Below are 1,153,433 nucleotides of genomic sequence, written 5' to 3' on the forward strand. Positions count from 1 at the left end.
TCAGTCTTCTCAATCTGCTAAGTCTTGTTTAGTGGCCAGCAAGGTTTGGAGCAAATCCTAGCTCTACCACTTGCAATCTGTATATTTAAGGTCAAGTAACTGAACCTTTTACTTCTAATGATATATCTGTGAAATGAGGTTGATAATAGTTCCTACTATAGAAATTAAGACTACACATATTTATAACGAACGTAATGCACTCACTGTATTAGTTGTGACAATGTGGGAGCTATGCAAATGAAAATTCTAATAAGAAAAAGAACTCATTCTAGTGCAGTGGGTTTCAGTTAGGTTAGATTGCCTGAAACACAGACTCTAAGATGGAGGTTTGCCTGCAGATAGTTTATTAGGGAATCATTTGGAGTCAGTACCCATGAGGGAGTGAAGGGAATAAGTTTGGATAAAGTGGAGCTCTGATTCATTCTCAGTAAAGACTTCAGGTGAACTCATAGGGAGCTCTGAAACCGGGATGACCCTTCAGTGAGGTCCCCATTGAGGCAAGAGGGCTGGTCCCTTATACTCCTAGAGAGATGAGATTTGAATGTGAGCTTCCCCCACACACACAAGGGACCAATTCTTGGGTAATTCTTGGCTTGCTGAGGGCAAGCTCCAAAGAAAGATTCAGCCGTCAGCTTTCAGCCATCAAAACTCCTGGCAGTCAGGAAAATGAGTGTTATGGTCCTGAAAGGGGATTGGGCCATGCGCCACAGTGTCCACTGTGGGGTTCCTAATGGTAAGTGTATAGTAATTATGTGCGGACACAGCTTTATTTTATTACATTTCCTAGACAATGTATTCCTGGTGGGTAAGAGCTGTGTCTGTCTTGACTTCCCGGCACAGAGGAGGAGCTCAATATATATGTCTTGAATAAATGGAGTTTATAAAAACTGTCCTTAAAAAAACATATTCAATCCTCCATTTAAGGAATTAGAAAATCTGCCTTCAGACATGGAAAAATTACTGATATTTTCATACCGTAGTGCCAATTTTTCTTTATGATTTAACTAGAACAGAAAATATAGCGGACAAAACATATTCCAATTTCCCTTATTTAGATATATAATGGCAAAAGATAAACTATTAATCATCTCAAACAATTTATTATAATGTTTAAATCTAATTCCATTCATAATATTATTTACTAAAATCTCTATCTTCTGAATTAATAGGTAGAGAGGTGGATAAATCCTAATGTGACATAGTAAACTGTTGCATGGAAAATCTAAGAGGGGCCCTTACAGGTGATCAATATATTACTCTTTCATCTTTGCACGTTTGAAAATTTTCATAATAGAATTTTGGGGATAAAGAACCCCATTTTCATTAAATAGGCGACATATTTATGAAAACACTGAAATGGGATAGTCCTTAAGTCAAATAAGATAGAGGACACTAACATAAGCCAAGCATTTTGATATGTAGAGAGCTGTAACAAGGTAAGGACACTGTCTTTAAACGGTGTCCACTATGGGTTCCTAACAATAAATGTATAATAACCATATATGACATAGGGCTTTATTACTTTTTCTGGATAATATATTTATGGTAGGTAAGAGCTATGTCTGTCTTGACTGCCTGACATATAGGAGGAACCCAATAAATATATCTTAAATAAATGCAATTGACTATAAAAAGCTATCTTTTAAATATTTTTATGAGTTTTTATTAGTTATTCCCTTTTGGGGGTAGTAGATGAAGGGACATCTTGTGACAGTGACAGGTATATTATGGAAGGAGACAGCAAAAGAAGATATTTCGTTTTGAAAATGACAATAGCAATACTAAATAAAGATTTATAAAGGTGTTTAAAGATAATTGTCTCTAGGCCACTCATTGTACAGGTGAGGAAACTGAGATCGTACAGTCGAAGCAACTTGTTCATAACTACCCAAGTAGTTAGTGTCAGGGTAAGACTTTATTTTGCCTAGAAACACCCTGTCCTCTCATCCCCTCACCAACACATGAACAAGGATCATAATGCCACAAACTCTCATAAATTCTCTATTTAAGTAAGTAGCAGAGATTCATGGGGTGCCATGTGGAGCTTCCCTGACTGAATATGTCACTCCACTGACCAAACATAATTGCTTAAATTTTTAAAAATTTTCTGGGAATGCAAAGCCTGATAAATAGTAGTTGAGTAAGTTAATCAGTGGTTATGCAAATAATTGAAGGAACAGTTGGTTATTTACCAAGCTATTATCACTCTGGGTCAAATTGGTTACCAGATGAACTATTAAGTCATGTAGAAATGAGTAAATGTGTCCCAGGGCCAGTTAGTTTGATAAGGAAGAAGGAAAGAAAGTAGGATTTGGTGGAGGCTTGGAGTGATGCCTGATTGGAAATAGCCAGTGAAAGGCTTTGAGAAGTGTGGATCATAATGGTGGAGACTCTAATGAGGATAGGAGAAAGTTACAAAGTCAATTGGGCCCCAAACAAGGAGTTAGAGAAGACTTCATCTATTTATTTTCCAGAAATCTCACTATGTTCCAGAATCCACTGTCACATTGGGAGTGCACAGGGAAAAATGGCAAGTGTCCTGTGAGAACGTGTGTTAAAGGAACCCCGAATTTCTCAGAAGCAGAGTTTGCCATAGAGGGCAACTCTAGAATAGACTGTTTTCCTTCACTTACACTACTCTTATAATCAGTGGTTTTGTATATTTGCTTTTGTTTTGGCCTCAACCTTACTTTTAGCTGTGAACTATTTCCATGGCATCTTACTTATAAATTCTGCATGTAAAAGATGCAAATGGGGTCATTCTTTTGGGGGTAGAATAAGGTGGGAATGGAGCGTGCAGACACAACTCTTTCACCCCGAGTTTGCCCCTTCTTGAAGAATCCTCAGGAACATAGGGACCCCACCAAGCATCATTAGAAAAACACTTTCTTGCAAAACCAGAAAATGTATCACCGTCTCCTGAGTCCCATAGAGAAGCAATTACAATGTTATCTCTTTAAGAACCTTGAGTTCTCTATGTATGAAACTTATTTGAAGAAAGGAGAGGGAAAGAGAGGGAGAGAGGACCAGCTGAAGTTGGTTCTGGGCCGTGTGTACAAGGAAAGTAATGAAACTCTCTCCTATTCTGAGAGGTTGACGGTGTCGGTTCAGGAAGAATTTTAAGAAGATTTTATTCATCTCTAAAGTAAGAACTGTTTTAGGGGTAGTAGAATTCAGTTCAAGAGTTGGTAACAGAAAAATGTTACCACTAATTGAAGTACAGTTGGAAGAGGAAGGAATTTAATGAGCAGTTACACCATATGCTCTGAGAAAGTATTGAAGAATGGAAATCCATAGTTGTGTAAGATGAAAAATCTAACTGTGCTTGAAATATTGGATTGAAAAGCAACACAGAAGGTCTTAAATCTTATGAGCACTGTTGTTAGTACTGTGCTAGCCAAAGAACATGGAATATGATATGGAGCTATCTTTGGTATGTCAGTATTTGATACATTTAATTTTCATTTTACATGAGTGATTTTCAATTTTCCCAATATTGAGGAATTTTACTGTTTGGGTGATACCTAATATCCAAATCACTGGAATGACACGAATCAAAATAATAAAACCTTAATTCCTTTTAGGAAATTATTAATTTTCATCATGTGTAATTTTAGTTGAAATGTAAACCAAGAAGTCTTGACACTCTCCCACCAAAGAGCAGATTCATGAACAAAGTATGACAATATGACTTTCCCTTCACTTTTAATTTTCACCAGAGTGATATAAAGCCAGAATAAAATATTTGGAGCTGATTCATCCCAGTGGCAGCCTGACAAGGCTGTTGTCATGGCTTCAAAATACGTCTTCAAATGCTTTGACACTTCTCCCTTTAAAAGGTGGAATTTCTTACCTTTCTCCATGCATTTGGGCCACATCTAGTGCCTTGCCTCTAATGTAGAGAATGTATAGTTTCTATCTAATTCCCAATGTTAAGTCATAAAAAGGATACAGCTTTTACCTGGTTCTCTCTCTCTCTCTTGCCGTCTTGCCTCCCTCCCTCCCTCCCATCCTCTCCTCTCCTCTCCTCCCCTCTCCTCTCCTCCCCTCTCCTCTCCTCCCCTCCCCTCCCCTCCCCTCCCCTCCCCTCCCTTCCCCTCCCCTCCCCTCCCCTCTCCTTCCCTTCCCTACCTTTCCCTTCCCTTCCCTCCTTCTAGGAGGAATAAGCCACCATAATGTGAGAATACCCAAAAAGACCTGGAAGAGTCCACATGAAGAACTGAGACTCTTGCTAAAAGCCATCACTAGCTTGATAGTCATGAAAGTAAATCAACCTTAGAAGCGAATGGTCTAGCTCTAACTTGCAGATGACTACAGCTGTGACCAACATCTTGACAACAACCTCATGAGAGACCCTGAGCCAGAAATACTCAGTCAAGCCACTCCCAAATTATTAACCATTCAAATTGTGAAATATAACAGTTTTTGTGTGGGTTTTTTTGTCATTTTGAGTGATGACATTTGGGGTTAATCCGATAAACAGCAATAGATAATTAATGAAGTTGTGGACCAACCCATGCTACTAATGCTTTTCGAAACTTCTTTGTTTCTTTTCATTTCTTTGATCTCCTTCAGTCTTCCCTGTGATTCGATTAGCTCCTCCCCAGCTCCACTCTGCTAAAGTCAGTTTTGATGGCTTATTATTAAAGAACAAAACTTTAAGGAGTATAATTTATTATTAATTTAAAAAATGTGGGGGGGCTCCTGGGTGGCTCAGTCGGTTAACGTCTGACTTCGGCTCAGGTCATGATCTCATGGTTTGTGAGTTCAAGCCCCGCATTGGGCTCCTTGCTGACAGCTCAGAGCCTGGAGCCTGCTTCGGATTCTGTGTCTCCTTCTGTCTCTGCCCCTCCCGCACTTGTGCTCTCTCTTTGTCTCTCAAAAATAAATAAATGTAAAAAAATTTTTTTTTAATTTTTAGTCTGAGAAATTTTAATTCAATATCTTGGTTTACTGTGGATGTACCTGCACGTTACACATTTTCAAACGAAGAGCAAAAGAGTGCACTTTATCTACTTTCGTTTTATGTCAAAAGTGATTTACCACTGATATGTATGTTTCTTGATGAACATTCTAAGACTATGCAGCAGTTTTTTTTTATCACGTATCATTTACAAAGAATTATGTGATCATCAGCTATAAAGAATGCAAGTATAAGCTTGTAAAATGAAATCAGATGCTTGGTTATTTAAAAATATATTCATTGTAGATTTAATTATTGAATAGTTATTTTGACTTATTCACACAAGTCATTATTTCAGATTTACAACTTTGGATATCCTGAACTTTAGCACATTACCCTCATGAGTCTGTATTAATATTATTTTATTCTTTACCACAAAGAGGTAAAAACCTCAAGGAAAAAAAAAAAAAGAAATCCACATACGATGAAAACGTATGCCCCTTCCATTAAATCAAATGATTTTGTTTAGTTTATTTAAAACAGCAGTGAAGAGGCGCCTGGGTGGCGCAGTCGGTTAAGCGTCCGACTTCAGCCAGGTCACGATCTCGCGGTCCGTGAGTTCGAGCCCCGCGTCGGGCTCTGGGCTGATGGCTCAGAGCCTGGAGCCTGTTTCCGATTCTGTGTCTCCCTCTCTCTCTGCCCCTCCCCCGTTCATGCTCTGTCTCTCTCTGTCCCAAAAATAAATAAACGTTGAAAAAAAAAAAAAAACCAGAAGTGTTTTTGCCAAACTCAGGAAAATTTTGGCCATTATTCTTCAAATATTTTTTACTGCCCTATTCTCTCTCATCGTCCTCCTCATGTGCCTTCTCTTCTCCTGTCCTGAAACTCCAATAATTTCTGTGTTACAATTTTTGATATTGTTTCACAGATCCTACCTTGTTCATTTTCTTTTATCTCATTTTCTCTCTGTAGTTCAAATTTATAATACAATACTGCTTTCATTGAGCTCAGTGATATTTCTTATGTTGCCAATCTATGATTAAAGCTATCTTTTTTTTTCAAATATTATACTTTTCAATTCTACAACTTTCATTTGGTTCATATTTATGGTTTCCATTCCTATTCTGAGATGACCTATCAGTGTTTATTCATCATGATCATATTTTCCTTGAAAATATTTATAAAAGCTGCTTTAAATTCCCTGTCTGCTAGGGGTACCTGGGTGGCTCAGTTGGTTAAATGTCTGACTTCAACTCAAGTCACTATCTCGCGGTCTGTGGGTTCGAGCCCCATGTGGGCTCTGTCCTGACAGTTCAGAGCCTAGAGCCTGCTTTGGAATATGTGTCTCCCTCTCTCTCTGCACCACCCCCCACTCTGTCTCTCAAAAATGAATAAAAGTTAAAATAAATAAATAAATTCCCTGTCCGCTAATTTCAACATCTAGGTATTTGGTATTGGTTTGTATACACTACCTATTCTCTAAAATAGTGTTTACATTTTTTTTCTATTTTCTTACTTGTAGTAACTTCTTATATGCTGGACATAGTGGATCATAAATTATAAGGGATTCAGGGGCGCCTGGGTGGCTCAGGCGTCTGACTTCGTCTGACTTCGTCTGACTTTGGCTCAGGTCATGATCTCATGGCTCATGGGTTCCAGCCCAGCGTTGGGCTTTATGCTGACAGCTTGCTCAGGGCCTGGAGGCTGCTTTGGATTCTGTGTCTCCTCTCTCTGCCCCTCCCCTGCTTGCACTCGGTCTCTGTCTCTCAAAAATAAATAAATGCTAAAAAAAATTTTTTTTTAATTACAAGTAATCTGGATTATCTCTTCTTTAAACAATAATAACTTTTTTTTAGGCTTATTTATTTTGAGGCAGGGGAGGGGCAGAGAAAGAGGGAGAAAGAACCCCAAGCAGGCTCCCAGCTGTTGGTGCAGAGCCCAGTGAAGGACTTGAACTCACCAAGTATGAGTTCATGACCTAAGCCGAAATCAAGAGTCTGAGGCTTAACTGACTGAGCCACCCAGGCAACCCAACAATGTTAACTTTTTTTTTTTATAGCTGATATATAAATCACCAGTAGATACTTCTGTTCTTCTCAGGCTTGAATTTATTCTTTATTAGAGCTTTATCTACATTTATGTTTTTTAAATGTTTACCTTTGAGAGAGAGAGAGAGAGCAAGCACGAGCAAGCAGGGGAGGGGTATAGAGAGATGGAGACACAGAATCCAAACAGGCTCCAGGCTCTGAGCTGTCAGCACAGAGTCCAATGCGAGGCTCGAACCAACCGTGAGATGATGACCTGAGCCGAAGGCAGACACCCAGGTGTCCCTACTTATGTTTAGTTTTTAACTTTATCCCGGGGACTATCCTTACTCTACAGCCTGGTCTTTACTCTTATCTAATTTCTCTGAATCTCAAGTGAGTGTGAGTGAAGATGCTTCGCTTCAGTGGGGCTGGGCCTCCAGTGAGTTCCAGCATGGTATGACCTCCAGTATTACTGTTGGGCTCTCAGTCCTGGAAAAGCAACCTTGGCTAGGCACGTGGAGTCTCTCTCTGCCCTTGGCTATAAGAACCCATAGTCAATTCCCACAGTCACTGCTGGGCCCCGCATCACAATAGTTTCTCTTTTCAGATAACAGCCTAGTGAATGGCGGATGTTTCTGTAGCCTGGATCACCCATCTCATCTTCAGATCAGTTAAGCCCATCAGTCCTGTTAGCTGTATTTTCCTGCTTTGGGGAAAGACGAGGTGGGGTGATCATGGGGCTCATGTCTTCTATTCCTCTTGTTTCAAGGATCACAGTCTTATGCAGCCTTTGTTCACTTTCTGAAACAATGATGTCATATTTTTTTTTCCCAACGTAATAGTTCTTTTGCCAAGAGGACATGTCTGGTACCGGTTACTTTGTCATGGTTAAAAGTTGAAGTTGCTTTCAAATGAATACCTTAAGCCAGTTTGCTACAACATTTCTGGACTTAATAGTAAAATCAAATAGCATATGAGGATGTTTTCAGTAATCTTCCAAAGAAACAAACAAAACCTAGTAACCTTTAGTACACAAACACATGCCAGGTATATTATCAAAATAGAGAACTCCCGTAGACTTTTTGGTATAACATGGATTAAACATATTTTAATAAAAATAAATTAGCTTACAAATTGCTTTGCAATTTGATTAATGTCATTATTTTATATTTATGCACATATGAGAATAGAAATGTCATAGGAACCCTATATATTTACATTTATGTATTATATTAATCATTATATTTTAAAAGATTGATATATTTCAGTAAGAAGAACTCAATTACTTTGATATCTCTGCACATCGCCCTGTACAGAGTCTACAAATTATGCCTAATTTAGGTGTAGACCTTTGTCTCTTAAAGACAGGATTCAACTTCCCAAACCAATTTCTACCAGGACCTTTACTCTCAGTAGAGAAAACTCAATAAATGATTTTGCCATTAAGCTTTCTGTATTTCTATATTATAGTAGCAACCTACTGAAAATTTAAACCTGTACCAAAAACTATATGGTATCTCAGATATTCAAGCTGAAATTTAAGTCAGAACACCACCTGAAAGAGTTTCAAAACTATTTACGAATATTTTACAGATTGTTGCTAAGAGCTTTGTACAATTCATCTTCCAGATATAGACACATTAATGAATTTAAGTGTATTAATTTTCCTCTAGCATTTGCAATTTATTATTGGCTTGGTTTGGCAGTGAGATGTTAAAAGGGGTTCAAGGTCCAAGTGAAATGATTTTTAAGTGCATCAGGAATGATGAGTTATATTCATTTTAACATCGCCACGTCCTTTTAAAGGCTCCATGTTGTCAATGTTAAGGTTTTTAAATAAGATTTTCCTTTGATAAATGCCTCACTGAAACACAAAAGATTAGGGTAGGCATTTAACAAACAAGAAAATACATTAGGCCAATAAACTTATGAAAAATGCAGTATTTTAAACATCCCCATCAATAAGCAGGAAAATGCAAACTAAAACTAGAAGGACGTATCTTTGCCTGCCAACAGATAGGCAAAAGATTTTTAAAGTCTGACAGTATGAAATGTTGCAAAGATGTGAAGCAACAAAGATGTTCATGCACTTCTTTGGGGAGTCTATGCTGGTAAATCATTTTGGAAAATGGGCTTTCTCTCTCTCTCTCTCTCTCTCTCTCTCTCTCTCTTCTAGTAAAATTGACTGTATTGAAGACCTGGAAAATCCACTGAATCCTTTGAAAATCCTCTGAAAGTGCATATATTAACATCAGGACACATATATGAGTAACATCAGCATTGTCTGCAACAGGCAAAACCTAGGAATGGTTCATTATCTGCCCATGGCACAGCAGGTAAAGAAATTGTGTGATATACAATTGGAATTACTATACTAAAAAGCAACCACAAAAAATTACCTGCAGCTACTCAAAATAACATGACAAAATCTCACAAACATAATATTGAGCGAAAGGAAGCAGTCGTAATATAATACATGAATATTTACAATCATTTAAATTCAAAAGAGTTAAATCAAACTACATTCTTTAAGTATGCATGCATAAGTGGAAAAACTATAGAGAAAAGCAAAGAAGTGAATATTGTAGAAGTTAGGAGAGTGGCTACTGCCAAGGGGAAAGACAGGGTTGTATTGGAGAGTGGTGTTTTGAGGCTTCTGAATAGCTGCTTGTGTTTTATTTCTTGCTTTATAGTAATTCATTATACTCTACATTCATGTTTTATTTCAATTATTTTACTTTATTTTATTTTCAACGTTTTTATTTTATTTTTTGAGAGACGGAGAGACACAGACCATGAACAGGGGAGGGGCAGAGAGAGAGGAAGACACAGAATCCAAAGCAGGCTGTAGTCTCTGAGCTGTGAGCACAGAGCCCAATGTGGGGCTCCAACTCACAAACGCCAAGATCATAACCTGAGCCGAAGTCGGATGCTCAACCCACTGAGCCACCCAAGTGCCCCTACGTTCATGTTTTGATCATTTTCTGAAAATATGCTATCTTTCATTAAAAAAAAACAACAACAAAAAACTCAGTACTTTCCAGGAATGAGGAGTGATTCCATAAATATTAGTTATTTTTATAATTGTTTTTAATATGTTTTTAAACATAAATTTTAGTTGAGGCGCCTGGGTGGCGCAGTCGGTTAAGCCTCCGGCTTCAGCCGGGTCACGATCTCGCGGTCCGTGAGTTCGAGCCCCGCGTCAGGCTCTGGGCTGATGGCTCAGAGCCTGGAGCCTGTTTCCGATTCTGTGTCTCCCTCTCTCTCTGCCCCTCCCCCGTTCATGCTCTGGCTCTCTCTGTCCCAAAAATAAATAAACGTTGAAAAAAAAATTTGAATAAACATGGTGAGAGTGGACAACCTTGTCTTGTTCTTCACATTAGGAGAAATGCTCTCAGTTTTCCCCCACCGAGTATGATGTCAGCTATGAGTTTTTTGTATAAGGTCTTTATTATGTTGAGGTATGTTCCCTCTAAACCTACCTTGTAAAGAGATTTTATAATGAATGGATGTTGTACTTTGTCAGATGCTTTTTCTCCATCTATTCAAATGATCACATGGTTTTTATGCTTTCTCTTGTTGATGTGATGTATCACGTTGATTGATATGTGAATGTTTACCCCACTTGCATCACAGAAATAAATCCCACTTGATTGTGGTGAATGATTTTTTGAATATATTGTTGGATTTGGTTTCCTAATATTTTGTTGAGGAATTTTGCATATGTGCTCATCAAAGATATTGCCCTGTAGTTGTCTTGTTTTGTGTGGTGTCTTTATCTGGTTTTGGTAGCAGGGTAATTCTGTCCTCACAGAGTGTATTTGAAAGTTTTCTTTCCTCTTCTATTTTTTAAAGTAGTTTGAGAAGACTAGGCGTTAACTCTTCTTTAAATGTTAGGTAGAATTCTCCTGTGAAGCTGTCTGGTTCTGGACTTTTGTTTCTTGGAGCCTTTTGATTACTAATTCAGTGTCATTGCTGGCAATTTGTTCAAATTTTCTATTTCTTTTTGTTTCAATTTTGGTAGTTTATATATTTCTAGTAATTTATCCATTTTTTCTATGTTGCATATTTGTTAGCATATAAATTTTCATAATATTCTTAAATTATTTGTATTTCCGTGGTGTTAGTTGTTGCCTCTCTTCTTTCATTAGTGATTTTGTTTATTTGTATTCTCCCCCACCTCTCTCTCTCTCTCTTGGTGAGTCTGGTTAGAGGTTTATCAATTTTGTTGATTTTTCCAAAGAACCAGCTCCTGGTTTCATTGATTTGTTCTATTGTTTTGTTTTTGTTTTTGTTTTGTTGTTGTTGTTGTTTTGTTTTTTATATCATTTATTTCTACTCTAATCTTTAGTATTTCCTTACTTCTGCTGGCTTTGGGTTTTGCTTGTCCATCTTTTTCTACTTCCTTTAGGTGTAAAGTTAGTTTATTTGAGGTTTTTTTTTTTTTGAGGTAAGGCTGTATAAATTTCCCTCTTAGAACCATTTTTGCTGCATCCCAAAGGGTTTGGACGAGTGTGTTTTCATTTTCATTTCTCTCCATATAATTTTTTATTTCTTTTTTGATTTCCTGGTCGACCCATTTATTGTTTAGGAGCTTGTGATTTAGCCTCCTTATATTTGTGCTCTTTCCAGATATTTCTTGTCGTTGATTTCTAGTTTCATAATGCTGTGGTCAGAAAGGATGCATGGTATAACTTCAATCTTTTTGAATTTTTTGAGACTTGTTTTGTGGCCTAATGTGTGATCTATGCTGGAATGTTCCATGTGGACCGGAAAAGAATGTATATTTTGCTGTTTTAGGATGGAATGTTCTGAACATGTCTGTTAAATCCATCTGGTCCAGTGTGTCATTCAAAGCCACTGTTTCCTTCTTGATTTTTTGTGTGCATGATCTTTCCATTGATGTAAATGGAGTATTAAAGATCCTTACTGTTTTTGTATCATTATTGATTTGTTTCTTTATGTTTGTTATTAACCGTTTTAAGTATTTTGGTACTTCCATGTTGGATGCATAAATATTTACCATTGTTCTATCTTCTTATTGGATTGTCCCCTTTATTATTATTAGTGCCCTTCTTTGTTTCTTGTTACATTCTTTGTTTTAAGTCTATTTTGTCCAAATAAATTTTGCTACACTGGCTTTCTTTTGACATCTATTTGCATGATAAATGTTTCTCCATCCCTCACTTACAATTTGCAGGTGACTTCAGGTCTGAAATGAGTCTCCTGTAGGCAGCATAGAGGTGGTCTTTTTTTTTTTTTTTATCTACTCTGTCACCCTATGTATTTTGATTGGAGCATTTAGTCCATTTTCATTCAAAGTAATTATTAATAGATATGTATTTATTGCCATATTGTTACTTGTTTTGTGGTTATTTTTGTAGTTTTTCCCTGAATCTTCTCTTGCTGTCTTTCATGCTTTTCTGGCTCCTTTTAGTGACATCCTTGGAATTTTTTCTCTTTACTCTTTGGGTATCTATTATTGGTTTTTTATTTGTGGTTACCATTCATCTTATATCTAAGCTACTTTTGCGTATAGCAGTTTATATTAAGTTGACAGTTGGTTGAGCTTGAACCCATTCTTTACTCTTCTCCCCCTTGTTTCAGGTCTATACTGTCATATATTACATATTTTCATTTTGCGAACCTGTTGCCTGATTTTTATAGACATACTTATTTTTTTAATGTTTATTTTTGAGAGAGAGAGACACAGAGTATGAGTGGGAAAGGGGCAGAGAGAGAGGGAGACACAGAATCTCAAGCGGGCTCCAGGCCCTGAGCTGTCAGCACAGACCCTGTCACGGGACTCTAACTCATGAACAGTGAGATCATGATCTGAGCTGAAGTCGGACATTTAACTGACTGAGCCACCCAGATGCTCCCAGATATACTTATTTTAACTGCTTTTGTGTTTCCTACCTTTCATAGTCTGACTTATGGTCTTTCCACTCAGAGTTCCCTCTTAACATTTTTTGGAGAGCTGGTTTAGTGGTCATGAACTCTTTTAGTTTTTGCTTGTCTGAGAAGTCTTTATTTCTCCTTCTATTCTGAATGATAGTCTTGCCGGATAGACTTCTTGGCTGCAGATTTTCCCTATTCGGCTCTTTGAATACATCATGCCACTTTTTTCTGGCCTGCGAAGTTTCTGCTGAAAAATCTGCTGGCAGCCTTATGGGGTTTCCCTTATATGTAGCTATCTTCTTTTCTGTTGCTGCTTTAAACATTTTTTTCTTTATCACTACTTTTTGCCATTTTAATCACTATCTGTCTTGGTAGGGATCTCCTTGGGTTGGCTTGTTGGGGGATCTCGTGCCTCCTGGATCTGAATATCTGCTTCCTTTACCAGATCAGGGAAGTTCTTGACTATTACTTCTTCAAATAAATTATCTTACCCCTTTTCTCTCTCTCTACTTCTGGGATCCTTATAATCTGAGTCTTATTACACTTGATGGAGTCACTGAGGTCTCTAAGTCTATTCTCATTTTGCATATTTTTTTCTCTCACCTGCTCAGCTTTATTACTTCCCATTACTCTGTCTCCAAGGTTATTAATTTATTCTTCTGCTTCCTTTAGCCTGCTCTGTGTTCTATCTAGTGTATTTTTAATTTTATTTGTTGTGTTCTTCATATCTGATTTGTTCTTTTTATCTTTTTGTTGAGGTTCTCACTGACGTTCTCCAGTCTTTTCTCAAGTCCACTGACCATCTTTATGATCATTATTTTAAATTCTCTATCAGGCATATTACTTATGTCCATTGACTTTAGTAAGTCTCTTGGTGTGGTTTTGTCCTATTCTTTCGGTTGGGACATATTTCTCTGTCTCCTTATTTTGACTACCTCTCTGTGTCTGTTTCTGTGTGTTAAAGAAAGTCAGCTACATCTGCTGATCTTGAAAGTAGTGGGTAGGCACAGACTTTTTTAAAAGTAAGCTCTATGCCCAACATGGGTCTGGAACTCATGCCCCCAGTATCAAGAGTTGCATGCTCTACTGACTGAGCCAGTCAGGATCTCCCAGCGTGCATACTTTTAACAAGGTGGTACCGGTCATCTTCCATGGGCAACAGGCAGCTGCTCTGGAGACCAAGGCTGGTCAGGGCTGATCTGCTAGCCGGCAGGGTGTTCAGTTTTAACAAAGTGTGCTCGTCTTCCTGGGAGGTGACCAGTCACCACTGCTAAGACCCAGGCCCCCAAAACATATGGGTCAGGAGATGCAGTGTTGGCAGAGTTTACTCTGATCTTCGGGAGAAGAGGACCTGGAGCCCTGGGACTGAGGCAAGCATGACTGGAAAAGGCTGATGTGCAGAAGTGCAGGGGGCAAGGCCTGGTGAAATCAAGTTGGGTAGTGAGTGTAAGTGCCATGCTGGCTTATATCTCACAGATGGCTGTGAGAAGCAGGGGAAGGAAATGGCTCCTTTGTTACTGGAGGGGTCTCCCTTCTATCCCTGCCTCTCTGGACAGGCTCAGACATGGGTAAATAACTGTCCCCTCCATATGCCCCAGGCGTTCTCCAAACTGCCCCTTCTGTGCTATATCTCAGTGGGATATTTGTCATTCTATCTCTTTAAGAGTTAGGACTCAGCTTCCTACCTCCCTAGGGCTCTCCAAGAGCTCTGCCCAGTGAGTTTTAAAATTCCTGGCTTTAAGTCCCACTGGTTGTAAGAACTCATGAAATTTGCCCCTCTCACTTTCAGCCCCACATGTTATGGGGACTCGTCTTCCTCCTGTGGGCTCCCTGGTGTGATAGCCTGTTTCTTGCCCTTCTCCGTGCCCACACTTACCTTTAGCCCTTGGAAGGCCACAGTTTGTTTCACTCCCCACCACTTCTCTATCCTCCCTACCTTCTTGGATGTGCCCTCTTCCGTACCTTTACTGGTGGAGTTTGTTCTACCACTATTCACTTAATTTCTGGGTTATTTACACTGATGTGAGCGTTATCAAGTTGTATCCGTGGGATGAGATGAGCTTAGGGTCCTCCTGCTCCACTGTCTTCCCAGCCTCCGACCCCTATAATATGATATGGAAAATCAAAATAGATGTTAAAAGTACTTCTTAGAAGAACACGTAAAGAATTCAAAATGTAATAATAAATATCTGGGTTTCACATTTTGCAATTTTTTGTTTTATTTGGAATACTTTGTGGGGAAGAGGACAGAATAAAGGTAGACAAAATTGCCATCTCTCAAAATCGTCTTTCTTTACTAGAGATGTTTCGTTCTTGGTAAAGATAATAAATTATAGGTTAAGGTATCAATGAATGATGTAGAATAATAATCGGTCATTATTACTTCTAAATCCCTAGAGAGAGTGAGAGGAGAAATACTTAATCCTTCTAAAAGAGGAATTTTAAAAATTAAAACAAGATTTTAATTTCAAAATTATATCTGTAACAAATTAATAACTTTTAGCAAAATTCCCAAAGAATTTTTTTTTGGCATTTTACAGCTATAATTTTAAAGTTCAGCTGAAAAAAAAAAACTCAAAAAACACCTCATTATAATTGCAAATGTAAAGAAAAATATGTTTCACTTTGGAATATACCGATTATGAAGAATTATCACCTTCATCTGTGTAAGAGTTCAGATGCTCTGGAATTATGGTCCTAAGTCCACAGTGAGCAGGGAGGGCTGCCCTTGTTCATCTTTGTATAACAGCCGTAGAACACAGTGAGCACTTAGTGAACATTAAACTAAAGATGACCTTCCTTTATTTCCATTTAAGCAAAGGTGCTTGATTGTTCATAGCTTTATGTAAAATCAAGTTAATTGTGCTTAAGGATATACATGTTGCAAAAAATACATATAGTTTAGAATCACTGGAGAGTTTTCATAGACTCTTAACAGCATTTTGAAATTCAAGCAGAAATGTGTTTATAACTTAGAAGTGATTATTAACATTAAAACAGAATTTACTCCAGGGACCCTTTAAATTGGTGGATACCACAAGTGCATTTATGTGTTGATTTTACAGAGCATTAAATACTTCGCGAGGAGATTTGATTTGATTGTAGGCAGATGTCTGAGAAGCAGAGAAGGAAAAAGGAAAAAAGACACTTGAAGCTGAATGATCAGGATTTGAATGTGGTCTTCTAGGGGCACCTGGCTCACTCAGTCAGTGGAGTGTGCGACTCTTCATCTTGGGGTCATGAGTTTGAGCCCCACTTTGGGTGTACAGATTAGATAGATAGATAGATAGATAGAGAAGCTAACTTTAAAGTAATGAATATGGTCTTCTAAAACTAGAGTTAAATTATCTGAATATTATAAGGGAAATCAGTTACATAACTGGTATATAATTTATAGAAATTTGACAAATCTTTTCAAATACATTTTTTTGTGCGTGTTAATTGAAATTGACTTAATTTCATCCTTTTCTTAAAAGCTAAAAAAAAATAGAGTAAGATCTTTTTAGGGCCAACTAAATCGTTGGATGTTTTACATATACAGACACATACGCTGTATATGCTACAGTGCCTCCAATGTGGGATATTATCTATATAATTTTAATTGAGCTTAATAATTTATGCATAAGTATAATGTGAGTTTACATTTGAAAATTTGTGTTGCATCTTTTATCTCCATAAATGTGTGTTATGACTTACATTTTAACTTTTTAGCATCTTATGGAATATTGGTTTTCAATCTGTCCAAATATTTCATGAATAGTATTATTATATACTTTGAAATCAGTCAGAATTTCTCAGGGCACCTGGGTAGCTCATTCATTTGAGCATCTGATTCTTTATCTCAGCTCAGGCCGTGATCTCATGGTTTGTGGGTTCAAGCCCCACATCAGGCTCTACGCTGACAGCAAGGAGCCTGCTTAGAATTCTCCCTCCCTCTCTCTCCGCCCCTGACCCAGTTGTGCTCTCTCTCTCTCTCTCTCTCAAAATGAATTAATATACTTCATAAATTTTTAAACATAGATCAGAATTTCTCACTGTAAATTTTTCTGTGAAAGTATATCTGATTGAAATCTAAAAATTCTTTTCTGAAAAAGTATTGCTTTACCCTCTCTAAACCCAAAAGTATTGCTTTACCCTCTGCTGCTCCCAACTAGGACAGTGCCAATCAAGCATGATTCATGGAATGGCAGCATCAGCATTATCTGGTACATGTTAAAAATACAAATTATTAGAATCTACCCTAAGTCTGTTGTATCAGAGACTCCTGGGTGGGGCCCAGGTGTGTGTATTTTCATAAGCTCTCCAGGCAGTTATGGTATGTGTTAAAGTTTGAGAAGCACTGGGTTTTAGCGTGTCTAGCTCTTTCCCAAACTTCATGTCCTAGCATAAATGTCACCTCTTCAGACAGGTCATTCCTGATGATCTTCTCTAAAGTAAAGCCACTTATTTCTTTTTTATTTCATAATTTTAAAATTTGGAAATAATATTAGAGTTGCAGAAAATCTGCAATAGTAAAAATATTCCTGTACACACTCTGATTATCTAATAGTTAATATCACTGTATTTGCTTTATCGTTTTTCACACACTCACACACACACCTGTATAAACATTTGAGAGTAAGGTGCACGCACATTCCTTCTCTATCCCTAAATACTCAGTGTGCATTTTCTAAAAACAAGGACAATCTCTTTTATAACTGTAGTATAATTATCAAAACCAAGAAATTAACACTGATATAACTATTTAATCAGTAGGCTTAATTACCTCATCACTTGTTTAATATCCTATAAAGCAAAAAGAAAAAGACTGATCCCAAATAAATATGATGCTCTCGGTTTTACTGATAATTAACACAAGGACAGCCGGGGGACAAATTGCTTCTTTATTCGCTATAAGGCTATTGGGAAAAAAACAGTCCATGAAATTTTTAATATTTCCCGAGAACTCAATGATAAGTTGCTTTTAGAGCTTAGAACCAGGAAAATATTTCTATCCCTTACAAGTTTGTGCTTTTTCCAGAGAACGGAAAATTTCCCTTCTTGTCCTGTCAGGAAGTTCAAAACTAATTTTGTGGCTTAATAATCTTAACAAGATTAGCTTTCTCTGCTAATAGTTTTCTCTTTCATAGTTTTGATATTACATTTCTATTTTAACGATAATCATCCATCCACTTATCTCTATGCATTCTGTTGTGATCTAGCTCTAACACAGAAACAAATACAGTGAATAATAATGTATAAACATAACAAATAACAATATACAAATAATTAAATCTGCTTCTACATATTCTCATTGTTCTTTAAGTGAGAAAAGTACTGAATTCCAAGGATTGTTTTGCATTTTAAAAATCTTAGTTATTGAAATTTGAAATGATCAATTTGCCTTTAAATTTTTTTTAACGTCTGTATATTTTTTTGAAAGACAGAAAGAGACAGAGTGTGAGTGGCGAAGGGGCAAAGAGAGAGGGAGACACAGAATCAAGCAAGGTCCAGGCTCTGAGCTGTCAGCACAGAGACCAACGTGGGGCTTGAACCCATGAACCATGAGATCATGACCTGAGCTGAAGTCAGTGCTTAACCGATTGAGACACCCAGCACCCCTCAATACGCTTTTTAAATTGACTTTAAAAATGAACACATAGGGGCACCTGGGTGACTCAGTTGGTTGAGCTCCCAACTCTTGATTTCGGCGCAGGTCATGATTTCATGGTTCATGGGTTCAAGCCCTGCATCCAGCTCTGGGCTGACAGTATGGAACCTGCTTAGGATTCTCTCTCCCCATTTCTCTCTGCCCCTCCTCTTATCTCTCTCAAAAACAAACAAACAAATAAATAAGTAAATATACATTTAAAAATGAACACATAAAAATGGTCAAACAATGTAATAAATGAACACTATTATTTATCACCTGCTGCAGAACACATTGCTGCAAAAGTTAGCTGCTGTTATTTATTATCTCACACCATTTCCAAGGGTCAAGTATCTGGGGGGAGGTGGATAGTTCTGGCTCAGCTTGCAGCCAAAGCTGCAGTCATCTCAAGAGGGCCAGAGCTGGAGGGTCCATTTCCAAGCTTATGAAGGTGGTTGTAGGCAGGCCTCAGTTCCTTACCACCTGGGTGTCCCTAGAAGGCTGCTCATGACATAACAGCTTACTTCTATCACAGAGAAAAGGAAAGAGAACCCAAGACAGAAACTGCAGTGTTTAATAACCAAATCGGGAAGGTTGCCATACTATATGCCAACCACCTTCATCTCTAATTGTAGAACATTTGCATCACCCAAAAAAGAAACCCTGAAAACCTTTTGCTGCGTCAAAGACACTATGCAGAGAAAACAAGCCACAGACTGAGAGAAAACGTTTGCAGAAGATTTATCTGATATTCAAGATACACAAAGAACTCTTAAAACTCAACAATAAGAACATGAACAACCTAATTTAAAAACGGACAAAAGGTCTGAACAGACATTGCCTCAAGGAAGATATACAGATGGCAGGTTAGCATATGAAAGAAAATATCCTCCACATCTGAAGTCGTCAGGGAAACACATATTAAAAGAATGTTGGGATACCCGTGCACACCTATTAGAATGACCCAAATCTGGAACCCTAACAACACCAAGTCCTGACAAGGATGCAAAGAAAAGGAAACTCTCATTCACTGCTGGTGCTTTAGATGACACTTTGGCAGTTTCTGATCCTCTTCGGTTATGATCCAACAATTCTGCTCCTTGGTATTTACCCAAAGGAGTTGAAAACCTGGGTCCGCACAAAAGCCTCCACATGGATATCTATAGCAGCTTTTTCCATAATAGTCAAAACTTGGAAGCAACCCAGATGTCCTTCTAGGATGAATGGATTTATAAACTCTAGTTCATCCAGACAGTGGACCATTATTCAACGCTAAAAGACTATCAAGCCATGAAAAAACACGGAGGAACTTTAAAGTGCATATTAATAAATGGAAGAAGCCAATCTGGAAGGGATATATATTATATGATTCTAACTGTATGACATCCTGGAGAAGGCAAAACCGTGGAAACAAAGGATTAGGCAAAACTGTGGAAACAAAGGATTAGTGGTTGCCAGGGGTTAGAGGGGTAGAAAGGAGCATGAAAGATATTTAGAGCAGTGGAACAACCCTGTATGATACTCTAATGATGGACACATGTCACCCTACATTTGCCAAACCCATAGAATGTGCAATAGCTGGAGAGAACCCCAATGTAAAAAATACGGACTTTGGGTGATAATAAGGTGTCAATGTGGGTTCATCAACCATAACAAGCATATCACTTTAGTGTCGGATTTTCATAATGGAAAAGGCCATACATCTGTGAAGGCAAGAGGTATATGGACAATCTGTACCTTTTGCCCAGTTTGGCTGTGAACCTAAAATGACTCTAAAAAATAGCCTATTTAAAAACCAAAGCAAAACAAAAGAAGGAAGAAAAAGAGACTTTGAATCTATTAACAAGTACTCACTATTCATTCCCTGCTGCCACCAGCCCCTGGAAAACGCTAATTTACTTTCCGTCTCGTTGGGTTTGCTATTTGGGGCCGTTCTCATATAAATTGAACCTTACAGTATGATCCCTGTGTGTCTCCTTTCTTAACTTAGTATAATGTTTTGAAAGTTCTTCCATGTTACAGGCTACATCAGTACTTTATTCCTTTCTCTATCTGAATTTTGGTCTATTGTATGGAAATACCACATTTGTTTACCATTCCTCACTTTATGGTATTTGTTTCCACTTCTTGGCTATTATGAATAATGCTTTCAAAACATTCATGTACACATTTTTGTGAGCATGTTTCCTGTTTTCTTGGGTATATATCTAAGATAGGAATTGCTGGGTCATTTGGATAACTCAGTACTTAGTATTTTGAGGAACTTCCAAGCTGTTTTCCACAATGGCCATACCGTCTTACATCTTCACCAGCAATGTGTGAAGGTTTTGGTTTCTCAACATCCTCACCAGTGCTTACTATTGTCCATCTTTTTAAAAAGTATTATTATTCTTATTATACCCTTCCGAGTAGATGCAAAGTGGTATCTCAGTGTGGTTTTGATTTGGATTTCCCCGATGACTAATGATGTTGAGCATCTTTACATGTGCTTATTGGACATTTGCATATATCCTTTGGAAAAATGTCTACTCAAACCTCTTGCCAACTTTAAAATTTGGTTATTTGTCTTTTTTTTCATGGAGTTGTGTCATTTCTATCTTCTGTATATAAAACTCTTTATCAGATATATGATCTGCAAATCATATACCTCTAAGGGTTAGTGGAGGATTTTAAAAGAAGTGGAAAACAGCCTATCTTTATGGCATTTTTGTAACACAACAAATCACTTTTACTTTCATAATTGATGCTACCCCTGGAAACCCTCCATGAAACGACTATACTTTCTTGAATCTCAAACTGTCGACCATTCATTACGCTGTCTATTTTCTACCCAAACCTGATAATGGTGTATACTTGTGTTTAATGAATCATATCTATCACACTTGGTTTTGGCATAGAATGTATCTTAGAGTCATGGTCCACGTGGGAAATAGAGCAAGTGAGGCCTGGGAACAGAATCAGCTAGAAGGCAGGTGAGGGAACTCAAACAGGAAGAAGGAAAAGAGAAAACTTGAGTGGGATTGTCCAGCTGGACTATGCAGAGCATTCCAAATACTTGTGAAAAGCAACAGTGGGATCATGCCATCTGCAAGGTGGCGAAATGACAATGTCTGCAAAACCGGAAGTCCTCCCAGCTTCAGATTAGCATCCGAATCAATTTCCAACTGATGGTTGTAACAATTTCCCCAAGAGTTGAGCCCATGTGCATATAACTAGAGCCAACCGTTCTAAGCAAAATAAAAAAGTATTTATGTAGATATTCTAAAGGAAATTACAGATGAAAAGTAAGAAGTGGAAACCATCCTATGCAAATTTCTAAACCAGTTTTTTTTTTTAAGAAACGTAAAATAATTAGACTTACCCAGGGTGTTTAACCACTTGTAATTATAGCTTTTCCTTTGTGCCTTGCCTTGCTAATATTTCCACCATTTCAGAGGATGTGATAATTGGGCAGGACATGTCCTCAGGCAGTGGATAAGCCTTGCCAGGCCGCAGCCATCCCAGTAAACACTGGTGTGGAGGCCCACCTAAGGTGGAGGGAGTTACTTGAGGACACATCACAGGTGGCAGCCAGGAGAAGCAAATAATTCCAAATATAACCAATTTATTGTACAAAGTGAAGTATAAACATGAAACTATTATATTTTTCTCAAACCACTGGTCCCAAATGCCTAAGTCAAATCTCTCTTCTTTACCAGGTGCGAGATCTCTTAACAAGACCTTTGGGTAGATTCCCTAACTTCTGGGGAACTTTCAGTTACTCACTTTCACCTATTTAAAATCCATCGAGTTTAAATTTTCATTGCATCTCCCATTCAGACCTCTCTCCCTGATCACAAGCCAGTCTTTGAGCTGAGAAGCTTTAATTGGGAGAGAGCATGGCCTGTGCTTACTTCTCTTCTCAGAGAAGCACCTAGGACTCAGTATTTGCTTTTGGGAGATCTCTTTTTCTTCCATTTTCAAGGCAAAACTCCCTTCTCCTCTGGTCTTGGGGGCTGGGAGGGGAAGGGAGGAGGAAGGGCAAATTTTCAAAATTTAACTGCTTTTGAGGCACCTAGGTGGCTCAGTCAGTTGAGTATCTGACTCTTGATTTTGGCCCAGGCCATCATCTAATGGTTTGTGAGATTGGGCCCTGAATCAGGCTCTGTGCTGAAAGTGTGGATTCTGCTTGGTATTCTCTCTCCCTCTCTCTCTCTCTCTCTCTCTCTCTCTCTGCCCCTCTCATGCATGTGCTCTCTTGCTCTCTCTCTCCCCACGCCCTTCTGAAAAATAAGTAAACGAACTTAAAAACAATATAACTGCTTTTGTGTGTGTTGTCACAGCTTCTCTGCTGGCATTTATACATTTCCAGGCCAGGTGGCCAAATGCTGGCTCTCACAGGTGACCATGTTATGGGGACACTGCCACATCAGCCTATAACTCAGCTCCCTGACATGACTCAAGCCTGTCCAAGATTCCTCAATGCCCCTCACCCCTGGGATGTCCCATAGCTACTTGCTGCTTTTCCAGTGTTGACCCCTCATAGGTAGGGTTTCAGCCACTCAGTTCACGTGTTGGTACATGAGCTGGGTACATATCGGAAGACACATATTGAAACAGACAAAGTCAGTGCTCAGTTCAGATCATCTAAAATCCTTTTTAGTATTTTTGTGTGACATCCCACCTCCCCCATATTTCTGAGTCCCATTGCTTTCAGTAGCAACACTGACTTTTCTTTAAAGGACTACCCTCGAGCTGCTGGAGCCTACTTAAGTGCCAAGGAGTTTATTTCCCCTGGGAGGTTGTTAACCAATAAACTGTCCTGCGAAGGAATATGAATGCCCAGCTCTCTTGGCTCAGTTTGAGACAAATTAGAAGCTAAAACTCCAGACCTTCCCTGCAGAATGAGTCCAAGGCCTACTCACTATGGGACTTCGAGACGCTTGTTTGGCTTTCCCCTCTTCCCAGTCCTTCTCACCCCCAATTCTCTTAGTGGTTTTCCCTGGGAGTACTTTCTTCATAAATCACTTGCGCATAAATCCTCACTCAGGGCCTGCTCCTTGGAAACTGACCTAACAACCCTACCCTTGACAAATGGCTGGGGAAGAATGGAGCTCTGGTCTCCTTGCCCCATGATAGTTAATTTTATGTGTCAATTTGACTGGATCACTTGGTGCCCAGATTTATGATTAAATATTGCTTCTGGATGTGTCTGTGAAGGCGTTTCTGAAAGAGACCAGCATTTGAATGGATGGACCGAGAAAAGCAGATGGCCCTCCCCAGGATGAGTGGGAATCCTCCAATCCCATAAGAGCCTGAATAGAACAAAAAGGTGGACAAATAGAGAATTTGGCCTCTCTCTGTTTAACTGCTGGAGCTGAAATATCAGTCTTCTCTTGCCCTCATTGCTTCTCAGGCCTTCAGACTCTGGCTGGAATGTACACTATCATCTCCCTAGTTCTCAGGCCTTCAAATTATACCACTGGGTGTCCAGCTTGGGGCAGGAGATGGTGGGGCTTCTCAGCCTCCATAATCACATGAGCCAATTAAAATAATTCTATCTCTTTCTCTATCTCAACTCTGTCTCTGTCTCTACCTCTGTCTCTTATTGGTTCTGTCACTCTGCAGAGCCCTGACTCAACACACCTCCTCTTTCACCCTGCCATCTCCTTTCAATTTTCTTTTTGATTAACTTCTAAGGCCTGAGTAGCAATTATTGTTCCTTCCTCCTGACCTTCCTTTTTTTTTCTCCCTTCCTTTCATTCTTCCTCCCTTCCTGTCCTTCCTTTGTTCATTCTTCTTCTTCTTCTTTGGTCTTTATTTTCCCTTCCTATTCTATATCCCATCTAGAATAAGCCCTGTGATGCCAGATTTCTAGATCTTTCTCTCACAACACTAATGGAATTGAAGGGGGGAGAAGTTCTGGATTTTTGATGGACTGGATCTCTTGATAATGATGCTCCCTTTTCATTACTTAAAATGGTAATGTCATTAGTGCTGAAGCAGGTTGCCATTATATATATATATATATATATATATATATATATATATACACACACACACACACATATATATACACATATATATACAACCTGCTGAAGCAGGTTGCCATTATATATATATATATATATATATATATATATATATATATATAAATGTTTATTTCTGAGAGAGACAGACAGACAGAGTGTGAGCAGGGGAGGGGCAGAGAGAGAGGGAGTCATAGAAGCCAAAACAGGCTCCAAGCTCTGAGCCGTCAGTACACAGCCAGATGTGGAGCTCAAACCCATGAATCGTGAGATCATGACCTGAACCGAAGTCGGATACCCAACCAACTGAGCCACCCAGGCGCCCCTGCCATTTTTGATGAGAAAGGAAAATAAAAGGGATGGAAAGGAGGTTTCCTGAAGGTCTGCCTGTTCTGGATACCACTGACCAGGCTTCCTTGAAGACGCAAACTTCCTGTTTCCAAATCTACCCAAAATAACAGTTCAAAGCCAGAATCAATTTCTAGAGCTAGCCGTGGAAACCAAGGCGGTCCCCTCATGTCCTCCTTCTGAGAAGCCATCATCCGTTTCTCCGATATTTACTAAGGTCTGAAGTTCTGGAAAGTAGAATAAAACGGGTGGGGGAGCTCACGACAAATAAAATGGTAAGGTGCCTAAATGGCTAACTTTTGGGGGCGCCTGGGTGGCTCGGTCAGTTGAGCATCCGACTTTGGCTCAGGTCATGATCTCGTGGCTCACGAGTTCGAGCCCCGCGTCAGGCTCTGTGCTGACGGCTCAGAACCTGGATCCTGCTTCGGATTCTGTGTCTCCCTTTCTCTCTCTGCCCCTCTCCCCTCATGCTCTGTCTCTCTGTCAAAAATAAATAAACATTAAAAAAATTAAAAAAAGTAGCTAACTTTTTATTTGGCTTTTAGAGTGTGAGCCAAGTGATGCCTCAGGAAGTTGAGAGAAAGCTGGGACAACAGTGCGGTGGTTAAAATGGCTACATTGTCAGGAGATGGTTCCCCCTGTCTCTGATGAGTAGCGTTTATGAATGAAAGTGCTCCGCATCCCGGTGGCTCTCCTTTTGAACTGGCTCATCCATTACTGGGGTAATGATTTTCCATCTGGGCAACAGCAAAGCCAAAGGCTTATTACACAGGCAACATAAAGTTAAAAAGACATTATGAATAAAACGTTGGCTCATGCCGGCTTTTGCCAACTCTCTTCAGAGAAGATTGTCTGATGCCGACACGTGTTTATTACACTTAATAATGTTTACATAATTCTTCCTTGAGCTCATTAGAGCTGTCAGATCAGAAGTAAATGTGTTCCCCCCTCTGTTTATCTCTAAAGACTTCGCAGTCAATAAAGCAAGATGAATGACATCCAGGGTGCAGACAGCGTTCTCTCGGGCTTTGCAAATGCTGCCAAGTTAAACCTTCGTTCGGTGGGCTCCTGGATCTTAGGACTGCATCTGATCAAGCCCTTAGCTCTCTGAGCAAAAGAGTAGTGCTTCTCCAACTTTAATGTGCTTGGAATCATCCCAGGAGCTTGTTAAAATACTCATCGTTAGGTCTTCTCCCTAGAGATTCTGATTCCGTTCATCTGGGATGGGGCCCATAAATTTGCATTTCTAGCAAGCTTTCTGGTGATGCTGACTCTGCTCCTGCATGGACCATGCTCGCGGTGTTCTAGAGGTCACTTCAATCATCTGGTTCGTTGGGGGGGTATACCCCTTGACATTTCGGGGCTTCCTAGTCTATGCGGTGCAGCAGCAACGGCGGCGACGACTGCAGCAAAGGCGGAAGCAGGGGCAGCCGCCGCTTGCCACGGCTCGCGGGCCAGCAGTACCCGGGGCCCGCGTGGCTCCGCGAGGGTGCCGGCCAGCGTGGAGGGGCGGGGCCTGGTGCTCGGGGGCGGTGCCTGGCGCTCGGGGGCGGGGCGCAGCGAGCCGGCTCCCGCTGCCTGTTCTCCGCGGCGGCGGCGGCGGCAGGGGCTGAGGGCACAGCCAGCGGGCGGCGCGCCGCGGACTCCAAGGCAGCCCGCGGAAAGGTAAAGCCAGGAGAGCGCGCTGGCGGGTCTTCCTGCCGGCAGCTGCTGTCCAAGTGCCGGAGCGTCCCCCGCGCCCCAAGCTGCGTCTGGGCTCCCAGGGTATTTGCATAGCATCCAAGGACCGCTGCTGAGCCAGGGTTTTGCGTGTTCTGCGGCGGGGCCCGGGGCTAGGGGTTTGGGGGTATGCAGCGGGAGCCTGCGGCCATCCCAGGACATCCGGACTGGAGACAACTTTGCGCAGCGGTTCTCTTCCAAGTTCCCTTTATTGCTATTGTCTTAGCGCCTCCCGGCTGACAGTCTCCCCGGACTCCAGCTTTGTTCTCATCAGGCCAAACCCGCGGTCCCCTAGGGCGTGAACCCGGGAGTCGCTGGCAAGTTGCACCTGCCAGCCGGATCCGCCCAGGCTCCCTTTACATCCCTGCCGGGTCCAGCGCCGTCCTGTACACAGTAGGGCTAGGCACCGTGAGACCTGGAGCCCACGGGGGCAGCGATACTCGCCCCACTCCCCTGTGTTCTGGGATACCGGCTAGGGCGTCCGGCCTCTGGGATGCGCGTGATTTGGGGCTGGAGAAAGGGCGAGAAAAAGTTTGGAGCCTGGGCTGGGGCTAAGGAGCCGGTAGCGCTGGGCTGCACATGGCAGGAGTTGGAGAGAGTGCCCGGGCCTGGTGCCGGGCAGAGGGACACGGACAGAACCCTGGAGGCTGAGGTTCCAAGCCTGGACTGTCAGCAGAGATGGGGTGCTTGTGTGCGCGCGTTAGCGGGGAAAGGCCGGGTGTGATTGCAGAGAAGGTGGGCGAAAAAAAGAGAGGAAGAGGGCTGTACCAGGGATATACGTAACTGCAGTGTTCCTACTGTGCACTTTTCCCCCTTTCAAATATTTTGGAAAAAAATGTGCCACAGGATGCCTTCGTATACCAGGACTCCCGGAGGTGAGGGTGGAGGTGGCGGGGGTGGGGGTGGGGGGATAAGTTTCACTTAGCTCCAGAGCTGGCTTTGAAAGCGAACAGGTGACACAAGACTTCTCAGTGTGTGTGTGTGTGTGTGTGTGTGCGCGCGCGCGCGAGCGCGCGCGTGTGCGCGCAGCGGTGGAGATGCTGGACCGCCCGCGGAGCCTCCAGCCCTCCCCCTTCCCCCTCCAGCTCGCTACAGCGGTGTGAGTTTTTCTGTCACTCTTCGCCCAAGGCTGGCAGGAGAGAGGCTAAGCGACGGTTGCGGAGTGGAGCAGACAAAAGGGTGCACTTGGGCGACCCTCGGAGGGCGAGGCGACTGGGTGTGTGTGTGTGTGTGTGTGTGTGTGTGTGTGTGTGTGTGTCTGGAGGGCATCCCCTTCCTGCCGGCTGGAGAGAAAACACTGGGAGCGGAAGGATGAGTTTTGATCAGGAGGAGGGTGAGAAAGAGCACCAGAGAAGAGACAGAACGGGAGGAAGAAGGAGAGCAGAGATTGAAAAGCTTCTTGCCCGATTGGCTGTAAAATTATAATTTAATTTTAAAAAGAGATGGTGGGGGGCACTGAAACTAAAATTTAAGGAATGGGGGCGCATTTGGTTCGATCAATAAAGGTATTGTAGTGAGCGGTGTTATTAAGTAAGTCTGAAATCTTCGCTGAAGTTGATTGCTGGTTTTAGCTAACCTCCTTGACACGTCTTTCCAGCGCCTACTTTGGAAGTACCTTTTGACTGTCAGAAAGAAGTAAAAGGCATATATACACAAATAAAATGCAACTAAAATGAAGTTTAAATGAAGCTTTGAGCAGGATTAAATGGCTTGTGTAACTGCTGAATGTTGCTAAAGTACTGTCAGGGCTATAAAATAGCCAGACAAAAATAAAGGAAAAAATAATTGTAACAAGAAAATGAAGGCTTTACAAGAACTTCCGTAATGAACACATAACAATTGATGGTATGATGCAGTAATTATTTTCGTATTTACGCCATTAACGATTGTAATTTAACGTTAATGTCCTGGTATTTTATTCCTTCTCATTTGCAGACAAAAGCACATCTGAGACACCATCAGGGAGTAATTTGGTAATATAAAGTCATGAATAGAAAACACTAAACCATGCTCAGAACTCTGACAACATAAAGCGTGAAACAAAATAACCTCATTTGCTGTTTATTATCTGTCTTTATAATTCTGTTTACCATCATTTGCATAAATGAATAGCTAAATTGTATAGTGTATCCTTTTTAGGAAAAAAATACTTGATGCTTGTAGATATGGGGGGTGGGGGGCTAAAACTAGTTGGTAATGCTTACATTAAGCAAGAAAAGGATAGGAAAAAAACTTTGTGGGTTTAGAAGTCATCTGGAAATAATCAGAATGCAAATTCAACCCACTTTAGGCATCCTTATTTTATTTAACTTGCTTCAAGTAGTTTTTAACAATATATATGTAATTAGTTGATGGGCAGATCTTTAACTTCTTTCCTAGCTAATCTTAAACAAACCAAAGTACTGTACCTTACATCATGAAATAATTTTGTTAACCTGAAACGCTTTTTTTTTTCCATTCAGACTTTCAAAGGGTAAATTTTCTAAAATTGAGAAGGAAAGAACGTATTGGAGGAAGCTCAAAACAAAATTATTTCAGAAGAAACTTAAGTTATTAACATATTAAGGCAAATAAACATCAGAGTTCACATGTTTCCAAGCTGTTGTGGGTTATTTTAACTTTAGGATCGTTGCTAAAAGTGCCTCACTCATATGATAAAGAGAACAATTAATAGCTGTGTTGAAAAGCTCTGAAGTAACATGCCAGCAAAACAGCTGAGTGAAACATGTAGTGATTGGGAGGAATCAGTCAATCACATGAATGTTTAAAAAAAAATCCATTTATTCTCGTGAGGGACACAGAATATCACAATGACTGAATGCACCTTTTCCTTTCCATGCTACACATACGTTGGTTTCAAGAGCACAATGAAATCAGTATTGTCTGAGAATGGATTCCATGTGGGAATAAGGATCTCGTATGTGTTTTCACCACTGAGGGGAAAAACAGTGTAAGTGGCAAGCAAGCTGTTCATTACGGTGGAGACTGGTGACTGTGTAAGATTAGGGCAAGTTCTTACAGTTTTGCTGGTTACAAACTTGGGAAATGCAACTGTGTGAACAAATACATTTTGAATACCGGTCTAATTATTATATTCACCCTTTCAGAAAGTCACTACTCCTCTGTTACCACTTTTGTATTACAAATATTTCAGGGGCTCCCCAATTCCTCTATATTTATCTCTTGTTCTTTAAGTCCTTGCTCTGTAGAGAAGTTCTGTGTCAATGGCTGAAATCTGACTTTTGGTTCGTTCGTTCATTTTTGCGACGCATTTACTAAATACCTGTTATTAACAGCCATTTTAGTTGCATTTTATTTGGGTATATATGCCTTTTCTTTCTGACAGTCAAAAGGCACTTCCAAAGTAGGTGCTGGAAAGATGTGTCAAAGAGGTAGATGCTGGGGATTCAAGGATGAGTTAGATTCAGTTCCTGCACTTAGAAAGTGAGGGAGGCGGTTATTGGATAAATACGTGTAATAAAATGTAATCAGTGGCCATCTATGCTAGTGCTTCAGAATCAGATAGACTGGGTTCAACTTTCAGCTCGGCTTCTTACTAGCTGTGAGGCCTTGATCAAGTTCTTAAACCTCTCTGAGCCTTACTGTTATCCGGTAAGTGAGGGAAATAATACCTCTCTAGATCACAGAGTTGTGTAGATTACATGCCAACGTATTTTAACCTCTTCCATACTTCTGACATCCCTCACTCCATTTCTTTACTCCATTCCTTGTCAAATTTCTGGTGAGGCTTGGCCGTGTAGGCTGTTTTCACTTTCTGTCTCCTTTTTACTACGCATCCAACTCCAAGGTGGCTTCTGCTTCCACTGGAAACTTCTTTTTTTTTTTTTTTTTAATTTTTTTTTTCAACGTTTATTTATTTTGGGGACAGAGAGAGACAGAGCATGAACGGGGGAGGGGCAGAGAGAGAGGGAGACACAGAATCGGAAACAGGCTCCAGGCTCCGAGCCATCAGCCCAGAGCCCGACGCGGGGCTCGAACTCCCGGACCGCGAGATCGTGACCTGGCTGAAGTCGGACGCTTAACCGACTGCACCACCCAGGCGCCCCTCACCTCTCAGCTTTTATTTTTGTCCAGATGTGATGGATTTGTGTGTAAAGTATTAGTATCACTCTTTGAAGCTAAACTGACTTGCTTCATTTTAGGTTCTGTGTGAAATACATTTTACACAATTGATTGCTATCGTGTCCATAAAGAAAGGCATCTGCTTTGCAAGGTATCCCGCCAATTTTATACTAAGTGGTGGGACACCTGATAAGAAGGATGTCCTTTATGGGGAAGGAGATATGCTTGCTTGACTTCTACACATAAACAACAAATTATGGAATTTTAGGTCGTCCACTTTTTGCCAAATTCGGAATGCTCTTCCTGCCTTTCATTTTAGGTAAACGATGCAGGTGAGGTTCTGCCACTAGAGAAAGTAGGCTTAAGCATTTGTCATCTTTAATGGTTGGTTGAGTTGTGTTTGTTTGTTTGGGCCAACAGAGTACAGTTAGTCAAAGAGTCCGTCTGGAAACAGAATGAAGAGATTGAGTATACGGCATGTGCACGTTGAGGTACAGATTTTTTGACCAACAGTAGAAAATGAAGGCAGAACTGGATGAGATGAGGTGGATTGTCAGTCGACTCCAGAAGTCTTTGTTGTTCCAGCCGGAAGGCCGGTGTTCTTAGCAAAATGGGCGTCCTGGAGGGCACTTCTCTTTGTGTTCACTCCCTCCGGCCTTACAATATTTTACTTGAAAGGGGTGGCGGTGACATCCACGTTACCATGTAAACAAGACTCAAGGGATCACTCAGTGATGTCATTGGAACTCAAAGATCCGGAGAAGTCTAAGTTTTAATTTTCCACGGACAGAGACATTTCCCTTTACAAAAGAGGGACAGAAATTCAACAATTAGTTCAGTTGTAAATGCACTTTGTATTCTTTCCTAGTTTTACACGCCGATCCTGGCTTTAACCTTTGGATTACCCCGGGCTGTAGTCTCAGCTTTTTAGTTTATCTTTTGTTTTCTTTTTTGTCTCTTCCTTTCTGATTCTCTTCCACTGTTATTTCCTTCTTTCCCCTCCCCTGTCCTCCTCCTCCTAGCTCCCCCTCCTCCTTACCCTCCTCCTCCTCCTCCTCCTCCTTCTTGTGTTTCTCTTTTACTTCACTTTCTTAGCCCTTTCCTTTCTTTCTCTTCTCCTTTCCCTCATCCTTTATCTTTTTTCATTTTTCTTTTTCTTTCTGTAACTATTTATTTATTTTGACAGAGAGAGCGAGCGTGCACAGGCAAGGGAAGGGGAGAGAGAGGGAGGGAGGGAGAGAGATTCCCAAGCAGACTCCACACTGTCAGTGCAGAGCACGATACGGGGCTCAATCCCATGAACCATGAGATCATGGCCTAAGCCGAAATCAAGAGTCAGATGCTTAACTGGCTGAGTTACCCAGTCACCCTTCATTTTTCTTATATAAGCAAGCCAAACACAATAAGAGAGATCTACATTAGCTTTTGTCTCTTCTGTTATCACCATTATAGGATTTAATTTACCACATAACCCCTGCCTGTTGTACTTGGTCTTTGCGTCTATCACTTCAAGCGTATCTCAACAATAAGTAAGGTATCTTAAGGTATTTGAAACTCTTGCCTGTTTTCCCTCTGTCAACAAATAAACATGTAAGAGATAAAAGAAAGGGATTGGTAAATTACTTTGTGGATCCATGCTCCTATGCTCTGGAGTGACCTTTTTCCAGGAACTAGTCTTTATTACCGGGTGATAGAAAGGTAGTATGCCTGCTTCCTGCACCAAGGTGCCATTTTGGAAAATGCATGGCCACCTTCACAATGATGATGGCAACTAGAAAAATGGCTTAAATACTTACTGAGTGCTTGCTATGTGCCGGCCTCTATGCCCGATACATGTTGTTTTATTTATTCCTCACGCTCAGCAGGCCCATGTTGTAGGTGAGGAAACATTAAAGAAGGTTAAATTACTGAAGCAAAAGTTGCAGGATTAAAAGTATGGGAGTGAAAACTCAGATCTTCTGAGCTGCATTGCATGCTCTATCCTGCAGAAGAGGAGCTTCCTCAGCAATACTCGGGTTCTATATCTATGAATATATTCCAGTGAGCTGCTGGAATGCCCCAAAGCTGTAGTATCTGCTTAAATATAGGCACACCACAAAGAAATGATGTGTGAGGGGCATGGCATTCATTGGTCCTGTGGGCTCAACTTGTACAAGTCAGTCGGATAAATCTTAAGGTTAGATACTTCATAGGAAAGCATGGTAAAGGCAACTCATCACAGTCTGCTTTCCAGTGTGGTTAGTGGGAAAGTTTAAAAGCTAGTGGGATTTTTAGGGTGGGATGACATAAGCACGATAGGCTTTGGAAGAGACTTAAGAGATCTAAGTGGCTCCCTGCTCTTTGTCTTTCTCGAGGCAATGTGATTTTTAATTTGGGGGTAAACATGTCATAGTCTTTAGTGAGAATGAAGCCCTGGGTTTGAGCAGAGGACAAATAAGATGTCATCATGTAGATGAAATGAACCTTGATCAAGGAATGAGCAAATGGAGCCTCCTCTCCTGTAAACTGAGGCAGTTGAAATCAGTGGCGCCGAATGTCTTCCGAGGGATTCCCAAATGAATCCTGTGCTCTAACAAAGTTCATCACAGAACTTAGTTTGAATTCCATGAGAACCTGGGCAGTCAAAAAAACATTAGTACCCCAACAATTGCATGATTGGTGACCTTGTTTCTACCATGCCTCATATAGTAACTACATTGCCTTTACTTCAAATGTTAATCAGAATATGACACTTACTGTGTGAGGGTCCTCCAGTGGCTTCCCACCTCTCACTCTTACTACAAGCCCAAGACTATACATTAGTCATGAAGGTTCTTCATGATCTAGACCCCTATTCTTCTGACTTCATCAACTGATTTCCTTTGTTGAATGAATGAATGGATGGATGGATGACTCTTGAGCCAGGGAATATCCAAGGAGCTCAGTATTATCGTTGAATAACTAAGGAAGGAGAGACATACTGTTTTAATGGAGACACTGGAAAAATTAAGGTTAGAAATGAAAGGCATAGGAACAATTTAGTGAGAAGATGAATGAGGATAAAATTAGCATATCAGAACTGATGAAAGATGACCTAGAGTTTTCATTGTTTATTTTCTCATTCACTTAACAACTATTTATTGAGAATCGACTATGTACCAGGCATGTTTGTAAAGGCTGGATGTCCATCAATGAACCAGAAGGCAGAGTCATTGGCCCCTTGTGGCTGACGTTCTATTAGGAGACATATATTGCAATAAAGTGGACACATAAAACTATAATTTCAGGTAACAATACCTCCTATGAAGAAAACGAGCAGAGGGTCAGGGGAGGATAGGTTTACCTGCAGATCCCATACCTTCCTTTCTGGTTTTAAACACTGAGTAATGTGGTCATCAATCCCCCCTCTCTCTGTGTTGAAAATGGTACTGCTCTCAGAGATGAATACAGTTTAAACAGTCTTGTATTGAGTGAATATATTATCTTGTCTTCCTTAAGAATTTTCCACTAGTAAAATAAACCTTACTTTTAAGATATTTAAAAAACAGAGTTTGACAAAAGAAGGTCCCAGACTGATGGTCTGTGAGTGTGCTCTGCATTTCATTTTAAACCTGTAGCAAATGCTTCACTGATACAATGGCAATCACAGTATTCTTTTGATAAATAATTTAAGAAAGAAGTCAAATTTAGAGTAGAACATTCATTCTTGCCTCACACATCAATACATTCAACGTTATAGTTAAAAGAGATAATCCCGAAAAATTTAATTTGAAGAGGTTGAGTTTCCATGTGATTCATACATTACTTAATGAATTTTCTCAGTATCAATTTTGGCCCGCTTATTTTTTGGTTTGTGTTAATTTGTTAGGGCAGTGATAGAGAATGGATACGGGCTCCAAATCAATATGATTGGCTCAGAAACATAAAAGATTAATGACAGTGTCACATCAACAAAGAAATAATGATTGCTATGGATGAAGCATTCACATAGCATCTACTGGGGTCAGTAGTGACCATGGGGCCTGTATTAGTTCTCTATCACTACCTTAACAAATTAACACAAACTTATTGGCTTATAGTATCACAGTATTATATCAGTTTCTGTAGGTGAGAAGTCCAGGCATGCATGGCTGGATGCTCTGCTTAGGGTCTCACAAGACCAAACAATTAAGATATTGGCCAGCCTGAGCTTTTAGCTGGAAGTTCTGGGAAAGAATTTGCTTCCAGGCTCATTCATGTTGTTGGCAGAATTCAGTTCCATGTCGTTACAGGACTGAGGCCCCCATTTCCTTGCTGGCTGTCAGCTGAGAATCATTCTCAACTTCTAGAGGCCCTTCTTGGCTCACGGATCCTTATGTCTTCAGAACCAGCAACAGTGAGTTCAGCCATCGCTCACTTCCCATCTCGGACTTCCTTCCCTACATCTCATCTACCTCCAAACAGAGGAAGTTCTCTGCTTCCTTAAGGGCTCACATGATTAGATTGGGCTCACCCAGATAATCCAAGGTAATCTCCCTGTTATAAAGTAAACTGATTAGTAATCTTGATTATATCTGCAAAGTCCCTTTTTCCAAATAGGGTGACATGTACCGGAATGGTATCAGGGAGTGCAAGATTTTGCCTACCACAGGGGCAGACCCCATGATCTGACTAAATTAATAGGAAACCTGCAACTTTTGGTGAACAGGAATGTAGAGTTCTTTTAGTACATCCTGTAACAGAGCCAGTGCAGATTGAAAACACTCATAGTATTGTTAGGGTCAGGCTTCGGGCAGGGTAAAGATAGGAGTCAGAGGCTAAAAAATTTTAGCAAAGGCTTTATTGGGAACTAAGGTCTCGGGCGAGGTTCCGTGACTCAGGGAGAGAGAGAGAGAGAGAGAGAGAGAGAAGTCAGGGAAGTCGCGCCCGGGTGTGGTGGGATAGGGTTTTTAAGCGGCAGCGGTTCTGGGTTTAGGTCCGGGTGGGCCTTTTTCACACCAGGTCATGCTGTGGCTCGGTGATTGGTTGACCTCCAATTCGTTTTGGTGCGCTGTTCGGGGCTTTCCGTTGGGTTGTGCTGGCAAGATGGCCGTCGCCTCCACTGTGGTTCCAGAGACATCCTAACATTCCAACCTCTTATTGGTGATATTGGGCGACGGATCTGATCTGGCTGCTTCCTGCGGGTGTAAGGGTGACATCATGGTATGTGGGGTCTGAGGTTGGAATGCAGGAATATGGCCAGACCACCATCTGGTGAAATGCACCTGGGAAACTTCATGAATTCGTTTCCATACAAAACGGAGAAAACAAGGTAAGAGCATAAGTATTATACAGATAGCAACTAGTGGGGTGACTATGGTGAGGAGCCAAGTTAGGAGGGGTGATTGCCACCAGGAGGTTAGGGGGTCTGAGGATCCTGGGCGGGCAGATAGGGTTTTTTAGATTTCTTTTAGGTGTTCTATATTGGTTTCAACTAAGCCTGATTCATTGAGGTAGTAGCAACATTCCTCTCTCAGGAATAGGCATGTTCCCCCTTTTTCTGCTGTCAAGAGACCCAGGGCCCGTCAGTTTTGTAGAGTGACCTGTGCTAGGGTGTTGATCTGTCTTTGTAAGGTGGATAGGGAAGTTGCTGAGGCTTCTATTGCAATTTGGAGCCTGTCTGACAGATCCCTGGAGGAGCTAATGGAGTGTATTAGGGAGCCGGTCCCAACCCCGGCGGCCAATAGGGAGGTGGCCAGGGATAGTCTGACCATTAGTGAGAGGAAAACGGCTCATTTTTGGAGACAGAATTCGAGGAGTTGATGGAGTTCTTCCTGTCCATATAGGGTGAGTTGGGGGATGATGGTGACCGGGAGACAGATAGAAGCATTTTTGGGCATTTGTTTATAAGCTGTGCCATTACACCGATAGAATCCCCCTGGGTGGGGGGGGGGGTCGTGGCTAGGCAGAGGCAGGGGGGAGGGGCAAGTTGGGGAGGCATGAGAGGAGTAGCATATCGGGTGAGATGTGTTGTATTAGGGGGGTTCTCAGTGAGGGCGGGAACCTGTAGGGAGGTTTGACTTCTGGGGTGGTTGATGGAGTTAGTGACATTGGGACAGGGGGTGGGTAATGGGATGGCTATTACTGGATCCCACTGGAGGGATGCGCAAAGAAAGCAGTGTGACAGATTAGTTAAGCCTGAGTGGTTAAGCAGGATCGCTTCTTGTCTGATTAGTGTAAGCCATGAGAAGGGATGTTGTGCAGGGGGTGTCTGTAGTTGGGTGTTGAGCTGGTTTTCTTGGTCTGTGATTACTTGGGTAAGATCTTTAAGGTTGGAGAGGGAAGGATCCATTGAGGGTTTGTAGGTTCAATAGATGGTTAAAGAGGAGATGGGGTTAGCATGATGGCCGTTCTGATACAGTTTGCCCCTTGTTCCGGTTTGCCAGCGGATATCCCATGGATCAGGGATAGTAAGGGTAAAGTTGCCATTTTTTAAGCAGAAGCGGCCAGTCCTCAGTCCTGTGAAACAGTATAGGTTGAGCCAGTGTATGTTATAATAGTGATAGGGGCATCCTCCATATTGGTCGGGAGAGGTTTGGGAGCATATATTGTCGGTTTGGTCATGTAAAAAGCAAATGGCGGGAGTAATCTGTGTAGAGGCTTGGAGGGTGTTGAAGGAGGGAAATTTAAAGGTGACTTGATTTTGGCACCCAACAAGGGGGCAAGAGGTAGAGGATATGATAGAGGTGTGTCCATTAAAAGTTTCGGATAGGTAAAAAATCCACCTATAGGAGGGTTGTGAGGGTATAAGGGGGAAGATGTTAACAAGGAGTAACAGGGGAAGTATCATCATGATATGTAAGTATGGTTAGCAAAAAGGTAAAGGAAGAGATTTTGACAGGGGAGAAATCAGAGAGAGTTCCCTGAAGCCAACAGTTGGAGACCCAGGAGAGGGATGAGGGGAGGGTGGTAGGGTCGGATGAGTGGGAGAGTTGTAGCTCGTGTAGTATTGGGAGTGTGAAGGTAGAAAACTGAGGGGAAGGGTCCGTCATGAAGGGGCATGTCGGGTTAGTTTGAGGGTGAGGGGGCCGGTTGGTTGGGAGGTCCACGCCTCTTCTGGTATGGGGAGCAAAGGGGGGGCCCGCTTGAGGTTGGAGGTGTGAACCCACGGGGTGTGGCCCAATAATTTAGCAGCCGTGGGGGTCGTATGACCCTGTAGGGACCTTCCCATCGGGGGGCAAAGGTTGGTTTTTGTCTTACTCGAAGGAGTACCGAGTCTCCTGGGTTTACAGACAATGGGGGAGAGGAGAGATTGGTGGGAGCTGGTAAAATAAAGTCAGCGTGCTGTTGGATCAGGTGGCAGAGCAGGCTAAGGTAAGGGAGATAGGCAGCCAAAGGAGGAGGATCTTTTGGTAGGGGTTGGGGTAACAGGAAGGGTCGCCCGTATAGGAGTTCAAATGGGCTGAGGCCTGTGGGTCCTCAGGGAGCGGCTCGGAGTCAGGTGAGTGCTATAGGTAGGAGTTGAGGCCAAGAAAGCCGAGTCTCTGTGGAGAGTTTAGTGAGATGGTCTTTTATGAGGCCACTGGCCCTTTCAACCTTACCCGAGGACTGGGGGTGGTATGGTATGTGGAGTTTCCAGGTAATACCCAAAGCCTTGGAGACCTGTTGGGTGACTGCTGAGATGAAAGCAGGCCCGTTGTCAGACCGTATCCTTCTCGGTAGACCAAAGCGGGGAATGATGTCCTTGAGTAGGATCTCAGCCACTGTGGAGGCCCCTTCAGATGAGGTGGGGAAGGCTTCTATCCACCCTGTAAAGGTGTCGATTATAGTAAGGAGATACCGTAATTTTTTGTGTTTTGGCATGTGAGTGAAATCTATTTGCCAGTCTTTGCCCGGGAGATGGCCCCGCATCTGAGGAGTGGGGCCTGGGCGCCTCATTCTCCCTTGGGGACTGACTGCTGTGCATGGGGTGCATCGTTGGTATGTTCTGGTGATCAGTTGTCGTAGGTGGGGGTGGTACATAATGGGCTCAAGGAAGTGGAAGGTGGCCTCCGGCCCCATGTGTAGGGTTTTGTGGATTTTTGTTAGTAGGGAAGGGCCTAGGCTATTTGGGAGGGGCAGTCGGGGGCCCAGCATGATCCAGCCTGCATTGGTGTGGGCATCGGGATGGGCCATGTATTGTTTTTGTTCATCTGGGGTATAATAGGGAGTTGTATCTTCGGTGGGGATGCCCATAGGAACTGGGTCGAGAGAGAGAGCTGTTTGTCTGGCAGGGTTGTCAGCCTTGTGATTTCCTATAGCTATCTCTGTGGTTAGGAGTTGGTGGCCCTTGCAGTGGACAATGGCCACTTCCTGTGGGAGTTTGAGGGCCTCAAGGAGTTTCGCCATGAGTGGCCCGTTGATGATGGGGGTACCCTTAGTTGTGAGGAATCGTCTTTCTTCCCATAAGTGGGAGTGTGTGTGTGCAATAAGGAAAGCGTATTTTGAGTCTGTGTATATTGTGACCCTTTTGTTTTTGGACAATTGGAGAGCCCTAGTGAGGGCTGTGAGTTCAGCCTTCGGGGATGTGGTTCCTGTGGGTAGTGTCTGGGCCTCTAGAGTTTGGTTTAATGTAACTACAGCGTACGTTGCTTGTCGGTGGCCCTTGCAGTCAACTAGTGAGCTACCGTCTACAAATAGGGTGAGATCAGGGGGAAGTGAGGGGAAGGTTCTTTAAGTTAGATGGAGGTTTGGAGAGAATATCTATTAAGTTCGGTGCAGGAGTGGAAGGGTGGCTGTGAAGTGTCTTTGGGGTTGATTTGTGGAAGTAGGGTGGCAGGATTGAGTCTGGGGGAGAGTTGGAGAGATATCTCAGGATTTTCAACAAAGAGCAGATGGAACAATTGTATGCGTGATGGGGAGAGGTGCCAGGGCCTTATGTGTAAGGATTTCAGATTGACGGTGCGATGAAAGTACCGTTAGGGGGCAGTGTAGGGTGAGTTTGAGTGCCTCTTTGGTTAGGGTGGCTGCTGCTGCAAGTGCTCTGAGGCAGGGTTGCCACCCCCTGATGGTAGGGTCCAGTTGTTTAGAGAGGTAGGCGACAGCTTGTAACTTAGGGCCACACGGTTGGGCCAGGAGCCCTGTCCAAATTCCAGCCCTCTCATCTGTGTATAAGAGGAAAGGGTTTGAAACACTGGGGAGGGAAAGGACCAGTTGAGTGACTAGAGATGTGACCAGCCGTTGGAAGGCCCTTGTTACCGATCCCGGGCTGGAGAGTGGGCCTTGGGGGGTTTCTTTGGCTGCTTTGTATAGGGGGGCTGCGTGTATAGCAAAGTTAGGGATCCAGTGCCGGAAGAAGCCCACTAAACCCAGGAAGGAGAGGATTTCGTCTGCATTGGTAGGTGGGGACAGGGTTTGGAGGGCTTGGAGACGGTCTTGGGTTAGGGCCTTGGTGGTAGGTGTGAGTGAGACTCCCAGGAATGTGACTGTATTAGTACAGATTTGGGCTTTGTGTGGGGAGACTCGATACCCCAGGTTAGCCAGGAAATTTAGGATATGGATTGTATCTTGTTTGGTGTGGTCGAAAGAGGTTCCACATAGTAGAAGGTCATCTACGTATTGTAGTAGAGTACAGTGACTGGAGAGTGGGCCTTTGAGGAGATCCCTGGCCAACGCCTGCCCAAAGAGATGGGGACTATCACGAAACCCCTGGCGAAGTACCGTCCATGTGAGTTGGCAGGCCAGAGAGGTGACTGGATCTTGCCACGTGAAGGCGAAGAGGAATTGGGATTCGGGATGTAGGGAAATGGTGAAAAAGGCCTCTTTGAGATCAAGCACTGTAAAATGGGTCGTGGATGGGGGATTTGGGAGAGGAGGGTGTATGGGTTGGGCACTACTGGGTGGATGGGAATTACAGCTTCATTGATTATTCGGAGGTCTTGTACTAGTCTATATGAGCCATTTGGCTTTTTTTACAGGCAAGATGGGGGTTGCAAGGGGAGTGACATGGGATTAGGAGGCCTTCCTTGAGTAGGCGATCGATGATGGGCTTTAGGCCTAGTCGGTGGTTGTGGGAGATTGGGTATTGGGGTCTAGACGGGAATGGCGATGGATTTTTAAGTTTAATGAGGACAGGTTGGTGATGGGTGGCGATTGTTGGGGTGGATGTATCCCATACGAATGGGTCTACTGGGAGGTCTGGGTGTGGGTTGAGGCTGTGGTCTGTGTTGTCTGTGATAACAGCCAGCAGGAGATGAGCAGGGGAGGGAGAGGGGCAGATAGCTGGTAGATGTATGGAGGCTCCTAATTTACTGAGGATGTCTTGGGCCGACAGGGGGACGGGGCAGGAGGGGATGACTAGGAAGGAGTGGGAGAAGTGGAAGCCATCCAGGCAGCAGGTGAGTACCGGTGTGCATGGGGGAATGGAGGGGGTGCCATTTATGCCCATGACCGAAACGGAGGATGGCGTGGTGGGGCCGGAATAGCTCGGCAGGACGGAATAGGTAGCCCCCGTGTCCAACCCCGCTACCTGGAGTTTTACCCTGGGCTCGGCATGGGTCACCGGAGTTACTGAGTCTGGGCCTCCTCAGTCGTCATCCTCCATCTCCGGCAGCTGGAAGGTAGAGTCCAATCGGGATGAAGCCTCGCCACGTGGGGGCGTCGCGAGTCTGTCGTCCCCTGGGTTAGGACAATCAGATTTCCAATGGCCCATTTGCTGGCTCAATGGGCATGGACTGGTAGGCTTTTTGGGATGGGGACACTGATGAGACCAATGGCCTTCTTGGCCACATTTAAAGCAAGGCCCCGGAGGGGGCCGTGGTCCAGAAGGCTTTACTGAGGCTGGCCTCAGGGCAGCTACCAAGGCTTGGGTTTGTAATTGTACCTTTTGTTGGAGAGGGGCCTGTCGCCGTTGCTCTTGAGCTTCCTCTCGGCCATTAAAAACTTGAAAAGCCATCTTTACCAGGTCAGCCATAGGGGTTTGAGGACCATCTTTGGCCTTTTTTAGTTTTTTTTTTAATATCAGGGGCTGATTGGGAAATAAAATAGGTGGCCGATACCGTGGCCCCGGCGGGGGTGGTAGGGTCTAGTCTGGTATACTGGGTAAGTGCCTCTGTGAGCCGGCTAAGGAAGGCTACGGGGTTTTCATTGGGGTCCTGTATTATTTCTTGAAGTTTGTTAAAATTTACCGATTTGTTTGAGGTTGCCCTCATGCCTGATAGTAGGCACTGGATCATCTGGTCCCAGCGCCGGTGCCCATTGCCTGCATGTTGGTAGTTCCAATGGGGGTCTGCCGCTGGGACAGCATCAGCCCCTACGGGCCTAGTGGGGTTGGTCACGTGGGTTTGGTCTGCATGTTCCCTGGCTGCGGCCTGGATGCGCTCCCTCTCCTCAGGGGTGAGGGTAGAGGTGAGGATCACATGGATGTCATGCCATGTGAGACTATGGGCTTGGGCGAGGTATTGGAATTCCTTAAGGTATTGGGTGGGGTCTGCCGAGAATGACCCTAGTCACTTTTCCATGGCGGATAAGTCTTGGAGGCAGAAGGGGAGGTGAATGCGAACCAGGCCTTCAGGTCCTGCCACCTCACGGAGAGGTAAGATGGCCGCTGGGGTCTGTTCGCTAGGAGGGGCCTGAGCATGAGTTCTGGACGATATGGGAGGTGAGGGCGGGACGGCTGGGGGCTGGGAGTACGGAGGGGGGGATGGCTGGTGGGCAGTGTGTCCAGATCCTCTAAGGGGTCGGAGATCGGGGAAGTTGGTGAGGTGGGGTCGTGGGGGGGGGGGGGTTGTGGTCAGGCAAGGAGCATGCATGCAGAGGGGCAGGAGGAACATAGGTGGGGGCGAGACCTGAGGTCCCAAAAGGCCATGACGTAGGGTATTTCTCCCCATTTTCCCAGCCGATGGCAGAAATTGTCCAGATCGGTTAAGATTGGGTATTGTAAAGATCCCTCGGGTGGCCATTGAGGATCATTATCTAATTTGTACTGAGGCCAGACTACCGTGCAAAGACGGATGAGTCGGTTACGACGAAGTTCGCCTTGCAAGCCTAGGAGCCGGAAGTTTTTTTAACAGACATTGGAGGGGGATAGGAGATCCAGGCGGTTTAGACTCGTTACTCCCCATTGGCGTGGCAGGGCGAGGCGTCCCTCGCACTGCAGTAAGGGGCCTGTTGGCGTGTGGGCCTTGCGTTGTGCATCATGCGGAGGAAAGACTGTCTTGCGAGACATCTCTCGTGGGTGTCAGCGTAGTTGGAGGAGGGAAGGAGGGGTCTGCCCTACTTAGCGGCTCCTGTAGGCGCTTGAGAGTGGGGTGGTTGGCATCTGGCTTGGGGAGGAGGGAGCTCAGCCAAGGGAGGCGAGCTACTACCTCCCCCCCCGGGTTTCGGCACCAAATGTTAGGGCCAGGCTTCGGGCAGGGTAAAGATAGGAGTCAGAGACTAAAAAATATTAGCAGTCAAAGGCTTTATTGGGAACTAAGGTCTCAGCCGAGGTTCCATGACTCAGGGACAGAGAGAGAGAGGAGTCAGGGAAGTCGTGCCCGGGTGGGTGTGGTGGGGTAGGGTTTTTAAGCTGCAGCGCTTCCGGGTTTAGGTCCGGGTGGGTGGGCCTTTTTCCGCGCCAGGTCGTGCTGTGGCTCCGTGATTGGTTGACCTTCGGTTCCTTCTGGCACGCTACTAGGGGCTTTTCCTTGGGTTGTGCTGGCAAGATGGCCGTCCCCTCCACTGTGGTTCCAGAGACATCCTAACAAGTATAAAATAAAACAAAACACAAAACGATTATTTAATTTTGCAAGACATGGCCTCCAAAAAGCAAGCTTAAAAAAGCAAGGAAATTTTCATGTCCTAGGGTGGAACATTCAAAATCCTTCAAGGGCCAAAAGTCAAAACGGGAGGCAGCCAGGATATATGGCAACAGTGTGGACTAAGAATGTGGAAGAAGGTAGCCCTAACCCAGCTCCAGGCACTTGATTTGCTCTGGAGCAATTTCTGCCTCATAATGGCAGATATCTGACTTGAAATGAGGGTTTAGAAATCTGGGTTTTTGTGAAAATCTGGAGATCTGTATGAAATAGCCAGGTTTTTTAATGCCAACTAAATCAAAATTAAGAATAATAAGATCATGAAAACCTAATATATTTGAGATTAAACTTGCATCGTGGGCTGCCAGTTGGCAATTTATGGTTTTACTCATACTAGGTAACATGCATTCAAAAGTATTGAATATGATAAACAAAAATACTCAATTTAGGAATTGCCATTGACAAAGGTATTAAAATACTCCAATATAGGAACTTTTTGGCTGTTGCTTCTGGCTGCGACAGTATGACTTAATGTTCTACTTTCGTTAACCTATACGGACAAAAAAGGAAGATTTCTGGAGTAATCTTGTTTCTGGAGTGTTTGACTTTACATGAATGTTTAGAATACCACTTATTCTCGGTTTATACTTCCCAAGTTTACACAAGCAGAAGGAATCAGCAAAGGGTGTGATGAATTATCGACTGAATTTTAAGGAGCGTGAAGGAACGATTTGGATAATTCAAGCACAGATCTCAGTCTAGACAAAATTGCATTTACAAAACTGCATTTGTCTTCAGTGTTCACCTTACGAAGAAAAGTCAGTTATTATACCAGCGAAAGTGGGTTTATTTTAGAGTATCAGACGTTTGCAGTTTGGGACATGCAAACTATGGCAAAACCATGAGCAACGAAGAGAGAGGAACTTTATTTTACAGGGAAGGAGGAGGAAGTTGGGAGGGGTTGTTTATTTTTGTTTTGTTTTTTTTAAGTGTCTGTTTATCTTTGAGAGAGAGATAAACAGCATGAGCAGGGGAGGGGAAGAGAAAGAGGGAGACCCAGAATCTGAAGCAGGCTCCAGGCTCTGAGCTGTCAGCACAGAGTCTGCCTGACACAAGCCTCGAACTAAGGAACCATGAGATCATGACCTGAGCAGAAGTCAGACCCTTAACCAACCTAGCGACCCAGGAGCCCTGGGATGGGTTGTTTTGAGTGAAAGTCCATTGGAGACAAGCAGGTGTTCAGGGTGATGAGGGTTTCTCACTGGCTGAGTTGCAGGGTAGTCAATTTCTTGTCCGAGATGCAATGTACATCTTTACCTTTTGGGGGCTATAATTGATGATTCTTTATTGTTGAGATTCATTTGTTAGGGCCTGCAATTGACAGTTTTTCCTGTAATTGACCTTCCGTGGTATGGCTCCCCCTTCTAGCCTTCTGACTTCACCTAAGGAGGTTTCCCTTTAGTAATTTTCAGGAAAGATTGGGAGAACATCCTTTTAAAAAACCTGATTTACAAGGAGACTTTATTTTACAATGTATCAAAGTCCACGAAGGGGCCTACAAAATTCATTGTACAGATTGAGTTTGAGATTCCTAAGGTTTTTATAAATGCCTCCAACAGGGTGGGAGCAAAAGGTGATAGGATTGTGGGATGGTTGAGAGCACAGCTCCATCAGTCCAACTAAGTGGACTTTGAATCAAGGCTCTATCGTTCACCAGACGTGTGACTCCCTTGACACTCAGTTTCCTCACCTGCAAAATGGGATCATTCCCACCACTTGGGCTCTCGTGACATGATTTTAGATGGGGGCACCCAGCATTTCATCACCTACAACCAATTCTTGTGCTGTGGATTTAAAACTGATAGAATAGTTAACTGCGTAGATTGGAACAGTTTTTTTTTACCTGTCCCTTATTAAATGAAGTGGTAAAGTTGTAAAGGAATGCAAGTTAGAGTTTGAATCCTGGGTCGATGGTTCATCTCGTCTTGGCCCCTTGCTGCCTTAGTGATGGACAGAGGGTTTTCTGTCTCCCAGAAGTTCCCTGCATGGAATGTTGCTTGTGGTTTCATAGCAATGCATTTGGATTTGGTGCTTAAGGACCTAGATGCAAATGCTGCTCTTACAACATTCCAGTCAAGTTTGTTTGAATATGGGCCATACACACACGTCCTCTGAGCTGTAGATTCCCTTCATATGAAAGAGAAATCCAAGTTTCCTAACTCACAGTGGGTTTCCGAGGATTGCTTGAAGAATGTGTATAAATACTTTGTATAGATTTGTAATCTAAGTGGCTAGTATTTGCTACTATCCCAACTTCCTTTGACCTGGCATGAATAAGAGGAAAGGAGAATGTGAAGATGACACCCAGCATAGCCACTACTGAATCATTAATGAATATTTATTGAGCACCTATCCTGTTTGAGCTATACAAGGTGCAGGGGATAAAAGCAAAAGAAACAAACAGATGCAAGCCAATCACACAATGATTTTTGGAAGTCCTGTTCTCGCTAGGAAGATAAACATCGTAATACACACTGATTCAGATTCTTGCCAACTATTTTGGAGAGCAGTAGGGCAGTAGTGTGGGGAGAGGATCCAGGAAGACACCCTAAATGAAATATCGTTACAGTATTTTTTGGCTGGAGATCAGTAACCGGGAGCTGTTCTAAAAGACAAAAACAACCAAACTAAAACAAATGTTTGCCTATTTGCTTTCTCGAACTTCAGATACTGTATATTCAGTTGAACTAATCCATGGACATAGTCCCAGTTTTTCCACCTAAGGTCCAATTTCAAAAAATCTTACCGGGGCGGCTGGGTGGCTCAGTCGGTTAAGTCTCTGACTTCGGCTCAGGTCATGATCTCATGGCTTGTGAGTTCGAGCCCCAAGTCAGACTCTGTGCTGACAGCTCAGAGCCTGGAGCCTGCTTCAGATTCTGTCTCCCTCTCTCTCTGTCCCTCCTCCTCCCATGCTCTGCCTCTCAAAAATAAATAAACATTAAAAAAATTTTTTTTAAATATTACATATGCTTTAAAAATACAATTAGAAAAAAAAATTTACCTGGCATAGCCCTAGTGATAACATCAAGGTAGATTGTACATAAAAATTCATACACAGGGCGCCTGGGTATCTCAACTGGTTAAACATTTAACTTTGGCTCATGTCATGATCTCATGGCTTGCGAGTTCGAGCCCCAAGTCAGACTCTGTGCTAACAGCTCAGAGCCTGGAGCCTGCCTGCTTTGGATTCTGTGTCTCCCTCTCTCTCTGCACCCCGCCCCCTCCCCACTCGGCTCTGTTTCTCTCTCAAATAAACATTAAAAAAATATTTTAAAAATGCATACCAAACCCTGTTCTTCAGTCATAGCACATGGACAAGTGCTTGTAATTGGTCAGAATTGCTGCTTACATGGGGATTACTGCAACCTTGGTAAACTACAATAAATAGTGAATCAGAAAGTCCTTACTTAATTTAGAATATTCCAGAAGGTGTGTTGTAGTTTTGGTGACTGTAAAATACCGTCTAGTATTTTAGTAAAGTCAAGCTCAGAAATAGATTTCAAAGAAAAAAAAAATCGAGCCATATTTATAGTAACCCCTTACATCAAAACTGGATGCCATTGCATCTGTCTCGTATTTTAGATGAGTAGAAAAATTAGACCAACAGAAGGCAAGTTAATTATGTAATTCTAATCCTAATAGTTTTTTTTAATATAGCAAATAACAAGTAATACAATGGTTTACTATTAACGAAATCATTAGCACACATTTTGTAATTAGAAATAGGAGTTTTTATATTGATTAATGATAATGGATGTGCAGTAGGGATAGAAAGTATGTAATATGGAAGTTTTAGAAGTTACTCTTTTGAACTTATTTATTAATGTGTATATTTTGTGATTTTTATAGCTAGTGTCTGTTATATTATTACGTGGAGCTAATGCATAAAATAACACATGAAAAAAAACTATTAAAAATGATGCTTTTTGAGTTTTAATAACCAGAAGACAGAAAATAAATGCCAGGACCCTTGTTTTTAATTGATGCAGTCCGTTTTTGTACTCCAAAGGCCTAATGATGCATTAACAATTCTCAATTTTTGTTGGTTCGATTTTCTATTGAGCAACATTCCTGAAAGTAATCGAATGAAGCAGGGGAGGGACAAGATTGAGGACTGCCTACGACTGGCTACAGTTATGGAAATAAGCCAATGATGGGAAATAATTCAGGTTATTTTCATTTTTAGTTCTTATCAGAGATTCATTGAATTTAGATATAAAGCATGGAAACTATCCCATTATAAATTCAAAGCTATAGTTAGATCAGCATATTAAAAAGTACTTCAGAATGAAATTATTTTATCATTTTGAGTTCTTTATTTTCCTTATAGAAAAATGAATGCCAATTGGGCTGCAAATTATAGAGGATTATCTTCTCTCCTTTTAAGAGTTAGTAATATGAATATTATTTTGTAGGGACATTTGATTTGGGGATTTGGGGAATGATCTTATTAGCACCAGACTCCCTTGGCCAATAATTTCATGACTATGGGATATATATTAAATCCTTTTCTATTTATATTCTTTGGCAGGCCATTATTCATTGTTATTGTGGAAATTTTGTTAAGTAATAGTTCTCTTGAGAAATCATGGGTGCTTTTTTGAGGTCATGATTTTCTATGAGCTTAAAGAGTGGGCTATCTATCCTCTCTTTGGTTAAGAACCCACTCTGTACCCATTGTCTTTAACATGTACTTTATTTGTAAGGTTTCTGACATTCCTTTCTTCCGAGAACTTAAGAGTGATATATCACTCTTTATTTCGTGAAGTAAAATTGATTAGAGGAAACAATAAACATAACTCTTTAAGCATGAAACTCAATATATTTTGAATACTGGGCTGGGCTGCCATAGCCGCCCCTGTGGCCATTCTCCGGAGAATGCTGGCCTGTGACATAGGCCTCCTGGTAAACACGCCTCACAGTATTTCTTCTTATGGTGAGAGGAATTTCACCCTTGGCCTTTACTATTATTGCTTTGCTCCGACATGACAAAAATTCATCACTTCTAGATATTGATACCTGTTCATTGCTGTCAAGTTATTGCCAGAGGGAAAAACCAGCTAATTTGGGGGATGTGTGTGTGTGTGTGTGTGTTTGGGTTTGTGTGTGTCTTTTTCAATGTCTAGCTAGAGGTATCCATATTTTATTACCATATAAATATGGTATCCATATTTTATTTATTTTAATGTTTATTTATTTTTGCAAGAGAGCAAGAGAGTGGGGGAGGGGTAGTGAGAGGGGGAGACACAGAATTGGAAGCAGACTCCAGGCTCTGAGCTGTCAGCACAGAGCCCGATGCCGGGCTCGAACTCACAAACTGTGAGGTCATGACCTGAGCCAAAGTCGGGCGCTCAACCGACTGAGCCACCCAGGGGCCCCTGGTAGCCATATTTTAAAAATTGGCTTAACTGAGAAGTGCTGCGGAGAAGAGAATCACATATTAGATTTTACTGAGTTTCAAGGGTCACATGACAGCAACTCCCGTTTCTACATCTGTGGTGCTTCGATCTGTTTGCAGACAGAAGTCAGCCTGAGTGGATGAGGGGACGACGCAAGGCAGTAGGTAAAACGTGAACTTTCGGGGTGCCTGGGTGGCTTAGTCACCTAAGCACCTGACTCTCGATTTCAGCTCAGGTCATGGTCTCATGGTTCACGAGACGGAACCCCATATTGGGCTCTGTGCTGATAGTGCAGAGCCTGCTTGGGATTCTCTCTCTGCTCCTCCCCTGCTCATGCTCTCTCTCTCTCTGTCTCTCAAAAAATGAATAAATAAATATTAAAAAAAAACCATGTATTTTAAAAGATAGGGAGACTTAATTTCACACCTTACCTTTACTCCTTACTAGCTATGGGACAGCAGACAAGTTGCTTCTGAATTTAAGCGTTTTCACCTTTAAAGAGATGTAATAGCACGTACCTGCGAGGCTTTGTTGAATTTACACAGGCAGCGTACCTGGCACCTTACAGGCTCTTTATACAGTGAGTTCCATGTGCCCTCAGTTCCTTCTTGGGCCCAGGTAGATTTGATTCAGACGCATTCCTCCTGCCTGCTCCTACAACCGCAGGCTCATCGATCACATCCGCACGAAGGATACGTGTTTCACCTCTCTAAGTAGGCTCCTCACACAGGCAGCCTCAGCGTCGCTTGGGAGCTTGTTAGGAATGCAGAACCCCGGGCCCCACCCCAGACCTGCTAAATCTGAACCCGCCGGGCCTGGAGTGATGGTGTGCACAGCCAAGTTTGAGAGGCGCTGATATCGTCCATGACATTTCTCGCCTGACAAGGTCGGTCCCTTGTGCCATTTGTTGTTCATGTCTTTCCACCATTCACCTGTTGTTTCGGTGATGTCTGGCGGGGGGGAACGGACGCATGCACAGGTATGCTCTCCACACCTGTACCTTGGGGCACATCAGTGCCCGCTCACCACCATACACGTCGGCGGAACATCCCTCCGCGTAGGGCCTGGCACAAGTAGAACCTCAATAAATGTTTATTGGGTGAAATAAAACAGCCAACAGTCAGACAAGCAGACTCTCCCATCTGTTCTGCAGACGCACAGCAGCCCTAGAAGGGCCTGGAGAGAGATGAATGTGCTTGAGGTCTTTGCCAGGAGGCATTACCCATACCCAGTAGGGGAGGGGGGGGTTGCTCACTGCTGTTCTTGCCAGGAGATCTGCTGAGGTTCTGAAAGCCTGTCAAATGTGTGCAGCCGGAACAAAGGACAGGGAGCTTCCTTTCTATTTTATTTCCCTTGCCTGGCAAAGCTCATGCCACGATGCTCTGGGAGCAGTTTCCTTCTGGTGGCGGCCTTTCTTGCTCATGAGGGACAAAGGAGTAGGTACAAGGGCAGTGCACCGCGGTCATATTTTCCCACCCCTGTGACTAACCGGCCGATGTCTCAACATTTCTCTATTGATTTCAGATCGTGAGGCCGCTGGTTCACAGGCTGGCATGGGGAATGGTGGCTTGTAAGGGAAGCTGGGAAGCTGATATTCCCCGGAGAAAGATGAAGTGGCTGGAGAGGGCTTGCTCTCTGGGGCACTGTGAGAAACAGGAAGCTGTGGCCTCCTCAAGGTTTGGGAAGTGAATTGTACTGCCGGGGTCTCGGCCAGATCAAACGTGGTGCTTTCCTTACGTATCGAGTTGTGACCAATATATTGAGATCAAGTTGTATCAACCCAAACCCACACTGTGTTTCCGTGAAGTTCACACAGCAGGGTCCCCGGGCCCTCGAGATCTGGAACCTGCCTCCTGATTGGCTAGCACTCTACCTCCCCTCTGTTCTCACTCCCAAAGCCAGTCTTGGCAAAATTGCCAGGTGGAAGACGTGGAGCCCTCCCATCTCCCTTTCTGACTCTGCTTAGTCTTAGAAATCTGGTGCATTCAGAATGACGAACGTCTTCCTCTTCGGCAGACTCCTCCTCCATCCTTGCTGCCAAATCTCCCTCCCTGTTCTTCTGTACGACAATCCAACTCCCGTCTACCCAGCGTGGGGAATGCCAATAGAAAGTCCGGAGGAAAACCATGAGATTAACGTACATTCAAGAGTAGAATCTCCCTTAATCCTTTTAAGGATAGTTTTCCTTTTTAACCTAGATGGAGTCTTCATTCTTGGCAATTTGCAATGATCTGAGTGACATTTAAAGTAGCCTATAGCAGATTTTTAGGGAAAAGGGACATTGATCAGTATCAAATTTGGCTAATACCAGCTACAGTAACAGACAGGTCCCCACATTTCTGTTGCTTAATCACGTTAACTGGACGTAATATGGAGGCGGCTGTGTAAAGGCAGCATACCTGGACTGGGGAGATAAGAAAGAGCGTTCCATGCATTCGCTCAGGAACCCAGGCTGACGCAGGCTCTGCCATCTTCCATGCCTGGTTTTCTAGGTTGCCCTGGGTATGGCTATTGGCGTCCATTTATCAGATGAGGGAAGACGGAGGAGCGTGCGTGGGGTGGGGGTGGGGGGTATTCATGGGGTACGACTGGTGGAGGTATGCATGACTTTTGCTCACTTTCTGTTGTCAAAACCTGAATCACGTGGCCATGCTCAACGCAAAGGAGGCCGGGGAATGCAGCGAGCTGGCTGCCACATTTGGTGATCATCCATTCATCGTTGCTGCTGTACATGTAGGACCTGCTCTGTTCCTTTTTTCTTTCTCCTGCAACTCCTCGGAAAGGTTTGACATTCCCTCCCTGTCTTGAGAGTCAGTTCTCTGCGGCAGAAAGCCCCCTTCCACCCACCTGAAGAACAAAAATAGCACCTTGGCCTGCCACGTTTTGATGGTTGCCGCAGTTGCTCCAGACTCAATTTCTTGTATTTCACAAGGATGTTGCGAGAATTAATGAATTATTTTAGGTGATTATCATCCCTTTGATCATTGTCTTTGTCCTGTGCTTTTATAGTAGATACAATGCAGGCATAGACTTACACAATACCTCAGTGAGAGGCAGAGTGATTTTTTATTATCCTACCTGCCACAGGAGGAAGCTGAGATACACACAGAGTAAAAGACATATTCTGTCCAATGCAACGAGGTTTCTCCTGCTTTCAACACCCTTTCCATTATCATAATTTTTAAAAAGCTAGAATTTTATGGGAAGAAACGACGAGACCAAAATGATTGCATAATGCCTTTTTTTATTTGTATGCTGGCTCTGGAATTTGACTGCGGGGTGGCTTTGGGTAAATTAATTAGCTACTCTGTCTCGAATTCCCTAATCTATAAAATGGGACTAACCACAATAGTTATCTCCTGGGTTTTGTGGAGTAAATAAGGTAGTGGATGTTAAGGGTTTAACATAATATCTTGAACATAATATGTGTTTCATTAATATTAGCTATTAATATATATTTTTTAATTCCAGGAGAATTGGGATCTAGTTCAGGGAATCCAAAGAAGACAGTATAGGGTGTGTGACTTTATGTTCCTGGCAAAAGTGAAGTGGAGATAGAAAATGTGACAGCAGCGGGGCACCTGGGTGGCTCAGTCAGCTAAGCCTCCAACTTCGGCTCAAGTCATGATCTCACAGATCGTGGGTTCAAGCCCCGCATCAGGCTCTGTGCCGACAGCTCAGAGTCTGGAGCCTGCTTCGGATTCTGTGCCTCCCTCTCTCTCTGCTCCTCCTCTGCTCACACTCTGTCTCTCAAAAATGAATAAACATTAAAAAATAAAATAAAAAAAAAGAAGAAAATGTGACAGCAGCATTACTTATTTGCAGATGGGAACATGCTGCTTTTTTTAGTAAGCTCCTCAGGAATCGAACCTTCCTGTGAGCCACAGCCAATAAACGCCGCCCGTCATTGGGGAGGTGGAGGAACTTTTGCAAAGGGCAGGAATTTCTAGGTCTGGCCGTGTCCACGTGTCCTTAATGGGCTATGGTGGCTTCCCCTGGCTGGTTGCAGCCCTGGAGAGACCAGAAGACTGTGCTCCTTAAGCTGGTGCGTGTGTTCCTTCGCTATCAGCGATAGAGTTTTCGGTTCTTGTTGTTGAAGGGAAGTTGTGCTATCCCTTCTGACCAACGAATCTATGTAGGTATGAGAAAACGAACTTTCTTCTCCTATGGTTGACATTGCAAAAAAAATTAAAAAATAAAAGGAAGAGAAGGGCATAGAATACAGGCTCAGAGGACATGAAGCCGTTGTATTTATGGATAAGATGCAGATTTAACAGCCTCTTCACGGCCCCTGTATCAGTGCTTCTCTAACATTACTGTGCACACAAATCACTAGGAGATCTTGGTAAAATACGGATCCTGACTCAGCAGCTCCACGGTGGGGCCTGAGATTCTGCATTTCTAACAAGCTCCCATCTGATTTGGAAGCTGCTCCTCTGGGACCATATTTTGAGCAGCAGAATGCCACATTGCTTTATTGCTGGGGTTTTGTTCTGCTTCCTGAACAGCGCATGGAATAAAAGTAGCCCTTTCTCTCAGAATGGAGAGAAGCTGGGACCCTTTACAACAGGGGTTCACGAAGTGTGAGGCTGTGTGCCTCACGGAGGAACCTGTTAGGAAGGCAGACTGTTGGGCCCCTCCCCAGATTTCCCCATCAGATAGTCAGAGGGTGGGACCCAGCAGTCTGTTTACAAGTCCTGGGGCTGATTCTGACCTAGCTACAATTTGACAACCATTGCAAGAGAGCAACTGACCCTGGCTTTGAAAGGTCTGGTGATTAGGTCACCAGCCCTACAGAATGGCTCTAGCCTCCTGGAGCAGGTCTCCTGGTCTCTTTCCGCTCAATTTCAAACCGGATTCCTTTGGGTTAGGGTGTCCTGGAGTGAAAGGATTTGGTGTGGAGGAAGATTGTTCTTCAGAGTCTTTGCTTTTTGTGAATCCTTACGTTCTTGTTCTGCATTATGTGGGGGCCAAAGAAAAGCAAATGCGCCTCCGAAATAAAGCCTGGGGAATTATTCCACGGCGTGTGACCTCTAAGTGGCTGCGAGTCTCAAGTCTCTGCCGAGAACTCCCTTCGGTGGTGGGATTAGGACCAGTTGTCCAGATTTGCTGGAGACTGAGAGCTTTCCCACAGCCTGGGACTGGTAGTGTTCACGCCAGGCCCCAGGGTCATCCTAATTGTGGGCTATTGTGTGACAATTAGGGTCACCCTAATTGTGCGCTCTTGCTGTTCAGCTGTAAAGTGCGAATCACCTGGAGATTTTGGTACATGCAAGCTGGTTCAGTACTTGCTGGTTGGAACCAAAGAGTGCATTTCCGACGAGCCCCCGGGTAACATCCCACTGCTGCTGTGTGGACCACACTTGAGCTGCAAGGCAGTTTGGCAGCCTTGGGATATAGGGTGGGCCTCTATACGGATAAATCGGGGTGTCCCATAACCGCTTACACCACCGATGGGCTCCTTGGCTCAAAGTCAAAAAGAATTTTGGGGCCGTCTACAAGGCTTTAGGATTGTGGGTTTTGCCTGCAAATGTCCGGTATCGACAAATATCCACCTTTCTGAGCTGTGGGTCTTAAACCATCAAATCCAATGATTTGTTAAAAAAATTGTTCTTTTTAAGGGGCAGGTAACTGCCATCGACCTGTGAATAGGACGTTCTCATGCCTCCTATTTTCTTAGTATGTCTTTGAGTGGTACTTAATAGTTTTCCTTGCTTGGGCTGAACATCTGCATATGACCTGGGGTGGTGTATCTGTCATCTTTGGTCTTGTCTCTGCCTCACAAGTAGTTCATTTGCCCTTCAGTTTACAGCTGTGGTCGACCACAGGATCTTTTGCTATTTGCGGTGTTTCTGCTTTTCAGCATAATGAGTTTTGCTTTATCCATATCCTCCTTTACTAATTGCAACACAGCAGCACATTCTATATCCCATCTGTTTCCATGATTGATTGCCTTTTACTTCAGTGTGTCCTAGAGAGTTATTTAAAAAAAAAAAAAAAAAAAACAGCAGGCTTCCGTGTGACCTTTAAGATCATCATAAATTGTCTTTGTCTCTAAGTATACTGGTCTACACATGATGGCCACCCAAAGCACAGGAAATAATTTCTCTGATGTTGACTATGTGATTTCTCCTTACTCCTTATTCTGGACAGGCATGCACTGAGCCTTTTGCCCTGTTAGGTCTTCTTCGTTTTGCTTTTATCCCCTGTAATTAGTATTCTTGTCTACACACTTCATCTTTTCGTTGATGAAGACAGAGAGGTCGTGCCTATGGCAGAGCTTAGTAATGGCTCTCAGGAAGCTGCCGGTCCTAAGAGTTTCTGGTAATGTATAAAGTTGTTTTGACGCATAGTTAATTCTCATTATTCATGGTAGTTATGGTCTATAAAAATCCCTCAAATCTCAATTTAGCGAATACTGTACAGTTGCCCCTAGGGGGAAAATAATAGGGTTGGGTTCCTGGTCTTATGGTCACAACATTTTCATCAACTAATTAAATGTGCAATCTTGTGTTACATGTGCTTCTGTTTAAAGACACCTTATTTAATATATATTGTTGATTAATTAACATTGAACTCATGGCCAACAGCACTATAACTCATGGCTGAACAAAGCCTATCTAATATGTGTATTTTCTCTGTGAGGCATTTCCCACCCTTCCTGTCCTTAGGATAGACAGCACATAGCACTAGGCTTGGGAGTCATTTTAAACAGAGAAACCGACCAAAAGCACACAAAATGTGAAAATCATGACACTAAAAAGACCACAAAAAAGAGTATTTGTTTTCTGTGTGAGAGCTGAAACAAAAAAGCAGAATATTACCTGTACGACTTCAGTCGCTAACGTGTATAGGGTGGCCCAGATTTTTCATGGCTTTATCCATATTCACACATGACCATGAACGTGCCACAAGTATCGATTTGGGGGTTACAATTACCAATAAAATTCTAGCAAGTAGGCAGGTTCACAAATATGTACTCTGTGACTAATGAAGATTGACTGCACGTTGTCATATAACCATACTCTTCATCGCTGGCTCTGTGTAGTCTATGAAAAGACAAGAATTCATTGACTCTCCTTTCATGAAGGGGGGTAAAGACCTTTGCCTTCAGCCACTGAATGACTGCTGGAAGCACGTTGGTGGAGGCCTGCCTCTTACATAAATAACGATGCATCATCCCCTTGGGAGTACCTATCATATACGAGTACCCAGAGCCCTCATTTATAAGTAAACATGGCATCAGACTTTTGTCAGGTACCATGTATAAGGCACTAAGGCCAGAGCATGGATCCCTGTGTTTCAAGGAGCTTGCGGTCTGTGTGAGACAGGACGCTCCGATACAATACGGTAAACACTAAGAGCCTAACGGATAGTGCAGACGAAAGGTGTTAGAGCATTACAAAACCACCAAGGGTTGACCAGTCTTTGTCTTCTGTTAGACCAAAGTTCCCCATCTGTCTTTTTACCGTAGGGTCCCGGTGCCTCGCCTATAGTAGGGGTTCAAAATTATTTACTGAATGAATATGGAAGTGTTTGAGCTGGTATTTTAGGGCCTTACAAATATCAGTTTTTCAGACTCCGCTTGATAAATTGCCACGGGAGATCAATAGGTTAGGGATGAGGCTTGAAATTCTGCATTTACTTCCCCCCCCTCATTTTATTATAAAAAATTTCAAATATACAGAAAGGCTAAAAGAACTTTACAGTGACTGTCTATATAAGCCATTGTCCATTTTTTACAGTGAACGTTTTACTGTCTTTGTTTTTTCCCACACCTATCTGTCCATACCTTCACTGATTCATTTCCTCATTCATTAATCTATCTTATTTTTTTGATGCATTTCAAAGCAAATTGAAGACATCAGCACATTTATTCCTCAATACCTCAGCTTGCATAACTTTAGCTAGAGTTCTGTTTATGTTCCTGGACATGACTTGTTAATTGAAATTGGGTAGCAATTTCTTCATCTGTACACTTAGAGGGCTGAGCTAAACTTTCAGGTGAAATTTCTGTGGTTTTGTGAGAACTTAATGTCTGGCTTAGAGGGGTTAGTATGTGGGATAAGTTAAGAATAGCCCCTACGTTTTGAACCTCGGACAAGGAAAGTTTTATCGGAACACAACCATATTCATTCATGTCTAGAAGTTTCTCACCATGCTTTTGTGCTGCCACGTAGAGGTGAGTAATTGTGAGAGAGACCATAGGGCTTATAAAGGCCAAAATGTGGACACTTACAGAATACATTCTCTGATCCCTGCTGTAAAGAAATGAAAATTGTTATGCAGACTGGGGAGGAACCTGGAAATTAGAAGAATGATAACTGAAAAAATTTGGCAGAGTTGACAGAGAGAATGGGATAACCTAAGTTCCAAAGAATCCAAATGTAAATGTATCTCTAAGTAAGGTTCCTCTCTTTAAGGTATTTTTTTTCCTATTTGTTCTTTAATTGTAACAGGGAAAACCGGTAGTGATTCAAGGTCCATCGGTCAACTTGTGCTAATGTGTGTTGTAATAAATGGACCCCAGATCTCCTTGGCTTGCTTGCTTTTTTTTTTTTTTTTAATTTTTTTAAATGTTTATTTATTTTTGAGAGAGACAGAAAGAGACAGAGCCCAAGCAGGGAAGGGGCAGAAGACAGGGAGACACAGAATTGAAGCAGGCTCCAGTCTCTGAGCTGTCAGCACAGAACCCGATGTGGGGCTCGAACTCACGAACCATGAGATCATGACCTGAGCGGAAGTCGGAGGCTTAACCGACTGAGGAACTCAGGCACCCCTGTGGCTTTCAATAGCAACTCTGCTTGCCCTCCATAGGTCACCTCTGGTTCTGCTCCATGTGGTCCTGTCTCTGCACTCAGGTGACAGAGCCTCCACCCTCTGGGCCATTGCCCACCTTGTGACAGTGGAGCAAGAGAAAGGGCAAGATATTAACTGACTCTGAAAGCTTCTGCTTAGAAATGACACTTCACCACTTTCGCTTGCATTTCATTGGGCAAAAAAGCAAGTCAGGCTGGTAGCCCTGGATGGTTCAACTGGGGGGGTGGGGGTGGGGGGGCTCTTTAATACTCTTCCAGAGAGAGGAGGCAGATGAACGTGAGCAGTAGTTCACTCTTCCTCACAGGGTCACAGGGTCAAGAGATTCTTGTCGTTGTTTAAAGGAAGTGGCTTCAGGGGCACCTGGATGGCTCAGTCGGTTAAGCGTCTGACTTCGGCTCGGGTCAGGATCTCGCGCTAGCTCTAGGAGTTGGAGCCTTGCATCCGGCTCTGCTGACCGCTCCGAGCCTGGAGCCTGCTTCAGATCCTGTGTCTCCCTCTCTCTGCCCCTCCTCTACTCGCACTCTGTCTCTCTCTCTCTCTCTCTCTCTCTCTCTCTCTCTCTCTCTCAAAAAGAAACATTAAAAACAATTTTTTTTTTTTTAAAGAGAGTGGCTTCACTTTTTGGAGGTGGACGGAAGAAACCTCCGCAGAGAGCAGGAGGTGTTTTGTGAATCATAACTATCTCCTGCTGTTACTCATTGTAGGGGCAGATTTTTAGCTGGGTTATGTGAGGTTCTGGATCTGCGGGTTGGACCCGGGAGTCCGTACCAGCTACAGTTAACATAGGAATCACCTGGGGAGACATTGCAGCATCTCATCAGGAAGTGAGGAATGAGGCTTGAAATCCTGCATTTCTAACGAGTTCCTAGGGGATGCTGATGCTATCAGTGTGTGGACCATAGTTTGTTACAACAGTGATTTTCATCACCGGATATTCTAAAACCAAAAAGGGAAGTAGGTGTTCATTAGCAAACCATAAGGCCGCCATTCTGAAATGTTGAATGTTTGTGGTCCGAGTTCAGAGCCTTTCCCAGGCAGAAAAGAGCCAGGTGTTGAGAGACCGGGACGACCTTTGGAACGATGATGAACCGGTCACATGCAGTCATGACTGGTGGTAGGGGAGTGAGCAGACCAAGAGGTGTGGCCAGAGAAGACTGAGTGACAAATTTTGAGCGAGAGCAGATCCATCCAGTGACTTTGGCCAACAGCCTCTTTGTAATGGAATGCGAGCCAGAGGAAACCTCGATATACGTTAGTCACAGATGGGACTTCAGAAACTAGCAATAAATATTTTTTTGAGCACTCAGACACAAACAGTAGTTTTGTCAGAATTCCTGCCTTTAGATGGTGGCAAAGCATTCAGTGCAGTTAATAAAAACCATTCAGCAATTGCATTGCATTGCAATGTTTCATTTGAATTTCGATTCTCATAAATATCTTGCTAGTTAAATCTGAAGGGCAGGACTGTAACTGACTATAAGATTTGATGTTCGAAGAGAAAATGTTGGGGTGAAATTGTTCTCTAGAACTTCGGTATTGTTCCTTCAAAGAAACATCTGTAGTTATTAGGAAGAATTGAAGTTTTTTCTTTGTTATTTCCTCTTTTTAATGACATTGAGAGAAGTATTTTGGCCGTGATTTGCAAGATAAATCTTTCAAATACCTCTTGACTTTTGCACGAATCACTCTTATATTTAGGTTTTGTGTCCCACAGTCTGGCACTGAATTCAGACTACCACCTACTTGCTAGGATTCTATGGGCAAATGTTTACACTCTCTGAGCCTTATTTCTTTATTTGTAAATTATGGATGATATCTTTTTGTGTTAATCATGGGCTAACCATAATCTATTTAAGGGGCATTACACAGAGTGGGTACTCAAGGAATGCTAGGTGTATTTTTAGAATTGTGCTACAAATTCAAAATCACTCTTATTTCAGCATTAGAGTGAACCGTGTATTTGGCTTTAGAAAAAAAAATAGGCAATGGCAAATATTGGACAGGATATGGAGAAACTGAACCCTTCATACATTGCCGCTGGGATTTTAATATAGTATAGACACTTTGGAAAACAGTCTGGCATTTAAAAAAAATGTTAAACACAGATTTACCATATGACCCAGAAATTCTACTTCTAGGAGTCTACCCAAGTGAAATGAAAATATGTTTACGAAAGGCTTGTGTGCCAATGTTCATAGCAGCGTTATTCTTAATAGACCAAGCAAAACAACTGTCCATCAACTGGTGAATGGATAGACAAATTGTAATCTATCCATACAATGAACACTGTTTGGCAATAAAAAGGAATGAAGAACCGCGATATGCTACAGCATGGATGAAGCTCAAATAATATGCTAAATGAAAGAAGCTAGACACAAAAGATCACAGACTGTATGATTCCATTTATATAGCCTCCCCATAAAAGGCAAATGTGGAGAGACAGCAAGTAGATTAGGAGTTGACTGTCACTGGCGGTGGATGCCAGTGGGTAACTGCAAATGGGCTCCAGGCTTCTCTTTGGAAATGGTCTGAAATGAGTGATGCTAAGTGCAGAGCTCTGTAAATTTACCAAAACTCATTGCATCGAACACTGAAACTGGTGAATTCCATAGCATGCAAACTATCATCCAGAAATGTTGTTTTTTAAATAAAGAATGTGTTCATTTTTTTTTTTTTTAAAGATTTTGATTGTTTCTGTGTAGATTCTCATTGTTGCAAGACGAAGACAGTTAGGGAAATGCTTTTTCGCTTTCCGAAACGAGTTGGATTCTGGAGCTCTTGTGACTGCTTCAGCCTCCTCAACTCAGTAAGGAAGCCTCTGCTTTTTCAGGACAGCAAGCTTAACCCTGAAACTAATAGCCTGCAGGCAGCAGCTGAGGATAGTAACATCTGAAAACAATAGAAAGTCCAGTCAGTAAATGCAAATCAATAACGCTGGCTGATGATTCCACGTAAGTAAAAAGAGATTTTCAAGATGGAGTATCTTGACTCTGGCCATTAAACTTCTCATTCACCAGTTCTTCATTAAATGCCTGTCTTAACCAGGGCAATTGAATCTAAGGTATCAGACATTTTTGAATTATGGAGATCACCTACTTCGTTTTTGGCCTTGGGCGCATGAGAAAAGGAACTGAATTGAATATTCCCCCCCGAAAATGATATAAGGGGAAGTAATGGACAGTATCTGGAAGATACCACCTTGGAACAACTGCCACGGATGTGGTTACGGAAGCACAAATACATCTAAGAAGACACACTAAGTCCCGTTGTGTTACAATGCTAGGGACGTCACTCAAGCATCAGATTTAAGAGCTAGGTGTGTGTTTATGCGTGTGTGTGTGTGTGTGTGTGTGTGTGTGTGTGAATTCTCTGACCTTATTTTTTGAAAATGGGCATTGCTTGACAGGTAGTTGTAGGACCGTGTGTAGTTGTTAGTTGTAGGACCACATCGTTCCATTATAAATACGTAGAAAGTGCAGAGACTTTCACGTTGACAATCTGTTGCTTTTGCAGGGATCTCACTGTGGGCATGCAGTCTTAGCATTCCCCGGGGCATATAGACTAACATATGAACTTTATCAGACTTGCTTGCTCGGTGGTAAATGAGCTGAGGAGTCCGTAGGAATAGAAGGGGTCCCCAAGTTGCCGCCCAAACGGCAACAAACAAAAACACTTCTTATTTCTCAGTGTGCGGTACAAAGGTCACTGGTATGAGAATCACCTCGTGGGGGCAAGAAGTGTGGGTATCTTGTTCAAACGTTAGAAACGTGAGCGACTGTACTCTGCCATGCTCTGTTCCTGGGGAAGGAGCAGTGAGTAAAAGAAGCCAAGGTCCAGGGAATGTCTGTTCTGCTAAATTGTTCTCCACTGTAGGCCCTGAACCGGTAACATCTCCTTTACTTGGGTACTTAGAAATGAAGTTTCTGGCCTCATGCTCAACCTGCCTAACCAATTAGAAACCATAAGGGTGCAGCTTGACAGTACAAATGCTAAGAAGCCCTCTGCGTGTTGGTGCCTGGTGTTTGAGAAGCACTCTTCAAGGGCAGGGTTTCTCAGCTTCAGTACTATTGACATTTTGTGCTGGATAATTCTTTGTTGTAGGGCTGTCCTGAGCAGTGTAGGATTTTTAGCACACAAGAGGCCAAGTAGCTCTCCACCCTAGTTTTGACAGTTAAAAATGTCTCCAGATAGTGTGAACTGGCCCTTGAGGGCCACAGTCATCCCAGGCAAGAAGCAATGCCTAGGGCCAGGCTGTTCAAAATGGCCTGCTGACTAGCATTGTTACCATCACCTCGATCAAGTCTCTGGGGGTGAAGTGAGGAATCCATGCTCTAAAAAGTCCTTCTGGTGGTTCTGACGCTGCTGAAGATTGAGAACCAGCATCCTCAGGGAAGAGATAAGTACACATGTAAATCAGAGTGATTCGTGTGCTATACGTAAGATCTGTAAGATGGAGTGTCTTGACTTCACCCAGTGAACATCTCCTTTCAGAAGGATAGGGAAGATCGGGAAGGAGGACAGGGTGTTCCCGGGGAGAGGAGGGTTGTAATTTTAAACAATATGGTCACAGAAGGTCTCATTGGGAAGGTGATAATCAAAGAGGGAAAGGAAGTGAGGAGGGAGTGAAGAGAGAATGGGGAAGAATGCTCCAGGTATAAAGAAGTGAAAGATCAAAGGTCCTGGGGCAGGTGTGTATGTAGTAGGTTCAGAGGCTAGTAGGGAGCCCAGCGTGACTAACTGGAGGAGTGTATGAGGAAAGTGTTTAGAAAATAAGTAAGAGAAATAATGAATGAATGAATGAACAAATTTACCTATTTGTGGCTTTGACTTCTGTATATATAAACCGTGGCTTTGAGTATATTCTGTGGTCTTTTTGGACCTCAGCTTTCTCTTCTATAAAGTAGAATTAATAGTTGTCCCCTAAGGTCTGCGGTGAACAATAAAATGCTCAAATGATGGCAGGCTTTGTGAGGGGATCATATACATTTATATTTCTGAATGTCCAGTGCATAGCAGATTACATTGCTTATAGCATGTGATCAATAACTTTTATAGGCATTATAAAAGAAAAACCTGGAAAAATTTAGACCTACCATATCAGAATCTCAGAGACTGGTAATCTACACTTCTAGTAAGTCCCGCCAAATGAGCCTTGACTATGCTATTTTGAGACTCTTTATTCTGCTCATATACAGTATTTGTATCCTGGTCCCCATTAATTATTTGAAATGCCATGGCAGTGGAATTTGCCAGGTGTGAATATTAACGCATAAGTTTCCAAGGCTTTGCTAAGAAAAGGCCAAAATTTTAGACCAACATGGCAGGCTCAGGGGATTACACTGAGAGTCTTTTAACTCTCAATGGTGAAGCTTCCTGGGGTGAACATGCAGAAGATTACTCCAGGGGAACTGATCCCTTTTTGGTTTGCTCTAGCCAATCAACAATATTAAGAAATACAAATACTTGCTGATTCACTGTGCAATGAAAAAAACTGTGAGGTGAATACGGTATTATGTCCACCATGATGTCCCTGCGGTTGGTAAAGTTATATAAGCAAAAGATTGGTTGTAACCAGCTATCTTAAATTCTTGTTTGTTTGCTTTGTGCTCACCTTTCCCTGATGGGTGGCCTGTGTCATTATGCTTTGGAACTTAATATGATAGCCTTGAACTTCTGTAACATCTTTCCTCTTAAACGCTCAGTGTTTGGGGCCATTTTCAGTTTTTAAAAATAAGCTATTCTTCAATATGTTACTCTCTGGTTATTTTGCTCAACCTTATTTGCCTTAGGGAACCTCAGAGATTAAATCTTACCAAATCTTGAAGCTGCGGTGATTTGAACTGCTAGGTTTTTCTGCCTTAATTTCCCCTCTGTGAGTTCAAGAGGTCAGACATAGTCTGAGGCAACACTTAAGGAGTCTGTGTCTTGAAAAAGCAATTGGATTAGTTGGGTTGAATCTCTTTCTTTTTTTTCCCACATTGAAATGATGGGGTGGGAGAGTGTCAAGATGAGGTTTAAATTGATTTATTTGGTAGATGAAATGCACCAAAGCTGAAGGGAAAATGCCTTCTCATTAGTTAGTTACTAAGCTGCACCTGTGAGTTCATGATGACGCCAGGAGTGGACCTGAAAGCTTTTCTTCATTTAATTCTCACATACATAAATATTACAAGTTGATTACAATAATGTGTAAGATGTATGCCCAGGCAATTTAAGGGAGTTAAAAAAAAATCAAGGATGTTGCAGTTTGTCTTCTACTAGACTACATCATTACTTTTAACAACTTCTCATTGCAGGCACATGCACTATTTAATTTATTACGCCTCACGTTTCACCGACTGGGGAGCTGAGGGTTCAGGATATTGTGGTCTGCTCCAAAGCTTTCATGGACGTTTACCTTCCAGGATTAGGTGTGACACAGTCCCCAAACTTTTGCTCTGCTATGTGTCCACCAAGAACCGTTTTCAATTAAAGTGGCTCCTAAGATTGTCGGAAAAACTAACGGGCAACCCGTTAAAACTAGAATTTCAGATAAACAACAAGTACATTTTTAGCACACATATTTTCCATGCACTAGCTGGGATATACTTCTCTTTGGGACATACTTACGCTAAAAATATATTTGTTGTTTATCTGAAACTCTAATTTAACTGGTAGGTCGTGCCGTTTTATTTGTTAAATCTGGAAACCCTACTTGCTTCTCTTTGGATTGAGCCTGTTGGACTTCAGGAATATCCAGTGGTGACTGTTAGGCCTCAATCCAAAGGAATCTTGGAGAAAAGTTACTTGGCCTCTCTACCAGAGAGCAATTAAGAGCAATTTATATTCTTTGAATAAAAGACAATTTAGAACCTAAGACTTCATTTTTTGAGGAAAAGCGATGGTCCAAAGCCATTGTCCTGTTTCCCTAAGATGGGTGAGGCAATCATTTAGAGGGATTTCTCTGTCGGCCCTGGGACTAATTTCATCATGTGAAAAATGAACAAACCAAGCAAATCACAACACGTCTCTTTTTTCTTTTAAATCTTCTTGGGTCTGGGTTACGGTTGAACTCTTTATAGAATCTGCCTTCCGTTCGCTCTGGGGGTCAGAGATCCATCCTACGGGCAGCTGCACTATTAGAACATTCACCTGTGTGAATGCTTTTGCATCCTGAAGTACCTTAGTTACACCTGAGCCCAGTTAATATAAAGCTTAGCACGCAAAGGCTTCTGCCTCGTCACTTGCTTTCCTTCCTCCTGGCTGTTGGGGCTTCTGGAGACCGTCTGGCTTATTTGGAGATTTAGCTAAGGGGCTCGGTGGTTTCTCCTCATTGGGACAAGGATACACTTGTCACATCATGGAAAAGGAGGTATCGTGAAGAAGCGGGGGAAGACTTAGAATAATGTCATCTACTTTCTTTTTTTGCTTTATGTTGTCGAAGACCACTAACTTGAGGTATTTGTTGTTGCAGAATCGTGAATATGACTGGGAAGTGACAGTCGCCCATCTTTCGCACCCAGAGAACTGTCCTCGGGATCTACAGAGAGGTTGGTTCAGATCGCCTTTTAAACTTCTTAATATTCTTGTTAGAATTTACCTTTGGTAACTCCCTTGGTAACCAGTCTTACCTGGCTTTTGGAGTATTTATTTCCATTAATCACTTTGATCCGTGGTAACAATTTCTTGCCAGGCAAAGCTCAGAGGAAAGTATGGGGGTGGTTGTGCCATTTTATGTTGAAGTATCTCCTGAAGCAACGTGGTTTTGGGGGCTACCCAGCTTTGAGTCTGTTGAAAAAGGTGGGGAATTGAGTTGTTGCTGGTACGGTGAGGAAGGGATACTGGGGGAGGCGTTTTGTGTTCAGAGCTATGTGAGAAAATCTGAACTAAATTTTTCTTACAAGTCCCACGTAGTGATAATAAACAGTTTAACATTAGAAGGACCGCGGGCGTCATATTATTGGACTCCCCTGGAAGTGAAACAGGAAATCGATTTCTCACTCTGGAGGATTTTGGTTTCCAACCATGATACTCGGGCGGTCCTAAATGGGATTTAGAATTGGAAATTTTCCTGGTTTTAGCATATCCTACAAAATCCTAAACTCCACTGATATCCGTGTGTTTTTCTCAATTATTACTTGTTTTCCAGGGTGAGCTATGCAAAGATAATAAAATCTGAAATATGGGCTTTCTATGTTTGGTGTTGGGAATGGGAGGGCTTGAAGGTTTAGATCAGATGTTGGCAAACTTCTTCTGCAAAAGGACCAGATAGTAAATATTCTAGGCTTTGTGGGCCTTATGGTTTCTTGCACTCAATTCTGCCATTGTAGAAGGAAAGCAGTTTTAGACAAGATGTAAATGAATTAAGGACGCTGAGATCTAATGTTGACGGTCACACGTGTCCTGAATTTTTTTTGTTTCATGGTTTATTATTATTATTATTATTATTATTATTATTTATTTATTTATTTTAGCATTCATTCATTTTTTGAGAGACGGAGCATGAGCAGAGGAGGGGCAGAAAGAATGGGTGGCAGGATTTGAAGCAGGCTCCAGGCTCTGAGCTTTCAGGACAGAGCCCCATGTGGGGCTCAAACTCAGGAACTAAGAGATGATGACCTGAGCTGAATTTGGACGCTTAACTGACTGAGCCACCCAGGTGCCCCTAATGTTTTTTGTTTTTGGCTAGATTTGGCCTTCGGTTGTAGTTGGCCTGCCCCTGCTTTAGATAGCTACAACAAGGCCAGTCTCCTGTGAATCTCTGCTTAGTTTGTACTCATTAACATTGCAGAAACCTTAGGCTATGCTTGTGTTCAAGTAATGGTTTCCCAAAGAGAACTGGGCCCATGGCAGGGCCATTTGTCCATCATAGAGTCGGACAACATATCTTCACCTATGCCTTATGCTAGAAGGAAGGAACATCCAATATTCCAGACCCCGGGAGCATCTTGGCTGCTTTTTGGTCCCAGCCTGTGGCCTGTCGTCTTTCACCCACATTTAGCTTTGTTTTAGCTCTTAGATGAGTTAGCGGAATGTTACGGAGTTGTCAGCTTGGTAGCTGCTTTTCAACATAGAAGGTCGTAAGTCAGAAGGTTTCTTTATATATTGTTTCTCTGTGATGAAAGGGTTTGATTCCAAACACTTGGCAAGGATTGTTTAAACCTAGATATGCTTCAACATAGGCAATCTCAAGTGTAAGAAACTAAAAAACCCATGGACCTCCCATCTTTTATGCTCTGCATCTAACTAAATGGACAAATCAACTGGGGCATGAGAAATGAACAATAAGAATTCTTGACTAAAGAAGTAATTGCAAGCAGTTCTTAAATGTTCTCTTAAGACCACTGCAAGCTTTCTCTACTCCTTGGATGTTGAAAATAAGGCTATATGTAAAAACTGAAAGCATCCCTTCCTTGTGTGAATTAGCAATGTGCTGTGTGACCTTAGATAAGTTACTTCACTTCTCTGTACCTGAGTTAAGTAAAATAAGGAATCTGAGCTGGGTGATTTAAAAGGACTCCCTGTGTACACTTAGATAAGACAGTAGAGTATAGGGTGTAAGCTTTTAATCACCAGGAAGCAGAGAATTATTTTCTTAGCATGGTGATGGGGACTTGAGTTTCTCCACAAATAGTATATTCAAGTCCTAACCCCCCAGTACCTCAAAATGTGACTGTATTTGGAGACTGGACTTCTAAAGAGGTGATAAAGGTTAAGTGGGGTTCCATGGGTGGGCTCTAATCCAGGTGACAGTATTTGGAGAAAGGTCTTCAAAGAGGTGATTAACTGAGACCAAGAGGTGGGGCCCTAATCCAGTAAAGTTGGTCTTGTATTAGAAGAGATCCTAGAGGGGCGCCTGGGTGGCGCAGTCGGTTAAGCGTCCGACTTTAGCCAGGTCACGATCTCGCGGTCCGGGAGTTCGAGCCCCGCGTCAGGCTCTGGGCTGATGGCTCAGAGCCTGGAGCCTGTTTCCGATTCTGTGTCTCCCTCTCTCTCTGCCCCTCCCCCGTTCATGCTCTGTCTCTGTCCCCCCCCCAAAAAAAAAAAAAAACCAAAAACCTAGAGGGCACCTGGGTGGATCAATGGGTGAACGGTGCATGTCTGACTCTTGATTTTGGCTCAGGTCATGATCTCCCCTTTCCTGAGACTGAGCAGCACGTTGGGCTCTGTGCTGACCGAGTGGACCCTACCTGGGATTCTCTGTTCCTTCCCTGCTCACACATGTGTGCTCTACTTCTCAATATAAATTAATAAGCTTAAAAAAAGTACTAGGGTTGTTCTAGGACAGAGTAAAGGCCCTGTGAGGACACAGTGAGAAGAAAGGAACTTACTTTAATGTTTATTTTTGAAACAGAGTGCCAGCTGGGGAGGGGCAGAGACGGGAAGACACAGAACCTGAAGCAGGGTCCAGGCTCTGAGCTGTCAGCACAGAGCCCGACATGGGGCTCAAACCCATGAACTGTGAGATCATGACCTGAGCCCAAGTCAGACGCTTAACCGACTGGGCCCCTCTGGCGTCCCTAGAAGAAAGGAATTTCTAAACCCAAGAGAGCGGCCTCAGGGCGAAACCAGAGCTCTTAATGCCTTGATGTTCCAGCCTCTAGAACTTTCAGAACTGTATCTCTTGAGGTGGCCCAGTCCGTGGTATTCGGTCAGGACGGCCTTAGAAAACTGCTACCCATGGTGTCACAAAGGATGTGTGTGTGGCAGCATCCGCATGGAGCAGACAACAGCGTGAACTGGTTCCCTCCCTGATCCTTGTTCCACCTAGGATTTGAGTAGGATTTGAAAGCAGAGTAGGATTTGAAAGCAGAAGTGATTGGACTGTGTTGACCTGATGGGTGGTATTTGGAGAGAATGCTCCGTGTTCTGGCCATCAGTGAAAGATGAAATGTTAGTCTGTTGTGAGTGTATTTTTTCATCTGTCTTAGAATTCAGGCTGAAACTTCTGTTTTTTTTTGTTTTGTTTTGTTTTGCTAAATACTCCTTTCGTACCATTACTGATCTGGAGAAGCCGTTCCCGAGTGTTTGTCTGTTCCATACTTTTCAGTCATAGAGGACCTCAAGGTTCTTTTACGTAAGGGTTTTGGCCACAGATGTTTACCATATTAGAAACTAAAAAGAAGACATGTGCTGCTTCATCTAAAATAAGCCTATGATGCTAACATAAATAACGTTTATTATGAAAAAGAATTTTCCCAAAGCAAAAACAGAAGCGTAACCTTTCCTCCAGTTTTCTAAGTTTCCTTAGCGTCTGGCTTAGTAGAAGGTAGCTGGATTTCGCATATCTGCTTCTGCTTTCAAGCTGTTGGGATGTCAGCTATTACAATGGGTTCTGGAGAACTGTAACATAGACGAGAGAGTGAAAAAGGCAGGTGACACCCTAGGATTAGGAGGAACGTCCTTGTGATTTCATGGATGTCCAGCACCGCCCCATCAGGACTTGATTAGATGAATCTGAGAACCTCTGATAAGGCAGTATACAGAGGGAAAGGTGACTTAGGATTTCTGTACTAAAACTTGATCACCTGCCCTGTTGACCAGGCATAGACTTCTCACTGTGGTTGCCTTTGTAAGATTGTGACCTAAGGGGCACATGGGCGGCTCAGTTGGTTAAGCGACTGACTTGTCTCAGGTCAGGATCTTGCCATCTGTGAGTTGGAGCCCCACAACAGGCTCTGTGCCAAGAGCCTGGAACTTGCTTCAGGTTCTGTGTCCCCCGTCTGCCCCCCTCTGGCTTGTGCTCTCTTTCAAACAATAAATAAACATAAAAAAATAAAGTGTGACCTAAAAATGGTTGTCAGCTGAACACCTTTAAAAATGTAAGTGGACGTCTCAAAATCAACGCTATTACCTGTGCAGGACACAGACTGCTCAACTTAAAAGGGTGGCTGCAAATAAGAGAAATGAAGGCAGAGAGGAACTGTTAGTTGTGACCCAGTTTGCCTATAAGGTGTGGTGGGGGCTATTTTTGTTTTTTGAAGTCTGGCCATAGATTTGTATTGATAGGATCTGTCTCCACCAGTCATGTGTTTGAGAGCTACTGAAGACTGTAGTGATTAAAAAAATAAAAGGCAAAGAATGAAAGCTGTTGGGCTTTTCATCTTCCAAATGAGGAAATGTCCAAACAGGTTAGATGCAGGGGTACCCAGCTAGGAAAGGTAATACAGCCAAGCCTCCATTTGTGAGACACCCCCTCCCTGCCCAACCACGGTTGCATAGGAGCGGCTCCCACACCAAGCTTGACAAGGATTCCCCCCAAGATTTTGGTCCTTTAACTCCATCGATGAACCAACTGAGCTAACCAGCCACAGATGTTTTGTTGATAACCAGAGGAATTCATGTGAGGTTGGTGATGACATTTCCCTGTCTATAAAATGCTGATAGTTAAACAGGGATACTGTGCACAGCACTTGGAATCTCTGTCTTGAGAGGCAGTTCTTAAGTGTAATGGTTTAATGGTCATTTAGCATGATGGGCCTTCGGAGTGTAATATCATTTGCCTGCCAGTTAAAATGAACGCTTCTCCGTGGGAAGTCAAAGATCATGTCAGCATAACTTGGGTTAGGTGAAGGAGCCCATCAAGAAGTGAAGGCTAAAATAGAGAAGAGGGAATAAAGTCGCTTGTATGCCTAGTCTGTTCATAAATCCACTGTAATTAAAAAAGACCACGAATTCCTTCTAAATGGAGGGGGGGGGGGGTGGGGAGAGACGTACTCTGAATTGGTGAAAAGTTTGACTTCCTCTTAAAGAAAGCATACTTGATTACTTTGTCTGTTCTCAGGTCCTCAACCTAATCCCTTTCTCATCTAATTTGGTGATGAGGTGGAGGTTAGTAAAAACACAAACGAAACAACAAAAAAGCTGGACTTGGTGCCCCCACTGAAGTTTGTGTCTCTCTTCTTGCTGTTGATGTGTAGGGAAGGAGGTGCACTTCCTGGTGCATAAGGCCAGTCCTATATCCTTAGGCTCTTCCTGTGACCCCTTCCCGATTCTTCAGGGACCTCTTCAAGTTCCCCTTCTTTGTCCTATTCTCTTGAATCTGTCTCTGCTCATGGATTTTGTTTTTTTCCTTCCCTTAGATGAAAATATTCCCTCGTTGTTTGGGGGGTGGGGGGCAGCTGGGTGGCTCAGTCAGTTAAGTGTCCAAGTCTTGTTTTTGGCTCAGGCCACAATCTCCTGGTTTGCAGGATTGAGCCCTGAATCAGGCTCCCTGCTGTCAGTCCAGAGCCTGCTTCAAATCCTTGGTCTCTCTTTTTCTCTGCTCCTTCCCTGACTCAGGCTTGCTTGTGCATGCTTTCTCTCTCTCAAAAATAATAAACCTTGAAAGAAAAGCTTCAAAAAAAATTTACCTTGCTGTTGTACTGATTTCGCCCTCTCCACATAACTTTGAGGTATGCACATGGTCACTGGTGATGCCCTGGCCGTTCCTGTGCTAGCTTCTACTCTACGCTTGTGGCCCCACAGGGGCTGGAACTGGTCACGTCCACGTTCTGGGCTGTGTGGTCAGGCTCACCATGTTTCTTGGTGTTTGTTCTTCCTTAACTGGTCAGTATTGGTTTTCCACCCCACTTGCTCGTGCTCCGTGTACACGATGGGCAATGTCACCTGTGCCCACCTTTTCATAAGCATTTTACCCTGCCTTTAAATCTATACCTACAGCCGTGCTAATTTTTTACAGCTCCAGTCAGATACTCAGCTGAAAATTGTCCAGGTCTATCTCAAACTCTCCATCTCACAGCCAGCCTTAGTTTACCTCTTAACCTTGTCCTTCTTTATTGCCGGTCACTACTGCTGTCATCGGCCTCCTAGGGCAGGGGTCCGTGAACCAATAGCCAGTTGGCCACATCCAGCCCGGATGTAGTTCTGGAAACGGGTATGGAGGTGTTCCAGGAAATCATTTTCTAACGTTTTCAAGGGAACCTAGTGACTTGGAAAACCAAAGATGATATCTGACCCTTTACAAAAGGAGTTTGCCAACTCCTATCCCAAAGTGGCCAAGTCATTTGAAGGGCTTGAGAAGACCCGTTGGTGGGTACTATCTCAAGGGTCAGAGACTGGAGAATTGGCATTTCCAACACGTTCCCAGGTGAAATGCTGGTCCAGGAGCCACCCTTTAAACAAACGGAGAACGTTGTTCTCAGTTACATTGTCATTCACTTCGATCTCCCAAATGAGCTTAAATTTCTCAAGCCTATTCACTGAAATAAGTTTTCAGAAATCTCTCTACAGCGTGACGAGACTTCCTTTTACAGGTAAATTTCATCCACTTGAACAAGTTATGGACCCCAAGGAAAGGAAAAAGATAGAAACCGCAATAATTAACAGCATGAGCTATCGTTTTTTTTGTATCAAGCACTTGGCAGTGTTAACTCCCTGTTCACACTGACCCGGTGTGGTAGGAACTTGTATTATTCCCATTTTCCAGATGAGCAGACTGAGTGAGATTCAATGACCAGGTCATGGAAGAGGAAGGGATAGTAACATCAGTCCGAATCCAAGCATTTGGCTGCAGAGCCAGATTCAGAGTTCCAGTGAATCTCTTTATAGCCCGTCCCTCAACCCCTGCCCTGATCTTATTTTTGTTACCGTATTATTTTAATAGGTACAGTCATAAACCTAGATCTACTTTACTGTGCTAATAGTTCCTATACGAGTATAAAACCAAACCGAAGTGAACACAAAGACACAATTCGAATAAAATCCAAGTTAACACTAAATTGATATTCCACATGATGCTGAATATTTTCCTGGCTATTAATTGTCTTTTGCCACATGAATTAGTATGTTTGCTACAGCGAGGCTCTTGTGAGTTCAACCTAACTGCAGCCTGAGGCATGTTCTGTTATTACATTTCTTTTTCAAACTCCTGTGAAACCATTTTGATGCAATAATAGAATGATAATTTGCCTGAATATGTCATACAAATAGTACGTTGACCTCATTTCCCCTCATTAAACTTTCTAGATACTAAGATTGGCCACCCACGCTGCCATCCGGAAAGCAATGGCTCTGAATCCCACGGGAATTCTGGGCTCTCAGGTAGTGAGCCCTTGGTGCTCGTTTGAGGGACCCTGAAGTGGAGCTCCCAGGCGGACAAAGTTCTTCACACTAGATCCTAGCACATCCCTCCTGATTGCCTCTTAACTTTTTATCCCTTCTATTTCATCACTACTAAACTGTGTGTAAGTGTAGGCATTCAGTGAGTTGCCTCATTCCTTCAGGCCTCGGTACGAACCGATCCTCTGAAGGACTCTTCCAGTCCTCAAGCCCACCTCTCAAATCCACCGTACTCCCAAACCCTGTTCACCTTTAAAATTCTGCTTGAGCGTAGACCTCTCCTAAACCATCGCAGTGACCCGTATGCGGGGACACAAGCTAATGACGTGATAATGTCCGGTGAGGCCCTTGTGAGCGGTCTCCTGCCATATACCGTGCGGTTCAAGGTCCGCCCCACAGTGTCACAGCAAGGTTTAAGAAATCGGCTTGGTGGGAAAAGGGAACCCTTAAGAAGCCGGAATCAGCAAGAGAGGAGGTTATGAGGGCCTCCCCCACTTTGCCTCAGCCATCAAGCTGGGCTGCTGGGTCACAGTATCTGCCGGCCTCACACTGGGTTTAGGTTTCAAATGTAAAGTATCCTTCCCTTTTTGCTCTTCCTTTTCTAGAGGAAGTTTCAGGGAGCATCTTGCTCACTGGAGGAATAATCGGACATGTTTGGCAGCAGGCTGACTGGACCTCTGAGTAGCAGCTATTCAGATTTGTCCAGGAAAGCCCACTGCCCGGCACCTGGATACCTTAAAACCCGTGGGAAGCTGCCTATCCCTCCCGCGGGAGGAAGGGAACATGATGAGGTTGGGCCATTGGTCCCAATGGAAGCCAACTTGGGGTGCAGTCCCTTTAATGGCCAAAGGGGGGAACTGGCTCAATGTGCAGGCAACTCAGAATTAGACCTCCGTGTCCTTTTCAGATAGGTTTGCTCGCTCCGCTGCCCTCTTAGCGTCCAGGTCCTGTCGAGTCTTCAGTGGCCCATTAAGCTGAAAAGGCAACTTTGGATTTTCCTCTAAGAAGAAATGTACAGAAGTAACAAAAGAATGTGTAGCAGTCTGGCATTTTTCAGGTGACTACCATTGAAATCAAAGTGAACACCAGGCAGATTTCCAAGTCATGTGTCAAATAATGATGCCCTATTGAGGGTGAGTAGTCATGGTGAGATTACAGGTGCCTGTGGAAGGGATCAGAGATTGACGACTCGTCTCTACCGAGGAGAGTGCAACTCCACGTCTCTGGATGGGTTAGGGAGAAAATAGGGCTTGATAGGTGTTTTGTAAGAACTATCAAATTAAAATAATTTTGCTGGGCCATGTTAGCACTGAAAATTCAATCTTTTCGATGCTGATTCAATAACAGTATAAAATGCATGTGTTATTCATGGGTGTTAGTCTCTTTTAAAATATCGTCTGATAATGTTGGGATGTTGAAAATTGAGCGTTTTGAAATGAAAATAATTCATTGAATAGACAAGAATAGGAGACGCTTCAGAAACTCATCTATAACAAACGATAGCATACTTAGTGTTTGATCCACTTAAAAAAATTTTTTTTAATGTTTATTTTTGAAAGAGAGCACGAGGTGAGGAGGGGCAGAGAAAGGGAGACACAGAATCAGAAGCAGGGCCCAGGCTCTGAGCTGTCAGCACAGAGCCTGATGCGGGGCATGAACTCACGAACTGTGAGATGATGACCTGAGCTGAAGTTGGACACTTAACTGAGCCATCCAGGCACCCCCCTTATTTCATCCACTTTTTTTTTTTTAACGTTTTATTTATTTTTGAGACAGGGAGAGACCGAGCATGAACAGGCAGGGGAGGGTCAGAGACAGGGCGACACAGAATCTGAAACAGGCTTCAGGCTCTGAGCTGTCAGCACAGAGCCCGACGCGGGGCTCGAACTCACGGACCGCGAGATTGTGACCTGAGCCGAAGTCGGCCGCTTAACCGACTGAGCCACCCAGGCGCCCCCTTTTTTTTTTTTTAATTTTTTTTTTAATATTTAATCCACTTTTAAGGCTGATAAGCCTTTAAAAAAGTAAGTCACTGTCAAAATGTTTCGTATGTTACCACCACTTGTGGCTACTTTCCATTTGTATTTCTGTGACGCAAGAAAGGAACATTCAATATCTCCCTTTTGTCCAAAAATCTGAGGAATTCTTTGTATTTTAAAGCTTGTTTGAGAGAGTGCTAGCACATGTGCATGAACATGCAAGCAGGGGAAGATCAGAGAGAGAGAGAGAGAGAGAGAGAGGCAGAGGCAGAGGCAGAGGCAGAGGCAGAGGCAGAGGCGGGGGAGAGAGAGAGAGAGAGGAGACAGAATCACAAGCAGCCTCTGTTCTCTTAGCATGGAGCCCGATGTGGGCCTCAAACTCATGAGCCGAGAGATCATGCCCTGAGCCAAAATCCAGAGTTAGATGCTTAACCAACTGAGCCACCCAGGCACCCCTCTGAATAATTCTTAATATGGTAGAGTCCTTTATTCCTTTATTCACTTGAGGTGTTGTTTTAAATGGTTTATTGTGAATGTATACTTAAAATTACAAATTGTAATTAATTGCATAGGAGTTTTTTCATGATACGAATCTGATGGACTGTATCATTTGTGTGCATTTTTATATACTGGAAAAATCTTAGAGGAGGCACAGAATGCATATATGTAGTTCAGAATATATGTGAAACCACTGTAAACCAACTACAGGGCTTTATGATCCTTATAACATCTAGTTTAATGCTTACTTTCTTTTAATTAGGTAACGATAACCCACTCAACATGAAAATTTTGACAAAGGGAAAAATATAATTATGAATCACTCAAAAAAGATTCCAGCTTTCTAGAATGTACACATACGTGTTAATGCCCTCCCTCTAAATTACCATTGTGTAAGCGTGTCAGTCAACAGTTCTCTAAACCTGTTGCCTATCCTTAAATATCAGAAATTATTTTTTTCATATCAAGATAATCTATTAAATGGATGTATATTAGCATATACTATTCTTTTTTGTAGACCTAAAAATACTTCTAATTTTTTTATCTTCTATGAAAAAAACATAGTATGTGTTGATCATGATTATTCCTCTAGAATGGCATTTTACAAATGGAACCAGGGGATCACTAAGTCAAAGAGGAGCTTCATTCATTTGGCCACGTAGTTTTCAGAGAAGGTGAATGAATTTACATTGCTTTTAGTGTATTAAATTATTCACTTTACTACTTTGCCAGTGTAAAATTTTATAGTTCTTAAAAATGCCATTTGGTAAGCCATCTTTGCCGTCGGTGAGATACTCTGTCATTGTGTCTATTCCTGGTTTTCTGTATTTGGCTCCATAGATGGATCTGTTGATTCATTAATTACTATAATTTATAACCTTGAATAATTGAGGATCCAATACCTCATTATTCTTGTCCGAATTTTCATGGCTAGGCAAACCTGCCTACTTTTTCTTACTGTAAAATGTGATTCAAATTTGAATAGTTCAGGGAGAATTGTTAAAATTGTGGTGTTCAGTTTTTCTGACCCAGAGTAGATTGGCCTTTCTACTTACCTTGATAGCTGTCTATATATTTTTTTCATATTTGAAACCTGGTGACTTTACCAAGATAGGCCTTCTTATTACTTAAAACATTCCCCTCTACCTGCTAGGACATGGTATAGATACTTTTCATTGGTTGGTTTAGACCTTCCTTTATTTCAGAAAAAAATCTTCTGAATATTACTGTTACTCCTTAAGAATATATTGATAATTTTAGGGAAGCCTGGGTGGCTTAGTCGGGTAAGTGATCAACTTTGGCTCAGGTCATGATCTCACAGTTTGTGAGTTCGAGCCCCGTTTTGGGCTCTGTGCTGACTGCTCAGAGCCTTGAGCCTACTTCTGATTCTGTGTCTCTCACTCTCACACTCTCTCTCTCTCTCTCTCTCTCTCTCTCTCTCTGCCCCTCCCCTGCTCATACTCTCTCTCAAAAATAAATAAATGTTAAAAAGAAATTAAGAATCAGTTTATAATTTTAATAATTAAAATATATTTGCATTTCTTGTATAAACCTGATTTAGACCTCAGTTAAGTTTTTCTCCCATTTTATTTTTAAGTTTATGTTGACAGAGGGTGGGGGAGGGAAGGGCAGACATAGGGAGAGGGAGAGTGGGGGGAGAGGGGGAGAGAGAGGAGAATCCTAAGCAGGCTCCATGCTGTCAGCGCAGAGCCCCGCTTGGGACTCCATCTCATGAACCAGGAGATGATCTGAGCGGAAACCGAGTCAGATGCTTTACAGACTGAGCCTCCCTGGTTCCCCTGTATCTCTCCATTTTAATGTATAAATTTGATTTTGCTGTTTTTCTTGGCCTGGTTTTTAAGTTGCTGATGGCTCTTTACTATGCTTGTCTGTTAAGTCTGATTTTTACCTTTTTAATAGTTTTTTTTTTTTCACTTCCATTCTCTTCTGAGCTAGGCTTGATAAATTTTCTCAAGATTTCTGTTGCCTGAGGTTTCTTCAAAATCTTGCATCCATATTTGTACTCCTGTTTCAGAGACGTTGTTTGCTCTTTAATTGCTTTGAGATAATGGAGAGTTTTACCTAAGACGGTCTTTTGGCTTTGTACAATAAATGTATATGTAAAAATTTTTCAGAAGATTCTTTATAGTCAGAAATTTTGTGAAAGAATATATAACAAGTAATAAAATGAAAAAATCTTTATATTCTATAAATATAAAAAAGAAAATACTAGTAAAACAATAAAATCCATAAATAATGGAATGTCAAAAATAATCAAATAGCAAAATACATAGTCCTAGACCAAACTACTCTCATGTCTACACTCAAAGAACCAGAATGTTAAAAACAAAAAATAAAAACACCAGAATGTTATTACCTATGAAGTGTGAAGATCCCTGTGTACTTTTTCACTATCTCTCTTCCTAACAGAACCTTAGCCATGTCCTGAGCTGTGTATTCTTCCCTTGTTTAAGATTCTGTCATTTGTATGTCAGAATAACCTATTGGACATATGAGTGTTCCTCTTCTTTTACATACTCACCAACACTTTGTATTAAACTTTATTTTTTCTATATATGATTGGTTTAGGAAAATATTTTATTGTGGTTATAGTTGGCATTTACCTAACCTGCTAAAGATGTCTATTAGTAGCTTATTGATTGTAATGCATTCTAATTTTCTTTGACTTCAAGGAAATAAAAGTTTTTTATTTTCTACAAACATCTTAATTTTGCCTTTCACATCATTCATTTGGAAGTTACTTCTGCAGATGGTGTGAGGTAGGGATTTTTTTTTTTTTTTTGGGGGGGAAGCCAGTTGTTCCATAATTATTTTTTCATTCATCTTTATCTCAATGATAAATACCATTTGTATCATAAATCAGATTTCTGTGTATGTTTATTTCTGGCTCTGAGTTCTGTCTCAGAACTTATAAATGTGTATTTATATAAACTATTCTTTGTAAGTTTATATTAATACTGATTTGTTTAATTTCTTTATACTGTTGATTTGATAGGTTAAGCCTCCTACACTATACTTCTTCAGGATTGTTTTGGTGTTTTTCTTTGCTTCTTGTAACTTTGAGAATCAGCTTGTCAAGTTTCATGACAAACTGTAGAGATTTTTATTGGAATAGTTTAGCTGAAATCAATTGAGACAGATCTATATGGATAATATATTCATAAATAGGGTACTATTCTCATTTATGACTCATTAAAGGGTATTTAAAAACTTAGATTCTACATGGAAGTAACATAAATTGTTTGACTTATTGTAGATACATTAATATTGCAAATGACAACTTTTAAAAAAATAGTGTATTCTGCTAATTCACAGCATATAATTTTTATATGCAGAAAATTTTAGAAACTCATCAATTTTAATGTTTGTAGCTTCTCTGGTATAACATTATCTGTGATTCTTGTTCACCTTTCTCTGTCCTCTTACACTATATGCACACATGTAGGAGGTGGTGAGGCGTGGCTGAATGTATCTGACAGTACTGATTAAAACCTCTAGGACAGGGGCACCTGGGTGGCTCAGCCCATTAAGCGTCTGACTTCAGGTCATGATCTCCCGGTTCCTGAGTTTGAGCCCTGTGTCGGGTTCTGTGCTGACAGCTTGGGGGGCCTGGAGCCCGCTTTGGAATCTGTGACTCCCTCTCTGTCTACCCCTCCCCTGCTAATGCTCTGTCTCTGTTTCTCAAAAAGTAAACGTTAAAAAAAAATTAAAGAAAAAAACCTAGGACAATTTTTAAGAGGACTCATCATGGGGGCCAGCCCTGCTTATTCCTATTAAAGTTTTTTAATGTTTTATTTTAATATATTTTTGAGACAGAGATAGCGTATGCACGCGAGCAAGGGAGGGGTTGAGAGAGAAGACCCAGAATCTGAAGCAGGTTCCAGGCTCTGAGCTGTCAGCACAGAGCCCGAGTGGGGTTCGAACTCATGAGCTATGAGCTAAGTCGGATGTCGAATGCTTAACTGACTGAGCCACCGAGGTGCCCCAACATTATTCCTATTTTTTTAAGCAAATATTTTTAATCAGTTCCATGTGTTTTGTATAGTAACCATTTATTAGGCTAAGGAAGTTCATTTATATATTCTTGATTTTTCCAAGGATTTTTATAAGTGTAGCTCGTTTTTATTTTAGGCCTTTTTAAAACATCTGAGACAGTAATGTTTCTATAAATTTTTTGAGCTGAATGATCCGTTTTCATCCTTCATGTGTAGGAGGGGAAGAAGGTAGAAGGGGAGAGAGAGGATCTTAAGCAGGGTCCACGTTCAGCATTGAGCCCAGTTGGGGGCTGGTTCCCACAACCCTGGGATCATGACCTGAGGCAAAATCGAGTCAGACACTCAACTGACGGAGCCATGCAGGTGCCCTGATCCGTCCCTCTTTTTTGATAAGGGTTCTTTCATTTGGCTGTCAAGACTCCCCTCCTCACCAACTCTCCCCTGAGTTTTTTCCCTTCTTGATTTTTCCTTTTCAGGTACTTTTCTAGTTATTTGGAGTGCCTTCGCAGTCAGTTCTTGGACTTCACCCCTTTACCAACATTGATTTTTCTAGACATTCTCTAGGTCTTTATGCTTACCTCTCTGTTTCTATCTCCTAATTCATCCCCCCTCCCAAACACCAGACTTGAATATCCAGATAGAACTTATCACCTCTACTTGGATGACTAGTATTTTAAGTGTAACAAGTCTCTAAAACTGAGCTCCTAATCGCTTTTACACACCACACCTGCTCCATGCATGGCTTCTTGATGACTGCTATTGGTGACTTGATTCCTCAAAACAATCAGACCAAGGAGCCCCTGGGTCGCTCAGTTGGTTAAGCATCTACCTCTTGATCTCAGGGTCGTGAGTTCAAGCCCCCATGTGGGGTGGGTGGTGAAGCCTGCTGAAGAAAGGAAACAAAGTCAGACCAAGACCTTGCAACTAATTTACATCTATTTCTTTCTCTCATACCTCACATCTAGTGAGTCGGGAAATCCTGTTCACAGTTCATAACATATATACAGAATGTCACTACCTCCATGGGTTTTATCCTGGTCTGATCCACTGTCCTCTCTTGCCTCCCAAGGGGCCTAGATTTCCAATGTAGCCATTGGTGTTCCAGTAATGTAGGTACTGACACTCTTCCAAGTCCTGGAATGGTTCCCCATTTAACTTGTGTAAAAGCTAGAATCCTTACGGTGGCCTACAAGGACTTACAGACTTTCTATTCTCCTTCACCTCCCCAGAGCATACCTGTTACCTTTTTGCCCTCCTCTCCTGGTAGCATTATTTGCCTTGCACTCGACCCCAGCCTCACTTGACCATGCCTTAAACACAGAAGGTACTTGGCTGCTTTGCAGCCTTTTCCCTCTCTCTTCCTTCTACTTGGAATGCTCTTCCAACCAGATAGCCACTTAGCTAATGCTCACATCCCTTCGAGTCCTGGCACAAGTCTCCCCTTCTCTGTAAAGACCACTCTAACCTATTGAACACCCCACGAACACCCCCTCCCACCCTCCTTCCCTCCCTGCTCTCTTCCTCTCCTATACCCTGCTTTATCTTTTGCTACGGTTCTTATTTGCTAGGCTTCTGTTTCAAACTTTCTCTAAGGGCCAGATGTGAAATTTTCTGCGTTGTGGACTATAACGGTCTCTGTAAAAACTGCTCAGCTTTGCCATTCTAGCATGAAAACCGTCACAGCATGCTTTATTAAAAAAAAAAAAAAAATTGGAGCTGTGCTCTAGTGGATCTTTATTTACAATAACGATGACAAGTCAAATTTGGCTCATGGGTTATTTAATATTTTGGATTTTATTACATTTGTCTTGTTCTAGGTTAATAGTATCTTACATGAATGATTAGCTTATAAAACCACACAGGCCTTACTTTTTTTTTTTTTAATGGAAAGATTTTTCTATTTTTTTAATGGTTCTAAGGCCTTCCTGGTATTCTAGTTCTTTTAGAATCTGTATTATTTATATTTAAATAGTTGATAGGTTTCTTTTTAAATTTTTTTTTTCCAAAGTTTATTTTTTGGGGGACAGAGAGAGACAGAGCATGAACGGGGGAGGGGCAGAGAGAGAGGGAGACACAGAATCGGAAACAGGCTCCAGGCTCCGAGCCGTCAGCCCAGAGCCTGACGCGGGGCTCGAACTCACGGACTGCGAGATCGTGACCTGGCTGAAGTCGGACGCTTAACCGACTGCGCCACCCAGGCGCCCCGATAGGTTTCTTTTTAATCTCTCTACCTCTGGTCATGTTTTTTTATTCTAAATATTAATATATTCCTTCTCTTGATTATTTGTGTCACAGATTTTACTATTTTTAGTTTTCTCAGAGGATCAAAGGGATTTTAATGCTTTCTATAGTATGGTTTCCTAACTTATAATTTTCTTCTTTTTCATACTTGATTCTTTGGGCTTACTTTTTTTTTTTTTTTAAATAATTAGCTCATTAATTATCAGCCTTGTTTCCCTCTAGAATTTATAGCTATAATCTTCTCTCAAGTCATTTTACTTCATCCTACATACTTGATATGTGGTATTAACAGTGTTGCCTTTATTTATTTAGACAGTTGAGTAAGGTGTGTTTCTAAGTGTAATTTTAAGATTTTCACTAATACTTAACTAAATTGTTTTTTTCATCAGAGACTAGGGTGGTAAGGAAATACTGAATAAATTAGCTGAGTCTTGCTTTATGGGCTAGCATGCAATTTACCTTTACTGTTTTCTGTGTTGATGTAGATATGTATGTTTCCTGCTGAAAGCATTCATTGCATTAACTGTACCAATTGTATTCCTCATTACGTATTCTTTTCACTTGCTAATATTAATTGCTAAGACAGAGTTTTTGCAACCTTCCAGGATGATGGTGACTTTCTAAGTTTTGTTGGCATAGTTGTATTAAAATGCCCTTGAAATACTTCCAAGTCGTGTTTATAGGTGCAGGTAAGTTTACCATTTGTTTTATCTGCCTGATACATTGGCCCTTAACATTTTGCTGTGATGCTCTTTATTGCTTGCAATACTTATTATGAAATCTATTAATAGGTCTATATAGACCCCTTTGATTAGATTTTGATGTGTTTTTCTGCCTTTATGCTTTTGATCCTGTTTTGCTCCTTAAGTATTTTTAGGGGTAAATGTCCTAAAACTGTATTTTTTTCATTGTCTTTATCTTAAACGTTAGTTCATTACTACTGATGGCAATCACTATGAAATTTCTAGCCTATTTTGTGTTTGATAGTTGTCTTCATCTTTTTTTTGCCTTTGTTAAAATTTTCTTTACATTGTTAATGCTGTACTCTGCTAGAAGAGATACTCATTGCCCTCCTCTTGCTGATTGCTTTAGAAATGAATAATTACACCTAATAAATCAAAATCTAATGGAAATGAAAATCTTTACCTCTTCGCAGACAATGTGCAAACCTTCAAATGCATCAACAGGAATAAATGTCTTTCCATTTGATATTCTTTTGTTAAAGAGAATTTTAATACTGTCTTACTTACCCTAATCCCACAAACTTAACATAATTCTACTTTTTTCAAAAACCTAAATGTGAGACCTTTCTTATATTTTTAAAATATTTGGGGGAATCTCCTGGTTCGTGGGTTCAAGCCCCTCATCGGGTTCTGTGCTGACAGCCTGGAGCCTGCTTCAGATTCTGTGTCTGCCTCTCTCTCTGCCCCTCCCCTGCTTACTTTCTTTCTCTCTCTCTAAAACATTAAAAATTTTTTTAATTTATTTTTGAGCGAGAGCGTGAGAGAGCATGTGAGTGGGGAGGGGCAGAAAGAGAAGTGGGGAAGAAAATCCCAACAGGTTCTACCCTGTCAGCACAGAGTCTGACAAGGAAGGGCTCTAGAAACCAGGAGATCAAGACCTGAGCCAAATCAGGAATCTTAAGCTCTGGGCACCTGGGTGACTGAGACGGTTAAGTGTCCGACTTTGGCTAAGGTCATGATCTCACAGCTTGTGAGTTCCAGCCCAGTGTTGGGCCTGCTGCTGTCAGCTTGGAGCCTGAAGCCTGCTTCAGATTCTGTTTCCCTCTCTCTCTGACTCTTGCATGCTTGTGTGCTCTCTGTCTTAAAATACACATTAAAAAAATCGAGAAGAAAGAGTTGCAAGCTCAACCGAGCTACTTAGATGCCCCTCTTCTAGTTTGGATTCCTTTCAGAATCTTTGTCCTTTTTAAAAAAAAATTTTTTTAATGTTGATTTTTGAGAGAGAGCACGTGCACGAGTAGGGGAGGGGAAGAGAGAGGGAGACACAGAATCTGAAACAAGCTCCAGGCTCTGAGCTGTCAGCACAGATCCCCATGCAGGGCTTGAACCGCCCCCCAGAGGTGAACTCAGCTGAAGTCGGATGCTCAACTGAATGGGCCACCCAGGCGCCCTGGAATCTTTTTGCTTCTTGATGTACATTCTTTTGCAGGTCTCTGGTGAAGGCTGTGTTGGCTGCCCAAGTTCAGTTTCGTAGCTAGGAAATTCGGGTTGTGGGCAGAGCCTGAGCGGACATTGGCCAGACACTTAGCATGCCGTCTTCGGCCTTCTGTGGTGATGGAGGGTGCACAGCGAGCTTGCTGGCTCTGCCCTCAGGTTTCCTAGGGTCACATGGCAACTGTGTGATCTTGAGCAAGTTTCATATATGCTTTAAGCTTCAGTTATTTTGCCCTAATAGTAGGGATAGCTAGAGTACTCCAATGTATTGTGAGGATGGAGTAAGTTACTGCCTTCAAAGTGCTCAGATCACTACCCTGGCTAATGTGAACACTGAAATGTAAGTTCCTACATTAGTAGTATTAACTTACATTGGTTACAACTTTTAAATGCTTTTAGGGGCGCCTGGGTGACTCAGTCGGTTAAGCATCCGACTTCTGCTCAGGTCATGATCTCGCGGTCCGTGAGTTCGAGCCCCGCGTCAGGCTCTGTGCTGACAGCTCAGAGCCCGGAGCCTGTTTCAGATTCTGTGTGTGTGTCTCTCTCTCTCTGACCCTCCCCCGTTCATGCTCTGTCTCTGTCTCAAAAATAAAGAAACGTTAAAAAAAAAAAAAAGGTTTTTTAAATAAATGTTTTCATTGTGCAATAATTACTTATAGAATGTCACCAAGATGATAAGAAGTTCCCGTGCGTCTTCGAGAGCGTGCCCGATGTTAATGTTTCATATAACCATACTACAATTCAAAAAACCAGGGAAATGACACAGATAACAATAGTATTCACTAAATAACAGACCTTATTTAGATTGTACCAGTTTGGCCAATAGCCTCCATTTCCTGTTGGAGAACATGATGCAAGATAGCCCATATTACAGTTCAGTTGGCTTGTTGTCTCTGTTTCTTCCCCTCTGTGACTCTTCAGCCTTCCATTACCCTTTAAAATCTTGACATTCTTTTAACCTTGAACTGGGATGTATTTCATGACGGAAGATTGGATTGATGTTACATATTTTGGCGAGAATACCACAGAAGTTATGTGCCCTTCTCAGTGCCCTTCTCCTCCTCTGATGCAGGATGCCAATATGTCCTCTATCTCTGATGATGTTAACTTTGGACACGTGTTGGGGACAATGGAAATACCTTGTTTCTCCTGCAAATTTTGAGCCGCAAACTTGAGCATCTGGTAATCCCTACTGCAACACTCATTACGAGGGTGTTTGTTTAGTGGTGATTTTCTATTTCCCACACGTATTCTATGTTCAGTAATTTTTCCCTACACGAAAGAATTGTTTCTTCTTCATCTCACTGAATTATTATGGGTTCTAATCCAATAAAAATAGGTTAAAGTATTGCTGTGGAAGAGAGAACTGCAGACAGGTAGTTCAGAATTGTGGAGTATAATCAATGTTAATCAAATGAGCAATGTTTGAGTATGTGAACATAGTAGCAAAGCATTTAACACTTAATTTTAAAATCCATGATACACTGGAATTCTAGGTATTATGAACTACATATCTTCTGAAATTAGCATAAACCAAAAATTTGAATTACATTGCAATTTTAGGCATTTCTCAAGATGTACAGTATATTCATCGCTGGACATGTTTAGCTTTGGTAAACCAAATTTGCCATGTCCTATTATTCTGAAACATGTATGAGAAAATAGGATTTTCTCCTGTATGGAAACATAGTGCCAATTAGAAATACGGACTTTTGGGACGCCTGGGTGGTTCAATGAGTTAGGCATCCGACTGAGGCTCAGGTCATGATCTCACGGTGCATGAGTTCGAGCCCTGCATTGGGCTCTGTGCTGACAGCTCAGAGCCTGGACCCTGCTTTGGATTCTGTGTCTCCCTCTCTCTCTGCTCCTCCCCTGCTCATGCGCTGTCTCTATCTGTCTCAAAAATAAATAAAACATTAAAAAAATTTTAAAAAAGAAAAAGATTGCTTTAAAAAAAAAAAAAAACCCAGACTTTAAATAGTGGCATTTTGTTTATTACTATCGATTGATGTAACAACTATAATACATAGTCTCATTCCCAGGCCTAAGTATATTCAGAAGCAACATTTACATAAATGTATAGTAAAATAGTAGCAAGCAAATAGAATTTTATTAACCCTGGGGCTCTTTTGGAATAGTAATAAGAATATTTAGGACTGAGAGCTAATTAGCACAAATTGGAATGATAGGTCTCTACTAAATGCAAACACATCTTGTTCTATCATGTATATTTCCTCTAATTTTTATTAGCAGTGCCCTGAGTTGTACGAATAATTTAATGGTTAGATGTAGTATGTAAAGGTAATACCTATGTAACTTTTGGAAAATGGTTTCGATTTAAATGGAAGCATTCCTTAGCTACAGGTTGATTCTTAGAACTTCTCTTTTCGCCATTGAAATGTCTCTCTCAAGAAAGATCAATAGATTGAAATTGGAAGTTTTGATCTATGTCCTTGTGTATCTGAAATTGGTCCTAGTGAGTTTTATATGACTGAGTCTTTTCAAAAACCGTACTTATTTTTTATAAACTGTTAAATGCACAATCTTTCTACAACTCTGGAAAGGCTTAGTAATAAAGTCCCAAGAACCTTTAAAAAGCAGAGTACAGCTGTGGCCTGCTCTAGGATTTGTTGAAAGTCTGTGAAAGAACCCATTGCAAGGCCTTCAGCTTCCCGTGTAGAATCCTGAAGGTACAGTTGTGAAGGTGTTGATTGAATATGGTCACATGGTCACGGCCAAGCTACCAAGTATAGCTAGGACTGAAATAGCATGCTAAAGGCTGGGAGTTTGAGTGAAAAATCTACATGCCCAGGAGGGAGATCGCCAGGTCCGCTTGTCCACTTACCTTCAGAGAACGGTGGCAGGTGGACTGAAACTTGGGAGGAGGGAGATGGAACATCTCCTAAGAAAAATAAAAAACCTGTAGGTAGTGACAATTGAGGGGCTGTTAATGAGATGGGAAAACTCCCTGTCTGGAGGACTCCAGCATGCACGTAGAGCTTTAATCAGCTGGTAAATATATTAACACGTTTTCCTTTGTATTTAGCTTTGAGAATAGATTCTTTGTTAGGTAGTTTGACAACACAGACATGCGTTCCGAATGAGAGGGGACCAGGCCCTTCTCACCACCCAGATAGCCCCATACTGACCTAAAGGGAAAATAAAAGTCATACTTGGCACAGGGTTCCAAAATGAGAATGGTAAAGAATAGCACAGAATGAGCGTTTCAAGAGCATGTTATCTGTATACATGTTTAGAATCGTTGTTTTGTCCTGGTGATAATTGTCCTCTACTCAAACTTCTGTCCTAAAGTTTCTGGTTTATATGAATATCAAATTGATTTATGTTATACTAATTTCTTTTTGTTGGTTGTTTCCTCGTATAGCTTTCCTTACCATTTAAAATTTTTTTTTTAAGTTTAAGAGTGGAGGGGGAGACAGAGAGAGAGAGAGACATAAACACACAGTATGAGTCGGGGAGGGGCAGAGAGGGAGACACAGAATCTAAAGCAGGCTCCAGGCTCTGATCTGTCAACAGCAATCCTGACATGGGGCTCGAACTTACAAGTGGCCACCTAAAAGTGGCCAAAGTCGGACATTGAACTGACTGAGCCACCCAGATGCCCCTTCCTTACCATTTTTTAACTTTTTTGTGCTTTATGTGTGCCCTTCATAAACTGCACACAGTTCAGTTTTATTTGTGAAAATTTGTTTCCTACTTGGCATATTCCCTTCATGTTGCTTTTTAAAAATTATCTTTGATTGATCTTCCACTTAATCTTTTATTACTTAAAAAAATTTTTTTTAATGTTTTCTTTTGAGAGAGAGAGAGAGAGAGAGAGACAGAGTGCGAGCAGGGGAGGGGCAGAGAGAGAGAGAGAGAGAGAGAGACACGGAATCCAAAGCGGGCTCCAGGCTCTGAGCTGTCAGCACAGAGCCTAATGTGGGGCTTGAACCCGTGAACTGTGGGATCATGACCTGAGTCAAAGTTGGCCACTTAACCGTGTGAGCCACCCCGGTGCCCCCTTCATCTTCGAGTATTTAAATTCTTTCCTCAGATAGTTCTTTAAAGTCTTGGTGGACTGTTGAGGATTTAGAGTGGGGGGAAAGCTGGCTGGAGGCTCTGAGAGGTACCTGGGGCATATGGGTGGAAGGAACTGCAAAGGAGGAATTCTCAGTACCAGCACTGCCGACATTTGGGGCCAGAAAATTCTTTGTTGTCAGGGGCTGTCCCGTGTATTGCAGGATGTTGAGAAACATCCTTGGCCTCTGCCCATTAAATGCCATTAGTATTCCCGGGCTGTGATAACCAACAATACCTCCAGACATGGACATACATTCTTTGGAGTGAGGGGTAGGGGGTAAAATTAATGGGGTTGAGGGCTGCTAATGTAAGATGATCTACGTGCACAATGTGTCGGGGAACCCTAGTGTCAGAATTTTTGTGGTTCCTTATGGGCTGCTAGGATTTTTTCCGTGGGTGGGGAAATGTACTATCTCCTGCCTGTAAAATAAAGACCTGGTTGAAAATATTTTCTCATTCTTCCATGTCTTCTCTTTGGGGGAAGGCTCATTTTGTTCACCAATATCCTCCCCCGCCCCTGCTCATGAACATGGCTTAGCCATAAATCGGCAGTCTCATTCTCTGACACATGATTGGTTGACAAATGCATATGTGACAGAAATCTGACTAATTAGACCTAAGGGAGTGTTTTCACTGGTGATGGCAGAGTGTCTGGAAAAGGCTTCCTTATTATAAGAACACCTAGGATGGGTAGTTTTCTCATTGGATGGATGGTGTGGAGATTGAAGGTGAGGCCGGTTACTCCGTGCAGCTAAAGTTGAGCACGCAGGACAGATGGAGAAACAACAAGCATCCTTAGGACAACGTGGAACCACTAAAAGAATCAATCCTGGAAACTAACTCTAGATGTGTTTGGCTTAAACTTCAATTTTATAAATTTCCTTACTTAATAGCCGTTCATTTGAGTCTGGATTTTTAAAAAAATGGCAAATGAGGTCACTTTTAACATTTTTCCAAAAGTAAGTTGCCGTTTATAGTTGTGTTGACCTCGAATAATTATTCTATATGCATCAGTCCTTTGATTCCCGGTGCTGAAAGGTAGGCATATACGTACACCTATTTGAAGCCACTAAATACGGCTTTTTTTAGTCCACTAACGGCACATTTTTTTTAACTGAAAAGAATAGTGGGTTAAGAAGAAAATGTGGTATTTTTTACTCCACTAAAGGAACATTTTTAAGCTCAAAAGAATGGTGGGCTAAGGAACAAATAAACTTTTAAATACCATAAAGAGCAAGAATCAAGAAACTGGCCAAAGCAGGAACACTATTGTTTTGACATTCTAATTATAAATACATTAGACTTGGTGCAAAACATCATCAAACCATCAGTCTTGGCGATGGTTAAGTTAATTCACTTTTTGAAGTTCAATAACTCATCTGTGAAGTGTCAGCAGCTGGGTCTTGTTAATGGTAAGCCTTTCATTCCTGTTAAATCAATTGTAAATAATAGAACCCCTCAGAGAACAAGGATGAAATAAGCATTGATTTCCAAATTGGGTGTCAGATACAGCATTAATAAAACACATTGCAACCAAACAAGTACCTAATATACTCTGATCACTGAAATAGTAATCAGGAGGAAAAAAAAATCAATGATTTTTGTGTAAGTTGCTAGTATTTTTACATTTCATTTGTGTCTATGTATCATGAGACCAGATTTCTCATTGTAGCCCCTCTCTGGTTATTTAATTGTCATTATCCTTACCAACAGAAGCAGGTAGTTTTGTGTAATGTTAGATTTGTTTCACCCTTCTTCTAAATAGGTGACAAGGGTCTAGCCACGTGTTTTTGTTTTTTTTTTTTTTTAGTTGACTGATATCCATGATTTTGTTGGGTTTAATGTAATACAGTAATCATTTATAGCAAGGCACATAAAACTGCAGAAAAATGTAACCGCTCTAATAAAACTTTTAGGGAAAATAAAACTCCATAGCAGGTGTATATAAAAGTGCTTTATGCCTACAAACTCTATTTAATGTTAATGCCAGTGTGCTGAATACCACATGCGGGGTCTGGCTTGAAAGGAAAATGTGTCTGAACTGTTGATTCTCGAGCAAATGAGGTTGGAAGGGCAATGCCATGTTATCTATTAGACTGAAATATGAAAGCTGTTAGGGGCTCTATTCATTAGGGATCTTATGAAGGACTAGTTTGAGGGAGAGTACATAATTTAAAAAAAATTTTTTTAACGTTTATTTATCTTTGAGAGAAAGAGACGGAGCATGAGGGGGAGAGGGACAGGAGAGGGAGACACAGGATTGGAAGCAGGCTCCAGGCCCTGAGCTGTCAGCACAGAGCCCGAAGCGGGGCTCGAACTCATGGTCCATGAGATCATGACCCGAGCTGAAGTCGGATACTCAACCGACTGAGCCACCCAGGCGCCCCAAGAGTACATAATTTTTTTTAAGCCATGCATGGGACAGGGGTAGAAAGAGAAAGGGTGAAACTTTCATTTCTGTTTAATGTTTTATTTATTTATTTTTTTAACGTTTATTTATTTTTGAGACAGAGAGAGAGCATGAACAGGGGAGGGTCAGAGAGAGGGAGACACAGAATCTGAAACAGGCTCCAGGTTCTGAGCTGTCAGCACAGAGCCCGACGTGGGGCTCGAACTCACGGACCGCGAGATCATGACCTGAGCCGAAGTCGGCCGCTTAACCGACTGAGCCACCCAGGCGCCCCTCTGTTTAATGTTTTAATGTCTCTTCATTTTTGAGAGAGAAACAGAGCCTGAGTGGTGGAGAGGTAGAGAAAGAGGGAGACCCAGAATCCAAAGCAGGCTCCAGGCTCTGAGCTGTCAGCACGGAGCTGGATGCGGGGCCCGAACTCACAAGCTGTGAGATTATGACCTGAGCCACCCAGGTGTGCCAGAAAGGGTGAAACTTTCAATAGAGCATCCTAAACTTCACCGAGTTAAAGAATATGGTTTTTTCCAAGGCTGTTCTCTGAAGATGCAGTACTGACACATAGTGGTGGTCCTTCTGGACTTGATTTTCTGTTTTAGTTCTGTCTCCTCACATCTCATTACTGATTGTGTTTTTGCCTCTTAGTCTATTGTGTTTTCCTTTTTATTTCTAGATTTCTTGAAAGAACTTCAAATAACTCTTTGAAGTTATTCAAATAATGTTTTAACTGTTAGCAAATGGTCAAATACCACTGAATTGTAATCTAACGTCCTCCTTGACCTCAGTCACAGACTAGTGACTCTTTGTAGGAACTTCAATTCAGTGTAGATGGGATCCAAGAGTAGATGACATCCAGATGGTCACTGCAAAAATAGGAATGGAAATAACTATCCACAAGAAAGGAAATACTAGAAACTGAAGACAAGAGGTAAGGTGGCAAATGTAAAGCAACATACTTACAGAGTACAGAGAATGTGGGATCTGACCTCATTTTCTGAGCCCCCACACAAATCAACTACTGTGTATTCCAAAGAGGAAAACAGGATGGTTACAGACCTTAAATTATGCCAGGTGAAGAGTATTTGAAGGCCCTGGAAAATTTTAGCTGGGAGTAAAGAAGACTCAGACTCAGGCAGTAGTAATCTACCAGCGGCCAAAATCTGTTCTGTTAGGATGATAATAAAATATTTCAAACAAGGGGAACCTTTAATAAAAGGGAAATAGTGCTAATGACGAGGTTAGGACAACCATCATATACAAGGGCTGCCCTGAGCAGACAGGTTGTGTGATCATCCTCATTTTCAGGAGTAGTTTAAGGGTTTCAGTAGGAACAGTGGGTGGGGGGAGAGGAAAAGAGGAAAATGGATTGTTATATAAGGAAAGGATTTGTAAGGAACAGCAGGTGGGTGGCTGAAATAGGATTCCTGTCTTGGGGAATTTCTAGCTAGTCAACGGCATTGCTCACATATCATTGTGGGCACATTTGTTTTATTTTTAGAGCTCGTGAGCAGTGGGGAGGGGCAGAGGGGGAGAGAGGTCGTCTCAAGCAGGCTCCACGCTCAGTGTGGAGCCCAACATGGGGCTGGATCCCACAACCCTGGGATCACGACCTGAGCTGAAATCGAGACAGATGTTCAACTGACTGGGCCATCCAGCCACCCCTGATGGTGAGGCCATTTAACAAGGACAGTTGAGTGGGGATTTGAGCATCAGAATTATGGTCTGACCAAATGAACTTAAATGATGATGCCAACCTTGAGACTCTACGGTTTTAAACTTTAAGTTTCATGGAGTGTTGTACTTTGTAGATCCGGCAGTTTTAAGATCCATTAATAGAATTGTATTCTAGAATGAGTGCACTCTAGCATGGCTGGAAGGTAGCTCTGAGTCGCTGACATCTGAATGAACTAATGTTTTGGTCAAAAATGAGCTGGACAGAAACCTCTGGATCCTAGTTTTAGGTATGGGACCTACTGTTAGGACCAGTAGACTGAACTGGAAGACACAGTTAATGTACAGGTTGGAGACCTTGGGACATGCAGTAAAATTGCCTCCAAAGCAAAGTCTGTGATCCCTGGAATGTTCTTCCACTGGCCTTGTAGGGGGGCAGGATGATGATTCAGATAACCCCTCTGAAATTCTTTACAGTGAAGTTGCATCATAGGTGCATTTCTGCAATTTGAGCTAGATAGATCTTTTTTTTTTTTTCAACGTTTATTTATTTTTGGGACCAAGAAAGGCAGAGCATGAACGGGGGAGGGGCAGAGAGAGAGGGAGACACAGAATCTGAAACAGGCTCCAGGCTCTGAGCTGTCAGCACAGAGCCCGACGTGGGGCTCGAACTCACGGACCGCGAGATCATGACCTGGCTGAAGTCGGATGCTTAACCGACCACGCCACCCAGGCGCCCCTGAGCTAAATAGATCTATATGAAGTGGTGATGTAAAGCTGTCCTCTGAATTCATATGCATTACATGCCACCTATTTTATGTTATGTGGTACTTCATAGAAGGATCTAGGGGCTTTTCAATAATGAGCTTGACTTCACAATTTCGGCCTCATTTGCTGACCTAGCTCTGAACGCCCCCGCCCCCCCCCGCCCCCCCCTGCCCTCTGTACTAGGGTAGTCCTGACCTCTATGCATCAACTCCATGAAACTGTAGGCTTCATGTTCTTTGGGAAACCTTCCCCGCTAGTCATGGCCCAGAGTGGGCAACCCTATCTCAGCCTTTGGTGGCCCTTCTTGTCTATAAAACAAATCGTAGCATTGAAATACACCAGCTCTGTGGTCTTCCATTTATGTTTTGGGTACTCCTGGCCTCTTGAACTAGACTGCCCACCTCTTGGTGGAGGGACTGAGTCGCTGATTTCGTTGGCATCCTCCAGAGTGTGGTACACCCCATGGGTGGTTATTCACTTGAGCTGGGATCCCCTCATCTTTAACTGAACAGACTGTCACGAGAGTCTCCAGATGCCCTATTTCCTAGATGAAAGTATTTAGAGATGAAACTTGGTACTTTTGGAGGCAGCCTGATTGATACAGAAAGAATAAAAATGTCTGTAAAGGACAATAACGGGAAGGAGACCTCATTTGTGAATTTAGTTTTAGGCTGCTTTTCTGTTACACTTGGGTGTCGGTGGTGTGTTGACCATTAGAAACAAAAGGTTTATTATTTTTAAACGTTCTCTCTCTCTCTCTCTAGGAGTTTTGCATACAAACTAGTTGATTTCATAATTAGGATTCCTATTTGATGTTCATATTTTTTGTAAAATAAAGTATTAATAGTTACGGTATTCTCACTTAAGAACCATAACATGAACTTCGCTAATTCCTGCTTTTTCAAATGACTGCCATGAAGGCATGAAAATTGGTGTTTTCTGAACACCTGCAGGTTCAGGCTCCATAAGAAAGGACCATCAATTACAAAATACTCTGTGCATAATGGGATTACAAAAAGGATTTAAAGTCAGATTGCTTCCCTTAACTGGTATGCATGAGAAAAAATGATGGATGGAGAGCTTTTGGGGTCGGAAGAGAGGATACTTCTAGTAAAATGCAAAAAAAAATCTGTAGAAGCTATCTTTTCAATGTAGGATTTATATCTGTAGTATATTGGAAGGTAAATCTTGGCTGAGGCCAATTTATTGTAGCGCATCTCTACAGTGTATTAACTCTGAGCAGTGCTCCATAAATGGGCATGTTGAAGCTCACTTCAGGTTCCCTTGATCCTTTGTGTTGGATAAGTAATTGCACCTTCTTTGAAGCTTGGCACTATTTTCTGAAAGAAGGCATGGTTTTGCTTATGTAGAATATGGAATGGTAAGTACTTCATTAAGAGACACAGCAACAACTGAACAACAGATGGTTTCCACTTTAACGAAAGACTGATGTGCAGGCCAGCTTCTGGAATATTCTAACTGGCCCAGCCGCTACTTGTAGAACTGATGCCCGCTATTATGGTTGACTGTGCATTGTGACCTCTTGAGGCTTGTTTTTTCCTTCGAGTCTTTGCGTTGTGACGTAACCTTGCACCTGGCCACTTGGGAAGACGGGATGTCCCTGACGACTCTGGCAGGTTTTGGCCTTGCCAGCAGTGGTTTGACTGTGGTGTTCGGACTCTGCCATGTAGGAGGCGGCTAACCCCCTCAGAGGAGAGGCTGGTGCAGTGAGGATTGAGACCGAGTACCTGCAATGGCTTGTATCTGGATCTTGGCTCATACATGCTAGGTCACTAGCGGGTCCATCAGGAGTATTTGAGTGCCCATGGCATACAGGTACGTGTCGGATACTGTTAAGATTATGTGACTCTGTTAGTGCTTTAACTACCGTGAGTCTTCATTTTTAGGGATAAGGACCTTTTTTCTCATGGTAATACCAAAATTGTCATATGTGGTCCTTTACCCACATGCTCCCACAGTTTCACATAGTATATGAAGTTATTTTTTTTTTTACAACCTAATAGTAATGAAGCATAATTATAATAGCAAATATTTGGGCAGCTCTTGGTACCTCCTAGGTATATATTTACTATATATTGACTTGTTAAGCTATTGGCATAACCCAATGAGAATTGAAGCCAGAAAAGTCACTTACACAGGTACTAGTAGTGAAGCTCACAGTCAAGTTGCTGTTGCTATTACTTTAAGTTTATTCATTTATTATTTGAGAGAGAGAAAGAGCGAGAGAGCGCGTGCGCACAAGTGGAGGGGTAGAGAGAGAGAGAGAGAGAGGGAGGCACAGAATTCGAAGCAGGCTCCAGGATCTGAGCTGTCAGCACAGACAGCGGCGCTTAAACTCACGAACCATGAGATCATGACCTGAGCTGAAGTCGGAGGCTTAGCCATTAGAGCCACCCACGTGCCCCTCTGTTATTCTTTTTAAATTTATTTATTTTGAGAAAGAGAGCACAAACAGGTGAGGCGCAGAGAGGAGGAGAGACAGAATCCCAAGAAGGCTCCACGCTGTTAGTCCTGAGCCCATGAACCGTGAGATCATGCCTTGAGCGGAGATCAAGAGTCCGATGCTTCACTGACTGAGCCACCCGAGGTGCCTCTCTGTTAATTCTTTTAATCTGTAAAATGACGATGGTAATAGAATTTAACTCCAATGTTTTGGGAATTGCTATATGTCTGGCATATGAAGTGCTTAATAAATGTTGCATTAGGATTTCTAATGATGGAAATAGAAGGGATACCAACTGGGTATAAAACAGTCTGATCTGTATCCCATATTCTATGGACTTCGGTAGGGAAGGGATGGCTAGGCAGGGGTGGGGGAAGGTGAGAGGTACCCATGTTCTTATTTGGACCGTGTACTTTAATGTGCTCCATTGGGTGACTACAACAGCAGAGTGCATAGAAACTTGACCACAGACCTCTGGTTTAACTTCATTTATAGCAAGTTCACTTTACAGCTGACAGTCCTGGATCTTATTTAACTGGAAAACAGCAACTGTCAGGCTGATTTCCTCTTGATAATTTTGTAAGTTTCCTTCTCTAATTGGATAATAGAATTATTGGGAATTTTGCAAATAAAAAATGGGACAATCTGCTGAGGGCAGGAAGTGACAGCAACGTGTTGGACCACATGAGACCCTACTGCACACAATCCAAGCCACATAATGTGGATTCAGCAAAATCCCTGGAGCTGCCATCTTGTTTCGTTTATTGTTTTTTACTTTTCTCACATCGCTGGTGTGAGTCCATTAACACAAACCATCATGATCTTTTAGTAGGTCTGCTTTTGAGTAACTCCTCCTGGGGCGGGTAAAGAAGATAGTCAACTTCATGCATTCAAATCTGGGTTTTTCCACTGGAACCATCTCACGAGAGAGAAATGTTGGCTTACAGAAAACCCTTGTGCTTGCAAACTCTAGTTCCTACACTGTTGACATTTTTTACTGTGTTGGTTGAAGGGGGAACACTCAGATGAGGAAATAAGAGGGACGTATCATAACTTGATTATTTCTAAAGAAACCTATGTTGATGAAGTTACATGGTAGAAGTTGTTGACAATTACTGGTGATGTTGAAACTCAACCAAACATTTGCTTAGAAGGCTGTTAAATTTTAACTTTCTACTAGTGTTTGGGTAGTGTCTCCCTCCCCTCTTAAGATGTGTTAAAGTACCTCTTAAATAAGACTGTGTATGTATACACAAACACATTTTTTTTTAATTCATGTATTTTCAAGAATGAGAAAGAGTGAGCTGGGGAGGGCCAGAGAGAGAGAGGGAAAGAGAATCCCAAGCAGACTCCGTGCTGTCAGCATGGAGCCTGATGTGGGACTTGATCTCAGCAACTGTGACCTCATGACCTGAGCTGAAACCAAGAGCCTGATGGAACCGACTGCACCATCTGGGCATTCCTACACAAACACATCTTAAAGGGATCTGCAGTTAAGGGCACAAATTCTAATTTTTAATTCCTACTATGTGGTCCAAGATATGAAAGGGTTATGGAAAATAAATGTTTCATATTAAAAGAGTTGAGAATTTTGGCAAACCATTCAAAGAAGTTCCCTTCAGGCTAAGAGTAAGAATGTAAAAAAAAAAAAAAAAAAAATCTGGAAAGTTTGGATTGCCATGAAAGAAATCTTTAATAATGAATCTTTGTGTAGCACATTGATATTTTCATGTGATCAGCACTACACATAATAAAGTCTGTTACCACTCTGTGTTACCCAGATGAAAATAGTGAAGAGTTAGGACAACCTAAGTATGACTAGGGTTTACTTCTGTTTGTGTTAACAAGGATATATTCTTTTCCCTTTTTTGAGGTTAACATTTTTCTGTCCTTGACAAGCAGTTGACTTAATGGTAGTGTCTGTTGTGGCTCAATGTCAACTCTGCTGACTCCTTAAGTCCCTGAGCGTGGCTGGTGTTGAATGAAGTTCCTTAGACCATTCTGTCGCAGTTACCGGTTGGGGGGTCCAGGAAAAGCAAGACCCACTATGTTGATCATACGTCATACTCTGAGGATTTAAACTTGCGTATTTTGGGTAGCACAAAGGAGACTTTGAGACTCTGCCACGTTTCTGATAGAATATAGGCTTGAAATAGGAGTTTCCCCCCCCCCCCCCCCGTAGGATGTAAGGAAGACCTAGCTGAAAACAGCAAAATGGACTACCTTAAAGCAGGTCTTGCATATAAGGAGGCTTGTGTTGTGTCCCCTCCTGACGGAAGAGTCGTTGTGTGGTCCTAGATGCTTCAGCGGTATCTCCTGATGCATGGTGGGGGCCCTGGAGTCTGACAGGGGCGATTTGAGTTTGGATTGACTTACCAGCTGTGTGACCTGGACAAATGACTTAACCCTGATAAGCCTCCATTTCTCCAGCTGTGAAATGGGGATTATTAGGGTATTAGACGTATGCCCATCAGCAGCCTCTGTGAACTGTGGCTCAACACTCGTGAGGAATGTAGCACATGGAAAAGCTGGGTGCATTTACATCTGTCTGCAATGTTGTGGCCAATGCAGCCCATAAAATTTGACTTTCAGCAAATGAAGTACTGGACATAAAAAAAACACAAACAACTTAGCAAGGACTGTAAATCTCCATTTTGGATGATATCCTGTGACATTGTGCCATAGAAGTCTCCATCTGTGCATGTTTCTGTTTTTCATCTAGAGGGCCTTCGGAGCTGGGCTCTGGAGGATTCCTGTGAGAGGCTGTGTATAGTGTATATCACTTAGTACCAAGGGTTCTGGAGCCCAGGGTGCCTGCGCTTGAATCTTAACCATAGGACTTACGAACGACTTGGGCAAGTTAGTTGGCCTTGGTTGTGCTGCTTTTTTCCCATCTCCAAAATGGCAAGAACGACAGCAGCTCCATTAGAGGCTAGTTGTGAGCATTGTAACATCATGATTTAAAGGCTTTATCTGCATTTCGCCGCATGTGGTAAACATCCAGTCGGGGTTGCCTGCTGTTTACCTACCCCACTCCCTGTAAGTATAGAGTGAATCCTAATGAACATTAGCCTGTATTAGAAGTTTCCGTTGTGGCTAATTAAACATAGGTATTAATGGTTGGGGGAAGAGAGGCAAGAGACACAGGGGTTGGTAAAGAAAAGTCTACCCATTTCCTGGTTTAGGAGAAATGAGGGACAAAGCAGTGAAACATTGTAGCCTTGGGTACGTTGAAGAGTTAGACGGAGCACGTACCTTCTTTACCTGTGAAGGACGCTGAGGAGCATCACCTCTGAGGCTGCCTGCAGCTGGGTGCATACCCCGAAATTTCAACTATCTTGAGTTACCTTTGATTCTGGAGATGTGTCCAAAGAAGTAGGTGAGGCAGTGGCTGAGAGCCTGCCTGAGGGGATTGCTGGTTATGAGGAGAGTGGAAGGCTGCCAAGAAGACCATTCCTGGGGGCAAGTGAGTAGGTCAGTGGGTTGAGATCTGACATCGGCTCAACTCATGATCTCCCAGTTCAGGAGTTCAAGCCCCACATCGGGCTCACTGCTGTCAGTATGGAGCCTGCTTCAGGTCCTCTGCCCGCCCCCCTCTCTGTCCCTTCCTGCTTGTGCACACAGGCTTTTCCCAGCTGGACTTCGGAGGGAGTAGGAACTCTTCTCTGTTTACTTAACAAATGTGGGCAACCATACGTGGATGATGTCCTTTCAAAAAAAACCCATATTTTTGCGGGGATAACGATCTGGTGGGGTATGCCATCTCTGCACATCGGGGGATGTTCCAGGGCAAAAGTAGTCTGGTGGACCAGGACCTAGCCTCCAGGGAGCCCAACTTCTCTGCCCTGAGATGGGCATCCCTTCTCCCTCACTTGAATGCCATCTTAGGAAAAAAGCAATGTGGGTGACCCTCTCTAACCCCGCTCCTGCTGCTCTTAGGGAGAAAATAGGTTGGAGGTAGAGGACTGAGAGCTTAGAGAGATGGTACCTTTTTATCCAAGGGAGCTGAACAGTGTCCCTGGAGACTTGTTAAAGCTTAGTCAAATTGACATCATAAACTGGTCAATTATTTCCCTCCGTCAACCAGATGGAGGGGACTTAGGGAGGAAGGCAGTTTAATTGAGACCAAATAAAAATACCTCCTTTTTCAACTTCCACTGTAAATTAAACTTTGCAATCAGGATAGGCAAAAATGTGGCTTTTGTGAGTTTGTCTGTGAGCGTTTTCCAGGGAGAATGACCAAGACAGTCATTTCCTCGTCAGAAGAGAATGTGACTCAAAATCCAGAGTCTATGGTTTTGCCAAAGATTTACCAAGGAAATTTGGATGCTTCCTTCCCAATAAAAAGCAAAGGCCTGTGGTTACCTCTATTTTTGCCAGCGTATATTCGTATCACATGTGCCATGAAAGAAACATACAAGATGCACACCAAAGAGCATATGTTAAATTCGTGATCTAATGTAATAAAGGGATGGATGTTGAGAGGTCTGAGGCTTTCTCTGGGACAGAACGTTGTAAGTGAACTTGGGGCGGTTGCTTTTCATACAGGACGGTATTCTGAGTCTTGATAGTGGCCATATTCAGAGTGGCTGATGGATAAAATTCTAGGTGTTTTTTCTGTGCCAGGCACGTGTGATACCAGGGTGGTATTCAGGTATCAAGGGCTAGAGTTTATGTATCAGCCTAAAAGGGGAGATTCTTTGAGCCCAAATAAGGACAGCCACTTAACGACAACTTCTCACCATTCACATGGGATTAACTCGCACCTGAACCGTGCTGAAAGAAAGATTGTGTGAACCCATTCGCAGGCTTGACCTTGACAAACAATGTGGTAGTCCCATTGGAAAGGATTGCCTTTTTTTTTTTCCTAAGGGATATTATTTATGTATGGTTGCCCAGATTTGTTAAGTAAACAGAGCCTCAAAGCAGAGGAATAAAATGAGCTCTCGGAATAGGTGGTCTAATATTCATTTAAATGCTCAAGACATTATTCACAGCTTTAATTTGTTGAACATCCACTCTGTACATGGTACTGAGAGAGATGAATAATATAGGGCTTTTGACCCTAAAGATCTTACCCTAGCAAAATAAAAATAATGCATGTCTAAAAGGGCTTTTACGTATGTAGTCATGTGCATTTTCTAGGAGGAATGTTGGAGCTTACTAGCTTTTCAAACAAGCCAGTGACTCGAAAAGGTCAAGAGCAGTTGAAGTTTCAGTCTACGTAATGTAAGCCCGTGCTTTTCGGTGATCATTATTCAGAAAGTTCTGGGATTTAGTCTGCTTTAGGCTAGCCATGATAAATTTATATCCATAAGAAAAAAATTCAATGATTTAGCCTATTTTTAGAGTAGCCACGATATCAAATAGGAGTTAGGTGCCAGAGACACATGTAAGGAAGGGGAGTAGTACTTGCTCTCAAGGAGTCCGATGAGAACAGAACATGGGGTACAAGCTCTAGCAGAGGTTTGTGCTGAGGGGATGGGGAAGAGGAGAGGCAGTGAAGCTTCTCAAAGAAGTATCCTTTAAGTTGCAGAACATAGATGGAGGGGCTAGTTTTCCTCTTTCCTTCAGCCGGGAAGATATACGTAAGTTATCCACTTTATTGAGTTAAGGAAGGTGAAAATGAATCATATAGGACTTACTCCTCTTTATAACACTTAGGAAAGGAAAGCTGACTATTGATTACCGGGTAATATGCTAAGTGCTTTCCTAAGAATTATTTGATTTAGTCAACCCTTTAAGATAAAGGAACTGAAGGTAAGAAATTTGTGGACTAGTATCACCCGGCTAATTCTTAAAACAGGTAGAGTAAAAGTAGATGTGATCAATTTATTTACATTACAGGCAGCTCCCAGTTAGATTGGGATTATGTTTTTTTCAAAAGCTGCTTCTTTGCAACCTGAGTTCCAGATGAGTGGTTCTTAAACTTAGGTGTGTATCAGAATCAGAGATCTCATTAAGCAGACTTAGGGGTCCTACTCAGTTTCTGACTCAGTGGGTGTGGGGTGGAACCCTAGAATTGGGGTCCAAAGAACATGGTTCAGTGCTATAAATGAAAGAGATTATTTTTCAGTGTTTAAAATGTACTCATGGGGTTCTTGGGTGACTCATTCAGTTGAACGTCTGACTCGTGGTTTCGGCTCAGGTCACGGTCTCATGGTTTGTGGGTTCGAGCCCTGCACCGTGCTCTGTGCTGACAGCATGGAGCCTGCTTCACATTCTCTCCCTGCCCCTCCCCTGCTCACTGTCTCATTCAAAAATAAAGTTTAAGGAACAATTTTTAAAAAAATGTACTCATGGGGGCGCCTGGGTGGCGCAGTCGGTTGGGCGTCCGACTTCAGCCAGGTCACGATCTCGCGGTCCGTGAGTTCGAGCCCCGCGTCGGGCTCTGGGCTGATGGCTCAGAGCCTGGAGCCTGTTTCCGATTCTGTGTCTCCCTCTCTCTCTGCCCTTCCCCCGTTCATGCTCTGTCTCTCTCTGTCCCAAAGATAAATAAACGTTGAAAAAAAAAATTAAAAAAAAAAAATGTACTCATGGATTAGTGATGAGCATACTATTTTTCTTTCTATATGCAAATGGTCCCTATCCCATTGGATCCTTGCAATTGGGTCTATTCAAGGAAACTGAACCCTTTAGGATGAATATTGAAAACTACCCAAGGTAATAAGTGCTGTTAAGGATATGGAAGAACTGGAATGCATCTGTAGTAGAAGACAGTATGGAGGCTTACCCCCCCCCCCCCCCCCAAAATCCAAAAAAACACAACAACATAGAATTAACATGTGTTGCAGCATTTCAATTCCCAGGTGTATTCCCAAAACAACTGGAAGCAGGGACTCAGATTTCTGTTTGCACATCTATGTTCATGAGGGCAGTAACAGTAGCCAAAAGGTGGTAACAGCACGCTGGTGTTTACCAGGGACTTGGGGGAGGGGAGAATGGGAAGTTAAAATTTGATGTGTACAGCTTCAGTGTAGGATGATGACATTCTGGGGATGGGTAGTGGCGATGGTTGTACCACATGGTGAGTGTGCTTAATGTCACAGAATTGTACACTTAAAAAATCATTAAAATGGAAACTTCTAGGTCTATTTATTTATCATAAAAAAGAGACTGTAAGGAGTATTGCACATCTCCTCTGTCTAATCTCCCAAGTCATAGTTGCATAGTCTAGACCGTCTTGTTTGAATGACTGAAACTTAGAATATATCTACCCCATCGTGGAAAGTAGACCTCTGTTTTAGACATGTCGAATACCACATTTTGAGCCGTTATGGAAACTAACCTTAGAAAAATGATGTGAATGTTGAACTTGCCCAGAAGTTAACCCTTCACATCCAGCCAGGGGGCCAGGCTTCCAGGAAAATAACAGGTCTCCATTTGTCTGAATAGGAAGCCATTGTCCATTAAGTTGAGCTCATAGAACATGGCTGCAAGTCAGAGGCTGTCTGATTTGGCATCCCTGATGTCTGTCTCTGACACTTACGGCTAAATTACACTGCTGCTAATTAAATAAACTTGTAAAGCCAGCATCATACCCTGCCTCTCCTCCTCCATAAAGCAGGGCATTGCCATTTTGGGTAGTTGTCCATATCTATCATCTCAGAATTTCTAACCTTAGGCATAGCTGTTTAACTCAATTAAATGTGACTGAAGTAAACTTTGTTGAAAAACCTAATCATAAAATAAATACATAGAGTGAAATGCTCAGGGTGATTTCTGTAGCTCAACTTGAGGCTATGCATTTTGGGCAGCATGTGTGGTTCTTGATCATGGCATTTTTCAAAAGAAATCTCTTTTGTCTGAATTACCCCTTTTCAAAGGGGAAGATTGCTCCTGAATTAAATACTCTGCTTTGGCCTTAATAAAAATTTCATCACAGTAAAGTGACCAAGTTTAATCCTTGCAAATGCCATAAACTATATGCTCTAGAAGTATATTAAAAACCAAAGACTATGTTTTAAAAGATAAATTAGGGTCTTAAGTATTAATCTCCTACCCAATATTTAACCTAATTTGATGTGGTTTTCATTCTTTCTGTGTCTTTCATTTGTTTTACCCAGTAAAATCTTAAAACCAGGAAGGACTTTTATCTAGGAAATACCTCAATGCGTTCCTTAGAATACGGTGTTCTGAGAGATGTCAATTAGTTTTTTTCTCTTCAAGCAAGTCTTTTGTCAGGTAACTATGACAAATTTTGGTTTAAATAAGACTTAAAAAACCCAGAAACTATAGGACTTCTAAGAACCTTTACTTTCTAACTTTTACATGGTGAATTGCTGAGAAGAAACTTAAAGAATTAAGTCCTCCACAACATACTCATGGAACCTTTCTTTCCCAGAGACCTCTTTTAGAGGTAGGGGAGAATAAAATGGGCTTTGAGAAGGCCCAACTTCCTTCCTAGGACAAATGGAAGAATTAAAGTCTTCAAGCTTTATGGTTTATTAGGTATTCTGTAACCTTGAGAATAGATGGGTTTTCACTTCAGGGTAGAAAGGCATGGGCTGAGAAGCCAAGCCCAGAGTTGCAGTCCCTACTCTGTTAGTTGGCTGGCTGGGTGTCCTCAAACATCTCTGTAACACTGACGCTTCCTCACTGGGTTGGAACATTGGTCCCTCCCATACCTTTACTCAAAGCATTAAGATGATGCTTTCAAAGTAGCCTTGAAACCATCAAGCACAGTTGCAGATCATTGTCCCAAGAATAAGTACAGTCAGAACAACAGCTCTGATACTTTTTCCTTGATTATATTAAGATAAAAAACTTTAAACTACGTTATACTCCATGTAATCAGAGCGATGTCTAAAAATAACCTTATGTAGAGAACAAATAACATTGGAAGACTCAAAGCCCAGATGTTGACCATATTTTGCTTTGGTAACAGTTTTGGTTGAGTAGTTGTACTTTGTAACTTTAGGTAATTGAAGTACTATTTCTTCTGATCAGCTGTATTGTCTAGGATTCCTCCATCCCCTGCAATAGAAGCTCATACTGTGGTGGCTGTTGGTAGCTTTGTGCTGCGCCATGTTCAACACGTTGTTTTTGTCTTGCTTGTTGCAAGGTGTCTAGGTCCCACAACTTGGGGGAACACCAGGTCCCACAACTGCATCCTAGGTTGGAGGGATGGAAAAGCTACTTTTTGGAAGGGTTGTGCAAACTGAGCAAGGGAGGCCCTTCTCAATAAAATTGTACTCACAATTCATTGGCCAAACTTTTGTTTTATGACCACCTCTTGATTAGGGTGGCTTGGAAAATCAAGTGTGTTTCTGACTAACTGCACATAACGCTTTAAGTGTGGTCCCCAGACCAGCATCAGCATCACCCATGATCTTGTTAGGTAAATTCTTCCGCCTTACCCCTGACGCTTTGTCAGGACTAGCTACTTAATATGTGAGGTCCAGTGGAAAATAAAAACGTGGGGCCCCTAGTTCAGAAATGATTCAGAATTTCACGACAATAACAACAGAGCACTAAATCAAGTATGAGGTCCCATGTAGTGCCGAAGGTCACGTACCCATGAAGCTGGCCCCGTCGTGTGTAAATACAAGGTGTAAGCAGCCATGCTCAGGTTTGAGAACCACGCAAAGAATAGGTGTTTAATTATTTCCCAGACCTTCCACCTTCTCAAGAAACCTGCTGGGCTATTGGTAGAAAGATTCAGTCGCTGATGAGTCATGTGAGAGGCAGAATGTTCTATGATTTTCTTTTCCATCGGTGAAAAGCATCTCTTGACATCTGGGACAAAAGCCCAGTGGGAACTGAGTAGGACCTGGAGGAGGTTCTGCCAGCCGACATCTGTGGCCGAGGATAAATTTTAGCCTAAAAATCTGGATAGTGTTGCTCTCCTGATGAATGGCTGTTTCAAGGGGTTAAAAAAAAATTGCAGATGAGCCTTCAATGAAAGTAAAATTAAAGTCATTTATCCCAGATCATTTGGAAATATCAACTTCCTTCTTAAAGAAAGAAAATATAATAAAGCCCTTTCATAAAGATATAAAATATTTAACATGTGACTTCTGCTTTGTACCAACATCCCCTCTTAATGGTCCCATTATTTTGTTGTGTTTAACTCCAATGAAAAATTTAGGAGGAAGGATGGGCAAACGGTGAACCCAAATCAGGATTTCCCCCCCCCCCCCTCAAATCTGTGATTACATCACTGGCCCATTTATATTGTAAGACATTTTTACGATATAAGCATTTTTTCATTTGGACAGCAACCATAATAAATTGAAATAAAATTCAGTCTTGATTGATGTTGTAAGTGTCATGTACAGGGCAAGTGCCATCTATTAAGTGTGGTTTGCCAGGGCAACAATAAATAGTAGCGTTAGAATGTTTTTCTTATTAAGGAGAAAACCGGTCAGTAACGTGGGTTTTGTGGACCCCAAGGCCTGCGGTAAATGGAAAATGCCTACCGCCACGTGTGACTCCTTCCCTGGCTTTAGGACAAAGGTGGTCTGAAGGCTGCAAGAACGTTTTTTTTTTTTAAATTAGGATCAACTATTACAGTTTGTGGAATGAAAGCAAGAGGCTGATTACAACATAATGGAGTGTACCGTATTCATCTCTTTGAAATATGACCTCACCCGGCCTTTTCCATTTTACAATCGATTCTCTCATTCCCTTAATGAACCTTTGCGTTCATGAGTCTTCCTTGGAAGTATGCACATGAAATATTGCTGGAGCAAAGAATAATTGTCTGCCAAGTAAGTAAGAACAAAGTGCCTCTCTTGTCGTTTGGTTCAATAACATTAGAAACTGTTAATGCATCATGTTGGGCACCGTATTGTTTTGCTTAATAATTATCTAATTTGCCAAAGCTTGCTTTAAAAAATGTTTTTTGAAAGCTGGCACAATAGAGTCGTTTGCCTGTTTCTCTAAAGATGGGATGAGAGGCTGATGTAAATGCATTTAAACACAATTTTCGTCCTTAAAAGTGTTGCCAGGCAGGTCTAAGTTGGGCAAAGTAGCACATCGAGTTTGAGCAGATACTGTGAAAGGGTGTAATAAAACTGAAGGGAATAGTTACTGCTTGTAACAGAAAGGCATGCAAAACAAGAAGTATAATTCTTGGGTTTTTGAGTAATAATCCATTTGCATGATTTGGAATGCATACATACGAGGCTCATTGATCCAGTATTGGAAGACAATAGGATAGATTTTACATAACCCGAGACTTAAAATATATTCGAATCTCCTCTTTTTTTCCCTCCACCAGGAGGAATTAAACTGTGCTCTCTGAAATGTTAGGTATGTGATTCTGTGTAAAGTTGGCAAACAAGTCGGCGTGAATGGCATGAAAAAGGAAACCACAGGACTGAACCGTGATCGCACTTGTCCACGACACAAAAATTTCAAAGGCTTGTCCTTTCTCGGGAAGCAGGGGAATAGGACTGTCAGTGTGTGCCTGGCCGTTTAAATGGAGCCCAGGAATATTACAGGTGGACGCAAACCAGTGGAATTAGGAAATTCTGCACAGAAAATAAAAAGGAGATACAAGCAGTGATCCCTACTTGTACGGGGCCCCTATCTGAGATAAGGGGAATAAGAGCCCAGAAATCTAAGCCTATGGGGAGAGTAAAAAGAACCACCTAAGTGCAAGGCTACCAAAGCCTATGGTCACCAGTTCTTAAAAACATAAAGTGTAAACCATGCTCATGTTTGATGATAGTGAATAACATTCCAAATACTGGTCTTGCATATCTGTTACCTCCTTTCTTGGTTTAAATCTCCGGATGCTTAGTTAGGTTTCCTTCAGGGAGCTTTTTCTGACTGGCAAGGGGAGGAAGCAATTAATTCCTCTTTGATGTCACTTTCTTAGAAGTACTTGAAAACTATACAAGCATGAGGCCTTTATGTATAGTTGACAGTTTATTGAGCATATTTGCTCATCAGGTGCTAAGTGTTTCTCCCTACGTTTTCGTCTAACCCCCTACATAGCAGTTACTATTATCTATTTCACTGAGCTGCGGGAGGGTTAAGTAGCTTGCCCACATTCCTACAGCTGGCAAGTAGCAGATCTAGAATTGGAGCACAGAATGATCTGTCTCCAGAGAGCATGAGCCCTGATTCCCCAAACACCTCTCCTTTAGTTAGGTTAGGTGTTTTTTTTTGTTTGTTTGTTTTGTTTTTTTCAGTGGATATGGCATGCCTCCCTACCTAAACTCTAAACCCTTCTAGAGAAGGTAAATGAATCATTTTGTCCACACTCACCTCAGCTGGAGCCAGTTCTTTCCCAGTTTTGGTCCACTTTACGAAAGATACACCTCTCACTCTCCCGAATCTTGTCAGGGCTCATTGGTAGGGCATTGAGATCTAGACCTGTTGAGGGCCATCTGAAGTGATTGAATTGGGTCGTGTGTTGAATTTCTGAACTTAAACACATGGTAGAATCGATTGAGAATGAGGAGGTGATTCAAGTACCTCCCCTTTTGTCTTCTGATAAAAAGGACGGTTGTCTCCTGGTTTGTCTCTAGCAGAAAATGACATGGTCCTCGAAGGAATGTGTGACCTGTGTGTTTGAAATAAAAATCTTGAAATCCTACCTTCGGTAAATGTAATTTTGCTTATTGGTTTGACAGTGAGGACTGACCATGCTAATTGGGTTATATTGTGGGTATTTACGTGAATTGTATGCTCCAAATTTGTAGTTGAGAGGTTTTAGTCAAAGTACAAAGTGCAGATGAGATCAAAGTATTTCATCATCCTTACATGGGGAAAGGTGTTTTTAAATAACTTACAAATCTTTGAAAGTGTATGGAGATAAAGGTCTCTAAGCAAGAGTAATAGGAATAATTAAGTCATTTAAGTCTTAGAAACATGATTTAGATGCTTCCAAAGTTGACTGAAAAACTTAAAGCTTCACATCACTAAAAGGTTCTAATAAAATTCTTACGTGCAACATCTCTAAGAATTTTTTCTTAAATTTTTTTAACGTTTATTCATTTTTGAGACAGAGAGACAGAGCATGAATGGGGGAAGGTCAGAGAGAGAGGGAGACACAGAATCCGAAACAGGCTCCAGGCTCCGAGCTGTCAGCCCAGAGCCCGACGTGGGGCTCGAACTCACGGACCGCGCGATCATGACCTGAGCCGAAGTCGGATGCCCAACCGACTGAGCCACCCGGGCACCCCAAGAACTTTTAATATTCAATGTTAAAAACAGGGTAATGATAATTAATGGAAAATAATAATTTTTCACAGTAGGACAACCTTTTGACCATAGGAGATACCAGTCAAATGAGGCATGGTGGTAAGAAGCAGGATGGGACTATAAACCTACAAATACATGAAGACAAAATTCTGAAGTAGGTCACTGGAGCACAGTAACTGCCGTCCGGTGATTCAGAGCTTCTCCAGAACATACCGTGTTCATGGCTGTGTGAATGACACCCATCTCTGGAAGCATTCAAACGATTTGGCATCTATGCTGAACCTTTGTTCAGAATCTCTCCGATGTTCTGGGCAGGTGGTCTTACCAGGTTTAAACAGAATGGGCTGTAAGAGCCCAGGGACACCCTGATTGATCAGGGTGATTTGCTTTGTGACTGAGCGAGGATTACCAGCCAAGGTTCAGGCTCCTCCAGCCCTTTTCCAAGCCGAAACAAGTCTTCTGTTAAAATGAGAGTATAATGCATCAAGTTACACACATTAAATATATGTGGTCTTTTGTATCACAATTATACCTTAATAAAGCTGTTATTTAAAAAAAAAATGAGAGTGTAACTGGGGGAAAGTGGCAAAGTGTTATCTTTTTTCTTTTTTTAAATATTTCTTCGTGTTTATTTTCGAGAGAGCGAGAGCCAGAGAAAGCGTGCAAGTGAGAGAGGGACAGAGGGAGAGAGAGACACAATCTGAAGCAGGCTCTAGGCTCTGAGCTGTCAGCACAGAGCCCGACGCGGGGCTTGAACTCATGGAACACGAGATCATGACCTGAGCTGAAGTTGGAGGCTTAACCAACTGAGCCACCCAGGTGCCCCATTTAAAAAAAAAATGTGTTTAATGTTAAATTTTGTGAGGTTTCTTTTTTTAGTGGCATAAAGTAACTGAAAATTACCAGTAATGATGGACTGTTGGAAGAAAGTCAGTAAATTAATGTTAATGGATCACCTCTTAAGAGGAGACAATTTTATACTAAATCTGTTCAGGCCCTTGATACTCCAGAATCAAGGGATATATCCTCTTTCTGATAACTTCTCAGGGCATGGCCAGTAAAGGGAGCTATATTTTAAGAAGCATCAATGTTTTGTGTTTGGGAAGATAAAAACTGACATTTATTTACCATGCATTTTTAAAAAAAATTTTTTTTTCAACGTTTATTTATTTTTGGGACAGAGAAAGACAGAGCATGAATGGGGGAGGGGCAGAGAGAGAGGGAGACACAGAATCGGAAACAGGCTCCAGGCTCTGAGCCATCAGCCCAGAGCCTGACGCGGGGCTCGAACTCACGGACCGCGAGATCGTGACCTGGCTGAAGTCGGACGCTCAACCGACTGCGCCACCCAGGCGCCCCAACCATGCATTTTAAAAGAGACTTTGGACTTGGGGAAAAAACAAACATTTTTGCTACTGTCATGTATAATATTTCTTGTAAGATCGACTACAAAACAGGAGTTAGGTAGGTACTCAAGTCACCAGTCCTAGATGGAAGAAACACACTTCGAAGGAATGCTGCTACTCTGTAATTGTTGTATCCGGTCATGTTTGAAGTCAGATTACCAAGTTAGCCTCAATTTCCAGGTGTTTAGTGGAATCAGTCTTTTTCCTTACGGTGGAGAAAGTCGGATGTTAATTCCAAAACACTCAAAATGCTGGAATGCTTTACTCTGGCATTTGTTAACCCAATGGGGACTATGGCTGAGCAAGTTCTTTAACTTTCCTCACCCCTAAAGGGGGAAAGATTGCAGTATTTGGGGGATCAAATGGTGGTGTGTTAGTCTGTGTGTTCATCTGAGTCCTTGGAGAAGCAGATGCCGAAATGGGATCAAGTATGCAAGGATGGGCCCAGGAGACCTGCCTGTGCTCGACCATGGGGAGGGAGCTAGGGAACACCAGGAGAGCCGGGGTCTGCGGCGAGGCACAGCAGACCCCACGGCAGTCAGAGGAAGGCGTGTAGACCTCCGTACAGTCCAAGGAAAGCTCAGCACAGCAGCTGGGGGCTTTGGGACTGGAATGTTCCAGTGGCTGGAGGTCTGTGAGGTGCAGTCAGTGACCCAGAATAGTTGAAAGGGTCTGGCATGGGGCAGGTACCTGGTTTCGGTTTGCATTGCTCTTTATGTTTTGAGGCCTGGCTCTTTCTTCCATGGCTTCAGTTTAGTTTGTTTTCTTCAGCTGTACTTTGCTCTCCTCCATTTAAAAAAATAAAAAAAACAAAAATTAACCAAAGCCTGTACCACCTTGCCAACTTAGAGAATGGTGAATCTCTGACTTTCTTCACAGATGGTAGAGTGAAAAGCCATCTCTTCCTTGTATTGGACCCTTGGGGGTTCCTGATTTGGTAGCTTCCAATGTGATTATAAGGGTAGTAAAAATGAGCTTGTAAAATACAAATGCAATTATATCTGGGTTTTTTTCCTCACCGTTGTCTTAAGGCCAAACGTAACCTTTTAGCACACCATGAAAACTTCTGCTTACTTCGTGTCTGACCACATCTGTTCTCACTTGGCTCATCTTTCTGCTCCAGTGATAATGGTGATGTTACTCAGCATTCATGGGCTGACTCACTCCTCTCTGCAGCCTCCTGCTCTTTGGGGATGGAAATGGACATTGCTCTGGGCAGAGCAATGCTGTGGAGGGGGGCGGGGGGATGACTGGGGCAGGGCTTGGGACAACCTCTCTCTCTCTCTCTCTCATTTTTTTTTTTTTTTACACTGGACAAAAGGATAGTTTAAGCTGTTGAGCATGTAAGCATTTTGTCCCTTGCCCTTCTCTCCTTCTTCTCCCTGGAAACCTGGAGAAGCAACAGTTACCTTGAGAGAGACCACAAGATTGAGGAAGAATCCCACCTTATAGGGATTGTAAACCATAGACATTGATAGAGCCTAGATCCTTAAAAGCATCATTGATCAGCTGTTCCAGCCAAATATACCTCTTGTCAGATTTCTTCCATGAATTTGGTTAATATCTATCTATACTGGCTAGTGAGGTTTTTTGTTAGAAATGTAAGCTTGAGGGCACCTGGGGGGCTCAGTTGGTTGAGTGGTCTACTCTTGATTTCAGCTCAGATCATGAGCTCACAGTTCATGAGTTCAAGCCTTATGTTTAGCTCTGTGCGGACCGTGTGGAGCCTGCTTGGGATTTTCTCTCTCTCTCTCTCTCTCTCTCTCTCTCTCTTTCTCTCTGTCCATCCCCTGCTGTCTCTTTCTAAGTAAGTAAACTTAAAATGGTAATCTTGACTATTTCACCATAGTTGTATTTCACATCTCAAAACATCTAAGATGTGATGTTTTTTTTTAATTGTTGGTTTCCTTGTCTAGACAAGATAGTGAACTGACATTTCTTCTTCGGTTTACTATGTTCAAGGCATAGAGTTAATCCCTGAGACACAGAGATGAAGTCTCCAGTGCCTTTTAGAAAATAGGTACAACTTAACAAAAAATAAGACTGAAGGAATGAATTGTTGACAAACCCTACAGAAAGGGAACCTAATCAAGGCAGAGAGGGTGTTGTGGATATCTGAGTATAAAAACAGCCAAGTGGAAAGATTGAATGATGGTAGTTAAGAGTATGTGCAATGTTCTGGAAGCCAGAGGGAGCACACCGTATTCAAGGAAGCAAAAGAAGTTGAGCATAGTTAGTGGCTAGAGCTGAAAGAAAACCGTGGTTAAGTGATAGAGAGGAATAGGAAAAAGGAGGCCTTGCAGCTGATCAGGAGTTTGGATTTTATTGGCAGTGTTGAGGATTAAGCTGGGATAGGTTAAAGAGGATTGTGCGGCCCCATTTGTGCTGTAACAAGCTTGCCGTGGCTAGTAGCTGGACAATAGGATGTATTTAGTGGAGAGGATTGTCAGATTCCAGGGAGAGATACTGGAGTTTTGAGATCTAGTTACAGCAGTGGGTTTGGAGAAGAGTGGGTGGGAACTAGTGTTTGGATTGACTGGGTGTCAATGACGGTGGCAGAAGGAAAAACCAGAATGTGTCCTAGATTTTTGGCTTAGACAAAAAAAGGTATTACTAACACTCGGTGAGAATGTAGATGAAGCTTGGAGCAGAAGAATCACATTTAGCGTTAACCATTTCTGTTGGATTGGGTTTAGTGAAGGAAGAGAAGGAGATGAATTTGGTATGGGGTGAATTTGAGAGGCCAAAAAATCATCAAGTGAAGAAAAGCAGTTGGCGTATTTGGTGCTGAGCTGGAGATACTCAGAATCACTCATTGAGTTGGCCAGTATTAATGGAACACCCACCATGGGATACGTATTGTACTAGGCACTGGTGTGTCAGTGGCAGTTGAGTCCACAAGAAAAGGGCCAGGGGCAAGCCCCTGAGGACCCAGAATATTTAAGGGTGACTGTGGTAGTTTTCAAACTTTAGCATCAGAATCCCCTGAAGGACTTATTACGACGAGTTGCAAGGTTCCACCCCAGAGATTGGACGCAGTAAATCTGAATTAAGGGCCAGGACTCTGCATTGGTAATGCTTCTGGTCTAGGGCTACACTCAAAGTAGACTGGAAAAGGAAGTTGGCTGTAGAGGACTGAGAAGAAAGAACTAAAAGGGATAGGGAAGAAAACAGAAGTTTTGAAAAGGAAGCAATAGACCTGTTAAACATGGGTGACAGCGCAAAACAGTCAAACTAAATAAAAAACATGTGCATTTGGTAAATTGGACAAGAGAAGCCAAGCAGGTGGATGAGGAAGATGAGAGTAATGTGAGTAGTAAAGACAGATGGGATAATGTGGTAAGTCAACCTAAGAAATTTGCCTTTCTTCAAGTGGCTCACTCAGTTAAACATCTGACTCTTGGTCTCAGCTCAGGTCATGATCTCAGGGTGGTAAGTTGAAGCCCACATGAGGCTCATTAGGGTGTGGAGCCTGCTTAAAAAAAAAATGCTTCTCTCCCAAATAGACTTTGAACACATCAATTCCCCAAATTGCTTGGGTGGAGTAGATGAACTGTACTTAAATGAAAAGGTTCTCATGGGAAGTGTTTGGTAGGCAAATAGTTTACTATTTAACTCTAGTAAAGTTAACCACATTTGTTTTTAGCAACATCTCTCCGTGTTGCTACGCAAACGAACTTCGCACATCGCTACTGAAATCCACTGAGCAATGATTCCCAAAATTATTTGACAACGACATAACTTTTTGTATGACAGCCTTGGGGGCGACCAGTCCAAGAACACCCCTTGGAAATAATTCCTCTGCAACTTTGAAACTTACCTTGGATTGTGGAAGTCACTGAGGAGGAAGGTCTCATACCTTGATCCACCTCGCAGAAAAGCTTGGGATTTCAGTGGGATCCTTTGGTTCAGTGTAGGATTATGCGTAAGTCAGAGACGTCAAGCAGCCTATCTGTGCAGTATTACAGTATATTCTAAGTCTTTGAATGGATGGTAGACACCTTGGAGAAACACTGACTCTTGTGCAGGTATTTGGTCTCCTGGAGGTATACTTCGATTTTTATCATCGGAATGACTTAAAGCATTTCTTAAATTCTTCTTCTAAAAGGTGTCTGATGTAAAAGATAACCTATGTAACATACAGTAGCTATATATTTTAGTGTTATTTATTGCAAACGCCTTTCTTCTTTAAAAGACCTAGCCGAATCTATACTAGAAGAGATTGCAGTTACCATATGCTCTGTACCTTGAAAGCCAATACGCGCACAGCTTCTGTCAAGGAAAATCAATGAAGCAAGAACCTTAACAATTGGGATCTTCTCATTGATAAGACTAATACTTCTTGTATGTGGCTTACTTCGACATAATGAACAAAATTCAGCTTCTTTGCTTTGGAAATGGTTTTCTGCAGAGCAGAAATAAGGTCAAATCAAGGACCTTCTTGAGAGGAGGATAAATCGACTGGATAAATACAGGCCTTGACTAACTCTAAAATTCTGTAATTCTGGACAAGTAACCAGACCTATATTTTTGGGCAAAGAGCACCGTTAATTCACATCATACAGAAGATCTAGGGAGAAAAAATGAAAAAGGAAAGACTTTGACCAATACTGGTCCTTAGTCTCTGTCTTTACTTTCTGGTGATGTAAACTATCAATATTAACAGAACCAGGTGACTCATTGTTGTTTGAGTAAGATGTCAAATTTTACCCAGTGTCTGTGCCTTGACCCACCCTACCTTCCCATATCCTTCACCTGTCCGTGTGCTGTCCCCCACCCTGATGTAACTGAATCCTCATTTCTCCGTGTGTTTCTTAAAAGGATGCAATGGACGTGCATGCTGTTAATATCGATCCCTATCAATAAGTTAGATATTCTATGTTATATATTTCTAACATATCTATCTAGAGATGTCCTACGTGTTAGAAACGTCAGAGCATTTTTACAAAGAGTATGTTTTTCATGATAACTTTGCAATCGTGATGGCCTGTTTATAGAGAAGGGGAGCAAGTTTACAAGAGGGTGAAGGCCAATAAGTGGTAAACTAGGGTCAACTCAGGATTTATGCTACAAATTTTCTATTCCAGACTCTTACTTGCCTGTGTCTCTCCTCACTGTGCTACGGGCACTTACTTATACATTTATTCACTAAAAAAAAAAAAAGATGACTGAGCATCTATTCTATAATGTATCTTTCTACAATCTGAATTAGCACATACACAGTAAAACAGAAGAGTGACATTAAGGAAATGTGGTGGTCATCTTTTTTTTTTTTCCCTCAGCACATTGACGTTTAATATTTTAAAGTTGACTAACAGCTAAATGTAACAAGCTATGAGGAAGTGGGTTTTGCACATGGTGCCAATTTCCTATATTCTTCCTGATTTGGTGTGAGTATGTCTTCTGGCTTAGAAACATTTATTCTCCATCTTTTCACATTTTTACTTTGTCTCTAAGGCTCAGTTTTGTTTTTAATTTTTTTTAACATTTATTTATTTTTGAGACAGAGAGAGCGCATGAACGGGGGAGGGTCAGAGAGAGAGGGAGACACAGAATCTGAAACAGGCTCCAGGCTCTGAGCTGTCAGCACAGAGCCCGACGCGGGGCTCTAACTCATGGACCGCGAGATCGTGACCTGAGCTGAAGTCGGACGCTTAACCGACTGAGCCACCCAGGCGCCCCTCTAAGGCTCAGTTTTAATGTGCTCTCAAATGTACTCCCATCCAGCTACTACTTTTTATGAGCTAAAGTCCTTCTATGTTTTTTTTTTAATTTATTTTGAGAGGGAGTATGAGCAGGGGAGGGGCAGAGAGAGCGAGGGAGAGCGAGAATCCCAAGCAGGCTCATGCTGTCAACATGGAGCCTGATGTGGGGCTCTAACATCCAAACCAAGGGATCATGACTTGAGCCGAAACCAAGAGTAGGTCGCTTAACTGACTGAGCCACAGGTGTCCCTTAAAGTCCTTTTATACATGACAGTTTCATTTACTAGGAATTCATCATGTCTTTCATCTGTGACGCTATTTTTTTTGAGATTGTTTTGTTTGTGCTCTGGTTACAAGGTTCATACATATTGAATGGTCTACGCTGACCTAGTTTGTTCTATCCCCTTCTGATTTTGTACTGTATAATTTTGTAGGTCATAACGATTTTAATAACGAGTATATGGCATTTGCATAAATGCCTATATTTGTGGAGTAAATAATGAATATGCATATGTGTAGTTGTTATCTGTAAGTGTATGTATTCACCACAGTAAAGTGTCTAACTTCCATACCTTTCCCCGAAATATGTCTCACAGAAGTAAATTGTTGGCTTTCAGTTCCATGTAGGAATTATGGAAAAGCTACCAGGTACTAGGTACTTGATTTAATTCTCAGAGCCAATGTAAATCTGGGTCTTTCCATCTCAATTTTTGGCCAAGAATTTGAACCTAGGGCGGTCTGACTATGTAAGTCTTGATTTTGTAACGTGTAACCTGTCATTTTCCATTTTTTTTAAAAAGCTAAACATTGAATTTCGTATTATAACAATTATTCACTGTCAGCCTAGAAACTGGGGAGGGATGCTGGCAAAAAAGTTACATTGTTTGCCTTTCTACCATCCCTTCAAAGACTTTCTAGTCAGTTTTACTGCTTCCCTCGGGTCCAGTCTCTTTAACACTAATGTTGAAAGCTTTTTATTCTAAACACTCTAATAATGAAACTGCCGAGCAGAAATTCATTTTAAGAGAAACACAAAAATAACCATATGACATACAATGATCAAGTATAAATGAGCTTTGCGGTTTCTCAGGACCCACAGCCTCTGCTTACATAAACGGGAGCCATGTTGGATCAAATAATGCTAGCTGCTGTGACAGATACCTCTCTGACTCCCTCACATCCAAATCTCCGAGAAATGGAAGAAAGGTTGGCCACTCACCTAACAGCCCAACTTCGGTGCTCTTGGTCTGACAGCTCTTTGCCAAGCTTGAATTCAGAAGCCTCCATTTCCTTCCATTTGCAACCCTTCAGTTGTCGATGTATGGGTCTCAGGTAGAGCTGGAGATGGCCTCCATTGTAGCCAACTAGAGGCAGAGAAGACCAGGGAGAGTGGGGAGGGTTTTATGTGGAGACCCCAAATGACAGACATCGCTGCTGCCCCGTGACAGTGGCTAAAGCTCGGTCATGTGGCTACTTAGAGCCACAAGGAAATCTCCTCGGTGCGCCCAAAGGAGGAAGAACTACTAGCTTGTGAGCACCTAGCCAGTTTCTGCCGCAGGGTTGACATAAGTTCTTTAACAGCTCAAGTTTTACGTCTAAAACTATTGCTTCCAGCAGAATAAATTTCTCCACGGCAAGCTGTGATAAATGTTATGACTTTATATTTTATTTTATAGCACCTCTGCTCCATTCCTGCTAAATTGCCTTACTGCGTTTCATTATGGGCACTAATGATGAATTAAGTTGGACTGCTTAATAATTAAAAGTATCTCTAGGATAAAACCATATTTTCTCTAGGAGGAAATCTACTTGGCTTTGTTCACAGCCATAGGATTCAGTGTAAGAATTAGATTTCTTTAGAAATGAATGAACAGACCTCTCAGTAAGTGACATTGACAGGGTTATTCAGCTTGTTTGATAGTAGGGTAACTTGTATAAAAGATAAAGGGGAGCTTTTTGCTAAGATAACACACAAAAATGAGTAGTACTGGGTGCCTGAGTGGCTCCATCAGTTAAGCATCCAACTTCAGCTCAGGTCATGATCTTATGGTTTGTGAGTTCGAGCCCCGCATCGGGCTCTGTGCTGACAGCTCAGAGCCGGGAGCCTGCTTTGGATTCTGTGTCTCCCTCTCTCTGTTCCTCCCCTGCTCATGATCTTTCTCTCAAAAATAAAGAATTTAAAAAAAAAAAAACACTTAAAAAAAAAAGTGGTATGAACTTTCAAGAATAACTTTGGGAATACTAACCCTTAGATGAACAATCATGTCCAAAGGATAACTTTAGGAACAACCGTTATCTTACGCGTATTTGGAGAAAGTTGGAGAAGGAATAGTCCAATGGTTTGGGATGAAGCATAGGTATTACCTAAGGTCAGAATAGTTCACCACTCTGTAATATTTTGTTTTTGCTGTAAAGTGTAGTGTCTTGACATAGTAAAAATTTGATGACACTTCAATCCATAGATTGACATGTTCCTCCATAGATGACATCCATCTATGTTCCTCCCTAGATGACATCAGAGGATCCTAGTACCAGATTGGGAGTTAAAATGTGTCATCAGGGTGCATTTTTCTGAAAAGAGGGGTCTATAGCTGTTTATTACATTGCCAAAGCATCTTGTGGTACTCCCCCCAAGGGCTTAGAACCTGCTGAAGTAAGGAGACTTGAATGTTAAGATTGGCAAAAACACAGAGCATATGGTTGCTTTAGTAAAGAAGTTCAAGTCTATAGGCTAGAAGATATTCCAGAATGCTAAACAGCATGAACATGGGACCTTAGAACCATTTTTAGTAACATTTATGCATGGACATATTCATCAAACATTGAGTGCCTTTTCCATGCCACATGCTGTGCTTGAATATTCTAATGGATGAAGGGAGAATTACTACACGTTTGAAAATGAAGGAGAGTGGTCAGGAAACAGGGCTCTATACGGGCATCTGAGAGCTCAAGTATGGGCCCTGGGTGTATCCAAGGGTTCAAAGCCCGCTTACATTTATCTGTATCGTCTTGGGTGGATGGGGGAACCTCTCCATACCTCCGTTTATTTATTTATTTTTTTTTATAAACAGAGGATTAATGTACCTATGTCTTCGTGTTGTTAGGAAGAATAAATTAACAATACACATCAATACCTAGTGTGATGGTCCATGCATAGGAAATCTCAACTAGTGGTAGTTGGATTTGATGTCCCTTTAAACATTATAGCTGTCAGGTATAAGATTGAATTAGGCTTACTATTGGGTGGCACCGGGGTAGGATGGAAACTGAGTTATGGGAAGGCACAGTTCAGCTTAATATAGAAAATCTTGTAATAATTCTAGAAACGGATAAAAAAAGAATGAGGGCACAGGGTAATGAGCTCCATCACTGGGAGTATTTAAATAGAAGAAGCCACCACTTCTCAGGGGAAGAGAAAATCCTTATAAGATTAAACTAAGTTGCCTCTGACATGTCTTCTAAAATTAGTATTCCATTAGTGTTTGCAATAACTGTCGTATCGGTGGTAGTTACAGAAGGAACTGAAATCTGGTTTGGGTGCTGTGTCTCAACTTCTCTAGGAAAAACAGGTCTTCAAAGAGTAGAACTCATTAAATGTCTCAACTCTAACAAACGACTGGAAGTCAGTCAGGAAAATTATCCCATACGGATATGTCTTCTTTTGAGAATGCTTCACTCGGGGAGGTCTGAATGACAGTATATTAGGTGGGGATTGGCTTCACAGAGGGTTTTCCCACTAGTCTTAACTTCAATTTATAGACAACTCTATAAGGACACAGCAAATGGACAAGGTTGTCTTATAATTTTTTTTTTAGTCAGAGATCATATATAGTAGTGAATACAGAAATTGAATGAACACATGTCTCAACTCAACTTATGTATTTCTTTGTAGAACACCAAGGTTGAAATTAAATGAATGCTATATTTGAAAATATTTACAAACGCAGTTTCCCTTGTCTATCACAGTTAGGAGAACACAATAAGTCAGGAAGTAGCTGGCCAAAACGAAATCACAGATTTTAAAGTAAAATGATGCCAGCCTATCGATTAAGCAGTCGAAAACAAAAACAAAACAAAAAAGACAAAAGAAACTAAGTCTGTCATGGACATAGGTCCTTCGTGGTCCCATATTTTTAACGTTGGAGAAGTTTCCAGATGAATGATCAGGTCAGTAATTAAAAATGCATAAGGAAGCCTGGAAGTAACGTAAGGGGATGGATGTCCAGCCCATAACAGTATTCTGGCGTCGCCTAGTAACGTGGCTTTGCTTACTATCTCCTAGCGATAGAACCATTTATTTTGGAAATGAAATCTGCTTTGTAGAGCTCTTTGTAAGTCCAGCTTGTCTGTATCTATGCCACGTGAAGCAGGCAGAGGTCTATTAGATGCGAAGGTAGTGACAGCCACAGGGAGATACATTGGCATGCTGGAGACCATGCCAGCCACGCAGGGGACAGTGTGGTCCATGACATTAGTTATACGATGTTAGAAAGGGGGGGGGGGAATCCGAGATGCCATCATCCCAAAGCCTATGTCATTCTGTCTTCTATAGGCCCCAGAATAATGTAGTTCAGGGATCTAAGGCATGGAATGCTGAAATGCTTTAACATTCCTTAGCAGCCCAGAAAGGACCCAAACGTGCCCAGGTCTCTTGACCAGTAACATTTTCCAAGGCTTTCCCGCAGTATCTCCATGACGAGAGGGGCCTTGGATTCCTGGAATATTCCCGCTCATGGAAGCGTCAGAGTTTGGGAAGGTGGGAGTTGATGACACAGTATTACTGGAGGCAGGACAGGCATTTGTGCCTTCTCAGATGGGCCTCACCCTGCTCCCAGGAGCCAATTCCCCTGGATTTGGCACATACATCACCTTATGCCAATGACATTTGAAGTACAGTGGCCAGAAACCTGCGGAAATCTCTGTACTAACAGACACAACTAACCTGTTTCAACCACATGTATGTTATAAATACATTTCCCCGCGATCTGTTTCTGACATTGCAGGTTGGTTGTCTGACTTACTAAGGTGGAGAAAATACCTTGGCTTTGCATGGGAGACACAGCTACTGTGTGAAGCTCTACGGAGATCCATATTGTGTGGCTGCAAAAGCTGATTTAAAGGTAGACGTGGCCTTTTAAAACTGTGCCCTTCGTGAAGGGGGGGGGAAGCGACTTTCTAGAAAAGGTATTTCAGAAGCATTTGTTCTTTGGGCTTTAGATGAGAGATGCTGAGGTTGAAGTAAACATGGATAAACTATTTTGAAAGAAAGGCTTTCTTTTAAGATGCGCTAGATCTGTGCTGCCCAATAGAAATGTGATACAACTCCAGTATCGTTCTTAATTTGACTTAGAATCACATGGAAAAAAGACACAGGCGAAGTTAACTTACTCACCTTGGAATGTTGAAATTTTTGGGGCATGCTATCGGTATTTTTAAAAAAAGGGCAAATTGTACCTTTCTTGCTCTGTCTTTGCAAGCCAGGGTACATTTCCCACTTGTGGCACATGTCAATTCTGAGAAGCCCCGTTTCTACTGGTCGATAGCCACATGTGGCTAATGGCTGTCACCATATGTAGGGCAGCTCTAGACAAAAGGCGGTGCTCCTCAATTGCTAAGAAATCATGCCTGATCCATTGAAGCGATTTCCGACTGGAGAGTAAATGCCCAAATTTTGTTTTATGAAAGAGCTTAAGCCCCTCGGAAAGGAAAAAACACCTTCAGGCTTTATGTATACGCTTGCCATGCAACATGGCCAGTGATGTGTGGCTTTGGATGTGCTCCAGCTGCCTTGTGAGATAACGTGACTTTCTCAGCCATGGCGAGCTCACCTAACAGTACTCTTCTGGAACTGTAATCAGTTCAACCTCGCTCTGCACAAACACAGGTGGGGAAGTAGATCATTAAACTTGAGTGATCAACTGGTAGAGACAGCATCCAGTAGAAGGAAAGGGGTTTCGAGGCCAAGAAATGAAGCGCAGTTTATAAAGCTGGAAAAGGGAAGGGAGAGGATGGACAGAAGCGAACTCAGAGGATTTAGGGAGAGAGGCAGCAGAATGTTACAGCACTTCAGAAGTGGAAGGCGATCGGAAGCTCCAAGGAGGTTTGTTGACTCTGGTAGACATGGAGAGTTAATAAAAAAACAAGCTTGTCAATATCAGTTTACTTCTGCGTGATGAGAGCACAAGCAGAGATGTCTGTGTTTACCTCTGAGTTAAGAGGGAAGAAAAAAAGTACTCACAGAAGGCAGTAGGAGGTCACAGTGAAGAGAGATCTGGCTTTAGCACCGGGAGGGTAGCATGGGATTCTTGGCCGCTCCAGTCACAGCAGATAAAGAGCTGGAAAGAATTCTAGGGACAAACAAGCTTGTTGTTCTTCCACCTGGATTTTCGTAAGGCCCCACAGAGAGGTAGGAGAGTGAGATTAACATAATCTCCTGTCACGGGATGTTTTATTCCAGGGCTTGTGGTGAATCTTAGTGTCCCTTAGAGCACCTGAGGAGAAAGCTCTGGTCTCCCGTTTATTTTTATTTTTTTAATTTATTTTTTAATGTTTATTTTTTGAGACAGAGAGCATGTGCAGCGGAGCGGCAGAGAGAGGGAGAGACAGAATCCAAAGTAGGCTCCAGGTTCTGGGCTATCGGCACAGACCCCGATGCCGGGCTTGAGCTCACAGACCGTGAGATCATGACCTGAGCGGAATTTGGATGCTTTAACCGACTGAGCCACCAGGCGCCCATCTGGTCTTCCATTTATAAAATGGAAGGCTCGTCTACTTAAATTACCCATTCCCTCAAGGCATGCTATAGAAGTCTTCCTCTGTGTGACACTGATGATACCTGATATTCTAGCAAGTGATGTACACTCTCTGAGAAGGGGGTTCGGGTTTCCCTCAGTCAGAAGGTACGTTGGTGGTGATGAGTAATAATTGGAAATGCCTGCTACAGCTAGGAGTAGAAGATGATGGTACTGGCACTTAGGAAGAAGTCTTGTACTTGCTCATAAAATACACATCTGTTTCGGGGGTGCCTGGGTGGCTTAGTTGGTTGAGCGTCCAACTTTGGCTCCAGTCATGATCTCGCAGTTGGTGAGTTCGAGCCCCGCGTCCGGCTCTCTGCTGACAGCTCAGAGCCTGGAGCCTGCTTCAGATTCTGTGTCTCCCTCTCTCTCTGCTCCTCCCCCACTCATGATCTGTCACTCTCTCTGTCAAAAATAAATTGGGGCACCTGGGTGGCTCAGTCGGTTAAGCGTCCGACTTCGGCTCAGGTCACGATCTCGCGGTATGTGAGTTCGAGCCCCGCGTCGGGCTCTGTGCTGACTGCTCAGAGCCTGGAGCTTGTTTCAGATTCTGTGTCTCCCTCTCTTTCTGACCCTCCCCCGTTCATGCTCTGTCTCTCTCTGTCGCAAAAATAAATAAATGTTAAAAAAAATTTTTTTTTAAATAAATAAAGATTACAAAAATTGTTTTAAATAAAAAAATACACCTCTATTTTATGACCTACCAATCTCCTTCCTAAGTGTTAGCTATCCAAAAAATTGTGTAAAGACGAACTTTGCAGGTTTTTCATACTCGTCCAAAATGGGAAATAGCCCAGGTGTCCAACAGGGGAATGCGTAAGCAAACTGCAGGACATCCGTACCGTGAGATGGTGTCCAGCAGCCATGTACAGGAATGTTAGAAATACTTTGCTGAGTGAAAGAATATCTACTAGAATGCACAAGAATATCTACTAGATCAGTACATTTCTGTAAAGTCTTTATGAAGATGAAGGAGACACAGTACCAATACATGGGAAAATCAGAACAATGTTGGTTTGAGTTGGGGGGCTAAAACTAAATTTTTCAAAATGGAAACGACATGGATTTGCTCAGTTGGTATATCTAAAATGTGTGCATGGCAACGTATGTGAATTTGACCTTAAAAAGAGAAGGGAAAACAGTTTCGAACTGAAGTGGATGATTAATGCGTTAAATTTTAATTAAATAGACTTTGAAATGTGTCAGAAAGACGAACTCACAGATGACTAGATAGATGAATAAAGGGACTCCATCTAACGTTAACAGTGTCTAAGTGATCTACGGGTATACACATTTTTTCAACTCTTCTGTATTTGGAAAACTTTGCTAATTCTTGGGAGGAGGAGAGGGAAACAAGATTATTTGTAAACTCTGCTACTTTAGGGGGAACAAATTACTTTTATATTCTTCCATAGACAAAAATCAATTCAAAATAGAGTATAGCCGTAAATAAAAGAGCACTATACAACTTGTAGAAGAACAGTTTTGCATGACCTTGTGTTAATTGGAGGTTTTAGGTAGGACACCAAAATTATTCACAGAAAAAAACTGGTAAATTGATAAATTGTTGAACTGATCAATTGAATGAAACTGAAGACTTTTATGCTTTTAACAGACCTTAGGAACGTAAGTACAAGTCATAGATGTGGAGAAAATATTTCCAAATCATGTGTATAGTAAACTACTTGTACCCAGATTATAGAAAGCACCATACAACTGAACGATAGGACAGCCCAATTAAATACGGGCAAAAGATTTGAATCTTCTTAAGAAGAACAAAAAGATTGTCAGTGTTCTTAGTCTTTAGGGAAAACCACACCGATTTCCCAGCCACTGGAATAGTTAGGATTAAGAACACAAAGCAAATATAGGTCAAAACATGGAGAATCCAGAACCCTCCTTACATTTCTGGTGGAAATGGAAAGAGGTACAGCTACTTTGGAAAAGAGGGAGTTTTGTAGAAGGCTAAACATTCTAATTTTATTATATGTGCTGCCAAGGTGAACACGCCAGAAGGCTAAATATAAACTGACCATCCAATCCAGCAAGTCTGCCCTTGAGATTTTACCCAAGAGAAATGAAACCACAAGTCCACGTAGAGGCTGAAGGGGAATGTTGAGAGTAGCATTATTCATAGTAGCAAAAATTGGAAAAATTGGAAAAAAAATCCACATGTCCGGCTGGTGAAAGGCTAACCAAAATGTGGTATATCTATATGATGGAATATTGTGTAATAAAAAGGAACAAACTCCTAATACGTGCTATGACCTGGTTCACCCTCAATAGCATTCTTCCAGGTGAAAAGACCTCATCTTGTAAACTTTGGAGATTTGTAAAGAAATACTGTAAAGATTCATTGCTCTGGAATGTCTAGAAAAAGCGAACTTAGAAAACATAAATTAACTGCCTAGGAGGGAACCGAGAGTAACTGAAAATGAGCAAGAGGGAGATTTTTGAAGTGATGGAAAGGTTTTACAGCTGGATTATGGCACTGGTTGGCCATTTGTGTAAATTCACTCAATCGCTGAATCGTACCTCTACAACAGATGAATTTAATTTCTCATGTGACCTTCCCAGCTAAGACTAGCATTCGAAACTTCAAGACTGATAGCACTCAAAAAATAGATCATCTCTCAGTGATGGTTGAGTTTTGTCTTCGTGAGGGTGGAATCAGGCACATGATTTCCTTCATCCTTTCTGGGCGACTTGTAGAAATTAACCTCTTTGATTTACTTTACTCCTCTGTAGAATAGGAATAACAATAGTATCTACTTGAGACTAACGTTAAGAAAATTAAATTAGATAAACAGTACTTGGGCACACACATGGAGAGCTTAATAAATGCCAACTCTAATGACTATGATAATGATGATCTGGGAGGAGTGGCCATAGTTTCCCGGTTTCTTTTTTGGCTCCAAGATCTTAAATACATTTACTCTTAAGGGTTTGGCATAGATAGATTTCCTGAAAGAGAGCCTAGGATAGTATACTTCTCTAGTTCTTAAACTGACTTTTAATTTTACTCTCCCTCTTGGCCACAGTGCCTTTAATTTCTTCTCAGATTTTTCAGAGCGCCAACTAGAGCAACTTCTTACTCCTCCTCATTTGTGGCTTCCCGTGGTGCTGCTTAACTGTGAGCAGCCTTGATAAAGCCACGTATAAAAGTAAAGTCCAGAGTAGCTACGTGAGGGTCCGAGGTCCTTGCCTACAAAGCGAAAAGCGTGAAATTTAATACTCCTTTGGCGATGACTTTGTTTCGACACTCATGCGGGTATTTTTTTGCATTGTGATTTTTGCTTGACCTCTTTAGAGACAGAGCCTCAGCTAGGAGAAATGGGCAGGGTATCGTGAAGCCTTTCTCGAAGTTCAGGAGTATGGGGAGAGGGTAAGAGTTAAATTTCTGTTTACAGAATTGGGAGAATGCCAGTCATACAAACTGAAGACAGAATTTAAGATTATTTGAAAATGAAAAGCAGTTTTACTACTTTTCCCTGAACACTAACAATGTGAACTAGCTGTTAACCGAGTGTTTTCATGAAGAGGTCCTGCTGGGACTTCTTGTAATTTGGCAATTAGCAGCACCATTTACATACAAACAAAGAATGTGAAGTCCTTAAACAGTCTATCCCCACCCCCAATTAAGGTTATAGCCAAGAGAAATCTTCCTCTATTTGTGGAACAAATATTTCCTAACTCTAAAATAGAGCGATAGCCTCAAAGACAGCTTTGGAACGATCAGAGATTTAAGACTGGGAAACTTGGAATCAATAGATACAAATATTTAAGTTTATTGGTTTATTTTTGAGAGACAGAGTGAGCAGGGGAGGGGCAGAGAGAGGGAGAGAGAGAATCCCAAGCAGGCTCCACGCTGTCTGCACGGAGCCCAATGCGGGGCTTGAGCTCACAAATGGCGAGATCATGACCTGAGCTGATACCAAGAGTCTGACACTTAACCGACTGAGGCACCCAGGTGCCCCATCAGATCTAAATATTGTATCAAAAATGATTATATTTTAACCATCCCCATTGTCCCCTCCCCTTTTCAAGTCTCCATCACACATTTCAGCCTCAGCATTTAGTTTTCCATGGCCTTAGGAGGTAAATTTAAAACCAGAGGTTAAGGGGTGCCTGGGTGGCTCAGTCAGTTAAGTGTCCGACTTTGGCTCAGGTCATGATCTCGCAGTCTGTGGGTTCGAGCCCCGCGTCAGGCTCTGTGCTGACAGCTCAGAACCTGGAGCCTGTTTCAGATTCTGTGTCTCCCTCTTTCTCTGACTCTCCCCTGTTCATGTGCGCACTCTCTCTCTGTCTCAAAAATAAATGTTAAAAAAAAAATTAAAAAATAAATAAATAAAACCAGAGGTTAAAAACCTGTATTCCATTCCCTCATTGTCAAGATAAAGCACTAAGGAGAAGGTGATTTGACCTTCAGCACCTTCACATTACTTGCTGGCAGCTGCACCGGACAAGAACTCTTCCTTCCTGACACCCACTTCTGTCTTCTGTCCCACACATGACGGTGAGTTCCATCTGTGACTGTGCCACAGCCTGTTGCTTTGTTGGCAGATCCACGGGTCATAAACTCCACGCCAGAGCCAACTTCTGCCTGTGGCTCAGCCTTTCATCAGTCACCATTAGTCGTGCTCAGCTTTGTCAGCGCTCTTTTAACTGGGTGCTAACTGGTCCTGCTTTTAACTGGTCCTGCTTTAGGTGATAGGGTTTCAGTGGCCAATCAAAGTCCCTTTCACTCCTAATTGGCTTTCTGAGGTCCTCGAGGAAATCACTCTGCCTTCTTCGGTCTCTAATTCACAGTAGTGGAGCCATGGATTTAGGTCAGGGCTTGCTGTTAGAGATGCCTCCAAAAGCCAAGGAGGTTAAAAACAGGTCAAGATGGCATCTGACCGTGTTGCTAGATATTTTTGAAAGATAACGTTAAGCCCAGGTTTCTATGTAAAGTCTCCCGATGAGTAAATGCTGGGAGGTAATTCCTAAGTTTTTATTTACAATTACCTAGTGATTTTTTAAAAAATTTTTTTAACATTTATTTATTTTTGAGACAGAGACAGAGCATGAACGGGGGAGGGGCAGAGAGAGAGGGAGACACAGAATCGGAAGCAGGCTCCAGGCTCTGGGCCATCAGCCCAGGGCCTGACCCGGGGCTCTAACTCACGGACCGCAAGATCGTGACCTGAGCTGAAGTCGGACGCTCAAGCGACTGAGCCACCCAGGTGCCCCTACCTAGTGATTTTTTTTAAAACATCAAGCGGTCCGAGCAGTTTCTGAGTATAGCCGGTGAACTATACGCTGTAGCGAGTCGGGGGAGGGTGGAGCTGCTTTCCCCAGTGTAATGAACTTCCTGCTGTCATCTCTCTCTACTAGTTGAAGGTAGCAGTTACTGGAAGTCTTTGGTATTCTTCCCCCTCCTTTCTTCCAACTTCTCATAAGGTCAGCCCTGCCTCGGACTCTGGAGCACGTTTTGGTTTTGGTTAGATGAAAATGAGGTCTTCCTGTGATCTTGACAGAACTCTCTGGTCTTGCTGACCATGTGCCCATGTTGACCAATGAGCATCCTACCTTGTTCAGCTGTACGTTGGGTGCTGGGTTAAGAGGGAGGAATCTATCAGTGGTGGGGGTCTGTGCGGTTGTCCTTCGAATCTCTGAAGCCCTCTTGCCCCCCTTCCCCCTTTGCATACAGTCTACTGCAGACGGTATCATCTTCCTCCCCCCCGGCCAAAAAAAAAACCTAGACCAAGAAACAAAAATGGCAGAAAAAGAACTAATTTGTGCAGAATAACTGCAATTAGCGACCCCATGCAGCAATTCTTAGATGATGGAGCGGTTCTTAAATGCAACAATTCTTAGAAATTGTACATTTCAGATGCCCCGAGTCTGGTATTGATTCATGCATTTGCTGACTAGGATAGTTGAAATTTGCCGCAGTCTTCTGTTACCTGCCCAACATGGCTGCTTTCCTTGTAGACCTCTGCACAGTCCTGGTCTGTGGCTTGTATCCTGAGGGTCAGGAGATCAAGCTGAATCCCTAGTTCTGCCTGCTATGATCCCGTGAGCTGAGGCAAATTAATTTTGCTAAGTGCCATTTCCTCATGTAAAACCAGGATCCCACCACCTTCCTCGTGACAGGAAAGTGTTTTGTAAAAGAACTTCTGTGTCGGAGTTTAATAGCTTAGGCACCAGAGTACAATAACCACGGTTCCTACCCCTGTTCGGCCGCTGCTGTCAGAGTAAGTTTGTAAAATGCAGATACATATGGTGGGGGGAGAAATAGTTTGCTAAGTTCTCAGTGCAAAACTGGATGCGTGGAACTCGGCATTAGAGATGATGATGTTCAGGATTTGGGCAGTATTGGGTTTGGGCTGCTACCTGTACTCTTTTATTTGTAGGGAGAAGATAATAATGAAAACTAGTTTATGTATATCTAGCACTTAGACTCTTCTAGGTGCTGTGCCAAGGATTTAAAAATTCTTAAATCTTCACAGCCATCCAGTGCTGTAGGCATGTATAGGAGGTACTTTTTCCCTTTTCACAGATGAGGAGACAGAGTTAATAGATGTATTAAGTATTTTGTCCAAACTCCTACATACCTTGGGAGAGCCCAGATAGACAAAAAGTCGACCTCCAATTCTATTCTCTTAACCACTGCATTAGGGTGTCTCAAGGATGGTAGGGGGGAAAAAATGTATAGAAGGTGGGTCAAATCTGAGTCCAAACTACAGAGCCTTGCATTTGGAATGGAAAGATGAAATGTTCATTGCTACAGTTGGCTGTTTCCAGGTCTGCTGAGAATCTCCTCCCAAAAGGGGGGAGGGACAGGGTTTCAGAGTATAAACCCTTAGGGTCTCCATCATCAACTTGGCTGGGGAACAAGAAAATCTTGGGACAATAGGAGGAGGCTAAATGTATCCGAGAAATCACTGGATAATTATAAACAAAAAATTGATGCGGATACTATATTCTTTGTTCGTGACTTCTTTATATCCTGCTGGCTTATAAAATGATGATTTGGGGCAGGTTACAACAAAAGACACACAAACAATAGAAACGTTCAGACAAGGGTAAAAGGTCAAGAGACTGGGTGTTGGAACTATTCATTTAGTACGATATTTTCCCAGCTGGGAAATGTACTGCAAAACTGAACTAAGATCAGAAGGGTGCTTCATAAATATATAGGTTAATTCTAGCCATATATTTGAAGTGCTTAGATAGCAAACCTCTCCCTATTTCACTATAATGGCCCAGCTTAATTTGTCATCTTTTTTTCCCCTCCTTTTAAAGCATTGCTGAGACTTTAAGATACTCATTGTGAATTAATTTGGGATTTGGCATAATAACATTAATCATGCTAAAAGAATTCATTTGACAGTAATGCAGTATAATTAGTGATGTACTAAATCCATTGAGATCTACCAATAATTATAGAATCGCTATTTAAAACCTTATATAGACATTCATTTTTTTCTCCTCCTCACCCCCCCCCCCCATTTTGAATGTGCAGCATGTAGAGACAAAGTCTTAGCTCTGACAATTTGCTTTTTGAAATACTGGGCATAGGTCTCCAGAAAAAACTTTAGTAGACTTAGCTCTAACCTTAAAGGTCCCTTGCTTAGGGCAAGGTCTAAGAATTGCCCAAAAGAAGACTATTGAATCCTGAAGACAGCTGGCCCTGTCATGTGGAATTGCTGGGGAGCCTTAAGAATATGGGTCTGGAAAGACCTATAGGTGAACTTACAAAGCTTAAAGACTAGTAGAGTAGGGGCACCTAGGTGGTTCAGTCCATTGAGTGTCCAACTTCTGCTTGAGTCATGATCTCATTGTTCATGAGTTCAAGCCCCAAATGTGCTTGCTACTGTCAGCTCACAGTCTACTTTGGATCCTCTATCTCCCTCTCTCTGCCCCTTCCCCCCGCCTCCCCCCAAACAAATTAAAATACTAGAGGAGGAAAGAATACTTGGAATTCCCATTCCTAGATGGGGGAAATGTTTCCTCTTAAAAGTACTAACAATCTAGGGTGAGAAGAGGTGAGGAAAATGTTTTCTGCTGTTGTAGTTACTTAAAATTTAAATATCCCTACAACATCACGCTCCCCCCACCCCGTATACTCAAGGCATTCAGATACTCACTAAATGTAAGAATATATCCTTCTCACTTATTTTTAATCATTAATTGTAAAATTCTGGTAATGCTAGAAAACCACAGAAAACACGAGATTCCACTCACTAATAACTAGCTTGGTAGACCGTTGATATTTTGCCATATTTGTTTATAATCTCTCCTTTTAAAAGAAATCTCTTCATGGTATATAGTTATGGAAGCCCCCTCCACTCTTCTAGCAATGCAGCAGGTTATCAGAAAAATATATGTCTTGGGGTGCTCAGTGGCTCAGTTAAGTATCTAATTTCGGCTCAGGTCATGATCTCACAGTTGGTGAGTTTGAGCGCTGTGTTGGGCTCTGTGCTGTAAGCAGAGCGCCCTCTTCAGATTCTCTGTCCCCCTTTCTCCTGCCCCTCCCCTACTTATGCGTGCTTGTTCTCTTTCTTGCAAAATAAACATTAAAAAAAAGATATGTCTTGGCATTTTCTCGTACCACAGGATCCCAGTGCTGTCTTTCAACAAGGAGAATGAGGCAAAAGCAGTAGGATGTTAGTATGTTAGAAAAGAACCAGAAAGGAGAATAGTAAGTGTTGGACCAGATTGCAGTGAACATAAAGTTGAAACCTGGTTTCAGAGTAGAGGTTACCTTAAGTGGTGGGAATCAAAGCATGGTTTCAGAGCAATGAATGAATTCTCTACAACTTTTTAAGTTCTGTGGTGCTTTGAATAAAGATAATAAAGGCCTTGCCCTCAAATACAAGTTCATCTGGAGAAATAATACCCACAAATAGACATGCGTTGAGAAATGGAACAATTATTCGTGCACCAGGCCTTGGCGACTTAGGGTACAACTTTAGATAAAGTTTGAGCCTGATTGAGAAAAGGGGGTTGTCAAGGAAAGGGGGAAATCGAGCTATTTTTATAATAAGAACAAGGAGAATGTGGTAACAAGACCTGCAGAAAACAAGAGGGCGAGCATAAGTACATCTGAGGTATGCTTTTGAAAACCGAAGCCCCAGTTTGACCTGGCTTGGCTTAGTTGGAAGAGATCTTGGGGTGGTGAGTTAGAGCCCTATGCCGGGTGTAGAGATTACTACAAATATAAGTAAAAACTAAACCAAAACAAAACAAAACAAAAAAACAACCTAAAGCCCCTGAGTGCTATATTCTAGGCAGCTGTAAGAACAAATTATACTATTGAGATAGTTATATTATTAGATGAAGGGTAAATTACCCAAATGAGGCTTAATATGATACTCCCATCACTAACCTATTCTCAAGCCAAAGGCACTTGGCTTAAGTAATTAAGTGAAAAGGCCAGGCTTCATGTTTTCTTGCTATAACTCGGCTGAACTTCCAAATAGGAGCCATCAAGGATTGGTGGCATTAATTTATAGAGCACACACAACTCACTTAAAGATGAGAAGAATGGAGTCCTGTCCTCCTCCCTTGACTACACCAGCACGGTAGATTGATCCAGTAATACTGTTATCCCAACTGCCCTCATCCCTACATTATACTTTTCTTGCAGGACCGTTTTTGTCCTTAAAGTACCAAATCAAATATTTCATCTAATGTCTATGAGATTTAGCTAGATTCTTGGATCTGTGTAGAAAAAAAAAACACCTGGAAATTTCCATGAAGGAGCTTAATTTTAATTAAATCTATTTATCATTCCATAGGACTACCTTGACTTGTTCTGAATTCCTCAATTCTGAATCTCAAAGTATGTGCTCCATTGTCCTAGAAGGATAATAAAAAAAATGCATATAGTGGGATGGTTTTTATGAGGCAATTATGCATGCCACATGGCTTCTCCACAGCAGTGGGATGCAGTGACCATGATCTTTGTTTTTTGTTGGGGGATGTATGAGGTTAAAATCTCCATGTAACATCTGCTTATTTGTTGGATCTAAAAGACTTGAGTGTCTGCAGCTGTACTTATTTTTTTTTAATGTTTTATTTTTGCGATACAGAGAGTAAGCTGGGGAGGGGTAAACGGGTGAGGGGTGGGGGGAGACATAGGATCCAAGCCTGACAGCAGAGAGCCCAATGTAGGGCTTGAACTCAAAAATCGTGAGATCATGACCTGAGCTGAAGTCGGACGCCTAACTGACTGAGCCACTCAGTGTCCCTGCAGCTGTCCTAATATAAGCTGAAGATGTACGGTCAGAGCCCAGAAACATGCAGAGGGACCTGTGACTTTGAAAGTTTCTGTAGTCAAGGACCATTTACTCTCTGAACACGTACTGAGAAATGCTATTAGCCACAACTGATCCTGTGTATCGTGATCTGGACTCCCCAACCTGTTTTTTTCCCCTCAACAACATGCTAATCTTGTTAAAGTATACACTTTATATACTCTGAAGAGTAGATCCCTAGGCTGATTTTGATATGCATTCACACGAGTTGGTGTGAGAAGGTGCTAGCAGTTTTGCATGTTTTCTATGCACACTAATGCAGGCCTGCAGAGAATAAAGTAAAATTTACTGTGTTCTGCAGCAAAAGTGGCAAACACATCTGAGGAATCGCTTTGTTTCCTATAATTGTAGATGCATTCGCACGCCCGATCCTCGCCAACTTTGTACAAAAGGATAGCTTTATTGCTGGGCTTAAGAGACTGCAGGGGTTATAAATATTTTTGGACGGAGTGTGTTACGTCCGAGTTCATCTTGATTGAGAGAGAAAACCACTTGGAAAGGCAGAAACCTCTCCTGATGGTGGAATTTTGAGGTGTAAGTGGGTTTATGCTGAGTAGAGGTGATAACAATTGTCAATATTTCCATTGCTTACACAGTGTTACCAACGAAGGGGCTAATTGACCCCTCAAATGTAACCCTGGTCTTAGTGGACAGGATTTGAAAGAGCCAATGCGTTTTGTACCCAGAGTACAATCCATCTGTTACATACTCAAAGTAGAATCCATACTCATACAAAGGATAACCCATCAATCAAGTAGACGTGAACAACTTTCTGTGCAATATGAGACATAAAGACGAAAAGACCCGAGGGCAACAGGTAGTTCTTAATTCTTGAAATGCTTTCCACTTAAAAGCATCTTTTTCAGTTTGCAAGAATTTTTCTTTCAGCTAAGCTGAGGGTTCTTTCTCTTCTTACAGGCTTAATCGTTTTTAATATAGACTCAACCCCTGAAACTTCTTTTTCTGTGGTTCTGATTTGTCAGTGCCTGGTGTTTTTCTCAGCAGAAGATGTTGCACTGTCTGCTTACGCTTTTCAGTTTCTCTTTGACATCCGAGTAAAGCCTGCTAGTCTCTCCACCAACTGTATGCTGCTGGTTAGTATACTTTCTCAGCCCCCAAATTCTCAGATTCCCTCCAATTGTAGAAGCATTTTTGTTCCATTTAGAGATGATCTCTTGTTTCTTGGTGCTCACGTTGTGATTTTAAATGCTTTGGTAAAATAGATTATCCTAGTTTTGCTTAGTATTACCTAGAAATTGGGTTTGTTTGTTTGTTTTTTTAATTTTTTTTTCAACGTTTATTTATTTTTTTTTGGGACAGAGAGAGAGCATGAACGGGGCAGGGGCAGAGAGAGAGGGAGACACAGAATCGGAAACAGGCTCCAGGCTCTGAGCCATCAGCCCAGAGCCCGACGCGGGGCTCGAACTCACGAACCGCGAGATCGTGACCTGGCTGAAGTCGGATGCTTAACGGACTGCGCCACCCAGGCACCCCAAATTGGGTCTGTTTTAAGAGCGTGGCTAGGTACTGGGACCTAGCAAACCTTGAAACAGAAAATTATCTTAACACTCAGGAATGATCACTATTAGTATGTGGTCATGTTTTCTCCTAGTCTTTATTGTTACATTGAACTGCCTATTTTGTGTAGCAAAAGGGCTTTCGGATGGAACTGGAGGGTATTATACTAAACGAAATTAGTCAGAGAAAGACAAATCTCCTATGACTTCACTCATATGAGGACTTTAAGATAGAAAGCATATGAACTTAAGGGAAGGGAAGCAAAAATAATATAAAGACAGGGAGGGGGACAAAACATAAGAGACTTAAATAGAACAAACAGAGGGTTGCTGGAGGGGTTGTGGGGGGAGGGGTGGGCTAAATCGATAAGGGGCCTTAAGGAATCTGCTCCTGAAATCATCATTGCACTATATGCTAACTTGGATGTAAATTAAAAAATACGTGAAATAAAAAACACACACAAAACAAAGGAAAAGGGCTTTGGAAAATACATCATCTAAAAGCAGTGGTAGGAATATTTTCTTATCTTGCCAAATTTAAAATCACATTTGAAGATGCTGCTTAGCGCACTCGCTTGTAAAAAGAAACTATTTCCAAACATTTCGAGAGAAAACTGAGTGAGGACAATAGGTCACTAATACAATCCCCTAAGAGATGAACGTGCATACTAGGCTTCCTTGATAGCGTAGTAAATGATTGGGAAGTTACAGTGCATAGTGAAATCTCTGTGTTGGCACATTGCACTAGCTTTTCTTATGGATAAATTATAGGAAGATCTCACCATACTCTGAGAGTAAGCAGAAAAGTGACCGATGATCTTCAATAAAAATGCATTTTAAGGGGGAAAAAATGTCCTGAGCTGTAGTTTATAATATGATGGTTTGGAACTATCACTTTTCAAAGAGCAAAGAAGAGCAGTTTGATTCTGTTGGAAAATACGGTTTTAGGCAAAAAAAAAAAAAACAAAAAAAAAAAAACCCCAAAAAGCCAATAAAACCCTGGTCATTATTCATTCATTACACAAATGATTATTGAATCCCCTTAAATAATTATAAATACTATGTTCGATGGTGAAGTTGTTGCCTTAAAAAACACCCAGTAATTTATGGCTCATTTTTTTTTTTTTTATCAGCTAGATTGTTAAACTCTTACTACTCTATTCTTTTTACCCCGTCTCCAAGAGCTGCTCCTTAGCTCTTTGAAACAGAAATTCCAAACATGACCTGATGCCAAAATTTGTGTTGTTTGTATGGCCCCTGTCATGCCTCGGCAATGCTGCCGCGGGGGCCGCTGCTGCTTTGGATTGATTCCTTAAATATGTTCTTCATTATGGAAAACCAGGGGTGCCTGGCTAGCTCAGTGGAGACAGTGTGCAACCCTTGATCTTGGGGTTGTGAGTTTGAGCCGTAGGTTGGGTGCAGAGAATACTTAAAAATGAAGTCTTTAAAACAGCCATTATGGAAAAACAATTACAAAGAAGCAAAGAAGAATGCTTCTTGATTATGAAGAATAATGCATATCATTCTGCTTATTGTAATATGCTACCTTCCTGTCCCTTCAGTCCTCGTCGTTCATAATCTGGCATGGTTGATGGTAGCTCAGTAAATTACAAATTGAGAAATTTTAAGCAAGCGACAGTGTTGTGGAGCCTATTCGGTAGATTCTGTAAAAAATAGAAGGGAATATGACAAACACCAGCTGTCTGAATTTAGGTAGAGTGGAAAGAGCTCTCCTTTGAGGGCCGTGTGCTAGGGGTCTTCCCCTTTATGATTCTGAATGAAAGGGGAGTGGATAGGAGGTGAAATGCATCAAGGGACTGAAGCTTTACCACCATTCACTTTCTATCTATGTGTCCTATTGGAATTGAAAAATACGGCTGTACTTATGGTCTTAAAACTATGAACACAATTCCCCAAACCAAAGTAATCTTGATTCAGTCATTACAGAAAACCAATGAAAGCTACTAGATAGGGTCTTAGTCCTGTTTTTGTGAATGCTGTCAAAGCGAGTGGTTTCTTGTCTGTGTTTATCTTAACATCTCCAGTGCCTGGGGCATGATAGGAATTTAGTTAATAGTTGTTTACTGTGTAACACTTAACACAGTGCCTACTGTGTGTCAGACACCATTCTAAACGCTTTTCAAATATTAGCTGTTAATGCTTAGAGCAACACTACGAGCTACATATCCCTATAAAGGTGAGAAAATTTAGATCCCAAAATGTTAAGTGATTTGCTCAAGATCACCCAACTTGTAATTAGGGGAGCTGGGATTCTAAACCATGGCATTCTGACTCTCTACAGTCCATTGCTTTTAACTACCTAGGTATGCATCATTGAATTAAACGTAATTTGGGAGGAACCATTGGCTTACGTGATCAATGCCTTCATTTTTCGTATATTTTAAGATATCCCCGATTATTTTTCTCTTCTGCCTGAAAAATTTCCCACCTTCCAACCACATAAGGAAAGCTGATTTTTCATGGCGTGTCATTATGACTTTTCTTAAGTTGACCTTTATTTTTCACCTTATTTCTTGCAACCTCTTGGGCTAGATCCCAAGAAGCATAAAGGATCCCAATGGCCTGAATAGGCTATTGGGCTTTATATCTCAGTGTTGATGACTTTATATCTCAGTGTTGATGACTTTATTTTGCCCAGCCTCTGTTCTACAGATTGGTCAAGAGCAGATGAGATGTCCTCTGTTCCGGGAAGTTGACAGGGAGCTGTCTAATTTGCATATATCGACTCAGAATCTGGCACCGTGTCTGGTCCAAAGGACTGACGGGTGCAGATTCAAAAGCGTGCACTGAACAGTTCTGTAGACTTCACACAGGTCTTTGTAGGCATCTTCGCACATCTTCACTCACATCCACGTTGTGAATGCTGACTCCCGGATTTGAGCACAAGGATCGAAGGCAGCCCGGCTGTTAAGTAGTTAGGGACTCTGTAAGGTTTTGCAGAATGAGTTAAGCACTTATTTTCCACCACAGGCAATGTCCATTTGAGTAGTCTGGGGAACACTGACCATTGAGTCCATATCTAGACTTGATTCTGATTTCATATCTTCTTGCACAAAATTTTATTTGGTAGAAGGACAGGATTCCAACTGAATGCCAAGCTGTGTCTTGAAATACCTTTGATTTCCACAACAAACAAAGATTCCCAAGTTTTGGAACCTGCTGGACTGATACATTTTATCTTTTACCTATTCTGTGCACCGTATGCTTCGATGGGCCTCAGAGTTTGGACCTCTCACCCAGGGTGCTAGACATGGCTTCTTTGATCTCTAAGACCAGTGGAGGGAAAGAGAAGGATGACCGTAACTCCCGGCAGTGTCTCAAAGGCACAAAATCACAGTTGTAAAATTCTCCCACTTGAAAAGCACAGCTCCAACTTGGTGGGATGAGCACCAGGTGATGTATGGAAGCATTGAGTCACTACGACATACACCTGAAACTGATACTATGCTGTGCGTTAACTAACTGGAATTTAAATTAAAAAGAAGGCAGCAGAATATGAGATGTGAAAAGATCAGGCATTGGTAACTGCAGTAGTTTTTGTTTGTGTAGTGGCCTCAGCCTGCTAGAATTGGTGAAGTGGCTGATATATATTTTCTTCTATCTTTTCAATCGACATTAAATTCATGTTGAATAACAACTTGGAAGAGCTCATTACACCCGTGTTTTTTTAATTAAAAAATATTTTTAAATGTGTATTTTTGAGAGAGAGACAGAGTGAGCAGGGGAGGGGCAGAGAGGGAAGGAGACAGAATCAGAAGCAGGCTCCAGGGTCTGAGCTGTCAGCATAGAGCCCGACGTGGGGCTCGGACTCATAAACCGTGAGATCTGAAGTTGGACACTGAACCAGCTGAGCCACCCAGGCGCCCCCAAACCTGTCTTTGTAATGTGTGTTCTAAGTACATGTATACATTTATACATGTACATAGACAGACATTGAATTTTTCTGTTGTAATTTCTCAGAAACCTCAAAGTCTTCTGTGTTGATCATGGGCTATGTTTATTAAACTTACCAATGTGACAGTTGTAATTAAAAATATAACATGGGGACAAATAGCGTTACATTCAACAAGTTATTCACAGAGAGACTGTTAGAGGCTTTGATATGTGGCCAGGAAAATATTATTTATTAATCAAGAAACATGCAGTCGGATTAAATCATAATTAATTGCTACTTTGGGTGAAAAACTACCAGTGACTGACAGAATTCAGGGAGGTGCCAATCTCTCTTCAATTTTTATTTCTCTCCCTGCTTAGAGAAAGTAATTAACCATTAGGGAAGAGAGGAAGCCTATATAATTGGTTTACCAATAAAATATCCTTAAATGGAGAACTAGAAGATTCATTTAAGTAGAAGAAATCCATCTTCTTTTGGAAAACTAAAATAAAATATGATTCAGATTTGTGACATTTCAGTGTGTGGCCATAATCTCATAAAAGGGAAAAATAATTTTCTAGGGGGAATGAAGACACATAATTGAGCACATAAACAACTTAAGGTTATTTCCATGTATATGAATCTGTTTAAAACAAGGGTAAAATATGTAAATCCTGTGCAATATTCTTTCAGACAATTCTCTGCATCTTTTTTCATCTCTTAAAGGAGTACTTTTTATTTGAGGAAAAACGCAAAAATATTGCACTATAAATTTTCTTCACAGATCTTCACGAAAATGTTTGAAATCTGAACGTATTAGGAAAGAATATTTTACGTCTCTGACAGGTTTTTTTCCACGCCTATTTTTAAAATGTCCCTAAATGTCGTCTTTGAACACTGAGAAGGGATTGTTGGAGAAGCCAACTCAAATAAAACTGAGTGTTGAAACTTGGTAGTTTTCTTAGGCTGGTTACCGACTCACCTTTTACAGTTGGTCGTTGAGCAGAGTTGTACATGTTGAGAGCATGACCCCTTGGAGCCAGGAGAGGTAGAATGGTCTGAAGGTGAGAGGTAGAATGGTCTGAAGGTTAGAGCTAGCTGGGGCTTGACGTCTGTGTGTGTGCAGCCACAACTGAGCTCGTCAGGAGCAGAAATGGTTAGAATGCTGAGCAACGGATGCTGGACAAGGTCAGAAACCTTATTCTCTATGCAACCACTAGTTGAAGATTTCTAAACATAATTTACTTGAGAAATACACTATCAATAACTGGCTCTTTCATGATTACACTTTCCACCCTCCCTTTATATTTGTATTGTAACGAGTGAGATGTAGGAAAACATCAGAAAAAATATTCAACTGTTGGCATTATAAACTCAAGTGTGCAAAGATATAAACGCATTTATATTTCTTGGTGTTTTCCAGTGAGCTAATAAACTACATACGTTCTATTAGGAGAATAGAAACCTTTCTTAATATCCTTGGAACCTTTAGAGAAGGACGTTTTTGTTTTCTTAAGCAGACTTTACAGCTTCTCAATGAAGTTCCCTTTGAAGGGCATAATGATAAATAATGGAGCGATTTCAATTGTTATTTTGCCAAAAGGTATTGTCTGAGTTTTTGTGTTCATCGTGACTTGTGAAATTCAGCTGTGTCCTTGGTCCTCCTAGCTAGCCAGAGGAGGGAAAAGGCAAAGCCCTTCCATTGTGGCTCTCTCTAGAGTGAAAAATCAAATGCCATGCTTTAATGGTTGTTAGTCTGATAACTGCTTGCCTACCATTCTGACTGAGGGGTGGAAAAGTTACCAGCACATCTCAGTCTGAATCATTGTAACCCAGAGATAATCTGGCAGATCTTTCTGGTAAGAATAGCTCTTTTTAATGCATTGTTTGGATGACTTTGAAGTTTTAAATTGCTTTGTCTTTCTTACTTACACATCTGCTGAGGGATCCTACCATACGCTATGAATTTCTTTTATTAAGCTGGATTTGGTCTGGGTCTATAAATTGTATATGAATAAAGCACGAAGTCTCCATTGATAGAAACTTCTGTCCTTTTGTAGTCTAATGCATGAAACTGATAATTTCAAACCTCCTATGCTACAGCTATACTTATATTTAGTGTTTTGGTTGCCTTCTTAATCAAAGTCTGAATTTTTCCTGTCACGAATATATCAATTTTAATATCAAAGAAGAAAATGCCTGGCTGTATTCCTTATATTGTTAGGACCAAATATCATTTTATTTCCAACTTTCTTATTGAGGAAATGGCACTGGAAAAAGTTTTTGAGTGAGCTATCGCAAAGCATAAAATGAATTTAGAGCCTATGAATGACGAATAAGATTTATCAAGCAGCAAAAAGAAAATTGGTACATTTAAAAGTTAATGGTATTTTGGAGTACCAAATTACAGTGGGGAGATGACAGAAATATTTTGCAATTCGAAAAAGCACCCTAAAGACTTGAAGTGTTTAACGAACCATATCATGTGGTATTATAATATTGGTTTACATTCCTTTTGGACCATGATTGCATTAACTTATGTTTTCCAGAGGTGGGTATTTTTGAAAGGCGGCTGTTTATTAATGTTTTGTCATTTTCTTCATAAAGCTCAGTAATGGGTTGTAGCTGGCTAATTTAATCCATAAGGCACTTTCATACTCTGTTGCAGGTTTTAAACAGAAGTCAAATTGCTTTGTTATATTTAGGAATAGAACAAAGGCATTATGTCATTCTATATGTATGTATCCCACTGAGCTCCAATAGTTAAAGGAAAGAGGACTTAATTCCTTTCTCTCTAGTAATGATAGGTATACCACCTCCAAAGCAAACCAACAAAAACTATCGTGCCTTTAAACAAAACAACAACAATAAACAAAAATGATGCCAGTCTAGGAGAGCCTGGTAGCCTACCCTTTTCGAGCTGTGTTTCTCTCTCTCTCTCTCTCTCTCTCTCTCTCTCTCTCTCTCTCTCTCTCTTTTTCCTCTTCAACCCTTGCTCATACTGTAGTCTATTCTGACTTCACAGAAGTGGGGTTAATTTTAAAAATCTGTTAATGTTCTGAAACGTTTACACTTGTAATTCTATAGACAGATACTGGAAAACTAGCTTTGTGCTGATTTTTCACAATCCTTAGGATTTGGAATATGCTGCCATATGTTCGGGTAAGACTTGAGGGTGGAAAATCGGTAGACTGTTTTCAAGCAGGCCTGGCAGGATGAGAGAATCTTGTTTAGATTCAAAAATTGGATTGTTTGTTTTCACTTTTCTTACATGATTACTCTAATATGGCATAATCATAACAGAATTGCAGCAACATGGCAGTCTGTTGGCGTATTTTTATTGCAGGTTCATTGGCAGAGAGCTCTGATTGTTCATTGTTTCCACTCGTTTTTAATCTTTCTTGATTTCACCACCGATGAATTGGCACAGAGTAGGTGAATTTTGTTTCATGATATTTTAGGAGACTATATAAATTGAAAAATTAGCTGGAGAGGATCTGGATGTCTTTTGGAACTTAACTGTGGGAAACAGCAGAGTTGGCTGAAGAGCCAAAGTGTGCCTTCACAAAAAAGAAAAAAAAAATCCTCTTAGGGTCTCAAGCTCAAAGTCTTAGAGGAGTCTCTCTAAACCTGTTTTAATTTCGCAAATCGTATCGCCCTGGCCATGTTCGTGTGGAATACATGGGTTCGTTCAGATTACACAGGAACGTAAAAATATCCCAAGCCAAAATCTATAATATAATAGTAAACCTTCTCAGGATACCCAACTTAAGGTAATCTTAGTTAAAAGTCCTAGAGTAGTATAGAGGATTGAAATCCAGAAAGGCACTTTTCACACCAGCTTAACCAAGAGTCTTATCTGAGGCAGCTAACAATCAGCCCAAATGACTAATTTGATTTTCTACTTTTCTTCCTTTCCTTAATCAGAATTCTGATAGAGGGATTAATTAGCAATAAAGCAACATGAGGAAGAAGGAAAGAGAATGAGGGCATAGATAATCCACAAACTATATATAATCATCCCTGCGTAATCAAAAGTTAACTGTCATTAACATGACATTTGCTTTTAAAGCCAGGCAGAAAATTATGATTTTTGGCACCAACCTAATCTTTAATTATAGCACAGTACCATTCTTTCCTTGTGTTAGTTCAGATAGCTATAAATTACATTAGTCTAGGGCTTTTGTGTCATTTCCTTTCCTTTTCCATGATTTATATAGTCAGAATACTGACCTATAATTAAGTGTCCTCGAGAATGGTCTCTGGTTAATGAAATGCCGTGGAGTGGGTAGGGTGTGTTTTGCTAAAATTCCAAGGGAAAAGGCCATCCTTGGGTTAAATATTTATGAGGAGTCTGGCTAAGTCTTCAGTGCTAGGGTTCTATGACATGAGCGCTACAAAAGAATTTTTCTTGACTATTGTCTGTAAAAGAATGCAAGGTTCATCTTTTTGTTGAATTAGAGGATATCATTTCAAAAACTAATTGTGTCATGTGAGGCATGCCCTGGTTTTTCATAACCGGTAAAACAGATAAATCATACGGAAACAAAAATTACACTCTTGTCTTCTTCCTCTTTAGTTTTGCCCTTTCATCTTTCTCTAGAGTAAATCTCCATTCTCAGCCGGAAGGAATTAGTTGCCACTCGGTTTGATTCAATATGTTTGAAAACCCAATTGCGTGTGAGATGGAGAGGGGCTTTCAAGGCAGGCTACTCTTACCCAGAGAACCTACCCACGTGCCAACAGTTGCCCTAACCCCAGGGCTGGGCTGAAACTGTGGCCCGCGTCATGCCATTTTCCCTCCCTACCGCCCTCTTTGAGCAGCACTTGTCCACCCAGATGCACGTGTGCACCAGATGATATGGAACTTGTTTCTATGCCAAGGTCCCCAGAGCAAATCCTAGGACCCAGAGAGGGAGCGCGGGGGAGAGGGAAAGGAGGAGGATGTGGAGGGATGGGAAAGATTCTTGTTCCTCTGTGGTTGGGTGTAGAAGGGAAACTCTAGAACTGTCCAGGGGCTGCATCAAAACATTGATGCAGGCAGTTGCTCTGTATACAGCAGAGGAGAACACACACTGGCAGCCGAGTAGAGGGAGTTGGGCCTACAGATGTTTTCTTTGGCATGCGTAGTGTTTTAAAGAATTGAGCCAACGTTTTAAAAATTAATATTTCAACCCCACTCCAGATTTTTGGCTTCTTTTGAAAAATTAGAAGGTTAGCGACATCGCATCTGTGTACCTCTAAGCCTGAGCTGAGTGGAGGTCACAAGGGTGACTATTCATTGATGATCAGCCTGATCCTTTAAATCACTACTTGGCCCCTGTGTCGATGGGAGTCCCCAACTTCTCCCCTCCCACACACCCAGTTAACAACGTGGAGGTTTCACACCCACACAGCCAGTTAAAAACGTGGAGGTTAGCGGGGATGTTTTGGATAGAGAGGTAGAGACCTTGGAAGGGGATCAGCTTGAGCTGGGCCAATATTTAAGTTGAAGGTGGGGGCAGTGGCAAGGTAGCCTTCAGGTTCAGTTCAACCAAATGAAATTGACCTCTTGATAGTTCAAAAAACAATCCAATATTGGCAGTTTCAGATGGTCACCTTCCCTTCCTTTCAAGAAATGTCTACCAAAACCCTAGAGCTTTCATTGTTCCATGCAGTTGTTACAGAACGGGTATGTTTTCCTTTTAGACCTCCAGGATTTCAGTTAGACGCTTCCATTTTAGGGAACAACTGATCCGTTCATTCCCCATAGGTTTTTTTTTTTTTTTTTTTTTTTTTTTTTTTTAATTTTTTTTTTTTTTCAACGTTTATTTATTTTTGGGACAGAGAGAGACAGAGCATGAACAGGGGAGGGGCAGAGAGAGAGGGAGACACAGAATCAGAAACAGGCTCCAGGCTCTGAGCCATCAGCCCAGAGCCCGACGCGGGGCTCGAACTCCCGGACCGCGAGATCGTGACCTGGCTGAAGTCGGACGCTTAACCGACTGCGCCACCCAGGCGCCCCTTTTTTTTTTTTTTTTTTTTTTGATACTCAGCCTAGTAGATGTTATTTCTCTTAGGTAAAAAAAAAAAAAAAAAAAAGGTAACAATTTATAGACAGACTCCTGGCATTGTTATACTTCGATAACTTCAAACCCAGAAATCTGATTACATTTGCTGTAGTAAAATACACATGACAAAATCTACCATTTTAACCATTTCAGATTTACAGTTAAATAGTATTAAGTACACTCACAATATTGTCTCACCATCCCCGTGATCCATTTCCACAACGTCTCAATCATCCGCAGGAGGAAATTCTGTACCAATTAAGTAATTCCCCAATCATCCCTTCCCTAGCCCCCGGTAACCTGCATTCTACCTTGTATCTCTGTGAATGTGCCTGTTACAGGTACCTTGTTCGAGTGGAATCCTGTAATATTTTGCCTTTTGTGTCTGGCTCGTTTAGTTTGCATAATGTGTCGAGGCTCATCCATGGTGTACCATATATCAGAATTTCATTCCTTGTGAAGGCTGAATAATTCATTATATGTACATAGCCCATTTGATCTACTTTTCTGTTGGTGGACACTGGACTCTTTTCCACCTTTTGGCTATTGTGAGTCATGCTGTATTGAACACTGATCGGCAAGTATCTGTTTGGATCCCTGCTTTCAGGTCTTCTAGATACATATTTAGAAAGGGAATTATGGATCATGTGTTTACTTATCGTACGTTTAACTTTTGGAGGAGTGTTCAAACTGTGAAATAGTTTCACAGAAGGGACAAATGGAAATTGCCTGAATGGTCCTTTTATTTTATTTCTTGAATATTTTTTGTCAAATTGGCTAACATAGAGTGTGTGCAGTCTGCTCTTGGTTTTTGAGGTAGATTCTCGTGATTCGTTGCTTACATGCGATGTAAGCGCTCATCCCAACAAACCCATTTTCTCCTCTCCCCCCACTCCCCCATCCACCCTCAGATTGTTCTCTGTATTTAAGAGTCTCTTATGGTTTGCCTCCCTCCCTCCCTGCTTGTAACTATTTTTTTCCCCTTCCCTTTCCTTCCCCCCATGGTCTTCTGTTAAGTTTCTCAAGATTCACATATGAGGGAAAATACGATATCTTTCTCTGACTGGCTTACTTCACTCAGCAGAATACCTTCCAGTTCTCTCCATGTTGCTGCAAAGGGCATGATTTCATTTTTTCTCATTGCCAAGTAGTATTCCATTGTATATATAAGCCACATGTTCTTTATCCATTCATCGGTTGATATTTAGGCCCTTTCCATAATTTGGTCCTTTTAAATCCCTGTACTTACACCGTTTTATATTAAAATAAAACCAGGTGGTTTTTTTTTTTTCTTGTGCCATAGAAAATACTGTTCAGAGAAAAGGCAGGTTTTTCCTAGATATTCTAATTAGAGTTTTATGGGGGTCACGTATTGATCACCACTGTTTCCATTTTTCAAACCCCTCAGCAGTACTTTTTGGTTTCCTGATGACACTGTTCTTTGCACTACTAACAAAGTTAACTCTGGGCTTCTGTGCTTCTAATACTGGAAGTTAATTTATCGCATTATAACACTTAACACATAGACACCTTCATGTGATCATACATGAACTTACATAATATTATGTCATTAATACACATACACACACACATTGAGGAAGAAGTTACATACAAGGCAATCTGTACACAAAAAATGAGTTTGTGCCATGTTTTTCCTTGGAACAAATGTCATCATTTTTAGATAAATGGCAGGATTCTCAGCAAAACCATGTTTTCGCTCATTGAAGTACACTTTAATCTTACTATGTAAATGGATTCTGGGAATGGTTACGTAGATTTAGAGTAAGCCCTGAAACCCTTCCCTGTTGACTTCAGTAGCACAGACATGACCTTGTCGGCAGTAACCTCAACACGTCTCCTTTAAATGGTGGCGGTGGTCTGTGTCTGCTTTCAAAGGTATAGCACATCATTTCATCTTTTCATAGTACAAAAGGAGTTTCATTTGACAATTTCATACCAAATAGTCCTTCTATTCAGCCATGGAAATAATGGGAGCAGCTCACTGGGTGGGAATTGCTTCATTGGTTCAAAAAGATCAGAAGACTAAGTGAGATACAGGTCTGTGATGTTGACAGTGTGGAGGGGAGAGTCAATGTGGAAAGGAAGAGCCATGTTTTTTGTTTGAAGATCTGCTTTCCATTTCCTCTCACTTCTTAGAATAGGTTAAGGGAAGAGGAAGGACTTGATGCCATTGTAGCTTTCAAAATACTCTTTCAAGTGAACTGTCTGCTTAGGCAACAACTCAGATTGTCTTGCCCTATAATTCCTTTGCTGGTTTGTGGTCTCATTGCCCATGGCAATATCGCATAGGGCACCCTCCTTGAGCTGGACCACACTGAGTTTCTATCCATGCATGTTCCCATGCACATGCTGGGAAAGGCGTAAACCATACGATTTCATACTGCTATTCCTACAGTAAAGAAAGATGGGGAAGGTATGGGCTCTGGAGTTACAGGCTCTGAGTTTAAGATCTCATTCTGTTCCTTACTGACTTTAACTCTAGCAAGTCAATTCTTGGAACATTAAAAATATTCACGTGATATATTCATGAGAAATGGAGGAGCTTGGGAAGAAAATGAAGTTCAGGAACCAGGGAGAGAAGGTCCTGAGGTGGAGCTGCTCAAGGGATTTGGAAGAGCAAATTCAGACAGCATTAAATTTTAAGTTAGCATCTCGTACTGTAATGGAACCCCTGCCATTCCTAACCTCTTATTAAAAAATGTTTATTGCTGATAATTGAGAATGGGAATGAATTAAAGGGGTTCTACTTCTGAACTAACAAAGTCTGCTGAGCGGGGAAAAAAAACAGCCATAGGTGAAGGATATAGGGTAGATGGGGGAATTCCTCATGAACAGAAAACTAAGTGATTATTAAGGGAAATGGACTGTTCTTGAGCATTCTTCGAGATACTGGACTAACTGAAGATTGCTAATTTCTTTTCTTTTCTTTTCTTTTCTTTTCTTTTCTTTTCTTTCTTTTTTTTTTCACCATTTCCAAGGACGTTTTGAGAAAACATTTCTCTTAAAAGGTATTTTAAACACAAAAAGTAAGAAATAAAAGATCACAAAAGAGAGTCCCTTAAACTAAATAAATACAGCATTATGATAATTCTTTATTGTCATCTTTGAGTAATTTTCCTGTGGACTGTTGAATCCTTAATTTGTAGATCAGCATTTGAGAACTTGAGTCTAGATTCCAACTCCTTTGAAAGATGAGGAGACTGATATTTACGTAAAGTAACTTGCCCAATTTATATGGTTGGGAGGCCCACAACTCAGAGGAGTAATTCCAGGTTCTGGATTTGTAATTTTTTGTCTTACCAAACTTTCCCGTGAGAGGAAAGTGTGGCTAATGAGCATCTCAGGCTGATGGATATAATTTTTTTTATTCTCCCGAAAGAGAAAGCAAAGTTTCCACACTACTGGAATGATTTGCTCATATTGGTGGGGAAGTTTTCTTAGATTTTGTTGGTCCTATTTCATTTTACTGACATTTTCATTTAAGTTTAGAAATGCCAAGTGATGTGTTCCGGGTCACACAGCTATTTTATGGTAAAAATGGTTTGAACCGGGTTTTGTGGTTCCCAGTTCATGTAGAAATTGATCCATTTTTAACACATCTTGGGTACTGCCATAGCACTGGGTTGTGCAGAAAGTGAATCAACCAAATGCTTTGTACCATGTTCATAATTGTTGGGAATAGAAAGACGGCATCGAGAAAGCAGTAATTGTAGATCTATCAAACGTTCAATTTAAAGTGGACATTGGGGTTTATTTATTCTAATTCATATTTGAGATAATGAGGCCCTAATGTAATGAGGTAGCTTGGGATGAACAGACAGACTTGAGTAATTGTGGTGTTAAGAGTCAACAAGATGATGGCTAATTAACCATAAAGGCTGAAAGATAAGTGAAAAATAGACATGGAATTAAGTTCTTGAGAGCAGAATAACATGGTGATGAAAAACAAGGCCTATGGAGTTCTCTGCCTTGAAGGGACCTTAGTTCAATTATGTGACCTCAGTTGATTCATTTGTGAAATGATGATTTCAGTTTGAGGAGATTTGTGAGCATTCGTGATACTGATTGAGAAGAAGTGAGGTGTATTGGTTTAGAAGAATTCTTTCTCCGTTAAAGATTCAGTTTTTGGTTTGTGAAACCTCTAGGAACTTGACTCCGTCAACTCATTATTTTTCTTGAATCCTCCATCTGAAAGTTTTTGAATTATTAAAATAATCGCAGGGGAATATGTATATTTGGGCTACCAAGTTTTGGTAAGGCCAGCATTTGGAACAGGTGCAGTCCAGGGAATTGAATCACTGTGGAGGCCACAGTGTTGACTATGAATTCTTAAGTGAATGCCATCAAGAGGGTTTCTTGACATAGATACCTGGATCAGACCGTGTAGGGGAAAATTCTGTTGGGATAATCTTAGTTGTTAGTGCTAGTTTGTAAAATCCTTCTGAGTTTAGGGGGAGAATGAGTAACCAAAAGCATCACATAAAACAAACTTCTATTTCCTTTTATTGCACTTGGTGAAAGTTATTAAGAATGTAATTCTTTCTGCTTGCTATGTGATTAGCAGCCAAACCTTTTGGGGGTAAATTTCCATTGCTCCGCTCTTGTTATCGCAAATGGAATTTGCATGCCTAATTCTCTTCCCTCCATATTGAATCCATACCCCTTTAGGTCTAACGGCATGCTAAAAATGATTCCAAATCTCCAATGTTGATTGTGGGCCATATGTTAGCACTAATTATATAAATGAGACTTGGTAGAAATGTGACATGCTAAGCATTCTGAGCTTAAGGAATTATCTAAATGAATTCTAGCTTGAGTTAGTGCTAGCAGAGGCAAGGAAATGCCAGCGCAGGTTTTGAGCAGATGTTAACAGGTCTGCATGGCTTTTCATTGTCATTATTTGTCTAACTACAAGGACTGCTGATAGAACATTGTGTCAGAGTATTTTAAGGTGCCATTTTCCTGAAGATTGCATTTTGCACCTACAGATGGATCCATTTTCTGAATAAGCAGAATGGAATGACAGAATATCAAAGATTAGAATCTGCAGCCTTGCTGTGAGTTTGAAAACTTAGCATTCATTGGGGTCACTTGCTATGGTCATGCTGTAGAAGCTGGAGATTTCTAGAAAGGCCTTTAATCTCAATATCAGACATTCTGGAATTTGAACTTTGAAAATGAAAGGGGGCGGGGGAGTAGTTCTGATTCCAAGCAAAAGTGAATCACAATATGAATACCTAAAACTCTGTGTAATGCTCCAGGAAGATACTGCTATGGTAGATGTTGATTGAAGTGGTCAGGGGAGCTTTGGGACCTTAAATCATGTCAAGGTGGAGCTCCCAACTCACCCCTTTACCTGGAAATCATGAAGTCGTGCATGTGCCAGTGATCGTCTATTTCAGAGCTCTTGGAAAACCTAACTTACGTCCTTGTTTAGTTCACTCAGACTTAAGATAAGATTGGATTGTTGTTTAAAAATGGCAAGAAACCAGCTGATAGGCAAAAAACCCCAGGTAACAAGTGTGCTTTGCACATCTTCTCTAGCATGCCACATGTATCCTACTGTCCTGTTTTCTCCTATGTTTTCCATACACTTTGATCCCCCTTGAGGATGTAAATTCTCTTTTCTTCCTAGGTCCCCAGCACAAAGTTCATTGCTTGACACACAGCAAATAATTGCTGAAGGAATGTTGGCAAAATCACAGAAATAACTAACGTTTACCAAAGACTTACGGTGTATTAATATTTGACTCGCATTATCTCGTTTAATCCATACTGCTGTGTTCTTGTATGAGTGCTACACTTGTGGTTTTGCAGATGAGGAAACTGAAGCTAAGAGAGATTACACAGCTTGCTCAAAAATCATAAGGGAGTGATAGATATGGAATTGGAACCCAGAAACATCTGACGGTGGGTCTGTTGCTCATACTTGTAGGGTATGGGTTCTTTTAGATACTTCGTTGCTAAGTTGATGGTCCTTAAATCTGGGTCTCTAGGTATATGCTGCTGGGTTGCTGAGTTTCCTTGGGTGAGTTCCTCTGTATTATTATTATTATTTTTTGCATTGGTAATCTAAGTAGAATGGATCTGAGCGTATTTGTGATCATCTGGATGACCATATTGTGATGCTGTTTACGATCACGTTAGTGCCAACTAGTATTTAATTTTAGAGCATTATTCAGGGAGGAACAGTGGCAAACTAAATACGGAGATGATGTGTTTGTGCCAGTGAAGGTTCAGTAATATTAAGGTTTTGGAGTGGTATAAATTGAGAACTGGAGTGCAAAAAATTAATTTCCACAGAGCACAAAACCTTGGTGTTGGGATAATACCATAAAACTGCCATTCCAGTTTGGTCACATTCCCATGGGGACCAGTGATATCGTTTCAGTAAACTAGTATTACCCATTATATGGAAGATGGGTGGTCATTTTCATTTATTTCATAATCTTACAGCTTTTTCTTTGTAAACCTTTTGGTTTTATGGTTGGAGAGGACTTTGTTGGTGCTCATTTATGTAATAATCTGTCAAGATTGCAAGGGGAGCCATAATATTTTCTAACTTTCAATGGGATCCGTATACTCATTGAGGTGAGAATGCTTACATCAGCCTTTGGGTAACATGTGATCCCCAGGGACTGAAACGAAACTAGATCAGGATAACTGGTGTGTGCCTGTGTGTATGGCACACTTCCATATCGGCTCATCTCCGTGAAACAAGTGTTGCCCCCAGGGGTTTGAAGGGGGTGGTTGGTTGACGATCATCTCCTGGAGCCCAACTATCTAGACCTTGAGACCAGCAATGATCGTGAAGCACCTTTTTCTTAAAGTTACTGCTCTGCATGTTTTGTTTTATCAATTGCAAATGTATTAAAGCAAGATGGCTTCCTTGAGCCAGTATATTGCCAGAATCTTATTCTTCGTGATCCTCCTTTGCCAAGAATTAAAAGGAAGTTCTCTTGGTTGGTCACTGCAATATCTTCATATCCTGGCCTCTAACCAGACCACAAGCCTGAACAAAGATGCATTTCTTTTTTTTTTTTTCTTTTTTTTAAATTTTTTTTTCAACGTTTGTTTGTTTGTTTGTTTGTTTGTTTGTTTGTTTTGGGACAGAGAGAGACAGAGCATGAACGGGGGAGGGGCAGAGAGAGAGGGAGACAGAATCGGAAACAGGCTCCAGGCTCTGAGCCATCAGCCCAGAGCCTGACGCGGGGCTCGAACTCACGGACCGCGAGATCGTGACCTGGCTGAAGTCGGACGCTTAACCGACTGCACCACCCAGGCGCCCCAGATGCATTTCTTATTCTTCCCGGCACCTTTGACATTTCCCTATGGTATTACTCTCTAAAGTCTGGCCTCCAAGGGGCTCAAGGGTAGTAAGCAAGGAAGCCAGTGTAGTGGTTAATATTCTGCTTTCAAACGGACACTATTTCATTCTTGAAGTTTATATGCTACTGTTCCTTTGGACCTCAGACTCTAACATCTCAAGCCATCTTGAGAACCCTATACAATCCCTTAAGCATGGCTGTAATTGAAGTAGTTGTATAGTTACAGGACAATTTTTTTTAATTGAATGTTTTTACTAGAAGTTGGCCAGTTCAGAGTAATAATTGCATAGCCAAGCTCTTGCCTTTAAAAATTAAGAAGCAGTGGGGACAGTCAGCACATAGTGAAGAGAGTACTACGTGTTTGCTTGGAAGAATGTTGTTGGAAATAGGGTTACCAAGCTACAGCTAACACAGATGTTTCTGCTATAATACAATATATGCAACCCTGGAAAAAACTGGAGTTCTGGAAAATGACACATTAATAATGGCAAGGCTCACGGGAAAATACAGTCAGAATAGACCACTCCAAAGATACGCAGCTTTGTAATCCTACCATAAATAAACCTAATTAAGAATTACTAGTGCTATTGAAAAGACATACTTCATCAGTCTTCTTTAAGGAGTAAATTATTTATGGAATGTTACCTTGAAAAAAGTGAAAGTAACTTGTTGGTAGGGCTGAGACTGCTGAATTAAGGAACTCAAATTTCATGGGGTATACCACATAATTAGCCTTTCCAAGATGAGGCATATGGCCAAATTGAGGAACATGGGTAAATTGGGTGTATAGTACAATATTTATCAATAATTTTTGTGCTGGAATATCTCATGTTCAACTATTACTTGCTAAAAATTATTAACGTATTGGGAGAAGTCATATGTGACCCTATATAACTTCCTTAAGATGACCTCATTCCTCTATTTACCAATCCCATAGTGCTAATTTGTTTTACAATTGCACATTTGTAACAAAACAGACTGTAAGCTTACCAGGATATTTGGGGGATAATCCACCTGATTGAATCTCAGACATTTTATGTTTGAAGAGGAATGTCTGAGCAATGTTCCATGTTGAGAAACAGAATGTGTAAATCATGGAGTCAGGCTAAGGGAGCCTCAGGCTCTATGCTGACACCATCTCTACTCCGTGAAAACATGTACATCCTTGTTGCATTTTATGACTGCAAGAAAGGCACATTTACACAGGATAACCATCAGTAATGGTGGTTTGTGGCAAAGATTCTCCACTTAGCCTAGAGGGCTTAAAGTGGTGTGGTTGGTTTCATTATCCTAATAAAGCATCATCCTTAAACATATCAAAAAGGTTATGTGCGATTTTTTCCAAAAGGTGATAACTAACGTGCGTGTACATCTCCTTAGCATGATTCTTTGTTCTATGTAGAATGGCATGTACCCACTCAATGTCCTTACCATAGTCCAAGTAATCCCATGTGCCTCCTTTGGATCCTGACTCAAGTCTCTTCTCTCAGGCTAGCTGACCTGGGGAATTGTGCTCAGATGATTAAAGATGGTTGAGGGGCACCTGGGTGGCTCAGTCGGTTAAGTATGTGACTCTTGATTTCTGCTCAGGTCATGATCTCGAGGTTCATAAGATCGAACCCTGTGTCAGGCTTTGCGCTGCCAGTGTGGAGCCTGCTTGGGATTCTCTCTCTCTCCCTCCCTCTCTGCCCCTCCCCCCACTCGGGCTCTCCTTGTAAATAAATAAATAAACATAAAAAAATATGTTGAAAGGTTATTGGAGAAGGAAGCAGTGCCCTCTTAGGACTTAAAGTCTCAATGCATCCTTGAAGGAACACCAGTTACAGAAGCAGACCTCTCCACCCACAGTGAGGTCAGAGAAATCCATACAAGGGAGAGAAGTTGGAGACACCTATGAGAAACACAGATAGGACCAAAATTCTGGGTTCAAGTCCTAGTTTCTCTGTTTCTAGGTGGGTGACGTTGCTTTCTTCCTCTGCTAGATGTGGAAAGTTGAGCGCATGGTGTGTGGATGAAAAGAAGCTAGAAAGATGTTTCCATTGGATCCCTTTATCTTGGGCTAGGAAACCTCCGGGGTTTCTTCTCTATTTGCTTCATCAAGGCTGAAAGAAAATTTAAGAGGGAAAAAATACTTTAATTCTGTGACTTCGTGTTCTTTAATGTCCCATCCATATCACCCCTATAATCATCTCCTGTCCATTCCTGTAGGGAAAACACCCTCTTAGTTGTCATCTGTTTGAAAAGCCAGTTCAGAGAGAGATGCCCTGATCCTGCTGGAGGATTGAGGCCTTCCCAGCCCTGCTTCACACTCTTTCTAAATAATCAGCTGCCCACCAACCTGGGAAACCTCACTGTACTTCGTCCCAATGTCAGATAAACAGAGTAACTAGAATAACTCACACTGTGGAAGAGGACTAGAGCTATGTCCTGCTGGCGACCTTAGGTGGCAGAAGGTTAGCTCCCGGAGAGGGCGGTAGCCATGTTGCACATGACCCCCACGGAAGGGAAGAACGTCGTAGAACATACCTAAAGAACTTTTTCTCGAGTATGGAAAAAATGTAATGCTCTTCTCCAGATTGCGTGAAGAGGTGGACCCCCGGTTCACCGAGTGGGAAGAGGGTGCACGTGAAATTGAGGGCCAAATTGGATGAAAGGCAAATTGTCGAAATACCTAACATTCTGGCAGTTAAAGGTGGTAAAGTGATGCCCTGTATCTTTATACTCTGGTAAGGACACATGTTAAAAAATTAAAAATGAAGTATTACTGTTAACTATGAACATGAGAATATATACGCCTTGAGTCTTGATCTTAATTCTATGTAGATCCTTTTAAGCATCGCTGGGATTTTCCTGGTGCGGGACATAACACGAGAGCCTCTGAGATAGAATAGAGCGCTCGTCCATTCCCAAAGCGAGTTTCGAAATTGGATGCCTCTGAATGGACACATGATGAATTTGATTTGTTCCTTTAATTTTTCCTCCAATATCCGGCAACTGGGTAGAAAATACTAGCCTGGGTTGGCACAGGTGTAGGAAATTGATGCACGAGTCACCAGCCAGCCATATTACCGTACCTTTGGAACGCACCCAAGATCAGAGGGAAGAGTGAAGGGGCAGATTGCAGCAGTTGCAACAGTGTGTAACAAAAATATTGTGCCATTGAGATGCTAATGTGGGCGAGCATCACACTGTCGAATTCACATTGTTAGAAGGCAAGCCTAACCACTTGAATCACATAGACTGATTTTTATGGGAGACCTCTTATTTTATTCTTGGGGTATTTCATTTTCATCCTGTGTTTTCTTTGGAATTAATAGAGCCTCTTAAAAACGGCTGTCTATAAATTTTCTCTCCTACATATGTCTCGAAACAGTTTCATTTCTTCATTTAAAACATTACAGCCATTTCAAAATGCCCTATTTTGTATTTAATTTCACCATCTCATATAAAATACATGTTCTTCACATAATTATGTAAAAATGGGTTTGCAAATGCCCTAGAGATCCATATGATGGGCACATTATAGGATTCTAAGTAATAATAATCTCCTGTTTACATGAGACCTGATTTTCATGCCAGTTTTTACACTTTAATATATCCAGAACACGGCTTTGCTCAAATATGCTAGTTTATTCTGGTCCATGAAATGCATTTGAAATATCACAGATTAGTTTGCCTGGCAGAATGTGCGGCTCTAGCTGGTATGTTAGAGGTGAGCATAATGGAGCCAGAGATGGAAGCCATTGTTGTCCTGTTGGCTTTTGAGTGCAGCTAAACAAAGCCCAGCAGGGTGACTGGAGGGTGTAGGCGTGGGCAGGAAAGGAAGAAGCAGAAAAAGAAAAAGAAAAATTGGAAGAGGAAGTGGGTAATTGGGCAAAAAAGAAAATGGAAAGGGGGTTCTATTGCATAGATGAGAGCTTGCGTATGCCACAGGCAATTAATATGGAGAAAGCACAGTGTAGAACAGTGGTTTTCACTGTGGTCCTTGGACAGGCAGCTTCACCATCACCTGGAAACTTGTTAGAAATGGACATGCTCATACTGAATCTGAAAACGATGGGCATGGGATCCAGGAATCTGTCCTAATGAGCCCTCCAGGTGATTCTGCTGTACCTGTGAGTTTGAGAACTACCAGTTCCACTGGACGTTTCCAGGAGCTTCGATTTGGTCTGCTGCTTGAAGTGCGGTGTCCGTATGTCGGAGGGACACCAAGCCCAGTGACAGGAGGAGGAAGTCGGAGACCTGAAGAACATGTAGTTGGAGAGCAGAGTACAGCTAATGGAGAGAGATCGAAGTAGTCACTCCTTCTGGAGCAAATGCCTTTTCAGTGACTTCTATAGTAACATGTCATGGCAGAGTTAAGACCATTGAAGGAGCTATGTGAATGGCAGAGAGACCATCTTGTCCTAGGGGGTGGGGTTATGTGCTCACACCTACCCGTCAGTGATGACCTTGCCCATCTCTTAATCATCATTGCCTAGGGCCGAGTTCATGGTGTAGCCAAATCTTTAGGAGGGGTGGCAGAAAGGAGGGTCCAGGTGTAAGACAGCCTATGGTCCCTTGGGAACTGGTTGGAATCAGGGCATCAGAACATAAAAGCATGAAGGGGCTGCTACCAGAGTCAAGGCTTAGGAGGCTTTAGACACCTAAGGAAGCAAATTAGCTTATCTGGGTCTTCTGAGAATTAAAGGAGTGAAACAAAATGCTCGTGGAGGTTTTGTGAGGTTAGTGTTCCCAAGGACAGAGCTTTGGGTCCCATGGGAAAAGGGGACCAGTAGTTGCTTACAGCCCTCTGGTAGGAATGTCTTGTAGAGCTAGGGGGCCCACCCCTGGTACACTTACTCTGGAACACCTGACTTTGATTTGATCCACAGGGACTTGTCTGAAGATAGTTGAGAGAGTGAAAATCATTAGTCAGTAGAAAGCCAGTGCCAACTTCCTAAAGGAGCAGAGGATACAAGAACAGAGATGCTGCTCCTTAGGACATTCAGTTCTCTTATTCACATTCATAAAAGTATTCAGGATAAACAATTGATCAACATTTTTGTTCATCATCTAGAGATGAAGAAAAAGGGAATTTGATTCATGCTTACTTGGTTAGGGAGCATAGTTTCTGAAAACTCAGAATATGGGAAACATATTCTGGTAAAATACTTATGCTGTATGTGGTGCATTGCAATTCTGTATTTAGGGGCAATTATCAAAATATTTTACCATCTGTTTAGCCAGACAGAAAAAACTAATTGAGCCTTGTCCATAACTTTCCATTTTAAAAAGTAACATTTGCTTCTCTCAGTGTTTAAATTTAAACAATGATTATGGAAATGTATTGTAAATAATACTTTCATTGTATATTAACTGGGTATATTTTCCCCAACTTTACAGAATTAAACGCACACAGATTTCCTGAGATTTTCAACTTGTCTTTGACCTCCTCTAGAAATATTTTCTAGGTTTTCCTTATCTAAAATGCATTCTATTCACCACCACCACCCAGTCCTTACCACTTAATAGCCCTTCACCCTTAGAATTTAAGTGGCCTCGCCTCGCAGTTCTGTAAGGGCATGATTGTATGGACTTGGCTGATCTCAGCCTCTAGCACAGTGCCTGGCGCAGTAGGTGCTCAGTAATGGTTTATTAGACCAATTGCCATCAAAGATTGTTCTGCATACCTGCTTTTTAAAGCTTGTCTCTCATTGTCTTCTCTTGCCCTCTTTCCTCCCTTTCTCCCTGATGGATTCGTCACAAAGACATGATTAAACTCAGTCCTCAATTTCTCTAAATGGTACATGCAACGTGCTGAATTAGATTAAAAGATAACAAAGCCCCACAGTAAAACTAATTTTTTTGCATCAGAAACAGTAATTTAGGTACCTAGCATCGTTCACCGTGCACATTAATTATGAAAGAATGTACAGTACCTACTATAGAAACAAAACATCATAGCGAAAAAAAATCTTTTTGGTTGTTTAGCGTCAAATGGACTCCCTTTAGTTGTGGCCTCTTCCAGAGAGAGACTAATAATAGAAACCACGAGCTGGGGATCGGGGGCATATAGATGCACGTAGATAAACGAGTTCACGGGCAGGGTTTCATGAAATTTGAAGGAGAAGTGGTATTATGCATCTCTTTTATTTAAATAACCTAAAATGAGTAATTCACTCCCTAGAACATTTGATAAAAATCCTTGGAAGTTTGCCAGCAGGCACAGTGGGAGGAAGAAATGCATATTCAAAAGGAGAGGAGGAAAAAGGGGAAAATCAGGAAGCAAAAACCTAAAAAAGCAATCTATACCTGATAAGTTTTCTAAAATAAATTGAAGCATCTTGGCTACAATGACTTTAAAGGGCCAGAGCCTTACTTTACACTGCTAAGCAATGTAGTCTTCTGGAAATACTACCTTTGAAATACCAGTGTGTTTCAGGGAAGGACACGAGAACACGTTCTTTGCATTGTGTTCACCTTAGGCGGCAGATCCCATGAACTGGAAGCTTGGTTCTGGGATGTCAAAACACCTACGTGCAATGGTGATCGTTGCCATAGAGATAACTGGATGATAGATAGCTAGATGATAGATAGACACTGAATAGATAGTAGATAAATGATCTCATATGTCAGAAGAGGCCTTTGTGCCTAGGAAATTACAGATTTTTTTTTTTCGAAAACAATTCTTCTGTCAAAATCAAAAATAGAACTCTTCTTTGCAATACTCCCACTCTGTATGCATTCTTACTCTTCCAGACTTTTTTCTTATCACATTTATGATGTGTTACGCCCATTCGATTTCCTACCTGACTTCTTGTCTGGGAGATTAACTTTCTTCACAGGGTTGAATGTGTACTACCTGTGCTAGGGGGCAAGAGGGTAGACAGTGGACTGCTGAGGTTTCTTTGTTGTACAATAAATAAGGGTTTCATTTGTCCTTTTTTTTGTACTTAGACCAGCTTTGCCCCTTTTGGTTCATTTTCATTTTACTTGTTTCTTCCTTTCTATTCATCTTTTTGCTACCCCAACCCCTATCTCTTGTTCCCATCTCTGTGTCCCCCTGTCTTTTCTGCCTCCCTGTTTTTCATCCCTGCTCTTGTGATGGATCTCACTATGTATTTTTCTAATTCCAGATATTCTTAACGCATGGTGAATCCACTTGATGCTTAAGATGACAATGGACAATTTCAGCAGATCTAAGCACTTTATAAAATGATAGTGAGATAGGACCTTGAAAAAGTCATCTTGAAATTGGTCATGTGCCCACTGGTCTGGATCCTGGACAGGACTTTGTAGAATAAACAGGTGAAGAAGATGAGTGCTGTCCTATTTCCTCTGCAGTGTTACTTCTGATAGCCTGAAAACTCAGACCCCATTTTATGGGCCATTAAAGAGCAACTGAGTCCTGGATTTTGCTAGAAGCCACAGGAAATCATGAAGAATTCAGGAGTCAAGATGTGTTCTTTGGGGCAGCTTTAGAAAATGGAGGAACAAATTCAACTCCTTCATTTTAGAGATTACGAACTCTTGGGGTACAGAGAGCTTGTGATGTGCTCAAAGTTTTATAACTGACGATTCCAAGAATTTACAAACTGGGGATTCTGACATGTGAAGAGACTTTTCAGCCCACCCCATTAGAGACAGGTGCAAGAGAGAAAAGAAAAAATAAGGGGTCATTATTGTTGATGTAGTAGAGTTTGGGTCCCTTCTCCAAGTTGGGGACAAGTAGAGAAAAATAATTAAGAGAGACATTTATGTTTATTCCGGGGCAGGTAAGGGAAGAGCAGGGACAAAGAAGATAATTAGAAATCTCTCCACATCTCTCTTTTCTCATTTGTCAAATACAGATATTTTCTTAAGTGGGTTGTCATGATTACGTAAGAAATTTAGAGGGTAAATATATAGAAGGCACTCAAGGCGGCTCAGTTGGTTAGCATCCCACTCTTGATTTTGGGTCAGCTCAGGTCATGATCTCATGGCCATGGGATTGGGCTTCATGCTGGGCATGAAGCCTGCTTAAGATTTCCCCTCTCCCCAGCTCATGTGTGTGCTTTTGCACGCATGCTTGCTCACTCGCTCTCACAAAAAAAAAGTGTGTATGTGTGTAGAAGACACTCAACAAGTGTCTTTTTAACAACCCTTCTATGAAGAGTGTAAGTCTTACTGTTCTAGAACTGCTGAGGCAGTTAAATCTCTTGAAAGTTCCGGAGGTGCGAACTAATTCTGCCTAGTTCTGAAACCAGAACCTGAAACCTGGCCCCAAGCTGTTTGCTCCTTGTCATTGTAACCCCAGCCACAGTCTGTTTGCTTAAAACTGTACCCAGGGAAGGGAACACACAGACAAAATGTGTGTCAAAAAGGTTGAACTGAAGCCGCAAGCATGGAAATATCCTTAACTTGGTCTTGAATTGATAGAGGCTGATACAGTGGATCTTCTTAACATTTCCGTGACGGAGCACGTTCACACAGAGGTTTCGGCAGTGGACTTAGTCTACTTCCCCAGGAAACAGATTGTCAGCTCTACACTCGCACAGGAAGGTTATTGGCATGTGCCCTAGGATTTCACCTAGGAGAGAATAGGCAAGACCGGATTAGGTGGAAGGAGGAATTCAGTACAGTTGTAAGATCCAGTGTGGTTCTCAGTCAATCCCTCAAGGAGTTACGGAGTTGGTATTGTTCTTTTGAATGGTCCAGAACTGAGGCAAAGGGCTCAGGTCTTTATACTTCACAGCAACCAGCCGTTTGATGCCAGCTGCCTCTGTATAGAAGGAGTGACATTGACCAAGGTGTCAGTCTTCTGAAACAAACCATCAGAGAGGGCCTGAGCCAAAAGCCAAGAGCAACCAACATTGCAGGCAGCAGGGGTTGTGAAGGCCTCCCTTCTGAAGTAGGATCTGGACAGAGCACTACAGAAGCCAAAACAGAAATACAAATCTATCTTCTAAATAGACAGGAGCAGCTCGAAGAGTGGTGGCTTGTTCCATGAGTTCCAGAAAGGGACTAAGGGCTCTTGAAACCCAGGAGAACATATTTGTCCTTACTTGAGAATTGTAAAACCACAGCCCCTTGAGGTTTCAACAACAACAAACCCAAAGCATTTTTAAAATCTCACCAATTGCACACTCATGGAAGCCTTTGGTTAAAATAGGCCCCCATCAGTGTTGTCAGTCTACGCAATTGCAGAGAATTCCTTGAATGTTCTTCCAGTTGGTTTCAACATTCTGGTGGGAGAGTGACCAAATGGCAGAGAGAAAAGTCCAGCGTATGCAATCAGAATTAGGAAAGGGAAGCCCTGGGACTGGTTCTGTGTAAAGCTATGACTCCTTGTGGGATTTCCAAGAACAAAATTATTCAAACAGTAAGAGATGTACAGCTCATCGCTTACCTTCTTTGGAGGTTCCTAGGAAAATTGTATGCTAATACTGAGAATTTTCTAGACAGCTTTTTCGAATTCGGCTTCATTTTACTTATATAGATCAAGACCCTGGTTCTAGGATCCTAGCTCTATAAACAAAGCCATAATCTTCTTGCATACTCCTCAACGGTCAACAACCACCTCCTCCTAAGAGTTCTTTGTGTTAAGTCTAGTCTCCGTTTCTTTGTGCAGCAATTGCCACATCAGTTGGATGCTGTTGGTTCAACTCACTCATCCATTGCAGGAGCAAAGTGAGATTAAGGCAAAGCGTTTGGTGTGGATGAGTTAAAGCATGTATGAACTCATGTGTCGATCTCCAAAGACAATTTGGATAATTCAGCCTTCACCCTGCTCTTGAGACCACAATAGTTTTGCTAGAAATACTATTAATAATCAACTTTTTTTTTCCCATGGGTGATGGACTTACCTAATAGTCACTCTTTTAGAAAACTCAACTGAACCTAACTGAACACAGTTGAGCTCCCTGCCCCCTTTTTACCGTCTGCTCAGCTGATGCTGATCCTGCTTGGGCTTAGCAGTAAATTCTTGCTGAAACCGTTAAATCCACTGATCAGAATATAGCACCTTCTTTGACTCTGATGGCAAAGACAGAATGTGGGAATATTACACTTACTTTTCTCTTGTACTTTGTATAATAATAGGTCACCAGATACTGCCCATTCTCTTTGCTAAATACCTCATGTATATTATCTTCATATTTTTTTTATTTGCACTTCCTTATTCTGGATCCAATTGACTGTTGCCTACTTATGGTAATAGGGAAATTCCTATAGCTGATTTGGCCCCCTCCCACCATCTTCCTTTCACCGGTATAAGAATGATCTTAAACAAATCCTTCACTGTTGCCCCTTTTATTTTTATTTTTATTTTTATTTTTATTTTTATTTTTATTTTTATTTTTATTTTTAATGTTTATTTTTGAGAGAGAGAGAGAGGGTAGGGAGGTGGGGGCAGAGAGAGAAGGAGGCACAGAATCCGAAGGAGGCTCCGGGCTCTGAGCTGTCAGCACAGAGCCCAACGCAGGACTCGAACTCACGGACCATGAGATGGTGACCTGAGCCAGAGTCGGACCCTCAACCAACTGAGCCACCCAGGCGCCCCCGTTATTACCCTTTAAATCCCTCGGGGTAAATGTTTGACCCCCGTGGATGTCAGACGGGTCTTCATGATGTGGCCCTTGTCTGCTTCATTCGATTTTTCTCACTCCTGGACTCCTCCACCCACCCCAAACTGTTTTCCCTCTCATCCCATGACATTTTTCACAGCCAGACGTGCTCTTCATCCCCAGGCCAACGCCTATTCACTGCCCAAGACTCCACTTAAATGTTACCTCCTTCATAAGATGTTCCTTTGGTGTTCCCCAACCCACATTGCTTCTCTGCCAGATGGCTTGCCCCCTCTGTGCTGTCATATATGTGATAAAACATTCCAATTGTTTAAGAAATGTGGTCTGTATACATGTCTTTATCTCCAATTAGAAGGGAAATAACTAAAAGGGCACAATTACCCTTTCCTCTCTACTTAGTGTCAGGAGCCGGGCTTGGCATTTAATACATGTCCAAGAAATGTTACAGTTCCTCATTTTAGCGGATAAGAATGTTGTACATAGTGCTTGTAGCTCTTTAAAGGCAGAGAAATTTGACTTTTAGTTAAAGCACAATATTAATCCCTTAGTCAAATGAAACCTAAGATAGAAATTATTTTCTGATAGGATTAATTAAGTGCTTAGAGTTCTCGGAGCTATGGATGTAAGTTAATATTTTTCCTTCCATTCCCTGCAGAAAGAATGATCGATCAAAATAATTCCTTATTAGGTTCATTCTAGAATTTAATATGATTTAAAAACTTATGCTCTGGATGATTGCGTTAGGTCTGTTTTCTCCCCAAATCTGTATAGTCACTGCTTCAATTTGTATCCGGTTATATGAAAAGGAAGGGCATTCAGGGTATCACAGATGAAAATACTTAATCATAGGAGTACATGTGGGGATGTGGGGGCAGGGATACAAAGGGCCCCAGAAGAAGAGCCACTGTGCATTGCAGACTCAGTGTGAAGCCAAGGATGTTCTGGACCAAAGTAGCTCTGCGAACTTCATAGTATGCCATTCGCATGACCCAGGTCAGTGGCCAGCCAGTGGATTGGCTGTTTTTGGGTCAGATGCCCGCCTCACCTGTCTGTGGGGAGAGTCCAGTCACAGGAAAAATGTGGACGCCAAAGTGACCTGTGATGTGAGCAGATTGAATGTCTTGAGCAGAGTGGGTAGGTGGGGCAAAAAATGACTCCGGTCTCCAGCATAATCACCAGAGTCCTTAGGCCATCATACGTGTTTTTACCTTGCAGACTAAAAAAAGATGTAAAGAAACCCCAAATAATAGTAAAATACAAAACAAACACAAAGTATAGTTAAATAGAAAAAAATAGTAAATGACGAATTTTGGTAATTACTTTTGTCTTCATATAATGTAATTGTAAGTTTACATAATAGAACTTGTAATAAACAATTGGCTCACCAAAATCCCTGAGAATTCAACATTCGACAGTCATTAACTTCATGCCACTGGCAGGACCCTGGGAGCTCTCACTCAATAGCTTCTGATGGTTTTTTTTTTTAACTTTGACATTCACAGCAAAAGGTGTCATGTGTTGGGCTTGCTTAAAAATGCCACGGAAAGTGAGGAGGACTTGTGGCGTCCTCAGCCAACTGCAAGGTTTCTTCAGTCATCAGAAAGCACCCAGTCAGCTTGAGAATTAATAGTTGACTCAAAACTCATTCTCCTTACATGCCCTCTAATAAAGGCAAAGAGAAAACTGCTTTCTGTTCTTAATTAGCCATTTGGTTCCCAGACGTCTGCCAATGCGACCATAAACGCAATTTAATTAAACAAACAAAAAAAAACCCCACAAAGAATCATTAAAATTCTCACACCCTGATTTTTAGACATGCATGCTGCTCTTTGGGGGTTTTCTTTTTTTTTCTTTTTTTAATCGGTGGTAAACTTCCCCGTTGTTCTAGGACGACTACAGGCAGAGGTATTTGCCTTACACGTGAGGGGTGAACTTCATTCAGACTGTCACTAGGGTCAGCAAAGACACCAACCATGCAGTTAATTTAAGAGAATTGATAGGGTCCTAGAGTTGATAAAATTGATACTTGCTAATGAGCCGTTTCTTGATGCCTGCTGGTATAAGATCTTTTGGCCATGAACACTGTATAGTCCCTCTTTTGGACATACACACCGGGATTTGCACTTGAGATTTTTCATTTTTCTTTTTAAAAATAAAAAAAAAATTTTAATGTTGTTATTTATTTTTGAGACAGAGACAGAGCATGAGCAGGGGAGGGGCAGAGAGAGAGAGGGAGACACAGAATCCGAAGCAGGCTCCAGGCTCTGAGCTGTCAGCACAGAGCCCAGCGTGGGGTTCGAACTCACAGACTGTGAGATCATGACCTGAGCTGAAGTCGGACGCTTAACCGTCAGAGCCACTTAGGTGCCCCTCATGTCTTTTCTAACAATATTTTAAGTCTAAAAGGTGCCTGGTTTTATAAAAACAAAAGAAAGTAATTTTACAGTGACCTTTTTTTTTTTAAAGTTCATCAAAAAAAAAAAAGGGGGGGAGTGAGGCAGAGGAGAATGTACCTACTATGTTCTTGCCCTTAATTTATATTCATCTTATTTCATCTCCACAAGAACCCTGTTGTAAGATCAAGAGTATTACCTTAAGGGCGCCTGGGTGGCGCAGTTGGTTAAGCGTCCGACTTCAGCCAGGTCACGATCTCGCAGTCCGTGAGTTCGAGCCCTGCATCGGGCTCTGGGCTGATGGCTCAGAGCCTGGAGCCTGTTTCCGATTCTGTGTCTCCCTCTCTCTCTGCCCCTCCCCCGTTCATGCTCTGTCTCTCTCTGTCCCAAAAATAAATAAACGTTGAAAAAAAAAATTATTCTCGGGGCACCTGGGTGGCTCAGTCGGTTGAGCATCCGACTTCAGCCAGGTCACGATCTCGCGGTCCGTGAGTTCGAGCCCCGCGTCGGGCTCTGGGCTGATGGCTCAGAGCCTGGAGCCTGTTTCCGATTCTGTGTCTCCCTCTCTCTCTGCCCCTCCCCCGTTCATGCTCTGTCTCTCTCTGTCCCAAAAATAAATAAAAACGATGAAAGAAAAAAAAAAGTATTACCTTATACTTTTAGAGTTGACAAAACGGCATTCAGAGAAGTTAGACTAATTCAAGATCTGGCAGTTGATAATTGGTTTTAAAATTTGGGTCCAAGTTTATCCGTAAACATTAAGACAGTGGCACAACCGTGAAAGGAATGGTATAGGAACTGAAAGATCAATAAATCACAGCAAAAGAAAGGATTATGCTGACTGTGTGGAGATCATTTTTAATTTCAATCATGTTTTTTTCCCCAGGTTCTGAACCTGAGTGTCTATTAATTATAATGGTGTATGGTCTATTTTCGGGGGGGTGGGGGACACTCATGTCATAGTAACATTGGAGTTTTTACTGCATGGGTCTTTGAACATCAGAAGATTGCTTTCAAAGTGTTATTTAGATATGTGTTTTGAAATTGACACATTGGAGGAATATGTCCGTATAGTACAATCTGCTAGAGTAAGTTATACGCATCAGAGTGGACAAATGTTGCAATGTGTCCTGGGAAAAACAGTTTGACTTCTAGGGAAAACAAATTTTACTAGAAAGGTTTTTGTCCAATCTATGATGAGCTCAATTCTTTTCAACTGACGAGGCATCCTATTGGCTTGTGTCTGTGCATGTGGACCCACATGCTTATTATATGTACATTTGGGCTTGGGGGAGAACACGTCTGAGGGGGTATTGGCAGGAGACACTATGGGAAATAGAAAATTGTGGGAGTCTTCTGGGTATGGTAAATTCGATTGTTATAACCTCTTGCTCCTGATCGGAACAAACCTAAAATAAAATGCTGTGGGTGAAATAATGTTTGACAATGTGGCTGTAACCATAGAGTATGTAAAAGCATCGAAAATTGCAGCTTCCAGTTGAGAATTAGCGCTCCAGATATTTTCCCCCACTCTGTGTCCCATAACATTCCAATTTCTATGTATTTGGGGGTTAATGATATAAATTTATCAATTTGACTATTCTCTCTCTCTCTCTCTCTGTCTCTCTCTCTCTCTCTCTCTCTCTCTCTCTCTTTTTAGTTATTTTGACAAAGAGCGAGCCTACACACACGTGGGAGGGGGCCCCGAGAGAGGGAGGAGGAAATCCCAAGCAGGCCCCGCAGTGTTCATGCAGAGCCCAGTGTGGGGCTCAAACCCATGAACTGTGAGATGCTGACCTGAGCTGAGATCAGGAGTTGGACGCTTAACCAACTGAGTCACCCAGACGCCCCTGTTTTTCTCTTTTTAATAAACCTTAGAATAAAACAGATGATGATAGGCAGACCATCTCTTGACATAAACCTAAGATAGGTTTGGGAATGGGAACTTTGACCGGGAAAGAGAGCAGATTAAGGAATCTCTGCCAGTAACAATCACTGGGGCCTGGGAGGGGGGTAGAAAGAGGGGAGGACTTCTCTTCAGTCTGTTTTCTTACTTGTCAAATGTAGTTCTTTGCAGTCTGTCTTGTTAAAATCGTTAAATGAGACAACTGAGAAAGCATTTTTCGAGAACTGCAAAGCATTGTTCTATCTTGGTAAGCTAGTTTGCTCTTACAAATATTAATGATAAACGGGAACCTAGGGCCTATTGTTCAAAAAATATTTATTGAGCAACTACTGTGCTAGGCACCCTGCTAGGGTAGTTACACAACAGCTCTAATTTCCCCCTCCTTTTCCAGACCAAAAATAAATATTGTACAAATATTGTGCAATGAATAACTGGAAATAACAGATTCACATTCTCACTGAAATCGTCCTAACAGCCTAATGGCTTCATTGCTCAGCTTTGTAGGTATTAACTGATGATGAAATTGATAAATCACATTAAAATTGGCCATTTTCTATATCTGAGAGAGTTTGTAAAAGCGGAATTAATGTTTTTTAGATCAAGCAGTCTTCTACTAATAAAGGTAATAACTCACGATTTCTGTGTGACGGGTCATCTGAGACCCTTCAGGTCATTTGGAAAGAGGAATTCAGTGAAGCTCATCACAGTGTGAAGAGGAGGGTGGGGCATGGAGTTCTCATGATGATCGAGGTGTCTGAGTGTTGGAAACGAAGGACCAACTCGAAAGGGTGAGGGCTGAGGGTGGTCAGGAAACAGGCTCCCAGAAGCCATTTGACCACCAACAAAGCACATGACTGGCACATAGGGTTAATTTGAGTTACCAAATAGAGGCTTGAGAGCACCATGTACTTAATATCCAGAACAACAAAGCATTTTGGTTATCTAAAAGGCGCGCGTGTGTCTGTGTGAGAGAGAGAGAGAGAAACCTATCACAGACGTTGTATTCCATTTAGAGTGTCTTTGAAAGTATGTTCGTATAAAAAAAATTGTTTAATGTTTGTTTTTGAGAGCGAGCATGAGAAGGGGAGGGATAGAGGGAGACCCAGAATCTGAAGCAGGCTCCAGGCTCTGAGCTGTCAGCACAGAGCCTGATGCAGGGTTTGAATCCACAAACTGAGATCATGACCTGAGCCGAAGTTGGACGCTTAACCGACTGAGCCACCCAGGTGCCCAAAAGTATGTTTTTAAATCAAGGTTTTCAGACCTTGGCATTGTTGACATTTTAGGTCAGATAATTATTTGCTGGGGGCTATCCTGTGCCTTGTAGGATATTTAACAACATGCCTGGTCTCTACCCACTAGATGCCAGTGGCAACCCCGGTCATGACAATCAAAAATATTTCTAGACATTGCCAAATATTGCCTAGGAACAGAATCACCTCTGGTTAAACACTGCTCCTTTAGCTGGTACACTAAATGCTAGAAATGACTATTACCAGGTGTCAGTCACCCTTCTAAGCCCTTTATATGTATTCACTAGTTAATTATCATGACTACTTGATAAAGTAGATTCTATTGTCCCCGTTTTCAAGGAAGGAAATGATATCCAGAAAGGTAAGCAACTTGTGGAGATCACCCAACTGTAATTTTTTCAAAACCCTAAAAAGCACTATTTAAAAAACTTCAATGTTCTTAAATGTTTCTACTTTTTTAAAGAGAAAAGTTGGGTCTTTGTGGGGCAAGGTAGATCTCTCCTTGACCCCTTAGCTCTTTGAAGAGGGCTAAGCTCTAGACAAGTTCCTTTGCTATAGCAAACAAAGGAGCGCATGAATATAAATGCCAGGGAATTAAAGAGGCTCTCACAGGGGGCAGGACGCTGGGAACTCATCTATTTTCGTCCTTGGTCAGCTGTGCTGTGTCCAAAGCATTAGGGCCTAATGGCTTCCCCTCCTTCTTGTCACGCTCTTGGCTTCTTGATGTGGTTTGCCTTCTCGAGCTTGCTTTGGCCTTACGGTAGCCTCCTCTGAGAATGAGATTATTTTCTATTACATTATGGCTGTTATTTGCTTAATGAGCCAAATTCAGGAAGCACAATAACTTTTTAGAATAAAACCCTCTGAATCCTCAAACACATGGTGGCCTCGAAGAATTCAAGAAAACTGGCGAAGTCTCACCGGTCAACACAGAGGAGAAATATTTCCTAAGCACCAAGTGAGGGGGAACCCACTGGGTTCCCCACCAGAGCATACACTTCATGTTCTCCGTCTTACAGATGCCCCCCATGAGAAAATGTCTAACAAAATTAGGAGCCTAGAAGAAATGACTCCTCTTTACAAGACAGCTTATTTAGGTTCAGTCAATATTTAATTAAGCTTCAAAAGAAAATTCAGGGACAAATAGAACTGCAAGTTGGGGGGACTTAAAAAAAAAAAAAAAAAGTCTTTTCCAGAATTCTAGTGAATTGCCTTGTATACTGTCTTGACCAGCAGAGGGCTTCCATACCTGACAAATGTTCCCTGAGTAGAACAAAAGGGACCTGGAAAATTTCTTAACGTTTTAACATGGCTTGTTGCTGCTGTTATTACCAGAGTCCTTTCAAGTTAAGTTTTTACTACAGTATAAAACACTGATATTTGACTGCATATACTGTATAGGGTACAATCAGCCCTCCTTTGTGAAAACTAAGGTTAAAATTTTGGGAGTGTTTTCTGCCTATTTGGTTGGATGAAGGCTATGCCTAGGGTGATTGAAATTTTATAGGAGTTTTCAAATCAAACACATTCAAGCGAATCGGTCCATTGCTAATCCTTATTAAGAGCAATAACCTTTTCTGCATATATCACATGAAGCAATAGCCGTGGAATATCGTTAGTGTTTGTCTCCTGCAACAGTTCTTGAATCTGCTTTGGTACCTGGCTGTCAAAGAGAACTTACTTGATCAGACCCCTCTTCTTCACGCCCCATTTTATACTCTAATTTTGTTTTTTTTTAAACATTCCGGAAACTTGAGATTCTGAACGCACACCCAAAGCTGGTAAGGGCGGGTGAGGGATTATTCCGAACAGGTAAAGGGTGGGTAGATCAAGAGGGAGTTCGAGGATGTTGCTGCACAGCCGTGCCCTGCGCATATAAGCTGGCGAAGTCGGAAGGGACCACTGGCCAATATGATGAACTCTTCAGTGCAGACGTAATCATGTAGAGGGGGCACCCCAGCCCTTGTCTGTCTGCCAGGCATCCTGCCCACCTTGGTTGAAGTCCTGTGAAGGGAACGCCCTCCCTTGGTGTCCTTCAGAAGAGCTCTGTAAGAGCAAGCGCCTTGGGCTCCCTTAGCCTGGCGGTGAAGTTGTGGGCAGCCTCTTCACTCAATGGCACGTCGTTGGATGCTCATTGGTACTGGTCTCACTTAGGGCTTGTGTTCACAGTGATAGGAAATACTGCCAACGGAAGATAATGTGAATATGAGGGGCCTTGTTTCAAGAAACAGAACTGGAGCTCAATTGTGGCTTTATAAAAACTACGTCTTACTAATGAATTATCCTTCTTTCCCATGTTGGCCGTTGTAAATGTCACAGCCACATTTGCTAGACTCAGCCCCAGTGAGGATATAGGATCTTAGGACAGCAAGTGTGTGCTCCTCATTTTTTCCGCGTACTTTCTTGTATTGAATGTATTTTTTTCAGGTATTTGGATCCTTTTGAGTGCCCAGGAGAGTCTAAAAATACAGAAATTCCAGATCCTGGAGTAGAATGGTCCTACTAAAGCATAACCAAATGTTGAAACACTAAAAAAGGGAGATACTTAAGCTGGAGTCATTTGGGGGAAGGCTAATGAATCATCCTCTCCTACTCTATGGAAAAAGTGGTAGAATTTCTTCAAGGTTTGTGCATAAAATAATCAGAGCAGAGTTAAAAGAACAGATTTGGAAGCGGGAAACCAAAGTTGGCATTGTGAAGAGGCAAGATTTTATAACCTTAGTTTTGTCACCTATAAAACACAGGAAAATTTAGTACCTGCCTTGCTGGGTTGTAAGGATTAATTAAAGTGTAATACAGGGGTGCCTGAGTGACTCAGTCTGCTGAGCGTCTGACTTCGGCTCAGGTCATGATTTCATGCTTTGTGGGTTCAAGCCTTGCGTCGGGCTCTTTGCTGACAGCCCAGAGCCTGGAGCCTGCTTTGGACTCTGTGTCTCTGTCTGTCTCTCTTCCCCTCTCCTGCTCACGGTCTCTCTGTCTCTCTCAAAAATAAATATAAAAAAAAAAAATGGAGGCGTAATACGTGTAAAATATATTAGAAGGTGTCTGCGACACAAGAAAACATCAGTAACAGTTACCTGGTCCTGTTACGTGATGGGAGCCATTACTGTAGCTGAGTCCCAGTTTTCTCCTCCTCTCGTCCAAATAATAATAGCATCTTACAATCTTGTGAAGGTTGAGGAAGATAATTGTGAAAGAATCGGGGGGGGGGGGGGCAGAGCCCTGAGGAGTATGTTGCAGCCTGGTTAGCTTCAGTACAGTAGATGAGTTGGAGGAATATGCAGAAAAGTTAAAAATACAGCTTCAGTGATTCCCTGTATCTTTGAAATTTTTCTTTGTTATTTTAGATTGTCAGTAAAAAATTTTTCCTAAGCACCGACCTTTGGCATTTTTAAAAACCTAATTGAAAGGCGTTCCAAGGCAGAGAGCTGACATATCTCGATGATTGAATTTGGGGAGCTCAGAAGGAGAGGGAGAGAGGGAGGAAGACTGTTAGCCCAGCCAGGAGTAAGATGGAAGATGACGGAGGCGGGAAGTTTTGGAGGAGCTGTATCTAATCGCTTAAGGGAAACAGTTTTGGAAGTGAAAAGGAGGGAATGGGGTGTCGGTTTAAGACTTGGGGATTTCTGTCCCTATTTGTCTCTTGCTATCACTTGGGCAATATCAGCAGGTGGCTTGCATTTCTAACCAACCCTGCTCTCTCATTTCCCTAGTGATATTTTATGGTTTCCACACCTCGGTGTGTGTTTTTCTTAGCACACTCCTTGGTCTGATTAAGTACAGGAATGTCAAGGGTCACTTTACCATCATCTGTGTCTGACCTTGGTTTACACTCGTCTCTGTCTGTCTCTCTGAAGTCCCTAACAAGAAGCAGAGCAGTGAAGATATTGGGCAGATGCTTAACAGACCAGGAACATCTAACGTAATGGCTAACTCGCTTTAAAGAAAAACAACTTCAAAATTCAGACTCTGCTTTTACCTTTTTGATTATAAAGGCTTTAAATACTCCAAAGATAACCTTAATAGGGTTCAGATGGCCATTACATACATTAACAATACCCTGGACCTTCCAACTACAGTGACCCCCCCCCCTTGCCTGAGTTCACAATACCTTTTTATTCCTCCATACTTTGCTCATCCCAGAACGCTTTCTATCACGGAAGTCACAAACCCACTGCCTATGTTCAAAAGGAAATTCTTCGATATTCATCTTTTCTGTAGTTTTTTTTTTTTTTAAGATTATATGTTTAGGTAATCAGTATACCCAACATGGGGCTTGAACCTACAGCCCCAAGCTCAAGAATGGCACTCTCTACTGACCGAGCCAGCCAGACGCCCCTGCTTTTGTGTAGCTTTTTTAAAAAATTAGACTTTGCACATACTTCAGAAGGAAATGATTTCACATATAGTTACAGATTTTCCATATTAGCTTTAAAAAAAATCAAATCTGGCGACTTTGGGCCCCGGATCCTCTCCAGCAGTGGCCAGACGGTGGCGTGGGGTGGGGTGTTAACTTTGACAGGGTATAAGCTCTCTAGTTGGTCCCAGTTGCCATCATTTGCTTTTCTTACCTGTGGCCGGATTGAGTCCCTGAAGTGTTGGCGTGTCTCCTGTAAGGTTTGGGTGTAGGACCATGAAGTAGAAGCTGGGCCATCCCCTCAGTGCTTCCTGGGTTTGTTCAGGCTTCTGTGTTTCCCTTAGCAGGTGGGTAGAGGAGCATTGATTTCTTTCAGATTGAGAAGTAGTTGCTTTATAAATTTGTCTCATCAATTCAAGTGGCCATCTCTTCAGGGCAGAATCCACTGCCTTCCCACTTAATTTCCGATAGCACCTCGTGTTTCTCCAACATACATGTGTCTTACAGCATATTTTCCTTGATGTAGAATGAACTGGTTGAATGATAGTAAGAGCCTAGGAATGAGTTATTGCCCTATCATGGGACTTTATGAGCTCTTCTGCAGTCATGTAATTAAGAAGGCATTCACAGTTTGCTTTATAGCACTATCAAAGTTTCCAAAATGAATAAAATAGCTTCATCATTAATAATTTGGATTCGTCATCTTTGACCCAAAGTCATCCCACACGAGAGACTGCAAATATTATTTTAAGCAGTTTAATAGATTACTGGGAGGGTAACTAATGGATTAACAGGTCAAATAAATTAATGGGTAAATTGATGTGAACATGTGGTTGAACGACTTTCCAATTGTAATTGTAACTGTAAAAGGCAGACACCCTGAGGGGGAATTAAGCAGTAGCAACAAACACTATTATCATTAGAGTTTCCGGAAGCGAGCATAACAGACAGGATGTTTTCTAATGAAACTGTAAAACAATTATAATAGCTCTTTGGAGCTTTGGTGGGTTTTTTTGTTTGTTTGGTTTGGTTTGTTGTTTTCTTTTTCTTTTTTCTTTTTTCTTTTTTCTTTTTTTCTTTTTTTTTTTTTCCTGGAAAAAGGAAAAAGGAATCCAAAGGAAAAGGCTCTATTTGGAGTGTCAGCCAGTTAAAGTATTACAATTATTATAAATAACCATCTACTAGAGGGGCAAAAGATGGACAGCAAAGTAGACAATTAAGCATGTGCTACATAAATAACACATAAATCCAATACCATCTGCCACATTGTCCAATTTGACGAGTTGTCTTCATATACCTACCACATAAATCAGTTGAAAAGGGTTCCCCGAAGCAGTGTTCCCTGTAATGACTGGGTAAAAGATCTTCATTCTTTTAAGACTATGGTTTTCATGTTTCCCATGACAAAAATAACCTACTTTCCTTCTGGGGGTAGAGAATCCGTTGACTTTGCCACGTGATAAACCAACTTTGAACTTAATGGCTTAAAGTACCAACCAACTATTTAACTCAGGACTCTGCTAGCTAGTTCTTCGGTGCTGGGTTGAGTTGGCCTGATTTTAACTGGGCTGCCTCCTACTTCTGTGGTCCACTGTCAGGTCACCTCTGGGGGCTGGCTAGTCCTCCATGGCTTCACTCACACATTTGATGGTTGGTTGGCTATTGGCTGGGTCAACATGATCTTTCATTTCCCTGCAGGCTAGCCCGAGCTTGTTCACATGGTGTTCTTGGGTTCTGAGAGCAGCAAGAGAGGCGACCCTTAGCGTGCAAGCATCTATTAAGTTCCCCCTCGCAATTGCTATTAACCCTTTGTGTAAAGGAAGTCACATGGTTAAGCCCAGAGTCCGTGTGGAAATGGTCTACCCTATGACACGGAGGTAGGGAGAGGTGAATGAATGAACACCATTACTCTGACTAGCTACCATAAGTAATATTTTAGATTCAACTCAAGTCACATTTATTGAATATGAATCATCTCTTCTGTGCCAAGCACATTTCTGAATAATCTTAAAATATATTTGGCCATTCTTTTCTTTTCTCTCTTTTTTTTTTAATTAAGACTTTATGTAATGAAGGAATTACCTCTTGAGGCACAAGGAGGTGAAAAACTGATTTGTGATTCTGATACAATATTCATTTTGAATGATTTAAAAAGAATGTATGAATGGTAAGTCTTTTGAATGTATGTGAATATCACACAACTATGAAAGTACTTGTCATTTTTATGCATGTTTATTTCCCTGTCATCCTCAATTTTCTGATCTACAAAAACAATATGGCCGAAGTACCCTCCCCATAGAGTCGTGGTGAAATTAAAAGCTTAACACAGCGCCCAACACATAGTAAGCACCCTCCAAATGTTATCTGTGAGGGGCAATATGGAACAGCAGTGATGCCTTGCTACTGCTATTATTGTTAAACAGTAGTAATAAAGTTAGTTACAGCGTCTTTCTAAGAAGGGAGATTGTGATCCTATAAAAGCCACATACCGCATCTTTCAGATGTGAGGCTCAATCTTTGCATAATTGTGTATCACTTTTCCCTGGTCTCTTTTATTTATGTGCCATTTCATGTCACCGTACCAGAGCTTGGATACTCATTATGTCTTTCTCAATACATCAAATTTCCAACTAATTTTGTGTTAAGAAGAAGAAGAGAGATAGAAAGTGGGTTGAATTTCAATTACTGTTTCCTCACTAAGCCCTCTGTGTAATTCCCAATGACTGTGATGAGACACGAAGTTCTGCTTCAGAGCTTTGGATAATAGGGGATGTGGAGAAGATGTTTCCTCAGAGTGTCCATTCAGAGCATTACAGTTTCATTGTTAAATATAGTTTTAGGTATGCATTTCTTTCCCAGCCAAACCTTATATATATAGCTCAAGAGCTCTGTCTACCACAGAATGCTCAAAGCTATCTGTAAATCTTCTATTGGACAGGATATAATATACATGACCTAATTTTAAAGGAGAAAATAAAAGCATCACCCCAGATAAGAGTCAGCAAACTTTTTTCTTTTTCTTTTCCTTTGCATTTTTTCCCTTTTTTTGTTTGTTTTGTTTTGTTTTGACTGATTGGGGGGAAAAAAAAAGCCAGACAGTATTTTAGGCTTCATAGTCTGTAAGGTGTCTGTTATAACTGTTCAAATCTGCTTTCGTAGCAAAAGCAAGCCACGGACAATAGGTAAATGAAGGGGTGTAACTATCTTATAATAGAACTTCATTTAGCAGAATAATGGGGAGCCAGATTTGGCCCGTGGCCATAGATAACGCTACCCTGACCTAGAAGGAAATCTCTCTCTCTCAAGCAATCAGCGAACAGAAGGTGTATTTTCAAGAAAGTGTCAGATACAGATATAATACTGGTGGTGGTAGGAGCTAAATCTGGCACCCGTGTCCCTGCTTCCTTCTGGAGTGTGGTGTCATCGCTAAGCATTTAAGGTAACCAAAGATTATTTTCTTTATAATAATTCCATTGGCGGGGGAGGGGTCATGGCTGTGCATCTTTTAAATTTGGAGATGGAAATGGATAATGGTGTATTTAACTGGACTTGTGGATGTCTCAGAGCAGTATGTTTAAAAAAGTGTTGGACCAAGAGTTGTTTTTGTATTTCTTTTTTGAGAGAGAGGAGGAGAGGGAAGGGAGAGTGAGAATCTTAAAGCAGGCTCCATGCCCAGCGCAGAGCCTGATGCGGGGCTCATTCCCACATCACTGGGATCATGACCCGAGCGGCTGACCACCAAGGCTCGAACGCTCGATGGACTGAGCCACCGAGGTGCCCCTGGACTAAGAGTTTTGATTAAAATAAGTTGTAAACTCATTGAAACTCTCTCCCTCCCTCCCTCTCTCACACACACTCTCACACACACGCTCTCACACTCTCACATACACACACACACGCACACACGCACGCATGCACGCACAACATCTTGGCCACCATCTACTCTCACGCCTGTAAGAAAGGCATTTCATTTTAGCAGAGCGGAGAAGACTGCAAAGGTGGTCCTTTGAGTTAGAAAAATGCGTGGTGTGTAAAACATGGCCTGTATTTTCTTTATTGCTTATAAATACTTTGTCATGAAATAATTTGAGTTCGTAAACTTGTCTTTGAGGCTGCTCAGTCAGAAGACTGCCGTTCCACCTACTCTGTTTGTCAGTCAGAATAGGAAGGCCTCTCCGGAGCTTGGTGGCTTTAATGTCAGTTGAATAACTTGGCACTGGGTGCCCAAACTGTTTGCTCTAGTGAGTCAGCTCTTTGCTTACAGACATGTACAAGAATTGTCCCCGTTTCAACTGCTAGTTGCTTTCCTGAGGATTCTGATTGGATCGTTCTAAAAATCCTCTGAAGTAGGGGCACCTGGGTGGCTCAGTCGGTTAAGCATCCGACTTCGGCTCAGGTCACGATCTCACGGTTCATGGGTTTGAGCCCCACGTCAGTCTCTGTGCTGATGGCTCAGAGCCTGGAGCCTACTTCGGATTCTGTGTCTCCCTCTCTCTCTGCCCCTCCCTCACTCAGCTCTGTCCCTTTGTCTCTCTCAAAAATAAATAAAATAACAACAAAAAAAGACAATGAAAATCCTGTGATGTAGGTATTCATTTGACTAATTGAAACATGAGGAAACTGAGGCTCAGAGCATTTGTGGACTTGGCCTAACTTCCAAGTTAATAAGCCGAGGTTTGAACCCACATGTGGGATAACAAATCTTTCTTTAGTTACTGGTGATCCTGTACCCTCAGAGGCCGACAGCTGTGATGTGACCCTCATACTGGGATTCAGCTCAGAGCTGGACACTTCCTGTTGCTCATGAATTCTGCACTTTGGTACTCTCAGTATCATTATTCTAGAATCCACTGCATCCGTTATCTGGTCATACTCAGAACTAGGTATCATTGACAAGATGACAACAATAATCAGAACCTAACAGATGAGGTCGTATCAATGACATCGCTCCTGATGTCTGCTGAAGGCTTGTTATGATGTGCTGGGTACCACGCTTGTTGCTTGCATGCATTATGTCATTTAGTTTTCATGACAAACCTGAGGTTAAGATTCTCAATCAAGAGATAAGGAAACTGAAGTTAGGAGGTTAGTCATTTCATCCTTTGCTATTTGTTTTTCCCATGAGCTTATTGTTTGGATTCTCACTTGATGTTACTTGGGGGAGAAAAAACTGCATTGTGCACATAGTGTTTTGATGATGATCATCTTCACAGAGTTTTGAACATAGATGGGACTCTAATAATAGAGTTAGAATAGCATTAGTGTTTTAAATCAGAAATAAACCAATTCCAATCATTCCTTACGCATCTGATATTGCGGAGTATTTCTGTAAGTGATATTTCTAGATAATTAAAATTTACTCTGTAAGTGCCGAAACTTAAGAAAATTTTGAAGTGTTGTGTAGAGCTGTGTTTCAAAAATAAGTTGTACATATCTAAGGAAGTATTAATGAAGGAGGTAAGCATCACATTGGTGCCTTCAACTTCTGAGGGAAGTAAGGATCTCAGTCTTCTGACTTCGTTTAATTTTTTTTTTTTATTTTGAGAGAGAGCGCACGAGCGAGCACGAGCACACACACGAGCTGGGGAAGGGCAGAGAAAGAGGGAGAGAGAGAATCCCAAGCAGGCTCTGCAATGTCAGCACAGAGCCTGACTTGGGACTTGATCCCACGAACCAAGAGATCATGATCTGAGCTGAAATCAAGAGTTGGATGCTCAACCAGGTGCCCCTCAATCTTCTGATTCTTAATGAGTGTTTTTTTATTAGCACAACTTGGGCTTGGCTTGGTTGGCTTTTTGGCATACAAAGTATACTACCCTATTAACCTAAATCCAGAATATTAAAAAATTGGTGAGTTCGTGTCATGTGTTGAAGTATTCTCAATATCATAAATAAAGATTAACTTTCATAACTGCCTTTAGACAGAGCCTCCATGGGAGGGTAAGAGTTTGACTCAGTAACCATTCCATTCGCTTTTCACATCTCCTCCTTGGTGCTAGTTTCACGGAGGTTACCATTGATGATGGAGTGATGGGAGCTAGCCCAGCATAAGCTTCTGAAGGAGAGCCAAAGAGAATCTCCCTATTTTATTCACTACCTCTTCAATCATTGCTGTTAAATAGTGCTATACCCTCCCAATATCATTCTCTGTGGAGTCATGTAGGCAAATTAATATACGTATAAACAAATGTACAATAAAATCCCTAAGCCTCAATACGGAAAGAAAATACATGAGAAATTGCAAATAGGTATCGGCACATGTAAAAATCAAAGTTTTCTCCACCACTGAAAGCCTTTAAAATTTCCAAAAGCATGATATCTTTGGAGAGGTCGTGAGAGACAACAAGAATCCATGCTGACGCTCTAGCCAGCACTGTCCAGTGTATTGTTTTGCCCTGATGGAGATGTTCTATGGTGTTTCTGGAGCTTCCACAGCTGCACTATTCAATATGAGACCCATAGGTCGAGTGTGGCAATTGAATGGCCACTTAAAATGTAGTTAGTGTGACTGATGAAGTGAATTTTACATTTTAATTTTAATTAATCAATTGGGCTGAATTTTCAAAATAAATCAAGGATGCACTTCTCCATCGGGAATAGCGTAGGGATTTTAGGTTAGAATCTGATGAGTATCAGTTGAACTGTTGAAGTTAAAACCCGGTTTTCGTGGTGAGAGGTAGAGTGGCTTGGTGATTCCTGTTCCACGTGCCCTTAATGTTAATTGCTCAGTAGATGATAGCTGTTAAAATTACTAGTAAGTATTATTACTAAAGGTAGTATTTATTCAGTAGTTATGTTGGAACACCTACCACATGTCAGGCACTGTTTTGGGTGTTGGGAAACGCAACAGAGAAGAGATCTGATAACATCCCTACTTTCATGGAGTTTCCGTTCTAGTGAACTATTATTGAATTAAATTCTACTTAGATGATTTAATGAGATGGAAGTTAGCATGTGCTACACTGAGATGGGCAGAGATGACATAGGTTTAGCTTTCTTCTCGTTAGATCTCCTATCCTTCCCTGCCCTACAGGATGGGGCAATATGGACGAGTTTCAATCCGTGTTTCCATCCAGCAGTTGTGACCGAGTCCAACGCACTAATTTAAAGACTTTGGAGAGGGGGGAAAGGCTGGAGATAACTTACACTGAACCGATTGAGGTAAAAATGAAGTGTTAGGTTTTGATCTTTTTGCTCCTAAACTCTAAGATGGTCTAGGAGCGTTTGGATGAGCAATTTAGTGAGTTGGTTGGGGGTGGTGGGGGGCAAGGGAGGGAACGTTGGCGGTCCCTGGAGTATCCCTTTGCTATTCTCCGGGCCCTAACTGACCTCTCCTACAGCACTGTCTCGTGCTGCCACGTGTGGTCGGATGACATCTACATGTGGTGGCACTGCTAACCCGGGCTCTTTCAGCTTGGCCAGGGCCCAGCTCATTCCTTGCTGACTTGGCTGCGCCTCTGCTTTCCTTGGTTCCACACCCTCCCTGAGATGGGCTGGGACTCTGGCCACGTGGACCACCTCGCAGCTCTCTGCATCAGGCCACTGTGTGTTCCTTACAGTCACTTCTTCCAGCCTAATCCTTAGGCAGAATCTTGGGTCATCTGTACCTCCCCTCTGAGTGTGTGGGAGTTTCAGGCTCCTTTCCAGTCCAGAGGAACCAGGGCTAATTGAGAGCTAAGCTCAGGCTCTCTTTCTGCCCGCCCAGCCTGAGCTGCTCAGGGAGCTTGGGTTCAGCCATTCTCCAAGTGAGAGGGGTTGGGGAGGGAGGCCCTCTCCTTTCATAGTCCTGGGTCTGCCGGCTCCACCCGTGGCTTTCCTATCTATCTGTGTAACAAAAACTTTCTTCCCTGGGCAGAAAAGAGTAGAAGAGAGATGAGAGCATAAATGTCTTCACTGCTGCCCTTTTCTCCTCTTCCCATAATCCCCTGGAGTCGTTGCCAGTTGTTAGTTTTAAATTCTCCCCCTTGGCTCGGTCCCAACTCCTCTGTCCCTGGCTCTTAGTAGTCACACCATGCAGGGGGGATTTTAGAAATGTGTCAAGGTCTTTTGTGGTTGGAGTATCATAATGATTGGGGGACTCTATGAGTATTTAGTCCAGGGTTGTCGAACATCCTTCAAAGCGTGAGAATCCTATCTGGCAACACATAATATCTTGTGTCCGCATGACCTTCAGGTGTCCTTCCAGAAATTCACGTAGATGAGAACACTGTTCAAAATGATCTCAGCCTATGTTACAGCCCCCCCCCTTTACGGGCACCCATATAATAATATAAGTGTTGAATTTTCCAAAAATGTAACAACCAAAGAAAGGGAGAGAATTTTACTTGATTTTGTTTGTAAATTTGCACGCATCACTGAGAGCAATGCTACTCCTGCCATTTCAGTTGCCAATAAAACACACATGTGCGAGTCAGAATTTGTAGCTGTCACATTCCTGATGATATTGCACATAGGTACACACATCTGCCAGCCTCATTATATCTTCTAGTGGAATTATACCTGAGCACTTTTCATATGAAAATACCTATTTCAGCTTTATCATTTGCTTTCCTTTTGTTTATCCTTTATGCTAGTGTTAGGGAATTAGTAATTTTTTAAAAAATTACATTTGCAGGTAGGTTGTATTTTCTATGAATTTAATTTCAGGCCATTTTATAAATGTTTAAGAGTATCTTGGGTTTGGGGCGCCTGGGTGGCGCAGTCGGTTAAGCGTCCGACTTCAGCCAGGTCACGATCTCGCGGTCCGTGAGTTCGAGCCCCGCGTCAGGCTCTGGGCTGATGGCTCAGAGCCTGGAGCCTGTTTCCGATTCTGTGTCTCCCTCTCTCTCTGCCCTTCCCCCGTTCATGCTCTGTCTCTCTCTGTCCCAAAAATAAATAAACGTTGGAAAAAAAAAAATTAAAAAAAAAAAAAAAAGAGTATCTTGGGTTTAACCCTCCCTTCCTTCCATGACCTGGGCCTCATGGCTAAATCATAATGTGTGGAAGAAAGTGATTAGCTTATAAAATATGGAAAAGGGGGGTGGTCTTCACCTGTCTTAAGATACTGAGGGACATAAAATTTAATCCTCAGTAGGATAGATGTGATTATAAAAGACATGTGGAAACAGACCGTGCAATAAACCCAAGTGAGAAGCCCAAACAATTTCTGATTAATTTCTATGTAGTTTTCATTTTTCGTGATTGCCACTAATTCCAGTTACGTTGTGATAGAATTGTTCCGCTACTACTTCTGGTATCATCGTAGATGAATAAAATTATGTGGGAAAGCAATTTGGCTCATAAAATCCCGAGTTATTACAGTGTGCATTCCTATTGATCTGGCAAGCCTTTCCCGAAAATTTAAGCTAAGCCAAGTGAAAAGGGAGAAATCAAAGGTGGCCTTTGCAGTGTAAAAGTAACATAAATAGCAAAGTGAGGCACAGGTGAAAATGTTAACGGATATAAAGCAATAATAGGGAAACAGGCATAGAACAATTAGGCTCTAGAAATATGTTTGGGACCTGACCATTTAGTCACTTGTTTTTCATTTGTTCAACTGGTATTTGCTCAGTACTTGCTAAGGAGAAGCCTTGTCTTAGGTCCTGGGAATATTAGAAAAGGATAGGAGGCAAAAGAATAATGCACAGGAGGGTGGGATTTTAAATAATTCACCTGGCATCTTTAGCTCAGTAAAATGTCAGTTCAAAAAGCAATAACCTATAACCTTCTCTTTTGAACTCCACTGCTCACCACCTGAGTGTTGCTGGGCAAGTCCCTTCCCCTCCTAGGGCTCAGTTTTCTCATCTGTAAAGTGGAGAGTTCGGCGTTCAAAATTCAGAGGGCCCACGTCATTTGTTGATTCTGTAGATGCCTTAAATAGACCCTTGCTTCTTCGGTCTTGATCATTTCATAGACTGTGGTACCCACGTCATCTTGTATGGCAAAGATGAGGGGCTCTTTGCAAAATATTAGTAGTCAGTATGTCTTTCAATTCGTAGCATTTTGCTTGTGGTTATTTTCGATGAGAGTGTTTCCCAACTGAACAATATCGTATTTGCGCTACGCCAAGGAGACCGATGGTGTGACTTTGCCAAACCTGAGCGGGACCCGCAAACAACAGACAAACCTTTGGCGCCACGGTGTACTTAATGTGTGATTTTACACGAAGCAGTTTTATCTTACAAGTTTCCCTCACCGGGAAAAATGTAAACAGAAATCATGATTCAAGAAACGCAAAATGCACGTCGAGTACCATTCGGTTTAGAACCTCTAGATGGGCCAAATAAGAAGAATCAACGTTTGCCATTTAGAGAACAGGGAAACGTGGGTCTTTTGTGTGCAGAAATTTTGTTCTTTTTTTTCCCCCCCTATTTTACGCGCCATGACTTTTCCAGAGCTCTTCCAGTCGTCTTGACTTCACACAGTAGCTACAACAGCTGTGTTAATTAAATAGATATGTCACCGCACCGAGGCCGGTGCCTGCCACCACGCTGGCAGCCAGGAGCCTCCATGCATGGCAGTGAGCTGCTGCAGTCACAGACTGACAGCAAGGACAGGGTGGACCGCGAAGAGAAAAATAATAAACTAGGAACAGAGACTTAGCGCTCATCTGTGTCCATATTAAATATACCATAAAATATTTATGGGATTAAATATGAGTGCTCTCTTCTCCCCAGCCTTGGAATATTTGAATATAATTCTCAGAACCATGGGTAAGATCACCTAGAGGGGTGACAAGCTGGTTTTAAGTGCTTGAACTATAAATTGTTTGGTTCTGAACACTGTGCGGTACAGCTCATTGACTCAGGAAATATTTATGGAATGCCCGTGTGTACCTGCCCTGTGTTGGGGCGGGAAATACAGAGGTGAATAAGGTAGAACTTTAAAATGACACAGAACATGTTCAATTCTCATAAATACTTCCAGTGTAGCAAAGATGCTAAATATATTGTGTGCACGTGTCGTTATTCAATATTACTAACCATATGCCCCGCTTCTTGTTCACAAGAAAATCTTTGTCTTGGGGTGAAGATCAAAGATCCAGAATATGAAAATGATGTCAGATACGTTTTTTAAAAAAATCGCACTTCTGCAGTTAATTCTTCCCAGAGTTGTGCTTCCCCCCCCCCCAAAATTGGTCTTGGCTGTTTGTTGATTACTTTGGGATTAATGCCCAAATGGGTTTCGTGGTTTTAGTTAAAGAAATATTAATAGTAGTTAATGTTGTGTCGCTGAAATTTAATTTGTCTTCTTTGGATTCTGCTTGCATAATGCTATTTTTTGTTCTAATTGATTCATAAAGATCATTAAACAAGAGAATAAAAAACAATTTGTAGTTAATTTCTGGGAGATTGCAGTGTGTGTGTTTTATGGTTCAAATAACAGATGTTATTTTGGAGAAGCTAAGCAGTCCTGTAACTTCACTGGAAATCAGCATGGTGATTCACACGGCAGTCCTCCCGTTATCTCCTGATAGCTGTGCAGTGAACTCCTGCCCCTTTGCCGAAAACAGTAGAAAAGCAAACCTCAACAATTTTACCTCTCCGTGGGGCTTTATGCTTCAGCCGGGCTGAAGAAACCAAAAGCAGACTGTCAAAACCTCATGACTTAAGAACATTCGGAACCCAGCCGTGATCATCTTTCCATTTTCAGCAATCTGAGACTCATTCACAAAATTAAAGGTTTGAAAACAAAATGTCTCTCATCCAAGAAGATTCTAATTTAACCACTCAGCTTTCAGCACTCGGACTGTTACTAGCTTTGAGGAAGTTACTTGACTCAGTTTGGGGGCAATATATATTCACTGGAGTATATATTCACTGCACAGAGTGCAGAAGAAGTTATTCAGATAATAAGCCCTTAACAACCTGCTGTTTCTGTTGTGCTGGAACCTGTATCTCATAAGCAACATTTGTGCTTTGAGTTTCCCTGCCCCATTTTTTATTAAAACATTTCGGGGTAAAGACTCTGACCAACTAAAGCGTACGGAAGAGTCAACAGGATGGAAGTCTAACAGGAAAGTCGTTTAGTGGCTATGAAAGGGGGACCGGCAAAGAAAAAAGGCTTTAAGAAGGAGAAACGATGTGGTGTGAAAAATGATGACCCCAGAGGGGCAGATGGAATCTTTATCTTAAATACACTCTGCAAGGGGGGTCAGCGAAAGGAGAGGGTTCCTCTGATGTGAGGCTGTTATACTATTCACTTGCCTTGGGGCAACGTGAGAAATATATTCCATTTTTAAGACAAGAGACTTATATCCCTCCTGAGGGAATGTATAGCACAACTAAAGGCCCAGCTTTGAGAGAAAAATATATGGAGAGATTATTTAGGTCTAAATCCTTGTGGAAAATGGAAAAGAATTTCCGAATTTGACTCCACATACTTTGAGACGGGTAAGTTGAAAGTAAGGTAACAGATTTGAATTTTCGCCACACACCTCTCTTTTGGCCCCCTATCCGAGCCCTCCTCCGAAATGAACACAAATTTTAAGAACTTTTGCTCATTTTCCCCGTAATTATCACCCTTAGTTGCAGTTGGAACTTTCTATAGCAAACATTAGAGAACTTGAGACATGTTCTTTATTTTGGAATGAACTTAACTGAGTTGCTAGATGCAGTTGTTATATGAGAAACCCTTAAGTAAGGCTTTTTTTTTTTTCCCCCAAATTCGTTTATTTTGAGAGCGAGAGCACAAGCAGGAGAGGGGCAGACAGGGAAAGAGGGAGAATGCCAAGCAGGCTTCACACTGTCAGCACAAAGCCTGACACGGGGCTCAAACTAAGGAACCCTGAGATCACAACCTGAGCTGAAATCAAGACTGGGGTGCTTAACCGACTGAGCGACCCCAGTGTCCCTTAACTAAGGGGTTTTAAACATCCTAATCACTGAATATCTCACGTCATGATATTCTATATTTTATATATCCTACTATATTTTAACTCTACGATTAATACAATTCTACCTTTTTACCATTTGGGATGGTTGAATGTCAGGTCAAAGCCCTTCTCTGAGCTAAGGAGGTATGAGTAGGTAGGTGTGGGCATTGGGGTCCTGAAATGGATCTCTTTTAATAAAAGTAAAAAAACAAACAAAAAACAACAACAATACAAAGTTTCTCAGCCATCTTTCTTCTTCCTGTGTATTGTTTATTTTTTTTTAAGTTACAAAGTATTTCAAATATACTAGGAACTAATAAGAAAAAAATCTCAGTCCTTTCTCTCAGACTTAAGATAGGTTAAATGAGAAAATGTAGATACTCCATGGGTAGTTCAAGCTTTTTCAATCTCTGTTCCTTCCTTTGCTCTGTAGATAGGTAATCCTAGCCCTGACTGTGTAAGTCTACTTCTAGCTCACATATTAATAAATTATTAATTTATTATGTTATAGTGATAGTTTTCAACCGTGCAGGATGAGCCATCCCGGCAGGATGGCATCCTGAACTTAGGAACGGACGCCAGCCATAAACAGGTGTCAAAGCAGTATCCGTTAAAGTGAGACTCCTATGTTCTAGTGTTCTTCTTCGGTAAATACTTGAGACAGGAATGGTTGTGTCCTAGGGAGACCCCCAGCTACTCAGAGCTCCGACATTGCAGCATTCAGCATGCACCTAGCACTACATTAGAGTTCCCACTTCCCTGAGTGCTCACCGATTCTGGATTTCACAAGCTACTTTAATGTTCACAAGCTGAGGTGTTTGAAGTATCCCCTTTCCTTGATGGTTTAATAGATACTGTTTTGATGATCAGTGATGCTGAACAATATTTCATAGGCTTCCCAAACATTCAGATTGTCCCATCTGTGAATTACTTATTTGCTCTTTTTGTAGGCAGCCATTATTTTTCTTGCGATGAATGCTAGTTCTTTATGAAGTCTATGCAGCGCAAACGTAACTGCCCTGTCCACAGTTGGATTTTCAACTTGATCTGCCGCTTGTTGTCATTTATGTTTTGCATATCGGTATCCTTGAATTTTTTGTATCTCATTTTAAAAAATCACGTTTAATCTAACATCCTAAATCTACTCTGTTACACTTGTAAAATTTCAAAGTTTTGTAGTAATTATTTTTAATTCATTTGGTATTTTAAAATACATCAAGGAGGGGCGCCTGGGTGGCGCAGTCAGTTAAGCGTCCGACTTCAGCCAGGTCACGATCTCGCAGTCCGTGAGTTCGAGCCCCGCGTCGGGCGCTGGGCTGATGGCTCAGAGCCTGGAGCCTGTTTCCGATTCTGTGTCTCCCTCTCTCTCTGCCCCTCCCCCGTTCATGCTCTGTCTCTCTCGGTCCCAAAAATAAACGTTGAAAAAAAAAATTTAAAATGCATCAAAGAGGGAATATAGTGGATTTGCTGTCTTCAAATTTAAGTCAAGTTTAAATATATATGTAGGTCTTTCCTGCTGCCTGTATTTTGTTCCATTATATCTATTTGTCTAGCTCTGTATTAACACTGCTGTGTACTATTGTTTCTCTATTACATTTTTTTCTTCATTAATTTTTGTTCCGTCTCACTCTTAACTCTTCTTCAAAATTTTCTTGTTCTTAGCACTTAACTCTTCCATAGGAATTTGAAATTAATTTGACAAGCATATAAGAAATCCCTGATAGGACTTTGGTTTGAAACTATATTTATAAACTGAGATATATTGACATCTTTTAATAATAAATCATTTAATCTATAACATAATATACCTTGCCACTTATTTAGGAATTTTTCAAATGTCTGTCACAATTATTGTATTTGCTTTATAGAGGTCTTCTAGTATTTTTATTAGACTGTTTCCTAACTACTTCAAGGCTCGTGTTGCTATTTTGAATGGAGTTACTTTATTTTATTTTTAATTTTTTTTAACTTTTATTCATTTTTGAGAGACAGAGTGGGGGAGGGGCAGAGAGGGAGACAGAATCCAAAGTAGGTTCCAGGCTCTGAGCTGTCAGCCAAGAACCCGACCTGGGGCTCAAACCCACGAACCATGAGATCATGACCTGAGCCACAGTCAGACACTTAACCGACTGAGCCACCCATGTGCCCCTGTGAGTGGAGTTATTTTAAAAGTCACATTTTCTAATTGGCAGTTTCTACTTCATAAGAATGTTATTGTTTGTATACTGGTCTGTAACCAGTATTCTTGATGATTTGTCTTATTATTTCTGATTGTCTGCAAATGTTCTTGAATTTCTAAATGGACAGTTCTTAGGGACTAAATATTTGCGTCCCCCAAAATTCCTGTGTTGAGATCCTAACCCCCCAAAGTGAGAGTTATAGGTTGTGGGGCTCTGGGGAGACAGGTCAGGAGGTTGGAGCATTCATGAATGGGATTAGTGCCCTTATAAAAAGGACTCAAAAGCTATCTTGCACATTTTCTAATCTTACTGTTGCTTATTCTTGCATTTTATTAATTTCTCCTTTCACTTACTTTCTTTGGGTTTATACTCTGCTTTTTTTTCCCTCAGTTTTTGAGTTGAAAAACCATCTCATTGAATTTTTAGTGTTTCTTATTTCTTTGATATACATTTAAAGCTGCCAATTTGACTCCGAATAGCCCATAAATTATTACATGTAGTAGTTCTTACTGAGGTGAAACTTCTAGTGTGATGCATTGTTGGGTTTATAAAACTTAACTGTATCTTAAAATGCTGGAACATAAGGATTTCTTTACTCTTTTTGTTATTTATTGCCATTGACAACATTTCTAATATAATTGAATTGAGTGCTAAATTTATTGCACTGTATACTCTTGACATAAGGGTATTTGTGGAAACTTTGCAGCCTGTTCAGCATAAATTTCTAAAATATTCTGTGTGTATATATTTTACATATATACTCAGAATATTTGGATTTTCTAAATGTTAGGTGTAATGTTTTATATATACATATATATATCATTTTAATTGAGTTATTAGATCCTCCTTATTCTTTGAATTTAAATAAATGCATAGATGTTCTAAATTACTTGAATCTGATCAGTGAATGATTTCTAATTATGTAGTGGTTTTTTGTTGGTAGTAGTTTTAACTTAACAGTATTTCTTTTTTACCCAACATCAGGATAGTTACTTAAATGTTCTTTCGGTCTTCATGGGCCCTTTAATTCTAGAGATAATTACTTGATTTTTTTCAAACTCATATAGTGTTGTTTTTCTTAGTCGCTTGTTCTTTGAGAATGTTTTTCAATCTTCACTTTTTAGCTTTTCAAGAACTATAAACATCCTTACAAGGGCTCATAGATTATTTTAGGTGGTTGGGTACTAATTCTCCCTATGGTTGCCCTCGGTTGACTTTTATCGGGGTTCATGTTCTTCTGATTTGTGACTTTGGGTATGTCTTTGGAGTATTGTGGACTCTGGGGCCCCAGGAGTTTTGAATCATACAAAAGATCTTGAATTTGTTAACGTGGGATCTTAGACCACTAAGTTGAAGCCCTGTGTGCATGTGACACAGTTACAGTGTTGGTGGGGTTTGTGGAAGATTTTTTTGGTCACCACTGAGGTCCCTGGCTGAAAGTAACTGTCCTTTCTGCATTTAAAAATAGTTGTTACAATACTCTTTTTTGTGTTCAGCACAGCCATTTGAAAGCTTAAGCTCTAATGGGCCTGAGGTCACATGTCTGTTTCTTGGCTTTTACTTCACAGAGTTCTATCTAGTTCAGTGACCTTGTTGTTTCTACAGTCTTTGGGGGATGATTAGGATTAGGTTTACATTTCTTCTTGACTTCTGTCTTCCCGAGGGTTTGTCTCTCTCTCTCTTTCTCTCTCTCTCTCTCTCTGTCTCTCTTTTTCTAAAGTTTACTTCTTTATTTTGAGAGAGCGAGCAAGCGAGCTGGGGAGGGGCAGAGGGAGAGAGAGAATCCCAAGCACTGACAAGTGCAGAGCCCAATGCAGGGCTCAGTCTCAAGAACTGTGTGATCATGACCCGAGCTGAAATCAAGAGTCAGAGGCTTAACCTACTGAGCCACCCAGGTGCCCCCAGAAGGTTTCTCTTTTTATCCTTCTTAGAAACTCATCTAGTTTTCACATGCCTTTGTAAATTAGTTGGAAGTCCTAACATTCCTTCAAAAAATTACTGCAAATTTGTGAAAACTCGATTGGCATTGATTCCATACCATACTCTTAGAGTAATATTTATATATACTGACTACATGCTGGGTATCTTGTTAGGAACTTCTGTGTGTCTGGTTCTATTGTGCTGTAAAGGTCACCTGTGATTATTACCCTTACCCTGCAAATGAGAGATCTTGGATTCAACTTGTGCATAACACCAGAGCCCTAACCATCCCAACAGGAGCGGAGCTTTGTCAGTCAAACTAAAATGTGCATAGCACTTTCCTGGATGGCATCAAGTTTCTTTGTATCTTCCATATCTGTTACATTGATAAATAACCTTGAATTTGATTCAGAATGATAGACGAGAGATCGAAGTCATTTGTATATTCTTTGAATATTCATTTCCTGGTGTGAAATTAGAGATGGCTTGGATTATACCTTATGTAGCATGCATAAATGTCTCCGAAAGCCTTTCCCACCCTATACTTCTGTATAAAAGTGATCTATTTCCATGAGGCAACAGATTCTGTTAGTTCAAGGGGTGCGTGGGTGACTCAGTCGGTTGAGCATCTGACACTTGATTTCGGCCCAGGTCATGATCACACGGTTGTGAGCTGGATCCCTTTATGCATCTCTGCCCTGACAGTGCTGAGCCTGCTCGAGATTCTCTCCCCCTGTCTTTGCCCCTCCCCAACTTGTGCATGTGCTTTCGCTCTCTTTGTCAACAAAAGAAAAAGAAAAGATGCTGCTACCGTTCAGGACGGTAGTAAAGGCACCTTCTCCTCACTTACAGCCCACAACCCGTGATGGTTGTACTATAAGGCATTTCTGGTTAAGGAATCAAAGCCTACAGATGTGTATCTGCTTTAATATGTTCTGGTCAGCAGCTGATGAAATCAAATGGTCAACCTAGACAGAGAAGAAAGAAAGATGGGCATTGGCTGGACGGTAGTATGTAAATCAAGGACCAGTAAAAATGGTGTAATGAGGGTGCTAGAACTCGGTTCTGGTCGTGTGCATTCGTGGTATAATTTAGACTTGCATAAGCACAGAAGGACTTGGCTGGCTCCTATAGTTAAGCTCTCTGAGGGGTAGATTGGGCTTTGATCAGGGCACGGTGTCTCTCTCCTTCTCTTGCATCTGTCGTGTGAACTTTAATTTCAGGTATATTCTCTCAAGTAGCAAAGACGGTCCTAGACAGCCCCAGTGTTAATACTACTGCATAGCCTCTGATGTGAGGAAAAAACAGGGAAGAGAAGAGACAGATCCCTTTTTCTCCCCACCAACAGCCACATCAATCCAAGAAAATTCTTTGACTAGCTCTGCTCTTCTTGAATCTTAAACTCACTCCTGATAGCTGCCTGTAGGCGAAAGAGTCTGCCTTGGCCAGAGTCACACACCCGGTTTGGTGGCTATGACTTCAAACACTAGAATGACAGACGGGTGATTAATGTAAGGAAAAAAGATGTCCTATTTCTAGAAGAGAGGATGCCGAGAAGTCGAAACAGATCTTAACCACAAAATTTCTACCTTGTAGATGGGTGCAATGACTGAGGAATTCTGGTACTTTCATGAATCTAAAGTACCTGGTACTTCACTTAATTTTAAAACATAAGTGTTAGATTGACCCCATCGAATCTCGATGCAAAGTAATACAGGTGTTTCATAGACCTTACAGATTCGGGGGGGGCGGGGGGGGCGGGGAAGAGGCAGGTCCAATAATGCCACGGGTACTCTCCTGATTCCTTTATATACTAAATTAATTATGGACCACAGTTATTTTAGCTCATTTCTCTTCATTTAAGGGGAAGATCTTCTTTATTTTGGCAGTTTTATCTGTTGTTGGAGTTTCTTAACCCCATGGAAATCTTAAGTTCTCCCTTGAATTGCAAGGCTGGTTTTTGAAAGTCAAATTACCCCTGACTTTAAAATAACTTTGTTTTTTTAAACCAGTGAATGCAATTTTGCAGTTTATATCCTTGGATTTTATTAAAATTAAAAACCTCTCCCTGAAAGGCAATGTCGAGAGAGTAAGAGAGGCCACAGACTGCGAGAGAATATTCGCAAGAGTCACATCTGATAAAGAACTGTTACTCGGAATATACGAAGAACACTTATAATGCAACAACAAGGAAATTAACAAATCAATTAAAAATGGACTGGGGGCGCCTGGATGCCTCACTCAGTTAAGCGTATGACTTGAGCTCAGGTCCTGATCTCACAGTACGTGGGTTCAAGCCCCATGTCGGCATCTGTGCGGACAGCTCAGAGCCTGGAGCCTGCTTCAGATTTCTGTGTCTCCCTCTCTGTCTGTCTGTCTGTCTCTCTCTCTCAAAAATAAACATTAAAAACAAGAACTAAAGACCTTAGCAGACATAGTACCAAAGAAGATATTTACAGATAGCAAATAAGCATATGGAAAAAATGGTTGCATATCCTACGTCATCAGGAAATGCAAATTTAACAATGACATGCCGCTGGACACTAGAATGGTGAAAATCCAAAACTCTGACAACACCTGTAAGAGGAACTCTGATTCGTTGCTGGTGAGAAGGTAAAATTCTATTCTCTTGAACTCTGGAGTCGAGTTTATAATACTGTAGCAGGACTATAGGGGTGTGTGTGCACACGCATGGACGTGCAGACATACATATATGCGTTTGTTCACTGCAAGTATTGAGACAGAAAATTTTGGGCATGGAGTAATCATTTCAGTTACATGTAATTTACGCACTGAAGTTGATAAACTCGAGGAAATGAGTAGAATTTAGTCACTCTCCACAAACATGGACTCGAGCCATGAAAGAAAAAAGGATGTTTACAGACATCTTCTAAAGCTTCGGTAACAACATTATTTAGTGTTTTGTCTAATGCTTAGAAATTCATGAGAACGAGGCAGGAGAGAGACAAATGAGGGGTAAGTTAATCATGTTAAGGGAATGCCAGTTTTTCTACTAACACTGCTAAAAACAAACAAAAACAGGCAAGTCTTAACGTGTTTCTAACCAAAATATGCACTACAAAACCCGCTGTGGTTTTTGATTTCTAAAGGAAACACTTGCCAAGCATTAGCACTTCTTAGCAGTGGCCGTGTTTCAAGAATGTGAAGACATTCCATCCAGAATTCCCATTTATTCAAAGGAACAAATGTCTTTCATAAGAGGTTTTGGTATGTCCTCAAACCACTGAGAAGAGCAATACGCATATTTTTGCCTTCACTTTCAAGTGTCCCTTCTCCCCCAGGAGGGACAAAACGGGAGTGGTAGGAGAGATTGCCTTTACACGTTGATGTTGGCAAGCACCTCAGCGATAGACTGTAGGTCTGACCACCTCGACTGAGCAGAAAGATCAGCTATTAGCCAAGCATCTCAGTTTATATCCCCAATTTTTTGTTCCTCCTCCCCATTGTACTGAGATGAAATCAACTCAGATGGGTTGGTTTGCCTGACTTGAGTAACACGGATAAACGTTGTTCCTTCTCATGTGTTGTGAATGCAAATGATGTGGACGATGTAATTGTGTATGTCACATTTTCTTGTATTTCTTTTGATTCCGGAAAGGTGTTCACTAGATCCTATTATTACTGTCCAAACATGAGCTTCATGGGGCGGTGAATTTAGGGAAGGAGTTTCACTTTAACCTGGGGCTTGTGAAGTTGAGTGTAAAATCCGCTTTATACAGGGTAGTGTTCTTTTTTTTTTTCCAATGTTTTTTTTTTTTTTTTAATTTATTTTTGGGACAGAGAGCATGAACGGGGGAGGGGCAGAGAGAGAGGGAGACACAGAATCAGAAACAGGCTCCAGGCTCTGAGCCATCAGCCCAGAGCCCGACGCGGGGCTCGAACTCACGGACCGCGAGATCGTGACCTGGCTGAAGTCGGACGCTTAACCGACTGCGCCACCCAGGCGCCCCGGTAGTGTTCTCTCTTTATTGGACTCCCGACTGTCGTTGTGGCAGGGTGCAGTGGCACTGAGCAGATGGCCTAGTTCCCACCTGCAGTAGGCTTCCTGTCTGCTTTGGGAAACAGACAAGATAAAACGTATGTCACTGTGAAACCTAGAACTTTCTCCTCGTGAGATGTTCACACGGTCCCTCCCCAGTGCTTAGAGTACCTGACACAAAGCACTCACGAAACCAGGCGAGGATCATCCTGCAACCATATGCTGGGCATTGTTCAGACTGAGATGCTTTTTAGAGTATAATTCACTAGGTCTAGGTTTATGTATCTTCTTTTTGGGATAACAATTTTTAGAGTATAAGGCTTACCACAAAAAAGGATAGTTTTGAAAATAAGCAGGAAGTCACTTAATATTTGGACCTAGGGGGCGCCTGGGTGGCGCAGTCGGTTAAGTGTCCGACTTCAGCCAGGTCACGATCTCGCGGTCCGTGAGTTCGAGCCCCGCGTCGGGCTCTGGGCTGATGGCTCAGAGCCTGGAGCCTGTTTCTGATTCTGTGTCTCCCTCTCTCTCTGCCCCTCCCCCGTTCATGCTCTGTCTCTCTCTGTCCCCAAGATAAATAAACGTTGAAAAAAAAAAATTAAAAAAAAAAATATTTGGACCTAGGAGCTCTGGGAGGCTCAGTCGGTGAAGTGTCCAACTCTTGGTTTTGGCTCAGGTCGTGATCTCATGGGCTCTGTGCAGGCAGTGTGGAGCCTGCTTGGAATTCTCTCTATCTCCCTCTCTCTCTTGCCCTTCCCCCTTTACGCTGTCTCTGTCAATATAAATATGTAAACTTAGAAAACCTGCCCCAATATTTATCAGCAGTTTGTGCCACATATATATTTGCATGTTTGTAAATAGAAATGTGTATATGAAGTACCTGCAAAATGAGACAAAATGGCATTGTATATGAAATACGTATGTAAATTGAGACTGTGCATTCTGCATTTTGTTTTACATACTGGCTCCACCATTTATCAGTTTAGGATCAGACAAGTAACTTTCAATGCCTTGGTTTCACCCATAATATGGGAGCAATGACAATATCTGTCTCCCAGTTGTTGGGAAAGTCAATTGTGTTTATATATAAAATGCTTGGAAAAAACCCAGTTCCTGGTTACTGTTGCATAAGTATCTGCTATGATTATGCTTACGATGACTTTACAGTAGTTAAAGATGCTTGTGTATGAACTTGCTGTGCTGTATCCTTTGAATTGATGTAATGCAGTTTAGCTATTCAGTTTTTGGGCATTCGGTCATTTCTGATTTTTCTCTATTCTATAAAATGTTGTGATGGCCATCCTTGAGGTCCCTCCTCACAGTCTTTGCTTAGCTTTGCTCCTCTTTGTTTTATAACTTAGCTTGAATTATTCTAAGGATAAAAGACTAATGTAAGAAAATTAAAAACATGCTATTGAAATGAAGCTTATTAGGATTAATTACAGGGTGTTTCATTTGGGAAGGAAAACAGAACAGATCTGAGATAAAACCAGACCAGTGTGGCAGGGAACGCTCGGCATATCAGTGGACCTGAGGCTGAGGTCAAGTGACGATAGCACTGAAATTACAAAATGAATTCTGTTAACCAAAGGAAGGGGTGGTCTTCGTTCTTGTCTCTCCTTTAGTCCAGAATATATTAGCACTGGTATGCGTTTTTGCCAGTTCCATAGATACTGCATATATTAATGTTTTGCGTATTTGCTGAAAGTTTTCATTGCTTAAAACTACTGGCCATATTAATATGTCCAACATTTATTAGGTACTGTCTGTATATTAGGCACTCCTGGAAGCAGAAAAGACAGAGATCTTTCCTTGAAGGGATTCATAATTAGTTAAAATTAGATCTGTCTAGAATAAGGGTATTAACTAAACAACGTCTTAGGAGACCAGGGAGTGAGGAACTATGCCTTGCCTGGTGGGGGGTAGAGATGAAAGGTGTAGAGATGAAGACCATGGAAAAGGCTCCAGATGTTTACCATGTTTTCACTGATGGGATAGGACAGGACCCATAGGACCTAGTAGGACCTATGTAGTAGGGAGAGGGTATGGTTTGGCATCAATTCCCCGCTACCTTCTGGCCATGAAATCTATGTGAGAAATGAGATGGGTCTCCTCTCAACCTGGAGACTACGCCTGGCGGCGGAGGGTAGGTTTGGCTGTGACGACAAACTCCAAATCTCAGCGGAGCCTATGAAAAGTTTCTTTTTGTCCCTTGCACGGTCTAATGCGAGTTCCTCCACCACGCTTTCGGTCTTACGATGCCACCGTTTCAAGACCTCGCAACAGTAGTGACGAAAGAGTGTGAAGGCCGCATAGGTTGTTAAAGCCAGAGCTCTGTGTGATGACATCTGTCACAACCATCTTATTGGCCAGAATGCAGTCACTTGCCCCAGCCTCACAGCAGGAGCCCATAGAACATACTTTTTTCTGTATGCCTCTCCCCCCCCCCCTCCCAAATTAGACTTTCGTGAAAATACAGTATCGTCGCTGGTGTTTTGTGGCATTTAGATTCTCATGAAACTGTTGTGCTTCCACTGGCTCTCAGCAGCTAGCCTTTCCCACATGGGGAGACATAAGAGAGGAGACAAGTGAAAAGCTTAAGTAGTTGACGTAGAAGTTTTATGTTATTATCTGTGAACATCAACTACTGAGTAGTAGTTTTTACGGTCTGCTAAAACACGATTTTATCACTGATTTTTCAAACAGGCAACAATGCAGTTTTGTATATTTGGTTATTTCCCACTGTAATTCTTCACTCCTGTTCTTCTTCTCAGCAGCTTTCTCTGTTCAGCCAGTGAAAACTCCATGGGTCACTGAGGTCAGAATCTTGGAGACTATCCTGATTCCTTTCTATTTTCTCATCCCCTTTCTCAAATCCCTAAGCAAACTCTGGTCCTACTTGCATAATAAGCTGATCATCAAGCTGCTTCTCCCTGCCTCTGTTGCTATCAATGAGTCAACGAGTCCCTACTACCAGACCTCCAGCATTTTTGAAAGAGTCTCCTCTCTCTATTATCGCCAAGCCCGGTGCTCTAACACATCCTTTCACTGTTTGTGCGGGTCAGGAATTCCGGGGCACCTTAGCCGGTGGCTCTGCCAGAGTCTCTTAGGTCACAGTCAAGTTGTCAACCAGGATTGTAAGTGTTATGTGGGGCAGGAGTATTGGCTTCCAGATGGACTCGAATTGCTGGCAAGTTAGCGCAAGCTAGCTGAGAAAGTTCCTGCTACATCGGTCTCTCTAACGGGCCTCATAGAGGTGCTCTGCCATGTGTTACGAGGAAATGATCCAAGAGAGGAATAAAATAGAAGCCACGGTGTCTTTCATAACCTGGCCTTGGAAGTCGCACATTGTTTTCTCCACAATGTCTTCTTGTTTACATGGGTCGGCCCACTTCATTGTCAGGGAGCCACCCAAGAACTTGAATATTGGGAGGCAGGAAACACTGGCGCCATCATGAAGCTTGACCACGATGCTCTCTGAGGTCTGTTCTCTTTCTAACAGTGAGGACTCTTTTTTTAATATGTAAATCAGATTGTGTCCTATGTCTATTAAAAACTGCTCAGTGGTCTCCAGTTTCACTTGGTAGAAAAGTCAAGGTTCTAGAAAGTCGCGTATTCTGTAGCCCATTACTAACTCTCTGACTCTCTCTCTCTCTTTTCCTTTGGCTCGTTTACTGTGAGTGCTCTAGCTTCCTTGCTGTTCCTGGAACAGGAAAATGACAATCCCACCTCAGGGCTTTTGCACTCCGTGTAGCCTTTACCTGAAATTGTCTTCATCTGGACATCCAGAGAGTTCATGCCCATATTTCCTTTTGGTCTCTACTCCAGTGTCAAGAGAAAAGGCTTTCGTGCCCACCTTACAAACTAGTCTTCCTTCACACTCTCTGCTTTCACTTCACCCTACTCCATTTGTATTCAGAGCATTGATATTTTAGTTGGTCTACCTCTTTAAAGTCAACCAAACTTTATGAAAACAAACCTTTTGTCTGTTTTGTACTCACCCTGTCCCAACGCTTGTAAGTATACCTGGGATATACTGTAGTTTGAGCCATAAGAAATTGCCACGTGATGCATTTTGTGTTCGTTTCAGTGGATAAAATCTTGACTCCAGGCTTTCATCTAAGGAAAACTACATATTTTACAACGTGAATGGCTGTGGGACTGCAATTTTGATGTTCTTGTGGTTGAAAAAACTTTTTAAAAAAACACCTTTTTGGCATTCTCTACTGGTTTCCAGTTAGGAAACACAAAGTGTGTGTTGCACAAGATTTTGGAAATAGGTTGGGGCCCCTGGGTGTCTCAGTTAAGTGTCTGACTTGGGCTCAGGTCATGATCTCCCAGTTCACAAGTTCAAGCCCCATGTCAGGGTCTGTGCAGGCAGCTCAGAGCCTGGAGCCTGCTTTGGATTCTGTGTATCCCCCGCTCTGTCCCCCCACAACTCGTGCTCTCACTCTGTCTCTCAAAAATGAATAAATGTTAAAAAAAAAAAATTGGAAAGAGCACATTTCTTAAAAAAAAAAAAAAAGGACTTTGGAAGTAGGGTATTTGAAGGTAAAATTTGATACTTCCATTTTTTAAATGACAAATACAAAATTAATATGCAAAAGTCATTTGTTTTCCTATATATCAATGAGCAATAAAGAAGTAGAAATAAAAATTAAAAACACAATACCATTTATTGAAGAGGCTGTATTGTCCCCATTCTGTCTTTTTTGCCTCTTTTGTCATAGATTAAGTGACCATATAAAGTCTGAGTTTATTTCTGGGCTCTCTCTTTTGCTTCATTGATCCATGTTTCTATTTTTGTGACAGTTCCATACTGTTTAGATTACTACACCTTTGTGGTATATCTTGGAATCTATAAAATAAATAGTGCTGGGAAAACTGGACAGCAACATGTAAAAAAATGAAACTGAAACAATTTCTTACACACAAAAATAAACTCAAAATAGATTAAAGACCTGAAGGTGAGACCTGAAACTATAAAAGTCCTAGAAGAGTACATAAGCAGTAATCTCTTTGACATCAGCCATAGCAATATTTTTCTCCATATGTCTCCTCAGGGAAAAGAAACAAAAGCAAAAATAAACTATTGGGAATACATCACAATAAAAAGCTTTTGCCCAGCAAAAGTAACCAACAAAGCCAAAAGGCAACCTACTAAATGGGAGAAGATATTTACAAATGATATATCTGATATGTATATTTACAAATTATATAAAGAACGTACACAGCTCACACACACAAAATAATCTGATTCAGGAAAAAAGACACAGAGGACTTAAATAGACACTGTTCCAAGGAAGACCTACAGATGACCAACAGACACCTGAAAAGATGTTCAAATAAGTGATGGGGATTAAGGAGGGTACTTGTGATGAGCACTGAGTGTTGCATGTAAGTGTTGAATCCCTAAATTGTACCCCTGAAATGTATTATACTCTGTTAACTAAAAAAGGTTTAAATGAAAACTTAGAAAAATGGTCCACTAGGGAAGTGCACACCAAAGCCATCATGAGATGTCACCTTACACCTGTCAGGATGACTAAACTCCAAAAGACAACTGGCGTTGGCAAGCATGTGGAGAAAAAGGAATCCTTGTGTGCTGTTGGTGGGAATGTAAATTGGTGCATCCACTATGGAAAACAGTATGGAGGTTCCTTAAAAAATTAAGAGAAATACCTTCCCGTCACCCTTAGTAATTCCACTACTGGGTATTTCTACTACTGTTTACCCTCAGAAATGAAAACATTAATTTGAAAAGATATCTGCTCCCTTCTCTTGACTGCAGCATTATTTACAGTAGCCATACTATGGAAAAGCCCAAGTGTCCATCAATAGATAAATGGATAAAGATGTGTGTGTGTGTGTGTGTGTGTGTGTGTGTGTGAGAGAGAGAGAGAGAGAGAGAGAGAGAGAGAGAGAGATGGAATATTTCATGGCCGTCAAAAGGATGGGATTTTGACACATGCAACAGCATGCATAGACTCACGGGGTATTAAACGCAGTAAAATAAGTCAGAAAGACAAATACATGTTTTCACTGATGTTTCTACAGAGACAAACGAACAAGGAAAGAGGCAAATCAATTGTATAAACGCAGAGAACAAACTGATGTTCACTAAAGGGAGAGGAGTGGGCGAATGGACAAAATGGGTCAGTGGGAATGGGGGATTCAAGCTTCCAGTTACGGAATGTATGAGTCTTAGGAATAAAAGGCACAGCAGAAGGGATTTAGCCAATCATACTGTGACAGCATCACGTGGTGACAGATGGTAGCTGCACCGGAGGTGCGTATAGTATAACATACAGAGCTTCGGGGTCACTACATTGTATACCTGAAGCCATCCCGTTTCAACTAGAATAAAACCTAACGAAAAAACCTTAAACCCACGACACCATTTATATTAGCACCCCCGAAAGAAATTTGTAGGTATAAAAATAGCAGTATATACAGGATCAATATGAGGAAAGTGGCAAAACTGAATAAAATCAGAGACGTAACTGAGTGGAGAGAGATTCTTTGTTCGTGGTCAGGAAGACTCAATATTGGCAAGGTGTCTGCTCTTGCCCAAAGATTGAACGCAATTCTAATCGCTATCCCAGTGAGTTATCGTGTAGATAGTGACTCACTGATTTTAAAGTATATATGAAGAGGTAAAAGACTGGCCAGAATAGCCCACACAGTGTTAAGAAGAACAAAGTTGGCTGACTGATGGTACCCAGCTTCAGGGTCTACTCTAAGGTAAAGCTACAGTAATCAAGACAGCGTGCTATTGATGCAAACATGGGCCAATCAGTGGAACAGAATAGGGGGCCCAGAAATATACCCTCCTGAATTAACTGATCTTTGGCAAAGGAACAAAGTGCAACGCAATGGAGCAAATATGGTCTTTTCAACAAATGGTTCTGAACAACTGGATCTTGACCTAAAAAAAAAAAAAAATCCAGACGCCAGGCACCTGGGTGGCTCAGTCAGTTAAGTTTTTGACTCTTGATCTCGGCTCAGGGCACGATCTCGAGGTTTGTGTGTTTGAGCCCCGTGCTGGGCTCTGTTGACAGCTTGCAACCTCTTTGGGATTGTGCCCCTCTCTCTCCCCGTCTGCATCTGTGCAACTCCAAAGGTACGACATAAATGTAGCAATACTTAAGACATCTGCGATAAAGCAAAAGAGCATGGGGTCTGACTCTTTTGATTGTTACATAAAGGAAGGCAAAGGAAATTAAAATATTTGCTCCTTTGATCTTATCCACATCAGTGGAAGTTACTGAGGGGTACCCGATGAATAAAGGATGCTATTCTAAATGTGGGGCTCAGTGCTAGTTGCTGAAACCACCCTGGTATTTCTCTGAAAACAGTGCATGCACTTGTTAGAAGATAAAATTATGGGAGGGAGGGCGTCTAGGTGGCTCTGTTGGGTGTTCAACTCTTGAGCTCAGGTCGTGATCTTGGGGTTTGTGGGTTCGGGCCCCAAGTCAGGCTCTGTCCTGGCAGCGCAGAGCCTGCTTGGGGTTCTCTGCCCCTCCCCTGTTTGCCCTCTCGCTTGTTCTCGTTCAAAATAAATGAACTTGAAAAACAAATCTTGTTTAAAAAATAAATAAATAAAAATATGGGGGGAAACTTTAAAAAGTTCTGGTAAGTGCTGGTTTATCAAGTCTCAAGTGTCCACTGCACAATAAATAGGGGATCCTAAAAAGTAATTTATCTCTTTGGTTTAGGACTTGAAAATGCTTAATCTTCATTTCTGCTGCTAACGCTTTAAGCCCTGAGAGGCTCTATACTCTGTGTTCCAGGACCGTGGTACAGAATGGTCTGGAATTAAGGGTAGATGGCCATGCTGACTGTGCTGTGCTGAACTCACAACGTTTCCCTGGATCTGTTAAGATAGGAAAATCGTGTAAGTCCTTAATACAGCTTTTGGTGTGTAAAATGCTCTGTTTTCTTTTTATTTCAATCTTGAAACTTTCACATAGGAACTTGTATCTGTAACTCTTGTAATAGGTAACCTAGACACTGATACCTTGACCCACCTGCTAAAATATGGCTTGTGAAAGTTTTCGGTTTGGCTAGTACACAGTTGTTAAAAAGTGTGAATTTGAGTGCCTTTGGACAGGCAGGGGACACCTTAGTATTTTTTTTAACACATCCTATCATCCTCTGTGACTGTGTTATTTTTAGGTAGGAACCAACGCTGTGTAGCCCTGACCCATCCATTTATGCCTACATACTAGACCACCGCTAAAGAGTCGTATCTCTGTTGGTTCATTTTGCCGTGGGGGCTTGGCCTCTCAAGTCCCAGTGTCTTGGCAGCTCCTAACTCTGGTTCCATTTGGAGGGTGGCAAAAGGAGTCTGAGTAGCTGTCGTCTTATCTTTCAGCTCCTCAAGGGCGCTGCTGCAGACCCTTGGAACGGCTGGAGCAGAAAATTAATGCAGAATATTGGGCTTGCCTCAGTGAGGTTCCTTCTGAGTTCTTCCAGTCCTGGGTGCCCTGGTACTTCTCTAATGCCTTGAAACGTAGGGTGGTGATGATCATCATTATCACTCTTTTATCCGAGTTTTCGAGAACTTATTCAACCAACAATTTGGTTCGTTCCAAATAAGTCCACCATTCCCAGAAGCAGCCAACTGTCTCTCTAACCCTGTCTGATTCACACATTTGTTACCAGCCTATCTTCAAGGCATTTGATGTGGACACTCCCGATTTAATGTAGCCAATCGTAAGTAGTTTGGTCATGTGAACAATGGTCTCCCTCCTTTCTATACTTTCCAAATTCTTGTCAATTTTAGACTTTCAGTATATGGAAGTTTTACTAGTAAAAGATACTACAGTTAAATCTTAATTGCAGTAAGTACTAACTTCTTTGGTTTTAATTTGTCAAGAGAGACTATTACTAGGAATCCTGAATTGGCTTCAGAATTCAAAGCAATGAAGTCAAATGTGTTCGCCTAAAGAAGCAATGTCACCTGTGAGAAAGCCCTGATACATGAAGACCAGATACAGGCTTTGCCACAATCTCTTGGTGTCCTTGAGCAAATCACTTAGCTCTGGGTGTACCAGACTAACTAAAAATATCTCCAAATTTCTTTGCCTCTAAGAAGAGAAAGAAAGACCATGGGTGTGAGAGTGAGGGATAGAAAGACAGAAGATCTTTATCTACATGGTTCAGTAGTCTTGTGACTGAGTTAATTGAGTAGTTCTTAGAAAATAATCATTCGTATATTTCATCACATTGAAAATATGCTAATTATTTACATCTACAATTCTACGTAAACCAGTTGTCACCTTCAGTTTTTCTTCTCTTACCCTACGATTTTCCTCACACATAAAAATGGGTAGTTGTTATCAGCATAAAAACTTAAATACCATGGCTCCAGCGAGCAGCTCCAACTTCCGAGTTGAGATCTCTGGTTCCAGGTCATCCCCTTAAAAGTATGGGTGACTAGGGTGCCTGGGTGGCTCAGTGGGTTGAGCACCGACTCCTGATTTCCGCTCAGGTCGCGATCTCATGATCTTGAGATTCAGTCCCACATCGAACTCCGTGCTGTGCGTGGAGCCTGTTATGATTCTCTCTCCCACTCTACCCTTCTCTCTCTTTAAAAATAAAAAGAAGAAGAACAGGGATCTCCTGATGGACAGGAGAAAAGTTCCTATCCACACTGTGCATTCATTGCTGGCCGTTCCCCGGAATGCTTACACATTCCAAGGGATCCAAGGTTCCGAGGGATCTCCACCCCAACCCTGGCATAGGTGACCTTTTTTCACCAGGCTTCTTTGGCCAGCTTCTGGGACTGTGAGCTGGGATAAGCCTTCTTCCAGAAAGCTTAGAAGGAAGAAGGGAAATAGGTTCATTTGCCTTGTTCTGTCTGGAAGAGGTCAGAGTGGACAGGCTCTGGTGTCAGGGTTAGGGGAAGCGGTTCACGGGAGACAGGCAGGAAGGAAGGGATAATTTAACTGAACCCAATCTGAACCTTTGAGCAGTTCAGTTCAGGGACACCACTGACGTCAAAGCTGTTTCTTATTTTATAAAAGCCAGGCTGTCTGATTTAAGGTGGCCCCTCTTACCTTCTGCCAGCCCCAAGTGCTGGGTCATGACCTTTGGTGGATTGTTGTTAATAACCTTAGATCAGGTAAAGGTTTTCCTAGGGTTACTTACCCCTTTCTTTCTAAGACGGGGTTCCAGTAGGAGGGCCAAATGACAGAGGAACTAAAAAAAAAAAAAATCACATCCGACTAGTTTTACATCCTTATCCCAGCAGATTGTGCATCTGAATAACCACACCTCCTACGGTGATTCCATGCCTTCCCCAAACTTAAACATTCCTTTCTCTTCCCTGTTTAACATCAGTACTTGAATTTTAAACATGAAATTCGGTTTTAAGTAATTGCTGTGCTAGTCCATTTTATAGCTGTGTGTACTCAACACAAGATGAGAATAAAATGGTAAAATACGAATCGCTTCTCGGCCTTTTGGCTAAGATCAAGTGTAATGGTAAAATACGCACCGAACCAGATACATGAAACGTCCTTCTTGGAAAGTATGACCTTTTACTTTGCAGGCAGACTTGTTATATAGCATAATATGTCCCCGTTCTAGATCTGTGTCTACTAGGTTTGACGCTTTGGAGAGCAACAAATTGTCATAGGGGTTCAGGTTCAACTAATATTGGGGAGTTTTCCATGTGGTGGTGCTGAGGTGCACATTTTAATTTAACCCTTAGAGTATCTCTGCGAGGGTAGTTTATTCTGTGTTTCTAGAAGAACAAACTGATGCTCCGGAGTTGTGACTTGCCCACGGTCCTGATTCCCCCAGGGCTTACGGCTATGACACCCCTTGCAAACCTTTCCTGATCCTTCTCTGGCCAGAGTTCAGTCCCTCATTCCTTCCAACTCAAAACACTGTGTGCAGCTCTGAGTGATAATAATGCAGTTCTGCCTTGTATTGTCTTCCTATAACCCTGTCTCTCCCAGACTTGTCATTTTCCCCAGTGTGGGACCATCAAGAACAAGGCTTTCTGTTTTTTCCGTGTCTTCCCCAATGCTTTCATGCATCATCACTATTGAAAACAGGCGCTTTGTTTCTTGAATCAAGTTAATCTGTAGCTATTCTATTACTTTTTGTTTATTCCTTTATTCAACAAGTCTCTACTGAATGCCTATAATATGCCTGGCCAGGTACCAGGGGTGTAGAAGTAAATAAACCTGACAGAAGTCCCTATATTTGTGGAGCTTATATTCTAGTGAAGGGAAATAAGCAATAAATAAATAAATAAATAAATAAATAAATAAATAAATAAATCGCCTTGTATCAGATGATAATAGTACTATGGAGAAAAAGGGATAAGGGGAAATTTCAGGAGAGGTTGCAGCTTTATACGGTGCGGTCGGGTAAGATCTCATTGAGAAGGCAATAGTTGAATAAAATCTAAAGGAGGTGAGGTAGTGGGCTGTGTATATGTACCACTGACTTTTTGTTTTTAAATGTGATTTTTCAACTCAACAGTGAAGCCAAATGGGGGGTTTCTGCTTCCAGTTTCAGCTACATTTTGTTAAAATTAGACTAAAAGGGGCCCTAAGAACCATCTTGACCTTCCTCCTCTTTCTCCATTTTATAGGTAAGGAAACTGAAGCATAGAGAGGTCAAGTATACATCTTTCTTTCCTTGCCCTTAGAAAGGAAACCAGTGAAAGGACCAATGAAATCTTAGCAGCTTGCTGAAAATACAGTTGAGCGTTAACATCTAGGTCATTCTTCCATTTATCCGCTTTTTCAGCAAACTCTTGTCTTCCACCTATTCTGGAAATTAATGCTTCCGGGTTGAAAACAGTATAAGAGAAGCTGGCCTGTCCTTGGTGATCCACACAGAGGACCAGCCCAAGGCAATCACTGAGGCATGGAGTTGGTCCAAGAGCTGACTTTTGATCCAGTACCTAGAGAAAAGAGGCACCATTTGTGGGGGGAGAGAAGATCGTTCCTTCCAGGCGAAGGACAAGACGCTGCAGTGCTGGGAGGCAAGGTGGACTGGCGTCTCCCAAGCTGGTTTGGAATTCCCACCCCGAGAAATAGTGGCAACTCCTTTCAATGTAACCTACAAATTTAATGGCAGTGGGGAAAACCACAATTAAGCTTCTTTTAGTCTCTGACTAGCAGGGAGTAAATGTCTGCATGTCTCTGGATTAAAGAGCCCCAGCCTAAACACAGAACAGGAAATCAAAGTTACTTCAAAAGTGTCTGGACTCATCTGTTAAAGATTTCAAGCTGATATTAACAGCCTAGAATATTATTAATATGTAGGAAATCCACTTTGATTTTTAAAGCAGTTTGTTTCTTATTGACGAGAAAGGGGTTCACAAATCTAGCTGACAGGCTGAATCACCTGGGAAGTGTTTAAAAAGCTATTCCTTGGGCCCCCACCCAGATGTTTTGATTCAGAAGGTCTTGAATAGGGCAACGGAATGAATATTTTTAACAAGCTCCACATGAATTCACATAATCAGGCAGGTTCAGAAATGCCCTGTAAGGAGGGGGCTCAGTATTACACAGGACTGTTAGCTGCTCACATCTACATTAGAATCTTGAATGATATACTGATTTCAATTTTAACTGTCTTATTACACTTTAGGAATGAAAAGGAAAATGTCCTGTATCATTACTTCCTCAGGTTGGCATATTTTGACTTTGTAATAAGCGAGCTTCTAAATGTTGTTTGAAGTGATTTAGATTTCTTTTAGGTAGTTGGACAAATGAGGCACCTTTTCTGAATTTTAGGGGAAGAGTAATCTACACAAACAAAATGATGTATGGGCACAAGGTCTGTGATCACAAAATGGAAAAACTTGATTTTTTTTTTTTTTGCCTTTAGTGTACATGAACGAGAGGATGGGCACACTTGACCCTGAGAATAATGGTGGGGCCAATTCCGTAGGTCAATTAATAGATTTTATTGTGAGCCATCTGGTATAGTTTCTGGTACATAGTTAGGATATCTAATAGCAGTTACTATTATTTAAGAATCTCCTTAATATCTCCTGCAGACGTGAAGATCTTACTGGACCAGAAACATAAAATAATAGGTCTATACGGAGGAAGGCTAGATGGGTGAGTTAGAGGTTTCAACTGCCACAGACCATTTTACTCTTGGAGACCTGATGGGTTCTGCACAAGTCCTAGCCCACTTGGATCAACAGTTTAATTTTGCTGAAGAATCTCAGAACTCTCTGAGATTCTTAGGTCAACCAGGGAACTACGTTTGTCCCCCTGAAATGGCCCATTTGAAAGATGCATTCGATCTTATCTGATCTTGTGTATTCCTCTAACCCCCTCTGGCACCTGCCTAGACCACGTCAGCGGTCATCACATAGGTCTTCAGAACCTGCTTTGGGTTTCACTGAATTCATGCCGAATCATTGTCCTAACGTGTTGTTTTCCTTGCTGTTCCTGACCGTCTCATTTGTGACTTTGTGATTCGTTTTTTCCGTTTCCGTCTTTGCCCCGCCATGAAGACCTTCCGGTTGGTGCTGATACACGGGACTTGGCCTCTGACTTGGGCCCTTACCCGCTTTTTGCCATCACCTCATCCACAGTAGTGGAGTCCACTGTTCGAGGGGAACACTCACCCAGTTTTAATCGAGGATGATCAAGAACAACACAACCTGCATCCTGAAAGTAAACTTGCTGAATGTTAAGCCGCAAAATAAGGCCTGAAGGAGAGAGGAGCCAAATGCTGTTCAGACAGCTTTGTCTTACTCAGGGCTTTGAGGGAGTAACATAAAAGGGAAGGTTTTAAACATAAAAGGGAAGGTTTTCACTCAAAAAGTTGCAAAGTCCAGGATAGTACTAGATTCAGGGATCATTGTTCAGGTGCTTGAAGAATACTCCTGGGACTTAAGCTTGTTCCCTCTTTGAGCTCTGGGTGGACTCCACTCTCAGATTCGCTACTCGTGACAAGATGGCAGCAAGCCCTAAATTAAATACTCTTTTTTTCCTGGTGGTTGAATAGCTGAGGTCTTTGATAAAGCATATATCCCCCCCACACACACAAATATGGATTCATGTTCCATGTGCTCTTTTAATAAAACCTTGTCTCGGCTTCCATCACAAGATGGAGCCTATTTTCCCACCCCCCGGAGACTGGGCTGGTCTTTTTATTTGTTTGTACCGATAGAATGTGCCAGAGTTGTCCTGGACCCGTTCTGGGCTCAGTTCTCAAGAGTCTTGGAAGCTGCGGCTTTCATTCCTTTTTTTTTTATCCCTTGAACCTCCATATAAGAAAGTTAAGACTCTCCATGTGGAAGGAGAGGCCATTTAGAGGGAGAGGATATGGAGGATGAATCAATGTGATCAGAACTGGAGCGGTGGCGGGGGGGGGGGGGTGGTAGAGAACTGATTTTCTCTGCTAACAGCCAGCATCATGGCCCCACTTACGTGACAGTCTATTTTTGATCTTCCGTTTGAACCAAGATGCCAGCCTGCAGCTGAATGAGTAAGTTCAGCCAATGCCACATGGAGTGGAGAAGGTCCAACCTCACTGAGCTCTGCCCAAATTCCTGATCAACAGACTGTGAGCAATCAAACAGTTATCATTTTATGCCACCACGTTGTGGGATATTGATCTAGTAATAGACTGGAAAAGTGTTGTTCTTTTTTAATTAAAAAATTTCTTAGGTAAAAATGACACGGTATTTCAAGTCTACTACGTAATGATTTGATATTTGTATACACTCTGAAATGATCACCACAGTAAGTCTAGTTACCATCTGTCACCATATGCAATTATAAAATATTTTATAGTAATGACAGCTTTTAATATTTACCCTGAATAACTTTCAAATCTTCAGTACAATATGACTAATAACAGATAGTCATCATGTTGTACATACATCCCCATGACTTCTGTTTTTAACCAGAAGTTTGTACTTTTTGACTCCATTCAGCCATTTAGAACATCCGTCACCCTCCTCTCCTCTTGCAGCCACCTGTCCGTTCTTTGTATTTATAGGCTTGGCTTGTTTTAGTTCAAGGGGTTGTTTTGATTTGATTTTTGTTTCATTGCACATATGAACAAAATCGTACATTATTTGTCACTTTTGGTGTGACTTATGTCACTTAGCATAACACCCTCGAGTTTCATCAATGTTGTCGCAAATGGCAAGAAAGATACGGCTCATTTTTACAGCTGAGTACTATTCCCGCCCCCCCCCCCCAACGCTTGTATGCGCACGTATCTATTGATATGTCTATACGTCATCTTTATTCATTCTTCAAAGGGTTATTTAAGTTTTTTTCATAACTTGGCTGTTGTAAATAATGCCCCGGTGAAAATGGGGTTGGAAATATCTTTTCAAGTTAGTGTTTTTGTTTTCTTCAGATGAAAACCCAGAAGTGGAATTGCTGGTCATATGGTGTTTTAAGTTTTTGAAGAAACTTCATGTTGTTTTTTATAGTGATGTAGCAATTTACATTCCCACCGACAGTGCACAAGAGTTACCTTTTTTCCACACCTTACCAACACTTGTTATTTCTTGTTGTTTGATGCTAGGCATCCTAACAAGTGTTAAATGATACCTCGTTGTAGTTTTTATCTGCATTTCCCTGGTAATCAGCGATACTGAGGGGTTTGTTTGTTTGTTTGTTTGTTTGTTTTTCAATGTCTGTTGGCCATCTGTATGTCTCCTTTGGAAAAAATGTCTATTGAGGTCCTGTGCCCATTTTTTACAATTTGATTGTTTGGGGGTTTACTTGTTTTGGGTATGTTTTTGTTTTGCTATTGAGTTATGTGTGTTCTCTATTTATTGTGGATATTAGCTCCTTATTGGATATATGATTTGGAAATATATTCTCCCATATCGTAGGTTACTTTATCATTTTGCCGATGATTTCCTTTGCTGTGCAGAAGCTTTTTAGTTCAATGTAGTCCCACTTTGTAATTTTGTTACCTTTGATTTTGGTGTCCTATCCAAGACACCATCACCAAGGCCAATGTCAAGAGGCTTATTGCCTTTGTTTTCTTCTAGTTTCATGGTTTCAGTTCTTACTTTTAAGTCTTTAATCCATTTCAAGTTCATTTTTGTGTAAGACATTAGTGTAGTTTCAATATTTTGCATGTGACTGTCCAATTTTTTTCCCAGCACTAATTATTGAAAAGGCTGTCCTTTCCCTACCTTATATTCTTGGCTTTTTAGTCATAAACTAACTGATCATACATATATACATGGGTTTATTTCTAGGCTCTTTATTACGTTTAACTAGGTGTTTGTTTTTATGCCAATACCATACTGTTTTGATTACAATAGCTCTGTAATATAGTTTGAAATCAGGGAGTGTGATGTTTTGTTCTTAAGATAGCTTTAGCTATTTGGGGTCTTTGGTGGTTTTATAAGAATTTTAAGATTGTTATATTTATGTGTCAAATGCCATTGAAATTTTGATAGGGATTGCATTGAATCTGTCGATTGCTTTGGGTAGTATAGACATTTTAGCTGTAATCTTTCAGTCTCTGAACACAGAATATCTTTCCATTTATTTGTCATCTTAGATATCTTTCATCAATGTTTTAGTTTTCAGTGTACAGGTCTTTCACTTCCTTGGTTAAATTTTTTCTTAGGTATTATGTTTTTGATGGAATTATAAATGGGATTTTTTACATTTATTTTTTTATTAAATATAATTTACTGTCAAATTGGTTTCCATACAACAGCCAGTGCTCATCCCAACAGGTGCCCTCCTCGATGCCCATCACCCACCCCCCCATCAACCCTCAGTTTGTTCCCAGTATTTAAGAGTCTCTTATGGTTTGCTTCCCTCCATCCTTGTAATTTTTCCCCTCCCCGACCATGGTCTTCTGTTAAGTTTCTCAAGTTCCACAGATAAGTGAAAACATATGGTATTTGTCTTTCTCTGCCTGACTTCACTTAGCATAATACCCTCCAGTTCGATCCACATTGCTGCAAATGGCCAGATTTGATTCTTTCCCATTGTCAAGTAGTCTTCCACTGTATATATAAACCACATCTTCTTTATCCATTCGTCAGTTGATGGACATTTAGTCTCTTTCGATGGTTTGGCTATTGTTGAAAGTGCCTCTGTAAACATTGGGGTGCAAGCGTTCCTATGCATCAGCACTGTATCCCTTGGGTAAATTCCTAGCAGTGCTATTGCTGGGTCATAGGGTAGATCGATTTTTAATTTTTTAAGGAATCTCCCACTGTTCCAGAGTGGCTGCACCAGTTTGCATTCCCACAGTGCAAGAGGGTTCCTGTTTCTCCACAACTTCTCCAGCATCTATAGTCTCCTGATTTGTTCATTTTAGTCACTCTGACTGGCGTGAGGTGGTATCTGAGTGTGGTTTTGATTTGTATTTCCCTGTTGAAGAGTGATGTTGAGCATCTTTTCATGTGCCTGTTGGCTGTCTGGATATTTTTAGAGAAGTGTCTATTCATGTCTTCTGCCCATTTCTTCACTGGATTATTTGTTTTTTGGGTGTGGAGTTTGGTGAGTTTTTTGTAGATTCTGGATACTAGCCCTTTATCCGATATGTCATTTGCAATTATCTTTCGCCATTCAGTCAGTTGCCTTTTAGTTTTGTTGATTGTTTCCTTTGCAGAGCAGAAGCTTTTTATCTTGATGAGGTCCCAGTAGTTCATTTTTGCTTTTAATTCACTTGCCTCTGGAGATGTTTCGAGTAAGAAATTGCTGCAGCTGAGGTCGAAGAGGTTTTTTCCTTATTTCTCCTCTAGGGTTTTGATGGTTTCCTGTCTCACATTCAGGCCCGTCATCCACTTTGAGTTAATTTTTGTGTATGGTGTAAGAAAGTGGTCTAATTTCATTCTTCTGCATGTTGCCGTCCAGTTCTCCCAGCACCATTTGTTAAAGAGACTGTCTTTTTTCCATTGGATACTCTTTCCTGCTTTGTCAAAGATCAGTTGGCCATACATTTGTGGGTCCAATTCTGGGGTCTCTATTCTATTCCATTGGTCTGTGTGTCTGTTCTTGTGCCAATATCATACTGTCTTGATGATTAAAGCTTTGTAGTAGAGGCTACACAAGTCTGGGATTGTGATGCCTCCCGCTTTGGTCGTCTTCAATACTACTTTGGTTATTTGGGGTCTTTTGTGGTTCCATACAAATTTTAGGATTGTTTGTTCTAGCTTTGAGAAGAATGCTGGTGAAATTTCCTATAAATTTCTATAAATTTATTTCTATAAATGGGATTTTTTAAGAAATTTCTTCTATGTTTTGTTTTTAGTGTGTTGAACGCAACAGATTTTTGTTACTGACTTTGTATCCTGTAACAATTCATTTATTCCTATTGTTTTATCCAGAGTTTTTTGGTGGAGTCTTTAGGGTGTTCTATATATAAATTCATGTCATTCACAAATTTTAACAGGTTTTTTCCTTTCCAATTTGGATGCCTTTTCTCTTTCCTGCCTAATTGCTCTGGATAGGATTTCGAATATTACATTGAAATAAAGTGGTAAAGTGGCATCCTTGAGAGTGATGTCAGCTGTGGGCTTGTCATCGAAGGCCTTTTTTATGTTGAGGTATGTTGCTTCTATACCTACTTGTTGAGAGCTTTTATCCTAAATGGATGTTGAGTTTTGTCAAATGCTTTTTCTGCAGCTATTGAGATCATGTGATGTTTATCCTGCATTTTATTTATGTGCTATATCATGTTGATTGACTTGTGGACACTGAAACATCCTTGCATCTCTGGAATACATCCCAGTTGATCACAATACTCTTTTAATGTGTTTCTGACTTTGGTTTCCTAGTAGCTTGTCAAGGATATTTGCATGTATGTTCATTAGAGATCCTGGCCTGTGATTTTCTTATGGTCTTGTCCCATTTTGATTAGCAGGGTAATGCTGGCTTCATTAAACAAGTTTGGAAGCATTTGCTCCTCTTCAAGTTTTTGGAAGTTTGAAAAGGATTGGTATTAATTCACCTTTGAATGTTGATAAAATTCACCAGTGAAGCTGTCTGGTCCCGGACTTTGGTTAGTTGAGAGGTTTTTGATTACTGATTTAATTTCCTTACCTAGTAATCAGTCTATTCAGATTTTCTATTTCTTCATGATTCAGTCTTAGAAGGCTCCTAGAAATACTAGGAATTTATTCTTTTCTTCTTGGTTTCTAAATTGTTGCTGTATAACTTTTCATAGTAGTCTCTTAGGATCTTTGTATTTCTATGGTATCTGTTATAACTTCTTTCATTTCTGATTTAATTTGAGCCCTCTTTTTTCCTTGGTGAGTATAGCTAAAGCTTTGTCCATCTTGCTTCTTTCAAAGAATCAGATCTTAGTTTCATTAATCTATTGTGTTTCTAGTGTTTATTTCCTTTATTTCCACTCCGATCTTTAGTTTCTTCCTTCTGATTTAGCCTCATTTGTTCTTTTTTCTAGTTCCTTGAGATGTAAAGAGATTGTTTGAGATGTTTAGTTCTTAAGGTAGGCCTCTATCACAAAGACAATCCCTTTTAACACTGTTTTTGCCTGCTTCCTATAAATTTTGGTATTTTGTGTTTTCACCTTCACTTGTTGGTAGATACTGTTTTATTTCTCCTTTGATTTCTTCATTGACCTCTTGGATATTCAGTCAGTTGTTTTTTAACTTCCACATATTTGAAATTTTTTTCATTTTTCTTCTTGTAATTGATTTCTGGTTTCATACCACTGTGGTTGGAAAAGATGTTTAATATGATTTCCGTCATCTTAAATTTATTGAGACTTGTTTTGTAGCCCAACATACGATCTGTTTTGGAATATGTTTGGAATATGTTCTTCGTGTGCTTGAGAGGAATGCATATTATGCTTTCATACAGAATGTTCTAAATGTATGAAGTCCCATCTGGTCTAATGTGTTGTTTAAGGCCGAAGTTTGCTTATTGATTGTCCATTTAGAAGATCTGTCCATTGATATGAGGTATTAAAGTCCCTTACTATTATTAGGTTGCTGTCCCTTTAGGTCTGTTAATATTTGCTTTATGTATTTAGGTGTTCCTATGTTGGATGCATAAGTATTTAAAAATGTTATATCCTCTTGTTGGATTGATGCCTTTATTATGTATTATGTAATGCCCTTCTTTGTCTCTTATTACATACAGTCTTGCTTTTAAAGCCTCCTTTGTTTGATGTAAGCATAGCTCCCCTAACTTTCTTTCGGGTGTCATTTGCATGGAAGATCTTTTTCCATCCATTCACTTTGTTTTGTGTCCTGACATCTGCAGTAAGTCTCTTACAGGCAGCCTATAGATGTGTGTGTGTGTGTGTGTGTGTGTGTGTGTGTTGTGTGTGTTGTGTGTGTTGTGTGTGTTGTGTGTATTTTAAATCAGTCAGCACTGTATGTCTATTGATTGGAGAATTTAGTCCATTTACATTTAAAGTAATTATTAATAGGTATGTACTTATTGCCATTTTGTTAACTGTTTTCTGGCTGGTGTGGGGTTCTTCTCTGTTCCTTTCTTTGGCTCACATTTTGTGGCTTAAGGACTTAGATTTATGCTTAGATTTATTTCTTACCTTTTGTGTGTCTACAGCATTTTTTTAAGTTTATTTTGAGAGCAAGTGCAAGTGGGGGAGGGATAGAGAGAGAGAGAGACAGAGTGAGAGACAGAGAGAGAAAGGGAGCACGAGTGCACACATGCATGAGAGTATCCCAAGCAGGCTTCATATTCAGTGTGGAGCCTGATGCAGGCCTCCATCTCATGACTAAGACCGAAATCAAGAGTCAGATGCTCAACTGACTGAACCATCCAGGCATCCTGTGTTTCTGTAGGGTTTTGCTTTGTGGTTACTGTGAGGCTTACATAACTACCTGTATTAATAACAGTCTATTTTATGTTGATAATTTAAGTTTGAACATACACTAAAAAAACACACTTTTACCCCCCTCCCCCACATTTTATGTTTTTGATACGAGACTGGAATAGCTGGCCCCATTCCTGGAGGTGTTGGATGAGATCATCCCTCCTAGAAACATATGGACTGAGAATAAGGGCTATTTTGACCAAGGAAAACTAGAATATTGTTATAGGATTAATTAGGCAGACACAACCCTCAGATGCTCACCCTCCTGGTCTACTTTGGTTATATTTATATTTTTCTGACTTGAGCTAAACGACTGCCTTTATGGAGCCTCTAAAGAATAAAACCATCTCCACTTTTTTTTTTTTTTGCATTTTTCTGAGTATGACATATCTGGGAAAGAGCATTGTGTATAAGCATTTCAAATCTGTTTGTATATAATCAGAAACTTTCCACATTTTGTGTTCTCCTGTCTTGAAAAATCTGGCTTTCAGAGTGTGTATATAAGCAGATGGCCTCATATACATGCTGAATAATTGAAGTTCTGCAGCAAAAACAAAACAAACAGAGCAAAATAAAAACAGAAACACAGTGATGTGCCTTCCCCTCAGAAACACCCATTAATACCACAATAGCTTATATTAAATCACAAAGCAACAGGAGGCAATGAAAAGTGCTTATAGGATGGGATCTGTTAAACACAAAAAATTTTAACATTTGGGGTTTTTATTCTTTAGCTCATTCAAAATTTCTTACTACAGTGAGTTTTGTGAAGAGGTGTGAGAAATACTTTGTGCTTTCCAGAAACTGAATCTTTCATGGGGAGAGAATATTATCTTTACAACTTGTTAAAGCGACTGTGAAATAAACTGAATTATTTTCGTCTTCAGAGTGGATGGGCTGGTTGACACCTTTCCTTATTTACGTGTCAGATTTTTTTTCCCTCTGAAGTACGCATAATGGGAAACTCCTTAATAGGATCTATCGGTAATTCCAAAGTGATATAAAAAATTCATCTACTGTAATGTTTAGACATGGCCAACAAAATGAGCCTGATTCCCATATCCCCCGTCTTGATGCAGTCTAAAATTTCTAAAAGCCATTTATTCCTCTATGCACTGTAAGTTATTCCAAGGACAGAGATATTTTCTTTGTGGTCATAGATGAAATAGATTTAGTGCTTTTAGACTAAATGCACATGAATATGAACTGCAAGACATTTCAAGAAGTCAGTGGACCAGTATATAGAGTGAGAGCGAACAGCAGATTGTAAATATTATAAATACGGACCAGTCCAAGGCTCTTTGACTCCTCATAAGTAAATTTAGCTATGTCCTGTTGACTCCTCCCCCCACACTTCAAGGAACCCCAATGGATGATTCTTTAAGATTTTGCTTTTAACTCTTGTTACAGAAAAGCATTATACAAAATCATGGAATATATTCCATATTAATTTCTTTAATCTCTTGATAAGATCTTCAGACCTTTTGGTAGAAAAATTTGGTACATGCTATTTGTTGACTGAGTGTGTGGACAAGTGTTTGGAGCTGAGCCAGGGCGAATTCAGCCTGAGACAGAAGTCACCTGCTTGTAGTTGGTAACAACTTTTGCAAGTGCCAGTATTGTTGAGTCACATGTAGAATGCACTGTACTTGCAAATTTGCAGATTAAAGAAATGAGTCAGGAGTCCGGGATCAAGCTATTTCATGAGTATTTTTATTGGTACACATGTATTGGTATACACATGAGTATTGGTCCCTGTTAAACTGACTCATGTCTCAGGAAAGCTCTTGGGGCATTGGAGTATGAAAAGTGTTTCTCAACCTCGGTGGTATTGACATTTTAGACCGCATAATTCCTTGTTGTGGGAGGCTGCCCCGTGGATCGTAGGAGATTGAGCCGCATCTCTGACCTGCTACGCACTAGCTGCCAGCAGCACCCTCCCAACCCAGTTGTGATAACAAATAATGTCTTTGGACATTGACCAGTTACTACTGGTGCAGAATGGGAGAGGAGGATCCTTCCAGGCTAAGAACCGTTGGTTTGAAACATTCACAGATACCGCACATATAGTTTTCAATCACCTGTCATGAAATACTCTGATTAGAATGTCAATAGAATTCATTTCTTATTGTCCAAGGTGGGCTCAGAAGAAAGTTTGCTCCGGGGGCATAGTCACCTGACCACACACTTAGCTGTTCTGGAAAGAAAACTTTCTGGAGCGGGGGAGTTTTATTTAATTTTTATTATGCTACTCCCTCCAGGCCCACTCCACTGGGGTGACAAAAATTTAATCACGGTCATTGTAGTTTTTTCCCCCAGAGTGTTAGGGACACAGTGCCCAGGAATTAAGGGCGGGGTCCAGCATCATTTGCCTATACTGGTATCCTTTGAAAGGTCCACTGTTCCATCTGGATCTCAGCCACTGGTCCTTGGTGATCAGTGCTAAGTCATGCCTGTCCCCCATCCTCAAGTCTCCTCAGGTTCTGGTTGTTCTCTGCGACTTCTGTGCTATTTTTAGACACAAGAAAGTCTGCTTTCACAATATCCTGAGAGACGAGACATTTCACAGGCTATCTAGTCATTTGGGATGGTTGGAATAAAGGTGAATATGATGGCTACAGCTAGAGGCCAATTTTGTTTTCCTAGAACCTTTTGGTTAAAGATTGACTAGCACCATATTCTATGTCATTTCCTTCCTTCCTTCCTTCCTTCCTTCCTTCCTTCCTTCCTTCCTTCCTTCCTTCCTTTTCTCTCTTTCCTCTCTTTTCTCTCTCTTTCTTTCTTTCTCTCTTTCTGGCAACACTGGGTTTGGGGTTGTTTTTGCTTTCACTCTGTAACTGTTTCCATAGCAAGTGCTTTCAGTAAGTTACTATCTCTACTCTCTCTTGAATGGTGCTTAGTTTAGTTATCCTTAAATCAGACCCAAATTCTTCTTATGCCCCAGTTTGTTCTTCATTTTCTGTCCCCTCCTTCCTCATCTCTTTCCCCTCTTCCCTTTACTTTCGCTATTCCTCCTCCTCCTCCCCCTTCCTTTCTCCGTCCCTCCTACCTTAACATTTTGCCTCTGTATCCTAAAGTACCTCTTTCAGAACTTGTCTTCCCCACCCTACCCTTCTGGATGGCACTTACAAGTAATAAATATTGATGATGGCTAGCCCAGACACTAGCATTTGATTTATCTCACTAGCTCCCCTAGCTTCTCTGAATTCTGAGAAGAACATCCATTTCAGAAGACCAAGGCAGAAGTTGCAAGGTTTCTCTGACCTAGCCTGAGAAGCCACATGTCCCTTTCACTGCGTTTTATTGGTTACAAATGAGTCATTCCACAAGATGGAGAGAGTTCTGCTCCATGTCTTGCTGGGGAGTGGCAGAGTCACACTGCAGAAGACGCTGTGGGATGAGAGACCTTATTGCCGCCATCATTGGCAACTCCATTCACCACATCCATGTTTGGTTGCTGGCCCTGTTGTTCACTCGTTGACTAATTTTTTTTCTTTTCAGAGGCTAAGCACCAAAATCTCTATAATGAGAGTTAACCTCCATTGTAACTAATTTCTCTTCTATTTAATAAAAAGTTCCTGTTTCCACAGAGACACCACATGACCCAGGTTATGCTTTCTTAAAGTTTAAACAAGTCATTCATCATGTTAACAAAGAAAAAAAAAATGAAAGGAAAGAAAAATTCTGCCATTTTGATGAATCTACTGTCAACAATTAATTCAAATATAAAATTTAGAAGGAATCTGAAGGTCAGGGTTCCCCTAGAGCATTGGCTTATCTGGAGCATTTTTCATATAGTATTCTAAGAAAGCAGTATACCTAACTGTCTTGGCTTCAGCTATTTGATCAGATACTTTTGTGTTTAAAGATGAATGTCTGAAAAAACCCATGAATATCTATATGACAGGAGATGAGATAGAAACAGGAAGACAGCTTGATAATACTGTGTCAACTCTAATTCTTTTCTCTTTTAAGGTAAAATAAAAGGCATTCTTAAGAACTACTACTAAACTTAATGCCTCTGAATCAGGCCCAATCATTTCCTTTTTATTTATGTATGTATTTTGTGTGAGAGAGAGAAAGTCTGTGTGTGTGTGTGTGTGTGTGTGTGTGTGTGTGTGTGTGTGTGTGTGTATGTGAGAGAGAGAGAGAGAGAGAGAGAGAAAATGGGGGCAGGGAGGGAGGGAGAAAGAGAGAGACAGAGAGAGAGAGACAGAGAGAGAGAGAGAGTCCCAAGCAGGCTCCACGTGTAGTACGGAGCCCAACATGGGACTCGATCCCATGACCCCAGGATCATAATGCAAGCCAAAATCAAGAGTCAGATGCCCAACTAACTGAGCCACCCAGGTGCCCCCTCTTTTTCTAATTATTATTTTTATTATTTTTTTAGAGAGATGGTAATCGTTTCCTTTTTAAATGGAAGATCATACAGAATAGTCTTAACCCTTAATATGTAGATAGATTTAAAATTTTAGAAGGCTTATTTTTCCGAATTTAAGCGGATCGATGACATAATTACTAAAGCACCGATGGGTTGGAGTAGAACCACCTATTCACAGAGCGTAGCAAATACAGTCAAATAATATTTACTGCAACTATAGGACATCATAGGTCAGTGACTGCATTGCTATAAAACAAAAAGTATAATAACCCTTCCCATTCTGGTCTCTCACAGACTGGAATATAAGTTGTGGAACTGGTTGTCATAGGCGAGAATCAAATATGTCAGTGATTGGAAAGACAAGTCAGCTTAGAAAGATTATTTCGGAGAGTTGTCAAGAATTTCAGTATCTTGACAAAGTGTTTCAAAGTCTTTAAGGAGATCTCCTTTATCACAAATATTTTTCTCTTGGAAGCCTGTCGCTAATAATAGGCAGTTGTTAAGATATTGACTCCTTTGACTTGTAAACCTAGGACATATAAGCAAATAACGTTTATTTAAAAAGTTATGATGAGATTCCATGTACAGTTGAGTTTTGAACAGCACTGGTTTAACTGCATGGGTCCCCATATATAATATATATAATTTATACGTATTATTTCCACTTTTCTTGTTATGGTTTTCTTAACTTTTTCTAGCTGAGTTTGCTGTATGAACAGAATATAATACAAAAACCATAATTTGTGTTCATGGTTATCTGCATGGCTTTTAGTCAGCAGTAGGCTATTAGTCGTTAAGTTTTCTCGGAGTCAAAATTACACACTGATTTTCAGCCACGCAGGGGATCAGTGCTCCTAAACCCAGTGTTCTTCAAGGGTCAACTTTAGTTGGAAAAACCACCATACATGAAGTCAGAAAGTTGAGAGAGCCTGGCATCGAGTCTGTAACTCATTCACGTTGGATAAGTGCCTATCCTGCCCAAACTGCAGTTTGCTTATGAAGAACTCTGATTCCTTCCGGTTCTTAAGTTCTAGCCCTAGGAAATTGTCCTTAAATAGCAAGTTTTCTTGGTGATTGATGCGCAAAGAGATTTTCACCAGCACGGGCACCAGGACCACATATTTTTGAACTCTCATGTCCGTCATTTTCTCTTACCTTCCTAGCTAAAGAGTTGATGCCATAAACCCATTTAAAAACCTTAATGCTTCAAATTAACCATGTTCACACTTAGGATTGGCTTAAAAGTATGGCCTGTTTAAACCATGAATAGAAGGAAAAACAGAACTAGTTTACATACTGAACTACTTTTAAATGTCTTGACCTGAGAGATGACTCTTGGGAAATCACCTTTTCATGATAGCCATGGGATCCCTCTGTTCTACTTCATTTGAATGTTGGCCTGTAGCATCCTCTGAGATGTACTGGGTAGAGAGAATTTTACGCCTCGGATTATCGACCAATTATTTTTTAAAGTGCCCTAAAAATGTTGAGTCAAATTTAGAACTGTACTTGGGCATAATAGAAACATTTTTTTAAAAAGGCACAAAACCAGCATGATTGTTAGAGAAGCCCAAGAGAAAAATAGTATGGCATAGCATGTGAAGGATGACATAGAGCGAAATAAGCCCTGAAATTGTGGGTGGGGCCGGGTGGGGCTGGGTGGGGCTTAGCACATGAAATCTAGTTGTATGGGTGACAATACGGGTGATACCGGATTCCTTATACGTCTTTTTCTTCGTAGGTTTATAACCTTCTTTTTTTTTTTTAATTTTTTTTTTAATTTTTTTTCAACGTTTTTTATTTATTTTTGGGACAGAGAGAGACAGAGCATGAACGGGGGAGGGGCAGAGAGAGAGGGAGACACAGAATCGGAAACAGGCTCCAGGCTCTGAGCCATCAGCCCAGAGCCTGACGCGGGACTCGAACTCACGGACCGTGAGATCGTGACCTGGCTGAAGTCGGACGCTTAACCGACTGCGCCACCCAGGCGCCCCAAAGGTTTATAACCTTCTGAAAATAATTCTTTGTAGCTCAGGGTTCAGAAAGTTTACATTGCCTTGATACATAATGTGTGGTGCATGTGAGTATCAGACCTTTTTATCGATGCCTCTGAAAGGGAAGTGTAGACAATAGCCAGACCTGATAACTAGTTCAAAGGACAGACAGGGCATTCATTTCCATTTCCTTTTGCCGCAGAAGTTGGATGGAGGGAGCTGAGGCCTAACATGATTCTTCCCTTGCTTATTAAGAGGATCCCAGCACGACACTCAAGGAGAGTGACAGGATGTTGTGGAAGGCAGTGTTCTCCCCCTCAGACTGACCCATGCCAAGCGGTTTGAGCTTTGGTTGGTTGGTTCCAAGCTGTGAAGTCCCCTGTGGGGAACCTTGCTTCCTAGGCATCAGGGCAGGACTCAAGAGTTTGGAGATGAAAGAGATTCTAGGTCATTGTCGCTTGTGAGAAGGCTGCCCCGGAGAGGCTGTTCTATCATCCGTGTCTCCATCCGAGTCTCACTGTCTAAACTCTGGGGAACAGATCGTGTGGTGGTGATGGTTGTAGCTGCAGCGGTTGTAACGGCATCCCGCTGGGGACCTCTGCCAGCCTACACCAAGCATGCAGGCTTTCGTGCATAACTGAATGCAAATGGGAGATTTTGCCCCAAACAAGCCCTGAATAAAAGGTATGGGTTTATACCGAGGTCTTTCTAACGCGTTTCACATGTGGAAGAGTCTCACGGTCACTTCATTTTGAACAACCAAGGATCCTGTTGGGATTAAACAGATTAGCCTAATACATCCTCCATTAATGCTGCTTTCGAATACCTGTAGGGGCCACGTGAGAAGAATTACTCTTGGAAAAAGAGACAAATGTAACACGGTGTTGGATTTCATTGGCTAAGAGGCTTTTGAAGTTCACTTTCAAAAGCCACAGAGCAAGTGCTAGTGTTGTGGAGATCACAAACACTTGAAGGATGAATAAATAAGTAGTGAATCGTTAGGTTTTACAAATGAGTGCTTAAGGCTTGACTTCAATTTTCCAGTGGTATCATTTTACGTGGACTCAAAAAGTCAGCCTCTCGAATGGAAATAAAATGATAGACTGGAAAATTCTTAGCTGATGAAAGTATGGTTCTCCTGGTGGCAAAGACAGATTTAAAAGAGGCATGTGGAATTTCAATAACATTGTTTGAAATGGGTAGTGTTTCTGAAAGTAGTGTATTACTACCGTAATAAATTTTACATCTTAAAGTAAGAAATTTTACATCTTAAAGAAATGAAATATCCTAAATCTATATGTATTTAATCTCCATCCCTAAAAAAACGTTCAACCTTTCTACGTTCGAGGCAGTCAAGAATTTTTTTCCAGTATTATCTGAATGGGAAAAGAAGATTGACTTATCGTGTCATCATTTGGAAACCATAGTTTATTACCTATTTCCCCAATTGGATCATAAGTGCCCTCAGGTGTCTCTTTGGAAGCAAGGTAGCAACCTGTAAATTCACAATCTGTAAATTCACCTGAACAACCAGATGCTGACGGCATCTGGGCCTGAGAGGTGATGAGAAGTGGACGTCGAGTCTGGCAGGGTGTGGTCTTGAGACTTAAGGAATGGGTTTATGAACTTGGGTGTGGCAACCAGGATGAGAGAAGTACTGATTCACCTAAGGGTATTGTATGCTGAAAACGACCCTTATTGCAATTTAATATTCATTGAGCCTTCCATTCATTCAACAAAGAAAAGCACAAAAAAATCAAGGACCTGGGCTGTTCCAAATACTGTACTACTTGCCCAAGAGACAATGGTCAGCCAGAGACACAAGTGACTCCTTCGCTTAGCCGAATATGTGTTGTTCTTGCAGGATGAATTCTGGCGTGTAGGTCCTTGGCTTCCCAGTTTCACACGTTTGAGTTACTGAAGCATGTTTATATAATCAAATCATCAGAGATTTACAACGAGGTGTGAAAATGGGCAGAGGTGAGGAAGACGAGTAGGACAGGAGTAGCCTGATAGAGCAAAAACCTTGGAGGTTTGTCTTTATACTTAGGACGACGGAAAGTCATCACAAGACTCTAAGCAGAGGAGATGATCGTATTTGCTCACATCAGTCTGGCTGCTTCATGGAAGGGAAGTTAGGAGGAGCAGATGGGTGGCAGAAGGGAGATGAACACGCAGAGGCAGCTACTGTAATAGCCCAGGAGGACACCTCCAGATTTGGAGACAAGGGACTTCTTGCTGTGACTGTGTGCCTTAGCTGGGGCTTAGCCCAGAAGTCCACAGCAGGCGTAATTTTAGAGCCTGACGTCACCACAACGTTGAGATCTTTTGGGATATGTGACCTATTCCTCAAAGCCATAGGGGCTAGATTATACTCCACAGAAATTGTGAGAAAAGTCTAGTCACAATTCAAGCATGGGTCTGATTAGTAAAGAAATCCATGTGGTAATTTCTAGGCACTTTGAGGAGGAGATTGTTGATTGACTAACACAGTTACGGTGATTGGCTCCGATGTGTTTTCTTCACTTACGGGAGTGGAGATGAAAGCTGGTTTTGCCTTTTTAGTGATGAAGTCAAAGCCTGGGACAACCAGTTCAGTATGGGTTGATGAGGACTCCCAGGATATACTGATGCAGCCAAGCTTTGCTCCAGCATAGAGGAATGGTAGGTCACAAGGCTGTGTGACAGAGGGAACTTACCTTTCTTGTGTTCCAGTCAAACCTATGGTGTGAATGTATAGGCCATGGGTCACTGTTATTAAGAATTTAGGATGACGTTTTGCCGCTTTGTTTGGTCACGAGAGGATGAAACACGTAAATGTGGTATGTTGATGTTTCTATCCAGTATATCTAGGAAGGGATAGCGCGGAAGTTCTTTATGTGAGTTTTGGTAGGGAAACCTCAACAGATTAGAATAGCTATCTGCGCAGTCATTAAAATGACAACATAATCTAGGGAAATTAATTAGGAGTAAATTAAAAAGTAACATGAAGAAACCTCTCGATGTGGATGCCTTGGGGTATAGATGGAGGATATATCTGAGTGTGATTTTGTGCATGTACGTATGTGTTATTATCACGGACTGAAGTTTATTATTTAGTCTTAGTGGACAGTTCAGTGCTTCTCATCAGACATTGGTTTCTACATCTGTGAAATGAAGGAATTGGCCTTAGGTAATCCTTAAGGACTATCAAACTCTAATGTCTGAGTCTTCCATTATTAATCAGCGGCAGAAACATGCTCTCTAATTAGCCCTCTAAAACAGTCTAGTTCCTTACTCTCAAATTAGAAAACCAGAATGGTTACAACATGAAGTGAATGAAATGTTCGTAGATTTTTATTTGTAGCCTGAGAAAACCTAGACGGTTGTATTTTTGTCATTAGTTTTTGAAATGATTGTGAGATTTAGTGGCAGTAGCAAAAATGCAATGATTTGGTTAACATTAATTATTGATTGTTAGTCAGTAAAACTATCAGAGAATACTTAGGCCAATTCACACTCAGAAATGTTTCTGAACTTGGAGACCATATAGATGCATTGTGTTGTACTTCTCAATCCATATAAATTGACATGATTAAAAGTAATAACATTTGAACGTGATTATGGAGATTATCATAAACATTAAGGAGCAAATTGTGCCTTTGAGATCAATTTCTATTTATTTTCTTGGCTGATAAGAAACTTCTTTTAGCTGTCTTTTCTTATCAATACAGCAACTTAAAATAGGCCTTAAATATTAAAAGTAACCCAACTAACAGGCTAGAAAGGCATTGATTTAGACAGTGATTTCAGCTGCAGCATGATAGATGAAATGAGACTTTGAAATTGAAAAAAAAATAGGTTAGAACCATATTGGCATCTATAAAATTTCTAAGCATTTATATGAATGAAGCTTTGATATTTTTCCTTTGAGTTCCTTCTGAAATAGAATAAGCATGACATCTTCATCTACATAGCACTTCTAAGGTAAACTCTAAGTGTCATTTAATTGTATTCATATGATACTAAATACTCATGGGAGTGATCAGCAAATTATTAATAACTTTGGCACCCATTGGTTTTGGGGTCTCAGAGCCTTTCTCCATTTAACTTCTGTACAGATATGAAGCAGTGTTTGTATCATGTTAAACAACCTTGTAGGGTTGCATGAAGTCCTGGAGAACCTACCCTTCTTGACCCCAGATGACTCTTCATCTCATTTTGTATGTGTCCTACTGGTTGATGAGATGTGAACCAGGTAAGGAAGTAAAAAGTGCAGGAAGAATGTTTCAGACTTACCCATACAGATACCTATGACCGGGCAGGTATTACAAATGGACAGCATGCCTTGTACAAGGGACTGGGACATTCTGGAGAGTGTGCTCCAGGTTGAGGGACTAGTTGTCAGGAGTAACATGGGCACTATATTGCCTGATCATTCATGTTCAAAGGGACCCAGAATCTCCACTTTCTTAGGGCATTTGCTCAGATTTTAAATATTGGGAGCTAAGTCAAATTGCAAATTAACACTTTGTGGGACAAACTATTTTTCTGTGGATCATAGGAATCCTACTTAGAATCTAAAGTTTGCTAAAGCCCTGTAATGATGAGAAATCTGAACGAGGTCTCAAGCAGCACACATTCTACGAAACTGAACCATAGGACATAGGTGTTCTCATAACTCAAAAAAAACAGTCAAATATTAGCAATTTCCTATGGTTCATATTAAAATTTTTAATGTTTTATATATTTTTGAGTGAAAGACCGAGTATGAGCAGGGGAGGGGCAGAGAGAGAGAGAGAGAGAGAGAGAGAGAGAGAGAGAGAGAGAGAGAGAGACACAGACAGAATCTGCAATAGGCTCCAGGCTCTGAGCTGTCAGCACAGAGCCCAATGCGGGGCACGAACTCACAAACCTCTCGATCATGACCTGAGCCGAAGTTGGATGCTTAACCTACTGAGCCACCCAGGCGCCCCTCCTAGGGTTCATCTTAATAGTTTGCAGTTCCAAAATATTGAGAGGGATAGTTGGTGCTGTGAGAACCAATGTGCAAGTTAGATGGAATAGAATAACACATAGTGAGTTTTAAGTTCTTAATGAGAACTTTTCTCACTTTTTCTTCACCATTGAATTTGTTAAAAGCTGTGGACTTTCTTAGATACCTGCACTTTTGCATAATGTTGTGAGATACAGGGGAGGGGGAGTTATAAAACCTGTAAGTCAAGGATTTTAAATTTAGGAGCTATGTGTGAGCAGGCCTAAATACAGTGGTTGTATTCGTTTGCCCCAAGTACCATAACAAAGTTCTAATGAACTTTGGCTTAAACGATGGAAAATTCATTTTCTCAGTTTGGGAAGCTGCAAGGCCAAGGCCAAGGTGTTGGCAGGTTTGGTTTCTTCCGAGGCCTTTCACTTTAGCTTACAGATGGCCACCTTCGCACTATGACCTCACGCGATCCTTTTTCTGTATGTGCGTGTTCCCGGTGTCTTTATCTCCATTTTCTTCTCGTAGAAGGGCACCAGTCAAATTGGATGAGGGCCCATCAGTAGGTCTTCTTTTCATCTGAATCACCTCTCAAAGGCCTATCTCAAAGCACAGTCGTGTTTCGAGGGAGGCACACATCAGCCTCTAACGAGTGGCATGCTGATAAATTAGTAACAAATATCTCTCTGAGGAGAAAAATCCTTACTTACAGCATTTGCCAGTGTCTGTGGTGCAAATACTTTGACCATGGTTGGTCGCAGGTTACCGATAGGACTTCACCGAACATGGCCTTGGGACAGTATGTGTGGCACCACACCCTTCCATAGCATTTCCACCATACACATGCGAAAGATGCAAATAACCTCAAGGCTGTTAGATAGTAAAATTTAGTAAGTTAACAGATGAGGTTTTAGTCTTTTTTTTTTTTTTTTGATAATACCATTTGGTTTCTTGCAAGTGAATACAATTGAATTTGTACTAACGGCTGTGTTTCACCATCAGGTAGAAACATTTCTGAAGAAATTAACCAAGGCTTCTCCAGAGCCAGTACAAACTAGCTTTTTAGCACGTGAGTGAGTCCTACAGTTCTTAAGTAGAATTCTATCATGAGGAATGGAAAAGGAGAACAACTTCCTCTGAAATTTTAAAGGTATCTATTGGATACGACTAATAGGATTTGGGCAGAGGTAAGCAGGAAGAATCTGGAATGAATGAGAGGAGAAATGGGGTTTGGAAGGGAGAGTTGTTTAAGTAGTGCAATGAATTCAGTGAACTCAAAGGAATTCAAAGAGGGGCGTCTGGGTGGCTCAGTCGGTGGAGCGTCCGAGTTTGGTGCAGGTCATGATCTAAGGGCTCATGGGTTAGAGCCCTGCATTGGGCTCTGTGCTGACAGCTCAGAGCCTGGAGCCTGCTTAAGATTCTGTGTCTCTCTCTCTCTCTGTCCCTGCCCCACCCATGCTCTGTCTCTGTCACTCTCTGCCTCTCAAAAAATGAATAAACAAACAAAAAGGAATTCAGTGAAGTCTTAGCTTCTTTTTACCCAAATAAGTTGGTGATTTGGGACGAGAAGAGCTTCTCTGAGCCTCAGTTTGTCCTCTCTAAAATACATCCCCTGTATATGATTTCTCAGGTGACTCTCAACTCCAAAACTCTGACATCCTATCACTTATAATTGCCATGTCCTTTTCATTTCTCGGCCTGTACAAGCCAGAGACGGGTGTGTATCTGCCTCTTACATACGTTCCGGTCACCCAGAAGAGAAATCTACTCTAAAGAAAAAAATAATTCCATTGCATCTCCTAGCAAGACTTTGATCAAAAAGATTTTTTTCAAAACATTTTTTTTTTTCCTTATGACCCTCGGTGGGAATTATACGTAAACCATTGAAATGTGTGTTTGGCTTAGAAGAAGCAGCATGTGAACTGTGTCGGAAATTCAGGCAACCCCCGAAAGATCCTACTTTCAGCTCAGTAGTTTTTTTTTAAATTTTTTTTTCAACGTTTATTTATTTTGGGGACAGAGAGAGACAGAGCATGAACGGGGGAGGGGCAGAGAGAGAGGGAGACACAGAGTCGGAAACGGGCTCCAGGCTCTGAGCTCTCAGCCCAGAGCCCGACGCGGGGCTCAAAATTAAATACCGCGAGATCGTGACCTGAGCCAAAGTCGGATGCTTAACCGACTGAGCCACCCAGGCACCCCTCGGCACTTGTATTTTACTAATACAAGGGTGATTCTGTTGCAGGCCCTGGGGGAGAGGCTCTGCTACCGAAAACTGCATGGAGTCGGGACTTCTCTTGTTGGTTCATCACGTTTTTCATCTCCCAAGCTCAGTAGTTTTTAAAGTGAGGTTCCTGAACTAGCGGCATGAGCATTTCGTGGGAACCTGCTGGAAATGCAGCTTCCTGGACCTCACTGGGACTTACTCTATTAAGATTTTGAGAGACGGGGTTCAGCAAGAGGGGGAGTTACTGTCCAAGTGTGACTTCAAATAATAGACCTGGGTACCTCCGCTGGGATTGGGGAGAAGAAGATACTAGCCTGGTGAAAACACATCCGTTTTGGAGATAGAGTGGATGTAGAAACAGAAGGAGGGAGGAGTAAGAAATGAGTCTGTGGTTTCAAGTATGTTAGAGGAAAGGGTAGTTAGCAGAGAGGAAAGCGGGCCCAGGAGGAGAGCCGTTCCTGTGGAAGCAGGTTTGGCTGTCCCACCCCTTCCTGACGTTATTGACCCAGCTCCCACCCCTTTTCTCTTCCAGTTCTGGCCTGTCACTGGCACAGGAGAACCCAGACATACTGTCACCACCATCCCAGGGACGGTGTTATTTCTTCTTCCCCAAAGTAAAGCCCAAGGAGGCACATTTTTGGACAGAACTTGGGGCAAAAGCCTGACTGATGTGTATAATAGTGTCACCTCACCTTTCCTTTTGCAACCTGTTAACAATGAGATGGAGCTGGCGTGGGCATTGACAGGTTCTATACTTCAAAAGAGGGCATTGGAGGAAAGAGGAAAGTATTTTGGAGAAGGACCTGCTCACAGTCTCACAGCTGAGTCTAAAATGCAACTCTTCTGTCCCCCAGGACTTCTCTCGCTAATACCTTTTAAGTCTCATTAAAAACACAGGTCAGCATTGAGGAACCGAAGAGTCAAATGATACACGTTGTCCTCTTAAAAAGCAGAAGTTCCTAGCACCAAAAAAAAAAAAAAAAAAAAAAAAAAAAAAGTGCATTCCAAGGATGAGAAATAAATTAAATGAATTGGTCTTGAGTTTGGCCCAACTCTGATTTGCATAACTGCTTCAGAACTAGTGACCTGGGGATAAATTCCAAGTGGAAAGTATTTCCAAGTTGTGTTTATAGATAAATGGCCCACGGGAGCCTTTTTCTTGGTCTTCACTGATGAGCCTTCTTAGCTTTTTAAAATGTGTGGCCAGTAGGGAGTTGCCTTTTCTCCATGTGATTCTGACCCATTTCTCAACCACTTCGCCGACACCCTGAGGCACCATTTAGCACTCCAGGATACCTTGTGTATTAAAGATAATCCTTCGAGAGATCTAGGTCCATAAACCAGTGAATAAGTCACGTGTGGCACAGCAGTGCTGCTTTTCATCTCAGGAATGGGCAGTAAGGGTCACGGTACTATTTCATCCAAATGGGAAAAGGAAATTAACATGGCACAGAGTAGAAGGCAGAAATCCTTTAGTTGCGTTTAGCTGCCATAGAACACCAGGTCCGAGAAATCCTACCAGAGTGAAAATACCTGCTTGATGATGCATGAGCAGGGCTACTGAATTTGGGGACGCGTGGAAACTGGTGTCAGGCAAGACAAATCACATCTTTCAGTTGTAGTGCAGTTGGAAAGCCCTTTACTCCTCTGAGAGACAGATATCTCATGCCATCAAATTGAGCTTTCGGCACTCAGAGTGGAGTCGTGCAGGGTGGTCAAGTAGATTGTATTGCTGGTCAATACCCTTTCTATTATTATGTTACTGGAAAATAATTATTATCTTCTGCTCGAGCCTGTATGAGATGGAGAAAGATCAGGGAGAGGAAAAATAGTGCATTGTTCAACTTGTTTTTTTATATTCAGCCAGCAACGTGAGGTGACGATGACTTAGTATTTTTAAAATCCCCACCCTAGAGTAATTTCTTGTGCCTTTGTCTATGGTCATTAAGCCAGGTTGGGGAATGTGATGGTGAATTTTATACTTGAGGAAAGAGTGTCGGACTTATCAATATTTAATTCCATATTCTTCCATAGATTTGGTTTTGGTTAAAAACTTGATAAAATAATGTCAAAAGACATTTAACAAAATTGAGTGGGGAAAAATGTTTGCAATTGTATTACATTATCTCAGGCCTCTTCCTGATAACGATTAGATAAATTTGGGCTCGAAAAGTTTAACCTTTTTCAGTTGGAGGGCATAAGGGAACATTCAATATTTGGTCACATAACTTGGAGGAAGTCCTGCAGCTTTCTGGAAAGGCTGTAGAAAACATCAGGCCCTGTTGAGGACTTGGTTTTTCTTTGTATCATGTTCTGGTGCCCTCTAGAAATTATTAAATGTGTCTGTCTAGTTGTTATCATCCTAAACGTATGTCCTTCCAGAGCAAAGGGCCCTGAGGTATTTGCTTCTCGTTTGTCTTCAGTGCATTTTAGGTACTGAAATGTTAGTTAATTTAAAACTGAACAAAACAAAAACCCCTCTTTCCCCTTTCAGCAGGAATATATGACAGAAGATTAGTCTGAATACTCTCAACCCAAGATTTTTCTTCTGGAGGCTTCTTTGCAGTTGCCTTCTGTCACAGGAATGTAGATCCTTTGTTTTGATCAGCTCTAGCAGGGTTTCCTGATTTAGCACTATTAACGGTAAGGGCATGATCACCTTGGCCATGAAGGGCTGTCCTGCGTGTTGGAAGGTATGCAACCCTCGTCTCTCCTCCCTGAGGGCCAGTGGCACTTATTTCCACCAAGGTGGGGCGACCAAAATAGGCCCGGATGTTGTCAAATGTGCCCCAGGGGTACAATTGCTTCCCGCTCCCCACCTTCACGTTGAGAACCAAAGACTAGCGCGAGAACCCCTTCTCTCGCGCACACACACACACACGTGCATGCACGCACGTGTGCATGGACGCTCACGCTACGAAACTGTTAGCAGGAGAAACATGGGGCAGTCTCTGAGAAACTTCAGTTGTCCCCTTCCTGACCCATTAACGTTCCTACAGATTTCTGAGGGAAGAGGGCTGATTGTCTGAAGAAAAAGATGAGTGCTGTGTTTGACTACTTGCCTTGAAAAGTGCAAATGTTGTGCTTATACCTGGGGTAGGGAATTTGGGAAGTGGGTGGGAAGGTAGGGAGAAGATAACATTGCAGAGAGAGTGAAGGACATACTGGGTAGCTTCATTGGTGTTTGCCTACTCTGTTGACCTCCAATTTCCTCTTAGCTAATGGATTATCTCCCCCCTCCTCCCCCTCCTAGGTAGCTCCCACATGGCTGGGGGGGTGGGGGGTGGGGAATCATCCAGAAGGGAACCATCTCTGGACAGAATCCAATAGCCACACCTGAGAATATCAAACTTGTGGTCTTATCACTGTCTGAAGAACAACTGAAGAGGGTAGTTGTAAATAACTCCCTGTCTTTATACGCTTTTCTAAACTCTTAACACATCATTAGGGGATCGTTAATGCTCATAAAGTAAAAATAAACCAAAAACCTAAGCCTGGCCTGAATAGCATCAGGATCAGGAAGAATACAATAAGAAAATTAATAAATTTGACTTTCCTTATCATGCTATTGTTACAGTTAGTAACTTATTATTCCTGGGAGATCCAGGAATAATTCCTGATTAAAGTCATTAGAAGATTTTTTTTTCCCCCTGGACACCGACATCTATCTACTAACCGTGTAATCAAGGCAGAGTGTCAATTAAGCTAAAAATATCCCCCCCCAAAATATTAATAGGGCCATAATTCACCAATGTACTTGTTGTTTTTCTCATTATCAACACTAGCCAATGTTGGCAACAACAGCCACCACTGAGATTGCATTGTAAAAGACATCCGCAAACAGCGAACTGTCTTATTTATCTTAATTAACCTATAGTCGGCATAATGGAGCCTGCCTTTTCCACACCTTCCACTTACTTAATGCAAGAATGGTAAAACAAAGACAGTAAAAGCTAATGTCCCTATGGGCTGTGATAATTAGCAACAACACTTTTTTTCTGAAAGGCAGTTCCAGTCATTAGTTGAAGTGCTACATAAATGCTAAGTATCCCTTGTTGGTTTGTAAAGTTAATCCCATCCCAGGATGAGACTGGTTTATTGATTATTTGGATCTGAAGAGAAGCAGAGGTGAGAATTAAAGGCACTATTGCATATTCAAAGGCAGACTTAACTCTAAACCATATTGATACGCCATTATCCCCCTATCAGATTGGCAGAGATAAGACTTTGATCCTGTATCGCATCGGTCAGGATATTTGGGAAATAGGCACTTTTATGCACCAATGATGGAAGTATAAATTGGCAGAACGTAGATGGAAGGTGTTTCGGCAGGCGGCAGGCATTACAACTGAGCCCTCTTACCCCGACCCCCCACTTGGTGCTAGCAACTTGACTTCTGAGACTTTAGCCTGCAAATCTCACAAAAATGTAACTCAAGGTTATGCAGTTTGTTTTGTTTTGTTTTTAACAATACAATCCTAGAAAAGAAAACTACACAATTGTCAATCATAAAAGAATATATTACCTCATGCAGTGGATACAGTGCTTTGTAACCTACAGGCACTCAATGAAACCTGTTTAGTTGAATTGAAAAGTCACGCATCACACGTTAACTTCTTCCTTCCTTCTGCTCATTTGCTCAATTATGAAATGTGCTCTGGTTGCCAGGCATTCACTTGGGTTTTTGCAACTAACAAAATTTCTGCTGCTGTTTTCAAAACAGAGGGGGTGGTTTGATGGTGCAGATCATATTAATGTGTCTACTTTGTCAATATTTATTGAGCAGATACTATTATGAGGCTCTGGAGCCTTAAGGGTTAGTAAAAGAATCCTGCCCCCCTAGGAATTCACAGGCAATAGGGTAGAGACAAAATAGCCATCTCTTAACTGGTGTAAAAGAGCGCTGTGTTAATCAGGGTTCAGTCAGGGAAAGCAGAACCCCCTACGAGTCTAGGATAAGGAATTCATCCTTGGAATTAAGCCTTAATTGTAGGAGGAACTGGAAAGCAAATGTTGGAAAGGGGGAAAGATGTTCAATCAGCGAAGTCGCCGACCAGTAAACATGAGTCAAAAGCAGCTCAAGTTTTCAACATGGGACTGCAAAAGGAATTGCATAGAAAGACTTAGGGACGCTGTCTGTCTGCAGCTCCCAGTGTGCGGATCTCCTCCCAAGCCTCAGTGAGGAGCCTTGGAACACTGCCAGACAGTTCAGGTCAACAGTCAAGAGCTCGAGGTGGACATGGGTGAGAGCGAGGAGGAACCAGGACTGTGTCTGAACACACGGGCTTCAGAAAGTAATGGCCGCTGCTTCATTTCTGCCTTCCAGGTCTCAGGCAGATTACTCTGATCACCTCTAATTTGAACTCACACAGAGAAAGGAGATTCTCGGGAACAAACCTCAGCTTAGCTAATTTGGCTGAAGATAAAATACTACAAGAAATATTTGTTAGCTTAAGCCTTCTATCTCACATTACTGAAAAAAATTTATATTCAAGAAAAGTACATGGATGTTCTCCCAGACCTCATCTTACATGAAGGTTAAGAGTAGACAATTTAAGGGCGTCTGGGTGGCTCAGTTGGTTGAGCGTCTGACTTCGGCTCAGGTCATGATCTGATGGTTCTTGAGTTCGAGCCTCGGATTCTGTGTCTCCCTCTCTCTCTGCCCCTCCCCTGTTCGTGCCCAGTCTCTGTCTCTGTCTCTCTCAAAAATATACATACTTAAGATAGACAACTTAAATGTTGGTGCAATCTGTGTCTCCAGGCTACTCATTGTTAAAAATCAAGTATTTATTTTTGAGACAGAGAGAGACAGCATGAACGGGGGAGGGGCAGAGAGAGAGGGAGACACAGAATCGGAAGCAGGCTCCAGGCTCCGAGCCATCAGGCCAGAGCCCGACGCGGGGCTCGAACTCGCGGACCGCGAGATCGTGACCTGAGCTGAAGTCGGACACTTAACCGACTGAGCCACCCAGGCGCCCCTCACTTGCTCACTTTAGGGACAAAGGATAGATGCTTGGATATATCCTATATCTGAGGTGCATGTCGGGAGCTCCAGAATGTTAGGGTTTGGAGGGTATCCAGCACAGCCTAAAAATACAGTGTTTCACATGGTTGCAAAATAAATGCTTGAATGGTTCCAGGTAGATGAAAAAGTGTAATAATGGACAGTGGTGTCTCTGGGCTGAGGAAGATGGCTGCCAGTTTTTGTTTAATGCTGCAAAGTTAGATGTGCGCCTAGCAAAACTTAACGAAAAAAGTTTTTGTTTTGTTGTCATGGCTGAAGGAAGGTACTCGACGTCAATTTCATATAAATATCTGCCATCTTCTGTGTTGGGTAGAAAAAGTCCTTCCCTTTCCTCCTCCCACTCTGTTTTACCCAGCCAGACTTCAATAACAGACAAAAGCAAGACTACCTGCCTGTATGTTGCTGTGGCTCACACGGAGATGGGAAACATTTTTAATAAGTTGCCAGCATTTCAAAATGGGCGATTTTTGTATAAGTATCCACATCTCCAGTGTCTTTCGGAAATCTGGAAGACCCAGAAGTGCTGTCGCTTCCCTTCCCACGGGACAGCTTCGTGGCTGCTGCTCCCCTTGAGATAGAGGGCTCCCTGGACTGCCATGGTCCCCACTGGTTTGAATTGTCCCTTGATGGAGAGGCAGCACATCCTGTGCCATTTATCATTCCACATGTCCTAGGTGTCTTATAAGAACTGATGGGTGACGGGGATAAAGCTGCAGCAACCTATTTAACTCTTATTATGTGCCAGGCACTGTGCTAAGTGCTTTAACGCTGCATTTTTTTCTGTGATTTTTCTGACCCTTACGAGGTAGCTATTCCTTCCATCTTATGGATGAAAAACAAAAATGAAAGACCTTCCTTGAGTTAAAGGAAGACTACCGCCAGCATTTGGGTACGGGAATACAGCCTAACTCGAGAGACCAGGTTCATGAGTAGGGTCAGCAGACCTCTTCCTGTGACGGGCAAGAGAATGAATCATTCAGTTTTAGCTTTGCCGGCTCTGGAGTCTCTTTCTGTCTCAGCTCTGCCTTTGAAAGGGGGACAAGAGTATGTAAAGGAAAGGGGGTGGCTTATTTACGGAATCAGGCAGGGGCTGGGTTTGAACTACAGACTAGTTTGTCCACACGCACAGCCTGGGAGTGAATGCAACCACGGGGGGTGGTTCCACATTCCGTAACCGAGTGGTCCGCTGCCACGGAGGGCGATGGATGCTGCAGCATGGTCCCTCTCGTGATCTCCCCCCGACCCCTCTCGCCGCAGTTGGTGCAACTGTATGGAATTACTGTTTGCACACATTGGAAATTTCATACCGCTCAAGTGCCATGCCAGCCTGTGGATGAAAACTGACTGATATTTACTTGGAATTCTTTGTTACATACGGTTCCAAAGTTGAGTTGTTTCTGGCTCCTTCGCTTTTTCAAACACGTGAAACCCTGACCACGGGGGCGGAAGGAAAGGCATGAACACCCAAAGGCCTATGGAGAAAGAAGAACCGTACTCTTGGAGTAGCTGCACGAGCTAGGCCTCTGTGGGTGCCTGGGCTGCACAGAGAGCTGAGGCTCCGGGTATGAGGAAGCACGTAGCAAGTCCCAGCACGCATCAGTCTGCAAGGTGGAATTTGCAGCTGCAGCTTTTTGTTCCCCTGGTACAGGCCGTCTTCGTGTTATTGTGTAAATATCTGGTGTGTTTTTCCTGAATTCGCCATTACTAGGTATATCCCCCAAATAGAAACAAGTAGACCCCTAGTTCATTTCTTCTTTTCAATACGAAAGCCTGCTCCGTTACTTACTGGGAGCCTCCTGTGTGCCGGGCACTGGGAATGTGATGGCGGATAAGGTAGAAACACAGGCCGGGGGGTCAGATTTCAGTGGAAAGAGAGAGAGAGAGTGAGCAGATGTCTGTCAATGGCAGAACTCCCCAGCTGGCCATCTAGAGCTCTGGCGCTGGGCTCACGCCGGTACCTGAATATGGTATCAACAGCGTGACCTGCCTTCGTTTGCAGGGCGGCTTTGGAGCGGCAGTCAGTTTGCTAGGGTGTCAAAAAGGTATCACTACAAGCCGTGCAGCCAACGGACTCCCAAGCGTGCTTGTTTGTGTTCAGGGCGGGGTATAGGATCTGGCCAGATTCTTCGGCATCTTGTCCAAGAGCTACATTCTTTTGCCTCGTAACTTAACTATCGTCTTCTAACCTCTGGGACTTTTAAGGTCATGTATGAGAGGTGTCAGGTAGGCTCTGTGAAGATGGGGATTTACAAAACTTTGTGTGTTTCGTGGTTTTATTCCCCCCCCCCCTTTAAAAATGACCGCTGGCTCTAAGAGCGTCAAGAGCTCAAACTTGCCTGAACTCTTCAACACCTCTCCAAATTCAACAAAACTGACATTTATAGCTTCGTTGAAGCGGAGACATGGCATTTGCCTTCAGATTGTTTGGACTGTAGAGTGTCAGTATAAATAGCTTTGATTGACTTTTGTATCGTGCACATCTGGAAGCAATCTATGGCATTCCAGCTAGATTAAAGAGCGTTTTAAAGGAATTTCTTTTTTTTCTTTCTTTCTTTTTTTTTTTTTTTTCTGTTGGCCATGGTGAATAAAGTTTCAAAGAAGGTTTAGTGAGTGTTCTTAACGTAGACTGTGGTGAAGTCAAACTCAGGGCAAATGCTGGGTGGGGGGAAAAAGGAGGAGGGAGGTTTGTTTTGCCAAAAGAGCTGAACACAGAAGCGACTTTTCCACGATTGTTTTGTTCACACTGAAATGAGAGATAAAACATCAGACACCAGGAAGCTGCTATCACTGCACAGAAACCCTGAACTGAGTCCTTTTTAAAGAGAAGAATGGATTGACCCAGGAGAGGTGAAAATAGCTAAGTATGTGTCATTTGGCATGGCTACCAGAAGGGCCGGGAGGAAGCATGAACGCGGGCTTTCGCTTCTGGAAAATGTAGTGTGGTGCTCCTTTAGCGAGTATTTACAGGACACCGTCTTCTAACCCGCGCCGCAGTCTAGCTGACAGCAGGAGCCAGTGGAGACGAGGACAGCCCTTGGTGCCCTCGCGGAGCTTCTGCTAGAAGAAAGCAGAGAGACATGACAAGGCACGCTCCCCACACATTATCTAATCACCTTGGTGATGAAATTACAGTGGAGAAGCACAGGTGTCCTGAGAGCCGGTGGACCCAACTTAGAGGGATCGGGGAAGTCTCTGGAAAGATAGGGAATTAGACACAAGCCAGGAAAGGATGGTACTCGAAGGAGAGAGGAGAAATAACATTCGGGGGGAGAGGGGGGCTGGATTCTGATTCTTAAACCCCTAGAGATGGTAAGGAGCGACCCAGTTAAGTACTTTCGCATTGAGACCAGGGAAAAATGAGGCTCCAATTGGTTCTCACCTCCCTAGTTTCTCTCCCCCGTGAACTGTCATCCTCCCTTTATAGCCCAACCTACCTTGGTAGCCATTTGATCCCTTAGCTCTAATGGTCTGCACCGGGGCAAGCTGGGCACATTACATCTCTGGGCCTCGGCGTCCCCGTTTTTGTGATGAGGGCATTTGATAGATGCTCCATGAGGTGGACCTCTGGGGAAGTCCAGGCATTTACGTGAAAAATGAGGTGGCGCGTAGCATCCCAAATGGATGCAAATGGAACGCTGCTGTTCACAGCGCTTAAAGGCCCTCAGATGAACAAATTGGGAGAAACAGTAAAATTCTGGGAGGCATCGGAATGTACCCTCAAGTTTCTCTTAGATAAGAAAATGAAATATCCCTTATTAAACCAGACGCATGAACTTGGAGAGCCCGCCCCCACGCACATTGTTAGAGCTATAATATATAGGTCATCGTGGCCCTTCTTTTTCTTCTGGTTGCTGAAGGAAAGTGATGAAGTGGTGCCAGGAAAGTGGCAAATTGCCCTAAAAATCACATAAAAGTGCAATTTAGCGCACACCGTTCTGCTGAAGAAAACCACCTTTGTTTCATTATTAGCTTCCCAGGGATTTCTTTCCTTGGTTGGCATTTAAGTGTGGAAACTTGTCCTTTTTTTTTTCTTAACATAATGAGACAGTTCTGATGTTTTAAGAACAATAGAAAAAAGCATGAAGAGGGATCGATACATTACCTGAGATTTATTAACTACCAACCGGAGCCTTATTGCCAACCTTTGGGTATGATTTGGAAAGACAAGGAGGCATAAACCTCTGTTGTTTTAAGTAAAAAAAAAAAAAAAAAAAAAAAAAGAACTCTAATCTCTGAGACCCTAGGATGAAAAATGTCCTATTAGGGATTTGCTTTGCCTTTTTCCCCCCTAATTCAGGTTCGGGCTTTGACCTATAGACAAAGGAGCAGCTACTTTGCTTAAAAGGTTTAGCACTAAGAGGAAGGTAAATGCTGAAGTTAGTTGTTGACCTCGTTTCCGGCCGTTTTTTCCCCAGCTTCTGTTTCAGTCTTCTTTCCACTTGTCTCTACAGGCTTGACAAAAATACATCAACAGAAAGCGGTGCTAATGTGAGCCCATCTCCTATGTCATGCACCCTGCATTTGATTAGAAGGGTGCTTAGGAGACAAAGCAGGGTGCGGTAGGGGGACAGCAGGGAAAGGAGGGGGGTCGGCTCCTGTTGCTAGCAGTAGGTGGTCGAAGTTGAGACCAAATCATCAAAGGCAAGTGGGGTGTGAATTAAGACAGCGGTGCAGCAACTTAGGAAAGCCTTTATATATACTGTTGGGGGAAAATAGGTGGTTCTGTATCAGCCTGGGCAGAGGAAGTTTATGGTTCAAAGGATGCATTCCCTCATCTGTTCATGTTTTAATTCAACAAATGCTAAGCGCCCCCCCGCCCTTGTGGCAAGAATTCTATCGGGCATCGGAGACACAGTAGTGAGGCGCCAGATAGGATCTTGGAGCTCACGTTCTGGGTGAACGTGGACGTTGAGTAGCTGAGCACATAGTGGATTATACTGTACAATTCGTTTATGCATTACAGAAAGGTAGGGGAAGCTAAGAAACCACTGGGGGATGAAATCTGACACCAAAAGGGTAATGAGCTCTTGTCTTTGCTTCCTTCCTTAAGAACGGTTATTGGAGGGGCGCCTGGGTGGCGCCGTCGGTTAAGCGTCCGACTTCAGCCAGGTCACGATCTCGCGGTCCGGGAGTTCAAGCCCCGCGTCGGGCTCTGGGCTGATGGCTCGGAGCCTGGAGCCTGCTTCCGGTTCTGTGTCTCCCTCTCTCTCTCTCTGCCCCTCCCCCGCTCATGCTCTGTCTCTCTCTGTCCCCAAAATAAAGAAACGTTGGGGAAAAAAAAAAAAAAAGAATGGTTATTGGAGGTAGAACTTTGGGAGTTGTGTATGCTTTTGGCCTCTAGAGTCTTGCCTCTGTTAATAGCTTTCGCAGTCTGAGGAAGTGTCCAGTATGGAAGTAGGGATGTCTTTGGAGACAACTGGGGAGACTGGAGAAACGCTGACTTCTTGCAGAAAATCAGATGTGGCTGCTGGGCAATGTAATTCCACAGCATTCTTGGCTGGGCGGAAGACGACACAGTCTTGTAGATCAGGATAGAAAGTGCAGAAGCAACTGCTCACAGAATGGTTTAACCTGGCTTCGAAATGAGAAAGAGATGTTAACGGGAGAAAGTCAACTTAATGGTGACATTCTCCTGACGTCCTGAAGGTGAGCCCTGCCAGCCAGGCCAGGGGCATTTATGATAATATGGATTGCACATACATTTTTTATTTTATTTTATTTTATTTTATTTTTGGTCCGAAATGTGGAGACAGCGAAAAAAAATCCTGTCAACAGGGACAGATTGAAGAAAGCTATGGAGAAAAAAGTGGAATTCTTTGGGGAGCAGATTACTCAGTTTGAATGTTTCTGTGGTGCTGGAATTGAGACATTCTCTGGCCTTTTTTAATACGGTCAGTGGAGTTACCATTCTTTCAACAGAATTGCATCAGATTTGGGTTAAGGTGAAAAGCAATAGAAATATTTTGTGGTTCGTAGGAGGACGGAATCCATTACTATAGGTTCCTCCACATCATGACTGTCCATGAGCTGAATCAGTCACTAAGACGTTAGAATTTGCAACAAAAGTTTGTATAGCCTTTGATGTTACAAAAAGCATTTTTCCCAGCCGTTGTCTCTAGATACTTACAACAGTCCAAGAAGGTAAATAGGCTGTGGGTGTAAAATCTATCTAATGTCTGGTAAGCCTGAATTGGATTAAAAGACAACTCATCCACTAGACTGTGAGCTTCCTGAGGGCAAGAACTTTTGGCTGTTTGGTTCATGCTGTATCATCACCCAAAATAGTGCCTGGCCTAGAAAATTAACTCGATAAATATCTGTTGAATTTATTGAACAATTTAAATTTTAATATGAATTTTTCCTGCTCCTTAGAAATTGAAAAGGATGGGGTGATGGGCAGTGGGATCATTGGTCCTATTGCGATGGTCTGTATTGTTCATTGTTTAATAACAAAAAAAGATCTGGGGATTTTCAAATTTAAGATTGATTTCCGGGTATTAATAATTGTTGCCAAGGCCAGGGAGATGTCACTTACCTAGTCCCAATTCCCTACCTATAAAATGAAACCTCTTCTCTAGCTCTCACATTCTATGCCAGATTAATTTTTCTACATTTTGGTATATTTTCTTCATACGTTTCTTTCAAGTTTGCCATTGAGCATTTAAATACTTAAATTAGACTCTCATTAAGGGATTGCATTTGAAAGGTTTCCAGAGCAAGGTCCGTGGATCTGACTCTCAAATATATATCCTGTTCTCTGCCCCCTGGCTCAAATAACATGTCTGATATTCTTAAAGGTGGAGTGGTGGGTAGGGGGGTAGACACAGAGAACCTAGCTGAGAAGGACATAGGACAAAATTAAAGGTCTTGACCTTGCCCGCCTACAAAATGTAGATCAGAATTTACGGTCTGACACATGGCTCTTTGGTGAAGATATTTTTTTTTTTTTTTTTTTGTAATCCCTGCTATTCTCTTCCACTCTAAACTCCTGTTTTAGGTTGTAGACCTCAATTTCTCTTGGGGTCAGAGATTGTGCATTACACATCTATTTGCCCACCCCCCCCCATCTTCAATTAGTATAAAATAATAGGTAAATATTTCTTGAGTAAATAAATATGCAAGTAGTTGAGGGTGGAGTTAGAACTGCTGCAGAAATGCAGGAATTAATGAATAAAGGTGGTAAGTAAAATAGAGGTGATAATATAGCCTCCATGGAACAGAATAAAACAAAATACCGAAAATCCTAGATTGTTTGTATTGATTGTGCAATTAAAGATTGAATTGATATTTACAAAGCAGCTGTCCCTAAATGCGGGGCATAATAAAGTCAGCGACCGACACGCACCTTGCCAACCTCCCCCACCTCTAGTGTAATAACATCAGCCATGGAAAAGCCTATCATAGAGCGGATGGCACATTACCATTTTAGAGGGAAGCTGAGCACCGCTGTGATCCTGCTGATTGATGCTAATATGAGAATATTGCCAGACTTTCCCATTTTTCACACACACACAAAAAAAGATAATGTGGCTGGTTATGCAACATTTCACATTTAAGCTTTGCCATTGATTTCTAATACTTTGAAAAACATTGCATGTCTCTTCTAGACCATACTCCCTGACAAACAGATCTCTAGTAATAAAGAGAAAGGATAGTACAGTATTTACGGAAGGCATTGGGAATGTAGATTAAGTTCTGAAATTGCGCCCCGGCCAGGATACAGTGGCCGCTGTCTCATTCAAATGTTCTAAAACGGTATCTGCGTCTTCATACCGGGTACTTTTTGACGCTGTATAGTCCTTTGGTTCGCAGAGTGCCTGTCTGCCCTTGACTCTCCCTGTGGCTGGTTGATGTGGCCCTTTGGTATGATCTGAAGCTGCCGTTCAATGCCTAGACTAGAGAAATGACATTACGTTGGCATTCAGACTTCTCATGGGATGGAGCAGCTTGCTATGGAAATGGCACTTCGGAGAACGTGCCACTTGATGGACATCAAATAACGCTTAACACATTTAGGACACTCTAATATGCTGCGTGATTACTTACCAAATATCTATCACCCCCGGGATATGAGCTCTGAGTTCCTCTCTGTCTCCTTCACTACCATGTCCCCGTTATCTGATCCCATTTTCTCAGTTCCAATTTCAAGTGTTGTGGTTGTTGCCAGACACAGCTTCAGATGTCTCACATCCAATACCCGCCTTCACAGGTGAAAATACTGAAAACACAAGGGCAGTGTTGTGATTTGGATGTGCCTTCATAATATAATGAATGAAGGTGGAGAAGTGGACTTCAGAGGTCACTGGGGAAAATAAGCTTCCACATGGTCTTCCTATAACGTGAACGTTTTCTTTTGTCCTTTTTTTTTTTATGTCCTTAACCCACCAAAACCCTGTTTTGACAAATACTCTAACATTATTCGAGTCCATTTCTTTCTTTAATGTTGAATTCACAAGCTGTATTTCAATGACATAATTATTTAGCAGTCACATAAAATGTGTATCTGGTCATTCTTAACAGGCTCATTTATACATGGGCCACATAAAATTTGCATTCTTACCCCGGCGACTCATTTATTAATGGTAATAAATACACCCGGCAACAGACCCAAGCACACTTCAGAGGCTTGTAACCTGAGAATGGTCAGAGTAGATGTAAAATGTAATGTGTTTTTTTAAATAACATTAAAAAAAAGAAAAAAAGAAACACTTTCAACAGGATTTGGAAGTGAATCAAAAAAAAAAAAAAAAGGAAAATTTGGAGTGATGTATTAATAGATTTGAAGAGAAAGTCTTTCTCCAGGAAGCAAGCTTACTCTAACAGAGAATTCAGGGAGAGGGAAGGAAAAGTAGGCATTACAGACGCTTTTGTTTCTTACAAAAAGACTACTTATAATTACATCAATATGATTCCCATCTGAACAGCCTATTAAACCTTATAACTAAAGGCAGCCTTGACCGTTTTATGACTACTTGGTATGGTCCCTAAGATGCAAAAAGGTTCGCCCATGGGTCAGAAAAGTATAGGGAATCTTGAGACCATGGTAGGAGGTTAGACAATAAAAGACAATCATTTCATGAATATTGGTGAGAATTAATAGCACTTTATTTTGTGGCTCACTGAGGAAATGTGTGGTTGATGCTGTTCAGAAGGGCTTCTCAATGGTCTTAATGGAAACCATGTGTGTGTGTGTTAGGACATGGGGAACAAGCCTTCCCCACTGGGGAAATGATGCTCTGCTCATTTCTCTCTCAGGCTCTCCCATTTCTCTTCTTCTCTCTTCTCTCTTCTCTCTTCTCTCTTCTCTCTTCTCTCTTCTCTCTTCTCTCTTCTCTCTTCCTTCCCTTCCCTTCCCTTCCCTTCCCTTCCCTTCCCTTCCCCAATATTTTAATTAGAGTTTCAGTCCAATGAAATTTTTTTAATTAAAAAAAAGCCAATAGAAGTTCAGGGAAGAAATTCAAACAAAAGAAACTTTTTGGTCACTCCTCAATAGACTGTTCCCTCTTCTTTAACCAAATTTTTATTTAATGCCTCACAGCTCTACCTACACACTCAAGGACTAATTCTAATTATGTTCTCACTTATAAGTTAAATTAAAATAAATTGAGCTCTTAAAACTACAGAACAGTGATTGCCAGGGGCTGGAGTGTAGAGGAAAAAGGGAGATGTTGGCCAAAGGATCCAAACTTCGAGTTGAAAGTTCTGGATGTCTAATGTACAGCATGGTGACTGTAGTTAATGCTGTATCTTATACTTGAATTTTCTAAAAAATATGTCTTGAGGGTTGGCCACACACACACACACACACACACACACAAATGGTGAACTATGTGAGAAGTGAGGGAGTAACATGATTATGGCAATCATTCCACAATGTATGTGCACATTAAATCATTACCTTATACACCTTCAAAAATCCTATTGTACAACGTAAATACATGCACATTTTGTTAATCATGCCTCAAAGTTAGGGGAAGAAAAGTATATCAAAGATGAATGACTAGAAAATTTAGATGTTTGTGTCATTTTCACATTAAAACCTTATTCCCAAATTGGATGCAACTTGAGAAATTGAACTTGTGTCAAGTTTTGTAAGTATGAAGCAAGAACCATACCTAGGTCTGCCCACTGTTGTATCCTCAGTACCCAACAATCTACCCTTCGTTAATATATATCAGAATAAAGGTTGGAAGGGAGGGATGGAGGTAGGAAGGCTATTTATATAAATCCTAGAGTTCCAAATAATCGTTGAGTTCTTCCTTGTCAGGCCCTACTATAGTAATCTGAACCTTGAACTGGTAGGTCAAGGTTCCTTGTGACAGGACCCATGGTGGGTGGCCAGCACGTGCCTGGCTTGTAATGAATACTCAACGAAGGAAGTGAATGAATTGTGTCTTTAGTTCCTTGTAAATAGTGTCTTGAAAATGGTAGGCACTCAACTTTTTGTAGACTAATTAATAGTAAATTGAACTAAGTGTCTTTCTACTGTTACTGAAATACTCTACAACTTTTAAACTTATTTTTAGTAACCGTGGAATCTGCAGGAAACAATAGTCAACCAACTGTATAAGGCCGGTCCTGGAATCTTTGAACCATTCCTGCCCCTAGAGAGTAGTCCTATCTCCCTGTGTCTCCATTATTTTCAGTGCATGCCGTTTGTAGCTTGGAGAGGCAGAGCTTTCTGTTCTAATCGGAGGAGGGGACCATAACCAATGACTTCGGAGAGACAAAGCCCCTGAACCCGTATGATCTAGTTTGGTGGTACCAAGGGGTCTGCAAAGAGAAAAGATGGCAGGTCTGTTGCTAGGAAATAAGTGGTCTAAAAGCTGAGGTAAGCGCAGGTCAAGTGTATCCCTGCAAAAGCAACTTTCGCAGCTGTTTGATGGAGAAGGAGAGTCCTAAACTTCTAACAAGGAAAGAGAGTGAGATTTTGTGCATTTGTCGGTAGGTCCCTGAGTTTCCTGGCTTCATGTTCCTTTTCTTCTCTTTGCAAATTCACCAAGTCCTAAAAGATTGGGGGTCCAAGTTGGGGGAGGGGAGTGTTGATCGGAGGCCCTTTCAGGAGAGAAAATGAGGTAACTATTGTTTTCCGAGAGGTTTAAGTTAATGGACAGTCTGTTGGCTCCCTTCCAGACATTCAAAGCCAGAGCCGCCTTCTCAGGGGGAGGGTACTGTTTCCATGTGTTCGTTGTTTGGGGGCTGTGTTTGTGTTTTACTGTCAAAAGGACTTCAGTGTTGTTACTTCTACAGCGCATGCTTGGGTTTGCATACCAGAAGAGTCAGACTTGACTGAAGGGTTTTTCAGATTTATTTATTTTTCCTAACACCGATAAAACTTAAAAAAAAAAAAATGTGTGCTATGAAGGTTCGGAATATAAAATTCCTTGCCATGGACCTGAATCAATAATTACTTCAGTAAATTACAAGCATATTACTAGGTTCAGCAGCGTTAGTGAAGCTTCAGAAGTTTTTCAGGTTCAATATTATTCTAAATAGAATTTAATGTGGCTTTTTTCTTAAAATGCTTTAATGAACTGGAACTATAAAGGACAGTTCTAAATACAGCTGAATTATGAACATGACTTAGTATTTTATTATACATTGGAAAATGGCATGATCAGATTTAATATCGATTAGACCTAGCTGTTCAATAGCTTGGATAAATATGCATTTCTTTTTATTAGAAATCTATCATATCCAGGGCATAGGCCAGCATGTTGGCTTTGTAAATCATGTAGCCTGCCCAACCCTTTAGACTGTAGACCAAAAAGAATCTTTCTATAAATCCACCATTCCTGGGGCCAGATGAGAAATTAGGGGAAGCAGAAGGTCAGGAAAGGCATGAAGAGAAGACTGTTGGGTCGGAGCCTCCCCTGGAAAATATCCTGGAGTAGACTGATGGGCTCACAGCCGGTGTGACTTTCCTCCGTATTCCTTTTTAAAAGGGAGAAAAGAATCAATGTAGTCAGTCTCCTAATCTATTCCCTAAGTTAATAGAGACTGGGCAACTACAAGTTAATCATGGAGCAATTCTAGAACATACTGGAGACTTCGGTTTTCCAGAAGACAACATCCTGCAAAAGAATATATGCTAGGTTTTCACTGGATATATCCAGGTTTTGCTGGATATATCCAGCATCATTTCTCTTGGTATTGAGATTTTATCAAAACAGTTATGAAACTTTACTAGTAGTTAATATACGGGTCAACTATAGCAGATGCGTATAAGGTATAAATAAATACACATGTACTGGGAATGCTTGCTAATTTCTTTAACTGATGAGATGTACACTCAGCCACTGCTGTTCTGGCTCAGGAATACTTATTTTCTAAGAACCAGCAGGGAGAATCTGCCTCATTAACTTACCCCGTACCCAGAGTCTTCAATTTTCCCCCCAAATTTATTGGTGGTGTATCACTGGACCACCCTTGTCACCAGGAACTTCAGTGTCTCGTGGCAAATGATAATATTATTCTAAGTTCTCCTCCATTTTCAAAGATTTCTGGGGGAATTTCAGCCTTGAGCTTCACAGATTACTTACTGAAAAGATCCTGGGAGTTATTGCTATCCATTGGGTAATTAGGCAGTTCCAAGGAAAATAATAAAACTATTTTGTGCCTGGGAGATTAGAATGGCACACGGTGACTCATATTAGTCAGCTGAGTAATTATGTAATTACCAAAGAAGGGGAAGAAAACCCTTCAGATTGTTTTTCCTAAGAGGCCCTTTTGGAAGCGTTCCAGCCCATCAGGTACTTATGTAATTAGGTTGGGGGTGCAATCCATAAAGAAGGGCTGGGGAGGGGGATTCATTTAAAAAAATGTTTATGTAAAAGAACCTGGTAGAAGAAGAGAAAGAAGTTTGTTTAAAAAAAAAAAAAAAAAGGCTCCACAGTGTGTGAGAGAGGGCCTACCAAACATCAAGGAACATGGAGTTGCATGTATGCATGTGGGCAAAGTACAATGAAGGGCTGTGGTTTATTTGGGAGTAACGTCACTTGTTGTTAAGCCTATGCTAGGGCTCTTTTCTCATCGCTCAGTACAGTGGCTCTTGCGTTTGCCCTGTTTCTGCAGATAAGTAAACTGAGAGGTTCAAAGAAGTCAAACCTTGGTCTTTTGGGTTCTGATACCTGCTCCTCCCACCGCGCCATGCTGCCTGCCAGCATTTCTGGACTGATTTATGCAGGTTGTTCTGCTTGTATAGATTAGCAGGACCATTGTTCATTTCATCCCTTCGCTTTGTATAAATACTGTCCGCGCAGTGAGAAACAGGATTGAAAAATAGCTAAGGTGGTGATTTGGGCCATCCAGACTACCATTCTGGGTTTCCCGGATGGTTTACCTGACGTACAGAATACTTTGTACAAAGTAACTCCACCCTACGCTCCAATATGTAATACCCCAATTAAATGCATCCAACTTTCCCATAGTAATGCATGTCAATAAAAGCAGCATGTTGATATTTTGAAGGGATGCATTGTTATGATGTCAAAGGGCTTGCTTCACTGTACAAGTTTTGCTTTATACACATTCACTCAAGTTGTTAAAAAATGTTTATAATGGTGTCTGCATTTCTGAAACATTCTGTATGTGTTGATTAATCTTTATGGTGGCAGAGAACTAGTGTGGATTCTTGAGCCAGACACTTGCTCTCAGATTTCTTCACTCTTTATCTGATTGTTTTGCTTCATCCAGCCATGCTTTTACAGTTTTATGGGATAAAAAAAGATAAATCTGCAGAGAGAGAAATTAAGGCTGACGCTCTTTAGTTCAATAATGATATAATTTGTCCTCGGTGCAGAAATACAACCAGGCATATTTTTCAGCCAGTTTGGAGAAGTCTTGGCGGGCAGGCCGGGTTGGAGTAGCTCCGAATTAAGCTGGGACTCTTCAGGGGTGCCTGTGCCATAACTTGAGATCCCAGGAACAGAAAGAAAGGAAATAGGTTTGGAAGGGCAGGCTGAGGCTCATCAACAGTCCTGTCCTTCTGCCAATTCTAGATAAATTTGTCATCTACAGATGCTAGCATTCGTGTGATTTGATTGAGACTTGTCAAAGGTCTGCCAAATATTGATGTAGAGTTTCAAGAATTTCAGCCTTGACTTGGAATATGTACAATTCACACTGGCAGTTTTCCCTTCTTTCTATCACTCTGACCCTTGTTTTTCCAATTTCGATGCTTGTCATGAAAAAGCTAGGAGACTCTCTCTGGGGTAGGCTGTGAGATTCATGAATGCAGGAGTGCATACTTGGAACATTTTAGCTCTGTAGGCAGCTTTGTGTAGCGTGCCTCTTGTGTGGTAAGAATGAAAGCGTGTTATCTTAGCTCAACATCTTCACATTGGCCGGACTTACAGAGAGAAGCCGATGGTGGGCTATGGGTGATTTCCTGTAAGATTAATGAAAATTTCAGATATTTAATAGGAGCTGTCTAATTTCCTGAATCTATCTATTTGGTACGTTTTTTGGCACTGTGAATTAAAAAAAAAAAATTCCGTTCCCTCTCTCAGATACCTCAAGGTCTAGTAAAGGGGAAGGCATGTAGAGTGGTAATTGGCCGTGTGTGATGTGAATGATCAAGCAAACAGGAAGTGGGCACCATTAATTATTTGGGGAGGAGAGTTTCATAGAAGAGGGAACATTTACTCTGGAGCTTTAAGGCCATTTAAGAATTTTCTAGGTAGTTGAGGAAGGGTTTTTCAAAGAGATGGAAGGGCATATGCCCAGCTTAAATAAGTATGGCTTGTCTCTAGAATCAGAGTTTTGTGTGGCAGCCCTTAGACGGTAAGTTGAGGTGGCTGTGGAAGAATCAAGCCTGTGAAGCTGTCCCCCTCCCCCCCCACCCGCCCCACCTATTCCCAGACTGTGGTTATGGAAAGGGGTCTAGCAGGTGACATGTTCGCTATCACAGGACTGGTTTTCTTGGAACATACAAGAAATGTTCATTACCTAACAACCAAAGTTTTCACAAAATGGTCAATATTTTACACAAGAAATAATCTCGCAAATGGGACCCTTGAGCTAATTTTTTTTTTAATTTTTAAATTTTTGTTTATTTTTGAGAGAGAGAGAGCATGAGCGGGGGGGGGGGGGGTGGGCAGAGAGTGGAAGACACAGAATCCAAAGCAGGCTCCAGGCTCTGAGGTGTCAGCACAGAGCCCCACGCGAGGCTACAACTCAAGCCTTCGAGCTGTGAGATCATGACCTGAGCCGAAGTCAGCAGCTCAACCAACTGAGCCACCCAGGAGCCCCGAGCTAATACTTTTTTTTTTTAATTTTTTTTTTCAACGTTTATTCATTTTGGGGACAGAGAGAGACAGAGCATGAACGGGGGAGGGGCAGAGAGAGGGAGACACAGAATCGGAAACAGGCTGCAGGCTCTGAACCATCAGCCCAGAGCCTGATGCGGGGCTCGAACTCACGGACCGCGAGATCGTGACCTGGCTGAAGTCGGACGCTTAACCGACTGCGCCACCCAGGCGCCCCTAGAGCTAATACTTTTTAAACAAAGCTTTACTTGTCAAAAGGCTCATAATTTTAGCAATATTCAAATTATGTCCTGTTACACTTGAGTTAAGTGGCGTGTTAGAAGAAAACCGTTCTACGTATTCGGCTCAATAAGGGAAGTAGTTCTACGAGATTCAACAAGATATGGCAGTCGCATGAGCTACCATTTTCCAGCAGTGATTCCTGCCCTCTTGAGGCAACCATTTTCCACTTGCAGCAATTTTCTTTTATTCTAGCCTAATGTTTCTAATTTAATGGTACACACTTTGTGTTTTTGGTTATTCCAACGTAGAAGTCATTTCTGGCATCCAACGATAGAAGATAAAGATGTATCTCTTCCACATTACGTGTGTGTGTCCACTTTCCCATATAGTTATATCGCAGTTTTAATCACCGTTCAATATTATGCATATTCTTGTGTGTATATGGGCAGGGGGTGTCATATACTATGATTACGTTTCTCCTGGCATATAAATCGACTTGATTCTTGATGACCATCCGTTCCTGTCTGAACCGATCCACAGTTTATAATGTTTTCTCTCTGGCTTGCTAAGTTTTTCCCATGGGCTTTCCGGCTACTAATTTTTTTTTTGATGTGTTTCACCTGGTATTAGCCCTTCTCCCATTCTCTTTAACCTTACGGAGTGATGCCTTTGGGGAGCAGGTAGAGATAAATGTGTGTCCTTGATATGCCATGTTAAACAAAAGTAGAGTAGAGCTTTCTGTGTGAGGCCACAGAAGAGGAAAGAGTTGAGTTTTAGGTGATCATGTTTAATCCCTGCAGAGGAAAAGCAGGTGTTGAGAGAGAGCAGAGTTTAAACTATTTGTCAGGGATATTAAGAAAGAGATAAAGTACATCCATGGAGGAGGAATAGAAAGGTGTAATTGTTGTGAATATTCTGTTGATAAACGTGGGAGAGAAGGGAGTGTTTGCAGCAATAAGACTGTGGGTTACAAGGGGGAAAAGAGCTTCCAAATACTTCCAAAGAAACGTCTTTTTCTAAAGATTTGTTTAATGTTTTTATTTATTATTGAGAGAGAGAGACACACACACAGAGCATGAGCAGGGGAGGGGCAGAGAGAGGGGGAGACACAGAATCCAAAGCAGGCTCCAGGCCGAGCTGTCAGCACAGAGCCCGACGTGGGGCTCGAACTCACGAGCTGTGAGAACATGACCTGAGCCGAAGTCGGTCACTCAACCAACTGAGCCACCCAGGCACCCCTCAGAGAAACATCTTAAGGATGCTTCATGTCTAAAAACCAAAGTGGAGTCCAGCTTCTTTAAATTTTAAGGGCATAGAAATATGAGAAGCAAAAGGAAGCTACTGGTATTTGCAAAAATAAAGGCACAGAAATCCTTGAATTAGTAAAAGAAAAAGTTTTATTGTTAATCGAGCTCAGTTTACTTAGCTATTTTAAAATAAGCACACGTTCGATTCAGTCAGTGTTTTTGAGTATATTAATATTAATGCATTAGTGTGAGCTGTCAGACAACAGATACCCCGAGTTAAGTTACAGCTCAGAAAAGATGAGGCAAGTGCATAAAACATAAAATAAGATGAACAAACCTAAGTAAAGGGGAGGGAGAGAGTAGGAGGGAACAGGATGGAGCTGAGAATTTATGAAGATGAGGAACGACTTTCCTGCTTGAAGGAGCTAACGTCAGAAGGGCTCGGAAGCATACAGTTTCCCAGCCCTCCCTCCAAATGGTGGACCGTGGATTCTGTGCGAAGGGCTAGAACGCACGATGATGTAAGGGTATGGGAGGGCTTGATGCACTTAGAGGATGACCAGTAGTGAACTTGGGTATGAACCTTCAGGTTGATGTTTCAAAACTCTTGAAGAGACTCATGAGATCTACTGATGCCGAATTGCAAAGGGATTTCATTGGAGTTTGGAGGGCATCGTCTATATTCCTTCACCTATGGGTTCTGAATGTTTTGACACGAATCAAAACCAGATTAGATACCAGCGGAATTGCCAATAAAGCTGGCATGGAGGGATACAGTGTGGAATAAGAGCTAAGTCAGACTTTGTAACTTTGGCCTATTTGATCCCAATAGAGCCTGTCGATAACTACAAGCCTCTAGACTCAAGGGTAGAGGAAGTGAATGAAAGGAAACTAGGGACACGTCACAGCAAACTGCTGCCAAAGAAATCAGCCTAGCCCATCTTTATCACATATATGCAACAACATTTATCCCAGTCTTCCCAGGCTTGGCAGAAAGGGAGTATTCCTTCTAATGCTGCTTTTTCTTTAAAGAGGGACTAGAAATGAGAGTCCTTCTTGAGAATTGTGACGTAGAGAATTAAGCGTCTCCACAGCCACCGGCAGCGCTGACTGCCAGGCTGGAGAATTTGTATGGAGTTAGTCAAGCATGACGAGCCACTAAAAACTTTGGAGTAGGGGACAAGGGTAGAACTGTGCTTTAAGGAAGAAAAAGCAGGCAACTGTAAGTACAATATTTTAGGACAGGATCGAAGTAGAGGCAGGATGAGAAGATAGGATGCTAGGATGGGACCAGTAGAAATAAGAGGAAGGGAAAATGTAAAGAGTACACTGACAGAAGCTGTAGAAAGGTGGGACCAAAGTTGAGGAAAGAAGACAGAAAAGCACACCCTAGGACAGCCGGAAGTGGCGGACAGAAGGACTCAAATTTGCATCACTAGATGATGATTCCATTCATAGCATTAGAGAAGTTATTAGAAGCAGGAACTGCAGAGGAAATGCATTGTTTGTGAGCATAACTTTGAGGTATCTATCGGCTGTCGGGAAATGTCCAAGGGAGTGTCGGAAATGTGGATTTACCTTCAGAAAGAATGTGACGGCTAAGAGTCCGCAAGGAGAGTAAGAAGCATCCGTAGGTCACTAGCCTACTGTTTAATTCAACTGTATCCCTCCAACCTCCCCCCGCCAAATTCAAAACTTTTATCAATAAAAGAAGAGATGTGCTGAAGGACATGTTGGCAAATGCACCTTTTGTCCTCATCTTCTGTCCCTTTTAATAGCTCTGATCCCTTTACTGATCTTTGCAGTTAACCGAGATAAGCCGCTGAATTTCCCTGTGCCCGTCTCCTCGTGGGTAAGATGAGGATAGTAGCCGCACTTACGCCGAAGGGTGGTTGTGAGAATCGCATGAATTCATATTTGTACAGTACTTAGAGCAGTGTCCGTTATGTGGTTAGTCCAATGAAGGTGCTATGCCTCATTATTCGGATTTTATTTTCGTTATTGATGATGTGATTGTGTTTACTGATTGTTGCAGTCCTCACAGCGTTCGCATGCAGCAAATACGCAGTAAGTGCTCACTATAGGGAGTCTCAGGTTGGCAGAGAACACGGTTTTTCTACTGATGCTTGGACCTGTGGAGCAATTGGCCAGACATCGCAAAGCCAATGAGTAAAATGTTACGAAGATGTAGGTGTAGGTCTTGTGCCTTCAAATCAATGCCTTTCCCCACAAAAAAGCTATATCATCCTACAAATCTTGCTAATTTAGCCCCCCAAAATGTATTTGTCACTCATGCTACATGCCCATGGTAAGACACTCTGCTTCTTGTAAATATTCGAGGACCCAAGTTGATGGCAATTCTGCTTCGATAGATGCCTCTGTGATCACTCGGGAAGGGAAAGGGGGAGGGGCTTCCACTCTGATCTTATTGGCCAAAGCTAACTGGCCACACATGGCTCGCACTGGATAGAGAAGGCGGAATTGTACCTTACATCCCGAGGAGACGTGCCTCAGGCTATTTGTCACGGTCTTAATTATTATCACAATATGTGACACAGGATGCAGACTCTTTTGTCCGATCCTAGAAGCTTGACGCTTGCCCAGGATACTAAATTTTCTCCCGAATTCTCTGGTAGGCCCATTGAAACTCAATTTTGAGATACAAAGAAGTACAGTTGCCAAATGGAGCAAATAAAAATACATGGCACCAAGGCAAAGTAGAATTTCAGATAAGTAGTTGGATAGAAGTATATCCCATGCGATACATTCGAGACATACTTATATATAATACTCAGTTATTGGTTATTTACTTGGGATTCAAATCTTTAATTTTATGATTGCTCTCCTTTTATTTAATTGAAGTATAATTAACATGGTGTTATATTGGTTTCCGGGGTACAACAGAACGATTCAGCAATTTGATACATTACTCCGTGCTCATGACGATAAACGTGGTCACCATGTGTCACCAGACAATGTTACTACCATCTTATTGGCTATATTCCCTATGCTGTCCTTTTCACCTCTGTGACTTATTTATTTTGTAACTAGAAGTTTTTACCTCTTAATCCCCTTTATCTGTTTCATCCGTGTCCCCACCCAGCTGCCTTCTGGCAACCACCAGTTTGTTCTCTGTATTTAGGAGTCTGGTTTTTCTTTTTTTTTTTTTTTTTAATTTTTTTTTTAACGTTTTATTTATTTTTGGGACAGAGAGAGACAGAGCATGAACGGGGAAGGGGCAGAGAGAGAGCGAGACACAGAATCGGAAGCGGGCTCCAGGCTCCGAGCCATCAGCCCAGAGCCCGATGCGGGGCTCGAACTCACGGACCGCGAGATCATGACCTGAGCCGAAGTCGGACGCTTAACCGACTGCGCCACCCAGGCGCCCCTAGGAGTCTGGTTTTTCATTGCTCTTCATTTCTTTTCCTTTTCTTTTCTTCCTTAAGTTCCACATAAAAGTGAAATCATATCTGTCTTTGTCTCTGACTTGCTTTGTTGAGCATAATACCTTTTAAGTCCTAATCACGCTGTTACAAACGGCAAGATCTCGTTTTTTTTATGGCTAAATCCTATTCCAGTATATGATGCACCACATCTTTAGCTGTTAAACTGTTGCTGGACACGTGGTTACTTTCATGTCGTGGCTATTGGAAATAATGCTGCCACAAACATAGGGGTGGGTCTATCTTTTCAAATTAGTGTTTTTGTTTTCTTTGGGTGAATACCCAACAGTAGAATTACTGGTTCATACAGCATTTCTGGCTTTAATTTTTTGAGGAACCCGCATATGCGTTTCCTCAGTGGCTGAACCAGTTTGCATTCCCAGCAACAGTGCGTGAGGGTTCCTTTTTCTCCACGTTCTCGGCAACCCTTGTGATTTTTTCCTGTTTGAGTTTAGCCATTCTGACAGGTGTAGGGCGATGCTCCGCTGTGGCTGTTACTGGAATTCAAGTTTTACTGAATGTTCTGCCCTGGTTTGTGGCAACCCTACAGCGGAGCCTAAAATAGGATGGGGAATATCTTCGCTCTCTTAGATGGACAATAGTACAGTACAGCCATATAGAGGAGTTGGTTACATTATAATTGGAAGTCTTTTCCTGAAGAGTAGCAGGAAGTACCTTCAGGGAAAAATAGTGAAAAATGATAGCAAAGTACCAGTTATGTTCTCTCTTACCTTTACCCTAAAGCATCCTTTCCCCAGAGGGGGTTTCATGCTCTTTATCTGGAAAAAATACGTAAGCTGTGGCTTCTTGAGCACGACAGAGAAAGAGAAGCCAGAATTAGTGAGGATGGGGCCACAATTAAGATACGAAAGTCATTAAAAAAAATTTTTTTTTTCTTTTGAGAGAGAGAAAGAAAGTGGGGAAGGGACAGAGAGAGAGAGGAGGAGAGAGAGAATCCCAAGCAGGCTCTGCACTGTCAGCACAGAGCCCAATGTGGGCCTTGAACTCACAAGCTTACACTGTCCCGCTGGCATGTTTTTCTTACAAGCTGTTGCAACTTCCCCTCCCTGTCTTCTATCACATGTAATTATTTGAACCTCCTGGCCCTCCCTAAAGATGGTAAGCATTCTAGGGATAAGGAGGTGGTTCCTGTAGATTGACCCTTACCCTTATATATTTGTGTTTGCCTCATCCTAAATCCAAACACACTTTCCTCCGCTTAGCGGGCCCACAGTAAGCACTTCATGGACTGAACTGACTCTTGGGCAGCCGTCCGCGAGACCGAGATGCAGAGACTGTGCTGGCCTTCCAGTTCGGGCCCCAGTTAAGAGAAGTCACATGTCCTTTCCTCTGGGCACCTGTGATCCATAAGCAACTACAACATTCTTGCAAAGGCCTTGCAGGCAGATGAAAGGAAATCCTACACCAATAAATAGAGCCCATGTGCCCTCTAAATATTGATGGGGTACTGAAAGGGGGTTTGGAAGTCCCTCTGCTTCGAATGGTAGGTTAAAACTTTCAAATCTTCTACAGAGGACCTCAGTCAGATCCCAGACCTCTGGGGCCAGGTTGGGGTTTGTGGGTAAGGCTCCCGTCTCTCTCCCTCCCTGACCTTACAGTGGGACCTCTAACGCAGTGGTCCATGAAGCACCCTGCCTGTAATCCCCTTTTGAAGTGTGAACTTTGGAAAGAAAAACTGACGAAATCATAGGGTACCACGATCCTGTCCGTTGCACAGAAATGAACTGGAGCTCGTACTCGGGGCTTTGCGTGCCCTTGTCCTTGCCCTTGAGGAGTCCTCTGTTTAGTGGGGGCTGGGTGGGGTCTGCCTGGACACAGCGCCGGTACAACTTGATCAGAGCGGGAATCTGTGGAGAGAGAAAGGCTCTGAGGCAAGTGGGTCAAATTGCGGTGGAGGAACTGATGTGGCTTCACGTGGCTGAAATACAAGCCTCTTACCCCAAATAGTCATTAATTCCCCCACTAGTTTATTTATTCATTCAGACTTTTGTGACCAGGAACACAGCTAAGCGCTACGTGAAATCTGTAGATGAATGGCTTGTCATTTGTCACCTCGAGAAGCGGATTGTTTAGTGGAGGGGAGAGGCATGTGAATACCTCTAAATCAGAGTGAGGAGATGAAGGGGGACAGAGGAGTCCAGTGGGGAGCCACCTGCTCCCTTCTAGCTGGGGACACGGCCAGAGGCCCTGTGGATCTGGTAGCCTGAGATGTGAACGGGGAACTCACTCCCTGGTGTATTTGGATATGCAGGCAGAGAAGGCTCCTTCAGGCACATGGTATGAGGATAAGCAAAGACAAAGAAGCCGGAAATGGTCCCCTGTGTTGAGTGAGTCACTTGCCCCTGGGGCTGGGTGGGGGCCAAAGGGCAGGGGTGGTAACTGCAGGAGAAGCCTGAGAAGTTGGAGGGACCCTACATGCCGAAGAGGCTGTGGCGAACGGGCCGACAGCACGGGGAGCAAACAGTGTCTGCTGAGCTCTTTTGCCAAAGGGCAGCTCTGCTTAAAAAATCCGAAAAGAAAACGGAGATTATTTATGTGCCACCGGTAGCAATGCATCGGGGGCCAAGAGGAGCGGAGAGTTATTGAGCTAGTTCAAAGCAATCTCGATTATTGAAAATGAATGAAATTGAATTCCACTTCCTACAGAGTCATTTATTGAGAGACAAAAGCAATTAATATTGAAAATAAAATAATTGTGAACTTCTGAACTAAATTACCATGCAGATATAATGTACTGTCTCATCAGTCTTTAAATACCAGATGTATTAGAAGATTGTAACACCAGTCTCCGAACCGCACTCCTCAACGTCATTAGCATTTCTTCACTCTGCTTTGGCCAGAAAGCGGTTCTCAGGAGGCCCACATGAAAAGCCAGAGTTGCAGGAGTGCTTATTCCAAATTTAAAATTCACAACCATGTTGAGGTTTGGGATTTGAGTTTGTACATTAATCCTGGCTTTTGGTAAATGAGAAGGAAAAAAAAAAAAAAAGGCAACAACGCCAGTACCTGAACTTGTAAGGCGTCTCACAGTTTATCGGTAGTAACAGTAATTTTTGCACATTATTCCACATTCGGCATTGCCATGATGCAGTACATGCGGCCAAGTGTCATGGATGCGTGTGATGAATGATTGTATTGTTCACCCCCAGCATCCTTGTGTAATTGATGTATATCCCGAAAGCCCTTAAGAACTGAAAGCACGATATATGTAGAGATGATACATACACTGTAACTCACACAACGTCCAACTTGAGTCACTTTGTTTTATGGGGACACTACAGGGTCTCCAGAGGGGTTGGTCACCCATTATCTTTGTTCCTCCACACTGGGGAAAATGAGCTGGCTCAGGTCTGCTTCCCCCGCAGAGCTGATGAGGATTGGGAGAAAGTAATTAGGAATCGCTGGAGGGCAGTGGGACTGGGAAGAGAAGGCAGCTAACGAAGGGGCACTATCGAGAAGTCTCCAGTGGGTGGCTCAGTTGGTTAAGCATCTGACTTCTGCTCAGGTCATGATCTCGCAGTTGGTGATTTCAAGCCCTGCCTCGGTTCTATGCCGACAGCTCAGAGCCTGGAGCCAGCTTTGGATTTCTCTCTCAAAAATAAACAAACACTGGAAGGGGGGGGAGTCTCTAGAGAGTAACTTGGGTCCTATCTTGCTGGGCAGTTCTGGAACAAGTGTAGGACATAGCCCAGAGTCCTCATAACGAGGGGCAATCAGCTGGCAGATTTATACCTCTTGTATCTGAAGATCAGCCCACAAAGTCATAGGTGCTGGCTGCTGGTGTGAAAGCACCTGGTGAACCTGTAAGAGTGAAGATAGGAAGGGATCCGTAAGAGTCTGCCACACAAGCCATGTCAAATATTCCTGGTTATCATTGGCTACTGTGCCAAGAGAGTTTAAGTTTTTTTAATGTTTATTTATTTATTTTGAGAGGGCGTGAAAAGAGAGTGCATGAGGGGGAGAGGGGCAGAGGGAGAGAGATTGAGAATCCCAAGCAGGCAGCACAGAGCCCAAAGAGGGGCTCATATTCATGAGCTGTGAGATCGTGACCTTAGCCGAAATCAAGAGTCAGATACTTAACCGACTGAGTCACCCAGGTGCTCCGAAGTTTAATCTCAAGCTCAGACTGTGGTGAGAATAAAGAACTCGCTATCCTCTTCCTGGGAAACATGCCCAAAACTTAGCCGTAGTCTTAGATTGAGAGCCTGATATGCAGGGAGAGGTTTCAAATGGGCCAGGAGACAGGCATCTCGGCAGCTAGGTCACACATGGTTGAGTGTCGGACTCTTGATTTCCTGTGGGTCATGATCTCAAGGTAGTGGGATCAAGCCCCACGTGGGCATGGAGCCTGCTTGAGTTTCTCTCTCTCCCTCCAGCCCCTCCCCCACCTCCACCTGTGTATGTGTGTGTGTGTGTGTGTGTGTGTGTATGTGTGTGTGTACGTGCACACGCTTGTGCTCTCTCTCCATAAAACAAAAGCAGAAAAACCCCAGAGGGGCTGGGAGATCAGTTTCCTGCTGGTAGTAGGCTGGTGGCAGAGGAGTGACACATGCTAGGCCCTCTAATTTAGGAAAACAGACCAGGAGAGGCGAGGTGGATACTGTCACTTTGAGAAAGCTTCCAGAAATCTGGGTGTAAGGCTGTGGGGAAGAGGAGTGTCTCTGAAAAGCCAGAGATGCACCCGTCTATAAAAGGATTGAAATTCAGTTATCAAGAGTACTGACTGGAAACATCTGAGTGCACAATTAGACCTGTGGTCTACCAGTTTGCAACACTGAATGTCTAAAGGAAACGACCTTAATTATAAGCATAAATATGGTTGGACATTGATAGAAAACTTTTTTAGAATATGGAAACCAAGCATAAAGGGAGAAGAATGTTGTATCTACTACAGTCTTGTCACCTTGTCAGCTTGGTATTCATAGTAATGAAATCTTTAATATATTTCTAACACCTGCTTAGTTGTTTAATATTTACATGTATCTCAGGGAAGGTAAAGCTTTATTTTAGTTGAGAGTTTTGCCATCAGCATTTTGGGAGGATAAAATTCTTGGAGTCATTCAACCAAATATGGTGTTACTTGTATTTTAAAGACAAAATACTGTCGTGGTGCAGTCCTTCCTCTTCAGAATTTCCTTAATGACCAATAACCCACTAAAGTGCATGCGTATTGATTGAATGTAGCACTAATTACTAGGCTTGGAGGTAATATGAGCCTTTATTGTTAGATCTTTACAAAGTCCTATTTCAGAGTGGCATTCTCTCATGTTTATCCCCCAGACCAGGACTTTTTTGGGGTTTTCACAGTGATTCACCATCAAAGATCAGGCAGTTCATTGAAATGTTAGCTTCTAACCTTGAAGTTTATAGGCTGAGTCTGAATGGTTCCCCTCTGAGGTTTAAGTTTGATAAGGGTTCCCGCCAGAAACTTCTGTGCTTGTTGCATTCAACACACAAACCCAGGTGCTACTGGCAGTCATAAACCAGTTGGGGATAGACGTTTTAGGAATCCTTTTGAGTAAGCACTCTTGTGCACGGATTAGGACTTAAAGTAAGATATTCCATTATGAAGGGACTTAGGGTTACCTCTGTCACCTCACAAACTGTACTTGAGAATAGGGGTTGGCTTTTGCTATCTTAGTTACTTTTCCCCCACTTAAAATGTAAAACAAAAATTTTTATCCCGGAGACTGAATTTTAAATCTTGAATCTCCTAGAAAACTCATAAGTAAAAATCGGTACTAAAGTAGAGCCTCATTCTAGGTTGGCTTGCCTCACTGACAGAATTTGCCAGATAACTGAGTAGTTTTCCACTTCAGTTTTTGCTCTGAAGACTTGGCATGGGAAAGGCTTACTCATTCAGGGACCCTATGGGATGAGAGCAGCTTCAAAGGAAAAAGGAGGACTTCTTTTGTTTCAGTTTCTTGGTCTTGGAATTCCATTTGTGCTTGCTTTTATATTTTTAGAAGATGATGAAGTGTTGTTTCAGACTCACTTGAGGAAGACTAGACCAAAAGATGGAGAAAGCTAAACTTTTAATTATTTTAAAAGAATCAGAATATCTTTACTATGGGCAGTACTTTCATTGTGGAGCTTGACCAATAAAGTCCTTGGAAAAGAGCTCTAATATGGAACCATTGCCTAGATAAGAGTGATTTCTATAGAATTGTTTAAAAAAGCCCGTTGCTTGTGCTACTAATTGCTTTGGAAGCCTGTCTTTATAGGTGATAGAAACACCTACTTCTGAAGAATAAGGATTCTATATATTTGTTTCTGAATTAAGCTATTTCTCTCTTGATAGCCCCCAAACTAATGCTTTATCATGCACTTCCACTTTGCTCAGGTTGTAAAAAATGGCCTTCAGCGTGAACTTCCTGCCCATTAACTTTCACCTAAATGGCACTAGGGTGCCATTTGGTTAATTATATTTGGAGTTCAAAGTTTTGATTAGGGCTGATTTATCAGCTGTAATCTTTTAAAGGCATAAAATTAAATAATGGGCCGTACATGTAGAGAAGATTAACTTTCCCTAAATCATCAAGATGGATAGTCTTGTTTTTCACAAATCTACTGGATGTTGATATAGTATACTTTCTTTTGTGCGTTAGGTTGCATAAGCTCCAACTGGTGAAACTCGGGGGATATTTTGCCAACCCGTGGGTCACAGGAACAAACCAAACCAATCTAAGGACTTTGGATTTTAAGATGTTCTAAAGCCTAAGTAGTTGTGTCCTTTTATTTGGTCCCATTGAACTATCTAATGAGATCTGTGCTAAATGAAGCAAAAAGATAAACCTCCTGAACTCATGGAGCTTGGATGCGCACATCAAAACCAAGTAACAGGCACACAAGCATAGTTGTTATAATTTGTTCTGAAAAAGAGGAAGCAAACATAAAACTTAGGAATTAAAGACCAGGTGTCCTAAGATAGAGAATGAGATGGGTGTGAAGGGGTAGATGATGTTATTTTTATTTTCTTTGTTACCCATCATCGCTAATTTTAATTTTCTTCAGTACAAAGAAAAATGAGCAATTGTGCAATAGATCAAAATTAGATTCAGCAAAAAGGAAATATGAGCAGAATCATTGAAATGACTAATTCCTTAAAGGTCTCTGTTACGTGGCTAGGCATAATCTAGACACGATAGTTTACTGCTTCTAAATAATTTTTACGATGAATATGTGATCAGTGCAATAATCTTGAAAAGTACCAAAAGATCCACCTGTAATTCTTTGACCAAGAGGTAACCAGTATTCACATTTTGGCAGATAACTGCTCACTTTCTAACATGTGTAAATGTTTATACGTAAGTATTTAAAAGAAAAAAAAAAAAAAAAGGTAGACCTCACACCCAGCACAGAGCTCAACATGGGGCTTGAAATCACAATCTCAGGATTAACACCAGAGCTGAGATCAAGAGTTCAAGCCTTGGGGCACCTGGGTAGCTCAGTTGGTTAAGCATCTGACTTTGGCTCAGGTCATGATCTCAAGGTTCCTGGGTTCAAGCCTGGAGCCTGCTTCATACTCTGTGTCTCCCTGTCTCTCTCTCTCTCCCTCTACCCTGCTCACGTTCTTCTCTCTCTGTCCCAAAAATAAACACTAAAAAAAAAACACCAAAGAGTTGAAGCCTTGACCCACCGAGCCACCCAGGCACCCCCATAGGTATTTTTATAAGAAATAGGATCCTACTATACACATTATTTTACAGCCATTTTCTACTTTTTAAAATGAACATCTTCCCGTGATCTTTTATGTTGCTTTACATTATAATTTTAATGTCTGTATTGTACTAAATTGCATCCTTGTATGTCTGTTGCTTTCACCAAGCCACTATTGATGTACGTTGAAGTTTCCAGATTTTTGCTTCTGTAAGTGGGATTCCTATGTTTTCCTTTTAATTATTTCCTCAGGGCACACTCATAAAAGTGAAATGTGTTGGTTAAACTCTTAAGGCTTTGGATACATGGTTAACAATATCCCCTCAAAAGAACATACTGATGTATACACTTTGACTAGTGAGGAAACATGTCCCCCCTCTCCATATGTCACTTTAAGTACGTTCCTGTGTTGTTTAATTTTTGTCATTTTAACAGTCATAACAGGACTATAAAAATGATTACTTTTATGTGAAATTTAAATATATGTTTAATGATTTAGGATTTGTAATGTTGTTTTAAAATAAAACTAGAAACGAAATCTAATTTAGAGGAAATGGGAACTTCTGGGATTGGAGCATTCTGAGGACAAAGTTCAAGGTGATGCTGTTGACAAAAGCAAGTCAACAATATTACAAATAAGAACAGAAATATAATGGGAACAAAAAAGTCCTATTTAAAGAGAACGGACTTGAAATCAGGGTAGAGAATCTTTATCCCCAAGAATCCTAATTTGCTGTAATCTGATGAGAAATGTATTATTTTTTTTTTAAGTTTGTTTATTTTGACAGAGAGAGAGAGGTAAGGGGAGGGGCCGTGGGGGGGAGGGGGGTTGGCACGGGGGAGAAAGAGAATCCCAAGCAGGCTCCACACCATCAGCATGGAGCCTGACCTGGGACTCAAACTCAGGAATCGTGAGGTCACGACCTAAGCCGAAACCAAGAGTCTGGAGTGTAACTGACTGAGCCACCCAGGCACCCCAGATGTTTATTTTTTTTTAATGTTTATTCATATATCTCTCAGAGAGGGACAGTGGGAAGGAGAAAGAGAAAGGAAGAGAGGAAGGAAGGAAGGAAGGAAGGAAGGAAGGAAGGAAGGAAGGAAGAAAGGAAGGAAGAAAGGAAGGAAGAAAGGAAGGAAGAAAGGAAGGAAGGAAGAATCCCAAGCAAGCTCTGTGATGGTAGCACAGAGCCTGGAGCCCGACCCAGGGCTCAAGCTCAGAAATAGTGAGATCATGAGCCGAAATCAAGAGTTGGATGCTTAACCGACTGAGCCCCCCAGGTGCCCCAAAATGTACTTTTAGATGGAATTACGCAAACATGATGATGGTATCAGGGTGCCTGCGTGGCTCAGCATCCAACCCTCGATTTCGGCTCTGGTCACGATCTCACCGGCCCCGAGTCGGGCTCTGTGCTGACAGCTCAGAGTCTGGAGGCTGCTTCAGATTCTGGGTCTCCGTCTGTCTCTGTCCTCCTCTTTCTACCCGTGCTTGCTCACTCGCTTGCTCTCTCAAACAGAAAACTTTTAAAAAAAATTTTTTTTTTTCAGAAAATATGATGGTATCTTAGATTACCTGTAACTTTTCTCTTTCAAGAGATTATAGTGGAACAATCTGAGAAGTGTGCATTATCTACGAAGACTATTTTCTTTTTTTTTTTTTTTAATTTTTTTTTTCAACGTTTTTATTTTTATTTTTGGGACAGAGAGAGACAGGGCATGAACGGGGGAGGGGCAGAGAGAGAGGGAGACACAGAATCGGAAACAGGCTCCAGGCTCCGAGCCATCAGCCCAGAGCCTGACGCAGGGCTCGAACTCACGGACCGCGAGATCGTGACCTGGCTGAAGTCGGACGCTTAACCGACTGCGCCACCCAGGCGCCCCTGAAGACTATTTTCTAATAGAAACAGTAAATGAAAAATTTTTAATTGTAGGCTCTCCAGCAGACACCTGTGCGTGTGACTGGTCATTATCAAAGTTAAAGGATACTAAGAAAATTTAATTTTCATATTAAGCGCAGTGACAGGATGTTGGAATTCAATGGAATTTGAAAGCTTGTCTAACCCAACTTCTTCTTTTACAGATAAAATTGAGTACTGCAGAGATACTGTGATTCGCCCAAGGAGCCATACCTGGTAAGTAAAGAAAGAAGAAATAAAGGCGTTTAAACAATAAACATGGGCATAGATAGAAGAGGTCTAGATTTGAGTTTCGATTATTTGCCGTGGGGAGAAAAGCAGAATTTTTGTGGTACGGGCATAGACGAAGCATTAGGGCAAGGAAGAATTGACCAAATTTTCTGTTACCTCAAGTCAAAGACTTGTCGTTATGTAGCTCCTCCGATAATTCACGTTTTCACATGTGTGGCAAAGATGGGTAGGCATGACTGTGCTCGAATGGTCCTGCGGTTTCTCAAGAAAAGATGAACATCCTGGGCATGGAATTTTGCAATAAAGGAAACACTGTCGTTTAATTCGTAGTGATTTAAGAAGGTGGAAGATTTTTGAGAAGGGAAATCTAATTACAGTGAATCTGAAATTTCATTGACCCATCATTTCCTCTATTATTCATTATTTTTTTTTAGGGAAGATAAGAATGTATAAGGAAGATTAAAAAGAACCATATGAAAGTATACTGGGGAAAAAATAAAGAATTGATGTAATGTTATTTAGCTATAAATTTCTCATAATCATATTTAAACTGAATCTTCAAGTGAACCTATTGGGTAAATTGAATTGGTTATTTTAAAACAGAATTCCTATCACAGTTCCAAGTAACGTCATTGCTTTTTCTAATTCATTTGGAATTTAATGAATTTTTAATGACTTACTACCTTTTCTTCTTCTCTATTTGGTGGACTTATTAAATGCATTTCCTAATGGCCTTAATAACTTTGTTTTCTTCTCTACTTGGTATAGTGACACATTCTAATTGAAAACCTTAAGATTTGAATACAGCTTTCTTCTATTTTATTTTGTTGTTGGTTTTTCTTAGTTGGGAGCTGGCTTCTTCCGACTAAACTTAAACATTAGCTGGAATAATTTTGATAATGTTGCAACTTAACACCAATATATTGATCTTTCATATTATATTCCAGAGAACAAGGCATTTTGTACTAATTAAATACTATTACTAATGATTATGGCTTACAATGTTGAGGAAAAAGTTAAATGTCTCAAGGTGATAAAATGTTCCTTTGGGAGAATAAGTATGTGAAAGTGTCAAACGTTTTAGAAAATGAAGAACTTCTCCAACTTGATAATCTCAGTACATATTATAATGAAGCTTAAGTAACGAAAAAATTTTGGCACGAGCTTAGAAATAAAGGAGATAAGTGAGCAGAATAGAGTCCAGGATGAAATCTAAATACAGGAATTCATTGTAGGAGAGAAGTGACATCTCAACTTGGAGAAACAATGGCAGAGTCCAGAAGTAGTGAAGAGAAAAGCAGATAGCATAAAAGTATAAAATATCATTATGGCAAATGACAAAGCTAAAGCATTTTTGTCAACAAATAGGGAACATATACGTGTAGACATATCCTAACAGTAGGATCGGCAATTCAGTGGGAAAATAGACAAATGATATGAATTGGGTATTCCTAAAAGAAATACCAATGGCCACTAAACAAAATTAAAAAAGTATGTAAGTGTATTAACACTTAAATACATATAAAAATTATTTTGTGTTTTAGACTGGCCAAATGTATGCTTGGTAACCTTAATAATTGGGAAGACCATAGGACTCTCTTCCACTGTCTTTCATTGTAGGTGGAAGTATAAAGTGAAATAACTTTTCTTGGAGTGAAACTGGCTTCTATCCATTCAAATTCCAGTCATAGGCATCCTATGACCCAACTGCCTAATTTCTTAAAAAATTACTCTTAGAGATTTCTGACGTTCATAAGGTACATGTTCAAGATGTTCCTTGTGGTTTGTTTGTAATAGAAAAAAACAGTGGTTAAATACATCATGGTGCCTCAATATAATGAAATAATCTGTAGCTTTTATTAAAATGCAATAAATTGGGACACCTGCATGGCTCAGTTGGTTAAGTGTCTGACTCTAGACTTTTCCTTGGGTCATGATCTCACAGTTCGAGCCCTGAATCAAGCTGTCTCCTGCCAGTGTGGAACCTGCTTGGGATTTTCTCTCTCTCTCTCTCTCTCTCTCTCTCTCTCTGTCTCTGTCTCTGTCTCTGTCTCTCTGTCTCTCCCCATCTTGCACGCTTGTTCTCTCTCTCGATGTAAATAAATAAACTTTAAAAAGAATAATAAAATGCAGTAAATCTATGTCAGATGACATGGAAATACGTTGATGGTGAGAAATGCAAGTTATATGCATAGCATAATCTTATTTTGTTAAAATAACATCCTATAGTTTTAAAGATACTTGTCTCTGGGTATGGAATTGGAGAAGTGAGTGGGTCAATCATTCATTCAGGCATTCAGGCATAGTCGACACCCAATGTTATATTAGTGTCAGGTGTACAATTCAGTGATGTGACAAGTTTATACTATGTTCACCAGAAGCATAGCTCTCTCTATCCCCTTATATCACTATTGGAACAACATTGGCTGCAATCCTCATGCTGTGCTTTTTATTTCCGTGGCTTCCTCGTTCCGTAATGAAGGCCTACTGTATTTCCCTCTCCCCTTCATTCATTTTGCCCAACCTCCACTCCTGTTGGCAACCATCAGTTTGTTCTTTGTATTTAGAGTTCTGATTCTGCTTTCTGTACATTTTTTTTTTTTTAGATTTCATTAATGAGTAGAATCAAATGGTATTTGTCTTTCTTGGTCTTATTTCACTTAGGATGGTAACCTTTGGGTCCATCCATGTTGTCTCAGATGGCACAATCACATCCTTTTCTATGCCTGTCTAATATTTAATTGTATGTGTATGTACCACATTTTCCTTACTCATTCATCTATATTGGCAATAAAAAACCTGTCACTATTTTTAGACAACATGATACTACACATAGGAAATCCTGAGGATTCTCCCAAAAACCTATTAGAGGTAATAAATTCATTAAAGTGGCAGGATGCAAATGGAATACCCAGAAACGGGTAGAGTTTCCATATACTCCAAAAAAAAGTCACAGAAGGAGAAATGTAAAAGCAGTCTACGTATCCAATGCAACCCCTATCAAAATACCAACAGCATGTTTTTGCAAAACTGGAGCAAATAACAGTAAAATTTGTATAGAACCACAAAGATCCCAAATAGCCAAAGCAATTCTGAGAAAGAAGAACAAAGCTGGACGCATCACAATTCCAAGTTTCAAGGTACCAGCCAAGCTGTAGTAATCAAAACGGTGTGGTACTAGCACAAAATAGACACATAGGTCAATGGAACAGGATAGAGACACAGGATATACAGGAAAAGACCCTCACATAATCACTTGATCTATGACAAAGCCAAGAATGTATAATAGAGAAAGACTGTCTTTTCAATAAATAGTGTTGGGAAAACGGGACAGTATGTAGAGGAATGAAACCGGGCTTTTTTATAACACACGTAAAAATAAACTCAAAATGGATTAAAACCTAAAAGTGAGGCCTGAAACCACAAATTTGCGGAAGAGAATACAGGAACAATTTCTCTGTCATCAGCCATAGCCCCCTTTTTCTAGATACGTCCCCTAAGGCAAGGGAAACAAAAGCAAAAACTTATTGGGACTACCTCAAAGTAGAAAGCTTTTTCACAGCAAAGGAAACCATCAACAAAACAAAAAGACAACCTAATGAATAGGAGAAGATATTTGCAAATGATGCATCTGATAAGGGGTTAATATCCAAAATATATAAAGATCGCACACAACACCAAAAAACCAAACACTGTAGGGCACCTGGGTGGCCCAGTCGGTTAAGCATCCAACTTTGCCTCAGGTCATGATCTCCTGTTTCCTGAGTTTGAGCCTGGCATCGGGCTCTGTGCTGACAGCTGAGAGCCTGGATCCTGCTTCACATTCTGTGTCTCCCTCTCTCTGCTTACACGTGAGTGCTCGCTCACTGTCTCTGTCTCTGTCTCTGTCTCTCTCTCTCTCTCTCTCAAAAATAAACATTAAAAAAAAGGGGGGGGGGCAAACTATTTGATTAAAAAATGGGCAGAGGACCTGAATAAACATTTTTCCAAAGAAGACCTCCAGATGGCCAACAGACACATGAAAAGATGCTCAACAGCATTCACCATCAGGGAAATAAAAGTCAAAACTTCAATGAGATATCATTTCATGCTTGTTAGTTAAAGATAAGAAACCAGTGTTGGTGAGGATGTGGAGAAAAAGGGGCCCTGTTCGCTGTTGATGGGAATGTAAATTGGTACAGCCACTGTAGAAAACAGTATGGGGGGTTCTTCAAAAATATTTTTTTTAAATAGAAATAGCATATGATGCAGTAATTCCACTATTGAATATTTACCCAGGGAAAATGAAAAAACTAATTCAAAAAGATACATGCACCCCTATGTTTATTGCAGCATTCTTTAAAATAGCAACCTATGTGTCCATCAATAGGGTACGATCTTATAATCTGTTTTTAATATGCTTTCTGATTAAAGGTGCTTTTTAATTTGTTACAGTTCTCAAATGAAATATAGAATTAGCATATAAGCATAGAGAATAACGAAAGACTGAGAGAACAAAAAAATAATAGCCGTGGAATCCATTTTATTGTGGTAAGTCACTGCGAAATTACGTCTTGACGTATAACTTAAAATCAAGTAGTAATTAAGAATTAGGAATTCCGCTCTTGGATATATACCCAAGAAAAATGAAATATGCCTGTACAAAGCTTCCATTGACATGTTTATGGCGTCATCGTTCATAGTAGCAAAATAGGGAAACAACTCAGGTTTTCACCAATGGTGAGTGGGTAAATAAAATGTGGTATCTCCATACAATGAAATACTACAATAATAAGAAGTGAAGTGCCAGTGCATGCTGTCACCTTAATAAACCTTGAAAGCACTGTTGCACGAAAGAAGCCAGTCACGACAGACCCACGATTTCAGTTATGTGAAACGTTTAAAACATGTAAATCTACAGACAGCAAGTAGATTATTGGTTACCTGACACTGGTGATGGAAAGATTCAGATAAGGAGCTGCTGCTAATGTGTATGGGGTTTCTTTCTGGAGACAGAAAATTGTTGTAAGAGTAGGTCATGGTGATGACCACACAACTCTGAATGTATTAGAAACATGGAATTGTCTGCTTCAAATATGTGAAGTGTGTGGTCTGAAAGTTATCTTCAGATTTTTTTTTTTTTTTTTTAGTATGTAACTTTCCTTTGGCTTTTTAGTCAATAAGACCAGAAGCGTGTAAATGAGGACAATTTCCGAGATCATTTCCTAGACAGAAGTGAAGATTAAGAATAATAATGGATTTCAGTAATCTGAAGTCGAGTCTGGAAGGTTAACCTTCTCAGCAGCTGAGATCTATGCTGGCGGGTGTACCAGGGATGATTTAAATCCCACCGTGAGGAAAGGTTTTTTTGTTGTTTGTTTGTTTGTTTTTTTAATGTTTATTTTTTGAGAGAGAGGGCGCAAACAGTGGAGGTGCAGAGAGAGCAGCAAACAGAGGGTGGCGAGCTTCATGCGGAACTCGAACTCCCGAACCGTGAGATCATAATTTAAGTTGATCTCGTTGATCTCACTGAGCCAGCCAGGTGCCCTGAAAGTATTTTTTTAAGTTTATTTATTTATTTTGAGACCGAGCACTAGGTTGGGAGACAAAAGAGAGAGGACAAAAGAGAATCCCAAGCTGGCTCTGTGCTGTCTCTCAGAGACCAACACAGCGCTCAATCCCACAAATCGGGAGATCATGCCCTGAGCCGAAATCAAGAGTTGAACACAGGGGCGCCTGGGTGGCGCAGTCGGTTAAGCGTCCGACTTCAGCCAGGTCACGATCTCGCGGTCCGTGAGTTCGAGCCCCGCGTCGGGCTCTGGGCTGATGGCTCAGAGCCTGGAGCCTGTTTCCCATTCTGTGTCTCCCTCTCTCTCTGCCCCTCCCCCGTTCATGCTCTGTCTCTCTCTGTCCCAAAAATAAATAAAAACGTTGAAAAAAAATTAAAAAAAAAAAAAAGAGTTGAACACATAAACTGACTGAACGGCCCAGGTGCCCCATGAGGACAATATTTTATGCCCCTTTCACTTCTCCTTCAAACTTGAGATTCTTCTGCTGTGAGAGGCTTTTTGATGGCATTTCCTCTTTTGTAACCCTTCTTAAAGATCAGTCCTGAGTCTCAGAGCTAACCTCAGGCCATGCCATCTAACCAGGACTCATTTAAATGGTTTCCATCCTTTTCATAGTTTATCTTCTATGTGAGGTCATTGAAGCTGATACGTGGCTTGCGGATTATTATAACTTACCCACCTTAGATTTATTCAGCTAAAAAACAAGTGTGGGAACCTAAATGGAAATAATAAGAATGAAAGTTGCCGGCCAATCAAAATTCATGCTAGTGCAACCTGCTTACCTATAGTCAAAGGAGCAATTTAAAGACTCTAGCAGACATAAAATCTTGGAGCTTGAAGCGGCCTGTAGATGATTTAGTTCAACACCTTTGTTTTACCTCTTGGGTCTCACAGACCCTGGGAAGTTGGGCCTTGGACAGGCTCACATTTTCATACCCAGCTTCAAAGTCAGAAGCACTGGTAACTAAGAAGCAGTCTCAGAAGAAGGTGTATTTTGTGTGAGCCGAGCTGGTATTGACGACATTCTGTGATGCAACGTGCTCTATTAGGAAAGAGCTTCATGACCAAATCCCAGATGACAGCCATCTTCCCATTTCTGGTTGCATTTGGGTGTTTGTGAGCTTCTGTTGTCAGGGCAGCCACAGAGCTAGAGAAGGGGGGAGTTATCAGAGGCAGGGGGGAGGAGAGGTAGGCCTCTCTCGCCTTTTCGTAAATGCCAAAGCTAATTTCAATGATTGCTTTAGCGATATAATGATAACCAAGATTAAAGCAAGCAGGAATCCACTTTAAGATATGAGAGCTGGAATTTTAGATTTCATTATAAGATTGGCACTTCAACCAAATAGTAATATAATGGCGATGGATTTCCATTTTTTCTCCATTTCTGTTGAAATATTATCTCATAAATATACTTTGATACAGAAGAGATCTCTCAATTTCATGAGAGCCCAAGAGCCCTGTTTTATTCTTATGCTGACTTATCTCTAAAATATCTTTTTGATGTACAGCTTCAATATTCTTGCCAATGTCCATGACATCAGCAATCAAAAATGGCATCAGTTGTAGGTTTTTTCACATATAGTTGTAGGTTATCCAAAAAAAGGACTTCTGCTTAGCGCTCACACATCTTTATAGTATTATCAAGGGATGTTATGGTTCATGCAGCTAATTGTTCCAAGAGGAGAAAGAAAAATACCATCCATGAAAGGAGGCAACTTTACCCAGTGCTCTTCTAAAATGTGTACATAGGGCACATAAGGAAGGAACTAATACTTTTATGTATCAGTATTTTTTTTAGTTTTATTTATTTTGAGAGAGAGTCAGTGCAAGTAGGGGAGGGGCAGAGAAGGAGGGTGAGAGAGAGAATCCCAAGTAGTCTCTGCACTGCCAACGACACAGCCCAATGTGGGGTTCAAACCCACAGAGCCACAAGATCACGACCTGAGCCGAAACCCAGTGGGACACTTAACCGAGTGAGCCACCCAGGCGCCCCAGTGTCTTTTACACCAGAGGAAAGGTGGTATTTGCCCAAATTCTGTTGAGAAGATGGAAGTTGTGAGAGCACACACCTGGAAAGGAGTAGAGTTCTGCATTTCTCTACTCTGCCATGCTTACAGGTCCAAAAAGTGACCTGCAGACCACATCCACGTAGGCCGACCTTCCCAGGCCTCAGAAATGAAATCTTTCACCCCCCGAGGTTGTTAGCTACACGGGTACCGACAAATGTCCCGATCAATGAGGATCATTTAGTTGGAGACCATAATAAATTGGTTAGGTACACTTGATTTGAAGTGCTATTCTAAAATTTCATATTATTTTTAACTTGCTTCCCTTTGCTGGAGTTAATCCTACATTCTTGTTAAGTTCTTACTAGTGTTTTAGTTATGAAAACCCCTTGGAAGGAATCGGAGGTTCATCTGGTTTGCATGTAATTCCTATGTATATCAGATACTACTTTGGAGAAACTGGCTTTCTGAAATACTGGCATTAAAGAACTAATTGTTGGCTTAATAACAAAGCTTTTCCTCTAGACGGTCCATTTAAAAAGAAAGCTGAATGCTTTCCTCTTCAAGGAATCTGTTAAACTACAGAAAAACCTAAATAAACCTTTGAAGTATATACGAAACACTTGTCAAGGTTGATAGTGTTACAGTGATGAAAGCATCATACAGGTGTTTTCACTAGCTGTGCTACAAAGTCCGATCAATTTCTGTTGCTACACTCCTCATCATTTAACAACCATGACCAAGGTACAGACATGAATGTGATTGTTCCAGCCATAGCCTGAACAGAAATTCATGGCCACTTTCCTTATCATGGTAGGCAGGAACTGTAAGTCCCTCAAATAAATGGGCAGTTAGGTAATATTTGGTACTGTATCTCGGGATCTGGGATGTGAATATCCTGTATAACTCTGCCGACCAAATGAAAAACAGTGCCAGAAAGGCTGGCTCATGGATGAAAGGCATTGGTGGTCTAACCCTGGAGGAAGAAGGAGCCACTATTACTTGGTCCAGCTCATGGTTTCACGCTTTAGCTTTTCAGATTGCTCTGTAGAATCCCTCTCTTTTAACAATAAGGAAATGATTTGTTGAAGGAATAATGTTGACGAGGGCGAAATTGGTACTGCTTTCATCTGTGATCCATTAACTAGTGCAGCATCGTGCCCTCCCTCCTTCGCCGAACACAAGCATGGGAAAGTCGGACACTGCCGGCTACAGAATAAACATTTATTTTTTCCTGAATGACCCAAAGTTCCCTTATTACTGTGATGTCTAAAGGAGCTGCTGCCTTTTCATTGTAACCTGAGAGACATAATTTTCTTGCTGTTTTCCAAGGCTGTCAGATAATAGACAAATTGCCTTTGATAAAACATGCTTTCAATTTTTCCAATGCAATAATTCAATTTTCATTTTCATAAGGGATTGTTTATTTTGATGGCTTGAATTGGTTGACTAGGATGTCAGCGTCTAGTACTCATCAGTAAAGATTGTAGTCTGGGTTATAATTCAGGAGAGCATATGTTACTATGAAATTTATTATGTACAAATGCTTTTCTGTGTTTAATTCTTGAAAATCAGGAGTGACAACTCATTTGAGTAAATGATTTCCCTTGGCTCTGTTTCTCCCTAAAAGTCACTTGGAAACAAAGGCGATTTGTGCAAGTATTTACTGAAGAATTTGGGCAGTGCTGTTTATTAAAGAAAAATGGATTCGACTCCTAGTATCTCAACTCCTATAATTTCTTCTAGTAGTTCATGTTCCTCTTTTTAATTTCAATACTCTGTGTGTACACACTTATCTTTTTCTCCGGCCCTCTCAATACATAAAGCAGGTCTCAAAAGAGCTTTAATTAAAAAAAAAAAGGTAATGTGTATATGTGTGTGTATATATATATATATGTGTGTGTGTGTGTCTATATATGTATATGTCTCTATATATACACACACAGAGACACATGTATATATGTACAGTAGAAAATTTGGATATCAAAAATAAATACTATCCATTAAATTCCATGTTTACTTCTTTGTCCTCATTGATCTCTCTCATAATTAAGAGATTAACATCTGAAAACTTCTGTTAACTGTCTTAGCTTGCCTGTCCGATCGTGTATTCACTGTGCGAAGGCAGAGGAACCCAGCACCCGACTGCGATGCTGTGTATCCTTCCCCCAAGCCCTGCCTTAATTCCAGTTGATAGCTGAGCAAACAGTGAACTCCTACCACATGCCGGATACTGTGCTAAGCACCAAAGACACACAAGTAATTAATGCATAGGTCTTAACTGGCAGATAGAGACAGATGTGTACTCACTGAGGATGTGGCTAACCTTGAATGGGCATCTGGGAGAGGTAAGCATGTCACATAAGTTATAGAGAGAAAAGTCTGCCTGGAGAGATCATTTGCGTGTTCCTGGTGTATTAAAGGTAATTGAAACTGGAAGTTGAATTATATTCCCTGAGAGAGTATAGAGAAGAGAAGTAAGCACAGGTCCAAAACTTGGAGATGTTTAATGGTTGGCAAGAGGAGGTGAGCTTGTGAAAGACTGAAAAGAGACAGAAGGAGTTAGGAAACCAGAAAACGTGGTACCCGGCGGGCCCAAGGAAAGAATGTTTCAAGGTGGAGAAAGTAGTAATAAGGTCTGAAATATAATCATTAGGTTTAGCCACATGAATGTTCTCGATGACACTGATGAGAGCGGTTACGTGGCGAGGTGTTACCCAGAAACCAGACAGAAGTAAACGCAAAAGTGTTAGCAGTATCATTGAAGGCCTATCACGTTTGAACATGTTGGTGTAATTATTTGGTGTAGGGTTCCGATGTTTCCGTTCTTTAAAATGGGAGCTCCTCATGTGCGTTGACTGTCTTGCCTCTGATAGCCCTAGTCCTAGTGCTGTACCTGTCCTGTAGAAAGTGTTCAGTAAATACTTGATGAATAAATCTTCTTTCCCTTACCTGCTTCTCCTGTGCTTTCTCTACCATTTCCTTTTCCTGCATTTGAGGGGCTGCTAGGTTTTACCAGTTCTTCTGCAACGGCTCTCCATGTCAGCTTGTGGCTGGTCGCAGATGAACTCTTGTTCCTCCAAGAAATTAAATCTTCAGTTAAGAATTAAATTACAACATACATAAAATCCCTCTCCTTCCACTCTGTGTGTCTCCTTCTTCCCCTGTCTCCCCTCGCCCTCTGTGTGAGTGTATGTAACTCCTCCCTCCCTCTCAACTGCTCTTCGTCCCTCGGGATCCTTTGCCTTTTAAAAGAAAAATTTTTTCGTGTTTATTTCTGAGAGAGAGAGAGAGAGAATGTGAGCAGGGGAGGGGCAGAGAGAGAGGGAGACACACAATCTGAAGCAGGCTCCAGGCTGTCAGCCCAGAGCCCGACGCGGGGCTTGAACCCAGGAGCCGTGAGATCATGACCTGAGCCGAAGTCGCAGGCTTAACCGACCAAGCCACCCAGGCGCCCCTCCTTTGCCTCTTTGTAAGTATTTATATTCCATCTTGACCCAGAACACGTAGAAGTAAGGAAGAATCTCTAATGACTACACTTGTCCCACGAAGAGATACTTGAAAGCTCCTTTGAGAACCACAGTAGATTGACATGAAAACTGGAACAAATAGTAAAGGGGCAAAATCACTTAGGTTCGATAAAAAGGCATAGATTATCAAATGAAGATTCTGTGAGTCTGCCTACGTCCCCTTTGGGTAATGACGCCAAGAGAAAGCAGAAGTTAGGAAATGGGAATATTAGCTACTGTTTTCTTTGTCCCACCCATGATGATGTTTTAATCCTCAGACACCCATTAACTAAAAGGATTTGACTGAGCTTCTGTGTCTTGTGGTGCGGTCCCGCAGTGCAGAGCGCTGCCCGGCCGCTGAAGGATGAATCTGATTGAGGCAAGAAAGACCATCTATAATGGCACCCGCCTTTACCTTCTGTAATGCTCAGGGGAGGAGCAGCTTATCTTCAGGATGGCCAATTCTTTATGGTTAGTATCAGAAATGAGCCTATCAATCAGCCACATGAGACTTTTAAAGGGGCACCAGGGCCATAAACTTTATGAAAAAGGCCAAAGATTGCATTCAGCCCTCAAGCAGATACACACTTACCTTAAACCCAGTTCGGGGCTGGAAGATTACATCTTCTTTTTGAAAAAAACAACAAAACAAAACAAAAAAACCCTTACGAAATCAAGACCCCCACACTTACCGAGGCGTTTAGAAGCTAAGAGGTAAGAGACAGCAGTTGTCGGGTTGTCCAACAAATCTTCCCTCCTACAGTAGCACAAAGGACAGAAGAAGAATGGCAAAGAAAGAAATGGTAGAGAGGAAGGAAAGAAATTGGGCTGGGAGGGGAAGAAAAAAGAAGACTAGAGAGAGATGTTCCTGGAGTCTGTAAATACTTGCCTGTTTATGAGATGAACTCATTGAGGGGACTTGAAAAATCTCATTGATTTATTCACTGTAGGCAGAAGTTAGAGAAAATCTCATTTTCATGAGCTTCCCTTCCTATCACTCAGTTCCCTGGTGACACAGAAAGTAAACCTTTTCTAAGGGTTTTCCCAGACAGGTTGACATTTTGTTGAATTAACTGGCATATATTGTACCAAATTTATATGCTGCATCTTTCCACCCAAGCAAGGAATGATTTTACATTGAATAGGGTTTTTCGGGCACCGAGAGAACTCTGGAAACTTTCTAGGGTGATCTTGCTTCTGAAGTCTAGCTGTCTGCCTCAAAAATCTCCCCCATGTCTCACTGCCTCCCCGCCTGGATATAAATGGTGAGGGCATTCTAAATCTCAGCGGAATTACTCTCTGACACCCGAGATCGGTCCCCTGAGGTTCCCTGTGTGTGCACTGTCACAATGTTTTATCTGGTAGATATCAGGAACATCTGAAATATTTGGAAAAAGGTGTAAGGAGGGAATGTTAGATGAATGAAGCATCATATTGCTGGCACAGCTGGGTCTGTTTTGATCCCAGTGGCAAATATTCCATATATAAATGCTGAGCCAAAAACGAACAGTCTGTGTTTTGGTGTGTCTATTTAAGAAGCATATGCTACCCAATGACTGATACGAATGACTCTGGGAGGCAGAGTTGTGTCCATAGTTTCCTAGGGCTGCTGGAATGAAGCTACGTGAAGTGGGTGGCTTAAAACAACAAATGTATCCTCTCTCCATTCTAGAGGCTAGAGGTCTGGAATCAAGGTGTCTGGGGGGGGCGGGGGGGAGGATGGGGGTAGAGTCTCTACCTTTCCTATCACCCTGTCTTCACGTGGCTGCCATCTTATAAGACAACAATCCTATTCTTACTTCACTATGATTTTAAGGTAATTATATCTGCAGTAATTCTATTTCCAAATAAGATCACATTCAGTGATTAACACTTTATCCCCCCCCCTTTTTTTTGAGGGGCAGGGACATAATTTAATCTGTATCAGCGACAACAAGAGATGTTTGTTTGCAGTCTTAATCAAATACACTTAGACATAGTTCTGATTTAATATAATATACACTTAACTAGAAACCATTGGTATTAAAGATTGTCCTAGGTGCTGTTTGAGTTATAGGAGGTGATCAGTATAAGACCCCTTCCCTGCCCCGCGAAACCTCTAGGTACCTGGAAATAGCAGTATCACATTATTATTTAAAAAAAATTTTTTTTAATTTACATCCAAATTAGCTAGCATACAGTACAACAGTGATTTCAGGAGGAGATTCCTTGGTGCCCCTTCCCCATTTAGCCCATCCCCCCTCCCACATCCCCTCTAGTAACCTTCTGTTTGTTTTCTATATTGAAGAGTCTCTTAAGTTTTTTCCTCCCTCCCTGTTTTTATATATTATTTTTGCTTCCCTTCCCTTATTTTCATCTGTTCTGTGTCTTAAAGTCCTCATATGAGTGAAGCCATATGATAATTGTCTTTCTCTGACTAATTTCACTTAGCATAATCCCCTTCAGTTCCATCCACGTAGTTGCAAATGGCAAGATTTCATTCCTTTTGATTGCCAAGTAATACTCCATTGTGTGTGTGTGTGTGTGTGTGTGTGTGTGTATACATATATATATATATATATATATATATGTATACACACACATATGCACACCACATCTTTATCCATTCATCCATTTGGGCTCTTTCCATACTTTGGCTATTGTCGATAGTGCTGCTATAAACATTGGGGTGCGTGTGCCCCTTCAAAACAGCACACCTGTATCCCTTGGATAAATGCCTAGCAGTGCAGTTGCTGGGTCATAGGGTAGTTCTATTTTTCATTTTTTGAGGAACCTCCATACTGTTTTCCATAGTGGCTGCACCAGTTTGCATTCCCACCAGCAGTGCAAAAGAGATCCTCTTTCTCCGCATCCTTGCCAACATCTGTTGCTGCCTGAGTTGTCAATGTTAGGTATTCTGACAGGTATAAGGTGGTATCTCATTGTGGTTTTGGTTTGTATTTCCCTGGTGATGAATGATGTTGGGCATTTTTTCATGTGTCGGTTGGCCATCTGGATGTCTTCTTTGGAGAAGCGTCTATTCATGTCTTTTGCCCATTTCTTCACTGGATCATTTGTTTTTTGGGGTGTTGAGTTTGATAAGTTCTTTATAGATTTTGGGTACTGCCCCATTATCTGATATGTCGTTTGCAAATATCTTCTCCCATCCTGTCGGTTGCCTTTTAGTTTTGCTGATTGTTTGCTTCGCTGTGCAGCAGCTTTTTATTTTGATGAGGTCCCAGTAGTTCATGTTTGCTTTTGTTTCCTTTGCCTCCGGATTCATGTTGAGTAAGAAGTTGCTGCGGCCAAGATCAAAGAGGTTTTTGCCTGCTTTCTCCTCGAGCATTTTGATGGCTTCCTGTCTTACATTTAGGTCCGTCATCCATTTTGAATTTATTTTTGTGTATGGTGTAAGAAAGTGGTCCAGGTTCATTCTTCTGCATGTCGCCGTCCAGTCTTCCCAGCACCACTTGCTGAAGAGACTGTCTTTATTCCATTGGATATTCTTTCCTGCTTTGTCGAAGATTAGTTGGCCATACATTTGTGGGTCCATTTCTGGGTTCTCTATTGTGTTCCATTGACCTGAGTGTCTGTGTTTGTGCCATCACATTATTATTTTTTTAAGTTTATTTATTTTGAGAGAGAGAGAACGAAGGGGAGAGGGGAAGAGACGGAGGGAGACAGCACATCTAAAGCAGGCTCTGTGCTGACAGCAGAAGGCCTAATGTGGGGCTTGAACCCATGAACCATGAGATCATGGCCTGAGCAGAAGTTCAGATGCTTAATCGACTGAGCCACCCAGGCACCCCAGCAGTATTCCATTATTAAATGGGTTTCAGATATATGCAAATTGTAGTAGTTATAATATACTAGACACAAAGGGTACAGTAGTGACTCTTAACAGTCGCTAATATTTATATAGTACAAAAGTATCTGCGGGGCGCAATTCTAAGTGGTTTACATTCGCTTACTGCTCATGACGGTCTTGTGTGCTGAGTACAAATCAGGTCAAGCCCTTTTCTCAGGGAACTTCTATTCTCACGGTTTGTTTTCTAGTCCCTGTGGGTCTGAGTGGTTTCATTGGTATGAGATAAAATGAACTTTGTGAGCCTTTCCTGCATGTCTAATGCACTGGTACTGTTGTCTCCATTTCTCTGTTGCTGTGCTTTTGGGGAGGTGCGGGCACCAGAGGGTTTTAGCGTTTAAAACATAGGTGGAGGGGCACCTGGGGGGCTCAGCCTGTGAGGTGTCTGACTTCAGCTCAGGTTATAATCTCACAGACCATGACTTTGAGCCCCGTGTCAGGCTCTGTGCTGACAGCTCAGACCCTGGAGCCTACTTCGTGTCTCTACCCCTCTCCTGCTCACATTCTGTCTCTCTCAAAAATAAATAAACATTAAAAATTTTTTTAAAAAAAGAAAACATAGCTGGCATGGCTTTCACTCGAGATCTTCCTTTGCCTTGGGCTGCTGAGTTGACATTTACCAGACTGAACAGACCATGTCTGTTTGAGGTCTTGAGTGCCACTGACAGAAACGAGTACAAAATAGGGTCGCTAAAATAGAAGACGACCATCTGAAAGTAAGCTCCATGACCACTAGAGTTTCTCTGTTCACTGCCATTTCTGTAGTGACTAAAGGAGTAGCTGGCCCGTTAGAAGACGTTCACTAAATATTTGTGGAACGAATGGATGATGGTAATTAGCAGGCATTTCAGACCCAAAGCTTAAATCATGCCACGGAAAACAGAGGGTGTTCCTGGCTTTTAGTAGTCACCAACAAAACGTCAGCTGTGAAATTAACATTATATATTACGCTCCTTTGGATAACTGATTTGAAACTTTGCTGAAACAAAACCACGCTGGAAGTCCAGCAATATTTCTTTCCCAGACACCCCAGCCAACACTTAATAATCCAAATATTTGGTCTGACCTGAGTGGTTGGTTTGTATGGCATTCCTTCTTTAAACTCCTTCACACCAAAGAAGGAAAATGTGAACCGGAAGCTCCTTTGCAACCCTGGTTCTCTCACTTCCCCTCCAGACCATAGGTTATTTTCTTTTTGATGGCAGTATAATCAGTTGCCTTCGAAGGCCGATAATGAATTATGAGATGCTGATGTCCGGCATGATTAAAAAGGTGAAAGGTGCAAATGGGACAATATTTAGAGTAGAAACCAATCTTCCAGGACAAGGAGAGACTGTGCTGAAAATCACTTTGGAGCCTAAGGAGATGAGTAAATTCAATGGTGGGACATTTGGGTAAAAAGCCAAACAAAAACAAATTCCCAGAGACGCTTGGGAGCTATCGACATGATGTCTCAAATCCTTTCGGAATCTGCCGTTTTCAGGATAGATCATGCCATGAGTAACATACACTATTTGGAGAACACAAGTGGAGAACAAGCTGTCTCTTACCTTGCCCTGGAAATGCTCCTTTTGAAAAATTCTTGTTACTGAGGTGTCTGGGTGGCTCAGCTGGTTTCGCGTTTGATTCTTGATTTCGGCTCGGGTCCTTGATGTCACGGTTCGTCGGTTTGAGCCCTGAGTCAAGGCCATGTGCTGACAGAGCAGCACCTGCTTGGTATTCTCTCTCTCCCTCCCTCTGCCCCTCCCCTGCTTGTGTATGGGCATGCATGCGCTCTCTCTCACTCTCTCGCTCTCAATAAACTTAAAAAAAAAATCTTGTTTCTGTGTTTACCTTTGCTGCTAGAAGGTTGCGTGATGCTTATGTGCCAAATGGCCCCTGTGGCACTTCCCCAGTGCCCCCCTCCCATGGTACAGGTTACAAACTAAAATGTGTTTAATTTTAAATTTTAGAAAAATCGCTTTTTGTTTTCATTGACACATTTTTAATCACACATCTGGCCAGTTTATTATATTACCTCAGAACTGCCGGTTGTTGGAGTTTGGGCCTAAAAACATCTGAAATAAGAAATAAGGAAAGATCCCATTGAGAAGTAATGAGCCCTTTCTGGGCAGCACATGTGAACTACCTCAGTGATAATGTTGTATAACATCCCAAGATTCCTATATTGACAGGATTATGGATTTGCAGATGCAGAAAAAAAATTGGGGGCAAATATGATTTGGATGCCAAGATAATGATATAGGCACCTTCTTTTTTCCTTGAAGTTGAGCAAAGATACTACCTCTAGGAGCTAAGAGGGGGATTTCATACTACACTGACCTATTTTTTCCCCTGCCATTTAAATACTGGCATTCCTGGGGCGCCTGGGTGGCGCAGTCGGTTAAGCGTCCGACTTCAGCCAGGTCACGATCTCGCGGTCCATGAGTTCGAGCCCCGCGTCAGGCTCTGGGCTGATGGCTCAGAGCCTGGAGCCTGTTTCCGATTCTGTGTCTCCCTCTCTCTCCTCCCGTTCATGCTCTGTCTCACTCTGTCCCAAAAATAAATAAATGTTGAAAAAAAATAATAATAAATAAATAAATACTGGCATTCCTTTCTCCCAAAAGAGTAGTAGGGACATCTCAGTGATTGAGGTTCTCCAGGACAAAAGGTCCAAAGTCAAATATCGGCAGGAACCGGGCGAGTGATAACCACGTGAGGAATGATTTGGGGGGAAATAAATAAGAGAATGCCAGAGTCCTAATGAAGCAGAGAATGTTTGTTCCTTATAAGGGGATAGTAGGATTGATGTTACGTAAGAATGTGGCCCTGGGTTGCCAGGATGTGCTGACATTTCTCCCTGTCCTCTCTCTCTGTGTGTGTGTCATTCAAGTTTAAAATGCCATGCAGGACATCAGTTTGTGATCACTGCTTTAGGATGTGTCCCAAGGTATCACCTCAGAACATTACTTCTGAAAGAAAGTGGACACCATTCAAAATAGGTTCCCTGGGCCTAACAGTTTGAAAAACAGTGGGTTAAACAGTTATTGGCTTTCTTGACTGCAGGGCTTCTCAGAACCTTAAATAAATTACTTACGGAGTAAACCTCCAAGAGGAAGTTCAGGGTACCAGTCATTTCCCAAACCCATCTGACCTTTGGACCCCCTTGCCCGTGGATACTTCATCAAAGTACTTTGAAAGACTATGCAGTAATTGACTTTGCAGTAAATAATGTGAGTGTAATTCCTGTAAGTGAAAATCCAAGGGGGACTGTAGATGTTGAAAACAAATAACCTTCTGAAAATAAAGATGCTTGTGAGTGACCTTGACAGGTTGGAAACCAGGATTTCAAGCTGTAGAGTACAAGAGGGAAACAGTTGTGATTGATGGATTGATTGAGTTATGTTGGCCATCAGCTACCTTGTGAATTGGACTTTGTTGTGATTATTGGAATGTTTGCATTTTAGAATTTTGAAATGAGAGTGTGAGTGGAGATAAGGGCTAATCTATTCTGCAGTATTTGATGAAATCTTGACTTCTGATGCTCATTCATTCAACGAGTGTTTCTCATGTACCTACTAAGTGCCTGGCATTGTTGCTCTCACTGAGGAGAGTCTGGGATTTCATTACTGGCCTCACTAATGCCAGTTTTAACTTAAACCCAGGCATCAAATTAAAATGTGCGTTTTCAATTCAGAATTTATCATGATGGAGAATGGCTAACACAAAAAGGAATAGCGTTTCCTTTCCTTAAGAGTGTCGCTGACATTATGGAAATGAATAGCTTGTTTCACAGCCATTTACTGAGTCATAATATGACCTGACTCGGTTTGTAGTTACCTAGATAGCTACAAACAATATTGGCTTCCCCTTCAGATGCTGATAATCAGAATGATAGGAGGGTGTTCACTTTTGCCCGGACAATTCCTCCTGACAATTCAGCATACCACTTCCCTTTCCTGTTAATTCCGAAGAATTCTCCACTTCTGTGTTCATACTTTGTTCATTCTCTGTGTCATTCTGAACCTCTAAATACTTGTAAATATCGAAGCCCAAGTCACATGCCACATCTCTGTAGGGTCCTCTTTGATCCTTCCTACCAGAAGTTTTAAAGCCCACCATTCACATCTATAACTTTGTTATGTCTGTCAATATTTCTAACCTAAGGGAGAAAATAGTAATTCAATAATGTGTTCAGTAAATGTATATTAAGGTTCTGTTGTGTATTACTGTACTACTGACAATCGGGGTTGAAGTGGACATCTAGGTAAATGAGATGATCGTCAGCCTGACACTTGTAACACAGTATGTATTTGAATAAGTCTTCCCTGTGCTTACTTGAAGCTATAGAATCACTGACTAAACGATGTGATCTCCTATCTGGAGTACAGTGGCCAAAAAGTTGACCAAGTATGGGCTAGATTTTTTTCCACATTCCTCAATCTTAGTTTTCTTTTTTTTATATTAAAAGATTTTTTTGGTGTTTGTTTATTTTTTTGAGAGAGAGAGAGAGAGAGAGAGAGAGAGAGAGAGAGAGAGAGAGAGAAACAGAAACAGTGTGTGAGAAGGAGAAAGCCAGAGAGGGAGACACAGAATCCAAAGCAGGCTCCAGGCTCCGAGCTCTCAGCACAGAGCCCGACGCGGGGCTCGAATCCATGAACCATGAGATCGTGACCTGAGTCGAAGTGAGATGCTTAACCTACTGAGCCACCCACGCGCCCCCTTGATCTTAGTTTTCACCGCTACAGTTTGAGAATACTATGGCAAAGAAAGATAATCTTCCTGGAAATCCTATGTCCATTCCATTGTGAAATGCTGTCGACTCCCTCTCTATATGTGCTCTAATTTCAATTTCATTTACAGGTTAAAACAAGAAACAAAAAAACAACCTTCTATGTTCTTAGCCATCCTGTGCAGCGACTATGTAAGACGCAGGTGTGGGTTTCTTCCAAGAATTCGGCAAGGGCCTGCCACTTGACGAGAAAATTACAACTCCATTAGAATGTGTCTACTTAGGTTTTGTCCTCAAGTTTGCTCACCTTGTTTTCCCGCGCAGATCCAGCTGTTCTCCTCTCCTCTACCCCATCTTTCTCTGTTAATGAAAATTGTCCTTCAATCTCTGTTTATCCTTTGAGCCAACAAACCAGTTTCCGTGGCAGCATTATGGTTACAGCACACAGAAACCTTTTCTGTGCAGTAATTTAGCTGTCAGTCTGGAAGTGGTAAAGCCGGAGAAAGATGGATGCTGAGCCTGGGGCATGCCTGAGCAGATCCCGTCATGTCCCTACTTGGATGTGCACTTATTAAAGTAGAAAGGAAAAAAATGTCCACCCCAATTTCTCTGGGCCATGACTACATTATAGCCGGGAAAGTATTATTTGTACTGGAACTCTGCTAATTGCTAGGAACCCTCTTATGATCCATATGGAGGATGGGGTCGAAGGTGGAGATCATTTAGCGAGAGAATTGTCCTCAAAAACAACTGGAACAGCAAACGGCTGTGACATTTGTGGCAGAATCCCTGGATGCAATATTATATCAGTGCAATGTTTTGGCATTATTTGGCAGGGCAGAGAAAGTATGAACCTGGGAGCTTCCTGTAAAAGAATAAGTCTGCAAAAGAAATAATTTCAGGTCCATCCACTGACTAATGACCATGAGCAAGCAACAAATTGACAAATTAACTCTCCTGACACTTGGGTTTGTAGACCAACAAGTTGTTTGATTGTACCATTAGATGTCTGAGAGTGCTGGAAAACCCACAGTCAGCATCTGGTCATCAAAGTAAATTTTGAATGGTTAATTCAGAGTTTATTACATTGTATTCTCAACATACTTTTATTAGGACGAATCCGTCTATTCAGGATTTAAGCCCTCACTTAAAGTAACGAGCCCCAAAATTGAATAGTGTCTACACAAACAATTTATTTTTAATTTGGGAGCATTATATATGCCTTACACACGTAATGGCAATTACTAGGGTTCTGTTGCTTATTTATTGATCTTAAACATTTTTTTAAGTTCATTTGTTTTGAGAGTGAGAGAGATCACAAGCAGGGGAGCGGCAGTGAGGGACGGTGGGGGGGGGGGGGGCGGGGAGAGAGAGAATCCCAAGTAGGCTCCATGTTCTGCTCTGAGACTGACCCGGGCTCAATCTCTCAACCGTGAGATCATGACCTGAGCAGAAATCCAGTCTGACACTGTACCGGCTAAGCCACCCAGGCACCCCTCTGTTTGTTTTAGACTTGAATTTGCCCACATTTAGTTTTCTTTTTTTGAGCCCCCAAGAGGACACCAGATACTACTCTGCCCTAGTATGCACCAAGTATATTTTCTCTGGAATTCCTCTTTGCTGAAATTTTTCACGAATAAATGATCCCGTGCCCAAGAGGGTTTGAAAAGTTTTCTCTTATGTTCCCGTTTTGAAGAGTCCCTCTGAGCATTTGCATATTAAAGATTTTGAAGAGGTCACGCAATAAATTAAATCTTTATGGTTTTGTTTTTATACAACAGTGTTCCCAAAACCTACTAAGCCACTGAAGGCTTTATGTGAATAAAACATCTACCGTGTGGAAGAACAGAGAACCTCACTGTGCTCTGAGAAGGAAGCTATGCTATGAACCACAGTGCTTCTTGTGAGACAGAGTCTGAGGGCGGGGTTTGTAAGAAAATTCTGGTCCAGTATGACGAGAGCTATCTATGGACACCATGATACCCAAAGCCATCAGATCTCCTCTTCTCCTAGTTTTTTAGATCTTTGTGTGAGAAAGAGCCACTTCTGTCCATCATTTCCTGTGTGTCATCTACAGTAAGCCATCTCTACCTTTGGCCCCGGGAAGAAATATGTCGGTCTTCCTCACGTGTTCCAACCCAATATTGATCATTAATACGCTCCTCAGAGGAAAATTTCTTGTTTCCTTCAACTGTTCCTTTTGAACCAAATGCATGTGAGCAACGTTTTTAATATTTCTGTTGAGGTATATTGTGCACACAGTGGAATACACATATCTTATTTAGAGAAAGCAGTGAGTTTGACCGATGTGTACATGGATGTAAACAATGTCCTTATCAAGATATGTTTCCATCCCTCCAGAGAGTTCTCTCAATTTGACCAAACCCCTCTTCTCCACGTTCCAAGTCCACCAGGGCTCTAGTTTCTGTTATCAGAACTTAATTTTGTCTCTTCTAAAACTTTTTAAGACAAATCCACCATCTTGTCTCTGCCTTGGTATATAATGCTTTTTAGATTCGTCCACATCGTAGAGTGTTTGGGTAGTTTGTTCCTTTTCGCTACTGAGGAATATTCCATTCTACGAACGTACGTCAATTTGGCCTTGCATGTGTGGGGTTTTTTGCTGTGCTCTTTGTTCTGTAGATCATTGTGTCAGTTTTTCTCTGATACATACCACTTTAATTACAATAGTTTTCTAATCTAGTTTGAAATCACAAACTGTGATGCCTTCAGCTTTTCTTTTTTTTTTTTTTTTTGATGTTTATTTTTGAGAGAGAGAGAGAGAGTGACAGCTGGCAAGGGGTAGAGAGAGAGGGAGACACAGAACCTGAAGCAAGGCAGCTCAGAGCCTCACATGGGGCTCATACTCATGAACCATGAGATCGTGACCTCAGCCGAAGTAGGACGATTAACCAACTAAGCCACCCAGTCGCCCCTTGAGCTTTTCTTTCTCAAGACCGCTTTTGATGCTTAAGTCCAATGTTTCTCTTTTTGATCTTGGAGAGATTTTGCATCTGCTTTCATCAGGCATGTTAGTCTGTCATTTTCTCACAGAGTCCTTGTGCTATCAGGGTAACACTGGCCTTCCAGAATGAATTTGGAGTATCCCCCTCCTCTTCCATTTTTTGGAAGAGTTTGAGAAGGATTGATACTTCTCAGTTTTAAGTTTATTTATTTTGAAAGAGAGAGTGCATGTGCAGGAGTGGAGGGAGGGGCAGAAAGAAAAGGAGAGAATTCCAAGCAAGGCTCTGTGCTGCCAGTGCAGGCCAACCTGGGGCTTGATCTTATGAACTGCAAGCTCATGAGCTGAGCCTTGATAGATCAAGAGTCAGAACCTTTCCTGACTGAGTCATCCAGGAGCCCCTGGTATTCTTCTTTAAATGTTTGGTAGAATTCCCTGAAGCTCTCTGGTCCTAAAATTTCCCTTATTGGAAGGTTTTTCATTACTGATTCAGTTTTCATACCGCTAACTGATCTGCTCAGGCTTTCTGTTTCTTCTTGATTCAGTCTTGGTCATTGTATAGTTGGAGGAATTTATCCATTTCTTCTATGGTGTCCAGTTTGTTGGCAGGTAATTATTTCTAGAAGTCCCTTATGATTCTTTATAATTTGTGATACCAGTTGTAACATCTTCTCTTTTATTTATTTTGAGTCTTCTTTTTTGCTTGGTGAGTCTAGCTGAAGGTTTATCCGTTTGGTCTTTTCAGGAAACCAGTGTAGTTTCACCAACCTTTTTGACTCTATTTCACGTATTTCCTCTCTAGTATTTGTTATTTCCTTCCTTGTGCTAACTTTGGACTTAGTTTGTTCTTTTTTAGTTTGTTAAAGTGTGAAGTTAGGCAGTTTGAGACCTTTGTTTCTTAATATTGGTGGTTATCACCATGAACTTCTCTTTTAGAACTGCTTTTGCTGCGTCCCGTTAGATTCGGTATGTTGTCTTTCCATTTTCCTTTGTCCCAATGTGTATTTTTACTTTCCTTTGGGTTTCTACTTTAATCCATTGATGAGTAGCATGTTATTTAATCTGCACGTATTTGTGAATTTTCCAGTTTTCTTCTTAACATTGATGTTTATTTTTTAAATACTATGTTAGGAAAGGATGCTTGATATGATTTTAATCTTCTTTTTTTTTTTTTTTCCAACGTTTATTTATTTTTGGGACAGAAAGAGACAGAGCATGAACGGGGGAGGGGCAGAGAGAGAGGGAGACACAGAATCGGAAACAGGCTCCAGGCTCCGAGCCATCAGCCCAGAGCCTGACGCGGGGCTCAAACTCACGGACCGGGAGATCGTGACCTGGCTGAAGTCGGACGCTTAACCGACTGCGCCACCCAGGCGCCCCATGATTTTAATCTTCTTAAATTTACTGAGGCTTACCTTGCATCCTAAAATACAACCTATCCTGGAGAATGTTCCATGTATACTTAAGAAGGATGTATATTCTCTTTTAGATTGAATGTCTCATAATCGCCTGTTAAGTCTATCTGGTCTAACGTGTCATTTCTGTCCAGTGTTTGCTTATTGATTTTCTGTCTGGATGATCTATCCATTGTTGAAAGTGGGATATTAAAATCCCTCAGTATTATTGTATTGCTGTCTATTTCTCCCTTTACATCTGTAATACTTGCATTACGTATTTAGGTGCTTCTATGTAGGGTACATAAATATTTTCAAATGCTTTATCCTTTTGTTGCATTGACCCTTTTCTTATTATATAATGACCCTCTTTGTCTTGTGTTACAATCTTTGTCTCAAAGTCTTTTTTGTCTGGTGTCAGTACAGCTGCCCAAGCTTCTTTAATTTTCCATTAGCCTGGGATAACTTTTTCCATCTTTGTACTTTGTCTATGTGTATTCATAAAGGTGAGGTAAGTCTCGTTTGGTGGTGTTTCATTGGGTCTTGTGGGTTTTTTGTTTCTGTTTTATTTTTATGTTCTTATCTATTCAGCTACTCTGACTTTTGGTTGGGGAAGTTATTCCGTTTACATGTAAAGTAAATATTGTTAAGTATGGACTTGCTGCCATTTTGTTAATTGGTATTTGTTTTTGTTTTGTAAGTCCTTTGCTCCTTTCTTGCCCTCTTTGTGATCTGATGACTTTCTTTAGTGGTAGGCTTACTTCCTTTATCTTTTTTGTATCTAGCATAGGTTTTTGTTTTGTGGCTATTACTAGGGAGGCTTATATTAAACATCATACATTTGTAACAGTCTATTTTAAGTTAGCAACCTAAGTTCATATGCGTTCTAAGGCTGTCCGTTTTTACTATGTTCTCCCATGTTTAATGTTTTTGATATCACAGTTTGTCTTTTTATCTTATGTATCCATTAAGATATTATTATACTTACTTTTTACTAATTTTGCCTTTCAACCTTCTTATAAGATTTATAAGACCTTAATCTATCACCATAAGAACACTGTATTATTCCGAATGAATTAAACTACATATTTACCTTTGCCAGTGAGATTTATCCTTTCATGTATTTCCCTGTTAGTAGTTAATACCCTTTTGTTTCAGCTTCAGGAAATCCCTTTACCACTGCAAGGTCCTGCTAGTGATGCTGAACTCTGGTCAGGCTTTGCTTGTCTGGAAAGCTTTTTCCCTCTCCTTCCATTCTGAAGGGCAGTTTTACCAAAGACAGTATTCTTGTTCAGCGAGTTTTTTTTCTTTCATCACTTTGGATATATCGTGCCACTCCCTTCTGACCTGCAGTTTCTGCTGAAAATTCTGCTTATGGTCTTATTGATGTTTCCTTGGATGTCACAAGTTTGTTTATTTTGAGAGAGACAGCGCCAGCGGGGGAGGGGCAGAGAGAGAGAGGGAGAGAGAATCCCAAGCGGGCTCCACGCTGTCAGTGCAGATCTCACAAACCATGAGATCATGACCTGAGCCGAGACCAAGAGTTCGACACTTAATGGACCGAGCCACCCAGGCGCCCCTTTTCTTTTGGCTTCTTACTGGACACTGCTCTTTGGGTTGGCCAACCCTTTCTTCTGTTTCATCCAGTCTACTGTTGAACCCCTTCATGGAATATTTCGGTTCAATAGTTGTATGTTTAGCTCTGTGATTTCTGTTCAGTATTCTTTAACATTTGCTATCTCTGTTGAGATCTCTTCATGCATTGTTTTCCTGGCCTCAGTGACCACTGTATGACTGTTAGAATTCTCTATCAGATAAGTCACATATCTCCGTTTCATTAGTCTTTTTCTGAGGATTTATATTGTTCTTTTGTTTAGGATATATTTCTCTGTTTCTTCATTTTTCCTAGCTCTCTGTGCTGGTTTCCATATATTAGACTTAAAAAAAAAAGCCACCTCTCCAAGTCTTGAAAGAGTGTACTTGTGCAGGAGATACACCTTATTTTTCAATCCTGCCCTGGCCCTGACTCTTGGTCGTCTTTCAGACCTTTGTGATTGTCCAAGCAGCCTTCACTGTTCTTAGTGACTCCAAGTAGTTGAAGTTGTGCCAAGACCTGTCCGTGTCCCAAAGGGGAGGATTTCAGCCATCATCTAGAAGCAGGTTGATTGGAAGCTGACTCTCAGGCAGCAGCTTTCCATGTGGGCGTGAATAGCTCTTTGAGTGGGAGACTGGGAGATGAGCATTTCTCTTGGCTCTCTCTGCACTGAACTTTGGAGGAACAGTCAGTTAAAAACTTTATTTTTTCCTACTATCCTGTGGAACTAGTGAACATAAGTGCCACTGGCTACGAGAGCCAGGCTATCGAGGGATGCGTCCCCTGGGCGGCAGCTGCAAAACCTGGGGGCCCCAGAGATGTACATAAGCTCTTTCTCAGAAGATACTAGAAACCTGGACTGAGGCAGAGGGAGAGCCTGAGGATAACATCTTCTAGCTTCTGTAGTCCCTGGAGAATATTGCAGTCAGACCCTAGATGTGTGTTAAGTTAGAAGCCTGCTCCTTGGATGAAACTTTTCAGATAAACAAATAGGCCTCTTTCACCGAGAGACTGGGTTTTTTTTTCAGTCTGCTTCCTCTTGCTGGGTGGTTAGCCATGGCGAGTCCATGCAAGCCTTGAAGAACTAACTGTCTCTTAGTTCACTGTAGCCCTGTAGGTCTTCTGGATGCAAGCCCCATTGGCTTTCAGAGCTGGATGTTTTAGGATCCTGTCCCCCAGGTGGAAGTCTTAACAGTTGGGTCACCAGATAGAGGCTTCAAACCCTTAACTCCTTAGAAGCTGAGAGTTTTGAGTTCCCGTTATACGTTGTATGTACAATGACATAGAACTGGAAGGGATGGGGTTTATGGAAAGGTTGTGTCTTGTACTCTCTTACCTGTTTTTGGGGGGGTTTTGTCCTGTTCTCCCAATGTATGAGTCACTCTGTTTCTGGAGCTTTTTCAGGGGGAGTTGTTTTGTATGTAGCTGTAGATTTGGTTTGTGCAAGAGAGAAGGTAAGTTCAGGAGTCTCCCACATCTTCATCTTGAGTTGAAACCTCATGAATTTACTGTCTTTCATTATGAATTATCCCTCTCCGTCTCAAATAGTGCTCTTTGTTTTGAAGTTTACTTTGCTGATGTTTATATAGCCACAGTAGTTTAAAATACCTGTTTCTAAGATATATTTTCTTCAATATTTTTCTTTTAAACTCTATGTCTTTGTTTTTTTCATGTGTATGTAGTTTAGAGAGAGCGGGGGAGGGGTAGAGAGAAAGAGGAAAGGAATCTCAAGCAGACTCCTCACTGTCAGCACAGAGCCAGATGCAGGGCTCGAACTCATGAATCGTAAGATCATTAAGCAGAAATCAAGAGTCAGACATTTAACTGACTGAGCCACCCGGGCGCCCCATTTATGTCTTTATTTTTAAAATGTGTCACTAGTAAAGAACATAGGGGTGAGACTTGGGTTTTTTAAATTAGTCAATGTAGGGGCGCCTGGGTGGCGCAGTCGGTTAAGCGTCCGACTTCAGCCAGGTCACGATCTCGCGGTCCGTGAGTTCGAGCCCCGCGTCGGGCTCTGGGCTGATGGCTCAGAGCCTGGAGCCTGTTTCCGATTCTGTGTCTCCCTCTCTCTCTGCCCCTCCCCCGTTCATGCTCTGTCTCTCTCGGTCCCAAAAATAAAATAAATAAATAAATAAAACGTTGAAAAAAAATAAATTAGTCAATGTAATTATGATATGGTTGGATTTATGTATGGCATCTTGCTCTTTGTATTATATTTCTTCCATTTTGTCTTTGTAGTTATCTTCCTCCTCTCCTTCATTTTAGAGATAATTGGAGAGGGTTTTATTGTTTTTCTCCTCTATATGTTTATTAGCTATACTTCCTTGTGTCTATTTTTGTACTTGTTTTAGGGATTATAATACATATCTTTAATTTATGCTAGTCTACTTTTTTTGTTTTTTTTTTGTTTTAAAGATGATTTGGTTTGAGAGAGTGTGTGAGTGGGGGAGGGGTAAAGACGGAGGGAGAGAGAATGCTCCATCATATGAGCGCAGAGACCAATGCAGGGCTCAATCCCACAAACCGCGAGATCATGACCTGAGCCGAAACCGAGTCAGTGGCTCAACTGACTGAGCCACAGAGGCACCGCCATGTCTGCTTCCGTTTAATGTTGTATCTCTCCAAGTGCAAGGTGAAAAATCTTCCAGACCTATTCATTCCCTCCTATCCTTTGTGCTACTGCTCTCATATCTTTTATGTATTATGTGCACACTCAAGCACAGTGCTGTTTTTTTCTTTAAGCAACCATTTGTGTTTTAATACATTAAGAAACAAAATATATTATTTATGTTAACCCACACATTCATCTTTATAAGAACTCTATTTCTTCGTGTAAACTTAAATCTCTCTGTGTACATGACTTCGACCTGAAGAACTTTATGTGACATTTATTATAATGCAAGTCCCCTGATGCAGAAGTCTTTAAACTTCTGTCAATAGCCAAGTGTTTTTGTATCACCTTTGTGTTTGAGCCAAGTATTTTTACTGGATATAGAATTCTGGTTTGTAACGTGTCTAGTTGTGTTTTGTTTTTGTAACTGCAGAACTTAAAGATGTTCCACTGCCTTCTTGCCTGCAATGTTTCTAATCAACACAGTTCTTATTCTCACCACTGTTTCTCGGTATGTAATATGTCTGGTCCCTTGTGGCTTCTTTTCAGACTTCTCTATTTATCGTTTGTTTTCAGCATTTTTAATGAGTACTTAAGGTTTGTTTTTTGTTGGTTTGTAGCCATTGTGTGTGAGATTCATTAAGCTCCTGGAATCTTAATAGTTTTTAAAAAGCGTAGTGTTTTGTCATATGAAATATTATTGACCATTTTTGTTCAAATATATTTCTTCCACCCCAATCTGTCTCTTCTTTATTTTGAGGACTCTTGTTTCATGTATGATAAGCCATTTTATATTGTCTTATAGATTGCTAAGTCTCTATTTTTTTCTTTTAATCTCTGTGCGTCAGTTTTAGAAAAATTCTATTGGTCTTCAAGTTCACTGGTCTTTTCTTTTGCCATTCCTAGTGTGCTATTGATCTCATTCAGTGATTCCACCCACCCCACCCCCTGCCTTTCAGACATTGTGTTTTTTGAATTCTGGAATTTCCAGAAAAAATGGAATTTCCATTTGGTTCTCTTACAGTTCGTATGACTCTGTTGTGATTTGTCACTTGTTCACTCATGATGTCCATCTTTTATTTAAGTCACTGAAAATATTCATGATAACTTTTAAAATCCTTATTTGCTAATTCTAACATCTGTGTGATGTCTGTGTTTCTATATTCTACAGTTTAAGTGCTTATGGTCATCCCCCCCACCCTCACTTTTAATATAACTTAATATATGCTAGGTGTGATGAATGTTTTCTTGTTGGGATTTTGGATTATCATCCTTTAAAGATGGCTTTGTTCTAGTAGGCTATTAAATAGCTGGAGTTTTAGGCTGGTTTTTGTCTTTGTGGGGACAACTCTACAGCAGCGATCCTTACAGGCCTGCTAGAAGAGTCGCCACACTTCTCCAAGGCATGACCTTTATAACGTCCCACCTGGATACTCTGGATATTCAACAGCGTCAAGCCGCTTTGAACCAAATTGAAATGTCTTCCAGTCCTCTGTGACCTTTGGAATCTTTGTTCATCGCTCCCCTGCCAGTAGCTATTCTCTGCCAGACCTTAGCAAGTTTCAACCTCAGGATGAAAATCATATTTGGCTAATGATTCAGTAATTAATCTTTCTACAGTATAGAGCAAACTATTCTAAAAAAATTTTTTATAACTAGAGAAGTATTGGCATTTGGGAGGGACTTACAAAATACTATTAAAAAGGGTATGTGTAAGCTGTTCTTTGAGAATTCATCAGAAAATGAAAGGCATTTTTTGTTGCTGTTTGTCCAGCTCTAATTATGTTGTTTTTGTATTTTCCCCCTTAATATATTCCCTTTTATTTTTTTTAATATTTCCAGATCTTTGGGTTTGTTTCTATTCTGAAAATGTATATTTATTTCAATCTACAATTTTAATTAGATTGTAAAGTTAATTTGAGTACACTTTTTTAAAGGAGCAATTACTAGTATAGACCCCACCACAAATCAGTTTCATCTCCTAAATATCAGCATTTTCACCACCGTTTCACTGTATGTGGCAATACGCCGTTATGTAAGGATCATGAAAAATACATCATTTGTATACTGTCCTTTCAATAGAAAATTAGAAGGTAGAGTTTACAGTTCTTTCAGTTAAATAGGCTACAGATTATCAGGATCTGTCATTTTGAAGATGGCGTAAGGCGTGCATCATCCCCAAAGCACAATACCAAGAGGTTATGATTCTAGATATGCCATCTGAAGTTCAAAAATGCTAGACCATTTTATCAATTGGGATTTATTCTTTGGCAACCAATAGTATCATCTATTTTATGAAGCAAGGAAATAGAGGATTTCTTTAACGCATGTGGCCAACGCCACAGAAAACAGAATGATTATACATCCTACTAAGAAGCATGAGAAAATCATTCTCAGGTTAGCCTGTTTTCAGGTTGTGTTCTTTTTTAATAGTGGGTCTACGCTTATCTGTCATGTCATGGGATGGAAAAAAATTTGAATAAATTGTTCCTTAACGATTTTTTTTAGATTTTCGTCCAAAGTATGTTTGGGGAGGTTATGGGTAATTACATTTTACTACTTTCCCATTTCTGCCTTCTCTGCTTCCCTCTTCTTTCCTGTAGCTTTTTCTTATTCTAGCACCTCCTCGGCCCCCTGCCAAATTTTCCCGCACCCGTACCCACTTAGTTCATTTCCTTTTGTCCTGAACACAACACTGAAGGATAAACACCACCAAATGTAAAACATCTAATTTCGTAGTCTTGATCAGCGCCCTCCCAAATAATGAATTAGACACTCAGCTTCATCATCTTCTTCCCATCTTACTAAGTAAGATCAGAAAGAAATTCTTGACCTGGCCCCTCCATAATTGTCCAGATCCGTCTCGAGCCCATTTGCCTGGTCTCCATTCTGAATGATATGATGAAATAATCTAAAGTGAAAGTGTAGTCACTTGCACTGTCATTGCAATAATCAGCGTAGGCAAAACCTCTGTAATGAATAGAGCGAAACATATAATGCTCAAACCTGATAAACCTCTTGCTTATATAACAACCTACCATAGGTGTTGGTTGAGGTTGGAGGCAGCTCTCCTCTGGGTAGTTATTCAGGGAGGGACTTGGGTTCCTTCCATCTGTGACTTTGCCCATCCCCTGTACCCTGTGAGTCAGCATGCTCAAGATCAAGATCAAGATGCTTACCCCATCCAGGGTTTTGGTAGAAGAGGAAAGAGAACAAAAGAGGGTCACTCAACTCCTAATGGTCTGGCCCCAGAAATGGCCCCATATCATACCCAATCTCATTACACTCTGGCCGTGGGCGTAATGAATTGTCATTAGGCCTGCATCATATGCCCACCACTCGTCCACTTCCTACCAGAAGAACATGAAACAGGCTGTCTTCAGGAAAAAAACAGATCCGTTATTAAGGCAGAGAAAGTGATGGTGGACAAGGTAACTTCAGATCTACATTTCCCTTCCATATTTGTATGCAATATCATTTGATTTTCACAACTTGCTAAGGTAAGATGAGTTGGGCAAGTGAGGACTTTTTTCCTCGGGAATGAAGATTTTGGATCAGTTTTGAGTGATTGATTATGGAAGATACATTTAGAAAATTGTTTATTCTAAATGTGAGGTTTTGCATAGTGGTTAAGAAGCCCTACTTCCCGGGTTCGAGGCCACGACCCACGACTTCTTTCTTGTGTCATTTCTTAATCATGCTGCCTCAGACAAGTTAGCCTCGTTATGCATCAGTTTCTTCTACCAGAAAATGAAAGGATAATAGTCAGCACTTCATAGGCTTGTTCCGCAGAATAAATGAGGTAATACACAAAAATTGCTTTGAAGCTTATCCGGCACCTAGTAAATGCTCAATGAATGTTACAATACTAATAATAGTTGTTACTAGAATCATTCACCCAATTACATGCATGTTTTACAGGTGTGAGCACTTTGGGGGCTCTGATAGAGAAAGCTCTTGACAAATGTTCAGTCTCAAGGGAAAAAAAAAAAAAAAACCTAGAAAACTCCAGCATTATTTATTTAATTTCATGCCTTCTGCACTTGCTTTGCCTCCTCATGGTATTTCTATTTGTTTTCACAGAAGTCAATATTTTCCTGTTTCTCCTTATGAAATAGATTTTTATGTGGGGCATGTAAACAGTATCTGAAACAAGTGAAATTAAATTCTCCCAAGTGTAGGATCAAAATAGAAAGAAAAGTATGAGCCCGAAACCGTGGTTCACAGGAAGGTTGTAAAGACCAGTAATTTCGCTTACAGAGAACCCAAAAAGAAGTGTGTGTGCGTGGGGGGGGTGTATGTTTGATAATTAGGGATGTCACTGTAGGGATCAAAGGCAAGGGGTCAAATTCATATGGATAAAAACAGTATTGGGCTAAACTCCTTTTCATCCAAGGAAGAGCTTCATTTGGTTTTATATTAGCTTATTCATACTTCTCCTTGCTGTTTTCTCAATCTATCCTCCAGCGACTTGATACACCATGTCTAATTCTTCATAAATCAGCCAAACTTTAGAGTGATATTGACAGGGGCTTGGCTGACTCCATTGTTTCCCGTCAAGAGTTTTATTCGGCTTCAAAACAATTTGCCGTGAACGCCCTTGTTTGCTTGCAACACTGGTCTTTGTTTGGACTGAAAACTTTGATTTATAACTGTATGTAATTGATGGCTGTGGGGTAGGGGGACTATAGCTCATGCTCCTCCTCTTTTAATCTAGCTTTGCCTAGAAATCCATGTAGTGGAGCATTCTCAAGGGAACCAGGCTGGGAAATTTTCCATATACCCAATGGGAGGCCATTAATCATGGTGAGGAGTGTGTTTGTGAAAGTAAAGAAAACAAAAGTCAGACCACCTCAAGATGGCTTATCAAAAGAATAGATGTTAAAGCTAATGTATTCATTGTGGGGTACTTATAAAGAAAAGCTGAGCAGTTTGGTGAACCAGATATATTTGCTATTCCAAAAGTGAAATTTGACATTAGGACTTCAAATTATTAATATTGAAAAGCCGCTCTGGAATCCCTAAGGAGTTGCTCAGTTGTTGACTGGGGAGATTTTGAAATCTCTTTTTAAATGGCACAAGTCTCTCTCTGTCTTTCTTTTTAAATGAAAAAAAAGAAAAGGAAAATACAGATTTTTTTTTTGACAGCTGCATCACAATGTAGCTTGTAGAACCTGTCATTCTAGTATTTGCTATATTTCAGGCCCTGTTCTCTCCTCACCCTGCCCCTTTTAGGTTTTACTGATTCACAAAGAGCCTGTGAAACTTTCTGAGGTGTACATTTCTTTAGAGTGCAGAGATTGATATGAAGATTCTGAAAGCAATTAGAGATTCTTCTCAACAATGTTGGAGGTTTTTTGTTGTTGTTGTTGTTGGGTTTTTTTCCATGCACCTATTGACAGAGGCATTATTTTTGTTTTGTTTTGCATTGTTTGCCTTCAGTGAGATTCAGCAATAGCAAGCCTCTCCTTGGCAGAGAAGCCAGGAATATTTTCAATTTATTTCTTCCTCTTTAAAGGAGTTTGAACTGATAAATAGTTCCCATGTGAAGGATGCTAAAGTCCAAATGGAAACAGTGCTTTTCATAGATTGTATTCCTTGTTAAATTAGAATCCTTTGAAATCAGGAAAAAGACCATTCCCAGATGTTGGTACCTTAGCACTCAGAGTCCCCACTTAATGACACGAGAATCAATGGGCCTTGGAGAACAATTCCTTAACATTGACCTGATGCGGGATGCAACTTCAATCCAGGTCCACTGATGTGACTTATCAGAAGAATATTCATTAACCAAATGACAGAAAGCAGTAATTAAAATCCATAGTTAATCTGCATGAAAGCACAAAATAACACAGAGGTAGGACAACTTTGAAGAATTAAAAATCCATTTCCTGAAAGGGGCAAGAGACCAGCTTTGAGCTACCTTATCATCAGAAAGAACTTGGCGCTTTTGCATATCATCAGAAAGCCTTGCCCCAAATAACCTCCGTGTGGAGATGAGATACAAACCCTGAGCTGTTTCTCATTAGTTCCTTCTGGAGAAAAAGGAGTGTTTGAGGAAAGACTCCAGTATGGGATACTTTTAAGCCTCTCCCAACTTCTGATATTTGTTCTTTGTTCTAACAGCTTTGCATTTCAAACCCAGTATTTGTTTTACACAAGTGTTCTAATCTTAGGAATTATTTCACTACCCATGTTTCATGTGTAACTTCCCTCCCTTACCAAAAAAAAAAAAAAAAAAGAATCTCCTGTCACTGTACTCAACATCCCCTGTGCTCTTTTTCTTTTTTTTAATTTTTTTTTCAACATTTATTTATTTTTGGGACAGAGAGAGACAGAGCATGAACGGGGGAGGGGCAGAGAGAGAGGAAGACACAGAATCAGAAACAGGCTCCGAGCCATCAGCCCAGAGCCTGACGCAGGGCTCGAACTCACGGACCGCGAGATCGTGACCTGGCTGAAGTCGGACGCTTAACCGACTGCGCCACCCAGGCGCCCCCATCCCCTGTGCTCTTAAGAAGTTACAGCTTCAGAACAAAATAGGATTCTGGTCGTTTTCCATTGAACCACCTTCCCGTTGTCTGGTGCTGTCACATAATGTGGATGTTGTTGCCTTGGGGGACAAGATTTTTTATTAGACTTTCAGGATGTAGCCTCTTAATAGACAGTCGATGAATCTCCTCTCACTTCCTGGATAAACAGTTCGGATTAGACAAAAATAAAATATTCATGGGACTAAAGAGACAAAAATGCCCCCAAATAAAGTATAACGTTTTAACCCTCAGTAGAGAAGACTCTTAGAAACAGCCAGTGTGCACTTAAATACATAATTGCTGTATGGTGTATCGTAACGGGCATCTCCTGTTCAAACTCACACTCCATTTTTCATGTGGGGGAAGAGATGGTTTCCTTCAAAAAATGTTTAAGATAATCCAGGATCTCAAAAGTACTAGATACATATTATTAAAATAAAATATGAAGGCAATTGGCTGTGTTCCAGAAAGGCTGAACTCTGTTAAAGAACATAATGAACAGTCATAGCTTCGCGTGCAATTATTTAATTGGGGAATAGATTTTTCTATCACTGTCCCTGGCAGTAGCAGCCATTTGATCCTGAAGCTTGGATTAAATGTTTCATCAGTAGTGCCTATTTAAGGATCTTTATGGAACAACAAGTCAGTCCCCTGGGCAAGCCCATGTCAACTGCAATAAAGAGATCTGCACAAGTGAGGGAGAGGTGTTTTTTTTTTTTTTTTTTTTTTTTTTTTTTTTACAACATGTACAGAGAATTGAACGTGCGCTGGGTTATCTGGATGCTTTCTGAGGTTTGAGGGCGCACAGTCTCCCGATGGCAAAGGTTGGAAGCTGACCTCAGTTTGTCCATGGGATTTTATGATTTCCTCAGGAACATGATTTCTCAAGCTACCACCCTCTCTCTAAGCACAGGTGAGTCCTTGCAAACAGGAAAATGGCACAGAAACTGTGACTTGCCTTTCTTTTTTAGGAAATAGCTGCTTTTGAACCTTAAGCTGGACGGCTGCTTGCTTTATGCCTTCTGCAAAATCCACTCTGTGTTTCGCAAAGGGTAGATGTAAATTTTATAGACTTGACAATGATCTTTTAGTTGGGTTAGGTTTTTTTCCCCACTTACTCTCTGAGTGATCATAGACCTAAGTGCACACGGATATAGGACTGGATTATTTGTGGAGCGGGCACTAAAAGGCATTTGTCACATTAAAACCGCTGAATACATTTAAGAGCATTCTGAAAATTAAAATCTGAACATCTGCATACTTTGAAGAAGGCAAAAAAAATGTAATGTGTTGTCGCTACTGTGAATAACCATGTAAAAGGGTTTAATGTGGGGTTTATTTTTCCCTCTTGATGTTGTGATCGTATTGTTTAGTCTGCATAGTCTGGAAGTTATCTGGAAATTGATAAAAATGCATCCTGCGACATGGTTGAATCCGAAGATGTTGCGTGGAGATTTATTTTCAGGATCTGGGGATGTGTTTGGGCACGCTGTTTCACTCAAATTAAGAAACCAATTGCAGCACAATGTTCTTTTATAGACTTCTAGTATTTGGATAATTGAATGGCTATGCTCTGTCTCACTCTAGCTTAAGAGGCATCTTTCCGAGATGGGGGGGGGGAGTGGAAACAAGGACTTTTACAGCCAGGCTCTAGGAATCTGCTGACGAGGCACTTAGGAGAGACAAGGCGGTCCTGTCGGTTGCTTAGAAAAGTTCACAAAATCCTTCCCATCTGTTAAGTGACGGGGAGAAAGGTATGCGACCCAAAAGGTTGCAAAGGATTGTGATGTTAGAGCCTTTTCGAGAACAAGACAAATACTCCAAGTGCCCTTTTCCCTCAGTTTCATGTAGGAATTTTTGTGTGTTCATTTATTTGCCCAACATCTTTGAAAAAGAAAGAAAAAAAAAATGAGGTTCTGTCCTGAATAAAGCATCTCTCAATTTGTAGGCGGGCATTCCTCCGGAATTGAGAAAAAGTTGAAATAGAAACTAGTGTCTCTCACTTTAATTTTTGCTGCTGCTTCTAATACCCTCTTTCCCAGTGGAGGAGAGAGGTGGGCTGGCCTGCCCTGCCCTCTCCCCACACCACGGAAGGAAATTGTCATCTGGGACTCAAATTACGTCCTGGCTCCTTTCTTTTTTTTCTTTTCTTTTCTTTTTTTTTTTTTTTTTTTCCCCAGGAAATGTAAAGATAGCATTTACATTTGTGCCGAAACTTTGTGAACACCTTATTTATGATAAAATCTGCCTCTGAGAGGCATGTCGTCCTGCTCTGTTATTGCTGTTGGCTGTCCGAACAGTACTCCACCGAATACTTTCCCAGACAATAATGTCACCTACTGTGTGAGTTCTAGGTGTGAGGGGAGGATGTTGTATGCAAGCCTCATTTTTCCTTGTGTCCTTAGTCCCTAATAGTAACTTAGGGAGGGGCCTGAGCCTACAGCTCAGAACAACTAAGGTGTTGCTCAGAGCATCCCAGGCGAGTGGGACCAGGGAGATTTTGAGTTACCGTGGTCTAGCTGCCACATTCACGTACGTATATGGCGTCCGTCCTCACATCACGCACAAGTGTTGCTCGCGATGGTGTTGACCGTGGATTAATCTCATTTTTCCGCGGCCCCCTGCTCTGATGCCCATGGTGCGCCAGAACTCTCCTGCTCATTGTGGACGTGTAGTTCTTCATGATTTTTGCTACCATTTCCACTGGAAGATGATCTTCTACTTGTTTCAGTTTTAGTTGTGTGATCCAGGACTACTTAGTAATCTGTTTTCCTTTTGTATAGTGTCTGGGTTGGGTTGGATTTATGTTTGTGTGTACCTTAGTTTTTATCGACGAAAGTAAGGGGTGCTACTCCTCAGGACCCCCTTTGGAGCCTGGAGCTTGTAAATCATCACCACCGTGTTCTCCAGAATAAAATACAGGATTCTGGGGCGTGTGGGTGGCTCGGTCAGTTGAGCACCCCACTCTTGATGGCTCAGGATCAGGATTTCACTGTTTGTGGGATCGAGCCCCACATTGGGTTCTGCACTGGCAGTATGGAGCCTACTTAGGATTCTCTCTCCTTATCTCCCTCTATCTGTCTCTCAAAGTAAATGAATAAGCACTAAAAAAAAAAAAAAAATACAGGATTCCTCCTATGACTAGCATTATCCCGGGGTTGAAGTATCTTTCGAGCACCTTCCCGTTAGCTAACGTGTGACGAATCATCCATATGCTTTCACTTACCACGTGCCTACCGCGTGCTTCTGTGAGAGTGCAGAGGTGTTCGGGACAGTTATTCTCAAACTCTAGTATGCGTTCATATTCCTCGGGGGTCTTGTTGAAATGGAGATTCTGATGCACAGAGTCTGAAGAGTGGCCTGAGGTTCTTTAGTCCTGGAAAGTACCCAAATGAAGTCAATGCTTCTGGTCTGTGGGTATTAAGGGTGTAAGATACCCTCCATGGACTTATACCATGCCAGGATTTATGAGATCTTGCACAAATAACTGAGGACCAGTTGTGAGGAAGGAGACATTTAGCTAATGTTGGTCACCTATTGCTTGTAAGTCACGTGCTATGCTAAGGTGATAATGGTGTGAACCCCGATATTTTTGGTACCCTCTGTCTGGTTTGAGAGGCAGGCATATAAACCACTAATTTCGTTAGACCGCGACAGATAGAGCTCAGTGGCAAGATAGCGGTGGAGCCGAGGGGAGGGAGAAGCTCTGCCTGTGGGGGTCAAGGAAGCATCACAGAAGTGACTTTGTTCATCTGAGTCTTGAAGGGTAAGAGTTTTCCAAACTGATGATGTAGGAAAGTGCCTGTTCAACAATATAGAGGCACAGTGCAGCATGGAGTGTTTGAAGGAGTTCACAATTCCTGGGGCAAGGGCTGTGTGTATAAGGAGATGCATGTGTCAGGAAATGGAGTTCATTAAAAAAAAAAAAAAAAAAAAAAAGCATCAGGGTTGCCTGGGTGGCTCAGTCAGTTAAGCATCCGACTTCAGCTCAGCTTGTGATGTCGTGGTTTGTGAGTTTAAGCCCCACATTGGGCTCTGTGTTGACAGCCTAGAGCCTGGAGCCTGCTTTGGGTTCTGTGTCTACCTCTCTCTCTGCTCCTCCCCTGTTCATGCTCTGTCTGTCTGTCTCTCTCTCTCTCTCAAAAGTAAATAAACATTAAAAAAAAAAAAAAGCATATCCTAGCCATTTCACATTTATTAGTCCTTGTCTTACAACAAATCTGAAAGAAAGTACTGTTATTCCCATTTTGTAGGTAAAGAAACTGAGGTTCAGGGAAATTACGGAATTCTTGGGCAGATGTAGAGTTTGTCAGAGGCTGGGCTGGATTTCAGCCCCTAATCTCAGCAACATCAAAGCCCTGGCTACTTTCTCTTTGCCAAGCTGGGGGAAGTCGGCAGAGGCCACATCACAACAAGCCTTATAAACTGCATTATGGAGGTTAAACTGGACCCCATGAACAGTGGGAAACCTTGGAAGACTTATTTTTTTTATTTATTTTTTTATTTTTATTTTTGGGACAGAGAGAGACAGAGCATGAACGGGGGAGGGGCAGAGAGAGAGGGAGACACAGAATCAGAAGCAGGCTCCAGGCTCTGAGCCATCAGCCCAGAGCCTGACGCAGGGCTCAAACTCACAGACCGCGAGATCGTGACCTGGCTGAAGTCGGACTCTTAACCGACTGCACCACCCAGGCACCCCGGAAGACTTTTAAATAGATAGCATTTGGATTGTTGAAGTATTCAGTCATCCTGGGTAGGAGTAATTTTAAAGGAAGCCTTATGGAAATAGATGAGAAATTGATTACTGTTAAGCACCCAAAATTGTCAGCCCATGGGTGCTCTAGGAAAACATGAACCTCATGAAATTTAAGGAGCTTCAATCTAGTCCACAGGAACTTGTGTATACAACACAAAATACCAGCTACAAGCTCCGAAGGTACCTCCAAATTCAGACTAACCACCGGCATATAGGATACCTGAAGAGCAAACCATCTTGTAACTGGGTACTGGCCAGAAGCAGGAGGTGGAGCTCCGTAATTCTAAGGATGCTGCTGCCTCAAGACCCAGCCACTGAGTTATTTAAACTGAGTTGAATCTTCCCACACCCATAATTGTCTGTTGTCCGCTTAAGTGAGGTTTATTTGATGCTATTTTTCAGCCTTTCCCCTGTTAATCACTAACCTCTGTTTGAAAGTCTTCCCAAGGCGAGGGCTTCTCTCTATCAAGCGACGATGGCATGTGTAATATATACACCCATCACGTATGCCCTAAGAGTCATTTCCGGAGCACGGACAAATAGCAAAATTGCTCTGGAGGAACCCCATGAGGAAGGTAACGACATACTGGTTTTACAAAGGAGGAAAGTGCGACACCGGGCAATTAAATTCACTCGCTCAGTCACAGAGCTAGTCAGAAGCTGGGTGCCAACCCAGGTCTTCGTGCAGCAAAGCCTTTATATCTCACCCAGGGCAGCTCTACCTCCCTTGCTACCCCTTACGTCTATAGGCTCCCTCCTAATGTTCAAAACCATTTTACTCATTTGATGTATTTTTCTTGCTGCTGCTGCTTCAGAGGCAAGTAAAAGGATAGTCCCCTTGTTTGACAGATGAGAAAGAGACTAGGTAAATAGGATTGTCCCAAGGTGACAATTTATAAGGACTGTCCCTTCTCTTCCTGGCTTCTTATCTAATGCTCTTTCTCTTTATCTCCAGGCCTCCTCCCAAGGTTCAGTGGTTCTTAAATTTGGCTATATTTGGTGATCACCTGGAGATCTTTGAAAACGCAGATGCCTGGCTTTGAAAACAGCCAATGCCTGCACACACATTCTGATTCACTTGGTATATGATGTATCAGGGTTGTCAAAGCTGTCCAGGAGATTCTGAGATGGAGCAGAGTTTGGGAACCACTGCCTTATCTTTTGAGGTAGTAGGTGTGGGATTGGTTTAGAGCAGCGATTTTGAAAGCACGGTTCCTGGACCGGCAGCATCAGTATCACTTGGGAACTTACTAGAAATGCAAATTTTTCGATTTCACCCCAGACCTATACATCAGAAACTCGGAGGGTGGAGCCCAGAAATCTGTGTTTTAAACAAGTTTGCCAAGCGACTCTGATACAAGCCAATCCCCTTGGCCATCCTTCCTCCCCACAGGTTTATGGTGTGGAACATGGTGACCAGCTGTCTGCTATTTTTACTGAGGCCAGAGCCCAGGGGAAACATATTTAAACCCAAATGACACTACAGGGCCTTCAGATTTGTATTAAAGATGTATATCCCGGTAGTGTAGGTTGCCAACTGCAGGAATAAAAAGCTGAGGGAGGATTCTGGAATCTTTCTGGGGGTGGCCAGAGCAATGCACCATCAAAAAGCAAAAAAAAAAAAAAAAAAAAAAGGAAAAGGAAGAAATGGGCCTCTGGAGAAAAATGAAAGCATCTGACTTTACTTTCGTCATTTACAGCCCTTCCTTCCTGCACTTTGAAGTTAATGGTGATGTCTTCTTAACTGGGACCTCTTGTTTTCTCCTGAAAATCTCAATGCGGTTCGAGTCTCCGTCTTCCCAGTAGTTCCGAGCTTATGACAGAGGGCAGGCATGTATCGCCTGAGAAGTGAAGGGCTGAATTATGGATGGCAAAGTGACTTTTCCTCTGCCTCTTTCCCATTACTGGGCCACTAATTGGCATCATTTCCCGGCCACCGCAATTTTTTTTTTTCAACCTTATAATTTTAAGTAATTCAGTATATTAGCCAATTTCCCTAATGCCCTCTGGTACATGTTCATTCAATGTGGCTGGTTTTTGTCATGTTTTTCCAAGTATTTCCACTGGAGTTCACTCAGTAGCTGCCTGGGTTGGGGTAGAGGGACTCTTAGGACAATGGTTTATGAAAGAGTTAAGGATTTAGCATATTGAAGTGGGGAAGGTGTTAATGGGTTATCATTGTTCAAACTGAGAATTTGTAAGACCCTCCCCTGGGGGGGGGGGGGGAAGGGAAGTATTTATGCTAGGCTGTAGAGACTGTGGGAAGAGTTGGGAGAGATTGCATCTACATTAGTAAATTTAATACAGATTCAAGAAACTCCAGCTGGTTGACCTTAGTCATTAGTCACCAATCTTTTTTTTTTTTTTTTTAATTTTTTTTCAACGTTTTTTATTTATTTTTGGGACAGAGAGAGACAGAGCATGAGTGGGGGAGGGGCAGAGAGAGAGGGAGACACAGAATCAGAAACAGCCTCCAAGCTCTGAGCCATCAGCCCAGAGCCCGACGCGGGGCTCGAACCCACGGACTGCGAGATCGTGACTCAAACCCACGGACTGCGAGATCGTGACCTGGCTGAAGTCGGATGCTTAACCAACTGCGCCACCCAGGCGCCCCAGTCACCAATCTTAAAATGCTTTATAATATATGCAAAATATTCCTCTCTAACTTAGTAAATTTTTCATTATTTTTAGTTGTACCTATTTCGACCAATAACTTGACTTTGGGTTTTGACTCTGGCATCGTTTGACTTCCTCTGTTTTCATCATGCAGTGAGGGACCTGTGTTTAAAGTGTCGTGAAAACAAACGCTACGAAAAGGGAGCAAAGACAAGCGGGGGGGGGGAAAAGGACAGCCTAGCCTCTCTTACCTGGGCGAGGTGGGTGTTTCACCTCCTAGTATCTCCAGATGATTAATCTGGGGGTGGACCCTGCATATTAATCATCTGTCAGCCGAGGCTCCTGGGAAGACTAATCTATTCATAGACCAAACCTTGTCAAAAGAGAATAGGCCCCTCAGTAGACAAATGGTGAGTATTTCATCCGCCAAGAAGTGGTGTGGGATATGAAATGATGTTTCATTTTAAGCTCCCTGAAACCTCTCGAATAGAGGCTTCCCCAGCCTGAGAGATTGTGTAAGGAGGGACAGACAAACCTTTATTAATAGCCTTCAAGAATGAAATCAGCATCTCAGACATCCTGGCAACGCGTTGCTTCGTGAGTTACTTCTTCTAGGTCTTTGTAGTGATTGAGCTGAGAAAGGGTGCGAGCGATTTGAAAGGTGGAGGAAGAGCAAACGGCGACCGTGCAGTGAAGAGTCGTGTTGCCATTTTTGTACCGGAACTCAAAGGCCCACTGGAACAAGAGGGTACGTGGCCTGATAGACCGTGCACTGAAACTCTGCAGGACAGAAACCAAAGCATTTGGAGACCACGCCCAACAATTTAAAGCAGAGAAACTGAAAGAGCAGCTAAAAAGGAAAGAACAAGAAACATACGTTAAAAAAGAAATCTAGCCAAAGCATATCCCCAGGTGCTAAAAAAGAGTAACGTGAAAACATTTGGGGTTTTACTTGAATGTTTTTCAATGTTTATTTATTTTGGGGACAGAGAGAGACAGAGAATGAACGGGGGAGGGGCGAAGAGAGAGGGAGACACAGAATCGGAAACAGGCTCCAGGCTCCGAGCCATCAGCCCAGAGCCATCAGCCCAGAGCCATCAGCCCAGAGCCTGACGCGGGGCTCGAACTCACGGACCGCGAGATCGTGACCTGGCTGAAGTCGGACGCTTAACCGACTGCGCCACCCAGGCGCCCCTACTTGAATGTTTTTATAACATAATCTTACGGCTTCATCAGGGGAGAGGAGGGAAATCGATTTCACTAAAATTGCATAGGAAAATGTCCGCAATTGAAATACTTTCCAACACGGTAATGACAAACAAGCTACTTCGCCGGGGACAGTGTCCACAGTAAAGTGACAATAGACTCCTGGGCATCCTCCCATCCAGGTCCCAATGCTACTTGTGCTCCCCTACTCACTACCCTCACCTCTGTAGTCTCAGTTTCGCATCTATGTTCCAGGTCATAGTTGATTCCCCTTTTAGGGAATATCATTTTTTTTTATTCTCATCCAAATCTCACCCCTGTTTATGAATTTGGAAATGCACCTCAGGAGTCCTGAGCAGTAGCACAAACATTGGGCTGGTCTCTAAGAGATGAAACGACACTTCCTACCCTTGAGTTGCTCATTGTGCTTTGGAGATTCAGACACGGAAATAACCAGTCTGTGGTACCATGTAATAAGCACTGTCAATTTTTGTTTGTTGGTTTTACTTTTAATAAGTATCCCATAAATGGAGTGGCTGGGTGGCTCAGTCAATTAAGCATCCAACTTCGGCTCAAGTCATGATCTCAACAGTTTGTGGGTTCGAGCCCCGCATTGGGCTCTGTGCTGACAGCTCAGAGCCTGGAGCCCGTTTCACATTCTGTGTCTCCTTCGCTCTCTGCCCCTCCCTGGCTCATTCTCTCTCTCTCTCTCTCTCTCTCTCTCTCTTAAAAATAAAAATTAAGAAAAAAAAATTTTAATAAGTATAATTTAAATGCAGAGGGGCTCCTGGGTGGCTTAGTTGGTTACGCATCCAACTTCAGCTCAGGTCATAATCTCATCACTCATGAGTTCGAGCCCCGCGTCGGCCTCTGTGCTGACAGTTCCAAGCCTGGAGCCTGCTTCGGATGCTGTGTCTCCCTCTCTCTCAGGTTCTGTCTCCCTCCCCCACTCATTCCCTGTCTCTCTCTCTGAAAAATAAATTTTAAAATGTATAATCTAAATGCAGAAAAGATCGTGCATCGGACTGTGGGTTTTCAGCAGGTGCAAGGAACCACTGTAGAGGGAGTTCCGAGCGTGCCCAAGCATTCTGCGGTGGCTTCCCACTGGGGATAAAGCTGGAAGTGAGACCTGAAGAGCGAGTAGTTATAGGCAGGTAAGGGTAGGTAGGGGAAGAAAGGGTGGGTATTCCAGGTGAGGAATTCTTCCAGCTCACCTCCTCTGGAAAGATTTCTGTAACGGTTCCAGCTCTCACTGACTAAGATCTTGTAATTGTAGCCGTCCAGTTAGAAATCAGAGACCTTCTAACATGCAGCATCTCCTAGGCTTGTTGTTCTCAATGTTTGTCTTATTTACCTACTAGATGAAGTTAGGGATGCAGAATGAGGTAGGAGTATTCTTACCTGTGTAACCTTAGGTAAAGGATTCTACCTAGTACAGGTTCAGTTTCTTCCTCATCAAAGGTTGTTGGGAAAAGATGAACCTCGGTCAGGATTGGCAGACCACTTATATGGGCCAAATCCAGCCTGCAAACTCTTTTCATGAAGAAAGTTTTATTGGGACACAGCCATGGTCATGTATTGGCATGTTGTGTGTGGCTGCTTTTGTGCCACAATGGAAAAGTTGACTAGTTGGGACAGAGACTATGTGGCCCACAGAGCTTAAAACATTTACTCTCTTGTCCATTGCAAAAAAAGTTTGCCGACCACTGACCTGTGCTTCTTTGTCAGCATATGCTTGTTTGGGTGGTGATGGTTAGTTAGGGGTGAATCTAATTTGTAATGCTTCCTTTTTAAATTGTATCCTCCCCGACACCAATGCCCTACCCCTGCATCCAAATTAAATTATAAGTACTTTTCATTTTACTAGGCTTAGCGTTTAGGGGATTTCTAGAAATGTTTTCCTCTAAGATAGTTGAGAGACTGCAACCCTGTGGTATAACTGTTTTGAGCGGCTAGCATGTCAGTCCCATGAAAGAGGAATGTGGGGCCATTCGCTGCTGGAACCCCAAAGTATGGCTATGTGTCCAGCACAGAGAGGGCCTGTAAGAATGACTCTTTGGGGGTGAAGTGATGAAGCAGTCATGACTGGAGCTGGTGAGTATAAAAAGAAAGATGGTGAGGTGCCTGGGTGGTCCAGTTGCTTAAGTATCTAGCTCTTGCTTCCAGCTCAGGTCATGATCTCATGGGTTGTGAGATCGAGCCCCATGTCAGGCTTCTCCTGACAGCATGGGGCCTGCTTGGGATTCTCTCTGCCCCCTTCCCTGCTCGCACTCATGCTCCATCTCTCTCTCAAAATAAGTAAACTTAAAAGAGAGATGGTAGCAGAACAGGGAGGAACTGGGCCTTAAAGTGAGTTCACCTGTTAGGCACCCCAAGAAAGATTGCCCCTACCCTGCTCGGTTTTTCTGTTTGCTTGACCAAGGTCCAATGTTGCATGTCCAGCCTTGTTTCAGAAGAAATGGACCTACTGCAGACAGTGGGGTTGTTTTTGTTTTTGTTTTTGTTTTTTTTAATTTTTTTTTCAACGTTTATTTATTTTTGGGACAGAGAGAGACAGAGCATGAATGGGGGAGGGGCAGAGAGAGAGAGAGACACAGAATCGGAAACAGGCTCCAGGCTCTGAGCCATCAGCCCAGAGCCTGACTTGGGGCTCGAACTCACGGACCGTGAGATCGTGACCTGGCTGAAGTCGGACGCTTAACCGACTGTGCCACCCAGGCGCCCCTGTTTTTGTTTTTGTTTTTTTTTTAATGTGGCATTGGGTAAAGAGGAGGTCTAGATTGCCAGAACGAGCGTTGCAAGGAAAAAAGTACTAATATGACAGAATAAGAACATGCTGAATGAAGCATTTCATTTATAATGTCTTAGAAAAGAAAAAAAAAAAACTTACCAGGGAAAAAGTTCATCTGAAAAATACCAAGATTAAGATGCGTATGTATCATTGAATCAAATTACTTCTTCTAAGATATTATTATACTATTAACATTTTTCCATTACTGTCAATTTTCCTCTAACTTTTTCATGAGTGTTTTCAGAATTAAAACACACACGGGCATACACACGCGCACAAAGGCTTTCATTATGCAGTGGATGATGACTAAACATCTGTGATGAGGTTTTATTGATGTAAGTCTGTCCGCGGAAGGCTACTGGCACCCTCCCTTTTGGCCGTTGCTGTCTATGGTTCATTTCTCTGGTGATTGGTGATCATGGTGTATCTCAGAACTACTTCAGGACAGCTTACCATACCTCCCCCTTCCATCGACTCTTGCCTTTTTTTTTTTTTAATGTTTATTCATTTTTGAGAGACAAAACAGAGTGTGAGCTGTCAGCACAGAGCCCGATGCGGGGCTCAAACTCACGGACCGCGAGATCATGACCTGAGCCAAAGTGGGACGCTCAACCGACTGAGCCACCCAGGCGCCCAGACTCTTGCCATTTTTTAATGCAGTCCCCTCAGTCAGATAGGCAGGAAAGCTGCAGAAACACATTACAGGCTGTTAGTAAACGCTTTTCCTAATGGACCACCTTGGCTTCTTGGCCTTTGGTTTTCATCCAGTTTAAAATATTGTTTCCTGGTTTTACCCAGCCTTTTCTCTACTAAACAGGAGCAGTACCTGCTTTGTCTTTTCCACCCCCCAAAACCTCTGGCTTACCATTCTAGGGAATGGAAGGTGACAGAAAGTGTTCATTCGTTCACTCATTCCTCCATCAAATGATTACTGAATATGTACTGTATTCTAGAGAAGATACTGGGATTGGAAACAGACGTAATTTCTGTTTTGTTTTGTTTTACAACATTTACTTTTGGGGGGGTGGAAAACAAACCAACAATAATTGAATAAATAGCAAGCAAAGGAAATAAATGATCGTAAATAATATGTGGAAAATTTAAACATGACGGTACTTGATTGGAGGAATGAAGGTAGGTGCCATTAAAGCTGTGATCTACATAAAGAGAAGCCAACCTTGCAAAGATCATGGAAAAGAGTGTTCTTAAAGATAAGATCTTGGAAAAGAGTGTTCTACAGATAAGATCAGCTAAAGTTTGAGGTGTAGTTAGATGGTTTAAAAAAAAATCTTTGAAGATGAGTAGTTTAGGAAAAGCAGAGAAGAATTTAACTCCGAATAATAAAGCCTGAAGGATATTTGGGCATCTGATTCTTTTTTTTTTTTTTTTAATTTTTTTTTCAACGTTTATTTATTTTTTGGGGGACGAGAGAGACAGAGCATGAACAGGGGAGGGGCAGAGAGAGAGGGAGACACAGAATCGGAAACAGGATCCAGGCTCCGAGCCATCAGCCCAGAGCCTGACGCGGGGCTCGAACTCAGGACCGTGAGATCGTGACCTGGCTGAAGTCGGCGCCACCCAGGCGCCCCGGGGCATCTGATTCTTAAGAATACGTGTATCTGCCAGTAGCCTGACTAACTACATTGGGGTTTTTTTTTGTATGTTTCTACTGGGCAGAACGAGTACTTTTAAACCTAATATTTATGTTCCACCATTGAAAGGTAACTCTGCTCTTCATTGTCTTTCTAATCCAATTGGGATTCCAGATAAGTTTAGGGCAGAGTTACATTTTTGGATTGAATTTGAATGGGTCCATAGAGCTATTCATCCTGTGATCACAGTTCCAGTTAAACTGGGAGATTCTGGTCACCACTCAGGAAGTATTGGAGAGGATAACACACAGGTCAGTGTATATCACTGTGTTAGCCATCCATGTGAAATGCTGAGTGAGGTGGGCAGTGGGAAGTGGAAACACTTGGATCAATACAGTCAGGTTGAGATTCAGTTCATCACAGCCTCTTCTTGGTTCTTAGTGCCGCACCCAGAGCTGAAGCACAGATCATGCTGTTGGAGCAGCAAGGCAACAGTATAGTTAACATGCTTCACATGAGGGATCGTTGGAGGGGATTATTGGATTTATTTGGCGGAAGGTCATTTCTGGAATTCTGTGATGTCATCTGTGGAGATTCTTAGTACTGTAGGTCTCTGGTCTGTATTTAAAGGTCAGTGGAGATCAAGTTTAACTGGAAGGTGCTGGGAGTATTTGGTGGCCGGAGAATTCCTTTCACGGCACTCGAAGTCTCAGGAAAGATGCTTGGTGACCTCTACTGTATCTGAGCCTTTGAGAATTCCACAACCATTCTGGGAACCGATGAGAGCAGAATATGCATGTGGAAAAGACAAAGTACCACCTGTGACTTTCCAGAAAAAGATGTGTACGGGGAAAATGGGCTCATCTAGAATACAAGTATATTCTCAGAAATTGTAAAGATCATATATACGTGTTTCTTATATGTTTACTGTTCTACAAATTGGTTGTTTCACTTACAGATTTATTTTGGAGACTTTTGTATATCGTTACATTCAGGTCTACTTCATTTCTGGGTTTGGTTTTGTTTTTTTTGTTTTTTTGTTTCTTTGAAAAAAAACAACGTTGTATCATTTTGTGTGGCTACACCAAAATGTATTTCACCACTCTCTTCTTGATACACCTTTAGTTTATATTTTTACATTCAATATGGCATCTCCCTGACATACTCTTGACTCTTTCCATGGGATACTCTGTTAGAGAATTGCTGGCTCAAAGTACATAGGCATTTTAAATCCTCAAAATTGTAATAGCCTCTCCAAAAGTTTATGGAAGTATACATTTCTGCCAATAGTGTATTTGGGCCTCTGCTTCCCATATACATCCCCCATACATCCTCTTCCACTCCGGGTACTTGCAAATTTTATTTTTTGAGTGCTCTATTGGGTGAAACCCTGTGTCTTTCTGTTAGGATTTTCTTCTCTTTAAAATAACTCCTATAATAGGGCAAACACGCAACAGGACATAACAGTTTGAAAGCTAGGTCTCTTATGAGCTTGATACATGTCTATTGTTTCTCATCCAGTGCTCATAGGGACTGGACTTATTTCAAAATTCAAAATTTTTCCGATTTTGGTATAGATGCCGTGAATTAGTATCACTCCCCACCCAATGGGGAGCAGCACTTCCTCAAAGCACAGCCGTGCTTCTGTAGCAAACCGTATACCTTATCCCCACAAAGTGGACCAAGCAAAGATAATAAATACCCTCACATCAGTTTAGGGAGGGCTTTTGCCGTGAGATGAGTTTGCATCAGGTAAGGTCTCGCCTCCAAATGAGTTATGAAAAAGAAACGTGGGGCTTCAGAGCTATTGGATTTCACAATTGCCATCAAGATATTGTGAGCTTTTGTAAACAAGTGCTTCATAAAGAGAGAAGGAAGAAGCCTGTGCCGATGGGTAGATGGCACACAGATAGAATCCTCTGCCTGCCTGTGAGAACAGGTCGAGGATATTGAAACCGTGCAAAGGTTTCAATTGAAAGGAGTTGCCATGGAGTCTGATGGTTTTTCCTTCCTTCTGTAGTTTTCTTCCGGCAGGAGTGCCTGTGTCCAGTTGGCCAGTGGTTGATTTCAGTGTTGCTAGTGAAGCAGTTTGAGGACCTTGGCGAAGGCGAGGTGAGTAGATGACGAGTCCACCGAGCATCAGGTATGATGTGCGCCTTTGGAAGTGTCAGGGAACGTGACCCCCCCTCTTTCTGGTATTTCCATCCCTGAATCTTCCTGCATGTTTTCTCATAGTTATAGATGAAATGACCCAAAAGTAAGTGTCTTGATGTAGACAAAAATCAGGAAAGACCTTGGTGACTCATGGTCATTGCCCACGTTCCTGCTGTCTTCAGCAGGCTCTTAGGAAACGTACCGATTTCAGAGCAGGCAGATTCACAGCAATCATGAAAGATTTGTGCCCAGGAGAAAGCTGTCCTTGAACAAGGGGAAGGAGGTTGAGAACTGAAAATGGTACGAATCTTTTTTTAGTTAATCCTCATGGTACCACTTTCTTGGGATGAAGTAACTTGTCAGTATCACTCAGCTCAATGAATTGAACGTTGCTACCATAAAGCAAGTCATACCAACTTGAGAAGGGCCAAGGTGTCATAAAGAAAGATCTTCTTTTCTGCCCTTGTGAATGGCAGATCTGAAATTTAAACCCAGAGCAGTCTACCTTAGCCATTTCTACTAGTTCTATCTTTCTGTTTCTGGTAAACTTCATCTGGCCAATAAGATTCCTCTTGCGAGTTGATTTTGTTTGCGTGGAACTGACCATATAATGAGTTGTATTGGGAAGGTTTGTTTTTTTTTTTAATTTAAGTAGATTTATTTATTTTGAGAGAGGAAGAGAGGATGTGAGAGTGTGAGCTGGGGAGGGGCAGGAGACAGGGAGAGAGAGAATCCCAACAGGTCCTGTGCTCGTAGCACAGGTTTGATGCGCAGGCTCGATCTCGCAAACGGGGAGATCATGACCTGAGTTGAAATCAAGAGTCGGGCCCTTAACCGACTGAGTGAGCCACCCAGGCACCCTGGAAAGGTTTCTGAAGCTGAATCCAGGTCAGTGATCTATTGCCGTGTATTCTAAGGGTACAGGAGCGGGTGGTATGGGGGTTGAGTGGGGACAGATTTGCCACACAAATGCTGTCCCAGGAATGGGTCGTCTTTGAGATCCTTTACTGTTCGAGAATTCTGTAAAATATACATTTATTTGAAACTATATCAAAAAGTCTCAGTCTGTGTAATATTATTAGTCAGCAGAGAAATGCAAATTCAGGTCATACTGTGAATGGCTACCTGAATGGCTAAAATGAAAAACACAGATTACACCAAGTTTTAGTTGAGGGTATGGAGCAACCAAGACTCCCATACAGTGCTGGTGGGAATGTAAGTTGGTACAACCACCTTGGAAAACTGTCAGTATTTACTAAACCTTCTGAACACGCATAGATCTTATGACCCATTGATGCTATAGATAGAAACCTACTAAAAAGCACTAGTGTGTGTGTTCACTAAAAGCATATTACACAAAACTCCTACTATTCCTAATAACTCAACGCTGGAAAATACCCAAAGGTCCGTTAAGAGTAGAATGGATTGGTGTGCCTGGGTAGCTCAGTTGGTTAAGCGTCCAACTTTGGCTCAGGTCATGGTCTCACAGTTCCTGGGTTCAAGTCTGGCGTCAGGCTGGAGCCTGCTTCAGATTCTGTGTCTCCCTCTGTCTCTCTGCCCCTCCCCTGGCTCATGCTCTGTCTCTCTGTCTCTCTCTTTCAAAAATGAATAAATACTAAAAAAAAATTTAAATAAAAAGTAGAATGGAAAAATAAATCGGGGTATATTGACAACAATGGGCTATCGTATACATCGGTGAGAATAAAGTCCAACTGCATATGACAATACAGATGAAGTTCATGTATATAAAAGTAGAAACTGATTCCAGTATGTAGATATGCACATGCAAAACTCATCTCCAGTGTTCAGAGTTCACGGAGTAGCTTCCCTGGTGGCGTGGAGGTAATGACTATAAAGGGAGCTTCTGTTCGTCGGTCGTCTTCTATTTCTTAATCTCAACTGATGGGCATAGGAGCGGTGAAAACTCATTGAGCTTAGAATTTGTGGGCTTTGCTTTAAGCATGTATCATGTCATAGTAAGCTAAAGCATTTTTAAAATTCTGAATGAAGAAAATAATCATTATCATTTTTGCGGGTTTACTCTAAAGGTACAAGACTTTCATAATGACATTATTTTCAGTGTTAGAGAATTTTTATTTTAGCTCCCTACAGTTTACGCCACATACAAATATCCTGAGTCCCCACAGAGAACCTACACATGCTGGACGTTATTCCTCTCCTACCTAATGAGCTTTAGGATGTGCATCCAGGCTTCTCTGAGACCTACTGTAAAAGAAAAAAAATAATAAAGACAGTAAAAAGATAGTAAAACAAGTGCTTTGATAGCACTTTTAAAAAATTCATAACAGGTATAAAAAGAAGTGACAGCTGTTTAGTGTATACATGTGCAAAAACCAGAAAACAAAACAAAACAAAAAAGATTTGTGGTACCATAAAGGGTATCAGTCATATGTTTTGCCAAGTAAGGCTCCACGGGTTCTGATACAACAGTCTTAGTCCCTTCTTTGGCCTTGTGAATAATGGATTCGGCTGTTTACAAGCCCCTGTGCATTTGGAGGGAGAGACTGGAAGAATGTGATCACCAGATTTGCACTCTCCTGAAATTTCTCTAGTACGGAGGTTCGAGCAGCTTCTATGATCTGCCTTGCAGTTGGGATTGCTTCCCATTCCACTGTTTTTACTTGTCAGTCTTTCCCCCCCTTCCCCATAGGTTGGCTGGTCTAAATCATAAATGCACATTTGGTGGGACAAGCATTGCTATTCTAAAGCAAATCACGCCCACTTTATAAAGTCAATATCGTGAATAGATAGCTTCTTTTTATGCATTATCAGTTTTAACGTAATAGGAAAATTAAAGCATGCATTTCCCAAGAATAGAAATCAAGTGTAATCTAAATGCAAGCCGCAGGTCGATTGCACAGTAATATTTGGAAGTATGGCTATTACTAATCCCAGCAGGAAAGCAGCACAGATCACTTACACAGTTTACAGTGTGTGCCCCAGAATGACAGCAGTGGAAAGATAACCAGCAAATAGGAAATGTGAGCCTAGGCAGCAGCTTCTGAGAATGAGCTCTTGTGATTCACATCGGCAGAAAAGGTGGTTTGTTTCCCATAAAATGGGACAGCAGTAAAAAATGGAGACTGTTCCTGATATTCTGCGTTTTATCAAATCTAAACCGCCATCTGAGTTTCCTACAGGATTTATCGTTGTGATGTTGCAAAGGACGGCTTCTTAGATAAACCAATGCACAGCAGTATTCCACCATTTAAAAATTTGCTGTTCCACCTAAGTAAATTTTCCAGCTAACTGAAACACATCCCTTAGGCGGCAGGATTCCCTTCCTTCCCTCCTGCCATTCTTTTTTTTTTTTTCTTTTAACCTTGACCATGTCAGTTGAAAAATATTCACAGGCATATGGTAGCACTTCCCTGCTTTCTTAAACAGAACTTGGGAAACGTGACTTTTTGGCCACTTAGTCATCATTATAAACATCAGTTGAGGGGAACAATTACACTGTGATTCCTTCGAAAACTCTAAGGGTGGGTGGAGCTATAGTCCCTCCACCAAACGGTCCCACACTGCAGTTTTGTTGTTGTTTTTTTTAATATGGTTTCTGTAGTCCGTCTGCCTCTTTCTTTGCCATCAAGCTATCAGCCGTTTATTGTGTGTTTCTAACGGTGATCTTATTTTTCTTACAGATAGATCTCTTTGTTTTCTTCCTCTAGCCTAATTTGAAGTGTTAGAGAATCAGCTAGGCTCATTTTTGCCTCGTGCAAAGCGTAGAGAGGTTCTGAGTGAAGACCCTGAGTGAAGGTCTTTTGCAAGTAAATGTACGTAATATGCTAAGATCTAATGCCACACAGTTCCTAACAGTTTGACAAAGCTTAATAAATATTAGCTGCCATGATTATTTTAGTATATAATATAATTATTAAAAATCATGTGTATACCGGTTAAGGGTACATGAAGCAGTGAATGCACTCAGCCATGAAATGGCTCAGTCATAATAGAGGTTTTGTCTCAAGTACAGAAAAGTCCAGGATCGGGGTGGAGGTCACTAGCAGTTAACCTTCCACAAGACAATTCATCTATCCAGGCATCTTCTGACTTGAGTCTCTTGCATCTTCTAAAGTTCAGATGTCCTCGGAATCCACCCAGAGAAGGAGGAAGAGATGAAGGCAGGAGGGTTTTCTGGGCCAAATAAGGAAGTACCACACAGCACTCCCCCTCACAACCGATTGGCTGGGACTCAGTCATGTGGCCACACCTAACTGCAAGGGAGCCTGGGTCTGATTCAGTGCCCAGGAAGAGGGGGAGAATGGTGTGTGTGTGTGTGTGTGTGTGTGTGTGTGTGTGTGTGTGTGTGTTTATTTTAGAGCATGCAAGTGGGGGAGGAGCATAAGGTGGGTAGAGAAAGAGAGAGAGAGAGAGAGAGAGAGAGAGAGAGAGAGAGAGAGAATATCTTAATCAGGCTGCGTGCTCAGTGCAGAGCCAGATGCAGGGCTCGATCCCACAACCCTGGGATCTTGACCTGAGCCAAAACCAAGAGTCTGTTGCTCAAACTACTGAGCCACTCAGGCACCTCCAAGAATGGTTTCGGTGGATTTCAGTCTCTGCTGCTGTGACGTTTTGGTTTTGTTTTTCTTTTTTTTTCTTTTTTTTTTTTTTTAATTTTTTTTTCAACGTTTATTTTTGGGACAGAGAGAGACAGAGCATGAACGGGCGAGGGGCAGAGAGAGAGGGAGACACAGAATCGGAAACAGGCTCCAAGCTCTGAGCCATCAGCCCAGAGCCTGACGTGGGGCTCGAACTCACGGACCGTGAGATCGTGACCTGGCTGAAGTCGGACGCTTAACCGACTGCGCCACCCAGGCGCCCCTGGTTTTGTTTTTCTACACGGAATGTTGTGCCATTAATTTTAACAGTTTCGAAGCCACTTTTCTTCTCTGCAGTTTTTGCTATGTTCAAGTTGTGAAAGGTTTTAAACATTAACACTGTGCATGAGCTAATGTTAAAACGATTTTTTTTTATAATTAGCTAACTTTAAAACTTTGCTACAACTGGTATCACTTAAAATTAGCTTCCCCATGTCAGTATTATTTCTGCACTTTTTCATTCAAATATTCCCTGCCAGTTTCCAGGTAGCAATTCCATACAGAATGAATCTTCATGTGGAAATCGTGAGATACAGGGCAAGATCTTGGGCTTTGCCATTATCCAGGCCAAATTTTATCCGTGCATTGCCACATACATATGGTAGAATCTTGGATATGACCCTTAAGCTGGCGAGGTCTCTCATAAATAAGTGTATGTAATATGCTGAGACCTAACACCAGGCCGTTCCTAACACTTTCATAAAAGCTTAATAAATATTAGCTGGTGTGATTATTTTAGTATAGTTACTGTCATTGTTAAAAGACGTGTATATCAGTTAAGGGTGCATGATTTGGTTGGCTTCCCTTCTTGGGAGCCCTACATCAGCCATGCTTCTTCACCCAGGCAGCCCCAGTTTCTCTATTCGCTCCAGTCGATTCCAGCGTGTAGCTTTTCCGGCACTCCCAGAGCCGGTTTCAAAGCCACCAGCACCTGTCAGGCGGAGCCCTCTCCTCAGAGGTGTGGGTCCCTTCTCTGAGCTTTAAGTTGTGACAATTCCAACCTCTTCCCTTTGTTTCCCCAGCCTGTGAGTGAAAGCTGATTCCTGTAATTATTACCTATAACACTTCTGTTCCCTTTTTCCCTATTTGGAGAACTTTCAGTTCTCCAGTGTCTGGTTAAAAATGTTTGACATTCAATCTTCTTAAACTATACCTGTATTATTTTTGTCTCCTGACTGATTTCAGAAATTCTTGTCAGGACTGGTCTCAGGAACAGACCCCAAAAAATGGGAAGGTAGGAATGACCACGCTCATAGACTGACAGTTCATCATGTCTAGGCTAAATAAATGTCACCGTGTCTCAGTCTCTGGCTTTCATGGTTGCTGCTCCTATTGTTAGCTAAATCACAAAACTAATATATTTGTAACATTCCTTAGTTTTTAAAGGGTATTCGTATGTGTTACGTTATTTAGTCCTTCCTGTCTCTGAGGAACTTCTCAAATGTGGAGACCCAACTTCTGAGATGCTTGAAACCACTGAGTTAGTAACTATAAGAGCCAAGGACTCAAAATCAGTTATTTCAATGCTTTTTTTTTTTTCCTCTACCCTACAAGCTGACTTTTAGAAATGTTTTAAAAGCACCGACGGCTTCATTTAGAGCAAATTTTGTTTTAAATATTAAGCTTTCTTCCAATGAGAGAACACAGCGCCAGTTGACATGGTGAAGGGGAAAAATAATCCAATAAGTTGGCTTCGTTTAGTCATGTAGCTGCAGCCTTAGACGGCTTTAATTATGTCTTGCTCGGGAGGAGAAATAACTTTTGGCTTTTCCCATTTTTAAAAGATATTAAGTTTCAGAATCTCAGGAAGAAGGAGTATTTTCTGTATTGTAACAGTTTAAGTTGATCAAGCATTAGAAGTAAGAATCTGTTCTTAATTACCCAACTCAAATTGAATCATCTCAGCATTGCCCCAGGTATCAAAATCTGTCATCATTTCTCAGGAAAACAATGAGCTGCGTTATGTGAAAGACACATGAAGCTCCAAATTTAAGTTTACTTTGACATAAATAGAGTGTGCTTTTACAAATGTGTGCGGATTATGTACATTTTTATGAGTGTGACAGAAAGGAGAACGGTGGAGCGGGGAGAAATTTGTAACATCTTGGCTCTTTTTCCAGCCGCTTGCGTTTTTCCAGAACTTGGCAGCATTATTTGCATACCGTTTAAACACTTGTATGGCCGTGGCAGCAAGGAAGTCTAGGATACATGGCAAATCGATCCTGTTTTTTCAGATGCAAGTGATCATTCCTAATACTGTGTTGATTTCATTTACTGAGATCTATATTTTTATAAAGGCTTTGAAGGAAAAGTTAGTGGCATCATTTTAGGAAGTGCCTCAAATTATATTTGAGAGTTAAAACTGTATTTAATTTTGGTTGTTAATTACCAGCTGCTATTTTTAAGTTCCCTACCATCTTTTTTTTTAGGTAAAAAATGTATACGTTTAAGGGGTGCAGCATCATGATTTTATATACATAGACATAGTGAAATGATTACTACAGTGAAGCTAATTAACATATCATCTCTTCACATAGTTGCTTTGTTGTTGTTGTGAGAGCACCTGAAATCTTCTAACAAATTTCCAGTATTCAACGCAGGATTAACTCGAGCCATCATGCTCTCTACGTTAGATCTGTAGACTTGTTCATCCTACACGGCGGCAACTTTGTACCCTTCGACTAATACCTCCTTCCATTTCCACCCTCTCCCCGCCCTCGGCAACCACCGGTTACTCTCTGCTTCTGTGCATGTGACTTTTTTAGGTTCCACTTACAAGTGAGATCACCCAGTATTTTTCTTTCTGTGCCTGCTTGATTTTACTTAGCATGATGCTCCTCAGGTTCATCCATGTTGTTGGAAATGTCAGGATCTCCTGTGTTTAAAAGCTGAGCAATTAATAGGTGTTTAATTATGTGGACACACACACACACACACACACACCAATCACAGTTTTTCAGCTCATCCTCCATCAGGAGCACTCACTTTGTTTCCATAGCTTGGCTATTGAGGCTAATGACCATAGACATGGGGTGCAGATATTTCTTTGAGACACCGATTTCATTTCCTTTGAATATATACCCAGAAGAAGTTTTGCTGGATCATTCACTAGTTACAGTTTTTGGTTTTTTGAGGAACTCTGTACCGTTCTCTGTAATGCCTGTACCAATTCACATGTCTACCAGCAGTGTTCAAGGGTTCCCTTTTCCCGATATTCTTGTCAACACTTTTATTTTTTTGATAATAGCCATCCAAACGGATGTCAGGTGATACCTCCTTGTGGCTGTGATTTGCATATCCCTGATCACTCTTAGTATATACATATTTTAGCCACCGAAATACTGTTGACACCTGCAGCCATATTTGTTGTGCATGTGGAAATGCTCTCCCTCGTTGCCTAGCAGACTGCTTTTTTATGAAATGCCACGCCCTTCCCTAGGAATTGTCAAAAGCAAACTGACAGCTCAATAATATGTATTGCAATCTGTGTTTCCTAAGTGAAATTATCTCCGTTTCTACCAAATTTTATATTCCGTTTTCCTTTCTTTCACTCTGACAACAGATTAAACCTTTGATTTGGATGTGATTTGACAACATGCATCTACTCTGGTGTGGTTTTCTGGTTTAGAATATCACATACACACCACAACCAATGTCTTTGTGTTCGATTATAAACCCCTGGGGGGCAGGAGTCCGCATTTCCACTTATAACCTAACCCGTCACACCCCAGGTATTAGGCAGTTGTTCAGTGTTTGGGTTATGAAAATTATTTTAAATAAAAGGGAAAGCAGGCTCTTATAGAGGCTAACAGTTATTTGGACATAGGTGATCCTAAACCAAAATACATAATTGAGACCAGCCATGGTTCTGAGCTGGAACTTGGTCATCCTTACAGTTCATGTATTGCTTGTGAACGACTCCCCACGAGCAGAGGCCGCATGGTGAGCCTTGCTATTTAGATCATGGTCCACAGGCCAGCAGCCTCAACATCTTTAACCTAGAAGTTTGTTGAAATGCAGATTCTTGAGCCTCAGTTTAGACCTTCTGCATCATTCTGCATTTACGTGCTCCCCCAAGTGATTTGTACACACTGCAAAGTTTGAGAAGCACTGATGGTAGAAGACCTGTTGATCTACTTACTGATTTGTAATTTAATATCATCATCAAGTAAGCGTCCTATTCGGAAACATAATCCACTTGAACTATTACACTGGAGTAGCAACGAGGTTTCTCAAAATCTTAGAAGATAAACATTTACCTTAACTTTGATACAAATATTAAAGAGGCATCTTCTTACATACTGATTTTTCTATCTGTACTGTGGGGCATTAAAAAACTAGCTTTTCCTTTATAAAAACTAATGGTGTTTCTAATCCGGGTGCATTGGAAATTAATGTTCAATGTCCTTTATGTTATGCTGAGTCTAATCAACCTCACGATACAAAAACCACAGGGATTATAAAATCTGTGTTCTTTTTAGATACATCCTCGATTTTTTTCTTTCCTGAATGTTAGGGTATTTTCCATTTATCTAGTAAATACCTAATTTTTTTTTTTTTTTTTTGGTGTTCTGATAGATATTCAGCATCACTGGAAGCCAGTATGTTTTCATGTGGCTTTGTCCCGACTCACCATTTATCTTAAAACACACCCTGTTATAACGCGATCTGTCACTTGGTTTATTTTTGTTCCGATCTTTTTCTTCTTGTTTCCATTTCTCCCTGATAATTTCCTTGCTTTTGCCCCTTTGTATTTGCATTATCTGAACTGACACAGTCTGGTACCACTGCTTTCAATTAGCTTCTTTCTGCTTTCCCTTCAGGAATTCCTCTTGGACTTGGGCACATTCTGTTCCCAGGTTCTCTTGGGAGACTGATAAGGAAATTAAATTACTGCTGCTGCGATGCATTTCAGCAACACTGTAAATTTCCCAAAAGTCTGCATTTTCATATTGCGTCTATTTTGACAACCCTAAGACCCGATCCTTTCTTTCTTTAACAATAAATGTCCAGAGGAGTTATTTTTGGCTTGTTTGTTTTCTTATTCAGAGAATACAGTCATCTTTCAAATGCAAGGGCTAAAAAAAAAAAAAAGATAATTACTTTATTTAGTAAAGGAGAAGGAGTTGCATCATTATTCTTTTCTGTACAACTTTCTGGTTATAATTGAGCTGCCACTTAATTCATCAAATCCTGCTAATCTCCATCGAATGCTAGTTTCAGGTCCTTGGAATCTTCTCAGCCAGAGACAGACCCAGGGTTTCACAGACAGTCTTGCCACCAAGCTGTGATGGAGACGATGGGTTTAGGAAAGAATTTTGAACTAAAGGCTGTTAAGTGGAACTCTGGCCAGAGAGTTCCCTAGCAACGTGTAGTGGCCACCAAGGCAGGAAGAGTAGAGAGTAGAGAGCAGGAAAGTTTGGTTGTATGGGCATTGCCCACTCTCCCTTGGAAAATAGAGGCCGAGAGCATGTGTATATGGGACCATAAGGATAGAAAGGCCTGCCGTGTTCCCCTGGAAATTATTGGTATCGTTCCTGGATTTTATGCGTAAAAGAATTTGTGAATTAACCAAAACGTTTGAGTGATTTGAAGATGGTGTGTAAAAAAAAATATATTCTTTGTTGGGGCACCTGGCTGGGTCAGTCAGTTCATTGACTTGATTTCGGCTCAGGTCATGATCTCACGCTTCATGGGCTTGAGCCGCACATCGGAGCTTGCTTGGGATCCTCTCTCTCCCACTCTGCACCTGCCCTGCTTGTGGTGTCTCTCAAAATAAACAAAATTAAAAAAAGAAAAAAAACAAAGCTTTGTTTACCTACACTCCTACTTAACTAGTTTGTTTTCTTGGGTGTTTCAAAAGCATACATTTGTGTCCTTATTATGTATAAGGAAGGGTGGGGGTTAGGTAAGCAATGACATGTTTAAGCCAGTTGTGTTTCCAGAGTATCCTATTCTGTCCCCTCCATCGCTGAGTAGCTGGGAGAAGTGAGAAGTATTACCCTTCATAAGACTTCTGCCTCCTCTGGATCCAAGATAGCTTCTGGTGAAATTCCTCACACCAAAGACCCACGCACTCAAACTGGCCGGTTGGAACAATTATCAATTTGGGTTGATTCTATCACGAAGCTACTCTACATGCAAATAATGTAGAGTTTTAACTAGTTTGGAAATGCTCTAAAAGTATCTTTGAGTTAAAATACTTGTCTTAGAGTGAGAATAATCAAGCCTGTTTTGAAAGGATTTTACCTTGTTTCCTGGGATGAGTCTCTAAAGTTGCATTTCACGGATCCTAAGACACACTCCCTTCCCTACCTCACACGCAAATTTTAGTATTCCTAAAATCAAGATACAGCTTTTATTTTATGGCGTCTTACAGGTGTTGTTGGGAGCAGCTGTAACACAATTACTGTTCTTTGCATGCATAAACATGACGGTTATTTCTAGTTGCATGACCAGACAAAAGAGCTTGTTCATATTTAAGATAGTCATTTAAGGACCATTGGATGAAAGGGTTAGCTTATTGTCTGACCGAGTTCCGTTGACACTAAGATCCAAAAAGCTCTAGCATGGAAACTGGCCAAATGGTTGGCAACTCAGAGACAGTAATGGCACACTCTTTTTTAGAAATGCACCAGGGCACCTGGGTGACTCACTGGAGCATCCGACTTCAGCTCACATCATGACCTGATGGCTTGTGAGTTCCAGCCCCACCTTGGGCTCTGTGCTGACAGCTTGGAGCCTGGAGCCTGCTTCAGATTCTGTGTCTCCCTCTCTCTCTCTGCCCCACCCTCTCTCATGCTCACTCGCTCGCTCTCTCACAAAGAAACACTAAAAAAAATGCGCAGTTATCAAAGATTGAATCGAAAAAGTGATTCGGAAGGGTTGGACTCTGAGTACAACGACATTTTAAGAGGACCTTAACCAGTGTATTCAACTCAGGTTTCCATTTGTAGGCAAAAGAATGACACATGATAAAAATATGTGCCAAATCTGAAAAGAGCCGCTTGAGAGAGTGTAAAATAAAAAACAAGGAGTAAGAAGGGCTTATTTCACCGCTTAATCCACAGGATTTTTGTTTGTTTTTTAGTAATACATAGAAAACCATGTTACTTACTGTGAATGGCATTTTCAGTCTCTAAAATTCAGTTGTTCGAAAAGGGCAGACAATACCTTGGTGAGCGTGTGTGCGTGTGTAAAGATGATTCCTTAATTGTGCTGAATCTGTAGGCAGAAGAAGTCAGTGTTTCTAATTGTGCTTCACATGCTTTAATTTTTCATTTTTGAAGAGAATCATTTCTCTTTAGGGAGAGCCCAGACTCTCTCCCACAGAGATAATTTTGAGAAGTGATTTCTTTTTTCCTCTGTGAGCCTGTTCTGTAGACCACCTGTGTACCTGACGCCTTAGTAATGGAGTTTAGTTGCTCTGCTGGTTGAGATTTTTCTTGATTGCGAGTTCGCAGAAGTCACTGAAGGAGAGCACAGAGCATCTCACAGAACTCAGGGCCTGAGAGGTAGCAGAGTCCGAGAAATTGAGTCCTAGAGCAACCCAGAGGCCCCCTCTGCGCTTGCTTTAAGTAAGTGAACATTTTAACTAGTTTGGAAATGCCCCATACACATCCTTGAGTTAAAATGTTTTATCAGAGATCACAGTAATCAGTTTGTCGGAATTTGATGGAGGTTATAACCTACGAGATCCTCCTATGTATGAAACAGGAGCATCTCATTAGAATTTATAAACGAGTGACAGTCAAGAATGCAGGAAGGAAAAGAAATGAAACCAAGTACCTGTTGGACAATCTTAGGTTGACCTACACACTTCAGCCTCAGAATAGAAGTCTGTGATATTGCTTGGCTTTGTACTATGTGTCCCCCCCCCCCAAAAAAAAAAGGTGACAGTACAACTTATTTTCACAAAAAGGTATAAACCACTAATGTTATGAGCAAGTTCATACTTGCTGTGCAGGGGGAGTGGGAGGCTACCCAGTGACTTTGGCAGCTAAATTTCTTTTTTTTTTTTTTTTAATTTTTTTTTCAACGTTTTTTATTTATTTTTGGGACACTGAGAGACAGAGCATGAACGGGGGAGGGGCAGAGAGAGAGGGAGACACAGAATCGGAAACAGGCTCCAGGCTCCGAGCCATCAGCCCAGAGCCCGACGCGGGGCTCGAACTCACGGACCGCGAGATCGTGACCTGGCTGAAGTCGGACGCTTAACCGACTGCGCCACCCAGGCGCCCCTGGCAGCTAAATTTCTATATTACTTGGTAATTATCTCTCTTCTCTGCTTTCTCTCAGACAACCAAAGTCTTACTTTAAGTCTAAATAACACAGTATCTTTTGAAAAATGGAAAGATCTCTGAAGATGCCCTTTGTCTTTCTTGCTCCATTATCCGGGGTGATTTATGGCACCTGAATAAGCAATCAACCCAGGAATGACAGGCTTGTGTGGATTCTTCTTTTCTCCATTTTAAAGTGAAAATATTGGGAGATAGAAAAGGACCAATCAAATATAATGAATTTGTTCTACATTAAGTAAGAGCACTTCTGCAGATTGTTTCATTACATGTGTGGGTCCACTAAAGACCCACTAACCGAGAATCTTACATTGGCATTTTCTGATTCCTCATGTTTAATGGTGATGTAGCTCATTCAGTCAATCAACCAACATTTTTCGAGTGTGCCAGGACCTGGACTAGAGCAGTGAACAAGACAGATGCAGTCCTTGCCCTGTAGTGTAGCAGAGAAAACAAGCTATTCAAGTAGTCACTGCAGTCAAATGTAACAAGATATTCTTCCCAAGCAATAACTCTTCTGGAAGGCATGTATAAGGCATGCGTAACACAACATAAGAGTCTAGGAAAACCTCCCCCTTTGTAAGAAACAAAACAAAAACATTTAAATTGAGAACGGAGAACCAAGTAAAAGCCAGGAGTGTGAAATAAGAGTGTTCCAGGCAAAGGGAACAACCTGTGTAAATGCCCAAAAGAGGGAGGGGCGGACCTTGTACTTTTGAGGAAGAGAAAGTCCATGGGTTGTGTGAAAAAAGTGCTCATTTCAGATTCTCCAGGGACTGTTAAGGTCTTTTAAGGCATCGAGACTATATCATAAGCCAATGTAGACTTTCCAGCATAGTTGAAACTCAGAGAATAGGTTGGATAAGGCAGTGGACCAGACATTGCTGATGTAGGGGTATACCGCCTACACCCCTTCTGCACCACTGTAGCGGTGAACCATTGTAGGAGTACGACCAGTTAAGATACTGGAGTGCCCCAGAAGTGAGTTGCTGTTGGCCTGAAGTAGGGTAGTGACAGTGGAGTTATAAGCGAATGGATTTCAAACAGAATCAACTGTGTGGGCCTGAAGGCCAAGAAAGAGTCAGGCTTAGCTTTCAGGGTTTCATGGTAGCAATTGGATCATTATTGGAACTAGTCACTTTGGCGGGGGGAGGGGGGTTGCATATATGTACACTTCTTTATTCAGAAAATCTTAACTAAAATGCATTACTACAATCTGTTCAGTATCAGAAGAAAAAAATAGTTGAGGGGAAGAGAAAATTATAATGAAAAAATGAGATAGGATCAGGGAGACACCCAGCCCATCACTGAAGCCAAGTCTCCTTTGTAGAGAAGGGCCACATACTGGACCCTGAGCCTTTCAGCAGCCCAAGAGAAGGGGCAAAGATGATTCATACTGTTCCTGAGTGAGATGAAACCCGTTGATTGGAGAAGCCCCATTCTGCCTGATATTGAGACCAACGAGAAAGTTCTCCAATGAGTCTTTCTCAAAAGACCTCAAATAGTGTCACAAACAACATCCTCATCAGAAGCAGTGATAACCTTCATCAGCTCTTTCCTATAATCTCTCAGTATAGACAGTGCAAAGGTAATTGAAAATCAATTCTGTGAGAGAAGGGAATACTCCCATCAGATTCAGCCTTACGTGGTTCTGATTGTCACTTCCTGATGATCCGTCATCAACCCCGGGGCTGGAGCGTTGAGTATTTTTTTCTTACATGGTGTCTGTGAGGTTCCTGAACTTTGATTAAAAAAAGAGTAAATGTACACCCTGTATAATTTTTTTGGATATCAAAACAGGAAAGAACCTCTTTCTGAGGAATAGACCTGGGTTTGGGGAGTTGTCCAGAGTACATCTTCTCTCAACCAAGTTCCTGAAAGACATTACTGAATCTGTAATGAATTTAAGGTTATATTCTTGGAGAAATACCTGGAGAACAGCTGCTCTGTTTTTTCAGGAAGTGCTAAGCCGTGTGCTTTTTGTGTCCAGCTGGGGATAGAATTAATACCCTCCTGTGAAAGTCAGGGTATTTAACAATGAGATATGCCTCAGTAGAAGGGTACCTGGTTTTGCTTAACTATGAGCCATAAGAGTGTCCCAGGCAACACAAGATCCTCCCCCAGAAAGTCATTTTGAGTCCATTACAATACAGACAGATGGGAGATGGAGGTCCCAGAGTTCCTTGTTTTAAGGGACAACTTTAATCTTGATTTCAGAAAAATTTTAAAGCAGCTGTAACCAAATGCCCACTTTGGTGATAAAAATGAAAATCTCAGCAAATAGAGTATCCAGAGTATATCAGGCTTTGAGCAGTGTCATTCCCAATACAGACCGAAAAAATTGTAATGCAATTTTTAAAGGATCCGTTAATATTTTTTAACCAATTCCCCAGCTTCCTTAGGCCCAGGAATAGTAAATATGTATGTTTGTGTTGTTAGTAAAAAAATATGGGTAGTTCTAGAATGTAGTCTTATTTCCATTAGATTTCAGTGTAATAGCTGAATTAGTCGATTGTTAGCAATACCTTGGGTTTGAACTCACTTAAACAAGAAGCTTGGTTCTGCTAAAAGGCCATCTAGGAAGTGTGAGAGGGAGGGGGCTGTTGAGTTTAGTGGTCCGAGGAATATACGTTGAAATCACATTTCCTGGGTCCTCATCTGTGCTCCTCCATTTGACTTTGGCAAATTACCTTCTTGTGTCATTTCTCTTAGTTATAAAATAAATATAGTAACAGTGTGTACTTTATGACCGTATGGTGAGGAGGAAACAATATATGTAAGAGATTTAAGGACGCTTGGCTATAGACAACGCTCCATAAACTTTGGCTGTTATTACAGGTCTTAGTTGAACTGTATGCACTGACCCGTTCCTTCCACCTATAGCCCAAAAGCAGGCTGTAGGACAGGAAGCAAGCTAGTCTAATAGGTGTACCTCAGCCCAGCTCCTCTAGTGAGGCAGTGACCGTGAGGACATGTGCTCTCCTGCCAAAAGTAAGGGGGTTATCTTCATATTTGAAGACCTGCTTATTCACTTGGGTATAGCAAGTGGCTAACATAAACATTCAGATACACTTTCTTTCTTTCTTTTTTTAATATAATCTGTTGTCAAATTGGCTAACGTACAGTGTGCGTAAAGGGTGCTCTTGGTTTTGGGGTAGATTCCCGTGGTCCATCACTTACATACGACACCCAGTGCTCGTCCCAACAAATGCCCTCCTCCATGCCCATCAGCCATTTGCCCCTCTCCCCCAACTCCCTATCCACCCTCAGTTTGTTCTCTCTACTTGTCTCTTATGGTTTGCCTCCGTCCCTCTCTGTGTGGAACTAATTTTTTTTCCCCTTCCCTTCCCCCCATGGTCTTCTGTTAAGTTTCTCAAGATCTACATATGAGTGAAAACATAGGATAGCTGTCCTTCTCTGACCGACTGATTTCACTCAGCGTAATACCTTCCAGTTCCATCCATGTTGCTGCAAATGGCATGATTTCATTCTTTCTCATTGCCAAGTAGTATTCCATTGTATATGAAAACCACATCTTCTTCATCCATTCATCAGTTGATGGGCACTTAGGCTCTTTCCATAATTTGGCTATTGTTGAAAGTGTTGCTATAAACATTGGGGCACATGTGCCCCTATGAATCAGCACTCCTGTATCCTTTGGATAAATTCCTTGTAGTGCTATTGCTGGGTCATAGGGTAGTTCTATTTTTGATTTTTTGAGGAACCTCCACACTGTTTTCCAGAGTGGCTGCACCAGTTTGCATTCCCACCAACAGTGCAAGAGGGTTCCCGTTTCTCCACATCCTCGCCAGCATCTGTAGTTTCCTGATTTGTCTATTTTAGCCACTCTGACCAGTGTGAGGTGGTATCTCAGTGTGGTTTTGATTTGTATTTCCCTGATGAGGAGTGGTTGAGCATCAGATGCACTTTCTACCAGAACTGAAGATGCTGATGAGCTGGTGCCTGTATTTTATCATTAAAAACTAAAGGAGCATTTGCACTTTTTAAAAGAAGAATCTAGTAAGTAGATAAATGAGATCACACGAGAGACTTACACAATCAGAAGGCAGAATCGGGGCTGGAGAAAAGCAGAAGTTGTGGTTTGAATGTGGAAGAAAAAGCCTGTTAGACCCCTCCCACTTTGAGGGATACAGGTATAAAATTCATTCATCACGAAAACTGGTCTGCCTACGGTGGGTGTGCAAGGAAGAAAAAATAAAACACGCATGGGTGCAAGGCAAGTCGAAGTCTTATGGTCTGAAATCTTCCAGGAGTTTTTGATACCTGTATCAGGGATGGCAAACCCAAATGACCAGAGGACCCAGACATGTAACCTGAAGAAAGGGGCCGAGCACACGGGAGATTATAAATGGCAACTGACACTCACAATCGGTGTTGGAGAACAATAGTGGTGGCGAGTGGGAACCTGGAGCTTCCGTGCTCCTCTTAAAAGAGAGCTACTACTCAGGTCTAATTGATGGTTACCATAAGGGAAGGTGGATGGTATATGGCCACGTCTTCCAAGTTGTCAGGAAAGTCTTTTAATATTTTTAATAACTATTTAAAAATATTATCAATTCATCGAAATGTAAGACACTGTGTGGGCCAACATTATTGGCCAAAGTAAAAAATACATCCGTGTGCCCACTTGAGTGTGATTTCTTGAAAGGTAGCTTACCCACTTGACATTGGATGCAGACTTCCATATGTTAAGTAAAACCCTTTCCAAAACTTCTCAGACAAAAATGGGTCTTGTTGTTCGGGTGTCCTCACAGAATTGGGAGAAATGGGTAAAGACCTAGCCTCTTTTAGGAAGATAAATGATCTAAGAGACTTTCTGAGCAATATGGGCCTCCCTGTCTTGAAGATTTGGATCACAGGTCATAAGCTGTTGCCCTTTGGCCTTCAGTCCAAACTTTACTGAAATTTAGCCACACCCAATCATTTGCTTACTGTCTCTGGCAGCTTTCCCACGGCCACGGCAGAATCTGATAGTTGCTCCGGAGACCCCACGGCCTGCACAGTCTCAAACGTTTACCATCAGGTCCTCTACAGAAGAAGTTGGCTAACCCCTCATCCAAATAAACACATCAACCAGAAGTGGTTATATAATCCCAAAAGTACCGTAAGAGAAGTACATAGACAGGAATTCATGCACGTGTATCCAAAGTGCTGGGACAGCCTGAAAGAAGGGGAAGGATCAGCCCTTGTGGGAGGTGGTGTGGAAGGCTATCCTGGAAAGGTAATACTTGAGTCTTGAAGGACAGGATAGAGTTTCCCCAAGTGCAGAAGGTAGAGCTTTCAGGCATTACATGTTTGGATCACAGCTAATGATTTAAGCTTGTGAAAGAGAGGAGGAGGCAAAAAAAGGACCTAACACTTCCAGGAATATGTCAGGGAAGCAACAAAGAATTTTGCTCATGTCCCTTTCAGCTCTCAGAATCACTAGGTCCCTACTTAAGTTTATTTTTAAAATAACTCCTTTGACTCAACTTTAAGAGTCGAAAAGTGACCGAACATCACACGGCTGATCAACATGTGAATGACCCAGGAAAGATAGACAGTGAATCTGGTCCATAAGAAAAAAGTCTAACTGAGAAAAAAAATCTAATATTTTCTCAGGGAGCAATGTTGAAAACAGTGAACATTTGATTTTTGCTTTAATGAGATATTAGGATCCAGTTTGTCAGATGGATGTGGATCCGTTCTTCCTAAGAATACTTTGCAAAGAGTATATTCTGTGTCTAGTGGTGGTGTGTATTTTCTATTTCAATACGCAGAAGTAATGGATACCTGGTGCTTAGTAAATACTGAATTAATAGAAGCTATTCAAAACCATTTGCATTTATTCATTTCCTAATCATTCCTCAAGATTTGTCTAGGGAACACTCCAGAATTACAATTTGATAAGAGGGCCAAGGATCAGAGCCCCAGAAGTGTCTGGAGACCATCTGGAGCTTGGCCATGCTCTTTAGAGAGTTACATCCCAGAGGGCACTTGTTCGTTAGTGTTGTTGCTCGTACATTTACGCCGGTCCTAAAAAAGGGAATAGTGTACCAGGTAAACCCATGTCTTATTCTGATTTGGCATGACATTTCCTTATGTTTGAAGGCCATCCAAGAGTTTAGTCAGTCTACTAGTTAGAATAATGCTGATGGTTGCAATAATACAGCCCCAAAAGCAACTAGCACAGATCAGTTTCAACATCGGATCCCACGCTACGTTCCTTTAGGTGACGCCATGTCTTTGCGAAGCTGGTTTTTCAGAAATTGTTGTGAGTTTTAAAAGCCAGTATTGAGCAGAAGTCGAAATGAGGTACCAAGCGAGGTACCAAGTCAACAGATGCACAAATCCCATCAGTAAGTGATTACGGTTGCAGAGGAACAAGGATATTTCTCAACTTGCATGCGTTATTCTTTTCAAATGACGACATGCATTTGGTCATGAAGACATGCATATTTAAGTGGTTTTCTTAGCACTGAATAAATATCCTCTTAATAGTTATATGACCGAATATACAACTATGCGTGCTTCGGTTAGCCGCTCTCTTCTCTTTTCTCTTTTTCACTAGCTTTTTACTTGGTGGCTTTTCTGGTTTTGCGCTGATGGTTTCTGTTCTTATTTTCTTTGGATTCTTGGCTGGTTCTGAAACGATCATTTCTTTTGTCTGAGAGTGCAGCAGGGGCATCATGGCTTCTAGCATTGGAGACTTCTATTTCAGTGTCCCTTTTTATACTGTTAAGCATGATAGCTTCATGGCCGTCACCACCATTCTCCTCTTCCTTCTCAAAGTTTTCATCATCACCCCAGGCGTCTTGCATTCCCTCTCCGATGTGAGCCGTTCCAGGGGTCCAAAGCACAGGTTTAGAAACCACTTCTTTTTTTTTTTTATTTTTTTACACGTTTATTTTTGAGACAGAGACAGCATGAGTGGGGCAGAGAGGGCTCAGCATAGAGCCCCATGCGGGGCTTAAACCCGCAAACCACAGGATCGTGACCTGAGCCGAGGTTGGACGCTTAAGTGACTGACTGAGCCACCCAGGCCCACATAAAAACAACTTCTGAAGGAGGTTCAGCTTCAGCAATAATTTCTTCTGCTTTCTCTTCCACATTAGAGGTATCATTAGCGGCCTTTTCTACTTTAATTTTTTTTTAATGTCTCTCTCTCTCTCTCTCTCTCTCTCTCTCTCGCAAAAATAAACAGAGTAAGCAGGGGAGGGCAGGGAGAGGGGGAGACACAGAATCTGAAGCAGACTCCAGGCTCTGAGCTGTCAGCTTCAATCCCGACACAGGGCTCAAAACCAAACTGTGAGATCATGACCTGAACTGAAGTCGGACACTTAACCAACTGAGCCAACCAGGAGCCCCTGGGGGCCTTTTCTTTTTTTTTTTTTTTTTAAATTTTTTTTTCAACGTTAATTTATTTTTGGGACAGAGAGAGACAGAGCATGAATGGGGGAGGGGCAGAGAGAGAGGGAGACACAGAATCGGAAACAGGCTCCAGGCTCTGAGCCATCAGCCCAGAGCCTGACGCGGGGCTCGAACTCCCGGACCGCGAGATCATGACCTGGCTGAAATCGGATGCTTAACCGACTGCGCCACCCAGGCGCCCCCCTGGGGGCCTTTTCTACTTTAAATGCTGTGATTCTTTGATTTCCTCTAGACCCTGCAAAGCCTAACCTTCCACCTTCTTTCTGAACTTCCCAGTCATTCTCCAAAGCCTTCTGTATTAGCTCTGTAATTTCTAGTCCTTTCACACCGGCTGTTTTACTGTATCTCAGGAGTTGATGTTTCAGCAGCGTTCTCCCACCACAGGACTGGATGGTACAAATCTCTCGGTGCTTGTTCATGGCAATCACCAGCAAGCCATCCATTACACGTTCGTCTCGTTTATTGGGATCCCCCAATAAATAGGTACCTTGCCGGAAGAAAGCAGAACTGGCACCCATGGGCATGTGGTGGATGCTCACGGGTACAGGATCACACTCCTCAGGGGTGCACAGTGTTACTTCATCTCCTTGGACAGACGTCGGGTCTTCGGAGGTGTCCGAGGCTACGAATGCAGCGATCCTGGCGGCGTCGACCTCACTGCTTTTATTTGCGTTTAATTTCTTTCATGTTCATTTTTGGGAGAGACAGAGAAAGACTGGGAGTGGGGGGAGGGGCAGAGCGCGAGGGAGACACAGAATCCAAAGCAGGCTCCAGGATCCGAGCTGTCAGCGCAGAGCCCGACGCGGGGCTCGATCTCATGAATCATGAGATCAGGATCTGAGCCAAAGTCGGACGCGTACCTGGCTGAGCCACCCAGCTGCCCGACCTAACTGCTTTCAAATGAAATCGTCAGGATGTTCCTTTCAGTCTAGGGGCACTGTGGAAAGATCACTTCGACCACGTGGGCCGCCGCGAACTGTGAGAAGGTTTTGGAACCTCTGCCCTGAGGCATTCTCGCAAGCGGAATGCAAGGTCACGTTTGGCTGACGTGTGTCCTCGCTGAGGCTTAGGGCAAGGGAAGGGCCAGAGAGGCACTGCCACTCTCTTGAAGGTCTCCACCTGGTACTCTCCTATCCTTGACCCATGTTCTGTTAGTGATGTCCTTAAGTGATCATAAGCGGTGGCAGGCTGGGGGATGTTACATAGCTCGCTGACATGATCCAGGCGGCTACGTGAGAGGGGAGGATGAATTTTGGCGGACAGCTAAGTCTCTACAGTTCACTCCTCTACCCACGTGTAGAGCGTTCTCCCTTTCCTGGAGAGAGAGAAAAAAAAAAAGCAAAAGTCTTATGATAGTGTGATTTCTAATGAATACATATGTGGTTCATCCCATTTTTTGACACAGAGCTCCTAAAACCCTTGGAATTTCCTGAGGAAAGCGACAAAGGTGTCTTTTGTTATGTTAATGAACTTTGGGGCCACACCTGGGTTGCCAGGGCAAGTAACCAGGAAGTGGAGGATTGGAACTTTCATTCCCACCCCCTTGACCTCTGGGGAGGGGAGGGGGGCTGAAGGCTGAATCACTTGCCAATGACCAATGATATAATCAATCAATAACCTGGATTTGGGACATGTCTAAAGGTGAGGGAGCAGTCTCCTGAAACCCGATGCTATGTCGTGTGCACAGTGTCAGAATTGAGCTACACTGCGGGACACCCGACTGGTGTTAGAGAATTGCTTGGTGGTGTGGGGGAGAACCCCCTGTTGACCAACAATAGACAAGAGTGCAAACCGCAAAATCAAATGTGCCCAGTTATGCTCCAGAGAGACAAAGGAGGTTAAGGTGATTTCAAGAGAAAAGAGGGAGTGTGTGAGTGGTTTTGAACGAAATATGAGTGGAGCTGGTATGGCTACAGTTATGCTTATCCGTACATGATTGGTTGCTGGGGCTATTACTAGGCAGAAAGTCCATTTACGTCCATTTTAACATGCAGCAGATGCCTTGGCTTTGAGCTGAGTTCGGCAATGATTCCAAGAATCTTGAGACCGAAGGAAGATGTGCACAAGCCCCACTTTCACTAGGGCCTCCCGACTCCATATTAAAATGACTCTTTTAGCCATGCCTCCTCTATTTTGAATCTTCTTCCACACACCCCTTCCTCCCCCGCAGCTCTTTTGGAATTAGGTATTCTGCACCCTTGGGAGTCCCCAACAGCTTACCGCATCAAGCTCGAATCCAGAATCTCTGATAATGCCTGGTTGTTTTCATCAGGTGTAGAGTTGGCTGCTCCTGATCTGAGCATCTGTATAATAAAAGACAAGTTATCTACGCAACCCCCCCCCCCCCCACCGCCAGAGACACACACACACAGCCATACGCAAGTCACACAATACAGTGGTAACTCAAGGATGATATAACTGCGTTAACAAATTGCCGTTTAGGTAAAGAAAGAATTGGTCCATAGTGGTAATGTCAGTCTCCTGCACAGGCATTGGGGGCACACTTAGACCCAGCAGTGGGGGGTGGCAGTGGTGGGAGGATTAGCGTGTTTCTACTTCCTGGGTACAACTCTCTTGACCATTATTTTCTGTGGCCTCTGGCTCCATCCACTGACAGGTCCCTTTTTGCCCATTATCTGCCATTGTTTGATCTGAGGAAGACATTGCGACCATCATCCAGTTTCGTAATCGAGTTTCTCCTCGTGTCCATCGAGGGCCTGAATCATCACACACGTTCTTGCAGACTAGTTCTGTGACTTCTTTGGCAGTATAATTTCCCCAGAATCATAGTAGGCTTCTCATCTCTTTATGTCCAGTAACTTCTCCTGCCAGTAACTATACCCAGTGTTCTGTGCTAGACCTATTTCCTCCATTTTCTTTGTTACCTTGCTCTAACCACGTCACTTTCACATTAATGGTGGTTCTGTTGAGGCCCCTGAAACATGAGACGTTGGTGAGAAAGCCATAACTGTATTCCCCTTTCCAGTCATGTAAACCCAGCACCCAGCCACTAAACTACGTCCTTCCCTCATATCTCTGTTTGCGAACCAGGAACTTCTCTGAGCTATTCTCTTTTGTATTATTTTTCAGACACTCAACTGACTGGGCCATCCAGGTGCTCCACTTTTTTTTTTTTTTTAAGTTTATTTTTGAGAGAGACAGACAGTGTGAGTGGGAGAGGGGTACAGAGAGAGAGAGAGAGAGAGGAAGAGAGAGAATCCCAAGCAGGCTCTGCGCTGTCGGCACAGAGCCCGATGCGGGGCTCGAACTTACAAAGCCATGAGATCGTGACCTGTGCCGAAATCAAGATTCGGACGCTTCATTGACTGAGTCACCCAGGTGCCCCTGAACTCCTCTCTTTCTTGGAACATTTTTGACAAATAGGAGCAAGCCAACACTCACTAATACTCTGGCTCGTTTAGATGGCTCTTCTCACATTTATAGGTTTAGTCTTTGCAAATCCATCTATTCGACCACATCATGTAGGACTTTTTTTTTTTTTTTTTTTTTTTTGGTCTCTCTACCATCTTTGATGTTGATGTAGTTTTAAGGTTGTTGCTTTACATGACTACGCGAGACACTTCCTGTGGCTTTCTCCAGAACTTTCCAAAAAGTCCGTAGCAAAATATCTTCTCATACCTTCTTGGCCAGATGTCTCAGTCCTGAACTAATTAGTACCAAGGATAACTTAGAATAATCAGACATTACCCCTTTCGCAGAGGTAAATTCTTCAAACCACGTAACCGGTACTCAGGGACATGTGGGATGAGTATTCAAAACTGAAGTCTGTTATGGTGGTCCCTATACAAGACTTGCGAGAGCTCACAGATCCTAGCATGGTCAGCGTGATGGGCTAAACTGCCTTTCAAGACTTTCCTAGTTCCAGACCCCTGACTATTTAGTGATGAAATTTGTGGAAAGCTAGGGAATATAAATGAGTATACTTAAGTTTTCCTTTCTCTATTTTCTTTCTTTTTTTTTTTTAGCTTTCCTTTCTATTGAGTGTATTCGTTGCCATTCTTTTTAAATCAATACGCTAAGCTCCTTTTAGTAGCGTTGGCAAGCAAGTATATTAAATTGACAAATAGAAGACAAATTCTATTTTTGTTATGCATTTTTACCAGCATCCATTAATCTGTGACCTCTGGTGATATTAGCAATTGTGGGTGGTGTCCTTTAATTTGCTACCTTTCATATTTTCTTTAATGATTGTTATTACTTTTAAAATGAGAAGTACACATAGAAAATTAACAGATATATATTTTTTAAGTTTATGTATTTATTTTGAGAAAGAGGCAGCTGGAGCAGGGGAGAGGCAGAGAGAGAAGGAGAAAGAGACTCCTGAGCAGGCTTCTCACTGTCAGTAGGAGCCCAATACAGGGCTCACACTCACGAACCGTGTGATCATGACCTGAGCCAAAAACAAGAGTCGGATGCTTAATTGACTGAGCCACCCAGGCACCTCTCAAATATCTTTTAACTTTTAGGGCTCCTGAGTGGCTCAGTGGGTTAAGTATCCGACTCTTGGTTTTGGCTCAGGTCATGAGCTCATCGTTTATGAGTTTGAGCCCTGCATCAGGCTCCACACCGACATTGCGGAACCTGCTTGGGATTCTCTGTCTCTCCCTCTCCCTCTCTCCCCTCCCCTACTCACACTGTCTCTGTATCTCAAAAAAAAAAAAAAAAAAAAAAAACTTAAAATTCATAGATATTTGAACCTGAAATGGGAATTTTATGGAATGTACATGAGAGTTTCTGTTCACTACATTTACAGGCCTAGTAGATCTGGGAATTCAAATGGACTGTTGTAGAATTTCTTTTTTTTTTTTAACCTTGGGAGCAAAATTGACTGTTTCAGTAATTTTTCTAAATAGTTCTCCCAACCTCTCTGTCTTGTTCCCTGTGAACTGATTAAACTTACCTACTGAAATGCAGCTTTGAGAAGTTTTGAGCTGGAGACAAATTTAGATGGAGGTATTTGCTTTCTCTTTTCACTTGATGGAAGGTTCCCGTTTGTGGCCCATTGGTTGATTTGCCCCTCTTTGGAGTCAGCTCGCCTGCAGCTGTCCTATAGTCTGTGTATAAACCAGGAACCACTCCACATGGTCATGCTGGTGTGTGTTCCTTCTGTGCATTCTCAACAGATCGATCTTTCCAAGTATCTTCTTTGAAATACATTATTCATTTGGCTAACACCGTGAAAGGCAAATAATTTTAATGGGAGGTTTTGGCCTTGCTGAATTCCATGTTGGACCTAATTGTTTAGCTTTTAGTAACTGATGAAAATCCCTGACCGAGTAAAGGCACGCAGTTTACTACTGGCTTCCACGTCCAGATTTAAGTGAGAAAAATCAGAAATTAAATATAGCAATAAAAATGTACGAGTATTCAGTAATTGCCGGATGCTTAGGACAGCTGACATTTACGATCTGAGGCCTCAAACGAACGTGTTTCTTCTCTTTCAGGTAAGTGTCCCTAACACACATATGGACCTGGATACACATAGTGTTTCAAGTGAATAAGCGGATGAGTAAGAAACATAAGGAAAGATGAGTTTTCCTAGGGCATCTGAAATAAGGAGGTGGTTACCAATGGGTCAGAGAAGGGATTTGGCAATTAACACCTTCATGGATTCATTCTTCTATTCATTGGAGAGCAAATGGGACCACCCCTATTCCTAGGAGAAGTGATCTCATGGGAAGACAGAAAGAAAAAAAAGATACAAAAAATGGGAGAATGTATTAAATGCCAAGAAAGAAAAGAAATAGGTTCTGTGAGAGAATAACAAGGGGAAAAATTTGCCATTTGGTTGGATGGACAGGAGAGATCTCTCGTGAAGAGGGGATATTTAAGCAGTATCACCAGATTCAGATACTTGAAACCAGGGGGGGGAAAGACCCAATAAATTTAATACTTCAAAAATAGGACTAAATCTTCATAGTGGTTAGTGTTTTCAATGAAGTTCACTCCTTTATGTCTTTGAAATTGTTAGTGTGGAAACTTCTCAACCAGCACCCCTCAGTAGCTCTGTATGCACATAATTAAAAATCGAAAAGCCTAAATGTTCTATGTGTCCAGTAAATACTTGTTGAATTGACCTTTGAATTCAAAGTCTCTTCAAACTTTGGTTAATAACTTCTGCACACGCCAATACAGAGACATCAGCACCACTGCTCCAGAAAACATCTTGACTGAATTTTGAAACAGATGGCTTTTGCATTCAGTTCTGAGGTGACTTTTTTCCAGGAAGGAAACCCAGATTTCGAGGGAAATGCCCTTGTCAGTGAGGTTCCCCTCAACCCAAGTAAGAAATGAGCTCTATATAAACGATTCCTTCCGCAGTAGATTCACTGCCAGTTGAAGATACAGTTGAGTACATAGATTTTTTTTTTTATTATAATTTCTGCTGCTCTGGTGCGTGTGATATATGGAAGTGTTGGCGTCTTTGCCTTTTTTTCATTAAAAACATCATAAAACATTTAGGGGGTCTGTGCAGGAATTGCTGTGACCTCTATTTATAATTGAAGAAAGTAACGTTTTCCTTAAAATATTACTCGAGAGCAGTATGCCTGGCCACAAGACCCTGAAGCCTGCTAACCAGATTTGTGTAGATTTCCATTCTCCCGTGTGCAATTACCAAAATGATAGGAAAGGAAGACCCTTGGCAAGAGAAAGAAATCTGGTAAGCACACCGATTTGAAGCAAGCTTATGGGAGCTGGGTTGTATGTTTTGTTTTGGTATTTTTGTTGCTGTCCCAGTGAAGGCAGTCTCTATGTTTTAAGGTTGTTAATGCTAATAAGCATGGTACCTTTATACATATTTCTGAAAGCGAGGGATAGAGTCTCCAATCAGCTTGAACTTTGTGCCTCTGCATCTCCAACCTTCGTGTGTACAGGCATCCCCTGGGGATCTTGCTACAAACCAGATTCTGGTTCGGGGGGTCTGGAGTGTTGGGGGGACTCTGCATTTCCAACCAGGCCATTCAGTGCTGTTGTCCTCCGGCCATCCTTGAAGTAGCAAGGCTCTAAGCAGTGACTTGTGTCTCCTCGAAGGTAAACTGCCTCATGTGTCACTTGAACATTAGCTTTACTCCCTGTCTCGTTTTCTCCAGTTGTGGGACAGTGTCTTTCGGGTAACTTCCCAAGATCCCTCAGTCGAGTTACTCAGCAGTTGGCCACTACTTCGTCTGAGAATTAGTCCCCAAACAGCCACAAGGCGAGGCAAAACTTAAGTCAGCTTTGATTCCCTCTTCTAACGTAACACGCTTAGTGGGTCAGCAAGTCCTGTCAGCTGTACCTTCGAAATATACCCATATCCATCACGTTCTCCACTACATCATCCCAGTCAGATCCTTCACCATGTCTCACCTGGGCTCTGAGAGTCCCCAGACTCCTCTCCCTACTTTTACCCCTGCCCTCTAGAAGCTAGGTGATCTTTGGAGAGTGTAAATCAAACTGTGTCACCTACTGCTCAAAACCCTCCAGTGGCTTCCCATACGCTCAGAACAAAACCCGGACCCGTGACCATGGCGTGCAGGAGCTTCCTGATCTGACCCTGCAAACCTCCCTCACCTTTCTCCAGACCCCTCTCTCCATGGAGCCTCATTCCTGCCCACCAGCCTCCTGTTTACTTGTTGAACACAGCAGCCCAGCCTCCTCCTCTCCTCTGAGCTTTGCGCTGGTGCTTCTTACGTCAGAAGGCTTTTCCGGAAGGCTCCGGTGCCTTCTTACTCTTCGGGTTACCCCTTCTAAATGGCAGTCTCTGCAGCCCAGTTTAAATTAGCTGTGCCCCATTTTTCTGGATTGCATCTGCGTGCTTTATTTCATTTTTAGCCCTGACCACTCTCTGAAAGTATCTTTTTTTTTAAATCTCTATTCACTTATTTTCGGGCTCTACACCATCACACTAGACCATAAGCTCCTTGAGGACCTGGCATCTCATAGATGGTTGTGTTGACGGTGGGAGGGAGGGGGGGAGGAAGGAAAGAAGGAAGACAGCCCCCATTCCTTTGATCAAAATGTTCCCCATTTTTTGGTTTGATACTGAGTACTATTAGAAATTATTCCCCTCTCATGTTGTAGAAAAGACAGAAATCATCATATGTAATTTAAAGGCTTAAAAATATTTTTCTATAAAGAGTAGTTCCCTTCTATGTTGGGTTTTAGCAGCATCATTAACTTTTATTTCCAGAAACTCAAATGAGTTGAAAAAAAGGCACCATTTGGAGAAATTTACATAAGAACCATACTCTTAATGAAGTTTCTCCACTATGGATAGTGCATTTGTGCTGAGAGAGCTCTAGGACTGCTGGCTGGGCACACAGGGCAAACACTTGCTGCATGGCCAACTGAGGCTGGGGTGGTCCACGGTCATGGGGCAGGATGCAGTTCTCTGGCCCACTTTGGTGTCCAGTCCTTTCCTGTGTCCTTCTTAGTGGGGTGTTCTAAGCCACTGACAACCCAAGACCAGAAGAGCAGGCATCACCACCCCAGAGTAATTGAGTCTATGTTAGATGGTGCAAAGAAAGGGCACTTTGGAGTCTCCCAGGTTGATGTTTGCATCTTGGCTCCTTACTTTGTCACATGACTCCGAGAGAGCCTTTCCGAGCGAATTCTCATCTGTAACGTGAAAACCAGAATCTGTTGTGGTGAGGTTTTTAAATCTTGAAGGTAGCTAGGCTTATATTTCTGGGGGCCCTGGGGTCTCTGCAGTTCCACGAGGCAGCCTTTATTCTGCATGCATGGAAATGGCATCACCACTTACACCTGATCGATGTAAATGGCTCCTAGGAGCACCAATTCAGAGTATAATTTTACATGGAATGTGGTATAAGTGGTAACCCTGGATTTATACAAGGAGGCAGGTCATGTTGAACTAGACACCTGTCATTAACTAGCAAGTCAAAATGCTGGGAGAGGTCTAAGTCAATCCTGGGGGGGTGGGGGGGAATGTGGTGGGAGTAGAGTTATATGTTTTGAGAGACTTAAGGAAAAAAATTAAAATTATTAAAAATAACAACTCAATGGAAGAGGTAGGCAACAGCTTAGATCCTGCTGAAAAAAAAAATTAAGGAGACTTTAGGTTTGAAGAAATTACAGAATTAGTTGAGGATGGCAAATAGAATACAAAACCGAAATTAAAGATACAGAGGATACGATGAGAAGGTCCAACACAGATTCTAATGAAAAAGAGGCAGTATTTAGGGGGGAAAAAGGTTTCACCCATCCTATAAATCCAGCGAATTCGAATTTGGTATTTGGGGCACCTGGGTGGCTCAGTCGCTTAAGCCTCCAACTTTTGTTCAGGTCATGATCTCATGGTTTGTGAGTTTGAGCCCCGCGTCAGGCTCTGTGGTGACAGCCCAGAGCCTGGAGCCCGCTTCAGATTCTGTGTCTCCCTCTCTCTCTGCCCCTCCCCTGCTCATGCTCTGTCTCTTGCTCCTTCAAAAATAGATAAACATTAAATTTTTTTTTTTTTTTTTTTAGAATTTGGTATTTTGGAAACTCATTTGTTTTTGTCCTTTTAGTATTGCAGTAGATATATTTCTTGCTGTTTTGTCGGTTATAGGCAATAAACTATTAAGACAGCAGGCAAGTTTAGTGAAAAATAATTTCAGTAGTATCTCCACATATTTTAGTCGAATATTTTCCTGTGTGTGAATATTGGAATTTGTGATTTTCATTTTTGTTTTTATACACAGATGGGTTTTGTTTTGTTTTTTAATCACATCAATATATATTTTAAACCATCAGTAGTATGTGTCTTTTTTGGAGAAATGGTTCCAGGTTTCCTGAGCTTCCTTTTTTAAAAAAAACAAGGTCTTCAGTAGAAATCTATAACTGGCACATTTAGAATCAGATTAATTAGGTTCTATTTGTATTAAGATAACTAATCTCAAGGCCCAGGTGAAGTAGGTTCAATAATCTGAGTCTTTGCATTTAAACTTGCTTTCACTCTTGTCCACGTTATAGACTGGAAAATACTTAATTGTAAATAAAACATCAGGGCTAAGATTAATCCTTAGCATATAGTTGGTGTTTAGTAAATACTTGTTGAATGACTGAATTAATGACTTCAAATTTTAGGAAGGTTGATTTAGAAAAATGGTTGTAAATCAAAGCACGTTTTTCCACTTGTTTGGATTTGCTGTTTTCTTTTTTTTTTTTTTTTTTTTTTTAAATTTTTTTTTTTCAACATTTATTTATTTTTGGGACAGAGAGAGACAGAGCATGAACGGGGGAGGGGCAGAGAGAGAGGGAGACACAGAATCGGAAACAGGCTCCAGGCTCTGAGCCATCAGCCCAGAGCCTGACGTGGGGCTCGAACTCACGGACCGCGAGATCGTGACCTGGCTGAAGTCGGACGCTTAACCGACTGCGCCACCCAGGCGCCCCTGGATTTGCTGTTTTCCTAAATGTTATAATCACCATTTGTCATCATTTAAAAACAATTTTTTTAATGTTTATTTATTTTTGAAACAGAGCATGAATGGAGGAGGGTCAGAAAGAGAGGGAGACACAGAATGTGAAACAGGCTCCAGGCTCTGAGCCGTCAGCACAGAGCCTGACGCAGGGCTCGAACTCATGGACCGTGAGCTCATGACCTGAGCCAAAGTCAGACACTCATCATTTTTGGTGTTAATGACATACTCTTTTTGCTGTAGACTGATAGAGGCGGGAAGTGATTAGAAAGTGTTTAGCAGTATTTTCTATTAAAAATTGATTTTTTACATGGTTTTATCTTACAGGCCCCTCTCATATGGCCTTCCCTTCACTGTACTCTCTCTCGCCCCCCAAATCAAACCTTTAGATTTGAAAACGTAGTTTGAAACATCAAAGCCTTGTTGAGATTTTACAACCCTTGAATGGGAAACTGTCAGTAAAAATGGTCTTTCTGCCCAGGTCATAAGGACAGACCGGTACATGAGAGGCCTGCTGAGTGTTTTGTCTGTTTTGTTCTTATGTAGCAGGGGAAGAAAGGAAGTGACTCTTCCTTTAGTAGGAGCCATCTTTGCTGAGCACTTTGGCTGTCTTGGAGTGCCCTCCCTCCTTCAGAATCTCCCAGAACACTACTCATCTTGTAAAATTCAGCTAACACCTCACCTCCAACATGCAGCCTTCCCTGAATACTTTGAGCTCAAGTCCTAGTAGGAAATGCGTTGTCAGGCGAATAATACCCTGTGCAAATAACTTTGACAATCAGAGGCCAAAGAATTGTTCTGAGGTGCTGTTTTCTTGCACAACTTTCGCAGAAAGACTGAGCATGTTGTGATATTTTTTAAAAATTGTGGCCAGATTAGTAATGCAGGGTTTTGCATTTATTCTCCTTCCTCCCTGCCTCACTGTGTTTCTTTTTGTCTCTCACTCTTGCTGCCCTAGTATTACATCTCCTATTAAGCCTTAGTATATTAAAAAAAAAAAAAAAAAAGTGGGGAAGATTTGATTTTTCTGTTCAAAATCAACACTGAACATTGCCAGTTATTACAATTACTGTTGTAAATGTCTTGACTTCCTCAGTCATCCTGTTATATCCCCAGTGCCATGTTTGCTAATAGAAAATGCTAGATCTGGGGCGCCTGGGTGGCGCAGTCGGTTAAGCGTCCGACTTCAGCCAGGTCACGATCTCGCGGTCCGCGAGTTCGAGCCCCGCGTCGGGCTCTGGGCTGATGGCTCGGAGCCTGGAGCCTGTTTCCGATTCTGTGTCTCCCTCTCTCTCTGCCCCTCCCCCGTTCATGCTCTGTCTCTCTCTGTCCCCCAAAAAATAAATAAACGTTGAAAAAAAAATTTAAAAAAAAAAAAAAAAAAAAAAGAAAATGCTAGATCTGGATGTTGGGAACAAACAAATTGTGCGCCCTTGCTTCTACAACCTGTAACATACCACCGTGTCCCAACTGACTTAGAAATACATATCATTAATTCTTCCAAGCCTCTCTGTTGACGTATATGAAATCAACTTCTTTGTCTTCCGGAAAGCAAGCCTGGAGGGAGGGTTGATTGAGATCTTAGGACATGCACGGAAGTAAGACCCAAAGTTATGCAAGGTGAGGTGCCGACAGAGTAAGCCACGGGTTGAGAAAAGCTCCCAAGCTTAGAGCCAAGGACAACCAGAGCCAATGGAGGTCCACACCTTCCTCCCGGGCTGCTAATCATTTTGTGTTTCCCTTGAGTCCTTCGCTCTTTAACATCAAGCTCTTCGGTGACTTGGCTCCTTCTGCAGATTTCACACTCAAAATAATGGGCTTTGGAAAATAAATTTGGCACAGCCGTGTTCCTTTTTAAACATTTTTTATCACATGTAGGGTTTTATGGTCACATTGTTTGTAAAATGCCCTTTCTGTACATTTTTATCATGGCAGTGTATATGTTGCATGTCTAATTAGCTTCAACATACCAGATGAATTGTTTAAACCCGTCTGGCGTGCTGTAATTTTTCGAAGTTCCTCATCTGCTTAGAAAAAATACGTTTGCAAAGGTTTTAGATTTCAGGAACCAAAAGTCTATCATGGATCCTGGTCACCATAAGAAACATTTCAAGGGAGGGAAATGGTACAGCCACTGGCCAGGCTAGCCAGTGGGAGAGAAGACAAGGCCCCAAACGTGTTTACAATTCTAATTTGAGACTCAGCGCCAAGATCAGCCCTCCTTCGGCTTCCCGCTCCCAGCCCTCCCTAGGATTGAGGGAAACAAAACATGGAACTGAGACGTTTCTTACCATTACCGGTGCTAAATATATTTGGGATGAAGGGAGCCAGAGGAAATCACAGGCTCTTGGAAGAAAGGGTAGGAGATGGGGTCAGGGGCGCAAAAGATGGTGAGGTTGGAGAAGAGGAGGGATTGGAGCCAAGCAGGGGCCTGCAGGCTGTAGATCCATCCAGAATCAGGTTCTTGCATGCCACGCATTCTTCAGTTTAACCGGTTATACAATCTCAACACATTAAACCTGATTGATACTCAATTTTTAAAAATCTTATAACTGGAAGGAAGAAATGATCTCATGCCAGGTTCTCCTCTTCTAAACCCCAGAAAAAGTTTCAATGTCTTCTTTAGATCTTGGCTTGAACCCAGGGAGTATGTCCTTTTTGTACCAAGGCGCTCATAGCCATGGAAGATGGTGTCTTTGTTGTTTAATGGTGCCATTTGCTGCTATAATTACAAACAATTTCATAGGTATCACTGCATTTGAACACCACAACAGCCCTATGAGATCAGACAGGAAGTTTTAGACTCAACTTGACAATTACGAAAACTCAGCCTCTGAAAATTTTGTACCTTTCTCATATTAATACATATAATTCTAGCAGGAGCTAGCATTTAGGGAGTCCTCATTAAGTGCTAGGCATTGGGCTAAGGTGTTTTTCCTGCATTATTTCATTAATCCTCACAAAAACACTGTGATAAGTATTTTTATATTTTAATCTGAAAGATGGTAAAATTAAAAATCAGGGATGTGAAGGAATTCATCCAAGGACTCACGGGTAATGAGCAGGAGATTGAGGACTTAACCCTAGGCTTGACTGATTTATTAAGTCACTATGTTACGGTATTTCATCACATCCAAGATGGTATCACTATAAGATACACCGTTATTTTATGTATGTCCACTAAGAAAGAGAACAATATTGTTTAATCAAACTGTGGCACTATGCTTCTTACCACTTAAAATTTTTGTTTCTAATTCATTAAGAGAGTTCTTTTGGACTTATTTTATTCATAGGTTCTTGTCAGATATAAAACATAGCCATGTGTAACAGGGAAAGTAGAAGTGAAATGAACTGGTGAAGATGTCCCTAAACATCTCTACACTTAAAGACTGACTCTTCTCGATGACTTTTCAACTCAGAGTCACCAATTGTCTCCCCAAGAGTATCATACTTTCTCTCGTCAACAACACTGGTGATACTGCATATTTTAATTTTTTTTTTAACGTTTATTCTTTTTTGAGAGACAGAGACAAAGCGTGAACAGAGAAGGGGCAGAGAGAGGGAGACACAGAATCCGAAGGGCTCCAGGCTCTGGGCTGTCAGCACAGACCCCCACGTGGGGCTCGAACCCGTGAACTGCGAGATCATGACGAGAGCCAAAGTCAGTGGCTCAACCGACTGAGCCACCCAGGCGCCCCTAGGATACTGCATATTTTAAATAAGTGCTCCACTATTTTTGGATTTTTTATTCAAGTCTCTGGTACCCACTCCCCAAGTTTTGAGGTGCACACATAGGTACTGACGGCCACATCACATCATCACCCCCAATGACGGGGATTGTAAGCAGAAATATTAAAAAGGGAGCAAATCTGTGGCTTAGAATCAATGGCCTGTGGTTTACTGCCTCCTTGCTTTAAGGCAGAGCTGAAAATAAATCCCAAGTATCTTGTATGTCTCTTAAGTTATCAAAAAACTTCACTCAAATCATAAAAGTCAACCTTTCTTTTTAAACTTATACTCATTTTTAAAGGCATTGTTTTCTGTAACCACACACGATCCTTAGGTTTGGTTTCTCATTTTTCCTACACCCTTTAAAGAACTCAAAGAATAGCCTCATGAAGATGGGATAGAGTTTTGGGCAAAGATAAATCTACCTATTTTAAGACAAAAGGCCGATCAGCACCGATGAAAAGAAGTGTATGTGTCAATGGGGAGGAATCGGGGGAGGGTTGGTGGAAAGATCGTTACCACTGAAACATTTAAGAAAAATGAGTATAAAATATCATCAATATGTTGATCCAGCTGTGAAGTTAATTAAATATTACAGTCCTGGTTGAACAAAAACAAAAACTGAGATTTCCTAGGGAGTACTGTTTTTGTTTAAAAAAAAAAAAGAAGAAGAAGAAGAAGCCATTTTGCCATTATTTAAAAGAGCATTCCTTTCCTTGCAGCAATTCCTGTCAATCCTGCTCTTCACGCTCTAATTTTCTATTTTCTGCCTAGTGCCAAAGTAGAGGAGTCGACCAGTTGCCTTATCCTTTGTTAACCAAATCTCTTTGGCATCAACATTCGTACAGATCATTAGTTCGGTAAAAATTGTTGTTCATGCTAAAAATGAGATCTGGTAACATCTGAACTGTTTTCTGAGCCGGTAAAGAAATAGTAAATGATACTTAGTAGAATTCTAGAACTGTATGAAGTCTTTTAGCTGGCCAAGAATTTAAAAGATGAAAATGGTGAAGACACAGGTTCTAGAGTCAGCCTGCCTGCTTACAGTCCAGGTTTTACTGCTCATTAACTGTCCCCTGGGTAATTTCTTATCTTTTCTGTGCCTCTGTTCTTCAAGGGCCATCCGAGTATCTTCTTAAAAGGTTGTTATAAGAATAAAACGAGCCGATGTGTGTGAACTGCTGACACCTAGTAATCATTCAAAGGTATTATAGCTAGTACGATAATACATGTCGTTACTCTTTGTCAACTAAAATATTTAATTTCTCTGAAAACCTGCTTTTTTATTCTTCCCATTAAGAGAATACAATTGACCCTTGAGCAACACAGGGTTTAGGGGTACTGACCCTCCATGCAGTTGGCAATCCATGTGTAAATGTGACTCCCCCCAAATTCACCAGCCTACTGTTGACCAGGAGCCTTGTGGCTAACAGCATAAACTGTGGAGTAACACATATTTTGTGTGTTAACATGTTTTATATACTGTATTTTTACCATAAAATAAGCTAGAGAAAATAAAATGTTAAGAAAATCATAAAGAAGACGTAATATGTTTATAGTATTATACGGTAGTTCAAAGGCCAACATGGTTTACTTCGGGGCAAAAGGCCCCAAAACCCTATGAGGTCCATATTGGATTAGAATTGAGTTTTCTTTTTCTTTCTTTTCTTTTCTTTTTTTTTTTTTTTACCAGATTTATGCTTTATTTTATTTTAATGTTTATTTTGAGAGAGAGTGTGAGCAAGCCAGCAAACGGGGGAGGGGCAGAAAGAGACGGAGAGAGAGAATCCCGAGCAGGCTCAGCCCTGTCAGCACAGAACCTGACACGGGTCTCGATCCCACAAACCATGAGATCATGACCTGAGCCAGAATCAAGAGTTGGACGTGTAACGGACTGAACCACTCAAGCACCCTGATATATGCTTTTTCTAAAGTCCTCATATCCATTATTGAGGAAACAGACTGTAGCTAGGAATGGATCTCACCGGAACGATCACCGCCTCTCCCTTAGTCTGAATCCTAAAACCACCATCATACCTGAAGCTCTTGTGTTGTTAAATAGACTTTTCCCCCGTAAATGGATTATTTATTCTATGAATTTTTAAGTTGCTAATACTACATGAAGATTAAATTCTGTGATGCCGTTGCTTAAATATAAGGTAAGGAGAATTTAGTACAGGCACCATAAAGGTCCTTTGGAGCCCATCATTTCTTTCCTTTAAGTAGTCTCTAATTTTTACCGGCCTGGAAACCTCTTTCTCCTAATCCTCCAAAGTAACACTGTCCAGCAGAACTTTCTGTCGTGCTCGAAATGTTTTTTCTACCATCTGATAAAGTAGCCACTAACCGTACGTGGCTGTTGAGTAACATACAGTTACTACAACTGAGGGACTGAATTTTTTATTTTAATTCTACTTTAATTTAAATAGACACATGTGGCCAGTGGCTACCATATTGGACAACACAGCTCTAAAGCGTTCTTCACATCGTTGCTGTTTTTTTGGGAATGAGGGAAATAGTCCCACTTATCTAGACGTCTGATTTTTAGGAAAGGTAAATATCTGCCAGCTGAAGAAGCAGAGGGACGTAGGAAAAAACCTAGAATGACAAATGTTAGCCCCTGCTACACATGATTCCTGGTGATGTCATAAGTGTTGTCAAACACTTTGAGGATAGGTTGCGTCACGCTGGGACTCTCACCTAAACGACTGTGCATAAAATAAGACAGCCAGGAAAGCCAGAAACACATTGATGTCAGTGAGAAGATAAAACTAAATGGTAGAAAAAAAGAGAGCCAAGACTTTTTTTAAAAGCAAGTAGTGCATTAAGTCATTTTTTTTTTATTTTGAGACAGGAAGTGTATGAAGCACAAATAACAATGAAATAGAATAGAAAAAGTGGACAGTAGAACTATAAAAACGTATCAATCTGGGGCCATTTACCACGGGGAAAAGCTGAATTTAGGGCAAACTCCAGAGAATGTCACAGTATCATGGAGAGCATTCATTATGCCAAAACTAATTCGTTGGGGGAAAAACAAACAAAAAAAACCCAAAAAACCTTGTTATCTTTAAAAAATTCCTGAAGAGTAAAGTATAAAGTTTTAAATATTTTATACACAAATGTGTGTAAGAAAAGTCTTGGCTTTTGAAAGGATAAGCAATATTCGTATGTGGAACTACACCTTGTCTGACCCAACCATTTTGGACTGAGCAGTTTTTATTTCTGGCTCCTTTTGTAATACGGGAGTAACATACAGTCTAAAACTCCCAGAATATGAAGTATTTTGGGCCCACTGGTCTCTGAGCATGCTAAGAGAATGGGCTGAACCCTTGACTGGCATATGTCGTGATGGGAAGTTTTATCCTAAGGGCTTATGGAAGGCACTATGAAAGGTAGTAGATACATCTGCCTGATAATACTCACCAAGAGCTAGGTCCAGAATGCATCTATATAAGCTCTTGTCTTTATGCTTTTACATAAAAGAAATTCCCTTAGTTTTCAATTAAGAGATGGTTGTAGGGGCGCCTGGGTGGCGCAGTCAGTTAAGCATCCGACTTCAGCCAGGTCACGATCTCGCGGTCCGTGAGTTCGAGCCCCGCGTCAGGCTCTGGGCTGATGGCTCAGAGCCTGGAGCCTGTTTCCGATTCTGTGTCTCCCTCTCTCTCTGCCCCTCCCCCGTTCATGCTCTGTCTCTCTCTGTCCCAAAAATAAATAAAGGTTGAAAAAAAAAAAAAAAGAGATGGTTGCATAAAAATTCATTATGCGGTCCCTCTTTGAATGTATGCTTCGTTGGGGAAAATGTGCTTGATTTTTTAACCTGAATTAGTGTACCTATATTTTGATAAACATTGCCCATAGAGCATGTTGGATTGGTTTGTTTCATAACTGGTTTGTTTCATAAGCCAGGTTTGTTTCGCCTGGATTTCTACATTGTTAGATTACTGCCTGAAAATATAATGCATGGCCAATTAGGGACAATGATTGAAATGGCCATACAAGACCTCAGTGGGAAAACCAGCACGAAACAGAATATAACCTGTGTTTTGTGACTCCAATTAATAGTACATATAATAGGCGTTGTGATGAACTGGGTAGAGATGGTTTAATAGAGGTGATAGGGCTTCATTTCAGTGCTTAATGATGGGGAGAATTTGGGGATGAAAAAGAGGACCTTGGAAGAACCATCTTTGACTGAAAATTTGGTCCGGGAATGTGGGACGAGGGATTGGTGGTACCCTGTACAGATAATTCAGTGGGGAAGCAGGAGGATATATATTTGGTGTGTTAGATTGGGCTGCGATTGTTAATGGCATTGAATACCAAATTTGGTGAGAGCCCAAAAGAGCCAACAATTTCTCTGTCCCTAGGTTGTTGAAATAGAAAGTATTGGGGTGCCTGGGTGGCTCAGTCTGTTAAGCATCTGACTCTTGATTTTAGCCCAGGTTATGATGTCAAGGTTCATGAGATTGAGGCCCGCCTCGGGCTCTGTGTGCTGACAGTATGAAACCTGCTTGGGATTCTGTCTCTCCTTCTCTCTCTGCCCCTGCCCTGCTCATGCCGGGCGCAGGCACACGCTCTCTCCCTCTCTCTCTCTCAAAATAAATAAACTAGAAAAAATGTATTCAGGAATAGCAGATGGATTTTCAAGCTGTGTAATCAGTGAGGTGCTCAAATACTGCTTTCAGACGAAGGCACATTAGTCTCAGACTTTTTAACGTAGACCAAAATCCTATTGTTTTCTTCAAATACTGGACTTTTCCACCGTGTTAAACGTTATTATTTTTGTTTGGTTTTGTGTGTTTGTTTACTGTGCTTAAGTAGTATTTAAAAGAATGGGTTTAGGGGCACCTGGGTGGCTCAGTTTGTTGAGCGTCTGACTTTGGCTTTGGTGGTGATCTCACGGTTCCTGAGTTTCAGCCCCGTATTCAACCCATTGCAGAGCTCGCTTCTTCAGATCTTCTGTCCCCCTCTCACTGCCCCTTCCCTGCTTACGCTCCCTCAAAAATAAATGAATTTTTAAAATAAATATAAATAAATACATAAATAAAAGAATGGGTTTATATAGCCAAGGAAAACAAGCTTCAAGAAGTTAAAATTCAAGAAATTTTGAAAGTAGCTGGAATGGTTATAATTTCTCCTTTCTCACATGGGATATATCTTGGTGATATAAGATAGGTTTTCTGCTTCAACACTGAGATGAGCTTCTGCAAAGAATGTGGTTTTTGTTTTCTTTGCCTTACCTTTAAAAAGCGTGGTGATGTTGAGATTCAGGAACACTGGATAGTGTGTATAGTAAGGTTTTGGTTTTGGTTGGTTGTTGATTAATATTTTACAGTGACTTACAGAAAAACTGAGTGAAATCGGTTTTATCAGATATGAAGAAAGCGAAGAAGTTTTGATTCCCATAAATAATCTTATTTTCCACATGGGTGTTGAAGTTTGAAGAGCTTTATAAACTATAAGTGTATTTTTTTAATTTGACTGTAATTCTGTATTTCTGGTGGAAATTAATACCTTAGAGCAAAATTTACCAGACCTGTGAGTGCCTCTTAGCTGCATTTTGTTTATTGCCATTTAAATAACTTGTGTAATAAGAAGCCACATACTCAATGTTAAGGTCCCACTGGCATTTTTTTAAGGAATGTCTGCCAAAGAGTCCCTCATTTTAATCCCTGATTACCTCTGTCTTTTTATCCTTCAGCCTTGAGTGAGAGGTGGAGCTATTTTCTAAGACCTAAAAGCAAGGGTTCCTTGAGTTTAAAAGAAGCTTCTGCTTTTGAAAGACTAGAAGTCTCTGAAATAGCCATTGTCTACCCAGGAGTAAAAAAGGTACTCAAAACATCCTTTCACCTCAGATCAGTTTTGAGATCTCATTCATGGGATTCCTCGTGAGACAACTGAAGAAATAAAAGACTCGAAGCAGAACAAGTCAAAAAAAAAGCTTTGTTTTGACTTCAGATGATATACCTTAGGGTTACAGGGTATTCCAGTCTTCAGGGAACGTCAGGCCTTTCTTTCAAGCAGTTCTCCAACATCTGGCACGGCCAGGAGTCAGGAGGCAATTGGAGACTGTTGGCGAATGCTCAAGTTACAGTTACGTGTAGATGAAAGCAGACATGGCCGTGAAGAAATTACTAAAAGTTAGCTGTTTATATCTTGCCTCCAGGCTATGATACATCCTTTTAAAAGGAGCACCTTAACTGCGAAGTTTAAAAAAAAAAAAAAAAGAAGTAGAAGAAAATGTTTTCAGTTTCTAGGTTGAACATTGGTTCAAATAGGCCACTCACTCAGCCCCTGCCCCTGTTTATTGTACCAAGGTATACAGGGTAATGCAAAACAGACAGATACTCAACTCGCATTTATGTCTTACTGTTTCTATTTAAGTTTGATGCCCACTGTTCTCATTAGCAATATGAGTCCTTATTCTGGATACGTTTGAACATGAGGGGAGTTTTAAAAACAGTATTAGTTTCTAAGAACAGAAAATCAAGGTGGCTCTTTGAGATTATTTTATGCTATTACACTAATTATCAATGATGTATAGAAATTGTCCACATACACAAACACTTTTCTGTATAGATTACTGTATATAGTATATACTGTATATACTGTATAGATTTTTAACTGAGGCCACGTATAAGCAAAAAAAGAATTCGTTTCAACCTTAACCCGATTAAATTAGAATTACTAATTAATAAGAGTTCTATATTTTAAAAAAGTATCTTTTATCATATCCTGTGTAAGATATGTTTTTTTTTTAATTTTTTAATGTTTATTTATTTTTGACAGAGAGAGAGAGAGAGAGAGAGAGAGAGACAGGGTACAAGCAGGGGAGGAACAGAGAGAGAGAGGAAGACACAGAATCCGAAGCAGGCTCCAGGCTCTGAGCTTTCCACGTGGAGCCCGATGTAGGGCTTGAACTCAGGAACTGTGAGATCATGAGCTGAGCCGAAGTCAGACGCTTAACTGGCTGAGCCACCCAGGTGCCCCAAGATATGGTTCTTTGAGAGAAGGTTCACAAACACTGTAGGGATAAAAGTCATGGAATACCAGGCAACTGGTAAATATTCTCAAAAGATACGTGCTTCTCTGTGGATAACTTTTGACACTGACAAATAGACATTCTGGCAGCATCTGAATTAAAAATACTAGATGTGTAAGGATGGTACAAATAGGAATCAACTCTGGATTCCTTTGACTTGTTTTTAGCTTAACGTCGTATCCCTAGTGACTTTCGAAGAGGCACCTGACCTATTTGTACTGACCCAATTCATTCACTTCCCAGGTGGCCACTAGTAGGTAGAGTGATTTGCCAATTTCAGAGACTCTTTGGAGGGTAGCCTCCACTGAAATCCTGCTACCAGCCGATTGTCTGGGGGTAGCTAAAAGCTTAAAGACTGTGACAGATTTAGCCAAATATGTGGTATTAACGTATAATATCCCAATTTTAGATTTTTGCCATTTTGTGAGTGGTTTCTTATACTTGGATATTCAAAAAGTTTTTTAATGTTTATTCATTTTTAAGAGACAGAAGAAGAGTGGTGGATGGGGCAGAGAGAGAGAGGGAGACACAGAATCTGAAGCAGGCTCCAGGCTCTGAGCTGTCAGCACAGAGCCCGAGGCGGGGCTCAAACCCACAAACCGTGAGATCATGACCCGAGCATAAGTTGGACGCTCAGCCGACTGAGCCACCCAGGCACCCCCTCAAAGTAGAACTTTTAAAAATAAACCCTTATTTTCCTAGTAGAGGGATTTTTTACTTCTAGGAGCCCTAAAGTGAGTGAGTTCCTTTTTAAGAGGTACGAAATCAATTTGAGAAATCCAGATTTGTTTTTCCTTTTATTTCAATCCAAGTTAGTTAACATATAGTGTAATAATGCTTTCAGGAGTAGAGTTTAATGATTCATTACTTACAGATAATACCCAGTGCTCATCCCAACACAGATTTTTTTTTTTTTTTAAGTTTCTTTATTTTGAGGGAGGGTGTTGCAGAGAGAGAGAAGACACAGAATCCCAAGCAGGCTCCCTGCTGGCAGTGCAGAGCCCAAAGAGGGCTCAAACTCATGAACCATGAGATCATGACTTGAGCCGAAATCAAGAGTCAGCCACTTAACCGACTAAGCCACCCAGGTGCCCCTTCCAGATTTTCATCAAATGAACTTGCTTTTATAATTGAAGTGTGTCTCTTACCTTCTACAGGCAGCCCAGTGTTGAGTGAGGTCCATGTGGTGTGTGACAGATTTATGGGTTGTAAGACTAGGCGTCGGAAATATTAATACTCCTGGTGATGTGTATAGACTAGACACGGGATTCTTAGCTTTGCCACTCCAAGTATAGCTTGAGGACCAGTCACATAGGCCTTCTGTGCGAGCTTGTTAGAAATGCAGAATCTTTGGACCCAGAATTCCTGGATCAGATTCTGCATTTTAACATGTTCACCGGGCGGCTCACATGCGCATTAAAGTTTGAGGAGTCGTACTCTGCCTCTTTGTAAACTCTGCCCAACACGTAGTTCAAGTACTCCTCGCAATGATACCATGAGGCACAGCTGTGATCTCTGTGCACTCCGCTTTGGTGTTGGAATTCTCCTCCGTTGCAGGAAATCACTGCTATTATTTTTTTGAATAGCCCGTCGAGGGCATAACTGAGAACACATACATTTGCCATTATCATTAGCTTTGGGGAAAGGTAACTTCGGGTTAAGGAGGCAATTGGTGTTTCTGCCTTTTTAAGAGGTCACGCTGCCTCCTGGAGAGCCTGCAGGAACCCAGAGCAGAGCATGATCGTCCGCAAACAGGCTGCAGTCCAGAGCAGACTGGTTTGTGCTTTATCTCAGGACCCGTGGTCAAGATGAGTGAGACGATGGGGCCACTGAGGGATTTGAGCTGTTTAGTACATAAGACCAGAGCCATCTCTATGTCTAAGGCTCTTGCTGCGTGGGCGGATCCGATGTCAGAGACCATGATACATGCATGCAACATACATGATCATTTTTAATGTCACACCAGTGATACGAATCTTTTGGACTGTTGCTGAAGGATGAATTGAATACTGGGGCATGCTGATAGGTTAAGTCTTTAGCTGGAGGGCATTTATTCTCAGTAGAAGCTGGCCTGGAGTATCCACCGACAGTAGGTAAATCGTCTCTCACCAATGAGTTCTTTGCTCACTTCGCCATTCTGGAGTCTTTACCTAGACGTGCACTCTTGACTCAACTAGCAGTCTCTTGAGGTTATAATTTAGCAGCTGCTAATGCATGGAGGCAAATGGAAAGAGGCAGCCACTAAGCTCCTCTGACAGTGAGGGATGATGAAGGAAGATGAACTGCTAAAGCACTTTAAGAGTTGGATTTCTTGTATAAATCCCGACTAGATTTACCATTTGTATGCTTTTTTCCCCCCTCTTTAACGTTCCTAAAACCACTTTAGTATGCAGCTTACCTCGGCTGTGTAATTTAGTTTGGCCTAGTCTTTAGATTTAGCTTGAGGCTACCTGCTTCAATCCATAATAATGCAGCCTCCGTGGGGAGGCTCCTGAAAGTATGTGTCACACAAAGTCAGGTTAGATTTGGGTCCCTGGACGCTTCGCTGTGCGAACTAGTCATCTGCCATCCTAACGGTGCTCTGTGGCCCTCCTCCTTAGCCCGAGGTTGCCCACAGAAAGGCTCGTTAGCCCCTTCTAGGTCTTTACCTTCCTTCCGTGATAACACGGGGCCAGAAGGACCTAGAACTGAACCGCGAAGGACCTAGCCTTTGGGTCTATGAGCAGTATAACTCAGTAGATGAGTTCCCTCTTTGGAATTGGACTACGTGGGTTGAAATGTTGTCTCAGCCCTTGGAATTGCACGTCTGGAAATAGGTGGCTTAACTTCTTTGTGTCCTCAACTTCCTGCTCTGTTCACTGAGCTGTTGTGAGGGGTGAGGTAATAAACCGAAGATGCCTGGTACTAAGGGGGAAGAAAGCACAGTGTCTAAAGCCAAGCAATCAGTTTATCAATGTTCATTTATTCTTCCTCCAGTTTTAAATGGGTGAAATTGTGCTGGTTCACCTTAAATGAAAATACTTAATGAACATTCAGAAGCCAATGGTCCTAGAAGAGAAATTTTTATTGTTGAAACCAATTTTTCCTCCTCTTGATCCACCTAAGAAGAATCACCTGGCATTGACCACCTTCGGTTCGGACATTCAGCAACATTTATTTTTTTTTTTTTTTTAATTTTTTTTTCAACGTTTATTTATTTTTGGGACAGAGAGAGACAGAGCATGAACGGGGGAGGGGCAGAGAGAGAGGGAGACACAGAATCGGAAACAGGCTCCAGGCTCTGAGCCATCAGCCCAGAGCCTGACGCGGGGCTCGAACTCCCGGACCGCGAGATCGTGACCTGGCTGAAGTCGGACGCTTAACCGACTGCGCCACCCAGGCGCCCCAACATTTATTGAGCAACTATGCAATGTTTCTAGTCTCAGGATTAGATTACTTGCAGAGGTGATTTAACAGAAGTATCTAGATAGCTAAAACAAAGCAGAATAGGTCAGGAGGCTTAAAAAAGGTACAGAACCAAGAAGCCAGAATTATTAAAAGAGCCTTCTTAAAGAGAGTAGATATTTGAATTGGGAAGCTAATGGTGTATCAGGCTTTCAACCAGCACAAACTGGGAAGCGGTTCAGAGAAGAGAAATGAGGCAAACTAGGCTTCATTGGCAGAAGGAAAAAGAAAACTATTTGGAGAGCAAATACACCAAACGTATAGCCCATGTTGGTTTTCCCATTTGCCCGGGAAAAGGAGTCTGCCAAATCTAGAGCAGGATTTGAATGTATTCTTAGGGGAGGGTGAACTCTCTGCTTTGCCTTTCTGGGTCTCTGTGTGCTATGAGGAATGATAACCCGACCCTTGGAACATCCCGTTCCCTCTCTCTCCAGCCTTCATCATTGCCTAAATCTGGACTTTGTAGATTGTAACATCAGCTGTAAGGTTTTAGGTCCTTGGTGGTTATCTATGCTTGTGACCTCACTTGGAAACCATTCAGATGAATGATTACTGCTCCCTTGGAATGTAGAGAAGAGGTTGCCACCCTTTGGGTGAAGAGAGGTCTGTAGTCCTTTCTGCATCCTGAGAGAGAGAGAAGCATCATGGAAAAAGGTTCTGGAGTAGAGTTAGAGGTGGGGGCTACAGAAAAAGCTGTTCCCAGAGTGTAGAGTGGTGAGGGAGGAGAGGCTCATCAATGAATCAGAGACCAAAGTTCTCTGATTAAAGAATTCAGATCAAATCCACATTAAACATTAAAAAAAGAAAAAGCAGCAATGTGATGTAGCAAGACCAAAAACGAAAAGTTCCACTGCTAAATGGAACATGCTTCAGATAAAACCTGCGTGGTGCCACATCCTAAACAGGCTTGTCTTAACAGATATGAACATTGGGTAGACCTAGTCTAGCTCTTCCACTGGTGAGTAAGACCATTGTCGGCCTTACCAATGGCCTTACATTTTACATGTCTGTCATGCAGTAGTAACAAACACAGTTGGAATGTGATTTCCAGACAATATGAGCTTGTGGCCAGGCGTCTCGAGGCTATATAGGTCAATGAATAATTAATCAATGGAGAAATCTTGGTGGGAGAGCATGACTCAGGACTCCGTTCACCCTTCATTTACTTTAATTAGCATTTTGGCATATAATGTGCCTAATTTTAGGAACACAAAATTTTGGAGTGCCAACTGATTAGAGAAACACAGACTTTTTGTGGCTTTTGTCCTTGCTCCTAAGATGATGTGTGCCCTACTGTGAGTGGCAGGTGATCCAGAAAACTACCCCTAAGGCTCTTTTGTGGGCTAGGTTATCTCAGCCTATAATTTATATGTTTCAATTGCTTTATTGGATCCCTGTAAAGCAAAATATTGACAATAAAATTGCTATTTTTGTCTTAGCAGCCACTGCATGATCTTTGTTCCTCTGTGTTTAATGGCTGCATGTTCTTCTCTTCCAACTGCTCCGCTGTTCCCCTGACAAACAGCCACAGCAAATGGAGATTCCAGAATAATGTCTAATCTTTACCAGCAAACTGTCTATCCTGCTGACCCTGTGGAAAACTGGGAACATATTGAATATATCACAGAACAAATTAAGGGTGTGAGGCTTAATGCAGCCAAGGAAGTGATCATAATGCCATATGTCTGGGAGCCTTGAGTGATTCTTAGAGCTCCAGCTTATAGAGTTAGTCATATTGAACACTGTAAATTTCCAGAAGAAAAAGAAAGTGTACAGTTCAGCACTTACCATTTTTTAAGCTTGAGAAAAGAATGAATCCTTTTCAGTCTGACTGCTCCAGTGGACTTTAGGTGCAAGGAAAAAGACAAGACGTGGCTTGGATTTTTCATCCATCTGTCCTCTTGAGTCACCCTTGCTCTTCCCACGCCTTGTCACAGAAGTCATGCCTAAGGACCATATTAATCCAATTTAAAAGGGACCTGCTGAGGTGCTGGAGTCATACAGCCTGCATTCACATCCTGACCCTGTCCTTTGCCAGCTCTGTGACCCTATATGAGTCTTTCAACCTCTCATACCTTCAATTTCCTTACTGGGAAAATGAAGATTGAGTTAGTAGGCACAGAGCACTCAGCACCATGCCTTACGTATCATCAGAGTTTATTGGTGCTGGAATATCCTAATATGTTAACTACCTATGATCCAGGTGCTTCCTGAGTTCAGGGATTGGTCAACTTTTTCTCCAAAGGGCCATAGAGTAAATATTTGGGGCCTGGTGGGCCACATGCAATCTTTCACAGCTGTTCAGCTCTGCAATGGTTGGACAGAAAGCCGCCAATACGTAGAAAATATGTAAAGACGACATCGCTGTGTTCCAATAAAACTTTATTTCCAAAACAGGAAGAACACAGGATTTGGCCTGTAGCTTATAGCTTGACCCCTGATTTCATTCCTTTGGCTGCCTCAACTCCTTCTCTAAGCTGTTGTACTTAACATATGGATCTCTATGTCATAGCCCCCGCCTTGGTCAGATCTGTACAGTATAATTACCAGAGAGGTTTTTAAAACTGTAATGCTGGGCCTCATGTTCTGATAGTTTGGGTTCTCTCTGCTCTAATGAGCAGCCAGGTTTGAGAGCTACAGATGGTAAAAATGTATTAGGGCACTTGTTAAAGAAAAAAAACGGATTTTCAGGCCTCTGCCTGCAAATGGATTCTATTCCGGGTTTAGGCCCGGGAATCTATATTTTTAATAAGCACTCCAAGTGATCATCTTTCCCAACGTCTTTCCCACAGTTGCCCTCACTTTCTTGTTTCCTCCATTAAATGCTACCTGTCCTGTAGTATCTTAACAATACCTAGGCTAGGATATCCATGTCAGGGAAGTCGATTGAGGCATGGCCACATTTTGGGAAAACTATATGCTGGTGAAAGAAGTTAAATCTAGAGTAGGAATTCTGAAGTTTTTTCTGGTCTAGAGAGTATGACTACTATGTGATGTGGATTTTCCTGGGGATTGAGTTGAAGTGATAGGTCTCACTGTGACAGAATAAGAGTCCTAATTTCATATTAAAGAGAAATGGTTGCTTTACCAAGTAGGGAGATAGACAGTTTGGGACCACAAAGGCTTTCCATTTTTTTTTCTTGGGTATGGGAGCTAAACCAGAAATTACATGAGACCTGACATTTGTTTATAAGTAATAGTAACTCTTGACTGTGGAATACCCAGGCATTCTATGAGTGGCAAAGGAAGTGACTGGAAAGTACTGTTCGTATGAAGTCAGCACTTTTGGTTATTTTTTGACTCTGATCCAGAGTTTTAAAAAGTAATTATAGGGGCTCCTGGTGGCTTAGTCAGTTGAGCATCCAACTACTGCTCAGGTCATAATCTCGTGTTTGTGGGTTTGAGCCCCGTATCAGGCTCTATGCTGACAGCTCAGAGCCTGGAGCCTGCTTTGGCTTCTGGGTCTCCCTCTCTCTCTGCCCCTCCCCTGCTCGCACTCTGTCTCTCTCTTTCTCTCAAAACATAAAATAAAACATTAAAAAAATTATAAAGGGAGTATAGATGAAGCTTCCTATCAGGCTTTGGAAATTCTTGTACTATAAAAATAGGGTAACATATATGATTAAATCTGTGTCAAAACAATGTGTGATATTAACAGTCTGAAACAAATTACTCTTTTCAATCAGTACATCAATGAGGCACATACTACCCATTGCCAACAGCCATATTGACCCGCTTCTCCTATATTGCCTTCCACTAAAGAGGCTAGAAAGCAGCTCATTTTCTCAGCTTCCCCTCCAGCAAGGTTTTGCCTAATGAGTCTTAAGCAGAAATCTTCAGAGTCCTTTTGAGAAAGCATTGGTGTATACGTACATATATATATATGTACGTATACACATACACACACACATACACTTTTTACGCTCTCTCTTCTTCCTGCATTGGCTGTAGAGACCATCTGTGACCACAAGGCAGAACATGTCAGTGAAGGTAGAAAGAAGATAGGGGGATCTGGGGTCTTTAGTGATTTCCTTGAACTACACTCCTTTCCTGGTTTGCCTTGTCTCCAGACTGTTATATATGTAACAAAGTCAAATACATTGACTACTTTGACCATTCAGAAATTCTGTTACATGCAGCCAAAAGAATCCCTAACGGGGGTATGTAAGCTACATATTTCTCTGTTACAGAAGGTGCAGTGTTTAAGAGGCATCGATACCCTAATATATTGATGTAAGCCTTCTCCATGAGCCAGCCCGGAAAGCCCTCTGCTGACAAGTTTAAAAAGCACAAATTGCCCTGGCTAGAAGCAAGATCACTACCATTAGTCTTGGGCAGAAATTTGAAAAGAAAATGTGGTTGTTGACTAATATGGCAGTTATTTTTCAAAAATAGTTTTTAAATGCTTTTACAAGGGATAACTTTGACGTGTTACAAAATTATTGGGCTGGTAGATCCCATTGAATCAGTGAGGCTGGACCAGCGAGAGATGGCCCTTCCAAAGACTGGATCTTCTTTTAGTTTAACTTGCATTGAGGGTCATTTCTACGATGTATACTGCGATGATCACTAACCTAAGTAATGACTGTGATTTTTCTTTCATGGAAGCAGCCGGTGCTGTGGGTAATGCAGGTGTTCAGACCCTGTGTAAAAACTTTGTACTTTTGTGATCTGAGCATGCTCACTGTCCCTGTGCCTCCGGTTCCTCATTTATAAAGTATGGATAATGATCCATTGGCTCTCAGCATTATTGAAAGGATTGAGTGAAATTACTATATGCCAAAATGCCATCCTAGGCCCTTTTCCCTAGAAAGTAATTGCTAGATACTCCCATTGCCTTTTCAAAACCACAGCTTGGATGTCTAGCCTTCCACAGCTTAGCCTGTGAACGTAGGGGTCGTGAGCTGTCTCTTCTGCTTTCTTTTCCAGCGTATCTCCGTCATCTCAGCTCGTTTCAAACATTGATTTCCACATCTGGTCTATCTTCACAGCCTCTGAGCAGTAGAAAGACCCAAGATAGGAGTAAGGAATGAATTTTATGCTGAAATGCTCTGGAGATGGACTGAAAACCGTCTAGCGACATGGCCATCTCATAACCTTTCTCTGGACATCATCCAGAAGCTCTTGAGCAGGGAAGAAAAATTAATTACCACTTGAATACTTTTAGAAGAGAGGAGGGGGAGGGGAGGGGTGGGGGGGATGATTTAGTAGGTAGGAAACACGTATATAGAGTGGCATTGTATTGAAACTTCCACAGGAATAAGTTCTAAAATCGGAGACAAATGCCTCTATTGACAATTGGGTATTATCAAAATCACCCTAGAAAATTAAATCATTCATAAAGACCATTAACATGTGGTTTGGCATCTACACATCCCTCGTAGTGATACACAGATATAAATACATAACCTACAGAATGATATATGGCATATAATAAAGAGCATATAAGCTGACCACCATTTTACCAGAAAATTTGATTGTGGACAAGTTACTTCTGTGAGCCATTTCTGTTATCTCCTAAGTGGGGTGATGTTCATATACGTTCCACGAAAGCTGCCTAGGAAAGTAGGCCAAGTAAACACATCTACATTTAAGGCCCCCATTTCACCCTGGTGCTGGAACACAAACTCAAAAGAGAGAAGACAATCACCATCTAGCGTTTAAACTGATTGTTTCTGTCTCCCACTTACCTCCCACATCCACAGTCCATATAGTTTAACTGTGCATGAATTAATGCGTGTACAATGCGATATTGCTCTCTCCGGTGAAGAGTGTCTCCATTTGTGCGTGTCATTCTTTGTCTGCAACTCTGCCATAGGCCTGAAGAGAGCAGGTTATCAAAAGCCTGCTGCTTATAAACTTAAGGAAATTATAAGCTCCTCACTCGTATTCATGAGCATTAAAACTATTTGCAAGGACGCTTAAGCTTTAGACCTGAAAAATTGATCACATAGCATGTGAGAACAGAGCAAAGGCTCAACAAAGAGGCTGGCTCATCTGACAGAAGAGCAAGCCTGGAACTGGTTTCAGGAGGAAGAGGGGCCTCCCCAGGCAAGAACAGCCTGTGTCTACAGCCCCAGTTGCCTTCTAGCACCAACTCCTAGAGCCCCGACCTTAGAGCCCCGTGCCTGAAGCTGGCACCGCTCAGTCTGTTCTCTGGACACTCAACACGGAGGAAAAGGCCAAGTTTTTTATTTCTCTTGGCTTAGACACTTGGAGTAGGGAGAGGCTCATGTACAGACCCCTGGACATTCCGAGAAACAGATGTAAAGAAATCATGCCCATTCTGACCCGTGGTAAACCCTGGACAAATCAGAAGTTTTCTCCTTTACCCGCCTAAGACACCCAGCCCAGTTTCCTTATGCATGCACAGAGTGGAACCATTGGAGAAAACAGTCACAGATTGCACATTAGTGCACTGCTTGTACGTTCAAAATGATCTTTTTAAGCAGAATTCCACAAGAGCAGGAAAGAACTTCTCTGACTTTCCCGGGAATAGAACAGTGTGTTGCAAAAATAATGAGAAATGCTTAAGGAATCAAGCCTTCTAGTGGTTTAAGAATAACCAACACGAGAGGCAGGACCCCGGTGGCGGCGCTAAGAGAGATGCCTGTACAGCTGTTTACGTGGGAACGAGCAATGTACACATTGAACATCTACTGCCCAAAAGGAATTTGCTCTCTTTTTTTAAAGGCCGGTCCGTGGTGTGTGTGGGGCAGGGTGCTGATCTACATAATATTTTTCCATTTACAGTCCGCGGGCGATTGGCTCAGAGGCTCGGTGTATGTACTCAGATCTCTTTTGAGTAGATTGGCCTGGAAAAGCCATTCTCTGTTTTCTCTTTTATGGAGATACAGCTGGTCACATCACCCATTTTGCCCCATGGCTTCCCATTTGGCAGACACAGAATGCAGGTGCTGTATCTCTGAAGCGCTGCTTTGGTTGGAGGGGGCAGGATGGCACCTCCTGGAAATATTTAGAGTTACAGTTTGAGGGAGCATCTTTGGTCCTGCACGATTGTTTCGTTTTCACTGACTTTCTCTACGTTTTCCCAAGGCAAATAACCAGAATAACTTTAACACCTAGCCAGCTTTGGACATTTTTTTTTCCCCCTACCTTTTCTTTAATCATCCGCAAAGGACCAAGTCCATTTATGCCAGGCAGGGGAAAAGCAAGAAATTAAGTTTCGCTTCATCAAAGAGAAATCTTCCCACATCTTGCAATACTTTTCTTTTAAGAGCTTCATTTCTTTTTCTCCAGATGCCTTCATGTCTTTGATACATAAGGGTACACTAAGTTGAATCTATAAACAGAACCCACTAATTAAGAGTGATCGCTTAGGAGATTGGTCCCGACGATTCAGCATTATACGCGTGTTCTTCTCAGATATCCATTAGCAGCTAATAAGATACTACAGACGTGCCAGTCTGTTTCCCGTTTCCGTCTATTGTACCTTTATTGCCATATATGGACCAATCGGATGGGCAGAACAATAAGTGGATGTCCTTTTGCTCCCTGAACATGTCTCAAAGGAATGTTTGTTATTAGATTGCTTTTTCTGTTTCACATCAGTATGTTAATAAAGAAAACATAACACTGAGAAAGTTTGGTGTGGTTTTTCTTTTCTTCACTTGTGCGGCTATAACTGGCTTATTGTTTAATTAAATCCTCTTTTAAAGTAAGGACTGCAAATATGCCTGGGCATCGTGCACAGAGGGAAGATGACATTCTTCTCCCCGCTGTCGTAGAGAAAGTTTCCATCTAAATGTTTTAAGCACTTAAAAATTCAGCATGAATATCATGTTGCTATATTTGACTGATTTACACTTGAGACTTGGTAAAAAGCCTATGAATTATTCATCCCCAAGTGATTCTGTAAGCCAGAACACCAGAAATCACATCCCCCGTTGAAAGTTTATAAAGTGAAATCGTTTAAATACTCTCTAGACATGTGGATGTCTGTAGAGGTGGTTTTCCCTCTGATTCCAAATCTCTGTGCTTTCAACTCACTTAGGTTTTTAGTTTAGAATAACTTAGCTAAAGATCTTACCTCTTCGCACAGTAAACCTGGTTAACATATTTTTAAGAGGGTACAAAATGCTATGCTATAAAGTAGATTCGTTTTTTGTACCTTTTGTTCCTCCCAGGTCCGAAGAGATTTTATTTCATTACGAGAATAAAGCAACAGAAGGGAAAGTAATTATTGACTCTGTCTTTGATTTATATGGAAGTAAAAGTGAGAGGAAGTAAACTGTAATTTATTAGATGGAATTAAACACTGTACCTGTGGAAGGAAACAGGTAAGGTCCCCCACACTCTCTGGACACATACACATGGTGATACCTACCAGCCTGGTACATTAAAACTACTCGCAGTATTAAAAGATTCTTTGTACTGCCTATACTCTGGAGTCTACGACTGTGGGTCTTGGCAGCTAACTTTTTATGGGAGTATATTAATATCGTTTAAAATGCTACTTACAGCAGTAACACTTTGACCTATGTGCTCATCAGAATTCATAAACTAAATAAGGTCAGGTGGGGCCGCTAGCTGGATGACACTTTCCAAGAATAGCCAAAGCTTCTAAAAATATGTAGTCTCTAGCAGTAGACAGGAGCTTTTCTACACATAATTTTGAGTGGAACTGTGACCAACCTTTAGAAGAGGGTGGAGGAATGAAATTTCCTAGGCGGAGAAGTACAGAGAATTTTGAATCTGTTGACGGGTGGGTGCCATTCCTTACTACGTTCATGGAATTCTTCACTTCTTGCCTAACATTCATAATCTAGACCATTCAAATAGTAGATACAAGGTATGTGCATGCATGCGTGTGTGTGTGTGTGTGTGCGTGTGTGCACATGCACGGATGTGGAAGAGACATATCCTGAGTTATCCTTCACCAGGAAATGTGTACAGCAATTATACACACACAGAGGCACAAATGGGTTTGGTGCATATCGTTCCCAGACTCTTAATGAGAAATTTCCAAATAACATTAGTCATCAAAGTATCACTAATAAACTGCCAAAACATGGCTCAAAATTTCATTCGCTACTAAGAACATGCAGGCGTAATTTCTTCCCGGAGAATTGATATAAAGTACCCTGACTCTGGTCCGTTTGTGCAACTTCTGTTAGTAAAGAACCAATCAGAAGCTGACAGTTCAGTGAAGTTGGGTTGGAAAGTCATGCCTTAAAATTTTTGTGGGGACTGGGTTGATATCAAACAGCAATCAGAACTTATAGCTGTAGCTAAACAATGCGAACGTCTTCTAACTTGTTTTGATAAGTGGCTGCTACCGTAGTTCTTAAAGAATCTTCTATTTTACATTACTCGGGCAAACGTATATTAAATATTGGGCACAGGCCTGGGCACAGGCCTAGGCCCTGAGGATACAACAGAGCACTTTCTGGAAAGAACTCCAGGGAGCTTAGGGTCTAATGGAGGAGTCAGCAAACTCCAATTTTCGTTTTATGCTCAAAATATTTTCATTGGGTTCTAAAATGCATAGAACTGGTGGGGTATGGAAGGAAGGGATAGTCTTAATGAAAATTAAAAAAAAAAAACTTAGGTTACACTGGAAATTACCCTTCAATGAAACAAAATGTAAAATCCGAACTAAAGAATATCATCTATTTCCTGGTAGTTCACTGTAGAGCATTTGCCCAAAAGGAAAGCACTAATCATTGCTATTGGTTTGTTTTGAGGGTGGTGACTCTAATCATGAGAAGAGTGAAGAGTAAGTCAGACACTTGAGTAATTGAGGATCAGGAAGTCACAATTTGGCCATGATGAACCCTAGTCGTTTATCTGTCCCATCTGAAATTTGGGTAACTTTTCCTCAGCCAGGATTAGGATGACCCAAGTAGGGCACTCACCTTGGGTGTACAATTTAAGGTGGTGCCAGAGAACTCAGCAATCACGGTAATATTTTAATGCAAGAAAAAAAAAAGCTTTAAGAACATTTAAACTAACACGGGGTGCCTGGGAGGCTCAATAGGTTGAATCTGACTCTTGGTTTGGGCTCAGGTCATGATCCCCGGGGTTGTGGGATCGGGCCCCATGTCAGGCTCTGTGCTGAGCGTGGACCCTGCTTGGGATTCCTATTCATTCATTCTCTCTCTCTCTCCCTCTCCTCCTCCTCCTCCTCCGCCCCTCTTTCCCATTCATGCTTCCTCTCTCTCTAAAACAAATATTTAAAAAATCAATGCAAAAAATCTATGATGAAAAAATACCAAAAATTGAGTAAGGACTCATTCCGTATTGTTATCCACTATTCACTTGGACTGTGTCTGCTGCCCACCCTGCTCTAAGCTCCCAAGGCACTTTGTTCTAAGCTCCCAAGGCACTTTGTTCATTGCTCATCTCCCAGCAGGTGGTATTATATGTTGTGGTCACTTCCATGTCTTGTTGACCACAGGGGTGACGTCTTGCTATGAGGGGCAAGGTTATGTCTGCTTTGGTATTCCTCACTTTACCCGCCATTGTACCCAGCAGCTGCTCACTCAGTGCTTGTGACGTCAGAGAGCTGGGCAAATTAGAGCTCTGAACCTGTTGACATTTACTGAGCCTTCTGAAGACCCCTTTCAGTGAAGAGATGGCTAAAAGATTGCAGAGAATCCATACTACGTGAAAGACTTTTCAATTTGAGGCTTTATCTTTTTGAGCTTTTCACTGTTACGTTCATTCTAGATTGCTGTGTTCTGTGATCATGCTGATTTTTGAAGAGCCAGCTATGTTGGGGTGACTCAATTAGAAATACCTTGTTTTTCCCTTGTAAGGGATTTTGACTTATTTTAACATGGTTTTGTGCTAATGAGCATCTCTGCTAGTGTGGCCCACAGGCATTTGAGATTATTTTATCCCAAACTGGATTCATGTTTCCTTGAAACCTGTTGTTCCTTCTCTGTTCTCTGCCTTGATGAAAAGCACCATCGTTTACTTAGTGTCTAAAACCAGAACTCTGGATTGGTCCTTGATCCTTTGCTTCCCTTTAGTGCCCTATGTCCAATCCATGTCTTATTCTATCCACGCTACCTTGTTAATATCCTTGGGATTAATCCTGGCCATGGACTGAAGTCTCAGGCTCTCTCATTGGGACCCCTGCAGTAGTCTCGTGTCGCGTTTTCCAGCCTTTGCCGCCAGTCCAGTGTCGATGCAGCTGCCAAAGTTGACTTTGTAAAATGCAAATCTGATAAACCTCACTCTCCTACTTGAAAACCACTGGTCATTACCTTCAGGAGAGCAGACTCGGTCTTCATAACAGTGTATTCCGGGTCCTTCTCTATCTAGTTCCTTCCTTGCCATTCTCATCTGGCACCGTCCCCCGGCTGATCCCCTGAATTTTCGCTGTATGGAAGGCCCTTCCTCTAGTTCAGTTGTTACCCTTCCCCTTCCATCCCTTGGCTGGCTTCAGGTCTTCACCTTCTGTGTTTCCATCATATTGGACGCATACTTGCATCAAAGCCTGGGGTAAACCCTAATGGGTTGCCTTTTCCCCCATCAAGATGTGAGCTATTTTGGCGGGTTTATGTGGCAAGTATGTCTCTTGGTTTTGTGTCCCAGCATCCAGGGTAGGACCTCACACACAGCAATCATTCATGAAACTCGCCCAATTCATTCAACCGCTCCTTAAAATATATTATTCTCACATCTGTCCCCCTCCCATTCGCTCTCGGAGCCACCTTCTAGCTTAGATTTATGTCAGTCTCTTCCCTCGGCGTGTTTTGTATTTGATCTAATCTGGACTAATGTTACTTCTCAAATTTATCTGTTTTCGCTCATCTCTACCTGCTGAAATCCTTTTTGTATCTTTCAATATTCATCTTCCATGGTGTCTGTTGCATCACGAATTTTCTGCTTTCCTGCCCGTGAAGATAAGCCCTCCTTTCTTTGAGCAGTTCTCTCCTCCCGCCCCCCCCCCCCCCCCCCGCACACATATACTTTATTTGCATCGCATTGCTATAATTCCTGTAGCATTGGGCCTTCCTTCCTTTGAATGTGGTCAGAGACTGTGCCTCCCTTGCTCTGTTCCCCCACAAGTCTAGCTCAGTGCTTGGTCATAGAAGGGGCTCAGAATTGAATTGGAACTGAACTGAATTGAATAAACTCCCCATTTATGAAATAATTTGCTTTAGAGTTGCCAGAATTAAATGGCTGCTCCAGTGGCAATATTACTCTAACTCAACTAATATCATTTGATCCACTGAGGAGCTAGTTAATTAAGTAGGTGGATTAAAAATATAATCTGCTAGAGAAAGAATGTTTTGGCAGGGACCCATAGGTTGTGGTTTGTTTATTATTTATTTTAAAAGCATTATGATCTCTCAGCTTTAATTCCTCTTGCTTCCACCCAAAATAGCAATAGGAGTCTCAGCACATGACTGTTGATGCCTGGTTTAGGAATACAAGGTGCTCCGCAGCCTGTGTGCTACCCCAGTCCATCTGCAAAGCCCTACCCCATGCTGGCTCCTTTCTATAGAAAAGGGGGCATCGGTCCCCAGCCTTTTTACATGATAGGTTCCCTGGTGCTCGCCTGTTTTCCTTAACTTGAAACCCCCTTCATTGAATTTCAATGTCTTGGGTGACCTTTGCCAACACAAGAGGCCTGCGTCCACTTGCTTATCAGTGAGTGTGCTTTTTCTCTGCATGTTTGATTTTTGCCTGGTGATTTTTTTTTTTTTGACACGTTTCGCCCCTTGTGCGAGCGCTCTTGGGTCTTCTGCAGCCAAACCAGCCACATCAGCATCGGCGGTAGTTAATAGCTGATCAAATCCTTAGGATTTCCACGCAATGCCTTAAGAGTGTCATCTGATATTGCATGTAGCTTTAACTGGAATGAATGGGCTTCAGTAACGAATGGGTCTGCATTGATGGGCACGAGACAGGATAGCTTTGTGATCTTCTTTGTTTCTGTAAGAATGCCTCTGCAACCGAATCCGGCCCATTTCTATGCCAATGTGCTAATAGTTGTGGAATCTCATTCATCTCAACCGAGGCCAGTTAGCTCCGGAATCCCATCTGTTTGAGTGGATGCAGTAAAATGTCATGGAAATGTGGCCATTCATTCCCATCACCAGTGAGAGCTTTCTCACTATTAATTTCCCTTCATTTGAAGTGACTCCAATCACACAGATTCTTCTACCCATTGAGAATGTTTACAGTGTTCACTTAATTTTTTATTTCGATTTTTAAGTGCTTGTCCACAAGAGAGAATTAAACAGTTATGAAAATATGCACAGAGTCTAAATGGAGACACCGCCATCCCTACAACAGATTCAGAAAAATGCTCCAGCCAGATTTTTCCAGTCCCTCTTAGCATACGATGCCCAAGGCTGTGTTTTGGCCCAGAGGAATTTTTAGGCTGATTTTTTTTTTTTTTTTCTCCTGAAAATAGAGTTTAAGCGGTAGGGAAACAGGAGGAATGTTAACCAGAACAGGGGTAGAAGAGTTGCTGTCTCTTACAGATTGCTGGGGTGACACAATAGTTAAGAAGGCGTCAGGCCTTCCAGTTAAACGCCTGGCTAGCTGACCGGCAGAAAAACGAACCAGTCTGGCTAGAAATTGTGGCAGGCGCTTGTAAAATCGAGGTCAGTAGGAAGTTTGACCGTTTTCATACGTTTGTCATTCCCTTAAGAACTGTCCTAAATTGAGTTTTATGTCAAGAAATTTGACTTCTAAAAGAGAATATATGTGTATGTGTATGTATTCAAACATACATCTGATAGAAGTAGAGGGAGAGATAAAGATTATAGGAGATAATCGATTATTCATGAAGAATAAATATGGGGGAAAAGAGCGTTGTTTTTTCCCGCTACTGATGAGCATACATTTAAAGGATTTGGGCATTTTCACGGACTCAACACTGTGAAGAATAACGAACTAGTGCTTCCTAGGCTCAAGGCAGAATTCTGAGTATTTTGTATACATGAACTCATTTGATCTTTGTCGCAAAACCGTGAGCTACTGTTGTCATTTCCGTTTTATAGATCAGGAGAGTGAGACTCACTGAAATGGAGGCTTCATCCGTTGCCTCAAAATTAGCTTTATTAGCACTTGATTCTTAGGATGAGATTCACCTCTTTGCTTGCAAGGTGTGAATTAAAGCAATGTGCCTACCAATATAAAGCAAACATGCCGGAATAAATGCGTCAGAGTCCTGTTTACACAGAGTGTCTGTGATTCGATACGTTCTGAATTGATACCTTTGCCAAAATGTGGATATCTTGACTTTGAATGAAGGCAACAGTTGATAGGTGGCATGGGGTCCCCATAAGAGGATAGCTGTTTGCACAGCTGAAGCTAAACGCTTTGAATGTGATTTCCTGCCCAACACACGAACAACTAAGAAACATTCCAGCATGTGCATCACTAGCCAAACTGTTCAGATACTCCTGTTATATTTTCTTGCAAACTTCTCTTATTCTGAGGACTGGGCTGCCATAATTTCACCTGAGAGATGGTACCGTCACTTCATACCATACATAAAACCAAACCATACGTCAGTTACTATAATTATTAAAATGTGAATGATTTTAAGGTATTCTTATAATCCCATGGCCTGAATTCTTAATATGCTACAATTCCTTATAAATGCTGCTGTGTATTCAAGCGAACGGTTTTGGTTTTCAAAGATGATCCTTAAAGAAACTATCAATGTATTTTAATAGTGCTACAACGATCAAAATTTCTTTGAAATTCTTCTTTTGAATTTATAGCAATCATTAATTTATTTAGGAAGGTGACAACTCTTTATCCTTGGGATTTGCTTTATAAATATAATTTCTGGGGGCACCTGGGTGGTTCAGTGGGTTAAGCATCTGACTTCAGCTCAGGTCATGATCTCACGGTTCGTGAGCTCGAGCCCTGTGTTGGGTTCTGTGCCGACATCTCAGAGTCTGGAGCCTGCTTCAGATTCTGTGTCTCTGTCAAAAATAAACATTAAAAAAAATGTTTAATAATATATATATATAAATATATATATTAAAAATATATATATAATATATATATAAATTTATATATATATATAAAATATATATTAAAATATATATAATATATATAAATATATATATTAAAAATATATATATTAAAATATATATTATATATATTAATAATATATATTATTAAACATTATATATATATTTTACATATATATAATTTCTCTGTCATATATATATTATATGACATATATATATTATATGACATATATATATTACATATATATAATGTCTCTGTCAAAAATAAACATTAAAAAAATGTTTAATAATATATATATATAAAAATATATATATATTAAAAATATTATAAAATAAATATATATATATTTAAATATTTAAATAAATATATTTAAATAAATATATAAATATTTAAATATTTAAAATATATATAAAATATATATTATATGTATATATTATTAAACATTATATATATATATTTTACATATATAATTTCTAAAAACACAAATAAATGAAAATATTGAATGAAAAAATATATAATATAATATATAATTTATAGTTATATAATTATATATATAATATAATATATAATATAATTATAGTTATATAATTATATATATATATATATATATGTAAAATTTCTAAAGACACAAATAAATGAAAAGCTATTCCACGTTCACGGATTAGAAGAATGAACACTGTTAAAATGTCCATACTACCCAAAGCAATCTACAGATTAAATGCAATCCCTATCAAAATTCTGGATGGCGTTTTTCACAAAATAGAACAAATAATACTAAAATTAACATGGAACCGCAAAAGACCCCAAACAGACAAAGCAATCTTGAGATTCAAGGACAACAAAGCTGAAGGTATCATATTCCATGATTACAAACAACATTACAAAGCTATAGTAATCAAAACAGTATGGTATCAGCATTTAAAACAGACATAGATCAGTGGAACAGGACAAAGCCGCAAAATAAACCCACACATAGATGGTTGAATAATTTACAACGAAAAAGCCAAAAGTGATACAACGGAAAAAGGATGGTTTCTTCAATACTTGGTGTAGGGAAAACCGTCAAATATATGCAAAAGAATGAAACTGGGCCCCTCTCTTACATGATACACAAAAATTAACTCAAAAGGGATTAAAAACTTGATTTTAAGGGCTGAAACAATAAAACTCCTACAGGAAAACATAAGCAGTAACTTCCTTGACATCCTGATGATTTGTTGCATCTGGCAACTAAACCAAAAATAAGAAAGTGAGACTACATCAAAGTAAAAAGCTTCTACACACATGTGCGCACACGTGCACACACATACACACACACAAAAAAAATGGAATATTACTCAGCCATAAAAAAAAAATCTTGCCATTTGGAGCAGTATGAAAGGACCTTGAGGTCATTCTGCCAAGTGAAATAAGTCAGAGAAAGACTAATACCATATGATCTCTCTGGTATGTGACATCTAAAACAACCCTCGTAGACACAGATTATTGGCAGAGGCAGTGGGTGGGGGACATGCAGAATGGATGAAGGGCATCAAAAGGTACAAACTTCCAGGTACAAAATAGGTCCTGGGGGTGTAATGTACAGCATGGTGTCTATAGTTAGTAATACTCTGTATTTGAAAGCTGCTAAGAGAGTAGATCTTAAAAGTTCTCATCACAAGGAAGTTTTTAACTCTGTATGGTGACACGTTAACTAGACATTATTTCAGAAGAAAGTCAAGAGGGGCAGGCAAGATTTGGGTGTCAAAAACAGAAGTACAAATATAAAGCCAACAAGTGATTATTTTATATAATCAATGATTTTATGAGTCTAGCTATAACATACGTTTCTAAATTTCAGCGCCTTCTTCCAATACAATTTCATTTCTCACTAACGTTACAATCCATTGCAGGTCGATGGGTATTCTCCAACCAGCCATTCAGGGATCTAGACCCCTTCCATGCAGTGGCTCTACTACTGTCTAGGTTGCTAGAGTTCTGTAGGGACCCTCTGCATCCAGCCAGCAATTGAAAGCAAAGAGCATGCAGGATTCCACAGGAGGTTTGTGGAACGAGGCCGAGAAGTGACACACATCACGTCCATCCGCTGCCCAGAGCTCAGTCTCATGCCTTCCTCTAGTAATGATAGGAGAGGTCGGGAGAATCTTTCTGGCTGTGTGACTAGAAGAAAAAAAATAATAAAACAGGATTTGATGAGAACAAAGCAGCGTCTCTGCCGTTTTATCTCTAGTGAATTTCTCTCCCCTCCCCCCCCCCGAGAAAAAAGTTTCAAAAAGTGCCTTGAGTGTAATCTAAACAAGGTGTTGAGCTACTTACTGTCACTGCCTTGAACAAGAGGTGCCACTTGGAGGTACATTCTGGTAGATTTCTTATATTGGTTTTATGTTTTATTTACGGTGCGTGTGTGGTGCCTTTCAGATTGGGTAAGCAAAGCAGTTCCTAAATAGGTCTTTTTAAATGGACTAACTATCTTTTAGGGGTTTTTTTTTTGTGACAAATGGAGAGGCAGAGAGGGGGTCCCCTGATAGGATTGGGAGGCCACACAACAAAACTGCCAACCATAGAAGACGACTTAGAAAGGAAATAAACTGTTCCCTCGTGTAGGGGACCAAACTTTAGTTTTCAAGTGAGGTTGAACATTTCATTATTCTTCTAGGTACTACCTTTTTTTCCCCCAAACACAATAAGAGGAGATCTTTCAGATACATCTTTATTGGAGAGAAAGAAGTCTTCACCCTAATTCTTTTCTCTCCTCTCAAGACTCTTGAGGACTAGCAATAAGGTAATTAAGACAGTGAAGGCAATTTTTAGTTGGAAAAAAAGCAAACCAAAAAAGTTGACAACAGCAACAACAAAACACTGAAATTTGCTAATCTTGTCCCAGGCTCTCTACAAACGCACGCGCGCGCATGCCTGACCCTCTCATTCTTTCCTTTAACCTGAGCTCATGGCATCCATTTCCGCTCGAATGGCTCTATCATCTGTGTCTAAACCCTGGCAATTTTCAGGGAAGCTCTAAGGCTGCTGATAAAACAAAAACATGTTACACAGTGTTCACGTGACCTAGCAGAAAGGCACCGTAGTTCAAGCAACGTTTTACACACTTGTTCAGGAGTCATGCGTATGTTGCCATCAAAGACAGCATGCCCTTCCCTCTTCCCTTGGTACTACTCTGACCTTTGGCCTCTTGTTGAGCCCCTGTCTTCTTTAGAACAGACATCCCTTGGCTTCTCCTCTGCCTCAGTGTGGTAGGAAGTTTTCAAAGCCAACGGTGAGCATTTTCTCCCTGATGAACACCACGCATCAGGGTTTTCCCCAAGGCAGAAAAACTCTATTTTGGCAAAGCTAGCTACTGGTTTCGAGAAAAGTATTATGTCAGTGTTTGTGGTTACTGTTCTTGACTAGGTTGCTGGAGACTCAGAGTGGACTGGTGTATTCATTTCCTATTGCTGCTATAAAAAATGACCACACACTTAGTGGTTTTAAAGCCACACAAATTTACCCTTTCAGCTCTGGGGGGTCAGAAGTCCAAAATCAGTTTCACTGAGGTAAAGGCAAGGTGTCTGCCAGGTGAGTTCCTCCTCTCTCAGAGGAGAGAATCTGCTTCCTTGCCTTTATCAGCTTCTAGAGGCTGAGTATATTCCTTGGCTTTTAGCCCCTTCCTCTGCCTTCAAAGCACATCACTCTAGTTTCTGCTTCTATCATCCTAACACCTCCTCTGCTTCTGTATTCAGATGTCCCTTTGTCTTCCTCTTGCAAGGACCTCTGTGATTACAGTGGACCCCTCGAATAATCCAAGATAATCTCCCCATTTCAAGATCGTTAATTTTTAACCATATCTGCAAACTCCTTGTGGCCATATCGAGATCCTTAATTTTTAAACATATTGCAAAGTTCTTTGGGCCATAGAAGATCACATTCCTTGGTTTCATAAATTAGGACGTGGCCACCTTTGGGAGCCGTTATTTGGTCTACCTTAGCTGACTCCGTTACCGCAGAAGCCTAACTCTTTGTCTGCTGTAGCCTGAATGGTTGGGTGCCCCCCAAATTTGTATGTTGAGTTCATAACCCTCAGGGTGATGGTGTTAGGACGTGAGGCCTTAAGCAGGTGAGTAGATCATGAAGCTGGAGCCATTGTAAGTGAGATTAGTGATCTTCTAAAAGAAAGCCCAGACAGCTAGCTTGCCCCTTCCACACGTGAGCACACAGTGAGAAGGCGCTGGCCATGAGAGCTGTCACCAGAGCAGGACCACACTGGCGCCTTGATCTTGGGCTTCCAGCCTCCAGAACTGTGAGAAGTAAGTTTGTGTTGTTCATAAGCCACCCAGTCTGTGGTGTTTTGTTAAGGCAGCCCAAAGAGACTCAGACAGTGCCCTCTTGATGTGAACGCAGGACTATAAGTCAGTAACACTTTCGTTCCTCCTTCGTGGCCTGCCCTGGCTCAGAAATGCAAAACTCCCATCATGCTCTTCCTTCCTGTTGCCTTCCCACTTTTCTTAGAACATGTTTTTGTGAATATCTTTTTGCAGAGCCGGTATTTTTTTAATTACTATTTTTCAAAATGTTGACTGTATTTTAAGGAACACAGGCAGGTGTACTGACAAAATCCCAGGGAGAATGAGAGTAGAAAGTAACAGTAAGCATACTGAATTTATGAATTTGAGAAAGCTCAGAAGAGGTAAGGAGGGAGAGACAGCAGTTTTCCTAAAGGTAAATAGAGAACAGCAGTCCATGAGGCCTGTGAGTGGTGAGGACCCAGGCCTGTTCCTAACAGAATCCCCTGGAGATGAGAGCCTTTCCAGGGGAAATAGCCCTAGAAAGACTAGACCCTGTTCCCAGGGCACAGATACCAAGAAAGCCAGATGTACAGGCTAATCTAGGCTTGGGCCTTGGGAATATACCAGTAGAAACTGTGTGGACTAAATCTGTCTTCGTTGGTGGTTGGTTAATTTATGTGCCTATTTCTCTTTTTTTAATTTTCAAGATAGAATTTGCCTAACGTAAACTTAAACTTTTAAGTTGCGTAATCAGTGGTTCTTAGTATATTCACAAAATTAGGCCACTATCATCATTACTTAATTCCAGCGTATCTTCATCACCCTAAAAGGAAACCCCGTACCCATGAAGAGTCACTGTCTACTCCTTTCCCTGAATTTCTGTCTAGGGATTTGCATATTCTGTTGCAAATCTGGACATTTTGTATAAGTGGAATCACATAGTATGTAGCCTCTAGACCTCAGGCCTTTTCAGCCTTTTATGGCTTCTTCCCCTTAGCATAATATTTTCTGGGTTCGTCCATGTTGTAGCATGCATCAGTAGTTGATTTGTTGTTTTGACCAAATAATATTCCATTGTAGGGATAGACTACATGTTGCTTGTCCATTCGTCAATTGGCGGTCACTTGGGTTGTTCCTTTTTTGTGGCCATTATGGGTAATGCTGCTCTGAATATTCACGTGCAAGTGTTTGCTTGTATACCTTTTCAGTTTTCTTTCTCGTATGTTCCGTTGTGGATTCCTGAGTCATATGGTAGCTCTGTGTAACTTTTTTTTTTTTTTGGCTTTCTTTTGTTTTATATTTTGAGTAACTGTCAAACGGGCTTCCAAAATATCTCCATCATTTTTTCTCTCACCAGCAATATGGAAGGGTTCAGATTTGTACATATTCTCTCCAGCACGTGTTATTGTCTGTCTATTTTCTTATAGTCCACCCCCAGTGTTTGGCTTTCATGAGACCCCCAGGTCCTTTTCATAACCCTGGAAAAGAAAGAAAATCTTAACAACAGACCAAATTCTTTCTCTGTCAGGTGCTATAAAGATTTAGGATCCAATCAGATCTAATTTAAAGCATTTAGGTATTCTCCCACACCTGGAAAAACAAAAGTGTTTGTTTATTTGGCTTGGCCTTCCCTTTGTAGTATTGTGATTTTTTTTTTTTTAAGTTTGTTTTGAGAGAGCACGTGCACACGCAAGAGAACAAGAATGTGAGTGGGAGAAGGGCAGAGAGCGGGAGAGAGAGAATCACCAGAAGGCTCTGTGTTGTCAAGCACAGAGTCGAATGCAGGGCTTCATCTCACAGATCGTGAGATCACGACCTGAGCCGAGATCAAGAGTCGAACACTTAACCGACTGTACCAGCCAGGTGCCCCTGTAGCATTGTAATTCTAATGTATTGTTTCTCAACCTTTTTTCACATGATGCTATACTCAGATTAATAATACCTGCATGGCCCATGGTGGTAAACAAAGGAGTCTGCTAATGGATGAATATGTTGAGTCAAAGACTTTGTTCCACCTCCTACATCCTGAGGCTCCGATCAGCCCCTGGAGGCTGAGGGGATCAGAGACAGGCATATTTCTAATCCATTGTTGAAAATCCCCCGGAAAGCTCTATTCTGCTGAACACAACTGTGATGTCTCTGACCTCAGGTGGGGGAGCAAGGGACGCGTGAATGTGGGAAAGAAGAAAACCTGAACTGTGATAAAGTGTCTGGCCATGTAGCTTGTTTTCAGAGGCCTTAAGAGTATGACACACAGTGTCCAAAATGGACCCTGATCTCTCTCCCTCTGCAAGAAGGCTCAATGTGAAGAAGGCTCAACCTACCAAGACTGCAGACAGGCAGATCAGGACTGTGTGGTGATAATTCCAGATTTCTTGTCCAGGTTGACATAAGCACAAAACCTAGAGACACGGGAATGAGATCTGGCTGTTGAAGAGAAGCAGCTGGCAAGAGTTGAGGAGAATATTTTCACCTCAGCCAGAGGGGCTGGGGAGTAAGGGAAGGTGATTAAGTATCAAAAATACTGGGATTCCTGGGTGACTCGGTTAAGGGTCCGACTCCCGATTTTGGCTCAGGTCATGATCTCACGGTTCATGGGATCGAGCTCTGTACTGACAGAGTGGAGCCTGCTTAGGATTCTCTCTCCCTCTCTCTCTGCCCCTCCCCAGCTCATGCTCTCTCAAAATGAATAAGTAAACTTAAAAAAAAAAAATCCTGTCCCAGGGCACCCGGGTGGCTCAGCTGACTGAGGGTCTGACTTCACCTCAGGTCCTGATCTCATAGTTTGTGAGTTTGAGCCCCACGTCAGGCTCCGTGCTGACAGCTCAGAGCCTGGAGCCTGCTTCGGATTCTGTGTCTCCCTCTCTCTCTGCCCTTCCCCTTCTTGCTCTCTCTCTCTCTCTCTCTCTCTCTCTCTCAAAAATAAACAAACATTATAAAAAAATTATACATTGAAAAAACTCCTGTCCCGGCTGATAAACTGATGAGAATGAGGGCATTGCCACAGGCCACTGGACATTGGGTAACGACAGCAACATTGGCACCTTGCTTGTTGTCATGAGAAGCACATAAAATGCCCTTAACCTGGTTCATGGGAGGAAGGAAACCAACATCAGTGCCAGAACCTGAGCAGACCTACGGTGGGCCTGGGTACAGTGTTGTGCAGTGGCTTTGGCAATCCCCATTCCTTATAAAGGTGAAAACTCTGTGACCATTTCATTTCTGTGACCAACACAAATGTGCCTGGAAAAATTCATGCTCTCGCTGCCTTGACTTGGTAAAGGCAACTGTATAAATTTGGTAAAAATATTTTTTCAGGGAGACATCCCGTTTTAGAGTAGATAGATACCCGCACCAGTTACATCCGTTTACAATACTTAAATATGATTGAACACAAAATACTCATTATTTAAATTCATGGCTTTGGGGGGCACCTGGGTGGCGCAGTCGGTTAAGCGGCGACTTCAGCCAGGTCACGATCTCGCGGTCCGTGAGTTCAAGCCCCGCGTCGGGCTCTGGGCTGATGGCTCGGAGCCTGGAGCCTGTTTCCGATTCTGTGTCTCCCTCTTTCTCTGCCCCTCCCCCGTTCATGCTCTCTCTCTGCCCCAAAAATAAATAAACGTTGAAAAAAAAAATTTTTTTTTAAATAAATAAATTCATGGCTTTGGGAATTCTATTATGACTTTTGTCACATAAATTCTTTTATAAAAAGAATAAGCAGACGATTATTTTGTTTTCAAATGTCAATGGACGTGCATACATACTGAGTTTGACTACAGCAAGGTATAGTCTCTATCCGTTTTTATCATCTCCGTATCATTATAAATTGCAAGATTCCAGGGACCTCAACTATATCTCTTTAGTGATTTTACAGCACTGTGCCATTTATGAATGGACACTTACAAATCGTACTTGATACCATTGTATCAGTCTTAATCCCAACAGGCAAGCTGACATGGTATCAGTGGTCTATTAACATAGTCAACCGAAGACTGGCCACTTTATCCTCCCAAAAGAGAAAGGGTTAAGTATTGGGATAAGAAGGATCTTCTGAGGTCTGAAGTCTAGCGTATAATTTGGGAGTTTGTTCCATGAAAGAGAGAAAGAAAGACACAAAACAGTTGAACAAGTGAAGACTCAGGCCTCAGAAAAATCGGAATGCTGTTCTTCACACTACACGTAACCTAGAGGCACAATCAAAGCTCTTGTGACCTGATTCATTCCTGTTTCTATCAGTGTTTTGGTTCTCTGTCCCTCTCTGTCTCCTATTTCTCACTCATTTAGTGTCTCTAGCCTCGTGGCGTCTGCCAACTTAATATTCTGGGTATCTTTACATTTCTATGCTAATCTTTTACCTGTGTCTTTGTGTCCCACCAATGCTCAGACTGATGGGGTAACTTGGCCACCATTCAAGGTAGAGACTCCCATTGGGCAGACTACGTTTTTTAGGCTACCTCACATCCACTAACCCACCTACAGATGGCTGACTTTCCCTTGAGAACCAAATCTTAATCCAGTCATTATGCTTGATATGGCAGAATGCCACGATGCAAAGCATGGAAACCATTGTATAAGGAGTGGTCTCCCGTCACTTCTCTTAAAAACAAGCCGTGGTACTGGCAGAAGTTTTGTCCAATAGGTCCTCCATACCTTACCTTTTGGAATCTGTGTGAAAAGACCTTAGGAGAACACCTCTTCAGGAGGTGCATGCCATGCCAGCACGTGTAACAACTTTGCTTTGAGGGCTGGCTCCTTAAACACTCCTGTATATGCTGCTGCTCCTATAATTTATGAAATTAAGATCTTAAGGAGTTTTATGCTTTCTAATATACTATGTATTTCCTCATCATTTTCTGAGTCATATTTTCACTTGGTGTTTCTTCAGCAGATGGAACCTTATAAAAAATAAGGAAAAGGAATGCAGGGACATTTTGTGTACGCTTTTAAAAATATGTCTTCGATATGCCAAATGACCTCCTCCTAAAGCAGTAGAGTGAGTCAGCTTTCACTTTGCTCACTTGGTGGTCTGAGGGACTCTTTGATGGCATCATTCTCTCTAAATGACTCTCTTCTCTTTCATTTCTAAATGAAAGAGCGGTAAGACATTTCTCTTCTTGGCCAAATTCAAGTTACTCGTTGGGGCATCCCCTTGGTTTAAGCTGAAGCTAATTTTACCAGTAACATTTATGAAGAAGACGGTGGATATAAGAAAGGCTGAAAAACTACCAGACACGTGACACTGACTTCTTTATAGCCATGTTTCTATCGGGAACGGCGGCAAAAGAAACTGCCAGAATTTGTGCTGAGTTTGGCATTTTTGGCTGAAAACAGGCGGTTGGCTGAATGCATTTGAGAAATTTTAAGTGGCATTACCTGGAACTAATGCCTTAAATAAAGAGGGAGGCTTGAGCTAAAACAAACTGGAAGAAGGGGCAATATGCATGTAGTGTCTGTCGAAGCAAAAATTTCCCCCACAACAAATTCTAAAGGAGCTGAAGGAATACAGAACAGTTTTCTGTGCTTCACCGCGAGAAATTTAAAAATCCATCTTTTGTTCACTGTTGCTTGTTTTTTATGTTACCCACGTCAGCCATGGTGCCACTTAATTTTAGTGGGAGGAAATGAATACAGTGTTTTCTACAAAAATCTTTTCTGCCCTGTCACTTGGATTATACGTGAAGGCAGCCTGGTGTAAAATGAACACTTCTCACCAGGTTAAAGTGTTTGGCTCCTGTGTCTCAAGGTAGACTCTCAGTAAGTACCCTCTCCCCAACTTGGAGTCTTTTAGAAAGCATATATCCAGTCATCAATGCATTAAATGTCACTTCCAGCCAGTATGCCTGTAGGTGCGTGGGTAGGAGAGGTCAAATCCCATCTTTATTGTATGTATTTATTAGTAAAAGGCATTTGACACAGCCCTCTGGCACGTCCATTATGGCAAGTCAGACCTCACTTTTTTGTTGTTCAGTTTCAAACTGAGACCAAGCAAAAAACCAACCCTTAAATACAGAGAACAAACTGGTGATTGCTAGAGGGGTGAGGGGCATCGGGGGGTGGGTGGGAGAAACGGATAAAGGGGATTAAGAGGTACAAACTTCAAGTTATAAAAAAAAGTCACAGGGTTCTCTCTCAAAAATAAATAAATAAACTTAAAAAAAATGAAATATAAAAGGAAATAAAGGGTGTCTGGGCTGGCTGCTTTGGTTAAGTGTCTGACTTTGGCTCTGGTCACGATCTCACAGTTCATGGGTTCGAGCTCCACGTCGGGCTCCACGCTGACAGTGTGGAAGCCTAATTGAGATTCTCTCTTTTCCCCCCTCCTCTGCACTTCCCCCATTCACGCTTTCCCTCTCTCTCAAAAATAATTTTTTTTGTTTATTTAAGTCACAGGGGTGAAAAGTACATCATGGGGAATGTAGTCAAGATTGTAATAATGTTGTGTGGTAAGAGATGGTAACTACACTTATCATGGTGAGCACTGAGTATAGAATTGTCAAATCAATATGTTGTACCCTAAAACTAATATAACATTGTACGTTAATTATACTTCAGTAAAAGATTTCGTGAAATATATATTATTTATTTATTGAAATATATATATATTTAATATAAAATTTAGTGAAATTCTAGTGAAATATGATGGATTAACAATATGTATGTTCTCCTATTCCCTCTTAAATCTTCACTAGAATGATAGGAAAGGACGTAAAATGTAGAAACCATAAAATTAACGAGAGCATGAGGGATGATAATTGCAGACAATAAATGACAGTATCTTTTTTTGAAGACAAAAAGTAGATGGGCAGTAATGAATAAATTAGCCAAGTGCAGAGAGCAGAATGCTGAGTGCCTGAAGGAGACACAGAGAAAAAGCAAGGAGATAAGCTGTAGGATTTTGGACGGTCCCAGAAAGTAGAAACACCAGATGTCCAGAAAGATAGAAGTGATGATTGAGATAGTGAGATTGGTTGGAGTTCTGAACAAGGAGCAGTAGTTAAATCCACTCCTCCACCTGTTACATCCTGGTGATTAGTGTAATCCAATCCCGGGAGGAAAGATAAGTCTACTCTTTGAAGAAATTAAAGTAGAGAAGTTAGGGTTCTGGACACCAGGCATAAATATAGAGTGGGGCGGTAGTGTTAGACTGAATGCAGGAAGAAGAAGTGAGAGACTACATATTTCATAATAACCCCACCAGCAACCTGAGCCTCGCTGTTACATTCCCCTGCCAGAAGTCTTTTCAGTAAGACGTTTTCTTTTTTCTCCATTCTAGGTAGAATCTGAGAGAATTTCTTAGTGGGTTTACTCAACCTATGGGGGAGGAAAAATCATTTCCCCTCTACCTTCTGAGTTCTTGACTGTGACCCCTGAAGTAAAAGATCAAGAAGGAAAAAGCAACAAAAGTGTATTAACATGTATACCTCAGGTATACATGGGAGATACCAGAAAAAAAAGAGTAACTCCATGAGATGGCTTAGAATTCAGAATTAAATGTCATCTTGGTAGGGGAAGGGGAAGGAGGAGGATGCAGCGTGTTACAAAAGAGTTAAGTAATTTTCAAGGAAGATGAATGGGCCTTAGAATAGACTGGAGGTCTGATAGTTTGTGACAAAGTTTGGGTGTGCTGTTGGCTTGTAGTTTCCTCTCCTGTGACAAGAATCCATTGTTGCTGGTTGATTAAACTCCCAATGGAGGGTATTTATGACAATTGTATTCCTTCTGGAGGATGTGTATTTAGGCACATAAAGGAGTTCAGAAAAATCCTATCCCTACTTTTACTGTTTTTCAAGTGCTTACAACTCAAAATAATCAATATACTAAATCCTATGTTGGGGGGCATGTCCTGAACCCCTACAGTCATATTTTGGGATAGCTTATTCTACTTTTCAAGCCCCAAGTAAAAAGCCCGCAAATCTAACATTTGAGGAGTCTCCCAAAGAAATGTCCCACTTACAGTACTCTTCCATGAAACTCACCCATCTGACAAGGTTTGACCATGAAAACAGAGCTTGCAGTATGTTCTTCCCTTTAGATATAAATGGGTTGGCCTAGATATGGACAGAAAATACAGTTGAGAAATGCATGTTATATTAAAACAAAACAACAGACAAAGTGGGAGGAAAAGTCAATGTGGAAAGCGGAGTAAAACATTCTTTTTAAGATAAGCTATTTAGAACAAAAACCAGAATGTATAAAGAAGAAAAAGAAAAAACGGGGGCACCTGGGTGGCTCAGTCAATTAAGTGTCTGACTCTTGGTTTCAGGTCATGATACTAGGGTCACGGGATCGCGCCACACTTGGAGCTCAGAACCGGGCATGGAGCCTGCTTAAGATTCTCTCTCTCTGCCTCTCCCCCACTCACACATGCGTGCACTCTCTGTCTCTCTCTCAAATAAACCAAAAAAAAGAGTTATTTTCAATTCACAATTTCATACCTACCTAAACTATCAAATAAGTGCGAGGTATAGCATAAAAATATTTCAAAACATGAAAAGTCTCAAAAAATGTACTTCCCACACACCATCTCTTGGGAGAATCTTAGGGAAAAAACCATCAGATGAAGAAGTAAACCAAGAAAGAGGAGGACATGAGATCCAGGAAACAGGTTCCAGGAAAAAAGAAAAAAGAGACGCGATAACAGAAAGTCCTGATCTGACATCTATGCATGAGACCAGGAAAGCTGCCAATCAGCCCTGGAGCAAGAGGAATGTCTCCAGTTATGGAACTACTATATCATATGACATGTCTGACAGAATTGTCAGGGAGTGGGGAAGAATTATTCATAGATGGAAAGTAATCCAATTATATAAACAAGGCAATTATTAACTCCAGGAAAAACAAAAAATTTTATAAGACCTGTAAATGTAGTATGTCATGTGGCTCAGCTGTAACAATATTTACCTAGTCATAATCAGGTCAAATTAATGTAATTGATTTCCATTGTTTTCATTGTGATGAAATTATGTTGGGAGTAAGAGAGAAAAGAGGGTTTTGCATGTGTGAGCAATAGCCTGTGAGATTTCAATCCTATTTATAGTAGAAACCAGTAGATAGTAAAGGAAATCTTACATAATTATGAAAAAAATAGTTTAAGCCCATTATCTAGAAATACAAGTAACAGGAAAAAACCGAACTAGCATAGTTTCGAGTAGTTGCTTATAGGGACGGGAGTTAGACAGCGGGCTGCTGTTTTTCTTTATTAATCTAAAGCTGGGGTCAGCCAGCTATGGTCCATGGGCCCGGTTCAGCAGGCTGCCCATTTTATTGGATTACAGCAACATCCACTCGTTTATCGATTGCGTGTGGTTGCTTTTGTCTCACAAGAAGTTGGTACAAAAGCAGAGTTGAGTATTTGTGACAAAGACTGGATGGCCTGAAATCTCAATTATTTACTTTCTGGCCCTTTTCAGAAGAAATTTGCCAACCGAATGTCTAGGGCAGTGTTGCTCAAATGTCGGCTGCATCAACATCATCCGCAGAGCTGGTTAGAATGCAGATTTCTGCACCTACCTGAGACTCTGATTCAGTAGATCCTGTGTGAACACAGAATCTGTGTTTCTAATAAGTTTACAGGTGCTGTTGACACAGCTGGTTCAGGGACCCCGCTTTGAGAACCACTGGTTTAAAGGGAACTGTTTTTTTAAAAAAAATCCTATGTAAGTATCATGTTTATAAAACAAATTTTAAGTCTCGAGAGGGATCAGCTTAGAAACCTGCCTGCAACTTTAAGCTGAAATAAATACAGAAACAACCTCTGGTAAGTTAAGTGTGCCAAGAAATGATTAAAATGTACTTTAAAAACTTTTAATGGATTAAAACCATTAAGAAATTAGACTGGACAAAATATACTATGTCTTATTAAAATAATATCTCGTGGATGTGGGCATAGATGTTAGCAATTCGCAAGATCCCTGCCACTGCATGGGCATGTTTCCTCCAACAGCTCATGTGTGGACCTATCACACTACCTCCTGTCATTCTGCTGTTTATCAAAGGCAGATAGATTATTGTATGACAATATCAACTATGCATGCAGTTATATAAATTTTTTTTATTTCCTCTTTTTATTTTCATTAAAAAAAAACTTTTTGTGTGTTTATTTTTGAGAGCAGGGGTGGGGGGGTCCGAGGGGGGAGGGGCAGAGAGAGAGGGAGACACAGAATCCAAAGCAGGACTCCAGGCTCTGAGCTGTCAGCACAGAGCCCGACAAGGGGCATGGGGCTCAAACTCACGAACTGGGAGATAGTGACCTGAGCCAAAGTCGGAGGCTTAACCGCCTCAGCCACCCAGGCAGCCCCTTTTTAGTTTATATCCTCTTAAATATTTTCAGTATTTTCGTTTAATATCTCATAAAACACTTGTTTTCTGGACAGCACAGCCTGAGACACTTGACATAAAACCTGTTCCTCTCCCCTTAACCCGTTTCACAGAGGAGGAAACTGATGCCCAGGGAATCTCCAAGGTTGTAGATCCTCCTGATGGGAATCCCTACTTCCTTCCACTCTCTTCTATTCAGCTCCCATTTGCTTTGCTTCGGGCTGTGAAGGAAGGAACCCTGAATGAGCCCAAAATCAAATCAGGCATAGAGGGGGGGAAAAAGCACTGCTAATATCACGAAACATCTCTTTTTTTTTTTTTTTTTTTTTCTCAAAAAGCCTGAAACAAAGGAAATTCTCTGCTTCCAGGAATAGCCTTAATCAGTCACATATGTGAACATAGACCCAGCGACTGTTCAGTTTTCTAGCAACATAACAGGATTTTCCCAAAACACTGATTTTTTTTTTCTTTTGCCCTATTACCACTGTAAGTAGTTTTCTTTCCTTTTTCTTTTTTTGTTTTTTTTTTTTATTTTCTTAAAGATCCTAGGCGTGATACCAGACTTTTCAATCAGGCAGGCCGGATGCCGAAAATCGGCAGTGTTTGAAAGCAAAGAGAAATGAAGGATTATTGAGAGTAGACGTAGTCCCTGGTTGGTAAAAACAAACAAACAGCTTTAAAAATCTAAGAATTGTGCCCTGCGGGGGTGGGTTTGCTGAACTGTCAGCTCCACCAGTTAATGAGGTAGTTTATCTAATGGAGATAGAAAAGGCCATTTTTAACAATGCTGGGCTTTGTGTGCGTGATTTAAAAATCAAATTGAGTGGAAATGCAGCAAATACTAAACGGCATTGTTTATTTTCTAATTAATTTGCTACGAACTACGAAATCACGATGTTAAATATATTAGATGGTGCATGATTTTTAGAAGAGGAAGCTCAGAAAAACATTCGCCTCTTCTAGTCCATTTATTTTCATCAGAGAAACAAGTTGTGGTTTTCAAGTGTGAAAAGGACATCGATATTTTGGGAGGGGCACCACTTTGGGGGTTAAGTGTGTTACAGAAGCCAACGGGGACTATAGTTTCTTTTGTAAGGTTCAGCGGACTCCTGGGGAACCTGGGAGCATATGGTCTCACTGTTGATGATGCTCATTTTTAACATTAATAGGCCAGGGACTCAAGGCCCTGGGGAGAATGTCATCTAAGTGAGGACAGCCATTCACATCAGGACGGCCTGTGGACGTTTTCCTCTGTAGGGTACAACTAGGACACCTTCAGGCACTCAGTGACATAAGCACACGGCACGGTGGAGGGTAAAGCAAAGAGATCGTAGAACCTTCCAGATCTAGGTTCAAATTCTGACCTAGCCACAGGCTGACTCTAGGACATTGCGGCTAAGTCATTTAAACTCACAGAGACGTCATTTTCTCACCTGGAAAATTAAGATAATAACTGCCTCTTAGGCTATGGAGTAAGAGCTAGAGCTTGGAGCTCGTAAGCGAAGGGCCTGACGCGTAGTAAACACATGGAAGGTATTTGGATTAGAAAATTGTGAGGTTTGTAATCAAACTGGCTAATTGCACAAACTGAGAAATCCGTAAGCCTTAATGAGTCTTTGTTCTCAACTTTACCCGGATCCTACCTTTTCTTCCATGACAAAATTTGGAGTCCTAATATCTTCCTCAGGCAACTGTGATGTGATTCCCTACCCTCCCCGACCCCAGAGCCTCTTATCTTTTCCAGTAAGCTTGTTCTCAGAAGCCTATCATTTGGTGAGACAACACATATGTTAATAGCAAATTGTTACCTAGTGTTTACTCTGCCCCGGGCGCTCTTCTCATGGTATTAACCTCATTTCCTCATGGCATCCTCCCAACAGCCCACTGAGGTAAATTCTATTATGACCCCCATTTTACACTCAAAGCTGCCATATTGAGAAGTCAGATAATTGCTCATGGGGTAGGGCCATGATGTGAACGTAGGTGGTCCGATTCTGGAATCATGCCCCTGACACTTACTCTTGGCCGGCCTTGAGATACCGTTCTTGTTTTGTGTCACATGGGTTTACTTTTCAGTGCTTCCCTCAGTGGAGTCCAGAGTTTGGGGCTTTTACTGAATATTGGCCATCAGGGCCCAAATGAACCTGTGACGTCTACAGTCAGCCCACCCTAGAATCTGTTCCAGGCTTCTTCTGTCCCCAGTGTCGAGCAGTCCTAGGTGGTGCCGATCATTGCTTGCGAGTTCTTTGTAGGCGCAGGACAACTGAACCCTCCTTAACAACCTGATCTCAATCAGGAGCTGTTAAAACTAGACACTCCGTGATGGCAGGAGCCACATTAGCCTTCTTCCACACTAGTGGAAGTATATCACTAGTGCCTACATCAGCACCTGGCATATAATAGTAAGTTAGGATTTTATTGATGGGTGGATGATTAAACAGACAAAGCAGTCACATAGATCAATGGATGGTGCTCTTACAAGGAAGGTGTATACTGTTGACAACAAGAAAAGATAGAAAGAATTTTGCTGATCTTTCGCTGTATCTCTTACTCACCTTTCATTAGGGTACGGTTTTCTCCTACAATTATATTTACCTTTTGGAGGTATGTCATTCCAGGGGGCTAGGTTTCAATCCCAAGTTTGTTCATATAAAATATTTAACATCTTGGAAGCACCTAGATTAGGACATGATTGCACAATCAACTTCTCTAAAAGAAGCAAGAACAGATATTCATTCACTCGGTGAATATTTAGTGAGTGTCTCTAGCCTGTCTGGTATCCTTTGAGGAGCTTGTAACATAGCATGTGATAAAACCAAAAAACTCTGCCCTCCTGGTGAGTTCATTCTAATGGGAGAGATGGACAAAAACACTCGCGTAAAAACTTAAGTGCCATGGAGAAAACTTACGCAATGTGAGGGAGATAGGGAAAGATTGGGTGTGGGGGGATGTTGCTATTTAATATTGGACAGTCAGGGCTACTTTGAAATTGTATATTTGTTTTATTCTATATCAGGATATAAGACTTTAAGAAAATAAAGGTAGTAAATATAGGGGAACAACTGGGAATTAGAAGACCTAGCTTAACATCTGAGATTTTTCACATAACTCGATAAAGAAGAAAATATTTTTGACTTATAAAATTTATATATATATATATGTTGTTGTTGTTTTGTTTTGTTTTTTCCTTACAGAGTTAGCAGTTCTGGATCTTTAAAGTGCAAGGTGGTCATACATTGAACTGTTTTGCCTTTGCCCCAGAAGACAGCTCACCCTCAACCCTTGCCCTGAATTGACCTCCCTCGCTTTGGTTCAAGACCTGGAGTGATGTGTTCCCACCCCAGAACACTTTTCATCCTGTGAGGCCTGAAACATGACCACCAGTAGCCACGCATGTCCTGTCCCGGCAGTGAATGGACACATGACTCACTATCCAGCCGCACCCTACCCGTTACTCTTTCCACCGGTCATCGGGGGACTTTCCCTGCCTCCCCTCCATGGCCTTCATGGTCACCCTCCGCCAAGTGGGTGCAGCACCCCATCACCTGCAAGTAAGTACCACTGCATCTTGTTCTTTTTTTTTTTTTTTTTTTTTTTTTTTTATCTTGGTTGCTGGGCTTAATGGACGTGAGAAAACAGGATGCTTCATATCCAAGGTGAGTTCTCATTTTGTTGGGTTTTGGTTTCTCTCGCTCTGGAATTATACTTTTAGTTCTGTTGCAGAAATTCAATTTGAATCTTGATACATGGTGCGGTTTCGAATTTGGTCTGTTCAAAGCTATGTTGTATTTTGCTTTCTTTTATAAAACGTAAACAAAAAGGAATCGGCGGCTATGACCAACGTTCTTGAAGAAGTTGGCCACTTGCTAAAAACTGTGAACAGTGAATTAGAAGATGATACTGTAAAAATCATTAATGATCATCCTGAATTTAACATAAGTTTTGACTGTGAGGTCTCCTTGAATCTCTAGCTCTTTTCCTGGGTACAGACAGTATCTTTAATTATTTAATTCATATCACATAAGCTTTTTTGAGTGTCTTCATCCACTTTTGATTCTGTATTAAGCTGCGTCTTACCTCTGATCTTCTCTAGAATGTTGGGTAGAAAGTACTATAAAATAAAAGTAGAGTTAGAGTTCTTCAAGACTGATATGACTTAGTTATAGAAAGCATCCATATTCTGTGATTTGGTTGTTTTGTTTTGTTTTGTTTTGAATGTTCTGCCTGTTTAAGGACAAGCTGTCGTGAGGTCTTGCCAGTGAGCTCTTGCCCAACCTATTGAGAAGTAGGTTAGGCAGTTGAGTACCTGGAGGTGAAAAAGCACATTTATTCCAGCGGGCTGCGTCACGGCACCGTAGCACCTTCTCCACGTTCTTCCATAGCTCAACAGGAGCTCTTGAGAGCTCTACCTGGTGATTATTTCACATCTTGCTGTTCTTTAATGAGTTCCTCCAGATACTGGCTTGTTACTTGAAAGTTACTCTTGAAGTATTGCCTTCATTGTTGTGGTTTTGTGGTCTTTGTGCCTTCACTTCTTCCTTCTGCTACATTTTTAGCTCCCTGGGAGCAGGTAGCACCACCTAACCGGGGATTCTCAGCAAATGGTCCAGTACCTTCAAAAATAGTTTAGATATTCAGATGGTCTGGATGTTTGGGCAGATAGCTAGATGCATGGACAGAATTTTATTCCAGGGATGTTGATTACATTCACAGTATTATCATGCCTGGTGCATACTGACTGGTTTTCCTTCCTGGAATGACCTGATGATAAGTCTTCCTTTCTGTGTTGTGGCCAGAATGTGGGACCAATACAGGCTTTTCAGTTGCTTAATAACATTCTCCCATGCTTCTCAAGTTCAAATGGAAAATAGATATAGCCAAAGTAGTTTCTTCACTGTCAGGAGAAATAGAAAAAAATGCCTGTATTCAAAATCTCTTGCTGACCCCAAGTGCCAGTTCAAACCCTGTTCATCCAACATGCAAATGATAAAATGAAGTTATATTCCTCTAACGCATGAAGGAGTCTGACTAAATGATTGTTAAAGCTATTAAAATTTCACCCAGGAGTGTCTGTACCTAATTCCATAGCTCAGGCAGTCTGATGGATAGCACATTCTAATGTATTTCTTTCCTCAGATCACAAATTTCCTCAGATCTAAATTTTGTAGATTTAGCTAAGGAGTTAAGACAGTATTATCCCCGTCCTGAGTGATCTAATCTTGCAGTTGGCAAACCCTTAGACAGCTGTAGCCCCGAGGCCCCAGCGTCTTTGGGTTTCTTTAGGTACTTATTTTAAGGGAAATACAGAGGATAGTAAGATCTTTATGCTGAATTAGCATCCATGAACACTTGAGCACACTTTCAATATACAAATCCCTCACCCATCTGCTTGCAGATATTTTTAAGTCTAAGAATTCTATAGAGCAGTGCTTGGCAAACTACAGCCTGTGGGCCAAATCCAGCCTGCCATCTGTTTTTATAAATAAAGTTTTATTGGAACACAGCCCCATTCGTTTGTTTACATATTGTCTATGGCTGCTTTCATGCTACAATGTTAGATCCCTGGTAGCCCACAAATTCTGAAATAGTTCACTGTCCTGCCCTTGACAGAAAAAGTCTTCAGACCCGTGCCATGGAGATAAGAACATTGGGACAGGAGTCCAGTCATCCTGAATGTAATCGGGCTCTGTTCTCTAACTGTTGATGTTTGATCTTCTAATTCCTTGCTCCATTCCGAGTCTCAGTGGCTAGGCCTATACCTGAATAAGTGGGGCTAGATCCTATCTTGGACTCCTTTCACCTCAAATACAAGGTTATTTTTTTTTTCATTTCACTGTACTACTAGGGGACAAGATGCCATCACTACTACCCGTTTGAACTGTAATGCAATTGCCATTTTTCTAGATCAAAATTGATCACATGTTGGCGACTTTATGTGATTCAACCTTTAGAAATAGCGGTTTTGCAGTCCAGAAAAGGGGGAGGGTGTAAATAATTACAATTTTTTCCTGAGGGCCTTGGGGAGAGGATGCGAGTAACTTGTGCACTGGAAGGTGGCTGGGGGGTGTGGCAGAAAAAGGACGAGGTACTGAAAGTTCAGGCTGGAAACATCAAAATTGGCTAACTTGGTACCCTGGCTGATGTCTTACTTTATTATTTCTTGCTACAGACAAAGCACATGAAAGCCACTCAGATGAAATCACTAGAAGAAGCCACTGTTGATGTGCGGTCTGTTAGTCGGCCCTTATATAGACAGTAGTCTTCGTCTTTGTTACAGCCTGGGGTTTAGAAAGACTGGGAACAAGGGTAAGGTCTTAAAAGTTCAAGGCAGACTTTCTCTTGGCTAAAATTAAACGTCAAGTTTTATTCACGTCTTGAGGTTACTTAGGGAGATAGCTGAATTCTAGAAAGTCTCAATAACTAGCAAAACACATACTTGGGTGGAAAAGCCAGCTAATCTGGAATGCGTGTTGGGGAATGACTCCATAAAGAGGATCCTGTCATTGAGCCGTGGGATTTGCCGATGTTTCTTTCATAACCTATACACCTCTAGATTCTGCAGCTCAGCCAGAAAGAATAAATTTCCCTGCCCCGGTGACAGGGTTCTTTCAGCACCTTGTAATTAGAAAGGCTCAAGAACCTTCTACTTCAAGATCTAGTGAGAACAATTTCCATAGGAGCTACTGATATTATACCCATTCTGCCACCTCCCACCATTCAGTTCTGATTCTCTGGTCGGCCTGTTCTCCTAGGCCAGAACCTGAACTCTGCACATTGACCTCTTCCTTCCTATAGGATGCACGTTCCCCTTCCCACATACTGACATGTCCTTGACCTACCGTCTCATTTACGGTCATTTAGCCTCTGTGGATTTTTCTTTCATCAACTCTGAACTATGTTTATTTAAAGTCTTTATGATGTTTATTATAACGTAATGTAACTTTTTGTTACATTATAACTTTTGGTTACATTATTGTAATTACAATTACGGTAACGTAATTAATGTTATTGTAATGTAATTTCATGTAAATAACATTTATGTCTTTTATAGTAATAACATTCAAATCGTTTAAGGACAATGGTAGGGTGTGAATTGGAAAGAAAAGTTGATCTATAAAGGGGTGAATTCAGATCATCTCCAAAGCCTTTTCAACTCTGGCAGGTGTGGATTCTGTATATTACAACTCCAGTGTTCTCCTGGTCCTCATGCCCTTTACAACCAAACAGCCCATCTTCTCTTGATTTGTGCCAATTTTGGACCCAGTTCTGCAGCAGGAGTACCTGGCCATTGGTATGACCATTTGTGACCACTCATAATTCTGAGGGAAAGATGTGGCCACTTTTTAGAAATTCTACTCTCCAGAACTTTCTGACCTAAACGACAATAACTATGTGCAGAAGTGAACTTAAAAAATCTCCTATGCATGCACGTTCTTGCCTTTGTATTCTGACATAAATTTTTTACATTTTGAAGTCCCCGTGAGGTTAGAATCCAGACATATTAGAAAAGAGAGTTCAGGTAAGTAATAAAAACTACCATTACCATGTATTGAGCACCCTGTGTATAATCCACTGAGCACTGAATGTATATCATTCTTAATCTTTTTTTTCCCCCAAGTTTACTTATTTTGAGAGGGAGAGAGTGCCAGTAGGGGAAGGACAGAGAGAGAGAGGGGGAGAGAGAGCATCCCAGCCATGCAGAGCCCTACGCGGGACTCAAACTCACAAGCCATGAGATCGTGACCTGAGCCAAAACCAAGAGTCGGACATTTAACCAACTGAGTCACCCAGGTGCCCCTTAATCTTTTTTAATCGCCTCCTGAGATCTCTGCCGAGCCATTAGCAGCAGTTCCGTTTTGCAGATGAAGACTGGGAGGCTTCGAAAAAGTAAAAAGCCAAGACGGCTAGTTAATGTTGGCACCAGATTCCAAGCCCCCAAATCCCGGGGGTCCCTACGCGAATGTCCTTCCCACCGTGTTGGGTAACAAGGCCAACTTAACCTCCCACAACTCCACCACGGGTATCTCTTTCCCATGATGCTTCAGGGAGCTTTTGGAGACGAAGGACATTTAAAGGACTTCACCACCTCTTTAGTTCCACCCGTTACTGTGGAAGCAGCTGTCATTTTTCACCAACATAGGAACCGAGGGTGGATCCCATTGTCAGGAAGTCACTGTGGATGCCTCTGCTCGGCTCTGTCCTACAGACACAGAGCCTGTCACCGCCAGGCAAGCATGACTCCCAACAGGAAGAAAGCCTGATATACTATGCCAGGGAACACTCAAAATTTAATGTTCCAGAGCCCTCTGTGAAAATTGGACAACTGTCCGTCTGTCTCTCTTTATGTTCCTTTCATGGTTGCTTGTTCTGTTTTATTGCCACACATGTGCTTTTTTTATAGGTTGTTGTAAGCTGGAAAATATTATTAACAGTTTTGGCTTCAGAGACTCTCCGTTTAACTCCAGAATCTTAAAATGGGAGCTCTTTTTCCCTGCTTCTTCAGAACGCGCTCTCCTGTCAAAATCACAAAAGAGGGAAAATAGGGTATTTCCTTTAAAAACTCGCAGCCTTTTGGAGAGACAGAGTCTCAGAGTTCACAATGGTGGGACATAAAGTTAGTGTTATTTCTGTATCTTTTCTTAAAGAGAAACCATGATATTAAATACAGGCAGATTCATGGTAACTAAAACCAGGTTAATTCCTATTGTCCTTAAACATACACAAGGACCCTGCTGGACAGAGATCATCTCTAGTTTCAACATGTCTGGGGCTTAGTAAATTGTTAGTGTTTAGGGAATGCCAAATACAATAGTATGGTCCACATACATGCATTCTAAATCTTTTTCTAGGCCAGATAAAAATAAGATAAAGTAAAGAGACGTGTTAGGAATTTGAGTAAACGGAGTATAACAATTTTGCTCATTTCCTCTGCCTTTGCTCAGTATCTCTAAATTTCTGAGGGTTAGGGAGGTCCAAGGCTTTCACCTGAATATTTTAGAAATAGTTTATGTTTTGGGCATGATTAAACACTTTTAGCGGTCTTAGGCCTACAGCCACATATGTCATAGGTAAGAGTGTATTCCTTAAGACTGGACAGGTATTGATTACTTGAATGCAATGCCTCTCTTCCCCAATAATGGAGGAATCTTTGTGTCTTCTTCTTGATGTCTTTACAATTTCCCCAGACTCTGGTCGAGTCCAACATGTAATCCTTTGAATAGTTCTAACGAGGAGCTGGGTTCATTGTGTTTGTTGAACTTTACCCCAAAGGGATCAGGAATATGTGAACATGAATTAGAAACAAAAAGATTATTGTTCAATTTCGTCAAATTAACTACAATGCCCAAAGGAGAGTCTCAACTCGGGAAGTGCGTTCTTGAATAGAAATAGGCTCTCAGTCCACAGAGGCGATCATAAAAACAGGAATGGATTTTCCGCTGACTTATTCTTGCCAATGATTATTCCTAAGGAGAGCATGTTTGAAAGAATATATACCAAAAAAAAAAAAGACCAAAAATGGAGAAAAGAGAGAGATTAATGGTTTAGACGTAATATTAGATTCCTTCAGATATTCTGTTTATTAGATAGTTAAACAGAGACATTTTAAAAGAGCATTTTTGATCTTAGGAAAACTGAGCCCATGAAAATTGGAATCACCATAATAACTCTGAGTTGGCTATGAGATACGAGACTTTCCATGTGTTCCAAATTTGTCTTGATGAATTCATCAATCTACAGCTCCTGTACATTTCAGATGAGCTATTTTGGTCCTACTGATGAAAAACTCATCCATATAACCTTGAGTGATAGGAAATTAAACTCCATACAGGTAGACTAACATGAGGACAGGTAGAATTAGCCCCAGATGGCTGCCCCCTGGGCCATCTTCACAAGGTGTCGCCCAGCAGTGTCACAGAAGCTCTGGTGATTTATTCTGTGTCATCACGGTGAGACAGCCCCCTTCCTCTGTCTTTGTTTCTCGGTTTTTCTATTTTGACTCCCACCAATGTTTGAATGGTGTTTTGGTAATTTAAATGGGGGAGAGAGGGAGAGAAGGGGGAGGAGGGTTGTATGGGAAGGAAGGAAGAGAGGAGAGAAGGAAGGAGGAAACTAGACAGACAAGAGAAAGAGAGAGACTCTAACCCCGTAATGTGATCTCCAGGCCACCTCCAAGACCTTGAGGCCACCAGCCCAACCACTGGCCGGTGGTGCCATCAGCACTCTCACTTTTTTACTTTGCCATGAGAATAAGGTTGAAAAGAACTGTCACCTCTCTCTTCTTCTCTCTGCCCCTCCTCTTCTCATGTGTGCTGTCAAAAATAAATATATAAACTTAAAAAAAAATGTTTTTTAATGGGGGGTGGGGCACCTGGGTGACTCAGTCAGTTAAGTGTCTGACTTTTGACTTGGGCTCGGATGACGATCTCATGGTCGATGAGATCGAGACACATGTCGGGCTCCCCGTTGACAGCATGGAACCTGCTTGGGATTTCCTCTCTCCCTCTCTCTGCCCCTTCCCTGCTCATACTCTCTCTGGCTCTGGCTCTCTCGAAAATAAGTTTTCTTTCATTAAAAATAAATTAATAAATAAAAGAGCTGCCACTCATGTAGTGTGCTACATGCATTACCTCTGTCTACCACCTGGAAAAGAGAAATAGTGAAACAAAGACTGAGCTAACCAACTTTCCTAAGGTTGCTCAGACAAAAATGACGGGACCGGGTTTCATTTCTGGCTCTGACCAATCTCTTCACCCATCCGTGTTAGATGCAGACGTTGAGGCGATGCGAAGGTTTTTAAAACACTGTATCTGTCTTTAAAGATCTTGCACTGCTGTGGGGAAATCATAATCACCTGAAACCACTTAGATCTAAAACTCTGTTCTCTGCTCTGTAAGGTGTTATATTTCGTAAAGCTTGTAACAACCCCTCCCACCCACGTACCTGCTGTGCATATGTTGATTTACTATACGTGTCCCGTTTCTGCTATCTTTAGTTGTTTTCCTAGCTTTCCCTCCTCTACTCCCGTGTTAACCTGATGCCTGGCACACAGTGGCATCTCATTTAAGGTTCACAGAATGACCAAATCAATAGTTCTTGCTGATGGGAGATTTCGACAATTTGTGGATGTCCTTTTGGATGTCACGATGATCGGCAGCACCGTAGGCATTTAGGGGGCAGCGGCTATGAGGCTGGATGTCGGGCACTGTGCACAGTAGTTGCAAAGAATAAAGAATTACCTCATACCCTCATTGACTTCCCACTGTCCCACCAGACGTTCCTGTTAAGAACCCTCCCTCCCAGATAAATTATGTTTAACTGAACTTAGCCATAACTCATTTTTACATATAAATGCAAACTATTACATGAATTTATTATACTGTAAATTATTTAGAGCTATAACTGCCGTGCAGATGGAGAGTAGGCTGCTCTTTTTTCTGTTTGGGACGTTTCTAAGGGGCGCCTGGGTGGCTCAGTCGGTTAAGCTTCTGACTTCAGCTCAGGTCATGATCTCGTGGTTCGTGAGTTTGAGCCCCAGATCAGGCTCTGCACTGACAGTGTGTGGAGTGTGCTTGGGATTCCCTGTCTCTCCTTCTCTCTCTGCTCTTCCCCACTTAGGTGTGCTCTATAGATAAATAGATAAATAAACTTGAAGTTTTTCTTTTTTTTAATATTTATTTATTATTGAGAGACACAGAGCGTGAGCAGGGGAGGGGTAGGGAGAGGGGGAGACGCAGAATCTGAAGCAGGCTCCAGGCTCTGAGCTGTCAGCACAGAGCCCAATGCAGGGCTCGAACTCACGAACTGTGAGATCATGACCTCAGCCGAAGTCAGTCGCCCAACCAACTGAGCCACCCGGGCACCCCTAAAAAAATTAAAAGGGAATGTTTCTCAGAGTTATTTACTATTTCAGGTAATCATGTCACTGACGACAGGGTATTCTTCATTGATAGACTTCCTCATACTACATGTTTCTATCAGTCTGCATTTGTAGGTAAAATAATCACTTTAATTCTGCATATTGAGGCAAGCATGTTACCACTTCTTTTTGCCTGGACATTTATACTTTGAAATAGCTATTATTTTATTATAAATTGCTTTGAATTCATCCTTGATATTGCAGTCAGGGCCATATATTGATTTCTTGGAAATTATATGTGTGGGTGGGCTATATTATCTATGGCTTTCATTTGGAAATAGTAAAGCAGATGTTATAAAACATGTTATTAAAAGAAGCATTACACCTTGAAGGTTACTGGAATGAGTGGGTGGATGGATGCATACATGAATGAATGAGTGAAAAATAATTAACAGGGTCAACTAAACTGCTTTGAACGTAAACGTTCTAGCCACTGAGAGGAAGTTTGTAAGGGACGTGGACAGGAAAAAGTTTGTAAAGCCAAATCCGATGATTATGCCAGGCATGGGCCAATGGGCATGGCCCTGGGGAAAGCCATATGCAGAAGAACGATGGACAGTAGGAAAGTGTTTGAAGTTTCCCATCTTGGAAGGCATGTGGGGTTAGCAAAGAGCCATCTAGCACTTGCCTCTATTTCTTGATGGGTAAACAGTGTCTCCAAGGTGTACAAAAGGGAATGAAATGTATCTTTATTCATGAATTTACTCTTCCAATCTTTATTTAACACCTACGTGTTAGGTATTTGGAGTAGGCACCTTAGAGTGTCTCTGATGGTTCGCTGGGTAAATTTATCCAAGTAAATGGTTCTTGTGTGTCAGGTCAGATTCTCTACCTCCAAAAGATGCTCAACATCGCTAACCATTGGGAAAATGCAAATCAAAATAACAGTGAACTGGCACCCTATACCTTTCAGAATGGCTAAAATAAAAAACACAAGAGATAACAAGTGTTGGCAAAGATGTGGAGAAAAAAGAACCCTTGTGCACTGTTGGTGGGAATGCAAACTGGTACGGCCACTGTGGAAAACACTATGGAGGTTCCTTAAAAAATTAAACGTAGAATTACCATATGACCCAGTGATTTCACTAGTGAGTCTTTACCCAAAGAAAATGAAAACACTAATGTGGAAAGATATTGCACCCCTATGTTTATTGCAACATTATTTACTATGGCCAAGATATAGAAGCAACCCAAAGGTCCATCTATAGATGAACCAACAAAGATACAGGGTGTGTATACACACAGGAATATTATTAAAGTATAAAAAAGAATTAAATTTTGCCATTTCAACAACATGGATTGATGTAGAGGGTATAATACTAAGTGAAATAAATCTGTCAGAAAGACAATTATGATTTCGCTCCTATGTGGAACTTAAGCAAACAAAGAAAAAAGGAGACCACAAACAGACTTAAATATAGAGAACAAACTTGTGGTTGCTAGAGAGAAAAGATATGGGGGTGGATGAAATAGGTGAACGGGATTAAGGGTACACTTACTGTGATGGGCATATAGAAACATATAGAATTTTTGAATCATTACATTGTATACCTGAAACTAATGTAACACGGTATTAATTATACTTGAATAAAAAAAAAAAAGGCTACCTCCTATGCACCTCATCTTAGGATTTATCAGGACAAATGTTTGGAACTGTTATAGATTGAATGGCATATCCCAAAAGATGTTGAAGTCTTAACCCTCAGTATCCATGAATATAAATTTACTTTTAAAAGCAGAGTCTTCTCAGATGATCGAGTTAAGATGAAGTCTCAGATGATCGAGTTGAGATGAAGTCGTTAGGGTGGGTCCTAATCCAGTACGACTATGTCCTTATGAAGACAGGAAATCTGGACACAAAAAGGGAGATAGGGAGAGAGCGCCGTGTGAAGGTTCGTGTTAGGCTTCCGGAAGACAAAGAATGCTAACGATTGCCAGCAAATGAGCAGAAACTAGCGGAGTGTCATGGAACAGATTTTTCCTCACAGCCTTCAGAAGCAAGGCTGCCTGCACCTTAATTTGGGGGTACTTCTAGTATCCAGGGCTGTTTGTGGTCCTTTGTTATTAGTTGCCCTAGGAAACTAATAAGGCTTCTAATTTGGAACTACACCTTCCTGTCCCCGAAGAAGGAAAAACTATGCTTTTGATCTCTCCCTCCTCTGAAAGTATCGAGTTATTTAGCTATTTTCTCATAATTTTATGCTCACAATAACTCTTTTTCCGAATTATGTGCTTGCTTTGGCTTAGACTAATTCTATTTCAGGCAAGTTTTTGTTTTTGTTTTCCTTTATAGCCAGCCTTCCTTGATTCTGGTGGCTCCACGTCCATGGTCATGAATCACAGTGATCATATTTTTTTAAAAAACAAGTGCCTCTCTTGGGGCACCTGGGTGGCTCAATCCGTGAAGCATCCGAATTCGGCTTAGGTCATGATCTCATGGCATGAGTTCGAGCCCTGCGCTGGGCTCTTTGCTGAACAGCTCAGAGCCTGGAGCCTGCTTTGGATTCTGGGTCTCCCTCTCTCTCTGTCCCTCCCCAGCATGCATGCATGCATTCTCTCCCTCTCTCTCTCTCAAAAAGAAATAAACACTTTTTTTTTTAATGAGTGTATCTCTAATCCTCTGGTTTTATTTGGGTCCTATCCTTGGATCCTAAATTCCCACCCCCTTTCTTGACCTTTGCATGTCTTCTTTAATATCTATTTTGTTCTTAATTTTAAACCCTCTGCCTCATGACTCTACCTACTCATCACCGTTATATATTGGAGCCTGTGGGACTCTCCTGAAGAAGCATTCACGTTATAAATTCATATTTCAAGTCCAGTCACTGAGAGATTATCAGTGGCAGTGATATGATTCTAATTATTCCTTGTTTATTGTCTCAAATATCATGCTGTTGGCTCACCCGGCATTAAAGATCCTGGGCCTCACTAAATCCTGCCCTGGTTCACTTTGCCTTCAGTGAAGTGGGTGAGTCACCTTATATAATAACATAAATTTGATAATCTGAAAATCTGCATCTATACAGTTATTTTTTTTTTCAGTGTGTTAAAATTTCCACAAGCCATTTTACTGGTGAAAATGACTCCTTACCAATGAGCGTGCATATTTTTAATTTGGGGCTGAGATATTTTGCCAAATACCCATAGGTGTACAGATGTTTGGATAAAACAAAATTTCTAGGGAGTTTGGGGAAGAAGAACAGTGATTATCTGGGACCCTGTGGGCACCAATGACAGCAGTAAATTTTGTGGCTATTATTTTGGGGGGAGTGGCAAAATGTAGCACCGATGAGAGGTACTACTCAGATACTGCCCTTAGCCTTGGGGAGCTTACAGTCAGAGAGACGCATACTCATTAGGAAATGTTCATCCTGTTCACCCAAGAACAGTGTAATGCTGTAATTTGGGGGGTGCAGGAGAGGAATCTAAAAATGGGGCAAGACAGGTTGCTCTTTGCAGGCCCCAACCCGGGTGCTCGAACATATTTTTAACCTCTGTGTGCCTCAGTTTTCTCACCTGTAAAATAGGACAATAAAGGTACTCAAAGGGTTGTGATGAGACCTCCATCAGTTGATGCGTGTAAACTTATCTAGCGCTCGGCCACTAACAGTGCTTAGAGTATTTGTAACTGTGCTGTAACAATACAAACCCTAGAAATAGCAGCCATTTTTAGTATCTGCGGTCAGAAGCTGTCCAGTCATAAGCAAAAACCTTTTCCATCATGGGGCTGACATTCTCACAACCGTTTCCAAAACGTAAGGGTTGTTCTACACACACACACACACACACACACACACACACACACATTTTTCCATATTTCTTAGAAGTCCATATCAGGCATATGGAAGATTTCACTTTACAGAGTTTGTACCCTGCCAAGATTTCCCTTTAAACCAGAATTCTCTAGCAGGTGGTCTTGCGTTTGGGTATTGGAAAGGACTCTTTTGCCCGAGTAACCATGGCCTGCTGAATAATTTTGTATTCATCACCAAGAGACCACATCCAAGAAATATGTGTGTATCTGAGGTTATCTTTGACAGATGAGCTCTCCTCAGAGTCAGGGAACTTAGGTAAGAGCTGACCTTTCCTGACTTCCCAGAGCCTATAGGCTCTTCTGGTTACTTTTTCTTCAGAAACCATCTAATAATGCTTGGCTGAATTTTAGTGATGTGTTTAATAGTGTACATTTCTCAAGCATTGTGGTTTTTGCTTCTATTAATGAGCTTCTATTAATTTGCTTCTATTAATATGAGCTACTCTCATATTAATCGCATAATGGTTATGAAGTTGGCCAATCCAAAAAAAACATACTTAAAGAAAAAAAGCTTATCTTGACCTTTCATAAAGTGAATAGCACTTTAATGATGACCATATGCTTAAAAAGAAAGCCAGCCTTCAGCATACTTAGTAAACCTCTTTTATCAGAATGGCGTAAAGGAATATTTTACAAAACAGGGATTAGGGATTTCCATGAGTTCTGATGGAAATCTTTGAAACGTGAGGTGAAATTCGCACCACCCTTGACTCTTGCTCTGACCTGTAGGCAATTTTGGGATTTCTTTCTTTTTCCACAAAAAAATCTTATTCCAGAACCAAGGTCAGAATAAAGCAAAGGATGCATGTAGCACTATCGATAATATTTTGTTCAGTTCTGAATCCCTAAGGGGTCAAGTATACACCTATTGATGCAAAGGCGGACATCTTCTTTAGTACTGGCCACGATTTCTCGATCTCTGCTTTGAGGCCAGAGAGCAGAGAGATGTGTCCAGGGTCGGGCAAACAAAGAAGTACTTCAGACTGACAGAAAAAGACAAGGCCTGACACCCGGAGTCCAGCACTCCCACTGCAAACACAGCGGGCAAAGACAAAATGTGTAACAAACTTGTACAAATCAGAAGAAAAAAGACCAATCATTAGGGAAATCCAATTCAGGACCACATTGGATGCCATCTTCTATCCATGAAAGTTACATGAAGTAAGTGTGGTGACAGAACCAAATGTTGGAGAGAACGTCAGTCAACGGACACTCTGAGATATATTGCCGGTGAGAAGCTAAATTACTATCGTCATCTTGGAAATGGCTCACATTATCCTGTAAAATTGAAATATGCAGATTTCTTATGATCAAGCCATTTGTCTTCTCGGTAACTATCCTAGAGAAGCTCTTTAATATGAATACCAGGGTTTGGGGCGCCTGGGTGGCTCAGTCAGTTGAGTGTCCGACTTCGGCCAAGGTCATGATCTCGCGGTTTGTGAATTCGAGCCCCGCGTCGGGCTCTGTGCTGACAGCTGGGAGCCTGGAGCCTGCTTTGGATTCTGTGTCTCCTCCTCTCTCTGCCCCTCCCCTGCTCCTGCTCTGTGTCTCTGTCTCTCAATAATAAATAAACGTTAAAAAAATTTTTAAAAAATATGAATGCCACAATTCATGTTGAAAAAAGTTCATGGTAGTGCTGTTTGGAAATTGTAAAAAAATAAAAATAAAAATTGGATACTAACCAAATATTTATGAACAAATGCAAAAATTAAGCGGTGACATTGTCATTAAATTCAATCGTGTGCCTCACAGAAAGTGAAGCTACCGGCATCAACATGCACAGATCACAGAAACACAGTGTTGAGTTAAACACAATTTTTGGCAACAGGACGTTAACATTTTTATAAATACAAGAGAAACAATTTTTGAAAGATATATGTAACAAAACTGTACATTAAGAAGTCAAGGCAATAATAAAGAACAAATCCAAGGTAATAGATACCTTCTAGAGGTTAAACAAAATAGATGAGTGGATAGGACCGGGAAGCAGCACAGGCGTGCACGCAACAGAGGTGATAGAGTTCTAACTGTCACATATTTAGTGATATGTTTTCTCCCACCTGCACATATGTTTATTTTTGTAGGTGTTAAATGCACCTTAAAAAGATAAGCTATCACTCTATCCATTGCTTGATGGCAGTATCCTTAAACGAAAAAGGTCACATTCTGAAAAAAAGGCAAATGGACAGTGAAAATGTTTTTTTTTTTTAATTTGAGTCTTAAGAGTAATTGTACTAAACAGAAGAGACTCATAAATATGGAGGACAAACAGAGGGCTACTGGAGTGGGGTGTGGGAGGGGGGACGGGCTAAACGGGTAAGGGGCACTAAGGAATCTACTCCTGAAATCATTGTTGCCCCATATGCTAAGTAATTTGGATGTAAATTAAAAAAAAATAAATAAACCCTTTATTAGGATTCCGCCAGATACATTATTTTCTCACTAAAAATAAATGAACAAAATCTGAAAAAAAAAGTGTACTAATGCAAAGTTGAAAGTGAGATGCAAAGTAAGACTTTATGTCTTACTTACAAGTAGGCAAAGATTTGAAAGAATGATCCCATTGTTATTCAGGCTGTATAGAGATGGTGAGAATGAAAATTGATATATCCTTTCTATGGAATAATTTTACAGGAAATGACAGGGGCCTTAAAATATTCATACTGACGGCTTCGCATTTTTGCTCCTGTGAATTTCTTTGCAAGAAGTAAATGTTTTAGTGTGCTCGGGGAAATAGGTATTAGCACAGATTTGTTTAATTAAAAAACAAAGAAACGGAAGGCAAACTTCCTCCGTAATAAGAGGTGATTGATTAAAGTAGAGAATGAAAATAAAAAGCAGACCTTTAAAATTTTGATGGAGAAACAAATATATTGACATGGGAAATGCTCAGTACAAAAGACAAGTTCCACAGCTAATAGAACGAAGTTTTCACTGTTAAGTATTCAGAATACTTAATATTCTTTATTTTGGCAGAAATATATTGTACTTATTTCAGGGTTTAGGACAGAGACTGGGGGGCATAGTAATAGTTTTAAATTCTGGGTCATGGATTATCCAAAATGTTTTCTTCATCTTTATTCAGGGGAATGCTCACCCCGATCACCTCGCTGCTCGGTGCTTGGCACATAGTAAACGTTCACTAAATGTTTGTTGTGTGAATGAGTGCGTTCAATGGTAGCTCATGGAATTAACTAGAAGAAAGGAGACTTTCCATTGTGCTAATTCAGTTGCATTTACTTGAAACAAATATCTTACCTACATCAGTATCCTTGTCTTTCAAGTGTCCCATTAACGGGGTGCTCAGGGGCGCCTGGGTGGCTCAGTCAGTTAGGCGTCCAACTTCGTTCGGCTCAGGTCATGATCTCACGGTTTGTGGGTTCGAGTCCTGCGTCGGGCTCTGTGCTGACAGCTCGGGTCCTGGAGCCTGCTTTGGATTCTGTGTCTCCCTCTCTCTCTCTGCTCCTTCCCCACTCATGCTGTCTCTCTGTCTCTCAAAAATAAAACATTTAAAAAAATTTTTTTAAATACAAGGAAAAAGGTGTTTGTGCCTGATTCCATTTCATTTCCAAGGAATTAGCCCTTCAGAGGTCAGAGGGACATTTGCATTTTGGAATAGTAACTTTTGAGCTAAGTCCTGATTCCATAGTGGCAGAGACTCTGCAGTGGTAGGGTTTCCAAGGAGATAATTTGGAATAGGAAATTTGTTCTCTCAGCTTCTTCAAAGCCTGTCCCATAGGGTATCCACATACTTGACCTGTGCCCAAGGCCTCTTCTGTTTTAATAGACTTCAGGTGGATTATAAACGTTATTAGCATCACTTTGTAAAAAAAAATCATAATTATCAATCTTTGAGAAACTGTTATCTTGTTTTTTCACAACAAATAGGTGAGTACTTTTTAGTTAACTCACTTATATCCTATTTTATTTGGGGAAAAAAATTTATGACAACTTACAAAAAAGTACATGTATAACTTTTAAAAATTAGAAAGAAGTATATTTAGGAATGAGAAAATAAACACAGTGAAACCTTGGTTTGCAAGCATAATTCATTCTAGAAACCTGCTTGTAATCCAAAGCACGTGTATATCAAAGCAAGTTTCATGAACCATTGGCTCATTGGTGATCATGTGAGGTTTGGCCTCACATACCCCCGGTATTGTGAGACATCGCTCGCTTATCAAGTTCGAAGTGATTAGAAACGTTTGCTTGTTTGGGGGAACACTCGCAGAACAGGTTACTCGCAACCCAAGTTTTCGCTGTATTAGAAAAATGAGTTGAAACCAACTTGAGGCCAGTGCATTAAAATGCATTGTCTGAGATAGATAATAAGTGTTGCCCGGACGTCCTGAAAGCCTGTCCCACGACGAAGAAGGTCCATGCAGCCCTAGAGTTGATAGGGTTCCTAAAATGGAAGTGGCCCAGCTCTCAGGAGAAGCACAAGTGAAGCACACCCCAACCATACAGTAAGTCCAACTCTGTTTATATGTTTGCGTTTTTAATAACATCCCTCGTTGTGGGCCAAATTAATCATTCCGCAGCTCAGTCAGAGAAAGCAGGTCCCTGCGGGGGTCCCAAACAATGTCTCCAGGTACATAGCTCTCTCACCATCGGAACTCAATCCAAAAATAAATATTAGCGTGTCAAGATAAATAAATGGTCTTCATAGGCTTCAGGCACTTCTCCATGAAAACCATTTCCCTCAGCCAAGGATTTTTGTGAGCATTTGAAGAGCCATGAATTTGGGGTTATACTCCCTTGACAAGGACTGAGAAGCCAAAGGCCAGCCCCCCACCCCCAACAGGGTTTTCGCTCACAGCACAGTTTTGAATCCGAGCCAAAGGGCACCAGATATGGAAAATGTAGAGCAGTGTATTTAAAAGCATAGACCTCAGAGTCCGAAAAACCTCCGTGTGACCCAGCTGTGTGTCCCTTGGATAAATCAGCTTACCGCTCCCTGTCCTCTTGGCATTGCTCTGCCCAAATCTTATCTGCCTGGAATGTAGGGCCAGCATGAGGACGGCGAGAAAGAAGGCTCGAAGTGCCCTGCACAGAGCTTCTGCTAAACCCAATGTATACCTTAGTCTGGGATATTTATAGGGAGGCAGGGAGTTGTGAGGAAGGGGGGAATGCGAAACCCTCCAAGAGAAAGTGGGAGTGGAAAGTCGTATGTGGAGCGAAGACTCTTTCTCCTGGAGGGACAGCTACCTCAGCAGAAGCCACTGGACTCAAGGACGCATTTTCCTCAACTTGGGTTCGTTTTCTTTGGACGCTGGAAGGAATCGTCAGTGAATGCACTCACATGCCCCCTCGCCCTCCCCACCCAGCCCCGGCCCCCAGACACACTCTTCCAAGGCTGATGGGAGGAGACCGTTGATGTTTCCAAATGTTGAAGCTGCCTTTTGTGTGGTCATTAAGGTCCCGATTTGTGCACTAGTGTGCGGTTGTTTTTATTTGGGGGGGAAATCTGAAGTATTCCCTAAGCGTCTTGTGGACTTGCATTACAGAGCACAGCAGGAGATAATTTAACTGGCAAGTTCTCTCTGAGGTCACCGTGTGCCACATTTTTTTTTCACGGAAAGCTTCAACTGCTCAACTAAAGAATGTGTTTCTTTAACAGGCAAATGAAAAAGCGACTGCTGGGTGATTCCTTGAGGTATGCTTAATTAATTCCAATCTATTAATGACGGCAATTTTCCAGTTTCAGATGATAAATGGCAGCCCTTCCTAAAAGGCATCTCGAAGAGAAAGGATCTTCTCCCCACCCCCAGATTTTTTTTTTCTTTGTCCTTGGCTACTTCTGTCGCTTGCTGCTCAGAGTGAGCTCACGTCAGTAATAGTCATAAATGATTTACAAAAGTAATTCCTGTCTAATCACTTGGGACTTGGAGGTTTTATGATGTTGCCAGATGTGCCATCAAAAAAAAAAAAAATCATCCGGTTCAGAAACTTGTGATAAATCGAGTCAGAATCCATTAATTCCCTGAAGGCAACTGGTTGGTTTGCATGGATTTGTGTCGGGGCCTCGCCCATCTTCATCGGCTTCTCTTTATCCTTCTGTTCAAGTGTGTAGAAGACAACAAAGAATTCTGTAAACACAAAGTTACTAAGGAACGGTTAGCGTTTATTAAAGACCCTAGCACAACTTTTATGTTTGTCTCATGTGTTAACAGGACATTTTAGTGCAATGAAAGGGGTGGGAAGGGAAAGTGTGAAAAGCCCCAGATGATCCCAGTTCTCGCATAGACTCTGTCTGTCTGTCTGTCACTCACTCACAGTGCCGGTGCCAACATTGCATAAATACTCAGTTGTTGTTTCTAATACTCTCCCCTTTTTTTGAAAGTTCCCCGCAGAATTCTTCTTTACTTCCTCTGAACCCTCACCGTATGAGCTTTCTGTCTCTAATAAAGAATTTTGGCTATTGCACCTTATAAGGGTTTAGTGGTTTAAACATTTTCCCGTCTCGTAAAATTGTCATCTTGTTGAGGGTGAAGCCCACGTTTTGTCCAGCTTCACTTTGGATGATGTCTTTTCTTTCATTAGGAAGAGTCTAACTAATTTTGGTGAATGAAGGAAAGAATCCCAAAATGGATGACTGAATTTTCATTCCAAAACACATAGTGGGGGGGGGGGGGGGGAGGGTGGTGGAAGGGGTGGACAAATGGAAAGATCCATACCGAGCTTTTTAAACCACTTTGTTGGACTGCATACAAATAACTAAGGAAGCTGAGCAATAGAAGACTTTAAATCAGCTTATATCGTCTACCCGAGGACCAAAAATGGTACCTTCCCAACCAGGAATTCTGTATTCCTAAATTACAATCTCTCGGTGGAGATTAAAGGATCTGTAATCCAGTGTAACAAGGCACAGTAGTGCACTTTGATGACAACTCTCTGGGGGAAAAGTTCCCCATGTCATCTCTGATTACAAAGTCAAGGAATCCTGTGAATTTGCTGATGTATAGGTTTCCCTTTAATGTAAATGCAGGCAAGGAAGGGGGCAGGCAATGTGGAGTCCTTTAGGATAATAGACAAGTGTTGACATAATTCCGAATCCTAGCAGTTATTCTGGAAGTGCTTATTTAAACAGCTTTTCCGAATTGCCCCAGTGATGAGAGTTTTGAGTGTTCAGAATCTAACATTTGCATAATTCTTCATCTTTGGCTCTTCTCAGACGTAAAGGTAGTATTTTTGCCCAATGACTTCATAAATATCACAGTAGGAATCAGAAACCTTTTTGATATGATTCTTGAAGTGCAACTAAATAACCTCTCATAGTTTAACAATTTATAGATCAAACAGAGGGAAGCACTCTAGCCTCTTGGGGCCCCTCATAAGCTAATGATTCTCCAGATTTCCTGCTACCCTTTTGAAAGATTTGATTGGCAGAAATCAATGTAATTGTTTTAAAACTATTAGTCGGGGCGCCTGGGTGGCGCAGTCGGTTAAGCGTCCGACTTCAGCCAGGTCACGATCTCGCGGTCCGGGAGTTCGAGCCCCGCGTCGGGCTCTGGGCTGATGGCTCAGAGCCTGGAGCCTGTTTCCGATTCTGTGTCTCCCTCTCTCTCTGCCCCTCCCCCGTTCGTGCTCTGTCTCTCTCTGTCCCAAAAATAAATAAACGTTGAAAAAAAAAATTAAAAAAAAAAATAAAACTATTAGTCAATCCTGTTGGGGAGTTAGCTCTGTTTTCAAGGACTAAATTTACAATGATACTTAGACATTGACCACTACAACTTAGATGATTTTCTCGTATTAACTATTAGATAGTCTCACCTATAATTTCTTTTAATGCCTGTGTTTACCGAATAGAAATAGCTCGTAAATGTCCCAGCATTGAGACATCAGAATGTATCAGAGTGTAATCTATCTAAAGTAGAACTCTAGAAAATTAAACTATGTTTTTCTCACTTGTCTATTGGTCTTGGTCCATATGCACAAAAGGTTTTATATCATTGTAGTCATGGAGCAAAGTCAGTTTTTAATTATGGTTCTCTTTTTCTTTCCATTACAAATGCCTGCTCTTAAAAAAAAAAATTAAAAAAAAAAAAAAAGGGGGCGCCTGGGTGGCGCAGTCGGTTAAGCGTCCGACTTCAGCCAGGTCACGATCTCGCGGTCCGTGAGTTCGAGCCCTGCGTCGGGCTCTGGGCTGATGGCTCAGAGCCTGGAGCCTGTTTCCGATTCTGTGTCTCCCTCTCTCTCTGCCCCTCCCCCGTTCATGCTTTGTCTCTCTCTGTCCAAAAAATAAATAAACGTTGAAAAAAAAAATTAAAAAAAAAAAAAAAAACAAATGCCTGCTCTTGCTGATTACCCTGTCGAATGTTGTTCAGGATATTGCTAACTGTATTCCACAATTGTGTCTTTATGAGCCATGCCAGGGGTAAGAGCTTTTCTGTTTTCTATAGCGCAAACATCACATTTCTAGTGAGGGGAAAAAAAAAATTATCTCATGGTCACGGAGGATCATTTGGCGATCACCTCTCCTTTTTGGCATGGCTTCCTGGAAGGCTTAGAGTCACCTTTGTAGTTCGCTTTAAATACAGGATTAATGGTGAACATTTTCCAGACTTGCCTCCCTTTGTGCATTACATTTTTCTCTGTCTCATCCAGTTCTCCTCTCTTCAACCAGTTTTCGGTTTTGTTCCAGTTTGTTTTATGTATATCATATAAAGCATTTAAAATCTCTTTATAGAAATTTTCCTTGTATTATTTTAATATATGCTTCATAATTATTTTAGTTTCTGTGTGATAGTTTATGGAACGGAGGCAAATTATTTTATGCATCTTTGGCGCTTAAGTGGTCTCTTTGTTTGTTTTGGGTTGTTGTTGTTTTAACTGATGCAGAAAATAACTTTCACATCCAAGTTTTTTCTTAGGTCCATTTGTAAAAATTATTTTCTTCGGGTAAATGTTCAAGACTGAAATGGCTCATTCAAAAGTTTTCCTCTGACAACCAACCTCAACCTAACTTTGCCCTTTTTTGAAGGTAGGGAAGAGGATTAATCCATGGTAAATCTGCGTTTACAGATGGGCTAAAGGATGTAGTTATTGCCGAAAATTTACTCCTTATAGGAAGTAATTGAAACTTCATGTTCCAGTCTGCTCAGTGAATATATCACTTCTGTGCAGAAATAGGCCAAAGTAAATCTGGGCTTCACAAGTCTCAACATAATCTAAAATCTTCCTTGCTTAATGGAAAAGAAACTACTGAAAATAAAATAAATTTACTGAGTAAAATATTACATAGACACTGATTTTTAATATGCCTATAATAGGAATTAAAACCTTTGTTGGGGGGGGGTGCCTGGGTGGCTCAGTTGGTTGGGCATCTGACTCTTGATTTCAGCTCAGGTCATGATCCCAGGGTTGCGGGATTGAGCGAGCTCCACATCAGGCTCTGTGCTGAGCATAGAGCCTGCCCGAGGTATTCATTCATTTTCTCTCTCTCTCTCTCTCTCTCTCTCTCTCCCCCCTCCCTCCCTCCCCCACCTCTGCCCCTCACCTGCTCAAGCATTATCTCTCTCACACTCTCTCTCATTTGAAAAAAAGTATAGATATATAGGTAGGTAGGTAGATATTTATATGTATTTATTATATATTTATTATATACTTATATGTTTATATATTTATCTCTATACATGAATGAAACCGATTCAGCCCCTTATGAAACTTACTTTCTGAAAAGAGGCTCTTAATGAATGTTGCTTCAGGCCACACAGATGGAAAAACAAAATGCAAAACTTCATTCACCATATTGCCAAATAAACATGCAAAAGGAAACTTGAGTGACAGGGATGGGACTCAAGTGGTAGCTAACATTCCAAGCAATTGAAAGGCATTGTGTCTCTTGTTCTATCAAACCACCCCTTTTGATCTTGACCATTTTGGCTTAGTTGTATGTCTTTCTCTTCCACTGATCCCACCTTCTCCCAAACCTGTGATTTTACATGTTGTCTAAACCACAGAAAATCCATTTCTTGTGGAATGGAAGCCAACCTCCCTTGGGTATTTAGATACCTCAAAGATTGTTCCAGTGTAGAAAGAAGTCTTCCAGAAATTAATTTTAAAGCAAAAAATAAATCTGTTAGCACTGGAGTGAAAGGAACATGAAAACATTAAGACCCTAAAAAGTTCAGAAATCACTTCTCTGTTCCATTAAACTGCAATCAGATTGTGCTTTTTATTGTTTTATATGTTTCAATTAACTCAATTGTAATTGCTTGTCAGCATTTCATTCTAAGCAATAAATTTGTCATAAAAAAGAGTAGAAATAATCAAATTTCATTGTTCATCATTTTCGTGTTTGTTCCTCTTATCTGTTCCTGCTACTTCGGAATACATTCTTTTGCTAGCAGCTGTTGTGATATGTTTTATAGGGAGATGTTTCAACAACTTTCTTTCTAATTTCCTTTCAGTTATACATGTAGATATTGCTTTTCAGAGTAAGAAAGGAAATGATCAGATGGGAAAGGAAAAAGGGAAATGGAGAATGGATAAAACATGGGCAATGCCTGCCTTTTATATATTTATATGACATTGACACACTACTTAGTTTTAAAAAATATATCAATATTTGAACTTATTTATGTGATAAACCAGCTAGTAAAATGATTATTTAGCTCTGTAATTTAAATAAAAATATTTGTGAATGAAGATTAGACCGCAGGATATCGTTGATATCGGCAGACCCCAGTATCAAATCGTCGCAGTGTTTTCTCTGGCCCAGAACTCTTTGAATTCTCCTCTCCTGACTGTCCTCTGACTTCTCATTAAGACATGCTTGAAAGAGAGTGGTGGAAAAGGATGCTCATTTATACTAAAGGGCAGGTGACCAATATGATTTACTATCTTAAACATCCCACAGAGATTTTAACAGAAATACAGATTTTGACTGAAAATATTAAAATGTGACTCAACAAACGCATAGTTGGCATCAGTCAGTATCTGGAAGGCAAGGCATATTTCTTGATACAAAAGATCTTTATGGTGCCACTGAAATTATATCACACAAACTGTGGCCTGTCATTCTTGATAGAATTCCTTTTCTAAATATTTTTCACCTGCAGATATTTATTTCTTAAAAGTGTACTATCTCCTTATCAATGCAGGCCTTAATCTTGAAATTATGTTACTTGAAAATACATTGTATCTTAAATGCCTAATTTCTTTTTTTTTTTTTCCAACGTTTTTATTTATTTTTGGGACAGAGAGAGACAGAGCATGAACGGGGGAGGGGCAGAGAGAGAGGGAGACACAGAATCGGAAACAGGCTCCAGGCTCTGAGCCATCAGCCCAGAGCCCGACGCGGGGCTCGAACTCCCGGACCGCGAGATCGTGACCTTAAAATGCCTAATTTCTGATACTGTGATTTGTAAAACATTTTTTTCTAGCTATTCATGGGCTAAAGAAATAGATTTTTAATGTCATTGGACTTGCCTGGTAAGTTTCAGTAGTCACATACTAAAATAATATTTCTTAATATGACTAAAAGAAAAAAGACTTGTGGCATTAGCTTGGTTATCTCTAATATCACATTTGGTTTCTGCATTCATTCCAGATAAATCCATCAAATTCCATTCCCATTGCTCTTCCTTTCATCTCTACTGAATTTCCAAGCATTTTCTTAACACCTTGTAAAGTTCATGGAGTTTAAAATGCTTTTTATAGAACAAAGGTACATTAAAAACTTGATAGTGAATGTCAGTTCAGTGAATTGTGTTTTACCATTGACTTATTGTGAAATTAGTTACATTTTCAGAATGGAAACTAAAGGGGGAGGTGCTAAATCAGAGTTAAAATTACATGTAGAAGTATTGTGAATCTAATCACATATTTAAGAGAAAACCAGGGGCGCCTGGGTGGCGCAGTCAGTTAAGCGTCCGACTTCAGCCAGGTCACGATCTCACGGTCTGTGAGTTCGAGCCCCGCGTCAGGCTCTGGGCTGATGGCTCGGAGCCTGGAGCCTGTTTCCGATTCTGTGTCTCCCTCTCTCTGCCCCTCCCCCATTCATGCTCTGTCTCTCTCTGTCCCAAAAATAAATAAACGTTGAAAAAAAAATTTTTTTTAAAGAGAAAACCAGGGGCACCTGGATGTCTCAGTTGATTAAGTGTCTGACTTCCGCTCAGGTCATGATCCCACAGTTCACGGGCTCAAGCCCCGCATTAGGCTCTGTGCGGACAGCTCAGAGCTTGGAGCCTGCTTTGGATTCTGTCTCCCTCTCTCTCTGCCCCTCCCCTGCTCATGATCTCTCTCTCTCTCTCTCAAAAATAAATAAACATTAAAAGAAGTTTTTTTAAATAAATAGAAAACCATAATGATCTCATAAAAGACGGGTAGTAATATGATATAAAAATATAAACAACTTCCATAAAATACCCAAAGATATATCGGAAGTATATGCAGTCTGTTATTTCCTAGAATCAGTGCATTCAGTGTTTGTGACTCTATTTTAAATCAATTATTTGGTTAGTGAACTAATGCAAACAAGGCTTTTGGGCAGTTTTATGGTTACGTTTCCTTTCTTCTGTTTGCTTCAAGTCATTTAAGAACCGTTCATCACGGTCATGGTCAGCATCTACCTGTAGAGTAAGTTATCAGGTGTACCGTTAATAGAATTTCACATTTCCAAAATCTCTTATATCTGTAGGTGAAATGTTCTCCTTAGTGCTTGCCTTTTAAGTGGGACATTCTTATGCCTTGCTATTATTATATCACTCAAGGGGAGCTTTGAGCAGGCCAGGAAAGAAAGGACGAAAAAAAAAAAATTCCAGATGCATCTGTCAGTTTCTTAGTTTGGCTTCCCTTAGAAACAGACTCTGAGACAAAGATTTGAGTGCAAGTAATTATATTAGGTGGAGTTAAATTAGGGGAGTGGAGGAGCAGACTAGAAAGAGAAGGAAGCCAAGGACGTATGTATTATCATGCAAATTACCACGTGCTGGCACTTAACCCCTCCGGAGGACTCTGGGAGACCCTGTAGACTCTGCGTCTTTGAGTGACCCCCTGCCCCCCCACCCCCACCCCAGGGGCAGGCAGCTTGCTTCTTTACCCAGCATCCACTGACTGAGGTTGTCAGGTAAAGAGGCTTCATTGCCCAGCGTCTCCTGTTCCCACAGGCACAGTGGAAATGGACCCTGGTGGCCAGAGGACGCCCTCTCACAAAGAGATGCAGTTACTGGGGGTTGCAATGCTCTGGCCAGCTTCCCACCCCCAGTGACAGCGTCTGCTGAAGTAGTTATGAATTCCTGGCCACTTAGCCTTTTGATCATCAGAGAAATATCACACTGTCATCTCCCTGTAAAATCAAGGAGTCACCACAAATATTTTAAAAACAGCATGGGTGCTACCTACCCAAAGATACTACCCATAGATCTACCTACCTACCCTAGAAAAGATGCCTTGTCTAGTGTATTGAATTGCCCCAATATCTATATACTATAGATGCTAATATCATAGCTAAATGTTTGCCCGACTCCACTTTACCAGCCTTGGAAATAAACCATCTCGGATGACCCCCATCCCTGGTTCTGTTTACCCATGAAGTAAAAGACCGCCTCCCGGAATTTAAATTCCTGGTGGCCTTTCTTTATTGTAATTTTAAAGCTTCTCCAAGGGAACTTTCTAAAGAGGGAATCTCTGTTGCTCACTCGAGTTTTTACTCCTAAATCGTTCAGGTCACATTTGAACATTCAGGTAAAAATGTATGAATTGCTGATGTGTTACGTTGAATATTTTGCTGGTTGGTCCGAGAATAATGAGGTCGTTTGCCTGGGGATATAGCTTCAACTCAGGTCTACTAAGTATGTTTTTTTTTTATTTTGAGCCTTAACTGCAGAAATCTCTAGGGGTCATCCCCTGTGCCCATCTAGAAAACTCTTCTTTCTGGGCTTCACGTGCATTTCAGGAACCATTTCAAGAGAAGTGGATTACCATGTTAATAATGTTTGGACACAGCAATGACACAAACCAAAGTTATGTTGGGATTCACTGTAGATTAGAGGTGCCCTCATTATTCAGTTCTTCTTCTTGAAGAAAATATGTCAGGGTGAGTTCTGCCACGGTGCCAGTGTGCTCTTACAGATCCCCAGTCATGCTTGATAGCTTCCGGGAAATTTCCCAAACCCTGGCTTTACTTTTCCTCACCGACATTTCAAACTCCCCTAGACTGATGACTACCCTGAGTGGTGGAAACCATTTTTAGTGATTATGCAGTAGTGGGTCCCAGGCATGTGGCATGGGGACCGTTCTTGAGCCCAGCTCTCCTCAACCACGTAAACGTGGGTGGATCACAAGGAATTCCGTGAAAGGAAGGGATTTGCCCCTGACAGCTTCCTTTTCCTGCTTGTTTCATTCTTTGAGTCCCAGAATCATGAGACTAAGATGAGAACGAACTTTGAAAATACATTCTCAAGTTTTAAGTGCCCTTATCCTAGAGATGAGAACCTTGAGATTGCCCAAGGAAACACAGCAGATCTGGGACACATTTCCTCTTTCCTGGTTCAATATTCTTACATAGTCCACGAAGTACTTACCAAAACACATAGAAAAAACCAACTATTCATTTTAATAAGTGTTGATAAGTAGTATAATTACAAAACAAAAATACAAATGCCAATATTCCTTTTATTGCTTGCTTCGTTTTTTTTCCTGTACTGCTAAAACCTTTTAATATACCAGATCATGTACTTATTTATTTTGTTTCTCTGCCTCTGCTAGAATGAAAACTCCACAAGAGTAAGGATTTTTGCCTGTTTTATTCCCTGACGGTATTCCAATCACTTAGCACAGCATCAAGGTGCTCAGCAAATACTTGTTGAATGAGCGAATGTATGCAAACCAGACTCTTCATGGGGATAGTATATCTTACTGCTTTGAATTAAATCCTAAGGATCAGAAGGTATCTGTTTCTATCAGAAGAAGCTAATTTTAGAATAGGAGGAATTTCCTATTTTAATACTCTGAAAACTTGAATTATTAGGTATCAGAATAAATTCCCTTTGGATCATGATTCATCAAAAGCTCATCCACATAATGACATCAAATACTGATTGCTAACCTTTATTCCAGGGACTCTGTTGGATTTCTGCTGTTGATTTTCTTTTTTTTTTTTTTTAATTTTTTTAATGTTTATTTATTTTTGACAGAGAGAGAGAGACACAGAGCATGAGGAGGGGAGGGGTAGAGAGAGAGGGAGACACAGAATCTGAAGCAGGCTCCAGGCTCTGAGCTGTCAGCACAGAGCCTGACGCGGGGCTCGAACTCATAAACCGCGAGATGATGACCCACGCCGAAGCCTGATGCTCAACTGACTGAGCCACCCAGGTGCCCTCTGCTGTTGATTTTTTAGGCAAGTTATTTGCTCTCTTTTGAGATTTCTTCTCTCGATTTCAAAATTCTGGAGGGTTGCCTGGGTGGCTCAGTCGGTTAATCGTCCAATTCTCAATTTCGGCTCAGGTCATAATGTCACAGTTCGTGAGATCAAGCCCCGAGTCAGGCTCTGCCCTGATGACAAGGAGCCTGCTTGGGATTCCCTCTCCCTCTCTCTCTGCCCCTCCCCCCTCCTCTAAATAAAGAAAAATAACATAAAATAAAATAAAAATGCTACCAATAAGGCCTACCTTAGGAGCTCCCCCTGCCCCCTGACCACCCAGTCCAGGGTGCAGTCTGATCCTAAACATCAGTACCACTCTTTTTTTGTTTTTGTTTATCCTATAATCACCGTGCTCTACATTGGATCCCCGGACTTCTTATCTTATAACTAGAAATCTATATCTCTTGACCACATTCACCCATTTCACCCACTTGACTCCCACATGCCCCGCATCTGGAGTTGCCCTGCAACCACCAATCTGCTCTTGGTGTTTCTGGGGGTTTAAGATTCCACCTATGAGGGAGATCATATAGTGTTGTCTCTCTCTGATTTATTCCACTTAGCATAACGCCCTGAGTCCATCCACGTTGTCTTAAAGGGCAGGATGCCCTTTTATTTTATGTCTAAATAATATTCATGTGCGTGTGCGTTTACGTTTTCTTTCTCCATTCATCCGTTCGCTAAGGTCGTGTCCGTGTCTCAGCTTTGGTAAATAATGATCCGGTGAACGTGGGGTGCAGGTATCTTTTTGAGATAGTGATCACGTTTCCTTTGTGTAAATACCCGGAAGTTGAATTGTTGGATTATATGGTCATTCCTTTTTAAATTTTTTGAGGAAGCTTCATAGTTCCATAGCGGATGCACCATTTTACACGAACATTGCATGAGGGTGCCCTTTTCTCTATCTGCTTGCCGATACTTGTTATTTCTTGTCTTTTTGATAATAGCCATTCTAAGAGATGCGAGCTGTCTCTGGAGTTTTGATTTGCATTTCCCCGATGATTAATGACGTTGACCACCTTTTCATGTCCCTGTTGTCTTCTTTGGAGGGACGTTTCTTTCAGGTCCTCTGCCCATTTTTTAATTGAGTGTTTTAATTGCTTGAGTTGTTTCAATAGGTTTTGGAAATGAGTCCCTTTTCCGATACATGATTTGCAGATATTTTCTCCCATTCTATGAGTCACCTTTCTGTTTTGTTGGTGGTTTTTCTTGATGCCAGTAGCCGCATTCTCTGGAGATACATAACTGTCTCCTGTTTTGTTTTGCTCTTTTTTCTTAGGAAAAAGACAAGATGTCCACTGCACCATCCATTTAACCCAGCCCTCTGACCTGACATCTTTATCTTCTTTTCCTCATTTGTTTTCCAGAAGAACTGTATTTCCTTTCCTAAACAAAGCAGTGAGATCACACTGAACCCTTCATATTTGGCTGCCAATTCCCCAACCTGCTGAATTTGTACCTTTTCTTAACCAGCAAGGGAAAGTGACCTGGACAGAGAGCCAGCGACCCTCCTGGGAAGCACCCGACTGCTTCATTATCCTTGGAGTTCATGAAAAGGTCTTTCCTCTTATCAAGGAACTCTTCACTTAATAAAGTGTCCCACACAGAATACATAAGCAGCAAAGTACCCTGAGTTCAGTCTAGTGTTTGAAAACAAACATGAATCACTGCTCCCTGTGTTGAGATGAGGGCTTTAAGTCAAAAGGAAAACAGAAGGCTAAGGACGTGTCACCTATTCTCACGGTCATCGTGACAAGTAGCCACAAATATATGTGAGTCCACAGGCCAGTTGAGTCCCCACTTGGCTTCACGTTTCTGTGTATCGCAGCCACTTGACCCCTTCATCAGTCAGCTGGCATTCCGTTTGCAGGCAGCAGAGTCAGGTTAGTTATGCAAAGACTGCTGGAGAGCAGAAAAAGTTACTGACCTCTCCCTTTGTTGCTGCTTCCGGCTCACGATTACCTCATTTAACTTCTCTGTCTAAAAGCGTGAGCACCTTCTTCGGCGCACATTCATTGTGGGTGCGCGTTGAAGATACTCTGACGTTTATTCCTAACAGACATGCATGCAGTTGTGGTCATGAGGACCTGTAATCCTAGGCTGATCGCACACGTCGTGGCCATACAGTCATGATTCAGACACAGATTGGCCAGGGTCCATGTCGTAAAGTCACAGATTGGCCAGGGTCCATGTCATAACAGACGGTGGGTAAACCATAGGATGCCTTTGCTTTGTAAGAACTGAAAAAGGAAACAGTCCGGTGGGAGGCACACCCCCAGTTGCATGGGTCGGAGAGGGCCTCTCAGGCCCTCTACAGAACCCCCTTAACTGGACACCTCCCCTCCTAGTGGGAGCAACATGCACAACTGTGCAGGATGGACCTGGGTTTTTCCTTCTCCATCCCTAGCTGTGTTCCTCACCACATCACTTGGGAAATCTAAAAACAAAGTTCTCAGACGTACATTGCGATCCTATTCAAAACAAATTCAAAAGGCACTGAAAACAGCCTCTCCCTCCCTTGTGTTTGGAAGAAGGTTAGTTTGTCCTCAGAATGCATTTGGATCTTATGTGCTCATTTGCCCTGTGGCGTAACTAAAAATACTGCCAGGAAGCTCTCCCCTGCCACCCTACTACATTCAACTTTGATGTCAAAGTTGGAAAAGAGAAACTCTGTCATACATAAGGTAATTTGATAATCCGATTTATGGTACGTCACCGGAGTCAACATCCTACTGAAATTTACCCATGAATTGTTCCCAGGTATCTCTTACCAACATTTCCCTGCAGGGCTGCTGCTACTTTTAGAGATGAAGTTTCAGGATAGGCTCCATAACTTCTCAGGTTATCAGTTTGGGCCAGATGATAATAGCATTTGATACTAGCCAGCAGATAAGATTTGGGAAATAAGAAGGCTGCGGCTGGAGTCTCAGTTACAGCGCACACACTCTAAGTTGATTCCAGAAATGATGGCCATCACACTTTTCCTCTTTCAGATCCAACACACCCAGCGCAGTGCTAGGCACAGAGAATAATCACATGTGCAGGTTAGCAGAGTTCTCTAGACCAAGGGCTGGCAAATTACAGCTGCAGGCCAAGTCTACACTGCATCCCGCTTTTTGAAAACAAGATTTGGGGGAACACAGCCTTGCCCATTGGCTTACGTATGGTCTGTGACTGCTTTCACGCTACAGAGTCAGAAGTTGCAGAAGGACCTCCAATGACTCCCAAAGCATGACATATTTTTTTCTCTGACCCTTGATAGAAAAACAGTTTGCAGAATGGAATCTTGCCATTTGCAACTCCGCGGATGGAACTGGACGGTACTACGCTAAGTGCAATTGGTCAGAGAAAGACAAAAATCATGTGGCTTCACTCATATGAGGGCTTTAAGACACAGGACAGATGAATACAAGGGAAGGGAAGCAAAAATAATAAAAAGAAGACGGAGAGGGACAAAACAGAAGAGGCTCATAAATATGGAGAACAAACTGACGGGAGGGGTTGTGGGGGGGGGGAATGAGCTAAATGGGTAAGGGGCACTAAGGAATCTACTCCTGAAATCAGTGTTGCACTAGATGCTAACTAATTTGGATGTAAATTTTAAAAAATTAAAAATTAAGAAAAACAGTTTGCAGGCTCCTTCTCTGGATCTGCCACATAAAAGTCTACTCAGTAAACAGTTTTTTAATGTTAACATGAATTCAGTTTCTGACCCCGGGCCCGAATTAACTGTGTGACTTTGGGTGTGTTTCCTTTCCGCATTACAGTTTCCTCATCTTGTTAAAATGAAGATAACTGTACTTATATGATGGAGCTGTGAGGATTAATTTATTAGTAAATGTAAAGCGCCCAGAGCCACACCTGGGACATAGCAAGCACTCGAAACATTAGCTTTTATTCATCAGATCCATTGGTTTTATTGGTCCTGAGGATACGGCCCTATTACCAAGGACCAAGACCTGTTCGAGGCATTTGATAATATTTTACCTCCGTGTGACAAGAACATGAAACAGGACAAGATCCTAAAAAGTACCTGACAACAGAGCCAGTGCAGCCGAGGGAAGGAATTTTTATAAGCTTTCTTGGTTAGCATACATTTGGGCCATTTCTACAACAACATGACAAATATTTTCTGAATGTATATCATCACTGTGCCTTGGTGATTAATGACAAAAGCAGCAGAAGGCATGGTGCTCTGCATATACTTATATTTTGTAATATATTGCAGAAGCCATTGTGGTCTGGTGGAAATTTATTAATGATGATCCATAGCACATAGGAGAAGATGTATGGATTTTACTGTAGCATGAGAACTGAAGCATCAAGAGAGAAAATAGCAACCTGGCTCATCTTCCCATGGTTCATACATGAAATCTGAAATCTGAGTGTATATGTTGTCCTTTCAACCAAGTGTCGGCCATCTTTTTCTGTAAAGAACCAGATAGTAAGTATTTTTGGCTTCGGGTATCATGTGGGTCTCTGCCACAGTTATTTAAACTGCTGTCGTCACACAAAAGCAGTTATGAACTATACGTAAATGAAGTACCATGGATGTGTTCCAATAAAACTTTATTTATAAAAACAGGCAGTTGATAAATAAAAACGACAGCTGCCCCCAGAGCCCATGGTTTTCAGACCCATGATTTTAAACAATGACAAGTCAAATTTTATTTTTTCTTTCTCTTTTCTCTCTTCTATCATACTCCCTTGTGTATACGACCTGTTTCCCCCAGTCAGATAGTCTCATTTGCAAGGAATATAAGGTCTGCCCGAAGGAAAAGAGGCCTATTGTGCTATTTACATTTCAATTTGTTTTGTTAAGTATTTCTGTGCATTTGAGGTCCTGGGGAGGATGAGTATTTCTGTTTTCTTCTAGAAAGTTGATATGAGATCGTCAAACATGAATGGACCAAGAGGCAGTAGTGGGCTGAGGCTAAAACACTTATATCAACTCCATTCCTTAGTCTATATTTTGAGAATGGAACTGAAAGGAGAATGGGTAAATTGCCTAACACAGAAATTAATTCAATAATATAGACTATCTATGCCCAACTGAGCACCAATAACTCTAGCAACTTGCTATTTAATACTGTGTTATATACAGGAATATGTATTTTTTGAATGACTTGAGATAGCTTTGGCATAAAGAAACTTCATGTCTATAAGGTATACAACTTGATGTTTTATTTATACACATGCATTATGAAAAGAGCACAAGCTAAGTGACTTACATCACCTCTCCATAGTTGTGTGTGTGTGTGTGTGTGTGTGTGTGTGTGATGAGATTTAACGTAAAACGCGTCCTCTTAGAAGATCCCAAGTATACAATCCAATATTAGTAACTATTATTGTCATGCTACACATTCTATCTACAAGATTTATTCACCCCAAGTAACTGAACCTTTGTACCCTTTGACCAACATTTCCCTGACCTCTCAGCCCTTGGCAACCAACATTTACTGCTCTGCTTTTATGAGTTCACCTTGTTGAGATTCCACCTAGAAGTGAATCTGTGGTGTCTCTGTGTCTGGCTTATTTCACTTGCTGTAATGTCCTCCAGGCTTAGCCTTGTCATTGGAAATGGCAGGATTTTCTTTTTTAAGGCTGAATAGTATTACTGTATATGTGTGTTGTATGTATTTATATACCACTTTTTAAATCTGTTCATCCATTTATGGGCATTTAGGTTGTTTCCATGTATAGGCTATGGTCAACAATGCTACTGTAAATGTGGCAGTGCAGATATTTACTTGAGATACCAGAACTGTCCGAGATATTTCCAAGGAAATGAGTATCTTGTTAAATATGACACCATGTACCATCCATAGCATCATGTTACTAAATCTGCGTGTCATCTATCAAATTATATCTTAATCTCGTGCTATTTTCATGACTGTGCCAATCATTCTGTTCACTGGATTTTTATGAATCTGGAAGAAAATAATCTATATTAAAACCTCCGATTATCAGCTTGAAGTCCACATGACCTAAAAGATGAAAGCACTTTCACTAAGGAAACTCCAGGTAGAGCTATATGTAGTGAAATCTTAATTACCAGAGATCATTTACTTGGGAACCCAAACTAGGGCACAGAAAGGAAGTAAGGGATGTCCCCGAGCATCATGGCAGCTTATGCTCTCCTTTTTGGCTCATCAGCCAACCTCTCAGGCTTTCCTCAGGGTCCACATAGTTGAATTTAAATAGAATTCTTTGCTCTTTTTCTTCTTCTCTTCACAACTTTTTATTTTTAACTTTTTATGGAAGTGTGATACATACACAGGGAAGTATGTGTATCATAAGTAAACCATTCAATGAACTCACAGTACCGGCTCATAAACCAGGTCACCAGAGCACCCTGGAGCCTCTTTTCTTCCCTCTTCTATCACTGCCCCCAGCAGTCTCAGTGCCCTTCTCCTAACAGCATGAATTTGTGTGGCCTGTTCTTGTACTTGACCTGCTACAGTCACACGGTCTGGGCCCTTTTGTGCCTGGCATCTTTGACTCAATGTGTTGGTGAGATCGTGCCTATTGGCCCTTGTAGCTTTTCTTTCTTTTTCATTTCCGTATGGTATTCCATTGTACGTGAGTTCACCATAGTTTATTTACATATTTGATTGACGATGGGCCTCTGGGAAGTTTCCAGTCTGTAACCATTGCCAATATGGCTGCTGTGAGCTTCCTAGTATGTGTCTTTCGGTGACCACTTATGCACATGGCCACTGAGTATAGTCCTCTCTCTCTCTCTCTCTCTCCCCCCCCAAGTGACACTGCGGAGTCATGACATATGAATATGCTCAGCCTTTAGTCCTTTTTACGAAGCACTTGCCTAAAGCTCACAGCCATTTTTAAATAGATTAGAAGTCAGTCCTGCTACAGGCAGTCCTGTGACTGGCAACAGTGAGAGCTGGAGTAACATTTAAGAGTGCTTGGAACAGGGGCTATTGAGCATAGGAGCATCGCTATACTGTGGCAGAGCCGTGGGTATTTGGTTTTAACTGTGTCGACCTTGACTCACCAAGAATGTCAAACCATGGTCAATCGCTTCTATTTGAAATGGCAAGAAAGGACACCTTCGATAACGTAACCATCATTTTAAAAATCTCCACTCTTACACTGATCGATGTCGTTTCTTGAAAAAGTCGTTTATGCAGCCCCTCATTGTCTGGAACGATCCACTCTTTCTCTGATGAGTAAATCAATGAATTCTGTGGTATATTTCTAAACTTTTGCCTTATTAGAACCTAGTTACACTAATAAAACCTGTGACCGGGTAGTAAGCCAGAAGAGTCAACTCACCAAAATTGTGCATATAGAGTGTTTGGTACATTTCTGTGAAGTTGCAATATTTCTATTATAATTTCATAGTCCGAACAGATGACCTTGATCTATGGACATTTTAAGGTCTCCAAGCACAGCAGCAATTCAAAAGTTTGGGACTCTCAACTCTGGCGTGAAAGTGTGTGCCATGACTTCAAGGAAAGCTCTTCAGTGGGGTCCCATCCTTGGCTTTGCTTTCTTGCTCTGCCTTGGCAGAGCTCTTGCTGACTTCAAAGAGAGAGCCTCTAGCCAGGTACAAGAAGTGCTCCTGCAAGCATTAGAGTGGGGTGAGCGAATGGGCTGGGTGTGAGTTTTCTTCCCCGGTAGGAATTCTTGCTAATGGGGAGCACCTTGCTAACCCAGAGGAGTATTAGTGTTAGAGTATGTATGTCAACTACATGTAGGGAGACTGTATCTGAGGTAATGGGGTGCAGTGACTTCTTTTTCATTTAAAATAATGTCTAAGTAGATATGAATTAAAATATAAACATAAGCTATAAGTGTTTGTGTAAGTCTTACATATTTTTCCACATTGAATTCACATGACTGCAAAAGAAGTCTCCCTGCTGAAGAATCCTGGGCACTTTGACAGGATGTCCTAAAATGCACTTGAAAGGACTTGAGACCTTGAGTGGGTCTGGCACAAGTTACATGCTTTCCAAGGAGATTATAAGATTCAAAGTTCCCATGTTTTGTGCTCCTGACTATGGGCCAGGTTCTTTCTGAATATCATTTCTTATCTTGAAAGTAACCCAAGGGGCGCCTGGGTGGCGCAGTCGGTTAAGCGTCCGACTTCAGCCAGGTCACGATCTCGCGGTCCGTGAGTTCAAGCCCCGCGTCAGGCTCTGGGCTGATGGCTCGGAGCCTGGAGCCTGTTTCCGATTCTGTGTCTCCCTCTCTCTCTGCCCCTCCCCCGTTCATGCTCTGTCTCTCTCTGTCCCAAAAATAAATAAACGTTGAAAAAAAAAATTAAAAAAAAAAGAAAGTAACCCTGAAAGGATAACATTGTTGTTCCCAATTTACATATGCAAAAACCGAGGCTAAGCCACTTTCCCAGGGCCATGTAGTTAACAAGTATCAGAGGTATGTCCTTCACCAATTCCCGTTCCATTATCCCACCCTTTTTTTTAATGTTTATTGAGCGCAAGCTGGGCAGGGTCAGAGAGAGAGAGGAAGACAGAGAATCCCAAGTAGGTTTTGCGCTCAATGCAGAGCCAGACGCTAGGCTCATCTCATGAAATCAAGAGTCTGACACTGGAGCCCCTTTGTGGTTCAGTCGGTTAGGCGTCAGACTCTGGATTTTGGCTCAGGTCATGATCTCATGGTTTGTGAGTTCGAGCCCTGCATCAGGCTCCCTACTGGCAGTGCAAAGCCTACTTGGGATTCTTTCTCCCTCTCTATCTGCCCCTCTCCCACTCAAGCTCTCTCTGTCTCTCTCTCGCTCTCGCTCTCGCTCTTGCTCTCTCTCAAATAAATAAATAAAAGCTATATGTAAAAAAAGAGAGAGACACTTAAGTGACTGAACCACCCAAGCACCCCCCATTATCCCGCTCTTAAATGGGGGGATTTCAAAGGCTGTTTCTGAGGGTGCGTATAAACTACAATGACCACAATGGGAATGACTCAGGAAGAAGGTGGTTAGAACACGTGAACCGTGAATACCAAATGGGAAATCTGAAAAGGAACAACAAAAAAAGCACCTATCAAATGGGCTGATGGATTTCAGCCACATGTGTCAAGATGCCAGGCAGGGGTTATCATTCGCAGCTGCACACGGAATCACCCAGGGCCCAGAGTCCAGTGCCCCAAGTTTCTGTTTGGTTTGGGGTGAAGCCCCTCCGTGGTGTATTTGAAACGCTGCCCAGGTGACTGTCCTCAGCCAGGGTTGAGAGCCACGGACTGCAACGAAATGCCCTTGTAGACTAAGCAATTAGATCTAAATCATGAACGTAACTTTGTAAAGAAAGCATGAAAAGGAGAGCATGTACGTGAAAGGGTTTGACAAACTGCAAACTGTTCTACATATGGCACTTTAATGGAGAGATAAATGGCAAACATAATTTATGAAAGTAATAGGACACCTGGTCCATGGTGGCGAGGGGGAGGGAGAGACAAGGCATGTTGTAGGCTACCAAGGATAGAGATTTCTTTAGGCGATGATTTGAAGCCAGGCTTTCCTGGTGACTGGCCTATCACGGTCCTTCTGGCCCTCAGGCTATGGGAAGGAAACATGGGGTGAAGAGAGGCCATTGGTACCTCGGGGTGGAAAATACTGGGCCGCCTGCGTCTCGGGGTCTACAGGGCCACCAGGAGCGTTCCCTGGACTCGTCTACAAATGGAGAAGCTCCATGATGGAAGAAAGTAACTCCTGACATTGGGGTATGAATCTCCAGTATTTGCTAAACCAAACTGGATGTGACAATTGATAAAAGGGACAGAACCTTAGAATTTTCATTTAGGTAAGTCAAGGTCTTGTCTTTGTTTTTGTCTTGTTTTTTAATGTTTATTTTTGAGAGAGGGCGAGAGAGCTCGTGCATGGGAGCAAGAGAGAAGCAGAGAGAGGGGGAGAGAGAGAATCTGAAGTAGACTCTGTCAGCACAGAGCCCAGCACCGGAAACCACGAGATCATGACCTGAGCCGAAGTCAGACTCTCAACCGACCGAGCCATCCAGGCACCCCAATAAGTCGGGTGTTAAAAGGGATTCTCCTCAGAGGTGCATTTTACGCTTGAGGACACGGCCTCACTCTTTGAGAGCCTAGAGCCCTGAACTACCCCTTGAAAACGTGATCTGGAAGCAAGTCAGAGAGTACCAGTCTCTCTCTTGGTCCCTCCCTACCCTCCTGTCTCTCTGTCCCAGTCCCTCTCTCTCTCTGTGTCTCTCTCACACACACAGCTGTACGTAAAGAGTCATCAAAGTAACAAAACCACGTAGCATAGTTATTAAAAGTGGATACCCTTATGACCACCACCCATGGAACGAGCTAGACTTCGCCACATAACACAGGAGCCCTCTACCTGCCCCTTTCTAAACACCCCCACGTCCAAGAGGAACCACTATCCTAACTTTGATGGTAATCAACTTTATACTTTAAAAATACATATTTCTGTCACCCAAATGTACATCCCCAGACACCAGAGTTAATACTGGTTTTTATTTTCTAACTATTCCTTCACATCTCTCTTAATCTCTAGTTTTGCCCCTTCATTTCTTGTTTACTCCCTTACAGTGTATTTGCTGAAGGAGCCAAGTCCTCCGTGCACAGTGTGGCTCGGCCTGGATTTTTGCCGGTTATGTTCCCACCATGTGGTTTAACACCTTTCTTTGGCCTCTGCGCTCCCTGCCAATCGGTCGGTGCATCTAAGGGGTTAATCACATCCGCCTTTGTTGTGTTTGGAGGAAGCGAGCGGCTGAGGAGGGTGGGTGAGGTGTGTTCATCAAGAGGTCCCTGCGATCTAATTTTCTCTTTTTGTCTTGGAACTAGCCATTGATTCTCCACGCTTAAATCCTTCCTTGGTTAGGAGTAAGTGGTGATACTGCAGTCGTGTCGTTATCATTCTTCATTTGTTTGTTGAAATATTTCTGTGCAGAGAAACTTCCTCTCATCTCGTGTTTGCTTATCTGGTGGTGCATTGTGTAGAAGAAAAACAGGCTAAGTGCTTGACTGTTTGATTTTTATATACCGGTGTTCACAATAAGGAGTCGGATCCCCCACATCGTCCCCAAAAGAAACCAATTAATTTCTTTTTATCATTAAGAGCTCATGAATGTAAACATACATGACTTGTTTCAGTCTATCACGGTTATGATTTGTAGTCTCATTAGGAGTCTGCCTTCCGGGCTGCAAAAGGGCTAAAACTGTGCCTGTGAGGTCATTCCTGCAGGGATGGGAGGAGGAGACAAACAGGGCCTGAAGTTTTCTCCCCCTCCTTTCTGACCCCTGAATGTCCTCGGACCTAGGGAAGGAAGGTGGCCGGGTCACCAAGAGGAGACCTGGGCGTGAATCTCAGCTCTGTCTCCTCTCAGCTGTGTGACCTTGTTTCCCTCCCGAAGCCCGAGACTCTCTTTCCTCTTCTGTAAAAGTGAGCGGAACAACGCTTGCCTGAGCTTTCTGGAACAATTCAGAATGTGCACAAAGCACCGGGCCCAGTGTCCAACAGGTGGTAGGGTTGGGATACAAATTCCTTCTCTTTCCTTACCTCTGAAAAGCACAGCTCTGGGGGTACCGTCGGTCTGAGGGCAGAGACCCAGCTGGGGCCAAGTTTGTAAGAAATGGAAGTGGGGTGCCTGGGTGGCTCAGTCGGTTGAGCGCCCAATTTCAGCTCAGGTCGTGATCTCACGGTTTGTGGGTTCGAGCCCCACTTCGGACTCTGTGCTGACAGCTCAGAGCCTGGAGCTTGCTTCGGAGTCTTTGTCTCTCTCTCTCTCTCTCTGCCTCTCCCCTGCTTGTGCTCTCTCTCTCAAGAATAAATGAACAAGCAACAAAAAGAGAAAACAATTTTAAGAAATAGAAGCACGTGGATAACGGGGTCATCTCTTTGGAACCTGTTGTTCAAAGATTTAAAGAAATTTTTTATTATTGCCATTCGATAAAATTGATTTTTACTTCCTGTGTTTTCTGAGGAAAGTTAACTGGTAGTTCCTAGAAGCCTTTTATTCTAACACAAACCAGCCTCTCTGACTTTTGAACGGGCTGATCTGAGCTACAGTGCTGTGGGCTCCCCAGGCAGCCGAGGGACACCCTGGCGTGTGTGTATTTGGAAGGACTCCAGCTTGCAGGGAGGGCCGTTTTCTCTGGCTGCATTTCAGAAGCACCGTGACAGTCATCAGCCTTGCACTCCCTCTCTCCCCCTCCCAACACACACACACACACACACACACACACACACACACACCACCACCGCCACCACCACCACCACTTAGGTTGCTTTTTGTTTCCCCCTAAGGCCCTTTTAAATGCCCAGTGTGCTGCTCTACATTTTCCCAAGTTATTCCTTTTCATTTGTGAGACCATATCATCATAAAATATAAACATGCTTAGAAATTGCCATTTATTTCCAAAGAAAAAGAACTTCTGTCTGGGAAAGCTGTAACTAAAACCAGATGCACGTAGGTACATCCCAACCAGTGGTTTACCCAGCCTGGACGACCCCTACCCAGTAGAAAAGGAGGGTTCTGGGGCATTCTGCCACAGTAATATAAAACTTTATCAACACATAGATGTTTTTTCATGAGAGAAGCAGGAAGTCGTTTGCTAAGGTCTTATGTTGCTGTAGGGTTTGAGTGTATCAATGCAGAGATGTTCAAGTGCACTTGGGCCCATGGTCCTTGCAATAATACTGCAGGAAACTAAGGAGAGGCTTCTTTCCCATTTTATAAAAGAGAAAACCTTGAGTGGTGACTCAAGGTCACAAAGCTGTGACAGCCAGGACCAACAAACACTGAGTTATCCTTATGCCTTATCCAGTGGCCTCTGTGCTGCCCCAACCTGGGTGTCCACTTACGTCGGGGGGCAATGTGACTTCCTACCCTCACACGCACCTTGCTCCCCCCGAGGGATGGCTCCTGACCTCTGCGTTTGAACATCCAACCGATGCACGCCTTTGAGTCGCCTCCGTTTCCCTTGGAGTCAGTTTATCACAAAGAGGCCCATTCCTTCATCTGTAAGTATTTTTTCCACACCCACTATGTATGAAGCCCTGGGACCCTGTTAGGAGAGAACCAAACACTTTCAAAGTGCTTGCAGTCAAATGGAAGAGTGATTATATATATAATGAAATCAATAAAAGGATTGTCTCTAGGTTAAAAAAAAAAACCGATGTGTGTCCATACATCATCTTGTAGTAAAGAGTAAGGAGGTCTCCAGAGAATTTCTCATTTTCTGGCTACTTCCGTGAGAAAAAAAAGAGAACGTAAAAGCACAAAGTGGAGAAGACACGTCTAACAGTTCCGAGGTGTTACTGTGTCTGAGCCATTTTGTCTTTACCATTTGAAGTTAACATTGGTATGCTCGGGTTCTACTAGAATAATGCATCTTTTGGTGCCAAGATTGAAATCTAAGAGAGAGTCTGTCCCTTTGTTATTTTTTTTTAATGTTTATTTATTTTGAGACAGAGAGAGAGAGAGCATGAATGGGAGAGGGTCAGAGAGAAAGGGAGACACAGAGTCTGAAGCAGGCTCCAGGCTCTGAGCTGTCAGCACAGAGCCCGACGTGGGGCTCGAACTCACGGACTGTGAGATCATGACCTGAGCCGAAGTCGGACGCTTAACCGACTGAGCCACCCAGGCACCCCTGTCCCTTTGTTATTTTTATATCACACTTGCCAACAGGCTATCAGCTGCCCTCCCCCACTTCCCATGTCCAAACTCTGTTTTATCAGAATCTTCAGATAAAACCCACGTTCACTCTTTTTGCTTTCAAAAATGATATCTCCTGGACAATTGTCTTCAATCATGAACCACAACGTGGGGGCTTTTAGGCAGTCCCATTAGGTGTATCAGAGAACTTTATTCCTGAGTGGTTTTGGAATGCAGGCTCCTACATACTCACACTGCCAGACCTGTAAAGGTTTTTAGGTTCATACAAAGAGTTTCAAATGTGATCCTTGAAATGGAGAAAAAATCCGGAATCCAAAATAGAAGTAAATCTAAATAGTATGGCACACATACCTCATTTATAAACTGTTATTGCCATGTTCAGAGTAAGACATTTGAGAAAAATGTGCTGATTTGAATTTATCTTTTTTCTATAGAGAATTATTGAATAGGCACAGATACAGGATTATCTTAATGCATCTGTATCATCTTACGTAACAAAAAACCCAATGCTTAACATGTTTTATAAAACCCTCATATGCAACCATCGATTTAATATTATAATTGCACTGCCTTTGGACTTCACTCTAACTTGAGCTCAACCAGTTTGACAGCCGTAACTCTCTAACTGCATGGTTCAACAGACACCAACTAATAGACAATTTTCTTCTGTTTAAAAAACAGAGCAATTTTTCTTTTTCTTTTTTTAATGTTGATTTATTTTTGAAGGAGAGAGAGAGAGAGAGAGCGCGCGCGCGCTAGGGAAGGGCAGAGAGAGAGGGAGACACAGAATCTGAAGTAGGCTCCAGGCTCTGAGCTGTCAGTACAAAGCCCCATGCAGGGCTCGAACTCACAAGCTGTGAGATCATTACCTGAGCCAAAGTTGGACGCTTAACCAACTGAGCCACCCAGATGCCCCTAGGACAGTTTTTCTATATAAGAGAATTCATTTTACAATAGCTTAGCTGTTACAGTTTTAACCAATACTTAAGTTATCAAAAGTCTTTTGATTAGTATTGTGATTCATTTGGAGAAAACACTGTGTAAGAGAAAGAGAAATAACTGATCTTGAGGTTACAAGACTCAAGTTCAAAAGCTAACTCAGCCACTTATACCTTATGTGATATTGGACAGTCATCTGTTAAGTAGAGATGGTCGTTCATTGTCTTGACTATCGAATGGGGTCACTGATGCAGGTCAAGCGAGGTGAATAAATAGCCCTTTAAAACTGTAAAGCAATGAATAATAAGGCATTGCTTTTTTAGGTTCGGTTTATACACTTCACACACACACACACACACATACTCAACCGCTTTGCAAATTTACCTTTTTTAGTTGTGATGTGTGGTCTAATTCCAAAGTTTTTCAACCGTCTGATGATACAAGACACAGATACAACAGAAGTGATCAAACAGTGATGTATGGGTAGCCACCAGATAATGCAAGAAAAATTAGCTTCGTAGCAGTCGGGGCAAATGGAAAAACACACTTTTTGCATCGTTCTCCCAGTAGTCTTGTTGCAAGAACTCTTCTTGTCTTATACTATCTCTCACTTAAAAAATAGGCTTCATAGATCATTACTAAATATATATATATACACACATATATATACATATATATACAGATATATATACATATATACACATATATATATACATATATACACATATATATATACATATATATACACATATATATACATATATATATGAAACCAACATCTTCCTTTACTGAGATACTTCATTTTGTAAAATGTTGTTACTGCATCTAAAATTGATTCTTTGTGATTTGGTCGTGCTCAAATCTCTTTTAGAGTAGTGTTCAATAAAAGCCACCTTTCTAGTGCTGTGCCCACATTTTGAATGAATGGAAAATGTCCTTACAATAATTTAAGTCCTACGCTTTCGTAACATTTCTGTATCACACCAGGGGCACACGTGTGCCTGATGTGTCTATGTACTCCAGAAATAACCCTAGCCCTGAGTTGCGTTAACAGCTCTTTAATTCTCGCTCTGGATTCTGTTAGTGGTATCTGGACCTCAGAGGTGATACTAAGAAATGGAAAAATAGGGGCACCTGCGTGGGTCAGTTGATTAAGTGTCTGACTCTTGATTTTGGCTCATGGTCATGGGCTTGAGCCCCATGTTGGGTTCCACACTGAGGGTGGAGCCTGCTTGGAATTCTCTCTCTCCCTCTCTGCCCCTCCCCTGCACACATGCTCACATTCTTTTTGTCTCTGTCTCTCTCAAAATAAAGAAACACGTTTTTAAAAAGGAAATAAAAAATAAATGAGATTATTACCAAATTCATGCGGGTTCAAGCTAATGCAAAAATTTACCCTATGGGCTCATGACGTCTTAGAGGATGCATCCTTCACTGGGCAGACCTTGGTTTTACAGCCACACAGTCAGGAGTTTATCTCCAAGGTTTGGCATTTACTGTGTGGCCTTAGGAAAGACCTGTGGTATATCCGATCCTTAGTCTTCCCATCTGCAAAATGGGCTGACCAAATCCAGCTTGCAAAGTTGCTTTATTACAGGTACAGTGGTATAGACAGTAATGAACATGTATCAGTTATTACAGTTCTATCCCTCACCTACAATTCTAATGCCTACAAATTTAAAATGCCCCAATTTCCAGAATCCAAAAGTACTTCTCATAACTCATTTGACAAAAATGTCTCCTCTGAAACTCAAGTGTAACCTGACCTGAGCTGATGTAAGGATATAAATAGTCTTTTAACTATTCGGGGCAATTTAGAGACAAAAGCAGAAGTATTTATGTGTTGGGTTATGGAGTGCTGTTCCAGACTCTGTTGGGGACCATACATAACGAATGGCATATGCCCTAAATTACCTTTCTAAACTCTGAAAAATTACGAATTCCCAAACACAACCAGCCCCAGTGGTTTCAAATAAGAATTGATGAATCATTTTATCCCTAGGGTTGCAAATGTCCTTAATGTCTAGCTTGTCAGAACATGCATTGAAAATAGAAATCTCTTCTGCATCCCTGATGCACAGTAACCTCCCTCTGCCCTGCCCTATTCATTTTGTGCTCTTTTGATTTGAGGGAGGTTGGTACTTGGGTAGCAGGCACCCTGGTTCCCTGATCCACTAGTTAGAAAGTTCTTCTTTCTTCTGCTGAGCCAAACTCTGCCTCCTGGTAAATTCTCCTCCTTGCCCCTCTTCTGCAGAGCTGAGAAAACAGAGGGTAAGCTAGCTCCCTCTTCCACGTGACTGCCCTTCAGATATTTGAAAAGAGTTATACTCTTCTTTAAGTGTTGTGAGTTTTTTTTTTTTTTTTACAAACAGTCCCACTCTCTGTTTCCAGTCTTTATCTCATCTATTCTCAACTATTCCCAAGCCTTTTCTTTTTTTTTAAATTTTTTTAATGTTCACTTATTTTTGAAGGGGAGAGAGAGAGAGAGAGAGAGAGAGAGAGAGAGAACGCGAGTAGGGGAGGGGCAGAGAGAGTAGGAGACACAGAATCTGAAGCAGGCTCCAGGTTCTGAGCTGTCAGCACAGAGCCCGATGCGGGGCTAGAACTCACAGACTGCGAGATCATGACCTGACCCAAAGTTGGACGCTCAACCGACTGAGCCACCCAGGCGCCCCTTCCCAAGCCTTTTCTAATTGTTCTTTATTTTGTTATTTAACATGCGCTATCTAGAATTAAAAACATTATCTTTGTCTAAATACATCTGTTCCCAGCCATTGATGATCAGCATCATCTTCTCTAGCTGCAAACCATATCTTCCTATTATTGACTGAGGTATACTGGCTGACTCCTACCCAGTTCGAATTCTGCATTACCTACTTTATCAGACCTTAGGCAAGTCATATTAAACTCTCAGTCTCCTTATCTTATCAGTGGGGATAATTGAGCTTTGTGGCATAGCTCTCAGGATTAAAGGTAGCACATGAAAAGTATCTAGTACCTTGCCTGACAAAGTAGACGTGTAATCCATGGTAATGATTATTATTAAAAGCTTAATAAATGAGCCTCCTCGTCCTCTTCATCACCATGTTTTTATTGCTCTCTTGGGCTGATCTTGAGTGCAACCCTAAGCCACTGGTGGGTTTATTTTTAGGTCTGATCCACATGAAAGTAATCTGTCATTGTGAAGATAGAATTTGTATAATAAACAGTTCCTGTCAGTCTTAAAGTGAAGTCACTCTGTTTCTCCTCTTCTTTCCCCCATCTCTTTTGAACCAAATGCAGCTTCCACAGCAACTTGATTGACATAAGCATTCAAACTTGTGTCTTTCAGGCACCTATTTAGAGATCTACAGTAAAACTGTGTGTGTGTGTGTGTGTGTGTGTGTGTGTGTGTGTGTGTGTGTGTGTGTTTCCCCAGCCTAGAGACCAAATGGATTCCAGGGTATCTTGTTACACAAGTTGAGACTGTGTATTCTGTGTGGATGTTTCCAAGTGTACAGAGTAGAGCCATAAATTCCATTTTCATCAGTGCCAAAAACTCGGTGCCAAAGAACATCTTGACGTTACTATTAGTGTATGTTGTATCCTGTAATTAAGCAGAATCGGCTTGTAGATGAGTTCTTCTGAAGACTGAGCCTGCCTTTCATGGGAGCATAATCGGAATGAGCTATTGCTCTCATTAAGTTACTTGGCAATACATCACCAGTGTGGCCTGTCATTCTAATGATGCATTAGTGTAATTCATCAACAGGGTGAATCCCACTAATAAGGTGTTACTCCAGAGGCAGGCCTGTCCAGTGCAGAAATCATCCAGGGGCACATGCAGAATGGCTACAGCCTCAGGCCCAAGAGGCTCTCAGTTATGGACTTACCCCCTACCCTTCTTTGTACTCTATGAAATTTAGCTGTTTTTTAGACTATCCAAATTAATGCCCGTCTGTCCCCAGAGTGTTGTAATTTTTCCTTTCTGACTAATCCCAGAATCCTTTACTGGCCCATGGATACCCAACTTGAATTCCTTTGGTCATATGATCAAACCAATGTGATCTTCGCTGAAGAGTTACACTTTGAAAACATTCAGTGTTATTGCTGACTTTGTCAGAGCACTTCTGGATTTCTATGTTTCTTACCCTACGTTATTCTAAAGTGGATGAGATTTTTTTGTTTAAAGACTCCTACAATGATACAACACCAATAAAACGGTAGGTGATAATGATACTAAAAATCAAGGCTTTGCAACTAGCAGATAAATAAATCCCGGAGATCTAATACATAGGACCGGGATTACAGACAGCAAAACTGTATTATAAACATTCAACTTGCCTTAGAGACTAGATTTTAATTGTTCCTACCACTAGAAGAAACGATAATTATGTGAGGTGATGGAGGTGTTTGCTAACACTACCGTGGCAATCATTGCAGGAAAGGAAAGGAAAGGAAAGGAGGAAGGAAGAAAGGAAGAAAGGAAAAAAGGGAGAGAGAAAGAAAGAGAGAGAGAGAAAGAAAGGAAGGAAGGAAGGAAGGAAGGAAGGAAGAAAGAAAGAAAGAAAGAAAGAAAGAAAGAGAGAGAAAGAGAGGAAGGAAGGAAGGAAGGAAGGAAGGAAGGAAGGAAGGAAGGAAGGAAGAAAGAAAGAAAGAAAGAAGTCAAGACTAATAAAGCTGGCTCATTTGAGTATTTATCTCTGAGTTTCCGGATAGCAAGACCAAAAAGGAATGATGGATTGAAAGAATGAGAAACATTTTGTTTGGAAACTTATTTTCCAGTGTTAAATGATTTGGATCAGTATCTAAGGAACTTTAAAGAACCTTATGGGCTTTGCCTTCGGTAGTGAGATCGACGAAAACACAGAAATAATCTTCATAGTGATTTCTTATTCTCATTCTTTGATAAAGTGAAGGATGTAATTACAGCCTATGTATTTAGGGCATTTTCTGTAAAAAGCAAAGCCAAGTCATATAACTTACTTTGGGAATGGAGTTAGAAAGCCTGTAGAATGAATGGGACCATTTGTTTCTACTATTTTTCACTCATAGAACTTCTCTCCTGTGAACTTTTTTAAAGAAATGGATACAAATTTATTTTTTTACCTTTATTGTGGTATAAATCACAACAAATAAATTTACCCTCTAGGTATACATTTCGATGAATTTTGGTATCATATAATCCATGCAAAAACTGCCATCATCAGGATATTGAACGGGAGGTCCATCCGGCCACAAAGTTTTCTCATGCTCCTTTTCAGTGGATCCCATCCCCAACACCCAGGTCTAGGCAGTATGATCTCCTTTCTGCCATCGTAATCTCCGCTGATCTCCTTTCTGCCATTGTAATGTCACATTTTCTAAAATTCCATACAACTGGAATATTCATGCAGTCATTCGTGTCTGACTGACTTTATTTCGTCTCTGTGTTGTGGTACGTATTGTTGTTTTGTTCGTTTTTATCGCTGAGTAGTATTTCATGAGGATTTAGTTTTATAAGAACAGAGTTTAAAGGAGCTTACAAGCAGTTGCCGGAAGAATATCCATGTGAATGTAACAACAGGTGTAAAGATGGCAGTATGTGTTCTCGCTGAAAAAGAGAACTAATGCCTTCTATCCCAGTATATTTTTTCATGTTACAATGGCAAGCTCAAAAGCTAAATGATGGCAGGAACCATGTTCTACAGCTTTGCCATCAGATCTGCAATATCTAGCCCAGTGTCTGCTTTTACTAGGTGCTTCATAAATCATTGTTAAATGAGTGAATGAAGACATTAATAGATGCTCACCATCCACGCACAACAGTCATGTGAAGAGAATAGTCCCACAAGATAAGGAACAGTAAAATATAAAGAGAAAAGTTACATTCATTACCACTTACTGAGCCCTTGTCATAGACGTGCTTATAAAGTGACTGAGTATTCTGTACGTATTTCAGGTTCCTTATAGACTTATTTTAAGCTCTCTAAGTGGTGCGTTTTGAAAACCTTTTTGATCTTTTGTAACTTATCCTTACTGCCAACTTTGGGACAATCAACCGAGTACATGACTGTGCCCTCTCCTTTTAGCTGCCCTACAAGTACTTCTAAATATTTAGCAATTTTCTGAATCATGCACTTTTCGGTTCCAAGAATTTTTCTAAACATAGAAAAGTATAACCAAGGAATGGCACATTTGGAAACAGAAGACCATAGAATGTTAACGCCTTAAGATGGTTTCAGCTAATGGCCTCATGTGAAAAGGGGAGGAAATAACTCTCCAAACTGGGCTCCCCCGATTCACACAACTTTGGTGACCAGTGTGCAATTGAAGACAAATTCATTAATAGCTGACTAATCCCACTAAGCAAGCGGGTACTTTGCAGAAATGAACTGAAAACAAAGGAAAGGTATTTTAGTTTCCTTGATTGTTCATATTCAAACAAGAAAATTGGGAATGTGTAGTGTGTATTTTATTAAGTGGTATTTCAGAGCATGTTGAGGAAAAAATAGTGTTCTCGAGGAGAGGCTACATGGCTTGCATTAGAATCCTTGCCAAGGCAAGAAAAACAGAAAAAAAGAAGGCCAAATTCTATATGAAGCAGATTGAACCTACACCCCACTGGACATCTCAGCAGATGGCAAAGTCTGTCACTTATCTGGCTTAAAACTTTTTTTGGCTTTGAGATTTATTCTCTCTGGCAAATCACTAAATACTCCAGAAATTATGTTTTCAGGTGGAATTTTCATCTGAAATCTTAATAATTAGTTTTGGCCCCTGTCATACATGTATCCATATGACTTCGCATTCATAAGGATTTGAATCCATCAGATAAAAAAAAGCTTCAAGCTTCTGCAGTATTCTGAATTTCATAGATCTGATGAACCATTAAGATAAGACTGAATTGTGCTGATTTTATAAACCCAGCAAGATGATACCTAGACCAGTACTTTAAACGTCCCCTTGCCACTGGATGAAACTTTGGTTTGCTCCGTCCATCCACTAATACAAAAATTATTTATCAAATGCTTGCTAAGCTCATAAGTATTATAATACAGGAATAAGTAAAGTACTCCGACGGTGCAAAGGGAAGAACAAAGGATTTCAATGTGGGAAGGGAATTTAGGAAGATTTCAAGAGAAGGCAGCTTGTGAGTTGGGCTTTGAATGAAGAGAAGCGTTTCTGAAGGTTAACATGATTTCTGGGAATGCAAGGGAACCTATGAAAAGAGCCAGAAGCACTGCGCGACGAAGAAAACCAACAAAACTAAAAGGCAACCTACAGAACGGAAGAAGATATGTGCAGATGACTTATTTGATAAAGGGTTACTATCCGGAATATGTAAAGAACTTAGAAAACGCAACAACCAAAAATTGAATCATTCAATTAACAAATGGGTAGAAGACATGAACATTTTCCCAAAGACATCCACATGGCCAGCAGACATGTGGAAAGATGCCCCACATCACTCATCATCAGGGAAATTCAAATCAAAACTCTGATGAACTGTCACCTCACAACTGTCAGAGTGGCTAAAATCAACAACACAAGAAACCACAGATGTTGGCAAGAATGTGGAGAAAGGGGAACCTCTTGCACTGTTGTCAGGAATGCAAACTAGTGCAGCCATGCTAGAAAACGGTATGGTGGCTTCTCAAAAATTTAAAAATAGATCCGCCCTACGATTAAGTAATTGTACTACTAGATACTTACCCAAAGAATACAAGAATACTAGTTTGAAGGGATACAAGCACCTCAGTGTTTGTAGCAGAATAATTTACAATAGCCAAATTATGGAAACAGCCCAAATGTCCATCGAGTGGCAAATGGATAAAGAAGTGGTATATGTATACGATGGAATATTACTCAGTTGTAAGAACAGAACGAAAGCTTTCCATTTGCAATGACATCGATGGAGCTAGAGACAAGTAAGTCAGAGACAAATACCATATGATTTCACTCATATGTAGAGTTTAAGAAACAAAAGAAATGAGCATAGGGAAAAGAAGAGAGAGAGAGGCAAAAAGGAAACAGACTCTTAACTATGGAGAACAAACTTGTGTTTACCAGAGGGGAGGTGGGTGGAGGGATGGGCTAAATAGATGACGGAGATTAAGGAGGACACTTGCGATGAACACCGGGTGTTCCGTGGAAGTGTTGAATCACTAAATTGTACACCTGAGGTCACTTGGGTGGCTCAGCCAGTTGAGCATCTGACTCTTGGTTTTGATTCAGGTCATGATCCTAGGGTCATGGCATCGAGCCCCGTGTTGGGTTTCATGCTGAGTGTGGAGCCTGCTTGGGATGCTCTCTCTCCCTCTATCTTCCCCATGCCTGCCCTCACCCCCACTTTTGCTCTCACTTTCTAAAAAAAAAATTTTTTTAATAAAATAATAAAGTAAATTGTACACCTGAAGTTAATATTATTCTGTATACTAACTAACTGGAATTTAAATTAAAACTTTAAAAAAAAAAAGCAGTAAGCAGGTGTCTTTTCCCTGGATTCATTTTGGACGAAGATAGATCGATCGATCGATCCGCAGGCCAAAATGACTTTAGTCATATTTCAGTACCAAAGAGATGGAAGTCATTCATTTAAGAGCCTATACTTTCTGGAATCCGTGCATTTCCTAGAATTAATATGCCATAACAACGTTGAAGTATCTCAAAAATGTGATATTGATAAAACAAAATATCATGATTTGACTCAAAAAAAAAGCATCACATGGAACTTGACGATACCATGTTTAATTAAAAGTAAAAGAAAAAGAACTACATGCAATATGACAATTAAAGATAGATGATTCAGACATGGATCAATCTGCACAAACACGCACATACTTGTAATAGAGATAACTACACCCCCACTGACAGTAGCTACTTCTGATTCATAGGTTATTTTAATTTGCTTTAATGGTAGGATGATATCTTCGAATGGACTTTAAAAAAGAAGAAAAAAATAGATTTGAGCATTCTAGTACCCATCGTAGTTTTTTGTGTTGCCAAGTTCTTTGTCTCCAACTAAGGATGTATATATTACCCCTAAAACCAGAAAAGATATAAAAGTCATTGTGAAGGCCCTGGTGGTTTCAATGTTCATGGATAACTGTAATTGATCAAGACAACTATAGCCTTCTTAGGCAAACTGCCCAATATGAGCATTCAGCTTTATGTGATGCATGAAGGATGGGGGCCCACTTTTCTAAAAGATGTGTCGTTAGATTTTTGTTTTAAATGCTGTATTTTCGTTGTTCATTTAGATAGTCTGTAGAGTTACAAAATACCAACTCAACTTCATGTTTACTCTATAAAATTAGGCACTTCTATTATGTTCTTGTAGTTTATTTTAGTAGGTAATACAAGAGCCTTTATTAAACAAACATGGAGCTAGATTATAATTACTTTAAAATAGCAGTGAACTTGCTCTGACTTCAGGATAATTTAGTTTTTCCCCCACACCAGCCCCCTTGCCATATATCTCTTAGGAAAAAAGTACCATGGCCAGTCTTTTGAAATAGAACTTAAAACCAGCTTTATGCTGGGTTTCTCCAGCATTTTATAGACTTCCCTGAACAAGTTTTCTTGTTTTCTCAGAATAAAACCTGCAAACCTGTCAATCCTTATGTCTTAATATAATCTATATACATTTATGACAGGTGAACACGTACAACATCTGCTGAGGGACATAAATTTGATTTTACATTCAACTTGTCTTCGAGCAGGTTGACTGCTGTCTGAATTGCTAGTGGGTACTCAATCAAAAATGGCGTCTCCCTTCACTTTTCTGGCAGGTTCTCCCAAGCTCCCTGTCCCTCCTTATCAGACTGCTCTGTGAATCAAATGCAAAAAGACACACTGGAAACTGATCAGGATGTGACAGGTTCTGAAAGGCAGAATGTAGGGACTTTGGAAGGACCTACAGTCATCCATAATACCTCAGGAATACATAACGTTGTGATTTTTCTCATGATGCAGCGCATGTCACATTGTAAGATACCAGTTATGTAATAGCTCACAGAATTTAACCTTAGAGAGATGATTGTTAATTTGGTTACATGCTTTGCTTTCCTGGATGAGCCCAATTAGTTTATTTACTGTTCCAAGCTGTAATCTTTTATTCCAGAAGCTGATGGCTGGACACTGGAAGGATACTGCTTACAGACGCTCAAGGTACCGAGGGAGCCTATGTGCAATTTGAAAGATGGCCTTTCATAGGCTCATGAGCTCTCTTATCATGTAAATATGTCTGCTGAAGCTATATTTAAAAATTAAAGAAACTTGAAAGAAATCCATGTTAAGTCTATTTTACCTTGAGTTAAAACAAAGGAAATATTTTCGGAAGATTAGCAGAATCACTCAAATAATTGACTAGACATTTGACTAAGCATGGAAGATCTAACATTTATCCAGTCAAAAGGGGAATTTATTTGATATTAAGTTTAAAGGCACTGCAGAAATCTTATACCATTGGTGTTAATTGAAAGGTTTCTTTTCCTGCCAATGGTAACCACTACCACCCCCCAGTTCATAATTAGGATCATACTGCATATATTCTGGTTTTTTTCACATATCATCATACTCTCCATATGGATACATGGTGATACCTTTAGAGAAGTAATCTTTGGCATTTTGCTATGGAAGACCAAGAACATGGCTCCCTTACATTTCTTCCCATTCCCAACCACATGTTTTGTTTGTTTGTTGTGTTTTTAGATTTACCTCGTGAAGGTTTATAGCATTAACGTTCTCTTTTATAATCCTAATTCTCATAGTGGTTGATCATCAAGTTTCTTCTAAATGTACCTGGGATCACTTCTCACACACCATCCTTTGTTTTACAGTTTCCTCTCTCTGCGCTATATATCCTCTTTATTCATTTCTTGATGGGCTGGATTCCATTCTCAACTAGGTCTTTCCAATTATTCACTTTTTTTTAGAAGGACTCACTTTGTCTTTAAGAGAGAACAAGCGGCCCCTGGATGGCTCAGTCAGTTAAGCGTCTGACTTCCGTTCAAGTCATAATCTCATAGTTCGATTCGTGGGTTTGAGCCCTGCGTCAGGCTCTGTGCTGACAGCTCAGAGCCTGAAGCCTGCTTCAGATTCTGTGTCTCCCTCTCTCTTTGCCCCTCCCTACTCACACTCTGTCTGTCTCTCTGTCTGTCTCTCTCAATTAAATAAATGTTAAAAAAAAATTTAAAAAAAAATAAAAGTGACCAAAATCTGAGCTGGGTATATTTTTTGTTTTCCTTGTAACACTCAGTAGACATAGCTTCTGTGCCTTCTGAGAGTGAGTGTTGCTATAGGGAAGTCTGAAGCCAGGCTGATTTTTATATCTCGTAGCTAATTTAGGACTCTTTGTCTCAACACCTTCAGATTTCTTTCTCTATCCTTGCATCTCAAAAACCTCACTGGAATAGATCATTTCACTCATTACTTTATAACCATTTTCTTAGGGAAAAGTGCCGTGCTATATGGATCTGCGGATACAGAACTTCATTCTTCATAGGAAATTATTCTCTTATTATGCCTATTTTATTATGCCTTTGAGGGTTTACTGTCATCTGTGGTGATGGTGACGATTTGTCTACTTCTCTAAGGATACTCTAAAGAGTGGACAGATCTGCCGTGCCTAACGTGAACTTCATTGATTTTTGGGTTTCCTTTGTATTTATTATTTTCTCATGCTTGTCCTCCATGTCATTGCCTCTCTCTCTAGCAGTATCCATTCTGCTTCTAGCTGCTGATGTGATTTTCTTTTTCCTAATAATGGTTTGACTACTTTCTTTTCATTTCTCTCCTTCCTGTGGCCAGATGGCTTTGCATCTCTTTAATGACCTTTTCTTTCGTCTCCTGAACCGATTCTTTGATATTCTCCCCACCTATCAAAGGTTCCCTATTTGGTTTTTCTTAAGAGTTTAGAGGAGTATCTGTCTGTAGTGTTCTTCATTCCCAATGCCCTGAAATGTGTTGATTGTTTTTTATGCAATTTTTAACTTTTTTGTTTCCTTCTTCAGCAAAGACAGGAAAGTGCAATGACACCTATTACAAGGTGTCATGCTGGATCCTTGTCAAGTAGTCATCATCTATGTGTGACTTTCTCTTTGCTCACCACTAGTATAAGTAACAATATGCAGGTGGGGAGTAAATTGAGACTGACAAGGACTCTGTCACTAATGTATCTTCTGCCCTAGAGGAATTGTTCTCTTCTGTAGAGCAGATCACTAAAGCGGACGTTAGGGTGACTCATCCTGAAGTTTCTCACCAAGCTGCGGTTTGTTTCTCTTCATTTTTTCTCATTTCTCCTTTGTTTATCTCCTCTCTCACAAGTTATCTTGGCATTCCACGGAACCACAATTCTTCAAGGACATTTCTTTGTTCTTGATGCCCTGTCTACTAACTAATGGAGCCTCAGTCTTCTAAGGAAGAGGCTCTTACTTGAGTCTCTCACAACCTGCCAACTCACCCCCCTTTAGAAAAATATCTACCTTGCCAGAGAAGTTTGCCAGCAGTTACTGGCATTTTTCAAACCTCAGCTTGAAACACATGCCACTCTCCTGGACCAACTATCTACCTATCTGTGATATGTGGTTGTTAGAGAATTTAATCATGAATTCTATTTTCTACCCCGTCTTGTTATTCCTTTTGTTCATTTCCATGAATCTTAGTAAAGGGGCTATACCCACCTTCACTTCATCTTTTCTGTATGGATTTCATGTGACTTCTTAAAAATGTACAAAATACAAAGATTCCTGTGTTCAATGTGAGAAATATACAAAAGTTTCAAAGTCTTCTCTCAAGCCACTGGTAGAAAATGATCATTTTCCATAAATTACTGCCATTTGCGGTGCCGGTTTCTAAATGTTTTACTGATTTTGCCCACTTTAATATGTAACTAAACACTCTACCCCACCAATCACTGGCTACATGTATAATGATGTTAAAGAGATCTGTGGACCTTCTGCTACTGTTTCCCTATCCAAGGGAAAGTGATAGAACTTAATTATACTGACTGTGTTTTAAATGGGTGCCTTTTTTTTTTTTTAATAAAATAGACTTTTTCACCCCCAGCAGTCATTGTGAGAAAGCATTAAATTGAGCATTCAAGATTAATTCCCTGGCAGGTCAAGAGGAGAACAGCACGTAGCCAATCCCACCTTAGTGTTTCTTCTTAATGGCTCCAGCACGGTGTGAAAAAGTAAACAGTTGTGACAAGAGATATAATGGATGAGCTGGTGTGACAGGTCACCCCAACTAAAGCTCATCCTCTCTCTCAGTATGCTCTGTAATGAAGTGCACTATAGTGTTTCAGACCATCAAAGACTTGTATTGTAAACCCTATTTCTGGAGTGGGGAAGGATCTTGAGTAAATATATTATGAGTGATGGTGCCTAGTGACACCAAAGGAATAAAAACAAATAATGAATAAAGTATGCTTATCCTGAAGTATTAGCCTAGGAATCTCTGGTATTAAGATCCCCCTTCCCTCTTTCACATTCCTTCCGCCATTCTCTCTCATGTATAAACATTCTGTACTCCAAATAATTTAGTTTCAGGATAATTATTTAGAGAAGAGGGATTTCATAATTATTAAAGGTCACCAGCTAATAGCTGACACACCAACATATTTCATGCCTTTTCACAAATTGGGACCACAGAGATACATGGAAAACAAAGTAAGATAATGGTTAAGCTGTCCTTCCCTATGTCATCAAATTATAAATAAAAATGAGACACCTTCCTCCTCTCCCACTAATCCGCAAGTATCAGGGAGATAGACTGATAGGAAGAAATAAAAATAACATCCTATTCACTAAAATAAATGGTTACTCAAAACCGGAGTAGACTATTTCAGAGAAAAGTTAAATTCCTCAGTTAAATTATATTTGTCTCGTGTTTAGTTGCCAATAACAACTATCCTTTTTATTAATGTCATCTGGTTTAATCTTCCCAGATAACAAGCATTCTTTCTTCAGTTTACAGAAAGCTGAGGTTTGCTCAAATCTGTAGAATGGAAACCCCAGTCTTTATTTCTATAGGGTTGCAGTGTTGCTTGCCATGGTAACCAGTAGCTACATATACCCGTTGCGGACGCTTGAAATGCGACTGATAAAGAAACTAAATTTTTAACTTTATTTAAATTTAAATTTAATAAGCCACAGAGGGCTACCATATTAAGCGACACAGATTTAGTTCGTTCTCTGTAAGATTTTTTTTAATTTTTGTTATGTAGCAATAATGCACTGAACATCGACTGATATCCCTAAAAATCCACGTATCTCAAAATCTTATGAAAATAAGAAAGTCTTAGCAAAATACAAGAAAATCGCCCTATAAGCTTGTTTCACTAGCTCTCAGCTCCTGGGAATACCTTCTCCTTCAAACAAACAAGTATTTAAAAACCCAGTTGCCAAGAACAAATTTTCCTTTTCTTGTTCATACTTTAAGGGTTACTCCAAAGAGACTTTTGAAAGTAAGGATTCAGTACTTTTGGCAAATTTAACTAAACACCTGTTGGTCAAGACCTAGGGCAGCAAGGCGATGCCTGTTTTTCTCAAAAAATAGAAGAGTGTCTTTTGTTTGACTTCTACCCACTTGGGTCCTTCTGGTTAAGAAGTGCAAAGGCAAACTGCCTTTGATTACTGGGTCTCCTCCAGCTCCTATGAAGTCAATCTCAGAAATCCTTGTAGACTTTTAGTTTTTCTTCCTTGCAGCCAGCAACACTGTTAGGAAACAATCAGTACTCTGGGACTTTTTAGGTTATTCCCTTGAGAAGTTTGTTACATCGCTGTCTGTCAATGTGGGGGAGTTCTAGTTGCTCCATGTCTTGCCAGCACTTGGAAATGTCTTTTATTTTTAACACTAGCCATTCTAGTGTCTGACAGTATTTTGTTGAGGTCAGAATGGGCATTTCCTGAATGACTAATGAGGTTGAGCATCTTTTAATACGTTTACTTGTCATCTATATATCTCACTGAAGGATCTGTTCAAGTCTTCTGTGCATTTTTTTAATTGGGTTGCTCACCTTCTTACTGTTGAATTTTAAGAGTTCATTACATATTCTGGTTAGGAAGTCTTTGCTGGAGACGTGAGTTGCAAATAATTCCTTCCAGTCTTTTCATTCTCTTAACACTGGTCTTTTCATTCTCTTAACACTGTCTTTCACAGACCAAAAGTTCTTGATTTTGATGAAGTCCAATTTATCGTGTTTTTCTTTTCTTTTGCTGTCCTAAGATTTTGTTGCCTGACCATGTTCACAAAGGTTCTGTTCTTTGTTTTCTTCTAAAAGTCATATGCCTTTTGTTTAACATTTAGGTCTATGGGGTATTGTATGAGATTCATTTTTTTAATGCTTATTTGTTTATTTTGGGAGAGAGAGAGAGACCTCATGAACAGGGAAGGGACAGAGAGCGAAGGAGAGGGAGAATCCCAAGCAGGCTCTGCACTGTCAGCACAGAGCCTGACGTGGGGCTCCATCCCAATGAACCATGAGATCATGACCTGAGCATCGGACGCTTAACTGACTCAGCTACCCAGACGCCCTGAGATTCGTTTTTCTTTTGTGTATAGATGCCAAATTTTCCAAGAACCAGTTGCTATAAAGGCTAACAATTCTTCATTTAACTGCATTTGAACCTTTGCAAAAAATTAATTGAACATATTGTGTGGATCCATTTCTGGGCTCTGTTATGTTCCATTGAACTATGTATTTATCCTTTTATCAATATCATACTTGTTTATGTCTGTAGCTTTCTCAAAAGTCTTGAAATTAAATAGTATGGTTGTTCCTAGTTTGTTCTTCTCTTTCAAAATGTTTTGGCAATTTTAGTTCCTTTCACTCTCGTTATGATTGTTAGAATCAGCTTCTTGGTGTTGACAAGCTCATTCTTAATATTCTGTTGAACGTATAGGTCTATTGGGGAAGAATTAACGTTTTGACAATATCAAAACTTCTAATGCATGATCATAGCATGTCTCTCCATTTATTTAGGTTTTCTTTATTTTTTGACCAATGGTTTACAACGTTTAGCATACACATCTGTTTATATTGTTTTAGATTTATGTATATTTATCAATTCTATTATAAATGGAACTTTAAAAAAATTTCATTCTTAATTGTACATTACTGACTATAGGAATGCATTTGAGTTTTTAATATTGAACTGTACCTTAAAATCTTACTAATTTCACTTATTCTAGAAGGCTTATGTGTTTATAAATTCCTTAGAGTTTTTCCATGTAGACCATCATCTCGTGTGACTAGAGACAGCTTTATTTCTTCTTTTCTCATTTATATTTACTTTTATTTACTTGTTTTATAACACTGGTTAGGCCTTGCAGAACAATATTGAATAAGAATAGTGAGAACAGGTGACCTTATCCCAGTATTATGTAAAAAGCATTCAATTTTTTTACACTAAAATATAATGTAAACTATAGATTTTTTTTTAGATGCCTTGTATTAGACTAAGGGCATTTATTTTTATTCTCAATTTTCTGGGAGGTTTTTGTTTTGTTTGGGATTTGTTTTTTGTTTTTAAATCCTGAATGGATGTTGAATTTTGTAAAATGAATTTTTTGTATTCTTCAGGAGAATCAGGTTTCTTCTTTAATTTGTTAATACCTTGTTAAAATCAATTTTGAATGTTGATCCAGCCTTATATCCCTGCTTTTTTTATGATGTAATATTCTCTTTTGTTTCCAACTAACATGGGTTTTTTTTTATTAATTTAAAGTAACATACAGTGTAGTATTGGTTTCAGGAGTGACCCCAGTGATTGATCACTTACATATAACACCCAGTGCTCATCCCAACAAGTGCCCTCCTTAATGCCCATCACCCATTTAGCCCATCCCCCCACCCACCTCCTCCTATCCAGCAACCCTCAGTTCTCTGTATTGAAGAGACTCTTAAGGTTTGCCTCTCTCTCTGTTCTTATCTAATTTTTCCTTCTCTTACCCTATGTTCATCTGTTTTGTTTCTTAAATTCTGATATATTATTCTTTTGATATTTTTTCTATATTCAATTTCCTATATTTTGTTGAGGATTTTGAGATTTTTTTTTTTACATGAGGGATGTTGACCTATAGTTTTGGGTTGTTTTGTTTGTTTTGTTTTGTTTTGTTTTTGGGGTTTTTATTTTGTAATGTCTTTATCTGGTTTTGCTATAAAAGTAATGCTGGTGAGTTTGGAAATATTACTTCCTTTTTGACTTTCTGGAAGAGATTGGGTAGAAATGCTCCTATTTCTTTCTTAAATATTGGTTAGTATTCACCAGGGAAACCACATGGGTTTGGAATTTTATTGAAAGGGTTTAGAGTATGAATTCAATGTCTTTAATATTTATGGGCTATCCAGGTTATATTTTCTTTATTAAGTTTTGATTGTTTACACTTTTAAAGGAATTGGTACATTTCAACTCAGTTATCAAATTTTGGGTCTATAGAGTCTAGTGATATTCCTTCATTTTTTCTACATATTGATAATCTGCGACTTCTCTCTTTGTCGGTCAGTTTGTGTAGGCACTTAATCAACTTTATTGATCTTTATAAAGAACTAGCTTTTGTTTTTATTTTCTCTTTATATTTTCTGTTTTCAATTTCTTTTCTGCTTTCATATTTATTATTTCTTTCTCTGTTTAAGGGAAGAAAAAAGTCTTTCCTACTACCCTCCCTTTTCTGCCTCGGCCTCTCTAAATTAGACTGACTCAAGACAGATTAACAAGAAAATGGCACAGAAATTTATTTATAACAAGTTTTATATGACACAGGAAACTTCATAAAGAAATGAATACCTGAAGGAATAGTTAAACCTAACCTTTTTTTTTTTTATTAGGTTTGATGCAGAATGTAAAGTCATGAGTAACTATGGTAGGACAGAAATATATGGGCTAAGAATGGTAAACTGGAGGGCACTTAGCAAGGCCTGTTCACTTGGATACCACTCTGTCCCTTTTCATCCTCCCAGAAATGAGGATGCTCCTTTCCTCCAAGTATAAGAAGGGCACCTCTCGCAAGAGGGTCTTATGACCTCCTTCAGGAGAAAAGGGAGAAATCAGTCCTTCTAGAACCTTCTGTTTCTATGACCTGACTTAGCTAAAAAAGGCGAGGTCAAAGAGTCCTTCTTGCACATGACATTTTTCAACTTGCTTTAGCCTAAAATATTCAGGATGCTGAATTACCATCTTGTGGAGTGGCCTGTTCTGAACCCCACAATTTGCATCTCTTCCCTGCATCCATGGATTGAAAGTAAGCCTGGGATCTGTATCCATTTATAATCTAGAATTAGAGGATTCCCTTCCCCAATCCTCTCTTCCCTGGGATCTTCCCATACTCTCTCATTCCAGAAGGAACCCTTATCCTGGTTTCTCTGGCCAGAAAGTTGTTTCTCTGCTTTACTTTTGCATATTTCTAAGTGACTACATCCACCCTTGGGGTGAAGCAACAAGAGAAAAGAAGGAAGAAAAAAATGATAGGGATTCTCCCGACACGCTTCAGCCCTCAGAGACCTTTTGTACTGGTTCCTCTGTCAGCAGGGTTTTTCTCTCAAAGTTTTGATACCCATGTCCTTGTTGCCACTGTTGCTGTCCCTTCCACATCAATACAGTTCATGACTGGGACTGTTCTCAGACCAGGGCTGGGCGAGAACAAAACACCCCAGAAACCTCAGGTATTCCCCCCCAGAAACTTCTGGCTCACAGCTTCCTAATTAGCCACAAAGAAGGGTTTCTCTGAATATTGCTGCCCATGCCCATTGCATAGTTCCACAACTCTGGCCATTGTACTATCCTAACCAGAAATTTCAGTGGAACTGGTCGTTCTTCAGGTTTTCCCTTTCCTCACTATCGGCCTGCGATCGATTGTTTACTCTTTAGGATGCTCAGTTGCTTTCAGTATTTTGTCTGAAATCTTTCGTTATAATATGTAGAGAGAACGTCCCCAACAGACTTCGTCCATCTTGGCAAATACCACCCATTATTCTCTCCGTCAAATATCATAAAGAAAACTTTACTCAGAAGACCAAGAAGGTTCTGGAAGCTGGGCTTACAATGATAGTAAATCTTAAGAAATAGGGATATTTGAGGTGAGTTAGGACACTGAACTGTAAAAGAAACCTCTTTCTCCTCACTGAAAAGAGGTTGGATGTATTTTCAGAATTCAAGCCAAGGGGAAGGGTGTTCATTCTTCATTAGAGTAAAATCCAACTGGCCTTTTTCCTCTGTGTCTGTAATAGCCATCAGGCCTTTTACTCACTTAAATCACAGACAAAACATTCCATAAATGTAGTAAGCAAGTCTGTTGTTTCATGTGGTTGACTGCTTTTCTCTTCCTTAATTACAGCCCTTCAGTGAGGTTACAAGCTAAGAGAGCAGAGTGAAGAAACATATACGCAGATATTCGCATGTGGTGAAAATGTTTTGTTACAAACAGCCTTCTTTGACGATTACTCACTTTTTTGTGCCTTACAACAGAAATTGAAAAAAATAACAAACAAAAAAAACCCCAAAAAACAAAAACAGAGGTAGGAATCTCCTGATTTTTTTTCCCACAGTACTTGTATCTGTGAGCAAAAAATGCTTTAAAGTACTCCAAAACTTATTCAGACACTAGAGATTTTCATCACCTCTGTTTTTTACATTAAAATCAACTCTGGGGTTATATAAATCAAATACCTCTAATACCTTATAAGATCAATGACCCCAAGTTGACACAGCCCGAGAAAGGACTACATTTGAATTATTTCAGGGGATCTTAGTTTTAACTCTACTTCTTTCGCCTTTTTAGATACTCTCTTTGTGTATTCCTCAGAAATATTCAGATTTCTGGGGTGCCAGGTGGCTCGTCGGTTAAGTGTCTGATGTTGCGGTTAGGTGTCTGATGTTGGCTCAGGTCGTGATCTCACGATCCGTGAGTTGGAGCCCCGCATCGGGCTCTGTGCTGACAGCTCAGAGCCTGGAACCTGCTTCAGATTCTGTGTCTCCGTCTCTCTCTGCCCCTTCCCCACTCACGCTCTGTCTCTCTCTCTCTCAAAAATAAATAAACTTTAAAGAACAAAAAGACAATAAAGAAATATTCAGATTTCTGATGGGGTTGTAATGTGGCTGTCTGGTTTTATTCATTCAGCAAATATTAATTGTGCCAAGAACAATGCTGTTAGAATTTAACAGTAAATAAAAACGACAGATGCAATGAAATAGCTGGGGATTCCACCTAATTTTACTCATCAACGTGATTTAAGCTCCACATACTTTCCAAGATAGTAATACCCTGTTTTCTCTTCCCTCAAAACAGCAGATTGGCAGTTTCTTGCTTTACGTTTCTCTGGTGAAATATTCCATCTACTGGCTTTCTTGTTTTTAAAATTTTTTTTTCAACGTTTATTTATTTTTGGGACAGAGAGAGACAGAGCATGAACGGGGGAGGGGCAGAGAGAGAGGGAGACACAGAATCGGAAACAGGCTCCAGGCTCCGAGCCATCAGCCCAGAGCCTGACGCGGGGCTCGAACTCCCGGACCGCGAGATCGTGACCTGGCTGAAGTCGGACGCTTAACCGACTGCGCCACCCAGGCGCCCCTCTGGTTTTGTTTTTAGAGAGAGAGCGCGCAAGCAGAGAAGAGGAGCCGAGGCGGGGGTGGGGAGAGAGAGGGTGGGAAGGGAGAGACAGAGAGCAAGAGAAAGAAAGAAAAAGAAAAGAAAAAGAACCCCAAGTAGGCTCCATACACTCAGCACAGAGCCTGATACCGGCCTCGATTGCACCATCATGAGGTCATGACCTGAGCTGAAATCAAGAATCCGATGCTTAAACTGAGCCTCCCAGGCGCCCCTCTCCTCGCTTTGTGAAGACTGAGAAGGCCACTTCTAAAAGGCCTCGAATGCTTGAAATGCAAAAAGCGTGAGCAACACATGAATGGCCATGATTTTACAAATAAAAGAGAACAGAAGGAAGGAGTGAACTATAGGAGGTAATCAGAAGAGAGAGCAGGAAGGAGGAAAGGAAGAGAAGAAGGCACAGAGAAGGAGGGAAGGAAAATTCTTTCTCCCCTCAGTATGCGCTTCGGTCAGTGAGAGAGCTGGTGCTTTAAAGTGCTGATAATTCATATATACACGTGTCATAGAGAAAATCGATGCTAAATTTTACAACCCTACTCTTCTGTCATTCTGGTGACCTCTCGTTTCATGCTGAATTTGATATTTGGTAGAGGGCTTGGGAAAAATAGAGGCGAACTCTTCCTCATGAAATATGTTTTGATCAAGGGTCCTAGGACCAGTTTTGAATTCTGATGCTGTTACTTATCCGGAAGTTGAATTCTTAGGGTTCGTGTACATTTTTTAAGGTTAGAATTTTCACTTACGAGCTTAGAGATCGTAAGAATAGCCTAATTTTGCTAATTGTCTGCCCTCTTATTCCTCTCATTCTCTAACTAACTCTCAACACAGGTTATCAGTCTTGCAGTATTGAGCTAACCAGGCTGTGCACTTTACACATTTGGTATTTTTCTGTACTTTTGGTGTTGCTTCAGAGACAGCATCTTGTGCTATTAGAGTAATTGCCATCTTTCCGTTTATTTTTTTTTTTCAACGTTTATTTATTTTTGGGACAGAGAGAGGCAGAGCATGAACGGGGGAGGGGCAGAGAGAGAGGGAGACACAGAATCGGAAACAGGCTCCAGGCTCCGAGCCATCAGCCCAGAGCCCGACGCGGGGCTGGAACTCACGGACCGCGAGATCGTGACCTGGCTGAAGTCGGACGCTTAACCGACTGCGCCACCCAGGCGCCCCAACCATCTTTCCATTTAATAAAGTTCTCTTTTTATCTGAAAAGATTTCCTTTAACAGTTAAAAGCTTTCCTGCATTAATACCTCACAACCGAAGGATTCTATACGGAATGATATTCAGTAGACTCCGGGCCATTCATTTAGAGACTCTGGTTACTAAAGTCCTACAATGATCTTCTAATAAGTTGGTGCCATTTATCCGGCAGTCGCTTGGGATGACTTCCTAAAACAGCAGCATAAAATGATCTGAAAGTAAGCAGAGTATTATTTTAATTAACGTTCTCTTTCTTTCCCCTTCGGTCTTTTATTTTCCTCTCTTTCCGTTTCAAATACCATGGGTCATTTTATTGTGTCTTACAGTGTAGGGTTAGGGGAAGCACATATCCTCTTAGCAGTACTTTGTTTTACAAGGGCTGGTGATCGTTTTTAAAAATCATACTCCAGGGGTGCCTGGGTGGCTCAGTCCGTTGAACATCCGACTTAAGCTCAGGTCATGATCTCATTCATGGTTCGTGAGTTCAAGCCCCACCTCGGGCTCTGTGCTGACAGCTCAGAGCCTGCTTCAGATTCTGTCTCCTTCTCTCTCTCTCTCTCTGCCCTTCCCACACGCTTGCATGTGCATGCTCACTCTCCTTCTCTCTCTGTCTCAAAAATAAATAAACATAAAAAAAAAAATCCTCCAAAACTAATGAATAAGGTTTTTGGTCAGTAACTCAGACATGCTCTTAAAAAAAAAAAGAAAAAAAGAAAAAGTACCTTTATTTTAATAACAGCTTTACTGAGATATAATTCACCACATATCACGAAGTTCATCATTATAATGTGTACAATATAGTAGGTTGTGCTATATTCAGAGTTGTGCAGACATCACCACTACCTAAGAACACTGATCACCCCAAAAGAAACCCCACACCCAGTTAGCAGTCAGTAGCTATTCCACCTTCCCTCAGCACCTAGCAACCACTGTTCTCCTTTCTGTCTCTGTAGAGATGCCTATTCTGGACATTTCCTATAAACGGACTCATACAATATGTGGTCTTCTGTGACTGGCTTCTTTTACTTAAAGTAATGTATTCATGGGAATGCAAGCCGGTGCAGCCACTCTGGAAAACAGTATGGAGGTTCCTCAAAACACTAAAAATAGAACTACCCTACGACCCGGCAATTGCACTACTAGGCATTTATCCACGGGATCCAGGTGTGCTGTTTCGAAGGGACACATGCACCCCCATGTTTATAGCAGCACCATCAGCAAGAGCCAAAGTATGGAAAGAGCCCAATGTCCATCGATGGGTGAATGGATAAAGAAGATGGGGTATATTTATACAATGGAGTATTACTCGGCAATCACAAAGAATGAAATCTTGCCATCTGCAACTATGTGGATGGAACTGGAGGGTATTATGTGAAGTGAAATTAGAGAAAGACAAAAATCATATGACTTCACTCATATGAGGACTTTAAGACACAAAACAGATGAACGTAAGGGAAACAAAAATTATATAAAAACAGGGAGGGGGACAAAACATAAGAGATTCATAAATATGGAGAACAGACTGAGGGTTACGGGAGGGGTTGTGGGAGGGGGGATGGGCTAAACGGGTAAGGGGCACGAAGGAATCTACTCCTGAAATCGTTGTTGCCCTATATGCTAACTAATTTGGATGTACATTTTAAAAAATAAAAAATTGAATTAAAAAAATAAATAAATAAAAGTAAAAAAAACAGGCCAACATAAAAATAAATAAATAAATAAAGTAATGTATTCAAGATTCATCTATGTTTTAGCAGCTCCTGGGTGGCTCAGTCAGTTCAGTGTCCAACTCTTGGTTTTGGCTCAGGCCGTGATCTCACGGTTTGTGAGCTTGAGCCCCTCCTGGGGCCAAAGCCTGCTTGGGATTCTCTCTCTCCCTCTCTGCCCTCCCCCAACCCCTGCTTGCTAGCTCACTTGCTCGCTCTCTCTCAAAATAAACTTTTTTAAAAGATTCATTTATGTTATAGTGTGCATTGGTACTTCATTTTTAAGGCCAAATAATATCCCATTGTGTAGATACACAATGTTTTGTCTATCTATTTTTTATCTGATGAACATTGGTTCGTTTCTACTTATTTGATATTGTGAATAAGGCTGCTATAAATATCTGCATACAAGCTTTTGTGTGCACATATTTTTTCCACTTCTCTTGGGCATACTCTTAGGAGTGGAATTGTTGGGTAACACAGTAGCTCTATGTATAACTTTTTGAGGTACAAACTTCCAAGGCAGCTGCATAATTTTACATTCTCATTAGCAAGGGGTGAGGGTTCAGTTTCTCCACATTCTCTCATTCTCAAATTTGCTCATCCTAGCTCTGGGTGATAGGGTGAGGGGCATCTCAGTGTGGTTTTGATTTGCATTTCCCTCCTGACTATTGATGGTGAGTGTCTTTTCGTGTTGATTTTAACCATTTGCCTATCTTCTTGGGCAAAGTATCTATTCAAATACTTTGACCACCTTTCCATTGGGTTATTTGTCTTTTTGTGGTTGAACTGTAAGAGGTCTTTATATATCCTGAATAGAAGTCACTTATCAGATATATGATTTGCAAATTCTTCCTCCCATTCTTTGACTTTTCTTTTTTCTCTTTTCAATGTTCTTCTTCTCCTTCTCCTTCTTTTTCTTCTTTTTGTTTTGGGTTTTTGTTTTGTTTTGTTTTGTTTTTGAAAGAGAGAGCAGAGGAGGGGCAGGAGAGAGAGAATCTTAAGTAGGCTCTACACCCAGCCCAGAGTCCGACACAAGGCTTGATCTCACAACCGTGAGATCATGATGTACACCAAAATCAAGAGTCGGAAGCTTAACCGAGTGAGCCACCCAGGTGCCCCTCTTTTCACTTTTTTGATGGTGCCATTTGAAGCATGGAAGTTTATAAAACTCACAAAGTCCAATGTATGTGGTTTTTTTCTTTTTGATTTTAGTGTCCTGTCTTAGAAATCGTTACCTAATCCAAGGTCACTAAAATTTAGACCTATGTTTTTCCTCCTCCCAGTTTTCTAGTTTGAGTTTTTATATTCAGATCCCGGATCCATTTTGAATTAATTTCTGTTTGTGGTGTGGTCCAACCTGATGCTTTTGGATGCAGACGGATATCCAGTTGTCCCACGATCCACTTTGTAATGGATGAACTTAACCAATCCAGACTAAACAGCCTAAGAGCTGCAAACATGTTGCTAGAATTACATATTCTAAGGAAAACATGATGAAATGATCTGAAATAAAATGTCAGCCCTTTCAGTTGGCTGACATGATATGAGACATGTAATGACTCACAGAAAAAGGAGTATACTATTAAAATTTTTTCCAGGTTTCTGGAGTATTATCCAAAGGAGAGTTATGTGTAGCCGGTATAGTTCATCACAGGTATGCCTTGACTGTGGAATGGAGATAGTTCATCGGTTTTTTCAACAGCCGGGATAGTAGACTTCAGATATATTTCCTCTCCTCTTTAATATCTCCGGTACCCTGTACTGAGAAGCAGTTCCATGGAGAACACGATTTACCTCTCTGGGCACAGGTAGCTTCTCCACTTAACTTAGCAAATGAAAATCTATGTTAATAATCAGTTTCTTGAAAATGTGGTGACAGTCCAGTCATCTCTGAATCAACAAATGACATCCCACTTCTGTTTTGCGAAGCCGAGAATCTGATTGAGGAGAGTAGAAATGCTTAATGCCATCAGCGAGGGCTCACCTTAGTGGCCAGGTGGTTTTTCCTTCTCTGACAACTTTCCTTAAATGCAGCACCTAAGAGCGGGAAAAGCATTAAAACCATGCTTAAAATGTGTAATATCAAGGCAAGGTGTTGGGGGATGTGTGTGGGAGAGGGGGAGACTGCTGCATGATGTAAAAGTACTTGGCATCTAGTCTAGGTGTAAAAAATAAAGTGAGATAGGACAAGTTTAAACTGGGAGTTAGCTTCAGGGTAAATACCCACCCATTTTTTGTCACCAGCTGTGATCCCAAAGTAAGTACCTGCTGAATTCTCTCAAACATCCTTACCCCTAACTTCATAGACACAGTAGATTAAGACAAACGGGAATTTTCCCTGGAGATCAAGACCTACATGTTTAATCTCTTGTCAGACTTCAAGGTGGGTCCTTAGATGTATAGCCATCTCAGTAGTGGCTAGTCGTGGGTGATCAGAGATCATTCTTTGTGATGCAAACAGTTTCTTCCCTTGCACCTTGAATATCCTTATGAATTCCTCATGGGACGCTATTATTATCTGCTTTGTGTCACTTTTGTGAATTTCCTCCTCTGCCTTCCCCATCCCTCAGAAAGGGTACAATTACAAATTCACGAAACAATTGAACTTGGAGTTTGAGACAGCATTTCACCCTTGGCAACCAAAATCCTTAATTATTATGCACCTTGTAAGTGAAAAAATAAAAGCTAAAAAAGATAAAATTTATCTTGTTGAGTAAGAATCAGTATTTGCCATGAAGGGCTCTCACAGAGCTGAATGTTGGGTAAAAAAAAAAAAAAAAAAAAAAAACAAAACTGTAATTTTAGAATCTAATTGCACAGATTTTATATCATATTAAAGTAGTTTATGTAGATAGTTTTATTTATATTTAGTGGAGCTGCTAACGACTCCCAGAACCTGGTCTTTTGTATTGTTTTTGTTTTATTTTCTAATTTTAACAACTTGAGATCCTTCAGTCATATGGTTATTTTAAGTACTCTTTTGGAGAAATATTCATGGGAACAAACTTTCCATGGTGACCTGATAAGAGAAATTGACGCCCCAGAGCATATACATGCATAGAGACAGTGTGGTTTCTTTTTATTGCAATATAATTGACATATAAAGTTCCCTTAGTTTCAGATACACAGCATAATGATTCAGCATTTGTGTGCATTGCGAAATGATGACCGCAATAAGTTTGTGACCATCTGTCACCACGCAAAGTGACCAAAACGATTTTCTTTCTTGTGATAAGAAATTGTAGGATTTACTCTCTTGGTGACTTTCAAATATGAGCGATAATATTCATCTGCTTGTGGACATTTAGGTTACTTCTGTATCTTGGCTATTGTAAATAATGCTGCAGCAAACACAGGAGTACATATAGTTTTTTGAATTTGTGTTTCCCTTTCTTCAAATACCCAGAAATGGAACTGCTAGATCACATAGTAGTTCTATTGTTAATTTTTTGAGGAGCCTTCATACTTTTCTCCACAGTGATTGTACCCACTTACATTCCTGCCTACATTGCCTGAAGTTCCCTTTTCTCCACATCCTCACCACTTGTTATTTCTTGTCTTTTTTGATAATAGCCTTTCTAATAAGCGTGAGGTAATATCTTCCTGTGGTTTTGATTTGCGTTTCCCTGATGATGAGTGATGTTGAGCATCTTTCCATGTGTCGGTTGGCCATCTGGAGGTCTTCTTTGGGAAATGCCTCTTCCAATCCTCTGCCCCTTTTTCAATTGCATTGTTTATTTTTTGCCTTTTGAGTTGTAGGAGTTGTTTGTTTATTTTAGATAGTAATCCCTAAGTTTGCAAATATTTTCTCCCATTCGGTAGGTGGCCTTTCATTTTGTTGATGGCTTTATTTGCTATGCAAATGATTTTCAATGTGATATAATCCTGCTCATTCATTTTTGTCATTCTTTGCTCGTGGAGTCAGACCAAAAAAATCAACAACGCCTGTGTCAAGGAGCTTATCGCCTCTGCTTTCCTCTAGGAGTTCCATCGTTTCAGGTCTTACATTTAAGTCATTAATCCATCGTAAGTTAATTTTTTTACGTATGGTATAAAATAGGCTAGTTTCATCCTTTTGTATGTAGTTCAGTTTGCACCATTGTCTGATTTAAACTCCGTTTATTGAAGAAAGTGTCCTTTCCCCATTTAATATTCATGTCTCCTTTGTTGTAAACTGATTTGACCATATATGCATGGTTTTATTTCTGCTCTGTCTATTCTGTTCATGGATCTGTGGGTCTGTTTTTATGTCAGTGCTATCTGTTTTGATTACCATAGCTTTGTAGTATAGTCTGAAGTCAGGGAGCATGATGTGTCCAGCTCTGCTGTTATTTCTCAGGATTGCTTTGGCTCTGTGAGGTCTTTTGTGGTTCCGTACAAATTGTAGATTGTTTCAGTTCTGTGAAGAATGGCATTTTGATAGGGAGCGCTTTGAACCTGTACCTTGCTTTGGGTAATATGGACATTTTAACAATATTCTTTCAATTCGTGAGCACGGAATATGTTTCCAATTATCTGTGTCTACTTCAGTTTCTCTCATCACTATCTTAGTTTTCAGTGTACATATCTTTTACCTCCTTGGTTAAATTTATTCCTAGATAGTTTATTCTTTCAGTTGCAAATGGAGTTGTTTTCTTCATTTCTCTTTTGGGTAGTTTGTTGTTAGTATATAAAAATAACAGATTTTAGTACACTGCAACTTTAATAAAAAAAACTTTTTAACGTTTATTTATTCTTGAGAGACAGAGAGACACAGAGCATGAGCAGGGGAGGGGTAGAGAGAGGGGGAGACACAGAATCCGAAGCAGGCTCCGGGCTCAGCTGTCAACACAGAGCCCGACGCGGGGCTCGAACTCACGAACTGCGAGATCGTGACCTGAGCCGAAGTCGGTCGCCTAACCAACTGAGCCACCCAGGTGCCCCCATACACTGCAACTTTAATGAATTCATTTATTAGTTCTAACAACTTTTGTGGGGTTTTTTGGATTTACTATATATAAAATGATGTCGTTCATAAATAGTGACACTTTTACCTTTTCCTTTCCAACTTGGATGCCTGTGTTTCTTTGTTCTTGCCTAATTGCTCTACCTAGGACTTCTAATAAAATGTTGAATTAAATATTTAAGAGTCTTTATTCATGTGTTGTTCCTGATCTCATAAGAAAAGCTTTCAGCTTTCCACGGTTGAGTATGTTACCTGCAGGCTTGTCATCTATGGCTTTTATTATGTTGAGGTATATTCCTCTATATATACATTGTTGATTGTTTTAATTGTAAACGGATGTTGAATTTTGTCAAATGCTTTCTCTGAATCTATTAAGATCATAAGATTTTTCTTTATTTTGTTAATGTAGTGTGTCACATTGATTGATGTGTGGATGTTGAACCATCCTTGCAGCCCTGGAATAAATTCCATTTGATCATGGTGTATGACCCCTTTAATATATTAACTCGGTTTGTTGGTAGTTTGTTGAGAATTTTTGCATTTGTATTCATCAGAGATACTAGACTATAGTGTTCTTTTTTGGTATCCTTGTCTAGTTTTGGCTTTGTTAAATGAGTTTGGAGAGTTCCTTCCTGTTCAGTTTTTTAGTCGAGTTTGAGAAAAAATTAAATTAAATCTCCTTTCAGTGTTTGGTAGAGTTCACCATCAAAGCTATCTGGTCCTGGACAATTGTTTGTTGGGAGGTTTCGATTACTGATTTAATCTCCTTACTGGTAATCTGTCTATTCAGACTTTCTATTTACGATCCAGTCTTGGAACATAGTGTTTCTTAGATATTTATCTCTTTGTTCCAGTATTTTCCAATTTGTTGATATATAATTTTTGTAGTAGTCTCACGATCCTTTTCATTTCTGTCATATTATCACAGATTCTTTTATTTCTGATTTTATGTACTTAAATTATTTCTCTTTCCCTCCCTTGCTCCCATTCTCTTTCCTCCCTCCCTTCTTCCCTCTTTTGGTGAGTCTAGCTAAATGTTTGTCAGTTTTGTCTTTTGAAAGAGCAAGGTCTTAGTTTCATGGATCTTGTCTATTGTTTTTAGTCTCTCAATCTTCTCTGACCATTGTTTTCTTTCTTCTAAGTGTGGGTCTCATTTGTTCTCTTTTTTTCTAGTTCTTTTAGCTAAAAACTTGTATTCTTTTTAGTTTTTTTTCTTAATTCTTAATGTAAGCCTGTATTGCTATGACTCTTAGAACATTTTTTTCTGCATTCCATAAATTTTAGTAAATTGTATTGTCATTTTTATTTATCTCAAGGTATTTTTTTTATTCCTCCTTTTGATTTCTTCTTTGGTCACTTTCTTCAGGAGCATACTGTTTAATCTCCACATATCTGTGATTTTTTATAGTTTCCTTCTTATAGTTGATTTGTCATGTAATACAATTGTGGTGAAAAAATATGCTTGATATGATTTCAATTTTTTTTAAATCTTTTGAGAGTTGTTTTGTGGCTTACCATAAGATCTATCTTGGAGAATGTTCCATGGGTACCTAGGAAGAATGTGTATTATGCTGTTCTTGGACAGAATGTTTTTTTGTTTTTTTGTTTTGTTTGTTTGTTTGTTTTAATATTTTTTCAACGTTTATTTATTTTTGGGACAGAAGGAGACAGAGCATGAACGGGGGAGGGGCAGAGAGAGAGGGAGACACAGAATCGGAAACAGGCTCCAGGCTCCGAGCCATCAGCCCAGAGCCTGACACGGGGCTCGAACTCACGGACCGCGAGATCGTGACCTGGCTGAAGTCGGACGCTTAACCGACTGCGCCACCCAGGCGCCCCTTGGACAGAATGTTTTATATAAATCTATGAAGTCCATCTAGTCCAATGTATCATTTAAGGCCAATGTTTTCCTATTGATTTTTTTTTTTGAGTGATCTATCCACTAATATAAATCGGGAATTAAAGTCACCTGCAATGATTGTATCTCTGTATTCTTTCTTGAGGTCAGTAATATTTGCTTTTTACATTTACATACTCCTGTGTTGGGTACATATATTTATAAATGTTATACCCTGATATTGGGTGACCTCTTTATCATTTTGCAATACCCTCCTTTTTTTTCTATTTTCAAAAAAAAAAATGTTATTTTATTATTTTTCTTAAATTCAGTATAGTTAACTTAGTGGTATATTAGTTTCAGGTGTACAATATGGTGATTCAACAATTCTACATTCCTCAGTATTGTCTTTAGCGTACTCTTAATCCCTTTCATCTATTTCATTCATCCCCTACCCACCTCCTCTCTGGTAACCACCAGAGGGGAGTAGGTAAGAGTAGTTAAGAGTCTGGTGTTTTGTTTTGTTTTGTTTTGGTTTTTGTTTTTTGGTTTGTTTCTTTTATTGCTTTCTCTCTCTCTCTCCCTCTCTCTCTGTCTCTGTCTCTGTTTCTCTGTCTTTCTCTTTCTCTCTGTCTCCCCTTCCTTCCTTCCTTTGACATATAAGTGAAATCATAATGGTACTTGTCTTCCTCTGATTTACTTCACTTAGAATTATACTCTCTAGATCCATCCATCTTGAGGCAAATGGCAAGATTTCATTCTTTTTATGGCTGGGTAATATTCCCTTGTGTATCTATACCACGTCTTCTTTATATAATTCATCTATCAGTGGGCACTTGCACTGGTCCCATAATTTGGCTATTAGAAATAATGTTTCTATAAACATAGCAGTGCATCAATATCTTTGAATTAATGTTCTCATACTCTTGAGTAAATAGCAAGTAGTCCAATTACTGGATCATGTGGTAATTCTCTTTATTTTCTGAGGAAGCTTCATAGTGTTTTCCACACTGCCGCACCAGTTTGCATTTCCACCAACAGTGCACAAGTGTTCCTTTTCCTCCACATCCTTTCCAACACTTGTTATTTCTTGTCTTTTTTTTTTTTTAATTTTTTTTTCAACGTTTTTAATTTATTTTTGGGACAGAGAGAGAGACAGAGCATGAACGGGGGAGGGGCAGAGAGAGAGGGAGACACAGAATCGGAAACAGGCTCCAGGCTCCGAGCCATCCGCCCAGCGCCTGACGCGGGGCTCGAACTCATGGACCGCGAGATCGTGACCTGGCTGAAGTCGGACGCTTAACCGACTACGCCACCCAGGCGCCCCTCTTGTCTTTTTTTAATAGCCATTTTAATAGATGTGAGGCAATACCTTATTTTGGTTTTCATTTGCATTTTCCTGATGATGAGTGATGTTGAGTATCTTTTCATGTGTCTGCTGGCCATCTGGATGTCCTCTTTGGAGAAATGTCTGTTCGTGTCTTCTGCCCATTTTTAAATTGCATTTTGATTATTTGGGGGGCAGAGTATTGAGTTATGTCAGTTCTTTATATATTTTGAATACTAACCCTTTACTGGATATGTCATTTGCAAATATCTTCTCCCATTCAGTAGGTTGTCTTTAAATTTTGTTGATTGTCTTCTTCGTTGTGCAGAAGCTTTTTATTTTCTTGCCCCAGTAGTTTATTTTTGCTTTTGTTTTCCTCACCTCAGGAGACATATCTAGGAAAATGTTGTTACGGGCAATATCAGAAAAATTAGTGCCTGTGCTCTCTTCTAGGATTTTTATTGTTTTAGGTCTCACATTTAGGTCCTCAATCCACTTTGAGTTTATTTTTGTTTGTAGTGTAAGAAAGTTTCATTTGTTTGCACATAGCTGTCCAGTCTTCCCAGCGCCATTTGGTAAAGCCACCCTCTTTTGGCCGTTGCATATTCTTTATTCGATGCCCTATTTGTCTTTTATTATAATCTTTGTTTTATATATATATATACATTTTAATTTTTTGAGGTTTGTTTATTTTTGAGAGAGGGAACTAGTATGCCAGAGCATGAGTGGGGGAGGGGCAGAGCGAGAGGGAGACCCAGAACTCAAAGCAGGCTCCAGCTTCTGCGCTGTCAGCACAGAGCCTAACACGGGGCTTGAACCCACGAACTGTGAGATCATGACCTGAGCCAAAGTCAGACGCTTAACGGACTGGGCCACCCAGATCCCCACAATCTTTGTTTTAAAGTCTCTTCTGTCCGGGGCGCCTGGGTGGCTCAGTCGGTTAAGCGGCCGACTTCAGCTCAGGTCACGATCTCGCGGTCCGTGAGTTCGAGCCCCGCGTCGGGCTCTGGGCTGATGGCTCAGAGCCTGGAGCCTGCTTCCGATTCTGTGTCTCCCTCTCTCTCTGCCCCTCCCCCGTTCATGCTCTGTCTCTCTCTGTCTCAAAAATAAATAAACGTTTAAAAAAAAAAAAAGAAATGAAATTCTGATTGCGTAACCAGGGGAACAGAGAAGGAGAAAGAAATCTAAGGAACTAAGATTTCCATGGCTGCTCATGGAATACGAAAATAAAAGGTTAAAATATGGGAAAAGGTAGGAAGACCCAAGGGTGAAAATAAAGAGTGACACAGACAGGGGCGCCTGGGTGGCGCAGTCGGTTGAGCGTCCGACTTCAGCCAGGTCATGATCTCGCGGTCCGTGACTTCGAGCCCCGCGTCGGGCTCTGGGCTGATGGCTCGGAGCCTGGAGCCTGTTTCCGATTCTGTGTCTCCCTCTCTCTCTGCCCCTCCCCCGTTCATGCTCTGCCTCTCTCTGTCCCAAAAATAAATAAACGTTGAAAAAAAATTTTTTTTAAATAATAATAATAATAATAAAAAAAAAGTGACACCGACAGTTTATTTTTTAGAGGTCTTGGGTGGCAATTCTGTTTTAGCCTTGTATCATTACGCATCATTATCAAGAACTTGAAAGAGGACATTGGCATCGTAGTTATCATGCTTGCCTAAGACATCATAAAACGGGGACTATCCCAAAGCTCTTGACGACCTGGAAGGACCACATCTCACCAAGGGAAACATTAATTCGTATGTGTAAAGTTATACACTCACATTTAAAAAACATCTGCCTCTAAATGGAAGAGGGAGTGAGCTTCCCAGCAGCACTCACAGTGGCTGACAGGAAGTTCGGCGTGACTCAGTAATGTGGTCATGCCTACTTGGTAACTTCATTTGATGCTCGAGTGCAGATCAAAGATTGTGCTGGTGAACCACACTTGGAATAGTATGTTCCATCTGGGTCCCATACTTAAAGGAAGTGTTCATCGAGCAGAATATGTCCAGCACAAAGGACTACGGTAAGAATGAAAAGGGGGCTAAAACCATATGGAAAGACACATACGAAGAGGGACTTAAGCCTGGAGAAGAGGAGATACTCATGGAGCTGTAACAACTGTCTTTGGATTCCAGAAGGTCTGATCTATGGAAGCTCCATCTCTGTGTCTAGGAGGGTAGTACCAGGGCAGGAGGCTAAGAACTGAGGTGAGGCAGGTTTTTAAGGGTATTAAGAAGACTTTCGGAACATCTACAATTGTCTGATAGGAAGTTGGTTTCCTCAGGAGGTCTGTATCATTAGAGATGTGTTCACTGAAGGCCCGGTTTCCAGGTCCGTCAGAGAGCTTTCTGCCTCTACTGCCTTCCCCCTCTCATGGGCTGCAGTAGTCCTCTCAGACCTTCCCTTTCTATCCAGCTTCCATCCATCTAACCCATTCCCCTTCTATCCTTCCCAGGTTCCTTATTCTCTCCCAGACTTTCGAGGCTTCTTCCATCCCCCAGTCCCTTGTATTACCTATAGTCTCCCCAAGCTCATGCCTAAAGATACCCCTGCTGCCACCTTAGCATCTCAATCTGGAGAACTCGGTCTTTTCCATGAAAGCACAAATGAGTATCTTCTCCCAAGGCCGGTTTAGTGCCTCCCTCATTTGTATTCCACAGAATTCCCTTCCTGCCTTAGCTGTGGCATTTACCTACGTACGTTGTAAAGATGCACCTTGCATACCAGTCTTTCTTATAAAATTGTGAGGTCAGTATTTACTCGTCACTGCACTGTGCTCAGGACACATGCTCTTGAATGAATAAATGTCGAGGAACTCCTGGCAGAGGCGTGGCAGAAAGGACAGACAAGAGAAACATGGGACAAGGAACTTCTGAGGTTCCTGAAGCTCAGCACCTACATGTTTTATGTAGCAGTGTCATTTAAGATGATTCCAAAAGGAGAGTTCTAAAACTTTTATTTTTTTTTTATTTTTTTTTCAACGTTTATTTATTTTGGGGACCGAGAGAGACAGAGCATGAACGGGGGAGGGGCAGAGAGAGAGGGAGACACAGAATCGGAAACAGGCTCCAGGCTCTGAGCCATCAGCCCAGAGCCTGACGCGGGGCTCGAACTCACGGACCGCGAGATCATGACCTGGCTGAAGTCGGACGCTTAACCGACTGCGCCACCCAGGCGCCCCTAAAACTTTTAAAGAAATGGTAACCTTAAGAGGCACCTGGATGGCTCAGTCGGTTAAGCGTCCAACTCTTGATTTCAGCTCAGGTCATGATCTCCTTGTTGGTGAGATCAAGTCCTGCGTTGGGCACTGTGACAACAGCCTGGAGCCTGCTTGGGATTCGTTCATTCATTCAGTCTCTCTCTTTCTCTCTCTCTCTCTCTCTCTCTCTCTCTCTCTCTCTCACAGTAAATAAATAAACAAGCATGTTTTAAAAATGATACCTCATTACACTAAATGGCTAGTCATGCTAAGGTGACTGCTTTGAGTGGGCAGCACTGATGTTTTCAGAGGAGTCAGGCACGTTGTTGTACGGTCACATCTGATATGGCAAAGTAGGCAGAACACATGACGTTCTAGAATAATGTTAATAAGAGTGGAAGGTTATTTGTTTTTGTTTTTTTTTATCATATATAGTTTATTTATTTATTTATTTTGAGAGAGAGAGAGAGAGAGAGAGCGAGCACAGATGGGAAAGGTACAGAGGGAAAGGGATAGAGAGAGAATTCCAAGCCAGCCTCACACCCCCAGCACAGAGCCTGATGCGGGGCTAGAACTCACAAACTGCGAGATCGTGACCTGAGCCAAAGTGGGACACTGAGCCCCCCGGGTGCCCCAGGAAGGTTTGTTTGATGAAATGATTCTGATACTCTGATCCAGCAAGAATTGAGTATTGACGAATACCTTGAAATTAGGACTTTTTGTGGTTTTCAGCCATGATAGTCCCAACCCTGAGAGCGTTTGGAATCGTATAGGTCTTCGGGTCGTCGTGGTGTGTGGGAATAGACTGGCGTTAGTGGACAGTCCTCAGGGATATGAACTTACTATAGTAGGAGATAGTCCAGCAACCAAAGAACTGTCTCACCCAAAGGGACTGTAGCTCTCTTCTCAAGAAACACTAATTAAAGAGAGCAGGATGTATTGATTTGGTGATTTTCTTTCCTCTCTTCCTCTATTGTTTTTCAAATCCATACAGTAAACTGATGTGCTGAAGATCAGCAGATCCATTAGAAAATGGACATCTTGCTTCTGCCAGCGGTTGGCGTTCCCTTTCCGCAATTTGGAGTGTTTGCTGGAAAGTGGTTGTATAGTCAGAGGCTACATCTCCCACCACTCCCAATACTTAAGGTGTGGCCACATGACCAAGTTCTGTCTGGCCTGTGATATATAAGGAAAAGCATCCTTTATCACTTGTAGACCTGGCGAGGAACAATCTTCGGTGTGGTCCTTCACTCTCTTCCCTTTCTGCTAGCTAGAAGTCAACGCCCAAAGTCATCCAGGAAGCTACATGTGACAGACGATCTTTATCCTCTTTAGGATCATGTGGGTCCCTAAATGACTGCCTGACGCAGAGCGTGACCTCACCTCCACCCACCCACTGGTTGGGCCTTCCATGTCCAAAGAACAAACTTCTATTGTGTTAAACCACTGAAATTTCAGGTTTCTCTGTTACAACAGGTATTAGTGTTTTAATCAGTACGTTTCCAAATGAGTGCTTCAGCTAGGATGCCTCTACATATAAACCATATAGAAGATGCCAAAGCATCTCTGATTTTTTTTTTTCATTTTAAACAAAATCTGCTTTATTTTTATACATGACCCAAAGCCATTTCCTCTCTCGTTAGAGTCTGAGCTCTTGGTCTCTCACATTGCTTTCCCAGTAAGTCAAGAGATTAGAGCTCCTTTTCCGGGCAAGTCTAGGGAAGCTTTTCTTTCTCAGGCCTTGTCTCTCACACACATTCATGTGGGGTCCAGTCAGTGTGGAGCCAGCTTCTCAGCCTGCCTTTTTCTCTCCTCAGTTTGTTTGTGGAACTTTTTTCCCTTTCTCCTTCCCCCATGGTGTGAGTTCATGTGTGGCTGGTTTTCTTGGGCACAAGGCCCAGCTGAGTTTCAGTTCTGTTTGTTGTTTGTACTGACTGTGTTCAGAGATCAGCCTCGGATACCCGGTGGTCAGAGTTCCCTGGAATAGGGGACCCTGACTGCATTCCTTTAAGCCTGTTGGAAGACAGCACATGCGAGAACACTAGGGCTTTGCCTGGCTTTGTTCACAGCGAAGAAAGCTGCCGTATTCTGTGTAGAGTACGAAATATATAGATACGTGTTTCTGGAGCCCCTGTCTTCTGCTATAAGCCAATAAAGAATCTTCAATGTAATAACTGTCCCAGATGTTGCCTACCACGTAGATAGGAGTGAAACGACCGAAAAGTTCACTTAGTTGGGATTCGTTCACACTCCCTTATCGTGAGGGACAAAAAATAACAAACCTCCAAAGGGCAAAATGGAATCTCACAAAATCCCACAGGAGACAGACAACCAACCGCCTCCTAGTCAGAAGCCTGAGAGGCTATACCTAAAGGGTAAGAACAGAGCAGAATTGAACTAAGTTTTAAAAACTGCCATCCATCTTCCACGAGCTCAATTCTTAATTGGATTAGATGAGCCCCTCACCTTGTCTCCCAGTTAAGAGGGAAGAGAGAACCCACGTCTTAAACAGAGGAAAGGGAACCCCATGTCTTGTGAGAGATGTCGTCTGGGGCCTCCTCTCTCCAATCAGACTGGTATTGATTAGTTACAACGTACAGACCAGTTCACTCAGCCTGATCTCAGCCCGGCACAGAAGCTGGCTGACCTTGGGGCAAAGTTGGTTAACTTCGCTAATCCGTGGTTACTTTATCTGTAATTAGAATGATGATGGGACCTACTCATTGGCCTATGAATGGTGAAAATTAAATGACGGGACGTGAGGGAGCAGTGCTTAGTGGTTAGGAAAGTCGCCCCTAGAGAGTCTTGGCCCCATCGCTTGCTGAGTAATTTCAGACAAGTCACTTAATTTCTCTGTGTTTCTATTTCGTTACCTATAAAATAGGGTTAGTAATAGTACCTACCTCATAGGACTGTCATGGGAATTAAAGAAGTTCAACCTTATAAAGCACTGAGAGTAGTTTCTGATAGGAAGTATGTGGTATATGTGTGCTGGTTATGTAAATCTCATAACGTAATAGTTGCTATTATAATTATTATTATCATTATATGATGATGATCACTACCATCATCATCATCCGGTTGTTGTCTTTCTTTAAAAAAAATTTTTTTTAATGTTTATTTATTTTTGAGAGAGAGAACGCACGAGGCAACAGGGGAGAGGCAGAGAGAGATGGAGACACAGAATCTGAACGGACTCCAGGCTCTGAGCTCCGTCCGAGCTGTCAGCACAGAGCCCGATGCGGGGTTTGAACTCATGAACCGTGAGATCGTTACCTGAGCTGAAGTCAGATGCTCTCCTGACTGAGCCGCCCAGCCACCCCCAGTTATTATCTTTCTAAAGCCTGCTACATTTGACCCTGTGTCTCCTTCCCTTCTTGGAACTATTGCCTTCGCTCTGGGATGCTACCCTTGCTGGTTCTCCCAGCCTGTTCCTGCTCATTTCTCCTTCACTTTTTTTTTCATGAGCATCTATTTTTTTGGGGGGGGGCACCCCTTACATGCCAACGTCTCCCAGGGACCTACCCTCAGCCCACTGTTCTTCTCATTCTGGAGTGATGTCATCCTTCCTACTTACCGATCAAATTGCCCCCCATAAACTGATGGTGACTCATCATTCTCATGTCAAATCCATCACATTAGCCCGGGCTCTCGCAGGTTCTAGATGCACCTCATTGGCTGTCAGCTGTGTGTTACCTTATGGTCATCCCAGATCATTCAGAACGAAACTCATCATCTTCCCCCTAAATCAACTCCTCTTCCCGTCCCATTCTGTATCTCATTCGTGGACACCTTCATCTCCCCGGTCATCCAAACTAGCGATGCAGAGGTTGTTCTAGATTCCATCTTTATCCTCAGACCTTGCATTCAAAGCATCGTTAATAGGCAGCTAATTTTTCTGGCCGATACTCCTCCAGATGGTACTCCCTTTCCCTTATGACTCCTGCAGCTTTAATCCAGACGCCACCACCCTCACTTGGCCCTCTCACGTGGTCTCCTTTCTCTTAGCATGCCCTTTTCAAGACCATTCTCCATCTTGCTACCCTAGTAATGTTTCTGAAACACAGAGACAACCCAATATTCCCTAGATTAAAGCCCTCTGAGGCCTCCTTTCTTATCAGTTGAGGACTGAATTACTCTATTTTGTCAAGTTCCTTATGACTAGTCCTCATTTAAAAATTCAGTCTCTTATATTTGGTTCCTTGGATCGATGAAACTATCATCTTTATCCACATTAAAACTTCTCAAAATGTTCTCACTGTACACGACTACTGTTTGTTCCTCTAAATGAGTCTCACTGGACTAAAATCGAAGCTTCCACTGGGCTTGTCCCTTTCTGTAGGCTTCACATAGGATCTGTTTCCTTGACTTTTTCAGGTTCTACAGGGCACCCGCATTCTTTGGTTCATGGTCCCCTTCCTCCAACTCCAAATCCAGCGATGTCTGGTGGAATCTTTATCACATCACGTCAGTACTTTATTCAGCTTCTCTTTCCCACTTCTAAGGATACTTGTGTTTACATTGGACACGCCCAGAAAATCCAGGATAATCTCCCTGTCTTAAAGCCAGCTGCTTTGCAATCTTACTTCCTCTTTGACATAAATGTAACATATTCATAGCTTCTGCAGGTTAGGACATCTCTGTCTCCAGACAGGCTGTCACTATGCCTACCATAATGTCCCTTCCCATGTTCCCTTAAAACTCTATGTATCTCTGTCATTCCACATGGTAAATATTGTCATGGCATTTGGGTTTTGGTTTTTGGTTGTTGTTTTTTTCAGTTAATACGTAATCGAGGGGCGCCTGGGTGGCTCAGGTGGTTGGGCGACCGACTTCAGCTCAGCTCATGATCTCACAGTTTGTGAGTTCGAGCCCCGCGTCGGGCTCTGTGCTGACAGCTCGGAGCCTGGAGCCCGCTGCAGATTCTGGGTCTCCCCCCTCTCTACCCCTCCCCCACTCACACTCTGTGTCTCTCTGTCTCTCAATAATAAGTAAACGTTAAAAAAATTTTTTTATTATTTTATTATTTTTAATAAAAATAAAATATTTTATTATTTTTAATAAAAATATTATTAATAATATAAATAATATAAATATATATAAATATATAAATATATAATATATATAATATACATATTATATATTATATAATATATATAAAATATAATATATATAATATATATAAATATAAATATATATAAATATAAATATATATAAATAAATATAAATAAATATAAATAATATTATTTTATTATTTTTAATAAAAAAATTTTTAAGATGTAATCGACGCACAACATTGTGCAAGCTTCAGGTGTATAACATATTTGATACATTTATATACTGCTTCAGTATTCGTGTATTGGTCTGCCTCCCTAACTTAAGTTTTATTTATTTTTTTTTTTTTATTTTAGAGAGGGAGTGGGAGTGGGGGGAGAGATAGATGGGGGAGAGAGAGAGAAACAGAGGGAGGGAGGGAGGGAGAGAATCTTAGGCAGGCTCCACGCTCAGTACAGACTCCGACACAGAACTTGATCCCACAGCTCTGGGATCATGACCTGAGCCAAAATTAAGAGTCAGACACTCCATCGACCCAGCCATCCAGGTGCCCCAGTCTGACTTAACTTTGATCTTTTTAGCGTCTTACTCGTTTTTTTTGAATCCCTATCTTAAGAACAAATAGTAGACCCTCGATACATGTGTTTGAAACAATGTAGATAATTCAAATCCCTAGTGATAACCTGAAATCCCTTTAAGGACCAGCACAGAAGAGGGATTGCCCTGTACACAGTATTACAGTTATCCATGTTAATAGTGAAGTTTAGATGGAGATTGGCCCACCAAGATGTGAGAGGAATAGTGTAAGTGGAATTATTATTATTGCTATAGCTAACACTTATTGTATCTCTTATTTACCGGACATCGTTTTTAGTGCTTTTCATGTATTAATTTAGGTTTTACAGCAACTTCCTGGTATAGGAGCAAGTACTGTCACCCATTTTATGAATGTGGAAACTGAGGCATTAGAGATTAGATACCTTTCTTCGTGTCAGCCAGCTTGGCAGACAAGAACTCTGAGTTAATCATTTTATTCTGCCAACCCAAACAATCCCTTCTGTGGCTAATCTGCATACATGGGAGGTCGGTGTGGTTAATTTGAAATTTTGTTTACTTCTCGTGAAACCCAATAGCCTTTAGCCTCATGGGTTTAAGGAAAGAACTGAGTGAATTAGCTGGCTCCGTCTGAGATTTTTTAGCCAGCCAACTTCTAAGACACATAGGCTAAGGGCCTCAAGTGTAAAAATGAGCTGTGTATTATCTTTCAAAGCCACCTTGGTCTTTGGGAAAATCCTTGGGCCTAACCATGAGTCCACACGCGATCATTTTGTCAGCTTGATGAGAGTCAGTCCCAGGGGAAGGCCGGCGTGCCAGGGAGGAAGGATGGAGAAAGAAGCACATTAAATCCACAGTTGCTTACAGCATCTGCCTTTGATGCTGTCTCTGGGGGACACACTGATCGCCTTCTCTCAGTCAACAAATTCTATGTCTTCTCAGCAGTTCTGAAGGGGGAGAGCCCTTTAAGGCATTTTGTACTGACAAGCTTATTTCTCTTAAAGCTCTAGAATGTAATAGAAGCCATCAAAGGCAGGGAATATTAGGAGGTTGTTTTGCACGACGGCAACAGAATTCATGTTTTCAGGCAACGCTCTCACTTTTATATCAGCAGTTCAATTAGTGGCAGGGTAGACTAATAATACGTATTTGTTTGTATACTGGTTTGTTTTTTTTTTTAAGAGGATGATGCTGTTTTGTGGCAAACAACTTTGTTTAGAAAGCTGATGATATCTTTTCCCTGAATTCAAAGCTCTTGCTAAACGGTAACCTGGTTGATTTATAATCTGGGCAAGAGGGAAGACTGTGTGAAGAACTTTAAGGGGATGCCGTCATCCCAGCATGCCTTCCGGAACCCTGGGGTGAAAAGGGGAAACTGTTTTTCCTCCACCCTGTAGACGTGGTCATCGAGAGCCTCCGTTCTGTTTTCTTATGTGGAAGAGAGGCTGAGACATACCTTCTGGAAAAAGCTTGACAGTGCTATGTGGATTTAGTCCTTCTCTCGGTTTTCTGTTACTGGCATCTTCAAAAAGTCTGAAAGAGCCGATTAAACAACTTATTCCCAGGGAACTTACTCTCGTAACGACTTCGGGGCCAAAATGACTTCTTACTCACTTTGGTGCCATCTGACGTAGATGTCGTTTCTCAGATAGAAAAGCAACGTGCGTATTAATTTTTAGGGAGTTTTAAACGTTTCACAAAACATATAGTTATCGTGGAAACTACTCTCGCCCCAAGGTTGACTTCATACTGAGTCAGTATTGAGGAAGCACCTCCATTTTACCCCGATGGTATTTATCAAGTGCCTCCTCCTTCATTTTGAGTAGCCACAGTGTGTTAGTTAGGCCTTACGGGGAAATGGATGGTTCCAGCAGTGAAGGGAAACAAATCCCAGCCCTCTCTTCCTCGTCACATGGCTGCTGCCAATCCACCGTCTGGATGGTTCCACTGTGTTTACTTGTCGCCTCTCTCTGTATGTTTAAACTGTTTGCCTAACTCTTCCCCTTCCTCCTTTGATGTGTCTTGGGTTTATCACCTCTCGTTTAGCGTCCTGTTTTTCAGAATAAAATTCCACGCTTGGCAGGGGTATTTGGAGGGCAGAGCCCTGGAGGACCCTTTCTTTTCCACACTTGACTGAGGTTATTTTTATTCTGTGACAAACCCGACAAGCTCTTTCTGGAAAGAGATTTTGCATGTTTGCATATTATTCTAAAATAAAGGGGCGCCTGGGTGGCTCAGTCGGTCAAGCGTCCAACTTGGGCTCAGGTCATGAGCTCGTAGTCTGTGGGTTGGAGCCCCATGTCAGGCTCTGTGCTGACCGCGCAGAGCCTGGAGCCTGCTTCAGACTCTGTATCTCCCTCTCTCTCTGCCCCTCTCCCACTCATACTCTGTTTCTCTCTCTCAAAAATAAATAAGCATTAAATTTTTTTTTTTTCATACAATCACTTAAGTTGTTCCAATTTGGGAGTTAGTTATCTGGGTGGGAGTTCATTCTATATGAGCTGAAGAACTATAATTTGTGGTTAGTCCACTATTTGCAGTAAAAATCAGACCATTATATATAATAATGGCATAGAGTTAAGTACTCTTATTTCCAGTGTGTATGGATTGAGATCGTCAGAAATAACTATAGAAATCCAATATGGAAAACTGGCAGATATATACACATAATACTGAAAGGAATATATTTTCTTTATTTTGATTTCTCAAGGTTTTTTATAAATGCCAGCAGGGTTATGTTTTTCCTATATTACCTGTGGTTCTAATGTCAAATGTTTTGGAATACCCATTTGGATGGTAAAATTTTTTTTTTAACAAAAGTGTACCATAAAAAAATTGTATTTGAACTCACAGATGAACACTCACACATGAATCCTCTTTTTTTAATCTTTTAACAAATCTCAACCATAGACTTATTTTTCCTTTCTCCAGTACAGAGGATTTGGTAACCATCATTGGTATTTTTGAAAGAACATATGTATCCAATATTGAAGGGCTCATCATTTGATGTAGAAGAAATTAATCTCAACTTCCTGTTTGGTGTGTGCATATGTAGATACATGCACACAGTGTCTTTAATCCAGACCAAGAAGTGCCTTTTCCCCCTGGATAATTCTTTTTCATAACACTTCTGATTCATGGTCCCCCAGGTGAGATGTGGGTGTTATGTGTTCTACAAAAGCGATCTATGCTTTTTGTGTTATTGTTCCCAACTCAGATCTTCGGTATGATATATTTCAGCTCTGGTACCCACTTAGCTCACCGCCATTTGGTAAATTCTATTGTTGCCAAGTTGACAACAGAATTCACAGAACAGCGGAGTTGATGAGTTTTAGCTCCCCTTTTATGCTCTTCTACTCATCCTTCCTTCCTTCCTTGTTGTTATACAAAGAGTCCAGGGAGACTCTTGCCTCAGGGCCTTTGCACTGGCTGTTCCCTTTGTCTAAAATGTTCTTTACCCATCAGTCACTTTCTTATTTCCTTCTGGTCTCTCTCAAACATCATCTCATCATAAAAGCTTTCCCTGGAAGGCCTGTCTAAAATGTCAGTCCCTCTCCACACTTCAGAACCTCTTTCTCCTCTCACCCACTTTATTCTTCTTCCTTTACCCCACCATTACTCGATACAGACATTTTTATGCAATTCCGTATTCACTGCCTGTCATATCTTCCCTCAACACCCATTAGAGCAAGGCTTTATCTGTTTGTACCTGGAATGTGGAATAGTACCTACCACCCGATAGAAACTCAGTAAAGATGTGTGTGGAAAAAATGGATGAGGTGCAAATATGTTCTTCCGGTAATATATAAGAATGCTGAATACCAAAAGGAATTAAGCTTTACCTTTCTTCCTCCAGCAGACTATTAAGCCATGACAGTATGGTGTTGTAGAATATAATTTTTCAGCCGTATTCCAAAATATATCTCATCTTTGGGCTATTAAAAAAGAGCAAATGATAGCCATATTGCTGGATCACTTCAGAAGAACATAGAACAGTCGTCGAAATGAGTCCATGAATCTCCTTAAGTATTCTGAAATGAAAGATCATGAGCAATAACCTGTTATTTATTGTTCCTCGAACATGCATGTCCCATAAGGTTTGTCAGTATATCACTGAGGAGCATCCATCATTGAGAGGTGGTATGTGTGGTGGTTGAGAGCAGGGACTTTGGCATCTGAATGCCCGAGTTCAAATTCCACATCTTCCACGTACTGGCTGCGTGCAACTTGACCAAGTTGCTTACCTTCCTTAAGGCTCAGTTTCCTCAACTGTAAAATGGGAATACTAAAAATTCTTGCTTTGTCGAAAGGCTATGAAGCTCCAGTAAGTACGCACTGTTGCACTCCTTAGCTCAGTGCCTGGAACGTGGCTAGTATTCAGCCATTTTAGATTAAATAGCAGCAGGAATGATAAAGATTAAAATAATAGTGATGATAATATGGAGTCATGTCACAGTTACTTTGAAGGATATTATGACTTGGCTGTTAGATCCTAAACTATCTTCTGGACGAAGTGCATTCTCATTGACATTAAGAATGTCATGTTTAGGGACACCTGGGTGGCTCAGTCAGTTAAGCATGTCATTCTTGACTTCAGCTCAGGTCGTGATGTCACGGTTCCTGAGATTGAGCCCCTCGTTGGGCGCTGTGCTGACGGCACGGAGCCTGCTTGAGATTCTCCCTCTCTGTCTGCCCCTCCCCTGCTGGCACTCCCTCTGTCTCTCTCCAGATAAATAAATAAAAATGGCAACAAGCATATGAAAATACATTCAAATCACTAATCGTTAGGGAAATGAAAAGCAAGACCAAAGTGAGATCTACCCTCATACCCGTTCGGATGGCCCTTCTCCAAAATGAAAACAAAAACAAAATAAAACAAAAGCAAAACATAACTGTGAGGATGCGGAAAAACTGGGATCTTTGTGCCCTATTGGTGGGTATGTAAAATGGTCCCGCCTCTATGCAAAACAACATGGCAGTTCCTTAAAAAATTAAAAACAGAATTACCATATGATCCACTTTTGAGTATAAACCCAGGAATTGAAAGCAGCGACTCAAACAGATACTTGTACACACATGTTCACAGCAGCATTATTCACAATGGACAAAAGGTGGAAACGAGCCAGATGTCCGTGACTAGAAGGCGGGATAAACAAAAGATGGTCTGTACGCACAATGGAATATCACTCAGCCTTAAAACGAAAGGAAATTCTGACACAGGCGACAAAACACAGACGAACCTTGAGACATTAGAGACACTGGACGAAGTGGAACAGCCAGTCTCAGAAGGGCAAATATTGTAAGACTCTCCTTACGATGAGATACCAAAATAGTCAAATTCGTAGAGACGAGAGAATGGTGGTTCCCTGAGGCTGGGATGGGGGAGGGCAGAGGTGGGGGTGGGATGCGGAGTTATTGTTGAGTGGGTGCAGAATTTCAGTTGGGAAAGATGAAAAATTTCTGGAGATAGCCAGTGGTGATGGTTGCCCGGTAGCGCGAATGTACTTAACGCCATTGAGCAGTTCACTTAAAAACTGCTAAAATGGTCAATTGCGTCTTACGTCTATTTTACCACGAGAGAAAAAAAAATCTAGGAGTATCATTTTTGAGTCAAATGAAATGTGCACATAGTGGGCCCAATCCACCATGGACCCCAAAATGAAGGTTTCTAGGCGGGATTTGGAAAATAATGGGCCATGTTACCCCACCCTGATAGTTCACACCTCGATAATACTTTCAGTTTTAAAAAACCACATAAATACAGAGATCACCTTATAATGCTTTCACCGCCCCCATCCCCCCCCCCCCCCCCCCCCCCCCCCCCCCCGCCGACCTTGAGGCAGTATTGTTCTTACTATGCAGATAAGGAAAATGGATCTCAGAAAGATTAAATGATGCAGTACCCAAGGTTACATTACTGGTAAGGTTGGTGTCATGGCTTTAACTTTAGCCTTCAGGCATCTGGTTCTGTGTGCTCCCCTCTAAATTATAGCACCACCACCACCCCGCCCCGACTTGATCTTCTTTTACTCCATAAATGAATGGCCCGTTCCACCTTTCAGTGAAATACAAATACTGCTCAGACCCCAGCTGGCAAAAAACCCGGAATCTCTCATAAAGCGAGGTTGATCAGAGTTACTACAACCACCGAGCGTGAGGGACTATGGCTTCAATTTATTATCCCTCAAAATTTAGAATAAACCAAGCAACTCTGTGGAATATTTAAAGATGAGGTAAAACTCCAAGATATAGCAGCAGGTTTGCATTTCCGTGGGCGTGATGCGGGTTTTCGTATGAAAAATAAAGTGCTAACCAAAAATAACTAACCGTTGGAATGTTTTACAGAATCAGCATACTGACTTCCCAGGAATCTCATCTCAAATGCAGGGCCTAAAAGAGTCTGCGTCTTGAGCGGAAAGAAGTAATCCAAAGAGTTTAGTCACGTTTCTTGGCCAAGGGTCTCTGCGTTAGGAGAATTTGACGCTGAAGTGTTTCTGGGAGAATAAGTTGATATTGGCATTCACATAACTTGCTCTTGGAAGAGTTTCCATGGAAAGGTTGTCATTGGATGAAACAATAGCCCCATCGTTCCTGCAACCTGAATCTCATGCATGTGAGAGCAAGGCAGTTGCTATAAAATACTTGCTGTTCCTAAAACTTATTGTATACTGTAATATTCCAAAGCAAGAATGTTCTCATTCAACTCCGGGATCTTGTCTATATGGGAAACCAAATATGCAAAGCACTTAAAAAAAAAAAATTAACGTTACTTGTGCCTTTCTTGTCACAAAGCACTGCCTGCTAAGGTTTTGTCTCTTCAAAGCCAATCTTGCTGAGCAAGCTAACGACATGTATAGAATGATGAGGCAACAACACGGTTTAAAATGAAAATATTTGTCTTCATCATTTACAAATTCTACATCACCTACCTGGTTGGGACAGTTCTGAGACCACATTTTGATTGTCCAGTGCAGTGGTCACTAAACATGTGTGGTTATTTGAATTTGATATATAGAATAATTAGAATAAGAGTTAAAATGCAGTTTCTTAGTTCTCCTGGCAACATTTCAAGTACTCAGTAGCCGTATGTGGCCAGTGCCAAATGGATAAGACAGTGCAGATATAGAATCTTTCTGTCATTGCACAAAGTTCTATGGACAGTCCTATGTGTGCCTTAAAAACTTGTTCATCTTGGGGCACCTGGGTGGTGCAGTCAGTTAAGCGTCCGACTTCAGCCAGGTCACGATCTCGCGGTCTGTGAGTTCGAGCCCCGCGTCGGGCTCTGGGCTGATGGCTCAGAGCCTGGAGCCTGTTTCCGATTCTGTGTCTCCCTCTCTCTCTGCCCCTCCCCCATTCATGCTCTGTCTCTCTCTGTCCCAAAAATAAATAAACGTTGAAAAAAAAATTTAATAAAAAAAAAAAACTTGTTCATCTTAGGTTGGGTACCATCCTGGTCACATGCCAGTAGGGTGGGAGAATCCACCGTCGCACCAACTGAGAACAAAGCTGGCATTAGTGGGTCGGAGCTCACAGTTGTGCCATAATCTTCTCTGGGCACCAGTAAGGTGACTTTGCAACCTACCAATGTCCGTCTGGCTCATAAAAAAGTCTCGAGGTGAAGATAATACTGTCGGTTTGATCCCCACCTCCGGTACATCAGAGGCTTCTAGATCGGCCTGGACATGACAGTCCTCTCAGTCAGGGGATGTCCTGCCTTTGAAAGCAGCGTCTTCTCTAAAATCCTTCAGGTACCCTGTTAGGTGGTAATTCTCAACTGCGGACTCGAATTTGCCTGGACAGCTTTCGTTAAATGCAGATATCCGGGTCCCAACCCCAGAGAATCTGAATTCCTTGCTCTGGTTTGCAGCCAGGATTTTTCCAGAATTCCTCCAGGTATTCTAGCATGTGGCCAGAGTTGAGAGTCACTGCCCAACGCCAGATCCCAGCATCGCAAGTAGTCTTACCTCAAGGTGTCTCAGCCTCGGGATCAGCCACAGGTATCAAGTCATGAAAGAACACTGAACAGGGACACAGGAGACTCAGGTTTGATTTCCAGCCCACCACCTGGTGAGGAGCGGACCTTGGGTGAGTCACTATCTTGCCTGGGCCTCAGTATCTCCCCCTGTTCGATGAAAGGATTGACTGTCACTTATTCCTAAATTCTCCCAGCCTATGAAATACCAATTCCCACTCAATCTGGTCAAATAGAACTATTTTTTTAAATGTTTATTTATCTCTGAGAGAGAACGCACGTGCGTGCAGGGTGGGGAGGGGCAGAATGAGAAGGCAACAGAGGATCCGAAGCAGGCTCTGCGCTGACAGCAACGAGCCCGATGTGGGGCTTGAACCTACGACCCTTGAGATCATGACCTGAGCTGAAGTCGGGATGCTCAACCGACTGAGTGTCCTAAGCTCCCCCGAATAGAACGCTTCATATTAAATCGTGGGAAGAAATATCTTTTGACATCCGGAGTAATACAAGCCTCAAATAGACCTGATCTTACCCAGTCAGCCCCCAGCTGCCCTTGTGTACTGGGGATATTGGGCAACCTATTCTATGCAGTTCCATCCACTGCGATTAGAATCCAGCTCAATAGTTAGTGGCTTCTGTGTAGATCCACGAGTTGTATTAACTGTAGAACCATCACTGATGTTCGCGCCTCTGACAAAGGGCTCTAACTGGCCTCTGATATTGGGCGTGAAAAGCTAATGTTTCCTTTTATGTCCCAAGTAATTTCCAAGTGCTCACTTGTACAATCATTTCATTTCCTTCTCCAGAAGTTTTTACAGCTAGCCTTTAAAATCATCACCTAATGGGCACTGAGGTGAGAGTTGTATTTCCCTGACGTTCTAATCTGGTCATACCTTGAGTTTCTTCCTCCTCGCCTTTTGCCAGAGCAAGGCTGGCTTCCTTAGTGGCTGCCCGATTCATCTTCGAGTGCGCCCATATCTCACGGGGCTGTTGGAAGTGACATCTCCCTGCGCATCCTGTCAGAGACCGTGATGGGATAACACCTTTCAAGGTGACAGTGTATGTGACAGCAGGCAGAGGGGAAAGTGCGCTCACTGGCAAAGATAAGGAATGTGATATCATTTGGTCTCTGTGTTTCATCACCGTAACTGCTTATGGGTTCAAATTGCCCATGAATCAACCTGTAAGTGCCTCAGAATAGGAAGGCAGTTGCTACCCAGCACTCAACTCCACTATTGCAAATATCTCACTTCTTCAGCATCTGCCAGTCTCCTCCTATAATCTCCCACCTAATGTCTTTGCAATGCCCTGACTTCCTGCTTTTAGAAAGATCCTTTTCTATCCCCTCCAGGAAATGGCTGCAGCCCTCAGCATGGTGTTCAGGCCTCCGTAGCCTCCCCCCTGTGAATCCTCCTGGCCCACTTCCCTGCACTGTTTGCCCTGTAGGTCCCAACCACGCTGCATGGGGTAACCCAGCCTCCAGCCCTGGGGTGTTTCTCCCTCTGGGCTTTGTGCCTTTGTCTCATTGGCCTGAGAAACTCTGGGGCCTGGAGCTTCCCAGAAGATAGGTGCTCTGAGTCACCTATACGTTTTTAAGCTTGCTTTTTTTTTTTTCCTTTTTTTACCTTTCTTAATATTTATTTTTGAGAGAGAGTGTGTGTGTGAGCAGGGCAGGGGCAGAGAGAGAGAGGGAGACACAGAATCCAAAGCAGGTTCCAGGCTCTGAGCCATCAGCCCAGAGCCCCACGTGGGGGCTCAAACTCAGGAACCATGAGATCATGACGTGAGCTGAAGTTGGCCACTTAACCGACAGAGCCACCCAGGCGTCTCTGTCTTTTTTTTTTTTTAATTTTTTTTTTTAACATTTATTTATTTTTGAGACAGAGAGAGACAAAGCATGAACGGGGGAGGGTCAGGGAGAGGGAGACACAGAATCTGAAACAGGCTCCAGGCTCTGAGCTGTCAGCACAGAGCCCGACGTGGGGCTCGAACTCACGGACCGCGAGATCATGACCTGAGCCGAAGTCGGCCGCTTAACCGACTGAGCCACCCAGGCGCCCCAGGCGTCTCTGTTTTTAAGCTTTCTTATCACTCTATTAAAAAAAAGAAAGAAGAAGCAGGTGAAATTAATTTCAACCATATGTGTTTTAACCCGGCATATTCAAAATACCATTTCAACATGTAGCAAATACAAAAATTGTGAATGAAAGAGCTTACGTTCCCTCTTTCATGCTGATGTCCTCAAAATCCAGCATGAATTTTGCACTTCTCACACATCTCAGTTTGGACTAGGATGTTTCGGGTGCTCACGTGTCGCTGGTTGCCGTAGGGTGCCCTACTCGACCTAGGGCTTCCAGCCCCTCCCACCCCCGTCGCCAGCCTTGTCCCGACGCTCCTTGTAGCGTTTTGATCAGCCATTGTTTTGAGAAAGCCGTGTCTGACCCCAGCCTCCATCACCCACGTTGTTCAGTGGTTCTCGGTCCCTGCTGCACATTAGGATTAACCGGGGAGTGTGCGTTTCAAAGCCCGAAGACCAGGCCTCGCTACAGATCAATTTGATCTGCATCTTGCTGGGGCCCCGACTTCAGTTTGGGGTGAGAAAGGAGGCAGGCTTGAGGATACAGGCAATAAATAAGTGGGTCATATATAAAATGGTTTTCTATACTATCAGGAAATATAACGCAGTGAAAAGAACACAGCCTGATGGGGGCAGGGGCTCTGCCCCTCTGTAGCGGGTGATGGGGGAAGGCCTGTCTTTCCCAGGGCTGCTTTGATGGTGGGAAAACCAGGACAAACTTCTGGAGCCTGACTGTCTAGAAATAAGACGTGAGGCACATCCTGTGTGTACCTGCTGGAATAACGCTGTGAAACAAACAACCCCCAAGTCTCAGTGCTCATGGCAACAGACATTTTTTTTTTTTTTTCTGTCGGTTGGCTGGATTCCGCAGGGCCTTACGGGACTTGGTGGGAGTCAGGGGTTGATCCAGCTTGCGGGTTGGAGTCAGCAGTGTTCCCCATGTCTCCTTGTTCTGGGGCCAGCAGCTGCCTCTCTGCATTTTCCTCCCACAATGGTAGCAGATGTACGAGACGGGGCGGGGGCGTGGCAAGAGGAAACATTCAAGGCATCTGCAGGCTTAAGACTGGCACACTGTCACTTCTGCCCATATTGGACTAGCCAAGGCGAGTCGGTGACCCACTCCGACAGTAATGGGGTGGAGGGGTGTCCTGCACCCACAGTGAGCATGGTGAGGGCAGGAAAGGAAAAGGGGTGAGCCAATAATCAACCCCATATGCCATCTAAGAAAAATTAGCTGGCCAGCTTTTGCTTGGAAGCTTAAAAATGTTTTGTTGGGTTTTGTTTTTTATTTTTTATTTTTTTTAATTTTTTTTTTTTGAGAGAGAGAGACAGAGTGTGAGCGGGGGAGGGGCAGAGAGAAAGAGGGGGAGACACGGAATCCGAAGCAGGCTCCAGGCTCCGAGCTGTCAGCACAGACCCCGACATGGGGCCTCTACCCACAAGCTGTGAGATCATGACCTGAGCCGAAGTCAGACGCTCAACTGACTGAGCCACCCAGGCGCCCATTGGTTTTGTGTTTTGAAATAAGACCTAATTCTCTTTTGTACCATGCTCTCATGTGCTCCAAACGCTGGACTCTAAGTGGGCCTGCACATTTCTCAACCGCAGTGATTACCTTATTGTACTCACAGGCTCTCCATGCAGCACCCTTGAGAACTCAGAGTCTTAACTCATTTACATAGGGATATTTGAGCAACTGCCTTGGGCCTGAAGCATCCAGAAGCTACCCCCTTACACTGTCAGCTACAGGAAGACCCTCTGCTCTGCCCCTTTTGATAATATGTACCATTCTCAGAATCATGCATATTCAGTATTTGTATGTATGCCTTAAAGTCTTATAAGCCCACTGAGGGTGGTAACCAGACCCACTTGTTCATGGTTGAATCTCCAATGCCAGGTTCAGTCACTGGCACATTGTGGGCTCCTAACAGGTGTTGGTTCAATTGAAGAAATTATCCCAAAGTGGCCAGCAAGGTCAGAGTGCTGTAGAGGGTCTCATATGAAACTAAGACATCCTTAGGTCACTCAAGTTTCCTCTTCTGTCAAATGAGGTAATATGAAGTTTACATCATGGGGATGATGTAACGATTAAATGAGATAATTCATGTCAATGCCTTAAAATACACGTACGTCATAAAAAAATAAATAGGTGATTTGTGGATTGGGAATATAGGAAACCAAATGAAGTGAATTACAGTAGAAAGAATTTCATTTAGACTCATTCTACACCTCATTTGCTCTCTCTTAGCAACTAGGGAACTAGTCAAAGTAATCCACAGGGCATTAGCTGGTACTTAACAAGTTTGGGGAAGAAGAAAAAGTGTCAGAAGTTAATGCCCCTCTAATTTCAAAGTAGGGGCAGGGGTGGTCACAGAAATGATAGGCTGAACACTCAGCATGAGAAAGGTCTGGGGAAGAAAAACAAAGCGAGCTCAAAATGCATTTGCAGATACGTAGATGATTGAAGAGTGGAGGCCCTCATAGTAAGCCAAATGGCTGTGCAAAGACAAAGTGTTGTCACATCACTTTCTCCTCATATGACTGGTTGGCAGGTCTGGGGATCAAGGGCGCTTGATTAATACAGAGTATCTGGACTTCACTCTGTAGTATAAACATTTTATAAACTGGAAACTTATGTCCTCGGTCCAGCCCTGGTCATCTTTTCTGGTTGGACTTAAGAGTTTAGACAGGAAAGGAGAAAACAGGAAAAAATGAAAAGACGGATAAGTGAATGAATATTTTGCATAGTTGAAAAGGAAAGTAGATAAAGGGCATTCAAGGCCAGCAAGAATAATAGTAGTAAAGCCTATATCCAAGTGTTACCGGAGAACTTCCAGAAGTTAACGGACTAGTTGTCCAAGGAGTGGAGCGGAAGCTTAAAGCTGCAAGGCATGATTTAAGGTGGAGCTGGTGAGGAAGAATTCTAGGCAGGTGTCAAGGAATTCGTAGTCTGTCTTGTGGAGGCCAGTAGAGGTGGAGGGTGGGCAGCCTGAAGCCAACTGGGCCACTGCACAACAGCCTGGGGAATGGGGTCCAGGATGTTTTCAGCCACCCAAAAAGCATCTTGATTCGCTCACTCAGCCCTCATAGGTCACCATTAACATAAGCTTCTCACATGTAGGAGTAAAGGGAAAAAATGCATATGAAATCTCCATGCAAATAATGAGAATTCCTGCCCAGGGACTGGGCTTTTATTCTGGGTTTTATCTAGAGCCCCAAAAACAATGGCTTTCGAATCACAGTTTGTGAACGGGGGTTGACCTTGGCAGAGTCTCGAGTCTAGAGATCTAGAGTCAAATGAGCAAAATATGGCTAATGTACAGATGGTGAGTTTTTCATAAAGTTCATTTATGCAGCGTAAACCCTTGCGTCTTTCCTACTTTCTTAGTGTGATTCTGCCCTTTCTTAAAACGTATAGACTGTGGTAATAGAAGGTAATTGGTGGTTGGTTTATTATTTTTTTGTAATACCGTTAGTGAAATAGAAGTTGACCACCTTGTGTGAGTCCCTCTGCCTTTCGTACGTAAATTTTTACTGAACCATAACCCGTAAGTGCACAGCTTGATTAATTTTTGCAGAGTGAACACACAGGTAACCAGAAACTAGATTAAGAACAAAGCATGCCTTGTACTTCTGAAGGCCCCTGCGTTGTCCTTCTCTGTCATACCCTTCCCCAAGCATAACCACTGCCAGACTTCTGACAGCCTGTGTAATTTATATAAATGGAATCATACGGTATTTTCTCTTTTGTGTCTGTCATCTTTCACTCACATGACATTTGAGAGACTCGTCGCTTTTGTGCAGCTTGTAGGTGGTTCATTCTCCTTGCTGGGAGGATGTAGTGTTCTGTTCATGTGTGTTTCTTCATCCTGAGGGAAATTTGGGTGTGTGTGCTTTGGGGCCGTTGTGAACATCGTAGCTATTGATCATCTTGTACATGCCTTTTGGGACACATGTGCACACGTTTTTGTGGGGATACACCCTCTAAGTACCTCTTTAGAGCCAGGAAATGAGTGATCTCAGTCTCACAGGCTTGTTCTGGAGATTACATGAGATGACATACGTGAACCTGTTGTGAATTTTAAATGTGATGCACATGTAAGAATTGGCACTTTCAGGAAGACCCCGTCCCATTTTTCTGTACCCATTACAAAGTCCAACACGTTTCTTGAAATATTCTCCAATCACTCTCAGGGCCTTCCAAACCCATCTAGCAGATGGCATCCGTAGCGGTGGTTCTCGAGTCTAGGTCAAAAATCTCTAGGTACACCAATGTCTACCTGGGGACCATTGCCAAATATCTATTGACATGTAGATTGTATTTCTCTGGCTGAAACTCCATTAGGTTACAACAGCCTCTGTCAAAAAGAAACACTGAACAGGTTATATACACAGGTGGAAACTAAGGCAGCTTACTCAAAGTGAAGAGAAAGCTGGCAAAATACCAACCCATCTACAAGGCAATTTGCATATTTATTAGCTTATGTGTGAACTTAGCCTCACGAACACGTAAGAGAACATAGTTGGAGAGTGACATTCTACTTCACCGGAAACACTGCCAAAGAAGATCAAATAGGAGAGTTGAGAATGCTTTTGTAGATTTCTGGAGATACCGAGATATGTGGCTGTGGCTTTATTGTAACAGTTCTCGATTCGTGTTTAGTTTCCTTAGTGCCCCAACCGTGACACCAACTTCTTTAATATTTGAGCCCAAAAAGATTGTGCATCAGTGGGGAGTTGAACTTATAGCTGATTATCGTGTGTTATTTCTCACATGGTAATCATAGCACTACTGGTAATCGTACCAGGCCTTATGGTTTTGATAACACTTCTTCACACCTCATTCCCTTTTATCCTCACACCCACCCCGGAAATGAAGCGGGGAATGGAGTGTTCATCTCCCGATTTTACTTAAAACTGAATCTCAAAAAAGTTGCCCGTCTTGTTCAGGAGTACAACATCACAACGCAGCAGATACCAACATGGGACCATGGGTTCCCTGGCTTCTGATGTTCTTCCACTCACTACACACCCTTTTGGGTGTATAGCCACCTCTCCCACTATACTATAAATGCCCAGAAATCAGAGGGAACCCCTTACCCTGTGTTCTCTTTCTCTTCTGCACCTGCTTCTGCATCTTCAACCTAGTGGGTGCTTAACTTGGGATTACACGTTCTTCTTCATAAGCTAATTGCAGTTACACAGGTTGCTACAGGAGGTCAAGTTGCTAGTAGAGAATGAAAGGCATTCTTGATTGAAACAAGCCCTTAAACAATCTTTTGACGATGCAAAGAGAGACCCCAGAGCAAATCTGGAGAAGAGACAGATTATCGTTGACCTATGGGGAAAAGAAATATTGGTATTTTTTTCTCCAACAATGTGAGAGGAAGCCTGGTACCAAAAGGGAGGAGATAAAAAGACTAGAGTGGCTCTGAAAAATAGGTGGTCTGTGGTAAATTTTCCATGGTGAGAAGTTTTGGGTGCTAGGGATGTCTAATATTAACTATTAGGCATCTCCCGCTCTTCTCTTTGTTGTAAGACCCCGCCGGACAATTTTGCCCTGAGCTTCAGTAAAATTATATTATATATCCTGTGTTAGTGGTGCATTAGGAAGTGAAGTAAGAGGGGTCAAGTCAGTCTTTGGGCTAAAGAGAGAGGACAAGAGAGGCCAGCTGCTGCAGGAGGCAAGACAGAAAGAGAAGGTTGAGAGATGGGCCAAGAGCAGGAGAGCTGAGTGGAAATAACCTGGATGTAAGCCTCATCAGGAATGCTCAGAAATGTGGAAAGGTCAGTAGACTTACCGCAGAACATGGGGTGTTGGGGTTCAAATCCTTGTAGCTGGACATTGAAAAAAAGCAGTAACCCCAGAAAGCTGGAAGACTTGACGACATAAAAGTTACATCTATATTCACTGAATGATTCACATTAAGATCTAGGTCCCTTAATCTTTGGTGAGTTGACAGAGTTTTATTTTGTACTTTTTCACCTTCCATCTTATTTTGTTGTTACCCCCTTGTTCTTATTCTGCTGGGAAATGACTCAATTTAACGTTCTCTGCTTGCTCGTTCACATGACAAACCAAGGTCATGTGCACATCCAGAATCCTAGTGGTATGGGATCCTTCTATGCTGTATACCACCCTGCGTCTCAGAGGGGTGGGTGTGTGTGTGTGTGTGTGTGTGTGTGTGTGTGTGTGTGTGTGTTCGTTCAAGGAAGAGAATAAGCAGGGTCACAAAGAGAAGGAAGATCACTTACCAGCTTAAGGACAAACTTGTTTACTCTTAAATATACATTTTTTTCAGAGTCAGCAGAAGCCAGAGACATCGTGCCTATGAAACTGCATTTGCATTTATAGTACAAACAAGAAAAATGAATTCCAGCTAGAGCATGTCCTTAAAGAGATTATAAATCCACTCTCTTGACTGGAGTGCGGGGCAGTACTTTGATTGGTATATGAGCGTGTGTGTTGCACTTGAAAGTTAAGGGAAGCGAGAAATTTGGGAAAGGAGCCAGGGGGGCCTTTTTACCATGGGAACAGCTTAGTCACAGAGAGCCATCTCTTCTATTTGAAAACTGCTTGTACCTGGCTTATGTTGTAGACATTGAATCCACAACAAAGTTTGGCTTATGGTGGGTTAATAACTAGATACTCTTTGTGTATAGTTCAAGTGAAGGCCACTAGCTATGACTTCACTTTGGCTGGGGTTTCCCTGTAATCCATTTAGCAAATTAAAGAGATTACTTTGATTGGTGCCATTATCTCCTATTCTCTTGCGGGTGAACCACTTAACCTGTGCTTAATTGAAAGAGATAGAGAGGGTACAGTAACAAATACAATCAAAAGGAAGGGGCAATAGGATCTGTAGGCCAAACAAATGATGGCACTGGGCTAACAATAGCAGATTAGAGGTGAGATCAATTAATTAGAAGCTATTGTAGGGGTTGGGTGCTTGCCAAGGTTTCTAATAGCCTAAGCCATCATGCCAGCTCTGTTTAGGAGGATTTTAATGACTGGGAGTTGATGTGGTTATTTCAATAATTACTTACTTTTATAATTACTTCATTAGAATACTAAATGTATTACTTCAAGGAGGAAGATCTTTATCCCCCACACATCCAGCCATATTGGAGGCCCCATCTTTCCGCAGACAAGTCTCTTCTTTGGAAGAGGCAGCGGCAGCGGTTTGGAAATAGTTGTGCTTGTATGGTATTAAGAATTTGATATATACAGATATATGATATAGGTAGAGATAGCTATCACACCTGCTCTGTAAGGCCCTGGGCTAGGCATGCGGAGTACAGAGATAAATAAGGCACTGCCTTTTGCGGTGGGTGCAAACGCAAAAGCATAGTTTCAATGCAATTGGATAAAGACTATGATAAAGTGATGCAAAGGGTGTGCAGGTATCAGTAACCGTTTAGTAGAGGAGAAGAGTGGTCATTCTAGTTGCTTCACGCAGAAAGGGATTTAATATAGGGGGATTAGGTAGCAGGTCTAGCCTCCTGTCACGTGACTGACCTCCTCTTCTGCCCTCTCTCCCCCTCACCCTGCTTCAGCAGGACTCCTTTCTGTTCTCTGAATTGCCCAGCCACGCTCCCAATGAGAGGTCTCGCAGTAACTATCCCATCTGTCTAGAAGGTTCTTCCCTCACATACCACATGGCCAGTTCCCTCTTTCTTCCAGTTTTTCCTCAAATGTCACCTCTTCCACAAAGCCTACCCCAGCTTCCTGATTTAGAGTTGCTCCTCACTCTCATTTCCAGCATTTCTCATTGCCCTTACACCCTTTTCCTTAGCACTTGAAATTGTTTTAAATACCAAATACTTGCTTACTACGCTCATTGTTTATTCCCACATACATGGTGGGATGTCAAGTCCACGACGGGATTCGGTGCCTTTTGATCACCGCTGATGAGTCCCAAAGGCCTAAGTCAGTACCTGGTATATAGAGGGTGTTTGATAAATCGTCACTGAGTGAATCGGGTACCTATAGCATCCCTGGAAAAGCTGGTGGAGAGGAAGCCAGGGTGCTACTAGACCAGTGGGTTGAAGGTCACACCACTCTGGCTGGGCTCCGTAGTTCAGGAAACTGTGGCCAGTGCACCACCGAGGCCACTTGCGCTGCACCCCACTCCCACGTTAGGGAGCTTCCTCGTCAGCGTTTAGGGCCATGGGGAGATGGCTTCTGCTTCTCTTCTGTCTTCCAAACCTCAAGAAAGACACTCTGGAAAATGGAGGATTTTACCTTCTCCAGACAGGAGGGAGGTAGAATGGTGACTAGAGAAGCCAACTCAGCTGTCATAGGACCTTGTGGGCAGGTGAATCAAGGCCACCCATCCCCCCTTTCCGGTGGGCAACCCAAGGCTCAAGGTTGCATACTGTGCTGTAGGTCTCACATGTCACAGAGCCAGGCTTACCCCACCTGTCCTCCTCATTCTGAAGCCCTTGTTCCACTCCATCTCCTCTGTCACAGCAGAGTACCAATAAGACCCAAATCAAGAGCTTCTGTGCCCAGGAAGCCTTCGCTTTCTCCTAGAAGGATGGCGGTGACCCCTCACTTTTGTCAGTGGGGACCAGACCAGAAGGCGGAGCTGGTCTTACGGACACTAGTCAGAACCCTGAGCATAGCGACTCAAAGCGTCGGCCTTTTCCTTGGCAGCTTCTTTGTTATTATACCCAGTCCACTTAGGAGGAAGAACGTGAAATGACTTTCCTCTCTCTTTTGGGCCTGACCCCAAGTGGAAATTCTTCAGTTCCTCTTTTTCTCAACACTGGTGTCACATAAATCTGACAGGAGGCCACATAATTGCTGAAATTAAAGCATAATACCTGACACCTTAGAGGTAGCCCGCCAGAGTCCGTGAATATTTATTTAATGGAAATGGGGTAAGTATGACCTTGCTGGGTCAAACTGACTGTTTCTCTCCCTGACATACTTTGCGAAGAAACAGAAATTTTGAGCTGCAAATCAGTAGGTCATCTGCTCTGGGGCTGCTATCCCGGGCAAGATTATTCCATCATCAGGAATAGTCGCAAGCATCTCTAAGGGGCGAGTTTGTGAATTGCACTAGCTTAGGGTCCATTCAAACAGGATTAGAGACGTGGTCACTAAGTAATCCAACCTTTGTGCATCTCTGTGAGTGGGGCAGGCAACTTTCTAAAATGGCTCCCAATGATCCCCACCTTCTAGTGTTCACTCTCTTGTGTAATCCCCACCCCCCACCCCCCACCCCCCGTCTTGTGTGTGCAGAGTGGACGTACTGACTTTTCTAATAACTAGCACAAGTGAAAGTGACGAACGGTTCTTCCAAAGATTAGGTCATAAAAGACTCTCCCTTCTCTCTTGCTGGCACTCTGTCTACTAGAAGTCTTCCTGCCTTCCCACCCTCCCTCCATCATGCTTATTTTGCCAGAGAAAGTCACCATGAGGGAGAGGCCAACGTGGCAACAAACTGAGGGTGGCTTTCATCCAGTGTTCGCTAAAGAACTAAGGCCCTCAATCTACCATCTCCGAAGGAACTGAAGTTTGCAAAGATACAAATGAACTTGAAAGGGGACCTTTCCCCAGTCAGGCCTTAAGCTGACTATGACCAGCCAAGACCTTGATTGCAGCCAATGAGAGAGTCTGGAGTAGAGAGCCCAGCTAAGCTGCGCTCAGATCCTTGACCAAAAGAAGCTGTGAGTTTAAAAATGTTGTTGTTTCAAGCCATTCAGCGCAGAGTAATTTTTTATGCAGCCATAGATATTATAACGAGGGAGGCAGCATTCTAAAATATGGATACTCATAGCTCCATAAATCCGTGTAAGATGAAAAGTAGAGGAGGGTCTCATGATGCTTAGTGAATTTGGATGTTCATTCAGGAATATTCAGAATTATAAATCAAAAGCTTGACTCATGTTTGAATAACAATCATGTTTACCAAAAGTTCTTAGAGCAGCTCTGTGAGATAGGTGCCCCAATATTCACTAATTCATGTATTCATTCATGTACTCCTTTATTCCCTCATTTATTTACCTGGGCATCTCCAGGTACTGTGTTTGATGAATGGAGCCCTCTTGGAGCTTCCAGTTTAATAGGTGAGGGCAGCATTGCCTCAATCATCACAACCGTGAATGTATAATCACAAGCTGAAGTGTCAATGCATAGTCCTACCAAAGAAGACTGAAGCATATCAGGGAGTGTTCAGGAAAGATTTCTCTAAAGAAGTGATACGTTGAATACGAAGAATGAGTTAACTAGGTGACTTGGGAAAAGAGAAGCAATCCAGTCAAAGGGAATGGCGTACACACACACACACACACACACACACACACACACGCTTAGGCCACATGTTGGGAAGGCCCATTGTTTGCACTCAAGAGAGATGCGAAGATATAGGTATGGCAGGTAGGTGGGGACCAGGCTGTGCTGGCATTTGTAGGAAACACGATCATAGGAACCCATTTGAGGAAGGCAGTAGGTGGTGACGGGATCAGATTTGCACTGAAAGGTCACTTTGGCTACAGTGTGGGAAGAAGTCAGAGGAGAACCTGAGTTTATCCTGGGAGACCAATTAAGATACTCTTGGAAGTAACCCTGGTGAGAGGAGGGTGTCTTACACCGGGGTCGTGGCTGAGGGCGGGGGCGTGTTTTGGGAGACCTATCTGGTGAAGGAGACAGACTGAGTAATGAACTGGAGGTGATGCAGATTAGATGTAATGAGTATCTCCATCTTAACAGATGATGCGCTGTGGCTTAAGGAGGGTGACAACGTACGCAAAGGCAATGGCAGAGCCAAAGAAGCAAGAGGATAGATGCTAAGTTCCACTTTAGACAATAGAGCTGGAGACTAGACTTCCTCTTTGTTCTGTCCCCATCTCTACGTAACCACTGATACGCACATACGGATATACTTACACACGCTCACTCCTGCTCAGTAACATAGGGGTCCACGGGGCCACACTTGCACCTATGCGTGGGCACACACGCAAATGCAAACTGGAAAAATATTGCTCAAAGCCATTTTTTTTCTGCCCTCCCTTGTCTGTGTTTCCTTTAACCCTTCCATTTCAATCAATGGCCATTATGTAGCTCCCCAACCCCATTCAATCGCTAACCCCTAATCCTTGTCCTAGCTCTCTTGAGTGTATTTTCTTCTTCTCCACCGCCATCCCTCCAGTAGTAGTGTAATAGCCTTTTCATTCCTCTTCTCTTCTCCAGCCTCTTTCTTCCCTGGTGTGCCCTGTACAGAGCATTGCTGGATTGATATTTTTTCAACTGCATCTTTCTTCTTAACACACCCTGCTAAGAAAACTTCAGGTGCTCCCCAAGCTTCCAGCTCCACCTCCTTAGTCTGCCCCTTATGCCCTCTATAGGCAACTTCCTAATGATTTTTCTTTGATTTTTGGTTCCCCCAAACTGGCTTAGTCTTTACCCATTTGAACATTTAAAAAAAAAAATTTTAATGTTTATTTACTTTTGAGAGACAGAGAGCATGAGCAGGCAAGGGGCAGAGAGAGGGAGACACAGAATCCAAAGCAGTCTCCAAACTCCGAGCTGTCAGCACAGAGCCCAACGCGGGGCTCGAACTCACGAACCACGAGATCATGACTTGAGCTGAAGTCGCCGCTTAACCGACTAAGGTTCCCAGGTGCCCCACCCATTTGAACATTTTTTTTTTCAACATTTATTTATTTTTGGGACAGAGAGAGACAGAGCATGAACGGGGGAGGGGCAGAGAGAGAGGGAGACACAGAATCGGAAACAGGCTCCAGACTCTGAGCCATCAGCCCAGAGCCCGACGCGGGGCTCGAACTCACGGACCGCGAGATCGTGACCTGGCTGAAGTCGGACGCTTAACCGACTGCGCCACCCAGGCGCCCCACCCATTTGAACATTTTAATAGTACCTAAGAATTAACAAAGTTCTTCTCGTGTTCACAGCAACCCTACAGGCTGGCATTTGCACATTTCACAGGGGAGTAAATTGAGTCTCACAGAGATTATTCCACCGTAGTGAGTAATAACGGCCCTTGTACTATTACGCTCTCAATGCTTCTCTTTCAATAAGCATATATTTTTCCTTAAATGCATTCCTTTTACAAGAAACTTTATATATCATGGCCACAAATGAAAAAACGTCCCTGTCACTTGTGATACTCTGTCTGTTATGGGGAGACTAGAGACATGATGAAGACACATTGCAACTATGAAGAGTTTCTTCTGGCTGTAATTAGAAGAAATGGAAAAGACCACTTGTTTCTCACTGGGTGACTCTGTTTTCTCCTTTGTATTTGTGTGCCACATCGACTCATTTGCATCCAGCAAGTGACGCAGGGCTCACATCTCGGCTGGAGGTGCGTTGTTGAAATGCACATCATCTTGAACAAAGTTAACAACCCATGGTGTTCTATAGATTCCGGTGCTCTCCTGTTTCCAGCAAACATTAAATATATCCTCTCTTTTCCACCCCAAATTCATTTTTGACACGGCTTTGTTTCTTCCACGCACTCTGTACCCCAAACGACATTTCTTCCTATGTTTCCACATATAAGCAAGAGAAAGATGCTAAATTTTTGGAATAAGCAATTTCTCTCCAGAGAGTCCCAAGGCTGCACTCACATCAAAGCTAAATAACCTCTCTTTCGAAGGGACGTTGGTCCCTCAGGCCAGGGCTGAGGTCATTAGCAGTGCAGAAGGAGGAAGCATGGATGGTAAATGCTTCCATCTATCCTGGTCCCCACACGGACACCCTCGGCCTCTCCTAGCATCGCGCCAGTACCTTTCCCAGTATTAGGAGTCACCTGTCAAATTCTAGCTCCTTTATTAGGAGTTCAAACATTTTAATTGTTCTTCCCGTTTGTCATCCGATAAAATGCACGGAAAGCTTTTTGTAAGTTACACAGTGTTCTACCTAAATATAATGTCTTCTGTATTTCATATTTTTTTTTCACTCCTCAGGTTCTTTTGAAAACTAAATCCAGGAGGGACGCAAATAAACATTTTGAGAAATGATTGTAGCTTGTGATAGAAACATTTCTCTTCATTTTTGTTGAACATATTCCCTTAGAGCTTGATAAAAGTAGGTAGACTGTGGTCCTAAACATTCTGGCAGTTCATGTAGGCTTAGAGACTTAGGCATTCAGTGTGCGTTAAAAAGGGGAAGGGGGAAATCTTTCACTATTAAATTTTCCATGAATCTGGTGAATTTAAAAAAAATAAAATAAAATTCCTATTTAATAAAAATCCACTTATGTAGCTAAAAATATCTAACTTAGTGTTGAAAGTAAGTGGCAAATATAGCAAAACATTGTCAAAGAAATTCAAGCTGCAGGTACTATAAAGCAATTACAGGGAATGGTTCGTGTGGATTACAGGCAATACTGCATTTAGCAGTCGATTTTGTTTGTACCATAGCCCCAGCTTGGAAAGAAGGAGCGGAAATGGCTAAGATGTTCTGGAATATAAACATAAACAAACAGCAAAATAAATGATCTAGAGAGACTTTGGAACCGAGTTCAAAAGCACACTATAAAGCAGTTGGTCATTGCTTGTTCGCCTAATCACGCCAGGCTGGTGGGAGAATTCCTGTAAGACTTTTGGAGCTCACTGAAGCAGAGAGGACACAGTCAATGTGCTATTTTCTTTGGTCCAAGTCTTTGGTGCAGAATATTCTCGGTATTTTTGTTACCACTTGATATCAAATCCCAGCTGTGTCCATTGAAGTAAGCCATGAGCCCGGGACGTGACTTGGGCCAATTTACATGTGTGAGAGACTCTACCCTAGGTGGTAGCCATTTGGTGAATGATTACCTGGCTGCGGCCTGCCTTTCTCCCCTGGAGATGCTTCTGTGCCTGACCATCAGCAGAATTCCCTACGGTGGAAACAATGAAAGAGGACAGCCAAGCAGATTCATCCCAGAGTCGCCATCTTCAAAGAGAACCTGCCATCCCTTGGAGCTGTGCTCTCCTCTTCCCTGTCTCCTCCTCTCCTCAAGATTGAAATTTCTCCTTTCAACTGTCTCTGCGGACATTTGAGACCCTGATCTTTACCCCCACGTGTCCGCTTCTGCTTAACCTTCCCTTTTATGCAAGTTCCCATCCAGTGGCCCTTTTCCAACAGGCAGAGAACCAGAACCCCCTTTCTTATTCCTCATACCTCACGTGTATGTGGAGGCCTAAACTTCTGGCGTCATCCTGCAAAGAGCCAGAGGTGTTAACTCAGTTATACTGTCCCACCGTTGAGGCAGTGCTTCAAAAGGTCACAGTGCATGCAGTTGCCCGGACCAGCAGAGATGGTCCCCTGTGCCACGTGGCGCGTGAGATCCCAGGTGTAGAACTGAAGTTGAGTCCAAATATCAGCTCCAGCTCCCACACACTGTGGAGCACCGGTCAGGTGCCTCGGTGTGTGTGTGTGTATGTGTGTGTGTGTGTGTGTGTGTGTGATCCAGTTTTCTCATTCGCCAAAAAAGATGAGTCAGACTTCTCTCATAGGGATACTGTGAGGTGGAAGTGAAATATGTTTGTAAAGTATGGAGCACCATAGTGGACACTGGGCAAATGCCTAATGAAGACAGCTTTCTGAACTGTAGGCTCTTAAAGAGACCGAGCATCCACATTCCCTGTTACCGCCAACCACCTCTCAACCACAAAGAGTTACGGCTCTAAAAGGCCAGGGGTGTCCACCGATGTCTTTATTGTGCATTTGTGTATGTTTCCTGACGAAACTGAGCTGCGAGGAAGTGTAGACCCCCAGAATGGCATGTTTTCATTTATTCAACTTTGGCGAAAACACATTGCGTTAGCCATAGCTCATATCCACTTGAAATGATTTCACTTGACTTCATTAAGCTTGAAGAATTGCACTTTTCCTTCACCCCTTTCTTCCTCATACTTACTTAGCCTTTACAACTCAAAAGATAATTGCTCTATTAACAAATGTTTATAGCATAATAAAGGAGTGGGAGGGAGGAAAAGGATTTTTCTTTTCTTTTCTTTCTTTCTTTCTTTCTTTCTTTCTTTCTTTCTTTCTTTCTTTCTTTCTTTCTTTTCCTGTCTAGGCCATTCCCTTTAATTTCTTGGAAGCACTGTAGAACAAAGGAGTATGCCATATATTATTTTTGGAATTCAACCAAATGATTCATTTTTCAGCCACTAGCAAATAGTCCTTAGCCAAAAGACTTCAAGACCTTGTGGGGAATGAGGCTACCAGGAATTCCTAGTGGCTGAAAGGATGTCACCACCACTCAGAGCTGTGAAGAAATCTTGGCTTTACTGGAAATCAGGAAAAGGCACTGGCAGGTATTGGTAGAGCCAGTGGAAATCCCCCTCTGGGGCCTGAGGTTGGGGGGTTTAGGAGAGCTTTCCGGAGAAAGCTCCCCTCTTCAAGCTGATGAAGTGTTAGACTTTTCCAATAGAAATCTCTTCTAAGTGTCTGTTATGAGCTGAATTGTGTCTCCCCCAACCTCCTGTGTTGAAGTCCTATCCCTCAGTAGCTAGGAATCAGATTATATTTGGAGGTAAGGCCCATAAAGAGATAATTAAGGTTAAATAAATTCTGTAGGGCGGCCCCTAATCCAATCTGACTGGCCTCCTTGTAAGAAGAAGAGATTAGGACCTGTACACACGAAAGACCACGTGAAGACGCAGAGAAGATGGCCATCTGCAAGCCACCGAGAGAGGTGTTAGAAGAAACAACCCTACCAACACCTTGACCTTGGACATCTAGCCTCCAGACTGTCATCTAAGCCACCCAGTGTGCAATATTTTGCGCTGGTAGTTCTGACAAACTGAGACACTGTGTTAAAGGACACATGCTACAAACGGTCATGACTAAGAGGATGCCTTCATGGTCTCCCCGAAAACATCCACAGGACTTTACAGAGAGTAGCTCTGACATGAGGAGTCTCCATTTGGGCACATGGCAGCAAGGTTCAGGAGTCAGAAGTGACCGTCCTCATGCACTTCACCTCTTTGAAGAAACTGTGCTTTATCAGTTGATAACCAGCGTCTTGCGCTGTCTTGACTTCTTTCTAGGACATTGTTTTCTTTATAAGGGCCTTTGACAGTGAAGAGACTACTTAACTTCCTGCTCATTCTTCAGTTTCTCCCCCCTCCTTCCCCCTTCCCTTGCTCTCCTCCAGAATATAAATTTTGTTTTGTCTCTGACCCAGTGATAATATTTTCCTTAAGAATTATATGTGAAATTACCCCATCCTCAATATCCAAGCCTTCTCCTCACCTCTGACCCTGGAATTTTCTATGGTTTGCTCTGCCGTAGGGATTGGTGGCCAGAACGTTGATGAAGAGGCAGTGTCTACTCTACCATGAATCACCTAGGTCAGACAGGGCATATCCCCTCCGTGCTATAATGCCTCAGTTTCCCCTTCTTAAGATAGGGGTCCAGGCAAACTTTTCTTTAAGATCCCTCCAGAATTAGCACACAATGGCTCTAATCCACCTGCTCCACAAAAATATACACCAGTACACACACAGATACACACACATCTCTCTCCGCTTGGATCACAAAGGCACAGCCATGTTTGAAGATCAGTTTGAATTCAACCACCAAAAGCCATGCGTTCTGTAAAGTCACGTAAGCAGTAAGCTGCACTTGCAGAAACCAGTCATTAATGGTCCCAAATAGGACAGTGAACTTTTCTTTGTACTCATCTCTTTAAGGGCTGCTACGATGCTTGTCCTAAGTCTTGCATATAAGTCATAATTTAAGAGAGACGTGTGAAAATGTTTGATCCAGATGTGTGATTTTTTTTTTTTTTAACACACACAGCTTGTTTGCACACTGCCTTTTACCCACTGCAGCAGTTTGGCCTCTGAGGATAACTAAGAAAAACCTCTGAGATTGTTCGGGGGAGCTTCACCTGCCAGTCTGGGCTGCACGATCTCTATAGCAACCAAACATAAATCAAGGAAATGGCCCCTTTTGTAAGTTGGTTAATAGGCACAACATGCTTCTTTAGAAAATCCAACCATTCTTTCAATAGACTTTGATTGAAAGTCAGCCTTTTCTTCAGACACATTCACATTCACATCTAGTAGCAGCTTGTATGGCTGTCCACGGGCTAATTTATTACCCTTTAAAGATCTGGCAAAGAAAAAATGGCTCTCAGAACAATGTTTACATTCAGAGGCATAAGCACAGAACCACAAAAGAGCATCCTTTTGTTCTGAACTTGGAATATTAATCTTTAACCTAGGACTTTAACGTTCCCCTTCTTCTGGGCTTCAACAGAACCTTCTCCTCTCATTAAAATTTTACCAATTTAATAGGACTTTGTTTCTAATATGAGAGAAGGGGGAGTAAGCCTTCCTCCCATTGTTTTGCCAAACCTTGATAGAGATTAATTGTTTCTCAGGCTCCCCGCCCTTTGCCTGTGGAATACTTGGCTTTAGGGACTGCTGATGAGGAAAGTTGGCTCTGTTGTCCATAAGAGAAGAATTTGGCTAATTAACAAAAATGCAAGGGATTCTCCTCGTCCGTCTTCATGAAGCAAGGGAAGGGCCATCAGTTGGTGAATTGGCCCCCTCTTATCCCGTCCCACCAAAATGTAATTTGGAGATGGATCCAAGAAACGCCCCGCACTGAGCCCATCTTCCAGTGTCATAGGGTGTAAAGGACAAGTGGGGACACACATGAAAGGACTTCTCCTTTCATGCAGGCAGGGGCACATCACTAAGTCAATGGTGTGCTTTCCCTCAAGCAGGGAGCCAAACTCTGGACCCTGTCTTCCTTTGAGGTAGGGAGGGGAGATGGGGAAAAACCCGTAGAAACAGACCTTTGTAGTTTTTTTTGTTTTGTTTTTTTGGTTTTTTTTTAAGTAGATGAGGAGATGAAAAAGTACTTCTAGAACAAGAGGGAGCTTGCTCTGCTCTGTGTAGTTTCGTATCACAGAGGAGTTGGGCAAGAAAAGATTTACATTAATGCCTCCCTCTTTAGCTGTCTTAAATCTTCAGAAACCAAAGTCTTGAGAAACCAGACTCTTCAGGAGCTCCCATTCCTTTGATATGGTCAGCTGTCCCCACTGGCATGAGAGGAATAAAGAGTTGGTTTCACAATGAGCGTGTTCAAACGTGCTCTCTATTATAGTCCTAGCACTGTGTTATAAGAAAAACACCGTCTCATGCTCCATAGGGCTGGCCACTTAGAAATAGTTTTTGCCTTAGCATTAGCCTGGAAATACCTTTGGAGTCTGTCGAACTGATGGGCCTTCCAAAATGTAACGCAAAATAAGAACAGTGTGTCGGAGATCCTCTCAAATGCAGAAAGAGATCCTAGGCATTCAGTGAAGCCAAGTGAGTTTTCTTTGTGCCTGGATGTCCCACGGAGCCAAAAGGTAGCTATCCTGGTTACTCACAGCCTGGCCGGATAAAACACGTCGTGCATAATTTTCCACCACATGCCTCTATCTGTCTTCTGACACATCTTGGAGAGGCAGAAAAGTGCAGTAGCCTAGCCAAAATGGCGGACAGGGCACTGAATAGTCAGGGTTCAAATCCCGGTTTTGCTGCTCCTGGGCTCTGTCAGTTTGGGCAAGTTACCTTCACCTCCTTCTGCTCAGCTTCTTCATTTGTAAGATAAAGTTAAAGTAGTACCTGCTTCATAGAGCTGATAAGAGGACTCGGTGTGTTATAAAAACCGTGTAGAACAGTGACCGGCCTATCCTATGTTAGTTGCTACTAACGTTTTTAGTGTTTTTGCTGTGGTTGACGCTGTTGTACCGTTGATATTGTTGGACTACAGAAGAAAGCACCTACGTTTTCCAAGTTCAGCTGACATTTTGCAGCGACACTGGCCAAAAAGAAAACAACTTCCCCAGGCTGGAGTAACTTCACCAAGAAAATCCCGACAGAGGATTCAGCTTGTGTCTGCAGTAATATTTCATCCGATTTGCCTCACATCATTGTCACCTGATATCCCCACCCTTGCCTCTAATCCTATTTGACGGAAACCCCTCAAGCTCAGGAGTTCTGGCTCAAGAGGCCGTGGATGTGTGCCCCACGACTGTTCTCTGCCACCAACATCAGGACCTGGTTTCAGTGCTGCAATTCGAGTACAGAATGCTGGGGCCCAATTTCGCATGTGCCAGAGCCTGCGATGGTTAATCAGGGCTCATTGGTCCTCACCCCTGCTCGTTTGTTCAAAGGGCTTTTGATCCTTTCAATAAGCCTCCTCAGCTCCAGCACAAGTATAAAGGAGACAATAGCTTCAGAGGAGGTAAGAAGGAATACTCACCAATGGGTTCACGGGGGAAAGCGCAGCCTGATTTCCAAGCAAGAGCCCCACATCCGTAAGAGTTTGATGAACGAGTCCGAACTTGCCGAAAGGATCGGTGGACCTAAAGAGCACAGAGTTTGTTGTTGTTGTTTTGAGCTATTTTGTCACCAGTTAAGAATTAAATTTTAAACACTGGTTGCTCACTGAGGAGCAGCAGCAGATTCTAAAGGGAGGGGTTGAGGTTTTGGAGAGAGACTGTCGAATCCCAAGAATTCAACTTCGGTTGTTGTGGTGTGGCCTGAGGCAAGGCCTCGTCTTGAATTCATGTCAGCTGTCCATCTGGCAGTATCCAGTGAGGGAAAACAAACGCCATTTCAGCTATTTCTACCAGAAGGAATTTAATACAGGGGATTGGTTGTACAGTTGATGGAAGAGCTGAAAGAAGAGCCTCAAAAGCTAGGACAGCCCAGATGTTCACTTCGACAGAAAGCTGCTTCCGCCCCTGAGGCTTCCGGGGCGAGAGGAAGGGGTAATGCTACCAGAGCCTAAGACTTTAAGACAGTGGGATCTAGAACCCTGGAGAGGATTCAGTCACATGGGAGAAACCCCTAAGGCAGACGGAGAGAGGCCCTGGCTTCTCATCTCATCTGCCCCCCGTGGTGGAAACTTCCCAGAAGCCATTTGGCCATGTCGTCATGTTTCTCCAGTCTTTCTCCCTCTGTTACTGTCAAAATAGAAGATAAAATCTTTGTTTGTTTCTTGTTGTTGTTGTTGTTGTTTGCAGATTTGTTGTAAGATTCAGATTGCCCTTCCCCCGCTCTGCTGCCTATCAGGGTCCTGTGGCATACAGGTAGATAATGGTGGGTCATTAACCCTGTGCTATGTGATCAGTCCTGTACTCTGATCCCATGGTAGCCCATGGACACCAGAAAGTGTTTCTACGCATTTTCCTCTAAAAGCAGTCTCAATATGTTCATTTTCCCGAAAGGACCATGGAGAGCCCTAAGTGGTAGACTCCTACGGATTCCATTTACCATGTAACTCTCTTCTGCTGGAGAAGCAATATGGTGTGGTGTTCAAAGCCTGGCTGTGCCTGCTGTGTGATGTTGGACCGTTTGACTTCTCTGTTCCTCAGTTTTTCTCATCTGTAAAGTGGGATTAAGAGTAGGTCTAGGGCACCTGGGTGGCTCCGTGGGTTAAGCGTCCGATTCTTGATTTCGGCTCAGGTCTTGATCTCAGGGTCTTGGGTTCAAGCCCGGCATTGGGCTACACGCTGGGCATGAAGCCTATTTAAAGAAAAAGAAGGGAGGAAGGGCTGAAGGGAGGAGGAGGGAGGGAAGGAAGGCAGGCTGGATGGCTTAAAAAATGGGGCTTCTGGGTGACTCAGTTAAGTGTCCGACTTTGGCTCTGGTTATGATCTCACGGTTTGCGAGTTTGAGCCCCGCGTTGGGTTCTGTGCCAACAGCTCAGATCCTAGAGCCTGCTTTGGATTCTGCATCTCCCTCTCCTCTCTCTGCCCCTCCCCTGCTTGTTCATGTTTCTCTCTCTTTCTCTCCCCCCCCCCCCCCGCCCCGTCCCTCTCTCTCTCTCTCTCAAAAACAAACAGGGGCATCTGGGTGGCTCGGTTGGTTAAATGTCTGACCTTGGCTCAGGACATGATCTCCTGGTTCTTGGGTTCGAGCCCTATGTCGGGCTCTGTGCTGACAGCTCAGGGCCTGGAGCCTGCTTCAGATTCTGTGTCTCCCTCTCTCTCCGACCCTCCCCTGCTTTCACTGTCTCTTGCTCTCAAAAATACAGAAACATTTTAAAAAGCTAAAGCAAAATAAAATCAAGGATTAAAAAAAATAGTATAGTCCCAACCTCATGGCTTTTTCTTGCTTGCTTTTTTCACTCTGCCTGATGATACAGGGGTGTGTTCTCCTAGGTATTAACTGAAAATTTGCTCAGGCCCTGCCGTAAGTCCCGACCTGTCAGTGGTCTGTTTTTGTTGCTGCCATAGGATGGTGAAATGGGACTTTTTCTGCCTGGGTTCTGACTAAGGTACCAATATGCTAGATATCAGATACCAATCTGCGTGTAAGGCAGATCATCAAAAGCAAGAGGGAACTTGTTGAGAACAAGTTCCAGGAGTCTTCAACCCAATCCCCACCAGCAGCCACAAGGGCAATTCAACAGTATCAAGGGAGGAAGGGCTCGGGGGTGGTGCGGTTGGTTAAGCATCCAACTTGGTTCCTGCTCCGGTCGTTATCTATTTGTGGGTGTCAGCCTCATGTCTGGCTCTGTGCTGGCAGTGCAGAGCCTGCTTGGGATTCTCTGTCTCTCTCTGTGTCTCTGCCCCTCCCCTGCTTGCACTGTCTCTGTCTCACTCAAAATAAATAAATAAAACTTTTCAAAAAGTACCAAGGGGGGGGGGGGACAAGCGTCTGTGGTAGATTTGGAGAAAGGGGAGCTTTGCCTCACTCACTGAAGATGTTTCTCAAAAGGTTGTCTCATTGACTGATTCCATAAATGTCCATCCGGGACTAGGTCTAAATGAGTTGTTTGTCCAAGAAAAAGAACCCTCAAAAATGCATAATCTAACCTAATATTATACGTTCAGGGTATGGGCAGATACCAAAAGAGGCAAGACTTGAGATGAGCCTTGAAAGAAGAAATGTAGAAAAGGATCAGAAGAGGAACATATTATGAAATGTTCCAGAATTAAGGAAAAGTCCTCTTAGCCGCAGAAAACCTGAAGGGCCAGGCAAGCTGGAATACTCCTAAAAGACTCTGTCCCAAAGAAGCTGGGAATTAGGGTTTTGTTAGAAACTACCGCTCAAAGGAAAACCGAGATAGATAGATCCGTGGGAAAAGGTGGGTGGGGAATAAATTCACCAATTTCTAGCTTGGGAACCTCAAGCGAAGTATGTCCCTGTATCTCTATTTATGATGTGTAAAACTCTGATTTTACCCGTAGCTACCTCTTGATGTGAGATTAAAATGAGTTTGTAGGAGAAAGTGTTCAACAGGGCGCCTGGGTGGCGCAGTCGGTTAAGCGTCCGACTTCGGCCAGGTCACGATCTCGCGGTCCGGGAGTTCAAGCCCCGCGTCGGGCTCTGGGCTGATGGCTCGGAGCCTGGAGCCTGTTTCCGATTCTGTGTCTCCCTCTCTCTCTCTGCCCCTCCCCCGTTCATGCTCTGTCTCTCTCTGTCCCAAAAATAATAAATAAAAACGTTGAAAAAAAAAATTTTAAAAAAAAGAAAGTGTTCAACATGGTACCTGGTGGGTAGAAAACATCCAAAATCCTTAGCTCAGTTATTTCAATTATTTTGTGGTAAAGGTCTGGTAAATTTAGGGAGGAAAGAAGAAAAGGATAGGAATGATGGGAATCACTGGGGGGAAATAACTTCATTCTACTTAGGAGGGCAATCTTCTTCCCTGTCCAAATTGTTTTATTATTTAATTCAGTGATTCACAGGTTCATGTCCAGCCTGACCCATGAGGCTGGTCCGTGTCATTATTATTGGTTATAAGTTGAAAGTCCTACTACTTTTATCTTCTTGACTGGATCATGAGATTGGTCAAGGGAACCAGCCCTCTCATTAGCCTGCCATCCCCAAAAGCGCTTTCTTTCCCAGATGTTCTGGAGAGGATGTTCTACAGGAGCAGGGAGATACTCTTTCTGCATCGTGAGAGGTCCCTCAGGCCTATGGACCAAGATAGCTCCTGGAGACTGAGTTTGGTTTAGGGGCTCTCATTCTCTGTGTGTCTATCATCTAGAGAGAGAGAGTTGAGTGGACTATGAAGTGGCTGAAGATCCAGTTCCTTTGTGTGGCCTCTGTGACCTTGTAAAAGTCTACACATGCAAACCTCACGATATTCACGTGCCTCTGCGATGGGACGCAGGCTGGTGTGTGCCCTCTGCGGGTGTACATCTTTCTTAAGAGAGGAGTCATTGCTTTCTTCATATTCTCAAACGATTAAGAAAATAATAATAACCGGCTTAGGATAAAGCAGGGGAGTTATGCTCTAGATTCCCCACCAGCAGAATAGTCAGACCAATATCTGAAGCATAGTATATCAGAGAAAGGAAGGAGCTTATAATCGACTCATTGAACCCAGCACCTCCCCCCACCCCCTCACTGCGTAGTTGAAAAAAACTGCGGACCCAGAGCCACTTTCCCTTTTCCAACTTATGGTTTACTTTTAATTTCATTTTGGATTTAGACCGGTCAAAGGCTTTCCTGCCTCCTCGGCAGAGATGTAATACAATATGAACTCATAAGAATCATGGTTTGTTTGTTTTCTTGTAATCTGACACAGCTTTTATCAAAAACCTAACTCATGAAGAGAAGATCATCATGGGCAGGAAAAAGCAGATCTTTGTGGGGGGCTTTTTCCTTTCCTTTACGATATAAGGACTCCATAAAGTATTTTTTCCTCGTTTTCTCTCCTATGAAAAGCCAAGAGTCCATGCAATTTTTTTCCCCTCGTCTTCCAGTCTAGTCTCACGCATGGGATTAATTAGACAAGACGAATCACTGAGAGAACATTTATCTTTATCCAGGACATTGTTTGCAGAATTTTTTGACGTTGTCCTGGCATTTCCACTTTTTTAGTGGCTTTTTGTAATGACGGATGGGCTCCACTGTTCTAATGCCTGGTGAGGCAAGCATTCACTTATGTATGTGTATGTACATATGAGAAACATTAATTTTTAATTTACTCTGTTTACCTTGAGACACTGCCAGTGGGTGATTCAAATATCCCGCAGAAAGGGGCTTTTCTTTTGTAATATAGGACAAAGGACAGCTAAGCTCGTGTTCTTTCTTCAAAGCAGAGGTTTGGAGGGAGGGACAATAGTATTTATTTGTGCAGCTTAGAAAAGGACTATTTTGAGGATGTAAACACTCATATAATTGTATTAAGACTTGCTACCAAATCTTCTCATCTGGTATTCGCTTAAAAACTAGGCTTAGACACAGTGATAAAGAACCGGCATGGGCTGTTCCCACGTTCCTTTAATTTGACGATTCCTTGTGTGACTGTATTTAAGAAGTGAATCGGAGATAGTGATTTGCATAGTGGTAAGTTTAGGCTGCTCTCTGATTTCTAGACCCAGGTGTGACAGCGACATCGGGACTCTCCACCGTCTTCCCCGCCTGTCTTGGACTTGGGTGCCCCAGGAGCCTGGATGCATGGGGTCTGCTCATTCCAAGGGGGAGCACAACCTCTCAGCTTCTTCCAGGAAGGCTTGGGGATGAAAACTGGAAAATTCCAAAGGCTTTCCAGTAACTGTGGTAGGCAGTCCTATACAAGAGATTGGAGGCCTCAGTCACCTCTCCCCCAGGTTATCCAGGCGCTACCCGGGGTTTACTCAGATGCAAGAGGCCAGTCCTGGTCCCAAATGCCACAAGAGAGCTGGAGGATCTGAGTGAATCGTTACTGTCACAGCTGTACGGGGCCTCCTATTCAGGCTTCCGTGTCAGGTTGCGCTGACGTGCACTGCACAAGGGCAACACGTCTAAGGGGATGCATTTCACTTTGTTGATGTCATAGACTTGTGTCATTATTAAAAAGCTTTCTCGCGGATGGCATCGTGGTGACTTTTTCTAACAAAATCAGTGTCTTAGCTCAGTTTTGCGTAACAGAGCAGACTTTTTAGTGAGCATTTACCGGAGATGCTGGTTAATTACTTTGACCTCTCCCCTCAGAGCAGCCTTCTTAATATAAATTCAGAGGATCGGTCAGCTCTGGTAAGGAAACAAAAAACAAAATGTATCCTTATTATCACGTACTCCTGACTGAAATTTAGAATTATGAATGGAGACACTGACCACAATACTATGAGCAGTGCCTAGGATTTCTTTTTCCATATCACATCCAAACGGTCACAATATCTCAAAATACTATTCATGCCTGTCACTTTTTCAGAGTTGTGATAGTTGTTAAGACCTATCCCTAGTATGCTATTTAAAGAGTTCATAAAGAGGGGCATCCATTGCTACATCACGAGAGTTTTAAAAAAATATTTCAGCTGTTTCTTTTTTTTTTTTTTTTTTTTTTTTTTTTTTTTTTTTTTTTGGGGGACAGAGAGAGACAGAGCATGAATGGGGGAGGGGCAGAGAGAGAGGGAGACACAGAATCGGAAACAGGCTCCAGGCTCCGAGCCATCAGCCCAGAGCCTGACGCGGGGCTCGAACTCGCGGACCGCGAGATCGTGACCTGGCTGAAGTCGGACGCTTAACCGACTGCGCCACCCAGGCGCCCCTCAGCTGTTTCTTCATAAAACTGGCCTCCTTTATAATCCTGTATATTTTATCTTATGAAACATCATGCTGAGAAAGGGGTTTATAAGACTCACCAGCCTACAGAAGGGTCTCTCTCTCTCTCTCTCTCTCTCTCTCACACACACACACACACACACACACACACACACGAGGCAGAGAGAGAGATTTTGCTACAGGAAGTTAAAGAATAGAGAAATAGTAATTCTTGTCATTTCTCCTTTTCAAGAATCCTTTGGCCACCCTCTTTCCTCAAAAACATCCCGGAAAAGTCGGAATTACGGTATGAATCCATGTGAACGGTTTGCCTTTTTTGTCTAATGGCCATGCAGCATAATTACAAGCCCGTATGGCATAAAATATATGTCCAATTTATCTTCAGTTCATTTTATTTGATTTAAGTACCGAAATGTGGTCGTTTTAGCAGCCTCCCTAGTTTTGTAGTTTGTGCTTTAGGAAGATCCGCTTGGGGGGGGTAGAAGAGATCACATGAAATCACTTGAGAATCACTGCTCTAAATTTAACCTGTGCTCCCTTATCGCTGCTGTGGTGTCTGACACTCTCTTGTGTAACAAAAAACGACAGTTTTCTGTGAAATGTCCGTGCATTATAATCTGTCTAACATAAACGCATGCTCTCCTTAATGTGGGAAAATGATTATGATGCTTCGCAACGTGTCACAACTTCTAGGTTGTGTTTCTGCGGAGGAAGGACAGCAGATGTAGCCGAGCAATAGTCTGAGTGTTCGGTGCACAAGACGGTCGCGTGCAAATCCCAGTCTCTATAGCTCCTGAGTCCACATGGTTTCCTTGTCTGGTATTAGCAAAGGTGATCTAGTCTCTGAATCAATCGGTCCAGATTCTAGAAGAAACTTTCTGACTGTCCAAGTCTGATGTCCTCCTGGCCCCATTCAGGACCCAGGGAGACAAGGTCCCACAGTAAGAACAGTCCTGCAGGGACCCCCGTGGGTAGTGGGCAGATCTGTGAGAAAGTGGAAAGAGCCAGAGCTTTCGGTAGCAAGACCATCAAGACTTAAAAAGAGAGACCATAATGGTTTCTTAGAGAAGCCAAGACTATATGCATCAGTGCCCATGAGTGTTGACAGTACATACCCTTGGTGGCCCTGAGTGGCATGGAGACCTGAGCATGAAGGACAGGCTAGCAGTTCTTTATATTTTCAGGGGACACGAGAAGGCCTTTTATGTGAGTGTCTCTGTGTTCGGCAATTTTTATGTACATTGTCTCGTTTAATCCTATTTCCTGAGGCAGCACCTGCCAATATTTCTGTGACATTAATCTCCTTTCTGGAATGTCTTCGTAGGATTTCAGTCCTTTCCTTTATTGCCAACTATTTACAGGAGTCCCTCACCTCACACACATAACAGCTTCCTGGCACCTCAAATGTGCTCCCCAACTTTGCCTGTTGAGTCCTTGTCCTTCTCTTCTGCTTGGCCCCCTTGAGTCATGGCAGTAGCTGAGGACTCTGCTGTTTCTGGGGCTGCTGGAGGGGGGAGCCACCACCATGATCCCCGTGCTGTGCCAAAGATACTTCTCTGCTCTGGTACTACCTTCACCAGAGGCGGTTGAAGCCATTGGTGACAGGAACTCCCACCACAGGAGCCTCAGATGCTCAAGATAACACCGAGATCTTTGTCCTCCCCAAGACCAGGACCTTAAGTCCCATTGATATTCTGGAAGTTTAAACATTCTGAAGTTCTGCTTGAATTCCAATTCAAGATGGTGGACGAAACATGTGCAAACACTAATACTCCCAAGCACGATGCGGAATTAAGAAACGCAGTTGACAAATATTTGTCTACACCCCACAACAAACCTGAAGAGGGTATATTTTCTACTAAGTAGAAATGGAGGGAGTAGACAAAACCTCATGAGTATAAGCAGCAGGCGCCCATGTTTACACAGCTCTGCACAGAGCTGTGAGTAACTTAGCGCCTCCCGAGAACCAACAATCCCACACGACCACTTCACCTCTAGGCCATAACAGTGCAGGACACAAAAGGGAAAATCCTCCTGTGGAAGAAAAGCACAGAACTGAGAGTCTTCAGATATCCAAGGGAGACCAGTTGTAAGGAAAAGAAACTGTAGGCTCAAGAAATGGAAGAACTAATCCCATATGAGATCAAAATATTAGAATAATGTGTAAAGGGTTTTAAAATTAAAGAAGAAAGAAAGAAAGAAAGAAAGAAAGAAAGAAAGAAAGAAAGAGAAAGAGCTTCATCAAGCCACAGGAGGGAATCCTATCACTAAAGTCAGAATAGGAGGTCATATTCATATAAAAAAAAGAGTTAAAATCAGAGATCTTAAAATGAAAAAAAGTAACATTGTTATTAAAGTTTAAAACTCAATTACATTAGTTGGATTGTATCCTGAACTCAAGTGGAAGGTAAATCCCTGAGCTGGAAGATAAATAATGGGATAAGAATTATTAAAAGAATCTGAAAAGACCAACATGCACCTTGTAAATAGTACCAAAAGAGAAAACAGCATGAAAAAAAGAATAGTGGCCATATTTTTTTTTTTCGGACCTGAGTTCTCACTAAATTTACACAGATGCCAATCTGAATAAATAAAAGCAAGTCATAAGCACAAAGAGGTATTATTTCACACTCACTAGAAAGGCTAAAACCAAAAAAGCTGGACAATAAAAAGTAAAGGCAAGGATGTGGAGAAGTTGGCACCCTCGTACGTTGTGATGGGAATTTTAAATGACATTTAAATGACAAATTTAAATTTGTCTAGTAGTTCTCCAAAGGTTCCACATGGAGTGAGCATTTTAACTAGCAATTCCACTTCGAGGATACACCCAAAGAGACGTAAAAACAAAGAGACTACACAACCTTGACCCCAAAAGTTCGCGCAACACCATACCTAACAGCCAAAAAGTGGGAGCAACCCAAATGTTCCCTAGCGGATGCATGGATAAACAAACGTTGAATGAATGGGTAAACATACAGTGGAATATTATTCAGGCATAAAAAGGAAGTACTGATACGTTACCACAGCACAGATGAACCCTGGGAACATTATGCCAGTGAAGGAAGCCAGTCGTGAGAAGCCACATATCCTATGATCTCATTTAGACGAAACGTCCAAAGTAGACCAAAATGACAGAAAGAGTAGACGAGTGGTTGCCGGGGACTAGAGACAGGGCAAAACAGTGAGTAACTGTTAATAGATACGGGGTTTCTTCGGGGGTGGAGGGTTGATGAAAATATTTTGGAATTAAATAGTGGAGATGACCGCACAACTCAATGAATATACTTACAGTCACTGAATTACATACTTTAAAGGGGGAATTTTATATTATGTGAATTACATCTCAAAATATTTAAAAAGAAAAAACAAAAAAAGTCCTCGTCAAAGCTGGGCCGTATGGGGCGCCTGGGTGGCGCAGTCGGTTAAGCGTCCGACTTCAGCCAGGTCACGATCTCGCGCTCCGTGAGTTCGAGCCCCGCGTCGGGCTCTGGGCTGATGGCTCAGAGCCTGGAGCCTGTTTCGGATTCTGTGTCTCCCTCTCTCTCTGCCCCTCCCCTGTTCATGCTCTGTCTCTCTCTGTCCAAAAATAAATAAATAAAAAACGTTGAAAGCTGGGCCGTATGGAGGTCCTACTTGGCCCTGTGAGCAGAAGTTCCTCTTTTTCTGCACTTTCGTGGTTTGGGGTGTTAAAGTACTATACTCCACTTATCATAAAACCTGTTTGTGTGTGTGTGAGAGAGAGAGAAATGGCATTTTCTGTATCTTCCTTTACATTGTCGTTTCTCGGTTTCTAAGGGGACTTGGACTGCAAGATCTGAATGGCAGGCTCATACTGTCCTTAGAATGGCTCCAATGCTCTGATCAAACAAGTGTTTTTCATGTTTGTTTATTTCTTGAGAGAGACAGAGTGTGAGTGGGGGAGGGGCAGAGAGAGAGAGGGAGACACAGAATCAGAAGCCGGCTCCAGGCTGTCAGCATAGAGTCTAATGCAGGGCTCGAACTCACAAACTGCAAGATCATGACCTGAGCCGAAGTCGGACGCTTAACCAACTGAGCCACCCAGGCGCCCCTCCGATGCTCTATTCAGAGCCTGAATTCATTCCTTTGAATTCTTTCCCACGAGGCCCCTGGGTCCTTTCCTGGAACAGCCTCTCGGCCCGCGCAGCAGCTCCAGCCGGAAGCCCGAGGCACTTGGCAGAACTTTGGGAGGTATCACTATCTCCGTTTGCAGGTGAGAAACCCCAAGCTCAGAGAGATTGTGACATGAGAAGCAAAGAAAACCGACACTGATTGTATCCTCTCAAGCCTGCCGAGCCCCTTTCACCTGATTCTTCGAGTGCTTTTAACCGTGAACCCCCGTGGACTCTACTTGTCACAGGCCTCCATGCTCCGTAATAGCTACAGTTAAGCTAGAACAGAGTATTTAACAACAGTGGCAAAGCTGAGCTTCCGTTGTATTTTTGGAGACCCAAAGAGTCAGTAGAACAAAAGCCGTGACTGAATGAATGCAAAATGAAGACACATTCCTGTCTGACTTCAGATTTCCTATCTGATCTTTCATGACCTTTTCTCTGGACAGACACCAGCAGGCAACCCCCCCACCCCCCGACACACACAAATGCACACACACACACACACACACACACACACACACACACTCTATTGAAAAGTCACCGTGTAAAAATGATTCCTACGTGGTGGTGTTCGTCATCTTTCATCCATCAGTAAATACATTGTATCAGTGCTCAGGTGCCCTACTTTGTGAAACCTGGCTGTAATAAAAAAAAAAAGCTTCCAAAAAAGAAAATAGCATGAAAAAGAAGAGTGGTCATAATATATTTTTTTAGTACAGCCCCTGGCATAATTTCGGTAGAGTTGCTTCTGTGCCCCACAGAGCTACCGCCAGCCTAGCAGAATGTTTTTAGTTTGTTTTATTTTATTTGGCTTTGGTCTCGGCTTGTTCCTTAACTGCCGACTGCAGAGTCCAGGGTTTAAAGGTGAAGCATAACGGTGGATGCCCACTGGTTTAACAAGGCTTGTGAATACTGCCAGGTCGTAGCCAAAGTAGTCCTGAGGCTGAGGGGTGCCTGGTATGAGAAAGAGCATAGAGTGGCTTAGATGTTCCAGAAAAACAAAACAAAACTCGAAACCTTGTAGTTCTTCCTAGCTCTAGCTCCCTCCACCCGGAAGTGTGAGAGAAGACACATTTAACCCCCTGGACTTCCGTGTTATGAGTACATGCGCACCTTTCCTTTGCTTGCCTTAAAAAAAAAATGACCTTAAAATAAGCAAAATAAACTTAAAGGAGTTCTCACACGCTCCAGCATGTTAGAAGAACCCCAGGAGATTTTAACCATCCTGATTGCCCAGACCTCATCCCTGATCATAATCTCTGGGGGCAGGATGCAACCGTCACTCGTTTTAAAACTCCCCACGTGATTCCGATGCAAAGCGGAGCTCTGAGCAAATTGGTGTCTTATTCAAGGCTTGCATTCTAATATCCAAGGCCAAGATTGAAAATAGAAAAAATTACTCTCGAAAACTCTTCTAGATTGCCCATAAAGTAGAGTATAAGTGGCCTTGCTTCCGCAGCCCTGAATGGTTAATATGTGTAGATGCCTAATGCACCTAGAAATGTAGAACATAGAGTAAATGGTACATATGCAAAATATAATTTTGTTGTATTAATTATGTAACCGAAAGCACACGCTCGGTTCAATTCAGGTTATTAAAATGCACAGAAGATGATTCCACGGTCCAAATGTGGAGTGAAAGTAGTGTTTGTATAAATGATTAAGCTGTAAATGTTAGGTGACCTAATGTCAATTTCAAGGGAGTTTTCATGACATACCTCTTGTAGTATTTTTACAACTTCCTTGGGGTTCACAAAGCAAAGTAAACTCTCTTGTGATGCACAGATCACGGCTAAACCTAGAAGCCAGCCAGTCTAGACTCCCAACCCACTGGGGGCCAAAGTAAGTCTCGCAGATAGTCAAGGCCTCTCAAATCCCAGCTCACCTGACTGTTCTGGCCTTAATTTCAGTGCTTCCTAGAAAAGCTGCTTTATTCAGTTCTGCTAGTCTCCTCTTTTCTTGGCATGAAATGTTCGTTCCATTCCCACAACTTTGTTTAGGCTTTGCTACTAGCTTTGAATGTCCTTCAAATGCCCTCCACCTGCCCACGATCCCACTACCCACTTCCATGCACCATTGGCCACAACTACAGTGCTCTAAGTATTGCTCCCTTCGGCTGCCTAAGGTGGCCTGTTCCTTCGTTATTCAGCTTGTCTCTCATCTTCGCTCTTTGGGACTTTTTCATTGACCTTGATCTCTTCCACAAGGCCACAACTACAGTGCTCTAAGTATTGCTCCCTTCGGCTGCCTAAGGTGACCTGTGCCTTCGTTACTCAGCTTGTCTCTCATCTCCGCTCTTTGGGACTTTTTCATTGACCTTGATCTCTTCCAGACTGATCTGGTCAGTCCACACTTGGAATAATCTTTGACTCTTTTCTCATCCCTAATATTGAATCCCCCCATGAGTCCTGTGGGCTCCCACTTGAACGTCCCCCAGAATCTAATCACTGCCTACACTGCCACAAGTTCATGGTACCCTATAAACCCATCTGGGATATCGTAATAAGCACCAAATAACCTCCCTGCTTCTACTCTTGCCCTTAGAGATGGGCTTCCAGAGCCCTCCGGCGACTCCCATCACGCTGAGGATGGAATCCAGAGCTCATCAAATTCTGCCAGGCCACATTAGCTAGCAATTCAGGCTTTCTCCATAGAGTTTTACCGTTCGTATTAGCAATGAGAGCTGGCACTGAACAAGCAGTTAGTCTATATGAGGCACTGTTGGAAACCTTTGGCGTGTTTTGCATGTTAGGAAACTGAGGCACAAAGAGGTCAGGAGACTTTCAGCATTACACAGCCCATAAGTGGTGAGCTGGGATTTCACCTTCTCGACCACTGCCCCACCCTTCCTCTGGGCAAAGGAGACCCCAAGATGTGCCTCAACCCACGCTGTCAGACCCTCATTTTAATTTCAGATATTTCAGGAAGGATCCCAGTGCTCTGTTTGTTTTCTTGTGTTTGCGAATATGTGTGTGTGTGACTTTAACCGTAGGAGGAAAGGTTTTAAGGAAGGAACAGGAGAAGAGGGCTGGAGCCTGAATTAATTAGGGGAGCCCAAGTGGCTCAGACAGCAATGCCCCAGAGCCAAGCTGGAAGCCAAAAAATTTGTTTGAAACACATGATCTCTCCCAGGCTGAAGATGACGTCAAATATATGGTGATCTACCACCCAAAAGGCAAAACCACAGTTTGCTTGTTTAAAGGCTGCTTTAGGTTGGTTTGGCTGCTGCAAACAGCAGGCTGCCGTGGCCAGCCAAGGGTTCAAAAGTTGTCTGGAGGGAAGAAACCCAGGTCTTGCCAGCTCAGAGGCTCTGCGTCTACTGCGGGGTCAGGCCCCAGCCCACCTGTACGGGCTTTCCCTTTGCCACACCCGAGCACCGGTGTCCTCTGAAGCCCCATTCGTTGAGTGGCAGAGAGCGCTTCGGCCCCGACCGGAATTTCTTCCAAAAGAGTACAATGTCCCCCAGTGGCATACACAACAGAGAGAACGGTCTTCAGCAGTTGCACTGAAGGGTGAGCAGCACAAGGCAAGGGACCGGTTGGTTGAAACAGTCAAATATTTCAAGTGATTTCAGCCTGTCCGGTTCCCCTCTTGTCCCCAGTGCCCAGGCTGTTTGGATCCTGGCACGCACTTCAGTGACACACAGGTGACCTAAGTGGAGCCGTTGTGAGTATTTGGGGGGGAAGAGTGGAGGAGGCCGAGCCCGCCCCCCCCCCCCCCGCGCCTTGACTGTATTCTAAGCAGTTGTTATGGGAAACAATTAAGAACCTGGGAGGAAAGGCCGGTCCCATGCCAAGAAGTGCAGCAGCACCCTGTTTTCGGCAGAGGGGAGTGAGCGGCCATGGGGTTCCACTGATTGGGTCTCCGTGGCAGGCCAGCTGCCCCCCAGGAAGGCCTGGTATTCCTGTCCTCTCGGTGAACCTGCTTGAAAGGGATACAGGAGTTATTGGGTAATCAGGACTTGTCAGCGCCTCGGTTATGCAGGATGGTTCAATCCGATAATGTGAATGGAGCCTGTAATAGTGCTGATGAAAAGCACTCCAGTTTCAAAAGGGCCTTGAATGATTTTTTGTTCATTTTCTGTTTACATGTAATGTGTTATTGATGTCATTACCTTATAATACAGCGGCTTGTTTCATAGAAAAACCAGGAATTATTCATTCTTTAAAAAAAAAAAAAAAGCCTAAGAAGAAGAAAGAAGGAAAGAAAGAGACCCTGTTACGTGAGGAAAATTGCATCCGAATGCTACGACTGAAGCATATTGATTTTCTGGCACCAGACTTTTTAGATTAAAAATGCCAATACTAAATCCTTTCATGACCTATAGTTCATATGAAGTTCGCATGTCATTTACTATTATTCTGGGGGGAAAAAAAAAAAGCTGAATCTTTAATGAAAACATAGTTGGAAAGAATGTCTGCTGTGTCTACAATTTGCATACCATTATAATAATGCCTGATTATGAGCTAAGCACGCTGCTTGCTGGTGAGGTGGGATGAACGTTTTTCTTAGTTCAAATCAAAAGCCATTTGTCAGTTTTAATTGTCTGCTGGTCTTGACTTCATCCTTGGAAAGAACTACAGATGGACACAGTTTTGATCGTCCAGGCCCATGAAGGACTTGGCATGTGTAGGTGAGCCCAACACTAGGACCCATTCCTTCACGTTCCGCCAGGGTGGGAGACCGATGTCTGGTCTCGCCCGAGTCCAGAAACACTGATGGAACTGATGAGTCATTCTTCCCAGTTAGTTAAGAACTGTCACGTAGCCACCTAAGTCCCTGACATGGTCCCGATTTTGTTGCGTAACTACTACCAATCTCAAAAGTCTCTCAGTCAACACGGGAACGCCCCAGTGGCACGTGTGGTTGAGATTTTTGTTTTCTGATGGCACGCCATGAGCCAGCTTTGAAAGTGCAGCACAAATACCTTTCCTGAAAATCTGTTTCCTTTTACTATATTCTTCTGTGAAAGCCTAACATATTTACTGTCTGGCCTTTCACAGAAAAAAGAAAAAAACTGCAAATCCCTGGCCTAAGTATGTTGTTCCTTTAAAACCTTCTCCATTATGGTGGCCAAGAGTAGGTACAGCTGCTTTTCAGAGTTGCACTGCAAGCAGCTAGCATAAGAGAAGATTAAGTTATGAATTTTAAGTCACGGATTTTTGAGTGAGATGGAATGTTAATGAGCAATCCCCCAATCCTACTTTGCAACTGACTGAGGTTTGATTACCCCCGCTAACATTTCCAGTATTGGGAAAACGATTTTGAAGCCTGCCATTCTGTATTTTGATAGTTCTGTTAGGAATCCTTCCTTGTATCAAATAAAAATACGTCTCCTCACAGGTTCTTTCCAGTGGTCAGATTCCTCTGCTTTGCAGACGTGGAAACAAGTACGAACAGTCTCCAACACGGCTAATCATTCCGGGATTGAAAGCCATCGCTGTTTTCCCCCTAGTGTTTTCTCCTTCGAGTTAGATATTCCCGTTCTCTTCCTTCGTTCCTTTTATGCTAGCGTATTGAGCCCTTGAAAAACCAAGCCCTTGAAAAACCAAAAAACATCGTCCAGATGCATGAGTCCAACACCGGGTACAAATGCAGTATTCCAAATGCAGTTCTACCAAGGGGGAATTAGAATCATCACCTCCGTCGTTCCAGAAGTAATATTTCTGCTACCGTAAGCTCTAAATTGCCTTTGGGGAGACCACATCTCACTGGTGAATCAGATTGGGCATGAAATCAACTGTCTTGATCCGCTCAGACTGCTATAGCAAAAGACCACCCATAGACCGGGTGGCTTAGACAGCAGGCATGTGTTGCTCGCCGTTCTGGAGGCTGGGAACTCCAAGGCCAGGTGCTCGCAGACTCAGTTCCTGGTGACAGCCCACTTCCGGGTTGGCAGACAGCTATTTTCTTACTGTGTTCTAGCATGAACTTTCATTGTGTAAGGATGAAGAGAGACCTCTCTGTCTTCCTCTTCTTGTAAGGGTGCTAATCCCATCAGGAGGATCCCGGCTTCGTGACCTCATTTCAACCTAATGACCTTCCAAAGGCCTCACCTTTGGAGTTGGGACTAAGGTGGGACTTCACTCTATGAATTTTGGGGGGATAAGACATTCGGTCCATAACCTCAAGTACATTACCTTTGCTGGTAAATAGGACATTATCCTGCTGTCTTCCTATCTTTGTTCCCTTTCCGCCCCGGTCATACCTGCCTGTACTATGCCCTTATTTTCCCAATGGAGCCTGATTCCTTAACTTCTGATGATTGCTTCTTAATTGGGAAGGAAGAAAATGAATGTCTCTCGTTCTTCCTCTCTTCATCCATCCATGCGAACAGTGGCTTCTTCCAGACTAATTATTCACTTCCAACCTACTTTACCTTCTGTAAATGGAAGGGAAGTAGCTAAAAGCTAAGATTCTTTATGGGAATCATAAATGCTGTTCTACACATATTTCTGACCCGCTTCCTTTCAGCAGCCGGGTAGGATGGCCAGGCCAGAGGATGCAATCCGGCCAATGAATTGGGAATATGGAAATGATGCGTGTCACTCCAAGACTGTCACTGAAGTGCCAATTCAAAACCCCGCAGACGTCTCAGGGTGGCTCGGTCAATTAAGCGTCCATCCTTGGTTTCGGGTCGTGATCTCACCATTCGCGAGTTCGAGCCCCGCTTTGGGCTCTGTGCTGACAGCTCAGGGCCTGGAGCCTGCTTCGGATTCTGTGTCTCCCTCCCTCTCTGCCCCACTCCCACTCACATTCTGTCTCCCTCTCTCCCTCCTTGCTCTCCCCCCTCTTGCTCGCTCGCTCTCAAAAATAAATAAACATTAAAAAACATTAAAAAAAATTTAAAAACCCACAGAACTCTCTCCCTGGTACGGTGACCAGCTTTCAGGATAGCGGCTATTTTGTCACTCTGGGTCCCAGAATAAGGTGGCATGGAGCACAGTCCCCTGCTCAGAGGATGGACACGGAACCTAGATGAGAAATAATCCTTTGTTTCTATAAGTGGAGGCTGTTTGGCTGTTGGCTTTTGCAACATCTGGGAGTGGTTTTGCCTATCTGACACTCAAATTTTCCAGTCACTCATTCATATCGCATTAGTCAGCTCTTTGTGTAGTGCCTACTATGTGAATGCACTTGGACTATCACAGCGAACAAAACACAAGTCTCTTTCTATCCTTGAGGAATACAGGGTTTGGACATTGCAATGGCCAAACCAGACCGGACTCCTCCCAGTACAATGTGGCGGATAGAATGTAGTGCATCTGGACAGAGCATCTTCAGACGTATGATGATCAATGAATGTGTTACAGAGAGGCCAGGCGAGGAGTAGGAGACCCAGGATTTAAAGTGCCACTTTGGGGGCACCTGGGTGGCTCAGCCGATTAAGCATCTGACTTCAGCTCAGGTCGTGAGCTCACGACATGTGGGTTCAGGCCCCACCTTGGGCTCTGTGCTGACCACTCCTAGCCTGGAACCTGTTTTGGATTCTGTGTCTCCCTCTCTCTCTGCCCCTTCCCCACTTGCACTCTTCCAAAACGAAATAAAAATTAAACAAACAAATCGCCAGTTTTGTCACTCACCTGCTGTGTGACTTTGGGTTGGCCACTTGACCTGTCTGGGCCACTATTTCCCTTACCCGTTTCCACTTTTGCTCAATTTCACTCTATCCCGTTCATGCCGGTGGTTGTCCAGCCTCTGTTTTAAGGCTTTCGGAAACAGGATACTCACCACTTCCCAAGGCAGCGTTGTATCTCTGAGCCCCTGTGTCTGCTCAAATGTTTTTCCTCTGAAACTCTTAAGCTCCAAAAGCCTGGACATACAGGGATTTCCATCTTGTTGTGGAACCCTCCTTCCCCCACATGCCCCGTTCAGAATTTCCACGTAAGTAAATTTTTTACTGAGCTCCTATTCTGGGCCAAGTACAGCCTTAGAGTAGACGCTCTGGGGACTAGAGAAAAAGTATACATGATGGCCCTGAACTTAAAATGCAGTTAGATGAGAGCAGCATTTAGATCCCAGGGCACAACGTATCGTGCTAAATCGTGCAGCAGAGTCAGGGGCCAGGGAGGCGTAGACGGGATGAGGGTAATCAAGGAAGCCATCATAGAGGCCATTGAACCATGCCCGGCTTGGAAGGATTGACGATTCTAGGTAGGGGAGGAGAGGCAGATGAGACAGGGAGAACAACTTCAGGGAAGGCAAAGAAGAGCTGAACATGGTAGATGATGAAAACACAGTGGAGTCCCACCCGGCAAGAACAGAGAGTCGGAATAAGCCCCAGATTCGGGCTAGCCCAGTGCAGACAATTTTTAGAAGAATTCGGTGACAGAAATTTTCCAAGATAGAATACCAGCCATCTAGGTGGGTAGTGAAAGATATCTTCATTTCCTTCTTGCAGGTTTTTGGTTTTTTGGATAGAGTGTTGTTGTTTTTTTTTTTAAGTTTATTTGTTTCGAGAGAGAGAAAGAGGGCAGAACTGGGATAGGGGCAGAGAGAGACAGGAGAGAGAATCCCAAGCAGGCTCTGCATTGTCAGCACAGAACCTGATGTGGGGTTCGAACTCACAAACTGTAAGATCATGACCTGAGCCGAAACCAAGAATCAGATGCTTAACCAACTGAGCCACCGAGGTGCCCCAGTTTCTTTGGTTAAAAAAGAAAGATCTTTGCCGACATGGGCCTTTTATCACAGATTCTCCATTTGTTTACAGCTTTTATTTAATGAACGATAGCTGCAGTATCAAATTAAAGATGTACCTCCCTGGACATTCCTCGTGTTGATGGCTGATACTGCACATCAATATAAACGGGTCAGTTAAGGGCTCCATGGGGATGCCGGGGGAGTTTGGGCTGTAGCAAGACATGTGGAGAAGGAAAATGTGGACAGGGATACCTTTGCCAAATGGGTTCCATCCTTTATATAAGTGATGGCTTTATTTTGGCTTTCAATGAGAATGGCTTTCCCCGAGGCACATATGGGACATAGACCGTTCAGGCTCATGACACAAACTCTTCAGAAAAACACAAGGCGTGACAGTAGGGGATGTGAAGACACAACACTCGAGCTGCCCTTGCTCGGCCTCTGAGCTGACCTACGTACTTCCGTCTCCTCCTTCAAGTTAACTTCTAGTCTCCAAGAAAAAGTCAAGTGAAAACAAAAGTCACTCGTGTCATATTTAGCTGAGAAAGAAGGAAAGCAAGAAGATACATGAAAAAATAAATGTCGTGTTCAAAATGGAAGTTGGATGCCACAGACGAGTTGTTTCCCGCAGTGTAAGAGGAAGTGGGTAATGAATGTATTGAATCCGAGGCAATCATTTATGAAATGCCAAGGACGATGGGGGTAGAATCAGAAACAGCAGAAAAATTAATGTGTTATTTTCTATAAATGGGAAGGGGGAATTTTAGCTAATAACCTTTTGGAAAATTAAGGTTATTAAAAATAATAAGCTGACTCTTCTATAGACCTTGATCGTTTTCAAAACACATTCGGAGGCATTATTTCATTTGATTCCCGTGACAACCCTAGGAGGTCTGCAGAGTGGTGTTTTTTGTTGTTGTTGTTTTTTGTTTTTGTTTTTTTTTGTTTTTAATTTTTTTTTCAACGTTTGTTTTATTTTTGGGACAGAGAGAGACAGAGCATGAACGGGGGAGGGGCAGAGAGAGAGGGAGACACAGAATCGGAAACAGGCTCCAGGCTCTGAGCCATCAGCCCAGAGCCCGACGCGGGGCTCGAACTCCCGGACCGCGAGATCGTGACCTGGCTGAAGTTGACGCTTAACCGACTGCGCCACCCAGGCGCCCCTGTTTTTTGTTTTTTTAATCTTCATTTTATAGATGAGAAACTAAAATTCGGAAAGGTTAAGGGCTCACTCTAGATGACACAGCTAATAAGCAGCAAAGTCAGGGCTTTAAAAATCTCAGTCCTAACTCTGGTCTGGTCAAGTACAGAGGAAACGCAAAGCCTGTGAGTTATCAGCGGGTTTATAAAAAGTGATCCACTTGACAGAGATAGAATAGCAATGTAGTTTGGAGGGCATGGGCTCACTCTGCAGCAGAAATTGCAAATCAGATGCCTGAGGTCATAATCTAGTAGTAGATGAGCTTGTGCAATTATGGCCCAAACAATAGTTACAGTTTATTCAATTTTTAACAAGATTTAAAAATCAGGATGTTTTATAATAAAATCTGGATATGTGGCTTCTCTCTTAAACTTGGCACCCCCTCTGGGGCGCCTGGGTGGCTCAGTCAGTTAAGTGCCCGACTTTGGCTCAGGTCACGATCTCACGGTTCGTGAGTTCGAGCCCCGCGTCGGGCTCTGTGCTGACCGCTCGGAGCCTGGAACCTGCTTCACATTCTGAGTCTCCCACTGTCCGCCCCTCCACCGCTTGCACTCTGTCTCTCGCATCGTCTCAAAAATAAACAAACATTTTTAAAAAAAAATTTTAATTGGCACCCCCTGGTCCCACTGACCAGTGTTTCCACGTGACCATAAGCAGCAAGGGCTTAGGAGCAGCTGTCTCTCTTAGACAGACACGCACTTTGTAGTTTGCCACAGTCCCCACCACTCTGTGTTGTCCCCTGTCCTGGAGTCCAAGGATCAGTTGATGTTTCTCATCGTGTCTGTGCTGTTTTTTTTTTTTTTTTACCTACCCCTCTGTATCATTCACTGGATTCTTCAGGCATTTGAATTTATGTCCTCACATCTGGAGGCAGCCTCTGGGCTCTACCAATTTCTGGCTGTGTGACCATGGGCGGTTACTTTCATCCGTAATGCCCCCCATTTCTATTTCGTTCTCTAAAAAAGGAATGATAATGGCGGCACTCCAGTGGGTATTTGGCATTTTCTTGTCGTTGTTACTTGTTCTTTCAACATTATTTCTTTCTTTGAAAGTTCCCATCTTATGGGGATAAGGAAACCTATCTAGTTTTCAAGCATCCCTAGCGTCTAGGGCACAAGTGAGGGACCCTCATCCTCCAATAAAACGGAGGTGAACCAGACTTAGGCTGAACCTAGCTTGCAACCCGAAGAAACACGTGTGCCATTCATCTTGCAAGAGCCACATGTCATGTCTGGGGACAACATGGCAGATGTGTCACTGGTGCCATTCAAAACCTATCATCGGTTTGTTGGGATATGAGCTGGGATGTGTGTGCCCGTTATTGGAAGCATCTGGGCTTCCTCCATGCTCTGGTATGATGTTAGCCACTATCTCTGGTTGTGTAACTTCCAAGCCTAGTTCTCTGGCCCTCCAGAAGAAGCTATGAGCTCCAGAGGATCCTGTAGTGAGTATCTCTTGCCTTTTGCCTCTCAGATCCACTCCACATTCTTCCCCTGTGCTCTATGTGTTGCACAGGGTGACCACTGTAAAACTTTTTTTTTTAACGTTTATTTTTGAGACAGAGAGAGACAGAGCATGAGCAGGGGAGGGGCAGAGAGAGAGGGAGACACAGAATCCGAAGCAGGCTCCGGGCTCTGAGCCGTCAGCACAGAGCCCGATGTGGGGCTCGAGCTCATAAACTGTGAGATTATGAACCGAGCTGAAGTTGGACGCTTAACTGACTGAGCCACTCAGGTGCCCCTCAAGGCGACCACTATAAAATACATTTCCCAAGCCCCTGTGTCAGCAGGTTGGTAGAGGCTAAAGTTCATGCACTTTGGGGGCTCTCTTTTATAAAAATAATTGAAAATTATAAATACAGAATGATGTACAAAAAGAGTGTTTCTTTTTACTGAGAAAAAAAAAATCACAACAGATTACAACTCTTAAAAATTGAGAATGAGAAAAAACAGAATAAATAAAATATTGAAAGCCAGAAAAATAAGGTCTGTTTTTATTTGCTGTCGAGATCTCTCTCTCATACTTTCTTCCGAGAATCTTTGGCTTTTACACTCTTTGACTTTCTTTTCCTAGGAAATAACTTGCTGGAGACAGAAGCAGAAATATAATTCCATCTTCCCTCAGTATGTTGACTAGAATTCACTTTTTTTATTAATGACAGTTTAGAAAAGTTTCCATTCTCAGCTCCTGAGTGGTGTGGTTATGTAAATTTTTAGGATCGGTTTCCTTTGAGGGTCAGCCCCTGTCAGGCTGCTTTCCTGGAAGAGCTAGAAGAGTTTAAGGCAGTTTGGGTTTCTTCATGTCGCAACCTACTGCTTTGTCGTTGGCATCCTCGCGGTGAGACATCGAGGGGAGAGCCAGGGCCGACGGCCTGGTGGACCTCACGTTTTATCGCAGGCCATTCGGACATCCGAAACAACACTTTTCACCTATCTGAATGTCTGGTGGGACATTTAAAATTCATGAAGGAGGTGAAAAAATTCTCAGCGGGGTGGGACAGGCTGATGTCTGCAGGCATCTCCATGTTCTACGTACTCCAGGGTTCTCGGAACCCCCAGTCCTCCTGGTGACCACACTAGACTTAATCCCACACAGAAATAAGTGTGAGCCACTTGCATATGTCCCACTAGACATCAACTAAATCAACTTCCCCAAATCAGCCCTTGAAGCATACGTACCCCAGACCACTCTAATGCCCCCTATTGGGAGAGGAGGTGTGGTAGAGGGGATGTCAGAGCCCAGAGAGCCGTCAGAACCGGGAATTAAAATGGCATATTTTCAAGTCCTCTGTGTAGAACCATGGATACAAGTTGCTCAGGCCCTTAGGAGGCCTTGTGAGCGGTCTCTATGTGGTAAGAGGCCCTTAAGTTTGAGCCTCACTAACTTCCCCCTCAGCTCCTTTCTTCCAGCCTCGCTTGGCCAAAAGGAGGCATTGGCAAGGCCTTCGTTAACATCCTCCCTTCCTTTTACCCCTCCAGGCCTAGGATGGGTAGTGGCTTCCTGCCTGTCACTGCCCCATTCAGTTTTCAGCTCTTATAAAACATTGGTGAAAAGCAACTGTATTAAATTCATTCTCTTGGGTCACCTAGAATAGAGTTGCTTTCCCAACTGAACTCTGATCCATATTCTTTTTCTGCTTAAAAGAATATGCTCGGAAAATTTTGTCTATTTCTGAATTTGGCCTAAATATTTGGTATAAACAGATGCCTATCATCCTCCGTCAGCTTTTTAGACGTGGCACCTAGTTGAGCCCACAGGTTAATCTGAGGGCCATTATACCCATAGGTTCTTTTTGTATTTACATATTTTCTGCTCTATCTGTTGAGAGATAGGAAGTATCATTTTTCTCTGTAATTGACAGATACGTAAAAGATGACATATTGTGTTAGAAGAAAGCCTGAACTGTCGCTGAGCACAATTCAGAATCCCTGTAGGCACCAGACACAACACCCGTGATAGAACCAAACCCCTGAGCCTGGGTGGCTCAGTCGGTTAAGCGTCCGACTTCGGCGCAGGTCATGATCTCACCCTTTGTGAGTTCAAGCCCTATGTCGGGCTCTGTGCTGACAGCCTGGAGCCCGCTTCAGATTCTGTGTCTCCCTCTTTCTCTGCCCCTGGTCCGCCCTCTCTCTCTCTCTCGCTCTCTCGCTCTCAAAAATAAATCTACATTAAAAAATTTTTTTAAAAAAAGAACCAAATTCCAAAAAAATGGTACAAAGTAGTATCTGTAAATATTTTAGGCCGAGGAATCTAGTGGGATTAGAACTAGAAACGGAAAATGAAATTTTATTTCACTTGGAAAAGCGTGCCCGAGAGGAATAATGTATAATTCAGACACATCGGTAGCAGAGGAACCCAGGACGGTGCTGGTGCCTAAAGAGGAATAGAATAGTGGTGACGACCATTTTTGGTGCCGTGCTGTAGTCAGATCGTAATAATATTTTAGGACCCGAAACTGGACTGGAAATCGATGCGAGAACAGCAGATGGGATGTCGGCCATAAATGGTGAAAAGAAAAGACAAAACAGTACAAACTGCGTTGCAGAGGACTAACCCGTACGACGGTGAGATGTTGTCCTTTGTCTTTTTTCTGTATTGGAGACATTTTCCGAAATGGGACACTTTATTGTAAGGGACCGCGAAAGTCATTCAAACCCTAGAATTTGAGAAGGAATCCTAGAAACTACTTGGTTGATCCCCTCAGTGTACAGATGAAGCAGTGAGAATCCAAGAGAGAATCGGTTCACTTCGGGTTAGCCACATGGGCCAGACTAGGACTTCTCTTTCCCCTCAGAATTTTACTACCGTAGGAACTTACAACTCTATAAATGCTAACTGAGAGAAAACTCATAGCTAACCATAAGGATTTGCTGATTCTAATTAGCGTAAACAAAATCCACGTTTGCAGAGAGAAAAAGAATAATGCAATAATTCAAGGTATCTTGTTGTAAGAGTAGCTGCTGTGTTTTGTTCTCCACTGTGTCCATAGTATCTACCTTGTGTCTGACGCAGAGAAGGCATTAAATGGACGTTGGATATTCATTAGCTGGATCATTGGTTGATGAGTGGATGATTAGATGGTTGGATGAGTGGGTAGGCGGGAGGGTGGATGGGTGGAAGGAAAGGTGAGTGACCTTCGGCGGGGGGGGGAATTTAATCTGTTCCCTCATTTCCTGAGGAACAACTGACCTTGGCAATTCTGGGCCATGCTATCTCAGAATGAACACAGTAATAACCACATTTTGTAATAATCCCAAACAGCAAGGATTTCATATCAGGTAACATAATAAAGCCAGTCTCATTTTCATGATTAGTAGACTTGAGATGTCCAAGAGAGGAGCCCAAGAGTGTCAGTAGATGGATAGTAATCATTTCCCTAAAATTACAAACAAGACCTCACTATGTGTGACTAAGTGGGCGAATGCCAAATTAGTGAAGAATCTGAATTCTACAACACGATTTTATGGCTTTTAGAAACCTACAGGCAAATGGGAGTAGGCTAATAAAATATGATCTGGAAGAGATCATTGGGGGAAACGCTTCATTAATTGATAAGGATGTGTAATCATCTAAGTAGAAGTACACCTCCTATCAACTTCAGCGTGCTTTTAGAGAGTGCCCTGTATGAAAGCATTCTCCTGGCCCCTCTTTTACACTTGTAATTAGGTATGCAAACCTTTCTCTTCGCACCCTCCAGCCTCTGTTTGATTATTCACAAGTTTGGGGTTAGTGGAATGATTCTCAATTGGCGATGTTTTCTGGGACACCACCGTAGATGGAAACAACAGGCATCCTGTTGAATGGTTAACTCGAGATCGGGAACATGCTTCACTCGGAAAAAGTTTCACTTGAGTGTGCCTTCCCCTCCCCCCCCCCCCGTAAGGTTTGTCTGTCTCACTGATTAATTGTGTAATTATTAATCTTCTACGCTTTGTAAACTGATGAACAGAAAATGAGTCTGCCATTTCCTTCCCCGTTTTCTCCTCCGCATGTAGCTGAGTTCCGTCACCATCAGCACTAAATTCCATTCGGAGTTCACAGCCGTCATGATAGCTAGTGCAGTTTTAGGTTAAGCATATTTTATCCATAAATTGCTATATTTGGTTCTCGAGTTATTATTGCAGTTCCTTGGGGTACATTTAAATCCACCTTATTGTAATAGATTATGGAATATAGTGGCTAATGTGTCTAATGTAAAATAAATGACTATAATGATTTATGATGCGACACTTCAATTTTATTGAACATAAGGATCATTGTACTAAAATGGATGGTGTATTGCTGGTTTAGCATAAAATACTGAATAACATATTCAAGAAAATGAATGGCTTGGCCAGTTCATAATATTCTGCCCCTTCAGCTGAGAGGTCTTTAATAAGCAAGAGTGTCATTACACTTGAAAATGTATGTATAGGTAATCCATTATCTAGAACAATGACAGGGATCTGCTTCAGTCCTTATTAAAGAGGGGACTCTTTGGAAGAAAATGCCATTCTTTGGTCTTCCTGAAAGAATGATTTCTACCCAACCACGGGGCAACTGTAACAGTGCTTAGCAGAGTTGTAAGTGGCCCCCACATTTAAAAATTATCGCCTTAAGACTCTCTCATAACCTGTGAGACAGAAGGGAATTTCAGGAAGGTTTTGATTTTCTTTCACCATTGTCCTCGGGCTGTATCCTTAATGTTCTTTCCGTGTCCATTCGCCAACCTTTTGTTTTAACTCTTACAGCTCCTGGCTCTTATAGGAACTCGAGCCCGTGTCTTTCCCCTGAACTCCATGTTTGTGTTTGATTACTGATTCATAAGGCAGATGTAAGAAGACCTGAGTGAGCTGTGAATTCTTATTAACGGTGAGACTACAGATAGTTTTCAGTGATACACTGGGCCCATGTATTTGTGTTCTCACGCCGGATAGGTAAACGGAAATGCCTCTATAAAAGTTAGCAAGTTTAAATGGATGGTACAGTTCTGTCTTGCAAACAGTGGGTGCACATGAAGCGTACGGGAATTGACATGACCCTTTTCTGACTCTCTCCCCTTTGCGATCCTGTGATTCTGCCCTCTCAGCCCCATGATTCTCCTGGAACCCAGTGTGATGCCATAGGCACTTCCCACCAGAGAACCACCTCTTCATAGAATCGTCTCAACAGCCTCCATCTCCTTCACGGGAGAATAACCAGCTTTCCTCCTCCAGTGTGAGGGAACCCGAATATTTGGAAGCCAGCTGCCGCATTTGGGGCAGGGCTCCTAAGTTCATTACCTGTGCTCCCTTTCAGCGTGTGCTGAGTTCATGTCCATCCTCCAGCCCTCAGCCCAGACAAGCTCATCTGACCAGCCCATACTGAGGCGTGGTCAGGCACCACACAAGCCTGTGACTGGGGGTCTTTTCCTTATGGACAAGAGAACTCGGGTCATTAGGATGCTAGGCATCCCCGGGGAGTTTTGGCTTTCTTCTCCTTAACAGCAGGTTTCACCACCGCCTGAAAAGGCACGGGTCCCCACGAGAAAGTGATAGGACCATGGAAGCGAACATGGTGTGTGTGGAGTTCGGGAGTTTTACATTCCGGAAGTAGAACATAATGTTTACAGCGGATCCTGCATTATGTAGATTTCAGGCCTTTATTCATTCAGGATACACTCTCGGGCCGGTTGTTGTTGTTGTTGTTATTGTTTTGAAAAGGTGACACAGCCTGAAACTATTCACTGCAGAGAGTAACTAAGGATATCTTGATATCCTAACTGAATTTGGGAGGTCAGAGGCTTGTGGTTCTATTTCTGGAGCATCATGGATATTTTCTCTGTAGTCATCTAAAAATGAAAGCGATAAGGACCACCTTTTTTGCTAATGGGTATGTTGCTTTTGGATCTCTTGCTACATTAATCTAGAAAAGACCAAGGCAAGGGGTGCTGAGATACTTCTGGCCGCACAGGTCTCCCGACCTCTACAGCTCGCCCATCATCCGTTCTAGCCTCAGGATTCTTTTCCACCATAAATTCTATGCTGTCATCGAAGACCATCAGCCTGTTTTTGTTTGGGGCGCCTGGGTGGCTCAGTCAGTTGGGCGTCCGACTTCGGCTCAGGTCACGATCTCGCGGTCCATGGGTTCGAGCCCCGCGTCGGCCTCTGCGCTGACAGCTCAGAGCCTGGAGCCTGTTTCGGATTCTGTATCTCCCTCTCTCTCTGCCCTTCCCCCATTCATGCTCTGTCTCTCTCTGTCTCAAAAATGAATAAACGTCAAAAAAAAAAAAAATTTTTTTTTAAAGACTGTTAGGGTGTTTTCTTTTTTTCTTCATACCTTCATATTTTCTCTCAAAATATCGTAGTCAATTTAAAAGGTTCATAAGGTCTTACCGCTGCCCCAGAAGGTCTTATTTTCTCTGCATTGTGCCCTCATACCAGCTTCAGTTTGAATCCCTGTCTGATCATCTTTGGGAACTATTCCGCAGTATTATGGCTACAGAAAAGGAATTTACCGAGGCCAAAACACACAGTCTAAAGATTGGCCATTAAAGGGCTTTCCTGCTCTAACTCCATTACCAACGCGGCAACCCCCCACCCACTGTCTCTAGCTCCTTCCCCATACTGTGCTACCCCCACAGTTTTGTTTTCAACTGTTCATCATGGCGAACATCTACTTTCTTCTTTCTAAATTCTTATGCTTGACTTCTTAGTGCCAAAGTAGTATTTAGAATCCAGGCTTCCACTTGTGTGGGTACACAGGTAGAATTATTGATGTTAACGTGTTTTTCAAAGTGCTAAAGGGGCTTTTTCTGAAACCTAGGATTTACATACATATTTTGACCCGAGATGATATTTGGCTTCTCTCCCAGTGAATTCATCCAACTATTTCTTCTTTCACTCTTGAAGCATGTATTATGAGCCCAGGTAAACCCTTGATGTCCTTCACTTAATCCCTTCAGAATACTTTGATTTACAGAACAGAGGCTTTTACCTGAGACATAGTGAGGTATCCACCCATCATTGATACTTAAAAGTATTTTTTTTTTTTAATCTGTAGCCTCCTTCAAATGATAAGCTGTATAAACTCATCAAAGGAGCTCTGGGTTTCTTTGAGGGAGTGTTGTTTTTCTAAGCATCATAGCGTCTCTGAGGAAATCTGCCTCAATCTGCAGGGCAGATCCCGCAGTCCTGGGCACAATAAGCCTGGGACAAGTTTTGGAAACGATAAAGGCAGTCAACTGCAATTATCCCAGAGTTAAGCAGGGAATCCTTCTAATAAGTTGTGTGAGACACATTTCCCCAATGGGAACTTGACCGCTTGGATAGAACAGTAATGTATTTGCTTCCTCCAAGCCAGAGGTACCTAACTACTTGTGTCGTAAACTGCTTCCTATTTTTTTTTTGGGGGGGGGGGCCAAAAACACATTAACATATCTAGGATACACTTTACAGAGACCAAATGAAGAAAAATTTTAAATTGTGCCATCAGCCGTGTGCTTCTTGAGTAAATGTGGAGATACCTTGTTCTTGGGTCAAGAGGGCTCAGTGTTAGAAAGTCCCGGCTTCTCCCCTGAATGAGCTCTGAGTTCAGTGTGATACCTTCCAAACTAAAAAACTTGTTTGGGGAGTTTGTGGACGCAGGCAGTGGGAGGATGGGTGCTACCTTGATGTAATGATTCTTAAGCTCATCTGGAAAAAAGGAAAAGATGATCATAGTTGAAGGCAAAAAGTTTGTAAAAAGGGACCAAGAGGGTAAGACCTTCTTTCCATATAAAGTGCATTATAAGCAGTGGCAATTCAAACAGTGAGCCAGTGGCGTGGGAGTAGCAAGATGGGTGGGGCTGCCCTGAGTCTAGAGGTGGTCCCAAGTACATCGGGGAGGTCAGTACGTGAGCTGGCCAATCAAATGGCGAGACGGTATACTCTTCAATACGTGTTGGAAGAGAAATAAAGCAAGCTTTCTGCTCCATTCCTTCCACCTGAGCTACACTTTAGATAAATCACGGAGGGATAAATGATGGTAATGGAAAAAAAAAAAAAAAACATTCCTACACAAAGTTCTGTAAGAAATCATGAGTGTACTTGATGCTAAAGAAGGGAGGACCTTTTCGGGAGGGACATGAAATGCAGGAGCTATAAAATAAAATATTTTATATCTGACCACAAAACAAAATCAGGTTCTCCTCAAAGGTTAAAAGTCAGACAGCAAACTACTGTATGGTATTTCAAAGATCTGACTTTTATACTCAGCAGAGTCATTCATTTATATATGAATAGACATACGCAGAGAGACACGTGTGTATGAATGCACAGATACCATTTTAATTTCTCCAAATAGATTCATAGTATTTATGTACTTTGGGAGGATACACACCAATTTTTTTCCCGTGCTTTTGGGACAATCTTTTATTGAATATACTTTTGTACTCTTAATCTTTTACTAGCATAGCATGTATTATTTTCATAAACAAAATGAAAACCTTTGTTGGCGATGGTGTTTAACTTTGAATGACCCATAAATCGGTGCTTCTTAGTCCTTTTGGAGACAAAGACTCCATTAAGAATCAGAGGAAAATGACAGATTCCATTCCCCGATAAGGCTCAGAAGTATAGACACTCCAAATACTGCCTGAGTTATGAATCCTTGCTCGGAGTGGTTCTCCTAGAGTGGGCTAGCCACTGTTTCTGTTGCTGTACAACCTCACCCACACATAGGGGCTGAAAACATGAACCATTTTATTGTTCATGATTCTGTGCATGAGAAATTCAGGCAGGATTCAGCCAGGTGCAGCTTGTCTCTACTTCCGTTGAGGTTGTCTGGGTATAACAGGTTATCTGTGAGGATCCAGTAAGGCTTCACGTATAGCCTGGGGCCTCGGTCCTGTCTGTCCGCTGAGGTGCTCTCCACGTAGCCTCTGTCCGATAAAGTCCCCCGTGCTGACTACATGGAGGCCTGGGGCAGAGACAGAAGCCACATGATCTTTGGAGAGCCGGACCTGGCAATCACACAGCTGTCATTTTCACCACATCCGTTGGCCAGAGCAAATCACAGGGTCAGCCCAGATTCAAGGGGAGGAGAAATACACTCAACAGTCTCTTTGGACGGAGGGGTAGTGTGCTCGTCCTGCAAAAGGACTTAAGGGATGGGGTTGGGAGTGCTGTGACCAGTTTTGGAAATACACTACCACAGTTTGACTCTGAAAATGTGGTGCTTTTAGCCAACATGTGAATTTGTCCGTCTGTGACCTAACGTTCATATTCAACAAGAGTAATCTAGGGGTGACCGTAAACTGACAACAGTCACGTGCTCGATTTAAGTACCCGAGGGGGGTGTGGTGGTGGTTGTCGTCGTTGGTTGGTTGGTTTTGTGTCTGTTTTTGTTCGCAGCTTATTCAAAATGACTGTATGTCTGGAATGGAAAAGTAGATGCCGTAAGTTTAATTGATATATTGTATTTCCCCCCTTTTTATATGAGATGTTTTGCCCGTAACTTTGAAAGCTTTCATTTGGGAAGTCTTCAGAAAACCTGTATTATCCTGGATAATGGAAGGTCATGCATTTTGATGCTAAACCTTCAGCCGCACACCAAGGAGAAGAACCTGGGGACAAACCAAGGGACAAAACATGAGCCACGGCCCCACAATGGATTAATGGCAGTGATAAGACTTAAAAATGAAGGTCGGCTTGCCTGGGTGGCTTGCTTGATTAAGTGGTAGACTCTGACTTTCTGCTCAAGTCCTGATCTCATGGTTTGTGCGAGCGAGCACCACGTCGGGCTCTGCACTGGCAGCGTGGAGCCTCCTTGGAATTCTCTCTCTCCTCTCCCTCTCTCTCCCCCTCTCCCACTTTCTCACACACACACACACACACACACACACACACACACACATGCATACTCTCTCAAAACAAATAAACATTTTTGAAAAAGGTCAATTTATGACCCCAAAGCCCAAGAGAACTTCCAGTTACACGTGATACATTAAACCACAAGTTTATTTCCCTTCCAATACACCAGTCAGACACTAGTAATTCACTTTTCAATGATACCAGACAATCAAGAATTGCTAGGCAAGGAGGAAAGCTTCTAATGTAAAATAGACTCCAAAGTAAACAAATAAAAGGGGAACTTAAAACAGAGAATAAAGGAAACAGAAGAAACAAAATTACGGCTTTGAGGTCTCTGATAAATTGAAAGATATTTTAACAAAGATCAGGAAACTGAAAAGAAGAAGCAAGAAAGAGCCTTTGTAAACAAAAAAAAAAAAATCACTCAAGTGAGAAAAGATGTTAAACGCAAGTTTTCTTGTGGTCGCAGTTTTAGCTAAATACAAGATCCACAGACCCCAGATCACTTTTTAGTCCCCATAAGAGAATGTGAGATGGTTTTTCATCCTTATCATCACCCACCTTAAGCATATGTGAGAGAAGGTGAGGAGATTTATGGAGGAAGGAAGGACAGTAGTGAGTATTTCTCTAGAGAGAGTCAGTGTGTTCTGTGTGGCTCATTCCCCCTGGGGAAAGGAAATGAACTTTTAGAGAAGCACTCAAAGATGTCACTACGTGTCTCCCTAAAATGCGGGAGGACAGTGATTGGTCCCTACCTGCCCCAGCAGGAGAACAGAGGAGCAAGGGTTGCAGTAAGAGCACACTCCATCCCACCAGTGCTCGAACAAATCTCTGTGTTTCCCATGGGTCACATGGGGACACTATGGAAAGGAGCAGAAATGGCATCATCCTAAAAAGGACCCCTAGATGGGCAAGATGTCCCCAATTGTCTATTGAGACAGTGGCCTAACTGAGACTATTTTTTTTTTCAACGTTTATTTATTTTTGGGACAGAGAGAGACAGAGCATGAACGGGGGAGGGGCAGAGAGAGAGGGAGACACAGAATCGGAAACAGGCTCCAGGCTCCGAGCCATCAGCCCAGAGCCCGACGCGGGGCTCGAACTCCCGGACCGCGAGATCGTGACCTGGCTGAAGTCGGACGCTTAACCGACTGCGCCACCCAGGCGCCCCTAACCGAGACTATTTTTAATACCTGGAAGAGGCCCAAGTTTCTCTCAAGGGCAGGAAGAAAACACTCAAAATAATACGGTTGACAGAGTAGGGTATTAAAAAAATAATTTCCTTAATTTCCTGATTTCAGCCTTGCAAGTCCAACTTTTTTCCAACAAAGTAGGTAGGTTTGTGGTCTCAGCGTCTTTTAATGTGTTCTTACCAGATCTCTAGCTCTTGTTGTTAGCCCCTGGAGTCTCTCCTGAAACTCTGAGACAGTCTGAAAGTCAAATTAACATCCTTTAACAGAAATGAAAATATTTAATAGGCTAAATGGGATATCAAGAAACTTAAAAAAAATGTAGAATAAAAAGACAAAGGGATTATAAAATAAGAGGGAGAAATAGAAAGATTTAGATCAACCCAGAAGGCTTAACATTTGACAGGAGCTCCAGAAAGAGCAAAGAAAGCAAGGGAATGGGAGGGGGATAAAAAAAATTTCTAAGATCTGAAGGACACAAAGTTTCGGGCTGAAAGGACACAACAAATGCTTAGGTACGGTAATCAAAAAAATCAATAAATACAAAGATCCACATCAAGGAACACTACTGGGATATTTCAAACTGACACATAAAAGAAGACTCAGAAAGCATTCAAAAAAGAGGAAAAAGTCATACTGAAAGCAATTGGAATCAGAAAGACATCAGTCTTTTTTAATAGACACATTAGAAGAGAGAAAACATAAAAGCAGTATTTTTTTATAATTCTGATTGGAAAAGGTTCTCAACCTAGAATTCTACACCTGCCTAAACTTTTCATCGAGGGTGGCCATCGAATAAAGACATCTTTAGGTAAGCATGGTCTCAGAATAATTTCCCTGCACACTTTCCTAATGTGATCTTCAGGGTATGGCTTTAGTCAAATGAGGCAGTTAACTCCAAACTAGAAAGGATCCGTGAAATAGAATATCCCACACAGGAAAGTAGAAGTGTAAAGCAGGGTACAGATTGGGAAAGATACGGTACCAGACAGCAAACGGCACCATGAGTCTAGAGAGAAAAGAGTTCAGGTTCGATCCAGAGAATGAAGTGCTCTGGGAAGAAGTTCTCCAGGGTGTGAAAAGGAGTTGATATATTATCTGGTCTATTCAACTGTTGGAAAATAATACTTATAAGGGGCATTTTTTTTTATTTTTTTTTAATGTTTATTTATTTTTTGAGACAGAGAGAGACAGAGCATGAACGGGGGAGGGTCAGAGAGAGGGAGACACAGAATCTGAAACGGGCTCCAGGCTCTGAGCTGTCAGCACAGAGCCCGACGTGGGGCTCGAACTCACGGACCGCGAGATCATGACCTGAGCCGAAGTCGGCCGCTTAACCGACTGAGCTACCCAGGCGCCCCATAAGGGGGCATTTAATAGCAAATTAAGGAGGTGCCTGGATGGCTCAGTCAGTTGAGCATCTGACTCTTGATCTCGGCTCAGGTCATAATTTGATGGTTCGTGGGACCTAGCCCTGTGTTGAGCTGCATGCTGACAGTGCAGAGCCTGCTTGGGAATCTCTGTCCCTCTCTCTCCACCCCTCCCCATCTCATGCTCGCTCTCTCTCTCTCTCTCTCTCTCAAGATAAATAAACATTAAAAACTAAAAGAAATTTAAGGATATGTAGAAAACTGAGCAAAATTTTAAAAAAAGCAACTATGAACTCATTTGTACAGGAAATGAAAAAGAATCATAGTACACTACTGGGCTCTGCAATAAAGAGTAGACAGTAAAACTTTATTAGGAATTATAAATATTCCTTATCTATCATTATAAATATACACTTAAAAATGGAATGAGGAGAATGACATAAAATCTGGATCCTCATATCTCATAAATAATATCAACATACAAAGTATAAAATCAATATGCTAAGAAATGTCATTATAAGGATGTTGGCAATCTGGAGACCAGAATAAATTACTAAAGGATATTTAAGGAAAAGAGATGAGAGTTTAGGGGTATGGAGAGGGAGGGGCTAATGTTATCTTTCTTTTGTCACCAATTTTTTTTTTAATTTTTACTATTATTTATTTATTCATTCATTCATTTTTTTGAGAGAGAGAGAGAGTGTATGTGCATGAGTGAGGGAGAGGTGCAAAGGGAGAGAGAAAGAGAATTCCAAGCGAGCTCCATGTTCGGCACTGAGCCTGACACAGAGCTCAATCCCAGGACCCTGGGATCATGACCTGAGCCAAAATCAAGAGTCAGGTGCTCAGCTGACTGAGCCATCCAGACACCACATGTCACTGTTTTATTTTTTTTAACAGTACGTATAAGTGGCGCCTGGGTGGCTCCGTTGCTTAAGCGTCTGACTCTTGATCTCAGCTCAAGTCTTGATCTCGGGGTTGCGTGGAGGCTATTTGGGGAAAACAACAACAATATATGTGTATTATTTTGACAAATTAAAAGGAATCAAAAAGAAGTACATCCAACATGACTCGCTTTGACTCCATTGATTCCACATTATTTGTTGGTCACCAGTTTTTAAATGTTTTAATTTTAGTTCATTAATTTTCTTCCAAGTTTTCATTTAAGTGCAAGGTAACACGTAATGTAGTATTAGTTTCAGGAGTGGAATTTAGTGGTTCCTCCCTTACATATAACACCCGGTCCTCATCACTCATTGAGTCTGTTCCCCTACCCACCTGCATCTATCAACCCTCAGTTTATTCTGCACCGTTAAAATTATCTTATGGTTTGCCTCCCTTATTTTTTTTCTTACCTTTGTAAAGTCAAGTCTGTTTTTACCTTATTTTATTTTTCCTTCCTTTTCCCTATGTTCCTCTGTTTTGTTTCTTAAATTCCACGTATGAGTGAAAGCATACAGTACTGGTCTTTCTCTCAGTGACTTACTTGGCTTAGCATGGTACACTGGCTCCATCCACATCGTTGCAAATGGCAAGCTTTCGTTCTTTTTTGATGACTAATAGTCCACTGTATTTATATACCACATCTTCTTTGTCCATGCATCAGTCGATGGCCGTTGGGGCTCTCTCCATGGTCACCTTTTTTCTAATCAGTGGGCATCATGGAGGATGTGAAAATAAGACACAACCATTTCCCTGTGAGGGTTGCTTAGGGAGGAAGACGGAGTTGGGTGAAGTGAAGAACATGAGTCTACCTCCCCCAAGACTGGGTGGTTGCTGAGCAGCTCTTCTGTGCCTGTTTTCTCATCTGTGAGGGAACAAACCTGTGCTGTAGGTTTTGGGGGAGGATTAAGTGACCGGATAGAGAGAGTACTTCAGTACTTAGCAAATACTAAATGCTTAAGAAGCAGTGGTTATCACTGGATTTTAGCTAATTACGTACACATCATAAGATGGTAAGTGCCGTGCTAGAAAGCCATCCAAAATGCTGAGGAAGCAGAGCCCATGGTTTTTAAACACATAATTCCCTGGTGAAGGTCATTGGTAGTTACAGGGCCCCGATCATGAACTGAAAAGCTTTGCAAAAGCAATCCACCATTTGACAGGCTTCCAGAACCCAACACATACGCGTGTTTTTGCTTGGCCTCTCTCTTCCTGCATTTTGCATGTCAGGCCAGGTTTGGCACTTCATTACCTTCTCTCGGCTCCGCTGGGTCCATTCGTACAGTTGTCTCTTAAGGTTTCTGTCCCGGCATAACCGCTAACAGCATTCACCCCATCTTCTGGCTGTCAGCTGAAAGGCCACTGAGAGTTTACTTCCTGAGAGGAGAGCTGCTGAGAAGTGGATAATCCAGCCAAATAGCCAGAATCCCACATGCTTACTTTTTACAAGGGCAGGCAAGCAAATACCGAGCATGTGCCTCTAAAGTCCTTGTCTTTATGTTCTCTGCTCTGTTCTCCTCTTGAGCTGATTTTTCTCACCTACACGGCCAGGGAACAGACCAACGGAAAGCAGAGTAGAGAATGTGAAGCTCCAAATACAGGAGTTTTGTTGGAGTGTGTGGTAATATAGCCATTCGTAAACTTTCAAAGTCAAGTTCATACATCATTCACTTGATTACTATTTAGCCAACAAACAGAGATTTCTCCAAACATGCCACACATGCTGTGATCTTAAGAGGAAAATAGGAAGTAAAATTATGTATTCCATATGATCTTATCTATGTAAGAAGAAAGGAAAAAAAAAACTGGAAGGAAATAAACCAAAATGTTAAGAGAGGTCATTCTGAGTTCAGAGATTATGAATAGTTTTTATTTCCTTCCTATTCCTTTTCTTTTCGTTTTTATTTAGGAAGTCTGTTATTTTGTCATGAAAAAATATGTATATATGATTTAAAAATAAGTAGTAGTAGCTTCAAGATAAATAACAAATTTACTTCAAGATAAATAACAAATACCTGAATGCTTATTTTCTGATATTTTGTTAGATGCTTTTAGAATTCAGTGCCCTTCGGTAATGAAATGTATTTTATTCATTTAGTATTTAGGTTAACGGTATCTTATTTTTGCCATTTTCCTCAGTTGATTTTCATCCCTTTGCAGACAAGAACCAACTGTTACACTTCTCTGTATCTTGAGTGCCTGGGCTGGTCCTCTTCTGGTATCAGGTTCTTAACAAATATCCCAGCTTTGGAGAAGGAAGGAAGGAAGGAGTGTGATGTTCCCACCAACTTAAGATACTTAGGACAAATTCCCAACAATGACATGAAGCATTGGAATATGGCCACCTCTGTCATTACTTGGAACTCCACGGAACTGTTCCTACGGTTAGTGCCAATTACCTAAAGGTTAATGTGCTGAGCAATACCAGGAGAATTGGGGTTTTCCCAGGAAATGGTCTGTAGCACATTATGTTCGGGATGAGAGAGTGTGATTGCTTGCTTGGGAGCCCCAGAGTGTCCTGTCATGCTTTTCTCTAAGTGGTGTCCTAGTCTGTGAGGCTTAAGGAGAGGAAGTCAAAACAACTGGGAAATAAACGAAGCTGGGAAGAGTATGTACATATACTCAGTAACTATTTGCAACTCACCATGGCTGCAGTGATGAACATACCCCTGCCCTCATGGAAATTACATTCTAATAGAGAAGTTCCATTGGACCCCAGTCTGTTGGAAAGGGATACCATTGACAAGCTAGACAGTGTGAAGAGAGAGCTTTAGAGCTATGTGCTAAGTGGGAAAGACAGGAATTGGAAACGCATATCTTACTCTATTTTGTATTTGGTTTTCAGTTTAGATATGTCAACGAGTGTCACCACCACCCCACACCCTACTCTCACCCGTGAAAGGAAGGAAGGGAGGGAGGGAGGAAAGAGAGAGAAATTTAGAACCTGTTAACTATAAGGTTGTATGGGAAGTCATTTCATGTACCAACCAACGGTAAGAAATACATTTTTTTTCAGGCACACGATTCTCCAAATCAGGATCCTAATCAGCACCGCTATAGCTATTTTAGGAAGCATTTAGTTCTTCAGAGAGAACTCACAGCATGTATTTGCAGAGTTCCTCCACTCTGACAAAAGGCCAAATCTTGAAGGGCAAGAGGAACAATCAACCTTATCTCTTACACTTGCACCTTGTTCCGTGTGCTCCAGAAACTGGGTTTCTTGATCCATCAGGATCCTTCCCACTTCATGGCTTTTGCTGTTAATGTCCTCTGTGCCTGGAGACGGCTTCCACCAAATAGGCACTGGTCTTTCCTGGTCACGTTGTTCACTTTCTTGTTCAGAGATCTCCTCCTTACAGAGGCCTTCCCCGACCACGCTAGCTAAGATGTCCCAGCCACCCTATATCTTGCTTAATTTTTCTTTAGAGTACTTATTCTTTACTACAATGATAAGTATGTACTTGCCTATTTATGTTTTTCCACTAAAATGGAATTGCTGTAAGTAGAGATTTCTTGTTTGTCCTCTCCCCTTCTCTATCCCCAGAGCCTAAAAGGGTAGATGATGCAGTGGGTACTCAGTAAATATTTGTTGAATGAATAAGTGGATTTATTTAATTGAATTGAGTTTACCCAGAGATAATAATTGAAAGCTCAAGAAAATGAGATCTAACAATTGTTAAGTTACCTCTATAAATAATTAACACTGTATCTTTCATTCACTGAATCATAGGCTTTAAGAATAAAATCGCCATTAATGAGCACCCCCAGAACACACAGAATTTAGCAAAGTACCAAAACATAAGAGGCTTTTTGGGCCTGTTTGCTACATTTTGGTCACATGAGATGACATAACCCACATAGGATGACATAACCTATCTCCAAACCCACTCAACTCAGACTCCGCCTATTTTGCAGGAGGCATCCCGTGGGGGAGCCAGAGATAGCATCTAGAGGCTATGTTTACCAAGGGAAGGCTCTGGACCGAAGGTCCCCTGGCTATTGTCACTCTGTTTGTTTTTCATGATTGGAATGTGTAGCACTATTTGGGGGTGGGCTAGTGTCTAAATTGAATGGGTGAGGAGAAACAGAAAGACATTCTCTTTGCCACCTTTGTAGAAAAGCAGCTGGGAATATATGTACTGAATTACCCGCTATCAATTATTGATGGCTTTGGCTGGAGTCATTTACCCTCTCTGGTTACTTTGACATATGGCCAAAAGGCAGCTGTCAGCCTGCCTTGTTCTTCAGCAGCCTCTTATCCATAGGAAGGTTCTTAGGAAACACTCTACACACTGAACTCACCTTTAGAAGCTTCTGTGGATTTCTGCGGAACTCCGGACAACCTGATTATCCCTCGGAGGATAAGTCAATCATCGATTCATTTATTTCATTTCTTCCAGGAAAGTAGGGCTGACGTTCAGCAGTTTATAACAATATAGCTGTTATTAAAATAAATACTTGTAAAGAGCCATTATCCTGAGCCCTTACCACCAGAGTCACCTGGGTTTTCCCACAAGAACCCCTCGCTAGACCTTCCCCAAACCACCACTAAAGGGTTATTACCTCACAACAGGGAGCCTTCTGGAACAGTTCTGTGAGAAAATAGCTAAGGTCTGTTCCGAGTAGCAGTGCCCATTACCTTTCACATGAGAAATATTTGAGTATCTCCCTGCCTGACACTGTAAGTAATGAAACCTTCCTTTGAAAGTTCTATGTCCTTTACTTCATAACAATCCAAGCATAGCTTAACAGAGATGGAGCTCATGTAATCTGAAAATATTGATCTATTTTGAAACATCCTAAAGGAGAAGTCTCCCAGGATCTATTTCTGTTGCCTTGCCTTACCAAAACAAACCTCACACCCTTTGCCTAATTTGAGAGCATTTCCAAAGAAAGGACGTTCTGATTTTAACACGTCCGCCCACAAGTGCACCGAGATCTCTCTCTCTGTTCCTGCATTGCCACCATGGCTGGGATAGATGAGTAAACTCTATTAGATTCCCAGGCTCCACAATTACACTTCCAGAGTAGGTCTAAAAACTGGATCCAGCAAATAACATACACGGCAATGCTTGGCATTGCAACCTGTTCATTTTCTGCAAAAGAAGTGTGTCCTCGGTAGTTCCCACATAACGCTGTTTGAATCTCACATAACTCTGGCCACAGTTTCTGTGCTGTGATTTAGACCGTTTCTCAGAAATAAATTAATAAGATCCCCACTGTGGCGATGAGCGGCAGCTTAAGGCATGCATGAGGTCCTGAGTAGTTGAAAGGTTCCCGCACAGGCATATGAAAAACAAGATCTCAGCCCGTTAGCCGCTGGTAAGGAATGCATAAAGCAATAGAGAATGCTCGAGACCAAATGTCATTGATGTTGACGTACAGATACCCGCTGACATCTTTCTTCCTCTGCATTAGAGTGTTGGGTGCTGATCTCCTCACTCATTATCCTAGGCTGACTCCAAGGGATTGTGAAGGGCCAGTGGAAGGAAAGAGGAGGGGACTTGAACTTCTGTTACCATGTTAGCAATATTCATTCCTTTGGGGAGTTCCTCGGTGAGTTGCTTTGACCTCTATGGGATAAAAGTTACCCTCCCCATTACTTGACTCCTACATTTAACCATCCCTCTAGTCTGAGTCCTGGTTCCCTCAAAACTTCAAGTCCATTCTTTAGTACACAAGGGATGAGCCATTACCATCAGGTTCTTATCAGTCCTTATGCCTCTGGTTTTATTTTATAAGCAGCCTGGATCTGTAAATCAATGCATTGTATGGGCAACAAAACAAAAACAACCCCATGACGTAGAAAGCAAAAAAAAAGTACTTTTTCACTCAAATATATGGTTCCCCAAAGCAGTAAAGAAATTCTTTGCCTCCCTTCAATCTTCCCGGCCTTGGCAGTCTGACTTGGCTAGACAGGTGGTTAAACAAGCAAGATTTTAGGGAGAAGGTCTGTCTTGGGGAGAAGAGACAAGAAGGAGGTAGGTGAAAAGCCTAGCAGGGAATTTTAGGAGAGCTCTCACTTTGGGGAAGTTATAGACCAAATGCGAAGCAAATGAAAACCAAGTGTCAATTGGTTCAGCAAATAATTATGAAGCTGAGTGGAATTGCCACTTTGGTACCAGGTTGTCTGAGTGAGTGTAAAATCATTGTCATTAATCATTTAATATCACAATTATCGTCCATCAAATCTTCTACTGATATTCTCTCTATAAAGCCAAGGTGCTGAATTGTGAACTAAATAGGCATCGCCCTTGCCTCTCAATCTGTTTTCATTTGAAAGAACATAAGGACAGCAGAAACTAATGGATTGAACATGAAACGTTAGCCTTATAACTCCATTAGTTTTGTACCTGAGCGGATTAAGAGAAGGTGTTCTTGAGATCACGGATCTTTTTGTTGTTGTTCATATTGATCCTTCAGCATCTAGAACAGTACCTGGCATGAGGCAGGCCCTTGGTGCCTGTCTGTGGAGTGGTCAAAAGAAAGGAATAAGTACACGGGGGTATCCGTAAAGTCTGGACACAGAGGTGAATATACACGTTGTCCTCAAGAACATCTTCCCTCTGTGAAGAAGTGAAATAACATGATCTATGTTTCCGGACTTCGCGGGTACCCTGTCGTTCGTGGAGTAGCGAGTAGGAGAAGATCATGGGACTTACGTTTTGTTCACGGTGTGGGCAGAAAGAATTTAGCACCTGTTTTCCGGTTATTCAACATACACTTCAAGAAGTGAGTTTTTTCAAGTTCTTTGAATAAGGCAAGAAGGCGTTAAAATGTTATCGGGGAAGATATTTGACACAACCCAAATCATCCACCTCTCCCTTTTGGGGTGACCGAGCCTCCCATTTACCTTTCGAGTCTTTGTTGAAATCAGTGGGTTCTGGAGTGGGAACGCTTGTGCCCCACCCCCCAGGAATGTTTGTCACTGTCTAGAGCTGTTTTGGGTTGTCACCGCTGGAAGAGGAGAGCTGTCAACATTTAATGGGTAGAGGCCAGGGTTGTCACTAAATACCCTATAATCTCTCACAACAAAGAATCATCCGACCCCAGATGTCGGTAAGGCCGAGGCTTAGAAAACTACAGTTTCAGTGTCGTTTGGGGAAGCTTTCCCTGACAGACCTCAAACTCTGCTAACTTCCTGTATTATCTGCCAGTCACTTTTTACTTGTCTTCGGTAGTCTTGAACATAATTATAATTAAAGACATCCTGTTTGTTCCTCCCATTAAAATCCAAGCCTCCCAGAAGAAAGAAACTGGATCTCTCTCGTTCGCCACTACATCTTATCACAACACCTGGCCTATAGTATGACCTCAGTACACATGTGTTGAATGAAGAAATCAACAAATGGCTAATATTGGAGACTAAGCAAAATAGATAGCTCTGTTAAGTAGAGTTGAGGTCATAGCAATTGTCTGAAGTTGGTCAGGTCGTCCTGGATTTCTCCTCTATTTCGCTTCAAGAAAGTGACATGCTGACAGGGGAAGGTAGAACTGTTATTCACACTCCTCTGTGTATACACTTTTAATTGACAGACCTACTGTAGTATTTCAGCAGGTTAGTTCTTTGTCAGTAAAGGAACTGGGGCATCAACCATGACCAAAAAAAAAAAAAAAAAAAATCTTTGGAAGTTGAATGAGGATTGATCTTGTGGCAAAGACTCTTCATTGGCTCCCACTGTACCCACTGAGGTTCATCTTCTCATTCTCTCTGGCAGCCATGTGACACGGCACTTGTCAGTGGGATAAAAAGGAGATGGGTTAAGACAGGGTTTCTGGAAGAACCTTGGCTTTCCTCACAAAAGGAAGAGGCAAAACTGGCCCCAGATGTCTTTCTCCCCATGAGAACCATCAACGAAATGCTTCCCGTGGCAGTAGTTATTCAGTGAGAAAAGTAACCCAGCTCTGCCTAAGCCAAGCCACAGTAGTCAGGTTTTCTCTTACCTGCAGCTAAACCCAGTCTGGCCCGATGACGCGTTCTTTTGCCTTGGCAGTCGATCTTTCTCTGATCTTGTTAATGATGCAAGAGCAGAAACAAACATGGCAGCCGTCATGGTTTAGTCTGGGCTTGAATCTTACCACAAGCATGAGGTAAAGAAGAGTCTGAGGTAGCAGAAATTGTGGCATTGAAAAATTAATGGAGGAGTCCAGTGTATATCCTAGTGAGCACAGCGAAGAGAGGTGCCAGAGCTCATAGTTTAAGAGGGAAAGTGATCACATACTTACGAAACTTATGACACAGAGTGTACTTGGCTGACTTCCCATGTACGTTTTGCAGACCCCCCTTTTTTTTTTTTTGGTTCTGAGTGGGTGACTAAATGAGAATTTCAGATGGAGGTTTGAAGGTTCTGCATGGAATGGAAGACCTTAGTGTAAAGCAGCTACCCCACAAATTTTCATGGGTCCAGGCTTCAGAGTGCTGTTTCTTTCTGCTCCTCTGTTTTTCTCCACAAGATTGTAAGAACCTTGGAGACAGGGACCATGTCTTCTTGATCTCGATTTCTCTGCTCCCAGCAGAGTGCCAGGCCTTCCGGCCATTCTCAGTCTGTACTCTTTCCGACGATCACTTAGTTTTCTTTCTTTGGTGTTCACAGGGCATAATTCTAAAAAGAAGAGACCATTAAAGTCTGGAGGAGGAGACAGATTTCATTTTTTTTTCTCTTCTCCCTTCTAATAGCAAGCAATAGTTGCTATATTTTGTGTTTCTTTTTAAAGTTTATTGATTTAAGTTGTGAGAGAGAGAGAGAAAGAGAGAGAGAGAGAGAGAGAGAGCGCGTGCACTGGGGAGGGACAGAGAGAGAGGGAAAGAGAGACTCCCAAGCAGGCTCTGCTCTGTCAGTGCAGAGCCGGGAACAGAACTCCATCTCATGAACCATGAGATCATGACCTGAGCCAAAATCAAGAGTTGGACGCTTAACCCACTGAGCTACCCTGGTGCCCCAGTCGTTCCTATATTTTGAATAGAAGGTTTAGGGAAAATCCTGAAGGGGAAAAGCAATTTACTCATAAAAAAGAATATTTTGAAAAGGAAATTTTCCCAAATTCTTTTCCTCAGAACCCAGTTCTTTAAATAAATGAGTAAATAATTTTTTTTTAGTAGGAAATACTGAGTTTTACAGTTCCTGCCTTTCTTATGCCAGTGTGTGTTATGTCTTTGGTTTGCTACTATTCCAAATCCTATTTATGTAACCCCAAAAGGTTCCAAGACAAAAAAAAAAAAATCAGGAAATAATGATTACCTAATCGTTTGCTCACTTGTGGCAAAGTTTGGGAACTGCTGTTTTACGTCATGAGGACATTAAAAGAGCATATAGAAGAAAGGCCTAAAGAGAACAGGGAAATTCACAAAATTGGAAATTCAAGCAGACAGACACAGAAGTTGGGAGACGAAGGCTTGAGTTGCATGCTTGCCATAATCGTCTCTAAATATGTAGCTGAGCATAGAGACCGAGGAAAGAATGTTGGCAGAAGTTTTAAGCGAAGAATCAAGAACCTGCCAGTATATTCCAGAAACTTCCTTGGAGTAACTTGGATCGCTCCTCTAAGTGGATTGCCTCAAGGGTAATGGGATAATAAAACCCTTCATTTCTTCTTTTACATACTCATACCTGAAATGAGTTAGAAGCTCAAACGGGGTGGGGAACTTTTGCGTTAGTGGAAGAAACAAATAACATGAGAAAGCTTGGTACTTTGTGACAAAGTGATGTTCATTAATTTTTGTCTGAGTTTCTGAAAATGTTGGGCAAGTGTTCGCATTACCAAATCAGGAACAGCTAAACTTCTGAGCAGTGTCTAGGTCAGAATGCAAGTGTTTGGGTCACTTAGCAAATAAATGAAATCACTTACAGTCTATACTATGCGTGGTGACCACTGATGAGTCAGGAGTGGGCCTAGCATTCACGTGGCAGAAGGGTTGAGTTTGCTACTTAGTGGCAGATTTTAAAGTTCAAGTGAACAAACACGTGGTTTTTCCTCTTGACTGAATTTGAAAGCTCCAAGCCGGGGAACCTTAAAGCCATAAACATTTACGCAGCTTGGCAAGCTCTTGGTTATGTAAATACTTGGTGAAAACAACTTTGGTCCGTAAAGTATTAATGCTATTTAGTAAAACTCAGTTTTTGTTTGGTGTGTGTTTTGAAGCTAGTGTGGCTCCTGGTTATTCTATATGACTATAAAAGCTTTCGGGAATCAAATCCTAATCCCAACATGTTTTTCTTGTTCATTTAAACCTTTTTATATACATGTGGGAGCCAGAGAGTAAAAAGCTTTTAGGGATTAAGCTTAAACTGTTTGTCATTCTCATGCACGCTCTCCGAAAAGTATTTGCCATGTTTGTGTTTGTAAGTTAAGATACGCATTTGTGTTTTTGAAGAATTTTCTTTCTTTTCCCTTTATGCTTGTTTGATTTACAAGCGTAGACCGTCTTAAGATGGGAGGCCAGACACGATGAAGTTTGGATCGTTTGGCCTACCACCTTGTAAAAATATCTGTGGGTGTTGATTGGCTAGGTTAGCCCAGGAGTCAAGCTTCTAAAGAGAAAAAGTGTCCTCAACCCAAAATCAATAGTAGAAATGCCCCCAGGAGCATAAAAAGCCTCAAGAAACAGACCTCACCGGAGCTCCCTGTCTAGTGCTGTGGGAGTCAAATGTCACCTCTGGGGTATTTTTATTTTGGTTGTTTTTGTCATGAAAAAGAAGCCACTGAGGCTGCCCGGCAGAAATTCACAGTACTTTCTGCCTGGGTCCAGTAGCCATAATATTGGCCGGTTGGGCGAAACTACAAGAAATTCATCCAAGGATATTTAAACGGACTCGAGATAAACTTAATACCATTTTTTTCTTTTGGTACAGCTGCGAATGGAAGCCAATAAGCATTCGTTTCTCACAAGCTGATCACGTGTGAAATGAACTGCATCAGTTAGCTTTTGCTCTCAAAGGAACATCTCCAAAACTTTGTCGCTTAAAAAAAAAAAAAATCACCATTTAATGAGTTCATGATTCTAGAAGTCTACATTTGGGGCTAGGCTCTGATGAGTGGTTCTTCTGAGCTGGGTGGGCCTGACTGATCTTAGTTAGGTTTGCTTATGCATTTGTGGCCAGCTGCTGGGTTAATGGTGGACTGTCTGGTCTAGGATGGCCAAAGCAAGGACAGCAGAGGCCTCTCTCCAGGTGGTCTCTCAGCCTGGTCCTTATTTGGATAAAATGTCTCTACCTTTTCCATTTATCTATAATCTGTCCGTGTCTCTCAATTCTTTTTCCGATTTCCTTAAATCTGTGCCGTATTAGAACATCCCCAAGGGCAACATCCTCTAGCCTGGTTGCCCAATTTTTCTTGCGACAGGTCGTGAAGAGAAAGGCAACATTTCTTCTGATTTATTTTTAATAACTGTTAGGGTTATTTGTGGGCTGTTTTGTTTGTGTGTGTTTCTGTCACCAGCCCCAAATGCTTTCCGGAAGGAGCCACAATCCAAACAACGCTAATCAATTAGATGGTCAGATGATTAAAAACTGAGGGCTCAGTGAATTCACCTTATTATTGAATTTATTGCATTTTATTTCTACTTCCCATTCCCTGGATGTCTCAGAGAAGCTCACCAGTTCCCGACAACATTGCCTTTAGAAACATCAACCCACGGCTAGCATGGGACACCTATTATAAACTCTGCAACCACTGCAGAATGTGCCTTAGCTGTTCCTCACCAACTAATCAGGAAGCTTGAAGTGACTGATTGCAGGCTCCATCAACACAGGATGTTTTGACAAAGCTGTTTGGACAAGGCTGTTTGAGGCCCCCTACGGGGCCTGCTGGCATTTGGGAGCGGCCTAAGGCTAAGGGTGGAGGTTTGAAAGCAGTCACTCACCTCTCCTCAAACAATCAATATTCAGATGCTTGCGGAGCACCTACCCGGGAGGAGTCATTGGTGAGCAAAATGGATGCCGGGCTCTGCCCAGGTGCGGCTGGAGTCACGTTGGTGAGAGAATGGTTCACTAGCAATCTTCCAAAGAGGAATAAGCGGAAACAATTGTTGGGAGGAGAAAGCTTTGGGGATGCACGGTTTGAGGACGGGGAAGAATGTTGAATATTGTGGCTGTTGAGAAGGAAAGAGCAAGATTGACCAGGAAGATATACCAGATTACCAGATGGCGAAAGGGACACCTTGCAGCTACCGTGCTATTTTTCCCCCGGAGGGCTTGGCTGCTCGGGTGCAGAGCATGGGAAATTAGACAGTGGGATATGTCCATGGCCAGATTCACACTCCCTCATCTGACGAATTTACCAAGGCACAAGGGAGTTGAAGGCGTAGGCAGAAAAGTTCTGAAATGACGAAACATGGAATATAAGCTGAATAATGTAAGTGAAAAATGATGAGATGTTCCCCCCAGCCTCTAAGGGCAGCTTGACCAACTATCTTAAGCCTGGGAGGAGGTAAAGAGTTGGCTGTCCTGACCTATGGAGTAACCGTCCCATCTAAAGGCAGTCATTGCCACTCACCTGAAAGTGATATTTGGTGGTATCCTAAAAAAAATGATCGATGATAGGTAACAAAGATTATTGTCTATAGACATACTTAGAATAAAGCTTAATTTATGGACGTGTGTCCATTTGCTGCCTGCAAGACGCGTGGCAAACTCGATCAATAGCACTGGTGATGTTGTAAGAGACTCCTCTCAGGAAAGATCTGCCTCCTTTGGCCTTTCTGTCAACTAGTCTATGAGGACACTACTGGCCCTGTCTTCCCAGAATCCGTGCGGGTCCTCTGATTAATACAAGTCCTCAACCTGGTTCCAGTCTTGTGTGGCCCACCTGTATCTTCTGTCATAATTTTCATGGGATTCATGGGGTGAAAGACCACATTTAGGCTGTCACCTTATAACAACAGGGGGTGGGGTCCAACGGGTGTTCCAGAGGTTAAATCTTCCTAGATTTAAAAAAAATTTTTTTTCAATGTTTATTTATTTTTGAGAGAGAGAAAGAGTGCCAGTGGGTAAGGGGCAGAGAGAGAGAGGGAGACACAGAATCTGAAGCAGGCTCCAGACTCCAAGCTGTAAGAATAGAGCCCAAAGTGGGGCTTGAACTCATGGACTGCGAGATCATGACCTGAGCTGAAATCGGACGCTTAACCAACTGAACCACCCAGGTGCCCCTCTTTGCAGATTTTTTTTTTAATGTTCATTTATTTGTTTTGAGAGAGAGAGAGAAAGAAAGAGAAAGAATATGCATGGGAGGGGCAGAGAGGAGGGGAGAGAGAGAATCTAGGAGCTTGACCTCACTACCCTTGAGATCCTGACCTGAGCCAAAATCAAGAGTCAGACTGAACCTCCCAGGTGCCCCTAGATTTTATTTTAATGGAGACATAATTAGCATATAATGTTATATTAGTTTCAGGTACAATATGACAATTCAATTTATGTTTATAATGGAAAAATCATTGCTACAATTAGTCTAGTTACCATTGATCACCACACATAGTTAAAATTTTTTTCTTGCGGTGAGAACTTCTAAGATCTACTCTGTTAGCAACTTTCAAATATACAATAGAGTATTATTAACTATAGTCAGCATGCTGTGCATTGCATTCCCAGGAATTATTTATCTTATAACTGGGAGTTGGTACCTTTAAAAAAATTTTTTTTTAATGTTTATTTTAATTTTGAGAGAGAAAGAGTGTGAATGGGGCGGGGGGGGGGGTGTGGTGGAGGGGGGTGGGGGGGCAGGGGGAGAGAGAGAAGGAGACACAGAATCTGAAGCAGGCTCCAGGCACTGAGCTGTCAGCACAGAGCCTGACTCAGGGCTCGAACTCACAAACCATGAAATCATGACCTGAACCAAAGTGGGATGCTTACCTGACTATGCCACCCAGGCACCCCTGGAGTTTGTAGCTTTTAATTACTCTCACCCACTTTGCTCACCCCCTCCTTCTGCCTCTGGCAACTACCAGTGTGTTATCTATAAGTGTGAGTTTGGTTTTTATTTAAGACTCCACATGCAAGTGAGATCACAGAGTATTTATCTCTCTCTACCTTATTGCATTCAGCGTAACGTCTTCAAGGTTCATTGCCCTTGGACTTTTTGATAAATGTATATAACTTCTCGGATCCTCAGTTTCTGTATCTGTCAAATAGGGATGATCAAGTCCTGATGTGAGATAGATAAAAGCTATACCAAGTCTTATTTATAAAATGCCTTGAATCTTAACTATTTCTATGTAGCAATTTCTGCTAATTTTATGGCATTGATTCTGCCAAACGTAACCATCTTTAATATTTCATATTTGTATACCACTTACGGGTACCTGTGTGTCGCATTCTGAAATAGTTTCTGATTATTCTAGTAGATAGCTTCCCCTTACCCTAGGATAAAAAATGTAACTTAGCTGTAGAATCTCCAGAACCGATTGTGCACATCTGTCTGTATGCTACCAAGAAATATAATTTCGGGGCACCTGGGTGGCGCAGTCGGTTAAGCGTCCGACTTCAGCCAGGTCACGATCTCGCGGTCTGTGAGTTCGAGCCCCGCGTCGGGCCCTGTGCAGACAGCTCAGAGCCTGGAGCCTGTTTCCGATTCTGTGTCTCCCTCTCTCTCTGCCCCTCCCCCGTTCGTGCTCTGTCTCTCTCTGTCCCAAAAATAAATAAAAACGTTGAAAAAAAAAAAAAAAAAAAAAGAAATATAATTTCAAAGAGCACAACAGAGTATATTAGTATACCCTATCAGTGAAAGATACTTGAGACCGAGTCCCCAAAATATGTACAGGTATATACGAATATTAATATATTTTTATATTATCAAGTCATACAATAATGTATAGATTAAAGGATGATTTAAGGTAAAGTATATAATAGTTTAAATTTCATAAAATTGAAATTTTGGTACTCAAATATTATTTTCAATAAAACTTACGGTGGGGACAGTGTCAGAGCTTATAAAAGTGTGAGCAGATTGTAAAACTGTCAACTCTGCCCATTTTTTTTTTAATTTGCTTCAGCCTGCAAGTCTCTTTGCAGGAATCCTTTCAGCCACATGGCCATTTGAGACAGGTTAGTGAAATTAAGATCAGGTAATATAATTTGTAAGTCCACCAAGGGGCATCAGTAAAGAGTGATACTTTAAAATAAGCTGAAATCAAATGAACAAGCAGGGATAATAATCTTAAATCCTTTGGGTTGTGGAAATTTCTTATCACCTATGATATAAGACTTGGGGGTTAAATGAGAACAGGAGAGCCAATTGCATTTATTTACTTATTTTTTGTAAGTTTATTTATTTATTTTGAGAGAGAGAGAGCAAGCGAGTGAGCTCACACACAAGCAGGGAGGGGCAGAGAGAGGGAGAGACAGAATCCCAAGCAGGCTCTGCACTGTCAGCACAGAAGCCTGACGCGGGGCTTGAACTCACAAACTGTGAGATCATGACCTGACCTGAGTTCAAAAGTCGACCGCTTAACCGACTGAGCCACCCAGATGCCCCCAACCGCATTTAAATGTTAGTAACGCTTAATGTTTTTCCTTTTTAAATTCCAAATCAATATACATAGAAGTTCTAATTTTTTCTTTCTTGATTTCAGTGTATCAGTGGTTCCCAAACTCGAGTGTGCATCAAAATCAACTTGGAAGGCTTGTTAAGATATAGATTGTAGGGGCGCCTGGGTGGCGCAGTTGGTTAAGCGTCCGACTTCAGCCAGGTCACAGTCTCGCAGTCTGTGAGTTCGAGCCCCGCGTCAGGCTCTGGGCTGATGGCTCAGAGCCTGGAGCCTGTTTCCGATTCTGTGTCTCCCTCTCTCTCTGCCCCTCCCCGGTTCATGCTCTGTCTCTCTCTGTCCCAAAAATAAATAAAAGTTGAAAAAAAAAAATTTAAAAAAAAAAAAAAAAAAAAAAAAAAAAAAAGATATAGATTGCAGGGCCCCACTCTCAGAATTTCAGATTCATTTGAATTGGGGTAAGGCCCAAGAATTTGTGATTCTAACAAATTGCCATATAATGCTGATGCCGCAGGTATTAGGGCCATACTTTGAGAACCTCTGTAACAGAACACCTTGAAGACCCCTGGGCTGTATCCTGTCCCAGCCTTTGATATATATAATGTTCTAAACTTCTGTACCACACCCTGCGTGTCATCCTTTGCCCTTCCCCCACAACGGGGGGCGGAAAGAGCCCAGGGGACAGGGGAAGGATGGTGTGCCCTCTCTGTGAATGCAGCTGACAGTTTGCACTACCTGGTGAATTCATGGCCTCAGCATGTTTCCCTAGGGTGAATTAATTGCTTCGCTTTTCCTTTTCCTTTGCATAAAGCCAGGCAGATTTGTCCCCTGTTTGGACAAGACCTTGTTGCTAGCACTTTCCGAGGATGGCCAGAAAGTGGCTGCTGTATGAGGTTGATAGTGTTGTCAGGAATTCCAGGGCGGGGTATTGTCACTTGAGTTGGGAAATGCTAACTGAGGTCAATTCTAGTTCAGTTTCCTACCTACAGAATTATGGCAGGACGTAAGTTTGGCCCGCGTGAGATGAATAGGTCAGCAGAAACGTATTCTTGTCTTCCTAATAGCCGACAACTCTATTTTTAAGCCTTAAGTCAGAACATATTTTTTCCCCTCTTTGAGATCCAGCAATTCATGTCCTCAAATGAGATGTTTTAAAATCAAAGGCATAGACAACAAAACCAAGAAAAATCTAAATCAAAAGCAATTTTTTTTCAAGTAAACATTGTGTATAAAAAGTTATTAAGTGTAATCCTTGAAATGGGAAGTCATTGTTTTGGTTAATTATTGCTGAATAACAAAACTAACCCCCCCCCCCAATTTAGAGGCTCGAACCATCAACCGTTTTATTAGTTGGCTCATAGTTCTGCGTGCTGTGCGGTGCTCAGGAGAGTAGCTGGTCTCTGCTCCACTTGGGGTCACCTAGGGTGGCTTGACTGGGACATGACCATCCATTTCCAAGTGAGCTTCTCTCACCTCTCTTGACTAGTTGGTGTCAGGACTGTTGGCTGGGGCCCGGATTTTCCTCTTCGTGGTCTCACCAAGCGGTTAGGCTGGCCTTCTGACAGCATGGTCCTCTCAGAGCAGTAGAGCTCAATACGCGACCCAGCGTGCAAAAAAGCAGAAACCACCAGACGTCCTTAGGATTAACCTGGCAGCTGGCACCGCACTGCTTCCATTACATTCTGGTGGTTAAAGGAGTCACAGAGCCAACACAAACTCAAGAGGACAGTCTACATGGGGCATAAGCACCAGGAAGCATGGGTTATTGGAGCCACCAAGGTGACAGTCTACCACACTCACAGTGACTGGATTTTCTACTCCGTTTGGCTTGAGAACTCTTTGCATTCCACACCACATATAGGCTGTTCAGCGTAAACCAGAACAGAGCATCAATCTCATGGTGGACATCGGTGCCTCCCAAAGAGAGAAGTGGCTTTGGCTCCATCTGCCAGATATCTTTCAAAGCATAAGGATGTATATCTGCTGAACAGGCATCTCTGTTTAACTTCCTGCCAAAACATCCTTCTAGTGCCTTCTAGTGCCAAAACACCCTTACTTACCCTGTTGTCTGTTTTTTCTTCATAGCACTCACCACGGCCCTAATACTTTATCAAGTTGTTGTTTGCCTAGTTATTGTCTGTCTCCTCCTATAGAACATTAATGGAATGTAAAACTCTTTCATGGCGGGGGGGGGGGGACCCAGCACCCACAACATTGCCTGACACATAGAAGGCACTGCAAAAATTATTTATTGAATGAATGAATGAATGAATGAATGAGTGAGTGGATGAATGAATATAGAAACGTGGTATTTGAGAATATGTCTACGAGGCAGAAATGAAAACGCCATAGGAAGCTGTTCTAAACCAGAGGATCCGGCTAGGGTTTGCGTCCCCTCTACAGGGCTTGGGCTGTGCACCTCCTTGTTGTGTATGGTGTGCACCCTCTGCCAGTTCCCATGGTGTCATTGTTTAGAGGTGTCAGTGGACATCAATCATGGGTTTAGAAGGTTTTCTATGGAGCCTACAGCTCCTTTATTTGGCCAATTAGGCTTTGTGCTCCTGTTTCCAAATACCGAGGTGGGAGAAACATGAACCTTGCTTTATCTAATGCCTTAGTTTTAAGGACTGGCTGCTGGTGCAATGCTATATCATTTCCAATTAAACCTTGGATATCCTCACGCTTGCTAAAACTGGTTAGTGAGCATTAGCTATTCATTCCTAAAAAGAGGCTTAAGCAGATAGTTTTTCATTATGTTCTGCCTTTCACTGGGATTCAGGGAGGGATTCTCTTTCTTCCTCTCTCTCTCTCTCTTTTCCGCTTTCTACCAATCTATATATTTTTCTTTCTTTGCCTGTTTTCTTTTTCCCCTTGAAAAGTTGGTGTTATCGGTTCGAATCCTTGTTTGTGTTCATTCCCCTGTCCGTTTGCTCTTTTGATTGTTTATCGATCACAGAAAAACGAATCAGATTTCCTTAATGAATTTTATGTGCTTGCATCTGATTTGGTGACAAGTCACCTGTGCCTGTCATTTGTGGGGACTCTCATTGGAGCGCCCAGTCTGTTTCTTACCCTTTAAGGAGTCTATCAGAAACCTGTTCTTGTTGGCTGGGTACCAGTGGTCCTCAGTGCTGTGGTTTTCAACCTTTTTACCAGCCCAGGAGCATTTGTAAAGCGTGTTCCAAAGAAGCTAAGAAATTGCTTTGAAAAAGCATTTTCGCTGTTGCCCTTGGAGTGCGTCCTGCTCATTTTCCTCCTGGTCTTTTTGTTTTCCCTTGTTCCACCCCCCCCCCCCGCCACATCCCCATTCCCCGGCTCTGCCTGTAACTGCTAGAGTACGTCAGCTCATTCCCCGGGAGCCTCAGCCCTGTAAGGTTGCAAAAGGAGGGCATCTGGCTAAGGTTGTTTCTCAAAAGCACTATTGTGAGTGTTGTTTCTGATTACATTAACCTTACCCAAATTCTTCAAACATGCTATGGCGGCCCATCAGAGTTTTCTGGCATTTCAGACTCTAGGCCTACAGTTGCTCAAACACAATGGTGTGTTTTAAGTTCAAATAAGAGACCATACGTGTCCTGTGGAGTTTGCACCCTTTATGAAAACACCACTCCATGCCACTTACCCAGACCCGGCTTGAAGTTTGCAAATCTGGAATTGTGCATTGCAGCGGTGCCGTTGAGCTCCTGAAAGCAAATCCAGGCAAGGCCGCAGACATGGTGGGACCTCAGCAAAAGAGAGAACGTGAACCCCGGCTCCTTTCGAATCCTCCTGGCTTCCTCCCTCTGCCCATCTGAATATCCATCTTTTCTGCTATGAACGTCTCCTTAGGCTCTCCGAAAGTAGGAGAGGATAACCTGCTGGATTCTCTTGGGTTTGGCAACAGCCTTGAAACTCTGATGACTAAAGTCTACCTGAAGCTGGGGTAAAACCACTTAGTTATCTTCTCTACTCAACTCACCTTTGGCAAGCATGTCTGCCTTAGGCATTGCTCCCTCTGATTTTTGGAGGTCCCAGTTTTTAAGGAACTTAACGCCTTCCTTCATTGTCTTTTATCTTTTTCTCCTTCAAGCTGGTTTCCAGTTCAGTAGCGATTAGCCTATTGGTCATTTCTCTCAAAACCTGCCCATTTAATGTCAGCAGGACAAAATTGCCGGGCAGTTCTAAATAGGACTCAGTGCAACTTTCTAAACCCTCACCCTCCATGATTTTCTGCATCCGTTTCAGGAGTATATATACAAACCACTCATGACTTTCCACCTCCCTGTTGGACAGTGTGTGTACTGGGGGGAGCACCGGACTGGGAACTGAAAAGTCCTGAATTCGACACATGGATCTGCAGTGTGTAAACTGGGCTACCTTCAGATATTCGCTCATACTCTTTAAGACTGAGCTTTTCTCGGGGCGCCTGGGTGGCTCAGCTGGTTAAGCCTCTGACTTCAGCTCAGGTCGTGATCTCACGGTTTGTGAGTTCGAGCCCCGCGTCGGGCTCTGTGCCGACAACGTGGAGCCTGGAACCTGCTTCAGATTCTGTGTCTACCTCTATCCCTGACCCTCCCCCGCTCGCGCTCTGTCTCTCAAAAATAAATAAACATTAAAAAAAAAAAGACTGAGCTTTCTCATCTGTATAAGAGGAATAATGATGACGACCTTGCCCATGGTAGAGTCATTGAACCAAGTAAGAAGCAAAAACTTTCATCTATTCGGTAAACACTAATCACGTGCTTATTTTGCGCTAAGTAACATGAGGCGTTTAGAATACAGAAATAAAGTGAAGACGCTTCCTGTCCTTTGGAGATGGTCTCATCATCATCATCACTGCCACCACCACCACCAACCCACGACTGCCTTTATTCAATATTCGGACCCATGAAAGCCCACGGTTTGGCTTTTGGTCTCATGATTCAGTTGACATCAGCAGACAGGAAACCTGGCCCTGAATATCCCCAGTACTTTCTTGTCACTCCTGGACAGGAGCTGTTGAATCAATTTAGAGTTTGCCACTTACCAGAGTCTCCATGGAAAGTCACTCAAATTAATCAATGGATAAGTAATGAATGAGTGAATGAATTATTAAATTTTACCCTGGACAATTTGCATTTGCTTCCTATGCTTGGCAGCGTCAGTGGGGATCCCTGTGAAAGTCTTATTTTTTTTTTCCTGTTTTATCTGATTCCAGCTGGTTTTCACTGGAAACTGAGTCTCTCTTCTTAAACTTGACTGTAAGATTGACACTCTCTGGGGTAAAACTACCACTGAGACTCTTCCATGTGACCCCAAGCAGATTCAGCAATGTTTGGGCAAATTAAGTGATTAAAACCAAACTTCGGATTATGCCTTGCCTCTGTGTTAACTGTTAACTTTGGAGGTGGAAAACCATAGCTAGGTATTTCCATACTTCCTACTACCCTCTGGCCGGGTGATTTTGTGGAGACCAGAGAGTTGCTGGAGTTGGGAACAATGACCTTTGACCTGGTTGCAACAGTAAGCCTCGCTCAAGCCGTACCATCATCTTCAACCATCTGTGGAATCCCTTTAGGACCTGCATATGTAACGTGGTTTCTAAGGACAGGGGGTCAAGGGGTTTGTGAACCCGTGAAATAAAATGCAGTATATTATAGCTCTATACCCATGCATTTTCCTGAAAGTACATTCATATACTCCCCAGCTTTCCTCAGATTCCCAAGGGGTATCTGTGACCCTTCCCATTCCCACTACCAAAAAAAAAAAGGGGGGGTGGGTTTAAGAATGATTGATTGAAAGATTCTGGTCCACTTGGAGAATGTGATTTCTTATGACTAACAGATTTTCCTTTTCCCAGAACTGCTATGTAGCAGTAATAAAACTGTAACCCTCCCAATTGCCCGGTGGTAGACTTCAAATTAGACAAGTCTATCGTGTGACTCATGGAACTTTCTCATGCTTTTGCATTCGATAATCAGGAAAATCCCATGCAACTTTTTCATGCTTCTGAAGACAGTAATCAGGAAAATCCTGGAGGAGACTGTGGTTTTAAAGGATGCTAAATCAGGTTATGATCATGTGTACCCTGATAGTATGTTTTTCCTCTCTGGAATTTCCTCTTGGGGGTGGTCTGTTCTTCTCATTTCCAAAACTTGTATCAACATCCTCTTGGACCCAGAAGTATGTAAGCTACTAATTTATTTTATGTTGTATTATTTGGTACAAAGGAGAAAAGGACCTATCATAGGCCATCGAAAGCCTTCCCGTGGTACAAGCAAACTGCATTATTATTATTATTTCTCATCGTGCCTCATAGAACCGGAAGTAAACTTGCTTGGCCCCTCAATGCCGGCCTTTCAGCGCCTCATTGTAAACGAAACCATGCATCCCGGTTGTCTACTCTGAGTTAAATGCCCCAGTTATTTTGTCTTGCCTTTGTTGGGTTTGATTTATTGGTAACAGAGTTGTACACACTTAGGGAACATAGAGGTGCTAATACTTAAAAAACAGCCTGTGCTTTGCTGCCACTCAACTGTTGAAGGATGAAGGACGCTCCCTAGGAGTTTCATGAGGGGGGGAAAAATAGGCGTTTTGAGTCACGTAAATTTGTTTGCAGGGTTTTTTCCATTTGCTTCCAGCATAGCAGAGTGACCATGAGCACACAGTCTGGTTTCAGAATGTCTGAGTTAGAAGCCCAGCGCTGCCCCTTGCAAACTGTACAACTTTGGGCGAGTTTTAAGACCTGTCTGTGTCTCTAGCCCTCGTCTGGAGACCAGAGATACTTAGACCGCTTACCTCCTAAGGTGTGCGGGAAAATTAAATATTTGTGAAGCTCTTAGGATACTGCCTGACGTGGGCAACGTGCTGCATATGTATTTTTTAAACCGATTTGCTTACAAAGGGTAACGCTGGGGCTTGTGTGGATACGTACAACCAGGAGCAGGACTGAGAAGCCAATTGCTACCTTTGGGCCAATTGTGGTTTTGTTGTTCTTGTCTCCATCGTTTCCGTCCATCTCTTCTGAGGGCAAGGTTTTCCTTGGCTGGCCTCCCCTTGCTCCAAGGGCTTTCAAATCTGAGATAATATGATGGAATCCCTATGATTTTAACTCCTTTGTCACACAATGAGGCACTTCAATCAAAGCCACTTAGCCTGTTCTTGTCAGGAGTTTCTTTGTCTGGAGGGGTATTTGTTTGTCTGTTTGTTTGTTTTGCCCCTCTTCTCTACCTGTGGTTAACTTCCAACCACTGAGCCTTATCTCGCCTTTTTATTTTAATTACCATTATTCTACAGGCAGTGTCCTTAAATCGGTTTTGAGGAGAGCCATTTGGAAATTAATCATGATGTTCCTGATTAAATATAACCCCCTGTTAGTAGGCTTGAGCAGAAAAGCAAGATGTGAACACGATACTTTTCAAAACCTCACAATTAGCTAAAATAGTTTTAATGTAAGAATCACAAGATTCAGTTTAGTAATGCAAATTGTATCCTAGAGTCTCGTGAAAGACACTCAGGCCAGAACACAGAATAATTTTGTTTGCCTCGTGATTAGGTTTATTTTTTTTATGGGATGCATCTATAACAGACTTCGCTATTATTAATTAGGGGGAGAAATGGTAAACAGGAACTCGGAAAAAGAGTCTCTTTAACCCTTACACAGAAAATGCTCAATATCATTCTTGGGAATTTCCTTTTATTTAAAAAACAAAATATTCTCTACTTGCAAGCTAATAGAAAGGAGTTGTAGAAAGATTATTGACTGCAAGATCTAGTCCTTACTTATATTTATGCTGATCACATATAATTTTAAGCGGAATAAATGGTGTATTGCCAGTAATTTAAGTGATTTAATAGAGCAATTCCGTTTTTTTTCTAAAAGAAGTATTTGTAGAATTTTAGACTCTTCTAGCCAAGTTTCCTTATCTTTTGGATAAGAAACTTGAGACCCACCAAGCCACTAATTACACCCAGCTAAGTGAGAGCACAGTACAAAAGCTTGTTTTCAGGGGAACTGGGAGAGGGGATTATTTTTTTAAGTTTGCATTTTGCCTTTTGACATCTTTTCTGTTTTATTTACAGTAAATATTCTTAGCGTTCTAAAAATAGCCTCTTTTAAAGAGAAAATTGGTTTGCTAATGATTTACATGAAAGAGAAAATGAAAACGGAGCCTGAATTTTATGGCAAATGTTGAGTAAGAAGAAAAGAAATCAAACCTCTTGCTTTCAATCCATGTACAAGATCTTGGCAATTGAAATAGGAAAGCCTAATGGAGAGGGGCTTGAACCAATATTTTCTGGAGGCCAAAGCTGGATGGAACACAATTTGAGGACTTTGTTGTCCAGTAAGGCAAGTGAGAAAAATATATGGAAAACTATAGTACAAAGAAAAATGTAAAAATTTTCACTAGGCAGTACAGCAAATTGTCTTAGAGGATCAGTGAAGGAATGTAGGCCACTGGGGGATGGCTTTCCTTAATAACTATAATTGATGGCTCCCAAACGCTTATCCCCAGCTGACCCTTCCCCTGGAATTTCTGACTCATCCAGCTGCCACTCGACATCCCCACTTGGATGTCTAACTTAGCATATCCAAAGCAGAATTCCCAAACTTGCCCCCCAAAACGTGCTCCCCTTCAGTCTTCCGCATCTTGGCTGATGGCAGCCAGCCTTCCAGCCTTCCTTCAGGCTACAAACCTTGGCCTCATCCTGGTCCCCTTTCTTTCTCTCTAACACTACATCTGATATATGGGGAAATTCTATTAGCTTTGCCTTCGCAGTGAGTGCAGAATCTGATAGCTTCTCCACCGCCATCATCCTGGGCCAAGCCACCATTGATTCTCACCTAGATTATTAAAGTAGCCGACTAACAGTTCTCTTTGCCTTCACCCTTTTCAGACCTTACAAATTCTTCTCAACGGAACACAAATCAGATCTCATTATTCATCCCCCAGAATCCTCCTAGGCTCCCCATTGCTCTCAAAGTTTTACATGATCGTAGAAGCCTCGCAGCCTCATCTCCGATTACTCTCTCCTTCCCTGACTTTGCTTCACCCAGATTGGCCTCCTTGCCATTCTCTTACATGTAAGACCAACTCCCCTGTCAGGCTCTTTGCACTGGTTTTCCCCCTATCTTGAGTGCCCTTCCCTCAGATTCCATATAGATCACTCATTAACCATCTTCAGTGCTTTGCTTAAATGTCATCTTAATAGGGCCTGTTCAGAACGTTTGACTGATTGATTGATTGATTGATTGAGAGAACACGTACGTGTGCACCCATGCATGCAAGCTGGGGAGCGGCAAGTGGGAGAGGGAGAGAGAGAATCTCAAGCATGCTCCACACTCAGCAAGGAGCCCAACACGGGGCTTGATCTCATGACCAACCATAAGGTCGTGAGATCATCACCTGATCCGAAATCCAGAGTCAGAGGCTCAACCAGGTGCTCCTGGAGAATTTTATTTAAAGTAGAATTCCTCCCCACCAGCACTTACGAGTCACCTTAGAGACTTTTTTTTTTTGCATAGAACTTACATTTTGGCATACTCTATAATTCATATATCTATTTTTTATGTCTATTATGTGATCTATTGTCTATGTCCTTCTGCTAGAATGTAAACTCCCAGAGAATAGAATCCTTGTTTGTTGTGCTCACTCCTGTATCCCAAATGCCTGGAACAGTGCCTGGCACATAGCAGGCACTAGATAAACATTTGTAAATAAATTAATAAGTGCGTTCGTGGAGGAATTGGGGTCATTTTGAAAAAAAGAAATAGTATTTAAACAGCTTTGGATTACAGTCTCTTTTGTAGACCTGGTCATTCTCATGGACCTCCTTCCCATGTGCAAATTTACACAAAATTTTGTGTTCACTTCCAGGAGGCTCACACACACCCTGAGTCTCATCCACGATCCCAACATTAAGGACCTGTGTCCTAGACAAAAAGAACAACATGCACAAAGGCTCAGAAGTGGGAATGTGTGGTTTGTGTTAGAGGCTCAGCGGGAGCCGTTTAGCTTGAGTGGGTGGTAAAGGAGGAGAGTGGTGGAAGGTAAGTTTGTGCTGTACTGGATGGACCCCAGAACGCCAGGGAAAGAGTTGCTTGCATTTGATGTAGGAGGTGAGATGGAACCACACAGAGCCATGCGTGGTATTCTTGCCCTGTGTTTACCTCTAACTCAATGTGAAACTGCACTGTCTCCATTTGCCTTTGAACAAGGGAAATTAATAGAATTTCTGGAAGACTCTACAAGCCCCCTCCCATTTATAAAAGATATGGTTAAGTACTTTATAATTATGACAAGGAAAATGCATCCATGCTCCTATTAAAACTATCTTAGTTTGTCAACGTCCATTATACTTCTGAGAATATGTCTCAGTTCTGTTATTCTCCGGGTAACTGATTATTATTACTATCATTTTATTCATTAAAACTTGTTTTCAATTTGATATTGCCCAATTTGATATTGTTTTGATTGTTCTTTTGGGGATATCTGAAGGAAGTTTCCCATCACTCAAAGGCCCTAAAAACCCATCTGAATGAGGAAATACATAAAATGAGGCCATCTGGGCTCCTAGGTTCCTTGCCCACAGTGTCCTCTATACCATAAAGAGGGTAAATAGGGGCACCTGGGTGGCTCAGTCATTTAAGCATCCGACTTTGGCTCAGGTCATGATCTTGCGGTTGGTGAGTTTGGGGCCCACTTCTGGCTCTCTGTTTTCAGTGCGGAGCCCGGTTCAGATCCTCTGTCCCCCTCTCTCTCTGCTCATCCCCTGCTCTCTCTCTCTTGCTTTCTGTCTCTCTCTCTCTCTCTCTGAATAAATAAAACTTAAGAAAAGAAAAGGGTAAATAAACCATCCCTGTTTTCTATCCCCCCCCCCAAACTGAAAGAACGTCCTATGTTTCAGTTACAATTGCCATGTCACAGACTACCCAAAACTTAGTGGCATAAAGCAACAAACCTCACGACACTTGGTGTTATAAAGCAACCATTGATTCTGCTCATAGATGCTGAGTTAAGAGTTTGGACAGGGCACAACAAGGGTGGCTTATTTCTACTCCACAATGCCTAAAATCTCTGCTAACAATACCTGAAGACCAGCAGTGACTGGAAGGCTGGACATTGAAATCACATGGAGGATTACTCAGTTCCTGCGTGATACCTGGGATAGAAGGACTTGAAGACTGGGATTGTGGACCAAAGTGCCTCACTTTTCTTATGCTTTGGGCTTCCTCACAGCATGGAGGCCTCAGGGAAATCAAATTTGTTGCATGGTAGCTGTGATGAACAGGGTGGAAACAGCATAGCTTTTTGTGACCCAGCCTCGGAAATCACATGGCAACACTTCTGCCATATTGAAATAGCCACACCGTGCCTCCATTCTAGGAGAGGGAACAGAGACCACACCACCCCAGCATTGAGAAGGTGTCCCAAAAAATACGGCTAATTTTTACATCTTATTTATTTACTTTTTAATTGAAGTACAGTTGACTACCATCTGTCACCTTACAATGCCACTGCAACAACACTGACGATATTCCCTTTGTTGTACCTTTATTCCTGTGACTTGTTCATTCCACAATGGGAAGCCTGGATCTCCCATGATCCTTCACCCATTTTGCCCATCCCCCTCCCCACTTCTGGCAACCATCAGTTCTCTGCATTTATGGGTCTGTTTCTGCTTTTTGCTTATTTATTTGTTTTGTTTTGTTTTGTTTAGATTCCACATAGAAGTGAAATCGTATAGTATTTGTCTTTCTCTGACTTATTTCACTTAGCATAATACTTTAGTTCCAATAATGTTGTCACAAATGGCAATAACTCATTCTTAGTGTGGCCATTTTTTTTTACACACCACACTCTTAGAAATGTAAGCATCCTGTGGAGAGTATAGGAGAGATTACTTATTATGGACACTTTCCTCTGAGACACAAGTAAATTCACCATTTATTCAGTGCCTATACAAAAATGCAGTTAAGGGCGCCTGGGTGGCCCAGCTGGTTAAGCTTCTGACTCTGGCTCAGGTCATGATCTCATGGTCCATGAGTTCGAGCCTCGTGTCAGGCTCTGTGCTGACAGCTCAGAGCCTGGAGCCTGCTTCAGATTCTGTGTCTCCCTCTCTCGCTGCCCCTCCCCTACGCATGCTCTGTCTCTCAAAAATGAATAAATGTTAAGAAAAAAATATTTTCTAATGCAATTAAGTTCCAGTTGTGAAGCAAATAATCAAATTAACAGAAACAACCTATGTTTTGAGGGCCCATAGAGTCTATCTAGATAGTACTAAGATTCCTGGACAACTATTGGAACCAGACCTTTGTAAATGGGTGGGGAGAGGGGGGGTGCGGGGGAGGGGGGAGGGAGGATATCACTAAATAAATGAAATCATTTACAGGGCACAAATTATTTATAGTTCACGGTTCCTACATACCTGTCAACCAGTCTTTTCAAAAGTTTTCCTTTGTGAGGGGGATTTGTTCTTACTAATCTATATTGAGAGTGGTTGTTATATTGCCTGCATATGTTGGGGCTCTGCCAATGAACTCTCTGTGGGACAGAGAAAATGGGTTATTTCAAGGGTCTTAGGGGAGCGCATTTCCCTACGATATTACCATCACATCTGGAATAGTTCACAGGCTTGAGTTTACTCATGAGGTGAGCAGACTACTCCCAGAGTGGTGAGTATATAGTTAAGTCCAAGCTTAGCCACTTTTGCCTTTTCTGTGGTAGAATACTCAGGATTATAGCAACAGAATGTCATTTAAAAATGTTGACTGAGAGAGGGGAAGGGGAGGGAATGACCATAAATGGGCAGTGTCTGGTCCTGCCTTTATGCCAGCCTAGAGTTCATGTTCCATCATTTTCTTCACGTCAGTCTGAACATGTGAAACTTGAGTTCTAAAAAGACTCTCCAGCATTCCCTCGGGGTGGAATAACCCCCAGGCAGAGCAAAAGATAGATTTGCTTATTAACATGTGTTTGAAAATTGTGTTTGCAACATTGGCATGGGGCATTATTTTGGCGTGAAGTTCCAAGCTAGGGTGGCATTTGAGCAGTCTCTTTTGCCACCCAGCGTCACAGCATCCGTCACAGCCTGTCATAAAACTTTTCTGGCCATATTCTGGTCTTTGCCAGAAACTGCTCTGTCTGAAATGGCAAAAGTAAGGGGCAGGACTGGGCACATCTTCGCTTCCAGGATAGCATTTCTGCTTTAGTGTCGTTTGGCAAACCACATACCTCAGGTCTGAGCACAAAGTAGGGCTTCAGTAAATGCTGGTAGAATTGCATCGGCCTCCTAGCCCAATGAAACGTTGGCCATATTGGATTTCATGGGAGAATTTCAGAAGATTCAAAGGAATAAGGAATATGGAAACAGCCAAGCTGGGAAGGTAGTTTTCCACTACTGGGGCCTGTAGGCAATCCAGTCTTCAATGCTCTCCTGTGTAACAAGAAAATAGAAAATAGGTTTCTAAACTTAAATTTTTTTATAAACCTGACTTCTTCAAGCTAAAAGACTTCCTTTGTTCTGAAAATGTCCTTCTGACCTTTCTTTTTTTTTTTTTTTTGGAGTGGGAGGGCCTAAAAATCTTTCCTTTTATGAAATGTGATGGCAGTAAATAACTGTTGTTTTTCTTTCTGAATTTCCTTCCTTGTCAAAATGAGAAGTTGGCCAGCTATTACAAACCCCAAATTTGTTTATGGGTTTGCTTTTTTAATCATTCCGTGGAATGTGAAGATCGCGAAACTTGTAGACCAGGCAATTGAGACTTTTTCTCTTCCATTTAAGAGAAACTGGAGAATTCTTTAAGCAATACAATGGGCCACAAAGCGATAATAAACAGCTTACCACCTTATTTGAGAAAAAAAATTTAGTATTTATCACTTATATATGTCATAATTAGGATGTGTATTATGTTTACAGCCCTTGGACACAAGCAGACAAGTTCAGAGATGTTTGTTATAACGCGTTGTTGAGTTACACATACACTCTCTTTCATATAAAGAGGAAAGATACACCTGCCCACGAATGCAAAAGGTGGCATTCTGCTTGGGAGGAATTGTGTGTGTTTTCACTGAAAACCCACGTCACCTCAAGGCCTTCCTGGTGCTGCTGCCTGAGCCGCTGACATACAGACCTGGCCTTGATAGACGAGTTCATTATCCCTTTCCAGTTGCACGCGGATTTCCAGGTGGGTTCACTACATTTTAAATGCAGTCTTCCTACTTGTATGTGGTGCGAGCCCGGGGGTCAGCCAGTGGGATCCATGGCTTCTTTTCTCTCCCCGGCCTCTGTGTCTTAACCTGCAAACCTAGATGATCTCAGCTGCTACGAGTAATTCCGCACTGTGGAATCAACAGTCCACATGCACCGCTTCAGAAACACAAGTGAGGAACCAGAAATACGCACCATGGCTATGTGCTCTTGTAAAGCCCTACTTATTCATACGGTGAATTACGTATTCAAACTACTGGTGGCATTTTGTGACTGGATGTGTGACATCTGCAATGATAATTGTTTTCATTTGGGCAGGGAACTAGGGGAGAACACGGTTTCCGGTTTTTAACTATATAGCAATTTGTTTTGCTTATTCTGATTTCGATAAGCAGCTAGATGGTAATCTCAGAACTGAAGAACCACACACGCGCGCACACACACACACACACACACACACACGCGCGCGCACATATAACTCATATATTTTAAAAAACGCAATAATATTATACATTTTCTAAGATTTGTGGACACAGGTGAAGGAGGTTGGAAAAATACAAGCCCTGTCTCTGGGGAGAGCAACAGGGTGGGGGTGGTTAAAGGGATACTTCAGCTTTCACTGTAATGTGCTTTTTAAATAAGGATATTGTATTCACGAAATACTTCATCGTTAAAATCAATTAATAAAAATCATCAAAATAGAGTAGCATAAAAAAATTAGTGTTATAGTAAAAGTAGGTATTCCAAGCTATGGAGATTCCCCAGGGGACTAACTGGTACCATACAGTAAGTAGTAAAGTGCTTCCAGAAGCATCTTAAGTGAAAGTGAGGAACCAGGGCAATATAAATTGGGCCTTGAAGGATGCGTGGGAGTTCACTGGCTTAACTAGAGTGGGAAATGGGTAGATGAACAGGGCAGGCAAAATGACCAGCTTAAACATAAAAAAAAAAAAAAAAAAGAGTTTTTAGAGAACCTGTCTGACTCAGGCAGGGCTTATATGCCTGGGAAAAGGTATGGCATGTGGAAAGCAGTTACAGAACCTGAGATGAGGCTGGAAAAGCAGAGGCCAAAGCCAGAAGAACCTCGGGCGACAAACTGAAGTATTAGTTGTATGTGGTTGTAAGTACTTCTGTTAGTGTCCTGTGACTGCCCTCAAGAATTACCCAAAACTTGGTGCTTAAGACAATGGCAATTTATTATCTCACAGTTCTGAAGGCCAAAAGTCCAAAATTCAGCAGGGTTACAGTCCCTCTGGGGATTCCAGGAGAGAATCTTTTTTTTTTTTTTTTTTACACCTCTTCCAGCTTTTAAGGCTGATAGTCACATCATTCCAGTCCCTGCCTCCATCTCCAGAACCCTCTCCTCTTCTGGCTGTGTCTCTCCCCTTTGTGTCCCTTCTAAGGACACTGACCCTTGGATTTAGGATAATCCAGGAGGATTTCATCTAGAGATCCTTAATTATATCTGTAAAAATTCTTTTTCCAAATAAGGTCACATTTCCAGGTCCTCTAGGTCAGGATATGGGCAGATCGTTTTTGGCAGGGGGAGTTGGGGTGGGGGGAGGGATGTGATGGGAGATACCATTCAGCTCACTACAGTGCTGATGGGGTAAACTACATGCAGAGAAAAAATAGTATCATATTTGATTTCTTGGAAGGTGGTGCAGGCAAGCCATGCCTGAGAAGTTTCCCAAGGACGAGAGATGTTTTTTGTCTTTTGTTAAGAGCGAAGGATCTTCCATGGTCTCTGACATACTAATTATTGAAATAATAAACACATGGATAAATTTGCAAGCCCAGTGAAGAAAAGATTGTAAACATTTAGAGATGAGAAGGGTACTTGTCCTGTGGGAGTTGCTCATGAAGAAAAATGGTTCTTGCAGACAGGTGTTCCTTGGTAGGGCACTCAAAAACACACAAAGGCAGGGAACCCTTATGGTACAACCATAAAGTTAATCTGTTCAACAAATATTTATGGAGCATTTACCGTGGCTTTGTAGATAAAGGGTAAGAATATTCCCAGCTCTCCTGAACTAGTAATCAGTACATAAGTGATATGGAAACCAGACAAAATAACAGAGTGATAAATGCAAAAATGAAATATGGCATGAAAGAAAGGACACGAGAAGGAAAGAAAATATGATGGTATTTGAGATTGAGTGGTCAGGGAAGGCCTTGCCAAGGAGTTGCATTTGAACTTGAACCCTGGGAAAATCTGGATGATGGGCATTTCAGTCTCACAGCTATGTCAGTAAGTTGAGAAACAAGCCTGGGCTGCTTGAGGGGTGGTGAGAATGGGGAGAAGGTTTATGTAATGAGACTCAGTAAGTAAGCATTTAGGGACCATATCACGTAAGGCCTTGGAGGCCATGGTAGAAAGTATGGATTTTAAATACAAGCAGAAGCCATCAGAGCATTTTAATTTATTTTTTATTTTTTTTCTTTAAAAAAAAATTTTTTAATATGAAATTGATTGTTAAATTAGTTTCCATACAACACCCAGTGCTCATCCCAACAGGTGCCCTCCTCAATACCCCTCACCCACCCCCCCCTCCCTCCCACCCCCCATCAACCCTCAGTTTGTTCTCAGTTTTTAAGAGTCTCTTATGCTTTGGCTCTCTCCCACTCTAACCTCTTTTTTTTTCCTTCCCCTCCCCCACGGGTTTCTGTTAAGTTTCTCAGGATCCACATAAGAGTGAAAATATACGGTATCTGTCTTTCTCTGTATGACTTATTTCACTTAGCATCACACTCTCCAGTTCCATCCACGTTGCTACAAAGGGCCATATTTCATTCTTTCTCATTGCCACGTAGTACTCCATTGTGTATATAAACCACAATTTCTTTATCCATTCATCAGTTGATGGACATTTAGGCTCTTTCCATCATTTGGCTATTGTTGAGAGTGCTGCTATAAACATTGGGGTACAAGTGCCCCTATGCATCAGTACTCCTGTATCCCTTGGGTCAATTCCTAGCAGTGCTATTGCTGGGTCATAGGGTAGATCGATTTTTAATTTTTTGAGGAGCATTTTAAAGAGGTGCGTGACATGGTCTGATTTCTGTTCAAATCATGGTTTCTCACCCTTGGCGCTGTTAACATTTAGGGCCAGACAATTCTTTGTTTCGAGGGCATCCTGTACATAATAAGAGGTCTATTAGCATCCCTTGTTTCTACCCTCTAGATGCCAATAGAACCCATTCTCCCCAGTTGTAACAGCCAAAAAGATCTCCAAACATTGCCAAACGTCCCCTGGAGGACAAAATCATCCCCAGATGAGAACCATTGATTTAAGTCGATCGCTATCTGGCTATCCTGGGGAGAAATGTTTGTAGGGGAGATGACAGTGGAAGCCAAAAGACCAATTAGGAGGCTTAGTATTGGCCACGCAAGAGAAAATCCTGGTTTCTAGTTGTAAAGAGAGAGAAGTAAGTGAATTTGGAATATGTGTTAGAGCTGGAACCACAGGACTTACAGTTTAGAAGTGTGGGTGTAAGAGAAAGAGAAGAATTAAAGAAATTCTGTGGCCTGAACAACTGGCTGACCAGTGGTATCTTTTACCGACATGAAAAGAGCGACAGAAGAGCAGGTTGGGTGGAGAGCACCGGGCGGGAAGGAAAGTCGCACGTTCTGATGTGGATGTATGTGTTTGGAATACCTATTAGACTTCCAAGGGAGAAAAGAAGTCAAGTACGCTGTTAGACACACAAGTCTAGAGTTCAGGAGAGAGGTCAGGCTAAAGGTAGAACTTTTGGAGTCTTTGGCCCGTAGATGGTTTTGAAAGCCATAGTCAACATGAGATTTCTTGGGCAGGGAGGGGAGACACAGGGAGAGAAGGGAAAGAATAGGAGTAGAGTAGAGGCAAAACGGTCCCAAGACTGGGCCTGACGTTCTGTCAGAGGAGAAGCCAACATAAGAAATGAAGAAAATCAGGAGAGAGAGCCCAGTGAATTGGAGGGTCTAGAAAAACAGTGAAGGCTGTTAGCAGGCAACTGAAAGACCTCATAATTCTAAAATGTTCCTTTTTTCAGGCTAGAAAGAGAAGGAGTGAGGAGCAGTTGTTGGAAGTGAGAATACACAATCCTATGAGTGTTGAAAGATCCTAAGTATTTCATCTCCTCTAATCATTTTCGGTGATCAGGACCAGTCCAAAAGGTAGTTGCCCAATATCCTGAAGCACTTAAAGAACCAATTGCCTCAGAGTGTAGGATCTACATTTTGGGGGTATTGTTTTTCTGGTAAACTAAAAGGGGACTATAGACTGTCTTTTACTACGAGAGCAGAAGATGAACCACATCACTTCTCACGGTTCCCTCTAACGTGTGACTCAGTGTTACGTACCCATCAGTGACTTGAACTGTGTCCAGATGAAAAGCCATGTTTCTTTGTCATGGTTTGATTTTCTCCCCCTCAGGTGATGGTGGACTCATAGGCAGGGGGAGAACAATGAGCCAGAAATCAGAGTAGCTCACAGACGAGAAACCAGGGTAGTATATGGCTCAATAGAGTACCTGTTTGGGGAAACCCCTCGATGTGAAATCACAAAAAACAAAACAAAACAAGAACGGTGAAGGAGGTTTGTGATTACGTTAAGTCCTCTGGTGTCTTTTAGTATTTCAAACCACTGGCAAAGAAGGGCAGGTTTGAACTGGAATCCTCCTAAGCCTCCAGAGGCATGAACAGAAATATGGGCAGGTCAGAGTAGAGAGGCTGGTTGGACACAGCTGGATGTGGAAGCCAAGGACCAGAGTCAGCATTTAAAGAGCTTAATTGGGGGCCCCCCGGGTGGTTCAGTTGGTCAAGTGTCTGACTCTTGATTTCGCCTCAGGTCGTGATTTCGGACACCGTGAGATTGAGCCCCCAGTGGGGTTCCATGCTGACGGTGTGGAGCCTGCTGAGGATTCTCTCTCTCTCCCCTCTCTCTCTCTCGCCTCCTCTCTCTCTCTCTCTCTCTGCCCCTTCCCTGTTTGCTCTTGCTCGCTCACTGGCTCTCTCTCTCAAAATAAGTAAATCAATAAACTTTAAAAAAGCATACTCAGACATGAGGAAATGTTCACATGTTATATCACGTGTGAAGAAACAGTGGGCAACAGGAAACAGGGTCTGAGGATTGGGAATAGATGAGTGGGTCTCAGGATCAGTTGTTTCCGGACAGGACTTGGTATCAGCCATCTTCCCTGCAGAAAACAGGTGGGTTCATTGGGGAGAATAGAAAGGTGTGGGTAGGTTAAGAGAGATGAAGAAGTATTCTGGAACTAACAGTAACAGGGCTTCATTTTCATGTCTAGACCCGAAGGGTCAGGGAAGGAAAGAGTGAACGGGTCACAGAGAGGGTAGGAGAGAGACCCCCCCCCCGCCGGCAGGAGCTGGGGCCTTCGTGATAGAACGCTGCTAACCTGCCTTTTCCTGGGAGGGAGCTGGGGGTGCCTCAATCTCAGTTTCCTTTGACCTGCCTAGTCAATGTCCAGTCAGAAGCCGGAGTAGGTGTTCGCCTCGTGGGGCAAGGAAAGTAGAGAGGGGCTCTAGAGGGACAAATGGAAGATGTCCCCCACAGACTCCCTCTGGGATGAATGAAGTCAGCCTAACAAGTATGTTCTGCTCTTGAGACCCAACAAGCCGTCTGCCTCCAGGCGTCAAGGGCTTTGGCAGAAGTTTAGCTACGCTGAGAAGTTCTAACCTTGACTTTGTCTGCGAAAGAGCTACAGGACCACATCCAGAAGAACTCCACAAGGGAGAACGGACTCTACGATTATGTTCTGTTTCTCCTGTTTTCCCGAGTGTCTTTTCTGAAACCCATAGCTTTTATTTAGTGCAGGAAGCACCGTTTATCTCCCAGGCTGAGAACAGCCTTTCTGAAAACTTAAAGCAGAGAGAAGTGAACCGGGTTGTCAAAAAGCAATGAAAAATCATTAGTCTAAGGTGCCAGGAGCCAAAAACTGTTATAGCGTATCTGCCAGGGAGAAAATAAAGCCTGGAAAATTATTCTCCATCAGCATAGTCCACCTCAGAAAAACCATTAGCTTCAAATTAGGCAATACATACGGGACCCTAAGCATAGTCGGCGAGCCACTGCCCTCTCAATAATAACGATGTGTTTTGTCGGAGCCGAATGGGCTCTTAATGATGATCTGTTTTATGTGTAGGGAAGTGTAAGTGTCGTAGGCCACATCAGAGCCATCAGTCCTCAACTGTGAGGTTTCCTGTAGGAGGTGTCATAGTTGTTTTAACGCCAGTGGTCACCACCTTACAGAGGAGCTCTGCAGTGATGGGGTGATTGTTGAGTCAGGCAAGGTGGCTTGGTTTCTTTGGGGTCTTTTGACTCTTGTAACTAATTGTTGGAATTGAAGACGTACCATTTTAAACTTCTGATGGATAAGAGGGCTAAAGGGGGCTGGCACGTATCGGTTAAATAATGAATACATTCCTTTGAAGCAAACCTAGATCCTTGGGGGGCCTATATTTTGTTATCTAGCAGTTAATAGACGGTCCCCACCTACTGGACGAGAGGATCTGTGTAATCCCTTTTACCTCTAAACTGTCTAGGCACGAACGTGGATGTATGCTGGGACCCCTCTACCACGATCAAAGCTGAGGTTCTGTTTGTGATCAGCTGTAGTCTTTTAGCCATACCACTTTTTTTTTGAATAAGCATGATTAAAAGCATGGACTCCAAAGGCCAACTCCGAGGAGTCAAGTTTCTACCAACCATTTGCTCGCTCTGTGGCCTTGAGGGACATTACTGAACAGAACTCCCTGTGGTTCAATTTCCTCATCTGTGAAATGGCGATAAGGTTACACCTACCTCTTCTCAGGATTAATGAGGAAGAAATGAGTTAATCCATGTAAAGCCCTTAAAACCATGCCTGACCCATAGGGAGTACTCCGTAAATGTTCGCTCTTAGAGTACTATTTTATTGCAGGTCTAATATGGTGCACTGTTTATTAAGGAAACCTCAAAGATAAGCTGTTATTGTTTCTGTGTGTAGAATCAGCCACATAAAATGGTATTTTCCTCACTCCACTTTAGCTATCTTTCCATCCCGCTACCTACCACCGCAATATTGTCTTCCTACCTCCCTGTCAGCCCCTATCCACCGCCCAGAAGACTGTCTGATGTGTAATACGTAGTTAGGACTCCGCTAATGTCTGTGAGATGCAGGCAGTCCAATAAGACATGCTTCCAGTTTGTATCAAACTGTTGTCTCTAGTGTAGAGAACACGGAGAGAAGAAGGAACTTCGGTCCGTGAGTAGTTACCCGTCCCCGTGGTCCCGCATACAATCATGTCTTCATGTCACCTTGTAATCCATGCTTTACTCTAAAACTGAAGTCCTCCCGGGAAAGCCAACGGTCCACCTGCTGTTTCTGAGTAGTAGGTGTTTGTTTGTTTTATTTGGAAGCAGGCTTCTGCTGATAGATGTGTAAAAGTACGCCTACCTGTACAATTCTGCATCACCTTGACCGCCGTGAATAGCCAGGAAACTGCACTATTTCTTTTTCTTTGGCATTAATGGACACTGGAATTTTTCTTCCTGGGTCTGCCTGTCTCTGATGATATCAGGCTGTCCCAAGGACTGTTTGGCTCATTGCATCCATTTGGGTTTCTTGGGGGAAGCAATTCCAACATAAATATTGAAGACGTGCCCATCTGAACTTTGTTTCCTTCTGGAGGACATGAGAGCTATCAAGGTGTCCTTAGGTAGGCATTGGTCCTGTTTCTAAGCCCGCACGGTCCCCCGAGCCTACCCAAGACACTGTGCTTATAAAACGTGGACTTGGTGGGACTTGGGTGGGCTCATTTCGCAATAGTGAAAAATGCCTTGTTTTTCTTCTGTGTTATCTTCTCTCACTCCATTATGTTCTCCCCCCCCCCCCCCCCCGTGTTGTTGGAGAAATACTGAGTAAGTGATTAATAACCGTCTTGGTCTTTTGCTCTCACCGGCTTATAGAGAAATAAGGACCTACAGATGTTTGGACAAATAGTACATTGTGTTAATGCCAGATTCCGCTCAGACATGCCCCACGCAATTGAGCTTTTCAGCACTGAACGAACAGGTGCTCCTGGACTTTGTCTAATCGTCCCTTCTTGGCTTTTCTTGTTAGACTAAATACCAGCCATCCTGAAAAGAGGACTGGACAAAAAGGTGTTCAGAGCTGTGTGATTGCTTTTGTCCTCCCCGAGGCAGACAGCGGGAGAAATGCGCAGATAAGCATATGAGGAGGTCATATAAACAGTCCTAACAGAATAGAAGCATTCTTATGTGTGAGGCATGGCGCTGTGTAGGTGAGATATTTCTTTATTTAAATTGCTTTTTATTTTTACTTAAAGTACAGTAGCGGGAAATGGGGTTTCTTCAGCAGACAAAAATTACCAGCCAGAGTTAATTAAGCCATCTTTTATACTATGTAGTTTCGTTTCAAATAGGTGATTAATGATAACCTAAAATCTCTGGGCTGGTTTCTATAAAAGGTTAGCTGGGATTTTCAAGGAAAAGGAAGGAGACCCTTCCATCATGTTCCCCGGATGAGAAAATTCAAACACGATTAGAGTTACCCATGAGGAAAAATCGTTAAAGTTCAAAATCCAAGTTTGAGAGCACCCTTAAGTCACCTAACCCAACATGCCCGTTTTACGGACGGGGAACACGAGGCCCAGAAGGTTCAGTCACATGCCAAGGTCAAATGACTCATCCGCAGCCGAACAATAGTCAGAACCCACTTGTTTATCTGAGAGCCTTATCTTTTCCCCACATTGCTGCCTAGCACCTCTTCCTAGTCACGGTCTTTTTTTTTTTTTTTAATTCAAAAATATTTGTTAAGCACATACTAGACAGAGGCGCCGAAGCGTGGCAGTTTTAGATGGGCGAGAAGAACGTGAGAGTTCATCACGTCAGCCATCAGAGTAATGTTTTTCATCTGCACCGTAGAGACAGCTGCAAAGCATTTGATCTTAACAATGACAATTAAAATGAGCCTTATTTGAAGTTGCAAAATCACCACACTGCATTAGCGCAAGGCACCAGCATGCATGCACGAGGGCACTTTGCAGATGGCGTGCAGAGACTTAGTTTATGTAGGCACTTTAGGGAACAGATGGAACCCATGGCATCCCATGGTAAATGGGGATTTATAGCACTACAGTCACAAGCCAGAGTGGCTCTCTTCTACCTGAGGGAGCAGCTGAAGTGATGTGATGCCTCTGGCCTGTGAATCGCTAGCACAGGAGTCCCTGAAGAAAATGTCACCCCCAGTGCTAGCACTGTCTTCATCCTGCACCCGTGCAGTGCATCATTAGTGGGGGGTTGATGTCAACGAAAGATCCATTTAATTTAAACTGTGTAAAGGGAAAATGGACATCACCCAGAAGGCTAGAAGATGAAGAGATAAACGCACGTTAGTCTAAATGTTCATTATTGTCATAAACGCAACCTAGTTTTCATTTTCCCTCAACTTCTAAGTTTGGTAGGTATGGTACCTACCCCCTCATTCATCTACCCCTAAGTGTTTTAAGCACTTGGGATTAGAGAATTGAAGGAAAAGTACATAAAGAGGCAAGTTTAGAATACTTTTTTTAATGTTTATTTATTTTTGAGAGACACAGAGCGTGAGCAGGGGAGGAGCAGAGAGAGAGAGAGGGAGACGCAGAATCCGAAACAGGCTCCAGGCTCCGAGCTGTCAGCACAGACCCTGACACGGGGCTCAAACTCAAACCGCGAGATCACGACCTAAGCTGATGTTGGACGCTTAACTGACTGAGCCACCCAGGCGCCTTTAAAAAAAAGCCAACTTTAAAAAAACGTACCAAGACAAAGCTGAGCCTCATGAAGACTCTGCTAATGGGTAACATCAGGGTCTTTTAGTCTGTAAAATACCGAGAAGAATGTGCATCTCAGTTCCTCGTCAAGTAGAATTTCAGCATCTCATAAAGAAGCTATCAGAGAAGATAGCCGCTTTGGAAAAAAAAACAAAACCAAACAAATCCAAAACACACACACACACGCACACAATATCAAACAAAAGGGATCAATGAGGTGAATGCCAAAACTGTTACCATGAACGTAGAATATCCTCTGTATGATGGCGTCTTCCCTAATTATTTAAGATCACTTGTGAAATTGATTTTATGTAAACACAACAACACTCAGCAACAGCCAGCTCCTTGGAGGCAGCGTAAGTTGTTGGGGATTTATTGACCTGTCGTTCACATGTGTTACTTTACTACCACTTAATGGCCTGTTTAGATAGCTTTGGTGTATACAAACTCCCCACCATCAGCTCTGAGCACCGCGCATTGACAGGTAGCCGCCGCAGAGAGAAAATGAGGGAGCCTCTGCTGCAGCACACGGAAGCACGGGAACTTTCCTTCTTTTCTACTCAGATGCAGCGTTTTTCTCAGTAACTGGAATAAGAGGCGGACAGTGTACCTTTCTACTTTCTGCTGCGTCTCGAACGTGGAAAGCGCAGAAAAAGGCTAAACTCAGACCTAGCTTCAGGTTCTGCTTTTAACTCCTACGAGTGATACGATTGTGAACATGCCATAGCACAGCTCCGGGCCGATCAATTATATGCCGGGGAAAAGTTCAGTACGTGCCCGGTGCCTGAATTTCTTGGGGAAATTTAAGGACAGCATGAGTGCAGTGTGGACAGCATGAGTGCAGTGTGCTATGCAAATGCATAATCAAACACAGATTCTCTCTCTCTCCTCTCCCTCTCTCTCTCTCTCTCTCAATTTAAAGCTGTTAGCAAGATAGCTTTGGAAATACAAAAAGGTATTCGCTGCCTTGGGGGTGACTTAAGAGACGAGAGAGTAAGGCACGGTCACTACTTGCAAAGAGCTTCCAGTCTAATAGAGGAGATTCCACACTTCACGGATCCTAACACAGCTTTTGTTTAACATTTTGTAACCTCTCCCCAGTTGAGATAAATCTGGTAACTGACGATGTCTCATGGTTGAGTAAGCAGGCTTTTTCTTTCTCAGCGACACAGGAAATAATGAGGCCTCTTTCTGATACTCAACGTTGTCTTAGATTCAATGAAACACAGCAATATGGCCTCACAGGTCACTCTCCCCCCAGGACCGAGGGAGCCGGGGGAAGAGGGAGAGGCATCCCCAGAGGACAGCTTCTGAGAGACTTCGCAGGAAAAGTCACCCTGTACGGTACGGAGCTCGATAGGAGTTAGTTCTGAGGGAGAGATAAGAAGTGTTGTGAGCATTTCATTTTCAAATTTAAGAGCTTCCTACTACCTCAAAGGAGAAATGTGTAGAAACGAACCAGACGACTGATTTCAGGAGGTAACGTAACAAGTGAATGCTGCCCTCCTCCCCACCTGCCATCCGTTGCCCCATTTAATGGAACAGCCACCTTCTAGAGAGGTTCCGGCGTGATGAGATGCTCCCGTGCAGGACGCGGGCCCTCAGACTGGAGCTGACATCATCCACACTCTTCCCCACCCTGTACCCCTTGTGTGAACCCAGCTCTTAATCTAAAACAGAACGTTCAGAGTCTCGGGCTCAGTGACTGGCCTCTGAAGCGACCCCAACTCTATCCCAGGGCAGAGCAAACAGCCTTATTGCAGGTTTCATTTTCCGCAGGCCTTTCCTCTCAGGAATGCGGCGATGTGGCCATTTCCCTGACCTGGCCCTTGTCATAATGAATCCTTCCTTCCCATTGAGTTATTTCCCCTTCTTTCCTCTCGGAGATTTATCCCACATGCCAACCTTTAGTGAAACTTCTTTTGCTCGAGAAAAAATAAACAAGCTACCAGAACTTGAGTGGCCAGAGTTGGGACAAAATCAAATGGCATTTCCTGTATTTTGAAAGATTGCAAAATATTCTAAGGATGAAGAATAATGTTGATAGAGCTTAAATGCCCAATTATAATAACTGGAGTTCAAAATCCAATTAATGGCATCTTTGTTTCCCTCCCCTTCCTAACTTCCCCTCCTTGTTTCCTGTATTCTCTCGTCTTGACCGGTTTCTACTCCTTATATTTCTGTTTTCTCAGGGTGACATCTGCCCAGAGTTTAAGTTTTCTATCATGCATACTTGGTTTTGAGGATTTTTTTTTTTCTCCTGTAGAGTCCTTATTTCCCACGTTTTATCTCCCTCGACCTTTCCATCTGGTTATTTTTACCCTTCTTCCTATTGCCTTATTATTTTCTCTTTCCTGTTTACTATTTCTCTTCCTTCACTCAGGTTTCCATTCTTCTATTTGTTGAGTCCTTCTCCACCCTGTGTAAAGTAATTACTAAGTCGAAGCTACTCTCGAAATGTCAAGGTGTAGCCGATAAGAAACTGTGCTCTGCTGCTACAGTTATAGGTATTCAAAATAAACTTGACCAAGGCTACTGGCCAACAGTATGGAGGGTGTCAGCATTGCATTTAGGGGAGGCTCCCGGTAGTGCTCTCTTAAAGGAACATTGTCCTCTCTCTGCCCTGGGGTGAGGACAAAGATGGGGAAAACGGGGGTGGGAGGGAGAGGCAGCGTTGTGCAGTGGTTCTAGCCTCTGGTGCCAGGACGCCCGCGTTCAAACCCCAGCCCTACTTTTCGCTTTGGCTGCGTTACCTCAGAAAAGTTACTTCTCTGGCCACATTGGCCAAATAGAGATGACGGTATAATAGTTCTCTTATACACCTTTTGTGAGAATTAAATGAGTTCATGTATTTAAGCACTTAGAACCGTGCCTGTAACACAGTAAACCTACGTAAGTATTAACTGTTATCATTATTCGCCTAAATTACTTGAGTTGCTATCGGGCATAAGAAAACACACACTTTGGGAAATACGCTTTCTCTTGAATGTGTCCACGCGGGATCAAGTTTGAAAAGTCTTAAAAGTAGTGATTCTCAAAGTGTAGTCTTGGGGCCAGCAGCAATGGCATCTAGGAACCTATTAAAAATGCAAATTCTCGGGGCGCCTGGGGGGCGTAGTCAGTTAAGTGTCTGACTTTGGCTCATGTCATGATCTCATGGTTTGTGAGTTTGAGCCCCGCATCAGGCTCTGTGCTGACGACTTGAGCCCAGAGCCTGCTTCAGATTCTGTGTCCACCTCTCTCTCTGCCCCTCCCCCACCCACATTCTGTCTCTCTCAAAAGAAAATAAACATTAAAACAAATTTTTACACAAATTCTCTAGCCCTACCTCTGACCCACCCCCAGCCACCTAAATCAGCAACTCTGAGTGGGGCCAGGCAAGTGGCGTTAAGTGATTCTGATCATGCTAAAGTTTGAGGACCACAGCCCTGTGGTGAATATCCTCTCTATTCTAAAGGAACATTCAAAACCCAGAGTATAGCTGTATCCGCCCCACCCCCACCGCCCCACCCCCACCAGCAACATGGCAGACCTTTCAATGGTCCATGATCATGCTTGTTGGAGCAATTCAAAGACAAGCAAGTTAAGTAGGCACAAAGTAGCTATATTCGACGGAGGAATACTAGCAGCATCTCTTCCTTTCGCACACAGTAGTGAACTGTTAATTTCTTTGGATCCAAAAAGTAGGATCCCAAATCATAAAGTGGATGAAGACAAAGAAGGTCTTTCATTCTCATGGAACAGGTAAGCAAGACTCGATGGTCCATTCCTAGACTTAAAGATTAGGACTTTTCACCTCTAAAAATAATCAGTTTACCTGGCAATAAAAATGCAATGACCCCTGATGTTTCTAAGTTGTTCATTTTGAGGTATGTTTGGGACATTTTGAAGTTGGTAATATTTAGGACAACTCACCAGGTTCTCCTTCAGGAGCCTCTTGGTTGAAGTTGCCCTTTCCAGGTACGTGGACTACATAGCCTCATCCATAGGTGTGACATGTGGCAATGCCTGTGTCCTGATGAGCCCTGGGTGATCCACAAGGACCTGTGAAGTTTTCTGTTGAATACGAGGGAAGGTCACATCCATCTTTCTTAATTGACTCAAGATGACAGATGACATCTGCTGACATCTTCAAAGAGACAGCAGCCCACAGGAGACATCCCAGAAATCCTCATAGAAGAATCAGAGTGAGAGTATCGAGGCCAGAAGGCCCCGTGTCCACCCTACAGTCTTAGAGCCACAATTCCAGAAGGCATGCTACCAGTGCAGTATTGTACAAGTGTAAGTTCTAGTGTTTGGTTAGGGTGTTCTACCTTTATATTTACTTAACCAGCCAGATTCGTTGGGTTGTCTCCATTTTATAGATCCAGAAACTGAGGCTCAGAGAGGCTATGAGGACAAGGCACAAAACTGGTCATGGAACCAAAGTGAGAGCCCATGTCCCCGGAATCCCATTCCAGGGCATTTTCCACTTCATCATGTGACATCTCTCTTCCAGCCTACAACATAGGATGGCCTGTAGGTCATCAGCATAAAAAGAGCATGGATCCTCGATGGGCAGGCCTCTTTCTAAATCTTGGAAATGAACAGGTGGCTTCCTTACTAGATTTGGCAAGCCCCTGTGTTGACAGCTTCTGCTATCTGCCAATAATTTTCCCGGACTGTAACTTAACAGAACGAGGGGGCTTGCAGTGCTAAAGAGGATGGCCGCCATTAGTATATCACAGGGCTTTCCAATAGAATGTTTGTGGTATAGACAGCTCTGTATCTATGCTATCCAATATAGTAGCTCCTAGATGAGTAACTAAATATTTAAGTGAATTTAATATAAATTTAAGTAGCCATAATGTAGGTAGTGGCTACCATATTAGACCACACATGCCTATGAGATCTTTTTTTTTTAACATTTATTTATTTTTGAGACAGAGAGAGACAGAGCATGAACAGGGGAGGGGCAGAGAGAGAGAGGTAGACACAGAATCTGAAACAGGCTCCAGGCTCTGAGCTGTCAGCATGGAGCCTGACGCGGGGCTCGAACTCACAGACTGTGAGATCATGACCTGAGCCGAAGTCGGACGCTCAACCGATTGAGCCACCCAGGCGCCCCTATGAGATCATTTTTTAGTCGGGTGCTGAATGGGTTCTTCCTGAAGGAAATAAGAAATTAAAATATTTTAACCTCTATCCCCTCAACCACTCAAAATCACTTACCCCCAAATATTCACATGTCTATTTAGACATGTGCCCCCAGCAGAGCCCCATTATAGCATGACAGTTACTAAATTGTCTGGTTGTTATCTGCAAAGTCAGTACAGTGGTTTTCTCTCTCTCTCTCTCTCTCTCTCTCTCTCTCTCTCTCTCTCTCTCTCTTTGAGCAAGCTTTGTTTACTGTCATTTCCTATTAACCAACAGAGTGGGGTAAGAGCCAGTGTATAGACTAACAATGAAAGAGCTGTCCTCTGCATTGGACAGAGGCCTTGTGTTAAGAATTATAAACTGGACTCTGAACTCCTGCCTTTCAAAGCGAAAGGAATAGATGTTGATGGTCCTACATAGTTGTTTGATGACAGAGCGTTAGAAATGAGGGTCGGGACCGGTGTCTCAGCTCTCGCTCTTTTCCCTTCGAAGCCTCAGAACCCGGCTGCCTAATCACACCCACACCCGCACACAAGACTGGCTCCCCTTTCTCTGCGGTGAGGCTGGCATTCCTCTTCACCTGAGACTGTTCCTTTCTCTGCGAGACTGTTCTGTTCTCTGTGCGGAGTTGCAGTGGCAGGAGGTGGGCTGATGTGTGATACATTCAGCAGCAGTGAATCGCGGTTTATCTCAGCAGTCTGCCTACTTTCCATTCCCCAGGAAGTCCAGCCTTCTTTCTGCCTGCAAGGGTAGAAGAATGGCTAGCCAGACTCGGCTCATTCGGAAAGCTTACAGGGATTAAGAAATAGTTTGTTTTCCCAATTAAGTGCACTCCTTTCCTGCGTCAACATGCTGCTGGTAAGAAATTGGGGGGGTGCACTGGCTCCAAATCGTTACATGCTACATAGCATCTGCAGTCTGGCCCTAATGCATCATCAACTGTTACCTGTGAGTCGTATGTTGGGTTGTACCCATGGCCCTAACAGGTACTTGCAGACAGAATGACACATACACCCTCCACTCCATGCTTGTCCCCAGTTTATCTTGCTAGCCTGTGGCTTGCCATGTGTTCCATAAACGTGACACTCTAGTCACACACATCCATTGGTTATTTCTGAGTTGTGCCTTCTCTGTTCTTCCAGGGGACCCAGACTATTGCCTTTGTCTCAGCTCTTTTTCCTGACTTCGCCACTTGCCAAAGGTTTGAAAAAAGAGAACTGAGCTCCCGACATTCGCTCACTTGTTCAAGTCACGTTTACGGAACACCTGTCCTGTCAGTCAGCGAGCAAGACACAGACAATGAGAAGACGACAGACTAGATTTCTGTGTCCAAATCAGGCTTTGTCACCTTCTAGCTGGATAGCTCTAGACATTCGACTTAAAAGAGCCCATGTGGAAAGTCATGAGAATACTCCTCCCTCTCGACGAAGGGGAATAAGATCACGGCCTCCCCTTAGTTGAATGGCTGGCATGTGGTACGTGCTGAGAGTCCCTTCCATCCCTTTAAAGTTCCGCTTAAATCCCACCCGTTCCGAGGCCACTTCCTGAGCTTACCTAGTTGGAAATCATCAGTCCCTCTCCATCATGCCCATAGCATATTGGCTGAACTAAAGGAGCATATATTTCTTTCTGTTTTGTGCCCAACTGTTTATCTGAACTTTAACCCCCTCAAGGAGATTTCAGGTCCTTAGAGGAGATGATTGAGGTGCCTGTCCTCTATAACCCATTGATTGCTTACGTTAAATTCAACGTACAATTTCTCACTGCTATCTGTGTGCCAAGCACCGTGTGAGATGGGGCCTACAGAAACAGGTATATAACCACATTTTCTGTGTGCACAAAAGTTATAGCGTAACCAGGGAGAAAGTAATGAGCATTATTGTTTTGTTTGCTTAGCACCTGTTCCTTCTTGGGGAAATTATATCATCCTTCCTTCGAAAACTCATTCCCCTAGTAATTGGAATCATCGGTCCCTTATCTTCACCCCTTTCTGTATCCATGCCCTTTGCCCTTTGCCTGTTTTGGTCCTTCCCACTAGTGGTACAGTACTCTTTGACTTTACGCTCAGCGACGTAACTTGCTTTACCCGGTAGAATAGTGTAGATTTCAATGTGCCACTTCTGAGTCTGGTCCTTAAGATGCGTCATGGCCTTCCACTTCCTCTCTTGCACCTCTGCGACTGCCATAAGGAGAGCTTCGCGTTCAGCCTGGTCACTAGAATAAGGCATATTTATAGAATATGCCTGAGTTTAACCCACCAAAGAACTTTTCAGCCAGATCTGCCACTTAAAGCGGAGCTCCCTGGTCTGTATCAGTCAACCTCTGGCCAACCTGCGAATGCATAAAAAATAAATACTTATTATATTTTACCATTGAGATTTTGTAGCCGTTGGTTTCCCAGCAGTAGGTGATCCATATACTGGCTCTCACTCTTCTCTTCTGTCCTCTTCCATGTTTTCTCTACCCAAGAGCTTGAAATGCCTCAATGGGATGGCCATCTTCTTATCTTCTCCTGAACAAGAGCCATAGTCCCCACTCTAGGGCAAGCATGTGACCCACGAAGGAGCAATCAGAGTTCTTCCGTGAGACCTTTAATGTTCCAACTGAGGAAAATGTAAGCCTAGGCCTACCTGGTGGACACAATTCCACTTTTCTGGTGAGAGCTAGCACATCATTCACAGACGAAAAGGGGGAGAGCCTGAGATAGATGGAGGCAGGAAGCAGAAACAGACTGACATACCAAGGGCAGGTCCTTAATGCAGCATCTGGGGATCTGGGAGGGTTCCCAGTTTCGGCTTTCCTCAAACTTGTTGGCCAGCGTTTCCCTCAATTTTGTGAGCTAACCTAGTATCCAAGAAGTTTCCTTCTTAGCTTAAGCTGATTTGAGTCAAGTTTCTATTCTTTACAATCTTGAAAAAAAGCAGAGACTTGGGGCGCCTGGGTGGCTCAGTCAGCTAAGGGTCCTACTTCTGCTCAGCTCATGATCTCACGGTCCATGAGTTCAAGCCCCGCGTCAGGCTCTATGCTGACAGCTGGAGCCTGCATCGGATTCTGTCTCTCTCTCTCTTTCTCTTTTTGCTTGCTCTCTCTCACTCAAAAATAAACATTGAAGAAAGAAAGAAAGAAAGAAAGAAAGAAAGAAAGAAAGAAAGAAAGAAAGAAAGAAAGAAACCAGAGACAAAATAAATAAAGAGGTATTTCAGTCTGAGAACACTGTCCCAGAGGCACAATGGGGGGCTGTGGGAGCACAGAGGGAAGGGACCTAACCAGCTGGTAGCATCAGAAAGGCTTTCTGGGGAAAGGAGCCGTTCTGCTAATGTCTGCAGAACAAGTAAGAGAAGGTCTGAAAAGGGAACAGCCTGTGAAAGGCTTGGAGGCCAAGGGTCAAGGTGAGAAGCGAGTTTGGGAAAATAATACAGGCCAGTGTGGGAAGACCTTGTAAGTCAGCCTTCTAAGGGCAAGTCGGAGCCCTAGAAATATTTTAAGCAGGGGAGTCGTAGCCTTTTAGAAGCCCCTTTTTTTCTGGCTGAGGGTGGAGACTGAAGTCAGAAAACCAATTGGGAGGCTGTTAAAAGCATCCAGGCAGGAGATGAAGGGCTCCTGAATTCTGGCAGAGGCCTCAGGCTTTCCAAGAGGGCTTTCTCGGAGTCCATGTGCGGTGTTTATCTGTCGAATTGTGAATTGGAAAATTGAAGCCATTTTCTCCTTTGAAGGGACTCGCGCCTCCCACTTAAGATTGTGAGGAGCCGTGCTGGGCCAAAGGGACAATTGTTTGGCCACTTGTTCCCTAGTTCTTCTCCCAGGAGACTCTTCTGAAGGCGGACAACCTGGGTGTCACCGCCCTCGGGCCATCAACTCCTCATTGTTCAAGATGTGCTGTGTTGCACTTACCCAGAATAAAATGATTCTCATTTACTTACCTAGCAGCTGTCAAAGCCTGAAATTTCATTCTGTGGGCGTAAGCAATTTTTCCCCTGCAAATGTGGCTTCATCTCGAGGTTGTTATCTGCCAGCAACAGAAAACGGCGGTGCTACAGTCGCTTTGCCTTTTCTCCTACAAGCAACAATTAGAGGCCAGTTCTGCCCGGGTACAAATGCATCTGTTAGCGATTGTCACTCCCGAGTCACGCGCTCAGGAGCCTCACTAGTTTTGCCGGAAGACCTTCAGATGAAAAAGTGGGATGGGGAGATACAGCGAAAACCTGAAAGGAGAAAATAGTGGCTTAGCTCCTTTGGGAACTAGCAAAGGAAGAATCATTTTGTTTCCTGGCCAGACAAAGGGACACTGGCTTCGGGAGGACTCAGGATCCAACTCTTTATTGAGGAAGATGAATTCAAATGGAAGACATTGGGGAAAGTGCTTAGATGAGCAAAATTGAATTTCACCCAGGTTGGCCTCAATCCTGTAACACCTATAGAGGCAAAACACATTGGCCAGATTACAATCAGGGAACTGAAGTGGGGAGAAGGGGAAGAAGTAAGAAGAAGAAAACATTTGGTTTCTGGATTCGATCGGCAGGCTTTCCAGTTTTTGTAGAATCGCCTTTGTGGTGTGGTCTGTGCGTTTCCCTACGGGCCCTCTTGTAGGCAGGGGCAAGACACGGGCCACGGCACCTCCCAGCCAGTCTTCAGGACACAGGAGGGCCTTGGCTTTGACAGCAGGCCCTGTGAGTGCAGAGTGGCTCGCCATCAGGTCCCGTTCCCCATCGCTTTGGGTTTTTGACCACACACGTAATGAGGTCGCTCTTTAGCGATGCCTTTGTTGGACCCCAAATGATGTTCCCACCCTCCTGACCCAGGAGCTTTTGTGTCTTATGTCAGAATAATCACTTACCCAAAATGATGGCTAGGCTCAGAAATATCCTGCTTTAACCTTAGGGAATATAAAAAAAAGAGTGTTAAATATTTAACCTGGATTGATGAGGTTTGCTGAAACTATTGGATAAAATGAAAACTTTCTTTGAGGCATAAATCACTGGGGAGATTTCCCCCCTCTCATTGATTTTTGGGCTCGGTTAATGATTCCAGCACTGAGAACGTAAGACTAGGTGGAAGTTAAAGAAATGGAAAGCCACATTAACCTCTAAATTTTACCTATATGTTGATTTTTGACAGTGAAATACTATAATTAACCCAGACTATTTTCTTAAGATTTAATTTTTTGCTGATGTTCAAAAGTATTGCAGAAAAGCTGATTCCTAATTATTACATACAGCATTGCATAAATTTCTTCCTAATTAAAAAGCCTCTAAATTCTAAATAATCAATTTATGAAGACATATGGTTTTGAAAAATTAGGCATTTAATTTCTAAAGATTTATTGGTAATTTGTACCATAGCTAATTAATTATGGTTATAATGCTATTGCAGTCATAGTAGAGATTGATGTGATGATACAATTGCAAATTTATTTTGATATGTCTTCTTTAATATCAGAGCATTACATTATACTTAGTTTTCCAGCTCCTTCTTAATTATGCTTGAAAGCATTAGTTTAATGAAAGATAAGAGGGCTTGATAAGTGTACCATCAGAATTTATTTGAAAAACTATTTTCAACCTGAAACAAACAAATTGTTTTTTGCCCTGGCAGAATGAAATTTGCAGTTGGTCATAAATTAGCCGGCAGAAATGCCTTAAAATTAAATAGTATTTGGTACAGAATTTCCCATTAACCATTGTGACAATTTGCAGAGAGCTTAGCATGAGAAAGTAGTTAAACTGTACAGAGGAAGTCTGCACACAAAAATGAATAGAGCCCAACATAAACAATGATGGCATTGTAAACTCACAAACACATGGGCTAGGTGGGGAAGGGTTTTTCCTATTTCCTTTGTCATGTGAATTTCTAGGCATTAAAAAAAGAACCTCGCAACCGTTTTGGATATTACCAGGGCTTTCTTTGAAGTTGTAGGAAGAGAGAGATTTTTGATTTAGGGGTAGAAAATGCTACTCATCTGTTTTATTAAATAGAAACGCATGACCCTTTGGAATCATGGCACCGAACCAAATCGCCGGTTATAAGGGAAACAGAAAGCAAGAGGGCGAAAGTCGCCTCTGAGCTGTGCTCAGAGTGCAACACGCCAAATGCAGGTTCGCTAAAGAACACGTGTCCGCGTGGAGGGCCCTCCCGGGGGAGGCGGCAGAAACTCTTCATTTGGACATCTTCCTGATGAAATTCCGGGTATCAGAGTGGACAGCCCTGCCTCCCTTGTTTTACATGGGAACAACTTGGGCTGTTTTCTTCTCCGGTGATATCCTTGCTTTGGATTGCTTTTGTCAAGTCCTGGGGCTCTCACCAGGCAGCGCGCGTTTGTTTCACGTTTCTTCCCCGGTGTTTCCACGGCACAGTCATTCTGCCTAGCGGTGTGACTTTGAGAGGGTCACCAGGTGTCTCCTAAGTCCCAGTTTCCTCTTCAGGAAAAGGGCGCTAGCGATAGAATCAGCGGTAGTATTACAGCGAGGGCAAAACGTGGTCTTGTGTGCCCACCCGCGCTCTGCAAGCACACGGGAAGCTCGCTCTCATAGTACACGGAGGGGAGGACCAGTAGGGAGAACCGCGTGTCCGGTCTGTGGGAGGGCTTGGCATTGTTCATTCATTCATCTTACAGATACTGCTTGAGCATCCACTCTGTTCTCAGCAGAGCTTATTGGCTATGAATACAGAAGTAAATACAATGCAGGGGTATCTGATCTCTTGGAAACCATAATCTAATAGAAAAGGAAATTGTGTGCATAAAAATAATTAAAATAATAGTGGCTATGCCTGGGTTGCACGGGGGCACAGAGGGAAGAGCCTTAGAGAGCTTGAGAAGGCCTAGAAGAGGAGATAATGAAGCTTTAAATCTTGAACAAAGGCAAAGTTGGTGGGGGAGAGTACTGAAGCAGTTAGTAAAGCAAGACGGAAGGTTCCATGACAGGTGCTAAGGAGCTTCAAGAAACTTGGTTAGGGCCGAAGAGGTAAAGTGAGGCTGGTGACAGAGGAATTTGAAGGCTTGGCAGGGCTTGGGATGACCTATTGGATACACGCAAAAATGCTAGAGGTACCTGTGTGAATCGTAGTGGGCACATTGATTTTTCCTCTCCAGAAATATAGCACAGGCTTTACTTTTTTTTTTATTTATTTAAAATGTTTTTATATGTATTAATTTTTTAAATTTACCTCCAAGTTAGTTAGCATATAGTGCAATAATGATTTCAGGAGTGGATTCCAGTGATTCATCCCCTACATGTAACACCCAGTGCTCATCCCAGCAAGTGTCCTCCTTAAAGCCCCTTGCCCATTTAGCCCATCCCCCCCACCCCAAACCCCTCCGGCAACTGTCAGTTTGTTCTCCTTTTAAGAGTCTCTTATGGTTTGTCCCCTTCCCTGTTTTTATATTATTTTTGCTTCCCTTCCCTTATGTTCATCTGTTTTGTATCTTATATTCCACCTATGAGTGAAATCGTATGATATTTGTCTTTCTCTGACTTATTTCGCTTAACATAACACACTCTAGTTCCATCCATGCTGTAGCAAATGACAAGATTTCATTCTTTTTGATCACCGAGTAATTTTCCATTGTATGTATATACCACATCTTCTTTATCATTTGTCAGTCAATGGACATTTGGAATCTTTCCGTAGTTTGGCTGTTGTCAATAGCGCTGCTGTAAACATTGGAGTAGCACAGGTTTTAAAATATGTAGTGGGACTTCTCCAAATAGAATAACCAAATGCATATCCTATTATATTTATCAAGTTTGGGCTCCGCGATAATACTTGTCATCAAAGGAAAAAGGGGGTGGGGCGCCTGGGTGGCGCAGTCGGTTAAGCGTCCGACTTCAGTCAGGTCACGATCTCGCGGTCCGTGAGTTCGAGCCCCGCATCAGGCTCTGGGCTGATGGCTCAGAGCCTGGAGCCTGTTTCCGATTCTGTGTCTCCCTCTCTCTCTGCCCCTCCCCCGTTCATGCTCTGTCTCTCTCTGTCCCAAAAATAAATAAACGTTGGAAAAAAAAAATTTTTAAAAAAAAAAAAAAAAAAAAAACAAAGGAAAAAGGGGGTATCTTGGTGGCTCAGTTGGTTGAGCTTCCAACTCTTGATCTCAGCTCAGGCCTTGATCTCAGGGTCGTGAGGTCAAGCTGCACATTGGGCATGAACATACAGTGTATACAGTGTGCTCTTGGTTTGGGGGGTAGATTCCCACAATTCATTGCCTACATACAACACCCAATGTGCGTTTTTAAAATGCAAAGAACAGAGATCAACTGATATAGAATTGTCAAAATTTTTCATGTTTTACTAAAAAGGACTAGAAAAAGTCAAACTCACACAGTTTAGCAGGGTTTAGCAGGATGCTTAGCACATAATAAGAGCTGAATAAATAAATATCTGTTGACTGAAGGAAATGTGTTAAAAGTTTATCATGCCTGTGAGAAAATACCTCAAAAGAGTACTTTTTTAAAAATTTGACACTCTGGGGCGCCTGGGTGGCGCAGTCGGTTAAGCGTCCGACTTCAGCCAGGTCACGATCTCGCGGTCTATGAGTTCGAGCCCCGCGTCAGGCTCTGGGCGGATGGCTCAGAGCCTGGAGCCTGTTTCCGATTCTGTGTCTCCCTCTCTCTCTGCCCCTCCCCCGTTCATGCTCTGTCTCTCTCTGTCCCAAAAATAAATAAATAAACATTGAAAAAAAAAGAAAGTTTAAAAAAAATTGACACTAAATTATATTTAAAAAATTAACTAAAAACCCAGTATCGAATTTCTTTAAAAAGTATTTATTGAGTCCTCACTCTGTCCCGAGTATGCACGTATATAGTTGTTTGTTGGTCAAGTTCCACATTATAATCTTTTCTGTATTCATGGTCAGGGATTAGTATTAACTGTATGATGGTGGATAATTCATGTAACTTCAGTGGGCATCACTTTCCTTTTCTACATTAGTCCATCTCAAAAACAAGTGTAATTTTTGAAAATGGATAGTATCTTTTGAAGAAAAAAATATATTTCCTTGTATCAATCTCAAAGACTGATATCTGTATATAAAGTTTAATTGAAGATTATATAACTTTTCATGTACTTTTTAACTAAAATTCAGGCTAATGCCAAGGTAAATATTCTGGGTGAAAATGTCCCTGATTTTACATTTTGGAGATCATACAATTTTACATGAAATTTGTTGTCATTCCATCTCACCTAATTTATGTGTTCGTGCACTAGTTTTTGCCCAAATAAAAAGGCAGAAAAGCTCCAAGTTTGGGGGCTTGCTGAAAGAGCACCTTCTATTCCCCCAGAGCTTAAATAACTGAGGCTTCTGGACTCCACGCCATGGTTCCAAGGCTGGTCAATCACCATAAACTACAGGAGCCACATAACCACCCCGTATGCTCCAACATAGCTCCCATTATTATCGATAAAAGTTACACTACTATACCGAAGGGAGAGAAAGGCCACAATAAGGCTTTTAAAAAGCTATTTAATATATCAGCTTTCACAAAGATAGACGGCATCACTAAGACAAAACAAGAAAAGATGTGCCCAACTTTACAAGGTATTGGCACTGTTAATCATATTTTGAAATATTGCTGGCATATATCTTGGAAAACACAACAGAGTTGCCATATTTCCAACAGGAGAGATGACATTTTTAATGTCGAGATACACCAATAATTCCAAGCCCTCTTTTTTTCCCCCCTATATGGGAAAAACCAGAGAAGATTAGACAGTCAGGTTCCAGAAGCTTAAGTACTAAAATTGAACATCATAAATTCTGCCACATTCCATTACAAAGTTATCATAAAACTTCACTAAGCAAATAACTATATAGGTGTGTGTTTTGTGTGTGTATATGCTATAATATTATACGGTTACTTAGGTTAGTATTTCACTCATACATACAAAATGTTGAAACATACATTTATATGCATATATAATTTTAGATGGACTTATAAAAAGATTATTGAAATAATCAACTGGTTTCCATTTATACTTCTCCATTTCCGATTTTTAAGTATCTCATGAGAAATAAGGTACATAGGTCAGTAGATCTCATAGCTTTTCCACATTTATTATCTTGGTCATCCATATTCTGTGAAGTGGGTAGGACACAGGCATTTACGCCCATTTTACTGGCAAAGAATGTGATGTTCATATCTTACCCAAGGTCCACAGATTATAATTGGCAAAAGCAGATGTGATCCCTGATCTCCTACCTCTGAATTCTGAGCTCTTCTCACTATACCATCGTAGCTGTATAGCATGAGATGATTTACAGAGGGGAGATACATAGACCTGATCCAGGGGGGCATGGGGTCCTTGCTCAAGCCCCCTGTAGCATCAAGAAATATGGCCTACTGGACATGCAGATGTTTGATGAAGTTCTCTCCTATGGTCCTCTAACTTCACTTAGGACTTTATTCTTTTGTTTAATGTTTTTTTAATGTTTATTTTTGAGAGAGAGACAGAATGCGAGTGGGTTGGGGCAGAGAGAGAGGGAGGCACAGAATCTGAAGCAGGCTCCAGGCTCTGAGCTGTCGGCACACAGCCTGACACGGGGCTCGAACTCACGGACCGCGAGATCATGACCTGAGCCGGAGTCGAACGCTCAACCGACTGAGGCACCCAGGCGCCCCCAGTTAGGACTTTGTTAATCATGGCTAATATTTTGGATTGCTGTTGCCCTTTCTTCCTTCTTAAAAAAAAAAAAATCCTTATTTTCTTCAGTGTAGCAATGTACGCATTTAAAATATCCCATCTCCCGTAATCCTTTACAGGTAGGGGTAGCCATGTGACACAGTCCTGGCCAGCTAGATGTGGAGAAAGTCCCTGGATGGGGCTTCTCGGAAAGCTGTCTAAATGGGAACAGAAACAATGGCTTCACTCTATCTTATCCTCTCCTTCCTCCTGCCTGAAATATAAACATAGTGCTGAAGAGGTAGCAGCCAGCTTGCAAGCATGAGCGTAAAAGTTACATATTTAATTAACGAAGTAGAAAGGTGGGAAGAGCCGGGATCCCTCAGAGTGTTATGGAGCCATGTCAGAAACCTAACTGCCTACCTCCAGACTTCTTACTCTGGGTCGGGGGGGAAATATAGACCCTTAGCTTCTTAAGCATCTGTAGCTGCTGTGACTGAATTTAATTTGCCTATTGGCAAAGTAAAAGGAATTAAAAATGAGAAGAAGAAAAATGTTAGACGGAACCAGAAGCAAACCCAGTCTACCTCTCAGGCAAGGATTGTTATATATAATTAGCCAGTCTCCCACCGACTAACCATGGCTGGAGGCCATCACCAGGAATGGCTCACGCTAGGACAAGGGTCCACCACAGGCAAGGCCTTGAATTAGAGTCTCAGCTGATATTTGCAGAGAAGTGAGCTGTGGGGTTGAGTTTTTGTTCTGTTGCTATTTTATGCGTCTCTTTATTTATCTCCAAAATAAGGATCATAATAAAACCTCTCAGGACTGTTCTAAAGATTGAATGAGAGAACGAATACATGTAATGAACTTAGAATGATGCCAAGCATACTGGAAGCCCTTCGTAAAGGCCGTCCTAAGATCCGGGAAAGGAGAGGCCAATCATTATTGCTTCTGCACACACGAGAACTAACTTCCAGAGACAGTCACAGCAATTTTCCCTTTTCTACAGACAGGACTCCGTAAAGAAGGGTCAATTCCTTCTCCCCATTCTTTCCCCTACAAAAGATACTGGAAGTATGGAAGTTTGCCCAGGAAATTATCATAATTAAAAATAAAATCCAAAAATATACATTGGGTGATTTGCAGGCTACAGCATACGTATCAAACCTAATTATTCTCTTTAAAAGAACACAAGTCTGATGTGGGAAAGGGAGTAGGGGGCAGTGTATTAACTCGGGCTTTGTGGTGTGTTTCTTTGCCAGGTGCTGATAATAAATAGCATGAGGTTTCAGAGAAGAAGGTCTCAATATGCCTTAGTCTTTCAGGAAAGGTTTATTGGTGATCTTGAACTTGAGCAAAACAGGGGGATCAGAATCGAATAGAATTAAATATACCTTAGAAGAGGTCTTATAGGATGTGAATGCCCCAGGGTAAGGATATTATCTTACTCCTTTTAAAACCCGAGTACAAGTACACAGAGAATGAATTTCCCCAGTTGCATTTTTTGATAGTTGTCTGCCTCTGGGATTTTGTTTTTGCAAAAACCACAGTTATTCAACACTACTACATATGGAACTGATGAAGTAGCTTATAGCAGACCCATGGTCCCAGGGAGAATATCTAGAAATACCAGAGAAAATTAAAACAGCAATCTTTTTCAAACCATCAGAGATCTACTAAGACATCCAAGACTTGAGGGGCCAAGCTCCCTGAGAAAGGAAGGCCCCCAAATCTTTCCCCCTTGGTTATTTCCTCATTCTTCATTGCATAAGGCAAGGAGTTAAAAAGCCAAGCAAATGAAAACTTCTAAAAAGCAGAGTGAAGTTTTCAGAATCTCATGGTGCCTAAAAGACAAAAACGAGAATTCAGGAGAGACTCTTGTAAATATCCCAGACTTCTCTTAGAATGCCTAGAAGGCAACACCCTAGGAGAAGGTGAACCCACAGTAGACCCCACCCCCACCCCCCACCCCCCAAGAAAGGTAAAACTATCTCTCTGGCCAGCTGAGCCCTTAATTAGATTGAGGGAAGCTTCCCCGACTCGAGATATGTAGCTTTACCTATTGCTTTCACACAGGGTAAATACTTTTTGAAGGAATATAATATCAGCCAGAGCCTCTAAAATTTTTCATATACAATGTGTCTCATTCTATCAAAAATTACCAGACGTATTAAGAAACAGGACTGAGACGCAATAGATAATAGAAACAGACCCATGGATGATCCAGATATTCGACTTATCTTTAAAATGAGTGTGATTAGTGTATTCAAGAAATCTATGACAGGATGGAGAATTTCACCAGAAAACTAGGCTTTACTAAAAAGGAATGAAACCGGAATTCTGGAACGAAAGATACACGAACTGAAATGAGGATGCAGACCTCAGTAGAAATGTTTAATAGCGACAGAATACCACTGAAGAGTGGATAAGTGACCTGTAAGCCAGGTCAAGAAAAATTACCCAGACTAAAGCACAGAGTACATGGATGGAAAGTACAGAAGAGAGATATAGGAGACATATTGAAAAATTGTAACGTACGCATTTGGATTCCTAGGAGGAAAGAAGAGGAATAATGGGACAGAAACAATTTCCAGGAGAAAAAGGCCGTGATTTTTTTCCAAAACTGATGGGAAGACAGTGCTACAGGTTAAAAAAAAAAACAGAATTTGAACCCCAAGCTACATAAAACCTAATCACTTAAAGCTAGTTTCATTCAACACTATTGATTTGTTCATGATTTAGAAGTAAAATCTTGTGAAGCTTCATTGAGTACATGTGATTTCAGCTGGAGAATAAGATACTAGTGGTAAATTTGACCTTGACTTTGCCTTTAAACCAGAGTAAACCTGTGAAGATTGAGCTAGGATAAAGTTACTCTGGCTTAACTTTAGAACCAGAACAAAAATACAGATTTCAGCTCTGTGATTTTATTTAATTTTTTACGAAGTAAGAAGAGACTGTGTCCCAGACTCTACTGCCATCCTAATAACTTTCTCAGCTTTTTTTTTTATCGGTTCTAATATTTTCCTGGAAAATCTTGTGTTTTTGACATTTGAGTATTGGCATTTAGCACTTTTATTTCCATATCTTTTTTTCTTTTATAAAATCAGTCATCATCTTTATTTAAAAAAAAAAAAGTTGCCAGGTTTTACAAGCTGTGAATTCCTTTTTCAGGACAAAAAACAAAACAAAACAAAACAAAATCTAGATTTATTTTTTCCACTAGTTACCCCCCCCCCCGCCCCGCCTCCCACCAGAATCTTACAGTTGAAGGGCAAAGCCTCCCTAATAACTTTGTACTGAAGAGTTCAAGATTTCCTCTTTTCCTGGACGGGATCCACCTGCAGTCTTCCAGAGACTGTTGATAAGGCAAGGAAGAGCCCCATCTTGGACTCTGAAAACTCTGTTTAGAAATTACTCATGCTTTCACTGCTTGATTCTGATTTGAGGAAAGCAGGGAGGAGTGCTATTTGTCAACATGTCATTGGATTCTCAGATTTGTTTTACACTTTCTTCAGTGATCTCTGTTACTTCATCTTTTCCAGTGGACTCTTCTCAGTGATGAGTAGTCCTGGCAAAGCCCTGACGGTTTCCTTCCACATTCACAAGGTATTGGCTGCACTGTGTTTAACATTCCAACAGGGTTAGCTTAGCTGGCCTGGAGTATCGCGTAGCCAACAGCAACATGCTCCCTGGTAGAAGGCTGACTTGCTAATGCTTATCCCCCCCTTAACTCCCTGGAGCCACTGTTTTCTTTCCCAAGAGTTACTGCTTTATAAGACCAAAGGAAGACTAGATGGCTGACTTAGTATTCTCCATTTTTAGAAAGGTTTTGGTTCTAGGGAATGGAGAATTGACCCAATGGACAGAAAGTAAGCTTAAGTATCCTCAACATTCTCTCCTTTTCATTCTCTAGGAGACTTTATTTAATCACTATTATTGGCAAGGTCCTTAGAGTGGGGGGTAAAGATGGAATAAAGAGAAGAGGGCCAAATGAAGTGGACATGACCTCTGTATTTCAAGAGTTACCCACAAAGAGAAAGACCCTCTCTGATGGTAGATCAATGTTAGAGGTACAGTTACATAAGAGAGGTGAACTTATTTTATGTTTCTATCCTGGAAGACCACCCCTCACTCCTTCTCTGCTGTTACCCTCCAGTTGTTGATTGCTTCTCACGGAACATAATTTGCTTACTGCATTTTGTCAAGGATCCTAACAGCTTTCATGCCCTATCAGCATTTATTCTCTGTATGGTTTTCATTCTGAGGACAAAGAAAATTGATTCTATCGGATCTAAGAAAAAAATACTAGCAGTGTAACCTAAAGGCCCTTCAGGCAAACTGCAGGTCTGCCTAAATGGTATTTGCATTCACTTCTCTGCCTCTGCTCCCTTCGACCTGAGCCCTTAGAGGCCAAGGCCATATTTTAACCATGCCTTAATCTCCAGAGACCGCAGCATCTAGTGGAACTCATAAAAGCCATGAAACATTTGTTCTCTTGAGGCACAAGATGGATAAGTAATCTATAGCAGTGATCAAAGATAAAATGGCAGCCAAAATACGCTCACAAACGAGTTATGAGTATTACTATACGTCGCTACTGAGTTTGTTGTTGTGGGACTACGTAATTAAGAGAGAACCCCTCCCCCCCCTTCCCTGGCCTGAGAGAATATGGCGGGAGAGCTGAGACATGTGCAGAAATACCCATCGCCCAAAGCTGTGTGGGACGAGGCCGGGAGCAGCACAGCGAGCACTCTAGCTCTGTGTTGCCAAACATGTCAGCCACTAGCACCGTGCAGCTCTTTAAACTTAAATCAAAAGTGATAAAATTTAAATTCTCTCCCTCAGTCCTCCTAGCTGAGTTTTGAGTTCTGAGTATCCACCTGTGGCTAATGACGACAGTGTTACAGAGCACAGGTAGGTTTCCCTCATCACGGAAAGTTCTGTCAGGTAGGGCTGCTCTAGAAGTTCAGAGAGACAAGAAAGCAGTTGTCAGGGTGCTCGGGGGAGGTTTCGTGGGAGGTGTGGCATAGGAGGCAGCTTTTGGCGGAGGGGCGGGACACTGATGAGAAAAGGGAAGACCTTCCAGAAGAATGGTGTAAGCCAAGGGAGCTGTTAAAGCATGTTCGATGGTGGAAATAGTGGCAGTGATACCATAGTCACTCTCCTGACCGAGCCGAGTGACAGAGGCCACAGCCACCACCCCTGCACCAGATCGTTATGCTCAAATATTCTGCATCGCCTCGACTCGTGGTGATGACAGCGGAGTTGATCATTCCGGCCAAGGCATGGTGATGACTGCTAATCACCCACCACCCCGTTGTCTTGTTGTCTTTAGGTTATCTTTGCCTCCCTCTCTCTGCCTTGATTGTGGAACAGCTTACCAATCCTGTCAGATTTTCTGGAGTAAACACCGTCTGTCTCAACTATCTTTTTTCTCTTTTTCTACCGCCCACACTTTTTGACAGTTACCTACCTGGCTGCCTCCACCGTCATCTCATCTTTTCAGGACATTTTTGCCAGCCACGTTACGTGCCTCGGTCTTTAACATGCCTTCGGTGGTTCCCTGTTGCCTTTGGGCCGGTATTTGAGATGCTTCTCAATAGAAGCTAGCTTCCTTTCTTTTTTTTTTTTTTTTTTTTTAATTTTTAAAAATGTTTACATTTATTTTTGAGAAAGACGGAGACAGAGCGGAAGCAGGGGAGGGGCAGAGAGAGAGGGAGGCACAGAATCTGAAACAGGCTCCAGGCTCTGAGCTGTCAGCACAGAGCCCAATGTGGGGCTTGAACCCACGAACGGTGAGATCATGACCGGAGTCGAAGTCGGATGTTCAACTGACTGAGCCACCCAGCGCCCCGAAGCTAACTTTCTAATATCTGCTGCAAGCCTCATTACAGATGAATCAGCCGGCTTAACCGGGCAGTGTGGTAGTCAAAAGAACACAGTCTTTAGAATGAAAACAGATTTGGGTTCCAATTCAAATTGCTCACTGGCATTTGAGACTTGGTAAGGAAAACCGAGTTCCCTCCTCTGTGATACGAAAATAATAACACTTCCCTTGAATGTTACTGGGAAAGATACTTTATAATGTATAGAAGGTGCCTGCTTGGCTCTAATCATGTTCTCAGTTAAAGGTGCAAAAATTATTATCATTCCTGACTCTACTTTGGTTATCTTCTTTCTGTCCCTTTGCACATACCGCTGCACCTGCTGCCGTGACCTCTCTCCTTTTCATGCCTATCTTAAAAAGCTCCATTCTTCCAGGTCCATCTCTTTTGTTTATGTCTGTGCAGACACACACATGCACGCACACAGTTGCAGAACACTGTCAGACTCCTGTTTGTATCCCTTCAGCCTCCCTTCTGCACACTGGAGGTTGTGTAAGGGAATACCTGCTGTGCTGTGCCTGAAGGCTGCTTTCCCGGCCCCGAGAGCATTCTCGGCTCTCTTGCAGTGCAAGCCCGAAGTGGCAGAAAATTAAACGGCCCTCAGCAAGAACAGAGCAAGGGGTCGGTGGAACCTTCTTGCTCTTTTGGGGGGAAAGCTCTCGAGCGCATTCTACACTCTTTCCCAGGGTCCGCAGATAGACTGAACTCCACTTACCCACAATGGCACCTTCTCGGTGACACACCCTGTGTCTGGCTGACCCTTCACCGCTTCCCTTACCACTGCTTCCTGGGATCCCCCCAGATCAACTCCATGCACTGAAAACCTTCACTCGGTGTCTGTGTCCGGGAGAACCCAGCCTGAGACCCAAACATAGCACCTGTCCTCTTTCACCACCTGCACGGAAGAGGCTCAGTCCTTCGCTCCTGGACTCCTGGCTAGCTCCTCGCGTCGTGGGCTGCAAACAACAGGCGCTCACTGCGAACAGCTGCCACAAGCAAGTTGGAATCCACGCATCCCCAGCGTTACCAGAGGGTCTTTTTTCCATTGATGAATTGTGTAGGCCTTTCCTCACAATTCGTTAATGGAAAAAAAAACCCACGGAGCAGGCAAAGCAAGCAAGGACCCAGTAAATGCCACCGTGGCATATAAAATACGACCGCGACAAGTAGGATGCTGTTAAATGTTCAAGAGTGACAGTGCCCGTGCAGCAGGCTCTTCGTGATTCTGATGACCTGGTGCCCTCTGGCCTGAGCTCACTGCCGCGAGCTCGCTCTTCCTCGTTCTTTGATACCAGCGGGAAAATGTGCCGCTCACGAGCATCTTCTACTGACCCAACAAAAAAGAATTTTTGTACCTTTATTTTCTCGTGGTTTTCCTGAGAGGCCACACAACTGACTTTGCTTTTGTCATTGAGCATCTGCTAACGAAGGTTCTGCGAACCTTCTTCCCCCTCATCGGATCACACACCATATGCCATTATCTGCTGGGGTTGCACGTTTCCCCGGTTGACAGTCGCTGTAAACTTCTGCATGTCTGGAACACATTCATCATAAACTCAAGGCTGTATTCACAATTGTGTTAACTCTATAGTGCCGTGGGGTGTCAGGCCCTCTTCTGATCAACTTGAATATTTAGGGTTCATAGAGAATGCAGCACCCTGGAATCGTTATCTTTTTTTTAACATTGGCCATTAGAATCTCTCAACTGGGACTGCGCTGGAAGTTTCTGAACACCCGAAAGCACTAAAAAGGTATGCAGAGTGTAGACTGTATACAATTTTGCTTTCTTTATTACAAAGGACTTGGTGGTGGTGTCCTCTCCAATAATATGCAGAATTTAAATTAGCCAGTAGAAGGGCGCCTGGGTGGCTCAGTCGGTTAAGCGTCCGACTTCAGCTTGGGTCATGATCTCACAGTTCGTGGGTTCGAGCCCCGCTTCAGGCTCTGTGCTGACAGCTCAGAGCCTGGAGCCTGCTTTGGATTCTGTGTCTCCCTTTCTCTCTGTCCCTTCCTCAATTTCACTGTCTCTCTCTCACAAAATTAAATAAACATTAAAAAAATTTTTTTAATAAAGTAGCCAGTGGAGGGGTGCCTGGGTGGCTTAGTTGTTAAGCATCCAACTCTTGATTCTGGCTCAAGTCATGATCACGCTGTCGTGCAATCAAGCACCACGCTGGGCTCTGTGCTTGATTGAAGTATGAAGCCTGCTTAAGATTCTCTCTCTCCTTCATCCCCTCTCCCCTCTCCCCTCATCGCTCACATTCTCTCTCTCTCTGAAAAGGAAGGAAGGAAGGAAGGAAGGAAGGAAGGAAGGAAGAAAAAAGAAAAGTAAATAGCCAGTAGAACCTGGGGTCCATATGCAAGCCAGTCGAGCAACTCCCCATGTCTGTTCTGTAAAAATTTCACTTTTCATGTCCCCTTGCATACAGAAAATACTTTAATGCCATTTATACAATGAGGTTTTACTTTCACATCCCAGGAATTCTTCGGTGATCTTTGTCAGGAGTTACAGAAACAATGGGCATATTGCTAATTTTGGTCATAGACAAATTGTAGATCAGACATGCATATGTGTTTACACTGGGAAGTTTCCCATTGCTACAGATCTTGATCGTTTTTTCACGTTGGAGCACCATTTACACCAATTCGGTTCTTGTTTTCACCCATTCTGTTAGCCGATCATCCATCCATCATTCTCCCTTGGTGAGATTTTGTACTCTGGCCAGAACTGTGTAGATACTCCAGTCCTGAAATTGACCAGTAACAGGACAACTGAACGTGGGTTATCCCACTGCTCACAATAGGCCGCCCTTCCCTTGATTTAACACCTATTTACAAGCTAAGTCACAAGTCGGCCTAGTCTGCAGCCCATGAATTTCCATTGCCCGGCTAATTAAATGATGCTTTCCCAGGTGCTTCGCTTAAACTGTTTCACCAATGTGTCTCCAGTGTTTTCTTTCAAATCAGCAGCAGAAAAAATGCTAAGTACATCTTGCCATGTCCCCTAGTTCTCGTCTGAACAAGGTACTTCTTTTTATCCTGGAATCTCAACTGATTGCAGCTGATTTCATAAGAATTTTTCAACCCTTGCCTGTCTTTGTTTCTTTTGATTCTTGGAGCAGTGAACTATCTGAGCCTCGTGGTATCTGTTGTCACCCATATCGGGTTGTGACTTGTTTGTCTGTTCCACTTATTTATTCTTTGCTTACCTGGCTTCATGGTCTCCTGAGCCCTGTTAGAGAAAACCTAGAAAAAATTAGGATGGCATCTAAGCATAAATTTGGTGACTAATGGGTGATGGGGTCTTCTTACCGGCAAAAGTTCACAGGATCTAATTTTTGGTATCTCTACCCAACTCTATGTCCAGTGATGAAATGTTCCATGATTCTTGAAATTGGCTATGATCAGAGTATTTACACCATGGAAATCAGCAAACACTGCAAATCAGGGCTTCTCCTACCTCCCACCCAGAGAGCCAGTTGTTAAATATTTACTAGCAACACCACTGAGCAAAGGTCAGCCTATATTTGGCATCGTCAGGATTTTATAGAAGCCTTTGAAAACGTTTCAGAGGAAACTGCCGCTGTTTCTCTAAATCCGTGGATCCCAACCCTTCAGACCCAGTATCTCCTTTATATACTATTTTATTACACATTCTTTGCCATTCTGAAATGAAATTCGTAGATGATATACTCTATCTGCGCAAAACTTTTTTTAAAGCAATCAGTATAATATCCAATGATAATATAAATAAAAAATAAAAGTTATTTATAATAGATTAATTTGTACTTTAATCAGTAAATGTTTGGGCAGGACTACCCTGAAAGGCAAGATGAGGTTAGCCAAATGCTCGTACCCTTATGTGGAACCAGTACCAAAGCATCAGCTACGATGCAGACTGTGGACGGAAGTGAAAGTTTTGGTGAATCAAGGTAATTTTCTGAAATGATGAACACTTGGTAAAATTCTCTGCAATACAAAATGTAATCTCCCCTCAGTGCACAAGGTTAGTGCATCTTGGAATTTCCCGTAACTGTTAAAACCATACAAAGAAACAGTCTGTGTGTCTGTGTAAGAAAGAATTTGTTTCTAGGTTCAGGTTATTTACTTTTGTAAATTACCTACGTTCTGAAGTTGTGTGCAGGGTAGGTAGCTCTTCGTTGCACAGAACAGCTGACCTTCTAGCAGCAGCCAGCAAATGCCATCCGTACCCCTGGTCATAAAGTCAAAAATATCTCCCAAAGACTCACAAAGCAGCCGAGGAATAGTACTGCCTTGCTTGAGAACCAGTACTCTTAATCAAGGCCAAACCCCTCTGTTTTGATGGGTTGATATCAAAAAGGAGAATTGACCGGCTGAAGGGACGGTGAACGCTAGGCATCCAGAGAGGACGTCCCAAGTTACCCACACTCTCGGCAAGTTGAACAGGTGCAGAGATAACTGGGAGAAATAACGGGGGGCTCTGAAGAGGAGGGACACTACAGAAAAGACTCCTGTCTGGGAGGGGCAGTGCAGCAGGAGCCCAGGAACTAGGAGGCTGGATGAGGAAGAGGGTGGGAGCAGCTGACTTTGGGAAAATGGGAAACTCCAAATGGAAGATCCAGTCCAGCTTTAAAAATTGTGTGTTATCCAGGAATTGTGGTGGCATAAGAAATAGTCATTATGGGGCATTACGGAGCTGGGGACTCCTTGGAAATGACTCTGTAAATTATCTGATGGCTCTTGTCTTCTATTAATACCTTGTGCTCAAGGTACATCTTAGTGGAGAATGGATAGCAGACAGTTACCTAAAGGAAAATTAGTATTTGCTTTTTCTTTTGTCCCTTATGCCTCATTCCCTTTTTTCTCCTGCATTTAATTTCTTAGATATTCAATTAAAAGATAAAAATTATGTGCTGATATATTGAGGCTTGGTATTTCTTCAGTAGGTGTTGCTAATTAACCAAGGGACCTAGTTATATAGATGCTGACATAAGGTTTCATCAAAATGCTCTTTGCACTCTAGAGTTAAATATTCAAAGCTAGTTCTGTAGTGACTCCTAGCCTTCCCATCTCCTCTTGTCCCAGTGTTTGATCTGCTTAGGGTACAAACTCTTTACCTTCTCAAGATTGTTGACTAGAGTAATTGTTCTCAAACTTCTTCAATACAAAGACCAGTTAATGAATTGAATTTACTGAATTAATTGAATTATTTAAAGATTCTGTGAGTCATGTGTCCCATCCACTATTTTGTAAGTAAACCCTTTCATTGCAATATATGTAGACATGCATAAATCATAAGTTCACAGCATGGTAGATTTTTTTTTTATGACTGAACATACACATTTTTTATTTTTTTTTAATATTTATTTCTGAGACAGAGACAGAGCATGCGTGGGGGAGGGGCAGAGAGAGAGGAAGACACAGAATAGAATCTGAAGCAGGCTCCAGGCTCTGAGCTGTTAGCACAGAGCCTGACGCGAGGCTCGAACTCACAAACCATGAGATCATGACCTGAGCCGAAGTCGGTCGCTCAACCACCTGAGCCACCCAGGCGCCCTGAACGTACACATTTAACCAGCACCCAGATCAAGAAACAGAATATGACCAGCACACCAAAAGCCACTTTGTACCTTCCTTTATTCACCAATCCTGACATGAGAGTAACAGGTGTCTTAACTTCTAATAGCATAGATTAATAAGGCCTATTTTTGGTCTTTATATAAATAGAATCACTGAGTTGTACTTTTTCTGTTTGGACTTTTTTCACTAAATATTATGTTGTAGCATTTATCTACACTTAAATATAGTGAAGTTCATTCATTCTCATGGCTGGAGAGAATTCTATTGCCTGAATACCTCATATTTTATTTATTCATTCTACCATTGATGTATACGTCTACTACCATTGATGTAGTTTTCTGTTTGGGGCTATGATAATTAGTGCTGCTTTGACCATTTTTTTGGTACATGTCTTTTTACGTAAACATACATAATATGTTTCTGCTGGGTATATACACAGGAATGGAATAACCACATCCTAGAGTTCAAAGAATGTCAGATTTCAGTAGATACCCACAAATGGCTTTCCAAAAGGGTTATGCAAATGTCCATTCCCATTGGCGGTGTATGAAAATCCAGATTTCTGCATATCTTTGCATACCCTGGGTATCATTGCTTATTTGTTTTAATTTTAGCCATGATGATGTAGTGCTATTTCATTGTGGTCTTAAATTTTGTTTCCCGGAAGACCAATGAATACCTTTGCAGCCATGGCTGGTTGGTATTCAGCTGTACCTCACTCGGATGGATGGGCCAACATTATCATAATACAGATTAATGTCTGTACTGTAGTGGTTGTTAAATATTTTGTTAAATATTGTTTTCTATGACAGCTTTATTGAGGTATGAATGACATTAAACTGCATATCTTTAAAGTGTAAAATTTGGTAAGTTTTGAGATAGATACATACCTGTGAAACCATCACCATAATCAAAATAATGAACATATACAACAAAGGAAACCATAAACAAAATAAAAAGGCAATGTACCAAATGGGAGAAAATATTTGCAAATCATGTATCCAATAAGTGGTTAATATTCAAAACAAATAAAGAACTCCTATACCTCAATAGCAAAAAATAAATAAACAATTCAATTTAGAAATGGAGAGAAGACATGAATAGAACTTTTTCCAAAGAAGAAATACAGATGCCCAATGGATTCATGAAAAGGTGCTCAATATCAATAATCATCAAGGAAATGAAAATCAAAACCACAATGAGGTATCCCCTCATGCCTGTCAGAATGGCTATTATAATTTTTTTTCTTTTTTGTCCATTTATTTATTATTTTGAGAGAAAGCATGAGCAGGGGAGGGGCAGAGACAGGGAAAAAGAGAATCCCAAGCAGGCTTCATGCTCACCACGGAGCCTTATGTGGGGCTCGATCTCATGATCTTGAGATCATGGCTTATGCCCAAAAATCAAAAATCGGACCCTTAACCAACTGAGCCACCCAGTCGCCCCATGAATGGCTATTATAAAACAGACAAGAGATAACTGTTGGAAAAAAAGGTGGATAAAGGGAACCCTTGTGCACCATTGGTGGGAATATAAATTAGTGCAGCCATCATGGAAAAAAATATGAAGTTTCCTCAAAACATTACAAACATAACTACCATACGATCCAGCAATTCTTCTTGTGGGTATTTATCCAAAGGGAAATAAAAACACTAACTTGAGAAAAAAAAAGAACTTGAAAAGATACCTGCACCCCCATGTTCATTGCAGCATTATGTCAGTAGCCAAGACATGGAAGAAATGAAGTGTCCATCCATGGAAGAATATATAAAGAAGTTGTGGTATGCATACGCAATGGAGTATTGCTCAGTCATTAAAAAACAAAGAAGAAATCTTGCCATTTGGGACAATATGGGTAGACCTTGAGGGCATTCTGCTAAGTGACAAATGCCATATGGTCACATTTATGCGTGAAGTCTAAAAACAAACACTGAGCTCATAGATACAGAGAACAGATTGGTAGTTGCTAGAGGCAGGGAGGGGGTGGTGGGTAGGAGAAATAGGAGAAGGTCATCAAAAGCAGACACTTCCAGTTGTAAAGTCCTGGATATGTAACCTACATCCTGGTGACTACAGTTAATAATATTGTATTTTATGTTTGAAAGTTGCTTGGAGAATAGATCTTAAAAGTTCTCATCACAAGAAAAAAAATTGTAACTATGTGTGATGATGAATCTTAACTAGACTTACTATAGTGTTCATTTCCCAATGTATACGTAAACTGTATCATTACGTCGTATACCTGAAACTGATGTCGTATGTCAATTACATTTCAGTTTTTAAACATAATGAACATATCACCCACCCTTAGAAGTTTCCCCATATGCTTTTATAATCTTGTCCTTCTGCCCCTCTCTGTTTTCCCAAACCCTGTCTCTAGGTGACCAATGATCTGCTTTCTGCCACCGTATATTAGTTTGGATTTTCTAGAATTTCCTTATATAAATGGAACCATATGCTAACTATATTTTGTGTCTGTCTTCTTTCACCCAGCATAATTATTATGAAATTCATTCTGGGTTGAAGCATGCATCAGTAGTTCATTCCTTTTTATTGCCAAGAGTTTTCCATTCTATGGATACACCACAGTTGGTTAATTCACCTGATCGACAGTTGGGTTTCCAGTTTGGGGCAAGAAAAAAGGGTTGTATGATTTTACATTTCTAATACTGGATGAGAGTTTTCAGTTTCCCTACATCACAGCAACATTTGATGTGGTGACTTTTTCATTTTAGTGATTACAGTTGATGTGTTGTGGTAGCTCATTGCGATTTGAATTTGAATTTCACTATTAACTAATAATATTGATGTTTTTTCACGTGTTCATTTGCCATCCATATATTTGATGACATTTATTTTTTTAATTTTATTTAAATTTTAGTTAATATAACATGTATTATTGGTTTCAGGAGTAGAATGCAGTGATTCATCACTTACATACAGCACCCAGTGCTCATAACAAGTGCCCTCCTTAATACCCATCACCCATCTTGCCCATCTCCCACTCACCTCCCTCTGTCAACCCATAGCGTGTTCTCTATCGTTAAGAGTCTCTCGTGGTTAGTTGCCATCTCTTCAGTTCCCCTCCATCTTCCCATATGTTCATCCGTTTTGTTTCTTAAATTCCACATGAGTGAAATCGTATGGTATTTGTCTTTCTCTGATTGACTTATTTCACTTAGCATAATACATTCTAACTCTGTCCACATCGTTGCAAATGGCATGATTTCATTCTTTTTGTTGGTTCAGTAATATTCCTGTGTGTGTGTGTGTGTGTGTGTGTGTGTGTGTGTGTGTGTACATCCTACATCTTCTTTATCCAGTCATCAGTCTATGGACATTTGTGCTGTCTCCATAGTTTGGCTATTGTTGATATTGCTGCTAGAAACATTGGGGTGCATGTACCCCTTCGAGTCCATATTTTTGAATCTTTTGGCTAAGTACCTAAGGGCAGTTGCTGAAAGAGAAGGTAGTCCCATTTTTAGTTTTTTGAGGAACCTCCATTCTGTTCTCCAGAGTGGCAGCACCAGTTTGTATTCCCACCAATGGTGCAAGAGGGTGCCCCTTTCTCCACATCTTCAGAGACACCTATTATTTCTTATGTTGTTAATTTTGGCCATTCTGACAGGTGTGATGTGGTATCTTTGATGACATTTCTATTCGACTTGCTCACTCGCTTGGGGTTGAGGGTAAGGGGTTTACTTTTCTAGTTTTGAATTTGAGTTTCTTTATTCTGGATATAAGTTCATTATCTAATATATGTATTGCATAGTTTCCTTCTAATTTTTGGCTTATCTTCTCGTAACTCAGAGTCTTTCAAAGAATAGAAGTTTTTGTTTTGGTTTGATTTTTTTAAGTAGGCTGCATGCCCAGCATGGGGCTGGGACACATGACCCCAGGATCAAGAGTCACATGTTCCACCGACTGAGCCAGCCAGGTGCTCCTCAAAAAAATAGAAGTTCTTAATTGTGGTGAGATCCACATGGTTAAGCTGGTTTATCATCTCATACTTTGGTTGCCATTTCTAAGAAATCTATGCCCACCCCAAGGTCATAAGACTTTCTCCTATTTTTTTCTTCTCAAAGTTGATACCTTCATGTTTTACATTTAGGCCCATGATCTTTGTTGAGCTAATTTTTGTATATAGTGTGAGCTATGGATCAAACCATACTGTTTTCTTGGTTTTGTGGGGGTTTTTGTTGTTGTTGTTTTTGTGGGTTTTTTGTGGGGTTTTTTTTTGTGGCTTTTTTTTGCAATGTATATCTAAGGTGCTTGCTCTGTTTTTTGACAAGACTATTTTTTTTCCTTCTGATCTTTATATAGGTTGAACTTCTTCATCAGTGAATTAAAGCACAAGGCTTATGCCATGGATTTTATTTTGCTATTGTTCATTTATTTATTTTGGCAAAGAGAGAGAGAGAGAGAGTTAGCAGAGGAGGTGCAGAGAGAGAGAGGGAAAGAGAATCCCAAGCAGGCTCTGCGCTTTGGTCTCCGTCTCATGAACGGTGAGATCGTGACCTGAGCCAAAACCGAGAGTAGGACACTTAACAGACTGAGCCACCCAAGTGCCCCATAGATTGCAGTTTTTAAATTACATCATTTAATAATTAGTCCTAATTTTGTTTTGCATATAGCGGGGCCATTTTAATTGCGTTGAAACAATAGATCATAGTTGGCACCAATTCTAAATTTTTACCAAGTTGTACATGACACTTAACAGTGTGTGCCAAGAAGGGCGATGTGTTCAGTCATTCATTTATTCATTTGACAAACATTTGTTGGATTACTATGTGTCAGGAAATGTTCTTATTAGGGTTATTGCAGTGAAGTGGATAGAGTTCCTGCCATCAAGGAGATTACTTTCGATTATGGGAGATATACAAAGAATAAGTGTTTGCCAGGTAGTTCTAAAGGCTATAAATTGTAAACTGTAGGTTAAAGGGACAGAAAGTGATGGGCATGACCTAGGAGTCTTGTTTTTTAGGATCATCAGTGTCTCAATTAAGGCAACATATTCAAAAAGACCTAAAGAAAGGGATGGAATAAGTCATATTTATATCTAAACAAAATATTCCAAGCAGAGCAAAGACAAACTCAAAGACACCAAAGAGGTATATTTGGTATGTTTTCCAAATAGGCACACAGCGTTCTAAGGTATTTGAATTAAGAATTTCATCTTATTTTATTCTTTTAAATTTTTTTTAACATTTATTTATTTTTGAGACACAGAGTGTGAGCAGGAGAGAGGCAGAGAGAGAGGGAGACACGGAATCCGAAGCAGGCTCCAGGCTCCGAGCTGTCAGCCCGGAGCCTGACGCGGGGCTTGAACCAGCGAACTGTGAGATCCTGACCTGAGCCGAAGTCAGTCGCTCAACAGACTGAGCCACCCAGGCGCCCCTGAATTAAAAATTTTAGACCTTAGGGAAAGCATCAATACTCTCCAGCTCTAGGATTCCGGTAGATTTCATCTTCAAAGCCCCTTCAAATGATTGGTAGTAAATGCCGGTAGCTGTACTCAGCCAGTTTTTTCTGTAAAGATCCATACCATAAATATTTTCAGCATTGTGGCACATAATGTTTCACTCGACTCTGTTGTTTTCTAAAAGCAGCCATAGACAATACATGAGCAAATACATGTGAGAGTGTGCTGTGCTCTAATAAAACTTTATTTCACAGCAGGAGGTAGGCTGGGCTGGGCGCTTGGAGACTGCCATCCTCTGGGCTGGCATGGTGTTGAGCGGCCTTGCCGGGATCTTTCCAAGGGAGGCACCTTAGCGAGTCTGTCATGGGCTCAAATGGAGCACCTGAGCCGTGTCCTGGCCGCCGTGAGTTACAACAGGCTCCTCATGTTACTGATTAGACACGACAAGTTCTCCCAAGCTGTTAGTGGAAAGTTAGATCTCTGGGCTGTCTGCTCAGTTTTATTATACTAGCCTGCCCTTACCCCCTTCAGATTCGCCACAAATTACTTTACGTATAGGACACCAGCAGAGTTCCGAAGGTTACCTCCCTCCCCAAGTGCAGCCCAGATGGCCAGAACCAGCCCAGGCCTGGATGGCAGTGTTTCCTGGGAAGCTGCTGGTAACGTCCAGGGTTAGAGATGAGGGCTTCTACAGAGCTTTCTCACGTTGTGTCTGTGCCACAGAAATGCAAATGAAACCCTGCCGTTTCTCTCTGGATCTGGAGCATGGAGGCCAGTGGAAACCAGCTATGTACCCCTGCTGCTGGCCAGTCCTCACAGTGGGAAAAGAGAGAGGAGCCTGGTCTAACTAAGGAAGAAAAACAGGTCTTTAACACAAGGCAAGGGGATGGGCAATTGTAAAAGGGAATACCAAGATGATCCTTTTTCTTATATATTTTTTTAAGTTTATTTATTTTGAGAAAGAGAGTGAGGGAGAAGCAGAGAGAGGGAGAGACAGAATCCTAGGCAGGCTCCACGCGCTGAGAGTAGAGCCTGAGGCGGGGCTCGAACACAGGACTGCTGAAGTCAAGAGTCGGATGCTTGACTGACTGAGCCACCTAGGGGCCCTCCTTTTTCTTATTGAACATTTTAAACACATCAAACGGGGTTTGATAATTAGAATGTAAACTAAACTTGATTTTAAAAGTCACCCAAAACCATGATCGCATAAATACGATGGAGGTTTCATTTTCTCTCATGCAATGGTCCCGAGATAAATAAGCTGGTAGGGTGGCTGTGCTCCACATGGACATTCACATCCCAGGGTTCTTCCATCTTATGGCCTTGTCTCCTCCTGGGCTGGTATCCTCGTCTCTTTGGTCTCTACAGGCTCCCGTGGCATTCCAGTTGGCAGAGAAGGGGTGAAATTGCAAATGGAAGGCGGGAAATGACTTCTTAAGGAAGTGATGTGGAACTAGGGCAAAGCACTTCTGATCACATTTTGTTGCTGACAGCGTGGTCACGTAGGAGCCATACCTAGCTGCAAAGGACGCTGGGAAATGTGGCCCCAGCCTGGGGAGCCCTGTGCTCAGCCAATTAATAACCTATTGTGGATTTTTAAAGAGGATTATCCATTAGACGAGAGGTTGGAGTTAGCTGTTTTCCACAGAGTTTATAAGGGAGTTGAAAATATTTTTTGGTCTGTTTTCACCTCGTGTGTGGAATAGTCATGCCTGATGTCACACAATACTTCAGAGACTGGTAATTATTTTTCTCAGACATTGTTTCGCTTAATCCTTTAACATTTGCTTCCTTTGAACTACACATTATCATTGGAAGCAGACAGTATCTTCGTTTACAAGAAGAATAAGGCTCGGGAAACTGATGAGATTACCCAAAGGCATACATCCGTCGAGGACAGAGCCAAGACTTTCGTCCGGGCTCAGAGCTCTGCCATTTGCAGCCCTCGCAATCTTTCTTAACACCTAATCCTCTGAAGGGTCCCCTGTTCTCTGGCGTTCGCCAAATGGAACATCCCAGGGTAGCAGAAGTCTGACACTTTAGTGTGCAGAGTAAGGACCTGAGGCCCTTGATTAGAATGCAGATTACTTTCCCAGAACCTGAGAAATTTTCCTGAGGTAGCCCTAGGTATGGAGCCCTAGCACTGAAATGCTTTGGGAATCATTGCAGTGACCTTACATTGTGTCATTGCGTTTGCTTGAACACACAGAGGAGATACTTCCTATTTCTGTCTGTCTGTCCCCTCGCTTGTCCTCCCGTGCTTATACGCGTTACCTTAAATTTTGGAACTATCGCTTCTGAAAAATCTTTGCTAATCGCTTTTGAAGCACCTCTAACTCAAAGCGAAAAGGCAAACAGTGACGAAATGTCAAAACCCAATTATGGAAGCCACCGTGGTGTCCTTTCAAACAGAAGTTTTCAAAGTCCTTGGTTAAGGTAGATGTCCAGAAGGTGGCTTTATGCCCTGCAGTTTGAAAGGACAGACAACATTAGTTTTTCATCAAAAATATCGATATTGAGTTCATAGTGAGTGAGTGAGTGTGTGTGTGTGTGTGTGTGTGTGTGTATGTAAGGTACATATATACATATCATTGTTTCCCCAACAGAAATTTCACATAGATTTCTACTTGGCTCCATGTTACCCTCAATTCCCATTAAATCACATTGGGCTTTTTTATTTGCCTTTTTCTCTGTCAGACACCAGGATGAATTTAAACTCCAGTCCCTCTCCAATGGCCTCTCTGATGTATTTGCTACTTTTTACATTCCCTTTCCCTGTAGAATCTGATGGAAATTCCTTTTGAGCCTTTAGCTTTCCCTCAGAGTCAAAAACTTTTGTGTTGCTAATAGAACTCAGCTTCATTAGCATTTCAAATCCTGAGATGCTCTTAGAGATCAGTGTGTTAGATCTGAGGGGCTCCCCAGCCACAACCTGATTTATCAAACTTGTTTAACTAAAATCTCCAGTGGCCTGTGCCTTTGACCTTATTTCTGCCAGCACATCTCATCAGGAAATCCTTTTCAAGGAGTCTAGAGAAAGACACATGCATAGTCTTAGAAGCTTTACTTTTGTCCCTCTCTCTGCTCTATATATTGCCTGTTGAAAAGCCATACTTCATTACTTTTGGCTGTTAGATCATGGGTCGATGGTGAGTAGATAGATAGATGGACAAGTAGATGGTGGATAACTAGAAAGGCAGATGGATTATTAGATGGGTAAATGGAGGGATGGGTGGGTAGGTGAAGTACACGAATGAATAAGAGGATGGGATGGATGGATGGATGCATGGAAGGAAGGAAGGGAGGGAGGGAGGAAAGAAGGCTGGAAGGAAGGAGGGAGGGAGGAATGAAGGATGGAAGGAAGGAAGGGAAAGGATAGAAGGAAGGAGGGAGGGAGGAAGGAAGGGTAGTTAATATTCAAGTCTTCCATCTTGTACAATTCTTGCCATTTAATTAACTATAATTGGCCTTGGTGTTCTTGAGACTGAATACCATTTCTGCAGAAAACAGCAAGTCATATATGTGTCCTGCATCCCACGGGAGAGAGAGGGGTGGGGCTTGTAGAATAATCCATTGCCATTCTGACTCAGTGTCTTATTTGTAAAATAAAAGAAACCATTCTCTTAAACAAATATATAAAAATGCTTCAATGCAGTGCTGTTTAACCAGACATACACAGCAAAATCTCTTGGGGAACTTGCCCTAATTGCATATCCCTGCACCCCAGACCCTGAAATGTGCATCCTGATTGAAAATTAACTGCCCTGGCAGAATAGTCTCTGTGCCTGGTAGCAGTAGCAATTGAGCTATGGGGTCCTGACTTGATTTTCTTCTTGCAGACATTCCACTAACACTTTTTAAGAGCTTACTATATCTCAGGCAATGTTGCAAGGGCTTTTTACTTGTATTACCTCATTTAATCTTTACCACAACCTTTTAATATGTTTACCATTAACATCTCCGTTTCATAGGTGAGGGAATTAAGGCGTGTAGAAGTTAGGTAACTTGCCAAGGGTCACACAGCTAGGAAGAGGCAAAGCTTGGGTTCTAATACAGTCGCTGTCCAGACTCTATGGCCCCATTCACCATGCGCCCCTCTGAACACTAAACTGACCTTTCAGTCCAGTAGAATGTTCTGTGATGGTGACAGCGTTCTATATCTGTGCTGTCCCAGGAACACGGGAGCCACTAGCCACATGAAGCTTTTGAGCCCTTGAAATGTGGCTAGTGTGACTGAGAAACGAAGTTTTTAGTTGTCCTGTATTTTAATTAATTTAAACAGCACAGTTTAAGAGCCAACTAATAGCCTCTCTTCATACGTACGATTTCAAAAAAATGAAGTGCTGAAGTAGGTATTAAGGTAGGCATTTCAGTTATAGACATTCTCCTTTATTAATAATATTAACGTGAAATAATTACAAAGCAGCCTTAGAAACCTTTGTGCTTCTTTCCGTCACTGAAAAGAGTCTCGCTGCTCTATTAAGCCCTCTGCCAAGTAGGTGGCACATCTCCTCTTAGCTCATTGGAAGACATAACGAGATGAGACAGAAAAAAATAATTCAGGCAGAATAATACAGGGACATCATGGGCAAGTTGTAGCATGGCATTTATTCTTAGAAGTCATTGTTATATTTTCCATCTCCTCAGTACTGCCCTCATATGTTAGGGGGGCGAGGGCTTCATGGAAATAATGGACTTTAAAGCAGGGTTTGGTGGTGGAGGAAAGATACTACAGGGGCATCTGGGCTCATGTGAAGGAGAGACGCGATCCTGCACCCCCTTCTTAAGGAAGTGAAGCGAGTGAAGTAGGAAAGTGGGAAATTTTGAGCCAAGAGAGAAGAAGAGGGGATTCTGGATGAAACAATGTAATGAAGCAAAAGGGCCATATCGTTCTTCATGTGATACACAAGTTGAAACTGGGTAAAGCTTTAAAGGAGAGGAGAAATTAAAGTATTAACAAAACAAAAGTATAGAGCTGCGAGGTTTTTTTATGTTTATTCTTTTTTGAGAGCGAGAGAAATGGAGCATGAGTAGGGGAGGGGCAGAGAGCGAGAGAGAGAGAGAGAGAGAGAGAGAGAGACAGAGACAGAGACAAAAATCTGAAACAGGCTCTAGGCTCCAGCTGACAGCACAGAGCCCGACGTGGGGCTTGAACCCACTAACCGTGAGCTCATGACCTGAGCCAAAGTCTGATGCTCAACCGACTGAGCCACCCAGGCTCCCAGAGCTGGGTTTTAAACAGATAGAGACAAGGCAATATATAATTTGGTGAAATTGTTAAAAAAACAAAAATAGTTACAACCGAGGTAGACAAACTATAGACCATGAGACAATCCCAGTCCACTGCTGGTTTTTGTAAATAAAGTTTTATTGAACACACCCATGCCCGTTTACATTTATATATGGCTCCTTCATACTATAAAAGCAGAGTTGAGCAGTTGCAACACAAACTATATAGCCTACAAAGCCTAAAATATTTCCTATGACCCTAAATAGAAAAAGTTTTACTGACTCCTATTTTATAACAAAAGGGGAATATGTATTAGCACAACCTTTTGGAGTGCAATTTTGTGTAGTCATCACATTTTAACACGCACATCATCTTTGACTTGGCAATATTACTGCTAGAATTTTCTCCAGCTCGTGTTTTGAGACACACACCCACAGGGCTTCTTAAACACTGAAGAACTGGAAACAAGGTAAATAGCCAGGGCACTGGCTAAATGAATTACAGTGCATTAATGTAAAGAGATCCTACTTCGGTTTTGGGGTTTGGTTTTTCACTGGGAGTTCTACCTACACTGTTTATTTGAAGGGATCCCGAGAAATATTGCCACGGAGAAAAATGTTACAAATAGTATGTATTGTTTATATAAAAGCAACATACGACCCTCACAAAAGATACACAGATCGATGCCCAGCAACTTTTCATTTTGTGTCTTCTAGACTAGGCTGTGAGTTTTTATGATTTAAAAAATTTTTTTTATTTTAATTCCAGTGTAGTTAGCATACAGCATTGTATTAGTTTCATGTGTACAATATAGTGATTCAACTAGTCTATATATTACTCAGTGCTCATTGTGGTAAGTGTACCCTTAATCCCCAGACCCTATTTCAGCCCTCCCCCACCCCCACCTCTCCTCTGGTAACCATCTGTTTGTTCTCTATAGTTAAGAGTCTGTTTTTTGGGCTTGTCTCTTGTTGTCTTTATTCCCTTTGTTCATTTGGTTTGTTTCTTAAATTCCACATATGAGTGGAATCATATGGTATTTGTCTTTCTCTGAGTGCCTTATTCCATATAGCATCTCTACCAAATCTATATTCTCTAGATCCATTCATATTGTTGCAGAGTGTGTATTACTTAAAAAAAAAAAAAACCCGAATTAGGAAAGTGGAAAAGTAGGGGCACCTGGGTGACTCTGTTAAGCGTCTGACTTCTGCTCAGGTCATGATCTCACGGTTCGTGGGTTCAAGTCCCACATCGGGCTCTGTGCTGTAGCTCAGAGCCTGCTTCGGATTCTGTGATTCCCTGTCTCTCTGCCCCTCCCCTGCTCACATACCCTCCCTCTCCTTCTTTCCAAAATAAACGTTAAAAAAAAAAAAAAGAGGAAAAATCCTGAAAAAAAAAAGTAGAAGAATGAACAAGAGGGGAAAACCAAAGATAGGTCTTCCCCAAACGGAGGGATTCGATATTGAGGCATTCAGGAAGGCAAGTATTTAAGTTTCAAGTTGGGACCGAGGGAAACTGTTGGACTTGAAGAGATGTCTTTATGAGTCATGCACGGCAAAAGCAGAGACGTGCTAAAGAAACAAATCAAGAGTGGAAAGAGAGAAGCGTGCACCATTGTCCTGGGGAATGGTGTTCATAAGTACCCAGGTGGAAAGGCTTCATTGAGGAAACTGGAAAAAACAAGAAGCTGCAGAGAAAGGAACCAAATGAAAGAAGGACGCGGTGGCCAACACTCAAGATGGAGAAACATTTTTGAGGAAGAACAGATGTTCCTCGGGGTTCTGAGAAGACCCAGTGTCTACACAGATGCGGAGAGCTGCTCTGCAAGTTCACGTTTGCAAAGTGCCTTAATGTCTTCTGGTAGAAGATCCATGGCCATCGACAGCCCTGGAACATTAGCAGGTGTTCAGATGGGAGGGCCAGAAGCAGTTTCCATGTGTCGATTAGTGTCAGGACTTCTCCCAGCCACCAACACAGCAGGCAGCTCTGCCCGGTGGCGCAGAAGTCCTGGGAACAGCCTGAGCGCTTGCCTTGTGCTGGCGACACATCCCTGCCTTGGCTTCCCGGCCGAAACACACACATGGCCCGGGGCCAGCTATCTATTTTTCTGGCAAAATTGTGGCAAGAGGCGTTGATGGGAGATTAATGGTTTAAAAAAACCCCACAAATATATAAAAATAAAGCAAGCAAACAGAAAAACATGGAAGAGGCAGGTGTGTGTGTCTTCTAAAATGATCCACGTCTACCTCCCCCCACCCCACCCCCGTGTCTGCCTGCACTTTGCATGACTTGTGCCTCGGGTGGAGATGTCTGTGCCTGTGAGAATCTTTTTATTTAGACATCACAAGGCATTTGACCAGTTTTGAACACAGCCGGCTTCAATCCTGGTACACAGACATGCCGGCTCTGTCTTCACGAAACTCTCCCGTCCAAACACGTTTGCAGAGCATGATTCATGGTGTTTCCTTCTGGATTGTCCAGTGGGTAATTGCTATACGAAAACCAGAGAAACAGATGTAGACCCTGAACCTCGGCTATAAATTTTTGTTTTATGATTATGGGTTTCAAATGTGCTGTGTCACACTGACAAATATACAGTTACTCTGAAACAAAATGGATTTTGGTCCCAAAACTTTGGCTTTTTTTGTTTGTGGTTGGACATACTTTTATTAGAGTTTTCTTTTATCGTGGATGGAACACAAAATGGAGGAGATGACGCATATCAGAATGTTACTTTATGCCGTACCAAGAGAATATTTGGGAAAGGTTTCTTCTGTTTGATTAATGTTTAAAATAGGCGTCAATTATTTAAACCTCATTACCAACAAATTAACTAGGCCATTTTTTACCTTCTACCTAGTCATTAGTCTTTATGGTACGTGAATACGTATTTAAAGACGTGTGGCTTATTTGTAAATCTTTCCTAAATTTTACTTAAGATAAAGAATTTAGAGGAAGCCAGGTTTTCAAGAAATGTGAGAATTAGATTCCCTGATGAAGAAATGATAAGAAACATGTAGCTAAATTTGGGATCTGCTTTATAAATTAATACTTGGATTAAATAATAGCTCTAATAGTTGCTATCAGCATAATTAATTCATGATGAGAAATGATGAATAGACGAGTAAGTGCTGTTGCACTATAAGAAACCCATAATATTCTATTCACACAGATTGAAATAAAAGATCAGTATTCAAAAGCCCAAGTTTCTTCCTCTGCTAGTGAAGAGAACCCCAAGGTGATGAGAAGTTTAAAATTTTCTGGTGCGGAGAAAGAAAACAGCAAACCTAGTGCCATCCCCCCCCCCACCCCCCCCACCCCCCCCACCCCACCCCCACCCCCTGCCCGCTTTGTTATTGTTTCTTGTGCCATGACATAGTATTGAGGGTAGAGATTTGGGGACAGTCATTTCCCTTCCTAGATGAGGCTGAAACTGGAGCTGAAGGAATGAGACTAAGCGGAATTGGGGAGACGCCCTCCCCATCTTCAGCTTGCGATCGGAGCGCCCTACCCTCTGGAACGATGATTGAACAAGGGGGTGCGGTGGCGTCCCCTGGGTAAAAGAAACCTGAATACACGCAGCCGGCAGTGGGGCCACGCTTCTCCTCTCTTAGTCCTTCCTGATGTACTTTAAATGTAGCTGCTTCCTTCTCTCTGCTCATATACCTTTTCACCCACCTCCATTATCGCCTGTGAGCCCACATAGGAGTTTCCAAGGAACGCCAGAGGGCCGGAAGTAAGCACGGGGAGCTGTAAGTCCATGCACGCAGAGATTGGCACATAATGTGGTACTTTGTGTATCTTTACAACCATCTTAACGACAGCGTGTTAAATGTTTTGTTCATTCCTCTGTATTCCTTGCTTAAGGTGTGTGTTTTCTTTGTAGTTAAAGGGTTCCTTACAAACCTCCGTTATAAAATGACGGTCCTTTGAAAAAGAGAGAATTAACAAACACAGTTCAGCAAAAGCTCGCCCCGCTGTCGTCCTGGACTTTTCAATGGCAAGAGCTGAGCTTGCTGGGCTGAAAATTGTTTTAATGTACCTTCATAAAAGGATCTTTGACTTGGTAAGTGTGTGTGACGCATACTTTTCATGTTACACCACGAGTGCCACTTAGCAACTCCTGGAGACAGAGCAGCCTTGCAGCATGGGGCGAGGTGCCCCCTGACAGGCTTCTAAAAGGCCTGGATGCCAATGCACATTCCAGCACTATCCACAGAAAGGAGCCCAGGGCGGCTCTCTTCCCTGCAGGGGGCAGGAAACCTTCCCTCTTGCCTACCCACTTACCTGCCCTGTTCTGTAGGAGAATTACAAGTAAATATCAGTGGTAGTGGAGGAGGTAGGGTGTTTTCATTACTCCCGGGAGTTTCCTTTCTCAGATGTGCATTGCATCCTTTTAAACAAGTTGTGCAAAACGGCTACAATGTGGATTGGCTCTCCCTTTGAAAGCTAGCTGCCTGGGTTTATTTGTAAATACTGCATCTGTCCTTCTGCGTCTTTTTTTTTTTTTAAGCATTTATTTATTTTTTGAGAGGCAGAGAGAGACAGAATGAGCAGGGAAAGGACACAGAGAGAGGGAGACACAGAATCCGAAGCAGGCTCCAGGCTCTGAGCTGTCAGCACAGAGCCGGATGCGGGGCTCGAACTCACGAACAGTGAGATCATGACCTGATCCGAAGTCAGGCACTTAACCGACTGAGCCACCCAGGTGCCCCTGTCCTTCTGCGTCTTTTAAGACTGGCTGAAAAGCTTCTCCTCCCTCGCGGTTGGGTCAATATGGCCAGTATAAAAAAGAATCTCTTTCTCTTCAAATTATTCTAATAAATAACCAAGATTGAGCAGGGGGCTAGCGTTGGGGAAATTTGGCCCATGGAAATATAAAACCTTCACGCTTAACCAGTTTTCAAAATATGTGTTTAATTATGTGGTGGTTGGGTATGCGTGTGTGTGTGTGTATGTGCTTGACACAACAGAGATCACCAACATGCTATTCGGGGTCCAAGGCTGTGGGAACAGCAAAGTAATTTCCACATTGGACTAGGATTGCAGGGAGTAAGGTTCTAGTCATGGCTCTGAGTTTTGTGGCCTCTGATAGGTCTCAGCCTCCCCTCCTGGGCTTCTGTTTCCCCGGGGGGGGGGGGGGGGGGGGGTGAAAGGATGAAACCACAGTGAGTACTTGTTTCAGGATACAGTGTCCTACAGTACTTTTTGGGGGGAGGTGGGGGGGGGCCCACAGCAGCCCTATATCCCCAGTTTACAGATGGGAAAACTGAGGCTCAGATCAAATACTTGTCTCAGATCACACAGCTGGTTTAAAGGTCGAACTGGAAGTGGCACCGATTTCAGTTGGAGCCCCACATCCACTCTAGACCACTGTGTCTTCTCAGATCCTGAAATCCTGTATATACATGTGATTCCATGTGTGAGTGTTTGGAGCAGGAGTAACCAATTCTTGACTGCTGCATATAGACTGGAGAAAAAAAAAATTTTTTTTAAGTAAATGAATCCAGAAAACTAGATTATTACTCCAGAGCAAATGCAATCCCTCCGCCCAGGGCTTTGCCAGAGGGATAAAGAGGGGGTATTTAAAAAAAAAAAAAAAAGAAAGAATCAAATGGAAAGTTTCTCAACCCAAGGCTTCCCCGAGGAGTAGCTCTCCTTTCGGCTCTACAGTTGAGGGCTTGCATGTGCTTTTTCGGGAGTGGAAAAACACATAAGTTACGAGGAATGTAACAGCCAGGCGGGCGCACGGAGGAATTTAAAGGGTGGAGGGTGGGCTGGGGGCGCGGGGGTGGGCAGGAGGCGAGCGGGCGAGGGGGACACGCGCTTCCAAGCTAAGCCCGGCGGATAAAAAGGCGGAAAGGGAGAGAAGTTGGCGCTCAACGTGAGCCCGGAGCGGTGTCCCGGCTCCTCCCCTGCCCGTTTTAAAAGCACTTCTTGCATTGTTGTTCAGGTGAGAAATGGGAAAGAAAGAGGCGGCTTGCGCGCTCGCCCGCTGCCTCTCTGGCTGTCTGCTTTTGCAGGGCTGCTGGGAGTTTTTAAGCTCTGTGAGAATCCTGGGAGTTGGTGATGTCAGACTCGTTGGGTCATTTGAAGGTTAGCAGCCCGGGAAGGGTTCACCGAAAGTTCACTCGCATATATTAGGCAATTCAATCTTTCATTCTGTGTGACAGAAGTAGTAGGAAGTGAGCTGTTCAGAGGCAGGAGGGTCTATTCTTTGCCAAAGGGGGGACCAGAATTCCCCCATGCGAGCTGTTTGAGGACTGGGATGCCGAGGACGCGAGCGAGCCGGGCAGGGTTTGTCTGGGCACCGTCGGGGTAGGATCCGGACCGCATTCGGAAGGCTTTTTGCAGGCATTTGCTTGGAAGGAGAACTTGGGATCTTTCTGGGAACCCCCGCCCCGGCTGGATTGGCCGAGCAAGCCTGGAAAATGGTAAATGATCATTTGGATCAATTACAGGCTTTTAGCTGGCTTGTCTGTCATAATTCATGATTCGGGGCTGGGAAAAAGACCAACAGCCTACGTGCCAAAAAAGGGGCAGAGTTTGATGGAGTTGGGTGGACTTTTCTATGCCATTTGCCTCCACACCTAGAGGATAAGCACTTTTGCAGACATTCGGTGCAGGGGAGATCATGTTTGACTGTATGGATGTTCTGTCAGTGAGTCCTGGGCAAATCCTGGATTTCTACACTGCGAGTCCGTCTTCCTGCATGCTCCAGGAGAAAGCTCTCAAAGCATGCTTCAGTGGATTGACCCAAACCGAATGGCAGCATCGGCACACTGCTCAATGTAGGTTTATTTTTTCCCTTCTTCTACCAAGAAAAAAAAAATGAATTGTCTCTCTTGCATGCAATAAAGACATTGGAAACAAACTGCATTGGTAGCAAGACAAAGGATTTAATGATTTAATGCTGAAAGGGTGTGATATGCTGGCGTGCATATTGATTCCCTCTTGCTGAAAATTTCCTGTTAGATGTTTTCTTCCCAAACAGCCCCTCCCGATCCCCCGCTCCTCTCCTTACCAACCTTACAGTCTCTTGAAAACAGTTTTAAAAAGATGCATGGAGTGGGGGGGTGGGAGGGGGGGAAGTAGAGTGTGACCACAGGACTTTGAAACATTCTTCAAGTAAGGCAATTTGACACATTGTGCAGTTTTTACTAAGATGTATGCAGAGGGGAATTTAACTTTGCTGTTCTTTGGATTAGCTGCTAGTTGTATATATCCCCCCTTGTGTGTTTCAGCAGTCCAAAGTAATTAAAATATGACATCGTCCTTGCAAGGAATTTAGCCTAATTAGGGTGGCTCCTGCTCTTGCAGTTCATAAACCACCCGTTAAAGCTGCTGCTTCCAATGTTTTCCTTGCTAAGGAAAGGCAATATTTCTTAGCATTGACCCTGCTGCCACCTTTCCGAGTCACTTTGTTGCTCTAAGAAGTTGCTGTTTTGCTAGAAAACTACTGGCAATGAACACCCCTTGGGCTGAGCCATCCATTATTTCCATATCTTGCAATTCAGCCCAGAACCTGGACATCATTTAAAGGGAAGGAAATCTAAGTGGAGTAGCCCAGTTTTTTAAAAAAATATTGACTATTTGGTTATCTGATCCTGACACGATGCCGAGGCACGCATCTGGTCAACAGTAGTGTGGCTGCAGGCTTGAGAAATGACCAGAAGTCCCAGAAAAATCCCACGTTCGGGTGGCGGTGGTGGGAGCCTGCAGGATGCATCGCCCCCCTGACAGTGATTTAGATAAATGGCTCAGCTATCTATCAAAATGTTTTTAGTACTTTATTTGACAATTCATTGGCGCATTAGCCTGAAAATGACATTTTAAATCTTTGTTTTCAAAGAGGTCAAAGTTTAACTGGAAGAAATTGAGTTTTCCTAATAACATGGTGGCTTATGTAAAGAGGGAGAAGAAAAGGGAGAGAACGGGGACAGTGACCGGATTTAAATTGCTCTCTGTGAAACTTTTTCTTAGCAATAAAGACTTGCTACTTGGGCCAGGAAATCAACAGGTTTGTAGCTGAAAAATCAATAACCATTTGATGCCAACCGATTGGCTGTCTGACTTAATATTTGTTAGAGCCATAACCAGGGCAAAAAGAAAATAATTTTCAGAAGGCATCTTCATCTCAAATGCCTTCTCTTTCCTGCTTCCTATGTTCTTTCTGAAGAAGTCAAAGAAACTGAGTTACAAAATAATTGTACAACCCACCAAGAGATCTTTGAGACCTGTCCTCTGTAGCAGTTAAAACAATGTGAACAATTTCACTTGGAATCTCAGGGAACCGGAGCTCTTGAGAAAACTTTTTGGTACAAGAAAAAGTTCTGTAAGACCTATTTTTTAACGAAGGGGAAAAAAATGTTCAGGACCCTTGGCGGAAAGCTATTAGACTTAATAGAGCCTTTACAAGTAGACAGTCTCCCTTTGTAATTAACCCTCCAAACATGCCTATTAAGTTGTAGGAGTAGGGGGAAAAGCTTTGTTTGTTCTTGAACAAGTTAAACAAGGGATTTGCCTTATCTGGGGAGAGCGAGTGGTGAATGTGTCATTTGCCTAGGGCCAGCCGATAAGCAAGAAGTGTCGATAACAGCAAAGTTCAGCTAATCAAAGAAACTTGCATTAGAAAAAGTAAATAAAGGCATTTGACAAAGGGATTTCAGAAATTCCAGTGTCTTATTTTTGTAAGCAAAGCAATTAGTGTTTATTGTGGTCAATTTCGCAAGGGCTGGAAAAGCACACCCCAGCTATAGGCTAAATGAATAAATTGTAAAAATTGCTTTTGCCCCTGCAGAGAGTTGCTTTATCCTCCATAAACCACTTTATGACCCTGCGTTTAGTTGTTCAAGAGATTAAGTTTTTAAGCATAAATAAAAATTCTAACAAATGTCTGCCACATGGTGTTTGGTTCAGGGTGGCATAGCTACTTAGGACTTGTGAAATAAAAGCATATTAGGGCTTCGTTTGGATAAAAAAGAGCATAAAAACCACAAGCTTTTCCATTGTACTTAATGACTGTTTTGACGAGAAGCAGATCTGTTTACGCTCTTAACACAGAGGAAACAGTGGGCAAGGAGAAAAAAAAATCGTACTAAATCCAACCAAAAGTATTTTCTGCCTTGAGATTCTGTTTTTTCGCGTGTGTGTGTGTGTGTGTGTGTGTGTGTAGTAATCAGAGTAAACCCTTTGAATGTCTTTGAAAGGTGTTAGAATATTCTTTTTAGTTTCTTTTGTAATTTTAATGACAAAAATGGCATGCGAACCAGCTACCGGTTTGAGTAGGGCCTGTGAATTGCTTGTTATAAAAATTTGAAGTCAGGATTAGCGGGCTACTAAGGGAATGTGGTATAAATAATACGATTTAAGACTGCCCCTGGAAGGTATCATAGTCACAAAGTTTGTATTCAGATGCCTCGTGGATTATCTTGGTTTTAGGGCCTGCTCCAGATGTTTTCAGCATTAATTGCTCAGTGGGCATAGGATAAATCCTAATATTTGTGGTCTAAATATAGTTGCTTTCGGTGAAATCATGAGTGTGACAACTTCTTGGCCTTCTTCCCTGTCCTCTACATACTCAGCACATCAAAAGAAAAAAGAGAAAAGAAATATTTTCTTTTTGAAATCGTATTTTGCCCATTAATGAGGAGAAATCTGTTTTAAAAACAAACAGTGATGTGTGATTAAGGAAGGAAGAAAAGTTCCCTTCTCAAAGCCCTGGGACCTGAATTTTAAGTATTAAACAGTATCCAAATCCTCTCCTAGTGAGCTATAAATTGGGGTCAAAGTGGCAAAATCAAAGATACCCACTGAAAGAGAGACTAAGTAAAGACTGACAGCCACCGTATGAATTGAATGGGGTTTTGAATAAATATTTCGATGAAAAGGCTCAATTGTTTTTCTAAAGTAGGACATAATTTTCTGCTTCTCAGCCACATGACAGTGGTAACTAATACCATCAGAAAGGAGAAAGAAAAGGGACTTTTGCTTACATCTCAGAGCGCAGGATAGGGTCGTCTGAAAATAAGCGGAAATTTCACCAAGTTTTCCTTCCCTGTAGGAAAAAAAAAAAAAGAAATACTAAAATTTTGTACACATGCTGATAACTTGGTACTTTGGGTAGGGAGGTATTGATGTGTAAACTAGAAGGAAAAAAAAAAACCACATGAGTTTAAATTTTATCGCCAGAAAATTGTAGATTCCAGAAAATAAAACAGGAGAGGTAACACGTCTGTCCGCTTAAACTTCGGCTATGGAATTGGTCTGGAAGCGCCAGTTAGAATTTGATTTGCCAGCCCAAATGCAAAGCCGTTGTTTTGAAAGAGGCCTTTTTTTTTTTTTTTTTTGTCCTAATTAGATAAATGACCAGAATGGCCATTTCTGATAGGCTAACCGATCTGAATCAAAAGTTTTCTTCTCATTTCTGGAAGCCTGGCTCTGACCATATATAACCAGTCAGTATTCTCATGAACTTTTCTTTAAAACCAAAAAGTAAAAGAAAGTTCTTCTGGATATCCGATGCTTGTAATTTGCCCTCAACATATTAAGCCCCTGGGATGATTGAAAAGGGAAGAAAATCTTACCGTTTTCCCTTTTGTACATTCCACAAGCATCAGTAAACTATCTCGGAAGAGAAATACACGATGAATGATAAAGATTGTAACTTCTGCTCTCAAGGCATTTATAATCTTTGAAATCAGATTTTTTTTTTTTTTTATAAAAGGCTAGGAATTTTTTAAATCAGAGAGTGACTCTCAAGGAGAAAGATGGAGATGTGAAACCAAGGTGCAAAATATAAAACGCTCTTCAAATCACAGGGGGCTTATGAAACAATAAATGCAGTATTCATTTTAGAACATCTTAAAAAGAATCTTCTATAGAGTTTGAGTTACATGTAAGTGCCAATAAATTTATCTTTAAATGACATTTTTCTACTTTAAATGTTCTACTAGAGATTCAGTTAACTATCAATTAAATACATTCGTTCAGAAATGGGAGCTTTTGAGGAAGGTTAATCAGAAAAATCTTGGCTGAAAACCTTTCCAAAGGATATTAATGTAGGAGCTTGCCTTTCAGATTATAGTGTAGTTAGGGCCATCGTACGTCTCTGATTTTCTAGAGTAACCCACTTTCAGATACACTGCCACAATTCCCACATAAATCATTGAAATATGCCAGATATTTCAATATTACGAGATTTCCAAGGCTGCCCCTTGAACCCAGGAGTGGCACAGAATGTCTTTGTTTGGATTCTCTGGTCAATATAGCTAGAGCGCTCACAGCTTAATTTTTCCATTATGCCTGAAGATCGCCTTGTGCTTCTGGGTCATCCTTCTGAACATGAATTCCTTTTGTGGCACACTGTAGTTCTGGAAGTAGAAGGCATCCCCTGCAAAACCTGATTTAAGTACAATGACTGTGGTTCTCATCCCAGCATGTTGTATGTATTGGGAGTGGGGGGAGGGAGAGAATTATTAAATTGAATTACTATGAACAAAGCTGTATCAGTTCTTGGCTAGCTTCTCCTTAAAAAGTTGAAACGGGCGGTGATGGAGAGAGGAGAGTGGAGTGAACTCAGGTTCCAGATTTATCAGTATCCTGTCTGTAAGTGGCTTGGCCTAAGTACCTCTTGTTAAATAGGACATGAGATAACCTTCCCCATCTGTAAGATCTAATGACACAACCTCATCAGTCAATATGTTGCCCCGAATTCTCCTCTTTTCCTTTCTGGCTTCCTTACTTCGTCGTTAAGAACCATAATCCCCGCCTCACCCCACACCCCCGAACCCCTTTAAATGAATAAAAAATAAAGTTGTACAAGTTCTCCCGACCTAGGAAGCAGTAAGGGTGAGTCTGCAGGTATTATATCATTTATCTTGAGCTTTCAGAGCTTCTTAGAGGAGAATTCAAACAGGCAATGGAACTGCTGACTTGCTTTTTTTCTCTGGACTTGCAGGGTGGGGAGCTGAAAGGGGGGCCATTCAGTAAGATAAGACTCTTGGTCCCCTGCACGATAAGGCGAGGACAACAGGAACTGACGTCAGCCAGGCAAGCCAGCCTGGCCAAGCATTTCCTCTAGTCAGGGCACATGGATTCCAGGAGTCTCCAGGCCTCCCCCATTGCTGACACACTGAACCAGCCGGGGGGGGGGGGGGGGGGGGGGTGGAGGCACGAGGAAAGCTAATTTTAACAGGAGTGACAGTGGGTGACCACGTACATCCCTCATGCCCCAAAGGAAATTTCTCTAAACAGAACAAAGAGTCACTTGGGTGGGAGTGATTTTAATAAAAGCAGATTCTGAGAGTATAATTGCAATTTTATGTTGTCCTAGAATAGATCCTTGTTTCCCAGCTGTCCACAGTTTCCCTCCGATGTGTCAGGAGAAGGTCTCTGCAGCAGTCCCCAAATCCTATCCCCCATGAACCCCGCCAACTCCCTCTGTATAACAAAATGGGAAGGAATTCACATTGTCAGAGTTAATCCCTGGTATTCCTATTTACTTTCCTAAGTACCAAGTTCCCACCCCCATCCGCATCATATGACAGACAGCTTTGCTAAAGCCATTTCATTTGCCACCAGCCCTGACAGCCCCCAGCAGTGTTTGCTCTCCTCTTTCGGTCTTCCTTTTTTCTTAAACTCACATTATTCTTGCCTTTGCAAGTATCTGCGATTTGAGGTCTGGGGGAGAAACTTGAATGAAAGAGCCGGTTTTTATTTTTTCAAGTTTATAGGTTCTCGTGAGTCTACTCTTTTCTTAAAGATAATTGTTGTTGTTGTTGTTGTTGTTGTTGTTGTTTTAAGTATTGAATTAAGGGGTTACTCTCCTAATTTGACTCAGATGTAGTGAAATGTTTGGTTTTGTTATGATTGATCAATGACCGTTCACCACAGATCACAGTTTACCAAATCAGAAAAATCCAAATAGCTGAATCCAAAATACTCGGGTAGAAATAATGCAGGCAAGACCAGATTAAGACGGGGACATCCGTTAACTGGGAGGAGAAGATTTGGATCACGTTTATCTCAGTTTTTCTCTGATTTCCAGAGCAAATGAAGACCTCGTCTAACCCACGCCTCCTCTCAAAAATTGTAAAGCTTTTGGGGCTACGGTACCTATGTCTTGTTATCAAGGTCCATAATTATAAAAAGGCTGGTGATCTGAAGCCTGTTTCAGCTTCAAAAGATTTTTTAGGGTCTGGTCTATTGAAAAGCTTGGGGGTATAATTAACTAAAATGGAAATGGAGGCAAGCGAAATTTAGTTCCTGATGTTTTAATTTAGCTCAGTACTGCCATGTGTTATTGAAGAGAATTCTTAAAGGCAAACATAATTATTTCATTATGGTCCTCAGAATGCTTTCATTGGCTTTAATGACAAGAAGCTGTATAAAAAGGCATACATTTTAATTAGTCCTTCTTATATTTACATCAGATAAATAACAAATAATTGATGAAAAACAAGTCTTTGGAATGGATGATTTCACATAGTGCGCTGGTTACAGTTTAATGATGAAACGTTTCTCTGTTGCTTTGCATTTTAATTATCCAGACATTAACAGCACTGGTGCCATGGTGCTAAAATAGCGTTGCTGCCATTTTATTACGAAAAAATCACAATTAATGCCTATGAATCAGAAGCCGAAAAAGGTAGCTAGAAGCGCATCTCAGAGGAAGCAAATTGCCAGTCCCATTAATTTCACTATGCTTGTTAGCACTCCTTTTGGTCACTTTTATCTTTTATACTTCATCTCTTTGGATGAGGACTGTCAGGGGTTTCACGTGGGCTTTTGCAGCCACCTCTCCTCCTAAATACCTTTCTTTCTCTCCTGCTGCCTGTTTGGAACACTTGCCCGAAAGTACCTTGCCAAATGTGTACCGGAAATTCAGAGAGCCTTTTTCCAGGGTGCAGTCTGCCTTACCTTTGATTTTATATGAAAACCCATTTCACATGATTCATCCGTTTTGGTGTACAGAACACTAATTGTTATTATTGATTTTAAATTCCGTGACCATTACAAGTAACCCAGATGACTGGCAGATAAAGGGTAATAATCCATGGAGTTCTGGAACTGTTTCATGTTTGTCTGGAGTACTTTATGTGATCAATATTAACTGCCCCATTGAAACTAACTGCTGTATCAAATAACAGTCAATCAAATGAATGTGCTTAGAGATTATTTATTGAAAGCTTTAATTGTTCACTGGGGCCCTGCTTATCAGAGGGAACAATAGGAATTAGAGATAGGATGAACAGGTTTGGATTTGCAGAGAAAGTTGGAGGATGTAGATGAACAGGGCATCTCTCTGCTACTTGGGCAAGAGTTTCCAGAAACCCATGCTGGGCTTCTAGTGGCCGCAAGTTGCACGTACTCTTGCAAAGGTTGTCCTATCACCTGTCCATCCAGAGCTCTATACCTATACCACAGGAAGGTATAATGATTTTCTTGCTCTCAGACCAGAGGCTGTGAAGAGTTGTCACTCTCTGAAAGTTTGACTGCTTCTGCTCTGCGTGCCCACTCACATCTCGTACCCTCCCGTGTACCTCTCCACCTGTATTCCCTGCCACTGCCCGCTGGTCTGAGATAATGAAAGTAGCCCGCCTTGACCCAGGATCGATTTCCACAGCTATGAAATGGGAATAATGATGTCTACGGTGCAGGATTTGTAGAAAGATCAGAGCTCACGTAAATGAGGAGTCTATTCTCGCCCAGAAAACATAACAGAAGCCACGGAGTAGACTTGTGCTCTGACTCCAGCATGACACCTGTGGCTCACGTGTCTCCGCTCATAGCGAACCTGCTTTTTTAGTTGGTACCTCTTTTCCTTGACGAAAAGGTTCCTCTGTCTGTGGCTCATAACCTGGGTCACAGTCCGTCCCGTTTCTGTCACCATTTGGGTAACACGGGCCCTGATTCGGTGGCATCCATTTACCAAGCCCCCAGATTTACTACAGAGGACCGACTTTTACAGGGGAGCCTTGTCACCTATGAAACTGCCACAGTGCGACTTCACCCAGAGATGCTGTCTGGGGTACAGTCCGTTTTCATTGCTCACCGGTGGATTCGATCTTGTGGGGTCACTCACCAAACAGCTCTTGGGTGTCTGCCATGTCCCAGGCTCCCTGATATGTTCTCTGGGTGACACCAACATGATTCCTACCCTGTCCCTGCTCTCTCTGGACTCCTAATGTCTGGAGAAATTGCATACACAAGTCCCTGTGACACAACCCTCTTATATAACACCAACACAAGTATCTCCTCAGGACTTTGAACGTGAGTCTGATCACGGGAAGAACTGAAACACCCCCGAGAACCACCGCTGCTGCAGGTGAGGGACCGGGCGGGAGGAACATCTTTGCCACAGGAGCAGGCAAGAGGTTCTCCCGAGTGGAGGCCTCACGGGTAATTTCCAAACGTGGTGTAGGGAGCGCTGGAATGAACGCGTACCTTCCAAAGTTGCTTCTGGAAGACCCTTATGTGGATATTTCCGGAGTGTTTGTTAAATGATGTTCTTTTGGGGTGGGTCTGATTAGACTGGCTTTTTTTTTTTTTTTTTAATTTTTTTTTTCCAACTTTTATTTATTTTTGGGACAGAGAGAAACAGAGCATGAACGGGGGAGGGGCAGAGAGAGAGGGAGACACAGAATCTGAAACAGGCTCCAGGCTCTGAGCCATCAGCCCAGAGCCTGACGCGGGGCTCGAACCCACGGACCGCGAGATCGTGACCTGGCTGAAGTCGGACGCTTAACCGACTGCGCCACCCAGGCGCCCCTAGACTGGCTTTTAAGAAAACGATCGCTTATCTCTCGATCATTGTTCCCGTGACTTCCTGCTCCGTGCCAAGCCGCCCCCGAAACTTAGTGGCCTAACAATTTATTATCTCATTAGTCTGTAGATGGACCGGGCTCAGCTGGGCAGGTCTTCTGCTCCGCACGCTGTCAGCTGAGGCCTGCGTCTCTCCAAGTCCCGGCAGGCTCACTCCCCTGGCTGGCGGTGCGCGTCGCTCTCGTTGGCAGGGAGCTCAGCTGGGCCTGTCGACTCGAGCGGCTGCACGTGGCTCGTGCTTGTCCCAGCAGGGCAGCAATGATCGGAGAGGGAGGGAGGAAGCGGAAGCCCCCAGCCCTCTGAAGGGCCAGATCCAGGGCTGGCACGGACGCCTCTGTGGGCGAAGCAGGCACCGGGGCCAGCCCGCATCCCCAAACTCTGCCTCTCGACGGGGCAGTGACAGAGGAAGTGCGGCCATCCTCCGTTCCCCGTAACGATGGTCACACGCGTGCCTTCCGATAAGAAAGAAACGATTGTCTTCTGACGATAGAGACTGCACCGAAGCACCACGGAGGGGTTTTCGTTCGTCGGTTTTTGGCTGGTTACGCGGTTTCCACGGTTCTCCTCTGCCGCCTGTCGATGCCTTCTCGCCAGTCGGCCCTCACCGCTGATCCGGCGTGGAAGGTACGATGCTCCTCGTTTCACAGGAGAGGGAGTTGTGTCTCGGAGAAGGTGAGGAGTGGGTCTGAGGTCACACAGTAAGTTGTAGGGCTGAGGCTGAAGCCACGGGAAGGGCATTTCCCCATCGTCTGTGTGGACTGACTCACTTCCAGCTGAGGTCTGTCATCTGCGTCAGCTGCGTGAAGAATTCCTGGCACGTGTTCTCTGCCCTAACAAACCCGAGTGGGGGCCCCGGACTGTTTTGGCGTGGGGGAGATGTAGAAAAGAGAGAAGTAAGGATCTGTAACTCGCATGGGTTCCTCTGACTGCGTTAACTTCTCTGATAGCAGCCACGGCCTCTTTTGTCCCCTGTCCCATCCTCTTTGTGGCTGAATTCTGCATTGGCCCCTTCCCTCCCTCCGTCCCTCACAGGAGTCAGGGTCTGCTTGAGTCTTGTGTTTACCGGGGAATCGCAGGACGGTGAGAGATGAGAAATGAGGCTTTGCGTCTTCTCCAAGTTCACCTGTAAACCCTCCTCTAGAGACCGCTGCTAATGATTCCTGCTGGGGGTGCCTCATAGTTAAGGATCACTATTATATCATCCGTTACTTAAAAAAAAAAAAAAAGCGGGGTGCGGGGTGAGGGAAAGCTTCCTAAGAGAGGATGAAGTTAAATTGCCTTTTTGGAATTCGCCGCCTGTTTTAAAGTATCTGTTTTCTTTAGAGGGTCCCAAACCTAAGAAAACTATTACTGCTTGATGAAGTTTACATAAATAATTATGACGGTCGTTAGCCTCTCCCATAATGCTCTTATATCAGTGATTTCAGTGATACCTGAAATGTATTGCTCTCTGTTTTGGATTTTTGTAAGCCATGTTCTACCTGTTTTTGTTTGTTTGTTTGAAATCTAATTGTTACTGAATTACGTATTTTGAGGAAATGGAGACAGATGGATGCATTGAAGTGACTTACTAGAAGTCATGCAGTAGGTTCTGAATGGAACCTGTAAGATGCCATCACGTGTTCGGGGGGCACGGCGTGGCCCTATGCAGTGTGTCACATGGTGGAGTTGGGCATTCTCCATGCGCTGCCTCGGCTGTGGAAGCTAGGGCTCCAGTCCCCTCAGTTGTTCCATCTATAAAATGGATCCACAATGCTTACCTTGCAAGCTTACCATAGAACTTAGATAAGAGTGTATTTAAAGTACCTGATAGGTAATATTCAGTAAATAGGTATCTTCCCCCTTATTTTCTTATGAAAAACTTTTTTAACACAGAAAAGCTCAAAGATTTTATGGGAAGCACTTGGATACTCACTACCATATGTACCATTAAAGTTACCAGTTTGTTTTCTGTGTTTCTACCCATTTCTCCTGTGTGTGTGTGTGTGTGTGTGTGTGTGTGTGTGTGTGTGTGTGTGTGTTGTGTGTGTTTCTGTTTTGTTTTATTGACTGGGCTCCCTTACTAACCTGGGACGTTTTGGGGATGAGATATTGTGTCCTTCTGTTTTCCAGTCCTAGTATGGTACTTAGTACCTGGTCAGTACTCAATTAACTGTGGTTAAGTCGGTGGATATGGTCAAGCACACCGCCGTTTGAGTGTACTAGATATCAGCACTGTCCAGAACTTCCTAGAGTGATGGAAACGATCTGTAGTTCTGTGTTGCCCAGTATCGTAGCCGCCAGCCTTGTGTGGCACTGGATATGGGCCTCATATATCTGAGGAACTGAATTTTTTATTTGATTTAATTTTAATCTGTTAAGGTTTCAATACCTACACGTGGCTAGTGGCTACTGCATTGAACAACGCAGCTCTGTATACTCCAGCCATTAATATTTTTTCAATATTTGTTCTCTTTCTTTCCCTTTCGCCATTATTCTTCTTTCCTATTGCTATTAAGGAGCTTTAATTATCTCTTTATGTAGAGGGTAAATAGACTGCAGGAGAACGTAAACAGAATACCAGAGGGTGGGGATTTCAGTCATTGTTTAACGTGTTTTCCTTCTGGGTGGAACTATTTTTCCTGGGGCCTGGCAAATGCATAGCAGTTACTTTACTAACATTTTACAGAGCTAAACCAGGATTTTCACAGAATCCCAGTGGGCTGGACTTCAATTATATTTCTTGCAGTCATCACATCGCTGTGGCATCACATTCTATTCCTGTGCTCCTGTGTCCTTGTTGACTTTCAAATGGACAGAGCATCTTCCAACAGTTCCAAGCTACTTTCAACTCAGTTGAAACGTCTTAAACTTAAGGGAGGCAGAGAGGAACCGGCCACACTCTGTGGAAGGCTCAGCATGTGTTCTAGAAAATGCCATCCTGTCTCTCCCAGGAAGACCTTCTTCTGCTCCTCATGTATGTGTGCTCTGCTTTGCAACCTGGTGCCTGGCACACAGTAGGTGCTCAGGAGCTAAGCTGAGAATAGTTCAGTAGTAGCAGACTTACAATTCAGAACATCCCAAATGGTTTCCGCCTTGATACATTTGTATGTTTTAGAGTCACTCAGAACACCTGAAGGTAACCTTCCAGGGAGCTGTCAAAACTTGGTAAATTCAGGTTGGCGGTTATGGCGAGCACTTACGAGTGCGTTAGCCAGAAAACTGGCCTGAATGGGCACAGGATATTTCCTTGGGCTTCTGGCGTTCGTTTTGATATCCGAGAAGCAGATTTTCTGATGGTCCTTCCTGTTAACCAGGACATGGTCCCTCCTCCCCCCTTTTCATTGTCGATCCCTAGAAATGATGAAGGTAAATAGACATAAGACCAGATTAACAATCAAGAGAAACTTTTGAACGAGGTTTGTTCCCTGGACCTGGGCACAAGTTGTGATGGATTTTCATTCGAATGCAAAACCACCATCATCATAATTATTATTGATGAAGCTCTTACTGCCTGCCAAGTACACAGAATGAACGATGTCATCTGGGAAGCCCTGTTATCGCACCATTTTACGGATGAGAGTTCCCAGGCACAGACTAGATCAGGTACCCAACTCCGGTCTCCCAAGTAGAAGCGAGCCAGTTGCAAGTTCCCATCCCGGCTTTGCATTATGTGGGTTGCCTTCCCTCTGCCAACTATGCAAAGTAAACTCCTATGTGCTTTGCAGGAAGGGGCAATAAGAAGGTTGGAAGCCTCAGAACCCACAGAATAATAAAAGGGTTTCCAAGTGAAAGCTGGAAACAATACATTTTTAACAAAATGGGCAGTTACTCTAATTGCTGTGCCCCTACTGTTCAATTCCTTTTTATGTCCTAATTCATTAAATTATGTGCACACACAGGCTTATTATTTACAGATGTATGCACTTTTAACTGGCTCATATGAAACAGATGTTTCGCGAAAGGTAACAGAGAGCAAGTGATCTAAACCCTCCTTTAGTGAGTATCAAGTGAGTATTATAGCCCATTACCTGCAAGCCTTTTGCTATTATTTTGAACGGCAATGTCCAGTGTGGGGAGGAGAATTCAATCTGTCCCCTGGAGGAACAAATAAAAATACAACGACCCTATAAACAGACATCTGCATCTCAAAATAAAAGAGGGTGTGTGCAGGTGACAGGCAGGTGGTGTTCACATGTGGGCTCAGGTGGATATGAATGAGCTTTATAAGCAGTTTGGGGGGGGGGGAAGACACATTGCATTACAGCCAACTTTTAAAAACAAACTTATTTATTTTAAAAATTTTTTTTTAACGTTTATTTTATTTTTGAGACAGAGAGAGACAGAGCATGAACAGGGGAGGAGCAGAGAGAGAGGAAGACACAGAATCTGAAACAGGCTCCAGGCTCTGAGCTGTCAGCACAGAGCCCGACGCAGGGCTCGAACTCACGGACCGTGAGATCATGACCTGAGCCGAAGTCGGACGCTTAACCGACCGAGCCACCCAGGCACCCCTAAAAACAATTTTAAAGGGCCTTGTTCTATGATATTTTAATCATTACTGTCTTGGAATATGTAGCTGAGCAATTAGCATACTCCTTTTATGCAGAACTTCATTATTTTTTAGATGGAATTAGTCCATTGCTCTTGTATCTGGCAGGAATGCATGCAAAGTATACAGTCCATGTCAAATTATTGTCTCCCAGATTCTAAAAGAGTTGAAATGAGCCTTTCTGCGGGTTCTTTGTGGCTCCACCAAAATAATCTTTAAAAAAATTTTTTTAATGTTTGTTTATTTTTGAGAGAAAGAGAGAGAGAGACAGACTGAGCATGAGCAGGGGAGGGGCAGAGAGAGGGAGACACAGAATGTGAAGCAGGCTCCAGGCTCTGAGCTGTCGGCACAGAGTCCGACGCGGGGCTTGAACTCACGAACCACGAGATCATGACCTGAGCCAGAGTCAGTCACTTAACTGAGCCACCCAGGCGCGCCCCCCCCAAATAATCTTTAATTAATAATTATAGAATTAACGTATTGCTATGTAACAGACCAACCCAATACCGTGTAGATTAAGACACAATTTATTAACTTTCAAGGTTCTGTCTCTCTTGGGGTCCTACACGTGGCCGCAGTCAGAAGCGACTGAGGCTGGGGCACCTAGGTGGTGCAGTCAGTTGAGCGTCGGACTCTTGGTTTCGGCTCAGTCACGATCTCACAGTTCATGAGTTCCAGCCCTACATCGGGCTCCACGCTGACGGCGCGGAGCCTGCATGGGATTCTGTCTCTCCTTCTCTCCCTCTCCTGCTTGTGCTCTCTCTCTCTCTCTCAAAAATAAATAAATAAACTTAAAAAAAAAAAAGAAGAAGAAGTGACTGAGGTTAGACTTGTCTATGGGTTTGACCCTGGTGGATGTTCCAGAAGCCTTCTCCATTCACACGTACGCTTCCGCAGCTGACATCGCAGCAACGGCTGGAGGCTGCCATGGCATCTCTCTCTCCACATGGCCTCCGCTTATGACATGGGCTTCCTTACAGCACGGTGGTCACGGGGCTCCGTACCTGGCTTCCCCTAGAATAAACATTCCAGGAAACCCATATGGAAGCTGCCAGGCTTCTTAGGGTCTAGCCCTATGTGTACCACAGCATCACTCTTGCCACTTTCTGTTGATCAGAATGAAATCAGAGTAACAGCTCAGGTTCAAGAGGAAGGGCCTTAACGCGTTGGTGTGGATTCCTGGAGGTGTGGCTCATTGACCAGGCCATCTTTGGAGACCACTTACCATACGACGAGCCATAAAAATAAATGTACACCTCCTTGTCAATGCAGTGTAGCATGGCCTAATAAAAATAAACGTGACCAGTTCACGTTGCAAGGAACTGGGTGGCCTACGTCAGCAAACAGTCATTTCAGTGCCCCTTCAGAATATTAGGGAGCAGTAATAGTCACCCCTCAGAGTCCATTCAGATTTGTTGTTTGTGATCTGTTCATTTTCTAAACAAACACACAAAATCAGAGCAAAAAGATGGCTGAAAATATGTCATGGTTCATGTTGAAAGCTGGGGACCGTCACAACTGAAATATAAAATGGGGCATGAAATATTAAGTGGCATATCAGGTTTATTGCATATATGACCATGAGAGTGCATTTTATTTTGTCTTATGGAGCTCTAAAAAAAAAAAAAATCCATGTAATGGATTAAAGGTATTAAAACTCCCATATTCTGCCTGGCTCGGGGCCAGGGAACAAGCCACGATAAATAATCCCAGTGGAGAGAATATGTAGGAAGGAATTTTAAAATGTATTTATGATAGACATATTGACCTCCCTAACTAATAAAAATGTGTACATGAGGTTAGTTTTGAAGGAAATGTGCAGACCTTACACGTTTATAGTGCATATAAATACCGTATGCTCTATAGTGTTAGCATCCTTAAAATATTTCCCACATCTCAGTGACATATGGCTGTCATACTCTGTCTTTACCCTGGAAGCAAAGGAAAGCATGGATTTTATAGTAACATGTACAGTTTACCATAAGAAGGGATCGTTTTAATTTCCTTTATCTTAAAGCAGGGGTCAGGAAACTAAGCCAAATCTGGCTCGGAATATGCTTTTCTAAATAATGTTTTATTGGTACATACCACGCCTGTTCATTTACGTCTTGTCTAGTGCTCCCTTCTCCCTACAGTGGCAGAGTTGAATCGCTGTGACGGAGACCATATGGTCCACAAGACCGAAAATATTTACTACCTGGCCCTTTTCAGAAAAAGCTTGCTGACCTTGTCCTAAAACATCAACACATTAATAAAACGGCTTCGAATAAAAACAAGCAGCTTTGTGTCTCGTTTAGAGTAAGCCTGTATGTGGATTCAGGAGGCCCATTCTAGATCAAGCCACGGCCCAGCCGTGTGACCTTGGCTAAGTCATTTAACTTCTCTGTGCTTCAGTTTCCTCCTGTGACTAGTGGAGGGGAAAAAACGGATAATGATGATAATCCCTGCTCTCCTTCACACTCTTGTCACAAGCAAGCACGCGGGGTGGCGGGAGTGCAAACACATCTCCAGTCCCACTGGCAGGTAATACGCGCTTGTTGGCGGATAACCGCCGAACCGCCCACAACCATCATCATTTGTTATCTCGGTGCCGCGTGGAAGAATTTCTGTGCAGAGTTCATTCTTTCACTCGTTTTTTCTTCAACTGATGCTCATCGAGTCCCTCCTGTGTACTGGGCGCTCTTTCAGGCACTGAGGAGCCCTGAGCGGGGCGTGAAGAAGCGGTTTCCGGGGGTCCTCTGCCCGGGGACTGCGGGTGCGCCGGGAAACCCATGAAGAGAGGACTCTAGTGGCACTTTGGCTTAATGCCCGAGAGGCTGGGAAGGAAGGGACTGTTCAGAGAGAGCATAAGGCAACAACGCTGACACATACTGCTTCACTTGTCCTGGCTTTCAAGAATCTCTTTTGGAAGGAGGGATGGCCATTTGGGAAAGGAAAGCGGAAGCGAGGGTCAGCGAATCAAGACGCGAGTCCACCGTGTGCAAGAACGATGAGAAGGTGAACAACGCTGAGATTCGCCAGCCCAAGTGTGATCCTTGATGGTGGTACTTCTACTTGTGTAACACTGACGTGTGACCGACCTGGCGCTTGTGCGTGTCATTGCGTCCCTTCACAATGGTTTATCGTCTGACACCCAGAGTGATCCGATGAGGGGCACGCTCGCATTTTCTACAAGGAGAAATGGAAGCTCAGAGAGGTCAAGCTGCTCACTCACAGTCGCATAGTAAGTAGCAGAATTAGGATTTGAACCCAGACAGGCTGGCTTCAGAGTTCACACTTCCCGTCACATGCCTTGACTTATCTGTAAAGATGGAAAGTTCCCTTGAAGGAAGGAATATCCAAAAAAGACCTGAGCTTGGGGACCGCTCAGAGGTGGAAGATTGGGGAAGATGTCCTTGTTCTTTCAAGTTTTCTTTAGCAATTTCTTTTTTAGGAACCACAATTCAAACACTTTGCACCTCTCATTCTTCTCAAGAAATTGTGAAAAATCACTTACAAAAGAAAAAACACAACAGTTACAGCATCTCCATAAGCTTAATTCCATGTGGAAGCTCCAGAATCTTTTAAAATGCCACCCAAGTGCACCCCTCTGACCTGATGATGTGCTATGCTTATCCCCGGCACTAACAATATCTTCCGATTAGTGAACCGGGAGGTGCAGGGAAGGAGTTCACTGCCGTCCTGCTTCTAGAAGTCAGTAGACAATGACTGAGGGGGCTGTGGCACAGCTTTAGAATTTTGGATGTTGGTTTCATTCTTGCGCCAGTTAAGCTTCGGTTAAAGGAGTGTATACATGGCCCGCCGGCAAGAGAGAAAACCCACTTAGGGGCGGGGCGTCCAGAGCTGTCCCCTCCGTCCCCCACCGCCAGCCCCCAATTCTGGCAGTTGAGCAGGCCACATTTGGCCCGAGTTACTGCTCCCGACAGTGTGTAGAAACACGCCCTGGGAGCACCACCAAAGGCCTCTGGAACCTCGGTTTTAGCTGCTGCCATTCTGCCTGCTGGGGGTTGGTTTCTCAGCAGGGAAGATGTGGGAGGGGGGTGTGTGTGTGTGTGTGTGTGTGTGTGTGTGTGTGTGTGTGTGTACCTTCTAATTCCTGTGTTTGCTTCTGGGGGACTTTCCTACTTTATTGCTCTGACTGGAAAGAAAAGAGGGCATTATTTCTGTACCGTTAGCTGCTTTCTCTTTTAGATTTCCAGTTTTACTTTGGGTCCTCATGCTGGGACAACTGTGTGTCCGTCTTAGACGTAGTCTATATATTCTGAAGCTCGCTGGCAGGGATGTGCCAGCCTCTTGCCGAAGGAGTTCTGTGGTCATAAGGATGTCCCTGTCTTCCGCCAACCCCTGGGTTGAACACCCCTCCTGAACCCCAGACCATTTGCCTTCTAATCGCTGCTCCTGGGTTCTCATCTGTGTGGTCTGGAACAGTGACATAACCACAGTGCCCCCGGTTTCCTGCCTGTAAAGATGAAATACTCAGTCTGCCAATCTCCTAGGGTCAAATGAGTTAAAATATGGAATATGCCTAGAACCTAATGGCAGTGGCTGGCTCATAGTACATGCTGCACAAAGGTTAGCTATTAATATTGTCACAATGTTAATATTTGACTAGACTCTAGAGACGTTTCTGTCATTTTCTCAGGTAACCATATGAGTCACAATCTTTTTTTTTTAAGTATTTATTTTGAGAGCGTGAGTGAGTGGGTGTGAGTGGGTGAGGGGCCGAGAGAGAGAGGAAGAGAGAGAATCCCAAGCAGCTCCATACTGTCAGTGCAGAGCCCAACGGGGGCCTCGAACTCACAAACCGTGAGATCATGACTTGAGCCTAAATCAGGAGTCAGACGCTCAACCAGCCGAGCCACCCAGGGGCTCTGTTTGTCGCATTCTTAAGATCGGACTTACCCATCTTTTCCCAAATACTCTGAGAAGTAAGTGTTAGCTATTATTTTTGTGTTTGTATTTTGTGTAGAGTTCACAAATTGGAAACCCTGCTGTGTAGTAAGTATGCTTGCTGTGTCCACTTTCCAGATCAGGGAAGCTGAGGTTCCGGAAGCTAAAGGGACTGCTAGTATGTGGCAGAGTTAGGCACTTGGGTTATGCCTTCTGTGAGCTGGGATGCCAGGCCCGATTCTCCGGCGCTGTGGGAGATCATCTTATCTGCTGCCCCACTGCTTCATCCTAAAGCCTCCTCACAGGGAGCATCCTTACCCTAGATCAGGGCTCTTGAAACTCAGCACTATTTATAAATTGGGCCAGAGAATCCATTGGGGGTAGGGGAGCGGAGCAGGGCAGGCTTGTGCATTGTCGCATGTTTAGAAGCATCCCTGGCCTCTACCCACTAAATGTCAGTCGCGGCCCCCAGTTATGACAGCCACACTGTCTGGAGACAAAATGTCTCTTGTGGGGCAAAACCGATGCTGGTTGAGAACCGCTGCCCTCGATTAAAGAAGATGGAAAGAAATGTTGTGTGGGGGGGAGGGTGGTGGAGATGTAGGGGTTGGCTCTTACTTGCTGAGCGCTTACTGGGTGCCAGGCAAGTTGCAAACATTACCTCCCTTTCGCCCACAGGAATTTGAGGATGGTCTGCGTTTTCATGAAAGAGATACGAGGGCTCAGAGAAGTAAGGAAAACTGCATGGCCGTTAAATTACTGGCAGAAGAGGGATCCAAATCCAGGGTCCTCTGGCAGCAAAGCCCACACGCTTCCCAACACTTCCTACGTACGGTTTTCTGCGGGCTTATGGTGTTTTAGTTCTTTTTAGGAATCAAGAAAACCCACACAGTGAGGATTAAATTGGTTTCAAAGTTATTTTCAGGCCACTCAAATGAGCGCACACCTGGAAAAACAAAACCAAACCAAAAAACTTCTTTGCAGCCTAAGTGGGGCATCATTTTGTTGAGAACGGTGGCTTTGGCTAAACGTTGGCGTAATCGCACTTAGCGTTCTCAGACCTGAGAAGATAGCAAGGGTCCCCAGGTGACAAAGCATAATTTCATCTCCCTCTTCCTTGAACACAGTATTCCAAAAAGTATCCCCTCATAACTTTTCTGTTAGGCTGGTATCGACGTGGTTTTTAGCATATATTAACAGCACATACGCAAAGAATTTTGTGTCTGAGATGGTACGTATTTTAATGCCCCAGTTTTAATCAACTTTATGTGCAGGAAATTTGAACAGATAATAGGATGTCATTTATTAGTGCAATAATTGCTTTTTTAGAAGTTATGGGGATCCTGATTAGAAGTGGAATATTGAACTGAATCATTTGGTGTTGAGATAAACTCTTCAGGGGGACCTTAATATTGCGATGCAATTAGCTTCATCTATACATGACTCCCGAGACCGGTTCCCGCATTTGTTCAGTTAATGCAGATCCATTTCTGATGTCTCTCAGTTCAGATCATTAATAAGTAGTTAGATGTGTCGGCCTGTTAAGTGGTTTTAAGGGAGAATTTATTTGAACCCTGTCATAAGCTATCTTAGTATGTCCTAGAAAATAGTGATAGAAAGCATCGTCTGTTAAAAACGTCACCCAAAACAACCTATGAGATAATTTTCGGCTATGTTCCTTGAAGCAAGAAAGCGTATTATAAAAATGAAATGTAGGTGTTGAACGTGTCATGGTCCCTTATGAAAATATGACAGCACTTCCCATGGTAAAAGTCAGTCCCAGGAATAATTTCTGCTGGCCGTGAGCCCAGGCAGGTATAGCTGTAATGCGGAGTGATTAGTGGATTCTGAGCCTCTCTCTCTCTCTCTCTCTTTTTAAAGCCCAAACTATCTCGTCACATTTAACCATGTCTGGAATCAAATCAGTGTTTGGAAAATTATAACCGTGAATTAAAAGAAAGGGAGGTACGTAATCCCGCAGTTCTCAAATTTGAGTAAATAGCCCTGAGCAGACCATACCCAGTGATGTTTCTAGCAAAGAAAATAAATGAGGGAGATGGAGAATGAGAAGGTAGAAAGGCTGTGGGTTTTAGTGAAATAATAGTGATGTGTATTAAGCCATTTCAGTCTCTTTCGCAAAGGCTGAGAGCGGTGTTGTGCTTTTAAATTCCTAATTCTAAAGTGCAGAGTTCCTGGTCCCTCCCCTCCCCGTGGTTTTGGGGAGGAGTTAGACGAGTTAAGACACGTTAAACAACTAGCACAGCCCCTGGCACCTAGTAAGTGCTCAGTAAATAGCAGATACTATTAGTTCAGGCTCTTCCTGTGCAACTTTGAACCCGCTGCCAACTAAAAGCCACTGCCAGAATTCCGTGGGAGAGAACGAAGGCTTCTGGCTTCTGGTGAGCATAAACACACACGCAGCCTGAAGTTCTCAGTGCATTAAGTACTTCACAAGGTGGAGTATTTAGTAAGGACCTGGGCAAAGGGGAAGCTGACAGAGTTCCCATGCCAAATGCACTCAGCAAAATGTTTGGGATTCTCGTGAGGTTAGGGCGGTAACAAGGCATTTTTATGCCATGGTGTCTCGAATGTTACTAACGTGCTTAGGTTAGGAATTATCTGGAGTGGGACGGGGGTGGTTATGATGCCTGTTTCCATGCAGCAGGGTATCTGGGGTGGCGCTGAGAGTCTACATTTTAACGAATTCCCAGGTGATGGTGATACTGCTGGTCCGGGGATCAAACTTTGAAAAGCATGGCTTGCTTTTAAGGACTCCGAAATCAAAGTCTTCCTCCCAGGCCCCAGCCCCTGTTGTTGTCCCCTGCTTGTGTTCGGCACCTGTTGCATGTGTGGTCAGAATAGCAGGGATTCTCATAACCCAGCTCCAGCCCTCGGCCAGGATCCCGGGTGACCCGGGCAAACACACACTCCTTCAGGGTCACGGGCAGGTTACTGAGTCAAGACTGCCAAAGCCCCGCGTTGATGTTTTCCTTCTCTCCCCACCCCCTCCCTCCTTTGCCTGCCCCAAACCCTGGACTAATCTTGGAGCTGCTTAATAACAACAAAGCCAGCAGCCGAGTGAGGCGAGACCATTTCAAAGCAAAGTTTTTCTTGTTTGGCAATTACCTAATTTCACAATGTGATTCACAGATTTGCAAATCCCGTGCGTGTGGAAACAAACCGCTTCTCCTGAAAGGTGATTAAAAGAGCTGATCCTCCCAATTCCTCCCCCACCTCCCGCCCCAACGAAGAGGCGACAGGAAAATTAAATGAGCGACAGTTTGTACGGGTTTTTTTTTTTTTTCCCTCTCGCACGCTAGCGTTTCGAGCCATGTAAATTACATTTTAATAAAACGTCTACACCCGCGCTCGCACGCGCATGCGCACACACAGGCAAAAGGAGAATCTGGTTCTAATTACTTGTACTTTAGTTGAACTTTGGCGTTTCCTTTGACTTTCTCCCTAATGTATGTGAGCTGTGGGCCTTGCAGTCCTGCAGTGTGTCCACAGAAAAAGGGGGAAAAAATCCAGACCGGCTCTCTTTGGTGCCAACAAAAATGAAGCCCCACTGAATGTTTTGACCAAATGCAACACTTTGCTATTCTCCCTTAATTAGCTGAAATTATTCCCTCCCACCGGGTCCCGGAGCGCTGGGCTCAAAATTCCCCTGGGGCCATGCAGGAAATGCCTTTTACTTTACAACTCCTTTTTCTTTTAAGGCTCAGCTGCCCAGAGAGTGCATTAAAATACTGTCTTAATCACCGAAGGTTCTAGTAAAAAGGCAGGGCTTTCATAATGTTTGATGCCTGCCTGCCGCTAATCAGGCCCAACATAAAATCCTGAAATCTGTCAACATGGTTTAGGCAGCACTAAATTAGTTCTTACAAAGAAAAAAAAAAATAGTATACAGTGCTCTCTCTTAAAAATGTTATCTGCTACTTAATCTAACCTTTAGAAAAATGCCAAGCATGTTAGGAATCGTGAAGGGAGCTATTGTTGGAGACTTTCTGTGTGTTTAAATGACACTCAGGTGTGTTGTAACAACAAGGGCATTTATACTGTGTTTTCTCAGGTGAGTTAAGTTCGCAAGTGCCAAGGCCTCTTAAACAGGCAACAGCATTAATTCTTTCTTCGGTGTTCTTTTATTTGGGGAACGACTTCACCCCCCAGAGTTGTGCGGCGTTGAAAACAAGCTGTGTCGCTTGGGAGCACTGACGTTCTGCTTTCACACCATCTCAGCCTGTGGAGATTCCCTCTAGTTTGTTTTTGTTTTGTCTGCAGACCTCTGGATTTGAAGCCCTTCACAGAGTAGGGCTTCTCGAAGCGCTGTCTGCGGACCGGTGCCAGTTCCTAAACTGCCCGCTGCCGGTCCGTGGTGAGACAAGGGCGGGAACTGAGAGCAAGTGCTTAGAAACTCACAGCAATTTGGCAGAGCTAATTTTATGTCTAGTACATCTTTCTTTTTCCCTTAAGTCGTAGCTTGTGTTTTAGGCATCTCCTTTCCGATGCCTTTTTTTTTCTGAAAATTAATGTTTTGTTTGTACGTTCTTTTCCTAGGGATTTGTTTTCAGTGAAGTTTATCACGCTGTGAGGGACTGGGGTGGGGAGTTAGAATGGGTCCTCCTTAACCTCAGATAGTCGGAAAGTCACTGGTTTCAAGCCAGTGCCTTCTCTCCCTCCCCCCCCCCCCTTACCCTCAGGAATTCTGTGGCTGGTTGCTGATCTGGACCACCCTTTGGGGAGCATTAATTTAAAGGCAAACAAGACCTGTAATGAATTTTTCTAGAAGGAAAGGCGATTCTAGCTTCGTTTCCCTAGTGACAGCCATCTCTGTGTTGCAGGGATGGAAAGGTTTCAAACGCGGGCTAGAAGCTTCTGCCAGTGCAGGTTTGGTTGGCCTCACTGTCTCCTTTGGCACGTGTGCAGCCCAGGGCACCCCTGGTGCTGACTCTGCTCTGGGCAGGGACCCGCGGAACCAAGCATCCATCTCGCCCGAGCGGGAGAAGTTCTTCTGTCTTGGCCATTCCCTGACGAAGCAAGGCAGCCCATCTGGTCAGCGGTTCGGATGCCACGTTGGAGGCTGCTGCTTACTGGGGATGCAGTCACCAGACAGAACTGAATAAGTCAATAAGTAAGCAAGGAAATAAATAAAAGCAGGAGGCAAAAAGCAGATCCAAATTATTCCTCAAAGACTGCTTCCCCAAACTGAAATCACATCAGGATGGCTGGAGTGCAGTTGTTTTATTGAATGACACAAGCCTCTTGTCCCCCTGGGAAGTCTGAAAACTGCTTTTTTGGCCTGCCCGAGATCGCTGAATGAGCTAATACAGGACACATTGTCTGCTGAGCCTGCAGAGTTTTCGAGCAAAAATTTTATCATTCCATAGACTGATTGTGCTTGCCTGGAATAAGGAACAAAATGTTTGAGACCTCTCAAGGGCATTTGATGAATCTAACTCTAATTTAAAGGGACTAATAGATTATTGATTTAAGCAGGATGACAGTGAACAGATCAATGGCCAAGCACTGTGTAGCTCTCTTAAATACCAACAATGGCTAGCGAGAGAGGAGCCCCGGGCTGTCCCCCTCCCTTGTCTCCCACTGTCTTTACTGGTGGTGGTCCGAGGGGAGGACAAAAGGGGAGGAGGAGCACTAATAAACTTTGCCAAAGTATATTTTTACTGAAAAGTCTAGAGGTTGCGTTGAAGCACAAATCTGCTTTTATATTGATGCCATATCCTGGTTGTAATTCTAGAACTTGTCTTGACGTGTTTGCTTAAGGCTAGCTTTGGCATTCAACCATACCACCGAGATTTGCTTTTCTGTTTTGCTTTGCATTGTTCTCTGTGGTATAGGCCACACAAAGGAAATACAGGACCATAGATTATCAACTTGGAGGGGGTATTTGAATATCTATAGCACCAACATTGAATTCTTTGCCACCGGTGGGACCGTTTTTTTTCTGAAGACGATTATTTCTTGGCATGTATGAGTCTTTCCTATTTATGTTTGTGTGGGATTCATTTTCGGCATTTTTAAATTACAAATTACAAACCACGACAGAAAGAATTAATTCGTGCTTCAAAACACAGCCTGGTCACCTCCTCTGGGAGGTCTTCTTTGATTTCACTGGGCTCAGTAGGGCTGTTAGCTCTCTTTGTCATTGTACTAGAACCGCCACAATTTGGACTCACCTGGGATTTTTTTTTAAAGTTTATTTATTTTGTGAGAGAGAGAAAGAGAAAACGAGTGGAGGAGGGGCGGGGGGGGGGGACGGGGACAGAAGATCCCAAGTGGGTTCTGCTTAAAATAGCCCAATGGGAGACTTGAACTCCCAAACCTGGTCAGATCATGACCTGAGCCACGGTCAGAAGCTTAACTGAGCTATCCCTGTGCCCCAGGATTTCTTTGTTAAACACTGATACCTAGCTCCCGTTCCCAGACGTTCTGGCATGTTAGTTTTGGGATGCAATCTGGACATTAGAATGTTTAAAAGCACCCTAGGTAGTTCTGATGTACAGCTAGCTTTGAGAACCGCTGTATCGTATTCTCATTGTTGGTTTACTTTCCATTAGGCCGAACCATCAAGGCTAAGGGACATTACTGGTGAAATCACCAGAGCCTTAATAAAAGTGTAGAGCCATCACTATTGATTGCTTGCAATGGAACATTTCCTTTCACGGCAACTGTTCAGGAAAAACGTGCTGAATTCATTCATTTATTATAAGTGATTCTGATCTGTAGAAGAAGACTTTTACCAAACTTTGTGAAATGTTTTGGGGTTGGTGAGGTCTCTCCCCTTTTCAAAAGTGTGCTTTGCCCTGAGTTTTTTGGGTATTAAATTGCCCAACTTCTCTTTCCTCTCTTTGGGAGGGTGAAATGCTGGATTCCCTTTAGGACATGTATTTAAAGTGACATATTTATGGAAATTACCACCCACTTTTGAAATTCAGGGCATAACTCTGACAGCTGAATCCAGCCCTAACAGAATTCTATTTACAACTTTCCTAGACAAGCCAGATTAGCTGTTCTACACGAGCGAGTAGGACGTGGAAACACACACAAATACACACACCACACATTGCTTCTGAGGAGAGCACAGTGCAGGCTTGATCACGGTGGTGACGACACAGCTCTGTCAGCGTTGTTGAAGCAGTCGGGTGGAGGTGAAGCCATACAAATAAAATCTGGGAGTTTGGGGAGGCATTTAGGGAAGGACTCGCTCACGTTGATGTATTAGGAGTGACACAGCCTTTCTTGAAGTCAGTTTGTCAACGTGAATTAAAAACTAACAAAATATTTTGAAACAACCATACCTTTTGAGCTGGTAATTCCACTTCTGAGAATTGATCTGCCACAGGCATGTGCTGAGATTAGCTACAAAGAGGTTCATCATAATGGAATGTTTTGCAGGAAAAATATTTATGGACGAGGAAATAAACCCCATGACACAGTAAGTTAGAGTCCCAAACAGAATGTACAGCAGAAGTCCACTTTAGTAAACAAGCAAACGAACCAAAATCATTTATATGCATAGAAAAGTGGTCTGGAAGGATATATGCTAAGATGATGACAGCACCTTTCTCTAAGGAGATGGTTTGGGGGAGATGCTCTGCATGTTTGTTTTCTTAGATTGTTAACACAGAGCAGTATATTATTCTGTATTTTGAACAAGTACTGTTTTCTTGTTGATGTCATTATTTCTCATTTGCTTTCAGTGAAGCTGATTAGCTTAGTGTGAGGCCTGCTTTTGCATTTACAGCTTGAGAGCTGATCTGATAAGCTCTAGTGACATCTCAGATGCCAGCCTTTCTGCAGAACACTTGTCACAATAATGCCAAGCTGCCCAGAGTAAGAGCCGTCTTTGTCCCAGATACCTTGCTTCTAACCGGTAGAGACTGTGATATAGATTTATCTACTAGACCTGTGTTACTCTAATGAATTCATTCCAAGAAACTTCTGAATTATGAAAATACTATAATTATAGTTGATTCTACTCCAAAAGGATAATTAATTTTTTTTGAAGAAGCAAATGAGTATATAAAAGCTATTTGATTTGTAATCGGGTTACCTAACAACGTAGAGGGGCTCTTAGTGCTTAGAATAAAGAAAAAAAGAAAAGGGGACAAGTTCATGTATTAATTCAACAAATATTTATCGATTGCCTACCTACTGTGTGCCAGGACCGCTAGGCCTGGAACACAGCTGTAAATGCTGCACGTAGGTAGGTTGGCGTCATGAAACCCATAGTTGGAAGGAGGCAGAGAGAGAATATAAAGTTGTACACAAACTTTCTAAATTTGAGTACTAGTTAGAGTTTTACAGAAAATAAAATGATGGGATGTAGCGATCAGGAGTGGGAAGGGGCTTTCTGTAGAAAAGCCATCTCTGAGGAGGTGACATTTGCTCAAAGAGCTCTCCAAATAGGGGAAATGGTTTAAGGGCAGTAGCCTTAAGTTGGTCGGAGAGCTTGGCCTCGTCAAGAGATGGAATAGAAGGCAGGTGTTTAGAAATCGATAAATGAGAATGATTGAGTTCAGTGATGTTGTTGCTAAGGGGCTGTATCGTGAAGAGCCTTGTGGAACACAGTAATGAGATTGGCTTTGATCTAACTGGTGACTCTTGGAGGGTTTTCGACAAGTAAGGGAGAGGGATTGATTTTAACTTTTTGAACAGTTATCTGACTGCGCATTTGAGGAAGGGATCCTCGGGTAGAAGCGTAGGGACAGCGAGACCCTTGAGTAGCTAAGGTGAGAGATGATGGTGGCGTGGTAGCAGGATTATAAGATACGAGGGTGGATTCTCAGTGTGTGAAGGGGTAGAGTTGCCCCAACTTCCTGAAGGCTTAGCTGTAAGACAATAACGTTGGTAGAATATCTCGTCTGGAAGATTGTGAGTAGTGGAACAACTGGAAATCTTACTCTCTGGGGAATCTACTGTATATTCTCAAGTAATTTGGAGATTGGAAGATTCTGGAACATTATTCGATGACTTTGGGTGAGTCACTCCCTTCCTCATTCCCACCATACTTCATGAGCACTTTTGCCTGTGATAGGAAATGAGCCAGGTCTTGCTTTGGCTTTGAACATGCATCTGGAGACAAGGGATGGGAGAACCCTCGGATCTTAAATTCTATGAATTCCTATTAACCATGGAATTTGGGTGGTTAGAAAATGAGATGGGGAATTGTGGTTTTTTGTTTGTTTGTTTTTGAGAGAGAGCACAAGTGAATGAGGGGCAGAGAGAGGAAGAGAGAGAGAGAAGTGGGGTTCACCCGGGGCTCGTGTTTGACCCAAAGTGGGGCTTGTGTTCTTACCCAAAGCAGGCCTCACGCTCACCTGAAGCGGGACTCGCGCTCACCCGATACGGGGCTTGAAATCACAGACTGTGAGATCATGACCTGAACTGAAGTCAGATGCTTAAGGACTGAGCCAGCCAAGCACCCCGTGTATTTTAAAATCTAGAATAAAGAGCTGTATGACTCTCCTATCATTAGGATAACCCACTGCTTCTCAAACATAAATTGCATGTTCCGCAATCTGAGGGTTTTGTTAAAATGCAGATTCTGCTTCCGTAGGCTTGAGCTGGGGACTGATGGTATGTTTTCTAATAAGATGCTGATGAGCTTAGTAGATGGTGATGCTGACTAGAAGGTGATGCTGATGCTGCTGGTCCAAGGACTAGTCTTGGAGTAGCAAAGGTCTTACCAATGGTTTTTTTTTTTTTTTTAATCTTTATTTATTTTTAAGAGACAGAACGTGGGCAGGGGAGGGGCAGAGAGAGAGGGAGACACAAAATCAGAAGCAGGCTCCAGACTCTGAGCTGTCAGCCCAGAGCCCCATGTAGGGCCCGAACTCACAGACGGTGAGATCATGACCCGAGCCCGAGTGGGACCCCCAACCCGACTAAGCCACCGGGGCACCCCACCCATATTGTGATTAATGAAGATTCCTTAAGGCTGCACCCTGCAGGCCCTCCCCATATGCTCGCCCAGTAGCTGCTTCTGGCATTTTCTTCGTTTGTCTTAGGAAATTTACTTTTGATTAATTAAGTGAGCAACAGGGTCAAACAAGTCATTGCAGAGACTCCCCGTGAATTGGAAGCGAGGGGCAGCAGAAGAGCTGAAAGAAAGAGCTTCGGGTCTGCAGTGTGAAAATCTGACTTTGGGTCTTGACTCTCGTGCCGCGCCGTTGATCCGAGACAAGTCACTGCGCGGCTCTGAGTTCCTGGTCCTCTGGAGGATGGCCTGGTGATAAAATCCTCTCCCGCACAGTGCTGTGCTGCGCTGCAAATGAGAGACGCCTGTGGGCTCTCCCTGTGAACCGCACAGCTCCGTGTCCCTGTCCCACTGCTGTGCCCACGGTGACAGGTGTTCTTGTGGGCCTATCCTTGCTCGGGTTGTTGCTGAACTTGGGGCCGCGGCCGGGGATTTCACTGGTGAGAAAGAAATGAACTGACAGATTATCTTTTTTTCTTCCCCCCCCACCCCCTCCGCACCACAGCGATTGAAACGCAAAGCACGAGCTCCGAGGAACTGGTCCCCAGCCCTCCGTCTCCGCTTCCTCCCCCTCGTGTGTACAAACCCTGCTTCGTCTGCCAGGACAAATCATCCGGGTACCACTATGGGGTCAGCGCCTGCGAGGGCTGCAAGGTGAGTACCCACAGGCCTCTGCGCCCAGTGTGCGCTCGCTCTCCACGTGCTCGGGGTGGGGGCGTGACCTGCTCGGCTCCAGAAACAGGCTGCCTTGCCCTGGGCAATGTCACCCCCAGTGTGGCGCGCTGTGTTTATTTGATGGTTTCATTCCTTCCTTCTGTCTCATGAGTTGAAAATTCAGAAACTCCTGCAAATGACTGACTGGGGCCAAGTGTTCTAGGGCCCTTAAAATAACATAACAGGTCTTTTCAGGTAACAAGAGCTTTTTGAAGGAGTCCAGAAAAGCATCACCCCGTTTCTCTTTAGAACATGCCGTCTGCTGTCTTTGTAGTTTTATTTTATTTTTAAATATGACTGACAGTCCACTAAATCAACTTGCTGAGAATCCAAGGTTAGAAATTGGGATTTATCTTCTGGCTGTTTCCTCAGCCCTGTGGCCTTTGAATTACAGTTTGATTTTCAGCCTGTAGGGACTTGCTACTGTGTGTGTGTCATAAATTCAGGAGAGCTGGATTTAAAATTCCAGCCTATCGAGTAGGGGAGGCTGAACATGTGTCAGAGAGGATATGGCTGCTTTGAATCAAGTTAGACAATCGCTATGGAGTCCAACAGTCTTAATTGAATGAAAGAGCTTATTTTTTTTTTTTTTTTGAGAGAGAGAGAGAGAGAAAAGAAACAAAGAATGACTTCATAGGCAAATCCAACTCATCCACAGGCCATTTTTCAAAGGAACTATGGCTGTCTCGAGCTGGCCCTTCCCCCGATATACAGCTTCTTTATGTTCTCTAGGATGGTTGGTCAGATCCGTTCTTCATATGTCTACATTGGATGATACGTTGTAATTATAAACATGGAATAATATTACAGGTGCTTCCATCGGGTGCTCGGTGGCATTTTGTATTTGGCTTGTCAGAGTTAGTTATTATTTCTGTTTGTACTGGGTAGGCCCTGTCATGTAACAAACCATCCTATAGCTGAATGAATGGCTTAAAACAACAAGCTTTTATTTGGCTCATGGTTCTGTGGGTCAGCCCTGCAGGCCAGGTTCCTCTGGGTGGTTCATCTGCTCCCAGCTATGCTCCACTGTGCGTTCCTGGTCAGCTGCAGGTTCGCCAGTTGGCTGTTCTTCTGGGGGTTGCCGAAGGCTCCTGTTGGCTGGGAACTTTGGTCTTTCCCCCATGTGGTCTCTCATGCCTGTAGGGCTAGTACTGGCTTATTTGCACAGGCAGGATTCTGGAAGGACACTCAAGGTCTCCAGAGGCCTAGGCTCAGATGTGACATGCTGTCACTTGTGACACATTCTGTTGGTCAAAGGAAGTCTTAAGGCCAGTGATGCTCAGCTGGTAGGAACATAAACTCAGCTTTCTTTCTTTTTAGCATTTACTCATTTTTGAGAGACAGAGAGCATGAGTGGGGGGGGGGGGGGGCAGAGAGAGAGAGAGAGAGACAGAATCCAAAGCAGGCTTCAGGCTCTGAGCCGTCAGCACAGAGCCCAACTTGGGGCTCCAACTCATGGACTGGGAGATCATGACCTGAGCTGAAGTCAGACACTTAACCCACTGAGGCACCCAGGTGCCCAATGTAAACTCAACTTTCTAAGGCAAGAAGCTGGAAAGTCACATTATTAGAGGCAGGAATACAGGGTAAGGAGAAATGGAGTCAGGTTTGCATGCAGTCTACCGCCCTGAATGCCTTATTGTCTGTGACACAAAGTGGATAGGGGCCCTAGCTTGCCTGCACAGTAGCTCACACACAGTGTGACATATAGTGGGTGCTTAAAGATCTCGGTTGAACAAACACATAAATGTCACTCAGCCCCTGAAAGAAATTATGTGAGGTTTCCCTTCTTTTCAAGTCCTTTGAAAAAACATGTATCATTTTACTGAGTGAGGCTAGTTAGGGGGAATCCACGGAAGACCTAGGAACATCTCTCTACCTCTGGCATTGTGTTGGTTGCTTTAAAGGCGTGTCCTTTCCTCCAGTAGCTCGGATAAGGTGGTCAGGCAAGTTCACACAGCAGCCAGTTGGCAGCTGGGTGAAAAGTGAAACATTTGCGCGTCCAGTGGTCACTTTTATTGTTGGTTGCTAGCTGACCCCGCTTCGCCTTGTCCTGAGATTTGGGACATCTGTGGCAGAACACCAGTTCACTCTGTCCACTGGTTTGGCAATACGTAAATAAACCCTTTCCTAACGACCATTTGGAAGTTAGAAGGCACTCCTTTATTTAAAAAAAAAAATGTTAAGTCATGTCCTGTCCAGAAATCTGAATGCGGTATGTTGTAACCCAGCTTACCTGCTCCTGTTATGTCCTGGGAAAAGAAATGATCCAGCGTCTGTCTTCCCCAGCAGATTTCAGGCCCTACACATTAAACTCTTTCACAATCCGCACGGTACACGCTGTTTTCATCAGCTCTTAGTCAGCTAATTCCCCAACCTCTTGTCGTAATTTTGGATTCTGACTCTTTTTAGGAAAAACCCCAACAAAAACAAAACCCGGACCAGCGCAGGCAACTTTGAGAAACTTGGTTCCGCTGTTCAGAGTGCTGTTATGGCACAGCTTTTTCACAGAGTGAAAGCCCAAGAAGGCTGGGCAGCCACTCGTTGAATTTGAGGGGATTTACCTGGTGGGTTTTGTCGAGCTCTGAAAACGCGGGCTGCCTTTCCCCTAGGTTGTCGAGAAAGACTGTGTTTTGGGGCGCCTGGGTGGCTCAGTCGGTTGAGCGGCTGGCTTGGCTCAGGTCGTGATCTCGCGGTCCGTGAGTTTGAGCCCCGCGTCCGGCTCTGTGCTGACAGCTCAGAGCCTGGAGCCTGTTTCAGATTCTGTGTCTCCCTCTCTCTGACCCTCCCCCGTTCATGCTCTGTCTCAAAAGTAAATAAACGTGAAAAAAAATTAAAAAAAAAAAAAAGAAAGAAAGAAAGATTGTGTTTTGGCTCCCTGGGACAACGAATGTCGTGCTAAAATTCACCGAACTGAAAAGCGTAAGTCGAAAGTATAGTGTGCAGCCAAAGGAGAAGAAATAACGATTAAGACAAAATTAAAGATAACAGTCATCATTTTTAAAAGCCACTAAACTAAAGTTCATTGTATACAAAAAATAGAAAATTTAAACCACCATAGGTCTACCCTGGGAGAAAACCTGTGTTAAGTCTATGTTTTTATGAGGACGTGCGTGTTGTTTTGTTTTTTATAAAAATAGAATTTTATGTTGTATGCTGGTTTTAATCTGCTTTTTAAATTTAATAGTCTTTCATGGCCGAAATTTAAACAACTGCCTAGTGTTTACGGTTATAACATTAATGTGGTAATTTATGGCTGTATTGTAATGTCTTTAACGAATTCCCTATTGTTCAATTAAGGTGTTTGCAGTTTTCTCTCTATTATAAATAATAACGTATAGCCTTGAGGTATATCTGTGATCATTTTTTTTAGGATAAATTAGTAGGCTTGGAATTTCTAGGTCATTGGCTTCGTACATTTTTAAGGCTTTTGATACAAATTGCCAAAATGCCCTCTAAAAGAGGCCTATCAACTTAATATCTGTGAGTCTGTTAAAAGTTAATCATATTAGAGACTATCTATTAGGAATCTCTCCCATGTGATGATAAGGTAATGAATCAAGAAACAACTTCTGTCCTGGAATTCTGCCTATATTTAATTAGGTTGTTTATAAGGGGCCCCATGTATGTTATCATTTGGAGCTACGAGCAGATATACCAGGGTCCCTGATCGACCGATAAGGGCTGGCCCATTTTTTGGCTAGAGATCAAAGATCACTGTTCCGGGTTGGGAGCCTCTGCTCTAAAATAGGACTCCCTAACAGAACCGAATTTATGTCTGGAAGAAGTAATGCCCACGGTGGCTTCAGCCTGTCATGACCAGGACGACCTTATTGACTCTTGTTTGGGGAAGAGAACCTTCTTTCTTCTTAGGGAATAGGTGGCAGTCTCAGACTCAGAATTTAATGAATGGGTTGCAGTCGACCTCTGGGAATGGCCAGTGACCACTGTGTTGACACAGCATCACTATGGCAACATAACCACTAGATGCACCATAGGGATGTCCCGTTCAGGGAATTTCCAGCTGAGCAATGACCGGTTTTTAGCAAGGGACAAAGAGGACATAAAGTGAACATATGGTGTGGCCAAAAAGGGTAAGCAATGTAAAGTGATAAAGTTGATGTTCATGTGCCTTCAAGAAACCGTCTGATTGCTCATAGCTAGAATTTCTGCATAATTTTGGCCTTCATCATATTTTATATTGATTATGGAGTTGAGAGTGAGAATGCCAGTTAGGCTGATATAAATACTATAAATGTAAATACTAACTAGGTATTTGAATCCTAGTTAGTCTACTTGATAGCTTTGTGACCTTGGGCAAGCATCTTTAATTGTCTGCGTCTCTCTCTTCTCATAGGGAAAAATGGAGATAATAATACTGTCTAGTTCATGATATTGTTGGGAGTATAAAATGAGTGACCATAAAGCAAACAGTATCTGGCCCATGGGAAGTGGCCGGTACACTCAATTATGGTTTGTGTTGTCATTAACTTAATAACTTTCACACAGTGATGTAGCATCAGTTATACTCTTAGTATTCTTTCTTGTAATGTTCTTTCAGCCTTTCTCTATTTCTTTATACCAAAAATAAACACTGCCTTTTTCTTTCAAGACTCAGGTTAAGACCCAACCACTCCTCAGAACCTACCCTGATTATTCCAGTACAGGGGTTGGCAAGTCGTTTCCGTAAAGAGTCAGATAGTAAATATTTTAGGCTTTGAAGGCCATCTGGTCTCTGTCACAGCCACTCAGCTCTGTCGCGGTAGTATGAAAGGAGCCATAGACAATACGTCAGAGGATGGCCATTGATATGTTTCAATCAAACTTTATTTATAAAAATAAGCAATGGACCACATTTGGCCCTTGGACCTAGTTTCTGGACCTTTGCTAAATACGTGGTGATATGTTCTTTCTTACAATTTGTAAAAATCAAAGGCTGGTGGTCCAAAGGACTCATGCCAAAGGTGCCAGACCAGTTGTTTCTGGTGGACTGTAGGCCCGTGAATGTGGTGCTTCCTTCTCACTTCCTTCAGGAATATTGTTGAACAGAAGTTCATGTCAATTGCCCAGGGCTCCATGATGGGAGCTTCAAGACCTCCGCCTCTCTCTCTCTCTCTCTCTCCCTTTCTCTCTCTCTCTCTCTCTCTCTCTGTTTTTACTCTAACCCCTCATTCCCACTCAGCTCCCACTTCTTAGCAGTTTCCTTATAAGTGAGCTGCTTCCAGAAACACCTAGCATCTTACTTTGGAGAGGTTTATGGGATGTATTTTACGAGCTGCTGTATTAGTAAGCTTTTCTTGCTTATAACCCACGTGCTTGTTGGCTGAACAGTAGACATGTATTATTTGTCACAATTCTGTGCAGGTTTTCTTGTCTTGGTTCGGGTGGTCTAGGTGGCCTCACATGACAGAGTCCTTGGCAGAACGACTGGATCCTCTTCCTGTGTTACCACTCCTCATCCATTAGCCTAGCCTGGATTTGTTCACATGGTGGTGGATGGGTTCCCCATCATAAGAGAGGACAAGCACCAGTGAGCAAACTTCTGGTTGCATCACACTTGCTAACGTCCTATTGGTCAAACAAGTTCCATGGTCAAACCTCAGCCTGAGGGATAGAGAAATAGACTGCACCTTTGAAGAGGAAAAGTGGCCAAGTCACCTTGCAAAAGGGGGGAGTATATTAGAGCTGGAATTTCACTGTATATGGTCTTTTTTTTTTTTTCCCCTGAGAGAGCACGACCATGAGCAAGGGAGCGTGCCAGAGAGAGAGAGAGAGAGACAGAAGGAGAGAATCTTATGCAGGCTCCATGCTCAGCATGGAGAGTTCAATCCCGCGACCCTGAGATCATGACCTGAGCCAAAATCAAGAGTTGGACGCTCAACCGATTCAGCCACCCAGGCACCTACCGTCTTCCATTAACTCCTGGTTTCATGTGTTAAGTCTCTTCTCACAACTGTATTCACCATTCCATCATCTTTTAGCAGATAATTATTGAACTAAGTTTCAGGGCGTAGGCCAGACCCTGGAGATACAACAGTAAACGCAAGAGAGACGGTCCTCCTGGAACTTCTTGTCTCACACAAATGATGAACAGATGATAAACAATCCAAAGTTGGAAGAAAAGGAACAGAATGGTCTGGTAAACAATAGTGGAGGGATACCTGATTTATTCAGGAGTGAGGGGAGATCTTATGATTGGAAGGAACCAACTGTGTAACAGGGGAAAGCATTTTAGATCAAAACTGACTCTAGGGCAATTTCTTCTTTCTTTGCTCTATCTGTTACCTTCTCTCGGCCTTAATAAATTTGTGAAATTCTAATTCACAAGTATGAACCCAACCCTACACCAAATATTAAGGTAAAACAGAGTTAGTGTACTCATTTCTTATTAGGATGGCTTATGCGGTGTGGGTATTTTTAAGTCGAGGGGTGGGTAGGGGGAGGAGAAAACTGGCCTGTTGAATACCTTCTCTATACCAGGCATTGGGACGTTTGATACTCTTGTTTCATTTAATTCTCACAAGAGCACTGTAGGGAGTAGGCTTAAAGATGCCCACTTTACAGATGAGAAAACTGAGGTTCAGAGAGGTAAAGGAACTTGGTTAAGGTCACACAGCTTGTCTTTTTGAAGGCTAGGATTGAAATCTTAGGCCTGTTGGAAAGCACCCCACTGCTTTAGCTGCAGGGAAACAGCAGGTAGGAAGCGGTGGTAGGTTATGTTCTAGAGTGGGGGTTTCATGGGGTAACAAATTAAAAGCAGGTGGGAGAATACTTAAAAAGAAAAACAACCCTACTGGATCAATCATTTCATAAAAGAAATGGCATTTTTACAACAAAAAGCAAAAAAAGGAAGGCCGGCTTTCCCAAGAAGGGCCGGTCAACAGACAGGACCCACCCTCGGGCACGCTCCCAGATGGTGTTGTGTCCTTGTTCTCTGCTTTGCCCTTGATGAGTGGAAACTTCCCATCCACAAGCTAGCGTTTGGGAGCCACTGTCCAGCCCCCATGGGGAGCCCCTGGGTGCCGCCATGATGGTGAGCCTTCCCCACAAGGGCACAGAGGAAATGCTTGCTTAAGGTCACGCTGGTAGCCTTCTATTTAAAGCAGCCTTTAAGAGTTTAAACTGCACTAGCCCCCTCAGTCCCTCAGGGCTAATTTTGTCCATTTTCTCATCTGCCTTTGTTTTCCTTGCCTCTGAAGAAGGGAGGCCCTCATCTCCACGACAGTGTTCGGCCGCTGGGCTGTTTTTTTCCTGGCAGACAGCAAGTAATATGTTCTGTCACAAAAAGTTTTGCAATCAGGAAGATGGATGTCCGCACTTAATTTTAGAACTTCTATTAAATACTATAAATGTGCTTAGTGATTTTATTTGACTGAGGCCACTTAAAACGACATTGTTTTTTGTTTTTAATTGGCATGGATAAACACGAGCGGTATGCTCTGTTTGGAGAACATTTCTGGCTTTGCCACACTGATCTTTGCTTCTGTTCAGAGGCCTCCCACAGCATTGGGCCCCAAGAACAATGTAACATGCTAAAGGCAATAGCTAAAACTGAATTATGAAGCTTGCCATCGATTTCATTAAGTTTTCGAACCCTACAAAGTCGGTCCCCTCATAGACCCAAAGAGCCATTCGTATTCAAATCGGCCAATAATGGAGAATTGACTTATTCTGCCATTAATCAGACATCTATTAAACACTTTCTGCGACAAGGCTTAGGTACAGAAAGGAAAGGTTTTATGTATTTTGTTCCCAAAGTTGTATCCCAGTGTGTATAAAGTACGTAGAAAGGTGCTTGTTGAATAATAAGGGCATGGTAAATATTTATGGCCTGAGTGGATAGACAAACAGTGCGAGTACCATGTTCTTTGACCCTTAGGGGGCTTGATGAGCACAGAGGTTGGGCCTCACATCCCTCTGACACATTCAGGGAAGGCTGTAGACAAGAGACGATTTTATAGATGTGTTAGCATTTTCCAGATGGGGAAGAGGAGAGGAGTGTCTACGGCAAAAGTTGAAGGCAAAGGAACTTGGAATAGCCTGTGAAGAATTAGGTGGAAAAATGAAAACATATTCATTCCGTCGACACTGGTTTTGCTTTGTCCTGTGCAAGCATCTGGGGATCAGCCAGGCATTAAAGATGCAGAAGACTCATTACGTATCATGTCTTCTCCAGAATCCCCCAGTTAGGTCCCCCTCTTTTTATTGTTCTCCTTTGTAGCCATTACTGGGACTGTAATGAAGTTATTATTTATTGAGCCATTGGTTTGATACCCTCTTCTTCTTTCAGACTATAAGCTCCAGGAGGGCTGGGACTGGTCTCGGTGCCCAGCACGGTGCTCTTCACATAGTAGGGCTTCGGTGCATGAGTGATTTTTTTTTTCTAATCACAAATTACTTGTAATTATACAGTAATTGATACAGTAATAAATAACATAATCAAGCAGGTATAATTCTGTGGTAATGCACGTATAATTTTATACGTCCTATCTAATATCATAATTGCATCTCCTTATATAGAGTTTGAAACGATGCCTTAATGAAAACGCTTATAAATTTTATAAACAGGAAAAGGCCTTTTATGGCCAAAGTGCAGCTCATTTTCTTAGTAATTTCTGTCTTCCACCTCAGAGTTAACCCTTCTCTTCCATACTGTCTTCAAGCAGACTCTTAAGGGCTAGTACCTGTAATGATATACTCAGGAACACTGTGGGCTCTTAGTGCTTTAATGTAAATAAAAATCTCAACATCTAGAAATCTACTTCCGTGTCTAGAAACATTAAGAGAGCTGAAGTGGCAATCTGGCTTTTCCTAGTAATAGATCCTACTGAAGGAGAAAACACATTTTTTTCTTCTGGATAAATGTTATTCTAAATTGAGAAATCATTTTGTGTTGAAAAGGCAGAGAAGTCTTTTTTTTTTTTTTTTCCTGGTGTATGAATAAACAGGAAGTGGAGGGCGAATTTTGAATTAGCTTGCAACCCTGTATTTTTTTTTCTCATGTTGGCTTGGTGAAAACAGTCGATTTAATTTGGTGGTTTTAAATGGTTTATGCATTTTCTAATCATTAGAAGTTCAGAAATGCTTGTTGAAATGGTTACTTTGTTTGCTGTTTAAAAATATCTGGAACACTTTTGTTTGCTGTTTTTATTAAACAAACTAATGGTCTGCCATTCTTGGTAGAGGTTTTACCATTGTCATATACTAGAGAAGCAGTTCCCAATGTTGATAGTTAGCCTGTTGATTTGAAAATGGCTCACCTCCCAGTGATGTCTCAAGTGCCCGTTTCATGTTTTGGTCAATTAAAAAAAATTAATCAAAAATCAACACTCTTTTTTCTGATTTTAAGCCAATGAGGGATGAGAAGCAAAAGAAGTTGCTTTGACAAAATTTCTAGAGACCGTCTCCTAAAAATGAATGGTGACGATGTATTACAATTACACCAAACAAAAACAAAAGTGTATTTTTGTCAGAGAAATAAAAGAATATTTTCAGGGTTTCCTGAGAGTGATATAAACTATGACTGAAAATCATTTCCGTATAAATCAAATTTGTACCATCACCGGTGGTGATTTAGTTACTTTCGGGAGATGAGTGTTATGGCCTTTTTTCTTTCTAAACCTTTTACCAGAGAGGTTAAATAGAGAGCTTTCAATTCTATATTTCCTTCTCCTGGGTGAACTCTTGGAAAAAAGTAATAAGAAGGAAATTGGCAAGGGCATCCTGTTTTCGCAGCCCCTTTATTTCTCTTCATGAGGGCAAGGCTGTGAGCCCCTAGTCTTTCCCCCTCTGTGTGGTTGCCTCTCTTCGCACCTGCAGACCTGTGTAAGAGCACAGAAACGGTGAAAATATGTTACACTGATACTGCCTCTTAGTTTCTAAAGCACGCTCACATATGGAATTAAATTAGGCTGAGCTTAGCTGCAGTACAAAACAAAACCAGAAACACTCCAAAATGTGCAAAATCTCGTCCAGAGTTTTTTCTTTTGCACGTCAGTTCAAGGCACGTATTCCTGGTTGGTATCGTCTCTCTTCTGTACAGGGATTAGGAAGTCTGGCTCCTCCCAGCATTATAGCTTGGCATCCATTAGCTCTTTAGTTATCATCTGGAATGAGAGCGAGAGCATGGGGGGAGGTCGCCTGCCTTCTCCTTAAAAGCCAGGGCCTGACGTGGCATGCATCATTCGGCAAGAACTGCTCCCATGACCAAAACCGATTGCAAGACGTGTAGTCTAGCCTTGTGCCCAGGTACAGACCTGCCGTCGTGGAAGGAAGTAATGAATTTGGTGGAGCGCTAACAGTTTCTGCTGAGGCTTTTTATTTGACCTTCATACCTTTTGGAGAAGTAGGTGGCATAGGTATCCCCCCCGCATTTCACAGATGTGAAAACTTCAGAGTTTCTGGGACCAAGTTCCACCGTCCACGCTCTCGACTTATCATCTACTTCTGTTACCGAAGTGGTTATTGTGGGAACCAACTTGGATACGTTTCTGCATTTAATTTTCCTGAATCTTATCAAACTGTGTTTCCAAAGTTTATGATTCTAAACATCTCTATATTCTTGATCTGTCCTCTTTTGACATTTTGAGAGACTGGCAAGGCTTACCCAGGAGAGCAAGACCTTTCGCAGGGCTTAGATTCCACAAGGCACAAATCACACGTAGCCAGAATGACCCCAGAAAATCTCTGTGGCAAGCAGACTGTTGGAGACTGACATATGTCTCTCATTAAGACCTACAAAGCCAATTCTTCCTCCAGCTTTGGAAACATGTTGCTGTCCCTTCTGCGGAGCACCAGATGAAGCCGTTGCTTTGTTTTCCTGTTGTACCAAACCTGTGTGTCCTTAAGCCCAAGAATCGCACTCCCGTCATGAAAATCACACATCTTCCTAGATGTTTCTTTGTTACCGAGTTGCTCTTCCCCGTGAGAGTTTCCTTGGGGTTGGAATCTCTCTTGTGCTGTATACGAACTGGGTCCTTTTGTTTTGTTTTTGTCTTTCTTTGGTATTTTTCCACTTCGGAGCGGCGACTAGATGTGTCATATGGAGAAACAGTGCCAGAATGGAGAAGATTTTGTTGTGTGGCCCCTAGAACTCATCCCTGAAAAAACTCTACAGAGGGGGGAATAAAACTGCATTTGCCTCTCCGCCTGTACAATGCTGGCATTGTCTGGGGTGGAGGGAAAAAGCGGGGTTCTGGCAGGCGTGCCCCATTAGAGCCTTGTTCCTTGTTCCATATTGAAAAGATGACATTCCTTTGCTAGCAACGTCCTGCCCGGATTTCTGGCACCAGTTCTGTGGCCAGCCCTGTCGCCTGGGGCATTTTTGTTTGGGTGGATTTTGTTTCGTTTCAAGAGCAGCGAAGTGCAGGCTACAGAAGTGTACAAGGTAGAACTGTTTTTATAGAGCTTGTTGGCGAACTTGTGAGTACAGTCAAGGTGGCCCGTCTGCCAGGGCGTCTGCTCCCGAGTCACAATGCAAATGCATTGTGTCAAAATGCAAAAAGTTGCATAGAGTGAACTGAACTGCTTAACTTTTTTTCAAGTGTCCTCGAAGCAGTCTTTGGGTTTTAACATGGGCTCCCTCCTCCCTCTCAGGATGTCATGTAATGCTTCATTTATAACAGAGATTGGTGGATTTTCAAAGTAAATATTCCAATCAGGGAAAGCAAAATCTTCAGTGACCCTCTCAGTTCTTCTATGGAGGCTTTTTCTGTGTCTGGGAAGAGACATCCTTTATACTGGCTGCAGCTTTGAACCGGAGCATGTAAAATGTACTTCCCAGGTTCCGTGAGCCTTAACATAATGAGCAGTAGAAAACTCTGAGGTAGGCCAGTGAGGGGGAGAATGCTTTGGTTTCATAAAGCATTTTCATGGCTACACAAATTTGGAGAAACCAGGGTGAGCAAGCAAGTCTGTGCCTTTGAATCGGAAATTAGCAGCCTCCTAAATATACAACACCACTATTCATACGGGCCTGGAAAGTCCCCCAAATCGTGAAAATTATCCTTATCAGTCAGACCCAGCAGGGATCATCTGACTGCTCCTCAAGGGAATGAGAATTTGAGTTTGGATCTCGCGTCCATATGTCAAACTCAAACAGTAAATGAGCTACGCTCTATCTGGGGACTTTGGGAGCGTGAGCATACTTTTAACCAACAAGTACTTTTGAGAGCGGCTGCCCTAATTTATATTACTCCTCATTAACATAAATAATTAGTTTCGGAGTAATAGAGTTTGTGGGGAGGCGTGTTTCTGATATTTGTTTGTTTCCGGAGGCATGCTCTGCTGTGTTAGATGCTCCTTCGAGTGGTTGGTACCCTAAGTTAGCAAATTTACAGACAACATGCTCCATAAGATATTTTTGATGGTCTCCATTCCATGTGAATATATGATATATTATGTTTATTATTGCATCAGAAACATTATGCTCAAATGCTTGAATAGTTCTCAGTGTATTTGTTGTGTTGAATTGGGACAGAAAAAGTATGAAACTTACCAGTCCCGTGCCAGACGTTGTGGGAAGAACGTATTAGAAATAGAGCCCATGAATTCTGGTTATTTTCCCAAAGTGGAATTAAATGTAAAATTTCTCATTCAGTTGTGTTTTGGTCTTAAGTGATTATTTCCCGCTTTGAGAGTTAGGTGGGAGATCTGTTTCAGTGCGAACTTGGTGCAAATTCTTAGCTGTTGACCGGCAGTTTCAATGTCATGTACACATCACACATACAGATATGGTATTTATTTCCGTAAATATTTGTGGCAGGTAGCATCTGCATAAAATTGTGAATTGCATAGCAAGCCTAAATGAGTCCACCACCAAATATACTTGTTTTTAAACATAAACTCCTAATGAGGCCATTTGTTTTGGTATACCCATGTGTGGAATGTTTGCTGTGAGAGGGTGCACAGGATTGCTATCATGGATCTGGTGGTTTAAGAAACATAAAAGAGTGGGCCGCCTGGATGGCCCAGTCGCTTAAGCGTCCAACTTCGGCTCAGGTCATGATCTCGCAGTTTGTGAGTTCGAGCCCCTTGCCAGGCTCTGTGCTGACAGCTCAGAGCCTGGAGCCTGCTTTGGATTCTGTGTCTCTGTCTCTCTCTGCTCCTCCCCCACTTGTGCTCTGTCTCTCTCTGTCTGTCAAAAAGAAATAAAATGTAAAATAAATAAATAAATAAAAAATAAACCATAAAAGAGTATTTTTGAATTAGTGAGTCTGGATCAGGTCTTCCTTTATTATTTGATTCTGTTTCATCCATCGCATGAGCTCTAGGCCTCAGAAATAGTATATTCCTTTTCTCTACTATCACAGGAGAAATAAGAGCATTGGATGAGAGATAATAGTGACCTCCAAGGAATTAGTCTTTTCTGTATTATGTCGAGACATTGTCCGTTACTCTAGGCATGCCCACAGAACAACAGTGGAAATGGAAGAGAAGTTATGTTTAAGTATTGTAGTATTTAGTATTTGAATAACTTATTTATTTATTTTGGTGTTTAACTTTGAGAAAGTGTGCGATCAGGGGAGGGGCACAGAGAGAAGGGGACAGAGGATCCGAAGCGGGCTCCGTGCTGACAGCAGAGAGCCCGACGTGGGGCTCGAACTCACAAACCAGGAGATCATAACACGAACGCAAGTCAGAGGCTCAACCAACTGAGCCACCCAGGTGCCCCTTATTAATAAGTTATTTTAAATAATAAAGCTGGAATTCCTACAAGGACACACAAAACAATTTAAACTGGAGAGAAAAAGTGACTTAGGTATTTGAAACTTGGTATCTTCTGAACACTTGCTTTTTGTTCACGCCATCTGGGAGCACCAAGTGGTGTGGACTAGTGTTTGATTCTGGAGCCCGCTGGGACGCCAGCCTCCTCTCTTCTCCCCATCACGAAGGCCCCTTCTTTGTTGGAGGCTCTGTCACTTCTGTGTATCATGTACTGAGTAAAATAACTTTCATGGCCCTACCTCATGCCAATGGAACAGAAAAATGCAATCATCCTGTGTGTTTAGAAGGACGGGCGATATTGGTATATATCACCAGTCTTCACCTCCCACCCTCTGCTTCAAGAATCACTACCGGTTTTTTTTTTCCCCCATATCCATGTGACTATCAATGCACTTGTCTCATACATATGGTTACATTCGCATGCCCTGGAAGAAGAATTGTCTCCCCATCAGTATCAAACTCTGTCCCGCCCTTAGCAAGGGTTTTATGTAAAACCCCTTGTGTAAAACCACTCTTATTTGTCTGTGTCTCTTGTTTTTTAGACCATTAGTCTCTGCCAAAGAAAAAATTTTTTTTTCTGCCAAAAGGGTTTACAAGTTCCTTAAGCATTGTTCACAGATTAGAGTTAGGGGGAAAAAAATTATGTCCTACCCCAGGGGCACCTGGGTGACTCATTCGGTTAAGCATCCAAGTTCTGCTCAGGTCATGATCTCACGGTTTATCAGTCTGAGCCCCGTGTCGGGCTCTGTGCTGACAGCTCGGAGCCTGGAGCCTGTTTCACATTCTGTGTCTCCCTCTCTCTCTGCCTCTCCCCCTCTCATGCTCTGTCTCTCTCTCTCTCTCTCTCTCTCTCTCTCTCTCTCTCTCTCTCAAAGAAATAAACATTAAAAAAAAATACAAAAATAAAATTATGTCCTACCCCAAGCTGCCTCTCTCTGAGCTGATCTTTATCATAATGTATCTCTCATTTTATTTTGTTATACATTTTAAGTAAAAAAATGTTTTAATGTTTATTTTGAGAGAGTGCTTGCAAGCAGAGGAGGGGCAAAGAGAGAGGGAGACAGAGAATCCCAAGCAGGGCTCGATCTCACAAACTGTGAGATCACGACCCGAGCTGAAATCAAAAGTCGGACGCTCAACTGAGCATTTATTTATTTATTTATAAATAAATAAATTTTAAATAAATCTGTGCCCCTCTGGGAAACTCCCCTAGAAGTTAAAGGACAGCTGCTATCTCTATCTTTATGTGACAGACCCAGTCTGGGCCTACAACTTAATCCTTTTCTGTGTAATTAACATTTCTCCATTGTGGCCTGTTGAATCTTCATTGAAATAGAAGGTGCTGGCAGCCGTCCTGATGTGCCAGGATTCCTGCAGTGGAGTGGAACTTCCTTTGTAGCACTTACGACTGTTTGCAATTATTTCCTTGTCAACTGGTTTTCTCTCCCACTAGTACGTAAGTTCCAACAAGAATAGGGACTTTGTGTGTTTTATTCACCTCCGTATTTCCAGTGCCTGTGACAGACTTGGCATGATAGAGGCGCTCAAAATATCTGTTGTGGCAATTTATAATACATAAAATTGGGAGCAATAGGAAAAAAACCAAATGGGATTAGAACTCTTTCATACCCCGAGATAGTGTGAGGTCCAAGTTATGACCACAGGGCAGAGGCTAAGGGGCGGATGGAAGAGAAGGTGTTGAGGATGACGTTGGCTGAAAACGTCCTCGCGGACAAGAAAGGAAGAATGACAGTTTCGGCCAGCATCCTTATCCACGCCACGTTTATTTTTAGGAGACTTCTCCTCCAAGCACTCCACATTATACAGGGGCGTCCACCCCGTCTGTCCTGCAGGTAGGACAGCCTCTTTCTTGCTTCCTGTTGCCGCACTGCTCTCTGGCAGGGGGTCGATGATGCGGGTACAACGTTTGGGTTCGCTTTGCCACCCGATGGGGTGGCTCGTTAGTGCCTGCCAAGGGTGACTGTTTTCTTATCAATTATTAAAGTCACTTCTTGGCCTCAGGTTGAACCGGTTTTGAATTTCAAATATTGGTCTTTCCCCATTTGTCACATACACCAGTGAAATAACAGATACCTTCTTTTCATGATGAAATGATAAATCCTAGAACGATAAGTACGGGGCATCCCGTAGTTCACTGACGATTTCCAAATACAGTATCTCCTTGCTTCGCACAGTCTTATTGTGTAGGTAAGAGGGCAGGACAAAATCCCTTTTTCTTTAGGGTTTAATTTCTAAATTCAGTGTACGAGGGGAAAATTGCATAGGGTTAAAATGACCCTGAGGCATCTAAACAACTGTGTTCCACGTACCCTCGCGTAACAAGCCATCACAAATCTTAGAGACGTAGAACAACTTTTCCTTTTTGCTCACAGATTGTATGGGTCAGAAATTCAGATGGGGCCCAGCGGACATGGCTTGTCTGTGCTCCATGGGCTCTGGTGCCTCAGCTGAACAGATTCAGCATGTGGCAAGGTCTCCACGCCTAGGGGGGTGGAATCATTTGGAGGTGTCTTCAGTTATGCACCTGGTAGTTGATGCTGCGTGTTGACAAGGACCTGAGCTGGGGCTGTGGAGCAGAACATCGACGTGTACCTTCTTGCTATGGCCTGTGCTTCCTCACAGAACGGCGACCTCAGAATTATCAGACTTACTGCATGGTGGCTCAGTGGTCCAAAAGCTAGGGTCGCAGAAGACAAAATGGAAGACGTGTGGCTTTGTATTTCCTAGTCTTGGAAGCCCCATAAAGTCTCTTCTGTCAAATTCTGTTGGTTAAAGCAGTCACAGACCCACCCGGCTTCAAGGGGAGGGAACATAACCCCTCCTCTCATTGGGGACAGCCACGGGGTCACTTGAGAAGAGCTTCTGGGAAGGGAGATCTCACTGTGGCCATTTTTGAAAAACCCAGTCTGTGGCAAACTGGGTTTTGTTTTGAACCGCAGGCTCTTTCTGTGGTTAGATGCCAGATAAAGTAAGTGGCCTGTTCTTAGGATCCCATTGTAGGGAAAACATGCATCTTTGTAGACTAGCAAGGCTCATAGCTCACCTTGGAAAACAGGTGGGAACCAGGAGAGACCAAGGGAACTGTGGCGTCCCAGCACCAAGCTTCACTGTAGGACACACACTCACTGAGCTAACGGGCAGGTCACCATCTGCAAACCACCCACCTTTAAGCGGCCGTGAGTGGTTCCTTGCTTCACAAGTAACTAGGAAAAATGAACTACAGTCGGGGTGTAGTGTCTGTGACAACAGAGAGGGAAAGAATTTACTAGAAGGCCCAAGTGAGACCCCAGTTCTGCCAGGTCTCTTGAAACAGCGGCCAGCTCATCTCCCCGGGAATGGCCTCCGGTTCAGGCCCCCTGCCTTCCCCTGGCTCGCAGCAGATCATACAATTATTATCGTATTGATTCTAGGCCACTGAATGAATTTTTATTTTTACTAAATGTGGGTTCTATTGTTTGATGCTCCCATCCTTGTGTTTCCCTGTGCTCCCTGCCAGGATAGTTATTTATTCCTTTTTGGGCGAGCTATTCTTGTGCAGGGTCAGGGTGCTGAACTCCCGCTGACTTTGACTGCAGTTCTCTTTGGCCTCAGTTTTGAAGTTGTCTGTGGGCCTTTAATTACACCCTCTGGCAAAGGAGAAAGAGCGCTTGAAACATGCATAAATTCTGTACATATTTCCAAGGCTGGCCTGTTTAAAAAATGCTGTCTGTCTTTCTTCTTCTTTTTTTTTCCCCCCCTCTTTGAACTTGGACATGGATTTTTTTTTTTTTTTTTGTACAGTACAGTATGTCAAGGGAAGGGCAGTGAGAAAATATGCAGAGGTATTTACTTAAAAATTACTTAGTGAATCCATCACAGTGTGATGGTTTTAGTATGATATACCGTATTCTGAAATGAGAGGTGTTTTACTATGTTTATGTAGTATATTCTATATGTTTATATGCCTTGCTGTGCACAGGATAGTGTTAGGCAACCCATGCTCCTCTCTGACCATTTTATTTTCCTTTTTTACAAATGGCATGACCCCTCCCATTTGATTCATTTGTTCCTGTTTAAAATTTAAACATAAAATTGTGAAATGTGCTGAATTTTATTCAAGTCCTTATCCATAAATACTTGCGATGACCTTGGAAAGTAGCAAATTCCATGGATTTTAAGGAGATCTGTAGAACGATGTGTTTTTCATTGTTGGTTGCTTGGGCAGAGTTGTGAGATCTTGGAAGCCTTGAGATCTCTTACTTGGCTAAAACATTTCATCTGGTTACCACCTACCAAGCCCTGCTGTCCGTTGTAGAGGAAGTCTGGATTATCACTGATCGCAGAATCCCAAGGTCCTGTTAATCCCTCTATATTTCAGCCCCTCCTCTACTGGATCTTTTGAATAATAGCCGCATGGAAGTCAAGTAGGCTGATTCAGCTTCCTCTCCGTCTCCTTTCATGCATTCCCAGCAGTGCAGGGACCAGGAAGCTGGAAAAGAACTTGAATGATCCACAAACTGACCATTATCCCTGAACAACAAAAGGTTGGTTGCATTCCTTAGGAAAAGAGAAATTTGTATCCTTCGCAACAGACTCGATTTTGGTGAGACGGAATATTGCAGTGATGTGATTCCTGCTTTTACCATTAATGGTTTGCACCCCCTCCGCCTGAGTCAGTGATTGCCATCGGATTGGGAGTCGTGTGGCCTGGGTTCATATCCTGGCTGCTCCACCTTCTTGGACAAGCCACTGAAGCACAGTTTCATCTTCTGTAGAATACAGAGAATAACATCAGAGTGTCATTTTGAGGAATAAACACTGTAGTGTATACCCAATGTTTCTTTAGTGAGGAGAGCACTCATCTGGCACTTCCAATGTGCTGGATATATATTTTAACTCTGTTGATCTTCACCACAGGTCTGTGAAGAACGCACTGTTACCGCTCACATTTTCCAGCTCATTTCCCTTTCTCCTTTCCTTTGTGGACCTGATTCTCCACCTGTGATGTGAGCCAGGTTAGGTTCAAATGATAACTGAGGCTGCTGGCTTTCATCTTTGAAATACTGATTCATTACTCTTGCGGGCTAATTTGGGACAATAAGAGAGCGGTGGGGAGTGTGACAAAGAAACAGCCGTCTTCTCATGGATTGCTGCCCTGTGTTAGCGGAGTTCAAGCATTAGCATGGATCAGACTCACCAGGATGGCCTGTTAAACCCCATAGATTGCTGGGGCCTACCCACCCCCCCCCCCCCGCCCCGCCCAGAGTTTCAGGTTCAGGAGGTCTGGGGTAGAGCCTGAGAATTTGCACGTACCAGCTCTTAGATGATGCAGGGTACTGGCCCAGGGGCCACATTTTGCCCTATGAGAATGTGGGACTTGCATTTCTAGGTTTTCCAGTATTTCACGTGAGTCTATTACTTGAGGACTGTGGCTTTTTCGGGGTCTTTTCTGGTTCTCCAGATATTTCACTACCGAAAAACACTCCGACCATACAATGATGAGTCGAGAAAACACTAGGTAGAAGTGTGAAGCCAGTCTCTTCTGTAATTGAAATCTCCTACTTTTTAAATGTTGGCCACGCATTTAAAAGTCTTCAAAAGTCTGTGCCGGCCACCGCTGTCTCAGCCAAACATAAACATGCCTTTTGGCTCCATTCAGCGTGCAGATCAGCAGCTTGCAACTTCTGCTTTAGATGCTAAGAAGACACAATGAATGGGAATAAAAGAACCACATTTCGAAAAAATTTCTGTGATTAAAAATCTTGTGAAAAATTTTTGCAGAATGAAAGAAAAACTAGTCCAGAAACCCACAGCATGTACTATTGCTTTGATAACCTGAGACGGAAATCCACAAACTATTAAAATGCACAACAGATCACTCCCTCGGTTAGGCGGTGCAGCCTAGCGCCAGGCAGGGCTCGCGCGAAAGATCCTCGAGGGGCAGCGTCGTTTTCATCCTCACCTTGCCCTACCTGCGGTACCTCCTAGACTCTTCTCTGGGCTCCACCTACACCCAGCTTGCCTGCTTTCCTGATCTCGATTCAGTTTTGCTTTCAGCTTTTCCCTTTGCACCTCTTACCCCTTGCGTTTGCATTGTGAAAGCTTCTGTCTCCCCTTACAGCTAGGCTAGTAAGAGTTAAAACGGCACCAGCTAGTATTTGTGAGCAGTGGTACTGTTTTAGGCTCTCCACATGTTTGCTTATTTAATCTTAGCTAACAGCCCCATGAGATAAAAAGCATCACCATCCCCATTTTATTTTATTTTATTTTATTTTTTATTTATTTATTTAAAAAATTTTTTTTAACGTTTATTTATTTTTGAGACAGAGAGAGACAGAGCATGAACGGGGGAGGGGCAGAGAGAGAGGGAGACACAGAATTGGAAGCAGGCTCCAGGCTCTGAGCCATCAGCACAGAGCCCGATGCGGGGCTCGAACTCACAGGCCTCGAGATCGTGACCTGAGCTGAAGTCGGATGCCCAACTGACTGAGCCACCCAGGCGCCCCACCATCCCCATTTTAAAGATAAGGAAGCAGTGGGGCACCAAGGTGGTTCAGTTAAATGTCCCAATCCTAAGCGTGGAGCCTGCTTGGTATTCTCCCTCTCCCTTTCTCTCTGCCCCTCCCCTCTCACTCTCGCAAAATAAATAATAAACATTTTTTTTTAATCTTAAAAAAATAAAGATAAGGAAACAAGACACAGAGAAGTTATGTGACTTGTCAAAGATCACTCAGTTAATAATAGGAAGAGATGGGACTTGAATCCAGGCCGACCAGCAGCAGGACGGAAGCCCGCAGCCACTAGCCCACCTCTGCGATGAGGCTTCCAGCCCCTCTTGTCCTGTGGGACCTGGACCAATGGGGAGGCCGAGCTCACCACAGCCCATGACAATCATCCTTCCTTTCTCTGTATCTCCAAGTGAACGTCTGGCTCCTCAAACTTTTATCTCAATAAAAATACGATTATGCATTGTGTGAGCCCAGGCTTACTGCTCTTTGAAATGTCTGGAGTTGCCTGATGGGACTCATGCAGGATTTATCTGATCAAAGGCTTTACTTGGTTTGGCCTTTTAATAATAATCATTTTGGTCAGTAGCATAGCCAGTACTCCACAAAAATTTTCAGGCATCATTGCATTTAGGACCCAGTAGACCAGCCCTACCGAACAAAAATAGAATACTAGCCACAAATACAATTGTGATATATAACGAAACATTTCCTAGGGGTTCCTGGGTGGCTCAGTTGGCTAGGCATCTGAATCTTGATCTCAGTTCAGATCTTGATCCTTTGGGTTGTGAGCTCAAGGCCCACACTGGACTCCGCATTGGGCATGAAGCCTACTTAAAAATAAACAAACAAATAAATAGATAAATATTTTCTAGCAGCCACATTTTTAAAAAAGTGAAAAGAAATGGGATTAGTTTCAATACATTGTTTATATTATCAGTATATTATATTATCTAACAGTCCAAAACCATCAATTTCAGCAATTGATATAAAACTACTGGGAGATTTTACATTATTTTTCATACTTAGTCTTCAAGATTTGAGGTTACTTTTCCCTTTACAGCATCTCCCAGTTTGGATCAGCCACTTTCTGTTCTCACTAGCCATATGTGGCTAGTGGCTATCTTATTAGCCAGAACAGCACTGTCCCAAAGAGATGTGGGAGTTACACACAGTGAGAAAGCCCTGAAATGTCAAGTTCAAACGGGAGAGGAGCCACAAAGGAGAGAAGAGTCAAGAAAGCATCTGGATATACTTATCATAAAGGAGTGATTTTAGAGAAAGATAATGAGAAACTTTGGGGAAATGTTGCTAACTGGTGGAAAATCTAGTTGGAAAAAAATATATATATATATTTGCTCTTTGCCGATTTAGTTGGTCAAGTTGATTTTTATTTGAAGCGAGGGGAAAAAATTGCACATACCATAATTGAGGATGTCGGATCTTAATGAGAGAGAACTTCAGAAAGAATTATTTGAGGACCAGAGTTATTCCGTTTGAGTGACTTAAGCTTCTTGACCTCTAGACAGACCCTTTCAGTTTTCTGGATCAGATGCACATAATAAGTGTTTAAATCATAGTTCTTTTTTTTTTTTTTTTTCTGCTGGCAAGAGCCTGCACCTTACACTCTCATGGCACTTCGGGTTCGGACGGGACAAATAAAGCATTGGCTCTCTAGGCCTTGTTTTGGTAGCATGGAAAAAAAATAACGGAGATAAGAACCAGGGAGACTGGAGGACGTGATTATGAGTAAAACTTCTTTGGATACGTAATGTCAGCAGCACAAACTGTTTTCATTCTCCACGTTAGTTAATGGCTAATCTAGAGATTGTACTGCCGTTTGCTGATAGAGCACAGTTTAAAATATTTTATCATTAATGTGACAGGGAGTTGGATAAAGAAAATGAAGCGTGATTATAAAATGCTAATTATCGTTCTCAAGTGCATATTGGGCACTCTCGAATATTTGCAGCGTAATTTGCTTTATTTATTATTTCGGTTTGGTTATAAATGTTAATTCAATTGCAGATGGTATGTTGGCAATTTACAGAGCTATAAAGTTATTTGGAAATCCTAATATTTTCTACCAAAATGTTCTGTTGGTGATGGATGCGCTAAATTAAAAAGCCCCTGCTCTTTAGAGTTAAATACATTAATTGGCAAGTAGGCTGCAGGGATTTCCAGATCCGTGCTGGCTATGTTAACTCCTTAAAGGAGTAGAGGACATGATTTGTATTTTAGAGTGGGAATTTTCTTCATGAGAGAGGTCTCTTTTTGCCTACCACCCTGGTAATGTTTCTTCAAGGCTAAGATTTTCTTCATGTTCTGGTCCACAGATCCAGATACATGCTTGAAGTGCGATTTTTGCTATACTACATCAGTGGTTTCGGAGACCATGATGTTGATAACAAAACTGTATTTGTGTGTGACTGTGTGTGTGTGTATGAGACAGAGAGAGAGAGAGAGAAACAGATTGTGTTTTCCGAAACCTTACTGATTACTTTAAAAATGTACACATGTGTTAGATCACTGGTTGCCAAACTACTGCCCACAGGCTAAATCTGGTTTGCCACCTGTTTTGTATGGCCAGAAGCTAAGAATAATTTTTTCATTTTAAAACTTGAAAAAAATTTAAAAAGTAGACTGTTCTATGACTCATGAAAATTATGTAAAATTCAAATTCAGTGTCTATGAATATAGTTTTCTCAAAACACAGCCAGGCCCATTCATTTATGTATGGTCTCTGGCTCCTTTCATCCGCCTCCCCTCCCCCCCCCCCCTCGCCCCATGGTGGAGTTGAATACTTGTGGCAGAAACCATATGGCCCACAGCCTAAAAAGTTTACATCTGGCCCCTCACAGAAGGAGTCTTCCAGCCTCTGGGTGAGACTACTAGAGGTGTAGTTTATAAAATGAATCCTAGGGGCGCCTGGGTGGCTCAGTCAGTTGAGCGTCCGACTTCGGCTCAGGTCATGATCTCACGGTCCGTGAGTTCGAGCCCCGCGTCGGGCTCTGTGCTGACAGCTCAAAGCCTGGAGCCTGTTTCACATTCTGTGTACTCCCTCTCTCTCTCTGATCCTCCCCTGTTCATGCTCTGTCTCTGTCTCAAAAATAAATAAATGTTAAGAAAAAAAAAAGAATCCTAAACCTGTGTGTGTGTGTGTGTGTGTGTGTGTGTGTGTGTGTGTGAACTCACTACCAAATTTATGGGAACATAAGTAATTTAGGGAGCAAACAGCTTCAAAACACAACCGTTCATTTTTGAAAGGTGAGCAGGAAATTATAAATAGGAGTGCTGGTTTCCTTCTTTGGTGGTGATGTTGACAATTCAAAGAAGTAATACCATATTACTAACGTAAATAATTTTGTGCTTCGCATACACGCGGTATGCTCAGAACATTCTCTTTGCCCCCAAAATAAGGATAAAAGTAAAGATTGTTTTCTTTTACTGTCAAATTAAAAACATAAACCAAGCCGTGTTCCCGGATCATTCTGTTTGTATTAACAATTAAGGATCGTACACGGAAGCACAGTAATACCGGAAAATACGGCCACCTTATAGAACTCGTTTGGAAAAATGTCATTCTTTCCTAAGAAATACTGTGCTTAATTAATTCTTGCTCCTAGGAAGTCAACTTGGGGCACTCATTATGGCCTTAATTGGTGGTATAAATTCTGAGACCCCGGAGGGAAACACATTGCATGGTTACTGGTCTCTGGCCCTTTGGGTGAGCATGCGCTGGGTCCAGACCCATCTCGGAGAGTGACAGCTTCTGGTTTTGATGGCTTCGGGTCTGGCCACACTGATAATAGGTTGAAAGGCCAATGTGCAATAAGAAAAGAAATGCAATGACTTGTCCCGGTGTTTTGCATTAAACAGTGTGAGACAACCTTCTGACTTGGAAAAATGTGTTTCTTTGAACTCCGGTTTTTCGTATTAAATTATATTCATTATACGGCCCATCTGGAATCTCCTGCCAGGCCAGAAATCATCTTACAGACATTAGCAAAAGGAAGTTAAATGTAATTTTTTTTAATTGTATACTTTTCATTTCCATTTATTTTTTTCCCTTTTATTGGAGAAACCAGATGGAAAGGAAGGCAGGAACCTCTCCCTCGCTCCGTTTCCCTTCGGGAACAGAGACAGAACATTCCTGGCCGTGCTCCTCTCACACAGTGACTTGAGGTGACGACGGGGCTGTCTAGATTCCGGGGATAATTGCTGGAAAGGTCAGGAGTTCAAGTCGAAGCACACAGCCAATCGGGGCGGTGGGGTTTGGAGAGTAAGCACGGTGTGGCGGCTAACTTTGGGCTTTCACCGACGTGGGTTGTCACCAATTATATTTGACAGTGAGGAAGCGAAACTCACAAACATCACATGTGATGCCGTCCATTTTTGGGGACTGGTATTGACTTGGTTGTTTTGCTCGGAGGTGTTTGCTGGATTTTGACTCCGTGTGAAAAGGACCCATATTTGGGAGTCTTCTGGCTCTCGCAAGCCCTTTGCTTCTTACCGAACCAGACACGTCCCACAAAACGGACAGACCCGAGGCTCATACTGGGGGCGTAGGAATGCGTGTTTCCTTGTTCAGATAGGTGGAAATCTCAAGTGTCAGCGCTAGAAGGTAGAGAGATAATTTCAAACATGTGAAATGGAGCCTCAGGGATGGGTCAGTAGTTTGCCCCCAACATCCCAGAGCCAGATAAAGGCAGAGCATAAACTGGCCCACAACTCTTTGGACTTGCACTTCTGGCTTTTCTCTTTGGCCGTCCCCCGTGCTGGCAGAGGATCTTTGGCAAATGGAGTCATTTCCCCCATGCAACCCTCCACCCATCTATAGGAGCGAATATTTTCGGAAAGCTGGGTTAAGTACCGGATTTGGTGCTGAGGAGACACAAGCTTAAGAGTTAGGACACGCCTCCAGCTTTAATAAGCTACATCAGAACAATTCTAGTTTTTATCTGTGTATTCCCGACCACTCATCTGGAGATTCACCCAAATGAATTCCGAGTTGCCATCTTTGGAAGGAATATTTTATTTTACTTTTTTTAATGTCCATTTGTTTTTGAGGGGGGGCACACGAGCAGGGGAGGGGCAGAGGGACAGGGAAACACAGAATCTGAAGCAGGCTCCAGGCTCCGAGCTGTCAGCACAGAGCCAGACGTGGGGCTCAAACTCACAAACCACGAGATCATGACCTGAGCCGAAGTCAGATGCTTCACTGACTGAGCCACCCAGGCGCCCCTTGGAGGAATATTTTAAATTCAGATAAGGGCGAGGTACTCTTTGGCAACATGCTGACATATCTGTAGAACCTGTGGTCATTTCTTGATGATGGTCTTTGGAGGTCCAAAGGGAGGAGAAGGACTCGGGCTCACTTTGAGTTTCTAGTATTGAATCCCTTGTATCCTGTGTATGATTTCATTGTAATCAGGCTCCCATCACAGATTAGCAATTTTGTTATGTAAATATATTTTCATCGCTCTGGATATTTTCTGTAGGACGACGTCCTCAAGCCTACACAGAGATGACCTCATCTAATTGATGTTGCTTTTTACCACACACTTGAGATGTGGAGGGCAGGGGGGGGGGGAGGAATACTGGGTGATCCCCCTCCTTGTCACTCACACACAATGGGTGTCTTTGTGCCTGGATGCTGGTGTGAAATCTGCTGTCACTGATTGTCTCATGTAAGAGCTCCTTTAAGGAAGCTGGCTCTGTCCTACCCTCGTTCACGTTTGACACGGTAACAGACACACGTTACAAACCTGGAGTTTGTAGGTTTTCTCTTCCTTAGCAGTGTGTTAAAAGGTACTTCCACTAAATGGGTTACTTTGGCTTTAAATAATAGACCCCATCGCTTCTCTGTTCCTCAGCGTGTGAGGCGGTCTCACATACCACTCTCCACTTTCAACAAAGCAGATAAGGTATCAACACAATTAAAAGTGAAAAATAATCTGTCTGCTTTGCCGGTAGTGAATGCTTACAGAACACACACTGATACAATAGATTTTAAATAATTTATGTCCGGCACTTTTTTTTTTTTCTCTTCAATCTGTAAATGAGGACACCTAATGCGGAATGGCCGGCATGATACTCTATCCTTCCCCCATTAAGATAACAAGATGAGGGGGCAATGATTCAGATCGGCGTATTTGGGGAGCACAGCACGGATAAAAATTAAAAATTCAAAGAGATGATGCTCTGAAATGCTTTGGGTGAGCAAGCTCATAAAAGCCATTAGGAAACCCAAAATTATAAATTAATCCAGACTCTCCTTCTGAGGGGCTCCTGAAAGCACTTTCCGTTTTCTTGGCAGGATCAAAACATTACTTTTGTGTCGCTGCCTGGTGTTTTTACAAGGTCTGTTCTAATGCCCGCTAAGGTGTAGTGTTCAGTCCTAACATGTCTCTTGCAGCTGTCGTTGGTCCGAACCAAGCAAACGTCGGGTGATGTTAAAAACAAATAGGAATTAATATATGATACATTAGGTCCCCCTCCCCCATAGATACATGAACTCTCAAATTACCAGGATCATGCGATTCAGGACCGCTTTTCCATCCCCGAAGGGGTGTTTCGTCCAATTCTGAAGGATTTCTCCAGCTGCTGTCACTCCCGTTGGCAGTAAAGGGAATTGCCCCCACAAATCCCCGAAGTCTAGGGACAGTGCTGTCCCACAGAAACAAAATTGCTAAACTGTTTACAAAAAGTCATTCAGTCCTTTGGTGGTTAAATAGAGCTTGATCATGATTTATGGGGGCCCAGCTCTTTTTGCTACACCTGCCTGTGGACATCTCCTAATTATTCATTTGAGAAAACTCTGGATAAAAATATCAATCTTGAAAACACGTGTGTTCCAAGGAAGAAGGCCAACCGTGTCCAAGGAAATTCTTAGTCCTGTTTGATCTAAGGAAAACCATTCCCAAATTCCACAGACAGGCCGATGCTTAAGAGAGGCAAGTTCTTTTAGATGGGTTCAGAATAAGCACACCCTCCCAAGGTATCTTTCACGTCCTTTTGAAGAAAATGAGGAGGGCAAATGAAATTCCAGGGAATGATCATCTGAAGAGAAGAGAAATAGGGTGAGGCACCCCCAAAACTCCCACATGAGCCTTCCAGGCCTGGGGGGAGCAGATCTGATGGCCCGTCTTCTAGAGTAGGGTGTAGTGTAATGTCAGGGACTCCTGTCCGTTAGCAAACCCATCCTGAAGACAAATGGGAAGTAGCCCCTGAGGAGAGAAATACGGTTTCGATACAGGAAATAGAAGAAGAACATAGAGCTTTTTGTTCAAGATGTATGTTTCTTCTGTCTAAAGCCAGCAATTTTGGAAAATGAAGCTAAGAGTTTAAAAATAAGGGCTCTGTTAGGGAAAATAAAACCGGTCCCCCTACATCCATTAGGCTGCCTTTAATTGAAAACTGGAGAACAATCTGACTAATTGGCAGGTACCTCTTTTATTACTGGGCCTATTTTCCCCCTTCTCTCCAGTGTAATCAAAAGACTGCTCCTCTCTTTATCAACCAAAGTCAGGTGTGAAAGGGAAAAGCAGTCAAGTAACACTTAAAAATTGATTGTGTGTGTTCTTCCAAATTTTCTCGCATAAAATAGGTACAGAAGTTAAGGTCCTCAAAACAGCAGAAGCTCCAGGAGTGTATTTTTATATAGCAGAATGCTGAGGTAGAAGCTGTAATGTGCTTAATTGCAGGCAAGTTCATGTTGTTTAAAAGAACTTTACCTTTTACATTGGGGACCTATTTCATTTCAAATCCGGGCACTGTGCTGACATTATATAGCAACTTTAATTTTAAAGATCAAGAAAGAGGAGCTGTGGGTGAAATTTGAGCCTGTTTCTTGCTAATTTGGCGTAAGAAAGAAAGGAGGTTGGCATAAATCATGAAGTTAGTATTGCTGTCTGAATTACGATATTGGAGTTTCAGTATTGCAAGTACAGCTTCCTTTTGCCTTTTCCTTGAATCTGTTTTGGTGGTGGTTGCATTTACTGAAGGTAGCTCTCTGCACTGATCTTTTTTGTCCCCTTCTACATGGAACTGAACTGCCGTGTGATCTCTAAAAAGCAAAATAACTTGCAACATGTTACTTTTTAATTATCAAAGTCAGACATGCTCCATCACAAAGGTGATTAAGATGCTACCCTCCCGGTTCTCCTGCTTTGAGGGAAGAAAGAGACACAAAGATGGATGGTTACAGTGTTTTAACAGTGAACGTTACAACAGAGCCCAGGCCTAAACTCAAGGACAAGGCAGGGAAAGGACCGGGGCACCTGGGTGGCTCAGTCGGTTGAGTGTCCGACTTCAGCCAGGTCACGATCTCGCGGTCTGTGAGTTCGAGCCCCGCGTCAGGCTCTGGGCTGATGGCTCAGAGCCTGGAGCCTGCTTCCGATTCTGTGTCTCCCTCTCTCTCTGCCCCTCCCCCGTTCATACTCTGTCTCTCTCTGTCTCAAAAATAAATAAATGTTAAAAAAAAATTTTTAATAAAAAAAAAAGACAGGGAAAGGACTTTTCAGGCATAAGGAACAGCATGTGTAAAGGCCTGGAGGCAAAGGAGAACACTGTAGTCTAGAGAGCCTGGCTAAGTACGAATGCACAACGGACCCATGGAACTTTGAGGGACCAGCAGGCTCTAAACCATTTCGCTGATGTTCTAAACCGTTGTTTAGACACGGCAGGTTTGGGACGATACGCCATATCAGGTCTTATCCTCGAGTCGCAATGACTTTTCCATACAAGGGCAGAATCCGTTTTGAGAGCTGGAACTTAAGCAGTATTTTCTCAATAAACTGTTAGTAAGCTTTTTGCACTGTCTGAGCAGGGTCTGTGGTGAGGAGAAGCAGAAGGGTTACATCCGATAAATGCCCACTATTTTACAGTCGTCAGGCTCTTGCAGACTTCAATGTAAATGCCTGACCGGCTTCCCTCTGCTCCCACATCCTCTGCGATTCCGTCCTTTTCACTTTGGATTCGGGACGTAACCATCTATAAAATAAGCAAGAAAGATTCCAGTGAGAAGATCCCAGAATGACCCTGGAAATTAAATTTACTTGGCAGAAGTGCCAACAAATTGTGGACAAGTATTTTTTTCTTTTCTATTTTAGGTCTTCCTTAGCATCATGAAATAATATAAGTGGTTCATGATTATTGGTTTCTGTGAAAGGCTTTTGAATTATGTGATAGAGTTGCCATGGTGATGTCCGGTGTCGTCAACCCACGTGTTAGGACAGAGCTAAGACCCGGCTTTGTTGATGGTAAAATGTTGCATGCCACACTTTTAAAACACATTTAAAAATTTATGCTCCTCTACAAAGAGTTTAAGCGTATTTGAGCATGCTTTGGCTCTGTCTCCTTCTGCTTGCTTCCCCCCACCCTCACCCCTGCCTTTCAGTACGGATGAGGATCTTGAATTTGGGTCCAGATAAGATTTAGTAATTAATGTGCAAAGCACCTGGGGTCTGCTAACTCCTGGGCTGTAGCTGAGGAGCTATTTTGGGGCATTTTCTCAGTTAAATATTTGAGAATTAGAAAACTTAAAATGTGTTGGCTTCTTGCCCAGTTATATTTAGAGTAATCCTGATAATAAATCGGTAACTATGGGTTTCACCATGGAAGGGCACAAAATAACTGACCCGAGTAATCTAGAAAACAGATGTCTTTAGTTGGTTTAAAGTGAATTCTCAGGACCAGATTTAAAGAAAGCTATGTGGAGCTCGGTGAAATCATCCATTGCAGACGTTTTTTTTTTTTTCCTGTCTGAGGGTTTTTCTCCCTACCGTATCTCAACTCAAATTCTTGAGAAGAGCGGAAGTGGTCCCCAGGATACAGTCTTGATGAAAGTACCCAAGGAGATCCTGGGAGAAGCGTGACTGTGGTAGACTTGTAGAATTCGGTCTCATCCACAGTCTTGAAACCAGCCTTAAGGTCAGCCACAGGAGAAGAGAGATTACCCAAGGCTTCCATGGGTAATCTTGGGTGGTAATCTTCCACGTCCTCATGAAGGAAAAACACGGGGAGCCTTTGCTACAGAGGGGATTCAAGAGCCAGGACCGGCTACGTAATTTGCAGGACCCAACACAAAATGAACATGCTGGCCTCCCGTTCAAAAGTTATTGAGAATTTCAAGACCGTGACAGCAGAGCAGCAAACGGAGCGCGAGGCCCTTCCAAGGACCAGGCTCCGTGTGCGCCCAGGTCACGTGCCTGCGAAGCTGGCCCTGCCCAGATCAGATCCCTCCACTTTTTGAAAACGGCCAGTTTAACTAGTAGTGCGTACCTGCCTTATGAAGTTCTCTCCCCCCAAATTTTGTTTTGAGATCATTGGTGCCAAAACCTGGTGGATTAGAATGGCGTTAGAATAATCAGACCCGTGGGATAGCTGGTCACTTAAAAAAGTTATTTTATCCAAGGTCATGTTTTAGAGATCTAAAAACACACGTTTTCACCTAAATTAAAAGACGTTTTATCCATCTGATTAATCTCTCCTTACTGTTGGTTTCCAGTTTATATTACCTGGTAGCATTTCTTCCCTGGATCACGTTCCTCTAAAATAAAGGACACTGTGAACTGAATGCATTGGCTCGGTGCCCTTCCTGGGACATTGAAAACTTGGGAAATGTAGACCTTGATTGCAATGTCGTGAGTTCAGGTTCTTAGTTAAGAACACGGGCTGCCTATTCATTGGTATTCCTTCCCAGGGAGTTTTAATTAATTGGGGATTAAAAGGATTGAGAGCATTGGCCTGTGGGTCTCACAGGGGTTGAGCTCTCAGGGGCACACCTGACAGTCCAGGAAAATGCCATCATCACACTCTTCCGGGATGACTGGTTCCCACAGAGATGTTGTTTTTGCTAAATCTGTAGTCCTTGCCTCTTTAGTACCAACCTTCTAGACCTGTCCCAAAATAAAGGCTTGCCTTGCTCACCCAGGGAAGAGTAAACGTGCCAAGGAAGCTTCTGGTCCAAGGGACTTGAAAGGAGACAGGCCTAAGCTATATGGTCACATTCTGAGCACAAGGACAGGAGACACTGTGCCGGTGAGCTGGCACGAGGCACTCGAATGATGGGCCTTCTAGAAGCCATGGCTGTTAAACATCAGAGCACTCAGCCTTCACTATTGTCATTCATTCATCTTTACTGAATTCCCAACAGTAGAACCTTATCCTGTTGGAAATTTTTTTTTTTTTTTTAAAACAAACAAACAAAAAATAACTCTAAGCCTCTACCCCTTGGGACAACTCAGCTTTCTTGTTTGGAGTCTGAATCTTAACGTTGTTTTCCTCTTTGCGGTGCCGAGTGCGGCCCCCTCCCTAACTCACTGTGTTCTCTGAGTTACATTCATGCCCACCCTTCCCTGCTCAGGAGGAAACTCTGTTTGTCATCAAAATAGTAGGCTGTTTTTCTACTTTCTCCCTCCCTCTCACCCATTGTCTTTCAGTGGGGTGAAAAGGTCTTCACTTTTCTCTTTCTCCCCCACAAATCTTGCTATTAATAACTCTTCAGACGTTGTCACGCATGGACTTCCACTCGCTCTGGAGGGTGTTTTTTGTTTGTTTAAGGCAACGTGTTTCCTGGTCTGAAAACCGTGTTTCCCAAAGTAGCTGTGATGGGATTATTCCATACTCACCTCCCACTGGCAGAATCTCTGCTTCTGGCTGGAAATGGGAATCTCAGCTCTGTGCTGGCCCCGGGCTACACCTCCTCGGGTCCCTGCCTTGCTGGCCGGGGAGGATGACAGCCTGGGCCAGCCACCTGGTTGCTTTTTGATCGAAATGGGGTTGAAATATTTTCCCTTCAGTGACCAACCGGAGAGGACTAAGTAACACTCCTCACGGTCTCTCTCTTCTTTCTCTCTGGAAGGAGAAATTACCCTGTTGAACTTTGCATGGGATAGAAATTAACTCTGCGAAAGCCCAGTGCAAACAGATGCGCTTCCCATATTACTTTTGGGGTGGGTTTCTCCTGATCCAGTGCTTCTCATGACTAATGTAGTGCCAAGTTGCCCAGTTTTTTTTAAATAAACAAGTTTTTACCCTGCACCTTGCTTCAATCACGACGCGTCCCACGCACGTTAAACCTGATGTAAATGGCTCTGAGGCTAAAAAGCTACTTCCCTTCACAACACTGCGGTATGAATTCTCACAAGTAGCTTTATGTTAAATGTGGGCCAGATTGCCCTGTTGTTCAGAAGTCAAGGATTCTTTGGGCTACATCCTTGACCGGACCTGAGGGCAGGTTTAGGGTTTTACGTATTTGTATTCATGCCCAGAACTCACTATCTACTTTAGTATGGTTAAATTAATAGTATAGTTAGATTAGTATGGTTAAAATAGCTCGGTTAAATTAAATTAATTCATTGAGTCGCAGCTTCCTGAACAATCTTGGCAGAATAGGGTTCTGACCCTAGCCTCCTCCTGCACAGAAGAATGAGTGCCTCCTTGGTAAATGCCTGGCATGGCTGTCAAGATCCTGCCCAGTCCAAACCAACCTCTTTCAGATGTGCCTTATACACACACACACACACACACACACACACACCCATCATTTACGTCTCTGCCAGCCTGGCCCACTGGCCCTTCCCTGTATTTCCTCACCTGTGATCGCTCTAGCTGACCCAGAATGTTCCTTGGGGGAAAGCTCACCGTTTGAATCCTACCCCTCCATTAGAGCGAGAATCAAGGGCTGACTCCCTTCTAACTCCTTTGCATTCCTATGGCTTCACCTCAGTAAATATGTTAAGTGTGCCTGCTCTCTGCCAGGCACTGTCCCGGGCACTTTTTCACTTTCTGCTTCTGTTAGACATTCTTATCACGCTGTGTGGTGGCGTGTGCCTTGGAGTGTTCACTTGATTTCATGTTCTTGATAAGTCGAGAAAGGGCATCAGCCCTGCCTTCCGTATCCTTGTGTGCCCCAGGAGAGCCTACCACATCCACTCCAGTTTACTGGCATTGGATGAATGAATCCGCAGAGGAATGAGCATATATAGAGGTGGCCTCTGGAAGCATGAGGATATCCACCCACAATAGCCTGTGTTGTTCAGAGGTTCAGAACCGTGTTCTGTCCTATTTGGGAATCTTTATTTTCAATACCAAATGTATATTGGAAACTGTCCAGAAGAGAGCTTTGGAAAGAAGAGGTCTCATCACTAACAAAAGCTACCATTCACTGGGCACGTGCTATGTGCTGGGCATTGGGTTAACACTTTGTATGTGTTCCCTAACTGGGTATACTCCATAATGCCATGAAGCATAGGTGTTTTCATTATCCCCACCTTACAAATGAGGAAACAGGCCTTAGCACAACTCACTTAATGTCACAAGGATGGTAAGCAGCAGAGTCAGAGTTAAAATCCACAGGTACTCAAGCTAAAGCCCAATTAATTTTTTTTAATTTAAAGCAAAATTTTTTTTAAATTTTAGAATGTGTGTGCGAGCAGGAGCAAGGGCAGAGGAAGCGAGAGAATCTCAAGTGGACTCCAAGCTCAGCATGGAGTCTGACATGGGACTCAATCCCATAAACATGGGATCATGACTGGAGCCAAACTCAAGAGTCAGATGCTCAACCAGCTGAGCCACCCAAACGTCCCTGGAGCCCGATTCGTAATCACTAGGCTAGCATCTAAACCAACAAAAATCACTCTTTCTGGGAGATGGTTGAGGGATCTCACGGTTTGTGGGTTCGAGCCCCGCATCGGGTTCTGTGCTGACAGCTCAGAGCCTGGAGCCTGCTTTGGATTCTGTGTCTCCCTCTCTCTCTGCCCCTCCCCCTCTTGTGCTCTGTCTCTCTCTCAAAAATAAATGTTAAAAAAAAAAAAAAAAAAAGGTTTTGAAAGCCAGAAGTTGAAACATGGTCCACGAAAGGAAAAAAAAAAATCACAAGAATTAGAGCAATGATTTGAGAGTATTAGAGGAGAGAAGATGGTCTAACTTAATCTCCTATCAAAACATGAAGAAGGGAGTAAAATGAACCACTTTTATCCATGGCCTTTATAGATTTGGGACCTACGGCCAGTTTATCAAGGTAATTAGGAATTTTAGTATTTGGGTGTGGGAGAATGTTCAGCCTTAAAAGAGATGGTTTCCCTTTTGATTTAGGACTGTGTCTGTACTGTAGGTAACAGAGGATTAGGTAGAACACTGGTGCCTCATATCCCCAAGGGGAGACAGAAGTAATCTGAGTGGGCATTCTGTGATTATTCCTAAGACACTCTAATGCAACTGTGGCCTTCTCTACCATAGGAGTGGTTTTTTTTTTTTTTTTTTTTCCTTTTCTTTTGGTTGGGTCCCAGTTCCTTGAGAGCAAGAATAGATGAGCGTGAGATAAGAAAGGTTGAAAACACTATGGTTAGAAAACACTTGGGGCGCCTGGATGGCGCAGTCGGTTAAGCGTCCGACTTCAGCCAGGTCACGATCTCGCGGTCCGTGAGTTCGAGCCCCGTGTCAGGCTCTGGGCTGATGGCTCGGAGCCTGGAGCCTGTTTCCCATTCTGTGTCTCCCTCTCTGCCCCTCTCCCGTTCATGCTCTGTCTCTCTCTGTCCCAAAAATAAATAAATAAACGTTGAAAAAAAATTAAAAAAAAAAAAAGAAAACACTTGACTCAGTTCGTGAGGCAGATCTGTCTTCTTGACTGAAGTAGCTAGAGTGTTAGGGGTGCGTGGGTGGCTCAGTCATGTGGGCATTGGACTCTTGATTTCTGCTCAGGCCATGATCCACGGTTATGAGATGGAGCCCTGCATCGGGCTCTGTGCTGAGCATGCAGCCTGCTTAAGATTCTCTCTCCCCCTGCCCCTTTGCCACTCGTGTGGGTGCACACACACTCTCTGTCTCAAAAAAAAAAAAATAGCTGTAGTGTCATGTTACAAACAGTAGAAGTCATGATTAACCAACAGAAGTCATAATTAAGAGAGATCAAGGTTAACCAGCAGAAGTTAGGATTAACAACAGAAATCATAACTAACCAACACGAATCATGGTTAACCAAGGGAAGCCTTGATGGTCTCACCTGATTACATCTCCAATTGGCGGATCTTCCGCTACCTTCTGAGCGATCTGGCTGTTTAACTACAGACAATATCATCCTCAAGGAATATACTAATATTGAAGAATATTTTATGGAAAGAAGGTATAATACATCCACGACTCTCACTCTATTTTTGCTTATAGCTGAGGACATCGTCATTCATTCGTTCGTTCATTTAACAACCATTTATTAAGCTATCAATCATGTGCCAGGTCCTGTCCTAGTCCTGGGGACATTTGGCTAATAAGGCACCGATACGGTTTTATTCGGTATCAACATACTGAAATACTTTACTACCATTTGTAGAATAGCCATTGCCTTGAGTCTTTCCCTCACCCCACCCAAGTCCCCTGTCTTAGTTCTGGGGAAGAGACATTAAGTACTGACTTGAGGCCATGTTGGGGCCTACCAACCTGCCCACTCTAGTTCCAGGAAGCTGGCCCCCATGTTCCTGCCCTTCCTCTGTCAGGACATCCTAGATCTCAGCAAGGAAGATGTCACACTTGCTGGTGGTACTGGTACACCCAGTTGTAGAAATCTAGTGTGCCCATTGGCTCCCTGAGGCTGTGACTGCTGGCCGTAGGCTGGCATTCCCCCGTGGCACCCATGTATCCTCTGAAGTCAACTGTACTATTGTCTGTTATTTTAAATACTATAATTGAACAGGAATAACATAGAAGGGTAAGCAAGATACCAAGGTTACCTGGAAGAGGAAGCATTCCTGTGTGCTTGGATCACTCAGGGAAGGCTTCCTGGATGAGGTGACCTAGCTCTTGAAGACTTGACAGCATTTTTTGGGGTTTACTGGGAAAAGGATGTTTCGGGAAAGTGAGAAAATTGTGATGCCAGTAACTCTAGACTAGTCCCCGCTAGATTACGGTTTTTGCCCACGCAGGTGGACGGCCTCCTCTTCCTTAGTCTTCCTTTTCCTTGGCCATTTTCTTTGCTCGCAGAAATTCCTTCATCTTTACTTTCGAGGCATCCCAATTTGTCACTCTCTGGTGCAATGACACACTTGGGATCCCAGAAATGTACACCCTGAAAGGAAAATCTGGGAAATAAGCCGCCCAGCCCCTCACTTAGAAGATGAGAGAGCTTCGCCTCCTAGGGCTGTGACTGGGTCAAGGCCACACAGTGATAATGAGGAGGCTGCAGTCCAGCACCTAGACCTCCTCTCCCGTGCCCTTCCTCTACTGCCCCCTACCTATTCCTCCCCGCCCCAACCCCGGGCTGCTCCTCCAAATGGAACCAAATCCTTCCTTGCTTTCCTTTTTTTTTTTTTTCCCTTCTAAATTTATTTATTTTGAGAGAGAGCTTGCACGCAGGGTGGGTAGGGGTGGGAGGGGCAGAGAGAGAGGGAGAGCGAGAGAATCCCAAGCAGTCTCCACGCTGGCAGCCCAGAGCCCGACGTGGGGCTCTGGGGCTCGATCCCCAGAGACCATGAAATCATGAGCTGAACTGAAAACAGGCATGGGACGCTTAACGGACTGAACCACCCAGGTGCCCCTGAAATCCTTCCTTTTATATGCTCAACTTTTCAGTGTTTTCTCCTCTAGTATGTTTCTGCCCATCTACTGGCTTCAAGGACTATCATGCTTTGAATTCAGTACTTTTAAACCCATTTTTACATGTGACAAGATTTGGGTTGCAGTTTTGTTTCTCCAAGTATGAGGCTTCCGATTTTAGGTTGGCACAGATTTGTGGCTTTAACTCTCGCTGAACCACCGAATGAGAAACATTTTCTCTGAATTCCTCAGTGATAGTCTCAAGTCAGTGCTGATCTGTCTCAGGAAGTGATAAGGCCTGGAGCTTTAAGCCCCTAGCAGATCTCGTATCCAGGGAGAGCAAAATAACATCTGATTATTGTTTCGTTTGACTTTTGTGTTTTATTTGCCTTTTAATATTGACAAGCCAGTGCTGGCTTTCAAAGGAAGCCAGAGATTAAAGGTCTCCGTTTTAAGTAATGTTAGAATTTAGAGTCAGCCTAAGAAAAAACATTAAGCAGCTAAAATTTAGGTGGCACGGGGCACAGTGTCACACACATGCACACGCTAGGTCCTCAAAGCAGTCAAGGAAACGAGGTTTAAATAATAATTCCCCACAACTACTGGGAGGAGAATTTGTAGAATGCAGATATCACTCCGGCCTCAGGGGGGTTTTCTGTTTACCCAGTCCATGTATCAAAATACCTCCCGGCATCTATTTTAGTCAGCAAGTATTCCACCGTGGTGGAAATGATTTACTGAAAACTTAGACCTTCTCCTGATATCTAGCCAAAAATCTGATTTGGAAAACCGAGTCCTGTTTAGTTTCTGCCATCACTGTTACTGAACCACAGTGGCTGGGCAAGTAGCGGCAACATAAAGTTCTTTAGTTCTCTCTTCTTCTTTCATTTGAGCATCACGAGATTGTTTTGGTCCCCCTCTTGGTCACTCACTAAGCATCTGCTGAACTAAATACTTAGTTTTTAATAAATGGAGGAGGTCACCTTTGGCCACTTGCTTCACACATGCAGGAAAGACCAGATCTTCCATCGGGTCAGTGTTTCTTGGCAGGAGAGCAAGGAAGTTTCTGTAAATTGAGTTTGTACATCTGGCAGCCAAAAGTGTCCTGTAGGTATATTTTTTGCATAAAAAGATATGTTTGAGGTGACCGCTCCGCACAGATGCTATTAAAGGTTCAGAGTATTTGTAACCTGTTATTTTAGATTTGGGGCATATTTGTAGCTCCAGAGGTACAAAAATAAACTGCGTTTTCTTGGAAGATGTGTGTGTCTGGGATGTGACTGGAGTTGCAACCTTAAGCAAGATTTCCAGGCGTTTACAGTTGAACCATGCCAGTAAAAATATGTTTATTTAGACATTAAAATCCTAGGGTACCCACGTAAATATCCTAAACAACATGTGTTACACGAGCTTTCGTTGTTAGTGTGCTTCAGCTTTAAATGTTTTTAGTTCTGGTTCCTGGAGTGTGAATGTGTTACAGGGAAAGTTGAACTCAGTGAGTCTTCTGTGCCATTCAGCACATTTGGTGACGTGTCTCTTAGATCCAAGAGAATTGTTTCTGATGTAGGTAAAAGTCACATCACAGTTGTGAAGGCAAACCTCCCTGCTCTCCATACTCTCAGCAACATAGAGGTTTTTGTTGGGCGATCAGGAGAGAGAAAAGACAGCAGGTATGTGCCCTTCACTCCCCGTTCATTCGTCTGCGTAACAAGCATCCCTCGACTATCCATCGTCTACAAAACTGTGCGGTAAAAATGGTGAGGACAAAGAGGAAAAGGCAGTCACCATGGGCTCATGAGCCTACCGTCTGCTTTATTTCATCGATATTTCACAGAAATCAGGATAAATTGCTTCTTTTGCCAAAATAGAATTTTCGGAAAGTTGAAAAGTAATAACTCTGTCAAATATTCAGTAAGCACGCATTTGAAGATTTATCGAACCCAGTCATGAGAGAAATGGTAGGATAACAAAACTGGTTCAAAGGGGGATTTGAGCAAAATGTCTAGGTAGGCAGGTTGATTGATAGATAGAGTGAAAAGAAAAGAGAATGCTGGAGTAAGACTTCAAAGTTAGGTACGATACTGGTTAATGTCCTCCAAGGCGATAAAACAGTACTCTTTGGTTCTATTTCAGCCAGACAGAAATCTTTACACCTATCCTTAACAAATATATTTGTAATTTATCTGTCTTCTACAGTCGTTACAGAGTCTGTGACCAATCGATAGTAAATAGTAAGTCAAACAAAGTTACATTTCCCAAGAGTGTTAGATGACTCTTAGGTAAGCTTGTCAAAAAGTCCATGTTGCAGGACAGTGCTGCCCGAGAGAACTTTCTGCCAGGATGAAAATCTTCCATATAAGTGCTGTCCACTAGCTATATGTAGCTATTGAGCGTTTGAAATGCGGCTCCTGCAACCGAGGAATCGAATTTTAAATTTTATTTCATTTTTATTAATTTTGATTTAAATAGCTACCTGTGATTAGTGGCTACTATGTTGGACAGCACAGCTCTCCTGTGCCATTAAATGGGCGGTCATTTTTACGCCTTGCTTCCAGTCTTGGATCATATTTGTCTAAACACTGTGTAAATTACCTCATATTTGAAATACTGTAATGAGCTAAATATGTGGGGAAAAAATTGGGAGAGACTTTTTTTTTGAAAAGACCAAATTCTTCCATGAATCTTATTTCTTTTGCAAATGTGATGCCTCGTATATTGTGTTTCTTGATGGTAGGCTCACCTGAAATCATTCTGGCCAGCAAGGGGGCCGCTTATGAATTAAGCCTGTTTGGAGGGAACCCAGGTCTTGCGTTTTGTTTTTCAAGTGACTCAAGTTGGTACTAATTTCCCTTTAGCAAGACACTAACCGTCATGTCTAGTTTTGATTTAAAAGGGGCGCTTTTTTTTTTCAACGTTTTTTTATTTATTTTTTTTGGGACAGAGAGAGACAGAGCATGAACAGGGGAGGGGCAGAGAGAGAGGGAGACACAGAATCGGAATCAGGCTCCAGGCTCCGAGCCATCAGCCCAGAGCCCGACGCGGGGCTCGAACTCGCGGACCGCGAGATCGTGACCTGGCTGAAGTCGGACGCTTAACCGACTGCGCCACCCAGGCACCACAACGGGGCTTTCGGATTTGAAACAAAGGGAGAGCTATTAATATGTCACAAGGATTTGAAGGCTTAAATAAGTTAACTTTTCTGCTGCCCTCCCTTCGTTACTCAGACCAAGCAATCAATGCATTGATAAGGCTGGCTTTGATCTCTCCCGAAACTTACCAGTTCTTTTTCTTACTCATCTTCTCCCTCGCTTGCAGGGGTTTTTCCGCAGAAGTATTCAGAAGAACATGATTTACACTTGTCACCGAGATAAGAACTGTGTTATTAATAAAGTCACCAGGAATCGATGCCAGTACTGCCGACTCCAGAAGTGCTTTGAAGTGGGAATGTCCAAAGAATGTAAGTGGAGTCTCAAAAACTTTTCTTTTTCCTTCTTTGGCTTACCTATATATAGGACTTGCTCAGCTTCCAGAATCAAGTTGTGGAGGGCATGGCATGCGGAATTCCCATATGACACCAAGGATAGATTGCCAAGGCTAGGTGTAAACAGAGGTGAGCTGAAAACAGAATAACCGTGGGGATTTTCAGATCAAGCCTGAGTGGCAGCTGGGGACAGGGCTGGAGCTGTGTGCTGCGGATGGCAGGTGTGTGTTTCAGAGCGGTCCCAACTCACTGTGCGTTGTAGAGCCACCAATAGCTAGCACATCGCATCGCCACTTAGAGATGCCATTTCCCCGTCCTGACCGTGGGAACAGAGTTGTGCTCGTGTACCTGAGAACAAAAGGAGACAAGAGGCATGAATATTAACAGTAGTAATAATTAGCCCTTTCTCAGAGGGAAGGGAGTGTAAACCTTTTGTTGTGGAAGAAATAATTTAGAAACTTGGTGCTTGGCATGTTTCCAAATTCAATTTAGCTTTTTTTTTTTGTCCCAGACACCCCCCTCCGCCAAAGAATTCTGCGGGTTTTTTTTTTTTTAATGTGAAAGAGAACATTTTAATGAATTAAAAATGAGTGGTCCAAAAACATCTGATAATGGGGACTTGAAATGTACGTCACTTAATACAGACAGCGTATATATACACTGCCAACATTTTCATCCTTACGTTTCTCTCTTTGGTGCTTTCACGTGAAGGGAACAAGGAAGCGACAGTGGGCAAATGGCTTGGCTCAGGCAGGCCTAAGGATGGTGCAGGGTTGTGTGGAAGGTGAAGCACTGAATGTGATGGCTGTTACTGTATTCATCTTGTTACTCGGGGATTTGGTGAAGGCGAAGTGTGTGTGAAGCACTGGGACAAAAAGCCAGGAACCTCAGCCGTGATCTCGCAGCCTGGTTCGAAGGCTTATGTTATAGGTCCAGGGCTCTCGGACTTTGGAACTGGGAAATGTGGCCATTGGGTGGTGGGAAGACTGAGGACGGAAAGCCCCCAGGGCCAAGCAGCGCTGCTCAGCTGGCCGACTGGCTTTTTGCCTGGAACTGCTTCTAGGGAATGTTGCTTGGCTGCCCAGTAGCCATTCTGTCCCTTCACCCCTCTTAAATGTACCTAGGGTTTAGCATGCTTTTCCGTTTCTTGGGTTTCCGTACTTGAGGAAAAACAGCAGGACGGGGAACAATTCCGTTGACTCAAGCCAAGCATCCTATTCTGTGTCCCAGCCACCCGTCATATTCCATGTCACTGGTTCATGGTGGGAATCTGTGATGTAGGCCAGTCCAACGAGAATGAATTCAAAACTCATGCTCAGCCTCCACAAAAAATAAAAAGATAAATTAGACTTTATCAAAATAAAAAAGATGTCAGCTCTCCAACAGATACTATGGCATTAATGGAAAGACAAGTCACGTACTAGAAGAAATTACTTACAAATTGCACATCTGATTGAGGACTTGTATCTAAAATATACAAACCTCTTGGGGTGTCTGGGTAGCTCAGTCAGTTAAGCGGCTGACTTCAGCTCGGGTCATGATCTCGAGGTTCGCATGTTCGAGCCCCACGTCGGGCTCTGTGCTGACAGCTCGGAGCATGGAGCCTGCTTCGGATTCTGTGTCTCCCCCACTCTCTGCCCCTCCCCCGCTCACACTCTTGTCTCTGTCTCAAAAATAAATATTTTTTAAAATATTAAAAAAATAAAATATACAAACCTCTGAAAACTCAGTAATAAGAAAGCAACACAATTAAAAAAAAAAAAAAAACTAGTGCCTTCAAAAATGCCAACATTGGGGCGCCTGGGTGGCGCAGTCGGTTAAGCATCCGACCTCAGCCAGGTCACGATCTCGCGGTCCGTGAGTTCGAGCCCCGCGTCAGGCTCTGGGCTGATGGCTCGGAGCCTGGAGCCTGTTTCCGATTCTGTGTCTCCCTCTCTCTCTGCCCCTCCCCCGTTCATGCTCTGTCTCTCTCTGTCCCAGAAATAAATAAAAACGTTGAAAAAAAAATTTTTTTTAAATGCCAACATTATGAAAGGCAAAGACAGACTGAAAAACTGTTCCAGATTAAAAGAGACATGCCAGCTACATGCAATGCATAATCCAGATCGGATTCTTGGCCAGAGGGAAATAGTTCTAAAGGACATTATTGGGACAGTGAGTGAAATTTGAATACGGATTATAGATTATAGCTCTGTAATATACTGTTCTATATTATTACTTATGAAGAATTGTGAAGCTAGATGAAGGGTGTACAGGAGGTCCTTGTACTATTCTTGCAACTTTGGAGCAAACTTGAAATTTTACCAAAATAAAATTACCCAAACAGGACAAAAGACTCACGCTTAAAATATTAGGACAGAAGTGCCCTCCTTTCCGACGTATGTGGACAAGGAAGCAGGTAGCCACAAGTGCCCCTCGTAGCTATCCTCCAACTCGAGGACAAAGAAGGCACTGTAGATAGAAGAGTGGAAAGACAGACAGAAACTGGGCCCTGAAGAGCTGGACTGCATCGCTAAACCAACTGCCTCCAGCAAGTTTTGTTATATTTGCCAAGAGGTGCCGTTAAGGCAGTTGAGGTTGGCGTCTTAGTCATATTTTAGGGTCCTGATGAGCAAGAATGGACTGGGTCATCAGATAGGGTAGCGTCCTCCCATACCTCCTGGGAAGGTCTTTTTCCTCTGGAAACTTCTATCTGTGGATGATGGGTCAGTTGACCACATTTCAGCCAGTTCTCTTTGCTCCCTCCAAACTTTAGAGCTATCGAATTACTTAAAATCAATGAATATGGAGATAATAGAGCTAATACTAACTTAGCTCGGGCCCCAGACCCTACCGCTGAAGAGCACAACGTTGCCCTGAAATAGCCAGATTTTTTTATATGTGTAAGTGAGATTCACAGAGTGATCCCCTGACACTCCATTTTTGGTCTCACATTCTGTAGACATGGATGTCAGTCACGCTGCAGTTCTGTGGGAGAATTTTAGTCTAGGCTGAAATTATAAATGAGTAAGCCAGATGTGGACTCAGGGTAAATCAGTACTTTTGCATTTATTTTGTGTGGGCTGGAGACCCATTTCCTGCTTACGTTACTTAAAACCCATATCCTGCTGCTCTGTAAAAACTGGCAGCTTGGTTGCCAATTAAAAAAAAAATAATGTTTACACCCACAGGAAAACTCTAGTTTCAACCCTCAAGGAACTTATCACCTTAATTAGATTTAAAAATATATAAATGAGAAGAAAATGGGATCATTATGCCCAAGTATACAAAAATAAATATATTTTCCTTCGAAGGAAATTGAAGGGGAAGGAATAAACGCTTGGAATAGAGAGACTTAGGGTCTAATAGAATATTTTTTAAGCTGAAACAGAAAGAAGCAGGAAAATATGAGAATCGGTAACTGGTGATACCAAGATATTCACAACTGAAATGAACCCAAGAATAATAGAGACTCCTAGAATGTTAGAACTGAAAAGGGATCTTAGAGATTGATTTTCACTCACCTCTCTCATTTGACATACAAGCACACTGGGACCCAGAAAGGTGAAACGGTTTTCCCAGCAATCCCCAACTGGCTCAAGACAGAACGAAGACTACAGTTCAAGCCTTTCCTCTTCTGGCCGTGCTTTCTCTGTGGTACCGAGCTGCATAAGATTTGCATTCAATTCTTGCCATAGGTCATGACAATTCATTAGTATGTGTCAGAACTCTTCGGGTGCAAGCGACGGAAAACTCAGCTCAAACTTGGCATAAGCTTAAAAAATCGGCACATGCAATTGGACAGTCCGGAGTAACATGACTGCATGCAAGGGCTCGCGGTCGTTTTGGGGGCGTGGCTCCTCGTTGTCTCCCATAGATGGTGTTTTTTGTTTGTTTGTTTTTGTTTTTTTACCCTGTTGGTTTGGTTTTCTGGAAGATTTTACATACGGCTACTCAAGATGGCCACCAACCTGACAGAGAGGTGCGGGTCCCCATCATTTCATGAGTGCCCAGGAACTGGTTCTCATTGGCCTACCTCAGATCACGTGCCCTTGTATAACTGTCTCACCTTGGGGGTGATGGAGGGGCAGACCGCTGTAATTGGCTAGGTCTCAGTCATGTGCCAATCTCAGGAGCCGGGCCTCGAGGTCTACCCCACCCAAACCACATGGGGCAGGAGCGTGGGAGGAAAGAATCCCTATGTAGCTAATCAGAAAGACCTGAGGCAAAAATTTACAATGTCCCCACCAAGGCCTATCCCGTCGCACGGTGCTGTTCCCGGTATGTTCTGATTCTTTGTGCTGTTGAAGGAAAGAAAGAAACCTGAAAATCCTATTATAGCAATAGCTAACATAGGCAAGGTGTTTTCTGTTCGCCGGGGACTTCTTAACCATTTTTAATGCTTTGTCCCATTCAAGCCTAACAATAGCCGTATGAGAAAGATGAGTTACAATCCCATTCTTCCCCCTTTTTTTTAGGCAGATGTGGAAACTTAGGTGCAGAGAGGTTAATTAATTTAGAGTAACGCATTTAGTAAGGGCCAGTGCTGGGATTTGGATCCCGATAGTAATATATACTACATGCCATAAAAAGCCCCTCTGACTTCTCTTTTTGACTCGACTCTATTCCAAGCGGTTAATTAAACAATAATCACACTCCTTGTTGTATATTAGAGATGTACCCCCTAGAAAGTTGTGTGCAAATTTAATTTTTATAGCCCAAATTTGGTTTTAAATGTATAAGGGGAGTTACTAGTAAAAGAAATCCTTGGGTGTGGGGGATCAGGAAAGCAGGATTATTTCTTCGCTCTTCTGTTCTGTAAGTGCTGGTGGGTATACCTTATATTTGCCGAGGGCTTTGTAAAGCTAAGGGAGCCCTTCTGCAGAGAAATAGCTATTTGTCAAAGCGTGAGATTCGAAAGCGGTAGCAGCAAGTGAAAAAAAATCGATTTTCAGCAGCATTCTGGAAGTGGTACAAAAATTTATGAAGAACTTGGGGAGGAGGCAAAGGAAGCAAAATGTCTCAAAGTTGAGTGATGAGCTTCTGCCGGTGGGGCGGGAGGCTTGAAATGATGTCCACAAAGGAAAGTATGTGGCCCTAAAATAAGAAATAAAAAAGAATGAATGAAGACATAAAATGTGGGATCGTGAAAGAGATGTCCCGACAAGCTTATGATACAGATAAACCACTAATTGTCCATGATGGGGAAGGGGAAGATTTAAGACGATGCCACTGAGAGACTGTAGGAGTAGAGAAAGCCTGGCCATATGCATTGGGCCAGCTACCGGCATCCAAATGCATAGCTGAAATCCTTAAGCCAGGGGTCAGCAAACTCTCTGGCAAGGGTCCAATAGAAAATATTTTTGGCTTTGTGGGCCATGGGATCTCTGTAGGAGCCCCAGAAAGTACATAAACAAAGATTGGTTGTGTTCCAATAAAACTTTATTTACAGGAACAGTAGACAACTGGGTTTGGCCCAAAGGCCATACTTTGCCTACTTCCGCTTTAGGTGGCTCACCCGGTGGTCCCATATGCCACTCTGGCTGCTCCATGAGCTCACGCTCAGCTCATCTCCCAGGGACGGTTGTTCCTCTCCCACCAATAGACACCCGCGGCCACGCGGCCGCCATCCTGGGCCATGCGGACCCGCGAGCCTCACGGCTCCATGTTTCTGTAGAGGCTGTGCCCTGGACTGGAGTTATAGGAGCCAGCAGAAATGTCTTTTCTTCTGAGAAGACTCCCTGAGCCCTACCCCACATTCTACACAATTCATTCTGCCCCATATTTCTGTAGAGCTTTGAACATGCCTCCGTGAACTGCCAACCTATCATAGTGTGATTCTTCGCACAGCATGGGCTCCCTAGCTTGATTATAACCTTCTAAAAGGCAAGGCAAGCATCATGTCTTCCTCACTTAGTAGCCCTGGAAGTTAGCATGATCGTTTGGTCAATGAAGTTAGATTAATGAAGTGATTAAGTGTGGTTTGCTTATCTATCTATGTATTTATTTATTTAGATTGTAAGTAAGCTCTATGCCAAATGTGGGGCTTGAACTCATGACTCTGAGATCATGAGTCACATGCTCCACCAACTGAGCCATCCAGGTGTCCCGAAATGTGGCTATTTTAATTTTTTTAAGTTTATTTATTTATTTTTGAGAGAGCACAAGCAGGGAAGGGACAAAAAGAGAGTGGAGACACAGAATCCAAAGCAGGCCCCGTTCTCTGAGCTGTCAGCACAGAGCCCGACTCAGGGCCAGAACCCACGAACCGTGAGATCACGACCTGAGCTGAAATCAGACGTTCGACTGACTGAGCCACCCAGGTGTCCCCTAAATGTGGCTATTTTAAAAGACAACCAAATCTGACATCTCCCTAGCTTCACTTCCTGAAAAGTTGCCAGGCACAAAACAGTTCTGGGCATGCCTCTATTGAACTCTAAGGCACCCATTTCTCTGCTGCGGGCCCAGAACAAGTTATTCCGCTTCTTTCGGCTTGTGTTTTCTACCTGAGTAAGAGAGCCTTTAGTGTTGACTGACAGCCTGGGCATGATGTGAGAACCGATGCTTTTAATCCTGTTTAGACAACAGTGTTTCTACAATGAGCTTCCTCTTGTCAGTTCTCTCCCTGGAGGACATTAGATCTGCTCGTGGATTTGCTATGGAAAATGGTGGGCATCTTGTGTAACTGTGCATGGCAAAAGTCCAAAAGGGTGCAGAGGCTAACATGGGTAAGTGGTGGGATTTGGGGCTCACCTGGCCAGTCCTTGGCTGTCAGGTTGCTCACTGACAAAAAAGGGGGATCCAAGGATTAGCTAGACCTTGGGGTCAGGAGGCCAATAGGAAAATGAAAGATACAAAGCAGATCAGAAGCAAGACTCATGTGCCGTGATAAAGGGGAAGTTGTGGGCTTTGGATGCCTCTGACGTTTGCCCAGGTTTCCCTGGGTCTCTGGCCTTAGAGATGGGATGCCTTTGCCCCATGTATGTAACAGAAAAACCATGGAGGTTACTGTGGCTGTCACCCCCATTCTGTTTCTTTTCTTTCTGAAAATCACTGGCCATTAATTTATAAAGGAACCTCTTCAAATTGCCTTTGAAAACTTATGTTTATGTGGGCCGTGCTTTTGAGTGGTGGGCAAAACATGCCTTTGATTTTGTTTGAGAATGTGGTTTAGTGTTAATTTCACAGCATTTTTTTCCTCTGACAGTTGCCTAAGTATATTTGTAGAATAAAGCGATTGAATAATCTCTGAATTTAGGAGTCCCTAAGTGCTCATTGACACCTTCTCATTTGGGGCATATTGAGCTTAAAAATAGCTTTTTATGAAGTCTCTAAATTCTGATTTATACTTTGGACATGAATGTCCCCATGGGTCGATTGGATAGAATGAATATGCTTTGCACGGACACTTTGATACTTCCACGAGAGGTTTTTGTCGTTCTGTGTTTCATTTCCCCTTTACTGTTAAACTTACGTTAAAACAAACCTTCTGGATTAAAGGCACTTAACCTCAGTTAAAATCACTTTTGTTGATGCACAAAGTATATCGATGTGCTCATTGGTTCTACGGCTGGATTTTACTGGCTTTATAACGAGGAAATTCGTATTGTAGGTTGCCTTGTGTACTTGGGAAATTACAGAAAAATCATCATCAGGGCACTTAGCGTCTTTCTAATTTTAGTTTATTTCTTCATTTGTTCCCATGTTACGTCCTAGCCTGTTACTGCGTTCCCAAGGTTCGGCATGATCTTTTTGTTCTTCTCAACAGAGAGGTGGCATTAACCCCCACCTCTCCCTTCACCCCGCCACACACAAATCCCCAAAGAGCTCCCCAAAAGTAAATGAAAGGCTGGAAACTTTATATTTTTGTATCTAAAAATGTCACGGAGGCTGGAAAGTAAAAATGTGCTGTCCCTTTCCACTTGCCAAAGGTTAAGGTTTTCCTGCATCTGTTTGGGAGTTTAAAAAAAACAAAAACAAAAACAAATTCCGTTTGGGCACTGGCAGCCCAGCGATGTCAGTGCCACTGTGGGACTTCAAGCCCATTAACACTCCGACTGCAAAGGAAGTATTAAAATTCCTTCAGCTTTACTAACACATTTCTCCCTGCAGCCTGTCTGCTGGTAGAGGGGCGCTCAGCACATTCTCACCTTAGGAAAAGGAGAACTTTCCATGACACCATAGGACGGAGCAGAGCAAAGGAACAGAGGGCTTTGAAGGTAGCCTGAGCTGGGTTCAAATCTGACCCCACCCTCGAGCTGCCTCATCTTTGGCAAGAGGTATAATTTTGTCCTACGTGCAACTGACTGACTGCTGGCTGACGACAACGTGGGGCAACCTTGCTGGATTGTTTCGTGCATTGGGCCTTACGAGGGTGGTGCATTTAGCACCCTGCTTGGCCCACGGCAGACCCTGAGTAATGATAGCTGTTCTCTCGGGGTTCTTCTGCTGGTGGCACCCAGGCTCTGCTCTGGGCCCTGGTTGCTGCTGCCACTGTAGTAACTTTTTACTGCTTTTTACTGTAATAACTACACAGCCCTGCTCCTCCTTCACGAGAAAAGTGAAGGGCAGAGGCTCTACTCGTTTTGAATTGTTTATGACGCCACAGTGTAGATATACAGCCCCAAATATTATGTCACAGCATTAAAAATCAAGCTTGTAAGCATAGTTTCTAAAATAAATACCCGCCTTCCTCAGCTACTGTAAACTGGGAGGCAGATGGCTCATTTGCCCGGAGATGCTGGGACGTGTGTAATCAGAGAACGGGATGGGATCCTGGTATCGTGGAACCCAACTCCATGGGGAAAACCGAACTGGGGTGTTAGAAAGGGCGCCTGGGCCCCTCCTTGCGTCCATCAGCTCAAGGTGAGGCCATCGGGGTCTCCCGGGCAGTGTCCGGTTCGCCCCAGATCACCACAGAAGCAAAGTCTCTTTCACTCCCTGCTTCCTCCTTTGTTTGCCCCTGTGGCACCTGCCATCTCTCCCCGACGTTTATTTGGGACCCTGTGGCCCGCCCTTCCTGTGTCTATCTCGCTTCACGCAACCAAATCTTACCCGCTGGCCTGTTCCTCAGCACTGCTTTAGCTGTTAGCCATATGGCAGGAGGACTGCAGAGAACATGGGTGATAATATGACAGTTGATGGTCACAAAGCCCTTTACCAACGGCAAAGTCTCCCAGGACTTTGAGTCATCTCCTGTGGCAGGCAGGAAGGGACTAATGCTCGGGTCCTCAGTGTCCTGACGTTCAGAGACACGGAGAAACCTGCCTGCAGTCTCACTGGCGGCTTCAACCCGTGGGTCCTAAACCCAGCTCCTAGTATCTTTCCAACCACGCTTTGCTTCTCTAACAATGCAGTTCTTGTGCGCATTTAACGCTACACCGTTTCAGTACCTTCACCCCCTTGTGCTCCCAAATCACATTTTCGGGCATTTACGTATGATTTAATTTAATGCATGTACTGGTTTAATACAGTATTTTCCCTAGAGTAAATGCCGCAGGCAGCGTCCGAAACCTAATTTCGGGGAGTACTAAACTTAGTACGCGGTAATACCAAATCGTACAGTGATAAAGTCATTCCCTTTTCAGTAGTCACCCCATCTATTTATTACTAATGGGAAAATCTCAGTTTGATGCCGGTCCATCCTTAATTAGTACCTCTTGAACGTTTGCTACTCCCCCTTTTTAATGGAGACAAGACAGGCAACCAGCCATCCTAACCTAGTTAGGACGAAGTGCTGTTTATTTCAGAGGAATGCAAACTTTCTGAACGACCAGACACTACATATCTTAAGCTCTGCAGACGATTCAGTGATTGTTGCAACTCTTTGACTCTCCCATTGCCGCATGAAAGCCTCATGAACGAGCATGGCTGTGTTCCGATTTATGTCAAACAATACTGCTGTCGTCTTTAGAGTCGTAATATAAAATTCTCTGAATTTTAGGGGCGCCTGGGTGGCGCAGTCGGTTAAGCGTCCGACTTCAGCCAGGTCACGATCTCACGGTCTGCGAGTTCGAGCCCCGCGTCAGGCTCTGGGCTGATGGCTCAGAGCCTGGAGCCTGTTTCTGATTCTGTGTCTCCCTCTCTCTCTGCCCCTCCCCCGTTCATGCTCTGTCTCTCTCTGTCCCAAAAATAAATAAACGTTGAAAAAAAAATTAAAAAAAAAAATTCTCTGAATTTTATTTAGGCAAAAAAAAAAAATCAATTTAGAAAGAGTATAGTGGCCTCTAATGTGAGATATCATAAAGGTAGGACAGGAAGGGCAGAAGTTAGAGAAACTCTGGTTTTATCTGTTAGTTGGTCAGGTGTTCTTGCATCTTGACAGGAATAGAACAGATTCTGGGGGAGCCTCAGCCCCTTCCAGAGCCCCCTGTATTGCTACGGTTGTTGGTGAGTAGACCATTGACCTGCCTTTGTCTTGCTGAGGTCCCCTCTGCCCTTCCCCCATCCTGAGCTGTGCACAACTCAAGGATGGTCCGCTGGGTCTTGCTTTTCTTGGATCCTCAGGGTTTAGTCCTGTCCTGATACAACAAAGGCCCAGTGAGCGAGTGGATCTGTCCTGGAGGGATTTCAAGGGTCAGGTGAACTTTGGAGGTGGAATACGAGGAACAGGGGAGACCTCAGACTGCACTGTTTACTCCCCCTTCTGAAGAGCAGCAAGGTATTGTTGTGGCTTAAAACACAGACTTGATGGACAGCCTGGATTCTGATCCCAGCCCACTACTCACATAGCTCTGTGATCTTGGGCAGGTTATTTAGCATCTCTGTGCCTCCGGTTCCTTGTCTGTAACACCAAGATGATAATAGTACCTACCTCACATGGGTATTGTGAGGAGTAAATGAATTAATATATAGTAGGAACTAAAGGCATTTCTTAGCCAAGTGTTAGCTCTTGTCCCTCTTCGTCCTGCTATGATAACGACCCATTCTGGCCTCCAAAGATTGGATCATCAGTACCGTCTTAGTGACTATGCAGAACAGCTAATGTTCCTTCTGGCCCAGTGGTCCGTTTACTCAAGACAAAAGGTACTCCTAAAGTTGATGTTTATCCTTGGGGCTCAGGCCTGACACCCACAAACCAAAGTGTCACTTCAGCCAGAGGTGACCCTGGGATTCGTGGCCTTTCATCACTTATAGAATCCATTCCAAGTGTATCTGTGGGCAGGGCCCTGCACAGCTGGCTCAGCCTGCCCCAGCCTGCCCAGGACACTGACCTCCTGTTATGCTTCTCCAAACTCCCCCCGCCCCACAGTAGTCACCACTGACTACTCGGCATGCCTTTCGTGTGATGGAGCCTCAGGGTGTGCCTGCTGCCCTCTCTGCCTGTGATGGCCGTCCCCAGCTTTCGCTCTTGCTCATCTTTCAAGCCACCGTACTCCCAAATACGCGTGCATGTTTCTCTAACAACAGGAAGCAGGTGTGGGTCAGTCTTACCTCTCTACAGTGTGACATGTTAGTGACCCCTCTGTTGGGTGACTTCAAAAGTCAGACTTGTTTTTGAGTCCAGGAAGTAGGTAGGGGTGTGTGTGTGTGCGTGCGTGTGTGTGTGTGTGTGTGTGTGTGTGTGTGTGTGTGTGAGAGAGAGAGAGAGAGAGAGAGAGATTGAGAGAGAGAACATACACAAGTGTTCTCTGCACTGGCTATAAGCATCTTGAGGGCAGGCACAGAGTGACTTTCCTATCTGGGTCTACAACCAAGAGCCCAGTGCCTTGTACTTAGTAGATACTTCTGGAATGAACTGGAGGTAAAGAGAAATTGAAGAGTAGAGATTCTGACTCAGGAACTTTCATCTGATCTTTCTAAGAATTACAGATTTGAATTCAGCCCCACTGACATAATGAGCCCATTTTTACATTTTCCCTTTTGTGTCCTTCCTTAACTTGCACCATACAAATTCTAGCATATTATCCCTTGCATAAAAGGAAGCCTCACCCTTGTCTAGTTCCGTGGTGGACGTAGCCAGATGGAGCTTGTCACTACGTCCTAACAGGGAAGATCTGCTGTCTCTCAAAGCTGTACACACACACCATATTTCAACAAATCTATAATTTGTTAAAGCGCACTATTATTTTATGTGCCACTAAAAACAAAACAGCAGGAATTAAACGAGGACATGCCAAAGATTGTGAGACAGGTGGCAATTGCAGAGAGGGAGCGAGGGAGAAACCAGATACCAGCGCTGTAAGAAAAGGAAGCATCTCACATTCTAGGCTGGAAATATTCTATGTTTCCATCTTGAGCTGTGTTTCATTCTGCTTTAAATAGACATTGATAAAACCTCAGTGCCCAAAGACAATCCCCAGCACAGAGTTGACTGAATAAATATGCAAGTGCTTCTAAAATAGCTGGCAGAGAGCCCTTTGTTTGGAAACAAATGTCTCCGTTGAAAATAGCAACCCGAAATTTCCCCGCAGTCCCTGTGTTCCGGGGCGATGAACATGGCCCTTTAAGTACCTTCTCCCAGTGACAGCAATTCTCTGGAGGGTGGCTACCTAAATTGCTCAATAAATCCGTGCATAGAGTACAGTCTGAATTTGCTCTTCCTCGAGTGGGATTGAGCACTTAAACCGGTTTCTTCTCCCTCTGCCATCGAAAAATATTAACTCTCACCGTTAGGTTATTTCTCTCATCCGTCTCCCTTTAAAGCTGGAAAACAAAGAGTTGAGCAATTATCCGATGAACTAGATTAATGGAGACAGGCATCTTTTTAGTACTGGGACCAAGGAGAGTCAACACCCTATTTCGTCATGAGAAAGAATGTTTGTGTCCCGAATTCACACTTGACTGTTCCAGGACTTCATTTCACCAACATAAAAATACCTACGTGGCCTTTAAAAATTTCTGTTTGATTTGCAAAATACTTTTAGGACAGAAATGTTCTGTTTTGATGCTGGAGAATACAAGTCCTCCATTTTTCTTTGCTTGTTTTGGGGGCTGGGGTGTTTTATGACATTACTTGGTCAGGCTTATGAAACAGTGTTTTGGTTCAGCAACGTTGTTTAAATCTGTTTTAAAATAGCACTAAGGATTTCCACTGGCCTTTCAAAATGGACCCACTTAGGAGCCAGTCATATGATACAGCTCTTCCAAAGGGAAAGATAAAAGTTGCTTCTAGTAAACTCTGTCGACTCAGGGGATTTAATGAGGACAGGAAGAGAATCCAGTGCAAAATGTAATGAGTGAAGGAATCCCAGTTTGTGTCCTGCAAGTGACAGAACAAAGCGCTTGAGCAGTTTTAAACCGAATGGAAACTTGGCTGAGGCGCCCTTGGACTTTGAGCTCTCAGAAATCTGAAAATATGCAGGCCCAGAATGTACTCCCCGCCGCCCCCCCCCCCCCCCCCCCCCCCCCCCCCCCCCCCCCCCCCCGCAGTGGATGTGGCCCAGTGAGTTGTTTCTGGAAGAGAGACATCAGGACTTCCTCCTGACTCCTGGGGCTGAGCAAACTCTTGGAGATGGCTTTCCCCACATTCCCCAGGATGATGACGGGATCCAGGTCTACAGAATGCAGACCCATTTTGTTTTTGCAAATAGTGCCTTTTTCACGGCTCTGTGTTCCCGAAATGGTAGAGGTACATCCAGGAAATTGAAATGTGGTGCTTTACTCCGCCAGAAGGTCTGACATGAAAAGGACTGACAACACCAAGTGTTGGCGAGATGTGAAGCAAGTGGAACTCTCAGATGTGGCTGGTGAAAGTATAAATCCAGCCAGAGTTTGGCAGTGTCTCCTAAAGCGAAACATATCTGGGTGACTCAGTGATGCTAGTCCTGGGAACATCTTCAAAAGAAATGAGCACACAGACCCACCGAAAGATCTATACAAGAATGTTCACAGCAGCTTACCCATAATAGCCCAAAGCTGGAAACAAGCCACATATCCATCAGCAGTAGAATGTGGAAATAAATTGCGACATATTCAAATAATGGATACGCCTAGCTGTTAATAAAAAAAGGAACTAACTACTGGTAAATGTGGACAGCGTAGATGAATCTCATAAACATAATGTTGACTTAAAAAGACTCAGAATAAAAGAGAACATTCTTTACAATTTCGTTTGTATAAATATTAAAAAGGGGGCGCCTTGGTGGTTCAGTCGGTTAAGCCTTGGCTCAGGTAATGATCTCACGGGTTCGTGAGTTCAAGCCCCACATGGGGTTCTGTGCTGTCAGCTCAGAGCCAGCTTTCGGATCCTCGGTGCCCGTATTTCTGCACCTCCCCCCCCCCACTCTGAAAATACACAAACATTAAAAAATTCTTTTTAAAAAGGTTAAAAATGAGCAAAACTAATGTCCGTGATAGAGGTGAGTGCAGTGGTTACTCTTGGGTCTTGAAAGGCATACCAGGGAGGCTTGTGGAGTGCTGGGCACTCTAATCCTTAACTGGTATATACTTAGCTACACGTGTAACGTTTTACCTCAGTCAAAAGGAAAACAAAGGTGGAAACGCGGAAGGAATGTTGGAGAGGGCCACGCCATCCTGTGCATAAAGAAATTGTGTTATCACCGATGAGAAGCATAACATCCTCTCATTAAAAGAATCCTCCTCCCTTTCAACACATTAAAATATCTCCTGAAAGTGTGTTGACCTTTCTGCCTCCGCCTTTTCATTTCATTTGGGACCTTTTTCACTTGCAGCTTCGAATGTGTAAGGAGTGCCAGAGGTGGGATATTATCCCTGATTTACTCTGAGTTCTCCAAGGATGGTTATGTAATACCTGTAATCCCATCGACTCACCTAAAGAGCTTTTTCCCTTCGGTGCCCTGAACTGCATGCACAGTAATAGCCCAGGGATCCTTTTCCAGCTTGTTGTGTTTGGGAAAGCTATTTCAGCCATCAACTAATAAAGGGCTTTTTAAAAAGATGAGTATTGTCATTTTTTTTTTAATTTTTTTTTTCTCAACATTTTTATTTATTTTTGGGACAGAGAGAGACAGAGCATGAACGGGGGGGGGGGGGGGGGGCAGAGAGAGAGAGGGAGACACAGAATCGGAAACAGGGTCCAGGCTCCGAGCCATCAGCCCAGAGCCCGACGCGGGGCTCGAACTCACAGACCGCGAGATCGTGACCTGGCTGAAGTCGGACGCTTAACCGACTGCGCCACCCAGGCGCCCCGAGTATTGTCATTTTTAAATGTTAAATTATCAGAAGTGTCAGTAAATCCCACTCAGGTACGTAGGATGAGCAAAGTTGATTTATGAGCCTGGGTAGTGACTAGTTCAATAATTAGCTGACTGTCCTTTTTTCCCATAATTTGAAAAAAATCAAAATCAGGTGTCTTTTCGTGTGGATGCATTTTAAAGGCAAATGGGAACTTGAGTAGGTGATCAAATTGAGACTGCTTTAGAAAAGTTGACACGAAGGTTTGACTGATGGCATAGGCAACATGCTTTTTTTTTTGTTTAACAACCATCAGAGTAATTTCTCTGTGAGATCGTTCACGTGCAGAGAAACAGGTTTAGATTTACAGAAAGCCTATCTTAATTTCCTTGTCCTTTTATTACTTTTTAAAAAGTGTTTAATATACACCGACAGCAGAAAAGAAAGCTGTAAAAACGGCACATCCTTTCCTAATACCCATTGGCAGTTGAACAATTAACTCCGCCTCTGAAGTGTAGACATAAAGACATAGGTTTGGTGGGGTGGTGTGTTAGAGCTAAGTTAGGATAAAGAATATGACTTTAAACCTATCAAAACGAATGGAAGTGGCTTTTCTGTAAGTAGGTAAGTATAAACAAACTCCACCCCTTTTTATGGAGATTTCTCTCTCAGTGCCATCTCTGAAGAATGCAGGGGAGTGTTAAAAAAGATTACGACCGAGGCACCTGGGTGGCTCAGTCGGTGAAGCGTCCTAAGCATCCGACTCGGTTTCTGCTCAGGTCATGATCTCACACTTGCTGAGATCCAGCTCCCCATTGGGCTCTGCACTGACAGCACTGAGCTTCCTTGGGATCCTCTCTCTTTCTCCCTCTCTCTGCCCCTCCCCACTCACGTTTGCTCTCTCTAAATAAACTGGAAAAAAAAAAAAAAGATCACAACTCTATAATAAGACGACCCAATTAAAAAGCGGACAATGGACTTGAAAAGACATTTTACCAAAAAAGATACAGAGATGGTCAGTAAGCATGTGAAATGACGCTCAGCATCTTTAGTCGTGGGGAAAATACAAATCACAACCACGATGGCCTGTCACTTCACACCCACATCAGAAGGACGATAACAGATGTTGGCACAGATAAACAGAAATTTGAACCCTTCCACGCTGCTGGTGGGAGTATAAAATGATGGCAAAATGGTGACGCTACTTGGGAAAAGAGTTTGGCACTTCCTCAAGAAATTAAGCATAGAGCTTACTATATATAGCCCATCAGTTCTACTCCTATGTGTACCCAGGAGAAAGGAAAACATGTGTCCACACAAAAACTTGACAGGAATGTTCACAGCAGCGTTATTCGTAACAGCCAAAAAGGAGAAACAATCAAAATGTCCATTCATTAATGAAGAGACCAATGGAGGGTAGTATAACCCATGCAGTGGAATACTCAACCATAAGACGGAATGAGGTACTGATACATGGTACAATATAGATGACCCTGGAAGACGTCATGCTGAGTGAGAGAAGCCAGGCACATGAGGCTACATACTGTATGAATTCACCTATATCCAATGTTCAGAATAGGCAAATTTACAGACATGAGAAGTATATTAATAGTTGCCAGAGGCTGGAGATCGTGGGGAATGGGAGGTGACTGCTAATGAGTTTCTTTTGAGGGAGATAGTCTTACAACTTTGTGAATATATTAAAAACCACTGAATTTCACACTTTTAAAAGTGTGAGCTCTATGGCATGTGAATTATATCTTAATTAAAAAAACAACAACCATAGCACTAAAAACAAAATGGTTAGGCTAATTGACTTAAGGGAAAAGAGGAGAATGACCTTTGGAGTCAGATGAGGTTAGACGAGGGTCGCATATGGTTCTGGTGTTCTTGGTGGAGCAAAACAGGGATGAAGTCCGTGGCAGGATTCTCGGTGTCTACAAGATGAGAATGTCCTCATTATTCAGAAGAATCACATATTTTCCAGACACTGATGTTGGAGATGAATGTCTCCTGTGAGTCCTTATAAAGAGAGTACTGGGAGATGTCATTTAGGATGTCCTTGACATTTTTCGTTGCTCTTCCTTAGGACATCCTTCCATGTATTGAAATCTCATCTGTTTTGCAAATTGGAATAAAAAGAGTTTAGAAAAGCAAGACAATCTTTATGACCATAGACTCCAAAAGAGATAATTATGGACGTGAAACTGAAGAGTCAGTAAAGATTGCCACCTCAAAACAAGGGTTGGCTCTCCTCTTTGTTCCATTTCAAATTTTATCATTTAAAAGCTCTCTCCTTGGGGTGCCTGGGTAGCTCAGTTGGTTGAGCGTCTGACTTTGGCTCAGGTCATGATCTCATGGCTCGTGGGTTTGAGCCCCGCGTTGGGCTCTGTGCTGACAGCTCAGAGCCTGGAGCCTGCTTCGGATTCTCTCTCTCCCTCTCCCTCTCCCCCTCCCCACTCCACCCCCCACCACATGTGCGTGCACACTCGCTCACTCTCTCAAAAATAAATTTAAAAAATTTATAAAAGCTCTCTCCATCAGATATTGCCGTTCTGGGTATCTTCTCAGTATTCTGTTTGATCTTCCCTTTTAAGGCAAAAAAATAACATTTTAGAATATTTTTCTCTTTATTAAGGTATAATCTACACATCTTAATGGTATGGACTTTAAACAAACTGTTTAATAAGTTTTGATAAAGGTACATACATCCTTCTAACCACCTTTCAAGTCAAGATACTAGAAAGAGACTAAAGATTGGGTTGGGGGATAGCTCAGGGTTAGAGCATTTGACTGCAGAAAGAGACTAAGGGAATTTTCTGGGTTTGGAACATTCCGTATCTTGATTTTGGTGGTGGTTACGCTTTAAGGTAAACTGTTCTGATGTCTTTCACCAGAGATTAGTTTTACCTGTTGAACTTTATATGCATTGAACCATATAGTTTGCACTCTCTTGTGTCCCATGTCTTTCCTTCAATATTTGTTTGTAGGCATTTTTGATACTGGTGCTAGTTTCAGTTGTTTGCTCCTTATTTTGTGTAGTAGTATTCCTTTCGATAGATGTGAGTTCTCAGTCCATCTCAAACAGTAGAAGTTTGGGTTGTTTCCACTTTGGACCTATTGTAATTGAAACTGTCCTGAAGATCCTTGTATATGCTTTGTGGGGGACACAGACCCTTACCTCTCGTAAGTACGTACAGAGGAGTCGAGTTACTGGGTCATTGGGGCACGTGTGCTTAATTTTATAAAAAGTGGCCAGTTTTCCAAAGTGGTTCTAACCCACCATTTATACTCCATCAGCAGTGTATGTGAATTCCTGGTGTTCCGTGTCCTTGCCAAACCTTGGTATTTCAGTCTTTTCAATTCTGATACCATACTGGATATGAAACAATATCTCATTGTGGTAGATAGAAAATTCTAGTTTGAATTTTCCTAATGACTGATGATATTGCATTGCTTTTTAATTTAGCAAAAGCTCAATCTCTTGTTAAATTAGAAAATATAAAACAAAACTATGCATGTTTTGATGCATGTTTGATCTCATTTGTAGAAACAAAGCTTGGAAGATATAGCTCAGTGTGTTACAAAGCTATTGTTATTTTTTTTTTTAGCTTATCTGTGTTTTTATTATTTAACCTCTGTGCACATTTGTTGGTTGTGTGATAAAGTAGAAAAGCTATTTTTTTTTTAAAGAGGTGAACCTTTAGAGCGGTTGAGGTGGAACTTCTGTTTTCTTAACTGCCTAGCACTTTAAGCTAAGTAACATTGGGTATTGACAATGCTTTAGCTAGAAATGGTTGAGAAAATAGATGCCAATACTGTTTTGCATTTGTCTGTCTTTTGCCCGGGGAGGAACAAATCCATTCCTATACATTTAGACGGCTTGATTTCTGAGGATAACATCCATTTTTACCTCAATTTAATAGACCATAAATCAGGGGTCAGCAAACTTAAGCCTGTAAGCCAAGTCTGGCCCGCCGCCTGTTTTTATCAATAAAATTTTATCGGAATACAGCTACGTACATTCATTTACATATTATCTACAGCTGTTTCCCTGCTATAACGGCAGAATTGAGTAGTTGGGATAGAGATCATACAGACTGCAAAGTCTAAGATATTTACTGTCTGGCCCTTGTCAGAAGGAGCTTGCCAACCCCTGCCATGATCCATTCACCGTCTTTAAATTTTCTATTTTTTAAAAATTTTTTATCCATTTATTTATTTTTGATAGAGACAGAGATCAAGTGGGGGAGGGGCAGAGAGAGAAGGAGACCCAGAATCCAAAACAGGCTCCAGGCTCCGAGCTGTCAGCACAGAGCCCGACGCGGAGCTTGAACTCACAAACCGCGAGATCATGACCTGAGCCGAAGTTGATGCTTAACCAACTGAGCCACCCAGGCGCTCCAAAATTTTCTATTTTAATTCAAGCACTGGTTATGAGAGTTCATGGCAAACATATGTGCAGGTTATAACTGCACCTTCATTTCTGTCCAGTTGATATAAGCTACAAGTGGTTATGTGCCTTACAACCTTATCTCGATAATTCAGTAGAGACCGCATCTCATTTCAACTTTGCGCCGAAAATTCATAAATAAATCCTTTGCAAGCACCACCCCCAAATCCTTTCATGTTAGATGCAGGAAAATTAAAAGGATTTGCTTCCCTGTAGGAATGCGTCTAACTATATAAAGCCATCTTTCTTTCTTAAACACACACGAGAGCTTAAACATCTAACCGATAACTCTTTTTAAGGTCAAGTAAGTAGTGACTGAATAAATGAGCTTGGCTTTCGTGCCTAGAAATTGTCTCTGAAAGCAGATCTAGAAGGAGAGAGAGAAATGTGAGCGGTGGCATCAGAGTGGAGACAGGTAACATCCCAGGATGACTTCTCTTTGTCTAAATGGTTACATGTTACATTAAACCTCATACATTATATATAGCGAAATGCTTTAACGTTTGCATCCACTCATGACAAACCTATTACTCTCCGCCAGCACCTTTTATAAACTACCAAAGAGGAACTTAAATACACTCAATAAACTAGCATTATGTCCTGGTCCATTGTAAAGATGGACCCCAGGCAGAAGGACAGCCAGCTGCCTTTGTTTTATAACTTGTAATCTGTAGCTATGCATTCCTGTCCTTTCCACTAGATATCTAAGGACTTTGTGAGAATGAAATATCAAGAGTATGGAAAAGCTCTGAAAGTACTTGGAGTCAAAATGCTTGAGAAACAGCAGACATAATTGTGGCTAATTTTATTGGCCCACGGCTACAGAGGAATTTCCTCGTCAGAGGGCAGAACCATACTTCTCTCTTGAAATCCCATCACCCAGGACTTCCCATGTGCTCAGTGCAGAGCCCATCCCCCGTGGGAAAATGGACTCTGTGCAGATTTTTGTCCCAGTAGAACTCCCTCCACCTACTTAGCATTCCAGCTTGGCTCATCTAAAACAGACAACCATCTTTCCTAGAGTTTCTTCCTAGAATCTAATTATATGAAACGGGGGGGGGGGGGGGTGTGCTGAACATGGCCTCACACCTGAAATCATCACAGAGGTTTCTACTTCAAGGGCGAATCAACATGTGCTGCTGCAGGGAGCTGACAGCTTCTAAGTTATTCCTGGTGCCTCTAACAGTTTCTAGCACATTAAAACAAGCAAGCGAGCAAGCAGGCAAACAAACGAAAAAAGGGTTTTAGTTCTGCTGGGCTAACTCGTTAATAAATGGAGAAGAGATCTGCACACTGGGCATAAATCTACCCTCCGCAGCCTGCTTCAATCACGGTCTGTTAAAAAGCAGTACCCTTAGAAATCCAAAGGTGAGACCTGGAGCGTAGGCATGCCCCTAGCTAGCTGGGTGGCCGCATGCAAGTTACTCACCTATCTGAGCATCCTTACATCTGTAACTGATGTCTCTGTACATCTGTAACTCTGTAGCTGAACATCTGTAACTTGGGCACTGGGGCAGTGATTGGTAGGATCCTTTCCAGACATCGCCCCATCTGAGACAGAAGACTGTAACATCCCTTTCATTAGAATCGGTAAGACCTCTTCACTGAAAACCATATTTACTTCCAGGACACAATTACAGTGAAACCTAATTCATGCTGTGCCTTGCTCCCAATAAAATAGACAATTGTCAAGTGGTTTTGGAACATATGATGTACCAAGATTGACTTGGCTTGCTGCCTTTTCTTCATGTGTCACCTCTTTCTGTGGGGATTTCTATGTATGTATGTATGTATGTATGTATGTATTTAAGTTTATTTATTTTGAGAGAGAAGGCGATCAGGGGAGGGGCAGAGAGAGACAGGGAGGAAGAATCCCAAGCAGGCTCCTCACTGTCAGCACGGAGCCCAATGCGGGGCTCGAACCCACGAACCATGAGATCAGGTTCTGAGCCGAAATCTGGAGTCGGACTCTTAACCGACTGAGAGACTCAGGCGCCCCTGTGAGGGTTTCTGTCGTGAAACATTCCTGTCGTGAGCTGCTATGCAAGAGTAACGCCATGTTAGAGATGAAATACCTGAGACCAGAAAGGTTAATTGCCTTGCCCAAGATAACATATGATACAAAATAAGTGGAAGTGGTCAAGAGGCGGAGTTACAGGCTTGACGTGGGAGCCCAGAGAAGTGAAGTCGTAATTCTGCACTCTGCAGTTTCTAGGGATTGAGCATGAATACATAGATTTAAAAATCCCTGAGAAGATTTGTGTTTGCTCTGTCCTGAGACTCTCTAGACAGTTGGGAAGGCACAAACTAAGAGAATGGGTGTAGACAACCTCTGAGGAGGCATGGGGGGCCAGACATATCTGTGGGTGGGAGGCAGTGTGCCCCCGCCCCCAGTCCCAGGCAAAGCCCACTGCGTCGCTGGCTTCCCATCCTTGATTTTGAAGGGTTCTATACTTAGCGGTGAGATTTTCTTTGTAATTCCACAAAAGTGAGGTTTCTCAGAGAAAGGTGGCAGATTCAGTCACTTTTTTTTTTTTAATGTTTTATTTATTTTTGAGACAGAGACAGAGCATGAATGGGGGAGGGTCAGAGAGAGAGGGAGACACAGAATCCGAAGCAGGCTCCAGGCTCCGAGCTGTCAGCACAGAGCCCGACACGGGGCTCGAACTCATGGACCGTGAGGTCATGACCTGAACCAACTGAGCCACCCAGGCGCCCCTCAGTCACTTTTCTACTATTTTAGAGGAAGTAAGTGCTGACTCCTGTTTTGTGAGCACATTTGGAAGAGGGAGTAAAGAAGAAAGAAGGTTTGGGGCACCTTGGACGAGGAGCAAAGATGGAAAACACTGGGGAGGTCTGGCCCAGGATCCACCATGGCAGGAAATTTGGTGTGGGAGCCCGGCTCTGGGGAAGTGAGAGGTCTCCAGAGCCTCACAGAGCCCCCCAGCATCCCCATTCCTGAGGTGCCTCTGTCCTGCCCTCCACGCCCATGTCTGTAGTAAACCTAGGGCGGTTTGGGTATTATGAGTTATGGCGCCACATTCTTGGCTCATGGTTCTGTCCGTTGAGCCGGAGACCCAGGTTGGCTGGTCTCCAAGAGTCCATCCAGTCATGGCCTCCATGGGCACTGGATAAGGAACCAACAAATATGTGATCGGAATCCAGTTTAAATGATCCACATCTTGGGGTGCCTGGGTGGCCCACTTGGTTAAGTGTCTGACTCTTGGTTTTGGCTCAGGTCACGATCTTGTGGTTTCATGGGTTTGAGCACCTCATCAGGCTCTGCACTGGCAAAACAGACCCTGCTTAGTTAGGATTCTCTCTGTCTCCCTTCTTTCTGCCACTTGCACTGTCTCTGTCTCTCTCAAATAAACTTAAAAAAAAGTCACCGTCTTTATGGCACTATCTAGAAGGTTCTGTTGGTCACCATACTGCAGCTTTAACACATGGAAGTAGTTCATTGAGTGACAACTTTGCTCAAAAACCCAGCGCCCAGCATATTGTGGTGTTGCAATAAAATGTGCCTGAACGTTTTGAAAATATCTCTGGTTTCCAATAAGTTCTGCTGACTCAATCAGAAGCATTTTCTCTTTCCATGTGAATAGTTGAGGGACGTCTGCCCAGGAGAATGGTTTTCCACCTTTGTTTCTACTTGATTTCTAACCTTTGATTTCCTGTTGGAGGACAAATCAAATCCTTCTAAAGAGGAAGACTTTTTTTCAGAGACACGGTTGAGGTAGGACAGTCACTGTTTAAGGGAGGAGTGGGGTGAGGTTTTACAAAGTGAATGGTCCTTTTTTTTTTTTAATTTTTTTTCAACATTTATTTATTTTTGGGACAGAGAGAGACAGAGCATGAACGGGGGAGGGGCAGAGAGAGAGGGAGACACAGAATCGGAAACAGGCTCCAGGCTCTGAGCCATCAGCCCAGAGCCCGACGCGGGGCTCGAACTCACGGACCGCGAGATCGTGACCTGGCTGAAGTCGGACGCTTAACCGACTGCGCCACCCAGGCGCCCCAAAGTGAATGGTCCTTAACATGATCAATCCCCACCTTCAAGTGGTGGGATCTTGGCAGGTATCGTGTGAAGCAAGCAAGGGAGTTATTGAAAAATCCCGTAAGACTCAGGAGTATAAGATGTGGAGGACTAAGATGACTTGGCCAGTGTCAGCGGCTAATGGTGGGGCTGCCAGAAATAGAACGAGGATGTCCTGATTCTGAGGGGAGTGCCCTTATCCCCATAGCATCCTGCGCTCAGAAGAGCATTTCACCAGCTGAGCAGAAGACACTACAAATTAAGGGCATCTAGAAGCCAGGGACCATGCCTACCCCGCGTACTTTATACAGTTTCCTCAAAAAATGCTTAAACAAGTGCTTTTGGAAACTAATGAGAAAAAAAGCCTACCTGTCACTTTTTTTGAATAAAAAAAATCCGTCCTTGCTCACACTTTCTGAATTAAAAGGGGAAAAAGAATAACCATAAAACTTCCGCCATGATTTTTACACTCTTCCTCTTTCACAGGACCCATCGGTAACGTTGCATATTTTTAAAAAGGGGCCATTTTTAGCAAGAGAAATAGGAGGGAAAAAAAAGTCTCTCGGTCCCATTCCCGTGTAAAGTACAATTTGAAAACTGTCTCTTTAAAAGTTGTAGCCTCGCATCCTATGGGCAATGCCTAAGGCTGATGCACATTTAATTTTCTGCGGGGTTTCACTGCTGTGCCCTCAATACAGAATAGGTTGCTCATTGCAGCTGGAAGGGAATTTGTTTAAAAAGTAAAGGGAATTCTGGAGATCTCTAAGAAGCATTTTGAAGTCAGAGCTAAATGGAACGCTGCCTTTCCCCCTGTACAATGTGTGGCTGACGCAAACACTTGCTTTCTGAGGAGTTTGAGCTTGGATAGTCACCTGACAGCTCTAATGGAGTCAGAAAGACACGCAACCAAATCATGGTGACCTACTTTTGTTACCACGGCACCCAGCATAAACGTTCATTTTAAACGAACTCCTTGAAAATTCAGATTGAACAAACGGTAAAATGCATTAGTAGTTTTCAGGCCCCTTTCGTCAAGGTGCTGGCCAGAAAAGGAAGATCAAAGGATAATTTAACCAGAGCCTTTTCCCAGGAAGAATCAGGGTCAGATCTGAAAAGTGCCAGTAGCCCCATTGTTCCTGCCATTTTCTGCATCTTGGCTGGAATAAAGATGAGCCTCCTGAGTAATTTAGTACAGATCTTTTTCATCTCCTACCAGCGAGCATCAAAACCGTAGTCTAACAAACACCTTCAAAAGAAGTTCTCTCTCTCATTCTCCCCCTCCCTCTCTCTCCATTTTGAAAGCTCGGGCATACAATAAGGAATGAGGCTTCATGTGGAAGTTTTTCAACTTTCAATTTATTTCACAACCTCATAAAGCGTTCTGACAAAGCTCTTCAAAAATCCCCAAACTTGGGTGCTAAATGGATCCCCCACAACAAAACACTCAACAGATCTTTCATGAAAATATAATTCTCAGGATGCTGGTTTCTCCTGTCCATCTTGGAGCGAAACACCCAACAGTCACTTGATGGCAAAAACAAGATAAACAGAATTAAAGCCTGGCGTCATTTTGAAGGGAGAGGCAGGGGACAGAAGGGGCAGAGAGAGCTGGTGTGGAAGGATGCAGGTAGGAGGGCGAAGGGTAAATATTTATGTGACACCAGGTTGCCCCTGTCTCCTGTCCTCGATAGTAAGGTTCTCGAGGTCAGGAATTTTAGCTTCATTGTCTTCATAGACCTTCCCCCATGCCTCTTGGAAATACAGTTTCTAGCTCATGACTCCATGAATTCACTCATTTATTCACATATTTCCTGTGTATTTACCATTTGGTCTTTCAACAAAAAATGTTTGTCACGTGCCCACTCAATGTCAGATATCCTAGGTGGTGAGAATCAACAACGAAGAAAGTCCCTGATGTCATGGAGCTTTCGTTTGGGGGTGGGGGAGCGGGTAGACGGACGTTACTCGCAAGCAATGTTACATAACACACCAGATGGTTCTCCCTGCTTAGAATCGGGCCGTACAACATGGTCGCCAATACATATGGCGCCTGAGCACTTCAGATATAAAGAAAAACGTAAAGCAGGGTGTTTGGAGTTGATGGGGGCTATTTTATAAAGGATGGACAGGGACGGTCTGTCTGGCAGAATACTGTTCAGGCAGGAAATGAGGGAGTGAGCCAGGTAGACATTCAGGAGCGTGTTCCAGGCAGAGGAACAGAGGGTACAAAGCTCCGTGCTGTATGCTGAAGGTTGGGTGGTAAACGAAACAGACCCAATCATGGTCTGTGCTCTTTCACTCTGCAGGTCAAGTAGACATTAAGAGGCGAAGAAACATATACAATTGATCCTTGAACAACGCAGAGATTAGGGCCACTGACCCCCCCCCCGCAAGGTCAAAAATCCACGTATAAATTTTGTCTCCCCCAAAACTGACCTAGTAATAGCCTACTGGTGACCAACAGCCTTACCGGTAACATAAGCCATCAATTAACGTATTTTCTATGCTGTATGTATTGTATACTCTAATCTCACAGTGAAGTAAGCTAGAGAAAATAAAATGTTAAGAAAATACTGTACCGTGTTTACCGGAAAAAAAAATCTGTGTGTAAGTAGACCCACACAGTTCAAACCCATATTGTTCCAAGTCATCCATCTAGTTAAAAGTCAAACTGGAGAGGGAGGGGAGGGTGGGTGATGGGTACTGAGGAGGGCACCTGTTGGGATGAGCACTGGGTGTTGTATGGACACCAATTTGACAATAGATTTCGTAGTAAAAAAAAAAAAGTCAAACTGTAGTAGAAAATAAGTGGGAGAAGGGATTTAGAATTGGCTGATGAGAGAAGAACTCAATGAGGCAAGTGCGAAAGGGAGCTGACCATGTATTTGGAGGGGAGATGCTATTCTAGGCAGTGGGAAGCCCTGGAGAGAAGGTCTGAGGCTGGAATAAATCTGAGGTCCTCGGGGAGCCCACAAGAAAGATCACTGGGGCTGGATTAATGAGCAGGGGGAGGTGTGGTCTAGCTTGCCATTGGAAGGGAAGACAGAGGCCGGATTAGCGGGCTTTTGTAGCCCACCTGAAGGAATTTGATTTTGTCCTTACTGTCACGTGGCATCACTGATAAGTGATAAACATTGAGGGGCATCACATTTGTGGTTTTAAAATATTAACTGCTTAGCCTACTATGTGGGGGAATGAGTTGGGGAAAGAGCTGGGAGTGAAAGTGAGAGATCACCACCAGTTAAGAAGTCCAGGCAAGGCTTGGTGATGGCTTGGACTGAGATGGTGGCAGTGAAGATAAAGGAAAGTGAAAAATTAAATTTGAAAATGAAGAGGAGTGAGTGGATTTGGGTAAATAAGAGGTAGAACCAACATGCTAATAGCACGTAAAAGGGACACAGAGAATGCTAGATAGATGGATGGGTGGGTGGATAGATGGGTGGGTGAACGGATAGATGGGTGGGTGGCTACTAGTTCTTCAGTATAAATCTGACGGGCCAATCTCAACCTTTGCGAGAGGACAGAGTAATATTTAAGCTAGTTTCTAGAAGTGTTCCCCTTCCTCCTGTGGGTCCCTAGTATCCCATGATTCCTCACTCATGATTTTAGTGATGGAGTTCTGCTGGTGAAGGTGTTACATTACTTACCAGTGATCTTGCCAGGAAACCTTACGTGTGGTTAGGCATGCAACTGGGTGAAGGGTCGGGTGTGGGTAATAGCCTGGGAGCAAAGTGTGTAAAGAGCCAGCTTTTTTGCACGCTTGCATTGGGCGAGGTGGTGTCCTGGCTGTTTTTTTATAGGTTTACTTCAGTTAATCCTTAGGACTGTCCTATGAGGTTGACACCAGCCCCTTGTACAAATAAGGAACCTAAAGCTTAAAGAAGGCAGGTCACTTGCTTGAGGTCACAGGGGGTCCGTGGCAGGAATGATTCGCTCCCTAACTCAGCTATGTAGTTAAGAACCTCCTATGTCTATTCTAACTTGCTAGCCCTCCAAATTCTGATTTTCCATAGTAATTTAATGACCGAAGCTTTGAACCATAGCCCTGAACATTCACTGTTCTAGCTCATTCTTCAGTGAGACAAAGGCTCTAGAGATCCTCGTGAGCCGCTGCCGATGTAAGTCAGTGATGGGCACTTTGACTCAGTTTCTTCCCTGGGGAGACTTAGCTGGGAATCCCTCAGTTGAGAAGCACTAACAGTGGTAGTGAAAGAGTGTTGTATGTTTCCAGTGAGCCAGTTCCCTAAAGGGTAGAGGTCGAGACAGCTGGGCTTTGAAGGCGGTCAGCTCTAAGTTCAATTCCAGCTCCAAGCTGTCTGTGAACTGGAGTTTCCTTAAGTACAAAATGGGGCTCAGCCAACCTCAGTAGTGTGTAACAGGATTAGCTTCTACATGAAGCATTTAGTCCAGATCCTTCCAAGCACGGGGTAAGTAGAACAAAGGACAACTATTACTACCCTTATGTCTTAAGGTAAGGAGGGTTGTGTTTTTTCTTTTTGGGGTAACTAGATGTTGTTGGCATTCCTCTAACAAATCTAAATGCGATTATTTGTCCTTGAGTGAGTAAAAATTAACTGTAGGTAATTACCTTTGCCTCCACAGAATTTAAGAGAAAAAGACAGATCACTATAAACCTCAGAAAAAAAGGCCTTTTTCGCCAGATTTCTTGCTGTTTGTTTCTTTACCTCAGTCTCTCCTATTCAGAGCATAATGAGCAACAAGAAGCCAGGCGGGAGGCCTGTGGACGAGGTGCTCCACAGGCCGAGCCAAAAGCCTGAGGAAATGCTTGCCAAACGCTGATGTTTGACTAATTGGTAATGTCTGGGGAATTGGCACCAGGAGAAAAGAAAGTAACGAGGCCGGTGGATGTTGAGGAAGGAAGACAGACAGACGAGAAGCCAAGCATCGAGATTCTGGAGAAAGAGCCTGGCCAACATGGAGTTCAAGGAAGTTTGTCAAACAGTTTTGAAATGGTCAATTAAACCGCTGATGGGCAGCTGGCCTAAGTTTCCAGCATTAGCTCTAGTGGAGTTGGACCACAGGAGGGGTGAGGCAGGAGAAGTGGAGTTTCAGGTGCTCCCTCTTGAGGCCAGACAACTCCATGCAACATCGGCCTGAGACCCCCGTTACAACGTTTTAGTGGCACCGAACTAGCGTGGTGCGGCAGGAGCCTAGGACCAGCCCTCTTCCGGGTTGAGCTGCTGAGGTGACTCAGACATCACATTCCTATGCTAGTGAAGCTGGCAATGAGCAGCCTTACAGAGGAGAAAGGTTACCAGTGTGCTGTTTGCTCATCTCCGGCAGGCCACTCTATATAGCATCCGCTAACAGGTCCATTTCCAGAAGTGGGCCAGCAACTTTTAACAGGTTGCACTCTTCTTAAGACAGAAGCGTAAAGACCCGCTTCGCTCGGAGCCCTTCTATGAATCTGATCTACTCAAGTCAGAATAGTCTGTCCTTCACATTCTTCAGGCATGTTCACTCTCTCATATTTTCTCTTGGTCATCGTGGTTTTTCTGAGGCAAAAAAAAAAAAAAAAAAAAAAAAGGCCAACTATGGCTCTCTCCTGCTGCAAATTGTTCAAAAGGCAGTGGGATGAGGAGTGACGAATATTATTCACAGCTATTTGGAGGGTGAACGTGACAGCTTTGAAAAAATAGTTTAGCATTATTTGGCGAAGCGGAGGGTATGCATACGTAGTGACCTAATCATATTCTCTCTTGCTCTCTCTTAGATGTAAATGTCCTAGGTATATGTGTGTCTTTTTCTGCTAGAAAATGCATACAGGAATGTTCTCAGCCAGTAGTATTCAAAGGAGCCAAATGCTGGAAATGATTCCATTTTCCACAGCAGTAGAATACATAAATAAAGTCAAAGCATGAAATACTATACAGCAGTGAAATTGTACAGAACTTGAGTGAATCCTAGATTGCATCCTAACAGGATTAGGTCACAGAAAAATATGTAAGTTTCCATACACACACACACACACACACACACACACACACACACACACTTCAAACCATGTAAAACAAAAACTGCCTTTTCTTTATGGGTGGAAATGTGGTAAAACTAAGAAACCACAGAAATGATAAACATAAAATTTAGAACAGAGTTACTTCTGAAGAATGAGAAAATAGGAAGAGAATGGGGAGTGGGACGCCCAGGTGACTTCCAAGGAAGACCAGGTGTGCTTTGTCTTTAAAGTACCCAATGGAATTTGTGCGGGGGCAGGGGGTGATGGAACTCTTCTATATTCTTGATCTTGGTGGTGTTTACATGACTGTATGTATTTGTTAAAACTCAGAGAACTATACACCGAAAAGGGTGAATTTTTTTAGTATGTAAATAATAGTTCCGTTGAAACAACACTTGTTTTTTTGTGTGTTTATTTATTTACCTTGAGAGAGGTGGGGGACAGAGAGAGAGGGAGAGAGAGAATCCCAAGCAGGCTCTGCCCTGTCAGCATGGAGCCTGACACAGGGCTCGATCCACGAACCGTGAGATCAAGACCTGAGCCAAGGTCAAGAGTTGAACACTTAACCGACTGAACCCCCCACGTACCCCCAAAACACCACTTGTTAAGAAAAGTGTATGGTAGGCACATGGTATGTTTATTATATTGTGATTTTTTTTATACTTCATATGGAATTTGTATTGTTTTATAATCTACCCAAAAGTAATTTTTAAATGTTTATTTATTTTTTAGAGAGAATGTGAGCAGGGGAGGGGCAGAGGAGGGGAGAGAGAGAGAAGCAAGCAGGCTCTGCACCATCGGCACAGAGCTGGATGCGGGGCTCAAACCCACAAACTGTGAGATCATGACCTGAGCCTAGGTCAAGAGTCTGATGCTCAGTCGACTGAGCCACCCAGGCGCCGCCCCCCGCAAAGCAATTTTTGAAACCCCTCAGGCGTTTGCCATTTTCCTCAGGTTAGCCTCACGCTGTTACAGTGGGTGACCAGTAGTCCCTTCGTGCCTCCCCCGACCCTGCTTGCCTGTGCTGCCCTCGTTCCCTCCGCGCTGGGCAAACCCATGTGCCCACACAGTCCTCCTTGTCCTCGCACAGTGCTGACCTTGCTGGCTTGTAATCGTCTGTGGATTGCTCTCTCACTAAACTAGGAGCTGCCTCCGTATTATCTACCCCATCAACCCCCCAGTTCTAGCACATGGTCTCATCCGTAACAGGAATTCAAAGATTTGTGCAGTTTTGTCAAGATACAGGCCTCCCCTTTGATTCCATACAGGGCAATGGGAAGAAATGTGTGAGGGATGAAAACGATAACGTGGTGATATTTCCTTCAGAGTTGCCAGCTGTACAGGGCATGTGGTATTTTGGTTTCCTCTGGCCCTCACATGACCACAAGTGTAGTCACTTAAAACAGATGTATTAGCTTTTATTTCTGGAAGTCTGAAGTCTGAAACGAGTTTCAGCTCAAATCAAGGTGTCAGCAGGGTTGAGTTCCTCTCTGGAGGCTCCAGGGGACAATCCATTTCCTTGTCTTTCCTGCTCTTAGAGGCTGCCTGCCTTTCTTGACTTGTGGTCCTTTTCCATCTTTAAAGCCAGCAAAGGCTGGTGGTGCCTCTCTCACACTGCGTCCATCACTCTGGGGCTAACTCTTCTGGCCCCTCTTCCATATTTAAAGACTCTTGTGATTGGTCCACCTGGATTATCCAGGCTAATCTCCTTATTGGAAGGTCAGCTGATTAGCGTCCTTAATCCCATCTGCAACCTTAATTCCTGCCCTCCCCCCCCTTCATGTAATTTAGTACATTCACACATTCTGCAGATTAGGGTGTAGACATTCTAGGGAGCTTAGTGGGGAGCAGTATTGTCCCCAGCATGTGTAGTAAAAAACTGATGAACTTGTCCGCTGAAATTTAAGAGAGCGACAGCATCGAGCAAAGCATCTGCTTCCTGGTTTCAGGGTGTCATCGGACTTACGTTTTAGTTTGTGCACCCTAGAATCACACCCAGAGGATGTGAGTGCGTAAGGTTGGTTTTTTGGTTTTGTTTTTCGATAATCCCCGGAAACACTGATGGGAAGTGAAGGGAGATAGGGAGGAGAAGACAGCAGTAAAGAGTGTGTTATCAAGGTACTTGCCATGCGTGCAGTGGGATGTAATCTGGGAACTGGGAGGCAGTGGGGAGCGTGAGCTTCAGAGTTACCCCTCAAAAAGCATTCGTTTTTGGCACGAGGCTGCTCTTGCGGGAATTTAACTCCCAGGACCTACCGACCATGTACACTCCAGGCCAAAGACAGCCCTCAGGCAAAGTGCTGGCAGTTGGAAGTTGGGTGAGGATACACTGAAAAAGTCAAGGCCAAGGGAATATTCATATGTGTGTGTGTGTGTGTGTGTGTGTGTGTGTATGTATATACATATATACACACACATATACATAATATATATATAATATCATATATACAATATCATATACATATATATGAATGTCTTATATATGTATATATGAATATCATATATATATTAGGGGGTACTGGCAATGTCTGTTACAACTTGCATTGGCATTTGGAAATCTGAATGTAGTAAAATCAAGATGCTGAGTAACTAAATGGGTTCCTTGAGTGATAGTTCATCAACTTTCCAACTTGTTTTCTGAAAGATGATACAGAGAAGTCCCAAGGCTCCTTGCTGGAAAGTCCCCAGCCTACCCCTCCTTCAACCAGAGGCGCTCCTGTTTTCTGTTTTCTATGTTGATAGATTTTGTTTGAGAGAAAGAAAAGATACAGACACTTAAAGAGAGAGAGAGAAAGAGAGAGAGAGAGAGAAAGAGAGAAAGAGGAACAAAGAACCAAAAACAAAGAAAGAAAAGAGAAAAGAGAAAAGAAAAGAAAAGAAAACCACATTCTTGACCTACAAATTATAAAAATTGTGTGTCAGGAATCTTTTCTGCCAGGTAGGAATTTGGGGAGCAAAGAAGAGCTCGATTTAATTTCCCTCAGGGTCTTTGCTGAAGGGATAAGAACAGAAATCTGGATTCAGTTTTGTTGGTAAAAATAATCTTTCCACCAAAAAAAAAAAAAATGTAAAAAGCGACATTGTTCACCATCTTTGGACTTAATTCATTTTAACAGAGGCTGGGAGGTAGGAGTGAGGAGGGGAGATTTTGAGCTGTTTAGTTTTAATGAAATGTTTAAGGCTGAAATAATGGTTCTATATAGCTTTTGACATAATTTATTCTATTTTGTGTCAATTTGCCTGAAGAGTGTAATGTTGCAGGGTGGGGGGTGGGGAGCAGCAAAGGGGCTCTCGCCGAGCCGTGGATTATAATTTACATCTAGAAAGTCTACATATTCCATAATTATGGTGTGCTATGAATTAGTAGAGTAATATTGAATATCTCCAAACCCCTTATTATGGCTTCTCACTTGAAATATGTTTTCAATATACATTTATTCAGCAGTGCTTAAACATGGCAAGTCGTAAACACACGCTTTTTAAATCATGTGGCTACATTTTCTTCCTGCTTAAATGTAAGATCAGATGTTATTAACAGCAGGGGGAGGGGCAGAACCAGGAGAGAGGAGCTGTTAAAAAACAAATAGCATTTTTTATTTTAAAAGAAATGTCTCCTGTTTATGATACTCTTTCCCCACGGCGAAAGAGGAAAGAGTACTTAGAGGCTTTCGGTAGTTTCTCTGGTGATGATTTATTTTATTTTTGTGGCACTTTACCTTCTAAGAGCAATATATGTTTGAAATCTGCCATATATTACACGAATATGCTTGACCAACCGATTTGGTTAGTAGTGCTCTCTGGCTAAGGTCCAGGAAGAAGCACTAATGATCCAGCTCTCAGATGATTAAGAACATGGTCCAAATGGCTGAAGCCCTGAAGAGGCTTCCTATAACTGTCTCTGAAGTGAGAATTTAGCTTCATTCTTGTGGCAAGTGGCCCAGGCACTGAGCCACAAGATGAGGGAATTCCACCCAGGGAACACAATTAAGTATTTTTGGAAAGAGCCATTGCTCTCCAGGACATTTAAAATTCGCTTTAGAGGCTAACCTCTCCATGTTTGGCACTCCTGAATGTGCTTACTTGAGTCCTATGCTTGCAATTTCAGCATGCTGACACCAGGGGGCAGGCAGTCCTGAGGTCATGCCACATTTCCTATCCAACACAACTAGGCTCCCTTCAGTGTAGCTATGAGTTGAAAGGTATTGAGGAATCAAAAGAGAGTTCTTTATGAAAAAATTAACACTGGGGCGCCTGGGTGGCTCAGTCGGTTAAGCGGCCGACTTCGGCTCAGGTCATGATCTCGCGGTCCGTGAGTTCGAGCCCCGCGTCGAGCTCTGTGCTGACAGCTCAGAGCCTGGAGCCTGTTGCAGATTCTGTGTCTCCCTCTCTCTGACCCTCCCCCGTTCATGCTCTGTCTCTCCCTGTCTCAAAAATAAATAAAACATTAAAAAAAAATTAACACTTGCTAAAAACACTACAGAGGTCACCCCCACTTTTAAATCTAACACATTCATTGTAAAGGCCATGTGAATGTGCACTAGTGAAAAGCTTTACCTATTTTTAGAAATATACTGAACTTAATTATAATGTGGTCTTACAGGGGAAATATTACTGTGTTTATGTAAACACAATATTTTCTCTACCACAGTTCAACAAGCTGTATCAAGTTTTGGATAGATGGTTATATTTTAATAACCTTGAATAAGAGATTTCGTAGATAAAATAAATATATTGGTGTCAGGAAATAATAGAATATAGAAAGATTATAATAGGACTAAAGGAAATCTAAAACATTATAAAAATAAATGGCCAAGCTTAACGTCTAATGAATTGCCTGGCTTGTTATTTCACAAGAGGATCAAAATATTATTTTACATTTTGTGCTTTTGGTTTTCCATGGGTGGTACAAGCATATAGATTGTGGGTTAATGTTTGAATATATTTTATCAATGAGGAGGAGAGGAGAGATTGCATTCATATGCCAGCAAATAAAATAAGTACTTGCTGGGGTGCCTGGGTGGCTCAGTTGTTGGAACATCTGACTCTTGATTTCAGCTCAGGTCATGATCTCACGGTTTCGAGTTTGATCTCTGCATCGTGCTCTGCACTGACAGCATGGAGCCTGTTTGGGATTATCTCTCTCCTTCTCTCTCTCTCCTTCTCTCCCACTCAGTGTGCTCTCTCTCTCTCTCTCCGGCTCTCAAAAGAGGTAAATAAACTTAAAAATAAATAGGTGCACCTGGGTTGCTCAGTCGGTAGAGCGTCCAACTTCAGCTCAGGTCATGATCTCACTGTTTGTAAGTTTGGGCCCCGCGTCGGGCTCTGTGCTGACAGCTCAGAACCTGGAGCCTGCTTCGGATTCTGTGTCTCCCTCTCTCTTTGCCCCTCCCTGGCTTGCGCTCTCTCTCTCTCTCTCTCTCCCAAGAATAAATAAAAGCGTTAAAAAAAACTTAGATAAATAAAGTAAGTACTTGCTTTACAAATGCTATATCCAGGTTTCTACTTGGCCAGTTTGATATTGCTCAGTCATTGGCAGAAATCATAAAATGATCTGGTAGAAGGAGCAAAAAATGACCCATAGGACTTGATGAGGACTAAATGAATAAAGAAAACCAATGACCAAGTTTAGGTTAAAAGGAGGGACTGTCTTCTTTAACAGTTATTAAGTTATATAATCAAGTGCACGATTTAAAGAAATATAAGCTCACGGGCAAAAGTTAATATGATCCTTCCTAACACTTTAACTCTTTGGAAGTACTCTTAAATTGAACATTGGTTTTGTCTCTCTTTACTTTTACTTTTTAAATGTCTGCTTATTTATTTTGAGAGCGAGCAAGTAGGGGAGGGGCGGAGAGAGCGGGAGGGAGAGAATCCCTGAGCCGAAGTCAAGGGTTGGATTCTTAACTGACTGAGTCACCCGGGCACCCATCTTTTCTCTCTTGTGGTAGGGACGCTGATTCCCGCTAAGCCTCCCAGTGCCCTTCGAGGGCTTCTCACAGATCCACTGTGGAAGTCCTTCCTCACGTCTTCCATGTATCTTAATTTAAGAAATACTCTTTGGGCGCCTGGGTGGCTCAGTCGGTTAAGCGTCCGACTTCAGCTCAGGTCATGATCTCACAGTTCACGGGTTCAAGCCCCACGTCAACTCTGTGCTGACAGCTTGGAGTCTGGAGCTTGCTTTGGATTCTGTATCTCCCTCTCTCTCTGTGCCCTACCCCACTTGCACGCTGTGTCTTTCTGTCTCTCAAAAAGGAATATGTCCAAAAATTTAAAAAACAAACAAACAAAAAGAAATCATTTTACCATGTGCTGCTTGAAAGCCCCAGATGATGTTTAACTCAGCTCTAACTTCTTGTAGTGTTAAGCATCCGGTTTATCCTTTTATAACCAATGGTCAGAAAGCAAGAACACCGTAGGTGTGGACTTCGTAATGAGTCAGAAACCAAGCGTTACCACGAGCCGGCCATAAAACTTGGAGCAAATAACCAAAGCATTTGTAACATTAGAGTAATAATAGTACCTACTCCCAGGGTGGAGAAGGTTGGGTGGGAACCTGTGAACAGTGGGTAGGTTCTCTGTATTTGATTTAGAGTAAGAACTCAATAAGTGTTACTTATTGTTACTGTTACTATTATTATGTATAATAATGGGTCTTTGCTTCAGTTTCCGAATCTGAGTATTCTGGGTTCTTAAACCTGTTTTTATACTGTAAGTAAACGCAGAGAACAGTCCCTGCTTCACAGATCCTGCGGCAATAGAACATGGGCTTTTCCGCATCTCCCCCCTTTCCGTTAAGTGTCTGGGTATAAGCACACATGCAGTGTCCTTAGCAGTGATTTTCCTGGGTCCCTCTGGCATCATCTTCACTAAACACAGCCGTCTGGATACCGACTTTTTCTTGTCAGAGAATATGCTGCTTTTCAGAGAAAATGTTACCAATAAACGCATCTAGCCATGTTTCAAGTTTGCATTTTGTTTTAGGTAATGAGTGGATCATTTGTTTTTAATTGGAGTATAATTGACATTCAATGTGACGTTAGTTGCAGGTAAACGACACAGTGATTGGACAATTCTGTACATTACTCACTGCTCACCATGATAAATATAGTCACCGTACGTTATTGCAATATTATTAACTATATTCCCTATGCTGTACTTTTCATCTCCCTGACTTATTTATTTTATAACTAGAGGTTTGTACCTCTTAATTTCCATGATCTATTTTGTCCCTGCCCCCCCATCCATTTCCCCCCTGGCAACGACCAATCTGTTCTTTGTATTTAACAGTCTATTTTTTGTTTGTTCATTTGTTTTCTAGATTCCACATATAAGCGAAATCATACGGTATTTGTCTTTCTCTGTCTGACTTTTTTCACTTCGCATAATACCTTTTAGGTCCATCTATGCTGTTACAAATGATAAGATTTCAATCTTTTTTATGGCCGAGTAATATTCCATTGTCTATATACCACATCTTCTTTATCCATCCATCTGTGGCTGGACACTTGGCTTGCTTCCATGTGTTGGCTATTGTAAATAACGTTGCAGTAAACGTAGGGGTGCATTTATCTTTTTGGAGTCGCGTTTTAATTTTCTTTGGGTAAATATTCAGCAGTGCAATTACTGGAACATATGGCATTTCTATTTTTAATTTTTTGAGGAACCTCCATACTGTTTTCCACAATGGCTGTACCAGTTTTTATCCCCACCCACAGTGCTCAAGGGTGTTTTTCTCTCCACTTCCTTGCCAACACTTGTTATCTCTTGTCTTTTTGATAATAGCCGTTCTGACAGGTGTAAGGTGGTGCGCTATTGTGGTTATGATTCATGCTTCCCTGATTGTTAATGACGATAAGCATCTTTTTTATGTATTCGTTACCCGTCTGCATGCCTTCTTTGGAAAAGTGTCTATTCAGCTCCTCCACCCATTTTTTTAATTGGACTTTTTTTGCTGTTGATTCATAGGAGTTCTTTTTTTTTTTTAATTTGTTTTTAATGTTTATTTATTTTTGAGAGAGACAGAGACAGAATGGGAGTGGGTTAGGGGCAGAGAGAGAGGGAGACACAGAATCCAAAGCAGGCTCCAGGCTCTGAGCTGTCAGCACAGAGCCCGACGTGGGGCTCAAACTCACAAACTGAGACCATGACCTGAGCTAAAGTCGGACGCTCAATCGACTGAGCCACCCAGCCGCCCCACAGGACTTCTTTATGTATTTTGGATGTTAATCCCTTTCCGATAATATCATTTGCAAATATCCTCTCCTACTCAGTAGGTTGCCTTTCTGTTTTGTTGATTGTTTCCTTTGCTGTGCAGAAGCTTTTTATTTTGATGCAGTCCCAGTAGTTTATTTTTGCTTTTGTTTTCATTGTCTGAAGACACATATCAATAAATACGTTGCTAAGGCTAATATCCAAGAGACTACCTCCAGTGTCTTATTTTAGGGGTTTTATGATTTCGTGTCCCACATTTAGGCCTTTCATCCATTTTGAGTTTATTTTTGTATATGGTGTAATAAAATGCTCTAGTTTCAGGGCACCTGGATGGCTCAGTCAGTTGACTGTCCGACTTCAGCTCAGGTCATGATCTCACTGCTAGTGGGTTCAAGCCCCGCATCAGGCTCTGTGCTTACAACTCAGAGCTTGGGGCCTGCTTCAGATTCTTTGTCTCCCTCTCTCTCTGCCCTTTCCTGCTCATACTCTGTCTGTCTCTCTCTCAAAAAAAAAAAAAAAAAAAGAAACATTAAAAAAATTAAAAAAAAAAAAACAAAGTTCTAGTTTCTAGTTTTTTCAGCACCATTTGTTGAAGATTGTCTTTTTTCCCAGTGTATATTCTTGCCTCTTTGTTGTAGATTAATTGACCAAATAGTTGTGTGTGTGTTTCTTGGTTCTCTATTCAGTTCTCTTGATCTATGTGTCTGTTTTTTTGTGCCAGTACCATACTGTTTTGATTACTGTAGCTTTGTAGTATATCTTGAAATCTGGGTTTGTGATGCCTCCAGCTTTGTTCTACTTTCTCAAGATTGCTTTTGCTGAGTGGATCATCTTTAAAAGGACTGGCGGGTATAGGACCGCCAGTGCACTGAAGACTTGAAGAAGTTCCTTCTTCTGCTGAGGTGGGGTGAGTGGGGGCCTGCTTAGCCCCTCCAAAGACTCCTCCATGAGGGCCCAGCTGTATTACTCTGAAGCATAAACCATCCTCTCTATGCTTGCCAATAATGTGAATGAAATGATCAAAATATAGATGTGACGGTGGGAGAAAGAAAATACGAGCAGGTTAGATTTATTGTATTAACCATACAGAGTAGGAGGAGGAGAAAATAATCAGATTTCTTTCCCAGTGGAAGACAAAAAGTAAGGATGCAGGCTGGATTTTAATTTAGCCACTAGTTGGGCCAGCTGAATGTTCTGTCGGTTACTAAATTGCTCAGGGCTTTGGGTCAGTAACTTTAGCTCTCGGTCCTCCTTTTTGTTTCTCTGTCAATGAGTGTTGATGGGTTCTGAATTAGAGATCTCTTGGTTGCGGTCCATGGTCACTTGCTTGGGGTGATGTCAGAGAGGAGAGTATTATTTGGTGATTAACTAGCTTTAGCTCCTGTCTCTTCCACCTACCGGCCATGTGATCTTGGGCAAAAAAACCTCTCCAGGCCTCAGTGTCCTTATCTCTATAACAGGAGGGGATAGGGATTCCTATGGCATTAGGTCGCTCTACAAATTATTGGAATTTGTATGTAGGGTGCCGGGCCCTGAGGAAGCCTCTGTAAATGTTCAGCTGAAGTGAAGAGACAGTCAGAGATCATGATGGTGATGCCAGGGGTCCCCAATCCACCCTTACTCCCACTACACAAATTTTTTTTTTCCTATCTGCTATTTCACTCATGTTAAGGCCGATGGGATCACAAAAGAGCATATACTCTCATTTGAAGGGCATGAGGCTAGAAAGAGTGGTCAAGTGTCTTTTCTAAAGTCACACAGCTAGTTAGGAACAAAGCCAGGCCTAAAACCGTGGTCTACAAAATACCACTCTTGTGCGAATCACATCTGCCATGCCAGATTCCCACCAGAAGAAGGCATTTTAAAGTGTAAATGCCCAAGAAGACTTAACAGGTCCAGTTTCTTCAAGACTGAAGCGGAAATTAGATTATACCCATTCATATCCACCGCATTGATGGCTTATAGAAAAGCCCATGGAGGGAGAGAGAGAAAGACGGAATGGAATTGAGACGTTTCGAGGAAGAACGATGTTCCAAGCCAAACCATTCCTCACAAAGTGGAGTGCAAAACTAGATAACATGTGCGGTTTCAAGAAAAACACTGAGTTTTGTTTTGTTTTTTTTTTAATCTTTAGGCCCTGGCAAATATGGGGAATTTAGTTTGGTACAGCTAAAAAAAGGTGAAGTGCAGTGAAAAATAAAATGCAGATGTCCTGCTGTTCTGAGCCAACGCGGCTGGGTATTTCTGGAAGAAACAGTATCTCAGAAATTTATTGGTGGCTGGAGGCAGGAGGGGTGAGGTTGCTGAGATAAATGGGGGCGGGGGGGGGCAGGGGGACCTGTCCGCGGGAGTTTCATTAGCTGCTGGGTGGGGGGCGGTGCATCACCATGAGGCAAGAACTTTTGTAACCCTAGAAAAAGAAAGTTGGGGAGTTTTCCGGTGACATTTTGGATTGAGAAAGAAAAGAAACCCACATTTTGCTGAGCAAGATGGTCAGTCCAGTTCAGAGAATTGAGTAAGAGATGAAATTCCCAGAATCACAGGAAAAACTAGTCTAGGACTTCCCTGGGGAGCACCCAGATCAAACACTGACCCGAGGGATCTCCTGCAGTTCGCTGACGGGGGCGCCTACTGCAGTTGGAGGCTTGGAACTGAGTCCAGAAAAGACCCCAAACCCGCAGGGACCCAGGGAGTTGAAAGTGTGGTTTGGCCCTAGTGGAAAAGAAAGGAGGTTGGTCAAGAGAGGTCTGCTAATAGAAAGGCGGCTGAAAACAAGAAGCATCTGGAAAGGGTCATCGAATGCTTTAAACTCATGCCAAGCTAATTGAGTAATGTGAGTGCATGTTCTTGTAAATTATTTCAACTGTATATAGTTCTTCCCCTGAGATTGCCTTACCCTGCAGTTCGAGATTGGTTGTGTGTTTGAATAGACTCTGCACGGGCTGTTGCTGCCTATGTGCACACATGGTTTATAGATTATAGTCTGCGTTCCCAGTACTGTGCACTGATGGGCTGGGTTCTCACAACACATTGTTTAAGGTGGCAGATAGTATAATTCCCATATTGCAGATGTCAAAACTGAGGCTCTCGCAGGGCTGTTTGGCTGTGGTGCTCTTAGTTCCTTACCCCACGCTGCCATGTGTCCTGAAAATGCTGTGGGGGGAGGGGAACCCACAGACAAGGGTGCATTTCTGAACTCTTTCGACAGGAGGCTCTCCTCCTTTGGCCAGCCTTGGATGACAGTGTCTTTTCACTTAGGAATCCCTGGATTCCTTCTTCGGGAAAGCCTGGTAGAGACCCCTTCCGTTCTTAAACCTGGGGATGAGAGTTCTAACTATAATCACCATGAAGAATCTTACTGTTCTTTACACAGGACCTTCTCCCATCCCTGCTGCCTGGTGTCCTACCCCTCTGCTCTCCTCACGGACAGCTCCCCAGATGTCCGCCAGCCTACTGTGCTTCCTCATGGAAGTCAGAGAATCTAGGTCAGTTTATCCAAGTAGAAAGTGTTATTTTATTGAGTTAACTCTGTGCAAACTGCTGCCTCAGTGCTTTATAGAAACGAGGTCCCTTGTGTCCAGGGCATTTTCTCTGGAAGTTTTCAGAGGCCTCCAAGTAATCACTTAGACTTAAGATCAAACAATGAAAACCCTTCTTTTTTTAGAAACGGTGTTTCCCGGTAACACATGTCTCTCTCTCTCTAACTGTTTTGTCAGACACTAAATCAATTCAGCCTTTTGGGTGGTGGCAAGGCTGTAAGTGAAATTGCTAGGAGTGCTGCATCAATGTCCAGAAAGATCGGAATGCACCTTACAGAATGGGAGACTGAGACCCATTTCTCGATGACGCAATGTCCTTATTATTCCCGTAACTTGGCCCGGTAGATATCATTAAGCCCAAACCGGTCATCAAATGAGAAAGGGAGCCTTTTGGTTGCTAAACATTGTTTTGAATTCTGTCTTCTCATCGGGAATGGGTGTCTTTATAATTACGGGTTTTTAATATCTTTTTAAGAGTTTATTCATTTATTTATTTTGAAAGAGAGAAAGAGCCGGGGAAAGGCAGAAAGAGAGGGGGAGAGAGGGAATCCCAAGAAGTCTCCACACTGTCAGCACAGAGCCCGACACGGGGCTTGATCTCACAAACCGTGAGTTCATGACCTGAGCCGACATCAAGAGTCAGGCACTTAACGGACTGAGCCACCCAGACACCCCCTGGTTTTTTTAATGTCTTAACACAGTAGTCATGCTCTTTTATAATAATACTTCCAACATTTTAGAGTAGCGTCACTCAAAGTGTGGCCTGTAGACCAGAGCCTGTCCACAAATACTGTTACCAGACCCGGTAAGACAGGCACAGAAATTCAGAACAGGCATGTAGAAACTTTTAGCAGCGTGCTCACACCGTATCATCCAAGCAGCATTTCGTTTTTCTAGCCATTTCTCTGTTGTTTTATTTTATTAAAGTATTTATCGTAGATTGGAAATGGGCCCCCTCCCCCCCCCCACCCACACACACAGAATTCTGGTCCTTCCCCCAAAGATAGTTTGAGAAGAACCATTGTTAAGACATCCAGCATCTCATTTGAATGCTGCCTACAGTTTTATGAGGGAGATCAGCGTTGCACGTTAAGGTCCATCTTACGGATAAATAAAGCCAGGCTCAGAGAGGTCAAAACACGTGGCCTCACGCATGTGTGGTATTGTGATCCGGTTCTTTGTACCCGGAGCCAGCAGTTGACGAAGGTATCACTCTGCTGATCACAGACAAATTGGAGCAGGGTCATCTGCGAACACTTGCCTAAGCCCTTTTTTTCGAGGAGGTATCTCTGTGTACGACTGACCTTGAATGATCTCTGAACAGATAACCTTTGATAACATTGGAGTTCTCCTAATTCAGAAAGCAGTTACACACCTACAGGCTGGCTAATTTCCTGTGCTTTGCAAAGTGGTCAGAAGATAGTAACTGCTAAGAAGCTCGAGGTTTGGAGGAGCACCTAGGGGACCCTGCAGCCCCTTGGCATTGACCTCTTGACGGCACCTGGGACAGCCCTGCGCCGCGGGAGGAATGTGCCAGGCTAGAAAGCATGCGGTTGGGAGAATCAGGGACAGCTACAAAGTCCTTCCTCATGTCCTGGCCACCCCTTCTCTGTTTTGCCTGTTGGCCCGAGATCTACCTCCTCAAGATACTAAGAATGAGGCCCCATATGTACTTGTAGGCGTGGTGCCACTCCTGAACCATCTTCTTCCACCCAAGGCAAAACTCCCTAGTTTCTTGAAGGATTCCTTGGTTGGCAGGACTTCAAAAATACCCCACCCCAGCCTCCTCATCCTAGCCACGCCCTGCATTCTCTTTAGTCAATGTCCATCCTTAAGTGGGGAGTCCCCCCACCCCAAAGCTGAACCTGGCATGCCAGAGGGGGTCTGTTGAGATTATGGGAAAGGATCATTTTCTTTGATCCACACACGATTTCATAGAACGTAGCCTGCATGACCTGTTTTGCAGTCACATCCTACTGCTGTGTTGTAACAAGATAAAGATCCTGTGTCTTTTTGACGTGAACATCCGCATTTGGCTAGTAGTTATTCTCTTTGTGGGATTTACTAATTTATTGATGAGTGTATTAATCGGTGGGTTCCTTTCTTCCCCCATCATCCAGGCCAGCCAACCAGGGGAATTCTATAATACTTGCTTTCGGATTTTAATCCTATCATTTATTTTGGGACAACCTACTGCTCAGTGGAAGGAGAGCAGTTTTAGGTCTTCTAATCCTCCTGGTTATTTTGGTCCGGAATCCCAGTGTCTGGGTAGGCATCAGCCTCTGGTCCACACCTCGGGGTATGGTTAGCCAAGTAACAAAATTCCAGCTGGCTGCTGAGCTGTCTGAGTTTATCAGTGAGCTCCCCAGCTGGGCTCTCCATTGGTTTTAGCTGCCTCCCTCATCCTCCTCCCCTTTTAGAATCACTGATCAAGGAGGTCTCTTTGCGGTGACCTTTGTGACATCTGTTTCCGTAACATCCAGGTGTTGCCTCTGATCGTACCCAGCGTCCCAGCCTCTGATGGCCTGGTCACCGCATCTGGGGACCACGCCAGAAACTGTATGTGGGTTGCCTCAGGGGGTCCAGAGAGGGCAGAGGAGTAGGAGGGAGATTATTTCCCATGTTATAATAAGCTTATATGACTTCTGAAATTAAGAAGAGTAATAGAAAAGATGAAAGAAAAAAGAAATGAGCCCTCCTTGCTTGTTGGCTAGAGTTCAGTCCATAGTAGAACCCCCCTCTCTCAGTGGCCACCTGACTTACTCATGACCCACTCTTCTCCTGACTCCTCACATTCTGGCCTCTACCCTCTACAGAGGCAATAAATGCTTCTTCCAAGTTTACTCAGCAAACTTCGGCCCATGGGCCAAAGTGGGTGGATCACCTGTTTTTGTAAATAAAGTTTTATTGGAACACAGCCATGCGCATTTGTTGATACTGATTGCCTATGGCTGCCATCCCAGTACAACCACAGAACTGAGGAGTGGTGACAGAGACAGTTCACAAAGCCTGAAATATTACTCTCTTGTCCTTTCCAAACTCAGTGTGCTGACCCCTGTTCTATGTTAATAAACGCATCCATCTAGGGGCGCCTGGGTGGCTGAGTCGGATAAGCGTTAGAGTTTGGCTCAGGTCATGATCTCACGGTTCATGAATTTGAGTCCCGCGTCAGACTCTGTGCTAACAGCTCAGAGCCTGGAGCCTGCCTGCTTTGGATTCTGTGTCTCCCTCTCTCTCTGCCCCTCCCCCATGCGCGCTCGCTCATGCGCTCTCTCGCTCTCTCTCAAAAATAAATAAACACTAAAAATAAACAAACAAATGCATCGATCTAGCTACTCTGATGGTCCTGATTCCCTGCCCACTCTCCTCAGACTTTCCACTACCTTGGCTCTCAGGACCCACGTTCCTGATGTTTCTTCCCCCAGCCCCTGTGACACTGAATCCTCATTATCCTTTGCTGCTCACTCTGGCCACTTTTTCTGTCTTCCACACTGATCTTTACACTTCAACCATAAGCATACACGAGGGCATGGTTTTTTTGTCTTCTTGTTCACTTCTGTCTCCCTGGTGCCTAGAACAGTGCCTGGTACATGTGTAGTGACCAGGTGAGTGACTCTAACTCTGTCTGGGGGAAGGTTGATCGTCACGTCACCTTGCAGAACGCTCTTGTTTGGACTTCACAGGTAAACAGGTGTATCCCAGTAAGAGTCTGAAGAGAAGAGTTTAGCTTGGAGTCATGAACATTTCCGCTTACACAGCCAAGACCTGGGGCCTTAGGGCACTGCTCTCCATTTAATTGGTGCCAACATTCAAGCCCTTATTCTGATATAGCATGTGTATGATGCGTGAAGGTAGTGGTGAATTTGTAAATCTTCCTCAATTCACGTCCACATTTGGTCCAGTCTGGAGATGACACAAAGGAGAGTAGCTTAGAACCAGTAAAGTTCACAAGGAGAGAAAGTAAGACGCATGAAGTTGCCGTAAAATGGTTCTCTGGCCCCTTTCTTCACCGACTCCTGGATCCCTTTGTAGCCACCACCCTAATGACAGCTGAGGACCCTGTTCTTCATTTTGTGGAAGGTGGTTTATTTTTCCCTTCTCTCTTTGTATAGTTGATTTAGATTATGTTTTCAAACAAATTACCATCTGAAAAAGGAAGGAAGAAAGAGAAGGTGGGAAGAAGAAAGGGAAGCTAGCTTAAGTCTTTTATTATTAAGGTCAAGGTTGGCAAAGAAGTTTCATTTTCTGTGTTAATGCTGATCAATTAGTAGTGGTTGCTGGGATCTACTTGGGTCCCTGCTGAGAAGGATTCTGGGGCTATCTTCAGGTTCAGTGACAAAAAGCTATAATCAATTAGTATCGATTGCATGGATGTCTGCATGGGTGTGAAAGAAAGGAAGTTGTGGCTTCTAGAAAAATTAAAGAGGCAAAGGAGAAAGTGAGCATAGTGCAGGCACTGGAGGGGGAGTATTATTAGTTGAGAGAAGGTAGCCCAGGTAGGCCTCCCTGGGAAGATGATAGTTGAGAACAGATCTGCAGGTGAGGAATTGAGCCCAGTGGGTGTCTAAGGGAAGAGCTTTCCAGGCATGAGGAAGTACAAGTCCAAAGGTGCTGGTGCAGTCAGGGAACAGCCAGGAGGCCATTGTAGCTGGAACAGAGCAAGTCAAAGGGGGGCTGAAATCATTATACTTCTGTTACTGATCTTAGGAGAACATATATATATACATATATACACATATATGTGTGTATATACACACACACACACACATACACACACACATATACACATATATACACACATATATGTGCATGTGTGTATATGTGTATATATACATATATGTACATATATGTACGTGTGTGTGTGTGTGTGTGTGTGTGTGTGTGTATGTATATGTATTCTGAGTGGCCCAGTTGGTTAAGCCTCAATTGGTTAACTCTAGATTTTGGTCAGGTCGTGATCTCGCAGTTCATGAGTTTGAGCTCTGCATCAGGCTCTGTGCTGATGGTACAGAGCCTGCTTGGGATTCTCTCTCTCTCTCTCTCTCTCTCTCTCTCTCTCTCTCTCTCTCTCTCCCCCTCCTCCACTCAAGCTGTCTCTCTCTTAAAAAACATTTTAAAAAAATTTTAAAAAGAAAAATGTGTATATAATCTTGGAAATTGTGACCATCTGCCCTCTTGTTGAAAACTTAATCTTTAGCGATACAACAGACATTACTGATTGAGGGAACAGTGATGGCTCTGTTCTAGATGGGCCAAATGTCTGTCTCCACAGATGTGGAGTTTAAGACTGATGTTAGTAGCAAAAGGAAGAGTTTTCTTCCTAGTACTATTCCTCTCCCATATTATTTTGCATTTAAATCAGCTAACAGTGGATTCTCCTGTTTCTGCAGAAAGTGTTTCTGTATCTCTATCACCTCGACCATTTCTCTAAGTTTTCTTTTTTTCCCCTTAGAATTCTCTGTGAGTGTTCACTCGGGGTTGTTTGGTCATAAGCATCAGAAACCAACTTGGCCAACTTAATTAAGCAAAGAGGAATTCGTTGGAAAGCAACTAGGGGCTCCCAGAATAGCCTAGAGGCTAGAGAACCAGATTTGGAAAAGAGCTGGAACCAAGTGGCTCTGGAGGCTGGGAAGGTAGCCTCCTGTAGACAGTTTGGCCAGAATGCCACCATTAAAAACACTGAACCCGGGTCACCTTTTTCATCTTCCAGATTCTCAGCGCCAGGAAAGACAGCCCCAATGGCAAACTGGGACCACTCCCCTCTGACCCTACAGAGGAAAGGGGGGATGACTGGGTCTTCCTATCCTCTATAATAAACAAATGGAGCAGGTACTATCAGAATTGTAGAGGTAATTGGGGTAGAGGTAATTTCCCCAAGGGGAATTAAGGTAATGATAAGGAGGAGAAATTGATACTAAGAACTGCTCCCATCCCTCCAGCTCTCTAATGTCTACTTCAGGGTGCAATCAAGAGTCTCCTATTTCTTTTGCAGGATTAAAAAAAACTGTTCTGTTCAGTTGGGTCTTGATTCATCTAAGAATGGCTCAAGACAGATGAAATTTGGTCAAATTACAGAATTTGATGTAATGAAGCTTTGCAGCCATCATCTGTCATCATTTCCCAGTGTCTGCAAATAAGCCCTCGATATTAGTACCTGCCGTCTCTGCAGTGCTTTTCAAGGACCTTGCAAGTACTTTCCAACCATGTTCTTGCATCATCCTTATGGCTCTGTGACATATGTATTATTGTCCCTGTTTGCAGATGAGGATCAGAGGCAAGGAAGGCTAAGTGCTGGCTCACATAGTGCTGGTGACAGGTCTCCTTCCTAAGCGTGTGCTCTAATCACTCAGTAATTCAAGATGATGACATTTATGTATACCGGTGGTCTCAACCCAGGCCATTTTTGCCCTTCAGGAACATTGGCAATATCTGGAAACCTTTTTGGCTGTTACATACAGCTGGGGGAGGTGCTGCTGTCTTCTGGTGGGAAGAGGCCAGGGGTGCTGCTAAAATGTCATACCATGCACAATACAGGCCCCACAACAAAGAACCGTCTAGTCCCAGATGTCAGTAATGCTGAGGCTGAGAAAACCTGCAATATACACACATGGACACATGGTCTGTGATTGCACAAAGCGCCTATGGTGCTGTGGGGTCTGAACATGCCCATGAATTGGCTCTTAAAAGATAAAACTCACTGTGAGTGGGAATGAGCTGCTAATACTATCTTAATTAACTATGCATTGCCATAACTAAATCTCACCCAAAGACCCCCAGCTTCTACTCTCCCTTGACACACATCCTCCGAAGAAGGCAAGGGTCGGTGGGCCTGCCCAGACGGTGAAACTGAAGAAGCCCCGTGCTTCAGGATGGGCCGGGCCCTCTCTGAGTGTCTCAGTAACTCTGCATGGCCGGGCAGCCTGGCAAATCTACTCCCTCTGGGCAGTGGCTGTTTGCAAAGCGAGGCTGAGGTTGGCCAAAGAGGTCACAGTTGTCCTGTAATCAGATTATGTTGCTATATCCGACCATTGGCCATCTGTGGCCCAATAGGGAACTATTAAACCAACAGCACTGACCTAAGTGAGATGGACGATAGCAATGTTCCTTGGAGCGATGGAATGACCAGAGACGCCGTGTAATAGCCCTGCTAACGGGGGTTAGCAGATGGGCCTTTTTGACAGGAATAGAGCTTATCTGCTCCCACAAAGGTGAATGAGATTGGAAATGCAGAATTAACCTCGTTCTATAGAATGTATCCCATGATCTGCAAAGAAGGGCAAGAACCAAGCCTATGGCAGATTGACCCAAGGTTAGTACTAGAAACTGCCTGTGATTTGGCCATGTGTTTCAAAAGCCTTTATAGTCCCCTTCTGGAAAGCTGTTGTTTTTTTTTTTTTAATATAATTTATTGTCAAGTTGGCTAACATACAGTGTATATATACAATGTGCTCTTGGTTTTGGGGGTAGATTCCCCATGACTCATCACTTAACATACAACACCCAGTGCTAAGAAATAATTTAAAAATATGTGTGATGATGACGTACAGAGATGTTCATTGCAGCATTATATATATAAAAGAGGCAGGAACATAAAGGACTAAGAAGAAAAGAATGGCAATATAAATTAATTCACACCTATAGAAAGGAACATTATGCTGCCATTGAAAAAGCAATTTTTTCATGATCTGGGGAAATATCCACAATGCTGAGTTGAAATGAGAAGCAAGATTTAAAAATTTGGATATTCTGTGACCTATAATTCAAAAAATATATATATGAATGCATAAAACTGCAGAATAAAATAAATCAAAATATCAACAGGAGCTTCTTTCTAGAACACGGATTAATTATAATTTGTATTTTCTTTTTTGCAAATTTCATTATTTTCCAAAGACTCTACAGTGAGCCTCTGTTGCATTTTATTTCATTTTATTTTATTATTTTTGTTGTTGTTGTTGTTGCTATTTTTAAAAAGGTGCTCCCTTTTCCTTTCAAAGGAAAGAATCAGGTCCTCGTATTGTGTGGAGACTCTAGGAAACTAGTTGCCCAAAATCTACTTTAACAGCTGTCTTCCCCAAAAAGCAGTTTCTACCTAAAAAATTAAGTTGGTCTTGTGCCTTCTGCCCCTTGTTGTGCTCACACTAGTATTTATTTGGATGCCCTCCTCCTCCTGCTGGTGAACTGCATCCCTGCCTGTCCAGGACTTGGAAAACAGATGAAGGTTGCTGTTGGACTTGTGGGATCATCCCGGAAGTGCTTCGCCAGCACGTGTACGTTGTGGGCAGCATTTTCAGGGAGCTGCCACCTTCCTGAGCATATCCAGCTGCCGTTCTTCTTGGCCTCTCTCTGCAATATTTAGATCTTTTTTCTAAATAGAAGGCAGTTTTGTAAGCAGCAGCCTACGGCCCGTCTGTGGTCATCAGAGTTGCATTAAGTTCACCTGAGTTGTTGGTTTCAGGAAAGAAGGTGGAAGAGTTTCAAGAATTTTGTTCCATTCTCTCCGCATTTCCACCTGGCATAGCTTTGCCCTCTCCTCTTAGGAAAGGTGGCAACGGTGGGCTCTCTTAAACCACAAGGATGCTTTCTTTTGTCTGTTCCATACGTGTAGCCTAGTAAAGGTGCCCGGGGTGGCCCGGCATCTGTCTGCAGAGGTTCACTCTTGTGTCCCTGTCTCCCAAGGCAGAAGCCGCATGAGAACTTGGGTTGGGATTATTCAACACTGTCTGACTTGCACAGGCCGTTCTCCACAGGCCCAGCCCGAGATCAGATGTTCACATGCTCTTTGCCCTCCCTGCCACTAAACACAGCTGGCACCGTTCTGAGGCGCTGGTGAAGACGGAAAGCAGGGCCGCCTCCGGACCTGGGCTCTCAAGAGAGACAGAAGGTCTCCCTGCCGCCCGCACCTTTGCCGCAGCTCCTACGTGCAGGACTGAGCCATGCCTCTCCTCCTTGCCCGGTGCTAGGCTCCCGTTCCAGAGCCTTGGCAACAACCAAGATGGGTCAAGGGCCCCGAGGCACTGGGCACTGTTGTGGACGTGTTGTGGTGATGTGAACGATTCCTAAAATTCCCGCCCTCCTGGAGCTTCCGTTCTAGTGGAGGAGAAAGATAAGAAAGAAGACAAGTACAGTAAGGAGATAAATAAAACCAGGAAGGGTGATAGGATTGTTGGAGGTAGGGGTTGTGATTTTTGATGGAGTAGCCTGATGGCACCTGACTATGGATACACTATTCCCTAGATTTTGAGAAAAATTTTCTCATGTCTGTCTATTTTTGAGCGAGATGGAGCACGAGTAGGGGAGGGGCAGAGAGAGAGAGGGAGACACAGAATCAGAAACAAGCTCCAGGCTCTGAGCTGTCAGCACAAAGCCTCACGTGGGGCTTGAACTCAGGAAGGGTGAGATCGTGACCTGAGCTGAAGTTCAGACGCTCAACAGACTGAGCCGCCCAGATGCCCCTCCCTAGTTGTTTTCCTTTTTTTTTTTTTCTTAATTTGTATTTATCTTTTTAATTTACATCCAAGTTAGTTAGCATACAGTACAACAACGATTTCAGGAGTAGATTTCTTAATGCCCCTTACCCAAGTTTATTTCTTTTTTTAAATTTTTTAAATGTGTATATATTTATTTTTCTTTTTTTGAATATAATTTATTGTGAAATTGGCTAACATACAGTGTATACAGTGTGCTCTTGGTTTTCCCTCCTTAGTTTTTTAATAGTGCCTCTGAGGAAGGCCTCTTGAGAAGATGACCTCTGAGTAAAGACTCGAAGGAGGCGAGGGAGAGAGGTGTGGGGATATGTTGGGGGAGGGGAAGTGCTCCAGGCTCGAGGAAACAGCCAGTGCAAAGACCCTGAGGTGGGAGCCTTCCCCTGTATGTTTGAGGACCAACAAGGCAGCCCATGTGTCAAGAGGAGAATAAGCAAATGGGCATAACACAGGAGGGGGAATCCGAGAGGCCCCAGGGGGCTTTGCATAGACCAGCTCCCACCCCAAGTTTGATGGGAGGCTGTTGGGTGTTGGGGCAGAAGGGTGACATACTTTGGTTTTAGTAGGCTTGAGATGGCCATGAGGCTGAAACTCGACCACAGGGAAGGTAAGGGCAGAAGCAGAGAGAGTGGTTGGCAGGCTCTGACCAGGTGGGCAGTGAGGTGGGGGCAGGGTTTCCAGGAATCACATGCTCTCTTTTCTCTTTCTCTCATGGATTCATTCCTAGTTGAGAAGCTGCATAAATCAGAAGGAGAACAAAATATCTGCAGCTTGTTTCTAAGAGTCTCCTTAGAGTCTGAGAACCTTACCAGTGATGGAGAAAAGCTACTTTCTTTTAAAAGGAAAAAAAAAATCTACATTTAAAAAAATAATTGAAATAGCAGAGGCTTGCTATAGACAATTTGGAAAGTGCTGAAATTTATAAAGAAGAAAATCGAAATCACAATCTCCTATCCCAGATATAGGCCCTATTAATATCTTGATTTATTTTATTCTCCCCTTTTTTCTATTCACATATGTGTATATATTTATTATTTTAGTTAAACTTAACATAGTGGCTATTTCCCCATGTTATTAAACAGCAACATAATGTTCCTTCCTATGATTTTCTTTTTTTTTCTTTTTTTTTAAATTTACATGTAAATTAGTTAGCATATAGTGCAACAATGATTTCAGGAGTAGATTCCTTAGTGCCCCTGACCCATTTAGCCCATCCCTCCTCCCACAACCCCTCTAGTAACTCTCAGTTTGTTCTCCATATTTATAAGTCTCTTATGTTTTGTCCCCCTCCCTGTTTTTATATTATTTTTGTCTCCCTTCCCTTATGTTCATCTGTTTTGTCTCTTAAAAGTCCTCATATGAGTGAAGTCATGTGATTTTTATCTTTCTCTGACTAATTTCGCTTAACATAGAACACTCTAGTTCCATCCACGTAGTTGCAAATGGCAATATTTCATTCTTTTTGACTGCTGAGTAATATTCCATTATGTATGTATATACCACACCTTCTTTGTCCATTCATCCATCGATGGGCACTTGGGCTCTTTCCATACTTTGGCTATTGTTGAAAGTGCTGCTACAAACATGGGGGTGCATGTGTCCCTTCAAAACAGCACCCCTGTATCCCTTGGATAAATGCCTAGTAGTGCAATTGCTGGGTCGTAGGGTAGTTCTATTTTTAGTTTTTTGAGGAATCCTTCCTATGATTTTAAATTAATTAAAAAAAATTTTTTTTTCAATGTTTATTTATTTTTGGGACAGAGAGAGACAGAGCATGAACGGGGGAGGGGCAGAGAGAGAGGGAGACACAGAATCGGAAACAGGCTCCAGGCTCTGAGCCATCAGCCCAGAGCCTGACGCGGGGCTCGAACTCACGGACCGCGAGATCGTGACCTGGCTGAAGTCGGACGCTTAACCCACTGCGCCACCCAGGCGCCCCTAAATTAATTTATATAGTCACTTGCTTATTGGAGGCTGTGGCTTCCCTGTGTGGCCCCAATAGACTTGCTAAACTACACCCTCAAGTCAGATAAACATAAGCACACTGTCACGGGCAGGGTTGACACCTGAAGGCCTCCTCGCAGGGCAGGGCCTGCCCATGGGAACTTCCACATCATGGAACCCAGGCCTGCGTGCCCTTTCCTACAGGCAGGTGGATGTTGAGAAGGCCCCGAGGGGCTTGAGCCCAAAACACTAAGTGCCTTCCTTCAGACTCACGAAGACAAATCCCTGCTCCTCCCTGCAGAAAGCAGAAGGAGAGACAGGGAGAAAAGTCAAGAATGTCACCCTCCTGAAAGACCCGCATATGGAACCCCAAGGCCAGAGAAGCAGAAGGACCCTCCTACCACTGAGGATTTAATACGTAATGAATGTCAAGTTCTCAGTCTTGGCAACTGTTTGATAAGTGTCATCTTCTCCCTTCCCCTATAATTGTCAGGAAAATACCAAAATTCCATAAAGTAAATAGTCATACGTGCCGGTGTAAACACACAAGCTGAATGAGTGGATAGTCATTCCTAATTGTGCCAATCTGGTGACCCCTCTACAGACTGTAGGATCAGTTCGGTAATTCTCCCCTGGATGTAACTTCTTTAGCTGTCCTTCTCGCCTTGGCCATATTTGAATATACTCAAGACAAAAAAAGAACCCCAAGTTGGCCAGTCTCTCCGTGACCTCAGATGGGGTTGAATAATTGTTCATTGGTGAATGAATGGATGAGGAGGTGTGGAGGGTGGATGGATGGATGGATGGATGGATGGGAGGGAGGGAGGGAGGGAGGGAGAGAGGGTGGATGATTGAAGGAAGAGTAAATCAACACAGTCATTTATAATATTTTTTTCTTTGAAAAAATGGAAGTGGAATAATATTTTTACACAAGCCAGTGTCTTTTCCATTTCACAGGTGAAATAAAAACCCAATATGAAAATCCCTCATTTCTGATGGAAAAAAGTAAAGAGCCACATTATGATCTAAGTAGCGTATTTTATCTGTTTGAGCTGGGGGGAAGAAGATTGGGGTTGATTTTGTAGCTTGAGTGACATAAATCTGTGCCCCCCCCCCCATCAAATATATTGTTATTGCTGTGATTCATCTGGCTTTTTTTTGAAGTGGACTATGGTTTGTGTGCAGTGGATGAAGTAATTGGAGTGAGTGCTTCTCCCTAGAGACAGAATCAATCACCGTTGCAGAAGATGATGACATTTTAGAAAGAAACTCTGAGGAAAATGTCACGCTTAAAAAATTAGATTTAAACACACTGGCTCCAGATTGATTTTTATTACACTCAAATGGATACCCTGATTGATTATCAGTCTTACAAATGTTTAGCACATTTCTCACTTCTCTAATAATCAGAATAATCTAATTTTCAATGTCATTTAATGTACTGTATTCAAGGTTATAATAGATCATATTTCTAATAAAACACAGCAATTATGTAATGAATAATACAGGAGGACCAGCATTCAAACTCATTGGGTTTTGAGGCAGTGCCAATGGAAGATCTCAGATAAGCCCGTTCCTTTAAATGTGATGTACGTTCTGTGTCTTTGACTGCATCATAAAGGTGTTTGGGTTTTTTTCCTGCTGGTGCTCTGAATGGGACCTTGCCAGATTTGACCCCCCCCCCCAAAAAAAACCGGGAGGAAACCACAAGGTTTGAATCTTTTTAATATATGTTATTGGTGCACCTGGAGAAAAGTGACAGGTTGCCAAGTTATTTATTGAATTTCTCTGGTAATTGCTGCTTCCCCCCTCCCCCATTCTTTATATACATCCCCTGGAGAAATACCATATTTTAGTTCTAAATATTTTTCCAATATCCATTATAGCAGGCAGCTGACATTACAGATGTTTCACAATAAGTCGCAGGATATCTGAATTTAAGGGGGTTTGACTCTTTCTTTGGAGCCTAATATTTACCTGATGATGTTTACTTGGTGTTGTTGTCTTCCTTTGCAAGAAGCCTGACTCACTTTAGGAAGTAAGTTGTGGCTTCTCATCAATTCCAGTCATGTCCGAATCTGGGTCAGGAATTACAAATTTCTCTGTTACGTCTTGTGGCTCAGTTTGATGATCCAGCATGTATGAAATGGCATCGAAACCTGAGAGGCTAACGAGAAATAGCACTTCAGGACGTTCCCCTTTTGTGCTGTGCTCTTTGGCGAGGGCATCCAGGGGCCGCGGGAGGAGCAAAGGAGGCCAAGAAGCTGTCAGGACTCAAGACATTTGGAAATTAAAGGGACGGGCTTCAGGCTGAGGGCTCACTCCTAAAACAGGCCCAAGTATGAACCTGGTAGAGTGAGAACCTCAAAAGATCCAAAGGTTCCAGAAGATCTTGACAGAAGCAGCTGATGAGCCAGTACGAACAGGAAACCATTTAACAGAGATGAGTATTGAATCCTGATTCAGATTCCGCCAGGTTAGCGGTGGCGGGACAGGCTGGGGAAGCCAGCAGTGAGGACGAGATGGCCAGGGCTTGCTGTGATCTAACTCCAGTAGTAACGTGTCTTTCTTCTTAAGAGACTTGGCTAATCAGATCATGAAAGACCACCAAAACCCTCTGTATTTGTGGCTGGTCTGAGCACATCTTGGGACATTACCATTTTTTGCTCTGAGCACCTTATTTTAAGAGTTAATTTATCTCATGGAGCACCCGGGTGGCTCAGTCGGTTAAGCGTGCAACTTTGGCTCAGGTCATGATCTCACGGTTTGTGAGTTTGAGCCCCACATTGGACTCTGCTGACAACTCGGAGCCTGGAGCCTGCTTCTGATTCTGCGTCTCCCTCTCTCTTTGCCCCTCCCCCATGTGCACATGTACACATGCTCACTCTCTCTCTCAAGGATACATAAATATTAAAAAAACAAAAAAAGCTACTTTATCTCGAACTGAATATTCTCCAAACCACGATGTAGTAGTATGGCATGAGATCATCAAGCTGTCTGCTGTGAGATGTAATTGGAAAGTCAGAGGTTGGAGAAAAACCAGATGTTGGGAGAAGATAATTACTCTAACCTGTTGGAAGGGTCATGAGCAAAAAAGAAAAATCTGCTACCATTTCTTGGGTGCTAGATCTTTTCAACACCTCTACTAGATTATGGCCATTTTTCAATGGTCATGGCAACTAACCTGCCCAAACGTACACAACTGCTGTGCTAGAGAGTTGAGATTAAAACCCAGCTCTCACGATCGCCATGACTGAGCGATCACAGTTGTGGTCACTTGTGATATGCCGTAACTGGGACTCTTGGTAGATTGATTCCGGAGGATTGCTAAGGTCCCTTCCAACTGTAAATTTGGTAGGTCTCCATTCAGAATACATGTTCAAAATCATTTCCTGATACTTGGAAATGTTTCAGGCATAAGGAGGAAGTACTCTCTCAGAGTACCCAAAATAAGGTGAGGTTCATCTGGGAGTACTTGCTGCTTAAATAAATGTAGGTTGAGAGAGTGAAGACACCTTTTCAATTAAGCTGTCTACACTGGCAGTAAAATTCTCTACACTGTTGAAAATGGCAGTTCCTGAGGCTGGTTTACCACTGTGAAATTTCCTGGAGCCTCAAGGGTGTGTGTGTGTGTGTGTGTGTGTGTGTGTGTGTGTGTGTGTGTGTCGGTCGGTCTGTCTGTCTGTCTGTCTGTATGAAGGGGTTGAGAAGGAGATGGCTTATAAAATTAATGAGAAAAAACATTTTTAAAAGGCTTTAGTGACAGAGTCTGAGCAGGGTGCTTATAATGGGAAGGAGAGGCTTTAAATGATGTCCTTGTGGTAAGGACCAAAGGTTACCTGAGTTCACAGGACGTTAGTGGGGCTCAGCAAGAGAGAGTAAGGATGCTCATCTGTAGACACAGCCTGTTTTAGCTCTAACAGTAAGATTTTTACTTTTACTTCTTATCGCATTGTATTTTCCTACCGCGTACAGATGAGCTGATGTCTGCAAAGCATCATTCAGAGAGAGAATGGACCTGGGCAATAGCAGGTAGACTAAGTGGCCCTTGGCAGACACATAGGATGAAGAAGAGAGAAGGATGGGTCTGCCTCTCTCCCTGGGATCTGGGCCCCTGGATGGGCTGTGGTTCCAGTCACGGAGATGGTGGCATCAGTGGAGGAGGAGTCATGTAGCGCAGCTCAAGAGTCCCTTTTAGGAGACAGTCAATGTGAGGGGCCGGGAGACGTCTAGTGGGAAGACAGATACACATGTCTGATGCTTAGGAGAAAGGCTGGGGCTGGAGCTGGGGATCCGAGCCTTCTGGATGTATGTGCTTGATAGAGGAGGGCCTGGGCGTGGACTTTGTAGGGTCCTGGACATGAAGAGTGAGAAAGGACTAGGGATCCCCGAGGTAGGAATCCTTTCAGCGGGCTGCCGGATAGGCCTTGCAGGGCTCCCCAGATGAAAGTGTCTCCGGGGGGTGTTCCTTAGCTTTCTTGATCAAGCCCTCAGTCTCTCTTTTGTCCACCTGGGAGGCCATCGCACTTCTCAGGAGAACACGGTCCATATCCACCAGCATTCTTCTTTTTGAAGTTAGTTAGCTCAAAGTACTTTTTAATAACCAGGTTTCATAATTCTTGCTATTTTGTAAAGTCCGGACACGTCCTAAGAAAGTCCCAGAGCCCACCGACCTTTCCCTGTTTTGAAATAAACGTGGGCCATCAGTGAGAGCCCTGGGACGAGAAGGTGAGGCTGATAATCAGAGCTGACCACGGGCCCCTCTGCCGTTAAGGTACATGGTAGCAAAAACATTATCCGTGATTGAAAATGGCAGTTCCTGGAGCTGACCAACCGTTGTGCAATTTCCTGAATTCAGTCAAAAGATTACGAGGTGAGTGGGGGAACAGGCTGGGCAGGGGATTCAGTGGCATTAATGAGAAAAATATTATTTTAGAGCGCAGCATTCCTTTCCAGCTTAAGGTCTGGCCAGCCTTAAACGCGGGCAAAGTTATGCCATATGTTTCTCAAGATAATGAAAATGGGAAGGGGAAGGGGGCTGGCTGGGGGCAGGGGCGGCCAGGTCTTGCTGAAAGCAGCTTGGTTGTTAAGTGGACGGGACTTGGTAAAGAGGAGGAGGACATCCTCATGTCAGTGCTGGTTAGGACAGCTTGTGCACTCTGCTTATGTTCTGGCTGTTTCCAGGACGGCTGCCTCTGCGCCGAGTACATCAAGGTCAGGTGGGCACCTCGACCTTGGTTTCCCCTCGCGTGTTTTTAGCCGATCGTTTCTCACCTTTGACCTCTCTCCCTACTAAAATCTACTTGAAGGAGATAACATCTCCCCCTCCCCCACAAAGTGAAGCAAGGGCATGGTAAAAAGTGATGAAAGAAAGGAGTTTGGAATATTTACAGATGAAAATGACAAGGGTTTGCTTCAAAATAATCTGGAGGAAGGGATGGAAGTGGAGAGGAAAGACCATGGGCCACAAACTGATGGTTGACACTGGGCATTGAGTGGATGAGGGCTCATTTCATGTACGATTTTCTCTACTTTTGGTATGTTTGAAATTTTCCGTAAAAATTGTGTTTAAATATAAATACATATGTCATCGTCAGAATAGGAAAAGTTAATGATGGACCTTTTTAAAGGTACGATTCTGTGTTTTGAAGCTTTGACATATAAAAACGGAAACCTTACGAAGGAGGCTGTGCAAAGTGTGTTTCACTTGATGAATTTTATGAAACACATGAAAGGCAACAGTGCTTAAATATTTAAAAATTTTACTCGTAGGGAGATAATACTTTTCTGCCATCTTTCGTGGTTTTTTTCTAGGACAGACTTAGATAAATAAAACAGAACTCTGTTGGTTGCAATCTATAGACTTTGCTGGCTGTCCGAACTCTTTCTGACTTTGTGTGGGATGGGAGCCTTCAGGGCCGAGGGTGGCCTTTGCCTCCGGTGCCCGAGTGCACCCTTCAACATCCCAGGGGGATGACAGGCATGGTGGCAGATAGCTTTTCTTTAGAGAATTCCCAGAATCTTTACATCTTCCCCCCAGGTCTGCGTGCATTCGATTTAGCTCTTTGTGAGGTTCCTTTTTTGACTCAGCTGCCTTCTAGAACAGCAGCACGTAATACAAGGACTTTGGAAAATCTGTGAGTACTTATTGAAGAAGAATTAGAATTTGGGAAGGAGAATATCACTGGATGTGACTGTAACCTGGCAGGTTTGGAGGCCAAACTTTTTATGAGGCTTGGCGAGAATTGAAATGTTCTTGTGTCTCCAGAACACCTCGCACTACCACAGCCTATGTTCCCAAGATCTTGCTCCTGCTTTCCCCTCAGCCTGGAATGTTCTTCATCTGCCCCTCAGCTCAGATCTTCCTTCTCATGGGAAGATTTTCTCTGGCTACCCTCCCCTCTCCATCCCCCGTTGGGTGGAAGCCAGTGTTACTCATCTCGGCTTCACTATTGCCCTTACTGCCCTGGAGCATAATAACCCATCATTCTGTGTGCGGTTGAGTGAGGAGCATCTGAATGTCCCCAGAACCAGGGGTCTGGAAACACTTCAGGCCATTATCAGGGCAAAGGAGGGGGGCGTTTCTAGAAGAAAATGTCTATGGGGCACGGGTATGTTGCTGGGCAGAAAGAACAATGGACACTTGCTATGTTGCCTGATAACTGAAATCAAGTAAGAAAGCAAACATGGGAAAAAAAAAAAAAAAGAAAGCAAACATGGGAGAAAGTGGGTATTAAAATGTTTTTTTTTAAGTATCCTTTCTTCCCTAATTGGGATTTATTGCACAAACATCTTCTTAACAATCAAGGACATTTTCTAAAGTATGGGACTGCAAAGTACATTCAGCGTTCTATATCCAAATCTGGCCTCCAGCTGGTTTTGGGAATAGAAAGTTCCTTTGGAACACAGCCATGCTCCTCACTGACATACAGCCCCGCCTCCTCGTGCCCTACAGTGGCACAGTGGTTGCAGCAGAGGCTCTAAGGCCTGCGGAACCTCCTACCCGTTGGCTACCTGGCATCTTAGGGAAAAAGCTTGCCATCCCTGGTCTAGACTGGGACTTCATCAGGGAACCACATGGCCTCCTTCGCCATCAACATCTCCAGCAGCTGTCACGGTGCCAGGCATAGGGTGGCATAGGTTCCCTGTATAGATCTGAGTGAAATTATTGAATGAATGAGCAAGCAGATTGACCAATATCTACTCTAGCTCGCGTCCCGAGTATATGCGAGAAGCTCTCGGCCCCGGAACGTGCGATCCTTTCTGCTCCTAGCCACCCACATTACTGCATTACTACATCTTTCTCCCTGCTCATCAAAGTGGCCTCTCCTGCCCACGCTTCCTTACACAACTTCCCCTGTCCCTTCTCCCCACCCCCCCTTCATGATTTTCCTTCCCGATACTTGTCATTATCGGACATTATATCGTATATTCCATTGACGGCTTTCTCCAAGAAGAAAATAAATTCCAAGAAGCCAAGAACATTGCTTTGTCCACTGTTCCATCCCCGGCACCTGGAACAGTGCCTGGAACATAATGGGCACCCGGTAAATATTTTTAAATTAACGACCACATTTAGAATTGACGGCAGGTACCCCAGGACTCCCTAGTGTTGCTCCCCTGGCTTCTTGGATGGGAGCTGTCTTCCTGATAGATCCCAAACGCTGCCTTGTACTGATGGCCACACGCCAACATATGGATTAGTAACAAATAGGTGGCCACGGTGGGAGGTGGGAATCTTCCACTACTTCCTCGCTTTCTGTTTTAGGCACTGCTTTCCTCTCCCTGCTGAGCCCTGAAGGCCGTGTCTACCTTAGAAGGCATGGGCAGATGTCTTTTTGATTAAAAGGAGAGAAAAGCATGTTCTGGGTGTGGGTGTTAAGGGAAGGGCAGAGGGAAGTGAATTGTGCAGGTCTGGCAGGAACGTCGTGTGTTATTTCTTGGACTTCTTGCATTTTTTTTTTTTTTTGACCCCTCGGCTGAAGCGTTCCCAGGACGAAGACTTGGTTCTCTGTTCATGTCAGGCATCCAAGTACGCAGAAGATGGGGAAGATGGCTTTATTTCTTTTCCAGACGACTCTCTGGAGAAATAAATACCTGCGAATTAACGTGGTGTAGGCCAGAAAGAGGATTTTTGTGAACTAAATAGCATTTTAGCGATCCTTCACAGATGAGGACAATTTGGGGTGATTTATTTATATTGAGAAACTGATAAGTTCACTCAAGGGAAGGCTAAGTTGGCTCCAATCTGGCCGACGCTTCACGTGCTGAGATGGACTTGGGGGGGCCGTGGCGTATTTCTGCTGTTTCATTTTTAACGTTTTCCTTGAGAGTGGCCTGAGAGTGACCTCTCACTAGGGTTCATGGCAGCCAAGGCCAAGTGGGAAAATTCCTTAATTATAGTCCTCGTTACATTCTTGGTAACACGAATCTTTGTAGAAAGCCAACCAGTTCAGGAATTACTCTGTGAGCAGTGTATGGTTTGGGTTGGAATGGTGTTTGAATTCTAGCCCTGTCGGTGACTGGCCATGTGACAGTTAAGGCACACAGGCACCGAGAATTCCGCACATCACGTTCCTCTTTGTTTGTCCCCTCGTCATTCTCCAAACCGGAAACCAGCTGGCCACCCCTTTCCCCTTCCCACCGCTTGTCACCCCACATCCCTTACCGTGACCCTCCCCCATAGTCCCTCCCTGGCTCAGACAGCCCTCTTCTTGCGCTTGGAACATCTAGCAGCCACCTCAGAGCTCTCTCCATCCCCGGTCATTTCTCCACCGAGAACAGAGCGTCCTTCCTAAAAAGGCAAGTCTGATCATATCACTGCCATTGTCACCCCAAACGAACCTAAAACCCAAGTCTCCTTGGCAACATTCACGGGATCACGTGAACTGTGGCCCAGCCTGAGCCTGAACTTGAGCCCCGGCCCTGTGTGCGGAGCTTCAGAGCCTCCCCGATGCTTCTGTCCAGCTCTTCAGACTTGCTCTGTCCTCTGCCTGCAGAGCCCTCCCATCTTCCAGCCTTGGCTTACCTAAAGCTTCCTCTTCCTTCCGTTCTCTGCGTAGACAGACCTGAGGGAATGCATCTTCCAAGATCTTCCTGCTCCATGCTGCCCTTCCAGTGGGCCTCTACAAATGAACAATTTCACATTCCCCCGGAAATTCATACAGCTTTTCATGTTTGTAAACGTGGATGCTTCTACTGACCTCCCTTACAGGTTTGATTATAGAAAAACAAGTTTTCAAGTGCCTGGACTCAAGGGTATTTCCCAGGTTGAGTTTTGAAGGGCTTTCTCTGGCCTCCTCCTAACCCTCCCCGCCCCCAGTCTGCCTTCCGCCCTCGGGGCCCTGCTATAAATGTTCTCTTGAAAGTCGTCGCTGTCTCCATTGCCAAAACCAGTGAACTTTGCTTCCTCTTCTTTCTTTCTGACTGTCAGCCACAGTGGACACTTGGCCAGGCTGCTGCCGCTTTGGATCCTTTTCTCCGTGGAAATCCATTGCCATGACTTTTTTAGCATCCCAGTTTTCCTGCCCGCTGTTCATCTGCCTCCACCATTGTGTCCTGTTCCCTTTCCCCCCAACCGCTGGCACTTCCCAAGGCCCAGTTCCTGAGCCTCACTTTTTCCTTCCTCTCTCTCCCGTTGCTTATCTCCCTCATGACCTCGATGGTCCTCCTAAGATTTCGGCTCCTAAATGATCTAACTTCACACCTGTCCTCTGGCCTGATCCATAGAGCCATCGCTTCCCGGATTTGCCATCTCAGTTTCTGGTTCCCTCCTGTTAGGCCAGACTCATTACCTTCCTGCCCCACACTGGATTCCTTATTCCCCATCAGCTTCCCCAGTTTCCTTTTATTTGGGATACCATCCATATCCCAGTTCCAGCGTTAAAAGGCTTTTTCTTCACCCCCCACATTGAACCCATTACCTTGCCCAACGTATGTTTTCATTGCGGGGTTTCCTAAATATCCCTTTCCCCCGCCTCTCCTCATTGTCCCTACATAGATTAGAAATATCTAATTTTCTCTCCCCACCGATCCTCATTCTGCACTTCCTCTGCGCACACCAGCCACCCTGCTCTCCTCCAAACCTGATGCGGACATTCCAGGACGCATTTCCTCATATCCCCCATGTCCAGAACGTTCTTCCCACCTCTTTCTGCTTCCCCACTGAGACCCATCCTTTGAAGGCCATCAGAAATCAACTTCTGTCATATAACTGTGTTCTGTCCCATGCTCAGGCCTTTCCCAGAGTGTTCTCTTCATCAAGAGTGGCTCCTGCCCCTTCCAGCCTTATTCCTTCATTGAATATTTGTTGAGTGTCCTTGGAAAAGACACCGCACTAGGGACATGAGAATGAACAAGACCTAGGATACTCCTATAGGGCACTCAGCTCAGTATTCCTCTACCCTGTGATATTTTTCGTGACTCCCACAGACTGAACCGTCAGCTCCCTCATCTGTGGATCTGAGTACCATCTTACAACATACACCGTAGGTTTCGTATTCCTGTTGCTTCAGTCAGTGAATTAATATTCTGGCATGTAACTCACTGCATGATAGTTATTTGTTTAGGTGACTATCTTTTACTAGAATGTGAATCTCTTAAAAATAGTAGCTATTTGAACAGATGAAAAGCTAAATAAACAGAGGAACACATGGGTGGCTGGGTGGATACATAGAAGAAAGGTTAGACCAATGGATGAATAAATGGATAGACCAATGGAGGAAAAAAATGGGGAGGGAGGGCTAAATGATGAACACATAGATGAATAGCTGAATGGATGGACAGATGCATAGATGATGAAAAGATGAACTGGATAAATGGATGGATGGATGGATGGATGGATGGATGGATGGATGGACAGATGGATGGGTGTGTGAAAACAAACCTATAGTTAAGAGAGACTTCAGTGGTAACCCTCCCATCCATTGCAAGAATACCTTTTAAAATAACTTTGAGAGCTAAGGTAACCTCCAAGAACATTAACAGTAAATTTAAATTAATTCAAAAGTTTTCATGTAATGATCTTTTTATTTTTAAACTGAATTGATGAGCTATATTTTTTCTTCTTTTTCACTTTAAAAAAAATTATTTCAATCCAAGTTAGTTAACATCTAGTGTAATAATGGTTTTAGGAGTAGAATTTAGTGATTCATCACTTACATATAACACCCAGTGTCCTAGGAAAGGAAGTTCTGGTTAATTGACTAATCATATCCAACAGTAGGCTAGCATGTATCTCATATGTGGATGGCCAATTCTCTAAAAATTAAAATTCATAGAATGCCTTTAGAACAACAGCTGTACTGAACAATACTCATTTGGTGATTCTGAAAACCCTTAGAATCCTTAGAATTTCAAGGATACCAGTGAGAATCACTTAGGGATATATAAGCTGGCATAAATCATTTAAATGCCTTAAGGTGAGAGTTTTTCATTTTAACTAGGTATGTAAGGTCCACCCATTCATAGGTAGACCCTTGCTCTGGTGATTTGGGTTTCCGAAATTGATTTGACAACATGGAGGCCCTTCTCTGCAGCAATATCCTAAATAGGGTGTTGGGCACACATCAGCAAACATGCAGACATTTGTCTCTCTCTCGGATACCTCATTGACACACGGATGGTGCAGGCAGAGATTCATCAGGCGTATCAGGCAGTATCTGGAAAAGTTGGAGCCCAAGGAGATGAACGTGGCCGCATCGGTTTACTAAGGCAAGTTCACATGGAAGTTCCTGCCATGGAGATGAACCCGCTGAAAGTTTAAAAATTGCTCAGCTTACCTATCCTCCACCCTCCCCTTAGTCTCCAGTTACGTGGGCCCCGGGCTGGAGCACTGGTCTTACCTTGGATGAAAATTCTTTCCTCCCTCCCTCCTTTATTTCTTCCTTCCTAATTTTCATTATCGCTTTCTCTTTCCTTTCTCTACTGCTGTCTTACATTTCACATTTGAAAGTAGTCCACGTATATTAAACCCTCATCGTCTGTATTATGTGTCTTCTACATTTCATTTGAGAAATAAAGCATACTTTATTTGACTTCGAATTTTCAGTAGCTGCAGGACTCAATAAACGTTTGGTGAATAAGAAATCAGTGTAGGGCTCCCACTACTTTAGTACATATTACAGTGTGTTGCAATTATTTGCATATCTAAATATATATAAGAATTCTGTGTGTGATGGAAAAGAAAGAATGTCCCCATTTTTCAGATGAGGAAACTGAGGCTTCGGAACACTTAGGGACGACCCCGAGTTTGCACGGGCAATAAATGATGGACTGAAATGCAAAACTTTGGAATTTGACCCTCGTCCTTCCCACCTGGCAGTTGTACCTTTCCTGTTTATTTAAAACCCATAGAGAACAATTTCATAATTTCTGCATGTTGTAACAGATATGGGCAGGATCTTGAACCTTGTGTTGGAGGAATAACAAATTGTCTTCTTCCTCGCCTTAACCACTGAATAAAAGTAACCGTTGATTCAGACATACCAGGGGGCAAAAGCATACATGGGTATGTGCTACCGTCGCCATAAACACACTCTTTACCGACGCCATATCAGTTAGCTATTGCTGTATAACATACTACCCCAAAGCTCAGTGGCTTGAAACAATAAGCATTTATTATTGCTTATAAAACTATTGATCGGCTGGGTGGTCCTTCTGGGTCCACCGGGCTCTCGTGAGACTCTAGTCGGCTTCAGATAGGGTAGGCAATTCTGCTCATCTTCTCTGAATGCTCTCCCAGATTTATGGGCAGGTTGGCTCTAGATTGATCTCAGATGGTCTCAGCTGGACTAATTGGGCTCTCCTCCGCACGGTCTCTCATTTTCCAGCAGGTTAGCCCAGGCTTGTTCATACACAGGGATGACGTTCTGAGAGGGGCAGGCAGAAGTGTGCGAGATCTCTTGGAAATGGTATAATATTACTTCCACTGCATCCTGTTGGTTAAAGTGATTCACAAGCCACCCCAGATAGGTGGGCTGTGGAGTTGTCTCCACCTCTTGATGGGAAAGGCTGCAAAGTCAATGCAAACGGGGTGAAATAGGAAGACACAGAGGATTAGGGCCACGTTTGCAGTCAAACCACCATGCAAACATGGCTCCCCTTTCCAGGCACCCCCCATCTGATGCTCCCATTCTGCAGGGTATGTCAAAGGGTCATGCTCCCCAAGAGAAATTCCTGAGCCTCCTCAGAGCTTTCTCCAGGCTAAATGCCTCATTTCTGTTTTTAAAAAAATGTTTTGGGGCACCTGGGTGGCTCAGTCGGTTGAGCGTCCGACTTCGGCTCAGGTCATGATCTCACAGTCTATGAGTTTGGGTTCCACATCGGGCTCTGTGCTGACAGCTCGGAGCCTGGAACCTGCTTCAGATTCCGTGTCTCCCTCTCTCTCTGCCCCTCCCCCGCTCATGCTCTGTCTCTCTCTCTCTGTCAAAAATAAATAAACATTAAAAAAAATAAATTGAAAAAATAAAAATTAAAAAAAAATGTTTTAAGAGGGAAAATATAACAGTGTCAAGGAGGGGTGCCTGAGTGTCTCAGTCGGTTAAGCATCCAACTTCGTCTCAGGTCATGATGTCACAGTTCATGGGTTCAAGCCCCACCTCGGGCTCTTTGCTGACAGCTCAGAGCCTGGCACCTGCTTTGGATTCTGTGTCTCCCTCTTCTCTTCCCTTCCCCCACTCATGCTCATTCTCTCTCTCTCAAAAATGAATAAATGTTAAAAAGAATGAAAAAAAAGAATGTCAAGGAGACTACAATTCATTTTCTGAAAATTGGGTTTAGAGAACAGTAGGAATAAAAAATTTGACCATTAGAATTTATCATGATAGACACTGTTGTTTAATATCTGGAAGCACGTGATTTGCCATGATACAGGTTTATCTGGAAAGCCTTCTGCTGAGAAATTTCTTTTTGTCATCCCCCTCCTTCCAGTCACATACTGCTTTGAAAGGCAGTCCATGGGCCTGGATCTCTGTTCATCATTTACCCTAGATGTATGGATCCTTACTCTAAGACAGTTGATTCCTGAATCTGACACTGCCCGCATTTTTACAAAGAAGTTACAGTTAAAAAAAAAAAAAATGCACCAGTCTTTCAGATACAGGAGGGTAGATTGAACTCAACAGAGTGAACTTCAGTTTGATATAACAAAGAACTTCCTGCCCACGAGTATGGCTTATGGGAACAGATACTGAACTCTCCTTTTTGTAAACTGGAGATATTTAAAAAGAACATGAGTTGATCATGCCATAGGTGTGAGGGTTTACTTACTCCTGAGTAAGACACAGAGGGCGACAACCTCAGTGTCTTAAATTTCCATTTAAGGGGCGCCTGGGTGGCGCAGTCGGTTAAGCGTCCGACTTCAGCCAGGTCACGATCTCGCAGTCTGTGAGTTCGAGCCCCGCGTCGGGCTCTGGGCTGATGGCTCAGAGCCTGGAGCCTGTTTCCGATTCTGTGTCTCCCTCTCTCTCTGCCCCTCCCCTGTTCATGCTCTGTTTCTCTCTGTCCCAAAAATAAAAATAAACGTTGAAAAAAAAATTTTTTTAATTTCCATTAAAAAAAAATATTTTTTAATGTTTATTTTTGAAGGAGAGAGAGACCGAGCATGAGTGGGGGAGGGGGAGGGGAAGAGAGAGAGGGAGACACAGAATCGGAAGCAGGCTCCAGGCTCTGAGCCATCAGCACAGAGCCCGATGCGGGGCTCAAACCCACGAACTGTGAGATCATGACCTGAGCCGAAGTTGGACGCTTAACCGACTGAGCCACCCAGGCGCCCCTTAAATTTACATTAAAAAAAAAATTTTAGTGTTTATTTTTGAGAGAGAGAGAGAGCACTCTCTCTGAGAGAGAGAGACAGGGGAGGGGCAGAGAGAGAGAGAGGGAGACACAGAGTCCAAAGCAGGCCCTAAGCTCTGAGCTGTCAGCACGGAGCCCAACGCTGGGCTGGAACTCACAAACCCCCAGATCATGACCTGAGCCGAAGTCAGACCCTTAACCGACTAAGCCATGCAAGCGCCCCTTAAATTTCCATTTCTTAATGTTCAGTTTTATGCCATCAGTTAAGACCTTCCTCTCAGCCCTCGTCGTGTGGGATGGCTCTGTCACAAGCCCAAAGCCAAGGGTACATCTGCCTCCCGCGGACAGGATTTGGTCACTGAGAGTAGCCCATTGCCGTCCAGGGGAACATGCAGAGAAGCTCCACTAATTATGAAGGAAGGTGTCTCAGAGGCACTTTGCACCTTCTCACCTGCTCATTGTCAAAGCTCCCGCTTTTATACCTCATGCGGGAATGTTTTAATGTCCCTGGAGTTGAACTTAGGATGTTTCCTATGGTTCGTACAAGACTCTTGCCCAAAGGAAAGGATCTGTCACTTGTAACAGAGCTTTAAACTCTTGCCTTGCAAGGATGCCCACCACATGGGGCCTGCCTGGAAAGGAATATGGCCAGGGCAGGGCTGGGCAGGGCTGGCCACGGCAGGCCAGACAGAGGAGGAAGAAAGGATTTGGAAATGAAAGACAAAGGGCAGGCTCTCCACTCGAGAGGAGGTAAAATCTCCATATCTACAAGCGACCAGGGAGAGGAAACGGTGTTTCAAATGGTTTTAAAAATTTTATTAGTATAATATTCCACTTTAACCGGAAAGAGGTATTTGGCATTTGGTACATTATGATATTTCAGAGATTTTCTGTAAGTGCTTTGAATAACTTTAAGAAGCTGAGCTAGGCTGGTAGATCCTTGTTAAACTCCGAGAATGCTATGTCCAGACTGCTTCTCTTATGACTTGCATAGTTAATATTCTGTAAAAATTCTAAGTATGCTCCCCTGCTCCGTCACTGGCACTGTGAACAGCCAGGCCATCCCTTAACATGTTGCACTTGTGGGGGGCCGGGGGGGGGCACATCGCCTTTCCAAGTCCCCACCCACGTGCTGCTGCCTCCCAGGTTGGAGCCCTGCAATCACAGTATTCACTTTAACAGATACTCTGGTGCCCCACCCTCAGTCTGGTCCCAAAGGCCTGTGTCCCTGGGTGTGGGGGGGGGGGGGACTTCCTTGTAGCCTCATTCACTAACCTCCTTTCTCTGTATTTGCGCAAACTTCGACTAGTGCTTACGTGGTTAAGTACTGTGTTAGGTGCAGGACACGGTCTCCACCTTTAAGGAGATTCTGATCTTGAGGAATATTCACTCGCCCAACTCTGCCCACCTTTACCGCGGGACCTACTGTGCTCCACGTTTGAGCACCAACCCCCACACCCCGAAATAATGGGAAAAGTCTGTCTTTGTTAGTCCTACATCCCTCTGCCTTCAGATCCATCGGTTCACGGTTCATCTACATAATTAATTCAGCAAAATTATTTTTAAACTCAACTCTATTTTTGTGGTTTTAAGTGTGTGGGTGTGTTAGTTACAGGCTCTCCCCCATGCACAGCCTCCAGATAGCTCACATCACCAACTGTGACCCATTGTTTCTGTAGTTAGCAAGGTGAAGACTCCAGATGAACGAATCCCAGACTTTAATATTCGAACAAGAATAAACAGACCGCTATGCTTCCTTTGCTACACTGAACATAGAGAACGTTATGGGCAAAAACGCCGTCGACTGTATTTTTCTTTTTCTCTTTCTTTCTTTTTTTTGACGTCATGGAATCTTTAGCGAAGCGTTGTTTTCATCGCTTCCTGAATCCAAGTGAAATCCACAGCCTTTGCATGTTTCCCACATTACATTTTTATTGTGTGCGTGGAAATCAATATTCTGGATACATGCACAAGTGCACACATTAAAATGAACATGACTTCATTTATTTCCATGATTAGACATTCAAATAAAAGTGCTTGGGTGTCTGTTTTCATATTCATAGGTCGAGATCCGTACATCAGAGGTATTTGTATAAGTGACACTTTTATTACGTTCATTTCATTTGCAATATGATAGTGGATCATAAATATGTTACTTTTACGCCACCAAGTCTGATTTGTGGCGCTTGGCCCTCACAAGGAGAATACTTGATATTTTATGGAGCACCTTGCGTTCCAAGAAGCGCTTTGCAGACATCAGGCCCGGCTCGCCCAGGTGTGTAAATCATACTTGTGACCCTTCGGGCGCCCCACCTGCTTTGTCAGCCTGCTGGCTCTGGCCCCGGTGGCTCGAGTGGTTCTTGAATGCCCCGCGGGCCCCGACATGGAGATGAGACCTCTGATTTCTGGAAGGAAGAGGCTCGGGTGAGCTCTTGTTGCACACAGAGCAGACTCCACATTTAGTCACATGCTCACCTTGTCCCTCACAGAACAGTTTCTGAGCCCCCACTGTGGGCCAGACACTGTTTTCGGCCCTCGGGAGACAGAGACAAAATGTGACCTTGGCCATCCAGATATTCAGACTGGGAGGGGATGGCCCTGTGAGACGGTAATCGGCCCCCACCTTGAGATAGAGGCTCCGACACAGAGGCGACGGTATGTGCCCCCACCATCCCACCGCCCGTGCCTATGGGATGCACTGTGCCTGAAAGCCGTCGGTCAACCCTCGGATCCATCACAGGTATATTGGTGCCCGTGGCAGCCAGCATCGCTTCCGTGGGAGTGGAGGGAGAGGCCAGCCACCAACGTCACAGGCGGCCTTTGGGGCTGAGCATCAGTTGTACAGCCCGGACTCCCTAGGCTCCCACCTCCCTTCCCATCCCTCCCCTCAACTCGCTCTCCCCTTTCCCCAGAATCAGCCTCCCCATCCTGGATCAGAGCCCCTTGTCCCTACACACACACACACACACACACACACACACGCGCGCGCCAGTGATACACATGCACCATCCTTCATGGCACCATGTGGCAGAACTGTGAATGTGTATGACATGACCAAATACAGTGGTTAAGAATGAGGACTCTGGGGGCGCCTGGGGGGCTCAGTGGAGCATCCGACTTCAGCTCAGGTCGTGATCTCGCGGTCTGTGAGTTCAAGCCCCGCGTCGGGCTCTATGCTGACAGCTCGGAGCCTGGAGCCTGCTTCGGATTCTGTGTCTTCCTCTCTCTCTCTGCCCCTCTCCCGCTCATGCTCTGTCTCTCTCTCTGTCAAAAATAAATAAACATTAAAAAAAAAAAAAGAATGAGGACTCTGATGCCAGGTTGTCTGAGTTCAGATCCCCACTACATCACTTCTAAAATGCATGGCCTTGGGCAGGCTGCTTAGCTTTCTGTGCCTCAGTTGTCTCATCTGCAAAATAGGCATAATGATAGTGATCGGTTGTTGTATGGCCTAATTATGAGTAGAAGGCTTTGGCGAGTGCCCCATAGCTGCTAGGGTAGCTGTAATTAACATTTTCAACATTGTAAGAATTCTCCAGGATGAGTCACGGTAGGTATCCTAATAGCGATGCCCTGTTCTCGTTATTATTGTTACTGTTGCTGTCGGGTGATGAATGTCTGGCTCTCACCGTAAGTGAGCTCCATGGTAGCAGGAACCATCTGCGTGGCTCCACTGTTATTTCCTCCCTGCAGCAGATGGTCCCTACTAGAGGCTCAGACAACATTTGAATGAATGAATGGCCAGAAAACGAAGAAATGAGCCCATCTGTTCATTTGGGGCCGCTCCCATGTGGCTTCTGGAGAAGCATCACTGCCACTTGCAGCCGTGGACCTCGTGATAAAGCCCACAGATCCTCAGTGTTTGGGCCCACCATTTCCACGTGGAAGGGCCTTGAGTTCTTCTTCCTGTACGGCCAGGCCATGTGAGCCTTGATGGTAGACTGGCCGTCCCACCTAGCAGACGTCCGTGCACCTCTGGGAGGGCGCCGCTGCCTTCAGGGAAGCTCTGAGAGGGGCTGAATCCCCCGGGACGATGATGAAGCCAGTGTCCGTACCAGGTCCCTGGCCCCCTGCAGCACCTGTATCACCCCCTGCCCCATACTGCCCCAGATGCTGCTTACCACGAGTCCCCCGAAGCTGGACGAAGCCACCGTCCCCAAGCCCTCATGGCGTCCCATGTACTGCATCGCCTCCTTGACTCTGGTGGCTCTTGGCAGCCATCCCCATGCGTGGCCCAGATCCCACATCTGCAATCCACCGCAGTTTAAAACCATTGAGCAAAGCAGTTGTTGAAGCCATGTGTTTACGAGACATCTCCATCAGCTTATGAACCTTTCCGTGACTGGAGCATCGTTACCAGCGGGTCATTGCATCTTGCAGTTGGAGAGGAGTACCCGAGAGTCCCAGTAGCCCTTCGGTCATGAAGACAGTAGGAAGGGCACTCCGCCTTGGGAGGGCAGGGAGCTGTCTGGAAGGGAGCCTATGGTGTTACACATTGGTCCCCTGGCAGTCAGTCGGCTGGTAAGAGTGCTCTGAGTTTGGGCCTCAAAGCGCAGAAAATGGAGCTCTGGCTTCATGGCTTATTATTTTTGCAAATGGCGGGTGCTGTCTGCACAACCCAACTGTGTGCCCCCACTCGGTGCCCTGCTACAGCTCACCAGGGTCCCCTTCCCACCTGACCTCACCTCTCACTTTCGGGCTTGGTACAGATGATCCGTGGGGGCAGCTCACGGAGTGCCCTCCCTACCACCTCCCAGGTAACCTCCAGGGCTGTCTTTCCTCACATGCGTTTTCCAGGTGATGGTCCGGGGGGCTGTGGGTGGATTGGGGGACGGTGAAGCAGAATGCTGAGAAGCGCAGATCCTTCTCAAGGTCCTACAGACTCGCCTGGGGATGCGATCATGGGTAATTATGTGTGTGGTTCCTCTGTTTTTGTGTATATTCCACTGAAATCTTGGCTTGACTACTTTCAAAGAGGGTGATCTTGGGCCTCAAGCTTCTGAGAGTGTAGAAATGGAATTTTAATGCCTACCTCACCCGGTTCACTGTGGAATTCAGTGAACTAGAATTCTTGAATTGCTTAAGGCGGTGGCTCGCCCTTGCTAAGCAATCAAAAAGTGGCATTACCGTCACTGCTGTGTTGGGTGGTCACAGGTCGCCATGTTGGCCTCTGATTCCACTCACAGCAGTTCGTAGCGTTCAGTGACTTGTGGCCTCCCTCAGGGGGCTGGGGTTTTTTTTTTTTTCCCTTATTTTAAGGTATAATTCACAGAGCGTAGCATTCATCATTTTAAAGTGTGCGGTTCAGTGGTTTGTAGTATATTCACAAGGTTGTACAGCCATTCCCACTACCTAATTCCAGAACATTCACATATCCCTAAAAAGAAAATCCCGTTAGCAGTCAGTGCTGATCTTCCATGAGCCCCAGCCCTCGGCAACCACTGATCTGCCTCCTGCCTACCGGTTTGCTTTCTCTGTACGTCTCGTATAAATAGAACCACACAACACGCGGCCTTCTGTGACTGGCTTCTTTCGTGGAGCATAACGTTGTCAGGGTTCATCCACGTCGTAACGTGGGTCTGTACTTCACTCCTTCGTGGCCAAAGATATTCCGTGTGGATGCACCACGGCCGTTTATCCATTCGTCAGGTGATGGACATGTGGGTTGTTTCCACCGCGGGGCTGTTTACGGGAAGGGCTGCTGTGAACATTGGTGTACAGGTTTTGCATGAACGCTTCTTTTCTGTTCCCTTGGGTGGACCCAGGAATGGGATTGCTGGATCGTGTGGCAACTCTCTAGCTTCTCGAGGGACTGCCAGACTGCTTCCCTTAGAGCTCTGTTTTAGAAGGACCCTCACTGCTCACGTAGGGCTCTTGTGTTAGCAAATGACGAGGGTCACGGGCAGGGGTCAGGGAAGCCCGCTCGCCTGCATGGAGAGCCCGTGGTGCTCACACACAAGGCGTCAGGCCCTAGCCTCCCCTCGCAGACCCAGACTCCGTCCTTGAGGAGCGTCGTGGGGGCGTCTCGGCTGCCGTGCGCTACCCCCTTCCTCACGGTCCCTCCTTTGCTGACCGTATCCTTTGCTTTCTCACTGCTTTAAACCATATGCTGTCCTCCTCCCCCTGCGTCCCACACCTGCTAGGAATGGTCTGGGCACTTGGCCAGTCTACACGGAAAAGTAATACATTTGAGGCTGAGTTACTTCACACTGTCGTTACCACTCACCTTAATCTGGAAATGTTCTGAGCCAAAGAACAGTGTCATTTCAGAGTCCTGGGGGAGGAAAATCCTCTGGAGAGGTATTGTTTTCTTCTCAAACGTGTCCGCTCCCTTAAGAGCGAGTGAGTCCAAGCGAAGAGAGAACTTGTCAACTGTGTAAACATTCTTCAGTCTCTCTGACACTCAGTTTCTTCATCTGTAAGATGAGTTTAAGATCACCTCCCTGATCAGGGGATTAAAGGAGATGCTGCGGACATGGTTCCCTGTACAATGCTTAAGATGCTCGAGAAATGTGAATATTCGCCCCAGCTGCCCTCCCTCCAGGTCAGGAGTAAGTGACTTATACAGACACTGGGATCCTTCAGTACCGTTCACGCACTCCCTCCCCATCCCCATCTGTTTCCTTCCGCCTTGCTGCGCTCCCCAGCTCCCCAGGCCTTCATTTCAGTCTGCCCCATATGGGGCCTCGGGATCCTCACCGTGTAGACCCAGGGAGCTGCCAGTTCTCAGATCACCCCGGGTGCTCTCAGGGAGGCAACACAAGCCAAATCCTCTTAGGGCAGATCGGATTATGACCTGGGTCATTTTGCAGCACAGATTCGCAGATCATGGCGGTGGCATACACGGCCAGGTGGTGTCCAGCCTGGCCACCCCCAGGTCCCCGGGGAATGGGGACGCCCCGGAGGGGCTCGCGCGGTCTGGTTTCACCTGTTGGCCTCCCTGGGTTGCGTTTCCCTTCCCCGGGAGATCCTAGGGTTTGCGTGACACTCGGGTTTGAAGTCATCTGAGAGCTCTGTGGTGCGAGGGGAAGCGTGGGTTTCCACGGCCCCGGGTCCTGGGACTCGACTCATCCTGGCGTCGCGCTCAGCTGCGAAAGTGCTGAGGCAAAGACCGCACCTGCCGAGGGGTCAGTGGGCCAGACAAGATGTAGAGTGGAGCGGCTATAGATGAATAAGCAAATGAGTGGACCAATCGTTTTTCAGGCCAGGGGCCCACAACGCATAGATTATTGTTTTCAAATAACTTTTTTTAACAATAAGTGATCATAAACATTTAAATATTATATATGATGTATACAATGTGTAATACATTAATACAGTATTTGCAAATAATCATAAAAGATTATGCGATGAATACCAAAAGTCTAGGAAGCAGAAAAGCACGAAGGGACAAAAATCACCATCCCATCACCTTTGAGATGAATCTCTTCAAAAGGGTCCGTTCATTCAGGAAACTAAAAGACAATAACAACAACAAAAACAAACCAGAAGGCTTAGCTAGGAATCACGAATCATGATTCGTGAACAAAAAGAAGGCTTTTGGTTCAGCAACGTGTCTCCCGGGCCTGAGTGGTTCCCTCGGAGCCTCTGGAACTGGGTGGGAGAGAATGGGGGGGCATTTGGAAAAATCCATCTTTTGAGGACTAGTCCACATAGAAAGTTCTGTCCAAACAAACTGAGGCTCTCAGCCTTTTGGGCGACCCTTAAAGTAACTCTTTAAGAATTACTTGGCAGGTGCACACGCAGACAAACCTTCCTCTCCGCCTGGCCCTTCTGGCCGCCAAGCCTCTCTTCTTGGGAGATGTGTTCATGGCACCTTTCCCCACTGTTCCTGTCCCAAGTGTCAAGTGAGTCCAGGCAGCGTCAGGAGATGGAAGCTTGCAGCACAGGCCCGGCCGTTAATGACCCCTGGTTTGCCTTCTCTCTCATTTCCAGCTGTCAGGAATGATAGGAACAAGAAAAAGAAGGAGCCTTCGAAGCAGGAATGCACGGAAAGCTATGAGATGACGGCTGAGCTGGACGATCTCACAGAGAAGATCCGGAAAGCTCACCAGGAAACCTTCCCGTCACTCTGCCAGCTGGGTAAATACACCACGGTAAGAGACGCTTCCGCCCGAGGCTGCCGGGAGGGTAGGTGCAGGCCCTTGCATGCGTGTTGGCTCCCTCCTTCCCTCTCCCCTTGCCCTGGAGGGCACGTCCACCCAGATTCAGGCCAGACCATGTAGGTGGACGGCGTGGGGCTACGCAGTGGCCGCCTCCCTTCGTGTGGTGGCCTTGGCACAGTCACTGAGAAGGCTGGGTGTTTCCTCCCATCCAGTCACACAAGCATGCGTGTGCCCAGGAAACACAGACTGAGCACTTACTGTGTGCAGGCCGTGTGCAAGGCACTGGCGACATGAGTGACCAAGATAAGGTCGCTCCTCGAGGGGACGCACAGCCTGGTGAAGGAGACACGGGAAACCGGTGAGGTGTTGCAGCCGTCATGACAGACGCCTGTACAGAGCCCGGGGGGGGGGCACATAGAGGGGGCACGGGGCCATCTTTTAAAAACCTACCTGCAGCTGTGAAGTCCAACCAACGTTATGGGGCCCTCCCCGGGCCACGGTCTGGCTTGAGAGAGGGTGTCAGCCCCCTAAGCCAGGGCTGGGGAAAGCACAGGCGTGACTCCTCCCCGGGGAGGCAGGAGCGCCCCCTGCGCTCCCAGAGCTGTGCCAGAAATGGCTCTCACTGCGTGTAGACATGAAGACAAGGCAGGAGGGGGAGGATGTGGGATCAAGGGTGGGTGACGTATATGTCACTGAAGACCCATGAGCTACTTCCATTTTTTTAAGCTGGTTTTTGCGTGTATTATGTCCACTGAGACCAATTCCCAGCACATGGCATGTAATAGGCACTCAATAAGTTATTTGTTGAATGAATGAGTGAATGAGCGAACGAATGAATGAATATAACTAGAATGCTGTTCTGGCCTCCTTAAGTAGCTTACGTTGCTTGCCTAAGATGCTGGTAAATGTATTTTTTAGAAATCCAATTATCTGCGGCACCTGGGTGGCCCAGTCGGGGAAGAGGCCGACTTTGGATTCCGGTTCAGGTCATGATCTCACGGTTGTGAGTTCGAGCGCCACATCGGGCTCGGTGCTGACAGTGTGGAGTCTGCTTGGGATTCTCTCTTTTCCTCTCTCTCTCTGCCCCTCCGCCCACCTGAGAAATCAAGAAACATTCAAAGAAATTTTTTTAAACCCAGTTATAGCCTTTGCTGCTTGGGTGACTGGCGCGCCGGGAAGAGAAGAGCATGAAAGGTCCCGAACGTAAAGAGGAAACGGTGATGCAGAAAGACCAGGAACAGTGAGCGCAGGGGCTGCGGGGCCGCTTTGGGGAGCTTGCGGGCGTGCCTTCGAGGGGGCCGTCACCGCTTTTTCTGTAAAACGGGAATGGTAACCGGAAGCAGGCGCAGAGGGTTTGCCCTGAGATCAGTCCGAGAACGCGTCGGGCGGCTTCTCGGGTGCGCGCGCGGCTGCCCGGCGGGTGGCCGCAGTTAGGCGGGGCCACACCGAAGCCTGGCTCCGGGGGCGCCGGACGGACCCAGAGCGGTGCTCCCCAGACCTCAGCGTGCTCACTTCTGAGGCACCTGGCTGTCTTGCTGACGGGCAGGTTCCGATCCAACAGGTTCAGCGTCGCGATGGGGGCCGCGGGGGCGTTTCAGGCGCGGCTGCAGACCACGCTCTGCCTGGCAGAGGCCGTGAGCCAGACTCTGAGTAGCAAGACCCAGGAGGACTCGGGGGCCCACCCAGGCCCTTGGTGTCAAGGAGGAGAGACGTTTGGTGTGCTTCACCCACCGAACCGGGCCCAGGGAAGGACCTGATTCAGCGGACAGGCCCCCACCGAGCTTGGGGAACGGCGTCCTAGCCCAGAGCAGACCCATTGCAGGACAGGGCCGGACGCCGTAAAGGAGCTTCTCTTTTAAACCGAGAGGCAAAGTAGGCCCGTGGACCAAGAGGTGGCGCAGGGTGACTCATCAAGAGCAAGGACGCTCGAACCAGATGAACGTGGCTTCACTCCTGCTCAGCCACCGATCGGCCATGTGACCATGTGCAAGTTATTAACTTCTCTCGGCCTCATTTTTCCCTTCTGTGGAATGGGGATGATATAAAAGGGTTAGAAAAATTCAGTACTTCCTGAAAAGCTTCAGCAATGGGACCCGTAAAAAAACAGTGATGTGGCAGAAGCCACAGCCACCACGTATCCATTCGCTGTGTGTGAACTGATGCTCTGGGCACCTGGTCCCATGCCAGGTGTTTCTGGCACTACGGAGAAGCAAGGTGATTCATTACCGGTGCCAAGGAGAGTATCACCTATTCCTTTTAGAAATACTCCCAGGCACTGTCTGGGGCTTAGTATCAAGGTGCACGCATCCTGACCTCAGCAGACAGGAAATCAACTGAGGATGGGCCCAGGGAAAGGACAGAAGGAGGTGAGGGGAAGGGCAAGACTAAATTGGGAGGGACCGGGAAGTGAGAAAGAAATAGCCTTGCAGAACCTTGAACGCTCAGGAATTTGTATTTTAGTTTGTAAATAATGGAAAAGAATAGACATTTGTCATCAGGAGCCTTTATTGTTATCGCCATTATTACTACGGCTAATATTTATTGAGCATTTACTATGTACCAGGGACCGTGCTAAATAAATATTAAATCTTTGACTCCTTATGGGGACATTGTGAAGTGGGTATGTTTGCTTCCATATTGCAGATGAGTAAACTGAGATGAGAAAGCTAATTTACTTTCCCCGGGTCTCATAGCCAATAAGTGGGACTTGACCGTGAACAGCCTGAGTCCAGGGACAGCCCTTTTAACCATGCCATACACAGGATATATGAAGAGGGCGGATGGCAAGGTAGAATGGAAGGAGGAACCACTGGGCATCTAGGTGAGAGGGGGTACCTGTTCTCAAGGAATAAATACACCGTGAGCTCCGGAAAAGACAGAGTAAAAGAGAACAGCCAAAGTAGGGAGGGCTTTCTGGAAGTGGAGACTTTGGAGCCAGGTCATGAGGTGAGAGACATTTTCTGACAATATCCGGGATCATTTGCTACGATATTAGTGGTCTCTCCCTTCTGGCCCAGGCGGGATCCCTTAGTGTGGTCTAGGCCGTCCCCCAGGCCCTGACTCACCTGGTAACCCGATGAAATGGCGTCCACTCTACTCTGGGGGAAGGCTGGGCAAACACAAGGTGTAGCATTGCCTCTGCCTAGAACACATGCCCTGGTGTGGCCTGGCTTCCTAAAGGGCCTGGGACCAAAATGCTCCTTCGGGACAGACCTCCCTCTGATAGTCGGCATAGCTCCTTCCCACCCCAAAAGCCGGCCCAGGATTCTGGTCGGCCTCGGCCTCTACAACCTTCCCTTACCCCGGGCCTCCCTCCAAACCCGGTAGCCTCTCCTTTTGGATTCTCTTTATACCACAGGTCTGGTTCTCCCTGTGTCCAGGCTAGTGAGGCTGCCTGCCCAGCCTTCCCAGAGAGCGCAGCAGGGGCTGGCAGGGCCCCAGCCCTGTCCCAGGGCTCACACTGCAAGCGTGACCCTCCTTGAAGGCTTGCTCTGGCTACTGGAGCTGCTTGGCTCACGTGGGGCACTAATGCCCCACCCAAGAACAAGTAGAAGCTGGTGGGTGAAGCTGTAGCTTCCTTGCCCCTGGGGAAGAGACCCCTTAGGTATTCTCTAAACCATTTCCCAGGGCTTCCCAGCAAGAGGAGCCCACGTGCCCACAGGGATGGTCTTCCTGGACCTCTTTCCCCTTCCCCTCCCCCCCAGTGCTTCCTGAGACCTTTTCCCAGTAAGCTGCTTGCGTTCAGATCCTAGTCTCGGGGTCCGCTTTTGAAAGGCCCAAGGCAGGGAGCTTCCCTGACGGCCTCCAGGACCCCTCCCCATCCATCTCTCTTTGGTGAGACACCGTCCGTTCCCCTCATCCTAAGCACTTTGTGGGGACTTTCTACACCTCTTTTGGATCCAACAGGGAAAGTGGAAATACACCTGTTTTCCCTCTCCGAGGGAACTTAACCACACGTAGGGCAGCCGACCTCCTTCCAGAAGCACGCTGCCCATTTGTGGAATCAAGTCTGCTCAGATACAGCCTCTCATCTGGCTTTTCTCTTTATTTCTACTCTCCGTACACAGATCTAGCTCAGTTTTTATTGTAAGCAGCTTCAGATCCTTTCTGGAAGTAGGTGGGGATATAAATAAATAACAGCAGCCATAACACATTCTCGGCAAGCTCTTAGTTCCGAGTTGAGCTTTTTTTTTTTTTTTTTTTATAAAGAGCTTTTTTTAGACAGGCAGTTGCTTCCACTGCGAGGAAACTTCCTGCCATCTTCACTAGCCTGGCATCCCTGTCAGATGCCTTTGGAATAAGTGGGCAGAGAGGAATTAAAAAGGCAGCTAGCCACCCACCGACAGACCTTTGAAAGAGTAGTTCCTTTTTCTTCTCGAATTAGGGTAGATTTGGGACAAATGGTCAGGCCCGAGGAAGCAGCAGACATGGGTGGGGAGGCAGGAACATATGTCCCCCCACCCCCGCCCTCCACACCCGGCCCGGGCAGGGCTCTGACCTCCAAGCTTCAGAACTAGTCTCCTTGGGAAGATTCCTAACCTCTCCAAAACCAGGAGGAGCGGGAGGGGGATCCCAAGGGAAAGGTGGAAAATAGGGCAGGGGCTATTTATAGAGGAGTCTCCAAAACAGAATGAAGAAGCAAACCAGAGGAAGCATCCTAGCTCTGAGGATATTCCCTCTGTTTCCATAGGTCCAACTCCAGCAACTGTGTCATTTGGGTTTTCGGGCTTCGTAGACCTACGGTCTTGCCTGTGCATGATCCACCAGAGGAGCCTCGGCCCCCTCCTCTGCAGAATCGGATTTGCACGGTGCCCGCCTCACGGGATTGCTGGGAAGGCTAGTGAAACAGCTGCTCCAGAGCACCCAGTGCAGGTTCTGGCGGAGAGAGGTGCGAAATGGGCATGTCTCCTCTGGATCGGGTGATGAACGCCGTGTGGAAATAAGCTGCCCTCCGCGGGGCTCGTGAGGTTGAGCTGTGGAGATCTAAGGAGCCCTTGATCGACTCAGAAAAGTGGCCACTAACCGAAACATTAAACAAAGCTCCGAAAGACTCCCCAGGAAACGAGTGCTTTAGAAAAGGAAGGGTATTGTAAGCGGTTCCGGCCATTTGCAGACTTGGCCTTCATTCTAGAAAACTAACCCTGGGATCAGCCCAAGAAGCAGGACCTGACGCTCAGGAGATCAGCCTCCCCCCCCCCCCACCCCGACCAGGAGAGATGCATGGTGGGGGCAGTGGGGGGAGATGGGGGCATCTCGAGGCCCGAGTTCTAATCTCCACTCTGCCACCTCCCAGTTGTCTGACCTTGAACGAGCTCTTATCTTTTGTGAGCCTGTTTTCTGCCAGTAAACATACCTGCCCTGTCTGTGTCACGTACACCGTGCTTTCATTTTCTGACACGCATTGACTGTATCCCTACTGTATTCGTCTCCTAGGGCCTCCATAACAAAGTACCACAAACTGGGTGGCCTAAGCCAACAGAAATTTATTGTCTCACAGCTCTGGAAGCTGGAAGTCCAATATTAAGATGTCAGAAGGGCCATGCTCTCTCTGGCGGCTCTAGGGAAGAATCCTTCCTTGCCTCTTACAGCTTCTGCTGTTGAGGGCAATCCTTGGCACTCCTCGGCTTGTAGAAGCATTACTCCAATCCTCTGTCTTCACGTCCGTGCACATCTATCTCTGTCTGCATTTCCCATTATCACTGGTCAGACTAGATTGAGTCTGACCCAGTGACCTCATTTTTAAGTTGATAACCTGCGTGGAGACCCCATTTCCAAATAAGGTCACATTCTGAAGTTACTGGTGTTAGGACCTCGACATATCTTTGCGGGGAGGGGGACACAATTCAACCCAAAACACCTGCTGAGTGCGGAATTGGAGCGCCTGGACATTCACCCTTCCGTGCGGTCTGCTCTTCTGTGAAGTCTGGCTGAAAATCAAATGTTGTCACATGTTTTGTGAGCTTTTAGAAACCTCTGGCAGTACACGTCACGAGTCTTTGGCTTTTAATGAAAAATGCCCTCTAGGCACTGTGCTACATTTCCCTGGATCTTACCGCGCGGTGGGGAAAGGAAAAGACATTTCCGGTCAAGGGAACAGCATGAGCAGGGCCAGGCGTTTGGCAAAGAGAGGACTGGATGCAGAGCCGAAGGAGATCGGTCAGGGCTAGCTGGCGGGGACTTTGTGAGCTGGAATAAGGTATGTGAGCACTGGCAACAGAGAGCCCAGTGGGGTTTCTAGACAGGAGAAGCAAGCCAAGAGGGTGAGCCCCGGCTGTCCCGTGCCTGGCCGGAACGCTTTGGCAGGTAAGCAGGGCAGAGCTTTGGTTCATTCTCAGCTGTGTGCCCGGAGTTCCAGAAGCCATGAGTGGCCTTTCAGAGTAGCTGAGACCACCCCAAAATCTCGCATCTCCTGGACGTCCTCTGGATCACTGATTCATACTCTGGTATATTCCGAAGGCTATACCCCAACACTCCGCCACGGTCCCCCCCGAATCTCTAAGATCCCCAGCCGTGAAGGGGCTGCAGCCGTCCAGGGGCACCTCATGTGTTGGTCCCAGAATCTTAGGCAGGGAGGGTGCAGGAACAGCCCTAAAACATTACCTTCAGGGATATCATGCTTGCTTCGAGGCAGACTTCCAAGAAGCTCTTGGGGAGGTCCTGGGTTCGAGACCCTTGTTACTGCCCACGGCCCGTTACTCAGAGCCCTGGCTACCCAGGGGCTGCTCCCTCGCCTGGTTGCTGGATGGCTGCCAAGCTGCCTCTCCCCACCTGTTGGAAGCGTCCGGGTCTAAGGAGAATGCAAAATGTGTGCTCAGGGCCTCTGTGTTTCCCTCCTCCCACTGACGGACACCCCCCAGCTGCTACATTCCTAAGGCCGTGTCGACCTAGCGCCTAGATGCGTGTTTGCTGACCACAGAGAGATGTTGGCCTGGCACAGAATGCTTTCCTTATAATGATGCCACGGATCTTTCAGCCACCCGCTGGGAGCATCCAGCACCTCCAGCCAGGAGGGAGATGGCAAGTGCAGTAGCAGTCTCTAGAAGACAGCAAGGTCAGGCCAGGAGCAGAATACGAGGTGGCCCCGGAGCGAGGGGGTGGGCGAAGTGGCGTGACGGCAGGGACTGCCAACACTGCCTCGTGAGGCCCCTGTGCCCTCCGCCTGACGGCTGGGCGCCTTGCACAAGTGAGTTGACTTCTCTGGGCCTCTGCCCCAGCCACATGGGACGAACAGCTCCCACCGGATGAGGGTGCGGGGAGGAGGAGAGGGAGCTGTTTGTGAAGCTCTGGGAACCGCACCTGCCTCTGGGGGCTGTTGGGTGGGACATTGGGCCATGTGCCCTGGAGTGTGGAAGACAGCGTCCTGCCAATACAGCTTGGGCATCAGCCTGTCCCGTGGTCGACGGGCAGATTCAGGCCTAGGGAAAGGGGCGGGCCGGGGGGGGCGGGCACCCTAGCAGATGTGCCCAGCGTTCCCTGGGAGACTTACCTGTTTATTATTTGGAAGAGTTTGCATCTCCTCCTTGGCTAAAAAAGGAGCAACACGCAGCCTGTCTGAGCCGCCTCAGTATCCGAGAGCTGCCACAAACAGGACTTTAAGTCACTGGTGATTCCGTCCCCGTTCATGGGTCTCATTCTGCAAGCAGTGGCAATCGGGACAGGGATCCCTCTGCGTGACAAAAAAGGCCGTATAATTGGATTTCATGGCGGGGTTGGGCTTTGCTGCTGCTAAATATGGCCCTAGGGTGGCCCCTCCGTAGGGTCCCCGCTGCACAGCATTCTGGGAAGGCAGGCTGGGGCTCCCACCTGGAGACGGGCTTCCCCCCACTGAGGAGGAGTGGGGGAGGGAGAGGGAGGACATGGGGGTCCGGGGGCGAGAGTTGGAGGAAGGCCTGCCTTCCCCCCTTGGTCTCGGCCGAGCTTCTCCTTAGCTGTTAGCAAGGGCCTCCCCCACCACCCCAGCTTCTCACTCTCTCCTTCTCCCCCCCCACCCCCCCCCCTTTTCGGAAGTGCCGCGGAAAACCCACACTTCCCTCCGTGCTCCCCGTAACCGCCTTCCTTACCGACTCAAACAAGCAGGGCTCTCCATTTGCTGCAGCTGGCAGATAATATATAAGCCATTTTAAACCTCATGCCTATGAATCGAGCAACCAGTATAATAAAACACCAGGTTATTTTGTGTTTTATTAACTGCCTCTTCCCTTCAGTTTGCATAATAGTGAGTTAGATTTACATGCCATTAAGACGGCGGTGCATTATTTTTAATAGAAGGTACGACAGGCTTCTCTCCCTCAGCCCAGAGTGTGGTGAAGTAAGCTCATATGATGCTGATGAAGGCTGCGTTCACACTCGCTGGGTCGGGGCAATGGCTTTTTTTCCAGATGGATACTCTGTTGTCAAATGATCGCCTGCCGCAAGCTCGCCTCTCTGTCCCTCTCTTCCGTGTCATCTTCCTACAAACGGGATAAACTGCCTATTAAATTTAATTACAGCCCCAATGGCCTCACGTCTTGCTGTTGTGTTCCCCTGAGTGTACTGTGCTCCACCAAGGTCCTTGAGGAAGGAATGAAATCAATCTGGAGGATGCGCGCCCACTTTCTGCCGGGGGGTGTTGCGGAAGGTAACGCTGGCGGCCACCTTTTGGAGGCCTTCTGAGGCGTCCCCACCCCCACCCCCAGCATTAAAAACGAAAGCTCCCTTTGTTGACACTCTGGGCTGATTTTCACAGAGGTGAGGAACCCAAGATTGGGGTGCACGGCACCCTTCTCTGAACTGTTGACATTTGTCCGAGGCCTGAACGCCAGGCCCAGGGGGCCTCCCCGTCCATCGGGGTGGTTCAGTTCTGCGTCCGGAGGCAGCGGCGGCCTCGTGACCAGGCCTAGACCCCCGCCCGGAGAGCCCCATCCTCAGAATTCTGGTCTTGCCAAGACGTGAAACTAGCAAGGATTTGGGGAACTTCATGCCTCGCTGGTTCATTTAACACATACTTACTGAGCCTCTGTCTGCCGTGTACCGGGCAGTGCTGTAGACACTGAGGACAAAGCAGCGTGAAATGGGACAGGGAGACCCCGCGTACGTAAGTGAAGGCCAGTGTGTCAGGAGACAAGCACAGTAAACTTTGAGCAGGGTGGGGGGCACGGAGTGCCAGGTGGGGGGTCCCGTAGTTTTCAGTGGAGGAGGCCGGAGTGGGGCTCAAGAGAGAGTGACATATTTGATCAAATACTTGGAGGAAGGAGGGAGTGCATCATGTGGGTAGCTGAGGGAACAGCAGTCCGGGGGGATGGAACACCCAGTGCAAAGACCCAGAGGCAGGCATATGCCCACCTGTTCAGGGCAAGCAAGAGAGCTGTGAGGCTGGGTGGAGTGAGCTGAAGAATAGTGGGTGGACGGGAGGTCGGAGAGCAGGGCCCGGATATGAGGAGGCCTTGCAGGCCGGTGACATGACTTTGGCTCTTGGGATGAAACGAGAAAGCAGTGGAGGTTCGGAGTAGTACATTGACTTGCTTTGACTTTTGTTTTCAAGGGATCCCTTTCATTCCTTTGATCAGAATAGACTATAAGGCAGCCAGAGTGGAATGGGGGAAGCCAGGGAGGAGGCTGTTGCAGTGATCCAGGCAGGAGATTCTGTTCTGGAGATTAGAGAAGGAAAAGTAGAAGAAAACCAACCAACCGCTTTCTTGGGTGTGTGTTAGTGCGGTCCTAAGCAGAAGCTGAGACCTTCAGTAATTTCCGGCAAATCCTTAGTGGCGTTCTGTTGCCTGTGTGTCCTCCGAGCATCCTCCTTACTGGCTAAACGAGGAAAGCCAGGTTGAGGCTCGTAATGGGCCATGGAGTGGGAACCAGTACGGGGACTTGGCTGGCCATGCTACCTCTGCTCCAGAGGACAGAGGAGAAGACGGTCATTGACGCTGTCTGAACCCTCCGGCAGTGCCGTTGGCAGTTGGCACTGCTGAGGAAAGGGGTCCAACGCTGACCAAACCCCCCGGGACACACCAGGCACCGCCTGCGCCTCCGGGACCCTGCGCGTCTCCCTGCAGCCTTGGAGGGCGGCTGTCCCTCCTTACCCCCGGGAAGATTGAGGCGTCGCTTCCAGAGGGCTCGCCTGTCGGGGATCAGGTAGACCTGGGAGCCACTTCAGGCCCCTCGTGGACAAGTTAGCTCTCCTCTCTGAAAGGGCTTTCCCTGTCTTAGGATGACTCAGAGAACAGCCAGCCCCTCCTTGGCCGGTGACCGTGGGATTGGGCGAGGTTCGGAGCCCGGGGCCCGCCTGGATGGCTCCTGCCGTGTGGCACGTCCCCAGAGCACCGGGCGCTTTCCCTGCCCCGCTGTCAGCTCACCAGGGGAGGGTGCACGTCGGGTGTGCTCAACAGTTACACCCCGGCCCCTGGCAGCCTGAAGGTGGATCAGGAAGCATTGGTGGAACAGAGGGTGGGAGCAAGAGAGGAAGGCGAATGCATGAGTGAAGGAAGGAGTATTCGAATAGATGGAGGAATCCGGCCAGTAGGTGCCCGGAGTCGGACTGAAATCTAATCTTCCCGTAGGGGGATGAGAGGAGGGCTTCCCCCTGATTTCTTCTGCGGCTCCCCCAGGAACCTGGGCCTCGGGGTCCAGAATGAAAGCTGCTGGGGGAGGGGGTGAGAAGGCCGGTCCCTCCCAGAAGGAGCAGCTGTGCCCTCCTGGGGCTCCCCTCAGGGAGCTGTGTCCTAGCACCGAGCGAGCGTGTCCCGAGAGCCCAGCCTGGCGGTGGGACCCAGGGCACCCGGGGAAGCGTGCATGTGACCGTCACAGCACTGACGTCCGCTAGAGAGTCTGTGCTCTGCTGTTGTCAGTGTAGCATTTTGTTTTAATTCACACCGTCCCTTTCTTACCTCTTTATTACGAAAACCTGCGGACGCAATGCGGAAGTTGGAGAGACTCGAGTAACAAACGCTGTGATCACTCCCCAGCCTATCTTACTTCAACTCCCAGCCCTCATCACGCTGTCTCCCCGCTCTATGTTATCCAGAAGTCAGTTACGAATATGTTCTTTGGCCTGTGAATATGTTAATGTTCTCGGGGGGGGGGGGGCGGCGGGGAGAACTGCCACCAACAAAAGCGTAGCAGCCGTGTTTTCGTTACATGAAAGTAGCATCTCACGCATCGCAAGTAGCATCTCATAGTGAGATCTCACATTCCCATTCTTGCGATGGGTGTCCGTGTGTGTAGCTTATTTGAATCAGAATTCAGCTAAGGTCTATGCGTTACAATTGATAAGCCTCCTTGTTTGTTTTTTGGTTTTTGGTTTTTTTTTTTTTAGTCCCCTCCTGTGCCTCTGTCGCTACCTAGCCCCTGGACCCCAGTGGTCTTCTCTCTCCCTTATAGTGCTGCTGTTCTCAGAATGTCCTGCAAGTGGACTCCGTCTGCGTGCAGGTTTTTGTGTCTGCCTTCTTCACCTGGCCTGTTGCTTCTGAGGCTCATCTGTGCTTGCGGGCCGTGTGGGTGCTCCCTTTGTTGTTCCCGCAGGCCAGAGCGGGTGTGCCGTGATTTGCGCATTTGCCGGTCCACCGGCGCCTCAGTCGCGTTGCTTCTAGTCTGCAGCTTTCTCTTTCCGTTTCTTTTGATCCCCTCGCAACGTATTTGTTGAAGAAACCGATTCGTTGCTTTGACAGAGTCTCTAGCATTCTGGGTGGTGACAGTCGCATCCCACATGGTGGAACTTAGCACATTCCTCTGCCTCCTGGGTTTCCTGCAGTTCCGTGGAGAGGTCCACTCGGATGCTGGCGTGACTGTTTCATAGATGGCGGGTGTGTGATTCCACGACGGATTGCCTCTTTGGTCAATGCCTCGAGCCCGTAATTCATCAGGGTTCGGAAATGGTGCATCTTTATTCCATCATTCGTTCACTTCTTAGCTCATTCCTAATTCACTTTACTTATTTTTTCATTTCTGTATCTGTCATTTGATGATCCGTTGGGGCAGGGATACGGTATTGAGCATTTGAAAAAGAATCCTAGCCAAACGCAGCCACCCCAACAGGAAGCTCCCTGGTCAAGACTGAAACATCAGTGCGTTAATCGGAAATATGCTGCATTCCTTGCCTTCTGTTGAGCTTTCCAGAAACTTCCCTGACAGTGTTTTTTCCTTCCCTCTTAGAACTCCAGTGCTGACCATCGAGTCCGACTGGACCTGGGCCTCTGGGACAAATTCAGTGAATTGGCCACCAAGTGCATTATTAAGATTGTGGAGTTTGCTAAACGTCTGCCCGGCTTCACCGGCTTGACCATTGCAGACCAAATCACCCTGCTGAAGGCCGCCTGCCTGGACATTCTGGTATGTGCCCTTCTGAACTCTTAGGCGGGGGTTGGGTGGGGGGAGGAGGGGACAGCGATGCTTTGAAGACCTGCAGAGGCTTTGGTTCTCCGGCCTCTCCTCCTGCCACTCCCATTGCACGCTGAGCCCCGTCCTTCCTACCTGAATCTCAGTTCCACTCCTGGAAGCTCAGAGACCCCCTCCCCTCCCCAGAGTTGGGCAGAACCTCCTGCCTTCTCGACCCTGGTGTGGGAGCCCCCACTGCACGATCTTGGGGAAGGACCCAGCCTGGCTCGGTCACAGGCTTGCTTGCTCCCCCAAAGCCCCTTCCGTGGGCCAGTCCTATAGATCTTTCAAAGGCCGTCACGCTTCTCGAAGCCAGAGCGACAGGAGGTGGCACCTAGCACCCTAGTTCTGATCTTAAACCACCTGTCAGTGGCCTTGGGAAAATCCCTTCCTTCCATAGGCCTCAGTGTCCCCATCTGTGCCAAGGGAATGGATTCCTGGTGCCTCTCTCCCTCTGCCCTTCTCACACCGTAGCTTCTAGGGCCCTAGAGAGGGTAATGACGACTGTCATACCTTGTCCCTTGTGGGTCTACTGGCTGGAGACCTACCCTCTCTCTTCCTGATAGGGGCATCAAGGATGATATGATTCATTCTGGCTGGGTTGGTTTTCTTGGGCAGGGAAGCAGCTCTCCTTGGAGGGACGGGGGTCTGTCCCGCCTGCGGGGGGTAGTATAGGCTGATGGGCCTCTGGAGGAATTGGGAGGGGAAGCTGGCCTGCGGGGATGCTTCAGAAAATAGAGAAAGTAAAATTAGCTTTCGAAGTACTTTAAAAGCATAGATTTTTCTTTTTATTACATCTTTCATAGCTTTGGGTATAAACAGTTCTGCAAAGCAAATATAGTTACTCACTGTAATTAAACACACAATCCTGCTCAGGAGGAGAGAAGACCTCCGTGTGAGGCAGTCGTGCAGGAAGCATGAATGTTTATGTGTCTTTCCACTTACTGGTTGGATCTTAGGAGGAGTGGTAATGGTTACTCGATAAGCTACAAGTTCCAGGGATCCTGAGAGTATATGTGGTATCTTTTCATCTTATAGCGTCAGAGGGTCTGGGACGAACGTAGGGACGTTCAGGAAAAAAATGAAACATCAGAGCAGCGTTCACCTGTCACCTACCCACACCCCACAGAGTCTGCAAACCTCAGCTCCTTGGAGCCTCACACACCTCAGTGAGCCTGGCTGGGGATGGCGATTCATCCCATTTTACAGATAAGGAGCTGGAGACTAGGTGAGTCACCAGGGTCAGGTGATTGCTGGAACCACACCCAAGACCCACATCTTTGGACTCCAAAGCCATGAGAGGATTAGAAGCATAGACAGGGAGTGGTGTTAGGCGGGCCCTGGGCAGAGAACCAGCCAGACCACCAGGGAATAGCAGAAGCCACTTGAGCAAACTAACTTGAGGTTAGTAAGGAGCTACTGGAATAATTAACAACAAAGCCTGGGCTTTCTTATCCTTTCCTGATGAGTGCTTAAAGTGTGGCTCTCAAGAGAATGTCGCCTAAGCCTCAGGACACCCCTGCGATATTAGTAGAGACTGGAGTCACCAGCGCATGGGGAGAGGTGCCCCAGAGGCCTCAAGTCGCCGAGGGACCTGTGAGGTGGCATGCAGCAGGTCGGTGTCTGCACCAGGGCATGTGGTGCAATTCTGACTCCCTGCATCACACGGCCACCCAGCAGGGCCCAGAGCCTTCCTGATGCTTGGGCTCTGACTTCGGTTCTTTGCTTGTTTCTCAGTCCTCCTCTTGTCTGGCTGCCAGGTGGTGATGGTCTGTGGTTCCTTCAACTCTAGCCCTTTGGGAAAGAAGGAATGAGAAGGATACTTTGAGATCCTCCAGTGGAGCATTTGTTTCTACAACACCCTATGCCTAATGGTTCACGGTGCTTAGATCCCTCCTTAAAATCCCCATCCAACCTCCTGTGGCCATCTTCCCACATCCCACCTTTATAATGAAAACTAAGCACTCCTCTGGTTTGCCTGTAGATCCAAGAATCGGCCCTTAGCCCCTTGGTGGAAACAGGTAGAACAGGAACCAATTCCTTTTTTTTTTTTTTTAAGTTTATTTATTTTGAGAGAGAGAGAGAGAGCAAGCACAAGCGTGAGTGGGGGAGGGGCAGAGAGGGAGAGAGAGAGAGAGAGAGAGAGAGAGAGAGAGAGAATCCCAAGCAGGCTCCACACTGTCAACAGAGCCTGATGTGGGGCTCGAACCCACGAACTGTGAGATCATGACCTGAGCCGAAATCAAGAGTTGGATGTTCAACCAACTGAGCCACCCAGGCTCCCCCAGGAACTAATTTCGATGACCTTCGTCAAGTTATTTAACCTCTCCCAGCCTCCATTTACCTAGCAGTACAAATCAATAAGGTGTTAACTAAAATAAAAGTAATTCTTTGCATGGGCTTAAGTACAGACATGAATATAAACGTGGAACATGTAGTAGATCCTCGGTTGGTGGCGTTGGAATCAGGGACAAAGCTGTCATAAGGACATGGGGGCAATTTCAGCCCCTGTGGCCACGAGTCGGGAAACCGTCAACCACTCCTTCCTGGCTCCACAGGCTTGACGGGGGTTGGGGTTGGCACAGAGCAGCCACAGGAGGAGAAAACTCTACCCGGGGAAGGGGCAGAGACCTCCAGTCATATGAGATGAAGCAGAAGGGATACTTATTTGGCCCTGGACAAGAGCTCATTTCCAAGAATTTGTAGCAAAGGCAATTAGTCACGAGAGCCTGAAAAATGCACAACTTCAAAGAGCATCTTCCGGATGAGAATCTTCTCAACTAGCTGAGCCATTTAGAAGAATCTTCTTATCTAAGCCATTGATGTCTGGAGAGAGTGAGACAGAAATACCAGGAGGACACACGGACAGAGACAGGCTGAAGCTGTTGTCAGCCCCTAGAAAGGAAAGTCACGGTTGTCCCGACGCTGTCATGGCCACCAGCTCATCGTGTTGTGTTTGGTCCGAGACGGGCCTCTGTGTCTGAGCGCGGGGCCGCCTGCCGGGGCCGGCGCTGTGCTGGGAAATCACAGGCCTCGCGGGACGTGGTTTGCTTTACAGTCACAAGGTGGGAGCCCCTCAGGAAGGAGGTCCAAGGACAAAGAGTGCCCAAAGCCTGTCCGGCCTGCGCCCCCTGCCACACTGCCCTCTAGAGGGATTTCCTGTCCCAGCGTCTGCCTGCTGGGGGGACCCTTTGCTGTGGGGACCACAGCCAGGCTTCCCTCAGGGTTGGAGCCCTGCTCTGAGCCTCCTGATTTCCCACAGGGGTCAAGAAGCCGAAAGGTCTCTCCTAAGATGGGCCAAACTTCGAAACCCTTGTGGATAGAAGTTTACCTTCCTTTTCTCACCCCAGACTTGTGGCATTCTAAGTTTGTGTTCAGGACAAGAAAGGGAGGCCCCGGAGGAGTCCCCTCGCCTGAGTTCTTTCTCACGTTTTCCTTCTTGCTCACTCTCCTTTATCTTTCCTGTCCTGTTTCTTCTCCTCCTCCCTCTAAACTGCCTCTTCTCTGCAGGTAATTGGGGTCAAGTCTCTGTCAACCTAAAAATCGTAAGAAACAACCTTTGAGGCCATCTGGCCTTCAGGTTGCTCGCCCCTGCTCCTCCCGGCTGACCTCCTTCCCTCTCTCCCTTTTACAGATACTCACTGAGGCCCTGCTGTGTGCCAGGCAGTGTTCTAGGCTCGATGCCACAGCAGTGAACAGGACAGACAAAAATCCCTCCCCTCATGGAGCTGACTTTCTGTTGGGAGTAGACGGACAGTAAATGAATAGGCAGGGTCTTACGGGGCCACAGAGAAAAACAGGAGCAGGATCGAGGCCAGGAACGTGTCTGCGGTGGACCGGGCTTGATTTCTATGGTGTGGTTAGGGAAGAAGATGACCCTTAACGAAGGGATAGAAAGAGCTGGAACAGTAAAAGACACCAGTCAGATACATGTGCAAGTGAGGGGTCCTGGGGAGTGTAGTTGAAAGGCCCTGGGGTGGGGAGGCCCTGGTAAGCTGAGGAGCGGTGAGGAGGTGAATGTGCCGGGAGGGGAGCGACAGGGCCGGGGGCCTGAGAGGAAGCGAGCACAAGATGGCCGGTACATTTTCTTCCTTGCTGTTAGGAGTCACCACCAGCTTTGGCTGAGGTGTGCCACCGTCCAGATCTTGTTTCTACCCTTCACTGGTCTCTTCGTGCAGCGCGAGGGAAGAAGTCACACACACAGTTGTCGGGCACTTCCTGTGTGATGGACCTGGGGGATTTGATGGCGGGGAGGAGAGGCGAGCCCTTGCCCTTCCAGAGTTCGTGGTCTGGCCCTGCCACCCTCCCTGGGGAGCTCCCGCCTTTACTACAGACTCGTCTCCCAGGCGCCAACATGGCCCCACAGCCACCCAGCTCCCCCTTGGCCTGCCCCAGGTGCTGACAGTAGTAGTTACAAGTGTGGGCTCTGAAGCCAGTCTGCCCAGGTTCTGAATCTGGGGCTGCTGCTTATCTGCTGTGTGACCTTGGGAAAACCACTCCCCATCTCTGAGCCTCGGGCGATAGAATAGAAGCTGCCTTTTAGGGACTGGAGAGAATGAAATGAGGGGCTTGGACAGTGTCTGGAACACCGTAGGCTTCAGTCACCTCACACTGTAGTGAGCCTCACTACACCCTCCGGGGGATTTTTGGTCTCATCTCCAGTTTGCAGATGAGGCAGCCATAGCTCAAGTGGAAGCCGGAGGCCCGTAGGGCCCCGGCAGGCGTTCCTTCTCTCTAGATACCGTCCCGCCACTTTCTTCTTGGCCAGCCCCTCCGCTCAGCCGAGATGCCCCCTCCTCAGAAAAGGTTTTCCTGACCAGCCGCCCAGTTCCTACCCGCTCCCCACTGGTCTCTCTCGTAATTAGAGACGTGTTCCGCAGCGTCTTGTACGCCTGCTTGTCGGCTCGGGGAGGGCAGGGACCGCGTTGGGGTTGGTCCCTGGAGCAGACTTTCAGGCACGCTGGAGGCATTCGTTGAAGAGTCGGGAATGAACGGGCGCGCAGATGAATTAGAGATCATCTAATGATCTCTAATCATTACGTACATACATTACGTACAATAATCACACTAATCCAACGGTGGGAATCCTGGAATCCGTGGGTCAGCTCCAGTGTGCGGTCTTGCCCTGACAGTCACGCGGGGCCTTCCTGGCTCCTGCCACCCACGGCTCTCACCGCCCCGAGGGGACACTCCCACGCCAGCGGTAGGAGCACCTTGCTCTGGTGACGCAGGGGCGGCTGCCCTGCGTGACTTCAAAATACGATCTGTGGCTCCTGGGGTCCTGGGGACCATGTGGCTACACAGCCACGGAGGGCCATTCCCACGTGAATCTGTCCTTCTCCCTTCCAGGGGCTCAGTAGAGACAGGACCCAGCCCGAAGAGCGGCAGGCTCTGGCCTCGGAGCCCACAGCCTGGGTTCAGGCTTCAGCACTGCCTCGGGCCACCGGTGCCATCGGGACGAGGCCCCGCGTCTCTCTGACACCCAGCTTTGTCACCCGTGGGTCCAGAGCCCTGGCCCCGACCATCACCAGAAGTCCCCGCGAGGCAGTCAGCGTGGTGGTTAAGGGGGCCGGCTGTGGAGCCAGTCCCCCTGGGTTCAAATCCCAGCTCTGCCCTATAGAAGCTGCGTGAAGTGGGGCGGTCATGTGACCTCTCTAAGCCTCCGTTATCTGCTCGGTGAAAGGGGTAGAATGGTGGCTCCTCCCTCATAAAGCTGTTCAGATAATTAATTAGGTTAATGCATGTGAAACACTTAGTACCTGGCACACAGTAAGTGCTCCTTTAAATTAGCATCCTTTAAATTAGATTGTAGCGAATTTGTATTGTGAGCTGTTGACACACCAGGACATATGTGTGTACACACACACACCCAAGCTCGAGCTGTGCTGCCTGGTTCGGCAGCCACAAGCCACCTGTGGCTGCTGAGTGCCTGAAATGTGGCTGGTCTGAAGAGCTGTCATTACGAAATAGACACTCAATTTCAAGCACTTAGTATTTAAAAATGTAAACCACCTCCTTAATGATGTTTTATATTGATTACACGTTCATACAAATATTTTGAATATATCTGGCGACACAGAATATTGTATCAAATTTAATCCCTCGTGTCTCTCTTGACGTGTTAACGTAACGGCTCCTCGCGTGCTGGTCTCAGAAAGGCAGGCTGGTGGCAGGTCTCGCCAGGGAAAACATTTTGTCCCGATGAGCTCATCATAATAGGTGCTATGTAGTGCCAGGGAAGACGGCCTCACAAAGCTGTGTGTGTGTTACTGTTGTTGTTATTGTCACTACTTCGACATTCCCACAAGCGCTGGAGGAGAGTCAAATCCGATCAGGATCTGCCCACCAGTTGCCAAATACAATTAGTGCACAGACCGAGATGTGTGAGCAATTTGAGCTTTTCTCCTTTGCCTGGAAACTCAGAAGTCGCTGGCTGCCCCCCTTGGGGGGTTACAAGGTGGGAGAGATTCCGAGGAGGGAGTCCACTTTGTTAATAATTGAACAGATATTCATTAGCCACCTGCTGTGTGGACAACACTGCCCTAGATGCTAAAGATACAGCAGGGAGCAGGTAGGTCAGATAAAGAGCCAGCCTCCTTCTAGGAGCTCATCTTCTATAGGGCCAGTGGTCAGCAAGCTCAGAGAGTGACGGTGCTGCGGGGAAAAGAAAGCAGGGCGATGGGGCAGACTGGAATACTACCCGGCAAGGAAAAAGAACCGGGGCTTTATGCCCGGCGGTTTATGCTACGGCGGGGGACGTCAGAGATGCTATGGACTAAGTAAAGGCCAACACAAGAGAGACTATAGTGTAGGATCCCCTTTATGTAAAGTTCAGGAACAGCCAAAAGCGATCTGTGGGAATCGGGGTCCAAATAATGGTTATTTGGGGGAGGGGATTGGATCAGGAGGGGCCAAGGGAGCCTGTAGGAGCTGGAACTCTTTGTGTCTTGATCTGGGTGGGTGTACCCTTAGGGGAAAATACATGCAGCTCTACCTGTGAGCTGTGTGCACACTCAAGGCCAGCACGTTATGCTCATTATCTACGGCTGTACGTCAAGTTGCCACAAAACTTAGCAGCAATAAACAATGAGCGTTATTATCTCACGGGGTCCCTGTGAGTTAGGAACAGACTCAGCTGGGTGCCTCTGGATCAGGGTCTTTCATAAAGTTGCAGAAGGGCTGCCGGGGCAGTGGGGGGGCGGCTCCTCACAGCTACCTGGCAAGATAGTGCTGGTTATTGCCAGGAGAGCTCGGTTCCCTCCCGCATGCCATAGTGTCCTCATGACGTGTCAACCAGCTTTCCCCAAAATGAGATTGAAGAGAGCAGTCGGGGAGGAGTCCACGGTGCCTCGCCTCCTAGGACTTACTCTCCAGAGTCCTACCCGTTGCTTCTAGTGGATTCTATGTTAGCACCAAGTCACTGGGTCCTGCCCACACTCAAGGGGCAGAGGAATGAAGCTTTACTCCTTAAAAGGAGTAGTAGCAAAGAATTTGTGGGCATATATTTAAAACCACTGCACCTGCTATACCCCAGTTTTAAAACAATTTTATATTTCAAATAAAAGGGGTGATATGATAGAAAGTAATAGGTTTTAGGAAGTGTGTTCCCTGTGCATCCTGAGGAGGTGACGTTTGAACTGAGCTGAGTAGGGAGAATCATGAAGACCAAGGGAAAGGCATCAAAGGCAGAGGGAACAGCAAACGCATATGCTTTGCTGCGACACTGAGTTGCTAGAGATTCAGAAAGACCAATATGGCCAATATGGCAAGGGGAAAGAGGGGCGGGGGCGGGATAGACAGAGGTCACAGACGCTGCTGCGGGAAGAAGTGTGAATGTCCTGGATCTAAAACGGCTCAAAGCCATTGGAGGGAGCTTAGCAAGGGCGAGGCCCCTCTGGTGAACGTTTTGGACCCTGTGCTGTGGCTGTAGGAATGGGAGTGGAGGCCATCCCCGGAGGAGAGGCGATGGCGGTTTGGATTAGATCAGTCACAGGGACGAGGGGAGAAGGGTGTCGACTGGTCCCTCCTCTGTCCCTGGGATCCCACGTGCTCAGATCTTGCCACAGCTCCAATCTCTGGCAGTCTGCTCCCCGGGGGCACCCAAAAGGCAGTGGAACGATACTCCGTTGTCCTTGCTGAAGGCAGGAAGGCTGCAGTCTCAGGTTTGGCCCCCAGCAGAGCTCTGTGCTGCCCGACAGGGCTCTCCTTAGGGGAGTCAGCCTCGCCCGGGCTAATTTTACCCACCTCGTGGGACTTGCGTGCTCCTCTTTCAGATGAAATACCCTCATTTCAAACAAAGGGCGTTTTTTAATACCGGTGAAGCACTTGGTAGTTGCCACTGGCATTTGCCTTGAACAAAGTGAAAGTCCTTGGTTTGTGCCCAGAGGCGGGCCTGGCTGGAAGCTGTGAGGAAGATGCCCGCTGCCCACTGGGCCCAGCCGGGGCAGGGTGGGCGTGGCGGTCCTCCTGATAAAAGAAGACGTTGACTGTTCTCCCATCTCAGGCCATGTGCCTTCATCTCCGGACAGCCCATTGATACTTGCTTCTGGTTTTGAACTTTTCTAGAGAGAGAAAGGCAACAGAACATAAATGCTTCATGAGAATCCAAACACTTTCCAACTCCTGAGGAGGGACCCCCTTCAGAATAGGAGAGTCTGTGCACTGCAGTTTGGATTTGGATTTCCAAGTGAGCTGTTGACAGCTTGCAAACGCCTAAATCTTGGTCTTCGGTTCCTTTCCAGCAAACCCTGGTTTCTTTCATTATTGCAGGGACAGATCTAGAGCATTCACTTCTTGGCAGCGTGCTTCGGCTGCAAAGACTTCTTTAGTACCTCCTTGATTCCAAACTGGAAAAGCGCCTGGAGATTTTGAGCCCATACGTACTGAGCCTACTCAACTCTGCCCATCGCACGATACCTCCCTACGGCAGGCACATTTCCTCGTGATCCTCCAGGTGGTTGAAGGGAACATGGGCTGGGGGCTAGGAGTCCTGTGGTCTGCCCTGGCACCATTGCTTGCGTGACCTTGGGCACTGTACTTCCCCCACCCCCCGCCCTGCCCCCTGCCAAAGACTTTCAGGGGAACTCAGGTGGACAAGTAACTCTCGGTTCCTTTGCTGCTCTGGCTCTGGCAATGGCTTCATAGCCCATCAGCTACCAAGATGAAGTGCAACAGGTCAGCCGATCAGGGACCCAGAGGAAATGGCTCAGAGAGGCCCCTGGGCAAATACCTGAGAGGCAGAAACAGCCACCCATCCAGAGAAGAGGAATCTTTGTAATGGTTTAGTGACCACTCACATTCAGATGCTTTCCAGTTCATGGTGCCGCTTGGTCACAGAATAGGAATATTAAGTTTGAGGTTGTGCCCCTCTCACCTCAAGTTTGTAAAATTTTCCATTTCCAGACCACAGGCCGTGCGCTCCCGTATACCGGTAGGTCACCATGGATAACTGTTCAGGTTGTACACGGTGCAAAGGCACCCAGCTAAGAAGGCAAATGAGGCTCATATCCAGATTAACGCCAGGCCAGAGGTCATCTTACCTTAGGCGGCTGGAGCGGATAGCGGCCTGCAGAGGAACGAGGCAGCTGTGAAACAGAGGCTAAGAGCATAGCGGAGTGCTTAAGTGCTGGAGACAGGTCACCTGAAGCGAGTCATGCCATCTTGTAGTTAGGCAACCAAGGACAAGCTGTTAATTCGCATTGGTTTCCCCGTCTGTAAAATGGGATAACAATAGTCCTAACTCCTGGGTTGATACAAGAATTAAACAATATGTTAAAAGTTAGCATGGTACCTGGCATGTAGTCGCTGATCAATAGAAACATTAGCTACTATAAGTTGGAGGCGGGAGTGCTAATCATTCACTGTTCTCCTCTCAGGAGACGTCCTGACCAAGAGTCGGACGTTTTTTAATCCACGAGCGTCCCATGCCCTCACTTTATGGGGCGGGACATCCTCATGCTCCTGCCCGAGTCCGAGTCCTGCATGTAAGAGGAGGGCTGGCTCCTGGCCCAGTCTTCTTGGAGGTTCAGGGAACACCAGAGCAAGGACCCAAGAACATGCGACCTTTCCAGTGTGACCGCCCTGCCCCCTGGCTAACTGTGCTCCAGTGGCTATGAGGCCTTTGCGGTCACTTAGCCAGTCAGGATGGTCCTCTGCACGGGAGCTGTCCTTACCCCAACCCCCCAGCACTTGCCTTCAAGATAAAAGATTTGACCTAGTTCCTGCTTTAGGAGTCTTGGTGAGAATATGGAGAGTGGGGAGGGCTGTACTTCTGGGACTTCCCTGCCAGCTGGGAGTCCTATGGCTTCGTCCGAGAGCCACCCCCTCTGCACGTGGCCGCATCACAGGAAGATGGCAGAGCCTTCTGGTCACATCTGTCCTCTCAGTTGACACTGAAGTTCATGGTGACCACACCCAAAGTGAGGACCAACATCTGGGAAAAAATACTCAGCTCCATCCACCTACTGGGTTCTTCACTCCTGTCCAGGTGGAATAAATTTGTCTCTGTGCTTCGTGAAGCTCTGAGACTTTTTTAGATGAAAAAGTCAAATGTGGAAACCTGGTTGGCAGAAAGTTCCCTCACAGTTGTTGGTGCAGAAATATGCTTCTGGGTGGCTGCGTGTTCCAGAACGCACGGAGCGTCTTGCCCACAGTGAGGACTGATAGGGCAGCAGGAACACCAGAAAGGTGTTTTGGAATTCACCATGCTGAGCGAGGCCCGAAGGCCCCGAGCCCGGAGCAGGCAACTTCCCAGTAGCAGGTGTGCTGGGGTGGCCGGCAGAGTTTTCTATCAAGGCCGTGCGAGGTGGCATTGCAAGACTGTGGCATCGTGACCAAGGCTGCTTACCTAGGATCCCAGCCATATTTCTGAGCTTAGTTGAAATGTTGCCTCTTCTGGGTGTGTGCGCCCTGGACCCCCTCCCACCGGTGTCAGAGGACGTCCGAACGCCCAACTGCCTTCCCGGTTGCACCCCTGCTCGTACTCTCCTGGTCTGTGGAGCTGCGTGACCAGAGGCATCACGGAAGAGGGGGCCTCACCTGGGTTTGAATCCAGTGCAGCCACATGTTAATTGTGTGACACTGGCCATACGGCTTCACCTTTCTGAGCTTTAGCCCCTTATCTGTAAAATAGGAATAATACTCAGTCTAGGGTGTTGTTTGAAAGATTGAACGTAGGGCATGAGAACATTTGACATGTACTAGGCATTTAATGGTACATATTGCCTTTTTTTTTTTTTTTTTTTTGTAGACTGTAAGCTCTTTAAAAAAATCTTGTTCTTCTTATCCCCAGCACCTGGCACAGTGCCTGGGACATAAGTAGGTACTCAGTAAATGTTTATTCAAGTCAAATGAATTACTTTTAGCACAAGTGGTTCTCAAAATTTCTTTTGTCCTTTTATTGTTCCCTAAATAACGTTAACCCATGTTTTGACTTCTGTTCTTTTAATGAAAGAGCTGCAGAAGACATCACACATCCCAAAGCGGGACCGTGTGCGTGTGATGCAAGAGGTCTTTGGAAATCTACGTGCCTAGATCTGGTTGATGCTGTAAGAACAAGCTGGCTTTGATGACCCATCAAATATGCTTTTTTTTTTTTCCTTCCAGATTCTTAGAATTTGCACCAGGTATACCCCAGAACAAGACACCATGACTTTTTCAGATGGCCTTACCCTAAATCGAACTCAGATGCACAATGCTGGATTTGGTCCTCTGACTGACCTTGTGTTCACCTTTGCCAACCAGCTCCTGCCTTTGGAAATGGATGACACAGAAACAGGCCTTCTTAGTGCCATCTGCTTAATCTGTGGAGGTACCAACTACCTAGAAAACCCTCATGAGATTCCATGAAGAACAACTTGCACTTGTCATTTATGGGAAAGTCCCATCTCCATTCCAGAGTTATTTTGCATGGAAAAAGACACGTGAATAAATAGCCAGGCATGCATGCTTGGGGTCCGTTGCATTTTTCCATAGGGTTATAAATTAAATAAAGGTACTTGGGATCCTGTTGCTCTGAAATACCACAGTGCTATTTCTCCAGTTGCCACAGGTATTGTTTCAAAGGTAGGATCAGACTGTTGTAAAATAAATTGCCCAGGGACATTTTAATGATAATGCTAGGGACTTGATTGTGCTGTTTGCTACTTTAGTGGCTGGGACTACAATTCATTGGTTTGTCTCCCCCAACCCACCCCCACCCCAACACCCAAACCTTGAAGGACCAGGATAAAATATGGCTTTCTGCTCTGTACTGACCCCTACTGGCTCACAGGAGGTTGAATCATTAAGTGGTTAAAAAGTAATGGCTTTGATTACGGGGGCCTGTTTACCTTGCTGTTAGAACCATCCTGCTCAAGGCTTCTTTGAATTCAGTTCTGTAGTGACACCTCCTGGTCACAAGGAGTAATTCTCTTCCAGGAACAAAAGCAACCAGGCATCAGAATGTGCTTTTGACCAGCAAGAGGGACATGTTCAAGTATCACTGCCTAAAGCAGTTCCCTGTATCTTCAAAGTTGTGTATGTGATGGAATCATCACATTAATAAAATGATAATGTGCTAGGAGGAACAAGGACGCACGCTCACCTGGCAGGTGCGTGACTCTTGCTGCCCTAATTGTTTATCCTTTATTCCTGCTGTCTAGACCGCCAGGACCTTGAGGAACCAACAAAAGTAGATAAGCTACAAGAACCACTGCTGGAAGCACTAAAAATTTATATCCGAAAGAGACGACCCAGCAAGCCTCACATGTTTCCAAAGATCTTAATGAAAATCACAGATCTCCGCAGCATCAGTGCGAAAGGTAGGTCTCGAAGTCTATGTTGTATTCACCAAGTGGTCCTGACTTGTTTTTAAAAATTTTTTTTTTTTCAACGTTTATTTATTTTTGGGACAGAGAGAGACAGAGCATGAACGGGGGAGGGGCAGAGAGAGAGGGAGACACAGAATCGGAAACAGGCTCCAGGCTCTGAGCCATCAGCCCAGAGCCCGACGCGGGGCTCGAACTCACGGACCGCGAGATCGTGACCTGGCTGAAGTCGGACGCTTAACCGACTGCGCCACCCAGGCGCCCCGGTCCTGACTTGTTTTTAAACTGATGTTTTCATTCAGGATGTTTGATAATAGCTGTCTTTTTGTTGTTGTTGTTCCGGAATTCATTTCTCACGGAAATCAGAAGGAATATAGTATTCACCCTTTAAAAAAAAAAAAAACAACACCTTAAATCTTACCCTGCTCAATGATCTTAATAGATTGAGTTTATAATTCAGATTACTAAGTAAATAGAAAAACTGTTTTCAGGAGAATGTACTCTATGACAGCCTTTTTCATCTCATGCCTTGGCACACATGCTCTGGTTGCTGTAAACTTGACTCCAGCTTTTCCTGACCATCCAAACCTGGGGAAAATGAATAGTACTTAGGGCAGTTGTTACTGGATGAAGTCTCTCTCTCCATCAGTGTTGCCGTTGCTATCTCGTGTGTAGGCAGATTTACTTCTGCACACTTCTCAGCAAAGGAACTCTTGCTCTCCTGAGAGGTATAAATATTCTTGGCCTAGTGATTTTCAGTTTGTGTGGCAACGCGAGCAATTACAGAAGTGCCTAGAGCTATATCACAGTTGAGTGTTAGCGTCGGGCTTTGCTGTGTGGAGAGAAAACTCAGCAGCTATCCCTGGTACCCAGCCTGCTGTGGTCCTTCTCCTTCCCCATTAGCGTGCTCTGCCCCTGAAGGCCTGGCCGAGCCAAGGAACCAACTCTGCATTTCACAAAGTGCTTAAAAAGCACGGTGAATTTGTTGGACGAGGAGTCTCGATTCTTGCGCTACTTCGAAGAGGTTTCCTCGATGAGCCGTTCCTGAGTTCATCCTTAGCATGGGGTTCAGAGTCTCTGCAAACAGCAGATACCAGTGCTTGGCCATTAGAATTACGAGGTCTTTGATTTTAAAAATAGTGAGGCTGTTTAACTTAATACTGTCATTGTCTAGATCTAGCTAGACCGGTGCTAATAGAATTTACTGTGATTATGGACATACTCTCTAATCTGCCTTGTCCAATACAAGGAGCCACTAGCTACACGTGGCTCTCGAGCACTAAAAAAGTGTCTAATTCAATCGAGGCACTGTTTGTCCTGATTGTAATGTAGCAAATTTAAATCGTCGCACATGGCTAGTGCCTGTTGCCCTGGACAGGGCAGTGCTGCATCCAAGTTGACAAGCCGCCCATTTGTTAGTTGTTACCTGTCGCTTCCTTCCTTTGCGGGTAACTGGTATCCTTGAAAACTGTCTTGTTGGAAGACACGCTCTTTCTGGTCTTTTATCAAGAACGTCTCTTTGTAAATTAAGTGAATATATGTTGACACTGTTTCCTACCACTGACTCGGGCATGGGAGCAGCACATTTAAGGAAGTCACCGCGTCTGTGCTGCTTTTCTATAGATGGAGTAGAAATATTTAAATGTCGTAAAATTAGGGTAGCCTCTGGAAGGCACTGGCAGCACGGTTTTCACCAAAACCCTCGTTCAAGTCAGTGAAGGTGGAGCCTTAGTTCTTCAGCTTGACTCCTTATCTCTACCAGATTTCTATTATCTCTCTTTAAAAGGTGCAGAACGTGTAATTACCTTGAAAATGGAAATTCCTGGATCAATGCCACCTCTCATTCAGGAAATGCTGGAGAATTCTGAAGGACATGAACCCTTGACCCCCAGTTCGAGCGGGAACCCAGCGGAGCACAGTCCCAGCATCTCACCCAGCTCGGTGGAAAACAGCGGGGTCAGTCAGTCACCACTGGTGCAATAAGACACTTTCCAGCCACTTCAAACATTCCCCAGTACCTTCAGTTCCAGGATTTAAACCGCAAGAAAGAAACATTTTTACTGCTGCTTAGTTTTCGGACTGAAAATATATTAAAACTCAAGAAGGACCAAGAAGTTTTCATATGTATCAATATTTACTCCTCACTGTCTAACTTACCTAGAAATACAAACTTTTTAAATTCTAAAACTCAGCCATTTCGTGCAACCAGAAACTAGTTAAAAGCTTCTATTTTCCTCTTTGAACACTCAAGATTGCATGGCAAAGACCCAGTCGAAATGATTTACCCCGGTTAAGTTTCTGAAGACTTTGTACATACAGAAGTATGGCTCTGTTCTTTCTATACTGTATGTTTGGTGCTTTCCTTTTGCCTTGCATACTCAACCAAGACACCGAGGTTGCGGAACAGACTACTGCACGCGTCCAGCTAAGAGAGGCTCAAAAAAATAACTTGCTTTCACAGAGTAATCAGGACACCAAGGTAAGGAAAGGGGACTGTTGTACAGTATGACAAAGCTAGAGAGAAGTCTAATTTAGTTAGTACGGAAGCTTGTCCTTGCTCTTTCTGACGCTCTCAAACTGCGTCTTCTATTTCATGTTGCCCAGTAAAAAGATACAAATTCACTGCACTAGCAGAAGAGAATTCTGTATCGGTGTAACTGCCAGTTCAGTTAATCAGATGTCATTTGTTCAACTGTTAATGTCACTTTAAGAGTGGTTTATCTTAATGACATAACTACACAATTTTTTTTTTAAAGATACATTTTTACAGTAATGGTAGCCTCCAAGGCAGAAACACTTTTCAGTGTTAATAAGTTTTTGTTTACCTGTTCACAAGCCATTAGGGAAATTTCATGGGATAATTACAGACTGGTCTACCACCTACACCGTGTAACTCCAGTGTCCTTCCTCATTCATGCCTGGTATTGAGGGTTTGTTTTTTTTTCCTAGCCTCCTTGATGCCCGGGGGCTAGTATGAACCCCTAAAGGCATGGACAGAGAATCTGCATCCTTTGACCTTGTTCAATCACTATGAAGCAGAGTGAAAGCTGTGGTAGAGTGGTTAACAGATACAAGTGTCAGTTTCTTCTCATTTAAGCACTAGTGGATTTTTTTTTTTTGATATATTAGCAAGTCTGTGATGTACTTTCACTGGCTCTGTTTGTACATTGAGATTGTTTAACAATGCTTTCTATGTTCATATACTGTTTACCTTTTTCCATGGAGTCTCCTGGCAAAGAATAAAATATATTTATTTTAAGAGTGTATGGGAGCTTTTACTACACTTCCATCTTTAGTAAAGACACAGAGTACACAGTTCCATTTTTAATGTTTAAATTTCATTTCAAAAAGCAGGTCTGTAGTCTGCAACCATGACAATTAAAATCTGTGCTAATGCACGGCAGTCTATAACAATTCTACAAGCCAATCAGACAGTACATGACATTTCAATGAGTAAAAAAGAGCATAAAACCGTATGTGTAAGAACAAAATGTTAAAAGGCCTACCACAATAATAAAAAACCATCAATTACATCATCACATTAAAATAAGCCAGATGTACAAAAGTCTGAGACAGAAAAGACAAAAGGACAACACAATTTATCTGTTGAAAAATGTTTCTGTGCTCTTTGGGCACTTAATTAAACATTGCAAAATCAACATCTTCTTCATCATCGGACTCTGCAAAATATTTTACTTCTTTCCTAGCCCGACCGCTCCGTGGCAGAGAAGGTGCTTCAGAAGTGAAATCTGATGGGAAGATGTCCACATCTGAATCCTGATCAAAAGAGGTTTTCTTCATTTTCTAGACATGGTTTAAAGAAAAAAAAGGAAAAGACTAATGTTAAAAAGAATTATTCCTTATACTTCACTTACATTTGAGAAAGAATACAAATAACGAGGCTTCTAAAATCATAATTGTAATGCTAACTTAAGTTACCTTTATAAAAGTGATGAAGTATAATAATCTGCCACCGTGGTGATATTTTTTTCTGAATTTCTCTATTACCAAGCAACTATGCACAGTACCCAGATTAGTACAAATTATTTACTTGTAAGTGCCTCTCAATTCATGAAAGGAAAACAAAACATGCACAATATTTATTATAAAAATGCAGAGAGGAGTCACCAAGATGGACCAGACACACGGAAGACTGGATGGAAAAGGCCAAGGTGGAGAATGGCGTGAAGCTAAAATCATGTTTGTATTTTTACATTTTAATAGGGAGAGAAGAAAAAGGACACTGGATGTTTTTCTTTTACCTATAAAAAAGATTGTGTGCTCCTGGAGAAAGGTCAGACTGTGAAAATTAGCCACAAATGAATTCAAGTTAAAAGAAAAAAATCAGAGCCTGGGCAAATAAATCCAAGCTAAAAAGAAACAGCCTTTATTTGGTCTGAAAAGTATTTCAGACACATAGCCAATAACTTCAATCGTTCATTGGATGGAATAGAATACTCTTAATTAAGTAGGCTCATTTATGCCAGACTTTTACCCAAGAAATAGTCCTGATTGTATGCATCTTATACTTGGATAATTCTTTTAACGATACATAAGTGCCGTATGCATAAGAGAGGCTAGGTTTAAAGTGTTAGAAGACCTTATAGTAATAAGCCAACTAAGCCAGTTATAGATCATCGTAAAACAATGCATAAAAAGATGTTCCTGATTACCTTGCTTGGTGTTTTGGATGTTTTCCTGCCAGGGTTATAATCACCTTCATTTTCAGAGCCAGATGCTTTCCTTTTCTTTGCTCCTCGGCCTTTACCTTAAAATGATACAAAGGGGTTTTTTCCTCCCAAGGTTAAAGTACAGTATAAAAAGATAAATGTCACAACATTATAGTTCGCTTCTTTGGCATGCCCCAATCAGTACTGCAATCCTGGTCTCTAAATATAAATGATGTAGAAACTATTTGGTGGCATCATTTCAGTTTTGGGATTGATGAGACGAAAGAGTATTTCACAAATACATTTAAAACTAGTTGGAAGGTCCTGGTGACAAATTTTAATGACCAAACTCCTGATACACAAGAGAAAACATTTACATTTTGAACATGTGGTCTTTGTGCCTAAAAAGAAAATGTCTTGTTGCTTTTTAACTTGTATGTGATGAAAACAAGTTTTAGTTTCTAATTTGTCATAGACTAGTACCTTTAAAAATACAATATGAATTACTAGAAAATACATATTTTCTTATTAGCACAAATTATGTTTAAATGTGTAGTCCAAATTTTACTTATGCACTAGTAACAACCAACTGCAGATCCCATTTTAGGTAGGTAGCACAGTCTTAGAATAAACCCCGAGTATTAATCATAATCTGTCAAATCCATGTTCCTTCTCAAACTTAAAAGCACCACATGCAGCTATTTTTTTTTCTACCTAACCTCTTATTCTCACTGGAGGAGAAAGGGGGGAAAAGTAATATGCAAATGGTGACAAAATATTCTACATCCTACAATGATGCCAGTGAAAGAGAAAATGGAACTAAACTGCCATTCTAAATTTTAAAAATTCTTTAAGAGCTATAACGAACCAGATTGTACTAGTATGGATAGCCTAAACAATCTTGGGATGTCCTATTTTATCAAATGAATCAATGAAATGGCACTTCTGAATCTTTAACAGTTTCAAGCCAGGCATAACAGAAGTACTGATCTCCTCAGTCACTGTTTCTTTTTTGCCCCTATTCTCCCTTGTTTCCATGTAGCTATCTCCTTATCCCAATCACCACTCTAAATACACTGATGGTAAATCTGTCAGTTGGGAGAAAAGGCTGAGCGGCTACCCTCAGAAAAAACTATCTTACACATATTTTTTAAAAAGCACCTTTGAGGACTTTTCTAGATTCTGGAAGGAAATGAGGGTTCCAGGATGAAGAACTGGCTCCTAGATGAGCAAACAACAGCTCCAGTGTACAAGTCCCAGCTCCTGGGAATGGTCACTCTCCACTTGGCAAGGAGCCCTCATCTGCCTTCTCAATAACTACTCCCAGTGAGTCTGTGCAGGGGGTCTCTGAACCATTCTTACATATGTAAGTTGTTTACTTAACTTCCGAGTCGTAATTCCTTGATTCCTAAAACAAAGCACTAGACTTCCTCTGGACTCTAATTCAGCACTAATTCTTAAACATATTCCTTGTTGAGGAGTAAAGCAATTTAAAACAAAACAGTACAGTCTTTCTAAATTCAATGAGAAGAGACGAAATGACATCCATTAGAGGGTTAAACATAATCCTCACCTTTTGGGGGTGTACTCTTCTTTGGAATGCCGAATTCTGAATCTGAGTCAGAGTTTATAGTCTCTACTTTCTTCTGTTTAGGGGTTCTCTTGGGCTTAGCAGTTGTATCTGAAGATGGTTTTCCTATTAAGCAAATTTCCATTTCATAAATCAACGTAATACACTTACCAGCAAACCATGCTCAAGCGAATCCTGTAACAATGGAATTTCTTACTGCTGATAGGAAATTGAGTAGCCTTACATAACAAAATGGTTTCTCTTCCCTTGGTGCCAGTATAAAGCCAAACAATTTCTCACAGATGACACCATGCTTTTTATTTAATTATGAACAATATGCCTTTTGCTATTTCGTGGGAGATTATTTTAAAACAAAGGCCATTAATGTGAATTAAGCAGGAACTTTTAAAAAGCAGTAGTAAAAATATAGTCATGATAGAAAAGTAACATATTTGACATTAATTACAACTCAAGTATAACCACATGTTACGTTCTAAGTTCTAAAATGTTTTAGAGGAAGGAAAAAACATTTTTACAGGACCCCCAAATACCATGAATAGAAGCTGATTCACTTCAATTCAAAGTTGAAAAGTTGAAATCCAAACATGGCACTTTTATGTAGAAAGAAATGTGAAAATTCCAGGTAAGACAATAGGCCCAAAAGCCTTTGTTTTAGGAATTTTGCTTTTAAAATAGAATGTTTTTCTGCTTCATTTACATTCTATGTGAAAACTGATAAATCAGACTTCACTTGTGTGATTAGTAAAAATTAAAAAACAAAAACCAGAACAGGCTAATTACATGGAAAATGTATTCCTGGGCCCAATCTGAGATGCTAGGGTAAAGGCCCCTCATTAGGACGGCAAGAGAGTCCACACTCATGGCCGTGGCAACCACAGGTTTTGTGGCTTTTCCCTGAATCCTTATGACTAAGTCCACCACAAGAGCCACGTGGCAGGCAGCTCCTAGCACCAGTATAGGCTTGACACAGCAGTGTGTTCTAGGAACCAGCTTTCTCCTTCGTTAGAGTTTCCAGGCTTGAGTGTGAGGTGGCAGTTAAAGTTCCACCAAGCAAATGTAAGTCGATACCGGAGTACCATGAGCTGCTTCTGCTGTCAACGACTGGAGTTACAGAGGTTAACTTGTATAATAATACATACAGTTTGGAGCTAACAGAGATAATCTCACAGAGGATGGAGGAGGGGATGCATCCTCTCCTTGAAATGGGATTTTGTGGGAACTGTATTTTTGGAAGGCGGCTAGAGGAAGACTGAGGGCTTCAACTGTTTCACGCAAGCATTACCCATTCAACTGACACAGGCTAGTTCAACTGGTGAAGCAACCCGACGGGACAGGGGTTGTGGTATGCTAGCCTGTTAGTTAACACTCAACACTAACTCATTAGCTTAAATAGGAGTGAACAGCTCGATGAAGGAAACAGGTCGATACGTTCCAAGAAGTGACAGGGCTCCCAAGTTCTCGGGGTGGTTATAAAGTGCTCACGTGAAGACAATTTTAAAAAAGATGCAGAAAGAAAAACTATAGGGCCTGTCTCAGTTTGAACTCCCCAGAAGCAGACCCCACCTGGCCCCAAAACAAAGACTTCAGTACAAGTACTTATTTGGGAGGTGAAAAAAAACGGAGAACAGAACTGAGGCAGCGAAGCGACAGCAGCCAGTAATGGGTACGGTACCAAGCCTGTCATCACCCTGAGGGCTCACCACGAGCAATCTCTGGACCATGGGAAGTCACACATCTCAGAGCCGGCTAACCAGAGAGGCAAGAGCAGTAACGTATTTGCAAACCAGCTCTCTTCAATTACTGAGAAAGAGCGGCTGGAGTGGGGAAATACTAATATTCCAACATAGTAACAAGTCCTGAGGCAAAGAAATACAGGCACTGGCTGATGTGTACGGAAGAGGTGTGGGTGAAGGGATGCAGACAGGGCACCTGGTGTGTTGGCCAGAGAAGCTGTGGCAGTCAACCAACTTCTTACCGTGGTGCTAGTGCACTCAAAATAAGTAGGGACTTCTGTTGTTGTTCCCCTTCATCTAATATGTGCGTGTCTACAATGGAATCTGTTTTACATTTTTGAGGTACTGAAAAGATGGTCCATACTGTATGTTTATTTGCTTGCTGTGTAAGGAGCACTTATCTTTTAAACACAAAGCACTAATACTGGCCTTCTTCAAAAACACCAAGAGTATGTCCCTTGGGACTAATAACAGATTCCTATGTCAAATCAACTTAGATTTATGGAGAATCTAAGGCTATGGAAAAGAAAGAAGCTACATGACTCAGAAAGAAAAAAAGAAGACCCCAGCAGAACTGAGCCATCATTCCAAATGGGGTGTGAAGACATGACCTACCTAGATAACACAATCAGGCTACTAGCCAGACAAAATTTTCATCTATTTTACAAGCTAACACCTATAGGAGAGCTTACCTAAAAAGCTATCTTTAAATATCAATACACAGGATTATTTTATAATTACAATAGTTTTACAATAAGGTCTTACATTTTAATTATTACTTCATATGGTTAGAAAACAAGAGGGATTCTCTTTATACACATTTATACTATTTTCTACTGAAATCCACATGCAAATAGTTTCAAATTATATTAAATTTCCTTTAATATCAACTACATATAGTCTGTAAGATGCTTAACAACATCAAATCTAAGTACATACCCTTTTTAGCAGCTACTGTTTTACTTGGAACTTTATCTGTTTGTTTCAGACCAAACGATGGTGAAAAAACAGAGGCAGAATCTTCTTCATTACTGTCAAATTTAGCTGAATCTAAAAATTATAAAGCTTTCTTTCAGTAAAGAGACTCTATAAGGACCACTTAACAGTTAAACTTTGATTCTTTTTACTGATGACTTCTCTTTAGCTAATTGATCTTATAAATTTCTATTTTGTGATCATATAATCCACAACATACAAACAGCTGAAAACAAAAAATATAACAATGTTATATTTCAAAAATGTTAACTCTGTTGTAAATATAGAAATGTATAGAGTAATAAAATTCTTAATAGTCCCAAACGCTAATCATTTAAAACATACTGATCAGCTCAAAAATACTGATTTATTTTAAACTGCAAGATCTCACTGTGATTATTTTACTATCTACACATCTAATGCTGTTAACCATTTCAGGAATATCAGTAATAATGTTCAATCTAAGAAAGTGGTAACTTCATCTTTTAAAAGCCAATTTTAAGTCACTGAAGATCAATTTAAAAGGCAGTAGGCATGCTCTGGTTTCTCTTCAGATCACATAAATCTTTCGCCTTTTAAAAGGCAGTAGGCTTCAGTTTACTCTTATACTCCATTTTGATTCAACAATTCCGCTCTCCATCCCTTCCCCCTTCCCTTTGTCAAACCAAAACAGGGATTCGATATGTCTACTTAGATGTGGCAGTTTTACATAACAGTTTTGACATGCTCTCAAATATGCATATCTATCTATACACTTAGAACATGTATCAGATCTATGTCTGTCTGCCTGTATGTGTGTGTGTTTTAAAAATGCAAGACAGTTAAGTGTAACTAGATTGTTTTGATCTTAAAAATTCCCCACATAAAAATATAGGAAATAGGGGCGCCTGGGCGGCTCAGTCAGTTGAGTGTCTGACTTCAGCTCAGGTCATGATCCCGCAGTATGTGAGTTTGAGCCCCGTGTCGGGCTCTGTGCTGACAGCTCAGAGCCTGGAGCCTGCTTCACATTCTGTGTCTCCCTCTCTCTCTTTGCCCCTCCCCAACTCACACTCTGTGTCTCTCTCTCTCTCAAAAATAAACATTAAAAAAAATTGTTTTAATAGGAAATAATATACACCCTGATTAAGTTTGCTTCTTTCAGCTACTACAGTTTAGTACAAACCCGAATATCAGTCCCCTTGTAGCTTAAAACAAAAAACTGTCACATATACATTCACATTGCCATGAAAATCAAATTTCATCTTCCAAGATTTCTTTATCTTTTTCTCTCATTAGAACACTACACGCACATCTATACACACATCTATCAACCTAACGAGTTCCATAATGCCTATTTTGACCAATTAGTCGGTACTCATCTTAGAAAAAGTAAATAAACCTTATTACATTGAGGGAAATGTAAAAAGAAGGTAAGTTTTCCGCTCATAAAAAAAAGTCCATAGCAATAATACAGTAAGTAATTAATCAATGAAAAGATTAAAGGAGCATACCATCTTCTGACTTCTGAGAGTATGAAGGAAATGAGAAGAGATTCCCAAAATCTTGACCTTTTTTGTCATGTGAAGATTTTCTATTAGAAAGAAAAATTAATCACAACTTAAATATAGTTTCAACCTTGGTAAATTATATAATGTGCTGCAGGATTATAATTACAGTTCTCTCATTGGTTTCTCTTTGTCAAACACAGGGGAACCAAACTTTTTTTTTCTGTCTCACATGCACAGGTGTGCATAGAAATACATTCAGAGACACCAGAAAAACCAATGATTTAACATAAAAGAATGGAAACTGAGCAAAGGTTAAAGTTATCCAAATTATCACTACATTAAATTTTATGATTAACAGAACTGTTCCAGAATTCAACATCAGTAAATTATGGCCAGAAACCTAAGGAGAAAGTCAGAATCTCTGTCAGAGTCCTCAATAATCCTATTTTTAACCCTAGACTGCCTATGATAAAACACTTCCTTTAAAAATCTAAAAGAGCTTACAAACTTCACATCTTACACATTAAGGTTCAATACTCTCCAGAGGCAAAAAAAAAAAAAAAAAAAAAAAAAAAAATCAAAGCCAAAGCTAGGGAAGAAAATTAAATCCTCCCAGTTCTAAAGAATTAGTAACTTCTCTGAACCATGTTGTCAATGTCCCATAGGCCTGCAGCCTATTTTTCTAAAGTTTTACTGGAACACGGCTACACTTAGTCATTTACATACTGTTTATGGCTGCTTTCTTGCTACAATGGCAACAACTGAGTAGTTGCAAAAGAGACCATATGGCTTGCAAAGCCTAAAATATTTGCTTAGAGCCCTTTATGGGGGGGGGGGGGGCCTGCCAATCCATGCTCTATAGACAACAGTTCTGTAAACAGCTGCAACATTACCCAGATTTTTTCCTTTGTGAGGAGGACCTGACCTCGAATGATAATAAATTCTTAGACACAGTTTACTAGGAGATCTTTGATAGATGCCTAAATAATGAATTGTACCATATAACGAATAGTACTTTATTACTTACTCTGGAGTAGCTTTCGATTTGCCAGGTGAAAATGTATATTCATCTTTATCTAGGCCATCTGAAGGAACAAATTCATCTTCCCCATCATTTGTTATGGGAGATGCTTTCACTTTCAATTCCTCTAAATCATTATTGTCCTCATCATCATCAGCATCATCATCCTCCTCTTCTGAGAAGTCAAACGTGTACTTAGGCCTTTCAGCTAAGAGGAGGAAAAAAAACAGGAATGTTAAATCCAGCTTTATCTACATGAAATATTACAAATAATGCATTTGAAGATATTCCAGCTATCTCTAAAAAGAACAAAAGGGGGGAAAAAAAGACAAGCATTCACAGCAAAAACCAACAGCTTTGGCCTCAGTTATTTTGATAGCGTCAAGGGTTAATCTTGTACTTCCCAGGAGGCTAATGCTGCATATGGTACAGGGGAGCACAAACTGATTAATAAGATTGTTAGGGTGCAACTGTCATACTTAAATATTACTCAAAAATAGGAATATAAGCCATTGTAAAAGGGACTACTAAGATTTCCCATTTCTGCAATTACAAAAGACAAATTTTACTCGTCTTAGAAAGTGCCGAACGTTCTCTCAACCTCTTACATAAAAACTTCTATCTTCTATTCACAATAGTTTTACTACAAAATAACAGACCATAATTCTTCAGATGAATGAGAAATACAGAGATAATACCTCAACATATTACTAAACAATAATAAAAAAAGCATAAAAAGGTACCAAGTATGGGGAAAGGCACATTGGTATAATGCAAGTCTTATAATTTCTAGCATATACTATGGAATAAAATTTTTAAATAATTTGGATGCTGTGTCATTTTATACTTCATTTTAGGTGTACGAAAAAGACTAAATACAATTTTGAAGTATCTAATTTAATAGATTAATTTTCACATAAGTTAAATTACTCTATTAAAAATTCACCTACATTGTACTACCTGTGTGCATTAGGAAAAGAAATTCAATCACTGGCGATTAGAGCACCAAAGAATTTAAGGCCTGACATATATTTTTTTTTTTTATTTTTTTTTTCAACGTTTATTTATTTTTGGGACAGAGGAGACAGAGCATGAACGGGGGAGGGGCAGAGAGAGAGGGAGACACAGAATCGGAAACAGGCTCCAGGCTCTGAGCCATCAGCCCAGAGCCCGACGCGGGGCTCGAACTCACGGACCGCGAGATCGTGACCTGGCTGAAGTCGGACGCCCAACCGACTGCGCCACCCAGGCGCCCCTGGTCTGACATATATTTTAAAAAGTATCTCGCAGAAATAAAACAACCATAATAAGGTATCACTCATTTTAACTAAATTAGGACTTAATAAAATTTGAGAAGAATCTTTACAATAGGACACTCAAGTTTTAAATATTTGAAGACTTCAAATTAATGAATATTCGGAAAGGATAAAATTGCATGCTTAACAGCCATACAAAATAACAAGATGATATCTTCATCCTAACTCTAGCACTGCAATTATATAAATTATGCTATGTGCATGGAATCAGACTTCTAATCATGAAACTTTTCGCGATATGTGGGGTAGAAAACAAAACAAAAACTACAAAGCACTTCTACTGATCACTGTTGATATTCTACCAAGAAACAGTTTTTGCCAAACATCTTCAAACTATGGATGGATTAAAACCCAAACTTTCTAACAAAAACCAATAGACAACATGATTCACTTTAGAGCAATCTGTGTCCAACTTTGCTAAAAACAACATTCTCTAAAGCAACATTTTTGTCTTCATGAACTGTAACTTCTGAAATACTAACAATTTAGTACTTTAATGACATTGACAGTACTAAATATACCAACTTATAGGAGTAATACTAACTTGGGCAAACTAGAATATACAAGAAAATAAAAACAAAATATATCAAAGTACCAGCTGCTCTCCTAAGCAAAGAATCTCTGGGAATAACCACAGGCTCTGTTTCTTCCAAGTCACTTTCTGACTTGGATTCATCATCTGACCAAGGATTCCGTTTCTTCACTTTCTTTGCAGTGGATTTACCAGATGATGTAGGTGTTTTTCTCACCCTGGTACCTAAAAATGAAAGAATAAGATATGTATCAATATTTATACAAATGTCATTACTAAAAATAAAACTCATAATGAAAGGTTAATTATAAAATAACAAATGTTCATGAAATTTTAAGACATTAACATCAACTACTAGAGGAAAAAAAAAAGCACAATAAAAAAAAAATCTAGCTATACCCTGTACATATATATTTTTCCCCCCTCACAAAAATACTTTGTAGGTAGGGGCACCTGAGTGGCTCAATCAGTTAAGCCGCAGACTCTTGATTTCAGCCCAGGTCATGATCTTGCAGTTCATGAGATTGAGCCCCACGTCAGGCTCTGCACTGACAGTTCACGGAGCCTGCTTTTGATTCTCTCTGTCCCTCTCTCTCTGCCCCTCCCCCACTCACACTTGCTCTCTCTCAAACAAAAAAATTTTTTCTTAAAAAAAAAAAAAAAAAAAAAAAAATCTTTGTAACAGTTCCTCACCAGGCTCCTTTTTCTCCCTTTTGGGTTTGGGACCTTTATTTACAGGAGCTGACGGGATCAATGCCTCTTCTCCTGTACCCTCTACTGGTGTTCCACTGAATTCTTCATCAAATTCTACTTTTACTGCTGTGGTATCGAGATCACCCTATACATTAAACAAACAAACAAATAACTAGGAGTAAAAATAAAAATTAAGACCATACATTTCCAGTCAATAGATCACTTCTTCATATCAGATAAGTAATGCAGAGGACTTTGATCAGACCATCTTCTACTTTATTTACCTGCAGCAAATGATATTGCTTACACTCTACTATTCTGATACACTCTCTGAGATAATAGCTACTTAAAAGTAACCACAAAAAAAATAAGATGGCAGCTTTTGATTATCAAAGGGGCTTTCAGACCAATAGCAAAATACACCAAAGAGTACCTGCAAAATAAGTTCCTATATTTCAGGTCTCTCATACTAGAAAAAAAATCACAGATTATTGAAGGAAGATAAGCAACACATGTCATGCACTGCTAGGTATTAGTCAAAGTCTCCCTACCCTAAGATTATTAAAAGACAGAGAAGGACACCAGGATAAGTCATTAGAATACAAATAACAAATATGGAGGGAGGTATAAAAGTAACCCAGGGGGAGAAGTGAGCAACTCTGCCCAAGGCAGGGTCAGAGATGACTTCATGGAGAAGGAGCCTTTCTGACTCGGTTTTGAAAGAATCATGTATGTTTGCCAAGTGAAGAGAAGGAAAGGAGGGAAGAGCATCCCAGGCAAAAGACACAGAGGCACGATATAGCAAATTTCAAACAGTCGGGTAGGATTCAAGGAAAGGGAAAAGGAAAGAGTAGGCACATGGAAACACAGGGAGGTATGCAGTTGCTATATGACTGGATACTAGAATCTGTGTGCAGTCAGTGGGGAGTCACTGAAAACTTTTGAGCATCTGTGCAACAGTCACACTTATTTTTGGAAATATCACATACGTAGTAAGAGACAAAACAGAAGAATGAAGTACAAAAATGTAGAAGTCATGATAACTAGAGACAGGAAAACTAATTAAGAGGAACACTTTACGTCAAAGAAAACTTCTGAAATTCTAAGACAGTATCAATGGAGACCAAGAAAAGCGGGGCAGTGGGGGGAGGACTGTGGAACTGCTACATAGGCAGTGAGTAGGATTCAGTTACTGATTAGATGAGAAAGTCCCAGGTTTTTGGCTTGTTTGTGATGGGTGATAAGGCACAGAGGTGGAAGAGGTTTTGAAATCAGGATAATGGGCTCAGCTTCAGTTATGTGGAGTCTGAGGGGGCTTGGGGCAGTCAGGTAGCTGTATTAACCTGGCACTCCTGAAAACATTGTAAGTTAGGGAAAAAGATTCAAGAGCCATCAGTGTGAGTGAAAAAAAAGGTCTGGGCGTAGATGAGGTTACTTGAGACTATGTAAGGTGAAGGGAAGAGTGCTAAGAACAAAACACCAACGAAAAAGGAGAGAGGCCATTTCCTAAGGAGGAAACTGCGTGTGCTAGGAAGCTAGGTAAGAGGCAAATAGTACACACATCAGTTTATCAGAACAGTAGAAGAGAGTGATCTCTCTGGTATCACAAAGTTCCTATGCTTTCAAATATTAGCTCGGTACACTCCAGCTCTGAGGCTCATTTCTCAAGCTCTAACTAGACTAAAGGACGTACCTATATATTCCCTAGGCTCTAAAATCAACCTGCCCAGAAAAATCTGCTTCTTTCAGACCATCATGCCTCCTGTTTCCTCAACTCTGAACAGCCTTCTCAGTTTGACTAACTCTTGCCCAACAACCTTCTGGAGGGTAGCTTAAGTCCATACTTTTAAATCCTCAATAGAACCAATCAATGCCAATGACATGGGAGGTGCTTGATAATTTTTTAACTAAGGGTAATAACAAATAAATAGTAAAAGCTTACTTTGAAAACCAAATATTTTTCTGCTTAAGAGACTTCCTTAATTGGTCATGATGTAGAACTAAAGTTCATATTTTAAAGCTGATATGTTTTTGGTTGTTGTTCCAGGATTTTAATGTAGAATGCTGCTAAATAGACTATTTCTAGCTCTCATTTTAAAAACTCCATCAACCAAGTAGTTCTTTACATATATGTGGATCCTTGACTAATGTTTTCATTTTGTGGACCAACTGCTCTCATAGAACAAATGATTTCCTATCACAGTGAAATATATTAGAAACAAAGCATGATTTAATAAGTGCACAGTAAAACTGAATATATATCATTAGGAAGATGGAGTCTACCAATGAGTTAAAACAAAAGAAATGTCATACCTTTTTCCTCTTCAGCAACTTTTTGCTGGCATCTGCCTTCATAGCAGTAATTTCAGGAACTATTCTTCTCCCATAAGGGGAAGGCATTGTCTCTTCCAACTGAAGTTTCTTCACCTTAGGTTTGCCAACTTTACCTTTTATTGCTTTCCCAGCCATTCCAGCCAGGATATCTTCTCGTTCTTGCGCCTCCACTTTCTGAAGTATAATTATAAAAAGGGTGGGTGCGAAACAACTCATTAGAAAAGACAATCAGTACTGCATAAGAAATTAAAACTACAGTAAAACCTTGGTTTGCAAGCATAATTCATTCTGAAACGTGTTTGTAATCCAAAGCACTTGTGTATCAAAGCAAATTTCAAGAATCATGGGCTCAGTTGGGATCACGTGGTGTTCGGGGTCACGCACGACTCGTATCACTTGTCTTACAGATAAACAGGAAATCTTTGTAGCATAATAGCTTAATGGAAATAACATAAGCTTTGAAATCAGACAGACCTGGATTTCAATCTTAACACTTCCATTTACTAGTTTAAACTAATACAAGAAATCAGTTATAATTTATAGAGCACCTATTAAGTTCCAGGCATTAAAACTCATGTAATCCCCATTTTACGAATGAGGAAGATTGGGACTCTACAAACATAACTGCTCTTAACCATAATGATATAATGCCTCCCTAAACAAGTTATTTAACCTCTCTAAACTTCAGGATCTTCATCTAAATAACTGTTTAATAAGCTCTTTCATTTGGGGTTGTGACAGGAGTCAATCTGAGGATTACACAGAACACAGTGCCAATACACAAGATATTCAATTAATGGCGTAAGATTTTAAATGATACAGAGAGACATGAAATTTAAGTCTAAATCTTTTTAGATGTAAAAAGTTACCATATCCAGAAAAAAATAAGTTGTCTGGACCTATTTTGCTAATTATCAAGTAATAAAATAAGGTGACAAATTAAAAGAGTAATAAAAAAAGCGGGGGGGAGAGGAGGGAAGAGTAGTGTTATTCACTGGGACTATTCTGAGTGATGATATTTCAACAATCAGGAAATTTATAGGCATAGCCACAAAAAGCTTTATGTCTCAAGAATCAGTGATCAAACTTAAAGCAGTATTAGACTATCGTTAATATTAATCAGAAACAATGTCTTTTTAACATATGCCTGTTTCATGTATCAACAGAAAAAGGGTCTAATTTTTAAAAATCTAATTCATTAAGGGGCGCCTGGGTGGCGCAGTCGGTTAAGCGTCCGACTTCAGCCAGGTCACGATCTCGCGGTCCGTGAGTTCGAGCCCCGCGTCGGGCTCTGGGCTGATGGCTCAGAGCCTGGAGCCTGTTTCCGATTCTGTGTCTCCTGTCTCTCTGCCCCTCCCCCGTTCATGCTCTGTCTCTCTCTGTGCCAAAAAAAAAAAAAAAAAAAAAAAAAAAAAAAAATCTAATTCATTAATCAAGGTCATATTATGACACTTGAAAGATGATTAAGGAAACCCAGAACAACAGCACTAAAAAATTCCAGGAATTCTATAAGGCTACCACCCTCATTTGTAAGAGTCCTAATTCTGATTTAGGTCATGAAAATAAAACTAAAACATGTGGACAAAAATCAATGAAACAACTAAAAAGTAAAAAATGTACTATCATACAAGTAATGACAAATAATAATTGACCTTGTGCTACTCAAAATCAGATGATCATATTGCTAACCTTAATTTAACTCTAATATTTTAAGTGAGTTAGTTGCTTTACAACAAATTGGGCAATTTTAGAAAAAGTTTACATTTTCTATCTTTCTCTACATTTTTTTTTTTAAATTAGAATTCTACCTGGAGAAAACTAAGTTATAAAAACTATGTTAAAATTTCTCTGTTATAAACCTAAAGTCACTATCATTCTACTTTGTAAAAGTTAACATACTTATATTCAATCGTATATATTTTGTTCTTACCTCTTTGGGGAAAAACAAACTGAATCAATAAGCTATTCTGAAGTTAAGAAAATTTAACAGAAAATATTAGTATTCAATTTATTCTAAATTTAACTTCATGTAGGTTTTTACACTCATCTATACCAAATATGACTTTTCTTTATAACTTCATAGAGCTGGAAGCTTAATCCTAATGTACCTTATAAACACATTAACCTTTACAGACTTAAAAGAAACTGAAATAATTTAATTAAAGAACTTTCATCCTTATTTCATAAACATTACTTTTCCAAATATAGTTTAATGGAGACTTAACCTACATCCAGTTCCTCAACAAATGCTGCTAAATCTTCTTTCCAAAGATCTGAAGGAGATTTTCTTTTAAGATCATTGACCTCTCGCCCCTATAATAAAAAAGTAGTAAAATTTAAACATTCAGTAATTTAGTAAGGTATAAAGGGTAAATCAAAATACTTCTTTTTGTAAAAAGAAAAACAAATAAATGGATAATACTGAAATAGTTTCAAATTATTTAACCCACAAAAGTTCATACTTTTGCATCTCTCTGTTTAATCAGTTCTTCAACTTTTTCTTTAGTAAGAGACCACAGAGACATATTTAAAATATAATTAAAATCGGGGCCTGAAGGAGTTCCTGAATCAGAGGAACTATCATCATGCTGGTTTTGTGTTTCTTCCTCTTCTGCTGCCTGTAAAAAATAATAAACTTTATATTAAAGTCCTGTATAGTATCAAATCAACGCTGAATTTTATTGAATATGGAGTTAAAAATTCCACAAATGCTATACTCTTAATGCTATATTCTCAGGGTGGTTGGGGTTATTTTAGATTTCTATCTTCAGGATTACAATATAAAATATGTATTTGCTATAAAAAGTTTTCTAAAAATACACAATAAATCTTCAAAAGGAATGTATAGTCAATCCCTATTTATCTAGGAATCTGATGAAAAATTAACTGCTTTGCCCAGGCACTAAGTCATAAAATGAGAAGATACCACATCTTGAAATTAATAGAGTGGAACTAATGTTTTATCACTGCATCTTGTCAGATTTTTATATTGGTGAGTGAATTAACAGTTTGAAACCCGAAATAAGTATCACTTATAAAGAATGTTTTACAGTTGTAATATAAATATGCTAAGGTGCAGTCACTCACTAAGTATGATTTCTTAATAAAAATTCTCTAAAGCAACAATACTCATGTCAGAATGAACAGAAAGTTCAATTAAGAATTTAATAGCTGGTGAGTTAGAGTAAGAATTGTGAGGGCTATTCTAAATTTTTATTTGCAAGGTCTTTTTTCATAGAAACGGTTGCAATAAAAAATCCTCTTATGCTAATATTAAATTTCAAAATCCAATGAATTTAATAGAAGTTCTTACAGGTGACATCACCTTTAAGATTTTTAACATAACAACAGCCATTAAATAAAATTGCATTTAAATTTTTTAAGGCACTCAGATAATTAAAAATGACTGAGTTAACCATGACATCCCAAGAAACAAAACGTTCGCTTTTGGTAACCAAAAAAGAAAAAAATCGCTTTCAATTTAGTTTAAAATTTTCAGTAAAATGATGTATATATACACAAAGTAAAGTTTAGTGTACTTTAGAAGGGATAAAGATTAAAAATTGCAAAGCAACATGCTTCATTACATAAACAAAACTATGAATTCAATTAAGCAACATTAGCCAAATAAGAAATGCTGTTGCTGAGCCGATAAATGATCAAAAAGTACCCAGACAAATAGTACTTACGACAAATTCGTAAATTCTACTGTTTTCAAAAATTCTTCATGAAACAGTGTGTTTCTATGGAATATTTAGGTTGTTACACTACTATTAAAATATTATCAGGCTGTCATGAAATCCTGTTTAGATCCACACTCTAGAAGTCTATTTGCTCTAGGTTTTGATGACACCCAGAATATTGGTAACATTCTATGGATATATGTGTATCTACCACTGTTAGCATGAAGATAACTAAGGATACTTTCAGAAATCAAGAATAAAAACTTTAATCTCATAATTATCTGCTTTGTAATTCTCTCTTCCCCAACTCTACACAATAGGACACTCTTGTAAGAGCAGCTCCTTTTGTTACCTTCACCCCCAAAGTGAGCACATGGCCAAGATGCTGAAAAAATTTTGATGGTGACAATGAAATTATTGAAACCAACCACTAGGTTTTACCCATGAAGTCTACTTCCACTGGAAGGGCACTCTCAAACCCTAAACATCTTTATCTTTTAAAACTAAGCATTAAATTTACTAGCTTACTAGTTAATTTTTTTTAAGATATAGTTTAAACCAACAATGATACAGAAGGGCAAGCAGTGTATAAACCATAATTTGGGGTTTAAAAATGCAGTAAAACACACTGAAAAGAGCAAAGTGCTTGGATCATCTTAATTCTGAACACTCCCCATCTTGTCCTCCCCCATCTTCCCCGAACGATAAATAAGCCTATTATCTTAATATATAATTGCTAAGCATATAATTTATTCTAAATTTACTCGCTCTAATATCTGGCATTCTACAGACTGTTCAAACTTTTAAAAAGCTTAAATAATAAAAACAAAAGCAACACTTCAATGTAGTTGATAAAAAATCTGAAAAACATTGTGGGTTGAGAATTCATAAATGTAGGGAAGTGTCAGGTTTCACTTTAAGTTATGTCATATAATCATAACTGTTATCACGTATACACAACATTCTAATTAAGAAATCAGTCATTTCCATAACGTTCTTCCTTTTGTACATTTGTGTTCTCAATCACAATGTTGTATTGCCTTTTTAAATTTTTCTTTTAATTATATACAACAGAAAGAGACTAATTCTTGAGAAGAATCTCAAAGTTTCAATGTTCCATTCACTGAATACTAGTACTTTATGATCTGAAATGGACAATTTAATAAATAAAAGATCAGATTTCATCTGAAGTTCCAGGGTTTAAACTTCTAGTCAAAGATCTAAGCGTAGGACAGAGCACATACTTGGTGCTCAATAAACCCTCTACTACTGAAGATTTTGTCTCTAGTCTTCCCAGCATAAACCAAAACCATACCAAGTGAATGGTGACTGGATACCATACTATGGCAATCGTCAGACCAGTGTGAAATCATTTATGTGCTACCAGTATAGTTCCCGGGTTGTACACATGCACCTCACAAAGACCACCACCACGAGTAACACCCTTTAATGGCAGGCTCAGAAAAAAGGCCAAGGAGACTGAGCTACCTTCTCACACCTGGAGTCATTTCTCCAGGCCCTGGTTGGGTCACACTGGCAAAGGGCTCTGTGGTGGGTGTGCACTGCAAAGTCCTGCACTGTATCTGTTCTGCGGATGAACAGAAGACTTCAGTCTCCAAACAGAGAACTCGGCACCTTTACAGCAGCATTAAATTTAAAATTTAGGGGTTGGGTTGTTTGTTTTGGAATTTGCTTTTAAAAGCTTCTCTGAATGTCTTGTTCTGCAAATGATTACCTTTTCTTGTGCTTCTTTCCAGGCTTTCACTGGGTCAGATTCATAACCTCTCTGGACTAACATTTGAATCAAATCTTTCTTTGACCTATTCTCTATGTGAGGGAAAAATAAAGTTAGGATCAAGAAAAGAGATTCAATTTGTATTTGTTTATATTCTACTGATAAAAATGTCTTCTATTAATAAAGTTTTTTTTCCATTTTAACTAATGTTTAAATTTTTAAAGGTTGCATCTTACCTATGGTAATTTTTCCCTGTATCTTCTCTAAAATGAAACGGGCTTGATTGTTAAGCTTTGTAGATTCTGCTCCCAACATTCCTACAAGCCACTCCTTACGTAAACCGTAATAACTTAATCGTAAATCAAAGAATTCTTTCAAAATGTCTTGCACAGTTTCATATTTCTTGAGACATCCCATATGATCAAAGAGTACCTAAGGAAAACACAGTTTTTGAAGATGACATAAATCCGTACTGGTATTTTTAACTTGTAGGACATCTACGGTATTTAAAATAACTACAACATACTTAAATGAACAGACACCACCGCTAAATGCTTGTTAAATAGAACCAAAATTATTAAGTAAATATTCCTTTGGTGACTCCAAGAAACATTCAATTCTCAAAACTATGACAATATTTAAAATAATTCTGAAAGATAAATAGGTCCTTTAAAAAAAGGTTCCTACTCGGGGCGCCTGGGTGGCGCAGTCGGTTAAGCGTCCGACTTCAGCCAGGTCACGATCTCACGGTCCGTGAGTTCGAGCCCCGCATCGGGCTCTGGGCTGATGGCTCAGAGCCTGGAGCCTGTTTCCAATTCTGTGTCTCCCTCTCTCTCTGCCCCTCCCCCGTTCATGCTCTGTCTCTCTCTGTCCCAAAAATAAATAAACGTTGAAAAAAAAAAATTTAAAAAGAAAAAAAAAGGTTCCTACTCAAAATGGCTATAAAACCATCTAAGAAATTTTTTTCAAACTAAAAATAAATGTTAGAAGTTTGTTTACAAATGTTGAGTTCACAAATGTTCAAGTTCTCTCTCCCCCATATACCTAATAGAGGTATATTTGTCTCTTTTTTGTTTTTTATAATCATGCTATAATCCATTCAAACTTCCTCAATTTGGAGGAAAATTTTACTTCTTCTCAATCCTTATTCTCCTTTTTCCATCTGCCTTTCTTAGCAGATTACGGCAGTTTGTCTCAGCCACTGTGCTATTGGACTTTTACTCTATTTTATGTCTAAAAGCTAATTTGGAATGGAATGAGGGTTACTCATACATGCTCACTTTCTACCTTTCTCTCCAATTACATATAAACACAAATATACAAGTTTAGTAAAGCAGATTAGAGCTGTGGGGAGAGAAGTACTCCACAATTAAAATGCTAACAGAGACAGGAATAAGGAACATGAAAATCCTGCACCAATCATTCTCATAACTTCTGGTCAGTGTACATATCCTCTGTGTTCAAGCCCAGATGCACAAATGCAGAGTTGGGATTAAGAGTAGTGGGTAATAGGAGAGGAAAAGGAATGTACCTCTAGATTCTTCAGCAAATATATAGGGGGGAAACCATTCAGACTTATTATAGCCACAACCATCATGAAGCCAATCGCAAAATCCAACTCATGGCATGGAAGAAACATTAAATTAATAGTAAATCTAATCAATTACCATGGAATTACAAGTAAGAGTAGTTTGAAGTTTAAAAACTTTATGTAATCCAGCAGCTTCTGCTTGTGCTAGCTTCTCTTCAGTCATTTTCACCACAAATTTCACAGTTGTATCAGTATGATATTCTTTATAATCAGAAATTAATGCTGGTGTTTTATCTGTTCCATTTAGCATAGGTTCCAAAACCTGTTCTTTGTATACCTACAAAAGATATAAAAGTAAGTAATTCTTTTCCTGACACACACTTGCATTCTCATACTCTAAGTCACGCAATTCTTAAAATATTCCCAATTCCGGTGGGAAAAAAGAAAAATGCCGTCTCTATCATCTCCCGCCCAGCATCTATAAAGGACAATATATGGGGGTCTCAGTGGTGAAAGAAGATACACAGTAAGGGTTCTGATCTGCTCATACACCAAAGCGCAAGGAAAGGGCTAAGAGTATGAAGAGGATGACATCAACCACAGCTGACAAGAGATGACAACGCATATACTTTTAGATCGTAACAGCTGATACTGACACGGATTTATTGACCATGTTTGTAAGGGTTCAAAGCTAGCTTAAGTCATTTTACCTTTTAAGGAAATTAAACTTTTAAATTACTACTTCAAATTCAAAGCACAAATTCAATTTGGAGGGGTCAAAAATGTATACAGGAAATTTTAAACACTGTACAAACTGAGGACAAACAACGACGGAATCATATTCTTACCAGAAAGCATTACATAACACACTGCCCTCCTGACAGGCAGCTCACACACGTATACTGACCTGTGTCCAAGTTCTAACTGGAAGCTCTGTAATCTCTACTGTGTTTCTATCCACCACAAATATTTCACCACTGACTGCATATTGGTTTTGACCAAGCTCTTGGATCGTTCCTTTAAAGTTTTTGTAGTTTGGAAGCTGCAGAGAAAAATAAAAATAACTCAAGGCACTGACTTGACTTCTCTCTTAAATGCCTATTCCACACTTGAATGCCCCTTAGTCCACGGTCTACTGCTACTGACAGATTAACATGACTTAAACTAAATTCCTCACCCTCAGTAGTCTGTCTCCAAATAATCACTCAATCCTGAATTCACAACTTCTGTTAATATAATCTCAACATCTCCAAATCTCAAAACCTTAGCTTCATCTTTCCTAGTCTTCTTAGGAAATTTTTTTTCAGCCTATTGCCTCTATCCCTCCTTCTCCCCTAGATTAATAATCCTTTCAAATCAAACTCTTTGGATGTTATATTGAAAGCCTTCCACAACCCGCACCCAATCGGACTTTCTACCTTTTCTCCAATGATGTGCCTTCCAGGCCACTACTCTTCTTCCACACTCTGTTTAAACATTTTGAATACTCTTACAATATATACATGTATCTATATACACGTATAGAGAGAGAGAACGTGCACGCGCGCACATGAAAAGCAAATATTGACCAAATAGACTGACTTAATATTCTAAAATGCATCTGAAAAAATTAAGACACAATAATCATAAAACATCTTTTGCTTCTATTAGAAATATTTTAGAGTACTTTAAAGTATTTAAGGGGAAAAAGATTTTAAATCATACTTTTAGCCTAATGTTTTGTTTGATTTTAAAAGAATGAAATAAAACTTGGAGAGAAATACATAAAAATATTTTGTTTCCATATGCTGGTTTTATGAAGTGTTTTTTTCCTCTGCTTATTTACATTTTCTACAATGACCACTATAATGTTTTAATTTTTATATTAGAAATACAATTTTAGGGGTCCCTGGGTGTCTCAGTCAGTTTAAGCATCTGACTTTGACTCAGGTCATGATCTCACAGTTAGTGAGTTCAAGCCTTGCGTTGGGCTCTGTGCGGACAGCTCAAAACCTGGAGCCTGCTTTGGATTCTGTGTCTCCCTCTCTCTCTGCTCCTTATGGGTTCATGCTCTCTTTCTCTCTCCTTCAAAAATAAACAAACATTAAATAAATGTAAAAAAAAAATACACTTTTATTTAAGTGTATCTTTATAAAGGGAAACTTCCAAATGATTTTAAATCAAGTCAAAAAAGGGAAGACACCTTTTTAAGAAGTTTTTCTTGGAGAGAGTTTGGGGCAAAATAAGCACAGTGGATATAATCTCAACATTAAGGACAAAAATAAAAATTATGAGGATACATTAAAATATATACAATGTGTTAAGTGTCCTTACAACTCTGATAGGATTTATTAGTTTGAGAACAAAAACAAAGTTGCATATAATTTTGTCATGAAACTATTATTCTCTACATAATTTAGATATTTAAAAGCCTGAAATGAGTTATTTTTAATTTTCAATAAAGTTTCTCCCCATAATCCTTATTCTCCAGGCTTTTTCCAAAGCTTATATTTTTTACCATAAGCACATATCAAGTTACACACTAATAAGGTCTTTATTGTCTACAATATGTTCCAAAATGAAAATGGTTCCAATACTTTTCTAAAATGACTGGACTTTGTAGTTTACACATTATCATTTGTTAAATAAACAATATAAGCAGGAAGTTCTAAACAATTACCATAGGATGAGGATCCAAGCCATCTAGCATTCGTCTGACGTTGTTCACAATTTCCCTAGCATCATAGTTGGGTAGTTTACAAGCCCATCCAGTGCCAATGCCCTCAGCACCATTTATTAAAACCATGGGAATTATAGGAATATACCACTCAGGCTCTACACGTTGATTATCATCATAAAGGAATTTAAGCAGGTTGTCATCCACAGCAGGAAAAAGCAGTCTTGATAAAGAGCTAACAAAAGGGGGAAAAATATGGAAAAATGGCTTGGTTTTAGGAAATAAAACTTTATACATAATTAAAGACTATATTTCAAAAAGAGGAATGCATTTTTTAAAATATTTGAATACATGTACTTAACCAATTTACTAAACTTATTACCAAATAGATTTTTCAGGCAGAAAGCCAGAATAAAATAGCCCTATTTTACTTATGTGCTTACTAGCCTACTTAATTTCTTAGTATTAGTAAATAATGTTTTATGGATTTCCTCTTACTCTGACTAAACCCCAAAACCCCTCCTCAGCCTATAAAGTAAAGTTGGATCAGAACACATCCTTACATTAATTAGGACTGGTTTCACCAATAACTCCCAAACACTGAGATCAAAAAAACTTCATTCTGTTTGCAATCAAATAATTTGGAACATTCACCCCCACTACAGTACCCAATCATTTCCATATTACAATTCTGTTAAACATTTAGTTATTTCCAATAGAAACTTCAAATAGAACTTTACACCACCGTATCAGCAAAAGCAAACTGTTACCTTAACATTGTGAAAATATAACGAGGGCTTGCAGCATCTTTGCCACCATGAAGCCGAGTTCCAAACTGACCAATTGGCTGAAGCAAGTTAATGTTGTTACTTCCCACAAAGTTCTGAGCCAAATTCACAATAGTCATCATCAATGCTTGCTACAACACAGAAACAGAATATGACGTTAATATCCTAAACTTTGTATACGCATTCCCTAATTGTTATTAAAGTCCAAATTCTTGATTCTCTTACACATTTCCAAAGAATTTATAAAAGAAAAAATACTTTATTATGCTTAATTATCATTCTTCATGCCAGTAAGTATAGTTCTCAGTTGATTCCAATCTTCATGCTTACCTCTCCATGATGATAAGCAGACATCTCAGCAACAGATCCAGCCAACTGGGCAACTTTTACTTCACGTTTATCATTCCTCTTGAAACAGGTAAATAAAACTTTACGTTGGCCTGGTTTAAAGCCTATTTTTAAAAAGAACAATGCCTCTTTTAAAAATATTACTTGAGATATAGTTGCAATGTTTCTTTTAATGACAACAATGCTCCATATATTCAAGAGAAAAAAGCAAAGATAACAGTTTCCTTTTGAAAAATAACTAGAATTGTTACCTGAGATTTCCTAACAAAATAAGTACATAGTAACATGATTTTACACCGTCTCAGTCTATTCCAAAAGTGAAGTACCATGTAAAAGCCCACCTGCTGGTGGTCTTAAAGAACTGCTCAGTGGTACCAAATTCCTTTCACAGGAGTTGCCAAACATCCATACACCCAAATGTCAGTTGTAACTAAAGTAGCAACAAACCATCAATGATCTTGAAAAGTATATTATTAGAGTATCCCAAATCAGAAACCCTTACAAAGAAGAGATGTGTTATGGCAGTTAAGAATGCAGGCTTTAGAATCCCACTAATCTGTATACTCTTCTCAACTTGTCCATTTACCATTTGACTTTTTGCAAATTACTAAACCAGTAAGCCTCAGTGTCCTCATCAGTGTAACAGAAATAATTACCTTCCTAACAGAGTGATCATAAGGATTACATGAGATAATGCAAGCAAAGTATTCTGCTTCCTTATCATTCTTCTTGCTCTAGATCAGTGAGCATAGTAATAAGCTTTTCAGTGTAGGCTAGCTATCATCATCATTGTGGACCCAGAGCAGGTAGAAACAAAAGGATGACAAAATATGGCCACTTTCCTTGAGAATTTTATAATCTAACTGAGGAGGCAAAATTGACACAAGTAAAATAACAGGCACACAATAATGGAATAAAAGTTTAGGCATCTGAAACCAATCTGGACTGCAGTTGTTAGAGAAGACTTCACAGAAGGGATGTAACTTAAAACTGAATTACATGGATTGGTAAAACCATCTGCTATTAGCTGAAAACCCAAGGAACACAAAGATCAACTTGCTAAAAGTTATAAAATGAAAATTAAATGTTTCTAGATAGAAGACAAAAATCTGCTCTAACTACTGGGTGCCAGTTTCTAAAGATTTTTTGGCATAAGTTTTTGGGTACTGAGGTATAAAGGTGTTTTTAAAATTTAGTCTCAGGGGGTGCCTGGGTGGCTCAGTAGGTTAAGTGTCTAACTCTTGACTTCAGCTCAGGTCATGATCTCATGGTCGTGACATTGAGCCCCGCATCAGGCTCTACGTTGACAGCACAGAGCCTGCTTGGGATTCTCCCCTCCTCTCTCTCAAAATAAATAAAGAAGCATTTTTTTCTAACGTTTATTCATTTTTGAGACAGAGAGAGACAGAGCATGAATGGGGGAGGGTCAGAGAGAAGGAGACACAGAATGTGAAACAGGCTCCAGGCTCCGAGCTGTCAGCATGGAGCCTGATGCAGGGCTCGAACTCACGGAATGAGAGATCATGACCTGAGCCGAAGTCGGACACCCAACCGACAGAGCCACCCAGGCGCCCCAAGAAGCGTTTTTTAAAATTAGTCTCAGTTAAATATTTTAGAATTTATGAAAATCTGATTTTACTTTTTATTTTTAAAAGTCTGCAATCTGGGGCGCCTGGGTGGCTCAGTCGGTTAGGCGTCCGATTTCGGCTCAGGTCATGATCTCACAGTCCGTGAGTTCGAGCCCCGCGTCAGGGTCCGTGCTGACAGCTCAGAGCCTGGAGCCTGTTTCAGATTCTGTGTCTCCCTCTATCTCTGACCCTCCCCCATTCATGCTGTCTCTCCCTGTCTCAAAAATAAATAAACATTAAAAAATTTTAAAAAAAGAAAAAAAAGTCTGCAATCAACTGGAGTTAAAACTTTCAAAACTTTGCCCTAATTTTCCTAAAAAACTTTTTAAAAAGAGTTGAAAAGATTCTAAAGAATCAAGGACTATAAAAGATTTCAGTCCTACCAAAAGATCTCAAAAACAAATTCAGAATTTTAAAATTCATTATAAGAATGGCTTAGAATACATGATATTAAGAATATACTCGATAACTACATACAAAAGTGAGAAAGATTTTCAAACAAAAGCTACTTACCATCAACAAGAGATGGTATAGATCTTTCATTGTCTGAGTTTGAGAAGAGAATCAATTCTTTGTTGATGAAATCATTGTAAGTCAAATGCTTTGTTGCTGTACCATACAAAAATTGCTAAGAAAAAAGTTACACAGCAACACAGTCGTTAGTCCTCCATGACTTTTAGTTTCTTTCTTCCCCCAGACCACCACTCTTTATGACTAACCTCTGGTAAGCCATGTAACCTACGCTGTCTCCGATCTTCCATAAAATTTGTTAACCATTCTTTTCTGTCATCAATCTTCTTCTTACTGAATGCCTGAAAGATTCCAGGTAACAATTTAAAATATTAAAGATTAAATGAATTTCATTATACCATTAAAATTTATAATGGCAAATAACTAATTATTAATTGCTCAGAAATTAAGGTGTTTTTTTTTTAAATATGCTTCTGTCCAAGATATACTTGAACAGAAGTCTTTCAATTAAAGAACTCTGAAAGCACAGCTTAATTTGTGTGTGAGACTGGGTTGAAGAAACACTAAGATTAACTAGTTTGGGCATTCGAGTTCAAAAGAGACTTATCACAGAAAACCAAGACTAGAAAGAAAGGTATGGCAGGTAGAGAGATGGATATTAGGAAAAAAAATTTTTAATTAACTTGATTACCAAAGTAATGGCAGCATCATCTTCAGGGCCAGCATATCTAAACAAGATGCGGTGCCTTTCCATATCAGCAAAATATTCCTTTGCTTCTTTAGCTGTACTGGTACCCAAACCTGCACAATTTAAAAAATAAAGTTGAAAATAATCCAGACAGAGAACAACAAATACTATATGATCTCATTCATATGTAGAATCTAAAAAAGTTGAACTCACAGAAAGAGAACAAAATGGTTATTTGCCAGGGGCTGGGGAGAGGGGCATATGGGGAAAGTTCAATCAAAGAATACAAACTTTTTGTTATAAGGTGAATAAATTCTGGGGATTTAATGTGTAGCATGGTGCCTATACTTAATAATACTATATTGTATACTTGAAAATTACTGAGAGAATAGATCTTAAATATTCCCTCTATAAACAGAAAAAAATTAACTATGTGAGGTAATAGATACATTGACTGTGGTAATCATTTTCCAATATATATATATCAAGTCATCATGTTGTACATTTTAAATATGTATAATTTTATTTGTCAATTATTCTTCAATAAAGCTAAAAAAATTTACATGAATTGTGAACATTAACAGTTGTTTAAACCTATTAGGTTAAAAGCTGATAGATCAAGCTGGCAACACCTGTAGCAATGGGTCAATCTTAACAAAGAAAACTCAGATATTACAGGCCTCTTGACATAAATATACAAAGTCACCTGTTAAATGTTTTTGCCACATAAATCTAATCCAAATCTATATAAAGCCTCTGATTTAACTACCAATTTTTTAAACAGAAAATAAGGGACAAAGGAACATACTATATATTTAATGAAATTACAGTGATAATCATCAAAATTCAGAATGCAGAAAATTATACAGGACAAACAATCTGACCTTTTGAACAAATGAACTGCAAGGAAAAAAAAATGAAAAGAGAAGCAATAAATTAAGAGTTAACAGATTTATCAAACCAAATGCAACCTGTGGACCTTGATTGGATCCTAACTCAGAAATAATTCTTTTAATAATTAGGAGAATTTTAACACCAACTGAATATGTAAGGTTATTAAAGAAAGGTATGATAATGAAATTAGGGACATTTTTAAAACATTCTTTTAGAGACACATACTAAAGTATTATGGAGGGGCGCCTGGGTGGCTCAGTCGGTTAAGCGTCTGACTCTTGGTCTCGGCTCAGGTCATGATCTCACGGTTCGTGAGTTCAAGCCCAACATCGGGCTCCGCTCTGACAGCATGGAGTGTGCCTGGGATTCTCTCTCTCCCTCCCTCACTCTCTCTGCCCCTCCTCTGCTCTCTCTCTCAAAATAAACTTAAAAAAAAATTTTTTTAAATAAATAAAGTATTATGGAAATAATAGAACGTCTGGAAGTTATTTCAAATTAATGGGAAGGTGAGAAGAGTTTTGATAAACAGGATTGGCAATGAGATGGTGACTGTTAAAGTGCATGGGAAGCCCATCATACCACCCTCTCTACTTCTACAAAATTTTCCAAAATAATTCTTTTAAAATCAGCAACAGCTATTTTTGTAGTCTAAAACAAATTTTCAAATTATTTTATAATGATCTCAAAACATATTTATGTCAGTAGTAACATCACAAATAAGTATTTTAAAATACAAACCTTTGTAGTACTTTATTTTCCAGGCTTTCTGGTTTTCTATATGTTTTTTCCACTCGTCAAATTCAGGAATACTATAGAAGGAAAGTTCCTGCTTATTTTTGCTAGCCTTAAATTAATAAAATAAAAAAATTAGTTTTCTGCTATTCTTTAAGACAACAGTATAAAAATATATTAATGTAAATAGTACCTTTACAATAGGAGTAATGAACTCTTCAAGAAAACCATGCTTCAAAAGTGATGGCCAATTGTGATGGATGAAATTAATAAGCAGGCCTTTTATGTGAGAACCATCTTGATCCTAAATAAATGTTAGTACAGAGTGCTATAATAATTTTATGAAATAAAATTACTTATATAATCAAATTTTCAAAGGTATGAATACAACGCAGGTAAAATTCCATTCAAATTTTGGAACTGCATTTTATAAAACAGTAAAAATTATCCTTTAGATCATCACAGTAAATATTTTCTTAAAATTCAAATAATGAATATGGCTAGTTATACACTAAATCTTCTTGTCGTTACAAAATATACTACCGTTACATGTTTTATATAGATTTGGGGGAGGGGGTAATTATTCTTAAGTGTTTTATTTTTTTTTCAATGCCCATCACCCACTTTCCCCTCCCTCCCACCCCCCCATCAACCCTCAGTTTATTCTCAGTTTTTTAAGAGTCTCTTATGGTTTGCCTCCTTCACTCTCTAACTTTTTTTCCCCTTGCCCTCCCCCATGGTCTTCTGTGAAGTTTCTCAAGATCCACATAAGAGTGAAAATATATGGTATCTGTCTTTCTCTGTATGATTTGTTTCACTTAGCATAACACTCTCCAGTTCCATCCATGTTGCTACAAAAGGCCATATTTCATTCTTTCTCATTGCCAAGTAGTATTCCATTGTATATATAAACCACAACTTCTTTATCCATTCATCAATTGATGGACATTTAGGCTCTTCCCAAAATTTGGCCATTGTTGAAAGTGCTGCTATAAACATTGGGGTACAAGTGCCTCTATGCATCAGCACTCCTGTATCTTATATAGATTTCACTAAAATAATGATTTAAGGATGGAAATACATAAAGTGTAGTAATCCACGGAGTACAGGTATTCATAAGTATTCTCTTGATATAAAAACAGCCAAATTTTTGCTTAAAACTATACAGCAGCTTTTTCAGTGGAAGATTTTCTCTACAATGTTTTTAATTACAGTACCTGAGACATGCAGTTGGATACATATGAAATTCTTCCTTTTCAATTTTCTGGTTCATTCCTAATTATTGCCATTTTACTATTCGAGTCCTACTTTTTGCACATCCCAAATTATATCATCATATACAAATATTAACCAATATCCTAAGTGGTTAAGATGGCAGAGTAGTAGGGGGATCCTATGCTTATCTCTCCCTCGAACACAGATAAATATCAAATCATTCTAAACACCCAAGAAATCAATCTGAGGACTGAGAAAACAAACTGCACAACTAAAGGGAGAAAAGAGTCCACATCATGGAAGGTAGGAGGTGCAGAGACGTGATTTGGGGGAGAAAAGAATCGCGGGTGCTGCAGAGGGGAGGAAGCCCTGATCATGGAGAGAGGAGCGGGGTAGGGTGAGAGAAAGAGAAAGAGCATGCATGCACAGGAGAGAGAGAGCTCAAGCGAGCAAGAGCTCGTGAGCACACAGCACATGGGGCTGCACAAGAAAAAGCACTTCCCCAAAACCACTGACCGAGAAAATGAGAGAGGCTGATAATCACAAGTTTTTACAAGCAACAGAGCCCAAAGTCTGAATTTCTAGAAATCTGTGCTTTCTCCAGGGTGGAACCTGGCAGACACAGCAGTACTGCTGTGGAGAAGTCGGGAGCGAACAGTGAAGTCTGTGGATCCTCTGGATTGCACTGGGAGAGACAGTTCCTCTTCTTGGAGTGCATTTGGGAGAGAGGCACTGCCTCTCAGAGGACAAGAGTCGGCAGGTGCCACTGAGCCGCCCTGTTCATTAGCACAGGAGCAGAGTAACCTGCTGAGGGCAGCTAACCTGGATGCTGGTGCTAACAGAGTGGTCCTTTTGTCCCCACCCATCAGCACTAATGAAATTCAGTGAGCAGCACAGTGCCCACAATGGAGGCTTGAGATGTCTACACCAAGCTCCACCCCTCTGTGCTCTGCAGGTACTTTTTCACTAGGGCAGTGTGCCTGAGAGTCAGAGAAGCAGCACAGTGGGCCCCTCCCCTAGGAGACCAGCACACCACCACCACCACCCTCCACACTGCACACACCAAGTCTACTGACCATAGAGTGCTGCAAAGCTTCAGCTCTAAGGGAAATAGGATGTAGCTTGTTTTAACAAATAGACCAAAACACACTTAGTTAAAATTCGCCACACACGGGACAAGGTCCAAACAGTTCCCACTGCAGGCAAGGAGAAACTCTGCAGCCGACTGACCTAAGGAAAAGAACAGCCAAAACACAACAGCCAAGTGCATACAACATACATCAGAAACACTTCCTGAAGCACCAGGCCCTGGACAATATATGAGTTCTTCTTAAAATAGCCATTACTCTCAGGGCCAGGAATCATAACAGGTTTTCCTAACACACAGAAGACAGAGACCTAAACAAAATGCCAAGACAAAGGAATTCATCCCGAAAGAAAAAAGGGATCGGGGCCAGGGAATAATCAAAACAAATATAAGTAAGATGCCTGAAGCAGAATTTAAAACAATTGTAAGGATACCAGCTGGGCTTGAGAAAAGCATAGAAGACACCAAGGAGTCCCTTATCACAGATAAAAGACCTAAAAACTAGTCGATCTGAAATTAAAAATGCTATAGCCAAGATGCAAAACTGACTGGATATAATCACAAGGATGGAAGTAGCACAGAAATGAATAGGTGATATAAAAAATAAAATCATGGAAAATAATGAATCTGAAAAAGAAGAGGGAAAGAAAAATACTGGATTATGAATGTAAACTTAGGGAACTCAGCAACTCCATAAAGAGTAATAACATTCACATCACAGCAGTTCCAGAAGAAGAGAAGGGAAATGGAGCAGAAGGTTTATTTGAGCAAATTATAGGTGAAAAGTTCCCTAATCTGGGGAAAGAAACAGACATCCAAATCCAGGAAGCACAGAGAACTCCCATGAAAATCAAAAAAGCAGGCCAACACCAAAACATATGATGGTAAAATTTGCAAAATACAGAAGAGATAAAGAAAGAATCCTGAAATCAGCAAGGGAAAAGAAATCCCTAACCTACAAGGGAAGACAAATAAGGTTAGCAGCAGATGTCTCCACCAGAAACTTGGCAGGCCAGAAGGGAGTGGCATGAGATATTCAACGTGCTGAATGGGAAAAATACTCAGCCAAGAATACTTTATCCAGCAAGGCTGTCATTCAGAATAGAAGGAGAGATAAAGAGTCTCCTAAGCAAAAATTAGAGTTTGCGACCACTAAACCAACCCTGCAAGAAATATTAAAGGGGACTCTGAGTGGGAAAGAAAGACCAAAAGAAACAAAAACTACAAAGGAACAGGGAAAATCTCCAGAAACAACAACTTTATAGGTAATACAATAGCACTAACTTCATACTGATCAATAACCACCCTGAATGTAAATAGACTAAATGCTCCAATCAAAAGAAACAGGGTGTCAGAATGGATAAAAAACAAGACCCCATCTACATGCTGCCTATAAGAGACCCATTTTGGAACCAAGACACTTCCAGACTCAAAGTATGGGGATGAAGAACCATCTATCATGCTAATGGACGTCAAAAGAAAACTGGAGTAGCCATACTTATATCAGACAAACTAGATTTTAAACCAAAGACTAACAAGAGATGAAAAAGAGCACTATATAATAATAAAGGGATCTATCCAACAGGAAGATCTAACAACTGTAAATATTTATACCCCCAACTTGGAGCACCCCAATATATAAATCAATTAACAACATACATAAAGAAACTCATTGATAACAATACAATAATACTAGAGGATGCTAAACCCCTACTTACAGCAAAGGACAAAGAAAATCAACAAGGCAACAACGGCTTTGAATGACACACTAGACTGGATGGACATAACATATATTCAGAACATGTCATCCTAAAGCAGAATACATGTTCTTTTCCAGTGCACACGTAACATTCTCCAGAAGAGATCACACACTAGGTAGCAAATCAGGTCTCGACCAGTACAAAAAGACTGAGATCATACCATGATTATTTTCAGACCACAACTCTATGAAACTTGAAGTCAACCACAAGAAAAAATTGGAAAGACCACAAATACATGGGCGTTAAAGAACATCCTATTCAAATATGAATGGATTAACCAGGACTTTAAAGAAGAAATAAAAGAACACATGGAAACAAAAGAAGATGAAAACATGACAGTGTTTAGAATGCAGCAAAACCGGTCCTAAGAAGGAAGTATATAGCAATATAGAATATGTAGCAATATAGGCCTAACTCAAGAAGCAAAAAAAGTCTCAAATACACAAACTAACCTCATACCTAAAAGAGCTAGAAAAGGAAAAGCAAGTGAAGCCTAAAGCCAGCAGAAGGGAAATAATAAAGCTTTGAACAGAAATAAATGACATAGAAACAGACACATGAAAAGAGGCTCAACATCACTGTTCATCAGGGAAATACAAATCAAAACCACAATGAGATACGACCTCACACCTGTGATAATAGCTAAAATTAACAGCACGGTAAAACAGATGTTGGTGAGGATGCAGAGAAAGGGGAACCCTCTTACACTGTTGGTGGGAATGCACACTGGTAAAGCCACTCGGGAAAACAGTATGGAGGTTCGTTAAAAATAGAACTAGCCGGGGTGCCTGGGTGGCGCAGTCGGTTAAGCGTCCGACTTCAGCCAGGTCACGATCTCGCGGTCCGTGAGTTCGAGCCCCGCGTCAGGCTCTGGGCTGATGGCTCAGAGCCTGGAGCCTGTTTCCGATTCTGTGTCTCCCTCTCTCTCTGCCCCTCCCCCGTTTATGCTCTGTCTCCCTCTGTCCCAAAAATAAATAAAAACGTTGGAAAAAAAAATTTTTTTAAATAGAACTAGCCAATGACCCAGCAATTGCACTACTAGGTATTTATCCAAAGGATATAAAAATAGTGATATGAAGGGGAATATGCATCCTGAAGTTTAAAACAGCATTATCAACAATGGCCAAGTTATGGAAAGAGGCCAAATGTCCATCCACTGATGAATGGATAAAGAAGATGTGGTGTGTGTATGTGTGTACACACACACACACACACACACACACACACACACACACACACACACAACGGAATATTACTCAGCCATCCAAAAGAATGAAATCCTGCCATCTGCAACAACGTGGATGGAGCTAGAGTGTATTATCCTAAGCAAAATAAGTCAGAGAAAGACAAATACCATATGATTTTACTCATATGCGGATGGAAGGGAAATAAAAAATAGAGGGAGGCAAACCATAAGAAACTCTCAACTGTAGAGAACAGACTGAGGCTTGCTGGAGGGAAGTTGGACGGGGGATGGGCTAAATGGGCGATGGGCATTAAGGAGGGCACCCGCTAGGATGAGCACTGCATATCATATGTGAGTGATGAATCACTAAATTCTACTCCTGAAACCAACACTACAATATACGTTAACTAGAATTTAAATAAAATCTTGAAAAAATTACTGTATTGATTAATCTTTCTTGCTTATAAATCTCACCATTTCCACTCAACTTTTAGGTAGGCTTCAACCCCATAATAGTACTACAATGTGTTCTACTCTTCTCATACTTAGTGCACTTAAAAACATTTTTAAAATAACCAAAAACACCACTTTCCAAATAAATCAGAAATGTAAAATGTGTTTCACACAAGCAGTACCATTAAATGTTTTCTCCCCCCCTTTGACGTACAATCGTTTTCACTTTTACTTTCTTGAAGTAAGTCTCATGAAACAAATATCAAAAGGGCACTCAAAAAGATGTACGTTTTAAATATGTGGCAACCTTTAAACCAACCTGATCAGTCATAATCATAATCTTCCCATAGCGTAAAGTTTTCAGAGATTCTGCATCATCATAACTTTTCTTGTATTGTAGACCAACTATTTTGATAATATTGTTTATTTCTGCATTTTCCATGATCTGTGCAAAAAGAAAAAGAATTCAGAGTATGTTAAAAGTGTTGAAGGCCACCTAACTGGCCCAGTCAACAGAGCATGTGACTGTTGATCTTAGGGTTCTAAGTTTGTAGAGATTACAAAATCTTTTTTTTAAAAGAGTGTTGAAATACATAAAAAGTGAGTCTGAATTTATATTTAAAAATTCAGCAATTTTAATAAAGTATTAAGATATCATATATATGTGGAGATATATGCAAGAAAGAGAGAGATACCTGTTTATGGGAAGCTTCTCGGACGTTAAGAATTTTTCCCCTAAGTGGAAAGACTCCGTATCTGTCTCGCCCGATCACACCTAATCCAGACACAGCCAGCGACTTGGCAGAGTCTCCCTCTGTTAGTATCAATGTACACTCCAGGGAATGTTTGCCACCTGAGAGGTATTAAAAACGACATATACTCCAAATTCCTCAATTTTACCAGTGAGAAAAATGAAGCCAGAAAAATTCATAATCACAGTGGTGACAGTAAGACTATAAGAGTAACATGATATAATAGTAGACTTTAAATACTAATAGTATAGTTAAAATATTAAGAATATTTTATTATTGAATTCCTATCTTGAGGAAATTGATGTGATGCATGTGACAATTTTAATGAAGTAAAATTATATTCTGAACATAAAATCATATAGTCTAACTACATGTGGAAAATGAATACTTTCTATAATTGGATAAATAAAAATTTAAATCAAAATCTTGAAAAAAATATGAACCTTACCAGCATCGTTAGCATCATCCAGCTTGGGAATACCTTTGATTTTACTATACTTTACTGATGAACACTTCTTGTTCAGCTGAGTCTGAGCCTTAAATTTCACCCAGTTCAGAATACTTTCTACAATGCCACAGTTAGAGGCCTAAAAACAAAGAACAAGCCAGAAGTTCATACACTTAGCTTAAATTAATGTAATACTTGGAATCTGTGCAGTTATATGGCCTAATGATAATAATGATACATACTAGCAAATTTTACTCTCAGTAAAGCTAACTCGGGCAGCTATATACAATAGCCTATTGTACAGAAACAAAAACATGAATAAAGAACTTTCCTAAATATGAAAAAAACTCTATTATAATAAACTCCATGAGAAACACACACAGCTTTTGATACAAGTTAATTTTGTTAAATTAACAAGTAAAACCTGATCCACCATAAATTTAGTAGCTGGGAAATTCTATACACTGACATTTCTCATATCCTTCAAAAATACAAATCTTGAATTCACTATGACAAAAACTATTAATACATAGGAAACATTAGATGAATTCAAGAACTCATGAATAGTCCTTATGCTTTAAACAAGTTTGGCAACAGGACTCCAACATTATATATTGTGTGTCACCACGCAGGGAGTCACCGTGTGACGAGATGTTAACACAAAAAGAAAAAAGTAAAGAATCTCCAAGTTGGAGATATTTATTTTTCATTATCCTAAAATGTTTGTTTCAGGTGTATGAAATAGATTTCTGGAATGTCTGAGATATGGACTATGTTGCCAAATCTAAACTTAATCCTCTCAAAATGAAAAAATCTAAAATCTAAAATCAAATCACTTCATCATGAATGTCATAAGGGCAGAAATTTGCAGAAGCATTAATGCAGGGTCCTTTGTATTCAGAATTCATTATTAGATCCAAAAATACTATTTCTATAGACTTTACGCTAGAACCTGAAAAACAATTTTTGTTTTTGTTTGTGAGAGCCTACCTTTGAATTTCCCATACCAGAATGATACGTTATTTCTATGGCAATTACACGGCACTCCCCCACCAAACTATAAACTTCAAAAGAGGAGGGGCTGTGATTTATTCATCTTTATATTCCTAGTGCAAATATATTTAAAGGTACTTCACACATGCTTCTTTAATATATATTTACTGATGGTACTGCCAAACAAAGGAAGTGAAATAAATCTTGCTGATATACAACAGATTTTGAGAAATTATTAACAGCTACAAGGATCAGTTAAAAATCTAACATTATTTATTTGTACTCTCACCTAGTTTCAGAAAGTTAAGCAGTCTAAATATGTACAAAGTAAAATCAAATTATAAAATATGTAGAATATGGTAAATTTTATATTATGCATAGGTTACCACAATTTTTTTTAAAAACTATATAAAGGTAAAAATCAGTAGATGAAATTGAAAGGAGTAGAAAAGATGAAAGCAGAAGTCCTATAAGGACCTATCAACATTTGTCAGAGGAAAATCGGGCTGGATAATGACCAATAAAAAGCTAAAACACAATTAGTTACGGGATTCCCTTATTTTATTCTTGGCCAAACAATCCAATGTTTTACAAAACAAAGTCTATCCTTAGTAGTTTTCAGCATTAAGCCATTAGTTTGCAGTATAAGTGCCTATGCCCACAGTTAGTGTAAGAGAGAAACTACTCACAAGTAGAATAAATAAATCAAGAAAACTAAATCAACTTTCAATAAAAACACACTGAAAAAATAATACAAATTTTACTCACTGCTTTAAAAAATTTTTCTGACAGTTGGCATTTGGACCCAAAACTTTTGGGCTGCAGAGTCATGTTTTCTTTCGTCTGAGAATCAAAAGTTGGATTTTCGATAAGGCAATTAATAAAAACCCATATATGGTTTTTTACCTGTTGGAAACATACCCAAAAAAGGTCAACATCAGAACTGGTATTATTTAACAATTCAACAGACTATACAAAGCATTACTTACTTGAAATGGTTTTACTGATACCCCAGCTTTGTTCTTTTTCTTAACTACTTCAATCAGTTTACCAACAACTTGATCTACTACGTAATCCACATGACGTCCACCCTAAAAAGGAACAAAAAAACAGAATCCAAAATCATCTATAGTTAGGGTAACAAAATACTTACATATTCATTATGTTCTCAAATCAGCACTTAATCTTTACAACTTTGTGGAATTAGTATTACAAACCCAATTATGCAGAGGTATAGGATAAATCTCAGAATTACAGAGTGGGGATTTAAAAAATAAGGTATTTTTGGTTATAGGGCCAATTAATCAACTGCATAAAACTATACACAAAGTAAAATCAATCGAATTAAAAAACATGGAAGTGAGAATGAATACTGGCATGACAGTGGTAACAGCACTCACAAGATTTAAAATTTAGGGACTGTGACAGCCATTGCCAGTTGTCTATCCAATGCCTATTCTCCCCTTTATTGAAAGACCTAAATTTGCTTTTACCTGGCAACATGTCCAATTGAAAATATTAACCAACCTAGGGGCACCTGGGTGGCTCAGTCGGTTAAGTGTCCGATTTCAGCTCAAGTTATGATCTCACGGCTCATGGGTTTGAGCCCCGCGTCGGCTCAGAGCCTGGCGCCTGCTTCGGATTCTGTCTCCCTCCCTCTCTCACTCTCTCTCACTCACTCTCTCTCTCTCTCTCTCTCTCTCAAAAATGAATAAACATTAAAAAAAATTTTTTTTAATATTAACCAATCTAGACTCCCTTGCAGCTAGTGGCAGCCACTTGACCCAGTTCTAGCCAGAGATGTTCGTGAGGTCTACCAGATGGGATTTCCAGGAAAACTACTGTATTCCTCCTAAAAAGGGAGAGATTTAGTTGGTATATGCATTTGCCCAGCCCCTTTCTCTCTCCCTAGAACTTGGAACTGAGGCATCTTAAAGGCATGAGAAGGAAAGCCACATGCTAAGGGTGGCAGAAAAGAAAGTCAGGAAGAGCCTGGTCGCTGATGATACTGTGGAGTCACAGTACAAAACTAAGAATGAGGAAAAATAAAACTTCTACATCTTTATGCCACTGTATATTAGGTATCTATTACGTAGGACAAAATGTCACCATAACTGATGCAAAATGTGTTGACTTGAGAAAGTGATGCTAGATTATAAACACTGAATATTAACAAAAAAAAGTTAAAACTTGAACAAGAGTGACAAATGATCAAATCATTGCTTTAGATTATTCTAGGATACATGTTTGTATTGCCTAAGACTTTATTATGATCGATGGACAAATGCTGTTAGATGAGAACAATTTCATTTGCTTTTGAAATCCAAAAGCCTACGTAAGACAGTTCAAACTCCTTAGAATGGCATATAACACGTTCCACAATCTGATCCCAAAACAGATTCCTCTATTATTCTTTTACATTCTAAACTAGGAACACAGAATAAGGAATGTGTTAACATTCTAAATTCATAAAAATGTGTTAACATTCTAAATTCATGAAATATATTCAACCATAAATACTCAACATATAAACTTAATGCTCAGTGGGTGTTTAAATAAATTATAAGACAGCTATTTTCATAGAAAATAAGCTTTCGTTTTCATAAGCCAATTCTAATTTCACAAAAGCAGATTTGTGTTTTTTTGTTATTGTTATTGTTGTTTATTTTGTTGTTTTTAATGAAGCACTGTTCTACCACTGACGTGGCAACACAGCACTAGCATACTTACTTTTGTTGTCGCAATACTATTTACAAAGCTGATTTGCTGGAATCCCTTTTCACTCAGTGTGAGACAAACATCCCATCTTTCATTTGCAAGTTCATGAATAACTTTCAGGGCGACTCCAGTTTCGTCCAATTTGTCTTTCACATAAAGATCTACATAACTGCGAAACCCATTTACCTATTCATTTGAAAACAAAAATAAACAATCTTAAAATTGGCAGTTCAACTAGGTGAATGCCATCAGGTACTCTTATACTTTTATTTCCCCTCAATCACAACAGCTCTTACTCTTCAGATCCAAACCTTCATGACTTCCCCCATTCTATTCCTTGATCCCTACCCTTTTTAAAAAGGAATCCATTTCCATATGTACTTGATAAGGAGAGGTTATGAAGGAACAGCTGGACAGGTGAATTATTATAAAATCTTTCAAAAGTTTAAGTTTTAAAATGACAAAGTAGACTTCCAGTTGAGTTCAGACACAGAGAAGGCTTAAAATAAATAGATAGATAGATAGATAGATAGATAGATAGATAGATAGATAGATAGATAGGAGCGCCTGAGGGCTCAGTTGGTTAAGCATCTGACTCTTGATCTCGGGTCAGGTCAGGAGCTCACATCCCATCTCAAGGTTTCTGAGATGGAGCCCCGCATCAGGCTCTGCACTGACAGCACCAAGCCTGCCTGGGATTCTCTCTCTCCCTGCCCCGCCCCTGCTTGCTCACGCTTTCTCTCGCTCTCAAAACAAAAATAAACTGAAAAAAAAAATTATTTAAAAAACAAGAAAAGAAATTTCTGCCCTTACAAGAAAATCAGACAACACACTGATTTTTCAAGAACTGTCAAAAAATTGAATTCATAGGACAGCTGGCCATCCTGAGTCTGAAGAGAAACAGGTATCTATAGAGAGACACAAGAATACTAACCAATTTGCTTAAGTGAGGCAGAAGCTACCTAATGTCATAGAAGTGAAAAGGAACCGTAAACAAATTGACGAATTTGACCAACTGTTGTAGGACAAATGTGGACAGTATGGGTGTGTGATGCACTTGAAGGATGTCATCATAAGGGGTTCCTACACTTACAGGCTTTTCCTCCAGAAACCCCAGCAGGTTCTCACAGGGAAGGTGAGAGAAAATCTAGAGAAAGTTCCCCACCATGGTGCTGCTGGTTGGGGGAAGAGAATAGCAACCACTGGGAATTTCACCCAGAACTGTCTCCTTTACCCCCATCCTATCCACAGAAAAGAAAAGTGGAGGGGGGGGAACCACCTTAATTTGCAGGGGGGGAAGGATACTGCTGGAGAGTATTAAAATATTACTATAGCAGGAATAAAATAATTCTACCCAGCCCTTCCTCAGCCCACCCCTATCTCATTTAAGGATAAAAAAAGAAGTTTATTTTATGGAGGAGGGAGCCTGGAGAATACTAAATGAGAATGCTGGTGGACACTTGCTGCAGTAGAGCACAACGTGCAGGAGATTAGAACAATACCAAACTGTATAATATATGTGTAACTGGAATACCAGAAGAATAGCAAAGAAATATTTGAAGAAATAACAGCCAAAATCTTTTCAAAATTAGTGACAGACACCCAACAACAGATCCAAGACGTTCAGAAAACAGAATGAAAAAAATAGTTATCAAAAAAACAAAATGAAACCCCCATATAAACACCTAAGCATATTAAAAGAGAGAGAGAGAGAGAGAGAGAGAGAGAGAGAGAGAGAGAGAGAATCTCCAAGTCAGCCAGAGGGAAAAATAAACCAGAGGAAGAAGGATAAGAACTACAGCCGACTTATCAGAAACCATGCAAAACAAGAAGACAACAGAATGACATTGAAAGAAAAATATCATAAACCCCTATTTCTATATCCAGTGAAATTCCGTACCGTTTGAAAGTGAAGAAAAATACTCTTTCAAACAGAGTAAGAGAATTTATTGCCAGACCTACGTACAAGAAATTAGAGATCTCTAGGCAGAAGGAATATGATTAAGATCTGAAACTAAAATCTACACCAAGAAATTAGGAGCACTAGAAATGGCATAAATGAAAGTAAAATAGAATCCTTTGCTGTATTTTTAATTGTTCTATAAGATAACTGAGGGCGTAAAGCAGTTAGATTTAACTATAAGCTGCCCACAAAATAACAAAGCATTTACTATTTTAGAAGACACTTACAGGCAATTTCTTTCCATTAAACATGACCTTGACCCCTTTGCATGAACCAGCCAAATCATAAGCTCTTCTGGTCATGAGGGCCACAATATCCTTGTCAAGTTTTTCCATCTTAAATTTAGACAGATCTGGTTGGAATGTTATGCATGTGTAATCTTCACCATCAAAATGTTTAATTTTGGCTTCAGAAGTTTTCATCATGTTATTCATCCATGTCTTTAAAAGAAAAAATATTTAAATATTTAATACTTCTATATTTTATAATACATAAAGACTCAGCTCATAAAAACAATCATTTACCATAACTACATCCATTTTCCAGCTTTGCAATAAACAAATCCTGGAAACTGATAATACCAGAGATGAAAAAAAATTTAAACACTACTACAGTATTCCCCTTTCTCTATGTTCCAAGACCTGCACCATGGATAGTATCAAATCCTACATATACTGTGTTTTTTTCTATATGTACATATCTAAGATAAAGTTTGATTTATAAATTAGGCACAGTAAGAAATTAACAAAATGGAATAATTACAATATACTGTAATAAAAGTTATGTGAAAGTGGTCTTTTTCTCTCTCAAAATACCTTACTGTACTGTAGTCAACTTCCTTGTGATAAAAAATGCCTACATGAAGAGATGAAGTGAGGTGAATGATGTAGGCACTGTGACCTAGTATTAGGCTACTAACTAACCTTCCAAATATGTCAGAAGGAGGATCATCTGCTTCTGGACCACGGTTTATTGCGGATTAACTAAAACCATGGAAAGTGAAACCACTAGATAAGGGGGGGTAGGGGGAACGCTACTATATTATAATAACCTCATGTTGAAAATAAGCACAATGAACTGCACAACTTTGTACGCTGTTAATAACTTTCAAATTCTTCAACATGACTATTTAGAATTTTACAAAAATAAGTATGATGCTTTTCCTGACAAAATTATTTTAGCTATGTAAAATTTCAAACTTTTTCAAAAGCCTACCAGAATAAAAATAAGACAGAATTCTGAAATAGGAATTTGATGAACTGATGAAGAATTTTTCAAATATGCTAAGTGGATGCATTTCAATTAATCTGTAAGGTTAAGGACATTTTCAGTAATGCTCAATTAGATTAAAGGAAAAGTCTATTAAAGCACTTTGCTTTCAATGAACAGGAAAAAGGTTTATCTAAAAATCTAGGCATTCTTAAGTCTTTTCACTCTATTGATGTGCTTAATGCTTAAAAAAAAAGTTGTACAGGCATCATCAATGCAATTTACCTAAGGTTCTATTATTAGCAAAGCAACAAAATACAATTTTAAAAAAATTAGACACATTTCTATCATACCTGCTTAAAACTATGCTTGTATTCTTTGCAAGCAGTCTCTACTGTAAACTTTGTACTGAAAATATTACAAAGTTTTGCACCATAACCATTGCGACCACCTGTAAGAACAATTAAATGTGAAAGGTTTAACGAAAGGGATTTTAGGGAACTTGGTTAACTTATCTACCATAGAGCAGATCTGTTGCAAAATAGTTCCACTTACTGCATTACCTTAATAATCATGAATTGAATATTTCAGAGTATATTTGGATTTTTTCATTTAGAGAAAAATACAATTAAGATTTAGCACATATGATAATATAAATAATATCCACTTTGCAGATTCATTACCTTCATCACAAAAAAATTAAACTTGCTATCTCCTATAATCAAGTAAGTGTATATGAGTACAAAATCTAAGCTTTCTATCAAAGTTACTTCTCTATTACAAAAATTTAATCTATGTCACTTCCTAAAGCCTTGGTTTTGAAAATAAATAAAAACCATCAACCCACTTGAGCAATGGAATTAAGTAGGGAAACATTTGGTTTTGATCAAAGCACTTTCAACTCTATTTACAAAGCCTAGATTTCCAATCTCGACCGTCCTAAAACAGTTTAGAAGTAATTTAACTGATATCAAACAAAAGACATGGTGCTTATGTAACAAGAAATTCACATACACAGGAATTATACATCTGACTTTCATTAGTACTCTAATTCAAAACTCAAACTGTCAGCCAGGTTAGAGTTCCAGGAGTTCTAGCATGAGCCAATGTACTATCAATGAAGCTTTTAAAATGTCTCTGTCAGACATAATACTTACACATGATAGTTTTTTATAGACATTAATTCTGAAAATAATTTTCTCACAATAAAACTACATAGGTTTCCTTTTCTGTAATATTTAATATAGGAATAGTTAAATTTTATGTTGAAAGCATAAAAAATTCAATAAAAATTCTGATCAGCCATTTAGACTTTACCTGTTACTTTTTTCTCATCATCATCATAGTTACTGGATGTTAAAAGCTGTCCAAAAATTAATGCAGGAACATAAACTTTCTCTACTTTGTGTTCTACTACTGGAATGCCTTTCCCATTATTCCAAATGCTTATAATGTTAGATTCACTGTAAATAAACAAGCAGAGTTTAGAGCTTAAAATGGTTTAAAGATATGTTAATTTCCATAAAAAATAAAGTAATCCAGAACAAACCTGAGTAACTGTAAGCTAAACTAAAGCCATTACTAATTAGAAGACACTCATCTTTCAAGAAAATACTTGCTGAGGATACACATTTCTATCCTAGTCATAACTCAAATTAGGGCCACTAAGATCTGCAGGTAATATTGAAAATTTTCTCAGGAAAAGAAACTTCTTAACCTCCCAGAAAACAGTTAAAGCAGTGAAGCTTTTACAAGAAATCAGCTAGCTACAGGGGCGCCCAGGTAGCTCAGTCAGGCGTCTGACTCTGGATTTCTGCTCAGGTCATGATCTCGAAGTTCAGGAGTTCAAGCCCTGTGTCAGGCTGCTTGGGATTCTCTCTCCCTCTCTCTGCCCCTCCCCCACCCCCCCCATACACTTAAAAAGAAAAAGTCAGCCACAGATCCGTTTCTTTTCAAATACATTAGCCATGATCTCTTCCTGCTTCATTCTACCAGGATACCACCTGTGAATCACAAGCTCTGCAGAACCAGCTGCCATTGCCATTTTCATTTCCTGCCTGTTGCTGCAGTACATATGGAAGAGAACAAACAGCCTGAAATGTATTCCATTCTCAGACTAAATATTACAGGGTTGTTTTGCATTGTAGCAATCATTGTTATAAACTAATTTTAATGGTTTTAAAAAATGTAGATGTTACCTATTTTAGGTTTTTTGGGTTTTCCTATCACAAAACCATCCATTTAAGCCCCGAATGGTATACAATAGAGGCTCCTATAGCTAACATCGACTTGATGTAGGCAATAGTCCTGATGGAAAATTTTGCCTACTCTATCATTTTGAGTAGTACATACTATGATGCTTTAACCCATTTAAGAGCCAAATTTGCAAGGAAACACAGCATCATAACCAACACTGAGAACTGGCTCTAAAAGTTACCATTTGCCAATCTAATTCATAATTCTTCTTAGATATACTAAGAATTTAATGTGAATTTCACTCACATATACATACCTTAATCTCTGAAGAATTTTTAGAAGTAGTTATTAAGACTAAAAAATTGCTATAAAAGCCAAAATTAAAATCATATATCCAGAGGGAAATCAGTTAATTAAATCAAGAAAGAAAACTAAAAAATAACTTTTAGGAGCACATCGTCTTCTTTCCCTAAATCAGCAACCAACTTTTCTTTCCCTCGTTCTCCAACACAGGTTCTATTCTCCAAATGTCCTAGGCTCAAATTTTGATAGCATTTTTTATTCAGATCTCCTGGTCATTCTCTAGAGTCCTTAGTCATCAAGACTTATGTCCTTAGATTCATTTCATATGAGTATTCAGTCCTTTCTTCATTCCAAATACTAATACACGAAGCTAGCCTAGTTATCACCTTAAATACTGTATACAAAGCTGAAAAGTCCTCTACTACATGTTTACAGCCATATCCTTAATTATAGTCAAATTTAATTGCCACTGTTCTGCAACACATATCCTATTTTTCCTTCAGGTCAGTTTTAATACTTGTCCATGTTCATTCTCAATTCTTCCATTTCTTTGTTTACTGGTCTTTCCTTTGCCTTTTTAGTCTCTTTGGCCAAAATTTACCCTAACTTTGAGAAGTCAGTTTATGACTTCAGTTCTCCATGAAGCCTTTTACCCAGCCAAAATTATATACCAAAATTTGCTTATATACCAAAATTAGAAAAAAAAAAATCTAAATTATTTATTGGGGACCTCAGGAGATTAGATTATCTCACTTGTAGGTAAACACCCTCTACAGAATACACGGCTGAATGTTTAAGTATGTAGCAGTTTCAAATTGCCTATTGTACCTCCACTTGTGCCTCCTATCTCCAGAGGTAATAGTGGGCCCTAGAAACACAGGCCAGAAACTACACTACTTTTCTGACTTCCAAATACTTCTTAGCTTAAGCTTAAAACCTGTAATTATTAAGTACCTATTTTCTATAAGAAACTTCATGGAGCTTAAAGTTAATAGAGAAGAATCCTAAAGGAAATAAAGAAAGGCAATGAAAGTTACAGACCTTAAATATCTCAGAATGACACAAAAGCCAATACAGTCATGAGTAAACCTTTAAAATGTTTTTCATCCAATTTAGTATATCGTATATGGTACTATAATTAAGATAAGCATTTTGTAAATTCATTATCACAGTTAAAAAGTAAATAAATAAGGCTTCACATCTACATTCAGTAAGCCTAAGTATGAAATTTGAACTTTCTATCGGTCACCCCTCGCTACTGAAAAATCCCAATCTACATCACTTCCCAGATCTGGCATTTATTTCTGTAAGCTCTAAACAATGCTTCAGAGTTCTATAATATAATCTTTGTTCCATTAATAATCTTCACGGAAATATTAGGAAAAAGAATACTATGTTTGAATGAGCTACAAATAAAGTTTCAAAATAATTAAAACTAAAAAGAAACCTGGAAGACAATCTAAATATCTAATATTCATCAACTGGAAAAAGGTTAAATTATGATATATCAACATGATAATTAGTAACAATTACAAAGATTTAAGTAGATCTATATAAGTTAATAACAAAGGCTGTCCACAATATGTCAAATAAAAATGGAAAAAGCATACAATCCCAATTTTTAAAAAGTAAAAATACATCTGTTGATGTATTTCAATAGGTGTATACTATTTTATAAAGCTATGGATTTAAGAGATTTAACCCTACATAAACAAGGACACTTAAACTAGAGGGAGAGTTAGAATTCTGGTTAATATGCTTTCCACATTTGTTTTTAATCAGATAGCTGCCAACAAATAAGTTGTTTCAATACTAACCATCATATTCTATTACTTAATGAGTTTTAAGTTCTTCTGTAAACAGTTGCTCCAAATTCTAGCAAAGCTGCCCAAATTCTGCATGGCACCCCCTGCTAATACATTCTTATGCCTTTTACAACCATGGCTGTTATTTAAACTTTACCTCCACATTAGAGTACTATTGAAAAAGAATAAGAGCTAGGCTATCCACACTTAACCCATTAACTATCAAAATTTAACCTCTCCTTTACAAAGAGTTCATGTACACATGTGCACAAACAAAATTTTAAATCTGCTATACAAAAATGTTAAAAAGAATGAAATTCAGAGGATATCAAAAATGAACAGCAGAGAACACTGGGCCAATGAAATAAATAGCAGAAGAGCAGTTTCCCATTTCAATTCTGCTTTTAATAACTTCTTTAAGGGCGCCTGGGTATCACAGGCAGTTGAACATCCGACTTCAGCTCAGGTCATGATCTCCTGGCTCATGAGTTCGAGCCCCGTGTCAGGCTCTGTGCCTACAGCCCAGAGCCTGAAGCCTGCTTCAGATTATGTGTTTCCCCTCTCTCTCTGCTCCTCCCCCTCCCCAGCTCGCACTCTGTCTCTCTTTCAAATATTTTAAAAAAAAATTTTTTTTGAAAAATTTTTTTCAAAAGTTAAAAAAAAAAAAAGGGAAAAAGATCACTAAAGGCACTAGTTACAAAGAATTACTTTGTCTAGAATCTATAATAAATTTAAAGGTAAAGCACTCCACCAAGAGCCACTATTCAGTCTACAGCAGTTGTTTTATAGCTCACTTCTTGATCACTTTGTTATGACGGGATTCTATGTAAGCTGTTTTAAGTCCATGTTGTTGGATTAATGTGGCCAAAACAATTAAGATAAAAGAACCAAACAGCTGTAATCATGTTCATCAAGGATGTACTTAAGAAAGAGCCCCTTCTTCCTTAGCTTTCAGTCAAAATCTTTCCACTCTGAACTTTAAAAAGCTTAATGTTATCTAACATTCATCTATTACTCCTCACTAGCTAGCTCTCCTAAAGCACATTAAATGATACTGTTTTTAACGGATAATTTCCTAAATATAGAAAAAAAGTAATCTTGAAGCTAAAATTTCATTGAAACTCTTTTAAACTCTGCATAAATTACAATTTATAAGGGTCCTATGCACTTTACCACGTAAATCCTCAAGAATGTATTTGTTACAGAAAGGATCCAAAGGGGGGAAAAAATGGAAAGGAAAAGAAAAATCTAGAACTTTAACAGCACAGTTATGCGGTGATATTTTCATATAAGATACTGTTTTATATACATATATACATGAATCGTAACCATACCATCTAAAATTAGATTAGTGACAGTAAGACTAAACCTGAATTATTAAATGTTCACATTAGAGAAAAACCGTAACATCACTCGAAATTACTAATAAGATTATAAATGATATAAGTAATGCAATATTTTACAAAAGCATGCTGACAAAAACAGGATAAATGTAACAGTAATATTTCTATCTTAAAACTGTATAATTTTGACTCCCTTTCAATTCTCCAAAACAAATCACCATAGCGAGATCTAATTAGCTGAACACCTGGTATATATTCTATAATACCAGCAGTTCCTAATTTACAAATGATGTTATAAATAATGGAAAAGTCCAAATACTGGTCATAAAAAATAAATTTTACCCATAATATAATTGGAAGAGTACTAGCAATAGCCCTTAGCCTTGACTCCTAAAGCAAAGACAAAAAAGGAAACATCAAGCGACCACTGTATCACCTGAAACAATAGCCGCAGCACCAAAGAGAGAGAAAAATGGTTTCCAAGTGTTCCCATAAGGAAGTGCTTTGGAATAAAACATCATGAATGAGAGAGAAAACCATAAAAGTATACTATATTATGGCTAAAAGAGGCAAAAATAACAATGTCTCATGCAACAGGGAAACTTTAGGAGTACTAATTGTATACAGTATTTGAAGAGTATTCAAAAGCTGGGGGCTATCAGAATAAAACAACTTAGCCTAAAAAATTAAACTTGAAATATACTTACGGATCAATAGAAACTTTAATACAGGTCATATTCTTATCCCTCTGTTTATTGTCAGCTGCATTAACTACAAATTAAATATTGTGATGAGTAATAAATACATGACACAACTTCATGTGCATCCCAACTTAATATAAATATTTACAGATAGTAATAGTGAAAATTATTACTAATTTCTAATATAAAACTTTATTTCCCAAATAATATTCTTAAATTTTATATCACACTAAATTACTATCGTGTTATCTACTACAAACAAGGGGTAGGGGAAGGGTAGATTTTGTGATATATAAAAATAATTAAAAACAAACATCTGCAGGCTATAACCCCCTAATCCAGGTGAGGCCCAAAAGAAAAAAATTTGAATTTAATTATACTGTATCTTTCTCTTGATATCCTTCAATAAACTATGGTTTTATAGACAGGTTGAGATAAAATAAATTATTTTTAAATTAAAAAGGCAACATCTTCAGCATCCTTAGAAATCAAAACTAAATCTTATGTAGTATAATCATATATTTTCATATATTAACCACTGCTGTGGTTAGACACATGACTACACAAATTTGAACGCAAGCTAGCTGTCAAATTCAACTTCAGTCACAGAACGACTATGTCCCTGGTAAACACTATGTAACATAAAAGTAAAAGTGAGTGGATAGCTGGGAAGCAAGAGTGAAAGGTATAAAATGCAAGTAATCAGGTTTACTCCCCTATTCTTTCCCCAAAGGAGGAAAGCTGGAGGAAGCTCAGAGAGACCCACATAACCCAGCTGTCGAGGAAATCTCAAGTGGCTGATGAGGTAGCAGAGCCCAAAGGCTCTAGAAAGTCCTTGACTAAAAATATTTCCAATGTGCAAGCATTCCCTAGCAATCAAATGAGCATCCACATTTCATTGATTTAATTAATCCTACGATTTGGAAAAAAAACAGAGATCAATTCAGAACAATGATTGCTTCTGCCCAACAGAAATGACTGATCTGTTGGTAAAAACCACAATTTTACATGTCTCACTGCACACTCACTAAATCTTCAAGGATCAGGTCCTGTAATGTATATTTTTAACATGCCGCCCTAGGTAAAAGGGATGCACACACAACCTGCAATGACTACACACACAAGATACAAACCAACTTTGGATTACTGATCAAATACAACAAATTCACTTTATAAATAAATTCAAAGATATGTGCACAAATATGAAAATATTACAGCAAGTGACAAATTTTCTGAAGAACATTATATTCAGCACATAAGCTCAAGGTATGCCTTTAAAATTTATACTGTAAGTCTAGCTTTATTTACATACTGATGTATATATATATATATATACATCAATGGACACAAATGCATTAAATCTTAAGCAAGTACTCACCCAAAATTTCATCAAAGATCTTGTATAAACCTGGCACAAAGGTAACCTCTCTGCAATTCATTCCTACATCTTCATCATATACCCACATTAGCTGCATTACGAGAAAAATTCAAAAGGAATTATTGGGTAAAAAGCATTTAACATCAATTTTACATAGTATAAACCCACATCTGTCATTTCCTCTGTTAATACTTAGACTTTCAAAGTAAAAACACATACACTACTTCAGTTCCAATCATCTTCACTACATTCATATCCAATTTCAAAAGTTTCAAAATGGATAAATTATTCATTTTGTATTGAGTCTGTATTCTTACACATAAAGTCAGTTTATTAATATAAGGCACCAAGAATTGTTAGAAACAATATTTAAGTAAAATAGGAAAAAAACACAAAAATATATACATATTTTACTTCATGTTTTAGATTTTTCTATAAAGAGCACAGATTAAAATAATATGAATACAGCATGACTTTAGACTCAGAGACTTAGCTTTGAATCCCAGCTCTTATTGGCTGAGAGATCTGAGCAAGTTATTTACATTTATTTAAACTTCAGTTTCCTTGTCTATAAAAAGGGGGTAACAGTACCTACATCCCAAAATTGTTAGAATCAGATAATATGTGCAAAAGCCAAGTTCATAGTAAGCATCAAAGGGTCATTAGTGTGTGTGTGTGTGTATGTGTGTGTATATATATATATATAAACTCTACAATTTGAAGCAAACCATGGCATAAACTTAAGAATTTTTAAAAGATTCACACGCTACCATTTTACTCTATACTCCTGACCTCTAATAGTTTTTATCTCCTAGTTTTTTATCTTCAGCAGGAAATGAAGACATTTCTACCTACCTTAAATCTCTCTCCCTACTTTACATATGACTACAAAGACATCAAATTATGTACTAAGCATATAATCACAAAAATTTTATTAAGTAGAACAGATATACATCTCCTAATCTCAAAATTTAACAAATAATTACCTGTGTCAATGGCTCCACTGACCCAATATACGTATCAGGACGAAGGAGAATATGTTCAAGTTGTGTCTTTTTCTGATACACTCTCTCAACAGACAACTTCTTTGAAGAATCATTTTTGTTTGCAGTTTCTGACTCTTCTTTTTTGCAGCATTGTTCTGATCAAAAAGAGTCTAAAATTAACCAAAAAATCAAATTTAAATAACCTACCAAGGGGTAAACTAAAATGTATATGGACACAAGACATAGGCTTTCTTTTTAATTATCATATTATCTCTCAGGCTTACTGATTTTTAAGTCTTTAAGAGAACACAGGTCTATTTACTGACAGTGCAGTTCTTTTAGTACAGTGTAAAACTGCAGTTTTGACTCAGCCCAAAAAGTAGGAAAGTCATATGCCTACACCTATATAATCCACAAATATAAATATTTCCCAATTCTGTAAGTTTTCAAGATAATTCTTACAGTCCTCAAAAACTTTCGAAGGAACAGGAGTTCTGGTCAGGTTATAGGTTCACAATGACTAAATCTGGCTAGCTGCAGGAGTCCCCAAGTCTTCCACATACCAACGCCTTGCCATTAAGCTACTGAAAATTATAGTAAAGAGTAGGCAAAAGTAACCTACACAAAATAGTAACCTGTGTAGTTAATTAATATGCACTGATATTGCTGAAAATACTAAGCATGGTTTATGAAATCTCAAATTTCACACTTTTTAGAGGTCATGCCAATAATTCCTTATATATCAGTGCTAGGTACCTCATTACTGAGGCATCCCATGATTCTAGTTTCTATGCCAATTCCAAAGAGACAGAGGTTGGTGATCTTAATCCTAACCATTCCTACAGTAGATAAGGATCCCTAATCCAATTCCCGAGGTCTAGAGATTTCCCTGTCTTCTTAATAGCAGCAGAGAACACACGCTTCTTCTGGAATTCCCTAATGTTGACAAATAAAACATCTCACTAAAAGAAAGGTGTTATACTGACATATTTTTTTACAACCAAAAAATAATTCACATATAAGACACAATGAAAATTGAGATATCTTCACAGGTCTTTGAATTTAGTAGAAATGAAGTGGGCAGAAGACAAACAACAAAAGAGGTTTTGTTTTGTTTTGTTTTTATGCATTTGAACAAGTCACTTCAATTCAGGTCCTACATATAGGACCTGAATACATACCATCCATACATACCATTATCTTTAAAGTTAATATTTGAAAAAAGGCCATTACATAGTCTTGAAATTTATGTTTAAAAATCAAATGCAGAACCTCTGAGCAGTCTAAACCAGGACAAGAATTGTAACATACAAACTCCATGGAAATTCAAACATTAATTAAAATCTTCCAGTGCCATAAATTTAACATAAAATTAAAGATACTTAATAATATTTCAAAATAAAGTATTATAAATAACTCATTTTCTATATTTTAAACTATATTCTTATACACTCTTTCATTTATACATTACACTGCTCAATTAAAAACAGCTTTGGATAAAAGAAAATAATTGTTTCATAAAGTCTTCACATTCTATTTCTATCAAGAGTTAGATGATGAACTGGCCAGAAGTATGAATTATATTTTAAAAATACCAGACAGTCTCCAAATTTCTAATCCTGGCTTCTCATGAGATAGCTCATTAATTTATAGAAACAAATCTAAAGGTAAAAACATAATTGATTTTTTATAATGGGTCCTCAGAATAGTAAGGACTAAGATCACACTCTTTTAGAAAGTGTTTAAAGGCAATAAATGCTATGGAATAAAAGTGAACATTAACTTAGAACTATTTGCAATCATTGGCATAAAGGTTAGGAACTTATAATAACCATGCAAGTAAAGGCTTTCTGATCCCAGGCTACTACTCCAAATCCCACAACAAAGAAAACATCTTTGATTTGACTAAACCAAAGACAGGTCTACCTAATTTGGGCTTCCACATTTAGCCCTGAGCAGTTACACTGAACTAAAAGGGCGCGCACCCACAAGTATGTAAAACAAGGGTAAAGCCCTTCAGCACTCCTTTAAGAATTAACAACTTTTCCCATATCCCTTCTTCCTCCCAAATGGATTATGAGAGAATAAGGAATGTTTGCTTGCACCTAACAGATCCCTATCAAGTTCAAAAGTTGTCATTCTTGATAGGATAATGTCTCAAAAATGAGAGAACAAGTGAAACATAGTTGGCTTTGTTAAATTACTACCTGTAATTTTCTCTAAGAATAATATATAAATGTTAGAAAATAAGTTGACAAGTGCCTGTGTGGCTCAGTCAGCTAAGTGTCCAATTCCTGATTTTGGTTCAGGTCACGATCTCACAGTTTGTGGGTTCAAGCCCCACATCAGGCTCTGCGCTGACAGTGTGAAGCCTGCTTGCTTGGGATTCTTTCTTTCTCCCTCCCTCCCTCTCTCTCTCTCTCTCTCTGCCCCACTCCCACGCTCATACATACACACACACACACCCTCTCTCTCTGCCCCACCCCCACTCACATGCTCATACACACACACACCACACACACACCCTCCCTCTCTCTCGCTCTCTGCCCCACCCCCATTCACACGCTCATACACACACACACAGACACCCTCCCTCTCTCTGCCCACCCCCACTCACACGCTCATACACACACACACACACATACACACACACACACACCCTCCCTCTCTCTCTCTCTGCCCCTCCCCTGCTCACGCTCTGTCTGCCTCTCTCAAAAATAAACATTAAAAAAAAAATTTAAGTATTGAAAGGCCTTAAAGAACACATATTATTTATAGAATATAATAAAACAAATGTTTTGAGATCTGTCGACAATTCAATATTAACTCTCAATTTCTAAAACTTGCATTTAAAACTTTAAACCTAGGGGCGCCTGGGTGGCGCAGTCGGTTAAGTGTCCGACTTCAGCCAGGTCACGATCTTGCGGTCCGTGAGTTCGAGCCCCGCGTCGGGCTCTGGGCTGATGGCTCAGAGCCTGGAGCCTGTTTCTGATTCTGTTGTCTCCCTCTCTCTCTGCCCCTCCCCCGTTCATGCTCTGTCTCTCTCTGTCCCAAAAATAAATAAACGTTGAAAAAAAAAATTTTTTTTTAAAAATAAAAAAAAATAATAATAAAACTTTAAACCTAAGTATTTCGTTGAGTCAATATTTTTAGTTAACTTTACCAAAAATTATTTGCTTTGACTATATAAACTCTATTGCTTTAACTTTTATGTGAAAATGTTAGTAATCAAGTATTTTTAAATGGGTAGCTTATTAAAACTACACTGTTTAGTGAACAAAATTACAAGAGTATATAAAAAATATGAGCCCATTATCATCAGAAAAAAAATTACTCATTGTACACGCATAGGAAAAAATATAAAATACACTCAACAGAATATCATTCAAAATCATCTGTGAAAAGTAGAAATAAGTTATTTTCTTTTTTTAAATGTTTTATGTTTATTTATTTTTGACAGCAAGAGAGACAGAGCATGAGTGGGGAGGGGCAGAAAGAGAGGGAAACACAGCATCCGAAGCAGGCTCCAGGCTCTGAGCTGTCAGCACAGAGCCCAATGTGGGCCTTGAACTCACTGACCAAGAGATCATGACCTGAGCCGAAGTCAGATGCTCAACCGACTTGAGCCACCCAGGTGCCCCTTTCATTTTTTTTTCTGATACACATTTTCTAGTTTTCTACAATAAACATGGATAGAAGTATTTTTAAAGTTTATTAACCCATGTATGTGAAAATGTAAATAAGCTACAATAAAACTGAAGGTTTCTCTTTTCCAGCGACACTGTTAATACTTACTTATTACTTCCACACTCCCAACTTTCTCACTAGAATCTAAGCAAAAAGTAAAACCAAAATAAATAAGATTGGCAGGCTTGGCATAGAAAATAGAAATTAACACTGTGGTCAGATTTGTCTTTTACTTTCCCATTCTCAACAAATGGCTGGCTCACTAACAGCAAACAGAAAGAGAAGGTTCTCTCCTGAGAGGTCTATAAGTTTTTCTGACAGAAACCTGGAATAATGTCCTGTTTGTTAGCAGAAAGTTGTCCCCTAAATAATGTCCAGGTCACTAAAAATCAAAATCTGGGGGTGACGGGACAGACAGCAACTGCTCGCTCCCCCCCCCGCACCACAATGGGATGATCCCATCCCTAGAACAGGTGTAAGTACAAACATCTTGGGCCTGAGAACTAAGTAAAATGAGAAAAATCTATTGATCATCTTCCCTCCAGCTGTTATTACCACTATCTCTAGCTAAGAGAGAAAGAAAAGAAAAGGAAAGAAAGAAATCACCAAGTAGTTCTTCAGTTTTAACACTATTACTGATAATATTCAGAAAAGAGATCACGAAACTAGCTTAAACAGAAACAGACCAGCAAACCCATATGGACACATTTATAAAAACACTCAACCCCACAAATGATAAAGAAGACAGATATATATTTGACACTTGTAGGCTAAAAAGAATTATGCTCGTTTCATTTGGGGAGGAGAGGTGTTACACTTCCCATATTAATGTCAGTATGTTTGGGTTTTCATTCACAACTTATGTGGTTTACCTGTATATCTACAAGTTTTCCCAGTGAATCTCTTGTGCGATTAGCACTATTTGAGAAGCTGAAAAATCCTTATTGAGTTGCAATAATCCCCTCATCCTCCTGTTTAACTGAGACAGGTAAATGTCAGCAAAGAGGTTTGATTTTTAAATTTTTGTTGTGGTTGCTGTTGTATTCATCTTTTGCTTTTCAAGTCCTTGTTTCACTATCTTCTTAATTTGCTTTAAGTTTTTGAATTATGCTCATTTGAAACACTAAAAAGAAGGGGGTCTTTTGATTCAAAAATGATGATTTAAACTTTTCTTATTCTTATATGTTCATAGTAGTAAAATACCTTGTACTATCGTGATTGCACTAAGTACTCCACATTAAATAAAAATTCACAATATGCCTGTAAAAATAATCAATTACCAAAAACATTCTAAATAAATTTTAAGGTTTGATAAAAGTGAAAACTTACAATTTAAGTTTATTTGTAATTTATTTTACTGTCTAAATTTGTTTATGTGGACAAAATACCGAGCTATTTATAGTAATAAATCCAGCATCTAGTTACAATGGAATATAAGAAATCAGAGCAACATTTTGATTTCCACATAAAACTAAAGTCAATGAAAATGTAAAATAACCCCATCTGAAAATACCCTTCACATATCTAAAAACGTTTTAATTCTCTTTGTGGTTTACACATGATGCCATAAACGACTTTTTCTGAAGTTCAAAAGGTGGCTGCCAAATTAATGCATTGTTGGGGATTTTTAAATTATAACAAAAATATCAAAATAATTCATGTAGTTGATATTAAAATATTATTGTATAGCACTTTTGCAATATTGCTAACTCCTAGTGAAAGAATATAGATATAACATTTATCCAAGATTCAACCTTTATCAAGAATACTTCTCAACCACCAGAAAAGAAAGAAAAACATTCCAATAAAACAAATTTTTTATTTCAGAATGAGTATGTACCAAGATCATTCTGTTTAAGAAAAAAAAAAAAAAAAAGACTGTTCCATGCACAGTTCCAGAGCTGTCACGTGAGATATAGCAATTTGGGGCAATCACCCACAGTTCCTGTTTTTCTGTGAGAGAATGAATTGCTGCCAAGGAGGGGAGAGGAGATGGTTTGCCAGTTGGTGCTAAAAAGGAACTGAGCCAGTCATTCACATAATCGGCACAAAAAATCTCACCATCACCAAGCCAACAAGAGTGGTGCTAGCAAAACCTTGGCAACAAGCCTTTTCTCCTGTCTTCTATAAATGACCCCCTTAGACTTCACATTACCCTTTTGTTACATCTCCTCCCCTTCCTTTCTCCCTCAAGACTGCCACGCTTTGATGTTCCTTTCACTCATATTTCACCTATGTAATAGAGAGGGCCATGCTACAATAAAAACCAACACTTTGTCTTCCATCTATGCTCCTCAAGAGATGCCCTCCCAAACCAGGGACAGGGAAAGAGATGGAAGGTGAGGGATACTTAAGATCATACGGAATGTTTAAATGTCCACTGTGAAAATAAAAAATACACTTTCTCTAAAAGGCATCCAAACTGGAAAGGAAGAAGTAAAACTGTCACTATCTGCAGACGATATATTATATACAGAAAAATCTAAAGACTCCACCAAAAAACTATTAAAATTAACAAATTCAGGAAAGATGAAGGATACAAAATCAATATATATAACTCTCTTGTGTTTCTGTACAATGACAAACTATCAGAAAGAGGAATTAACAATCCCATTTACAACTGAATCAGAAAGAATACTTCGGAATAAATTTAACCAGAAAGGTGAAAGACCCATTCGCTGAAAACTAAGACATTGATAGAGAAACTGAAGACACAAAAAAATGGAAAGAAATTCTATGCTCATAGAATTAATATTCTTAAAAAGTCCATACTACACAAAGCAGTCTACAGATTCAATGCAATCCCTATCAAAATTCCAACAGCATTTTTCAGAGAAACAGAACAAACAATCCTAAAATGTGTATGGAACCACATAAGGCTCTGGATAGCCAAAGCAATCTTGAGTAAGAAGAAAAGACCTAGAGGCATCCCACTCACCAGTTTCAAACTATATTAAAAGCCATAATAATCAAAACAGTATGGTATTGGCATAAAAACAGACACAAAGATCAATGAACAGAACAGAGAGCCCAGAAATACACCCACACATACATGGTCAATTAATTTACAATAAAAGAGTGAATAATATACAAGGAAGAAAGGATTGTCTCTTCAATAAATAAATGGTGCTGGGAAAACTGGACAGCCACATGCATGAATGAATGGGAGCCCTATCTTATACCATACACAAAAATGAACTCAAAATGAATTAAAGACTTCAATGTAAGCTCCTTGATGTGGGTCTTGACAATGATTTTTTTTAATGGACACCAAAAGCAGAGGCAACAAAACAAAAAATAAGCGAGACTACATCACACTAAAAAGCTTCTGCACAGGGGCACCTGAGTGGCTCATTCCGTTAAGTGTCCAACTTTTGGTTTCAGCTCAGGTCATGATCTCACAGTTTGTGAGTTCAAGAGAGCATGCAGCCTGCTTCAGATTCACACTCTCTCTCTCTTTCTGCCCCTCCCCCATTCACACTCACACACACTCTCTCTCAAAATACAGAAATAAACTTAAAAGAAAAAGCTTCTGCACAGCAAAGGAAACCATAAAAAATAAAAAGGCAACCTACCAAACATGAAAAAATACTCGCAAATCATAAATCTGATAAGGGGTTAATATCCAAAATATATAAAGAACTCATACAACTCAATAGCAAGAAAAAATCCAACAACAACAAAAAAAATGGGCAGATTTCCTGAGTAAATATTTTTCCAAAAAAGACATAGATGGTCAATACACACATGAAAAAAACATGCAACATCACTAATTATCAGGGAAATGCAAATCAAAACCACAATAAATAAATAAATAAATACCACAATAAGACACCACCTTACACCTATCAGGAGGGCTATTATCAAAAAGACAAGAAATAAGGAGTGTTAGCAAGGATGTGGAGAAAAGGGAACCTTAGTGCACTGTTGGCAGGAATGTAAATCGGTGCAGCCACCATGGAAAACAGCATGAGGTTTCCCAAAAAAAAAATTACAAATAGGGGGCACCTGGGTGGCTCAGTTGGTTGACTTCAGCTCAGGTCATGATCTCATAGTTCGTGAGTTCAAGCCCCCTGTCAGGCTTTGCACTAGCAGTGGGGAGCCTGCTTTGGATTCTGTCTCCCTCTCTCTGTGCCCCTCCCCCACTTGTGCTCTCTCCCAAAAATAGATAAACATGAAAAATAATTATTTTTAAATAATAGTTAATAAAATATTAAATAAAAATATTATTTAAAAATATTATTATTTTTAAAAATTAGAAATAAAATTACCATTGGATCCAGCAATTCCACTTCTGGGCATTTATCTGAAGAAAACAAAAATACTAACTTGGAAAGATATATGCACCCCCATTTTCACTGCAGCATTATTTACAATAGCCAAGACACACAAGCCACCTAAGCGTCCATTAATAAATGGATAAAGAAAATGTGGTACATACGCACATACATACATACGTGCACACACACACACAGGAATATCATCCATCCATAAAAAAAGAAGGAACTTTTGCCATTTGTGGCATGAATGAACCTTGAAGGCGTTACGCTTAATGAAATAAATCAAAGAAAGAAAGACAAATACTGTATGATCTTACTTATATTTGGAATCTAAAAACAAAGCAAAACAAAAACCCTGAATATGGAGGGTGAAGGGAACAACATGGCAGAAGGTGACCTATAGGTACAAACTTCCAGTTATAAAATAAGGAAGTCCTGGGAATGTAATGTAAAACAATATGACTACAGTTAATCATACTGCACTGTATATTTAAAAGTTGCTAAGAGATTTGATCTTAAAAAATCCCAATCAAAAGAAAAAAAATTGTAACTGTGTGGTGATGAATGCTGACTTGTTATTTCACAATATTAAAAAAAAAATACTTTCTCTGAGACAAAAGACATGAAAATTCTTTTCAATAGACTTGAAGAAAAAAAGACGCATGCATGTGTACACATCTGAGAGATTATGTGGCAGCATTACGTGAATATATGGATAATCTCAATCAGTCCTCAAAGAGCTCCACAAAGTAGACACCCTTATCATAATTCTCCTTCTATAGATGAGGAAATGAAGTCTGAAGAAGTGTTTTCCCAAAGCTAATAAACTAGTACTTGAAGAAGCTGAATTATGAAACTATGTGATCTGATTTCACAGCCCATTCTCTTAAAAAGCATTGTTACACAAGATACATATACCCTAAAAAGGAAACATATTCCCTAGCTTTCTGTGTGAAAGTAAACGAAAGGTTAGTAGAAAGAGATACAAGTATACCCCAGAAGACTTTTTAATCCTGTTACATCAGGATATAAAAGATGAGGCTTTTTGGTTTTTAATGTTTTTAAAGTGGGAGGTTGTATTAAATCATGGTTACAAAGATAAACCTGGTTTCAATCCCACTTCTGCCTTAGTCAGGTGATTAATAGTTTGTTACCTAATTCTCTAACCAGCCCCACCCCCATTTCTTTCTCTGCAAATGAAAATAATAAACTCATCATACCTTTTCTCTAACGGGGGCCCTATTTTTAAAAACTATAAAAGAGGCTTAGTTTTTAAAAGCTGTACTTAGTAAAATACAACTACTGGCACTGAAATAATTAACAGATCTAAAACTATAGGTAAACACTCACTTCCATTCAGAAAAGTTAGCACCAATTATAACATTTTCTAAGTGCTGCTTTATGTTACTCGACAATGTATCTAACATCGCTACCTGACCACTTGTCTTACTAATGATAGACTTTTGAGGAAGTTATATGTCAGTTACCCAATTTGTTAAGAATAACTGAGGTTAGGGGCACCTGGGTGGCTCAGTCTGTTGAGAGTCCCACTTCAGCAGGTCATGATCTCGCAGTTTGTGAGTTTGAGCCCCTCATCGGGCTCTGTGCTGACAGCTCAGAGCCTGAAGCCTGCTTCACATTGTGTCTCCTCCTCTCTCTGCCCCTTCCCTGCTCATGCTGTGTCTCTCTGTCTCTTAATAATAAATGTTAAAAAAAATTTTTTTAATAAAAAAAAAATAACTGAGGTTGGATTATGAATTCAGCTTTTTGCTAAACACTATAAAGGATACAAATAAGTACAACACATGGTCTCTGATTTTAGGGAGTTTATAATTTAATTGTTAAAGGCAAAATTATGCGTGAAAGTTATATAAAAATACTTTTTTTTTTTTTTTTACCCATAAGAGTAACAGGAAAGGATGAGTGTAAACTGGAGGATAAGAGTTTCGTGAGACTCTGAGCTAGCCTTGAAGAGTAATTAAGATTTAGACTGGTCAAGAGCCTTCTTTTGGGAGAGGGATGGGTAATGCCATGTGTTGCTGGTATTAACTTCTATTGGGATGCTTGCCAGCATGTAGTATTAACATTGTCATTGCATGAAAGTTTACATTTTTTATAGGTATCTCTCATGACATATATTTTTAAATGTTTGTTTATTATTTTGAGAGACAGAGAGTGAGAGAAGAGAGAGACAGAGACAGAGAGAGAGAGAGAGAGAGAGAGAGAGAGAGAATCCCAAGCAAGCTCCACACTGTCAGTGCAGAGCCCAACATGGGGCCTGAACTCATGAACTTTGAGATCAGGACCTGAGCCGAAATCAAGAGATGGACACTCAACCGACTGAGCCACCAGGTGCCCCTAAAGCAAGGTTCTTAATACAAATCTTTACATAATATTTGAATATACAATCATGTTTTCTGAATTAGAAATATTCACAGTAAACAAAAAAAGTATTCCTTGTCTCTCACTGAATTTTACTTTTCTAAAAATTTTAAATACTTATTTATTTTTGAAAGATAAGAGCACGAGAGGGGGCAGGCAAAAAGAGAGGGAGACAGAATCCAAAACAGGCTCCAGGCTCTGAACTGCCAGCAGAGCCGGACGTGGGGCTCCACTCACCCCACTCACAATCTGTGAGATCGTGACCTGAGCCGAAGTCGGATGCAATGCTTAACTGACTGAGCCACCCAGGCACCCCTCATTGAATTTTACTTTTTAAAACACTATGTTAGCTGTGGTTTTATATATTTTTTAAAGAAACTTACGTTTTAGAGACAAATACTGAAATATTTACAGATGAAGTGACATAATTCCAGGATTTGCTCTACTTCAAAATAATGAAAAGGGACAAACTGGGTAACCTTGAGTTGGTAAATCGTTGAAACTTGGTAAATATAAGAAGGCTTCTTATACTATTCTGGGCACCACTTTTTTATATGCTAATATTTTTAATCATAATATCTTTTAATCTACCAAATTAGAGTACTGCTAGGAAAAAAAAGATCAATATTCATATGGTAATTAACTATATTCTAATGTTTCCACAAGTTTTTACAACCACTTACAAATGATAAATAACAAAATGAAATTGACTAGAGGGTCTACTAATCAAAGCTTTACAAACTAAAGGTTAATTCAAGAAACTTTGCTTAGTTCAGGAAGCCTTCAGAGCTGTTGTCAGTGTTAACTCAAAATAGTTCTACTATCTTTTTTCACTTTTTTTAATTTCAAAAAATTAGCTTAAAATGCTATAAATCAAGCACAAACCAAATACAGTATCATAAGGAGAAGTTAATGTCAGTCTTAAACCACCCTGCTTTGTGGTTTCAGGTACTGAAATGTAAACTTTCAGGGCGCACCTGGGTGGGTCAGTGGGTTGAGCTTCTGACTCTTGATTTTGGCTCAGGTCATGAACTCATGGTTTGTGAAATCGAGCCCCAAATCGGGCTCCGTGCTGACAGTGCAGAAGAGAACCTGCTTGGGATTCTCCCCCCCCCCCCCCGCTCCCCCCCACCTCCCACCCCTCTCTGCCCCTTCCCTGCTCTCACTCTTTCTGTCTCTCAAAATAATAAACAAACATTTAAAAATATATGTCATGAGAGATACCTATAAAAAATGTAAACTTTCATGCAATGACAATGTTAATACTACATGCTGGCAAGCATCCCAATAGAAGTTAATACCAGCAACGCATGGCATTACCCATCCCCCTCCCAAAAGAACGCTATCAGGGACTAATTCCATTTTTATTTCTTCCTGTTACCCACAAGCAGGTGGCAACATAACACCAGTTTCAATACAGCAGGCAAAGTTACCCCTCTTCAGAAATAGATGACCACTGAAACAAATCCCTGAATTCCTTCAAAGGAATAATTTCCTTTCACCCGGGTTCAAAAGCATTTCATGTAAAAGCAACTTCATTATTCTGAGTGTACATTTCTTGAACTTCACCACCAACAACAAAAACCATTTATTAAACCCAGAACTGGCTACCTATGTTTACCTCATTTAATTCTCAATGCAACCTTATTTTATAGATGAGAAAACAGACATAGAAAGGCTAGGTCCCTTTTGGAGTATGTGTTGCAGAAAGGATCTGAATCTACATCAACTTGACATCAAAATCCATCCTCATAACCACCTCACTATATTGCCTCCCATAAAATTAGTCTATGATCAATGATGTTGATTACGGACATAAAGATGGTCATACAACCTGACAAATTTAAAGCAAGCATCAAATCTTAAAGTGGACTTCCGGAGTGATTAGCGTTTCAATAAACTTCTAATCCAACAAGAGGATACAATCTATAAGTAAAAGATTAAGTGACTTTTACTGTATTAGTTTTGTATGAAAAAAAAGCCTTTAATAAATCAAAATTATCAAATGAATTTTCTGATACCGAATGAGACCCTCTAAGTTTCATGAAATTTTTTATGTAAATAAGTTTCCTATTGAGCTTGACAGAAAAAGCAGTCATTTAGTTATCTACAAAGTTAAATACCAGTAAATTAAATATCGCTATCAAATGTCAAATGCCAACCAATTCCATCTTGGAGCAAAATGTTTACCATTACAGAATCAGAAGTCCTCAGGAACACAAATCAGGCCTGGACACTTCCAAATAGTGAATGAGAACCATCTGGCTAACTCAATGTTCAGAAGTTGTTTGATTTTAGTAACAGGGGTAAGGGCCATCCATTTATAAAAATCAGTGTTTTGCATTTATGCATTCTCCCCTCCGAGAATGGACCGCATGGACCAATAATTTATAACCTCACATGTTATCTATTCTGGCTCTGATCTGTTCACCATGCTACATTATTGGAGCAGCATACAAAATTCGGAAAACTCAACAATAAAAGCCTGGCAAGTCACTTTGCAAAGCACCCTGGCACCCAAACATAAGTGCTTAAAATGTTTTTCTGCTACCAGTAACATACTTTTTTTTTTTTTTTTTTTTACAAGGAATACTTTTCAACACAGCAGAACTGCTACTCAACTCCCCTCAACCTGGCCCAAGTGAAGAGAAAATGAAGCAGTGGTAATAAAAATGCCAATATGAAAGTTTCCTTGGGTGTTTTGAAAAAGGGGAAAATCCATCGAAAGTCCCTGTAAAATGTAACGCTTTTTAAATGTTTCTCCTGGAAACCAAGTCAGTTGGCTGAGCTGCGCTTTTTTGTGTGTGTAGGAAATGACCCTGCTCTGAACTCTATGCTGAGCAAGTGAAATGCTGGTGAATTATCGATCTGCCGTGGGAATCGGATCTCTCTGGGTCTTCCCTCCTCTACTACTTCCCAGCAGGAACGGAGCGCCGAAATCCTTTAATTCCGGGGCTAAGCACTTCGGTCACCTCTCCAGCACCCTCCATTCGGCCCCCACCCCGCTTCACCTGCGATGCTGACGCAGGTGAACGCTTCTTTTAATAATCCCACCCGGACAGATGGACGACCTACAAGCATATTAGCTGCTGCGGAAACAGCCATTCCGAATGCGCTTTCAATCGAACGAGACTCTGAACTCCAGTGTAAATTGCCTTAGACGAATCCCCCCACCAAACCCATTCTTCTCTGAGAGGTCAGAGAATCAGAAATGGTTGCATTTGCATTTCCAGGACGGACACACATACACACACACACACACACACACACACACCCCTTTCTCCGGGATTTTCTCAAACCACATTTAATAAAAGTGCTGACCCACAGAGACACACAGGCATTACTGCCATACCCATCATCTCATGCCTCACTGACCTGGAAGAGTCTTGAGAAAGAGGAAAAAAGATGAAGCGAGGGCTTCCTATCGGATTCATGGTCTGTCCCCCTAAGTTTAAGCGCACGTAAGCCCCAGCAGCGGAGCCTCCAAAGAGGTAAAGAAAGAAAAGGGGCGGGGAGCGGGGGGTTCTGCTGGCAGAAGCCCCGACGGGGCGCCCGTCCGGGGCGCCGGATTTCCCTCTCTTTTCCCTTCCTCCCCACCCCCGGTCCGCCCGGCGGAATTCCTCCCCCGCCGCGGGCCGGGAACAATGCCGCGGCCAGGACCCCCGCCCTCCGTCGCCCGCCACTCACCACCCAGGTCAGTGCCCCGTTGCCGCCGGCTCCCGCGCCGCCGCCGCCGCCCGCCTTGGCCATGGCGGGTGCCTCCGCTCACAGGCCCCGAGGCCGCGGCCGCCGCTCCCGCTTCCCTGCGGGCCGCCGGCCCCCGCTGCTCCGCACCGACCGCTCCGCTCGTCGTGTTCCTAGCGGCGCCGCCCCCCGCGCCCCATCGTCGAGACCCGGGGCGGACGCCCGGCCGAGCCCGCCGAGGAGGCCGCGCCGCCCGGCGCCCTCAAACTCGAGGCGCGGCGGCCGCGTCGCCCGGGCCTAGGGCCGCCGCTGAGGAAGAGGTGGAGGAGGAGGAAGCAGGAGGCCGGCGGCGACAGAGCCGCGGCGCTTCCTCCTCGCCCGCCCGCGGGCGCCGCAGCAAGCCGGGCCGAGGCCGGGAGGTGCGCGCGGCGAGCGCAGCCGGGGAGCCCGGGGCGTCCAGACGTGGCGGGGACGCAAAGGCGCCTTGTCCTTCCTCACACTCCGCGAAGGCCGGCCGCTGGGGTTGCGGGAGTCGCCGCCGCTGGTGCCGCTGCCTCAAAGGCCGCCTTCGTCGGCCGCGCTGCACCCCGACTTCCTCACATCCACACACCGAGAGGGACAATAAACAGAGCCACCACCGTCGCGGTCGCCTCCCTCTTGTCCGGCATAACACCGCACACACACATTCGCACACCAGGGAGGGCGGGAGGGAGCGGCGGCCGCCCCGCTGTCAGTCAGAGCCTCGGCGCCCAATCGGGGCCTTTTAGCCGCAACCCCTCGGCCAATCCCAAAATTCCAAGCCCCCGGAGGGGCGGGACCCGAGGGGGAAACGTCATTGCGGGTAGCAACCGAAGGGAAGACTTGGGGTTTTTGTTTGTGTGTGTGTCTGTGGGTTTTCCATTTGAGGGGTGAGCGGGGGCTGCTGTCAAGGGTCGTTTGAGGGCGGCAAAGGGAAAGGGTCGAATTGGCCTCGGGTCGATTGTACTCCTCCGAGTGCGCTGTTTACTATAAGATCGGCTGGCGAAGCCGAGGCATTTCTTTGCCTGGGGCCGCTGTGGGGGGAGGAGGGAGAGAAGCGGGGCGGGCGGGGGGGGGGGGGGTGGCAGGAAGAAGCCGAGGGCAGTCCCAAAGGGAAAGTATTTTTAAAGAGCGGTTGTAAACCGCAGGCAAGACGTTGTAGATCACTGGTGCATGGAGGGCCCCGTGACCCCGGCCTCCCCAAGGCCCCGAGTGGACGCTGCTGTCGGAAGAATCCTCTGCTCAGACCTTCCCCTCCTCCACCTCTTTCCCTCCCGCTCCTGTCCTCCCCTCACCCTCAAAAGGGATCCGGTCAGTTTCAAGGAAACTGCATTTAAAGAACTTGAATGATAAGACGCACAGAGAACGTTCCAGGGGAGGAATGCAGCGTGGGTTAAGGGTTCTGTTTCTACTCTTTGTTGACCTTTCTCTCTCCGCTGAACAATGCGGATTTGCCACTGTCACTTTTCATTCTTATCTGTCCAACTACCTCTAAGAGGGCATGTTTAATTTTTTAAACTGCTTTCAGTGGAATTCTCAAACGCACACTAAGGAATAATTTCATTCCCATTAAAGCTTTCTAAGAAAGAAAATTACCCGTATAGCCGCACCAAAGTCTGGCAGAGGGAAGAAGGCACTACCTCACCCTGCTTTTCAATGTAATTCCATTCAACAAGTATTGATTGGATGCACACCCTACCAACCCGTGCCAGGCTCTGCGATGGGTTCAAAATAAAAAACAGGACCCCTGATTTCAAATCATGTATAATCTGGCTTGTGAGATAGACTAAACGGGGGTTAACTATTACTAAAATGAGTTCTTGGGGGCATAAAGTGCCACCAAATAGCTGTGAAAAGAGAGCTTTTTGAAAGATAAAAAGCCGTATTGCTGCTTTGTGGAAAAGGCATTTTTTGTGAACTTCTCTTCCAACTGTGCATTTCCTCTCAAGGGAAAACAAAAATGTCTCAGGTCACATATTTTAACTGCCTGCTGAGTCCAGAGAGGTGGGGAACTCTGGAACATGGAAATAATTTAAACAGTTTTTCTTAATTAGCTCTCTAGTGGCCATGTAATTCTGGCATATTTGGGACTTTGGTTTAGAACAGTGAAGCCTTTCTTTACCTTGAACTTGAGGTGCAAGCTTGTAAATCAGACCGACCAGGGCTAATCTGGGCTCTGAACCTGACCAGCTAAGTATTTGTGCCTTGTTATTTAACTTCCCTGAGCCTCTTTGTGCCTCGTTAAGATGAGGATTTTTGCTCTTGTGCTTAGTGTGACTTTACACTTCAAAGTACATATAGTTTATAAGTTTGAAAGGGGTAAATAATTTTAGAAGTTGTGAGGGTTTTTTTAGAAAGATACGTGCATTAAGTAGAACCCAAGCTATAAAATATACAACCGTCTCCTTTTTTAAACTTCAGTTTTCAAAGCTCTTCAACCTCAGACTTTAAATGAACAAAACAATATATTCAAAAGTCAGATAGGTTAATTAATGGAAATTCGTGTTTATCTTTTCACTTGCCTCGTGCATGACTTTTAGCTAAGTATGAAGACTCTGTAGTAAATATAACTTGTCGTATTTTTATGAAACTGACTTACCTAAAAGAATCACAAATAAAAACGTAGTTGAATATACATGCAAATCAACAGCTTAAAACAGAAATTCATGAGGAATGGGAGAAAGTATCTAGATCAAAAATATCTCCGCCCCTGGGGCGCTTAAGTGGCTTAGTCGATTAAGCATCCAACTTCGACTGGGCTCAAGTCATGATCTCCCAGGTTCAGGTTCGTGGGTTCTAGTTTGTGCTGACAGCTCAGACCCTGGAGCCTACTTCAGATTCTGCGTCTCCCTCTGTCTGCCTCTCCGCTGCTGGCACTCTGTCTGTCTCTCAAAAATGAATAAACATTAAAAAAAAAAAAAAATCTCAGCTCTTGAAGAACTGTTGTTGTGTTGTTGTGGTTGTTGTTGTTTTAGCGTGTGTAACAGACTTAATATATCTTTATTATAAAATTGGTTGTACCCAACTTGAGCGTATCTTTCCCTTCTGAGCTTTTGTCAAATAATTTTCATTCATGTACTGAGTCATTATAGCAATAATTGCCACATTAAAAAGCTTCTATATCAGTTTTGTCGTGTTTGGAATACTACTTTATTCGTAGGTGCATGTTACATTTAAAGATTTAATTTCCACCCTACAGCAAACACCAGCCAAAATAAAAAATTGTACAAATCAAAATCAGTTCTGTAAACTGTAAAAATAAAGGCCTTTAACCAAACTTACTGAGTAGCTTCCATGGGAGCGTATCCTAACTACTTAAAATTTTTTATTTTTAGATTTTATGTTTCCCTATTATAAAAATCAAAGAAATCTACTTCTTAAATGTCTTCTGTGTGTTGGATACTCAGGACCTGGGAATACAAAAATGTGATGGGGGCGCCTGGGTGGCTCAGTAGGTTGAGTGTCCAGCTTCGGCTCAGGTCATGATCTCGCAGTTTGTGAGTTCGAGCCCCGTGTCGGGCTCTGTGCTGACAGCTCGGAGCCTGGAGCCTGCTTCGGATTCTGTGTCTCCCTCTCTCTCTGCTCCTCCCCCACTCGTGCTCTGTCTCTCTCTCTCTCTCTCTGTCAAAAATAAATAAAACATTTAAAACAAAATGTGATGAAGATGTGGTCTCTGCCTTGACTTCACACCTTGTGTCATATAGTTTTGAGCTAGTATTTTAAGTCAAAAGCTATTTCATATTTATTCATTTGCTATTCAATAAACAGTCTACCTGATGCATCACACCTATCATTGCACATTATACACAGCAGGTAATGTAATCAATAAATAAATCATCTAAGCAGATTGTAATTCAAGACTATACTTGAGGTACCTGGCAAAGTTTCAATGGAGTTTCCACTTAAATCATGTATTGTTTCAACATTGAGATTCAGCTGGGGAGTTGGGGAAGGAATCTTTAATCTACTAAGCATTTAAATAAGTTAATGTTTGAGTTCAAGATTCAATGCCTGCCAGCTGACCTCTCCACCCCACTGTGTCTGTTTTGATGGATCCTTTATATATACAAGTAGCTAGGCAAAGAATGAGAAAGAATCATGTCTGGCCTACAGTTAACCCACTAAATGGTTGTCTACGTAATATCGTCCAGGTAGACATTGTACATGTAATTTAGTGTGTTAAATTTCCTTAGGAGTGAGCTTCAGGTAAAGAAGAAAGCTACCATCAGTGTAATTTTTTGGATTTCAGCATTTCTATAGTAAATATAATAGACTATTAACTGATTTTTGAAAGTACTTAACTGCTGCAAATATTTTATAAGTATATTTTTACTTTTAAAAAGTTACTTAAGAACCAAAGGTAACAAATGTTTATGGATGGCTAAAGATATCAATGACTACCACATTCCTGAGTGTTATCACCACTGGGAAGACAGATAAAGGCTAAGGGTCTCCAATTTGTACCTATAATAAGTATGGGATGTTTGTTTTGTTTGACTTTTTTTGGCCAAGTAAGCTAAGCTGATCCTCTGTTGATGTCTCTAATTACTTATAGAGACAGAAGGGACATTTTCAGATATTTTAGATGATATAGGTCAGCAATAATTCACGGCTCTTAACTACTCTGCTGAATTACATAATAGGGAGAATATAATTAGCTCATGCCTTAGTTAAAAAGGCTGTACTTGGGGCGCCTGGGTGGCACAGTCGGTTAAGCGTCCGACTTCAGCCAGGTCACGATCTCGCGGTCCGTGAGTTCGAGCCCCGCGTCAGGCTCTGGGCTGATGGCTCAGAGCCTGGAGCCTGTTTCCAATTCTGTGTCTCCCTCTCTCTCTGCCCCTCCCCCGTTCATGCTCTGTCTCTCTCTGTCCCAAAAATAAATAAACGTTGAAAAAAAAATTTTTTTTTAATTAAAAAAAGGCTGTACTTGCCCTTTAAATGGGATTTGGAAAGATTGGGACTCTCAAAGAAGCATTTTCATTCTAAGGAAATCTTGCTTTGTGGGGGACATTAGATGCTATCATTCACATAATCTTCACCAACAGAATATTATATGATCCTACCATGTGTATTGCTAAGCTGTCCGGAGTCGTCTAATTCAGTTACTCAGTAGGTTTATTTATTTTAAAGAAAGAAGATAGCAGTGGCTTTCCTAACTCAACTGTTTCCACCTCATAAGAGCTGGGAACTCTAAAGCTAGAGTTTCCAAGTTGTTTTCATTCTGTAGTATATTTAAAACTTAAAGGTTGTGGGTGCGGGGAGCCCAGGAAGTATGAAGAATATCTACACCAGAAGAATCTAATATATAAAGCCTACAGTTACAGGGGTTTCTGGAACAGAACAAAAGAGGTACCTGCACCTTATCTAAGGTGATAACTAAAAATCAGAACTTTGAAAAGATCTTTAGTGAGCCAATTAATAGCAAAAAGGCAATTGTTCCCTATTTCCAAAATAGTTAAGCACAGATTAGCCCAAATATCTTATATAACTGATATTAGTCATATCAGTCATAATATTGTCTATAATATAAACTAATATTGTCTATTAGTTTTCTTCTTTGCTTTGAAAGTGCTGTCTGAATGTGGAAAGATCTAGAAGGCCCAAGAATGCTGACTCTTCAAGAAATAGATTTCTGGTTTAAATATTCTTTGAGAAAACTTAAAGAACAAGACCAGCCTGTTCAGTAGCACCAGCCAGACCTAGAAAGCACCTAGCATGTAGTAGGTGTTCAATAAATAATCACTCAAAAATGAATTTGAGACATATCAAGAAGTTCCCCGAAGCAACACATTACCATCAAAGATAGTCCTAAAACTTGATCAGGATCCTTAAGTCTTTTGTTCTTTCAAGCGTTCTTGGTTGAATACCAGAGAGGGTAAAGCGCCTTACATTTTATCGTTACCATTATCCAGAACTGGCCAAAGCATGGTTTCTCTTGGGGAATGAAAATCCAGGATGGTACAAGGAAAGAAAGAAGAGGTTATGGTATCAGGAGAAAGAATTGGGGATGCGGTGGGGGGAGACAGAGTGAAAATAAAAGCATCCAATTGTGTGAAACTGAGTGGAGCAATAAATACATTTTGGCTGTGGCCTAGATCAGCTGCAGCCTTGCCAATGCTTTTATTTCATTTCGTCAAAGAAGGAAACCCCGTTCCCTGAGAGCCCTGCTATCTTTGGTATCTTATTGGGCAGGTGCTTTCACGCATATTAGATTAATTCACTTTCAGCAACCTAAAAGAGAGGTATTATTTCATTCTTATTTCACACTCAAGGAAATTAAAAGTCATAGAAAGTCACACAACTGAGTAAGTGGTGGAACTGAAATTTAAACCCAAGTCTCTCACTCCAAACCACGCCCTTTCGTAACACTGCCAAGTTGGCTAACATTCTTGGCGATGTAGCATATTTGGCACTGTTAGGAACTTGGCAACACTGGGGAATAATTCTGGCCCTCAGTAAAACCCTTTGGTTGTTAAATTTTATTGTTGGATATGGTGACAAGTATCTACGATTTGCACGACCAACTAGGAGTTCTCTTTGAAACCGGCCTAAATCTGCTTTGTCTTATCTTGTTACAAGAAATAAGTTGGTGTTGGAGTCCAAAGAATCATCAGAGAAAGCCTGAGGTCCGAGATCCTGTGGGTCCTGTGACCTCTGTCTCTCTATATGATTTTAAACCTTATAATCTAAACCCAGGGTTATAATTACCGAAGACACTCGAATAGCTAACTTTCCAATACAGGGGGGCAAATAGAAAAATACCATGGGATTAGACTCTTGGATTGACGTTTTGGATAACTTCAAATTCACTTAAAGCAGCATAAAAATTCTCAGTGTTCAGTCGCACAGGGAAGACTTGTTTATGGACACTCCCTCTATTATAAGAATTATTTGCTTTTGGGGGAAACTATTTTTATGTGTTACATTTTTGTATCTCCCATTTTAGCATTTTGCAAATAATGTTTCTTAGTACACTAGTTCCTTGAGGTAGAAATGGGTATTTTGGAAATTGTAAGTCCCAGAAACCATACATGCTATTATATAGTACACATGTGTAAGGGATTTAGAAAACACATTAGCATCTCTAAGTCTGAGCAATCTTGTAATGAACAAGTCATACTTAGCCTTGAAACTATTTTCAGGAATATCCATTAACATCCTTGGAATTAATGTTTTAATGAAAAGACTTTGGAAAATACTACCACTTTTATATTATTTCTGTTATCATAGCATGTTCATTTTATAAGTTTAAAACATAGAAATAGGGGCACCTGGGTGGCTCAGTTGGCTGAGTGAACAACTTCCACTCAGGTCATGATCTCGAAGCTTGTGAGTTCAAGCCCCGCGTCGGGCCCTGTGCTGACAGCTCAGAGCCTGGAGCCTGTTTCAGATTCTGTGTCTCCCTCTCTCTGACCCTCCCCCATTCATGCTCTGTCTGTCTGTCTCTCTCTCTCTCTCAAAAATAAATGAACATTGGGGCGCCTGGGTGGCGCAGTCGGTTAAGCGTCTGACTTCAGCCAGGTCGCGATCTCGTGGTCTGGGAGTTCGAGCCCTGCGTCAGGCTCTGGGCTGATGGCTCAGAGCCTGGAGCCTGTTTCCGATTCTGTGTCTCCCTCTCTCTCTGCCCCTCCCCCGTTCATGCTCTGTCTCTCTCTGTCCCAAAAAAAATAAACGTTGAAAAAAAAATTTTTTTTAAATAAATGAACATTAAAAAAAAAGGTAGAAATAAATATAAAGCAAAGAAACAAAATGACCCATAATTCTACCACTCAGATAGTTACTATTAACAATTTGGTGAATAGCTTTCTACCAAAAAGTAACTAACACACTCAAAAACATACCTTTTTAAAAAAGGAAACAATAGGCTCCAGTAAGTTACTTAACATTTAAAAATGAGTTATATCCTACCAGAATAGCTAAAATTAAAATACCAACTCTCAGTGAGGATGTTGTGGTGCAACAGAAAATGCTCATATATTGCTGGTAGTATATAGCTTAGTAAAAAAATCACTTTTGAAAACTGTTTAGTAGCAGCTGCTAAAAGTAAACACTCACATAGCATATGAGCCCAAAAGTCCACTCCTAGGTACATATAAATAGAAATGCATACTTATATATACCAAAGACATGTGTAAGAATGTACATAACAGCACTATTCATAGTAGCCTCAAACTAGAAAATCCAAATGGCCATCAACGATAGAATGGATATATTGTGTATCCATACAATGGACTACTGTTCAGCAATGAAAATGAGTGATCTGTTACACCTAATGTGGGAATTTCTCACATATAATGTTAAGTTAAAGAAGTCAAACAGAAAAGACTATATACTGCATGATTCCCTTCACGTAAAGTTTAGAAACCAACAAAACTAATCTATAATGTTAGAAATCAAAGATGTGGCTACCTCTGGAAGGAGGGTTCTGGGTACTGGTAATTTCTTTTGTTTGAACTAGGTACTGAATACATGATTCTGTTCATTTTGGAAATTTTTCCAGCTTTTGTATACGAATATTATGCTTCGATTTAAAAGTTTACTCTATAAAGTGCTATATCATGAACGCTTGACCAGAAAGGGTGTGTGGAAAGACCAAATCGATGCCTCTGAGGTCATCAGTGATCAGAAGATTTGTACTCTGGATGTAAAGTGGTACGGATACTTTTATGTATTTCATGAGTGTTTTCCCTTTTTTTTTTTTCAACGTTTATTTATTTTTGGGACAGAGGGAGACAGAGCATGAACGGGGGAGGGGCAGAGAGAGAGGGAGACACAGAATCGGAAACAGGCTCCAGGCTCTGAGCCATCAACCCAGAGCCTGACGCGGGGCTCGAACTCACGGACCGCGAGATCGTGACCTGGCTGAAGTCGGACGCTTAACTGACTGCGCCACCCAGGCGCCCCGAGTGTTTTCCCTTTTCTATGTGTACAAAATGACATAAGATGAAGAGTTCTTTCAATAAGCCCCAAATAAAACTTACGTAATTTCTAATGACAAATAATAATTGTAACTATTTTCGGGGGGGGGGGGGCTTATTGTATATTAGCACTTTGTTGACATTTCCTGTATTATCTACAGTCCTCATAAGAACTGTAGGAGCTCGGAATTTATTTTTAAAAGTTATCAAAATTAGAAATGTAATACCTTCTAGTTGTAAAAATCCATTAAAAAGTGTGACGATTAAGAAATGCAAACAGGGGCGCCTGGATGGCGCAGTCGGTTAAGCGTCCGACTTCAGCCAGGTCACGATCTCGCGGTCCGTGAGTTTGAGCCCCGCGTCGGGCTCTGGGCTGATGGCTCAGAGCCTGGAGCCTGCTTCCGATTCTGTGTCTCCCTCTCTCTCTGCCCCTCCCCCGTTCATGCTCTGTCTCTCTCTCTGTCCCAAAAATAAATAAACGTTGAAAAAAAAAAAATTAAAAAAAAAAAAAAAAGAAATGCAAACAGTCCTTAACATGCCTTTTCCCCATAGATGCCACTGATTAACAAGCTGATATGTGTCCCTCCAGATCTTTTATGTGTATGTGGAAACTCACACAGGCACATAGAAAAGAGGTTGGTTATTAATGGCATTATATTATAAATACAACTCTGTAAGTTGCTTTACTTACTTTAACTACATCTCCTGGAAATCTTTCTTTGTCTGTCCATAGATCATCTCCTCATTCTTTTAATGACTGTAGTGATTATTTAACCATTTCACTATAAACAGGGTTTTTCAGCCTCATTATAAACAGACACCCAGCCAGGAGTACTATTGACATTTTGAACTGGATAATTCTTTAAAGACCTGTCATAGCATTTTGAGATGTTTACCAGCATTCCTGGTGTCTACCCACTAGAAGCCAATAGTCACCCACCTCCCCAAGCCATCTACCCACCCACCCCCACTGGAACAAAATGTCTTCAGACATTTTGTCCCCTGAGAGACAAAACCCTTCCTTCCTACCACTATCAGAACCACTGGTACAGAAGGATATTTATGTTGTGATTTTCAATAATGTAAAATGGATTCACCAAACGTTGGTGTTGCTTATTATAAATCGCATTTTACCGGTGAAAAAAATGGAGGCTACGAAGGTTGATGTGCCCAGGGCTGATAGGATATCCAACTGCTATAAGTAGTAAAGGTAAGATATGAACCAATTCTGCCTCCTCCAGAGTTTGTGATTTGAACCTCCTTCCCAATCCTACTATAATTTTACTACCCAGCAGGTTGTTTTAGGGACCACCCTAAAGAAGATAGTCAGAACAGTGAGTATCACTATTGTTGATAATGGATATTAAAAAATATCCTAGTTCTGGGGGCGCCTGGGTGGCTAAGTCAGTTGAGCATCCGACTTCAGCTCAGGTCATGATCTCACGGTTCATGGGATCGAGCCCTGCATCAGGTTCTGTGCTGACAGCTGAGCCTGGAGCCTGCTTCAGATTCTGTGTCTCCCTCTTTCTCTCTGCCCCTCCCCTGCTTGTGCTCTCTCTCTCAAAAATAAATAAACATGAAAATAACTTTTTTTAAATATCCTAGTTCTGGGGCACCTGGATGGCTCAGTCGGGTAAGTGACCAACTCTTGATTTTGGCTCAGATCATGATCTCAGGGTTCATGAGATCGAGCCCCAAGTGGGGCTCTTTGCTGAGCGCACGGAGACTGCTTGGGATTCTCTTTCTGCCTCTCCCTCCATGTACGAACGAGCTCTCTCTAAATAAATAAATAAACTTTAAAAGAAATTTGTAAAAAATAATGTCTTAGTTCTGATAAACATTCTTCAACTTCTTTCGACAGAACCAGGAGTTAAGACTTTTCTGCTTTCTAAAGGTACCCATAGCAGAACAAGTCATTTCTGATAAACACTTAAAGGAAACTTTTCTGAACTTTTAAACAGATAACTGATGTAGTATCACCTTAGTTGATATACTTAACAATGATGAAGTACCCTGAGAGCTAACCTAATTTATACAGATATTAGGCCTAAAGTCAGTGTTTTAGATTTTTCTGGGCCAGGCAGCTTTGCCATCATCATCATTAGTGAGTACAGATGTGTATTAAGCTCCTATTGCATACGGTGGAACACCACGCGTCCTTCATACTCCAGATTTCCTCCCAATGCTGGGTAGACATCTTGTAACTCCAAATAACTGGTAAGGAAAATCAAGCAACAGAGGGAAAGTAAAACAAATTCAAAACTAACATCGCTGTTAATATCGAGTATTTACTATGTATCGCGTATTTAAGTCAGCTGTTATTTCGTTCCACAAATATGTAGGCACCTACCATGTGCCTGATGGGACACCAGGTGCTACGGTATCGGCGTAAACAGGCGGCATAGACCATGTCTCTATGAAAGTGTGTGAAGGACATTAACTAGTTGCTTACATAACAGTGATTAATGGGGGAAACGTAATGAGGTAGGGGGTGAGGGAAGGCTTTCCTCCCAAAATATGTTGAGTTCTAAGGATGGAGGATGAACACTGAATACTGGCAATAGCGTATGTGAAACTCTGAGGCCGGATGGATCATGGTATAGCTGAGGAAGTGAGAAGACTATGGCCAGGGTCAGATCAAGCAGGGCACACTAGTATATGTTAGGGATTTTTATCTTTTTTTTTTTTAAGTTTATTTATTTATTTTGAGAGAAAGAGAGAGAGAGAGGCACACATAGAGGGAAACAGAATTCCAAGAAGGCTCTCCACTGACAGGTACCCCTAGATTTTATTTTTAAGTAATGTCTACACTCAACATGGGACTCAAACCTACACCCCAAGGATCAAGAGTCACATGCTCTACCAACCAAGCTACCCAGGTGCCCCGGGATTTTTATCTTTGGCCCTAGAAAGTCCATGGATAACATTGAAGGATTTTTAAGCTGCAAAGTATCATGATTACATTTGGAATTTCCTATTGTATTTGCTCTAATGTTATTAGTATTATCTCATTCTTACAGAAGAGGGTTTTAGAGACCATGTCTTGGAAATTATACTAACTTGCTTACTTCAATATATTCTTTCATTACTAGAAAAATAAGATAAAATGGGTCAGGGTTATTACCGTCTCCCTCTTTCTAACAAGTAATGGCTCCTTCACAGTATTAGCCTTGAAATTTTCCCCTTATTAAGGATTATGGGACCTCTGGCTAAACAATGAATCAAGGCCTTGGAAGCTTAACAGAGGACATGTTGCTATTGATTCTCTGCTTCCATTTTGTTCTTAATTTTCATACCTGTAGAATGAGAAGATCCCTTCTGATAAATAATCTGATGGAGAATAACATGATGAGTAAAGAATGATCGCTAGTAGAGCTCTAAGAACAAAAAATTCTAATTCTTTATTAGATTCTAAGATTAAGTCCAGGCAACCACCATTTATGGGCTGTCATTTAAAAAATCTCTCTCTCTGAACACATCATCCATAAATTCACTGCTCTCTTCTATTACTGGTGGTGAAGTAATCTCCATAATAGCCCAGCTGACCCTTCCCAGAGGGTCTCTGACAACCGCATAATGATGGCTTCACCTGATTATGGATATCCGATAATACAGAATGGTAAAAGCCTGAAGTGTTTTGCCATGACTCCGGTTATGAATTTCTCTCAGGAATTTAACACACTGCAAAATTCTTCCTTATTAATTAAGCTCTCTCCCACCTTTCCTTTTCCACATTTCACGTTTGTTCCATTGTCTCCAGGAAGTAATCGCAAATGATGTTTTTCACAGCTGTTTTTAATTCCCGGGCATCAGTTTCACAGGTTTTATGCATTAAATCATTTGTTCTGAAGCATAATTTCTCCGGATCTCTAGTTTCTTCATATGTGAAATGTAAGGAATTTGGATGCAATACTCCCTTCTAGCTAAATAGTTCTATGATGTGACTCTTACCATTACTCAAATGTAAGAGGAGTAATTTGAGAAATCGGACCAATGAGTTACATTCTCCATTTCACAGCTTTAGAGAACCTTTTCTGTAACTTGACACGAAACATTTCATATTTTGCCTAAACTATTGGCGTTTGAAATAATGAATACAGCCAGGCTTCTTTCAACAGCACTGAATGAGAGCATCCATTGTTTGCCAGTAAGGCTCAAAAAAAAAAAAAAAAAAAAATTCTAGTTTAGCAATTAGGAGAAAGATCTGTGACTGGATCCATATTGTGCTTGGTTTGACAAAGTCAAAAATGCCTTTTGGTGTTTAAAAAAATTATTTTGGTATCTAGCCCTTTTATTAGACTGTCCTCTTCAATGGTCATGGGGGAAAAAGTCATGACTCTGGGAAACTCAGAGCTTCGCTTGACTGCATCATCCAACTTCTTTTTCCACTGGCAAGAGTTGAGTCTTGAGTCCCAACAAAAGAAAGATCTTAGCTTTAGGGCTGTTAGGGCCCTGAATGAGCTAACCATTCATTTCACTTCTCCCAAGAAAGAGCCACCTAGATTTTCCCTACTCCTTAAAGGCCTCCTCATGGACCGGGTAAATTTTTATTGAATTGATTAGTTCTCACTTCTGAAGCTCCCTTGTTCTATCCCTTGAGTGATTTTTTTTTATGTTAAACTTTAATCATCAGCTTAAAACAAGTCACAAAATCGTTTGCTAATAAACTTAAATTGTAGGAAAGTCAAGAATGAAAGAAAAAAAAATCAATGCCATAGCCCCCAGTAACTTGCTATAATTCTATTTTCATGTCAACAAATATGTTTGGAGAATTGTTATTTCCAGTACAAAAAATAAAGGTTTTAGAGATTGTAATAACAAAGACTAGCAGCCACATTGTTATGCTTTATTGTTAGGTCTGAATTCGGTTGATATTTTCCATCTGTCTACTTAGTCTCCTTGAAGCTAGCTTTTCTCTTCCCAGTCCAACTTCCTAGCATCGGACATAAAGCAAGAAAGCATCAAATACCCAGGGTTGATGCTTTTCTTTCCCACAAAGTTGGTGATTGAGAACCAAGTAGAAGAGGTTTAATGGAATTGGTCGTCAGGCACATATAATAAAACCAGAAGCATTAGGAAAGGATCACCTATTCAAAATAGAATTCATACCTTCTCATGGCCTCGAGGACAATGTTCCAACATTTCTTTATCTAGAAATAATGCCTTTTGGTCCCTAGAGAGAAAAAATTGCAAATAACGTTGCTACAGGTAATCTGTTGGCTCAATTTTACATTATGCTATGGTTTGAATTTTGGTGTCCTCCCAAAATTCATATTGAATTCCCAGTTCCCAATGTGATGGTGTTAAGTGGTGGGGTCTTGGGGAGGTGGGTAGGTCAGGAGGGCGGAGCCCTTCTAAATGAGATTAATGCCCTCATAAAAGAGTCTTGACAAACACTAAATATAATGGCCCTTGAGGAAACCACACACCCGGGAAGAACAATCTACAAAACTCTAATATGTGTGTTTAAAATAAGAAGAAAGAGGGGCACCTGGGTGGCTCAGTTGGTTGAGCGTCCGACTTTGGCTCAGGTCATGATCTCGTGGTCCAGGAGTTCGAGCCCCGCATCGGGCTCTGTGCTGACAGCTCAGAGCCTGGAGCCTGCTTCAGATTCTGTGTCTCCCTCTCTCCCTGCCCCTCCCCTGCTCATGCTCTGTCTCTCTCTGTCTCAAAAATAAATAAAAACATTTAAAAAATTTTTAAAAAAATAAAATAAGAAGAAAGATAATACACAAATTGTCTCATAGCATCCACTGATACAGTATGTCAAGCAATTGAAACTATGGAAGACAAGAATAACTATAAAGGCAGTGAGGTTGGGTGGTGATTGCCAAGGTGCATGGATGTTCCTCAGCAATAAACTAGATGCTAAGGGAAATTAATAAAAAAAAAAAAGAGAAAGAGACCTGACAGGGCTCCCTAGCCCCCTCCATTATGTGAGCACACAGCAAGAAGTTGGCAGTCTGCAATCCAGAAGAGAGTTTCCACTAACACTGAATATGCCAGCGCCATCATCCTGGGTTTACCAGACTCCAGAACTGTGAGAAAAAAATGTTTGTTGTTTATAAGTCACTCAGTCTCTGGCATTTTGTTATAGCAACCCAGACAGACTGACACATTACTTCTTCCAGAAAGTTGATTTTGTCAGGACAGACTGGTATTTCAGAGACAGGGAGGGAATGAGGTACAGGGAAAGCAGATGGGAAGAAGAGTCGGGGAACACTGACGATAAGTTGCCCAGTTCTGAATTATGCCTGGGGAGGCTTTGAGTGTCGTTCAGATGGGTGGAACGCTTGGATCCACTCTTTACGCAAGGCCCTATACTGATGCCAGATTTCAAACTCCAGTGTTCCTTCAAATTAGATCCAAAATGGAAGGATACAAAAAAGCATATGCAAAATGGAATAATAAATACTATATCCTTACTTTAGGGAACAAAGCCATTTTACATTTGAGTGATGCATGTAGCATTCTATGTATCTGATAAAGTGACATAGCTATTAAGACAATTTTAGGGGCACCTGGGTGGCTCGGTTGAGCATCTGATTCTTGATTTTGATTCAGGTCAGGATCTCATGGTTTCATGAGTTTGAGCCCCTCATGGACTGTGTGCTGACTGACAGTGGAGCCTGCTTGAGATTCTCTCTTTCCCTCTCTCTCTCTCTCTCTGCCCCTCCCCTGCTCACACTTTCTTTCTCTCTCTCTCAAAATAAATAAACTTAAAGAATTTCTTTTTTTTTAATATTTATTTACTTTTGAGAGACAGAGACAGAGTGTGAGCGGGGGGGGAGGGGCCGAGAGAGAGGGAGACACAGAATCCAAAGCAGGCTCCAGGCTCCGAGCCATCAGCACAGAGCCCGACGCGGGGCTCGAACTCACGAACCGCGAGATCATGACCTGAGCTGAAGTCGGCACTTAACTACTGAGCCACCCAAATGTCCCCCCACACACAAAAAAGAATTTCTTTAAAACTAGAGACCATTTTAATGTGACAAAACTGAGATTCAGGAGGCCCTTAGATATGTCCACTCTCTCCCAAGTGATACATGTAGATCTAAGAGACAAACATGAGCCTGTCCGACTCTTCAGGCTATGTTGCTTTTTTATACCTTACCTACCTAAACTTAAAATTACTGTGTGCTTATTATTCATCTAATTGTTCCCCAAGGCCCCATTCCTCCAGTCTTAAGTATCCTACTCTTATTATTGAGTATTGATATTAACATTTAGTTAGGAAACCGATTTCAAAAATTTAATCCAAGGGAAAAAATTCAGCAAAAGGCCGTATTTTACGGACCGAATTTAAATGTCACTTTCAAAGAGAACTATCTCCACTGGCACTTAATGCATTTTACAACAAATATCATGACCAACCATTAACTATTACTCTAGGCAAAATTATGAAATGACTTAATTTTGTCTTTCCAAGACCTCAGCCACATAAATTCTGTATCTTATCACATTGTAAGAAGGATCTGAAAATCATTTGAATTCAGGATTATGTACTTCAAATTAGACAAAAGAGCTTTGCTTTTTATAGGATTTAAGGCTTCAAGGTGCTGCCTGACTTCTCAGACTCTTCTATATGTTTACAGGTATCATGAAACTTTAAGAAAGTCAACATCTGCCAAAATTATTTGACACAGAACACTTTCTTCACATAGACTTTGAAGGAATACGTTTTGAGAAATGTTGATTCACAGGATATCAGCCAAGTTTTCCCTGCAACTACAACAGTGGGATTTTCGTCTTTGTGTCTCTGATGAGTAAAAAATTGTAATAAATGAATGATTCAAAGTGAAATGAAGAAAACAATTTCATTTACAATAGAATCAAAAGTAATAAAGCTTGGAATTCATTGAACAAAAGTTATAAACTTATACTCTGAAAACTATAAAACATTTTTGAAAGAAATTAAGATCTAAATAAATGGAAAGACATCTCATGTTCATGGACTGGAGGACTTCATATTGTTAAGATGACAATACTCCCCAAATTGATCTACAGATTCAATGCAATCCTTAGCAGGACCCCAACTAGCTTCTTTGTACAAACTGGCAAGCTGAACCTAAAATTCATATGAAATCCAAGAGGCTCAAAATAGCTAAAATAATCTTGAAATAGAAGAACAAAGTTGGAAGACTCCCAAATTCCAATTTCAAAAGTTACTACAGGGGCGCCTGGGTGGCTCAGTCAGGTAAGCGTCCGACTTCAGCTCAGGTTAGGATCTCGAGGTTCCTGAGTTCGAGCCCCGCGTCGGGCTCTGTGCTGACAGCTCAGAGCCTGGAGCCTGCTTCGGATCCTGTGTCTTCCTCTCTCTCTGCCTCTCCCCCACTCATGTTCTGTCTGTCTCTGTCTCTCAAAAAAAAAAAAAATAATTAAAAAAAAAGTCACTCCAAAGCTACAGTTATCAAGACAATGTGAATCCTCATGACTGTTAGTGGAAACGCAACCTGGTGCAACCATTGTGCAAAACAGTATGGAGAGTCCTCAAAAAATTAAAAATAGATTTACTATATGACCCCCTAATCCCACTACCGGGTATTTACCCAAAGAATAGGAAAACACTAATTCAAAAAGATATATGCACCCCTATGTTTATTGCAGCGTTATTGACAATAGCCAAAGTATGGAAGCAACTCAAGTGTTGTTCAATAGATGAATGGATAAAGGTGTGTGCACACACACGCACACACACACACAGGATTATTACTCAGCCATAAAAAAGAATGAAATCTTACTATTTGCAACAACATGGATGGATCTAGAGGTATAGTGCTAAATGAGTAAGTCAGTCAGAGGAAGATAAAAACCATACAATTTCACTCATCTATAGAATTTAAAAAAGAAAACAAATGAACGAAGAAAAAAAAAAACAGACAAAAAAACCCCAGACTCTTAAATATAAACTGGTGATTACCAGAGGGGAGGTGGATGGTGAGATGGATAAAATAAATGAAGGGGATTAAGAGTACACTTATCATGTGAGCATGGAGTAATGTATAAAATTATTGAATCACTATATCATAGACCTGAAACTAATATAAGACTGTATGTTAATTATATTGGAATTAAAAAATTAAATTGACTGATTTTTAAAAAGACAATATGGAACTGGCAGAAGTATAAACATTATTGGTCAGTGGCATAAGCTGAAAGTCCAAAAATAAATCCTTATATTTACAGTCAACTGACTTTCATCAATGGTACCAAGATTATTCAATAGGGAAGGAATCATCTCATCAATAGATGATGCTGGAACAGCTGGAAAGCCACATACCAAAGACTGAAGTTGGGCCCTTCATACCGTATACAGTAATAAGCTAAAAAGGAGATCAAAGACCTAACTGGCAGAGTCAAAACTATAAAACTCTTCGACAAAAACACAGGGTAAATCTTCATGACCTTGGATTTGGAAGGAATTTTTTCTAAAGATTTTACTTTTAAGTCATCTCTACACTCAGTGTGGGGCTCAAACCCACAACCCCGAGAGCAAGAGCCACGTGGTTTCCCAACTGAGCCAGCCAGGCACTCCCTGGAAGGAATTCTTACGTGTGACAGCAAAAGCATGAGCATCAACAAAAAGTAGACAATTTGGACTTCATCAAAATGAACTTTTGTGCTGCAAAACATACTGTCAAACCTGAAAGAACAAACCACAGAACAGGAGAAAATCTTTGCAAATTGTGTATCCGAACGACTTGTCTCCAGAATATATAAAGAACTCTTATAATTAGAGTGCTTGTTGTGTGCATCCTTGAGCTCCATGGCGAAAGAGCAAACTAGAGGAAGAAGCAGAAAATAATTGCAGGTGATAGTGTACTTCTGAGATCTGTGAAATCTCTAGAAGTCATGGGAGGACTCTTAAAACTGAAGTGGAGTCAGTTTTTTTAATAAGAAAAATCTATCCTTAACCATTTTTGCAACATCAGCCTTTGATTTATTCTTACTCTAATTAGAAATCAGAATTTTAAACAAGTCCCTGTTTTTAATTCAAACCTTAAAAGCAGCATGTATTAATAAAGGATGTTACCATGAAATAATAAAATGAACGATAAAATTATAGCTTAAGCGGTTTTCAGTTTTTCTCAATTTAGACTCGTAGAGGTATTTTCAATAATGTCTTACAATTAAATAATTTTATTAGGCTAACTATTGGGTTAGAGCCAAGAGAGCTATGGGTTAGGGTTCAAATTTAAAGACAGCTACAAACGTAGGAAAACTAGCCCTTAAAAATCAACCAACTTACAGGTATTTATCGAATACCAGCCACGTAACCATCATTATATAGGCACCGTGGAAAGAAAGACAAATTTAAAACATTGTCCTTGGCTCCAAGGATACTATAAATATGGAGACAAGGCATTTAATAATAAATGAGAATCATTTATTCATTCAACAAACATTGAGTATCTGCAAAGCTGATGACTAGTATGAAAGAATATTTTGTATTTGTTATATTATTCTTTATGCCTTTTAATATGTCTGAAATCATTTATGATGATTTTAAAGCAGTCATTAAATTGTTCAGTATTAGTGCTAGTTGATAACTAATGACTGCTAATAGTATTGATTTCAGGTTTTGAAAAAGAAATACAGCACTCAAGGCAGAATTAGAACTGACACTAATTGGAAATGATGCCTTCCAATTATCCTAAAGTCAAAAAAATCTGGTAACTCCTTTTTTGCTTTGAATGACTTGGATTTATCTTTCTTTTCAAGGTGTGTTTAGGATGAACTCTTCATTCATTAGGATACTTAATGAACATGCTGCCATGGTGTCGTTTGTAAGACTTTTACACAAGTGTATTTTGGTCTCTGAATAGAGCCAAGGGAGGGGATCCCTACGTTCTGCCTGTTTGTATTCCCAACATGCAGCACTATATCCTAAAGATTGTTAATAATGTCATCCAAATATAAAAGATCCTTGTTAGGGGTGCCTGGGTGGCTCAGTCGGTTAAGCATTTGACTTCGGCTCAGATCATGATCTTGCAGTTCGTGGGTTCGAGCCCCATGTCGGGCTCGGTAATGACAGATCAGAGCCTGGAGCCTGCTTCGTATACTGTGTCTCCGTGTCTCTCTGCCCCTCTCCCACTTGACTGCATGCTCGCGTGGTCTCTCTCTCTCTCTCTCTCTCTCAAATAAACATTAAAAAAATTTTTTTAAAGGTCCTTGTTACAAAAATAATTAAATTGGACAGTGTAATACTTAGACCATGGGCTTGCCATATTATTTCAGTCTTTTACAAACAGAGCTATGTTTCTAAGAATGTAGGTGATGCCCTATTCCAAAGAAAAACTGTGAAATAATGGAATTATGCTGTTTTACAGAGAAAGATGGTAACAGGTTTTCCTGATGGAGAATTATTAGATTCATGGATCATTTAAGTCCATGTGCTTGCCCAGAAGAAAAGTATTTGAATATGCTGATCAGCCAAGCTTCCTCTGCAATGTAGGGCTGTGTAAATGTTAATCCCAAAGTAAAATCTCTGCCCGGTAGAAATGTAAAATCCAGAGCAAAGATAACAGGAAAAAAGGAGGCATTTCTTTAAAAAGAAAGAGGATGAGAATTTTAATGCACTTGATTTAACATGTGTGTGTTTAGAAAGTTCTATGACCTGATTGTGGGTGGCATTTTTCCTCCAGCGTTTGGCAATATTAGGTGCATTCATATATCAGACTCTGGAAACTGCATCGGTTGTTTTTGATCTGTCTTGCCGAGCAAATCTAACAACTCATACCTAACTTCAGTTCTCTGATGTCTTCACTTCCACCCCTCAGAGGCCAACGTCCATCTTCAAAGTCTTTCTCCACATTGGACCTGTGACTCCTGGCATCAGGGGCTCCTCTTAACCTCCTCAGCTTTCCTTCCCCCCTTTCCCTTCTCTGGAGCCCATCTGGCAGAGGTCCAGCCCGCGCTCCTCCTCTGCACAGGTCCACGCTGACCCCTGGGCTGCTGAGTGTGGCTGGAGAAAACCGCAGAACCACCTTTTACTCAATGGTCCTCAGCGTCAGCATCACCCGGGGAACTTGTGGTACCTGCAGAATTGCAGCCCTGTCCCAGACCCACTGAGCCAGAATCTGTAGTTCAGCAAGATCCCCAGGTGATTCCTACGCACCTGAAGACTGGGAGGAATCCGCACGGAACACTGGTGTGGCTACAAGAATCATGGTCTCCAGTCCCAGCTGGCCTCGGCCACCTCTGGACACCCTCTGGAGGTTTCCCTTAGCCGCATGCCTTCCCATTCCCGGGAGCGGGAATTTCAAAGCTGATCCTCTCTTTAGAAATCCACCCATTCTTTTTTTTTTCCTTCCGCTCCCCCATGGTCTTCTGTGAAGTTTCTTAGGATCCACATAAGAGTGAAAACATGTGGTGATCTGTCTTTCTCTGTCTGACTTATTTCACTTAGCATCACACTCTCCAGTTCCATCCACGTTGCTACAAAGGGCCATATTTCATTCTTTCTCATTGTCACATAGTACTCCATTGTGTATATAAACCACAATTTCTTTATCCATTCGTCAGTTGATGGACATTTCGGCTCTTTCCATAATTTGGCTATTGTTGAGAGTGCTGCTATAAACATTGGGGTACAAGTGCCCCTATGCATCAGCACTCCTGTATCCCTTGGGTCAATTCCTAGCAGTGCTATTGCTGGGTCATAGGGGAGATCTATTGTTAATTTTTTGAGAAACCTGCACAATAAATTTCATATTAAAAAAAAATAAAAATAGGGGCGCCTGGGTGGCGCAGTCGGTTAAGCGTCCGACCTCAGCCAGGTCACGATCTCGGGGTCCGTGAGTTTGAGCCCCGCGTCAGGCTCTGGGCTGATGGCTCGGAGCCTGGAGCCTGTTTGCGATTCTGTGTCTCCCTCTCTCTCTGCCCCTCCCCCGTTCATGCTCTGTCTCTCTCTGTCCCAACAATAAATAAAAAACGTTGAAAATAAATAAATAAATAAATAAATAAATATCAACTCAAGTAAATTGACCTTAAAAAAAAAAAAAAAAGAAATCCACCCATTACTTTTCCCCTTTTGGCAGCAGGGGAACATTACCTCTTCTTTTATTGAGAGAGACAGAGACAGAGGGAGAACACGCCTCAGGCAGAAATTCTCCCATTGCTGCCCCACTGCCTAAGTCCCAGCTCGGGGTCACTTACCCCTGTGCCTTCCCCTTCTCCTTCTCCTCAGCAACAGAAGAGGTGCTTTACCACTGACAGTGGTCAGATCTTCATCCGTAGCCTCAAACCCATCTCATCCCTCTGCCTCCTGGGTTTCACGCCCTCAACAGACAAATTTTCCCGGCCATCTTCACTCAAGTAGGCTTCTGTTACCGCCTCAACTAGCTGTTCTTTCGCCACCAGCTTCTACCCTTACCGTCTCCTCTCTGACTTAATCCCCAACTCATCGCCATCTGGCTTCTCCCTCCACTCTTCAGGGGACCCCGCTCCAAGGACCCAGTGTCACCTGCAGGATCTGACACTGTCATTGTCCCATTGGGGCCCCCCCTGGAGCTCGCTTCCGGGATACCCCTCCCCCTTGCTTTGATTTTCCATCTCTCACTACTCCTTCTAAGTTCTTTTCGTAGATTCGTTCTCCTTTATCGGGACCTCCAGATCGGTGTTCTGAGGAACGTATCCTTGGCTTTTCCCTTCTCTCCTTCCTCGCTGCCTGATCTCATGCACGTCACAACATATGCTGCTGATTCCCAGTCGATAGCCCAGACCTCCCTAATGAACCTGCACGATCCAAGTGCTTGTGTGCACCCCTACTGAGAGGCAACTGAGGCAGCGCTAATCATTGAGCATGTCCCAGACTGATTTCATCTGCTCGTTCAAGAACTGTCTGTGAAGCGGGGTGCCTGGGTGGCTCGGTCGGTCGGGCGTCCGACCTCGGCTCAGGTCATGATCTTGTGGTTTGTGAGTTCGAGGCCCGCGTTGGGCTCTGGGCCCATGGCTCGGAGCCCGGCGCCTGTTTCGGATTCTGTGTCTCCCTCTCTCTCTGCCCCTCCCCCATTCATGCTGTCTCTCCCTGTCTCAAAAATAAGTAAACGTTAAAAAATAAAAAGAAGTGTTTGTGAAGCATTTACCATGAAACAAGTCTAGGTGCCGGAGATATGGTAATAATTAAGCATATCCTCTCCCCTGTGTCTGATGTTTACATGAGGGGAGCGTCTGGACATAAACCAACAGCCACTGGGTGGTGGCATCGGAAGGCCATTCAGCCGATTGACCCACGAGCTGAGGTGGCATCGGAAGACCATTCAGCCGATTGACCCACGAGCTGAACCCAGGCACCTGGAGGCTCCTTTCCCGCTCCCCTGTCCTTGGAACGTGGGTTCTGCTTGCATTTCCCACTCCCAGAGGCTGGTCCAAGGACACAGCCTTGAGACAGCAAAGTGGTGTTGAGAACACCTGCACGGTGTAGGTGACTGAACCCAGCTGAGGCCTCTTCCAGAAATGTAAAGTTTGACGGGTGGGTGTGGAGATCCATCTGTCTTGCTGCCGTGCAAGACAGGCCTCATGTGTAAGTTCGTTGGCCACCCTGCACGTGGAGTGACCTGCCTCTTTCTTCGGTCTCTCCCTGGCCTCCATTTACAGGGCCAGTTCCAGATTTCACCTGGGAAGCTCTCAGGAGGGTTGCAAACCAGTAGGTGGTAAGGGTATGAGGGAAATAAAGGCAGGTGAAGGAGAGGAAAGATGCTGAGTGAGAGAAGGTGCTCAGGAAAGACCCCTTTGATATGTTGGCATTTGAGTAGAACTGGAAGAAAGAGACACAATGAGCCACAGCGGGGAGAGAATTCCAGGATTAGGGAAGGGCAGGTGACGAAGAAGCCCGGGGCTAGAAAGGTATTCCAGAAACGGGCAGGCTGGTGCAACAAGACCAAAGGGAAGGAGGCAGGAGGTGAGCCGGAAAAGCTGGGCCATGGGACACAGAGTCCAGAGAGCTGTGGGAAGGACTTCGCTTTTATACTTAGTAGAGTAGGAGCCACTTGAGCAACAGAGCGGCATGTTCTGACTTGAATCATATCCACCCAGACTCCACCCTCCCCGGCCTGCTTTTCTTCGTGTTCTCCGTCCCAGGAAACAGCTTTACATCATCTCCACTCTTCCAGTTCCTATTCTCTTTCTTAAAGTGCATAGGCCCCAGTAAAATCTTCCCATTTTAAAATATACCATTATTCTCTACAAGGGGTCTTGGTTGCTTATAGCTCACAATTTATAATTCCATACCATAGTTTTAAAATTAATTTTCCAAATCCAGCAAGTAATAAAATACTTCAAATCTAAGGATTGTTTTAAAAGGAGAAAACACAGGAATTACGTTAGCATTAGAATAACACGTCTTCGGGGCACCTGGGTGGCTCTGTCGGTTGATTGGTTGATTCTCCGACTTTGGCTCAGGTCATGATCTCCGGTTGGTGAGTTTGAGCCCAGCCTTGGGCTCTGTGCTGTCAACACCCAGTGGATCCTCTGTCCCCCTCTCTCTCTATGCCCTAACCCCGCTCATGCACATACATACTCACTCTCTCTCTCTCAAAAATAAATAAACATACAAATAAACGAATAAATGTGTCTGTTCCAAATTGAGATGTGCCATAAGCATAAAATAACACATAGAAATGTAAGATGAAAAAAAAAAGAATAACAGAAGTCTTCGAGTAAGGTAGAGGGTTTTTCTTTTCTTTTTAATGTTTATTTACTTTTAAGAGAGAGAGAGAGAGAGAGAGCGCTAACAGGAGAGGGACAGAGAAAGGGAGACACAGAATCCGAAGCAGGCTCCAGGCTCTGAGCTGCCAGCCCAGAGCCCAACCCAGGGCTCGAAGCCACAAACCGTGAGATCATGACCTGAGCCAAAGTCAGAGGCTTAACCGACTGAGCCACCCAGGCGCCCCGGTAGTGGTTTTTTCTGTATTATGAGACCATATTTCTCACAAAGGAGGAAATTTCCTAAGTGTTCTGTTAGAGATCCCAAAAGATTTTGCCATGAAGTAAAAAAAAAATTGATCATTTACCAGAAGAGGAAACCGAAGCCGGGAAAACAGGGTGACCCGGTTCACACTGCACAGTTCATGGGAACATAAACGGTCTCCTGGCTCCTTGCTTTTTCCACTTTAACATGTCCCTGCAGAAAAGCCAAGCCTCGACAGGTGCACCCTTATTTTTGACAACGTTTATTCAGAAGCAACAACCAAATCATCATGGTTTTTTTTGGAGAGAGAATGGCCAGATAGGTTAACTGCAGACCTGAGGTGTGGGTGTGCTCAAAGGCCACGGAGCCCGGAGACTTGTGTAAGTCTAAGCAATAGGTACAGTCAAGTCACCCCCAGAATCTGCCCCAGGACTCCAAACCTTCTCCAACTGCTCAGCCCTTAGGCAAGATTTCATCACACCTATCTTTCTTCCCTGGCTGCAGTTTAGGATGTTCCCCTATTCAATGTGGCATTCATGTTTTATCAGTCACAAAGGAAATCAATGGCCTTCTTTATGACCCCCTTTTCACAAACTATTCCTTCAGGATAATGCTTTAAATACAAATCACTCACACAGTAGGAGGGGAGGTAGGCAGTGTAAGGATTTAGAAGGCGTGTGTATATCCCAGAGAGACTGGTTATTCAAGAAATGTTGAAGATCTCCCAGTGCGTATAAAGAAAACAGCACACTCAGATATTATTTATCTACGTAACTCTCCTTATCCCAGGTTCATATCTGGCATCATTAATGACGCCTAATAAATGAATGAACATGTCCCATCCTGAAACCCTGAACTTGTGCATACAACGACTTAGATCCTAAGGTTACTGATGAAGGCATAAAGCAATGCCAACCTAACTTTTGAAGCACTAGGCTCTAATTAGCTTCGGATGAGAGTCAGAGGCAAAGGACTTCAGTTTCCTGGCTTTTGATTTATTGGCTTCCCCCACCCCCACCCCCCAAAGATCTTAAGTCTGTCAATAGGGGGAGGGGCAGATTTGAGAGAGAAGATGAATTCTGTCCGGGACATGTGAATGAATCTCTCCAGTAAATGGGAGGAGATGGGTCTGGAACTGCCCCGAGTACAAACATTTCAGATAAAATGTTGCAACATGCGGGCACAGGTCTAGTAGATGAAACCGTGTAGATGCGCTGGCCCAGGAAGAGCAGGCAAAGTGGGAAGAGGCCGTAAGGCGGGATGATCTTCCTGACGCAGTGAGTTTTACCAGCAGCCTGACAAACTGCAGTTAATGCAGGGAGGAGTGGATGGGTTGAGGGATGAGGGATGGTGGAGCGAGTGAGGCAGAAGCTGAAATGATTCAGCCCAGAGTCTAGGCTGGTTGGGGAAAGAAGCAAAGCCACGAGCAGGTTGAAAGCCTTGGAGAAAAGGAAGAGGGTTGGTTGTAGCTGCTAGCCGTGTAACCTTGAACTTGGCACTTAACATCTCTCTCATCATATGCACTTCCCATGTACAACTGTGCCAAGGTGCTAGCCTCTGCTCTTTGAGGTGACGGATAAATTCTCTGATCAACATGTTAAGAGGGCTCCTCAAGACACAGTACCTTAACTCAAGCTAGTAACTCTCTCTATGGGTAGAAGCCAGGCCATTTGAAAAGAATGGGAGGAGGAAAAAGGAGGTAAGATATCCCAGAATATGGATAATCTTTCTATCTCCCCCACCCATGACAAAATAAGTTACACACAAGTAAGTTCAACCTCAGCGGGCTCTCATACCCATCAAGGTGTGTGGTTCCATTCATAACATGTCTTGTGCAAAACCTAGATGTTGCAAGATACACATTTCTGGCAGCAGCAACAAGCACAGAGGCCCCCTGCTCCCATAAACTCCACATTCTTCCTCCAGCTGCGTGCCAGACCAACAATAACCAAACTATACTACTCCCTCAGGACAAGCAGGAATGTGAAAATAGAACAGAACTGAAATCTATTAAGATTCATATCCATAGACGTTTTTATGAGGCTAACAAAGGACATTAGAAAAAACTAAGACCAACTGTAACACAACCCCCATCTTTAAATTGCTCAGAGGTTGAATCAAAGTGCTTGAGTTAATTAGAATTTCCTTTGTGGAGACGAGAACACAGTTCAACAAAGCTATTAGCTGCTTGGGCATTGGAAGAGAAACCCAGTAATATATTATGCTTTGGAGAAAAGTAATAAAACCCACTCATGATCTGAATCCTGAAAACGTCAAAACCCCCCATTTATTTAATCACAGATTCTGTTCTTAAAATGCTGTGAACACTGCAAAAGGGGGGAAAGTGAAGCCACACTTTCTGCTCTTAAAAACGAGGATGTATCCTAGATATTCATGTGTATGTCGTTTCAACATTGCTAGAGCTCACCAAAACAGGAATGTAAAGTTTTTCTTTTTTCTTTCTGTTTTTCACTTATAAAGCACTTAAAAAACCTTACTATTTTTTTTAAGTTTATTTATTTATTTGGAGAAAGAGCACGAGCCGAGGAAGGGCAGAGAGAAAGGGAGAGAGGGAGAGAGAGACAGAGAGAGAGAGAGAGAGAGAGAGAGAGAGAGAGAGAGAGAGAGAGAATCCCAAGCAGGCTCTGCACTGTCAGCGCAGAGCCCTAGGTGGGGCTCGATCTCACAAAGTGTGAGATCCTGACCTGAGCTGAAATCAAGAGTCAGATGCTTAACCAACTGAGCCACCTACGTGCCCCTTAAAAACCTTTTATTTATTTTTTAATTAATGTAGCTTTTATAATAAGACTTTTTTTTAAATGTTTATTTATTTTTGAGAGAGAGAGAGCGAGCCGGAGAGGGGCAGAGAGAGAGGGGGATAGAGGGTCTGAAGCAGGCTCCATGCTGATAGCAGAGGGCCCACTGTGGGGCTTGAACCCACGAACCATGAGATCACAACCTGAGCCAAAGTTGGTTGCTCAACCAACTGAGCCGCCCAGATGCCCCTTAAAAAACCATTTAAAGAGAACAATACTCATAGACTATCACTGAATTGTAGAAAATAAGACGCCTTGACTTTTGGTGTTGCAAAAAGTGGACCAGACCAACAGTTTGTTAGTGGTCAACTATTATGTAGTTAAAAATAAAAATAGGGCTTTCTGGAACTGCCAGCACCCCTCTGCCTTGGTGTAACAAGAAACCTCTCTGGTTCTGAGAACTTTGGCGATCTGTGTGGACGGTCGGGGAAGCACCCCCAAATTCCTATATTGAAATCCTAATACTCAGTGTGATGGTGGTAGGAGGTGGGGACTTTGGGAGGTGCTGAAGTCATGAAACGAGGGTGAGGATTAGTGCTTTTATACAAGAGTCCACAGAGAGCGCCCTAGCCCCTTCTACCACTTGAGGACACAACAGAAAAGCCTGCAACCCAACGAGGGCCCCTCACCCTCACCCGTGACCCGGTCACGCTACCATTGATGGCGAGCAATACATTTCTGTTGTTTCTAAGCTATCCAGTTCGTGATCTTTTCATAGCTGCGAGCAAGGAGGGGGACTTACTTGCTCCAAACAGAAAGGCAAATCCTGGAGGGGAAGGCCCGTTTTGTGCGTGGTGTTGGGAGAGGGGATGGGAGTGCGGGGTGGGGGATATAGTTATTTCCAGATGCCCAGTATTAGCATACACTTGGCAAACGTTTCCATGCATTAAACGAACTCATTCTAGTTTCTGTTTTGCTGTTAATTTACCACGTAACTTCAGGCAAGTGAATTTGCTTGAGCTTCAGTTTTTCCATACGTAAAATGGGGATGACCCCTACGATAATGCCTATGAACAAATTTATGAACCCTAAAGCTCTATGCGCATGAAAGGATGAAGAATTAGAGTTTCCTCTATTTTGCTTCTTCTCAGATACTGTCAGATATTCAACTTGCAATGTCAAAAACACTGCCACTGTTCTCAGTGACTTCCTTCTTTTTTTTAATTTTTAAACTGTATTTATTTTTAAGAGAGTGCATGTGCCAGCGGGGAAGAGTCAAAGAGAGAGAGAAAGAGAGCATCCCAAGCAGGCTCTGCACTGTCAGCACAGAGCCCAACGTGGGGTTTGAACCCACGAACTGTGAGATCGTGACCCAAGGTGCAATCAGGAGTCAGACGCTCAGCTTACTGAGCCACCCAGGTGCCCTTGGTGACTTTCTTCTGAGCAAAGTCTTTTTTGGCAGGGCACCTGGGTGGCTCAGTCGGTTAAGCATCTGACTCTTGGTTTTGGCTCAGGTCATGATCTCATGGTTTGTGAGTTTGAGCCCCACATCAGGCTCTGCACTGTTGAAGCCTGCTTGGGATTCTCTCTCCCCCTCTCTCTGCCCCTCTCCAACTCATGCACGCTCACACTCTCTCTCTCCCTCTCTCTCTCTCAAAATAAACAAATAAAACTTAAAAAAATGTTTCTTTGGCTTATAAAAGTACACATTCTTCCCCATAGGTTAAAGCTAATTTCGTTACAAATTGTAAAAATTTAGTCTGAAATGTTTTTTCAGAATTGAACCTTATTTGTTAGAAAACATGTTCACCTCGGTTTTAAATAAGATGAGGTTTCTAGACTATTCTACAGAAACTCATTTTAATGCATAGTGTAGTAACCTATATTCCCGCTGTTAATCCTAAGTTTTGACAACAACTGCCCATTACAGTTAATCATTGAATACTTACGACATCCCAGGCTCTATGCTTTGTATATTGTCCACATTCTCTTTTAAGCTTTCTACAACTCAGTATGGAAGATGTTATTCCTTTTCTACACATGTAAAATGAGGCCCTGAAAGGTTGAGGGACTTCATCTAGCCAAGACATAATAGAATCAAGATTTGACCAGGCCTGACTTACTTAAAAGTCCTTGGCGTTTTCACTGCATCCACTGGCTGACTTCAAAACACTCTTACGGAGCACGACCCACGGGTAAACCAGAGCCTGTATTTATGAATATCAGAATCACTGATTCATCTTAAAAAAAGAAGGGAAGAGCCCATTGTAACAGGTAGCTTTTCCAGAAATCTATTTGTGGTACCTCAAATCACCACACCCAATGCTCTTTATTTATTATTTGGTGCAAACGGAATCAAATCAACAGTATGCACTTTTTGAACAGTTTCTAATTCAAAGAACAAAACGGTCTTGATGATGCTAAAATAAACTAGGAAGTTTATGGTGAAGAAGACAACGCTCCCCGTGTAAAAATGATTTTGGAGGACTTGAAAAATAATGCCCATCAGACATCAGACAGGAAATCCCTGCATCTCTCCTGTATTATATTATATATGGCTGCTGGTTTCCTCCTCAGCAGGGAATAACTTGCTTGGCGGTCACTGGTGGGGCTTTTCAGATTCAGCCCCAGGCGTTGTCTTGTACTTCACGATGAGTAACTTCTAGTGTTATCACACTGGCTGGAGGCAAAATTATCAAGAAACATGTAGTAGAACTTGGCTTAGAGCCTTCTGAATATATAATTACTCTCTAAAGTTCCAATCTACACAATAGCAATTTACAGTAGCAACATCATCCCAGCACACCGAGAGAAATGTTAAACTTAGCCTATTGGCAATAGAGTCTAAAGCAGCTTCAAAGAGCGATACATGTTTTAAATAACTTTGAAGCATAAGCTAAATTCCCACATTTCTCCCCAGTCTGCTTGGAACATGGGCAACTTGACACAGCCTACAATTAGAAAATTTGGAGTGTGCAATCAGAAGAGCTAAAAGAGCTTATAACTGTGAACCAAAGAGATATGCATATTCCAGTCAATTATTCAGGAGCGAATTATCCAGAATCGTTCAATATTAGCCAGAATAGATCTGGCTAATCGACCTCATTTCCCTCATTTTCAGTCGCTGATCAGCAAGTTGTACATCTTTCAGAAGTAGTGATAAAAACGAAGCTGAGAAAAAAGAGAAATTCTCCCTTCTGGTAAAGAGTCAGCAATGGTTACCTACCTGGGTGATGGAGAGGACACGATACACCATAATCACCCTGTGAACTATTTCAACCAACTAACTGGTTTCGTTCGGTTTGTGAACTTTGATCATATGCATCATTTATAGCTCTATGACTATAGGTTCTTACCAGACCTTGCTTTAAACTTAAATTATCACAACCTTTGGAAATCTTAAGTGGGAGAATGGGGAGGAGGAGAAGGACTTCCACTCCAAATGCAAACATTTAACGTTTCATGTAAAACTTCTCTTCAGTGTAAAACAATTAAACTCCACATGCTGAATGTATTCAACTGATTTACAAACATTTATGCAGTAACCAAAAACCCTAACGTTACAATCCTGTTTAGTGACGGTCTTGCTCATGAGCAGTTCATAGACAGATGATTGGCAGGTTGGCTGGGTCTAAAAATAAAAGAATGGGGAAAAAAGGGTTGAGCATACACAGAGACGTAGGAAATAATGAGGCTGATTTGCAAGTGAGGATTATGGAAATCAGTATCTTCACCTTAAAGACACACATTGTGAATGATTCAAGTTTTAATGAAGCACACGTTAGATTGTGACTCCAAATTATTTCACAAGATTGAAGTGTACTTAAAGCTTTAATCTCCTTAGTTTATTTTACTGCCAACAATCATTTTACAATGCCACGGTTCGTTTATTAGTTGTAAATGAAAATAACCTGGGAGAAGTATAGTACCATAGTTAAGAATTTGAGCTTAGTGAATCACATGTTTAAGCTAAAACAAAACCATAACCTCACATTTGGGAAACCAGCCAATGAGTTCATGAAGCATTCAACGTTTCTTAAAAACCTACTATGTGCCAGGAATTAAATTTGGGGGGAACCAAGGGCAAGTTTGAAACTGGGTTTATCTGATAAAATGAATATTTTCAGAAAGACAACATACTGTGTTAGCAATGGGAGGTGGAATATCTTGGGAAGAGGGACATACCAGAGGCACGGAAACCTGTTAGGAGGGGGTGAGGGCCTGGATTGTGTTGTGGGATTAGAAAGGAATGGTTGGAAGATAGAACATTTGAAAGGAATAGTCAACAATAAGGACGTGATTGTTTCATGTGGCGTTACTGATGGAGGAAACATGGGGAATGGAATCACTCGGAGATGAAGAGTTACATTTGGGGTTGGTGTAGAATACCTTTAATTTAAGATGATGGTGGCTCATCTAAATGGTCATTAGATCAATTTCATTAACTATAAGAATCCAAACTATGTGTAAGCTCTTCCCAGTGGTGCCTGCCACAGTTTATACAGTGATTAGTTTTGAAAGAAGCAATCTATTAGTTATATTTTTACACATTTACCTTCTGTTGACTAATACTAGTCACATATAAGATCTATTGCAGAAAGGTGAGATTTAACTGTATTTTTGAAACCATGCTTTCTTCTCCAATGAATATCGTCTACATCTTACCAACATATAGTCAACAGTTTCAAACTTTGCCCACATTGGCAACTTGTCAGAAGACTGGGGGCTACACCTGTCTCGCATAATGCTGAGTTAATCCTAGCTTGCCATTAACTTTAATACAGCTCACAGAGGCCGGTGTGCTTAATGTGGATCTCTGAATTCTAGAAACTGGAGCCTCCACATCTATGATTTCTTGTAAACAGGCTACAGCTCCAGGACCCCAGGCCTATACTTAGCCATCAGGCTCTATTTTAATCTCACTTCCTCTTCAAAATTACTGTCATTCTGCAACGCCAAACATATCTGCCACTGATTATGGAGCCCTTTCCAATTCTTGTGATATTCAGCTAATCTTTTTGTTATGTGAGAATAAGCAGTAAGATTATCTTTTGTTTTTTAGGCACGTGCTAAGTAAAATACAAGAAGACTAGGAAATGGTATGTTTGATATTCTGTATGTTTAGACTAGTAATAAATTTGAGATTCAAGTTTAAAGAACATCTCTGCACCAATTATATATGTACCACAAAATCTGGCTGTTTAACCTCTATTAGAGTAAACCAAAAATGCCTTCTTAAAACCCTTGCTTAATAGAAACAGACCCATAAATACAGAGAACAAACTGATGGTTGCCAGAGGGGTAGGGTGTGTGGGGATGGGACAAATGGGTAAATGAGAATGGGAGGTACCAGCTTCCAGTTATCAAAAGAATAAGCCATGGGGATTAAAGGTACAGCATAGGGAACATAGCCAATTGTATCGTAGTGGTGTGGTATGGGACAGATAGTAGTTACACTTGCAGTGAGACAGTATAACATATGGTGTTATCACATCACTATGTTGTACACCTGAGACTGATGTAACACTGTGTGTCAACTAAACTTCAACTAAAAAAATATATTATGCTTATATATATGAAAAACAAAGCAAAACAAAACAAAACAAAACCTTACCTAAGTATTTCCTCCCCCCAAAATATTAGTCCTATGCTAAGGAGTCGAGAAGCTCCTTGAAGGCTGGGCTGGTGTCCTCCAGTAAGTGACAGAGGAGGAAGGGAGGAGGTAAAGGCCTTGGTAATGGTCACAGTGAATTCGTGACTGATGTCCCTAAGACGCTACTAAACAAAGTGTGGGAAACTAGACTGAGTCTCTATCATCTCAGGACATGTTATGGGTATTTTGACATGTTTGGAAATATTTGCTGAGAGCCACCTTTCCATTACTTTTTCTCTTAACAAAATGTGGCAAAAAACCACAACGAAACAGCAAACAAATTAAATCACTAAAAATCCAACAAGAGATCGGTTTGCTTCAAATTATATTGCCTTGTATAATTGACTACTGTGCAATCCTAAAAAATGATGAAAAGCACATTATGATTCATGCACATATTTAAGTTATAGAACATTATATATGGAGCAATTCCTGTTTTGAATAAATAGATATATAAATTTTCAAATATGTATCCTCATTTATATAAAGACAAATACCAGAATCATCTAACAGTGGTTATCTCTGAGCAGTGGGATTACACATAATTTTTAACTTTTGTTAATCTCTATTTTAATTTTTTCTGTTGCAAAAGTATTTATAAGTTAGGCCCAAGTGTACATCGATTGATGAATGGATAAAGAAGATGTGAGATATATCTATATCTATATCGATATCGATATCGATATCGATATAGATATAGGAATACTATTCAGCCATAAAAAAGAATGAAATCTTGCCATTTGCAATGACATGGATAGACTTAAAAAGTATAATGCTAAGTGGAATAAGTCAGTTGGAGAAAGACAAATACCATATGGTATCACTCATATGTGGAATTTAAGAAACAAAACAAATGAGCAAAGGAAAAAAAGAGATACAGACAAACCAAGAAACAGACTCTTAACTGTAGAGGATAAATTGATGGTTACGGGGTGAAATAGGTGATGGGGATTAAGGAGTGTACTTGTGATAAGTACTGGGTGATGTATGGAACTGTGGAATCAGTATATTGTACACCTGACACTAATATAACACTGTATGTTAACTAACTGGAATTAAAATAAAAACTTACAGTAAGAAAAGGTTACAAGAAAAAAAGTAAGAAAAAGTTATAAAAAAAATCCAAAAATTCCATTGCTACTGCATGATATTAAATTTCTTCAATATCTCTGATATTCTCGTTACCATTTTGAGAACAAGAACTACAAATTAACAAAAAGTTGTGAAAAGTGAAGCAGAATTATGAATGAGGAGAAAAATATCTAAGCAGGAATGGCCAAGGCCAAAATTCAAGAAGAAGGTATGATTTGGTCAGATCTGGTCCTCTTAAGGAGAGGGAAGATCAATCACAATGACCACTACTGTGCATTGAGTCTTATTATATTTAAGCATCGTGCTTCGCCTTGCATTCTTGAAAGGCTGGAATCATTTCCAGCCTTTGTATTGCACAATAACACAGAAGGAAGTTACTTACAGCTACACAATATTTCATAAAGTTGTTGCAGTAGAGCTGATAAGATATCGTGAGACCAAAGTGAGAGAACAAATTTGACCAAGGTAGAGATGCAGAGATGTTCATAAGCACCAAGTTTCACTGCCATGTTCTTCCTCATCAATATATGTTCAATGGCACTAGGCCAAAAACTGGTCCTTCAACAAGCAGGTCCACAGTTAACATCACTAACACAACAGATAGGAGAGCAAAGGATTTTGTATGGCAGAACAGGTGCACTGGGTTTATCCTGAGGACACAGTAATGTGTGGGCAACCCAGTGTCAAAGAAAGGGAGATGCTTGTGGTCAGCTCAAGAAACTGTTCAAACTCCACAGCCCATCTAAGTTATTCAGTGCTTGCAGTGAGAGATACACAAGAATCACAGTGGGATGGTAGTGTGTCCTTTGTAGCTCTCATCTGCTGGGCAGAGAGAGGCAAGTGTAGGCAACAAAGCCACACCAAAATGCCAGCCAGTCTGCTCAGAGGTTGGACAGTCAGCTAGATTCATAAGCTAAGCAGGTCATTCCTGGTTCATCAGCCTAATTTTGTTCTGGTAAAATAATAGTCATGTTTTGGTTTTTTTTCTCTTTGGAATTGATCACTATCTAAATACCAATCTACATATTTATCACAACCTAAATGCACATACGAATCTTAATTAAAACCCATCTCCTTCTCCATAGTATATATGCCCCGAGGGCAGGGAGTTTTGTCTGTCATTGTTGCTGTATTCTCTGTAGCTAACCCAATTTGTAACACAGAATAGGACACCCATAATATTTATTGAATGGCTGAGTTCACTATGTCATTAACATCAAGAAGGCACATCCACAGTTGATACCCAGAAGGTTGCCACCATGGAGGTGGGGTGTGACTGCAAATGGTAATGGGATATCCATGGAAATGGACCTTGGGTGGCTGGAGACATGGAACTCAGACATCTCTGAAAGGTCAGCATGAGGCTCAATTGTGGGAGTCATCTGTGTTTAGATTGATCAGTGAAACTATGAGATATGTTCAATTCTATAAGAGAAATAGTGAATTAGGAAGAAGACTCAATGGAGTTTTGGTTAAGCACTTCTTTGGCAAAGCACTGAATGGTGGACAAGAACTGAACATGACACAGTTGTAAGAAAGATGTGGTATGTGCCAATAGTTGTCAATATCCCAGGGATTATTTTAACCATAGATTTTGATTTAAATAACATATCAATTTTAATAGATCACTACTTTGGGGTGCCTGGGTGGCTCAGTCAGTTGAGCCTTCGACTTTGGCTCAGGTCATGATCTCACAGTTCGTGGGTTTGAGCCCCGCATCGGGCTCTGTGCTGACAGCTTGGAGCCTGGACCCTGTTTCAGATTCTGTGTCTCCCTCTCCCTCTGCCCCTCCCCTGTTCATGCTCTGCCTCAAAAAAAGGGGTGCTTGGGTGGCGCAGTCGGTTAAGCGTCCGACTTCAGCCAGGTCACGATCTCGCGGTCTGTGAGTTCAAGCCCCGTATGGGGCTCTGGGGTGATGGCTCAGAGCCTGGAGCCTGTTTCCGATTCTGTGTCTCCCTCTCTCTCTGCCCCTCCCCCGTTCATGCTCTGTCTCTCTCTGTCCCAAAAATAAATAAACGTTGAAAAAAAAATTTTTTTTTAAATAAAATAAATAAATAAATAAACATTAAAAAAATAGATTACTACTTGTTGGATGGATTAGGGTAACAGGAAGTCAGTTTATATTATGCTGATAGATACAATCAAAAAAACCAGCCAGAATGTGGGTTGAGAGAAAGCGGGTCCCAGTGACTAATGAAGAGTGAAAAGATACATATGTACCTGAGACTATTACCTAAAAAAAAAAAAAAAAAAGGTAAAGAAGAGTTCAGGAGCAGATCTTCAATGACACTTCACAAGTTTATACAAGAATCACAGTGGGTGCAAAATTTTCAAAATGCGTCCTGGGGCAAAACTGCTAAACATACCCCCAAAGAGTAGCAGTCCCCATTTGGGGTTCCTTTTATTCTGGAGCTTATTTGCTTATCCTTTGCTGTCTCTTACTGCAGTTAACCCTTGAACAACACAGGTTTGAAGTTCATGGGTCAATTTACATGTTCATTTTGTTTCATAAATGCAGTACAGTACTGTAAATGTATTTTCTCTTCCTTATAATTTTCTTCATAATGTTTCCTTTCCTCTACCTTACTTTATTGTAAGAATACAGGATATAATACATATAAGGCACAGAATATGTGTTCATTGACTGTTTATGGTATCAGGAAGGCTTTTGGTCAACAGCTAACCAGCCAACAGCCAACAGTAGGCCATTAGTGGTAGTTTGTGGGGAGTCCAAAGTTATACAGGAATTTTTGACTGCATGCGTGGTGGGTGCCCTTGACCCCTCATGTTGTTCAAGGGTCAACCGTAGGTCGCTTCTGGGTGCTGTCCTAGGTATAGCAGGGGCAACGAAAAAAGAATAGGACATAGGTGCTGGCGTTGAAGGGGTTTGCCATCTTGTGTTTTCAGCAGAGTACAGAACAACGAACTGTAGTTCATTCAGAGTGAAACAGGATGTGAAGAAATGGGCTCAGTTGATCTGGAACACCATTTTTCTTTCTTTTCCTTTCTTTTCTTATCATCTACCTTTGGAGGTCACCTTGGTCTGCTCTAAGAATTGAGAGAAGAGGACCAGAAAAAAAGTTCTAAATCTTTTCTACTAAAAAAAAAAAATGCAGCTGGCACATAACAATGCAAGGAAACAACAAACCACACAGTGTTATTAAAATGTTATAAAAATGAGAATGAAATCAGGTTAGCAATAGAAGAGACTTCCAAATATTAGGCACTGGGCAAAGAACTGCTAACTTGTGTGACATTGGGCCAGAGTCTTGACCTGTCTGACCTTCAATTTCCACATCATGAAAATAAGAGCATTAGGTTAGAACAGTATTCTCAAAGGTTTGTTCATTTAAGAATCAGGGGATTGTTAAGGGATACAGGTGTGCTGTTTCGAAGGGACACATGCACCCCCATGTTTATAGCAGCACTATCAGCAATAGCCCAAGTATGGAAAGAGCCCAAATGTCCATCGATGAATGAGTGGATAAAGATGTGGTATATATATATATATATATATATATATATATATATATATATACACACACACACACACACACACACACACACACACAATGGAGTATTACTCGGCAATCAAAAAGAATGAACTGTTGCTATTTGCAACTACATGGATGGAACCGGAGGGTATTATGCTAAGTGAAATTAGTCAGAGAAAGACAAAAATCATATGACTTCACTCATATGAGGACTTTAAGACACAAAACAGATGAACACAAGGGAAAGGAAGCAAAAATAATATAAAAACAGGGAGGGGGACAAAACATAAGAGACTCTTAAATACGGAGAACAAACAGAGGGTTACTGGAGGGGGTGTGGGAGGGGGGTATGGGCTAAATGGGTAAGGGGCACCAAGGAATCTACTCCTGAAATCATTGTTGCACTATATGCTAACTAATTTGGATGTAAATTAAAAAAAAAGAAAAAGAAAAAAAGAATCAGGGGATTGTTAATAAACTCAATTTGCTAGCCTAACCCTAAGGGTTTTGACTCAACATTTCCTGCAAGAGGCCCAGGAATCTGCATCCCCTCAGATGGTGAGATGCGGTCCATGCTCTGGGGAACACTGCCTGAAATATCCTGAAAAATCCTGAGTGATCCTACCCAAAAGATGCTCTGAGACCTAGCAGAAGTATTAAATACACATCTTGTGATTTCTTTTCTTCCTGTTTCTTTTTTTTTTTTATTTACATTCACATTAGCATATAGTGCAACAATGATTTCAGGAGTAGATTCCTTTTTTTTTTTTAATTTTTTTTTTTTTTAACGCTTATTCATTTCTGAGAGACAGAGTGCAAGCAGGGGTGGGGTAGAGAGCTGTCAGCACAGAGCCCGACGCTGGGCTCAAATTCATGACCTCAGCCAAAGTCATCCGCTTAACTTACTGAACCACCCAGGGGCCCCGTTTCAGGAGTAGATTCCTTAATGCCGCTTACCCATTGAGCCCATCCCCCCTCCCACAACCCCTATCTTCCTGTTTCTATGTATGTTTTCCCCTCATAGTACATTCACAAATACTTCAGGAGTTATTTCATAAATTGTGTAAGGGAATCTGTATGCAACTCGTTCTGCAGTGAGGGAAATCAAACTCATGCCTTTATCAGAAACTGTGGCTTAAACACAAGAGTGCATTCGAAGTAAGAAATACAATTCACCTGCCCTCACAGAGCAAAATGAAAAGGTTCCCCCGAATACCATGACTTACGATTTATGACACGCAGAGTAGCATCTGAGAAGTCAAGTGGAGACTATTTCCACTCTCCCACTGAAAACGTGCTTTAGGCGTAATGGTTGTTTACCATGCTTGCGTATGTGTTAACGGGCATTCCTGCAGCTCCTCTGGGATCCAGGGACCAGCAGGGAAAGAAATAGTCCATGGAGAAGTGGAAGGAGAGCAGGAGGTGAGGCACCCACTCTTGGCTGGCGGTTCAGGCAGAACAGGAACCTGGTGACGCCTCAGTGGAGACACACGTTCCCACACATCCGGATAAGGGGAACACAGCACCTCGGTTTGTGCGCTTTCTTTTGTGCAGCTCCTCTCCCACCTGGCACGCTCAGGCCGATGATATTTGTCCTTAGAGGTAAAAATGGGTGACTTTGCATGACCATTCGGGGCTGACACTCCTTATCCTGTCCAGTGATTTGGATCCAGCCAAAGGACAACACTCCTTTCTTCAACCGTGAAGTTTTGAGATGCGACCACTTCATGATTCCCTTTACAGAGTTCTCCCACCATCTTTCTCCCTCGGTGTTGAATCTGTTTCAAATTTAAGTTTGCATGAAGTATGAGAGCTTTGATGATTCCATATTTATTAAATGAAGATCAAAGGCCCTCTTTGCTTTTTTTAGCCTTTTACATCTGGGAGGAATGACATAACCCTTCAGATGACAGTCTTTCTTTCCACCAAAGAATGCAGCAGCATGAGAATGCCTTCATTTTCAAGCACTTGCCTCTTTTCTAAGCCGAAATGTTCTCCAAGTTATAAGCATGCTGCCATCACACATGGAATTGCATTCCGTGTTACATTTCAAGAACACCAGGAATATAACACACCATTCTGTACTGCCACCAGATACTGCTTTTTCCCTTTACTTTGCACAAAGCCCTGTGCCCAGTAAGACTGGCTTCAGGGCTTAGGAGAAGGTTTAAGTCAAAGATTGTTATCTTCTTACATTGATCTTGTTGAGAAGTGGGCTTTTTGTTGTATTACGTTGTTTCCAACAAAGGATCGGCAACAGATTTAAAATTTGGAATTTAATACAAATTTAAAAGATTACTGTCCCAAATGCACAAAGACCTAAAAGTCAGTAAGAAAAGGACAAAGAGCCCAATAAAAAAGGGAGCAAAATATCCGAGCAGGCATTCACAGAATAGGGAACCCAAATGATCAATAAATGTGAAAGCATACTCAGACTCACCAGTAATCAGGAAAATACAACAGTAAAGCAACACAATACTATTTCACGCAGATCATAATGGCAAACATTATAAAGCTTCATAATACTATGTGCCGGCCAGGATGTAGAAAAAAGGAAATTTGAGTAAATTGCCAATAAGACTGTTAAGTTGGCAGTAAACATCTCGGAAAACAATTGGCAATAAATGTGAAAATGTGCATAGCCTGTGACTTGGGAGTTTCATTTCTAAGATATATCCTACTTACTGCACTTACCCACAAGGAGATACAGATAACATTGGTTGTGATAGTAATGATAACTGCTTGTCATAAACTCTGAGCATCAGCTGAATATCCATCAAGCTGGTAAGGGAGAAATCAGTGGTGGTACTTGTAAATGATGGCATCTATATGGAGTTAAGATAGTTAAGACCTATGTGTATCAACGTGGATATAGAAAATAATGGAAAAAGCAAATTGTAGAACATCAGGTACTGTTCATAATGATACAAATCAATGCAATTAAATACTGTAGATAGTCAAAGGAAAAAGTCATAAAATAAAGAAATTCTAAATTTCTGATGATAATCACCTTTGGAGAAGTAGAAAGGGGGAGTGGGATTGAGAGAGGAGTCACAAGGCACTTCGACTTTGTAAGCGCTGTTTGGATTTTCTTTAGAAGATAAAGCAAACACGACAGAATGTTGATGTTATTTCACTTTTGAGTGGAGGTTACACTGGTTTTTTGTCATGTCATTCTTTGTACTTGTGTGTGTGCTTGTGTGTGTGTGTGTGTGTGTGTGTGTGTTTCCCAAGCAAAACATTAACAAGTAATAAGAGGGGATGTCTGGGGAAAAAACGACTGAAGATACCCATGATCATCCTTTTAAACCGTGAGGGTACTGTGGTGGGGCTGGCCACTCAGCAGAGCTGCAAATGGTGATGTTTACAAAGCATTCCGAGCATTAATTGCAAAGATCGAAATAAAACTACAAGAAGTGAGTGTATTTGCCTCCCAGAAAATTTAAAAAAACTTGGGGAAAGGTATAAGTTGTAGAAATAAGGCTATACAAATTGGTACATTTCCTTTATTTTGGTTTTGAGCACAGGAATGATTCCGACAATCTTTAAGTAGTTTACTAATGAATTTGAAGTTCCTGAAAATTCAAAGTCAACAACCCTCCCGAAAGCTATTCAATATGCCAATTATCTTGCTTTTAGCAACTAGTAATATAAAGTCATTACTTTAAACTTGGCTGAAATATGCACAAATAAAATATTGTGTCCCTTTAGGGCAGTCACATACTCCAACATGTATAGGCAGATGACTTTTATAAATGACTGTGGGTAAAAATGAATTAATGAATAACAAAAAAAGACAAGGTGCAAGTGTCTTTTGTGTCTATTGTGATGGAAAGGAGGAGAAATGTAAAAGACAAAAACCAGAATAAACCCAAATAAGTAAATATGATCACAAATAAGTAAATATGATCACCTGTGAGGGTGGAGTAGGTGGCAGAAGAGAACAGGAATAGAAGCAAGACTCTATAGCAAGTGCTTATCCACTTTGTTGTATGGGTTTGACTTTGGAATTATGTAAATGTTTGATCTAAGAAAATGTAAAATTAGATTATTAAAAAAATAAAATCAAATCCCTGAAACAAATGAACCTCTGAATACTGATCAGGGAGGGACTAGGTGTGAGAGGCCCCAGCATGTCTGCCTGCTTGATGCCCTGGCACCCAAGGGTGACACTCACTGTTGACCTGCCACACCACCACCTCCAGTGTTCTGCAGTCAGGCCTCCCAACCAGGGGACGGGCCTGGTGAAGAAATACCCTACACCTGGAGTGAGAAGACCCGAACCAGCTACCTGGCATCAGCTTAGTCCTTAATTATACATGCAGTGGAACAAACATTTAAAGAAAACGAATAGCATGAAAGAGAAACCAAAATGAACAATATATGGTCCAGAAAAGAGAGGTAATTATTTAACAAAGGAGACTTCTAGAAAAGTTCTAATTAATAATCTTATAGAAATAAAAATAGATAGGGGATCCTGGGTGGCTCAGTAGGTTAAACGACTAACTCTTGATTTTGGCTCAGGTCATAATCTCAAGGTCATGAGACCAAGCCCCACATCAGGTTCTGCACTGGCCGTGGATCCTGCTTGTGATTCTCTCCCTCTTTCTCTCTCTCTCTCTCTCTCTGCCCCTTGCCCACTCATGTATGCACATGCTCTCTCTCTCAAAATATAGAGGGGCACCTGGGTGGCTCAGTCCGTTAAGCATTAGACTCTTGGTTTCAGTTCGGGTAATGATCTCATGGTTTCATGGGTTCAGGCCCATGTGCTGTTAGCACAGAGCCTGATTGGGATTCTCTGTTTCCCTCTTTCTCTGACCCTCCCCCACTCGTGCTGTCTCTGTCTCTCTCAAAATAAATAAACTTAAAAAAAGTAAAACAAACACAGGAATAGAATATTACAATCACTAAGCAAGCACAAGATGATACGAAGGAATTATAAAGAGTTGGATGTAACAATGATTATCAAAGACTCACCCAATAGGCAAATATACAGGCACACCTTGGAGATACTGCAGGTTTGGTTCCAGGCCACTGCAATAAAGTGAGTATGTCAATAAAGCAAGTCAAATGAATGGATGGATGGAGCTCTATTCTCACGTGGTGGGAAGCAGAGATAGCAAGCTCTCTTAAGGGCACTAATCCCATTCAAAGGGCTCCACCTTCATAACCTAATTATTTCCCAAAGTCTTCACCTGCTAATACTAACACATCGGGGTGTTAGGATTTCAACACATGCCTTGGGTGGGTGGGTGGAGAGGGGGACACACTTAGTCCATAACAGTATCTAATGCTGTATAAATTATTCACTCCCCAAGTGTCTTAAAAATCAATTATCTCTAACAGTTTCCGCGCATTAGGAATTCAGTAGTGGTTTGGCTGACAGTTTTATCTGGAGGTGTCTCGCTCTCATGAAGCTAGTCATTGAAGGCTTGGCTGGGGCTGGAGGATCCACTTCTATGGCTGACAAGTTGGTGTTAGAGGTCAGAGGGAGCCTCAGTTCCTCTCCACAGACCTGCTTGAGTGGCCTTATGGCAGGGCAACTGATTCCCGGCCCGCCCCACCCCGGGGAGGCAGTATAAACAAGCAAGGTTTTTATGACAAAGTCTCAGAAATTCCACACGGTCACTTTCACCATATTCTATTGGACACACACACGGGCTGGCTCTAATTTAGTGTGGAAGGGACAGTACAAACACACGAAAGCCAGGAGGTGAGGATCAGTGCAGGCTGGCTACCACAAATGCAATATTTCGTGTTGGCAAGAATGGGCAGAAATGTGTGCCCTCATACACTATCACGGACGCACCTCATTTAGAAAATGACTTGATGGTAGACAGGGAAGATTTAAAATGCACGTATCTTTGCATATTTTCTATGTGAAAGAAATATGTGTGATGATTTTTTTACTGCAGTAGTGTTTGCAACAACAAAGGGAAAAACCTAAATATCTGTAAATAAGGGAATAAAGGAATACTGTGGGACAGTTAAAAAGAATGTGGTAGGGGCGCCTGGGTGGCGCAGTCGGTTAAGCGTCCGACTTCAGCCAGGTCACGATCCCGCGGTCCGTGAGTTCGAGCCCCGCGTCGGGCTTTGGGCTGATGGCTCAGAGCCTGGAGCCTGTTTCTGATTCTGTGTCTCCCTCTCTCTCTGCCCCTCCCCCGTTCATGCTCTGTCTCTCTCTGTCCCAAAAATAAATAAACGTTGAAAAAAAAAAAAAAGAATGTGGTAGATCTGTGACCACCTGTGGACAGCCTTCTTTGAAGACCTATCCTTAAGGAAACAAGCAGAAAGAAAATACACTTCCATTTACATAAAAAGAAAAAAACCCAATACACAAAAGCTGATTTTGTGTGTATGTGCATGCACGAAAACAAAAGTCTCCAGGAAAGCTCTGGAAAAACAAATGTAAACATTTTGGCAGTTGCTTCTGTCAGCGGTGGGGAGTGGAGGCAGCACTTTTATTTACCGTCTTGTTTGAATTAACAAAAATGGCTTCAGTAATTGAAACATTAAAATCAGTAAATGACAGACTTTGAGTGACTACTCCAAATGCTCTCACAATAAAGAATATAGGCTTCAGTGATTAGACTTTATTTTGCTCTTCAGAGGCCCTTTCTGGCTTACTTGTAGATTTCTAGTTGCTGCTACAATTGTGTTGACCTCCGAGCAAGTCTTTAGAAAACTAAGAGAGCAAGGTCTCAGTCTCAAGTTTTGAGTCTGTATTCACTTGTGTTGTGATGAAAGGGAATGGCCGATAGACAGGCATTAAAATACTGCCTCCCCTTAGCCTCTCAGTTTCAAAATACATACAATGTCACTATGCCTAACATACAATGCCACTATGATCAAACGAGACACTCAAGTCTTTGGCACTGATTAGACACTAAAAAGGGGACCATTGTTAGTTTAGGTCCGTTCTAAATTTCTTATCAGAGATAAAGCGCTGTTTTGGTCCTTATAAAGATGTGGCTGGAATACATGCTAAGTGGAATAAAACCAATCGCGACTTGTGTTGGTTTATTCTTGTTCTTCCCCCAGGAGTATTTAAGGAAAGAATGCCACCTGAGTCAGAGTTATTAGCTTCTAAGAGTGTATTCACTTGGACTATAAAATCAAAATGCAATTTATTGTTACAGAGGAAAAAATCTTTAAAAATTATTACACAAACACTGAAGCATTCATTTCTAGTACAATGTATCATCAAATTACAATAAATTTGTTCTCCGGGAAGGCTGAACTGTAGTTAGAAAAATCATTGGTTCTAGTGTGAATTTTAACAACTCAACTTGAATATTCCCATCGAAGTATCTATTATTTATGAAACACCTACTAAAACAGCAACTCATTGCTTAGGTCATTTAACTTCTCTGGGTTTGAGTTTCCTCAGTGAAAAGTGAGAAGTCTGGGTTAAATTATCACAAACAACCTTTCCTATCCCCCGAGTCCATGATACACTGTTCTCTTAGCCCTCCTTCAACGTGAGGCACTTCTTTTCCTTGTGAACTGATAAAATTGTGTTTTATCAGCTGTGGCTTCTTGTGTATCTTGAGAATGTGAATTCCAGCACAAGTACTTTTTTAACCTCCCCCCCGCCCCCGCCACCCAAACCCACAGTCATACAAAGCGACTGTCTGTAAAATTCATCATGATGGGACTTGACCTGACACCAAAGTAGAAACCCTTTCTAAACAATGAGCAATGGCAGGAGAGGGCTCATCGACCGGCCCCGGTTTCAAGAAGGTGGTGCAGTTATGCCCTCAGCGCTCTGGCGTGCACTCTGGGCACAGCACACAGCATACTTCTAAGTGAGCAGACCATAAGCGACTGCTGCATAAACTGTGCTCTACTTCCGTGCCAGTACGGAAGGGGCCTGTCCTACTGCAGCCCTTCTTTGCCTTACCGGTTGACGGTCACTTAGCTTTATACACACATCCCTGAGCATTGTTTCGTCCCAAAAACTTCTGTACTATTTCCAAAATGTTCTGTGTAGTATCTGTTAGTATGTATTGGATACCCTTGGGGTTGAGACTCTCATGGGATACATTTTTAAAAAGTGTGTAACGGGGTACCTGGGTGGCTCAGTCGGTTAAGGGTACAACTCTTGATTTTGGCTCAGGTCAGGATCTCATGGTCAGATCAAGCCCCGTGTCAGGCTCTGCACTGACAGCATGGAGCCTGCTTGGGATTCTCTCTCTCCCTCACTCTCTGCCCCTCTCCATTTCTCTCTTTCAAAAATAAATATTAAAAAAGGTGCAACTACTTTTCCTCTTCAACATTGCAACTCTATAAAAATCCGACATTTGAACTCTAATCATTTTTCTGCTTAAAGCCACAGTAAAAATTCGAACGTACCTTTTCACAAATGAGATACATTCAGTTAAGTACTGACATTTTTCTTACCATCTTTACAAAGCTGCTTGCCAACCTCTAGGTTTTCTCACGAAGGTTAAGAGGGTTGGTCCACCTGCTCATCACAATACTCATGTGCCAACAGCAGACACCTCAAGACAGGTAAGAGTCAAGTCTCTTCCACTTTATGTATTTGACCACGACAAGAAGCTGACTCAGGAGGGAGAATTCCAGAAAACTTCCTAATATTTAAGACTTACTAATAAATCACTTTAGATAATACAAAAATTTTTTTTGAAATGTAACTTTTTAGCAAGAAACTGACCCTCAACAGTTTGACTACAATTAAAAAGCAAATATAAGACCTTTGTTCAGGATCTTAGTGCATTTTTAATAATGCATATGAATGTCCTACGAGTTGCAGAGTGAGAATCTCTGAGAACGTACTTTTCTTGTATGAAGAGTTGAGAACTTGGGGTGCTGGGTGGCTCAGTCGGTTACGCGCCCGACTTCGGCTCAGGTCATGATCTTTTGGGAAGTTCGAGCCCTGTATCAGGCTCTGGGCTGACAGCTCAGAGCCTGGAGACTGCTTTGGATTCTGTGTCTCTCTCTCTTTATGCCCCTCCCCTGCTCGCACCCTGTCTCTCCCTCTCGAAAATAAATAAACATTAGGGGAAAAAAATTAAAAAAAAAAAAAAGATTGAGAACTCGCTTTGTAGAACATCACAAAGATAGTGAGAGGACAGGAGCCTACCCTTCTCACCACTGCCTCCTTCAGCACTATCACCACACTTGCACACAAATGCTTAATACATTTAATTGGAGAGGTTACATGGAACACACCAAAAACTCTTGAAACAGCATGTACTGCATAATCTAGTTACACAGTTTCAAAGACAAGAACAGATATTTATTCAATGAGGTAGATAGAAATACTCAAAAGTAAACTCCAAAGTAAAGCATATTCTAAAGTGTCTACACATGGATTTATAATGTATCTCTGAATTTATGCAGCCAGTGTTAAATGTTTTCATAACTCTTATCTATCCCAGCAGTTTTCAATGTTTAATTAAAGATTCTTATTTAGTCAAAGTAACCACTAAAATGATACGACAAAATAATTCATTTTATTTCTTAAATGCCTATGTATTTACAATCATAAAAATGTTCATGCATTATAACTTATGAGATACTATACTTTCACATTTATTAAAAATTAAAAATCTTAGGAAACCTAATTACATGAAGAAATTAATGGCCAATCAAAAAATGTCAAATTACTATTATTAGCTTAAGATTATATCATAATCATGAATAGCATTTCATCATGAATACCTTCATTTTACTTTTAAAACTATACTTACAGTTTTTAGATTAAAATCTCATATTGAGGCAATAAGACTTTACTTCAAATTACAGTCACATATGGAAGGGAGCTTTTAATTCAAGGTTTCGATGGTCCGTAGTACAAAGATATATTTTCCTGAGGGGTACATGATGGACAGCTAGCCAAAGAAATAGGCTAGCAGAGGGTAGTAAATGGCCAACTAAGCATGCACTGAACCCACAGACTACTTTAGAACACAGTAAATCTTTGATTATTGTCAGCTTTTCTATAATGTTCAGGTTCTCAAAGGTCACTGAATTTTATAATTATCTCCAAACAATTTTCTTCATGGTCATTTAAGCTTTGTCTAAACAGCTGAGTATGTTGCCAAGCAACAACACCATCTCCTCTGCTTAATTCTGCTTCCAAAATAACTTCAGTGGCACCAGAAAAATCATGATAGGAGCGAAGAGTTTTATCTGTTGGAAGAAAAAAAAAATTAACACTCTGCTTTTGGTAACTTAAAGATTATAAAGAAATAGCTTATATATATTATATGCCTAACATGTAGGTAAAAACCAACCCTTATAAAATAAATACAATGATTCCTTAGGGAGGGAATGTGTCCTTTGAAACAAAGAAATAATCTTTCTTCATCCGTTTGTGTTTCACAATAAAAAACATAAGCCTTTCTATCAGAATGAGGTTATACAAGTTTTAATTAAATTTTTTTTAAATTTTTTACTGCAGAGTACGAATGACTCTTGGGTAGGGAACCCTCAAATAAGTACGATTATTCTTCAGAGTGTTAACTATACACATCGTGATTAATTCTCCAGTCAAATGCTTACCGCCTGACAGTTCTACTTGTGCTGAGTCAGATCGCAATTTCCACTGTATTGTTCCAGTTTGAAAGGTTTGACTACTCGTTCTAATGGAAACGCTATCTACTTTGAAGCCAACTGACCCACACTCAAACTTCCAGGAAATGTAAGCGTAAGACGATCCTTCTTTTCGGGCTAAATATACCTACAAAGGAGGAGGGAGAGCAAGAACTGTCAGAAATAATAAAGTAGTGTAGAAAACACATGTAGTCAAAGTCTTATGTCATAGGGTACTATAATACAGATGCTCTGAACACCTAGTTTTTTCCCACTGAGATTTTTACTGGTAACATTTCTCATCTTGTCAGCAATTTTTCCTACAGCATCTTTTGCTCTGGAAGAAAGAAACTTGGATACAGGTGCCCCGTTAAGTACATTGCTAAGGGGTGCATGCTAACCAAATTTTGGTAAATCTTATTTTTTTTTTAATTAGTAAAGCCCAGCTATTTAATATGAACTTTAGGAGAAGTCCTGCTGAAAATGAAGAATCCTTTTAAATGCAATTATTCTATATCTTCTTTTCTAAGTGTGGATTTTCAGACAAGCTTTTCTAGAGTGAGAAGAAAATAACTCAGTCAATGCTAAGTAATGGTTTAAAAGGTAGTATTCATGCTTGCCTCTTCAAATAGTATGCCCCCATTCCTTCATTATCAGTGATCCTTACCACTTTAAATGTATACTACTTAAGGCAGCCAAGGTTACTGGCTGCTTTCAGCTCATTTCCTTGCATAGTTTCATCTACATTCTAGAAGATGTGGACATTAACATTGACATCCACAGCCTTGGTCTTTCACAGTAACTCCATTTCAATCAGGCTCAACCCCTGAGAATCTCTTTTTATTTACTTCTTAAAAAATATATATTTTTTAAAGTTTATCTTTATTTTGAGAGAGAGATAGACAGCAAGCAGGGGAAGGCCAGAGAGAGAGGGAGAGAGACAGTCCTGAGCCACCCAGGTGCCCCAAGAATCTGACTCTTTAATCACTTATCCCTGATGTTCAAACTCACACAATAATCATGTATTTCTTTGAAATAAGTCTGGAAAAAAACCCTTTCCTCATTTACACTGCACTTACCATGAATAGTCATGAGTTTATGCTCATCTTTCTCCAACTGCCTAATTAATGTTTTTATTTATTTTTTTAATGAAATTTATTGTCAAATTGGTTTCCATACAACACCCAGTGCTCATCCCAAAAAGTGCCCTCTTCAATACCCATCACCCACCCTCCCCTGCCTCTCACCCCCCATCAACCCTCAGTTTGTTCTGTTTTTAAGAGTCTCTTATGGTTTGGCTCTCTCCCACTCTATCCTCTTTTTTTCCTTCCCCTCCCCCATGGGTTCCTGTTAAGTTTCTCAGGATCCACATAAGAGTGAAAACATAAGGTATCTGTCTTTCTCTGTATGGCTTATTTCACTTAGCATAACACTCTCCAGTTCTATCCATGTTGCTACAAAGGGCCATATTTCATTCTTTCTCATTGCCATGTAGTACTCCATTGTGTATATAAACCACAATTTCTTTATCCATTCATCAGTTGATGGACATTTAGGCTCTTTCCATCATTTGGCTATTGTTGAGAGTGCTGCTATGAACATTGGGGTACAAGTGCCCCTATGCATCAGTACTCCTGTATCCTTTGGGTAAATTCCTAGCAGTGCTACTGCTGGGTCATAGAGTAGATCGATTTTTAATTTTTTGAGGAACCTCCACACAGTTTTCCAGAGCGGCTGAACCAGTTTGCATTCCCACCAACAGTGCAAGAGGGTTCCCATTTCTCCACATCCTCTCCAGCATCTGTAGTCTCCTGATTTGTTCTTTTTGGCCACTCTGACTGGCGTGAGGTGACATCTGAGTGTGGTTTTGATTTGTATTTCCCTGATGAGGAGTGACGTTGAGCATCTTTTCATGTGCCTGTTGGCCATCTGGATGTCTTCTTTAGAGAAGTGTCTATTCATGCTAATTAATGTTTTTAAAGGCTCACTTCCTTCCTATCATTTGCATGGTCTAGGATGTACAGCAAGTAACTGGCTCATGCATTAAACCTAAACTCCTGGCCATTTACAGGGATTATCTGTAGCTTAATTACTCTTTCAAAGGAGTGGCTAGTAAAGGGGGTTATCTGGAAAAGATGAGCCCAACAGTTATTGGAAGAAAGGTGGCTAGAGAAACAGAAAGACCAGGGGAAAATTATCTTAAGACAAATAAATACATTCAAATTTATGTCTCTCTCTATATATATACGTATATATGTCTCTCTCTATATATATACATGTCTCTCTCTCTTTATATATATATCCATATATATATTTTATGTTTTAAGTCTTTTTAGAGCTCAGTAGTCTAATAAAAGCTCCCCCTCCCCCGTCCCACCCTTGCCAAAGTGTGGACGTAAAATATGAAAGATTGACGTTAGGGTAATTTCAAATTTCTAGCTTACCCCCAGAACTTTTTTTTTTGTTTTTAATTTTTAATGTTTATTTGTTGTTGAGAGAGTGAGACAGCATGAGCAGGGGAGGGGCAGAGAGAGAAAGGGAGACACAGAATCCGAAGCAGGCTCTAGGCTCTGAGATGTCAGCACAGAGCCCGGTGTGGGGCTCAAACCAACAAACTGTGAAATCATGACCTGAGCTGAAGTTGGATGTTTAACCGACTTAGCCACCCAGGTGCCCCGAGATTAGAATTATCTTAATTATACCAAGGGGGTCTGGGCCACAACTTTAACTATCATAAGAAGGTTTTCAGTAGCTGTTGAACATGTCTGACAGAACTGCTTGTTCTATAATTTACATTTTTCAGTCCTAAAGGCATCAGTTTTTAAGACCAAAAAAGTTAAAGGACAGGATGGAATTCATCACTGAACTTTTTTTTTTTTAAATTTTTTTTTTTCAACGTTTATTTATTTTTGGGACAGAGGGAGACAGAGCATGAACGGGGGAGGGGCAGAGAGAGAGGGAGACACAGAATCAGAAACAGGCTCCAGGCTCTGAGCCATCAGCCCAGAGCCTGACGTGGGGCTCGAACTCCCGGACCGTGAGATCGTGACCTGGCTGAAGTCGGACGCTTAACCGACTGCGCCACCCAGGCGCCCCATCACTGAACTCTTAAATGCTTAAATAAACATTCAAACACATTGTGAAAAAATAAAAGGTCTCCCTGGCTAAAGAAACAGTATATGGAAATAAAAGACTACTGATAATGAAAATTCATGTCACTTTTTTCTCACAATATATTTTCTGTACCATTTTAACCAAGTTATTTTAACTCAGCACTTTTATTTAACTAATTAATTAATTTATTTTAATGTTTATTTATTTCTGAGACAGAGAGAGAGACAGAGCATGAGTGGGGGAGGGGCAGAGAGAGAGGGAGACACAGAATCAGAAGCAGGCTCCAGGCTCTGAGCTGTCAGCCTAACATTTCCTCACGAATACTTTCATTTTACTTTTAAATCTATACTTACAGAGTTTCGACGCAGGGCTTGAACTCACGAACTGTGAGATCATGACCTGAGCCAAAATCGGTCGCCCAACCGACTGAGCCACTCAGGCACCCCTAACTCAGCGTTTTTAGAGGTAGAAGTTACCAAACATATGTATACTCACTTTGGTCATTTGAAATATGCCCAAACAGTAAGATTTATATAAACACCCAACCGTAGTCCTCTCTGTATAACAGCAACAGAACCAGTACTTATAATTTATTTAGGAGAAAAAAGTATTTTATAAGCTCTCAAATATTCAATTGTTTTGTCTAGATGAAAAAACAAACCATTTTTTTTTTGTAACTACTGGTTGCTCCTAACTTCTTGAGTGTTACCTTAGACAAATTTTTGGATGTTGGTTTTTTAATGCATAGATATCACTTGCTGTGGGCAATTTGTACCTGCTTGGTCTTGCAATTTCAGGGACTACTGAGCCACCTCACTTTCGCAGCAGGGACAATAAAATCAGAAGTCATGGAGTTTTCCTTCCACAGACCCGAAATCTACACAGCACCCCACCCCTCCCTCTGGTGACCTATCCCTGTCCCTTTTTGGCAACTGTAAGGCACACACAGAACAGGCAGATCACAACCTGTGGGTGAGAACAAGACCAGTCTGTCTGTGGCTGGAAAGTCTAAGCTTTGCCCCTAACAATGTACACAATGTAAACTTGTCCTTTGGATTATGGCTGTAACCACTATTTTCAAGATTGAGAACAATTTGCATGTCAGCTTCTTTATGTTTTATGTATTTCACATCCTACAGATCTTCACTTAAAGGGTGTCTGATTACTACATGCCAGGCTGTTTTGTCCACTGTTATGGTTTTCTGGAGGTTTGTGCTGCACTGTTGAAGCTGTTCTTCACTCTACTCTTAAAATGATTCTTCTGTTTTGCCTGTCAAGATGAACTCTAATTAAGTTTACTGTGCAGCACTCTACAGTTAGTCATGCCTACAGATACCTAAAAGAACAGCTATATTTCAAGAGATTTTAATTTAATACTTATAGACTGGTTGGTATTGCTCATTAATCTTATTTCGGTTATTCCATTTTATCACTGAAATCAAACATGAATCGATCAGTCCCCACTGCATTAGTATCTTTCTATACTCTGCCTATTTCTCCTACCGGCAGCCTCTGAATTACCTCTGATCACTAGTGTGATCTTGTCCTTCCTTTGTCTGAAATCTCTCGTGGTTTCCTGTTACATAACTGCAAGGTAATCAAAGTCCTTGGAACTTGACCACTGTTTACCTCTCTAGTCTCATTTCCCACCATTCTCCTCCATATTCCCTACTACTTTCCCCTGAATATACCAGACGTTTCTCACCTCAGTGTTTTTGCACATGCTCTATCTCATGCTCCCTTCTACATCCTGTCTCCACACTGAGAAACTCGTCCACTGCCTCCTTCTCTAAAAGCCTACTCAGATATTAGTTCTTCTGCAAGGTCATCTCTGACTCAAGAAGGGAGAGTGGCTCTTCCTTCTGTCTTCTCTCCCTTGGAGTCATATACAGACCCATATTCTTCTACCAGTCATCTCAACCAATCTGAACAGCTGGTCCATGTCTTTTTCCTTCACTAGTCTAAGCTCACCTTGATGCTTGACTCTTAATTAACATTACATCATGTCCAAGCACATCCAAGCACATCATATCACATCCAAGCACAATGTCTGACAATGCACACTTACTGAATGACTAATGACTAATGCCATACCCCAAAAAGTGCTAAAATGACTCTACTGACAAAAACAATACTTTGCAAAAATGCAAAGTACTTAAAAACATGCAAGGGGAAATCCAAATGAAGATAGATTATTTCTGATACCCTACACAGTTTGAGGGTGGTATAGAATTTACGCCATATACATTCAAAAATTCTTTCTTGCATCCAGCCATCTTTACTAAATATTTCTCAGGCACTATGCTAGATAGATGCATACTGAGAGGACAAGGGAGTAGAAAGACAAAGTCTTTTCTATGAGAATGTTTACAATCTGGTAGGATAGAGACAAATAATCTATTATATTTGTTGAATAAATGTCAAGAAGGAGGGGTACATGGTACAGTGAATAAATAAAGGGAGAAATGAATCCAGCTAGCTGGGACTGGAGGGAGTGAGGCTTACGCCAAGCTTGAAGGAAAGGAATAAGTGAATCTAACAAAAAGGAAAGTAAAAGAAGTCTGTGGAGAGGTGAGAAGGGCACTGCAGCTGCAATGCAGAGCAAGGGGGTACCATGGAGCAAGGTGAGGCCAAGAAGGCAGAGGCCAGACGCAGAAGAGACTTGAATTGTTTCTTGTCCTAAGAGCACTCAGTAACGACTGGGGTTTGGAAAATGCTTTTCTGCCTTACGCCATGGAAAACAACTATTAAGGGACCAGAGCAGATGCAGAAAGACTAGTTAGGAAGCTATTAACACTTTTATCAAGGTGTTGTCACCTGCCTCCTAAAAGGCATACTGGTTTTCTTGATTCAGCTTTTTATATTTCTTCCAAATTAGACATCACTGAACAATGTATTTGCTAAGCAGTAAAATTTAGTAAGTCTCTGTGTACCTGGGAGACAAGCTCTTTGAGACGGTAAGAATCTGTTCTAACTATCTGAGAGCAGGCTGCATGTGCTGTCATGATTCCAGGCTGGAGGTTACTGAGGAAAGGTGTGGTGGGAAATAGGTAGGTTAGGTTGCTTCTTCCATTTAGTGGACCTAGAGAATCCCTAATTGGAAACATGCTAGTACAAAACTAAAAATATTGACTTATTTCTAGGTGGAAAATTCAATGTTTCAATGGCAATAAATTACTTCTGAGTTATTAGACTCTACAGGGGTAATTAAGATTCAACTATTTTTCTTCATTTAGTATTAAATATTATAACTGGACAAAGATTCATTCAACTTTTAAAAAGTGATACCCCTTGTAAAGGTAAATCAAGGCATAAACTTTAATTGAGTAGGAGCCTTTTTTTATTTAATGGCCTCTGCATCTCATTTACATTATTTAAATCTTACTCATACAATATACCCTCTGGGCACAATGGTCTATTTAGAGAACGCAAAACATGCCATGTAATCTATGCTTTTCCCCTACTGTTCCCTTGCTTTATGAACACCTACTCATCCTTCAGCGTCCAGCTCAAAAGTCTCCTGCTCTACAGAGCTATCCCCAACTCCCACAGCCAGAGCTAATTACTCCCTCCTTGGTGTTTCCATAGCAATGTGTTGATATCCTTATTATAGCACTCTGCATCCTGGGTAAGATGGCTGTTTGTGCTTCGGCTTTCCCTGTTAGATTGTGAGGGCAGAAACCGTATCTTTATCTTTCTATCCATGGAGCCAAGAACAATGCCTGACATAACAGACATTTAGTAAATGTTTGCTGATGAACAAATGAGTGAATAAGACAGAATCGACCTGCTTCTCATCACATCACATCTTCTGCAGCATGTCATTGTTTTTTTTTTCCATTAATTTTCTCCATTAACACCGCTGGTTAGGAAAAAGGCATACTTTTTCTTTAGTTCCGCAATGACAGCTTAGTCCTTGGATAAATAACATGTCTATCCTATCCTGCTTTCTGTTCAGAAGAACTTTCAGGCTGAGGATAGTCTTCCAGAGAAGTTTACCCTTCCTCATTAACTGTATAATCAATTATAGATATACATATCTTAAAATTTAAATTTTCACCTTGCTCTATTTTTTATGTTCTTCTTTAACTCAAGAGGAATAATTTATACAATTTTATTAATGTTGGCAAGTTATTCTTAGTGTAATTTAAAAAGGTCACCAAAACAAGCACCAAGGTAAATTTTACAACAAAAACTTATGACTGGAAAAAAAAAAAAAAAAAGGAGGGATCTTACCCTTACGTCTTCTGCACTCTGACTAATGCCTAGTACGGTGACAAGCATATTGTAGATGCTCCTATACACTAGCAGCTGCTAACCTGTGACTCGCTCTTTAAATCTAGCCAATGTGTCCTGCAAATGAGCAACTTCCCTTCCCAAACATCCTGGCAAGTTAACTTTAAAAGCTCCCTCTAGGGGCGCCAGGGTGGCGCAGTCGGTTAAGCGTCCGACTTCAGCCAGGTCACGATCTCGCGGTCCGTGAGTTCGAGCCCCGCGTCAGGCTCTGGGCTGATGGCTCAGAGCCTGGAGCCTGTTTCCAATTCTGTGTCTCCCTCTCTCTCTGCCCTTCCCCCGTTCATGCTCTGTCTCTCTCTGTCCCAAAAATAAATAAATGTTAAAAAAAAAAAAAAAGCTCCAAGTTCACTAATTCCCATGAAAATCTATCAATAATATGGTTAGATCTGCTGAGGTCATGTGAATAGTTTTGAGTTTATTTTTGGTGTGTGTCTAAGTGGTAGGACACTTTAAAAGCAAAGCTTCTTACTATTAACTGGGAACATGTGAAAACAATGTGCAAGCTAGTATAAGTGAAATACTATAGTCCAGCATCCATTTCTTTCTTTTTCAGGACACAAAGAAGAAATAGCCAGTACTACTGTTCAATCATCCACATTCTTATGAAATGAAAGCATGTTAAATGCTTAGCTCTTGGGACTTTGGATTAAATGTGCATTTAGCAGGCAATCAACAAGTATCTGTGAAAGGATTAAATAACAATGTATTTTATATATTCATGCAAAAAACCAGTCACAAGTTGGTCATATATGTGATTCTTTTTCCTCATGAATGAATTAAGTTCAGCCTCTTTGATGAAAATGGATGCTTCCTTGATATAAATGCACAACTGTCTTATGGACTTCTGATTAAACGTTGGGAGCAGGATTTTCTTTTACAGATTTAAGGATTACTAAAAGTACTTTTGATATATCAGTTTTCACATTATACACAACTGAAAAATGAAGCCAATCTATGTTTGTTTAAAAACAATGACAAAGTTTTTAAACAGCTTCATGCAGGAAATTACCATGTTCCAGTCTGTTTCAACTTTTCTGAATATGGATTCCATTTTCCACACACCATTCTCCCATCCAGAAATGGTTTGATTATTATTTGAAACTCGGACGTAACGATCTTTCACAATATTATAACAAAGGTGGAGCTGTTTGGAAATCTTCTCATTTTCAGAGGGAATGAGCAGGGTTTCTTTTCTCTTAAAAAGAAAGCAGAATTAGTTTTTCAACATAATGGAAGACTATATATGAAGAACTGCTACATCCAGTGGTTAAGAGATTCCTTCAACTTGAAAATGAAGAGTTGGTGCCATTAAAAAATTTGGAAAACATTTTATAGGTTAAATATGATTAGTATGATGTGGATATAGCTCCAAAAATTACTAAACAGAAAATGAGAAGTATAAACCATAGCTCTGATTTATATTGTTGTGATTTATGTTCAACCTAAATTCATTTACTTTTGTTCATTTCTACCACCAACATCTCCAAACTGGACTCCTTCAGTTGTCTCCTAAAGTTGACTCCCAGCTATCAACTCTTACCTTTCCTATCCAAGCTCCACATAGTAATGAAAGTGATTTTCTAGAAATGTAAATTGGGATATGTCACTTTCTTGCTTAGCTCACTCCAATGACTTCCCACTGTACTTAAACTCCAAACCTTTACCAAGGCTAACAGGGCTCTAAATGATCTATTCCCTGCTTACTTCTCAAACCAATCTCATGGTAGTCTTCCATTAGCTCCTCAAAAAGGTCCAGCTAGTTCCTGCCTCAGGGTCTTGACATGCTGTTCCTGCTATCTGGAATGTTGTTTTCCTACTCTCCATATACTTGATTCTTTCTCTTCTTTCAGGCCTCAAAGCCATTTCATCAGTGTCCTTTCTTGATACTCTAAGGTAGGAGAGTGCCTGGGATACATAGCTTGAAACAAACTTCTACATGTGTGAAGCTCATGTTTTACCTTAAAATTCCAGGAAAAATTTGCATCCTAGCCCCCAAATAAATCCATGTTTATTGTAATGAAAATCAATCCCTAGAAATCTGAAATCACTGAGTGAATCTAAAGTTTGAGAAAGATGATACATTTATCCCACATCTTAAAAAAAAAATTTTGGGGCGCCTGGGTGGCGCAGTCGGTTAAGCGTCCGACTTCAGCCAGGTCACGATCTCGCGGTCCGTGAGTTCGAGCCCCGCGTCAGGCTCTGGGCTGATGGCTCAGAGCCTGGAGCCTGTTTCCGATTCTGTGTCTCCTTCTCTCTCTGCCCCTCCCCCGTTCATGCTCTGTCTCTCTCTGTCCCCAAAATAAATAAACGTTGAAAAAAAAAAATTAAAAAAAAATTTTTTTTTAATATTTATTTATTTTTGAGAGACAGAGACAGAGTGTGAGTGGGGGAGGGGGCAGAGAGAGAGAGAAAGACACAGAATCTGTGTCTCCAGGCTCTGAGCGGTCAGCACAGAGCCCGATGTGGGGCTCGAACTCACAAGCTGTGAGATCATGACCTGAGCCGAAGTCGGACGCTCAACCGACTGAGCCGCTCAGGCGCCCCTATCCCACATCTTTATATGCCACTAAAACACTGGTCCCTGTCCTTTAGACATGGGCATTGTGGCATCTGGGCCAGACAATTAATTCTTTGTAGTAAGGGCTGCCCAGTACATTGCAGGTTGTTTAGCAGCAGCCCAGGCCTCTGTCCATTTGATGGCAGTGGCACCCCTCCGCCCAGATGTGACAACCAAAAATGTCTCCAGGCATTGCCAAATATCCCCTGGAAGGCAAAATCAACCACCACTGAGAACCAGTGCTCTAGTCTGTGTCAATGTCTTGCCACAGTATTTGCTAATCAATCAAAATAGTAGGCAATGCTTTCTTGTTAAACATTGGGTACTAGGTATTAAACAATATGAAAACTTCAAATGCATAACAATCAATAAGCAAAATATAAAACATCTTAGAAACAAAAAGAGAAAAAATAATGTTTGTGTGTGTATATATCACTGTTGGAATTATTAAACAGTAGTATAAAATGTATGAAAAACAGAATTCCCTGGTAGAACCTATGAATATCACTGTTAAAAAGGTTTAAAAAAAAAGCAGCTTATTTTTAGAAATTGATTTATAATTACGGATTATAACTTCAAAACAAGCATATAACAAAACTCCCCAATTCTTTTCTTCTTTATCAAAGATATTTTAGGGTGCTGACATAAACTCAATGGAAATAAAATTCAAAAGTAGCATTATCTACTATTTAACAAAGGATAACTAATTACCAAAGAGAAAAGAAAAATATTTATGCTACTGAATGTAATTGTGTATGCAACTGAATAATCTAGATTCAGAATAACATTAATATTTCATAAAATCTTTTAATTCTAAGATTAAGATAAACTTTTCTTTCTGAAATGATATCACCAATGTTTGCTTCTTTTTCCAAATGATTTCAAGGTAGAGTTCCATAATTTTTTAGGACTAACATTTTTCAATTAACTTTTAAAATGAACATCTACTTTAAAGAGGAAAATGATTTTTTAAATCCATGGCCCTAATGGTCTCCAGTAACAGAAGTTTTAAAAAAAATTTTCAAAAGGGAAGACAATCCAGGCATATGACCCAATTCATATTTTTAAAGTTTAATCAACTTATATGCCATACAAGAGGAAGCACATCCATCCATAAAAAGAAAAAAGAATAAAGACCTAAATAATATCGACGTTTTATTTAAATTGAACACAGCTGTGAATTAAATTAGCTCTTTTAAATTGGCTTCATTTAGATTTATACTTGTAACTTGCACTGCATCAGCAGTGATTTGAATTATCTGTTGAATTTAGATCGTGTAATTCTATGGCTGAACCAACCCTTCCAACTGCTTCCTAAGGATGATGAAGTAAATTAAAAAGCAAACATAAAGTTTACTGGGGATAATTAACCCATTTTGGACATATTCCTTTATTGGAGAAATTAGTTGCAACAATGGCAAATCTAGAAAAAGTAGATGTAAAACTCTATTTTGTTTGGAATTGTTTGATATGATACTGTGGTGGGTATTTTCCTTCCAAGCATTTTTCATTACATACCTTCTTAGACATTTATGAGTCAACTTTAAGTTCCCTAAGGGCAAGGGACAGTCTACTGTACTTTCTTACTGTTCATTACAGACACATTGCTTCTCACCTAGCCCCTAACTACAGGCATATGTCCATTGTTCATTATTTAATTTGGGGACATTAATCAAGAGAGAATGTCTTAATATAAATTTGGCAATAGTAATCACAGCAGCAATGATCATTTCTAGCCAATAACAGATATAGGCAAGTAAATAACAAGAAATAAATACTTTCCTTCACTGAATTACCCAGATTCTATTATTTGTCTCATTGTACTATAAAAAAATTTCTAAAAAGGTAAAACAAGCCTTTCTAAAATGTATAAAATCTTATTTTGAAAAACTTAAACAGGCACTTCCCAAAAGATGATATCCAAAAATTTACAGGACAGGCATTCAACTTCATTAGTCATCAAGGTAAATGCAAAAATGCAAGGTAAAACCACAATATAATAGTACTACACACCACCAGAACTGCTAAAATGAAAAAGACAATACCAACTACAGGCAAATATGTGACAAACTCTCATTCGCTGCTGGTCAGAGTGTAAACTGGCACAACCACTTTGGAAAACTGCTTGGCAATATCTACCCAAACTGAACATACTCCTACTCTATGACCTAGCAATTCCACTCCTAGGTATAAATCAAAGTCAAATGCATAAATACATTCACTGAAAACATGTATATAAATGTTCACAGCAGTACAACTTTTAACATCCAAGACCTAGAAACTCAAATGCCCATCAACGGTGGCACGGATAAACTGCATTTATACATATTATATATCAGTGAGAAAAAAATGTGCCATAACCATGCAGCAACAAGTCTGAATTTCATGAAGTAATGTTAAAAGAAAAAAGCTCTTCACCAAAGAGTACATATGGTACAATGCCATTTACATAAAGCACAATAATAGGCAAAATCAATCTATGAGGTTAGAAACCAGGATAATGGATACTCTTAGTGGTGGAAGAAGTGACAGGAAGGGAACTCATGGCCATTCCTGGGATTCTGGTGGCCTATCTGCCACTCTGGTTGGTGGTTACATGGAAGCTCAATTTGCACAAATTTGTTAAGCTATACACACTTATAATTTGTGCATTTTTTCTGTATGTACGTTACTAACAGTTATACTATACTAAAAATTTACATAGGAAAATCCCATTTTAAAATGCTTTCCTTACTCCTGTATGTGAATATACTATGTCAATCAATTATTGCTTCTCTTCAAACGTTTATGTCTTTTCACAATTACTGTAAAAAGTTAACTGAAAGGTCCTGGCGAATGCATTTTTCTGTAAGTAAAGACCACACTATAGGAAGCAGTCAAGTGAAAAGATTATGATGCTATAATGAATTAAATACCTCTAGACCCATTTCACCTCGGGCTACTCTCCAAGCCACTGACCCAGATATTCTTCCACCAAGTTCTCCAGGCTTAGGGGTTTTGGGAGATATAAATTCAACAAGTTCCACGATTATCCTCTGGAGAAGTTCTTTTCTTCTGTTTTCCGACAAAGATATTTGCCTCTGTAATTCATGTTTAAAAAAAAAGTCATTAAGATTAGGGAAGTGCAGAGGTCCATCTCTAAGTAAGTATATACTTAAAACATTCATATTTTAATGGGATCCTGACAGACGTAACCAACTTTTTGTTCACATGTAGTTATTTGGAAAAGTAATAGGTCACTGTGGAAAACTGAAAATAATTTTACAAATGTTATGTGAAGAAATCATTTAAGATCCATATCCAACTCTTCATGATCTTTACTGTCCTACATTTAAGATGAAGGTGGCAATTTCTGCTTCCAGCTACGATAGACTACCTTGTGTCAGACCAACTGTCCTACTGAGAAAAGGTACAAAGCTGGGCAAAACATTACATGCAGACACAAACAAACCCCTGTTTAAATGCAACAGAAGGGCTACCAAGGCAAGCACAGCTGTAGAAGCTAAGATCCCAAGGAAAGAAATGAATTGAGGTGAACTGAACATGCTCCACCTCTTTTCCCTTCCAGGCATTTGCCAATTATTAACTGGTAGGAGCTAAAGAGGGAGAGAAGCCAAGCACAAAATGACAGCTAACGTGCTGAAAAACACAGCAGAATTTTTACAGAATCACAGTACTGTGGAGTAAATACAGCGGAGTTCAGAGCATTTCAAGGTGAGAGGCTCTAGTTAATACTCCAGATATTCAGTTTAGGATCTTTGAAGGGCTGCACATCAGAAGGTGAAATTCCAAACAGATGGAAACTTCACCCTGAATCTCAACCACCAGATTAAGGTGATTCTAACTGCCTGCCAAGAAACAAAATTGATGGTCTGGCTTTTAAATCACAGAAGAACCCACACGTGTGTAATAGTAAAAAATTTCAATACTACCAAACGGATATAAAATAAAAACCGAATCTTCCTTTTTGAACTTCCAGTTCCTCTTTTCAAAAGTAGTCATTGTTAACAATTTCCTGTGCTTTGTTTCAAAAGTTTCCACACTTGGACAAGTGTGTGTAATTATATTCAAGACATAATTTCTTTGAAAAATAAAGCAACATACTTTTGATGCCTAGCATTACATACATTGAAATTTTGTTTCACTAAACTTTGAGATGTGACAATTTAATGCATAAAACACTCACAATATTTAAAAGGGGTCCTCAAAATTTTCAATGAACGAAAAGATATTTAACATATTAAAATACTTTTGCTTGCAAAGTAATGCTATTACTTTAAGAACTTCAATGGGTTAAAAACTGGCCATTCTTGATTATATAAAAAACTTCAAATGTCTTCTCAAAAATGACAAATACCCATACCTGCTTATTAAGTCCATTAATAGTTTCTCGAAGTAATTCTTCTTTAACCTCAGTTCTTCTGGAGATTACCTCATCATGTTTACAAGAGTATCGCCAAGTGACATCAACCACCTCAAATTACAGAATACAATAGTTGACAAGATTACAACCATCAACCTTAATCTGCTGTCTAGAACATTTGTAATTCTTATCTGTTTTTTTTGTTTTTTTTTTTAAGTAGACCTCATGCCCACGTTGGAGCCAAAGTGGGGGCTTAGCTCATGACCCTGAGATGAAGATCCGAGCTGAGATCCAGAGTCAGACATTTAACTGACTAAGTCACCCAGCTGCTCTTAGAATGTACAGAATTCTTAAATAGATTTTTAAAATGCTATCCTTTGCTTGAAATTTTAAAACCTGCAGAGAAAAATAAAAAATATGCTTTTTATTCATTTTCTAACATGTATATATTTTTTTAATTTTACGTTTGTTTATTTTTGAGAGAGAGCGTGAGTGGGGGAAGGCAGAGAAAGAGGGAGACAGAATCCAAAGCAGGCTCCAGGCTCTGAGCTGTCAGCACACAGCCCGATGCGGGGCTCAAACTTAGAAACTGTGAGATCATGACCTGAGCTGAAGTTGGACGCTTAACCAACTGAGCCACCCAGGCACTGCTCTAACAGGTATACTTCCAAGAAAGACTGATAAAATGAGATTTTCAGAATACTTAGCTTTTTAAAACTTATCTACAAAGTTAATTTCATAATATTCAACTAATAAAAGCTTTTTCCATTTTTACTGTATTAAATTTATATCAAATAACTAACTTTTGACAAAGGTACAAAAACAAGTCAATGGAAAAAAGAGAACCTTTTCAACAAATGATGCTAGAACAATCTGTCATCTATCTGGCAAATAATGACTTTTGATCCACACACTGTACTATACACAAAAATTAACTCAAAATGGATGAGAGACCCAAATGTAAAACTGAAAGTATAAAACTTTTAAAAGAAAACACACGAAAAAATCATTCTGACTTGGGCTAGGCAAAACTTGCTTAGATATAACATCAAAAAGCACAATCCATCATTTCTTCATCTATACGAACACTGAATCGTTATGCTGTATATGTGCAACTATACAGTGTTATATGTAGACGATACCTCATTTTAAAAGGAAAATAGCACAATCCCTGAAAGAACAAATTGATAATCTGGACTTTCTCAATTTTGTCTCTTCAAAAGTCACTCTGTAACAGAATGAAAAGACATGCCACAGACAAGGAGAAAATCTTTGCAAAGCATTTATTTGAAAAACGACTTATATGCAGAATATATAAAGAATTCTCAAAACTCAACAATAAGAAAATGAACCCAACTTAAAAAAAAATGGACAAAGAGGAGGATGCATGGCAAATAAGCACACAAGAGGATACCTGGCATCATTTGTCATCAGGGAAATGCAAATGAAAACCACCATGAGATACCATCTCACATACCGACAACCATACTAAGTGTTAGCAAGGATGCAGAGAAACTAACAACTCTCATACTGCTGGTGAGAATGTAGAACGGCACATGATTCTGGAAAACAGCTTAGCAATTTCTTATGGCTCTACCATATGATTTAGTCATTCTACTTCTAGGCATTTACCAAAGAGAAAAGACAGCATACAGCAATATAAGGACTTGTGTTTAAGTGTTTACAGCAACTTTATTTGAAATACTAAAAAATTGGAAATTATCTAACTGCCCCTCAACAGGTGAATGGATAAACAAACTAGGGTACACGCATACAATGGAATACTACTCAGCAATAAAAATAATAAATTATTGATACATGAGAATAACATGGGTGAATCTCAAAATAATTGTGCTGAGAAAAAGACACCAGATCACGCCCACCAAAAAGAGCATATATATTGTATTAATTCCATTTTATATAAAACTCTAGAAATGGGATGCTGGGGTGGCTCAGTTGGTTAAGTGTCTGAATCTTGATCTGGGTTCAGGTCATGATCTTACGGTTGTGAGATTGAGCCCCATGTTAGGCTCTGTGCTGACAGAGTGGAGCCTACTTGGGATTCTCTCTCTCTCTCTCTCTCTCTCTCTCTCTCTCTCTCTCTCTCTCATTCCCTCTCCCCCTACCCCCCCCCCCGCTTGCATGCTCTCTCTCTCAAAAAAAATAAACACTAAAAAAAAAAACCAAAACGGCAACCTAGAAATCTACAGCGAGAGAAAGCAGATCCATGGTCCATGGTTGCCTAAAGAGGGGCAAAAAGGAGGGATAACAAAGGACATAAGCAAACTTCCAGATACAGTGCATATGTTCACTATCTTGACTGCAAAGATGATTTCATGGGTGCATACAAGTGACAAAATTTATTAAACTGTACACTTTAAATGTATGCTGCTTATTATATGTCAAATATATCTTCAAAAGCTGTCCAAAAAGGAAAGAAATTCTATTTTATTCTTAGAAAAAACCCTTTTTTTTTCTTATGCTTTACCTCATCCTTAGAAAATGCTATGACATAGGAAAGCTTCTTGCCCCACCCTACTTCATAAAGGAGTGGCTTATCACAGACATCTTCACATGCATCACAGTGCAGCCACCGCTGCTGAGAAGGTGAATAGACTTCTGTCCAGACATGGTCTACTCAAGTAAGACACAAGAAAACAGCAGGAAGAAAGAATATAAAAGTTAAGTTTATAAAACCAGAATGATTTCCAACAACTACATACAAACTGCTAAGATAAGGATCATATAATAATTTCTAACAGTCTAAATTTTAGCTAATAGGACTGAGCATTTTGGGGCACACAAAACTCCAGAACATTTGTTTTCATTTCTCTCTTTGAAACCCTTAAAAATATTTTTGGAAAATGTCCTTTAAGGTGGTTAGTTTTAAGTGTCATTAAAAATAATGTGAACCATAACTCTAAAAAGGTGAACATATTGAACAACGGCATCAGAAACATGGGCCTCAGCTTTTGCTAATGTGGAGCTAATGCCACTTTGGAAACTGCAGTCTCTCTTGACGTTTACGACTCAGAACAGGTAGGAGGCCTCCCAAAGGATCTCTGGCTATTGATGTTCTATATTTGACTGTAAGAGAACAGTAACTCTTAAGTGAAGGTTTCATTTTATCCTACAAAACAACAGAAACACAAGTAAAATTCTAAGAACAAGGAAAACAACTTTTTAATGTGTAGATGATAAATCATTTCTAAATAAGAACAACATAAATTTCACATGGCTTTTATTAATTTTTTTTGTATACTGAGGTTTAAGATTACTATGTCTTTTATACTAATCTCTACAAAAATAAAGGTTTCTACAGCATATTACATGTTATTACTCATACAGAAAAAGCACTGTTACAAATGTCATGGTAAATGGTTAATAAAAGAATGTTTATAGGCCATGTTTAAAGTACCAGGCAAAATGGTAGGTGTACAACTCTATACAAAAAACTTACAAGTTGGTATTAGTGTTATTTACAGAAAGCAAATGGGAGCTCAGACTGACAAGGCCAGAAAGCAATAGACAAAAAGCGATGAGCCCAGACTGTAAACCCAAACCTGAAGTGTGCACAGCTCTACTACTTCGCTCACACCACATTCCGTACCTGTATAATCCCAAACATAGCGAGCTTCAAACCCTAAGGCTCGACAGCACAGCGTAAAACAATTGGCCCACTCGCCACACCGTCCACATCTTGTTTCCAAAAGTTTCTCAGGGTTATTATACCTGTTTAAAAATAACCATAGTTATCAACTTTGCAACCAAACTCTGCAAAGGGACTGAAAGGGGGTGTTCTGCACGTAGGGCCGACTCAATCTGCACTGCAGTGAGTTCCAGTAATGAAGGGGATCCTTGGGATTCTGGCAATGGTGGTGGATTTTCAGGTTCTGTTTACCCGGCCCTGAAGATGATGTATTTTTACGGTCTGAGGGTGAAGATTAAAGCTTTTATGATAGTTTTGTACATTCGGGGGACTTGTACTATAGCTTTAATGTTCACTGAAGTATGTTTTCTTTTAGATTTTAGTTTGTCTTGCTCCCGGTAAAGTATTTGCTTTTTTTTAAAACGATGAGCGTAACACTGGGATTCAGTTACGTTTGTTATGTTTCGTTGTCAGTTTTTCCTGAAGATTATTTTGCGTTAATAAGCAATGGTATCTTGCTGGCATTTTACTCAAATGTATTGTGATTTTGCTGATTTTGTACCTTTATTAATATTTGCTTTTTAATCATGTACTATATGGAACTTCATTCCTAATTGTGGTTAACATCATGGCTTGCTTTTTCACTACAGTCCCATTATTAGCTTTATATTACATGCATGGTATGAGATTAAACTCACCAGAAATTTGAAAATAAAATAAAATAACCATAGAAAAGCCTTGATTCATTATCATAATCAATAGTTTAAACAATTTATATTACCTCTGTGCTAAACAGCAACATTTCTTAATTTCACATTTTTAAAAATTAATTTTTTTGTTTTTTCTTTTTTATTATCATTTATTTATTTATTTTTAATTTACATCCAAGTTAGTTAGCCTATAGTGCAATAATGATTTTAGGAGTAGATTCCAGTGATTCATTCCCTTTATATAAAACCCAGTGCTCATCCCAACAAGTGCCTTCATTAATGCTCCTTCCCATTCAGCCCATCCCCCCACCTATAGCCCTCTAGTAATCGTCAGTTTGTTCTCTGTATCTAAGTCTCTTATGTTTCGTCCCCATCCCCAAAATTATTTTTAATTGAAATATAGTTGACATACAATTTTATATTAGCTTCATTTCACATACTTAAATAATGATTAAAGAGCCTAGAATATATGAGGCATTGTGTTAGAATCTATAGTAGAAAATGGTTAAACAGTGAGTGGTACAGCCTTAAAGGAGTTTACAGGCATTAACAGGAAGAAGGCAGAATGTGACAAAACCATATACAACAGGTCAGATTTAGTGTTACAGAGTGTGGTTGGGAGGAAAGTTTGTATTTGAACTGGGACCTGAAGGACAGATAAGATTTGGACAGGCAGAGATTCTCTAGGAAATCTGCTTAAAGCATTAGTATTATTCTAACAAGTGGTATAATTAGCTCATGTATTTAAAAGGTAAACAACTTTAACTACTCAGTAAAGATTTTAAAACTTAAGTGAACTCAATTCTACTTAAAACACTACTATTCTGGGGGCGCCTGGGTGGCTCAGTCCGTTGAGCGTCCGACTTCGGCTCAGGTCATGATCTCACAGTCCGTGAGTTTGAGCCCTGCGTCGGGCTCTGTGCTAACAGCTCAGAGCCTGGAGCCTTCTTCGGATTCTGTGTCTCCCCCCCTCTCTGCCCCTCCCCTGCTCATGCTCTGTCTCTCTCTGTCTCAAAAATAAATAAAAACATTAAAAAATTAAAAAAAATTAAATACTACTATACTGTAGAATGATCTTTTTGATGGAACTTTTTTCTTCTTAACCACTTAAAGGTGCTTGCTAATTTGGAAATTATTTTTTGAAATTTGTTTGCCACAATCTTTTAAAAAGTTACTCTAATTATAAAATAATCATAAAACTGGAGAACACCAAATTTTGCATAATGCATTGAGAAGGATTTCACTGATAAAGCTAAGCAAGAAAAGTGCCCTAGCTGAGCAGAGATGTTGGCCATAAGCTTGTAGAAGGAAACCACTGCATGAATGAATTGGCTTTGCAATGATAAGTTTGTCTTAAACAGATGCCATTAAACTACTTAATTTAAATAAATTTATGACCAACATAATTAAAAGTAATTGAAAACAGATGTAAATAAAAAAAAATTTTTTTAACGTTTATTTATTATTGAGAGACAGAGAGACACAGAGCGTGAGCAGGGGAGGGGCAGAGAGAAAGGGGGAGACAGAATCTGAAGCAGGCTTCAGGCTCTGAGCTGTCAGCACAGAGCCCGATGAGGGGCTCGAACTCACAAACTGCAAGATCATGACCTGAGCTAAAGTCAGTCGCCCAACCAGCTGAGCCACCCAGGCGCCCCAAAAACAGATGTAAATTTACATGAAGCAGTAACAGTGGCAGAATTAGCACATCCTATGCCTCCTCGATATACTACTTGTGCCAAGTTGCATAACCAGCTTAGCCTAGAATTAATACTGTTCGTCATCCCAACTCTATACGTAGGACAAAACTAAGTCCCTATGTGTCCAAAATGAGGTATTTCAAAACTTGGTATCTTTTCTTGACTGATGATACAACCAATGTTTATAAGTATTGCCAATTTAAAAAATCTGATAAGAGGCTTGTGAATTAAAGGATGAAAAAAGTTAATTGAAAAGTGCAAACTTCCTTAGTTTAAAATTTAAATAATGAGGATATATTAGATTGGGTGGGGAAGCACCTGATTAAAATTCTGTCGTTAATATGATGGCATTATACTTCTACCTTCCATATTAGCATCTGATGATTATTTTATGTACCTCATTGTGTTTACTATCACAATGTATCAGTAGTATTATTGTCATTAGTGTTATTTTTATGTGCTATCAATTATTAATAAAGTTATCAGAAAGTTACAAGTTACGTAATTAAAAGAACAATACAAGATTTACAGCATTAGGGCAGCTGGGTGATTTAGTCAGTTAAGCAACTGACTCTTGGTTTCGGCTCTGGTCATGATCTCGCAGTTTCATGAGAGCCTTATGTTGGACTCTGCACTGACAGCATGGAGACTGCTTGGGATTCTCTCTCCCAACTCACTCTCTGCCCCTCCCCCACTCATGCTGTCTCTTTCAAATAAGAAACTTAAAAGAAAATATTAAAAAAAAAAGATTTATAGCATTAAATGTGCTAAGACCACACTTTATTTATTTATTTAAATTTATTAATTTATTTATTTTTCAGAGAGCCCAAGCTGGGGAGGGGTAGAGAGAGGGGGACAGAGGATTTGAAACAGGTTTTGCACTCACAAGCTGACAGCAGTGAGCCTGATGAGGGGCTCTAACTCATGAACCATGAGATCATGTCCCGAGCCCAAAGTTGGATGCTTAACTGACTGAGCCATCCAGGTGCCTCTACACTCAATATTTGCTAGAGAAAGAGTAAACACATTTTTCCCATAAAAAGACAGTAATTGGGGTGCCTGGGTGGCTCAGTCGGTTAAGTGTCCAACTTTGTCTGAGGTCATGATCTCACGGTTTGTGAGTTAGAGACCCACGTTGGGCTCTTTCTGACAGCTCAGAGCCTGGAACTGGTTTGGATTCTGTGTCTCCTTCTCTCTATCTGCCCCTTCCTTGCTTGTGCTCAGTCTCTCTCCATCTCTTTCTCTCAAAAATAAATAAACAATAAAAAAAAATTTTAAGACCTTACTTTAGACTTTGTAGGCCATATGGCCGCTGTTGCCAGTATTCAACCCTGACATTATAATGTGAAAGGAGTTATAGACCATAAGCACACAAATCAGAATAAATGTGTTCCAGTATTTACAAAAATAGGATGTGGGCTGGACTTACCCTACCAGCCATAGCTTGCTGACCTCTGTCTTAGAGGAATATATTTCTAATAATTAAAAAGCTCATTTAATAAAAATTCTTTTCTAACCATTCCATTAAGAGATCACTCTGACTTTACTGTCCAGGGGACACTCACCTTGGGAATCGATTGCTGAACTGGCATGTATCACAGTAATGATCTTCTACTCTGTTCGCGCCCCACTTCAGTTCATCATCATTGGGAAATAATGATTCACCTCTAGACTTAGTCTGGCCACCACATTTGCTGCACAAAATGTCATTCACCCATTGAAAAAATTCTTCCTTAAACCAGTGTAAAAGCTCCAGCAGAAGAAAATCCTCTTCACTTACATCAGTACCTGAGAAGTTAAAACAGAACCAAGTAAGATCTGAAGCTGACAAAAACTAAAAATACACACACACACACATTTTATTCTAAAATATGGAGCTGGAATATATGAAAATATAAGATGACCTAAAAGGTATTCTCAAATATGATGCAAGAAAAGAACTGTCAGCATATCGTGAATCAGGATGAAATACGACATAATGCCTTGCACATTTATAGCAGTATGCCATTTACCACCGTAACTGACATTATATACTAAAGTGAGCTGAACATAACCACCTCTCAGGGAACTATGGTTAATGTGGAATTGATCTTGAAACACAGGGAGGTAAGAAAATCATTCTGATTCATAAAAATATTTAAAAATGACTATATTCAATTTGTTATCAGGTATATATACCAGTAAACGTGAAACAATCACAAAATCCCAAGCAGAAATCAGAGAATTCCAGACACCTAAAAAATCACCCTATCAACTTTTCTTAGTCTTTCAACTACACAATGTAATCTATCTGTGGACACTCACCACACATCAACTAAAAAGAGAACAATGCCTACAATGTATGTAACAACCCCAGCAGGTATGTATGGCCTGTTAATATTATATCTACTTTAAAAAGATTTCTCTTGATCATATTCAAGACTGTGGTATCTTTGGAAAGAAGGGAAGGAGAGGAGAAATGAATCTAGAAGACATATCTAGGGAGTTCTCATTTCTATCCTTTCATGTTTTATTATTAAGAAGTGATAATAAAACATACTTGAAGGAAATATATGGCATAATGTTAAGATCTAATAAAGTTCAATGCTGGTCATAGGTGTTTTTGTATTTCTGTTTGATATAGTTCAAAATAGAAAAAAACTGTATTATACAAAAACCTAGAGACTATAAAGGCTAGAAACAGATTATGTTCCCGGATGGGAAAACAATATTCTAAAGTTGTTAATTATCTACTAATTAATCTGTAATTTAATGTAATACCAATTAAAATTAAAAATAATTACAAATTTTATGTAATTAAAATTTATAAAGTAATCTTTCATAAAATTTGACAAACTGCAAATTCACATGAAAGACAAAATGGTCAACATAACTTTGAGTAAGAACAATAAGATAAATTCATCTAATACATGTCAAAACACATTACAAAATCACAAAAATAATTAAAATATTGTGATATTGGTGAAAAATAGACAAAGTAGATTACTGAAACAAAGGAAGACTCCTGAAAAATAGATTTCTAAGTGATACATAATGTCTGATGAAGTTAGCTTTTCAAAGTAGTTCTAAGAGGATGGACGATTCAATAAATGATTTGGGGGGCGCCTGGGTGACTCAGTAGGTTGAGCACCCGACATCAGCTCAGGTCATGATCTCACGGTTTGTGGGTTCAAGCCCGATGTCGGGCTCTGTGCTGACAGGTCGGAGCCTGGAGTCTGCTTCAGGTTCTGTGTCTCCCTCTCTCTGCCCCTTCCCCGCTCATGCTCTGTCTCTGTCTGTCTCTCAAAAATGAATAAACGTTAAAAAAAATTTTTTTTAAATAAAAAAAAGTGATTTGGGTACAACAGAATTTACATAACATACTGAGAGGAGGAATACTATAAAGGCAGAAATTACAAAAGAACACGTTTATGGCTTTGTGGTATAGAAGGGCCTTCTTAAGCAAGATGCAGATTGTGAAATTAATAATGGAAAAAAAATAAATTTTCTTATATTAACTTTGTAACATGAATTTCAAAAGATATACTACATGAAATTAAGCAAAGAACACTGGGAGAAAAAAAGTACCATGTTTAACAAAGAAAAGTATGAAGAATATATATAGAACTTCTATAAATCGGTAAGAATATTAGCAAACCCATTAGATAAATTCAAAGTCCATAAAAGAAGTCCGATAATTTCATTAAGTGGAAACAAATACTCTCAAGACACTTTTTATGTACAATGGAAGGCAATTTGTTTGGCAGGATCCATTACAGTATAAAAGTATCAACACATCCTTGACATTTATATTTATCCCAGAGAAACACTTGTGCATATATATACACCAGGAGGCATGCTTTACAAGAATTCTCACTGCAGGAATACTTAGAATAGAAAAAAAAGGTAAATAATCTCTATGTTTATCAATAGGGAACTGTATACATAATAGTACATGCATACTATAGAACACTATGGAGAGTTAAAAAGATTCTTAAAACACATTAGTAAATGAAAAACATCAAGAAACTGAAGATATATGGGATGATAAATTTTATGTAAATCCACAGAGCTTAAACTATTTTTACAGGTAACTATGGGTGTATTTCCTAGTATTAACATAGGAAAAGATATGAAAAGGAACACATCATATGATAATAGCTGTTAACCTATGGAAGAGATGTGACTGATTGGCAGGGAGAGTCTAGCTTTTTTTTTTTAATGCATTTTTAAATAAAGTTTATTTATTTTTGAGAGAGAGACAGAGAGAGTGCGTGTGCTGGGGAGGGGCAGGGAGAGAGGGGGAACAGAGGATCTGAAGCTGTCAGCACAGAGCCTGACGTGGGACTCAAATCCACAAACCATGAGATCATGACCTAAGCTGAAGTTGGATGCTTAACTTGACTGAGCCGCCTAGCTTTCCAAATCTAGCTTTACTTATATAATATGAAAGTTTGTATTAGATTAAAAATGAGCTTGAGAAATATAGCACTGCCACCCTTCTCCATCAAGTGCCTACAGCAGAGTAATCTTTTCAAAAATGCAAGGTAGATTATGTCACTCAAAACCCGCCAATGGGTTTCCATCTCACTCAGGATACAGTTCAGTTTCTACTCTTGCCCTTTCTTACCACAGTTGGTCTCCTCTGGTAGGCTGAAAAATGGTCCACCAAAAGACACGCATATTTTTTTTTTAAGATAAGCATATTCTAACCCCTGGAGTCTGTAACTCCTAACATAGCAAAAAAACAAAAAACAAAACAAAACTTTGAAGATATGATTAAGGATATGGAGATGTGGGATTATACTGGATTATCTGGGTGGGCCCTAAATGCATGCTGTACCCTTAAAAGAGGGAAGCAGAGGGAAATTCTACACATACACAGAAGGTGATGTGATAGTGGAACAGAAAGAGATAATGAGACCCTGTTGACACCCTGATTTCAACCCAGCGATTCTGATTATGGACTTGCGGCTTCCAGAACTGCAAGTGAATACATTCCTGTTGTTTTAGGTCACCAAGTTTGTGACCGCTTGTTACAGCAGACACAGGAAACTAATGTACCCCCTTTACTTCTCTGACCTCTGTCTTGTTCATTCTGTGGCAGGCACCATGTCCTCCCTGCCATCCTTTATACGGACCAAGCTCACCTGCACCGCGGGGAGCCTTTGCAGTTGTTGGTTCCCCCTAACTGCAGTGGAAATCCCTGCTTTCCAGAGAAGACTTTCCTGACAACTCTATACAAACAGCATCCTTCCTAGTCACTCTCTATTCTGTTATCCTGATTTGTTTGTCTTCCCAGCACTTATCACTACGTGCTATATTTGAGTATTGGGTTTTTTTTAGTCTCTCACCCAATGACAGCAGAGACTTTGCTCTGTTCACTGCTGTATCCCCGACACCTTGAACTGTGCTTGCCATGCAGTAAATACCTGAATGAATGATGGAAGGACTAAACAAACAAGTCTCATAATATTACTTAGAATTAATACTGTTCACCAAATAGTCATTATCAAAATGGGAAAAGAAAGGCAAGGAAGACAGAATACTTGTATTTCTGCATTCTAGGTACTGCAGCCTCCCGGCCAGAAGTAGAACTGGCACACAGAGTGTGAGGCCCACCGGGGACAGTGCTCCTTGATCAAGCAATATCCTTAATTATGGCTCAGAGAAATGCAAGTGGAATCCTGTCTGTAGAGGATAAGAGCTCAGAAAGCTCAGAGTTATGGGGCTTAAAGGAAGGTTTGACTTAGATGCTAAATTCTTTTTTGTTGTGTGCCTGTGTTTGGTTTTTTGTTTGTTTTAGATGGTAAATTCTGGGAAAATATGGAGAATATCTTAGAGTGTGGAGTGTATATTTTAAAATTATAATCAAGACTTCAAGGGGGTGCCCGGGTGGCTCAGTTGGTTAAGTGCCTAACTCCTGATTTTGGCTCAGGTCGTGATCTCATGGTTTGTGAGACTGAGCCCTGCATTGAGCTCTTCTGACAACATGGAGCCTGCTTTGGATTCTCTCTCTCCCTCTCTCTGCCCCTCCCCCGTGCACTCTTTCTCTCAAATAAATAAACCTAAAAAAAAAAAAAAGACTTTAGATTAATAAATTTAGCATCTTCAAAAATAACATACGAATAGATTTCTGGTAATTTTTCAGTGACAAAAATAAAATCAACAACTTTAGGTCTTAACTCCATTCTATGAAAACCAGACATTAGTGTACAAAAGAGGGAATAAGAAGAGAACCCACTGGGGCACCTGAGTGGCTCAGTTGGCTGAGTGTCTGACTTTGGCTTAGGTGATGATCTCGCGGGTTGGGAGTGTGAACCCCACATTGGGCTCTGTGCTGACAGCTCAGAGCCTGGAACCTGCTTCAAATTCTGTGTCTCCCTCTCTCTCTGCCCTTCTGTCACTCACAAGAACATTAAATAAACATAAAAACAAAAAGAGAAGAGAACCAGTAAAACATCTGTCTAGGTAGCCTCATCCTTAGACACACCTTAATACTCAACATTTTTCTTCCCATGTCTTCATATTCAATTCAGTAGGCCAACATATATTTTATTTCACTTTCCTAAAATGACAGGGTTCTTCCTCTTTGAAAAAGGTGTTTCACCTCTATTTGGAACACTCAATCATGACAACTCTTCAGTCTTCCAAGCCAGAGCTATGAAATCACACTTCTCTGAGCCTCAACTATCTCTAAAGGTATCTCAGTGGGCAGTGTTCCAAGGTTCTCACTTCTGCTTCAAACCAGAACACTTTTCCTAGTTCAGAAACCCAGAAGATTTAATGTGAGGAGGAAATGAAAAAACAAACAAATAACACACCAAAAAAACCCACAATGAAGGAAAATCACCAACCTGGACAAAGGAGGCTTTGTAATCACCTCAGTGCCAAAGGTGCTCCTTGCCATACAACATCCATCTGCCAATACTTTATTTACAGATTCTGATTTATTTAGGATGGCAATGCATTAGCTAAGAAGACTACAGGTCCCAGCCTCCCTTGGAGCTAAATGAGGCCAAATGACAAAGATTGGTGTGAGATGCCAAGGAAGGCTGCTTCAAGAGAACAGGCTCAGCTTAGAGGTACCTTTTGCTTTCTCTCCTTTTCTTCTTCCTGATGCCTGGTCTGCAGATATAATGGCTGGAGCTTTAGCAGTCACCTTGGACTATGAGACGTAACTTGCGGAATGGAAACCATGTATGCCAGCACCAAAAGATGAAAGAACCTAGGCTTCTGATAATGTCTCAGAGCCTACCAGTAGCATCAGACTGCCTCCCTCAATAATTTCTTACATGAGAAAATAAATCTTAAGCCACTGGGGTCAAATCCCATTGCTCACAGCCCACTCTAACCTGAAATAATATATCCATTATGTCCGTAATACCACTTACTTCACTATATATTTGGATTTCTCCCACTTATGACTCTTACTCTTTCATCTTTCAGTATCCTACTGTTTTTGTAGAACAGCAGCATCCAATAGAACTTTCAGCAATAATGGAAATATAGTTCGTATCCACACTGTCCGACAAGGTGGCCACAAACCACTTGTGGTTAATGAGTACTTAAAATGTGTTCATGCACTCATTAGTACATTAGTAACTAAAGAACAGGATTTTTAACTTCTTTAATTTAAGTGTGAGAGGATATATAGACAAATCTTAAGTCATACTCTGATGAGATGAAGTTATAGATGCCTTATCTTATTCCTATTTTCCAAATCTTCTACCAAAAAGCCACATATTACCTTTATAATTAGAGGGAAAACATGCCAGGCAAATGTCAGCAGGAACACTGCTGTGTCTCCCCTGCAGGGCTTAGCCCAATGACTCACACACAAAACACGCTTCAGTTAGTACCTATTAGACAGGCATTTATGTCAGGCATTATCTAAAGGAGGACAGTACTTTAAAGTGGACAGGGTCTTTGTGATCACATATTAATAAGCATTCTTATCTCATAAATAGTAAAAATATATTAATCCAACATGAAGAATCGTCTCAAGGTCTCACAACAATGTTGCTGAATTTAGACTAAGGCCCAGACTGGTCATCAAATACAAGGAAATGACACACTATAATATTACGATAAAGACAAAACTACCAAAATACAATGGGCAGCAAAAGATCTACATGATATATGTAAGAAGTGATTAGATGATTAAAAAAGGAAAAGAGACACACTGTTAATCCCTCTGAGAGACTTCTGGTTTTAGCTCTAACACGTAAAGAGCTTAGAGTTTTCATTCGCATTGTTACAACAGTAAAAAACTGAATAAACCAAAATCACTGACTTTTCTTGAGTTCAAAAGAGTTCACAGGGCAAACTGTCACCCTGAAATCTGGAGAAACAGACAAATACAGAGAATCACAACCAGCATCTGCTATATGGAAAATAAGCCACCGGAGTCATAAATTGGTAAGAAACACTTAAATGGTAATTTTGACAAACTGCTGGAGGCTGAATATGGACTAGCTTGAATAAGAAACACAATCTTAGGAGGGATTCCTAACACGTTTGAGGGTTTTCCTTCCAAGAATTCCATCAGGTTTTCTTGGTAAAGAACCAAAAAAGAGGGGCTCCTGGATGGCTCAGTTGGTTAAGTGACTGACTCTTGATTTCAGCTTAGGTCATCATCTCACACTTGTGAGATCAAGCCCCATGTTGGGCTCTGTGCTGACAGGGCAGCGTGGAACCTGCTTGGGATTCTCTCTCTCCCTCTCCCTCTCCCTTCACCTCCCCTGCTTGCATGTGTGTGTATGTGTGTGCACGCTCTCAAAATAAATAAATTAAAAAAAAAAATTCCTTCATGGCTCTGGGAAGGAGAGGAGAAGATTAAGAATTGTAAAGTATGCCCAGATTATTCTCTATAATTAAGGCCTATTCTTCAGGGAAAAAGATTTTACCAGAGCCTTTTCTGAAGTGGGGAAAGGGGACTTCCCTGGCCCTAGCTGTCTCTAGCCTTCTTATCTTGCCTATGGGGGGGAAAAGTTAAGAAAGACTTGGGAAGGTCACAGGCCTGAGGATACAGGCCCACTAAAACTTAATTGAGATTTACTCAGAAGATGACAGAGGGCTTCTCCTCCCCTCTGCATTATACCAACAAGGCTCCAGTGTAAAAACAATGGAATATGCTAAAAGATACAGACTCTAAGGAGTTCTTAGAAAAGCCCAAAGACAAGAGGGAAGACAAGAATACCAGAGGAAATCTGAAGCTTCTGACACCTATGGCAAACATTAAACATAGTCCAACTCCTCATTAAATGGACATAAAACCTTACATAAAAGGCCTATTCACCTCAGCTCCTATTACCCAATACATCATGTCCAACTTCCAACAAAAAATATAAGATGTGCTAAAAGGCATGAAAAACAGTCTGAAGAGACAAAGCAAGTATCAGAACTACTCAGATATGGCACAGATTTTGGAATTAACAGACAAAAAATTTAAAATAATTATGATTAATATATTAGGTTTCTCATGAAAAAAGTAGACAACATGTAAGAATAGATGGATAATGTAAATAGATTTTTTTGTTGTTATTTAGAAACTTTTAAAAAAATCTAAAGGAAATGGTAGAAATCAAGAACACTTAAGAATGCCCTTCATGGGGGGTACCTGGGTGGCTCAGTCGGTTAAGCATCCAACTTCAGCTGGAGTCATGGTCTCGCAGTTCATGAGTTCGAGCCCCCACATTGCGCTCGGAGCCTGGAGCCTGCTTTGGATTCTGTGTCTCCCTCTCTCTGCTCCTCCCCTGCTCATGCTCTCTCTCTCTCTCTCTCTCTCTCTCTCTCTCTCAGAAATAAAGAAACTTAAAAAAAAAAAAAGAATACGCTTCATAGGCTCATCAGTAGATAAGACGTAGCCAAGGACAGTGAGCTTGCAGATAGGTTAACAGAAACTTCCCAAACTAAAAATCAAAGAGGAAAAAAAAGAATAAAGGAAAAAAAAAAGAAAAGGGGCACAGGACATCCAAGAATTGCAAGAGAATCTCAAAATGGACCAGAGCACTAAGAACTGCGGGAAACTGAGGAAGAGACAGATGAAGGTAAAATAGAGTATCTTCATTTTGGAATACCAGAAGGAAAAGGGAGAAAGAAACAAAAGAAATATCTGATGCAATAACGGCCAAGAATTTTCCAAAATTAATGAGATTCCAAACCACAGATCTAGGAAGCTCAGAAACACCAACCAAGAAGCTGCACCTAGGCTTGTCATGTTCAAACTGCAGAAAACCATAGACAAAGAGAAAATCTTGAATAAAGTTGGGGATGAGGAGCTGGCAGGTGTGGGGGAACCTTAACTGTTCAAGAATAAGCATGGGGACCATAGCCGACTTCTGGTCATAAACAATGCAGGCAAGAAGACTGTGGAGTAAAATAAAGTGTTGTTGAAAGAAAAGCCTCACCAACCTAGAATTCTATATCCCAGTGATACTATCCTTCAAGCGGGAAGAAAAAAATAAAGGCTTTCTCAGGCAATGAAAAAGTGAGGGAATCACCTCTGACAGAGCTGCCCTGAAAGAAATATTAAAAAGAAGTTCTTCAAGAAGAAGGAAAAAGGTAAAGGTCAGAAACTCAGATCTAGAGAAAGAAAGTGTCAGAAAAGGAATACATGAAAGTAAAAAAGAATCTTGTGTTTTTCTTATCTGTGGCCTAAAAAGTAACTTGTTTAATAACAACAGCAATGTATTATTAGGTGATTGCAGTATATGACAGCAATGTCATAAGGATGGGAGGGAAGAATTGGGACAATTCTTTTAACAGGTATCTGCACTATACATGACGAAGAATAGTGTTTTTGAAGGTGGACTTAGATTAGTTAAAACTGTTTACTGAAACTAAGGCAACCACCAAAAAAATTACATCATCCCCTAGAAAATTTAGTATTAAGAAATGACTTAGATAAAAGCTAATTACATAAAAACCCGAAGTAAAAATGCTGATGTTGGAAAAATAACTAAAATTCTAAAACCATTAACGATAACAAATAATTATTGGTTGATGAGTGTGGCAGGTATCATTCTGAGCCATTTACTTGTTCTGTCTCATTTACTTTTATTTTATTTATTTATTTTTTTCAACGTTTATTTATTTTTGGGACAGAGAGAGACAGAGCATGAACGGGGGAGGGGCAGAGAGAGAGGGAGACACAGAATCAGAAACAGGCTCCAGGCTCTGAGCCATCAGCCCAGAGCCCGACGCGGGGCTCGAACTCACGGACCGCGAGATCGTGACCTGGCTGAAGTCGGACGCTTAACCGACTGCGCCACCCAGGCGCCCCTCATTTACTTTTAAAAATCACCTTTTTTAAAACATTTTTTTACATTTATTTATTTTTGAGAAACAGAGTGAGACAAAGTGTGAGCGGGGGAGGCGCAGAGAGAGAAGGAGACACAGAATCCGAAGCAGGCTCCAGGCTCTGAGCAAGTGGTCAGCACAGAGCCCGACGTGGGGCTCAAACCCAAGAACTGTGGGATCATGACCTGAGCCGAAGTCAGATGCTCAACTGACTGAGCCACCCAGGTGCCCCCAAAATCAAATTTTCAAATGAAGAAATTGAGACCTACAGATTAAATTACTGGCTCAGTGATGTACGGTAAAGTGGCAGAGCTGAATTTCTTCCCAGGCAGTTGGCTTCAAGATCCATACTCTTAATCAGTAAATACTATCTCTTTATTAACCAAAGTGAGTCAATAGATTAATCTTGAATGTGTTTTCTGTCTGATTCACATTAAAATTTATTAAAAATGCTGTATGTTCCACAGACTAAAGTTCTACTATACCTAAAAAAATTCACATACCAATGATTAAACTGCAAATACATACTGAAGTAAGAAAAAAAAATGTTTATAGATGTGTCCATAAGGTATGTGCAATAAAATTTTACTACTGTTTTAACTTGAGACATCAACATATTAATAGGTTAGAATTTTATGATGTATACAGCAAAAGGCATCATTTCAGTATTTCTATTTAGCAATGATGTATATTTAGCAATGAACGGTTATATAAAGCCACTACCTTTATCCAATTTTCTAGCTCTAGATAACTTTTCTTGAGATCTCCTTTTTAGTTCTTGGACTGGAATACAAGCCAGTGCTTTTTCCTGGAGAGCAAGGTTCTCATAGACCAGCACATGCTGAATGTTGGACCGCAGAACTTTTAGAATGACTGAGTCAGTGGTAACCTAATAGAAAAAAAATACTGAAGTTAGCTTTTCTCCATATGCTGCAAAAATAACACGTAACAGAAAACAATGGTTCTATGATTTCATAGATAAAGAGGAATGTATGAATTTACTGAAATACATAACTATACTCAAAACCTTTATAAAATTAGTTTTAGGAGATACCCATATCTGGGTCACAGTCTAAGATACGTCTATTTTTTTCCTCTGAATATATTGTATCATTGAGGATACATTTAAACAAGAATATGCTAAATGCTTGATTACAAGTTTGGATCAACACACTGCTCTGAGCAATGCATGTGAACAATAGCTTTTCCACTTCAAATCCCTGCAAGTATCATAATTTTTGAAAAAAAAATTTAATGTTTATTTTTTGAGAGACAGAGAGAGCGAGCAAGTGCATGTAGAAGAGAAAATCCCAAGCAGTCTCTGCACTTTCAGTGCAGAGCCTGATGTGGGGCTCAAACTCATGAACTGTGAGATCACGAACTGAGCTGAAACCAAGACCCGGATGCTTAGCTGACTGAGCCACCCAGGTACCCCAGTAACATAATTTTTTAAGAAAACTCTATATGGCATTAACAAGGGAGGAGTACTCTTAAGGGATCAGGAGTTTTGAGAAATTCCTGAAGGAGAAAAACAGACACAAATGGATTAAAGGAAAAAACCATGGCAATATGCACCCCCCCCACCCCCGCCGCCAAGAGTGGTTACACAAACTAAAAAATGTTCTCAAAATAATCCCAAGGGTAGAGGAGCCACAGGATCCAGAGCAAAAAAAAAAGCCTTGGAACAAGCATTAGGAATGCTGGCTGAGCTCTGCAGGAGGGACAGCTAGCATTTTGTCCACCCTATCCCCATCACTCCTTGTCAACAAAGAAGTATACCTCTCAGCAGTGAGGGAGGATGCTGAGACTCCCAAAAGCAAAGAAATACTTCCAAGCTCAGAACTGCTGCTTCTGGTACAGCCTACCTGGTAGCATGTGCTACCCCTCCCTACAATTGCTAGAAGAAGATGCTGTATTCACAGACAGGCTCGTGGGAACTCTCAGGACTCACTGGATCTGCAACAACCCATACTGTTGAGAAGACATACTAGAATCAACATCAGAAGAACTAACCCTGTAGCCATGGCAGCAAATACAGAGACAGAGTATAAAAAAGTCTATCTTCAGAGATTTGAGAGTATACTGTATTCAGCAAAAGACAACTACGGATCCTGGAAATTAAAAATTTAAACACTGAAAGGACAAAGTACAGAGGGTGTCAAACAGTAGAATAAACATAGCTAAAGAGTGATCAATTAGAAGATTGAACCAAGACATTTTCTGAGAATGTGCCCCCCCCCCAAAAAAAGCATCCCTCCGCCCCCACCCAAAAAACCCAACAAATAGACACTGAGGATAAATCCAAAAGTTCCCAAATCCAGCCAACAGGAAATCTAGAAAGTAGAGTAGAAAAAGTGGAGAAGAGAAACTTCTCCAAGAAATAGCAGAAACCAATAGTTGAAGAAAAGAGCCACTATGAATGGGGGGATAAAACTAGGCATATAATAGGGATATTTCATAAATAGAAAATAGAGAAATAGAAAAACAAAATCCTAATATGCTCTATTGAATCAGACATCTCATTAGAAACACTTAAACAAAATCTTTGAAATTCTGAGGGGTTGGGGCATCTGGGTGGCTCACTTGGTTAAGCATCCGACTTGGTTTCAAATCAGGTCATGATCTCATGGTTCATGAGTTCAAGCCCCACAATCGGATCCACACTGACAGGGCAGAGCCTGCTTGGGATTCCCTCTCACTCTCTCTCTCTCTCTGTCCCTCCTACTCCCCCTTATAAATAAATAAATAAATAAATAAATAAATAAATAAATAAATAAATAAATAATGAGGGGGCGCCTGGGTGGCTCAGTCAGTAAGCCTCCAACTCTTGATTTCTGCTCATCTCGCAGTTTGTGAGACAGAGCCCTGTGTGGGGTCTGTGCTGACAGCGCAGGGCCTCTTGGGATTCCCTCTTTCTCTCGCTTGCTCTCAAAAATAAATAAAGAAACATTAAAAAAAAAAAAAGGAAGAAATTCTGAGGGAAAATGACTGGGAAACAGGATTCATACCCAGCCAAACTAATCACACAAAAGGGCACAAGAAATGTTTTCTGATATGTAACACTGTAGAAAGTATACCACTCCCAAATCTTATCTAAAAGAATTCTTAGGGAAGTTATTTTCCCCTCAAAATATAATATATTCAAAGTAAATAAACAAATCACCCAGTAGAAACTGAGATAAAAGAAGCAGGAGCAAGTTAAAAAAATAAACTAGTAAAACCTAAGTTCTGATTATTACAAACAGTAACTGAACAGCAATATCTCAAATCTTCTCATAAAGAAGGTAGCAGGGAAGAAAGCAGAAAAAAGTAAAATCTTTCTGAGGTTCCTGTCTTGTTATAACATGTTGGAAAAAAATACATTTATATATCATATATATATATGATATATATATGATTTTATATATGATATATAAAAGTAAATATATATATGCACAAAATTAAATATTTGCATTAAAAACTTAAGTGCAATAATAGAAAACCAAAAAGATATTTAACATTTTTTAACTTTTAAAGGGAAAATAATTGAAGAAAATGTTTTCAATATAAAACAGAAATGGGAAAAAAAACAAAAGCAAGGACACAGGCAACACAAAATAAGATGTCAGAAATAAATTCCAATATATTAGCAGTTATGATAAATATGAATGGGTTGTATGTGTGTTTATTAAAAGGTAGCCAAGGGGTGCCTGGGTGGCTCAGTTGGTTAAGTGTCTGACTTCAGCTTAGGTCATGAGCTCACGGTTCAGTTCGTGGGTTCGAGCCCCACATCAAGCTCTCTGTTGTCAGCGCAGAGCCTGCTTCAGATCCTTTCTCTCCCTCTCTCTCTGCCCATCCCTTGCTTGTGCTCTCGCACTCCCTCTCAAAAATAAACAAACATTGAAAACAACTTAAAAAATAAAAATAAAAGGTAGCCATAGCCAGATTAAGTTTAAAAATACAGATTATTATCTGGCACAAAAACAGACACTCAGATCAATGGAACAGAATAGAAAACCCAGAAATGGACCCACAAATGTATGGCCAACTAATCTTTGACAAAGCAGGAAAGAATACCTAATGGAATAAAGACAGTCTCTTCAGCAAGTGGTGCTGGGAAAACTGGACAGCAACATGCACAGCAATGAACCTAGACCACTTTCTTACACCATACACAAAAATAAACTCAAAATGGATGAATGACCTAAATCTAAGACAGGAAGCCATCAAAATCCTCGAGGAGAAAGCAGGCAAAAACCTCTTTGACCTTGGCCGCAGCAACTTCTTACTCAACACATCTCTGGAGGCAAGGGAAACAAAAGCAAAAATGAACTATTGGGATCTCATCAAAATAAAAAGCTTCTGCACAGTGAAGGAAACAATCAACAAAACTAAAAGGCAACTGATGGAATGGGAGAAGATATTTGCAAACAACATATCAGATAAAGGGTTAGTATCCAAAATCTATAAAGAACTTATCAAACTCAACACCCAAAAAACAAATAATCCAGTGAAGAAATGGGCAAAAGACATGAATAGACACTTCTCCAAAGACATCCAAATGGCCAACCAACACATGAAAAAATGCTCAACATCACTCATCAACAGAGAAATACAAACCAAACCCACAATGAGATACCACCTTACACCTGTCAGAATGCCTAACATTAACAACTCAGGCAACAACAGATGTTGGCGAGGATGCGGAGAAAGAGGATCTCTTTTGCACTGCTGGTGGGAATGCAAACTGGTGCAGCCACTCTGGAAAACAGTCTGGAGGTTTCTCAAAAGTTAAAAATAGAACTACCCTATGACCCAGCAATTGCACTACTAGGCATTTATCCAAGGGATGCAGGTATGCTGTTTTGAAGGGATACATGCACCCCAATGTTTATAGCAGCACTATCAACAATAGCCAAAGTATGGAAAGAGCCCAAATGTCCATCGATGGATGAATGGATAAAGATGTTGTATATATATACAACGGAGTATTACTTGGCAATCAAAAAGAATGAAATGTTGCCATTTGCAACTATGTGGATGGAACTGGAGGGTATTATGCTAAGTGAAATTAGTCAGTCAGAGAAAGACAAATATCATATGACTTCACTCATATGAGGACTTTTAGACACAGAACAGATGAACACAAGGGAAGGGAAGCAAAAATAATATAAAAACAGGGAGGGGGACAAAACATAAGAGACTCTTAAATATGGAGAACAAACAGAGGGCTACTGGAGGAGTTGTGGGAGGGGGGATGGACTAAATTGGTAGGGGGCATTAAGGAATCTACTCCTGAAATCATTGTTGCACTATATGCTAACTAATTTGGATGTAAATTTAAAAAATAATAGTAATAAATAAATAAAAACCATTATCAAATACTCCCTTTAATGTCAAGAACTATTTAAAGCACTGGAGATGGGTGTACAGGACAGACATGATCACTTTATGGTCTAAGGGAAGGAAAGGCATTAAACAAATAATGACAAAACTTACCATATTAAGTCAATAAACATTTGTGTATGAATGTACGTGTGTGTGTGTGTGTGTGTGTGTGTGTGTGTTACATACTGGAAAAATAATGGAGACCAAAATAGTCAAGGACATTATCCTAACAAAGTAGTCTATGGATGCAGAAAAAAGTACTGGTACAACGATATTAATTTACTCAAATATTAAATGAGCCTTTATTATTTGCTACGTACTGGGGATATAATGCTAAGTTAGACAATTTATTCACAGGTATAAGAAAAGTTATAAGGAAAATACAGAGGATAATGACACGTATAACAGGGATTCCAAACATGGAATTCCCTGAAAAAATGGTATTTGTGGTAAATTATGAAGGATGAGAAGAGGCTAATAAACAGGAAAGTGAAAAGACCATTTCTATCAGAAGGTACAGCACAGAGATAGCTGGGGAGTGTGTGTGTGTGGGGACATGCTTAGCAAATTATAAACGGTCAGAGAGCCTATCAGGGGGTTGAGAGCATGGAGAACCAAGGGGAAATGGAGAGAGAAAGCTGAGGACGAAGTTGATTGGTAAGCACTTAGATCTTTTTGGTCTCTTTCCATTGTGATGGGAAGCTATTAAAAATACTTAAGCAAGGGAGTAAAAGGATCAGATTTGTGTTTTCAGAATATTATTCCAACTGTAGAGTGGAGAAAGGAGGTTATGAAAACACCCAAAGGGGTCTGTAGAACTGAGAGCTGATGGCTTCAAGTAGATGGCTCAGTAGTGGTAGAAAAGTAATAAAAAGAATTTAGGATTAACAGTCTTGGTGACTGAATTGGGAAGTCAGGGGGCAGTTAGAAAACTAGAAAAATACATCAGGAATAATCTGTGAATTTTGAATGAGCAACTAAATGGGGTAATAGTTGAGACAATTACAGTAGAAGGAAAACCAGGAAATGATCAACTGAACTAAAGATGACAAATGGTCAACTAAAAATGAACTGAAGAAAAAGGTATATTAAATTTAGCAGCATGGAGATATTTGACAATCTCAGTAAGAAGTTTTGTAATAATGTTAATAAGGCAAACAGGTTGTAAGAAGCTTAGTTGTGTAACTGTGTCCCAAAGTGGTCTAAGTGTACCAAAGCAACTCCACAAAATGGTCCACTAGAAATACACAGAAAATATTAGAACTTCTATTTACATTCTTCTTTTGTCCGAAAAATAAAGCAATTAAGTTATAATATTTAGAATTTGGATTATCGGTAGCTCCCCCCGAGGGTAGAGAAGCTCACCTGAGGAGAGAAAAGTACCACAAAGTACAGGGGGAGTTAACAACTGGCACGTTCACTCCTACTACTACTTTCACCATATTACAAGGTTTTGCAATTCGTATGTGCCTGGCTAAGTGAATTTACAGGTTATATTATGTAGTTTTCACTAATTAACCCTCAACCTGGCTTGGAAATATTACAAATACTTGGGGTACTTGGCTGGTTCAGTTGGTGGAGCATGCAGCTCTCGGTCTCAGGGTTGTGAGTTCGAGCCCTGAGTTGGGTGTGGAGATTACTTAAAAATAAAATTAAACAACAACAACAACAACAAAGATTCAAAGACCTCTAGGCATGGAAGCTAATACTAATACTGCAAGTATATGTAAACAAGAAGAAAATGGCTGGGCTAACTCATATACTTTTTTTGGTATGAGCCCTTCAACAGCTACATTTTAATGCCATAAATCACAATCTACTTAGATCTAACAAAGTTTGCCCCTAAATTCAAAATTATCAGGACTATTTAAAATACAGTTATACCCAAATTAATTCATTTACATCCACATCAATGATATATGATTAATACGTTTTTAAAAATTAAAAATATTATTAGGGTGCCTGGATGGCTCAGTCGGTTGAGCGGCCGACTTCAGCTCAGGTCATGATCTCACGGTCCCTGAGTTTGAGCCTCGCATCGGGCTCTGTGCTGACAGCCTAGAGCCTGGAGCCTGCTTCGGATTCTGTTTCTCCCTTTCTCTCTGACCCTCCCCTGCTCATGCTCTGTCTCTGTCTCGAAAAAAAAAAAAAAAATTAAAAAAATTAAAAATATTATTTACTTGATAGCTTCTATTGACATTGTCTTACGATGAATATAATGGCATAATAGTACATATTTATATATAATTTGTGAACAAAATAATAAAAAACATATATATAATTATGTATGTAATTCACAAACAAAAATATACATTGAAAGGATATGCTCAACATTTTACTGACAGGGCACATGATTAAAGAATGGAAGGGGCGCCTGGGTGGCTCAGTCGGTTAAGTGGCCGACTTCGGCTCAGGTCATGATCTCGCGGTCCGTGAGTTCGAGCCCCGCGTCGGGCTCTGTGCTGACAGCTCAGAGCCTGGAGCCTGTTTCAGATTCTGTGTCTCCCTCTCTCTGACCCTCCCCCGTTCATGCTCTGTCTCTCTCTGTCTCAAAAATAAATAAACGTTAAAAAAAAAAAAATTAAAAAAAAAAAAAAGAATGGAAGCTCACGGGGCGCCTGGTTGGCTCAGTTGGTTAAGTGTCCAACTTCAGCTCAAGTCATGATTTCGTCATTGGTGAGTTCGAAGCCCACATCAGGATCTGTGCTGACAGCTCAGAGCCTGGAGCCCGCTTCAGATTCTGTGTCTCCCGCTCTCTGCCCCTCCCCCATTCAAGTTCTGTCCCTCTCTCAAAAATAAACACTAAAAATTAAAAAAAAACAAACAAAGAACGGAAGCTCACTACACCAGTGTGTAAAAAGTAAAGATACAATGATGAGTACAGGGGACTGACTCTTCCTGAAACTTTCTGCCAAGAAGAAATGAGAACCACTGGACGTGAAGGATCTAGGTAGGGATATTTGTATGCTGGCTTGTTTCTAAGACAGGGGTGCTTCTAGGAAAGGTTCTTAAACATTAATCCACTTGTAAAAATGCAGATTTCCCAATTCCCGAATCTTCCTTTCTGAGTTAGCCAGTTTGGGGTTACACCTAGGAATCTGAATGTCCAGCTCATTCTGATGCAGTCTAACATTAGATGAAAACTGGTCTAATGCAAGGTTTAAATGCCACTGAGAAGAATCCCCAAGAAAAGAGGATTCAAGACTGTGCACAGTCCATGTAAGATTACACAGGTAACAGAGAAGAAGGGATGCCGGGACAAAGGAGGAAGTGGTTTTTATTAAGAGCAGACATACCTCCCCGATTTACAGAAGGGACAAGTACAACAGATGGATGAGGAAATTTATTGAAGATCTGGTGATGACAAATCCAGGCTCTTCACAACAGGGAGGAATATGCTCCTTTACCAGAATGGATACAGAAACACAAAAAAGAAATGTCTCCATTTTTACTTTAAAGAATTCTTACAAAAATGAGGCACAGAAATATTTTTGTTGTTGTTCTTAAATGCAAGTTTTCATTTACTGAGAGTAAGGTAAGAACTCATCTAGAGATTTTTGTTTTCAATTTAATACTTCCAATCTGGAAATTACCTCATCCGTTGTGATTTTAATGGCACTCAGACAATTCTGAACAACAGTTTATTTTCTTGCCTTATTTCTTTACATATTCTTTGGCACAGCGCCATAAACACTAAGTGGTAAAACTAGAAGTCTGCTGATTGCATGGCGACCACAGCAGCTGGGTAACCATGTACACAAGGCAGCAGTTAATTGCCTGAGAGAGTTGAAGTAATATTTGGAGTCCAAATAGAAGTTTAAAATGCGCAATCTGTCTGGTTTTAAGTCAAAAAGATGTCTTTCTTCACTGATCATACTTGTATTCTAATTATTTTGGTTTCAATGTGAACTATATTTAAGACACTATATACGAAAAAAAAAAAGATAATATGTATACTTTGCCAAATCATGTGATGAGACCCATGGAAGCTGTATTAGTAAATATACTTTTTTAGTAAAGGACCAACGGTCCCCAGGCCCATCAGTCTTCCTTCTGCCTTTATGTAGCTCTTTGCTTTTGTGGCTTTTAAATTTAGAACCTGTTTTTAAACACAAAAGTTCCATTTAATAATTTTTTAATTATAGTTTTAATCAACTTGTGATTTTCATTACCTTATTTCTTACAAAACCTCCTTTTTTTCTACTTATCAAAGTAATAAATGTTGTTATGAGAAATTCTCAGGAAATACTGAATGGTGTAAGTAATATGGAATCACCTGTAATTTCACCGCCAGGTAAAATAATGGCTAAGAATTCATTGTATAGCCTTCTAGACCTTTTTAAAATGAACACATGTGTGTGCATTTAAAAAATTTATTTATTTTTTAAGTTACATCCAAGTTGGTTAGCATATAGTGCAATACGGATTTCAGGAGTGGATTCCAGTGATTCTTCACCTATGTATAAAACCCAGTGCTCATCCCAACAAGTGCCCTCCTTAATGCCCCTTGCCCATTTAGGCCATCCCCCCACCCACAACCCCTCCAGCAACCCTCAGTTTGTTCTCTATATTTAACAGTCTCTTGTGTTTTGTCTCCCTGCCTGTTTTTATATTGTTTTTGCTTCCCTTCCCTCCGTTGATTTGTTTTGTATCTTAAATTCTATGTATGTGCATTTTTAATAAGAAAATTGAAATATTATACATACATGCATGTTGTTTAATTTTGGAATTCTGAGTTTACCTTTTTTCCCCACATAATAAGTCTCTTAATGTCAAAACAGACCACATCATCATTTTTAACAGATGCTAAAAAAATTCTGGTATATGGGTGTGTTATAATTTAAGTGGTCCCTTATTGAAGGGTATGCAGATGTATTTTACCTTTAACAATGTTAGGTTCACAACAAGAAATTAGACATTTAAATCTAATGTCCAAATAGAAGACTTTTTCTCTAATAAAGATCATATATAGATACAGACTAAAAGGTTTCTTAAGAGATTAAGTTAGTTCAAAAATAAATCAACTCGGGGGTGCCTGGATGGCTTAGTTGGTTAAGCATCCGACTCCCGGTTTTGGCTCAGGTGAGTTCCAGCTTGGGATTTCCCCCCCCTCACACTCTTTCCCTTTGCTCTCTACCCCATGCTCACAGGCTGGTCTCTCTCTCAAATAAATAAACATTTAAAAAATAAATAAATAAACTCATAAAAAAATCAACCAACTCATTTTGTTATCGTCTAAAAATATATTATATTTATAATTCCAACAGAATAATCTCAAATGGCAATTCTTTTGCTACTTTTTTAAAGTTTATTTTTTGAGAGAGAGAGAGAGAGAGAGAGCGAGAAGGGGATGGGCAGAGAGAGTGGGGGCCAGAGGATCCGCACTGACAGCAGAGAGCCCAATGTGGGGTTCGGACTCACAAACCTTGAGACCATTACCTGATCCAAAGTCAGAGGCTTTACTGACTGAGCCACCCAGGTGCCCCTCAAATGGTAATTCTTTTAAATAAATAAATGTATACCCACATACACAATGGGCAATAATTTCTAGAGTGGTTGGAGTTGATGAAAAGTCCTTTAACAATTCCACATACATTTAAAAAATTAGGCATGTGCCAAATAAAAGTATGCACATAAACTAGCTGTATAATAATTGCTGAAGACTTATTTGAAGCAAATCATACTTCAGAATCATGTTTTCAACCTAGATAAAGTCACAAAATTGGAAATATAATGCTTTTAACATTCTAAGGGTCTATGTCTTTGAGAAACTATTTTTGCTATTTTGAAACTGCTTTTGGAGAGCAAAAGGTATAAAAATATATAAAGGGTTAACAGGAAATTATGTCCTATAGGAACACTACACACTCAGCATGTATAACCAGCAAATTTAAAAGTCAATTGAGTCATTAGAGAAATGCAAATTAAAGCCACAATGAGATACCACCTAACATCCACTAAAATTGCCATAATAAAAAAGACAATAACAAGTGTCAGTGAGGATATTGAGAATTGTAACATTCACACACTGCTGGTGAGAATGTAAAATGGTGCAGCAACCTTGGAAAACAGCTCGGCAATGTCTTAAAACATTAAACATAAACTTACCATACAACCTAGTGGTTCCACTTCTAGAAATCTACCCAAGAGAAATGAAAACATATGTCCACACAAAGCCTCGTATGTGAATGCTCAAAACAGCAATATTCATAATTGGCAAAGATGGGGAAACAACCCAAAAGTCCAACATGGAATACTATCCAGCAGTAAAAAGGAGTAAAATACTGATACATCCTACAATATGAATAAGCTTCAAAAGCATAAAAGTAAAAGAAGCCAGAAGCAAAAGCTACATACTGTGTAATTTATTTACATAAATATTCAAAAAAAGCAGCAAAATAAGTTTCTAGCAACCATCACCTTTCATTTAATACCAATATATTCCAGTATTTTATATCTTAAAGGAAAAGCTTATTGGCAAACTTCAACATCAGTGACTATCACCTTGTTTTATAATTCATGATTTTACTTGATGTAATTTTAACGAAAAATATTATAATAGCCGCGAGCACATCAGTGCTCAGGATTTGTCTAGTTTATATGCATGTTAAATCTTTCTCTTGCTGCTTGAATTTGGTCTATTTTAATTAGCAATTAGTACCCCCATTCAAAATGGGCAAGGCAGGAGAACATAATTATGAAATTCTGTAGTATAACAAGTAATGGTGATGGATGCTTAAATAACAAAATACTTAAAACATTTTTTTAATGTTTATTTATTGAGAGAGAGAGAGAGCGAGCATGAGTGTGTAAGCAGGGGATGGCAGAGAGAGGGAGGCACAGAATCCAGAGTAGGCTCCAGGCTCTGAGCTATCAGCATAGAGCCTGATGTGGGGATTGAACCCACAAACCATGAGATCATAACCTGAGCTGAAACTGGACACCTAACTTACTTAGCCACTCTGGTGCCCCACTTTTTTAAACTACGTATTCCAGTGATCTGCGGATAACCAAGACTTGGCAATAAAAAACAAGATTCATTCTAATTTCTCCCAATTCCCTTAAGGAACTCAAAAATGGTTACTGTGTTCCAAGGACCAGAGAAACAAGAGTCGGTAACAGACTGCCTACTAAAGGGATAGGTCTTTAAGAAAGTTTATTTTCTTCTAAATTCTGTATTTGTTTTGTCAATAAAATGGCATTTTGTTTTTAGTACAGCATCCAGTGGCTTTCTGGTGATTACAGAGTTTTAAAGACCTCAAAGTGTATCTGAATTGCAAGGTTAAGAATCAAAAAAAGGAAAGAGGTTACAGATGAGATGGAAAATGCGAATGGGTTTCCTGAGCCAAGACAGTACTTAGTCTAGGAAACAGCTATTTTGTAAAATAAAATGTTTTCGTATATTATATGCTTTTCTGTAAAACTGGTTACTACTGTACATTTTAACCTGTAACAATGAGATCCAACAAAAGATGAAGTAGGGAATCTTAAAACATATATTTTAACACTATGATTAGAAAACATAAGAAATGGTGCTAAAAAATGAAGGAGTGAAAGGCGCTTCTGTATCAACCTTAACTGCCAAACTGAAGACGTCAGGCAATCTAAGATGGAACACACATGGTCATGAGAGGAGCACAAAAGAATCTACTGGGTGCATCTTAGATTTACTTTTTATTTCACCTTCTTTACACAATTCTTTTATAAGGTACATAACAGATTAGAAGTATATAATTTATAAGGAAATAGATGCCAGGTCAGGTACTCAACACCTGTATTACTGTTAAGATGTGCAATGAAGAAAGAGTGGAAACCACTGTTCTAAAGAATGGACTGATTAGGGTTACGATTCTGTCACATTAAACAGTCACATTTTTCTGTTACTCTGTGATAATTCTGCCACTTAATGAAGCAGCTCAGATACTTTACAGAAAGAATTATTATTACCAAGAGCAAACCTTTATAGTTAAAAAAAGTTTTCACGTATGCTATCTCATTGAATGGCCACTGCCACTTAGTATTATTACTAGTTGACCTAATGTATCCAGTACCAGTTTCTTGAAAGCATTCACAAACACTAGTTGTATTTACTATTATTATAAATAAACATTAGCTGTAAGGACGTCTGGGTGGCTCAGTCAGTTAAACATCCGACTCTTGATTTCGGCTTAGGTCATGATCTCATGGTTTGTGAGATCGAGCACCCTGCTGTCAGCGCAGAACCTGCTTGGGATTCTCTCTCCTCCTCTCTCTGCCCCTCCCCCACTTACACCCTCTCTCTTTCCACCTTCTCTCTACCCCTCTCCCGCTGGCATGCACACATCTCTTGCACACATCTCTCCAAACTCTCTCTCTCAAAACAAATAAACATTAAGAATAAATAAAAATTAGCTGTGAAGTTAATGAGAGGAATAAACATTTTAAAGACTTCAAGGTTAATTTAAGTAAATTGAAGCACTAATATGTTTCAGAGGAGTTAATCCTCCACAAAAAAAAAAAGTATGGAAACCACTCAACAAGAATTACATGAAAGGACAGTGACTCTGTCTATTCCCCTGACAGCCCTTACCACCTTTATTCTTTATTTTTTAAAGACAAGTTTAGGGTCTTCTCAGCATAAACAAAGAAATGCCCACTAATCATTTGACTACTAGGGAATTAATCAGCTGAAGATTAAGGGTAGATTTAATAACTGACTCTATATAGAAGTTCTGCTTTATGGAGGACAGTAACAAGATGTTTTACCAAAATTAACACAAGAGGATACGAGTTGAAGCTGGCTACTGATAAAATTACTAGAGAAAAAAAATCATGAAATTTTTCTGAGAGTGAAAATTCAGAGGAAACCTTAAGGACTTGTATCAAAAGGGATTTTTGTAAACAAGATAGTTTCCTATAACATGAGATCAGTTAAGTGTACCAGGGATGCCTATAAGAGATCACAAGTCTGATATCAGTTCTACAGAAGCATATATCTGTGTATGCCACTAACTAAGCTTCACTAATCTGGTAGCACCACTCTTAAGAAGTGAATGCATTACTATTTACTTTAAACTTAGAGAAGTTGGTTCCTTTCACTAAACTGAAGGGTTGATAAGGGTTTGGTTATTGGAATTAATAATCCCCAGAATGAATGGCAGCAGGTAAAATTTAGACCAGAAGTGTCAATACAGTAGAGGAAATCTCATATGACTGCCATCGTCCTGCAAGTCTGTTATTGTGTTTTAGGTTAAAGACATACTCATTTATATGACTGATTTAAGTACCAAGGCAACGGGTACATTTATATGATAAATGATGAAATGTCTAAAAGGCAATAAACTGAAAGTTAAGATTTAAAAATATAAAAAAAGATGGTCATTTTCCCCACTTGTTACAAAATGACAATTTTTTAAAGAGCTAAGGAAATCTGATGTATTATAATTCTAAGAGCCAAGAATATGAGGGCATAAATCCAGGAATAAATCACATGTTTCAAAGCTTTTGCTGTTTCAATACTCTGAACTGGTTAAGAAAGGTTTAATTCTGACATTACCATTGGAGCAGATGGTGGATTTGATGATTGTCCTTCACTGTTCCCTGCATGCTGGGTTAACCCATTAGGATTTGAAGACTGTGTAATGGGAAGCTGGGTACTGGGTGCAGGTTGCTGAGATAATTCTACTTTGTAAGTCTTATTTGATTCATCCAATCTGCTACTTCTTTCTATGGCAATCAGGTCACGAATTTTTTGCAGCTGTTCCACTGAAGCTTTTTTAGGAAAGATAAGATGTGTTTCTCCCTGGAATTTATAAAAATGGGAAAATTTTTAACTTTTGCTTTATACTGACAGTCATTCATATATAGATCTATAAAATGAAACCAATACTATAGAACACATCAGATATTAATAATCATTTTGTTTTTCTACCATTGTGGCACTTTTAAAAAAAAACAAAGGTAAAACAGCATAAATGTAAACCAGGAAATTCAGAAAACTGGTCTCTTTCTTAGCATATAATGCTTAGTTTATTTGATCGATTCAAAGGCCTTTAGAAAAATATTTTCTGTTAGGAACAGTAAGTCACAAAGTCTCGTAAGAATTACAAAAATGTACATTCCTATCTTCTCTGCAATAGTATATAATACTACTATTCCCTGTGAAATTCCCTATGAAGTAACAGTAATTACTAGGGATGCAGCCATACAAAATGATCAGGAAGTCACATAAAACCAACAAGTTATAAATCTCCTTTCTTTCTTTGAATCTCCTAAACCCAAGACTTTAAAGAATAGCTATATGATTAGCAGTCTGTATATGGGGTCCACTAATTTTTCCAAGAAGACAAAAAGCACACCCTGATGATCAATTCAAAATTATGGATTGTTAACAGTAAATACAAAGGTGGTCCAAACAAAACAATCAAACCATAAAAATCCCATTCTTCAAGTAGTGATTCATTTAATGAATACCCACAATATAATCAGAGTGCTTTAAGATACAATAAGCATTACAACAAAGCTTACAATGTAAAATAGTCAGCAAATTACAAACAAGAAAAAAAGTGAAATGAAAATATATTCAATTAAGTTTCAAGGCACTGAGAAACAAGTGTTAAAATAGTAATTCCACCAGCTGCATATATATGAGAGAAAACTATTGTTAACGTGCAGTAGTAAGACTTACAGATTGTGAGCATTTAAGTTAAGCTCCATAACTGAGAATGACCTTATTTCCCTGGTGATGGCAGACTTATCAGAATGAACTGACCAAGACATTTCTCATTAATGACATGAAAATTAATTCCATATGAATCCCTTTTCAAAAGCCAGAAGGGGCCAGTAAGCTCTCTATATTCATTACCCATAATAGCTGTAAAAACAAAACTATCATTTATTGTGTTTATGTGTTCTAGGTGCTGTACTAAGCATTTTGCATATATTATCTCAAGTAATTCTCACAACCACCCTGCAAGGTAGGTACTAGGTTTATCCCTACTCTTTATATGGAAATATGAAGGCTCAGAAAAGTTAAATAACCTGCCCGATGCCACAGAACAATTGTTGGAGTAAGGATTCACACTTAACAAATCTTAATTGTTATGCTATAATTGAGTCATCTTAGACTGAACAGAGACCAATAACCACAAGCTGGACTAAAAGTTGGAAGTGTTGAGCAAAAGAGAATATTTTTATAGCCGTGATAATTACATATATGATAAGCACAAATCAGATCACAATGAGTTTCCAACATCAGAAAGGAACCACCTCGCATCTCTGATGAGGTCTGGGAAGAGAGACCAACACTTTTAATTCAAAACCAGATATGGAGGTTTCCCATCTCCTACTGTTAGTGGAGCAGCACCGAGAAAGGTAGAAGACACCACAGACAGAGGTGGAAACACAGCATAATAGGTTTCTGGATCTACGTTCAGTTGACACCTCAGAGAGGGCCCGGATAAGACAGAGATGCTGCTTTCCTTTCCAACTTTGCAGGATCAGTCCTAAAAGAATGTATGATCACGGCCAAAGTGTACCAAAAAGTTTAATCAGTGGCACTGTATTTTCATGAAAGGACAAAATCATAGGCTTTGCACTAGATCCAGTAACATTATAAGAAATCAATGAGAATTCTGGTATTTAACAAAATCCCTATTTCTTAACATATTTTTGCTAAGACAATTCTCCCTGCCAGATGTTAAGCAAACCTGCCCCCTCCCTGCCCACTAAATGCTGGTAATGCTCCCAGTCACCAAGACAACCAACACTGCCCACCTCCTGTGGCACCTGGCGGGAACCATCCCACTCAGCAAGCCTGATGAGTCACACAGCCATGCGGATCCCGGTCTTTCTCAACCTTCTTCTCAGAATTTTCACAAAGAGCTCAGCCTCAGAGGCAAGTAGGCCCAAAAGTGCCCAGGATTTTAATATACAAAATATAAAAATTTGGGGATGGGTCTGAGAGATTCCTACTTCACCGTAACCTACCAAAGTTTCTTTCTGATGGCAGAGTTCAGTTGCAGTTCCAATGGTTCCTCCTGCAACTTAGCCACACTGATAACACACAGACTTCAGACGGGCCCTGAGGTGCAATGCCCAAAGCCAATCAGAAACTTGAAGTATAAATTAGTCTGATCAAAACAGGTTACTCTTTTCTGAAACTGTGGCTCTATTTGGGTCAAATACTACTGCAAGTCTCAGCTTGTTACTAGCACTCATGTGACTAATCTTTGGGTCTGCCCGAGATGGGTTTTCTAGGATGTGGGATTTTGCGTGCTAAACCCAGGATAGCCTCAGGCAAACTGGGACAGTTGGTCATCACACCCGGCACTCAAATATTTGTTGAAGGAAAGACAAATATGATTCCACAGAACCTGTGACACTTCAAAAATGAAAAATTAGTAGTTTCCAGTTGTCATTGACTAAATTTTTCTGTCATTTGACTAAAAACATCTGTATTTTCATGAACAAAATCAGCAACGTTCTCAACTCTCCCCCCTACACTTTTAAATTCTTTATGTTCAGATGTTTGTAACTACAAGCAGATACTACAATTTATACTTCTGGCCTGACCTCTCCTTTCGAGTTATAGACTCATACATCCAATTGCCTACTTGCTATGTTTAACAGATTTATCAGTTATAATTATCCACAAGTTGGGTAGTGATTTCTCCCAGTATCTTCTACACTCCCAGATTTCGCAATCTGAATGGTACCTGCATCCACATAGATGCTCAAACCAAACCTAAAAGTAACCTACATTCCTTCCTTTCCCTTGTACCCCACATGTAGTTCATTTGCAAGTCCTGCAGACTCTGCTTCAAAAAAAATTCTGGATGCCTCCACTTTCCCCCATCTCCACTGCTATCAGTCTTTAATTCAACGTTTACTGAGTGCCTCAATGTGCCAGCAATATTCTAGGAGCTAGCAACACAGGGAACAAAAAGACAAAAGGCTCTGCCTTCATGGAACTTATACAAATCATTACTGTTTCTCCCTTAGGTTAATAAACGCTTTCTAACTGGTCCTTCCTGGTTCACCCCTTGCCCTCATCCCAGAACATCCAGAACATTCCCTTTACAACAGCTAGAATAACCTTCTAAATATCCTTCCCTGCCTAAAACCTTCCTATGGTTTCCCGTTTCATTTAGAATGAAACCCAAGTCTTTACCACAGTCCTCAAAACCCCATGCCCTGGATTTCTGCCTGTCTGTGCAGCTTTCTGTGCCAAAGCTACTCCTGCTGGAAGTGCTTTGGACATGTGAATCGTCTGAAGTACTTGGACTTGAGGGCTTCAGGTACCTGAAATACTTCTTTTCACTTAGGTCCCAGCTCAAATGTTCTCTCCCTAGAGGCCTTCCCCAACCACGCATCTGTACCTAGCTGCCTGACTCTACAGCTGCTTTGTATCGTATCACCATGCCTTATTTTCTTCTTTGCACTCATCTTTGTTTTCATGTCTACTATTTGTCTAACCTATTAGAATTCAAGCTCCACATGAGATGGGATCTATTTCTGTAGTTCACTATTATACCCTTCAGAGCCTGGAACAGAATCTGGGGAGAAAAGCAGAGAGGCAGAAAGGAAACGACCTCTTATGGCAACTCAGCATATCGCTTGAACTATTTCTACAGCCTTGCCAATTCAGCCTCTGTGGACTACCGAGTATCCATAAGCTGGTTCTACTTCCTTCAATATTCCATGAACTAGAAATGGCTAAGCATATACACAGACAGAAAATTCACGGTATTGATAACTACTTTCACTGTGGCATAGAATTGAACTATGCCACAAGATTCCGGAGGATGAAAACACCAAACGTTTACTTTGACCTAAAAACCAAAAAGCATACTGAGATTCTTCTCTTCTGTCAAAGAAGAAATTCCTTACAAGTGGCAACTAAACTCAGCTTTTCTGTGTCTACTCTTCTCATTTCTTAATGGAGACAGGTGGTTAGACCCTATTCGTATTCATGTGTGCTCACAAAGCAGGTTTTTGTCAAAAGTCTAAAGTGACCCACAATGGGGCCTCTAGGTTGTATATCTGACCTACCTGTTCTAAAGGATTAAGACTTGTAAGAATTTTCTCTGTGGGAGAGTTGTTATATTGTGATTTTAAAGCATATTTACTGTGACTTTCAAATGTCTAACAGGTGAAGAAATAACTAGCTGCACAGATTTCCAAACTGATCAATTAATTAAAAAAATATTATCTTATTTAGGTAATTATCCATCAACACTACAACAAATTCTTTGTACATGAATTGGGGAAAAGAAACCCTTCAACATACTCACCTCTTCAAAGCCCATTTCAAATAAACATTCAACGGCTCCTCTGACAGGTAAGAGTCTAGTAGAAAAAGCTGTGTTTCCAATCCGGATAGATCTATATTTTTCATCATTAGGGTTTCTGATTTAAATAAAAAAAATTTGATTATATATAACAATTTATACTTTCCACAGTGTTTTTGCACTCCTTTTCACATTTTATACTGGCTATATTGCCACAAGGTAGTACAGATCCCAGCTTTACAGAAAGAGGAAGAACAGTCTGGAAAAACAGCCTGATTTTGAGATTCTTACCTCAATATACATTTACTACCACCCTACTGTTTCATTTCAGTTGATAATATTAATGCTTCCATAACAGACATCCATGTGACTCTGTAATTCTGTGCTATTAAGGCTACATACTTTTATGAGTTTTTAGGGTGCTAAGAAAAAAAAATCCACATAAGCTCCAGACATGGGACGGAAGGTTTTGCCTATTTTGTTCTGATGGACGTCAATCATCAAGAATGGTGCTTGATGCATAGACGGTGGTTAGTAAATACTTGTGAAATGAATGAATGAAAGAAACTAAAAAGCTGCATAAAAACTGGTAACAGTTCCTGAAAGATTTTACTTTTGAAAAATATAAACCCAGGTACGCCTTGATTTTCTTTCTTCCCTAGACCGGTGATTGTTTTTACTCTATGTTCTGCTTCAGCTCAAGATATATTTTAGTCACAGCCAATGTTTTTTTTTTTTTTTTACGGTGATTAAGACTTTGAATAGCATGCATGGGATAAGACCAGCATATGAAAAGCTCTGAGATTTTTAATAACGTTGATAAATCGGAAATGCTGTTTTTAAAAAATCAGAAAAAAAAAAAACAAGGTTAAGATAATCACAGTATTATACTCAAGACCATCAGAACATAATTTAGGATAAGCAGATTTCATATCTGACACAAACTCCCTTCCAATGGTAGTGGCTTCCATTACTATTTTAAGAAGGATTCTGAGGCTGTGTCAGGGGTCTATGGGAAGGAGTGCTGAGGCCATCTGCCTGGGCTATTGAATGGGGATGGCAGACAAATGCTGGCAACTATTAACAACTCATTAACCATTTGTGTCCTAATTTAATTGTGGAAGTTTTAACATATTTCACATTTGTTTTCCATTGAGCAACTCTCTATTGCCCAATTGTCATAAATACATGAATCTTTTTAAAACTTTTCCTTAAGTTCCAAAATTATACAAGTTTATTACAGAATATTCAGGGACAAAGCTCTAAAATAGTGTTATTCAAAATGTCCATGGACTGGAGCCAATCTACAAACTCCTTGCTATTCATTCATGAGAATGTGCAGAAATTGAGAATACTCAGCAATTATTATAACAATTTGATGTGCCATGAAATTTTTATTGTTATTTTACAAAAGGTATAGGTCCACCAAAGACTGGAAATTAAAAACAAAAACACTTGTTCTTCACCACAGGTCATTTGAGCATCACAGGTGGTTGAAAAAACACAAAGAAAAAAATGTATGTTCTGCTCTTTTACTCTGTGTGTTAAATGAGAGCTTCTCACCCTTGGCATTATTGACATTGGAGGTCTTTGCTGTAGGGGGCTGCCCTGCACACGGTGAGATATTTAGCATCCCTGGCTTTTATGCCACACTAGATCATAAGTGTGCCTCCCTTTCTTACTACTTAAAACAAAAAACATTAAACCATACAATAACCCTACATTTACCAAGGCTAGTTACAGATAAATGTAGCATCTTTTCATGATATTCAACACGTTTCACAAGGTTATAAACATATCACTACCATCAGTATGACAGAACCTACTGGTGCAAAACTGCTTGAGGTTGTTTTGTTTGTTTTACGTATTTTTCCCCAATAGCTTCCAGATTTTTACATGATCAAAGTCTTTCACTGGCCTTAATTTTCTAGTTTTCCCTCCCTCTTTTACCACTGTTTAAAAAATTCTTATAAAACACTCATTAGTTGATCTGATACATGTTTCAAAATAACTGTTGATATGGCTTTTCTATTATAGTCTATTTCCCATCTTTTTACATCTATGGGCCTCACATACCATTTATGTATTTTTCTCACTAAAAACGTAATGCAAACAAAAACAAAAAAACCCAACAGTAATGTCCAGTTACCCAAATTCTATCTATCTCTTTTAAAATATGTTGAGCACACCAGCCACAGTCTTGAACATAAAATGGTGCCAAAAGTTCATCCTGAAGCCCTCAAAGACTTAGAGAACTTGGCCACAAAGCCATTAGGCCTCAAATCCATAAGATCCCACTTCCTGTCCTTGGAAAAGTACCACAAAAACACTTTCTAAATCTCTAGTTTTACAGCCTCTCACCCCAGTGTATCCACCATCCTTGAACTCATTACTACTCTCCTTATCTTGCAGTGTCTAAATTACCCCTAAGGATCACCTTTATTTTTGCTTCATCTTCTTCTTCTGTTAATTCCTCTGCAGACTTTTCTCAATATTTTTTGCTATAATTCTTCAATGTGTCTTTTCTGCCTCTGCTGACTCTTAACTATTTCTACAACTGGTAATATTTATCTTGCTTATTAGCAATAATTGTTCACATTCACTTGAGGTGTTTGTTTAGTTGTTTGCTGGATAGTATTGAACGAATGAAGAGGGTCTTGAAAGGGCAACAAAATTTCCTGCACCTCACTCACTATCACTTTGAACACATTTTAGTATCTTCCTAGTTGTCTTACCCCCAGGTATCTACAAAATTGTTTAATCTGTAGAATGTTAATTATTAGTCTTTACTTTTACAATTGAATGGTAGAAAAAAGTCATGCTTTTCACCTTGAAAGTCAGTATCTACCATATATTTAGGATCTTAAGGCATGTTAAACAGTAAGCTTCCCACTGAGGTCACAGACTCAGGAAAAAAAAAAAACTTAAATGTTTCTATTTCAGAATTTCAGAAACGCTGAGAATAAACATAGCTGACCATTCACTAGCCCTCTTTCTCTTTAGAATGCATAATCCCAGAAAGGGTTTACAGAAATGGAAACTTAGTACATGAGAGATCCTATAATCTTGTATTTTTATTACTAATCACAAAAATTGGTTTGTAGACCATTTAAAAAATATTTCTTTTGTAAATAGTCCTTTTCAAAATAGTTCTTTACAAAATAGTCCTTTTGTAAATCAAAATAATTGAGATACATGTAAATTTTTCTTTAAAAAAATTTTTTTTAATGTTTATTTTTGAGAGAGAGAGCACGCATGTGCACAAGTGGGGAAGAGCAGAGAGAGAAGGGGGGAGACACAGAATCCGAAGCAGGCTCCAGGCTCCGAGCTGTCAGCACAAAGCCCGATGCGGGGCTCGAACTCACAAACTGTGAGATCATGACCTGAGCTGAAGTCGAATGCTTAACCCACTGAGCCACAGGTGCCCCGTATTGTGTATATTTTTCAAAAACATCTAACTGCCTTTAGAACCAGCTGGGAACCATCTCTGGCTGTCTACCATTGTATGTAGCTGACAATAAGGGAAACATACACATAACCTAGCTTGTTCAGAGTGAAAGGTTGAATAATGGTAACAATAGATAACATATGTGCCTTTATTTCTCTTTTGCAAGAATCTCATAATGCAGGCATTTTTTCTTTCCTCTTAAAAATGAGGAAACTGAAAAAAAATGAAGAAACTTAAGTCCAGAGACTGTACATAAATTGACTATAGCCACACTCTTAGGAAATGGTTGACTGGGGTTTAAAACCACTGGTTTGATTACAAAGCTTACATACTCTTCACCATACAATACACCAGCAAACTCACCACTCCTCAATTAACCCTCTTTCAATTTCTCCAGTTGTCAGTAGTAACCTAGATTAGAAATCTGAAGTTATTTGGGTTATTTTGTCTCTTCCCATTTCCAGTTCTACTCCTTGCATTCAGTCATCAAGAACTACCAATCCCTGCCTCCAATAGTTCTCTTCTCTCCGCATTTATGTTTATGATTACTGTAATAGGCTCCCAAATGAAATCCATGCCTTGTGTCTTCTTACATCATTATTCTACATTAAACTCCTTCGTTATATTTCTCTTTGACTCTAGAACGTATAATCACTTTCTCTTGTCTCCTATGTCAAATATATGTTCTCTGCCATTCCATCAACCTATCCCATCTTACCAAACCTCTGTTCTCAAAACTCTTCCACACTAGGTCCCCCTGCTATCTCCAGACACGAACATGTAACTCCTTGAACACTGTCTTGCAATTATTCTCTGGATTTTACACTGTGGCTGTTTCCCATACTTGTGCCTTTCTCCTACACATATTTATTTATTTTCTTGGGAAGAAGAAACCACCTTCCATTCTTGGCCCTCCCCAATCACAGGCAGTTTAATTTGTAACCAATAACCGTGTGCAGTTTGCAAAGGAAATGAGTAGAACATCAAACATATTTTTTAAGGAGTAAATGGACCAAATTATCCAAGGAATAATTCCACACATGTGGAATGCTAGTCAAGCTATTTTAGAGTTTGAAAAACAGATATTATTTAGTACAGCTCATCTTTATCTAGGAGTCAGTAAACTGAAAAAAAAAGTAAAAGGTTCAAACCCATGGCATATTGTGCGTGCAAATTAGCTTATATTTTATTCTGTAGTTTCATTAACTATGACTCTTAGTTGGCGAATAGGTTAACATCACCTGAAGCAGAAATCTGAAATGTAACCAAAACCATAATCTTCACTTGAGTGTAGTGACAAGTGCTGCTGTTTATAAAAACTCAAACAAAAAAAACACAAAAAACCCCAGCTATTAATGAAAGTCTCATTTCAGCACTCATTTCATAAAATACTACGTCAAACACTGAGGTAGGAAGAAGATATATTAAGACAACATCCCTGACACAGTCCTTTATCTTTAACACTAATGGATTTCCCCAAACAGCAAAAGGAACAGAAAACTTTGGTTTTCTCTACTCTCAAATAAGTGAGATTAGCAGATCTGTAATAGAATGTAGTTAGAGTAACCTACATTAGAAATCTCTGAAGAAGAGATCAGGGACTTGGAAGTGGAAGAAAGAATGTTTTTTAACTTCCTGAAGCATAAAGGAGTTTTAATTCAAAGAAAATGAGAGCAGGGATTACTACTATTACAAGCATACCTCAGAGACATTATAGGTTTGGATCTAGACCAATGTAGTAAAGTGAAAATTGCAGTAAACCAAATCAAATGAATTTTTAAAATTTCCCACTGCATATAAAAGTTATGCTTATACTATATTGTACTCCATTAAAAGTGTAATAGCATTATGTTTTTAAAAAATGTACATACCTTAATTAAACAATACTTTATTGCTAAAAAATGTTATCATATGAACTTTCAGTAAGTTGTAATCTTTTTGCTGGTGGAGGGTTTGCCTCGATGTTGATGGATGCTAAGTATTGGTGGGGCTGCAGCAATTTCTTAAAACAAGACAATAAAGTTTACCACATCAATTGACTCTTCCTTTTATGAATAATTTCTCTGTACCATGTGATGCTGTTTGATGAAACATCTTTCAAAACTGGAGTCAATCCCCTCAAACCCCGACACTGTTTTATCAGCAGTTTGTTATATTCTAAATTCTTTGTTGTTATTGCAACAATCTTCACAGCATCTGCACTAGGAGGCTCCATCTCAAGAAACCAATTCCTTTGCTCATCCATAAAAAGCAACTCCTCATCCATGAAAGTTTCCTTTTTAAAATGTATTTATTTATTTATTTTGAGAGAAAGAGCAGGGCAGGGGCAGAGAGAAGGAGAGAATCCCAAGCAGGTTCTGCGCTATCTGTGCAGAGCCTGATGCAGGGCTCCATCTCACAAACCCCGAGATCATGACCTGAACTGAAATCAAGAGTCAGAGGCTTAACCATCTGAGTCACCAGGCACCCCATTCATCTGTAAAAGTTTTATCATGAGATTGCAGCTATATCTTCAGGCTCCACTTCTAATTCTAGTTCTTTTGCTATTTCCTCCACGGAAGTCAGGAATCCCTCAAAGTTATCTATGAGGGTTGAAATCAACTTCTGCCAAACTCCTATTGATGTTGACATTTTGACTGCCTACAATGAAATCACAAATGTTAATGGCATCTTGAATGGTGAATCCTTTTCAGGTTTTCAACTTTGCCCAGATCCATCAGAGAAATCATTATCTATGGCAGCTATGGCTTTACAAGATGTAGCTGTGAAAATAAAAAGATTTGAAAGTCAAAATGACTCCTTGATCCATGGGGCTGCAGAAGAGATGTGTTAGCAGGCACGAAAACATTATGTCATTGTACATTTCTATCAGAGCTCTTGGGTGACCAGGTGCATTGTCAATGAGCAATAATATTTTGAAAGGAATCTTTTTTTCTGACGTCTCAACAGTGGCCTTAAAATATTCAATAAATCACATAGTAAAGAGACATGCTCTCATCCAGGCTTTGTTTTTCCATTTAGAATTTTCAGAATGGTTAATCAGCATTGGCTTCAATTTAAAATCACCAGCTGTGTTAGCCCCTAACAAGAGAGAGTCAACTTGTCCTTTGAAGCCAGAAATTGACTTCTCCTCTCTAGCTATGAAGTCCTAGATGGCATCTTCTTCCAATAGAAAGCTGCTTTGTCTATGTTGAAAAATCTGTTGTTTAGTGTAGCCATCTTCATGAATTATATTAGCTAGTTCTGGGTAACTTTCTGCAACTTCTCATCATCATTTGCTGTTTCACCTTGCACTTTTGTGTTATGGAAACAGCTTCTTTCCTTTAACCTCATGAACCAACCTCTGCTAGCTTAAAACTTTTCTTCTTCAACTTCATCACCTCTCTCAGTCTTCACAGAACTGAAGATTTAAGACCTTGCTCTGGATTAGGCTTTGGTTTTTAAGGGAATGTTGTGGTTGGCCTGATCTTCTTTCTAGACCACTAAAAGTTTCTCTATTAGCAGCAAAAAGGCTGTTTTTCTTTCTCATCATTTGTGTGTTCACTCGAATGGCACTTTTAATCTCCTTCAAGAACACTTCCTTTACATTTGCAACTTGGCTTTTTGGTACAATAGGCCTAGCTTTTGGCTTATCTTGGAATTTGACACAGCCTCTTCACTAAGCTGAATCACTTGTAGCTTTTGATTTAAAGTGAGAGATGTGTACCCCTGCCTTTCACTTGAACACTTAGGCCATTACAGGGTTATTAACTGGCCTAATTTCAATTATTATTGTGTCTCAGGAAACAGGGAAAGCTAGGAAAGGAGAGGGGACAGAGGGCTCAATGGGTGGAGCAGTCAGAACACACACATTTATAGATTAAGTTTCCCATCTTATGTAGGTGCAGTTGGTGCATCCCCCAAAATTACTATAGTAACATCAAAGATAACTGATCACAGGATAAAGAAGATATGGTGTGTATACACATACACACACACACACACACACACACACACACACACAATGGGAATATTACTCAAACATAAAAAAGAATGAGATCTTGCCATCTGTGACAACTTGGATCTAAAAAAAGCAAAACAAATAAAGAAAAAAACAGAAACAAACACAGAGAGGGGGATGGGCAAAATAGGTGAAGGGGAGTGGGAGATATAGGCTTCCGGTTATGGAATAAATAAGTCATGGCAGCAGGGGACATCTGGCTGGCTCAGTCATTAGAGCATGTGAATCTTGATCTCAGGCTCGTGAGTTCAAGCCCCACACTGAGCATAGAGCTCACCAAAAAAAAAAAAAAGTAAAAAAGTCACAGGGATAAAAGGAACATAACAGGAACTATAGTTCATGGCTATATTAATATAGCTTTATAATAGTTTTGTATGACGACAGATGGTAGCTACACTTGTGAGCATAGCATAATGTACAGACTCGGGGAATCACTGTGTTGTAATACTGAAATTACCGTGACATTGTGTCAACTATATTTCAATTATATAAAAGAGCTCAGGGGCTCCTGGGTGACTCTGGTTCCTTAAGCATCCAACTCTCTGTTTCGGCCCAGGTCTCATGATCTCACAGTTCATGAGTATGAGCCCCATGTTGGGCTCTGCTCTGATAATGTGGAGCCTGCTAGGGATTCTCATTTCTCTCTCTCTCTCTGCCCCTCCCTTGCTTGATCTCTGTCTCAAAATAAATAAATTAAAAAAAATTAAAGAACTCATTGATCACAGATCACCATAACAAATAATGAAAAAGTCTGAAATACTACAATTACCAAAATGTGACACAGAGGTACAAAGTGAGCAAATGCTGTTCAAAAAATGGCACCGACAGGTTTGTTCAACACCATAAAATTTGAATTTTGTAAAAATTTGTAAAATTGAATTGAATTTGTAAAAAACACATTTGCAAAGCACAATAAAATGAAGTGCAATAAAACAAGGTATGCCTGTACTTAAACTAACAAGGGTAGTTTTTCATACCATCTCCAATTATCAGTTCCAAACCTCTAATTCCCTTACAAAAAATTTTTTTTTAGATTTATTTACTTTTCAGAGTCAGAGACAGACAGGGCACAAGTAGGGGAGGGGCAGAGAGAGAATGAGACACAGAATCCGAGCAGGCTCCAGGTTCTGAGCCGTCAGCACAAAACCCGACGCGGGGCTCGGACTCACAAACCGTGAGATCAGGACCTGAGCTGAAGTCAGACGCTCAACCAACTGGGCCACCCAGGTGCCCCTCTAATTCTCTTTTTAGATAAAGCTTTTCAAGATCAGAAACATAAACCATAGTAAAAACTGTAATATGAACTGGCAGCATGCCAAGCTGCCTCTACGTGTTTGATAAATATTCACAATGGTGATTATACCAAGTTATTATTTGCATGCAGAGGTTTTCCTTCCTCAAAACATCTTGATCTTAGCATTCTGGGTTTCACTAGATTAAAAGCAGAAGTGAATCCTATTACAAGGCCACTTCCCTTTTCTGAATAATGGGGTTTAAATAGTTTGATGGCTTTCCAGGTTGGAGGTCCCAGCTGCTAAAATCCGGAGGACTCAGTTTATGGGTTCATTCATGCACAGTCCACTGACATCTTTGTGCTTTGAAGAGCTGTTAGACCTCACAGGGTAGAGGTGAGCTGAAGAAGGTGTCACAGAGGAGAAAGGCAGTCCCCCACATAGGTCACAATTGTGTAGCTGTGTACATTGCCCATGCTGTATCCCTTATAGCATTTGCAAATAATAAAGGCGCATTTTTCCTTCAATTTACTTTTAAAATCCTTACTGTTACCTATATAAACAATACATTGCCATGAACAACGAACTGCCACGGGTTGAAACACTACACTTGTAACTAAGGTATCTAAAATTGGGTCATATCAAATCTATAACCATGAAACTAAGAAGCATTTCCTTTCAGCCTTCACACCAATATACCCGCCACTCAGCAGAACATGTGCACCAGGGGGTGGGGTGGGAGAGAGAGCCTAGACAGTAATCGTGGTGACCTGATAAATGAGGTATCACCACTCAAGTATCTGCCACCTAGAACTCCTTTAACCTCGCTTCTATTTCCCTCCCCCACACATCACCTTCTCAAGACACTACATGAATTGATCTAAGAACTGATAATGAAAAGGATTCAAAATGAGGAATCAAACTTGCCTCCCAATTCCCCAAATCTGTAAGGTCCCTTTAGGATCTATCTACAAGTGTACTTTTGCTCACAGGAGAATGAAACAAATTACTCTCAGCCACGGTAATCTTCACTCGTTCTTATTTAAAAGGTCATGTTGAAAACTACACTACAGGTATTAATATAAAAACTGTAACTTTAAAGTAACACGGTTAATATGTCAGTCGACAAAACTGGACAGGAAAAGACCATAAAGAAATGTAAAAACCCCACTACTTCAGTTAGCATGATGCTTTAATATTAAAATATTCACAAAACGTTGGGGGGAGGGGGATTTTGTCGGAGACTAACTTCTCATAAGCCTGTGGCAATTTAAGGCACTACGGTAAGACCCACGCAGCGGGAATGAGACGCTGTCATCTGCTCTGACACCAAGACAGTTAAACAACTCGATCGGAGGCAAGTGTTTCCGGCACGCCTTCTCACCTCCCTCCGCCCTGCGCTTTCCCCACCACCTCCAGTTCACCCTGGAGCACCCCGCCATCAGGTGCCAAGTCACAAGTGCAAAAGAAACTTACTCTTCTCTGGACAGAGGGGCCTGGCCAAGTCTCCAGGCCCTTGGCCAGCGGGCTCCGACACAGAGTCGGAACCAGGCTCAGGCCCCGCTCCTTCCTGGCCTCGCCGCCCTTCGGGGCCCTGGCGGGGCGCCCCCAAACCTGCGCCAAGCAGGTGCCCCTCACCGCCCGCCCAGGCACCCCGTCCCACCACGCAGCCCCGCACCTGAGGATGTTGTCTGCGTAGGTGAGCAACAGCTTGGAGGCCTCCAGAAAGGTCTCTGGCGTGTTCTGGCACAGCTCGGCCACAGCCGGGGACGCAGAGCCCGAAGAGCTGCCCAACGCGGCTGCCGCCATGCTTGAGCGCCCGCGGCCGTCGCCGCCCCTCGCGCGCCGCGTCCCGCACTGAGCAGGCGCCACAGCGCGCGGCCTCCTCTGCGGCTGGCCAGGAAGGGCGGGGCGCTGGGCCGGGAGGTGGGGGGCGGGGGGCGGGGGCCTCAACCCGGCTGGGTGGGGGCGTTCTGGGAAGGTCGAGGGTTTGGACCTGGAGGGACGGGGGCGTCGTTGCCAGGCCCTGGGGGTCCAATCAGAAACTAGGGGCGGGGTGCTTGGTCGTCCTGGCACGGTGGCTTCGGCGGCGAGGAGGGCCCAGGAAGCGGGTGTTGGCCTGTGCTGGCCGATGGGTCGCAAAATCCCAGGTCCTTCGGCGTCCCAGAGTGGGTTTCGATTGAGCCACGAAGGTGGGTAACCCCCACGTACGTCTAACCACGCCTTTTACCCCCAAACAAAACAATCTTACCGCTTCCTCCTCGTAGACGGCCAGGCATTCCTAAATACGTGTGAATGAAAGACCTCAAGGAAGGAGGAACAAATGTTCCAAACCTAATGGGTGGCTATAAACTCTGCTGGGTTTCTGGTATATAGATTCTTTTTAGAATTAGATGAGTGATTGAAAATCCTTTTTCATAAGTACCAGCTCAAATAGTATGATGTTGCTCTAAAGAAGTTTTTAAACCACAGGTTCAACATAGTGAGTTGTGGGCTCAATTTACCGTGTATATTTACCAGTATAAAACATATATACAACAACGACAAAAAGGAATAGACTAAAATGGGGGGGGGGGGGACAATAAAAAATAGTCATCTCATATAGTGTGGGTAGGTATTGTGAGTTTGTTTTGAAGTTAGATAATGTGATTAATTTCATTTATTCCTTTTAGAAGATAGTCCTAACTTATTTAATCCGTTCTTGGCCTCACCATGGCCTTGAAAGTGTACTTTTACCAACGGCTTCCTTCTTTGCAGACAAACATTTCCAAACCTCAACAAATATTTATCTTGACCTTATGTGTTTAAGGTAAATTATTTGCATAAGTAGCTTCTTTAAATGTTCTTGATGCTTTATCTTCTATTTGCTTTTTACATTTGAAGTTTTCTTTCAGTACTTCTGAGCAAGACCTTGAGTTATGCTGTCTGCTTCAATTACCATTCATCTGCCAGATACATGGGGAAAGTTTTAAATAAATATGTAGGTTTTTGGACCAGCTTCCAGGACTAGTGTGTTTAACTGATAGTATGTTCCTAGCTGCTGTAACTAAAATTTTCAGTGACTTAACACAAGAGAAATTTCTTTCTTGCTCACGGAACAGTTTAGTAAAGCAGGTATCTTTAGTCAATGGGCAGCTTTCCTCCGTGTAATAATTTGGACTCTCAGGCTCCTTCCATCCTGTAGAATAGCAGTCAACAAACATTTTTTGTAAAGGGCCAGACTATAAATGCTTAAGGCTCTGTGGCTTTAGGGTCTCTTAGGATCCCTGTTTCAACTCTACTTCTGTCTTTGTACTTGTAGTTCTATAGACAATACTCTAAAATAAATGGGCATGCCTGTGTTCCCATGAAACTCTGTTTACAAAAACAGCCTGCTGGATTGGGCCTGTAGTTTGCTATTCCTGCCATAGAGCCTCAGAGACTTCTGTATTTAGTTGGTGTTTGGGCAAAAAAGAAGACATACCTGCTTCTTAACCACATGGGCCCCAAAGGATACTAAAACCTTGGTTTGCAAGCATAATTTTTTCCAGAAACATGCTTGGAATCCAAAGCACTTGTATATCAAAGCAAATTTCCCCATATGAAATAATGGAAATTCAGATGATTTGTTCCACAACCCAAAAATAGTCTGTAATGTAATATAAAATAATAAAGACAATAGAAAATATAAAGAAAAATAAACAAATTAATCTGCACTTACCTTTGAAAACCTTCATGGCTTCATGGTGACAGAGACAAGAGATGGGAGGGTTATTGTGTAGGACAACTTTCACTGTCACTAATGAAATCATGCTATCTATTGGCTCAACGGAATCTTTTTCTTTTCATGCAACTTTAACAAGAAATCTTTCCAATGATACTTGCTTTTGCCTCCGTATGAGGATTTCACGGAAATGTGACATTGCATTGTCATTAAACAGATTTATCGCTCACACTGCTACAGCCTTATTTGGGTGGTGCTTTCCTACAGAATTTTGCAGTTTCCTACATTTTACACATCTCCCTAATCTCATTTGAAGTAAGGGATTCCTCTGCCTTTTTCTCCTCCTCCTCTGCAGATAAGATCGCCTCCATAACCTCTTGCTGTTGCTTGCGATACAGATCCATCAGTTGATCGGTGGTCATCATGGTTTGAGACGGAGTGTGGGAGACGATCACCCACAATCCCACAGAGAGAGACAGAACGATTGGCTCAGTTGTAATCATGTGACTTTCAGTGTTATGTAGTACTCCTATTGCATACTTGTAAGACATTGCTCGTTTATAAAGTAAAAATTTGTTAGAGATGTTTCCTCATCTTGTGCAACACTCGCAGAACAAGTTACTCACCATCTAAGGTTTTACTGGTATAGCATTTTCTCTACCATATAATTGAGAAAAGGAAGCCCCATCTAGATAAAAGAGGGAAGGCTGGGAAACTTAGTTCCTAGCTGGACATGTACCCACAACTCTAAAGGATAAAAGGTGCAGGGAGGGGGCCCTGGAGTTATAACTAGCTGTCTCTACCACAAACTATAGTCACCTTAATTTGAGGTGTTTTTTTTTTCACATTTATTTATCCTTATAATAGCATAAGATTATTACATACTATGTAGTACTTTATTTTACTTTTAGGGGCGCCTGGGTGGCGCAGTCGGTTAAGCGTCCGACTTCAGCCAGGTCACGATCTCGCGGTCTGTGAGTTCGAGCCCCGCGTCGGGCTCTGGGCTGATGGCTCGGAGCCTGGAGCCTGTTTCTGATTCTGTGTCTCCCTCTCTCTCTGCCCCTCCCCCGCTCATGCTCTGTTTCTCTCTGTCCCAAAAATAAATAAAAAACGTTGAAAAAAAAAATTAAAAAAAAAAAAAGAAATAGAACACTTTTTGTTTTCAAATAAATTCTTGGGAGGGAAACCAGTATATATAAAACACCAAAGTGGAGATGCTCTAGAATTGAAGCAGGAGAGTGTGGGTGGCAGGAAGGATAGAATGCCATCAATTGAGCCTGCCCTTTGACGGAGATAATGGCCATCAGGCATCTTTGTGGGGAACACACAAACACAGTGTGAAAACCAATGCCATAAAGTTAATACTGTGATAATAATGCAGGGTCTAGAAAATCATGGAAATCATCATTTCAAGGGTAATTCAGTAAGTTATTGTTTATCTTAGATCACCTGAAATTTAAATCCTTCCAAATTACTGTTTACCAATGTTTCTGCTGAAGTTCTTGAGTAACTACAATCTCTCTTGGTTACCACCATTTATGCAACTGTTAAGAGAATTTATTATTAAAAAAAAAAGAGAATTTATTATAAAGGACTTTGACTCATTCTTTTCCCTGTCTGCTTCTTCCACTAAGTCAAGTTGAAAATATTTTGATTTTTCAGCTCCTTTAGAAAAGTTGAAGATAGTAAGCTACTCTTAATTTCTTTATGCTCACCATTGCTTCACACAACTAATGGGTGTTCCAGTATTAAATCAGCATTGAACTTTCTATTCTTTTACTTGGCTTTTGTTTTTTTTCTCCAAATAATTTTTTTCAGTATTCCTGCTTTAAGTACACCATTGTTAAAGTTGACACATGGTGGCACTATTCTTAAATAGAATAGAACAAAGAAATAACCCATTAAATTTCCCCAGGATCAGTTTTGGCATAAAAAAGAAAACATTGACCTCAATAAAGACTATAGCACAGAGAGGGGTTGAAGCCTTTCAAGAATTGGTGTAGTGACTTATTATGGTATGATTGCATTAAGTGATTATCCAACAACTATTTAGTGAGCACCTGTTGGGTACAAAGCAGTCTGAGATGGAGGACATAAGAGACGTTTATTCTAGTAGGAAAGACAAAACTAATGATAATATCTTGCATACAGACAGCCCCCGAGCTGATGAGACAAAAGTTACTGTGAAAAGAAAAAGAAGTCATTTGGTAAAAACACAAAATAGTGTGTGTATACTAACCGATAGAAGGGTATGTGCTTATTGGTTTATTTCATAATTCAGGCAGTCACCAAATATTTATGAAATGGCTACTGAATCCCAGGCACTGTGCTAGGGACTGTGAAGCAGTGAATCAGATGAGCAGGAGCCCTGCTTTCACAGAAGTCCTAATGAGTTCACAGCAGTGGTTAGATCAGCAGCAGCAGCATCACCAGCAAGGAATATGGTACTAGACCCTAGTACAGCTATTGGAATATCGTAAGAATTCCTACCTCTTTCCAAACCAAAGGAAAGGAGATCAGAGGTAGAAATAAAAATGAAATGACTTTTTGGTGGTTTTACTTTTCTATAGGATTTTAATTGATTTGTCTAGATCCAAGATAATCTTGTGATATTACAAAAGAAAAACCAAGCAGCACATTAAAACTGTTTCATAGGAGTTTGGCTTCAAAGAATATATTGTAGGTCTTTTCCCACTGTAATTTAAACATATCATAAAGCAATGAAAAGGGACAGCAAGTTTGCATATTTCTACTAACCAAGTTTTAGTTATTTTATAACCACATGTGTTTGTTTAATCCCTCTGAAATTAACTGTATAGTTAATGAATGAAGGTCATGCTAAGAAGTAACTGAATAGGCCTAGGATCAAGGATGACTCAAGGTCATATTGGGCTTTCCTACACTATTTTAGGCCAAGTACATTGCCAAGCTCATTTAAATCCAGTACTTGACCAAAATTCTTCTCTAGAGCTGGGAAAGAAGGCAGAGCATTCAGAAACAATCATTCGAGAGACACTGTCCAGAAAGAAACAAATATGGCTGGGAGGTTCAAATGCAGATTGTATGTTCAACCTTTTATCTAAAGAAGAAAAAAAGGAGGCGCCTGGGTGGCTCAATTGGTTAAGCATCTGGCTTTTTTTTTTTTTTAATGTTTATTTATTTTTGAGAGACAGAGCACAAGCAGGGGAGTGGCAGAGAAAGAGGGAGACACAGAATCGGAGGCAGTCTCCAGGCTCTGAGCTGTGAGCACGGAGCCTGACACAGGGCTCGAACCCACAACAACTGTGAGATCATGACCTGAGCCAAAGTCAGACGCTTAACGGACTGATCCACCCAGGTGCTCCAATATCTGACTCTTGATATTGGCTCAGGTGGTGATCTCAGAGTCATGAGACTGAGCTTTGAGTTGGGTATTCTGTCTCCCTTTCTCTGCCCCTTCCCTGCTTGAGCATGCTCTCTCCCAAAATAAATAAATAAACTCAAAAAAATAAAAAAGGACATAAACCTCACACCTGGGACAGCATGTGAACAACAGATGGTCATCTAAATAAGTATCTTGCTGATTTCTTGCTTTTTACAATTTCATTTTCTATTTTCATAGATTCACAGCTAGCTCTGAGTAAATGAAGTTATTATATTTTTTAGACACTTAGAAATAAATGTCTATAATCTCTATTCTTGTCTCCATTAAATTAAAAAAATATTTTTATTTTGTATATATATTTTTGAGTAATCTCTACTTAACCCCAACACGGGGCTCAAACTCCCCATCCCAAGATCAAGAATCGCATGCTCCACCAACTCACTGCCAGGCGCCCCTTCTTGTCTCTGTTCGTTGGACATCCATGTGGCATTTTGAGCCCTGCCCCAATGCATACACACACACACACACATACACACACACACACACACACCCCACATATATACATTTTTAAAATGTTTTCTTAAAAAAAATTTTTTTAATGTTTTATTTAAGACAGAGACAGAGCATGAGTGGGGATGGGGCAGAGACGGAGGGAGACACAGAATCTGAAGCAGGCTCCAGGCTCTGAGCTGTCAGCACAGAACCTGATGCAGGGCTCGAACTCACGAACTGTGAGATCATGACCTGAGCCGAAGTCGTTCACTCAACCAACTGAACCACCCAGGCACCCCAAAATGTTTTCTTTTTTATTTATAATATGAAATTTATTGTCAAATTGGTTTCCATACAACACCCAGTGCTCATCCCAACAGGTAATGTTTTCATTTTTTAGAGAGCGCAAGCAGGGCAAGAGCAGGGAGAGGGGGGACAGACCACCTGAAGCAGGCTCTGTGCTGACAGTAGCAAACCTGATGGGCTTGAACTCACAAATCAGGAGATCATGACCTGAGCCAAAGTCAGATCCTCAATTGACTGAGCCCCTCAGGTGACTCATTACATAAAATATAATTATTTTGTGTGTGTATATATATATATATATATACACACACACATACACACACACACACAAATTTAAGTGGATATATGCCATCTTGTAACCTGTCATCTAACATACTTTTAACATCTTTCTATATAGTATTAACTTACAAAATTATCTTAAATGGCTGCATAGCTTTTAGATGTACTGCAAAATAACCCATTTCCTGATGTTGGGCATTTTGGTTAGTTCTACTTTACTATTATAAACAACCTTAGGAGGAACAGTAACAACTTTGAGGCTCCTGTAGTTTAGTTGATTCTTTACAAAGATTTCAGTAGAATATGGCGGTGTCCCTTCTTCCACAGGATGGAACTATCTGGACATCATCTTTACCGACAAAACAAAAGTCCTTTTTTTGATGGGCAAAAGGGCTACTTCATCGCGTTCTGTGCGCGTTCTTGGCTAGCTTACAGTCCGGGAAGTCGAGGGAGGGGAGGTTCCTCCCTAGCAAGTAGAGCGCCGCCACCTCCCACGGTCTGACCTCCGTCAAGGTGACAGAGAAAGAGCAACCGGCAGCCCCCACCCCCCACACGTAGCGCGTGCGTGGGCGCGCGCATGAGCGGACGTGCGAATGCAGAGGGCGGCTGCGCGGCCGGCGCGACGCCTGGTGAAGGTATCAGCGGCGTGCTAGCGTTCTCCTTCCGCCTCTCCGCCGGCAGATCGGGTGGGGGTTGGGTCGGGAAAGGGGAGTCTGATGATCTTCGCCTGACTTCTCTTCCTCTAGCCATGCTTTCTTAGTGTGTGTGGTGGTGCTTGAGAGGCAGGGCGTGGGGGGAGAGGGGGAGAGGGGGCGAGGGAGGGGAGGGAGGAGTTGGCCACGCCCCTCACTTCCCGTCTCCTGATTAAAAACCCTAATTATCTCCACGTTTTGAAATCAGTAAAGTTCACTTACCCGTACCTCAGAGAATAGGCCTTGAAGTGGTTTTTTTTGTGCCACTGATGCCAGAAATACTTAGAATAAGGCCTCGATAATCCTGAAAAAGGCTCCTTCCTTTATGCAGCCCCTAAAGGGCTGGGAATGCCTTTGTAATTTACCTAGTGTAATTCTATTTTGGTGAATTGAGTCATCATTTCACCTCTTCATCTTGGAATGTGAAGGTACTTACAATCAAAAAAGGGAACTCCAAATGGTTCGTTTAATAAGTATAAATTAAAATGATGTTAACGTTATTTTCTCTGTGTTCATTAACAGCTCACACCCAGCACCTGAAAGAACGTTTCTGCTATTGTTTCCTAGGCCTATAAGCTATTTAAACAACAGTGGTTACCTCCTGGGCGTGTTGTGATGTACAGGAATGTGTTTTTGATCATCTGAATCTCAACCATGTTGTCAAATTGCTTGCAAAATTTCTTAAAAATTACAAGCCCTCATCTATATTCAAGATTATGCCAGCAATTAATAGGAAATAAAAGGAGGTTTTTTGGAACTGTGCCAACATCCAGAATTCATAGGCGGGTTGTCATTACAGGCATTGGTTTAGTGACTCCTCTTGGTGTTGGAACGCAGCTGGTATGGGATCGTCTTATCCGGGGAGAGAGTGGAATTGTTTCACTGGTCGGTGAAGAATATAAGAGTATCCCTTGCAGTGTTGCTGCTTTAGTGCCAAGAGGTTGTGCTGACGGTCAGTTCAACGAACAAAACTTTGTATCCAGGTCAGATATCAAGTCCATGTCTTCTCCCACCATTATGGCCATTGGGGCTGCAGAGTTAGCCATGAAAGATTCTGACTGGCATCCTCAATCAGAAGCCGATCGAGTGGCTACTGGCGTTGCAATTGGCATGGGAATGGTTCCTCTTGAAGTTGTTTCTGAAACTGCTTTGATGTTTCAGACAAAAGGTTACAGTAAAGTCAGCCCATTCTTTGTCCCGAAGATTCTGGTCAATATGGCAGCAGGGCAGGTCAGCATTCGATATAAACTCAAGGGCCCCAATCATGCAGTGTCTACAGCCTGTACCACAGGAGCTCATGCCGTGGGAGACTCTTTTAGATTTATAGCCCATGGTGATGCTGATGTGATGGTGGCTGGAGGTGCAGATTCTTGCATTAGCCCTTTATCTCTTGCTGGGTTTTCCAGAGCCCGTGCTCTGAGCACAAACTCTGATCCTAAGCTGGCCTGTCGGCCGTTTCACCCCAAGAGAGATGGTTTTGTAATGGGAGAAGGTGCAGCTGTGATGGTACTGGAGGAACACGATCATGCTGTTCAACGAGGGGCCCGGATCTATGCAGAAGTTTTGGGCTATGGCCTCTCAGGTGATGCCGGTCACATAACTGCACCTGATCCCGAAGGAGAAGGCGCCTTAAGGTAAAGACTTGCTGTTTTATTTAAAATATTTCTTCACATAAGGCATCTTAATTGGAATCTCAAATTAGGGGAAATTGTAGTATCTGCCTCTGGTACACAGTATCTTTGGTGTTTTTCCGTTTTAAAAAGGTTTTGAATTCTTTGCTTCAACACGTTTGAAATATTTGAAAGCTTTTAACCATCCTTAATAAAAATTGGATTTTAGTTAAGGCCAGTAAAGTTTTGAGAAAGGCCATGTGTGTCTTTGCCAACTTTTCATACTTTCAATTGTGCTTAACAACTGTCAGAGTGCTCCCTCCCACAGTCCTCCTCTTTGGCCCTTCATCAGACTCAGACAGTAAAGTCAAACCTTTCTTCTAGTTGTGTCTGGTCTCCGCACCATTTCAACAGGGTTCTACTATTACTAAATCAGGACTTCCTAACTTGTAACTATCCAGGGATATTAAAATGCAGATTCTGATTCTAGGTCTAGGGTGGTGGTTGAGATTCTGCATTTCTAACAATCTCCCATGATGCTGATGCTGATGCTGCTGGTCTGAGGACCACACTTTGAAAAACAAGTTGATATTGCATAAGAGATAATTAAGTTAAAAAAAAATCCGTTAATGTGTTAGCTAATAGGTTAGCCTGCTTAGATCATAATTTTTTTTTATGTTTATTTTTGACAGAGCGTGAGCAGGGAAGGGGCAGAGAGAGAGAGAGAGAGAGAGGAAGGGAGACACAGAATCCAAAGCAGGCTCCAGGCTCTGAGCTGTCAGCACAGAGCCCGATATGGGGCCCAAACTCACAAACTGCGAGATCATGACCTGAGCTGAAGTTGGACGCTTAACCGACTGACCCACTCAGGCGCCCCGATCATATTATGTTTTAACCAGTCAAATTGACCAGGGGTTGGCAAACCTTTTCTGTAAAGGGACAAAGAGTATTTTCAGCTTTGTGGACCATAGGGTCTCTGTCACAATTACTCAATTCTGTCTTCTCTTGTGAAAGCAGCCATAGACAATACATAAATGAATGGGTGTGATCTAGTGAAACTGGAGTTGACCCTTAAACAAGCGGTCACTGACCCCCATGCAGTCAAAAATTTAATGTATAACTTTTGGCTCCTCCAAAACTTAATAGCCTACTGTTGACAAAAAAGCCTTACTGGTAACATAAACAGTCAATGAGCACATATTTTATATACATATTATGTACTGTATTCTCACATGGTAAGCTAGAGACAAGAAAATGTTATTAAGAAAATCATAAAGAAGAGAAAATATTTACAGAATAGTTACTTAAAAAATCCGCAAGTGGACCCACCCATATTATTTAAGGGTCAACTGTATTTGTAAAAGCAGGTATCTGGCTAGAGCCATAGTTTACTGACCCACTGAATTATCCTTTTGAGTTTCAGTAAGTAGTTGCTAGTGCTAGAAATGTCAAACATAGTAGCCAGCTAGATGCAGAAATAGTTGTATTTAGGTGAAAGTTCAAATTACACTCTAAGCTGCCCCTTAAGGAAATATATGCAACCCAGAGATCAGGATCTAAAAAAGAGGGTGTTGACATTCCTGAGATTTTCAAAGGTTCTTCGAGAGAAAAGTTTTATTTTCGTATTTGTTTGTTTGTTTTGGCTTGGCTTTATACTTGCTCACTTACTTAGAATTCTTATAGCCTAAATAGACTTTTGAAAGGTTATTTGTTAAAAATGTTTATTTATTTTGAGAGAGAGAGTGTGAGCGGGGTAGGGGCAGAGAGTGAGAGAGAGAGAGAATCCCAACTAGAGCCTGACGCAGGCCTGTGAGATAATGACCCGAGCTGAAATCGAGTCGGACGCTCAACCGGCTGAGCCCCCCAGGTGCCCCTTGAAAGGTTATCTGAAGCACCAAAGTATTGGTACAGACATTTTTAGATTATTGGGAAATATGCCAAGTTTTACATTTAAATATGAGAAGAAAATTAAAACATGGTTATAAAATTTTTCTCCCTATTTGGAATCACTACACACACAAACACACATCCCACTGATGAAAGATTCCTAGGGTGGCTCAGTAAGTTGGGTGGTTGGGCATCTGCCTTTGGCTCAGGTCATGATCTCACAGTTGGCGAGTATGAGCCCCGCATCGGGCTCTGTGCTGTCAGCGCACAGCCTGCTCTGGTTCATCTGTCCCCTTCTCTCTCCCCGTCTCCTGCTCCTGCTTGCTGTTCCTCTTAAAGAATAAACAAAAAATTAAAAAGAAAGAAAGAAAGAAAGAAAGAAAGAAAGAAAGAAAGAAAGAAAGAAAGAAAGAAAGAAAGAAAAAGAAAGAAAGAAGGAAAGAAAGAAAGAAAGAAAGAAAGAAAGATAGATTGCTAGAAGAAAAACTATTCTAGGCTGAGTCAATGGGGTTTTTCTCCCAGGGAAAGATATCAATCCAAATAAATGGAAATATATTTTATTAGAGGTTTTAAAACCCATAGGCTTGTGTATTTATCTCATGGTGTTGAATTAGTCCAGGGTACTAGGCAGGTGGCATGCTAATGCATATGGTAATCCAAGTTGGGGTTTTGTTATTAGAGCAAAAGATTCTTTTTATCCTGTATATATGTGTATTTCTTTCTCATAGGCCATATAATGACTCGTGTGTTAAAATTAGACTTAGTTCTGATCATTTTTTCCCTATTTTATTAGATGTATGGCTGCAGCTGTAAAAGATGCAAGTGTACAACCTGAAGAGATATCCTATGTCAATGCACATGCTACTTCCACACCATTGGGAGATGCTGCTGAAAACAAAGCTATCAAACATCTTTTCAAAGACCATACCCGTGCCCTTGCGGTTTCTTCAACTAAGGGAGCCACGGGACATCTGTTGGGAGCTGCAGGGGCAGTTGAGGCAGCTTTTACTGCTCTGGCTTGTTATTATCAAAAACTACCACCTACTTTAAACCTGGATTGTACAGAACCAGAATTTGATCTCAATTATGTTCCACTAAAGGCACAAGAATGGAAAGTTGAGAAAAGACGTATTGGACTCACCAATTCCTTTGGTTTTGGTGGTACTAACGCAACACTTTGTATTGCTGCCATGTAGGGCAAATTTTTTTTTTTCTTTTTTAGGGGCAAATCATTTGTAATTAAACATTGATTTTTAAAAATGTTATAAACTATCTTAAGAAATAAAATGTCTATAGAAATGTATCAATATTTATCTCTATATATCTATATAGATATATATATTAATGCCCAGATAACCTTTATCTGTCACCCCTGCCACTACTGATATCTTGGGCAGGATAATTCTTTGTTAGGGGAAGGGGAGGTGTCCTATATATTATCGGATGCTTTGCAGCATCCTTGTCTTGACCCACAAGATTCCAGTAGCACCCTCTTCTCTAGTTGTGACAACCAAAAATGTCTCTAGACCTTGCCAGGTGTTTTCTGGGTGGCAAAATTGTCCCACTGATCTATATTTTCCTCGTACTCTTGGTCAAACAACTCTTTGATATTTCACCTGCTCTTGTCCCTTCCACAAACATTTGGTGAGTAGCTGCTCTGTGCTAGGCAAGGTTGTTGCACTGTACCACCCCAGGCTTACCATTCGCATACAACATAAGGAGAAGGAATGTGCATATAACTGGGAGTTTGCATCATTGAGCAACATTCTTTGAATAAAGCAGTCATCCAACGATGAGCTGTTTACCCCTTCTACCTTTGTTTTTTTTTAACCTTTATTATTGAGAGACAGAGAGACACAGAGTGTGAGCAGGGAAGGGGAAGAGAGAGGGAGACACAGAACCCGAAGCAGGCTCCAGGCTCTGAGCTGTCAGCACAGAGCCCAACGCAGGGCTCAAACTCATGAACCATAGATCATGCTCTGAGCCGAAGTCGGTCGTCCAACCAACTAAGCCACCCAGGTGTCCCCCCCTCTCTTTTCTTTTTTTTTTTTTTTAAAGTTTTTTTTTTAATTTATTTTTGGGACAGAGAGAGACAGCATGAACGGGGGAGGGGCAGAGAGAGAGGGAGACACAGAATCGGAAACAGGCTCCAGGCTCTGAGCCATCAGCCCAGAGCCCGACGCGGGGCTCGAACTCACGGACCGCGAGATCGTGACCTGGCTGAAGTCGGACGCTTAACCGACTGCGCCACCCAGGCGCCCCGTCTTTTCTTCATACTACCTATACAGAGATAAAATTAGTGAAATTTCCCTAAACTCCCAACTCATGAGTTCTCTGAAAGGAGGAGGTAAAATTGGTTTGGTGTTTCTTATTCTTCTTGTACTTATGGTGGCACCTAGTGATTCATGGAGATAAAGGTCCTTGGGAAGTGGGGCAGCTCAGGGCATTAACCAGCTCAATAACTCCCTTTACTGGGGTTTTCCCCCTTCCCTCTCCTCCCTCCCTGATTTTTAATCCTACTCCCAGGAATCACCTCCCAAGCTAACTACCTTGTGTTAGGCTCTGCTTTTGGGGGACTCAAACTAAGACCAGAAATATCTGTTGCAATGGGGGTTTATGTAGCAAAGGGATAGAGTGAATAAGGGGATAAATGGAATGTGTATATTTCTGCAGGAGTGAATAGTGTTCCACACATTTTAACAGGCTGAATATATTGCCTACCCATAGACCTTCGCTATAGCACTTTATCCCCTATGTGCCTAGGGGTGCAGCCCTGTTCATTCAGCTATACTCAGTTTTGTCATTGGCACATATTAATTTATTCAACTGAAATTTGTTGGGTTCTAACTATGGACCTGGTTTTGTACTGGCCACCAATGATAAAGGGATGTGTCAGGGAAGGTTTCCTAAAAGAAGCTGAGCCCATAACGGTGAATAGGTCTCAGCTAGGTTAAGGGGAAGATAGGGAAGGCAGAACAGTATTTCAGCCAGGAGGGATAGTGTGAAAAGGTTAGAAATGTTCGAACATTTGTACTGAACACAAATACGTAATGGCCTCAGATAGGGGGTGGGGGGAGTAGGAGATAAAGCCAGAAAGTCTGGTGGAAGACAGGTCACAAAGAACCTTACAAGTTTTGTTAAGGATATAAAAGTAATGGGAAGTCATTCAAGGTAAGGGTCTGATGGTTTTGTAAGGGGTCAAGCTGAACTACATACATTTCCTAGAATTCTCTCTACTGTATGTTTTTGGTCAGTGCTGGCCATAAGACATTTCTTGTGGGAGATTGGAGTGAGGAAGTGAAGCAGCCTCCTTTTTATAGCAGATACATGTTGTGGCTTTGCTGGCTCACCTTGATGAGAAGGCAGTGGCTGAGCCTTGCAACTGCTTCTCCTTCTGTCGGATCTTCTTTCAGCTTCCTTGACTTCTCGGCCAGGTGTGTGTCTAACTCCATGGTAATGGAGGGCCCCAGCTTTGCCCCATACCACCAAGGTCACAGGCAGCAAGGTCTGAGAGGTTTCAGTTCATTCTTGTGGTTGTGAGTTCTAGCTTGTTATTGAAGGGTTACATCCATTTTCCCTTTCCAACTGGCTGCCCTGTGGGCTTCAGATTCCAGCCACAGAAGATTAACAGGTGAACATCCAGTTCTCATAATTGTGTAAGGTCAAAATTCTATAACAAGTATCTATGTCTGCATACCTACATCTATTTTAGTGGTTCTCTTTCTCTGAGCCCTGACTGATATATGTGAAGAAAAATGGGAGTTACTGGGAGTAACTTAATCACTCTCTTGGAAACATCACTCTGGCTTTAGAGTGAAGAACAGATTGGAGAGAAGCTTGATTCCTAAAAGAAAATCCAGTCAGAAGGGTAGTACAAAACCCAGGTAAGAAAAGATGGTGGCCTGGATGAGGAATCTTATTCCAAGATTATTCCAAAGTTGAGTATCGTGTTTTGTTTTCTTAAATCAACTAAGGCATAATTTATATATAATAAAATGCACCTAGTTTAAGTGTACAGTTAAATAAGCTTTGACAAAGATGTACACACAACTCATGTAACTGCCACAATCGAAATATGGAACATTTCCATGACCACAAAAATTCTCTCATTCCCCTTGGCAGTCAACTCCCCACCCAGCCACATCCCCCCCCCCCCCAGCTCCAGACAATCACTGAAGAGCTTTCTGTTACTATAGAGAAGGTCTGCCTTTTCTAGAATTTTATATATATGGAATCATACAGAGTATACTTTTAGTATCTGGCTTCTTTCACTCAGTGTTTTTGAGCTTTTTCAATGTTATTGAATATATCAATAATTCATTCCATCTATTGCTGACTTTTCAAAATTCTTTAGTCAATATAGATACCCTTCACTTTTCCTGTCCCTAATCCCCACTTAACTTGTTATAACATTTTACTTTATCTCACTATTATTTTTAAATGAATATGTATAGCCTTTTGAACAAAAGACATGTTTTTAAAAATATACTGGAACTGTGAGAGTTTTAAAGCAAAGAATCCTTCCTCTGAAAATCACAAATGTATAAGGATGTAACAAAGGATATATATACAGATATATATACAGATATATATACAGATATATATATGTGTGTGTGTGTGTGTATGTGTGTGTATGTATGTATATATCTATATATATACTCCTATTACTGAGAATACTACAAATGTCTAGAAATTTGAGAATTACTTCCTATGGTCTAGTGCCAAGTGTATATAACTAATTTTACACCCAATTATCCTCTCCCCTCTATCCCACCAGAGTTTTTACAGTTAAAGAAAAAGGTAGAGGAAACTTAAGATAATAAAAATAATAACAGTTAGCTTTTATGTTAATTCAGGTCCCCTGAGAAACAGACACTGAGACAGGATTTTCTGTTCAAGAAATTCATTGGGGGAAAGGCCCATGAAGGACAGAGAAAGAAAGCTGGAGAAAGCAGAGAGTATCTTGCGACTCAGCCAAGAGTTCCCTCCGTAAGGAATGAAAGAGGGGATTGGTAGAAGGGTCTCAGACTGAAGTACCATTCTAAGAAAGCTTTGGCCAGGCTAATGAAGAGTTGCTGATTAAAATTTCTTGTTAAAGGAGTTCCACAATTCTCAGAACAGGCCTTCATTAGTACCTATACCATGCTTGGTGAGTGGCTGGGAGCTGCCTGGGCACAGCAGGAGATCTGAGCTGTACCCTTTAAAAAATGTTTATTGGGGCGCCTGGGTGGCGCAGTCGGTTAAGCGTCCGACTTCAGCCAGGTCACGATCTCGCGGTCCGTGAGTTCGAGGCCCGCGTCGGGCTCTGGGCTGATGGCTCGGAGCCTGGAGCCTGTTTCCGATTCTGTGTCTCCCTCTCTCTCTGCCCCTCCCCCGTTCATGCTCTGTCTCTCTCTGTCCCAAACATAAATAAACGTTGAAAAAAAAATTTAAAAAAATGTTTATTAGTTTATTTTTGAGAGAGAGAGCGTGCATGAGTAGGGGAGGGGCAGAGAAAGAGGGAGAGAGAGAATCTTAAGCACGTTCTGTGCTGTCAGCAGAGCCTGACGAGGGGCTCGATCCCATGAACTGCAAGATCATGACCTGAGCCCAAATCAAGAGTCCGACACCTCACCAGCTGAGCCAACCAGAGGCCCTTGAGCTGTATTTTTAATCATCAGCAATCTCTACTTCTTACACCAAAGAGATCAACTTCTTCAAGTTCAGGGGGAGGCTCCTCCATGGTTCCTGTGGCCTCTCTTTCTGAGGGAAACCTTTGAAGAGGAAGGTTAGTGGGACAAACAGTAGCTCCTAGTGCTGTGGTAGGTTTCAGGTCCTCATCCTCTCCCTAATCCATTATTCATTCCAAATCCCCCCCCCCCCCCCCCCCCCCACACACACATACACACTCAGCTGTTATCTTGGCAGGCCTTGCTGGTTCCCCTGGTGCTGTGACTCAAACTTTCACTCCTGACAGCCTGGGGCCTTGGCAATCATACCACACCTTTTTTTCAGACAGCATTTGCTGTTTGTGTCTAGAACATGGAATGAGGAGGCAAGGAAAGACGGGAAGGTGCCCAAGTACACCTCCTAGATTCGACACATATTCTCCCTGTCTTCATCGTAAAGCAGCACCACCTTCTTCAGCTGATTAGGATCAAATACCACAGCCAGCGTGTTGACTTTCTGGGCCCTGGGCACAATGAGTCCAAAGTGTCCTAGTGGTAAGTACGCTTTGTTGTTCAATGAGACACTTTCTGTGTCTCCTGGTAAGAGTCTGTATACCCTGTAGAGACCAGAATTTTTAGCACTGAGGAGCTCAGAGTTGCAAGGATGGGAGGCACAAAATTCCCCATTGTGCCTGGGTCATTGGGAGTGATGGTAAGTGGGGCTGCTCCCGTTCCCTCTCCACACACAAAGGTTGTGTTCTCTTTGCTGGGGACTGAGCCCCACATAGAAGTATAGAAGTCTTTCATGTAGGAATATACTGCATCCTGGGGATGGCACCACATTCACGATATTGCCTCTGAGTTGCTGATTCAGGTGTGCCTTTAGAGGGCTGTTCCAGCATTCTCTGAGGCTGGCTGCTTCAGGATGGTATAACATGTAATATAACTCAGGGAGCCCATGCCCATGTGACGGGCTGACTCCCATGGTCAATCTCCTGTGCTGTGCAGGAACGCCCTCTGCTTAGTATTGGAGGAGGTCATCACAAGGACAGGTGTGTCACAGAAATAACCAAATTTCCATGTTGATTACATTGTAATGAATCTTATCATATCTTTTTAAGTCTTTTCTCCTTTACAGAATGTTATTGTTTTTACTCTGATGCCTTTGCAAAGGTGTTCATGCAGACAAGGAGATTCAAGGAAAAGACGGACAACTACAGGTTTCTGATAACTAAAGTCATACTACTGAACTGAGTAAGAATTTACAGAACTCTAATGGAAAAACTGATGAGGATGACTGTAATTTTTATGACTTTTTATTGGAAACATTATAGGTTTTTTTTTTAATGTTTTGATTTTCCAGATTTCAGGAAACCTTTTCTGTTTCTTTTTTCTTGAGCTATCAGCAATTTGCCAACATATACCTTTATGAGCAAAGACGAAACATTTATCTTTTCCTCCCTACCTGGTCCCTCCAGAATTTGGAAATCTTAGTGAATATTCTTATTTTCATGTCCACATAGTTACTTGCATAAGTTCAATAAGAATCTGTTCTCTTCGTAACAGGCAAGAACTACAGCAAACCAGTAAGCTCAGAGCAATTTGTCTGGTGATCACTCAGAGCCCTGGCCATTAACCCTTTGTACTGATAGCTGGACAACTCTAGAGGGGGATTAACGTCATGGGTTGAATCTGTGGGAGGCTGAGAGGTAGATGATCATGCATAAGCCCTTGTGAGGTGGGGATATACGGAAAGACACTTGGGTTCAGCCTGAGACATTCCTCACTGTCTTCCGCATCCCAGCTCATAAGGCACTGACACCTCCTGGCAACATGGAGGTTGAGGCCATCACTTTGTACAAGCTCTAGTACTGACCCTTCAGTAGATGCCACTTACTGCCTATCCAGGTGGGATGGCATATTGCCAACGATGCCAAATTGCCCTTGAAATACAGTGATTAACGCAATAACATCTTATATGTGCTAAACAATGCCCAAGGCAACTGCCAAAGGACCCTGGGGCCATTCACTGGAGTTCCCAACCAATGAGGGATTGGCAAGTTGATTATGTTGGCCCCCTCCCTCCAAGTGAGAATCCTAAATATGTCTCAGTTTGTGTAGACACGATGTCTGGACTAACCAAGCTTTCCTCTGTCACTGCACAAACCACACTCCCACCATTAGGGGATTAGAGAAACTGAGTACCAGGTAGATACCTTCATCAAATAAACAGTGATCAGGGGTCACATGTCAAATGCCATGATGTACAAACCTGGGCAAAAGAGCATGACATTGAATGGAGGTTCCACCTTTCCTATAACCTGCAAGCAATAGATAAAATTACTAAAGGGTAAAACTAGCTTGCCTGGGTAGACTAAGGTACTACCCCACGTTTTAATACATTTGAATGACCAACCAGTAGCCCCTGTTGCTCCGTATACCAGACTGGGGACCCTGCGGAGACACCCAACACCTAAAGGTATGGGAATTGTGAGAAACTAGCCCCCTCCCTCCCCAGCTGTCATTGTGGATTTATCTGCTATGCTGCTGAGAACACCAAGCCCCATGATGCCTGGGAAAGGTGTTACCTACTGAATTTCCCACCGGAATGAATGAATAATTACTATGGAATTTCCCACCGGAATGGATGAATAATTACTATGTCCCCCCTGGGTGAGAAGGAACTATATAATCTCCACTGGGATCCACTTGTCCTGCTGCAGGCTGGGCCTTTGGAATGTACTATACCTGGAAAGAAGCATGAACCATTTTAAAAGCGGAGAAGGTAGAGGTTCTGGTCTGGCATGGCGCACCCCCAGTCCATCTCCTCATGTCTGACAGTGCTGCCTCCCCCAGGCAGCATGCATGGTATTACAACCAGGTCAAATTCCTAAAGCTGTCAACCTCACTTTCCTCTAGGCCAGATGGACACACTCTGTTTTCCACTGGTACGATCATTTGGCCATTGTCTTTGTTTCCGCCATTGGCCTGGAGGATGTTATAGCTCACATACAAGGCCTTACTGAATTCATCTAAGAAGTCTTAAATGATGCCAACAAAGCCTGTCCTTATTGAACACTGAATTGTCTCTAATGAGAAAAACTATGGCTTTGAACGTTATTACCGCCTCCCAAGGAGGCACCTATGCTGTTAACCTAACAGAATGCCGTGTTCATAGGTGATGACTCTGCTAATACGTTAAGTAGAGTCACATGGAGATACCAGTGAATGTTCTGAAAAAATCTGACACCGTTCCTAGGTTGGTTAATAAACTGGTGGTTTGTATCATGGCATTCTTGGTGGAAAAAGTCATTCCTTATGTTAGGAATCATTATCTTAATTTGTGTTTTCTCTTGCATGTGCCTGTGTTGTTGCCGTACCTGCCTCCAATTTTGCCAGGTAGCTGTTAAAGGAGTCACCTCCATCTCAGTGAAACTCCTCGCTCACTGCTGAGGGTAATCTGCAGAAGAGCCAGAGTGGGGGTGGGGGCACCTAAAATGGTAAAGGCAGGCCAGGAGAGGTAGGTCATCCAGAGGACACAAACGCCAGTTGACCCTCGGGCTAGATCCCGGGCAATTTAGAAGCTCCTGACTCCCTTCCCTGTCCTTGGAATGTACATTTAACCCTGTGTTTCTGCAAGAGCAACCAGTTTCAAGGACACAGCCCCCGTGGGAGCAATGTGTTGTTGAGACTAGCTGGGCAGTTACACGGCTGAACCTCATTAAGGCCTCTGAATATACTTTAAAGATTCTGGCAGCGGATGTAAAGATCCACTGGTGCAGAGATCCAGTGGAAACAAGCCTCGTAAAATCCCCTTGTTTGTTAAAGCAGCCACACCTACCAATCTGGAGTGGCCAGCCCATTTTCTGAGTCTTTCCTTGCCCTCGGGGTAAGGGGCTACGTCCAGGTATCTCAGGGAAGCAACAAGTTGGTGAAGCAGCCCTCAGACGCGGTGTTGTATGGGGTGCCAGGCGTGCGGATGGGGTGTTCCATAAGCCTGCAGATAGTGGTGCTGGCTGACGCTCTCTGGGCAGGAAAGGCACGCCCACACCTGAAATAGGTATCTATACCTATGAGGATGAAACACAGATACTTCTGAGCTGCGTTGGACATTCAGCGGCAGCAGTGTGGTAGTTCCCCCTCACCCGCAGTGTGGCGTTTCCCACGGTTTCAATCACCCGCCTGCAGCCACCTCTGGAAGCTGGTGATCCTTGCGAAGCATCCTCCGAGGGTAGGTTGGAGCCCCGTGTTACGTCACAAGGCCCGCCTACCACGTTCGCCTTACGTCATCACGTAGGCATTTTGCGTGTCCCGTCACCGCAGGAAGGGTGAGTGAGTACAGCGCCGTGAGGTGTTTTCAGAGAGCACGTTCACGTACCTTTTATTACAGTATATTGTCGTATTGCTCCTTATTATTATTCTTAATCTCTCACTGCGCCTAATTTATAAATTAAGCTCTATTGTCGGTTTGTATGTATAGGAAAATACATAGTATATACAGAGTTAGGGGGCTCATGGGTGGCCCAGCAGGTTAAAGTTCCCTCTCTTGATTTTGGCTTAGGTCATGATCCCAGGGTGGTGGGGTCGAGCCCTTCATCGGGTTCTGCGCCCACAGCGTGGAGCCTGTTTGGGATTCTCTCTCCCTTTCTCTCCTGCTCGCACGCATTTTCTCTCTCTCTCTCTCTCTCTCTCAGTAAATAAACTTAAAAAAAAGAAAGCGTATATAGAATTGGTACTATCCTTGGTTTCAGCCATCCTCTGGGGTCTTGGAATGTATCCCCTTGGATAAGGGGGCGATGCTGTAGCTACACTTAGTAAATGTAGGCAGCAGTAGCTAGATCCATCTTGGTAAGTGGGAGTCCATATTGTTGGGCCCATATGTAGCCTCCATTTCTGCCACTGTGACCGCTTCATTCATGGGTCTTTCATGCAAGTTCTGAGGTGGCCAATGACAAGACCGATCTCAGCTGGCAGAGTCCTTTTGTCTACTTGGTTGTTCAGTTCCTCTACAGTAGTGGATGCTTTCTGGTGGGTTTAAATATGTGATACAAAAGTCTTTAGTCTTCAACTAAGTGTCCGTATGTCCACCTGCCTGACTCTGCCCCAGACAGTCTTTTTTTTAAAAAATTTAAAATATTTATTTATTTTTGACAGAGAGAGAGAGAGAGAGAGAGAGAGAGAGAAAGAATGAGCAGGGGAGAGGCAGGAGAGAGGGGGACACAGAATCTGAAGCAGGCTCCAGGCTCTGAGCTGTCAGCACAGAGCCTGATGTGGGGCTCGAACCCATGAACCGTGAGATCATGACCTGAGCCCAAGTCGGCCACTTAACCGACTGAGCCACCCAGGTGCCCCCCCCCCCCATATTCTTAACTCTTATCTTTCTATCTTATTCTTTCCAGACTCCTGACTAAAGTCAAGACCTTTGTCTACTCTCTAAGAATCTTTGTATGTTCTCACTTCTTGGGCCTCTTTTGTGCAAAAAGTGGATGGCCAGTTGCATTGTTTGCAGCTCTGCCTATTAGAAAGACTTCCCCTCACCAATATCTCTCAAGTCTACTCCTCATTAGACGATGAAATGAGATATACTAAAAATTTCCAGTTTGTCTGAAAATTTACTGATTCAGATTGGCCAGTACTAAACCAGAAATGGTTAGGAGCGTTCCACCAAGAGCTCAGGGAGAGACTTTGTAGAGAAAAGGCAGAAGCAGAGTAAGGAAATTATTGATTGGCTGTAGTTTAAATCCTAGTTGGCTGTCTGTGTTTGGTTGTCCTTAGGTTTCTATTTAATAACCTTGAGGCATAGTCAGCCTTAGATTTTGGTTTCTTTACATCAGCTGCCATGATATTGGAGTCACCTCAGTCTAATATCCTTTTCATTTAATTAATTTTACAAGGTAATTGTGACTTTAATGCAGCCATCATCCATTTCAACTTGAACAAGAGATACTTAGGAGACAGAATCCACAGGATCTGGTAAATGGTTCCCTCCAGATTCTTTGCTTCTGCCTTAATCTTCTGTATTCTCTCTTCCCTCCCAGAATACAAATTTCACTAGAGTAGGAATTTTTGCTGCTTATTTTATCGCTAGAGTTCCTGGTGCCTAGAAGAGTACCTGGCACAAAGTAGGTCCTCAGTAAACGCCAAGTGAACGAATGAGTGAATCTCAGAAAATTGCTCTACCAATCACCTGGCTGCTCAGACCGTGAGACTAGTAAGTGTCATCCTTGATTCTTCCCCTTTTGCTTTCCCATATCAGTCCTTCAGCAATTCCAGCTGATTATATCCCCCAAATATACCCCGAGTGGTCACTGCTTTTCACTACCGTCACCTCTCCCCCAAACTAGTTAGTACAAGAGCCAACTTTTTGGTCTTCCTCCTTCTGCTCGCCAATGCTTTCCAAACACCATTCACTCTTGTCAAAGCTGCCAAATTGATCTTTATATGATATAGATCAGACCATGTCATTTCTCTGCTGAGAAGCTTCCCATGGCTTCCCATTGGATGTAGGATGCCGTTCAAACACCTTACTGAGGCGTGTGAGTCCCTACATGGTCTGGCCCTGACCTCCGTCTCCAATCTCATCTCACACTACTTGCATTCAAGCCACATTGGTGTTCTTTTTCTTCCTCAAATGCACAAAGCTCACTTCCGCCTTTATGCTTACTCTTCCCTTGTCCTGGAACATTATTTTTTATTTTGTGCAAATTGCCTTCCTCTTGTTATTCAGGTTTCAGTGCAAATACCTCTTCTTGGGAGAGGTCTTCCCTAGCCACCCAGTCGAAAGTAGCCCCTTAATCCGCCTCCATCCCAGAGCCTGGTTGTGGTGGTGGTGTTGTTTCAAATCTCTTGTCGCCATCAGAAAAGATCTCCTTTTAATGATATATTTTCTGGCCTTTTAACAAATCTGTTAAGATATAAGCTTCCTGGAAAAAGAAATCTCACCAATATTTGGAACAAAAATTTGATCTCTCCCACCCCTGCCAAAAAAAAAAAAAAAAAAGTTGTATTCCCAGAATACAGCAAAGTGTATGGGACACACAGGTGTCACACATACATGTGCACACACAAACACGCCCACCAACACAAACAGGAACATTTTAGTGCCAGCAGTGACTAAAAATTTCTCTGTTTTAGGAAGGTAGTAAGGAAGAGCCATGCAGGCTTAGTCTTAGAAAACCAAAAGAGTTGTTATTAAAGTAAGAGATGCCCATTAAGGGTAAGTACGGGGATGGACCTCATAGCTATAATTAATTAAAACCATCAGGTTTTTTCTCTGGTTAGTTACTTGAGACTCAGCTTTGATGTTTGGGATCAAATAGAAAGGGTCATGGTTATCTTGGTGGTTTCTTTAGGATTGCTTACAAGAAATGCTATCTTGAACTGTAAGAGACCAAATAAATGTGTTGTCTTGAACAAAAATGCCTTTAACTCAGGGTTCAGCCAATTTTTTCTGTAAAGGGCTGGATGGCAAATCAGCCCTTTTTGGTTTTGTGGGTTATATGGTCTCAGTTACAACTTCTCAGCTTTCCCCTTATAGTTCAAAGGCAGCCATAGACAATGCATAAAAGAGTGGGTGTGGCAGGATTTGACAGAGAGAGGGGGCAGATTCGGCCAATGGGAAGTATTTTTACAGGTCCTGCTCTAACTCTTCAAGGAAGCACATTCTCTGAAATGTTTAGCCAGCTACTTTTTCTGCATCAGTGAAGTATCCAGACATTTTGCAGTGTGACCATAGAAAACTGGATTTCAGTACACCTGCTGATGCTTATATGCCAGGTGTTGTTTCAGGTGACTTTTTAAATGTCTTCTCATGTACTCCTCGTAAGAATGATGTAATTTTGGTAATATTGTTGTCCTCACTTTATGGATAAGGAATTTGAAATTCAGTGAAGTTAAAAAGCTGGTGCAAAGTCACACAAAGGGTGGCAAAGGAGGGGCTCAAGAATATTTTCTGACCCCAGAGAGCAGCTTCTTCATCTCAAGAATACACCACTTACTCAAAGAGCAAGGGTTGAAGCTCCCTACTAAGGGAAATCATATAGAAAGGGGTGGAGATAACTCTTTTGGACCTGGTTTTGAGTTGGGAGAAGGGCCAATTCAAAGTTTAAAGAGTGGCTCCTTTTGTTTATTTGGAAAAGAATAAAGATAGGACCTGTTTGGTTTTTGCAGGTGTTGGTAGATTACATTAAAATGTTTAAAGTCTGATAACCAACCCCCAACTTGACAATCAAAACGATCCTTCTCTAGGTGTGAATATTCTCTTTCTAGGTGTAATATTTGTATGTCTTTATTTAGAATTTTTAAATTCATCATAGTGTCTTAAAGGAAGGACCTATGAACTTATAGACAAAACCACTGATGGCATATTTTTCATATGCCACAGATGGTGTGTGATATATGCTTATTTTTAAAAATTAAAGCGGTGTGGAAGAATGTAAGTCAGCCCATTCTCCACACTCCTCACCACTGGCTAATAATATTTTGTAACCTCAAAGTAACTGAAATATGTGTTGCCATTTTGGTCTGGCCTAACTTCAGCAAACAGCACATGAGAATTTTCCTTTCACTGCTTAATTCTACCCTAGTCAAGCTCCGTTAACGATGGCCCAGTGGTGAACAACCCACCTGAAGATCTTGCTTTCCAGAGTGGTGTTGTGGGCAGAATAGGAGATTTGGACTCAGTAGAACTAGATTTAAACCACTGTCCCGGGGCCTCAGTTTTCTCATCTGTGAGTGGAATCAGCAATACTACCTGTGCAGCAGTGATTTTGAGCCTCAGGTTGGTGAATATACTAAGTGTAATCCTCTGTATAAAAAGGGGTGTTAATTAAGAGACAAGTATTCCTTATTAAGGAATTCTCCATGTGCTTTGTTGCTACATCCAGAAATTTGGTTGCTTTTGGATTTTATGATTATTCTTATATTTTAGATCTATATTTATTTATTATGACTGTTATTATAGTGTCATCCTTGAGACCTGTCATTAAATGGAGAAAAGCTTTGTCAAGGTAAAAAACACCACATCCAGACTTGAGGAATTTTCCCTAAAATAAGCGGTTTGAAGCATAGAATCGTTAACAAAGAAGCTTATGAAATTCCTTGTGAAGAGATGAAAGGTGGCCTCCCTTCACTGGCTCAGGCCCACCCCTTCCTAGCAGCAAGGGGGATTAGATGACCTCTCAAGGTTCCTTGTAGCCTGGGTTTTGTTTTTTGATGTCTATTTAAAGATTATGCTAATACTGCTGATGTGAAATCCTTTGTACACAGTGATGGTTGAAAGTACTGGCTCCTGACCTGAATCTATGCCGGCCTGGTTAAAATTGTATACTTGAGATTAACAGGTCTCAAATGCTCATGTTTTATACAAGCCATTGGGTCTTTTTTCTCCTCAAGAAGGTTTTTTTCATTGTTGTGTTTTGGATGAAAGCAAGGGGGAAAGGGTTGATAAAGAATGCCTTCAGATACAGAAGGATTTAAATTATTTTAATAAGTAAGCTTAGTTATCATATTGCAGTTCAGAAAGATGAATGAATAATAATGTAGAATGCAAAGATCCAGGAGGTAATCCTCCCAGACTAGACATTACTGGAGCAGCATATTAACTAGAAAAGAGTCATTGTTAACAGAGAACAGAGGGGAGGATGGGCTGTGGAGCCAGCCTGCCTGGGTCAGATGCTGGTTCTGACCTTTTACGAGCCCTGTGACTTTGACGATTCAGTTCACCTTTTTGTATCTCCTGCTCCTCATCTGTAAAACGGGGATAATAGTGGTGCCTACTTCTTAAGGTTGTTGTGAGAATTAACTGAGTTAGTACATATAAAGTGGTTAGCACTGTTCTTGGAATATAATGTGTTCAATAATAGCGATTAATTCAAAATCTTAAGTAGTGTTGTGTTTTATTTTGCTTGCTTTTGTTTTGCTTTTTTTTTTTTAATTTTATCATGGGAAAGAGCAAACATTTAAAAATATGTAGAGAAGTATAATAACCCCCCATGTATTCATCAGTAGTTATCCATTGATGGGCAGTCTTGTTTTACCTAAATGCCCATTCACTTCCCCTCCTCCTGCTTGATTATTTTGAAACAGATTTCATACATCATATTATTTCATTTATTAATATTCCGATATGTGTGTCTAACATAGTGGTAGCGAATGATAGCCCCTGTCTGTTTTACAAATAAAGTTTATTTTTGTAATAGTTTTTTAAATGTTTATTATTTATTTTTGAGAGGGAGAGAGACAGAGTGTGAGCGGGGAATGGGCAGAGGGAGAGGGAGACCCAGAATCTGAAGCAGGCTCCAGGTTCTGAGCTGTCAGCACAGAGCCGGCTGTGGGTCTCAAACCCACCAACAGTGAGATCATGACCCGAGCCCAAGTCGGATGCTTAACCGACCCCCAAGCCACCCAGGCACCCCTGTTTTACAAATAAAGTGTAATTGGGACACAGTGAAGGGGCCCAGAATATGCCATGTGGCATAAAAATTATTTTGAGTTGGGGCGCCTGGGTGGCGCAGTCGGTTAAGCGTCCGACTTCAGCCAGGTCACGATCTCGCGGTCCGGGAGTTCGAGCCCCGCGTTGGGCTCTGGGCTGATGGCTCAGAGCCTGGAGCCTGTTTCCGATACTGTGTCTCCCTCTCTCTCTGTCCCTCCCCCGTTCATGCTCTGTCTCTCTGTCCCAGAAATAAATAAACGTTGAAAAAAAAATTAAAAAAAAAATTATTTTGAGTTGAAGTAATTTAAGAATAGGCTTTTCTTCTGTCAACCCCCTTATCTGCCTAAGAGCAGAGTCTCCCAAAAGAACCGTTGTCATAAATCCCCTCCCCAGGAATTTCAGGACTATGAAAGATTGGCTCTTATCACAAAAAAGTTGGAACCACATCTAAACAGACATTGTCACAAAGCTATCATGTCTGTTACCTATTTTCCTAAGGGCCCATTTATCTTTCCTAAATGTCATTTCGTCTCCCATAAGTGTCCTTTCCCTGCTCCTTTTCCCTTATTAAGGTGACACATAAGTCCCAAATTCTCACACCTCTTATGTATGTAAAGTCTTATGTATGTACATGAGTAAAAATCTGTCTTTCCTAATCCGCTTTTCAATCAGTTAACTTCACAGGCCCCCAACAAGTGAATCTAAGAGGGTAGAAGAAAAGATTTTCTTCCTGAACAACAGTGATTGCCTACTTACTTATTGTGGATGGTTGCTTTTGTGCTGTAATGGTAGTTGTTGACAGACTGTATGATCCACAAGCTTAAAATATGTACTATCTGACCCTTTATGGAAAATGTTTGTCAACTCCTACTCTAAAAGACAAAGATACTCTCTTTTTCTTTTAAAAACATAAACCATGATCCATTTTCACACCTTAAAGTATTAACAGTAAGCCGTTAATATTATCAAATATTGAATTGGTGGTAAAATTTCCCCAAATATCTCAAATTTTTTAAAATATGGATTTATTAAAAAAACAGGATCCAAATAAGGTCAACACATTTGGAAGATAAAGCCTTTTTTTTTTTTTTTTTTTTAGTTTATTTATTTATTTGGAGAGAGAAAGAGAGCCTGAGTAGGGGAGGGGCAGAGAGAGAACCCAAAGCAGAGGCAGGGCTTGAACTCACAAACTGAGAGATCATGATCTGAGCTGAAATCAAGAGTTGGATGCTTAACCAACTGAGCTGCCCGAGCACCCCTGGAAGATAAAGCTCTTAAGATGTTTTCAGTCTAAAGGAGGCAGTCCTTTTTCCTCTCTGTTCCCCTTGCAATTTATCTGTTAAAGAAATAGATCATTTGTCTTACATAGTTTTATGCATTTGTATTTTGCTGTTCACAAGTGGTATCATTTAACGTGTTTTTGTATTCTCTATATTGCCTAGAAACTAGTGGTTAGAACTGGAGACTTGACTTGAACCAAGTTCACAAGAGCACACACTGTTCAAGGGTAGTACGTACCTTCACGAGGCAGCACATAATGGCTATCTTTTTGTGATGTTAGCAGACAGGCCAAGTTTTATGGATTGCTAATTCTGAATAAAAATCAGCAGTGGAGGGGCGCCTAGGTGGTGCAGTCGGTTAAGCGTCCGACTTCAGCCAGGTCACGATCTCGCGGTCCGTGAGTTCGAGCCCCGCGTTGGGCTCTGGGCTGATGGCTCAGAGCCTGGAGCCTGTTTCTGATTCTGTGTCTCCCTCTCTCTCTGCCCCTCCCCCGTTCATGCTCTGTCTCTCTCTGTCCCCCAAAAAATAAATAAACGTTGAAAAAACAAAAACAAAACAAAACAAAAATCAGCAGTGGAGGCAATGCTTCTTTGAACAGGGCAAGGCCCACCCACTATAATATTGTGAAACTAATCCTATTTATCTTTACTGATTGGGCGTGACGGCAGCTGGAAATAAAAGGGGATGAGCAGACTGTCACTGCAGCAAGCCTCTGACTTCTACCCTTTGTAATCACCTTAAGATATATCTGGAATCTGTTTCTTGCCATTTCTCAGGTCCCTGCTACCGTGGTCCATGTCACCATCACCTCCTGTCTACATCACATTTTTAGTGGTTTAAAAAAACTTCTTTAATGTGTCCCTGTTTGTGGACTTGCTTCCCTACAATGTGTTCTTGACCCAGCAGCCAGAATAGCCCTTTTAAAACCCAGGCTATGTCAAATGAAACCTCTCTTCAAACCCGTCCTATTTTACCTGTACTACTTAAAATAAGTATTGAAGTCCTTACAGTGACTTACCATCCTCTAAATCATTTGCACCTACCTCTGCTCACTCTACTCCAGCCCCAATGATCTCTTTTCAGACCCATAAATGCACCTGCCCTATCCCTCCACAGGGCCTTTGCAGTGGCTGTTCCCTTTGCCTTTAGTGCTCTTCTCCCAGATACCTACATGACCAATTGTTTCACCTCCTTCAAGTTTTTGCTCAAATGTTACCTTCTCAAGAATCATTCTAGGGGTTCCTGGGTGGCTTGTTTGGTTCAGCATCCTTCTCTTGATTTTGGCTTGGATCATGATCCTGGGGTCATGGGATGGAGCCCTGCATCGGGCTCTGTGCTGAGCGCTGAGCATGGAGCCTGCCTGGGATTCTCTATCTCTCTTTCTCTTCCTCTCCTCTTCCTCACTCTCTCTTTCAAAAAAAAAAATCATTCTATTTCTAAATAAGTATTTAAATACTATATTCTTCTCACCATCTCCACACTACTGATCACACTCACCTTGTTCTACTTTTAAGTTTCCAAGACATTAGTCCCCTTCCAACATACCTTATAATTACCTTATAATTTATTTATTTGCTTCATCTGTTGCTTAAATATTCGTTCCTGCCAGAAGGTAAGCTTTCTGGTGGTAGGCTTCTTTGTTTTGTTCACTGAAGCATCTCCTGTGCCCAAATCAATGTCCGGCACACGCATAGAAAGTGCCTGAAACTTTTTGCTGAGTGAATGAATGAATTGCTGTCACTTATACCTATAAAGAGAACACAATGAATTCCACAAACCAAAAGACCTCTGACTCAATGGCCACCCTCTGCCAATACTCTTAGATTTTCTTCTCCTGGCAATCAGTCTGCATGCCAGGAACTGTGTTAAATGTTTCCCATGTATTATGTCATTTAATCCTTCAAACAGCCCTAAGAAAGTAGATGCTACTATTATTTTCATTTCCAGAGGATGAAACTCAGGCCTAGGAAAGTTCAGCTCCTGCTAAACTCAAGCTCACATAGTTGCAGAGCCAGAAGTGGAACTCAAACCCATCAGACCCCTAAATCAGACCCCTAAGTTGCTTTTTTAAACCACTAGGCTGATTACTTCCCAAATGGGTGGGATTGCTCTGGGTTGGGTCATTTATGGCAACTTCTCCATTCATTCAACAAATATTTACTGAGCACCAACTATGTGTCAGGTCCTTAGAAGATCTCAGTAAACCAAACAAAAATTCTTGCCCTCACCAAGTTATTGTTGCGTCTACCTCTTTTAAGAGCTACGATTCAGAGCTAATGTAAAGGGGGAATCAGGTAGTCTTCTAGGCAGTATGATCTTAGGGTCATAGAGAAAGCTTCCTCATCTAAAATCGCTTTCCTTCATCCCAGTTGGTCATGATATTCCGTCTGAAGTAACTGGATTAACGATACTTTCGGTGAGATTTGGAAGGCCTGCCTTAAAGCACTTTTTTTTTCCCTGCTTAGATTCGTCTCCACTTTATAGATGAGAAAGCCAAGGCTTAGGATGATTATGAGACATTCTTTAAAAAAAAATTTTTTTTTTCAACGTTTATTTGTTTTTTTGGGGACAGAGAGAGACAGAGCATGAACGGGGGAGGGGCAGAGAGAGAGGGAGACACAGAATCGGAAACAGGCTCCAGGCTCCGAGCCATCAGCCCAGAGCCCGACGCGGGGCTTGAACTCCCGGACTGCGAGATCGTGACCTGGCTGAAGTCGGACGCTCAACCGACTGCGCCACCCAGGCACCCCTAAAAAATTTTTTTTTAACGTTTTATTTATTTTTGAGACAGGGAGAGACAGAGCATGAACAGGGGAGGGTCAGAGAGAGGGAGACACAGAATGCGAAACAGGCTCCAGGCTCTGAGCCGTCAGCACAGAGCCTGACGTGGGGCTCGAGCCCACAGACGGCGAGATCATCACCTGAGCCAAAGTCGGCCGCTCAACCGACTGAGCTACCCAGGCGCCCCGAGACATTCTTAAAGTCAGTTAGGAAATGACAGAGCTGGGATTTCTGGCTTCAAATTTTATGCTCATGATAACCTTAGCAAACACTGGGGAGAAACATGGTGAGTTAAGTGGGATGTGGGGTAGCCAGAGAGACAAGAGGAAAACAGAAGAAGGGTCCCAGGAAGCCCCAATTTGCCCATGTGTTTTCCTGGAGCTGGGTAACAGGGTGAGTCTTTGTAGAACAAGAGGTACAAGGGCAGGTTAGGGTGCTCATAGGGTAGTTGATCAATGAGAGAACTAGGGAAGGGGTGAGGCCCTACTGGGTGGACACTCTGCTTGGAAATGCCAAGATACTTACTTCAAACTGATTTCCAGAGGGCGCAGCCTTGGAGGAATCAAAGAGGGGAGTAGAGAAAGTCACCCTGATCTGGTCCGTGACCCTCCATCTTACCTTGCACGGGATGGCTGGATCCAGCTGGACTCAGGTTGCACCAGATAACTTCACCTTGGTTTAGATCAGAAATGACTAAAGAGCAAGGATTCTGTTAATTTACATTCTGTTCTTTGTGTCTACACTGGAGAAGGAGTAAAATGTCCTTGAATGTACCAGGTGTCCTAGACCAGGCTTTGGAGTCAAAAAGTTTCTTTCAATTCTGCTTCTGTCATGTGCTATGCAAGTTATTTAAATTCTTTAAGTCCCATTTTTCTTATCTATAAGAAGGAATATTCATTCGTTCATTAAGTATTCATTAGCTTCTATTATATATAAAGAACTATACATAATAAGTATTGGGGATAAGATAATATAACGTTCTTGGCACATAGTAGTTGTTCAATAGGTAGTAGCTATTGCTATTATTTTTAGTGTGCATAAGGAAATCAGCAATGAGTCTTTGGAATGGTAGTAGTACAAATATTATATCAGCTAGCTTTTCACCCAACTAACTAGAGGTCCCCGCCTAGTATCCTTGTGAAGCTTTATCTGCCGAGGGGAACGATTGTTTTCCTCTCTAACTGGAAGTACCACATCTTTCTGCAATGGCTGTGTGACTTCTGACAACCCTGGTCATCTGTATCCCAAAAGGAAATTAAGCTAGCTGCCCTGAGCAACATTCTGTTTCGTGACGGATGGTTGATGTGGATTTGCTAATAGTTTTGATCCGGTGAAGAGTCAGTCAGTAGAAAATTAGAAATTTTAATGAAGATTCCTATTAGATGTTCCCCACAAATAATGGAGCTGTAATATTACGTAAGATTCTTGGCAAAGCAATTCTCATTTCCATTCTCACAAGTGATTATTATTTAGTGTTTATATCACTTTGTATTTCTTAAATGTGTTCAATTATTTTTACATTATTCTTGAGCAAAAAAAAGCCCCAGAAAACAGAACTCTTTGAAGCATCTTAGCATGTTAATCCCCATTTCACAGATGGCGGAAGGTGGGATAGTTCTTGAACAAACACCAGTGTATCCTCTTATACTTACAAAAATAATGCAAAGTTCTGGCCCAATGAGTAGCCACAGCCAGCACCTGCTATTAAGCAGTATATTTGCACACACACACATGCATGCACGCACACACACAGTAGAAAAGATGTTCTTGGATCAATGATTGTAATGCTCAGTAAAGAAGGACTCTTTCTGCATGATTTCTCTTCACGAAATTCATGTGTTGAATAAACCTGATTTAAGACAGTGATTCCATCACGTCTTTGCTGGTTTCCTGCCTTCAGAATTCCCAGTCTTCTCCTTGTCTTTTTGTTTACTCTTTTAATTCAGTTTATCAATAATTCACTTAATGTTTGCTGTATAACAGCCACCCAATTTCACCTACATACAACGGTAAGCATTTGTTTTTATATCACGCACCTGTGGATTGTCTGGGCTGGTTTGCTCCATGCTGAAAGACAGTGTCTACTCAGGGTGTTTTTCTTGTGGCCAAGTTCTAAATGCAATAATATAAGCAGTGTATAAACACATTTTAAATCTTTGCTGGTGGCACATGTCATTGGCCAGAGCAAGGCATGTGGATATCCCAAAGTCAAGGGGCGAGGCAATTTACTCCCCCACCAAGAAGCCATAGCAAGGGTTTTGGATGTGTTGGTGGGAGTTGAGAGACAATGAAGTCCTGTAGACACTGGCAGCATTTTCGTCTTCTCCTCTTGAGCTATCTTTTTTTCTACCTTTGCCCTTTGGGGTGTAACCGCATCTGCAAGATGAGGCCACGGTAAGAGAAAGTCTCAGCAAGAACATGATCCCAAGGACGTGCCAGGTAGAAGTGTTAATACCCAAGAAGGCTATCCAGGGATTTCCTATGAATGTTAGACTGACTGATTAAATACTTTAATAATGTTCTACCCCTCTATTTAAGCCCTTTGCAGTGTGATTTTAAAATCTTCTCATCAGAAAACCCTAAGGGACTCTTAAATATAGAGAATAAACTGAGGGTTGATGGAAGGGGTGGGTGGGAGATAGGCTAAGTGGGTGATGAGCATTAGCGAAGGCACTTGGGATGAACACTGAGTGTTATATGTAAGTGATCAATCACTCAATTCCACTCCTGAAGTCAGTATTACACTGTATGTTAACTAACATGAATTTAAATAATAAAATCTTCTCATCAAAGGTAGAATCCACTTTCCTACACCTTGAATCTGGGCTGACTGGTCACTTGCTCTGGCTAATGGCATGCAGTGGACCTGGCAGGATGTCCATTCCAAGCCTAGTCACTAAAGGGTTTTGCATGCTTTGGTTCTCTCCTTGCTGCTGCCCTAAGAGTAAGCCCAGGCCAGCTTACTGATAGGTAAAACCACAGGCAGGAGAGTTGACACCTCCAAGTTGTCCTGCTAGAGCCACTGCTAAAGCACAAGCTTCAAGCACAAGCAGCCTGCCAGCTGACTGCAGACACAGAGTTGGGTTCAAGTTGGCTAACTGCCTGGACGACCTGTACATGTGTAAGGTGTAATACATGGCTGTTGTTGTGAGCTACCGTTTTAGGTGGCTCGTTAGGTAGAGGTGGTAACTTAAACACTCTGACACTCTGCATCTTGGGCGCCTGGTATTGCACGGTGTCATTTTCCTAGATCCGACATATTCTTGAGGCAGACCAGAGGTGATAACATATTCATCGAAGCCTTTTCCTATTCCCCAAACCTGTGTCTCCATAGTCTCATGAGATTCTTGTGTGTGAGAGATACACAAACCCAGTGACTTTTCCATAGTAAGCATGTATAGCGGGTAGCTATTTATTTTTATTTTTAAGTTTATTTACTTAGAGAGAGAGAGAGAGAGGGAGAGAGAGAGAGAAATGTAAAAATGTGAGCTGGGGAGGGGCAGAGAGAATCCCAAGCAGGTTCTGCCCTGTCAGCTCGGGCCCCCACGTGGGGCTCAACCTCACGAACCATGGAATCATGACCTGAGCCGAAATCAAGAGCCGGACGCTCAACCAACTGAGCCACCCAGGCACCCCTGGGTAGTTATTTCTTTGGGAAGATTATAGGATACTAATTGATTTTGGAGAATGTATTACTGATACGATGAAAAGGAAAGCAAAGCACACAATGTTTTCTGTTCAAGCTGACAGATGCATTCCAATTTCTATAACAACGGTAATTAATTTTAGCTGGGTAGAAAATCCATTTTCTTTGAGGAATCAGTGAACTACAGAGAAATTTGTCAGTAACCATTGTTTGGAATTTTAGTCTGCATGTGAGAGGCACAATAATTTTACAATGACAGCTAATATACAGGGAAACCAACCCAAGATAGAGAAAGCTATTTGGCGCTATTGTATGTTTCTGGAAATACGTGATAATGGGATTGAAATCAAATCAAAAGGCAAGAGGCATGATATCAGAGCTCTACTTTTTTTTCTTCCCTATTTTATCAGCACTGAAATGCAATATAAAAAGAGAACTGTAAAGAGATAAGTGTGGTGACTTACAGTTGAAATTTTTACAATTATCGAACATATTGAAGGGCATGATCTTTGGGGTTGGAGGCAAACATCATTTTATGAAAGTGTCAGGGAAATGCTCCATTTCTGCAGTTAATCTATAATTCTCCTGTAAATTTTCTGTGACTTAGTGTTTTGTTATCAATATTTTTCTGCTCATAAATGAACTCTAATAGACTTACCTTCACAGTTGTAGACATGTGTCACATACTCATTTTTCATGGAGCATTATTGTAGTTGAACTATGGTGGTGGTTTTAATTAGTCTGTAGTTTATTAGAGCAGTGGGGAATGTGCCACAGATGAAATCTGTATAAACTAAGAGATACAACAGAATATTTCATATTGTTTTTATATGCACTGATAAACCTATTAATGTACTTGGAAAACGTTTCTAAAGCATGGTGGTGGATTTCCATTCTTCATGGACATTCACCTCCTGCCCCTGCTGGAGGGCAGAGATGTTCTTTTTTGTTGTGATATCATGGTCCAGTGTGTATAAACACCGAACAAGTGCATCAGTCTTTCTGGGGTGCCCAGGGGGTCAGCTTCCAGCAAGACTCTTTGTAGAAGCAGTGGGACATGAAGGATTCAGGCCTTTTTGGCCTATAGACGCTTACTTGTCAGTTTTCCTAATATAAAGTCTTGCCTTAAAGTGTTTCAAGTGATATTTTGTAATTCTTAACTGAACCTTGGAGCTTGACAGGGGGTTGATCACACAGGGACTGAACTTGCGTGATGACTTTGTTCTAAATGAATCATTAAGGGGAGAAAATTAATATTTCTACTAAGAATGTTGTGTTTTGTTCTTTGCTCTGTGGCCAGCACTGGGAATAGTGTCTGACATATAGTAGGAGCTCAGTAAATATCTGTTCAGTGAATAAAAAGAAATTTGAAGAAGAAAGACCAAGAGGTCTGGGTGCATTCTCATACCAGCTGAAGAAACCTTAAACAGTTATCTCTTCCTTATGTTCCCGGCCAGGAGACTACTGCTTCAGGATAAAAGGGTTCCATATCAATTATGAAGATAAATGGGCTTTGTGCTTCCTGTCACTTTTTATTTACATGAATCCTGGTCTTCCCTGTCCTTTTAGTCTCATGACAAATTCAACCTCAACTCCAACATGTTCTTTTATGATTACTTCTCTTTCATGATCTTCCCTTTATCTAAACACATGAGATCAGATGTGCCTGTGGGACCTTAGTAAGTTTCATGTGCCTGTTGTGCCTAGGAATCTTGTTCAAATGCAGATTCTGATTCAGAAAGTCTGGAATGAGGTCCAAGATTCTGAATTTCCATCAAACTCCCAGATGATGGCAATGCTACTGGTCCATGGACCACACATGGAAAACAAAAGAGGTAGATGATTGATATGAAGGAACAACATTTAAATAATAGGCAAAGGGGAAAAAACTGCAAAGAAATTGTCAAAAACCAGAACAGGAAGAATTAGAAGTTATTGGTGTCATGGAGTCAGGTGTGGAAAGATTTTCAGTACACCAGATGTGCTCAACTTGGGTCAAATGTTGCTGAGAAACAATAACATAAAGATAGAACATGCTGTGTTGGATTTTCCAGGAGGAGGTATCTGATGATCTTAGGACAGTTTTTTTTTTTTTAACGTTTTTATTTATTTTTGGGACAGAGAGAGACAGAGAATGAACGGGGTAGGGGCACAGAGAGAGGGAGACACAGAATCGGAAACAGGCTCCAGGCTCCGAGCCATCAGCCCAGAGCCTGACGCGGGGCTCGAACTCACAGACCGCGAGATCGTGACCTGGCTGAAGTCGGATGCTCAACCGACTGCACCACCCAGGTGCCCCATTAGGACAGTTTTAATGGAGTAAGGAGGCTAGATTGCTACAAAAGGATGCAGAGAAAGCAAGCAGCAGCAATAACTGCTTTTACATAATTTCAATACAATAGAAGTTTGAACTTTAGATGCTGAAGAGAAAGAGGAGGCAGAGAAGAGAGGTTGAATATGCAAGGAGTGGTGTAATTGATAGAGAAAAAGCCCTGACAAAGGTGGGAGGTGACTGCAATTAGATTTAGATGAGAGGCCAAAAGGGATTGATAAAGGTTGAAGCCTGAGGTTTGAAGGAGGAAAACAGGTGTCAGGAAATGAAGGAGGCTTTCATTTCTCTATGAAGATTGGAGTTGCCCATGGAGGAATGACAGAAGAAGGTGGTATTTAAAGGCAGTGGACTGAAGGAAAATGGTAAAAGTGTGAAATAGTTTTTGAGGACAATGGCAAAGGGAAATAAATGATCAGGGGCAGGATTTTTTTAAAGGTAATACTGAGTTTCCAGTTGCGGTTTGAAGCCTTGAATTTGTAATGATACCAACGCTCAGCATTATATGGTTTTTCTCCAAGAGAGAGCTCAACAACCTGGGGGCAGGTGCAGAATAGATGGCTCGTGGTTGTGTTTTTGCTCTTGGCACATATGGGGGTGTACCACTCCCACATGTAATCTTGGAATTTGCCATTTAAAATATCAAAGATGGAGAGGCACCTGGGTGGCTCAGTCGGTAAAGCGTCTGACTCTTGATTTTGGCTCAGGTCATGATCTCACGGTTCATGGGATCTGGTACATGTCAAACTCTGTACTGACAGTGCAGAGCCTGCTTGGGATTCTCTCTCTCTCTCTCTCTCTCTCTCTCTCTCTCTTTCTCTCTTTCTGCCCCTCCCCCATCTCTTAAAATAAATAAACATTAAAAAATATATCAAAGATTGAATTTTTATTTATCATATTGGTAAGTGAGTCTTTGGATTAGAGGAAATCACCTTGATTCCCAGATCCAAGGGATAATAGGGAGCTGCCACCTAAAATTATAAACAGGATATTTTATTCTCTAGACCTTACTATGCAATATAGTAACCACTAGCCACATGTGGCCTTTGAGCACTTGAAATATGGTTAGTCTGAATTGAGATAAGCTGTAAGTTTAAAATAGACATGGGATTTCAAAACTTATTACTAAAAAAAGAATATTTCACTAATAATTTTCAAATATCAATTATATGTTAAAATGATAAGATTTGGGCTATATTAGGTTAAATAAAATATATTGTTAAAATTATTTTCGCCTTTAATTTTACTTTCTGAAATACATCTACTAATTAAAAATTACATAGGGTTCTCACATGATATTTCTGTTGGATAGTGCTGCTCTAGATTCTTCTTTGGATTGACTAACCTTTACTCTCAATTACTCTCTGTTTCTGCTTGTTATGTTAATCAGTGTTCTAATGGTATAGCTAATCCAAGTCTTTCCTAAATTCTACCTGCATTCAGATGACAGCTTACTTTACCACCCACCTTTTGCTTGCTATCATCTGGAGGAACAATTGAGTCACGTCCTTGGGTTAACCAGTGATTTTTTTTTGCCAGAAGTCATTTGGATTGGCAACCTGCCAGTTATTGGCAATCCCAGGATTGCCCCAAACAATGAAACTAGTTATTCAGTTCTATGTGCTGAGCTGATTCTCTCTGATGGAGATGAACTTTTCTTAACATTCATATAGTAAATCCAGAGTAGGATTCTGATTGGCCCTTCTTGGGTCACATGCATGTTACCGAAAACTGGGGTCAGGAGGGTGTTGCACTTCACTGATTTTGTTTATAGGCCTAAGCCTGTGACTAGTGGGGAAAGTTTGTTGCCAGAAAAAGGAGAGAGGAAAGTGTATATGTCTAGTAGATAAAATAGTAGTTACTACTATCTGCTGTGATTAACAAGCCTCTCACTTAGGGCAGGTTGAGCTGCGCCTCTGCTTGTTTGAGTTGAAGCTGCCTGGAGTTTACCCACACAAATGTGTGCAACTAAGAATACCAAATCATCCTAAATCATAGACTAGGCAACCTGAAAGTAAAACACTTATGCTTTTCCTCCATTTACTCTTCTAAAGTCTGTTCTTTAGTATTTGCATGGTTTCATTTGGCAAAGGCATATAGAGTACTTAGCTGTAAATGCTGAGTAATTATATGCTGTTGTAAGTGATTGAGCCATTATCTACAGTAAGTGTGCAACCTGTCATAGGAAAAACAGCCTTTGGATTTATCCTGTAATTAGTCCATATTGCTATAATTATGTTCCAGAAAAATGTCTCTTGGCCCACTTTAAACATATATGCATATATATGTATGTATACATACATATATATATTTTTATATGTATACATATATATGTATATATGTATACATACATATATATTTTTTATATGTATACATATATATGTATATATGTATACATACACATATATATACATATATATATATATATATATATTTTTTTTTTTTTTTTTTTTTTAAGTAGGCTTCATGCCCAGTGCAGAACCTAATGTGGGCTTGAACTCATGACCCTGAGATTGAGACCTGAGCTGAGACCAAGAGATGGACACTTAACCAACTGAGCCACTCAGGCACCCCTAAACATATTTTAAGAAGACTAGAACTCATATTGTTTAAAACCATGTTATAGTATTTTTGTGGGGAAAAAAAGCACAATTCTTGGAGTTGGTCAAATGAGGCTTGGGAGTTCTTTTTGATAAAAAGATAACCTAGAGATATAAGAAATTTAATTGCTTCTGTTTGTCAGCATATTTTGATTTTGTTTTTATGGTATGCTTTTCTTTACCTGTTGATTTTGAGATTTGAGGACATGGTCTGTCAACAGTCATTGAAAAATATGAGGATATCTTTATTTAGTTTCAACTTGAAATTAATTTTTACAGCTGTTTACTGTCCTCAGTGGTTCCCCATTCATTATACCATCCCTGTTCAGTAAGGTTATGATAGGTAGAGAAACAAAGATTCAGAGATATTAAGAAGTTTTTCTAAGGTTATGTAGACAGTAAGTGGCAGAGCTGGGACTTAAACCTACACCTTCTGCATCAAATAGTATGCCTTTGGCTACATATGGCAGTATATTTGGCTAATAGTGGTGTAAACAAAGAAGACATTTAATAATCTTATATTAAAAGAAGACTGGAAACAAATGGCTCCAGGTTAGTTCAAGGAGCTAGACTGATGTCTCTGATTCTCTCGACCTTTCCCTCTAGGCCACACTATGATTACAGGAGCTCCAAATATCACATCTTCACAGAACAGAATCAATCTAAAGCAGAAAGAGAAAGATAGGAGACCTCTTTCTCTCTCTCCATCTTTCCCTCTGCCTTTTCTTTTTTTCTCCTCTGTCCTCCTTTCCTGTCTATTTCTCTCATTCTGTTTCTCTCTCTCCCCCTTCCCCTTTCTTTCTTGATTTTGTCCACCTTTCTCTCTTTTTCTTCCTCTCTTACATTCTTTCTTTCTTCCTCTCTTTATTTAGGAGATACATCTTTCCAAGAAATAATTCTCCAGACATTTCTTCATATATCTCATTGGCTAGAACTTGGTTATATTTTTAACCCCAGTAACAAGGGAGGCAGGCAAAGGAAATATCTGGAACTTTTAGTCTCTATCCCTGGAGGCAGATTTTGCTCTAAAAGATGATAGCGTTGCAAAGTGTTTTGGTAGCCGACAGTGTCTGCTACGTCTCTGTACTCCCAAGTCCAGTGCTCTTTTAATCTTATCTCATCGGATGTATTTTTATTGCTTAGAAATAGAAATAGCATTAGAATTTTTTCACTTATTTAGAAGCCACTTATTGGCACATTACTAGACGATGTGGTATGGATTCTGGGGCTGCAACGATTAATAGATACTCTTCTTGTCTTTAAAGAATATATGATCAGTGAAGGAATGTAGGACCTGAATGAAAATGCTTTAAACGTAAATCAACGTGTAAATGCAGTTGTACTGAAAATACGAACTATAGGAGTTTGGGGTAACAACAGTTGGAAGGCAACAAATATTGCCTTCAATTGGTATTTAGTATTCAAGAACTAAAGTGAATGTATCACCAACTCGGTATCCTACTAGGAAATCTGGCTGCAATTTGGTATTTGGTAATGCTGCAAAGTTCTTGCAGTGCTTATTAACATACAGATGGAATCCCTATTTTTGGTGGAAAGTGGAGGGCAATGAGTTGAAAATGTGGCAGCTGAGTTTGTGTGCACAGTCACACTAAGCTCAGGCCAAGTTGTATACGTTGAATTCTTTTGACAAACCATTCTCAGGAGCTTTAAGTAGTCTTGGTGAACAGTCACGTTGGGATATTGGCCAGTTTTGGATCACCATCCTAGGCTTACTACTTAATACCACTCTTTTTGTTATTTTTCTTTAGTATACATTCTATTTGGTGCCCTGTAGCCTTTGGGGCATAAAGTTGCCTATTGACTGTCTGTAGATTTTGGAGCAAAGTTTCAAGTTGGTAGAAGCATGGGCCCGGAACACCTGTGTGGTCATTTCAGGCCAGCGATGCTAACATGAGTGTCCAATAGATGAGATGGATCTTCTCTATGAAATGTAGCTTTGATACTTAGGTAATTAAAAAAAATTTTTTTTTTCAACGTTTATTTATTTTTGGGACAGAGAGAGACAGAGCATGAACGGGGGAGGGGCAGAGAGAGAGGGAGACACAGAATGGGAAACAGGCTCCAGGCTCCGAGCCATCAGCCCAGAGCCTGATGCGGGGCTCGAACTCACGGACTGCGAGATCGTGACCTGGCTGAAGTCGGACGCTTAACCGAGTGCGCCACCCAGGCGCCCCCTTAGGTAATTTTAGAATTAGAAATTCTTCATAGCATTTTGTACTTAGAGAGGATTCTTCAGAATATGAAACTTACGGCTCTTTGACAGTAGATTCTTTGTCATGTACATTAAAAAAGCCTCCCATAGCCTTTGATACTGTACATTATATACAGTAGGAATTCAGTAAGTGATTATTTTATTAAATGAGTGATTATTTCTTAGAGGATTCCAGCATATTATTAAAAATAGTTTCAAATTGAAACATCTTCCTTATTGGACATCAAGTTTCAGACTAATAAAAAAAAATTGCATTTGTGGGGCGCCTGGGTGGCTCAGTTGGTTGTGTCCAACTTCGGCTCAGGTTATGGTCTTGCAGTTTGTGAGTTTGAGCTCCATGTTCTACTCTGTGCTGACAGCTCAGATCCTGGAGCCTGATTCAGATTCTGTGTTTCTGTCTCTGCCCCTCTGCCATTCATGCTCCGTCTCTCTCTCTTTCTTTCTAAAAATATGAACAAAATGTTAAAAAATTGCATTTGTGATAAAAACACATTGAATAGTGAAACAAGTTTGTCTTAAAAATTTTTCAAAAATGTGTAATACGAAATAATTAAGACACAAAAGAGTGTAAGCATAGATAACACATATCCTTGTACTTTCTATCCAGTTAATAAAAAAGTAATTTATTTTATTTTATTTTAGAGAGCAAGCAGGGGTCAGGGGCAGAGGGAGGGAGGGAGGGAGGGAGAGAGAGAGAGAGAGAGAGAGAAAGAGAGAGAGAGAGAATCTTAAGCAGGCTCCATGCTGAGCATTGAGCCCAGTGTGGGGCTCGATCCCATAACCCTGGTGGAAATCAAGAGTTGGATGCTTAGCCAACTGAGCCACTCAGGTGCCCCAAAGTTTGTTTTTAAATGAATATTAACTCTCTTTTTGTGGATAAAAATTAGGACTTCCAATCTACATCTTGACAATGAATCAGGAATAAAATTGAGAAGAAAGATCTGTTTTCCCCTGTATTTAACCTTAAAGATGAGTTACTTATTATTTTCTGACTATTTTATTACTTCTGTAAAATAATTACACATTATAAAAAACTCAAATAATACAGAGAAAGAAATAAGCATCTGAAACTCGACAGTTCAGAGACAATTACAGATGACATTATTTGAGATATTACATATGCATACAACACGTGGAAATATGTATGCATTTTACATAAATGGGTTCATACCATTCATTTTACTCTGAAAGTTGCTTCCTTCCTCTAACACCCATCTGCTGCATGTAGTGGATATTTTTCCATTTAAAGAGGAAAAGGATCTACACTGATTTTAATAGTGGTACACATGATCATTTTCCTGTATCATGATGTGCTTAACAAGGCATCTATTCATGGCGATGTACGTTTCTAATTTCTCCATATTATAATCTGTGTTTAATAAATAGTCCTGAGCATGGTTTTGTTCTTTTATCCTTTTAAAACAGTTCCTTGGGTAAATTCTTAAGAATGGGTATGGTGGATTGTCCCAGCGTCTGGACGTTTGGCCTCCTCACTGCATCTGTACCCTTTGCCATGTTACTTTCCAGCACTTTTCCTTGTGAGCAGGGTGCCACGTCCCAGCTTTGGGCTCCGGTGACTCGCTTTGGTCAACGGGATGTTAGAAACGTGGTGCAAGCAGAGTCCCAAAGGTGTTTTTGCAATTGAGTTGCTGCCGTCGCCATGAGAAGGACATTCCGAGCCAGCCTGCTGGTTCCGGGAGAGTGAAAGCAGAACGAGCCCAGGTAAACGTATTCAGTGAAGCTCTAACTGCATCAGAGTCCTCACCCAGCCCGCAGGCCCCTGCGCGAGCCCGGCAAGGTCAGCAGAACCGACAACCCATCCGCCGTTCTGTGAACACGAACAGATTGTCTGTGGATGCCAATGAGGCTTTGTGGGTGTTTGTTACAAAGCATTAATGTGGCGATAGATAAGCGATATAGTGGGATTTGGCTATTGAATTTTTTTTATTGGTACCTATATTGATTTGTAGTTTTTCTAAGCCTTGATACATTTTTCTGGATTTTTTTTTAAAGGTGATAAATGCAGTTTAGTGGAAGTGATTTCATACACCCATTATAATTAGATGGAAGTAAAAGACCAAATCCAACAAGCAAAAACTTCCTTGCTAGTTTACAGACCTCATTCCCATCTTGGGTTTTGCATTTATCTTGGCTATTTGTTTTTCATGTATATGAAAATCATGTTAATAGTTAATGTTTATTTATTTTTGAGAGAGCATGAGAGAGAGAGAGAGAGAGAGAAAGACAGAGCACGAGTGGGGGAGGGGCAGAGAGGGAGGGAGACACAGAATCTGAAGCAGGTTCTAAGTTCTGAGCTGTCAGCACAGAGCCTGATGCAGGGTTCGAACTCACGAACCGCGAGATCATGACCTGAGCCGAAGTCGGACGCTCAACCGACTGAGCCACCCAGGCGCCCCAAAAATCATGTTAATAGTCAAAATGAAGATGAGTGATTAGTTGTTCAATTACAGAAAGAAAATAGAAAAGTTAAATTACTAAGAAAAAGAAAAAAATCACCAAATTGATAATCCAAATTTGTTTATTTATTTACTTATTCATTTATTTATTTGTAAATGTTTATTTATTTTTGACAGAGAGAGCGTGTGCACATGAGCAGGAAAGGGGCACTGAGGGAGACAGAGGATCTGAAGGCAGAGCCAGATGCAGGGCTCAAACCTACAAACTAACCTGAGCTGAAGTTGGATGCTTAACAGACTGAGCAACCCCAGGGCCCCTAAACTAAATTTACTTTTAAAGTTGTCTTAAAAGATTGTTAGTTTACTTATATTTGCATCAGTCTCATAAACTCTTATAAATGTTATAGCATTTAGTTTTGACCGTCATTCTAATTAATTTTAGGGCTGTGATTCTGGCCTCATTTTTCTAGCCTTGTACCCATGGCCCCATATTAATATTTATGCTGAACTAATAGAAAGTTTTTGTCCATTCTCACTTTAGACTTTGAAATGAGATCATTCGTTCCCATCAGTTAAGCAGAATTGAATTTCATTGCATATTCAGTCCAATTATCCTTGAAATCCACCAATAATCCCCAAACTTCATCAGAGTGATTAGTATCCATGTATTCTATGCCAAACCTTCCACTTAGAATTGTAATTAAGAAGATGGATATTTTAAAGTTTCACCTTTTTGTCCCTTCTCAAAACCACCACTTTTTGACTGTTTTGATTCTTGTAGACTGTGCATTGTGTGTGGTTTCTGTACCTTCCCCATCTGAGTCCACGATCTATCCCTTCAACCACATCCTTAACATCAATCACCATGTTCCCTTATCTGTTAGCTTTCCTCTGCACCTATTATAAGCTGCTCTCAACCCAGGGCAACCCACCCCTCCACAGGAGGACCCCACTGAGGAGGGTTACATCTACCATTCCCCTGGGGCCCTCGCTCTACTTCTGTGTCCAGCATTATTGGCAGATGATCACTTTTGAGGAGAAACTAATGACCATTCAGAGTGTATATTCTTAAAAACATTAAAAAAATTTTTTTTTCAACGTTTATTTATTTTTGGGACAGAGAGAGACAGAGCATGAACACGGGAGGGGCAGAGAGAGAGAGGGAGACACAGAATCGGAAACAAGCTCCAGGCTCTGAGCCATCAGCCCAGAGCCCGATGCGGGGCTCAAACTTACGGACCGCGAGATCGTGACCTGGCTGAAGTCGGACGCTTAACCGACTGCGCCACCCAGGCGCCCCTTAAAAACATTTTTTTTAATGTTTATTTATTATTGAGAAACAGAGACAGAGCATGGGAGGGGCAGAGAGAGGGGGAGACACAGAATCTGAAGCGGGTTCCAGGCTCTGAGCTGTCAGCACAGAGCCCGATGCGAGGCTCATACTCACGAACTATGAGATCATGACCTGAGCCGAAGTTGGACACTTTACCGACTGAACCACCCAGGCACCCCAGAGTGTATATTCTTTTCTTTAAAAAATTTTTTTTTTAACGTTTATTTATTTTTGAGAGAGAGAGAGAGACAGAGCATGAACGGGGAAGGGGCAGAGAGAGAGGGAGACACAGAATCGGAAGCAGGCTCCAGGCTCTGAGCCATCAGCCCAGAGCCCGACGCGGGGCTTGAATTCACGGACCGTGAGATCGTGACCTGAGCTGAAGTCGGACGCTTAACCGACTGAGCCACCCAGGCGCCCCCCCAGAGTGTATATTCTTAAACTTATTTTGCTTCATGGCTTCAGACTTTCTTCCTCCCATCTACCATCTACACTACCATTGGTTATTTTTCCAAAATATGATCACATTCCTGCCCTGATTAAAAATATCTAATGAATCTCTTCTGCCTAAATTCTGGGCATGGCACCCCAGGCCTTTCACAATCTGCTGGCCACCTGTTTCTGGATTCAATTTCTGCTCCTGGCTGTGGGGAACAGAGGGAGCTAAAGGGGCAGCCAGCGTAGAACCAGCTGTCAATCAAGGCCGTGTGTGTGTGTGTGTGTGTGTGTGTGTGTGTGTGTGTGAGAGACAATTGTTGACATTCCAGGTGGGCACCACATTCTAGGGGACTGCACTCTGGAGGAATAAGGCCATAGTTTGAAAGTGTAGGGAGGTGTCTTGGGTTGGATTTCCCCTAATTTCCCTCAAGTTCCTGCAGAACTTGAGATATGTTTGTGTGAAGTCAATTTATTTGGAAATATGGTCTCAGGGAACAGGAATACAGGATGGAGGAATGAAACTGGAAAGGAGTAAGTCAATACAGGGGTAGATGATTGAACTGGACCAGCACTAGAGGCATCTTGTGTTGGATCCAGTGAGATGTCACGCGGAGTCTTATGCAGTGCATCTAAGAACTGTTTTCTTGGTGGCAGTGCAAGAGGGAGGAATGTATTCATTGACTTCTGTTCCCCATGGTCGCGAGTGGCTTCGCTGATACTCATTTCCTTGTACATCTGGATTAAGAATTACAAGTGAGGGGCGCTTGGGTGGCTCAGTCGGTTGAGCGACCGACTTTGGCTCAGGTCATGATCTCGCGGTTTGTGAGTCGAAGTCCCGTGTCGGGCTCTGTGCTGCCAGCTGAGAGCCTGGAGCCTGCTTCTGATTCTGTGTCTCCCTCTCTCTCTGACCCTCCCCCGCTCATGCTCTGTCTCTCTCTGCCTCAGAAATAAATAAACATTAAAAAAAAAAAAAAAAAAGAATTCCAAGTGATTTGGAAGACATCTTGGTTTGGCCTCAAAGGGATTCCTGGGCAGAAAGCACGTGGTATTTGGTGCAGCTTAAGGCAGGGCATATGCTCTACTTGTTCTGGGACAAAGGAAGTCAAAGAGCTAGTAACTGAAAGTGGCTAAAGTGAGAGGCGGGGTTAAGAAGGTTCCGAAATGTGCACAAGAAGCATATGACTTAGGTAGTATGTTGAGCTAGCGTCATCGAGGGAACCCCCCCCCGGACAGTCAAGCTGGACACGAGCCAGGCCTCTGCTCAGAACCTTGCTGTTTGCTCATGACCCAAGTCCCTCCAAGTACCTAGGAGGACGGATGTGATCTGTTTCTCCCTTTACCCCTCTAATCTCATCTCCATCTTCTCTCCCATCGCTTATTCCTTTCTGACCACACTGGTCTCTGTGCTGAGGCTCTCACATGCTTCTGCCTTAGGACATCTGCCGAGGCTCTGCCCCAAGCACTCTGCATGATGAGTGTGAGATTCCTAGAGATCTGTCTCTTTGTTCCTTAACATCTTTGTTCACATGCTACTCTCCCAAGGAAGCTTAGCCAGATCGCCTATTAGAAATGTTGATGCTCGTCTTACCCTCTTACACTCTTGATGCTCGTCACCTTTCCCTTTTCCTGTAGCACTTTATTACCTTCTAACATACTACAAAATTTGCTTCCTGACTAAGATTTTTATGATTTTTTCTCTCTCCCTCTACAGAAGGCCAGCTCCACAAGAACTGGCGTTTTGACTGGTTTGTTGGCAAATGTATCCCAAGTACCTGACATATAGTTGGTGCTCAAAAATGTTTAATTTTGGGGGCACCTGGATGGCTCAGTCGGTTAAGCATCTGACTTCGGCTCAGGTCATGATCTCACGGTTCATGGGTTTGAGCCCCACGTCAGTCTCTGTGCTGACGGCTCAGAGCCTGGAGCCTGCTTTGGATTCTGTGTCTCCCTCTCTCTCTCTCTGCCCCTCCCCCACTTGTCCTCTGTCTCTGTCTCTCTCTAAAAAATAAATAAATATTAAAAAAATATATATATATTTAAAAATTTTTATTTTTGAATAAGAAAATAAAACAACAACACCAAAGTGAACTCTTCTTTAGAGGAGAGGCTCACAGTTACTGCCTTTTGTGCTTTTTTTGAGTCCACAGTTTGTAATCCAGTCAGTAGGAACAGCAGCTGCCTGCTCCTAATTGGAGCAGGGACAGAGATGGGCTAGAATTTTAACCATGACCTTCCTTTTATTGAAATTCAAGCAGGGCAGTGGTGAAAACTAAGCAATTTGTTGTCCTAACAGATTTACGAATGACAAACCACAGCTGAGAAGCTTTGAAAGGAAGGCAAAATCTGTCCTAGAGAGGAAAATAATCATGATTATGATATATTTGATCATGCTGTATTTGTACCATGCTCTAACTTTCTGTGTATCATCTAAGCATTATAACAGGCATTTACAGTAGGTAGAAATTACGATCCCTACCTTAGAAGGAAATGTTTATTATCTATTTGTACTTAAGAAGAACTGAGGTAAAATTCACATAGTATAAACTTAACCATTTAAAGTGTGCAGTTCAGGGGTGCCTAGGTGGCTCAGTCAGTTAAGCATTCGACTCTTGATTTTGGCTCAGGTCTGGATCGTACGGTTTCGTGAGTTTAGGCCCCACCTCTGGCTCTGCACTGACAGTGCGGGGCCTGCTTGAGATTCTCTCTCTCTCCCTCTTTCTCTCACTCTCTGCTCCTACCTCACTCACACTCTCTCTGTCTCTCTCAAAATAAATAAGCTGAAAAGAAATTAAGTGTGCAATTCAGTGGCATTTAGTATGTTCACAGATGTTGTGCAACCATTCCCTCTATGTAGTTTTCAGAACATTTTTATCGTCTCATAAAGAAACCCTATACTCGTTATGCAGTCAGTCTTCATTATCCTCTCCCCACAGTCCCTGGCAACCACTCATTTGCTTTCTGTCTCTAGGGATTTACTTATTCTTGATTATTTCGTCTAAATGGAATCATACAATATGTGAATTTTTGCATCTGGCTCCTTTTACTTAGCATAATGTTTTCAAGGTTCATTAGGTTGTGGCGGGTATCAATATTTCATTCCTAGTAATGACTGAATACTATTCCAGTGTGTGATGTACCACATTTTGTGTATCCATTCATCTTTTGATGGGTATTTGGGTTGTTTCCTTCTTTTGGCTTTTGTGAATAGTGCTGCTATAAACATCTGTTTTTTGTTTCAACACCTGGTTTCAATTCTTTGGGCTTTATACCTAGGAGTGGAATATACTTTTATTTTTACCTACTTTGTGCTGGGGGTTTCTTTTCTGCAAGACAGAAACACTAATTGAGGTGGTATTAGATGTATTAGCTAGGTCAAATGTGAAGCAATGTTAAGAAGAATGTTGAGATGAGAAAGCAAAAATTTCAGATGAAAATATGTAAACCACAGGTTCCACATGGTTGCTATGATTAGACTGAGAATTTGACTCTTAGGCACCTGGCAGGTGCCAAAGGCTTTTTAAAGTCAGAAATGAAACCTGGAAGTAAAATGTTTACACAAGCCATGAAATCTAAGAGATGGGTTTGTCGGGGCACCTGGGAAGCTCAGTTGGATGAGTGTTTGACTCTTGAGTTTGGCTCATGTCCTGGTCCCAGGGTCGTGGGATTGAGCCCTGCATCGGGCTCCATGCCCAACTTAGGTTCCACCCCCCCCCGCCTCTCTCCTCTGCTCATGCGTGCTTTCTCTCTTAAAATGAAATGAAATGAAATAAAAATTTAAAAGATGTGTTGTCTACATAACAATGAAAAACTTCTGTACAATCAAAGGAAAAAAAAAGTTAAAAGGTAACTAGGAAACTGGAGGGAGCTATTTACAAATTGGTAATGAAACGTCAATGTATAACATGTAAACAGATAATTTAAAAATGTCACCCAATGCCTGGGTGACTCAGTGGGTTAAGTGGCTCAGGTCATGGTCTCACAGTTCACAAGTTCGAGCCCTGCGTCAGGCTCTGTGCTGACAGCTCAGAGCCTGGAGCCTGCTTCAGATTCTGTGTCTCCCTCTCTCTCTGCCCCTCCCCCACTCAAGGCCTCCCTCTCAAAAATAAATAAAAACATTAAAAAATTTAAAAATGTCACCCAAGACATTAAAGGGTAAGCAGGCATTTTGAAAAAAAAGAAGTTTTTTTTTTGAAGGGAGTAGTCTAGTAAATTAGAAAAGAATTTAAAAGATAACATTCAGTGTTGATGGGGATGTGGATAAAAGGTCAACATAAAACAGTGTTGGTGGGAGTTTATATTTGCAGACCTTTTTTGTAGGGCAAACTGATAGCATAGATTAGCATAGATCAATGGAACAGAATGGGGAGCTTAGAAATAGACCCCGCAGATCTTTGACAAAGGAGCAAAGGCACTTCAATAGAGAAAGAATAATCTTTTCGGCAAACGGTGTTGGAACATTTGGAAATCCATATGTCAAAAAAAATGAGTGGACACACAGACCTTATACCTTCCACAAAAATTAACATATTGTAGTGAAACTTCAAAACATGAGGGATGGAAAGAAAATCCTAAAGACTACCGGTGATAAAAGACAGATTACCTACAATGGGAAGAAAATCAGAATGATATCAGACATTTCATCAGCAATACTTGATGCATAAAACAAATATTCAGCATATTCAGGGGCAGTGGGAGGAAGAAATGGACGCACGGATAGAACTTAACGTACCTCATCTGGCTGTGAGAGGAGGTATTGAATTCTGTAGCTTGCAAATCCAGACTTAAACCCATACAGAAAGCTAGAGTGTAGCCTAAGCCTGGGGTCGGGGGTACAATTAACTTGTAAGAAAGAGAAGCGAAAGCAGGCGTGTTAAGGAGAAAATGATTAGTGTGTTTAGTCGAGGCTAGGCTAATTCAGTGGTGTACGTCTGGATAGCTGTAATTTTCCTCAACTGTGTATTTATTCTCTTTATACCAATCGTGACAAGGCAGTTACCAAAGATACTCATTTAATCCCTGTGCCATACTGTACTTTCTATAGAGGCTCTAGCAAGTGACAGGCTTTACTGTAGAGAAAGCCTTCTGGTCAGTGTGATTGCTCAGAGCATGACAGCTCCTTCTGCTGTAAAACATGATTTGGGGAGAGAGGCTTTTGCTCAGAAACAATGTAGTTTAGCCTAGTCAGTTAATCAAAAAGTGTAATGCTGGGAGATGTAATTTCATCATGTGGAAAACTTTCGGCGTATTATCTCATCCACTCACCAAATGCGGTCTTGCAATTAAAATCCCTCCATATACCAGCAGATGGAATTTTATGCAAGCACACATAGACGTGTGCCAGGAGAGTAAGAGAAGTTCCAAAGCACAGCTGCCTCCTCTACCTGACATAGGACTGAAAGAACCAAATTTATAAGTGAGTGCTTGCCAGACGGCAGACCTCTCAGCTTAGCCAATTATGTAAATGGAACTGGAAGAATGATTTGTACCAGGCACAGTTTCGGACGAAAGCCCCATTGTTGTAAAGCCCTATCCTTGGTCTACGTCGTTTTCAAAGTTTTTTGCTTTCTTTCCACTTTTGATTTGACTTTCCTGACTTCTGGAGAAGCAGCTGTGGGCGTACAGAGTAAGACCTTTCTTAAATTGATAATCTTCATAAAGACATAAGATCGGCAGAAACAGGGCTCAATTCGGCAGCACATGCACTAAAATGAACCATACAGAGAAGATTAGCATGGCTTCTGCTCAAGGATGACACACAAATTCGTGAAGCGTTTCATATTAAAAAATCAGCAGAAACGTTGGGATTAAAAATTTTTGGTTTTAAGTTTATTTTTTTGAGAGAGACAGAGACAGCATGAGTCGGGGAGGGGCAGAGAGAGAGAGGGAGAGAGAGAGAATTCCAAGCAGGCTCCGTGCTGCCAGCACAGAGCCCAGTGTGGGGCTCGGACCCATGAACTGTGAGATCATGACCTGAGCCAAAACCAAGAGTCAGACGCTTAACCAGACTGAGCCACCCAGGGGCCCCATGAAACATTGAAATTTTAATCACTCACTGTGGTATGTTTATGAGGTCAACAGGTAGGGATTTTCAAGAATTGGCCAAATATATTTTAAAACATTGTCTTTTGGTTCCTTCAAGCCAAATCAAAGCCTAGAATATGTTGATCGTAGAACATGCCTTTAGGACTGTAGCAAATGCCTTATTTATTTGTGTCCAAAAGTTATCTTGGGACCCCCATAGATTCAAAAAGAGTAATTTTTATGGCAGCGTCAGACCAGCACAGTTTTTACATATTGTGCTCCTGCCCAAGTTTCATTTGGAGAAAGCTTAACAAGTATGTGAACAATACCGTGGCCTAGATGGAGACCGACTTTAGGAACCTTAGTTCACAGACCACATAGTTACTTACTTGATTTTGTAAAACTGTTTTCTTTCCAAATATGTGTAATTTTATGGTTCCCGACTCTCTTTTCCCAGGTGTTTAGCAGTAAAATTCCCCTGAACTGCAATCATATTTAATAGCTCCTCTTGGGGTGTGGAGAAGGAAATATAAAAAATAGAAGGGGTAGGAAATGAAACTACTAGAAACAATAAGATGATTCATTAAGAAGCCCAATTATAAATTAACATACAAAATCAGGAGATTTCTTATGTAAAAATATTAATACATTTTATATAAACTGTATAGAAATTTATATAGGAAATATAATAGAAAAATATGTTCCATTCATAATGGCATTACAGGACATAAACCATACAGAAATAAACTTAACTAAAACTGTAAAGGTCCTTTTGGAAGAAAACTGTAAAATTTCATTGTGGGGCCATAAAAGAGGTCTTGAGTAAATACATTAAGTACTTTGTTTTAAGTCTCTGAATATTTATCATGATTTTGTTATTTAAATACAAATTGTGGACATTTTCTTAAGGCAGTAGATGAGTTACAACAGGCCTTTATCACATGCATAGAACCTTACCGAATGGGTATACCTACTCTTAGCAGTTCCTAATGGCAAATATTAGAATGTTTCCAATTTTTCTGTGTTGGAAACAATGTAACAAGAACTTCCTCATGCATATATTTTTTTTTCTTTATTTTTATTAAAAATTTTTTTTTAATTTTTTTTTTTCAAAGTTTTTTATTTATTTTTTGGGACAGAGAGAGACAGAGCATGAACGGGGGAGGGGCAGAGAGAGAGGGAGGCACAGAATCGGAAACAGGCTCCAGGCTCCGAGCCATCAGCCCAGAGCCCGACGCGGGGCTCGAACTCACGGAGCGCAAGATCGTGACCTGGCTGAAGTCGGACGCTTAACCGACTACGCCACCCAGGCGCCCCTTAAAAATTTTTTTAATATTTATTTCTGACAGAGAGAGAGAGAGAGAGAGACAGAGACAGAGACAGAGCATGAGTGGGGAGGGGCAGAGAGAGAGGGAGACACAAAATGTGAAGCAGGCTCCAGGCTCTGAGCCGTCAGCACAGAGCCTGACGCGGGGCTCCAACTCATGGACTGTGAGATCATGACCTGAGCTGAAGTCAGACGCTCAACCGATTGAGCCACCCAGGCGCCCCTCTTTTTAATTTTTTTAACGAAGCATGACTTTTCTTTTTTTTTTTAATTAAAAAAATTTTAAAAAATGCTTATTCATTTGAGAGAGAGAGAGAGAGAGAGTGAGAGAGAGAGAAAGAGAGACAGAGTGTGAGTGGGGAGGGGCAGAGAAGGAGGGAGACACAGAATCCGAGGCAGGCTCCAGGCTCTGAGCCATCAGCACAGAGCCCGTCTCAGGGCCCAAACCCACGAACCATGAGATCATGACCTGAGCTGAAGTTGGACCCTTAGCCAACTAACTGGGCTACCATGGCGCCCCTTTATACCTGTATTTCTATGTATTCACTTACTAATTTCTAGAAGTGGCTCAAAACGTCTGCATGTTTAATATTTTGGCAAATGCTGTCAAAATGTACTCCTACCAGTGCTGTTTTACGGTGCCTTTTTATCCGTGTTCCTTTAATACTGAATGTTATCTCTTAACATTTTTTCTCAATCTGCTAGATTCTCCCCAAATACAACTATTTTTTTTTCTAAATGCCTGTTTATACTCAGGTTGTCTTTTTGAAAAACATGATTTGTAGGTGTTATTTATGTATTATGGACATTGAACTTTTGATACGTTTGCTGCTAATAATTCCCTCCGACTTTCTAGTTATCTTTTAACTTTTTCCCCTTTCGTTGTACAGAACTTCTTCGTTTTTATGTAGTCAAACCTGTCTTTTAGATTTCATGGCTTCTGTAGATATTTTACTTCGGGTTTCATTCCTTACTTGGAAAAGCCTTTGACACCTGTCAGTTGCCTAGGAGTCAAATTCTCTGTGTAATTGTAGCAACCATGGGGACCCTGAGGCTACCAGTTTGTGACTCCAGTGGCTTCTCCTCCTGGTGAGCAGGTCTTGGCTGTAAGTCACTGCCTGCATCTGTCTCTCCAGATTACAGGGTGTTATCTGCCTTGTTACCTCAGTTCTGTGATGGGTCCAAGGAAAGCCACTGATTTTCAGTTTGCTCAGCTGTTTCTTGTTGGAATGTAAGCGTGATAATTTCTAATCTTTTTGCATCTGGGAGCAGAAACTGGAAGCCTTTTACCGTAAATTATTTGTATGTAAGTGCTGAATAGGTTTATGTAGATCCAATTTAGCAATCTAGGTTTGGGCGGGGCATGGAGGGGTGGCATATCAGGAATCAGTGTTGTCTAGTTAGCTGCCTAGGTAACATCCGAAAGAGTTTTTAGACAGCCGAGAGAAGACATCAAGTGGTTTTATATCCAGGTGTGAGTCAGGTAAAGAGCTAGGGCTGCAGATAGATTTTCCGAGTCAGCGTAAATGCGGTATTGAAAGTCTTGGGTAGCTTCCTGTCTCCCAGCAAAAGTCCTTATTAGTACATTCTGTGCGAGTCTAAATGGTCTGGCTCTTGGTATTTCCCCGACCTCCCCTTCTCCCCTTGTTCACTGAGCTTAAACCACACTGACGTCTTTGCTAGTTCTTAAATAAACAAGGTCTGCGCTGGCTTCATGGCCTTTGCCCTTGCTGTTTCCTCTGCCTGTAATGTTTTGCCTCCTGGTGTCTTCTCTCACTTTTCCTATGTCTCAAAACCACCTACTCAGTGAGGCCTTGCCTAAAATTACTTATGTCAAATTCAGCTGCCTGTCTGCGTGCCTCGTATCTCCCTTCTCCTTAGCGTGTGTCACTATCTTACATACTCTGCGATATATATTGTTTATGCCCTATTTCTCCCAATGAGATTGTTAGCACCACAGGGAAAGGGACTTTTCCTGTTTGCTTCACTGTATCCTGAGGTTTTAGGGCCACACTGTAGAAGTAAAAAGAATCAGGTGAAAATAAATTGAAACTATGTTGTATTTAGGGGCATCTGCGTGGCTCAGTCGGTTAAGCATCCAACTCTTCTTGATTTTGGCTCAGGTCATTGATCTCACGGTGGTTCGTGGGATCGAACCCTGTGTTGGGCTCCACGCTGACAGCCGACAGTGTAGAGATTACTTGGGATTCTACCTCTCCCTCTCTGTGCCCCTCCCCTGCTCGTACTCTTTGTCTTTCTCAAAATAAGTAAACATTAAAAATTATATTGTATTTAACCCATTCTATACCAAGTATTGTCATTTCATGTAATATAATCATATAATCACTATAAAAATTAGTAATGAGATAATTTACATTCTTTTTTTTTATGTTTGAAGTATTCAAAGTCTGGGGTGCATTTTATACTGACATCGCATTTAATTTGCACCAACCACATTTCAGGGGTTCCAGAACCACATGTGGCTAGAGGCTGCTGTGTTGGACAGCTCTATGAGACTTGTGGGCTATGTTAGGATTGGGACATTTTTCTTAGGAGAAGTGGGATGTTACTGAAGTGGGGGTTTAGGTAGATTCAGAAGTGACATGATCAGTTTGGTGTTAACACAAATAACTCTGTGGCAGAGTAGAGAATGAATTGGAGGGACTCAAGAGTCTGTGCAGGGAGATCGGTCTAGGAGGCTGTGAGAGAGATTTGCAGAGAAACAGATGTGGTGCCTGGACCAGGGTGCTGGCTGTGGGAGAGCAGAAGAGAGGATTCAGGAGACATTTAGCCAGGACATTCCACAAGGCTGGACAAAAATTGGTTGCAAAATAGTGAGGTAACTTTATAAGTTAGATAATAGTTTGATTATAATTATCTTTTGTCTCCTGGAAGAGAACAGATTGGAAACGGTGACAGTGGCACTTAGTTTTTAGTGGATAAATCTAAATGGCCACATGATGGCGCCAAAACCTCGATAGTTAGTGTGGCTGTTCAGACCTGTGGGCAAATTCCTTCCACAGAAATGTCGCCACCTTCACTTAGTTATTTTATTTTAAAAAACAAATTCATTGAGGATAAGTGAAATTTTGTCAAAGTAATGTTTTAGTTCTAATCATGTTCTTAAGTCAGTAGGTAAAACTGACTTAGTTCTCATTATTTTATACTTGCAGAACTGGAGTTGTCTAACCCAGAGTGTGCCGAAGAAAGATGAAGTTCAGTATTTATTTATTTAAGTATGAGACCAGTAGGATCTGTGTATAATAGCATCGCCCTTTTTTTGGGAATGCAAACATTTCTCCAAAGTGCATCGGGAGAGATACCAAGCTTTAATAAGAGACGATTATGAAGTTGGTGAACCCAGATACCTCAGTATAACACTTGAAATGATTGGTTAGAGGAAGTACCCTACCCTGTACATAGTAGGTTCTTAATTAATATTTGCTCATGGTGACTGCGAGTATGAATTAAGGAAAACTCAAACCACCTGTTGGCCCAAGTTGGTTACTTTTTCCAAATTAAGTAGTCAGTTTTTGTTGGATACGAAGCATGGAATTTAGAAATCTGTAAATGTTAGAGATCCAATTTTAGCATACCTTGAAGACCCAAAAGAGGTCATTTATTCACTCGACAAACATTCTCTGAGTGTTTACTATGGGTTCAGGGCTATGACTTCAGGATCGGCACATGACCTTTAGTGCTATTAAATGATTGATTACCTTCTAGAAATGTAAATGCCCCAAGCACTCACAGCCGCAAGGATCATCAAGCGTAAAACTTCAAGTGCTGAAGGTCAAGAACCATAAGTGCCACCCGGTCCCAGCAAGTCTTCACCAGGGGCTGGTTTCACAAAGTGCCAGAAAACACTGGGATAGTATGTGCCATTAAAGTATCATCAAGGGTTACAAAGTGCTAAGATACTGACATCCAGAAGTGCAAGTTCTGTTAGCTTCTAGACCAGAGGTCAGCAAACTCTGGCCTGCAGGCCTACCATCTGCTTTGGTAAATGAAGGTTCACTGGGACAGAGCCACACCTACTCATTTACACATAGTCTATGGCTGTTTTTGTGCTGGAATAGCAGAGTTGAATAGTTGCAACAGAGACCTTTTGCTTGCAAAGGCTAAAATCTTTACTATCTGACTATTTAAGGGAAACGTCTCCTGACATGCTCTAGACCCACAAATGCCCTCAGTCTCTAACCACAAGTATCATTAATTCCTGGAACTAGATTTACCTCAAATACTTTTTTTTTTTTTTTTTAATTTTTAATGTTTTTGTTGTTTTGTTTTTGAGAGAGAGAGAGAGAGAGACAGTGCGAGTGGGGAAGGGGTAGAGAGAGAGTGGGGGAGACACAGAATCCGAAGCAGGCTCCAGGCTCCAAGCACAGACCCAACACAGGGCTCAAATTCAGAAACCATGAGATCATGACCTGAGTCAAAGTCAGACGCTTAACCTACTGAGCCACCCAGGTGCCCCTGCCTCAACTTTAAATCACGCTTGCTACCAAGTGCAGCCAACACCTAGAAATGCAGTTCTATCAATGAGTAAACTTACAGAAAACCATCCTGGGAGGAGTGATTAAGAACTGGCAAGAAAGTTCGTAGACTCTGTCTTTGCATTTCAATCAGAATAGGTTATAGAATGTAGACAGAGGTTATAGGTTTTGTCAAAATTCTCATGTTAATTATTCTCGCCTCTAATTTTGACCTTTCTTGTGGATATTGTTTTTGTAAAAGAAGAAATAAAGGGGAGGAAGTATTATATTTTTCATATGAATTCTTCTTGGATATTAATTTTCAGTTTCAGGAGTACTGATTTCATTAACCTTGAACTATCAGAATGTGGATAAAAGATTATGAATATAAATGAACTCAGAGTTAGAACTTGTCGACATCTACTTTAATAGCAATCTAAATACTGTCAGAAGGGAAAGGACTGCTCTGGCAAGTTTAGTGACTAGGCTGATGTGAGGGCTTGAAGGCACAAATGTTATGTCACATAATGCTCATTTGTTACTTTTTGAATTTAAAAAGTAAAAAAAAAAAAAAAAGTTCACCAGGCGTAGCAGGTGGGGGTCCCAGTAGGGTCCAAGCATCTGGAAGGAACAAATTGGCTGACATCTGAGACTTAGAAATCAGTCTGCAAACGAAATGCCCCTGAGAGTGAGCAAGGAATCAACACTGTTTCTATACTCAAAGTCCCAGGAGATCCTGGGTGCCATCAAAGAGAAACAGAAAAAGGCATGAACTGGAGTCTGAAGTGCTCTTTACCAGTTGCATGGCCTGGGACAAGACTCTTAAATCTGAGCCTTGGTTCTTCACACATAACTTGAAGCTCATCATCACTGTTATCAGTCTCCCCATCAGCATTTCATAGCATCCTCACTGGTGTTTGGAAGTTGCTCAGTGTGATCGACTGTCTCTTTTGATTCTCACGGAAGGCAGAGATTATGTTCCTCTCTTGACAGGTGACATAATTGAAGCTTAAGGTAGAGGTGACTTCCCAAGGTCCCACCGGAGACCATGACAGGGCTGGACTGCTCCATGGCCCATTGCTTTCACCCCATGCTAAGGAAACCTGCTTTGGTATAACTTTTTTTGAAAGGTGTTTCCAAAGCATATTAGTAATCAGAGTGTTACTGTACTTTATTTGGTAATTTCACTTCTGGGAATATCAAGGAAATATTCCTATAAAAGTAAAGTGAATAAAGACATTCACTGCAGCATTATTTATCATGGTAAATAATTGGAAACTTCCTAAATGTCCAGCAAAGGACGTATGTCACAGATAATGACATACTACATAGAATCATAAATATTCACCCTGAGGCCTATTTAGAAGTATGGTAGAATGCATAAATCCACTCTGTGAAAACCTGGGATGTACCATTTTATCCACATTATGATGCCAATTCAGTGAAAGTTTGCCTAGATATGGAAAAAAAAGAATTGAGAAGTACAAAGAAAAATGTCAACATTTTTTTCCTGAGGTAGTGACATTTCGGGTAAATTTTTCTTCTGTTCATGTCATTATAATCCGTACAAAAAGTGAACAGGTTGGAAATGCAATGCACACTTACACTCGTTCCTCGTATCTAATAGAATCGTTGTGAAGACCAAACAAGAGAATATGAGTGAGTAACTGGATAAACTTGATACACTGTGAGACAATTCCGATACTATCATGAAGAAGTCTGACCTGTGCGTTAGGAGATGTCTCGAATTCAAAGGGAAAGAAGCCCTGGGATATCTGCCCTCACCATCTAGGTCAGAGATCAGCAAGCTATGGCCCCAGGGTCAAACCCTGCCTACCACCTGTTTATGTATGGCCCTTGAGCTAAGCGTGATTTTTTTTTTTATTTTTTATTTATTTATTTATTTATTTATTTTTTTAATATTTATTTTTGGGACAGAGAGAGACAGAGCATGAACGGGGGAGGGGCAGAGAGAGAGGGAGACACAGAATCGGAAACAGGCTCCAGGCTCTGAGCCATCAGCCCAGAGCCTGACGCGGGGCTCGAACTCACGGACCGCAAGATCGTGACCTGGCTGAAGTCGGACGCTCAACCGACTGCGCCACCCAGGCGCCCCAGATTTTTACATTTTTAAATGGTACCCCCACCCCCCCCCCCCGCAAAAAATAGAAGAATATTGTTTCACGACACATGAAATTATATGAAATCCAACTTTCAGTATCTATCAGTAAAGTTTTATTGAAACACAGTAACACCTGTTTATATACTGTCTATGGCTGCTCTCCTGCTACAAACAGAGCTGAGTAGTTGCCATAGAGACTGCATGGCCCAGTTTAAAATATTTACTATCTGGCCTTTTACCAAAAGAGTTTACTTACCTCTGACAGAGGCCAGCTCAGTTCTCCCGTCTTGTCCAGGCCTCGTGAGATTTTTATTCCATAGATTTTTCTCCCTTGCCCTTACATGGTTACAAATGCTGTCTTCTTAATATTTAGATTTTTAAAGATGTTTTTAACACATTAGGGATGAAGGCCAGTGAGCGGCTAGGACACTGACAAGGGTTACATGGCGGTGTTTGCCAACCTGCAAATGTATGTTCCGATAGCTGCTCACTGGGAGGTATAAGACCCATACTGGTCATCTGGAGATCCAATCTTTGATCTGTTCAAAGTTTGAGCCACATGGGCCTCTGTTCCTCCATCTGTAATAATGAAGTTGACTGGATGATTTCTGAGGCCCCTTCCCGCCCTACATTTCTGTTAAGGACTGTGTCATTTCGATACTTGGTGGTTCTTCATAGCATTGAGTGTTTGGCTCTTTTAATGATCTTCCTGACTCTGGGACAAGTAATCAATCAAGTTTAAGACCAGGAATCAAGACTTAAATGCCTCCCTGGCTCAGACGAGTCAAATAAATGAGAGCACCCACCTGAGGTAGTACAGAGGTCATGTTAAGCATGGTGGTGAGCTACAGAGTGCTTGCCCCATCTAAAGGGAGTGGCTGTGACTAGACTGCAGCCTAGTTTTGCTAGATCTTTCATATTTTCAAGAGATAATAGAAAATATGGATTTTGATATGAAATCTTCTAATGTTGGATGTTTAAAAATTTTTAAAAATACAATGTATACAGCCCTCACAGGCCCCTTCCCTTTTTCTCAAATACAGAATGGGCCTCTGGGTCACCATTTTAAGAACTCTTACCTCCGCGTGTAGGAAATTCTTACATAGCCTCCCACTGAGGTTACCCAGCAAAGTTTCTCCAGGAACCCTTGTCCATCACAAAATCCTATCTTCAGACGTGACATCAGGCTGACATGGCTGAGCATGTCTCCAAATGGACTTGGGCCTTGTGGTCACTTAGAACTTGAAGGATTTCAAAAGGCTGTTAGTATCAGGGCTCTGATTCTCTGATAATACTGTGTCCAAAACTTTTCAGATGAGTAATCCTGGCCCAACTCTCCCACCACCCCCACCTTTGTACTCACTTTGAAGTTGATCTTCTCTCTCTTTGGTTTCATGCAGTTAGCTAGATGGACTGTTTAGTCGATCTAACAGTCCTGGGAGCGGAGAGCCTGGGCCTACACTGTAAACAACTTGTAAACACGCTATCCTTTTATTTCTTCTTTTTGTCTGGTGGTGGGCACATGCAAAGGGTTTATTTATTCAATAGATGTCTACTGAGTGTCTGCTGTGTGTAATAGGAGTTGCTGCAGGGACTGCGGACACAGCATTGAACTACAGAAAATCTTACTCTCGTGGGACTTACAGTCCAGAGGGGAATGTGACAGTGATGTCACATAAGGGGAAAGCGTGTAGTATTTTCTGTGGTATGGTTGTGGAGGGCTTCTCTGAGGAAGTGACATTGGAGGAGAGGCCCAAATGAAATGAGCAAGCCATTAGAGTATTTCTAGGTAGAGGGAACAGCAAATACAAAGGCCCTGAAATAGATTTCTTGTTGTGTTGGAGGAATTTCAAGGTTACAAATGTAGATGGAGAGCAGTCAGCCACGGGAAGAGTTATAGGAAATTGAATAGGTAGCCAGGTGCCCAATCACACAGGTTCTTACCAATATGGTGAGGACTTTTCTTTTAAGGATGTAGGAAAGCCATTGGAAGGGTGATATCATCTGATTTACCTTGTAAGAGGCTCCCTCTGGCTGCTGTAGGGGTGCAAGAGTTCGCAGCAGGGAGACCTGTTAGGAGGCTCTGGTGGTGACCCAGGCAGGTGGATGATGGACTTGGCTGGTAGAGGTGGATGTGTGGAGAAGCAGTTGGATTTGAATATATTTACGGTAAGTAGAGGTAACTTGTGTTCACCGTTTAAGCTAACTCAAAGGCCATTTTCTTTGAGAAATACTTCTTGTACTGTTCTTCCATGCTGGGTTTCCCTCTTCTGTGATTCCCCCAAACAGCCCATGCTCACCTCTGTTAGACACATGATATTGCACTGAAATGCTATGTCCTGTGTTCGTATCTGTCTATGCATTCTGTTGTTTCAGATCCGGGACGACACTTTATTTCTTTCTAGTGCCTGGTACTAAGCCTGCACATAATTGGTGTTTAATGAATGTCTGTTGAGTAGATATATAAATCAACAAATTAAGAGGAAACATTTGTTAGGAAGAAGGAAATTTATTGGGCGATAGCTGAGTTGAGTATCATACCGTCAGTGGCTGGTAATTTTGGTGGAAAGCTTTTGTGAACCTCAGCGAGCCTGGGTTTATTTGACTTCATTGTAAGGCTTTTCTCGGTCGTCTTCTTATATATCCCAATCAAACAATTAATTGAAAACTTCCCTTCTGGTAAATAAAATCTGGTAGATAAAACAAAAGACACTTCCTGGGTCTAGGACTTTATGATACAACAAATTACTTAATATGCAACTTCTGAAGTTTCATAAAAAATACTTCAACCTTTTCTCTACCTTTGAGAGTAGATAGTAATTTGAAGCTTATTGATGGTGGAGGGATAATTATAGATGTGCCATTTTATCTCTCAGAGCCTCTGAAACTGAAGCATTTAAAATGATATGCTATATGTTTATACAGCCCCACAGCCCATGTGTCAAATTTTCCTCTCCTTTGTACATGAGATATAGAAGAAAAAAGTGTCAAAAATGATCTTACTGGAGAAATGCTTTGCATGTTGTTAATTTTCATGTGGCGATACTATAAAAGGAATGATATGAATATAATTTTGAAATGAAAAAGGGAAGAATAAGGTGAACAGATTTGAGCCAAGGAGTGGGCAGTTGGGGACCAGACTACTTTTCGGGCTTTATTCCTTTTTATTGGCTCACTTTCTGGATTTGACCAGGGAATGCGAGATAAAATACTAGTAAGAATTATCGTTCATTTGTTCATTTACTCAATCAGTAAATAAGCAAACAGTGGCCAAGGCATGGTATTTGCAGTGGGCATACTAAGTGTCGACTGAGGGGGGAGTCTGTCAGCTAGGGTTGATGTTGTTGCATTGCAGATAATAGAAAACCAAATAGAGGTTACTTTTCTCATAAGATGAGGTCAGAGATAGGCAGTCCAGGGCAGTCATTACTGTCCCATGAAGGCTCTTTCTGGCTCTCTCTCCTGCCATCCCTTGGATTGTTGCTTTCATTTTCATGTTTGCAAGATGGCTGCTTTACCCTAATACTGTGTTGTGTTCCAGATATTTTTCATGTATTCTTTACGAAGCACGGTGCCCAGCTCATGGGAGGCACTCAAATATTTATTGAATAAATGAGTATATGGCGATTCAGTGAAAATATCTGAAGCACAAAAGTGCATAAAAGCAAAAGCTAAGTATTCCAAATTATTATTTTTTTTTTAATTTTTTTTCAACGTTTATTTATTTTTGGGACAGAGAGAGACAGAGCATGAACGGGGGAGGGGCAGAGAGAGAAGGAGACACAGAATCAGAAACAGGCTCCAGGCTCTGAGCCATCAGCCCAGAGCCCGACGCGGGGCTCGAACTCACGGACTGTGAGATCGTGACCTGGCTGAAGTCGGACGCTTAACCGACTGCGCCACCCAGGCGCCCCAAGTATTCCAAATTATTTAATAGCCTATCATTGTCAGATGATCTGAGCAATTCATTGTTGCAATGTCACAGGCTGTGTTCGCCGGACGTAGGCACAGAAGATGTGGTTTGGGGCACAAGATAGTTATCAGGGATTAGTACCTTGAAACGAAGAGGGCTGGAAGCAGTGGGGAGAAGGTGATGTGCAGTGAAGGCCCAGCAAAGCTCTAGAACAAGCATTGCCTGTTGTAATTGTCATGCATTGAGTTGAAGTGGCCTGTCCCTACTGACCCTCCCGGCACCCGTCAGTCGCCTGATGCAGGCTGCTCTGGGAAGGGCACGGGCTTGACCAAGGTGGCTCTCTGTAGCTCGTACTGGGAGGGAGCTGACAGCTGCCCACTGACGATTATACTCTTCACAGCTGGGCAGCCTGTCTTTTCCTGAAGAATAATCTGGGTGGCATATCTCCATATCTGACATTTCACTTGACTTGTCATAACACAAAGAGCAAATAACAAGATCCAGGAAATAAGAAGAAAGGAGAGAGAGGGCAAGCCACAGAGCTCAGTTCCATCGCAGAAAGCTCAGCTTGAGGAAAGAAAATGATGGCTGTGGATGCTGCAATGTAGAGGTGACTTTGCCCACACAGACGTAGCATCAGTTAAGGAGGGCTTCTCCTTGGACAGAACTCTGTATTTGTGCAGAGTGTTTCATTGGCAGAAAGTTCTGTTCAAAACTGAATTGACTGAAGGAGTATGGTTTATAGATGGGATTTCTAATGCAAGCTTGCCATTGTCTCAGCTCTAAATATGCAATCCGTTTGCAGATCCTGAGGAGAGCCGCACCTTGTGGCTGGAAGTAGCTCGTTTCAGGGACTGAATGGTTTGCTTTGTGTGCCTCCATAGAACGGGATCGTGTGGATGCTTCCTTGATTTTAAAGGGCATCAATTATTTTTCCCTGGAATTTCATGATTATATCCATCGTCTGTATATGGATACCTCGCAGTGCTTGCTTACAGTCCTTTTTCTTTGCCTTTCACTTCCCATATGCTTCCCATATATATGTCCTTGGTATACAGTCCCCTCACCTGGTATGGTTGTCTTGGTCAATTTCTGACTCTCAGATGACTGCAACTAACCAAGAACCAAGCTGAATTTGGCTCAGAGAGTATTCGCTTTTAAGTAATGAAAGATTCCTGATAAAGTAAATGCGATAGGACCCCAGCGAATGACTCAATAATGGTGTAGATGGTCCCTTTGGCATGAGGTGGCAGAGATATTTGGGAACGGGAGAAGAACAGGAAGAGGGGGCCAGACTTGCTTAAACTTAACTCTGTTTAATAGACGACAAATTGATGGTTACCAAAGGGGAGGCGGCAGGGGGATCAGTCAAATAGATGATGGAGGTTAAAGAGTCACTGATCATGGTGAAAACATAAAATAATAAAAAAAGAAAAAAAATCCGAAACCAGGTTATACTGTTTTATGAAATAAAAAAGAATACAGTACATTTTGAAATTAATTATCTGCATACAGCGTATTTTGTTTCTGAATATTGCAAATAACAGGTTCCCATTTTCACCAATCATAGTCTTCTTTGTAGACAACCGTGTGAGCCTTCTCAGAGCTATCTAAACACAATCATGAAAGCATATGAGAGGAAAATGGAGTCATTTTGGTGTTGGCATTCTCAAATCAAAACTATTATTAAAGACAATAAAGTCCTTCTGATGAGACCCTAGACATTTTCAACAGTAATCCCTGGTTTTTAATGAGATGACCTTGTTTTGATTTTGTATTTTATCCTTTTTATTGTGTGTTTTATTCTGTTGCTCTTACTCGTGTTACTGCTTTTGAAGATTCTGAATAATGTCTTAATTATTTTGGTAGGAGTTCATCATCAAAAGCAAATTGCTCTTATTAGAAATGTAACTGTTGTGTTTTGCTTTGGGAAGGAATATTTAAAAAGGCTCTCCACATTTCTGAATAGGACGGTTTACTTCTGGCCACACGGGATCAGCCACCACCTTTGTGGCCTCCTCGAATGGAATCAAAACCTGTGTGAATTCATTCTGCACATAGACAAGATGAACAGAAATAATGCCTTCTCATTGAAAGCTTTGCATTTTTATTTTAACATACTTGCTTCCCCATTATAAAAATAATGCAACTTAATTTATTATGGGAACTGTGAACAATAGAGAACAACACCTATGTGTACAACCTAAAAATCTCCTATAACCCTACTCAGAAAGGGCTGCTGTTAATATTTTGGTGTGTTTCTGATGAGTATGTTAAATTATTTCTATTATGTGTTATATATAATATGTAATGTTTGCATATCTAAAACTGTATAGATAAGTAAACATAATCTCATAATTTGCCCTTTCTACTTAATTATTCAGAGCATTACTGCTTTGTTAGAGCACACTTTCTAGTGGTTGCAAACAGTTATGACATGGATGGATCAACTTTCTTTAAGCAATTGCTACTCTTGGATATTAGGTGTTTTCAGTTTTTATTGATGCTTTTGTATAAATACATGACTGTTCATAGTCTTTGAGTTCTAATATTTGTCTTAGAATATATTCCTAGAAGTGCAAGTATTGGGTCAAAAGGTAGACAGATGTTTGCATTGTTTGATACTATTGACTAATCATGTTACAGAAAATATAGTCCATTTATATAGTCACTTGCAAAATTAAGAAAGCATATTTCCTGATATCCTCCACAAACCCTGGTTATTGTCATTAAAGAAGAGAGGGGGGCAACTGGGTGGCTCAGTCGGTTAAGCGTCTGGTTTTGGCTCAGGTCATGATCTCTGGTTTGTGGATTTGAGCCCCACATCGGTCTCTGTGCTGACAGCTCAGACCCTGGAGCCTGCTTCAGATTCTGTGTTTCTCTCTCTCTCTCTCTCTACTCTGCCTCCACTCACGTGTGCACATACTCTCTCTCTCTCAAAAATAAATAAACATTAAAAAAATTAAAAAAAGAGAAAACTTGCAGTTGGATAGAGAAATACCAGGGTTACTAACAAGGATGGACATTTTTTTCCTAACTTTATTTGGAAAATGCGCTTCTCTTCTTGTTCTTTGCCCTTTTGCTGTTGACACATTTAATGTTTTCTTTTTTTTTTTTTAATTTTTTTTTTCAACGTTTATTTATTTTTTGGGACAGAGAGAGACAGAGCATGAACGGGGGAGGGGCAGAGAGAGAGGGAGACACAGAATCGGAAACAGGCTCCAGGCTCTGAGCCATCAGCCCAGAGCCCGACGCGGGGCTTGAACTCACGGACCGCGAGATCGTGACCTGGCTGAAGTCGGACGCCCAACCGACTGCGCCACCCAGGCGCCCCGCATTTAATGTTTTCTTATTGCATGACCTCTTGAGCTATTAAGAATAGTAACTCATACATGTCACACATGATTTCCAGTTTACCTTTATTTTTGGTGTTACTTGCCTATATGTAACTTTTAATTTTTCTGTACTGTGGTATATCTCTTTTTCCTTCATTATTTATTTGTTTTTAGGTTTGAATATTTTCATTATACTTGACACCAAAGTTTTCCTCTTGGAAATTTTGGGCCTTAGTAAAGCAAACAGGGCAGCATTTTGGGGGTGCAAATGTAGGCAGGTCGAGAAATATATGTTTACCCTTTTTTTTTTTTTTTTTTTTTGGTATCATACTCTGGTCCCAAATGGGTTATTGTTTCATCTTCAGACTTTTATGTAGCATGGAAAAAAAGCAGTACTTCGTGTTTTGTTTTGTTTTTTTTTTTTTAGGCTGTTTTAATGCACGCTAATGTTTTTGCTAAGAATTTCATGGCAGATCTTGGAGTGCCTGGCTGGCTCAGTTGGTAGAGCATGCAACTCTTGATCTCAGGGTTTGTGAGTTCAAGCCCCATGTTGGGCACGGAGCTTGCTTAAAAAAAAAAAAAATAATTAAAAAAATTTCATGCCAAAATCTTGAAAATGTGGGATAACCATGTGATGCAGAGAACATATGCTTCGGACCCAGACCCACCTGAACTGGAATCCTAGTTCTACTTACTAACTGACGGTCTTGAGTTCAGTTTCCTCATCTGAAAAATGAGATCAGTAATCCACCTCATGAGTATGTATGACATACTAGGGTGTATTTTCCCTTCCTCCTTGTCTGTTTTCCTTTCTCCTTCCTTTTCTTCTCTTCTTTCCCTCCCTTCCCTCGCACCCTTTCTTTCCTTGCATATTTACGTTGCATGGGTGAATGAGTAAATAATACTGGAAACTAGAATTTATTCAATAAATAAAAGTCTCTATTAATCTTTTAGGTCATAGGGCTGTCACGTCTTTATCAGGTTGAAATTCTCTTCAGTGCATCCAAGATTATGCTCCTTTGGTTTCTTTTTTTTTTCTTTTTTTCTTTTTTTTAACGTTTATTTATTTATTTATTAAAAAAAAATTTTTTTTTTCAACGTTTATTTATTTTTGGGACAGAGAGAGACAGAGCATGAACGGGGGAGGGGCAGAGAGAGAGGGAGACACAGAATCGGAAACAGGCTCCAGGCTCTGAGCCATCAGCCCAGAGCCTGACGCGGGGCTCGAACTCACGGACCGCGAGATCGTGACCTGGCTGAAGTCGGACGCCCAACCGTCTGCGCCACCCAGGCGCCCCTAACGTTTATTTATTTTTGAGACAGAGAGAGACAGAGCATGAACAAGGGAGGGTCAGAGAGAGGGAGACACAGAATCTGAAACAGGCTCCAGGCTCTGAGCTGTCAGCACAGAGCCCGGCGCGGGGCTCGAACTCACGGACCGTGAGATCATGACCTGAGCTGAAGTTGGCCGCTTAACCGACTGAGCCACCCAGGCGCCCCACTCCTTTGGTTTCTTAGAGCCAATGGATTTAGATCATTTGGATTTACTTGCCCTGGTATTATTACCTTTCCCTTACACTCACCGAAGTTCATCTGTTGTCATTTTACTCCTACCACCTTGGCCTACTTCTATTCCAGAGATCTTTGTTTATCTGCAAATGTGAGTTTTGTTTTTGTTTTTGTGTGTTTTTTTTTTGAGCTTTCCCTTTTCACATAATTTAGAAAAATATTAAGTGCAGAAACTATGATGTAGCCTGGGGAGATGTTTTTTAGACATTGTCATTTATCCAGAGCAGCTGTTGTGTTTCTCTAAATTAAATAAATGGAGTAGTAGCACAGCTACTTTCTGGGGCATCTTCTCAACTCAAAAATGGCTCCTTAACTGCCTCTTTGACCCACAAAGAGGGGCCCCTGCAGCCACGTTTGCACTATGTAATCCCTGCCCTCTAGACCATTGCTGATTGCACCTGAGGGATCCAATCAGACGATAGCTCTTGGAGCTAAAGATCTGGAACTGAGGGGCGCTACCTTTTTCTGCTTTTCAGAATGTAAACTCGGGGTTGTAAAGTGGCCATCACGCACAGTTGTGTGACCTGAGAAACAGCAAAATGGAAATGCCAGAAAGAGCCAGAGAAAGAGAGAGAGACAGACAGACAGACAGACCGAGGGGAGGAGGAGGGAGAAAAGGAAAACATACAGAGAGAGGCCATGAGGACTTTTTAGGCCTTGATCTCAGTCCCTTCGGGAGGCCAGATTGCATTTCTGCACTTGGAGTTCATGAGTTATCCCTTCATCATTATGGCAACTTCTCATTTTTCTTAATCTAGCTCCAATTAGCTTCTCTCAGATGCAGCTAAAGAGACCTTTATCTTTTTCTCTTTTAGCTCAACTGTGTACTATTGGGTGAGTCTTTATCTCTGTCTTCTATTTGATTCCAGAAAGTGTTGTGGGATTTTTTTTTTTACCTCAGTGCCTGGGGTTCGTTATCTCGCCCCTTCGAAGAATGAAGAGGTGGACACAAAATGAGCAGCAGGCAGAAATGTATTAGAGTATAAGATTAGAAAGGAAGCATAGTAGGAAAGCTCTCTTTACAGAGAGGGGGCATTTGAAGGTGAATGCCCGTGACTATAGGCAAGGGCCCTTGTTTTATAAGGTTCTGGTCAGCGCCCCCCTACCTTCCCCCTCGGTTCTTCTCAGGTTCTACCCTTACTGACTGGACAACTCTGGCTTGAGTGCTGGGTTATCCATTGCTGACTGGCTCGACTCCATTGTGTGGAGTCAGACTATGGTCATACCGTCCCTCGGTTAACATAAGTTTTATGGTTTACTTATTTTAGTTAGGTATTTTGATGTCAGATTCCTGAGGGGAACCTGAGGGGGAGTACGAGGTGTCTGTTACATTCTTAAGAGGAACCTTACACCCAAGGGGGTTTCCTGTGGTCAGATGCTCCCAGCATTATTCCAAAATGTGTGTTTTTCCCCACCCAGGGCCCTTAGGTCCTAACCTTGACCTCTCTGCCTGCTAGAATCCTATCTTTTCCTATCATAAGAGTATTCCCAAATGGACTTCCTCTTTCTCCCATTTCCTATAAATTGCTCTCTTCATTTATGATGATTCTCTAAAGCCAGATAGAACCATGTTCACACAAGAACATGTCCACCTTGGGTTTGCCTCCCGTGAGTATTAATCATAATGACATCCTACCTGGATAAAGTTGAACTGAGCTATTTCTGTGCTTATTTTATAAAGAGACTATAGGAGGGATGACAACGATCTTGGAGCTTGATTACATTTAGTTCTCTTTGTGCCGATCCTTGTTCCCATTTCCTAGGGCCTTGCTTTACACACCTGTGCTTGTCAGAGTTGTAAAACTTGAGTTTAGATATGTTGTCTGATGCCTGCCAAGTTCATATTTTGTTCTCTGAGAATTGTCAGGCCCATCTCAAAGCATCCTGTGACTTTGTCCCTCTGATCACAGCTTTTTAGACCAACGGTCTCGACTCACGCTGTGGCATTTAGACTTTGTCTCCCAGAGATTTAAAATGGTAACTCAGGGATGTTAGTCAGTTAGTCGGAGCTGGGTGTTAAGACTGAATGGTTATATCAAACTGGAACACTGCAGCTGGGTCAGCTGTGATCAGCCAGAATCTTGAAGCCAGGAATGCCTGTGTACCGAGAGAGAGAATATTTGAAAAGACTGCACAGAGAGAATCTGAGATGAGCTATGTTGTATAATAAAGAATTTGGCCCTGGGGCACCTGGGTGGCTCAGTCAGTTAAGCGTCTGACTTCAGCTCAGGTCATGATCTTACAGTTCGTGGGATCGAGCCCCGCATCGGGCTCTGTGCTGGCAGTTCAGAGCCTGGAGCCTGCTTCGGATTCTGTGTCTCTCTCTCTCTCTGCCCCTCCCCTGCTCATGCTCGTTCTCTCTTTCTCTCTCACTCTCTCTCAAAAATAAACATTAAAAAAAAAAAAAGAATTTGGCCCTCGTTCTAGGTTCTGAGCACAGACATAGACCTTCTAAACTCTTGGAATTTCCCAAGTGTCTTTGTTATTCATGAGTCCCTTGGATCAGCCCCTGGACCTGAATTTATGCAAATGAAATATCTCAAGATTAGCCTCTCAAGTAGTCTCAGGACTGGGGCTGGCCAGCAGAAAGACCAACTATATGATTAGAAGGTTGGGACTTTGAGCAGTCTGACACATAAAGAAGTGAAGGGCTAGAAATGGAGTTCAGTCACATGGCTGATGATTTAATCAATCCAGCCTATATAATGTAACCCCAGTAAACATTCTGGACCCTGAATCTCAGGGGAGCTTTCAAATAGATAAATATATCCATGTGCCAGGAAGGCCACATGTCCTGATTCCATGGGAAGAGCATGGATGCTCTGGGTTTAGGAACTTCCTAGACCTTGGCCTTTGTGTCTCTTTGTTTAACTAGTCCTGATCTGTATCCTTTATAAGAAAACTGTAATAATCAACATAGTGCTTTTCTGAGTTCTGTGAGTCAGTCTAGCAAATTAGTTAGCCTGAGGGGGTTCGTGGGAGCCCCTGAATTTGTAGCCAGCCAGTCAGAAGTACAGGTGGCCCAGGGACCACCGATGTCTGACTGGCAATAAAATGAGGGTTGTCTTGTGGAGGACTCAGCCCTTAACTTGTGGGTCAGTGCTGATTCCAGATAGTTAGTGCCAGAATTAATGTGCAGATGTCAGCTGGTGCTAGCATAAGCTCTCCTACAGCCCCAGAGAATCATGAAGAATAACTTCAAATCGTGATGTTTTGATGTTAGCACCTTCTGAGGCATGGCTATACTTCTTTCTCCTAGGTTCCGTGTGATCTGCTGATATTTTTCTGATAGACTCCAGGCTGGTTGGAATTGGCTACTATTTCCACAATCTCTCACAAAGAGAAAAATATAATTTTGAAGGAATGGGACATGAAGTGTGAAGCTGTGATTTGCTAATTCTTCTTAAACGTCATGTATTGAACTCCAAATGTTGTAATTCACATTTTTTTCTGTTAGCGTCGGTGAGAAATTAGTTTCTACACTAAAACCCCTCAATGGAGATTTTTGAGGAAAGCGTGATGTGACTACTCTGAAACTGTACAGCCTCCATGTACCATGGCATTTAGATTTTACAGGTCTCAGAATTTTCTCCAATTTAGTATTTTGACTTTCCAGTTTTAGTGGCTCCTTGTCTAAGTCCAAATTGTCATAAACTCTTAGAGTATGAATGCAGGAATGGACCCAAGGGATCATCTTTATTATCGCAAAGATTCTGAAGAGAAGTGAGATGTCTGACTTAAGATCATATTACTTCTTACTGGCAAAGTCTGAATTTGAATGATTTCCTTATTTTCTGATTCAACACATTTATTCTCACTTTTCCATGATAAACCTGTTTACTAAGGATTTAGCTGTTATTTTTCCAGTACTGTAAATGAATGTGAATATTTATGTTATAAACTTTTCAGAAATGGATGTGGCTGTGCATTAACACCAGATCTCACCAGGGAAGCTGCTTCCCATGTGGGGCTGCCTCATCCATGTCTGCTTTTGGGGCCTGGTGTTCAAGTAAGTTTTAACTTAAGTCAGTGAACCCTTAGTAGAATTGGAATCTACTTTTTTCCATAGCTTTGTTTGGATAGGCTTATTGCTTAGTGAATCTTTGCACAAATTATTGTTCTCTGAATGAAAATGTCTATTTTGTTCTGTTTTCTGTCTGTGGAGACCCTGAAGGAGAAGAGACTGATTTTTTTTTTTTTCCTGATGTCAGGCATTGAGGTGTAATTTATATATAGTAAGATTCTCCCTTTTACATGCACAGTTTGGTGAGTTTTGACAAAACAGTTTTGTAACCCCACAACAATCAAGCTATAAAATATTTCTGTCATCCCCCCAAATTCCTTCATGCCTTTTGTAGTTGATACCCTCTTCCTACCTGCATTTTCAGATAAACAAAAGACACAGTTTACTACCAATATTACCAAAGGAATGTCGGAGGACATAGCTCAGAAATCAAGAAATAGCTGAGGGGGCATCTGGGTGGCTCAGTTGGTTAAGCGTCTGACTATGGCTCAGGTCATGATCTTGCGGTTTGTGAGTTCGGGCCCTGCGTCCGTCTCTGTACTGACGGCTCAGAACCTGGAGCCTGCTTCCGGTTCTGTGTCTCTCCTTCTCTCTGCCCCTCCCATGTTCATGTTCTGTCTCTCAATAACAAACATTTAAAAAAAAAAAGAGAGCTGAGATATTCACCATTATTTCTGCTTTTAATTTCTTTAATGATTTTATTTTTATTTTATTTTTATTTTTTTTTCAACGTTTATTTATTTTTGGGACAGAGAGAGACAGAACATGAACGGGGGAGGGGCAGAGAGAGAGGGAGACACAGAATCGGAAACAGGCTCCAGGCTCTGAGCCATCAGCCCAGAGCCCGACGCGGGGCTCGAACTCACGGACCGCGAGATCGTGACCTGGCTGAAGTCGGACGTTTAACTGACTGTGCCACCCAGACGCCCCTCTTTAATGATTTTAAATACACAATTTATAAACATTTTTAGGTTATAAAGTTTTCCATTATTTTTTGTATGCTCTCTCTCTCTCTCTCTGGTGGTTGTTCATATCCTTATATGATTTGCAATTTTTTAAACTTAATTTTATTTTTATTTATTTATGTATTTTTAATATGAAATTTATTGTCAAATTGGTTTCCATACAACACCCAGGGCTTATCCCAACAGGTGCCCTCCTCAATGCCCATCACCCACTTTCCCTTCCCTCCCACCCCCCATCAACCCTCAGTTTATTCTCAGTTTTTAAGAGTCTCTTATGGTTTGGCTCCCTCCCTCCTCCCTCTCTAACCTCTTTTTTTTTTTTTCCTTCCCCTCCCCCATGGGTTTCTGTTAAGTTTCTCAGGATCCACATAAGAGGGAACACATATGGTATCTGTCTTTCCCTGTATGACTTATTTCACTTAGCATAACACTCTCCAGTTCCATTGACGTTGCTACAAAAGGCCATATTTCATTCTTTCTCATTGCCACGTAATATTCCATTGTGTATATAAACCACAGTTTCTTTATTCATTCATCAGTTGATGGACATTTAGGCTCTTTCCGTAATTTGGCTATTGTTGAAAGTGCTGCTATAAACATTGGGGTACAAGTGCCCCTATCCATCAGCACTCCTGTATCCCTTGGGTAAATTCCTAGCATTGCTATTGCTGGGTCATGGGGTAGATCTATTTTTAATTTTTTGAGGAACCTCCATACTGTTTTCCAGAGCGGCTGTACCAATTTGCATTCCCACCAACAGTGCAAGAGGGTTCCCATTTTCTTCACGTCCTTGCCAGCATCTATAGTCCCAATTTGCTCATTTTAGCCACTCTGACTGGCGTGAGGTGGTATCTGAGTGTGGTTTTGATTTGTATTTCCCTGATGAGGAGCGACGTTGAGCATCTTTTCATGTGCCTATTGGCCAATTTGCAATTTTTTTAAAAAAAATTTTGTTTAATGTTTATTTACTGTTGAGAGAGAGAGACAGAGTGTGAGTTGGGGAGGGGCAGATAGAGAGGGAGACACAGAATCTGAAGCAGGCTCCAGGCTCTGAGCTGTCTGCACAGAGCCCGACACAGGGCTCGAACCCATGAGCCGTGAAATCATGACCAGAGCCGAAGTCAGATGCTGAACTGACTGAGCCACCTAGGCACCCCTGATTTGCAATTTTTGATTGTGAGTTTATCTTTAACTTGGTTTCATCGTGTTGTCAATGTCTGAGTTGCAGTGAGTTAGAAACATCATTTCAACATGACTTTATTGGCTTCTGTCAGTTCTTCATGTTTCAGCACTTCTAGACCAGATTTCTTGTGTTAGTTTCTTTGTTTGAAATTCCTGCCATGTGGAGAATCCTTGCAACTCCAGGTACTGATTCTATTACTATATAACAAGCTATCCCAGAACCTATGGATCAAAACAACAATTTATTATTATTACACACATAGTATTATATCTTGACTCTACCCGTGCATGTAGGGCAATGTTGGGTTTTAAAAGTGTTTGTAGGAGACTTTCTCTTTTTCCCCAGGTTTCTGTGACATTTTGCCTTCCATGGGGATGGAGTCTAATTTCCATTTCATGGACTGGATGCCTGGGACTAGTTTTTGGTTCTCTGTAGGGGTCTTAGTTCTAGCATCACTCTCTCAAACCTGAACCCCATACAGTTCAGTTATCTCTTAAAGCCTACATTTGGGTGCAGTACCACTTGGGGCTGCTGGAGTGCCAGGTGTTAGCTATCTTCACCTATATCTTGAACTTTTACGGTGTATAATGGGAAGGTGGCCCATATCAGGCCCAAATCTACCATGTATCTAGCGATGTCCTTGATAATTGTTCTTCAGTGGATCTTCTTTTCCAAGGGGTTTTGTCCAATTTTTCAAACATCTTACTTTTTCTTTCATATTATTTGATTACCAATCTCAAATCTGTTTTCACGTTTTTAAAATTGAAGTATACTTGACATACCATGTTTCAGGTGTATGACACAGCGATTCAGTAATTCTATATACATTATGCTATGTTCACAAGTGTAGCTACCATCTGTCACCATACAATACTATTACCATACCATCAACTATATTCCCTATGCTGTAACTTTTATTTCCATGACTTATACCTTCCATAACTAGAAGCCTTTATCTCCCTTTCCTTTCACCCATTTTTCCCATTCCACCCCCCACCCCCAGTAACCACCACTTTGTTCTCTGAATTTGAGTCTGTTTCTGCTTTTTTTGTTTAGATTCCACATATAAGTGAAATCTTAAGGTATTTCTCTGTCTGATTCATTTCACTTAGCATAATATCCTCTAGGTCCAACCATATTTTCATAAATGGCAAGATCTCATTATTTTATTAAGACTGCATAATATTCTGTTGTGTATATTGTCTATATACAATTGTATATTGTATATATTGTCTATTGTATGTATATAGCACATCTTTATCCATTCACCTATTCATTCATCTATCAAGCAATAAATTGCTTCCATATATTGGCTATTGTAAATAATCCTGCAATAAACATGGGAGTGCATATATATTTTCAGTATATTTTCAAATTAGTGTTTCTCTCTTTTTTTTTAAGGGGAGTAAATATCCAGTAGTGGAATTACTTGGTCATATGGTATTTCTACTTTTAAGTTTTTAGGAACCTCCATACTGTTTTCCACAGCTGTTGAACTAATTTACATTCCTGCCATCAGTGTATAAGGGTGCCCTTTTCTCTGCGTCCTCACCAGTACTTGTTATTTCTTGTCTTTTGGACACTTGTCATTCTGACAGGTGTGAGGTGGTATCTCATTGTGGTTTTGACTTGCATTTCCCTGATGTTTGTGATGTTGAGTATCTTTTCATGTGTCTGTTGGCCATCTGGATATCTTCTTTGGAATAATTTCTATTCAGGTCCTCTGCTCATTTTAAAATCAGTTTGTTTGTTTGTTTGTTTATTTATTCAGTGTTAAGTTGTACAAATTCTTTTTATATTTTGGATGTTAACCCCTTATCAGATATATCATTTGCAAATATCTTCTCTTCAGTAGGCTGCCTTTTTGTTTTGTTGATTAGTTCCTTCGCTGTACAAAATCTTTATTTTGGTGAAGTACTCAATAGTTTATTTTTACTTTTGTTTCCCTTGCCTGTGGAGACATACCTAGAAAAATGTCACTACGGCCCAAGAGATTACCGCCTTTTTTTTTTTTTAAGTTCTATAATTTCAGGTCGCATTAGGTCCTTAATCCATTTTGAGTTTATTTTTGTGTAAGACAGTGGTCCCGTTTCGTGCTTTTGCTTGTAACTTTCCAGTTTTCCCAGCACCATTTACTGAAGGGACCATCTATTCCCCATTTCATGTTCTTACCTCATTTGTCATAGATTTGTTGACCATATATATGTGGGATTATTTCTGGGCTCTCTATTCTATTCCATTGATCTATGTGTCTATTCTGTGCCAGTATTATACTGTTTGATTACTAAAGCTTTGTAGTATATCTTGAGATCTGGAATTGTATACCTCCAGCTTTGTTCTTTCTGAAGATTGCTTTGTCTATTCAAGGTCTTTCGTGATTCCAAACAAATTTTATAATTATTTGCTCTACTTCTGTGAAAAATACTATTAGTATTTTTAAAAGGATTTATATTGAATCTGTAGATTGCTTTGGATAGTATGGACATTTTAACAATATTAATTCTTCTATGAGTGTGAAATATCTTTCCATTTGTTTGTGTCCTCTTCACTTTCTTTCATCAGTGTTTTATTATTTTCTGAGTACCATAACTTTCACCTCTTTGGTTACATTTATTCCTAGGTATTTTATTATTTTTGGTGCATTTGTAAAGGGGATTGTTTTCTCAGTTTCTCTTTCTGCTATTTCATTATTAGTGAATAGAAATGCAACAGATTTCTGTATATTAGTTTTGTGTCCTGGAACTTTATTGAATTAATTTCATTTGTTCTAATAGTTTTTTTTTTTTTGTCAAGTCTTCAGGGTTTTCTTTCTTTCTTTTTTTAATCTTTATTTATTTTTGAGTGAGAGAGAGAGAGCAAACAGGGGAAGGGCAGAGAGAGAGGGAGACACAAAGTCCGAAGCAGGCTCCAGGTTCTGAGCTGTCAGCACAGAGCCTGACATGGGGCTTGAACTCACAAAAGTGAGTTCATGACCTGAGCTGAATTTGGATGCTTAACTGACTGAACCACCCAAGTGCCCCCAGGGTGTTCTATATATAAGTATCATGTCATCTGCAAATAGTGACGGTTGTAAATTTTCCTTTCCAATTTGGATGGCGTTTATTTCTTTTTCTTGTCTGATGGCTGCAGCTAGGACTTCCAGTGCTATGTTGAATAAAAGTAGCGAGAACAGCCATCCTTGCATTTCTAGCAGGGGGCACCTAGGCAGGGCACGAGGAGCAATGGGCAGGTGCAGGCTGGGGAGTTCTGGGGTGTTTTGTTTTGTGCGGGGGTGCCTTCACTTGGTTTTTTACCTGTCTCTGTGGATTGATATACAGTTCTAGCTGATTAGTTGTCAGTTTCAGATCATTTTAATTTCTTCACACTTTTATTTAGATTAGAAGAGGTTAGGTCTCATATCCTGTTCCTTTACCTTACATTTCAGAAATTGTATATACTTGCCAGAGATTCTTATTTAATCTTTGCTTTTGCTTCTTCCCTTCCTGCATGCCTATGCTAAGATTGATACTACCCCAGTAAAATGGATTCCTCAAGGATTACTGCTAAAGTTAATTTGTGCATTATCATTACTTAATCTGCAGCATAGTCTGTGTGCTCTTTGATTTACAACACTCTACATTCTATTGTTGCATCTGAAGTGATGCCTGCAAATGTTTTTATGATTTCGTTATATGAGAGATTGTAGACTAATTTTTAATTTACCTCTTAGTGTTCCCATAAGATTGTCATACTATAGAATGAAACTCAATTCTTTGTTTAATTCCAGCTGTCAACTGGGAACCAGGCAAACAATACACTACTGGAAGAGAATTAGAACATCTGCCTAGAGTCCCTTAGTTAATGGTAAGTCACTAACACAAAGTTTTTTAATAAATTGAAATTACAAGTTGCACTGCAGACCATTTATATTTCTACCCTGTGTTGCATGTAAAATATGAACCAATACACAGGAATCTGTGTCTCCACATTAATTGGCCCGTATTTGTTACAAAGGGCCACCAAGCAACTTTTAATAGTACCATTTGTCCAAGGCTACTTTTCCTCTCTAAACAAAGGACGATCGTGCTTTCCAAACAAAACTCAGGACACACTGACTGAGAGAATTGTAGTTTTGAGAACAAGGAGAAAACATTATCAAAAGAATTCCAGCTCGTGTGGTCATGATAGCTCTTAAAATGATGTGTTGTGTCTTCCTACTTCTCATTCTGTTTCAGTGCATGCTCCTGCTGCTATTTGAGCTAAGTCGTTACCTGTTTCACTTCTAAGGCTAGATGTTTCCCAGATAATGATGATGTGAGTTCAAGAAAGTAGAAGCTAGGTCATTTAAGAAAAATGTAACTTTTTCTAAAAGCTAACACAGAGAAACTGCCATATATAAAAACAGAGATGAACTTTACATTAGAAAACCAATTCTAATTTTAACACATTATGATTCCAACCTGTTTGATTCTAGACTCTGTACTCTAATTCTGATGTCAAGCAGCACAATAGGGGAAGGAAGCGAACATAACTTGACCACTCTGAGCCTTAGTTTCTTTTTCTATAAAAGAAAAGTAACAGTACTTCATGGCCTTGCTGTATACAGGGATTGAATTAGATAATGTATGGTAAAGCAATGGATACACAAAAGACAATCTATACATTTTTTTCCCTCCTTCTGTCTAGCCCCATCCTTCATGGGAGGTGATTGGTTTATGTAGATTTCAAAAACTTAGTTGTGATAGCAAAATTATAATTAAAATTTTTTTTTCAACGTTTATTTATTTTTGGGACAGAGAGAGACAGAGCATGAACGGGGGAGGGGCAGAGAGAGAGGGAGACACAGAATCGGAAACAGGCTCCAGGCTCTGAGCCATCAGCCCAGAGCCTGACGCGGGGCTCGAACTCCCGGACCGCGAGATCGTGACCTGGCTGAAGTCGGACGCTTAACCGACTGCGCCACCCAGGCGCCCCGCAAAATTATAATTAAACAGATGGGATTTCCAGATGTGCCCAAATGTCGATGAAGCCAATATTTAAGCAGAGCTCTCATGGACTGAATTATAATTCCATAAGCCTCGGATAATTGAGAATTGACTGTAAAGTGAGAATCACTGTATGTTTTGCATTATGTCCCTGCATTAACAGGGACTGAAAAACTGAAGGTTTAGAGGTAAGTGAAATAGCCTGGCACCTGTAATATTTAAGGTGGAAGATAACAACGTTAACAAACAGCACAGTGCTGGTATTAGTTGTTTGAGAAAGGTCTGATTTATCTCTCTGGAAAATTCCCTGCTGTTAATGGCAATTATCACCAGAGTATGGATTCTCTAAGGTGTTCAGTAATTGCTCAATTATCTCTAATGCTCATGCTCCATCCTGGCCTTTTAATACAGACTGTTCCACATTTTCAGTTGTTCCAGGCTGTACCCAAATCTCAGGTATTTGCAGCAACAGGCATTATAGAGACAGTGCAAGTCAGACTCCCCAGATAATCCCAAATTTCATTTTAACTTTCAGATTCTTCCTCCACCAAACTTTTCGTTAGAATATCAAAGGCAGTGGATGGGGGAAACGGTGCATTTCTGAGTCTACTAGAGGTGATAATTGTAAATGACATGGCCTCAATATTACAAGCTATAGATAGAGGTAATTTTCAAAATCATTCCTTTAACTCCAGGTACTGATTATCTACTGCTATATAATAAGCCACTCCAAAACATACAACTTAAAATAACAATTTATTATTATCTCTCATGGTTTTGTGTATCAGCCAGGCTCAGCTTGGGGTGTCTCATGCAGTTGAAGTCAAACAGAGGCTGAGGCTGAAGGTTCAGTTGAGCCGGAATGTCACATGGCTAGCAGTTGATGCTGACTGCTGAGAGCTCAGCTGGGCCTCCCATGTACTTACCCATGAACTTTCCAAGTTCTCAGAGGAGTAGCCCCAGAGCGACCTTCTAAGAGGCTCAGGTGGGGGCTGCAAGGCTTCTTTTTTTAAATGTTTATTTACTTATTTTGAGAGAGAGAGAGAGAGAGAGAGAGAGAGAGAGAGAGAGAGAGAGAGAGAAAACCAGCAGGGGAGGGGCGGAGAGAGAGAAAAAAACTCCCGACGTGGGGCTTGAACTCATGAAACTGTGAGATCATGACCTGAACTGAAACCAAGAGTCAGACCCTCAACTGACTGAGCCACCCAGGTGCCCCTGCAAGGCTTCTTCTAATCTTGTCTTAGAAGTTCCAGGGTGTCACTTCTGCCACATTCTATGGGCTGAGCAGGTCACAAAGGCCACCCTCAGAGTGATGAGACTGCACTTCTTGGTGGGGAAATGGCAGGATCACATTGCAGAAGAGCACATTTGATGGGAGATACTGTGGTAGCCGTCTTTGGAAAATACAATCTGCTACACTCAGTTCATCTATTCCTGTTCATCTGCCAACACAGCTCACCTGTATCAGGAGTGCTTCTGGGCTCCAGCTTGTTTAGTTACTTTCTTCATTTACTTGTGAACACAGAACAAGTCACAATTACTAAAATGCATAGAGGAAGTCAGAGGGTATTAGTGTCACAAATAAATCATGTTTATTTCACAGACCAGATTTTGCATTCTTGTTCTTGGTGCCAGTGTCTTTTTTTTTTTGATTAATTTTTTTAATGTTTATTTTTGAGGAGAGAGAGAAATAGAACATGAGTGGTGGAGGGGCAAAGAGTGAGGGAGACACAGAATCCAAAGCAGGCTCCAGGCTCTGAGCTGTCAGCACAGAGCCCGATGCAGGGCTTGAACTCATGAACCGCAAGAACATGATCTGAGCTGAAGTCAGCTGCTTCACCGACTGAGCCACCCAGGTTCCCCCCTGGTGCCAGTGTCTTGATCAATATGACATTCACAATTCTGTATTTATATCTACTTTGGCCATTAAAATCCTTTAGTCTTCCTCACTTCTGCTTTGACCTTTTTGTGTTAAAAATGCTTGACTTACTCCTGATCCCTGATATCCAAGACACCTCTGTTTTCAGTGTTTGGCTTTTAGACCTTTGGATTATGCCTGACAACTGCTAGCTTATGTTCTAAAGCTTCTGCCTTTACCTCTTGGCTTACAGATGATTGTCTCTGATGTAGTGGAAACCTTCACATAAGCCCCGCTTCTGCCCAGTCCTCTTCAGGCTTTAATTTTATTACCCTGATCCTGTTCGTGTCCACCTCCATCAGGTTGGAGGTGTATTTATGCCTATAATCTGAATTTTTCCTTTCAGTGAAAAACAAAGACTCCTTGCCACACAACTTTTGGTGTCAGTGCCTTAAGGCTTCCTAATGTCTTCAATCTTTGACACCTCCTATATTCTTAGGCTGTTAGTCTCTCCAGAGTTTGATGTTTCTGTATTTGAATGACTCAGGAGATATATTTTCTCTATTCTCAGTATTTAGTGTGTTTTAGCAACGATTCAACAAAAGCTTCTGTTACTTATTTAACATATTGATGGAGATACTTTTAGGAATGGAGGTAGGGGAAATCCCAAGGGTTTGTGTAAGTGTTTTAACAGACTGAAAATAATGGATGCAAATGGAACATAATTGGGTAAATGCTCAGAATCTATAACCTGTACTGATTCTTCATGGGTTTCGAACCTTGGATGGGATGATAGTTAAAGTCTGTTGGTAATTACAGACTAGGTTTTTTCCCCCCAGGAGTTTTCATTTTGGTAGTTTCGTATTAAATTTCTTTATACTTGCATCATCTAAAGTCTCTATTTTGTATAGATAGAAATTATTGTGTAGAATGTCTTTTCTAATTTGGGAAAACTGGAAATGTTTTACTTTATTAGGTAACAGTTTTATTGACCTTCTTTTAATTTTACATTAAATTTTAAAGGTTTTTTTTTTAATTTATCATCTGTCACGTCTTAGTCCATAGTAGGAGTCTGTGAAAATGTTGGTGAGGGTCATCGTTAAGACAAATAGTCCTTGCTCTCAGTGATTTTTGGTGCAATATAAAGGGTAATATGCTTATCCAAATAGTCAGGATACAAGCACCGTTTTGATGTTTGTTATTGAGAAATACAACTTTTGTTAGGTACTTTGAGAAATAGGCTGTAATTTGCTGGGGACGATGGAGACTAAAAAGTGCATTCCAAGTGGAAAGAATGGCTTGAATAAAGGTAGAGAGGCAGGTCCATACAGGTCCTTTTAGAAGAATGATAACTAGATGGGTTTTGATAGGATAAAAGATAAATTTAGGGAAATAATGGGCTATATTAGATTTGAACCATTTGGAAATGGCTTTGAATGTGTTAATTGAGGGCATCTGTATTATTCTGTAGGCAGTGATGGCTACTGAAGAATTTTCTGCCACGTTAGGCCACTTGTCCAATTAACTCAAATTGGGAAAGGTATTCACAGTGCAAATGCGGTGGGGAGCTTCAGGAGTTCCAAAGAGTAGTGGCAGAATTGGCTTGCTGAAATCTTGCAGTGTTATAGCATGTATGGTTTGGCCTTGATGGCAGTGAAGGATGCTGGGAGATTGAGCTAGTAGGAAAGGGTAGGAATCGAGAAAACTCAGGTCTAGGTGAACTAATGTAGAAATAGAACTGGCCTTGAGAGAAAGGTCCACAGCCTGAATATCAGAGAACAAAGGGCAGTGTCAATGAGTGTCTTGATCCTAGAACGCCTTACTTCTAGAAAACTTCAAACAGCATGAAAACAGAGTCAATTGGGAGGCACCACCTTATTCTTGGTAGGTTTATCCAATTTGAAATAGGACCCCAAGCAGAGGCCGTAGATATAGAATCAGTCTTCAACTAGTGGTGGAAGGTTCTAGTAAGGATCAGTTCATTTGAAGAGTTCTAACTAAAAGGTAGAGTTCAGGCACATGCCGCATGGTGGTTAAGTGTTGGGATTTTGCAGTCAGGTGACCTAGGTTCAAATATTAATTGAGCCTTTTTTTTAGCTGTTGAATCTTGGGCATATTCCTTCACCTTTCTGAATTTTGTTTCTCTTTTCTGTTAATGGAGAAAGTGTCCATGTCATAGATTTATCGTGAGGATTAGATGATATAATTTCACACAGTGCCTGGCACATTCCAAGCATTCAGTAAATGTTTAGCGTGCTGGCTTGTCTGCTGTCGAATCAGCACCAGTACTACCCCCTTGAAAGTTCTCTGCATGCTGTAGGAGAAGCTGGAGATTGCACTTCCCGTACTCTCCTTCTGTCTTTAAATCTTGGTTATGGTGTTTCCAAGAGAAACACTTGGGTGAGATTTGGAAGGTAAGAGAAGAAAGCCCCAGTCTTTGGAGGCTGTGCAGCTGGAAACACGGACAGAGAAATTCCTAGAGCTTTCCAGCGAGCCCTGAAGAACCACGCACATTAGTGCTGCAGGCCGAGGTGACTGGTGGTAGCTTTGCCAGCCCTCTCCCACCTGTCTCTTCTAGCAGGTGTGTTAACTTCTAAATCCCTGTATTAAAATACTTCTACCAGGAATACACAGAGTAGCTTCTGTTTTTCCTACTCAACCTTGGTATAAGTAGCTATTGTTGTTATTAATCCTGCAAGGTAGGGCTTGTGCTCCAGAAAGGGAAAGTGGAGGGCAAATTAGGAAACCAGGGTGGAAGCTTATTCGCAGGTCAGTTGCTGGAGCAATGGGCCTAATGTTGGTGGACAAGGAGCTCCTCAGTGCTCCTTTCAGCCCAGGCACCAAATGAACTATAACCATAGCTTGGGCACTGGCTGATGGACTGTAGCATGGGAGGGACTGTAGTATGGTTGTCCACTGACAACCTCTTGTCAGCCTCTTGCCTTGTCCAGAGGCAAGAGAAGGAAGTTTACTTAAGACAATGGGAAGCATTTGAAGCAGAGGACCAGGCTATGGCAAAAAAAGCAAGGACAGGAATGTGGGGGAAAGGTGTCAAATCCTGGAGGAGCCTCCAAGTAAGTGTCAACATTGGGGTCAAGAATCAGAAACATCACAAATGGAATAGGAAAGCAGGAAGCTTTGTGCTAGGAAGGTGGGGCTGGAAAATAGCTAACAGTGCCAGCATGCATGTGATGTTTCTTCTCATGGGGTGGGTGGGGCTGTGATGTGTATACGGAACACCTAAAGTCTAGGGACCAAGTGTGGAGTGGATTGGAAAGCCACATTGTTTAGGGCAGTAAGATGAAACTTAGAGCCTGCTGGATGATGTTTCTTAGACTAATCATACACTGGAAACCTTGATGAGAACTGACTCAGGGCTGGGCAGGGCTTGCAGGGCCCCTGTACCGGGGTGGGATGAGTTAAGGCAAGGACCAGCACGCAGCAGATCCAGGGCTCAGGCTTTGTGACGGCCAGTTAGGGGATCCTTCTGTGGCTCCACAGATGTTGGAACACATGTATTGAAGGAATATAAAATAAAACTTGAAATTATGTAGGTTACTTGTCACTTTTTATAGACGGCACTACAAAATTTATTGATTGCGTTTCTAAGAAAATAGCATCTCATTTTGTGCTTCTCCTCAGCATTTTCTAGTGTAATGCTCAGAGAATCATCCATAGACATTTTTCACTGAACACAGACTCTGAATTTATTATAAAATGTCATTCATTTTTATTTTAAAGATGACACTTGCCCAGAAGGTCTAACAATTTTTACTGCTACTCTTTGTGAATCTGAGAGTTCTGTTTTCTTTCAACTAACTGACTTTTAGTCAATTAGCTTTTTTGTGGAGTTTTCCAATAAACATTATTGGAAAAATATTTTTATGAGAAAATATTCAAATACATTTACAAGTACATAAAAAAAAGAGGCTTGTATGAGCGACTCAGCGTCAATATCTTCCACATTTACTTTCGTTCTTTTCTTTGAAGAAATAGGTGTTGTGCCTCTCCTTAATGCCAGTGCTCTCTCCCTACTCCCCAGAGATATACACTATGCTTAAGTTGGTCATTAGCTTTTATGCAGCTTTCATTAAAAAAAAAAAAAAAAATATATATATATATATATATATCTGTACAAAATACTATTTTGTTTTGAAACAAATTAGATCAAACTGTTCTACAACCAGATTTTTTCCTCTCAACTTTGTTTGCCAGATTTATATGTTACGGTACCTTTAGCTCCTGTTCATTTATTTGTCCCACTCCATGGTATTCCATATTACTGAACAATGACTTGTTTATTTTTCTTTTATGGATATTTAGATGGTTTCTGTCTTACATTTTTAAAATACTATTATGAGCCATATTGCAATAAAATACTAATATGAGCCATATGCATACTATTATGAGCCATATGTACGTGTATATGGAACAGCTAAACTTCAGGGACCAAGCATGGGGTGGGTTGGGAAGTACATGCACACACACCTATCTTTTGTCTCTTCTTGTGCATATATATACATGAGAGTTTCAGTGCATATATCTAGGGAATTGCTCAATAAGAGAAATCACATCTGCAGTTTTATTAGATGTCGCCAAATTACTTTTCAAGTCGTTACACCATTTTCTCTTCTACTAGCAGTGTGTGTGTGAGAATTCCTGTTTTTCTTCTTACTCTCTAACACCTGGTATTTTCAGACTTGTTACTTTCTGCTGGTTTGATGGGTGTGAAATAGTCTCCTCTTGATGTTTTAATTTGAATTGCCTTCACTACTAGTGAGGCTGAGTGTCCTTTCAAATATATGGTTCTGTTCATTTTCTTTGGTGCCGGGTAGTTTGTCTCTTATTGATTTAGAACACTTCCTTTGATATTCTGGATATTGATCTTTTCTTGGTTATATATTATCTTCTCCCGCTATAGGTCTCATGTTTTAACTTTTTAAAGTGACGCTGTTTGGGACACAGACACTTTGGATATTTGATCAATTTTACCCCTAATGATTTGTACTATGTCCAACATCATAAAAGTGTTTTCTTGTATTTACTTCTCAAAGTTTTGACTTTGAGATAACTAGTCGTTTCCATGGTTATTAACCTAGAGCATTTATTAATTAGCCCTTCCTGGTTTATAGGGATATCTCTGTCATATACCAAGTTTCGGTATGAAGATATGTCAGTTTCCGAGCTTCCTTTTCTGCCTCATTGGTACTTTTTCTCCATTCCTGCATGAGTCTCACACCATTTTAATTACTAAGGCTTAATAGTAAGTCTTTATATTAACTTATCATTTTGTAGAAGAGAAGTTACCTTTTCCTTGAAGATGGGGTAATGTGCCTATAAAATTGTGAGGGACTTGAGTCCTCTTTTGGTAAAGATTTTAAAAAATTAAATCCGTTTCTTCAATGGCTGTTTATCCAGGAATTCTTTTTCTTATTTTTCTTGAGCCAATTTTGATATTTTTATGCTGTTCTAGGAAATTCTCCATTTTATCTAACTTAAATTTACTGGTATAATCTTGTTTATATTCTTATTAATTCTGGAAGATCCAAGCAGTTATCTTTGAGAGTATTACTTCTTTACCATATCCTTTATTCTATTCTTCTGGCACTACTATCAGGTATTTCTTTGGGTCTCTCTCTGTCACTATGTTTCTCTCACTCTTTTTCTCTATCCACACAGATATAGGTATCTTTAAAACCCCACTGTGGATGCCTGGGTGGCTTAGTTGGTTGAGCATCCAACTCTTGATCTCAGCTCAGGTCTTGATCTCAGGGTCATGAGTTAAAGCCCTGCGCTGGGCTCGGCACTGGGCACGAAACCTACTTAAAAACAAACAAGCAGGGGCGCCTGGGTGGCTCAGTCGGTTGAGCGTCCGACTTCGGCTCAGGTCACGATCTCGTGGTCCGTGAGTTCGAGCCCCACGTCGGGCTCTGGGCTGTTGGCTCGGAGCCTGGAGCCTGCTTCCGATTCTGTGTCTCCCTCTCTCTCTGCCCCTCCCCCGTTCATGCTCTGTCTCTCTCTGTCTTGCAAATAAATAAACGTTAAAAAAAAATTAAAACAAACAAACAAGCCAAACAACCTTCGTTTCTCAGTGCTCCATTCTGAGTGAATTCTTTAGACTACCTTCCAATTTGCTAATTCGTTTTTCCCTTTGGGTCCACCTAGGGCTTTATCTAGTCTATTCACTGTGATTTAATTTTAGTGTTTTTAAGTTTACTTTTACTAACTTCTGTTTACCATCATCTGTTCTTATTTTCTTACAGACTGCTTTGGATTTAGGATTTCTTGCTTATTTTTATGAATGTCATTACTTTGTCTCTTTGAGCATACCGAACAGTTTTTTTGTCATAAATCCATATTCTGATTTATGGACTTTCTGTCTTTGCTATAGTTTTATTTATGTATTTTGGTCTTAAGGTTTTGCAGGCTCATCATGTATTGAAGGCTGTCTCTTGCTCTGTACTCCATTCTTCCTGTTTAGCAGTTTTGTGCTTACACTTACTTTCCCCGGGCCTGACTATCCCCGGGCCTCTGACTCAGAACCATGTCTCATATTGGTGGTTCCCAACACTTGTCCCTCAGTGATGGTGGGGCTAGTGGAGAATCTGTCACCAAGTTATGGGTAGTTTGGCCTCAGCATCTTGCTGCAAGATGGTAGGTATATTCATCTGCCTCTTTAGGCATGAGGCTCATATAAGTAGCAACCACAGGCAGTGGTTAGCAGAAATCTCTTCTCCCTGTTTTCAAGAGTGTAGGGATCCAACACCAACCTGTTTCCCAACAGGAGCCAAATTCCGAGACTCTTCTGTCTGCTTATGTATGTGGAGAATCTGATGTCCTCCTCATTACTGAATGTTTCTGTGCCATTTGCTCTTGGAGTTACTTATTTCAGTTTTGCATTATTCACATTTGAAAATATTCTTTTAAAATATTTTACTTATCATTGTTATATGTTTGAAACACACAAAATCCTCAAAACATAAACATAAGGAGACAAGGAGAACAAACTAATATTAAAAACTGAAATCCAGGGCACCTGGGTGGCTCCCTTGGTTAAGCGTCTGACTTTGGCTCAGGTCATGATTTTATAGTTTGTGAGTTCGAGCCCTGTGCTGACAGCTCAGAGCCTGGAGCCTGCTTTGGATTCTGTGTCTCCCTCTCTCTTTGCCCCTCCCCCGCTAGCACTCTGTCTCTCTCTTTCTCAAAAATAAATAAACCTTAAAAGAAAAAACTTAAAAAAAACGCAAAAAACCTAAATCCTTCTAAAAATAGTTTAAGGCTAACTCACACTTATTAAAAAAATTTTTTTTTATGTGTATTCATTTTTGAAAGACAGAGAGAAACAGAGAACAAGCAGGGGTGGGGTGGAGGACACAGAATCTGAAGCAGGCTCCAGGCTCTGAGCTGTCAGCACAGAGCCCAACGCAGGGCTCAAACTCAGGAACCGTGAGATCATGACTGAGCCAAAGTCAGACGCTCAAGCTTAACCGATTGAACCGCCCAGGCACCCCTAACTCACACTTATTTTAATAGCAGACTTTCAGCCTTTCTTTCTTGTTTGTCTTTCTATGATGATTAAGGGGTTGACTAGTCTTATAGTTACTTACTCATTTTTATCTTTGTGTTTGAACTTCATTTGCCCACATATTGTAATATTGTTCAATGGTTCAAGTAATTTAGGCTCAAGAATTATTTAAGCATTGTAGTTCTAGTGTAGAGGGAATTTTTTGCTGGTTTAATCAAGAAAAAAAATTGTGAGGTTTCTTTTATAAATTTAAGGTAGTTCTCAGCTCACTCTTACAGCCACTATTATTTGCATTGTTTTTGTCTTAGATTGTATAATGGGAAATTTCAGCTTCCAGCCCAAAAAACAACGTATTAAAAAGGATTAAATGAGGAAATTTATGTTAAAACACTTTGTAAATTTTAAAGCCCTATGCAAGTGTGAGTTAATTGTTATCAGTTTTATGCAAATTATTCTCTTTTTCGATTTATGCATGAAGGCTGTTTTAATAGATTTTGTTCTGTAGAACAAAAGTTCTGTTTCTAAGTCATAGAAGAGTGTATGAATTATCCCGGTTTGCATTTTAATACTATCATTAAAGCTTAATTGACAATTGCTAATGTCTTCCTAAGCAGTGAGTCAGTCGATCATAAACTCAAGACCGTGGGTACTCATAGTCCCCAAATTAATTGTCTTTAGATTGAAGAACTGGATATTTCAGCAATTTTTGCAATAATAGAATTAAAACATGCTAGAACTGTGAGGACCTTGGAGATTGAGCATTGATAAACTAAAGTAGTTTTGTTTTGATCAGGCCAATCGCCAGTGGTTATTCCCATTAAAATCTAAGTTGCAAAAATATAGCCAAAGAAATTGTGACCTTGTTCTTAGCACTGTGGCCTTTTTAGATCCAACACGGCTCGGTAGCACTTTCCAGAACCTTATTAGAACCGTGCTTCACTTCGAGTCAGGACAGGGCACCACCTCGAGTATTGAGCCAGTCGTGTAATGAGCTTCTTCTGGTACTTTGTCAGCTAAAACTTTTTGGAAGGGGTCTGTGATAGACCAATTTAATGAAAACATCTGCTTCTTAGAGCTCCCATTTGCAGCAAAATTGTGGTGTATCATCAAGATTTACCTTCTTTCTATTGGACTTCAAGATGGGTGTGATTTCTACAACCTGCTGTTGTGGTTTTGAACTGTTGCCTGATCTCAGCCATACAGAGAGGTTTGTGCTGAGATTTGAAGCAGGCCTCACATTTCCATGTGTTCTCTTAGGGTCACATTGGTAGGCTTTCTTTGAATGATTATACAGTGTCCTTTCCTATTTCGTGGGCTTTTGAAATTTTGTATGTCTTTCAACAACAAAAGGAAAAATTCAGTCTTCCATAACTTGTCTTGTTATTTAAATCATTCTCACATACTTGAATGCCTGTGGCAAAATAAGGTAATGACTGTGATGGCAGCTTTATATACTTCTTCAGAACGCAGCAAGTCTGTTTAATTGTATGTGCCTAATACCTCTCAGTTATTAGCACTACTGGGAAATAGGTGGGAAGCAGTGGTCTAGAGAATCCAAGCATCAATTATTATTATTTTTTTTTTTGTGGTAAAATACACATAACACAGAATTTGCCATTTTACTTATTCTTATGTATTCAATTCAGTAGCATTAAATACATTCATAATGTTGTGTAAATATCACCATTATCCGTTTCCAGAACTTTTTTATTTTTTTAAATGTTGATTTGTTTTGAGAGAGAGAGAGGGAGCAAATGTGAGTGGGGGAGGGGCAGAGAGACAGAAGAGAGAAAATCCCAAGTGGGCTCCTTGCTGTCATCACAAAGCCCATCGTAGGCTCAAACTCACAAACTCTGAGATCATGACCTGAGCCAAAATCAAGAGTCTGATGCTTAGCCTACTGAGCCACCCAGGCACCCCTAGAACTTCTTTATTATCCCCAACAGAAACTGCTCATTAATCAATAACCCCCTTTCCCCTGTGTTCCCAGCCCCTGGTAACTGCTCTTCTACTTTATGTCTTGATGAATTCGACTGACTGTTGTAGGTAGCATATTTCTATGGACTGAATGTGTTCTCCCAAAGTTCATATGTTGAAGCCCTAATCCCTGATGTGATGGTATTTGGAAGTGGGGCCATTGGGAAGTAGTTAGGCTATGAGGGTGGAAACTTCATGAATGGGATAGTGTCCTCATAAGAAGAGACGTGAGAGGTTGTCTTTCTCTCCATATGTGAGAACATAGCAAGTAGCAAGAACACAGAAGTCCGTAAATCAGGAAGAGAGCCCTCACCAGAACCTAGCCTTATTGGCACCCTGATCTCAGACTACTTGAACTTCCAGAACTATGAGAAATACATTTCTGTTGTTCAAGCTACCCAGTCTATGGCATTTTATTAAAGCAGACTGAGCTGACTGACACACACATTAAAATGGAATCACACAATATTTATCCTCTTGTGTCTGGTTTATTCCACTTAGCATAATGTTTTCAAGGTTCATCCATGTTGTATCATGTGCCAGACTTATATTCCTTTTTAAACTGAACAATATTCTGTTGTATACCGTATGTTATCCATTTGTCTGTTGATGTAAACTTGGGTTGGGTCTAACTTTTGGCTATTGTGAATAATGCTACACTGAACATTGTACATATCTGTTTGAGTCTCTGCTTTCAGTTTGGATATATACCTGGTATTGGCATTGCTGGATTATATGGTAATTCCATGTTTAACTCTTTGAGGAACTTCCAAACTGTTTTCCACAGTGGTTGCACTGTTTTATTCCACACTAGCAATGTACAAAGGTGCTATTTCTTCACATCCTTGCCAACACCAGTTATTTTCCTAATGGATATGAAGTGGTGTCTCATTGTGTTTTTAATTCATTTTCCTAATGGCTAGTGATGCGGAGAATAAATTATTATTTTGATTTGGACTGTATGTTGGGGTCCCTTTCTCTGTAGAATTATCTTGTTAACCAAATGATACATGTAGAAATAATGTTGTATTATAAAGGTTTAATTTCTTAATGAAAATGTAACAAAAATTTGTATTTTGGTTCCGAGAGAAGGCTTCATTTTCAGATATATTTCTGTCTTATTGATCATAGTTTTGAGATAGTCAACTTCGATATCATCACTGCTTGATACAACTGATACATCCACAAATAATTGCATATTCCTTTTTCTTCTAGAATCATATCTTTTTTTCAGTTTATTTATTTATTTTGAGAGAGACAGAGACAGTGTGAGTAGGGGAGGGGCAGAGAGAGAGGATCCCAACCAGGCTCTATGCTGTTAGCACAGTCTGACGTGGCGCGTGAACTCACAAAACTGCGAGATCATACCTGAGCCGAAACCAAGAGTTGGACGCTTAACTGACAGAGCCACTCAGGTGCCCCTAGAATCATATCTTAAATATGGTAGAGAAAATTGCCATTAGAAGAATTCTCGATGTAGACATAAAGTCACCTACTAATTTATTTGTTGTAATTCTGAAATGTGTACATTAATTTTGCTCTAAACGTCTATGATAAAATTTCCATCTCAGATACAATAGCAATAGAAAAAATATCAAGAGTCTTTGAAAATGGAATCATTATTCCAGTTACTAATGAGGGCTTCAAAAAAGTATAAGACTGGGTCTTTGATCTCATGGAGTTTAAAATTTTAGTTTGTAGTAGATTCTGTGATCGGAGACTGTGAAAGAACTTCAGATGATGATAGCAGTGACAAGGAGATTGGAAGCCTGTGTCTTTAGTCTATGGGACATATTGATCCTCTTTAGGGTCTTTCTGGTATCTGAGCAATGTGCCTTGCATAGGTAATTGGTAAGTATGTGAGACTAAGAATGATTGTTTAAATCTCAAGCAGACAGACACTGTTTGGTCTGCAGGCAGAATAGAGTCTCCTAATAAATATCCTTGGCCTATACACTCTTTAATAAGAAAATTTGAGCCACCTCCAGTCAACAGTGCTGCACGACACACTTAACAATTCGTTAAGAGGGTAGATCTCCTGTTAAGTGTTATTCCCACAAAACAAAAAACCAAGGGACACAAGAAAGCTTTTGAAAGTGTTGGATATATCATTACCTTGTTGTGGTGTTGGTTTTGTCCATATATGTATGTGTCCAAACTCATCAAATTGTACAGTAAATATGTGAAATATTTTGTATGTCAATCATAGCTCAACATATCTGACGTTTACAAAAAGAAAATTTGAGCCAACGTGTAAAAGCCAAGATATTTCGTATGGAAGCGTATGAAATATGCTTTTTGTTTCTTTGTTTTTTTGTTTCTCTTGAAAAACCAGAAGATGTAGCACTAGAACCTTTATTTCTGTACTCTTTATATTCTTATATTGGTTTCTTTATATTCTTTATATTAGATATATCTAATAAGATACCATGTCTGAATATTTTACATTTACATTGAAATTAATGAGCATTAATTGTAACTAAAAATTCACCTTCTCATTCACACTAGCACACGTCAAGTACTCAATAGCCACCTGTGGCTGTTTGGCTATCATGCTGGACAGTGCAGATATAGAATGTTTCCATCACTGTAGAAAGATCTCTTACACAGCACTGCTTTTGACGGTATATGCATTCTCTAGTGTGCCTCAGTTTTCACCAGACCCCAGTTTCTTATATTAATCTAATTCTCTCATTTATATTACCTGCTGTCCCTCACATTTGAATGTCTTACCGCTGATCTGAAAGAATTAGCCATGTAGGATGCTATAAACAGACAGGCTTAAATTATTCTGACTGACAAGGCAGCAGAAGCTCCTTGAGAGTTGTTGAAGGAACTACTATTGATGTTGTCTGTCTCAGTTGTCATGACTTTCAGTACCAGAGATCTTTAATTAGTTTCATCTTGCTGTTGTAACAAACTACCATAAACTGGGTGGGGTAAAACAGCAAACATTTATTACCTTAAAGTTCTGGAGGTCAGAAGTCTGAAATGCATCTCAAAAGCTAAAATCAGGGTGATGGCGGGGGCACATTCATTCTGGAGGCTATAGGGTAGAATCCATTTCCTTGCCTTTTTCAGGTTCTAGAGGCTACCCATGTTCATTGCTTGTGGCTCCTTTCCATTTTCAAAGCCAGCAATGGTCAGTTGAGTTTTTCTTACATGGTAATTACATTGGGCCCACCCACGTAATCCAGGATAATCTTCCAGTCTCAAAATCCTTAACTTAATTAAATCTTCAAAGTTCCTTCTCTAGGTAAGACAACATATTCCCAGTTTCTAAAGACTATGGCATGGGCATTTTAGGGGCTCATTATTTGCCTATCACAAATTTCTTTGCTTTAATTGCTCTACCACAGTCTCCACTTTTCCTAAGCACTAAGACTACAAGATGAGTCTGTTTAATGACTTGAACAAGATTTTATTTTATTTATTTATTTAAAAAAATTTTTTTAACGTTTATTTATTATTGAGAGACAGAGAGAGACAGAGCATGAGCAAGGGAGGGGCAGAGAGAGGAGGAGACCCAGAATCCCAAGCAGGCTCCAGGCTCCCAGCTGTCAGCACAGAGCCCGACGTGGGGCTTGAACTCACAAACTGTGAGATCATGACCTGAGCTGAAGTCGGATGCTTAACCGACTGAACCACCCAGGCGCCCCCAAGATTTTAAAAGAAAGGCAAAGAAGTACAACCTGTACCATGGTCCTAATGCTATCTCATTAAAAATATATTTTCGTTGTTTTTGTTGGAACTAGATGGATGGCATGTACACTATGACTATTTTAGAAAGATGAATTATTTTGCAGAGACAGTATTATTTAGCATGGAGATGCTATGGTATTTGGGGGTTATTTCCCTTCTTAGAGAAGAGCCAAACAAAACACCGTTGCTGTAAAATGTTGGGCTAGGACCATTGCAACACACAAACTATGGAGACAGAGGCACTGAGGTAGGCAAATGGAGTCAGAAGATGATGTTCAAACATAGGTTGTCAAACCATGTGACTGTGTGTGCCTGGCAACTCATTTATCTTCCTTTTGTCTCTCTGGCAGGAGTAAAAAAACCCCGCTAAATTATAATTTAAAAAAATTAGAGAGGAAGTGTATATAGTTGCCTCCAGAAGAGAAATGTAGATCCAAAAGGCAGAAGGAAGAGGGGATGGGGGGAGACAGAGAGAGAGAAGGAGGAATGTGAGAGAAAATGAGAAGAGAGGTGAGCCAGCACAGATAAAGATTTTTATAGAGTTTCAGAAGGGGGTGGGGGAGAGAAACTTTTGACTCTGTGCTGTGATGGTTAGTCTTATATGCCAATTTGGCTAGGCTATCACATCCATTTATTGAATTAAACATTAATCTAGATGTGTAGATTACTGTGTAGATCTGTCATAGCTATAGTTAATATCTGTAATTAGTTGACTTTAAGTAAAGGAGATAACGTTCAAATATGTGAGTGGGCTTCATCCAATTGTTGAAGGCCTTAAGAGCAAAAACAGCTTTCTTCAAGAAGAAATTCTGTCTCAACACTGCATCATGGTGTCTAAAACTTCCTGAGTTTCCAGGATTCTGGCTTGCCCTATAAATTTTAGACTTGCCATCCTCCATGACAATGTGAGCCAGTTTCTTAAAATAAATCTATCACTAAATCTATTTCTCTCTTTTAACCTCTCCTACTGGTTCAGTTTCTCTGTAGAACCTTGACTAATACAACTACCAAGAGGTCTTTAGGGAGAATTGGGGACTGAGAGGTTTGGGGAAATTTTTTCTGAGACCTGTGAATGTCAGGACTCCTGTGGTTAGATTTGAGTTTCTTTGTGTATGATGGCTTCTATGCTTTAAATTTTGAGATGGGGTTGAGGTTTGAGTTTCTAAAGTCCTACTCCAGAAATAGTCATCGTTCTTCTCAGAATGAAGTGAGAACCAAAATAGTTTATCCCCACTTGCAGTGGACAATATAAGCAGAAGCCACCACTTAATGTCTATATTAACATGACTTTGGGGGCGCCTGGGTGGCGCAGTCGGTTAAGTGTCTGACTTCAGCCAGGTCACGATCTCGCGGTCCGTGAGTTCGAGCCCCGCGTCAGGCTCTGGGCTGATGGCTCAGAGCCTGGAGCCTGTTTCCGATTCTGTGTCTCCCTCTCTCTCTGCCCCTCCCCCGTTCATGCTCTGTCTCTCTCTGTCCCAAAAATAAATAAATGTTGAAAAAAACAAAACAAAACAAAACAAAAACCATGACTTTGTTATTCCACTGTTTTCACTAGCATGCTTTATGTTATTAGGAGCCTCTTTCCAGGAAAATGCTTTGATTGTTCATTATAAGAACATCCCTCAAATCTCATTAACTCTTCAGTGGAAAGCATCAATGGGTAGTTTGCACACTAAGGTTCTTGGGATTTCTCACTATAAAATCCCCCCTTTGCTGTTTCCATCAATACTGGACTGTTGTAGTACAATTCTTACTCAACCCAAATCAACTCCCCATAGCAAAAGGTCCTCCCTAAACCAAATTTTCAATTCTCAATAAATTCTGATGTTCCTTCCCTGATCAACTCCCCACCCTGACAGTGTCAGAGTTCTGCGGAGAGGGTTCTCTTCCTTATGGTAGCAGGGAATTCAGCTTTATCTTAGCAACAGGCTCTGCTGGTTTTATTGAGGGAGCCAACCATCCACAGAGGGGAGGAGATGATGAACCCGTTACTCCCAGACATAAGTTACATAATTACACTTTTTGTCTGCAGGCAGGATCACTTTCTCATTCATCTTGTGTTCCTATAGGCTTATGAATTAGAGATTGCCACCCCTTTATGAATAGCTTTTGTCCCATACTCTGTCCCCTTTGTTACCTACCCTCATGGGCAGAAAGGTTAGTGAGCATGACAGCTGAGCCTGAAGAGATGCATATGTTCTCTCCATTTCTGCTGCTGTTTGGTGAGTAGGCAAGCCCTGGTAGGCCTGTTGGCCCCCAGACTGGGTGAATAAATTGATCCAACTCAGAAGGAGGTAATAGGAAGCTTGGTTTCATCCTCCGGTTGGATCTGTGCGATGCAGCTTTGCCAGCAACAAAGCTGACATTTTGACCCCTGCCTGACTCCTGTATCTGTTTTAATTGTTTTAGAATTCACAGAGCGAAGGGATGTGATTGGCATTCTTCTTATTTGTTCTTGTAGCAGATCCAGCCTGCCTGCAATACTTATCCTCTCTGAGTTAGCGTCCCCGTCATCACCGAATGGATGACACGGACAAGCTGTAAGTGTTAAAGAGGTACAGATGTTAAGTCACTTCCAGCTGGAATGGTCAGGAAGAACTTTGTGGAAGAGATGATATTTGAGTTGGCCCTGAAGGGACAGTTCCTTTGCATTGGCAGAGAAGCATAAGGATGATTTAGAAATAAGTTGATTAGAGGTTAGGGAGGGGCCTGATGAGTATGATGATGAATCCTTGGAAGGGCTAGGCATGTTTAGCCCCAAGGAGAAGTCAAATCCGACACTGTGGGAAGCTTTTGTTATGGTATAGTGGGAGTTAAAGCAGGAAAAGTGGGCAAGGGCCTGATTTAGCTGGTGTTGGCATTTTAAAAGTGAAAGGCACAATTCTGAAAGGATAACATATTGACTGATGAAATTGGAAATAATTCTTCAAACGTGCAGCTAGGAGGTGATTTAAAAATAATTAGTTCTAGAATCTTGGATTATTTAGTTTTCTCTGGTTGCTCACTAAAGGTGGGGTACCCTCTCCCCCATATTATAATTTTTTCAGAAGTATTGAGTTTTTTGTCTCATGCACACCCAATGGCTTTCACACCCAGTGAAGCCTGTCTGTCTCCAACAGATATTTGAGAAGAGGTGAAAAATAAGACAGGAGTCACACTGTGAAACCAAATACCATTACTATAAAATTTAGCATTCATTGTGGTTCTGAGTCATGGTCACATCTACAAAATGAATCAGGAGAGAATTATAAAATACTATTAAGGTATTGACATTTCAACATTTCACAATTTAGCCAGAATCTTTATTTTCTTAGCATGTCGTCAACTTAAGAAAGTCAGCTTAAAGAAAAAGTAAAAAAGCACAAATTTATATGAAATGAATTGAAATTGCAAATGGAGGTAAACTTTTTTTTTAACTAAAAGGATGGAAGTAAATAGAAACTTTACTGGAAAAAGCAGAATTTGTATGTCTAACTTACAAAGAATTACAAAATAGCTCAAATAAATGAAAGGCTACAGTCTGGTAACCCAAAAGTATATGCTGTACATAGACAATGTACAGTTTTCCATTGGAACATACATTTTATTCTTTTTTTTTTTAATTTTTTACTTTTATTTATTTTTGAAAGAGAGAGAGACAGAGCATGAGTGGAGGAGGGGCAGAGAGAGAGAGGAAGACACAGAATCCGAAGCAGGCTCCAGGCTCTAAGCTGTCAGCACAGAGCCTGACATGGGGCTCGAACCCACGAACCATGAGATCATGACCTGAGCCGAAGCTGGACACTTAACCGACCCACTTAGCCACCCAGGCACCCCACACAAATTTTATTCTTTACTGCCAATTCTCCCTTGAGGGTAAGAGTTTTGGGACCTTTTGGGGAGAATGTTGGTGTCCCTGACTGAGGAACTGGCAGAGGATATTCAGGAAAATCCCTGAAAAAAAATATTATGAAGATAGAAAGTGATAGGGCTACTGGGGAAGGTGGTTCTGGATCCATGAAATGGTGAGTTCTAGCTTAACCTCGTGAGACAGACTTGTGCCCTGTGAAGCAGCTATATGAGTGCTAGATATTTTTATTTTTCCTCTCCAGATGCACTCATTCCTCTTCCCCACTGTGAGAGGCTAACCTTTGTGGATTACATTATTGGGTTCCCCTGCCCTCTTGTTGTTGTTTGGGTTTGCCAATGGCACATACCATCAGGATATTGAAGGGTAAAGTTGGGTTTGTCCCTCCCTTGAACTCCCTTCCTGTGGAGTTCTTGTAGTCTGGTTTGATCCTTCAACCAAAGATCACAGCTCTTCTCCAGCACTGTCTCACAGAGTCCTATCCATGGTTTCTCATATTCCCCCTACCCCTTCCCCAGCCCTTCAGGTATAGGGATAGTAACAGTTCTCCACTGCTACTTGCTCTGGAGTCTTAGGTTACTCCTTAGATTGCTCTGCATCATGCCCATACTTTTGAAAATAGTCCTTTTAAATAATAACTATATGTTTTAAAATATATGCTGGGATTTTGAAAAATAGATCAAATAAATTTAAAGATGTAAAACTGGAAGCACAGGCCAATGTTGACAAGGAGTAAACATGACTGATTGTTGCAGTGACTGGGGTAGGAGTGGGGGGGGTGGTTGGAGAAAGAATCTCCTCTCTTGCATCTAGAAGATCCACTGAGACCTGGTAGGGGTCTCAACCAGTGACAGTGTCAGTGACTAGAACACAGGTGTTGGCTTTCTTTGGATGTTCCAGGTGTCTTATTCAATACATGTTTTACAGGTTGGTAAATGTAGAGCTGTTTCTAAAGCAACTTGCTTCTGATGGGGCAGGTTTTTCCAGTATCTTGATGGCACATGTAGAATTCTAGTACCTCCAAAAAGGTGGTGAATGAATCCGTTAGTTATGTGTAAGCATTCTAGAGAGTTTTGAGGATCTTGATGGGAGATATATCCTTAGAAAAGAGATGAGGCTATATTTTGTAAATAGATGAGACTAGGGCTTGAGTTATTTTACTGATACTGTATTGTCTGTAATTAATTATAATACTTCAGTTTAGGCTGTGATATATATATGTACACAGTAGATTAATTTATACCCTAAAGTTAAATTAATATTTGAGGTTAATTAATACTTCAAGATACCCTAACTGGAAATCCAAACTTCAGAATAGGTGATAGCTATTTGAGTCTGTACAACAGGCTTCACTATTTAGCATAAGGGATGAGAAATACTTTTTCGTTGACTAAAAGAATTTTTTTGAACAAGAGGGAGTGTGAGCTGGGGAGAGGGGCAGAGAGGGAGAGAGAGAATCTTAAGCAGGCTCCACACTCAGCGTGGAGCCGGATGTGGGGCTTGATCCCATGACCCTGGGATTATGACTTGAGCTAAAAATCAAGAGTCAGACACTCAACTGACTTAGCCACACAGGTGCCCTAAACGAATGGTTTCTAAGATATGCGGTTGGCAATGATGATTTCCCCGATACCTTGTCATTGTGTGAATGGGTCAAAATCTGGTGAGTCTAGCCACTTCAGCATATTTCCCTAGATACAGCAGTTAGCTCATCCCTACTTGCTACCCTTCCTCACTTTGAATATGGGAGATTCTAGTTGATCCTACTGTGAGGACATTGCATTTACTTCAGAGTGAGCTTTTTATTCAAAATCACTGTTGGATTAAAAATAAAGGACAAAAAATGGGGACTTCACTGAGCTTACAGTGACAACTTTGCATCAGTCGGGATAGCCAGGCTGTGCTGCAGTAACAAATTACACTTAGAATCTCACTGCCTTAAAACAACAAAGGTTTGTTTCTTTCTCATTCTGTATGTCCACCGAGGGTTTGTTCTGCATTGCTATCACTCTCAGAGCCTGACAGAGCAGCCATGAGCTGGACCTTTGTTCATTGTCTTAGAAGAAGGAAAAACTGAGCTCTCTCTGGAGGGTCTTGTATGGGCAAATATGAAGCTATCTTTGTGACCACAAAGTAGATAGTTGGAGATATTTGGGTAACAGCACTATGAATACCACAGTTTGAACGACTATGTTGGTATTCCTACTTGTTAAACGTTTGCATGAGTGGCAGACTTTAGCCTGAGACTTACTTTCACTGTAACCTACCACCTGGCAGAGAGGTTGGGGGAGAGGAAACACAAAGGCCTCAACTATTTTCAATAAATGGAAGTTATTGCTATTCATTCACAAAATATTGGGCAATCTTTGAATGGCAGTTGGGCATAAGTCAATTTGAATCAAATGGAATACGAAAAGAAGACATGATTTCCCACTGACAAAAAGGGGCATGCTGGTTCCAGTGTTTCAGCTCATGTCCTGTGTAGCCTAAATGCTTGTCATTGACGATGGGGCAACTGCTGTGCAAAGAGAAAACTCTGAAGACAATCTGAGGAATATTGTAGATTCGCTTTCTTTCCATCTTCCTTCCTTTTTTTCTAGCTTACTGTTTGCACTTAGTAAATATTTCAACATCTTGCTGATGATTTTATGGGGATTCATGGCACCAAAGAGGGAAAATTTGACTTTCTCTCACTCAGCTGTACAAGCAGGTGGGCTCTTTTAAATGATCTCCTCAACTGTTAATGATTCTGAAGCCCTATTTGAAAGTTCCTCCCTTTAGTCCCCAAGGTCACGGAGTATTCAGAAAAACTTCTAAATGAGAGTTAATTTCCAGCAAACAATATCCCTGCATTCACTGCCAATTAACTGTAGCCTAGAGCTAAGCATATGATTTGGGGACAAAACTTCTTGCAACACAACATACAAAAAGCAATTATAGTCTTGTTTTTCTTATAACCAGTTAAGTGGTAGAGGAAACAAAACTGTTACTTAGTAATTATCACACTCTGCCCAACTTCCTCCATAATTTAATAGGCATAAAATCCTTTTAAACCTCAAATTATTGGGGCGCCTGGGTGGCGCAGTCGGTTAAGCGTCCGAGTTCAGCCAGGTCACGATCTCGCGGTCCGTGAGTTCAAGCCCCGCGTCGGGCTCTGGGCTGATGGCTCAGAGCCTGGAGCCTGTTTCCGATTCTGTGTCTCCCTCTCTCTCTGACCCTCCCCCCGTTCATGCTCTGTCTCTCTCTGTCCCAAAAATAAATAAACATTGAAAAAAAAAAAAAATTAAAAACAAAAAAAAAAACAAAAAAAAAAACAAAAAACCTCAAATTATTCAACAATGTATCTAGTAACCTAGGTAAGTCACCTTACGTTTTGCCAGGTAAACCGACCAACCAACCAAGCACTTAAAATGTTGAAGTTAAAATATATAACATCTAGAGACAGCTTTTCTCAGGAATGTTTAAATTCCATTATTCAGTGTTCTGAATACAAAATAATTACATTCAAAATTCAAAAAAGTCAGCCTTACCTGTCACATGACCGAGCAATCCTTTGGGATAAAGGAATAGACACCTATGTGTTTACCTTGCTCTGAATGTACAAAGAGATCTGCTTGGGAAGTGGTTTGTATGTTAACAACAATCCATGTAAAATTTTTTCTTCTTGAATCTCAAAAACGAAAGTTTGCCTACTTATAGAGTGAATGGCATCCAAAATATTGCTGATTTAAATGCAGTATTTTCTATTGCATTTTCACGAACTAAAGGAACAGCTTCTTAACGACACCAACAGATCATCAAAAATTTATATTTATGATTAAGTTGACTTCATGAAGAATACATTCACTTTTCTTTTTAAAAATTCTGACCTATGAAACAAATAGAAATCCTAGGTGAGATATGAGAATGGAAATGGAGCCGTGTTGAATGCGTAGGGAGAGAGTGAGGCCAACCTGGGGGTCCTGGTAGCTTTATCAATTAGCGAACCATATGGTCAGACCTCCTCAAGATAGGGAATCTTGTGCATTTGGACAAGATTTGTTTTTAGCCTCCCTTCAACATTTCCTTTGGTTTTCTTAGGAGCTTCAAGCTCCTGATATTTTATATGCTCTGTCATTCCTCCTTTTAATAAAACACATCTATCCCGGGTTTCATTCTGTTATTCTGCAAAATGGCAATGATTCAAAGAGACTTTGTATAAACTGTTACAAAGCTGATGTGCTATCCTTTATGATGGCATAATGCTTCAAACTGGTGAAGACATTCCAGGCCCTAACAAAGGCCCCAACAAGTCAGATTCACTGACACGTTTAGGAAACCATAGATGTGAAATTCCAGCACTATGTATGCTTGGCATATGGAGGAGTGTTCAATACCGTAAATGAAAAAATATATATGTAAAAGCAAATACATCTGATAAGATGGATCCTTCTATTTCTGTAATATAGAAGTGCCTACCTGGACATAGAAAAAAAGTCATTTTATTTCCACCTGTAGAGATTATATGTTTTTAGGTAATTCCTACAATTAGGATCTTAGAAGAATATTGGGAAACATCTTGTTTATCAAAGAAGGTTTGTTAAGAGTGCAGATTTTGGTGGGGCTTCTGGAGCTCAGTCAGTTAAGCGTCCAACCTTGGCTCAGGTCATGATCTCACGATTCGTGGGTTCGAGCTCGTCATTGAGCTCTGTGCTGACAGCTCAGAGCCTGGAGGCTGCTTCAGATTTTGTGTCTCCCTCTCTCTCTCTCTGTTCCTCCCCTGCTCATGCTCTGTCTCTGTCTCTCAAAAATAAAGAAACGTTAAAAAAATTAAAAAAAAAAATGATTGAAGATTCTGGGGCTGTATCTCAAACCTGTTGGCTTAGACTCTCAGGCTAGCATGGCCCAGGAATCTGTACTCTACCATGATTCTTATGTATTCTAAAGTTTAAGACCCCTTGTTGCTCAGGGACATGGCACCTTTGCACCAATGGTTAAACTTGGTTTGGTTATAACTAGGTTACCTTTTATAGTGGATACAATCATATGAAAAATCTGGAGAGTCTGAAAATTTTCAGATTATAGAATGCATTTACTAATCTCTTTTTAATTACTCTCATCTTTTTTTTTTTTTTTACTTCCAACTCTAATAATTACAATTTAAATTATTTAAAAGTACCCTCTGCTTTTCAGGGATTTCTAAAAGAAGGAAGGTAACAACCACAAAGAAAAGGTCAAGGACAGTGAGGATTTGCACCTTTCAGTCTTCCCTCCATTTCCTTGTGTCTTACAAACTCATTACATACAGAAATAAGTAAATAAATGAGTATTTGTCATAATAAATACATACATATACATATGTAGGTATTTTAAAAACATTTTAGTTTAGGTCTTAGCCATGCCATAAATTGAATGTGTAGACTAGAGTCAGGCAGTCCATCATTCAAAATGGGGGTTAAACTCTCTTATTTCCTTTTTTTTTTAATTATTAATGTTTTTGTCTATTTTTGAGAAAGAGAGAGAGAGAGACAGTACCAGCAGGGGAGGGGCAGAGAGAGAGGGAGACACAGAATCCGAAGCAGGCTCCAGGCTCTGAGCTGTCAGCACAGAGCCCAACAGGGGGCTCAAACCCACAAACTGTGAGATCACGTCCTGAGCCAAAGTTGGACGCTCAACCAATTGAGCCACCTAGGCACCCCGAGTTTCCCCCAGTTTAAACAGTTACCTCATACTCCTTGATCTATCATCTTCCTCTCTGGCTGTCCACTCATCATCAAACCTAACGTAAAAATACTCTGGTTATTGTTTCTTCAGGTCTTAATTTCCTTATGAAGTGTCCCATGTCAAGTAAATCTTATATTAAAAAAAATTTATATTAAAAAAATTTTCTCCTATTCATCTCTCTTTGTCAGTTTAATTTTCAAATCTTGCCAGACCCTGGCATAAGAAAATAACCCTCTCCTGTCCCCAACATGGATAAGTGGAAAACCCAAGTATGCAGGGCCCCAGGCTCCCACTCTTGCCTTAAGCAAACCACGCTCACTTTAATGTTTGCTACATTGGGGGCCCATAAAAAGTACAATCGGAGCAACAACAACAACAACAAAACTTCAGATTTCAGTCTGATTTCAAGGTCAGAGAAATACGTCTGGGTTTTCTTAAGTGCTTAAAAGGATTAGAGTCTGCCCCAAGCTAACAGCAGGGAAGCTTCTCTTCACATCTCTTTTTTTGGAGTAGTGTAATTCCCATTGGAATGGAGGGTAGAATTTCACTCTGTGTCACAAAGTTAGTAGGGAAAGAAGGTTCCTGTTTCCTAAGTTACTCTGATGAGGGTACTTATCCCCCAAGAAAGCTAGACTTATCCACTTAGAAAGCCACTGACAGTACCTGCTCTTTGTATGTGTCTTCTTCCCCAAGTTATTCATTCTCTGTCTCAGGTTGTTAATGAAAAAAAACAGGGCTGTTAATATTTACCCTTACCCTCTTCACAGTGAACTCTGTAATAGTGATTGATTGTAATAACCTGACAATCAGTTCGTATTCAAAAGATAGGCACTGTAAGTGCAAATGGGATGGTTCTGATTCGATTGTGATAGTAATGAGGTACCAAATCAACAATTTTTCAAAAACAAATTTAGAAAGCTCAGCAAAATTTTCATGTGACTAAGTTAGATGTCTATCTGTAAAGGCAGCCTGGTCTGGGTCTAGGTCCAGTGCATGGGATTCAACATGACTTTGATCTCAGCTGCTTTGATCTTGTCTCATACTCCATCTCAGTCACCCAATCCCATGGGCATGCCTTAAATGCTAATACCAAGTATACCTGCATGCCTTTACCATCTCAATTTCAAGCATCTCATACTCATATCAATTCTTCAACCCCATTAGGACCTTTAATCCAAGAATGTTAATATATTTTCACTGTCCCTCAGCTCTGCCATGTCTTTACTTTCTTTGTTTCTTCATTTAGATCCCAGTCTCCATCATGATAATCACTCTGCTGCCTGCATTCTTGACACTTTTGTCTCTCTTCAGTATGTTTGGCAAAACTCCAACTCTGATAAATCTCTTTTCTCTGCACTCAAGCAACAGAGAAAAATATAACCATGATGACTAAGATCACTCTAAATATATAACCACATAGCTCTAGTTGGCTTGGCACATCCATGGCATTGCCCCTTTCAGCATTCTCATACTCCCATATATTGTTGGAATTAGATTCAGCGGCACATAACAGAAACCCACTGATGGATCTTCTAATATAAAACACAAAAAGGTAGTTCTTGGCTTCTTTAGCAGTCACACAAAGTCATGAAAAACCCAAGAAACTTCCATGTCTCTGCCCTGCCATGCTTTGCACTCAACTTCTATCCCCGAGGTAAGATAGATGGCTGCTGAAATGTCAATCACATCTGAGTTACAAGAAGTAGAAAGGAGGAAGGGGAGAAACAAATGAGGCCCCTCTGAACAGAAGCACTATTCTGGTAGTCTCATAGCATTTTTGCATACTTCTCTCTTGCCACAATTTAGTCGACTGGTCACACTTAACTGCAGGGGAGTTTGGAAAATACAGTCTTTCTTCTAGGTAACCAAGGGCCCAGCTAAAAATAGTTCTCTTACTAAGGAAGAAAGAGAAAATGGATATTAGGCAAATTATTGTTACATACCTTCTCTTCTCTCCTCAGATTTCAACCTCTCCTCTCCCTGCCCTGCCTCCCACTAAGACCTGGCTTATTTTGCTGAGAAACTAGAAGCAGTTGGAAGAGAACCTTCACTTACTTCCACCAGCAAATTAACCAACCAATTATGTTCAACTTCACTTACTCCTTTAGCTGTTGTTCCATTTCCCTGCTCTCCTTGAGAGTAAACTTGTCTATTGCCTTTTCCACTTTCAGTAGAATCTAGTGCAATAAGCCTTCTGTCCTCTGAAACTGGGTGGTCAAGGTTACCAATGACCTCCATGTTGTTAAATCCAAATCTGGTGGTCCTCATCTTACTGGATGTAGTCCTCATCGTACTGACAAAGTTTCTCATTCGCTCGCCCTTGAAACTTTTCCATCTTTTGGTATTCAGTAGCACACCACAGTCTCTTGGTTCTCCACCCGCCTCTCCAGCTATTCAGTCTCCATTCTCTTTCCTGGATCCTTTTCATCTTTATGACTTTAACATTTCCATTTGGATGTCTAACAGAAATCCCACCTTTAACGTGTCCCAAACTAAAATTCTTTGTCTAATTCTTACCTTCCAGTTTTCCCCATCTCAATTGGTAGCAACTCTGTCATTACTATTGCTCAGGCCAAAAACCTTGAAGTCATCATTGCCTTTTCTCTTTGTTTTATGTTGCACCTCCTAACAGAAAATCCTGTTGGTTCCATGTTCCAAACATTTACATAGCCTGACCACGTACTTCTACTGTAAGAGCCTAGTGCAAACCCCATAATTTCTCACCGGACCAGTGTAACTAGATGCTCTGTTTTTGTCCTCTCCCTAGAATTGTCTTCTCAACATTGTAGCCAAAGTAACCCTTTAAAAATATGTTATATGCCACCACTTCTCTGATAAAGATATTTAAATAAATTCCCATTTTAGAATAAAACCCAAACTTCTTAGCCTCTTAACAAAACTTTAACAAGGTCCTAACATGATCTAGACCCTGCTGCTTCTCTAACCTCATCTGCTATTTCCTTATACTTCCTTTTACTCCAGTCATACAAACCTACTTGCTATTAATTAAATATATCAAGAACATTTTCAACTCTGGGTCTGTGCACTAGGCATATCTGCTGTCTGGGATATTCTTCCTCCAGTTATACATCTCGTGCTGTTACTTATTTTATTCAGTTGTTTACTCATATGTCACCTGCTTGGAGAGCTCATATCTACTGCCCTGTTTATTTATTTACTTATTTTTTTTTTTAAATATAATTTATTGTCAAGTTGGCTAACATACAGTGTATACAGTGTGCTCTTGGTTCTGGGATTAGATTCCTGTGATTCTTCACTTACATAGAACACCCAGTGCTCATCCCAACAAATGCTCTCCTCAATGCCCATCCCCCATCCCCTGCCCCCCCCCCCCCTTAAGCCCTACTTAAATAGCACTTCCTTTCACTTTCTGTCACCTCTTCCTGCTTTGCTTTTTGTATGACCCTTAGCATCATCTGGAACAGTTGCTTGTTTGTTTGTTTCTTCTTTGACTTCCTCCATTAGAATGTAAATTTCAGTAGCATGAAAAGATCTTATCTTTTTTTCTCTTCACTTGTTTATTTCCAGCATCTAGAACATTGCCTGGCCTACAGTAGATATTTAATAAATATATATTAAATAATGATGTCTCTTGGAAACCAACTTGTGTATCGAGAGCTATGTTGCATACCTCCTGAATTCCTTGTGAGATCAGCTGCAGACCAGTTGTGTTTGGCCATAAATTAATTCCTTTAGGGCTCCTGCCCAAACCCTGTTCATACCCTGGATGGATTTTCTGGCCTCACCACTGTCAACATTCAGGATAGGGATAAAGGAACAGATGTGAGAGCTAGACACTCTGGCTCACAGCCACCTGATTGGAATCCCTTTGGAGTCTCCATGTTCTTCTCAGAATTTTTTGGGAATAGAAAAAAGGATGCATTACAAATTGAGAATAGAGTAAGTAAACCTCATGCCTGCCTTTTCGTATTTATTCATTACTCTTTGGTTACAACTATCTGAACATTCTTTTCATTTTGTGGGAATCCATCATGCTGTCCATCTTGTTGAATGTGGGGTGTTATCTTACATTATGGAAGCCCAAAATTTCCAATATTCTCTGTGCCTGGAGAAGAGGCTAAAGAGTGGGCACGTGACTCAGACTTGGACAATCTAATGTCTCCTGGTGACTTTAAATCTTCGTTGAACAGCACAAAGATAATGGCACCAATATCATGAATATTGACATGGCCCAGGGGTGGGGAGCAGTGACATCTAGGGGTGAGTAGTTGCACTGTCTTATAGTAGTGTGGTCTCCTGGCTGTCTAGCCTCTGCGGTTACCTTGGTTCCTTTCCATTTTATAGGCTTGGTCTCCCAAGTTTTTGTTGATTCTGTCAAGTCTTCATGTCCTTCCAATAAATTGCCTTTGATTAAGACAACCAGAGTCAGTTTCTGTTGCTTGCATTCAAGAGCTCTTAACAGATACAGAAGGCTAAAACGACCGCGTAACAAAAAACAAAACAAAAGGAAACTTTGTATGAAAACAACATGATAACTTCTATATTACTTTCTATCATATGAAAATTAATGTGCACAGTACTAATTGGACTATTTTGGTGTAGTATCTTTATTATCTTAATAGTAGTAATGGATAATTTTATGTGTCAGCGTGGCTAGGCCACAGTATCTCCAGATATTTGCTCAAACATTATTCTAGATATCTCTGTGAATTTTTTTTTCAACACAGGATTAATATTTAAGACAGTAAACATTGAGTAAAGCAGGTTACTTTCCACAGTATGAGTGGGTCCCATTCAATCAGTTGATGGTCTTAAGGCAAAGACTGACTGGCCCTGATGAAGTGGATAATCTATTAGCAGACTGCCTTTGAACTTGAAGTGCAGTTTTCCCCTGGGTCTCTGGCCTGCCGCCTACCCTGCAGATTCTGAACTTGCCAGCCTCCACAATTGCATGAGCCAGTTCCTTAAAATAAATCTCTCATTTTCTTTCTGTATACACATTGTATTGGTTCTGTTTCTCTGGAGAATCCTGACTAATACAATAGTTAAACATATAACACTGCGATAGGCACAGATCTCTGTTGTGTGTGCTAAATAGCTCCAATAATACTCACCCTATGGTGCAGTTATACATCCCCACCCCCTTGTTGGATTTGGGTGAAGATTCTTTATGGAAGGACTGGATGGCTCTCTGGGGTCCTGTATTATGCAGCTGGGAGCAGCAAGCCAATGTAATCTGCCTTATTTCTGTTATAATCTACTTTTGTAGATTTGCTATGAGTATCAAGCAAATGAGATGGTTCATGCGATGGTGCCAGATGAACCATAGAAAATGGCATAAGTGCCATTTAATAAGGGGTGTGTGAGCATTCAGGAGAAAAACTTTGAAAGCAACATTGTCACATCATGTCTCCATTCCACCAGCATGCTCCTCTGCCCAGTTTCCCCCGATTTAAAAAGTTAAACCAAGGAGAAAGAAGGAATAGCAAATCTTATCTGCTCTCAGTTATACTATTGCAGAAGTGTCTCCTTTCCTACGGTTCCTAGAGTAATCCTTCTAAAGCAAATCTTCTCACACCACTTCCCCACCCTGGTAGATGTGGAGACATGCCACATCAAGAATCCTCCTTGATTCTCTGCAGCAGAGTGTGGTCCGTAGGTAGCATCAGCTTTCAGCTCCTTCAGGTGCTGCCTCAGCTGCAGACTTCCCCTGACCTTGACTCACCTGGATCCCTTCCCTGGAGGCCTACACCCAGGGCTGAGTGATGGAGAGATAAAGGCCTGGCTATTTCTGTTGGAAGCTGGCCAATTCTGAAGAGCCGTGCTTGTTCCTGAGCTTCCTACTGGGTTGGCCAAGGTATGGTTAGGCCTGCATCTTAGTTCTATTTTGCTCTTTACCCGTTCATGCTTCATCTCTCTTTCTTCCCTTCATGTGTCTTGATCCTTCATAAACATCTTACACCCCTTATGGTCAGTACCTGCTTCCAGAGAACCCAACCTGTTACACCATCTTTAATCCTTTAAATGGTTGCCCATTTGCCCCCCAGAGCTTCTCGACAGGAGTACGTGGTGGTGTGCCAGTCCAAATAGTGCCTGGCACGTAGTAGGGGCTCGATAAATACTTACTGGCTGTTGGTGTGCAGAGTTCCAGGATGAGTAGGAGAAACCAGCCCCTCTCCTCTGCCACCTCCTGGAGCGTTAGTTTCTCAATGGAAATTAAAACATTAAAAATGTTCAAATAAACATGGATATCTTATAGACCAGGGCATACATTAGCATGAATTTTAAAGTTGAAACATATGAATTTCAAATAATTTTGGCCCAAGCTGGAAGTTGCTTTAATCTTCAGCTTTCAATCCTGAGGGAAATATATTGGTTCTGTGTTATCAGGAAATTTATTAATAATCTGAGAAGTTCTGATCTTCTATATCCTGACCTACATAGTATAGCCTAAAACTTTCCCCATCATCTGCTACCAGCATCTTTGCAGCCAGATCTCCTACTTTTCTGGACGACATGCTTCACTCTAGCTTTGCACACATGCCTTAAGTCACACCTTGCCCCCACTCCATCATCCTTACCCTGATGAACACTTTCATTTAAGAGTAAGAACAAAAGTCACCTCCCATGTGAACCTGAATCTCTTAGGCAGAGGCTGAACTATTGCCTCCTTTGGTCTCACATCGTATCTAGTCTGTATAGTTTCAGTAGAACGTGTTTTGCTTGCTCTGTCATCTTAATCTGGTTACATTTTCCACTGTTGGAAGGTGATCCCACCTCCCTGCCACCACCAGTACAGAAACTACCTCTTCTTCATTTTCTTATCCCCGGTGTATCGTAGAGTACCTGGCACAGAGTAGGTGCTCATATTTGCATAAGTGAATGCAAATAGAGATAAAGGATGATCTGTTACTGAGGTGTAGTAGCTAAAGAAATACTGGGTGGGGATATTTTTTAACTCGATTAACAGAGCTCTATATGTTTTCCCTTTATAGGAAATGTTACTTCTTGTAAAGTGTTCGAAATACGAAAGCACAAAGTAGATTTCCAACTGGAATAGATGATTTCAAGAAGGACATCTAATAATGACATGAAGGGTACACTATGGTGCCCCCATTGCCGTGCATTCTCGGGGGCACTTTCAGATCCCTGCTTTTGTCATGATTAGGAAATTACTTCTGTTTCGCATTTTGGTTGTGAAAAAAAATTGATGTGAGCTTCTTTCTCCCAGAGGGTTTGAGGTTGGCCAGGAGATCCAGATCTGCCTTCTGCAAGTGATGCTTGAAGTTTTCATACATATCGTGGGAAAACAACTGTTTTTCATTAGCTTAGCCTAAAATAAAAACCAGTTAGCCTTTTGAACATTTAATGAGTTATTTTCTTGGTTGCTTGGGTGGAACATTTCTCTGAAGTTGAGCAAATATATTAGAAGCATGTCCAAATCTGTCAAACGTGGTGTGTTGACTTTACCCAGAATTTTGCTATTAATAATTTCTTGATAAACGGCCCTTTAATCCTTCTGGTTTTGTAGACTGAACCTTTCTGATATCAAAGGATGAAGAAAGAGACACAGTAAACCCTTCTATAAACACTGAAGGGAAGTTGGTAGGAGGCTCTCTGGCCCTGATGTGGTTTGCAAAATACATCAAAAGAGAGCAATAGGAAATAATAATCATAAGGAAGAATGGAAAACTGTGGCATAGATATAGTTTTCCTTTGGTGGGAATCTTACACCATCATACCATTTGACTGGAATAGTTAGGAATGGTAGGTAATAAATAGATTTTAGTATTAAGAAGAACTGGAATAATTAATTGCATCTTCCATTTTATGACAAGTAGGCAGACCTACAAACCATATGTTTTCTCCTTTCTTTCAGCAATTTTATTTTGATTTTACTGTTCTTGGCAGTAAACTTACATTCTATAGGTTAGTTCATCTGCTCTATTTGCAACGACTGTATGTGTCATAGTGTCATATAATATAACCATATGATATGATAGTATATGTGTTTCTCTGCCAGTAGATAAAGCAAATGAAGTTATGGTTGTTTTTATTAACAAATACAGAATTTGCTGAGTAAGACTGGGACACAGACAGGATAAAGGATGAAAATAAACATAATTTGAGCTCGTTTTAAATGCACGGTGACATTTCATAAAAAATATACTTAGCTGCATAACTTTTTGATAAAGCAAAGATTAGAGGAGTGAAACGTGGGAGTGATTCTATTAACGTTTCTGGTAGAGCTTCCTCTATTCTTAAGACCTCAAGAATTTTTCAGATACATACGCTAATAATTGTATAAAGAGGGCAGGGAAAACAGCAATTTATTATGATGACTGGATTAAGTACTCTGGCACGGAACAGAGAAAAGCAAGCATCTCTGCAGATGGGAATGTGGCCACATAATGTTTTCAGTAACAGATTTCTATGGAGGATTTTTTGGCATGAGGGATGAACATTCATATTGCTGGAATTGCCATATGAGTTATATTGGTGGCTATTTTAAGATAAACTGGAACCTGTTAATTATTTCTTGGCCTCTATAGTTCTGATTTATGTATCAGAGGATGAGAAAGTTATAAGTTGTTGACATCTGTCCACTGCAGTATTATTAGGCCAGGTGTTCATGGTTGTGAAATCATTTGATAATTAAAAATTTTGCTTACCATTTCCAAGGCAGGGGTTTAGAGTACACTGACCATTCCAATGAAGATGTTCTCATTAAGTCAATTCTGACTGGAGGGAGCAGACTAGAACTCTCAGTAAGAAGGGGTATTCTTACCATTGTCAAATTTTCTGATCCTCAGAGCTTTATGAGGAAATGTGATAATAATAAGGTCAATCTCATAGTATGTCTACTATGGGAACTAAATGCAACTATGTATGTGAAGGGCACTTTGTAAATTACAAGGTACCAAACAGAATCTCTAATTACTTCTATTTCAAAACGAGTAATGTTACTTCTGGTAGATGCTGATGATGCAATGTACTGCATCCTGTCGGGCCTTCCGATTTTAGTGCCACTGAGGTGGACAGATCCATGCAAGTGACCAGAATCCCTCATCAAGTGTGGAAAGCGGCATCTTTCTACTTTGCTGCCTTAGAGGGCCTTTCTGGAGCCACAGACGGATGATCAGGCACCCAGAAACAGGCCTTGGAAGTGCGGGGAAGTTAATGCACTGTGGAGCAGTCTTGCCTCAAAGGCTAATGGAAGGCAGCACATGACTATTCTAGGCTTGCCGTCTGGTGAGACAAGTCCGAGGCTCCTCAGCAGGAGTGAGCTGTACTTGTCCACAGAGGTAACCAGCACACTACCATACAATTTTATTGTCTTTGCTCGCTCTCCTGGATTGCTTTTGCCTCTCCCTCACGTCTGCTTTCTGGGGCTGACTCCTATAAAACCATCCGCACCCCAGCCCTTGTCTCAAGCTTCGCTTTCTGAGATATTACCCTAGGCTGGCTAACTTCCTCTAGACATTTTAGCATAGTGCTAATGAAAAAAAAAAAAAAGACATCAAACTGCTGCAAAAGGAGATATTTCTGTAAGCACCCTATGGAGAAGATTCTTGGCAGTGGGTTTTACCACCATACTGGAGGATTAAGAGACTGCTGTGAAGATAGTCAAGGTATTTAGGACTTCTGAAGTTTCAGAGCTGTCGTCTTCAGTGTTTTTCAATCCTTTAATTACAGAAAAAGGTCCCAAATGTGGGGAGCAGGAGCCCAATCAGTTCTTCTTGAGTCGTTAAAATACTACTGGCTAAAGGACTGCTGTGATAAAGTGCTGTGGAGCGGGGTGACTAAGAGAAGGACGAACACACATCAAAGGAACAAGTAAGGAGGAAAAAGTAGGCATAATGGGTAATTGAATCCCCACGCTTTTCTCTGCTCTGTGTTTCAGGGTTCCTTACAATCCAGTGTTCATCTTGCAACTGCTGGGAACTCAGTGTGTTGTTCACGCTGTGCTCCCCTGCAGCTGCTCAATAAACAATTTGCAAATGAGTGAAGACGTTAACTGGAATTTGTCCCCTTAGGAATGCGGTGGGAGCACGGGCCCTGGACCAGAAAGTGTTAGAACTGTCTCAAGCCCAGGGTCCGTCACTAACCCAGGACACAGATTAATATTGGCAGCTCAACCGGTCACAGTGGTCTGGGTGCCCAACAGTCAAATGGAGGCCTTTAATTGGTCTCAGAGTTCTAAGGAACCATGTTAAAGCACTGGGCTTTGAAGTCAGGCACAAGTGGGTTTGAATCCTGAGCATGTAAGAAGTGAGACCTTGTGAAAGTTAGTTTACTGTTCTAATCCTAAAGTTTTGATTCTTTCTTTTTCTTTCTTTCCCCTTCCTTCCTTCCTTCCTTCCTTCCTTCCTTCCTTCCTTCCTTCCTTCCTTCTTATATTTATTTTGAGGGGGGAGGGGCAGAGAGAGAGAGGGGAGAGAGACTCCCAAGCAGGCTCCATGCTCAGCATGGGATCACCAACCTGGATCACAACCTGAGTGAAAATCAAGAGTCAGACCCCTATGTGACTGAGCCATGCAGGTGTCCCAAGTTTTTACTTTCTTTTTTTTTTTTTAATTTGTTTTTCATGTTTATTTATTTTTGAGAGAGAGAGAGTGTGTGGGGAAGGGGCGGAGAGAGACGGAGGCACAGAATCTGAAGCAGGCTTCTGGCTCTGAGCTGTCAGCACAGAGCCTGATGTGGGGCTCGAACTCACAAGCCATGAGATTATGACTTGAGTCAAAGTTGGATGCTTTAACCGACTGACCCACCCAGGCGCCCCTCAAGTTTTGACTTTCTTCAAGGGATGTAATGATACTTTCCTCTCTGGGTTGTTAGGATGCTAACATTTAACGTTTATAAAGTTTCTGTTACATAGTAGTCTTAATTTTTATTATCCTCTGCTATTTTCTTCTATTAGTGTGTTTTGTAAATCTCTATTTACCTGCCAAACTACCTAGGCTAAAGGAAATAGAAGGAGGAGAAACAGAGGACCAGATAATCCACGGCTTGGGAATAAACTCTTTAAATATCAAGGAGCTATTTCTATTTGGTGCTGTATATACAAATATTAAAGACATGCCATCAGTGAAATTGGCATGCATGCCAGTGATTCATTTTCCAGAAAGACTAGTATTTTTGAACTTTGTTGAAACTGAACTCATTTTATTTTGGGTCCTCCAGATTTCTATTGCCTCTGTGTTGTTTTCATTTTCTCTGTCTTTGGCTTTTATGGGTATTCGGCTTCCTTCTGTTAAGAGCTTTCCCTCTCCTCCTCCTTTTGCCCCCGAGGGCTTTGAGCCTCCCCGGGAGTTTGTGGTACCTTGGCGAGCGCTGTGTGGTATGTTTGTTCTTGTACTGACCTTTCCTGCCAGTTCCTGTGCTCTCCAGCCCCCTCCTTTGGAAAGAGCCAAGCATTTATTTGTCCATCAAGTGTTTTATTTTTGTAGCTCCTGAATCTTCCAGTTCAGTGGATGCATTCCGGGCCAGAGGCTGCCTAAATTACTTTTCAACAAACATTGTCCTCCGAACTCTCCTTCCTGGGTGGGAACTGAAAGATCGTTTGATGGGAGTGGGAGTGCGTGGCAACAGAACTGAGGAATAAGCTGGGGGTCTGCGCGAACTGGAAGCTGGGCCTTACCTGGTAATGTGCTTAGATTTGTGAAGACCCATTGGTGTTACAAAGAGTTCTCCTTATTTCAAATTAAACCCCTTACAAAGAAACATTTTTTTTGCTTGGGAGGTTTATCCTGTTTCTGTGGCAAAAATAGCTCTCACTCTTCACCTCTCCCTATATCCCTTACATTTGCAATGGGAGATTTTGTATCTTCTCCCATGCGGGCAATCCTTGGCGGGGCTTGTGACTTTCTTTGACAAATAGAATGAATCCATCAGGTGATTGTGTGTGAATTAAGAGCCTGGTCTCAAGACACCTTATGTGCCTCTCCACTCTTCCTTTGGAACACTGTCATTCGTTATGGGAACAGGCCTGGACAGCCAGGTGGAGGATGAGATCCTATGTGGACTAGAGTGGAGTCATTTCAGTTTCCCAGGCAAAACTTCAGATATGAAAGAGCTTAGCCAAGACAATCAAGCCTGCTCTCGATTGGTAGAACCATTTAAGTGACTGTAGACTCATGAGTCATAATAAAGGGTTATTCTAAACTGGTACATTTTGGGATGGTTTGTTGTGCACCAGAGCTAACTGATTTGGGGTTTTATAAACCCACAAACACACATTATGTTAAATTGGTTGTTTAGATTCTAGATGGATAATGACAAGCAAGCATAACAGCAATTAGCAAGCAGGGATGTGAATAGAGGGCAAACATCCAGTGTGTAAGGATGTTTTTTCTGATGTTGTCTTTACGTGATCCCATTGACATCTTTGAGGATTCATGTTCTTTAGTGACTTTCATAGTAAAAATCTCAGAATGTCAACAACTACTATTTCAGTCTGCTGAGGAGGTCTCAGAATTGAAGCTTCCACTCTCCTTTTTTAGGACTTCCGTGTGTCCTGGGATATTGTGAAAGATGAGCACATAGGACATATCAGATGAGGACCAAACTAGACATAAGGCACTGCTGTGGGATGGCCAAGGTAGAGGTGAAGTTTATTGGAAACATTCTGTGTTTATCTTATACATCACATTAACTTGTATGGCTTTAATGAATTATTATTTTTTTAATGTTTATTCATTTTTTGAGAGAGAGAGCTGGCGCACGAGGGGGGGAGGGGCAGAGAGAGAGAGAGGGAAAGGCAGAATTTGAAGCAGGCTCCAGGCTCTGAGCTGTGAGCACAGAGCCCGATGTTGGGCTCGAACCCACAAACTGCGAGATCATGGCCTCAACCAAAGTCGGGTGCTTAACTGACTGAGCCACCCAGGTGCCCCTAATGAATTATTTTTTTAAAAAGTCATCATTTGCTTGCAAACAACCAAAAGGCACAAGTAAAAGATGAAAATGCACAGTTTAGTTCTTATTCACTCAACGTTTAATCATGTGCTTATTGGCCCATACATGACACCAAAAGGTCTTTAGCACTAGAGTCTAAAAACAATGCAAACAGACTTGCTGTAGTAATTTCTTTCCTGAAATTTCTTTTTTCACTTGGCAGATTATTTTCTCTCCACAGAAAATAATGCCATAACCAAGGCTCCTTTTTCTTCATTAGGTAACAACGTCCAGATTTTACTGTCTTTATCCAAAAAAGGCAAATTTTTCATTGTTAGCCAAACTCAAAATACTCAGGGTAGAATTTGGTAAACTCAAGCAGAAGCAGTCTCCAGATTATAGAAGACATGTCTGCCTTTATATGTTTTTCCTTCAGGAAATGTTAGTACTATTGTAAACTAATATTGTAAAATTTGAGATGGCCAGCTTTCTCATTTTTTAGTAGGGCTGCAAGATATTCCCACTTAGAAAAGATATTTGAGATTTAGGAGCGATAAAAGCTAGATAAAGAAAAACACTGTTGTGAATAATGTGCTTTCAAAAGGAAAATGTTCAGATTTTCACAGAGTTGCATACTGTTGGGCTGGTCAGCCGTGCCAAGATGAATCTGGAACTTAGCCCATCAGATTCCTTGGCTTCACTGAGCAGAGTCTCGCTTGTACCAGTGCTGCGGTAAAATTTTTTGCTATTTATTTAAGACACAAATCAACTTAGAAGTGTACATTTTAGGCCTAGGGAATCAAAACTAGTTCTGGCAAATTGGCAACACTAAGACGCTACGTAGAAGTCCGTGTTAAAGACTCCTTCTGGATAGAGGCATATAATCACATAGCCCGGTATTATTATATGTCAAGAGTCTGTGCCCAGATTGGGTAAAGGCAAGAGCACCCCTCCTCCTACCTCCTTGCGGAATGCCATCTCATGGTGGCTTATTTCTGCGTAGTTGTGCTGTGTACTACAATCTAGGTGGAGAAGGTGAAGTAATGTAAGGTTTGCCTTTTGGAGGCCGTATGTGTGTCCAGAGACTTATAACAGCTTCTCAGGGAAGAGCTGTTGTTTCCGGATCCTGAGCAAGTAGCCTGTGGCATGGAGTTCATCTCAAATAGCTGTTGGGTTATTTGGTTACAGAGGATGGCTATCCTTCATTCCCAAACTGGTCATTTCTGATTCTGTGTCAGTTCCCAATCATGGTTTTCCAGGTCTGACTTTAGTACTTCTTCTAAATCAACCTCGAAGTCATTGGTTCTTTATTTGGACATCCATGGAATGATTCAGGGGTCCTGTGAAACTCATGCAAGTATACTCAGACATCAGTATAAAGTGTGTAAGTGCATTTTTCTCAGGAGAAATTCCAAATCTTTCATTAGATTTTCCCAGGGATGTACTTTTCTTCCTCAAAGTTGTACCAGCATCACAAACTAGATTAAAGATCTTCCCAGAGAAATTGGCTTGAAGGAACTCACTTATAACAGCTTATAATTACCACCCATAACACAATTACTGAGAAAGTTCTAAGCAGATAGTACTGACCCTAAGTAGTGGAGCTTTATTTAGGATATCAGACTTTGAATCTTTAACAGTCCCAGTTAATACATAGGAATTCTGAATTATTGTTAGGAAAATACCTTGTAAGGAAATTATACAGAATTTAACAAAAAAATTATATCAATTAGGAATATTTTTTGGCTGTGTGTACCAACTACCTACTTAATAGTGGCTTAAATAATAAACCTTTTATTATCTCGTATAACATAATGAACGGAGATGGATGTTCCCAGAGTTCTATCAGTGGCTTGTCAACTTAAGAACTTGTTATGAAATAAATGTTTGTGTTTTCTCAAACTTCACAGGATGAAGCCCTAAGCCCCAGTATGATGGTATTTGGTGATGGGACCTTTGGAGGTAATTAGGGTTAGATGAGGTCATGAGGGTGGGACCTTTATGATGGGATTAGTGCTCTTATAATAAATGATACCAACGAGCTTGCTGTCTCCGCTGGCATGTACACAAAGTAGGGGTCATGTGAGCACATAGCAAGATGAGAGCCACCTGCAAGCTGAGAGAAGAGGCCTCAGAATGAAATCTACCTTATTGGCATCTTGACCTTGGGCTCCTCAACCTCTGAGAGAGAAATTTCTGTCAAATCACCCAGTCTATGGTGATTTGTTACGGCAGCCTGAGCAGACTAACGCAGAGCTCTAGACTGACATTTCCGTAGTTCTCTTCCCCTCATCGTGCTTCTAAAATGGCTGCCACACCCCTAGGCATCCCACCGCATAAGGGATTTCAACTAAGGGCAAAAAAGCTAGGTAATAGCCATGGCAGTGAATGATTTCTCTTCATACCTTTTTTTTCTTTTATCAGATAAGGAACGATACCTTCCTAGAAAACTTGTCTTCAGAGTTGCCCCCGGAAAATTTTTCGTTATATCTCAAAGGCAAGAACTGGGTCACGTGGCCATTCCTAAAAGTAGGGAGTCTGGGGGAAGTGAGGACCTGCTTTTTCAGCTTTTGAAAAGGGAAGTGGGAGATGGTCGTGTGGGTCAGAAATGGCCAGTGGGCAGCGCCGGTAGGGTCTCTGATGTGGTTGCCAAAATGAAAAAAACCCACAAAACCCGAGAGATTTCGCATAAAAACCTGAATTATGTCATCTTTTGAAAAATGAGAAAATCTGGAAATGCTGTAGCTGCGTGCATGGAAATGACAAGCCAGCACTCTGTAGCAGCTGCTCCGTTGGGATGGGGCGTGGCAACTGATTTTGCCACAGGCCTCATTATTCTTCATTTTCTTCCCATCACTGAGACTCTATTATTTGCCATTCCTCATTGTGTTTGCCTTGTTGTTTTTACTGTATGAGGGATCCTTCATTGCTCATGTTATCTGGTTTACTCCTGTAGGCAATTCAGTTGAATTATCTTAAACAGTCAGAGTAAGGAAGAAAAGCATCCCACAGGGATTTGTTTTTGGGCCCCAGTTTTATATGTAAAGAAGAAAAATCTAATTTTTGTAAATAGATCGTTTAGTCTTAAGGCTCGTAGCTAATGTGAAAGTAGTTCATTTGACTTGAGATGTCAACTGGTCATACCCAGCAGGAGAAGGTAAAGAGGACAGAGAAATCAATTTGCATCTACCTAGAAAAGAAGATGATCAGATTCAGATAAAAAACAACACAGCTTTCGGGCAACTGGTTCAGTCGGTTCAGTCGGCTGAACATCCGATTTTGGCTCAGGTCACGATCTCACAGTTCATGGGTTCGAGCGCTGCATCAGGCTCTGTGCTGACAGCTCAGAACCTGGAGCCTGCTTCGGATTCCGTGTCTCTGTCTCTCTGTGCCACTCTCTCTGCTTTGTCTCTCTAAAATAAATAACATTAAAAAAAATTTAGGAAAATAACACAGTTTTGAAACAAAATAAATCTCAAATTTCCTTTAAAAAAGTTAGCAAGCTTGTTCACATGAGACCAGTAAGGGGGAAGCGTGATATATAGTGATTTCAGAAGGACTGCCGTGGATTCCCACATGAAAACCTCATTAAGATTTCAGAAAGCAGCGCTATGAAATTGGGGAAATTTTACCTGCAGTATTCTTAGGATGTCTCCAACTGATTTTCATCTACATACTGACTTCATAAACCCAGAGGATCAAAGTTGTACCACTCAATCCAGAATGATGTGGCAGCACCAATGCTTCCTTTTTTCTTTTTTTTTTTTTTTTTAAGTTTATTTACTTTGTGAGAGAGCGAGAGCGAGAGAGCACACATGCTCTCCTTTGAGCGGGGGAGAGGCAGAGAGAGTGAGAATCCCAACCAGGCTCGTGCTGTCAGCGCAGAGCCCGACTCAGGGCTTGATTCTCTCACAAACCGTGAGATCATGACCTGAACTGAAATCAAGAGTTGGAGGCTTCACCGACTGAGCCACCCAGGTGCCCACTTCCTGACTCTTGATAGTGAAAATTGTGCATGGGTTAAAAATCCACAAGTGTTTATGGATCAGGCCACTGTAGGCATGAGGGTCTCTGCTTCTATCAAATAGTCCCCAGCCTCATAAAGCTTCAATAGTCTCCTAATTTATATGCATTAAATTATTCTTATTTTATATTATATCATGTTTTACTTAATACATTTGATTTTAAAATGCTTCTTTAAACATAACTACTCAGGGCACATGAACAATGTACCTCAAAACTTACAATATACACCAGCATCCAATCAAATATAAAATTACAAATCTTGGGTAATTTTTAATCATCTTAATCATTTTAATGGGTAATCATTTTAAGTGTGCAAGAGAATAATTAATAAATCTGACCCCCAAGATTCCTTTTAGGATTCTGGGATTCTGATTTTCATTAATGTTTATGGAGGAAAGGTAAAAATAGTTCCCAAAGTTGTGTAAAATGTCTTTTGTTCACTTATGCAAATAATCTGCCTTTACTAGGGAAAGCAGAACAGGGTTGACTATTTGTGTCTTATTTCTGCTGCTCTGCCATCTGAGGAAGGGCTGTCTTCTCTTCATGTCGACGTTTTACATCCGAGTTTAGCCCAATTTGGAATTACAGAAGCTTCCCTGTGAGGTGTGTTGTTGTGTGAAATAATTCATTTAAAAATGTATATACATTAAATCTTACCTGCTGAGCTCATAAGGCTGACTCCAGCAAGCCACTCACACTCTCCTCCATTTTGGTCTGCTAAATTCCTTTCACTCCAGAAAGATTAATGTCTTTCCTGTTTGGGTATACACTGGCTGTATTTTCCCCTGTTCTCTCTTACTCCATTTCTTTCCTTTGCCTGGAAAGCCAGTTGTTTCGTATGTCACTCCCATCGTAATCAAAACAAAATTTCAAGGTCCAGCTGAAGGCTTAACCTCCCCCAGGAAGTTTACCTCATCTTCAGCATCATTAACATCCCTTTTCACTGAGTTGCAGCACTCTATACAGCCTTGCCGAGAACATTATTGCTCTGTGGATGGAGATGATATGCTCCTCAAGGACAAGGACGGAACATTTTATTTCTTTCGTAGCCTTCACACTGCCCATCATAGCACTGAATACAGACTGGGGACACCATAAGAGCTGGTGAATAATACTAACCTGACATCTTCAAGCAGAGTTGAGTGCGTCCTTTTTTCTTATCCTATGAAGACCTGTTCAGAGCTCTCTTGCAACGGGCTATAAATACTTGTTTATAACCTGTCTTCCGTACCCCTCAGTAAATCCTTGGTGACTTGCAAGTGTATTCTCTTCATCCTCCAATCTCCAGTGTCTTTCACATTGTCTTTCACATTGCTAACTACACAGTAGGCTCTTAGTAAATGTTTGTTGACTAAATATGTGTCCTGTATCTTTTCAGGTTAGAATAACTAGCATCACGAAAGACAATTCAGTTAATAAAGTGACATCAGTAGTGCTAGATGCTGGTGAAACGGACGTATATATGAGAATGGCAATTCTGATCAGGAAGGAATTTGCTGTATTCAGAAAAAGGGAGAACTTGTCAGGATAAACGATGTCTTTGGAAAAGTTGCCTTATGTGAGTTTGGAGCCATGGCCTTGAAAGGTTGGGATTATTTTGCATGTTGTGTTCCATTAGATGTAATGAATAATTTAGATATATATGACTTGGTCCGTAAAATGCTTAGAATAAAGCTGTGGTCACAATGGAGATATTATTGAATTCTTCTATTTCTGTCATTACAAGAGAAAAGGTGGAATTAGGAGTGTGAGAGGTCTTGCAGAGGAAGCACACTTGAGATTGTAAGAGAAAGAGATGAGTGATGGATAAAAGAGGATAAAAGGCCATGTATGGTGCCTCTTGCCTGTGATTTTATCCACTGGGGTGATCTTAACCAGAGTAGATAAACCAAGAGTGGTAGGAGTCCACTAGTTGACCACCTATGTCTATTGTCTCCCTGCATGGAGACTGGATTTTGGGAGGGTGTGTTGAATGGATTACACTTCCTAGCCCTTGTAGTTTGTGTGTCCACGGGACAAACTGTGTGATGGTCTGACGGTCTGGTCTGGGCCAGGGCTTTGAAGGAGATGTGTGTGCCTCCTCCCTACTCTCTTTTTCTTTGTAACAGCTGGACATAGATGATGATGATGAGGCATAGGTATTCTAGAGCCACAAGATAGATGGAGCCTGGGCCCCTGAATCACTGTGTGGTATCACACTCAATCAGGAACATCTCCCTTGGACTGTTTTGTGGCCCAAAACCAAACTTCAATTTCGTCGGTACCGGTTAACATGTTTAGATTTGTCACAGCAGTTGAGTGAACCTAACTGATGCAACAAATGTTTCTGAGTTGACGCAATCTCATCTATCTTTTCTGTTGGCCCTGCCACAGGAGAAAATCCTATGGCTGCTTTCTTGGGTTGGCGTGGGTAACTAGTGATTGGGCAGGCTAATGCCCTGTTATGGACACAAAAAAAGAAGAGAGAGGCCTCTGAAGGGTGGTATAGGTAGAATGAGTGGAATAAAGCTTCATGGACAAAGACATAGCACCACTATTGTATAGCCTGAGGTATAATTATAGAGTCTCTGTTTACAATAAAGTCCTGGGGTAGCTGGCAAAATATGATAGTCACAAATGCAAGGTAAATCAAAATACTACAAATACAAGCCAAGTGAATGGATGATAACACGCTCTTGGAGTTCATAAATGTGTTCCTAATCTAGGCTGCTACTCAGTGGAAACAAATTGTGTGGAAGTAGGAAGGTGTAGAGAGTGGCGACTCTGCAGAAACTTTCAGGAAGGCTTTGGGCTTTCATCGGTCATAGTATAGGGACAGAATGTCATATCACCCAAATCTTATGGGACTCGGAGTCCACAGCTGATAAGTGCATTGAATTTGTATCTCCTTATAAGTACCATACATTATTCTCATTCACAGCTGATAAGTGCATTGAATTTGTTTCTCCTTATAAGTACCATACATTATTCTCATTCACCTTTCCAGCCCTAGCACCTAGCCTGGAATGAACCATGTAGTAGGGGCACAGTATCTTTGTTGAGGAGTTATTTGTACTTTTTACTTTCTAGTTGTGTTCTTAGTACTCTTAAACTGTGTTTCAGAGAACTGTAGGATCCCAGAGGTCTCTTCATACTGTTTTTTTTAAAGCACACTAATGACTCCCAAATCCATAGCTGCATCCTGGATCCAACCACCTACTGGGTATCACCGACAGGATGTCCAATGGTCCCTCACATTCGTCCCACACAGCAGCTTCATGGCGCCACTTGATAACAACAAAGAAGGAGAGAGGTTTTCTTGTTCCAAGAAATTGTAACAGCTTTGAAAAAGGAAACAATCCCAAACTGTCCTTGGATCAATGCTGTGCCTTGAGAGTTGGAATCATATAATTGGCTCACTTGTGTCACGTGAATTACTCTGGGGGAAGGCAAGGCAAGCCTCCTTGATTGACAGCTCCGTTAGAAGCTGCCATGAATTGGGGGAGATGCAGATCCCCAAGAGAAGTAAAGTGGGGCAGATAAAATAACAGACACTATCCATGGTAGGAACTCAATAAATGCTTGTTAAATTGAATCATGTGAGGATCTTCCCAACTGAAACTTGTTCCGAACTTTAAAAAGATAATTTTTTGGCCCAGCTTTCAGTATGAACTTACTTTTTGTTGAGCCAGCTTGCTCATCCTTGAGAAAATTCTTGGTCTAGAAGCTGTCATGCCAAGTTTTAGCTCAGGCTATCTTAGGCAGATTTATAACCTCCTGAGATGCTAGCATTATAATGAAAATGCTGACAGCCCTGGAGTTTTGCTGACAGGAATGGTACAGCTGTGATAAAGCTAGAAGATGAATGGAAACACGGTGCCTCATCCTCGCGGAGCTGACGCGAGGTTAGGTCAAAGAGAAACCAGTCCTTAATTAGTTCAGGGCTGGAAGGAAGACCCTCCGTCCAAGTCCCAAGTTGGTTTAAATTCAGTTGACTGAATATTTCTCCAGGCCATTTTAAAACAAGCCTGAAAGAGTTGAGAGATAGAGCATTATTAAAAAAGAAAAAAATCACCTTTGGCTTCATCTTTAAATCAGGGGTCAGCACACTAGAACCTGTGGGCCACAGGTAACCCATTGCAGGTTTTTATAAATAAAGGTTTATTAGAACACTTCTATGACCGTTCAGCTATGTATTGTGTGAGAATCTTCACAACCAAAACTTGTTCTGAACTTTAAAAAGGTAATTTTTTGGCCCAGCTTTCAGTATGGCAGAGTTGAGAGTTACAACAGAGACAGCACGGCCAAAAAGCCTGAAACATTTTCTATCTGGTCCTTTACAGAAAAAGTTTGCCAACACCTGATTTAAATAAATAATTCTTAAGATTTTTCATTGTTTACTTGGTTTCATGGTATCATACATTACCTCCTTACCTTATACCTATGTATTTCTAATTATGCTTAGAACATGTAGTTAGTTACATATTAAAGAATAAAGTGAGGTAGGCTTGTTTAGAAAATTCCATTATGGTCCTTGAGATCATTGGAGGCACCTGGGGTTCCCAACATGGCAATGGCAAATTAAGTTTTCTAGTAAGAGTGTTGGATGAATTTCAGCAAGGGTGGGACAAAGAGTTCATCAGAGCTAGTATCTTCTAGGGAACGTAAGACCAAGCATGAAAGTTGAAAGAATTGCAGTCAGATAGATTTGAATCCTTTAACTTTGTTGAGTAGGAAAGTAGATTAAGGCTCTTTCTTACAGTTTTATTTATTTTGTTCATTCTACATGGGAATAATATGACACGTAGAAATTCACAAATGTTTATGGAGCTCCTGTTGTATGTTATACACCATGGTGGGCGTTTTCACTTGTATGCCATTTAATTCTATTTCCTGTAGCTGTTGTTAGAATTAATGTATATGCTTGAAGGAGTAGAGGCTAAGAGAGATAAAATAATTTTCCCATAGGTACCTTGTTAGCAAGTGGTGGTGTTAGAATTCTTCTGTCTGCTGTCTTGACTGTATATAAATTAGATTTTTATAATTCACAATTATGGAAAACATTGTCCTAAACTTCACTTTACTTTTAAAACAACTTTTTGTATGTCTAGAATAAACTATATTAATCATTTGTTCACAATTTATTTATTACAAAAGGAGTCCATTAACATAACCACTCCTATGTCAAGAAGAACATTGTAGTATCTCAGAAATTCCCTTCCCTCTTTTGTAGTCACCATTCCTGAACTGTTACGCAAGGATCCTGACTTCTAATATTGTAGATACTTTTTGCCTGTTTTTGAACTTCATAGAACTGAAGTCATACATATGTATGATTTTGTATCTGGCTTCTTTCACTCATTATTCCATTTGTAAGATTTACTGATGTTGTTATGAGTAAGTCATAAGTAGTTCTTTATCGTTGTTAACAGTATTCCATTGTATGAATATACATAATACATTCATCTGTCCTACTCTTGATGGATATCTGGGTCATTGCCAGATTTTTGCTATTATGAATAGTGCTGTTATGAGCATTCTTGTTCATGTTTGAATAAAAAATTCTATTGGAGGAATTCTTAGGAGTGAAAGTGTTGGGTTATAGTGATCACATATTGCTATGTCACAGGGGTGCCTATTACTAGGTCACAGAGGGTATGTATGTTCATCTCTCTAATTGTTTTCCAAAGTGATTGTATCAATTTACACCCCCACCAGCAGTGTATGAGAGTCCAGTTGCTAACACTTGATATTCTCTGTATATTTAATTTAGGCATTCTTACTGGGTTTTGAATTTTCATTTCCCTGCTGACTAATGAAGTTGAGAATCCATTCACGTGTTATGTGGATAACCACTTGCGTGAAGTGTATGTTCAAGTCACTTGCACATTTTTTTTTATTGGGTTCTCTTTTTTCTTACTGATTTGAAGAAGTTATTTATATATCCTATTTGTATGTCCCTTGATAGCTCTAGGACATTTTTAAAGGTCCTTTACAACCTCAGTTATTTAAAATTTACATAGCAAAAGAGCTTTATGAGTACAGTATCTAATCTCAAATCCATCATCATAAGCTTTGCTATTACTGTAGACAGGCTAGTTTAAGTGTTCAGAGGAGGAAAACAAAAGGAATTTTGCTCCTGTAAGTTAGTATTTACATTTCAGTGGTTCTGTTTACACACCATTAAATGTACACTCTGGCATGTGGTAGAACAACAGAGACAATAATACTGTACTAAGAACTCATCCAGAAGCCATGCTCCGTGGCACTTTGCAAATGGTCAGCAATCAGCTCTGAGCTGCTAGACTCAGAAAGTAGGTAGACATTACTCTGCTACTCTGATTTATAGCTATGAACCTACCATCCGAATGACTGAGGAACGGCTTATGGAGAAATGTTAAATTTTACTTCCTAACTTAGCACTACAGTCTTTATTGTGGAATGCGCACGGTGGCACAGTTCATTCCCAAATGAACTTCCCATTAACTGGTCAAGGAGTTTAACATATAAGAAGGATAATCAGTTCGTGACTTTGGATTCGAATGATTTTCCCCAAACTTCTCATCACTAGTGGCTTTACATTAAAATCACCCGAGGAATTTCCAAACAAGATTAATGCCCAATTGTGGTCCCTGGAATCAGTTTTGTTGTTGTTGTTGTTGTTGTTGTTGTTGTTGTTGTTTTAACTCCCTCCCTAAGTGATTCTAATTATAGCCAATGTTCAGAACCACTGCTCTACAGTATCCAGTGTGGTAGTTTGTGTATTTTGGGAAGGAATTCGGAAAGAGAGCCTATAAGCCATTCACCCTTGGGTCCTCCAAAGGATGGATGCTGGCTCTGAGCTTCCTACTTTAAGGGCACTCTACTGTCCACCTATTCAAAGTCAGCTAAGGATCTTGCCACTTCTGGTTCTTTCTAGGTTCTTCCCCTTTTCTCTCAGCTTTTGGTCTTTTAAAATCTCATTGCTTCCTTTTCCTCTTCCCTCCTTTTTTCTACTTTTATTTTTTAAAAATGTTTATGTATTTATTTTGAGAGAGAGAGAGCACATGAGCAGGGGAGGGGCAGAGAGAGAGAGAGGGAGAGAGAATCCCAAGCAGTCTCCACTCAGAGCCTGATGTGAGGCTCCATCCCATGAACCGGGAGATCGTGACCTAAGCCCAAATCAAGAGTCAGCCACTTAACTGGCTAAACCATCCAGGCACCCTCCTCTTCTCTCCTTCTATATCCTGTCCCAGGAGCCTACCTTTTCTTATGTCTAGCCTGTTGTGACAGTTTGGGTCATTATTTTACAACCAGTTCTGCATCAGAAGTGTCATCGGTTTTTGGATACTGAGGGTGGATTGCAGGTGTGTAGGCGAGATCAGGCTTTCAGCATGACCCATTCATTGAATAGAGAACAAAACAGACCTTCACGTGCCAAAATGAGCTTACTGCCGATGCATCTTCTATATATTATTATGATGAAGGAGGTTCTGGCCTTCCTTCCTACCAGAATTTTATTACCAAAGACCCCTTGTGTTATGGTAGTTTTGGTGTGTGCCTGGTTTGAGGAAAAGTAGAGTGTGCGGGGTAAGGGGAGAACTATTCCTTGACAAAAAAAAAAAAAAAAAAAAAAAAAAAAGTAAGAAAAGCTAGCTAAAACAATAACGAGATACTATTCTTTTTCCTATATTAAAGTAACACAAAATAGTAGATTCCCCCTGCCCCCCATGAGAATACCTAATGTCGATTGCTACAATACATTTTTGAGAAAAGAATTTGGCTATTTGTATTTGTAGCCATGAAAGGGGTCATGTAATTATTCTTTTCATAATTTATCAGGAGAAATAATATAAAAATTCATAAATGACTTCATTTATAAAGGTGCTCAGTGCGGCTGTACCTACTAATACTGAAAAATTGATAATAGCCTAAGAGCACAACATTAGGAGAATGATGAAGCAATTATGGAACATCCATTGGAAGGAATATTATGTTGTTTTAAAAAATGATGTTTACAAACTTCTGGTTTAAAATGGCATCTGGCTAGCAGCCCTTAAAACACCCTTTCTCACTAAAATATCTGTAACAACCTCCCCTGAAAGCCGAAACCAACAGAGAAGTTAATACTAGAAGTTTTCATTTTCTTCCAATCAGAGAAAACCTGCTCAAGTTTGGCTTCAAGATATAGAGCCCACCTGGGGAAAAAAAAGGCATTTTCCACTCCCACTGTCTTCTTTGACTTAGAGGGGTCTTATTAATCAGAGAAAAGGGCATATATTCCACAACTGCAGTGGATATCAGTGTATGGTCCTTAGACCAGCAGCATCAGCATTACTTGGCAACTTCATAGAAATGCAAATTTACAAGCCTCATCTCCAATCTACTGAGTCAGAAGCTCTGGGTGGGGGATGCACCTAAAATTTCAGAGCCAGTGCTCTGCTGACTTGGTGCTGATTTTTGAGGCAGCCAGATCACTCTTTGCCCTTTCCCTTCCCTCATCAACTTTGTTTGAAAGATCAGAGACAATCAGTCTTAGAGAATAAGGTCAGAGAAGTTCAGGGTATCCGGTAATGGCCAATGGCATCCTGGGAGATAGGGTCTCCAGGAAGAAAGTGTAAAAGGTAGCAGAAAAGTAAAAGCACATGGCAGTGCATTCTGTAAATGGTAATTTATCTTCCTTGATTAGGAAAACTAGAGAACGAGCAAGATGGTGAGAAAGGGAATATGATCTCAGTAGGACAGAGAGTGCTGCTCCAGGTAAGTAGTGGCAAGAAACTTGCAACTGGACTGGGATTTGGTAACTACTTCAGTGATCAAAGAGCTGGCCCCGGGGCCAGCAGTGTTCTCTCGCCAAGGATGAAGAAAGAGCACCAACCCAGTCGAACCTACAACCAACATGGAGTTAGTGGGAAATTTGCATAGAATAGGGGAAGTGAGCAGACTGGTAAAGTCTTTGAAGAAGATCACGACTCTAAAATTGACCTGCTGTAGAGGTAGAATAAACTATGAAGGAACAGATATTCTCAATAGGATGCAAGCAAGCATGGCCTCTGTGGAATAGTAGCCAAAAGTTATAAAGGGAGAAGAGGCTCTGATGAAAAGACAAGAAGGCTAAATTAAAAGGGAGAAGGATAATATTAAAAAGGATTGCAAGTGCATTAAAAATTAAATAGTAGAACTAAAGTTACTTTGGAGGCCAAAAAAAAAAAAGTGATGATTTAGCATTATAGAAAAGTCAATGAAGACACACTCCCCTGGAATGTAGAAATAAAAGATAAGTTTGACAGTAATAATAAGAAAGATGATAATACAAGCAGAAAACAGAAGGAAGATTCAACAAATGGATAATCTGTGTTTACAAGAGGAATATAAGAACACTAATAACAATGTAATTATAATAAATGAGCTAAAAAGGCTAGTTTAGGCACAAGAAAGATTCCATTATGATCCCGGAAAAATAATTGAAAAGAGATCCATATTCAAACTTATCCAGATAATAAATACCGAATTAAATGACAGGGGAAAATAGTGTCAGCATCCAGCCAGGGAGGAGAGAAATCTACAAGGATATAAAAACTAGATGGGCCTAGAGCTAGAGTTTGCCACGTGACTGCTCAAATGATGAAGCTTGGCACCCACAAATGTGGATGCTGTGCAAAAGATGACCATGGTGTCACTGGAACTAGCTTAGCAAGACACAACTAAAAAATAATTACTGTGAATCTTCTTATAAAACTGAATACTTGTGTTAAATTGGTTTTTTGAAAGATGTGTAGTGCAGAAACAGTTTAATGAGCTTAAAATTTTATATATTAATAGGTAGTGCATTTAATTACAAATTAATAAATAGTGCCATAAAAATATAGGTTGGAATTTATTACTAGGTTGTGGTAATAAAGATTGAGAAGTTGCTGAAGGAGCCCATGGCTGGGGGTGGGTGGGTAACAGAGTAACCCCATGCCTTATAAAAGAAGAAATTGAAAAGATACTCTTTTACTTTTGATTCTGAGAAGTTGGAAGAATGTAGGTCCATGGAATATTTTGGACAAAACCTTAAGGTAACCGTTAACAAAATTAAAAATAGGTCACACGCGGGGCACCTGGGTGTCTCAGTTGGTTAAGTGTCCAACTCTTGATTTCAACTCAGGTCATGATCTCACAGTTGGTAAGATTGAGCCCCTCATTGGGCTCTGCACTGACAGTGTGATGCCTGCTTGGGACTCTCTCTCCCCCTCTCTCTCTGCCCCTCCCCCACTCACTTGCATGCACACCCACGCACTCTCAAAAATAAATAAATAAACTTAAAGAAATACGACATGTACCTTTTCTGTACTATAGAAAGAAAAGCAAAAAAAATTAGAAAAAAACAAGAAAGGCTTCAAAATTATGCTACATACACATTGACTAAATAAACTAAATCAATCAGTTCAGCCAATAAATAAAGTGTATTAAAATCTCTGTGCCGTGGTTAAAAAACATGGCTTTTGAGTCATTCACCTTAGATTCCTTCCTGTTTCTGTCACTTGCTAACTTGAGTTTCTTAGCTTTGTTGTATAACTCCATTAAGCTTTGGTTATCTAATCTGTTAAATGGGGATAATAAGACCTCGGTTGTTCAGAAGACTAAGTGAGTCTGTATGTAAACAAATAAGTAACTATTCACTTTATGGCATACTGAGGAATTGACATAGTCTCCAGGTTCATAGCCTGGATTCTGATGTCTGATAGGATTTAATCCCAGCTCTGTTACTTACTAATCTTACTGAGCTGAAGCAAGTTATTGACCTCTCCAAGCCTTAGTTTGTCCATCATAAAATGGGGATAAAATAGTACTTATCACATCAGATTTGTCATGAGGATTGAACAAAATACGTGGGACGATGCCTGGGACAGAGCACTAAGTTATATGTACTGTAATTATTATAGCAAACGAGCAGCTTTAAATTTGAAATGTCAAAATGTGTATTAATAAAACTAGTATTATTGATAAAAGGGCAGTAGTAACATCTGGTTTTTAAAAATCAGACTGGAGGCGCCGGGGTGGGTGGCTCAGTCAGTTGAGCGTCCGACTCCTGATTTCAGCTCAGATCATGATCCCAGGGTCGTGGCATAGAAGCTCCTCACTGAGCATGGAGGCTGCTTAAGATTTGCTCTCTCTCTGTCTCTCTCTGCTCCTCTCTCCCACTTGTGTTTTCTCTTTCTCTCTAAAATAAAATTAAAAAAAATCAGACTGGACTAAAAACCTAAGCATGCAACAATAGTAAGGGATTGCATAAATACTTTTGGTAATTTCCTGTGATCAAGTACTGCATGGCCATTACTTGATGTGGAAACATTAGCATGGAAAAATTTTATAATATGTACCTGGAATACTTACATGGAAGGATTAATAGGAATCAACCCTTAGGAAATCTAACATTTTGTTCTTTATGTTTTCTATAAGTTTGCATTCTATAATAAGCATATTACTTTTAAATTAACAAAAACATAGATTTTAAAAAGTATGCTGCTGAAAAATATTTGGTTACACTGGGAACAAGCCTTAATATAATATCAAGAGAAAGCAGATGCAAAATTTTATGTGCAAAACTTTATAAGCCATGTAAAAATGTACTTGGAAAAATATTAACAGTGTTGTTAACATTGCTGTTTCTGGGTGGTAGGATTGTTACGTATTTTTCTTCATATTTTGTGTCTACTTTTCCAATTTTTCTACAGTACTCAGAAATGTTAATATAATTGGAAGGAGAAAAATAAAAGTAATAAGAATAAAGTAAGTTCTTTGTAAATAAGCCATTAGCTCAGATGTTGGCAAGTAGAGTTTAATGGAGCTGAAAGGAGGCTTGGAGAGCAATGTTCTCAGTCTCTCCTTTTACTGGGGAGGAAGTGAGGCCAAGAAACATTCAATGGTTTGCTAGAAATCACAGAGTAAGTGGGTCAAAACAAAGTGGAGAACCCAAATCTGTCTGTCTGTCTTTTCTACTAAATTGTATGCCCCCTCAGTTAGTGCACATTTTGTGCAAAATTGGCATAGTTTAATGTAAACACCTAATTCCAAGCAAGGTTCCTAATTTGTCTCCAGCTTCAGGAAAGGTTTAATTATAATACAGAAATGTCTTTTATCAGAGTAACAGTTTATAGAGAACAATGACAAACAAATAGCAGTATCTGCTTTTGAAAGTGGCCGCAGATACCTATGTGTGTTGGTTTGAAGTTATCTATATACTTGTCTCCTCCATACAAATTTACCTTTTCCACATGATCTCCTGGACATCTTGATCCATGTGGATAGCTGGAAGGCCCTGGCAGTTTTTAGTTTTTCAGCAGTGGATCCAATCCAATTTCAGGTGGAGGCACTTTGTTGCCATTGTACCATGAAGAGCCTCCCTGGCTACCTGCAGCAGTTCCCAAGGGCAAGTCCTCAGAAGTTCAGTGCCGTGTTGACGTTTTCACCGTCTGATTAGAATTTCCCCATTTGAGGCAATGTAATAAAAGCAAGGATATATAGCAAGTTGTTTACAAAGCTAAGTTTATTCACTCTTTCGGTGTCAAAATGTTCATTGTTGAGATGATCGTAACAGGTGTGTGTGTGTGTGTGTGTGCGCGCACACGCGCACGAGCTTAATGTCTTGGAAAAAAAAGTTGATAATCTTAGATTGATCTCAGAATGTTTTTGAAATTTTACTGGTCTGTGAAATTTCAAAGTATGGAAGGTGCTGACTTAGTATTAGACATGAGAGTTTGGGATTAGAACAATCAGAGTTCAAATCCTGGAGCTGCCTCATACTTTGAGAACTTTTAAAATTTCTTTTCAGTTTTCCTTTCTTTAGCTATAAACAAGTGCAGGTAATATTTCTCTCTGGAAGATTAAATATTCTCATAAAACATCCCAAGAAATGGCTGGCACATAGTTTCCTCCAGACATATCTTCGACCGAGTAAGGGCAAAATACAAGACAGTCATGATTTGGACATTGATCGTATAAAATAGCTTACAAATCAATACATGTTGATTCCATTTTCCTTTCTTCTTTTTTTTTTTAAATTTTTTTTTTTCAACGTTTATTTATTTTTTGGGACAGAGAGAGACAGAGCATGAACGGGCGAGGGGCAGAGAGAGAGGGAGACACAGAATCGGAAACAGGCTCCAGGCTCCGAGCCATCAGCCCAGAGCCTGACGCGGGGCTCGAACTCACGGACCGCGAGATCGTGACCTGGCTGAAGTCGGACGCTTAACCGACTGCGCCACCCAGGCGCCCCTTTTTTCCTTTCTTCTTACTTGGTACCATACGGTCATTTAAAGCATTGCGTTACATAGAGATGAGCTGTCTTGAAGAAAATGATGGTTTTTGTTATTCCTATAGTTTTTTCACTATAATCATTTAAAAATTAGGTCTTAAAGCTTTCACTGTGGGTTTCTAGTAGTAGTTTCCTAATAACTTACACTCTGAGAACTTGAGGTTTACTTCAAAAGGATTGTTGTTTAAGTTGTGATCATATTCTCCTCTATTATAGCTTGACTTTGTGGCAAGTGTTTCTGGAGCAGAAAAAGGGGGATACATTGTCCTGATAAAGACAAGCACAGAGCAGAAGCTGGCATCAGTGTCCATATGGTTGTAGAATGATGGATAATATTAGAGATCATCTCACCCAGTGTTTCCATTTTATAGGCATTCCTCATGATGCTTTAACCTCCTTGTCTCTGACATCGCCTTTGTTCTCTCTACTCACTGTTCTGTCTAGCGTGTATTACCTTCTTCAGTGGTTCAGCTGGTGTGACTTGCTGTCTTGACTTCATGCCCTTCTCTCATCTTCTCCGTGTTTGAAATACCTTCCTAAATCTTCACCAAATTTTCACTTCTAAAAAAGAAACTCTAAAACCTTATTTACTCAAGAAGGCATCCCTGACAGACTGCATGTCAAGTTGGGACTTTTTTTTCTTTCATTTTTTGTCCTATTATATAAGGAAAATTATACTTAAGCCCTTCAATTAGGAGCAATTCTTATTTCTTTTACTGTGGTTCAGAAACATCCATGTTTTTGGAGGTTGTTGATGCTGGGGTTATGGATTTTAGTATGATTTATCCCTTATGTTCCCTTGTTTATTTATTTATTTATTTTTACTGGGAAAAAAATTGTGTGGGAATCAGCAGGTGCTTGTTGTTATGTAAATATAATACAAAGATACACTTATTCAATAACTCCCTTCTATGATATTAGGAGAAGATGTCTCTTTAATGAAGCAAATATTTGTTCAGCAAGTGCTTATAAGTATCTACCATACATAGGACACCATGTTAGAAAGAGTTGAATTTAGCCATGTCAACCAATGAGTAATATAGTAAGGACGCATACTGTCTTTAAAAAGTTATAGTTAAAAGTAAAGGAGGTTTTTTCTTTTCTTTTTAAATTATTTATCAGGACACAAATCCCACATGGTTTGTAACATTAGCCAACTGATTGTAAGCGGTAGCCAGTTAATATAGAAGAAACAGTTCCCAGGTGGGGAAGAGCCAACCCTTAACATGCACTGGGTGTAGGTATAGTAGCTAAAGGTCTTGGGATCAAAGGGTGCTGACCACTGGAATCCAGGTGTCTTTGGGAGACTATTTGAGAGTGGTCATTGAAAAAAAGAGTACAAGGAAAGGTTGAGGAATCAATTTATTAAGTATCAGTATGAGTCAGGCATTCTATTGAATATTGAGTATATAAGACAGAAATGTAAGTTCTATCGTTGGATGTGTAGGTGTTTAGAGGAAGAAAGATGTGTAAAGAAATAGTTGAAGGACTATGAGAACTTGTATAATTGATGTCTTTATTCATACCTTATAAAAAGCTGGATGCCATGTTCTGGGAAGGTTTGATTGAAAAGAATCTTTCCTCACATCGGTTTTCTTCCTTCCTTCCTTCCTTCCTTCCTTCCTTCCTTCCTTCCTTCCTTCCTCCCTTCCTCCCTTCCTCCCTTCCTCCCTTCCCTTCCTTCCCCCCCTTCCCTTCACATCCCTTCCGCTTCCCCTTCCGCTTCCCCTTCCGCTTCCCCTTCCGCTTCCCCTTCCGCTTCCCCTTCCGCTTCCCCTTCCGCTTCCCCTTCCGCTTCCCCTTCCGCTTCCCCTTCCGCTTCCCCTTCCTTCCCCTTCCTTCCCCTTCCCTTCCCTTCCCTTCCCTTCCCTTCCCTTCCCTTCCCTTCCCTTAGGGCTTTTGGATTCCTTAAACCTGGCACTTTGGCCTTCTTTTTGGTTTTATTGTTTGATGTTTTTTTATAAACCTGATAAATCATGTATTTTCCACTGACATGAGCCTGACACTAGGTCCTTAAGTAAAGCATGCAAGTCAGCAGTTCCTGAGGTCCAACGGTATGCTCTGATGGAGGCAGTGGACGAAGCCCAGGATGCCAGCAGGCATCACATAAAATTTCATTCTCCGCCAGGTGGTCTAGTGCTTGCACACTGTAGGTGTCACTAATTCCAGATGCCCAAATTGAAAGAGCAGGACTGTATTCTTTGATTCAAAGTAGGTGGGCAATTTGTTCAATCCCAGGGGCCTTTGGACTTTGAGATGTAGGCTGAGGGAGCCAGTTATTTGAAATCAGGGTGGTTGGCACAGGCAGGCCAAGGGCCCAGCGGGGAGGGCAGGGAAGGAGCAGAAAGCCTTCCAAGAAGAAGCTGAAAATTGACCTAGTTATTTTGATGGCACGCTCTGTTGCATTTTCCCTTCAGGCCAAGTCCAGACTCCCTGACATGAAATTGAAGTACTCAATGCCAAGGACTTAAAGTTTGGGGATTTTTCAATTTCTTTCTTTCTTTCTTTCTTTCTTTCTTTCTTTCTTTCTTTCTTTCTTTCTTTCTTTCTTTCTTTCTTTCTTTCTTTCTCTTAGTAAGGATGATCTTGCTCATTTAAGAAATATCTGTCTTCAAGCTGAAAATAGCAATGGTAATTAGGATTATTTGTGTTGAGTCAACGAGTCCAGAGAGGAGTGGACAAGCAGAGGGTGAGAGGCAAAGCCATCTGGCTTCTGTGCACTGCTCTCTTCAGGATCCGGAGAGCCTATGGGGACATATGGGAAAGAGCGTGGGTAGAGTGTGGGGGCTGAAGAAATGGAGGCAGGTGTAGTTATTCTCTTGGGCTCTCTGCCAAACGCACACCCCCCTCCACTTTAGTGATGAGGACTGTTTTTTTTTCTAACTCTCGATTTCCATTTTCCTTTGGGGCCATTCTTGGTCCTGTAGGCCAAATTATAGTGCAAGATTTATCAGCATTGGCACTATGGACATTTTGGGTCAGATAATTCTTTATTAGGGTGGTGGGGGGTCTGTTCTGTGCATCGTAGCATGTTAAGTGGCATCTCGGGCCTCTACCCACTAGATGAATAACCCCTGCTCCTTCTCCCTCCCTTCCTCTGATTTGTGACAACCAAAAGTGTCTTCAGACATTAACAAATTCCTCTGAGGGGGCAACGTTACCCATTTTAAGAACCACTGCTAAAGAGCTATGAAGTAGTTCATCCTTTTCAAAGAATCTGAACATGGAGTGTCACCCTACTGAGTCTGGAGCAGAAAGCCCTCCACATTCTTTCTTCAGACTCTTAGTGTCATCTGTGTGCAGAAATGCTCCGAATATAGAAATGTTCTAAGGCCTCTTTATTATTGAGTTTTGTTACTAAGATCTCAAGAAATATACACACTTAATTTGGAGGGGATATTCTCAATAGCTTACTAATTCTGAATAATTTTCCATGTTATTATTTTGATTAATCTATAGAATCAAAAAGAAATCAAGGAAAATAATACTGGAAAGTCAGGTTGGTGCTGGTCTTGAAGGGTCTTGGCTATTAGGCTAAGAGTTAGGACTTTATTCTGTAGACAATGGGAGACATATCAAAGGGTTCCTTAAAAACTTCTTTTGCCGCCATTACTCTGCACAGACTTTTCACTTTGACCAAATGAATCTCATTAAAGATATATTGAACTAAGTTGTGTCCATGTCTACTTTGTAGAGGTTTACAAACGTATTTGGTTCACTGCTCAAATCCCTTGATCTTTTTTTGCCTCAGTTGTTGCTTCAAAGCTTTCTTCAGGTGTAACAAAGGAGTTTAATTGAAAAGGATGATGCTTTTCAAGGGTGGAGGCAAGATCCCTGGAAAATGGACAGGCGAGCTACTCAGAGGTTATAAAATCAGAGCCAGATGGAGGAATATTCCCCACACCAGGGTCTCGGCTCCTCATGACATCTTCCCTGCCGGATTTCAGGTTTGCAATGGACCAGAGACTGCTCTGTGCTCCCATCCTTCCTTTTTGCAAGTGAAAGGGTTTATTTCTGAATGAACTGTTCAGTGCAGTTTTGTCCTTCTTGTTCAACTGCTGTATGTTGGGTGTGTGGTCGTGAAGATAACTTGTCCTTTTACTACCTGGGTCTCTGGGTCAAGAAGAGGTGCCACAGCTGGAAATCATTCATCAGCTCGAGGTTCTGGACTTGGAGTTGATACCTTTCTTTCCTCTCTCCCTCCTTTTTTCCTCTTTCTTCCTCCCACCTTCCCTCCATTCCTTCCTACTTTTCTTCTTCCTTCCTTTCATTTATTTCCTCTTAATCCCCTTCCCTTTTCCTTCACTCCTCCCTCTCCACTCTCTCATTCTTCCCATTTCTTCATTCCTTCTTTCCTCTTTTATTTATTTATCTCTAGTCTGTTAATATGATTCTCATGATGATTCCTCTGGCTCCTATTTAGTGTGTGAAACTCTAACCAGAATTTCTCTTTACTTACTTAAAGTACTGATGAATACTTGTTGACTTTTTTTTTTTTTTAAATCACATGTACTTACTTTTTCTGTACTAGAGTTTTAGAGTTTCATATTGTGTCTCAGCCACTTTTCTATAGTTTTAGATTTTGGGAATTGGGATATGGGAAGAGCCATTTGTTGGAAAACTAGGTTCTGATCTCCTGATAATTTTGTTAAATATACATACCACCCCTTGGGGATACATACACAGATCATTCTCCAAATTCAGCCTGCAGCCATTTCTACTTTTGAATATCATGCCATTAAATTGTGACCTTTCTTATTGTCTCCTGCTGATGAATTTTTTGAGGGAGGCTGGGTTCAATTGTTTATTATTCATCTTGTTCATATTAGAGGTGGAGCCTAAGTGATTTAGATCATGACATCATCTTTACTGAGAAGTTCAAAGCCAGCTTTTAAAATGGCTTCATTTGTTATTTTAAGTAAACTTTTACATTGAAGTGTAACATACATTTAGAAACTCATAAATGTACAGCTCAATGAATTTTCACAGCATGAACACAATTGTCAGATCAAGAAGCAGGATGTTGGAGCACTCCCAAATCTCATGGCCATAGTCAGTACCCATTTTCAAGAGAATTGACTTACAACATCATTGATTACTTTAGACTGTTTTAAACTTTATAGGAATAGAATCATACTGTCTACTGTTTTTTTGCTTCTGGATTTTTCCGACTCAACATTAAGTTGTGAAATTCAGGCATGTTGTTGTGTGAGAGATATGCATGATTAAATATGCATGCATATTTGAGTGAGAGATAAGATGATTAAAACTTTATCCAGATCCTTCGGAGAATATCATGGATAAGAAACATTTATTGAGAAAATAAGCTGCTAGAGATTGGTGATTGAAAAAAAGGTGTAAAATGATGGGTGTCAACCTTGACTTCATATTTGAATGGTCCAGGAAGCTTAAAAAATTTGGAGACTCGTCCCCTTGCCCCAAGCCCTGAAGTACTGGTTGCGTTGGATGTGTCCTGGGCATTTTGATTTTCAAATCTGCCCCAGTGAGTCTCATTTGCAGGAACGTTTGAGCAACACTGGTATGAAACACCATTACTGTCCTTGGAGACTTCTAGTCTATCTGAAGAGACAGGGTTTCGTGTAGAAGGATAAGTATAGTTCCACAGAATATCCAGTGTATGAGATGGACAGTATTAAATGCAAACCAGATATGGAAAGGCGCACAGTGGTTTCCCTCATTTTTATTTTTTCCCCACTAAGATTATAGCCTGTATTATATGATGTATTTCTTAATTACAACATTTTTTAAATTATAAAACATACCTGTTTTCCACAACTTAATGTTTTGGGAATTAAGATACATCTCACAATTATTGTGGATATTAATATGCTTCTTTTTTCCCCCTAAGAATTTGCTGTCTAAGAAATTGATGTGAGCTATAATTAGTGATATTTTAGAATGGAAGAAACACAACAGAATTTGTTTTTCACTTGTTGCTGTTGTATGCAATGTATTACTGTCATCTTGTTTATTAGAATATAAGATCATTGAAGACAAGGGTCAAGTGTTTTGCTACTGTTATATTCCCCAAACACCTAGTGCAATGCTAACACTTAGGATCAATAAATACTTGCATAAGATTGGACACGCTTTTCTACTTTTTATTACTCAACATATCGAAACTTATCAGCTGGGAAAGATCTATAATCTACTTGCAAAATTCTAGAGAGAGAATTGTAGAGATCTCTACAATATACCCCTTAATTCATTTTGCTGTTTAATACCTTGGAACTTGTGTGGAGTTAATCTAAAATCATGTTAAGCTTTTGTTATAAGATGGTTCTTGTGTTCTGATGTTTTTCAGGGTGAAGCAGAAAGCATCTAGATCATTCTTTTCTGTATAATTACCACATATATGCCTGGAGCATATAAATATTATTACTGCATGTTGTTGGCCTGAAGGATTAGGATTTTTATAAATCCTCTTTATTTAGTATGCTTTATAGCTAGAACCCACTGAATCAAGTGCTGTTCTTTCCCTAAACACATTTCTTATGAGTACTAAATAAATTTAATCAACAGAGCTCTCAATATTCCACATTCAATCAGTGGCTGGTGCATGAAGCTGATAAATTCTCTTCCTCCATCCTGCATACCAACAGTAGTTGCTTTCTGATTATGTTTGTTTTACTTAGGATGGTTGAAGAAATAGGAACTTCTTCCATTAAGTCTTCCTTAACTCTGTGACCTGGTTTTTTAACACTCACACTGAATGGGCCCACTTTCTTAGGGTCTATGGGGGCATTTCTAACCTGATTATTTAGGCTTATGGGAGCCAGGCCTGCTATATAGATCTAGCAGGACACATGCCAAACCCTTCCTTTTGGCAACATAGGACTGGGGTAGAAGATTTCTTTTCCCCTAGTGTTGTCACATTCTTTTCTTTTTCCCTCTCTAATGTCTTATTTATTGGCCAGAGGTAATTTCTTCCTCCCTCCCTCCCTTCCTCCCTTCCTCCCCTCCTCCCCCCCCTCCCTCCCTCCCTCCCTCTCTTTCTTTCTTTCTTTCTTTCTTTCTTTCTTTCTTTCTTTCTTTCTTTCTTTCTTTCTTTCTTGCCAGAGGTAATTTCTAATTACTTTCCCAGTCTCTCCCTCTTTCCCTAGACATCCTCCACAGTCCAGCTGCATAACTACAGGATTCATAGTTCATTCTGTTCTCCACCTGTGGTTTTTGAACCGGGGTACATATTAAGATTATCTATGGGTCTTAAAAATACAGGTAGTTAGGATCTACCCCAGGATATCCTAAGTCAAAACATTTGGGTATTTGGCTCAGGAATCTGTGTTTTTGAAGACATATCATAGGTGATTCTTATATACAAGCCCCTTTGAAGACCACTGTCTGAGACATCCTGAAGATGTATTCTTGGCCTAGGCTTTACTTACTTTTTACAGATGGTCCCCAACTTCTGATTTTTCAACTTTACAGTGGTGTGAAAGCAATAAGCACTTGGTTCAAATTTTGAATTTTGATCTTTTCCTGGGCTGGTACTATGTAGTCCATCCTTTCTCATGCTGCTGGCCAGTGGCACGAAGGTAAACTTACAACCACTGTGTACCCCCATACAGCCATTCTTGTTTTTCACTTTCAGTACAGTATTCAGCCAATTACATGAGGTATTCAACACTTTATTATCAAATAGACTCTCTGTTGGATGAGTTTGCCCAACTATTGGCTAATGTACATGTTCTGAGCATGTTTGAGTAGGTTAGGCTAAGCTATGATGTTTAGGAGGTTAGGTTTATCACATGTATTTTCAATTTATGATATTTTCAACTTAGGATGTGCTTATTGGGATGTAATCCCATTGTAAGTGGAGGAAGATCTATACTTCATAGGCCTTTGACTTAAGGGCGAATGCTGTTCATTCTTGTGCTATATAATAAGAATTTTAAGTGTTAGCCTTAGCTCAAGAGTTTACTTCCTAACACGTTAATTTATTTAGTATTTTCCTCTCCCAGGTTGCCTTCTTTTGAAACTAAGAGCTGTTCATTTTCTCTTGAGAGTTTAATCTGATCTGTGTGCAATGAGATGATTAATTCTTGCAAATACAAAGATTCTAAGATGAAAGTTATGTCCCTCCACCTCTTTAAATAACAGAGTGCTTGCAAAATTCCTGGGATTCTTGCTGTCACCCTTTCCCAGCTCCCTCTCCTCTCTTCTCACTCACGCCATTTTCTGCCAGTTCCCGCTCCTCTCTTCTCACCCATGCTATTTTTCTCGACCAGTTCACAGTGCATTGTTTAAAGAATCTGAAATGCCATCCCTCACAAGGTCTTTGCTGACTATAGTAGTGTTGGCTTTGCTGTCATCTCCCTGGCATTCATGTTTCCAGTTCTTGCAGATGTCATCCTATGGCAGGCTCATGCCATCTTCTGTCTGAGGGCTTCCTCTCACCCCTGTATAAGGTAGGCTGAAAGTGGTGGAGAATTAATCTCTCCTCAGCCAAAGATAGATGGGTACTGAGACAACTTTTGTTTATTTCACGATGTCTCCTGAGTTCTCAAGCAGGAGAGGGCAAGTCAGTTGCCCTCAGTGGTAAGTTGATGGCACCTTCCCGTTACTCGTACTTCCTGATTCACATAGTGTGCTTCCTGGGATTGCTATTCAAATAAACTCCTTGCACTCAAACTTTGTCCATTTCTTCTTGTCTGGGATTCAATTGAGTGACTTGATTCTCTGTGGTTTGTTATATGTGCATCTTGTTTTCCCAATCCGATCCTGCTGACATTCAGAGCTGGAGCTGAACCTTCTGACTCCTAAGAGTCAGTCTGCAGAGCCTTGCACATTGCTGAGCTCACAGACGTACTCTAAGTGTACAATATGTGTGACGTAGGGGCAAAAGGACAGAATGGGCATACGTCATTATTAAGCTCTTGATAAATGGATCCTGAAAAGGAAACTAGAATAGGAAATAAAATTTGGGGGGGGGGATTGTTTTTAAAAAGTGGATTGAAGGCTTCAAGGAGAAGGAATAGTCCTGGCAGGTCTTCTGTCATTCCATAAGAACAGGGTAAGGTAAGAAAGAGGAAGGAGGAGGATGTGGGGACGAAGAGGAAGGCATCTTTCACCATGGATTTCAAAGTAATCCGTAGTATATTTCATGAAGAAAGAGCTCATCTGAGTACAACAAAAAGGAAATGTTCTTTTAATTCTGGAGCAGGAATATGTGAGAAATTGCTCTGGGGTTTCAAAGGAGGGGAAATATGCATTTATCCTACTCTTGAGTGCAAGCCCAGAAATTAGTTAGAAAACTGGCTAATTTTCAGCAATTTATTGTATAAGATATATTAGAGAGATATCTATTAATGTGACCTTTGTAGTAGGGTAACTTCAGGAAAGCATTCTAATTTGCCTTGTTCTATAGGTAAGAAGAAGAAAAATAGACATGTTTAGAATAGGGTGACAGTTATTTATACCTGGTTTGTCTAAGAATATTAAGTAAAGGTAGGCAACCTACCTTACATGTCAATATTAGCATATTAACAAAGTTTTATCAGCATGCTGCCTTACTGCAACTGCTGATCATTTCTCCATTGTATTGACGATATGCTCCTGACCATTTAAATTAATTCTGTAGTTGAGGTATGAGCAAATTCCACATCCTTCACAGTCCACCTTTAAGAAAGAGAATGACATCTTCTACATGATTTTCTCCCTATTTTTCACAAGGCATATTTACATACAATAAAATTCACCATTCATATGTGTACAACTGAGTGGTTTTTTAGTAAATTTATAGAATTACACAGTCATCATTATGTGTACAAATTTGGAACATTTCCATAATTCCAGAGAATTCTGTGAAGTTCATTTGCACTCAATCTCTGTGTCTACTCCCAGCTCTCAGCAACCACTAATCTGCTTCCTGTCTCTATAAATTTGTTTTTTCTGAATATCTCATAAAAATGGAATCATATCTTTTTATGTCCAATTTATTTCACATAGCATAATACCCTTTAGATCCATCCATGCTGTTGCAAAATGGCAGGATATCATTCTTTTTTATGAATGCATAATATTCCATTAAATTGTGTGTGTGTGTATCTGTGTGTGTATGTGTGTATACACCACATCCTCTTTATTCATTAATCTGTTGGTAGACACATTGTTTTCATATCTTGGCTATCGTAAGTAATGCTACAATAAACATAGGGGTGTCTATAACTTTTCAAATTAGTGTTTTTATTTTGTCTGTGTAAATTAGTGGAATTATTGGATCTTATAATTCTGTTTATTAATTTTTTCTGGGAAACTCCATACTGTTTCCCACAATGGCTATACCAATTTACATTTCTGTCAACAGTGTACAAGGGTTTCTTATTCTCCACATCCTAGCCAATACTTGTTTCTTGACTTTTTGATACTCGCCATTGCAACAGGTGTGAGCTGATGTCTCATTGCGGTTTTGGTTTGTATCTCCCTGATGATTAGTGATATTGAGTGTCTTTTCATGTGTGTGTTGGCTCTCTCTATGTCTTCTTTGGAGAAATGTCTAATCAGTTCCTCTGCCCATTTTTTAAATTGGACTATTTATTTTTATTATTTTTTGGTGTTGAGTTGTATAAGTTCTGTATATATTTTGGATATTAACCCCTTATTCAGAATACTGTTTTTTTTTTTAATTTTTTTTTCAACGTTTATTTATTTTTGGGACAGAGAGAGACAGAGAATGAACGGGGGAGGGGCAGAGAGAGAGGGAGACACAGAATCGGAAACAGGCTCCAGGCTCCGAGCCATCAGCCCAGAGCCCGACGTGGGGCTCGAACTCACGGACCGCGAGATCGTGACCTGGCTGAAGTCGGGCGCTTAACCGACTGCTCCACCTAGGCGCCCCCAGAATACTGTTTTTAAATATCTTCTCTCATATAGTAGGTTGACTTTTTTTTTTAAATTGTTTCCTTTGCTGTGCAAAAGCTCTCTAGTTTCATGTAGTCCCAATAATTTTTTGCTTTCGTTTTCCTTGCCTAAGGAGACATCTAGAGAAATGTTGCTATGGCTGATACTGTATGATTTCACTTACATGTGATTCTAATAAAGAAATTGAATAAACAAACATAAAGCAGAATCAGACCTACAAAAACAGAGAACAAACTGATGGTTGTGGGGGTGGGGAGGGGGTTGGATAAAATGGGTGAAGGAGAGTGGGAGATATAGGCTTCCAGTTACGGAGTGAATAAATCACAGGAATAAAAGGTGCAGTATAGGGAATATGGTCAGTGGTATTGGAGTAGCATTGTATGGTGACAGATGGTAGCTACACTTGTAGATGGTAGATGGAGATGTTGAATCACTGTGTTGTATACCTGAAACGAATGTAACATTGGGTATCAACTATAGTCAAATTAAAACAAAAGGAATGATGTACAATATATGTTCTTCTGCATCTAGCTTCTTTCACTTAGCATGTTTTTTTCTCTATTTTGTTTTATTAAATTTTGCTTTAATTTTTTTCCTTTTTTAGCTTTATTGAGATTGACAAATAGAAATTATATATATTTAAGGTGTACAACGTGATGTTTTGATATATGTATAAATTGTGAAATGATGGCTACAATTAAACTAACACATCCATCACTTCACATAGTTACTGTGTGTGTGTGTATGTGTGTGTGTGTGTAGTGAGAACACTTGAGATCTGTTCTCTTGGCAAATTTCAAGTATGTAATATATTATTAACTATATTCAGTATATTTTCTTTATTCATTTATCTGTGGATGAACACTTAGATTCTTTCCATATCTTGGCTATTGTGAATAATGTTGAAATAAACATGGGAGTACAGATATCTCTTTGAGATAGTGATTTTATTTCCTTTGGATATATACACCAAAGTAGGATTATTGAATCATGTGCTAGTTCCATTTTTAATTTTTTAAAGAAACTTCATATTGTTTTCCATAGTGGTTTTACCAATTTGCATTCCCTCCAACAGTACACCAGGGTTTGCCAGTTTCCTGCATCCTCACCAATACTTGTTGCCTCTTGTCTTTTTGATAATGTAGCCATCCTAACAGGGGTGAAATGATATCTCATTGTGATTTTGATTGCATCTCCATGATGGTTAGAAATGTTGAGCATCTTTTTGTATGTATGTTGACCATGTGTCTTCTTTGAAGCATATTGTTTTTAAGGTTTATCTATATTGTGGCATCATGGATCAGTACATTTTTATTGCTGACTAACATTCCAGTGTATGAATATGTATATTCATACATATATTCATATATATATATATACACATATATATGTATATATATATATATATACATTTTATTTATCTGTACATTAGTTAATGGACATTTGGGTGGTTTCCAGTTTTAATCCTGTTATCAGTGTTCATTTACAAATCATGTGACTTTGGGGGCACCCATGTGGCTCAGTCGGTTGAGAGTCCAACTTCAGCTCGGGTCATGATCTCATGGTTCGTGAGTTCCAGCCTCACATTGGGCTCTCTACTGTCAGCACATAGCCTGCTTCTGATCCTCTGTCTCCCTCTCTTTCTGACCCTCCCCAACTTGTTTTCTCTCTCTCTCTCATAAATAAATAAATAAATAAATAAATAAATAAATAAACAAACTTAAAAAACCACAAATCATATGGCTATGCTTTTCACTTAACTTGGGTGGGTTTCTAGAAGTGGGATTGCTGGATTATAGGATAAATTTATGTTTGGGGCACCTGGGTGGCTCAGTCGGTTAAGTGTCCGACTTCGGCTCAGGGCATGATATCACGATTCATGGGTTTGAGCCCCTTGTCAGGCTCTGTGCTGACACCTCAGAGCCTGGAGCCTGCTTCAGGTTCTGTGTCTCCCTCTCTCTCTGTCCCTCCCCCGTTCACACTCTGTCTCTCAAAAATAAATAAAAATGTTAAAACAATTAAAAATAAACAAATAATTAAAAAATATGTTTAACTTCATAAGAAACTGCCAAAATGTGTGCCACAGAGGCTGCATCATTTTACCATTCCACAACAATGAATGAGGGTTTCAGTTTCTCCACATTCTTGCCAATATTTTATTTATTTATTTATTTATTTATTTATTTATTTATTTATTTATTTATATGTTTATTTATTTATTTAAAAAAATTTTTTTTCAACGTTTTTATTTATTTTTGGGACAGAGAGAGGCAGAGCATGAACGGGGGAGGGGCAGAGAGAGAGGGAGACACAGAATCGGAAACAGGCTCCAGGCTCTGAGCCATCAGCCCAGAGCCCGACGCAGGGCTCGAACTCACACACCGTGAGATCGTGACTTGGCTGAAGTCGGACGCTTAACCGACTGCGCCACCCAGGCGCCCCTATATGTTTATTTTTGAGAGAGAGAGAGAGAGAGAGAGAGTGAGTGGGGAAGGGGTAGAGAGAGAGAGAGACACAGAATCCGAAATGGACACCAGGCTCTGAGCGAGCTTGACGCGGGGCTCGAACCCACGAACCTTGAGATCATGACCTGAGCTGAAGCCGGATGCTTAACCGACTGAGCCACCTAGGTGCCCCATTCTTACCAATATTTTAGATTATCTTCCTTTTTGGTTATAGCCAGCCTAGGAGGTGTGTTGTGGTATCACTAGTGATTTTGATTTGCATTTCTGTAGTGACTAATTTGCATTAATCACTAATGCATTGCTCATTTACATACATATGTCATTTTTGGTGAAATAGCTATTCAAGTCCTCTGCTCATTTAAAAATTGGGTTGTTTCAGGGGCGCCTGGGTGGCGCAGTTGGTTAAGCGTCCGACTTCAGCCAGGTCACGATCTCGCGGTCCGTGAGTTCGAGCCCCGCGTCAGGCTCTGGGCTGATGGCTCGGAGCCTGGAGCCTGTTTCCGATTCTGTGTCTCCCTCTCTCTCTGCCCCTCCCCCGTTCATGCTCTGTCTCTCTCTGTCCCAAAAATAAATAAACGTTGAAAAAAAAATTAAAAAAGAAAAGATAAAAATAAAAATTGGGTTGTTTCACAATTCTTGAGTTATAAGGGTTTTTTTTTTTTGTTTTTACATATTTTGGGTATACATCCTTTTTCAGATATATGATTTGTAAAGATTTTCTCTTACTCTCTGGACTTCATTTTCTAGTTGATATCCTTTAAGGCAAAAAAAAAATTGTTTTTAAGTGAAGTTCAGTTTATCTATCTTGGCCTAAAAATCTCCCTGCCTTATTCCCAATCTTAGAGGGAAACCATTCTGCCTTTCCCCATTAAATATGATGTTATTTGTAGGCTTTTCTTAGATGCCCTTTATGAAGTTGAAGAAGTGCTCTCCTGGTCTCAGTGTTGAAATTAAAAAAAAATCAGGAATGGGCACTGACTTTTATCATAAGATAATCATGTGGTTTTTGTCTTTTACTATATTAATATGGCATATTATATTAACAGAATTTTAGATGTTAACCTTGCATTCCTGGGATAAATCTTGCTTGGCTGTGGTCTATAATCATTTTTGTATGTTGCTGAATTTTTGAATTTATGATGGTATTTGTATTTATGTTCATGAGAAATATTGATTTGTGGTTTATTCTCTTAATGGTATCTTTTCTGACGCTGGCCTCATAGAATGACCTGAGAAGTGTTTCCTCCTCCTCTATTTTCAGAAAAAGGTTATAAAATGTTGGTATTATTTCTTGATACTTGATAGAATTCATCGGTGAAACTTTCTGGCCCTGAGCTTTTCTTTATGGTAATATTTGAAATTACCAATTCTGTTTCTTTACTTATAAGCCAATTAAGATAATCTGTTTCTTCTCGAATCAATTTTAGTTATTTGTGGCTTTTAGGAATATGTCCATTTCATCAAAGTTGTCTAATTTGTTGGCATAACATTGTCCACAACATTCCCTTATAATCCTCTTAATTTCTATAGGATAGGAAATCATTCCTAATTTTGATAGGCTGTATTTCCTCTCATTTTCTGTAAGTTCGAGAAGGGTTTGTCAGTCTTTGCAAAGAGCAAACTTTTGGTTTCATTGATGTCCTCTATCATTTCATTTTCTATCTTATTGATTTCCACTATAATCATTACTGTATCCTTTATTTACTTGTATTAGTTTGGGTTGCTCTTCTGTTTCTAGTTAATAAGATGGACTATTGAGTTATTAAATTGATCTTTTTCTTTGATAAGCACTTTAAGATATAAATTTCCCTCAAAACACTATGTTAGCTACATTCCATAAAATTTGGTATATTGTGTTTTTGTTTTCATTCCTTGTTTTATTTTTAAGCTATCTTACATTTTTTCTCTCATGGATTATCTTCTGGATACTTACCTAGAAGTATTTTGTTTAATTTCCAAACATTTTCATTTTTCCTAGATTTCTTTCCAATATAGGCCATCAAGTTAAGTCTGTTTTGGTGAGAGAACACCATAATAGGATTTCAATCTTTTGAAATTTCAATTCTTTGAAATTTATTAAGACTTTTTTTAATGACACAGATATGGAGAATATGCTATACGGGCTTGTTCAAGTATTTTGCTCTTTTTTGTTATTGTGTTGTATACCAGTTTCAGTCCTGACAAGAAAAAACTACATTCTCCATATGAGTAGAGCATATAAAGGAAGTATTTATAAAGATGTGGACAAGGTAAAAAAACAATGACAGATGGTGCAGCATCCTAGGACTAACAATAGTTAAGATGTTGAGAGTCATGTACTTGAAGGAGTAAAGAATGAAGGAATACTAGAACTTGGAGTGAGAGCTATAATGTAGGGAAGGGTTACTTACAGGGGCTGTGGCTTTTGATAAGTGCATCTAAGTTGCAGCAACACAGCAGGATAGGTGCTGGAAGAATAAACACTTGACTTCACTCTTCTTCCCTTCTGATTTTCTGCCAGTATCTCCTATTGGTCAAACTTAATGGGAAGCCAAAGGGCAAGGGATCCCATTAATGCCGTAGTAACAATTGTGTCTCCTGAAGTACAGAATAGGGTGGAGAAGAGTAAAGATTAGAGGAGAAAGTATCTAGCTTTTGCCCCTAAGCATCTACCACTATTCTTTGAGTAAAAAAAAAAAAATGTATTTCCTACATGGGGGCACACAAAATGCCATCAGATACATTTTATCACAAGATAATGTCAATTCACTTCCACCTAAAATCTAAAATACTAGCCATTACAAATACTTTATATAACGTAGCAGGGAAAGAGCATAAACACAGCTGCCAAATCTCTTGAATCTGGTCATGAGGTCTAATTTGATAATTTTCATCTTCTATAACCTACTTCTTGTTCTCCTAATCCTCTTCCAGTGCCTTGGCTAGCCTCTGTTCTTTCCTAGGGAGTTATCAAACTTTTATTCCTGAAGAATATGAGCCCTTGGTAGTTCTATTTTTATTTGATTGCTGAAGTTTTCTATTGAGAAGTAGCATTGGTCAAGAGAATACTAAAAGGCCCCTTAGGGAATCACCTGGGTTCCAAACAAATTCCTCTTTGCTCCATTATGTAGAGACACCCCAACTTCACCTTAGTAATTGGAATTAACAACCTCAGCCTAACGGGTGACCCCATTCCCTGACAGTTGGTTCAAGGCTATTCAGCTTTTCAGAACTGGGGGTGTTAAGAGAATAACCCCCACATATGGATAAAAATAGTAAAGTATCACTTTGCTAGTTAGTTAGCTTTATGGACAGTTTCCATTAATAAAAGCATCTAGAGAAGGACGTTAAGATTGGTGGTAAGCCTTTGTGAGATACCTCTTGGAAACCACATAACACTCTTAAAGGGAGTTCTGTGGGAGTGTGCAATATTGTATCATGTGGGCGGGAGAAAGTCCTGATGAAATTAATTTCATTATTATTACTGTGACCACATTTGCACCAATAGTATGGTGAGATCTTGGCAATCTAAGGGTAAAGTAACTTCAAGATATAGGAAATAATTCTGTTATGTCTTTTAACTTAAAAAATTTTTTTTAATATATGAAATTTATTGTCAAATTGGTTTCCATACAACACCCAGTGCTCATCCCAAAAGGTGCCCTCCTCAATACCCATCACCCACCCTCTCCTCCCTCCCACCCCCCATCAACCCTCAGTTTGTTCTCAGTTTTTAACAGTCTCTTATGCTTTGGCTCTCTCCCACTCTAACCTCTTTTCTTTTTTTTCTTTTTTCCTCCCCCTCCCCCATGGGTTCCTGTTAAGTTTCTCAGGATCCACATAAGAGTGAAACCATATGGTATTTGTCTTTCTCTGTATGGCTTATTTCACTTAGCATCACACTCTCCAGTTCCATCCACGTTGCTACAAAAGGCCATATTTCATTTTTTCTCATTGCCACGTAGTATTCCATTGTGTATATAAACCACAATTTCTTTATCCATTCATCAGTTGATGGACATTTAGGCTCTTTCCATAATTTGGCTATTGTTGAGAGTGCTGCTATGAACATTGGGGTACAAGTGCCCCTATGCATCAGTACTCCTGTATCCCTTGGATAAATTCCTAGCAGTGCTATTGCTGGGTCATAGGGTAGGTCTATTTTTAATTTTCTGAGGAACCTCCACACTGCTTTCCAGAGCGGCTGCACCAATTTGCATTCCCACCAACAGTGCAAGAGGGTTCCCGTTTCTCCACATCCTCTCCAGCATCTATAGTCTCCTGATTTGTTCATTTTGGCCACTCTGACTGGTGTGAGGTGATACCTGAGTGTGGTTTTCATTTGTATTTCCCTGATAAGGAGCGATGCTGAACATCTTTTCATGTGCCTGTTGGCCATCCGGATGTCTTCTTTTTTTTTATTTTTTTTATTTTTTATTTTTTATTTATTTTTTTTTTATGAAATTTATTGTCAAATTGGTTTCCATACAACACCCAGTGCTCATCCCAAAAGGTGCCCTCCTCAATACCCATCACCCACCCTCTCCTCCCTCCCACCCCCCATCAACCCTTAGTTTGTTCTCAGTTTTTAACAGTCTCTTATGCTTTGGCTCTCTCCCATTCTAACCTCTTTTTTTTTTTTTCCTTCCCCTCCCCCATGGGTTCCTGTTCAGTTTCTCAGGATCCACATAAGAGTGAAACCATATGGTATCTGTCTTTCTCTGTATGGCTTATTTCACTTAGCATCACACTCTCCAGTTCCATCCACGTTGCTACAAAAGGCCATATTTCATTTTTTCTCATTGCCACGTAATATTCCATTGTGTATATAAACCACAATTTCTTTATCCATTCATCAGTTGATGGACATTTAGGCTCTTTCCATAATTTGGCTATTGTTGAGAGTGCTGCTATGAACATTGGGGTACAAGTGGCCCTATGCATCAGTGCTCCTGTATCCCTTGGATAAATTCCTAGCAGTGCTATTGCTGGGTCATAGGGTAGGTCTATTTTTAATTTTTTGAGGAACCTCCACACTGCTTTCCAGAGCGGCTGCACCAATTTGCATTCCCACCAACAGTGCAAGAGGGTTCCCGTTTCTCCACATCCTCTCCAGCATCTATAGTCTCCTGATTTGTTCATTTTGGCCACTCTGACTGGCGTGAGGTGATACCTGAGTGTGGTTTTGATTTGTATTTCCCTGATAAGGAGCGACGCTGAACATCTTTTCATGTGCCTGTTGGCCATCCGGATGTCTTCTTTAGAGAAGTGTCTATTCATGTTTTCTGCCCATTTCTTCACTGGGTTATTTGTTTTTCGGGTGTGGAGTTTGGTGAGCTCTTTATAGATTTTGGATACTAGCCCTTTGTCCGATATGTCATTTGCGAATATCTTTTCCCATTCCGTTGGTTGCCTTTTAGTTTTGTTGGTTGTTTCCTTTGCTGTGCAGAAGCTTTTTATCTTCATAAGGTCCCAGTAATTCACTTTTGCTTTTAATTCCCTTGCCTTTGGGGATGTGTCGAGTAAGAGATTGCTACGGCTGAGGTCAGAGAGGTCTTTTCCTGCTTTCTCCTCTAAGGTTTTGATGGTTTCCTGTCTCACATTCAGGTCCTTTATCCATTTTGAGTTTATTTTTGTGAATGGTGTGAGAAAGTGGTCTAGTTTCAACCTTCTGCATGTTGCTGTCCAGTTCTCCCAGCACCATTTGTTAAAGAGGCTGTCTTTTTTCCATTGGATGTTCTTTCCTGCTTTGTCAAAGATGAGTTGGCCATACATTTGTGGGTCTAGTTCTGGGGTTTCTATTCTATTCCATTGGTCTATGTGTCTGTTTTGGTGCCAATACCATGCTGTCTTGATGATGACAGCTTTGTAGTAGAGGCTGAAGTCTGGGATTGTGATGCCTCCTGCTTTGGTCTTCTTCTTCAAAATTCCTTTGGCTATTCGGGGCCTTTTGTGGTTCCATATGAATTTTAGGATTGCTTGTTCTAGTTTCGAGAAGAATGCTGGTGCAATTTTGATTGGGATTGCATTGAATGTGTAGATATCTTTGGGTAGTATTGACATTTTGACAATATTTATTTTTCCAATCCATGAGCAGGGAATGTCTTTCCATTTCTTTAAATCTTCTTCAATTTCCTTCGTAAGCTTTCTATAGTTTTCAGCATACAGATCCTTTACATCTTTGGTTAGATTTATTCCTAGGTATTTTATGCTTCTTGGTGCAATTGTGAATGGGATCCGTTTCTTTATTTGTCTTTCTGTTGCTTCATTGTTAGTGTATAAGAATGCAACTGATTTCTGTACATTGATTTTGTATCCTGCAACTTTGCTGAATTCCTGTATCAGTTCTAGCAGACTTTTGGTGGAGTCTATCGGATTTTCCATGTATAATATCATGTCATCTGCAAAAAGCGAAAGCTTGACTTCATCTTTGCCAATTTGGATGCCTTTGATTTCCTTTTGTTGTCTGATTGCTGATGCTAGAACTTCCAGCACTATGTTAAACAGCAGCGGTGAGAGTGGGCATCCTTGTCGTGTTCCTGATCTCAGGGAAAAAGCTTTCAGTTTTTCCCCGTTGAGGATGATGTTAGCTGTGGGCTTTTCATAAATGGCTTTTATGATCTTTAAGTATGTTCCTTCTATCCCGACTTTCTCAAGGGTTTTTATTAAGAACGGGTGCTGGATTTTGTCGAAGGCCTTTTCTGCATCGATTGACAGGATCATATGGTTCTTCTCTCTTTTTTTGTTAATGTGATGTATCACGTTGATTGATTTGCGAATGTTGAACCAGCCCTGCATCCCAGGAATGAATCCCACTTGATCATGGTGAATAATTCTTTTTATATGCCGTTGAATTCGATTTGCTAGTATCTTATTGAGAATTTTTGCATCCATATTCATCAGGGATATTGGCCTGTAGTTCTCTTTTTTTACTGGGTCTCTGTCTGGTTTAGGAATCAAAGTAATACTGGCTTCATAGAATGAGTCTGGAAGTTTTCCTTCCCTTTCTATTTCTTGGAATAGCTTGAGAAGGATAGGTATTATCTCTGCTTTAAACGTCTGGTAGAACTCCCCTGGGAAGCCATCTGGTCCTGGACTCTTATTTGTTGGGAGATTTTTGATAACCGATTCAATTTCTTCGCTGGTTATGGGTCTGTTCAAGCTTTCTATTTCCTCCTGATTGAGTTTTGGAAGAGTGTGGGTGTTCAGGAATTTGTCCATTTCTTCCAGGTTGTCCAATTTGTTGGCATATAAGTTTTCATAGTATTCCCTGATAATTGTTTGTATCTCTGAGGTATTGGTTGTAATAATTCCATTTTCATTCATGATTTTATCTATTTGGGTCATCTCCCTTTTCTTTTTGAGAAGCCTGGCTAGAGGTTTGTCAATTTTGTTTATTTTTTCAAAAAACCAACTTTTGGTTTCGTTGATCTGCTCTACAGTTTTTTTAGTTTCTATATTGTTTATTTCTGCTCTGATCTTTATTATTTCTCTTCTTCTGCTGGGCTTAGGCTGCCTTTGCTGTTCTGCTTCTAGTTCCTTTAGGTGTGCTGTTAGATTTTGTATTTGGGATTTTTCTTGTTTCTTGAGATAGGCCTGGATTGCAATGTATTTTCCTCTCAGGACTGCCTTCGCTGCATCCCAAAGCATTTGGATTGTTGTATTTTCATTTTCGTTTGTTTCCATATATTTTTAATTTCTTCTCTAATTGCCTGGTTGACCCACTCATTCGTTAGTAGGGTGTTCTTTAACCTCCATGCTTTTGGAGGTTTTCCAGACTTTTTTCTGTGGTTGATTTCAAGCTTCATAGCATTGTGGTCTGAAAGTAAGCATGGTATAATTTCAATTCTTGTAAACTGATGAAGGGCTGTTTTGTGACCCAGTATATGATCTATCTTGGAGAATGTTCCATGTGCACTCGAGAAGAAAGTATATTCTGTTGCTTTGGGATGCAGAGTTCTAAATATATCTGTCAAGTCCATCTGATCCAATGTCTCATTCAGGGCCCTTGTTTCTTTATTGACCGTGTGTCTAGATGATCTATCCATTTCTGTAAGTGGGGTGTTAAAGTCCCCTGCAATTACCACATTCTTATCAGTAAGGTTGCTTGTGTTTATGAGTAATTGTTTTATATATTTGGGGGCTCCGGTATTCGGTGCATAGACATTTATAATTGTTACCTCTTCCTGATGGATAGACCCTGTAACTATTATATAATGTCCTTCTTCATCTCTTGTGACAGCCTTTAATTTAAAGTCTAGTTTGTCTGATATAAGTATGGCTACTCCAGCTTTCTTTTGGCTTCCAGTCGCATGATAAATAGTTCTCCATCCCCTCACTCTCAATCTAAAGGTGTCCTCAGGTCTAAAATGAGTCTCTTGTAGACAGCAAATAGATGGGTCTTGTTTTTTTATCCATTCTGATACCCTATGTCTTTTGGTTGGCGCATTTAATCCATTTGCATTCAGTGTTATTATAGAAAGATACAGGTTTAGAGTCATTGTGATGTCTGTATGTTTTATGCTTGTAGTGATGTCTCTGGGACTTTGTCTCACAGGGTCCCCCTTAGGATCTCTTGTAGGGCTGGTTTAGTGGTGACAAATTCCTTCAGTTTTTGTTTGTTTGGGAAGACCTTTATCTCTCCTTCTATTCTAAATGACAGACTTGCTGGATAAAGGATTCTCGGCTGCATATTTTTTCTGTCTAGCACCCTGAAAATCTCGTGCCAATTCTTTCTGGCCTGCCAAGTTTCAAAAGAGAGATCAGTCACGAGTCTTATAGGTCTCCCTTTATATGTGAGGGCACGTTTACCCCTCGCTGCTTTCAGAATTTTCTCTTTATCCTTGTATTTTGCCAGTTTCACTATGATATGTCGTGCAGAAGATCGATTCAAGTTACGTCTGAAGGGAGTTCTCTGTGCCTCTTGGATTTCAATACCTTTTTCCTTCCCCAGTTCAGGGAAGTTCTCAGCTATTATTTCTTCAAGTACCCCTTCAGCCCCTTTCCCTCTCTCTTCCTCCTCTGGGATACCAATTATGCGTATATTATTTCTTTTTAGTGTATCACTTAGTTCTCTAATTTTGCCCTCATACTCCTGGATTTTTTTATCTCTCTTTTTCTCAGCTTCCTCTTTTTCCATAACTTTATCTTCTAGTTCACCTATTCTCTCCTCTGCCTCTTCAAGCCGAGCTGTGGTGGTTTCCATTTTATTATGCATTTCGTTTAAAGCGTTTTTCAGCTCCTCGTGACTGTTCCTTAGTCCCTTGATCTCTGTAGCAAGAGATTCTCTGCTGTCCTGTATACTGTTTTCAAGCCCAGCAATTAATTTTATGACTATTATTCTAAATTCACTTTCTGTTATGTTATTTAAGTCCTTTTTGATCAGCTCATTAGCTGTTGTTATTTCCTGGAGATTCTTCTGAGGGGAATTCTTCCGCTTGGTCATTTTGGATTGTCCCTGGCGTGGTGAGGACCTGCAGGGCACTTCCCCTGTGCTGTGGTGTATAACTGGAGTTGGTGGGTGGGGCCGCAATCGGACCTGATGTCTGCCCCCAGCCCACCGCTGGGGCCACAGTCAGACTGGTGTGTGCCTTCTCTTCCCCTCTCCTAGGGGTGGGATTCACTGTGGGGTGGTGTGGCTCGTCTGGGCTACTTGCACCCTGCCAGGCTTGTGATGCTGGGGATCTGGCGTATTAGCTGGGGTGGGTAGGCAAGGTGCTCGGGGGCAGGAGGGGCAGGCTTAGATCGCTTCTCCTTAGGTGATCCACTTCAGGAGGGGCCCTGTGGCAGCGGGAGGGAGTCAGATCCGTTGCCGGAGGTTTGGCTCCGCTGAAGCGCAGAGTTGGGTGTTTGCGCGGAGTGAGCAAGTTCCCTGGCAGGAACCGGTTCCCTTTGGGATTTCGGCTGGGGGATGGGCGGGGGAGATGGCGCTGGCGAGCGCCTTTGTTCCCCACCAAACTGAGCTCTGTTGTCAGGGGGCTCAGCAGCTCTCCCTCCCTTTGTTCTCCAGCCTTCCCGCTTTCCGAGCAGAGCTGTTAACTTATGACCTCCCAGACGCTAAGTCGCGCTTGCTGTGGGAACACAGTCCGCCCGGCCCCTCCGCTTTTGCAAGCCCGACTCGGGGGCTCTGCTTGGCCGGCGAGCCTCCCCTCCGCCCCAGCTCTCTCCCGCCAGTCCGTGGAGCGCGCACCGCCTCGCTGCCCTTCCTACCCTCTTCCGTGGGCCTCTCGTCTGCGCTTGGCTCCGGCGACTCCGTTCTGCTAATCCTCTGGCGGTTTTCTGGGTTTTTTAGGCAGGTGTAGATGGAATCTAAGTGATCAGTAGGACGTGCGGTGAGCCCAGCGTCCTCCTAAGCCGCCATCTTGCCGCAACCCCCCGGATGTCTTCTTTAGAGAAGTGTCTATTCATGTTTTCTGCCCATTTCTTCACTGGGTTATTTGTTTTTCGGGTGTGGAGTTTGGTGAGCTCTTTATAGATTTTGGATACTAGCCCATTGTCTGATATGTCATTTGCGAATATCTTTTCCCATTCCGTTGGTTGCCTTTTAGTTTTGTTGGTTGTTTCCTTTGCTGTGCAGAAGCTTTTTATCTTCATAAGGTCCCAGTAATTCACTTTTGCTTTTAATTCCCTTGCCTTTGGGGATGTGTCGAGTAAGAGATTGCTACGGCTGAGGTCAGAGAGGTCTTTTCCTGCTTTCTCCTCTAAGGTTTTGATGGTTTCCTGTCTCACATTCAGGTCCTTTATCCATTTTGAGTTTATTTTTGTGAATGGTGTGAGAAAGTGGTCTAGTTTCAACCTTCTGCATGTTGCTGTCCAGTTCTCCCAGCACCATTTGTTAAAGAGGCTGTCTTTTTTCCATTGGATGTTCTTTCCTGCTTTGTCAAAGATGAGTTGGCCATACATTTGTGGGTCTAGTTCTGGGGTTTCTATTCTATTCCATTGGTCTATGTGTCTGTTTTTGTGCCATTAACTTATAAATTAAGAGAAAATTAGGTAGGAGTGGCAATGAATTAATAAATATGCTGTCAGAAAGAAACTAATCATGGAATTAATGCTGTATGAAGTCAGACATTCAATTCAGAGTGCATTGCCAATTGAAGACCCACCTGGGACAGGTATTGAAGAAGAAATTCTGATCAATTTCTTGGCCTTGGATTTGACTCTCCTTGACTCAACTCATTATGCCATGCAACTATAGGTGTCAGATCAAGGCATACCATACCACCACAATACTATTTTAGGGCACGACTTTAAAAAATGTGCTAACCAGTGCTATGGCTTGGGAGAAATTTGAGTGAATCTGCAGTAGTCATTCTCAGCTCTTCCTACTTTATTATTAGAATGGATTGTTGGTTGCTTATTATTTAACATGTATTAAATTAGCTGTAGGCCTATTTTTTTTAATTTTATTTTTGAAGAGAGATTAAAATTCTGGTCTTGGTTGCTATATATCCTGAGTCTGATGGGATAAAATTTGAGCAGTGATACAACATATCAGTTAGTCATTGCCCAATCTTCTTCACGCAGTGTGAATGATGCTAATGGCAGCTAAATTCTGTGAATTTCCACAGCTTTGTTTTTGCCTTGACAGGCAGATTTGTCTATGACTGCATACTCAATGTCTACCATTTAGTAGGTGGATTGGGTTATAGTCACAGTGATCACCATCCACTGAAGTGATAGTTAACTTGAATGTAGCTGAGGCAGGCTTGAGTAATTTTAACAAAGCTGTGAGTGGCCTTGAAATAATTTTGTGTTTCTTAGAACAAAACACAGATTCTTTATTTACTCTTTGATCCCCATATTACTGGTCATGCTACTGCTGCCATACCGTCATTCTGTGTTCATTTTGAAGAGCTTTAGCACCTGAATAGGGTTGAAAGTAATTGTAGATGAATGTTATTATTGAAGTAATATATAATTTCCTTCTGAATTATTCATATCAACACCTATTTCTGTAGGACTCACTGGTGCTGTATAAAATATTACATGGTGTGTATGTAAATGTCTTTATCATATTTTATTTCTATGTACCATTTAGAAGTTACTTGGCAAAAATAAAAATCCCATCCCAAAACAAACACAAATCTTTTTCTTATATAAAGATTTTTCACCCTCAAAAATATTAGTCATTTGAACAACAGCACATCTATTTTTCATGCTTCCTTCATAATTTTTCCATTTTAAGTCATTATTAAATGTGTTAAAACTAAATTTATTTCCTTCCCACCTACTTTTTCCTCTATGAATTATTGAAAGATTATTGCTGCTGCTTCCAACTGAGACACTGCATTTATTATTAAATTCCTTAGGAGTACTGTGTTAGATATACAGAGTAGGATGATCCATGGGACTTCACTAACTTCATTTAATTGTGAGAGGACCAGAAGACTGTGTCTATTTTCTCTGTATTACTTTTATTATACTTGGGGTATAATGGGAGGAATAGGACTCTTGAGTAAAGAATCATGAGTTTGGATCCAGGATCTGCCCTTCACTAGCTTTGTCTCCTGAGGTCCCAGTATCGCATTTTCTCTTAACACCAGTATTTACTGCTCCTTTAGGACAAAAAGCCATAACAGCCAATAGTAGAGCAAATGGAATAAGAGAGGCAGTTGGCAAGAGAGACCACATCTACTTCTAGTGCCTTGTGCTGCTGAGTTTCCTAGATTCTCAGTACCAGACCCTGGTGTGGCCAACTCCAAGGGAGCCCAAGTTTGCTGACTGCTTCAGCTGTGTGAGTGCAAGGCTAAGAAGAGGAGGAAAAAAAGAGGAGAGATCATGATCTCATGTAGCAACCTATACCTCCCTTTGAACCACTTAGAAAATATAACAGTGGATGCTTCAGAATCCAGCCAGTTAGCGATGCCAGGTAGTCCTCTTCAGTGGGATGTCATTTCTTACCTTGATCCTGACCTTTGAGATGGAGATGGGGTGGGAAGTTGTGGCAGAGTGGTAATGAGAAGCTTTGAACTCCTCTGGAAGCCAATTTCTATTTTGTGGAATTACGATATCTGGGAAATATTAGTTTCATTGTTAGAATACTAAAATTTGTATTTTTGTTACCAGAAAGAATTTCTTTCTTTGAAATGGAGCAACTAATTTGTAAATAATTTTCCAATGTTCTTGCCGGAAGGGAAGTTGGTAATTTATTTAGTCCACCTATGCATTTCTTCCTTTTTATATACCAGCTAATTAAGTCCCAGAATATTCAAGTGGCTTGTCAAATGTTACATAGCTACTCAGTGATTCTGACATTTGTATGTCAGACCATTATTGTTTTTTTTTTTTTTTATGATAACACTACTTAGCAAACTCAGTATTCAAATATCTAGAATAAAAGGTGGTAATGTTTAGTTGTAACACCTATATTAAATGAAAAACTACATAAGAGAAAATATGGTTAAACACGTTTGTTGGTTTTGGGCTTTTGATATCTTTTGTGATTCTTTTCTTCTTCTACAGATAAATAATGGTGTTTACTCAGCCTAACGGATGGTTAGGACCGGAAACTCAGTGCAGTTCTGTACAGCACATAATAGCATGCACTTCTGGACCTAGTGCATTGCACTTCACATACACATGTGTATTGAGGTGACCTCACTGGTGAAAATAATAGGAAAAGAGAGTGAGAAGTGAAGTGTGTTTTGTAGGCAGTGTGAGTAAAGGCAATAGCAAAGTATTAAAATAGCCTGAAAGTGAGTCTACTAGTAAGATGTTCAATTTTGTTATATTTTATGATAAGTTTTCATTTTTATCAGAGTTATAAATGTACATAGATTAGAGTCAGTTTGTTGTATAATGTTTAAGACAGTTTTTCTTATGCCCATTACCCCATTTCCATTTTTCCAGAAAAAACCACGTTCTTTAACTGAGATGTTTGAAATTGTGTGTGTGTGTGTGTGTGTGTGTGTGTGTGTGTGTGTGCGCGTGCGTGTTTTGTTTACCTCAACAGCAATAAATACTTTGCTTTTATGGCTTCTATTTTCTTCTCTTCATTGGAACAACATCCATAACCTTATTTCAGAAGATGAGGATTTAGTTCTTTTTCCTTCTCCCACCCCACCACATACATGTACACTTTTATTTTAAATTAATTACTACCAAATTGTGGTTAAAAATAGAGGCATTACTTCTCTAGAATTTAAGTCTTTAACTGTAATAGGGAACATATGACATTAAGGAACTTAACTAACATAGCAACATTAAACATAATTTAATCCACCTAGTCGGGGGATATACACCCTTCTTTAGAGGATATCATTGGGGATTCATGTGATTTCAAGGTAAGTGAGAAATTACTATCAAAAGGATAATATTAGGATTAAAGTTTCAAGTTAGAGGCAAGAATTGGGAAACCATAGTAGAAGTTCTGGTGTTAGGGATGAACTGGTACTTGTCAAGCATCCATTATGTATTAAACACTGTGCTGCAAGATTTTAATATGCCTGGAGTGGACTTTGTTAATACGAGACTGAACTCAAACCAGCTTAAGTAAAAGGGAATTTAACGGGACTTTTCCAAGATAAAGGGCACTTTAGCCACAAAGATTCAGGAGCTCAGACAATGGTGCCAGGACGCCGGTTCTCTCCCTTGAAGCATTGCCTGTGTCAATTTGGTTTTTTTGTAGGTAGGCTGTCTCCATGTATCTGCTAAGATGGCTGCTGTCCTGTCCATAACTTCATCCTGTCATTTTAGCAAAGCAGTAGATGAGAAGTTTCCTCTTCCAGAATCATTATTTTAACCCCAGTAAAAAAACTCTCATTAGCCCTACGTGGGTCACCTGTTCACCCCTGTTGGGGGGTGACCGGACATTATGGAGGGTAGCTCCCCCATGGACACACGGAATGAAGGAGAGCTAATTTTTCAAAGAAAGAAATACTCCGAAGACAAAGAATATGCATCTCTTGCCAATCCACAAGGCAAATATCACCATTTCTATTTTCCTCATAATGAAACAGGTGGAGAGAGGTTAAGTTACTCATTCTAGATCACATAGCTCAGTAGAGCTGGTTTTAGAATGTTACTCCTGTTTTTTCCTCCATGTAAAGCTGTTCATGCACTGAATTATTTCATGGAAGTTCACTTTACTGCTATCTTTACTATAATCCTGGTAAAACTTTACTAATGTAATATAATGTCTGGAATACTTTGTATTTGACTATGCAATATATTGTCGAAAGAGCTTTGAATCTGAGGTGTGATTTAAACAAATGGGAAAATAGTATTAACTTTATAGAATGACAGTTTTATATAATTAAAGCTATCTTCATGGGAAAACATTTCTTCTTTGAAGTGAGAGCCAGATACATCAAGATGCGTAAGGATACTGCTGATGCTTGCCCACATCCTCTCCGCATGGGTGTGACTACTGACCCCAGGGTTTCCAACTTTAAGCACCTGCCGCTCTTTGCCTGAGGGCTCTCTCTGGCTGCCAGAGGTATTAACAGTCCCCAGAAGTCCCCAGAAATAGCTCTCCACCAGTGACAGGAGTTGGTAGGTAAAAACCCCAGCTCTCTCGTGCCCTGGTAGCATGCTGCACATGGCTACCCAGATTTCCCTAGTGAGATTCAGCCACACTGTCCCACAGGAGTCATGTATTCAAAAATGTACTATATTCGCTTCTCTCCCTTTGCTGTCTCGTGTACAGGTATCCTTTCTAGTGCCTCCTGGGGTCACTCCCAAACTGCTGGCTCTCACGGCCTCATTTCAGCGTCTGCTTCTGGGGGAATCTATCTTAAGATAGGAGGCACTCGAGCATCAGACATTTGGGTAACGCTGGTTGCTTCAGTCATCTCATCTTCCGTATATGTTGCTTTTAATATGTTCATTAGACATACTGGTGAAGTACCACAAACTAACTTCTGTTATCTGTTTTCAGATCAAAATTAAATTTAGTTAAAGTTAGTAAAAATATTCCCAGTGTTATGGCAACTACTTTGCCTTAACACAGACTCTGGGGATAGATGGCTTGGGTTTGAATCTTTTCTAGTCGTAGTCCCTTGGCAAGCTGCACAGCCTCACTAGGCCTCTGTTTCCTAGCTGAAGTAGACAGTACATACTGAAATGTTTGATAAGGTTGTTAGATGAATTAAGATTTATAATGTGTTTAGAAGGGTGCCTGGCATATAACATGTGCCACATACGTGTTGGTTACGCACCTGAGTAAAACATAACGGTCATTGGTAAAGTTAAGACCGTGCTTTTCCAAGTAGGCCACAGACTAACTATTGCATTAACAAATTATTTTATTTTAATAATACATTCTCTTTCATATTAATTATACATTTTAAACCAGTGCACAATTATGTTTTAGCTTCATGAGCTGTTCATCTTTAATGAGTACTGAGTTAATTAGCAAGACCTGTCTTTTTGGGTACTGCATCTGTTCTGCAACATTCAGTTCAGTATTCATTATTTTAAGACAGCAATTCTCTTTTTCAAAAATATTTGGAGAAGGAAATGAATCATTACTCTGCTCTTCTACATCACTAAGCTTCAAAATACAAAAAAAGGGAAAATATGCATGTGGGGCATGGATATACCTGAGAAGTGACTCCATATTTTATTATGCATAAGAAGTACTTGCTTGTTGAGATGCTGCAGTTCCTTATTTTTTCACGTAAGAACTATTTTCAGTCTGTTCTCAGAGTCCCTCTTTGTGCCTTCCTTTTGTCCCTTGATGCCCATCTAATTCTACTCTTAGAGAGCTGTAAATCATCCAGATTTCCTCCATTCTTAGAGGTGCCAGTCCTCAGTATATGAATGAGGTCATTGGTTTAAAGAATTAGAACTTCTCCAACAATGACTCCTCATCTTCTTTTTAGTCCTGTATTTTCAGCTGTCAGTAGCCATGATTCCAAATGATGGTCCATGGATTGACTGCCTCAGAAATTACCTAAGATCAAGGAAATTTTTTTCATTCTGTTTGCTTAATTCATGGTTCAGTAGTTGGGTGCAGTTTGTACCATTTCAGATCTGTACTCCAGACAAAATATAGTAACTTGAGATATTGTGTTTAAAGACATTCTAGTGTTCTTTCATCATTAAATTATTTACCTAAAAATGCACACACACACTCACACATGTATCACACAAACACCCACATGCATATATACAAAATACATATATATCAATAGGCACCACTAGAGATTCTGACAGAGTAGCTGTGGGCTGGGACTTAGGAGTTAGTAGTTTTTAGAAATTGCTCAGGCAATTCCGTCCCAAGAACAGCGAGGTTTGGGAGCCCCTGGGTAATGGCTCTCCCAATGGTCCACTGTCATTTGGAACTTATCCTAAGACTTTTCCAAACTGATTCTCCTCATTTCTGTTCATGTACTTAGAATCCTTCTGAAACTTTAGGCTTAAAGTTTTAGAACCCTATTTGATTCCACCTGCTGCTTCATTTCCATTAGCAGTCATTATACCACCCAATAGCCTTTTTCTTCTCACCGTCTCTTCCTTTCCGACACCTCATGCTGTACCTATATTAGAGTTATTTAAGCATATGTTTTATTTGCTATATTTGATTATGAACACATGGAGACAGGAACTTGCCTTACTCATGTTTAAATGTGCCTCAGTCTTGGCACCCAGCACAGTATCTTGTATGGAGTAAGCATCTAATAAATGTTTGATGAATATCGTTTCACATTCAGTTTCCCTACTTCCATTGCTTCCAACATGGCCCTGTTTCCCACATAGTCTATCACAGCCTGCACCTTCTGCCTTAGTTTTCTCTCTCACTATTCACCCCAGCTGGAACAGATTGTCTTTTTTCTTTCCTAAAGGAACATTGTACACTTGAAGAACTGGTTTTCCAAACTTGGTATGGAGTAATGTATTACATATTAATTTAGGAACAAACAAGATAAAGCTGTCCACTGGTTGACATTTTACAATTTCAGGTTTAAGTCTGACCAGGAAGTACATGAGTATTTAACAATGGCTGTACATGCTATGATTTCCTAGTCATACAGGTCTTCCTGGGTCTCCCATTCTTCTAGTGATAAGAATTTAGATCATGGTATCATTGTGGCTTATTCCAATACTTATTCAATGACTCATTTGAAAAATATGTGCTGAGTGACTACTGTGTGTTACACACCCTGGAAGGCACTGGGAAAATAGTACTAAATGAAAACAGAGATCCTTACGTTCATAGAATTTAAGGGGTGATACATAATAACTATGTGAACATAGATTATGTCAGATGGTGATAAGTGCCATGTGAGAAACCATAGCGGGAGTAGAGGGAATAGGGAAATTCCTCTAGTATATTGGATGCCAGAGGAAGTCTCAACTGAGCAGGGGGACAACTTAGGTGGCTGTAAAACAGTAAGTCAAGAGACATGTTGGCTTAGATGAGAGGGGTGATGTAGAGATACTGAGGAAAGGTGAGATTTTGATTATATTCTGAAGGTGCAGCCAACAGGATTTGCTGATGGATAAGGCATAGGATGTGAAAAAAGAGAGGAGTCAAAGATGGTTCAGATGTCAAAGATGGCTGAAAAGATGGAGTTGACACTTTCTGAGATGGAGACGTTTAGGAGGAATAGGTTGAGAGATGGGTGGGGGAGTTCACTGGTTTGATTTTGGACATGATACAAAATTTGAGAAGCCTAGTATACCTCAAAGTTTGTTGACTATATGGGTATATAAACCACCCTATAGCTTGCAGGAGAGGTCTGGGTAGAGACAAAGTGGAATTTAAAGATATGAAGTGGGATGAAGTTATTTAAACCAACAAGTGCAGAGGCCTGTGAAATGAGTCTTAGGGCATTCCACCATTACATGGGGGGAAGCCAGCAAAGTCTACTGGAAAGGAGTGGGCAGTGAGATAGCAAATAACCAAGAGAAAGTTTTGTCCCAGAGCCAAGGAAAGAAAGCGGTTCAAGAAGGAAGGAGTGATCACATGTATCAAATGCTGCCAGTGGGTCCTTGAAGGTGATGACTGATTGGTGGCCATTGGACTCATCAATGAGGAGGTCACAGATAACTGGATGATGGCTGTTTTTGTTAAGTGTTAGAGAAGGATGCTTGTTTGGTGTGAGATATGCACAGAATGTTAGGGAGGCATGGAAGATAGAATAGACCACACTTTGGAGGGTTTTGCTTTAAAGTGGAACACAGAAATGGGGCAGCTGCTAGAGGAAGATATGAGGTAGTGGGAGGATTTTTAAGTGGACTCTTCCAGCATGTTTGCATTCCGATTGGTATAATCCAGTAGAGAGAGAAAAAAGGATGAAGCAGGACCAAAAATGATTAATTGCTAGAGGGCTAATTGGTAAGAGAGTTTGGGGACAAGTGCAGGGGTTTGCCTTAGAAAAGAGCCAGACTCTTCATCCTTGTAACAGGAGGGCTGCAAGAGAGTAAGGCACAAATGGAGGTAGGTGGGAATAAGTTAGAAGGACCCTGACAGGAAACTGATAGCATGATTACTTACAAAGAAATTGGCAAGTTTGGGGCAACTAATAAGAGTCGGTGAAGCCCCTCATGTTAGCATTACATGTAATAGCTATTACAACCCTGGGTCTGAAGAGTCAAGTGGAAGGGCTGTCATTAGAATCCAGTGGATCTCCAGCTGTGACTATAACTAGAGGACAGGGCCGCATGACAGAGTTGGAGACTAATAAAAGAAATGCAGTAACTCTAAAACCATAGACCAGAAGGGAGAGAGCCAAGGGAATAAAGCTCTGGATTTCACTCTCCTCTTGCCTTCAATTCTCTGGTCCTCTCGTTGGCTGAGCCAACTGGTATACAGAGGATAACAAAGCTGATGAAATCCATAGAAGTCAACCTCTCAGGCACAGAGTTGGCTGGAAAAGAGTGGAGGGTGAATCTGAAGGGAAAATGGAAAACGTCTGGTGGAAATGTTATCTTCTGACCTCTTCTATTTTCTCCCAAAATAGGAGGGATAAGTCCCAACTGAAAATAAGGATTATGGAGGATATATTAGAAGTTTGAGGAGAGATAAGATGTATTCAACAGCTGTTGAATAAAGTAGGAGAGTTAAAGGAGCAGAGAAAAAGAGTATGCTTATTGGGCCCAGATGAACTTTGTTAGGTTAGTGATTATAAAGTGAGATTAGTAGGTATGCTTTTGAAATCTTCTCCAGCCCTATTAGGCTCTGTGGAAGACAGCACAGAGCTGTCAAGAGTTGGATTTAACCAGGGTTGGGTTTTGCCAGGCGAGTATAATGAAGGGTAATAGCACAAGGGAGTTGAGGGTGTATGGAAGGAAGGGACTGTAATAACAGACCATGCCCTGGAATTTTAATAATATGCAGGGAAATCTGGACATGAGGGGTAGAATCAATACATCAAGAGAACTTTGAAGACAAGTAATTGTTGGAGTTAGGAGAAGCAAAGAGATTGAGCTGAAAGATAGGAGACAATGGTCAGAGAATGAGACTGTGGAAGGGGATGGGTTTATTGGCAATGGCAAGGTCTATGTAGGGTATAACCAGGGGAGCGAGGTGTTCAGTTACAGTTAAGGAGAAAATCACTGGAAGTTAAGTGGTGAGGAAAGTAAAAAACCAGAGAGTTGAAAGGATCATCCCCATAGACATTACAGTCACCAGAAAGCATAACAACAGTAGAGCTAGAACAGCAAGGATGTGGGAGTTGAAATTCTCAAGGAACGAGAGAGGTGATCTGCTACTCTATTGATGCTGCTACAAGGAGTGATAATTGGGTAGTGTGGTTTGATGTATGAACTTCAGAGTTGGAGAGGGTCATTGGGAGGAGGGGAGGATGATGGTCTAAAAGGGGAAATGAGCAAGGAAGACTTCTATTCAACTCTCAGTCACATTAGTATGAGGGGGAGAAAAACAGATACCACCTACTAGAGCTTTAGGGAAAGCAGTCTCAGGGGGAGAGCCAGGGCTCATTGGGAGAATGAAGGTGAAAGGAAAAAAAATACCTATGAGGTGGTTGCTATGTACCAGGAACTCTTCTATGATTTTTATATACTAATTATTTAATTCTCAAAACAAGGTCTCTGGGGGAAGATACAATTTCTAGCCCTATTTTATAGATGGGGAAATTGGAGCACATACAGGTTGAGTATATTGCTCATGATTGGTAGTAGCAACTGGCAGAGTTGGGACTTGAGCTCAGGTGGGTCACCTCAGAATCTCAGTGTACATAATTGCTGTGCTATATCACCCAGTGGCAAGCATTTGGAGAACAAAGGTTTTACTGATGTTACATCATGAGCTCCAGAGAAGGCACTGGTAAGATCTGGGGCCAGGGGAGGGTAGATAGGTCAAACTAAGAACTCTGCAGAGCCGTATGGGGTTGAGGGATAGGCTGGGATTTGGGCCTTCCTGATTTGGAGGCATATGGAACTGGTGCTGATGGTCTCCGAGACAGGTAGGGGTGGTGAGGCTGTGAGTGTTGGGGTGATGGTGTCCAGGGTAGGGTGGAAGCCTTGCCAAGAACGCAAGCTCAGCTTCCTCCTCTCCACTCAGTCCTCTTCACTGGTGGGTGGAGTCTGGGAAGAGGCAGTATTACTTGGAGCATAATGAGATTTGGGGCCCTCTCTGCACTTAGCCTACCACCATTAGCTAGTTTTGTTTTGTTTTTTAAATAATTATTGCAAGCAGCCAGGAAGCTTCTGGAAATGAACAGTATTAAAAGCTTCCCCATTTTCCATGTCATGATTTTCTTTGAACTATGAATCTGCTCATCCATTTATTAAGGGGATCCTATCACTTTCACAAGATGGCAGCCCATAATGAATCTTTTTACATCTACTTATGCTTTCACATGCATGATTTTGCTTCTCCACTTTGCAAAGTACCAGTGTTCAGCCTGGTTTCTGAAATATTTTGGGAACTAAAAATTTACTAATCTGAAGGATGGACAGAGAAATACTGAGTTTGGTATAAGAGCAGGGATTGAAAATGTGAGCTATCTGGAAGTATTTATACTTGATTTTTATTAGTCCTTTTTTTTTCTTGAGTTTTTTGAAAAGAAAATATTCTTCCTCAGAAGGTAGAACAGAGAAAATTTAGCATGAAACATTTGCTGGAAGCTTTTCAATTGGCATTTATTACACTGATCTACTGTATTTTAAGTGGAATTGCTTAAACATTCAGCTTTGCACTTGGGAAAACATACGGTAATAATAGAAAGCATTTTAAGTGTCCAATCTGGTCAGACTGCATTTTTACTCTTATTGATGAATCAGCAAAAGGATCATTTTATACATCAAAGGCATTTATTAAATCTTGAACTGTTTGTGCAATGGGTTTTTGCTGTTAATAGAAACCATCAGGAAGGTGGAGATGCCTTTCAGAACGATTTTTCTTTTGTTGTTAAAGAGAACAGCAGGACAAGAAGAAACTAGTTAGAGAGAGAAGTAATGGCTTTTTCTTGGGTAAATAAGCTCCTGTGTCTTACCCATTCATTATGGTTTCTTCCAAGTGGAAGAAATTCTATTGATGCAACACTTCTGATCCTTCTCTGCTTTGTTGTTGTTGTTGTTGTCCATGAGTGATTTGCTTTGCTTTGATGATAAAATTGGAAATAATAGGTGGGTATGCCTAGCCCAGCTCTGCCTTTCTTGCTTAACCTGATCTAACACCACCTGCTCTGGGTGAGTGCATAAATGTGTTTAATTCAGGTTGCTTTGGCTTTCATGCTAAGTTCTGTCCTCTAATTAAGGGTCTGTCAGTAAAAAGATGGTTATTTAGGTATCCTTTGCCACTCCATTACTTTGTACCTTAAATTGTACAAAGCCTGGAGCGTATGGTGCTGTTTACTGGGATCAAGTTGTATGATGTATGGGCAGCCTTCTCAGACTTTCTATACCGTGTTAAATTCCTCTTCTACATGCTTGCATAGTTCCTGATATTTTCTCCTTTTAGCTCTTAACACACTTGCCATTGGTTGAATGCCTGCTTTTTTGCTAGAATATGAACTCCATGGTAGTGACCAAGTCTGTCTGGTTTACCTTGGTATTGCCAGGACCTAACACAGTGCCTGACAGACAGGGTAGTACCCAATTTATTGAATGAATGAATGAATGAATCAATGAATCAATGAATCAACCAATCATTGAGCTACTGTTTGAGAAAAGATTAAGTTCCTAACTTATGTAATGAATGAAAAAAATGGACAACTCATTTGAAAATTCCACTCAGAAAGTAAGAAAAGATTGTAGAAGCTATTGTCCTTCCATACTTCAGTTGTGAACAAGTTAATTAAAGCTATCAAAAATGTGTCTTCTTCAATGAGTCATGGCTGAACTGAGCTGGAAAACTTCATTTTTTTTAAAAAATAAGGATCAGCATTTCATTGATATCCAGGCCTCATCCCAATATACTGTCAGCTGAGCCTTTTAGACAATATTAATTTTCGACGTCTAGAATTTTGCATATTAAAGTACAGAGACAAAATCCCATAAATTAGAAAGTACTTGATGTGATTCATTGCTCATTAATAATACTAAAGCATATTTTAACAATACTTTAAGGACTAGTAGGTAGATATAACTGTTCTAGGAAGATTTAGCTACTTCTGCCTGAAATAAATTGGGGGATAATAAAAAAAATTGAACATTGGAATTATTATTTTATTTATTTTTTATTTTTATTTTTATTTTATTATTTTTTTATATGGAATTTATTGTCAAATTGGTTTCCATTCAACACCCAGTGCGCATCCCAACAGGTGCCCTCCTCAGTGCCCATCACCCACTTTCTCCTCCCTTCCACCCCCCATAAATCCTCAGTTTATTCTCAGTTTTTAAGAGTCTCTTAATGGTTTGGCTCTTTCCCTCTCTTTTTTTTTCCCTTCCCCTCCCCCGTGGTCTTCTGTTAAGTTTCTCAGGATCCACATAAGAGTGAAAACATATGGTATCTGTCTTTCTCTATATGACTTATTTCACTTAGCATAACACTCTCCAGTTCCATCCACATTGCTACAAAAGGCTATTACTTCATTCTTTCTCATTGCCAAGTAGTATTCCATTGTGTATATAAGCCACAATTTCTTTATCCATTCATCAGTTGATGGACATTTAGGCTCTTTTCATCATTTGGCTATTGTTGAAAGTGCTGCTATAAACATTAGGGTGCAAGTGCCTGTGTGTTTGTTTTGAGAGACAGAGAGAGCAGAGGAGGGGCATAGAGAGAGGGAGAGAGAGAATCCCAGGCAGGCTCCATGCTGTCAGCACGGAGCCTGATGTGGGGCCTGAACTCACGAACCGTGAATTCATGACATGAGCCAAAACCAAGAGTGGGATGCTTAACTGACTGAGCCACCCAGGTGCTCCTGTGATTATTATTTTAAAAGAAAGGAAGATGGGACACTCTGGGTGGCTCAGTCAGTTAAGCATATGACTTTGGCTCAGGTCATGATCTCATGGTTTGTGAGTTCGAGCCCCATATCAGGCTCTGTGCTGACAGCTCAGAGCCTGGAGCCTGCTTCAGATTCTGTATCTCCCTCTCTTTCTCTCTGCCACTCCCTTTCTCTCTCTCTCTCTCTCTCTCTCTCTCTCTCTCTCTCTCTCTCAAAAGTAAGTAAATAAACTTTAAAAAAATAAAGTAAGAGAATCAATTTCTAACCAGAAACCACTGGATTGAGAATCTGAAATAAAGCTAGTAGAATTGGAACCCTCATTCTAGGTCCATCATTATACAATACATAAAACAGGAGAAGACTTGTAGTTAACTGTTTCTATCAATAAATGAAAGACTGTGCTATTCAGGTTATCTACAGTGTAATAATAAATTATCAATGGTCTGGAGGTTGAGGAATGTAGATGAATGATCTTTGATCTTTGCTTGGGATTCCTCATATGGTTACAGTCAGATGGTGGCTCAGGCTGGAGTCATTTAAGGCTTGTTATTCCTATACCTGGTGCTTGGGCTGAGCTGGCTGGAATAGTTGCAGGTTGATTGGGTGTGCGCATGTGTGCGTGTGTGTGTGTGTGTGTGTGTGTGTGTGTGTGTGTGTGTCTTATCTCCTTGTGAACTATCCATGTGGTTATCTTGAGTTTCATCACTGTATGTTGGTCTCAGGGGAGCTGGACCTCTTATATGGGGCCTGGCTACTGTTGGGGGAGGTCATCGACAGGATGCAACCTCTGGTTGATCAGCAAGCTCGACCCAGGCAATCAGAGGCTCCTGACTCCCTCCCCTATTGTTGGAATGTAGGTTTTACCCACCAGTCTTACCATGGGAGTCATTTTCAAGGATGCAGGCTTGAGAGAGTAAGGTGTTGTTAAGATCATCATACTAAAGGGGGGCCTGGGTGGCTCAGTCGGTTGAGCATCCGACTTCGGCTCAGGTCATGATCTTGTGGTTCGTGAGTTTGAGCCGTGCGTCGGGCTCTGTGCTGACAGCTCAGAGCCTGGAGCCTGCTTCGGATTCTGTGTCCCCCTCTCTCTCTGCCCCTCCCCCACTCATGCTCCTTCTATCTCTGTGTCAGAAATAAACAAACATTAAAAAAAAAGATCATCACACTGAATATGTGACTAAACCCAGCTAAGGCCTCTATGTAAACATTTATGATTCTGGCAACTGGGTGCCAAGATCTACTCATCTTGTGGCCGCCCAAGACAAGTCTTGTAAGTAAGTTCCCCTGTTTATTAAAACTGCCACCTACTGACCTGCAGTGGTCTGCTTCCTCTTTCAGTCTTTCTTTACCCTCTGTACAGGGAACAGTTTCATGTTTCACCTAGGAAGCTCCCAAGTTTGCAAACCAACAGATTCTTCCAGGGACAGTATTCCAAGAGAAAGGAGGTGGAAGCTGCCAGTCTCTTACCTCCTGGCCTCAGACATTAGAACCAGTGTCTCTTCTGCCATATTCTCTGTGTGAAAATTGTCATGGTGCACACCCATTTTCTTTTCGTGTGTGAATTTTGTTTTATTACTCTTAAATTTTATTAATGCCTTAAGTTTGCGTATCATTTAAAACAAGATATGGGGCTTGTTGGGGCTGGGGCTCCTGGCTGGCTCAGTCGGAAGAGTGTGTGACTCCTGATCTTGGGGTCATGAGTTCAAGGCCCACATTGGGTATAGAGATGACTTAAATAAATAAATATTAAAAAAAAAAACCAAGATGTGTGCTTTAAAAAACATTCTTACACATAAATAGACCAATGGACAGTTAAGTAATCTATCCCTAAAACATGCACATCATTTTTATTCCGGTGTGTATAAGAAAGGGAAATAAGCTTTAAGTCTTTTTCTTTGTATTAAAGGTATTTGGAAATTATTATTCAAGAATGCCACATGTTTTCCTGAACAGCTGTGTATTCAGTAGCAAATGCTGATGTAATTAAAAGGCATTCGTGTTGATAAAGAAGACCAAGAAACATTTGTGCCATGTGTCATCACCTAGAAGAGAGTTCCAGTGGGCCTACAGTATGTCAAATAAATGAATGAGGTAGCATGAATCAAAACGTTTAGACGGAAAAAGAGGTAGCATGAGCCAGATAATGTGACACATGTATATTCCAGGCACGTGACTAGGATTACACAGGTGGCTAGGTTTTATACTCTATTTTGTTCTTTCATTTGGAAAATAGTCAAGTGTAATATAATTCCCATTTATTGGCATTTATTGATAAGTAAATGCAGTTAGATTTAGGGTGGCAAACGTCCTTTCAGATACACACCAAAAATACATAATAGGCTGACCAATGCTAGTGTAGCTAAAGCAATATAACTACACTCCAGTTTTCCCACACTGCAGTTAAATGGACGTTAAACTGTCTGGTATTATTTCTGTACATCATACTGTCTGCTCTCAAGTTCCACAAGAGAATTCTTCAAAACGAGTCAGATTAAAGAATTTATTAATCCATAAAGAGTACTGAAATTATTATTCAGCAGCAGTCAAACTCAAACCCTAGAGTTGACTGTTGACTATGGTGTACGAAGGGGAGGTAGGTAGTGTGGGAAATTTTTGATTTTTTAAGTGAAACATAGTTGGCATTCAATATTATATGAGTTTTAGACATGCAATATATTGATTTGACAGTTCCAGACATTACATAATGCTCACTATGCTAAGTACAGTCACCATCTGTAACCATAGAAAATTATTGCAATATTGTTGACTGTATTTCCTATGCTGTACTTTTTATTTCTCTGACTTATTTATTTTATAACTGGAAGTTTGTACTTGTTAACGCTCTTCACCAATTTACCCCATCTTCCCACTCCCCTTTTCTCTTGCAATCACCAGTTTGTTCTCTGTATTTATGAGCCTATTTTTATTTTCTTGTTTGTCTTATTTTATTTTCTTGTTTTTATTTTCAGATTCCACGTATAAGTGAAACTATATGGTATTTGTCTTTCTCTGACTTATTTCACTTAGCATAATACCCCCAAAGTCTATTAATATTGTTGCAAATGGTAATATCTCATTTTTAAAATGGTTGATTAATGTCCCATTGTGTATTTATACCGTATCTTTATCCATTCATCTATTGATGGACCCTAAGATTGTTTCCATGTCTTGGTTATTGTAAATAATGCTGCAATAAACATGAGGGTGCATATAACTTTTTGAATTAATGTTTTCATTTTATTTGGGTAAATACCCAGTAGGAATTACTAGATCATATGATAGCTCAATATTTAATTTTTTAAGGAGCCTCCATACTGTTTTCCAAAGTGGCTGCACCAGTTTATCTTCCCACTAAAAGCGCTTGAAGGTTCCCTTTTCTCCACATCCTTGCAAACACTTGTTATTCCTTTTAACTTTTTGATACTAGTCATCTGACTGGTATGAGGTAATATTTCATTTGGTTTTGATTCACATTTCCCTGATGATAAGTAATGTTGAGCATCCTTTCATGTGTGTGTTGGCCTTCTGTGTGTCTTCTTTGGAAAAACATCTATTCAATAACCCATCTAGCTTCTTTTTGTTTTTTAAGTGTTTATTTTTGAGAGAGGAAGAGAGAGAGAGAGAGAGAGAGAGAGAGAGAGCGCACACACATACTAGTGGGGGAGGGGCAAAGAGGGTGACAGAGGATCTGAAGTGGACTCTGTGCTAAGAGCAGAGTGGAGAACCCAATGCAGGGCTCCAACTCACTATGTATGAGATCATGACCTGAGCTGAAGTCAGATGCTTCACCGACTGAACCACCCAGGTGCCCCTTAGCCTACCCATTATCAAAGGGAGGGGAGGTAGGTGCCACCTCTTAATGGGAAGAATGTCTAAGAACTTGTGGCTTTCCTTTGCCTGCAATATATATTAATGTCTCCTCAGCTAAAAGTTGTTCTCACTAACATCACTTGGTTGTAATGAATCAATGGAAGGTGTTAGCATAAAATTAGTTCTTAAACATATGTACTCATGAAATCAAGAAATATTAAATTTGAAATACTTGTCTATATTATATGTATACTGTTCCCTGATTCTCCTAGCCCATTTAAAATCATAGCTTCCAAAGGTAGGAAATTTCTATTTGTTTAGGAAATTAATATGTATCTTAAGGCTATCATGACTAGTGAAGTGATTGCAGATAAAGTCTTTGAAGATTTATTTTCCCCATTTAGGTCTTTGTATTATGCGTTAACAAACAATTTGGTAGCCTTCAATTTTTTTTTGTCTTTGGAGAAAATAAACTTACACACTCAGTTTTCTCAATTGCAGATGTTTAGACGATTAAAGGAGGGATTTGCAAAGCCCAAAGCAAAATTAATTTTGACCTTGGGAAAAAATGTTAAAATGAACTTGTGCCTTTTTTTAATTTTCCTGTATAAAATCTAAGAAACCGATATTTGGTTTATGTTTTCCCCTGTAGGCATAACCTGGATTCTGTAGCTGTATAAAATCCCACCTCTCCTGTGATATGACTCATTGTAAGTGCAATGATTTTGTTGTGTATATATTGTTAAAAATAGTAATTTAATAATAACTAATATTTATTGAACACAAAGTATGTTCCAGATACTGTGCTAAGTACACAGATAAGTGCATTAACTCAATTAATCCTCTCAATGGCTATATGAAGTAAGCATTAATATTATCTTCATTTTCCAGATGAAGTAGAGATGCTGAGAGATTATATAATTTGCCCAAGTTTACATGACTAATAGTTGGTGATCTGGGGATTCATATCTAAGCGTGACTCATTCTGGAGACTGAGTTCTTACCTGATCATATACTCTCCAGACATATTTACTGACCCCAAGATCAGTGGATCTCATATAGTTTTGAATGTGGCTCATAGAGACTGGGGACAGACTATGGAGGTCCAATCATTAGACTCACTTTTCTGTTGAAAAATGCTTTATAATAACAAATTGGAGAGAAACAAAAATTAAAAAGTAGCGATTTACTTGCTATTATAGTAACATGTGCCATCTATTAGAGGAATTTAAACCTACACACATGATTTTTTATTATAGATCAGTACCTTTTAAACTGGAATATAACTTGTAATTTTACATTTGCCTTGAAGTATGTTATTTAAATAGCCCAGATTCATAGGCAGTGTATCGCTAATTAAGTATCCTCCACCATAAAAGCAAAATTGTGTGGATTTTGCATATATCTATTTCAGCCCCAAAGTATGGCCAATTCATATTTGCACTCAATACAAAGCCCTTAAAGTGTATTTATTGAGAGATTATGGGTCAAAAAATGCTGTTGCTGAATGTATTTTTTTGCAAGACATGTAAGGTTAATCAAATAAAAACAAGTTAAATCATAATTATGTAGCTATACTAACTCCAGTGATAAGTAAAAAGCAAGAGTAGTAATTGAAAAACCGTGACCAGTTCAAGGCAGCACGTATATTTTAAGAAAGAGAGCATTCTGAACACTAGAGGATTAATTAGACAAAAGTACTTACTCAGAGCCTCTTATGTGCCAGCTTTTCTAGGAAAAGGTCTTAGAATATATCTACGAATAAAAAAGAAAAAGAGTCTTGCCCTTTTAGTGCTTACATTCTAGTGGGAGATTCAGATAATTAAGAATAAATAAAATAAGTAAATTGCCAGTAGTTGACAATTAGTATCTAAGAAGAAAAATGGAGGGCCAAGTAAAGAGATTGAGAGTATTAAGTGTAGGGGATTAGTTACAGTTTTGAATAGGGGCAGATAAGAGCAAGACTCATTGAGAAGGAGACACTTAAGAACAGACTTCACGTGAGGGATTTGCCAAGTGGGTTTCGAATAGAAGGACACGTAGGGAGAGGGCACAGCCAATGTACAGGCTCTAAGATGGGAGAGTGCCTGTGGAGGAACAGGCAGCCAGTGTGGCTGGAGTGGCATGAGCAAGGGGAAAGATGATGTCAGAAAGGTAGGGGTGGTGGGAAGCATTCTTCATGTCCGAGTGAGATGGGAACCTATTGAAGGGTTTTGTGCAGAGGGACATGGTATAGCTTATAATCTAGTAGGCTGCTGTATATATGAGAATAGATTGTAGGAAGATGAGAAGGTAAGCAAGGATTCCAGTGAGGAGTCTATTGCAGTCATCCTGGTAAAAGAGGATGGTGGCTCAAGCTACGGTGCTAACAGTGGAAGTGTTGAGATGTGGTCATGTTGTGGGTACGTTTGGAAGTAGAACCTATGTGGAATTTATGCAGCATGTGAAAACAAGAGAAAAGTCAAGCATGACTCCAAGGTATTTTCCTTGGATGAGTAGAAGGATGAAATTGCCATCATTTGAAGATGGAGAAGGCTGTGTGAGGATCAAGTTTGGGGGGAAAAGAACAGGACTGTTTAAGTCGTATTGAGGTTCAGGTGTTTATTAGATATCCAAGTGAAGACATTGAAGTAGCAGTTGGTATGAGAGTTTGGAGTTCAGGAAGGAGAAGGCTGGGCTTGACTTAAACATTTGGGACTTACTGGCATGTAAATAGATGGTATTTAAGATGTGAGAATGGATTGTCTAACCAAAAAAGCGTGTGCAGTTACACATAAGGAGGGAGGATGAAGGGCTGTACTCTGATGCCTTCCAGTACTATCAGGTCTATTAAAGGAGGGACCAGCCAAAGAGACCCAAGAAACAATGGCCAAATTAAATTTTTAAAAAAATGAAAAAAAAAAAAAGAAGCAATGGCCAAGCATGCCCCTTTCAAGAGAGACTGGTACTCTGGGAGAAAAGAAGAGAAAGTATATTGAAGAGGAGGGAGCCTGTGTCAAACGCTGCTGATAGATCAAGTGTAGTCAGGACTGAGAATTGACCATTGGACTTAGCAATTTAGAATCAAGTACTGCTTATGTTTATGCTTGATAGGAGATTTGCTGGGCTGCATGGTATTATGCCACCAGCCAATTAGAACATTGAATGAGAATCCTCGGTAAACACTAGTAAACCGCTCATTTTAGTTTATAAATGACAAATTTCAATACTGCTCTACAGCTCATGCAAAGGCATGGTAGTACAGAGTTCTAGCCAGAATGCCTGAGCTTGGACTGGTCCCACTGGTTACTGACTATGTGATTTTGGGTAGTGGGTTGTATCTCTAAGTGCTTCTGTTTCCCCGCCTGTAAATAGGGATGACCAAACCCTAGGTTTGGTGTGAAGAATAAATGTGTTAGTACATGTAAAGAAAGCATTTCTGAGAGTACCTGGTGCATTAATACTCAACAAATGCTAGCTATTATTAGTTCTGTTATTAACATAGTGCCAGAGTATGATAAAGATAATAAAGTCTGTGGAATACATACACTATAGTGCATTACTCCCCTGTAACAACCATACAACTTGTAGTTTTTTTTTAAAGGTGTGTTTCTTTATTTTGAGAGGGAGATAGTGCAAGTGAGGGAGGGGCAGAGAGAAGCGGAGAGAGAATCTTAAGTAGGTTCCATGCTGTCAGCTCAGAGCATGACACGGGGCTTGGACTCACGAATCATGAGATCATGACCTGAGCAGAATTCAAGAGTCAGATGCCTAACCTACTGAGCCACCCAGGTGCCCCCAGAATCTGTAGTTTTGATCATTTGGTGGCCTCTTAGGAAAATCTTTATACCTCACTGATGGTGTATGGATCACACATTTGAACTAAGCATCTCCTTAGTTCAAATGAATAAACTGGGAGTATTGTTGGAAGTTCATTTTTGTTCAGGGTTTGAAAGGGGAAAACATTGCTGAAATAATTTTCTTAAAAATTAATCATTTTTCTTGTTCTCTCCTTCCACGCTGGCTTCCTACTCCTTTTCTCTGGACTTTTGGGAAAGAGTGGGAGAAGGAAAAATTAGAGAAAGGTAAAAGTTAATGAATAAGAGGGAAAAAGGGAGGAAATACAGGAAGAACATTTTGGAAAGACCTCTACTTATTTGTGAGTGAGAAAAAGAAATTATATGTTTGGTTTGACTCCTTTATTGCCAGGTGGTAAAAAGAAACAGAATGCTGGTGGTATAATTTGAAGAGAATTTTTTTTAAATTTATTTTTGAGAGACAGAGACAGAGCATGAATGGGGGAGGGGCGCGCACACACACACACACACACACACACACAATCTGAAGCAGGTTCTAGGTTCTGAGCTGTCAGTACAGAGCCTGATGTGGGGCTCAAACCCATGAACCATAAGGTCAGGACCTGAGCTGAAGTCAGAAACTTAACTGACTGAGCCACCCAGGTGCCCAGAAGAGAAATTTTTTACCTTTATAAATTTGGCTGTAGACATGCCCGGATGTTTGAGGTCAAACAGTTTTCCTTTGAGTGGAACTGACACAAATGTGGACTTCTCTGACCTCCAGTGTTTAGGTAAATATCTGTTTTTCTTCCCAATCTCTATTCAGAGACACTGTGCCCAAATAAGGCCTGATATTATAATCCTATACAGCTGCCAGTATTCACAAAGTCAACCTTTTGTCTTTGATGGCAAGTAGTAGGGAGGCTATCAATGAGCAGAAAATTCATCTCGTCTGCCTTTTGTGGTCCCAACTGGCATGATGGCTTACATACTCAGTAAAGGTTCAATGGATGAATTAATGTGAAAAATAAATTACAGGTCCATTAGGTATGAGATGATTGGGCAGCAATCCATTGATTGCCAAGATCTGATTAATCTAACTTGTTAAGGTAATACTTGCGAAGTGGGTAAGAATATCCCAGACGACAAAAAGCAGATGTGCAGAAAGTGTAGCTTTCTAAATCTTTCTGTGACTCAATCTAATCTCTTTTTCGAATCCCTATTCTGTCAATGGCAGAAAAATAATAATCTTAATAAATTCTGAAAAACCTAATAGAGAAGATGCTCTTATGCCCCCAGTCACATCATCTGTGCCTCACTTCTGATTTAAATCTTGGCTGTGTGCATAATTCTGTATGGGCTTTGACTTACTTCCAACTGTCAGCCTCTAGGCTGAGGTTTATGTGCTGAGTCTTTGCTTTTTTTTTTTTTTTTTTTTTTTTTTTGCCCGTGGGTTCCTTCAAACTCACGAATGTTGGCAGGCGCTAGCTTGGCCTGTAGTATATATGCAGCTTGGAAGTGCAGAAGAATGAACACTTCTGAGGCTATGTGATGGTTAATTTTATGTGTCAGCTTGACTGGGCCACAGGGTGCCCAGATATTAAGCATCATTCTGGGTGTTTCTCTAAGGGAGTTTTTGGATGAGATTAATGTTTAAATGGGTAGACTGAGTAAAGCAGACTGCCTGGATACTGTGGGTGGGCCCCATACAATCAGTTGAAAGCCTGAATAGAACACAAAGGCTGACTGTCCCTCGAGAGAGAACTCTCTCTGCCTAATGGCCTGTGGACTGGTACATTGTCATTTTCCAGACTCAAACTGAAACAATGGCTCCTCTTGAGCCTTGAGCCCGCCCTTCAGACTGGAGCCATACCATCAGCTCTCCTAGGTCCCCAGCTTGCCAACTCACCCTGCAGATCTTGTGACTTGTCAGCTTCTGTAATCATGTGAGTCAATTCCTTATAATAAATCTCTTTCTCTCTCTCTCTCTCCACACACACACACACACACACACACACACACACACACACACTACTATTTCTGCTTTACTGGAGATGCAGACTAATACGGAGGCCATCCCTTGACCATTTGAGGATGGGGGTCCATGGATAAATGCCTCAGCTTCCCGTCATTCAGGTGGACAATTCTCTATGATTCTCAGGAGGTTCCAAAGGAAGTGAGTTCTTATTGCTCACAAGGGCTGCCTCAGTAACACTCCCTTACATTGGCTTTGCTTCTTTCTCAGTTTCTTTCTTCTAGTCCCTCACTCCTGTTCTCTGGAATCCCCTTCCTCTGCCTCCCCAAAAAAGCAGCTACACTCAAATTCAGGCTCTTCTTTTATGGAAGCCCAAACTAAGACATATAGTCATTTTAGATTTAGCCTCTGTCAATTTGGACATTTTCTCTCCCCCCTCCTCCCTGCGGCAGCATCTAAGGTTTGGGGAATTTGTAGAGTGCCATGGCTTTGGAGGGAGGAATCTGGAATGTTTTTGGTCTCTGGTTTTTTGCTGGCACCTGCTGCAGTGGTCGCAGCCGCATTCTTCTTAGCCATCGCTACCCTTCACCCTGACTTTGCTGAAATATTCGTATTGTCCTTGACTTTATATTTCCTTTTTGTAAGTTTATTTTTTTTTCTGAGAGAGAGAGAAACATGGAGTGTGAGTGGGGGAAGGGCAGAGAGTGAAGGAGACACAGAATCCAAAGCAGGCTACAGGCTCCACACAGAGCCCGACGCAGGGCTCCAACCCACAAACTGTGAGATCATGACCTGCACCAAAGTCAGATGCTTAACGGACTGAGCCACCCGGGCACCCTTCTAGCCTTCTTGTATTTTTGTGTTTTCTGAGATTACCCTTGCTGACATCATTTTTCTCTGTGTTGTTGTTCTTAAAGCTAGAGAGGTATGGGGGAACTCAAGGGCCTTGCTTGCTTTCAAGGGCCCTGCCAGGAACTTGAACTCAGGTTCTCATTGTCCTTAGACTCTAAAAGTTTTGTGAGGGTTCAGTCGTTCTTCCCCATACTGGATTTGACCAGTGGAGGATGAGGGACAGAAGGGGCAGAGCCCCTTTTCAAAACGTCGCATGGTATCTCATGGCCTTACTTCCCTCTGCCTCTGTCCCTTACTGCCTTCTCTTCAACTCTCAAGCATATTAAAGCAGGCACTGTTGATTTCTTGCCCTGTATTCTCTCATTCTCTCACCCGCCCTGAGCTGCAGCTATAAACACTTCCAACATACTGCCAGTTCCCACTCAAAGTGCCCGCACCTGCCTCTTTCTGTTTCTCTGCTTGAGGGCTTTCTGTGATATCATGGAAGCATGCTTGGCTGAGCAGGTACAGCCCAGAATTATACAGTATTGACATCTCTGTGGGAAGCTGTTGCCCAGCAGGTGAAGGGATTTGGGAGTTAAATGCCCCAATCTGCTTGTCTTTCAGGAAGATTCTGAGGGGTGCTTCACACAGTTTCTCAGAGGGTCCCTAATACATTTTAGCACCAGCTGCCCACATTGCAAACCAGCTCATCAATGCGCCATTTATTTACTTTCTTCCTTTCTCTGTCTCACATCTTACTTTAAAAAAAAATTTTTTTTTAACATTTATTTATTATTGAGAGACAGAGAGAGACAGAGCATGAGCCGGGCAGACAGAAGAGGAGACACAGAATCCGAAGCAGGCTCCAGGCT

At 41.7% G+C, this 1,153,433-nt stretch overlaps 4 protein-coding genes, 2 long non-coding RNA genes and 1 other non-coding gene across 17 annotated transcripts; 3 read left to right on the top strand and 4 right to left on the bottom strand.

The window, feature by feature from the left end:
* Positions 1-65,061: 65,061 nt before the first annotated feature.
* On the top strand, positions 65,062-795,229 carry RARB (retinoic acid receptor beta). Of its 4 annotated transcripts, XM_043595539.1 has the most exons (11): positions 65,062-65,139; positions 120,226-120,342; positions 262,868-262,919; positions 390,516-390,872; positions 650,745-650,893; positions 691,030-691,171; positions 766,644-766,804; positions 778,943-779,119; positions 790,769-790,973; positions 791,806-791,964; positions 793,757-795,229. In XM_043595539.1, exons 4-11 carry the CDS (start codon positions 390,695-390,697, stop codon positions 793,951-793,953), a joined length of 1,368 nt encoding a protein of 455 aa, XP_043451474.1. In that variant the 5' UTR covers positions 65,062-65,139; positions 120,226-120,342; positions 262,868-262,919; positions 390,516-390,694; the 3' UTR covers positions 793,954-795,229. The 4 variants fall into 4 exon arrangements, with proteins under 4 accessions (XP_043451474.1, XP_043451475.1, XP_043451476.1 ...); XM_043595540.1 differs by lacking the exons at positions 65,062-65,139; positions 120,226-120,342; positions 262,868-262,919 and adding an exon at positions 312,621-312,723; XM_043595541.1 differs by lacking the exons at positions 65,062-65,139; positions 120,226-120,342; positions 262,868-262,919; positions 390,516-390,872 and adding an exon at positions 621,065-621,787.
* On the bottom strand, positions 582,176-602,478 carry LOC122492063. Of its 2 annotated transcripts, none has more exons than XR_006299528.1 (6): positions 602,095-602,478; positions 587,118-587,156; positions 586,204-586,485; positions 584,370-584,497; positions 582,864-583,020; positions 582,176-582,294 (listed from the first exon to the last, which is right to left on the bottom strand). It is a non-coding gene; the product is annotated as an uncharacterized LOC122492063 (long non-coding RNA). The 2 variants fall into 2 exon arrangements; XR_006299527.1 differs by having other exon boundaries at positions 584,370-584,614.
* A 52-nt stretch (positions 795,230-795,281) lies between the features above and the next one.
* Positions 795,282-860,267, bottom strand: TOP2B (DNA topoisomerase II beta; the record flags this gene model as incomplete). Its single annotated transcript, XM_043595538.1, has 36 exons — positions 795,282-795,774; positions 796,644-796,738; positions 798,214-798,336; positions 800,904-801,014; positions 802,430-802,509; positions 803,454-803,655; positions 805,359-805,520; positions 805,989-806,133; positions 808,302-808,496; positions 810,552-810,635; positions 810,785-810,940; positions 813,741-813,832; positions 813,977-814,172; positions 815,408-815,608; positions 816,179-816,313; positions 817,931-818,162; positions 818,698-818,846; positions 819,046-819,167; positions 821,205-821,319; positions 821,411-821,503; positions 821,854-821,963; positions 823,483-823,588; positions 823,670-823,780; positions 829,497-829,622; positions 829,873-830,030; positions 830,378-830,516; positions 832,139-832,276; positions 832,360-832,461; positions 834,101-834,274; positions 836,279-836,491; positions 837,614-837,711; positions 838,578-838,723; positions 843,615-843,678; positions 844,987-845,077; positions 845,973-846,127; positions 860,009-860,267. Coding segments are annotated over 36 exons (5,046 nt in total), but the record flags the coding sequence as incomplete, so codon positions are not given.
* A 46,732-nt stretch (positions 860,268-906,999) lies between these two features.
* NGLY1 (N-glycanase 1) lies at positions 907,000-970,329 on the bottom strand. 4 transcript variants are annotated; one of them, XM_043595543.1, is made up of 12 exons: positions 970,071-970,329; positions 959,716-959,830; positions 954,978-955,223; positions 940,799-940,964; positions 930,358-930,580; positions 926,347-926,468; positions 925,225-925,370; positions 922,737-922,847; positions 921,289-921,453; positions 916,826-917,011; positions 908,377-908,554; positions 907,000-908,004 (listed from the first exon to the last, which is right to left on the bottom strand). In XM_043595543.1, the coding sequence occupies exons 1-12, from the start codon at positions 970,199-970,201 to the stop codon at positions 907,829-907,831; spliced, it is 1,965 nt and encodes a 654-aa protein (XP_043451478.1). In that variant the 5' UTR covers positions 970,202-970,329; the 3' UTR covers positions 907,000-907,828. The 4 variants fall into 4 exon arrangements, with proteins under 4 accessions (XP_043451478.1, XP_043451479.1, XP_043451480.1 ...); XM_043595544.1 differs by lacking the exon at positions 916,826-917,011 and having other exon boundaries at positions 970,071-970,298; XM_043595545.1 differs by lacking the exon at positions 954,978-955,223 and having other exon boundaries at positions 970,071-970,255.
* On the top strand, positions 969,817-982,521 carry OXSM (3-oxoacyl-ACP synthase, mitochondrial). 4 transcript variants are annotated; one of them, XM_043595549.1, is made up of 3 exons: positions 969,817-970,091; positions 977,751-978,862; positions 981,519-982,521. In XM_043595549.1, the coding sequence occupies exons 2-3, from the start codon at positions 977,883-977,885 to the stop codon at positions 981,919-981,921; spliced, it is 1,383 nt and encodes a 460-aa protein (XP_043451484.1). In that variant the 5' UTR covers positions 969,817-970,091; positions 977,751-977,882; the 3' UTR covers positions 981,922-982,521. The 4 variants fall into 4 exon arrangements, with proteins under 4 accessions (XP_043451484.1, XP_043451487.1, XP_043451483.1 ...); XM_043595552.1 differs by lacking the exon at positions 969,817-970,091 and adding an exon at positions 970,430-970,584; XM_043595548.1 differs by lacking the exon at positions 969,817-970,091 and adding an exon at positions 976,605-977,171.
* Positions 982,522-987,673: 5,152 nt separating this feature from the next.
* On the bottom strand, positions 987,674-990,594 carry LOC122492066. Its single transcript, XR_006299529.1, has 2 exons — positions 990,215-990,594; positions 987,674-989,865 (listed from the first exon to the last, which is right to left on the bottom strand). It is a non-coding gene; the product is annotated as an uncharacterized LOC122492066 (long non-coding RNA).
* Positions 990,595-1,021,543: 30,949 nt separating this feature from the next.
* Positions 1,021,544-1,021,646, top strand: LOC122492457. Its single transcript, XR_006299644.1, has one exon. It is a non-coding gene; the product is annotated as a U6 spliceosomal RNA (small nuclear RNA).
* The last annotated feature ends 131,787 nt before the right edge of the window (positions 1,021,647-1,153,433 follow it).

This window comes from Prionailurus bengalensis, chromosome C2, assembly GCF_016509475.1.
Source record: "Prionailurus bengalensis isolate Pbe53 chromosome C2, Fcat_Pben_1.1_paternal_pri, whole genome shotgun sequence".
NCBI lineage: Eukaryota > Metazoa > Chordata > Mammalia > Carnivora > Felidae > Prionailurus > Prionailurus bengalensis.

Excerpts from the sequence above, each read along its gene's own strand:
- RARB (XM_043595539.1), top strand. The coding sequence starts at position 390,695 with ATGACCACCAGTAGCCACGCATGTCCTGTCCCGGCAGTGAATGGACAC. Across the intron at positions 650,894-691,029 it reads GCGCCTGCGAGGGCTGCAAG|GGGTTTTTCCGCAGAAGTAT; the intron begins GTGAGTACCCAC and ends CCTCGCTTGCAG. Across the intron at positions 779,120-790,768 it reads CCGCCTGCCTGGACATTCTG|ATTCTTAGAATTTGCACCAG; the intron begins GTATGTGCCCTT and ends TTTTCCTTCCAG.
- NGLY1 (XM_043595543.1), bottom strand. The coding sequence starts at position 970,201 with ATGGCGGCAGCCGCGTTGGGCAGCTCTTCGGGCTCTGCGTCCCCGGCT. Across the intron at positions 925,371-926,346 it reads CTATGTTTGGGATTATACAG|ACCATGTCTGGACAGAAGTC; the intron begins GTACGGAATGTG and ends TTACTTGAGTAG. Across the intron at positions 908,555-916,825 it reads TTGAAACAGACTGGAACATG|GTATATTTAGCCCGAAAAGA; the intron begins GTAATTTCCTGC and ends CCTCCTTTGTAG.
- OXSM (XM_043595549.1), top strand. The coding sequence starts at position 977,883 with ATGTTGTCAAATTGCTTGCAAAATTTCTTAAAAATTACAAGCCCTCAT. Across the intron at positions 978,863-981,518 it reads GAAGGAGAAGGCGCCTTAAG|ATGTATGGCTGCAGCTGTAA; the intron begins GTAAAGACTTGC and ends CTATTTTATTAG.